Source organism: Macaca nemestrina, chromosome 3 (genome assembly GCF_043159975.1).
Source record: "Macaca nemestrina isolate mMacNem1 chromosome 3, mMacNem.hap1, whole genome shotgun sequence".
Lineage (NCBI taxonomy): Eukaryota > Metazoa > Chordata > Mammalia > Primates > Cercopithecidae > Macaca > Macaca nemestrina.
This window is the reverse complement of record NC_092127.1, coordinates 46,564,378-47,717,559: the sequence shown is the minus strand read 5'-3', so window position 1 is coordinate 47,717,559 and position 1,153,182 is coordinate 46,564,378. Positions and strand designations below refer to the sequence as shown.

Here is a 1,153,182-nt window from a genome sequence, read left to right as displayed (position 1 = left end):
AAGGTGGAGCTTGCAGTAAGCCGAGATTGTGCCACTGCACTCCAGCCTGGGGGACAGCTCGAGACTCCATCTCAAAATGAAATGAAATGAAATGAAATGAAATGAAATAAAATAAAATAAAATAAAATAAAATAAAATAAAATAATTGTTGAGCCCAGAGAATTTTAAAACCTAATCACAAAGCTAGTATTATATACTCTCATTTTTTTTATCTTGGAAGAGTAAGTCACAGAATTACTTTTCTTCTTTTGCTACTGTTGTTGTGAGAGGGGATCACGTGTTTTGATGTGCTACTGTTTATGGTCATCAAATTCAATAACTCATAACGTCAACCAATATATACAATATGAAAATCAAGTAGTGTGGTTGTTCCCTCCCTTCTCCCCCAACTTAGCACAAAAATACTAGAGAATGCATTTTAGTTCCTTCATCTTGTTATGTCAGGCTTAGCTTAAGCTCTTTGCATTCCTTGTGAGCCATGGTTAATGTATGCATGCCATATATAAATATTTTGCACAGAGAATATCTCATTTTCATAGAGGTTTGGTTCAATGTTTCTGAATATGTCTGATGACTGAATTGTGTCCTTAGTAAGAAATTGAGTATGCAAGGTAAACTTTAGCTTAATTAAACAGTATCCTAATGGTGATTGTATAATCTATCAGATGACACACAGAAGAAAAATTAAAGAATTATTAATAAAGGCTAATTATTTTATTCTATATTTTACTTCTTCAATCCTGTACTTCAAAATGACAATTAGAGGAACTGAAGAGGAAATTGTTAGACAGTAGAATTGAAAATTCTACATGTAATTTATACAAATGTGTCAACACTTTCAGAATATTGTCATTAGAGAATCCAGGGTCACCCAACAGGTTATTTGTCTTCATTGTCATCATCACTTTTTTTTAATTAACAAATTCTCTCCTTTAATCATATTGAAAGCATCTTTATTGAAAACCTACTGTATGTGAACATTATGTTAGATGCTACAGTTCTAGCCGTGAATAGAAAGCCATAGTCTCAGCCCTCATAGAGATTGTATTTCAGCAGAAGAGCCATATTATTAAACTAATAACTTGAGAACTTATTCACTTACCATCATTTCTAATGAACACCACCAGAAGAACATATAATGGGAGGATCTGATTCATTAAAGGAATCAGAATTTCTTTGAGAAAGTGATATCTGAGGTCAACTATGAATTATGATTAGGACTTATCTGGGGTGAAGTGGGAAGAGTCCATCAGCAAAACAGCCTACCAAAACCTTCAGTCAGGAAGGATCATGGCATTTTCATAGAGTGGAAGGAATGACAGTACAGCAAGGCTAAATGAAAGAACTAAAAGAGGAAGCTGATAAAAGTATCAACTGGTTAGACTTTAGTAAGAATTTGCTGTCTGAACAAAAGAAATGAGACTTACTCTGACATGCATAAAACATACAGAATGTATTATTCTACTGTCAAGAAAAGAGGTGAAGTCAAAATTCCCTTACCACTAAATTCCAAGTTAATAAAACAATTTCTAATAACAACGTCTTACATGGGCCTCATCATCGCACTCATTTAATGAATTATTTTCAACTTAATGGGCATAAACTTCAGCAAGTAATTACCTGCTCACTGTCTAAAACAACAAGCCTTTTAGTAGTGTATATAATTTGAGAGGCTGAAGTCAGGACAATTAACATATGAATCCATAATTGGGGAGGAGAGCTGAGGAAGATGATGGAATAGCTCTCTTCAGGGATTGCCTCTGTCCACAGAAAGATCAATTTGAACAACTATCCATGCATGAAAGTACCTTCAAAATGGCTAAGGAAACAAGGTGAGAGATTACAGTGCCTGATTATAGCATAATAATAAGAAAAGATGCATCAAAGAGAGTAGAAAGAATGATTTTATATTATTTTCATTACCCACACACCCTCACCAACCCTAGGCACATAGCACAGGGAGATACCATCTGCTTGTGAGAAAGAGAAATAAATGAGCATATAATTTTTCACTGATACCTAACATCAGAGTCAATCCAAACAAGACTATCCCAATACATACTATAATCAAACTGTTAAAGAGCAAAGACAAAGAGAGGATCCTGAAATCAAGAGAAAAGGAACAAATAACATGTAAAGAAGTTTCAGTACACCTAGCAGCAGACTTCTCAGCATAAAACTTACAGGTCAGGGAGAAGTGGGATGATTCAAAATACTGAAAGAAAAAATATTATTAACCAAGAATATTGTATCCAGAAAAGCTGCCCTTCGGAAATGAAGACAATATAAAAACTCCCAACCAAAGAAAAACTAAATGAGTTCATCACCACCAGACCTGTCTTACAAGAAATGATAAAATGAGTTCATCAAGCTGAAAGAAAAGGATATTAATGAGTAACACAAAAATATCTGAAAGTATAAAACTTACTGGTAAAAGTAAGTACGCAGTCAAATTTAGCATACTCTAATACTATAATGGTGGTGTGCAAATCATTTATATCTATAGTATGAAGGTTAAAAGATAAAAGTAGTAAAAATAATAGCTACAATATTAACTAAGGGTATGGAATATAAAAAGATGTAAACTGTAACATCAAAAATTCAAAATCAAAGGGGATGGAGTGAAAGTGTAGAGTTTTGTGTCTGTGTGTTTGTGATCAAAGGTAAGTTGTTAGCTTAAAATAACCTTCATAAGATTTTTGGTCAACCTTTTGGGAACCACAAGACAAAAACCCATAATAGAGAAATTAAAAATAGAATTAAAGGAATCAGAACATACTACTAGCAAAAAAAAAATCACTTAATCACAAAGAAAGATAGTAAGAGAGGAAAAAAAGATCTACAAAAAGAAAGGCAATTAACAAAATGGAAATAATAAGTCCTAACCCAATAATTAGTCCTAATGATAAGTCCTAACTCAATAATTACCTTGAATGTGAATTGATTAAATTCTACAATCAAAAGACACAGAATGGATAAATGATACAAAACCAAAACCCAATTATACGCTACCTAAAAGACATTCACTTCACTTATAAGGACACACAGTGAAGAGATCTTAAAAAATATTCTTCACAAATGGAAACTAAAAGAAAGTAAAAGTTATTATACTTACATCAGATAAAATAGACATTAAGACAAAAACTGTAAAACGTGCCAAGAAAGTCACTATATAATGATAAAGGATTCAACAAGAAGATACAACAATTGTAAATATATATGCACCCAACATCAGAGCAGCTAAATATATAAAGCAAATATTAATAGCTTTGAAGGAAGAGATAGACTACAATACAACAATAATAAGGAACTTCAACACTTCACTTTCAGTGTGGATGGAGCATCCAGACAGAAAATCCAAAAGGAAACATTGGATTTAGACTACACTCTAGACCAACTGGACCTATCAGACATAAAAAAGAACATCCTACCCAACAGTTGTAGAATATACCTTCTTCTCAACGGAACATAGAACATTCTCCAAAATAGATTAGATAATATGTTAGGCCATAAAACAAGTCTTGTCAAATTTAACAAGGTTTATATAATATCAAGTATCTTTTCTGATCACAACAGTATACAACAAGAAATCAATAATGAGAAATTGGCAAAATTTACAAATTCACAGAAATTAAACAACATGTTCTTGAACAACCCATGAGTCAATAAAAAAATTAAAAATTTCTGAAGACAAATATAAATGGAAACTTATGAGACACAGCAAAAACTTATGAGACACTTTTTATTGATAAAAAGTTTTTATCAATAAATATCAATATCAAAAAAGAGAAAGATTTCAAATAAACTATGTTGCAACTTAAGAAACTAGAGAAACAAGAACTAACTCAAAATTACTCAAAGGAAGGAAATAATAAAGACAGAGGAGAAATTAAAAATAATGGAAACTAGAAAAAAAAACAGTAGAAAAGATGAATAAAGTAAAGAGTTGATTTTTTAAAAGGATAAGCAAATTCAACAAGCCTTTCACTAGACCAAAGGAAAAAAGAGAGAACGCTCAGAATCAGAGATGAAAAAGGAGACATTACAACTGATACCACAGAAATAAAAAGGATCATAGGACTTTATTGTGAACAATTACCAACAGATTGGGTAATCTAGAAGAAATGGATAAATTCTTGCACATATACCACCTAGCAAGACTATGTTATGAAGAAAGAAAATCTCAACAGATCAATAATGAGTAAGGAGATTGAAACACCTGTAAAAAGCCTCCCATAACAGAAAAGTCCACTCTTCACTGCTGAATTCTGCCAAACATTAAAACAATAACTAACACCAATCCTTCCCAAACTCTTCAAAAAAACTGAAGAAGAGAGAATCCTTCCAAACTCATTTTATAAGGTAAACATTACCTTGATTCTAAAACCAGACAAAAACAGAACAACAACAACAACAACAAACCATAGGTCAATATCTCTGATGAATATAGATGCAAAATCCTCAACAAAACACCAGCACATTAAAAAGATTATTCATCATGATCAAGTGGGATTCATTCTAAGGATGAAAGGATGGTTCAACTTAAGCAAATTGAAAGACATGGTACATCACATTAATGGAAATAAAGACAAAAACCATATGATTTCCATTGATGTAGAAAAAAACATTTGACAAAATTCAACATTCCTTCACTTAAAAAAAATCTCAAAAAGTTAGATATTAAAGGAATGTACCACAACACAATAAACACCATATGTGAAAAATCTACATCTAATATTACACTAAAAGGGGGAAGTTGAAATGTTTTTCTCTAAGGTTAGAAACAAGAAAAGGACCTCCAACCTGCCTCTTCCATTCAACATAATACTGGAAATTCTAGCCAGAGCAGTTAGGCCAGAGAAAGAGATAAAAGGGATAAAAGGCATCCAAATTGAAAAGGAAGAAGTTAAATTCTCTGTTCTTGTAGAAGGTGTAATTTTATATGTAGAGAATCCTAAAGACTCCACCAAAACACTATTACGACTAATAAACAAATTCAGTAAAATCGCACAATACAAAATCAACATGCAAAAACAATTAACATTTTTATACATGAAAGCAAACTATCTGAAAAAGAAATCAAGCAGTCTCATTTATAATAGCTCAAAAGTAAAAATGAAATGCTTAGAAATACCTTAACCAAAGAAATGAAAGTGCTACACTAAACAATAGAAAACATTGATGAAAGAAATTGAAAAAGACAAAAATAAATGGAAAGATATCCCAGGTTCACGGAGTGAAAGAATTGATATAGTTAAATGTCTATACTATCCAAAGTGATCTACAGATTTAATGCAATATCCAGTGAAATAGAAATGTTATTCTTTACAGAAACAGAATTCCAAATTCATAAGGAATGCCAAAAGACCTTGAATAGCCAAAGAAGTCTTGTGCAAAAAGAACAAAGCTGGAGGCACTACTCTACCTGTCTTCAAAATTCACTAAAAAGCTATAATAGTACCAAATACAATAACCAATAACAGTACAGCTTTCTGACAGTACCAAAACAGCATGGTATAATTAAAAAAAAAAACAGACACAGAAATTAATGGAACAGAAGAATCAAGATCAATAGTGCCACAAACACACAATGGGAAAGGATGATTTCTGTAAAAAATGGTGTTGAGAAAATGAATACCCACACGCAAAAAAATAGACTTTTATCCCACATCACATCAAAAAATCAACTGAAAATGGATTACAGACTACAGACTTAAATGTGAGAATCAAAACTATGAAACTGCCAAAAGAAAACACAGAGTGAAAACTCCATGACATTTGGTCTGGGAAATTATTTTATTTTCTGGATATGATCTCAAAAAGGACAGGCAACAAAATAAAAAGTAGACAAATGGGATTTAAAAGCTGTTCAGCAAAACAATCAACAGAGTTTGAGAACTCCTACATAATAGTAGAAATTATTTACAAACTATATGTCTGATAAGGGAATAATATCCAAAATATATAGGAAACTCAATTAAATCACAAGAAATCAAGTAACCCAATTAATAAATGAACAAAAGACCTGAACAGAGATCTATTTCTTTCTTTTCTTTCCTTTCTTTCTTTCTTTCTTTCTTTTTTTTTTTTTTTTTTTTGTAGACAGAGTTTCATTCTTGTTGCCAAGGCTGGAGTGCAATGGCGTGATCTCAGCTCATGGCAACCTCCGCCTCCTGGGTTCCAGCGATTCTCCTGCTTCAGCCTCCTGAGTAGCTATGATTACAGGCATGCACCACCATGCCCAACTAATTTTTGTATTTTTAGTAGGGATGGGGTTCCTCTATGTTGGTCAGGCTGGTCTCTGGTTCCTGACCTCAGCTGATCCGCCCACTTTGGCCTCTGAAAGTGCTGGGATTACAGGCGTGAGCCACCGTGCCCGGCCAGAGGTCTGTTTCTTAAAGGAAGATATACAAATGACCAAGAGATATATGAAAAAAAATGCTCAACATCACTAATCAAAATCTCAACGAGTTATACTCTCACATCTGTTAGAATGAGTATTATTTTTTTAAAAGTTAACAAAAGTTGCAAAGATGTAAAGAAAGGGGAACCCTGCCACTCTGTAGGTGAGAATGTAAATTAGTTATAACCATTATGTAAAACTTTATGGAGGTTTCTCAGAAAATTAAAAGTAGAATTACCTTTTGATATAACAATCCCATTGCTTTGAATATATACCCAAAGGAAATAAAATCAGTGAAAGAAATGTCTGCACTCTGATATCTATCACAGCATTATTCACGATAGCCAAGATATGGAATCAGTCCATCAGCAGATGAACAGATAAAGAAATGTGGTGTATATACAAAATGCAACATTATTTAGCCATAATAAAGAATTTCTTGTCATTCACTACAACATGGATGAACCTGGAAGACATTAAGTTAAGTGAAATAATCCAGTCACATAAAGGCAAATACTGCATGATTTCACTCATATGTGGGATATTAATAAGTTGATCGCAGGAAGCAGTGAATACAGTAGTGGTTACCAGAGGCTGGGGCATTTATGCAGGGAGGGAAGGTTAGGGAGATGTTGGTCAAACGATATGTATTTATAGTTAGGTGAGAGGAATGATTTCAAGACATTTATTGTACCGTATGGTGACTATGGTTAATGGCAACATATTGTACTCTTGGCAAATGCTAAGAGAATGGATATTAGGTGTTCCCATCACAGAAATGACACCCAAGTAAGGTAGTGTATTTGTTAATTACCTAGATTTATCCATTCCACAATGTATATGTATTTCAAAACATCATATTGTACACAATAAATACATAAAATTTAATACATCAATTTGAATAAATATTTAAAAATAAATAAATCCAGCATTGAATTCTGAAGACTGACAGAATTTATCTGTCATCAAAACCTTAACATAGGGATGGCTTCTTGAAAAAAGGACTTTCTAGATTACTTTTCAGTGATAAGTTTTTTGTTTTTGTTTTGCTTTTTTAATTGACAAATAAAATTATATATATTTATCATGCACAACATGACATTCCAAAACACATCTATCAGAATGACGAAACCAAACCAACCAACATTACATTTCCTCACGCAGTTGTTGTGAGAACACATAAAATATACTCTCTTATTATTTTTCAAAAATAAAACACAGCATTATGGTCTCCATGTTTTACGATCTATCCCTTGAATTTGTTTTTACTATTAATTGAAATTTTGCAAACTTTGACCAACATCTCCCCAATCTGCTCCCCAACCACTACCTTATCTCATGATCACCGTTTTACTTTCTACTTTTAAGATCAACTTTTTTACATTACATATATGAATGAGATCATGAAGTATTTGTTTTTACATGCTTGACTTATTTCACATAACATAATGTCTTCCAAGTTCACCCATGTTGTTGCAGATGACAAGATCTTCCTTTTTTATGGCTGAATAATGTTCCATTGTGTAGATATACCATATTTGCCTTATTCATTTCTCTGTTGATGGACTGTTAGGTTGATTCTATATCTTGGCTGTTGTGAATAATACTGCAATAAACATAGGGGTGCAAATATTTCTTTGACATACTGAGTTCATTTCCTTTGACTATATATCCTCAAATGGGATGGCTGGATCATGTGGTAGTTTTATTTATTTATTTATTTATTTTTGGCAGGAACCTCCAAAAAGTTTTCCATAATGGATATACTAATTTACATTCCTACCAACAATGCATATTCCTTTTTCTCTGCATCCTCTCCAATTCTTGTTATCTTTTCTCTTTCTTTATGGTTTAATTTGCATCTCTCTGACTATTAGTGATGTTGGACATTTTCTCATATATCTGTTGTACATTTATGTTTTCCTTTTAAAGATATCTATGCAGGTATTTGCCCATTGTATAATCAAACTATTTGTTTACTTGCTATTGAGTTGTCCGAGTTTTTACATATTTTTCATATTACTTCCTTATGATATATGTGGTTTGCAAATATTTCTTCTTTACTCTGGTGATTTTTTTTTTTTTTTTTTTTAGCTCATGTCATCCAATTTGTGTATTTTTGCTTTTGTTGCTATTGGGATTATAGCCAAAATCATTTGTTGCTATTGGGATTATAGCCAGAAAATCATTGCCCAGACTGACAACATAGAGCTGTTATCCATTGGTTTCTTTGGTGGTAGTTTTATAACTTCAGGCTTTACATTTAAGTCTTTAATTGGTTTTGAGTTGATTTTCATATACAGTGTGAGATAAGAGTCTTCTGCATATAGATATGTGGTTTTCTTAACATGACTTATTGAAGAAATTGTCTTTTATCCATTGTGTGTTCTTAATTCCTTTGTCAAAATTCAGTTAGTATAAATGTGTGGATTTATTTCTGGGCTCTTTAATTTGTTTCACTTGTATGTTTGTTTGTTTCTATACAAGTATCATATTGTTTTAATTACTATAGCTTTGTAGCATATTTTGAAGTCAGGTAATATGATGCCTTCAGCTTTGTTTTTCTTGCTCAAGATTTCTTTGACTGAGATTTTCAGCGAAAACTTTTTGTATAAGGGGGGCTAATTATTCTCTGTAAGAAAAATGAGGTAGAGGAACACACAGGAGCATGCTGATGGTGCTCTGCTGAGCGATGACAGGGTACAGTTAAAACATGGGGAATGAATAAAGGTAAGGTAAGGTGTGGCTGGGTAGAGAGAGAGAAAGATTTTGAGGCACAATTATGCTACATACAATCAGGGACTCAGAAAGTTAGGCTATACATTAGCTTAGAAGAGATAAAAGTTGATATGTTTAAGGGGAGGATGAGAAAGAAGGAACATTTTTTAATAAGTGACAGCTAAGAGCCTACAGGTAAGGATAGAATGTCACTGTGTTGGTTGTGCATGACAAGCACCATCTTTTCAAGAATTTTAAAGATTATGATCATCAACCACATTCAGTTTTTAACAAAGGCAAAACCCTCAATGTGTCTGTGAATTCTGCTAAGGACACACCAGGTTGATGGTAATGACAATTGTCTTATACATTTATGATTCTTTAAAGTTCACAAAGTACTTTTATCTACATTATTTTAATTGGTAAGGGTTTCTGTCCCTCATGGGTAAAGACAAGAAGATACGCAGGTCCTGGAAAACCTTTTTATATATATCACTGACATATAAAAATAATGAAAGAAGACACTACCTGAAATTTTATCCGAGCTGAGCTGTGTATTTTTCTATGCCTTATTGCCTTTTATATTTCTTTTCAAATGAGCATGAGCATAATACTTATGGTGGAAAATTATTTGTTGTTCAAGAAATCAAAATAAAGTTTATCATATATTTTTATTTCATATTTTATTTTTTCTTCACACAATTATATACTGGTGTTTTGTTTGCTTTGCCCAGATAGCAAATGCACCATTAAGTTTATCCAGCCTGAATTAATTATCTTTTTATAGTAGAAGAAAATCCTTTCCTTTTGACAAGTAAGATGTTTGTGCTGTATTTATGAATAAATAAAGACAGCTTTTACACACAGCATTATTAATAGCAATGCTTTAAACATCTCATCTGAAAAGAAATCCACTCTTATCAATATAGTGTAAGCTCTTGGTGTTCTAGATTTTATTAAACTAGTGAAAACTACAGACTTGTTATCCATGCTACAGCATAATAAGAAAAATATCATGCTTTCTATGAGACACTCAATTCAAAATAGCAAACATAAGGCAGTACTCTTTTAAATGCTTGTTGTCTTTGCTGGTCATTTTTTCCCGATTCTTCAATACTTCACACGTTAAAAATCTGGAGACCAGCAACACTTCTCTCCCTGGAAACACAGTTAACATGCAGCCACAGACTTCATCTAAATGGCCACAGTGATGCTGCTCCCTGTTTTCCATTGAATGGCTTTCTGACAGATGATATGGCCATTATAAAAGGGATTTTTTGTCTTTAGTAGGAGAGAGTATGTTTGCAACACAGAGATACCCTTTTCCCTCACAGACAGGTCTTTGTAACTCTAAGCCAGAAAAGGTAAGATGAAGTATAACCCCTTGTCACCATGATGAGATTACAGCTCTCTGGAGTACGTCACTGGACTTCAGACGTTCCCTATTTGAAGGAACTTGGTTTCTCATAAGGCCACTGTTTCTCGGCAGTGCCAACTTGTTTCTAAGAATTTAGTTTTCTTTTTAGTCATCTTTAGTTTTACTTAAAATAATAAAGATAAAATATGTTCAAAGGAACACATATTTACAAGTTCTGGCACCAAGGTCCAGCAGCAGAACTCCCAGGTGCAGTCTTCAAGGAAATGCATTGTTTGTACAGAATTTAGAAACAATAATGAAACTGAGTAAACATCTGTCTGCCTTTATGATGACTACATCAACAATTACTATGTGTAAACAATACCCACGGTAAAACACTCTTCTCTAAAAACATTTCTTTGGTCTAAATTTTAAACAATTGCTCAGGTTTTGGTTGTTCTTCATAGCACACATATAATCTTCTAACTAGCACATATTTATTATGTCTCCTTCAAAAAACACTGTACTCTACATGGATGTTATTTTACAGACCTTGGTTATGCAGGTAGCCCATCAACTCTAGTGGACTCAGTTGACAGTGACTTCTAGGGTTCAGACTTCTTCACACCAGCTTTGGGTGCAGATGGCACTATTTTGACTGCTCTGTTCCTACATAGTCTTGTGTTTAAACAGGTTGAAATAAGCAGTGACAGCCTAATGATGGTAAGGATGATAGCCTAATGATGGTAAGGATGAAAATTACCTCAATTTTGTGTTTTTCTGTGACTGCTTGGGATTTTGATTTGTGTTTCACATGGAAAATGGTGAGAAGGAGAGGGCAAACTTTGATGTGCAATGGTTTAGCATGCTCAAACTTTATTTTACCCCCAAAATAGTTTATTGAATATAATTAGTATCTTCGACTTTGAAATTTGTTCTTTTTAAATTGTTGCTTGCTTTAAAATTAAAAAGAAAGAATATAAAATGTTACATCAGTGGTACAGTTTATTAGTTATCTAAATTGCATCTTTTGCAGATGTTTTAGTGTTACTAAATTTATTTACTAGTTACTGGTAAGTTATTTACATGAAATGTTATTTTATCAGATTGCTACTAAAGGATAAAAGTCTAAACTGTTATGGTGATATAAATAATTTAAAAAGTTGTGCTTTCTGTCCTCCATAAACTTGAAAGAACTCACAATTTTTGTACTAGTTTTGTAAAACTAAATAGTACAACTGATTCATAATTATTCTGAATTTTGTAAAGAAATTTACATGCGGAATCCATATCAACATGCAGCTATATTGATGGTGAGGAAAAGATAAGGGAAGAGGGAGGTGTTAGCAAAATTAAGAATCATAAATTCTTGGATACATACATCCTCCCAAGACTGAACCAGGAAGAAATTGAATCCCTTAACAGACCAATAACAAAGATCCAAAATTGAATCAGTAATTAATAGCCTACCAACCAAAAAAGCCCAGGACCAGACCAATTCACAGCTGAATTCTTCCAGATGTACAAATCTGGTAGAACCAAAAAGGAGCTGATACCATTCCTACTGAAGCTATTACAAAAAACTGATAGATTCCTCCCCAAATCATTCTATGAGGCTAGCATCATCCTGATGCCAAAACCTGACAGAGACACAGCAAAAAAAAAAAAAAAAAAAAAAAGAGAAAAAGAAAAAGAAAACTTCAGGCCAGTATCCTTAATGAACATGGGTGCAAAAATCCTCAACAAAATACTAGCAAGACAAATCTAGCAGCACATCTAAAAGCTAGTCCACCACGATCAAGTAGCCTTTATCCCTGGGATGCAAGATTGGTTCAACATAAGCAAATCAATAAATATGATTCATCACATAAACAGAACTAAAGACAAAACCACGTGATTATCTCAGTAGATGCAGAAAAAGCTTTTGGTAAAATTCAACATCCCTTCATGTTAAAAACCCTCAATAAACTAGGCATTGAAGGAACATACTTCAAAATAATAAGAGCCATCTATGACAAACCCACAGCCAACATCACACTGAACGGGCAAAAGGTAAAAGTGTTTCCCTTGAAAACTGGAACAAGACAAGGATATCCACTCTCACCACTCTTTTTTTTTTTTTTTTTTTTTTTTTTTTGAGACGGAGTCTCGCTCTGTCGCCCAGGCTGGAGTGCAGTGGCTGGATCTCGGCTCACTGCAAGCTCCGCCTCCCGGGTTCCCGCCATTCTCCTGCCTCAGCCTCCCGAGTAGCTGGGACTACAGGCGCCCGCCACCTCGCCCGGCTAGTTTTTTTGTATTTTTAGTAGAGACGGCGTTTCACCGTGTTCGCCAGGATGGTCTCGATCTCCTGACCTCGTGATCCGCCCATCTCGGCCTCCCAAAGTGCTGGGATTACAGGCTTGAGCCACCGCGCCCGGCCACTCTCACCACTCTTATTCAACATAGTATTGGAAGTCTTGGCCAGAGCAGACATGCAAGGGAAAGAAATAAAAGGAATCCAAATAGGAAGAGAGAAAGTAAAAGTATCCCTGTTTGCAGATGACATGATTCTGTATCTAGAAAATCCCATCGTCTCTGCCCAAAAGCTCCTGGAAATGGTAAGCAACTTCAACAAAGCGTCAGGATACAAAATTAATGTACAAACATCTGTAGCATTCCTACATGCTAATAGCACCCAAGCCAAGAGCCAAATCAGCAATGCAGTCCCATTCACAGTTGCCATGAAAAGAATAAAATATTTAGGAATACTAGCCAGGAGGTGAAACATCTCTACAATACGAATTACAAAACATTGCTTAGAGAAATCAGAGATGACATAAACAAATGAAAGAACATTCTATGCTCACGAATAGGAAGAAGAAATATCATTAAAATGACCATAGTGCCCAAAGCAATTTAGAGACTCAATGCTATTCTTGTCAAACTACCAATGACATTCTTCACAGAGCTGGAAAAAAAACTATTCTATAATTCATACAGAACCAAATAAGAGCCTGAATAGCCTAGGCAATCCTAAGCAAAAAGAATGAAGCTGGAGTAATCACATTGCCTGACTTCAAACTGTAGTACAAGGCTACAGTAACCAAAATAGCCTGGTACTGGTTCAAAAGCAGACAAGTAGACAAATAGAACCGAATAGAGAGCCCAGAAATAAAGCTACACACCTACCATCATCTGATCTTTGACAAAGCTGACAAAAGTAAGAATGGAGAAAGGATTCTCTATTCAATAAATGGTGCGGGGATAACTGACTAGCTATATGCAGAAGATTGAAACTGGACCCCTTCCTTATACCATATACAAAATTTAACTCAAGATGGATTAAAGACTTAAATATAAAATCTAAAACTATAAAAGCCCTCGAAGGTAACCTAGGAAATATTAATACCATTTGGACATAGGAACTGGCAACAATTTCATGATGAAAATGCCAAAAGCAATTGCCACAAAGGCAAAAAATTGGACTAATGGAATTTAATTAAACTAAAGAGCTTCTGCAGAGAAAAAAACAAACAAACAAATGAACAACTACAACAAACAACCCTATCAATAAATGGGAAACCTACAGAATGAGAGGAAATATTTGGAAACTATACATCAGACAAATATCTAATATCCAGAATCTACAAGGAACTTAAACAAGTTTATAAGAAAAAACAAACAAAAAAAAAAAACAAAAAACAATTCCATTAAAAAGTGAGCAAAGCACATGAAGAGACACTTTTCAAAAGAAGACATACATGCTGCCAACAAGCATATCAACATCAGTAATCTTAGAGAAATGCAAATCAAAAGCACAATGAGATACTGTTTCATACCAGTCAGAATGGCTATGATTAAAAAGTCAAAAAATAACACATGCTGGCAAAGTTGTAGAGAAAAGGGAACACTTTATACACTGTTGGTGAGGGTTCAACATTGTAGAAAGCAGTATGATGAATCCTCAAAGAGCTAAAAGCAGAACTACCCTTCAACTCAGCAATTCTACTACTGACCCTCAGGGAGTTTCTAACCCTCTATATACCTAGAGGAATATAAATCATTCTACCATAAAGATACATGCACACATATGTTCATCGCAGAACTAGTCACAATATCAAAGACATGCGATGGGCAACCTAAATGCCCATCAACAGTATACTGGTTAAAGAAAATTTGGTACATATACACCATGTAATATGCAGCCATAAAAAAGAATAAGGTCATGTCATTTGCAGGAACATGGATGGAACTGGAGGCCATCTTCATTAGCAAACTAAAGCAGGAACAAAAAGCCAAATACTGCATGTTCTCACTGATAAGTAAGCTAAATAATGAGAACACATGGACAGTAAGAAGGGAACAACAGACACGGAGGCCTACTTGAGGGTGGAGGATGGGAGAAGGGAGAGGTTCAGGAAAAAAACAAACAAACAAAAAACTAGTCTTAGTACACGGGTGACAAAGTAATCTGTACACCAGACCCCTGAGTCATACATTTACCTAATTAACAAACTTCACATGTACCCCTGAACCTATAATTAAAGATTTTTAAAATTTAAAAAAATTATAGAAATAAAAATAAACTAAAAAAATATATCAACAATATTTTTAAATAATGGAAAAGAGAAAGACACTACTAAAGACCAAGTAAGATTAGACCAAAGCGCTAATAGACTTGGGCAAGACCAAGACTTTATTAAAGAAGAGTAGACGAGTGATAATTTAATCAATTTTTCTATCACTAATTGTCCACAACTGCTTCCAGGTAACTTGAGAATTAATCTAATTAGGAAAAAAAGGAATCTCTTCTCAATAAAGATAGACCTCCCTTCAAAATCCAAGGAGAGGGAAAAGGGGGCAAAGGAAGCAGTCAGTATTGATGATGTTACAATGTTAAAAATTTTACTGAATGGTGAAAAGGGTTGAGAACGTGGGTATTTTATTCAAAATCCATTTTTTTTAATTTTCCTTTTGCTTCAGACTTTACAGTTCATAAGGTAAAAATTGAAATGCACAGCTTTACAACTAGCTGAATAGTTATAGTTATTGAAATAGTCTTTGAAAACATAGTTGAAAATATATCTCAATGTCCCTAAAAATGAGATATCCAAACATTATTTTAGAAAAAAATTTTTATCAGTGAGGAAAATATTGGAATTGGGACCGAAACTCCAAATAACTATCGATAAAGTCCATGGAGAAGTAATAAGTAGAGAAATAAAAGGAGAGAAAATTTCTAGGGAAATGTATTATATCCACATAAGTCCATATAGTGTATCCACATAAAAAAATGTTCTGCTATTTTCTAAGGATGCATATGTGGCTGAGCTTGTATAATTATAGTCACGTTTGCTTAACGATGGGGATATTTTCTTTTTTTATTATTATTATACTTTAAGTTCTGGGGTACATGTGCATAACATGCAGGTTTGTTACATAGGTATACATGTGCCATGTTGGTTTGCTGCACCCATCAACTCATCATTTACACTAGGTGTTTCTCCTAATGCTATCCTTCCCCCAGCCCCTGACCCCCCAACAGGTCCAGTGTGTGATGTTTATCTCCCTGTGTCCATGTGTTCTCATTGTTCAACTCCCACTTATGAGTGAGAACATGAGGTTTGGTCTTCTGTCCTTGTGATAGCTTGCTGAGAATGATGGTTTCCAGTTTCAGCCATGTGTCCCTGCAAAGGACATAAACTCATCCTTTTTATGGCTGCATACTATTCTGTGGTGTATATGTGCCACATTTTCTTAATCCAGTCTGTCACTGATGGACATTTGGGTTGATTCCAAGTCTTTGCTATTGTGAATAGTGCCGCAATAAACATACGTGTGCATGTGTCTTTATAGCAGCATGATTTATAATCCTTTGGGTATATACCCAGTAATGGGATGGCTGGGTCATATGGTACATCTAGTTCTAGATACTTGAGGAATCGCCATACTGTTTTCCATAATGGTTGAACTAGTTTACAATCCTACCAACAGTGTAAAAGTGTTCCTATTTCTCCACATCCTCTCCAGCACCTGTTGTTTCCTGACTTTTTAATGATCGCCATTCTAACTGGTGTGAGATGGTATCTCATTGTGGTTTTGATTTGCATTTCTCTGATGGCCAGTGATGATGAGCATTTTTTCATGTGTCTGTTGGCTGTATGAATGTCTTCTTTTGAGAAATGTCTGTTCATATCCTTTGCCCACTTTTTGATGGGGCTGTTTGTTTTTTTCTTGTAAATTTGTTTGAGTTCTTTGTAGGTTCTGGATATTAGCCCTTTGTCAGATGAGTAGATTGCAAAAATTTTCTCCCATTCTGTAGGTTGCCTGTTCACTCTGATGGTAGTTTCTTTTGCTGTGCAGAGCTCTTTAGTTTAATGAGATCCCATTTGTCAATTTTGGCTTTTGTTGCCGTTGCTTTTGGTGTTTTAGACATGAAGTCTTTGCCCATGCCTATGTCCTGAATGGTATTTTCTAGGTTTTCTTCTAGGGTTTTTATGGTTTTAGGTCTTAAATTTAAGTCTTTAATCCATCTTAAGTTAATTTTTGTATAAGGTGTAAGGAAGGGATCCAGTTTCAGCTTCCTACATATGGCTAGCCAGTTTTCCCAGCACCATTTATTAAATAGATAATCCTTTCCAACTATGGGGATACTTTCTAAGAAATGCATCCTTAGACAATTTTGTCCTTGTGCTTACATTATATAGCCTATCGCTCCGAGGCTAGAAACTTGTACAGCGTGTTACTATACGGAACACTGTAGGCAAATGTAACACAATGGTAAGGATTTGTGTATCTATCTAAAAATAGAAAAGACATAGTAAAACTATGGCATACAGGATTTAAAAATGGTACACTTTTAAAGGGCAGCTCCATTATAATCTCATGGAGCCACCACCATGTATGTGGTTCATCTTTGACGGTAATGTTACGTGATGCATGACTCTATGGTGCTGCTAATGGAAAGAGTTCACTTTTTTTCTTTCACTAAGGTTTTACACTTTCCAAACTTTTTATACAGATTTTGTATTTCTCCACTACCATAATCACCTCCCAAAGGCACTTTTAACCTGGAGTCTACAGATAACTAGTTTGTCCATACATAGGTCTCAGGGAGTTTATAACCCTCAGAAAATAAATAAAAGTTTGTGTAATAATGTGCTTACTTTATTCAGGAGAAGGTTCATAGTTTTAATCAGATTTTAAGAGTGTTCCATGAACCAAAAAAGGTTTAAGAATGCCTCTTTAATAATCTTCACTTTTCCTGTTAAGTCAAGGGGTTAAGGAGTGTTGGATCTTGTAAATTATGTATATGTACTTGATGGTGCATCTTAGGGTCTTGTTAAATGCAGATTCTGACTCAGTAGCTCCCAGGAGACATGATGCTGTTGATCCAGGGCTCACACTTTGAGCATCATAGGTGCAAAACTTTTAAAGTTTGACGTTAGAGAGCTTTTGCCTGTAAACTGTTTCAGTAAGCCACAACGATTACTGGAAGGATACCATCCAGAGAGACATGGGACTAGATGTGGTCTTAGTTATCTGATCATGGGCAAGTCACTCTAAGCTTATTTTCTTGAGTCTAAAAAGGCAGTAATTATATTATTGACTAGCAGGATTGTTACAAGTTAGATGTCAACTGCATTTCTTGGTACAGAGTAACTACTAAACTTTTTTCCCAATTTCATTCTCTGAAGCACTTTCTGATTTTCTTTGCCTCTAATGAGGTGATTACTTAGGAATTACAATCAGCATAACTGAGAATGGTCCCAGGTTTAAAATGAGTACAGTATGACATATGCCAAGGGTTTCCTTAGGAAAGTTGCCACTTAATAACTCCTGCTTCCAAGCAGAATTCGAGTTCCAGCCTTTTCTACCCATCAACTTTCACCAGTAGTCTGCCAATACAAGTTGGCTGTTTACTGCTCTTTTTGGTTTAACTGCTCACTGTTTTGGGGAATGCTGCCTTTAAGCCAATATGACCACTGCATTCTCTCACTCTTATTCCAACTTCAACACTTATTTGTACCAGTTACATTGGTTGTCATCTTCTATAGTGAATACTGCAATATTCCCATATTTCTATTTTCTATCCCCAACTTCATTTTCAAGCAATTCTGTCTGCCAGATTTCACTTACCTCACTACAACAAAACTTCAATGCTTATCCAATTACCACTGCTGAATGTAACTGCTTAAATTATTTATATTAATTATTGATTTGATATATGACCTTGGTTACTCATCTTCTCACTTTGCCCTTCTCAGATTTTCAAGAATCAAATATGTATAGGTTTGAATTGCATCACAACACTGAAGTGTCACATGGAGCTGGGGGCCTAAATGCTTTGGAACATGTCACAGTTATTCCTTCTTGTAGTCTAGGTCACTGCTGTTGCTAATGAATAATTTTATGTTCTCATTAAGCTACAAAGGCAGAACAATTTGATCACTACTTTATTTTATTAGAAAAGTACCAAGGTCATGATTAACATGGAACTTATATTAATGTGACCGACTATCAGAGTCTCATCATAGAGAAAGACTCAAAGCAGATGGTAGTAAACAAATGTGGTGGAAAACAAAGGTACTAATTGATAATTTTTCAGTTCTTGAAGTTGCCACTGGTATGAATAGATCCCAGAATAAAAATGGAGAGAAGACTGTTGTGTTATACTTGAAGACTAGGAGGCTCAAGGACACCAGCCAAGCATAATTCTTGTTTAACTCTCCCATTATCTCCTCATCTTGTTTATGTCAGGAACAACTTTAATAGAATGTCACTTGAAATCACTGAAATACAGACAGGTGCTGTAATTTACATTAGCGACAAAATGAATACCCTTTCTACAGGGTCCCTTGAGTTAGTAAGTGCATCAGGGACAATGTATGTTGCCTCTGAACTCTCTCTGGAAGCCATAGCCATTACTTGGTGGATATCATCTAAGAGGAAGGTGACTTTTTTTTCGGAGACATCAATTAGAGTGTTCCCCTTTCCCTTTCTGAAGGGAGTTCTGGGTGCTGATCCAGGAAATAAAATGTTTCTGGTTTCTGGCGCTATAGTGTCTCTGTCTGAAAAGGAAGGATTAGACTTATCTACTCAACCTCTAAGTTTTAGTTCTGCCTACAGGGTGTTCTGATGTCTGACGAGGCCTATGGCTGACTTCTGGAGTAGCGTATCCCCATGAGAAGAGCTCCCCAAATGCTTAACTACTCAGTGATAATTGAAGAAATCTGCATTACACTGGACCTGATGTATTTGGCTATTGGCAGCTACAGAGAAGAAAGTACAACAGAATTAAAGTCATTGATAGGACTTCAAAACGACCTTTTGAAGAACAAATATCTAGGAATGTAACTTCTTATAGAAAAATTATACCATTTTTAGTAACTCAATTATTGCTTTGATAAAGCAAGAATATAAAGGTTGACTATGCCATTCAATGACAAGAATGAACCTGATGATTTTTAATTTGCCATAAATTGGGACTGTGGAATAACCTTTAATTTTAGAAGTAAGTAACTGAGATTTATGGAAACCATTGTTGGGATGACTAAGTGGATTTGCTGGGTGGCCAGCAAATTTCTACAACAAATTTACTGTCTATAGGTAACCTGCCATTGAGAACACTTTGCAAAATGCACAACTACAGCAGCCTTTTAGTATGATGGAATTTTCCACTTTTCAAGTCTAAATTGGTCAGAGCTCAGGGGAGGACAGGGTTGGGGGTAAAGGAGGCAGAGTCACACTTCAAGGGCCCACCTGATAAAGGGTCTGAGGACTCCAACAGTAGGCAGGCTTGTAATGGGCCCTGCCCCATTTTTTTCTACTCCCTTTAGGCATCATACCCTATCTTGGCTACCTCTTTTATATGATTCCTTTTGTGTATTGCAGTGGTTCTCAAACTTTAGCATGCATTCATTTCAGTTGGAGGGATGATTAGAACACAGATTCCTGGATCACAAGCCCAGAAATTCTGCTTTAGAGTGTCTGAAGTAGGGAAAGGAACAGTAATTTGCATTTCTAATAAAATGATGTTGATACTGCTACCAAGAATTACTATTCTGTCTCCTCTGGAACACTTTCCTTTTGAACACTCATTACTTTGTTGTCATATCTGCCCTGCTCAATATTTTTACTCCTTGCCCAATTAGAGCTTCCATTTCAAGAGAACAAAACCCCAATCTCTCCAAGGTCATATGTATTAAGTGGCAGGTTAAGAATTTGAACTAATGTCTCTCTCTAATTCAATAGAGCACTGAATGGAAGTGCACCATTAGATCTATTCTTGGGAGTGTTATAGGAGCTGACTCTTGAAAGCAGCCTGATAGAGGTTAAAGAACGTTTCTTGAAGGAGGTGAGAAGGTGAAACCAAAAAGTTAAAAGATGAGTAGAAGTTTACCCAAAAAAGTACATGGAAGAGAATACTCCAATACCTTTACTCTGACCTCTGAATTTTTTGCTGTTGCCACTTTGTTCTCATTACTTTCACCTCTTGGGTGCTGTCTCTCTGCCCCTGTGACTGTCTCAATCATCCTCCCTCTTTCAGAACAGTGGTAGAAGTCAAACACCTTGTTCAGTGCATAAATCTCCCATTCTGGACTCAGATTGGAGTAAAGTTTTTTATTTATCTATTTATTTTACCCTAAGTGCTGCACAGATTGTTCTCTGTTAAAGCAAGGGCAAAATTATTTTTCATTTTCTTCCCATCATCACTTTTCTCAAGGACTAATAATTTGATCTTTTCCGTACAGCTGTTTCCCTAAATAACTTAAGAACAAAATTGTTACTTCAGATGATTTTGCTTTAATGTCTTAGCAATCACACACTGGGAAATTAATCAAACAGAAAGGATGATTGGTATTTGAAAAAGAAGGCAGAGTCCACAAAGAGACTAGTTTTGAACAATCTGCCAGGGAATTCTGCTGCTTCACTTCACCTGGAGGCTGCTATACCCTGGGAAGAATTATCAAGATGAATAACCCCTAGCTTTTCTGGTAGTCTTTAAAGGTGACTTGGAATCTTTTGTGTTTGTGACATTTTCAGATATTTCTGAGAGATCCTGATGACTTTCTGATGTCACTTTATGGTTCTATAAAATACTCATCTTAGCCCAGTGTTTTTATCAATGGGACAGGCCTTCTGTTGTCACAGGCTTCACCACACCAGCTTGGTTTTCACATTTGTGTAACTCGCTGGTCCCTGCAACCATTTTATTGCACAACTGCTGAAAGGCCAAAACCTAGCTGCAATTGCCACTTCTTCCAGTGCAGTTTCTGAGAAAGATATACGTACAAAAGAAGAAAGTAGACAGAGGTACTTGCATAAACGTAAATAGCTATCACTGGCTTGGGTTTTGGCTCCTCCATGCCTCAGTAGGGAATTCTTGTGAGCTATACTGGATGATAGCACTATGGTTCCTCTTGTCTTTTATGCTGTAAGCATATTCTTTGAATCTCAATGCTCAGCTCCAAGGCCAACAGGATAAGAAAACACATTAGTGGGGAAAAACAAAGAATGGAACATTTCCTTAATCCTTAGATAGAGAAAATTTTACTTCACTACCCCGCCCAAGCATTCCTAGGGTTGCTTGTATTACCAACTCCAGGAGAAGAGGAAAGCCCCAAGAGAAAAGGAGAGTCAATCCCACCCGTGACAACACACACACACACACACACACACACACACACACACACACACACACTGACTCAGACCTCTAATTCCTTCCCCATTACATGAACCTATTAGTCCTTTTTAGCATAAGGATCCAACAGAACATCTTTGAGCCTAACCGTGGTGCATCTTGGGGGTTACAGGGTGTTTCTGTGAGGCTGGGGGCAGATGTTTAGAGTCCAACTCGCACAGCTCTAATCAGTGGTCCTGGAGGGGGTCTTGCTTGGGGATGATATTACTTGGAAATGGTAAAATTGTAAAAGAAGCACTCTTGACCCCCCTTAGCCCCCAACAATGAGTTCCATAGAAAAAAATCATGGAAGAAATAAAAAGACTTGGATAATGAAAACAAGTTCAAAAAAAAAATTCTTATTGTCTTTGAAATCAAATAATCACTTCCTCAATCGGGGTTCTGAAACTTTTCATCAAATGACCACACTTCAATTTCCAGCGTCATGTCTCTCTATTTTACTAAAAGTTTCTCCTCTCCTAACCTCATCAGCTATGCCAGTCATATCTTTTTTGCAAAGCCAAATGCCATTTTCCCCAGCAAGGCTAGGGGTAAGCCACACCTTCTCCAAAAACCTTTTTACCATGGCTCTCTAGGACATTCAAATCTGTTCCACTCTTTCCAGTCCTCAGCAAAAATCTATGCATGATGCCATGCTAGAATATTATCTTGCAAGTGTGATCAAGTTATTTCAAGTAGGGATGATTTGTTTCCCAAAATAGGCATCAAGTTTGCAGCAAATTTGTCTCAGGAGAAATCTGTTTTCTTTTTTGCCTTCCCAGGGCACTAGTAAATCATATATTCATTCCACTTGCAAATGTTTGTGACTAGATGAATAGATGAATGAATCTACGGATCTCCAAAAGCAGATCGTTTGAAGGTGATAGCGAATAATGTAGGGTCAAAAAGGGAAAAGTAAAGCCAGAGAACATTTACTTTAGAAGAAACCCATTTTTGAAAGACCATAATAATTCCTAATAAGAGGCAGCCTCAAATAAGCCTACTGAGCCAGTTATTGAGTTGCAGGGAAGTAGTTCCTGCACAATCCACGTACCGGTATTGTTCCCTGGCTTCTGACAGAGATGTGCCTCTCATCACAATTGACCAAATCAATTGTTTTCTTTCATTAATGTTTTTGCTTAACTTGTATAAACCTTACGTGTTTTTATAGAAAAATTGGATAATTCATATTTTAATAATAAAAAAATTAAAATCACATAGAGTGCTACCACTTAGAGGTAACCACTGTGAACTCTTTTTAATAACCTTCCATTCTTTTGCATGTGCATTTTTATACATAAAAAGAGTTTCTATTGTATATACTATTTTATAAATTTTTACCTAACTTATCATGAACCTCATTTTAATGGCCATATAGCAGTCTATCATATTAATATAATATAGTTTCTAAGTCTTTTTTCTATTGTTGCACCTCAGTCATTTTACACTTCCATTGTTATAAACTCTCTTCAATGAGTATCCTCAAGATAAATCATTTTGTTTATGTCCAATTGATCCTGTAAGATAGATGCCTCTAAATTAAAGGATATGGATATTTTTAAGGACACATTATTGTTGAGTAGGTCTTTTATCTCCTTTCACATTTATGCTTCACCCACAGGAAAGTCTAAACACACCCCAAGCTTCTACATTTAGGGAAGTGTTGGGGCAGATACATCTGAATTTTCTAGATCCCATTCTCTATCCTATTCTAGGAGAGAGTGGCTGATTGAAGTGGCCACAGAGCACATTAGCAGGGCTTCTGTTCATTAGTAGTTAAGGTCTTTAATTTAAAAGTTGGATCTACGTGCATCCTGGCCTCCTGCCTTGTCTTACACATTCAGGGTTCTGTATTTCAGTCTGACCTGACTTGAAGGATAGCCTTCCATCTAGCTTTCTCCAGACTAGCCATACTCCTAGCATTCTTTGTTCTGGTTGTGACTGAGTACATGGGTAAGTTGAAAGCACAAATCTGTTTCTTGGCTCCAAGTTCTTGTGGTTGGGTGGGTAAGCCAACTCACATTCAAAGATTAGAGAATAGGAGATAAGAAGTCTTACCTAAGACTCCTGGCCTATTCTCAGCCTGGTTCCAGTGTGTCAGTGTTTACATAGGACGATGGAAGCAGGAAGAATATTAAGCACCGGCCAATATTAAACAGACCAGCACTTTATTTTTACTTTTTCATCATATCTTTTGTGCATCCTTTCTTATCAGTTCGTGAAACCTAGAGGATGGATGAATTTTACGTGTGTGTGTGTGTGCGTGTACACACACACAGCTACTTCCTTCAAAAAGGGCTGTGAACATGAAAATGACTCACAGGATATTATCAAGTGCATTTGTCATATTTTGATAGGAAATGTTTTAATGTCCATGCAGTAGTGGTGGTCAAATCTATCAAATGTTTTATTTATGGTTCCAGCCCTGACATCTTACTTGGAAAGGTTTTTCTCAGCCTAAATTTAAATTTAAATCCATGTATTTTTCCTCCAGGTAGGTTTTTGGTTTCATTTTGGGTTTTGAAATAATTTGACTCATTACTTTGGTTTGAGGTATGAAACAGGGAATCTCAGTTAATTTTCTCCCCCAAAGGTTAATAAATTGTATTTTATTATGTGATTATTTTTCCACATATATACTTAGATACCTTCCTGGACTCTCTCAATCCTTTTTTGGTTTTTTGATCTGCCTATTATTCTTATTATTTGAGCAGATCAAGAGCATTCTGCTGTTATTAGCAATACTAACAAGTAAATATGTGGAAAAATAATATTAAATATTAGATTGGGACAAAAATTTAAGGGAAAAGTATTATTCTGCATAAAATGGTGAATTAGGGTTTTGCAAAGTTTTTTGGAAGAGTTTAATATAACTAATGAAAAGATAAAGGAGAGTTGGAGAAGCAAGCAAACTTCAGGAAAGCTCATGCATTTGCTTCTCTGGAAAAGGGTCCCTTGGTGGAAGATTTGACTGCTCATTGCCAAGAATGGCTATATTCCTCTCATAGAGACACATACACCAGCCTCTCAGAGCCTGAACTTGATGAACCATTTGAATTTTACTTGCTCCCTTTGCTCTGATTTGCTCCTCAACAATTAAATCGCCAAATAAAAGCTGGCTTCTTACTTACCTTACCTACAGGGAGAGAAGATAGTTGCCTGAGGATGCCTGGCCTATTGGCAGTTAGAAATCTTGTAAATTCTTAAACTGTATCCTCCTGTAAGCCTGTTTATGCTGGTGTCACTGAGATTTGTGTCTATGCATACAGAAGAAGCACAATAATTCTAGCATAGTTTTTCTCTGAGCACAGCTAACAGCATTTATGTAAGAATCAGACATCAGCTTTTGTCTCAAGTGAACCAAACAATTTAGATACCTAAAAGCACAATTTCTCTACACATCTGTAGATTAGAATTTTCACTTTTTTTTTTTTTTTTTGCATTTTAAAGGTGAAAAGGACAGGATATCTAGGACCTGAATTTAATAATGCCAAATTATTTTAAAGAAGATTTAAGGTACAAGCTTATATATATTTATTATTTATCTCTAAGAAAGCATACTTGTTAGAAATGTATTAACCTCTCTTAGAAAGAAATTCCAAGAAAACTTATGTGATTATGACCATAGGCATTGCAGCAACCACAAGAGTGCCCCACATTTAAGTAAAAATGAGTGGACCACTCAAAGAAAAATTGGAGTCGATATGTGGAAAATTCTGTTTAATTTGTTTTCCAAATCTTGAAAACCCAACAAGTGGATTTAATTGCTTAGCAGTTCTCCACCCATCAAGTGGGAGGAAGTGAGAAAAAAGGAAATTTATTGCAAATCTGTTCCTTTTCTTCTTGAAACAATCTAGTTTAAAGTGATGGCTCAATGAGCACTTGACTTCTCTCAAATACTTTTCTCAAGTTTATACTTTGCTAAGTTTATCCTCTTATTTCTTGATTTTTCAGCTCTAGGCATTACCTACAGACTCTCTTCTCTGGCAGATGAGAATTTTACACTTTCATTTACCCTGGTTCCCACCATACACTTTGCCTCATGTCAATATATCAAAATAAACATTGATACTCAACATTTAATTATTGTGACTAAGTAAATTCTGTCTACTGCCAAGCCAGTTGTGCAATTTATTCTGCTAAAGACCATGTTGTTGTTTTTTGTTTTAATAGGAATTACCTCAAATAACATCAGTAACAGTGGAATGATCAGTACAACTCGGAAGTCATATTATGTTATATGACATTTTGCATGATATGTTAATATTTTGAAGTCATCAAGGATAAGTGATTTTACAGGTAAAAGAAAGCCTTAGCAATATATATATGTACATTACAAAACTGCTGAAAATACTATAAAATGCCTTTCTTTAGAGCAAGAAGTTGCTGATTTAGTGACTGCAAGAAATGCTACAACCTCTAATATCTTAAATATTTTGGGAAAATAAGTGCAGAAGACATCTCCTCCGACATTAAAACATTTATTGATGGAAAAGACCATCCCTGTATCACAGTTTTAATTTTGATGAAATCAGCCGCTCACAAAGTAAAGACAAGCTAGATAACCTAAAAGAAAATATTCAAAACCCATCAAATACTTGAAGTCTTAAAGTAACATAATGAATTAAAGTATGAGAAATGCCCAGTCCTCTTAGGAGATATGGAAGCTATGGATGTTTTCATCTTTGGTAGAGTAGCAGGGAGAAGAGGAAATTTCCATAGACACAGCAGGAAGAAAACAGGTGAACTTTTAAGGATTTTTACAGGCTGAGCACAGGCTGGTATAAGAATTTAGAGACCTTGAGGGTCCTGTAGACAAGCAGAACCTATGCTGCCTGCCAACTTTTTAACACAGGCCTTCGTTGAACTGTCACCGGAAAGATAGCTGGCAAGGAAGGAGAACCGAGACCCTTCCAACGTGCAAGTGCCACCAGTCTGCTGTAGTCTGAGGGCAGAGCAAAGAACTAAGAGAAACCCTCCTGGCCGGGTGCAGTTGCTCACACCTGTAATCCCAGCACTTTGGGAGGCCGAGGCGGGTGGATCACTAGGTCAAGAGATCAAGACCATCCCCGCCAACATGGTGAAACCCCATCTCTACTAAAAATACAAAAATTAGCTGGGAGGTGGCGGGTTCCTGTAGTCCCAGCTACTCGGGAGGCTGAAGCAGGAGAACCACTTGAACCCGGGAGGCAGGGATTGCAATGAGCCGAGATCATGCCACTGCACTCCAACCTGGGTGACAGCGAGATTCCATCTCAAGGAAAAAAAAAAAAAAAAGGAGAACCCCTCCCATATTCCAGGCCTTATGCTGAATATCAGACAGCAGCACTCTATGACTGGGGATGAGGCAGGACCCTTCTGAGGCATACGCATATGGGCCCTGCCTAAGTATGATGGCAGGAAGGAGAACTGAGAAGAACTTCACAGGAACTACAAGTTTTACCTTGATCCTAAGTGATAGGAGTCAGCCATCAAAAGAGGACCAGAAGAACTGAGAGAAACTGCCCACATAGGTGCAGAGGTACTGAGATAAGGAAAAAAATACTGAGGGAATCCCTTACAGGCAACCAGGCTGACACTGCAGACCAGGCAATAGCTTTCTACCACCTGAAGAGTACAGAAATGGACTGTAACATATAAAACTGAATGGCTTTAAACAAGGATACCAAAGCAATTCAGCGGAGAAATCAAAATCTTTTCAACAGATAGTGCTTAGAGAATTGTATATTCAAATAGGAAAAAAAAATACATCATAAATGAAAAGTAATGTGGATTACTTTTGAATCCACATGAAAAGAGATGGATTATAGACTTAGAATTAAAGCTAAAACTGTAAAACTTCTAGAACAACTGTCCTCAACCTTTTTGCCACTAGGGAGTGGTTTTGTGGAAGACTATTTTTCCACAGATGTTGGGGCCAGGTGGCAGGGAATGGGTGGTGCACGTAACCTAGATCCCTTGCATACACAGTTCACAATAGGGTTCATGACCTTTGAGAATCTAATGCTGAGGCTTATCTGACAGAAGGTGGAGCTCAGGCACTAATCCAAGTGATGGGGAGTGGCTGTAAATACACATGAAGCTGGGATAACAGGCTTCAGCCACCGAGGCCAAGGTGGGCAGGTCACCTGAGGCCAGGAGTTCAAGACCAGTCTGGCCAACATGGCGAAAACCCGTCTCTACTATAAATACAAAAAAAATGAGCCGGCTGTGGTGGTAAGTGCCTGTAATTCCAGCTACTTGGGAGACTGAGGCAGGAGAATCGCTTGAGCTGGGATGGCAGAGGCTGCAGTGAGCCAGGAACTCACCACTGCACTCCAGCCTAGGCAACAAGGAGTGAAACTCTGTCTCAAAAAACAAACAAACAAACAAACAAACCATGAAGCTTTGCTTGCTTTCCAACTGCTCACCTCCTGCTCTGTGGTCTGGTTCCTAACAGGCCCCGGTCTAGTACCAGAGCAAGTTGGGGACCCCTTTTCTGGAAGATAACATAGGAGAATCTTCACTACGTTGGTTTAGGCAAAGATTTCTTAGAGTAGAGTCACATGACATTAACCAGAAAAGAAAATCATTGATAAACTGAACTTCATCAAAACTAAAACTTCCACTCACAAAATTTCACCATTAAGAAAGGAAATAGGCAAGGCTGCAACTGGAGAAAATATCATTAATATCTGACTATTACAACTCAGTAATAAAAAGACAAACAACCCAGTGGGTAAAGACTTGACAGGTATTGAGAAGATACACAAATGGCCAATTCACATATTAAAAGGTGCTGAACATCATTATCCATCAGAAAAATGCAAATCAAAACCATTGCAAGAACCTACTGTACACCATCTAGAATGGTTACAATGACAAAGATTTATAACACCAAGTGTTGGAAGATATATGGAGCAATTAGAATTTTTATTCATTGATTTGGGGTGCATCAAATAGTAGAACAACTTTGGGAAAGATTTTGGCAATTTCTTGTGAAGTTAAGCATATACTTACCATACAACTCAGCAATTTTCATTTTAGATACAATGACTTTTAAGATTTATTTTATTCTTTTTTTTTAACTTTTAGGTTCAGGAGCACATGCATAGGTTTGTAATATAGGTAAACTCGTGTCACGGGGCTTTGTTGTACAGATTATTTCATCACCCAGGTACTAAGCTTAGTACCTTGTTTTTTCTGATCCTCTCCCTCCTCCTGCTCTTCATCCTCAAATAGGCCCCAATGTCTGTTGTTCTCATCTTCATGTCCATATATCCTCATCATTTAGTTCCCACTTATAAGTGGGAACGTGCAGTATTTGGTTTCTTGTTCCTGTGCTAGTTTGCTAAGGATGATGGTCTCCAGCTTCATCCATGTTCTTACAAAGGATATTATCTCATTCTTTTTTATGGCTGCATAGTATTCCATGGCATATATGCACCACATTTTCTTTATCTAGTCTATGATTAATGGGCATTTAGTTAATTTCATGTTTCTCATATTGTGAGTAGTGCTGCAATGAACATACACATGCATGTGTCTTTATGGAAGAACAATTTAAAGAAAAGTTCAATATCACTGATTATTAGATCAAAACCACAATAAGATGCCATCTCACACCAGTCTGAATGACTATTGCCAAAAAGTCAGAAAAACAGCAGATGCTGGCAAGGTTGAGAAGGAAAGGGAATGCTTATACATATAAACTATGTAAATTAGTTCAACATTGTGGAAAGTAGTGTGGCGGTTCCTCCAAGAGTTAAAAACAGAACTACCATTTGACCCAGCATTCCCATTACTGGGCATACAGAAACAATGATTTTTTATGGCAACTTTATTTACAATAACCCCAAATTAGTGACATCTCAGGTGTTCACCGACAAGAGAACAGACTAACAAAATGTGATATAGTCATACAATTAAATACTCATCAGTAATAAAAAGAAAAACATAAAAGTGGGTGAATTTGAAATTTCCTATTAGAAAACTCACCAAAACCACTATGCTAAGTGAAAGTAAATAGAACCAACGAACTACTTATATAATATTCCATTTCTACGAATTTCTAGAATAAGCATAACACATCTAGGATGTTTGCTTTAGGTGGACTTTTAACTGAGAAAGGGTATGAGGAAAATTTCTGTGGTGATAGAAATATTCTGGCCCGGGTGCAGTGGCTCACGCCTGTAATCCAAGCACTTTGGGAGGCTGAAGTGGGCAGATCACTTGAGGTCAGGAGTTCAACACCAACCTGGCCAACATGGTGAAACCCCGTCTCTACTAAAAGTACAAAAATTAACTGGGCGTGGTGGTGGGTGCCTATAATCCCAGCTACTAGGGAGGCTGAGGCAGGAGAGTTGCTTGAACCTGAGAGGTGGAGGTTGCAGTGAACAGAGATTGCACCACTGCACTCCAGCCTGGGCCACAGAGTGAAACTCTGTCTCGAAAAAAAAAAAAAAATTCTGAAAAATGATAGAGATCAAGATTATACTAATGTATGTATTTGTTAAAATTTTTGGCATATACACTTTAGATTTCCGTATTTCACAGTGTGTAAATTATATTCAACAAAAATATGTTTTAAAGTTTTCTAGTTTTATTTTTTATCAAATAGTCATGACCTGACATGTTTCCCCCTCCATGGCATTAGCTTAATGTAGCCAGATTTCAGTTATCTTTGAAAGAATTTTTAAAGAATCTCTTTTTTTCCACCAAAGACTTGGGAGATTTAAATAATTCATGTTTTCAGTTATGATCCCTAAATTTAAATTGAACTAAGCAAACTCAGTGAATGCAGTTCATTCACTAGCAGGTGTAAAGCAGTAAAGCAGCTGTTTAGCAGGGAAGTGTCTGAACATTACAAGAAGCCTGACTAATAGATTCATTATCACAGTGGAGCATGATTTTACAGTACTGTGAATGTGTTAAACTGGTTAAGTCAGGGGACTTAAATTCTGTTTTGTTATGGTGCCTTAAACAATGAGAATATTCCAAAATATTTAGTCAATATATAATTATTATGAACTCACAGAGACATAACCCTACTCAGAGGTGCTTTCCAAACACCCTAGAATATTGAGACTAATTTGTTAACATACATATTCAATGTCTTTTATATAAATGAGCATTGACCTTGGAAGTTCTTAGAACTAGGCTTTTACTTAAGTGATATGCTTTTTGCATAAAACTTTCAGAGCTAACTTTAAACTTTAAATGAAAGAATAATTTTTACAGGTTTTTAAAGTATTGGTTTATTCTTTATTCAGAAATACTTCCAAATTACATTATTTTTAAAATTAACCCAAAAGTTGATGATTTACTACCACTGAGAAATTTAAGAACTCCATTTGTAAGCCCTTATATTTTTCAAACAACTACATCTTTAATTTAGTTGAAAAATATTAAAGGAGAACTTTCAAAGTAACTAACAGTATGATGGGTGCAGGAAGATAATGTGAAAAATATGCAACTTCTGCTCACTCCCATAGATTTCTTTCTGACTATAGGACCCCGAGCTTTCTTTTCTTATAGCATTTACTTTAGAAAACTATTAATGACACATTCTTTCTCTGCCACTTTGGAATGAATGTAAATCTCCTTAAAAGCCTATCGCTAGGTTTACAACCCAGGGCATGTCTTCCTTAAGGACCTTGGAGTCATTTCTTTGAAGTGTAATCATCCAAGAAGATAGCACCCCTTTTTCTCAGCCTCCATGGTAAGGTAGAAACTTAATGTCAGTGGCTCCTTGCTCCAAGTTGTAAAACTACCACCTGCCCTGAAGATAGGAGAAAGCTTACTTTCTCTTTGGGTTAGGCCAATTAGCAAACACAGATGACATACAATTCCCCCCACTCCAGCTCTTAAAAACTTTCTGACCTTTTGTTTCCGTGGATTTGAGTTTAGTCTCTTTTCCCTCTTGCAATTGTCTTGAATAAATGATAATCTGATTACTCTTAAACAGTCTTCAATAAATAGAATTTATTAAAGCATATTTTGCTTTGTCCAGTGTAATTTTTTACAATGACAACCTTTTGGACAATGGTTTTATAAGTAAGAGGGAGGGGCACTGGGTGCAGATGATTAATTATGAATCTATTGCTATAATGCAGGCACAGCTATTGGGAATAAATTAAGAACTTAGTGTAGGAAGAGGCAGAACTAAGAAATATCAAGAAGGTAGAATCTATGGGACTTGGTGACCACGGATTTTTAAAAATAAGATTGTAGAGTGTTATTTAGGTTTTTGGCAAGGATCAAGCCTTTTGACTGAATGAATTGTGGTAAATCTCCTGATAAAGTGAATAAAAAATTATTGAATGAAACAGACGTAAGCATATTTTTCTTATTCCAACTTTCTGGGTTGATGTTTGAAGATCCCTACAAACTACATACCTCAAGCAAGGAAAAGAATGTAGTAGTAAGTAATGTTGGCAGACCTCATCTTGAGATAAATGGAAGTCCTCTCACATAGTTCTTTCTTTCAGTACCCACCATGAATTCTTGTAAATATACTACTGGTTGCTGAGGAGTATTAGGGGATAAGCACCTTGCACGTGACCTCCATATTGATCAAGGCAATCTCAACACTTTTATTATACGATTAAACTTAATTCTGGAACCAAGAGTCCATTTTAGAGATATTGGCAAATAATAGCATTGAACGAGTTCATATTTTCTGCATTTTTTCAACCAGAACATAAAGCTCTCTTGTTTCCAGGGCCATTCTCTTTTTTTTCAACAGACAGTGTCACAGTCGATTGCTGTGCTCTTGTACCGGCATATAAAATCTAAAGCAGCTATCCAAGGGTGCATTAAATATAAAATGGCTGAGTCATTCTGTCTTACACAGAAACATATGGGAATCTTTGCTTCCTAATAAAGAAAACAATGGGGGTGTAGGCAGCCACCACGGGATTAATCTGAATCACAAAGCTTCCAGACTCACCAAACAGCTTGAAATGTGCAACAGTTTTAGGTTGTTAACTTTCAAATATAATGAAATTTTGGAAGGGCAATTTTATTTCACAAAAATTTTCAATAAACTCCACTCCTCATTGACCCCCAAAAGCCCATATGAGCTCCGCAGGTTAATATTGAGTTTCCTTTGATCACTCTTACCAATTATGTTCAGTACACATTTTCTTTCCCTGAATGATCATCTTGTTTACTTCCATATTTTAGCCATCTCCCATCCCCCAAAGAAATTCAAAATGAATTAAGTTTCATGAAAATGAATGGAATGAATTGATCTCATCTTCCCATCTGAATCTTATAGGAGTCAATCTGATGTGGATGAGGTCTTTTTGGCTCTCTCAATCATTAAACTAACATGAAGAATAAGGGAAGAAGTACAAGAACAGAGAATAAGTTCTTTGGAACTGGGATGGTTTTTAGATTCCAGAAGTTCTGTCTTTGCCTTAGGGACAACTAAAAGGAGTGTCTTCATATTCCTTGGGACTGGATTTGAGCAGTTTCAGGATGACCTACCCTATTCCAACTTGAGAAAGCAGAGGGGAGAGAAAAAAGTTTTGTCCTTTAAGATGTAAACTTATAGAAGCTTATTCTCTAAGAATTTATGTAAGTTCCATATTAAAATCATGGGTTAGAGAATGGAGCTGTCTTAACCATGTATACCCTCCTTCCTCTGCTTTCCACCTGTCCTCTCTCCCTTTTTCTTTCCCTCCCTCCGTCCCTCCCCTCTCCTTCCCTCCCTTCCTTCCTTCTTTCCTTTCTTCCTCCTTCCCTCCCTCCCTCCCTCCTTTCCTTTTGTCTATTAGTCCTTCTGTCTGTGCTTCCTTCCTGAGTGGTTAGAGAACATTAAGGGGTCCTTCTTTCACTTGATGATGCTCAGCAAATCATTGAGGCCTTTAGAACAGTTTCAAGCTAATAATCCAAAAATTCAGTTTCTCACTAAAACCAAGATAAACCTCAACCCTTTAAGGCTTCTAGTAAAAATCCCCATCTTTGAAAGTCTAGACATAAATCACATTGATGGCATTATTTACTATGTTCTAGTTCTGAAGTATTGAGAAGTAGTTTATTTTTATGTCAGTTGTCATATAACCAGTGCCCTCTAATGAAATAGAAAATTCTTCTTTATTCACTGTTCAGTATCATAATTCAAAATAACAGGACCCCAAATAACTGGGGCTCAGGAACATATTTAAGTAGAAAGAAGGTGCAAATCTAAGTTGGAGAGTGGAAAACATTGGCTAAAACTGAAATGGTCACAAAACACTATTTAATTATCATGAGTACTTAGGAATGAACTAAAAGCAGACAGTTTTATTTTCCCTGAGAACACATACCCTCCATTCTACACACGCATCAACCACTTGCATTTTTCAGGTTATCCACACCAGTCCTTGATGGAATAACAGCGTGGTTCAGTTCTGTTTATGAAAATTCAACGGATGGCAGCACGAGAAGTTCATGCCATAAATAATGGAAGAAAGAGAGAGAGAGAGAGAAAAAAAAAAAAACTCTGCAGATAATAGACTTTCCTGGCCTGAGTCTGATGCATATTGCTGACCTAACAAATAGTTTTATTTTATGCTACTGAGGTGACTATCCAGTTACCAAAAGTATGCTTCTCTCTTAACTTCAGGCAGGTAAATGCCACGGCACCCTCTTGATGTAGGACATATAAATGGTTAGTCTCTTGTGAATGACCTTAAGGAAATAAAATACATTAGCTTGGTGCAAAAGCAATTGTGGTTTTTGCCAAAAACCACATTTACTTCTACATCAACCTAATATATATTGCACAGCTTTTCTGGGCAGGTTAAGCCATCAAGAGAGCAAACAGATTGATCTAATAGTTACTGGATTTTAGCAAAGTGTTAGTCCATCTGCTTGATGGTCAGACATGCCTGTTCTGGAGTGTAGAATAAAATGCCTTATGTCTAAATTAATCATACTATGATAAGATACTTTAATAGTTTGTACTATAAACTAATCATGAATCAACGTTTAATAACATGTGCATCTCAAGTTATTAAGGTTATTAAGTTATTAAGTTGCTATAAGAAACTTAAAAATTACCAGAGCATCTTTTGTCAGAAATTTTTGCTTTTAAAAAGTGCAGAAAATTCCAATAAATTGTAAATTCTAAGAAGAGGACTAATACTTAGACTTACTGAGTTTCATTCACATTTGATTCCATGTATGTAAGTCATATTTTTCTGGGAAGGGCAATGAAATAAGGAGAGATATAAACTAACCAGTAGTTTCAAGATAGCATTTATATATTTGAACTCCTATAAGGCTGTGACTGTTTCATTTTTAGGCAAAGTATGTTATGTTAAAAAAAATTAAATTCCAAATATAGAGGGCCCAATCATGGCTAAAAACTTGAAAGGACTACTACTCTAACACTAATAGCCCTATTATTACCAATGTAGATTTTTCAGTTATTACTATGTATAGGGAATGCAATGTTTTCTGTTTAAAAATGTATGCGTCTTTAAATGAGCATTTTAAAGTCATGCTCTAAATATTACCAAGATTTTCTAATTCGAGAATCTTTAAGAAAGTCTTGTGGGTCAAAAGGGAGATTATGAAAATGTTTCAAGGTACTAGCAATGTTGGTAAGGGAAGAAGTGAATGGGTAAACAACCATGAAATGCAAACTAGAGCAGTAACTCCACCTATGAGGCAGAAAAGAAACTTAAAAAGCAAACAAAAGGTGGTTTGTTTACAGTAAAAATAAAATAGAAAATTGTGCTACTCTAAATAGGAAGTCACCGTGGTTTTTCACCTGTAAAAACGTAGACATGTTACATGGTGAGGATGTTTTTCTCCTGATGCTGTGCATCAAAACAGAAGGGAAAGTATGAATGAAAAAGCATATGGAATAGGAGGCATAGTTCTTTTGCACACTATCTAAAAGGACTGAAATAGATACAATAGGATATCTTCAATTTTCCCCCTTGTCTCCTTTTGTTTTTAATTTTCTCTTTTTTTTTTCTTGTTTTTATGTTTTGTTTTGTTTATTTGCTACCTTCATACACGCCCCCTCCCCCCACCTCCAGACACAGACACACACATTTTGTTTAACCAGCAAACCACAGGGTTTGCAAGAACCGTTCTTGGTAAGTACTGTTTTGACAGGAATGGGGGCAGAATTGCACAAACAATCCTGAGTGAGAGGCACAAACAACAACAACAACAACAAAAACAGAAAACACCTTCAACTGTGAGTTTCACAGCAGTCAAAGATAAAAACTGCCACTTGAGCCAAAACCCTCCTCACCTTCTAAAACTCCAACCTGCCTCCATTCAGAGAAGTATCTGTCTTCAGGGACTCCCGGATGCTTATCAGCTGAATACAGCCTTTAACCTTTGTTTGGGTCATGTACACTGCCGTTTTAAACAACTATTAATATCTACAGAGTAGATATTTGTGTCACTGATCAATGTAATTCAATGAAAAATTATGAAGACAGTACCTGAAAGGACTGTAATTATGGGACTGCTCTGAAGTAACCAAGAAATGTGTAACGATACATATGCTTTTAAAACTTTTGATAACACACTAAAAGATATAGGGGGTGTGGTTTTTCTCAAGTACAGGGGTATAAGTTAAATAAATCAGCTCTCTAATTGTCAAATAAGCACATCCTAATAATCTTGTTTGTCCTAATTTAAACAGTACTAAATATATGTTTTTATTTTTGTAAAGGAAATCCTTACTGAGTGAAATAAAATGCAGTATTATTTTCTAATCAGGTAAACATTCCTAGGGGAGCCTCACCCAGCTAAGACAGTGCTGTTGAACATCTACACATAACTCTGTGTAGAGGCAATAACCTGGCAATACATAGAAGCCATGATGAAACCACACTTACATTTTCTCCACTGTTGCTTGGGTAGAAAATTTTCTAGATCATTTCATTACCAAATTCGTTTAAGTTTTTAAAAAGTATATGTAGTTGCTTAAAATCGAAACACTATGATACTGGCACATTTGTACTCTTGCAGCCTTCACTTCCAGGGCTAGATGAAGCTCTAAAGAGATTGTGAAGAGCTTGGACACATGTAGGGTAAATATTTCATTAGAAATAAATCCTCTACTCCTGAAAAGAAAATGTGTCTGTATACTTTGCATACTTAGATCTATTTCTAATCAGTTTAATTGACATTATCTAGAGAAATAAAAAATTACATGATACATTGAGATGTACATACTTAGGAATTCATTTAGAAAGTAGCTGTGATAATGAGGTTTTTCTATGCATTTGGTTGTAAGTCAGCATTGATTAAGCAATTCCAAATGGCTACTTACAATTAAGGATTCCAACTTGGCAATACTCTAAGAGGCCCTGAGGAGTAAATGGGAAATGAAAGAACATCCAAATGAAATGTACTTTATTAAGGTATGGATTTTTTTCAATTTGCAGGTTTATACTTCATTTGTTTTAGAAAATTAAAGTTTTCATCAATTTAGGCAAGATAAGATAATGAACTACAGTGAACTAATAGAGATATATTTGTCATTCACTATAGATTTTGGAAAATATTGGACTTTTTTACTCTAGGCACTTGTTCAACAATGGAAGGATTAAATATATTGACATATGGATTCCAGATTTCTTTTTGTTTTAGTTAACATTTATGTATATAATTATAATAAGCATAATTATAATTTCCCCCAAATGAGAGTTATTTCTCATGTGAAACCCATAAGAGGTAGTTGAATTTTGAGATGGCCTCCTAGGGATGACTCAGTCAGGCTCCTTCTGTCTTACTGCTTTACTATCTTTAGCATTTGGCTTCCAAGGTGTTCCCCGGATGCTTCAAGATGGCAGAAGGGGAAGGAGCACAAGAGGTTTTTAGGTGCCAAGCTTGGAAGAGGTGTATACAATTTCCTTTCACATTCTCTTGGCTAGAAATCATTTCATAGCAACATTTAACTGCAAGGGATCTAGAAAATGTCATCTGTGTTCCCAGGAATAAGAGAAAACAGGTTAATTGAACAGCAAGCGAGTCTCTGACATATCCTTAGATTTAGCGAAGATAAATTTTCTACTTGACTTAAGATGAAGTATTATTACAGAAATGGTGCCATATAGACATGAAATGTCAACAAGGACAAAGAATACTTGAGAGGGAAGAGAACACAATACTGGAATCAGAAAAACGGAGATTTAGTTTCAGATCTGCAATGTATGGGCTACAGCATCTCTCCAGATCTAAACTGTCAAATGGAAATAATACATTATTGTTACTATGCTCTACATAATTGTTGTAAGAAGAGAATATATATGAAGGAACACGGTTAAAAAAAAAAAACTCCCAAAACATTTACCTACTTTTTAAAACCTGTCAATAATCCACATTGCCAATAAGAAATCTTTTGCTAAGAAATATTATGCCACATGCTTAAAACTTTTCCTTGGTTATATATATTATAGCCTATAGACTCTAATTTCTATAATTCTATATAATTAATTCCAAATTCTTTAGCATAGTATATGAGGCTCTATAACATAATTAGATAAATGTGTTTATCTAAGGAAATTTTCTTCAGTTTGATATATTTATTTCCTCTATTTTTTGCTGTTTTTTCTTCTGGAATATTTATTAGTTGGATATTGGTAAAACATGTTCTCTGTCTCTAAAGTTCTTTTTCATACATATAATATTGTGTATTGAACTTTTCCCTCTATTTCTCCAGAATGTCTGACTTTTTCTAGCTAATCTAGTGTTTCCTAGCTCTTCTATTAACATTTGAATTTTAAGAGTTACATTTTTTTGAGACAGAGCCTCCTCTGTTGCCCAGGCTGGAGTGCAGTGGCAAGATCTCGGCTCACTGCAATCTCTGACTCCTGCATTCACGTTATTCTCATGTATCAGCACCCGAGTAGCTGGGATTACAGGCGTGCACCACCAAGCCAGCTAATTTTTGTATTTTTAATAGAGACGGAGTTTCACCATGCTGATCAGGCTGGTATCAAACTCCCGACCTCAAGTAATCTGCCTGCCTCAGCCTCCTAAAGTGCTGGGATTACAGGAATAAACCACCACACCCAGCCAGTAATTGTATTTTTTACTTTTATGTACTTTGTTATATCTCCACAGATTTCTCTGAGGATAATAATTAGAGGATTTAAATTCTTTTGCCTTTCCTGTATTACTTAAGGCTTGTTTCTTCTCTTTGTATATCTTGGTCTTCTGATTTATGACACTGTTTTCCTTATATGCCTGGTTATGCTTGGTTATCCTATTATACTCAAGAATTGTGGGCTAAGTCTATTTTGGGGGTAGCTATTTGGGGCTTTTTTCCCTGTTGTTTGGGTGGTGTAATTCCTTTATTTTGTCTTTCCCTTAAATGAGAAGCATCCTTGGGAGACTGTGTGTCTGGTCTTGTCAACTAGTTGACTTCACTTTGGGGTACTTGGAAAATGATTTAACTGTTGACTAGAATTAGAAGAGCTTTATGCTGAAGAGAATTTCGTTAATACCAGAAGTCGACACCCACTCAGGCCCATTTATTTATTTGAGGTAAACACTTTGAGGACCAGCAGACTATTTATACAATTATTTTATAGCTAGATTTTCAATTTATTTTTGTTTTGAAACATATGTGATATTAACAAAATCTGGTTAGAATAGCCATCTTAAGAACATCTTCAAAATCTCTTCCTGGGAAACTGAAAACAGTAAAAAAAAATGAGTAAAGAAATAGAAGATTGGAATAACATAACTAATGAGCTGTATCTAATAACTTGCTGTTCCTTCATTCCAGAATGTTCTTCTCTGATTTCCACAGGCACCTTCTCTAAATGCCTTCAGGGCTCTTGTCAACATCTGACGTGAAGGACACTTTTCCTAGCTACCCTACTAAGACTAGCACCACTGTCAGTCTCCGTTTCCTCACACTGCCTTGTTTTTCTTCATAGACATTATTACTAAAAATACATTTTATTTATTTATTTATTGGTAGTCTCCTCCATTAGAATGTCAATTATATTGAGGGCAGATGTATTATCAGTTTTATAGATTATTCTTTCCTTACAGTCCAGGGCAGAGCTTAGCATATAATAGCACTAAATAAATATTTACAGAATAAACAAATACAGAGAAATACAAACTCACCTCCAACCCTGGAAAAAGGAAACTTTTTAAATATACACAATCCTTTTAAGTGTCAGTTACAAAAATTAAGTATTAGGCCAAAAAGTAAATATTTATACTTCCAAAAAACATAAATTACTTAGTTTATAATTAGTAACACAAAATAATATAAATAAAAAATTAGTAAGATGGAAGTGGCCATAAAGGTAAGCAATGACATCTTAAAAAGGAAATCTATTTAATAATTCTTAGGTTAAAAAGAAATTACTATTACTAAATTGCTATTTAAAATTAACTGCATATCAAAACCAGTGGATGTAGCCAAAGTAGTTTTCAGAGAAAAAAAAATCATACACATTAAACATTCACTAGGAAAAAAACACAAAACTGAGAATAATTTGATTTTATTTTAATTTTAGGAAACTTGAAAAAGAGCAGAAAAATCACCATATTCTTCTGAATAGAAGAGTAGGCCTAATAAAGATAAAAGCAGAGGACTTTCAGGTAAGGTCATGAAAAATTAAGTTGTTCAAGCAAATCTTAACACTGCTTACAATTTAAAAAATGCTGAATACATTATTTTAACAATCTTCTTGAAAAGTATCAAGCACTTGACAACCTAGTAAGCCATTACCAGGACAGTGGAAGGAAAAACAAAGCAGGGATTCCAGAGAAAGAAGTAGACTGAGATGTCATTTAGCCTTAAGAACTTTTGACATTCCAGAAAGAGGAACTTTGTTTTCAGATCTGTGAAAGATAAGAAAGGTGAAACAAATGACAAAACCCAAGGTTTGAACAAGATAAGAGGTGTAATGTACATGCTAGTGGAGACTTTCTCCACCATAAATTCTTACTCAAAACACACACACACACACACACACACACACACACACACACACACACACACAGCAACAGTAGCCAATGGTCACGTTCTGTGGGGTATGGGAAACTTAAGCCTTGAACTTGATTTGAGATTGTCTTGTGCTAGTAGCACCTTTGGATCACATTGTAACACATATGTAAATCCTCTTTGTATAAAGTCTCCTTTTCCTAGACCTCAAATAATTTTTCCAAATAATTTTTAAGTGCAATGAGTAGCACAAAGTGAGGATATCTCAGCACCCAGAGCACAAGACATCAGCAAGAAGCACTGGGGAAAAAAAGAGAATGGAAAATATTTGTTGCTTATAGAACTGATAACAGATTAAATTCCAGAATATAAGTAATTATGAATCAATTGCTTAAGTTTTTTTTTAAAGGAAGAAAAATAAAAAAAGAATACAAATGAGCCAATCACAACAAAGGATGCCAAACCGCCAAAATAAGCAGGTAAAAAATATGCAACATCCAGAGTAATTATGAAAATTAAAACACAATATATATTTTCATTAGCTTGGGGAAAGTTTTAAAATATTGGTAATAGATTTTTAAAAGTGTTGGAAAAATTTATCATTCTCATACATGTTGGTGATGATGAATATTGGTGTGTTCTTTCCTTTTTTTTTTTTTTGAGAGAGAGTGGCTCTGTTGCCCAGGCTGGAGTGCAGTGGCGCACGACCTCGGCTCACTGCAACCTCCGCCTGCTGAGTTCAAGCAATTCTCCTGCCTCAGCCTCCCAAGTAGATGGAACTGCAGGCATATGCCACCATGTCCAGATAATTTTTTGTATTTTTAGTAGAGACAAGGTTTCACCATGCTGGCCAGGCTGGTCTCGAACTCCTGACCTTGTGATTCACCCACCTTGGCCTCCCAAAGTGCTGGGATTACAGGCGTGAGACACTGCGCCCGGCCTGGTGTGTTCTTAAGTGCATTTGGTACCGCTTATTAAAATTTAAAATGGATATATGCACATATAGTCTGACTCAGTAACTGATGACAGGCACCCGGCATCTTGCCCAGCTGATTTTTGTATTTTTAGTAGAGATGGGTTTTCACCATGTTGGCCAGGCTGGTCTCCATCTCCTGGCCTCAAGTGTTCCACATGCCTCAGCCTCTAAAAGTGCTGGAATTACTGGCGTGAGTCACTGCGACTGACCTAGCAACTTCATGTTTAAAATTTTATTCTCTATATATTTACACCAAAGTATGCAATTTAATTATATAAATGTTATTAACATTATTGCATATAAAATAGAAAACTAGAAAAATCCAGGTGTTCCTCAGTAAGAGAATACTCAAATATATCTGTTCAATAGTATTCTGAGCAACCATTCAGAAAGAGTGAGGTAGACCTGGATGTCTTGATATACAGGAAACCCCAAGCTATTTTACTGTTAGAAAAAAATTGAGGCTCAAAATAGAGACTGGTTGTAATATGATACAAAAATTTGTCTATGATTTTAAGCTATAGCATATGTATTTTTTGTCTGTATAAATACGTGAAAGATGCTAACTGTAATCAACTTTGGAGAGAAGAACCAGGAGTCTGAGGGGGAGAGAAAACTTTCACCTATGGTTTTACATTGCTCTATTTGGTTTTCTTTCTTTTAAAAATGTATATATTGAGCATACACACACACACACACACCCCACACGTAAGATTTATTTTATACTCTTTTTAGAGACAGGGTCTTGCTCTGTCACCCAGGCTAGAGTTCAGTGGTGGAAGCATAGCTCATGCAGCCTCAGACTCCTGGGCTCTATTTATCTTCCTCCCTCAGCCTCTCAAGTAGCTGTGATTGCAGATCCACAAGGTACAGCTCAGGCCATTGCTTCAAAAGGTGCAAGCCCCAAGCCTCGGTGGCTTCCATGTGGTGCTGGGCCTGCTGGTGGGCAGAAGTCAAGAGTTGAGGTTTGGGAACCTCTGTCTAGATTTCAGAGGATGTATGGAAATGCCTGTATGTGCAAGCAAAAGTCTGCTGCAGGGGCAGAGCCCTCATGGAGAACCTCTGCTAGGGCAGTGCAGAAGGGAAATGTGGGGTCAGAGTCCCCACCCAGAGTCCCCACCGGGGCACTGTCTAGTGGAGCTATGAGAAGAGGGCCATTGTCCTCCAGACCTCAGAACAAACAGCTTGCACCATGCACCTGGAAAAGCTGCAGACACCCAACACCAGCCCATGAAAGCAGCCAGAAGTGGCCATAAAGCCACAGGGATGGAGCTGCCCAAGGCTCTGAGAGCCTACCTTTTGCATTAGCGTGACCTGGATGTGAGCCATGGAGTCAAAGGAGATCATTTTGGAACTGTAAGGTTTAATGACTGCCCTATTGGATTTCAGATTTGCATGGGGCTTATAACCCCTCATTTTGGCCAATTTCTCCCATTTGGAATGGGTGTATTTACCCAAGGCCTGTACCCGCATTCTATCTAGGAAGTAACAAACTTGCTTTTGGTTTTACAGGCTCATAGGTGGAAGAAACCTGCCTTGTCTCAGATGAGACTTTGGACTTGGAGTTTTGAATTAGTGCTTTAATGAGTGAGTTAAGACTTTGGGTTACTGTTGAAAGAGCATGATTGTGTTTTAAATTGTGAGGACATAAGATTTGGGAGGGGCCAGAGGCAGAATGATATGGTTTGGTTGTGTCCCCACCCAAATCTCATCTTGAATTATAGTTCCCATAATCCTCACATGTCGTGGGAGGGACCAGGTGAAAAATAATTTAACTATAGGGGTGGTTAACCTCAAGCTGATCTTGTGATAGTGAGTGAGTTCTAACGAGACCTAATGGTTTTATAAGGGTCTTTTTCCCCTTTTGGTACTTCTCCTTGCAGTCACCATGTGAAGAAGGACATGTTTGCTTCCCCTTCTGGCATGATTGTAAGTTTCCTCAGGCCACCCCAGCCATGTAGGACTGTGAGTCAATTAAACCTGTTTCCTTTATAAATTACCCAGTCTTGGGTATGTCTTTATTAGAAGCAAGAGAACAGACTAATACAGTATTCAAAAAAATGAACAATTGCATAAACACAGCATTTCTTCCATAAGTAAAGTGCTTTTAGAAGGAGCTAAAACTCCTGGAATCCCCAGGGTGCCTCATTTTCAGAGCATCTTGTTTAAAATAGACCATCCGTATTAGAGATGTAAATTGTGTGACAGTTATGATTGGCCACATCTCCCACTCTCTGCAGGTGGTACTTCTTTAGCTTTCCTTACTTACAATTGCATCAAGAAATGAGAATATTGCTTGTTTAAGTGAGAGGATGCACACAGGTGGGCCAGGGCCCATGGCCGTCAATTTAAGGGCACACTTTCATTTTCAATGTAATTAACTGTCTAATTGAGCATCCAAATTTAGCAGTGCATTAGCATGTGCAATTAATTATGATTTAAAAGCACTCTGCATTAATGGTTTCTTTTCCATTATCTACAAATGTAATTACTGAAGGATGGATTGAGTTTGAAAATCATTTGGGAAAACGTTTTTCTGCATCCCTGGAGCCCAATGCTATAAGAGGTAATAGTGAAATTAGAACACCACACCCAGAATTATAATGCTGAAAAGTGAGCTATTCTGGAGGGAGTGGCTGTAGGAGACAGCTAGATTTGCTGATTTCAATATATAGTAATCTTTTTTCTTGTTTACTGGAATTAATTTAAATTATAGTCACTGTATGATTTCACTCAGAACAGATATACACCCTAGACTTACAGAAGTAGATTTTAGAGATAAAACTCACATTTTAAAAAAAAATTCTAAAAGGAGACTGTATTCTTAGTAATTTTCCACAAATTGCAAAATGAATATCTAGTTTAGTCGAAGAGCATTTGCATGCTTTCCTTGATTAAAGAAAATACCTTAAAAGAAAATATAAAGATATGGCCTTAAAATCTGAGGCCAAGTGCGGTGGCCCAAGTCTATAATCATAGCACTTTGGTAGTCTGAGATGGGCAGATTGTTTGAGCTCAGGAGTTTGAGACCAGCCAGGGCACAATGGTGAAACCCCATATCTAACTCCATTTCTTTACAAAAAAATATAAACATTAGCTGGGTGTGGTAGTACATGTCTGTGGTCCCAGCTACTTGGGAGGCTGAGGAGGGAGGATTGCTTGAGCCCAGGAGGTTGAGGCTGTAGTGAACCATGATCAAACCACTGTATTCCAGCCTCCAGCCTGGGGAACAGAGTGAGACTCTGACTCAAACAAACAAACAAACAAACAAACAGATATAAGTAGTAACCAGTAATAATTAACAAAGATTAGACTGAAAACATAGTCATTGGAGAGAAAATGAAAATTTTGAATAAGCAGACTATATCCTTTCCATTGGTTGAAACGTTGAAAAACTACACTATTATTTTCTGAGGAAAAAACATTAAGCATTTTGCCAACCAGAGATTTCAATAAATATAATGCTTGTAGATTTCCTGTAGAAGAAGGAAGTTAACTGTCACTGACTCTAAGCTCTTCTACCCTGTCCACAAGGAGTACAAAGCCACCAAACAATGGCAGGACACCAGCTTGAGTTTATCTCCATAGGCCTGGTGAGTAGAAAGCCTGACTGAGAAGCACTTCAGAAAGGAAGTAAATAAAGCTTAGGAAGATGGTGTGAAAGAAAAATGATCACTTAATTATTATTTTATTAATGTGGTAATTGCTTAAAATAACTGGTTTAAAATAAAGTACATTTATTTTAAACTATTATTTAAAATTATGTATTAAACTATGTATTTCCGAATTTAAAAAAATAAACTGTTTAAAAATAAAACATGGCCTGACATAGTGGCTCATGTCCATAATCCCAGCACTTTGGCAGGCTGAGGTGAGAGGACTGCTAGGAGGTCGAGACCAGCCTGGGCAACATAGAGAGACCCTGTCTCTACAAAAAAACTTAAAATTTAAAAATCAGCTTGGCAAAATGGCAGCTCATTTTAACCACAACCAGAGTTGAAGCGGCTTGAACTCAGGGCACCATGTACCCAGGGTGCATAGCAGGTAGGGTCCTGGGCCCAACCCAGGAAACCATTTTTTCCTCCTAGGCATCTGGGCCTGTGATAGGATGGGCTGCCATGAAGCTCCCTGACATGCCCTGGAGATATTTTCCCCATTGTCTTGGTGGTTAACATTCAGCTCCTCATTACTTGTGCATATTTCTGCAATTGGCTTGAATTTCTCCCCAGAAAATGTGATTTTCTTTTCTATTTCATTGTCAGGCTGCAAATTTTTCAAACTTTTATGCTCTGCCTCTTCTTGAATGTTTTGTCACTTAGAAATTTCTTCTGCCAGATACCCTAAATCATCTCTCTCAAGTTCAAAGTTTAACAGATCTCTAGAGAAAGAGCAAAATGCCACCAGCCTTTTTTTCTAAAGCATAGCAAGAGTCACCTTTATTCCAGTTACCAACAAGTTCCTCATCTCCATCTGAGACCACCTCAGCCTGGACTTTATTGTCCATATCACTATCAGCATTTTGGTCAAAGCCATTCAGCAAATCTCGGGGAAGTTCCAAGTTTTCCCACATCCTCCTGTTTTCTGAGCCTACCAAGTCTCTAGGAAGTTCCAAACTTTCCTACACTTTCCTATCTTCTTCTGAGCCCTCTAAACTGTTTCAACCTCTGCCTGTTACCCAGTTCCAAAGTCACTTCCACATTTTTGGGTATCTTAACAACAGCATCCCACTCTTGGTACCAATTTACTGTATTAGTCTGTTCTCCTGCTGCTAATAAAGACATACCCAAGACTGCATAATTTATAAAGGAAACAGGTTTAATTGAGTCACAGTTCTGCATGGCTGGAGAGGCCTCAGGAAATTTACAGTCATGGCAGAAGGGGAAGCAAATATGTCCTTTTTCACATGGCAGCAGCAAGGAGAAGTGCTCAGCAAAAGCGGGGAAAGTCTTTTATAAGCCATCAGATCTCATGAGAACTCACTCACTCTCAAGAGAACAGCATGAGGGTAACTGCCCCCATGATTAAATTACCTCCCACTCTGTCCTGCCCGGGACATACAGAGATTATAAGAACTACAACTCAAGATGAGATTTGAGTGGGGACAGAGCCAACCCATATGAAAAACACAGGAAACATTTTTGTATGGGCCTTTAACTTCTATAATATTTAATATCTTGAAGCTCTGACACAAGAAACTGGTAGTTAAACTGGGAACATTTTAATTGTTATTATCAACATTATTACTAATAGATACATTGCCTTATATTTATATAGCAATGACAATATTTTAGTGTATATTTGCTTATTTCATCATTCCTATATAGAAATGTAAAATTACCCTCATGTTAGGAGTGAGAAATTATGATTCAGAAAGGTGATGTGATTTGCCCCTGAAAGTCAATAGCAGGAAGAGAGTATAATCTCAATTTTAAAACTCAATCTGGTAGTCTTTCATCAAATCAGGAGTGAGTACTGAAAAAAATACTCTTTGTGAAATAAGTGAGCCTAAAGTCTCTAGCACTCCAAGATAAATTTTCAAATTTTGTGATTATTTTGTAAATCACATAACAAGCCATCTCAAGAACAAAAGTAGCATGTTAGGCAGAATAATGCCCCTAACCCTAAAGATGCCAATATTCGAATCCCAGAACCTGTAAATATATAAGGCTTCATAGCACAAGGGAGTTAATGGTTGCAGATGGAATTAAAATTGCTAATCAGATTACCTTGAAATAGGACCTGGATTTTATGGGTAAGTCCAGTGTAATTCCAAGAATCCTTAAAAGTGGAAGAGGGGAGATCGTGACCATCCTGGCTAACACGGTGAAACCCTGTCTCTACTAAAAATACAAAAAATTAGCTGGGCGTGGTGGCGAGCACCTGTAGTCCCAGCTCCACAGGAGGCGGAGGCAGGAGAATGGCATGAACCTGGGAGGCGGAGCTTGCAGTGAGTCGAGATCGCGCCACTGCACTCCTGCCTGGGCGACAGAGCGAGACTCCGTCTCAAAAAAAAAAAAAAAGAAAGTAGAAGAGGGAAGCAGAAGAGGAGGTCAGAGGAAAATGTAGCTACAGAAAAAAAGGCATAGATGAATGCATCACTGCTGGCTTTGAAGATGGAGAGAGGAAGCTCTGATTGAAGAAGAGTGGGACCTCTAGGAGCTGGAAAAGGCGTGGAAATCATTTATCCCTAGAGCCACCCGAAAGAAACAACCCTGCAAAACACCTTGATTTTGACCCAATGAGATTTGTGTCAGAATCTTGATTTCTAGAAATTATAAGATAACACATTTGTGTTGTTTTAAGCCACTTAGCTTATAGTTAATTATGGCAGCAAATAGGAAACTAATAGAATTGTGTCTAAAATATACCTAGCTGAGCAGCAAACAACTGCTTGTAGAATAAATGAAAGAGGTCTCCTAAATGTTTGTGACTATGCCAGGGTGATATCACCACTCATGATGTTTTCCTCTCCACCCATCTCACTTCATTAGATCTCAGAAGTCATTCCTGATCTTTTTCTGGGAGTTTACTCACTTTCACTGAACTTGCTGGTCCAAAGAGATTCACAGGGTCCTTGCTTTTCAAAGACAACTGTTTCTATTCTACAGTTTACCCTAATAAGGCTTGTCAGCCTCTGTCAGTTGAGATCTACTGCATATTAATATAAGCTATGCGGATGGATGACTCACTCTTTTTTGGACATCAGGCTTAGTATTTTGGATTGATTTCTTGCTTATTCTTGAGTGATCCCAAACATAATTTGACATAAAAGTTGCTTGAGGCTATAAGTAAGGTAAAAGAAGCCTGACTTGATTTTAGTTAGATTGATTCTCACCTTGAAATTTTACTAGAGGGTATCCAGACAACCGTTGTTGGAGTAATACTTGGACAATGATAGAATTTCATTGATTCCAAGACAGTTAGATCTCCAAATTTTAACAAATTGGAAATCAGCATTTGTCATAGAATCAATGACATTTTACAATCATTCCCAACCAGCTGGGTATCCACAACTTGATCATAACTGTACTTATTTGTTATCACTTCCATTAACTTACTGATACGTACATTGTACCTATTATGCAGGTAAAATTGAATTGGCCTTTGGGAGGCTGAGACAGGTGGATTACTTGAGCCCAGGAGTTTCAAGAGCAGCCTGAGCAACATGGTGAAACCCCATCTCTACTAAAAATACAGAAATTAGCCCAGCATGGTGGTGTGTGCTTGTAGTCCCAGTTACTTAAGAGACAGAGGTGGGAGGATGGTTTGAGCCTGGAAAGTCAAGGCTGCATCAAGCCTGCAGTGAGTCATGGTCTCACCACTGCACTCCAGCCTGGGCAACAGAGTGAGACCCTACCTCAAAATAAAAACAAAAAACGGATAAAAGAAAAGAAGAAGAAAGAAAAAAATATAATTAGCTATTGAATGAAAAGTTGATGTGTAAGCAAGAGGGAACAGAAACAGTCAGTAAGGCAGGGCATAAATTTGCTCTTAGAAAAGCAAGTATTTATTGCTGGAGGAATAACTAAAATTAATATACTTCCTCCTCCTCCTCTTCTCCCCTCTCCTCCTCTTCTTCCTTCTCTTCCTTGTCTTCATTCTCCTTCTCCTCCTCCTCCTTTATTTATTTATTTATTTTTTTGGCAAAGCAAAGGCCAAAGGTTTAAGAAAGAAAATAGTGTCAAGTATATAATGAAGCTGGATTATGTTTTGTTACTGGGCCATGTGAAAAGGATTTCCTATTAGACTCTAAGCAATGTAACTGAAGGCAAGAGAAATTGACAAGTTCCTCATAGTAGGTAGAAGAAATTTCAAAGGAAGAAGAGGCTAGTGTGACTGATTCATAAATCATGTAGGGCATTCATTGAAGCATTAACTCATAATTTAATCAGCAACATTATTTCTTTCTTAATAATATAATCATTAACATCTCAAATTGGATTTAAAAAAAGCAAAAAGGAGGGAAATGGAGAAGTAAGATGGATGATTTAGTTTATCTATTTCTCCTAAGGCACCATACAATGGCAACTTAGTATAATAGAATATGGATACATCTGAAATCTTTACAAATTAGTTTTGATTCCTCAACTTTATTACAGAATAACTATAGCAATGTAACTTTTCTGAATCTCTTTATTTTGATCTATAAAATGGGATAATGATATTTACTTGTAGTTTTGATGTAAGGATTAAATTAGACCTTGTCATCTGCTTCTCTTTCCCTAGAACCAATAGTAATTTTCATGGGTCAGTTGTGAGAGATCTTGCAAGGAATTTAGAATCAAAAGACAGAAATTGATTTGTGGCTCTGCCACTCACATGTGACCTTATACTTGTTAGCCAAATTTCTAGTGCCTCTAGTAGACAGCCTCCAAGATAACCCTCAATGAGCCCTTGGGTCATCCCTATCCTCACTGGACAAGGTTTCACCTTTGTGACCAATAGTGCATGGTAGAAATGATGTTATGACACTTGTGAGATGAGGTGATAAAGACAGGCTTCTGTTATAGGCATGTATTCCTTCTCTCTTATTCACTTTAGGGGAAGCCAGCTGCTTTGTGTTGAAGATACTCAGGCAACCCTGTGGAGAGGCCTATATGGCAAGAAACTGAGACTTTCACACAACAGTCAAGGAAATGAGGACTCCAGCCAATAGCCATTGGAGTGAGTCTTCTCGGAAGCAAAGAATGAAATTCCAATCAATGCTTTACATGATGATGCAGCCCCAAGTGTTCAAAATCTTATGAGCAACCCTAAGCAGAAACCATCCAGCTATGTCTCTCTGGGATTCCTGACACTGAGAAGTTGTAAAATACACAGTAATAAACATTTCTTACACAGTAATAATAGTAAAATTTCTTGTACAGTAATAAATAATATAGTCTCATCTCTAAAAACTGAGAATAGTGATTCATTCACAGAGTCTTGGAGTGTTCAAAAGAGAACAAATCACAAACTATGAAGTATCAGTACAAATGCTAATTACTGAATTTATTTTACAAGTCCATTTACCACCTTCAGGTAACCTGGGTGCTCTCAGATTTCCTCTTAATTTCCCTTATTTCCCCTTAATAAATCACCAATGGGTATTGTGTCAGTGGTCCACCAGGCCACCCTTAAATTCAATGATTTTTGAGGATGACTCACAGAACTCAGAAAAACTGTTATACTCACGGTTATGTCTTATTGAAATGAAAGGACACAGATTAAAATCAGCAAAGGTAGAAGGTGCATAAGGCAGATTCCAGGAGAGATCAGGCACACGCTTCCAGTTGTTCTTTCAATGAAGCTGTTCAGACACCACTTAAGCCTCTCAACAACAATGTGTGGTAAAACGTACAGGATATTGCCAAAAGGAAGAATAGCAAGTGCTAGGGAGATATTAATTGTATTCTAGCACCAAATAGGACTTTCTCCATCTATTTTAAAAGATTAAAAACAAATTGAAAAAGGACTACATCTTAACTAGTATAGGTTACTTAATGTATATTAAATTATTTTAAATAATTTTTTATTACAAGTAAAGGTATCTCCACCTTCGACTTGTGCTAAAGGTACACCTTGCTATAATAGAAAGAACATGGGTGTTGGAGTCAGATGACTCTGGGTGCCAGTCCTGACTCTGCCCTGAGCCAGCTGTGTTCTTCAGGCAATATGCTGAATCTTCAGAGCTTCAGACTGTTCATATGTAATATAAAGATAAAAACCCTTGGCTGATTGTTGAGAGAATAGAAAAAATATATTCAAAATTATGTTTGGAAAGGAAAAGAGTGAGCCAAGAGGCACAACAACAGAACAAATGAGCATAACTTGGATTGGCTGGGTGGTGAGTGAATCAAAGTAGCGGGGGCCATTATCAGCCAGGGAAGGAGAACAATGACCCAAGTGTGTCTGAAGAACAGGAAGGGGTGATGAATTCAGATATGGTCATATTGAATTTGAAGTTTGGATTGGATGTCAAAATGGAAACTAAAGATGTTGTAATGACTAGGAGATAAATAGATGTGAGGTGACGTGCCTTGGGGTGTTCATAATGGTGGAAGCATTCTCTGAAGAGCAGTACTCCCAGGGGACTGATTTAAGACTCATTTTTTAGAGCACTTTTAGTTCATAGCAAAATTGAGGGGAAGACACAGAGGTATCCCATTTCCCCCATGTCCCCACACATGCATAGCCTTCCCCAATATCAACACCTACCACCTGAGTGTTACAGTTATTACAATTGATAAACCCACATTACACATCATTATCACTCATGGTTGTTTACATTAGGGTTCACTCTTAGTGTAGTATATCTATGGGTTTGGACAAATTTAGTGACATGTATCCACGAATATGGATCATACAGGATATTTTCACTTCCCTAAAGATCCTCTGTGTTCTGCCTATTCATCCCTCTCTCCCCACAAATCCCTGGAAATCAATGATTTTTGTATTGTCTTTAAAATTTTACCTTTTCCAGATTGTCATATACTTGAACTCATACTGTATATAGCCATTTTGCATTTTTTTCATGTAATAATACGTATTTAAGTTTCTCCCACGTTTTTTCATGGCTAGATAGCTCATTTTTTTAGTACTAAATACTATTTCATTGTCTAGGTTTATCACAGTTTACCTGTTTACCTACTGAACAATATCCTTGTCACTTTCAAGTATTGGAAATCATGAATAAAGCTTCTATAAACATCTGTGTGCAGTTTTTCATGGACATAAGTTTTCAACTACTTTAGTTAGCACCAAGGAACATGACTGCTGGATCATATCATAAGATCATGTTTCATTTTGTAAGAAAAAGCCAAGTTATCTTCTAAAGTGGGTTTACTATTAATATTTTGCATTCCTACAAGCAACGAATGAAAGTTTCTGTTTCTGGACGTCCTCATCAGCATTCGGTGTTATCAGAATTCTTGATATTGGCCATTCTAATAAGTGTAGTGGTATCTTATTGCTTTAATTTGCATTTTTTGATTACATGCGATGTGAAACATATTTTATATGCTTTTTTGACATCTGTATATCTCTTTTAAGGAGATGTCTTTTAAGGTCTTTATTTTTTAAATCTAATTGTATATTTTGTTTTTGAGTTTTAAGAGTTTTTTAAAAATATATTTCAGATACCAGTTCTTTATCATATATGTCTTTTACAAATGTTTTCTCCTAGACAGTGGTTTGTCTTTTCATTCTTTATCAGTAACTTCAGAGAGCATAAAATTTTAATTTCAATAAAGTCTAGCTTATAAATTCATTCTTACATGGATTGTGCCTTTGGTGTTGTATTTAAAAAGTCATTGTCAAACCCAAGGTCATCTATATTTTCTCCTACATTATCTTCTAGGAATTTACAGTTTTGCATTTTCCATTTGGGTCTGTAATCTGTTTTGAATTATTTTTTGTAAAGACTGTTAAGGTCTGTGAATAGATTCTTTTTTTTTTTTTTTTTCACATGTAGATGTCCAGTTGCTCCAGTACCATTTGTTGCAAAAACTGTCTTTTCTCCATTGTATTGCCTTTGATTATTATCTGTCAGAGATCACTTAACTATATTTATGTAAGTATATTTTTGAAGTCTTTATTCTGTTCCATTGATCTATTTGTCTATCCTTTCATCAATACCATACTGTCTTGGTCACTATAGCTTTACAATAAGGCATAAAGTTGAGTATTGTCAGTCCTCCAACTTTGTTTTTCATCTTCAATATTGTGTTGATTATTCTGAGTGTTTAGAATTAGTTTGTTAATACCTAGAAAATATGACTGGAATTGCACTGAATCTATATATCAAGTCAGGAAGAGCTGACATCTTAACAATGTTGAGTGCTTCCATTCATGAGCATGGAATATTTCTTCATTTATTTAGTTCTTTGATTTCTTTCATCAGAGTTTTATAGCTTCCCTTTTACAGATTTTGTACCTATTTTATTAGATTTATAGCTAAGTATTTCACTTTGGGGGTATCAATGTTAAATGTATTGTATTTTAAATCTCAAATTACACTTTTTCATTGCTGGTATACTTTAGTTCCCCTTTATCCACAGGGGATACCAAGATGCCTAGTAGAAGACTAAAACCATGTATAGTAACAAATCCTATATATACTACGGTGTTTTCTTTTTTAAATCCGACAATTAAGATAGCTACTAAGTGACTAATGGGTGGGTAGTATATAGAGCACGAATATGCTGTACAAAAAGATGATTCACATACTCGGTGGGAAAAAGCAGACATGGCAAAATTTCCTCATGCTACTCAGAATGGCACACAATTTAAAACTTATGAATTCTTCATGGAATATTTTATTTAATATTTTTGGACCAGGGTTGATGGCAGGTACCTGAAACTGGAATGCAAAACCACAGATAAGAGGAGACTACTGTATTGGTAAGCAATTGACTGTTGCATATTCATCTTGTATCCTGCAATCTTACTATTATGGCTTATTAGTTCCAACAGTATTTTTGTCAATGCATTATGATTTTCTGTATAGATAATCATATCATCTGCAAATAAAGATTATTTTGTTTCTTCCTTCTCAATCTCTATACCTTTTATGTCTTTTTTTTTTTCATCTCTTATTACATTATCTAGGACTTCCAGAGCAGTGTTGGAAAGCAGTGCCTCTAAGAGGGGACATCCGTGCCTCATTCCTGACATTAGTGAAAAAGCATTGAGTTTATCATCATTAAGTACCATGTTAGCCATATGTTTTTTGAAAACATTATTTATCAAGTTGAGAAAATTGTCTTTATTCCTTGGTTAGCAAGATTTCTTTTTAAGTCATGAATCCATGTTGAATTTTGTCAAATTTTTTTTCTGCATCTATTGATATAATTGTGTGATTTTTCTTTTTAAGACTAGTTGATGTAATGAATTACATTTATTGATTCTTGAAAGTTGACACAACCTTGCATACCTAGGATAAATTACACTTGGTCACCATATATAATTTTTAAAAATTATTTGTTGGGCACTAATATTTTCTTGAGGATTTTTACATCTATGCTCAGAGAAACATTGATCTGTAGGTTTTTCTTGTAATTAATATCTTTGTCTAATTCTAGTCTTGCAGAATGAGTTAGGAAGTATTCCCTCTGCTTCTATCCTCTGAAAGAGGTTGTAGAGACTTGGTATAATCTCCTACTTAAATGTTTGATAGAATTCTTTGGTAAACCCATCTGGGACTGGTGTTTTCTGTTTTTGAAGGTTATTAATTATTGATTCAATTTTGTTAATAGATATAAGGTTATTTCGATTGTCTATTTATTTTTGTGTGGGTTTTGGAAAATTGTGTCTTTCAAGGTATTGTTCCATTTCATCTAGGTTATCAAATTTGCAGGCATAGAGTTATTCATAGTATTACTTTATTATCTTTTTCTTTTGAGATAGTGCCTCTCTCTGTCACCCAGACTGAAGTGCAGTCTGGCAGACTCACTGTAGCCTCATCTCACTGCAAACTCAAACTCATGAGCTCAAGAGATCCTCCCACCTCAGCCTCCCAAGTAGCTGGGACTACAGGTGCGCACCATCATGCCTGGTTAATTTCATTTTTTTTTTTTTTGTAGGGATAGGGTCTCACCATGTTGCCCAGTCTAGTCCTAAACCCCTGGTCTTAAGCAATCCTTCCACCTTGGCCTCCCAAAATACTGGGATTACAGGAATGAGTCATTGTACCCAGACAAAATGTTAAATAAAAATATTGAGATGGGCTGACAGTTCTAGCACTAGGTTTTGCACAAGTAGATTTCATAATAGTGAAAAGGATATTTTGGAGTTGAAGAGAGAATTTGTGGGTCAAAGGAAGCCACATAAATAACTGGGAATGGCAGATGGGAACAAGTGCTATATTCCTTCACTAAAGTTTTTTGAAATATAAGCATCAGAGTCATGAAGAATGTCCATTTGAAAAAGCTTTTTGAGGTTAAAGAGAAGTGATTTTCTGCAGAAAATCTGTTTCAGTAGTATAGGGATTCTAGAGAGATCAGGGTAGGTGACCATGAAATGTATTTAAGAGAGCAAGGGATAAATTGACACAGAAAAAGAAAATAGTGATAGTAAAAAAATAAGATTACTGAAAGCAAAATTGACATGGAAAGTATTTTACTTTGGGCTACCAACTGAAAATCATAAAATAATAGAGGCTAGAGGTTAGGAGGAGGCTGAACGTGTAGAATTGCTGAGTAGTTTAAGATTATTTTAAATGTATGTGTAAAATGAACTAATCCTAAGGTACCCATGTGAAATATTTACCACTTAAAGATTTATAATCCGGAATCAAGCTCCTTGGTACTTAATGATTTCTTGGGCTTTTGGTAATGGTTATGACATGGGCTGATAGAAACTTTAAAAATATATTTTTTTCATCAGAAGTAGAAATAATATGAAAAAAATCTTTTGCTCTGGCCTGCCTGTTTCAGGATTGAAACCGGACCTCACCCTCTGCCTTCTCAGTTCATGTTGCCTCCATACCTCGGCCACCTTGATACTGAAGCTGCTCCACTCCAGTAATCTCCAAAGTTGTAAAGCAAGCTAAGAAAAGATAACTTTCTCTTTTCACCACCCCAGGCTTCCAGACCTCAAGTAATGATGATGAGATTCTTGGTACAATTTTGTTTATAAAAGGAATATAACCACATTATAGAAATTCTGAAAACCAAGTAAACAACATCTTAGAATTATCTATAATCCATCACTTTAAGAGAATCAATGATTTAATTTCAGTGTATTATTCTGCACATTCATAGTCTTACATATCTTCATCCACATAGTAAATTTAGCTTTGTATATTATTTTTTATATTTTAACCTACAGTCATAATTTTTCATGATTGCATGAAATTTCTTTTATTTACCAATCTATGAGCATTATGTAGTGTTGTTATATATTGTTTCCAATCTTTCACTCTGTTACTATTGCTACTGAACATCTTTGTACATATGGTTTTTTCTGTACGTGAGATTATCTCTCTGGAGTAGTATCTCAAATCTGCATTATTATGCTTAGAAAGCCTAAAAAGAATGGCTATTTTTTATTCTTGTTAAACACTTTGATAAATACCTTATACGTAATTTTTAAAATATTACTACCTATCTCAGTTCATTTATGATGCTAAAACAATACCATTGGCTGGGTAATTTATAAACAACAGAAATTTGTTTCACACAGTTCTGTCTGGGAAGTCCAAGATGAAGGCACAGGCATCTGGCGTAGGCCTTCCTGCTACATCCTGACATGGCGGAAGGTGGAAGGATTAGAGAGAGTGAACTCACTCCAGCAAGCCCTTTTTAATAACAACATAAATTAATTCATGAGGACTCTGTCCCCACTTCAAAACACTCTCAAAACACTCTCAAAAGGCCCCACTTCCCACTATTGCATTGGGGATTAAGTTTGCATCACATGAATTTTACAGACACATTCAGACCGTAGCACTGCCCCTTTATCTGCATGTGGCATTATAACCTCATTTATGGATAGGGCATCTTAAGCTTAGAGAGGTGACATAGATACTCAAGATCACATAGCTAGCAAATAAATGAAGCTGGATATGAGCCCAAAGCAGGGAACCAGACATTAGAAGTTAATACCCTGAATAAGTCACAGCCCAAAAAGAATGTGGGAAGGAAGAGTTTGCAGTTGAGGTTAGCAGCTTCAATGCTCTATAAAGAAAATTTCAGCCTTTTGACTGCAGTGCCAGTATTCTCTGTATAGTGAGCCTGACCGACTATCTCCCTAGAAACTACCAAGTAATGTTAAATTACTATATACATTAAATTATATATATTAAATTATATATAAATTAAATAAATAAAAATAAATAAATTACATATACATTAAATATACATTAAATTACTTATATTACTTTAATATAAATATTAAATATTACTTTATTATTCCTTTGAACTAGGAAAAGTTTGCAAATAATGTTGATAGCTGACATAGACACTTAAGGTGTGAAGGTAGCTTTAATTACTGGTTTAGTGGATGACCATATATATCAAATCAAAAGCTTTAAGGACCCATACCTCAGACTTAAGTCACTGATTTTCTTTTTCTGAACAGAAATCCCAGAGATACTTTTCCCTCTAGTATTACACTTCTGCCAGCAAATTTAACTAAATAATAACTATAGATTTGAACAATAGATCCCAACTTGCTTACCAGTTACATTTCCATGGTCAAAATTAAGTACAAATATCCAATGATGTGGCCTTTAAAATGATGGGCCTCATCACAGGACTATGGATAGAGAAATGGAAATTCCAGGAGTGCACTGTGGATAACAAACAAAGTTTGCAGGATTTAATCTATAGAAACTCTTATCTGTAGTTACAAAGCAGAGTCAACTCCTGCCCGAGAATCTGGTATCTTTTAGTCTCTAAATAGTATTCCTTACATTAGTGATGAGACAAAAATATGATGTGAAACCAGATCTACAGGCATTCATTTCTTTTTCTGATTCTCAGGGGGATTCACCAAAAGAATGAGATTCCATCCTATGAAAATAATTTTAGAAGCATGTGCAGTGAAGTGGAATAATATGGGAGGGAGGAAAAAAATAAATACATCATTCACCACAAAGAATAGGCTTTTAAAATTCCAACAGGAAAATATCCTGCTGTCGCCTAAGAAATGAATCATTAAGCTCTGTCCCACTATCAGGTGAAGCTATTTATTCATTTGCCTATAACACATGTGCCTAAGTTAGACTTTTGTTTTTTTTCTTCAGAAGATCTGATGTAATTCTGTTCAAGTCTAGAAGAATCTAAGCTTTCTGTCTCACTGCTGTTTGCAAGTTTCTTTCTTGGGCTTCCTCTCCTTCAGTTTCCTTACTTGTGATTTTAATAAGTATAGATTTAGGCTGGGTGCAGCGACTCAAATCTGTAATCCCAGCACTTTGAGAGGCTGAGGCAGGGGGATCACTTGAGAACAAGAGTTCAATAGCTTGGGCAACATAGTGAGACCCCATCTCTCTATTTTTTTAAAAGAGTATAAATGCAAACATCAAGGAACAAAGTTTAGAGAGATTCCATAATGCTCCTGAATATGTATATGAAATATATATCACATATTAAATACAATGAAAATTATTTGCTATTTAAAGGGGATACATAGCAAATAGCAAATGTCTCTTTATAAAATAAACATGTTCTGTAAAAGAGCTTTTCCAACACCAGAAACTCATAGTTATGAGAACTGACTAGAGATTATGGGTTTGATTTTGTTACTTCACAGCCATGCTTATTCATATAGAAATATAGCTGGTGGTGAAAAGAGAACAGATCATGTAGGTTTATATTACTGGAGAGAGGGAGTGACAAGGCCTGGAGGTTCCTAAAGGAATGGTGAGAATAGAGCTGAATACAGGCCAAGCCCAAGAAGGCATGCCACAATGGGAAAAATAATCCAACTGGTGAAGTCTCCCTTGTCTTTAACGAGCCCAACATATATAAGGCCAGGACTGGAGGCCACATGGGCATAGGAAATAAAGGGGGATATGACAGCTTCTGTGTCATCCACTGAGTTAATGTTAAGTTGATAATTTGGGGCTGATGAAATTTTTCAGTGTAATGCCTTGACTTTAAGTGATAAAATTGTAAGAACTAGGTTCATATAATATACATCCAGGTATAAACTGCACTTTAAAAATGCAAGCTACTTTATCATAATCAAAACTGAGGTCCTCTGAACCAACAGTAAGAGATACAGTAATCGCTTCTGTCATAGAAATGTAGGTCAAATTCAAGCTTAATGTCAGGAGCAGAAGAGACACAAGTATAGATTTCCTTTTCTCTCCTTCTGCTCCGTCTAGTCTTCACTACTTTCAGGCTGGGAAAGATGTACAAAATCCATGGTCCAGATGCCCAAAGTAATTCTCCACAATTGGACCATTAGTGGTGGATACTGACGATGCATTATTGCTCAAGCACATAGCTTTGTTTCTGTGAAAGTTTTTTTTTTTTTTTTTTTTTTTTTTTTTTTTTTTTTGAGACGGAGTCTCGCTCTGTCGCTCAGGCTGGCCGGATCTCAGCTCACTGCAAGCTCCGCCTCCCGGGTTCACGCCATTCTCCTGCCTCAGCCTCCCGAGTAGCGCCAGCCAGCTCGCCCGGCTAGTTTTTTTTTTTTTTTTTTTTTTTAGTAGAGACGGGTGAAAGTTTTATATAGGGGAGCATCTGTGTTAAGCATTGCATTGATTAATATAAATATTAGTTAAACGTTATTGAAATAAGGGAGGGAGAGAGGAAATAAATTTTATTTTGTTGAGGTACTCTGCCAAGTTTGAGGGTAACTTGATCCCCAAGTGTATCAATTCCTGTTCTCTGGAAATAAGACACTGTAAGCAATTAGAAGGCAAGATATTAATTGGGAAAACACTTGTGAAGAATGTAGAACGGAGAGCGAGGGGAGTAAGGAGAAGCAGGCAGCAAGAACCTTCAGATGACACTCAGGAATGACACTTATGAAAAGAAAGAAGAAGGGACAGAGGACTGAGTAAGAAGAGTAAGGCAGTACACCTCCAAGAAAGTCTAGGCCAGGTGGATGAGGAGCCCTGGGGGAAAGATTGTTCCTTAGAAGAGTCCTCGTCAAATAAAAATCACCTGATTACTGCTTTCACCACGCTCAATCATTAGATGGGAGCAGCCAGGTAGTTTATGGCCTTAAAGTGAATGCTTCTGCCTGTCTACCAGGTGTGCCAGATGAGTCATTCTTGAAGGCAGGTCATGTACCTCCACGATGGCCAAAACACATCCAGAATTTCTGCACAACATGACCACCCCGACTCCCTCCATCCATTTTCCAAAACTTGGTTAAGTCCAGAATAAAGATAAAAAATTTATAGTAACTTTTTTTATGTGCCATGATAGACATCACTAATCAATCACTGTAATCTTTTTCTGCTGATCTCAGACACAGATACATAATTCTTCTCGACACAGCTTCCTGGAAAGCCATTATAATAGATTTGGCATGTGAGATAAAACCTAACTGCTATTTCTGGTTAGGTCTCTGACCTTTCTCTGTGGATAGAAGCAGAGAGATAGGTCAGCATGAAATGTCATGAAAGTGAAATTTGGGCTTCACATCTGGATGTTTGGCAGGACGTCGACATATTTTCAGTGACTCTACATACAAAATTCTCTCAAAAGATATACATACTATGTTGACTATATATGTATATTAATATATATTATAGATACACATATTTGTATGTGTACAGTCACGTTCCATATAATGGCATTTAACAGACTGCATATACCACAGTGTTCCTAACCATTCAAACATCATAGTACAAGGCATTACTCACATGTTTGTGGTGACGCTGGTATAAACAAACCTACTGAACTGCCACTTATATAAAAATATAGCACATTTGATTATGTACAATACATAATATTTAATATTGATAAATAATTATGTTACAGATTTATGTATTTGCTATATTATACTTTTTATGGTTATATTAGAGTGTTCTATTTATTTTAAAAGTTAACTGTAAAACAGCCTCAGTTTTACAGTTGATTTCTTTCATCAGAGTTTTATAGTTTCTGTTTTATAGATCCTGTACCTATTTTATTAGACTTACAGCTAAGTATTTCATTTTGGTGGCGCTAATGTTAATGATATTGTATTTTAAATTTCAAATTACACTTGATCGTTGCTGTTATTCCAGGAAGTATTATTCCAAGAGATATTTTGGAAGAAGGCACTGTTATCATAGGAGATGACATCTGCATGCATACTATTGTCCCTGAATACCTTCCACTGGGACAAGATGTGAAGGTGGTAGACAGTGATATTTATGATCCTGACCCTGTATAGGACTAAGCAAATGTGTGTGTTTGTTTCTCAGGGTTTTTTTTGTTTTTTGTTTTTTTTTAGAGACGGGGTCTTGCTATGTTGCCCAGGCTGGTGTTCAATAGCTATTCATAGGTACGATGATAGTGCATTACAACCTTGAACTGCTGGGATCAAGTGATCCTCCTGCCTCAGTCTCCCAAGTAACTGAGACTACAGGCCCCTTCCACCACACCCAGCTATGTGTTAGTTTTCAACAAAAAGTTAAAAAGTTTAAAAAAAAAATAGAAAAAAGTAACCGAATAAGGATATAAAGAAAATATTTTTGTACAGCTTTACAATGTGTTTGTGTTTTAGTTAGTTATTATAAAAGAGTCAAAAACTTAAAACTATTTTAAAAGTTTATAAAGTAAAAAGGTTATAGTAAGCTAAGGCTAATTTATTATGAAATAAAAAGTATTTTAATAAACTTAGTGTAGCCTAAGTGTATAGTGTTTGTAAAATCTACAGTAGTGTACAATAAATGTTCTAGGCCTTCATATTCGCTCACCACTCATTCACAGATTTACCCAGAGTAACTTCAAGTCCTATAAGCTCTATTCATGGTAAGTGCCCTACACAGGTATACCATTTAAAAATCTTTTATACTGTATTTTTACTGTACCTTTTCTATGTTTAGGTATGTTTAGGTGCACAAATACTTACAATTGTACTACAGTGACCTACAGTATTCAGTAGTGTAACATGCTATATAGGTTTGTAGGATAGGAGCAATGGGCTATATTATACATCCTAGGTGTGTAGCAGGCTATACCATGTAAGTTTGTGTAAGTACATCCTATGATGTTCGCACAAGGATGAAATTGCCTAATGATGCATTTATCAGAACATATCTCCATCATTAAGTAATGCATGACTATACCTATATACACACACACATTTTTTTTTTTCAGTCAAGGAAGCCGCATTTGTGATTATTTCATACTTTCATTATAAACATTTGATAAACAAACCCTTCAAAGTTCTGAACTATATTTTTCATCCTATGTAACTGGTTTCTTTATTTTGGGGGTGAGACTCAGCTTCCTCCTTCTTTAAACTGCCAGCTCCACATGCTTTGCTGACACTGCATTTCGTGGCATATCTTTGTGTGTGTGTGTCGTTCCAAGTGCAATTGGAAGCAAGTCAGGGTTGACTGCCTCAAGGTTTGTATTATTTTATAGAGTACTTGGCATAATCTTCACATTAAAGGTATTATTCTTTAATGCAAAAAATGGAGTAATACCATTATAGTCGAGATCAAATTGGGTTTTGCCCATCTACTTCTTATATGTCTTTAAAATTTTTCATTTCTTCAAGTTCCCCTGGTTAGGGGAGAAAGAAATCCCTAGAGCAAAAGTTCTCTAAGGAATTATGCTTATGTATTAAATTCTTGCCACTGGGCAAATCTCCTGACCCAGAAAGATTTATTCTAAAACTTTTATAAATAATCCTATCCCTTTCATATACTTCTCCCTGCATTCTAATTACGTTTTTTGAGAAATGCGAGAACAAATTTGATTGCCACTATTCTTATAAGAGATGAAGGTGGTTTAACTTGAGCTGCTGAGTAAAGCCCCATTGCCCTCTTCAATATATTTTCCCCAAAATCTTTATCAATCTGTCAAGCAGGATGTATTCTTCCTGATGTGATTGGATTTTTGAAAGGAAGAGGAGTTGAACATACTGAATTACTCATTTATGACTCAGTGTGGGGTTACTCTGAAACTACACGCTGGGGTACAAACAGAGCCAGGCAGGTGGGCTGAGCACCAGTTTCAACTGGGTTGTCTCAGAAGTTAAAATGTTGTCCCTGGTCACCACAATTAGAGGCACTGAAAACTTGCATGTGAATGTCTGTGCTTAATTCTTAACAAATTAAGGCCTGACCAAGCAATTAGGCATAGAAGCCATAGAAAATGTTGTAAATTGGTAGGAGGGAATGAAAACACTGGGGCTGAAGCACATCTCCTTGGCATAAGGACACAGAAAAACAGGCAATGCAGTATTTGCTTTATTCGTTGCATCCAAACTTATTGGACTGCTGGATCTCAGAAGCAAGTTTGCTGTAAAGATGCTAAAAATGTATTAAGGCTCCTTGTATGGCATATTTAGGGAGGTGCAAAGGGGTGAGGGGGTTGGCTGATGAGTCAGAGAGTGCCTTTCATTTTCCTATGTATTCTGCATTAGGTCTTCAGTGGCCCTGTTACATGGCTGAGTATTGCCCATTTCCCTGTATGTCCACTTCCATTCTTGTACATATAGAAGGTAGAGAGGTTCTTATAATTGGAAAATCATCTGGATTTTGTTTTACATTTGGTTTTAAATATACAGACATATTGTAAGTGTTTGGTTGAGTGGCATACATATCCAATAACAAACAGGTCACAGAGGAACCTATAGAGGACCCTGAAAGAGAGACCTCTGTAAGAGGAGAAGGAAATTTGGTATGCAGAATCAGATCTTACCATAGGCCCTCGGCTGGTTTAGAAAGATTGGTTCCAGCTACGCATGTCTGATACTGTAAACTGGGTCAGCTTCATGGGTCTGCAATCTCTACAGTCACACAAGGACCCACACTCAGAAGAGTCCCACGCTTTCCTTTTTTATTTTCTCTTTTTTTCTTTTTTTTAAATTCTCTGCTGTCACTATCTTATGCTTCTTAGCAATTTTTGAACAAGGGAACCTGAATTTCCATTTTTCACTGAACCCCACAAGTTATTTGGTCAATTGTGACTGCAAGCCTTCCTGTGGTCCTTCTTCCATTCCAGTTAGAAATAGTTCCTCACTTAACTAGGTTATCCTCTTACAGAAATACTGTACGGTGGCAGTAGGATTTGGGGGTCAACCTCGCTGGTTTATTTCTTCCTAAAAATTAATCAAAGAAAGGATAATTGCTCAGGGGTCAGGAGAAGAAGTAATCTCATTACTACTGGAATACCTTCTTTATCTTTCATAAGAAAAATGACACAATGAAAACTTATAACTATTTTCTAGTCAGGGTGTGTTCACTAGCCCCCCAAAAATTCACTTTTTTTTTTTTTTTTTTGAGACAGAGTTTTGCTCTCGTTGCCCAGGCTAGAGTGCAATGGCACAATCTGGGCTCACCGCAAGTTCCACCTCCCGGTTCAAGCAATTCTCCTGCCTCAGCCTCCCTAGTAACTAGTACTACAGGCGTGTGCCACCATGCCTGGCTAATTTTGTATTTTTAGTAGAGACAGGGTTTCTCCATGTTGGTCAGGCTGGTTTTGAACTCCCGACCTCAGGTGATCTATCTGTCTCAGCTTCCCAAAGTGCTGGGATTACAGGCATGAGACATCATGCCCAGCCCCAAAACCCCACTTTTTATTTTACATTAAAACATTTTTCTATACCATGTGACAACTTATCGGTATGTCTTCTTGATTTCCATTTCTGAGAGTAATAATCTGCCAATACAGAATAAGGAAGTAGGTTTAAGAATTCCGCAATGGGCTTACATTTGGACAAGGTATAAAATGAAATCTCATCCTTATATCTCCAGTGGGAAGCATGGCAGGTAAAATAATGTTAGGTCAATATCTGGAGAGCTGGCACCCTGTAAATATTTTCTACCTAAAGTTTTATAGGTAGAGTCTAATCCAGGCTTAAGTTCATGTCTGGTCAAAGTCTGAACATAATGCTTTAGTTTGTGCTGTCACCCAGCTGTCTCTCTTGGTTTTTCAATATCTGTTGTTTAGCTTCTCTAAGGCAAGGGCTGTCTAAATTGCTTAGTTTTGTACATGTGTTACCAAACCACAAATTAATATGAAGTGACCTGCATCTATTTCCCGCCACACTTCAAGCTTTACTTTATGAGTTTATAGCAACAATTATGATAATAATAAATATAAATATTTAATCAAATTCAAAATCCTGTTTTTAATGTCTTCATAAAAATTTAGCCAAGTCCATCTTTTTTTTAGAGTGGAAAGACTTTACATTTAAAATGTACCTAGGGCAGTCACCAGAAATGAAATATTCCTTTTGAAGGAAAGACATCATGAAGAACACAGAGGTAAGTCTAAGGGATGGCATCAACAGAGGTGTCAGGCTCTGAAGGAAAACGGCAGCCTGAAATGAAACAGACTCACATGAGGGGATGTAAAGATGATGGTTCTTTCAGGAATTCCATCTTTAAACATCACAAAATAATATAAACATAAAATCCCTTCAATGTTATTTAATGAACCATTTTAAAAATATTTTAGATTTTTGATGAGTACATAGGAATATGAAAATTTGAAATTCTGGGAGAGCGCTATAAAAGATGGCTGTTATCTTTTTATTGCTTGTGATGAAAGACAAAGACAGCAAGATATCTTGAATATAAATCAGAATCTTATCTAAACAGCTAGGGAAAAGTCTTTATAAAGCACTTGAGAAACCATTTACGGATGCATGTTTTAATTTTTACCCAAATTATCTTCATTTTTTTTTTTTCAAAACCTATGAGGTAGGAATGGAGACGGTAGGAACAATTTGCAGAAACTCACCCTTAAATCTTTCTTCTGGTTTCCACTGCTCCCTGGGGAGAAGTTCTTGTGTTGGAAAGGGTATTTCAGGGAATTTAATTGTGTTCCTTAGCGTAAAATCAGACCTGTCTGAAACACTTCAGAACAATTAGCAAATTGTCATCTATTTCCTTCTTCTTATACCCTGGCCCCCAAGGGAAAACGGAGAACTGTCACAGTGGGAATTGCAGGCATCCTTTTTCCTTTACTGTTTTCCTGCTGACTCTTAATCCAAGTCTTATGCAAATACAGTTTTAGGGTTTACAGAAAAGGAACAAAATTTAGCCTCGAAAAGCCAAACTTATTTTCCAGTTCCATGATTTCCTCCTTCTTGGTATTCCACAAGGGAGCTCATTTCCATTTCATACCCCCTGAGAAGGAACATTATCATATCATCATGAAGAACTAAATTAGTTCCTATTATCCCTGTGCCATAGTGTGAGGTCGGCCAATTGGAATTTATCCTTGCTGATCTTAGAGCTTGAACTGCTAGGGAACAGTAAAACTAGGCAGTGAAGGTGCCTAGTGTTCCTCCTGAGGAATTTAAAAAAGGAAAAAAGGAAAAAAAAAAAAGACTATAGCTCAGCTTTTGATAAGGAGAAGGGTAATTTCATGCCAAATGGTACCAGCACTGTGATTTGAATCTTGTATTATTAATTATTATTTCTGAGAGCATATGCACTTGAGAAAGGTCAGTACCCCTCACTTTTAAGCTCTCATCATCAGGTACAGCATCACATGCCTTGTGAAATTGCAGTCTCTTAGTGGAGGCTTGAGCCTCTCCCTGGGGGAATAGCTCATTAATCCTCACAAGATGTTGCTTTGATGAGCCTGCTTTTCTTCTCATCTTTTTCCTTATGATTTTCAGTCTATCTGTCTAGGATCTGTTTGGGCAAGTGAATGAGCCACAGGGGCTAGAAGTAGTTTGACTTTCAGGCTAGGCAAGTATGCACAAGGAGTTAACATAGTAGGCCTGCAGTTCTTAGAAAGGATGGCGAGCATTAGACCTGTTTGCAAAGCTGGCCCTTAGCAGATGTCTGGGACCTCGGATTTGGAGAAGGCTCCTGCCATCCCCAGAACCGGTGAGTTACTCACTGTCTACAAAATGCTTATACAAATAATATGGTTCATGCCGAACACCTGCTTCCTTCTGGGAGCCTGGAATTTTGCTACATGACAGGTGGAGAGTGCCTATGTGACTAGCCCCCAGTAAAAACTTTGGGCACTCAGTCTCTAATGAGCTTCCCTGGTAGATGACATTTTGTGTATTGCTGGAGGAATCAAGTGCATAGTACATTAGTTCTACTGGGAAAGGACTCTTGGAAGCTTGTACCTGGTTTTCCCCACACTTGGCCCCATGTGGCTTTATCCTTTGCTGATTGTACCTTGTATCCTTTTGCTGTAATAAATCACAGTTATGAGTACAACTATATTCTGGGTCCTGTGAGTCCTCCTAATAAATCATCAGACCTGGGGATGGTCGGGGGATCCCTTAATACACAAGGTATAATAAAAAGGAAGCCCACTCCACTTTTCACTGTGACTTTTAAGATTAAAATCTGAAGTTATAATTTTTTTTATTATTTGATATCACTTTAGCTAACCTCTAAAATAACTTACACATAGAATTATGAATTCTGAGAAAGCTTTATGTAAACTGTAATTTTGGAAATAAGGTACTATTATTGATCCTACACTTAAATTAGTTATTTCTGTTATAGTGTACTACATTCTACTCAAATTGGGTGTTGTGGCAGCTTTTATTTTTAAAGAAGTTATCTAGTGAAACAATTATTTTCTCAGTAATACCACTAGTTTATGGAGTGCTACACTATAAAGCCTTGGGGTTCTGATTGAATTATTTTCCCTGGAGAAGAACATTGAGTTGAATGTTCTGAGAAATAAATATATTATATTTGAAAAATATATTAGAGACCAGAAGCTATAACACTACCAGGATATTTTTTTTAGATGCCTGATATAAAGAACTATAGCTTTAGGTGAGTATATTATACATTACATTAGAGTATGTCAAAATCCTTTAGAAATTCTTTATTTGGCCACAAATATTGCTTCAAATTTTAGTTTAACAGGTTTACTGAGAGAATATTGGATTAAGTTGGTTACACAGCAAGTGAGGGACAAGAGTGGGAAAACAAAATTTCTCCTAAGAATAGTTCACTCTCCAATTCTTCTCCAGTTGTGGTCATCTTATATGCAAAGGCACATGAATATCAGTGGACCTCTGCTGACTCAGAGGCTCTTGTGTCTATAAATGCAACTGCTAGCTACAGGCTGACTAACTCCTAGTGCCAGAATCAAAGTCCTATTTTCTCAAGACTGTGTCCTCCAGAGTCAGAATGGACTGCTTCTAATATGTATAAATAATACTATGCTTCAACTTTCTTCTAAACAAAGCTCTATCTAGTTCATTAACTAGAATCCATGTGCTTATAGGTGTGGAGTTTCGAGCAAGATACCAAATCTGCTTTTGAAACCTATGGTGCGACTTAGACTACAATGTTTATTTTTTGAGTCTTGTTGTGTAATTTATAAAATGGCAATTATATAACCTAATGCACAGATCTGTAGGAATAGCTACAGGAAATAGCCACTATGTAAGTACAGGACCTACAGACTATGCCTGAAACATCATGGTAGGCATCAAATGAATAGAAATTCTGGCCAATCCTTTGTCTATTGGTAGAATCATAGCCTTTGACAGACAGATGGTCAAGGAAGCATACATAAGTACGTAAAATGCATTTGTATTCAACTCACTTTAGAGCAATTAATTGGAGTTTCCCATGTGAGAAATAGTTTAATTGAAAAATCACTGTTTGGAATTCAAAGCATTTTCTCTCAAGACTTGTGACTTGAAGCCCTGTTTGTTTTCTCTGTATACTTTGTTTTAACAACATGGCATGTTTCTCCTTATTAAACCAGATGGGCTTCTCATTAAACCTTATTTCAGTGATTAAAAGAAAAGAAAGCCTACTTCTTTGTGACTCCTCCCCCTATCCCATGATTGATACTATGACATCGAATATTTTACATTTTAGATCAGGACAAATTTGGTGAAAACCCATTTAGTCATTTTTTGGGAGTATAGTAACAGATAAGCAAGTAGATGTAAACTTTATTTCCTTTATATATGGAGACGATAATTACAGACATTGACACTTGCTCCTCTCCTTAACTTCAACTAATATATTGACAATACGAATTTGTTCCTGATAATGTGGTTCCAGTGTATGAATTTTAAAATCTCCTTTGTAACTTCATATATTATCTAAAGATGCTTGGGAACAAACAATTGCAAAACAAAGCAAGCCTTAGATAACAGGATCAGAGCAAGTAAGGGCTAAGAAGCAAAAAATTTTAAAATGTGTTAGACAAGCTAGAGAGTTAATTGACAGAGAACACATTTCACAGCACTACCATGGGAATAAAAAAAAGACTAGAGAGAGTTGAAGACAAAGAGAAAAGAAACATTCACCTTTAAGAATAATGCCAAGAAATTTGTCCTCCATGAGTAACCTAGACTTACCCACTCCTAGTCCCCCTGTACTCTCATCATACATTGTGATGGGTGATGCTCTTGACACACCGTGTGGACACTGCCAAGCTATCAATCATGTTTCATCCTCAACCCAAAATGACCTTCACCTATCAGTCTGTTTAACAAACATATGTTCAACGTGTAAGACTCATGTGTTGTTCTCTCTGTAAAGACTTTTTGACACCAATCCAGGTAAAACTGATCAGTACCTTCTTTGGATCTTCTCTGTATTCAGTAATTACTTAGACCAGAGTACCCATAACTTAATATTATTGTATTTGTTTCTTTATGTGACTTTTTTTTCTTTAGATTATAATTTTTTATGGGCTAAGAATCCAATTCATCTTTATATGTAGGTGGCACAAAAATTTATTTAGATTAGTGACCAATTGTATAAGTGAAGACAACAAGAAAGAAATAAAACAAAGAATAAAAGCAGAAATGAAAAGGATCTCATAAATTTAATAACACGGTACGGAAAAAAGCAGTGTTTTTCTCACCTAGGTTGAAGCTATGGGGAACAAAAGTTTCTTCTTTCACACCAGTATTCAAATATAACTGATTACAAAATGATTTAAAAAAAACCCAAAAACAAAAGAAAATATAAAAATTTTTTATCACAAAAGTATTCACTTCTAATGGATGAACTATAATCGTGGGGTCTGAGTAATACCATGAATGCAAATATAAGACAAAAGAGTAAAATCCAAATCCTGATCTTCACATTTTTTCTTCGACAGCAGAAAATTTCAAACTTAAGATAACTCTCAGACATTTCAGTTGAAAAGTCCAAAAATAAGCACTGATGTTTGGCAGGAGGCTAGAAGACACTTTGATCTCCTCAAAGTCACAGTTTGACCCGGGAGTATTACCTTACTGTGGTCTACTCCATTTACCTCTTTATTTTTCCACTTTTAAGTTACATTTCAGGCATCAGTGATTTTCCAAGATGTATGGGCCTTGGCAGTAGCAGTTCCTAAGGCCATCAGCGCTCTGCATTCCAAAATCAATCACATGAGAAGTTTATTGGCATCAAGACACTTTCTCATTATGAAACACCAAGAGAAAATGTTTCTGAATATATTTGATTCATAACTGGCAGTGTTGGTCTTGAAGTAAACAATAAACTTTGAGCAACCTTAGTATATGTAATTATCAATTGAAGCTATGATATTAAGACCTACCATTAGGCATACAATGTCTACATGAATTTGCTAGCTGCTAAGACCCTGGAGGTTTTGATACCCAGCCATCACCCGCTCTTTTCAGATGGTCCTCATGATCAGGACTTGTTATTTAATTCTTTGTGAAGTTGTCAAGCTCTGGTTTTCTAAGGTGAAACTAGAACAAATATTTCACTTTTAGAGCCTCTTTCTTTCTTTATCACACTAAATTTACATTCTATATAGCTGAGACAAAAAAGAGGGTAAAATGTATACTTGTTTACTTCAAATGTACCCATATTAAATAACTATTAAGTGCTATGAAGTGTACTGAGAACTTAAAATCATATGAGGATGAATATTACTTTGTCTCTGTTCTTAAGAGCTTGCAAACAGTGGCTGAGGAAGGTAAAGATAAAGTGAAATATATAACTAAAGCAAGAAATAAAATGATAACTTTGGACTTACAACTATTTTTATAGGGGATCAAGGAAACAGGATTCTCTTCAATCTGAGGATAAAAGTAAAAGGATAAAAAGTAAAGAAATAGTTCATTTAAAATGTGGTACAGAGGGGCAGGGCTAAGTTGGCCAACCAGAAGCAGTGGTGATCGGAGGCTCCCATCGAAAAGAACCACAATGGTGTATGAATCCTGCACCAGCAACCAAGGTATCCAGGTTCTCTCATCGGAACTGACTAGGTGGCTGGCGTGATCCACAGAGAGGAAGGAAGAGCAGTGCAGTGTGTTGGCCCACCTGAGACCCACACAGGGCAGGGGAGCCCCGATCCCCTAGCCAAGGGAAGCAGTGAGTAAGCATGGTACCCAACCTTGGAACTGTGCAACCCATGGATTAGAAGATCCCACTCATGAACCCACACCACCAGGGCCTAGGGTCCCAACCCTGGAGCTGCGCAGATTCTCGATGGCCTCTCAGCTGGAATCTGCTTAAGCCTGCCGAGTTCCCAGGGGAGGAGCAATCAGCACCACAGCTGCGGCTGCCTGCATCTAAGCCTTTTGAGCTCCTTGGGGGAGAGGCAGCAGCCAGCACTGGGACTAATAACTACCTAACACGCTAAGCTCCCTGGGCATGGGAAGGGCAGCAGCCATCTCTATACCTCCAAGCTGTACTTTTTTCCTGCTGGAGCCAGGGAGGCTGGAGGGCTTGGTCCCAAGAGGTATTCCCCACAGCCTAACACACTAGCTGTGGCAGTCTGTAACTGGAGTGCCTCTTCAGGCCTGATCCTGACTCCTCCCTTTCTCACTGGGGAGGGCCTCCCTACAAGAACTCCAACTCCACCCGGGGGCTCAGAGGCAGAACCCTGATCTCCCTGGGCCTGAGTCTCTAAAGGGAGGGGCAGCCACAGTCTCTGCAGACCAACAGACTTAGCCTTTCCTCCTGGTAATTCTGAGGTATCCAGGCAGCCCAGATGAGTGAGTTTTCCCCCAGTAAAGCACACCCCCTCCACCAAGGGACAAAGTTCTTCATTAAACAGGTCCTGTTCTCCATGCCACCCAACTGAGTGAGACACTCCAACAGATACCCTATACAGCAGCGATCATACTAGCATCAGGTTGGTGCCCCTTGAAGTCAGAGATCCCAAAAGAAGAAGCAGGCACCCGTCTTTGCTATTCTCCAACCTCCTTGAGTGACCAGGCATGGGAGTGAACAAGGTGAATAGGGCCTGAAGTGAACTCCCAACAAACCACGGCAGCCCTACAGAAGAGGAACCTGACCACTGAAAGAAAAACAAAGAGAAAGCAACAACAACAGCATCAACAACAAAAAAGTCCCCACAATAACCCCATTCAAGGGTCAGTAGCCTCAAAGATGGAAACTAGACAAACTCATGAAGATGAGAAAGTATCAGCTGAAAAAACGTTGCAAATCCAAAAGGCCAGAGTGCCTCTCCCCTCCAAATAATCACAATGCCTCTCCAGCAAGAGTGCAGAACTGGACAGAGGATGAGATGGACAGATTAACAGAAGTAGGCTTCAGAAGATGGGTAATAAAAAACTCTGCTGAGCTAAATGAGCATATTGTATGTTGTAACCCAATGCAAAGAAGCTAAGAACCATGATAAAAGGCTGGAAGAGCTGCTAAGTAGAATAACCAGTTTAGAGAGAAACACAAATGACCTGATGGTCATATGAAAGACATATTATGTGAACCTCATGAAGCATGCACGAGTATCAATAGCTAAATCAACCAAGTGGGAGAAAGGATATCAGAGTTTGAAGACCACCTTGCTGAAATAAAGCACTCAGACAAGATTAGAGGAAAAAAAAATGAAAAGAAACAAACAAAACCTCTACAAAATATGAAACTACATAAAAAGATCGAATCTATGATTGATTGGAGTACCTAAAGGGGATGGGGAGAATGGAAATAAGCTGGAAAACATACTTCAGGATATTATCTGGAGAACTTCCTTAACCTAGCAAGACAAGCCAACATGCAAATTCAGGAAATACAGAGAACACCACTAAGATACACAGAAAGATCAACCCCAAGACACATAATCATCAGATTCTCCAAAGTCAAAATGAAGGAAAAAATATTAAGGGCAGCCAGAGAGAAGAGCCAGGTCACCTACAAAGCGACACCGATCAGACCAACTGTAGAACTCTCAGCAGAAACCCTATGAGCCAGAAGAGACTGGAGGCCAATATTCAACATTCTTAAAGAAAAGAATTTTCAACCCAGAATTTCCTATCCAGCCAAACTAAGCTTCGTAAGTGAAGGAGAAATGAAATCCTTTCCAGAGAAGCAAATGCTGAGGGATTTTGTCAACATGAGGCCTGCCTTGCAAGAGCTCCTAAAGGAAGCACTAAATATGAAAAGGAAAAGCACACCAAAATATAAAGACCAGTGACGCTATGAAGAAACGGCATCAAATAGTGTGCAAAATGACCAGATAGCATCATAATGACAGGATCAAATTCACACATAACAACACTAACCTTAAATGTAAATTAGCTAAATGCTCCAATTAAAAGACACAGACTGGTAATATGGATAAAGAGTCAAGACCCACTGGTGTGCTGTATTCAGGAGACCCATCTCACATGCAAAGACACACAGAGGCTCAAAATAAAAGGATGGAGGAAAATTTACCAAGCAAATGGAAAGCAAAAAACATCAGGAGCTGCACTTCTAGTCTCTAATAAAACAGACTTTAAACATACAAAGATAAAAAGAGACAAAGAAGGGCATTACACAATGGTAAAGGGATCAATTCAACAAGAAGAGCTAACTATCGTAAATATGCACCCAATACAGGAGCACCCAAATTCATATAAGAGGTTCTGAGATACCTGTGAAGAGACCTAGACTCCCACACAATAATAGTGTGAGATTTTAACACCCCATTGTCAATATAGACACATCAACGAGACAGAAAATTAACACGGATATTCATAACTTGAACTCAGCTCTGGATCAAGTGAACTTAACAGACATCTACAGAATCCTCCACTCCAAATCAACAGAATATACAATCGTCTCAGTGCCACATGGCGTTATTTCTAAAATCAACCACATAGTTGGAAGTAAAACACTCCTTAGCAAATGCAAAAGAACTGAAATCATAACAAGCAGTCTCTCAGACCACAGTGCAATCAAATTAGAACTTAGGATTAAGAAACTCACTCAAAACCACACAATTACATGGAAATTGAACAACCTGTTCCTGAATGACTTCTGGATAAATAATGAAATTAAGGCAGAAATCAAGAAGGTTTTTGAAACCAACAATAACAAAGAGACGATGTATCAGGATCTCTGGGACACAGCTAAAACAGTGTTAGGAGGGAAATTTAGAGCACCAAATGCCCACATCAGAAAGCTAGAAAAATCTCAAATCAACACCCTAACATCACAGTTAAAAGAGCTAGAGAAGCAAGAGCAAACTAATCCAAAAGCTAGCAGAAGACAAGAAATAACTAAGATCAAAGCAGAATTGAAGGAGATAGAGACACAAAAAAAAACTCTCCAAAAAATCAATAAATCCAGGAGCTGGTTTTTTGAAAACAATAACTAAATAGATAGACTGCTACCTAGACTAATAAAGAAGAAAAAATAGAAGAATCAAACAAATACAATTAGAAAAAGATAAAGGGGATATCACCACTGACCCCACAGAAACACAAACTACCCTCAGAGAATATTATAAACACCTCACACAAATAAACTGGAAAATCTAGAAGAAATGGATAAATTCCTGGACACATACACTCTCCCAGGACTGAACAAAGAAGAAGTCAAATCCCCGAATAGACCAATAAACAGTTCTAAAATTGAGGCAGTAATTAACAGCCTACCAACCGAAAAAAGCCCTGGACCAGATGAACTCACAGCTGAATTCTATCAGAGGTACAAAGAGGAGCTGGTACCATTCCTTCTGAAACTATTCCAAACAATTGCAAAGGAGGGAATCCTCCCTAACTCATTTTATGAAGTCAGCATCATCCTGATAACAAAACCTAGCAGAGACACAACAAAAAAAGAAAATTTCAGGCCAATATCCCTGATGAATGTATGTGCAAAAATCCTCAATAAAATACTGACAAACTGAATCCAGGAGCACATCGAAAAACTTATCCACCTGGACCAAGTCAGCTTCATCCCTGGGATGCAAGACTGGTTCAACATATGCACGTCAATAAATGTAATCCATCACATACACAGAACCAATGACAAAAAACATATGATTATCTCGATAGGTGCAGAAAAGGCCTTTGATAAAATTAAACATCACTTCATGTTAAAATCTTTCATTAAACTAGATGTTGATGGAACGTATCTCAAAATAATAAGAGCTATTTATGACAAAACCACAGCCAATATCATACTGAATGGGCAAAAGCTGGAAGCATTCCCTTTGAAAACCAATACAAGACAAGGATGCCCTCTCTCACCACTCCTATTCAACATAGTATTGGATGTTCTGGCCAGGGCAATCAGGAAAGAGAAAGAAACAAAGTGTATTCAAATAGGAAGAAAAGAAGTCAAATTGTCTCTGTTTACAAACAACATGATTCTATATTCAGAAAACCCCATCATCTCAGCCCCAAAACTCCTTAAGCTGATAAACAACTTCAGCAAAGTCTCAGGCTACAAAATCAATGTGCAAAAGTCACAAACATTCCCATACACCAACAATAGACAGGTAGAGAGCCAAATCTGAATGAACTCCCATTCCCAATTGCTATGAAGAGAATAAAATACTGAGGAATACAGCTAACAAGGGACAGGAAGGATCTCTTCAAAGAGAATTATAGACCACTGCTCAAGGAAATAAGAGAGGACACAAACAAATGGAAAAACATTCCATCCTTAAGGATAGGAAAAATCAATATTGTGAAAGTAATTTATATATTCAGTGCTATTCCCATTAAACTACCCTTGACATTCTTCACAGAATTAGAAAAATCTACTTTAAATTTCATATGGAATCATATAAGTCCGCATATAGCAAGACAATGGTAAGCAAAAACAACAAAGCTGGAGGCATCACTCTACCTGACTTCAAATTATACTACAAGGCTACAGTAACCAAAACAGCACGGTATTGTACCGAAACAGACATATAGAAAAATGGAACAGAACAGAGACCTCAGAAATAACACCACAAATCTACAACCATCTGATCTTTGACAAACCTAACAAAAACAAGCAATGGGGAAAGGATTTCCTATTCAATAAATAGTCCCGGGAAAACTGGCTAGTCATATACAGAAAACTGAAACTGGACCCCTTCCTTCCACCTTATACAAAAATTAACTCAAGATGGATTAAAGACTTAAAGGTAAAACCTAAAACTATAAAAACACTTGAAGATAATCTAGGCAACTTCAAGACGTAGGCATGGACAAAGACTTCATGACAAAAATGGCAAAAGCAATCGCAACAAAATCCAAAATTGACAAATGGGATGTAATTAAACTAAAGAGATTCTGCACAGCAAACGTAACTACCATCAGAGTGAACAGGCAACCTACAGAATGGGAGAAAAGTTTTGCAATCTATCCGTCTAATAAGGTCTAATACCTAGAATTTATAAGGAACTTAAACATACTTACAATAAAAAAAAAATTAAAAAGTTGGCAAAGGATATGAACAGACACCTCTCAAAAGAAGACATTTACATAGCCAAAAAACATATGAAAAAGCCCAACATCACTGATCATCAGAGAAATGCAAATTCAAACCACAGTGAGGTATCATCTCACACCAGTCAGAATGGCAATTATTAAAAAGTCAGGATACAATAGATGCTGGCAAAGCTGTATAGGAACACTTTTACATTGTTTGTGGGAATGTAAATTAGTTCAACCATTGTGGAAGACAGTGTGGTGATTCATCAGGGATCTAGAACCAGAAATACCATTTAACCCAGCAATTCCATTACTGAGTAGAGACCCAAAGGAATATAAATTATTCTACTATAAAGACACATGCACATGTTTGTTTATTGCAGCACCATTTACAATAGTAAACACATGGACTCAACCTAAATGCCCATCGATGATAGACTGGATAAAGAAAATGTGGTACATATACACCATGGAATACTGTGCAATATTGGTTAAATACTGCATAAGAAAGAATGAGATCGTGTCCTTTGCAGGGACATTGATGAAGTTGGAAGCCATCATTCTCAGCAAACTAACACAGGAACAGAAAATCAAACACTGCATGTTCTCACTCATAGTTGGAAACTGAACAATGAGAACACATGGACAAAGAGAGGGGAACAACACACACCAGGGCCTGTTGGCAGGTTGTGGGGGAGGGTTGGAAACTTACATTATGGGTCAATAGGTGCAGCAAACTACCATGGTGCACATATACCTATGTAACAAACTTCCACTTTCTGCACATGTATCCCAGAACCAAGTAAACTTTAAAAAATATAATAATAAAATGTGATGTGAATGTTGAGAAAGAAAAAAGACTCAAAAAACCAAAATCAACCTTCACAAATAGAATAAAATGAACATACAGGCTGGGAATTGGGGCAGAATCTACAGCAATTCACTTTGGATGAATGTGAGAATGTGAAGACTGAAAGAAGGAACAACTAGAAAGATAGACTGAAGGCTATTAAATGTTTCACTTTAAAATTGCTAATTTTATGCTATGTAAATTTTATCTCAATACAAAGTAACATGAAGGGTGGATAAAGATATATTATGCTAAAACTAATCAAAAGAGAACTGGAACAACCATGTTAATTTCAGACAAAGTAGGCTTCAAAACAAGAAAAAATGATCATGGATAAAGAGTCACACTAAATAATTTAAAGGAGTGGGTCCTCCAAGGAACCATAACAATTATAAATGTTTTTGCACCTAACAACAGACAATAAAAACATGTGAGGCAAAAACTAATACAACTGCGAAGAAAAACAGACAACTTTTGCTATTATAAGTGAAGATATAATAAACACCCCCTCTTTAGGTAATGACAGATCAAGAAGGCCAAAAGTGAGGATACAGTTAACCTGAAAAGCACCATAAATCAACTTGATATGATTGGCATCCTTAACTTGACAAATATTGTCTACAAATTATTTGCAACTGATGTAATACTTAATGGTGAGAAATTTGACGTTTTCCTCCTAAGATTGGGAATGAAGTAAGAATGTCCGTAACCATTCTTAGACAGCATTATACGGGAATTCCTAGCTAGGTCATTAAGACAAAGAAAGTAAATAAAAGGCATATAGATTGGGAAAGAATAAATAAAACTTTCTTTACAGATAACATGACTGTTGATGTAGAAGTCCTCAAAGAATGAACAAAAACAAAAACAAATCTCCTGAAACTATTAACCAAGTATAGACTAAGGAAACATAATAATTAAATGCAATGTGATATCATAGACGGAATGCTGGAACATAAACGGAACATTAAGTAACAACTAAGGAAGCCAGAATAAAGTGTAGACTTTATTAATGACTTATCAGTATCAGTTCATTAACTGTATCAAATGTACTATACTAATATTAATATGTAAATAATAGGGGAAACTGGGTGTAGTGTATGTAGAAACTCACTGTATAATCCTTGCAATTTTTCTACAAATCTAAAATTGTTTTAGATAAAGTTTATTTTAAAAAGAAATTAATTTTGGGGAAATATCTGTCTGCTTAGAGACAGAAGAGACTAGCTGAAGTCTCTGGTCCATAGAATAACTCTACTGTTTGATTACAAAATGGGTACTTGAACAACTGAAAAAAAGGAAATAAATAGCCAGTGAATCAAACCAGTGATCTCACTGTTACAGAATTTCTCAGAAGAGATATACTATCTGCTTACATTAGAAAAATGTTGCAGAAAAAAATGTCTATGTACGCTAGCATTTGAATCGCTTAATCTTAAACAAGTTCCTAATCTTCCTGTGCTTAAGATTCCTTCTCCGTAACATGGTAATTAATGTATCATTTATCTGACACAAGTGTTAACACAAATGGGTTGATAATGGAAAGTACTTGGGATGGTGTCTGCCAGAAAGTAAGCACTCAGTTCTTCATCATCATCATCATCATCATCAAGTAAGTTATAAAATGCAAGCTTGAGCCGGGTGTGGTGGCTCACGCTTGTAATCCCAGCACTTTGGGAGGCCGAGGTGGGTGGATCACAAGGTCAGAGATCGAGACCATCCTGGCTTACACGGTGAAACCCTGTCTCTACTAAAAATACAAAAAATTAGCTGGACACGGTAGGGGGCACCTGTAGTCCCAGCTACTCGGGAGACTGAGGCAGGAGAATGGCGTGAACCCGGGAGGCAGAGCTTGCAGTGAGCCAAGATTGTGCCACTGTACTCCAGCCTGGGCGAAGAGCAAGACTCCATCTCATAAATAAATAAATAAATAAATAAATAAATAAATAAATAAATAAAATGCAAGCTTGACATGCATGTGGAATCTTCCCTGATGTCTTTAAAATTGAAACGGTTTCTTTCATTTCTCAAGCTTTTTTAAGGCACTTTTCAAGGCAATATTTGTAAAAACCCATGAGGCATGAGCAAAAATGTGTATGCTATGATCTTCTATGTTCTCTGCAGTTCCTACCTTGTTTCTTTTCGGCTGTTGCTTTGAGACCTGTTATTTCTAAGAGGAAAAAGAAAAGCAAATTTCATACAAATACTCTGAGTTTCAGGTAGGGTTAAAGCATCGAGGGATAAAGGTATCCTTCTGACAGTAACACAAGGTAATATGAATTTTTATTTGAATTTTTTCTCTCTGCTCTTGGACAGGGACAAACCTTAAAAGGAGTATCCAGGGCATGATAGCTCTTCTCCAAAAATAAGCTATTTGTGTGACATTCCTTTCTGGTTGTCACTTTTCTTTGTGTCAGCTTGGAAAAAACTGACAGAATCACTTTGTCCATGTAATTCAAACAATAAAACATTGAGTTGTGTAATTTTAAGGTGCCTTCCAGTTCCAAGATTCTATGATTTCAGCCATTGAAGGTAATGTTGGAAAAGAATCTTTTAAATGTTATGTTCTTATAATAGTAACTGTGTCATTTTTCAGTCAATGATAATTAGTGTCACAATTAGGAAAATAGATCCTTATGTTCATTAATGATGAAGTCTAATATTCTAAGGTATTGTGATATTGTAAAATAATATATTTGGTCTTTGTCCCCATTATACAACTCTTAAAATCTTTGGAAAATCCAAAGTGATGTCTTTTTGGATGCCAATGAGTTAATTGATGGGTGGCAGCCCCTAGGTAGCTGCAGCATGGGAGCTAGTCACAGGAAAGACCAAGACATAATTAGAGGGTTGGAACTTTCTGCTCCATCTCTGAATCTCTAGGGCGAGGAGAGGGGCTCATGGTTGAGCTAATTATCAATGGCTAAGTATTTAATCAATCATGTCTACATAATGAGACTTTCATAAAAATCTAAAAGGACTGAGTTCAGAAAGCTTCCAGATAGCCGAACACATGGAGGTTCCTGGTGGGTGGTTCGCCCAGAGAAGGCATGGATACTACGCGCCTCTTCCCACATGCCTTGCCCTATATTTTCCTTCATCTGTATCCTTTGTAACATCTTTTGTAATAAACCAGTAAACATAAGTGTTTCCCTGAGTTCTGTGTATCACTCTACCAAATTAATAATCCCAAGGAGGGGATCATGGGAACCCTGATCTACTGCTGGCCAGTCAGAAATATAGGTGAAACAACCTGGGGCCTGCACTGGGCCTAGGAAATGGAGCGGGGCAGTCTTGTGGGATCAAACTCTCAACTTGCAGAATCTGATACTATCTCCAGGTAGATCATGTCAAAACTTTATTTAATTAGAAGACACCCAGCTGGTGTCCACTGCAGAATTGAGTGCTTGCTTGCTATTGGGGAGAAATTCCCATGTATCTGGTGTCAGAAGAGTGTTTTGAGAGGATAATGGGAGAAACTGAGTTTATTTATTCCTCCCTACACCGTATCATTTAGCATTATCTTTTCTTTGTCACTTCCTTTTCTAAATGTAAGAGCAATGTTTGATGCTCATAGGGGGAAGATTTTTGAAGGCAGTTAATAATATTGAAGGTTTTAATAACAAATACAAATATATATGCATATATGCATGCATATATATATATATATAAGATTTAAGCAAAATAACAGTGCATTTATTACTAGTCAGTCATTTACTATCTTAAGATGAGACTGATGATTAGTTGTTCTTTCTTAATGTTCTGAGACAAGAGGAAATAACTATTAACAAACCACTAGAGATTTCAAGATTTCAATTTGGTGTCTGGAAAACATTTTCTAGAAGGCTAACAACTTTGAAATGAGTACCAATGCAAAGAAAATTTTCTGTAAAGATAATTTGAAATTGGAATAGATGTTCTGATAGGAATGTTTCTTGGGGAATCATGATGAAAGTGTAAAGGAAGGCCCCTTTTGGGATCTGAACCTCCTGGTGTGATTGAAGTTAGACATTATTTCAGCTACACACATTTCCTCAACAGGGTTGGAACTGAAGCTCTGTTGCTAAGCAGAAGTGTTTCATTTGTTATTCTCTACAGAGTCTACTGATCAAAGATTTGTGACTTTCATCTTAACCTGACTTTCTCTAAGGTTAAGGTTTCGTTTTGAATTACTTGTTGCTGTTTCTAATAACCTTTTCTAGCATTCAAAATTCTGGTCAAGGAGAAATCAGTTTCTCTTTGAAAAAGGGAAATAAGTCTTTGTGGCATAAGCATAATTTGTAAATCTTTAAAACTGGCCAAATTCTGGAGCCAAGTTCAATTGACAAGTCTAAACTTTCTTCTCGAGTGACCAAAATTATAAAAGACTCTGTGAGGTCAAAATAAGTCCTAAATATAAGAGCCACTGTTTCTCCAGCTGAGAGGCATCTTAGGTGACATATATCTTATGGGAGTGTTGAAACTTCTCACTCTATCACTCATGACATGAAATGTTCTCACTGGAAATCCCTTGAGAAGAACATACAGGGAACCCTGCGTAATCTGGTGGGCATGCATAAAGGCTAATCACCTAGTACCTTAAGCATCCACGTTACTTAGGACCACTAACATTCATAAAAGGGAAGAACCAACTCAGGAGTGACACCTTGAGGAACTATTCCCACAGTCAGCAGACTTGGTCCAAAAAATCTTCTGTAAAGTCTTTTGATCTTCAAGAGGAAAATAGAAACGATGGGTAATCATGTATCTAAAACCAAGTGTTCCTCCTTTACCAACTCTAGAAACAGCAGCTAAATTCGTGTTTAATAATTATGGCCCCTCTCCCTGCAAATATTTAGAAAATTGGTAACACATAGCTTGCAATGACCCCAAATTACAGTGGACAGAATGGGGTACCTTTGAAATACATAAACTAGTTTATCTGCATGCTCAATTAGAACAAGTTGGCTCTAAAATAACAAAACAAAACACAAGCGGTAGAGCTATTTTCAATGGTACTTAGAAACCTCCAAAAGAGGTTCTGATAAAGTCATTCCTTTGTAGGAAAAACAAAAAATTGTCTAAAATAATTTCTGGATTGAAAACAGACTTCTGAATTTCTTTTCCTTTGTCAGCCCCTCCTTCTATTTATCCCCAATTTTCAGAACATCCTTGCTTAGACTTTCTTCTCCTTCCTCTTCCTCCTTCTGCGTTTCTGGCTCAATTTCAGAAATATTCTATGTCCAATGATGGTCAAAGGTATAATTCAAGAGCATGATTAAAGAATTCCCTGATCCTCTTCAGGACCCTGTTGGATTTTCTAGAGAATTTGAATTAAACATTCAAGCTTATGATCCCAGATTCTCTGATCTGTATCAATTGATTCACAGATTGCTGTCAGAAAGTAAAGACAAAGGTTGGATAGCAAAGGTGAATTGAAGAAATCCTTTAGAGAATTTGCACACATTTTCTGAAGCAGATCCCCAATGAGCCTACCCTACTGCTAAAACTTTACTAGATGCTATCCCCTTAGTTTTCTAAAAGGTGGTTGACTGGAACAAGATACAACCATGCCAACAAAATATTGATGACACTGTAATGTCATACTATGAAAGATGTGAAAAAATGTTAAAACAGTGTTCAGACCTATCAGAAGAAAGTTAGGCTAGCCAACAAAATAATACTCTTCTTAACTCAACTTTATGAACAAATTAGATTAAAAATTGGCAATTATAATAAAGATACAATGGCCCCATTTGAGCTACCTGTTAAACTCATGATATGCTTAATTTTGTATGTCAATGTCCCATGTTCCAACCAAAGAAAATAAAAAGGAAAGCTAAACAGAGAGGTACAGCAAATAGGGTTATGAGTTTACAACTTAAACAATTGTCCAACCAATTCATAGCTCCTCAATGGCCCATTAAATTTCAAAAGTAATCTTTTCTCCCACTTTACAATTACTGTAAAATGCTACAGAAAGGATTGTGGAAAATTAAAATGGAAAAAAATAGCAATAGACAAAAGAAAGAGAAGAATAAGGATGTTCCAAGATCATCAAAGGGAACTTCTTTTTTCTCTGTAGGAATAGCTTCAGGGAAATTGGAATTATTTTAAATACAGAATAAACACAAATCTTATTGACAGTTGATCTATGTTAGAGTAATAAGTCTCATCTTATTTCAAAGTCCTATTCCTTGAAGAAAAACTAATAACAGATGGTGAGTGTAACAAATACTCCTATATAAACTCATAAATCTGAACCTATAGTTTTTCAATTAGGTTCCCTACAGTGAACACAAGTTTTCTACTTGGTTTCTCTAAGAGTCCACCCACATATTGTCTCAAAAGGAGGAACTGTATTTAGAAGATAAAATACAGTTATTAGATACAAATAGTTTATGAAATCTAATCCTCTCAATTTAGGAATTGCAATTCATATTGCCATGGATGAGACAAAATTATTAAATAATGAAGAATTACAAGAGCTATTAATAATAGTACCCAATCAATTGTGGTCAAAATCCTCCACCAGCATTAGGAAAATTATCTTGGCTGTCCCAATCAAAATCCAAATTGATCCATCAAAACCTCTTCTGAACCTTAAGCAATACCCTCTAAGATCAGAGGCCGTGGAGAAAATGAGGCCTGTAGCTTTAGATTATATAAGAAGAGGCTTGATTGCTCCTTGTACAATACCATGTAACACTCCAATCCCCCCTGTAAGAAAACCAAATGGTAGAGGATAGAGACTTCTACAGGATCTGAAAGCAATTAATATCATAATCATTTCTTGACATCCAATAGTATCAAACCCATATACATTGTTGACTGTTGTCCTAACTAAAGGTGAAGTCTTTACTGTAATAGACCTGTGTAGTGAATTCTTTAGCATTTCTACTGATAAAGATAGTCAATTTCTCTTCACTTTCAGTTGGGAAGACAGAAAATACACATGAACAGTCATGACTCAGGGATTTACTAAGATCCCAACTTATTTTTCACAAATATTAAGAACAGACTTTTAGAATTTTGACTTCCCTAAGATACTTGTTTTGATACACCACATAGTTAACATCTGGACCCTTTGGCTAATGGAGTGCCACCTTGCATGAGAGCAATAACTACTACAATCCTGTTAATACCAACAACTGAAAAAATAGTGATGGAATCTCCCTCTCTGTCTTTGTTCCATGTTCTGTAGAAGCACTTCTAAACTCGCACCACACCCAACACTATTCAGTTAGTTAACTGCCGCCTTAGGATGTTCTTCTTTCTGCTCCTCATATTCCAATCTCTAGATGTAACAGCAATTTCAATCTTGCCACTCTTCTGCCCTTGCCTTCAGATGAAATGCACATGATTGCCTAATCTTAACTAACTAGCTTCTCTCTCGTTTTTCTGCAAGAAACTCCCCTTACTAACACTGATGTGGTTTGGTTTACAGAAGGATCTTACTTAAAGGATGAATTTGGAACTTATGTCACAGGTTATACTACAGTGTCTTTAACTGAGCAATAGAAAGTGCTTGTCTACTAGAAACAATCTCAGCTCAACAAGCAGAGTTAATCATATTAATTAGTGCTTGTCAATTGGCAAAAAGAATAAATATTTGTATAGACAGCAGATGTGCTTTTGGGATAATTAATGACTTTAGAATCCCATGTGAACAGAGGATTTTTAACCTCTTCCAGTCAGTCCACAAAAAAAGAATAACTTGATTCAGAATTATTGGAAGCCTTATTATTGCCACAATCATTAGCCATTATCAAGATTCCAGGCCATTCAAAGTCAGTCATTCCAGAAAGCAAAAGAAATAAATTAGCAGATAAAAATTAGCAAAAAGGCCTACGCTAAATGTATCTGAACAAAAAAAAGCAACACTTTTTAATATTTACAGAAGCATTTGATTTTGATATAAAATTTTCTCAATCCAAAGCTCCAAAAATAGAACAAGAAAATTTGGAAACAAGAAGAGAAGCATACATTTCTGAGACTAGGTTATGGTATAAACCAAATGGCCTTCTCATACTTCTAACAAAATTTTAGTCATCCATCTTAACTTATGTGCATGATTTAACTCATTGGAGCCCTGATGAAATGATTACTTGGAAAATAAAAAAAACAATATTATTAAAAGCCTTCTTCAACTGTTGCTCATAAGGTGTACAATTGCTGCCATATCTGCTCAAAGTACAATCCAGGAAAATCTTTACATAATTATCAAGGTCATTTGCCTTTATCAGAGGCCCTTTCTAGGTATGACAATTAGATTTTATTCAGCCGTACCATGACAAGGATGCAATACATCGTAGTGATGATGTGTATGTGTTCTTATTGGGTAGAAACATGTCCATGTAGGAAAGCAACAGCCTACATGGTAAGTAAAATTCTCTCAGAGAAAATTATTCCTGCTTGGAGGGTTCCTCTAGAAATTCATAGCAATGGAGGTACTTATTTCACTACACAAAAAGTTCAGTCAGTATGTAAAATATGGCCCATTCTCCAACATTTCCATTGTGTATGTCAACCCGTCACCTGTGATAGTGAAATGCACAAACAGAATAATCCAAACTCGGTTGGCAAAATTAACAGAAGCTTTTAAATTCCTTGGCCAAAAGCTCTTCTGTTAGTTTTGCTTAGCCTAATATTGATGACCTTTGGTAAACACCAGCTGTTTATAACAGGTGTGTTTTATTGCAGCAGCCTTATACAACATCTAAGTAAAAACAATAATTTCATAAAAGCTTCCTTCCATAGTGATCTCCTGGGAGATACAGAACTCAAGGATCATGGGCTTCAACTAGAAGACTGTGTCTATTAGAAATGACTTCTTTTAAAGGTGTCTCCAACCGAGATGGAGAGGTTCTTATCAGGTACTTCTTTCTAACCCCTGTGCTACACAATTAGAAGGTGTAGTTTCATGGACTTACAGTTCTCATTTAAAGAAGGCTGAATCTCCTGAGTGTACTGTTTCACTGGAAAGTGACCTCCAACTTAAATTGAGTCAACACAAAGGTAAGAAGATGGCACCTAAGGAAGACAGCAAAATCTCAAGATCCCCGGCCTGGCTTGTTGGAAGTCTGTCACACCTTGCTGAAGTTTTTGAACTGTTGTTACATTTTTGAGAAATAATTATTATTTAGAACTTTGCAGAGCTGTTGGGTTAATAGTCCGGTTTGAAAAAAATGAACCCCTTTTTCTCCTTATGGTTGTTCCTTTGTCTTAATGCCTAGAATGACATGGTAACACTTTGGTTAAGCTATCTCACAGTGTTGCCACTGGAAGAAACCCGTCTGATTGTTGGATCTGCCATATAATTCCTAGATCTACTCATGACTAATATATGTCATTAGTAATGTTTGTCATTGACTTTTAAGATCTCCTTACTGTCCCCACTTATTTGGAGCAACTCCCCTCTGGATTAATTTCCTAGGTCTGACTTCTTCCTAACCTGAAACACTGTTTTAATTTGTCTCTTGTTGTGAGTGGTTGGCCCAAGCTTTAACCTAGATTATATCCATGGACCTCCTCGATCCCTGTACTACAGGCTAAACAAGCGCCAACAATAAATCAATAAGCTACCATGTAAATGTATTCTGGAATCCTTGCAAAGAAAGAAACAGATGTTTTAATTTGGTATTGTCAGCACTCCCCATGAGTGAGTCTATTCACAATAATTTCTTAGCAGAATCACCTGTGCTCCCCCAGGCTATTTTTTTTTTTTTTTTGAAATTTATTTAAGACACAGTTTCACTCTTGTTGCCCAGGCTGGAGTGCAATGGCACAATCTCTGCTCACCACAACCTCCGCCTCCTGGGCTCAAGCGATTCTCTTGCCTCTGCCTCCCGAGTATCTGGGATTACAGGCATGCACCACCACACCCGGCTAATTTTGTATTTTTAGTAGAGACAGGGTTTCTCCATGTTGGTCAGGCTGGTCTCGAACGCCCAACCTTAGGTGATCCACCCGCCTCAGCCTCCCAAAGTGCTGGGATTACAGGCATGAGCCACCGTGCCTGGCCTCCCCAGACTATGTTTTTGTATGTGGCATTGGAACTGATTTGCCCATACAAGGATGGGTATATTATTCCCTTAGTAGCTGGCATGTAGATGGTTTATACCAATAGGTACATGATTCAAAACCTATCAACCACCATTAGTCAGTGATGTGGTTTGGCTCTATATCCCCACCCAAATCTCATCTCAAATTATAATTCCCACCTGTCAAGGGAAGGACCTGGTGGGAGGTGATTGGATCACCTGGGCAGTTTCTCAAGACAGTGAGTGAGTTCTCATGAGATGTGCTGGTTTTATAAGTGGTGATTTTCCCTGCTCTTCTCTCTCCTGCCACCTTGTGAAGAAGGTGACTGTTTCCCCTTCTGCCATGATTATAAGTTACCTGAGGCTTCCCCAGCCATGCAGAACTGTGAGTCAATTAAACCTCTTTCCTTTATAAATTACCCCGTCTCAGGGAAGTTATTTATAGCAGTTTGAAAACTGCTACAACTCTTCTAGCAAAAGAAGAGCTGTAGCTCAACAAAGATCTTTAAATTCCTTAACCCAGGCGGCACAGATAATAGAATTCCCCTAGATTATTTATTGGCTGAAAAAGAAGATGTTTGTGTGGTAATTCATACCACCTATTTTACTTATATTAACACCTCTGGAGAAATGGAAATTCAACCAGAGAGAATAATGCAAAATCTAAATCATTACAAGACATAAGAAACACTGATCCTCTAAATGACTTGCTTATTTGATTACCCTTAGGACTAAGTTATCTATTTCATTCTAGTCTTCAAGTTGTTATTATTATAATCATAAAGATACTTGTCATTTTTCTGGTTATTAAGGTACTCATGATTTGTACTTCTGCTTGCTTAAGATCAGTGGCTGAGGCCAAGATAATAGTTATTCAATCAAATAATTACATTGATCAAAGATGTGGCTGTGTAGCCTGACTTGTGTTATAAATTTGGCCTACACATCATCAGCTTTAAAGCCTGATGGACTCACCTCACCATGGTACGTGACTCTAGGAATGAGCCTTTCTAGTGACGTGGGACGAAGCTCCTGAACATAAAAGGAGTGAAAACCGTTTGATTTATCTATGATGTTTTCTTTGAAAAATCTTGATGATCAGGGGAAAATGTTAAATTAAGTAATTCAAACTTAAATTAAATCTTAAATTATTTTGAGCCTTGAGTGGAATATGGCTATGTGGCCTGAGTCACGTAGCTTGTAGTTGCAAGTAGATTAAATCCCTTCCTCAGTCCTGTTCTGTAAATGATTAGAAAAGACCAAACAGTGCCAGATATAAGACCCCTTAAGATCACTGTTTCTCCTAATGTAACGTTAAAGCAATCTTCCTTGAAATGTAGCAAATTGATAATCGCTATAAGGTATTTACCTACCTTGTAAGGAAAATGTTGCAACCCTGTTAACTGCCTACATAAGTAAAACCTTAACTTCCCCACTTTAAAACACTGGCCCATTCTTTTAGAGTCTATGTTTCCCAGGTGGCTATCCCCAAGTGTTGCACTTGAATAAACTCTATACTTAATCTTATATTCCAAATTTAATTATTCAAGGTTGACAGGCTAAGTGCCCCATCACAGTTTTTAAATAACTGTCAACATCCAAATAGAAACTGTTACAAATCCTTTGTAAATTGAAGGATATATAAATTAATTATATTCTGGGTTAAACGTGATGCTATATTCAAATACTATAATATGCTTTAATTTTAATGGCTTCTAATTTTCAACTGTCAGATGAAAAATACAGATGTATTAATTTCAGAGTTTATTGTGGTCTGATCCTAAGTTTTTTAAAAAATTAATTAAGTAATTCAATAAATATTTACTGATCCCCTCTATATGGTACTTCTCTTGACACCGGAAATATAGCAGTGAAGAAATCTTTCAAATATGCCTGCCTTTATGGAACTGACATTATAATGAGAGGATGAGGCTCACAGTTCATTTGTTTTTTATTTTTTAGTGAAATACATAGTATGTTAGAGAATGAAAAGGCTTATGGAAGGAGAAAAGTGCTGGTATGTGTTGGTAGGGGTGGTATTACAATTATAAGCAAGGTGGTGAAGGAATGACTTATGAAGAATGTGATTAAAACCTGGAAAAAGAGGAAGTAAGTTATGGATGTTAAAAAAAAAAAAAAAAAAAAAAAAAGAGAGAGTTTCAGCCAGAGAGACTAGTAAGTGTAAATGTTCTGAGGTGGGTTTTTTTTTTAAATGAGTGACATGATCTGACTTTTTTTAAAGGAACACCCTAAGTGCTGTGTGAGAATAAACAAAAAGGTGGTGAGCGGGAGTCAGAAGCAGAAAGAACTGTTAGGAGTGACTTCAATAGTTACAATAATGATCCTTGATTGGACCAGAATGATAGCAGCAAATGTGGTGAAATATGGTCAGAAAATATTCTGAACTAGAACTGCTGATGAATTGGATGTAAGTATGAGAGGAAAAGAAACAGTGGAACTGGAAGGATAACATTGACAAACACTGGGATGGGGAAGACTATGAGGCGAATGCACTTAGAAGGAAGATTTCAAGTTCATTTTGGGGAATTTTAAATTAAAGATACTTAAAATACATTCAAGTGGATGAAAGTTGTATGGGAGAGAAACATAATTTTTGACCCATAATGACATATAAAACCATGGTACTGAATGAGATTAGATTAAATTACTTAGACTATGAGTAGGAGAACATAACCAAGTCCCTGGGACATCAAAATATTAAAAGATTAGAAAAATGGGAAAAAATCATCAGAGTAGACAGAGGGAGAGCTCATGAGATGGAGAGAAAAAAACAAGCACAGTACCCTGAAAGTGAAGAAAGCGTAGAAGTAGAGGAAGTGATTACCTGTGGCCTGTGCTGCTTGTTGGTCAAGTACAGCAAGGATGACAAATTAACCACTGGATTCAGCACCAGAAAACTGGTGACTTTGCTAAAATCAACTTTAGTAAAGTAGTAAAGATGAAAGACTAATAAGAAAAAAACTTAAAAGAGATTTGAAATTCTAAATGCCATATGTGGTAATTATTTATGAAGTCAAAATTTTATTTAAAACATCAGAAGGCAGGCTGCACAGTATTTTAAATGAGAAAATAAATAATCAATAAACACTCATTATAAGTGATGCATTTTAATTAATATTCATCTACCTGCTAGGAACATGATGTGAAAGGAGTTGGCGTGGACATATAATTGTTGACCAGAAAAACAAAATAAGATAGTAATTACTGAAATTTGTGCTGTTACTATCTATTGACCCCAAATTTCTGCTTATATTCTACGGAATGAAGTAGAGTCTAATGTACATGGAAAAAAAAATGTCTACTAAGCTTGACTTGAAGCAACAGTTTCAAATTTTCCCAGATTGAGTGTAGAAGGGAAGTCACAGCCAGCAAAGAATAATACAGACATACTGGCATACTTCTAGAAAACATCAGAAAACTGACCTTATATTCTGGACCATGTACATGTCCCATAAAACAAGCAAGGAAAACAAAATATTTTTTAAAAATCCTGACATTTATGAGAAATTTAGAAAGTTGTACTCTACTAGAATATAAACAAAAAAATTAAAGTTAGCAATATGTAAGAGTCAAAATGAAATCAACGAAATATTTATGGAGTATCTACTGTAATATAAGACAATATGGTAATGCCTTGTGGAATACAAATAGCAAGCAGGATGTCACAGATTCTCCCTTCAATGAGTTTGAAGTCCATTTGAAGAAAAAAGGAAAAAAAAGACTAAATGTTTACCATATGCAATTTAAAATATAGTTAAGGAGAAAAATCCAACTGCTATCATAAGTAGCATATGTTTAATAATATAATCAGTGAGACTCTCCATATTATAGGATGCTTGAGAAAAGAAAGGATTGATTCAATTTAGTAGGCTTTGTGGAATAGGTCAAATTTTATTTAGTCATTAAAGTTACTGTCCTCTTGATTCTCAACATCACATGGGAAAAACATACAAATAAATAATTGCAATATAAATGCTAACCAATAAAATAGAGGCATATGATTGGAACCATAGAAGCAAATAACTTTATTAAAAGGGCTAAGGAAAGGTTTAATAAATCCAGGACTGTCAATTGATTTTTGAAGAATAGATAAAATCTGGAAAGGTGAACAACAGAACAGAAGCGATAATGGCACCAAGTCTTTTCACATGAGAGTGAATAAATACTCCATGCAAAAGCAAGTATTTGTGAAGAATAATTTCTCATTGGAGGTATATAACAAAATAAATGTAGAATTAATTATTTGATGATGATGTTGTTAGCAAAAAACCAATGAGAAGAGAGACTTGTAAGGGGACATAGAATAATTCTTAGTAGGTATTTTTCTTTAAATCTCAACTATATTTGTGAAAGCTATGTTTGGCTACTTTAATAAAGATGTTTCTCTATGTATTTACAAACATGCAAATATAAAGTAATCAAGTGCTACCTTTCCCAAATGCTAGATGGCACCTTACTTAAATAGCAAATATAGTATTTAGGAGCTAATAGCTATATCTGAATTGTTAGCTTTGCAAACTACTGTGCTACTGAATTATAATTTCAAGAAACTTAAAGTCATGAATCACATAAATATTATAGTGAGAATCCATCAAAAATATATTTAACTCATTAGTGAAGGAACTAACAGAATGGTTAAAATACTTCCAAAAGCATCAGAGATTTATATAGTCAATTTAGAAAAGCATGCTGAAACAAGTTTAAGTCAGAAACAAAAGTGATTAATGTCCTACAATAGAGTAGCAACCTTTTTCTATTGGACAGCAATTATTCGCATCTCTAACAAATAAGTTTTGTTAAGGTAAACATGTAATTGTACCCAGTTTAAACCTTATCATGAATTAATAGTGAGTCAACCTAAAGCACGTTGTATAGAGAAATAATCTTTGGCTAAGTGTATTAGATAATGTTTCAGTATGACATTGAAAAGGCAAGCATCAACCATTTCACTTGTTTACAAATTTGGGTGTCATCTTTGTCACACCTTCCTTGTGATTACAAAAAGTTGTCAGAGAGTATTTTCTTTAGCACAGAAAAAGGCTCATCTCATTGTGTTTTGGCTTGATTCATTTATATAGTTCAGCAAAAGGTGTTAAATAACATGTATATTTGTCCATTCTGAATAGTCATCATATCCAGAGTTATGCAGAATTGAAAACTACTATGCCCACAAAATTAAATTATGTGTGGAATTTCACCCAGAATGTAGGATTGAACTTTTAAAAGCCTCTATTATTTGCTCTTCTTTCTCAAGTGTAGGAACAAAGTAAGGGGTTCATCTCCACCAAACTTTGCTTGCAGTATATATAATGTTAGTGAAATTCTCTCATTGAGGTCTTCAAAATCTGCTGGGTTCCTGAACTGTCAGAAAACAAACTTCCTTAATATCTGTAAGGCAGGAACCCTATTATCAGACCAGTATTCTGGAAGGGATTTATAGACATTGCTTCCATACATGAAATGCAATCCCTTTTCCTTAGTTGTGGGCTTTTCTTACGTGAATAAGTGAGTTTTATTCTTGCTATGTCTTTGATTCAGAATGGATTTGTCTAATTATATACTCGTGAAAAAGGAAGTCAGAATCTTAGTGCACCTATGCAAATAACTACATTGCCATGAAAAGTAGAGACTCAGTATTTGCTCCTGTTCCTGGAGTTGTCAGTGAGAAAAAGAAACCATATTTTAAAGTATCATTTTAGTTTGCAAAAGTATATTCTACAGAGAAATAGAAACAGATTTACATCAGAAAATAGTACATCAAAAAATGTAACCAATAATGTTTCAAAATGAAAAACCACATTTAGACTTTCTTCACCAGTTCATTCAGTCCTACTTAATGTGTAAACCAAAAATAAAATTCTAAGACACGAAGCTGACAGAATGGACCCCTCTTCTTGGCCAAGGGGATTCCAAAGTAAACCTGAAAAACTAGTTCAGGCCATGATGGAAAAAGTGGGTCAGACATGCCTCATTATAATCTCCTCCCTTTAGAATTCAGGCACAACTAACCAGAATTAACATTAAAACAGAGCTCTTAAGACTTTTTGTATCAAGGAGATACCAAACTTCAAACTGACTGTAGTCCAGCATCACATGACAGAAGCAGGCCCTGAAAGAAATTGAAGTATTTCACCTCAAAGTATATTTATTTGACATATTTTAAGATGGCCCCTCAAGGTTATCACTTGCAGGAAAAATCTACATTCTGTAGAGAATCTCCTTCCCTTTCCATGTTTTTTCTGATCCAGGAGAGATTTAGCTAAGAGTCTGGCACCTTTTAAAATCTGATAAAAGACACTTATCATCTATTCTCTATGAAGCCTGCTACCTAGAAGCTTCACCTACATAATAAGAACCTTGGTCTCTACAATTCTTTATCTTAACCCAGACACTTCTTTCTATTCATTCCAGGTCTTCAGATAATAACTTTTCTACTCTTTCAACTAATTGCCAATCAGAAAATCTCTGAGTCCACATATGACCTGGAATATGCCCCCCATTCCCCACCACCCCACAGCTTTGAGCTGTTTCACTTTTCCAGACCAAATCAATGTACACCTTACATGTACTGATTGATGTTTGCCTATAACTTATGTTCTCTAAAATGTGTAAGATCAATCTGTAACCCAACTACCTTGGACACATGTTCTCAGGACCTCCTGTGGCTGTGCTGTGGGCCTTGGTTACTCATATTTTTTCTGAGAATAAATCTTTCAAAATATTTTACAGAGTTTGGCTCTTTTGGTTGACCAATTCTTGTCCTATTAGATCTTAGGTCACCAATCTGACCCAAGCCTTCATAACATCTCCTGTTTCTTGACTAAAAAATAATTTGGAAATCTTCAGTCAGTCCCCTGGTAAAGTCTGATAGTTCTAAGTGATGTCAGCTTAGAAGATGGTACCCAAAAGTCTATGCCTTGAATTAGCTAGTGGTCTTTTCCATGATGTTCTGAGAACATGATTCTTTTCTGGGGACCAAATTCCTAAACAGTAGCTTATAATGAGTCTTCAGGTAAACATGACAGTATAAATCATCTGTTGGTGATAATTTATTACATTAAGCAACATTGTAAGATTCAATGGGAGTGAAATTCTCTGTTGGGTTATAATAGACAGTGATATCATAAAGATTTGATCCATGTTTCCTCTAAAGGTAAAACATATTATGAACTGTGAGAGCATTGCCTAAATCCTGGAGCCTTCCAGTTCTTTCTATAATGGGGATATAAGCAAGAAGTTAAAAATCTCTGGACCTCAAGCCTTATTGTGCAAAAGAGAAGATAATTGCAGCATCCTCTTCCAAGTGAATATCTGCTCCTAACATGCCTCAGCCAGATCCCCACGGAAAGGCAGAAGGTCTGAGGCATCTGCTGAAGGACAGCCTCTACAGATCATTCATAAGTAAATTCTTTGCTGCCCTCCCATAAACGAGGATATGCCAATTATAACTTTAGGTCTACAATCTAAGTGTAGCTCCTATTATAAAACTAAAATCTCTTCAATTCCACACTGTTAATATCTATTATAATCTTATCATCCCAGCTGCAGAACAAAGACAAGACTCACTTCTTCCATCTACCCAGAAATATCTGCACAATTGAGTCTTCTTTTATTCACTTTTTCTCTTCAAACATTTACCTTATTTTATGTAAAATGTAGATTTACTGGGCATTAACTAAGTCTTGTAACCATTTGCCTTACAGCCTACCTTCCACTCTTCCTAGGTGCCTTCTTCCCACACCCTTTAAGGAAATATATAAATACTAACCCCCCTGAAAACCTCTCTGCAAAATTAGCCACTTACGTGTCTGTGGCTGTTTTTCCCAGGTGCACCCTTAAGCTGGTTTAATAAACCTCGATTGAGACTTATGCCTCAGTCACTCATTTCAATTGTTAGGGATAATCTCTGAAATGTATTTGTATTAGTAATATTTTCCCATACAAAACTAATTTAGAAAAAGTTCAGTGTCTCTTGATTTGACAGCTCTTCCTACGCAGGGCTTACAATAGGTTAGAACTAATTAAGAAATATCAAGTATATCATACAACCTGATTATTACTAGTATTTCTCCCTTAATAAGGTGAAACAAGAACCTCTATAGTTATCTAGAGACTTCTGGAATACTCCAAACATTATTTATGTATAAAAGATACCTTGATATTAATTTATTTGAATGTACAACCTGTTCTTAGGGAGGGCTAAATCAGAAGAGTTTCAGAGGAGATTAGACACTTGATTAAGAGAGGAACATAAGTGATTAAGAAAAATAAATGATTTTAGCCTGGCTACCTATTAATCATAATGTAAAAAGAATACTTTAAAATCGATATAGCAAAAGGTAACCTAATTCTAAGAGACCTTAGCTCTTTCAGAAATAATTTTTTAAAAAATGATCAAGGGTAGATAATCAAAGCAAGGAAAATGCACAAAAAAAGTTATTCTGATGAGATGCAGGATTTCTGTTGTATGGAAAATTACACAAAAGTTAAAAAGTAACCTTTCATCATTTCTTGTTCAGAGGAACTGAATACTCCAAGGCCTTGGCAGTAAAGAATTCACAAACTTGCTTTTTCCCTTTATGAGCAAACTCATCAAAACTATACCAACACATTTCATTACTTCTTTTCAGACTCATACTTTTTAGGGATATAATCCCAGACCAAAAAAAAAAAAAAAAGGTTTATTTTCCTAAAACCTTACACAACATTCTATACCTACTTATCTTGACACATTATTTTAGGATAAAACTATTATCTTTTTCCCTTAAAAAACAAGAACACATTTCATCACCTTGCGTACAAATAGTTGTATTTACTTGCCATTATTTTTCCATCTAGAGTCATGCCCATCTATGGCAATTAAAACTTTCAACCAAAGTACAAAGTTCTACTTCACAACAAAAAGTGGGAGGTAGGATTGAGAACTCTCTGTCTTACACAAGCATTTTGGCAGACCAGAGAAACTCATGAGTACACATTACACAACCTCTAAAATCACACGTTCCTTTGACACTCTTAAAGTGGCAAAAATAAAAATGTTCTTGAACATATCTCAAAGGTATAGTCACTCTGTAACATTTTAAAATATAAACTATGCTTGGTAACCAAATTTTCAGTATTCTGTGTTTCTTAGAAATTATCTATGCCTCCAAAGATTATATATTAATTATGATATTAATCAAGGTCTTAAATTTAACTCAGAATCCTGGAGATTTGGTTTAGATTGACAAACAGAAAAATAACACAATCACTATTGATATCTAAAAGTTTCTTGGAATTATAATTTGGTTAACTGAATACACAATTTTATGTGTTTTATAATCTTAATGTTTATATGGAAGAGTATTCATTAATCTGAACAATAAACCAATATAGAATTTTAAGACATTCACATTAACAGTCTCTTCATGAGAAAACAAACCCAAATCTTAAAAAAAAAAAAAAAAAAAAAAAAAAAAAGTTTATTTTATACTTTACACTGAAAAAAGTCAGGAAAAAGATATATAACTGTTTTTAAAACTCATCAAGCCAATCTCATTTTTTTCCATGGATTCATTTTGAACATATGAATGTGAATTGCTATATGAATATATTACTGAGCTATTGCTGAGAGAAGTTTTTCTTTTTTAACCCTAAAAGCTTAAATAATTTCTCTAGAGTAGAATTCCTCACTGAACCACAGAACACAGAAAATAATTTGAGTGACTATTTGGTCAATTATCCTAAGGATAGTACATACCTAATAGTAATGTAGATGCATCAGAGAAAAGTTAATTGTATACAAAAGATGCCTTAGGAAATTAGGACTTTATTCTCCGGTGGAGGGGGAGAAACCAATAGTATATACCAAGCAATAGAAATTTTTTTCCTGGGAACTTTTTGTTTTCTTGTGTTATGTACACCATATGTTTGGTAATATCCTTTTCATTGCCGGACCCAGCACACTGACACTGGATAGATGAAAGGCAGGACTCTGCTACTTACACTTCCAAACAAGAGAAGGCTGCTGATGGAGGCAAGAGGCAGCCAAGGTACCTAGCAAAACCCCGCCTTCAAGCCTAAAATAGCCTGAAGGCTGAAAACCCAGTCTGAGGTCTCAGATGAAGCCCGCCCTTTCTCAGCTGATTCTCTCTGAACAATGCCCCACTGCGCACAGGGAGGACGGGGTGGAGCCTCGGAAGTTCAAGGCTTTTGCAGCGGGGAGGAACCTGGTCTCTTCATTTCCCGGGTGGGAACTTGGGATTCAATCAGTGAGGTGGGAAACCTGCTAGCAGGACTCGCTCTCACTTTGCTGAGAGTTTTTTTTTTTTTTTTCCTTTCTCCTTTTCACCAAATAAATTCTGCTCCTCACCCTTCTTTGTGTCTGCAAGCCTAATCTTTCCTGGTCGCATGACAAGAACCCAGTTTTAGCTGAACTAAAGAGAAAGGTCTGCAACACTGCCAGGCATGGGCACACGAGGTGGTGCCCTGGGACAGGTGGCAGCAAACTGCGGCTGTAAGGGGCAGCTCAGGTCTTGCAGTTCTGGTGGGATTAGCTGGGTTTCACAGGCTCCCTGGATAGGATAATTTGAATGATTTTGGTGGGTTCTGGGGCTTAAAGTGTGTCCCTGGTTTTCTGGTACCTGGCCTCAGGGAAATTAGGGAGGGTGTATGATGGCTTAATGTGGAAAGCAGTTAAGCAACTTACTCAACTGCTTAAGATGGAGAACAGACTGGCCTCTAGCCAGAGCCTCAAAACTGAGTCATGACAGCATTTAAAAGAAAATTATACTTTTTTAGTCTCTATAAACTACTTAGAAACAGAGATCTTTCATTTAATAGAATATATAATTCCACTTATTCATATATTTTGAAAATAGGAAAATATTTCAAGCTCACACAATAAGAGCAAAAGTTTTGCTTAATTATTGGCACATAGACACACAGATAGTGTTTAGTCAGTTTGGACTGCCATCACAAAATACTCTAGATGGGGTAGCTTACACACGTAAACAATGAAAGTGTATTTTCTCACAATCCTGGAGGCTGGAAGTCTGATATTAGGGTGCCAGAATGGTAGGCTTCCATTAAGGGCCTGCTTTCTGGCTTACAGATGGCCTGCCACCTCCTCACTGTCTTCTCACACGGTGGAGAGAAAGCAAGCTCTCTGGTGTGTCGTCTCATAAGGGCACTGATCTGATCAAGAGGGTTCTACCCCCATGACCTCACCTAAACCTAATTACCTCCCAAAGACCCCATCTCCAGATACCATCACATTGAGGGATAGGAATTCAACATACGAATTTGGTGGGGGACAAACTTCAGTCCATAGCACACAGCATGCAGCTTCAGACAAGCAACTTCAGCTATGTACCAAAAGTAAATGCAGTCAAATGCTTTATTGCTAAATCCAATAGTCAATTTTTAATCCTCATCTCAATCTACTATGAGCCTTTGGCCCAGTTTTGGCTTTTTCAACATACTTTAATACTTTTTTTCTTCACCTGAGAGAATTTTTCCTCTCAGCTTACCTGAAGGATAGTCCAAAGTACAGATGAAAACATCTGTAAAGCAATAATAATAAAAATAAAAGTAAATGCAGGAGAAACAATCTCACTGGTCAAGATTCCAAAGTACAGATCTCAAAAAACATATCCGTTAACCATCACATACTTTCTTTTTTTGGCGGGGGGTGGCAGGGAGATGGAGTCTCGCTCTGTTGCCCAGGCTGGGAGTGCAGTGGCACAATCTCAGCTCACTGCAACCTCCGCCCCCGAGTTTCAAACTACTCTCCTGCCTCAGCCTCCCGAATAGCTGGGATTACAGGTACCTGCCACTGCGCCGTTAATTTTTGTATTTTTAGAAGAGATGGGGTTTCACCATCTTGGTCAGGCTGGTCTTGAACTCCTGACCTCATGATCCGCCCGCCTCGGCCTCCCAAAGTGCTGGGATTATGGCGTGAGTCATTGCTTTCTTAATAGAATGAAATTTACATAATAGTAAACATGCTATGAGAGAAAGGGTTAACGCAGCAAGCTGGATGTTTGCTAATTCTCACATTTCTGTAGAAGGGCTTGCTTGTGAGGCTGACCTTGACTGGCATCTAAAAATTTAGCTTTTGAAATGTTTCCCACATGACTAATTTATAAAGCTGTTTTGCATGCCTGAGGGCACTGAACTCTAATGTACTAGCCTGTCTAGAGTGTTTGTGCAAACCATGTGATTTATGATGAACACCTGCTTTCCTTGTGGGAGTCTGGGCTTTTGGTAATCATGGTTGGTAGCACAGGTAGAGAGTACCTGCATGATCAACCTCCAATAAAAACTTTCTGGTCTGTCTAAAGCAGGTATTCCCAGACAGAAACACTTTGTGCATGTTACCATAGTTCATTGCTGGAGGAAGGGGCATGTATTGCACACCCTCCTGAGGGAGAACTTTGGAAGTTGTGCCTAGATCTCTCCAGATTCCTCCTGATGAGGCTTTTTGTCCTTGCTAATTCTGCGTTGTGTCTTCACTGTAGTAAACTATAGCCATGAGTACAATTAAGGTGCTTGGAGTCCTGTGAGACCCTCTAATGAATCACTGAACACGTACGTGAATGATCAGAGGACACTGGAAATATGTACAAACAAAATAACTACAAACCAGATTTCCTATAGTATCTCATTCTTAGATAATAAATGCTCAATGTCCCTAATAGATAACTACGTATTGGCTTTGTGCAAACCAAAACCAGAACCAAACTTGAACATGAACCAGAAACAAAACAAAAAGTCAGAGTAAGAGGAAAAATAAGTTAGCAAAGTTAAGTTCTGTTGCCACTTTTGATTCATTCAAAAAGAGCAAACCAAAATAGAGATGAAGTTGCTGCAAGGAGTACTTGAAGAACAGAGATCTGAATAATCAGTAGAGAAATATAGTGAGAAATAAGTTTTCTAGGTGATAAACAAAACTGGTTAATATCCTATAGTGCAATAAAACCATAACTTATGGACTTATCTTTTTAACTGACAGAAATCATTTGTGTCTCTTTCTGAAAAAAATTAACATGTAACTTCACAGGATCTGAGATTTAATCAGTGTTACATAGAGACTCAAACAAAGGCATATCATTGAGAAATCTTAGGTGGATCTGTTAGGCAAGGTCCCAGAATAGTATTAAAAAGACACACAGTCATTCTTTTGCTCTATTTTGAAGTTTTGGAAAATTTTTCTTAACAATGTGATAACACATATACCAGTAATATACAACTGCATATTCATAGTATACTGAAGAGTATATATGGACATAATTGAAAAAGAAATTTGTATCAGAAAGTTGATTTATACAACCATAATTCTAACTTTGGTAACTTATGACAAAAGATCATTTGGTTAATTGTAATAAATAAATTATATTACAAAATTATGCTATAAATCATATTATTAAAAGATACTATACTAACACTGGAACAAAATAATGGGTAATATATTTTTCAGGGGGACATATCACACTGTATTCTTTGTTATCAAAGTCAATGGAGGACTTAAGTGCTACTTTGAGGTAATGAAGTATAATGGAAGAGGATTCTTCCATAGGATAAGAATTATAATTGCATAAAACCTAACTTTCTGTGAAATAATGGTGTAATGAACCAAATGTGTGTGTTTCCTCAAAATTTATATGCTGAAATCTAATCCCCATGGTGGGTCCTTTGGGAAGTAATTAGGCTATAAGGATGGATGGGATTACTGCCCTTATAAAAAGAACTCAGAGAGCTAGCTTGTCCTCTTCCCATCATGTGAGGATGCAATGAGAAGTTGCAGTCTGCAACCCGGAAGCCCTCACAAAAGCCCTACCATTAGAGCACCCTACCCTGACACTCTGATCTCCTACTTCTAGCCTCTTGAACTCTGAGAAATACATTTCTGTTGTTTATGAGCCACCCAATATATGGTACTTTGTTAAAGCAGCCCAAACTGACCAAGACAAATGGAGGTAGTTACTACATAGTATTCACAATTGACATGTAATCTGCAACACCTATGTCATGTTGCCATAGGATTTCTTAATAATAAAAACAGCTTTCAGTTAATGCAGACAGAATAAGATCAAGTTGGATGTCAGAGAAGGAAGGAGGAGAGATTAATCCATTGCCTTGTTTTGAACAACAACAACCAAAAAAGCAGGGGAGGGATGTATTAATATATTGTAGGAAAACACTTTATAAAATGAGTAGCTTATCTAGCATTTAGACCTTGGCTATTTCCTTAAATCTCTAGGAGCTGAAATGAAGTTTAATAAACTAATGAGAGGACCTTTGATTTTCCTTGCACCAGAAAACAGAGAATGATGTCAGTGAAATGAAAGGTTTCATCATATGTGAGCTAGCTACATTTGCAAGGAAACTGATATTACCTTTGTTACTTTCTACATGTATTCAAGGACTAGTATCACCTTCCACATTTCACAGGTGATCACTGAATATTTTTCAGGAATTCCTTACATTGCTAATGATTAGAAGTTGCTTTTCCCGTCATTCCAGTGTATAATCAGGCCAGCATATTTCAGAGAGAAGCGCAATCACATATCCAGGTTCTGATTAACAGAAAGCTAACAGGTAAGAAATATTTAGCAGAAATTCAAAAATCAAGGGAAGAGTAGAAAACTAAAACTGAGACAAATAATGTCACTTTTTTTTTAATGCCATTGCATATAAACATCTCTCTCTCTCTCTCGATTTTTCACACTCCACTTGGAAATACTCAGAAACCTGCACCCCCTTCTCTCTCCGTAGGACAATGCAGAGAGGCGCAGTGGACTCAGCTAGGCTGGGAGAGCCAGACACAGCATGGCCTGAGAGGCCCCTCAGCCACTGGAGGGGCTGAGGGGCAGGGGCTGAGGGGCCTATGACAAATGATCTTTTGTCATAAGTTACCAAGATTAGAATTATGGTTGTATAAATCAACTTTCTGATACAAATTTCTTTTTCAATTATGTCCATATATACTCTTCAGTATACTATGAATATGCAGTTGTATATTACTGGTATATGTGTTACCACATTGTTAAGAAAAATCTATCTTTGCCCCAGCCTGCCTGTCTCTGTGCCGGGCTGGATAAGGCATAGGGGAATTTTACTGAGAATAAACTTCACTCTGTGCTGGGGCTGGCAGGGGTGTCAAGGGAAGAGGAAAAGCTTGAATATTTAAAAATAGTTGGCCATTTGCAATTACAATTATTTTCTACTCTTAAATATTCAATAGGGAAAAGGACAGACATGACCTTTGAAAGGGGCTGGTAGTTTTCTGGAAGCTGCTGTGGCTGGTTAATAGAAACGAGATATGGTCCAAGTTGCAAAGATGCTAAACTATTTTATAAAGAAAAGGAGATATGACTTGAAAACCGTCACTTTCTTTAGACTTTAGGGGACTGCTGCTATTCACCCTTCCCATATAACAGAATGCAATGCAGAGAACACAACCTCTTCTTCACATAGTCCTTTTCATCTGGGTCCTTCTTCCAGCTTCCCTGGTGATCCGCACTGAATGTCAGAGCTGAGACTCTAGCAGTTGTCCTTTGTCAGCAAAGCTTTACCCCATCGGGGGAGTAACTCTGACCTTTATTTTCCTCAAACATCACTCATGGCTCACGTATTTAAGAAAACCTCATTGAAGACTCAGTGGTAACAACCAAATAACAACAACAACAATAAAAAAAAAATAGAAGAGCTCATTACATGAGAATCTTAAAACTTGATATAAACTCTGATACTTCCCTGATCTTACCCCAACGCCTATTCTTACAGGGTGATATTATGTAGATCTATTTTCTCAATCTGAACTTGCTGGTGTAGTCTATGTCCTATTTGTCTTTACTAAAAACTAGAAAAGAGAAAGAGGAAGGAAGGAAGGAAGGGAGGGAGGGAGGGAGGGAGGCCTCTTTTTTGACAGCTTTTAGTCCACAGCCCCAAATACCTTTATCTGAACCTAGGCCAAAATATTAAAAGTACTCTCATTATAATCTGTTCAGACAATTCAGTTTGAGTTGTTGTCATGGTATTTGTGTCATTTGGCTGGATTCATGACTTAAAAAATCTTGATCTAAAGCTCAGTCTTTTCATTACTTTTCTAGTAAAGAGTTTTCCCAAGAAAATGTCTTATCAGTGCAGTTCCTTCCAATTTAAACAAAAGACCTCCTCAAGGCTAATTTACATTTCATTGTATTTTATTGTGTTAAGAACACATGAGATCTACCCCCTTCTTAAGAAATTGTTAAGTGTATAGTGCATTATTGTTGGTACAATGTTGCACAGTAGATCTCTAGAGCTTATTATTTTCCCTGACTGAAACTTTATTCCTGTTGATGAGCAACACCATTCTCTCTTCTCCCAGGCCCTGGCTACTGCCCTTTCACTGAGTTCATAAATTTGACTATTTTGCACATCTCATATATGTGGAATCATACAATGCTTGTCTTTCTGTGACTAGCTTATTTCACTTAGCACACTATTTCCAAGGTTCTTCTGCACTGTTGCAAATCACAAAACTCAAAGTGGATTTAAGACTTACACGTAAGTTCCCAAACTGTGAAAGTTCTAGAAGAACCATAGGGGAAAAAGTTCATGGAAACGTTCTTGGGGATGATTTTATGCATATGACACCAAAAGCATAGGCAACAAAAACAATAACAGACAAGTGAAATGACATTAAACTAAAAATCTTCTACCCAGCAAAAGAAACAATCAATAGAGTGAAAGGGCAACTAATAGAATGGGAAAAATATTGCAAACCATATGTCTGATAAGAGGTTATAATCCAAAGTACATAAGGAAATTCTACAACTCAATAGTAATAAATAAATAATAAATAAATAAAAACATCTGATTTTAAAATGGGCTAAGAATAGACACTTCTCCACAGAAAACGTAAAACTGGCCAACAAGTATGTGAAAAGATGCTCAACATCACTAATCATTAGGGAAATGTAAATCAAAACCATAATGAGATATCACCTCATACATGCTCCAATGGCCATTATAAATAAAACTGAAGCAAAACAAGACAAAAAAAAAAATCAGAAAATAATATGTGTGCACAAGGACATGGAGAAATTGGAACCCTTGTACACTGTTGGTGAGAATGCAAAATAGTGCAACCACTAGGGAAGACGGTATGGAGATTCCTCAAAAAATTAAAAATAGAACTACCGTATGATCCAGCAATCCTACTTCTGGTTCAGTTCACTAGAATTGAAATCAGGTTTTTGAAGAGATATTAGCACTCTTATGTTCATTGCAGCATTATTCATAATAGCCAAGATGGGAAAATAACCAAAATGTTCTTAAACTGTCACATTAATCATTTTAAATGTTTATTTGAGCAAATAGCAATTTACAAATTGGACAGCACCCAATTGTGGTGCTAGTTGGGGAGGGGAGGGAAGGTTTCAAAGAAAGGGCTTTACAAGGTGAGTGGGAAAGCAAAGCAAAGAAAATACTTGTTTACAGTTATGTAGTTGCCTTATTTGGATTACCTAATGGAAATTTCTACTTATGCAGTTTGAGGTTAGTTAGTAGTTTCTGATTGATTAAGTTTAAATTTTATTTCTCTCTAAGTTAGTTATAAGAAAGGCATTCAAGTTAGATTTAGGTTGCTTATATTGAATCTCACGGCACTAAAGCTGCCTCTGGTAAATTGCCTCCTATTTAATTATTTTAGCAATGTTTATTGACAGATAAATGAATAAACAAGGTGTGATATATCCACAGTGGAATACTATTCAGCCTTTTAAATAAACAAGGGCAAATGTTTATTTCTTCATTGAAATGTTAAAATTATCTATGATGCCAAAATGAAAACCTCTATAGTTTTGATAATGTTAATATTAAAGAACACCTCCAAGAATCGATGGAAGATCTTGTGTAAAGAGGTGTCAAGCCTTTATGATGAAAAAGGGAAAAGAGCTGCTCTCAAATGTTTAGTGGCCAGATTAGCAAATGACTAATACTTAACTTTTTTGTATGTAAAATTTGTAGCTAAACTTCTTGGTAAATTGAGTTTTTAAAATCAGGGAGAAGGACTTCTGCTTCTGTAAAGATGGAGTAGACATTTTTTTTTTCTATTTCTTCTACCAGATTCAACTAAAAACTCTGGACATTACATACAAAATAAACATAAGAAGACATTGAAGGTAGAAAAAGAAGACAGACTAGCTAGCAACCTCCGGATTCAAGGAACAACATTTTGGTAAGTTACTTGGGTTTTTTCTTTGCCTCATATATCTCAGTCGAAGAAGCTGGCAATCTGCAAACACCAACAGATACAGAAAATAAAAGACCCATAAAAGGCCATTTTTTCTAGCCAAAGTACCAGGAAAGAAACATCCTAGCAAGACAAAAGTATTTTATACAGTAAATGCTCTATTCTAGCCATCTACCACAGAAAAGAACTGTGGCTCCACACTTACCAGTAAGGGTGGGGAAAGTAAACTTCCACTGAGTAGGGAAGTAAACTTCCACTTTTGCTAGGCTGTAATAAGGCACCTAATTCCTCCCTTCTGGTGTCAGAGAAGGTCAAGTAGAAAGCCAAGACTTTCATCCTTATTGGGTAGATAATGAGCCATCTCCTTCCCCGTGATGTCAGTGGTGACTACTTGTGGATGCAGAATTTCGATCCATCATAAGGTGACCTCCACCCACTCCTGACTGGAGTGCTATCAGAGGAAGTTAAATAGAGAATCAGGATTGCCATCAACACCAGTGGTAATAAGACCCCTCCATTCTGGTGTAAGCAGAGGCTCTGTGGGGAGCAGTTACAAGGCAGTCCTATCCCTTCCAGACAAGGAGATGTTCAGTGGAGGCCTACTGGAACGCTACAACTCCATCCATTTCCTGCAGCAATGAGGAATCCTCCTACCCTCAGGTGTCAATGCATGCTAATTGTGGAACCTGTGCTTCTATCCTCACCTGGCAATAGGTGGTGCTCACATCTTTCCATGCTAGAATGGTGTCAAAATAAGATAGCTAAACCGAAAGATTAAACAAGAACAAGAGTTTCATAAAACACCTCAAATATCCAGGTTTCAATTGAAAAACACTCATTATGCCAAGGATCAGAAAGATCTCAAAAATGAAAAAAGGCAATCAACAGATGCCAAAACAGAGATGACAGCAATGTTAGAAATATCTGACGAAGATTTTAAAACAGCCATCATAAAAATTTTTCATGAGTAATTTATAAACATATTAGATAAAAAATTAGAATGTCTCAGAAAAAAGAAAAATCTCAACAACAATGTAGAAGATATAAATAAGAACCAAATGGAAATTTTAGAACTAAACAATACCATAACTATAAAAATAACTCAATGAACGGGCTCAAAAATTGAATAGAATGGAAAGAAGAGTCAGAGGACTTCAAGATAGAAAACCGAAATTACTTAATCTGTAAAACAAATTAGACAGAAAAAAAAAATAGAGCTTTAGGAACCTGTATGTGGAGGCTAAAGTAACTTCATCTTGGATGCTAATCCACTGTGTTGACATCTGATTAACCCCTATTCTAGGAAGGCCTCTGAGATTTCCAGTATGCCTTTTGTTTCTTGGTGAAGAGCACTTACTTACTATAAATCCTGCCCTTAGGTCAAAATAACCTTGATGTTATCGTACTTCAATTGTGCTACACATCCCTTTGGAATGTGGGAGGTTCCACCATCTGGTCTCACCACAGCCCAAAACACAGACATGGCTTCTATTTGTAGGTCCTTATTAAACATATATTTCTGAGAAACTGGATATGCCAGCCTCTTTCTTTGGCCTCTCAACTTCCTTGGACTTTGAGGATAGGCTTGTATAGAATAGGCTCACCATGGAACACTGTGAAACTATAATAAAGTTCTAACTCTCATGCCATCTACATCTGGAAGGAAGATAAAAAAGGGAGAGAATAAAAAGGTACTCAAAGAAATAATGACTGAAAACTTCCCAAATTTGACATAAAGCACAATCCTATAGATTCAAGAAGCTGAGTGAACTCCCAAAAGAAAAAAACAAAGGAAATTCCAAGAAACATGTAGTCAAACTTCTGAAAACTAAAGATAAAGAATAATTATTAAAAACAGCAAGCACTGAAAGAAAAGAACTGTCTATTTAGAATCTTATATCTAGCATAAATATTCTCATAATAAAAAAGCTGTCTAAAGAGACATCCTTAAAAATAGTACAGATAAATCAAAATTGAATTATAAAAAATGTTTAAGATAGCACCAGGAAAAAGTAAGCAGAGAAATAAAAAGCAAACATGATAAATGAAAAACCAAAAATAAAATGGCTGGCTTGAGCCCTAAAATATCAATAATTACATTAAATACTCTAATTAGACTTTTATAACTTACATACTTTGCAGATAACATGATTGTCTACAGAGACTTCCAAGGGCTGTACACAATAAAACCCCTAGAACTAGTATGTGCTTTCAGCAAGGTTTCATAAACATAAAAAGCTCTGTTATTAGGTTGGTGCAAACATAATTGCAGTTGTTGCATTGTTGAAATTTGCTGTTTGATATTGGAATACATTCTTAAATATATGTAGTTATATTGTACTTCATTTTAAGGCACATTTCTTGCTTTATTTTTTTGCTAATGACTTATTACTTGCTCTTCATTTTATATTTATTTTAGACTATGGAAATGATATTAGATAAAAAGCAAATTTGAACAATTTTCTTACTGAGTTCAAAATAGGTCATAAAGCAGCAGAAACAACTTGCAACATCAACAGTGCATTTAGCCCAGGAATTGCTGACAAAGGTATAGTGCAGTGGAGGTTCAAGAAGTTTTGCAAAGGAGACAAGAGCCTTGAAGATAAGGGGCATAGTGACCAGCCATGTGAAGTTGATGTCCAGTTGAGAGCAATCCTTGAAGCTGATCCTCTTAACAACAACATGAGAAGTTGCCAACTAATCAATGTCAACTGTTCTACGGTGGTTTGGCATTTGCAGCAAATTGGAAAGGTGAAAAAGTGATAAGTGGGTGCTTCATGAGCTGAGTGAAAATTTAAAAAAATTGTCATTGTGAAATGTTGTCACATCTTATTCTACGCAACAACAATGAACCGTTTCTCAATCGGATTGTAATGTGTGATGAAAAGTGGATTTTATATGACAATTAGCTCAGTGGTTGGACCGAGAAGCAGCTCCAAAGCTCTTCCCAAAGCCAAACTTACACCAAAAGAAAAAGCCTTTGTCACTGTTTGGTGGTCTACTGCCAGTCTGATCCAAAATAGCTTTCTGAATCTTGGCTAAATTATTACATCTGAGAAGTATGTTCAGCAAATCGATGAGATAAATTGAAAACTGCAATGACTGCAGCAGGCATTGGTCAACAGAAATGGCCCAATTCTTCTCCACGACAACGGCTGACCCCATGTCACGCAACCAATGCTTCAAAAGTCGAATGCATTGGGCTACAAAGTTTTGCCTCATCTGTCATATTCACCCGACCCCTCGCCAACCGATTACCACTTCTTCAAGGATCTCAACAAGTTTTTGCAGGGAAACCACTTCCACAACCAGTAGGATGCAGAAAATACTTTCCAAGATTTCATCAAATTCTGAAACACAGATTTTTACACTACAGGAATAAACAAACATTTCTTATTGGTAAAAATGTGTTGATTGTAATGGTTCCTATTTTGATTGATAAAGATATGTTTGAGACTAGTTATAATGATTTAAAATTCACAGTCCAAAATGTAAAATGTTGTAAAATTACTTTTACAACAACCTAATATATTTCTAAATAGTAGCAAAGAATGCATGATAGTAATACTAAAACTACAATACCACTAAAAATCAGGAAAAAAAGAGACACTTAGGTATAAATTTAACAAGACATGTAGAGGACTGCATGAGATATCAGAGTATTCTAGAAACTACAAAGTGCTGAGAAATCAAATAGATAAGAAGCCTCAACATGGTACAACTGTTCATTCTGCTCAAATTGATATACAGATTTAATATAACTTTTATTGAATTACACAAGTTTTTTTCTCTATATAGACAAGATTATTCTAAAATGTGTATGAAAAAACAAAGGAAGTGAAATAGCTAAAATGATTTATTTAATTAATAATAAAGTAGAATTTTAATCAGTCTAAATGATTTCAAGACTAATTGTATAGGTAGGTAGAGTATTCAAGACTGCATAGTATTGGTAGAAAAGTAGCTCAATGGAACAGAATAAAAACTGCAGAAGTCGACCCATAAAATATGCTGAACTATTTTTTATTATTAGACTTGTTTTTTAAAAAAGAAATTCTAGGTTTATAGAAAATTGAGTGGAAAGTAGAGAAAATTCCTATATAGCCTCTTGTCCTACCCAGTTTCCCTTATAACATATTGTTTAGTGTGGTATATTCATTACAATTCATCAGAGATATTGGTCTGTGTATTTTTTTCTTGTTGTGCACTTAATCAGCTCTGCTTTCAGGGTGATGCTGGCTTTGTAGAATGTGTTAGGGAGTATTCTCTCATTCTTGATTTTTTAGAACAGTTTCAGTAAGATTAGTTTCAGTTCTCCCATGTATGTCTGAAATAAATTGGCTGGAATCCAGCTGTCTGGTCCTGGGCTTTCCCCTGCCACCCCCAGGGAGATGTTTTATAACTGATTCAATTTCGCTATTCATTATTGACCTGTTCAGGATTCCTGTTTCTTCCTGGTTCGATCTTAAGAGGCTGTATGTTTTCAGTAATTTACCCATTTCCTCTAGATTTTCTAGTTTGTGTGCATAGAGATGCTCATAGTAGCCTCTGATGAGCTTTTCTGTTTCTCTCCTGTCAGCTGTAATGACATCTTTATCACTTTTTATTGTGCCTATCTTAATCTTCTCTATTTTCTTGGGTAATCTAGCTAGCATTCTATCAATTTTGTTTATCATTTTCAAAGAAGCAACTTTCTGTTTCATTGATCATTTGTATTGTGTTTTTATTTTGATCTCAATTTATATAGTTTTGTTAATTTTTGTTATTTATTTTCTTCTGCTAGCTTTAGGTGTGGTTTGTTCTTGTGTTTCTAGTTGTTTTAAGTGCAATGTTAGGTTGTTTATATGAGATCTTGTTATCTATTTGATGTAGACATCAACATTATAAACTTTACTCTTAGCACTGCTTTTGCTGTATCCCAGAGGTTTTGGTATGTTGTGATTCTATTTTCATTCTTTCCAGAAATTTTTCGATTTTTGCCTTAATTTCATTTTGACTTAACAATTATTCAAAAGCAGATTATTTAGTATTTGTGTAGTTTTAAGGGATCCTCTGGGTGTCAATTTATAGTCTTATTCCCCTGTGGTCTGAATAAGGTACTTAATATTATTTCAATTTGTAAAAATTAACAAGACTTTCCTCGTGGCCTAGCACATGGTTAATTTTTGAGACTACCGCTTCTGCAGGCAAGAAGAATGTATATTCTATTGTTCTAGGGTAGAAAATTCTGTAAATGTCTGTTAAGTCTAGCATCCAATTTAATCAGAATTTCTTTATTGATCTTCTGCATCAATGACCTGTCTAGTGCTGTCAGTGGGGTATTGACATTCACTATAATTTTATTGGTATCTGTATATTTTCTTAGGCCTTAGACAAATACTATATAGTATTTGTCTTATCAGTCTGGGTGCTCTGGTGTTGAATTCATCTCCTTATCATTATATAATGATGTTCTTTGTCTTTTTAAACTGTTGTTGATTTTAAGTGTTTTATCTGATATATGCATAGCTATTCCTGCTCACTTTCGGTTTTTGTTTGCATGCAGTATCTTTTTACTCACCTTTATTTGGAGTCTGTAAACGTCTTTACCATTTAGGTAGGTTTCTACTATGCAGCATATAGTTGGATCTTGTTTTGTTATCTATCCTACTGGCCTATATTTTTTAAGCAGAGCATTTAGTCCATTTATATTTATGATTAGTTTTGGTACATGAGGTTTTGTCCCTGCCATAATGTTAGCTATTACTGGTTGCTTTGCAGTCTCAATTGTGTAATTGTTTTATATAACCTGTGAGTTTTACATTTTCATGTGTTTTTTGATGATGACAATCATCCTTTTGTTTCCATGTTTAGAACTTCTTTGAGCATTTCTTGCAGGACCAGTCTAGTGTTGATGAGTTCTTAGTGTTTGCTTATCTTTAAAAAAAACTTTATTTCTCTTTAATTAGTGAAGATTAGTTTAGCAGGATACAAAATTCTTGGCTGGCATTTGTTTTCTTTAAGAAGACTGAAAATAGGACCCCAGTCTCTTCTGGCATATAATGTTTCAGTTGAGAAGTCCACTGTTAGTATGATGAGATTTCCTTTATAGGCGATTAGATGCTTTTCATTGCCACTTTTAGCACTTTTTGGTTCATGTTTACTTTGGATAGTCTGATAACTATATTCCTTGGTGAGATTCTTGCAATGTATCTTTCAGGAGTTCTCTGAGTTTCTTATATCTGAATGTCTAGATCTCTAGCAAGACCAGGGAAGTTTTCCTGAATTATTCCCTTACTTTGTTTTTCTTCTCCCTCTGGAATATCTGCAAATCATATGTTTGGATGCTTTACATAATCCTGTATATCTCAAAGGCTTTGTAGATTCTTTTTGCTTTATTTTTATCTGACTGGGTTATTCCAAAAGACCTACCACCTATAAAATTATTTTTCTGCTTGGACAAGCCTATTGTTGATTATTTCAACTCTATTTTGTAATTCCTACAGTGAACGTTTAATTTCCAAAAGTTCTGCGGTTTTTTTGTTTGTTTGTTTTTTAATATTATCTGTCTCTTTTTATATCCTGAATTGTTTTTCTGAATTCTTTGTGTTGCTTTTCAACTTCCTCTTAGATATCATGGGTCTTCTTTAAAAGGCAATATTTTGAATTCTTTATAATATTTCAAAAATTATATTTTGGTTAATATACATTGCTAGAGAGTTAATGTGGTCCTTTGGGGGTGTTGTAACATTCTGGTTTCTTTTATACTTTCAGAATTGTTTCTCTGATTTCTTCTCATCTGGATAAGCTATCTCTCCATATTTTTAAATTTTCTGCATTTTGATGGGATTTTTCTCTCCTTGAGGATGTGATTATAAGTGTGTTGTGCAGAATGTTTGGCTTTGGTTCTGGGTACTTTCAGTGGCAAAGACTCTGCATAAGTTCCTTGATTATAGATGGCCTTTGTACGGTGACTTTCTCAGATGCTGGGTGTAGTTACAATGCACTGGTTATGAAAGCAGGCTCACTGTGTCCTGTGAGGCTGGCATGGCAGAGGTATCAGGAAGTTTATCTCATTTACCGGTGTTGTGCACTTGTGTCAGCAGATTTTCTTTTAGGTTGTGCAGATCATTCTCCAAGGATTGAAAAGACAATCCTTTCTCCATTGAATTTCCATTTATCATTTGTTAAAGATCAGTTGACTATATTTGTATGGGTCTATTTCTGTGCTCTCTACTCTGTTCCACTGATCTATGTGTTCATTCTTTATCAATATCACACTGTTTCTTTTACTGTAACCAGTAGTAACACAAATTATTTTGACAAAGGTACAAAAGTAATTCAACAAATTAGCAAGTGGTGCTGGAGCAATTGGACTTATATGGACAAAAATATATTCATTCATCTAAATTTCACACTTTGTATAGGTACTGTTGATAAAAGATTTAAATGTAATAATAAAACTCTTTTTTAAAAAATAAGGGGGAATTGGGATCTAGACTGAGGCAAAGAGTTTTTAGACATCAAAAGTAAGATATGTAAAATTAAAAGGTGATAAATTATACTTATCAAATTAGAAAACTGCTCTGTGAACATTTTTTTAAAGAGATAAAAATATAAGCCATAGGCTGGGTGAAGATACCTGGAAATTACATCTGACAAAAGATTAGTATCTAGATACTACATACTTATGTATATACCTATCATAATTCAACTATGAAAAATCAAATAATTAAGTTAAAAATGGGCAAAAATCATAATGAGACATTTCACCAAAGAAAAACAGATGGGAACTTAGCTCATGAAAAACTGCTTAAGTTCATTAGCCACTAGTAAAATGCAAATTCAGACCAATGATATCTCATTAAAAACACTGAGCTATCACTAAACACCTAACAGAATGACTGAAATAGCAAGCAGTGACAATACCAAGTGCTTGTGACGACATGGAGAACCTGGATCACTCACACATTGTAGAGTGTAAAATGACACAGTAACGCTGAGGAACTATTTGGTGCAGGAAGTTTAGCTTTTACTCTATCTGGGCTCTCAACATGCCTTCCTCACTACGTTTAATCATTTCTAGCTAACTTAAAATGAGAGAAATGATACTTTTTCTTTCACTTGAACATAGAGATCACTGCAGTGTTACTTATTAGCTTAATTTCAATATTGTTGTGTCTCAGGGAATTTGGAAGTCCAAGGACAGGGAGAGAGATGAGGGAATGGCTGATGGATGGGGAAGTCAGGATACACACATTTATTGATTAAGTTTACTATCTTATACAGATGCAGTTTATGGCACCTAAAAACAATTACAATAGTAACATCAAAAATTACTGATTACAGATCGCCATAAGAGATATAGTAAGAATGAAAAAGTTTGAAATATTGCAAGAATTACTAAAATGTGACAGAGGCAAGAAGTGAGTACTTGCTGTTAGAAAATTGGTGCTTATAGACTTGCTTGATGCAGGGTGGCCATAAACCTTCAATTTGTAAAAAAAAAAAAAAAAAAAAAAAAAAAAAAAGCAATATCTGCAAAGCGAAGTAAAGCACAATACATAGTATCTATCTGTATAAAAAATAAGTTTTATTTAAAAAATCTTGGAGCAATATTCCATATTAAGATGTACAAAGGAAAATAAAACAATCTCGGGATCCCCCAAACTTCTTATGCAAAAGGAAAAAAAAGCTGAGTCTTGCAGTACTCTCTTCCAAATGAATATCTGTTACTAATACTATGTCTCAGACAGATCCCTATAGATAGGTAAAAGGCCTCCAGTATCTGCTGAAGGACTGCCTCCACAGGTCTTTCTGAAGTAAGTTTCTTGCTGGCTTTCCATAAACAATGACATGCCAATTATAACCTTTAGGAGTTATCTAATTTTAGCTCCTAAAACTCCACACTGATACTGTCATTACAAACTTGTCTTCGCAGGTGGAGAATAAAGGCCAGACTCATTTCCCCCACCTACCTAGAGATATCTGCATAATTGGTTCTTCCTTTACTCCCTTTTTCTTTTCAGACATTCACCTTGTCTTATGTAAAATGTAGATTTACTGGGCACTAACTAAAGTCTCACAGAAATGTATCTGTTTGCCTAACATCCTTCCCTACATACCTTCCCTCTCCAACTCTAAGGGAAGATATAAATACTAAATTTCCTGAAAACCTCTTTGGAGAAATAGCCATATATCTTTCTGTGGCTTGTCTTTTTCCTGGATGCACCATAAGCAGGCTTAATAAACCTCAGTGATTAAGAGTTATGCCTCAGTCGCTCATTTTAGTTGTCAGATGCCATCATAGGTCAAGGTTCCTACAAAAAAATGTCAAACCAGAGCGATAGCTGGCTTTCTTTCCCAAGCTCAATCCTTGAACACTTAAAGTGGAGAAACAAAACAACAACAACAAAGAAATGTAGAAAATAATATAACAACTCTTGGCATGAGAGGCATTATTTTGAACGCTTGCACAAGGATGCAGCTTTTCCCTGAAGAAGGAAAAAGGCAGGTGAGGCTGTGGGAAGACAACATATAAAGGAACTGTTTAAAGTTCTGCTTTTGCTTCTTCTCTGACATTGCCTCAGGACAAACAGTGCCTGATCTTTGCACTGGCTGCTAGTCAAAACTCTAGTCCAGTTACCATCAGAAGTAAATTCATGCCTGATAAGAAGTTTTGTAGCTATGAAGATGAGATTAAAAAAAAAATACATTCAAGCAGTTATTTCCAATACCTCCCTATTCAAATTCTCCAAGGGCTAGTAAATTATAATTTAAGAGGCTCCCCTAATAAACTTAGCCCATATTTGTGGGAATTAGGAATGTTTTTATTGTTCTGTTTATCTTTTGGTCTCTAGGGCTCTCTCCTCAAGTGTTCATCCAGCTCCTTCATCCCAGGAGGTGACTGGAGCTCACTAGACTGGAGACTGCTTTTCTTCCACATGCACTGCCTGACAGTGTAGCCAGTATTCTCATGGGATATAAGCTCACAAACTAAAATAATAAGTCTTTGAAGAGTTCAAATGTTTCAAAAGAAATTAAACATGCTGTATTAAAGATTATATTAGAGCACAAGTACTAGAACAAAAGGACCAAGAATATAAAATTATCCAAATTAACATATGAAAAGAGATAAGGGAAAATATTAGGAATAACACAGGTACAAAGTTTTTAAAAATCAAGCTATATTAGTTATGAAAAACAAAATCATTGAAATAGACAAATAAACTTCAAATAATTTTAAAACTAAGAAAGGTCTCAGACTGAACAACCCATAATAGGTCAAAGAGGAGCATTAAGGAAAAGCACATACCTATTTGCTATCTGTGGTGAATCTGTACAGGTCTATAGCAATCTCAATTATTCTCTCTGCAGGAGAAAAAAATTCAACCAAGGAGCATAAGGCAGAATGAAAGAATGAGGTAAGTTTTAGAATAGGAGTGAAAGTTGATTAAAAGACTTTAGAGTAGGAACGAAAGGAAATAAAATACACTTGGAAGAGGGCCAAGCAGGCAACTTGAAAAATCAACTGTGTGGTTTGAACTGGAGTTTTACACACTGGTGTGTGTATTACTCCATTTTCACAATGCTATAAAAAAAACTACCTGAGACTGGGTAATTTATAAAGATAAAAGGATTAACTGACTTGCAGTTCCACATGGCTTGGAGGCCTCAGGAACCTGACAATTAGGGCAGAAGGTGAAGGGGAAACAAGGCATGTCTTACATGGCTACAGGAGAAAAAGAGTGAGGCAGAAAGTGCCACACACTTTCAAACAAGATCTTGTGAGAACTTAATCATTGTCACTAGCACAGAAAGGGGGAAGTCCATCCCCATGATTTAATCATTTCCTATGAGATCCCTTCACTGACACATAGGGATTACAATTCAAGATGTGATTTGGGTAGGGACACAGAGCCAAACCATATCATTCCACCCCTGTACCATTCCAAATTTCATGTCCTTCTCATGTTTCAAAACATAATCACACCTTCCCACCAGTCCCTCAAAGTCTTAACTCATTAACTCATTCCAACATTAACCCAAAAGTCCAAGTCCAAAGTCTCATCAGAGACAAGGCAAATCCCTTCCACCTATGAGCCTATAAAATTTAAAGCAAGTTCATTACTTCCAAGATACAATGGGGTACAGGCATTGGGTAAATGTTCCCATTCCAAATGGAAAAAATTGGCCAAAACAAAGGGGCCACAGGTCCTATGTAGGTCTGAAACCCAGTGGGGCACTCATTAAATCTTAAAACTCTAAAATGATCTCCTTTGACTCCATGTCTCATATCCCGGTTATGCTGATGCAAGGGGTAGATCCCAAGGCCTTGGACAGCTCTGCCTCTGTGACTCTGCAGGGTATACCCTCACAGCTGCTTTCACAAGCTGTCGTCGAGTACCTGCTGCTTTTCCAGGCCCATGGTGTAAGCTGTCAGTGGATCTACCATTCTGCAGTCTGGAGTATGGTGGCCCTCCTTTCACAGCTCCATCAGGTAGTGTCCCAGGGGGGACTCTGTGTGGGGGCTCCAATCCCACACTTCACCACCGTGCTGCCCTAATGGAGATTCTCCATGAGGACTCTGCCCCTGCATCAGACTTCTGCTGGGACACCCAGGCATTTTCATACATCCTCTGAAATCTAGGCAGAGCCTCCCAAACTCTTGCCTTCTGTGCACCTGCAGGCTCAACAACACGTGGAAGATGCCAAAACTTGGGGCTTGCACCGTCTGAAGCAATGGCCTAAGCTGTACCTTGACCCCTTTTAACCATGGCTGGAGCTGAAACTGGAATGGCCAGGACACAGGACAGCATGTCTTAAGGCTGCACAGAGCAGCAAGCCCCTGTGACCAGTCCACGAAACCATTTTTTCCTCCTAGGCCTCCAGGTCTTTGATGGGAAAAGTTGCCAGGAAGATCTCTGAAATGCCTTGGAGACATTTTCCTCACTGTCTTAAGGATTAACATCCAGTTCCTCTTTACTTATGCAAATTTCTGCAAATACTGGTTTGAATTCCTCCTCAGTAAATGGGTTTTTCTTTTCTACCATATGGTCACAGCAAATTTTCCAAACTTTTATACTCTGCTTCCCTTTTAAACATAAGTTTCAATTTCAGATCATCTCTTTGTGAACACATAAGACTGTACATAGTTAGGAGCATCCAGACCACTTTGTAACACTTTGCTGCTTAGAAATTTCTTCCAGCAGATACCCTAAATCATCTCTTTGAAGTTCAAAGTTCAACAGATCTCTAGGACAGGGGTAAAATGCCACCAATCTCTTTGCTAAAGCATAGCAAAATTTACCTTACTCTAGTTCCCAATAAGTGTGTTGTCTCCATCTGAGACCACTTCAGCTTGGATTTCATTGTCCATATCACTATTGGCATTTTGATCAAAACCAGTCAACAAGTCTCCAGGAAGTTGCAAACTTTCCCACATCTTCCTGTCTTCTTCCAAGCCTTCTAAATTGTTCCAATTTCTGCATGTTATCCAGTTCCAAAGTCGCTTCCATAGTTTCAGATATCTTTATAGCAGTGCCCCATGTCTAGTATCAGTTTTTTGTATTCGTCTGTCTTCAAACTGCTATAAACAACTACCCGAGACTGGGCAATTTATAAAGAAAAGAGGTTTAGTTGACTCACAGCTCTGCATGGCTGGAGAGAAAAGAAACTTAGAATCATGGAGGAAGGTAAAGGGAAAGCAAGGCATGTCTTACATGGCAGCAGAAGAGAGAAAGAGAGCAAAGAAAGCCACACACATTGAAACCATCATATCTCATGAGAACTTACTCACTATCATGAGAACAGCAAGGCAGAAGTCTGCCGCCCATGGTTCAATCACCTCCTATCAGGCCCTGCCCCAGACACACTGGGATTACAATTCAAGATGAGATTTGAATGGGGACACAAAGCCAAACCGTATCAGCATGCTTCTGGGGTCTTATATTCCTTATCCCCTGATTCTTTCCTTGGCATGGACTGCCTGTATGTGCAGTGGCCTGGTAGCACTTGGGAGGGGAGCATGCACAGTTTGTTTACTGGAATTGTATGCGTTCTCACATGAGGTATTTTTCTATTACCAGTCAAATGTCCCTAGAAGGTCGTATACCAGTTAAATTCTATCATTTTTGTCTCTTAATGCACATGCTTGGGGCAATTTTCCCAACTCCCAACTTCTGAGATCTTATTGGAAAGCTACTGATCACCAGTTTCAGGTGTTTCTGTTTATTGGAAGACTGTTTTTCCCTGGCACTGGTTGTGAACAATTATTATATTAGAGAGAAAGTTAACCACTGCCTGACCATCACCTAATGGCTGCCTGATATCCTTGGGTCGGGGGCAGTAGGAGCAGGTGGGAGGGGATAGGGGAATCCCTCTCCTGCTCTGCTTATGTCCTACTAGCTACCTGCTATAATATATCCACGCTAAAATGGTGTGTTTGAATATTAAAACAAAGGGAAATTTTTTAAAGTTTACAGAAACACATTATTACATATAAAAGAACAAGAATTGGATTGATGGCTTTTTTAATATAAAAATGGAAATGAGATTGTAATAAAATACTCTCAAAGTATTGATGAAGAGTAAAGACCAGAATGTTATAAATTAGCAAACTCTTGGTAAGTCTTTAATATCAATAGTCATTTACTTTTATCCTGAAATCAAACATGAGGTTTCTGGAGTGGTGATTAAAGTTATTATTTAAAGCAATAACTGTACTTATTTCCCTGTGCTTCATACTCCACAAATTATGTGATGAGACCCAGATATCACGCTGTACATATGTGGATTTATACTTCAGGAAAAGAACACTGAAATTCAAAATTTGGAAATTTGTTTAGATTAGCTAATCAACAGGCACCTTCTCTTCTAAGAGAAGGTGATAAATCTAATCTCCACAATGTAAACAACTTCTTGAGAAGAGAAATGAAAACTCCCTGGGTTCCTAATCTTTTGACTGTAAGTAAGTATCTCTAGGAAGAAGATAAGATATCATTTCAATTTATACTTCTGAAAATTTATCCATGGTTCTGGGCTTTATCTCCCTTTAAAATTTAAACACTTACCTTCAAGCAGGTAAATCTACCCAGAGTTCTTTCATAATCTCTTCAGTCATCATTTAGCTTTCAAGAGTTCTCCTTTAACCTAGATTTCTGTTTTCTTCACTCAAAAAGCCCTAAGTACACACACAAAAATGTAAATATTTACTTCCTTAAAATTGTTGCTCAAATATAGGGATGTGATTAAAATATTCTCAGAGTTTCAATGCCACAGACATTTGCCATGCTAAAACCTATTCTGAAAACAGTTTAGAAAAAGTACATAGGTTAAAAAAAATCCAGGAAATATTATAAGATATGTAGGAAGAAATGAGAATCAAAAGCTTGTTAAAACTATGTAACTTAAAAATTTTTCTAACCAAAAAAAAGAGGAAATATAATAATAATAACCAAAAAATAAAAGACTAGAGAATCTCAGCCTGATGAAGACGGGTGGAAGGTGATGAATAGGAACCAAAAGATGTGAGAACTAGCTAAAATTCTTGCCATTAAAAACAAGTATAAGTTAAAAAGAAATAAACTTAGAAACTGTAGAAAAAGCTAAAACAAGAAATTAAAGTGACAGAAACAGATACAAATTAATCACTAATTACAATAAATGTAAATGTATTAAGCAATATATTTACAGAATGGTAAAGACACAAAATAATAAAGACAAAGCATCAGAACATCCAAGTATGAGATAGAAGGTAAGTAAAAAGACATAGGCAAATGCCAAAAGATAGTATATGGGACTAATTTAATATCTGATAAAATGGGCATGGATATATAAAGTACAGAAACTACCTTTGTAAAATTATGATACTAAGAGAAATCTGACATAGTTGACTCCATGTTGCTTGTAACCTTCAAGCTTGATCATTCCTGACCATAGGACAAGCTAATCTTGGGAAGAATTTAGTTTATAGTTTAACCTTAAAGCAAGGATGATTATAGTCTTTTCTGCAACTAAACGGCCTTGATAAAACTAATGAAAAGCTACAAGATTAGAATTATGAGAGAGGACTAAATGCTGCTAAAATGTAAGCATAGTTAAATGATAACCAGCCATTTTCCTGGCGGTTATAAAATTTGTAACTTCCCCAGATGGTTCTATAGATACTATCACCATTGTAGAACCTAAGATTGGTTGTTTGAGAAGTTTTTGCAGACTTTTATATTCTGGGAACCCCACGTGGACCCATGACTCGTGATTTAACCAGCCCTGTGATCCCCCACCCAGAGATAGATTCAGCACATGAGTACCATTTTCCACACCCTTATAATGATATTCCCAATCAGTAGGCAGCACCCAAGCCCTAGTCCCTTGCCCACCAAACTGTTCTTATAAAACCCTAATTTCTGACTCTTTGGGGAGACATTACTCATGTAGCCGGCCTTGTGTCAATTAAACTCTTTCTTTACTGTAACACCATGGTCTCAGTGAATTGTTGTTTTTTTTTCTTTCTGTCAGCAGGCAAGAAGAATCCATCAAGCAGTTAGTTACGGTACTTATTAAAGATGAAGTATCATTATCTCAGGAAAAATGCTTCAACAAACTAAGATATAGCAATTTTAAACATGCATGCACCTAATTTTAAAATGCACTTAATACTTAAGTATTTATTTATTTTCTGAGACAGAGTCTCATTCTGTTGCCCAGGCTGGAGTGCAGTGGCACGATCTCAGCTCACTGCAACCTCCGCCTCTCAGGTTCAAGCTATTCTCCTGCCTCAGCCTCCTGATTGGCTGGGATTACAGGTGCGCACCACCACACCCAGGTAATTTTTGAATTTTTAGTAGAGACAGGGTTTAGCTATGTTGACCAGGCTGATCTCGAACTCCTGACCTCAAGTGAACTGCCCACCTCGGCCTACCGAAGTGCTAGGATTACAGGCATTAGCCACCGCGTTCAGCCTAAGATACACTTACTTTAGAATTAAGGTAGAAACTGATAAATCCACTATCATGGATTTCAACATCTCAATTGATAGGTTAAGCTCACAAAATAAGTAAAAAAAAAATACTGATCTGAACACAATTAACAAATTTAAACTAGTGCACATAGATGTAGAGTTTAACAGCCAATAATCAAAGAATGTATATTTTTTCTCAAGCATTTATGGAAAGCAAATTATGATATTTTATCATAAAGGAAATAAAGACTTAACACACTTCAAAAGTACCATAGATACTATACAGACCTTGATATCTAATAACAATACAACTGAAGTAATTTTTTTCAAGATTTAAAAAATTTTCTTTATATTTACCAATTTTAAACAAAACCCTGTTGAAGAATTCATGATGTATAATGAAGGAGCAAGATAAATAAAAACTTTCTAGACTTATAGGACAATGAAGGATAATGAAAAGCTTACAGAGTAAAACCTAAGAGATGTGGTCAACACGGGCTCAAGTGGTCCTTTGAGAGAGATTTATAGCCTTAAATATCTGTATTAGAAAAGAAAAAATCTTTAAAATAAATTGTGCTAGTAAATATTTTTAGAAAATGAATAATGCAGTGAACTTCCTCAACACAAAGAAAACAGGAAAAATAATAAAAATAAGAGTTGTGATTAATGCAATAGGAAGTTGCTGTTTTAACTAGAATATGATTATAAAGCAAACGTATCAAATAGAAATAAGCAATCATCTGGAGCAGAGAACTAAAAGAGATTTTTGCTTAACCTTTCTCATTCTCAGAAAAATTAATTCCATTTTCCCCTTCTCCTTCATGTCAGCTTTACCCTCTGCTTTACACAATAGTGTCTGCTGCCATGCAAAAGGTGAGTATCATCCTGTGACTAAGAGTTGCAAGCCTAGAAAGCCAAAGGCACCCATCCACAGAGCACCCACAGACATCCTGTTGGGAACCACTCACTATGTGGGTTTAATTTGCTCATGCATACTGCCTCATACAGAGAAAAATAAAATTTGGAGAAATCAGAAGTTATTAAACACCAGTACTCAAAAGGATTGGCACAGACTGGTGCTAAGCAGTCTAGCAAAGAAGGTCATGATGTACACCAGCTTCCTTCAGCCTTTGCCAGCAGTATATGCTCATCTCATCATTAAGCAAGGCTCTTAAACTCCTCAAAGAGCAGACTTCTTTCTATGGAGATTAGAGAAAGATTTTAGCTTAAATTTCCATATCTTTAATTTGTGTTAAATCTAAACCCTTGCAGACTTCCTTATTTTCCACCCAATTAATGCATTACATGGTTCAGTAGCTCTGACTTTACCCTGGCAGCCTGATTATGGTAATGTGAACATTGGCTCATACCACTTTTCCTAAGTGTACTGTGCTGGGTTGGAGCCAAACATCAGAAAAAATCTCACATTGTTGTGGGGTGGAGGATGGGGATATATTTGCATGTGTGTAGATATATATATATACTTGTGTGTGTGTGTGTGTGTGTGTGTGTGTGTGTGTGTGTACATATACATAAATAAAATGATGGATTTTGACCTAGAAAGAGTGGTGGCTGAAGCACAAGGAACTCATGTACTTCTTCTTTGTACCCACTAGGGGAATCAGGGTTGAAATATTCTTCCTCTCTCTTGACAGTCTGGTGTTATTTAGGATTAAAGTGCTCTAGTTCAGTGGTCCTCAAACTTGCTCATCACTAAGAGTCACCGAAGTGCTAGCTAAAACTACGGATTACTGAAACTTTTCCTAGAGCTTCTATTTTGTTTGGTCGGGCATATAGCCTAGGCTTCTGTATTTTTAACTTGTGTCCCTAGGGCAACTTTACAATTAGATGCATTTAGAAAACATTGCCCTACCTAGTTCCAAGGTCTAACAAGTTTAAACTGAATGTTCACATAACCTTTTGGGATCATCCTTATTGTTGTCCGTAAGACTTACCTGACTTCTGCAATAACCCCAGGAGAAGAATGTGGTATTCATTAGTTTGCCATATTTACTTAGTATACCTCTATTTCTTAACCTCTTTAAGCCTGGTTTTCTCACTTGAAACATGGAGATAATAGTAATAATAATACCTACCTCAGAGAGATTTTTACAGAATGCAATAAACTAATGCTTATAAAAATGCTTAACATAGGACTTAGAACAAAATAAGGCTGCAATAACATCAGCTATGGTTATTATTATTTCACACAACACACTTTTTGCTTGCCTAACGTGATAAATCATTTGGAAAAGTGTTGCCATTATTCTCTTCTCTGTACCAGGGCTCTCTGCCATGTGGCTTTGTAGCAACTCCCATCAGGAGATGAAGATTACTTCCCCTACAATTGAAACTGGGATGGTTCTGTCAAGTGCCTGAACAATTGAACGTGATGACAAAAGCAAAATTGTGCTAGTTTTGAGCCTAGGCTTCAAGAGGCCTTGTGTACTTTCACTCTATGACAAGGTCATTCTAGCCTGCTAAAAGATAAGAGACAATGAGGGCAAGGCCAGTGAGCCAGCTGTCCCCACCCTGGTCCCAGAGATGTAGTGAAGCCTAGCCAAGATCAGCAAAGTGCTACTCAACCTACAGCTGACTAGAGGCAAATGAGTGAACCCAGCAGAAAACAGAAAACCCACTCAGTTGACCCAAGAACTCATGACTAATAATAAGAGGTGATTGTTCTAAGGTATTAAGATTTGGGGTAAATTTGGTACACAGGCATAGATCTGATACATCTATTATGTGCCAATTACTGAGTTACATATTAGAGATGCATATGGAAATAAGGCACAGTTCTGGTTCTCAAAAACCAAAAGCATGTTTTTACAAAAGAAATACACAAGCAAACACAATTTTAGAATATAGTTATGTAAGGCTCAATAATATGTGTGTGTGTGTGTGTGTATATATATATATATTGTAAGCTTCATTCACTCAAAAAATAATTTTAGAATTTCTGCTGCTTGTCATGCACTGTTCCAGACACTTGAGATATATCAGTGATATGGTTAGGCTCTGTGTCCCCACCCAAATCTCATGTTGAATTGCAATCCCCACGTGTTGAGGGAGGGGCCTGGTGGGAGGTGATTGAATCATGGGGATGGAGTTCCCCCTTGCTGTTCAGCTGATAGAGTTCTCATGAGATCTGGTTGTTTGAAAGTGTGTAGCTCTTCCCCCTTTGCTTTCTTTCTCCTGCTGCCATGTGAAGATGTACTTGCTTCCCCTTCACTCTTCTGCCATGATTCTAAGTTTCCCAAGGCCTCCCAGGCATGCTTCCTGTATAGCCTGAGGAACTGTGAGTCAATTAAACCTCTTTTCTTCACAAATTATCCAGATTTGGGTAGTTCTTTATAGCAGTGTGAGAAGGGATTAATACAATCGGTAACCAAATCAAACAAAAATCCCTTGCCCATAGGAAAAAAAAAAAATAACTGTTATAAGTAAGTATATTAACAGGATAAGAAGGTGACAAGTTCTGTTTTAAAAAAGTTCAGGAAACATAAAACCAGTAAGAAGGATCAGGAATATGGGACACAGTGGGTGGAAATCAGATTGCAGTATTAAATGGGGTGTCTGGTAAGGCTTTGCTGAGGAGAGTTGAGCAAAAACTTGAAAAAGATGAGGAAGTTAAACAATATTTCTAAAGAGATCAATGAGATAAGGTGAAGGCCCTAAGGTGGAAAAGTATCTACAATTTTTGGAAAACAGAAAGTAGGCCAGTGTAGCTAAAGCAGAAAGCACAAAGTAGGACATACAAATTAGCCTGTAAGAATACTTTTTTTAAAATAAAAGCTCCTGAAGGATGTAACAAGGAGTTCAATCTTGAAGCAAGTACAGGAGTTAGCAGGGATAGTGCAGAAAGGCACCCAGGATGTGGTGGGAGGGAGTTAGATAAACAACTCCAAGGAGAAGACAAGAACACACGCAGAGAAACTAAGACAATGTTCATAGTAAGTGTGAACTGTTGGGGAATTGCAAGTATTTCATAGGATTGGAGCACAAAAGAGTGATACAAAATTATTTTTAAAAGCTGGCAGGACCACATACTGGAAGACATTGAATGCAAGGCTAAGGAGGTTCAATTTTACCTGGATGTCAGTGGAGAAGCATTGAAGAGTTGAAGCAAGAGATAATTGATTTTATTAGACTAGCTTTGAAAGATCATTGAGATTAGCATGGAAAATGAATTGGAGAGGAGTGAAGAAACAAGCTGGAAGACTACGTAGAAGCTTTACTGATGGCCCTTTCAAGAAATGAGGATAGATAGGAGGGTGTGGAGTCAAGCAATGTAAAAAATGTGACAGGATAGGGTGCATGGGACTGGGGCAGTGGAACAATTGTAGTACTTCAAGTTTTAGATCACAATCACTTCAGGGTCATTAGGAGATGAGATATTTTAATGGCCAATGCAAAGAGTAGCATCATTTATTTATTCATTCATTTCCTTAAATATTTAATCAATGCCTAGGATATGTCTAGATAATATGAAACAGTAGGAATATAAAGAGTAGTGACACAGTTACATCACCAAGGACTACACAGTCCTAACACTGGCTCATCACCCCCTAACAACTAATACTGGCTCATCACTTCCAGAACAACTACCAGTGAGCGGTTATTGTATGCGAGGTGGGTAGTGAGTCTTTATAAGGATCATTTTAATGAATTATCACAACAGCATTTTGAAGTGATACTATTATCCCCATTGTACAGAAGAAGATATTTTACTTTGAGAGATTGACTTGGCCAAAATCACACATTTAGTAAGTGGCAGAGCTAACACCTGAATCTAGGACTATTTGTCACAGTCCCATGCTGCATGGTAACCCAGACCTACGAATCAGTAAATGTATTAAAGGAAATAATCAATTTTCCCTGACAGAGTGGTTTGAAAGCCTTCAAAGTGGTGATTCTTGATTTGAGATTTTACAGCTGAGCAGGTTTCCTCCAGGCAGCCAGGAAGGAAAGGAGAGTGAAAGGGCACAAGCAGTGTTCTGCAGAAGGGCAGCTGTGCTGCATCAGCTCCACCCGTTTCTCCATATTTACTCTAACTCTCCTCTACCTGTCCCAGAACACTGACTGCTATGGACTGCACAACCTTAGCTTCTTTGAGGCTGACTGAATTTGACTAGCTGTAGGTTGGAATGTGGGAATCAGGCAAAATCAGAATTAATATTTTTCTGACTCCCACCATGCAAGGCCATAAGTTGATAATTGCTGCATTCTTGTATCAAAGACCACATCTGCTGGACATTCCTCCCCTCAGCTACAACAAAACTACAGTTCTCTTCACTTCTAGCCACTGTGTCTTCCTCTCACCTTCAGGCCCTCAGGCATGAATGGCTCCACAAGTTGCCAGAGCTTGTATGTTCCATCATCCCTCCAAGTTGCTTAACTCTGCCCCTACCTTTTGGAAATAGTGTCCACCTCAGTTTATCTCTCTCTGCCTCTGCTTCTCTCTCTTGCAGGCATACACACGCACTCCTTTAACTAATAGTTTTATTGAGATATAATTCACATAGCGTATCAACTTATTCATTTATAGTACACAATTCAAAGATTTCTAGTACATTCAGAGTTGTGCAACGATCACCACAGCCAATTTTAGAATATTTCCATCACCTAAAATAGAAACTTTGTAGTGTTTAACAGTCGTCTTCCCATTCTGACCCCCAGTCCTAAGCAACAACTCATCTACTTTCTATTTGCCTAGATTTGATTGTGACATTTCATATAAAAGAAATCATAAAATGTATGGTTGTTTTGGGACTGGCTTCTTTCACTTAACATAATGCTTTTAAGGTTCTTCTATGTTGTAGCATATATCAGTATTTTATTTCTATTTATTGCTGAATAATGTTTTATGGCTATACCACCTTTTGTTTATCAATTAATTGATGAACAGTTCAATCATTTCCACTTTTTGACTATTATGAGCAATGTTGTATGAAAATCTGTGTACAAGGTTTCACATGAACCTATATGTTTATTTCCTGAGTACGTATCTATGGCCATAATTACTGGGTTATATGACACTGTATGTTTAATCTTTTGAGAAACTACCAGACTGTTTTCCAAGTGACTGTACCATTTTACATTCCCGTCGGCAATATATGAGGATCCTAATTTTCCGTGTCCTTGTCAACGGTTATTAGCTGCCTTTTGTTTTTGTTTTTTGTTTTTTTTTGCTTTTAGTCCTCTTAATAGGTATGCAGTGGCATCTCATTGGGGTTTTGCTGTGCAGTCTTCTAATGGCTAAAAATACTGAATATCCTTTTATGTAATTATTATTTATTTTTCTGTTTTGGAGAAGTATCTATTCAGATCCTTTGCTCTTATTATATCTCTCAATCTCTTAATTCATTTGTTTGTCTGCTATGTTTCCTGTTAGGACCCCCATTGATACATATTACAAGAACTATCCAGATTTACAGAACACGCCTTACCGCAAGGTGCACACATTTAGCAAAAGATTTAGGGCAAGCCACTTGCGCTAGTTGTGAAGAAAAAAGAAGAAAATCATTTTTGTATTACTACACTGACTTTGGTGATTTCTTTTGAATTGAGGCTATATCTCAGCATGATATCTTAATCATCTACTTTTTAATTGAATCATTTTCTAGTCGACCATCCTAAAAACACAGGCTTAATTACCTTTCAGTCCAGGTCACAGAAAGTGGAATTTTAGGACTCCAGTTTTGTGAGTGCAAACTTTCCCAATGAGAAAAAGGCCTGACGGTTGTAACACTTAAATATTTAAAAAGCTGCAAGTGACATGCATGGTGGCTTCTTCTCCTTATCAAAATGACTTAGACTTTGGTAAGATCCAGCAGCTCCAACAACGTTAGGGTTTGGGACCACACGGATCTGGGTTTGAATATCTACTGTATAATTTACCATTTGCTTCACTCTAGACAAGTTACTTGAGCCCTTTAAACCTGTTCTCTTGTCTGCAAAATTAGGATAAGTATACCACTATATATAAAATGGCTGTGTTATGTAAGTAAAATAATGCAAATTAGACACCTGGAAAGAGTAATATTTAATAATTATTTCTTTTCCACTTGTCCTTACACTGCTTTTTCGTGTTACTCTGGTTCTGAAAAGTATCCCTTTTCCCCACAATGCTAAGCACACGATACCAGACTGTGCAGTTACATTATACATGACACATTTAATCTCTGGTTTAGGTGAACCCATTTAATTACATGCATTATTATTTAAAAACTCTAGAATACATCGAATCTCTCACTCCTTTTTTTTCCCAACAACAGTTAATAAGACAAAGTGTTAGCCTCATAGCATTTTTGTTCTGGTTATGAAGACAGGCAAACTATTTATTCATTTATAAAATTGTAGGCCAACAAATAGAATTGTGTTTAGTATCTGTCTACCAAACCACAAGTTTCAGAAACCTTATAACAACCTATAGTATTGGAATTTATCTATAACATGAATTGGATCACAAGAATGGGAAAAGTTTCATTATATTCTTTATTTATGATTGTAAGCACATTAATATCACATATTGACAAAATGCCAAGAGAAACAGAATAGTCTCCTTTTTAACTCACTCCAGGAGCTGATGAATTATAAATATGAAGTGAAGGGCCTATTCCATAAAACTAATACTATATCTCAAGGAAGCCAGAGAAAAGCTCTGACCTTTAGGCACACAATGAATTTATAGAACACCAGTCCTCCAGGCATCCACCCTGAAAAGTGCACTCTTATCTACACACCACAGAGACAAGCTACACTCTTAACTCAAATAATAGCCACTTCTCCCTCCTGAAAATTGTGGAGCTATTCTTGGACTACAAAAGCATCCAATTGTGAGAAGAGCAACAGAGGAAGCTACTAAGGCCTTTAGATTGGTCTCTGCAAGTAGATAACTTTTTTTTTTTCCTTGAGTGCAAATGGAATATCAAATGAGCACATTTTAAATATATAGGATTTGAGCAATTGTGAAGTTTTGTTCTGGATGCTCTTGTCTTTAAATTATATTATAATCACGTTATTAAAGTGAGCCAGTTTGTACTCAATACCATACTTTATTCTTTCTCACCAGTCCTTACTATATTCAGCCTATGAAATATTCTTGCCTTCCTCTTGATTAAAACTCAAGTAAATGCCATAGCTTTTCCAATCACTTTTTTTTAAGTCTTGTTTACATTTTTAAACCTCACTTCCACCCCAGCATTGCATAAACTTTGTGCCATATTTTCCTGCCTACTAATAAATAATTCACTGATTTTATTTATCTTTTACCTTCCTTCACTGGTAAGTTCCTTGAGGGTAAGGACCTTTTCTTTTTCTGTGTAGTGTATGTATGTGTGTGAGTATGTGGGGTTTTTTTTTTTTTTTTTTGATTTTTTTTTTTTTTTTTTTTTGAGACAGAGTTTCGCTCTTGTTGCCCAGGCTGGAGTGCAATGGTGCGATCTCGGCTCACAGCAAACTCTGCCTCCCGGGTTCAAGCCATTCTCCTGCCTCAGCCTCCGGAGAAACTGGGATTACAGGCATGCACCACTACGCCCGGCTAATTTTTTTTTTTTTTTTTTTTTTTTTTTTTTTTTTTTTTAGTAGAGACGGGGTTTCTCCATGTTGGTCAGGCTGGTCTTGAACTCTGGACCTCAGGTGATCCGCCCGCCTCGGCCTCCCAAAGTGCGGGGATTATAGGCGTGAGCCACTGCGCTCGGCCCCCCGTACGTGTGGGTTTGTACTAATTTGTTCTTTGAACCTGAAACAGTGGCTAGTACATTGGAGGCACTCAAGAAATATTTGTTGAATGGAAAAGTGAATTCGTGTATTAGTCTGTTCTTACTTGCTATAAAGAAATACCTGAGACTGAGTAATTTATAAAGGAAAGAGATTTAACTGGTTCACAGTTCCACAGACTGTACAGAAGGATTGGCGGAGGAGGCTTCATGAAGCTTTTACTTACCGCAAAAGGCAAAGCGGAGCAGGAGTCTTATGGCCAGAGCAGGAGGAAGAGAGGAAGAGGGGAGGTGCTACACACTTTTAAACAACCAGATATCCAGAGAACAGCACTAGAGGGATGGGGCTAAGCCATTAGAAAGCACCCCCGTGATCCAATCACCTCCCACCAGGCCCCACCTCCAACACGGGATTACAGTTCAACACGAGATTTGGGTGGGGACACAGATCCAAAACATATCAATTAGAAATCTAAATTCTCATCCAGTTGAAACGTTTCTCCTCCCTCATCCTGGCCTCATCTTAAGCAGGACACTGTAATGCAAACGGAAGGAAGGTGAAGGCAGCTTCTCTATTTTTCACTCCCTTTCTTTTTCTACTAATCAGCTGTTCCTTGTAACTGCAAGAGCCTGATGCAGAGGCAGGATGTGAGGTAAGAGCATGATGCGGAGGCAGGATGTGAGGTAAGATAATACAAAATTACTTACAGCTGTAATTTTTCATCAAGGCTACCTTCACAACAACTGTGACAGATTCACTGTTTGTTAACTTTCCTTTGTGGAGTATTTTTGTGAGTTCTTAGAAGATTCCACATCGCTGAGCTCCTCTCACTGCCTGATGTAGGTGGATACCTTGACTGGTAGGCTGCCTGTGACATGACTTAATTTCTGCATATAACTGTTTTCTTTGCAGTGTCTCCAATTAAAATAATATATGCTTATTATAAAAAGTGGTATAGTTATATAACAAAGGATTATAAAGGCAAAATAAAACACTTTCTTTTATTCCACACCTCAAACTCCGCTAGGTAATCAACGTTAATAACATTTTCCCACAACTTTCTCCCTGTTTGTATATATGCAGACACCTCTACAGGCAAATATGAGATGCCCTTTTATATATGTTTATTGTTACTTAGTTAAAACTATGTTACTTAGTTAACTATGTTACTTAGTTTAACGATGTTACTTAGTTAAAACTGTTCATTACATTGACAACACATCATGACTACCATTTTTTTCTAATGCCTTTATTCAGATACAATCAGGATATTGTAGGAACAAGTATGATTAAGATATACATAATCAAACAAACTTTGTTTTTTGTCTTTTGTTTCACACTTTAACATTTATTTAAGAAGTTTAATCTTTCCTTGCTCCTGGGCATTGTGAATCCTGAAAATCTGAGAAAGGTCTCAGTTAATTTAATTAATTAATTAATTATTATTAGAGACAAAGTTTTGCTCTTGTTGCCCAGGCTGGAGGGCAATGGTGCAATCTCGGCTCACTGCAATGTCTGCCTCCCGGGTTCAAGCGATTCTCCTGCCTCAGCCTCCCAAGTGGCTGGGATTACAGGTATGTGCCACCATGCCCAACTAATTTTTTTATTTTTAGTAGAGACAAGGTTTTACCATGTTGATCAGGCTGGTCTTGAACTCCAGATCTCAGGTGATCCACCCACCTCGGCCTACCAAAGTGCTGGGATTTTAGGCGTGAGCCACCACACCTGGCCAGGTCTCAGTTAATTTAGAAAGTTTATTTTGCCAAGGTTGAGAACAGGACATGCCCATGACACAGCCTCAGGAAGTCCTGATGACATGTGCCCAAGGTGGTCAGGGCACAGCTTGGTTTTATACAGTTTAGGGAGACATGAGACATCAGTCAGTATATGTAAGAAGTACATTGGTTCGCTCTGGAAAGGCGGGACAACTTGAAGCAAAGGCAGGAAGACTCAAGGGAGGAGGGACCACCCAAGTCACAGATAGGTGAGACACAGTTACATTCTTTTGGATTCTGATTAGTTTTTCCAAAGGAGGCAAATCAGACATGCATCTGTTTCAGTGAGCAGATGGGTGACTGACTTCGAATAGAATGGGAGGCAGGTTTGCCCTACGCAGTTTCCAGCTTGAGTTTTCCTAGTGTCTTTGGGGACCCAAGATATTTTCTTTTCATACCGTGAACTTCAGGTCACTTTAAGGGTCTCAAATGAAAACTCAACTAGACACACATAACATTCATTGCTAGATATTCAGATTTGATTCAACATTAAAATCTTCCCTTTCCCTGTTAAAATCTACTTTATTTATTTATTTACTGTAAGTTTTGTTCAGACAGAATTACTGCATATCACATGAGAAAAATATTCAACTTCACTTCCTTTCCTATTGATGACCCTTGTGCCAACAGCATCTATCGAATAAACTGTTTACCCTTCTTGTTCAAATGAAGTAACATTTTTACCCATTTGTACATATTACATTTTCAAATATATAAGGTTGATTTAGAGGTTTTCTGTTCTTTGTAATTGACTTGTTTATTCTCATGCTAATATTGTAGAGATTAAAAGTGACTGTTATATGGCCCAACACCAGTAAGGCAAGACTTCTCCCCTCAGTATTCCTCTTTTTCTTGCTTTCCCTGGTTTATCTCTGGCATTTTGACTTCTTCATGACATAGCTGGATCCAATTCTCTCCAACACCCACCATCTGGCTGGCATTTTACTAATAAATTGAATTGCATTACATTTATATATTAATTTAGGGATGTATGATGTTTTTATGATATCAAATATTCTTATTTAAAAACATGAAATGCGTTTTCAATTATTTAGATCTTGTTTTATTTTCATCACTAATATTTTATAGTTTTATTTTTGTAGGTCTGACATGTTTCTTATTAAATATATTCCTAGGCTTTATATGGTTTTTATTGCTAGAGTGAATGTTATTTTCATTTCTACTTCTAACAGTTTATGCCTAAGATAGAGAAAACCTATTTATTTTTGTATACCATACTTAACGTTCTAACAGCCACCTATGTACTTGTTATTAATCCTGGAAGTTTCTGTGCACCTCTTTACTGTCACACAATCGCATTATTAGTCAAAAAAAGTAATGTTAAAATAATTTAACTCTTCCTTATACATTTTTTAAAAATTAACATTTTGTTTGTTAGTATCTTCATCTGTTAGTACCTTTGAGACAATGGTAATAGCAGGCATTCCTGCTGACTGGTTTATAACTTGCATTGCAATAGTTTTAAGTTTGCTGTTTAGAATGATTTAATGTTAATTTTTGGTAAAAAGTCTTTTTATAAATTTTTTTATTTCTTTCTTTATTTTGATACTGGGTTATCAGATCATCTAATTTTTTTTTTGTGGTAGAGTCTCGTTTTGTTGCCCAGTCTGGAGCTGGAGTGCAGTAGTGCAACCTTGGCTCACTGCAGCCTCTGATTCCCGGGTTCAAGTGATTCTCCTGTCTCAGCCTCCTGAGTAGCTGGGACTACAGGCATGTACTACCATGCCTGGCTAATTTTTGTATTTTTAGTAGAGACAAGGTTTTGCCATATCAGTCAGGCTGACTTGAACTCCTGGCCTCAAGCAGTCCATCCACCTTGCCCTCCAAAAGTGCTAGGATTATAGGCATGAGCCACTGCGCCAGCCAGGTAAAGTGTCTTTTTACAATATTTAAGTGACATTCTATTTTTATCAGCGTTTTCATTAAGAACGACTGGTAAATTTTATCAGATGCTTTTTTAGCATCTACTGTTATGATCACATAATATTTCCCTCTTAGTTTGTTGATGTAATAATTACATTAAGAGATTTCATAGTAATTGGGCCACCCTTGCATTCCTGGAATAAGGAATTTTATTGCTTATTGTGCAGCACTATTTTGATATATTGCTGGAGTCTCTTTGCTAATATTCACTTAGAATTTGTGCTTCTATATTAAATAGTAAGATTAATGTATGTGTTGTGGGATCAGTTTTTGACTGTAAAGTTATTCTGATTTGATAACATTTCTTTGGTGATGTTGAGACCTTTTTATGGGTTGGAATAAATTAAACACTCATAGGAGTATATGTTAATTAAACCTTAGATAGAATACAGATGTGAAGCCACTTGATCTTGATTCTCTTTTATTAGTGTATCTGTAATAACATTTTTAATTTTATCTATGTTAATTAATATATTTATTCTAAGTTAAATTTTACCAAGAAATTATTTTCTCTAAGTTTTCACATTTATTATTACCTTATCCTGTTTTGTCATTCTTATTATTTTTCTGTTTTGTTAACTGCAGGTTTTATTTTATTAATTTACTCTTCCTCCTTTCTTTTGCTTTATTATATTGTACTTTATCTCATTAAACTTTTTAAGGTGGGTATCCAGATAGAAATTTACCATTCTATGTATCTGCCTAGTGCCTTTGGCACCACTGTTATATTTAGCAAGTTTCTAAATTTAAAAGATACTTCAGATTAGAAGTTGAAATTATGATGCATTTGTCTAGGCTCCTTTGCTGCAAGGGTATAGGCAGGACATAGCATACAGATTAGAATAATCTACATGAGAATTTAGTTTACCAGCTCATAATGTGGGGCCCCAGTATAGGGCAGTGGTTGGTGTGTGTGCCTAGTGGCCCCTGAATATGGGAGCCCAGTAAGAGAAGTGGTTGCGGTGGGGACTTAGCAAACTGCCCAAAGAAAGGAATTGAGTATTTGAAATCACAACTTCAAAACAGGGTTCAGATAGCACTTGTAAAGTACATTACACCAGAGGTATCAGCTTTCTGCCACAGCAGTGACAAGTGGAAGATTTGGGGCTCCAACTCAGGTGCTTCTTCCTCCCGGCAGAATGATCAGGGTTTCACTGGAGGAACCCAGTGGTGTAAGTTTGGAGGCATGTGTCCTCCAAACTTGATTCTCTGGATCTCTAGGAAATTCTCAGACATACTGTATTCATAGTCAGGGGTCTACAGAGAAATGGAGCCAATGGAATATATATGTACGAAATTGGCTCACTTGTCTATGGATTAGATCAAGTCCCACAATCTGCAGGGTGAATTGGAAACGTGAAGTCCCCAGGAGGTCAGATGGTATCATCTCATCCAAAGGATTAGCAGGCTTGAGACCCAGAAAGAGTAATGTTTTAGTTTGAGTCTCAAAATAGGAACAAAACCCCAATGTCCTAGCTTAAAGGATGTCAGACAGAAGAAATGTATCTTACTCAGCTGAGGGTCAATCTTTTGTTCTTTTCAGACCTTCAGCTGACTGGATGAGGCCCACTCACATTAGGGAGGGCAACCTGCTTTACTCAATCATCTACTTATCTGAATGTTAATTTCATCCAAAAACACTTTCGTAGAACATGCAGAATGATGCCTGACCAAATATTTGAGCAACACATGGTCCAGTCAAGCTGACACAAAATGAATCATCACACATCCTATTATAAATTTATTTTCTATTTTCTAGATAAGGTTCTATGAATTTTTCTGAATCCCACTAAAAATTATGAGTGATACAAGTACCAGTTTTATTTTAATATTTAATCTTTTATCTTCAATAATATAAGTATTTAAGTCTAACATTCTGTGTTTTTCTCTGAGAAGAACTTTTGATATGGCCAATAGATTTTTGTATAGCCATTTCTCATTGTTTCTTAGATACTATGCTTATATTGAAATTACTTTTTGATTTTACCACCATCTCAAAGTTAATTTTCTAATTTTTATGTAATAAAGTACCTTCATAAACCTTATATCTGGTTAACATTAGAAAATTGGTCTGTAAGACTTACCTTTTTAAAATTGAAGGTTTTTTTTTGTTTTTAGGTTTGTAAACACAATTTTTAGAAGCTCAATGATGTATGCAAAATACAAGAGTTGTATATATATTTATCAATATTCAAATATTATTATTCATTTCTGACTTATAAGGTCTGTTCTATTCTTACGGAACTATCTGGAAACTGATTTCTGATAAGTTCTTTTTGTTCTTAAATGGATTTTATTTTACATATGTGTAGGGCTCATTCAGATTTATAATTTTTTAAAGATTTTGCTTTTTAAAATAAATTACATAATGCCATTCTTCATTCTGATGGTGAATTTAACGTTAAACTCCTTCCTGTCTATGAATTGTAGCAACTACTTGTATATATGTGTATGTGTAGGTGTGTGTGTGCACGCATATGTGTGTGTGGGTGTATGTGTGCACATGGGTGTGGGTGTATATGTTGGTGTGGGGGTGTGTGTGTGTATGGTGGCAACTACATTCGAATAGTAACTCTTTAATTATCTTTTAATGTCAGCCCAGCTTTAATACTTTGTTTTTATAAACAGCATAAAGTTTTTTAAAAGTCTTAATATTGCATTCTATACTTTAAAAGGCAATAATTACGTAATTTAATTGATTTTATTCCTTACATTTTACTATATATGTATTATTTATTTTACTTTATTATTTTCTTGTTCCCTTATAAAAAAAAAAAAGGTTTCACCAATTCACTTCTTATCTCCTTTTTTCTTATATGAGAGTTTTACTGCATTTTTCTATTCCATCAAAGCTTGTGTCTTTTCTAATATTTATACACATTTCTCTAGTATCATACAAAAAGAAGAAACTGACAATTCAACAGGGAATACTTTACTCTTTTATTCTCCTTCTTATTCTGTCCCCATTCCTCTTCTTTTCCTGCTCATTGTCCCCCACCTTTAAAATTTTGCTGATCTAACTTTGTATTTTAAAGTTCAGACTTTTTGTTTTTCAATTATCTTGCAGCTTCTCACATCTATTTTTAAAAATTCCTATGTAAGCCTGATATGTTTTGGATGCTTTGTCCTCTGCAAATTTCATTTTGAAATGTGGTCCCCAATGTTGGAGGTGGGGCATGCTGGGAGGTTTTAGAGTCATAGGGCGGATCCCTCATGAATGGCTTGCTGCCATTGTGGGAGTAATGAGTGAGTTCTCACTCTGAGTTGACATGACATCTGGTTGTTTAAAAGATCCTGGCACTTCCTCCTTTCTCTCTCTCTTCTGCTCTTGCCATATGACATGCTGGCTCCCTTTCACCTTCTGCCATGATCGTAGCTTCCTTAAGCCCTCACTGGAAGCAGATGCTGGTACTATGCTTCATGTACAGCCTGCAGAACTGTGAGCAAAATAAATTTCTTTCCTTTATAAATTACCAAGTCTCAGATATTCCTTTATAGCAACAACAGACACTGACACAAAGCCATTTATATTTTGTGTTTCGCTTTGGCAATATTAAAACAAAAACATTTTATTGCATTTCTGCAAAAACAAAGGCCAAAATCTGAGTGAAGATGTCGTGAAGAAGTTAGGTTGAAAGCAGGTAATTCCTATAGAATTCCCAGAATCCATGTAGATGAGAACATGAAGCTAGAAGGAGAGTCCTCCAAGTGAGAAGGTCGGGCAGGGTGAGTTGCAGTAGCTATCTTTAAGCAGACTGCTTGTGCACATTTCAATCCCACTTCTTCAGGGTAAATAAATGGAGCCTTAGATAGATCTTGGGCGTGGTATATAATGTCAAGAGCAAGGGATTTATAGCTACATAGATTTGGACTCAAATTATTCCTCTGTCACTTTTTTTCCAGGTGACACCAGGCAGTTACCAGCCTCCAGAGGTTCAGTTTCCTATCTGTGAAAAGGAAATAATAATAATCATCTCACAGGATTGCTATGACAATATGTAAGACCACAGCCCTCTGAGGCAGTATCATTAGGCACCCAACTAATATGTGGATCCCTGTCTTTCTTTGGTCAGAACTGTGTGTTGATATTTGCCGTAAGACAGTAAAACTAATTTGAAATTCAAACCTCACATCTCTCCTGCTGAGAAGAGGAACAATTGGAAAAATAACACCTTTTCCCTCCAGCCAGGCATGTCTGTTTCCATTTTTCGGTTCAGTTTTTGTCTTTGACCAGACACACATACAGAGTTGGAAGTACCTTGAACTGACAGATGTGTGTTTTGCAAAAATATTCTCTTGGCTTTCATAGGCAGATATTTCTTGACTTACCTCTTCATAGTAAGATGTTTAAATCACTAGAGTCATAGATTTGAACCCAAGATCTAGTCAACTACAAAATAAAACAAAACCTAAGATAGCTGAGGGACATAATTAAATTTTGATTAATCTGGTATCTTATCCTAGAGTGTCTCTAGGCAACACTAACCTCCTTACAAAATGATTTATTGCCTAACATGTCAGCTTGGGAAATACATGTTTCCAACTGAAAGAGACTTTTATAGGGTAATAGGCCCACACTCTGCCTCCAGGCAAAAAGTTTTCTAATATTGTCTTTACTAAACTCTCTCTACTTCTATTTTTTTTTCTTTTTATAGCTCAGATTTGAATTCTTTTCTGTTGAGCATTTATTAAATAAAAGCTTGTTTCTCAAATGTAATTCATCAAGGAGATTTTGGTTACCCTCACCCAAAAAGTTATCTATTGAAATCCTCCTTTTTCTCACCATCAAAATGAAATAAACACTACATTTTGGTTAACCTTATGGTACCTGCATTGTAGATAAGTATAAATCTTATGATTTTATTTTTTTAAAGCTTTGTATAGCATATCTTTGTATTAGCATCACCTTCCCCCATTGTCAGCTGTTTGGTTTTGTTCTAAGTATGTACTTTGGATAACCCCACATCAGGTTGCAGCGGTCCTCAAATTGTGGACCACAGAAGCATAATCAGCACCATCTGAAACTTGTTAGAGATTAAACTTTTCAAGTCCCCACTCCAGTCCGACTGAGTCTGAGACTCAGTGGTCTATATTTGAAAAGTTCTTCAGCAGAATATGATGCATGCTAAAGTTTGAGAACTACTAGGTAAGAAGGCAAATCATAATCATCCAGGGCCCATAGTTTACATTGGGTTCACTCTTGGTGTTATACAGTCTATAGGTTTGGGCAAATGTTTATGGCATGTAGCCACCATTATGATACACAGAATTTTCACTGCCTTAAACTTCCTCTGTGCTCTGTCTTTTCACTTTTTCCTGCCTCCTCAAATACAGTTTTAAAGATTTTAAGATAAAGGAAGAGATTATAGCCTTTTTATCATTCAGGCATTTCTTCAATCTATGGAAGTGTGAAACCTATTTTATAACAAATCCGGGTGAGTAGGAAGCACTTTTATAAAATAAGGGAAAAAGAGAAGGGTGAGGATGTCAGAATCCCGTTTGGACATCTTTTCTTGTGAAAGAGTACCTCCAGAAGAAAAACCGGTCATTACTGATAAGTCTGTCACTCATAAAGAGCATCCTTCAGGGATCTCCTGTGGGCCTGGCAGAAGTGAGAGTGATTTCTCAACTTTCTTACTGGCTTTGAGGAGCAAACACCTGAGATCTTTTAGAATTGAAATTGGCAGGTCCTTTCAGAATCCTGTCTTTATCTCCCCCCAAATCAGAGACTGATAAACAAACAATTCAGTCATACACTGCCTGAGGCATCTCCTGTTGTTTCCGGGGTAAGACTTGGTTCAGTTCAATCCTGAAAATAGCCACATTGTTTCTTGTGAAAACTAAAATCTGACAGTCAGCTGCCTCTCAGGACAGCTCAGTTCCACATCTTAGCAGCTTCTCTGAGCCAACTGCAACAGATAATCTTCCAGACCAAAGGCCAAAGACCCCACCTGGCAGGCATCAGATCTTAGTGAAGGAAAGGGGAAACTCGAGAAACAGCTGGGCTGAACTGTTTCCTTTTAGATATAACTTTTGTTATTAGACGTGCCATTATATTTAGCCATAGTATTTCAGAAATTCTATAGACTAGGACATTGATTTCAATAGGAGCAAGGCTAAGAACTTGGTAAAACACTTAGTTTAGAACTATTTCTCAAACGGAATGTTTTCCCGACTTTCACAGTTACTTCCTGTACTCGGACTACTGTCATCATTGTTTGCTTGGCTTAGTGAAAGTGTCTCCTAAACGATCTCTAGGGCTTCCAGTGGTTCCCAAACTCAGGTGACAACAAACTGTCAGTCATTTGAAGAGCAGATTCCTGGATCTTATCCCGGAGACGCATTTTTAACAAACATCAAGGGATTTCTGTATTAGTTTATAAGAGAAAGAGGTTTAATTGACTCCCAGTTCCACATGACTGGGGAGGCCTCACAATCATGGCGGAAGGTGAAGGGGAAGCAAGACGTTCTTAGATGGCAGCAGGTAAGAGGGTGTGTGCAAGGGAATTCCCCTTTATAAAACCATCAGATCTCATGAGACTTATTTACTATCATGAAAATAGCATGGGAAAACTCCTCCTCCATGATACAATTACCTGCCGCCAGGTCCCTCCCACGACACATGGGATTTGGGAGCTACAATTCAAGAAGAGGTTTAAGTGGGGACACAGCCAGACCATATCAGGATCCAAACCACATTTTGATGAGCATTATTAACTCCATCTCCCTCTCTCCATTGTCTGCTTCCAGAGCACTTGTTCTATAGTGCAAACCTAACCATGTCAGTCTGCTCCGAGAAAATAGTTCACAGTGCTTCAATGCCTTACAAAATAAGCACAGGTCCTTAGCTAGCAATAGTAGATGTCTTTGTACATGTATATAGGCCTGATTTTTTTTTTCCAGAAAGTAGGTAAGACAAATTATAAAAGTAGATATGTTGCAAGAAATTCAAGAAATGACAGATGTAGAAAGTTTTACATAGGAAATCACTAAGTACAAAAGATAAGAAAGATGAAGCCAAGAATGAGAGTAGTACTGAGAAAGCATGGAGTGAAACACTGCACACTTGCCGTGAGTGGGCTCCAAATTTAGTTCTAAATGGTCTTGCAGAAAATTCCGAGACAGATATCGTCATAGGCTAAGTGTATCACAGTTTCCAGAAAGAGGAAATATACAAGTGTGTATATAAACATATACACGTATATATGTAGAGGTGTGTGTGTATATATATAGTTTATGAGGAGAACCATCTTCCTGAAACCAAAGAAAATGTGTTCCTGTGAGTAGTAAATAGAAATATTTTATCTCCAAATATATTTCTTTTACATATTTTGAGGTGGCTGTTTCAAGAACCTGCAAACAGAAGTAACCTTGCAAAGCTGTATTTTGTCCTGGGGGAACGGAGGAGGCAGGGATTTGCATCTCTAGAGAATCTACCTTGAGCCAGGTTTTCTCTGTCACCTTCACTTCTCCCAATCTAGGAAAGATTAACTGAGTCTAATTACTTCAAAGGTCTAAAAGGAACATTTATTATCTGTTCTCTCTGAGGGCTGCTACCTGTGAAGTTTATTTACATAAGAAGACCACCTTTGCTAGCCAGGCCTCATCTTCTCCCCCTACACTGCTGCCCCTTCACCCCCATCCCCCGCCATCGCCCATAGCTTATTTTGCTACTGTCTTAGGCTGTTCTTGTGTTGCTATAAAAAAAATACCCGAGAATGGGTGGCTTATAAAGAAAAGAGGTTAAATTGGCTCACAGTTATGCAGGTTGTATATGAAGCATGGTGCCAGCATCTGCTCGGCTTCTGAGGATGCCTCAGGAAGCTTTCGCTCATGGCAGAAGGCGAAGCGGGAGTAGGCACAGCATATGGCAAGAGGAGAAGTGAGAGACAGAGAGAAAGAGAAAGAGAAAGAGAGACAGACAGAGAGGAAGAGTAGGGTGAGGGGAGATACCACACATGTAAACCACCAGATTTTACCCACTATGGTGAAGACAGCACCGAGCCGTGAGAGATCTGTCCCCATGACCCAAATACTTCCACCAGGCCCCACTTCCAACATTGGGGATTACATACAAACATGAGATTGGGAAGGGACGTATGTTCAAACTGTATCAGCCACCATAACCTGGTTTGCAAGGATCCAAGCACACATTCTTTTGGTTAACTCAGGATGGTATGTAAGCTTCTGAACCCCACTGGGGGATTGAGTCATCATTCTGTGGTTCTCCCCTGTGTGCGTATTAATAAATGTGTATGACTTTTCTCTAATCTGCCTTATGTGAGTTGACTTTTCAGCAAAACTTTACAGGGCAAAGAAGTTTTCCCTTGGCCCCAACGGTAGACACCTTAAAATATAATGAATATCCTTATTACAAATACAGCCATCAATTTCCTAGGGCTGTTTCACATGTCCTCACCTGTTGATCAGTGGTGTAAGGCCTGGCATAAAAACTGGCATATAAAAACTGACCTGAAGCACAGTTCTATAATGCTTTGGTGGAATGGGATGTTCTTCTCACCTCTGACTTAATCAAGGGATACATTTTTAAACTGTCTAAAGTAGAGCTCCACAAAATTTAGTAGGAGAGGGGTATGAGTTAAACAAAAATTTATTAAATTCTCACCCACAGCCATAAATAAATCTCCCTTCACTGAGCTTTAAGTAGATATTATGTAGCAATAAATTTCAGGTTGTACTCAGATAAATTCCTGGAATGCCAACCTTATATAATGTTGTTAAAGTATATGCAGACATAATTGAACAACCCTCGGATATAGGATAGAATTTCCAGTCTATTGTAAAAATTGAGTAGTCTAACAGTCACAGAACTCATGAAAAGCCCTTTTCTGAGGTGGCCCAAGGCAGTATTTCTAGGCAGGAGAAATTTTGCTCAAGAAGTAAAATTTGGTTTTCCCAAGCACGTAGAACTAATGTAACCAGTTCCGTAATTAACCTGGAACATTTGTAAAATAGATTGATGTAACTCTTTTTGAAGAATGTGGTTATCCTGATTTTGTGATGACAAAATGAAGCTTAAGAGAAGTGAATTAACTCTGCTAGTAAGTAACAAAGCTGGGATTCAAACCCATATCTGGTTGTCTGCAAAGCCCATCTTTTTAACTCCTACACTATACTACCTCTTTTTCAAAAACCATTTATACCAACTCTGACTCCCATGATATTAAGGTGCATCATTAATGGAGAGAATTCATGTTGAACTTACTTCTCTAGTCCATAACCAAGTTCTCTTCATAGAATTGAAGACTGGGGAACATTAGCACAGTGTATGAGGCCTTCGTAGTCTGGCTAGTACTACTTATCCAGTCATCCCTACACATCTACTCTGGTCTCAAGTATACCAAACTACTTGCACCATGCTCTTCTGCTGTATACCTCAGCATACCAGAGATTCTACACACAATGCTCTCTCCTCTAATGCAACTGGCAGGCTTCTAGTCGCTCTTCAAGTCTCAATTCAAACATTTCATCTAATTTTTTTGCTGTAGGATAATATAGCTTATATAAAAGTAGGAGGTGTATACTTGCCAGATTGTTTTAATACATACCATAGGGATGGTTAATTAGCATTTTGAAGTACCCTGATAAATAACTGATAGTCTGTGAGTAGGTATTTAGCACTTCATATATTGTTCTTTGAATCTATACCAAAGGATTTATAAATCAGCAAAAGGATAGTAGAATTTGCTTTTTTATTTTTGTGAACTCAATACTTCTTAAGGTAAGTGGTAAGAGCGCCGAATCCTAACCACTAGACCACCAGGGAGAGACTTTTTTTTTTTTTTTCTCTTTTTTTTTTTTTTCTTTTTTTAAATTTATTTATTATTATTATACTTGATACCAAAGCCTGGCAGAGACACAACAAAAAAAGAGAATTTTAGACCAATATCCCTGATGAACATCGATGCAAAAATCCTCAATAAAATACTGGCAAACCAGATTCAGCAACACATCAAAAAGCTTATCCACCATGATCAAATGGGCTTCATCCCTGGGATGCAAGGCTGGTTCAACATTCACAAATCAATAAACATAATCCAGCATATAAACAGAACCAAAGACAAGAACCACATGATTATCTCAATAGATGCAGAAAAGGCTTTTGACAAAATTCAACAGCCCTTCATGCTAAAAACGCTCAATAAATTCGGTATTGATGGAACGTACCTCAAAATAATAAGAGCTATTTATGACAAACCCACAGCCAATATCATACTGAATGGGCAAAAACTGGAAAAATTCCCTTTGAAAACTGGCACCAGACAGGGATGCCCTCTCTCACCACTCCTATTCAACATAGTGTTGGAAGTTCTGGCTAGGGCAATCAGGCAAGAGAAAGAAATCAAGGGTATTCAGTTAGGAAAAGAAGAAGTCAAATTGTCCCTGTTTGCAGATGACATGATTGTATATTTAGAAAACCCCATTGTCTCAGCCCCAAATCTCCTTAAGCTGATAAGCAACTTCAGCAAAGTCTCAGGATACAAAATTAATGTGCAAAAATCACAAGCATTCTTATACACCAGTAACAGACAAACAGAGAGCCAAATCAGGAATGAACTTCCATTCACAATTGCTTCAAAGAGAATAAAATACCTAGGAATCCAACTGACAAGGGATGTAAAGGACCTCTTCAAGGAGAACTACAAACCACTGCTCAGTGAAATCAAAGAGGACACAAACAAATGGAAGAACATACCATGCTCATGGATAGGAAGAATCAATATTGTGAAAATGGCCATACTGCCCAAGGTAATTTATAGATTCAATGCCATCCCCATCAAGCTACCAATGAGTTTCTTCACAGAATTGGAAAAAACTGCTTTAAAGTTCATATGGAACCAAAAAAGAGCCCGCATCTCCAAGACAATCCTAAGTCAAAAGAACAAAGCTGGAGGCATCACGCTACCTGACTTCAAACTCTACTACAAGGCTACAGTAACCAAAACAGCATGGTACTGGTACCAAAACAGAGATATAGACCAATGGAACAGAACAGAGTCCTCAGAAATAATACCACACATCTACAGCCATCTGATCTTTGACAAACCTGAGAGAAACAAGAAATGGGGAAAGGATTCCCTATTTAATAAATGGTGCTGGGAAAATTGGCTAGCCATAAGTAGAAAGCTGAAACTGGATCCTTTCCTTACTCCTTATACGAAAATTAATTCAAGATGGATTAGAGACTTAAATGTTAGACCTAATACCATAAAAATCCTAGAGGAAGACCTAGGTAGTACCATTCAGGACATAGGCATGGGCAAAGACTTCATGTCTAAAACACCAAAAGCAACGGCAGCAAAAGCCAAAAATGACAAATGGGATCTCATTAAACTAAAGAGCTTCTGCACAGCAAAAGAAACTACCATCAGAGTGAACAGGCAAGCTACAGAATGGGAGAAAATTTTTGCAATCTACTCATCTGACAAAGGGCTAATATCCAGAACCTACAAAGAACTCAAACAAATTTACAAGAAAAAAACAAACAACCCCATCAAAAAGTGGGCAAAGGATATGAACAGACACTTCTCAAAAGAAGACATTCATACAGCCAACAGACACATGAAAAAATGCTCATCATCACTGGCCATCAGAGAAATGCAAATCAAAACCACAATGAGATACCATCTCACACCAGTTAGAATGGCGATCATTAAAAAGTCAGGAAACAACAGGTGCTGGAGAGGATGTGGAGAAATAGGAACACTTTTACACTGTTGGTGGGACTGTAAACTAGTTCAACCATTATGGAAAACAGTATGGCGATTCCTCAAGGATCTAGAACTAGATGTACCATATGACCCAGCCATCCCATTACTGGGTATATACCCAAAGGATTATAAATTATGCTGCTATAAAGACACATGCACACGTATGTTTATTGCGGCACTATTCACAATAGCAAAGACTTGGAATCAACCCAAATGTCCATCAGTGACAGATTGGATTAAGAAAATGTGGCACATATACACCATGGAATACTATGCAGCCATCAAAAAGGATGAGTTTGTGTCCTTTGTAGGGACATGGATGCAGCTGGAAACCATCATTCTTAGCAAACTATCACAAGAACAGAAAACCAAACACCGCATGTTCTCACTCATAGGTGGGAACTGAACAATGAGATCACTTGGACTCAGGAAGGGGAACATCACACACCGGGGCCTATCATGGGGAGGGGGGAGGGGGGAGGGATTGCATTGGGAGTTATACCTGATGTAAATGACGAGTTGATGGGTGCAGCACAGCAACATGGCACAAGTATACATATGTAACAAACCTGCATGTTATGCACATGTACCCTACAACTTAAAGTATAATAATAATAAATAAATAAATAAATAAAAAAAAAGAAAACAAGGTAAGTGGTAAGTTAGGACACTTTCTAAAGACCACCCACACCTGCATAAAAGTAGTACAGAATAAAAACAATTGCTACATCCATAGACTAGACTAATATCATCAGTGCACCACTTAAGTTCCAGAGCCCCGTTGGTCTTATGTCCTTCCACTTTGGAGCCTGGTTAGTCCTGTCAGCGGAAGATATTTGTATCAACCTTCAAAGTGAAACTTTCCTGCAATTAAGACAGAGAGTGGTACTTGCCTAAGCCTTGAGAACAAGCTGTTTTACTGTTTTGTGCTGATTTTTCAGTAGAGGTACACACATTCAGCAGAATTTGGTCTAGGATTTGCTTTCATCATAATATGCCACCCGGTGTGATGGTAGAGAGTGATGACAGTTATCAGCCCTACATATCACTCGTCACAAAAGGGATACTAGATATTTACCCAATGAGACAAACTTCACCGATTAGCCAAAATCTCTGAGATAAGTTTACAACATTCTCTTAGTTAATCCTTCCCTGAGAATCCCAAATGGATGCACTCTATTTCTATTCCATATCCTATTATGTTTTTATCCCATTAAATGAATGAATGTAATGTATGTTGCATCACAGCCATGTTTCTTGGCCTTTTACTACTTATAACCTATCAATGCCATATATTTTTTTGTACTTATTGAAAAAATATTAAATCTATGACTATAATGGAATACAATATTGCATATGCTTTTTGAAAACATCCAGGCATATCTATTTCTACTTCCAACATATTCTGTTATTCATATTCTGTTCAATATCTTTTGTCTAACTTTAGAATCCCCGCTAGACTTAGACACATGTTCTTGCACACACAAACATTTCCAGATACATTTTGGTCCCCTGAGGGACACCTTATTCCTGCATGTCTAGCAAATGACTAAAAATGAATCTTATATACAAGGCAAGCAATAAATATCTGTTCAATGAATAAATGACAGAAATAATATATAAGTATATATTCTTTGTCACAGAACTCTTCCAGTTTTATCAAGGAACAGAGAGATGATTCATAATAAAGACATTTTCAGAAGACTCAAGGAACCAGCCAATGAACCAATGTAAGTTATTTCATTGAATCAATTTGCTAGTGAGTCAGTATTCTTTCCTTGCTTTGTTTTTCTTTGTAGCCGATTGAGATCTTTGCAAAATAGTTTACATATTTTCTTCTTAGACAAATATCTGGCTATATTCATCTAGAGTTTGCAATATTATCTATTTTGCAAACTAAAATCCTAGCCATAACTGATGTTAACATCCTATTGCAATTTGTTCTACCAGATTTTTTTCCCCTCCAAGAGGGAGTCTTGCTCTGTTGCCCAGGCTGGCACGTGGCATGATCTGGGCTCACTGCAACCTCCACCTCCCGGTTTCAAGCTATTCTCCTGCCTCAGCCTCCCGAGTACCTGGGACTACAGGCACCTGCCACCACGCCTGGCTAATTTTTTTTTTTTTTTTGAGACGGAGTCTTGCTCTGTCACCCGGGCTGGAGTGCAGTGGCGCGATCTTGGTTCACTGCAAGCTCCGCCTCCCGGGTTCACGCCATTCTCCTGCCTCAGCCTCCCGAGTAGCTGGGACTACAGGCGCCCGCCACCACATCTGGCTAATTTTTATAGTTTTAGTAAAGACGGGGTTTCACCACATTTGCCAGGCTTGTCTTGAACTCCTGAGCTTGTGATCTGCCCATCGGCCTCCCAAAGTACTGGGATTACAGGCATGAGTTACCGCGCCTGGGCCAGATTATTTGTAAATAGTAAATGTTGTACAATTAATAAGCTTGCCACATGTCTGTTATTCAGGTGACTAGGTGTAGTGTAGACAATTAGCAGGTAAAGAAAAGGTACCTGATGTCACAAGACTTGTAACTAAAAAAGTCGAGGTGAGTCTGAAGAAAAGGGGGAAAGGAAAATATTAGGCTAAATGTAGGTCGTAGTACATTAGTTGAGTGATTAAAATCAAACATCTGTTATGAATGACACAAATGAAGCCAGTAAGAGAGTTGCTATACATTTAGCGGTTTTCAAGTTTTGCTATTTTAAAAAGAGCTGATATTCAGGCTGCATCCTAGAAAAACTGTATCAGATACTCAGGATGTGACCCAGGCCTTTGTATTCTTCTTGAATTTCCCAGATGATTCCAAGATTCAGAGAACAAAGGTTGCAGCTCACTGCTATGATTGAAACTGACCTAAATGAAAAACACATGACTTGGAAAAAAGCCTATGGTGGCAGCAGTAGCATATTAGAATAGCTTTGGTATCATTCCTCAGGAGGTTGAAATATCTCTTACAGCCTATACATGGGTTATGGCAGGAGCTAAGTTTTAAAACCACATTAATCAACTGCAAACTCTTTAGAGTGTATTTGTTGGTTTTAGGGTGAAAACAAATATCAGGTTTGGTATACACAGAAGGAAAGCATGGGAGCTGAATTAAATACTGCAAAGGCCATAAGAACAACCTTCCTTTTATGGTGGGAGGGTGGAACTTTTCTTCCAGATAGCCAGGTACAAGAGAAAACACAGCAGATGTACTTTGCATTGAATAAAGATTACACATCCTCCCTAATCACCACCTTTCCTTTTTATGGAGTAAGTGTGAATTATTGTCAGTTTCATCATTTGTAATCAGAGGCTGAAACAGATGCTGAAGGTTTAGTTTAAAATGATATGTGTCTCTTATAACAACTTGCAATATGCTCTCCAAGGACTATTTACCTTTCACATTGCAGAAACTCACTGCAAAGGATTTTATTCTTAAAAGCATTTGAGGTAAATTAAGCACAATGAATGCAACTTTCGTTAGAGATAACATTTAGCAGAGTTATTATAGGGCTTACTATGTCTGCAGTGAGTGGGCATTTGCCTTAATGACTTTGTTTAACAAGCTTTCAATTCCTTGCTTATGTGATTTAAATGCTCTTATAACTATTTGCCCTTAGGAGCTTGGTACCAACTCAAGGCAATCACAATTTGTTTTTTTGTTATTTTTAAACCAAGTTAGTATGTAAGAGAATATATTTATAGTTTTGATATCAAGGGTAATGATACAATTCTTAAGTTTGTTGTGCATGTTACACTAGACATTAGCATCCTATATTTATAATATAAAATGTATCCATCCACACACACAAGTTGCTCATTTCATACACAGAGCTAGCTGAGTGTATACAATGAATAGAAAAGTATATCAACTTCAGTTTCTAGATGAATCAGAGAAAAGCACATATTTTGAAAAGGAAATACTGCAGGTACTTTTAAGAAAGTCAGAACCAAAATCAAGGTAGAACATAACAGATTTTGTTCTGATCTATAACACTTCAGATTTTTGCAAAAATAATATGTTCACGAACACTTCCATATTTCATGAACACTTCAATAGTCTTCTAAATAGAATCAGCCCTTGGTCCTTGGGGTTTCCCACAAGACGGGGTAGATTTTTCCCTTAAAATGGATATATACATCCCAGAATATTGGTGGAATGTTTAATTTCTCAAGTTCTAAATACACTTTTTAGGCCATCAGCCGTATAAAGTGTATATATTCCTCCTTCCCTTTCTCTTGATACAATTGACGGACTTCAGATTATCAAGCAAACAGATCACTTTATTATGTTGTATCAGGATTATTCTTCAAATGACATTACCAAATGTATCCCGTTATTAAAGAAAATGGGTGCTTTGTTTTATTTAATAAAGCAACACTGACTGAAGAGCGGTCACAGTAGACTTACAAAAAGTATTGGGTTGTATGGACTGAATTACTTCCAAAATTCATGTTTTGAAACTCCAATTTTCAAAGTGACTATAATTTGAGATAAGGCCTGTGGGTGGTAATTTAGGTTAAATGAGGTCGTAAGTAGGGTCCTAATTCGAAGGAGTGGCGACTTTATGAGGAGCAGAACGAAAGGAGGGATGTCCTTCTCGTTGAACACATGAAGAAGTCCTGTGAGCACACAGTGAGAAGGCTGCCGCCTACGAGCTATGAGAAGAGACCTCAGAATGAAATTTACTTTCTGCAATCTTAATCTTGGACTTCTAACCTCCAGAACTGTGAGAAATAAATGTCTGTTGTTGGACTCATCCACCGTGTGGTATTTTGTTATGACTGCCCTGAGCAGTCTAAAACATGGGTGTTCTACTCTTTTCTGCCACTAGGAAGAGGACATATGAGGTTTTTGCCAATAACTCACTTCTCCCCATGTGGTGGGTGGAGAGGTAGTTCCCAAAAAGATATGTCCATAGCCTATCCTCAGAACTTGTAAATATTACCTTATATGACAAAAGATCGACCATTATCTTACAATGGTAACTGATGTGATTCAGTTAAGAATTTTGAGATGAGGGGATTAGCTAAGATTTTCTGGTTGGGCCTTAAATGCCATTACAAGTGTCCTTGTTAGAAAAGGCAAGGTAGATAACATGGAAGAGGAGGTGGCAGTGTGGCCAGGGAGGCAGAGACTGGAGTGATACAGCTGCAAGTTAACAAACACTGATAGCCAACAGAATCTAGAAGAGGCAAAGAACGATCTTAGATTCTCCTTAATTTTGTACACCTGGCATCTAAAAATGTAAAATTTATATTTTAAGCCATTCAATTTGTGGTCATTTGTTACAGCAGCCAGAGGAAACTAGTACACCCCACCTCAGTTTGCTCATCCATTTTCAGTGGATCCACAGTCTCTCTACATGTCTCATGTCAAATTTCTTTATAAAACATTTAAAACTCCTAAGTTCAACCATGTGTGTATGCATGTGTATACACGAAAATCTTGAGATATTTGGGAAGTCTCTGTTAACTTTGTTGACTTCATGTAAAAATCAGTTCCTCATATTCTAAGGATGTATTGTTAGAGATATTCCCATCAAAAACAAGAATAAGGCAACGATTCTGGCTTAACCCTTATCTATAACATTATTCTAAAATTCTTCTGAATTACATGAAAATATAATAAGGATCAAAAATAAGAGATTTACCTATTAAACAAGAGGAAAAAAATAATTATGAGCAAATGACATGAGTGTCCACTTAGACATTAAAGTAGAACTTACCAAAAACTGTTAATATGTGAGTTCAAAAAAGAAAGCAATTAAGAATGGCTTAAACATAGTGACAGCTTTATGTCAGCTGTACTCAACTAAAGTTAAGAAGTCATAATAAAATCTTGGTAAAATAAGTTATTTAAAATTTAATTATTATAAGAACTTTAAGGGTCTGGCTGTAGTGGCTCATGCCTGTCATCCCAGCACTTTGCGAGGCTGGGGCGGGCAGATCACTTGGGCCCAGGAGTTTAACACCAGCCTGGGAAACACTGGCAAAACCCTGACTCTGCAAAAACTACAAAAAACAGTTGGCCATAGTGGCATGTGCCTGCAGTCCAAGTTACTTGGGAGGCTGAGGTGGAAGGATCACTTGAGCCGGAGAGGTCAAGGCTACAGTGAGCTATGATCTCACCACTGCTCTCCAGATTGAGCACCAGAGTGAGAATTTGTCTCAAAAGCAAAGCAAACCAAACCAAAACAAAAAACTGTAAAACACATATACACAAAAATTAAATTCTTATGGAATACATGTAGAAAAAGGCATGCTATATTTCTTGATGGCAAAATTATTTTTAAATCAGTAAGTATCTGCCAAATTAACAGTTTGGCTTAATGTAATTGTAAGCAAATCTTAGCTAGATTTATTTAGACTTTAACTAAAGATTCATTTGAAAGAATAAATAAGCCAGAAAGGCTAAGAAAAAAAGACCAATATCATAAATATACAATTTTTTTTAAGTCAAAACTTTCTAATACTGCCTCCCAAAATATCAACAGATCAATGAAACAAAATAGCCCTATCAGTCATAGTAATTTTATGTTAAGGGGACATATCAACTATTATTAGTGAATGGGAGGGCTATTCATCAAATGATTGGGAACATTAGATGATTATTTTGAAAATTATAAATTTTAATTTTTAGCATATAACAAAATAAATTCTGGATACACTGAAAAGTTAATATCAAAGATAAAATTTTAAAATACTATTTATAATTTATATGAACATTCTTCTGAGCTCTGAATTGAAAAGGACTTCTCAAACATAGAATATTTAGTTTAAAAAAATCCATAATAAAAACATTTTATATTTTACTACATAAGAATCCTAATCATAAAAGTCTATATTCATAAAAACATTGATGAACAAAATTAAAAGGCAATCTTAAGAGAATATTTGCTATGAACATGATGGATATAGTTTTTATCATTAATTACATAATGCAGATGTTATTTTTTTCTGTGTTAATTTCTATTTCCAGTTGCTGTCACTTCACCTAAATATTCAACCATGAATCTTGAAGTCCTAGGGGTAGAAGGGAAATGTTCTACACAGGAAGGATATGTACATTCCTTCTGGCTCAAGGCATTGTGGGGATGAGGAATAAGATGCAAGCAGAGAAGGAAAGTAGACTTGAGTTATTGATCACCATCTCCCACCCTATTCTCATTTCTTTTGAGCTTGCATTTTGGGGAACTGATTTTAAAAACATCCAAGAGTTATGGAGTAGGCTGTCTGGAGAGTGGCTTGCCTCACTATGTACTCATAGGGGGCTAGTAATGACAATATTCTAGAAGACGTATATGTGGTATCCATCATGGTACTGGAGTGATGGCTTAGAGCTGTCACTTGATGCTGAGATAGACTCTCAGGAAGTGCCCCTGGTCCCTCCAGCCTCTGTATGTCAAGCCAGGGACCCAGAGGTGCCGGTGTGCCTGTTGAGAGGGCAGAGTGGGGCTTGAATGTAGGTGAAGTGACCACGGTGGGCAGGGATGTAGAAACCAGCGGCAAATGGCCAGAACCGAGGACTCCAGTGAAGGGCGCCAGCACGTGTAGCTTAAATTGCTAAAGGGGACTCAATCATAGTCAGAAGTCACCTGTCCTGGGAATCAATAGCCCAACCACTCGGCAGTGAAGACAAGAGGATCCTGAGAGGTCAGGTCAATCTGAGGACCCCAGCCTCTCCAAAGCTCTATGATCATAGGAAATGGAGATGATAGAGAGCACAGAAAGGAAAATAGCCTGTGAGGATCAGAGGATTTGCAGGTTACATAAGGGGCTTGCAATCTCTTCTTATACCGGTAACATGAGCAAATTTCTGGCTTAACTCCAGGTGTTGCCTATCTGTATATTTCTAAAAACTGAAGCTTTCTTGTGGAAAGTGAATCACTGAGGGTGTGGAGTGAGGATAGACCCTTTAGGATTATGCTCTCCCTTCTTTTCTCATCTATCTCTTCTTTTTTACATATCCCTTGTTCAAGAAGCAAAGACCTTTCCATTCTGTTTGTCATATCTTCCTATGCTATGGTCACAGGCCTCTTGGATTCGTTCTCTTTTCAGAGGGGAGAGTCTCTCCAAATTCCGTTAAATAAACACTTTTTCTACATCCTCCAGATGTACCTATCTAACTGGGAGCTGTGGTATGACATGGAAATAGAAATCTCTGAGGATGAAAATTGTTTGCTTTACTATCTTCTAAAGATTATCTAGTAAAAAGTCTTACATAGCTCATGCAACTGAAAAGAAAATTGAGAAAAGACCAAATAAGAAATTCACAACAGAAAAAATAAACATATTAAATAACATTTAAGTTCACAAGTAATCAAAGATACACATTTAAAAACACAAAGCCTTATTAAATCGACAATGAAGAGAGTTCCCAATGTTTGAGAGAGTGCTCTAAGAGAGGATTTTTTAAAAATCATGCTGCTGGTAATGTAAATTTGCTTTAAGCTTTCATAAAGTAATTTGGCTATAAGATTTTGTATTCTTCAAATGATCTTCTTAGATCATGTGCTTCTTATGATTAGAAAAGACAATAAATATGGCTTTAAACAAAGTTAAGTATCTCTCCTTGGCATTCATCACTGCTGACTGTAGTAGCCTATGTGGGGTTGGTGAGACGTCCACCTGGCATTTCCTATAGTGCTTATCTACATTCACCAGACATGTATATCAGTAACTATTGGCAGGCAGCCAAAGTGACAGGGATGTTGTGCTAGGAGTTTTAAGTAGCTTTAATTTTCTGTTTCAACTGAAATTCTATGTAGACTTTTTCAAACGTATGTAATTATTCAAACACAAATCAAAGCATTAAATTAAAATACAAATAGTAAAATTATTTTTCAAAGAAAAGTTAGCACATGAATGGTTAACAAATCCTTAAGAGACATAGCAATGTGTTGCACATATAAAAGTTCATGGAGCAAATTTAGTACAATAACCTAATAATAACAGTGACATCAAACTGTATCAAAATGAAGATGAAATCTCAGATTAAGGTGGCAAATGTTCAACTGAATCACTGTCTCCTCTGACAGGTGACTTCCTAGGGACTGCATTAACACTCAGAAAAGCAAGCAACTGTCCCTTCAATTCCATGATGGCATTTTCACTAGGAAATTGGTACAAAGTTACCATCATATACACAAAGAATAAAGGATTCAGAAAGACTGAAAGCCAGAAAAAGTATTATCTTCATACCTTTTAACTTTTCCTAGAAAAATTACATATATATATATATATCTCCCTAACCCTAACCCTATTTAGTTCTATATATAAAGAATATATATATAAATGTTTTCCCTTGGCCCTTTTATAAGGTGATAAAAGGAGCCCTAAAAAAAGAAGTGTATGTTTATCTGCTTTGTAAAATGGGATTAAGAGAACTATTTTCCAAAGCTAGATTCCTCTAAGCTAAATGAAAAAACTATTATTTCCTCTCAGTTCTATGTTTTTCTAAAACACATTAAAATCTTTGGTTCTATAGTGTAAGATTTTACTGAAGTAGAGAGTGAGACTGGAAAAAATACTGTTTTCCAACTTAAGAAATATTCACAGTGAATCCCTTATGCACAGGAGTAGCAGTACAGAATGTTAGAGATCACGTCAACACCTTTATTTCACAGGTGAGAGCTCAGAGGCTCTGAAAGCACAAGACACTCTGTGGAGGTCATGCTGTTAGTTTGTGCTAAGACAAGATCTTGCTTCTCTGACTGTAGCTCATTCAATTGCATCACCAGCCTGGTGATATTTACTATGTAGCAAGGACAATGTCTTTCCCTCAATTTTCCAGATCACCAAGCAATGATGTGCGTGTTACACATGACATTAAATTTAAGACGGGTCTAATGAAGCAGAAGTTTAAAGTGCATGGATAGTGTGCAGACCAATATGCTCCTCTCCTGGTGTCTCCATTTCTCTTTCCTGTCTTAAGTCCAACGATTTGCTACAGTATCTGTTACTTAAAGAATCTGATGCTGTTTGCTACTTTACAATTTATATAAGCTTCTTGTGTAATTTTATGGAATGAGATTTTGGATGATAAAACATTTCAAATGAATGCAAACCTTCGTGATGTTTTCTCAGCACACATCACTTAATATCTATTATCATATGAGATAATACATGTAAAAGGGCTTAATTCAGACAATATATGTAAAGAGCTTAACTCAGTGCCTGCAGAACAGATATAAATCCAGCTGATCACATGTCAATGATTTTACTTTACAACTCTGATTCTTCTTCTAGTAGTCCTGGACTTGAGACTCTTCCATATATTATAACCCAGAACAGGAGTTCTTACTTTTAAAACCAGGAGAGCAGGGAGATTGGTTTATTTTACTACTGATACATCCCAAACACCTAGAACAGTATCAGGCACAGAATAGACTCAAAGACATAATTCTCAATGAATACATGGATGAATGTAAACAGGGGAATGACACAGTAATGTAAGTTGTGAGCCCTGCTCTGAGGCTTGAAGCCCAAGCTCACAGAAAAAGCTGCTGCCCAGATTGACAGAGATGGAACTTATTACATATTACTTATTACATAGATGGAGCTTACTACAACAAGGCCGATCAAGAAACAGCTTGTGAGGAATGTTTTCTTTTACAATGTTAGGGTAATGCAGGAAGATGAGAAGTATCAGTAAGGATTTCTATGACGTTGCTTCCATTACAGGAATTCTTCAGTTCCTACTCCAATCTGGAAGACTTGTCATATATTTTGGGCTGAAGTTTTGTTGTTTTGTGTTTTTGTTGTTGTTGTTGTTTTTAATTTCATGTATACTGTTTCAAGAACTGAATAACAATGTCTCAAACCCAATGACAGACACATTTGTTATGGGTAAATTAACTTGAAACTCCCACAGACCTTGGACAATTTTTCCATTAGCCAGCATTCTTTTTTCTTTTCTTTTCTTTCCTTTACTTTCTTTTCTTTTATTGACTTTTTTTTTTTTTTTTTTACATTTACAGGAAGTATTTGAGGAATGGAGATACTGTCTTTTTAAAATTGTATTTAATTTAACAATGTGAATCCGATTATTTAAAAATAAACTTTAGTGAGTAATAGTTCCAGATCTTTGCCTTAAGGTGATTTAAAAAGTAATAACTAGAATTGTCGGAGGCATCAGAACAGAGCAACTCCATCTTGAACAGGCCAGGTAAAATGCGGCTGAGACCTGCTGGTCTCAGCAGGTCTATTCTTAGCCAAAAGATGTTTATGGTTAAGAGAACAGAAACAGACCCAGGACTTAACAGATTCAAGAAATGTCCTGATGTCCCAATATTTTAAGAACAAAACCATTCCCAGTTTAAGAATAAGTTTCAATTTAAATACAGACTCTTGGAAAAGATGCTGGTTACACAAAGATTAGCAGTCCTGTATCACAAATCCTTGTAGTAGAGCACATCTCCCCCATGATTTTTGTTATCTTATATATAAGCAAGCATTTTACCTAAGGTGGGCGCATTCCTCCTCTTACTTTTGGGAGCGCCCCAGTCTGTCTATGGAGTAGCCACTCTTTCATTCCTTTACTTTCTTAATAAACTCGCTTTCGCTTTACTCTGTGAACTCACCCCGAATTCTTTCTTGTGTAAAATCCAGGAACTCTCTCTTAAGGTCTGGATCAGGGCCCTTTCTGGTAGCAAATTTACTAAATTAATCTGCATTTTTGAAATTAAATTAAAACCTCTTATAAACTGGTGTTATTGAAAAGATGCTTCTTTTGTTTTGTTTTGAGATGGAGTTTTGCTCTTGTCTCCCAGGCTGTAGTGCAATGGCATGATCTTGGCTCACTGCAACCTCCACCGCCTGGGTTCAGGCAGTTCTCCTACATCAGCCTCCTGAGTAGCTGGGACTACAGGGCCACTAAGCCCGGCAATTTTTTTTTTTTTTTTTTTTTTTGTATTTTTAGTGGAGATGGGCTTTCACCATTTTGGCCAATCTGGTCTTGAACTCCTGACCCTCAGGTGATCCGCCGGCCTCGGCCTCCCAAAGTGCTAGGATCACAGGCGTGAGCCACTGCGCCCAACCAGAAGAAATTTCTAATTTCACTATATGTTTCTGAACGCTACTTTTGCTGAGCATGTGATCTATGTTATGGATTTTAATAAAAGATAATGTTGTATTCAGCAATGCTGCCCAGGAAAATATAATGTGAGCTGCAAATGCCACTATATCATTTTAAATTTTCTACTAGACGCGTTAAGACAAGATGAAATTCATTTTGATAATTTATTTAACCCAAATATTATTTCAGCATGTAATTAATGTAACAACAATCAATGAGATATTTTACTTTTTTTGTACTAAGTCTTCAAAATCTCAGTTTGAACAAGCCACATTTCAACTGCTCAAAAGAAACATGTGGCTGGTGCCCGTCAATACAAACAGCACAGGTCAGGAGTTTAAACGGTTTCAGAATCAGACAGTTCTGAATGTAAATCCTTGTTCAACGTTTACTAACTATGAGACATTGAAGAAATTTAAAGCTTCCAAGTATGAGTTTTAGCAACTAGGAAATAGGGATAATTTATAAATTGAACATTTTAGAAATAATATATATGAACCATTTCCTACCATGTTAGGAACTCAGGAACTATTACTTCCTGAGGAAACTAAGGTTTCAGTGTTCAGAACATAATTTCTATTAAAGGTAGCTGCTGTTAGCAACATGTAAACCTTTGAAACTTCAGAAAAATTCTCTTAGTTTAACTTTCTTCGCTGAGTAACCAATATTACCTTGACATGTGGAAAGAAGTTCATGATTGTGGAACATCTGAAAGGTGACCTCTCTAGCACACAATAAGATAATATTTTTGTCACATAGTGTTAAATGTGCATTAATCATGAGGCAGCTCACCTTCCTCATTATAAATCACACATGAAACATGACAGGTGATATTCTCATTTTAGTGGTATTATCTCTATTAAAAGCCACATAATGCCTTGGTAATAAGAAAATTTATTCTGGAATAAATTAAAACATTTCTATGCACTCTGAAAATTAATTTCCTTTTGTTTCAATTCACATTTATACCCTGATCATTCCAGTCTAGATGTATAAGCTTGACTTATTCTGGTCACCATTGAGAATATCCTCAAGGAGACCAATTTTGGTTCCTCTTAAAGAATAATATAAATTTACATTTCTGGAAATGGTGTGAACAGACCTTGGAGAATAAGATGCTGAAGGTATAGTTTTACAACATATTAGAAAAAGAAAACGCGTTTTCTTGTCATACTTAAGTACCAGTTGGCTTGGGCTGCATCACAGAATGGTAAAGCAGTCAATAAAATTGAATATTGCATGATACTTTTTAAACTTTGCAAAGTGCTTTAATGCTAATAATATCAATGAGAAAAAATATGGAGATACACATTAACTGAATTGTAGTAAAACTTGTTTGGGCTGCAGTAGGCAGATAGATGAATAAACAAGGGAGAAGTTTCTATGAGCATGTAAAGGAAAATGACAGATTGTAGAAAGGTTTATGATTATTATGCAGTGATAATTCAGAGGAAAATAGGTTTTAAAAATGATTTTTGTCAGATTCAGCTAAAGGAAATTAAAAAGTCAACAAACTGGGTATTAAAATGGAGATCTCTTTGATATACTGATTTCCTTATACAATGGAGTACTACTCAACCATAAAAAAGAATAAGATTTGTCATTTGTAACAACATGGATGGAACTGGGGGTCATTATGCTTAGTGAAATAAGCCAGGTACAGAAAGATAAACATTATGTTTTCCCACTTATTTGTGGGATCTGAAAATCAAAACAATGGAGCTCATGGAGATAGAGTAGAATGATGGATACCAGAGGCTGTTAAGGATGGTGAAGGGGTGGGGAGAGGTGGGAATGGGTTACTGAGTATGATGGTTATTAGAGGCCCTTAAGGGTGGTGAGTGGGGGTGGGGAGAGGTGGGATGGATTACTGAGTACAAACAAAAAATAGAAAGAATGAGTGAGACCTAGTATTTGATAACACAATGGGGTGAGTATAGTCAGTAATAATTTTATTATACATTTTATTATTATTATTGTCATTTGAGACAGAGTTTCACTCTGTCATACAGGATGGAGTGCAGCGGCAGGATCTTGGCTCACTGTAACCTCTACCTCCCGGGTTTAGGCAGTTCTCCCTGCCTCAGCCTCCTGAGTAGCTGGGATTACAGGCGCCCGCCACCACACCCAGCTAATTTTTGTATTTTTTAGTAGAGACAGGGTTTCACCATGTTGGCCAGGCTGGTCTTGAATTCCTGACCTCAGGTAATCTGCCCGCCTCGACCTCCTAAAGTACTGGGATAACAGGCATGAGCCACTGCAACCAGCCAATTTTATTATACATTTAAAAATAACTGAAATAGTATAATTGGATTGTTTGGAACACAAATGACAAATGCTTGAGGGGATGGATACCCTATTGTACATGGTGTGATTATTACAGATATTACAGACCTTGAATATCTGTATCAAAGCATCTCATACACCCCATAAACATATGCACCTACTATCTACGCACAAAAATTTTAAAAAAAGCTTTAAAATGGAGACCTACATTTTGAATGCTGCATTGAAACTTAATCTTAGGAACTTTCTCTTTAACAGGATGAGAAATTATTATAGAGTCATAGAATTAGTTCAAACCCTGGACTATCCCACCTTACTCACTTCATAGGTGAGGACTAGAGAAATTGAGTGACTTATCCATAAACAAAGTGATAGCTAGGGGCAGAGGGACTGGAATCCAAGTAATAATGTGCTATTTAATCCAAGACTTCTTTTATGGCAGAAAGTTACTTCTAAGGAAAGTGATCCACAGGCTGGGGAGGGACATAGATGAATATAGCAAGTGGAGTATTTCCTGACATTTTATTCCCTTTGGCTCAATGTGTTCACACATGATGAAGTAAAGAAAATAATTAAATTATATGTTATTATGTACTAGAGAGTTCCAAACTGAGCCATAAAAATGATGGATATTTTGGTGGGGAAGATGTGTGATTTATTCAAATAATTATTTAAATTCTGTGCTTTATTTTGACTAGAGAATGCGTTGTAATATTTTCAGTTTGACTGTCATTTTCAATTGTTTTGTTATTCATGGATCATGGGCAGAGGAAGAAAAGTTGTCACAACTGAAGCATTTCTAGGGATTTCTTCTGGGCAATTAAGCAACCATTTCCCCTCATGAATTGCTGCAGAGTCACAATGCCTAGGAAATGGATCAGATGAACACTGGTTAAGAAAATAACCAGCTGGCATTTTGAATGTCTTATAGGGAATATGACTATTATTACTACTTCATTCTGGGGATTTGCAGATATATGAATGCCTTGTAAAAGAAGTTGCAGAAGTGAGTTTTCACACGTTGCCTTGAGATGTAAGGATTCTTCTTGGTTCTTTTTTTTTTTTTTTTTTTTTTTTTTTTTTTTTTTTTTTTTTTTTGAGACGGAGTCTAGCTCTGTCGCCCAGACTGGAGTGCAGTGGCGCGATCTCGGCTCACTGCAAGCTCCGCCTCCCGGGTTCACGCCATTCTCCTGCCTCAGCCTCCGGAGTAGCTGGGACTACAGGCGCCCGCCACCACGCCCGGCTAATTTCTTTTTGTATTTTTAGTAGAGACGGGGTTTCACCGTGTTAGCCAGGATGGTCTCGATCTCCTGACCTCGTGATCCGCCCGCCTCGGCCTCCCAAAGTGCTGGGATTACAGGCTTGAGCCACCGCGCCCGGCCTCTTCTTGGTTCTAGTCCAGGGACCTTGATGTTCCTGTGGCCCCACTCCCTGTGGCCCCACTGTGCTTCCTGTACCCAGGAATCAGCCCAAGGTACAGGGAGTTTATTTTTCTGAAGTAAATGACAAGTGAATGTAGAAAAGTTTCAGTGCCTTAAAACTAAGAAAGAGTAATTTTGAAACAAAAGTAAAAATGCATATATGTGCAAAAGGACAAAAAAGAAAAGCTGTAGAGAAAACTGTTATCTAATTCTTAAAACTGATAGAAAGCAATGAAAGATTTCGGTGGTAACTTTTGATTCTGCTGATAGTACACTCAAGGAAGATATTGGTGATTGAAGTGATGTAAATATCTGTAAGACAACTAGCATTGTTCATCTTCAGCAGAACAATTAATGAAACGGAAATGTTTTGGCGTTCATAAGAAATTACTTCATAATTTTTCCTAAGAGAAATGGCACTCACCAAATGTTCTTTTCTTATGAATATGGCATTGCCTCTATCAGCAACGATTTCTTTTATTATTCTTGAGAATACTTCTGATCTCATATTCTTCGTTATATACTTCATCTTCAATAATGCTTTTAAAATACCTTCTAAACTCTTTTTGATTAGTAGAGTTAGTTTTGATCAAAATTAAATCTAATTTGTCAACATCTCTTTCTTGGCAATCTTTTGCCTTATTAAACTTTAAGACTGGGTTACTAAGTCTTCTTGTTGATTTAGCCCTTCCCAGGATTCTGGGACTTCTTGCCTGTAAAGAAAAAGGAAATATTAGAATATTAGTCAAGAGCTCTTTGTCCTACTGCATTTGGGCTGCAGTAACAAAATTCTGTAGAGTGGGTAATTTATTTAAAACATGGAATTTATTGGAGTTCTATAGGCTAGAAAGTCTAATATCAAAGTGCTGGCAGATTTGGTGTCTGATAAGGACCCGCTTTCTCTTTCTTAGAGAGCACCTTGTTGCTGCATCCCCACATGCGAAGGGACAAAGAAGCTCCCTTCAACCTCTTTTATAAAAGCATGAATTCCATCCATGAGGGTGAAACTCTTATGCCTTAATCCCTTCCCAAAGGTCCCACCTCTTAACACCATCAAATTGAGTATTAGGTTCCAACATGAATTTTGGAATGATACCAACATTCAGACCATAGCATCCATTAAAGTCATTACCAAGCCTGTCTAATTATTTTCCCAATTCTAGTTACTGAGTGTGTCAAAGACTGGCTAGCTGCTTGCCAAATGCATTTTCTTCTTTGAGAGAACACACCTAGGCCACAGTTCCCATTATCCATGGCATGGCCAAGTTTCACTTCCCAGTTAGTTTCAGCTGTACCACTTAGATCTGGCCAATGGAGTGTGATTGAAGAGATCAGTGTGTCACTTTCATCCCTGGCCCATGAAAATCTCTTACTTATGACCCCTTCATTTAATTTCCCCTCTCTTGGCTGTTGTGTGCAGATGGGCATGACAACCTTGAAATCCCCATGATAAACCTGACAGTATTTTAAGCTGCAAAGAATGTGGTTTCTTAATTATTGCTTGAAGGTGAGACATTCATCAATCAGAAACACTCATTTTCAACTTGAGTGACAAATAAAGTTTTCTTAAAAAAAAACCAAAACACTAATAGTTGGTACTTTATTGCAGTGGCTATAATTACTTTATGTAATACTGTGAAATACACACTCCTGCAATAAATTCCAATCCTGATAACTTAGTCTCTGCCCTGTCTCTGTTTACTGGACCTAAATTTCAATTGCTCTGTAGGGCTCTGCCTTTCCTTAGTCCTTCCAGAAATTAGGCTTTGCTGTGAAAACCTGTTCCACATGCCAGTGTATTGGATAGACCTAGTCCTAGTGTTAGGACTAGACAAGAACTAGGTGCTCTCTTCTTCCTCAAACACAGGCTTCAGCTAGTCTTTAGAGAGCTGCTACACTCTCTGCCCTCCAGAGTGCTTTTTCCATGTTCCTGACTCTAGAGTCAGCATGCCCAGCTTTGGTTATGGCCAATAAGCATTTTACATTTTTAAAGTTTTCCTGCTGTAAGAGAAATAGATTCTATGTTGTGCTTTAAAATTAGACTGGCAAAATTATTTATTTTAACTAAAAAAAAATAAGATATACAAGGAATAAAGTCAACTTGAAAAGAAAACCCTACACCTTTTTAAGATGATGAATGCATTGTGATATGTTTAATGAAATAATAATCACCATTTGATTATCCTGGATAAGCTTCATGGTACAGGGGAACAGAAGAGAACTTGTGGGCAGGTTTGCTTCCAAAAGGAACAAAGATAGGTTTGTTTTAACCAAATTACTTGTCAGGTAAGTCACTAACCTCAGCCAGGGTGGAGTCAGTAAAAAGGCAAAGAGAATCCAGCAGTTACACTAACCCACTCCGTCCACATGGCAGGACATACTAGGAGAGCAGAAAAAGAGTTTCCCTCTAACAGTAAAAAGTTTTGAAAAATTGGTTATGAGTGAGCATAGATATCACTGAAACTTTTGAGATAAAAATACGTAAATATTTTCTAAGGGTCTCCATTTTATTTTTAATCAGATAAAGCTTAATTCAATGCTTTACAGTCTCAAACTCAGTTGTGACCATTTCCTCACTTAAATTTTCTCTTTAAATGCCTTTGAAAGTTGTTCCTGTGTTTCATTTATAATTTTGTCCAGTGGAAACCCTGATACCTGGGGCCTACAATTTTTTTTAAAATTTTTTCCCAGCTTTATTGACATATAACTGACAAATAAAAAATGTAGGCCAGGTGCAGTGGCTCATGCCTGTAATCCCAGCACTTTGGGAGGCTAAAGTGGGTGGATCACCTGAGGTCAGGAGTTCAAGACCAGCCTGGCCAACGTGATGAAACCCCATCTCTACTAAAAGTACAAAAATTATCTGGGCGTGGTGGCATGTGCCTGTAATCTCAGCTACTCAGGAGGCTGAGGCAGGAGAATTGCTTGAACCCAGGATGCGAAGGTGGCAGTGAGCTGATATTGCACCATTGCACTCCAGCCTAGGCAACAAGAGTGAGACTCCGTCTCAAAAAAAAAAAAAAAAAAAAGAAAAAGAATTGTATATATTTACAGTATACAACATATTTTGATACACAAATACGTTGTGAAGTGATTATCACAATCAAGCTAATTAACATCCATCACCTCACATAGTTATCATTGTGTGCCTGTGTGTGTGGTGAGAACACTTAAGATCTGTTCTTTTAGCAAATTTCAAGTATACAATACAATATTATTAATTATACATTATTATTAGTTATACTCCATGCTATACATTACCTCTCTATAACTTACTCATCCTGAATAACTGAGACTTTATATTCTTCGAAGCACACTGAGACTTTGTATTCTTTGGAGCCCATCTCCCCTTTGCCTCCATCCTTATCCCCTGGCAATCACCATTTTATTCTCTGCTTTTAGGAGTAACTTTTTAAGATTCCATGTACAAGTGAGGTAATGAAGTATTTGCCTTTCTGTGCCTGAATTATTTCACTTAGTATAATGTCCTCCAAGTTTATCCGTGTTGTTGAAAATGTCAGGATCTCCTTTTTAAATGCTGAATAGTATTCCATTGCATATATATATACACCATATTTTCTTTCTTCATCTGTTGGTGGATACTGAAGTTGTTTGCATATCTTGGCTATTGTGAATAGTGGAATGAACATGAGTGTGCAGATATCTCTTCAAGATAATGACTTTGTTTTCTTTGAATATATTCCCAGAAACAGTATTTCTAGACAATATGGTGGTCATATTTTTAATTTTTTGAGGATCGTCCATGTTGGTTTAAATAATAGCTGTACTAGTTTACATTTCTACAAACAGTATGTGAGCATTCCCTTTTCTTCACATCACAATGTTTATTTATTCATTGCTAATGACTACATGCAAACAGAGTATAACAAATGTAAATAATAAGCTATAAACTTCTGAATATTCTAAAGTTCTTACCGTCTAAGTTCAGTTTTATAACTCCCTTATGCTTAATCTTCATTACATAAACACTGTAATCCCAGCCCTTTGGGAGGCCAAGGCGGGCAGATCACAAGGTCAGGAGATTGAGACCATCCTGGCTAACACGGTTGAAACCCCGTCTCTACTAAAAATACAAAAAATTAGCCCGGCATGGTGGTGGGTGCCTGTAGTCCCAGCTACTCGGGAGGCTGAGTCAGGAGAATGATGTGAACCCAGGAGGAGGAGTTTGCAGTGAGCTGAGATCACACCACTACAGTCCAGCCTGGGCGACAGAGCGACACTCCGTCTCAAAAAAAAAAAAAAAAAAAAAAAAAAAAAAAAAAAAAGAGTTATTGTAATGATATCTATGGCCTATGAAGATGGAATCAGGACAACTTCCATATGCCCATAATTAGTATGCATTTAAATGGAAGATGCTTTCTTCATTTTTAAACCCTTAATATGACAATTTTGCCCTTGATTTTCATCAGCATCACAGATTTGATCAGTTCTTTATGTTAACAAGCAAATCTCTTCCAAGCTGTAGGTTTGTTTAACACACTGCAGGTTTATTTAACTTCCCATAGCTGTATTTTACTCAATAATATAGTTATATTTTATCACAAAAATGACTGCTCTGATAGTTCTCTGTATGGCAAACAGGAAATGTAACATTACTGAAAAGGTTTACAGTTAGAAAAAAATAGCTAAGGAACAACTATTTTCAGCTGGAGCATCACTTTTACTGCTCCTGGGCCAAACATAAAAACTGATTAGTGAAGGGTCCATCAGCAGTATTTAGAAAAGAAAAAATATTGAGCTGTGATGCCTGTGTAGCTCTGAGATTCAGTCATTATTCAGGATAACCTTCTAGATGTTCAGACCACCACAGGCCAGATAGTATGGTGACACATCTTAAAAGTGGTGAGATGGCCAGAGCAAACTACTGCCATGTGCTGAAGCCAGGGTATAGTAACCTTAGTCTTTGGGCAATGAATCCTGTAGATGACACAGAGTTATTGTGGAAAAAAATAGCAAATTTTGGGGTGTATTAAACAGTTTCTCTGTGCTAAATACTTAGAATGAGACATGTGTGCGTTTGCTTTCAAAAGAATGCATATCTTAGATTAATCAATACATTTGTACTCTTTCACGGCTATTACCACTTATAATACATTTTGATATTGTGCTTTTCTACAATCAAGCAATTCTACAATCCAGCTGTTACACGTGACACTCTGCAACTGTTTCATGTGAAAAAGCAAAATGGAGTCTCCATTCTTAAAGGTAATTATTTTTTTCCCTAACTTTCAGCATGCTGTTCATCACGAATTCTTTCACATGCATTGAACAGGTTAACACTCAATGTAACAAAAGTGTGTTTTTCTTGGGAGGTGGTGGCTTAGAAAGCATCATTAAACTGGGTTTGAAAGCACTAGAAAAGAAATTCTCTTTATAATTCCAGGCCAACTGTGAACCAAACTGTCTGATTTTGTTTGAGTCTGCAAGAAGTAGGTGTGTCTGTTTGGGACAACCTCCAGCTAGAGAAAAACTGCATTAGAACCCTCCAAAGATCCTCAAGTGGTGATTCTCCATCTTGGCTGCTTATTTGAATCACCTTAGGAATGTTTAAACCACTGGATGCTCTGGTTGCATGCTAGGTGAATTAAATCAAAAGCTCGGGGTAGATTCAGGGTTAATAATCCTTATAACTTCCAGGTTATTTCAGTGTGTTCCCAAGGCTGATGTTGGCATTTCTGAGGGTCTTACAGAAATTGGGGTGGCACATTACATTACATTGTGCAGGTGCCTGATACGCCTTTCAAACTGAAAACAAGTTAAAAAAATGTCACATCTGTAGCCAGTTACTCAGTTATCTTGTCTCTCAGGGGACATGCTAACAGAATTTATTGATTTGGCAAGATAAATTGTTATGGCCCCTGGGGAAATATTAAGCACATCTCAGACTCACTATATTTGCATAATCATTTTACCTAGGCTTAATTTCAAACATACTTCCCTTATTTTACCCTAAATCAGCCTGGTCTAAGTCTGCTTTTGCATGGAATATGGTCTTATTTTTAGGCTTTTTATAACAACCTTATTGAACTATTACATGAGCACTGTGTGCAATTACCTCATTGCATGTATCTGAGTGTGTTGTTTTTCTCCCTTATTTTTTGCAATTATTTCAATGGAGTATAATTCAGTTGCTGGGCAGATGTCCTTGCAGAAGTATTTTTTTGTGTGTAAGGTTGTGATGGCCTTTGTGTAAGTTGTGTGTTTGCAGTCTTTTGTGTTAGGCTTTGTTATCAGGCACACAAGAACAAAAACCCTCTTTTCATGGCCTTGCCAGGCATTATTGGTCTGATTTTTTAAAAGAATTTGTGACACTGTTTTGATTTTGACAATTTCACATATATATGTGTGTGTACATGCATATCTATTATATGCAATATGTGAGATACAGCATATATATGATATATACAAGTATACATATATTACACATTGATATATACACACATATGTGTATATATAGTATATTTAAACACATTTCTGTATATATATACACATATATTCATTTATTTATATATGTACATGTATAACAATACATTATACATACAGTATAGCAATACCTGAGAGGAACTAAATAGTGATACCTCTCTTTCCTGTCCAGGGTCTTAATCAACTGAGAAATAAAGAATAAAAATTGAACGCTATAAGCCAGGCATGGTGGCTCACACCTATAATCTTAGCACTTTGGGAGGACGAGGTGATAGGATTGCTTGAACCTGGGCATTCAAGGCCAACCTGAGCAACATGGCAAGACCTTGTCTCTGAAAAAAAAAAAAACAAAAAAATTAGCTGGGTGTGGTGGTATGTGCCTGTAGTCCAAGCTACTCAGGAGACTAAGACAGGAGGATCCCTTGAGCCCAGGAGGTCAAGACTGCAGTGAGCTATGATCATGCCACTATACTCTAGCCTGGGTGACAGAGTGAGACCCTATCTCAAAAAAATAAATAAAAGAAAACAAAGGCTCTAACAATGTCTTTATTGTTGATAAACACCGTTGAAGAATACAGCTTTGTGTGAGAAACCAAAGGGTCACATAACTGAATCCAGAATTAGAATTATGCAGATGTATCCATCCAGCTACAAGCAAATCTGGTTCTGGGAAGATCAAGCTCCAGTAGAGAATGTATTGGCCCTGGAGAAACAGTGTGGAACTCAAGCCTTCTGTGGGTAGGCTGCTTCCCAAAGAAGAGATAAGTAGGAGCTGAGATGAGCATGCCAAGTTTAGTCTATACAAATTTACATATGGATGTAATTATTTTGTAATATATGTATAATTACACTACATATATAATATTAATATTATTAACATATATGTAATTTATAAATAAATATGATGCTATGGTGAGTCAACCTAGTAAAAAATGAATTCTTGAGAAATTAGTTATTTTAATTTTCAAACCAAATTATTAGGATATAAGACAAATCTTAACCTTTAGACAAATGTCCATGGTAACAATCCTGCTCCCCAAAACTAGTGTGTAGTGTTGTCAAAGCCCATCTCATTGGTGTCTGAGGAACAGAGGCAGATGGTAGATGGTGAAAATCTGAACTTCAACTTACCCTGTCTGCCAGCCAGTCTATTCACATTTCTGGATTTGATCACCTGTGAACTTAATTGATAGGAGCCTCCTAGCAAATGATAAATGTCACCATGCATTTGCCATGTGTGTGAGGGAGGGGACTGGGAATCCAGTTGCCTCCTCCCTCTGTCTCCTCCACTAGACTCTCTCCTCCATCACAGGGCAATGTTCAGACAATGCTGTCATCTTTATTTATAGTGGCATCAGACTTTACCAGGGGTTATAAGAATTTTTTTCTTTCTTTGCCAACCTATGCTAACCCTTTTAACTTACATTTCTGTTGGAGCATTGCAGTCCTGAGGATGAGCTCTGCTGAGTAGCACTGATCCCAGAGCATTCTCTGAGTCTGTGTACATTGGTACTCTCCCTTTGCCTGTTGAAAGGGAATTGATTTGGCCTAAAAAAGTCCTGTCTCCTAGAAAAGGATCTCACTTTAGAGCCACATTTGTTTCAACTGCTATTGAGGCTGTTGAGGCAGGCGCTCCCAGTAAGGGCCAGTGCTTTGGTCATGTGGCCCTCTAAAGTTTAGACAATTAACTTTCTTTTCTGTTTCATAAATTTTTGGGGCACTGTGAAACCCATGTGCCTAGCTACAGTAACTATCAGTTTGAATTTTGAAACTCATTGCAATGTTCCTTAGTATTTTCTTTCTTTTTTTTTTTTTTTTTTTTTTTTTTTCCGAGATAGAGTCTCACTCTGTTGCCCATACTGGAGTTCAATGGTTCAGTCTCAACTCACTGCAACCTCTGCTGCCCGGGTTCAAGCGATTCTCCTGCCTCAGGCTTCTGAGTAGCCCGGATTACAGGTGCCTGCCACAGTGCCTGACTAATTTTTGTATTTTTAGTAGAGACAGGGTTTCGTCATGTCAGCCAGGCTGATCTTGAACTCTTGACCTCATGATCCACCCGCCTTGGTCTCCCAAAGTGCTGCGATAACAGGCATGAGCCACTGCGCCCAGCTGGCTTTAGTATTTTCTATTACAGTATTGAGCCTTTAGACCAATAATAATTGACCCAGATGCATCATTTAAGGTCAAGTGCGCCACAGTTTCGATCTGTGCTCTTAATTCAGAATGGAGTGCTACCTACTGCCACCTGAGGCAAGACAACATAGAAACTACCTAGGGTTCTGGGGCTCAGACGTAGCATTGCACTCCTGCTTTGTACAGGCAGGTAATTGTCCCACTTTAGCCTAGGCAGTGATACCAGGCCAAGCTGTGCCTACATCCTAATAAACTATAGCCGTCTGCTTGCCGCCTGAGGCTGCCTTAACACCTGACAAAGAAACTGCCTTTGCTGAGGCCCTTGCCTTGCACTGCAAATTCAAGGTCAAACTGCAACAATCTGCACTCTGAAGCCATCTGTGCTGGCCATGCCTTTGGCCCTACTTCTACAGAAAGTCATCTGGGGTCAGAACCACAACACATTGCAGCCACTGGACAAAGTCAAAAATACCTAGTGACCTAGTAATACCTAGTAATGCTTAAGGACTCTTAGCTAGGTCTTAGCAATTGAAAGCTAACTGTGGAAAGTAAAAACCTTTCTGGCCTAGTGTAATCTTTGCAAACCACCAATGTCAAAATTTTCTGCCCTGCCACTAAGGTTGCTAAAGACTAAAGTTGCTTCAGAAGTTTTGTTCATTCCACATGCAATTTGCTTTCTGAATTTTTCTTCTCTCCCAGTGTTCTTAGTCATTGTACCAAAGATGAGGTCTAAACACACACATATACCACAAACATACACACATATTTATGTTCTTCTTTCATATGTACCTTTTCATGACCCTTTTCATCCTCCACTCTGGCTATCTAGAAGCAAGCATTTTTAACTGTTTTAGGTGATTATTTTTGGTTATCTTTCCAGAGTCCTAAATTATATCTTGTATTGTCATTTTTTTTGATTATCCAATTTTAGAAATACTTATTCTTTCATCTCTTATTCCACCAATTTCCTAGTACAATTAAATCACTACTTTAATTACATCAACAAACTATGTAAATGTAATTTACTTGAAAGCCAAATATCTTATGCTTGTGCAGCTTTTTCATTTACCAAAAGTTTTTAATTTCTTCTTTTTACCCATTGTATCTCTTTATTCTAATATTATATTTAAACTGTTAATCTTTTCAGGTATTGTATAAAACTTTCTTTCTTTTGTTTCTTCTTCCACTGGTCATCTGGACAAGTTACTTTTTAGGATTGCTTCAAGGTGGTTATCCAGAATTTCTTGTTCAGTAGGCTGTGTTTCCTGGACCTCAAGTCTTTGTTTTTCTTGGTTTACACACTCATTTTGCTAGAGCAAAGCGTATGTGAGAACTGATATTTCTGAAAACTTGTATGTCTGAAAATGTGTTGTGTTTAGTACAAATATTTAGCAAAAATGTTTAGTACAAACATTTGAATGACAGTTCTGTGAGACATGGAATTTTAGTTCAAAATGTACTTCACACTCTGAAATCTTTGCTCAATGACTATGGAGTATCCAGTGTTGTTGCTAAGAAGACTGGCACCAGTCTGATCATCGCTTTGTAGATGATGCATCTGTGTCTCTCTCAAAACTGTTAGGACCTTGTCTTTATTCATTTGGTTCTAAAGCTATAGTCTAGCAATGGGAATTTTTCATTTATTCATTTGACACATAGAAATGCTTTTGATCTGGAGACTTATGTTCTGCAACTCCAGCAAATTCTCTTGAATGATTCTTTGATATTTTACAACCTCTCTTTCCTATGCCCTCTCATTACAAATTGCTATTTACTACATTCACATTTATTACTCGCTATCCAATAAACAGTTTTAAAACTGAGATATAGGTACTTGATCTGGATTCATAATCATTTTGAGTTTCATCTAGATAAACTCTGAACAATTCTGTAAGAGTCAAATCTCCCAGCCTCCCCTGAGGCTAGAGGAAAGTTCATAGAACCAGCAACTGATCTTCTCTCAGATATCATTTAGAGACCCACCTTCTTATTTAGTAGGTGTAGTTACCTGAATAGTTTAGGTAAAATTTCCAAAGTTTTACGGCCAGTTAGTGGCAGAGCCTGGATTAGAATTGAAGGATTCTCATATCCTTGTCAATGTGCCTTTTCCATTACGTAATGTTTTTTGTGTCTGCAACAGCCCAGTGGCTTGAAGCACAAATTCACACATCCTAAGAACAAACCTGATGGATGTGGCTTCTAAAAATTATTCCACAGACTTTTATGAAAACAAACAAAAAGTGGAGAAGGGCTGTGGAGATAGTAGAAACTGCAGACATCTTCCAGGAAAGTGCATTTTAACATCCCCTCTGGTCATACTTTCACTGCGACAACTTCTGCTGCAATTGCTCGTAAAGCCATTTGCTAAGATACAGAGTGGTTGTTATATGTTTTAAATATTTGCTTTAAATACAGCATTGCTTCCTTGGGAAATGATTATTCAAGATTTGTTTAAATTATATAAAGCATTAAACACATATAGAAAATAATTTTAGTAGATCAGGGTTCTTAGAATAAATATTAACACTGCATCCCAGCTACCATACCCAATAGGTATGCTACTATAGACAAGTTGGTTAAATTCTGAGAGTTTCTTCATCAGTAAAATGTGAAAATAATCACAATATTATTCTAAACACTGGATGAAATTATACATACAAATTAACTAGCATAGTGGCTGGTACTTGGAATGTGCTCATAAAAATGTGTTAAATCAGTGAATGTTAGTTTATGCCAAGCAGGGCATATGAACTGTCTGTAAGATTTCTCATGCATGTAATTGTTTGACAAACATGTCCACTAAATGTTAAAGAATCTGCAGAACTTTATGGAATTCAGAGTTGCTGATGAATAGTATTATCACAGTTGACTTGCTTATAAGCAAGTAAAAAGGAAGCTGTGAATGATTAATACAAACTGAGAGAATAGTTCAAGGATACATGTCATTTTTGATGTTATTTTGTATTAGGCTAGAGCGATGTCTTCCTGGAATAAAAATAATAGTTTTTTTTTTTACAAATCGTATATACACAAGATTATGAAATGTACATATACTCAAAACATACTGTAATAATTGATCATCAGTAATAATACATGTTTAAATGCATAATATAGATAATGCTCAATATATTCATTTATTCAATTGATTATTCATTTATTTGTTCATTTTTTCATTGTATATTTATTGAATTCCAAATCAATATTACTGAGGCTTTGAAGAGAAAGTCACTGACCACTGGGGCAGTCTTATCTCTATCACCTAATTCATTTGAAACAAATAGAAAACTGTCCAGGAAATCAGAACAGATGTAGGTGAATGTCCTTTGCTATTTTTTACTTACAACACGTCTCACTTCAGACTACCCACTTTTCAACTGCTTAACAGGCATATGTAGCTAGTAGCTACTGTAATAGACAGCACAGATATAAAGTCATAGTACTTACTGCATCCTAAGTATTTTGTATAATGCCTAGAACGTATTTATAATTTTGCTCCAATAAAAATTTATAAAATGAATGAATTAATTAATAATCAAATAATTTAGTCAAAATAGTTGTATTTTCAGTACTAGTTAGCACTAGTTAGCATTTGTTGGTTGCAAGTGAGAAAAATCTGACTCAAAATTATTTCATTGAAAACAAGTAATTGGGCCGGGCGCAGAGACTCACGCCTGTAATCCCAACACTTTGGGAGGCCGAGGCAGGCGGATCACAAGGTCGGGAGTTCGAGACCAGCCTGGCCAATATGGTGAAGCCCTGCCTCTACTAAAAATACAAAAAGTTAGCAGGTGTGGTGGCAGGAGCCTGTAGTCCCAGCTACTCGGGGGACTGAGGCAGGAGAATCACGTGAACCTGGGAGGCGGAGGTTGCAATGAGTCGAGATCATGCCACTGCACTCCAGCCTGGGCGATAGAGTGAGATTCCATCTCGAAAAAAAAAAAAAAGAAAGGAAGGAAGGAAGGAAGGATGAAGGAAGGAAGGAAGGAAGGAAGGAAGGAAGGAAGGAAGGAAGGAAGGAAGGAAGGAAGGAAGGAAGGAAGGAAGAAAACGAGTAATTGAATTTTTCACATAACTGAAAAGCCTAGTGGATTCCTGCCCATTAGAAATTCCTTGCCATCTTTTGATTTAGCTTTACTTAGCCAACCATTATTTGCTGGCCTACTGACCATGCTACATGTCCAACATGAATTATATTTACCTGGTTACCCCAATGAGGGAGGCTCCTTATTGTTGCATTCTTCAATCAACTTGGAGAGTATTATGACTCACCACTGGTTCTTAAACATCTGCCTGTAAGTGATATCTATAACCAATGCTCACATTTCCTTGGCCAAGCAAGTAATATGGTCACAGCTCACCTCAAAGAGTAGAACCAAGAAAGCCAGTGCTGCCATTTGCCCAGGATGCTGCAAAACTGGAAATGTAGAATGAATAGCCTAATGACTTCCACACTTACCATTAGCTTCATTCTCTGGCAAAAAATCCTAAGAGTTAAGTTAGTTAGTTCCTGGCTCATATCCTTCTATTTTAGTAATTTCCATAGAAATAAATATTTTTTACCCAATGGTTTCAACAAAATTCTCCTGGTTGGATAAAAGAGAATTTGAGATGAACTCTAATAGTTTCCTATTATGGCTGTATAAATGACCACAAACTTGCTTATAATAACACACATTTATTATCTGGAGGTCATTAGTTTAAAATGGGTATCACTGGGCTAAAATTAAGGTGTCAGCAGGCTGCATTCTTTCTAGTGGGTCTGGGAGAGTATAGTGGGTTGAAAGATTCTCTCCAAAATGATATGTTTGTACCCCAAACCTTGGAACCTGTGAATGTGACCTTATTTGGATAAAGGGCCTCTGCAGCAACCAACATATGTGAGACGTGTCTTTATGGTAGAACAATTTATATTCGTTTGAGTATAAACTCAGTAATGGAATTGCTGGGTTGATGGGTGTATTAGTTCATTTTCACACTGCTACAGAGAAATACCTGAAACTATTTATAATTTATAGAGTAAAATAGGTATATATTATATAGGTAATTTATAGAGAAAAGAGGTTTATTTGGCTTATGGTTCTATAGGCCATACAGGAGGCATAATAGCTACTGCTTCTGGGGATGCCTCAGGAAACTTACGATCGAGGCAGAAGGCAAAGGGGAAGAGATAGGCACACGTTATATGGCCAGAGTAGGAGGAAAAGGGAGAAGATGGATGTGCCACACACTTTCAAACAATTGGATCTTGTGAGAACTCTATCACGAGAACAGCACTGAAGGGATGGTGCTAAACCATTCATGAAGGATCAACACCCATGATTAAATTACCTCCCAAAATGTCCCACCTCCAACACTGGGGATTACAGTTGAACATGAGGTTCAGGTGGGGACACAAAGCCAAACCATATCAAATAGTAATTCTATTTTAAGTTCTTTAAGACAGCTACAAACTGCTTTTCACAATTGCCACCAGCAGTGTGTAAATGTTCCCTTTTCTCTACAACCTCACTAGCATCTTTTATTTTTTGAATTTCTAATAAAAGCCATTCTGACTGGTGAAACACGGTATCTCGTGGTTTTGATTTACATTTCTCTGATGATTAGTGATGTGAAGCATTTTTTCATGTTTGTTGGTAGCTTGTATGTCTTCTTCTGAGAAGTGTCTCTTTGTCTTTTCACACATTTTTAAAAATTGGGTTATTTGCTTTTTGCTTATTCGACTGTTTAAGTTATTTATAGATTCTGGATATTAGCCCTTTGTTGGATGAATAGTTTGTGAATATTTTCTTCCATTTTATAGATTATCTGATTACAATACTGATAGTTTCTTTTGTTGTGCAGAAGTCCTTTAGTTCAATTAGGTCCCAGTTGTCAAGTTTTGTTTTTGTTGCAATTGCTTTTGAAGACTTAGTCATAAATTCGTTCCCATGGTCGCTGCCCAGAATGGTGCTTCCTAGGTTTTCTTCTAGGATTCTTAGAATTTGAGGTCTTATATTTAAATCCTTAATCTATCTTAAGTTAATTTTTATATATGGTAAAAAGTGTGCCGGGCGCGGTGGCTCAAGCCTGTAATCCCAGCACTTTGGGAGGCCGAGACGGGCGGATCACGAGGTCAGGAGATCGAGACCATCCTGGCTAACACGGTGAAACCCCGTCTCTACTAAAAAATACGAAAAACTAGCTGGGTGAGGTGGCGGGCGCCTGTAGTCCGAGCTACTCGGGAGGCTGAGGCAGGAGAATGGCGTGAACCCGGGAGGCGGAGCTTGCAGTGAGCCGAGATCGCGCCACTGCACTCCAGCCTGGGCGACAGAGCGAGACTCCGTCTCAAAAAAAAAAAAAAGTGGGAGTCCAGTTTTATTCTTCTGCCTACAGCTAGCCAACTATCTTAGCATCATTGATTGAATAGGGAGTCTTTTCCCCATTGCTTACTTTTGTTGACTTTGTCAAAGGTTAGAAGGTTGTAGGTGTGTGACTTTATTTCTGGGGTTCCCTTTTCTGTTCCATTGGCTTATGCATCTGTTTTTATACCAGTATCATGCTGTTTGGTTACTATAGCCGTATAGTATAATTGGAAGTCAGGCAATGTGATGCCTCCCAGCTTTGTTCTTTTTGCTTAGGATTGCATTGGCTATCCAGGCTCCTTTTGGTTCCATATAAATTTTAAAATAGTTTTCTCTAATTTTGTGAAAAATGTTTTTGGTAGTTTGATGGGAATAGCAGTGACTCTGTAAATTGCTTTGGATATTATGGTCATTTTGACAATATTTATTCTTCCTATCCATGAGCATGGAATGTTTTTCCATTTGTTTCTGTCGTAGATGATATTTTTGCACAGTGGTTGTACTTCCCCTTGTAAAGGACTTTCATCTCCTTGGTTATCTGTACTACTAGGTATTTGATTCTTTTTGTGGCTATGATGAATGTGATTGTGTTCTTGATTTGCCTCTCAGTTTGGATGTTGTTGGTGTATAGGAATGCTACTGATTTCTATACATTGATTTTGTATCCTAAAACTTTGTTGAAGTTGTGTATCACATCAGGGAGCTTTTGGGCAGAGATTAGGGGGGTTTCTAGGTATAGAATTACATTGTCTGCAAACAGGGATAGTTTGACTTCCTGTATTCCTATTTGGATGCCTGTTATTTTTCTCATTTGCTTGATTTCTTTGGCTAGGATTTCCAGTATTATGGTGAATAGGAGTGATGAGAGAGGGCATCCTGGTCTTGTGGTAGTTTTCAAGGGGAATGCTTCCAGCTTTTCCCGTTCAGTATGATGTTGGCTGTGGGTTTGTCATAGATGGCTTTTACTATTTTGAAGTATGTTTCTTCCAGGCCTAGTTTGTTGAGAGTTTTTAAAATGAAGGGATGTTGAGTTTTATCAAAAGCCTTTTTCTGCATCTGTTGACATGATCGTGTGGTTTTTGTTTTTAGTTCTGTTTGTGTGGTAAATCACATTTATTGATTTATGTGTGTTGAAGCACCCTTGTATACTAGATGCAAAGCCTACTTGATCATGGTAGATTCACTTTTGATGTGCTGGTGGATTAGGTTTGCTAGTATTTTGCTGGGTATTTTGGCATCTATGTTCGTCAAGGATATTGGCCTGAAGCTTTCTTTATTTGTAGTGTTTCTTCCAGGTTTTGGTATCACGATGATGCTGATCTCATAGAATGAGTTAGGGAAGAGTCTTTCCTCTTCAATATTTTGGAATAGTTTCAGTAGGAATGATACCAGATTTTCTGTATAAATCTGGTAGAAATTTGCTTGAATCCTTCTGGTCCTGAACTTTTTCTGTTTGGTAGACTTTTTATTACTCATTCAATTTTGGAACCCATGTCGGTCAGTTCAACAATTCAGTCTCTTTCTAGTTCCATTTTGGGAGGTTGTATGTTTCCAGGAATTTATCCATTTATCCTACGTTTTGTAGCTTGTGTGTAGAGAGCTGTTCATAATGGTCCCTTGTATTTCTGTAGGGTTAGCGGTAATGTCCCCTTTGCCATTTCTGATTATGTTGATGTGAGTCATCTCTCTCTCTTCTTCATTAGTCTAGTTGGTGGTCTATCTATCTTGTTAATTCTTTCAAATAATCAGCTCCTGGATTCATTGATCTTTTGTATGGTTTTTCGTGTCTCAATTTCCTCTGATTCAGCTCTGATTTTGGTTATTTCTTGTCTTCTGCTAGCTTTGGGTTTGGTTTACTCTTGTTTCCCTGCTTCCTCTAGTTGTGATGCTAGGTTGTTGATTTGCAATCTTTCTGGGTTTTTTTTTTTTTTTTTTTTTTTGGCATTTAGTGCTATTCAAAATAGCAAAGACATAGAATCAACCTAAATGCCCATCGATGGTAGACTGGATCAAGAAAACATGGTACATATATACCATGAAATACTATGCAGAAATAAAAATGAATGAGATTATGCCCTTTGGAGCAAGATGAATGGAGCTGGAGTCCTTCATCCTAAGCAAACTAACACAGGAACAGAAAACTAAATATCATATCTTCTCATTTATAGGTGGGAGCTAAACTCTGAGTACATATGGACACACAGAAGAGAACAACAGACATTGGGGCTTGCTAGAGGGTGGAGGGTGAGAGGAGAGTTAGGATTGAAAAACCACCTATTGAATACTATGCTTATTACCTAGGTAATGAAATTATCTGTATACTAAACCTCTGCAACATACAATTTATCTATGTAACAATCCTGCACATGTACCTCTGGATCTAAAATAAAAGTTAAAAAAAGAGAAAATTTTAAAAAGAAAAAAAGAAAAGGAACAAAGAAAAACCAGATATTGACTCTTTTTAACACAAAAATAATAAATATTTGAGATTATGCATATGCTAGTTACCTTTATCTGATCACTATACCTCAAAACATCACTATGTACCCCATGAATATGTACAATTATTATTTGTCAATTTAAAAAATAAAACAAAATAAAAGCAGAGGAAAAGCATCTTTGCAGATATAATTAAGTTAAAGTATAGGCTCATCTTCAATTATTCGGGTGCGTCCTAAGTCTAATGGCAATGTTCCTTATGAGAGACAGAAAAAGAGAAGACAGAGAGGAGAAAGCCATGTGAAGATGAAGGAAGAAATTAGTGGCATGAAGCTACAAAACAAGGAATACCTGGAGTCACCAAAGAAGAAGCAAGGGAGCAAGGGAGAACTATTTGGAAGGAGGGCGACCCTGTTGACATCTTGATTTTTGAATTATTGCTTCCAAAACTGTGAGAGAATAAACTTCTGTTGTTATGGCAGCTCTAGGAAATACAGATAGAATTCATTTATTTAGCTTGTCCACTTCTAGAGGCTGCTTGCATTGGTTGTCTTGTGTACCCCTGCTCCATCTTCAGAGCCAGAAATCCAGCATCAAAACTCAATCTTTCTCTCTCTCTTTCCCTACTCTTCTCACCTTTTGTCTCCCTCTTCCACTTGTAGGGACCCTTGTGATTATTTTGAGTCTACTTGGATAATTCAGGATCACCTTCTTGTTTCAAGGTCAGCTGATTAATAACTTTAATTATATTTTCACCCATAATTCACTCCTGTCATGTCACATATCACTGTCACTAGTTCCAGGAAATAGGATGTAGAAATTTTTGAAAAGGCATTATTCTGCCTACCACATGAACTATGAGAAAAATTAGGAAAATTTCCTCAAGAAGAGGAATATTTGTTGCTGAAAGAACAACCTGATAGACAAAATGCAATGTTTATTTGAAGTTTGATACACAGATGTTTTATCTTAATGCCATCTTGAGACCTTCCCCCAGAGAGCACCCGTGTGTTGTCCTACATCAGTGGAGACACCTCAAAGTGCCCCTTAAATTACTTGTTACTGATCTGCACCAACTTTTATCCATTTTTTATCCAGTTGCTGACTCATGATTTCTGTCTTCATTTACAACACAGATGTTACTCTTTGAAGCTGGTCTGTCTAAACCTTTTCTCTGGACTTTTTCATGGTACTTGCCTTAGATTCCTGTTACCAGCAGTTTTTGGTATTGGATTATCTTCAGGAGAATTTCCTCTGCCTCTTAATTCCTTAAGAATGAGGCTTGATATTATTTTTCTACGAGAAGAAGATTTGAAAAAGTAGATAATAGTCTTAAATGCCTGTAGCACAGTATGTGAGCAGAAACTGAGTGGAAGATAAGCCTGGTAAGAGAATTTGAGGCCCGATTATGGAGGACATTGGAAGAAGGAATCAGGACTAAGGAGTTTAGATTTAAGAGATAAAAATGTATTACTTTATTTATAAAATTGGGATTTTATAGGAAAAATAAAAATATATTTATAATTATTTACTTTTTGTAGATTTATTTAGATATATTTTACAAACTATACAATTGAATAATTTTTAGTAAATTTAGAAAGTTATGTATCCATCACCACAATCTGATTCTATAACATTTCCATCACCCCAAAAAGACTACTCATGACCATTTGCAGTCACTTTTCTATTCTCACCCTCAGCTACAGGCAACCATTCATCTATTTTCTGTCTTTATAGGTTTGAGTTTTCTGGACATTTTACATAAATAAAATCATTTACCATATGCTATTCTGTGTCTAGTTTCTTTCACTTCTACAGCTACAGCTTTCTTGCTCTATCTTTATTTTTATTTTATTTATTTATTTTTTTGACAGTATCTCGCTCTGTTGCCCAGGCTGGAGGGCAGTGGCATGATCTTGACTCTGCCTCCTGCGTTCAAGTGATAATTTTTGTATTTTTAGTAGAGACGGAGTTTCACCATGTTGGCTAGTCCAGTCTCGAACTCCTGCCCTCAGGTGATCTGCCCACCTTGGCCTCCCAAAGTGCTGGGATTACAGGTGTGAGCCACCATGCTCAGCCTTCTACAGCTGTGTCTGTTAAGTGTACAGCAATAGTTTAATCCTAAACTTTACCACTATCCATCTATCCTACACTGCCCATCAGTGTCATGATTCACAGAATAGTGTGAATATGAAGAGTAAACTGGAGGTATGAGAGCCTGATAGCATAGAGAAAAATTAAAAGGTGGCCAGGCGTCGTGGCTCATGCCTATAATCCTAGCTCTTTGGGAGGCCAAGGTGGGTGGATCACCTGAGGTCAAGAGTTTGAGACCAGCCTGGCCAACATGGTGAAACCTTGTCTCTACTAAAAATACAAAAATTAGCTGGGCATGATGGCAGGTGCCTGTAATCCATTACTTGGGAGGCTGAGGCAGGAGAATTTCTTGGACCTAGGAGGTGGAGGTTGCAGTGAGCCAAGATCATGCCATTGCACTCCAGCCTGGGTGACAAGAGCAAAACTCCGTCTCAAAAATAAATAAATAAATAAATAAATAAATAAATAAATAAATGCTATCATTTATCATATTCATTTTAAATGAAAGTTAATTTGGTCTGCACTGGATAATAGGCAATAGAAATGTACAGAAAAAATAAATAACTAGAAAGGTAGAATATGGATTTATGGTCAGATATATTTGAATTAAAAATCCAGCTCTTGCCATCTGACTGACTGTGAACAAATATTGTAATCTCTCTGGCCTTAACTTCACTTCAAAATTGGGGTGAATGTTTGCTTGATAAGCATGTTGTGAGATGATTTACATAATGTACTTTACACTTTGCCTGAAGCCCATTGGGGCTAATATTTGTTTATATTTTTGCTGTTTTTACTTATGCCAAGTCAGATCTATAAATGTAGGAAAAAGGGTAAAATTAAATATTATTATCTTTATGTTTAGTTTTGACAACCAATAGTATGATCTCACTAATAATGCTGGGAATTAGAGTTTTAATAATTGGTTTAATGGGAAAGGGATGATAAGTTTGGTTTGGGCCATACTGAATTTAATCTACAAGTAAGAGAGTCATGTGAAAAAAATCCTCCTGACAAATAAAATTCTGTTTTTAGAATTTTGAGAGCCAAGTAAGAGTTATGAAACCAAGCAATTGATTCAGGAAGGAAAATGATCTAGACACTTTTAGTAAAAGTTGCAGCAAAGTCTGGACTAAAAGGTTAGTTAGTCAGAGTATTTTGTCTCCTTGTGAATTTCTGTATCTGGCGATTATCCTGCTAGAGCAGAAAATGACCCCAGCCTCAGGCTTCCTGAAGAAGGGCACCAATGAGTTTGCTTAACTTTGGTAATTACATAGGATTAAAAGGAAGAAAGTAAGGAAGGATGGAAGGAAAGGGAGTGAAGTCTGAAAATTCAGGAGAATGCTTAAAAATAATAACCCAAAGATCAAGTAACTATGTCTCATGACCCAATGCCTGCTAAATAATGAGAAACACATGTATTTGGGATTATATATCAAAATTTTAATCTTATAAAACAATATCAAAATAAAGAGCACTTAGATAGTAACTAACTGGAGAAGTATTGAAGGGCACAATTATAGTGTTCTTAATGTTAGAATTAGCTGGGTTGCTTAATTTTTTTAATTGAAAATGATGTAACAAAAACCCCCAGAGATAAACATTTGCTGAAGAGCTTTCTGAGACTACAAATTGCCTCCTTCTAATTGTTATGGAAAGTACATCAAAATAATAGGCCAATACATAAGACCCTAGAGCTCGTTATTAAACAAAATCTCTATTGTTTTTCAGACTGTGGGGGACTTTAGAGATGATAACAGGCTAGAAAATACTTGGTTTTTCTCATTTTCACTTGATAATTATTAAGAGTCATCAAACAAGAGTGAAGAAATGACTTCATCAGAGGTAACAAACCAGTGGGCCATTCTGAAGACTGGCCAAAGAAGCAGAATGAAAGAGATTCAGAGGAATTTATTCTCAATGCATCTCTCATTATTCCATTAAAAAATAAGGAAAGAAACTTGCTGAGACCAGCTCGGTAGTGGAGACCCTAACCCAGCAATGCTAGGGGAATTAAAGACACACAGAAATATAGAGTGTGGAGTGGGAAATCAGGGGGCTGACAGCCTTCCGAACTGAGAGCCACGAACAGAGATTTGCCCACATATTTATTGATAGCAAGTCAGTGATAAGCATTGTTTCTGTAGATTATAGATTAACTAAAAGCATTCCTTATGGGAAACAAAGGAATGGGCTGAAACAAAGGGATGGGCTCTGGCTAGTTACCTGCAACAGGAACATGTCCTTAAGGTACAGATTTCTCATGCTGTTGTTTGTGGCTTAGGAATGCCTTAAGTGACTTTCCTCCCTTGGTGGGCCAGGTGTTCTTTGCCCTCATTCCAGTAAACCCACAACCTTCAGTGTGGGCATCATGGCCATAAGGAAGATATCACAGTGCTGTAGAGATTTTGTTTATGACCAGATTTTGGGGCCTGTTCCCAACAGAAACTAAATTTTGAATGGAATTACCATTAATATATATTGGGGTTTTTTGAGAATAAAATGTCATAGGTGAGTTAAAATTAATATATAATAATAAAATTTAATAATAAAAATTAAATTTATATAAAATATGAAGGAATAAACATTACTTTTTCTAATATATTTCTTCCTAAAGGGAAAAAAGTAGACTAAGATTATTATGTTATCAAATGCTTAAAGATAAAATGTTTGTACATCGATAAACACTTTTTAAAAGCTTCATAATACAAATATTAGAATGGCAAACTGTCTTTTTCTGGACTTAGATTTCTAAAGTTATATTGACCTATATAGGCCTAGTAATGACAATTTTTATAATCTTAGTACAGTTGGATCTTGAATACTGTGGTGGTTAGGGGCATTGACTTCCTGTGCACCTGAAAATCCATATATGTACATATATATTCTATAATGGAAATTAGAGGTTTTGCATAAAAATCAGCTCTCTGAACTTTAACTCAAGAAGGAAAAGAGAAATCCACCAAAATCAGAAAAAACTCCCCAAACCCTGGGGAGGAGATGCAGGCACACAGCCCTCTTGACAGCATCTGGCTGATAAAAGTGAGAAAAGTTCCAGTATATGTGAGAGGCACAGAGCCTCCCTCTGTGACACCTTTCCGCTGGGGATCTGAGCAACCCAGGCTGAGGGAGAGCACTTTGTTTCTCCCAAGCCCCAGGACTATTTCGGGGAGAGGCTTGGAGATCTGAGATGGAAAGAGAGTGAGAAAAGCTGCAGGCATTTCCCCTGGACCCTCAGGACTAAGAGCAGAATGCCATTTTGAATCCAGATTAATACAGTCAGCCATTCTTTGGTGACCTGGCAGCATGGCCCTCCAGGCATTTCAATCTTAGACTAGAGATTGGAGCACTTGCTCTGCAGTAGAGTAGGGGCCTCCACAACCAGAATTATAAAGAGCTCCTCAATAGCAGTCACTGGAATTGCATTCTTCCCCATCTCAGGCCTGGGTTGGGAAGAGTGCTGCTATAGCTACAGTTTTTGCTGGGTGATTTGAAGCCAGGGCCAACTTGGTGACCTGGAACTGGTTTAAGTGAGTCATTGCTGCGTGTCCCAGACTGCTCCCCTGAGAGATTATGGTGTATCAGGGCCCCCTCCTCTCTATGTGTAGGAAGATCTCCAAGCATTAGGAGCACTCATTCACATTGACTAGCAATGTGAGACACCCCATCCTTCTTGTGCAGAGAGTCCTCTCCAGGCCATGCCCAAGCATATTCCCATGTATTCAGAGCACCCATTCACCTGAATCAGCAGCTTGCCCCACCTCACCCTCCTTGTGCAGAGATCCTGGTGCAGGGAGCCTCTCTCCACTTTATGTTCAGGCAAGTCTCTAGGCATTCAGAGCAACTGCTCGCCTGGTTCAGCAGATTGAGCCACCCTACCTGCCCTGGACATAGATTATGATGCAGCAGGTTCCTCTCTGTTGCATGCTTAGACTGATCTCCAGGTATTCAAAGTGCCTGCTCACCCAGATTCGTAGCTTGAGCCATTCTGCCCTTTTTGTGCAGAGATCCTGGAGCAGAGATTGTGGTGCAGCAGCACCCTCTGCACTACACACTCAGGCAGACCTCCAGGTACCTGGAGAACCCACTCTACTAGATTGAGAGTTTAGGCCACGCTTTCTGCTCATGCAGAGAACTTGGAGCTGAGAAGATTTATCAGCTCAACGCCTAGGGGCACCTCTGGGTGCTTGGAGGCCATCCACTAGATTCTCCTTCAGCACTAGTGCTTGTGCCTGTCATCAAGTGTCCTGCAGGTGGGCATGCCTGGTCTGGACCTGTCCATAATAGTCCCCACTCCCCAGGGCTGAGCAGAGAGCTCAAACCACTATGCATTCCACAGATCAGTCCATTGCCTGAGGCAATAGAGACCTTCTCTCAGTAAACAAGGGTCAGGTATATACCCAGCCATATTAGCTCCATCCAGTTCTTATTCATAAATACCATCTACTGGCTTGTAGGTTGAACTGCACAGATAAGTATAAAACCTGCCAAAAGAAGTGCAAAAGCAAAAAGACCTTACCCAACATTCTCTACAGTCACACTCCCTAGGGAGGGGGAAAAGGGAAAGAAAAAGAGACAGAAAACCACTAATTTTATAAAGAAAGAAAGTAAAAGAAAACATCCTACCTGTACAAAAATAATTACAAAAATCAGAAGTGCCAGCATCTCCAGATGAGAAGAAACCAACACAAGAATTATGGCACCATAAAAATTCTGAATGTAGTGACACCACCAAAGGCCACACTAGCTCTCCTGCAGTGGTCCCTAACTAAAATGGAAACTCAGACACGAGAGATAAAGAATTCAAATCTTTTTTTTTCGTATGATTGTTGCCACATGTATGTCTCCTTTTGAAAAGTGTCCATTCATTTCCTTTGCCCACTTTTTTTTATGGTTTTTTTTTTTTTTTTTCCCGTAAATTGGTTTAAATTCTTTATAGAGGCTGAGGCTGGATATCAGACCTTTGTGATGTATAGTTTGCAAAATTTTTCTCCCATTCTATAGGCTGTCTGTTTATTGATAGTTTGTTTTGCTGTGAAGAAGCCCTTTAATTAGACCCTGTTTGTCAATTTTTGCTTTTATTGCAATTGCTTTTGGCATCTTTGTCATGAAATCTTTGACTGTGCCTATGTCCTGAATGGTATTGCCTAGTTTGTCTTCCAGGATTTTTATAGTTTTGGATTTTATATTTAAGTCTTTATTCCATCTTAAGTTAATTTTTATATGTGATATAAGAAGGGGGTCCAGTTTTAATATTCTGCATACAGCTAGCCAGTTATCCTAGCACCATTTATTTAATAGGAAATCCTTTCCGCATTGCTTGTTTTTGTCAGGTTTGTTGAAGGTCAGATAGTTGTAGATGTGCAGTCTTATTTTGCAGTTCTCTATTTTGTTCCACTGGTCTATGTGTCTGTTTTTGTGTCAGTACCATCCTGTTTTGGTTACTGTAGCCCTGTAATATAGTTTGAAGTCAGGGAGAGTGATGCCTCCAGCTTTGTTCTTTTTGATTAGGATTGTTTTGGCTATTCAAGCTATTTTTTGGTTCCATATGAATTTTAAAATGGATTTTTCTAGCTCTGTGAAGAATGTCAATGGTAGTTTAATGGGAATAGCATTGAATCTGCACATTACTTGAGCACTATGGTCATTTTAACAATATTGATTCTTCCTATCCATGAGCGTGGAATGTTTTTCCATTTGTTTGTGTCATCTCTGATTTCTTTGAGCAGTGGTTTGTAGTTTCCCTTGTAGAGATCTGTCACCTCCCTTGTAAGTTGTATTCCTAGGTATTTTATTCTTTTTGTGGCATTTGTGAATGGGAGTTCATTCCTGATTTGGCTCTTGGCTTTACTCTTGTCAGTGTATAGGAATGCTAATTATTTTTTCACACTGATTTTGTATCCTGAGACTTTGCTGGGGTTATCAGCTTTAAGAAGCTTTTGGGTTGAGACAATGGGGTTCTTTAAATATAGGATCATGTCTTCTTCAAACTGAGATAGTCTGACTTTCTCTCCTCCTATTTGGATGCTCTTTATTTCTTTCTCCTGCCTGATTGCCCTGACCAGAACTTCCAATACTATGTTGAATAGGACTGGTGAGAGAGGACACCCTTGTCTTGTGCCGATTTTCAAGGGGAATGCTTCCAGCTTTTGTCCATTCAATATGATGTTTGCTGTGGGTTTGTCATAGATGGTTCTTCATATCTGAGGTATGTTCCTTCAATGCCTACTTTACTGAGGGTTTTGAACATGAATGAATGATGAATTTTATTGAACACGTTTTCTGCATCTATTGAGATAATCATGTTATTTTTGTTTTTAGTTGTTTATGTGATGAATCACATTTATTGATTTGCATATGTTGAACCAACCTTGCTTGATTATGGTGAATTAGCTTTTTGATGTGCTGCTGGATTTTTTTTGCCAGCATTTTGTTAAGGATTTTTGCATTGATGTTGATCAAGGATATTGGCCTGAAGCATTCCTTTTTTTTTTTTTTGTATCTCTTCCAGGTTTTGATATCAGGATGATGCTGGCTTCATAGAATGAATGAGAAAGGAGTTCCTCCTCCTCCATTTTTTGGAGTAGTTTCTGTAGGAATGGTTTCAGCTCTTCTTTGTACATTTGGCGGAATTCAGCTGTAAATCCCTCTGTTCCTGGGCTTTTTTTTTTGTTCAATAGACTACTTATTACTGCCTTAATTTCAGAATTCATTATTGGTCTTTTTAGGCATTTAATTTCTTCCTGGTTCAGTCTTTGGAGGGTGTATGTGTTCATCAATTTATTCATTTCTTGTAGGTTTTCTAGTTTATGTGCATAGCAGTGTTCATAATATTCTTTGATGATTGTTTTTCTATCCCCTTTGTTGTTTCTGATTGTGTTTATTTAATCTTTTCTTTTTTATTTATTACTCTAGCTAGCAATCTATTTTCTTAGTTTCTTTAAAAAACAAAACAAACAAACAAACAAACAAACAAACAAAAAACAAAAAAAAAAACCCTCCTGGATTCGTTGACCTTTTCAATGATTTTTCATGTCTCTGTCTCCTTCAGTTCACAGTTACAGTTCACTTCTGATTTTGGTTATTTCTTGTTTTCTGCTGGTTTTAGTATTTGTTTGCTCTTGGTTCTCTAGATTTTATAGTTGTGATGTTAGATCGTTAATGAGCTCCTTTTAATTTTTTATGTGGGCATTCAGTGCTATAAATTTCCTTCTTAACAGCATTGCTTATCATTAGAAAAATGCAAATCAAAACCACAGTGAGATACTATCTAACACCAGTCAGAATGGCTAGTATTAAAAGTCAATAAATAACAGATGCTGGCAAGGTTGTGGAGAAAAAGGATTGCTGGTGGGAGTGTAAATTAGTTCAACCATTGTGGAAGACAGTGTGGCAATTTCTCAAAGACCTAAAGACAGATATACCATTTGAGTTAGCAATCTCATTACTGGGTATATCTGAAAAGACTACAAATTATTCTATTCTAAAGACACATGCATGCGTATGTTCACTGCAGCACTATTCACAATAGCAAAGATGTGGAATCAACCTAAATGCTCATCATTGATAGACTGGATAAAGAAAATGTGTTATATATACCATGGGATACTACACAGCCATTAAAAAATAATGAGATCATGTCCTTTGCAGGAACATGGATGGAGCTAGAGGCCATTATCCTTAGCGAACTAACACAGGAACAGAAAACCATATACCACATGTCCTCATTTATAAGTGGGAGGTAAATGATGAGACTACAAGGACACGTAGAACAGAAAAACACACTCTGGGCCTATTGGAGGGTGGAGGGTGGGAGGAAGGAGAGGATAAGGAAAAATAATTAATGAGTACTGGGTTTAATACTTGCATGATGCAATAATCTTTATGACAAACCCTCATGACACCAGTTTACCTATATAGCAAACCTGCACGTGTACCCTGAACTTAAAAAAAAGAAGTAGAATGATTATACACCCTTGAAGTTATATTGTTGTCAGTTTTAATTCAATAGTTATGATTTAAAAAAATAAGAATTTGAAGCACAGTTTACAAGGAAGCTTGACAAGATCCAAAACAATGAACACAAAAAGATTTCTTTCCCTTTTTTTTTTTTTTTTTTTTTTGAGACGGAGTCTTGCTCTGTTGCCCAGGCTGGAGTGCAATGGGATGATCTCAACTCACTGCAACCTCTGCCTCCCAGGTTCAAGCAATTCTCCTGTCTCAGTCTCCTGAGTAGCTCAGATTACAGGCACCCACCATCACACCCTGCAAATTTTTGTATTTTTAGTAGAGACGGGGTTTCACCATGTTGGTCAAGTGAGTATCGAACTACTGACCTCAGGTGATCCACCCACCTCAGCCTCCCAAAGTGCTGGGATTACAGATGTAAGCCACCATGCCTGGCCTAACACAAATAAATTTCTAAAGCTATTCAAGAAATGAATGAAGAGATAAAGATATTTCAAAGAAATCAGTTAGACTCCATGGAATTGAAAAACTCATTTAAGGAACTTCAAAATTCAACTAGAAACTTTCTCAATAGACTGGACCAAATAGAAGAAAAAATTTTCAGAACTCAAACACTGGTCTTTCCAACTAACCCAATCAGACAAAACTAAGAAAAAAAATAGTTTTAAAAATGAAGACATTCTTCAAGAAACATTGGATTATATAAAGCAACAAACCTATGAATTATTGGCATTTCTGAGAGAGAAGGAGAAAAAGTAAACAACCTGAAAAATATGTTTGAGGAAATAATCCAAGAGAATTTTCCTAATTTTGCTAGGGAGGTAAACATTCAGATACAAGAAATATTATACAAGACAAACATCACCAAGGCATATAGTCACCAGATTGTCCAAGGTTAACACAAAAGAAAAATTCTTAAAGATAGCTAGAGGAAAAGGCCAGATTATGTACAAAGGGAACCCCATCAGGCTAACAGCATACTTCTCAACAGCAACCTTACAATCCACGTAACCTTACAATCCAAGAGACTGAAAGCCTGTTTTCAACATTCTTAAAGAAAAGAATTCTAACCAAGAATTTCATATCCCATCTTCATAAAAGAACTAAAGCTTGTCCAGAGAAGCAAGCACAAAGGGAATTTGTTACCACTAGACCAGCCTTATGAGAGATCTTTAAGAGATTTCTAAGCATAGAAAAAAAGAATGATACATGTTTCCACAAAAACTCAATTAAGTACATAGCTCACAGACACTATAAAGCAAGCAAACAATAGAAACTACAAAGCAACCAGCCAAATAGAAACTACAAAGCAACCAGCTAACAACTTCATAGTAGGATGAAAACCTCCTATGTCAACAATAACCTTTTTTTTTTTTTTTTTTTTTTGAGACGGAGTCTCGCTCTGTCGCCCGGGCTGGAGTGCAGTGGCCGGATCTCAGCTAACAATAACCTTTTAAATATAAATGGTTTAAATGCCCCACTTAAAAGGCACAGAGTTGGAAGTTGTGTGTGTGTGTGTATATATGTGTGTGTGTGTGTGTGTGTATATAAAGACCCTTTCATCTGTTACCTTCGAGAGACCATTTCACATGTAATGAAACATATAGCCTCAAAATAAAAGGTTCAGGAAGGAGCTATCATGCAAATGGAATACAAAAAGGAGCAAAGGTCACTATTATATCAGATAAAACAGACTTTAGACAGTAAAAAAGGATAAAGAAGGAAGTTACATAATGATAATGATTAAGAGTTCAATTTAATAAGAAAATTTAGCTATCCTAAACATATATACAACCAACATTGAAGGACTCAGATTCATACAACAGCAACTTCTAGATCTATGAAAAGTCTCAGACACACAATAATAGTGGAAAACTTCAACACCCAACTGACAGCATTAGACAGATAGTCAAGGCAGAAAACTAACATAGAAATTCTGTTCTTAATTTCAACACTTGAACCAATTGAAACGAATGGACATCTATAGAATACTCCACCCATCAACCACAGGATATACATTATTCTCATCTACACATAGAACGTAATCCAAGATTGACCACATTTTCAGTCATAAAGCAAGTTTCAATAAATTAAAAAACTTTAAATCATACTAACCATACTCTCAGACCACCAAGGAATAAACATAGCAATCAATACAAAGAAAATTTCCCCAAACCACACAATTGTCTGGCAATTAAACAACTTGGTCCTGAATAACTTTTGGGTAAACAACAAAATTAAGTCAGAAAAAGAATATTTGAAATAAAAGAAAACAGAGGCACACATAGCAAAATCTCTAGGATGCAGATAAGAAGTGTTAGGAGGAAAATTATAGCACTAATTATCTATATCAAAAGGTTAAAAAGATCTCAAATTAACAATATAACAGTACACTTAAAGGAAATAGAAAAGTAAGAACAAATGAATCCCAAAGCTAGCAGAAGAAAATAAATAACTAAAGTCAGAGCATAACTGAATAAAATTGAGACACAAAATTCCATGGAAAGAATCAGCAAAACCAAAAGTTGATTTTCTGAAAAGATAAAGAAAATTGATAGACTGATAGCCAGATTAACAAAGAAAAAAGAGTGAAGATCCAAATAAGCACAATCAGAAATGACAAAGGGAATTACAACCGATGGCACAGAAACACAAAAAAAATCCTCATAGACTGTTACAAACACTTCTAAGCACTCTGATATCCTGTGGAAGTTTGTTCCTGCTAAATCCCATGTTGAAATGGAATCCTCAGCAGGTGGGGCCTGGTAGGAGAAGATTAGGTCATGGGGGAAAATCCCTCATGAATACCTTAGTGTTGTCCTTGTGATGAGTGTGTTCTCACTCTGAGTTCATGTGAAATCTCATTGTTTAAAAGAGTGTGGCACCTCCTGCCCTCTCTTGCTCCCACTCTCACCATAAGATACGATGGCTCCCCCTTCTCCTTTGACCATGGCTGAAAGCTCCCCAAGGCCTCACCAGAAGCCAAGCAGATACTGACATGTGTTTTCCATACATTCTGCAGAACTATGAGCCAATTAATTCTGTTTCTTTCTTTGTAAATCACCCACCTCAGATATTTCTTTAGAGCAAAGCAAGAATGGACTAAGACACACACAAAATAGAAAATCTAGAGGACATATATAAATTTCTGGAATTTATAATTTCCTGGAAACACACAATCTCCAAAGATTAAATCAGAAAGAAACTGAAGCCCTGAATAGACCAATATTAAGTTCCAAAACTGAACCAGTAGTAAAAAACTTACCAACCAAAAAAAAACTTCAGACCAGATAGATTCACAGCTGAATTCTGTCAGGCATACAAAGAAGAGCTAGTACCAATCCTGCTTAAACTATTCAAAAAAATTTAGGAGAAGGGACTCCTCCCTAACTCATTCTAGGAAGTCAGAATCACCCTGACACCAAAACCTGGCAAAGATGCAGCACAAAATGAAAACAATAGGCCAATATCCCCCAATATCCCTGAAGGACATAAACACAAAAATCTTCAACAAAATAGTAGCAAATCAAACCCAGAAGTGCATCAAAAAGTTAATTCACCATTATCAAGTAGGCTTATTTCTTCTTATGTAAAGTTGGCTCAACATGCAGAAATCAATAAACGAGATTCACCACATAAAGAGAATTTAAAACAAAATCCATATGATAGTCTCAATAGATGCAGAAAAAGTCTTTGATAAAATCCAACATTCTTTCATGATAAAATCCCTCAAGAAACTAGGAAAGTACATACCTCAAAATACTGAGAGCCATCTATGACAAACTCACAGACATCATACTGGATGGGCAAAAGTAAACGACCATTTCTCTTGATAATTGGAACAAGATAAGGATGCCCATTCTCCCTACTCATATTCAACATAGTCCTTGAAGTCCTAGCCAGAGCAATCGGACAAAAGAAAGAAATAAAGCGCATCCAGATAGGAAAAAAAGAAGGCAAACTCTCTATCTTCAGTGATAACATGACTCTATACTGAGAAAACCCCAAAGACTCTGCCAAAAGGCTCCTGGAACTGATAAACGACTTCAGTGAAGTTTTAGGATACAAAATCAATGTAAAAATATCAGTGGCATTTCCATACACCAATAATATTCAAACTGAGAGCAAAATCAAGAACACGATCTCATTTAAAATAGTCACACACACACACAAAATAGTTAGGAATACATCTAACCAAAGAGGTAAAAGACCTCTACAAGCAGAATGACGAAACACTGCTAACAGAAATTGTACATGACACAAACAAATGAAAACATTCTATGCTCATGGATAGGAAGAATCAAAATCATTAAAACGGTCTATACTGCCCAAAGTGATCTACAAATTTAATACTATTCCATTAAACTTGCAATGTCATCTTTCACATAATTAGAAAATCTATTCTAAAATTCGCATGGAACCAAAAAAGAGCCTGAATAACCAAGGCAATCCTAAGCAAAAAGAAGAAAGCTGGAGGCATCACATTACCTAGTGTCAAACTATATTATAAGGCTACAGTAACCCAAACAGCATAGTACTGCTACAAAAGCAGACACATAGACCAATGGAACAGAATAGAGAACTCAGAAGTAAAGTCACATTCCTACAGCCATCTGATCTTTGAGCAAGTTGACAAAAATAAGAAATAGAGAAAGGAATTCCCATTTAATTAATGGTGCTGGGATAGCTGGTGAGATATACATAGCAAAATGAAACTGGACCCTTACCTTCTATCATCTACAAAAATTAACTTAAGATGGATTAAACATTTACATGTAAGACCTCAAATGATAAGAATCCCAGAAGTAAACCTAGGAAACACCATTCTGGACATTGGCCTTGGAAAAGAATTGTTGTCTAAATACTGAAAAGCAATTGCAACAAAATAAAAAAATGACAAGTGGGACCCAATTAAACTAAAGAGCTTCTGCACAGCAAAAGAAACTATCAAGGGAGTAAACAGACAACCCACAGAATGGGAGAAAATATTTGCAAAGTATCATTGGATAAAGGTCTAATATCCAGAATCTATAAGGAGCTTAAACATTTCAACAAGCAAAATACAAATAATTCCATTAAAAGTTATACACAAGACATGAACAGACAGTTCTCAAGAGAAGACATACTATTAATAGCAGCCTGAAACACAAAAAGATGGCTTAACATCTCTAGTCATCAGAGAAATGCAAATCAAAACTACAATGAGATGTCATTTCACACCAGTCAGAGTGGCTATTATTAAAAAGTCAAAAAACAAAACAAAAACCAAAACAAACAGATGCTAATGAGGTTGTAGAGAAAAGGTAATGCTTATAAACTGTTGGTGAGAATGTAAACTAGTTCACCCACTATGGAAAGAAGTTTGGAGATTTCCTAAAGAATTTAAAGAGAACTGCCATTAGACTTCAGTAATCCCATTACTGGGTATATATCAAAGAAAACAAATCATTCTACCAAAAAGATGTATACACTTGCATATTCATTGCAGCACTATTCATAATAGTAATGACATGGAATCAACCTAGGTGCTCATTAATGTGGATTGGATTAAGAAAATATGCTACATGTACAGCATGGAATACTATGCAGCCATAGAAAAGAATTACATCATGTCCTTGTCAGCAAACTGGATACAGGGGGACGCTGTCATCTTAGGTGAATTAACTTGGAAACATAAAACCAAATACCACATATTCTCACTTATAAATGGGAGCTAAACGTTGTGTACTCGTGGACATAAAAATGGCAGCAACAGAAACTGGGGACTGCTAGAAGGAGGAAGTAGGAAGCGGATAAGGTTCGAAAACTAACTGTTGGGTACTATGCTCATTATATGGGTGATGGAATCATTCACATCCCAAACCTCAGCATCAGGTGACATGTAATGAACTTGCACATGCACCACTTGAATCTAAAATAAAAGTTGAAACTATGAAAAAAATGAATAAAGAACCATTAGCTGATAAAATACCCAACCAATCAAAGAAACAAAAAAAAGCACAGAAATGAAAATCCATGTATAACTTTTGACTCCCTAAAACTTGTTAGTAATGGCCTACTGTTGACAGTAAGCTTTGCTGATAACATAAACAACTCATTAATACACATTTTGTATGTTATGTATATTACAGACTTTTTTTTTACAATAAACTATGCTAGACAGAAGAAAATGTTATTAAAAAATTCAAGGAAGAGAAAATATATTTACTATTCATTAAGTGAAACTGGATCATTATAAAGGTTTTCATCCTCATTGTCTAGGTGCCAAGCAGGCTGAGGAGAAGGAAAAAGTGGAGGAGTTGGTTTTGTTGTCTCTTGCACTTCTAAAGTACAAGAGTTAGAAGAGGTGGAAGAGGGGGAAGGGGAAGCCGGATAGGCAGGCACGCTTGATGTAACTTTACAGAAATACATTGTTTTCTGTCTGACCAATTTGCTTTTCTATTTCCCTAAAAATGTTTCCATACAGCATCATTCATTTTTCCACCATTTGTTTTGTTTCAGTGTCCATATCATAGAAGGGTTCGTGTCATAGAAGATGTCAAAAGAAGAGTTGAATCATTGCAATCCTTTTGCCAGATTGTCTAATGCCAATTTGTTTTCCCACACTGCTTCTTCTAAGTCTTCTTCCTCATCCTTGGGCATTGGTTCACAATCACTCATTTACATCAAGTCGTCTTGTGTTAATTCATCTGGTGTGGTGTCTATTAGCTCTTGAATTTATCCAAGATCTGTATCTTGAAACCTTTTGTCACCCACCATTTTTGCCATATCCACAGTCTCTTTCATGATTTTCTTTATTATCTCTGTCACAAATCCTGTGAAGTCATATACAACATCTGGGCACAGTTTTCTTCAGCAGGAATTTATTGTTTCAGGCTTGATGACCTTCACAACTTTCCTGTAACAGTGATGACATCTTCAATGGTGTAATCCTTCTAGACTTTCATGATGTTGTCTCTATTTGGGTTCTCTTCCATAGCGTTGATATATTTTTTTCCATATAGTACTATGTATAATAAGCCTTAAAGATCCTTATTGCCCACTGATCCAGAGATTGAATTAGAAACGTTGTTTTTGAGGGTAAGCAGACACCTTCACCTACCTTTGTTGTTGAACTCTTGGGGTTCTGAGTGACCAGGGCCATTGTCCAATATCAAAAGAACTGTAAATGTCAGTCTCTTAGTGGCAAGGTATTTTCTGACTTCAGGGACAAATCATCAATGGATCTGTTACTTTCGCACCAACCTAATAGAAAATTAGGTTGCAAAAGTAACAGATCCATTGATAATTTGCACCATAAAATTATTTTTGCACCAATCTAATATTTCAGAAAAAGCCCTTTTTATGAAATATGATATTTAAAAGGGCTTTCTTTGTTTAGGTTTTCTTATTGTACAACCAAAATATTGGCAGCTTGTGTTTATCTTTTCCTTTTAGGGCTCAAGAATTTGCAGCTTTATCGAGAAGGGCAGTCCTGATTATAAATCTGACTGAATTTACACAAAACAATAGAGTTAACCTAAGTCTTTCTGTCCTAAATCCTAGTGCTTGCTTCTCCTTCTTACAACTAAAAAATGTCCTTTGTGGAAATTTTTGCAGAATAGGGCACATTTGTCTATATTAAAAATCTGTTAAGGCAGAGATTCTTTCTCCTTGATGATTTTCTTAACGGCATCTGGAAACTTTTCTGCTGCCTCTTGGTTGGCAGCAGCTGTTTCTCCTGTTATCTTGACATTTTTTGAGTCAAACCTCTCTTTAAAATTACCAAACTATCCTTCGCAGGTATTAAGTTCTCCAGCTTTAGATCCTTCACCTTACTTTTGCTTTAAGTTGTTATACAGTAACTTTGCTTTTTGTTGAATTATATTAAAGTCCATAGTTATGCCTTACTTACAGAAATCCTGCACCAACATGAAATACGCATGTTCAATATATGATACAAAGGTATTTCAGCCAAAGGGCAAGGTTTTTGTGCCTGCTGACATAGCTGCAGCAATAGTTTCATAAATTTTCTTTCCTTTTTTTTTTTTACAGTGGTCTTTATGCTGGATTCATTAATCTTGAAATGGTAGAAAACCACAACTATAGACCTCAACCCATGGTACATATGCAGCAAATCGATTTTTATTGTAATGTCATGACTTTTCTTTGATTATTGGGAGCACTTCAAGCATCATTAGTGTCACTCTACATGGGTCTCACAGTGTTGTTCAATGTTCATGGTATTGCACTAAATGTGAAGAAAAAAACACAAGAAATGTGGGAGGTTATGTTTTACTGAAATATGCAATTTGGTGGAGAGACTAACTGCTCATATAGAGATGATTATCATCACAGGGTGTTTCAAGCAGACACAACACTCGATCTCACTCCAATAGCAACAGGAGGTGGCTTGAAATTATAATAGTAGAACAGTATATAGTATGGTTGATGTTATGCAGTTATAATTTTACAGAAATGACATACTTAACTTTTTCTTAATTTTTTAAAACATTTTGACACTACACAGTTTATTTGTAAGTATTATCAAATTATTACAAATCTCAAAAATTTTCGATATATTTACTAAAAAAAAATCCATATATAAGTGGATCCATGCAGTTCAACCTGTGCTGTTCAAGGGTCAATTGTATTTTTCTTATAATAAGCAAAGAAAAGTATAAAACGAAGAGAACTCTAGGCCAATTCATTCTGATGTACATGAACTATTGGATACAAGGTTTCTAAGAAAATGGTGTAATAACACATATTTTTCATTTGTTTTTTACAAACATCAGTATCCTTCAGATGTGCTATTGAGAAATGTTTTCAAATTTAGCCAGTGTTACAAAACATCTTTTAATAAGATTGATCCCAGAATATCCTAGTTCTGGCACAACTCAGCCCTTTATTGGAAAGACAGACTTGCTCAACTTTCTAGCTTAATCATTAGCATGAGCACAGAGAAGGCAGAAGCAGAAAATTACATCTCTCATTCATTGGAGATTCAAAAACCTGTGTACTATTCACCACCTTTCTCTTAATATCAAATTAATTACATATTTTTATTTTTTCTTCCAGCATTCTTACAGTTTCACCATTTCTTGCACTTCCAAAGCTAGAAGTTTATTCTCAGTCTTGGCATTTCCCTACTTAAACTATATATGAAAACCCAAATTTAGTTTCTTCATTTCCTCTGCAAACATAAGTTCATTTAGTCTTCAAATGATTGAGTGAGGTAGATATAAGAATGGTTACGACACACGTTTAAAAATCAGTAATTCACCTGAAGTAGTAAGTAGAAATTTTAGGACACGAATCACATCTGGCTAACTCCAAAGCTATACACTTTCTGTCATATAACAGTAAGTTTACTAGCATTCCAATGGCTGTTGCCAAAGTCTTAGATATGCTCCCTGATCATTGTATTAGAACTCTGCCCACACAGGTGGATAGAGGATGAGAATATTTGAGTTTTGTTTTTAATTAAGATACTCATTACATTTACTGAGCTTTGAATATATATGTGTGTATATATATGTATATATACATATATTTTTTTTTCTTTTTTTTTTTTTTTTTTTTTGAGACGAAGTCTCACTCAGTTGCCCAGACTGGAGTGCAGTGGCATGATCTCGGTTCACTGCAACCTCCGCCTCCCAGGTTCAAGCAGTTCCCTGCCTCAGCCTCCCAAGTAGCTGGGACTATAGATGTGTGCCACCATACCTGGCTAGTTTTTTATATTTTTAGTAGAGATGGGGTTTCACCGTGTCAGCCAGGATGGTCTTGATCTCCTGACCTTGTGATCCACCCTCCTCAGACTCCCAAAGTGCTGGGATTACAGGCGTGAGTCACCGTGCCCAGATGATTATATTTTATAAAAAAGCAAAACTGCAGTGTTTCTTGGGAGGAAGCAGCGGCATTATAGCTATTTATATGCTCTTGGCATCTTATAGATCTAAGAAGTTTAGATGAAAATATTTATGTTTATTGAAGAAATTTACTTTCATCTCAAATATTTCAAAATTTCCAAATATAAACTATCCTATAATTACATTTTATAATTTTCATTTTTGTTTTTCTTTTGTTTTTGTTTTTGTTTTTATTTTAGACAGGGTCTCACTTTGTCACCCAGGCTGGAGTGCATTGAGTGCTGATCCTCCTGCCTCAGCCCTGCCAAGTAGCTAAGACTCCAGGCATGTGGTACTGTGCCCGGCTAATTTTTTTGTCTTTTTTGTAGAGAGGAGGTTTCACTATGTTGTCCAGGCTAGTCTCGAACTCTGGAGCTCAAGCAATCCGCCCACCTTGGCTTCCCAAAGTGCTGCGATTACAGGTACGAGCCTCCGTGCCTGGCCATATTTTATAGTTCCGATAGTCTTGTGGACTGTTAAACTCAACACATCCATTTCTTCCAGCCAATGGAAACAGAGAATGGCCATAAAATTGAGAAAACAGTACTTAAACTGTGGTAAGAATGGATTCCATTTTTATGATTTTGTACCCTCATTAAATCAGAAATAAGAAAATGCTTGCATAATGATGTCATTTCTTCTAAAACCAATTATCTTGGCCTTCAAAACAGGTTGTGAGAATGTCAATGCTTAAGACATTTTCGAAATTGTTACTTGTTTATGTTTTTCTTTTTTAAAAAATACTTGCCATAAATTGTGACAGGCTGCCTTCTCAATCCTTTTCACTTAAATGCTTATTAACTCATTTGGGATAATTAAAATGTTCCCAATGAGAAAGTCAGCTTTTTATGAGAAGCATACAATCTTGTTTTTGAAATTCCAGAAAAATGCTAAGGGAACACCAATTGCAACTTAACATTTGTCCTGTGGCCTTAAGGGAAGAAAGCCGTTTCTGTTAAATAAAACTTTAATTCTTTTGACCCAGCACACAGTCTCCTACCCTAAATTTGTCTCTATGATTTAATATTTTGGCTTCTTAGCAAATATTTTGAAACAAGTAGTAAAAGAGATAATTTTTGTTAATATACTTTCAGGAAAATGATTAAATGTAATTTGGAAAAAGAAGAAACTAATCTGTGTAGTTTAAAAGGACAAGGTGGCTTTTGTATGATTATAAAGTTTTAACAGTTTAAATTGAGAAAACATTTGTCAAAAAGCCAACATTCGGAACACTTAAACATTTCTTATTAACTCTGGTTAGCCCTATTAACTATTTCAGTGGAAATGAAAACAACCTATTCTCACACAAAGCCAAGAAAAATGAGACATTCGAGTATTTTGAATGTATTGATGCCTTAAACCTACATAATTGAAAGCAATTAGGTCTACATAAAAAAGTCTTCGTCATATAAAAATTTGGCTGGAAACTAATGAAATAATCTGTGCATTGTATAACTACTTAACATATTTTTATTTGATGAGGTGACTAATCAGATGAATTAGAGATAAAATAAAATTGACTTTAAAATTTTACATTAACGTATGCCCTGAAGTCTTTCTTCAATGTCTATCATGGTATAAAATATGTCTATTGAAAGGAAAGATACTAAACAGGCAATTTAATCTTTAAAATATAGGCAGTTTGACTGAAAAACAAAAACAAAAATCTGTGGCCTAGAAATAAATGTGTGATACATAAGTCTGGAGACATTACCAGGTGAGAGACAATTTCTGCTTTAGAGATGGATATTGTTACAAAAAAGCTACAAGCATACATTTTAGGAAATAAATTGTGTCATGCACTAAATGGCAACTTCATTTTGGGCACTGAGAGTGAGGATGATGTACTCTACACGCTTTGAGCCCTAGTGCTGCCTAATAGAAGCAAACAATGAAGAATGAACTTCCTTTGTAATATGTGCATTGACTAAACTGAGCTGGAGGAGAGATGATGTAACTGAAAATATTGTGGAATGATTAGCTGAGTATAAGTAAAATAAAGAAATCTGGATTCACTACAGGTTAAATGTTAATATGTGCATAGGCTGTTCAATACTGTTCTAAAAACAAGCAGTGATACTGGATATAGTAGAATAGAGTCTATAAGGAAACTTATAAGGTTCCATAAAAGAGTAATAGAGAAGAAGGTCAACTAAAATTTATAATAAGTTATTGGATTACATAATCATCATTTTGGAACTCCTAATGATACTACTAATTCAGGTAAAAATTATCATCTGAAACAACTACATGAATGATTGATGAAAAACATGAAAAGCTGCAAATGTAACCCTTTTCTAAGTATCTCTGATGTGCAAAGAGGAAAAATAACTACAATAAAGCAATCAGTTTTTCAGCCCCTTAGTACAATGTTTAATCTTAGTACCACTAATGGTTGATCAACTAGAAAATGAGTTTTCAGATATGATGCGATGTATTACCCAGCATTACCAATGTTATACTTACCTCGACAGTAGTTCTAATTTCTGGTTTGTAGGAATTGCAAAGGATAGAAGAAGCTAGATGATGGCAGAGTTTAGAAAACTCTCACTGTAGCAATGCCTTTGCCTTTGCTCCTAGAAAATTTAGACCAATGAAGTTTTGAAGATATTGACATGACAGAACCATTTAAGCTGAATAATTTCTTCACAATATCTCTGAACTCAACTCGCCCATTTTATAGATCAGGAAAGGAATGTTAAGTTCAAAGGCAACCCACACTTGTAAAAGCCAGTTAGCATTCTACCCCAGATCTTTTGATTCCTAAGTTAGGTATTATTTGCCTAGTACCCTGTTATTCTTCAGGGGCTTGGTGTTATCCCACCAAGCAATATGTTCTCTATCACTGGAGAGGTTGGGGGATAATTTGAAAGTTATACTACAGAGACAATTTAAACAGCAAACTTGAGTCTGGACTAGGAGAACATCTTTAAGATCTTCTCCGAGAGTGCATGGTTCTGTGAGTAATCCACAGCCAGAGCAAGCAGGTGTTAGTTGGGTAAATTAGGAACCCACCCCCAGTCACACTCTTGTCTTTAAGAGTGTAATTATTGCACCAGGAGTAATCTCAAGAAATGGCTGATCACCACAAACAAAATAAAATGGCAAACTAATTTTTAGCCCCTTAAGAATGAATAAAGAAAGCATTATTCCTATTATTTTTCATTACCTTCAGATAAATTCACATACAAAAAATGCATTTACATTCTCCTGTCAAATTCAATTATATAATCATTTTGTTTGAACTTCTTTTATGAAGAAAAGTAAATATCACCTTCAAAATATTTGCAACTAATCTATAACAGCAGCTATATATCCTGCTTAGATAATTTTTATAAAGTGTGAATTACAGTATAGATGTTAGTAATTATTTCATTCACTGCTAAAATGACCTTCATAACTGTTTTGTACTGAAGCATATTGGTAGCTCTAGTTTCTCAATGCAGTTAAAACAAAAGCACAAAGTCAAAATATTCCTCATCAGGTTAATGAGAATAAGTAGCAAACACCTGCCCTTTTGAAGATGCGAAAATGATTTTAACAGATTAGGTTCTGAGCTTCCTCAGGAGGTGATTACAGTCTTTTAAAACAAACTGTTGTTAGACAAGGCCCTGTAAGTCCTGCTGGTAAATCAATAGACTAACATTTTTATTTTCTGTCTTTCACTCTGAATGTATTGAAGAACTGTCCTCAAGGAAGTTTTCTCAGAGAGCTGTTTGTTTGTTTGTTTGTTTGTTTGTTTGTTTGTTTTTAATACCTGCAGGGTAGAGGAGTGTGGTATTGATCTATATATTAAGAGAAGAAATAAAGCCCAAAACTTTGCATATGAGGCCTAAATTTCATTTTCTGCACTCAGTGAAATAGAACAGTATGGAATAAATCAACACCACAACCACAATAACAAAAACGCTTACTTCCTACATTACATAACCTCTCCTTTCTTCTCATTGGTATAATTATTAATATACTACAGTTCTGATAGGTAAAATACTAATAACAATTACAACATTTTTAAGAGGAAGGCAGTTAGAGCTGGAAAAAAGACTAATAACATGAATGATCTACAGTCAGAGCCTGAATAGCTTTTCTGCCTTACTTCCCTTTACAAATACAGGACATTAATGTCCACACTCAGGACAAAGAATAGTATTGGACTTTCAAGGATTTTGAGCTATAGATCGTACTCTGCCACCTATTTAAATAATTAAAAAACCTAACATTTTATTTTTATTTTCAAAACCCTCCTGATAATAAACATTGTGATAATTTCTATTTAGTGGCTATCTCATATGTACAAAAACACATGTTTTATCCGTTTAATCCTCACAACTACTCCATGACATAGATATTATCTCATTTAACAGATGAGGAAGCGAATTTTGCTTTAGCAAGTTGTTCAATTTACACAATGAGGAAGTGGAAAAATTGGGATTTGACTTTAGATCTGACTTCAAAATTTATGTTCTTTTCTCTATACTGCAGTCTTTTTAAGGAATTAGATGAGATGTGGAGAACAAATGGGCTAGAGGTGTAACTATTTTAATTCTTAATAACTGTCAATGTTGTTTACCCTGAATTTAAAGTTTTTAGAGTTATACAGATTAAGATATTAGATTATGTTTGAAATAAAACTAGAAGAGCTTACTAAACAATTTATACAAATTTTAAATAAACAAACAAAAAATCCTCTAAATCCTTACTATCCTTTTGAGCTATTAAAATGTTTCTATTTCAATAATGTTAGTTTAAGTCTATATCCTAGGAATTGTCAGATGTTTTAATCATTAGTATACAATCCAGAGAAAGTTAGCTAGCTTGTAATTTAAAAGACATATTCCAGATGTGGCTACTATAAGTTTCAGCTAACTTCCTGTCTCTCCAACGTTAGGCTTTCCTATTTTTTTAACAAATATTAAAGATTATCTCTCTTTGGTGAAATGGATGGTGTTAAAGATAACGAGCTGAAATGTGTAGAAAGTTGCATGAATAGAATATAACAATCTAGAGTGAGCTCTTCATCCCTCATCATAGAATTAAGAATCTAGGTTTCATTCCCAAATGGTCCTGTGTTTAGCCAGATTCCAGCAGGTTTTTGGTCACATGACTCAGATTAACAGAGTTAGCTAAAATAATGTCACATTTGCCCTGGGGTGAACTTTTCATTTAATGTTTGTCAGAACACCCAAGGGACTGTTCATGCATACACAAGGGTTTGTGTCCCAATTTCATACCTGCTTACTACTAAATATATGCATGTGAGACAGAACTCTGTCTGAAACTTGCTTTCATTCAACAGTCGGGGAGGAGGAAGATCTGTCTTCTCATGTATCTCTAACTTTCGAAGATTACTAATATTTATCAGAAAAAAATCTAGTTGTAGGTGGACAAATGGGCTTTGATCAATTAAAAACTAATATTCAACTCCATGCATTATATGATCAATTCTATGATTACCTTGGGACAATTGTTACCCCCTCACCATTTCTGCATTTATATTACCAAAAGAGAATGCTAGAAGTCAGGCAGGGTACTCTTGTGTCATTCCTAAACTAGTTTTTGGATGCACTTGGACTTTTGATGGGTCTCTGGAGAGACTGGCAGGTTACCAGGCTGCCTAAGGATACATCCATCTGCATAACTTGTAGAGCCAGGCCTCAAAATTGCCCAACAAATTTAGAACAAGGGCTTCATCCAGACTTGGACACCAAAATAAATATCCTAGGACTCAAGAGCTACCCATTCAAACTATTCAAGATTTGTGACGGTGTCATATAAAAATTGGTGGATGTATTCTCTCAATAGTATTTTAAAAGTGGCTCCTAGGGTTTACAAAAGAGTGTGTGGTCATTAGATCCAGAAAGGTACCCTCCTTATACGCTGCCTCATGACGTCTTGCGATTGCAAATAGAGCTACGTTGATTGGCCTGGTCACTGAGACGGCGCTCCTGGGCTCCCTGGAATGCATAATATGAGCACTTTTTACCATCACTAGGCTTAAACAGATCAATCTGGTGTTACAGGAAATAAAACTTAATGTGTACTTATATTATTTTTCATAGGTGGGATTCCTGTCTAAGATTTCTGGTCTGGGTGATATTTGACAAATGAATTAACCTAGGATATATTATTTATTTTCAGTAATACATTTTTTAAAATTTTTATTTGCAAATATCTTAAATCGAACGACATCCTTCCTAAAGGCAGATATTATCATAGTTGTACAATGACCAGGAAAACATATCAGTTCTTAGGTTGTAGTGAGTTTAGGAAGTTTGTAGGAATGAATCTCAATTAGTATACAAAGAGAAGGTTTGTTAAATTCCATTGAAATGGAAAACATCTGCAACTTTTCATTTTCCCACTCACATATATTGTCTGAGAGGGATTATGTCATTTTCAAGATTGCTGGGAGTAAGCTGTAGAGTAGTTGGGAGCAAAACAGGATCCAGCCTCACTCTGGGGGTAAATATCATATCATCCTCTCACCAGTATAAAAATGCTACCTACCTTGTACAATTGTTTTGAGGATTAAATGATATAATTGCCATTAAGTAGTTAGGACAACATTTACAATAAACATGTTAACATGTTTACAATAAATAGATATTTAGATTTCCTATTCAAATTTCTTTAAAATAAAACTGTCTCCTAATTTTTATATCTCATCAAGTTGGGTTTTCTTAAATTCTATTTTCTTGTGGCCACAGCTAACCCGTATTATAATCATTAACTCTCCATAGTTGTGTATAATTGCTGAAAGTATCAATGAGTAAAAGTACCAAGAGTACTTGATATGGAATCAGAAGTCCTGGTTTGAATTCTAGCTGACAATAGATTGTTTGATCTTCCTGAGCCTTACTTCAAAATTGTTCTGAAAATTTAATGAAATAATATAAAACAAATGCCTATCATTGAACTAGCATGTAACAGATGCTCACAAATATTAGCTTATTTGTTCCATCTAAATTATATGTTTCCGGAGAATAAGACGTATGCTATAAATTTTCCTTATCTGTATGTAGCTCATTGATCTGCACAACGTTGGGGTCTTAACAATTAAATATTCCCAGACTTCATGACTAAAACGCATTTCTAACTTTGACCATGTGACAAAAGAACTGAATATGTGAACTTATTTGATTGCTTTCTCACTGAAATGTCTGAATGGTCTTCCGCACCTTACAATGTCAAGGATACTATTTTCTTCATAATGATATCCAAACAAATACAATGTTAAAAAGTAAATTGCATGAAACACAGTGGGAAATAAAACTTACCAGACAGAAGATCAAGAGGAATTAAGTGCCAAAGCTCTGGCCCACATGTCTATAAAATTGATTTGACTTAATAAGTTTGATGCGAAGAGAGTTGTATTGTTTGGGATGTGTGTGCACACACACACACACACACAGACATCTTTAACTGTCTGAGCACACCTTTCAGCCTTTCATTTAGAATTCCATGAATAAATAAATACAAATAGGTTGTTTCATTTTTTAAAATCAGCTTTTTATCTGAAATTTCAAACGAAGCGTATACTAGCATATAAACAGACAGACTAAAAAGCAGTTAAACTGAAGAGTGCCCAAATGTCAAAGACAACTCATGATTGTTATACTCTTCTTGGTAAAAGAAATACTGTATTTCTTACCACATGTTGATTAAATCTGTTTGTTTTTGTAAATATTTCTGTAATTTTTTTTTTTTTTTTTTTTTTTTTTCAACCACCAGCAGATTTAAAGCATGGAGGTTTTTCACTCTAAAGCTTTGTGGGGTGATTTGGGTAAAATGTTTTCTATCTGTTCTCCTAGCTAACCCCTACATATCCTTTAGAATTCAGCCTCAGTGTCTTCCAGGAAGGTGTTTCTTTATCCCTGTTCCTTTATCTTCCTGTTTGGGACTAGCAAAATGCCCTGAGTAATATGAAAGTGCCTCACACAATGTTAAAACTGTAGTGTTCCTGTCTGTATTATCCACCAGATTGTGAAAATCCTTAAGGCAAAGACTTCATCTTCTTTCATCTTGAGTCTAATCCTCTAGAATGGTGCCCAGCACATAACACAGGCTCAATAGACATTTGGTGAACTGAATTAAATCTATTTATAGAACACTTTGTGTAACTAAATTTATTCTAAAGTGATCCCCAAGTTTCCACTAGTCCAAGAAGAATGCTACTTTATGTACAGCTTCCTGAAGCGGACATTAATATGCACTTTTTATGAAAGCAATTTCTGATTTGTGTTACAGTGATAGATTTCAGCATCGGATGATAGGATTCAGTGATACCACATATGTAATTCACAAAAGGTGTAACATGTAACATGCAATTGGCTGAGTTTAGGGACATAAGCTCATCTCCAGGTTGCCACTACACACGTGACTGTGAGTTCTACCATGTCTTTTTGGTTTTGTGCTTTGCAAAAGAAAATGAGTCACTTCTTTCTACCTAACGGGAGTAAGAAAGTCACTTCTGTCTACCTAATGGGAGTAAGAAAGTCGCTTCTTTCTACCTAACGGAAAGGACCAGTAAACCTATCCTGCACAACCAGATCATAAAAGATGAGTTTTTAATTGATAAGGGCTCATCCTCTCAAAGAGTTCTTTCACTTACATGGTCATTCCAATTACTAATAAGTAAATCTGCAAAATAAATGTAGAAATAATAGCTGATCTTAAGAAGTATAATTTAGTGATTTATTTTCAAAGATGGCTAAATAGGAACAGCTCTGGTCTACAGTTCCCAGCAAGATTGACGTAGAAGACGGGTGATTTCTGCATTTCCAACTGAGGTACCTGGTTCATCTCACTGGGACTGGTTGGACAGTGCATGCAGCCCATGGAGGGTGAGCTGAAGCAGGGTGGGGCATCGCATCATCAGGGAAGTGCCAGGGGCCAGGGGATTTCCCTTTCCTAGCAAAGAAAAGACATGAATGACTGTACCTGGAGGAACGGTACACTTCTGCCCAAATACTGCACTTTCCCCACAGGCTTTGCAACTGGCAGACCAGGAAATTCCCCCCCATGCCTGGCTTGGTGGGTCCCATGCCCACAGAGCCTTGCTCACTGCTAGAGCAGCAGTCTGAGATCAATCTGGGTTGCTGGAGCTTGGTGGAGGGAGGGGCATCCACCATTGCTGAGGCTTGAGTAGGCGGTTCTGTGCTCACAGTTTAAACAAAGTGGCAGGGAAACTCAAAGTGGGCAGAGCCCACTGCAACTCAGCAAGGCCTACTGCCTCTCTAGATACTACCTCTGGGGGCACGGCATATTTGAACAAAAGGCAGCAGACAGCTTCTGCTGACTTAAATGTCCCTGCTTGACAGCTCTGAAGAGAGCAGTGGTTCTCCCAGCATGGTGTTTGGGCTCCAATAACAAACAGACTGGCCCTTCAAGTGGGTTCCTGACCCCTGTTTAGCCTGACTGGGAGACACCTCCCAGTAGGGGCCGACAGACACCTCATACAGGCAGGTGTCCCTCTGGGGTAAAGCTTCCAGAGGAGGGATCAGGCAGCAATATTTTCTGTTCTGCAGCCTCCACTGGTGATACCCAGGCAAACAGGGTCCAGAGTGTATCTCCAGCAAACTCCAACAGACCTGCAGCTGAAGATCCTATCTGTTAGAAGGAAAACTAACAAACAGAAAGGAATAACATCAACATCAACAAGAAGGACATCCACACCAAAACCCCATCTGTAGGTCACCAACATCAAAGATCAAAGGTAGATAAAAACACACAGATGGGGAGAAACCAAAGCAGAAAGCCTGAAAATTCCAAAAACTGGAACACCACTTCTCTTCCAAAGGAACACAACTCCTCGCCAGCAAGGAAAAAAAACTGGACAGAGATTGAGTTTGACGAGTGACAGAAGTAAGCTTCAGAAGGTCAGAAAGAACAAACCTCTCTGAGCTAAAGGAGCAGGTTCTAACCCATTGCAAGGAAGCTAAAAATCTTGAGAGGGTTAGATGAATGGCTAACTAGAATAACCAGTGTAGAGAGGAGCTTAAATGACCTGATGGAGCTGAAAACCACAGGAAGAGAACTTTCTGAAGCATACATGAGCTTCAGTAGCTGATTTGATCAAATGGAAGAAAGGATATCGGTGATTGAAGATCAAATTAATGAATAAAGCAAGAAGAAAAGATTAGAGGAAGGAGAGTGAAAAGAAATGAACAAAGCCTCCAAGAAATATGGGACTATGTGAAAAGACCAAATCTACATTTGATTGGTATACTTGAAAGTGATGGGGAGAATGGAACCAAGTTAGAAAACACTCTTCAGTATATTATCCAGGAGAACTTTCCCAACCTAGCAAGAAAGGCCAACATTCAAATTCAGGAAATACAGAGAACACCACAAAGATACTCCTTGAGAAGAGCAACCTCAAGACATAAAATTGTCAGATTCACTGTGGTTAAAATGAAGGAAAAAAATGTTAAGGGTGGCCAGAGAGAAAGATCTGGTTACCCACAAAGGGAAGCCCATCAAACTAACAGCAGATCTCTCTGCAGAACCCCTACAAACCAGAAGAGAATGGGGGCCAATATTCAACATTCTAAAAGAAAATATTTTTCAACCCAGAATTTAATATCCAGTCAAACTAAGCTTCATAAGTGAAGGAGAAATAAAATCCTTTACACACAAGCAAATGCTGAGAGATTTTGTCACCAACAGGCCTGCCTTATAATAAGAGCTCCTGAAGGAAGCACTAAACATGGAAAGGAACAACCAGTACCAGTCACTGCAAAAAACATGCCAAATTTTAAAGATCATGGACGTTATGAAGAAACTGCATCAATTAATAGGAGAAATAACCAGCTAACATCATAATGACAGGATCTAATTCATACATAACAATATTAACCTTAAATGTAAGTGGACAAAATACCACAATTAAAAGACAGACTGGCAAATTGTGTCAAGACCCATCAGTGTGCTGTATTCAGGAGACCCATCTCACATGCAGAGACACACACTGGCTCAAAATAAAGGGATGGATGAAGATCTACAAGCAAATGGAAAGAAAAAAAAAAGCAGGGATTGCAATCCTTGTCTCTGATAAGACAGACTTTTAACCAATAAGATCAAAAGAAACAAAGAAGGGTATTACATAATGGTAAAGGGATCAATTCAACAAGAAGAGCTAGCTATTCTAAATATATATGCACCCAATACAGGACCACTGAGATTCACAAAGCAAGTTCTTAGAGACTTACAAAGTGACTTAGACTCCAACACAATAATAGTGGGAGACTTTAACCCCCCACTGTCAAATTTAGACAGATTAGTGAGACAGAAAATTAACAAGGATATCCAGGACTTGAACTCAGCTCTGGACCAAGTGGACCTAATAGACATCTACAGAACCTTCTACCCCAAATCAATAACATATACATTCTTCTCAGCACCACATCACATTTATTCTAAAATTGACCATGTAATTGGATGTAAAACACTCCTCAGCAAATGAAAAAGAACAGAAATCATAATAAACTGTTTCTCAGACCACAGGGCAATCAAATTAGAACTCAGGATTAAGAAATGCACACAAAACTGCACAACTGCATGGAAACTGAACAACCTGCTCCTGAATGACTACTGGGTAAATAACAAAATGAAGGAGAAATAAATATGTTCTTTGAAACCAAAGTCTGCATTTGAAACCAATGAGAACAAAGACACGATGTACCAGAATCTCTGGGACACATTTAAAGCAGTGTGTAAAAGGAAATTTATAGCACTAAATGCCCCAAAGAGAAAGCAGGAAAGATCTAAAATTGACACCCTAACATCACAATCAAAAGACCTAGAGAAGCAAGAGCAAACAAATTCAAAAGGTAGCAGAAGACAAGAAAACTAAGATCAAAGCAGAACTGTAGGATATAGAGACACAAAAAACCTTCAGAAATATCAATGAATCCAAGAGGTAGTTTTTTGAAAAGATCAATAAAATAGATAAACTGCTAGCCAGACTAATAAAGAAAAGAGAGAAGATTCAAGTAGAAGCAATAAAAATTTATAAAGGGGATATCAACACCGATCCAACAGAAATACAAACTACCATCAGAGAATACAAAAAACACCTCTACGCAAATAAACTAAAAAATCTAGAAGAAATGAATAACTTCCTGGACACATACATTCTCCCAAGATTAAACCAGGAAGCAGTTGAATCTCTGAATAGACCAATAACAGGTTCTGAAATTGAGGCAATAATTAATACCCTACCAACCAAAAAAAGTCCAGGACCAGATGGATTCACAGCCAAATTCTACCAGAGGTACAAAGAGGAGCTGGTACCATTCCTTTTGAAAATATTCCATTCAATAGAAAAAGAGACAATCCTCCCTAATTCATTTTATGAGGCCAGCATCATCCTAATACGAAAATCTGGCAGAGACACAATAAAAAATGAGAATTTTAGGCCAATATTCCTGATGAACATCAATGCAAAAATCCTCAATAAAATACTGGCAAACTGAATCCAGTAGCACATCAAAAGCTTATCCACCACAATCAAGGTGGCTTCATCTCAGGGATGCAAGGTTGGTTCAGCATACACAATCAATAAACATAATCCATCACATAAACAGAACCAATGACAAAAACCACATGATTATCTCAATAGATGCAGAAAAAGCCTTTGACAGAATTCAACAGTCTTTCATACCAAATACTCTCAATAATTAGATATAGATGGACTGTATCTCAAAATAATAAGAGCTATTTATGATAAACCCACAGCCAATATCATACTGAATGGGCAACTACTGGAAGAATTCCCTTTGAAAACTGGCACAAGACAAGGTTGCCCTCTCTCACCACTCCTATTCAACATAGTATTGGAAGTTCTGGCCAGGGAAATCAGGCAAGAGAAATAAATAAAGCATATTCAATTGGGAAAAGAGGAAGTCAAATTGTCTCTGTTTGCAGATGACATGATTGTATATTTAGAAAACCCCATCATCTCAGCCTAAAATCTCCTTAAGCTGATAAACAACTTCAGCAAAGTCTCAGGATACAAACTCCATGTGCAAAAATCACAGGTATTCCTATACACCAAGAATAGACTAACAGAGAGCCAAATTATGAGTGAACTCCCATTCACAATTACTACAAAGAGAATAAAATACCTAGGAATCCAAGTTACAAGGGATGTGAAGGACCTCTTCAAGGAGAACTGCAAACCACTGCTCAATGAAATAAAAGAGGACACAAAGAAATGGAAGAACATTACATGCTCATGGATAGGAAGAATCAATATTGTGAAAATGACCATACTACCCAAGGTAATTTATAGGTTCAATGCTATCCTCATCATCCTAGTACTGACTTTCTTCACAGAATTGGAAAAAAAACTATAAAATTTCACATGGAACCCAAAAAGAGTCTGCATAGTCAAGACAATCCTAAGCATAAAGAACAAAGCTGGAGGCCTCATGCTACCTGAATTCAAACTATACTACAAGGCTACAGTAACCAAAACAGAATGGTACTGGTACCAAAACAGATATATAGACCAAGTGAACGGACCAGAGGCCTCAGAAATAACACCACACATCTACAACCATCTGATCTTTGACAAACCTGACAAAAACAAGCAATAGGGAAAGGATTTCTTATTTAATAAATGGTGCTGGGAAAACTGGCTAGCTATATGTAGAAAGCTGAAACTGAATCCCTTCCTTACACCTTATACAAAAATTAACTCAAGATGGATTAAAGACTTAAATGTAAGACCTAAAACCATAAAAGCCCTGGAAGAAAACCTAGGCAATACCATTCAGGACATAGGCATGGGCAAAGACTTCATTACTAAAACACCTTAAGCAATGGCAAGAAAAGCCAAAATAGATAACTGGGATCTAATTAAACTAAAAAGTTTCTGCACAGCAAAAGAAACTGTTATCAACTATCATCAGAGTGAACAGGCAACCTACAGAATGGAAGAAAAAATTTTACAATCTATCCATCTGACAAAGGGCTAATATCCAGAATCTACAAAGAACTTAAACAAATTTAGAAGAAAAAAACAAACAACCCCACCAAAAAGTGGGCAAAGGATATGAACAGACACTTCTCAAAAGAAGACATATATGCAGCGAATAGACACATGAGAAAATGCTCATCATCACTGGTCATCAGAGAAATGCAAATCAAAACAACAATGAGATATCATCTCACACCAGTTGGAATGATGATCATTAAAAAGTCAGGAAACAACAGACGCTGGAGAGCATGTGGAGAAATAGGAATGCTATTATACTGTTGGTAGGAGTGTAAATTATTTCAACCATTGTGGAAGACAGTGTGGAGATTTCTTGAGGATCTAGAACTAGAAATACCACTTGACCCAGCAATCGCATTACTGGGTATATACCCAAAGGATTATAAATAATGCTACTGTAAAGACACATGCACACATATGTTTATTGTGGCACTATCTACAATAGCAAAGACTTGGAACCAACCCAAATGTCCATCAATAATAGACTGGATAAAGAAAATGTGGCACCTATACAACATGGAATAGTATGCAGCCATAAAAAATGATGAGTTCATGTCCTTGCAGGGACATGGATGAAGCTTGAAACCATCATTCCCAGCAAAATATCACAAGATAGAAAACCAAACACTGCATGTTCTCGCTCATACGTGGGAGTTGAACAATGAGAACACATGGACACAGGGAGGGGAACATCACACACTGGAACCTGTTGGGGGGTTGGGGGCTCGGGGAGGGATAGCATTAGGAGAAATACCTAATGTAAATGATGAGTTGATGGGTGCAGCAAACCAACATGGCACATGTATACCTATGTAACAAACCTGCATGTTGTGCACATGTGCCCTAGAACTTAAAGTATTAAAAAAAAAATGTGATTTGGTAATTGTATTAGTCCATTCTCACGCTGCTATAAAGAACTGCCTGAGACTGAGTAATTTATAAAGGGACGAGATTTAATTGACTCACAGTTCCACATGGCTATGGAGGCCTCAGGAAACTTAAAATTCATGGCTGAAGGGGAAGCAAACATGTCCTTCACATGACGGCAGGAAGAAGTGCCAAACAAAAGAGGGAAAATCCCCTTGTAAAACTACCAGATTTCTTGAGAAGTCACTCACTATCACAAGAACAGAAGCATGAGTTTAACCATGCTTATGATACAATTACCTCCAACCAGGTCCCACAACAAGTAGAGATTATGAGAACTACAATTCAAGATGAGATTTGGGTAGGGACATAGCCAAACCATATCATTTCACCTCTGACCCTTCCCAAATCTCATGTCCTCACATTTCAAAACACAGTCATACCTTCCCAAAAGTCCCCCTAAAATCTTAACTCATTCCAGCATTAACCCAAAATTCCAAGTTCAAAGCCTCATCTGAGGCAAGGCAAGCCTCTTCCACCTAGGAGCCTGTAAAATCAAAAGCAAGTTAGTTACTTCTTATATACAATGGAGACACAAGTATTGGGTAAATACAGCCATTCCAAATGGGAGAAATTGTCCAGAACAAACGGGGACTATAGGCCTTTTTGAGTCCAAAATCCAAAGATGCAATAATTAAATCTTAAAGCTCTGAAATAATCTCCTTTGACTCCATGTCTCACATCCAGGTCATCCTGATGCAAGAGGTGGGCTCATAGAACCTTGGGTAGCTCTACCACTGTGGCTTTGCAGGGAAAATTCCTCCTCCTGGCTACTTTCATGGGTTGGCATTGAGTGTCTATGGCTTTTCCAGGCAAACAGTGCAAGCTATTGGTGGATCTACCATTCTGGGGTCTGGAGGATGGTGGTCCTTTTCTCATCTACTAGGCAGTGTCCCAGTGGGAATTCTGTATGTGGGATCCAACCCCACATTTCTTTTTCACACTGCCCTAGCAGAGGTTCTCCATGAGGACCTCCTCCCTGTGGTAAACTGCTGCCTGGATAGCTAGTCATTTCCATACATCCTCTGCAATGTAGGCAGAAGTCCCCAAACCTCAATTTTTGACTTCTGTGAACCATCAGACCCAACAACCCATGTAAGCTGCCAAGGCTTGAGGCTTACACCCTCTGAAGCAACAGCCTGAGCTGTATATTGGCCCCTTTTTGCCATGGCTAGAGTGGCTGGGAGGCAGAGCACCAAGTCCCTAGTCTACACACAGCAGGGGGTGATGGGCCTGGTCCTTGAAACCATTTTTTCCTCCTAGGCCTTCAGGCTTGTGATGGGAGGGGCTACTCTTTGACATGGCCTGGAGACATTTTCTCCATTGTCTTGTGGATTAACACTCAGCTCCTTGTTACTTAAATAAATTTCTGCAGTCAGCTTGAATTTGTCCTTAGAAATTTTCTATTGCATCCTCAGGCTGCAAATATTCCAAACTTTTATGCTCTATTTCTCTTTTAAACATAAATTCCAATTCCAAACTGTATCTTTGTGAATACATAAAACTGAATGATTTTAACAGCACCCAAATTACCTCTTGAATGTTTTGTTGCTTGAAAATTTCTTACAACAGATACCCTAAATTATCTCTCTCACGTTCAAATTTCCACAGATCTCTAGGGCAGGGGCAAAACCCCCACCAGTTTCTTTGCTAAAGCATAGCAAGAACAACCTTTACCCCGGTTCCCCTCAAGTTTCTCATCTTCATCTGAGACCACGTCAGCCTGGACTTCATTGTCCATATCACTGTCAGCGTTTTGTTCAACAAGTCTCTAGGAAGTTCCAAACTTTTCTGTATTTTCCTGTCTTCTGAGCCCTCCAGTGTGCCCCAACCTTTGCCTGTTACCCAACTCCGAAGTTGCTTCACATTTTCTGGTATCTTTATAGAAGCATTCCACTCTCCACAGTACCAGTTCACTATATTAGTCCTTTTTCATGCTGCTATTAATAACTGCCTGAGACTGATAATTTGTAAATGAAAGAGGCCTAATCGACTCATAGTTCTGTGTGGCTAGGGAGGCCTCAGGAAACTTACAATCATGGTGGACAAGGAAGCAAACACATCCTTCTTCACATGATGGCAGCAAGGAGAAGTCCCGAGCAAAGAGGGAAAAGCCCCTTATAAAACCATCAGATCTCAAGAGAACTCACTCACTATCAAGAGAACAGCAGCATGAGGGTAACCACTTTCATGATTCAATTACCTTCCCATAACACATGGAGATTATGGGAACTACAATTTAAGATGAGATTTGAGTGGGGACACTGCCAAACCATATCAGTAATTATGTATAAAGGGCAGTTTAGAGGAGAGAGCAAAATGCTAGCATAGAGGAAAATACAACTCCTGCTTAATAGAAGTCATATATACAATGGAATTTCAACCACTTAGGATAGCAGATGTCTTTAGGACATTTCTAGTTATCTCCTAGAGCTAGGATAAAAGGATATGCTTTATTTCTTTTACAAGGAAATTGAAAAATTAGAAAACAATTTTACACACTCAATATAGGCTTCATTTCTCAAAAATACTATAAGAATCACAATGTGACAATAGTATTTTATTTATGAATCACAGCCAAGTTCCAAGGGCTCCAGATCTCTATAAATATTCTTTCAAGAACACAAATCCTTTTTTATTGGCATTTTGGGTGGAAGTGCTGACTCCATGTAAAATAAGGAAAACTAAACAAGAGAGATAGTATATTTTTGACATAGGAATACTAATAAGGCCTTAGGAAAATTAACCATTTCATATTTTCACTACTTGGATCTTTGGGGTTCTTTTTTTTTTTTTCTTTTTTTTTTTCTTTTTGAGACAGAGTTTCACTCTTATTGCCCAGGCTGGAGTGCAATGGTGCGATCTTGGCTCACTGCAACCTCTGCCTTCCAGGTTCAAGTGATTCTCCTGCCTCAGCCTCCCAAGTAGCTGGGATTACAGGCATGTGCCACCATGCCTGGCTAATTTTTGTATTTTTAGTAGAGATGGGGGTTTCTCCATGTTGGTCAGGCTGGTTTTGAACTCCCGACCTCAGGTGATCCTCCCAAAGTGCTGGGATTACAGGCGTGAGCCACCACACCTGGCCTATTTAGTTATTTTAACAAATTTTATTGTAAATCGACAAATTATAAGTGTATATATGTATGGGGTGCAAAGTGATGTTATGATATATGAATACAAGCATACCTTGTTTTATTGTACTTTGTTTTATTGTGCTAGGCAAATATTGTGTTTTTTTACAAATTGAAGGTTTGTGGTAACCTTGTGTTGGGCAAGTGTATGGGTTTCATTTTCAACAGCACATGCCCACTTTTGTCTCTGTGTTACATTTGGTAATGATTATAATATTTTAAACATTTTTATTATGATGATTTCTGTTGTGGTGATCTGTGGTCAGTGACCTTTGAAATCACTATTGTAATTATTTTGGGATGCCACAAACTATGTCCATATAAGATGATGAACTTAATTGATAAATTTTGTATATGTTCTCACCGCTCTATCTACCAGCCATTCCCTCATCTCTCTCCCTCTCCTCAGGTGTCCCTATTCCCTGAGATGTGACAATATTGAAACTGGGTCAATTAATTAACACCACAATGGCCTCAAAGTGTTCAAATGAGAGGAAGAGTCCCATGTTTCTCCCTTTAAATCAAAAGCTAGAAATGATTCAGCTTATTGGAGAAGGCATGTCAAAAGTCTAAATAGATAGAAAGCTAGGCTTCTTGCGCAAAACAGCTCACCAAGTTATAAATGCAAAGGAAAAGTTATTGAAGGAAATCAAAAGTACTATTGCAGTAAACATGTGCAAGATAAGAAAATGAAACAGGCTTATTTCTGATATGGAGAGTTTTAGTGACCTGAATAGAAATCAAATTAGCCACAACATTTCCTGAAGCCAAAACCTAACTCAGAGCAAGGTTTTAAATCTCTTCAATTCTGTAAAGGCTGAGAGAGGTAAGGAAGCTAAAGAAGCTAGGAAGCTGACAGAGGTTTGTTCATACAGTTTAAGGAAAAAAGCTGTAACATAAAAGTGCAAGGTGGGCCAGGTGTGGTGGCTCACGCCTGTAGTCCCAGCACTTTGTGAGGCCGAGGTGGGTGGATCATGAGGTCAAAGATCGAGACCATCCTGGCTAACATAGTGAAACCCCGTCTCTACTAAAAATACAAAACATTAGCAGGGCGTGGTGGCGGGCCTCTGTAGTCCCAGCTACTGGGGAGGCTGAGGCAGAAGAATGGCGTGAACCCGGGAGGCGGAGCTTGCAGTGAGCCGAGATTGCGCCACTGCACTCCAGCCTGGGTGACAGTACGAGACTCCATCTCAAAAACAAACAAACAAAAAGCACAAGGTGAAATAGCAAGTGCTTCTGTAGAAGCTGCAGCAAGTTATGCAGAAGATCTAGCAAAGGTAAGTGATGATAATGGCTATACTAAACAGCATATTTTCCATATAGTTAAAACAGCCTTCCAATAGAAGATGCTATCTAAGACTTTCATAGCTAGAGGATGGAAGTCAATATCTGGCTTCAAAACTTCAAAGAAGAGCGTGGCTCTCTTATTAGAGGCCAGGCAGCTGGTGACTTTAAGTTGAAGCAAGCCCATGTTCATTTACCATTTTGAAAATTCTAGGATCCTTATGAATTATGATAAATCTGCTTTGCCTGTGCTAGAACAACATAGCCTGGATGACAGCATATCCTTTTAAGGCATAGTTTACTGTTTATATGTTTATAGCCATAGTTTATTATTTTAAGCCCACTGTTGAGATCTACTGCTCAGAACAACAAGATTACTTTCGAAGTGTTACTGCTCTTTGACCATGCACCTAGTCACTGAAGAGGTCTCAAGGATATTAAAGATTTTTCATGCTGGCCAACACAGCATCTATTTTGCAGTTCATCAGTAAAAGAGTAATTTTGACTTTCAATTCTTATCATTTAAGAAATGTATTTCATAAGGCTATAGCTGTCATAGAGGGATTCCTCTTATGGATCCAGGCAAACTGAATTGAAAACCTTTTCAAAAACATTCACCATTCGAAATGCTATTAAGAATATTAATGATTAGTAGAAGAAGGCCAAATATTAACATTAAGAGGAACTTGGATGAAGTTGATTTCAACCCTTATGCATGACTTTGAGAGAGTCAGGACTTCAGTGGAGGAAGTAAATGCAGATATGGTGAAAATTGCAAGAACTACAATTAAAATTGGAACCTGAAGATGTGACTAAATTGCTGCAATCTCATGGTAACATTTGAACAAATGAGGAGTTGCTTTATATAGATGAGCAAAGAAAGTGGTTTCTTGAGATGGAATTTACTCCTGATGCTTTGAACATTGTTATAATTACAACAAAATATTTAAACTATTACATAACATCAGTTGACAAAATAGTGACAGGGTTTGAAAGGTTTGACTCTACTTATGAAAAGAGTTTTAGTGTGGGCAACATGCTAACAAACAAAATCACATGCTACAGAGAACTATTTTGTGAAAGGAAGAGTCAATCAAACTTTTTCATTGTCCTATTTTAAGAAACTGCCACAGCCACTCCCAAATTTTCAGCCTCCACCACCATGATTAGTCAGCGGCCTTCAACATCAAGGCAGAACTCTCCACCTGCAAAATGAATGACTCTCTTTAAAGGATCAGGTGATTGTTATCATGTTTCAGCCACAAACTGTTTTTTAATTAAGGTCTTTACAATTTGGTTTATTTTCTTTATGTCAATTGCATACTTAATCTTTAATTATAGCATACATATGTTAAAGCAAACTAAATATGGCCTGAGAAGGACTCCACACTTCTATATTTGAATCCTTGTAGATAAACTGTAGCCTAGCTTAATAGTCAGACAAAATTGAAAACCTAACTTACTAGTGTGCACCTATAACAATAGCTGAATATTGGCAAATCCCAGCAGCCATGTTTCAACCACTCATAGACTGATGAATGTTCAAACTGCATTGAAATAAGGCAAACACCGAGTTGTAACCGATCTCACTGTTTCTGTTGCTTGCTTCTGATTCCCGTACGTCGTTTTACTTTTTTTTGGGGTCTATAAATTTGTTCTGACCAGGAGGCACCCTGGAGTCTCTGTGAATCTGCTGTGATTCTGGGGACTACTCGATTCGTGAATCACTCATTGCTCAATTAAACTCCTTTAAATTTAATTCAGCTGAAGTTTTTCTTTATCAGATGGTGCCAGAAGCAGGATCTGAAGTGGAGATTCTAGTGAGCCCCACCAGGAGCGCTGAGTGAACCTGCAAGGCACCTGCAGGACGCACTTGCGTCATTGATCTCACAGAGAGCCTGGAGATGGTAGGTAAGTTCCCTCTTGGGGTTCAGAGCTCCATGGATTTATGTTTTGAGCTCTTCTAGTTTCTTTGCACAAACTTCTGATTCAAACTGGGTTTCGAGTCATGACAGAAACTGGACTGGATCCAGGAATGGATTTGACCCAGGAATTAACTGGCTTGCATCCAGTTAGAGGCCTCTTACATCTGACTGGGTCAGAAAGGATAGTAAGCAATCATGTTGCAGGGGTTATAAATTTTGGCTTTTGACAATTCACACAGATTTTTGTGTTCTATCCCTTTGTTTTTTATTTTTCTTGCGTGCTTAGGTAGGAAAAAAAAAATCATTGGTTAAGTTAATCAAGAGAACCTGAGAGGAAAGCCAATATTTTAGGTCAAAATGGGATTCTTAATTTCTGAAAAACTGAGTTTCTTCTGACTTACACATAAAGCCAGGGAGGCAGCGAAGTCTTACAGAAACAGCAAAAATCTCACTAAAGATAACGTACAGTGGAATGTTCTGAATGAATAACAATGCATTGAAGTACCTTTAAAAATGAGGGCTTTTGGTAAAGTCCCTTTTGTCTAAGAATGGGTTTGGCACTACAGGATGTCTACTGCTATTCTCTTTGGAATAATCTCCCTTGCACTCTTTGCTAGTGGCTGTAGGTGACAGGATTAGGCATGTACAGGATCATGGGACATGGCAAGCTTTTTCCTCCCCCACACAAAAAAGGAGAAACTTGAGAGCTGATGGGACTGCTGGAAAAGATCCCTTTGCTACCAACAAGTGGCCGCCTGAACTTTTCCGTGTCACTGAAATGAATGAGTCTCGCTCTGGCATCCCTGAGCTCTTCACCTTCCGCACCCTGCCTCAGGCAATACTTTCCTTTTTCTTCCTTTCCTTTCCTGTCTTTTCTGTTACTCAGGGCAACCATCTTTCCCGGAGACCACATGTTGAAACTCCTAATCAGAGGTTGGATTAAAGACGACGAGACCCATCTGGGGGTAAATCTAAACCTTGTCAGTTTGATATTGGGCGCTAAGCAGGGTGGCTCATGTCTATGTTTTATTACATGTATTTTGCTCTGGCCAGAACGAAAAAAGGTAACTTTCCTTTATGATGTGGCTTGGCCCCCAAGGGTGATGATGCCACAGGTCAGATCACTAGGGCCGCTCAGGTAAAGGGAACCCAGAGGCCTGGCATGCTGGCAAAAGGGTAAGAATTTCTTACTAGTCAGATTTCTGGCTTCTCTCTCTGTGCAAACGGTTGTATGAATGGTTAAAAATCACTGCTTATCTCCTCTTAAAGTTTTACTGTGGAAAAATAATTCTGAGACTAGTTCTAAGCTGTAGTTCATCTGCGTTATTTTGTGCTATGAATTCATTTTTCTGTGTCAAAGGGTACCTTATAAAACATGGGCTCTGCACCCCATAAGCCGGCTGCTCAAGATGGCCCAGCAAGCTGGTCAGTAACAAACTCTGCTGCAAGTCCCTAAAACAAACAAACAACTGGATGGGGTCTCCATCTTTTTTATGTCCCTGGGAGTTTGACCTTATAACCATGTGGCAGGATTTTCTCTTGGTCTCCACCTTCCAGGGAACAGGAATTTTAGGGTTTATGTCATAGTTTGCTCTAAAAATTATCTGGAGTAATTAAAACTCTTTGTAAGCTCAAAATTAACTACTCCAAACTTCCTCTGGGAAGAGCAGCAGAGATTTACCTGTGCTATATAGCGTGGTAGCTAAGGATTTTGCCCTTTCACACTGGCGGTCTGGGTTCAATTCCCTTCTTAGAAAGTGAGTCCTTTCTGGTTTAATATCTGCATGACCTTGTCTGTTCTTTTCCTTCACGGACTATCTTAAATTTTCTTTATCTGGGAACCTGGGAGGTTACCTTTGGTAAAGATCAAAAGCCAGAAATATCGACCAGCTGACCTGGCTAAAATCAGGTAATAAGAACTTTTAAAAGGACTTTATTAAAGAGTGCTATGGTTAAAAGTCAGCTTAATTAAGTGTGAATATTCAAGCTCTAACAGCCTGGACTCCTTGGAGAAAACAAGAGGTGCCAGAGACCCTTTTCCTGGCCCTGTTCTTCCAAGGACTCCACCATAAAGTCAATAACCAATTAAACTTATAAATCTTACAACTACTATAGTAATCTTCTGTCTGTGTAATTATATATGCATTGTGTGTAATGTTTATATAAGAGCTCTAATTAATTGGTTTAAACAAAAATAAGCACTTAAATATATTGAAAGCAAAATAAGAACTGTAATGCCTTTTAGTTCATGTAACTTTAGTAATCTTTGGGAAATAAAAACAGCTTTAGGCCAGGTACCGTGGCTCACGCATTTAATCCCAGCACTTTGGGAGGCCAAGGTGGGTGGATCACCTGAGGTCGGATCACCTGGCCAATGTGAAACCCTGTATCTACTAAAAATGTAAAAATTAGCCAGGTGTCATGGCAGGTGCCTGTAATCCCGGCTACTTGGGAGGCTGAGGCAGGAGAATCCCTTGAAGACAGGAGGCAGAGGTTGCAGTGAGCCAAGATTGTGCCATTGCACTCCAGCCTGGACAACAAGAGTGAAACTGTCTCAAAAAAACACAAACAAACAAACAAAAAAAACAAAACCCAGAAAAAGAACAGCTTTAAAGATTATTAATAAAATAAAGACATTTTGTCTAAATTATTCAGGGCAGATACCAGGTTTGCTAGATGCTTTAAGGTCATAAACTGCTTTGACTTTTGAAAATTGTTCAATTTATTTTAGAGAATTCTAAATAAGGCTTGGGGATATATGGAATCAGCCATGTCCCCTAACTATGCAAAGAAGATTATAAAGAAAAGGGATTTTATATGAGAAAGGATGTTCTATGATAAATTCTTGTCCTAAAGTAAAATGACTAGTTGTTTAAAAAGAGGGATGTTTAGGAAATGTCAGAAAGTCTAAATATGTTGTACATGGTCTGTGTAAGTTGTGAAACAATTTATGAAAGGAATTTATGCCAGAAGTGTTGTATAATTTAAAGGTGATTAGGCCTTCTAAATGCTTCATAAAATGCCACTATAACTCTTAATTGTACAGCTTGCCTGCTTTACATCTGGGTAAGGCCTGGAACACGTGAAGTTAGATGCTGAAAAGTGTCAGACCTCATCTGCATTTCTCTCTGGGTGCTAGGCTCCACACCTAGTACATAATTAAAATCCCTTACTTACCAGTGTTTTCACCCAAAGTAAAAGTTGCTAAGAGTTAACATTGTAATATGCAATTGAGACTACTGGAAAAGTAGATTTACTTGCAAGGTATGTAAGGAGAATGAAATGTGTTTTTTATGAGAGATAAGAAGATATGGGAATGTAAATTTTTGCCTAAGTTAGAAGATTAAAGGATTGTTTTAAATAAGCCTAAAGGTTTGAACAAGGTATGGAAGGTTTATAAAAAATTAAGTGTAAGAAATTCTATGTGTGAACATATTGGCTAAAGTTAAAATGGTATTCAGTTTTTTTTCATATAATTGGACATTAAAATAAAAGCATAGATTTTCTTAGAACATTGTTCTGCTCTGAGAAAAAATTGTAAAGTGTTATAAGAGGTTTATAAAAATCATGTTATGGTCAAACTAAGTTCTAGATTATCATGCTAAATCATCCAATACTAAAATTGTTTAAATATACAATTTGAATGAACTCCATGGTCTAAGTCAAATTACGCATGATAACCCATTAGTTATCAGTGCTATCAATCTAAATTGGAGAAACAACTGGTATTCAAGTACGACAAATGTCCAATGTTAATCATGGACTCATGAAGAACCGGGACAGTCACCTTGTCCTTCCTGAGTCCTTAAAGCTTTTGTTATTAAAGGTTCTGTATTTCATGACTTTTCATAAAAAAGAACAAACAATCCAAATTGAATATATTGATGTGGTGACATAAATTGTGGAAATAGTTTAAAACTGATGTTTGGTTCTATATTCCTAGGGAGACAATCAAAGCTTCAGGTATATTTGGCTACTTGATGGGCCATTTAAACATTTCTAAAGGAATTTCATTCAACTGTTATTTTCAATGCATGTTTTCTGGTTGTATAAAAGCTTTCCCATACAAGAGGGCTGTGTTAAACTGGTAGATTATTATGCAACAGCATATTTTCACCAGGTAAAGAAAACTTTTTATGGTTCACTGAGGACAATTCCTCCACAATCTAGAACCCAAAGATTGGATTTTCTGAGAATATCAGAGAAGGACTGTCCTTGCCATCCATGTAACAGCAAAACTTTGGAGCCTTGAACCTTGGGCTCATAATCTCACAACTGAGGAAGGTCCCTCCACACTCCTGGAACCATACACCCATTGGAACCTTTAAGGTAAAACTACTGGAAAGTTTCTCCCCAGAAGAAGATGGCATTCTTAGTGTGAACAGGTTTTCCCAGGATCACGGATCAAGACTTGTACTATCAGGCGATTCTTATCTTTGATTTTTTTTCCTTGTTTATGCCTCTATGAACAATAGAAATGAAAAGAGAATCTATTATGTGCACTTCTAGGGTATACTTTTATTTGTGAAGGATTTGCAGCCAGCCTTATACATGAATAACCTTATACTTTAGTAGTTAAAGTATAATGTAGGTGAGAAACTTTGGTGATACATACGTTGCCTCTGAATCAGCCAAAACTCCTCTTAACCTACATTATGGATTAAAGAGAACATTGCCAGGGGGCCTTCACTCTTCTAAAAGGGTATCATTTGTTAGGCCCTTTTTCAATAGTCTATATTTTAAAAAAGGCAGTAATTGGAAGTATCTCCCTCATAATAGGCTCTACAGCAAATTCTACCTTAAAGGCTATCATTACGCAACAGACTTTAAATTATCTTATAACAGTTGTGTTAAATAATAGAATTGGCTAAACAGAAAAGTACCTGTGCAGCTGCTGACACTTGTGGCCTATGGAGAAACACATCAAATGTAGATTACGAAAATTCAGCTGTAGGGGGTTAATGAAAAGACCAGTTAGTCAAGTGAATAGACTTCATCTAGCTCATTCTTTAATCTATTTAATTTTGGGGGCTTTGGTTTATAAGGACCCTGGATAAGGAACATACTCCAAACTATTGGTATTATCCTCCCAACAGTTATATTAATAGTCTCCCTTGTGCACTGTATTCTTTCAATGATTTTAAATGTTTGCATGCATCATCTCTAGAATATCAAATGGTTTCTCCTCGACTGGAATGACAAGAGCTGAAGGAAATGTGCAACCATGAAGACACCATAACCTATGAATGACATGCTGAGACTGGAAACTCAAAATGATGGGAACTGAGAATGGCAATAAGGCCCCAAGTTTTGGTCACGCTGTCACCTAAGTGAGACCCTGTCCAAAAAGAAAGAATTTTTTTAAAACAACATTATGGGAGGCCATTATTTTAGACTGAGCTCATGCAATAGGCCCCAACAAACCAAACCAAACTAAAATGGAGTCACTCATGCTAAATGTGACATAATTAAACTAAGGCTTTAAGGAAACACATAGATCTTAGAACAGACCAGGTTTTTTTTTCTCCTGTAAACAGGATGTTCCAGCATAAGAGCTACCCTCTACTCAGTCCTTATTCCCTCCTTGCAAAACCTATTGTTCTACTGTTTTCCAGTGGGTCTCAAAACCGTGTAAGTGCAGTTACAATAGCAATAGTAACATCAATGACTAAGGTTTTGGTCAATCTCTCAAAATTGAGAAAATGACCAAAAGGGGGGAAATTGTTAAAGAAAACTAAATATGGCCTGAGAAGGACTCCATACTTCTATATTTGAGTCCTTGTAGATGAACTGTAACCTAGCTTAATAGACAAAATTGAAAACCTAACTTAGTGATACGCATCTGTAACAATAGATGAGTGTTGGCCAATCCCAGCAACCATGCTTCAGCCACTCATAGGCTGGTGAATGTTGAAACTGCATTCAAATAAGGCAAATGCTAACTTGTAACCAATCTCATTGTTTGTGTTCCTCACTTCCGATTCCTATACGTCACTTTACCTTTTTTGTCTATAAATTTGTTCTGACCACAAGGCATCCCTGGAATCTTTGTGAATGTGCTGTGATTCTGGTGGCCACCTGATTCACAAATTGTTCATTGCTCAGTTAACCTCCTTTAAATTTAATTTGGCTGAAGTTTTTCTTTTATCATGTATAACTTTTATATGCAGTGGGAAACCAAAATTTTGTGTGACTCACTTTATTGTCTGATATATAGCAAGTAATTGTCTGATGTATATATGTATGCATAATGTGGAATAATCAAATCAAGCTAATTAACATATCACCTCAAATACTTATCATTTTTATGATGAGAACATTTGAAATTACCCTCTTAGAAATTTCAAAATGTGTAATACACTATTATTTATATTCATTATGCTGTGCAATTGATATAAAAATTTTTTTCTCCTGTCTGAGACTTTGTACCCTTTGATCATCATCTCCCCATTCTGCACATCCCCTGCCTCTGGGAACCACCATTCTGCCCTCTCCTTCTATGAGTTCAATTTTTTACATTCAACATATAAGTGAGACCATGTGGTATTTGTCTTCTGTGCCTGCCTTATTTCACTTAATGTAATGTTCTTTAGTTCCATACATTTTCTTACAAATGGTAGAATTTTCTTCTTTTTGAAGACTGAATAGTATTTTACTGTGTATGTATGTGCATAATTTTCTTCTATCTTATGATGGACTCTTAGGTTGATCCATAACTTGGCTATTATGAATAGTGTTGCAATGGACGTGGGAGTGCAGACATCCCTTTGACAACATTCTTGTCAATATTTGCTAGCCATTCTGACAGGTGTGAGATGATATCTTATAATTCTAATTTTCCTAATGACTAGCAATGTTGAGTTTTTTTTCATATATATGTTGGCTGTTTGTATGTCTTGAGAAATGTCTATTTAGTTCCTTTGTCCATTTTTTACTCAGGTTTTTTGTTTTCTTGCTATTCAGTTGTTTGAATTCCTTAGATATTTTGGATATCAACCCCTTAAAGGATGCTTGGCTTGTGAATATTTTCTCCCCAATCTGTGTATTGTCTCTTTATTCTGTTAATCGTTTCCTTTGTTGTATAAAAACTTTTTCCATTGATGTAATCCCACTTGTCTATTTTACTTTCATTGCCAGTGCTTTCAGAATCAAACCTAAAAAATAATTGCCCAGACCAGTGTCAGAGATTTTTCCCTATGTTTTTATCTAGTAGTTTTACAGTTTTGGTTTTGGTTTTACACTGAAACATTTAATCCATTTTAGTTGATTTTTTTTATATATATATGTTGTGTGAGGCAGGGGTCCAATTTTATTTTTCTGCGTGTGGATATTATACCATTTATTAAAGAGACTGTCCTTTTCTCATTGTGTATTCTTGATACCTTTGTCAAAAATCAGTTGACCCTACATGTCTGGGTTCATTTCTGGTCTCTCTATTCCATAGGTTGATGTGTCTATTTTTATGCCAGTGCCCTGCTGTTTTAATTACTGTAACTTTGTAGCAAATTTTGAAATCAGGTAATGAGATGCTTTGTCCTTTTTACTCATGATATTTTTGAATTTTTGTGTTTGTGGTTCCATATGGATTTTAGGATTTTTTTCTATTTCTATGGAAAATGACACTGGAATTTTAATTGGGGTTGCATTGAATCTGTAGATCACTTTAGGAAGTATGGATATTTTAACAATGTTAATTCATACAATCCACGAATATGAGATATCTTTTTTATTTGTATCCTCTTCAATTTCTTTCATCAGTGTTTTAGTTTTCAGCGTACAGATCTTTCATTTCCTTGGTTAAATGTATTTCTAAGTATTTCATTTTATTTTTTGTAGCTATTTTGAATGGTCTCCTAGGTTAGGTAGAGGCACTGCTCTGGCAGGACCAAAGGCTGTGCTCTATAGAAATGCACCATTGAGGATTGCCCCCCTGCCTGGGTGGGACTTTGGGGTGGGGGGCTTTTTGGCTAAGCCAAGCTGCTCTTTGGCTTTCTGGATCAGGCAGGTCTAACCCCTAAACTTCTCCAAAATACACAGAGGCCATCATCTCCCTGCCTGTGCAGGGGATTGGGTTGGGCTCTGAAGCTGAGCATGGACTTGGGCCAGGTTGAACTTCTCACTGTGCTTCTGAAAGCAGCCAACTCAATTTTGTGGTTGGGCTATCCAGTTGGGTGGTATTTCCAATAGAATGCCACAGCTGTCAGAATGCCAGTGGTCCCTATGAGGTGAGACTGGAGTGGGCTTCCTGGGAAATGTCTTGGAATGCTAGAGAAGTTGGATTGTTGCTTCTGGTTCTCTTTTCCCCCTGTAGAAACCCTGGACCCAGGGGAATACACTCTTTGTCTTTGTGCCAACTTCGGGGAGGAGACCAGTTCTATTAAACTTCTTTTTTTTTTTTTTTTTTTTTTTTTGAGACAGTCTCGCTCTGCCGCCCAGGCTGGAGTGCAGTGGCATGATCTTGGCTCACTGCAAGCTCCGCCTCCCGGGTTCACGCCATTCTCCTGCCTCAGCCTCCCGAGTAGCTGGGACTACAGGCGCCCGCCACCTCGCCCGGCTAGTTTTTTTTTTTTTTTTTTTGTATTTTTTAGTAGAGACGGGGTTTCACTGTGTCAGCCAGGATGGTCTCGATCTCCTGACCTTGTGATCCGCCCGTCTCAGCCTCCCAAAGTGCTGGGATTACAGGCTTGAGCCACCGCGCCCGGCCCTATTAAACTTCTAATTCAGTTTTTATTCAATTCTGTGGACCACATGGATGTCTCAGGCTTGTTTCCACATATTGGAGTCTTCACAAAGATGCTAAGGGCTGTAGATAGTTACTGGTTGAATTTTCCATGGGGTGAAAGGGAAGCCTGAGAAGTCTTATTTTGCCATCTTGCTGATTTCACTCCTTTAAAATGTCTGTTTCAAAATTGGACTTAGAACAAAGAATGATTAGTACAAAAAGGGACTCCAAAAGATCATTACCACTTCAGGTAAAACAAATCCTCAGTCATTTTAGACAGATGACTATCTGTCCAAGAATTTAAAAATGATCAAACAAACAAATAGAAAATTATTCTATAAACTCCCGTTTTGAAAATGACTTCATGGATAGTTGCAGTACAATGCATAGTACTCATCAGAAATGGGTGTGGCCATTTACTTTTTACTTTCTTCTCCTAATAATGTTAAAAACTATCCTGTCATAGAAGAAATATATTTTATTCCATATCTTAGTATTAACACAGCCTTCCCTGATCAAAGCTCAATTCAATAAGCAGTCATTGAATCCTAATCATATAAATTAAAATTAACACTGAAGTTTGTGTTGAATCTTCTAGGTAGTTTAAACGGCATAATCTAAGTAAGTAATCTCTGTTTTCTCATCTCCCTCCCTGTGGATTTAATGGAAGTGGAAATCACCTTGGTAAAGCAGCAGGTGCCTTTAAACTTTGTTGATGATTTACTTTGCCTTCAAATGTTATTCTACCACAGCATCTGTGAGCAGAATCAATTGTGCATTCCAGGCAGATTCTTTTTTTCTTCTTCTTCTTGATAATTTTTTATGCATCTTAATATATTTTTAAAAAATTTTGTTAGTCTTATATTGGTTTCTGGTTCCAAAGTATTAAGAGTTACATATGTTCACTTGCTTACGTTTGTCTAAGTGCTTTTCCCCCTTGTCCAGAACATCTTTAACATTTGGTCCATGCTGATCTAAAGATTTTAAACAGTTATGAATGCAACATCTATGACATTTAAATTTACACAGAAAAGCTTTTAAAATTCTTTTAGTTGTAAATTATGAAGGCTCTCATTCTTTAAATGTTGAAAAATCCATGCTAGCAAAGACATTAGTGTAAGAAGAATGTAAAGGCAAAAAAGTGTGTGTGTATATAAAATACAGAGTTAACTAATTTCCAGTACAATTCTGTAAGTACAGAACAAAATCACAAAGGATTACAACTCACAATGGTTCAACTTATGATTTTTTGACTTTATGGTGGGTTTATCAGGATATAACCGCCTTGAACATTGAGCTCCTTACAACTTACAATTGGGTTATAATTTCTGCTGAATGCATACGCTTTTGTACCATAGTAAAGTAAAAAAATTATAAGTCAAATCAACATAAGTCAGGGACCATCTACTATGTGGCCAGCATTAAATGCATTTATGACTTACATTATTTTTTACTTATGATGGATTTATGGAAACAACCTCATAGTAAGTCAAGGAGCATGTGTATTTAATATCCATGAAGTTTGTTTCCTAAGACAAATATTCTAAGAACTAATAATTTCAAGAAATGCCTCAAAAATATTTTACTTACAAGTCATATTCACAGGTAAAGTATTTCAAAATAATAAACAATTACATTTTTCTATTTATATATCTTGCTCACGCCACTTCCTAAAACATTGCATTTTAAAAAGATACTTGAATTTTACTAAAAAGTAATTCAAACAAAATCTCATACACAGTCTTCTAGCCTTCAATTTACTCAAATTATTTAAATCATCTATTGGAAAACCAATATGTTCATAACTGTCAGTTTACAGTGTTAGGAATAAAAATGAAATTTTCAAAGGCGACATATTAAAACAATAAAACTCAAAGACATTAAAAATTTAAAGTTTCAAAGACCAAATGGATAAATTTACACAACAAAATGAAGTCACACACTAAACCCCAAAGCCTGACTAAATATAAGACTGTTACCCAGGCTTAGATGCATTAAGCATAAATACATTAATATAATGTAGTTATTCATTATGTTACAGTTTTTAATGAATAAATTTTACAAAAAACTTTCAGGGAGATTTTAGAGAGTTAATTTATAACATCTTTTTTTTTTTTTTATTCTTCAAGCACTGAACAAATGAGGAAGACAAGGAGTAAGGATGTCAGATGAAAGTATAAGCACATAGAGTTGTTTTTTTAATTTGAGATTAATTCACAGAAAAATTGTAAAGATAGTATAGAGAGTTTCTGTACAACTTTACCTAGCTTCTCCTAATGTTAACATCTTATATAACTATGATGCAATACTATTAGCTAAACAGCAGACTTCATTTGGATTTCCCTAGTTTTTTCACTGATGTTATTTTTGTTTTAGGATCCAATCTAGAAACCCAAATCACATTTAGCTGTCATGTTTCTTTTGTCTCCTCCAATCCATGACTGTTCCTCAGTATTTCTTTGTTATGACCTTGGCACTTCAGAAAAGCACTAGTCAGGTATTGTATGAATGTCCCTCAGTTTGGGTCTGTCTGATTTTTTTATTATTAGACAAACGTTACAGATTTTTTTAATCACTTCAAATATTGAATTCATTTACCATTGAACTAGAATTATATGTATTTTTATTTTACTTTAAGTTATCAGATACATGTGCAGAACGTGTAGCTTTGTTTCATAGGGATACATGTGCCATGGTGATTCGCTACACCCATCAACAAGTCATCTACATTACGTATATCTCCTAATGCTAACACTCCCCTAGCCCCCCAGCCCCCAACAGGCCTCAGTGTGTGGTTCCCCTCCCTGTGTCCATGTGTACTCATTGTACAACTCCCACTTAAGAGAGAATATATGGTGTTTAGTTTTCTGTTCTTGTGTTAGTTTGCTGAGAATGATGGTTTCCAGTTTCATAGATGTCCCTGCAAAGGACGTGAACTCATCCTTTTTTAATGGCTGCATGGCATTCCATGGTGTATATGTGCCAGTCTATCCAGTCTGTCATTTTTATCCAGTCTATCATTGATGGGCATTTAGGTTGGTTCCAAGTCTTTGCTATTGTGAACAGTGTCACAATAAACATACATGTGCATGTGTCTTTATAGCAGAATAATTTATAATCCTTTGGGTGTATACCCAGTAATGGGATTGCTGGGTGAAATGGTATTTCTAGTTCTAGATCCTTGAGGAATAGCCACACTGTCTTCCACAATGGTTGAACTAATTTTCACGCCCATCGACAGTGTAAAAATATTTCTATTTCTCTACATCCTCTCCAGCATTTTTTGTTTCCTGACTTTGTAATGATTGCCATTCTAACGGGCATGAGATGGTATCTCATGGTTTTGATTTGCATTTATCTAATGACCAGTGACGATGAGCTTTTTTTCATGTTTGTTGGTTGCATAAATGTCTTCTTTTGAGAAGCATCTGTTCATATCCTTTGCCCACTTTTTGATGAGGTTGTTTGTTTTCTTCTTGTAAATTTAAGTTCTTTGTAAATCCTGAATATTAGCCCTTTGTCAGATGGATAGATTGCAAAAACTTTCTCCCATTCTGTAGGTTGCCTGTTCATGCTGATGATAGTTTATTTTGCTGTGCAGAAGCGCTTTAATTAGATCCCATTTGTCAATTTTGGCTTTTGTTGCAGTTGCTTTTGGTGTTTTAGTCATGAAGTCTTTGCCCATGCCTATGACCTGAATGGTATTGCCTAGCTTTTCTTTTAGGGATTTTTGTGGTTTTAAGTCTTACGTTTAAGTCTCTAAGCCATCTTGAGTTAATTTTTGTATAAGGTGTAAGGAAGGGGTCCAGGTTCAGTTTTCTGCATATGGCTAGCCAGTTTTCCCAACACCATTTATTAAACAAGGAATCCTTTCCCCATTACTTGTTTTTGTCAGGTTTGTCAAAGATCAGATGGTTGTAGATGTGTGGTGTTATTTCTGAGGCATCTGTTCTATTCAATTGGTCTGTATATCTGTTTTGGTACCAGTACCATGCGTTTTGGTTACTGTAGCCTTGTACATAGTTTGAAGTCAGCTACCATGAGACCTCCAGCTTTGTTCTTTTTGCTTAGGATTGTCTTGGCTATGCACTTTTTTGGCTCCATATGAAATTTAAAGTAGTTTTTTCCAATTCTGTGAAGAAAGTCAATGGTAGCTTGATGGGGATAGCATTGAATCTATAAATTACTTTGGACAGTATGGCTGTGTTCACGATACTGATTCTTCCTATCCATGAGCATGGAATGTTTTTCCATTTGTATCCTCTTTTATTTCCTTGAGCAGTGATTTGTAACTCTCCTGGAAGAGGTCCTTCACCTCCCTTGTAACTTGGATTCCTAGACATTTTATTCTCTTTGTAGCAATTGTGAATGGACAGGCACTCATTATTTGGCTTTCTGCTTGTCTATTATTGCTCTATAGGAATGCTTGTGATTTTTGCACATTGATTTTGTATCCTGAGACTTTGCTGAAGTTGCTTATCAGCTTAAGGAGATTTTGGGCTCAGATAATGGGGTTTTCTAAATATACAATCATGTCATCTGCAAACATAGGCAAGTTGATTTCCACTCTTTCTATTTGAAAATGCTTTATTTCTATCTCTTGCCTGATTTCCCTGGCCAGAACTTCCACTACTATGTTGAACAGCAGTGGTGAGAGAGGGCATCCTTGTCTTGTGCTTCTTTCAAAGGGTATGCTTCCAGTTTTTGCCCATTCAGTATGATATTGGCTGTTGGTTTATCATAAATAGCTCTTATTATTTTGAGATACAGTCCATCTATATCTAATTGAGAGTTTTTAGCATGGAAGACTGTTGAATTTTGTCAAAGGCCTTTTCTGCATTTATTGAGATAATCAAGTGGTTTTTGTCATTGGTTCTGTTTATGTGATGAATTACATTTATTGATTGCGTATATTGAATCAGTCTTGCATGCCTGGGATAAAGCTGACCTGATCGTGGTGGATAAGCTTTTTGATGTGCTGCTGGATTTGGTTTGCCAGTATTTTATTGAAGATTTTCGTATTGATGTTCATCAGGGATATTGGCCTGAAATTTTCTTTTTTTGTTGGATCTCTGCCAGGTTTTGGTATTAGGATAATGCTGGCCTCATAAAATGAGTTAGGGAGGATTCCCTCTTTTTCTATTTAGGGGAATAGTTTCAGAAGGAATGGTATCTCCTCTTTGTATCTCTGGTAGAATTCAGCCGTGAATCCATCTGGTCCTGGACGTTTTTTGGTTGATAAGCTATTAATTACTGCCCCAATTTCAGAACTTGTTATTGGTCTCTTCAGGGATTCTAGTTCTTCCTGGTTTATAGTTAGGAGGGTGTATGTGTCCAGGAATTTATCCATTTCTTAATTTCCTAGCTAATTTGCATAGAGGTGTTTATTGTATTATCTGATGGTAGTCTGTATTTCTGTGGGGTCAATGGTGATATCCCCTATATCATTTTTATTGCATCTATTTGATTCTTCTCTCTTTATTAGTCTGGCTAGAAGTCTATGTTGTTGATCTTTTCAAAAAATCAGTTCCTGGATTCATAGATTTCTTTTAAGGATTTTTTGTATCTCTATCTCCTTCAGTTCTCCTCTGTTTCTTGTATTCTGCTGGCTTTTGAATTTGCTCTTGCTTCTTTAGTTGTTTTAATTGTGAAGTTAATATGTTAAATTTAGGTCTTTCCTGCTTTCTCTTGTGGGCATTTAGTGCTATAAGTTTCCCTTTAAAGGCTGCTTTAGCTGTCCCAGAGATTCTGGTACGTTGTGTCTTTGCTCTCATTGGTTTCAAAGAACTTATTTATTTCTGCCTTAATTTTGTTATTTACTTAGTAGTCATTCAGGAGCAGGTTGTTCAGTTTCCATGTAGTTGTGCAGTTTTGAGTGAGTTTCTTAATCCTAAATTCTAATTTCATTGCACTGTGGTCTGAGTGCAATCATAACTGCTTGTTATGATTTCCATTTTTTGCATTTGCTGAGGAGTGTTTTACTTCCAATTATGTGGTCGATTTTAGAATAAGTGCGATATGGTGCTGAGAAGAATGTATATTCTGTTGATTTGGGGCAGAGAGTTCTGCAGATGTCTATTAGGTCTGCTTGGTCCAGAGCTAAGTTCAAGTCCTGAATATCCTTGTTAATTTTCTGTCTCGTTGATCTGTCTAATATTGACAGTGGAGTGTTAAAGTCTTCCACTATTATTGTGTGAGCATCTAAGTCTCTTTGTAGGTCTCTAAGAACTCGCCTTATGAATCTAGGTGCTCCTGTATTGGGTGCATACATATTTAGGATAGTTAGCTCTTCTCGTTGCATTGATCCCTTTACCATAATGTAATGCCCTTCTTTGTCTCATTTGATCTTTGTTGGTTTCAACTCTGTTTTATCAGAGACTAGGATTGCAACCCCTGCTTTTTTCTTTTCTTTTTTTTTTACTATCTATTTGCTTGGTGGCTCTTCCTCCATTCCTTTATTTTGAATCTATGTGTGTCTTTGCACATAAGATAGGTCTCCTGAGTACAGCACACCAATGGGTGTTGAATCTTGATCCAATTTGCCAGTCTGTGTCTTTTAATTGGGGCATTTAGCCCATTTACATTTAAGCGTAATATTGTTATGTATCAATTTGATCCTGTCATTATGATGCTAGCTGGTTATTTTGCCCATTAGTTGATGCAGTTTCTTCACAGTGTCGATGGTCTTTAGAATTTGGTATGTTTTTGTAGTTGTTGGTACTAGTTGTTCCTTTCCATGTTTAGTGCTTCCTTCAGGAGCTCTTTTAAGGCATGCCTGGTGGTGACAAAATCTCTCAGCATTTGCTTGTCTGTAAAGAATTTTATTTCTCCTTCACTTATGAAGCTTAATTTGGCTGGATATTAAATTCTGGGTTGAAAATTCTTCCTTTAAAATGTTGAATATTGACCACCACTCTCTTCTGACTTGTAGGGTTTCTGGAGAAAGACTCACTGTTAGTCTTATGGGCTTTCCTTTGTGGGTAACCCGACCTTTCTCTCTGGCTGCCCTTAACATTTTTTTCCTTCATTTCAACCTTGGTGAATCTGATGATTATAAGTCTTGGGGTAGCTCTTCTCGATGAGTATCTTTGTGGTGTTCTTAGTATTTCCTGAATTTGAATGTCGACCTGTCCTACTAGGTTGGGGAAGTCTCCTGGATAATATCCTGAAGTGTGTTTTCCAACTTGGTTTCATTCTCCCCGTCACTTTCAGGTACACTAATCAAATGTAGGTTTGGTCTTTTCACATAGTCCCATATTTCTTGGAGGCTTTATTCATTTATTTTCTTTTTCCTCTAGTCTTGTATTCATGCTTTATTTCATTAAGTTTATACTCAATCTCTGATATCCTTTCTTCCTCTGGATTGATTCAGCTATTGATACTTGTGTATACTTCATGAAGTTCTCATGCTGTGTTTTACAGCTCCCTCAGGTCATTTATGTTCTTCTATATACTGGTTATTCTAGTTAGAAATTGGTCTAACCTTTTTTCAAGGTTCTTAGCTTTCTTGCATTGGGTTAGAACATGCTCCTTTAGCTCAGAGGAGTTTGTTATTAACCACCTTCTGAAGCCTACTTCTGTCAGTTCATCAAACTCAATCTCCGTCCAGTTTTGTTCCCATGCTGGCGAGAAGTTATGATCCTTTGGAGAATAGACATTCTGGTTTTTGCAATTTTAAGCCTTTTTGTGCTGGTTTCTCCCCATCTTTGTGGATTTATCTAGCTTTGGTCTTTGATGTTGTTGACCTTCAGGTGGGGTTTTGGTGTCGATGTCCTTTTTGTTGATGTTGATACTATTCCTTTCTGTTTGTTAGTTTTCCTTCTAACAGTCCTCTGCTTCAGTTCTGCTGGAGTTTGCTGAAGGTACCCTCCAGACCCTATTTTCCTGGGTATCACCAGCAGAGGCTGCAGAATAGCAAAGATTGTTGCCTGTTCCTTCCTTTGGAAGTTTTGTCCCAGAGGGGCACCCGCCAGATGCCAGCCGGAGTTCTCCTGTATGAGGTATATGTTTACCCTTGCTGGAAGGTGGCTCCCAGTCAGGAGGCTTGGGGGTCAGAGACCCACTTGAGGAGACATCTGTCCCTTAGCAGAGCTCAAGCGCCATGCTGGGAGATATGCTGCTCTCTTCAGAGTCATCAGGCAGGAACGTTTAAGTCTGCTGAAGCTGTGCCCACAGCTGCCCTTTCCTCCAGATGCTCTGTCCCAGGGAGATGGGAGTTTTATCTATAAGCCCCTGACTGGGAGTGCTGCCTTTCTTTCAAAGATGTCCTTTTTTTGAATACCAGAGAGACAAGGTGCCCATCTCATTGCATATAACGGAGGGTCATAATATTGATATATTTTCTTCCTAGTGATTTTATCCTTAATCACCTGGTGAAGGTGATGTCTGCCAGGCTTCTCTGCTATAAAGTTGCTGACTTTTTCCTTTTTGTACTCCAGGTTCTCTTAATGGACACAGCTAAGAAATGTATGTATATTCATGTATATATAGGAATCTATATTTCTATATACCTTTATCTGTGTGTGCATACATATGTTTATATGCATACATGTATGTATGTATGTGAATATATTTACATATAAACATGGATTTATACTGATTTCTATCAATCCAGTACTACAAGATATATTCTAGCCTTTTTTTTTTTGTAACTCATGTCTCAGAGAGAAACTTGATTCTCAGAATTTGCAGAATAATTACTTATTTGTCCATACATAGTATAACTTGATAATCTCTATTCATGTGGGATACAATTTATCAACTAGATTACAGTGTTTATATACAGTTATCTTCCTCTTTACATAAAAGTAAAGCATATCTCTAGTCAAAACGCTGTTTTCTTCTTATTCATTTTCATGGGATTATGTTATACATTTGTAATATGAATAAAGAATATAGAAAACTAAAAGTGGTAGACATAAATTTAAGCCGAACAAACCTGAAAATTCAATGTATTAAATATGTAGTATATAGTTAAAGCACTTAGAGGGCAATTTTCTCTACTTTTTTTTAAAAAGAAAAATCAGCAATCAGAAATCTAAGCAATCTAAGCTTCTTTAAAAAATAATGAATAGTTTCTGGTTCCTGTTATATAATGTGCTTTATTTTTTGTCTATTTTATCTTCTCTGAGTCATTGATTTTTAGCAATTTGTATATGATATGCCTAGTTTATTTAAATCCTTTTTTGTGTTATGTGAATTTCTTTGGTATATGGTTTTGTGTTTGTCATTAATCCTGGCCACTTCTCTGGCATTATTTCTTCAACTATTTCTTCTATCCTGTTTTCTTTCCATTCTCTCTTAAGGCCTTCTATTACTCATATATCAAAACTTTTGATATTGTTTTATACCTCTTGGAAGCTCTGTTCTGTGTTTTAGTTGCTGTTGTTGCTGTGTTCCTCCTTTTCTCTTTCTCTTTCAGTTTGGGTAATTTCAATTGAACTATCTTCAAACTCACTGATTCTCTCTTTGGCTATATTCAGTCTACTAATAAGATTAAAGGATACTTTTCATATATCTTAGTGCCTTTTTAATATCAATTTTATCATGTAATTTTCATGTCTCTTCTCTAGATTTCCATCTATTTTTTATACTTTTTATCTTTTACATTAGAACCATCAACATATTAATCATAGTTTAAGTTAAATTCCCTTTCTGAGAGTTTCTACATTATTGTTAAGTGAACCTGGTTCTCATGGCCTTGTCTTATGGCAATGTGTTTACTCTTGCCTTTTTGTATGCCTTGTAGTTGTTTGTTAAATGCTGGGCATGCTTTTTAGGACAATAAATACTAAGGTTATTGTGGGGTTTTTTAATGCTTGGAATTTTTTCCTTCTTCTAGGCCTTTTTCATGGGAGTGTGTATTTATCTAATCCAAATCTAGCGTGGGTTTGACTTTTGTTGTTCTGACTGTTACCCTCTGTGTCCCAGAACATTCAAATGTCTGTCGTGATTCCTGGTTTTTAGCAGTAGGGTTTGTTGGTCAGAAGTTATGTTTTCAATATTTGTTTCTTCCTTTCTGCTATGGCCTGAATGTTTGTGTCCTCCCCCAACCCTCAGAATACATATGTTGAAACTTACCCCCTGATGTAATAGCATTAGGAGGTGAGACCTTTGGGGGGAGATGAATGCACTTATGAAAGAAGACTGAAGGAGCTTTGTTCCACCAAGTGAGAACATTGTCGTCTATGAGAAACAGAACCTCCCCAGACACTGAATCGGCCAGTGCCTTCATCTCGAACTTCTCAGCCTCTAGAACTGTCAGCCATACATTTCCATTGATTAAATTACTCCAGTCTAAGGCATTAGCAGCAGGAACAGACTACTAAACTTGCCTTAGATCTTTTTCTCTATGCTGCATTCCAGAGCATAGCTCTCCATTCAGCTCTTCTAGATGTATTCTACTTTTGTTTTTACTTTAGGTTTGACAGTCTGGTGGTTGGGTCAAAAAATAGAGATTGTTTGTGATGGTGTGATTAAGTGTCTTGATTTTAGGCAGGCTGTGTGTCCCTGGTGCTTAGGTGTGTGACCTTTACTAGTTTGTTTCTCCTCTAGCTGTAGTGCTCGGCATAGCATATATTCCTGACCCTCCTTCAAGGCTAGAGCTTACTTTTCTTTTTCTTTCCTGACTCTCCTTTAAGACTAGAGCTTTTCTTTTTCTTTGTGTTTTCTTTCCCCAGCCTCCATGGGTTTCTACCAGTGCCCTAAGGTAATGGTTTTTATTGCCTATTCTCCTGTTGATTAATGCCTTTGTTCCCTATGGGAGTTAGTGAATATTGGTCTAAATGGAAACTCAGATGTGTGACAAATTGAGGAAACGTCATTAATTTGCAGTTTGTGTAGTGTTACTTCTGCTGTAAGGGTGAGAACAACATTCTTTCTAGCTCTCTATTGCTGAACTGAAACTGGAAGTCAATATCAACACTTTAAAGATAGTTCAGTTAATAAAACTTAGGGACATGGTGACAAACTCACTAATGCTAACATCAGATTGGGACAAACTTACCCACTCAGTCCCTGGAAAACTTTAGGTTTTCCCAACAGGAACAGAGCATTTGCCAGTAAGTTTGTGTTATAGGTGGAAGCAGACCAGACTATGTTTTCTACAGATGGAAAATCCTGAGGTCAAGATGAGTAGAAGTGAGATAGTTATACATACTGATTTTTCTTCCCAAATCCATCAAATATATCACTTTTCCCCTTTGGGGTAAGTTAAGTTGGGGAGAGACAAGGAATGGATATCCTTCCAGACCCACAGAAAAATAGAGGAACCCTCCTCCCTTCACAGCAACATTCCTCAGCCATGGTCATATTTGCCCATTCAGTTCAATCGATAAATCCACAGTCAACCAGTAGGAAGATATTAGCAATCCATGAGTTTCTTTTTTCACTTTCCTGAGGCTGCTGTCCTTAAAATCCACAAAGTTCCTTTGAGGATACTACTAATACCACTGTATTGCCACCACAAGTCCCTTAAATGAATCAGAATAGAATACCAATAACTCTAAGCTCCTGTGTTTCATTGTTTTTTTTTAAACAATTAGACTCAGCAGCCTTGTCAAAAATAGTATACTAAAGTTTCTGTAATAAGAATAAATGATAATGTAAAGGTTAGCCTATATAAGATGACAACAAATAAAGATGCCCAAATTTATTTCCATTATTAAATTCTAGGGGATACTTACAACCTGCTGGCTAAATCCTTTTGTTAATCATAGTGCTAAAATGTCAAAATCTAATATAATTTTAAAGTGCAAATTCAAATTCTCTTTTCCTTATCAGTTACAAATCCAGAAGAATTTAAGAGTTCACCAATTTCCCATTCTGCTCAGTCTCAGCCCAAGGGGTCCTCCATATTTGGGTAGAGTTGGCATTTCTGAAGCAGATGCAGTCTGGGCTCTCACTGGAACAGGCATAGTTCTTTCATGGCCCCAGAAGTTAGTTTAATGCCAAGTCTCTCATGTTGTCACTTTTAAAGCATCCAAATAATTACTAAGAAATACCTAGACAATTGTCAATAGCTGGCATTAGGCTTAAAATTAAGCTACTTCTAGCCCCTACATCAGAATCTAGTCGTTGGTGTTGACAAAGACCACAACGGAAATTCAAACAGCATTTAAAGAGAATAAAAGATAGTGAAAATCTTACTGATTTTAGTCCAGCCAGGAGGCTCATCAATGCTAGTTATCTGAAATTCATGATCTATGAAATTAAGCTCAATTAGTAGAAATCTTCTTTTAAAGAATAGTTAACATATCTGGAAATACAATTACTATACTTGGAAAATTCACCACTCTACACTTTCTAGTGTCACAGAAAGACATTTGAGACACTGGTATAGTTTTACATTTTTTCTCCTTTTGAATAAACTATTTTTTAAACATTATACTTTAAGTTCTAGGGTACCTGTGCAGAATGTACAGGTATACATGCTACATAGGTATACACTTGCCATAGTGGTTTGCTGCACCCATGAACCGGTCATCTACATCAGGAATTTCTCTTAATGCTATCCCTTCCCTAGTCCCCCACCCCCCGACAGGCATTGGTGTGTGATTCCCTGCCCCCCACGTGTCCCTGTGTTCTCATTGTTCAACTTCCACTTATGAGTGAGAACATGCAATGTTTGGTTTTCTGTTCTTGTGTTAGTTTGCTGAGAATGATGGTTTCCAGCTTCATTCATGTCCCTGCAGAGACATGAACACATCTTTTTTTTTTTATGGCTGAATAGTATTCCATAGTGTATATGTGCTACATTTTCTTTATCTAGTCTTTCATTGATGGGCATTTGGGTTGGTTCCAAGTCTTTGCTTTTGTGAACAGTGTCACAATAAGCATAAGTGTGCATGTGTCTTTGTAGCAGAATTATTTATAATCCTTTGGGTACATATCCAGTAATGGGATTCCTGGGTCAAATGGTATTTCTATTTCTAGATGCATGAGGAATTGCCACACTGTCTTCCACAGTGGTTAAACTGATTTACACTCCCACCAACAGTGTAAAAGTGTTCCTATTTGTCCACACCTATCCAGCATCTTTTGTTTCCTGACTTTTTATTGATTGTCATTCTAACTGGCGTGAGATAGTAGCTGATCGTGGTTTTGGTTTGCATTTTTCTAATGACCAGTGATGATGAGCTTTTTTTTCAAATGTTTGTTGGCTGCATAAATGTCTTCTTTTGAGAAGAGTCTGTTCATATCCTTTGCCCACTTTTTGAGGGGATTGTTTTTTTCTTATAAATTTAAGTTCTTTATAGATTCTGGATATTAGCCCTCTGTCAGATGGATAGATTGCAAAAACTTTCTCCCATTCTGTAGGTTGCCTGTTCACTCTGATGATAGTTTCTTTTGCTGTGCAAAAGCTCTTTAGTTTAATTATATCCCATTTTTCTTTCTTTTTTTTTTTTAGTTTTTTTTATTATTATACTTTAAATTCTAGGGTACATGTGTACAATGTGCAGGTTTGTTCCTTATGTATACATGTGCCATGTTGGTGTGCTGCACACCCGTTAACTCATTATTTACATTAGGTATATTTCCTAATGCTATCCCTCCTCCCTCCCCCCACCCCACGACAGGCCCCAGTGTGTGATGTTCCCCACCCTGTATCCAAGTGTTCTCATTGTTCATTTCCCATCTATGAGTGAGAACATATGGTATTTGGTTTTCTGTCCTTGTGATAGTTTACTGAGAATGATGGTTTCCAGTTTCATCCATGTCCCTACAAAGGACATGATCTCATCCTCTTTTATGGCTGCATAGTATTCCATGGTATATATGTGCCACATATTCTTAATCCAGCCTATTATTGATGGACATTTGGGTTGGCTCCAAGTCTTTGCTATTGTGAATAGTGCCACAATAAACATACGTGTGCATGTGTCTTTATAGCAGTATGATTTATAATCCTTTGGGTATATACCCAGTAATGGGATGGTTGCGTCAAATGGTATTTCTGGTTCTAGATCCTTGAGGAATCTCCACACTGTCTTCCACAATGGTTGAACTAATTTACACTCCCACAAACAGTGTAAAAGTGTTCCTATTTCTCCACATCTCTCCAGCACCTGTTGTTTCCTGACTTTTTAAGGATTGCCATTCTAACTGGGGTGAGATGATATCTCGTTGTTTTGATTTGCATTTCTCTGATGGCCAGTGATGACAAGCATTTTTTCATGTGTCTGTTGGCTGCATAAATGTCTTCTTTTGAGAAGTGTCTGTTCATATCCCTTTGCCCACTTTTTGATGGGGTTGTTTGATTTTTTTCTTGTAAATTTGTTTAAGTTCTTTGTAGATTCTGGATATCCCATTTTAAAATTTTGGCTTTTGTTACCATTGCTTTTGGTTCAATTAATGGAAAAAACTGAATACCATTTTAACTTTAGCCAATATGTTCACATGTAGACTTTTACACTTAATTTTTATAAACCTTTCACACCTTGTTCAAACCTTTAGCTTTATTTAAAACAATCCTTTAACCCTCTAACCTAGGCAAAAATTTACATTCCCATACATTCTTATAATATCTTATACAAAACACATTTCATTCACCTTACACACCTTGCAGGTAAACCTACTTTTCCAGTAGTCTCCATTACATATTACAATGTTAATTCTTAGCAACTTTTACTGTGGTTGAAAACGTTGGTAAGTATGGATTTTAATTATTTACTAAGTGTGGAGCCTAGGACCCAGAAAGAAATGCAGATGAGGTCTGACTTTTCAGCATCTAACTTCACATGTTCCAGGCCTTACCTAGATGTAAAGCAGGCAAGCTGAAAGTTAAGAATTATAGTGGCATTTTATGAAGCATTAGGGAGGCTAATAACCTTTAAATTGTATACCACTTCTGGCATAAATTCCTTTTCATAAATTATTTCACAACTTACACAGACCATGTACAACATGTTTAGACTTTGACATTTTCTAAGCATCTCTCTTTTTATACAACCAGTCATTTTACTTTAGGACAAGAATTTATCGTAGAACATCCTTTCTGATATAAAATCCCTTTTCCTTATAATCTTCTTTGCATAGCTAGGGGACATGGCTGATTCCATATATCCCCAGGCCTCATTTAAATGTCTCTAATATAAATTGAACAATATTCAAAAGTCAAAGCAGTTTATGACCTTAAAGCATTTAGTAAACCTAATATGTGATCTGCATAATTTAGACAAAATGTATTTTATCAATAATCTTAAAACTGTGTTTTTGGGTGTTTTTTTGAGATAGGGTTTCACTCTTGTCACCCTGGCTGGAGTGCAATGGCACGATCTTGACTCACTGCAACCTCTACCTACAGGATTCACGTGATTCTCCTGCCTCAGCCTCCCAAGTAGCTGGGATTACAGGCACCTGCCATGATACTTGGCGCACCTCAGACTCCCAAGTTGTGGGATTACTGGCATGAGTCACTGTGCCTGGCTTCTAATGCTTTTTTGTGCAGAAATACATAATATCACAAGAGTTGGAGACATGGATTTTAAACCTCTGAGCTGTAGGAAACTTACTCCTCAGATAAACACATGCAAATGAGTCCATGCATTTATATAGCTGGGAGCTCTCTGAATTAACATTTATATGGCATATACAATTTATTAAAGCATAACCATGTTTGAGACATTCATACATGTATTTACATGTAACACTAGTTTGGTTTTTATTGTACAAATTTCATTGAATATACCAAGTTTTATTCTACTATTGACTGACTTTTGTGTTATTTACTATTTTGAAATATTATGAATAATACTTCTATAAACATTCTTATAAATGTTTTGGGGCCACATGTATGCATTATGCATACTAAAATCTGCTAATTTGAAGCTGACATATGTATTATTAAAAGTCAATATTATCTGCATCAATTGTTTAGAACTTAGATAAGACCTTTTGGGGAAGAGTATTTGCCCAGTGACATTGAAAATTTCTAGGGTAGAGAAATAAGAAAAAAATGAGACCATCTTTTATTCTTTTTTCTGTTTAAGTTGTTTTGTTCAGCTCTCTAAATGCAAGGCACACTCTAATTTCCTTCACCCAGGACTGATTTCTTCCACCACCCCATTCTAGGTATGCCACTGCTTAGGAGTAGAATTTCTGGTAAAGAGGTTGCATATGTTCAGCTTAGTAGATTCTGCCCAGTGTTCAGAGTTAGTGCGCTAATTTACACTTCTGCTAACAGTATATAAAATTTCCAGCTGTTTCGTATTTTCCTGTCAGTACTTGGTCTGTCAGGTTTTTAATGCTAGTTATTCTGATAAGTGTAAAATGGCAGCTCAATGTGGTTTTAATTTGCATTTGCCAAATGACTAAAGAGGGTAAATATTGTATACAGGTTGCATATCTTCTTTTGTAAAGTGACAGTTTACGACTTTTAACCCTTTATTGAATTCTCTGTGTGGGGTTTAAGAAAATGATTTGTAGTAGTTACTTACATTTTCTGGATTAGCTACTTTGTCATAAGTTTTCTAAATACCTTCTCTCACTCAGAGATTACTTTTTTACTCTCTTAATGATGTCATTTACTAAATAGAGTACCTCTTTTTAAAATACAGTCATGTGTTGCTCAAAGATAAGGATACATTCTGAGAAATCTCATTAGGTGATTTTGTGATAAGAACATCACAGAGTGTGTTTACACAAACCTGGATGGTACAGCCTACTACACACCTAGGTTTTATGGCATAGCTTATTGCTCCTAAGCTACAAACGTGCACAGCATTTAGTATACTGTATACTGTAGGCAATGTAACACTAGTATTTGTAGATTTAAACATATCTAAATTTAGAAAAGATACAGCAAAAATATGGCATAAAAGATAACTGAGTTTTTTTCCCCTATATATTTGTTGCCTGGATTAGTGTCTTCTTTTGAGAAATGTCTGTTCATATCCTTTGCCCACTTTTTGATGTTTTTTTTTTTTTCTTGTAAATTTGTTTAAGTTACTGGTAGATTCTGGATATTAGACCTTTCTTAGATTGGTAGATTGCAAATTTTTTCTCCCATTCTGTAGGTTGCCTGTTCACTCTGTTGATAGTTTCTTTTGCTGTGCATAAGTTCTTTAATTTGATTAGATTCCATTTGTCAATTTTGACTTTTGTTGCATTTGCTTTTGGTGTTTTAGGAAGGAAATTTTGACACATTGCTATGATACAGACGAAACTTGAAGATATTATGCTAAGTGAAATAAGCCAGTCACAAAAGAACAAATACTATATATGACTGCATTTAAATGAACTACCTAGAGTGCTTGAATTCATAAAGATAGAAAGTAGAATGGTGGTTTCCAGGGACTGGGCAAAGTGGGAATAAGGAGTTATTGTTTAATGGGCACAGAGTTTCCAACTGAGAAGATACAAAAGGTTTTGGAGAAGGATAGTGCTGATGGTTGCACAACAACATGAATGTACTTAATGCCACTGAAATGTACACTTAATGGTTAAAATGGTAAATTTTACGTTATGTGTATTTTATAAATACCATATTTGTTTAATAAAAAAAAAAGTAAAAACTGGCACACTTACCAAGTGTGTAGGGGCACTTACTGCTAATGGAGCTTTCCAGACTGGAAGTTGCTCTGTGTGAATGAGTGAATGAGTGAGTGGCAAGCGAATGTGAAAGCCTAGGACATTACCATACATTACTATAGATGTGCTCATCACTGTGCACTTACGCTACACTAAATTTATTTTTTTCCTTTTTTGAAAATGAATTAACTTTAGCTTAGTGTAACATTCCTACTTCATGAACTTTTTAAATTTTTGTAACCTTTGTAAAAACACACACATTGTACAGCTGAACAAAACTATTTTCTTTGTGCCCATATTCTATGAGCATTTTTCGATTTAAACTTTTTTTGTTGAAAACTAAGGCACAATACATAGGTCTACACAAGGTGAGGATCATCATTATCACTGCCTCCCACCTCCATATCTTGTCCCCCTGGAAGGTCTCCAGGGGAAATAACATACATGGAGCTGTCATTTCCTATAATTAATGATGTATTTGCTTCAAATACCTCCTGAAGGACCTGCATGAGGATGCTATAGAGTTAAGATTTTTTTTTCAATATAAGTAGAAGGAGTACACCATCTAAAATAGTGATAATAAGTACAATATAGTGAATACATAAACCAATAACATCATTTATTATCAATATCAAGTTTTATGTACTGTACATAACTATATGAGATGTACTTTTATATGACTGGCAGCATGGTAGGTTTGTTTATACCAGCATCACCACTAGTAAGTAATGTGTTACACTGTGACTTATGACAGCTATGATGTCATTAAGCAATAGGAATTTTTCAGCTCCATTATAATCTTATGAAACCACTGTTGTATATGCAGTCCATTGTTGACTGAAACATTGTTATATGACCCATGACTGTAATTGCCATTTATTATTTTGTTCCATGGTTAGTGTTTTTGTGTTCTGTTAAAAACAGAAGATTTTCATTTCAGTACAGACAAATTTATCGATGTTTTCTTGGATGGTTAGGGCTATTGTGTCTTATTTGAAAAAGATCTTTACTTACTAATCACCATAAAGATAATACAGAAGCTTTAATGTCTTATCTATCACAGGTAAATCCAAAGTCTTCCTGGAATTGATTTTTTTTGTTTTTTGTTTTATTGTGTTTTTCTTTTTTATTATACTTTAAGTTCTAGGGTACATATGCACAACGTGCAGGTTTGTTACATGTGTATACTTGTGCCATGTTGGTGTGCTGCACCCATCAACTCGTCAGCACCCATCAATTCATCATTTACATCAGGTATAACTCCCAATGCCATGATTTGTTTTTAACGTAGAGTAAGGCAAGGGTCAAGCTGTCCAATTCACCTAGCACCATTTAATAAATGTACCTTCATTTTTCCACTACCCTGCAGTGGCAGATTTATTACAAATTAAATGACTGAATATACATGTGTTAGTTTCCATACTTTCAATGATATATTATTCTTTTAATCTAAACTTGAACTAATAGTTAATTAACATACCTTTATATAAGTCTTTATATTTCACTGCATGAGTGCTACAGATTTGTTCTTCAATTTTCCCTTGATTTTTTTGATATATTTGAATTTTCTTATAAATTTAAAGATCAGCTTTTTAGTTTTCACAAAAATGCCTGCTGGGGTTTTGCTTGGGATTACATTGATATAAATTAATTTGGAAAAAAAAAATTGGCATGTTTACAATATTGTGTCTTATGATTCTTGGTAACAGAATATTATCCATTTATTGAAATATTCTATAATTCCCCTCACTAATGCTTTATAATCTTCTGCATTGAGGTCATGTACTTTTTTTTTGTTGTTAAATTCTATTGCATTTGATTTTTCCTGGTGAATATTGTATATTTTTAAACATTGAATTTCTAATATTTCAGTTACTAGTATGTAAAAATAGGATTGCTTTCTCTACATTTCTGTTATATTCAATCACTAGACACATTTACTCCTTAATTCTAATGGTTTATATCTAATTTTTAACAAATTTTCTCTTAAAAAGTCATGTTGCCTGTGTATGATAGTTTCATTGCATCTTATACCGTATTGTACTGATCAGGTCCTCCAATACAGTACCAAAGTGGAGAGACAGAACATTCTTTTTAGGTCCCTGTTATAAATATTTCAACCTTCAGTATAACTTTTAAAAATAGTTTTTATAAGAATAAAGAAGTTTCTTTCCAATTCTAGTTTGTTAAGAATTTCTGCCATAAATGGGTGTTGAATTTTATTATATATGTACTTTATGGCATCTATTGAGAAGATCATATGATTTTACTCTTTTGTTCTCCAAATATGGTGAATTATATTGATGGAAACCTGAATGTTATTCCAACCTTACATTTCTGGAATAAGCTCAACTTGGTTGTTGCACATTTTTAAAAATAGACAATTTATTAAATTGCTAATATTGTGTGTAGAATATTTGCAATTGTTTTTAATAAGAATCATTGTCCAATGATTGTCCTTTCTTGTATTATTTTCACCAAATATTGTAGTCATGATTATGCTGGCCTCATAAAATATGTTGGAAAGCATTCAACCTTCTTCTATTTTTTGGAAGAGTTTTTTAAGATTGGTGTCAGTTTTAAACAGCTTTATTGAAGTATAGTTTTCATACACAAATATTTACTTAAAATGTGCAATTTGATTAGTTTTTACACACACCATAGTATCTTATGATTCTTAATGGTATATCCTCCACTTATTGATAACATCCATTTATTGTTTTTAATTTGTATATCTTCCTGATCTCTCTACATACATACACACAAACATACGTATGCACACATATATATGGACACACACATATATATGTACACACACATACACAATGAAGCTATCTGCGCAATCAAGGGAATGTGGATATCCATTGCTCCCACAGCTTTCTAATGCCATTTTAAAGTCCATTGCTCCATCGGCCAAACTGCATTCCAGGCAAGCAATTATCTACTTTATATCACTATAGATTACTTTGTAATTCTCTAGACTTCATATAAATATAATTGTATAATATGAACTCTTACTTTGTCTGTCTTCTCTCTACATAATTATTTCGAGATTCATCCATGTTCTTGTCAAGACTTGGTAAAATCTCAATTTTAGTGATTGTTGTGGGTGTATAGTAGTATCCCTTTGTGCTTTTTTTTGAATTTTATTTTTAATTTTTGACTTTTATTTTAAGTTTAGGGGTACAAGTTCAGGTTTGTTACATAGGTAAACTTGTGTCATAGGAGTTTGTTATACAGATTATTTCATCAACCAGGTAGTAAGCCTAGTACCCATTAGTTATCTTTTCTAATCCTCTCTCTCCTTCCACCCTCCACCCTCTGAAAGGCCCCAGTGGGTGCTGTTCCCCTGTGTCCATGTGCTCTCATCGTATTAGCTCACACTTATGAGAACATGCAGTATTTGGTTTTCTGTTCCTGTGTTAGTTTGCTAAGGACAATGGCCCCTACCTCAATCCATATCCCTGTGAAGGACATGATCTCATTCTTTTTTAAGGCTTCATAGTAGTATTCCATGGTGTATATGTATGACATTTTGCTTATCCAGTCTACCATTGATGGACATTTAGGTTTATTCCATGTCTTTGCTATTGTGAATAGTGCTGCAATGAACGTGCATGTACATGTGTCTTTATAATAGAATGATTCATATTACTCTGGGTATATATGCAGTAATGGGATTGCTGGGTTGAATGGTATTTCTGTCTTTAGTTCTTGAGGAATGACCATACTGTCTTCCACAATGTCTGAACTAACTTACACTCCCAGTGTAAGCATTTCTTTTTCTTCATAACCTTGCCAGCATCTGCTGTTTTTGGACTTTATAAAAATAGACATTCTGACTGTCACTAGATGATATCTCATTGTGGTTTTGATTTGTATTTCTCTAATGATCAGTGATATTGAGGTTTTTTTTCATATAATTGTTGGCTACATGGATGTCTTTTTTTGAAAAGTTTCTGTTCATGTCCTTTGCCCATTTTTTTAATAGGGTGGTTTTCTTGTAAATTTGTTTACTTCTTATTGATGTTGGATATTAGATTTTTGTCGGATGCATAGTTTGCAAACATTTTCTCTCATTCTATAGGTTGTCTGTTTACTCCATTGATAGTTTCTTTGGTTGTGCAGAAGCTTTTTAGTTTAATTAGATCCTGTTTGTCATTTTTTTGATTTTGTTGCAATGTCTTTTGGTGTCTTCATCATGAAATGTTTGCCTGTGCCTATGTCCTGAATAGTATTTCCTAGTTGTCTTTCAGGAATTTTATAGCTTTGGGTTTTACATTCAAGTCTTGAATTCATCTTAATTTTTGTACAAGGTATAAGAACAGGGTCCAGTTTTAATCTGCATATGGCTAGCTAGTTATCCCAGCACTATTTATTGAACAGAAAATCCTTTCCTCATTGCTTGTTTTTTGTCAGGTTTGTTGAAGACCAGATAGTTGTTGGTGTGCGGTTTTATTTCTGCATTCTCTATTTTGTTCCATTGGTCTATGTGTCTTTTTTTTGTACCGGTACCATGCTGTGTTGGTTACTGTAGCCCTGTAGTATACTTTGAAGTCAGGTAGCATAATGTCTCCAGCTTTGTTCTTTAATATGCATTTTATTATTTTATTGTAAAAGTTAATTAAAATTATTAAAACATTAATTTAAAAATTGACACATAATCTAGGAAAACTGACACAGTAAAACCTACTCATTTTATATACATCATGGATTTTGACAAACACATAGAGTACTCTCTAAGCTACCATAATCAAGACATAATGTAGTTCAGTCAGTCCCAAATCTCTTTGCAGTCAAAAATTCTTCTCACCACCATTTTTTGGTGGGTACTTACCTATTCTTCATCCCTATAGTCTTCCTTTTCCAAAAATGCCATATAATGGAAGCATATAGTAAATGGCTTTTAGGCTATGATTTCTTAGCAAAAGCAAATTTAAAATTCATAAATAATATAGTGAAGAGAAATGATTTATTATTTTATTTTGCTGACTAGTATTCCTAAATAATATAGTAAAGAGAAATGATTTATTATTTTATTTTGCTGACTAGTATTCCAATGTATGGATGTACCACAGTTTTTTTAAAAAAAGTTTCATTTGAGATTCATGGGGTAGATGTGAACGTTTGTTATCTGGTTACATTGTGTGATGCTGAGGTTTGGGTTATGAATGATCCTGTCACCCCAGTACTGAGCATAGTACCCAATAAAACTCTTTTACACTTTCATCTCTCCCCCACTAATAGTTCCTAGTTTCTATTGTTGCCATTTTTATGTCCATGTGTGCTCAATATTTAGTTCCCACTTATAAATGAGAACATGTGGTGTTTGGTTTTCTTTCCCTGTGTTAATTCACTTAGAATAATGGTTTCTAATTGCATTTATACTGATTCAAAGGACATGATTTTGTTCTTTGTTATAGCTGCATAGTATTCCATGGTGTATATGTCCCACATTTTCTTTATCCAGTTCACTGTTGATAGGCACCTAGATTGATTCCATGTTTTTGCTAATGTAAATTGTGCTGCAATGAACTTGCCAGTGTGTGTGTCTTTTCAATGTAAATATTTATTTTCTTTTGGTTATATATCCAGTAATGGAATTGCAGGTTAAACAGCAGTTCTGTTTTAAGTTCTCTGGTGGGTTTTCAAATTGCTTTCTCTACTGGCTGAATTAATTTACATTCCCACCTACAGTGTATAAGCATTTCCCCTTCTTCACAGCCTCACCAGCATCTGTTGTTTTCTGACTTTTTAATAATAGCCATTCCAACTGGTATGAGATGATATCTCATTGTGGTTTTAATTTGCATTTCTCTGATTAGTGGTGTGTGGAGCATTTTTTTAAATGTTTGTTTCCTGCTTGTGTATCTTCTTTTGAGAAGTGTCTCCATGTATTTTTTATCATTTTTTTAAAAATGGGTTATTTGTGTTTTGCTTATCCAATTAAGTTGTTTATAGATTCTGTATATTAGCCCTTTGTTGGATGAATAGGTTGTGAATATTTTCTTCCACTTAGTAGATTGTCTTGATTACTCTGTCGATAGTTTATTTTGCTGTGCAGATGCTCTTTAGTTCAATTAGGTCCCACTCGTCAATTTTGGTTTTTGTTGCAATTGCTTTTGAGGACTTACTCATAAATTCTTTCCCAAGGCTGATGTCCAGAATGTTGTTTCCTAGGTTTTCTTCTATGATTCTTACCGTTTGATATCCTACATTTAAATATTTAACTCACCTTAAGTTAATTTTTGTATATGATGAAAGGTAAGGGTCCAGCTTTATTCTTCTGCAAATGGCTAGCCAGCTATCTTATACAATTGATTGCTTTCCCCTTAGCTTATTTTTGTTGAATTTATCCAAGATCGGGTGGCTGTAGGTGTGCAGCTTTATTTCTGGGTTCTCCTTTTTATTCCATTACTCTACGTATCTGTTTTTGTACCAGAACCATGCTGCTTTAGTTAACATAGTCTTATAGTATAGTTGGAAGTTAGGTAACGTGATGCCGTCAGCTTTGTTCTTTTTGCCTAGGATTGCTTTGGCAATTTGAGCTCTTTTTGGCTCCATCTGAATTTTAGAATAGTTTTTTTCTAGTTATGTAAATACTGACATTGCTAGTTTGATAGGAACAGCATTATATTTGTAGATCTTTTGGGGCAGTATGGGCATTTTAATATTGATTCCTCCAATCCATGAGCATGAAATGCTTTTTCATTTGTTTGTGTCATCTATTTTTATTAGCAGTGTTTTTTAGTTATCCCTGTGGAAGCCTTTTACCTCTTTGGTTAGATGTAGTTCTAGGTATTTTATTTTATTGTATTTTTGGCTATTGTAGATGGGATTGTGTTCTTGATTTGGCTCTTATCTTGAATGTTATTGATGTATAGAAATACTAGTGATTTTCATATGTTGATTTTGTATCCTGAAATTTTACTGAAATCATTTATCAGTTCCAGGAGGCTGCTGGCAGAATCTTTAGGATTTTCCTTGGTATAGGATCATGGCATCTGTGAAGAGAGATAGGTTTGACTTTTCTTTTCCTAGTTAGATGTCCTTTCTTTCTTTCTCTTGCCTGGATTACTCTGGTTATGACTTCCAGTACTATGTTAAATATAACATATTTATATGTTTTATATATATGGGGATCCTTGTCTTGTTCCAATTCTCAAAAGGAATGCCTCTTCAGTTTTTGCCCATCAAGTATGATGTTGGTTGTGTTTGTCATAGATGACTCTTAGTACTTTGAGGAATGTTCCTTTGATGCCTAGTTTCTTGAAGTGTTTCTTTAATCATCTAATGTTGGATTTTATAAAAACCATTTTTCTCTGTCTATTGAGAAAATCTTATGTTTTTTCATTTTTAATTCTATTTATATACCACAGTTTATTTATCCTTTTAGTTACTGAAGGACAATTAAATTGTTTCCCAGTTTTGGCAACTATAAATAAAGCTTCCATGAACATTCATGTGTATGTTTCTACATGAGCATAAGTTCTCATTTCTCTTGGGTAAATATGAAAGAGTGAGATAGCTGTATTATATGGGAAACATGTTTATCTTTATATGAAACTGTCAAATTATTCTCCAAAGTGGCTATACAATTTTGTGTTTTCATGGGCAGCAATGTGTAGTAGTTTCAGTTGCTCCACAGCCCCACCTGGTATCTCATTGTGGTTTTAATTTGTATTTCTCTAATGATTAACAATGTTGAACATCTTTTCATGTGTTTATAGTTACTAACTGTATATCTTCTTTGGTAATGTGTGTATTCAAATTTTTTGCTCATGAACTTTTAATTTATATAGTCTATTTTCTTGAGTACTGAGAGTTACTTATATTTGAAAATACACATTGCTCTGGTTATGACTTTCAGTACTATGTTAAATATAACACATTTATATGTTATATATACGGTAATCCTTATCTTGTTCCAATTCTCAAAAGGAATGCCTCTTCAGTTTTTGCCCATCAAGTATGATGTTGGTTGTTTGTCACAGATGACTCTTAGTATTTTGAGGAATGTTCCTTTGATGCCTAGTTTGTGATTTGTACATATTTTCCCTCAGTCTGTGGCTAGGCTCTTCCTTCCCTTAACTATGTTGAATGTGGAGCAAGAGTTTCTAATTTCAGTAAACTTCAATTTATCAATTATTTTACTTTTATGATTTATACTTTTGATGTTACATCTAAGAATTCTGCCTAATCTAAGGTCAAAAATACTTTTACTATATTTTCTTCTAAAAGTGTCATAGTATTATGTTTTACATTTACATTTTCAGTAAACATTGGTATAATGTTTGAGGTATTAAGGTTTACTTTTTTATATATGCATATCCAATTATTTCAGCATCATTTGTTAAAAATTTTTTTCATTAATTTATTTTTGTACTTTTATAAATGGTACTTTTATTTTATTTAAAGTGATTATTAGAAATATAAAAACTCAGTTTTTAATTTTTTAACTTGTGAGTACATAGTAGATGTACATAATTATGAGGTACACGAGATGTTTTATATAGGTAGGCAATGCATAATAATCACATCATGGAAAATGAAGTATTTATCACTTCAAGCATATATCCTTTGTGTTACAAACAATTATACTCTTTTAGTTATTTTTAAATGTATAATTAAATTATTATTGACTATGGTACCCTGTTATCATATTTTCTTTCTGTCTTACTCATTCTTTATATATATATTTTAACCCGTTAACCATCTCCACCTCCCAGCCCTTACCCTCTCACTACCCTTTTCAGCCTCTGGTAAACATCCTTCTACTCTCTATCTCCATGAGTTCAATTGTTTTGAATTTTAATCTCACAAATAAGTGAGAATATGTGAAGTTTGTCTTACTGTGCCTGGCCTATTTCACTTAGCATAATGACCTCCAGATCCATTCATGTCATTGCAAATGACAAGATCTCATTCTTGTTTACGCTGAATGCTACTCCATCGTGTATATGTACCACATTTGGTTTATCCATTCGTCTGTTAATGGACACTTAGGTTGTTTCCAAATCTTGGCTATTGTGAACAGTGCTGCAGCAAATATGGGAGTGCACATATCTCTTTGATATATTGGTTTCCTTTCTTTTTGATGTATATCTAGCAGTGTGATTGCTGGGTCGTGTGGTAGCTCTGTTTTTAGTTTTTGAGGAAACTCCAAATGGTTTCCCATAGTGGTTGCACTAATTTACATTCCTACCAACAGTGCATAAGGATTGACTTTCCTCCGCATCCTTGTCAGAATTTGTTATTGCCTGTCTTTTGGATATAAGACATTTTAACTGCAATGAGATGGTATCTTATTATAGTTTTGATTTGCACTTATCTGATGATCAGTGATGTTGAGTGCCTTTTATTACACCTGTTTGCCATTTGTATATCTTCTTTTGAAAAATATCTATGCAGATATTTTGCCTCTCTTTAATCAGATTATTAGATTTTTTTCTATAGAGTTGTTTGAGCTTCTTATATATTTTACTTATTAATCTCTTGTCAGCTGGATAGTTTGCAAATATTTTCCCCCATTCTGTGGGCGTCTCTTTGCTTTGCTGATCGTTTCCTGTGTGGAAGCTTTTTAACTTGATGTGATCCCATTTGTCCATTTTGGGCTTGGTTGTCTGTTGTAGGGTATTACTCAAGAAATATTTCCCAGATCAATGTCCTGGAGAGTTTCCCCAATGTTTTCATGAGTAGTTTCAAAGTTTGAGGTCTTAGACTTAAGTTTTTAATCCATTTTTATTTCATTTTGCATATTATGGGAGATAGGGATCTGGTTTCATTCTTCTGCATGTGGATATCCAGTTTTCCCAGCCCTGTTTATTGAAAAGTTTGTGTTTTTCCCAGTGTATGTTCTTGGTACCTCTGTCAAAAATGAGTTTACTGTATGTGTAAGGATTTGTTTCTGGGTTCTCAATTCTATTCCATTGTCTATGTTTATACCAGTACCATGCTGTTTTGGTTATATAGCTCTGTAGTATAATTTGAAGTCAGGCAATGTGATTCTTCCAGTTTTGTTCTTTCTGCTTAGGATAGCTTTGGCTATTCTGGCTCTTTTGTGGTTCCATGTACATTTTAGGATTTTTTTTTTTTTTCTATTTCTGTGAAGACTGCTGTTGGAATTTGGATAGGGATTACATTGAATTTGTAGACTGCTTTAAGTAGAATGGATTTCTTTTTTTTTTTTTTTTTTTTTTTTTTTGAGATGGAATCTTGCTCTGTCACCCAGGCTGGAGTGCAGTGGCACGATCTCGGCTCACTGCAACCTCTGCCGCCTAGGTTCAAGCGATTCTCCTGCCTCAGCCTCCTGAGTAAGTAGGATTACAGGCTCACTGTAATTTTTGTACCTTTTAGTAGAAATGGGTTTCATCATCTTGGCCAGGCTGGTCTTGAACTCCTGACCTCATGATCCACCCTCCTCAGCCTCCCAAAGTGCTGGGATTACAGACGTGAGCCACCACGTCCAGCCTGTGTGGATGTTTTAGCAATATTGATTCTTCCAATCCATGAACACTGAATATCCTTCTGGTTTTTGATATCCTATTCAATTTCTTTCATTGGTGTTTTATAGTTCTCATTATAGAGGTCTCTTCTTTTGTTAATTCCTAGGTATTTAATTTTATTTATGGCTGTAGTAAATGGGGTTACTTTTAAATTTATTTTTCAGATTTGTTCAATATTAGCATAGAGAAATACTATTGATTTTTATACTGATTTTGTGTCCTGAAACTTTACTTGTTTATCAGTTCTGATGGCTTTTTTTTTTTTTTTTTTTTTGGTGGCGTCTTTAGGCTTTTCCAAATACAAGAACGTATCATCTACAAACAAAGATAATTTGACTTCTTCCTTTCCAATTTGGAAGCCCTTTATAACTTTATATTGTCTAATTGCTCTAGCTAGACTTCTAGTACTATGCTGAATAACAGTGATGAAAGTAGACATCTTTTTCATGCTCTAGATCTTAGAGGAAAGGGTTTCAGTTTTTCCCCATTCAGTGTGATACTAGCTGTGACTCTGTCATATATGGCTCTTATTATGTTGAGGTATGTTTCTTCTATACCAAGTTTTTTGAGGGTTTTTATTATAAAGGGATGTTGAATTTTATCAAATGCTTTTTCAGCATTAATTGAAATGATCATATGGACTTTTGTCTTTCATTCTACCGATATGATGCATCACACTGATTAAGTATATTGAACAATCCTTATATCCTAGTGATAAATTTCACTTGGTCATGATGAAAGATCATTTTATTGTTTTGTTAAATTTGGTTTCTAGTATTTTGTTGAGAATTTTTGCATCAATATATTAATCAGAGGTATCGGCCTGTAATCTTCCATTGTTGATGTGTCTTTAGTTTCGGTATCAGGGTAAAAATGGGCTCCTAGGATGAGTTTGGTAGTATTCCTTCCTCTGGTGTTTTTTTGGAATCGTTTAAGTAGTATGGATAGTTGTTCTTCTTTAAATGTTTGGTAGGATTCAGCAGAGAATTCATAGGGTCCCAGGATTTTCAGTCTTGTTGTTTGTTACTGGTCTGTTTAGGGTTTGGATTTCTTCGTGGTTCAATCTTGATAGGTTGTATGTGTCTAGGAATTTGTCCATTTCTTCTAGATTTTCCAATTTATTAGCATACACTTGCTCATAGTAGCCACTAGTGATCCTTTGAATTTCTGCAGTATCAGTTGTAATACTTTTTGAGCTCTGATTTTATTTATTTAGGTCTTTGTTTTTTCTTGGTTAGTGTGACTAAACGTTTGTCAATTTTGTTTAACTTAAAAAAAAAACTTTTGTTTCATTGATCTTTTGTATTTTCTTCATTTCAATTTTATCTATTTCTGCTCTGATCTTCATTATTTTTTTCCATCTACTAATTTTGCATTTAGTTTGCTCTTGCTTTTCTGGTTCTTTAAGATGCATCATTAGGTTGGTTATTTGAAGTGTTTCTTCTTTTTCGTTGTAGGCACTTATAGCAATAAACTTTCCTCTTGGTACTGCTTTTGCTGTATCCTATTGCTGGTTTTACTATGTTGTGTTTCCATTATACTTTGTTTCAAGAAATTTTTGATTTTTTATTTTAGAAGATTAAAATTAAGAAATTTTTTATTGTTCTTAATTTATTCATTGACCCATTGGGCATTCAGGAACATATGGTTTAATTTCCATGAATTTGCGTAGTTTTAAAAATTCTTCTTGTATTGATTTTGAGTTTTATTCCATTGTGGTTAGAGAGGACACTTGATAGTATTTCATTTTGTGTGTGTGTGTGTGTGTGTGTGTGTTTTAAGACTTGATTTTTGACCTAACATTTGATCTGTTTTTAGAATGATTCATGTGCTGAGATAAAGAATGTGTATTCTGTAGCCATTGGATGAAATGTTCCATAACTATCTATTAGGTCCATTTGGTTGATAGTGCAGATTAACTCTGATATTTCTTTGTTGATTTTATGTCTGATTCTGTCCAATACTGAAAGTGGGGTGATGAAATCTCCAGTTATTATTATATTATTGTATTGGCATCTCTTTCTTTAGCTTTAATAATATTTTCTTTATATTTTTGGGTGCTCTAGTGTTGGGTGCAAATTGGGTTAAAATTGTTATATTCCCATGCTGAACTGACCCCTTTAGCATTATATAGTGATGCTTCTTTGTCTCTTACAATTTTTTTCTTGAACTCTATTTTGTCTGACATACGTATAATGATACCTGGTCTTTTTTGGTTTCTATTGGCATGTATATCCTTTTTCATCCCTATATTTTCAGTCTATTTTTGTCTTTATAGATGATGTGTGTTTCCTGTAGACAACAAAAAATTGGGTCTTGTTTTCTTATCTATTCAGATGCTCTATCTCTTTTGACTGGAGAGTTCATTTATGTCCAATGTTATTATTGATAAGTAAGGACTTACTCCTGCCATTTTATTATTTGCTTTCTGGTTGTTTTGTTCTCTTCTTTTTCTTTTTTCCTTAGTGTCTTCCCTTTTAGCAAATGTGGTTTTCTGTTGTGATACGAGTTAGTTTCTTAATTTTTATTTTTTATGTATCCATTATACGTTTTTGGGTTTGAAGTTACCATGAGGCTTGCAAATATTATAAAATATTATAACCATTATTGTAACCTCGTAGTAGCTTAATACTGTTGGCATAAGCAAATAAACAATCAGCAAAAAGAAAACTGGTAAGAACTCTATGCCTTAACTTCACCACCCAACTTTTGAACTTTTTGTTGTTTGTGTTTATATCTTATTGCATTATCTATGTCTTAAAAAGTTGTTGTGGTTATTACTTTTTATAGGTTCATGATTTATTTTTCCTACTTAGTAGTAGTTTAAACACCACAGTTACAATGTTATAAAATTCTGATTTTTTTGTACTTACTATTATCAGTGAGTTTTGTACCTTCTGATAATTTCTTTTGCTCATTAAAGTCCATGATTTTCTAATTGATGTACTCTTTTTTACCATTCCTTTTACAACAGGTCTGGTGTTGATGAAATCCCTCAGCTTTTATACTTCTGGGAAAGTTTTCCTTTGTCTTTGATGTCTAAAAGATATTTTCACCAGATATATTATTCTAGGGTAGAAGTTATTTTTCCTTCAGCACTTCAAATATATCATGCCACTCTTCTCTGGACTGTAAGGCTTCTTCTGAAATGTCAGCTGCTGGATGTATTGGAGCTTCATTGTATGTTATTTGTTTCTTTTCTCTTGCAGCTTTAAGTATCCTTTCTTCATCCTTGATCTTTGGGAGTTTGATTATGAAATGCTTTCAGGTAGTTGTCTTTGGGTTAGATCTGCTTGGTGTTCTATAACCTTATATTTGGATATTGATACATTTTTCTAGGTTTGCGAAGTGTTCTGTTATCCATTTGAATAAACTTTCTACCCTTAGGTCTATCTCTACCGCCTCTTTAAGGCCAATAATTCTCAGGTTTGCCCGTTTGAGGCTACTTTCTATATCCTGCAGGAATGCTTCAGTATTTGTTTTTCTTTTCTCCTTTGTATCCTCTGATTTATTTTCAAATAGCCTGCTTCAAGCACACTATTTTTTTCTTCCACTTGATCAGTTCTGCTCTTAGAAGGCTCTGATGCATTCTTCAGTATTCCAATCGCACTTTTCAGCTTCAGAATTTTTGCTCGATTATCTTAAATTATTTCAGTCTCTTCATTATATTTGTCTGATAGAATTCTGAATTATTTCTCTGTGTTATCTTGAATTTGAGTTTCCTCAACATAGCTATCTTGAATTCTCTGAGAGGTTCCATGTCTGTTTCTCCAGGACTGGTGCCTTGTGCCTTATTTAGTTTATTTGGTGAGGTCATATTTTCCTGGATGGTGTTGATTGCTAATAGATGTTCTTTGATATCTGGGCATTAAAAAGTTAGATATTTATTGTAGTCTTCTCAGTCTGGGCTTGTTTGTACCCATTCTTCTTTAGAAGGCTTTCCAGATATTCAAAAGGACTTTGGGTGTTGTGATCTAAGCTGTGTCTGCTTTAGGGGCAGACACAAGCCCAGTAACTCGCTGGTTCTTGTGGACTCATAGAGGTACCACCTTGATGGTCTTGGACAAGATCTGGAAGAATTCTCTGGATCACCACGAAGAAACTCTTGTTCTCTTCCCTTACTTTCTCCCAAACAAGTGGAGCCTCTCTCTCTTTCTCTGTTCTGAGCCACCTGGAGCTATGGATGGAGTGATACAAGCACCCCTGTGCCCACCATGACTAGGACTGTGCTGGGTCAGACCTGAAGCGAGCACTCCACAGGGTCTTGCCCAAGGTCTGCTTTATCTACTCCCTGGCTACTGCCTGTGTTCACTCAAGGTCCTGGACCTCTACAATCAGCAGGAGAAAGAGCCAGCCAGGCTTGTGTTCTTCCCATTAGGGATGCCATCTGAAAGCCAGGGACTAGAATCAAAAACCTTAGAAGTTGGCCAAGTGTGGTGGCTCACACCTGTAATCCTAGCACTTTGAGAGGCTGAGGCTGGCAGATTGCCTGAGCTCAGACGTTTGAGACCAGCCTGGGCAACGCAATGAAACCCTGTCTCTACTAAAATGTAAAAAATCAGCTGGGCATGGTGGTGTGTTCCTCTAGTCCCAGCTACTCAGGAGGCTGAGGCAGGAAAATTGCTTGAACCCAGAGGCCAAGGTTTCCATGAGCCAAGGTTGTGCCAGTGTCCAGCCTGGGTGACAGAGAAAGACTTTGTCTCAAAAAAAAAAAAAAAATTCCTTACAAGTCTTCCTGGTGTTCTATTGTAATGTGATTGAGCTGGCACTCAAACCACAAGAAGGAGAATCGCTTGAACCCAGAGGCAGAGGTTACAGTGAGCTAAGGTTGTGCCACTGTCCAGCCCGGGTGAAAGAGCAAGACTTCATCTCCAAAAAAAAAAAAAAAAAAAAAAAAAATCTTACAAGTCTTCTTGGTATTCTATTTCTATTGTAATGTGACTAAGCTGGCACTCAAGTCACAAGAAGACCTTCCTCATCTTCCCTTCTCTTTCCAGAGGCAGTGGAGCCTCACTTTGTAGCCAATGCCCTTGTAGGCCAATAGGGAGAATTGCCAGACTACTGCCAATGTTCCCTTAAAGAAAAGGGCTCTTTAGTTAGCTTGTAGTGAATGCTGCCTGGCCTGGAACTCACCTTTTAGGGCAGTGGGCTCCTCTTGGGCCCAAGGCAGGTCCAGAAATGCTGTCCAACAGCCAACTCCTAGAATTAGGGCCCTGTGAGCCCACTTGGTGCGCTACCAAACTCTGGCCAAGCTGATACTTCAAGTTTATGACAAAGCCCCTGTTACTTTATCATTTGCTTTTCTTATGCAGAAAGATTCTCACTCCATAACTACCACATCTAGGGATGTGTTGAGTCTCACCTGAAGCCAGCAAGTCACAGAGTCTCACGCAAGGTCCTCTATGTAGTTCCTAGGTATTGCTGCTGGTTATTCAGGACCCAGTGGCTCTTCAGTTAGCAGGTGATTAATCCTGCCAGGACTGGATCATTTTCTTCAAGGCAGAAGGTTCCCTTCTGGCCCAGGGTGTGTCTAGAAATGTCATCTGTGAGGTAGGGCGTGGAAAGGGAGGCTCATGACTCAGATTGGTGTCTTCTCTTGCTGTGCTTGAGCTGGTATCCAAGATTCAAGACAACATCCTCCCCACTCTTCTCTTTCCTCTCTTAAAGCAGAAGGAAAGTATTTCTTTTGGAGCCATGAGTTGTGTATCCTGGGAATAGGGGAGGAGTGATGCTAGCACGCCCTTAGCTGCCCCAGCTGGTGTCTTAGTAGGTTATGTTCCCCCCATTCCACTGGCTCTGGGCCCTGTTTAGGACTAGGATTTGCCTAGTTGTTGCAATCTTTGTGTCCTAGACTGCCTGGTAAGTTTATTTTGAGTGCCAGAGCAATATAGCCTGTGATGGCAAGACTTGGGGTCATACAAGTTTCAACCACTGGGCTTAGCGATTCCCCTCTGGCCAGGGCTAGTTTAAATACTCCCTTCATGGGTGGCTGTCAACTGAGCTTGGACTGGTTTTGCTTTCTACTATAACACTGCAGCACTGAGTTCAATGCCTCACAATTGCTGTAATCTCCCTCTCCCTAGTGCACAGCATTACTCTCCATGCCATGTTACTGTTCCTGGAGGATGGGGAAGGGGTGTGTTGGTGATTCAAGACTGTCCTACCTCTTCAGTGTCTCTTTCAGGGATATAAAGTTAAAAACCAGGTACTGTGAATACTCATTTGATTTTTCTTATGAAGGCGTTTTCTTTGTGTGTGTGTGTGTGTGTGTGTGTGTGTGTGTGTGTGTGTGTGTGTGTAAATTGTTTAATTGATATCCGTGTGGTAGAGATGACTGGTAGAGCCTTCTATTCTGCCATCTTGCTCTACCCCTCAGCAATTAATTTTTGTATATTGATCTTATGCTCTGCAACCTTGTTACCTCATTTATTACTTCCAGCTTTATAAAGGTTCTACTGGATTTTCTACATAGTAGATCACATTGTCTGCAAATAAATACAACTTAAACATCTTTCTTTTGAATATATCTGCCGTTTTTTGCCTTATTAATCTGGCTAGAACCTTAAGTACAATGTCAAATAGAAGTGGTGACAGTAGACATCCTTGTCTTGTCCCAGATCTGAGTGAAAGAATTATTTCCCATTATGTAAATTGTTCACTTTAGCCTTCCCAGAACGTTCTTTATTAGTTGAGGAGTTTCCATTTTACTTCTAGTTTTCTTAAATAGTTTTTCTCAGGAATAAATTTTGGACTCTGTTAAATGCTTTCTACTCATCTACAGAGATTATCATATTTTTACTTTTAGTTTGTTTATATGATAGATAATGTTGATTTTTGGATGTTAAACCATATTATCCTATGATAACCCCACTTGTTGATTTTGATTTGCTAAAATTTTTATATTTTTCCATCTTTTCACAAATAATTTTGGTTAGCAGTTTTGTCTCCTGGTAATGTTGTCTGATTTTGGTATCAGGGAAATAATGGTCTCATCAAATAAGTTGGAAAATATGCCCTCCTATTCAATTTTCTAAAAGAAAAATATCATCTCTAGGTAGGTAACTATCAGAAAAAGGAAGAAAGATCATGGGTAACCTATGCATGTGTATTTCCTCTCTCCACATTCGCCAGTCAAGTAAGTCACCAAGCAAATGGCTAGTTGTGTGATATGTCATGAGAGACCACAAATATTATCCTAGAGGTTGTTCTTCATTTAAAAACATGAAATGGAGATAAAGGGATGTTTATCATTACATTTATTCTCTTTAAAAATAAATTTAAATCCATACTTCTCTCTAAAAGTAAATCAGGGACCTTTGAAATGAAACCACATTTAAGAGACAATGTATGTTTCATAGAATCCTTGAATTCAAGGAGATTCAGTACTTGTTGATGGAGCTATCAAGGGGCGGGAACAGAAAATGCTGTATTTGGTTTACATATTGGAAAATGGAAAATAACAGTGAACAGATTCATTCAGAGTTCATGGCAAAATAAGACACGCTTAAACCTGTTGCCTCTCATTGTTAGGATTATAGCTGTTTCCTTAGTTACATTTATTTCTCAGTGAAATTGCTTTTTATTTTTATCATACTAGAAACTTTAGACTCTAAGTGAAATGCATATTCACAGTAAAATAATTCTTAAGAAACAGGCCATTTTTCCTATAACCCAACCTTTTTTTTTTTTAAATTTATTTATTATTATTATACTTTAAGTTGTAGGGTACATGTGCATAACGTGCAGGTTTGTTACATATGTATACTTGTGCCATGTTGGTGTGCTGCACCCATCAACTCGTCATTTACATCAGGTATAAATCCCAATGCAATCCCTCCCCCCTCCCCCCTCCCCATGATAGGCCCCGGTGTGTGATGTTCCCCTTCCTGAGTCCAAGTGATCTCATTGTTCAGTTCCCACCTATGAGTGAGAACATGCGGTGTTTGGTTTTCTGTTCTTGTGATAGTTTGCTAAGAATGGTTTCCAGCTGCATCCATGTCCCTACAAAGGACACAGACTCATCCTTTTTGATGGCTGCATAGTATTCCATGGTGTATATGTGCCACATTTTCTTAATCCAATCTGTCACTGATGGACATTTGGGTTGATTCCAAGTCTTTGCTATTGTGAATAGTGCTGCAATAAACATACGTGTGCATGTGTCTTTATAGCAGCATAATTTATAATCCTTTGGGTATATACCCAGTAATGGGATGGCTGGGTCATATGGTACATCTAGTTCTAGATCCTTGAGGAATCGCCATACTGTTTTCCATAGTGGTTGAACTAGTTTACAATCCCACCAACAGTGTAAAAGTGTTCCTATTTCTCCACATCCTCTCCAGCACCTGTTGTTTCCTGACTTTTTAATGATCGCCATTCTAACTGGTGTGAGATGGTATCTCATTGTGGTTTTGATTTGCATTTCTCTGATGGCCAGTGATGATGAGCATTTTTTCATGTGTCTGTTGGCTGTATGAATGTCTTCTTTTGAGAAATGTCTGTTCATATCCTTTGCCCACTTTTTGATGGGGTTGTTTGTTTTTTTCTTGTACATTTGTTTGAGTTCTTTGTAGGTTCTGGATATTAGCCCTTTGTCAGATGAGTAGATTTTAATGTTGGGGACCCTGGGAGCTTGATCGCAGGCTTTTTTCTCACTGTACTTGCTCCCCATATGAAGTGGATATCTGTTTCTCGTGTCCTCTCCTTTAGGGAATTGCTCCTTCCCAGTGCTATATGACATGGTGGAGCTACCATTTAATTACCCACTTAACCTGCCACAGAGGTGGAAAGACTGCCCAAGCTGGCCCTCTGGAGACTCCTCCCACACGCAGTGATTGAGCAGAGTCCTTTTAGGGATTGATACTATTGGTAGGTGGGAAAGAATTTCTTTTCCCTTGTGAGGCATAAGCTGAAAGTACCCTGTAAGCCTGGAGCCGGTAGGAACATTCTGAAAAATGTGAAAAATGGCATGAAGAGAGGGAAGCATAGGCAAACTACCTCCTTCCCCAACAATGCTAAATATATAGCACATGTATAATATAATATTATACACATACAGTTCAATCTAGTGAGGAAGACAGACAAGAAAACACAACTAAATGACAAGTTGGACCTAGGTGGGAGAGGGAGACAGACAGAGTGTATTATTCTGTTTTCACACTGCTGATAAAGGCATACCTGAGACTGAGCAATTTACAAAAGAAAGAGGCTTAATGGACTCAGTTCCACGTGGATGGGGAAGTCTAAAAATAATGGTGAAAGACGAAAAGCACATCTCACATGGCGGCAGACAAGAGAAGAGAACTTGTGCAAGGAAACTTCCCTTTACAAAACCATCAGATCTCGTGAAACTTATTCACTATCATGAGAACAGAACAGGAAAGACCTGCCCCAGTGATTCACTTACCTCCCACTGGGTCCCTCCCACAACATCTGGAAATTCAAGATGAGATTTGGGTGAGGACACAGTCAAACCACATCACATTGAGACCAAGACAGAGAAGTCATGTCATTTAACCATCAGGCAGCAGATGTGCCTAAAACTCAACCTCTGTTCTTTTTCAATTTGAGTCAAGAAATTGCTTTTTTGTTTTATCTAGTTTTTTCTGTCACTTTCACCCAACAAGTAGTGACTACTACTTTGTTTTTATTCAGCCACATGCTGACAGCTTATGCTATTACATTCCCATTTTTAGACTCTTCTCTGAACTTTAGATTCATATCTGTGAATATACTTGACTTTCTTCTTGGATTCGATGAAACAGAGACAGCTGGACCTAACATTTCTGAAGCCAAACAATTGATTTTCCCCCAAAACCTATTTCTGCTTCACATTTCTGTATCTCAATAAGTTGCTACTACCTTTCAGTTGCTTGTCAGAAAGCTGAAACTCACTTTGATTACCTGTTTCCTCTCATTCTCCTCCAACTCCAAACCATCAGCAAGACCTGCCACTCTTTCTTCCCAAAAGTTACATGTATTTTCTCTCTTCATTTTTACTTTATCAACCTCAATCCAAGACAATGCTATCTCTCACTGTATTGCAATATCCTTCCAAATGCCTCACCACTTTCAGCCTTGGTTCCTGTAATCCATTATCTGCACAGCACCTAGAATGATCTTGTAAAAATATAGACTAGGTCACTTTAGTTTCCTGCTTGGAACCTTGTATATGCTTCCCATTGCATGTAAGGTAAATCTTGAATTATTTTTTATTGTCTGAAATACTTTTGATAACTCTAATATTGTCTCTCATCAAGTGGCCTATACTCTAGCCCTCCTCACACACTGCTCCTGTGTTGCTCCTTCCCCCCGGTCTTTTTTTTTTTTTTTTTTTTTTTTTTTTTTTTTTTTTTTTTTTTTTTTTTTTTGGCTAGATGCTTCTCCTGCCTTATAACTCAATTTAAGTTACATCTCCTCAGGGAGCTCAATTCTGTCTACCTTACCTAAAACAAGTAATTCTTGACCAACATAATGGTTCTCTGTCAAAACTCTTAGGTCATGTACTTCGTATCATATGCGATAATTAATAATTGTCATTTAGTTTTCTTTGGTCTATCTCCATCACTAGATTGGACTGTAAGTTTCATGATTGGAAGAAACTTACTTCTTTTCTACCACTTAACACTCTGTGCCTACCTCAGTGTCAGCTACACAGATACTCAGAAGTATCTACTGAATGGATAAATGAGTATACAAATGAATAAATGAATTATGCAGGACATGATATAGAAGAATTAAAGGAGAATGATTCCATTTAGAGTGATACAGGAAGATTGCTTGGGAGAAAGAGGTATATGCGCTAGTCTTTGAGCAGTAGCTTCAAGAATGGTGGAAAGAAAGGAAATCACATCAGTGCAAACCTGAAAGAGCGTGTGTGTGTCTATGATATACTTATCATGTACATAGACTCCTAGTATGGATTTGTGTGGAGGATAAAACCACAAGGGATGGAAAGTAAGCCTCAATAGGGAAAGTGAGGCCAAACTGTAGATTTCATTGACTACCAGACAGTGAAAGTTTGGATGAAACTATGGTTTTAGTTTGGATGGAACTATAATTATAAAAGTAATAAAAGATGTATAGAAAGGAAGTTGCTTTGTTAAAGGAATAAGAAAGTAAAAGGTATGAAGAGGAGGTGGTAAAATGGACAAACCTTAGTGACAAACAGAATATGTTGACAGAGATGGAGGAGTCAAAGCTGATTCAAACTTGTGAACCTCTGGGACAAGGATAGAGATTCCATTAACAGAGACAGGAAACCTGGAAAGGCTGTATGTGCAATGAAATTGTGATTATTTAAATACATATATTAATACATTCACAAATAGCCAGCAGATGCTTGGAAAGGTAATGCAGGAGCCCAGATAAAAATAGAAGATCAAAAGGTTAATCAACAACTTTCAAATTTGTAAATATATACTGTAGACTAAGGGTATCAGTTATGGATATAAAATCCAGTTATTGCTAGAAGAAAATAATATAGAACATTTATTACAGGGAATTAGATGTTCATAAAATAATTGGAAAACATGGAGGAACCTTATGTTGCAAGACCCTTAATAGTCTTCTGGCTTCAAACGTCTCCGATCCAGTTGCTACGAAGTGCTATTGCTAGTCAGAGGACAAGAAAATGTTAACTCTATGGTTGCCACCACTGCTGATGTCATAGCCACCTCAACTGACAACCTAGTAGGTGGGCAATAGATATGGAAGTCTAACTGCTGCTTACATTCTGCAATATACCTGTCTGTGCACACCGGTGTAAAAAAAAATAATAAATTGCCTCCCACTCCTTTCTGCCTTCCAAATATGGTATAAGTGGATTCATTGGCAGACCCTGTAGCATATCATGAACTCTCATGGTAAGTGTGCCAGGGAAAAGGAGTTTTTACTCTTCTAGCCCTTCTCTTTTAAGTGGTGGTACTCCAGGGACATAAAATATAATTGGAAAAGATGCCGAGTGCTGGCAGAGAAGACGCAGCACAATGGTCATTGCGCAAAGGGCTATACACACATTTTCTCACGTTTCAACAAGAATAGTAATTCATATTATTGCTACACTGACTTTATAGATAAGAATGTGAAAATATAGAAACATTAAGTAACTTGACATAGATCCACACCTAATCAGTGTGGGAACCAAGGTTTGTAACCAGGCATTCTAACTTAAAAGCTGACATTCTTTAGCCCTGTGCTGGAGTATTCGCCTTAGAAATAACAGCTGTAGACCTCAAGAAAGAATATTAACTGAACAAAGAATATCAAGTCTAGATTTTGGGGCAATTTCTAAATTCAAGAAATAGGGAAAGGAAGCAGAAGTGGTAGCTGAGACTAGAGAGTGTTGGAAGCGTGTATCATACTCAAAGTCAAAGGAGGTGAATTATAAAGGAGATGGTAGTCTATGGTCAACTGGTCTAAGAAGAGAGAAACCATCATACTAGGCAAAAGGCAGGTCAGTATTTTCACTGTTATTTAATTCTGTTAATATGAATAGAAGTATTAATACTGTATTTATTTGAAGGCTAAGGTGAAAATCAAGTCATCTGAATTAAGAGACAGAAGATAGCTTTTAACAGTTGAATACCACATTCCCAGCGTTCTACCCAAATGTGATTTTTCCCATTGCCTTCTCTTTGAACTTAAAGTTTATTAAAAGACTTAGGTTCCTGATTCCTGTTATGCATCAAAACCACTGAGAGAACAGAACTGAGTGTGTGTCGTTCCATGCGGTTATAGAGTTACAGTCATACCCACGTGGCCGCTTTGGCTGAAAATAGACTCTAGATTGACAAACTCCAGCCACATCTACCTGCTCTCCTGATTCTACTCTCTGGTCCAAAATAAAGCCTTGGGACAAATTTTCTGAGTCCTTTGTTGTACTCCGATTTTGAGTGGGATGTCATTCCCTTAAAACACAGGAATCTTCATATGGATGTTTAAGAGTACTACTACTTCATTCAGGCTACTCTTCTCGTTTCATAGCAGGCAGAATTTTGCTAGAATTTAGTATGCATTGTTTCACCAAGGAGCTACCTTCAGCATTATTGCTGCTCAGCTATAGAAAAACATGTTATATTAACATTTACTGATGAAGACATTACAGAAAAGGAATATTTCTTGCTGCAGGATCAGATATGTTTTTGAAAATCTCTAGGTGGCAAAAATTCATTCTTTCATTGCATGCAAACAGGAGTCTCATTTGGTTAATTCCTCTGTAACATGATCTAATTAAAACTCTTTGGAATGTGCCTCCCACTATCAATTGCTATAACAAATTATAAATGATTAGACCTAAATAGTCTAAGAAAAAATTTTCTTGGTGTGTTTAAATGACACTACACATAATCTTGGCAACAAAGATTAATGATTTGCTCCATGGTAAAGCATTAACACCTGGTTCTGAACCTTCTTAAAACTGGTTATTATTATTTATATTTATTTATTTATTTTGAGACGAAGTCTTGCTTTGTCACCCAGGCTGAAGTGCGGTGGCACGATCTTGGCTTGCTGCAACCTCTGTTTTCCAGGTTCAAGTGATTCTCCTGCCTCAGCCTCCCAAGTAGCTGGGATTACAGGCACATGCCACAATGCCCAGCCATTTTTTAATTTTTATTTTTAGTAGAGACGGGGTTTCGCTATGTTGGCCAGGCTGGTCCTGAACTCCTGGCCTCAAGTAATCTGCCTGCCTCGGCCTCCCAAAGGGCTGGGATTACAGGTGTAAGCCACCATGCCTGGGCAAACTGTGGTTAATCTTGCTTCCATGGAATAGTCATCCTGAAAAGTAAATTCCACTGGTGAAAATTAGATTAACCTAGCATCAATGAAAACTTTTCATTGTTAATTGCAGCCCAGTAGAAAATTAACTGGGAATTGGATTATTGTTTATGCTACATTTCTAATATTTTAATTAAAGTTTAAACATATCCGTAGTGATGAAAATGAAAACAATGTATAATAGGGAGAAAAAGACAGAAACATAAAAAATAAAAATCACATTTATTTAAACAAAAATATACACACAGTGTACAATGAATATGGTTTACACAGAACAATAAAACAAAAATGACATGTCTTAAATGCCAATATAAAATGATCAATCTATTTGTGCCTAGAAAAAATTCCTATTTTCTAGGAATACACGTTATTGGTTCATCTAAAATATATATGTAACATAAAAAGAAAACAAATGCCAACCTTTCAGATGAGTACCACAAAAATCTAAAAGTTCAATGTTAGGTTAAATAAAATAATAAAATATTCACATGAGAAGTCTGTGTATACAAAGTATTGTATGTATGCAGTGAAATGAGAGTGCCCATACAGTTATATGCAGTCAAACTTTTGAAAGTTTCATAGTTTAACATAAATTATTTTTAATGTTGACAGTGACATAAAAACATCACAAGTATTATCTAGATAACACAGCAATCTTGCCAAAATTTGAGTCAATGTTGCCTGTCAGTGCAGTAGGTCATCATTGATCATGTCCTTTCATGACCTGGCAGTAATTTAGATGATTTAGGGAATATTATCAATGTATTTACATTGTGAGTGTGAAAGGGCAACATTTTTTTTTTCTTCCTAAAGAACTGTATTTACTAAAAATTATATACTTTTTGGCAAGATGTGATTTATCAGGCAACATCACTTGTATTAGGTCTTCTTTCCCTTGATACTCACTCTCTCTGGGTACCATACTCAATTGCAAATCTTTTAAAAATTTAAAATTCTAAGTATGCATGCAATCTGTAAAAATTCCAACTCAGGGCAGCTAATTTCATTACTTTTTTTTTTTTGGCTTATGTTACCTTACTATTTTTCCTATCTCCTTGTTATTAATAGCAAAACATAATATGTTCCTTTTAGAAATGTTTGACTCTCTTATTTGCTTAGAAATAAAATTCAGTGAGTGATCAATGTGCACCATGATTCAGAAAAACAAATGCAAATTTCCATACACTAACTCTACACCTAATAGCTTGCAATATTTTATATAAAACATTCATTTTGGTTTCCCATTCTTAAAGATAGTTTTTGCTATAGGTGGCATCTCTGTGAATGCAGAGCTCTAACTTAAAACTGCCAAAGCAACAAAAGATAATATATTGGGACTTTATAAGCTAAGAAACATAAATATGGGGGGGAAAAGCATAGCTTATGTAGATTGCTGCTAGGTTAAATGAATGTGAATTCACACTAAAATTGTCAATCAGCTACACATCTCTCACCAAATCATTCTTTTTAGTCGTGCATAATTTTTAAGGCCTCCAGCTACTATGATGCCTTGTGTTCAATATGTTTCCTTCCCTCTGTAACTGATGATCACAGTTATTTTAGACAAGTTTCCTAAATCTGTGATAAAAGTTAATTTATTTCCTAAAAGACTACAAATGGTGCCTTGTATATTGAACCAAACAAATGATACACCATCCTGCTTGGAAATTAAACACCTAAAATATCTGTGGTGATTTAGCATAGTGCCAGAGTGTAATTTATTTAATGTAACAGTTTAGGTTTCAATTGAGCTACATTTATTAGAATCTGGGCACAGTAATATGTTACTGTTTTTCCTACTTTCAGCAAATGCCAAAATTATAAACTCCAAAATAGATGGTGAAGTACATTGTTAGTGATATCTGATTGGGCTAATATTTCCCTGAATTTAGCCCTGAGTTATTGCTTAGACTACAGTTGAATTGCTAAGAATTCTCCTGCAAAGCATTATCAAGAGAAAATGTGATTTAATAATTTAATTATGAATATAGTCATCAAATATGACTTTTAACCTAACAGGAGTCTTTAAAGAAGGTAAAAACCAAAACAAAATTATAGCCATCTGAAGATAAGGGATTGTATTTGATACCATTTTAATAATTTTATACTGCCTGTCATAATTTATTTCCTAATGAAAAAAAAATAGATGAAGGCATTCATTGTGTGCCGGTAAATGCTCAACAACTGCCTTTCCAGGAATTAAAATTGCTAGTTCATAGCATTTGCCAGTTTCTATGGTGTAAATACTCCCACTGTGGACAGTTTCAAGCTACTAACACCATGTTAAGAATCTGCAGTCAGGAAGAGACCCATAGTAGCACAATATTGTATTCTGTTTTCACTGTAAAGATGCAATAGACCTAAACAGACTCAAGAGTCCTGATAAATAGTATAAGGTAGTAAAATAATTGGGAAGTGGTATGTTTTGATTATTACCTTTGTTTTCAATGTATTCCATTGTGTTTTATAATTTCATATTTAATAATGGTTACATTTAACAACTAGCTTACAAAATTTTGAATAATTACCAACTTTTATGCATCAGAACGAGCTAGTTCCAGCCCACCAGTGGTAGTGTGTCTCTTGGTACACTATCAACTTTTACATAGGGAGACGTTTGATTTGCTTGGGAAGAAAGGCATTACTTTATACAAATCAGTTTCTCTTTGCTTTTTTACCTCTTATTTTATGTAAAATGCCATACATAGTTGAAGGATAAAAAGGAAGTATCCTCTATCCAAATGCTAGCTTTTAAGCCTTCAGAGTTTTTCAGAAGAGGGGTTAGTCTTATAAAATAAGGGCTGGAGGCTGGGTCTGTGGAGCTCTGCCCTGATTGGGCAGTTTGTTATTTAGTACAGTTTATCACCTGGATCAAATGGTTTCTTGACTCATTGAATTATGAGGCTGACCAAACTATGTTCAGGGATTGTTTTGGCAGAGTATAGACAAACCTCAAGGCAATATTTAAAAGAAAAAAGCAATGATATGAAATGTAAATGAATGGTTTCCTTGTCTTTAAATATGTTTTTCCTAGGGCTTAGTAAATAACTAATCCAGAATTGATATCTGCATTTAATATCAAAGGGGAACATATTATTTTTGAGCAAAAAAAGAGTTTGGAAATGTCATTTGCTCAGTTCATTTTTCGGCTCAATATGACCTCCTAAAATAGGTCTGCTGGTGTATCTTTTAAGTGAAAATGTAGATAGAATAGCATGCCTGTGGCTGTGTTCGTTCAAGAGAGATTTAAACGCTTTTTTTTTTTTTTTAACATTTGCTCTTTGATTTAGCCTTAATAACTTAAGAAATAGTGAAGTAGTTGTTCAAGAATTTTTGAACTGTCTCTCAGGAAAAAAGCAATATTGTTGTCTCTATGAAACACATTTTCTTGATGAAATCCACTTTTAGAAGTTTACACCAGTATAGGCTTTCTATAAGGAAATGCAGATGACTATGCTAATGAATGAAAATTCATAAAGCATTTGTATTACAGTAAGCACTATAATTCGAGGCATCTATATTATTTATTTATTTATTTACTTATTTAGAGATGGAGTTTCGCTCTTGTCACACAGGCTGGAGTGCAATGGTGTGATCTCAGCTCACTGCAACCTCACCTCCTGGGTTCAAACGATTCTCTTGCCTCAGCCTCCCGAGTAGCTGGGATTACAGGTGTGTACCACCACAGCAAGCTAATTTTTGTATTTTTAGTAGAGATGGGGTTTCACCGTGTTGGTCAGGCTGATCTCGAATTCCTGACCTCAGGTGATCCATCCGTCTTGGGCTCCCAAAGTGCTGGGATTATAGGAAATCCTTGAAATGTCTTTTAAAAATAGAAACCCCTGCTGTTGGCTTTCTAGTTAATATTTTTCTATATTTGAGTCAAGTGGTTTCATTTTTTAAAACTACAAATAAAAATTATTGTTTATAAGAGTATTTACAGGTTGACAAATTACTTAAGGTTTCTTGGAACTCAGATTACCATTTGATATGCTGAATGAGGCTTCATAGATATTGGAGGAGGCCTCTGTCATCCCAGCCTCTTTATCTTAAATCCAGTGGGGCATGAAAATAACCACAAATCCTACCATTTTCAAATGATATTGAACAACTCAAAGGTCGTATTTAATCACTAAAATAAAGAATGAGTTAAGAGAACATCAAGGTAATTTTGTCTATGAATGGATTCAAAGTACACAGCACATTTTCATTAAAAAGGCTGTAAGTAGTTTCGTAACTGCCTCAAGTATAATGCCCACAGGTAATTAGCTAAAATAAAAAATTGATAATTCTAGTGTAAAAAACTCCAAATGCTTACCTAAAATTTGTAGTAATTTGAAAATCTTAACCTGGGACTAGAAATGTGTTTGGAATCCTTATTTCAACAGGAATATTAGGCAAGGAGCTATCACATTCGGTATGGAAAGCATAATATCATCCATTGATCATAGCTAAGAGAGGGCTTAATGAGCCTCTGTTATTTTCAAGGGAGATTTATGCTTTGGATAGCATGTTCTTCTAATGAGAAAGGAACAAGAATAAATTCGTAAAATTTGTAGAAAAAAAGTTTCATTCATTCAGACTTTTGTACTCTTAGTTTCAATTCCAGTGATAAATCCTAATTTCTTTTTAACTAACTAGCATTCTCCCTTAATTTTCATGCATATTTAGCATAGCAATTTGGAGAAGGGACAAGCCACAGGCTAGAAAAGTAAGAAGAGGTTGTAATTCTGATTTTGCAACTCTTTTGCTGGGCGATTGGGGGTGATTAACCTTACCCATTTTTGAATACTGGTATTATACAAGATGATTTTTAAGGAAACCTCTACTTTGGGATTTTGGAAAACTTATAAATGTTGTTATTTTACTGAGTAAGGGCAAGTTTGAAATTCAGGGTAACAGAAAATAATTGTTTTACTTTATCATCATTTGTTGTGGTTGCATACGTTTTAAAGGCTTATTAACATACACAAACCTATGCCATAACTGCATGCTTATACCAAGATGACTGCTAAAAAACATCTCAGAGACACTTCACTGACATTCATGAACTTCACAACATAAAGTTCAGGCTGATGGGGATTTTCATTTTGGGTATCAAAATGTTCATTTTTATTTTCTTTGCAATTTTAGATCATTGCAGTGTTTTGCCTATCACTCTATTAAACGTTCTATATTGCTACAGTCACAGCTAGATCACACAACCCAAGTCAGAGTTCTGAAAAGATGTCATGGTTTTGAAAGGTCTGTTGACTGCTTTACTCACTTCATGCATATGCCTGTTGAAGAGGAAGAGTCACACCTTGACTGGATGATAGAGATCATTGTGGAACATACCTGCAAACTGCCTCAGTATTCCAGATCACGAGTTAACTCTACCTAATTGAGTGGCTACACGTTTTCTTTTAATCCCTTATATTGATTCTCAGGTTGACTATGTTCTCATAGGTTATTAAGTTGTATCACAAAAAAACTCTGCTCCTTTTCCCCCTCTCCTCTCTTCATTTGGATGGACAGTAGTGCTCTCTGAATCACCCCAAGTCCTACTGAAATGATCCATGTTTCCTCAGAAACATTTAAATACTCATGAATGAAATTTATACTTTGTGAACCAATCACAATCAGCTAGGCTCAGCACATAGAAACTTAGAACTAGAAATGACAGTACTGAGTCATGTAAGATTTTTTTAAATGGATTTCTTTCAGAGTAATATGCTGACAATGAATTCAAGTAGTTCCTAGATTTTGGCAAACATCTGTGATCATCTCCCCCACCACAAATTCATGACAATAAAAACAAACAAAAAAGACCAAGGTGAAGATTATCCAACTGAAACGTATTTGTGTTCCTGTTTATTAACATGTTGGTAAACTTAGGTGTCAGCTTTTCCATAAGTCCCCTCTGGAGGTCTGTAGTACTTGGGGAAAGCCATCAGCTGTAGCATGTTGAAAGCATACTTTCTGCATTTGATATTCTTCAGTACATTCTCTATGCGGCATCCTTCTCTGGTGAAAGGGGAAAAAGTACAACTTCATGAAACACAGAATAAATAAATATGCTTTATTTGTTTAATGCAGAGTTGCAGCAACAGTCCAAGTAAAAATAACAAAGATTCAACTCTACATTTTTTTTTTTCCACAAGTGATGATACATCTTACAAAATTAAATCCTAGGCCAGGCCCAATACCATTATTGCCCTCTGAAAGAGATGACTTAAGTCTCTTTACTCTTAACAGACATTTAAAATTTAATAAACTCTTTAAATATAATTTGCTCCACAATACAGCTCCACTTTAGTTTCATAAATATATCTGCCATTTTATAACATTTCCACAAATTAATTTCTCTCTCTTTAAAACACATTAAAATCTATATGTAGCCCTAAGGATGCAGGTTCTAGAAATAAGGCATTTAATTTATTAAGTCTGGCCCTATAGATTTTTAAAGAAAAATTTCATCTCTATTTTAATTTTATTATTTTAGCTGTGCAAGGAAGAGAGAAAATGGCTTTCTGAACAGCCTGGGCCAAGTCTCAGCTTTATAAAGGAAGAGTGCTTGTCCACGGACAGTACAAAAGTCACAAGTGCTGGGAATGGTACATCAAGACACAAACAAGACCTTGTTAAAAAGAATAGAAAAGTCCTCTGAAAGCCAAATCAACCCAAACAAGAGATACAAACAGGTAATTTAATTACAAAACATAAATAGCCATTCTCTCCATAAAGTTACTTGACAGAAAAGAGTTAATTGCAGCGAAGAAGTAAAACAGGTTAAAAAAAATTTCTATCAGCAGATGGCATCTATGATATTAGCACAGTGGAAATAAAGTCTGCAACCTCCCACGTCTCTAGAACTTGTCTCAGGGTTTCAGTGTTTGTGCAAATTCAGTCTTAATTTCTTTAATAAATTTAATGGGATGAGGACAGGAGGTTCAGAACTTCAAGCTTTCAGGATTCTGTTCTTTGTCTTATTCCAAAGACAGTAATTTAAAAATTCTTCTTGAGCTAGTTAACAGTGGGAAACACTTTTCCATGAACAAAAGAGCAAAATAATCCACTTAATGCATAGTACTTTCTGTTTTTCAGATTTTAGGAAAAACAAACAAAAACACAAATTAAACATTTTCTTTTAAATTCTGTGAACTTGAAAATGTAAAAATATTACAGCATTGTCCCCATGATTTAAAGTTCATTGTCATTTGTAGAAAAGAAAAAGGAATACAACATAAAACTTATTGGTATTTGGCTAAGAGCAATGCCAGACTTAAAATAAGCCACACAACTAGCAGGTGTGAGCTGACAAGCAGCAAGGCGACAGGATAGAAGTGTCGAGAAGTTGGCTTGTTATCAGTTAGACAGCCTGTTTCAGGATCATCGGATTCATTCAGTGCTCCCTGGGTTTGTCTGCTGTTAAATGAGGGGAAGTTAGGGGAGAAAAGAAAATAGTATAGAGTTCACACAGTAAAAAAAAATTCAACCTTAAATATTCTGAAATACAATGCACTATCTTACATAACACAACTTTTTCAGATGAAATCTTATGGTAAATTTCCCCAAATGCACCTTGTGTATTGTTTTCTCATTGTACTACATGGGCGAAGGAATTAAAACAGGAGATTCCTTTAGCTCTTTGTGCAAGAAGGAAGGGAGAAACACTGTAATGATGTTCACGTGAGTTGACTATGTATGTACAAGGAAGAATCAAATAAGCATAACAGCACCAAATCAAGACTATGAAATAAGTAAACTATGGATTAGCTCATGAAAATAATCTGATAACTACATCTCTAGAAAATGAAATGAGCAACACAGGATGTAGGGAAGCAAACCAATGTGTCTGGCATAAAACATACCCTCTACTGGCATTGCACCTATATAATGTATTTAAAATTATAAAAATGATTTATTGAAATGGCATGATCTTTAAAATGAACAGGACATCTGACATGCCATCCTTGCCAGCCATAATATTAGTTTAATAAAATCCAACTCAGCACCCTTCTGTTAGTTCAGCTCATAAATTACATCGCCTCCTGCTCATCTTCCTTAGATAGGGACAAATCTATCTCCTACGAACACTTCATCTGAAAAGAGATCCATATTTACAGGGTGATACCTCAGAAAATAAAAGACTTCATTTTTAGATTGTTTACTTTCCGTGTAAGTAAATAAAAGTAGGGGGTTGGTTTATAATTCTGCTTAAAAGCAGCTCCAATTATGGCCAGTCTGAAATATACCATATTGATATAAACTGACAATAAAATATTGTTCTATGCTCTAGTTCATCAGTATTCAGAGTATTAAGAATCTCAGTCACATTCAGTGGTTAAGGGTGGTATATTCTCTATTAGCTCTCCTACGTTTTCAGGCAAAAAAACTGATTGTGGCTCAGTCTTATGAAATAAGTATGGAACTTTTCAAAGGAAACTTCTAATGAAGATCCTTAGTTATGGCCAATTTCTAGCCCTTTGCAATCCCCAAACAAGTCCTATATAGAAATTTTTGACCAGGCATTGACCATGCCAGTGTCAGCATTTACACAAATATCAGTCATAATTATTTCAAACAACATGAATTAGTTTAAAACACCAAATCAACAAATCAACCATATTGTGCTGTGCTCTGTTATAGCCTCATGGTTTGGTAGGACCTAAGAACTATGTAATCAGTGACAAAGTAAAAGATTGTTTGGAAAACAAATGGTTTACTGAGCAAAAGGGGGATTTGGATTTACATTTATTCCTATTGTCAGTTGTATGAGTAACCTGGTTACTATTCAACTTTTTCCAGCATACCAGGTAGAAAATGTACAGTATTTTAGGCATTGATATTTTTGAATGTGATTAAGAAAAGCTCCCCTGTTTTATATTATTTCTCTTATTGGCTTCAAATCCCTAATCGTTAATCCCAGAGAAACAGTTTATTCATTTGTTCAACCCAAAGCTTTTAGTGTCTACTATGAACTAATTGTGCTGTGTAGGCACTGGGCATACAAGGTTGGATACATCAGATAGAGATTTCTGCATTCATAATGTTTATTTTTGAGTTGGAGGAGGGGGAATAGAAAAATAAGAATACCATCTGATAAAAGCACCGTGAAGAAAAGTAAAGCAGAAGGGAGTTTCGTGCGTGTGTGTGAGAGACAGAGGGAGAATTTTAAATAGGAAAGTTAGAGAAGTTCTCACAAGAAGGTAACACGTGATCACTGATTGAAGATAGAAAGCGGAAGAGTGATGTGGATGTTCAAATTAATTTTTCCGTTGAGTGAGTAGTGCATTACCTAGTAACCTCCTGATATAATGGGACTGGAAAGTTTAGGCTGGAGGACAAGCGGGCATGAAGGAATACCGGGAAGGTGTTTTCTGCCTGGCTGCGTCTCAGTGGGAAAGCCCAGGCTCCCAGGGGCAGCAGAGAGGTGGGGAGGGAAGTGACCTGAACTGGTGGATGGCAGACCAAACTGGAGGACAGACTCTACAGTTATAGACCCCACTTCCATTATAGAATCCAAATAGAGACAAGGACACTAAGACCCCTGAGGGTAGCAGTTTGAATTTCCCCTATAAGAATCCCCCAAGATGATCTTGGAAGGAGGGCACATAGATCTCAGAGGTGGTTCTAGATGGCTCACTGGAGCAGAGGACAAAAGTATGAGAACTTCAATATTGCCAATAGGTATCTCATTCTATTAAAATTACTCTTTTTCATGTATTTCAAACAGTATATATTAGGAGAATAGCACATATAGAAACCGCTGTGATATAGTAGATCAGAGCACAGACTCTGGAGTCAGATCAGCTGTTTCAAGCTTGGTTCTATCACTTGCTAGTTGAGTGGCATTGAGCATGTCATTCTGTATGTCATGTCTCTATTTCCTTATCTGTAAAGTGGTGATAATAACAATACTACATCATAGAACTGCTATGAAGTAACTTACGTTAAGTCAATTCTTACAAAGTTCTTAGAACAGAGAATGCCTACAGCAAGCATTCAATAACTTATGTCATTTGTATATCAATAAATAGGTACATCTTGGTAGTGTACCTAGAAACATTTTAACTAATATGTTCCCTCCTGCCTTTTTTTTCCCCACAAAGACTCCAGATTCTGTTTAATGCATGGTAAAGAAAAATATCACCAGGCCCTTGGGGGTGGCAAGAAAATAAAAAACCCTAAAACATGTGCTTTGCAGAGAGGAACCCTTATTCCCATGGAAAAGAAAAAGAAAAGAAATCTGAACAATTGCTCATCTGAGGGCCATGTGGGTCTACAAGGAGGCTTTGTAGCACGCATGCTTCCTGTAATCGAGGGGTAACCATTGTTAACCTGGCCAATTCAGCAAAGAGGGAAAAGTCAAATTTCACATGGAAGGCTGGTCCATAAACTCAGTTCTGCGCACGCTGTGTGTCTTACCCAGTCATTACCTTCACATACAAGTCAGACACATTCCTCCTCCGCTGTGCCAGCCACACCCTCTGGACCATGGGCCAGTGGTCATTTCCAGCAGCAGAGGCTTGAGGGCAAGGCAGGGTTGGGAGGAATTGCTGTAGTGAGTGTTGTGACAGCACCGGCCAATGTGGAGGAAAAAAGCCGCAAGTCAATGCCTGGTTGGGGTCAGTTCATGAGGGTCTGTAAGTCTCCTTCAGGGATCATTAGTGCTAAAAGGAACCTCTAGAGGTCATTCTGTGCATTTCTCAACTTCCTTTGGGTCACTTTCATACATGGTTTTCCTTGCAGGTCTGATAGATTTTCAAGAAAGAGCATGCCTTCAGCTTCTTTCTCTTTCTCTCTTTTTTTTTTTTTTTTTTTGAGACAGGTTCTCTGTCATCCAGGCTGGAGTGCAGTGGTGTGATAATGGCCTGCTGCAGCCTCTATCTCTCAAGCTCAAGTGATCCTCCCACCTCAGCCTCCCAAGTAGCTGGGACTATAAGTGTGCACCACCATGCCTAGTTAGTAGTTAATTTTTGTATTTTTTATAGAGATGGGGTTTCACCATGTTGCCCAGGCTTGTCTCAAACTCCTAGGCTCAAGCAATCCTCCTGCCTCAGCCTCCCAAAATGCTGGGATTACAGGCATGAGCCACTGTGCCTGGCCTCTACTTCATTCTTATTGAGTACTGATACTCTACTAATCAGGCCAATCGGCTAACATTTCAGGGAATAAAGTCAATAGCTTGGTTACTGTACAGTCCATGGTAAACATTCAGCCCCGATTATTGACAGTGCTAAGGCTGAGAAGACCCTGCCTTAGCATGAGACTCTCTCTATATACATATAAATACATCAACTATAACCTATACATATAAATACATCAACCATAACCTATACATATAAATATATCAACTATAACCTATCTAACCTTTTTATAATTTAAGAAAGTAGTTTACAACCAAGTGATGTTACCCAGAGATATTGGGCAATATCTGGAAAGATTGTTGGTTATCATAACTATAGGAGTGGGGGTACTGCTACTGGCATCTTAGTAGGTGGGGCCCAGGGATGCTCAACATCCTGCAATACATAGGACAGTCCCTGCCACAGTCATCCAGCCTGAATATCACTGCTGGCATAGCAGAGAGGCTGGGCCCCGGCTCTTTGTGTTTCATACTTGGCTCTGTCCCAACGATCCCCTCTTACCTCTCTTTCCACATCTCCTGTCTCCATCAGGAATTCTTTTACTCATGCAACCCCCATAAACAATGCCCAACTCCCTTCCAGCCCTCAGTTCCCCACAGCCTGACTCATCGCAGCCTGCACAGCCAGGCTCACCACTGCCACCCTTCCTCTATCCCTGCTAGTCTACCTTCACAGACATCAAGCATCACATGGGACCCCTTCCCTCGTATCCAGACCACTTCGGTCAGGAAACCATATATTTGTTTTATGATGTCCCCTGCTCAGAGCACCAGGCACCTCCTCCTAGCCACTCCAGTCACGTTCATTCTCACCCTTGTTCACTCATAACTAACTTCCCCTGTCCTTTCTAAAGTATGGCTCTAGTAGCATCAGTTTCCTGCTGGAAGCTTCCATGGCTTTTCTAGGCCTGCTAATGAAGTTGATCTCTCCTGGCTGGGACACCCTCGTCCCTGTGAGTACCAATTCTGTGACCTGGAAAACACACACACACACACACACACACACACACACACACACACACACACACACACACACACAATCTCTGACTAGTTTGCCCTCCTCACTTCTTGCATAGCTCCATCAAGTACCACTGCTTCCAGGAAGCCCTCCAGGCCTGTGTCTGTGTCTGCCTGTCTCGCTCATCTTTCTACCTCTTAGAAGCACTCAGCAGGATTTGTCTAAGGCTCACATCCACAGGAGGAGGCAGGCCAGCAGCCCCACTTGGCTAAACACGAGGGATCTGGAGGCCAAAAGTCTGCCTTCAGATTCTACCTGTCCTCTTAGTTCTGCCTGCTTGAGAGATTTGTCTCTTCAAGCCTCCATTTCCCTTCTTGGAAAGTGAGGTTAGGACGAATGAGATTGTCCCAACGTAGGTGCACAAAAAGCGCTGGCTTGCAAAGTCGCAGAGATGGGTTGGATGGGACACATGCTGTGAGCCGAGATATTTTGTGCACCTACATTGGCACCTTTTAAAATGTATTTCTCTAGAATCTTTTTAACCAGATAAAGGTACTAGTCACCTAGAACCTTTTTAACTGGTAGAGATGTATAATCAAACAAGGTTGCAAGCCACTGACCTCACCCACTGGTGTTCAAAAGTGGATGTACCAGGGTGTGGGTGGAGGAGCAGAGGGCCAGGACGTGCAGCTTGATCTTACCAGCAGCAATTGTTTATGTACCACCCCAAGCCATATTTGGGTAAACAATAGTCATACTTATTTCAAGCAGATGACACAGCAATTTGAATTATACCAAATAAATCATGCTGTGGTCTGGTTGCAAACAATAGTTGAAAATAACTGATCTACCTCATACTTCAACAATTCTGGCAATGAGGAGAAAACGCTTTCAAATAAGTTCATTCCACCCACAGTCAGCTGTGGAGGGGTTCAGTCACAGAACACACATGCAGGCATGTGTTGGGGAGCTAGGGAGAGGGGCAGGAGGAGGCAAGATATAGTTATTTTTTAAAAATCTTTCAACTTTCAATTTAGATATGGGGGGGTACATGAGTAGGTTTGCTATTTGGGTATATTGCAACTGGACAGTGAGCTTAGTACCCAATAGGTAGATTTTCAACCACTCTCCCCTCCTTCCTTCTCCCCTCTAATAGAGTGCAGTGTCTACTGTTCCCATGTTTATGTCCGTGGGTGCTAAATGTTGAGCTCCCACTTATAAGTGAAAACGTAGTGTATTTGGTTTTCTTTTCCTGTGTATTGTGGTTGCTATTATCATTAATATTATCCTAGCACTACCTCCTAATCTGTCCAGTTTTAAGGTGAAGGCACATTTTAATAACTTTATTGAAATCTTGATTCCTTTTCAATGTCTCCTATTAGCAGAGAAGGACAGAATCATCTATCAACCAATCAATAATCATAGTATAACTATCACATGCTGATTATAAATTTAGCTTAACATATTAGCCACAGTTTATCAATATAATAGTAGAGAAATATTCTTTCGCAGTAGAGCCACCCTACAGATGTTCCTCCTGGCTGAGGAGTAGAGCATTCGAAAGTCTGAAAAGTAATTTGAAAGTGTCTTAGAATGGTCCTTACTCCAAATACAGGGGACTAATTTATGACAGATGGCTTTATGTTCTACAGCTGCCAAATCTGCATGTTGTATTGTCTTCCAAGTGAAAATCACTATATTAAAAGGTTTTGGTTTTTGTCATGGAGGGGCAGTTTTACATTGGAATTAATTTGTTGTTTATTAACTTCTATCTCTGGAAATTAGAATAACACATTAAAGATATCTCACATGTAATCATCGTATATTCAGCCGGAATTGAAAGCAACAAGGCCTAGGACGCCGCTTCAGAACCTAAAGCTTGAGTCCCATGATTGTATCAGAGTAGACACAGGGTGACTTTGGGACTGCTTCCTTGCTTCCTACTAAGAAGAGGACAAATGGTCATTTCTTCATGGCCACCAATGAATCTGTAAGTGCCCTGCAAGTTCAAAACGCAAGGGATGTTTTAAGTAATAACATTAGTAACTTCCTCACTAGGAGATTATGACAAATAATTAGTAGCTTGCAAAGTACTCTGTCATTCCAATGTCATTAGTTTTGGCCATCACTGACCGGTAGATCACCGTGGAAGCAAATCCCAATGTTGTTTCTACTGAAAACGTGACAAGATCAGACACTTAAGGGCAGTTGCTAAATCTGCAGGATAGAAAATGATCTTTTTATTTATTTTTTTAAGACCTGTCAAAGCAGTCACTTAAAATAGAAACAAGTAGAAAGACATGTCTCACTTTTAAACACATCACTGCCTACAGGAGGAGATATATCAGTAAATATAATTCAATGTGCATGGCTTGATGATATTTGCTTATTTCACTTTCTTTTCTGCAAGTAACTATGCTGTATCCTAGATCACAAGTCACCCATCACAGATACTCTCTCAAATCATTCCGACTTCTAAAAATAAAAGTCAGTCTTCCTATCTTCTCCTGCTGGGTAGTTATTCATTAATAGGTTTGCTATTTGATATCTTATTCCTTTAACTATAGCTATTCAAGCTTCCCAAAGGAAAATTACCAATTAAAACTGAATCGAAAAATCTTTCCTTCTGACCACCAACCTGATTTCTTCCCATGATAAAATGAGACCATTTCACATTTAATTATATGCTTCGAGTTTGAAGCTATGGGGATACCATCCTGAAATTACGAGCCAGGATTTTAGAACCAATATCTTGCAGAGCTTTATTTGACTCAACATTCATCAGACGGATCAATATTAATAAAGTACCATGTTTCAGGCCCTGGACTGCTGAATTGTATCAGATTTAAACCCTGCAGATCTGTGTAAAAATGGATATAATGAATCTGGCATCAATAAGAGCTGTGAGTGTGGCACAAGAAATCACAGGACCATAGAATCTCAGATGTAAAAATGGCTTTTAAAAGTCTTCAAGTTGAATGTGCACATATTCTAGATGAGGAAATAAATTTAAAAATCTTTCTTATGGTTCCACAGTAACAAAAAGTAAGTAAAGAATCTTGAGAATGTAGTTTCCCTAATTAACAGTTTGCTTATATCAGTCTGACAGGAAATGGAGAAGGATTTTCATTTTCAGTTTAGATCAATGTCCATGAAGTTAAATAACTCGAAATACTCTAAGATAACAAATCATCCACCTAAACTTTTAAAAGATTATAATTAAAATATTAAAAGTACAGTTTCAGGACTTTTCAAAAACTGCAACTATTTAAAATGTTGTGAAAATGTTTATAAAAGAATATCACGAGTCAGATAATTCCCATTGGCCTAGATGTAAGCATAGCCTATACGGCCACAGGATCCCCAGCTCCATTTAAACTGTCTTCTCTTCTAACTGGATTTCAGAATATAATTTAGAATATATTATGTTACTCACAGGAAAAGCCCCTAAATGAGGAAATTACTCAAAAGACATAAGCCAATGTCACTGCTTTGAATATCATAGACTGTTTCTAATGATTATGGATAAGTTAGCTACAAAAGAAAGAGCAATCTTGGGCAGCATTAAGCAAAATGCCCACTCATGGGAGGTGTGAGTTCTACCCACATGTGTGCTTTTCTTGACATGGTATTCTAAGGGAAGGGTTCCTATAAACTAGAGGATATCACAGCATGGTAGCAAAGGTGATGATAGTGGGGTTTGGGAAACCTGGCGTATCAGGAAAGACAAGACATAGAAAATGAGAAAAATCCATTGCATTGGAGAAGAGGAAAATTTATGATTCAGTGGTTGTTGATTTCAAATAATCAAATGCTATGTAGTATAAGGCATAGGCTGCCTTGGAAAGGAGCGGAAGTGTGTGAAGTAGGGAGAGATCACCTATATACTGTCCTATCATGCAATACGACATCTTTTTAGATATTTTTTTTCATTTATTGCAAGCAGTCATACTAGTTGGTATTTTTCGTATAAGCTCAAAATGGTTTCAAAATTTGATCGAGTAGCAGATCAGGGCTTTTATCCCTGTCTGTCTAATGAAAAAACCATATTCCTTTCACTTCATGATTGAGCTCCCTTAAGCAAAGGTTTTCTGCTACCTCTCAGAAGCAGGGAGATACGGTTTCCCGCCAGTTGTAAGATTAGATTCAGTGACCTCTAAAATTACTTTCATCTTGACTTTCCTGTGATTCTTTGATCCTATGAAAACATAACTGCAGTACTCCAGAGATGCATATTTTTTCTACTAATAGAATACTTGACTGTTCAATAAGAAATCGTGGAGCGGGGGCAAATCCGAAGAATCCAAAGGTTTCTAAAATTGTTCATGCACAGTCTTATCTATTTTCAACTTCGATATTAAAAATGAAAACATGACAACATGAATATATTTAAATGTATTAATTTTTCCACTATCACTTTTTACACCCTTTGTTCCAGTTCAATGTTTTATAAAATTCCTAGAAAATAGGAATCTCCTCTCATCAGAAGAAGCCAGGTACTAAGTAATAATATTTTCAGAGGATGTCTAAACATTGCTTTGAAGAGAAAGGAAGTACCTATGGCCAGAATTATAACTCAAGAACAGTTAGGAAAGTGGCCTGGTATGAAATTTTCAAAAGTGCTTTATTAAATAAAAAAAAAGGAAAAATGAAAGACCTAATGAGTTGAGAGTATAATTGCTTCCATTAAATCATTTCAAAGAACTGATTCTAGTTTTGATCTTTGAATTTTAGAAAGGAAAATGTTTGGATCAAGTCTACAGAGAAATATCACAAATGATTAAAGGACCAAGAAAAAAAATCTTGTGAAGAAGTGTTTAAGGTTAGTTTTGTTTGCATGAAAGAATGCTAATATGTGATATGATCACTGTATTTAAATATATGTAAGATGTAAAATTTTTGATATATCAATTTTTATTTTGATATTTTTTTTTCTTACCTTTTTAGGCTATTGTTTAAAATTTGTGCCCAAGGGAATTTTAGCAGTACTGGAAGCAATAGCTGCCTGAACTAAATACATTTATCCTTTATTCATGACAGAAAATTTGAGGTTTCCATTGGGAGGGTAATACAGAATAAAAGGATCTTTTAGGGTAGAGAGAGAAAGAGAAACAGAAAAGAAAAAGAAGGGAGAAGTGGGGGAAGGAGAGGAACAGACAAACACAAATCCAGCAGTGACAGGAGAGAAGACAAGGGGGCAGAGTTTGTCCAGGAGGGTGAAGCCTTATTCACTGTTCACTTGAGGGAGCCCAATAGCAGGGGACGCTGCAGGATGCATGACTGACCCTTGGTCATTAGTCAGCTTCCCCAAAGATTCCCCTGTGTTGAGTTAGGCTTGGATGCAGTGAAATGAAAAGGCATGATGGTACCATGATGTATAGGAAATAGGCATATCAGTGGCTAATGACTGATACAGAAAAGCCTGAAAGCTCAGTGCAAGGGAAGACTTGTGGCTGGAGGAGAGCATAAAATAATAGAGATTGACTTTCCACCCCCTTGGCTAGATAGGAGCTGAAATATGCAATGAAGCTTGTTGAAAGAAAATGTTTAAAAGAAATGAAACAAAACAAAAATACATATCTGACATAGTTAGTAGACAGATAAATAGGGGCGTTCTACAAAGAAATAGGTATATAGATATAGATCTATAACTCATTTTCTGGTTCTAATACCATGTAATTATGCTTTACTCTGTACAGAATCTCCAACAAGATGACTTAGTCTTGCTTGAAAATAACAGAGAAAAGGAAAGGAGACTAGTGTCTTAAACATTCTGTAGGTGTGTTTGTTGCTAAGGTACTTTAAAATGAGAACAATCATGTTTCACTGTTCTGGTTTGTCATTCTCCTGGAGTTCGGGATAACTTTAATTCCCAGTTAAGAGGACATTAACATGTAAAATTACTGTCTAAGCCTTCTGATTCTATTCTTGATAAGCACTAGTCAGAGAATAGGAGGTAAATTCATCACGACACCTGGCTGAGAAGGCAGTCTGACTTCAGGGCTGCTCTTAGCTCCCAAATAAAAATAAAAGCCCACATATACCTTAGATAATAGCCTACATTCTGAAAGTAGCCTGGGAAATTTAGCAGAACTCAATAACAAAAAAAAATAGGATATAAGTAACATAAAAAAAAAAAGCTCAATTATCTAACTCCATTAAGTCTGAAGTTCGTCCCCTTAAAATGAGAATGTTAACATCTATCCCATAGGATTATTGTTGGAATTATGTAAAGGTACTCAGAACATGCTTAATAGTAAAGATAGATAAAAAAAAAATTAATATCCCTTTTGCCAGGTACAGTGGCTCATGCCTGTAATCCCAGCACGTTGGGAGGCTGAGGTGGGCAGATCATCTGAGGTCAGGAGTTTGAGACCAGCCTGATCAAACTGGTGAAACCCCACCTCTACTGAAAATACAAAAATTAGCCAGGCTTGGTGGTGGGCACCTGTAATGATAGCTACTCAGGAGGTTGAGGCAAGAGAATCACTTGAACCTGGGAGGTGGAGGTTGCAGTGAGCTGAGATCACACCACTGCACTCCAGCCTGGGCAACAAGAGCAAAATTCCGTCCCCCCCCCAAAAAAAAATTGATATCCCTTTTTGTTTCCCTTCCTGTGCCAAATCTCAGTTCTTACACAGACAATGAGTACCTTGCCATTGCTCAATTCTGGCTCTTTTCTCTCTAATATTGAAATGCCCCAGGATTCAGGAGAGCATCCTTTGTTTTTATATATATTTTATTTCATTCAAACAGTTCCATGACTTCAATGTCATTTGATGCTGCATTACAGACACATGTACTGCATTTCCACTTAGTTATCCAACAGACACATTAGGTAACAAGGCTAAAACATAACTTAAGTCCTGCTTACTCTGCTACCACCTCAGATCAGCTCTTCCCTTTCTTTCTATCACAGGAAATGACACTCACCCACTCTCAGACATCTGTGTTAAACACCTCAGTCCTCCTTGATGCTTCTGTATTCTCTGCACTCCATAGCCATCCATCAACAAGTCAGACCATTCAGCAAGATCTCCACTGCTGCCTGTCATCTACCATCACTTGTTCTCCTACTGTCAGAAGCTATTTTCCTGTCTTTTACCATGCTTGCCCCTCTATTAAGTTTCACTAATTCCTAATATATCCCTTTAGACACATGGCAAAGCAACCAATGCACAATGCTAGTGGCATAGTAAAAATATTTCCCGAAGAGTTTTCATGGAATCAAAATTCAGCTGTATCCTAGCTACGCACAGGGAGCCAAGCTTGTCAAAATAGCAGTGGTGCTTATCCAACTGCAGGGAAGTGGAAATATTTTCAACTGCTCATCACCAAGAGATTGAAGCTCTTGAATCTCAAGGAGGAAGTTTATCTACAGCCTCTTTTTGCACAATCTCTTGTTTTTAAACTTGTTTCTCAAGTTTTACAACCCCCTTTTCCACTGCCAACTTTTTTTTTTTTTTTTTTCCCAGAAGGAGTCTTGCTCTGTCGCCCAGGCTGAAGTGCAGTGGCATGATCTTGGCTCACTGCAACCTCCACCTCCCAGGCTCAAGTGACTCTTCTGCCTCAGCCTCCTGAGTAGCTGGAATTACAGGCATGCACCCCCACGACCGGCTAATTTTTGTATTTTCAGTAGAGATGGGGTTTCACCATGTTAGTCAAGCTGGTCTCAAACTCCTGACCTCGTGATTCGCCCACCTCGGCCTCCCAAAGTGCTGGGATTACAGACGCATGAGCCACCACACCCAGTCGATTTTATTAGGGTTGAATGCTACCAAATTCTCTCCGTGATAGAATCTTGCTTCTGTTCTTTTTTGCTGCATCTGAAATTGATGGAGCTAACTAACTATGAACTGGTTCAACATCAAACACCACCATTCCCAGTGTTATATATTCTCAAATATTAACCTCGACTCACTCTTTTGAGTCAGACCTCCCAAAAGAATCAATTTGCAGTTTTTGTCCCTGAAAGTATTAGAGGATTCATCATCTTCCCTAAAAGGATAGGGTCTCTCTCTTTCCTTCACCTTTATTCTTTTCCAACTTCTATTTCCTAACTTTTCTCTTTAATTCCACTATACCGTGCAAACATCAAGATGCTACAATTTATGTTATCAACTGCTGGAAGTGATACAAATCCTAGAGAAAGAGAATAAGATACATTTAAGAATCTTAAGGTTTAGTTTTGGAATAACATGTACATGGCTTAAAAAAAACAGCAGCAGCAGCTACATGACTATGAAAAAGGCAAAATATAAAATATACCAGAAAGGAATAACTTCCAAAGTATAGCTCAAAATGCTTTACACATATCATCAATTTCTTCTACGAAGATTCAAACACCAGGGAAGTTTTCTTAGAGAAATAGAATGTTGTGATATATAGTGAAAGCCGGATAGGGTTTCAAGGATTAGAAATTAGGGGAGATGGGTATAACGATAACATGGAACGGCATAGAAAGAAAAATGGCAGATGTATTTGGGAATGATCCACAGCTGGCTTTGGTTATAATGAGGAATAAAAAAAACGAAGAAAGGAAAATTAAATGCTAGGATATTTTTTGTTGCTTATCTATTTTATACATTTATAAATTCAATAAAACAAGATGAGGCTATGTTGTAAATGTTTGTGGTTGACGACAAACAGATATTATTCTCTAGATGGAGTGTGGGCAAACACTGAAGACTCATGAGCAGCAAAGTGGTGGGATTAGCTGTGTTGTAGGATGGCACCTAGCAGGAATAAATAGGGTGGCTTGAGCCAGGACTGAGGGACAAGAATTGAATAAACTAGGCACATGGAGAACAATTAGGAGGCTACTACAATAGTAAAGAAAAGAAATGGTAAGGGCTTGAATGGAGGAATGAAGAGGAAAGGCAAGGAAGTTACAGATTCTAAAACAGAAGTAATTTAAAAATAGAGTACAATTAAGATTTTAGAAGATCAGAAAGAGAAAAAAATTATTTTCAGGTTTTAGAAAAAATACATTATATTTAAACATGCTAAAGTTTGATGCATGACTTTAGTTAGATATGGATAATAAAAAGGTAGGTTTGGACAGGATCTATACCACAGCTCTATTCCTTATATTGCATGAAAAAAGTAGGTTAATTAGATTAAATAATCCATGTGGAGAATACATCACAGAGACAAGGGTTGAGGGCAAAACTCTGGGTGAATGCTTACATTTGTAAGGCTAGAGAAGAAGGCAGATAGCGAGGAATGACACAGAAAACAGTCACAGATTCAAAGACTTACTCTGTAAGTATGTGTCAAGTGCTGCCGGTGGAGCAAGGAGGCTACAAAGGAAACAAGGTCACCACCAGATTCCAGGATTTTGTTATTTATAGCCTGTGACTTTCAGTCAAATTTTAGGATCAGGGATTAGGTGACAAGCAGCTGATGAATGAAGAAAAGGAAGACAGCATTCTGTTCTATGGAAACTACTGTGTTCAGAGCATGATAGTGAAACGAAAAAAAAAAAAAGGCACAGAACCTTGCCCAGCCAATAGAATCGATGGGACTGTTTTAGGCTATATGAGATGAGGATGCTTGGAGGCACAGAGAAAAGGGTAAGTAGGGAAGATCCAAGAATAATATGGGATATTTCACCATCTTTTTGTTGTTGTTTCTCAGGAGAATGAAAGATATTTCAGGGTTACATATTAGCCATACAATAGATAAGTTTCACTGATTATCAAGAAGTCCTTGGTAAGTCAGAGTCCACAACCACAAAGCATTTTCCAATTCATCTGAACATGAAACTGGAGAGAAAGGTGTTTAGGTGCAGGATGAAGGGAATGTAGGAAAGTAACCCAGTTAGAAAATTCACCTTTCCATTTTGTGACACAATCAGAAATTTCTGCAATATGTTCTCAGTCCTTTAGTAAGAAAATAAAGCCAAAATCGAATTTCTGAGCACCTAACAATTAATGTCAAAATAAATTAGAACACCTGTGCTGCTAAGTGTGTTTGAAGTAGCATCTTTACATATAATTTTAAAGCCCAATGTTATGAAAATCTCAAGACTGTACATACCTATATAAACGTTAATGCAGTGTATACATCTCCTGAATTGATCCCTTCTTCACATGGTTATTTGGTTTAAAGCCTTCCAATGAACATATAAACACAACACTACTAATTAGGAACATTTTATCAACACCAATGATTGTCAAAATGATTATGCCAGAATGCCTTTGTACTGGCCTTTTAATTTCTAATAACTCTAATAATTTTTAATTACCTGGAACTAGATTTTGTATCCAACATACTATTTCTGATTATGGTCATTGGGAAAGCCTTATAACTGGCTTCCCAGAACTTCAGTATCTACTCAGTTAATAAAGAGGTCCATCTAGTTTCTAGATGTCTACTTCCTCTTGTTTTTCTAATATTGAACATTTTTCTTTTTTAAAATTGGTACTGTCCCACGGTAAGCTACAGCGACTTGGCTGTGAATGTTTATTAATCTCTTCCCATTTTTTACCTTTACCTCTCAGCCCATCTAGGAATAGGGAATAAAACTCCATGAAATATTTCCCCAAATATGTGTAATTAAATAAGCTGGGAAACGCTGGGATAGAAAACTCAAACGGAATTTCTAATTTGCTTATTTAGTCAAGAGATATTAAGCATCTGCATTGTGCTAGGCTTTAAGTAACCTGGATACAAAAATAAAGGATACATTTTATGAGGCCAACATCATCCTGATACCAAAGCCTGGCAGAGACACAACAAAAAAAGAGAATTTTAGACCAATATCCCTGATGAACATCGATGCAAAAATTCTCAATAAAATACTGGCAAACCGGATCCAGCAGCACATCAAAAAGCTTATCCACCATGATCAAGTGGGCTTCATCCCTGGGATGCAAGGCTGGTTCAACATTCGCAAATCAATAAACATAATCCAGCATATAAACAGAACCAAAGACAAAAACCACATGATAATCTCAATAGATGCAGAAAAGGCCTTTGACAAAATTCAACAGCCCTTCATGCTAAAAACTCTCAATAAATTCAGTATTGATGGAACGTATCTCAATAAGAGCTATTTATGACAAACCCACAGCCAATATCATACTGAATGGGCAAAAACTGGAAGCATTCCCTTTGAAAACTGGCACAAGACAGGGATGCCCTCTCTCACCACTCCTATTCAACATAGTGTTGGAAGTTCTGGCTAGGGCAATCAGGCAAGAGAAAGAAATCAAGGGTATTCAGTTAGGAAAAGAAATCAAATTGTCCCTGTTTGCAGATGACATGATTGTATATTTAGAAAACCCTATTGTCTCAACCCAAAATCTCCTTAAGCTGATAAGCAACTTCAGCAAAGTCTCAGGATACAAAATCAATGTGCAAAAATCACAAGCATTCTTATACACCAGTAACAGACAGAGAGCCAAATCATGAATGAACTTCCATTCACAATTGCTTCAAAGAGAATAAAATACCTAGGAATCCAACTTACAAGGGATGTAAAGGACCTCTTCAAGGAGAACTACAAACCACTGCTCAGTGAAATAAAAGAGGACACAAACAAATGGAAGAACCTCCATGCTCATGGAGAGGAAGAATCAATACTGTGAAAATGGCCATACTGCCCAAGGTAATTTATAGATTCAATGCCATCCCCATCAAGCGACCAAGAATTTCTTCACAGAATTGGAAAAAACTGCTTTAAAATTCATATGGAACCAAAAAAGAGCCCACATCTCCAAGACAATCCTAAGTCAAAAGAACAAAGCTGGAGGCATCACGCTACCTGACTTCAAACTATACTACAAGGCTACAGTAACCAAAGCAGCATGGTACTGGTACCAAAACAGAGACATAGACCAATGGAACAGAACAGAGTCCTCAGAAATAATACCACACATCTACAGCCATCTCATCTTTGACAAACCTGAGAAAAACAAGAAATGGGGAAAGGATTCCCTATGTAATAAATGGTACTGGGAAAATTGACTAGCCATAAGTAGAAAGCTGAAACTGGATCCTTTCCTTACTCCTTATATGAAAATTAATTCAAGATGGATTAGAGACTTAAATGTTAGACCCAATACCATAAAAACCCTAGAAGAAAACCTAGCTAATACCATTCAGGACATAGGCATGGGCAAGGACTTCATGTCTAAAACACCAAAAGCAATGGCAACAAAAGCCAAAATTGACAAATGGGATCTCATTAAACTAAAGAGCTTCTGCACAGCAAAAGAAACTACCATCAGAGTGAATAGGCAACCTACAGAATGGGAGAAAATTTTTGCAATCTACTCATCTGACAAAGGGCTAATATCCAGAACCTACAAAGAACTCAAACAAATTTACAAGAAAAAAACAAACAACCCCATCAAAAAGTGGGCAAAGGATATGAACAGACATTTCTCAAAAGAAGACATTCATACAGCCAACAGACACATGAAAAAATGCTCATCATCACTGGCCATCAGAGAAATGCAAATCAAAACCACAATGAGATACCATCTCACACCAGTTAGAATGGTGATCATTAAAAAGTCAGGAAACAACAGGTGCTGGAGAGGATGTGGAGAAATAGGAACACTTTTACACTGTTGGTGGGATTGTAAACTAGTTCAACCATTATTGAAAACAGTATGGTGATTCCTCAAGGATCTAGAACTAGAGGTACCATATGACCCAGCCATCCCATTACTGGGTATATACCCAAAGGATTACAAATCATGCTGCTATAAAGACACATGCACATGTATGTTTATTGCGGCACTATTCACAATAGCAAAGACTTGGAATCAACCCAAATGTCCATCAGTGACAGACTGGATTAAGAAAATGTGGCACATATACACCATGGAATACTATGCAGCCATAAAAAACGATGAGTTTGTGTCCTTTGTAGGGACATGGATGCAGCTGGAAACCATCATTCTCAGCAAACTATTGCAAGAACAGAAAACGCATGTTCTCACTCATAGATGGGAACTGAACAATGAGATCACTTGGACTCGGGAAGGGGAACATCACACACCGGGGCCTATCATGGGGAGGGAGGAGGAGGGAGGGATTGCATTGGGAGTTATACCTGATGTAAATGACGAGTTGATGGGTGCTGATGAGTTGATGGGTGCAGCACACCAACATGGCACAAGTATACATATGTAACAAACCTGCACGTTATGCACATGTACCCTAGAACTTAAAGTATAATAATAATAATAGATTTTAAAGAAATGTAAGCAAATTCATGATTTTTATATTTAATGACTATCCAAAATAAAGTATGTGATGCCAAAAAATAAAAATTAAAAAAAAAAGGAGATAAATGTCCTACTTTCATGAAACTTATATTCCGGTCAAAAGGGCAGACCATAAGCAAACAAATACATGTTTTATTTTAGGTAATAAGCCTGAGGAATAATGAGAGTAAACGGCTTGGAAGCAGTGAGGGGTGAGGGCTTTTTTTCAATAAATTTATCAGGGAACGCCTTTTTTGAGGGGGTGAGAAAAAGGAGCATTTTCAATACTTGCTTCACCCTCCAACTTTTTTTATTGGTAATATAAAATGTGTGAACCAATATTCTAAAAAACAAACTTTGAGAAGGGCCAAACTAATCTGCTCCTCTACCTTTCTAAATCTGGGCTCTAGTAATAACACTTTTGCTTATTATACAATAGCTATTTATGTCAACTTAAACTTTTATTGTAAACTAAGGAACGAGTTTGACAAGATAACCTGGAATGCCAATTTAATTTTAGAAACAATATTTGTTAAGCATATACGATGTTTTAGACCTTTGTTAAAACTAAACTCAACTACAAACGAAGACAGTAATGAGAGCACCAGAACTAAGTGCTGGCCCAGAGGAGAAAGGGATTATCTTGGCCTTCGGGATCCATGGGCATCTCCATGGGTTCTTGTGAAAGCTAAATTGGTGCCTAAAAGACGTATGAATGTAGTAGAGTTGAAGGAGGCGGGTAATCCACTCAGGAGAAGGAAAGAACAGCATGAACAAAGGTATTAGGAAAAATTAAAGGATATATGCAGAGGACTGTGAATAATCCAAACTGAATAGATACTACAGTGAAAAGAAAGAAGAGGGAATGAGGTAGGAAAAGCTGATGGATCCTGAAATGGCAGAGGCCCCTAAATTCTAGGTAATTTTAGAATTACTCTATATGTAGTGGGGAGAGACATGATCATTTTTGAACTTTAGGAAACTACTCTTTGATGGGAATGTGGAAAGTAGATTGGAAGATAAAGGACTAGAGAAAAGGGAATTAAGTGACTATTGCAGTGGTCCCAGTGAAAAGTCATAAAGGTCTGGAGGAAATGAACAAAAGACCATGTATTAAAGATGGGAGTGAGTGAATTAGCATCTTAGAGAGGTCACCTTACAAGGATTATAGACAGAGGTAGCAATTAAAAACTCCAAGAATGAAGAGACAGTATTTTATCTCAGATACATTTTTTTTCCTTTCTTCTCTCTTTCTCTCTCTCTCTTTTTTTTTTTATAACTACACTGAAGCAGATAATCAGACTGGGTCTAACAGAGCCATCATTTCTGACACTTGCAACGATTCTCTGCAATAATGCTTGAAATGACTGTGTTGTTTGTCAAGAAGATGGCTATCAGGGAGAGTACAAAATATCACTTGGAGCCAACAGTGGTAATTTTCTCAGAGTTAACTTTTTTGATAAAAACAAAGAGTGTTTCAGTAGTTTTATTCTAGTAGAGCCAAGAGAATTCTAAGGGCACCACAGTTTTTTTCTATCCATTTGGTTTGTGCTTTGTTGCACATCAGTCAGAAATGACATTTTGTATCGACTATTCCGTTCAATTGAATAAGACACAAAGACACAGAGCTTAGAAAAAGGGTATTTTTTTCCTGACTTTTTAGTTTAGGCTTCTGCTAAATTGCTTAAAGCTTTTCTTCAACTCAGACTGTTAAAGTTAGAAGGCACCCTTAGAGATCACCTGGTTCAACCCCTTCATTTTTCAGATGAGAAAGCAGAGGCCTCCAGAGAAGGACCAAGATCTCATTAGTAGACCATGGGGTATAGCGTAGAGATTATGTGCAGAACAATTAGATTAATGATACTCTTCAGCTCCCACAAAATAAAGCAGAATCTCTCCTCTCATGCCCCGTTTGGAACAGAGAGGAAAGAGCTGGTTTCTTACTTTTCAGGTTTTACATATTGTAAGACATTCCTGTGCAGAAATACTCCCAGGGATTGTAAGGGAGCAGAGGCAGAGATAGCACAGATATGAAACAAGATCTCTCTATTCCCCAGCAATCCCCATGGTATTTTCATTCCTTTTCCTAGATAATTATAGTATGAAATTATCCTTTCTGAACCTGCCACTGTGGTTGCTATTGCGTCAACTTATAAGCCACTAAGAATTCCAGGATACAGAAGAAAGGAAATTAACCCTCATTCAAAAGCATCAAGTAACTTCATAAAAAGTCAATCTTAAAAGTTACTATGTATTAAGCACTGACTATTTCACAAATGCTGATCACTTCACCCCAGTGGTCACCTTTAGCTTTCATACCACTCCTGTGAGGTAGGTACAAAGATCCATTCTGCAAATTGGAAAACTCAGAGATATTAGGTCCTATGTCCAAACTCTGACTGGTAATATGAGGTAGAGATAGAATTTGAATCCAGTTCCTTCTGACACCTAAGTCTGTGCTCTTAACAACTCTGCTATACTTTTTTTCTACATTCTCCATTGCACGAGAAACTCTGTAGACTATAGTACTTGCACACATGGCCTTACAGAATATGTAGGACAGCTCAACACTCAGAATAATTAGAGAGTAATAGGTAGTATTCTCTGTAAATGAAATACATGTTCTGAACCTAAAGAGTTATCAGAGTGGGCTTAGGCTTAGGGTGACTTGTGATAGCCCCAGTTCATACCTATTGCCCCAGCAGGATTTACATGGAAGGACGGAAGAAAGGCATCTGGTGAAAGACAACAGCATCACAAAAGAGAGAAAAAAGAATAAAGAAAGGCAAGCATTTGTGGTGTTATGTTTGTGTTACATGTTTGCTGCATGAGTTGGCAGGGGCAGGTATTTATGTGAACTAAGGGTGAAAGATATGTGGGCGAGAGAAACAGAGAGGTGTGGCCTGATAAAGGGATGAGCAGATGAGATGGGTAACCAGCAGAGGCAAAAGGACCTTGAGAGCTGGCAAAGAAAAGCCACTGCAAGATCATAGGATTATACATGATATACTTGGATTTAAAATATTAGCGTGAAAATACTGTACATGGTAAATTGAAGCAGAGCAGTTGGAAGCAGAAAAGCCAGGGAGATTATTGCAAAGAATATTGAAATAATCAAGATGTGAGGCAAATAAAACAGGATCAGGGTGGCAGAGAGAACATATCAATAACAAAGGACACATCGAGGGGGAAGAAATGGAAGAATTTTGGGCAACAGACTAGTAATTAAGATTTACATCATTGTTTACAATTACATTGTCAACAACTTTGAGATGCTATCACCATGGGCAGTGAAAGAATAAGAGGAGCTGGTTTACTGCACTCATGAAGTTTTGGAAGTACCAGCAAACCAAAATTATAGCACGTTACCAGAATGTTGTTTATAGTAATTTAAAAAATGTAATGGCTTAGGATTGCCTTGGAGACGCGGGCTCTTTTTTGGTTCCATATGAACTTTAAAGCAGTTTTTTCCAATTCTGTGAAGAAACTCATTGGTAGCTTGATGGGGATGGCATTGAATCTATAAATCACCTTGGGCAGTATGGCCATTTTCACGATATTGATTCTTCCTCTCCATGAGCATGGTATGTTCTTCCATTTGTTTGTGTCCTCTTTTATTTCACTGAGCAGTGGTTTGTAGTTCTCCTTGAAGAGGTCCTTTACATCCCTTGTAAGCTGGATTCCTAGGTATTTTATTCTCTTTGAAGCAATTGTGAATGGAAGTTCATTCCTGATTTGGCTCTCTGTTTGTCTGTTACTGGTGTATAAGAATGCTTGTGATTTTTGCACATTGATTTTGTATCCTGAGACTTTGCTGAAGTTGCTTATCAGCTTAAGGAGATTTTGGGCTGAGACAATGGGGTTTTCTAAATATACAATCATGTCATCTGCAAACAGGGACAATTTGACTTCTTCTTTTCCTAACTGAATACCCTTGATTTCTTTCTCTTGCCTGATTGCCCTAGCCAGAACTTCCAACACTATGTTGAATAGGAGTGGTGAGAGAGGGCATCCCTGTCTTGTGCCAGTTTTCAAAGGGAATTTTTCCAGTTTTTGCCCATTCAGTATGATATTGGCTGTGGGTTTGTCATAAATAGCTCTTATTATTTTGAGGTACGTTCCATCAATACCGAATTTATTGAGCGTTTTTAGCATGAAGGGCTGTTGAATTTTGTCAAAGGCCTTTTCTGCATCTATTGAGATAATCATGTGGTTCTTGTCTTTGGTTCTGTTTATATGCTGGATTATGTTTATTGATTTGCGAATGTTGAACCAGCCTTGCATCCTAGGGATGAAGCCCACTTGATCATGGTGGATAAGCTTTTTGATGTGTTGCTGAATCCGGTTTGCCAATATTTTATAAAGAACAAAGCTGGAGGCATCACGCTACCTGACTTCAAACTATACTACAAGGCTACAGTAACCAAAACAGCATGGTACTGGTACCAAAACAGAGATATAGACCAATGGAACAGAACAGAGTCCTCAGAAATAATACCACACATCTACAGCCATCTGATCTTTGACAAACCTGAGAGAAACAAGAAATGGGGAAAGGATTCCCTATTTAATAAATGGTGCTGGGAAAATTGGCTAGCCATAAGTAGAAAGCTGAAACTGGATCCTTTCCTTACTCCTTATATGAAAATTAATTCAAGATGGATTAGAGACTTAAATGTTAGACCTAATACCATAAAAATCCTAGAGGAAACCCTAGGTAGTACCATTCAGGACATAAGCATGGGCAAAGACTTCATGTCTAAAACACCAAAATCAATAGCAGCAAAAGCCAAAATTGACAAATGGGATCTCATTAAACTAAAGAGCTTCTGCACAGCAAAAGAAACTACCATCAGAGTGAACAGGCAACCTACAGAATGGGAGAAAATTTTTGCAATCTACTCATCTGACAAAGGGCTAATATCCAGAACCTACAAAGAACTCAAACAAATTTACAAGAAAAAAACAAACAACCCCATCAAAAAGTGGGCAAAGGATATGAACAGACACTTCTCAAAAGAAGACATTCATACAGCCAACAGACACATGAGAAAATGCTCATCATCACTGGCCATCAGAGAAATGCAAATCAAAACCACAATGAGATACCATCTCACACCAGTTAGAATGGCGATCATTAAAAAGTCAGGAAACAACAGGTGCTGGAGAGGATGTGGAGAAATAGGAACACTTTTACACTGTTGGTGGGATTGTAAACTAGTTCAACCATTATGGAAAACAGTATGGCGATTCCTCAAGGATCTAGAACTAGATGTACCATATGACCCAGCCATCCCATTACTGGGTATATACCCAAAGGATTATAAATTATGCTGCTATAAAGACACATGCACACGTATGTTTATTGCGGCACTATTCACAATAGCAAAGACTTGGAATCAACCCAAATGTCCATCAGTGACAGATTGGATTAAGAAAATGTGGCACATATACACCATGGAATACTATGCAGCCATCAAAAAGGATGAGTTTGTGTCCTTTGTAGGGACATGGATGCAGCTGGAAACCATCATTCTTAGCAAACTATCACAAGAACAGAAAACCAAACACCGCATGTTCTCACTCATAGGTGGGAACTGAACAATGAGATCACTTGGACTCAGGAAGGGGAACATCACACACCGGGGCCTATCATGGGGAGGGGGGAGGGGGGAGGGATTGCATTGGGAGTTATACCTGATGTAAATGACGAGTTGATGGGTGCAGCACACCAACATGGCACAAGTATACATATGTAACAAACCTGCACATTATGCACATGTACCCTACAACTTAAAGTATAATAATAATAAATAAATTTTTAAAAAAAATGTAATGGAAGAATGCTACCATCACATAGCACAGAAAACATAGACAATCTGACCTGTTATATGTATTTTAGTTTCAGCAAACATCATGTCATAATATATGAATTCTGCTAACTCAGATTTTGTTGGTTTTGTTCTATGTAAATTTGTACATTTGTTTTGGCTTATAGTTGCATGAAAACTAAAGACATAGAAGTTTATGTCTGGTTTTATGTTTGTATATCTATAGGAAACATGATAATTTATGCCTGAAGGAAGTTATGCAATAATTACTTTTTCTTAAAGAGGTCTATTCATGACTTGAATTGAGAAATAGAAATCTAATACAAATAAGGTTGTTTTTTACATTACTGGCTTTGACAAGCTAGTAGCTATCTGTGATCTATGACTGTATAGGTTAAGTGGACTGGTGGTTTAGAAATAAAACTGTAAAGGGATAGGAAGAAAATAGATTAGAAAAGCAACAACAGTAAGTAGTTGTGACTGCATCAAGAAGTGTATGTTGTGTATGTCAAATTCTGAAGGATGAAAAAAGAATGAAGAAATATAAGAAATAAAACTGACCATATAATCTACGATTGGTACTCAAGACTTGGTACAATAGATGCCCTTGGCTAAAATATGAGTTTTGTCAGTATGTGGTGGGCACTAAATATATTTCTTTCCAGAAAGATGAATATATGAATAAGCAGAAATTCATTTTGTGACAAAATTAATAAATGGTAATTTGTAAGATACATTGAAATACAAAGTAGCAAGAAATATGAAAGGCAATTCAGACACCATAACTCATTACTCAAAATCACAAAACAATCAACTAAAGCCTTATGTTCATATTCACATAAAATACCATTGATATTGGAAGCTGATTTTATGACTTTTCATCAGGCAATGAATTACTATCATTAGGCTCCTGCATCACATGGCTCAAATAGTTTTATTTTTCAATTCATTTTTTCTAAATACAAGCAAATAATTCACTGAAAACTGCTGCCAAAAAGTTGGCTAGGGGATAGGGAAGAACTGACTTAGTACAAATGAGATTCCAAACTTAATCTAATAGGTATCTAAAACATGCTTATGTAGAAATCTGTAGCTAAAATTTACCAGGTTTCTTATCCTTTTGTTTTAGGGGATTGTAACCAAAAGGATGCCATTCTGGTGAAAGAAGAATTAGCTGCCCCTCTCATTACTTTAACATTTTTCTAATAAGAAGTATTTCAATGAAACGAATAATTAAAAACAAAAAAAAAGATTATTAGCTAGTGGATTCTTATAATTCTATAAATATCAGGTTTTTAGAAATTTTCAGAAGATAGCACTGTACATGGCACATAGTGATTCTATATATATTATGAGATTCTCATCTCCATGGTATACAGGCTTACAGTGTAGTGCTTATTTACTGAGGACTCAGACAATCCTAGGTCTGAATCGGGCTTATTCTCTTCCTACCTGTGTTATTTAGACGAGCTATACTTTGGTTAATATTTAAAATAGGGATAATATAATCATTAGATTAATGTGAAAGTTAAATTTGTATACACACAAAAAATCATGAACAGAATCTTTAGCATGCCTGGCATATGTTAAATACCATCATCTCTTGGTACCTACAGTGTGGTGGATTGGCTCCAGGATGGACCACCATGGATAACAAAATCCGGAGATGCTCAAGTCCCTTACAGCTGGCCCTCTATGTCCACAGATACAACCAACCACCCATCGTCTGAGGAGGATCCCATAGATTTAATTATATACAGATAATTATTAAAGAGATTATCTACAGAATAAATTATTAACATGCATAATGATTTCTAAAGAGAAATGTTGTTGCTCTTTTATTATTAAACTATTTATTCCCTAGGAATTATTTAAAATTTCTCTAGAATTTGCTACCTGATTGAGGATAATACATGTTCTTCTGTGTTGATATATGCAACATTTCTAAAGAGAAATATTGTTGCTCTTTTATTATTAAACTATTTATTCCCTAGGAATTATTTTAAATTTCTCTAGAATTTGCTACCTGATTGAGTATAATACATGTTCTTCTGTGTTGATATATGCAAACTAGAGAAATTGCATATTTGTATAAGTAAAACAAATATATAGGTTTCTCTCTTCTCCTTCTACTCCTCCACAAACAAGCATATATTTATAAAATAACATTAATCCTCAAAAAGATACTACAGCAAAGAATACATGGAATACTTTCATTAAACATTGTTTTGAACATAATGACATTAGTTTACTGGCTAAAATTAATAGTGCTTAAATTGCCTAGTTTTCTAAGACAGACTTTCCTATATAGTATTCTATGAATATTGTTATAGAATAATAGATGCTGGGTTAACAACGGCATCTATTATGGTAGATTATTTATGGTAGAGTTTTCCTAAGACTTTAATATATAAATGAGACTTCTGGGAGCTAGCAACATGCTATTTCTTGGACTTGGGTAGTGGTTTCACAGGTTTTTGCTTTACAATTATGTTTTTGAAATGTACATCTATTTTTTATTCACTTTACCATAAATACATAAAAAATGTCTTATGTATGCTGTGATATTCTAAGGCAAAATAGATGATAATTTTCTCTTGGCGCACATATTTAACATCTGTGTTGCCCTACAAGGGTTTTAAAAGACGTTTAAAGCCACCAACTAATTAGAAAGTAAACCATTTACCTAAATTGATATCCACATACCAAGATCGTGATGGCTCACAAGCTAAGTAGAAAATTAATTCAGATATCATTTTGTTTTGATTTGTAACCTAAATAAATGTTTCGGTTTTCTTTTCACTTGGTAAAGGATGAAATCTAGGGCTCTCCTAAAAATCTGTGGGTCCAGAACCTATCATTACAAGAAAGCAATGTGGATTCTTTATAATTACAAGCAAAGGTAATAACACTGTTCTCATCTCATTCTTCTTTGATGGTTTTACTTTGCAAAAGGTATAAAATGACACATTAGACTGAAATAAAATGTTCTGACTTCCTTAGAAACAACAGGTCTTTTTTGATCAAGAATAGACTATTTTTATCAGACTACCATTATATTTAAATACCTTTCAACTATTTTACAAAAAGACCTCACAAATTGTCCAAATATTTATACCTTTAATAACTTGAAATACTAAATGTCTTATAAATTAGATAATGAAAATTAAAGAGATTGGATATAGAATAAATTATTAACATGCATAATGATTTCTAAAGAGAAATGCTATTGCTCTTTTTATTAAACTAGCTTATTTATTCCCTAAGAATTACTTAAAATTTGCCCCAAAATTGCTACCTGAATACTGAAGTATAACCCATATTCTTCTATGTTAATATAAACCATTTTTATTATTCTTTAGATTTCTAAAAAACATGACATCAATTTTGCTGTGCTAAATACGTATTGTATATTACACTTTTGGAAACACTTAAAGACATAAAACATTTCCAACAGACAAGACATGCACAAATAACTGATTTCCCCCAGATTTTTCTATAAATTATATAGTCATTTTAGAGCTTTTTAACAAGAACTCTGTTGATGAGATTTAGTCACAGTAATTGGGGAAAAAAGGCTCCTTTTAAGGAAAAGTATTAAAAATGATGGGATTTGGCAAATGGGAACCACACTTATGCAAAGAAAAGAACAGTAGAGGACACATTGGTGTAGTGGGTTCTGGGCTTGGTGCTCTCACTGACTAGTGGTGTGTACTTAAACTTGTCTTACTAAAATGTTATTTGGGAGAATTGGCCTAGGTACTCTCTGTAAGCCTAAAGTCTATTCTACTTCAGCAATTCTATATTTGCTTGTCAAATTCTACCTCTTAATTTCTAACTAACTCTTCATTCATCATGTACCAGGTACTGTACTAGATGCTGGAAAGATAAAGTTCCAGCCTTCAGGGCTCAAAGACTAAGGGGGGAAATGATACCCAAATCGATACCCAAATCAATATTAAAACATCAATCTCATGATGAATGTCTGTACAGTGACATTCAAGCATAGACAAAGGAAAAATGAACCATCACAGAAGAGGTATTATCTGGGAGGGACCTCACAGAGATGCGGGAGTTTATTAGGCAGAGAAGGGGAAAGGACACGGCCAACAGGGACCACGTGTGAAAAAGACAGTGAGTTCAAGGACCTGGAGGGTTGCCCGGGAGGACAAAAAATTGTGGAGAAGGGAAAGGAGAGGGAGATGGTTAGAACCGTGTGACAGGCCACTGAACTGTTCTTAAGCAGCTGGTGCACAGATTAGATGTGTATTTTGAAATATGAATTTGGAAAGTTAACACAAAGGCGAGGCTTCCAGAAGGCAATCAGGGGAGCGAATATGAAGAGAGATGGTGGTGAGGCTGGATCTACCAAAAACATTAAGTGATGACAGCATTGTATCATTAACAGAAAAGAAACATGTATTTTATAAACACTGGTGATATTGGTGCCAGTGTCATTGTTTTGCTGGGAAAAATTGTTGTCCTGACTTATGTTCTAGTTCCCAAGGATGGCTACTACGTTTCCACATACAGAAAAGTTAAAATTGTACCTGTAGTCATGGCCCACCTTCTCAGAAAATACTGTAGATATGCTGGAGTGTTTCACTCAAAATTAACCTGAATCTCCCAATTTTTGTCCAAGAAACTATGAACGATAACCTAGACCTAGAAAATTGTGGGAGGGTAGTAAGGTGCTAATTGCTAACCTCTACCAGAGAGCAAGAATGTTACAATAAGAACCCTAATTCAGGTCTTCCTTGATTTCTTGGGCTGATTTTTATTGGTAACATAGACTCCAGCGACCATTCTCTAATCCACTTGAGGCCTAATCTGTTCACACTTGAATATATTATTCTTGCTCACAAAATATAACTTAGTGTTTTAGAATAAAATAGGACAGCTAAAGGAATGAGTTTGTTTTCTTAAAAGCCCAAATGGTTTTAGGCAATTCTTAGGACACTGAGGAGATCTACTCTGTTTCTTATTTTATAATTCTAATCAACCCTCACCTTCATGTATTTTATTTGGATAACACTGCTGTTTTATACATTAACTTGGAAACTTCTGAAGGAAATATTTTTATATAGGTCATTTGAAAAATTATGTGATCATGCTGTATGCTGCTCTGTCAACCTCTATTAAGTATAAAGTAAAATAGAACCTGGCTGGCTGCCCCATGCTGAATGCAACAATATGCCCAACCACAACACCCTATGTTTTCCTCTTTTTTTTTTAACCTGTTTCTGAAGAAGTGAGTGACATTAGCATCTGGAAACACCACTACTGTATCTGAACACTTTTATATGCATGTATGAGAAAATCACTGCTGCAAGTTCAAGTTCATTACAGCTTCATTTCAAGTTCCACCTGGGAATTAAACTTAAATTGAGACTGAAATGGGTTTTGTTATCCTTATTGTGCTGGTTAGAAAAAGATGCTTCATGGTGATAGGGAGAATGATTGTCACTGGAGCTGAAAACAGCGTTTCAGATAGTTCACCACACACACACACACACGCACACACACACACACACACGCACACAAAATAATATAAAAGTGAGATAATTCCAAAGATAGTCCAGAGGGTCCCATTTTTTTATTCTTGTGAACTGACTTAATTGTGGGTATCTGATTGACTGGACTGTGGATCTACAACACTTATTTTAATATTTTCCAATCAATTGCTAAGACTAGTGCTGTGATTGTAGGAGACTGGATAGTCACAAAAGATTCCTATATCATGCTTAAATACATCCACTGACAGCTAATGGCATTGTTGGGCATTGAGTATTTGGGAGATGGAGATAACAATACACGTAAGGGGCAGTTAATCTTTATTATGTAGTGTCTGTAAGAGCAGAATAGATGAAGGTCTCTATATCTGTGTTAACTTATTCAAAATGATATGTTCCACTCAACTTGTGTGGCTGCTTTAAAATCAGTCAATTTCAACTATAATCACTCACTAAAGATTGCCTACTAAGAGATAAGAGTGGCCAGGTATGTACATGTGTATATGCATGTGTGTGTGTGTGTCTGTGTGTATGTTAGACTCCACTTACTAGTTTGAAACTTCAAGATTCTTGATGTTAACTCACTATTTTAATCATTTTTTTGGGGACCTACTTTGTGCATTTATAATTCTAAAGTAATGCTAACTATGGAACTGATTGGCATGGAGAAAACAACCAAGAATGCCTTTTTCAACAGTGTGGTACATTAAGGTTTGATGGTTAAATAAGCCACTGTTAATACTGATAATCACTGACTTCTAAACAGCACCACCTAAAAAGAGATGAAACACTGCACTCATCCTTGTCATTTATAGTGATTCACATGAATCTGAGGTACAGATGGATTTCGAACATATTATGCAGAATAGGCTATGGTAAATATAATCATCTATCCCCAATTCATAAAGTAAAGCAGATCATTGTCAAATAAGAAAGTTATTTCCTATTGTTTATCTGATTCTTATATGCACTTTAAAATTAGATAATTTTCATTAAATTCTTAAAAATACTACAAAAATGAAATTAAGCTGATGTTTGAGTTAACTCAAAGGACTTTGATAGCTATGTCATATCCTAGCTCATCAGGATAAGTAATCATAAAGTGGTTAAAACTTAAGTGTTTTAAATAGCATTTGTTCAACATTGTATAATCTTATTTTTCTAAATGTTTCTTTTTCTGCAGAAAATTGTTTTCATGGAATATTAAAAGGATCCTTTAACACAGCAGTCCCCAAACTTTTTGGCACCAGGAACTGGTTTCATGGAAGACCATTTTTCCACTGACCTGGGGGTGGGGGCGATGGTTTAGGGATGATTCAAGTGTATTACATTTATTGTGTACTTTATTTCTATTATTACATTGTAATATATACTAAAATAATTATACAACTCACCATAATGTAGAATCAGTGGCAGCCCTGAGCTTGTTTTCCTGCAACTAGATGGTCACATCTGGGGGTGATGGGAGACAGTGACAGATCATCAGGCATTAGATTTTCATAAGGAGCTCACAGTCTAGATCCCTCGCATGTGCAGTTCATAATAGGGTTTGAATTCCTATGAGAATCTAATGTCTGTGCTGATCTGATGGGAGGCAGAGCTCAGATGGTGGCTGTAAATACAGATGAAGCTTTGCTGGCTCACCCACCACTCACCTCCTGCTGTGCAATCTGGTTCTTAACAAGCCATAGACCTGATAACAGGGGGTTGGGAACCCCTGCTTTAACCAAACCAAGACAGCAAAAAAAGAAGTTAGTATTTAAATAGGTTGAGTCTGAAATATTTTATTTTATGTGAGAGGCTTGAACTCTCTAAACATTGCTACCTTAAGTAAATCTGACTTTAAAAGGAATTCAAGCTATAGAAGATAAAATATTCAGTTGTCTCCCTTTTCTGAATGTTAAAACTTCAGGGAAACCTTTGATTAGGGAATTAGGCACACTGATTTATGCAACAGAGGCTATACAAATATAGGAAGGTGTTGTGGTACCTGGAAACATTTAATCTCACTAATGAAGTAAGTGATAGGAATATGAAGAAAGTCAACCTCAAGGACTTTTGATTCCCAGAACAGCGTAAGATTCAGGCCCCGGAAAGAAGCTACTTCTCAGATGTTTTGGTTGGTAACAAAGTGCCAAAAATATCTGGAAGCAGCTAAGCCTGAAAACACACACATATTTTACAAGGAAATGAACAGCCTCAAGTGCTAAAATGGATAAATCTAAATCTGCAAAGTGTTGGTAACATTAATACTTGATGTCCATGGTGATAACAGGGAACATTCATTAACTTGGAGGTCTGCTGGTTTCTAGTTGGCTTTGGGAATCTGAACAATACTGGTGACAAGAGTAAATTAAGGAGACACCAACTTTGAGCTGCATTTTACAACTCAAATATACCTTGTCTCTTGTTATGGTTACTTGGGAACCCTGAAGGCTCTGATCAGAGAGTTTTGACCCTTCATCTGCGATCCACACATGGTTGAGAGGTCATTTGTGCTAAATGCTAAGGAGATATGTTTTCTTTTAAATTTTAGAGTATGGTACTGTTTGTGATTATAGCGTACTCATATTCCAGAAAGACAGGCACCATTGAAGTAATTACATTGGGAAAAGATGGGAATATATAAATATCTCATCACACAAATAAAAAATTAGGAAACATAGTATAGCAAATTTCATATGGTCTTTTGTAACAATACATATTCTATTTTAATAGGATGTTAAAAATCACTCATAAGCCTTTCCTTTCTGCAGGATTTTATCTGTTTATTTCACTCTAAAGTTACAGAAACGTAACCTATAATCAAGTTCTTTATCAGCTGCCTCTTAACATAGTTTTTGTTATTCTTCCTCCTCAGTATTGGTTAGTGATGGAATGTGAAAATAAAGCAAACCTAGGGGTGCGCCCAAGATGGCCAAATAGGAACAGCTCCAGGTTCCAGCTCCCAGCGTGAGTGACACAGAAGACGGGTGATTTCTGCATTTTCAACTGAGGTACCAGGTTCATCTCACTGGGGAGTGCTGGACAATCGGTGGTGGTCAGCTGGTGCAGCCCGACCAGCGAGAGCTGAAGCAGGGTGAGCCGTCACCTCACCTGGGAAGCGCAAGGGGGAAGGGAATCCCTTTTCCTAGCCAAAGGAAACTGAGACACACAACACCTGGAAAATCAGGTAACTCCCACCCTAATACTGTGCTTTACCAAGGGTCTTAGCAAACGGCACACCAGGAGATTATACCCCACACCTGGCCTGGAGGGTCCCACACCCACGGAGTCTCCGTCATTGCTAGCACAGCAGTCTGAGATCTAACTGCAAGGCTGCAGCAAGGCTGGGGGAGGGGTGCCCACCATTGCTGAGGCTTAAGTAGGTAAACAAAGCCACCAGGAAGCTCGAACTGGGTGAAACCCACCGCAGCTCAAGGAGGCCTGCCTGCCTCTGTAGACTCCTCCTCTGGGGACAGGGCATAGCTAAACAAAAAGCAGCAGAAACCTCGGTAGAGGTAAATGCCCCTGTCTGATAGCTTTGAAGAGAGAAGCGGATCTCCCAGCACGGAGGTTGAGATCTGAGAAGGGACAGACTGCCTGTTCAAGTGGGTCCCTAATCCCTGAGTAACCTAACTGGGAGACATCCCCTACTATGTGCAGACCTACACCTCACACCTCACACGGCGGGGTACACCCCTGAGATGAAGCTTCCAGAGCAAGAATCAGACAGCAACACTCGCTGTTCAGCAATATTCTATCTTCTGCAGCCTCCGCTGCTGATACCCAGGCAAATGGTCTGGAGTGAACCTCAAGCAAACCCCAACAGACCTACAGCTGAGGGTCCAGACTGTTAGAAGGAAAACTAATAAACAGAAAGGACACCCACACCAAAACCCCATCAGTACACCACCATCATCAAAGACCAAAGACAGATAAAACCACAAAGATGGGGAAAAAGCAGTGCAGAAAAGCTGGAAATTCAAAAAATCAGAGCACATCTCTCCCTCCAAAGGAACGCAGCTCATCGCCAGCAATGGAACAAAGCTGGACAGAAAATGACTTTGAGGAGTTGAGAGAAGAAGGCTTCAGTTGATCAAACTTCTCAGAACTAAAGGAGAACTACGTAACCAGGGCAAAGAAACTAAAAACCTTGAAAAAAGAATGGATGAATGGATAACCAGAATAATCAATGCAGAGACGTTAAAAGAACTGATAGAGATGAAAACCATAACACGAGAACTATGTGACAAATGCACAAGCTTCAGTAACCGACTCGATCAACTGGAAGAAAGAGTATCAGTGATTGAAGATCAAATGGATGAAATGAAGTGAGAAGAGAAGTGTGGAGAAAAAAGAGTAAAAAGAAATGAAGAAAGCCTCTAAGAAGTATGGGATTATGTGAAAAGACCAAATCTACGTCTGATTGGTGTGCCTGAAAATGACGGGGAAAATGGAACCAAGCTGGAAAACACTCTGCAGGATGTCATCCAGGAGAACTTCCCCAATCTAGTAAGGCAGGCCAACATTCAAATTCAGGAAATACAGAGAATGCCACAAAGATACTCCTTGAGAAGAGCAACTCCAAGACACATAATTGTCAGATTCACCAAAGTTGAAATGAAGGAAAAAATGCTAAGGGGAGCCAGAGATAAAGGTCGGGTTACACACAAAGGGAAGCCCATCAGACTAACAGCAGATCTCTCGGCAGAAACTCTCCAAGCCAGAAGAGAGTGGGGGCCAATATTCAACATTCTTAAAGAAAAGAATTTTAAACCCAGAATTTCATATCCAGCCAAACTAAGTTTCATGAGTGAAGGAGAAATAAAAACCTTTATAGACAAGCAAATGCTTAGAGATTTTGTCACCAGCAGGCCTGCCCTACAAGAGACCCTGAAGGAAGCACTAAACATGGAAAGGAACAACCGATACCAGCCATTGCAAAAACATGTCAAAATGTAAAGTCTATCGATGCTAGGAAGAAACTGCATCAACTAACGAGCAAAATAACCAGCTAATATCATAATGACAGGATCAAGTTCACACATAACAATATTAACCTTAAATGTAAATGGACTAAATGGTCCAATTAAAAGACACAGATGGGCAAATTGGATAAAGAGTCAAGACCCATCAGTTTGCTGTATTCAGGAGACCCATCTCACATGCAGAGACACACATAGGCTCAAAATAAAGGGATGGAGGAAGATCTACCAAGCAAATGGAAAAAAAAAAAAAAAAAAAAAAAGCAGGGGTTGCAATCCTAGTCTCTGATAAAACAGACTTTAAGCCATCAAAGATCAAAAGAGACAAAGAAGGCCATTACATAATGGTAAAGGGATCAATTCATCAGGAAGAGCTAACTATCCTAAATATATATGCACCCAATACAGGAGCACCCAGATTCATAAAGCAGGTCCTTAGAGACTTACAAAGAGACTTAGACTCCCATACAATAATAATGGGAGACTTTAACACCCCACTGTCAACATCAGACAGATCAACGAGACAGAAAGTTAACACGGATATCCAGGAATTGAACTCAACTCTGCACCAAGTGGACCTAATAGACATCTACAGAACTCTCCACCCCAAATCAACAGAATATACATTCTTCTCAGCACCACATTGCGCTTATTCCAAAATTGACCACATAGTTGGAAGTAAAGCACTCCTCAGCAAATGTAAAAGAACAGAAATTATAACACACTGTCTCTCAGACCACAGTGCAATTAAACTAGAACTCAGGACTAAGAAACTCAATCAAAACCACTCAACTACATGGAAACTGAACAACCTGCTCCTGAATGACTACTGGGTACATAACGAAATGAAGGCAGAAATAAAGATGTTCTTTGAAAGCAATGAGAACACAGATACAACATACCAGAATCTCTGGGACACATTTAAAGCAGTGTGTAGAGGGAAATTTATAGCGCTAAATGCCCACAAGAGAAAGCAGGAAAGATCTAAAATTGACACCCTAACATCACAATTAAAAGAACCAGAGAAACAAGAGCAAACACATTCAAAAGCTAGCAGCATGCAAGAAATAACTAAGATCAGAGCAGAACTGAAGGAGATAGAGACACGAAAAACCCTCCAAAAAATCAATGAATCCAGGAGCTGGTTTTTTGAAAAGATCAACAAAATTGATAGACTGCTAGCAAGACTAATAAAGAAGAAAAGAGAGAAGAATCAAATCGACGCAATAAAAAATGATAAAGGGGATATCACCACTGACCCCACAGAAATACAAACTACCATCAGAGAATACTATAAACACCTCTATGCAAATAAACTAGAAAACCTAGAAGAAATAGATAATTTCCTGGACACTTACACTCCCCCAAGACTAAACCAGGAAGAAGTTGAATCCCTGAATAGACTGTTAGCAGACTCTGAAATTGAGGCAATAATTAATAGCCTACCAACAAAAAATAGTGCAGGACCAGACAGATTCAGAGCCAAATTCTACCAGATGCACAAGGAGGAGTTGGTACCATTCCTTCTGACACTATTCCAATCAATAGAAAAAGAGGGAATCCTCCCTAACTCATTTTATGAGGCCAACATCATCCTGATACCAAAGTCTGATAGAGACACAACAAAAAAAGAGAATTTTAGACCAATATCCCTGATGAACATCAATGCAAAAATCCTCAATAAAATACTGGCAAACCGAATCCAGCAGCACATCAAAAAGCTTATCCACCATGATCAAGTGGGCTTCATCCCTGGGATACAAGGCTGGTTCAACATACACAAATCAATAAATGTAATCCAGCATATAAACAGAACCAAAGACAAAAACCACATGATTATCTCAATAGATGGAGAAAAGACCTTTGACAAAATTCAACAGCCCTTCACGCTAAAAACTCTCAATAAATTCAGTATTGATGGAACGTATCTCAAAATAATAAGAGCTATTTATGACAAACCCACAGCGAATATCATACTGAATGGGCAAAACCTGGAAGCATTCCCTTTGAAAACTGGCACAAGACAGAGATGCCCTCTCTCACCACTCCTATTCAACATAGTGTTGGAAGTTCTGGCTAGGGCAATCAGGCAAGAGAAAGAAATCAAGGGTATTCTGTTAGGAAAAGAAGTCAAATTGTCCCTGTTTGCAGATGACATGATTGTATATTTAGAAAACCCTATTGTCTCAGCCCAAAATCTCCTTAAGCTGATAAGCAACTTCAGCAAAGTCTCAGGATACAAAATCAATGTGCAAAAATCACAAGCATTCTTATACTCCAGTAACAGACAAACAGAGAGCCAAATCATGAATGAACTCCCATTCACAATAGCTTCAAAGAGAATAAAATACCTAGGAATCCAACTTACAAGGGATATAAAGGAGAACTACAAACCACTGCTCAGTGAAATGAAACAGGACACAAACAAATGGAAGAACCTGCCATGCTCATGGATAGGAAGAATCAATATTGTGAAAATGGCCATACTGCCCAAGGTAATTTATAGATTCAATGCCATCCCCATTAAGCGACCAAGAATTTCTTCACAGAATTGGAAAAAACTGCTTTAAAATTCATATGGAACCAAAAAAGACCCCGCATTGCCGAGACAATCCTAACCCAAAAGAACAAAGCTGGAGGCATCACGCTACCTGACTTCAAACTATACTACAAGGCTACAGTAACCAAAGCAGCATAGTACTGGTACCAAAACAGAGATATAGACAAATGGGACAGAACAGAGCCCTCAGAAATAATGCCCCACATCGACAGCCATCTGATCTTTGACAAACCTTACAAAAACAAGAAATGGGGAAAGGATTCCCTATTTAATGAATCATGCTGGGAAAATTGGCTAGCCATAAATAGAAAGCTGAAACTGGATCCTTTCCTTACTCCTTATACGAAAATTAATTCAAGATGGATTAGAGACTTAAATGTTAGACGTAAAACCATAAAAACCCTAGAAGAAAACCTAGGTAATACCATTCAGGACATAGGCATGGGCAAGGACTTCATGTCTAAAACACCAAAAGCAACGGCAACAAAAGCCAAAATTGACAAATGGGATCTCATTAAACTAAAGAGCTTCTGCACAGCAAAAGAAACTACCATCAGAGTGTACAGGAAACCTACAGAGTGGGAGAAAATTTTTGCAATCTACTCATCTGACAAAGGGCTAATATCCAGAACCTATAAAGAACTCAATCAAATTTACAAGAAGAAAACAAACAACCCCATCAAAAAGTGGGCAAAGGATATGAACAGACACTTCTCAAAAGAAGACATTCATACAGCCAACAGACACACGAAACAATGCTCATCATCACTGGCCATCAGAGAAATGCAAATCAAAACCACAATGAGATACCATCTCACACCAGTTAGAATGGCGATCATTAAAAAATCAGGAAACAACAGGTGTTGGAGAGGATGTGGAGAAATAGGAACACTTTCAGTTTCAGACTGTTGGTGGTACTGTAAGCTAGTTCAACCATTGTGGAAAACAGTGTGGCAATTCCTCAAGGATCTAGAACTAGAAATACCATTCGACCTAGCCATCCTATTACTGCGGATATACCCAAAGGATTATAAGTCATGCTGCTATAAAGATACATGCACTCATATGTTTATTGCAGCACTATTCACAATAGCAAAGACTTGGAATCAACCCAAATGTCCATCAGTGACAGATTGGATTAAGAAAATGTGGCACATATACACCATGGAATACCATGCAGCCATAAAAAACGATGAGTTCGTGTCCTTTGTAGGGACATGGATGCAGCTGGAAACCATCATTCTCAGCAAACTGTCACAAGAACAGAAAACCAAATACGGCATGTTCTCACTCATAGATGGGAATTGAACAATGAGATCACTTTGACACAGGAAGGGGAGCATCATACACTGGATCCTATTGTGAGGAGGGGGTAGGGGGGAGGGATAGCATTAGGAGATACACCTAATGTAAATGGCGAGTTAATGGGTGCAGCACACCAACCTGGCACATGTATACATATGTAACAAACCTGCACATTGTGCGCATGGAACCCTAGAACTTAAAATAAAAAAATAATAAAAAAGTAAAAAAATAAAAAATAAAAAATAAAGCAAACCTTCATGCAAGCAAGTAGCTGAATTTATCTATTTCTACTTATGATTCAAAAAAGATAAAGCCCAAGTGGCTATTTTAAAACGTAGTTTGACATATACACTCCCAGTGTTGGACTTGAAATTAAGAGGTCAGCTGGTATTGGTATGAACATTAACAAAGACCTATAGGCTAAACAAGAAATAGTTTAGCCTCTTTCTAATTTGCCTGGGTATAAAGATTATGGATAATCTCACATATTCACAGGCAAACAATGAAGGCACAAAATCCAGGGCTGGTAATATTCTATTTCCTTGAACTATTCATGCTAAAATTATATCAAAATTTGCCTTTTTACTCCTTAAAACTTTCTGCATATCCATTACCGCTTTGTGTATTGCCCATTCTGCTTATTAAATATTTCTAGAATCTACAGTGCCCACAATTTAGCAAAAATTTTATATCTATATCTCAATATCTACTATTCCTTAAGACCCAACTGAAACGCTCCAGGCAAAGACAGCATCATAGGGTGTCAGCTTCCTCCTGTGAGCATGTATTGCACTTTCTGGATTCAACCAGATGGCATTCACAGCATGCAGCCCTGCATTTTCTCCATTTTGTATTTCTTTCCTACCCTACTAGACTGGAGTTAGTTTAGGGCAAAGAACATATTTTATCTACCTAATGTGCCATATACTAAAGAATCATATATAAAAATACAAGTCAAGGTCCTCTAACGGAACTAAGTGCCGTTCTAACAAGTAGTATCCTGTATTTGGGCCATGCATATCCTAGTTACTCCATAAATAAATGCACTATATCTTAGTAAATTTCAGGAGCTTATGATCACAATATTTAAATTGAGGGTAATCATTATTTGATATTTTATACTGATTTGACATTTTCATCAGATCATATTATTAAGAAGCCTTGAAACTGAGGACTAATTCTGGTGTCTTGGACTCACTCAAATAAAAACAACCCCTCATTTTCAAAAATGGTTTTAAAATACATAGCACAATATTACTATGCCATTATTTCTCAGATTGTGCTTGATTTTTTCTTTTTCCCCGAAAGCAACTTTGAGAAGCAATTCCAGGTTCACTCTGTTGTCTATTCCAAAAGCATACAGTAGCACAAGAGACCACACACTCTCCAGTTCAGTATTCCATTTAAGGCACTGCAGAATTCATATACCACTCTCATATACCATTCAACACTTACGAATGAAATACTTAGAAATGGGAAAGGTTCAAGACTTTTAAAAACAAAATAGCAAACTAAAAATTCTACTTTTCAGAAGTAATATTTTAAATGTCACTGCCAATTTTAATCCAATGTTAAAAATCTATTGAGAATTCTTGGACAAAAATCAACTTATCTGTTGTAAGATGTCTAGTTCTAATACAGTTTTCCCTATTTCTAAGAAGAAAGGATTGAGATTGGGTTGAGCAGCAATGGTGTTTACAACTGAGAGGTGGACACAACTAAAACTGAAACTAATGGGAATGATTATGTTTTTGTTTCACAGATTTCTCACCCAAATATAGTCTTGCCTGCCGCTGTCTGATAAACTATAAAGCAGAAAAGTGCAGGCAGGTTAGAAATCACCTAAAAACCAAATCAATGTGTTTGTGGAGGGAGATAAGGGCTTATAAACCTGGATACTTAGTCACTTTTCTAGTTTTTCTTAAGGTCATTACTTTGTCAGAGAACATAACTTGATAAAGTAATCAACTTTTAATATTTATTGTCAATACATCCCAATCATAGGCATCTAGCAAAACATGGTGACATTTCTAGAGTAAGCAATAACTTTTTAAAAATGAGAATCATCAGTGTCTCCTGTGGGTGGAGGGTGTTCTTTCTTATCTATCCAGTAATAATACCAGCTTAAAGTTCACTTTCTCCCTGTAGCCCCTGACAGTGCCCCATACTTTTCTTACCCCTCCTACTTGCTTAATTGTTCCCTTATTTCTGTTTCCAAAAGCAGAAATTCTGTTTCCATTAAGGAGTTTGTACTTAATACCCTAAAATACTTAATTTATCATTATGTATCTGTATGTGATTCTCTTTCAGATTTTGAGGTTTTTCATGAGAAGGAACACAACGTACTCATATACGCATCTTCAATGCAAAGCATTGTGCTTGGTAAATAATATGCACTCAAAAATTGCTTACTTGTTTGATATAAGAGAGTGTCCAGAACCATATACTCTTTATGGTATATGGAATCTGACATAGTGGAATAATAACCCAGAATAAAATAACATATTTTTGGAAGAAGCAACGCCTAGTCAACTAAATCAACCAAGGTCAGCCTATATAGGCTCTAAAGCATTTTGGGGCAGTAGGTAGACCCTTGAGACATGACTACATTTTACCAGTGGCATAACATATAGCTAGTTTGGGGGACTGATTTGCCAGTTTATTTTCCAATTCTGTACTCTGGGTGGATCTTCTTGAAGACAAGCTGGTTCTGGGTAACTGCAAATATTTACTGGTATTCTGTTCCCTTTGACAGCATTGTGCTACTCAGTCAGTGGGAAGGTCAAGTGAATTTGAACAAAGTTAAATTGCCTACCTCATCAATTTTCAAACTTAGTCAAGATTTTGTGGTCTGGCTTAACTCAAGAATTAACCACAAATTAGTTATAGAATGACTGCTTGCTATATACACATGACTGATTTTTGGTTTTGCACCTTTCATGATTTTACAGTGCAGGAATCTCACCCTGCACAAAGAAACTGCCCCATGGAATTTCTACTTTAAAAGTTTATTTACTTATTTATATAAGTGTTTGGTTGCAGAGCCCGAAATCATTTATTAATTTGCTATCATTGGGTATAAGTATATCCTACCAAAAAACTCAGTTGCATTTCTTAAAGCACAGGAAATATATAATGCTCATTTAGGCCACCGTACTTACTTGATGGCTAGAGCCAATTAGAATAAAAATGTATTCATTTATATTTCATTGTACAATATCAAGTACCCCAGAACAACTGAGGAAAAACCTTGCTAGATGACAATATATACCACAAAGGACTACAGTTTTAAATTTATTACATAGTGAGACAAAGTTCCTTTAAAAAGGTGATGCATTTTATGGATACAGGAATGAAGAGATGAATGTAATTTATCAGCCAAGGCTCTTGGAAGCTAGGACTCAGAGTAAAAGGGCCTGGTTCCACCACATCTTAGCTGTAAGGCCTTTTGCATGTCATTTAACCCCTCTGTGGCTGTTTCTTTAAGACTTAATCCATAGGTTAAAAATCCATAGAATTAATCCACAAGTTAGAAGATTTAATTCACAGATAACACCCTGCCTGTCTGGAGGCCATACCATCTACCCTGGCCATGGGGCCCCAGCCATTAGAATTAGAGCAATTAATATCTGTAAAGTAGTTAGAAAAGTGCTTGCTACTTAGTAAGCACTATACAACTGGAAGAAAAAAGGGAAAACAGGCAGACCTTTGTCTTATTTTACTCTGTGTTCTTCACATTAAATTTAGAACATAGTAATTGATCTTGCTCGTAATTACTTATAAAGAGTATTAAAATGCAGACTGCATTGAGAAATGATGGCAATATCTTTCAGGAAGAGCAGAACTTGGACCGACTTTCACATCTTAAAGGGATTTTAAAAATTAAGCAGAACACAGAAACCATATTCCAATATTTGACAGGCTGACCTAAGGAAGGTGATGGTTGATCCAGGCAGGTGAATGGATCAATAATCAGAAGTCATGGGGTAACAGATTTCAGCTTAACAAGAAGATAAGTTTTATAAATCACATAGCTGTCCAAAAATGGAATGGGTTGATACCCAAAGTGACAAACTCCCTGCTATTGTACATGTGCAAGTAAAGGTTAGCTGACAATCTGTCAGGGATGTTGTAAAAAGAATCCCTGCCTTACTTGGCAGGGTCACTAGGTAATCTCTAAGGTCCTTTCCAAATGCTGCAGTCTTAAAATACCATTAGCAAAAAAAAGGTATGGGTACATAGAAATGGAAGGAGTTTGAAAATTGACTTTTAAGAGAATAACAATTAATGTGTAAATAAACATTTTATTCTGTTACCAAAAACTTGTGATGTTTCACTACCCCATGACAATAAAAAGCAAAGTATATAGTCTGACATATTTGGGAAAAATTAATTTATACCTATTCTTTTCTCAATTTATTTTAATGAGATACACAAATGTTGGAATTTTAAAATTAATACTAAATTTAGTGGCTGAAAAGATAGCATACGAATACACATATATCTCAGGAGTCACAACAATTGGGTCATTTGAATGAAAATGAGGTTTATAAACGTGATCAAATTAGATTTAAGCAAAAAGCATTTAAATAATTTTTATATATTTTATGTACTAAATACAATGAATAGCATGATAAATATATAAAATATAAAATGTTATATATAAATGTATATATGTACATATATACATACACACACACGCACACACATATATATATATATATCTGTAACTTTGGTCTCCAAAGCAAGTAAAAGTAATATGAAAAAATTCATTCCAATTTACTTTTCAATTTCAGTTACTTTATTTGGATCACAAGTCTTGCAAGTATGCTAAATTCATTTTGTCAAACAAAAGTGATTATCTGAGATAGCGTTAGTTAGACTATTTCCTCAAACACAGAGATCTAACCTTGCTCTAGTAATTCTGTATAAATTATCACTGTTGCTCAGAGAAGCATATCTCCTTGCAGTGGAATCAGTTCAGGTGCATAAAGGGAACATCCTATGGCATCCAGTCTGTCTATTCTTGCCTGCCATCACACTATTATACCATCACACCATCATACCAGGGAGAATCACAGAGCTTTCACATTAGGTTCAAGGTGCAGAGTCTTCAATTGAAAAACCTACCAGAAAACTCAACTGAAGGACTGGTATAGAGTTAAGAACAATATCCAGATTAAAAAATAATTACTTCATTAGGCTGGGCATGGTGGATCATGCCTGTAATCCCAGTACTTCGGGAGGCCGAGGCGGGCAGATCACCTGAGCTCAAGAGATCAAGACCATCCTGGCCAACATGGTGAAACCCCGTCTCTCCTAAAAATACAAAAATTAGCTGGGCGTGGTGGTGCGTAGCTGTAGTCCCAGCTACTCGGGAGGCTGAGGCAGGAGAATTGCTTGAACCTGGGAGGCAGAGGTTGTAGTTGAGATTGCGCCACTGCACTCCAGCCTGGGTGACCCAGCAAGACTCTGTCCCCTACCACCAAAAAAATAAAACAAGAATTAAAATAAAAAAATAAAAAAAATCTTTATTAGATGAATACACTCCTTAACATAAGATACTGCAAAGTTTTGGATCAGAAGGTATCTAGTTTGCCTTTCAACACTGATCCAACAGAAACACATATCTATAGACCTCAGGTACATATTCTGAGAGAAACGGGGAAATACGTTAACTACACTTTTGTAGGCACTTCAGTATAATTTTTGTCTAACGTTGAAATACTGAACCTTTAATTTAGATTTATTGGTGCCAATGGGGACATAAAGCTTTACAAGGATAAAGATGCAAAAGCCTTCTTTTATATGTAAGAATGCTGATTCAACATTTATTTTTTTCAGGGATGTGGCAAAAATATCAGATTGCCGAGCATTTTCCTTAGAGGAGAAGTCAATATCTATGAGGAGTGCTGACTACTTACCTTGTAGCTACTTTCTTTCTTAACTGCTGGTGGAAATAGTCCAGATGATCTGCCTGAATGCAAAGCTTACCTTTGTAGGGAAGAGAATGCCCTGCCTGTCTGAAGATGCATACTATCTACCCTGCACAGGAGCCCAAGCCGTGAGAATTAGAGAGGGAAGTTCGCACATGCTTTTACCTCGTCAGACTCTAAATGAATTAAAAAGCTTCTTTTTCTCTTCTAGTCCTCCACACACATAAGTCCAGATTCTTCCAAGACTCTTTTAGTTTGTTTTTTCCTTGATTGTGATAAATGAAATTGAAATTTTGCTTCCTTTTCAAACTCCAGAAGAAAATGTGTTCAGAAACGTATTGACAAAACATGCTAATACCATTTTAACATTTAGTTGGAGATAAGGATATTCAAAGGGCAACTACTAAATTTAAAATTGAGCTCAAAATTTTAAAAATATACACATATAAATTTATTTTCCCTAGTACTAGTGTGCTGACATCCTAAAATCCCTAAGGCTTTTTAAAAAATGGGATATTTTTCATCTTCTTTTCATCTTAGCACTAGGCCAAGGTTATTAGTATACTTTTGTTATTCAGGGGATGTGGGCAAAGATAGCAAAATACACATATACATATTTATGATAAAACTAAATAAAGCATACTGCAAAGAAATGTGACTTTCTTTTACCTTGCCATAAATAGAAATGCAACAGAGTTTCCACTTTCCGTTATGGTCTGAAATCATAACCTCTGTGATGAAATTGTAATTTATAAACTAACTTTAAGGATTGCATAATGGAAGGTTATAACTGACTACATGAATATCAAATATATAATTTTCTGAAAATAGACTTATTTCAACCCCAAATGCCCCATGATTTAGAATTAATTTCTAATTATGTACAATGTCTATGTACTATAATAACTCAACCTTCAAGACTAAATCCTTGCTACAACACTGTTGTAAGGCAAAGTTATATGTAATCACATAATCTATTTTCTTCTGAAACATCACATCTTTTATTATTCAGTGTATTAAAAGTCAGCTCGATTCTCTGTTCAGAAACCACACGATACATTAGCAGCTTTTACGTTATTAACATACACAATAAAATTGTATGTATGTAGTCAAACCACAGAAGAAAAAAAAGATGAAACTCATCAAATGCTTGTTGGAGTGTGGGCTTCCACAGTCTGTCAACCATGTGTTTCTCATGTGGTCAAGCTGAATCCATGGTAGGGCTACGCAGTGGTCTCGGTTGCCATTTAACTTTATGACCAAGTAATACTTAACAATATGTACCTTGCACATATGCATATGAGATTTTTGTTATATGAAAGGTTTTTTTTTTTTAATGGCGACTATAGATACTAGGAGTTTTCAATAAATCTATTTCAAGAGGAGCTGCTATAAAATTGGTTCATTCTTGTGAAGTGGAAGGCATTTTCCCCTTTATTTTCTGGCAAAAATAATATATCTTGACAGCTCTAATATGTCTTTTTCTCACTTTTGTTCTAGTCTATTTTCCTCAATAGAAAAAATCTTTATCACAAAATCAAATAAAACTAATGGTGTTATAAAATTCTGTGAATTTATGTTATAAAATTAAATTGTGAAACAAAACTGAACAAAAGATGACATCTATTGTATTTCTATTTTCAAAAACAAGAACAGTCAAGGTGATTTGAAAACTCGAAAGCATATAATAAATATAATGGCATTAGTTTCTCAAATAGTTGAGAAAACAGACACCATTTTGAAAACACATAAATTCAGATGTGAGAAAACAGATATTTTGCAGTTTGAAAAAATTTAGTATTTTCAGCTTGTATTGAAGGTTACTAAGAGTAAATTTAGGAAGAGTCTTTAGTATAGGATATAGTGAATAGTTTATGTGATTTTGTTTTTATTTAAGTATTTACACCCTGCCTTATTCCAAAAAGAATTTAAGGCAGTTTACCTGAATACATCAAATTCAGTAAGATATCAGGAATAAAAAGTGAGAAAGAAACAGTAAATGCAAGAGTAATGTCATAAAATGGAGCTAAGAATGAGGCCAACACACACACACACACACACACACACAAACACACACACAGTGAAAGCCTATTAAAGAATGTTGTACATTTGAAGTAGATGAATCACAAAATTGGCCCTGAGCTTTTTAGTAGTCTCTACAAAAAGGAAACTACAAAATTAAAGCCCACCTGTACACATACAATCACACATCGCCCCACCCCAGACAAACACATATGCACATGTGCACCTGTTTTGTTGTGGGGAATCATTCATTAGCCGAATGTTAATGCTCTGGGAATGACTGCACAGAATACTCACAAAGAGGGAACTTTACAGAGGAATTAAAAATGTCTGACAACATGGATGCACCTGGAAAATATTATGCTAAACGAAAGAGAGCATTCACAAAAGACCACAAATTGTATAAATCTATTTATATGAAATGTCCAGATGAGGCAAACCTAGTGGTACCCAAGGGCTGGGGGGATGGCATTTGGGAAGACACTGGTAATGGAAATGGGGTTTCATTTAGGAGTGCCAAACAGGTACTAAAATTATTGTAGTGATTGGTATACAAATCTGTCAGCATACTAAAACTACTGTAAAAAGGGTAAAACACTGTACCCTTTAATATGTTTACTGGTTTATTATAAAGTTATTACAAATAATACAGATGAAGAGATGTGTGGGGCGAGGTATGAGGGAAGGGATACTGAGCTTCCATGCGCTCCCTGGGTGCACCGCCCTCTAGGAACCTCCATGCGTTCAGCTATATGGAAGCTCTATGAACCCAGTTCCCTTGGATTTTTACAGAAGCTTCATGATATTAGCATTCCTTTCCCCCAAGAGCGTAGAGCACGACCTGCTCTGGGAAGAGTCTCATGACCCACCGTCTACACTGTACACTTTAAATGGGTGGTTGTTATAGTCTAGTAAGTACATGTGAATTGTATCTCAAAAAGATGTTAAAAATGTATCAATATCCTTACACTAGGCAAGTGGTTATCAAACTTCAGTGCACATCAGAATGACCTGGTGAGCTCATTAAAACACTGATTGCTGGGCCCCACTTGTAGAGTTTCTGGTCAAGTAGTTCTTGGAAGGGCCTGAGAATGTGCATTTCTAACAAATTCTTGGATGATGCTGATGCTGGAATCACTCTCTGAGAACCAATGCAACAGATGATATGAATAATGGAACTGACTTTTTTTTTTTTAAAAAAACTTTCCTCAATATAGTTTGAGGACATCACAGCCATTCACAGTTTAGTAAAAACAATGTGGCAGGAATCTGCTATGACAAAGAAGCAATAATAACAGTAATAACAGTCATCACCGCACATCAGTAATAGCCATGACAGCATTTAATATTTACTAATCCTCACTGTGTAACAAGTACTATATTAACTCCATCAGTGATCATTGTTTCTTCTAGCGCTCATGACAACCCTATTAGATGAGGATGCTGGTGAAATTATCACTACAATATAACAGTTTGACTTTACCAATTGCTTACTGTGAACTATATCCAGTTACCAATTTCTTTGTATATGTTGTTTCATTTTACAGATAAAGAACCTAAGGTAGAATTTCATTCCCACTGCTAAGAAGTGAAGAAATCGGCAGTCTAACTCAAAAGTCGTTCCTTTTAACCACTTTATGTGCCATAGAGGGGCAGCCTGCTCTTTGCTGAGCTGGCCTAATTGTTAGATTTTAGGGTATTCAGAGCAGTGATTACCCCCAAATAATGCTGTGATAATTTGAGAGATATCACATGTGATTTGTTACTAATAAAATACCAATTTTGCAAATGATATGCTTTATAAATTACAGTTTTGATCCCCATAATGATGTCATTCACACTCATATGAGTTTTGATATGTTCACTAAATGAAAGAGAATGGGGTGTAATTATGCATAATGCATCTTTGCTCACAGGACTTTAGACCATTATCCTTTGCGCATTAGTATATGATGCCCAGCATTTGAACTTCTCTGTCATCTGTGGTCTTCTGATCAGGAGAAAAGCTTGCAACATTTGGGTGCTTTTTCCTAAACACAGTTGCCTCCTAGTCCAGTTTTCTTTAGAAATTGGCTTGTGAAGCCATCCAATTTGTTCTCTTGAACAGGTGTCTGGAGCACTATAACCAATATTCAAGTTAGGAGAAGGGCTGAAACCACTTTATGACAGTTTTTACCAGAGTATAGCAAGCGTTCTGATGGAAGACAAGAAGTTTCAGACCGTATACTGATAATTCATTGAATTAATAGTTTTGGATTTCTTTGTATGTGAGGACAAACATAACAGGCACATTGAGTATATGAATTCATGGATATCATTGGCTAGGACAAGGCAGCTGGTGTTTGTAGAAAAAATCATTAGGTGGTGAAATGAAAATTACTTCCTTGATTCTCTTGTCTCAACCTCCCAGGGGCATAAACAGACTCTAGGTTTTGGCATAACTGCTCTCCATAGATCATTCAGGTTTGGGCTGCCTGAATCTCAGTCTTCTTTAGTGAAAATGAGGCCTTTTCCTGGACTAGTTCTTGCTACACCTCATTTTCCAAGTGCAAAGGCATCAATCATCTCCCTAATCAACTATAGGTTTTTGTTTCTCAGCTGGAAGTGTGTTTCCCTTGTCTAAAGTGGAGCCCTGTCCCCTTTCCTGCTAAAAAGCCTCATATCATGTCACAGGCTCCCGTCATAGCATGATGCATTCTCTGTCCAAACCCAAGAGATGCGCCTGTCTTATTCCACTGTGCTTTCATTTAAACAATACAAATAAAGCATATTTTAAAAAAATCACACCACTCCTGAAACAGTGTCTTCTAAATGTAACTTAAACACAATAGGCCAGTGGTTTATTTATAAACCCTGGAAACCTTTCCTAATTTGCAATTATGTGCAAAACTCCACTATGTGAAACATTGAAGATGAGATGAGTGAGAATCTGGATGGTCAGTCAATATTTAGACAGATATTTAATCTTATTTTGTGTTACTGAGAAAGTATAACTTAAACAAAGATAGCACTTTCCATCCATCACATGATTAAAAACTCTTACAGTACAAGTATTGGGATGTGTGGAGACATGGGAGCACATGTGCATGGCTTGTGGCTTATAAATTAGCATAGCTATTTGGAAAAGCAATCTGGCAGCATCTAGCAAAATTAAAAATACAAACGCCTTACCACCCATTCTACTTATGGGTTTATATACATGGATATACATGGGAGAATGTCTATTACAGTATTGTTGGTAATGGCAAAACATCAGATATTTTGGGCACTAGAAAAATTGTGGTCTATTTATTCAAGTGAGTATTACACAAGTTTAAAAGAAGATAACTAGATATAAAATAAATAAACACCGATCTCAAAAACTTGATATCAGCTGAAGAAAATAAGTTGTTCAATGTGGCACACATTACAACATTTATGTAAGCAAAACCACTTGACGAGTGTGATGAGTGAATAAGCACTACTCTTATCCACTTAGATAACCCTAATACAGATTTTCCTAACTCCTGGCAACTTACCTAAATTGTCTGCATCCTCAAGACACAGTTTGGGTTCTACCTCCTCCAGGACACCTCCTGGCCACAGTGATTCTTTTTATCCTCTGAACTGCTTAATAATGAATGCTTCCTACACTTTGGACTCATTTATCTGATTCTGTTCTTGCGGGAATTAGCAGTTTCCCCATACAGGATGCTTAGTGTTATTCTTAGTGCATAGTAAGTCCTCATTGACTATTAGCAGCTGTTATGATTTCAAATGCGTTTCTCCGTTTGTATAGCATGGTACTCTGCCACAGCAGATATACAAAAGATGTTCACTTTTGACTATGAAAATGATGACCACATATTTCTATTAATGATCTATTTTCCCAACTCACCTCCAGAGGTGGGTCTGCTGACACATTTTACAGGATATTCTAACTCGCCAATAAAAGCTGTGGGAATTCAGGAGTTAGACATTCACCAGTTCCACAAACTGAGTGCTGAGTGTTGCTCTCTGGGGGCCTCAGATATGCACTAACCCCAGCTCTAAGCTTAGCTGCTTCTAGATTCCCTGATGCTATAGCTAGGGCTCTAGCAAGATTTCCAAACCCTGTAGCCCACTGTCACTGAGAGAAAATTTAAGGCTTTTAGAAAGCAAATGTTAATCCTGGGACATTTTTCCTAAGACCCCGAAGACTAGGAGAACTCCCCCATTTTAGCAATATCCAAGGATGCACTTTTAGAGAAAAATGGGATAAGGAAGAACAAGCAGGGTAGATAGAAATGGGGAGAGTGTAGAGAGCAAGGGTAACATTTCTCAGCAGAACACTTCACGCCCACTGGGTGCAGAGAATGTAAGTAAGTGATCTCATTTATCACAACACTCAAAAGAGGGCGACGGAGCATCATCTTACCTTTACACATTAGGAAACTGAGGCCTTGAGATTAATTAATGTGTCTACCACTACATAGATAATTAGTGTTAGAATAAGGAATTAACTCCAGGTCTTCCTGGATTTAAAAACCTGTATTTGTGGCAGAAGTTAAATGTATTTGCTTCAGTTAGATTCATTTATATTGTATTTGATTTTAAGTGAAAACATGTTTCACATCCTTCTACGTCTAGGCACTTAGTTAATAATTTTGGGAGTTGAAAGAAGTGGTTGACTTGGAAAGGTGTGTATAAAGCTGATGGCTGCTCTGAACTATGGCCTCCACGCTCACAGGGTCTCAAGTTGCTACAACTGGAAAACAACCCTATCAACAAAAGAAATTAAGGGAAAGAAATAGACCTCAAAATCATTATTTTTCTGTCAACAGAATACTATGACAACCTTGTCAGGCATGAATATAGGAAGAAGATCCACTAAAATCAGCACATACATTTTGCTCAGGAAGTTGGAAGTCCTTTGTAGGCCATTCTTTGATTTCCCCAGGAAGGTTAGTTCTCTTCTGGGGTTTATAGTGGATGGCTTATTAAAAGCTACTTGCTTTAACATGATTTCTAAGGATGTACACATTCTTTGCAGTATCTTTTAACTCACCTTCAACTGAAGTAAAAACAGCCCAAATAAGGTCAATTTTCATGTTTTTATTAATAACCCTGAGTTGAAGGTGACTCTTTCTCAGCTTACTCCTGTTATTTGCTGCAAATACTGACTGAAGTAATGTAGCAAACACACCACTGAAACTCTCAAGGGAGGAGACAATACTTAGCATTCGCGGAAAAACTGTTCCCAATTACGATGTTCCCTACAAACGCATCTCTTTCAAGTAGTCAAAAAATAGCTGCAAACTTCAATTACCTATGTTTACAATGCTTATAATTCTCTTTAATATTTGAAATAGGATATAATATGAAATAATAGCAGCTCTTCTCCGAGTACAATCAAAAACAAAGAAAAAAATAAGCTCAAGTGGAAACAAGACTAAAGACAGAAGGAAGAAACTTTTCTATTTCAACAATTGAACTACATTACTTAAAAGTGAACCCTACAAGGGAAGAAGTCATACAAACACATCTTTTACAGACATCAATTGGTTAAGAGTCATTTACTTATAAAGCAGAATACTTCATAAATTATGCTCCCCCAACAGATAAATTACAGGTGCAACAGTTGAGAATATGACATTTAATAAATGAAACTCAATAAGGCCAATGGGCCTTTTAAGTCTCTTATAAATTAAATATTTACTGAAATAGAATGACTAAAGCCCTGTATTGCAAGGGTGATACATAAGTACATGCTGAAACTTACCCTGAGTCTTCCTACTAACAGCATATTAACTATCCTAATTTTAAGGAGCCATGACAGATTGAGAAAGTAATGTAGTATAAAACAAAAGACAATTGAGAACTATGGTGTCACATTATTACTTTGTATAGCCATCATCCTAGAGTTCTTGTTAAGGAAAAAAACAGTACAATGGTATTTTTGTTTTAATTTACTTTATAGAGGCATTAAATGTCCCTATACAATTATTTTTTGTTAAAATAGTTTTCTAGATTAATGATGGTCAATGAGGGTTAAGAATCACTATTTTGGTCTTAATGATATAGTCAACCACTAAGAGAGCCTTACAGAGTCAGATCACCCAGACACCTTGTGTTAATCTTCTATTCTGAAGAGGCATTTATGCCATTTCATCAAACAGATGGTACTCAAAAGTCCATCAGGAGTGTGCAGCTGAAAGTAATACTGGATATGTAGAAAAAAGGAAGTCTGAATTTTTTGCCAATTGTACAAAGGGTGGATTCAGGTGGTGAGCTGAAATGGTTTCTTTATTGCCTATTTGTTTTTGAATTAGGATAATAAGACTTTTCTTTCATATTCTGCAACTTGTGCTTATCAACATGTGACAATCAAGTGATAACTTCATATGCTTAATTTAAAATGCCTATGTATGCACAATACCACCTAATACATAGGACCCGAAACTTTTAGAAACCCGTGTCATTCATGTATTCCTTTATTGTATATTTATTGAGAAAAAAATGATACTGTGTTCACTGGGTACTGTTTTCGGTACTGGAAATATAGTAGTGAACAAAAGGAAACAAAAGTCTCTACCTTCAGAGAGCTGCTTCTCCTGTGGGGATTTCTGAATAAGAACCAGATGGAGCTTTATTTACTTTCCTTTATATACCTTTACTCATCATAAATAATTTGAAACTGCTACAGAGATAAGCATATACAACAGAAAATAATTAATGTAGCTATGGAAAAAATAAAACTAAATAAAGAGTGATATGATAACCTTGGTGAACTTTATTTTTCCCTTGAATTTTTACGATGAAGGAAACCTGGTGAATTTTTAAGAAATCCAGATAAAATAGCCTGGAAGGTGATTGGAATAATTCAAAGGTAAAATAAACTGCAACTGATATTAAATAAAATTAAAAGTTGCAGTAAATTCAAAAACATACAAATCAAAGCCCCTTAAAACACTGATTTTTAAAAATCCAGAGTTGTTCCCCAGAATGTCTGTAAAGTTCTTAAAAAATTAAATTCTGGGACCCATCTCAGATCTTCTCAATTATAATCCATGTGGGGGTCTAAACATATGTATTTTGTTTCAGTATAGGACATGTTATTTTATTATAAAATTGAACCCAAGATGATGATAACTTAAACTACATCTTGATATACTTTTAAAAATAGATTTAGGGGGTACAGATGCATCTTTGTTACATGGACATACTGCATAGTGCTGAAGTCTGGACTTTCAGTGTAAACACCACCTGAATAGTGTACATTGTACCCAACAGGTAGTTTCTCATCCCTCACTCCCTTCCCGTCCTTCCACCTTTTAACACACCAATCAAACATACGTATTTTTTAAAAGTTACAGTTCATTTAAAAACCACTGTCTGAAGGGTGGGATTTGATAGATGGCAGAGTGAGGAGCTAGGCAAATCTGCTTCCTCTCTAAAAACTTAACTGTAAAATATTGTCAGAACCCAGAGTTTTGGGACCCCGGTAATCAATCAGCATTAAGCAGTAACTTGAGAAATGTTTATTCATGAACCACTGTTGCATGTGGGGTAGGAAATCTGTTAAGAGTTATATGTATAAAAGTATTGATAAGAAATTTCTAAGGTAATTTATCTTAAATTTTATGATTATTTCTAGATATATAATACATATTAGCATCAAAAATGTTTATTAAAAACCTATTCAGGGATTGTGATGCTTCCATAATTAACACAGCATTTGCAAACACTTGCACATTTTTAAAGTGCTATTTACAGAGCTGATTTTCTTAAATAGGGAAGATATTGCATTTGAAACCTTATTTACAAGAGCTGCCAGGACACTTTATTTCAACATATGCTATTGTAGTCCAACTTTATGTCATAAAATATTCACAAACATAAAACTACAAGGATCATAATTAACTAGATTATACTGCACATGGAAAATCAGAGTATTAACATCACAGCCCTTGATTTTTTTTATTTTTTTAACCAACATTATTTAGTGATTACCATGTGCCAAACATTGTTAATTCCTGTACATGTATCAATTCATTTTAACATCACAGCCCTTGATTTTTTTTATTTTTTTAACCAACATTATTTAGTGATTACCATGTGCCAAACATTGTTAATTCCTGTACATGTATCAATTCATTTAATCCTCGAGACGCTCCTAAAATGGAGCTACTATTATCATGTCTGTTTTAAAAGATGAGGAAACTGAGAGGTAGCAAGAGGTTGAGTAACTTGCCCTAAGGCACTAAGAGGTCGTGAGAGACTAACTTGCCTATGGGTAATGGCATATAGCCTGGATTCAAATTAGCTGGCTCCCAAGCCTTATGCTCTTACCTACTCTGCTGTGTTGCCAGAGCTTGTAAACCTATGATCCTGTGTTGTGAGGCAAAATACCCAGAGGGAAATGAAGGCAGTTATTAAAGAAAAGAACACATCTTATTTTATTTTACATACGTGCATACATATATACACAAATACAGGTCACACTCACACTCTGGCACTGTCCTCATATACACACAAAACCAAAAGAAGAAGATCACCAGAATACTAGGGATTTCAAGTTAAGCCTTTAGTGTTTTAGATTAAATTTCTAGTGCCTTACCTTAAAAACACAAAAATGAATCATCACAAATGCTGTGTCATGGGCAAATGTATTGCATATATAATGTCAATCATAGGCAATACCAAAATATGTTGTTCTATAGTATAACATGTCTAGTATACATATAGCCTTTATTTACCTGTTTGAATTATTTTATTTCTAATTTAAGGGTTCCCTCTTCTATCTTAAATAAACAGACAGCAATTTCATCTTCCAGAAGATTTGTTACCTAAATCAGTTTAGTCCCATGGTGTACCTGGCCTATAATATCATGCATTCCTGCGTTTCTCACCAAGCACCTTTGTTCCATCTACAGTGACGTTTGTCTTATTTTTCTGCAGATTTGAAGGTTTCATACATGAATTTGTTATTTTACCTGTTAGTGCTGAGATATTATTTTTCGAAAGAAGTTTTTATATCAACCAAACATGTTTTATATGGCTGAGATGTTCACGTCAGGACTCTTAAGACATCCTCACACATTTATCAAAAAATTATGATAGAGCTCCACTGAACAATGAAAATGCCAAGAGACATGAAATGGGATGAAATACAGGACTTCAGAAACCTCTCGTTAGTGAGAAAACATAGAGGCATAGAACGAGCACAAGCAAACGTCAATGTCGCCAATGAAAGACTGCAGCAGTTAAAAGAAAACTGGTAGCTAATGGCAGGCTAGATAAGAAGCAGCCCTCTCCAGTGAATCACATGATATTCCTTTCTGGGAACCCAGAGCCTGTCCCACACTTCCTAGTGTGCTTCTGAGCTAGGCTTTGCAGCAAAGAGACAATTTCATTTAACTTTTTAATTAACATGTGTCCTTGCTGATAGACACTGTGAATGAAGCACTTTTTCCTTCCCATTATGGCTTAGAGTTTAGATGTAATTACTGTGGAAATGAATCAAGAAACGTGACTTCGGGCATAGCATTTTAAATGTCGGCAGAGTAACCATATTAATTCTCTATTTTAAAGTATCAGTGTCATCCCATCTTTATGATGAGTGATGTGAAAATAACTTTAGAAAGGAGGTTACTGTCCCAGAGACTCCGTGGGCCATGGGAATATCACCTATTAGTTGTAATTTGGAAAGATTTTGTTTGGATAATGAGTTAGTTTCATTTTGCAAGTTCTCATAAATACTTATGCATCATGAAAATTTGTCTTACAGTGTTATATATGACATTTTCGGGGCCCCTTAACTTCAGCCAGTCAGCTCACAAAATATATAATATCATATATAATCATGCATGTCATCAAATGTGTACACAGTCACATTTTCTGAAAATGGAAAGTTTAGAAAAGTAGCCTAAAATGAGTAGGGGAATACAGATAGAGATAAAAATATTATAGAGGTAGAGAAAATTATCTCTCTCTCATGTCATAAGCTATAAGCCATGAAAATACAGTAAAGTACTGAAATATTTAGTCCTTCAATAAAATATGTATTTTGAAATAAAACAAAACAACCCAAAATGACCTTAGACAAAAAAAAAAAAAACCTTGAAAAACATGTGAGATACCTTCTCATGCAATCCAGCGCTCGGATAAAGAAGTCCTTGTGTAACTGGTGCTCATCTCTCAAGATTGAGCATTGTTCAAGTGTCACTGACATCGATGTCCTGTCTTTGGCGCTTTTACAACAGGTGAAACGAATACCATTTAGTTTGCGGCAAATCTGTTAACATACGTAAAAACGAATGTTTACTGTACATTTGTAATACCGTATTACAAATTACGGTATTACTTTACCGTAAAGTGTTGGCCTCCTCCAAACACTTCTAGTCTAAACACATCAAATATAAATTTGGGTTTCTGTTAATTTATGGTAGTCAATTGGTTCAATTGGTCTTATCAGATGTAAAGGCATTACCTTTTCATTTCAAAAGTCAATGCAATGGACCTAATTTATGTAATTCTTTGTACATGAGGCGTGGAACCGTTGAAGCCGTATAAGATGTGAAATATCCAGCAGAGGACGCAGCACACTACCCAACGGGGTGCCTGGTCTGCAGTGTATGACAATGCTAAACTAATTCCTGCTCAGAAACAACACCTTTATTGTAAGGAGGAAAACACAAACAAACCAAAAACAAACAAACAAACAAAATCTATATTTCCCTGGAGTAAAAAGTTGATTCAAATCATATATAGCTAATATTCTCTTATTTTACATTTAAGAAACATTTGCTAGTCTTGGTTTTATGTTATGAGATTTTAAACATTCTCATGGTGCCTCACAACAGACAAGGGAACTACTCATCAGTACTAAAAAGCAGAATACTAGAAATGGCCACTGTTTATTGCAAATTGTGCTCTAGGGTACAACACTAAGAAATTTCATAGACAGTTGCACTTTTTAATAAACTTCACAGGGGCTGGGCACAGCGGCTTATGCCTGTAATCCTAACACTTTGGGAGGCCAAGGCAGGAGGATCATTTGAGCTCAGCAGTTTGAGACAAGCCTGGGCAACATAACAAAGACTCCTCTCTATCAAAAATAATAATAATAAAATTAGCTGGGCATGGTGATGCATGCTTGTAGTCCCAGCTACTTGGGAGTCTGAGGTGGGAGTATTACTTGAGCCTATGATCATGCCACTGCATTGCAGCCTGGGCAACAGAATGAGACCCTGTCTCAAAAAACACCTCCCAAATTAAAAATAAAAATAAGTAAATAAATAAACTTCACAGGAACTCTAGAGGAAGGTATAATTATTTTCTTTTTATAGATGAGGAAACTGAGGTTTAGATGGGTTAAGTAACTTGCACATAACAGAGCAGAACCAGGATTCAAACAGAACTCTGCTTAAGTTCAATAATCAAGTCTTTTAACTTCTGTTATGTTCTGTTCTCCTCTACAGTTCTTTCTTTTTGTTATTCTGATTTAAGTCAGAGAAAAATCACTGAGCATCAATACTCTCTTGTCTCATTGCCTTATGGTTAATAGGGAAATCATTCCATTTGTTTCTCTTCCATACCATGGTAGGGTTCTAATATGAAATACTAATAATCAACTTTGGCATTACAATGCTAATCAGTGTGCATTTAAAATAGATCTAATGTGATATAACAAAGGTCTTCTTTATTATCTGTCATCAAGCAGTCTTTAAAAGTTGTCTGCTTTTAAAAGAAGGTAAAATAATACAGCTAATCTAGAACTTATTACCACATTTTAATTGTGATTCTGATACTTAAACTTGAATTTATACATCACTATTAATTTAGACCTTTGGTACTTCTATTTCCAATATAAGTGACTAGAAAATGTGAGAGCATGATTTCTTCATACAATCTTTTTACATCTAGAAAATTCTAATCCTTTCAAATAAACAGTATTTCATTTTTTAAAATTCTTAACTATATTCATAATAATAAAATAGACCATAATGGCTATTTTTGAGATACGATTTTTAAATGGAATTAATATTCCTTAAAATTTTTTGTTACTATCATATGTACTTGTCCTACTTAGAATATTTGACGTTCTAAATTTAAAGTCTATTGGAGGTAAGGGCAGTTGATTTCTGAATTTCTACAATACCCAAACTATTGATTTAACACACTTGATTGTCATTTGTCCTCTTTAAATGTTCACTTTTACTATTTAAACTTAAAGAAGATAAAACCAAATAACTTTATTTTTATTTATTTATTTATTTATTTATTTTTGAGACAGAGTCTCACTCTGTCACCAGACTGGAGTGCTGCGGCATGATCTCGGCTCACTGCAACCTCCGACTCCCTGGTTCAAGGGATTCTCCTGCTTCAGCCTCCTGCATAGCTGGGATTACGGGCATGCGCCACCACGCCTAATTTTTGTATTTTAGTAGAGACGGAGTTTCACTATGTTGGCCAGGATGGTCTTGATCTCCTGACCTCATGATTCGCCTGCCTCGGTCTCCCAAAGTGCTGGGATTACAGGCATGAGCCACAACGCCCGGCCACTTTATATTTTTCAATTAGAATGTAAAACATTAACTAAAGCAGTATTTCATTAAATAGATTTTTAAAAGGAAAATAAAATAAAAAAATTGACAAAATATTTCTGGAAAATATCAAAAGGAATTTCTATATTTCTTTATTTTAAAAGTTTCATTAAGGCCCATGATTTACAAATAGAACATTGAAACTGAGGTATTAGCCAACAGAAATGCTACTAATCATTTATTCAGTGGTGAATTGTGAGTAAATCATATTTGGTCAGTATACACATTTCAAAAAAATTTTTAGGAATGTGTGGGATTTATAGGAAAACTTTTTCATACATTAAAATGGGAAATTGCATATATTAAAAGAAAATACACATTTGTGTTTATATGTGTGTATCCTTAATTTATCTATTTACATAACTTCACAATATGTACATAATGACACATTTATGTTTGTAAATCGTCAGATGGCACGAGTATCAAACTATCTTCATGCCGTCGTGTTTTCAGTAAAATAGAAAACACAATTTATGACCTGCCATTGTGAAATTTTTGTTAGAATTAACAACCAGAGTGGTCTTTGAAGACACAAAGAGCAGCCACACTATTAAAAACAACCTTCATGTAATACAGTATGGCGCTAAATGGAACCAGTGTAAATGAGCTGCCTGAAAGCAACATTTCATATTGTTCTTCCCTGGGGCTCCAAGAAAGCAGGAAGGGAAACTAAGGAAGTTTTCCTCTGCCTTGCTTTTGGTAAATTATTTCATATGGGCTCATGGTAAATTATCCATTCCTTTTTCCCAGAAGAAAGTAATAATACTGAATTATAATTGAAGCACTGGCAGTAGGGGAAAACTTTCTGTTTTAAATGCTATGACTAGAGAATGAATAGAGTATGCTAGAAGCGTGGTTAACCTGAGCTCCAAATTATAGGAATAACACTGCAGAACTGCAAACATGGCATTTATCATAAAGATCTTTAACATGTACCTTTCCTGATGGAAGAATGCATTCCTAATGAAAGGATGTTGGGGTCTGAATGTTTAACACAATTCATAAATTTCATGTGAGCTATGCCTCAATGGTTACCAGATAAGAGCCTTAAACATACAGGCATTTTTTTCTAATTCTTGTAGAAACCTGTGGTGAGAATACAGGCAGATCTTTTACCCCAAAGGCACCATTAAATGAGAAAGAGCTACACAAAATATAGCTCATTACCCCTAGAGCAATCCATCAGTAATGAATTCTATGCCAATATCTAAATTAACAAACACATTTATAAGCTTGTTAACTGAACAATATGTCCAGGAGCCTTATTGAAGCTGTGAATCAGAGATCTGATAACCACATTCTGTTGAAACCATATGTCTCTAAAGCAGCAGTTCAAAATCCTGGGTGATATGGGCAATTGACATTGCAACATGCAATATCAAGAAATTCACAGACGCTCCCTCAGAGTGGAGAACACATCCAAGTTTGGTAAGAAGAGCAAGTGAGCAAGATTCTTTCTTGAGTGCATCTTCTTTCATCTTATGTTCTAGTCTATGGATAGAACTACCAACAAGAGTAAAAATGCCTAATCCACGGAATAATAGAAGATGACAGCTGGTAACCCCAAGTGCAGAGGTTGGACTCTGCACAATAGAGAACTGATAATATTTGCTGGTTATGACGTGGCAGGAAATAAGATTTGACATGAGAGTGCTTACCGTTGCAGCCAGCCACATAATTTCTACATTCTTTCTTTTTTTGGATTGGATATTTTGATGGAGATTTTCTAGTAATGCTTTTAAATCATTTTGTTCCTGAAAATGTGAAATATCTGAAGGAGGAAAAAAACAAAGGAGAAAAATAAAATGAGACAGTGTTCTCATTAAGCTGCCTATGGAGGTTTTTTCAATACGTTTATTTGCAACCACAACTTTTCTTTTAGATAGGGTCTTGCTCTGCCTACCCAGGCTGGAGTGCCAGTGGGACCAAATCTCTGCTCACTGCAGCCAAGCCTCAATCTTCCAGGCTCAAATGATTCTCCCACCTCACTGCCCAAAGTAGCTGGGATTACAGGAGCATATAACCATACCCAGCTACTTTTTGTATTTTTTGTAGAGACAGAGTTTGGCCATGTCACCTAGGCTGGTCTCAAACTCCTGAGCTCAAACAAACTGGCTGTCTTGGCCACCTGAAGTGCTAGGATTACCGGCGTGAGCCACTGCACCCAGCCTCAAACACAATTTTATAACAACAAATATCATCTGAAGCAGAGAGTATCTGAGGATAACCATACTTATTAATTTATCTGGTTTTATTCTTTACTTATAAATACGCTTAATTCTCTATTCTCTATTCTGTATAACTGTGGTAATATCAAGTGGTCCTACAGTACTATTTTACCAGCACTTTGGACAAAGATGACAACTTCTGTCTCACTTTAATGAAAGCATAAGACAGAGATGTCATGAGATATAACTTTCCTTCTTTTTTTGCCATTGAGTAGCTAGTCTGAGTCAAGAGAATATATTAAATTGAACATCTCAGGGGTGGGAGAAATCTGAAAGTTCAAATAAAATACATGAAGTCAGTTGCTATACAGCAAGTTTCCTTGAACTCGGCACTATTAACTTCTTGAATCAGGTAATATTTTGCTGGGAGGAAGACCATACTGTGCGTTACAGGATTTTTCGCAGCATCCCTGGCCTCTACCATTCACGCGTCAGTAGTAGCTTTCCCAAGGTAACAGTAAAAACGGCCTTCAGACACTGCCAATGTTTCCTGACAGAAAAATATATCCTGCTTGAGAACCACTGCCAGAAAGAAGCACAGATATGACGGAAAGAGGAAAAACATGAGGTATAGTTCACAGTATGAGATAATTGAGTAGAAAGCAGGAAATGACACTGGTGGCTCAGATTTCTACATACTAACAACTAAAGCATGGGTAATAAATGGCATACACTTTATACTAAAAACAGAGACAATGTACATTATGACACAAACGTCCCCAAGACTTGGTGAGATGGGGTTCAAGATTACAGTGACAGAAACAAGAAGACTGTCTAAATGAATGGCTGGGTAAGTACTGTATAGTATGAAAACACACTCTACTGTTGAATCCATAAACTGAGAGAGAAACTCCTGAGAGCTTTAACTAAGACTAAAAACAGGAGAAAATACAATGGACTACACCTACATTACCAAGTTTCACTGAAGAAATAGATGACATAGTCCTTTCAAGTTCACAAAAACTGACACAAATGAATTTTAGTAGTAATGAGGCTTTGTACTTTTTCAAATTTGTACCAGATGTTGCAGTTTAGCAAAACAACATTTCTGAATAGTTCTAGTTTGTGACTTTAGCTCCAGGGAAGAGAGGAAGTATCCCAGTGAACTATACTAGTGATTAAGAGCGGAAGTGGTTGGTAAGGTAGGAATTTCCATTGAAAAGAATCATATCTCATCTTGGATTTTATGATTACAGAATAGAGGAAGGTTGGGTACAATCCAGATAGGTTGAGGGAAGTGAGATTCAAAATCATCATATAAAATATATGCATGATTCCACTGAATTTGTTTCTAAAAGGGAAAGTTGTCAAAAGTCAAATCTTTACTATTTAACTACAGATGATTCTCATAAAAATGAGAAAGTTTGACTGAAGACATTGCATTGCGAGGTAGAAGCTTCTCTGATATACAGGAATTTTAACAGGACACAGCCCAAAGATAGCCTGAAGAGAAAGGGAAGGAGGCCAAATATGGAATTCCTTGAAGGGAGTCATAAAATCAGACCAGGATTTGGTGGCTAATCAAAGAAGGTAAGGACAATAATGCTGTCTTTTAATTTATAATCATGGCATGCAAGAAATAAGAAGTCAAGTCCACCATCCCTGCTTTTAATGTTGATAAATGGCAACCAAAACAAACCCAGGGGAAGCCATAAATTAGAAATATAAGCAGCCATTAAAATTATGTGCAGGTATATCAGTGACATAGAAAGTGTCCTTGATATTGCTGAAAAGAAGAATTGGTCAGATTAATGAAAGAATGTATTTGTGTAACAATGTGTGTGTATGTGTGTGTGTGTGTGCACGTGCACATGAATGCCTGTGTGTATGTTGGCTTCTCTTGGCATATGTATACAGGCAGAGTGAAACATTAGTTTAGATATTAACAGTGGCCATCTTTATGTGTGCAACTTAGTGTAATGTTTCAACTGCCTTTTCATATCATTTGAAATGAACATATATTGTTTTTAAATAATAAGATGATTTCAAGAGCAATGGGAAACAGAGAATGTGCATGAGAAAAGGAAAGAAATTAAATTCTTTTTTTTTTTTTAGATTCATGGTAGAACAGTTCATTATATCCTGAAGAACCTAAATTCTTATGATATAAAGACCTGAATTCAAAATGTCCACAGTCTAGTAGGGTGGGATGGATATTTAAACTATTATTAAATATAGGAAAGTATACTGCAGACTGTGACATCACTCAGTAAAGATTTGTGAAGCAAGGGAAGCACTGGACAATTCTATAAGAATTGGTGGGTATGGGAGGGCATCTAGCAAAGATAATGCTTTGTGTCTACCAAGAGCATTTGAGGCTGAGGGGCAAATAGCAAAGGCACAAGGCATGAGCCAGTACTGCAGAAACAGAGAGTGTGCGGTTCACAATGTCCTTAGAGTGGATAGTCCTGGGGCAAGATTTATGAAGGAGAATCATGTTCTGCTATGCTGGGGAATCTGGGCTTCATCCTAGAAAATGCGGGCAACTGGTAAGTTTTAAACAAGGGCTTAACCCCTTCTGGAAAGCCCCTGAGTTTCTTTCTGAAGTCAGGCTTGTACAAATGGCTCTCAAATCATTTTGAAAGCAATACAGAATAAGAAGTTTCCTTTAACTCAAGATGAAGACATCACACATGTTCTGGAGAGCTGATGCATAACAATGCAATTTTAATCAGCAATACTTTATAATGTATTTGAAATTTGCTAACAGAGTGGATTGTAAATGTTCTCACCACACACACACACACACACACACACACACACACACACACAAAGTGATAACTATCTGAGGTGATGAAATAGTAATTAGTTTGACTATGGTAATTATTTAATAATGGATACATGTAACACATCATCAAATTGTATGCCTTAGGTATACATAATCCTTAATTATAAAAAATACCTCAATTTACCAAAAAAAGCTTAATTTACATAATATCTCACAGCAGTCATACACACACACACCCCTCTGTAACAAAAATTTTATGAAATAATATTTACTTTTAGTGCATGCCTTGCACCTGAAATTTTCTATTTCATAATTTTTGAAAAATTGTAGTTCCAACACACCACATTTATTTAACATGTCATAGGATTAACATAAACCATTTGGAAAGCCCTGATTTAGGGCAACCCTATGTCCAAAGTGACTGGGGCTGAAGTGACTTTTTCACAAAGTTCATAGTGAGAGGAGGAGTCAAGGCTAAAACTTTGTCTCTTAACTGTTGTACCCGTAATTTCTCCAAAATCTCTGCTGATGTTTTTACCATTGGTACCACTAAAACCAGCTCTGGTATTAACACAATAGGCCAAATTCTTCAGAATGCTGAGACTCCAGAACAGAGCATGATTTATCAAAATAATTTTGTTTCATTGTAGACATGGAAATGTTTTAATAAGCCATTTTAAACGGACTATAGGGATCCTAAATGTAAATCAAGCACTTGGCCATCGTTTCCCCATTCCCACCTCATAAAGAGAGTGTTAGAATCGACAGGCATGATGTCTCATGGAAATTTCGCTCCCTCTCCCATGGTGTGCTTCTTACAAGAAAGTAATTTTGATTTTTTTTTTCGTTTGTTTTTTGTTTTTTATTTTTACATTTTTAGGCCACTATTTCTATTTCTATAGTGACAAAACTTGCTTTATTCAGAGCACACCTCTGTCAACCTAATACTTTGGTTGCTGCCATTTTATTTTTTTTCCAACCCAATAAAAATTGCAGACCACAGAAATTCAAGTCTGGTTCAGGAAAGCAGTACAATTAATAATAGCCAGTTTGTTAATAGGTGAGATTTCAAGATGTCATGATAGATCCTGATGTATCAACTGAAAATTGTGGTGTACACAGAACGTGAATTGGTTTTAGGCTTAGACTATGTCTCCTCAAATGTAAATATAGCCAAAAAGTCTTGCTTTTGCTACTCATTCCTGCAAATTTAGACAGCACAGCTGAGTCTCTATGCATATGTCCATAATAGTATTCTTTTTTTTTTTTGGAATGGAGTTTAAGAAAGTATTCAGAGATAAAAGTTACAAGAATGTTTATTGCATTACTGTTTATAATTTTAAATAGCAAAAAAGCTTTAAAATGTTCATAAAGAGTAAGAATAAATCAATATATTAATGCAAAGTAATATAAGTAAAAAGGATACACAAATGCCATATGTGTCAACATGGATATATTACAAAAACGATATTGAGCAAAAAAGAATGAATTATAGAAAGATGCATCCAAAGTAACAGTAGTCATACAGTTAAATGTGCAAAACTGTACCATATTTTAATGGATATATAAATATAGAGTAAAATGTGTATGAGGATGTAAAACATCAAATTCAGGGTATTGGTGTTCTCATAGGAGGGGAGGGTTAAGGGTGGTAAGCCGGAGGGGTACAAAGGGAGCTTTCACCCTATCTGTAAATACCTGTTTCTTATGAAAATTCCAAAGCTGAGCAATGGGTTCCCAAATGTGTGCTATTTATGATTTGTTCTTTTTTGTTTGTTTGAAACTTTTATAATTGCTTTTCAAAAACAGCACTGAGCCAAGATTCCAGGAAAATGATTTCTAATGCCAACTCTCCTGCTGCTTTGACGTGTAGTCTTGGGCAAATTGCTTAACCCTCTGTCCCTATTTCCTCAACTGCGAAATAAGGACAAGAATCCGGTCATGCGTCATTGACTAGTAGTGGAAAACAATGAATAAAAGCCTTGGCGGAAAAGGCTACATTATTAAATTCTGTGTCACCTCTGAAAAACAGAAGAAGATATTAGTAGCACTTAAAAAAGAGTTCATAGCCTCAGAAAGGAAGCTACTTTCTCAGGTAAAAGTCAGAATGTATCCAAAGTAAGAAAAAATCTCCTCACACACATGCAGTTACATACCCCAGTCACAAACATTCACAAACCCTGCGACTGTTCTCCCACCTCCCCAGTGGAACACAACAATCAAGTTGAGAGTCAGGTGTTAGGACCTATTTCCTCCTTGTTAGGTCAAATAGGTTTCTTCAATAAGAAGAGCTCTGAATATGACATTGACCTGAATCACAGGCAGGGTATTAATAAGGAAACAGGAATGGAACCATGGCCTTTTAGCTCACTGAACTGTGATGCTAATGATGTCAAATAGCTTCATTCTCTTATGGCCAAATAACTGTGTAGCCAGAAACTGTTCCAAGATGAATCAGAAATTATGGTTGCCTTCCCAGTTCCTAATCTACTCATTTCCCACACGAAGTGGCAGATACGAAATTTCCATGGGAGGCACCACACTCTCACTCTGACGTCCATTGGTGTGATCCATACCCCTTGAAATCAAGACTAGTTCAGGAATGGACATGATCTAAACCAGATGGCACTAAACTCTCATCTCAGCAACTGTTTTAAGGATATGCAAGTGGCCTGTGCTATTCCAGTTGAGCGAAGCTCCGGAAGAGGAAAGGAGCCTCTTCTTAACCCTTTGGTTGAGTGTGGGGTTAGCTCATGACAGCCATCTTTTAGCCTTGAGGAGACCAGATGTAGGATAAAATTAACATGATAAAAGATAAGATCAGCCTAATGATAAAATACAAAGGAGATTTTTGTTTGTTTGTTTGTTTGTTTTTGTTATTTTGAGGCAGAGTCTTACTTTATCACCCAGGCTGGAATGCAGTGCTGGGATCTCGACTCACGGCAACCTCTGCCTCCCTGGTTCAAGGGGTTCTCCCGGCTCAGACTCCCGAGTAGCTGGGCTTACAGGCACCCACCATCATGTCTGGCTAATTTTTGTATTTTTGCAGAGACGAGGTTTCACCATGTTGGCGGGGCTGGTCTCAAACTCCTGACCTCAGGTGATTCTCCTGCCTTGGCCTCCCAAAGTGCTGGGATTACAGGTGTGAGCCACCGTGCCTGTCCTGAGATACGTTTTATACTGCTGAGTCACTGAACCAACCTTCTCTTGAAACCTACCTTACTGCTAGACTTTTCAGTGAGGTTTATCAGCAAGTTTTCTTTATTGTTTAAGCTAGTTTGAATTAAGAGTTTTTGTCACTTGCAATCAAAAGCATTCTAAGGTAAGTAAATTGTTACATACGTATCTTAAACACCGACCAGCCATAGTACAAATGTGTACTGTTGATTTAAAATGAGGAAAGGACAAGTCAGAGTATTTCTGGAGGGCAGCAAATCTATCACACCTGCAGTGATGGTTTTAAAACATGGTCCTACATTCTTCAACACTTTTTGTTGAGACGTGGAATGTATGTCTCCTCAGGTTGAATCTGGGTGGGCTTGTGACTGTCTTGACTAATGAACTATGACAGAAGTAATGCTCTGTGGCTTCTGAGGCCAGGTCTGAATTGATTATGCCTCTCCTGCTTAATTCTCTTGGAACTTTGCTGACTGTATTCCTCATTTTGAGATGCTCCCTATAAGAACCCAGCCACTATGCTGGGAGAAGCCCAAGCCACATGGAAGGTCTTGTTTAGGTGCTTAAGTCAACAGTCACAGCTGAGCCCAGCCTTTGAATCAAGTTAGCCCAGGTGCCAGAATGTGAGTACAGAAACCTCCAGATGCCTCCAGTTCTCAGCCCCCAGGTACTCTTCCTTCCATCTGAAGGTCATGGACATCGTGGAGCAGAGACAAACCATCCCCAGTTTCCCTTTCTGATACCTAACCCACAGAATCTGTGAGCATAAATAAAATCATTCTGATTTCATAACAGTAAACTTGAGGTAGCTTGTTATCTGGCAATAAATAACTAGAACAGAACAGCTAAAATAAAAACAATTTAAAGAGCTTGTACTTCCAAGTGTGAAAAAATTAACATGATGAACACTGCTTTCACTGCCTACTCTGGTGAGTACTATATTCTGTAATATCAAGTCTCTTCTACAATTAATTCTAAAATAATTATAGTTAATTGTACCAGCAAGCAGACAAATGCAATTAGGTAAAAGCCATTGAGATATCTCAAAATTGAAAATTATGTTGTTCTAGATGCTGTAAAATCTTGAAAAATAAGAAAAGACAAAACTCCACTGAAACCAGCTTTATTAAAATTGCATTTCTAATTTTCAATTTATGAAGATGGCAATACAAAAAAAAATCAAATGTCAAGATCCCAACCTTGGTCTGAGTTGAATATTTTTGACCTACACACTTTCAGTGTCTTGTCTTAAACAAATTTCAAGGTTGCATCACCCACGGCAAAAGGAAAAAACAAACTTTAAAAGTAATTTTTAAATTATATTCAAAACAATGTATTAAAAATTATTTGAAATTTCCTCAATCAACATTGTACATTGGGGACTATGGAATATGGTGTGCAGGGAGAAGAATATAACGATAACATATTTTTTCCTGCTTATATTTTTTTAAAGACAGAACTCATAATTTGATTCCAGAATTTCCAAACAATTTAAAGTCATGTCAAAAAATCTAAAGATGATTTGTTAAATGGCTCTCCAACTCTAAACTCTAGTCTCCTCAGGATGTCTAAAATAGTTCAAGCACAGATGATACAGCAGAATGGGAAAGAAAACAGGAGTACGAGAAGGGCTTAACACAAATCCCCAGTTCAGTCTTCTTGTGAGCCAAGTTAAACTGGGTGAACAACTACTTTTGCCCATACTCAAGTGGCCTAGGTGCTGGCACCTAAGGCAGTTGAATGGCCTCCTTTGTTTCACCTAGTCAAACTCCCTAGTCCCTGCATTTTACCCCAACAATAGCCCTAGCAATAAATGGCCCACTGAAAGTGCATTCTCCACACAGACGTCTGAAAAACAGACTAAGAATGGATTTCTTAAAATTTAGGCAGAGAAGGAATACAACTTTTGAGGTGATTTCAGTGCCCTACCTTCCTGACCGTGCAAGAGCCAGACTGCTAGTGAAATACACCAAGGTCAGATGGCAGCCCAGGGAGGCAAACACATGACAAGCCCTTCTCCAAAAACCAAGGGCTCACCTTTTCCATGCCTCTTCTGTTGCCTATAATGTGGAAGGAATTAAATCACAAACTGTAAGAAAGTCAGAGAAAAGGGGAGATGGTTGAGAAGACTGGGGCTTTTTCCAATAGTCACCGTATGTGGTCTACCTCTTCAGGCTCTTGCAGGCAAGGAAGAATTAGGTCTTGAATATTTCTTACTATATAGAATAAGTTAAATGAATAATTTCTGAGATATTAGGAAAGGCATAAATGAGGTAAAATACAGGAAGATGATGAAAATAAAGCTGTGTTGGAAGGCTCCAAAATGAGGATAGAGGTAATAAGAATATGAAATCTACAATTTATTCCATTCATATGGCTCCCTTTTTTGACTTGATGTGGTCTCTGATTTGGTAATCTGGGACACTCATATATTTACAGTTTATCAATGGCAACAAAACATATTAATCTATTAATGTGCTTGCACTGTTATTTTCTGACCCACTTGATAAAGATAACTTTATCCTTGAGACTTCAATTTCTCACCCTTACTTAGCTTCTAAGGAGAGTTTCACTCTATCTGACATTCTGTGATGCAGAATTAGAATGACAAAATAAAGGTGGAAGAAAAAGTGGCCTGGAAACAAAAGGCCTTGCAGTTGTGGGTCAGCGAGGAGGAGAATGGTAAATAAAGAGTGAATGTTTGGAAGAGTACTATGCCAAATAGCTGAGTGAATTACACAGTTGGAAAACTGGATCTAAAAAGTGAAATAAGAATTTGTTAATTGTCTTTAATCTGATGTTTCATTGAAGGTTAGAACTAATGTAGTCAACCTTTAATTGTTGGTCTGATTGAACATCATACTATGATAAATATCTGAATTTCACTTCTTGTTAACAAGAAGTTTAACAAGGATTTAACAAGAAGTTAAATTTATATATTTATTTCCAAAAAGGATGATGAGTCTTAATATTTTCAGTATCCATCTTACTTTGCAGTGTGGGACCAAAGAACTTATCCTAATGATGATTTCAGGAGCTCACCTATAGAGGCATTCCAGAAAGAAAAAAGTATGCTTTGTTTGAAAGATTATCAGAGAATCAGTGATTTCATGAAAAAAATAAGATAAGTCAACATAGATTGCAAAGATTACAGAAATGACAGAGAAGGAGAGAGACTATTGGATAGAGAAGAGATGAAGTTTCGTTCAAACTACTGAAAAAACTTCACGATCAAATTTAACTAGATTGTTGTTTGTTTCTGTTGTTTGTACACAGCAGATATATGACTGTGTTGAAAAGCTGAAAGTGTACCACAATTATCATCTTAACCATCTCTCTAATATTTATAAGTACATTTGACACTTTTTAGTCACAGAAATTGACAGTGGAAATTTTAATACTAACTTCTTTTCCCTGGTGAGATAATGGTAGAATGTACTTTGAAATACAAGGTATATACAAAGTAATTATTCTGATTTGGCTGATAATGAAATGCAGGCATTGAAAACACCAAGTGACTCACCTAAGTGAGCTTTCAATTGAATTTATGTCTTTTGATTTCATGCCACTAAGTGCAGACTTACTAGACTGGTATACTGGGAGGCCAGCCAATCTTTGATGAGTAGTAGAATCTGGAATGCAAGAGTTAGACATTCAAAAAAGATGAGAGCCTCAGTCAAGAGGAAATAATGAAGAAAATGTAAGGCTAATTGAAAGGCAAGACATCTAAGTTTGTGCCTACACATACTACAGCAGAATAAGGCTACCTAAAAGATTTGATGACTATAATTTATGAGGACCACCGAGTAACATAGATAGTAACGTAGATTGATGCCTGGTTGGCCAAGCAGGTGGATCTTTGTATGTGTGTATGTGTGTCTATCTTTGCTGCCTGTACTGCTGTTTGTATTTCATAATTTGATGTAGTCTAAAATTTAAGGGACATTAAAAGTCTATGTCTGTGATTTAACATGCATTGAGGAAATAAAAATTGGATATTATTTCTTCTTACTTTTTCTTTTAAAAAGCAACAGAAGTACTTCAAAAGATAGTAAAAAATTCTCTCAATCTTTTTAATGCTAAAAAGGATTAAAAACTTCAAAAGGTTAGTACATCAGAGTTTCTTCTGCAATTAGTTTAAAATAAATTTGTAATTACAAGTGTGTAAAAATATATGTATGGAAAATAAAAGCATGGTGCTGGAATATTCAAATATTTAAAAATCTACAATCTTAAATTCAGTGCAGAAGCCATTAGACAGCAATGGTGGAGCAGCAGCATATAAATTAAAAGAACATTTGACTGGGAGTCAGAGAACATGGAATTTAGTCTCTGTTCTCCTACTAAAGGGTATGTGAACGACCCTAAGTCCCTCATAGCAAATGATGGGGTTGGACTAGGTCAATATTTCTTAAACTATGTCCTGGGGAACACTTACTTAAAAAAAAATGAAAATGAGGGTTTCAGATAATTTTTTCTATTCCCATAATGAAAAAAAAAAAAGCTATTTTAAACAAAATTAATTTAGATACTATAGATTAGGGTGAGCAAACTATGATTTGCAGGCTAACCCCAGGTCATACATTTTTTTATTTTCGTAAATACATTTTTATTAAAACTCAGTCATGTTCATTTTTAAATTTATTTTATTTAATTATTTTTTTGAGACAGAGTTTCACTCTTGTTGCCCAGGCAGGAGTGCAATGGCGCGATCTCAGCTCACTGCAACCTCCCCCTTCCTGGTTCAAGCAATTATCCTGCCTCAGCCTCCTGAGTAGCTGGGATTACAGGAGCCCGCAACCATGCCTGCTAATTTTTTTTTGTATTTTTCAGTAGAGACAGGGTTTCACCATGTTAGCCAGGCTGGTCTCAAACTCCTGACCTCAGGTGATCCACCCGCCTCAGCCTTCCAAAGTGCTGGGATTATAGGTGTGAGCCACCACACCCGACCTGATTTACATACTGTCTATGGCTTATTTTACACTATAGTAGCCAAGTTGAGTGATGACAGAGATCATATGGCCCACAAAGCTAGAATTATTTACTATCTGGCTCTTTACAGAAAAAGTTTGCCAGCCATCCTACAGACTTTCTCAGAACCTTCAATGTGATAATGTGAATTCCAAAATAATTTCACGATTTAATCCTTGTATCACTCAACAATTATTAACAGAAATAATGTTACTTTTCATAGTCTTCATTAAATTACTTCCAAGATCCAACAGCTTATACCACGCATTCAACAAATGTTAATGGAATAGAAACAACGTGCTTGTCCTCCTGGAGCTTACATTCCGGCAAGGAGTCACTGTCAAATAATGTAAATGACATATTGCATGCTGCATGATGGTAGAGGCTATAGAAGAAAATTAAGAGAGAAGGGTTCCAGGGGGAAAGAGGTTGCAATTTCAAAGAGGGTGTTTAAGAAAGGCCTTACTGAGAAAGTGACATTTAGGCAAAGACTTAGAGGAGGTGAGTGAGTGACCTCTAAGGGGCAAGGCATTTAAGACAGAGCAAAGAGTCACTAAAAAGTCCCAAGAAACAGCAACAAGTCCATGTGGGGCAGGAGTCAGTGTGGAGCAGAGTAAGGAAAGAGTGAGAGAAAGAGGTAGAGAGGGATAAAAGGATCAAAGGGGTTGACTGTGTGGTGCCTTAGAGGCCACCGTAAAAATGTAGGTTTTTATTCTGAAAACAAACAAACAACAACAACAAAAACAACAAAACTAACAACATTGGGGTTTATTGGAAAAGTTTTAGGAGACACATAATGAGACTTTCATTTTAAAATAGTCACTTTGGATGTAGTGGATATGAGTGGACTGAACGAGAAGCGAGAGAAGAAACAAAGATGCTAGGAGGAAGCTGTTGCCCATACCTAGAAGAGGTAAGAAGGGTTGTAGCAATGTAGGTGATAATAACTGGTGGCATATATTTTGGAAGTGGAGCCAGTAAAATTTTCTGATGGACTGGAAAGGGGATGTGAAAGAAGGGACTCAAGGGTGGCTATTTTTTTCCCCAAAGCAACTAAATCGTTGAAATTGATATAAATGTAGATGGGGAAGACTGTAGGAAGAACAGCTTTTTAAGGGCTTATCAGGAACAAAGATTAAGGTGTTAAGCAGGATACAAGAGTTTAAGAAAGAGAGATGGGCTGGAGATGTAGATATGAACACGGATAGTTAATAGCAGGTATTTAAAGTAACTAGGCTGTGTTCAATTGGGGAGCAGAGTAGACATCCGTGGACTGAATCCTAGGCCACTCCAAAATTAGACGTTGGAAAGATAATGAGGAATAGAGATTTAAAAGAAGCAGCCATAGAGCAGGAGAAATCACAGACTGTAGTGGCTAAGAAGCCAAGTGACAAAAGAAGGAAAAAATAACCATGTCACACTTGTTACTAGATCAAGGAAGATGAGGGCAAATGACTGAGCATTGGGTTTAACAATGTAGGCTCTTGACAAAAACAGTTTCCACGAAGTTACAAGGGTAAAAGACTTACTGGAATGAGTTTAGGTGAAAAAATGGGTGGTGAAAAATTTTAATTCCACTTTTATCTACTCTTTTTGGGACATTTTCAAACTTAAGCTTGTCCTGCAGTATTACATAAAATTTCTCTCAATTTCCAATCTCTTTGACACATTTTTATATGTCTATGCAATGACAAATATGAATATATGAAGAATTCCTCAGTGGTCTTGATGTTTCCAAATATTCATGTTTTAAATAAAATATGCAAAATATTTGGACAACTGACTGGATTTTTCATTTATATATTTGGGTGTCTACATGGTATGACAGTTGAGATGTTTATAAAACAAAGTTATTAAAAGTAAATTTTGTTTATTACTCTGTAATAGTCTAATGTATAGTTTCTGCTGGAATGATATTCATGTGTTAATTTAAGAAAATCCTTGTATCTTCTCATATCTTTAAATCCTTATGTCTTCAAGTTTGTTAAAAATACCATATAGGCTGGGCACGGTGGCTCAAGCCTGTAATCCCAGCACTTTGGGAGGCCGAGACAGGAGGATCACGAGGTCAGGAGATTGAGACCATTCTGGCTAACATGGTGAAACCCTGTTTCTACTAAAAAAAAATACAAAAAAAAAAAAAAATTCTAGCCGGGTGAGGTGGCAGGCACCTGTAGTCCCAGCTACTCGGGAGGCTGAGGCAGGAGAATGGCAGGAACCCGGGAGGCGGAGCTTGCAGTGAGCTGAGATCTGGCCACTGCACTCCAGCCTGGGCGACAGAGTGAGACTCCGTCTCAAAAACAAACAAACAAACAAACAAACAAACAAAAACATATAAAGCCCTGTAATATTAAAATTATTCTTTGTGTTTAGGAAATTTAGATACACTTACTTAGCTTAACATTATAAATCAAGGTAATCTCACATTGAACAGAATCATCATTACTGCTTAGTTGTTTTACATATACGTTTTGCTTAGGTCATTCAACTATTAATATTTGTTAAAACAACAGATAAATAAAAGATGAACAGTTTTAACATTCTGGGCAATTTCATCTTCTTTTACACTCATGTCCAAAGTATAATGCAGTGCAAAAACGTAACATTTAAAATTTGACAGCTAACTCTATCACATATTATAAATCCAAACAAGTGGTTCTCAGGTCTTACTGTGCAGGCAGAATTACCAGGAGGGCTTGGTAAAACACAGAATCTTGGCCCTACAGCCAGATATGGATTTGTTTGAAATTACTCTTGTATGTGTAAAAGGCAAGGAAAGATACTGAGTAGCACAGGGGTCGATGATGCTGATCAATTGCTGATGTGCCCTCATTTCTATATGTACCATTCCCCATTCTGCTCTTTATCACAGGAAACCTCATTTTCCAGGCTAACTTACACTTAACTCTGGGCAATGAGGAGCCAGAGGGAGAGTCAAGGGCAGGAGGAAGATAGAAGCCAGCCTGTTGCTCTCCCACCTTTCTGCTTCTTATGGGCCCCTGGAAGTGGTTATGTCTTTTCTATGGCTCCAGCTCCCACTGGGAAACTTTTGCATTCACGGTCCCAGGTTTTGCTAGACAGTCCTCAACAACATTCTAGATCCAGAGGGATAGCCCCAGCTTTTGGCCTCTGGTGACACTACCTCTGACGTTTGTCCTTTTAGCACCTGGGTTAGTAGCAACTCAGTATTGCTAAACTCTTGGTGACTTCACCAAACTCTGCTTAATCTGTAAATTCCTAGACTTCTTGATTTCCTGTCTGGGGCCTGATGAATACTGCCAATGAGCACTTGGCATAATTTTTTAATTTTACCTCAGTATAGCCTAGGCTAATATCCTAATTCAATTGCCCTTCTCTTGCTGATCTTGTTTGCAGGTTAACCCCTTCTTGGATAAGCTTGACCTCCTCCTCAGTTTACAGACAGTGAAAATGATGCAGAGAGAAAAGAGATATTTGGAAGGGAGAGTATGATGATAAAGCGGCAAAGTTTAAAAGTGCTTTTTTGCCGGGCACGGTGGCTCAAGCCTGTAATCCCAGCACTTTGGGAGGCCGAGATGGGCGGATCACGAGGTCAGGAGATCGAGACCATCCTGGCTAACATGGCGAAATGCCGTCTCTACTAAAAAAATACAAAAACCTAGCCGGGTGAGGTGGCAGGCACCTGTAGTCCCAGCTACTCGGGAGGCTGAGGCAAAAAAAAAAGTGCTTTTTGTCACTGTTGAACCTTAGTTGAGAGAAAAATGGCCACCTCTGAAATCACTGTTCTGTAATGTGGAGAGGCTCTCTTAACATTCAGAAAAGATCTCTTTATATAAATGTGAACTGTTCAGAGGAAACTGAGTATTACCATGTATGGAAAAGTGATTAATAACTTAGAAATTACTGTAGAACCTGGGAAATAGTTAACATATCAGAAAGTCTCTGTGCTAATCAGAAACAATCTGATTGTTTGAAGACCTTTTATGGGTGAAGTCTGGGAATCCAGGCTCAAGATAAGTGATAGTTTCTAAGGATAGAGGGCTCTGAAAAGCAGAAATGAGGAATAACAACCATGGCATGTTCTGAGAAAGTGAAAGCAGCACATTGAAACTTGTGGCAGCAATGAGCCACATTGGGGTGTCAACACACATGATTCCAGTTTTAGGTAAATAAGCAGAAAGTGGATTGGTATTCAGATGCACCCTTTTTTGTTTATGGAGCATGCAATTCACACACAACTGGTACTATCAGTATTGATTCCACCATATATTTCTGGGGTCTGTGACAGAGCTCATCAAGTCACAACTATGAAAGAAATACTCACTTAAGTAGCCTTAATTCTCATCGTTAGACAGATAAAATGTAGTACAACTCTCAACTCTTCTCCCTGATATATGTACCAACTATATATCAATTTATATTCTGTTTCTCAGTGATATTATCCTTTTCTAATACAAGGTATCTGTTAACATGTGATACTGACTGCTTTTCCACAGTCTGTGGCTTTAGAACAGTATGGAGAGTCCAACAATGCAGTTTGCTAAAGAAGTCTGCCAAAATCTAGTATTGATTTCTTCCAGAGCACAATCTGTGTTATAAATGTTGTAGCTAGTTTTCTGATTCTCAGCAATAACCTCATGTGTATGGATTTGTAAGTTTATTATACATGGAATATGATTCTGTATATCTTAGTAGCTTTGTTCTTTTCTTTTGTTTTGAAAACAAAATCTAATAATCTCATTCAGAAAAGCATTATCACATACTTGTTCTGGAACAATTATCTTGATGTACTAGAGAGTTCTCTCCTGTGTTGGAAAAATTTGGTGTATATTCAATGGCTGTTTGGACAGAGTATTCAATATTAGGGGTGAGTTGCTCCATTATTTGACCTAACAAAATTCAATTTTAGATATTCCACATTGTACTTAGAGTAAAGCTCCTCCTTCTCACCTGCTTCTGTGAAATCCTCTCATGGGAAGGTTTACTTGTCCCAATGGAGTTCTTTTACTTTTTATAAATTTCATATTATTTTTAGTTTCTATAATTTTCTTTCTAGTTGTACCTTGACTTAAGCCATCTTTCCTCCATGAATCTATATTTTAAATAAGATTTAAGATAAATTGAAATACTAAAAATGGAAAATGCTAACTAAAAATGTAAGTTCAAAGGACACAGAATACCTTAATATAAATAAATTGTGCCCTATTAACTAAATGTACTGTTAGTTTACTTAAACTAAACCTAAGTCCTTGACATGCACTCACAGCTTTTACACATTATATTTAAGGGTTATATCTTAATAATTATGCTAAAAGAATTTAAAAGGATATCAGAGAGAACCATGATTGATCAGATTTTTAGTTGGTAAGGTAGATGTGGAAAAGCCTTTTTTTTTTTTTTAAGCTTTTCCTCTGAAGCAACCAAAGGACCACGGGAGACGTGAGAGAAAGTGTTGTATCAGCAGAGGTCTGAAGACCAACCCCATACTACATTTAGGATTCTTTCAAAACCTTTGTATCAGTCTTCAAGAGTTTTCTGTGACCTTTTGCTGGAATTCTTCAGGCGTTAAAGGGCCTCAGCCAAGCATGGCATATATTTCTTTTTCCCTGGAAGCCAGAGTACTACGTTTTCAGTCTCTACATCATATGAGAGGCCTAGTCCTCTGCTGTCTTATGGCTTCTGGTTAGCTTTCTGGCTAGTCTCAGGGCCCTCATCACTGTTACCTCCCTAGAACCTCTCAGCAGGATCAAGTATAGATCCTTTGCCCATAACTTCCACCCTGAAATTTCCAACTGTCTTTAAACATGCATCAATTTACCACCTTGGGAAAAAAAGACTCAAGAAAAACTCTCTCACTTGATTCTATTGCATTCAGCCTATTTTTTAATTTCTCTATTTGTATCCACTGTTACGTTTCCTAAGAGAGTAGCTTTCACCACTCTGTTTCTCTAATTATACAACATGCATCCTCTCCTTAAATGCCTGTAATGTGATTTCAGTCCATGCTTTTTATTAAAGACTCCATTAAATGTCATTAATGATTCACAATCATCAAATCCAATAGCTTCACTTTCATCCTCATTCTTCTTTCATCAACACATTTGATATTCTTGCTCATTTTCACGTGGATGGTATTCTTCTCATTTAGCTTATTTGACTTAATCTCCAATAATTTCTACCTCTTATGGGATCCTTAGTCCTCCTTTCCTTACACTTATGAATGTTCTCATTTTATAACGTATGTTTTCCATGTGGACTACATAGAAAACTAGTCAAATAATTCCTCTGAAATTAGTTATCTATAAAATATTGGGTTCTTATCCTATTTTCTTATTTTTATAAATATAAGTGATGCAGATAATGTTTTATTTTTCCTAGTGCAAAAATAAAATCTGTGACAATGCATAACTATACAATGAGTGTCAGAAGTTGGTAGAAAGTAAAATTGTTTGAACAACAGCTACAACAAAACTAAATTATTCAGAAAATGAATCAACACTCCAAAAGAGCAACTATTGTTTCAGAAAGCGGTTTAGCTTTAATGTAGATTATTCTTTGATTACCTTGAGTCATTAAATTGAAAGCTACTAGGGCATCGACTGTATCTTATTCATCTTTCATCATCCAAACTGAATAGAATAGACTTTTACACGTAATATTATCTCCACCAATATCTGCTAAATTTAATGTGAGATTTACAGTGAAAATTGTTCATAAACACACACACACACACACACATACACACACACTACATTCTACATACCCTCATTACAATACTTACAATACTAAATTTCTTTTTCTAAAAAATATTTTGTATATAATCCTTATTGATGTAGTTGATGAAACACTATATACAAAACACTGGCATGTCAAATATTGTATAAAAAGTATAGAACAGGTTAAAAAAAAAAAAAAGCCCTGTTTTCTTTCTTAGCTCACAGTGCTAGTAAGCTCACCCTTATAGTGCTAGCATAGGAATCATTATGGTACAATTTCATTAGAGCCGTATGACAATATCCTTCTTCTTTATTTCAGATAAAACACAAAGGATATGGGCATTATTATTAGAGAAAGGACACAGAATTTAGCCGTAATACTTTGAGAGTTGTTTCTTCCTCCCTTAAAGGGAAGAGGAAGACAGAAGGGGCTTTATCTGCTTCCTTCAGAAGCCCTGAATCATGTATAAGATGCGGTGGTGACTTTAAACACGGAGCAGTTTGTGTTAGTGATTTACAGAAGTACTATTTTATTTTATTTCTAGCACAAAATGTAAGTGTCTGAATGCTTTAGGTAGGCACAAAAGGGAACGTGAAGGATGTCTGAGATCATCAAGCCCAACAGGAAGATTAGAGCGAGAAAAGGGAGAAGCACTAATAACTGCCACACTGGAATTCCCAGGCTGATCAAAGGGGCCAGTGAGTGTCACAGGTAGGACCTGAGGGGAAGTAACTTCTGAAGATTTCTCGTGCCTTAGAGTCAGCAGAACAACTGTCTGAGAGCTGCATCACATGCAGAGGAGATTTGGTGGGAGAAACACACAATACATGTGCCCAGATAGAGCAGTCATCAACAGCTTTGTCTATCTGACAGATATATAAGTTGTCCCTTGGTACCCAAGGAGGATTGGATCCAAAACTCCAGAAGATACCAAAATCACAGATGCTCAATTTTCTTATATAAAATGGCATAGTGTTTGCAAATAACCTAAGCACATCATCCCCTATACTTTAAATTATCTCTAGATTAATTATAATACTTCATGCAATATAAATTCTATGTAAATAGCTCTTAGACTATGTTTTAAAAATTTTAATACTTTTGTCATTGCACTTTTTTCCCCAAATATTTTTGATCTGGGGTTGATTGAATCTGCGGACACAGATCACACGGATACTGAGGACCAACAATATATTATTTTCTGTAGATGAAGATTCAGCAAAGATTTACAGGAAAGGAACTTCTGGGATTCCTATATGTGGCCTCTTTCTCTGTAACAGGCACATCCCAGATCTAGATACCATGAATTCCCCAAAAGAAAGAAAGACACAGAGGCCACCCAGCCCTACCAAGACTTCCACCAATGGCCTTTCTACAGTTGCAAGGAAGATGGGGGTGGAGGATAATAATATCTGAACTTGGCTGAATATTTCTTCCAAATGAAACTGAGATTTTAAGTAGTCTAAAAGCACTAGACTATGCTAAACATATTGAAAGGGCATGTTGATTGGCAACTTTAATTATCCATTTCCTATTCCCAATTACTAACTTCTAAAGGTTGATGAGTGCTTCATAAAACTGGTAGTAGTTACTGAAATAAAACTATTCCATGTTTGTAGATTGCTGAATTGAGACTATAAATTAAAATTGCTACATATATAACAGAATTAGAAGACATTTTGGAAAGAACATTTAGTCCACAAATGTTTCTATATGAGAAGAGTAAAAAGATGAGAGCTACTTGACTGGGAGTGAATATATAAGCTAAAATTAATTTATCATTAAGTCCTGATATCACAAAAGTCAGGGATATCCCTTAAAGTTAAGAAAATCTTTGGAGAAGAAACCTTTTTTACTTCCAAAATAGAATTCACCTGCTTAATTCATAAATAATTTAAAAAGAGGATCAATAAATTAAGAGTCAGCACGTCAATAATGAATTAAAAAGTGAAAGTAATATGGGTTTTTTTTGGTTTTTTTTTTTTTTTGAGACGGAATCTTGCTCTGTCGCTCAGGCTAGAGTGCAGTGGCACAATCTCTACTCACTGCAAGCTCCGCCTCCCGGGTTCATGCCATTCTCCTGCCTCAGCCTCCCAAGTAGCTGGGACTACAGGAGCCCGCCACCGCGCCCGGCTAATTTTTGTATTTTTAGTAGAGACGGGGTTTGACTGTGTTAGCCAGGATGGTCTCGATCTCCTGACCCCGTGATCCGCCCATTTTGGCCTCCCAAAGTGCTGGGATTACAGGCGTGAGCCACCACGCCTGGCCAGTAATATGTTTAAGAAATTAACCTATCCTTTAACATTGACACAAATTATCCCTTGATTTCGCTATGAAAGAAGGAAAATAATAGATTATATGGATTATGGATATGACCCAGCATGACAGTTTTTTCCTTCTTAGCAAATGGCCTAACCTCTACTCATACTCTTATAAAAGCTGTATTATTTTTTTTTTCCTTAAATAGAGCACAACTCAAATCATTCTTTGGCTTGCAATGTGTCTACAGGAGGAATAAACCCATATGTCATTATAATTGTATAGATTGGATTTGTACTTTTGTTATGGAGCACAACCACAGTCATACTACAACTCCATTCTGTGTCAAAGAGAGTTGTCTCAAAAATACAGGAAACAAAATATCAGAAAAAAATCCAGTATGTTCAGACAACTGTGTAAGCAATGAAATGCAATTGGTTTTATACAAAATTCCATCTTATTTGCAAGGAGAGAAATATATTTACATGTTTTCAAAAACACTTGTTTAATATTTAATTGGCAACATATAGAATCACATGTTGTTTTGTTGTTGTTGTTATTTTGAGACAGAGTCTCACTATATCACCCAGGCTGGAGTGCAGTGGCACAATCTTGGCTCACTGCAGCTTCGTCCCCCCGGGCTCAAGCGATCCTCCCAACCCTCAGCCTCCTGAGTAGCTGGGATCACAGGCGCACACCATCATGCCTGGCTAATTTTTGTATGTTTTGTAGAGATGGAGTTTCACCATGTTGCCCGGGCTACAATTTTTCAGAGTTACATTCCTACGAAGAGCTACTTGAATGTAGAATTATTTTGTATTTCAACAGTGCCTCTACATTATTTCTTTAGCAATATGATTGGTTTTAGTACTGGAACCCTTCACAGACTTTGCCAGCAACCTAATTTATAATATATGTTTTGAGTAAGGATGGCGTATTATTAGTTCTCAAACATTAGCATGAATCAGAAGTCACCTCAAAGGCCCATTAAAACAGAGACTCAGGGAGAGTTTAGTAGATTCACAGCTGGGCCTGAGGATTTGCATTGCTAACAGGTTTCCTGGTGATGCTGATGCTGCTGAACTGGGGACCACATATACTTTTCAAGAATTAATACAAAAAATATAATTTGGAAAAAAGTCTCAGAATTTTTATCAGTACCTTGATAAAAATTATAGTTTGTTAAAAAAATCATTAACATCCAAGTTACAATAAACTCTTTTTCATTAATTACTAAAGAAAAATAGTTTTACTTACATTATTAACTTTTCAGGTCATTAAAAAATTTAATACTGAAAGTATGTGGCTGCCAAAGAATCTCCATGTACTTAAGTTCATTTTGGCCAAAAATAATATTTGATTTGAAATAAAATATATAAATCATAATATAAAATCTGCAAGTGACATTTTTTAACTATCCACACATGGGCATGCATATGCCACTGTAATATTTTGATACCACATTCATTACGTTATGAATAAACGCTCTGCCACCTGACATATTTCAACTAAACAACAGAATATAAATCAGTGAGCAAATTGTTCATGATTAAACAACAAGTAGTAACAAGTAGACTTTGATTATAGCTTTTGGTTAAAATATAATTTTCCTACTTTATTAAAACTTCACTTATCATTGTGAATATCTCAACATATTTATACTATTTATAGATGAATTCCAAATACATTCCAAGCTCTCTGATTTTGGACTGCTCAAATGTTTTGTGCTTAATGCAATGGGGAAAAGAAATGTAGAATTGAACAACAGCCCCCTCCAAGACAAATTCCAAACGTGTAAAACACATTTTTAAAGGCTTGGGTCCTTAACTTTTTTGCACAAAATACTGCAATACATATATTTAATAAGTTAGTTCCCTCATTCACACTGACTTAATATTACCTTGTATAACTGGTGTTATATCTGATGTTCTCCCACATGCGTGTCCAATGTCTGATGTTGCTTGTAAATGGAGACTTAAATCTTTAGTCAAGTCTTTAGTCAAGTCTTTTATATGGTTAAGAATTATACAAAATTTTTATCAGACTAATTAAAATGTGTAATTATAAGGTCCATATTTTTATTATTTGGCATTTTCTAGTGGCAATGCAATTAATGTCTTAGAATGAACAGCAGGACACATTCAAGAAGGCAATCAAGAGAATGATGCAGGTGTTGGCCATGCCACCTTGGCAATCAGTCTTTGAAATCAGATAATTTCAAAATCACTCTCATATCCCCACCCCTGCTTCTTTAGTCCAGTGACCTCTATGTCTGACCTATTCTAAAGATTTATAATCAAGAAGCCATTATTGTTATCTTCTCTAACTCACATACTTACAATCAGGAGGCATCTTTTCCATAAATATCTTGTAATATTCTTGTAGAAGTTCAAAGTTTTCCTGATTAATACTTTCTTGCAAAGAGACATCTCCAAACCTACAAATAGAAGAAAGAAAACAGTTATAAGTTATAAAATGGCACCAAAAAGTAACACGTTTTACCTTTCCTTTTTAAATGGATTGGACTAATTTCCTAAGGAAAGAGTCTGTCTCATTTTTCAGGCTACAATGCACAATGGTGATTTCAAACATATTCCAATCTCCACTGGCCCTGATTTTACTAATCACTTCTAATGCATCAAATATCCTCACAACCATCAAATGTGAATTTGGAGGAAATACCATGTATGAAACACCAGTCTTTGTGCATGGACATAATTGATAATATTAATTTCCCCATCCTACTCCACACCTCCGCTGCAGGGCTGTATCTCTGTATGTGTTTTAAAAACCTTCTTTCTTATTATCTATCCAACCTTCCATTTCACTCATGGCTGCTTAGGGAGGGGTCCAGAAGACCAGCACTGGACACTGGGCTGCACACAGTCTTGCCCACACTATCAACTGCTATAGGCACACGTAGAGCCAGATTTCCCAGACAGTAGATCATTTCTGCTGACATTTTTTTCTGTTCATACCGAGAAGTCAAATGGTTCTGTCCACATAGTCTTCTTCAAACTGTAATGTAATGTTTGTTGACTTCTCTTCCTCACAGGATTATACATTATTTCAGGATAGGAAGCAGATTTCATGCTTCTTGTTATCCTCTATTCCCCTTATATCCCACAGCTTGGCAGAGCATATGGTATTTTAAAAATACCATACTGGCTTAATATTAGTGTTATGGAGTAAATGCTTGTGTTGTCCTAAAATTCATATGTGGAAACCCTATCCCCAAAATGGCAGTATTTAGAGATATGGCCCCTAAGGGGTCAAGTTAAATGAGATTACGAGGGTGGGCTCTCTCTGTTCACAGGCACAAAGAAGAGGTTGTGTGAGCACACGGGGAGAATGTGGTCAGTCATTTGATAGCCAGAAGAAGAGCCCTCATCAGAAACCAAATTGGCTGGAACCTTGACCTTGGACTTCCTAGCTTCCTGAACTATGAGAAACAAACTTCCATTGTTTAAGCCACCCAGTCTATGGTATTTTGTTACAGCAGCCCTAGCAGACTAATAGTATTTATTTATCTAAGAATGGTCATATACAAGATCTACATTTTGATTTTGAGTAAACAGTAGTAAAATATTACTTCTAGATTACATAGCACATCTAACATGTAGATGTTGCTGGTAAAGCTCAAAATTCAGAATCAGAAAAAGGAGGTTCAGAGAACAGAGAGTAAGCAATATGCCCAGATTAACAGTTGGTTGATGTCAGAGTGCTATTCATATTCAGGCCTCCTTCTCACAGGGTTTCCCTACTTTGCCATTTTGCCTTCTTTTCCAGTCTTGTGTGTCTTGTACGGCTTCCGTGTGTGAAAAAAGTGCATTCTTAGTATGAAAGAGAGATGAGAGGGAAGGAAAGGACACTTCTTAAATAAAATGACTGACAACTAAAATAGTCACAATGACAAGAATGATGCAAATTAGTCCATTTTAGAAGCCTTGAAAATATAATGCTGACTAGTCTTTGAAAAGTCTGTGAATAAAAGAGTCTCATATCTCTCTCAAGATCGCAATAACAGACCTTGTTAATTCCAACTCAAAACACTCTACTCTAGTGTACCAAAGAAGAGGCAATTTGGAGTGCTGTTTCCCTGCTCCACGTTGTAGAGTTTATGATCCGGAATATCATTCATCTCAAACACTGAATTTGCTAAGACAAATATGTATAGATAAATAGAATATAATCTGATCCTAGACACTAGCCTTCAAAAGTACTTAATTACCAAAGCAAGGAATGTGCTAGGTACTTTTAACCTTACCTGTGGGGCAGGGGTCACTTGGAGAGTGAATTATAGACAAGAAAGCATGTTAAATATTATACTACCAAAGACTATCAAACTCCCCAAATTGTTGCCTGTGAAGGAACTTCTCCAGCCAGCCCCCACAGCGAAGATGATAACTTCTTTCTCTAAAATATTTCAAAAGTATGCTCTATGATCTTTTTTTGTTAATTTTTTGAGACAGAGTTTCACTCGTGTCACCCAGGCCAGAGTGCAATGGTGCAATCTCGGCTCACCTCAACCTCCGCCTCCCCAGTTCAAGCGATTGTTCTGTTTCAGCCTCGCAAATAGCTGAGATTACAGGTGCCCGCCACCACGCCCAGCTAATTTTTGTATTTTCAGTAGAGACAAGGCTTCACCATGTTGGCCAGGATGATCTTGAACTCCTGACCCCAGGTGATCCACCTGCCTCTGCCTCCCAACATGCTGGGATTACAGCCATGAGCCACCGCGTCCAGCCGAAAAAAGTGATTTTTAACAGTGACTCATGGGATCACAGTACAATCATTTGTTGACTGAGCAAGTCGTTATAAAAAAAAGTTAACATTACCAAATAATAACCATTACAATAAACACAAAAAAGAGAAAGATTCTGTTTTAGATTTAAAAAATTTGGGCCGGGCGCGGTGGCTCAAGCCTGTAATCCCAGCACTTTGGGAGGCCGAGACGGGCGGATCACGAGGTCAGGAGATCGAGACTATCCTGGCTAACACGGCAAAACCCCGTTTCTACCAAAAATACAAAATATTAGCCGGGCGAGGTGGCGGGCGCCTGTAGTCCCAGCTACTTGGGAGGCTGAGGCAGGAGAATGGCATAAACCCGGGAGGCGGAGCTTGCAGTGAGCTGAGATCCGGCCACTGCACTCCAGCCTGGGTGACAGAGCGAGACTCCGTCTCAAAACAAAACAAAACAAAACAAAAAACACAAAAATTTGATGCTATTATCTGTTTACAATATTGAGATATATATAAACATGAATTCTAAACTTTAATACACACATAGGTATTTGGAAATAAAGAAGGTTAATCCATTTGAATGCTTTATTTAGTACTGGCATCAAGATTTTCCTCAATGTTTTTGCCACATTTAAATTTGACTTGGGCCAGGATTCCTTAAATATGAAAATTTACCTTCTATCTCAAATAATTTGGTACTGATAAAAAGAAAAATGTTATGCATAAATCGATGTTAGTTCTATATGCAGATACGTGGGACTTCTCATCATATGCTTAAGAGGAACAAAGAAAAATCTCAAGTGCCACTCTTACACCAAAGCTTACCTCTCAGCCAGAGTTTGCTGTTCATTGATTCCAACGTTAAAAAGTACTGGATACACATGAAGCAACTGTCCTTCTTTAATCTGTAGAGGTAGCGACTCAAACATCCTGGCTGGAAGCTTGACCTCTACCACATAATGTTCTCTAAAGAAGGCAGAGGACAAAGGGAAGAAACATTACTTACTTGTTTTGTGTTATTTTAGATTTATTGGAAGAAAACAATAAAAGGGTTGGGATATAGCACTGATTTAGTTTTCTGTTTGCTATATGCTTATTTTCCTCATTCATTCATCTCCTTATTAAATTACTTGACATAAAAAAGTTTGTAAGGATTCATTTACATGTGTGATTTCTCTACCTCACTCTGAATTCCTTAGGAAAGAAATGTTTAGTCCATTTTTGTATACCCAGGGTCATGTGCATTGATAGCCTCATTTTGTTTTCTTATTTTTAAAACTCAATCAGTCCTAAGAATAAGAACACTAATCTAATGACTGCTGTTTCAATACAGTGAAGCTAAATAAACCAAATAATTTATATAGTGTTTTGGTATGGCCTGTTTGTTATCACTATTGATGAGTGTTTCTGTTTATGATGGGCTGATGGAAAGGTAATGCTTTTATTGCTTAGAGTGAAACTTTTGGGAATTCTGGTCATTTTGAAACATTAACATATCACAGGAGCATTTTTTCATTGGAAATGTCCATTAAAAACTACCCCCTTTTTAATGTTGAAAATTTAAGTCAGGATTGATACAATATGATTAATAAGAGTACCTACTTACATGTTTTAAAAATTGTCATCTTCCAATACAGTGTGAATTGAATATAGAAATTTAGAAAGTTTTGCCCAGAGGTTGAGAAAATCCATGTGTTTCAAGAACTATACAGAGGGGTGGGATTGTAAGATACACATTGGGGAAATAAGCATAGGACAAATAGTGAGCCTCTTTGTGAAAATCTTTTTAATTTCTCCTAGTGTAACATTATTGATAAACAGTATGGACCACTGACACTGAGACTTGTTTTTTTCTAGCTATGAAACAGAGACCTGGTAAATATCATGAATTTAGCAAGCATGGATGTTAGCATTACCTTCAGATGAATGAGCGCATTATTTTTCTTTGTTTAATTGCTCTCAATGCCATTTACAATAGCCTGGCTAACAGTCTTTCAGGAATATGAGAAGCATCAATGAGTCAGTTCATGATTTAAACTTGCTCTGAAGGTGAAATATATAATTTCTTTGTGATAATTTTACCAGGTTTATTAAGACATTTATATGAACTAATGTATTTTACATATATAATTAATAATTTTAGCAAATTTATAAAATTACACAATCATCACAATAATCCAGGTTTAGTTCATTTCCATCAACTTAAAACAATTCCTCGTGCCCATTTACACTCAACTCTACTACCATCAGCAGCCCAGAAAGCCATTCATCTATTTTCTCTCTATCTCCTATGAATGAATTTAATTTTTCTGCACATATCCTATGAATTGATTCATACAGCATGGAATATTTTCTATCTGGCCTTTTTCACCTAGTATAATGTTTTTGAAGTCATCCATGTTGTGGTACGTATCAGAAGCTTGTTCCTTTTTATTAGTGAATAGGATTCTATTGTATCGATATCACATTTTGTTGACACATTTATCAGTTGAAGGACACTTGGATTACTCCATGATTTGGGATATTATTAATAATGCTGCTATGAACATGCAGGAATGAACCGTGGTGTGGAAGTATGTTTCATTTTCTCTTGGGTGTATGTCTAAGAGTCATATGATAATTTTGTATTTAACTTTTTAAGACTGTCAAACTGTTTTCAAAGTGACATTTCCACCAGCAATGTACAAGGGTTCCAGGTTTTCCACATCCTCACCAACATTTGCTCTTATCTGATGATTCTAGTGTAAGTAGATTGGTATCTTTGATTTTAAATTTATTCTCCTAGTGATGAATTATGTTGAATATGTTTTCTTGAACTTATAAATCATTCATATATCCTATTTGGTGAAATGACTATTCAAACTTTTTGCCCATATTTAAATTTGTTTTTTGGTGTCATTATTATTGAGTTGTAACATTTATTTACATATTCTGAATATGAGTCCTTTTTCAAAAATATGATTTGTAAATACTGTCTTCTAATGTGTGGCTTGTCTTTTTACTTACTTAATGCTGTTTTTTTTTTTGATGCCTAAATGTTTATAATTTTGATGCAGTCCTATTTATCTATTTTCTTCTTTTATGGGTCTTGATTCTTGTGTTATGTCTAAGAACTCATTACCTAAACCCAACTTACAAATATTTCCTTCTGAGTTTTCTTCTAGAAGTTTCACAGTTTTCGCTATTACATTTAGACTGATAATCTATAGTGAGCTAATTTTTGCATATGTGTAAATTCTTTTCTTTCCATATAGATAAACCAATTGTCTCAGCATCGTTTTTTGAAAAGATTCTCCATTCTCCATTGAATTAACCTTGGCAGCTTTGCTGAAAATCACTTGACTTTAAGGATAATAGTTTATTTCTGGAGAGTAAATTTTGTTCAATTAATCTACATGTATATACTTATGCTAATACTACATTGTCTTGATTATTATAGTTTTGTAGTCATTTGTGAAGTCTGAAAGTATAAACTTTTCTACTTTGTTCTTCTTTTACAAAAATTGTTCTTCTTTTACAAAATTTCTGGGTCCTTTGCATTTACATATAAATTTTAGGTTAGGCTTGCCAATTTCTGCAAAAAGACTACAGAGATTTAGATAGTGATTGCAGTGAATCTATAGATCAATTATGGAGAATTACTAAACAATACTGAGTCTTCTAATACATGAACACAGGCTGTCTCTCCATTTATTGGATCCTATTAATTTCTCTCAGCAATATTTTGTGTGTTCTGTGTACAACATTCTAACTTAGTTAAATTTACACCTATTCTTTTTGATGTAATTGTGAGTTAGACTTGTTAATCCAAACCACCACTATTTCTGACAACTTTCAGGACTGTGCTATTTCCTACTCCAATCCAAGTCAAATCAGCCCACTCTGGTAGTGAAGCTGTTGTGTTAATGGCCTTGCCCTAGGAGAACTGTGTTCACAGGGCCAGGGTTGATGGGAGCAGTCCTCAATAAAATGCCTCAGACTCTTACTGATGCTACCCAATGTTCTCTGGTTTCTCGCAAACAAGTGCTTCTGAATTTGTGGTGTGCATCCGATTTATTCTGTTTGTCCTAAAATTGTTGTTTTGGATTATTATTTCCAGCTGTAATATTGCTTTTGGAGAGAGGGTGTGCTAAGCTGCTCACTTCATCATTCTCGGAGTCATGCCCCTACCTACATGATTACTTTTGAGTCTCAATACTGCTTGAAGAACTTCCTCAGAAAAAGCAAGCTGCACTCTGCCTATGCCAGATGGCCTGGTAAGCTTCCCTTAAACATTGTGATATAAGTATTAGTGTTTCACTTTTGACAGTAAACTTGAGAGAAATATAGAATTGTGCTGTTTTTCGGGTGTGCGTATGAGCAATTTTATTCTCTTTCTCCCAGATGAATGGCAAGTTAAGTATTAATTCTAGGTAAATATTTAGTTTCTGAGGATGTGGGTTTTTTTGTGAGTAAGAAAGTTACCTTTCAGCCAACTATGTGGTTCTGAGTATCCTTCACAAAATTTAAAATAATTATTATATGTTTACTATCAACAAGAAGACAAGTTTACTTTGAACTTTATACTTAGTTTGTTCTGCATCTCTCTTTAGCATGAAACGGACTCTCCCTTTTGTATATTCATATGTTTTGAACATGACCTGAGAATGTTTCAAATTTTAAATATCCTCATGCAGCAATTAAAAACACTAACACCAGAATAGTTTGGACTTCTGATTGAGACAACTTACTATAGGATGTACCTCTTCTTTTGGAGGTATGTTCTACACACCATCATTTTTCTTAATTATTTCTGATATTTTACCCATCATACACTGACTTTCGAAGCTATTTATTTAAAATCCTTCTCGGAAATCTCACAGTCTGAGAGTGAGTTGTCAAAAATAATTAAGAGAAATAGTGGTATATTCCCCTGACACAGAAATATATCTTTTCTAAAATGTTACTGCTTTTAACTGAATTTAATTTAAAGTCATCTCAAGAATTATGATTCTATTAACTGAACGATTCCCACAAAAGTAAAAACACCCACAGCTTTGGATGAGATAGTAATAAGGAGAAAAATGTTCTCATGCAAGCTATTATTTTGAATTTCTTGTATTTTGTGGGAGAGTACTGCCATACTCAACTCACTACAATTTAAAACATTCATGAGACTTCCAGGAGTTTTTCAAGATTGTCCCATATCATATCACCCATGTTTATTTTTTACCAAAAAGGAAAAGAAAACAAAAGAAAAATTCCCAAATCAAACCTGAATTCTCCTTGCCTCCTCTGACAGGAGTTAATATGACACATCTAACAAAGCCTGGTCTTCAGGAAGTGAGCACTGTGAGCGCTGCTTACCGTCTTCCTGTTACAACTGGCAATACATCATTGGATTTGGCTTCAATTATTTTAAATGCGACTTTCTTTAAATCAGAAATGCCAACAGCCATGTCCTCTAGCATTCCAATTTCATCACCTAAGCAAGAGAAAAGGCACTTAGTTACAAACAAACATTTGAGGAAAATGTCATTAGCTACTATGCCTCCCTGCTGGAATTTGTTCTAGCATTTTATTGAATGAGTTTCTGAATGCAGTGAACCTACTCTAGATACTTTTCCTCAGAGGCTGAAGGTTTTCCTTAGTGAAATGGGAACCATTTCAATGGACTCCAGAAGTCAATCTACCCTTTGAGGGGAGGAAGAACGTGGGCATTTGCTGTGAGGCTGGAGAAAGGTTTTAACCCCTTTATGATTTGTGTACATTTCTTTCTACTGGCAGGACTGATATGCGTTGTCTAGAAATAACAGAGGTAGCTGAATTGATAATCACTGACCCAGGTTCATGCTAGTTTTGCATCTCCATACATTAACAAATGAAGCCTAAGAGGGGGATCATTAAGATTCCAGATCCGCACTCTCTAACAGAAGCATAATGTGAGCCACATATATAATTTTAAATTTCCTGGTAGTCATTTTTTAAAAGAGTGAAATTAAAAAGGTAGAATTAATTTTAATAATAGATTTTACTTAATCCAGTATATCCAAAATACCATTTCAGTTGTAAATTAATATAAAAGTATTATCAATATAAAATACCTTTTAAAACTAGTTTTTGAAATCTGGTCTGCATATCTAGTACTTATTGATTTGGACCAGACACATTTCAAGTGTCCAATAGTCACGCAAGGCTACTATATTGAACAGTGCAGTTCTAGACATTACAGGGTTCAGACTTTAAAATCTAGTCATTGAAACTATGTTGGCACAGAGCCTTTTATATTAAAAAAGCCAGATGGCTGCTCAGAAGTCCACTCTGAAATAATCTATAATTCCATTTTCAAACCTTAATGGGAGGCAAAAGTAAGTTACAAGGTGAATACAAAAAACTGAAAGTTACATTATTTTTGTAATACTTGGTGCAATAAAGGTCTACTTCTTATTTTTATGTTTTTTGGAAAAAATTGTGGGTTAAATATCCTATGAATAGAAATGTGACTTTTAACTTGTACTAAAGCAATACTCACTGTATGTACTTAGTAGCCCTTCATACTGTACTATCAACCCCACTGTGTGAAGCTGCTGTAGGAAGCCTGGGTCATACAGACTTGTCTGTAATTTGATGATAAAACCACAAACCAATCCGGCAAGCTGAAAAAAAAAATACTGATAAGATTTACTGCAGTTAGCAAACGTATTTGTTTTATTTTGAAATATTTTAAGACTTCTGAGGCATGACAGATTCGATTCTCAGGTATGTGTAACAAAACTACAACTATTTGGTAGGCATATTAAAACAAGTTGACAGTCTTTGATCTAGAATTGCTGTGTATAAAAGTCTTGGGGAAAGTAGAAGTGCAAAGGGAAAAAGAACATGGACAGCAGTGAGGTTGATGGGTCTTCAAATCTTATGTCTACCATTTCTAACAGTAAAATCATAAACACTTAAGCACTTCCAAATCTTATTATTTTTTGTACATGTAAAATAGAGATGATAATAATCATTTCACAGGGTCATGAAAATAACACAATGACAAAACATATATGTATAAGGCAGAGCATATTTTCCGACACCTGGTTAGCTCCATGTGCCACTGTACCATTCATGAACTAGCACGGGAAAGGGGCAGTTTGGTTAAAACATTCCGTTTTCCTAGAATGTTTAGAAAGATAAGCCTTCTTTTTCTTCCCCTCCATATGCCCTGTCTATAAAACTCAGCCATGGGGATGGAGGCAGGTGGGGAGAAGGAAGGCACCAGCACCGTCACCGTGATGGAGGTAGGCCTTGGCATTATGAATCATGTTGGGTGTAGGCAAAGAAGGTGGCCCTGTCGAACTTCCCATTCAAGCCTTACTGCCCTGAAAACTTATTTTAAAAACAAAATAAGAGATCTTTGTGAAACCTTGTCCCAAGATTCATGGGGGAACTGTACGTATAAGCGGCTGCAAACAGATCCCCCTTGCCAAGTCCTAGTTTGTCACCTGCAGTGCAAGGCAACAGTCCCTTCCCTTACACTTATGTAGACCCCTGAGCATAACACAAAGATGATGACCATGTCCTTCATGGATTTCATGCCCTGTGAAGCAGAATTTATACGTTAGAGACTTGGCCATCTCTTTTCAGAAATAAATACTTAAGATCTCATATACTCTTTGCTTAGGATATTCAGCTGATATTTACCGTGAATAAGAAACACGGGGTACCAAAACTTTAAGGATCTTTCTAAAAATAAAGCTGTCCCAATAAGAATTCTATTCATTATCAAGGATAGAATGTTAACAACCCGGCACTGTTTTGTACTAACAATAACAGGCACCTACCGCTTGACTGAAGACGATGTCTCTTCTTAGCGTCAGCATCAGACACTGGGGCAAGCTGTACGCAAGTTCCTGAAGGAGCACAAACGTCAGGGACTGCTTGGCTCGGTTCACCACTTCTCCCATGCAGTCCTTCAGGGTAAGGATGAGGGGATACAACTGTTCATACCAGTCCTCTGAGGGAAGGGGGTGTAAGAACAGTGCAACAGATGAAGGAAGGTCTTGGAATATAATGCAGAACCAACTTCCAACTTATTTTTATTTTTTCGATAAAGTTAGACATATTCTTAAGGATTCACAAAGATCAGACCTGAAGATCTCTAATTTAAAATCTGTCCCCTAAAAATGTCCATAAGCAGCCAGCCATCGGACCTCTCCACGTGGATGCATTTAACATATTTGCAGCAGATCTCTCTTCTCTGCTCATCTCTGATCTGTGCACTGCCTGTATCTTAGTGAGTGGTGCCATCAAACCTTTCTCATACCGGAAATAGAAGTTTTACTGGCCTTCCTCTTCTGCAGTTTTCACATTAACTTGGTCATTAAATTAGTTCTACTACTGTAACAGTCCATCAGTATGCATCTTCTCCTTGTCCATGCCCATTGTCGTTTATTGCTCTCCCTTGGATCACTTCCTGGACTACTCCCTAACCCATCTCCCTTCCTCTGGTCATACTCTACTGAATTCCCTTCTTAACAGTGTTGCCGGAAAGATTTCTAATCATTTTGTATCTGATTCTATCACTCACTTCTCACTTCTTAAAATATTTTGATAAAAAACCTAATAAAGCATTCATAAATAAATAAAGTTCAAACTCATGAAAGACTCTCCATTATCTAAACTTTGCCTATTTGTCTAATCTCATCTTTCAGAACTTTATTTGCTGTCTTGAGTCTCAGGTGAAGTGAACCACATGTATTTCCTTAAACTTATCCCGTTCTCTCATCTCAATGTCTTCGCAAATCCTATCTCCTCTCCTAGAACACTCTTTTTCTACTTATCTTCCTGACAAATGCTTTATCTCTTCTGCAGACTCAATTCAGGATTTCTCTTCTCCAGGAAGTCTTCCTTCATTTCCCCCTTACTACACTTCCCTGTTCCCTGAAGATTGGGTTGAGTTGACTTCCTTTTGTGCCTATAGCTTCTTGTCCTTACTGTTTCAGGACTACTCACACACTACTCACCATTTTCCTCTGCAAGAAAGAGAACTCACTGAGGGCAAGGAATTCATTTTTTAATCACTGAATCACTAGAACCTAGCACAGTGCCTAGCATATAGTAAATATTCAATAAGTTTTAATTGAATGAGAAAAGTTACAGTAAATATAACAGTTTTAAAGATATAGACAAGTATAAGTAAGTCAAGTTTTCAGTAGTATTTGGGATTCAAATAGCTGTTCTTCAAATGAGGATGCAAAACTGAGACCATTTGTGCTATTTGTGTGTCTAGATTTCTAACATGCCTCAATCATATAATTATGACTTTGGTATGATAGAGAACCAATTTATGTTCTGTTTCAGTTAATTTGGAGATCAAAGCCCTGGCAAATGTTAACTATCATAAATTCTTGACTGTGTGACATTCCATTAATATATAAATAAATTAATGGATGACAAATACGATTTGATATGAATGAGCACACGCTGTGAAATTAATTATAAAGCAGGAACTAAAATGATATGATCTCCTCATCATAAAAGTGCAAGCATCATTGTGAGTAATGTGAGTGGTAAATAATCAGTTAAGACCTTGAAAGAGTGACAGAGAACAATAAAAAGAATCATAATCACTATCGTACCATGTCTACTGTCACTTATTTATTTTATGTTGTGGTATAATAGACTAGATGAAATAAATCCAAAGGGTTGAAAAGATAATTAATGGACCCAACATAATAAAAAGATATGCTCTTATTAATACTCTATGAAATGCCTATGTGATGCTATAATGTAAAATACATTAGAATGTTAGAAATTATTATTTTAAAAATATTGTAGATGTAAGTGCTATTATAAGGATAAAAAACATAGAGAAAGAGGAATGCAACAGATCCCTTTTAATGCATAATCATTTAATATTGGACAAACTTATAGGCAGCCTAGAATAAAATGTGAACAAGGGTTTGATTAAAACAAGCATTGGTTAACTGTTGATCCTTATGTCATTGTCATGTGTAAAAGGGAAAATGGAGGTACACTGGACTTTTTTTCATAATAAAAGATACATCAATAGATATCAAGAATGAATATCCTATATTCCTATTTTTTTCATATTTGCATTTTTTTATCTCCTGTTCTCTCTCTCACTTTCTTATGTAATTGTTGCTCTCAATATGAATGGGTAGACTAATAGACACAGGGAAACACTAGAAAAAACTTCAATAAAATAACCCAGCTGTAAATTTTACACAATAGCAGACTGAAAACTGATTTTGTTTTGTGCTTAGCTCTGTAGAGATTCGTTTCTACTAGAGAATTTCCGAACATAAAATACATCTTCTGTGCAGTAGGTGGCGCTGCTTAATCAGGCTGAAGTAGAACTACTTTGCACTTGCTGCATTCAAGTAACTGATTCTTACTTTTGTATGCAGTTGTATAGTTCCCAAACAGCATGGACTTATTGTTTAAGCATCTTGCATCATATTATCCTGAATCAAGTGGTGAATACTTTATATGATTTTTCTAGTTAGAAAATTAAAAAAAAAACAAGTGGCCACATTTTTCTTTCTTGCAAGATATTGTGACAATTCTAATTCAATGTTTGTTTCTGTTAAAAGTATTTAAAAGAGAAAATTTTGCAGATTTTCTCATTAGCATAAGGATAGGTGCTGTATTCAATTCCATCTTCACTTATTTAACCAGTTGATTCTTAATTGTAAACTATAATCAGATGACCAAAAACAGAAAACCAAAACAAGTCTGGTTTCCAGTTCCACAAGAATAGAAGTGGAAACCTGGGAAAACAGGAACACACAACATTCTAAACCTAGGAACACTGTTACATACTTCTGATACTAATGATATTCCAGCATCTCTATTTAGCATAATTATATATACCTTTTATGGCTAAAATTTCAGGAAAATAACAATATAGGAAAGCGTTAATTATGAATGAGAAAATTACAAGTTCATGAGCAACGTAAAATGTCTTTAAAATAGTAGTAAGCTTTCTATGGAGGAACATAAGTGAAAAAGTTAAAAATAAATTTTTTTTTTCTAGAAAAGAAGCAATTTAAATTGAGCAGATAATGGAAAATTGTACTGGAAAATTCCAATTGCCAATGACTCCAGGTTTTCTTCTCTGTTAATATGCAGTCAGTGTAAATCTCAGATTCTGAAATAAACAAAGTGAGTATGACAGGCCAAAGCAAGGCCAAAGTCAGTTCATAAATGGCCTTTTTGCTCCAATGAACATCCCATATCATTCTCACAAAGGAACAGTAAATGCTTTAGTTTTTTGCTTTAAAATACGTTTTGGGGGAAATTAAAGAAAAAACCCAGGCTTCAGCTCTTGACAGTTTTCAGATTTGTCACTTGCCTATTACCTTTGTGTCTCTCCATACTTTACAGTTTACATGGTGTGTATTTGGTCCTCCTGATAAAGATGAAGGTAGTATTTATTCATTCATATATATGTGTGGGTATGTGTGTATATATATATGAATATATATATATATATATATATGTGCATACACACACACACACACACAATCTTAGTTGAAACTCGAAACTAAATTCAGAAGAGTGGATGTATTTCAGGATTTCATACTTTTATGTACACACATACACACACATATACACACACACAGTTTTTTATAAACTTAGTGAAGCTGGGAGCTAAGGGTGCCCCACAATATAGTTAACTGTCCCACCATCTCTTCCCTGAGCCAACTAGCCTAGCAGGCACTAAGTGTGATTTTATTCCCTGGGCTCCTTTCCATGACAGAGGAAAATACTAGGAGAATGTTTGAGTGCATCTATAAAAACTTGCTGAGACTCCTTAACCCTGAGACCAACAAGCAGAGTCTTTCCTCGGGAAAACATAAAATGCATGTGGCTTAGCCGAGCTTTCCTGAGCTTTGTGAAGTGTGTTGGAAGCCATCCAAGCACAGCCTCTGTTTTCCAGCCCCTCTACTTGCTTCTCCGACATATTCAAGGGAAGCTCACTGAGGGATTCAGAGAACGGCTGCTGGGTGCCCCCCCTCACCTCCTCCACACACCATCTATTTCCTGTGCAGGATGTTCACGTCCTCTGAGCTCAATGGCTCTTATGTTACTCAGGAGAAAAATAAAAGAGCCAAATATCAACCAGCTGTAGCAGAGCATCATGCTTTCTTTCCAATTTCTGAGCCATTCTCTTCTCAGGTGCTTGGTCTTCTTTGCTCATTTAAAATAATTAACTTCACAAAAGCTCGTAGCTATTGTTATTTTTGTTATCACAACCTTTCAGACACAGAAAAAAAAGAAAAGTGAAAAGATTGCACATCCATTAAACTTTATACAAAGAGATAACAGAAGAAATGAGCCAGCTCTTAGGATTCTCTTCAGGTAACAAGATGATGAACTGTGAAGACAAGCGATTAGAATGGCCATTAAGGGGGGCAATAAAATTCCCAAGGTCATGAAGTGAACACAGACCAAACTTATAGCCAGTAGGGATTTTAATCTATGCCTGAACCCCAGGCAGCACAGAAATGGTGATGGGTTCATGGTTGGGGGCTGGGGGTGGGAGAAATCTATTTCCTGCTTATAAAATTTTTGTTGACTTTGAAGGGCCTATGCCTTACATCAACCCAAATATGGGTACCTATGTGCCTCTCTGAGTGAAGTTCTTATCTTTCAGGCACAATTTTGCAGTGTGAACATTCATAATGTGAAGGGATCAACTAATAATAAGGCTTTTTCTACAGACACTTTCTAAGTAAATTCCTTTCTATGGGTATAATACATGTAACCAACTTTGGTCATAGACCCTCGACACCTGCCCATAGGAGGCCTCTAAATACCTGGACATATCCTAGGGGCACAGGGCATAGAAACTAGGCTAATTCCAGACAATAGAAGAGTAATCAGAAAAAGAAAAGCACCCGAGGAAACTTGACTGCTTCAAATGTTTTCTGGGCCGCTCAGAATGTCCTTCTCCAACCAAGCCTTCCTGATCCTCTTCCTGTCTTTATAATCTACTGCCTGTCTCTGACACAGGAATTGAGAAATCAATTTTTTGTCTTCTTTTAATAAATGCTAATGTGTCTTTCTTTTATCATTGCTCCCCCCTCCTTTTTCACTGACATCATGAGAAATGGACTCATTCATTGGACAAAGATAGTGTCTTCTACGTGAGGTGCTGTGGGTGATACTAATATTTTTAACTCATGTCCCCTCCCTTCAAGGAGCTAAAATCGAGAAGGAAAGGTAAGAAGTATGAAGGAATACCTACAGTATAAGGCAATATGATAACAGCTACGAAAGTTGGGATAGTGACCAAACAAGTTTTAGAAGACTGAGAGTTTAGAGGCAAGAGAGTTCATCTCTGGTGAGAAGACTGTGTTCACTCATGGCTGTGGCATTTACTGCACACTTAAAGGAAGCCACAGGTGGAAAGAGCCCAGGGAAAGCTGCCTGTACTGCAGGTGGTAGACACCCACAGTGAGGCTTTGTAGGAATAGAGACTGAGAGGAGTGTTTGGTTTTGTAGTGGAAATCTAATAAATAGATGCATAAACTGACCAGAGGGAGAAACAGGGGGTACTGGAAGAGAGGAAATAAATGACTGAGATCACTCAGTGATTTGGAGAAGGCAGGAATAAAACAGAAGTAAATGTTAAGCTGAAGCCATGGAATAAAAACAATAAGAGTCTAGGTATAGGCAGTCACCATGCTAGGGATAGGGAGTGGAGGTAGATAGGGGTGGGGATAAAGGATGGTGCAGGGGATGTGTGAATAGGGCAAGAGCTAAGAAGCAGGGCCAAATCAGAAACAATGCATATCAGACAGGGTGAATGACGAAGCAAGGTTTACATTAACCCTGAGAAGAAGGTAGCACGTGAATGTACTTTCCCTTGCCTCTATCTCAGGGCAGCCTCAAAGGCCCTAAGGACATTCACATAAAGAACAAACATGTATCTTAAAATGCCATGAGTGTAGTGTCCACTGAACTACGTTCCAAGGTAAATGACTGATCTTAGCAACTTCCACATGTATGAGAAATGACTGTACTGCTCAACCCAAGACAAATGGCTAAGACAAGAACAAAGGCAAGCTTTCCTCATGTCAAAGGAACCTTGTTTGTTTAAACCCTGCCAGCCTGAGAACACAATGTCATAAAACTTTCCAGTCCTGCTCTTAGAAAAATAGCAAAGGAAATGCATCAACTGATATCCTGGTTAAACTTCTCATTTCGTAGCACAAAGTTGAAAGCCTTAAGTAAATTCTGCTAAGACAGTTTCCAGGAACCAAATCCTTTAATCAAACAAGCCTTGTATTTGTTGTAGCACAAAAGTTTTAAATTCGGGTTATGTATTGACTGAAGGAGTCACACACCCACATTCACTGTGCTTATTTTGTTGCCTTTTGGCCTTAAATAAACTGTAACCTCAGGACTCTGGCCCTCAAACAGGTTGGGTATTTAAGAACAAGCTGCATAAGTCTTAGGTCTTTGAGCAACCTGAAATCATCAATATGTCTACATCAGTGAGCTCCTGTCATTTAAATATTGGCCAGCATCTAAGGTTAAGAAGAGAAGTAGTGGATACTGAGTTGACTGAATCCTTATCAGCGAGCATTCAGAGAAGTGAAGAGGTGCAACATTTTTAATAGGTGAATGTAAATGAAGTAAACTAGGTGAATATAGAAGTTTCCTAGTAATGTTCAAGACCATGGAATATAGTGCATCAGTTTTTTGGAGCATAAGTTTATACAAGTGCAATTTTGCTATATGCATGGAACGTGTAGTTGCACCAGTTTAAAAACAAAATTCTGCAAACACAATAGGGCCTCACGTCCATAGATTTAACTTATAAATGCCGAGTAAGCAATCAAGTAACCAAACAATATAAACAGTACATTTCTTAGGCCATTTCATTTAATAATCACATGCCCTATGGCCGGGCGTGGTGGCTCACGCCTGTAATCTCAGCACTTTGGGAGGCCAAGGCAGGAGGATCACCTGAGGGTGGGACTTCGAGACCAGCCTGACCAACATGGAGAAACCCTGTTTCTACTGAAAATACAAAATTAGATGGGCGTGGTGGCTCATGCCTGTAATCCCAGCTACTCAGGAGACTGAGGCAGGAGAATTGCTTGAGTCCGGGAGGTGGAGATTGCAGTGAGCCAAGATTGTGCCATTGCACTCCAGCCTGGGCAACAAGAGTGAAATTCTGTCTGAAAAAAAAAAAAAATTCACGTGCCCTAAAGTCCCTGGATGGGAGCTATCATCTCCCTTTTCCTCTATCTTGGTTTCTCTGTGGGTGTGAACATAACCATATTTATGAGAAAGTTAAGTAATTTTTCTATGTAATTATGAATTCTTAATTTCTGCATATGATTCCACAGTAAGCCTTTTGGATCCTTTCCTTACTCCTTATACGAAAATTAATTCAAGATGGATTAGAGACTTAAATGTTAGACCTAATACCATAAAAACCCTAGAGGAAAACCTAGGTAGTACCATTCAGGACATAGGCATGGGCAAAGACTTCATGTCTAAAACACCAAAAGCAACGGCAGCAAAAGCCAAAATTGACAAATGGGATCTCATTAAACTAAAGAGCTTCTGCACAGCAAAAGAAACTACCATCAGAGTGAACAGGCAACCTACAGAATGGGAGAAAATTTTTGCAATCTACTCATCTGACAAAGGGCTAATATCCAGAACCTACAAAGAACTCAAACAAATTTACAAGAAAAAAACAAACAGCCCCATCAAAAAGTGGGCAAAGGATATGAACAGACATTTCTCAAAAGAAGACATTCATACAGCCAACAGACACATGAAAAAATGCTCATCATCACTGGCCATCAGAGAAATGCAAATCAAAACCACAATGAGATACCATCTCACACCAGTTAAAATGGCGATCATTAAAAAGTCAGGAAACAACAGGTGCTGGAGAGGATGTGGAGAAATAGGAACACTTTTACACTGTTGGTAGGTTTGTAAACTAGTTCAACCATTATGGAAAACAGTATGGTGATTCCTCAAGGATCTAGAACTAGATGTACCATATGACCCAGCCATCCCATTACTGGGTATATACCCAAAGGATTATAAATCATGCTGCTATAAAGACACATGCACACGTATGTTTATTGCGGCACTATTCACAATAGCAAAGACTTGGAATCAACCCAAATGTCCATCAGTGACAGACTGGATTAAGAAAATGTGGCACATATACACCATGGAATACTATGCAGCCATCAAAAAGGATGAGTTTGTCCTTTGTAGGGACATGGATGCAGCTGGAAACCATCATTCTTAGCAAACTATCACAAGAACAGAAAACCAAACACCGCATGTTCTCACTCATAGGTGGGAACTGAACAATGAGATCACTTGGACTCGGGAAGGGGAACATCACACACCGGGGCCTATCATGGGGAGGGGGGAGGGGGGAGGGATTGCATTGGGAGTTATACCTGATGTAAATGACGAGTTGATGGGTGCTGATGAGTTGATGGGTGCAGCACAGCAACATGGCACAAGTATACATATGTAACAAACCTGCACGTTATCCACATGTACCCTAGAACTTAAAGTATAATAATAATAATAATAAAAGAGATATCTAAGGGATTGATTTTCCTGAAGTTATCATATAGCACCACAAATTTGTGCCTGAAGCAACTTAACATTTTGTTAAAAGGGTCCTAGCAAATATGTTTGTAGAGAATAAGATTGGAGAAGGTGTTTTTTTCTTGGAGAGAACAGAGGCAATGCATCGTAGACTCTAAGAGGGCAGGCTCTGGAGCCAGACCACCAGGGTTAGAACCCAGGCTGTGCACAGGTCACTTCAACTCTCTACTCCTCCATCCTTTAATTTTGTAGAATTACTCCTATGGTGTTGTAAGAATTAAATGAGTTAATCAGTCAATATTTAATTTTTTTACCACATATCAAGTAACCCATAAATAAGAGCTTCTATGTTAAAACAATTGAAATCAACAAAGTAATTTCTACATGATACTTTGCACTTGCCCTCCTACCAGCATGGATTCTTTATGCTCTTCCTTCTGTCCTATTTCTGAGGATGAACTGTTGTCTAGCTCAGACCAGCTCCTCTGTTGGTACACCAGATCTCATCCCCTCTCACCTACTTAAGAGTGTCACTCTAGCAATTCTCTCCCTTCCTCCCACATTATCAATATTTCCTTTTATACTGGACCATTCTTGTCAGAAAACAAACATGCTATTATCTCCCCATCTTGAAAGAAATATCACTGTTTTGACCCTAATTCCCTTTATAGCTCCTACACTTTATTTCTCCATTTCCTTTCACAGTGAAACTTCTCAAAAGAGTTGTCTATACAGGTTCTCTCTACTTTCTTTACTTCCTCTTTCTTTTAACCAACTCTACTTAATTCCTACCCACTCCCGTAAGGCTACTCTTGTCATCAAAGACATCCATCCTGCTAAATCCAAAGCCATCTCTCAGTCCTCATTTTATTTGACCTATTTTCTAACCCCGGCTTTCAGGATAGCATATTCTTTTTGTATTCCTCCTACCTCACTGGCCGTCTCTTGACCAACTGTGTTGCTGGTTCCTTCACTTATTTCTGACATATCAACACTGAAATGTCCTCAAGTATATCTATAGGTTATTTCCCCTTTTTCTGTATACTCAATCCCTGTTGTTATTATTCAGTCTCATGTCTTTAAGTGCCATCTATATAATAACAATTTCCAAATTAATGTCTTTAGCCTGAATATGTCTCCTGAACTTGATTCATAATGTAAAAATGTTATTGAAATTCTAGGCTTACAATAAAAATGTACTTTATATGGCATATTTTGATTATTTAAGTTTTTAAAAAATTTGTAAGTATACTCTAGTTGGGAGGCCAAAGTGAGCGGATCTCCTGAGGTCAGGAGTTCAAGACCAGCCTGACCAACATGGAGAAATCCCGTCTCTACTAAAAATGTAAAAACTTAGCTGCACGTAGTGGCACATGCCTGTAATCCCAGCTACTAGGGAGACTGAGGCGGGAGAATCACTTGAGCTTGGGGGATGGAGGTTGTAGTGAGCCCAGATCACACCATTGCATCCCAGCCTGGGCAACAAGAGCGAAACTCTATCTCAGAAAAAAGCAATTGTTTTAGCTGGAGAACCATTAATTTTTTAAAGCTGCATTCATTGATTTTTTTCCAATGCAATTCTCAACATTCATATGTAGAAATTTATGAAATTCAAAATATTAATATTTAAGCCTTCTAGTGAAAAAGATTGTTAGTACTTGTATGTTTGTATTTTACAAAGAAAGACTTGTTATAACTATAAAACCACTGAAAAAATTGTCTAATGTTGAGTATAAATTCTGAGAATATTAGTATCTTTGTATAAATGTTGAAGAATATTCACTTAATAATATCAAGAAACACTCAAAAGTGTCAACAGCAATGGTAGATCCATATGACTAGGCCTTCATTCCACAATATTGGGCCTCTATTATTTGCTATGAATTATGTCAGGTTCTGGAGATTCAAGAACAAATCACAAACACTTTCTTATAGAGCCAAGTCTAATGGGGAAATGACATTTAAGATGGCATGTACAATAAATCAGAGATTCAAAGTTTTCAAATAGCGGCCTATAGACCAGTCTTATATGACCTGCAAATTTTATTTGGAATTTATCATGTTTTAGCAATTTTTAACCTTTACAACAAGTGAGGTATTTTACATAAACATTCAGATTTATTTGAAAAATCAGAAGGGATGAAAACTTTAGGTCCATGTCCTCCATGGAAATGACTGGCTGGGGCTGGAGCAGTGACCTCCTTTTGGAGGAACATACACTCTCTACTTTGCTCTGGCTTCTATCCACTTCACTTGATTCGTTCATATTACTTCACATGATGCCTACGGGCCTTTGTGCTTGCAAGCCCTGCAGAAAGTGCGACAATATAAATGATAGAATCCAGTAAAAAATAAAAACAGGAGGACCTATTCAAAAAGCAGTAAATAAGATGTTTTCCTTTTTCCCTCAGTGGTGTTGCTCCAGACCTGTCAGGATTTTTGTTTTGTTTTGTTTTGTTTTGTTTTAATGTTTGTTTGTTTGAGACAGAGTCTTACTCTGTCGCTCAGGCTGGAGTGCACAGGTGCAATCTCAGCTCACTGCAAGCTCCGCCTCCCAGGTTCACACCATTCTCCTGCCTCAGCCTCCTGAGTAGCTGGGACAACAGGCACCCGTCACCACGCCTGGCTAATTTTTTGTATTTTTTAGTAGAGATGGGGTTTCACCGTGTTAGCCAGGATGGTCTCGATCTCCTGACCTCGTGATCCACCCGCCTCGGCCTCCCAAAGTGCTGGGATTACAGGCGTGAGCCACCGCGTCCAGAGGGTGCTTTTTATTTACTCTTTTGTGCCATCCTCCCTTGGATGTGGGGCTATGTGAATACAGAGCCTCAAAGACACCCAGCCTCACCCTGGCTCTTCTGCACTGGCACCCAAGCATGTTGGTAGGTGGGGGTGGGAAGTGATCATTGGGCTGGCGTGAAGATGAAGGTTGGGCAGGCATTGGAGAAGCCTGCAGAACTACAAGTGAGGCAAGCCTCCAAGGCCTGCACACAGGCTTCATTGCCCTATTGGACTTCACTGATAAAACACAAAAGCAAAGATAAAATTATTTGGAATTTCAGAATGGCAACTCAGAGCATTAATCTCAGAGCACAGGGCTCTGCTGAGTGAGTGGCCACGTGTGACCACATTGGTCTCACATCCACAGCCTTAACCTGGATGACCAGGGAAGGCACCCTGGGGAATGTGAAGTTTGGGAATGGGGAAACCTTTGAAAGCTCAGGAGTGAAAAGCACCAGGTGAGTTATCAGAAGAGTTTAATATGACTGGATCATGGAGGATGAGACAGGGTGAGGTGGAAGGAGATGTCAAAGTGCCTTGAAGCGGCAGGTCAGATGGGGATAAAGAAATGTAAGGCCATATAAAAAAGGGAGAAAGTGCCTAGAAGAGGCAGGTGGTGGTAAGGGAATTTATCACCTTGTAAAAGAAGGAGAAAGCTTGGCAAACTAGTGAAGCATAAGATATGACTATCTGAGAAACTGTTCATTAAGATATCAAGGGCAAACCTAAAGGCAGGTAAATTTATATACAAAACTGCTCTTAAAATTTAATCATTCCTTTTTCCAACAGATATTCTGAGGATCTCAGACAGAGATCACTCTGGTCGAATTTGAATCCTTGCTTGGACACCCACTACCTCTGTGATCTTAGACAAATTACTTAACCTCGTCATCAATGAAACGGGGATAGAACCAGAAACTCCCCTATAGGCTTGTTGTGAAAAGAAAGAGAGGAAAGAATGTAAAAGTTCATCAGAGTACTTGTCACATAAAGGTGAGTGTAGTAAGTGTCAGCTATTAATGTGATTATTACCCCTCCTTTGATACTTCATTTGGTCTCCAAACTGCATTTGATTTTCATCCCTTGATGTTTCTTACACCTCATCTGAGAGTAATCCTCATGCCTCAAGGCTAACAAAGATTTTGCTCATCTTTTCTTCTTCTTTCTCTTTACATTTTATCCAGTTTAATCTATCTGCTGATGCCTCCCAAATGTTTACTTCTTTTCCTAAGTCTTTTATCTCGTAAGTGATGCCTTTGGAAGATCTCTCACTAGGTATATCCCTTCAAATACAACTTACTCATGCACTAGACTGTAAAGACAGGGCCATGACTGAACATGTTCCTGGATACAGTAACTGGAACGGGGTAAGTACTCAACAAATATGGAATGAATGAAAGAATTTTCCTCTTTCTTTTCCAACCAACACAAATTTAGTATCTTTCCATAAGGCTTAATGCCTGAACTATTTTATATATAATTGCATTAATTAGTGAGTTGTTCTAGTCTTTAATTATTATTATTATTTTAGAGACAGAGTCTCTCTGTCACCTAGCCTGGAGTGCAATGGCACGATCTCAGCTCACTGCAACCTCCGCCTCCCGGGTTTCAGTGATTCTCCAGCCTCAGCCTCCCGAGTAGTTGGGACTACAGGTGCATGCTACCATGTTCAGCTAATTTTTGTATTTTTAGTAGAGATGGGGTTTCACCATGTTGGCCAGGCTGGTCTTGAACTCCTGACCTTAAGAGATCCACCCACTTCGGCCTCCCAAAGTGCTGGTATTACAGGCATGAGCCACTGGGCCCAGCACAGTCTTTAATTATTTTAAGTGTATTAGATAGATAGCTAATCTAGGGAACCAAAGACAAAAGATGGGAAAGAGGAGCAGTTCACTACAGCCTTATACGTGTTTCTATTTGAAGGTTGGGGTGCACTTTTAGGATGAAAAATCTTTGGCACTAGCAAGACATTGATAACTGGTGACAAATCACTGGCAAATCTCTAGTAGTTACCAGCAGACAGCTGTGCATTTGTCTGTTTGTTTGCTTGTTTACTTTTTATATACAGATGGGCTCTCACTATGCTGCCCAGGTTGATCTCAAATTACTGGCTTCCAGTGATCCACCACCTGGAATTCCAAAGTGCTTAGATTATAAGTGTGAGCCATAGCGACTGGCCCAGATGATTGTGTTAACTGAAGGCAGACAGAGATATGTAAAATATAAGGTAAATACAGTGCATTATCAGATCCCAGGAGGAAATGTGGAATGTGCCTTATAAGTTAAAAAGAAACTTTCAAGCCAAAAAGGACATGAGTACCACGAAACTAGAAACAAATTCTAAGCAATGATACGTGGACTAATTAGATGATCTGCATGGATGTTTACCACCTTTGAAAGAAACAGCGATGACATGAAGCCCATATGGGCTCACTAAGGAAAATTATTTCAGAGGAACTTTATCTTTGACAGGATTTACAGCTGGAAAGATTAGGAAAAATAATTCAATGGCATAGGATATTTGGCCTTTGATAGGGCATTTCATGATATACTTGTGAAAGATGGAGAAATATAGGCCATGCAATGATATGAATGGGTGAATAGAAAGCTGGTTGAACACACATCCCCAAAGGGTAGTGATTAACCAGCGTATTTGAATGCATACTGTTCTTTTTAGTGATGTGCCTTAAGAATCTTTATTTAGATCTGTTTTCTAATCACTTTTACCTGTTACTTCTAGGAATGGACAGAAAATGCATATAAAATGTGAATTAAATAATCCTGAGTAGATCAGTAGATACGAAGGATGAAAGAAACAGGTATTTATTAGAGTGTACTCAAAGGCGTTTTATACTAGTCAGTTATGGGTTTAGACATCCATCTCTTCAGTAGAATCGGGATAGACTGTTTTAATCTTCTCATGCCCCCAATATTTCATAATGTCTAGTATATAGTGCTGCTTAAATGTTGCTTGAATCTTTAGAAGCCTGAAGGGTAGGTCAAATTTAGCAACATTTATGGATATCAATAGAATTAGTGGTAAAATGTGGGTGTCGAAACAGTGAATGTCAGCTTAGATATCATTAATATTAGAATAGTACCCAAAAGTAGGGAGGTGGTCCTCCTGGGTTACTCTGCAGCTATTAAACCATATTTGTATCACTGTGCCTAATTCTGCGGAATGCTGAGGCAAACTAGAAGATGTTCAGAGAAATGCAAACTATTGGTTATGCTTGAAGCTATTCCTTTGAAGAATGACTGAAAAGGTGACAATTCAAAAGGGACGTGAGGGTTGCTTTCAGATACACCTTAGGCTTAATGTAAAGAAAGAAAAGTAAATTTGTTTTTTATTGCAAAGGATATCTGGGCCAGTGGGTAAAATGAAAGAAAACATATTAGGATCAAGGTCTGGAGTATGCTGCTCTAGAAAATAAAAAGAGTTTTCTACAACTAAAGATATGCCTCAAAGGCTAGTTGAAAATTGGCAGATATATTGTAGATAAGCTTCTTAACATATTTTAGGAGGTTTAATTACATAATCTTTAAGATGACATGAAAATCTAAGATTCTAATTTTTGCTGATTTTACCTTTGAGTCAGAAGTTTACGAAACTGAAGGCATGTAGTGCTACACAGACAACAGATGATTAGAAAGGTGTTTGTACAAATAAAAGGACAATCTTTGTTCATTAGGAAACCACATAAATATACATAAGCTGTAGAACTTTGGAATAGTTATTCTATTATTTCTGTTCAGAATAGCACAAAAAGTTTTACAATTCTCAGCACTATCTGCATTTACTCTGAAAAGAAATTTATAAAGCAAGCCAAAGATATATGGTAAAACCTTGGTTCTCAAACAAACAGAAAACCTTCAAAACTACAGATTTAAAATATTACTAAATTAATATACTATGAAAAGGAAAATTTGCAACTTGAAAAGAGAAATAGCTGTACGTTATAGAACAGTGTGAGAAGGTGGATAAAAGTAGCACAACTCAGATGACCATCTGTTTAGCCATGTTAAGTACACAGCAGCAAAACAAACACAAGTTATAGCTACAATGTAAAAATAAAGGAGTGTGATGAAAAAAGAAAAACTGTCATAGAATTGATTTACTCCATACTTAAAAATGTATCCCAACATAAATCACAATAATCAAAACCCTATGAAATAAAACAAAATTCCAGAATTTGATTTAAAATAGATACAGAATCTAATAAACAAAAAAACAGAAGTAATACAACATGAAGAATAACATCACTAACAAATGATGCTGCAACAAATGCTTATCAGTCTTTATCATATCATACATTGTAATAAATACTATATGTCTCAAATGGCTCACCTAATCAATTCACTAATTAATTGTAAAAAAGAAAGGAGCAAAATGGCTTCTGCACCCCAACTATGGGCTGGAATAAATTTGGGACTATTGAAGAAATACATTTTATTATCAAAAATAATATTTTGGAATGTAGTAATATGTTATATAATATCAAACTTCACAGAAACAAGAAATTACAATATGACATTTTCACCCACAGTGGCATGAAATAAGTGAAAATATTTAAGGCTGAGAGGATTGTAATTAGGAGGGTGCTTTTAGATCCTGTTAGTTACAGAGTGCCTTTTGTTATAGAGAACCGTCAACATTTTTCTATCCATCCAGATGTTGATTTCTAAATGCTGTTCTCCAATAAAATGAAACCAGGGTTTTTTAGAAATTGGCTGAACCTGAAGCTGGGGTAGGGAAAATATAAGATGAGCCTAGAGCTTCTTATGGTGCCAAAGAGGAATGCAGTGAGTAAAAAAAGTAAGAAAATCAGTAAGGGAAATAAGAAAGTAAGGGAGTAAACAACATATGGTAGGATGTTGTCAGAAGGACACAGAAATCAGTCTGAATAAGAGAGAACAACTTGAGTCCAAAATAAATAATATTAGTATTGGATTCTTAACCAAATAAAGTAAGTATTCAAACAAGAAGAAAAGATTTTGAATGTTGTCACCACAAGGAATGATAAACGTTTAAAGTGATGAATACGGTAATTACTCTAATGAATATGGTAATAAAGGAGCACACGGGGTTTTACCCCAAAATATGGCTCCCTGATATAATGAATATTTTGAACTACAGGCCCTTGGAGATCAACAGATGCTAGAACAGACTTTTCCTATCTACATAAAGACCGGGCAAACCGACAAAGGAGAAGAGTTGTTTCTCCTCTGCCTTGGCTCCATGTCTCTTAATCTTCTACCTCTTCAAAAGCACAGGCTGAAGTTGCCTTAACTGCTTAAAGCCCAGATCTTCAAAAACAAAAAAACAAAAATCCAAAAAACAATTTCTTGTGATCCATTCCTTGAGTTTCTATTAACTGAACCCATATCCCAGGAGGAAGACTAAAGTCGTCAACAAACCTGGACATATTTTTGTCACAAACCAACAGGTTCAACAGACCACTGTATGTTCTTCAAGCCCATTAAATTATCCTAAAAATTATTTGCTTTCTTCCTAAAATCATCCACACTACCTCTCCTCTCCCTTTCCCTTTACATGTTGGATATATAAGCATCTGTACCCCATTAAGATACTAGGCAATCACTGTGTGATTCTCCCCTTACACATGATAGCAATAAATTTATATTCCTTTTCTCTTACAAATCTGCCTTTCTATGAGTTAATTTTTCAATAACTTTTCAGAAGGCAAAAGGAGAAGCTTTTCATTCACCCACACATACACATACATTCAGACAACACAGTGAACCCCATAAAAATGTACAATTATTATGTGTCAAATATAATTAAAATTTAAGTTAAAAATAAGTATTCATGAGTCCACATTGATATTAAAAAATGGATAAATAAATACATAGGAGAGAGTGGGCAACTCTTCCTTACAAAATAATTCCAGTTCTCACAATCTAATTTATGAGAAAATATCTGAAATTTAGTTAAAGACTTAGAGAATCAAAGGTGCTTATATGTTAATTATAGCACTATGATAGTACTTAAAAATCTAAAATAATGGCTTCTATTTTGATGAATCCATTTACAGTCATTATAATATTCGTTCTGGAGAATGGTTATGAGGAAATATTCAGACAAAAGTAACACATTTCACACATTTAAATAGTGACTTCTCCTAAAAAGAATTCTAACACAAGAAAGAATTGATGATGACTGAAATAAACATAGATAATAAGAAAATAAATTAGTGGGTAATATGTTGTAGTTTGACTCTAACCATCCACAACATTGATCTAGTTGTGAATTCTACTTTTGCAGCAACTTCTACTTGGTTTTAGACTATATCTACACAATGTCTCATATTCAAATAAAAATGACTCATCTTATCTTACAAATGATTTATCTACCAAATATTTTACCTTTTAAAATGCATTTTGATTGCCCAGATGCAGTCTTCTGGTGAAATATAAGATAAACACACACACACACACACACACACACACACTCTATAATTTCAAATATTTTGGAATTTTATTGTCTTCAGTGAGAAGTTTTGGCAACATTGAACAAAAAAATGTAACAAAATCCAGTGTCCCTTATCTTATTTCTGCTAAAAAATAATATGTCTTGAAAAAAATCTATCAATGGACATAGTCACTAAAATGAATTCTTCTTACCTCATTTTCTAGAGGACAGCAGTGTTTGGCCCATACTAGATAATCAATATATGTTCAATTAAAGAAAATTGAAGTATGCTATTTCTTTATGACATAGCTATGACAAGCTTTCATTTTGATTCATGTAAAGTTATGAAACTAGACAAGATTCATTAACTAATAAAAACTGGTATTATTAACAACAGAAAATCCCTACATACAGTTAGATCAAGTAGGTGTGAACATAAAGAACATTAGCATAAATGTTTCGCCTATATGAATGTATGACAGAGGAAGAGGGACCATCTACAATAAGAATACTTTAGGAAGCCATAGCTTACAATATAATTTAGAAATGGTTCTACTGTTAATCAAGTGATGAAAGATTGATGTTTGAGATAATTAAACTCCTGACAAAAATGTGAGTAATGAAAAATCAGGAAAACAAATTGAGGAAACATAAATCTAATTTTATAAATATTTCTATTTTCTTATGACTCTTTTTAAAGTAAAAGAAGTAACAGATTTCAGAAGAAGAGAGTAGGATAATATTGCTTATTCTCCACAAACACTTAAGGTACCCAGCAAAAAAGTCTGACTCAACCCTAATAGCAGTTCCTACTGCCATAAAGAGATGTAAACATTTGTCTTGGTTTTTGTGGCAACATTAATCAAACATTAATCAAATCAACAAAAAGAAAATTTCAAAACCATTTATAGGGACACACCTGTAGTTAAAATTTTGTTTGTATTTTCTAGCCAACTTTGTAATAAGGTATACATTTGAAAGTATCTGCCTACCTATCTACCTACCTACTCACCTATCTCTCCACAGAAAAACACATGCACTCACATGTATATGCATGTATATGTGTGTGCATGGTTTCACGAAAATCTAGATTTATCATATATTTTTTAGAGCAATATGCTGACATGTTCCTTACAATCAAATCTTTCTATATGTTTTGGAGATAATTTACACAAATATTTCTCAGAATAATGCAAAAGTCATCCTATCTGATTACACTCTGTTAAGAAACCACTGTGAGATACTGTGTCTGATACGCCTCTAAGTTTCTAAGAGTTAAGTGCAGATGCTTATTTATCCTTCAAAAAAATTTTGGAGGAATGTGTAAAGGTAGGTTAAACTATGTCAGATCCTTAAAACACTTTTCTTTTTTCAAGGTTTTTTATGTGGTAAGAGAATAAAAAAAAGAACATTGCTAGCAGTTCCGAAAACACAACTGAGATGCAATTTGATAAATAGCCTTCCATCATCCAAGCCAGAGCTGTGGCAAAGCATGCTATCAGCACTTTCATCAAAGACACTATTGACTCCTCTTTTTCTATCTCATTTTATCATGACTTTCTCATTTTGTTTACTCAGTAAATGATTGGGGAATTAAGATTTCTTACCTCTTGGGTGAGAGGGGATGGAGTCTGCTAACGAAGGTTCCTTTTCTCCATCATTGTTGCTGCCACTGCCTTCACTGCCGCCATCTCTTTCAATCAGTTTATCCACCATAGCAATAATGCAGTTCAGGCTCTTCCCTACGTTGGCCCACACCCTGTCCTGAAAAAAGCATGAATATCACTACATATTTTTATCACAAAAACAAGATAAGGTAAAGTCAGATAAATCTATTTTAGAGAAGCATTTGGAAGGGTAGTCATTAGATGCAGATGGAGTAGCTCTAAATTCCCATTAACTTGGTCAGACTATGGATATATAATAAATATATGTTCTCTTAATAAAGCAAAAATGAAGTATTATGAATCTTTTTATTTAGTACATTATTTTCACTCTGTCATAAAGAAATGACCATCATACAATATTAATCCATAATAGAGCACAAATTATGATATTTTAAATGGAAGATATCTATTCTCTTTATCAACACTTATTACGAAAGCAAAGACACACCAATATTTTTAAAGAATGGCCTCCTCTTGTGTTAGAAATTCTTGGAGTATTTTTGGTTATATATATATATATATATATATATATATATATATATATATATTCACAGTAGCATTAAGTATATTCACATTGTCATGCACCCATTACTAGCATCCACTTCCAGAACTTTTTCATCTTCCTAGACTGAAACTCTATACCCCTTACACATGAATTTCAAATTCCTTCCTCTTCCAGCCCTTGGCAACCATCATTCTGCTTTCTGTCCCTGTGAATGTGACTATTCTAGGTACTAGAAATTCTGGAAGTATAGTCTTTAGACCACTTCTAACAGAATAGCCCGGAAAATTAGTACGCAGATCCCTGGGTCCCACCAATTGAATCAGAAACCCTGGGAGGAAAGCACAATAAATTGAAATTTTGACAAATTCCTCAGATACTTCTGACCATACTGTCTTATAACTTCTGCTTAATATTATACACTAGAGCTACATAATAAGTCATTTTGAGTGATTTATTTCCCAGGAAGCAACCTGTACCACTAACGGGCCTCTTTGCCACTAATCTTCCCAGTTCTCATTAGTAGCAATTTTTGCTTCAGGTAATGCATGCAACTGAATTGTTTGATTCACAAAATTGCTATTATTAATTGTTTAAATACTATTTTTAATATATATATCACGATAGAAGACTGCCATTCGTCACTTCCTTCGTGCTTCTCTTCCTATATCATCTAGCTCTGACTCCTAATTTCTCTCTCCAGGCATAATATCCAGACAGATTTATGGTGTTTTCCCTGCATCATACCACAGAACAACCTTTCAGTGGGTGCTTTCTCTATAAAAGAGGTATCTCAGGAACATGGAGTACCACTTAATGTAAAGATAGTACTAAATTATAGTATTTCCTTAGTGGTTTGTATATTTTTTCTCAAATGTACTTTTTTTTTGCCTAAGCTAATTTTGCTACTTCATAAACATACAAATTAATTTTGGAAAGGATACATCAAGGAATAGAAACTAAAGTTGAATTGAGATTATGTGATGGCTATCTTGTAAAGACGGAGTGTACAGACATGCCTACTTTAGCTGAGGAAGTAATAGGGTTTTAAAGAAAAGCAGAACATTCAAAGTTAGCACAGGTAATTTTGGATCCTTATGTGACATGCTACCTAGGAGACATTGAGAAAAGTACTTCATCCTGGGGAAGCCCAGTCGTCTCAGTTGGAATGATAATTCTTGCTCTAACTACTTCAGCAAACTACAATGGGAGCCAAATGTTGTGTTTTCTATGACGGCACTTGTTAAAATTATTACCATTTGGCAAAATCACATCCAAAACTTCCTGGCTTTCCTAAGTGAATCAAGCTTTCCCCTCACCCTGTAATCCTGAGTGGGAAGTATTCTATTAACCACATGTGATTATAACTATCTTTCCCCTAAAGTCAGATCTTTCCACAAAGAATTGAAAGCACTTTACCTCTAAGAAAAATTTAAACACCAACTACATCCATAGATTACATCATCATCTGCCTGTTGTCTGAGAAAATGATGTAAAGGAACCTCTGAGCCATAAACCAGGAGAGCTAAGGAAGCTTATTTATTCCAGGAGGAAATGCTGGGGAAAGGTAAGTAACCAGATGGTCTTGACATGAGTTGGATTGGGATTTGGTGAGGAGCTTCCATTCTGGAGCACAATAACAAACTCATGGCCTCTCTTTTGAATGTGTCTTAATCATTACTACCAACTGCATCTTTAAGGTGATCAAATTGAAAAATGAAACAACTCTCCAGCTAAAACTGGAAATCAACTCTGCTACTGAGGAAAAAAAAGGGGGAGCAGATTCCTCTCAATTTTTCAGATTAGCTTTCTACATAAGTTGTCAACTCTCTTCCTATTGTCCATGTTGAAAGCAACTTGTGTGTGTGTTTATGTGTGTGTGTGCGCGTATGTGACACAGTTGGCTCACTGCAGCCTTGATCTCCCGATCAAATGATCAAATGATCAAATGATCCTCCCACCGCAGTCTCCCAAGTAGCTGGGACCACAAGTGCGCCACCAAGCCTAAGTAATTTTTGTAATTTTTGCAGAGATGGGGTTTTACTAGGTTGCCCAGACTGATCTTGAACTCCTGGGCTCAAGTGATCCACCCACCTCAGCCTCCCAAAGTGCTGGGATTACAAGTGGGAGCCACTGCACCTCCGGGAACTTTATATTTTGATCAAAGATCAAGTCGCATTGCATGTTGCTTTTCTTACATAAAGGAATGTAAGAGATAGATCAACTTATCTTAATCACATCTCTGAAGAGCCTGAAAATAAAGGTATTTAAAAGATAATTTGACATTCACACGTATGTATTGTTCTTCCTTTCCAAACAGCTCAGGTTATAAGATTTCGCTGGTAGAAAAGTCACCTTTGTAGCCTGCAAAGAGATCTTTGTTGGTCTGAGGAGCAAAATGAAGCATGTTCATTGGCTAAAACCAATCAGCACGTCATAAAGGGCTATATACGGTAGGCAGAATAAAAAAAATTTAGTCATTAATGTTTAGAGGACACAAGATGAGACAAATATTTGTTGGGGGTGGGAAGTTGAGCAGTCTCTTCTGTGATACTAATACACAATTAATGCATAATCAAATTTTTGCTTGAGGGGACACTCAACAGCAGACCCTAAGCAGACTCCTTCTATTCCTTGTCTGTTGGAGAGGAAATGCTGCCTATCTGGTGGTAAGAGAATTCAGCCTTGCTGGTCATGGCCTCCTTCTCTTTTATGGCCTTTACTAAGTCGTTATTACTACTTAGTAGCAGTTAATAAAGTTATTGATGTGTGTTTCTGTCTCTAATATTAGACTGAGTTATTTGAGAACTGTGTTCTTGGTTTGTGGCACAGGGCCTGGCTCTCAGGAATTTTTGTTGGAGGAAAGGAAAGAAGGCAGGTGGAGAAAGAGGGAGGAAGTAAGAGAGGGAAGAGAAGGAGATGACTCCAAAGACAGATGAAAGGCTATATTTATATTCATTTTGTATATGCACACTAGCTAATTTAATGTTCAAAAGCCACCAAATAAGGTTACTGTTATTGACTCAGTTTTTAGAGATAAAGGACTTCTTGTAAGAGATGTTTAATAACATTCAACATTAAAATGGTATAAATGGACTAGAACTTCCATTCGGTTTGGTTCCAAAGATTTGATTCTCCCACTATGATTTTCCACAGAAATGGGGTACACAGTGGAACAAACTATGCAGGAAAAAAAAAAAAACAGAATAAAGGAGCCCAGGAAGGGTGAGGTAGAGGTGTGTGCCACCTTACAGGAGCAAGACTAGGTTTTAGTTATCTGAGACTTAAATGTGAGAAGAGATAAGTCTACAAAATGAACTGGTTGGTCCCATCCCATGTACCCTCAAGTCTGAGATCAAAGGTGTCTTACAAGCAGGGATAGTGCTCTATCATTTGGTTAAAGGGTCATTCAGTTTGGCACAAAGGACATAAGTGACCTGCATTAATAAAGGAGTATCAGGATCAAGGCCCCAGATCCATTCATGTGACCAGGATATAGAGCAGGGTGCAGATAACAAGGAGGAAAGATAATTATTCAATTACTAGGAGACTGGAGTACATGGTAGTCAATTGTTTTGAAACTTGGTTGCTAGAGAAGGGTAAGAAAGATTTTTAAAGGGAAGCCTTGGATATCTGAGTTTTTTCTTAAACAAGCCCCTTTCCATTATATCTCTGTGAAAACATACACAGAGGAAAGTTACCAGCACAAATACATTCTCATTCTGATGATTTTTACTCACTGTGCCAGTCCACTGGGGAAATGCCTTGTGCCTAGATTGCTGGTATGGGGCTAGGGCCTACTCTTCTTTCTTCTCTACTAAAATCACACAATTAGTTTCAGATTGCTCCCATGATGAAGAAAGGCTGATTAGAGGGAAGACAATAGTAGCATACGAATGTGGCTGCAGTACGTGGTGCTTCCAGCCCCTCCAGATCCTGCTTAGCTCCCCGCCAAAATGAGAGGATTAAAAACTACTACCACCTATCAGAGAAATGGATTGCTGGGCCTTTTCCCCAGAAATAGTAGCCATCATCTTGCTAGGTCCCCTACTGTATGAAAGAAGTAATGGGGAATCGGTAGGTTAAAGTCTAATCTTTATTCAGTGGAGCCTAATTGGTATATTTAACCTCCATGGAGCCTTCACAACAACCCTACTCCTTGGAGGTGAACTGGCTATAAACTTTTCCTGGTCAATGAGGGCATAGAGTCAGTGGGGAACCAGCAGCAATATTTATTTCACTCTGAGTCAGGCGCTCTTTTATTTCTGGGTTACAACCTAAGCTAACATGCAGGTCAAACCCACTGGCAGTAGATGCAGAAATGTTGACAGATGTAGCCACGGGGACATTACACCTGGCAGAGTGAGCCATGAAGGCAGGCAGCATGATGGTGACTCAGCATGTCACACAATTATGAGTTTAGTAGCATCAAGAGAAATCCTGACTGCTTTGGAACAGTATATATTTTAAGTTAAAAAATATATTCCATAATGCTTAGCTGAACAACTTTTTCTAAGGCCAATTTTTGATCAGAAAGAATGTGAACACTAAGCCAGAGCTGATATAGATGTACAAAATAGCCCTGATATATCTATATTTCCGGAATAATTTCTCACTTGTCAGTATCAATTTCTGAGGACTTCAATTAGAAACAGTCAGTGAATTAACAAGGCCAATCCCATCTTTAAAAAGAAGCTTCCATTTATCCTTGATTTTGACAGACAGCAATATGCTCTATACTGGCCAAGGTCTGTAATACTGAAAACCTTTGTTCTTTCAAGAGCTGGATAGCTTTTCTCCCTAAACCCTTTATCCAGACTGTTAGGTAAATTGAGTTGCACTTAAAATATTCTGTGTTTCAAACTGGCAAGTGTATAGCCCATGGTATCTGTCTCTTTCACACACACTCACACCCACACACACACACACCCCACATATCAACATACACACATCAACACACACACACACATTCACTAAAAATAGCCAGACATGTAAACATCCACCAGATGGGATTCCCCGATCTTTGCTTCCTATTGGTCCTCCTGCTTTAACTTCACCTATTTCCTCATGTAAAAATACCTGACCTTCATCTCCCAGTAACTACATTCAGTTTAAAATTCACTCCTGGCCTCATCTTGAAAACAAATCCCCTGTAACAGAAATGGACTCAATTAGCCATTGTTTCTCCAATTTTGACCTCTCCATATTCCCCTGGCTTGGATTTTTCCCATGCCTATATTATTGGCTATCACAAAATCAGGTCTATCTATAAGTGCCACATTAATCTTCACTGATCACCCTCCTCATCTGATTATTTCTAATCAAAAGCAGGCTTAGTATTATAGCCAATATTACATTCTTCTGTCAGCCTGTACATCTATAGTTGGGTAGACCTAGATAATCCTTATTTCTCATTAGTCTTCAAAATGAAACTTTCATCCAGATGTCTTCTTGTGGTCTTAGAAACATGCTGTTACATTAAATCAACATATATTTACTAGACATCTGCTATACACCAGTTCAGTGCTAAACATCAAAGATTTGAAGGAAACTTTGGAAGAGCTAATATTTCTAATATCTTGAAACATGTTGGCTTTTATACCTAGTATACTTTCTCCATTATCTTCCATCAATCTAAATTCTTCCCCTTTCAAATCTCACCATCTCCAAGAATGTTTCATGCTTCTCTCCTTTCTCTTTGCCTAACATGCTTTTTTTTCTTTTTAATAAACTGTGTGCTCTATAAATGAAATGACTATTATTTTTTAATCATTTTATTCTCATGTCTTGGTCCTAGAGAGGAAATGGATGAATAAAAGAAGAATGGATACAGGAATAAAAGAAAGAAAAAGGGGGTGATTCCTCCATCTTTTCTGACTGTCACATAACCACTCTCTGAATATTTTTGGCAATTTTAAATTTCATAATTTCTTCTTCTTCCTTTATTTTTAGAGATAAGATCTCCCTCTGTTGCCCAGACCAGAATGCAGTGGGGCGATCATAGCTCACTGCAACCTCGAACACCTAGGCTTAAGCAATCTTCCTGCGTCAGTCTCCCAAGTAACTGGGACGACAGGTGTCTGCCACCACACTTGGATTGGCATTTTTAATGTGTATCACACAACCACTTGCATCCTTGGAATATCTTTCAATACCTCTGTTCATTTTATGAGTGCTAGTCATCTTACTTAAATGAGACGATATGACTGTTAAGGTCTGGTTTCATATAAGTGCCTATACCACTGCTGCACACTGTTTATACTTATTGAATATCTATTGACTGACTTACTAATCTGTTATTTGGTAGTAAAAAGAAATGATACTATGAGAAGTTCTCATTACATGCATCTTCAAATTGAATTTAGAACCAAGTTCCTACTCTGAATGGCTACATTCAACCTAATAAATGCCACATCATGCTAACGCTTTCAATTCAGTGCAAATATTAAACAAAGCATTTGTTTAATAATAAGTGAAAAAACTCCACTGATTGACTAAAGCTTTTAACTTTAAATTGGTAACTGGATGCTATCTGCACACCATTAGATACTTGCACAACTGGTTGAATTGTATGACATTATCAGTTAGTGTGCTGTGCACAACCATTTTCAAACACTAATTCTTTTTAATTGTATGTACCTTAATAAATCAAGCCAACAGTCTGCCTATATACACCATAGTGTTTCCTTTACTTATTCACTAAATTTTGGAGTTACAAATTTTCTGTTTGGGAAACAATAACTCATTATTCAAAATAAAATATATTAAACTTTGAGGGCACTTGATTTGAATGTAATAATACATTTCTAAAGTGTATGTATGCAGGTTTGCACATTCATTATACACAGGCACATCAAAATACCTGATATTGAACCAGGCGTTATAAATGTATAGAAAATATCCAAGGGAGATGATGGTATCCAATACAGAACTGCAGGAAAATCATTACATTATTTTACATAATCATTACATTATTTCATTATATTAATAGAAATAAACTATCTATTAAAATACAGGTTTGAATTGGAGGACGAGCTGCTGATTCAGCAAGTCTATCCATTCACTTATTCCTACATTAACTCTGAAAAAGACATTGAGCTAGGATGTATAGGATATGTTAGGTGTTATAAAAGAGGGGACTGAAGGTGAAAATATTAACTGCATGTGGGAAAATCTAGAAATTGGCAGGATTTCATGAATATGCATGTACATAAAGATCTCATCAGGGGTTTCTTTTCTTTAATAGAACACTTGTGCATTTTAATGGACAGTCATGAACTTTGCTTAATCACCTTTTGTGGACCTTCATATTGGATAACTATTCAAAGCACATTTCTCTGGGGTGATACAGACTGGAGAAGTTCAGGAATGTTTCCCATCCATCAAGAAAACAGAGGATAGAACACATTCAGTTTCCATATAGGGAACAACTGGCCCCATTCTCCCTGCCTTTGACTGCCCTTTCTGATGGTGACAGTGAATGCTTTGAGTGTTCCCCCCTCCTTTTAAGATTAACAAAACCATACAACCCTATTATGTGTGACTTAGGGATAAAAAAAATAAAAAGCTGAGACAAGGGGCAAATAGTTGCTTTCAATTTATATTTGCTGGGAAACATCTGAAGAAATTATTTCTGTGTAACTAGAACCTTTGTAATCTGCACATGAATAATTAAATAAAGTTGCCACCACCGGTTTCTGGAGGCTTCTGAAGTCCTTCATTAGTCATGATCTTAGCTTTGGTCATCTCTGATTTTCTGTGTCTATCTTGAATTTTACCACTTTCTATATTTGAAGATATTTTGAAGATGACTTAAATAGTCACTACAGAGTTGATTAAGACACTAGGAAATATGCACTAGGGAGAGGGGGATATTTTGCAGATGGCTAGAATAGTCATCTTAGAGCTAATTAAGATACTGGGAAATAAGAACTAAGAAGAGAAGGACATAACTGGGTACTCTTCACTGGAGGGGAGAAACAAAATCCTCAAAAGGACTCATGAATTATAGTGGGAGAAAAGCTACTGGACATAGGGCAGAATTATATTAAGTTGAAATATTCTGTTTCAAAATAAGAAGACAAATAAAAATAACCATCTACCGACAAATTTCAAAGACATTAATTTATTCTATAAATGTGTATTGAGTACCTTTTGTGTTCACACGCTTCACTAACTGTGTAAATGCAACAGTGAATGAGACATTGTTTTTTTCCTATTAGAGCTTATAAAGTTCATGAACACATGGAGAAAACAGACATATAAACAACTGATTATAATCAGTGTTCACTAGGCTATGTGTTCATGTAATATAAGAATAATGCTTCATTATACAAAATGATTTGAAGTTGGATATATATATACATATATACTAATATATATACACACATATATATGCATCTGTCTATCACTTACAAAATTTGGAAGTAAATGGCCACATTTTAGTAGAGATAATACTCATTTAGGTTCCCAAGTTATAAGGTGTTGCTTTGAAAAAGTTTAATCATAGATTAATATCAAGTAGTCTATAAAAATTTGTTACTTCTAAAGAATGTGAATGATTTATCTCCTTATTAAGATCAGGACAATGGTTTTAAATCACAGGTAGCCAATTAGATAACTGAACAAAATCTTTTGAATGTTAATTTTCACAGGTACCTCTGCATTATGCATGTTCTCAATGTTTTTCTGTAGAGGTAGTTTTCTAAGATGGACAGAGTAGTTGGACAAGAGAAGTTGAGAATATAGATCACTATAGATTTCCTCTGGAGATACCTGGCTAAATATGCTTTGTCCTCAACAATTAACAATGCTTGCAACTGTCTATGCTCACTGCTACCAATTATGGCAGTATAAATAGCTCTTCAATACTCCTGTCAAGCTTGATGCCCTTATGCCTAGTGTTCCATTATTGGAATGCTAAGCATGCTGAGTTATTTATATCCTACTGCTCAAGGTCATCGCCAAGGTCTGATTTTTCACTCATGCAGAAATTTAAAAATTGCAACCTCAGGAATAAATGGGTTAAGCATTCACATTTGCTGTAGGCATCATTAGAGAATAGTATAGTACAAAATGAACTGTATAAAATTTGTAAGGAATATATCAGAAGATGGTTCATATAAATCATATTCCCAAACACAATCTTTGGTAGTATTGAGTTACAGAATGGCCATAAATTTTTAGGTTATCTATGGAGTTTATTAATAGGATGTTTTACATAAATATTACTATAAATTTGTGTTATTGTTTCTAAAGTCTATAGAATTATTGAAAAATTAATATGGATGGATCATCCATTGTGTTTATGTAACATAAACACATTTAACATAATAAGAAATAGCAAATGTTTGCCTAGCTTAAGAATGAAGACTAAAATTTTAAATTTGGTTTATATTTGTAACATGAAAGGAATTAATTGGATAATTTGGATGCTGAAATGCCACTTGATATAGAAATGTATTCAATTAAAAATGGGCTTTGTATATGTCTAAATACTAAGAATTGTTTTTCACTTTGCTAGAATAGATCAGAATACAAAGGATCAGAAGTTTCTTTTTAAACAATTGATTTGAATAGAAGTAGGCAGATTTAGCCCTTAACCTATAGTAACTTTGAAATTAAATCACAGTGTTCCACAGAATTTCAGAATTATTAGAAACCACAAAAACTAGGTCAACTTAATAGTTTGGTTAAATGACATGCTTTCATATTTTGGACAAACTAATCTTGGAATCCCAGCTGCTGGAAGCATCTGTTGCAGAGATGTAGAGAAAGAAAAGTAATATGTCATCTTAACTGGCTAAAAGAGAATGCTATGTTAGTCTATTCCTTGGCACAGATTGTTAGACAAAACCAAATATTCCTTTGGGGTTTAATTGTTTACTAACTTTTCAGGAAAATAAACCCTTGAAGCATTCCTTTATTTAATAAGTAAAATTCAGCAAATAATGGACTTTTTTGTAAACATTCATTTTAGTTTCAATCTTTACCATATTTACTATATAATTATTACCCAGATTCATATGCCATCAATTTTGTCAACAAAACAAGTTGAAAAGAGAAAGGACAGCCTCATAGTGATTTAGAGTGGACAGGATTCTCTTTTTTGACTTCAAAAGAATGGTTCTTACCTGCATCAACCGGGTAGGATTTAAGAGTAATCTAATAACATTTATTTGCTTGTCAAATACTTATTATAAGAAGCTAAATACAATTGTCCAAGTTGGGTAATTATTACAGTCACTATCAGAAATTAAGTAAAACAAACAAAAAATGCTTAATAGAGTTACTGTAACCTTATTTGCAAACATAAGCCAATTTAAGTGATCAGGGAGTATCTTCACATAATATCACAGAAACCCAATTAAATTAATTTAAAATACTGAATTACTTCCAGCGTTGACTAGACTTGTAATCAGCACTGAAACTTTTCTAACAACTAATTAAAAAGGGAGTACACAAAGTTATGTTTCTAATTCATTTAATGCCACAGTCTCTAAAAGCATTTTCAATTAGCTACATTTTCTTTAGTTTTGCTCAATTTATCAAAGTTAGATAAAGCTTTGAGAATAATGTTAAATGGTTATGACTCTGGTGAAATATTGTTTCTATCTTTTTATAAGGGATTTTTATCCCCTGATGAAGGAATGTTTTCAGTAGAAAGTGGATGCTAAGGAAAATCGATGAAAATGTTATACACCAATCAAACTCGGTTATTGTTTGCAAAGAGAGTAAAATTATAATAGAAGGAGAGAATTAGAAGTAACTTTTCTGAGTGGGAAAGATTCTTCTTGTAATTATGGTAAATTTAGACAAAGCTTTTATATGCTTTCCAGAAACGACGAGTTCTGAAGGAGGCTTAGAAATGACAGGAAAGGAGACGCAGAGAGTAATGCAACCCTTCATTATTACCCGACTCCTTTTGCCTTTTGAAGGACAGCAAGAGAAACTGAGATGTCACCCCTTCATCAACTGGGGAAAAGAATCAGGAAGACGTTTTTCCTGGTGTGAAGACGAGCAAAATATTCCCAAAAGAACAATGAATGCTAAACAAACAACCATGCCAGCTGGTACTCCAGCCTTGGCTGGCCCATCACAAAGCCTCAAATTTTTCACATTACTCATAAGCTCAAGTACTCATTTCTTCGGTGCCTATTTGAAACCTTCACCACTCACTTCCTCCAGTCCTCCCCATCTTTTTCTCTTAGTACAGGATTGTACTTTACTGACAAAAGCAGCCATCCAGCCCCACCAACCCTCACATCTTCACATCCTCCCTGCAGTCTCAGGAGAAGGGCCTGTTCTTCCACCTGGGCCCTACCATTGACTTTCTTCCTTCTCTTGTAAGGACCTTGCTCCATCAGTTATCACCTCTGTGCCTCTCACATAGCCTTTGGAATATAACATGCTCAAATTTTACTCACTTTAAAAGAAAACATGTAAATAACTAATAATAATCACAGGCACGAACACACACACTGACTACCTCTCTCTGTATGTCAGCTATTATGTCCCATCTAAAAGGCCACCCCTTCCTCTTTCTTGAATGGTTAACTTATACTCAGATTTAAATCTCCAGAGTTACTTCTGGAAACACCACTATGGCTACCACATTCTTGCTGTATCCCATGTACATCTCTAAGGCTGCACTGCGATTGCCATTTGTCTTTCTACAGCACTGAATAGGCTGTGGAGTAACTGAGGGCCCAGGTTGTTCACCTGTGTCCCCAGTATGTGGCACAGTGAATAAGGCAGAACAGGTACTCAGTAACACTGGAGGGATTAGTTCTCTGTAAACCTTCTCAACTAATGATACAGTCCCCACTTTCTTCCTTCTTTGCCCATCATAAGACAGTTCTGGACTTAACATTTTGAGTTGAAGTCATATTAGCAGAAACTGTCTTCTATCAAGTCTCTTTCTAAGCTTTGTTGCAAAATGTTGTAACTATTTGTTAACATATTTTTATCTATCACTAGACTCTGAGCTGCAAGAAGTAAGGATCTAACATTACTTGCCTTCCTACTTGAAATACTTACTAAATAAAAGGTTTCAAAAATTATCTAAAGAAAAGGAAACAAGGAAGGAAGGAGAGGGACTATTTTCAACAGGAGGAGGGGGTCAAGGTGAGGAGGAGGGTTTGTAAAGCATAGTGAGTTAAAATGAGGGGGAAAAATTCCAAAATTCTCACTTGATTTAATATAAAATGGCAATTATTTGTCAAAAGGTTAATACTGGATGTTTATTAAAATATATCTTCCTTTCTGTATACACTTGAACTCTTCAAAATTCACAGTCCATATTGTACCACATATCTAATTCCCCCACTTATCTCAAGGGATAGTATTAATCTTCATAACAAGATTATATACTTTATATTACTTAAGAAACATACAACAATAATACTAAAGTAATATAATACATTTGCCTTGGCCTTTCCAGGAAATGGAGCATCATAACATGGGTAAATCATTGATTTCATGACCACTCTAAGAGCTAACAGAACATGTGCTGTTATTTTCATTTTACAGTTGAGAAAATTGAACTTCGGAGAGGTTAAGAGGTGTGTACACTTGGAACTGTGAAAAAAAATTGAAGAAGGTGAAGGTAAAAGGGAGAAAGAAATATTTGCTCTTTGAAAATGCTTCATTGGGAGAAACACAATTTTAATCACCAACGACAAACACTTACTCAGCATTTACCTCTTGGAGTCCAGCTCTGTCTTTTTTGTGATAGAAATTTTAGCAAAAGAAAAAGCAGGCATCACCTCACAGCCTTTCAGATAACATTTTTTTTTTGAGAGGCCTGTGCCTTTTAAGTAATTTACTCCCCAAATATTCTTAAAAGTCTAGGGTGGCAATAAGTAATTGTTAACTAAAAACTTAACATCTAATACAGCTAATACACTATTTTTTTGTTAAACATATGATACGGTAATAGATTTCCCTTTGTGTGTGTGTGTGTGTGTGTGTGTGTGTGTGTAATATGCATATACTTTGGAGAATTCTTGAATAATTTATATGTATCGATTCAGTAATAATACCCCATTCCTCTGCCACGGTGAACCTTCACGTTTCTCCCGTCGTATTTGGCCCAACTAGAATCTCTCTCACCATATTTATTTCCTTTGTTTATTCATCTTTCCTAGTTATTTTTTCATATCCTTCTATGGGGCCATTCTTCTGTAAATTTTAGAGCACCTAGAGCAGCATCTTACATTATAGAATCTTGAGTGAGAGAAATTTGCGAAATATCTATGTCTACAGTCATTTAAATGTGAATACTTTAAAACAGTACTTCCAGAACCAAAACACTGGATTGCAACAATGAAAATACTTGTTGCATCCAAGTAGTAGTAACATGGAGGATTTGTTAATCTTTTTCTAAAAAATAACTTTCATGTTTTATATAGCTTGGCAATAAATAAGGAAACATAGAGTCTTGTAACTGTGGCATCTTTGATGAGAGATTCTCGCTTATACATATAATTCATTGGCTAGCAAATAAATTTTATCAGGATTTCAACTTCCAAAAAATATTGCCCCTAAGGAAAAATGTGACCTATTTATCCACAATCTGTGTTATAACTTTTTTCCATTTTTTAAAATGAAAAGCAGAGTTATCTGATCATTCCTACCTTATTTCTCATTGCTAAACATTGAGAGGCACGTGATATACAAGAGACTTACCCACTCTTCCTCATCGTAGTCTGAATGATGTGGTATGGAGTCCTGCCGTCTCATCAGTGGGGGTTGCTCTTGGGGACTGCTCTCCTCTGTGCTGCTCTTAGGAGATGGGGGTTTCTTAAGAACACCGCCTGGCCTTGCGGTGTAGAGTGCTAAAAGAGCACTCCTGACAAGTTGATCCTTGAAGGCATGTACAAAAAGCTCTGTCTGGAAAGAAATGGACAAGGATTAGAAACACCTTGGTAGGCATCTCAGCATAGAGCTGTGAAAAGGTCAATTGCAGATTTGTTGGCACTTAAGCGGTGTGTATGGTGGAAAAAGTACAGACACCAAAGAGAGAAAATGATTCATACCAATCAATGGAAAATAGTTTGGTTTTGGGATGCTGCCAAGGCCTTAAGTCCTCCTGTTTTAAAGTTAATGCTGAGGTTTTAAATGTACTATAAACACCATCTGTCTCCTCAACCTTCTCCCTTTCAGTTTCACAAATCCTGTCTTTGGAGATGAATTTCACTGGGGATAATCATTTGAACAACATCTACCTGCGGCAGCTTTCAAGTCATTCCAAACACTCCTGAAAAGAAAATGTAATCAGGCTATGTATATCTTATTAAAACCGCAATTACTTTTGCATCAGTCTAATATATTTTAAACAGTTAAAGACTAAAGAAAGACATACATCCTTAAAGAAGGAGATTATTTTTTAGTATCATAAAAAGATTTCAACAATAGTAGAAATGGCATGGGTAGACTTCTTCATGAAAACATCGGGCCTGTATTCCTTATTATCACCTCCTAAATGCTCTCTTCCACTAAATTGTTTCAGTAATGCTTAATGTTAAAGAGGTTACTGTGAAACTTGGCTTGTAGATTTTACAAGCTGGTGGCAAATACCTAGTAAGTACTATAGCAATGAAGGCTTCCCAACAATAAAGAACTTTACAGCTGTACTTGCAATTTCCTGATGAAATGTTTAACAGTTGCACCCTGTAATAGACTAAAGGGTGCAGTAATGAGTACACTTAGCATGCATGTGGCCTAACAATCTGTTCAAAGAGTAGAGATGTAAGTCAAGTAATGGCCCATATTGTTAACATATTCATCCTCTGTAATCTCTTAGGAAGGGACCCTTTAACCCATAGCATTATACTGAATCATAATTGATATTGCCCCCATTTAATGAGACAGTCTTGATAATGCTGGCTTCACCAGTGATATAACTCGACAGCATTATTTCTCGGTGCACTCTCAATATGCAGTCAACAGTTCCAAGCCTATCTAGTAGTCACTAAATTATCTCTAAATCTTCTTGTTTTAAGCATCAGCAACTAAAGAAAACCCGTTAAGCCCCATGCAAAACAAGTGTCCAATAAGACTCTGTTATATATGCATAGTTACTTATTTGCCATACATCATAAAATTCTAGACGTGAAAGGGATCTTAAAGTTGACCACTTCTTTAACCAAGTTGAGAAAACTAACAAAGAACTGTGGTGATACATTTTAGGGAATACCGCGTATTGGCAGCACAAATGGAACAGGAATGAAGTTTTCTAACCAATCATCAGCTTTCTCCCTTATTCCACACTACTCACCACCTGCCATAAAACTAGATGTTTCTGTCCTTCTTCCTCTTCTTCCCTAACTCCTACTTTCCAAGTGTTTTGAACATCTACCAGTTCTCATAATTAAATGTGCTTATAATGCCTGTGTAACTACTTTACTGCTAAATTTTGTTGACTATTTTAAACACCCTGTTATTAGCCACATTAAAGCCACTTTGCAGGTGAGAAAACAAAACACGAAAAACATAATTTATAAGAATAAAAGGTTGAAAAATATTTCAGAATAAATAAGAAAAACAAAATAAAAAGCAGTTTATACTAGATAGGCACAAAAAGAAGTGTTCACTGGTGTTCACAATGAAGTATTAAAATGAGAATGAAAGATATAAAAAACTGATGGAAAAATTGGCTAGACAGTACTCAAACAAGTCAGTGTAGTCATAGCAAAATGAGGAAACATGTTATTTACATAATTTTTTATACAGCATGGATGTGCTTATCAGTGTGACTTTAAATATTAAAAACGTGAATTTACTCCCATTCAGCTTAACTAAACAATTTCTCTGTTGATGGTTTCAATAAATTCTTTTGATTTATTTTTAGAGCCAAACAACTTGCCTTCTTTGAATTCCTGCTACTACATTTCAAGTCTCCACAATACTCATATAATTGCCATGTAGCTAAATATTCATTCACACTCAATGAAATCTTCCCTAGCACTTGTAATCACCATCATTTTCTTTCCATCACACGCGCATGCCGAGATTCCACTTCATTTATTCAAATCTCATTTGAGTTGATTTACCACCAAAGGCCAGGGAGATCATGCAGGAGGGTCTTACAGTTTTAAAACCCAGAATTTTTTTTGGATAACTGAATACAAGGCTTACGATCTTAAACATAATAATAGCTAATCTTTGTCTGTACTGACAAAATTTATCTGACTTCTTGGAAACTCTCTGGATCACCAGCATCCTGTGTATAGAATCACATTTTTTAGAAAATACCCAAATGTCCCATTGTTATATCCATGTAACCCAAAAAAAATTTTAATTTTTTTGACCAGCACTACTTAGTGATGTAGACCAATGTAGACTACTGATGTTTTGCAGTCAAAGAAATCAGCTTGAAAAGATTAATGTAGTCACGAAATCCCAATACAGCTGTATACAGTAGTCCCTCTGTGTCTGGGGTTTTGCTTTCCCATGGTTTAGTTACCTGTGGTCAACCTTGGTCTGAAAATATTAAGTGAAAAAAAAAGAAAAAAGAAGAAAGAAAAAATTAAATAGAAAATTCCAGAAATAAATAATTCATAAATTTTAAGTTGTGCAGCTGTTCTGAGTCGAGTGATGAAATTTTGTGCTGTCTTGCCTCAGATTGCCTGGGATATAAATCGCCCAGTATATCTATGCTATATATATTACTAGCCCATTAGTCACTTAGGTGCCATCTGGGTCACCAGATCAACTGTCACGTTATTGTAGTGCTTGTGTTCAAGTAGCCTTGACGTAGAAGACTGACACTACATCATTCCCCAAACTTTATCTCATCACGTAGACATTGTACCATCTAACATCATCACAAGAAGACACGTGAGTACAGTACAAGAAGATATTTTGAGAGAAACCACATTTACATAACTTTCATTATAGTATATTGTTATAATTGTTTTGATTATTAGTTCATGTTAGTCTTTTACTGTGCCTAATTTTAAATTAAACTTTATCATAGCTATGTGCATGTAGGAAAAAACAGTATAAACAGGGCTTGGTACTATCAGGGATTTCAGGCATCCACTGAGTATCCACTTGGAACATATTCCTGTGGATAAGGGGGAACTATTGTATTGCTGTTCTTGCAACTGGGATGATACTAGAAAAGCTGAAGTCATGGAAAGGATGTGACCATATCACCAAGTTGCCTATTGACTTCTGAAAAACCTTTTTCTTTTCTCATTTAGTTTGAACTACATTAAATGAAAAAAGAAATGGTATCTAAATGTTATCGTAAGAGTAGGCCAAACAATTTATTTAAAATATCAGCTTAATAATATTGTGCAAAAAGAATAAACTCTGAATGTAAGGCAGATCTATTTTATTTTTTCATATTAGAAAATGAAAGAAATGTTACCTTAAAAAATGAAATGTTTTCTAGCCTTCTGACATTTTTCCAATTCATATCCCCATACAACTATTCTTCAAAGCAACACACAGAATTATCTGCAAGTATAAAACTACTAAAAATTACTTCTCCTGGGGATGAGTGAAGAGAATTTCCAGTTTCCTGAATATTAATGGCAGAGGAATAGTTAGGACATGTTCATTTAAAACCACTCTTTTTCACTAGAGAGCTCAACAAATTAAGTGAAGTTCTATTCTACTTAGAAATCTCCTTATTTTTGCTGAAAAAAATTTAAAGCAATGCCTCATTCCATCTGTAATACAGAAGCAGCCAATGGCATATGCAAGTGATTATTTTAGTAATCATCTATGCAGCAAGAAAGAATCCTATTTATTTTGATATTTGATATTTTGAAATTACTTGATATAGGAATAGTACTATACTCTGTCATTAGTGCACTGATGTATATTCAACATTCCCTAAAGGAAAGCTAGACTAAAAGCTAGGAGGATACTTAACATCTGGGCAGCTCATATATATATTATCAGTTTGCCCTTGGAAAAATCACATAACCATTTTTCCTAGTTTGCACAAAATTACAGTGCCTACCTGTGAAACTCTTATGAGAGTTCATTGCAAACTCTCAAGTTCACTCTTTAATGGTCTTCTTTGTATTTATTATTGTATTTTATTTTTATTTTTTATTTTTATTGTAGAGACAGGGTCTCACTATGTTGCCCAGGCAGGTCTGAAACTCCTGGCCTTAAGTGATCTTCCTGTCTCACCTTCCCAAACTGCTAGGATTAAAAATGTGAGCTACTGTGCCCATCCTAATGCTTCTCTTTCTTCATTGACCTTTTCAACTTCTTTTCTTGACTCATCATTCTCTGTTCACCCAAAATGTGGTAAGTCAGCCCACAAGGGACCTTAAATCACTTTCTCAAAAGCACTTTTTTCATTGGTGAGGTAATCCATTTTACCATAGCTTCAACTGTCATCCTTACACCAAGGTCTAATAAATCCATCTCTATTCACCTTCTGAACCAGCTCTATCAACTGTTTCCACTGAAAAGCCCTTAGAGTTCAGAAATGCCAGGCTGAACTCAATATTATGTTGTTGTTCTTTTATTTTCAGTAATTTTGTTCTTTCAAGATTTTCCATTTGAGTAGTATCATTAGTATTCAACAACTCAGAGTCCAAACCTCTGAATTATCTTCACTAATGCCTATTTTCTGGATTAGTCAGCAATTTATTCTACTTATACCTTTACAATAATTTCAAAACTCTATCCTTACTTTACATTTCCACAGCTAGTCCCAGTTAAGATCCTTTCTACATTCCATAGGGATACTTTCCACAGTCTCTTTATTGGTTGGTTCACTTTAACTTGTCTTTCCTTTACGATGTTATCAAAGGCCACCAATGTTAAAATATACACTCCTGAGTTCCAACCTTGAACTACAATACAAATACAAATATAAATGAGAATTTGTATTTTTAGCCAAGTCCCCCAGAAGCATTACTTTTATTTTGTGATGCCCAGTAATATTCAATAATTCAAATCCAGTGTCTTAACTCAGCCTATGTATTGTTATAAGGATGACCTTCACAAAACATGTATCTAATCCTTCCTCATTCAACAGCCTTCTCAGTGCCAACAGAATAACATTTCTCTTGAATCAATAACTAGGTGTTAGATGATCAAATTATATGGTGTTTCTTAAGCTACGAAACATTGCTGAAACATTCACATTTCCAAAGTGTGCAAATAATTGTGTACATAACAGTGACGCATGAAAGTTGCAGGTCCATATCCTCCTCTACTCTTTTTATCCTCAGCCTTTTCAATTTTAGCTGTTCTGGCAGGTGGCTAAGGGCATCTCATGATAGTCGGAATTTGCATTTTTCTAATGGTAAATGATGCTGGGCAACTTTTCATATGTTTATTTACCATTCATAAGTCTTCTTTGGTGAAGTATATTTTTAATTCTTTTGCCCATTTTTAGTTGAGCTGTTTGTCATCCAATAAACATACATTAAAAACATAAAAATATACATATATGCCAATAAACATACATTAAAAACAGCTCAACATCACTGATCATTAGAGAAACACAAGTCAAAACCACAATGAGATACTGTCTTATGCCAGTCAAAATGGCGATTATTAAAAAGTTGAGGAACAACAGATGCAGGCAAGGCTGTGGAGAAATAGGAACACTTTTACACTGTTGGTGGGAATGTAAATTAGTTCAACCATTGTGGAAGACAGTAGTGTGGCAACTACTCAAAGACCTAGAACCAGAAATACCATCTGATCCAGCAATCTAATTACTGGGTATCTAGCCAAAGGAATATAAATCATTCTATAATAAAGATACATGGACGTGTATGTTCATTGCACAACTATTCACAATAGCAAAGACATGGAATCAACCCAAATGCCCATCAATGATAGACTGGATAAAGAAAATGTAGTACATATACACCATGGAATACTATACAGTTACAAAAAGAACAAGATCATGTCCTTTACAGGGACATGGACGGAGCTGGAAGCCATTATCCTCAGCAAACACACACAGGAACAGAAAACCAAATGCTACATGTTCTCACTTATAAATGGGAGTTGAACGATGAAAACACATGGACACAGGGAGGGAAACAACACACACTGGGGCCTTTGGGAGGATGGTATGGTAGGGAGGGAGAGCATCAGGATAAATAGCTAATGCACGCAGTGCTTCATACCTAGGTGATACGTTGGTCTTTGCTACACTAGTATGTTAAAAAGGACATAATACATTGGTATTATTTTTGTTTGGAAGAGTAAATATGTTTGAGAAACATGTTTGAATTAAATAAAAAATCTATTCACGTATTTACCATTTCTGGCATTGCCTATTCTTTTGTGTACATTCAAATTTCTACTGGTATCATTTCCTTATTCTTGAAGACTTTCCTTTATGATTTGTTGTAGCAGAAATCTGTTACGAAATTTTTCAGCTTTTGTTTGCCTGAAATGGTCTTCATTTCACCTTTATTTCTGAGAGTTAGCAGGATTTTTTTTTTTTTCCAGTAGCTTGAGGATGTGACTTTATTTTCTTCTGGCTTGTATAAAGCCTAATAAGAAGTCTGCTATCATTCTTTTTGGTGAATGTCCACGAAACATGTGCCCTTTTTTCTTTTATTTCTTGGTTGTTTTCACAATGTTTTTCAGTAAGTTGATTATGATGTACCTGAGTTTATTTTTCTATATTTATTCTGTGTGGAGTATATTGAGCTTCTTGGGTCTGTAGTTTCATTAAATGTTGAAAAAATGTGACCGTGTTTTCTGCCAATATCTTTATGCTTCCCTCTCTCCCTTTTTTGTCATTTCTGTTTATATGCCTTGATTTTTCTTCTGGTCATGGATCATATTTTCCTGCTTCATTGCATGCTTAGTATGTGCTTATTGGATGGCAGGCATTTTGACTTTACATTTTTGGTTGACAGATTGTATTGCATTCCTTTAAATAATGTTGGATTTTCTATGGCAAAGTAAAATTACTCGGAATCAGTGGAATCCTTTCAAGCCTTGTTTTCAAACCTTGTTATGGTAGACTAAGAGCAGCCTCTAATCTAAGACTAATTTAGTCCCACTACTAGGGCCATATACTTCTGAGGCCTTTAGTCAATTCCTGGTGTATTAAAAGGTCTTATCACTTTACTGGTGGAAAGATAAACTATTATCGGGCCTGTGTGACCCCAGGAATTGCTTTATAAGCTTATTCCCAATATTTATTTCTGTGGACATGGGTAGTTTATTCTCATGCATGCACAGATTGGTACTCATAAAGAGTAAAAGGCACTCATTTACAGATCTCCAGGGTTCCTTCTGTGTGCAGCTCCTTACTCTCTGGTACTCTGCTTTGTGAATTCTGGCAATCTTGGCCTCCCAAACTCTAATCTCTGTCTCTTCACCTTGAGAAGAGAGTGTTTAGGTTCCTTTTTGCTACAGCCTAGGAACTGCCCTAGGAAGAAATCTAGATAGCTATAAGAATCACATAATTTGTTACCTATTTTCCAGTGCTTAAAAACCATTATGTCTACATTTTGTCCACTTTCTTGTTGTTTAAGTTGGGAGGGTCCATGTTACTCCATCATAAACAGCAGAAGCTCTGATTCCATAAATTTTGTATGTAGTCTCATTGTCAATATTATCTTACATTGTTATCTTTGTTCTTCTTATCGTACAATTTTCTAATAAATTTTGTTTATTGCACACTATCACTTATTTCACCAATTAAATAATTACCATCTAAAGGCAATTATGAAAAACAGAAACATAAGTTCTATCCTGAAATTTCATTTTTACCTAAACCATTTATTCTCAAGTTTTCTTAGACTCCAAATACATACATTCATCAACCTTAAAAAAACAAACAAAATTTCTACTCATTAAGTTCTTTCCCACAGTTTGGAACTGGGATAGACCTAGGAGTGGTTATAGTGAATAAACAATAAAAAAGTTATTCTCAGTCTTAAATAATCAGCATAACATTCTTCTCTCTATTACGTGTATCTTAACTTCTTAGCACACTAGCTGCCTGGCATTGCTGTTACAGAAAACAACATTTCTTGAAAAAATCCTGATTGTATATGTTTCAGAATACAATAGTTTTTATTTTTCTTTGAATATAATAGAATGTTTTGGTATAGTATATTGAGGTTGAAAGAATAGTAGGCATTATAAGCTATGAGAATTTCTCAAATATGCTGTGAGTATAGCCTCTAACATTTGCAATAAAGGCCATTATTTAACTATTTAACAAATGCAATATTGCAAAACACCCCCATTCTTTTAAATTCTTAGGTTGTAAAAATTAAGAGCCATATCTATGTAGTATTTGTCATATAGCATCAAGTACAATACAACACACAATTAAGTGCTCAATAGGGCTTTTTGATGAGCAGGATAATAATGACTTTCTAAAAAAGGTCTATCAATCTCAATGGAATAGAGAAAGTGATGGGTGTTTGAACGCTAATATCACACAGATTTCTGAACTACGAGAGACACCTAAACACTGTCCACCTTCAGGCCTTTAAAAATATTATTTATTTTAGTTTGAATTTATTTTATCTCTTCTTTGTTTTTCCTTCACAGAATTGCACACTTTTAGTCTGAGAAAAAAGGAAATGCATGTTTATCTCACTCTATTATTAACCTTTCATACTGTGTGTTAAAATTTTGGTCTATCTTTTGCCTTTTTTTGTTGGAATTATTCAGATAAACTCAGTTTGCCTTTTGTTAGATTCTTACACCATAAGATTATACTATTTCTTTAATATTTTCATGAACTAATATGCAATAACCAAACCCGGGTTATTCATAAGAAGGCATACCAAGAATGTTAAAATTATAATACAATTTAACTGAGTTTGTGCATATTAGAACATGAAACATTAAATGTATTCATTTTTTTGTGAAATTTTAGCAGTACTCCTTCCCTGCCCCAACATTTGTTTCCTTAGTCCTATGTACAAGCATCTATATAGCAGACTGAAGATACAGCATACTGGCCAAGCTCACAGAATCTGGAGCCAAAAACACAAGGTGTGTGAGTAAATTTAATACTTCTCTGCCTCAGTTTCCTCAACTGTGTAAAATAAGGCTACTCACAACACTTACTTCATAGAATTAGGAAGACTAAATGTTAAAATAATATTATCCACCGCATGGAACTCTGAAAATTGAAGAGCTTATAAGACTATCTCAGAGTTATTAAGCCACCAATAAATGCTAGCTATTACTGTCACTTCATCATCATAACCACTACTATCAAGAGTCTTGGAGTTCCTGGGAAGAACAGGCCTGTGTTTTATTCCCTTTTTCTACCTTTTGTGTTGAGCACAGTGACTGGAAAATAATATGAATTCAGGAATTATTTTTAGTTTATAAATTGTGTGTGTTTGTCTCTACCAACAGTGTTTAGATGGATGGAATTTTGGCTGGGGAGCCCTATCCATGTGCCTTGGTTCTCAGTAGCAGTAGAGATGATGTAAATTACCTTTGGATCTACAAATATTGCCTACTCAAAGACTCCTGGAATATGACCTCTCAGCAAGTTGAATTTTTCTGTTGCCACTTGCTTTTCCCCCAGACTATATGCTTAATTGACAATGATTTAATGGCTATTGTCTTCAGGTGCAATGGCTTACCTACGAGGAGAGACGTCATCTCATCGCAAAATAGAATACCTCCTTCTTCACTGCCCTGGGCTGCCCTTAGCTTTTCCCAGGTGCCCCAAGTCTACAACAGTAAACTCTTCCATGTTCAGGTGCTCAAAGGCTATGAAACCTTTACATTTCCCTGATAAGCATGAATATAGATAACTCCTTAATGTCTTGAATATGCTATATGGATAAGTCCCTAAGAAAACAACTTTAGGTACCTATTTTCCAAACATACCAGTTCAGAATCAGTAAAGGAAACCAGAGACTATCCATGAAGTAAACAGTTTTATTTTATAACCCATAGTGTACAGCAAGCCCAAAACTTAAAAACAGAACTTTTAAAGCTTACATCCTGCTAATATTAAATTATATTTAAATTTAGAATACCACTAAAACGATCTCTCTTTCATACCTGAATTCATGGATCATACTTTGTTTTAAACCATGAGCTACTAACAGTTTTCATAGACTATACAAAACTGTTAACTTAGATAATTCTCTGAAATTCCAGGCGTGAATTCTTAAAAGAATGCATGGCTTGCAAACTTAACTTAAAAAAAGATCCTCCTAGTTTTAAGGACTGAGAGATTTATTAGTCGACTAAACTTGTCTACTCAGTAGAAAAGAGAAAACATAGGGGAAAAAGTTGGAGCAATGCTGGATTCAAGGAGAAGAGAATGCCCATCCTGACCTCCCCCACTGCCAAAATCACTGCAGCAAGTTGTAAATGATGTATGAAATGACAAATCCCTGCCCAGTGCACAAGAAGAATATAAATACTGCTCTGTAATCACTGCAGTGGTGTGCTACTCGCTAAAATTTTCAGCTTAGGCGAACCCAGGAAAACCTCACCTCATCTGTAAATCCAAAAAAGAAATGAACCAAAATGAGATGATATTATTTTACTGTATGCAACAACCTCCTCTTTTTTCTCTTTCCCTAGCCATAAAAAAACATACTTATTGAATATCTAGAATACTTAGGTGTTACTAAGGCATTTGTCTAAGAAAAATTTTTAAAAAAACTTCTGAATAAGGAAATGTCAAAATCCATATATTAGATGGAGGACACTAGAAAGAACTTCCATTCTGGAGTCATCCAGACCCAGGTTTGAACCCAGGTTTTGTTTGAATCCTGTATTTGACTCTAGCTGCATGACTTCTCACGTTTTAAAAATTTCTCTGAGCTTTAGCCTTTTTCTGTGTTAAATGAAAATAATACGTTCTCCATAATTCTGATGATTAACTAAAATGACATAAAGTGTGAAGCCCATTGCCCTATTTGACACAAAGTAAGTACTTGCAAAATTTGGGTCAATATTTTCCTCCCTTTTCATGATGGAGGCATGTGTTCTGGCATGGAAGGAACGCTGCATTTTGAACTGCAAGTTCTGAGTTTGGTTTTTCACTTTTTAATTTATTAGACAATTCACTCAAACTTCCTGAATAGATATTAACAATTTTTTTTCATGAAAATAGGTATGTTTTCTCCTACGAAAATAACATATAAAAATGTATAAACTGAAATGTTAAATAAGTATAAGATATTATTATAAATTAACATACCTGAATAAAAAGTATGGACATACATAAGATCCAGGTTTCTATGAATCTGTTCTTCAGAGAGGTGAAAAACTATACTTTTGTCTTATTCTACAATTACGAGAATTTTCTTTGGTCAGTTTCTTCAAGGGCATATTTACTAGAAGTGTCTCATAAAAAAAATTACATGATCTCCTTAAAATGCAGAGGTGAAGGATGCACACATTGGAAGTGGACTCCAGGACACTGATTGTACACTGAAAATCAACTGTCACTTGTCTTTTTCTGTCTCAGCTTTCTATCACACAACTAGCTGCCCTCGTTAGCTCTGGAAGTTGATATTGAGTGTCTACCCCATGCCAGACTAGCTCTCCTTTCTGCAGATAAAGGAACAAGTCACCTTTGGAAAAACTAAGGCTTAGATTCTACTGCTTTTCAAATAACTAACACATTTGGAAATTTTTAGAATCTCTCCTCAGTAAATAATGTTGTAGAGAGCAAACCGAGGCAGAGGAAGGACCCCATACAGACTGATGTAAATCCACATCAAAGTTCTGCCTTCAAATGAAGTGTCATTCCTATTCAAATGTAAAGCTTTACATGCATAAAAATTAGGTGATCACCAGAGGAAAATAAAGTAATTTTCAAAATCTCATTTAATTCACTTAATAAGACCATAAACCAAAGAAAATGAAAAATGCCAAGGAAAAGAGAAGATATATACTAACCAATAACAGGTTTCATTTCCTACTAGGAAAAAAAGAGAGTACTCAGTAAGATTTGAACAGAGAATGAGGCCAATTCATTTTGATCCTGTGGCAATACTTTGAAGCTTACTTTTTAACCTACTCTATTCTACATTTCCAGATGCTATGAAAGGCAATGTATGCAGAAAGCCAGACCGATGGGGATTTGAGTATTTCATTTTCCCAACTATAGTGATGATTTGGATCTTACTTTTTCTGAAAGCATCTTTAAAGAATTCTTCAGGCTGTCTGGAGAATGCTGGCTTGCAGAATTAAGCAGTAGGTCTGCATGGGTTGCTACAAGAGGTTGTAGTTGATTGATGTTGCTGAGCACTTCTTTTGCTTTGGCTGTGTTTTCAGGTGAATAGTAAATAAACTGGTATCCGGTACTGCAACAACAAAGATAAAAATAAGTTACACAAACAGCATAATGGATATTCAGCCCTTAATACCAGATGGCAAATGATAAACAAAACTCCAAGTATCACTCTTTCCTACTGATCAGATAAGAACTGTCCTAAGAGATTTTTAATAATGCACTAACAATTTTTATGTAAGGTGACAAAAATACTTTTTAAAACTAGGTAATCTTGTCTTTGCTAAAACACTGGGAAGATTAATACTAATATTTGACATGATTACTAATACTAATACTTGACATGACACATATGTAATCATGTCAAGTAACAGTATTCAAAACAAATTAGTATTACTACTGATTTCTAATGAACTTGAGGCCACGTAAGCCAGTGGGAAAAGCGAGCTTTTATATTCAGGCCAATCTCAACTTAAATCCTGGCTTGTCACTAACTAGCTGGGTGACCTTCGGCAGCTTTCTTCCTCATCAGGAAACTGGTAATCATCATTCAAATGATTCTATGAGGTGTGTAACATTAGAAGTCATTCATATAAAGTGCCTAAAATTGTGCTTGGCACAGAGATAGCATTCAATAACTACTACCTAAAGTTTCCCCCCCATGTTACTAGGTGAGGGCTGTGGAGGAAGTAAATTTTAATAGCTGAGAAATGAGGAGAAAATTAATGAATGTCAAATGGGCACATGGACAAATATATTGGATAGAAAAAGGACATTAGTAGCAGAATGCTATTTCATGGTGTTATTTTATCATGATACTTTTTCTTCTTATGGTTTTCCATTTAACATACAAAGAAATCTAAAACTGATTATTAACTAAAGAATTAATAGACTTTTTTTTTTAAGAGACAGGATCTCACTCTGTCACCCAGGCTGTGGTACAGTGGTGCAAACAGAGCCTACTGCATCACCTAACTCTCAGTCTCCAGTGATTCTCCCACCTCAGCCTCTTGAGTATCTGGGACTACAAGTACAAGCCCCCACACCTGACTAAATTAAAAAAAAAAAATTCATAGAGACCAGTCTTACTATGTTTGCACAGACTGGTCTTGAATGCCTAGCCTCGAGCAATCCTCCCCTCTTGGCCTCCCAAAGTGCTGGGATTACAGGCTTGAGAATTATTGACTTTTATAATAATCATCTAGGAACTAATCAAGCACGTTATGGGAGTAGGGATTTTTAGAGTGAAGGAATCTTTGATCCATTTCATTAGGAAAAGGCATTCCAGCAGGAAAGCTGCAAAACAGCAAAACAGCAAAACAGTTGCTAGAAGCAAAGAAGAGGGAAGTAACGACTCGTGCATTCGCAAGATTGGTGTAAACTTGCTTACATCCCAATATACCCAAATATCAAGACATTTTTTCAAAACACTTTGCAGTCAATGTTAGGTATTTACTGAATATGTCTACTACATTTTTACCAGCTCAATTATTTAAATTCCATAATTTTATTTCTCACCTTGAAACCTCAGACACCACTAAGAAAAACTGACATCTAGGAAGCATTCTCTTTCTATTCCTCTCACACTAGTGATTTTTCAGGGGAAAATTACCAGAATCTTTAAGAAAACAGTTTTTTTTTTTCAAACACATAATGAATATTCCTCCTATTTATTTACTTATTTAGTAAAAGATTAAAAGAAATGCTCTTTGAGGCTTGGGCTATTCAGAAGATTGAACAATAAGTCAATGAAGGTATCAGGTTTATGAAGGCTAAAGAAATGCACTACTAGTTTATGACCCTTACAGATATTTGCTCTCAATTTTTTACTTGTAGACTTTTAAATGTCAGAAGTGAGGGCTTCAAATAAAACATACCTTAATTTGTTATTATGTATATCTTAATGCAAGTTGAAGTAAATGAAAAATAACAATTGTGAGGAGGGAAAAGGAAACAGCAGTCCTTGCCAATTCTTTGTGTCTCTTTTTGACTTCTTGAGTGGTTAAGACAGATCTCATGCAGGAGTGTACTAAGGACTTTAGAAAAGAAATCATGAACTCAGGCTGGATATAAAGTTTAATCCGTAATAGACTTTAATAAATCAAACAGCTCCATATTATTTTTGCAAAGAAAATGATTCTCTAAAGATACAGATGTGTCACCAGAATTTAAACAACGTTTGATACCCAGCAGCTCCGAGAGCAGAAAGCAGGACCTACTTACAGACCCAATGCAGAGCCATGTGGTCGCTGCTATGTGATCCCTCTTTGCAGGTCTGCTATTCTGTCATCAGAGGTTGCTTCCTGTGTCCTCTTATGGCTATTTACAGACTCCCCATGGCTTAGCCTTTGGAAAGCTAGAATACTCATGGCCTTGTGGGGTCTTCCATCTCTCTCTTCACATGACTGCTTTCTGAATGTGTCTTCTGTGGTCTCTCATACACTCACTTCTATCCATTCCATTTTACTCCTATCACTATTGCTTGCCTTCTTTACTATTATTCTTTCCCAGAAGTTCACTGTTACTGTTTTCCTGAATATTACTACTTTCATTATCAAATTCCCTGACAGTCTCTACTCCATTCTTCTCTAATTCACACATTTCTAATATGTATTCTGCACATGTTCTTTACTTATGCCCTAGTTGAATGGTGCTCAAATTTTAGCAGTCACAATGAGATTCCCTTGGGGTTGAGGATAGGCCTCAATGTTTCCTGAAAAAATGCAGATTCCTTGGCAACATCAAGAGATTCTGCTTTAGTAGGGTGTAGCATTTGTGACAAGCACCTCTGGAGATACAGATGTAGGGACGGAGCATCTTTAGAGATACCCTGTCACTGTTTTGACTGAGATCCCCTGTAAACCCTTGATCATGCTACACAAGGACTCTGATAAAAGTTCCCTCTTAAGGTATTCAAATTTTCTTAGCACCTTTTACAAGGCTACTTTTACACCCCATCTTATTCACACAAGTTGCTTTGGTTCCCTCCTCATTACCAGTGTTTGCTCTCCTAACCTTTTTCATCATTTCATCTTTTCCCTCCCAATATATTCCCTTTCCTCTCCCCAATACATTCTTCAATCACCATGATGGGACATAATCCTAACTTCTGCCTCTTTCTCCTAATTCAGTCTTCTTTGGAGCAGAGTTATGTAGCAGGCATCGGTTGAAGTCTTTTTAACGATGAACACCTCACCTAGAGAGGCTGAAAGATTCATTTTCCATAATAAAAGCCAATGCTGGTGTCCAGGATGAAAGGATGAAATAGTATGGTATGGAAAAAAATCACCACTCACAAAATAATTTTAAGTATACATAAATTTTATCTACCTATTCAGTGCCTTACTCTTTAAACATGTCATATATTTTAACAGTTATAGCTTCTTAAATGGGAAGTAATAAGTATAATTTAATTATCTAGATAAAAAGAATATAGCTAAACTCTATTTTATAGTAGTACAAAATTTAAACTGGATCCAAACACTTGAGTCAACAATCAATCAGACAACTCTGGAAGAAAGACAAAATACTTACTTGGATGAAATATTTTATAGAATATAAATAGTACTGCAAATCACAGATAATGAAAATTGAAATTAGTTTCATATTTTTTCTATAGATGAGAGAGTGAATTAAAGTGTACTATATACTTTAATATATTCATTTAAATAAGGTAATTTAATATATATAATATTATTTTCATTAGAATGCACACCCACATCCCCATCCTCACATGTTTGTGTGTGTGTATGTTGTTACTATCCATGTCATATTTTGGAGTTGTAAAAATAATATAAAGCACATAATGAAGTAACATTCACATTCATAAGCTCTAATTGCTAACCAAAGTACAATTAAAACAAGGACTTATATATCCCTGAGTGTATATTTGTGCCAGTCCCTTTTTCCTGGTCTTCCTTATTTTCCTATCCACTTGTTGGCTTGCTCCAAGACTCAGTTCTTGGAACTCTTTTATCTACATGTCCCTCCTAAGTAATCTCATGGTTCAAATACACATGTTGCACTAATGATTTCCAAATCTTCATCTCTAGCCTAGACTTTCACCCTGAACTCCAATGAAAACAAAAGCTCTCCTGCTTACAGATGCAGCTTAACATGTCCCAAACTGATCCCGAGATCTGCTCCCTGCCTTCAACACCCAGCTCCTTTGCACTCTTCCCCATCTTAGATTATGGCAGGTCCATTTAATATTATCTGTCATTCTTTAGCTCTTATCTTTCATCCAAATTTTCAGAAAGTCGTGCTTTTTCCTTCAAAATATATCCAGAATCCAACCACTTATTTCCACATTCATTGCAACCACCCCATCATTCCTACCACTAGGATTAGTGCAATAGCTCACAAACTGGTCTCCACTCCTCTGTACTTAAACTTATCTATTGCAAGATAAACAATACTCTAAGATATTGAAGTCCTTGATTTATGCTTAGGGTTTGAAGAAGGCAGGAGGCAGACAAGAAGAGAAATACAATTTATTTTCCTTAACTCCTTGACCACAAGTGCACATTGTGGGACTTGCTCTGTTACTTATCCATCCTTTCACTTTCCACTCCATTGCTACCTCCACTCCTCAATCTGTTTGCTCAGCCAAGCTACTACTTTGCACAGCGGAGTCATTAAAAAAGATAGATGAGACATGATTAACAGGCAAGGAGGAAAACAAGAAAGAAAAGACAGGGAAGGTGGGGCATGAACAGAAGGGGATTGGGATTGATGACTTTAGGGAAAAATGACTTAGAGTGGTGTGTCTCTTCTCCTGTGGCAGAATTAAATGTCCAGAGGAAAAAAAAATCTAGAACATCTAGAACTATTTCCACTTATCTTTTTCTAGCTCAAACACACCCTGTAAAAAACAAAAAACAAACAACAACAACCAAAAAAACAATGTGGTCTCTTGAATCCGGAGAACTTGAATACTCTCAGTTCTGACTGAGAAGAAAATAGTGTGGATCACAAAAGAAAATTTACACCTTAGTGCACTTAAATATACCCTTCTGGTCTCACACGGTTTAATAACGGGCTTTGTGCCTCTCTGCTTTCCCCAATGCACCCTTTCCATTTTCTACAAGAAGTGGGGTTTGGAGAAAAGAATTAGAAAACAAAAACAAAAACAAAACAGTATTTTACCTCCTATGGATTTCACTTATATAATTAAATGAGCTATATGATCTGTACTTAAATTAATATTTATCTTTACTCCTGTTTTAAAAAAATCACGGTTTTGAGCTGGGCGCAGTGGCTCACACCTGTAATCCCAGCACTTCGGGAGGCCAAGGCGGGCAGCTCACCTGAGCTCAGGAGTTTGAGGTCAGCCTGGGAAACATAGTGAAACCCTGTCTCTACTAAAATACAAAAAATTAGCCAGGCGTGGCAGTAGGCACCTGTAGTCTCAGCTACTCAGGAGGCTGAGGTAGGAGAATTGCTTGAACCCGGGAAGTGGAGGTTGCAGTGAACCAAGATGGCCCCACTGCACTCCAGTGTGGGCAACAGAGCAAAACTCCATCTCAAAAAATAAAAAAATAAAAAAAATAAGAAATCATGGTTTCAAGAAAATTTTAGAATCAAAGAGTGTTCTGATCAAAAGTTGATTCTGTCATTTATTAGCTCTGTGACAAATGATGCCAATTAAGCAGGAAAACAAAATTAGCATTCATTTCTGCTCAAAATTCCCCCTCTAAGAAAATGTGTTTATTGGCTCAGATCACGGTGGTTTCTACTATTCCACTTTTCATTTGGCAAGTTCTTACTTGCACTTTCTAAACCACTGAAACCTCTTTTTTATGCACATCCTTTACTTAGCCCTACTCTTGCTTTAATGCAAATTTTCCAGGTACCATTATATGACCTTTAAATAAGCAAAGTCCAATGTGCTTTCCTGTCCAATTTCCTTTCCTGGCCTATTCCCACTTGTCCATGAGTTCACTTGCCTTGATTTCCTTTGCCACCTTCCAAGATCTAGTCAGTTCTATTTCTGCCTAGTATGGCTTCTGGTATTTTCATGTTGTCCCTCTGCCAGGGTGTTATGAGGATAATACCCAAACCTGGTCTCCTGATTCCTTCCAACCTCGAAACCTTCTCAGCTTCATCCTAGGCCTTATGCCCTAATAGACTTTAATCAAGTATAGGATAAGAAAGATCCAGGAGTAGAAATCATTCCCCAGTACTCTACAAATATAAACGTTCCTTTGACTGCAAACAGGCATGAGAGACCTTTTTGGGGTGACGAAAATGTCCTAAAATGGGATTGTGATGATGACTGCACAACTCTGAAAATTTACTAAAAATCTTCAAATTATATATTTCCAAAAGTTCATTTTTATTCTAGAAAAACTATACTACAATAAATTTCTTTTAGAAAAACCAAATCTTTCCAGCATAAGACATTATAGACTAACAATTATGACTCTGAGATAATACAAAAAAAAAAAAAAAACACACACACAGAAGGTACATATATAAGCCATTTTATTTTTTTCCATGTTAAATCAGACAATACTTTAAGCGAATCCCTAATAAAGCCAATATTTTATACTGCATAATTTATGCTAATAATTTAAATCTCCTCCTCTATCACGTTAATAGATAATAATCATTGGGTACATATACACTATGGGCCTAGCATTATGTTAAATGTTAGTTTTTCAGGGATTATATTATTTAATTTTGACAACAATCCTCTAAGGAACAAATATTAATCCAAGATGTAGAAACTGAAGCTTGAGTAAGTTAAGTAACTTGACCTGGGTCACACAAACTAGCACAGATGGTAAAACCAGGTTCAAACCTGGGTCTTTACTGTTACACAGTTTGAACTCCTAATTATTTTTTACTATCTTTTGAACACAGTATCAACCAATTTTAAATTTGGAAAAATTAAAATGCTATAACTAATATGGGAAACATCTTTAATAAGTATCACTTATAAATATTAAAATAAACTATAATTAAAGAAGTTATCACCTAATTAAAACAAAGTTCATTAGAGATGTATGATTCTATTTTATAACACAGATTGAAGAATTTCAGAATTGTCTCACAGTAAATTATTTTCAACAAATATTTAATAACTACTACTCAGTCAATGAATTAAGAAAAGCAAAAAGACAGAGGTACTCAGTTAACAAGGTAATCAGTGGATCATGTGTAATGATGCCAGCCCACTAAATGCTACATGCAGGGCGGGTAGTGAGAAAGAAGAAAAAGGGAAATACTATTTTGTCTGAGTCTTTTTCCCACAAGAGCTTGCAACCTAAGGCTCTAGACGCTTGGTGTCTATGAATATCCTGAGGACAGCTGCAGTTTCAGGGCTGGCCTACTAACCACTCTGCACTAAAGTTCCTTACATTCCTGAGAGGAAAGGAAAAGGATGGCAATTGCGTCCAACTGTTCTAGGTTTTCCGAGATTGGAGAATCTTTTTGTTACCTAGTTTCCTTATTTGCTGGAAGTAGAAGTTGCAAAAAGATTTTATGAAAACATTTCTCTTATTTTACAACTAAAAAAGGAGGAAGGATAAAACAAATATTAAAAAATAAATATAACTGTATTTATCTGTGGCATTCTAAGTAAACGTATTAACCTTTCCAACACATTCACTGATATGATTAGATTGATGTCTTCCGTATATATGTCATACTTCCTTTCAGGCACATTTTTTACATACAGCTCTACATACCTCATAATCCACAGAATAACTGAAATGACTACATAATATTCAGCTTTAGTGATGCAGAATAGTTTGCTTATTCATTCATCAATTCAAAATGCTTACACTATTTTACTATTATGAATGGTAATCTATGAATATCTCTGAAAAATTTACTCCTTTTATTTTTATTGTGGCCATATTCCTTAAAAAGTGGTATTCCTAAGGGGTATCTGAAAGGGCTGTAGATAGAAAACTGGTAAGGCTAGAGCTTTAAAAATATTTTTACTGACTACTAGGCAGAACAATTTTAGGCAGATTAACATAGTAACTGACTCTGAATGCAATTCACCACATCAATTCACATGATTTTTAATAGCACAAATAATTTATTTTAAACATTATATTCTCTTAAAGACCCATAAGGAATTGAGTAGACCAACTACATTTTATTTCTCTCTGGTGGATAGCAAAATCCCTTCCTAAGTTAACATTGCACATTTATGAAGAGGATGCTTGTGTTGATCATCTTTTGACTGCTTGAGGGTAAATGAGTATGGAAGAAGAACTTGCGAGTAAGGACAGAAGTCTAATTTTCTAGGTTTGGTTCTGTTATTAGCTGCACTGGTGACTGAATCTTTGGTTGTTGGTATTTTCATCAATAAAATAAGTAGGAGAATTCATGCTTTCTGGGATCCTCCATAAGTTCTATGATTTAAAATATTATTGGCTGGGCATGGTGACTCACGCCAGTAATCCCAGCACTTTGGGAGGTTGAGGTGGGCGGATCATGAGGTCAGGAGATTGAGACCATCCTGGTTAACACGGTGAAACCACATGTCTACAAAAATTACAAAAAATTAGCCGGGCGTGGTGGCGGGCGCCTGTAGTCTCAGCTACTCGGGAGGCTGAGGCAGGAGAATGGCATGAACCTGGGAGGCAAAGCTTGCAGTGAGCCGAGATCAGGCCACTGCACTCCAGCCTGGGCAACAGACAGAGACTCCGTCTCAAAAAAAAAAAAAAAAAAATTCTTAATGTGAAAAAAAGCAGAGACTCAACAAGATTATTTTCTTATTTCTCAAAATGTCTCTTTAATGGAATATAAACAACTGACCTTATTAATTAAGCAATGGAAATGAATGGCTTATTTCTTGTATCCCCTTTCTCAGCTGTCTTGGCATTTACCCAGTTATAGAAACCAGAAACCTAAGAGTGCTTCAATCCTGCCCAGTCTCCCTCAAGCCGTCATCTAACTGGATTTAAATTCTGTTAGATACTTCCTTAAAATCTTCAACTCCCCAGGTACCTGTTTTCCCTCATGCCACTATTATAATAGTCTAATTGTTTGCAATTCTTCTGTTCTCTCTACACTGTCACTCCTAATACTATGATCATGCCAATCTTCAGCTGAAAACCTACCAATTGCAGTATCCGTAGCCTATAGGGTGAACTGCCAGGAGCTGACATAGCAAATAATTGTTTAAGATTTGGTCCCTGCTCCCTGCCCAGCCTGACATCCTTTCACATTCAACTACACTCTAGCAGCTGCTCTGTGTTGCTGGAGTTTATAAGCCAAGGTGCAGTGAATGGCACTATCATTCCCCAGATGTATGTGGGAGTCTTCCTTGATACCTCTAGGTTCTTACCTCCACTCCTAACACACACACACAACCCCCAGTTGCCCCTAAATACCTCTGTAATTTATCTCCTCTCCATCTCTGCTGACACTATAAGCCAATCCATCTTCCTTCTCTGATGGGGTTACCACAATAATCAATTATTATTGTAAGCCTCATCACAAGGAAGAGGACATTGAAATAATTCAGGCAGTCTTCTCTAATAACGATTTTCCAATAACAGTATTTATCTCATGTAACACAGCCAATTGTTTGATTTTTCCATGACATAAATTCCATATGTACATTTTTAAAAGTTTATTATCTTGTAGAAAAAAAAAAGAGATGTTCTACAGTTAACTTTCAAACCTCTGAAAAATATAGTATATTGCATTTGTAGATGCCTGGCAATTTATTTGTAGATAAGTTTCTTTTCTGCTGTATGCTGCCTTTGCAATGATGACTGTCAAATATCTAGAACAACAGACAGCTTTAAAACTATTCTGGAAACCACTTGGCTTTTAACAAGTTCAAAAGTTCCTCCTTGGATTTAGTGAATACTGCGGAGATAACATAGTGTGTCATGGTTTAAAATGTTGTTTCAGTTTACAGCAAAGGAGAAAGGTAACTTCTGATTTACAGAAAATAAATCCTCAAATCATATTATCTTTATATATTTAGTTTTAAAAGTAAACAGAAAAAAATGTATTTTTTCCTGTAATTTTCATATTAGACTTAACATTTTTGCTTTTAAACCCTAATCTTCTTGATTATTTTTTTCTGACATATCTCCAGGTACACACATGTAGCCACAGCTATAGCGAAGACAAGGAAATCCAAGAGTGAGAGGTTCAGTGGCTTTCTGAAATCCTACAATAAGACTGGTTATGTATTTTGTCATTTTCAGATTGCCCTCTTCACCAAATTTCATATTATTAAAAATAATAATATTTTTAATTATTATTAAATTAATAATAATTTAATAATAATTAAATTATTAGGGATAGTTTAGCAAATACATTTTGTCATTTACAATTGAAGTCATTTTCTTTAAAATAAATATTTAACTTTTTAAAATTCTGAACTGTCACACTATACACAGTGCCTCCTGCCTAAACATCAGATCATTCTTTGCCTCACAAGCTTTTGGACAGGTTATTGGAAGAATGCCACAACTTGGAAGTGTTAAAGTCACTACTGTATTACTGATATTGAGTCAGGTTTTTAAGTTAGCCTTTTTTCTTATAAATTGTCTCCCTTCTTTCAGAAGACATAAAAGCATATTTTCCCTTGCTAGTGAGGTACAAGGAAACACTGATGTTATACCTGCCAAATATATGTATAGGTTTTGTTATCAAAACCTATAAGACATTTCCCACAAGTGCCTCTTTGTTTGTTTCTTTTTCCTAATTCCAAAAAAAGTCTCTATGTCCACTACCTAATTCCGTCACACTGATCTCTTCTTCAGGCATAGTCATTGGTTCTTCCCTTTGCTCTTATGGCAGGCAACCCTTTGATGTTATTCATTCATTCCCCCATATATAGGTCCATTCATCAAACACTTATCAAGTTAGTCCCTGGGGATACTGACTGTGGTAAACTGGACAGACACATTTCCTATTCTCAGAGCACATATAGTCTAGAGGGATTTTGTACACTGGAGGCTTAAAGCAGACTTGGCTTAGACAAGGAGTCAGAAGAAGCTTCCAGGCAGAAATGATTTTAAGCTAAGATCTGTGGTGGTGAGAAAGTTCTCTCTGATTCACTATGGAGGGCAGTGGGGAGGGAAAGATGATGGTGTCGTGGTGCGAGATGAAGCTGGAGAAGAAACCAGGGCAAGATCACATGTATATATTGTTGCAACTTAGATTTTCTCCTGCAAGCAAGAGGCAGCTAAAAAAATGTTTAAAATTATGAAATCACAAGAATAAATATTTGCCTTTAAGAAATATAATTCCAACCAAGATAAGGATAAATGATTGGGTGAGAGCCAGTCTGGAAGGAAGGACAGTAATTAAGAGGTTTGATAATAGAATATTTAAAAGACAGTGGTTCTATGGGCTAGGATTCTTAGCCCATATTTTATTGTTAAAATGAATAACTTCCAGATATATAAGAAGGTAAATTAATTTTAAGAGAAAGCAAGGGAGAAAAAGTTGTCAAGGATTTTCAGGTACTACATTGAACAGTGGGGTAGATGATCATACCTTTTTATTAAGAAACATAACACCCAAAAGAAGCAAGTTTGAGAGCCAAAGGGATGCAAAATGATTCAATATCTCAATCTTGAGGTGTATGGGAGATATGAGTAAAGTGGAGCTACCTGCTAGATGCTTATAAACATAAATATAAATATAAATACATATATGTATATATTTATATGTATTTATACACCTCATTAGCCATACCTCTACTTCACACATGAATAATATCCAAATTCATATTTCTTAACTAAGAAGCCTTAGTTTCTTAGTTAAGAAAGAAGTCCTCTTAACTAAGTGTAGTTATATTAAGTGTAGGAATTTATCTAGAAGAAACACTCAGAAATTTGCAAAGATATATGAATAAGGATATACCTTGCAAGTGCAGGTGGTTCTAACCAAAAACTTAGGAACAATCTAAATGACCATCAATAGTGTATTGGTTAGATAATTATGTTAAATCAAATCAATAAAATCCTACTCAGCTTACAGAAAGAATAAGATTTCCATGCACTAAATTAAGAAACTGCCTAAGCATTTTTGTGGAAATGTATCCCTTACATATATTTACATAAATAATAGCTAATATCGATTAAGACCTCATCATGTGCCAGGCACAGTTATAAATGCTTAGTATATATAAACTCATCAAATTTTAAGAACAACCCTCTGGGGTAAGCAATATTATTTCCACTTTACAGATGAGGAAACTCAGGTACAGAAAGGTGTGGTAATCTAATGTCACAAAGACAGTATGTGAGAGTCAGAATTCAAATCCACACTGGGAGTAGAGTCTATGAATTGTCTGAGATGAAAGTTTCTGCTTGTCCCAGAATGGGGGACAGAAAAATTAAACAGAGTTACAGAAAATTCAAGAACATCATATTCTTAAGATTTGAGTTTGTGGACTAAGAGAATCACTGCTAAAACTTAAGTAATTTGACATTCCAAGAAGAAATCTTGCTGCAAAATATATTAAACTGCTCAGATTGGTTTGTTTAAAAAAAAAAAAAAAAGGACTGGAACAGGTGGGCTTTCAACTATACAAGCCTCTTTATTCCTTGAATTTGTGGGCTATAAACAAATTTTGATTTTGTATACAGCTACAATGAAAATAAAAGAGAAGGAAAAACTGCATTACAAATTCACTTATTACAAATTCAGTCAGGATCATGTGAAATTGAGCAAAAGTCCTTCCATTCATTGTACCACATTTAGTTCAAAGCTTTGCAGGCCTCATTATTTATTTCATACAGTATGTTCAAGCCTCAGCATGACTACTTAATTAAAAGCACTTTACTCTCCCTCTATGAAGATTTGGTGTTATATACAAGGAGTTGTATATAGGGAAGTCCACATGAAGAGAAACCTGGTGGACAGTTTTGGCTGATCTATCCCGTATTTGCCAAAATATGAACAGAGTTAAGAGCTGAGAGTAGCCAACAAGGAACTAACTCACAGAAGGAAAAAAAAATGTACTCCCAAGGAATCAAATTATAATCAAAAGAAAAACTTTAATTACCGTTTCCTTCAAAATGATATATTGTCAGCTACTGAACACAGTCCAAAAGAAAAAAAGGAACTGACAGGGGCTTTTATTTAAATTATTCTTATTTCCAGAGTGCCCATGTAATTTTACCATAATTTTTAAAAGAAAATTTTGTGACAGAAAATGTTCTTACTGAAAAGAAAAAAATAAAGTATATTCAAAAGTGAAAGGGAGATAAATTTTAGCTAAATTTTAGCTATAGCCTATGAGGCTGATCTTTTTAAATTTGGAGTATTGGGCATGACTCCTAAAGAAACACAAAGATTTAAGTTGTTTTATAAATGAAGAGTATTATATTCATATTATGTATATGTGTGTGTCTGTGTGTGTATATATATGTATCTATCTATAAAAATATATATACATTTGCATACCATATATATATATATATACACACACACACACACACACACACACACACACACTTTTTTTTTTTTTTTCTTTCTTTTGAGACAGGGCCTCTCTCCGTCACCCAGAGGCTGGAGTTCAGTGGGATGATCTCGGCTCACTTCAACCTCCACCTTGCAGGCTCAAGTGACCCTTCCACTTTAGCCTCCCAAGCAGCTGGGACTAAAGGCACATACTACCAAGTCTGACGAATTTTTGCACTTTTTTGTAGAGACAAGAGTTTTGTCATGTTGCTCAGGCTGGTCTCAAACTCCTGAGCTCTAGCAAACCACTGGCCTCGGCCTCCCAAAGTCCTGGGATTACAGGCATGAGCCATCACCCCTGGCCTATACTATGTATATAACTTAAAAATTAGTCATTTTAAACAGTTTTGCAGTTTTGAATTTTTAATAGAAAAAAATAACGATGTAAATTATATGTGTTAAAAAAGACTGGATGAGAGCACCCAGTATGCTACCAGTAATTGTTGTTAAGGAGGAATATTACAAGTATGCTTTTAATCACTTTCTTTTGATTTTTCTGTTTTCCAGTAAGCATATTTCTTTACAAAACTGGAAAGTTATCAGTGAAATTATTTATTAAAATATATATCATTAAAGGATCAAAGTATTTCTACTTAAAATATATATGGTATGACTTATGAGTTCATACAAAATACAAAGCATAGTTAAGATCTCAGACTCTAAATTGCGCTGTCAATGACTGACAAGTCAAAGGTCTAAGTGGAACCTAGGGATCAAATAGAAAAAAAATCAAAGTAGGGAAAAAAAGAATTATCATCCCCAATCAAATAATACGATCACATTGCTTTCACCGAATGCTTCAAATCACTCTCTTTCATAAAAAGAAATAAACATTTTTATTCTTAAGAATGAAAGTGAAGGTGATTAAAACAAATATTTTTGTAACTACTGATTAGTCTGCTCATTTGTTACTGGAGAAGGCATAGAAATCTGATTTTATGTTTTGCATCTCCCAAATTAAGTAGTGGTTAATAGTTCTATCAGAAAAACATATTTCAAAGGTAACAGTATAAGGTTTTGCATCCAGTTCTCCCATTCCTGGTTTATTGGATGCCTACTATGTTATAGGTTAGGGACAGCTTATTTCCCTGATATGATTTTCCCCTTTTTATGTAAAAATCCTCCTATTTATAATAGAGAGTAAGAAAATATCTACCTTTATTCCTCTTTACAGTAGTAAGAAAACTTTTCAGTCCCAGAGTTTTTGCCCTGTGACTGTGTAACCATTGATCTTATAGGAGATACGGCTGCTTTAACTCTTTATGTTGTTGTTTGCTGTGGTCTGAATGTTTGTATTCCCCAACATTCATATGTTGAAACCTAGTCATGAAGGTGATAATATTAGCAAGTGGAGCCTCTGAGAGGTGATAAGGTCATGAGGAATCTGTACTTGTAATGGGAGGTCCCTGCGAGCTGCCTTGCCCTTCTACCAGGTGAGGGTACAGCTAGAAGGTGCCATCAATGAGGAATGGGCTCTTATCAGACACTCAATCTGCTGGTGCCTTGATTTTGGACTTCCTAGTCTCTAGATCTCAGGGCCATAAGTTTCAGTTGTTTATAAATTACCTAGTTAAGATATTTTGTTAGCAGCAGGAATAGACTAAAACCTTGCTTTACTTTTCTTTAAAAAAGGTCCCCAGACTGGGCGCAGTGACTCCCACCAGTAATCCCAGCACTTTGGGAGGCCAAGGAGGGTGGATCACGAGGTCAGGAGTTCCAGACCATCCTGGCCAATATGGTAAAACCTCATCTCTACTAAAAATACAAAAAAAAAAAAAATAGCCAGGCATGGTAGCATACGCCTGTAGTCCCAGTTACTCAGGAGGTTGAGGCAGAAGAATTGCTTGAACCCGGGAAGCAGAGGTTGCAGTGAGCTGAGATCACACCCCTGCACTCCAGCCTGGGTGACAGAGTGAGACTTCATCTCAGGAAAAAAAAAAAAAAAAAAAGTCCCAAATTCCAGCACAGGCTGTAGTTGTTGCAAGATCAAGTAGAGCCTGCCACATTCTTATCAGTAAGACTTTAGTTTATTTTTCTTAATACTTTTTGAAGTGATTTTTTTCTCTTTTTTGATTGAAATCTGGGGGAAACAAATATTCATTAAGAGCATCTGGAGCATATTCAGGGAAGGTGGCTGTGTAACTAGGGTAATCACTCAAGACAGGCATTTAAATTAGGACCACTTGCAGGGCATTAGTTCTGTAGTTCCAAATGAATACATAGATAGTAACAAATTAAAATTCTCAAGAAGAAGCTAACATGTCCTTCATGGGCTTTTTTTTCTTTCTTTTTTTTCATTTTAACGAAGAGTCTTGGTTTTAATTACTTTTTTGTGTTAATGAAAGAGTTAGGCTTTTAGGTCATGATCCTACTTAGTGAAAGTTCCGTCTGAATCTGATGTTCCTGACATCGAGGCAGGTGGATTGCCTGAGGTCAGGAGTTCTAGACCAGCCTGGCCAACACTGTGAAACCCTGTCTCTACTAGAAATACAAAATTAGCCAGGGTGTGGTGGTGTGTGCCTGTAGTCCCAGCTACTTGGGAGGCCAGGGACAGGAGAATCTCTTGAACCCAGGAGGCAGAGGTTGCAGTGAGCTGAGATCTTGCCATTGTAATCCTGCCTGGGCAACAAGAGCAAAACTCTGGGATGGGATGCAATGGGATGGGAAGGGAAGGGAAGGGAAAAAAAAAATCTGAGTGTGGTGGCTCATGCCTGTAATCCCAAAACTTTGCAAGGCCACTGTGTGTAGATCCCTTGAGCCCAGGAGTTCAAGACCAGATTGATCAAGATGTTGAAACCCTATCTCTGCAAACAAATATAAAAATTAGTTGGGCATAGTGGTGTGCATCTGTAATCCCAGCTACTTGGGAGGCTGACATAGGAGAATCACTTAAACCCAGGAGGTGGAGGTTGCAGTGAATGGAGATGGCACTAATGCACTCAGCCTAGGTGATAGAGTAACACTCCATCTCAAAAAAAAAAAAAAAAAAAAAAGCTTAAAGAAAGCAAAATATATGTTGTAGGAATAAATTTTCCTTTCTGTTAAACAATGCTAAAAGTAAACACTTGATTCATATTTTGAGGGAGAAATCCACAAACTTTCACATGGTGTTGAAGTAAATCAACTGACACTAAGTACAAGTAGGTGTTTGATGTTACAAGAGAATACATAAGTCACAAACATCCTGATTTGGGTCTATTAAAAAATGTGTAATTAGAATTTTGGTTATCTTAGAAAGATATCAAGTTTTCAGAATGAAATCCTCTATGATATGTTCAATTGTGTGTGTCTGAACGTTACTCAAGCCCAGATTGTCCAAGATCAAAATTCTTATAGCTTTACCCTCACATTCGGTTCCATTTTGCAACTCTCTAATGAGTTTAGGATTCTCCAAACAAAAATTTCCAGTAAGTGAGTTGTAATACTTTATATCTCAATAAATATTCTTTTACTTAGATTTCCTTTCCTCTTGATATATACCAATTGAAGTTCTATATAGTTTTTCAAGTTCAACTCATTTGTGTAGGTATTTCTGGTTTTATTCTCCAAACCTTTTATCTGTCTTCAGATAGCACTATTCGTTCATAGCCATATCAGTAGTTCTCAACCCTGGCTACACATTAGGCTCACCTGGGAAGCTTTTAAAATGTATCAATCCCCGGGCCCAACTACCAAAGGCTTTGACTTAATTTTTCTGGGGTGATATCCTGTTATAAACAAAAGGTTTTAAAGCTCCAAAGGTGATTCCAGTATGCAGCCAAGGTTGGTAACCCCTGCTCTCTATATTATTAATCTTATTGCATTATGATTATTTGTGAAACTTTTTCTCCAATTCTAGTTTTTAGCACTTTTAAGTCAGCAACTATATCTGATTTATATGTGAATTCCAATGCCCGTGTATTTGATCTACATAATACTTATATACACAAGGCACTCCATGTCTTATTCAAGGAAAGTATAATGTATTACAGAAACATCACACAAGAAAAACCTTAATACATTACTTTGGCCTAGTAAGGCTACAAGAGAAGTAAAAATAAAATATTAGGGAGGAGAGCAAAATCAACTTGAAAAATCAGGAAAGCCTAATTACAGGGGTGAAATTTTCACATGGACCATGTGTAGAATTTTGAGTAGGATTATGTAAATGGCTTTCACAGAAAGAAATGAAAAATAGTAGAAAATGAGGAGAACGGAATAATTTCTTGTAAAAGGAAACAGAACAAGGAAAAAGGAAAAGGTAGAAATACATGAGGCCCATCTAGGAAATAGTTTATACAGCGTTTTAGAAACAACAATAGAAGTGGGTGATGAGGGTAGACATTGGTGGGAAAATCATGGGTGCTTTGAATGCCCAATGGATAAGCATGGACTCCTCAAAGTTTCTAAGCACAAGAGTAAGGTACTCAGATACTGTGCTTTAAAAGTTCAATCTCCCTAATTATCTCATAACTTTTAATAAATATGGTTGTATGACCTGAATTGCTTTATACAAATACTATAAGCAATGTTCTTATGCTAAAACCCTTTTCATTTTGTGGCCATTGTATTAATCACAAAAGAGATCATCAATGGACATAAACATAAATTATATCTTTTCTAAGATGACAATATTTTATTGGCTTAGATGAGAAAAAAAAATAAGTGAAGGTGAAATAGTACAATGACTATGGTTTTTCCCAAAAAATCTGGCCTAAAAGAGTTGGCTATCGGGTTTTTTTTTGGTTTTTTTTGTTTGTTTGTTTGTGGTTGGGGGCAATATCAAATGAAAGACTAGGCAAAGAAAAATTTCCTCACTTGTGATTTCATGTCCTGCAAAATATCATTGTCTACTTTAACCTAAAGTCCAAATTACTCATTTCATATAGTCATTCTTCTATACATTGCTGTTGACAGAGAAATGCAATATTTGTTGCTGAAAAAGCCTGCAGAAAATGTATTGCATGGTGCGATAACTCTGTAATCATTAAATCTCAGCTCAAGTTAGCTCTTAATTTAACAGGTAGGCTGATAGTCATGCTCAACAGTATATTGCCTCAGCAAGCAGTATTTGTCCCAAACCACTGCCCTATGGAGAATTCTTTTAAGATCCACAAAGTTCTTCTTTATTTCTTTTAAAATCTTTATTGTATTTTATCAATAAAGCAATGAAACACAAATAAAACATTTAAAGCAATCAGTGTTTGTAAGCACTGAACACAATTCTACTTTTATCTTAAAAGTAACCGAAGATCTGTGTGTGTGTGTGTGTGTGTGTGTGTGTGTGTGTGTGTGTGTGTTGATATGTAACAGCCCAGTAAAAAGTGAAGAAAAGTGAAGGATTCAAATATTTATGCAAATATTTAAACCTTAAGAAATACTAGTTAGAGTCTAACCATAGAACTCAACAGTTGTCTTTGACAGAAATATATTTTATAAAATTATAGGGTTAGGTTCCATATTTCACATACTGATGCTTTATATGCTCAGCTGGATTCTGACTGCCCTGTGGGCAGTTTTGAGTCTTCTAATTGAGTTATACACTTTAAAATTTAATTGAGGAAAAAAAAATAGATTAAGTCAACTCTCAACTCTCAAGGCTGAGACATAGCTCCAGACAAGATGGAGTAAATGCAATCTATTTTATTTCCCCTGTCAATCACAATGAAACATTCTAGATAAAACATATACGTCACCTATCAAAAGACTCCAAAAGGTAGACTAAAAAGGTATATTAGTTAGGGACCTCGGGACTTAAGGAATGATATGACAGTGAGTTCCATGGGATTTTTTTTTGCCTCCTATAATGTCCCAAACTGGGTGCCACAGAATTTCTCAATGCAGCAAAGAACCAACAAAAAATAGCACCCAGGAAAAGCCAAAGAACCTGGAACAGGGTGGCCCAGCCATACCAACCTGTTCTGGAAGTGAATACCACAAAAATGTCATGTCCCTTCTCCACTAGAAGAATGGTACAGTAGGGAATCAGTGAGAAACACCCTCCATCCCCACTCGATTCCATGGGCAAAACCCTGTCTTCCACCCATACCTCCACTTCAGTAGGCATGGCATCCCTTCCCCCATGGAGCCTGTGGTGTGAATTAACTTCCAACTCCCATAAAGTAAACAGGAGTCGCCTCTCCCCTGGAGAGCCCATGGTTGAAACTTTGACTTCCACTCCCAACTGCAATAATATTTGTGAGAAGGGTGTGAGTATTAATGGGTAACCTGAGGGAGTTTCTTTGTGGTGATGAAACAGTTCTATATGATGTTTATAATAGTGATGGTTACTCTAATCTACCCATGCAATATAATTTTATAAAACTATAAACCTTTACCCACCAAAAGCAAACAAACAAAAATGAACAAAAAACTAGAAAAATCATAGTAAGAACCATAACAGAGTTAATATTGTACCAAAGTCAATTCCATAAAAGGAAAAAAGAAAAACATATGTGTATTGGTAGTTTATATATTTATATGATAGTAAGTCAATTATTCAACTCTCACCTCCTTTAAATGCTTTCTTCCTAAACATCTGGGCACCAAAAAACAAATTTTATATTTGACAAACGTGATAAAACTTTAAAAAATTTTCTGGTTTTGGCACTCAAACCGATTTTCTAATACTATTACTAAATCAACTGTGACTGAAGAATGAGTATTATTCCCTAACTTTCAAAATTTGGATTCTTCAACAGACACCAGGACCTACTTAAGGGTGGAGGGTGGAGGAAGGTGAGGATTGAAAAACTACCTATTAGATACTATGCTTATTACCTGGGTGGCAAAATAACCTGTACACCAAATCCCTGTGACATGCAATTTACTGTGGGGGGGGGGGGGGAGGAACCCTGCACACATACCCTTGGAATCTAAAACCAAAAAAATTGAGATTCTTAACTTAAGACGAGTAACTATTTGAAAAGGAAAGTAGTTATTCTTCATACCTGGATAATGCGCTTTATGTTTTACATGAGCGTGGTCATAGACAGAGAATATTATAGGATAAGCTCAACAGATGAGACATGGGGCAGAACTATAAACTACTGCTGCAAAAGCTTGATAAGGCAATATTTAAAAGCATCTAAAAACAAAAACTGGGGAAAGAGTATAATAAAATTACAAATAATAGTGGTAATACTCATGCCTTTTCCCTAAGGAACAGAACATAGAATTCTGTATTGTTGTGTCTCTTTCAAGTGGCACAATTAAATGAGCCTGAGGTCAGCATGGAAATTACTAGTAGGGTAAAAACCATAAATTAGGAGCCATATTCTCTATTCAGTATCTTTGGCTCCACAGTTAAGTTAGACTATATTTCTAGCTAAATCTCTGAACACTTCCTTTGAGCAAGCAATAGTTGACACTAGAATATCACCCCTTAGTCATATGACTTCCTGAAAATTTTCTGTCATCACAATGCCACTCAGTAAGCAAGACACTTAGGCAATTTGTTTAATCTAATTTCTTCTCTGGTAGTTTTGAGATATTTAACAACTCTATGTTACTAAATAGGTTAAGATGTCAAGAACTATACATTGTAATGGACCAATCTTCTTTATTCTAACCTTGTATATAGACTTCCCCAAAGGGGAGATGTTATTAATGGAATCTGTGATTCCTCCTGTCTTTACTTACTTTCTTCTTTCTGTTTCAAATCTATGGAGTAGTTTCCGAAGACCACCATTCTTAAATCCCTGAAAATGGGCAGCTGGGGCTCCCACAGTGATGACATCGTAGAGAGCATCTGGAATAGAAATAGACAAGGAGATGAACACTTTGCAAACATTTATCTCTGCCATGCTGTTTGCATTGAAGCATACCTACTGTAGGAAGTATGAGGAATTACTCTGTTTAATTTTGCAGGAATAACTATGAACTCACATCTCAAGGGGGAAAGAGGAACTAATCAATCTTTCTAAAAGCCACCTGTGCACCTAAACAAGATATAATATTTTCCTGATTTATGACTACATCTTAATTCTATGCTACAGTGTAGAACAGTGTGTTCTCTCATTATTCTACATACTTACTGAGATAACATGTTAATTGCTCTTTTGTGTATTTTACTTTATTGAGTTTTGCATCATTTAATTTGCAATCATGTTGAAATTCAACAATAATGAACAATCTTTCAACCAAATTTTACATAGAAAAAAAACAAAATATTAGGCATTTTGACTCAAGGGCAGAAGAGTGCTAGTGCATTTTTAAAAATCTATACAGAGTACTTTCCTGATTGTGTATACTAAATCTTACACAACTTCAAATGGATGCTTTTGCAATTTCTGTAGGTGACATAGAAAGAATACATAAAATGTTTCTTGTTCTGTTTTCTAGTAAGACACTTTGTTTTTATAACAAAAAAATCCATACTTTTAAATTGAAACTTAATCCTTTGATCTTGAAAGCCATGAAGTTTGATACATACTAAGTTTACGACTTCAAAACATGCCATCAGTTTTACATTCTAATGCAAAGTATCCCCATAAGAAGGAAGACAGAGTGAATGGTCTCTTGTTAAACTACATTTTATTTGAGAAACCTAATTTCATAGTAGATCCTTGTCAAATTGATTTTGCTATTGACACTTTGGTTGTTCTTCAGATCTCATTTACTAGGAAAACATAAATTATTTTATTAGCTTCAGGTAAACACCATAACTTCTTCAGAGCAGTTCAATCCAGATGCATCTAAAAATTTTCTTTCAATAAAAAAAGTCTTCAAGCGAAAGATGTCAGCAGCATTCAGAAAATGCAAGATCATAAGAAAGAATACAACACAAACCAACCCATCAATAAGGCATATCATGAAAATCACTTAATAGTTAACTGTGTCCTGTTTAAAAAGTCACTAATAAACTAGAAGTCAGCTCTTCTTAAGATAGCAGAATATTAGATTTGTAAGAAATTTAAATTTTTTCTAGTTCAGGGGATTTTAACCTAGGGCTAAGACACTGGTTTCAAGGTGTCCAAGAATGTTTGTTAATTACATAATTACGTCTGTTCTATGTCATGGAAAGGGATCACAGCTTTCTCAAAGGGTCATGAGATCACCCCAAAGTTACCCACATTATATTCTAGTCCACCTTCATTTATCTGATAAGAATCCTGAGGACCATTACAAGCTAACTGCTTTGTCCATTTACCTGATAAGAAGCCTGAGGATCATTAGAAGTTAACTGCTTTGTCTAAAACCCCAAGGATTTTACACTCAGGGACTTCTGGCTTCGAACTCAGTGACAGAGAGTAAGGGTTCCCTGGTGGTTTAAGTTACCGATGGGAACCTGAGTGCTGGCTTTGGATTCCAGATCTGCCACTTATTTAACTTCTCTATGTCTCAGTTTCCTCACTTATAAAATGTAGTTGAAAGTAGCTAAAAGTGGTAAGCATTTAGTAAATGTTATCTACGATTATTATTTTCTGTATAAGAAACAATCGCACCAATTAAAGGTGATATAGTAAATTTTGTCTATTTCCCCATAAAAATAAACTTTTGAGTCTGAAAGGAAAAATGACGCTGGGGATCAGTCTTCTGAATGGAATGAGTTCCCATGTTAATTAAAATGCAAAAAGACAAATTATCACGACAATGCAACAAAATATGCTGCATTTCTGCCAAAAACCGGGTATACCAACAATATACAGAATGACTAAAAATATTATTCAGCCTTAAAAAAGATGGAAACTCTGCCATCTGCAACAAAATGAATGAGCCTGGAGAACAATATGCTACATGAAATAAGCCAGTTCCAGGACAAACACTCCACTTATATGAAGTATTCAAAATAGTCAACCTCATAGAAGCAGAGAATATAATGGTGACTGTCAGGAAATGGAGAGGGGGAATGCAAAGTTGCTATTCAATAGGCATAAAGTTTTAGTTATGCAAAATAAGTTCCAGAGACATGCTGTACAACATAGTGCCTATAGTTAATAACACTGTATTGTTCACTTAAACATGTATTAAGAGGGCATATCTCATGTTAAGTCTTCTTAAAACAACAACAACCACCAAAAAAAAAAAAAAAAAAAAAAAAAGGCCACGAAAAAACCTTTTAGACTTGATGGGTTTGTCTGTTACCTTAATTGTGGTGACAGCTTCATGGGGGTATGCCTATGTCCAAATTCATCAAGTTGTAAAAATATATGCAGGTTTTTGTAGGTCAATTTTACTTCAATAAAGCTGTTTTACAAAAAATGTAGACATATATTCCACTAAACCTAAACTAAATGTATTCTTACTTCAACTTCCCCCAAAACATTGCCAGTAGCCTTTCCACAACTACCCAATAAGAAGGGAAGGAAAAGGGAGGGGAAATCTGAATAGAGACAGAACTCTGAATTAATGAAAGTTTAAATAACTAACTTTTGCCAAATTTGCAAAAACATTTGCCCACAAGCATGTTTATAATTCCTTGTAGTGTCTTGTAAGAGGCCTATGCAAGTGGCAGGCCCTGACACTTTAGCTGTTTCAGCTTTACGGTGAATCTGTGTCTTCAATTCGTCCGTAATTTCAGCATCCTCCAAAGCGACTCTCTGGGAACAGAAACAGTCTCTATTCATCCACCTCCCTGCTCATGAGAATTCTAGACATCTATGAAGAAACCAAGACATTTTGAAATAGCAGGAAAAGAAGCAGCATGGTGTTTGAATGGTCTCCTCCTCTCATAACAAAGAACTGATTGTTTATTGTTAAATCTAAATGAAGGAGTTTGTGTTTCTATAGAACCATCTATAATACAACTCCTAAAGTTATGAACAAGCTGTTCTGTAAAGTTCTGATGTTTTCTTTTAATTCTATTTTCTATTTATGAACTCATCCCTTTTAAGGTTTTCACACCATATTTTTACCAAGGACTATGAAATCTCTTGACTAGTTCTGACCTCTTCCAAACAAAATAATCCAATTCCTAACAGCTTTATGGGCAAGTCTGAGTTTCAAAACCTATTCAACTTAACATGTTCTAACTCTTGACCCTAACTGGCTCTTCCTTCCTGGTTCCCTGTGACAAATACAGAAAACACATTCCTTTAAGCCTCCAAGAGTAGAGTCCTCAAGATCATGTTCAATTCCTCTCCTTCCCTCATCATTGTATCACATCAGTTCTAACAACTCTGTTACAAAATCTTAATTATCTTTGTTCATGTTACTTATCTTTATCTTAGTGCTCACCTTCCTCATTTCTTGTCAGGATGACTACTGTCTCTCAACGTTAGCCTCTCTGCATCCACAATGCAGTAGTTCACTTTTATATGAGTGGCCAGTCGGTTACTCTATCTGACACACAGCCTTCAATACTTAATTCCTCCTTATAAATGTTCATAGTAGAACATTAAAACATCTTAAGGTCATATTTAGGTCATCTATGACCTGGGTCCAATTCTTCCTTGGTCACATCATCTAGTGTATTATAAGCACCATGAAAGTGAAAATTATTGTAATCCCAGCACTTTGGGAGGCCGGGGAGGGCAGATCAATTGAGGCCAGGAGTTTGAGACCAGGCTGGCCAACATGGTGAAACCCTGTCTCTGCTAAAAATCCAAATATTTAGCCAGGAGTGGTGGCAGCCAGCTGTAATCCCAGCTACTGGGGAGGCTGAGGCAGGAGAATCACATGAACCTGGGAGGCATAGGTTGCAGTGAGCCGAGATACGCCATTGCACTGCAGCCTGGGCAATAAGAGTGAAACTCCATCAGAAAGAAAGCAAAGGAAAGAGAAAGGGAAAGGGAAAGGGAAAGAAAAGGAAAAGGAAAGGAAGAAGGAAGGAAAGAAAGAGGGAGGGAGGGAAGGAGGGAGGGAGGGAGGGAGGGAAGGAAGGAAGGAAGGAAGGAAGGAAGGAAGGAAGGAAGGAAGGAAGGAAGGAAGGAAGGAAGGAAGGAAGGAAGGAAAAAATTATTGTAGTCATTTTCAGGAGTATATCCTCAATGCCTGACACATGGGAGGTACTCCTCATTTATAGCATGATTGTCTGTTGTCCAGTTACAACAGTAGTTCCACATTTCTTGAAGTCTTTACATCTTCGTCTTTGTGTTCTCTGACTTGAATATTTTTCCGTCCCAACCTCCCTTCCGTTTCTTTGCTACTGAAATCCCACTGCTCTTTTGCAATCAAACTCAATTATCACCTTCTCTTTGAAGCCTTTCTGAATATTCCAGTCAGAATAATAATTTTTATCTATACTTCCACGTTGCTTTGTCTTTACCTTGAAGATGTAATTCCTTATGATAGTTTCTATATTCAAATAAAATAATGAATGTGGTCACAAAATTGTTACAATTGCCTTAAGACTCATATTCTTCACTGGATATATGTTATTTGTGGATAAGAATTATATTTAATAAACAATAACAATGTTAATAATAATGATGGTGACAATATAGTAAGAGCACAATAAAAGTTCCTAAATGAATGAATAATTATGACAACAGCTGGCATTTACTCAGTGCATACCTGAACCCTTACTCTAGGAGGTACTCTATTTTCAGGATCTCATTTAATTTTCAAAATAATACTATAAGATAAATATAATTTCCCCAACTTTATAGATAATAAAACAGATTCTCCATGAGATTAAATAATTTGTCTAGTCTTAATGCTAGTAAGTTTTGGATCTGATATATTTTCCAAAGTCTGATTCACTAAACAAAAAAACTTATACTATAAACAACCTTCGATGTCTTAGTCACGCTTAGATTCTTCCATTAGCTGCAGCAACAATGAGCATATACTGGATGCTCAATAAATTTGATTTGTGTTAACATTCTAGATGCTTGTTTCTAAAATAGAGATGTTTTTGTGATCACATCAAAAAGAAGATTAAACATTTATTGTTAATTATGGTCTCAGAGGGCAAATAAAAGCTTGTAATTTATAAAAATTAAAAAATGATTAAACTGACCTGACCTATATTATCCTAATCTTTATTCATTCACTAAACAAACACCTATGGAACACACACTATTTTCAAGGGTGACCCTCATTTCTTGTGAATATTTAAAATTAAGGACCAAAAATTTCTGTATTAGAATTGATGTAATTCTTATTTATCAAACATACAGAGGTTTCAGCATGATTTACTACAGCAGCAACTAGGTACACACTTAAATTATAAGCAAAATTAATTTTCATCTTAATTACCTTTCTCATCCAGGTATTGTTTCTATTTTTGCTATAGTTTTCATTTGTTCTTTTTTTCATTTTAAAATACTTCTTTTTTCTTAAGCTTTTCTTTTCCAGCTTTCTCCCATGCTTTTTTCCCCCTATTTTTACTTAAAAAAAAAAATCCTTCCACAATCTTATGTCATATCCACAATTCCCTTTTCTTATCACTCTGTTCATTTCCTTGTTCTCATCTTTGGCTTCCTTCCCTATGTTCCCTGCAGGATTCCTTCGCTTCAGAGGGTCAATGTCTTATTTATAATCCCTTGAATTACTTACAGTTTGCGAACTCTTTTCCAATTTCTCATCTATTTATTTTAGTATCTTTCTCACTTTTTTATTTTATAAGTTCATAATATAGGCAAACATCAAGTGGCTGTAAGATAAATAAGTGTAAATATTCTGAGGGAAAATAGTAGATCTGGCTTTTATCATATTTATGATTCATATTCCTAACTCAAGATAATTCATGGAGAGATATTCTACATATTCTGTTTAAGATGTCAGAATATAGAAAGTAAATGACACAATTAATTACATGCCTTTTCTTTAATCCTGTTCCAATTCTCACACTCTCCTAAGGCTCTTCCCATTACCTAAACTGCCCTTCTCTCTTTCATTTTTCTGCTCTTTATTCTTGTAAATTTCATACTTAGGCCTTGTTGCTAAGTTAGTTCCTACACAGAGATCTTTGTGTAATGTATCTAGCTAGAAATACTTACTTCTTCCTCTTTCTTATCATAGTCCTAAATTCATATCTTTATCAGAGTATTACTTTTCATATTGCATAAAATAATTTTGATAGTTAATTTACTTTCTTCTCTAGGCTTCACACAATGTAAAATACGGCATTGTGCATTTAATGTCTTTTTCTTCAAATGGAAATCATTGTAAGCTGTAGGTGTTCAAAAATGTCGATAAATAAATAAATATATAAATATTTAGATGCTCAATTTGGTTTGTCTTGTTTGTCGTTAGATCATGCAGGGAATTAATATTCTTAACTGATGAATAAAATATTTATATACTCTGTCAATAAAAACATTAGAATCTGGCTACACATGCACACACACACACAGATGCACATATACACACAGATCTCAGTAATATGTGTGTATATATGTATATATATACTGGATTATAGTCTATAAATGATCAAAGAGCTTATAACTAAATTGCTATCAATATTTCCATGGAATTTGAATTAACTTTTAATATGCTGTCGAAAACAGGAAGGAATATAGAATTCCTTTAAGGAGATGTATTCGGGTTGGTTTTTCCACTCACACATTGTTTTCTCTCCTAGGATCTTGTCTTTCATTTAGCTGTCAGGTCTTCTCAAGCTCCTCCAATCTATGAGAGTTCTTAAGTCTTTCACTGTCTCTCATAGTCTTGACATTTTTGAAGAGTACTGATCAGTTACTTTGTAGAATGTTCCTCAGCTTGAGTTTCTCTTACAGTTTGTCATTAGACTGAGGTTCTGCAATATGGAGCAGAATGCTACAGAGGTGATGTGCCCTTCTCAGAGCACCGTATCAGTGTATGTTTCTGTACTACTTTGAGGCTAACCTTGATGCATTGGGGTGCCTGCCACTACTGACGTTAATTCTCCCCTGGAAAGTTAGTAAAAATCTGGGGGGACATACTTGGAGACTATGCAAATATCCTTTTTCTGCTTAAACTTTCACTCACTATTTTTTGCACTCATTGATGGATCTTAAATTGTTACTGATATATCTGAAGAGTAATTTTTTGTTTCATTCCTCTCACATTATTAATCAGAATTCTTCTGAAAGGCATGATTGACTCTTCTCCTCCATTCATTTACTTATTCTGTTGTCTATTAATATTAATATAGGCCCATGGGAATTTTTTATTTGGTTAATGACTCAGTAATATCTTTTTGCTGTTCCAGTTGTGCCAGCTTTGTGTTTTGGGAGCTCCTTAAGTTTGGCTATTGTGCCCTTTATATATAACTATTCTATTAAAAACATTTTTTTTTAGCATGTCACTACTTTCTAGAGCCACAAGATGCTCCAGAATCATCTTGTATTTTCCCTGACTCAGCCCTTCAATCAACCAGTTTTCCAATAAACCTTGATCCTTTTTATTAGGGAATAGTGTTTAGAAATCAAGCTCTGAGGACTAGTTATGCTCACTGCTACTATGGTGTCCCTGTTTTCCCTTTCAGTAGCTAGGACTAGAAAACATATGTACTATACTAATTGTGTATACATATTTCCATATTTATTTCCTTATCTGCCTCTATTCTTTATTTCTCATTCCTTTCATTATCACTTTTATAATTGTATTGATCATTTATTATCACTTAACATAATGAAAGTAGGTTAAAAATAAAGCAGTTTGGGGATAATAAATTCTAAGACAGACATATTGATAAGCAACAAAACAATCAGGATTCGAAAAAAATAAGCAGACTTATGTGTTCTCAAATGTGAAAGTACTAGAGAGCAAAAATAGGGGAAAAGTCCCCAAACATTCTTCAGTTTTGAACTTCATAGAACAAATTTCAAATTGACAAACTCTCACAGCTAGCAGAAGTGTAGCACCTTATCTAACTCCTAGAAAGGCATTTTCAACCTATGATATTCCATTGATACAAAGAGGTCTTCTCCACAAAGACACTAGATATGGTTTATGTCTAGATACTTATAAAGCAAACAAAGCCTCCCTCTCTTTGTATTTCTTCTATTGCATTCTGATTCTACCTATCTTGATCAGAACCACTCCTCAAAAAGCTTGAATCTTTGTGTGAATATTTTAAAGAAGTCCAAAGAGTTTGGCTTTAAATAGCATTTGTACACTTCAGGTCTTCAAAAAACTGGTTTTAAGTTTTAAACTTTTAACTTTGATAGCCAAAGAGTGTCTTTGAAGAAAACAATTGGAAAGTAGCTGCTGAATGTTATTCTCAGAACTGACATGAATTTAAGCCAAGAGAAACAGCTTTGTTCTCCAGCTACGGGTATGTTAGGTCTGTCACATGGTCTGAAATAACATTATGTACAGTTGTGTAATCCTTAACTGTAATTGAGATATTTCCCCTCACATTTAAAACTGGTCACTCAAATTGTTAAAATATCAATACTTCTCATGAAAATTACAAATTTATTATCTTAGGTAGTCTTCTTAATATTTCGCAATTGTCATTTGATAATTATCAGCTACCAGTATCTCAATGTGAAACAGCTAGGTTTATCTCCTTTGACCCTTCAGCCTTGAATTTCACTTGGAACTATTACAAAATAGTAGACTGATCTATGTATACCATGTGATTTATTTCCTGGTCTCTTCAGTGGATGAAGAATGGTATACACTTAAAGTACCATGTTCATTCTTAGCTGCGGCAGTTGTATTCCTTTAAATTTAGAATTAACTCCAATTGATTGTTTTCCTCCAAAGAGAAAAAATGTACAAGAAAAAAATAACCTATAAGAAAACAAAATTAAAATTCTAAAGTAACAATACCTATAAGATAACTAAATTAAAATTCTAAGGTAACAATTTGATTGGTAAAATCTGTATTATCATTTTAAAAATCTTTTTATTGCACCCTGCTCTTTATGATTTTTTGAACAGCTTTTACCATGGCCATATCCTGTTTTTTATGTATCTTTGTGATTTGAATAGCCCTTAGCTGTGTAATAAAATTCTTCAAATTTTTGGTATCAAGAGACAGTTATAAAAATCTAAGTGGGAATTTTTTATAGAAAATTTAAGAAAAAAATACGTTTTTTTTTTTCTTCTAAATGTGTCTTCCTTTTTGGACATTTTATAGTGTCTCAAAAATTGTCTTTGGCTTTGTGAAAATTGCATAGTATCCAAAGTAATAGATAAAAAGTAATAGAGAAGTAGAATTTAAGTTGTTGAGTCTTGTAAAGCTAAAGACACCGGATTGGTTTGAGATTTAATAATAGGGCTGCCTTGTAGCCTTTTAAAAGCCATTTAATAATAGAAATGAGATGATAATTCTATTTTTCCCAGAAGATCTTTCTAAAATTTCTACAACTATAAAATAGTGCTAAAGTCAAAAATGAAGACATGCTGACCTCATATCAAGGAACAATTTAAATATAATCCCCGATTTCAAAATGGCACGTAATGTGCCTTTGACAGGAATGCAAGCCTTTAGGGATTTTTAAGGGAAATCTGTTTCAAAATAGTCCAAGCAATTTGACATCATTATTAAATATATCTAACGTAATTATGCTTCACTGATGAGGTGATACTCTCAAATTCTTGAGATACAGAAATCAGAGAGCTCTAGAAGCTCCTCTCTTTTGCTCCTTCCTTCTCTTCAGAGATTATAAAATGAAAGGCCAAAGAGGTTAGCTAATTCCTCCACAGTTAACACAGTAAATATTGGCTACTGTTCGACCTGATTTCAACTGCAGCTTTATGATATAAAATCATTTTTTAAACATATTTTAATTAAGCTTCTTTTCATACTAATTTACAGAATCCCACTTGAGATATTTGAAAAACAACAAACAAAAACAATGAGAGTGGGCGGGGCTGTGCTTGACAGGTGTGTTTCACTCATGCAAACTAAGGGCAAGCCCATTCATTCCCTGTGGGCTCAAATCAGGAACTGAAAAGCCATGAGAGACTATCTCTGCCTTTCCTCTCTTTTTGTGGTCTGCCTTATTACTGTATGTCTGATTTTTCTTCCTTGTTGGTTCCCTAGAACACAATTAGAGTTAAATTCGTGAGGACAGATTGTCTCTGAATCCCCAAAGAGAATACACGAGTGAAACTCCATTGATTTAGCTTGGTTGAAGTGATCACACCAGACTCTCTTTTTATTTTTTTGCACATGCTGTGTCAGGCACTGCGATCACTCAAGCAGCTATATCTAAGGGGACCAGGCTCACAAAGTAAAACCATAGCTATATAGCTAATATTTACAAAACATTCATGCTTAGAGTTAGCTAATATATTAATAATGCAGAGTTACATAAAGAAGGCTTTCAGTACTATAGATTACAACGGATCCATAAACTGTGTCTGCTGTGAAACAAAGTAGCTGCTTTAGTTCGATTTCATTACATTTTAAAGCAAAATATTATACTTTTCTATTGTATATCTATAACATATAAAATAAAACAGAATATTACATTACAGGAATTTATATTCCATCATATTCACAATTGATGTGCCATGAAAATAAAATTTATTAAAGTATATTAGTATAAAATCTTTTGTTTTTAATTTTGGGGTTTACGTTTCATTCTTGCCACTGCTGGCTAAGATCTATTGTGGTGAGTATTCTACTTGTTACATTTAGTTTAAGTGATGAATAAGGATGAAAAACTTAACTTAATGAGTTTCAGGGCACCCTAAGTTAACTGCAGGTTATTCCATTTGTCAGTATGAGACATGACAACATTAGTTCTGCTCAGTTACTTATTTCAAGAGCTACATATTAGCCTTGTATTTAGTGACTCTGCCAGCTATTGTTTGCAAAGCTTCCTCTCCAAATATAGCAGGCTTATTAGTCAAATGTGAAGACACAATTTACTAATGGTAAAAATGAAAAAAAAAATTAGACCACATCCAAATAGCTTGCCAGTAAAATGCCAAGGCTTAGCCCATCTTACTTGCATTATTACCTTGCAATATTCAGCTAAACATTCAAATCAGTAGCCACAAATCTTAAATAAATTCAACTGCAATCCAAAATCTGTTAAATACATGTTATGAAAGAAAGTAGAATATTTGATTCACTACCATCCATGAAAACTTTTAAGCTTTTCATTTTGCAAATAATAAAATGACACTCAAAGAGGTCAAATAACATGGTTAAAGTCAAAGTAGTAAGTGTCAAGGACCCAAAATTTCAATGGAGTTTTCAACCTGTATTATAACATGTAGTTGGTGACCTAGTCTGCATAGCAACTACTTAATCTGAACTCCAGTTTCAACTAATAACTTTTAATATTATATAAATATTTTTAAAACATAAGCTTGATAATTTAGCATGCTGTTATATATGCAATACAATTCTGTACTTTTCCCATTAATGTGGCTCTTAGGACATCTAGCCTTTTCCCATATTTTCTTTTTAGCTCTTCAAAGACCAGAACCAGTCTTTCTGCTAACTGCTTTGTCAAAAATCTTCTAGTTTCTGGGTTGTACCCAAGATCTGTAACATTAATTTTTTTTCTGTATTCCTTAGTATTTGTCATTACAAGTAAGAAATTCCTTTCAAAATCCTCTTGTGGGTTTGCTCGTACCTCCCAAGAAAGATACCTCAGAATGTGACTTTATTTGGAAACAAGGTCTTTACAGATATAATCTAGTTGAAATAAAGCCATTTATCCTATATAATTGTTGTCCTTAAAGGGGACATTTGGATACAGAAACAGACATACAGAGAGGGCAGGAGAACACCATGAGCAAGATAGAGGATTGGCATATAACATCAGCAGGCAAAGGATTACCAGCAAACCAGCACATACCAGGAAAGGACAAGGAAGGAATACTCCATAGGTTTAAGGGGAAGCATGGCCCTGATGACATTTTTATTTCAGACTTCCAGTCCCCAGAATTGTGAAAAAATAAGTTTGGCTATTTTAGCAACCCAGTTTTTGGTGCTTTTCTATAACAGCTCTAGAAAACTAATACATATCCCAAACCAAACAAGTTAGAAAATGCATGCATGTATACACACACAAACACACACACACACACACACACACCCCTTTTGTTTGCTTTTCTAAATTTCTTTCTTTTAGTTGCCAGATTGTTTCTTTCAAATCTTCAAATCAGAGATTCAGAAACTAAACATATTGTCCTCATCCTATTTTACTCTATTTTTCAGATGGTACCTTGGACAACAGCATAGTACATGGTTCTTTCATTTTCAAGAAAGAAATATGAAGTAAAAGGCCACTTTGATCATAATTTCTCTTTGTTTGGTGGAAGTATTTTAAGGTTAATCAATAAACATTTGAATACATAATTAAGTATGAATTCATATGTATGTGGTCCCAAACAAATCTATCTGGTTTGATGACACTGTCATCTACCCACGGCTGTAAAGCAAATTATCCTTTTCCTTCCTTGCCTTATTCCCTCAGTCAGTAAGTATTTGCATGTGATGGTTTCTCCAAAATGCATCTTTAAGTCATCTTTAATCTAAACCTGGCTATTTCCTTAGTTCAAGACTTCGTTGATTTTTAATAGGTTCCTACTTGATCAATTTTCTCTAATTTCATCAGTTCTTATAAAACAGATCCATTTTGTTCCAGTGATGCAAAATGTCACATGTATAATAAAGCTACTATTATTTTATCAGTCTATGTGTTTTACACACCCTAACTCAATCAGGAATGAGAATGAAATTGCTTGGAAAGATTAAATAGCAGACTCAGCTCACGTAAAAAGTGGTAGTGCTACAATTCAAGCCCAAGGCTGTTACACTCGAAAATAATATAAACATTTTACTACATCATAAAAGCCTTTTCATTTTGGCTATTAGAAAAACATTATGTTGATTGTCAGATAGTTCTTAAGTATTTTAGTTTCTTTAACACTTGTAACACTTTGTTTTTGCTTATTTTAAAAATCATTACCTATTCTATTCAAACTACTGACAGACACTCAGTAATTAAGGAAGAACTACTGTCTACTCCATTTTGTGCTGCTATAACATAATATTATGGACTGAGTAACTTATATTAAAAAATATAAATTATTCTCTAACAGTTCTGGAGGTTAGGAAGTCTAAGATCAAGGCACTGGTATCTGATGATGGCCTTCTGTTGTGCTTTTAAATGGTAGAAGGTGGAAAAGCAAGAGAGAACAAATGCTGTGAATCTACAAGGCAGAAGAGCTAAAGAGGGTAAACTTGCTCCTGAAAGCTCTTTTTATCGTGGCATTAATTCACTCATAAGTGTAGCGTTCTCTTGATCCAAATGCCTCCCCTTAGGTCTCACCTCCCAACATTGTTGCACTGGGGATTAAGTTTCTAACACATGATTTTCGGGGATACATTCAGACCACAGCAGTTTCTAAATGCCTTGGGCCAATCCATCTCTCTTTTTATTCAGTTCTTTCATTTGACATAATCTGTGGTGAATAAGACCTAAATTAAAATTTCATATACTTGATCACCACATATAATAACATAATACATCAGAATAAGTATAATCACACTTAAACTTGCAAATCAGCTGATGATGTATATATGGTTGGTATGCAAACACTAGAAAACAATAAAGTTTAATTTTTCAGACTACAAAATTTCAGACAATTCTAAAGCAGAACTTAGATCTCACTTTCACGTTTTAAAACCATATTATTGAGATATGATTGACATATAAAAAGCGATATATATGTATACAACTTGATGACATTGGACATAAATACATACTCTTTAAACCATTACCACGACTTATGTCATAAGCCTACCAATCATCTCCAAAAGTTTCCTCTCTCTTTAATATTGCTATTATTATTAATGTGTATGTGTCTGATAAGAACACTTAACATAAGATCTATCCCCTCAGAAATTTTAAAGTATACAATATAGTACTGTGAACTATAGACACTATCCTGTACCATAACTCTCTAGGACTTATTCATCTTGCATAACTGCAACTTTGTACCCTTTGACTAATACCTCCTTTTTTCATCCTCCCCATAGCCTCCGGAAACCACCATTATACTCTCTGCTTCTATGAGTTTGACTATTTTAGATTCCTCATATAAGTAGTGTCATGTAATATTTGTTCCTCTGTATCCTGGCTTATTTCACTTAGCATAACATCCTCCAGGTTCATCCATGTTGTCTCACCATGGCAGCATTTTCTTCTCTATAAGGCCGAATAATATTCCATTCTTTGTACATATCACAATTTATCTTTTCACCCATTGATGGACATTTTTCTGTCTTGGCTACTGTGAACAATGCTGCAATGAATGTGGGAGTGCAAACACCTCTTTGAGATTCTCATTTCAATTATTTTGGATAAACACCCAGATGTGTGAATGTTGGACCCTATGGTAGCTTTATTTTTAGTTTTTTTAGGAACCTCCATATTTGTTTTTACCATAGTGGCTACACCAGTTTACATTTTCACTAACAGTGTACAACAGCTCTTGTGTTTTAACCTTTCTAAACCTGTAACTACTATGTTGTAACAAGGGCTACAAAACAGAGTGTCAGAATGAGAATTTAGATGTCTAAGTATGTTTGTATGCACTTTTAGGCACTTATCCTAAAGATTTTGATAACTTTGTGACCCCTAAAAGATGGGTACTAGTAAGATGACCACAGCATTAGTCTTTTAAACAGGGAAACATTTAAGAAGGAAAGGAAGCAAGGGTACCATTAACAATGGTCATAGGCATATGCAGGGACAGGGACATAATCTAGGACTTTTGCCAGCAAACCAGGGCATAAAGTCATCCTGAATTTGCATAATTGCTATAGTAATAAGTTAAGGAAAAGGGGAGATGAAAAGATATTGGAAAGTATATTTTTGATAAATGGTGAGGGATTATTTATAATGGTAATAAATATGACACCATATTGGTCACTCTGGATCATTTTCAGGTACGTTCAGAAAAACCTATATATTTCTCTTTGACAAATATTTCTTACAACTGATTACTTTTAAATACTCTACCACCTTCTACCTTACTATACTCACTTTTTTCCCCATAGAAAAGGGGGCTTCTATTGATAGTTACCAGTAAGTCATAAAAACCTGGCATATTAGTCGACTTTGGGGCTTTGGTTTCTCAAGACAGGAAAAATACGAGCAAATTTCGTTTTTTCTTTCTTTTTTTTCCCCTAATTCAAGTGAGCACAAGTGTTACCTATTAGCCACCGTTAATACTACTTAAGGATGCTATTACTCATTTTGCATTTTCATCTCTACCTCAATCCAGGTGCCACAATCATAAAATATTTCTCAAAAATACAGCAACAAAAATATCAGAGTCTCTTTAGCAGGATTTAAGGTCATTATGAGGTTCAATTGTTTCATTTTCAACTGTATATAATTGTTAAACTTGACTTCTGCCAATACTCAAGCTGTTCAAAGAAGTACATACTGTAATATAATTTGCCATTTTGAAAAGAATAATTTATGATGATACCTTTCAAGTGAGGGCTGTGTACCTGCATTCTTTGCAGATGTAGATTTACTGGAACAAATTCTAATGTTTTCTCTCCTTTGCTGCTGCTTGATTTGAAAGAGGACCCTGATGGAAACCAGAAATGAAACATTATTAGTAAATAATGATAAATCAATATGCATGTTAAAAGATAAACCTGACAGAAAAATGTTAAAATAACTTCAGAAAGAAAAACATATCCTATATTTATGAGTTGCTTTTCTTCTTAGAAATTCAATATTTTAAAAAATTGTCTCAATTATTCACGTAATAATTCTGTAAGGTAAAATAGGGTATTGTTTTCTTTGTTTTAAGATGTTAAAGTTAGAAGTAAAAGAGTTTTTAAAAAAAATCTCCAGTTCTCCTATCTACATAAAATCAGTTTATTATTATTTTTTCATTTCACAAGCAGGAAATGCAATTCACTTTGAGTAAGCAGAGTTATTGCTTCCACACCTGTTTCCTTGCTCAGTTCTGTCAGAATATCTTGGTACATATTCACCATTTGGTCACAGTGAGTAAGGACATTTTTTCGCAGATTGTCCCAATGTGGAGAAAGCTCACCAAGTTCTTTTATCTCCTGGTTTCTGTTAAGAGTGGAAGAGAGGAAAAACTTTACTTTTATCTTAAATCCATAGACACATAACCCTTAGTCAGACTTGTCAAGATAGTAAGAAATTATTTCATCATAATTACCAGGAAAGTTCTATGAGCTTATTAGCTTAAATATTTTTAAAAAATTATTTTAGCACACAAAAAATATGAATAGTTTAGACCACACAAATAAAAACATATGTCAAAGGGCAAAAAATTAGAAATGTTAAATTCCCTGATGAAATTTTCACAAAGATGGCAGACTTCCTATTCTTATATACATAGGGAAGATATCAGTTAAAAAGCAAATCGTAAAACCTCTATGTAAAGATGGCTAAGTTTTTAAGTTTCAACGATACAGAATCAAAGAATGTGGGAAGGGATATCTGACCATGTTGGAAGCAAACATGAGATACTTAGGTAATTCCGTTTATATATAATATAGTTACAAATATTTCTTTAAAAAGCAAAAGCCCGGCTGGGCGCGGAGGCTCACGCCTGTAATCCCAGCACTTTGGGAGTCCGAGGTGGGTGGATCACCTGAGGTCAGGAGTTCAAGACAAGCCTGGCCAACATGGTGAAACCCTGTCTCTACTAAAAATACAAAACTTAGCCAGGCGTGGTGGCGCGTGCCTGTAGTCCCAGCTACTCAGGAGGCTGAGGCAGGAGAATCTCTAGAACTCATGAGATGGAGGTTGTAGGGAGTCGAGATTGGGCCACTACACTCCAGCCTGGGTGACAAAGCGAGACTCTGTCTCCCCCCCCCCCAAAAAAAAAAGCCCGAATAACAAATAAATGGTATTGTCAGGTATGGTTTTATTGGCTTCAGCTTCTGCCAAAAGGACAATGTATGAAACTACTGTATGTGTATGCATTGTTCTGTCCTTATCAAAAAGAAGAGCTAACCATGTCATTTAGGCTTCAATTACTAACTTTTATCTAAATCTCTACCCTTTAGCCAAGTTAATTTAAATCATCAGAATGCCTTTTTAAAATTATAGTGATAAATGGTCCAATATGCTGCTTGGTTAGATCTCTTATTCATTTCTGTAACCTTTTACCAACAACATTTTCATGAGGCTAATTTAACCAGTAATAATGAAGCTTCTTTGCTATTTTGGCCATGAAACATGCTAAATATCAAGCTAATAAATTCACAAGCTGTAGAATCTTTAACATTCTGTTAAATGCAAGAATAATGGATGGTGTGCAAAAATGTGACTTGCTTTCAAATGGTTGTAGCTGTCTTTGTTTTGTTCCAATGGGATTGCAATTTTGGATTGCTGCAATTTTCATCTGAGGTCTTTATAATTTTTGTGAACATTCATGTCACTCTCAACTTTTCCAAAGATTAGTATTCATGATGAAGCACTCATGGAAGAAAAAGTAATTAATCAATAGACAATAGAGTAAAAAAAAAAAAAAAAAAAATCATGACCAAATAAGAGACGAAGGTTGAAGATTGGGGAGTTAACTTCTTGTTTGCACTCAAACGGCAGGATGTACAAGTTTAGGAAAAAGCAACAACCACTAAAGCAAACAAGTAATTCCAAAAGATTGATATATCCAAGTCCAGAAGAATCTGAGCAATTAGGTTGTATCTGAGATATATAGCAAGTGTAATATATCAACTTAATATGTAAAGTTTCAGTTTTGCTTTCAACATACAGTTATAATGAAAATATTAGCTAACAATTGTTATTTAATACTAATAGATGCACCATATGGTTACAATTTGTATTGTCTCTAAATTATTATCAGAAAGAATAATTAAAGGGGAGATGACGAGGAAGGTAGAAGAGTGATAGTGAAGCCCCTGACTACATTCTGGGATAGTGGGGGTGGTGTACATTCCCTTGCCTAAGATAAGTTTGGCAAAATGTAATCAGAAAAGTTTAGTGTTCTGTGAGGAGTGCCTTAATACAAGCTGTGAGGACTCCATAATTTTTGTTTAAAATTTATTGCACTCTTCCATTATGCCACAATTTATAAAGAGAAGGATACTGATGAATCTGTTTGTTTTAAGAAATGACAGTAAAAATAGGTACACATTCTGAAAAGGACAAACAACGAGCATACTGTCTCTCTGCACTGAGAAAAGTTCCAATATAGGGGAACTACATGATAAAAGTGCAATAAACCAGACAGAGTAATGAAAACATTGCAAAACAAAATGGGGCAGGGTAAGAGACACACTGCATTTATTAAAAAAGAAATTAATAAGCACATTAATTTCATTAAAGAAGAGAGGTATATTCATACATTAAAATAGAGAAGGATAGAAGATAACTTGGTGCATGAAAATTGGTAAACTTTCCAACCAGGAAGCCTAGGGCTATTTATTCATAAAGACATTTTAATTTGTCACTCAGTGTTCAAAAAACTTCCTGGATTAAAACCTTTGCTTGGCATCTCAATCCAGATTCTCTAGGAAGCACAGAATGAGATTAAGCAATGCCAGGTCAACCACAAGGAGGTAAAAAAAGAAGTGATACAGGGAAGAGAAGAAAGCAGCCACAAGGTGGTACATGACTGAGCTGGGCAGAACTTCACAAGAAAACGTGGCCTGTTATTTGGTCATGTGAAACAAACCTAAAGAAGTCATTTGGAACCTTTGTACCTTGGAACAGTTAGTCAGAGAGAGGAACATTTACATGTCAGTTGCTTGTCATACTCTATGTTTCATTGATAAAGATTCATCCTACAGGTCATTAAGTCCTCTGCCTTTTATGATTTCATAATCTGCCCCTTTGTGTAGCCACTGGGGAAACCATACTCTAACGGAGATAGAATTTTCCTGGGTGTGTCCCTATATGACAGTTGCCAAAACTACTGTGAATCCTTCCATGGTGGTTGCTACTGGGGACACGCTAATGCCTTGTCTTCACCTTGAGAGAGGCTAATATAGTAAATGGTGTTAAGAGATAAGGTGACAGTGGTGGCAATATCTGAGGCTCACCATTGAGCAAGTGGTCAAAAACGTGAAGACATGTTAGGATTGTAAGGTTTTAATCCTTAGGATTAGGATTGAGCCAATGTAGAAAAGCACACAAACTGGGCCCAGGACAGACAACCCCATGTACAACTCAGATGTACTTGCACCATCTACTGACAACCCGATAGCATGCAAAATAAGATCCCTCACATATTTCCCAAGAGGAGAGTCTAAGTACAGTCCTTTAGAATGACGGCAAGCTGCGATTCCCCAGAGACTTAAAAGAGCGGTAATAAATCCAGCCACAATATCCAATCCTCCAACTAGTTCTTAAGGCCTTAATTGACATTCATCACCTATCTCCTTTACCATGAATCCCAGATTTTCCTCCATACTCTACCAGCATTTTCAGCTGATCTGAGCTGCTGCTGAGTAGGGTGTTGCAGACCTAAATCCTGATGAATTAAGCCCTTAGTTTTCTTGCTTCTATGGAGTCTTGGTTGCTGTAATTTCTCCTTCCCATCAGGGCGTGGAGTACTTCTAAGTTTCAGACATATTTTGCCTCGCTCAGATTCTGTGGCAATAGCCCATCTCCTCATGGTGGTGAGTATGGATATCTCACACCATTTTTTTGGTCTATCGTCGTGAGGAACACCAGATCACATATGGAACCAATCACAGCTTCCACTTAAGTGGGATTCTAATTGTGTCCCCTGACAGAACAGCACTGCTCCCCTGACTACACCACAAGAACCAGGATTCTAACTGGCAAAGTATAAAGTTGTAGGAAAAGGTAGTGCAAATACCACAAGCAGATCACTGCTATTGATTACAGGAAGGGGCTACCCTTAGTCCCAGGACTGTGGGTCCTGGGTATGATAAATACAACATTCTATATCAGCGATTGGTTTGGTGTATTTCCCAATCCTAATCCTAGAGGGTAGTATCCCAGTTCTAAGGTTTTTCCTCATGCTGGTGTCTTGGCTGAACTTTTCATGATTAATATTATTCCGCTGTACCATCAGGCCTGTCGCTGTTGGGTGATGAATCACATTATGACCATAAGCTTACTGTTGTGCCTTCTTTGATACAGCAGCAAATGTCCCTTAGTAGAAGCAATATTATATGGGGCACCATATCATTGGATCAGTCATTCTTAGGCTATCAGATGTGGGTGCCAGTGAAAGCACAGTAAGCGGAAAGACAAACACATATCTAGACCATAATTCATCCACTTAGGACAAATTGCTGCCTGCTCCAAAGTGGAGAAGATGCAACTTAATTTGCCTGCCACCCAACAGATGTTGGGTCTCTATTGTACCCTGGAGGAATGGTACCATCTCAGTGGCTCACTGTCAGTCTGCTTCTGGCATTTGATAGTTAGAAGCGACAATAGCTATATTAGCTTTGGAAAGGGAGGCCATGTCCTGGGTCCACGCATTTTCCCTGCTTCTGTCGCTAAGATCTAAGTCCAACCACAATAGATCATTCTCCTCACGGGTCTATTGCACAAACTCTGCAGTAACTGAGAAAGGAGGCTGGCTAATATCCACTACACGTGACAATGTCCACCTGGTAGCAGAAAGCTTCCTCTGCAGTATTTACTCTCTGATAGGCATGGTTTTGACTGTGCTCACTCCTACAGCCCCATCTACATGTCTCTTGCTCATATCGCTTATATTTGATTTTCTAGTCTTATTTCTTTCAGGCCCATCAGATTATTAACTCTGCCAAAGCTCAATGTACATCTGCACCTAAGGTTACCTCCTTCTCTACATGAAGGGAACACCAAGTAAACGCTTTGCTGATCTTCCCACTGGGTAAATTTCCTTCATTATTGACCGTGAAGTCCACCCAACATGTCAGGCTGACCCGTTTTTATACCAGCACAAGTTCTTTCCTCCTCCATGAGACAGTCATAGGGAACTCTTAAGGGTGTGAGTTGAGTACATGTTGAATGTACTCTCTAGAGTATATTCAGGAACTCTAAAGGTCTGTAATGACACTTTCCTATTTGCTTTTCCTAAAGATTCCACATAACAGAGTTGTTTCTCACCACAGACACTTTCAGCCCCATTGGCTCTCCTTGGTCACCCCAGGATTTATAATACAGTCTGGATCTTCTGGGATGTCCTTCTTGAATGGGCCCCACTTGTCACATTCTGCTGTTTAACTCAATGGTTTAACATATATTTATAAAGGGGTTGATTAGCAGTTAGTTAAGCACTAGACAAAAGGTCTTAATGATACGTGAATCAGAAATATAGTCCAAAGCACATCAATTCTTTTTTCTTTTTTGAGATGGAGTCTTGCTCTGCTGCCCAGGTTTAAGTACAGCAGCATAATCTCAGCTCACTGCAACCTCCGCCTCCCTGGTTCCAGTGATTCTCCTGCCTCAGCCTTCCAAGTAGCAGGGACTACAGGCACCTGCAATCATGCCCTGCTAATCTTCATATTTTTAGTAGAGATGCGGTTTCACCATGTTAGTCAGGCTGGTCTCGAACTCCTGACCTCAGGTGATCCACCCGTCTCAGCCTCCCAAAGTGCTGGGATTACAGGCGTGAGTCACTGTGCCCGGCTCAGCGGGTTAATTATTTGCATAGATGAAAAAAAGACCTTTATTGTGTATGTACACATATGTGTTACACTACTTATTTTCCTCATTATTTGTCATCATACCACAATATGTTAGAGGTGTGGCAACCACATATGCCAGTTTATACCTGTTATTCCACTGTAATTATTAATACTACTTTTATTCTCAAAATATTTATACAAGATTGTCTAAGTTATAAGATATCAGAGTTCATATAAGAATCATAAGCTCCCAGGATGCTACAGTTGGAAGGAAGCTCAGAGAATAACCTGAACCCTCATGTTTCACAGATGGAGAAGCTAAGGTAAAATCACTTGTTTATCTCAGAGTCACTAGAATACCCTAAAGCTTTTAGACTGTAATCCCCAAGCCCACTCTTCCCTTACCTCACATTATTCTCCACTATACAACGAAGAAACACAAGACAAACAGCAACAAAAATAAAAACAAAAAGCAAACAAATGGAGTGTACTTAATGAAGGTAGGTTGTGAGTGGGATTTGGAACCTAGGCTATTGATTTACAGAACTACATTTGTAAACTTTCACATGCTTTAAAAACTAAACCTAAAACCCCGTCTCCACTAAAAAATACAAAAAACTAGCTGGGCGAGGTGGCGGGCGCCTGTAGCCCCAGCTACTCGGGAGGCTGAGGCAGGAGAATGGCGTGAACCCGGGAGGCGGAGCTTGCTGTGAGCTGAGATCCGGCCACTGCACTCCAGCCTGGGCGACAGGCAAGACTCTGTCTCAAAAAAAAAAAAAAAACAAAAAACCTAAACAAAAGATAAATTATTATTTGGGATTTTTAACTCCTGGATATTTTAGTTTGAATGGCACGCCTACCAGTTACTACACAATAACTGAAATGTTCTAAAACATATTCAAGAGCATAATGGTGTCCGGAATTATAAGACCCAAAGATAACAGCACCCTGTAGTCCAGTCTCTGCATGTTGCTTCATTGATATAAGAAGCAATTTGCACTTTGGGAGGCCGAGACAAGCAGATCACGAGGTCAGGAGATCAAGACCATCCTGGCTAACACGGTGAAACCCCGTCTCTACTAAAAATACAAAATATTAGCCAGGCATGGTGGCGGGCGCCTATAGTCCCAGCTACTTGGGAGGCTGAGGCAGGAGAATGGTGTGAACCTGGCAGGAGGAGCTTGCAGTGAGCTGAGATCCGGCCACTGCACTCCAGCCTGGGCGACACAGCAAGACTCTGTCTCAAAAAAAAAAAAAAAAAAAAAAAGCAATCTGACATTACTGTTATAATTAAACAGTTGCATACCATTACAAAGCCTTTGGCATGAGTAGCAAAGGAGATTAGCTACATAAATGCATTTTTTAATTCATAGAAAAATAGGTTTTAGAATACCCCTTTCCTATCTGTAAACATTCTCATTTTACTCACAGTCACAAAAACTTATACTTTCAAAAGTTCTCTCTTTCAATCACTACTTTGCAATAACAACAAAATAATTCTTCCTGGAAAATCCACCCCCTTGCTAAACACATACAATCTCATGAATTCATTGCTTTACTCTCACTAGAGCTCTGTCTCCAAAACAAATCTTCTAACCTGTCTCTAGCTTCTCCCAGTTCTGCAAGAGTCCAACAGGTTGACACAAGAAGTTAGGGAGAAAAGACTGAATAATAAAATATTAATAAGCTTAGGCCTCTTACACATTAAACACTTTTGGGGACTTACTTCCATCTGCTCCATTTCCCTTTGCTGACTACAAAAATAAAAGGCAAATCACACAAAATAAATCTCCAAAGGAGACATATAATTGCTAAGGTCTATTCAGGAAACATCTAGTGCTCTATAGATCCCTGCATTCTAACAGCAAAGTATGACATTCTTGATACTTGATGAAATATTCATACAGATGTCTGGAAATAACCTCATGAAGTACTTTTTGTCTATATGGCTCGCTTTGTCTTACTGTGTTTAAATATTTCAAAAACACATGCTTTTTATTTTCAGTAAAATTGCAAGTTTCTGGAAGTCATTATATCCTCTGAACCTTCCACAATGTAGAACACCCTACTAATTATATGACATGTTTAAAACACAAGCTATTTTAAAACATGACGAGAAAATGAGATTAAAAGACAAAACAAAACAACTCTGTGAAGAACAAAGAGAAATAATTAAGGACAGAGTGAATCACAGAATAACTGGGAAAAAAGTAACCAAATGTGCTTTAATTTTGATACATATAATGCATAAAATATTGTCAGGAATATTAAACAGATAAGTGTTTTTTTACATTTTACTCCTTACATCCCTGGGGCTGTTGTGGCTATAGGGACTCGGTAAGTATTGGACAAATTAGGGCAAGTAAATGAATAGGCCTCAAGTTCTTTCCTTTACTGTACCAACCCAGCAGCTCCAACTATTTCTCTTTAATTCACATTGGAATTCTGTGTACAATTCTGTTTGGAAAACAAAAGTTACTGGGGGGGGGGGCAGGGGGGGAAGAAGAAGAAGGCTTAAGATCACCAAAATAGAAAATTGTAGCTCTATTTAAAGCTTCTATTTAAAACACAGCATTAAAGCCCACTGATGATGTATTCAAGGAGGGATTTCCAACATGGGGCAAAAGTGCTTTGAGCATGTGAGTGGCAGAGACTATCTTTATTCATCTTTTTATCCGACCACAGCCTCCTACCCATGGGAAGTATCCGAGATGAGCTTGAGCTTGTTGACTTAATAAATGAAGTTTGCTTGCAGATTGTTCTTATATTTTCCTAAAATTTAGGATAAAGTCAAAATATAGACTAACCCTAAAGTAGAGTGCTAAGCTCTGCCAAGTTTCAGTGCAGAAATGAGACATTGTACGCCTGTAATCCCAGCACTTTGGGAGGCCGAGGCGAGCAGATCATGAGGTCAGGAGATCAAGACCATCCTGGCTAACACGGTGAAACCCCGTCTCTACTAAAAATGCAAAAAAATTAGCCGGGCATGGCGGTGGGCTCCTGTAGTCCCAGCTACTTGGGAGGCTGAGGCAGGAGAATGGCGTGAACCCGGGAGGCGGAGCTTGCAGTGAGCCGAGATGGCGCCACTGCACTCCAGCCTGGGCGACGGAGCGAGACTCCGTCTCAAAAAAAAAAAAAAAAAAAAAAAGAAATGAGACATTGTTCAGTCTTCTAACCTTGTATGATGTAGGTCTATAATCCTAGATTAAGCAAGTCTTCCTTAGGGATAGAGAAAGATTTGAAAAATTTATCTTCATATGGCATTTCCTACTGTGATGGTTAATCCTATATGTCAACTTGGTTGGGCCACAGGGTGCCAAGATATTTGGTCAACAGTATTCTGAGTGTTTCCATGAGGGCATTTTTGAGGCAGATTAACATTTGACTTGGTAGCCTCAGTACAGCCCACTGCCCTCTCTAACTTGGGTGAGCCTAATTCAATCAGGTGGAGGCCTGAATAGAATAAGAGGCTGACACTTCCCCCAAGTAAGAGAGGATTCTCCTGCCTGACTGCCTTCAAACTGAGACTTTGCTTTTTTCCTGCCTTTGAACTCAGACTGACACTCTAGACTGGAACCACACCATCGGCTCTATTGGGTCTCCAGCTTGCCTACTCAACCTGCAAATCTTGGGACTTGTCAGCTTGCAAAATGATGTGAGCCAATTCTTTCTTTTTTTTTTTTTTTTTTTTTTTGAGACGGAGTCTCGCTGTGTCTCCCAGGCTGGAGTGCAGTGGGTGATCTCGGCTCACTGCAAGCTCCGCCTCCAGGGTTCACGCCATTCTCCCGCCTCAGCCTCCCAAGTAGCTGGGACTACAGGCGCCCGCCACCACGCCTGGCTAGTTTTTTTTGGTTTTTTTTTTTTGTATTTTTAGTAGAGACGGGGTTTCACCATGTTAGCCAGGATAGTCTCGATCTCCTGACTTTGTGATCCACTTGCCTCAGCCTCCCAAAGTGCTGGGATTTCAGGCTTGAGCCACTGCGCCCGGCCGTGAGCCAATTCTTTCTAATAAATCGTGTGTGTGTGTGTGTGTGTGTGTGTGTGTGTGTGTGTGTGTGTGTGTTCTACTGTGTTTCTCTATGGAACCCCGACCCACACACTAACTATGCTGGGATTCCATTGCACTGATTTCTCTCTGCTTAGTGCATAAGAAGCTGAGAGGCAGGCCAGTTGGTGGTGGTGGGAGAGAGATGGAAGGAAATCATCCAGAATATAGTTTAAGCTCTTCCATGGGCTTTTATCCTCCTACCACATTTTACAAATGCTCTCCTGACTTGTTCAAAAGAAAAACGACTACAGAGATGTTCGACTTGTCTAAGGGACATGCACAAGAAATCTCTGTAGTTCTGAGGCCAACATTCTGTGTGCAAGCACCTATGTATGATATTGGAAGTGTGAACCAGAACTGGTAAACTTTAAAAATCTGGGTATATAAATTCAAAAATGTCAGAAATTATGGAAGGTAATTAGTGTAATGAGTATCTGAGAATAACAGGCAATTAATTTACAGAAGAGTAGTAAGACAAAGTAGCCTGATAGAAATGTATACACCAAAGGAAATAGCCCAGTATGAGAGACAGAAACATGTTATTTGAGACTGTTATAATTTAAGTAAATAGAAATATTTATCCACAAGGAACTCTATAATACCATTTTTAAAAATAAAAATAGCTATAGAACTTAAATAAAGCCTTTTGTTAGTTATTACACAGTAAAACTACACATGGTATGCATAGGTAGAAAGTTTAACAGCCAAGGTGCTTTCATTCATTAAACAAAATTAGACCTTAAATCAAACTTAAAAGAAGTCATAAAAAAATTATTCACTAGGAAAAAAATTAAATACTAAATAGTCAGTGAAGAATAGACTACATAAATGACTGGCAGGTGGCTTCAATTTCATAAAGTGGTTGGGTGACACCATAAAACTGCGCAAAGTTCAACTGGATGTCAGGTTTCACAGTATATTCAGCTCACAATTCAAAATGTCTGTACTTTAACCCATACAAGGATAAAAACTGCATCCATAAATCACAGGCCTATTTTTTAAAATACATTCCTATAAATGACAATGTGGTTAATGTTGCAAGCCATGAGCCACTATTTCAGGGAAAAACAACTGAATATTCCAAGTGGTCATTCACTCCAATTTTCACTTGAAGTTAAAATAACGGCTTATTGTACTACACACACAAGCCTCAAGTTATATACAAAGACTGACAGTTGGCACACAGTTATTACAGGATTTAGTTGTAATCACAAAATCTGTTTGTATCTGATAAACAGCCAGATTCTATTATTTAATTTTAGGTAACTGCATTAGAAAAAAAATGAAGAACAATAAGTATGTCTTTTTCCAAACTAAGAATCTATTTGCTATTCTTGATAAAGTTAAATTGGTATTTATTTACTTCTAAATAACATCTAGTTTACCCTTCATAGTTTGCGTTAAAGTTATGAAACACGGCCAGCATTTATTTTTTAGTATTTTAAAGCTCAGTGCTCCTCTATTGTCTAAAGCAGTGGTAGCTGCATTGTGTGAAGATGTCTCACAAATCCACATATGTTCATTACATGCCTTTTCATTCTAAGTAGCCATGGAAATTATGAAATGTACTTAAAAGCTGTTAAAACAAGAAAGAGTACTAATACTCTCATCACATTTTAATAATTTTTGCCCATAATTTCAGAAATAGAGAACATTTCTGGATACCACCCCTTTAAATTCCTCCACCCCTGGACTTGGATGGAGGATGTTGTCCAGTTTCATAGGTAGAAGGAATTCAGCAGGCTCCACTGGATATTCTATGTCACATTTGTTTGGTTAGTGGACACCATAAGATTTTCCAGGTGTTATCCCTTTTGATAATCAAGGTTACTTTTGCATAGAAAAGATCCCTTCCTTTGATTTCATAACAATCCTCTGAGATCATTGCCCCACTGCTGCACCAAACAAAATAAAAAATTCAGTCGTACTAGGTATATTTCAAATGTTCAATAGCCACAAATGACTAGCCTATGGGATGGTACAGTACAGAGCATTTCTATCATCACAGAATGTTCTTTTGGACAACATCACTCTAGACAAATGACTGAGAAGTAAAGTGACTTGGTTGATGCTACATTGCCAGTAAATGGTAGATTCAGAACATGTACTCAGGTCCTAGGAATTCAAATCCTGTTATCGTTTTTATGTAAATTCTTGGGGGAGTACAGTTTCTCCTATAAAAGTGTCCCTGAATAGAAGGACAAGATTAGAAGCTCCTACCTGAGGGGCTCATCCGAATGTAACTTTCAAATAGTTCAACTGAGCTGGTTCAAATATTTTCTTTGAACGTGCATTGAACAGACAGTCTTGGCTATAGCGACTGCTGGAAAGCCAACCAACACAACAAAATGTGTATTTACGTTCTAGTCGTTTAACAATTACTTATAGACGGGCGGATCACAAGGTCAGGAGATCGAGACCATCCTGGCTAACACGGTGAAACTCCGTCTCTACTAAAAAATACAAAAAAACTAGCCAGGTGAGGTGGCGGGCACCTGTAGTCCCAGCTACTTGGGAGGCTGAGGCAGGAGAATGGCGTGAACCTGGGAGGCAGAGCTTGCAGTGAGCTGAGATCCGGCCACTGCACTCCAGCCTGGGCGACAGAGCAAGACTCCGTCTCAAGAAAACAAACAAACAAACAATTACTTATAGAGTGCTTCTATGTCAGCTATTATTCTGAGCACTTCACAAAAATTCACTCATTTGCCATTCATGACAATTCATTGAAATAGGCACAATGATTATCATTCTCATTTTAGAAAGGAGAAGTTAACCAGAGATGTTAAGTGACTCACTCCTGGTCACCCACCTAGTGACTGGCAGAGCTGGCATTAAGTCCAGGCAGTTTGCTAAGACTGTCATAAAAAAATATCATGGACTTGGTGGCTTAAACAATAGAAATTTATTTTCACAGAATTCTAGGGGCTAGAAGTCCAAGATCAAGGTGTTAGCAGGTTTGGTTTGTTCTGCAACCCCTCTCATTGGCTTGCAGATGACAACTTCTTCCCTATATTCACACTATATCTTTCCCCTGTGTACATATACTCCCTGGTGTTTCCCTGTGTACCCAAATTTTCTCCTATATGAACATGAGTCAGATTGGATTAGGGCCCACCATAATGGCCTCTCTTTAACCTAATCACCTGTTTGAAGACCCTGTCTCCAATATAGTCATATTCTGTAGTACTGGGGCTAGGGCTTCCACATGTGAATTTGGCAGGGGCAAGGTACAATTCAGCCCAAAACAGAGCTCATGCTTTAAACTGCTATGCTGTGTGGACTCTCTATTAGAAACATAACACAATCCCTCTCCCACTAGAAACCTTAGCAGAGAACATCTATCTTGACATTGCCAATCTGAGGAACACACAAAACAAAACAAACACCAAATTTCTATCTTGCCTACAAGGATAGAGTAGAACGTGTGATGCCAGTCTTTTCGTTTTTCACATTAAATTCCAATGGGCCATAAGAAAGGAGGGTTTTTTTTTGTTTTTTTTGTTTGTTTGTTTTTTGGGGGTTTTTTTGATGTTACTATAGCTCTTTTTAAATAAATTACAGATGCTATTTACCCTAGATCAGTCTTGTCCAGTAGAACTCTTCATGATGTTGGAAATGTTCTGTATCTGTGCTACCTAGTATGATAAGTACTAGCCACACGTAGCTGTTTGGTCCTTGAAATGTAAGCAGGTGAAGGAGAAACTAAATGTTTCATTTTATTTCATTTTTTAAAAATGTAAATAAGTTTAAATAGTTACATGTGGCAAGTGACTATGGTATGGGCTAGCTCGGTTCTAGATGCTTCAACTAAGCGTCAATGAGGTTCTTTCCTTCTAAACCTGGTGCTTACCCACTATTTCTGTTCTTGTTTTTATTTTTGTTTTTTTCTGAAACGGAGCCTCACTCTGTCACCCAGACTGGAGGGCAATGGCAAGATCTTGCCTCACTGCAACCTCCACCTCGCTGCAAACTCCGCCTCCCGGGCTCAAGCCATTCTCCCGCCTCAGCCTCCCAAGTAGCTAGGATTACAGGTGGATGCCACCATGCCCAGCTAATTTTTGTAGTTTTAGTAGAGACAAGGTTTCACCATGTTGGCCAGGCTGGTCTTGAATTCCTGGCCTCAGATGATTCGCCTGCCTCGGTCTCCCAAAGTACCAGGATTACAGGCAAAAGCCACCGTGCCCAGCCCTTACCCACTATTTCTTACACCCATGAATTATACTTATCTGTTCAGTTATGCTGGCCAGAATGCTTGAGTCATCCTTGACACTTACCTTCTAAATGTAATCTATCACCAAGTTCTGTTGATTTAGTTCCTTACAAAAGCTGAAATTTATGTACATGACTACCCTGGTCTAGGCCACCATCATCATAAGCCTAGGCACCTATAGTATCTCCTAACTTGTTTTTCCCTCCACACTTTTCTCCCATTTTCTAAATGTAATCCTGTTGCCCTGTGCTAACAATTTTAATTGTTCTTAGGGAAAATATATTATTGAGTGCTTATTATATGTTAGGTATTGTGCTAAATTCCAGGTATAATACAAATAACAAAATTGAGGAATTATTTTTATGTTGCTCAGCAGCTCCTAACTAATCTGAAGCCTGAGTATTACTCCAAAATCAGTGTCTCAGCTTCAAACACACCAGCTTTCTGGACAGAGGGCATGCCCTGCCTGCTCTTCTGTCCATTGGGAATTCGTGGCATAGTGTCGTCAGTATATCTAAGAAATGTGCTGGGTTTGTAAGCCAGAGGAGACTAAAACAAATCACAGACTCAGATTTGTATCTGAGACAGAACCAACTTTCAGTTGAAATACAAAAGAACTATCATAGTAGCTCTGATACATTGTTTCACCATGTATATGATTAACATAAATGTTAAGCATGGTTTCCACATATTAAAGGCATATGAATCTGTGAACAGATTTTTTTTATCAATAGTTTATTTTAAACCTTGCAATAACCATGTGCATATAGTATTTAGTCCCTTTTTTACAGCCGAGGAAACTGAAAATTAGAGTGGCTAGGTAAATTGGGCCATGTCATATAGCTAGTAAGTGGTTTTGGGGCGGCCAGATTTCACACATATATGTTCATATGTTCCACACATATGTGCATGCACACACACACACACCCCCCCTATAGTCTTAAGTGCTAGACTCTCTTGATCACTCAGTTAGTATAGTAGCTCTGCCAGACAAATGATAGTGGTATAACCAAAAAATAAAATAAAAATCTGGAAATTGAGAGACGAAATAGTGTTCTAGAAATTTTAACTATGTGCCAAGTAGTAGATATGTATTTTGAATGAGTTTTATATTTATTCTCATTCTGTACTTTTGTCATTTCCATACACTTTTCCCTCCTCCATTCACTTGAAATACAAAAATCTTGGCACAATTGGAAAAAAATGTGCTTCTGAATGAGTTTTGCCTTTTTCTTTCCCGTGGGGATATTTTAATACCCAAATAGAAGAATAAAAGATATATTTCTATCACCAGCTTGGTGACACTAAGTGCTCTACAGGACCTCTCATTAAGTGATACCAAGAATCCATAACAATGAACTTAATGACACACAGCATCTGCCCTCAATACTAGGAGTTGGTAGGGCAAATATGCTTTACATGATGAATATTATACCACATGGTATTCTAATTGTGCATCAACATTGCATAAAGAGGAATGAACAGAAGAAATAATATTAACCAGGTGTAAGTCAATGGTAGAGTCCTGATGTGATATTTTTAATGCATTTTTTTTTTTTTGGATCCTCAGTTCTTTGTTCTTAGAGACAGCAAGCAAGAAAGAGAAAGAGGAAGAGACAGAAAACTACAAAAACATCTATGAAGTTTATTTGATACACATTAGATTAAACAGAGTAGTTGCTCCCTATTGCTTTTCCCACTAATCAATGTTTCTTTAAAGTCAGTAAAGATTTTCACTGTGCATTTGTTTTACCTAAGTATTCAAACGTCAACAGACATCCCAAAAGACATGTGCTTCAGCCATGCCAAAAAAATCAAGACACAAAGTGAGGCTGGAGAAATAGCTAGATATAAAATCATGCCTACCTGGTAGGCCAAGTGAAGGGGAACCCTTGTCTGATGATAAACATATTTTGACAAAATACATAAATTAAATCTTAGAATGTCAAATCATGCTCAATGGAAAGTCTGGGTCACTATGTAATATAATCTTATTATCTTTTGCATAATGAAAGTGTTTTTGATATATAATTCACTTAAATAAATCTGAATGTAGTTGGAGTTTTTAATATATATATTTTTAATATTTTTAAGAGGTATTCTTGAAGTGCTATCATTTTGACATAAAATGAATAATCGTTTAAATTATAGTCACAAAATATTTTAAGATATAGAATCAGAAAATAAAATATCTTCTGTCTCTCAGAACAGCTTTACTACTTAGAAAACCAATTCTACATTATACGAAAACATTTAAGTAAACATATAGAATGTGTCTCTTTAACACATTTCCTTGTGCAGCAACTAGGATTTCAAAGCTGAGATTTTAAAGACTCTTACTGGCCATCTTCTTCATATGTAATAATATAAAATGATCAAAATATAGATTTAGGATATATATATATATAATTTATCATTGTTCTAAAATACAGCTCTAAAATATAGAATACAGAATATCTGATTTAGCGATAAAATGTATGTTTCTCACTGACTGAAAAAATATTTTATCACCATTAATCTAGTATATGTATAACATTTGCAAACTGTGATATCCAAGATAAGGCGTGTATATTCTCTCAAATAAGTGGCCCATAAAACATTGTATTTAAAGTTTCTATGTCTCAAACTCTACTGTATTGTTTACACTAAAGTGATGGTTAATGTTAAGTGTCAGTTTGACTGAAGGATGAGAAGTCTTGTTTCTGGGTGTATCTGGGTGTTTCTGGGTGTTACCAGAAGAGATAACATTTAAGCCAGTGGACTGGGAGAGGAAGACCCACCCATACTGTGGGTGGGCACCATCCAATAGGCTGCCAAAGTGGCTAGAAAAAGCAGGCAGAAGGTAGAAGAAACTACGAATTTCTGAGTCTTCCAGCCTTCATCTTTCTCTCATACTGGATGTTTCCTGCTCTCAAACATCAGACTTTAAGTTCTTTGGCTTTTGACTCTTGCACTTACACTAGTAGTTTGCCAGGGGCTCTTCGGCCTTTGGCCACAGACTGAAGGCTGCACTGTCAGCTTCCCTAGATTTGAGGTTTTGGGTCTGGGACTGAGCCATTGCAGCCTTCCTTGCTCCTCAATGTGCAGATGGCCTATCGTGGGACTTTACCTTGTGATCGTGTGAGTCAATTCTCCTTAATAAACTCCCTTTCATATGACAATATATCCTATTAGTTCCTGACCCTCTAGAGAACCCTGACTAATACATACACACACACACACACACACACACACACACACACACACATAGAGCAATGTGTATATATATATAGCAATTTATATATTTTTTAATATTCTAGTTATTTTATTTAATATTCTATTTATTTTATTTTATTTAATATTTCATTTATTTTATATATAGCAATTTATAAATTTATATATATATATAGCAATTTAAGAAAGGCTTTAAGTTCATTGTTTGGAATATTCGTATCCTTTCCTCTAAAGTCCTTGCATTATATAATAGAAAGATCCTCCCACCTCCTTCCCATTTATTGAGTTAATGATGAGACTTCTATATAGGAATGAAAAGGGGCAGGAGAAAAAGAGAAAAAAAAATATGACATAGATCAAATTAATTTTCTCCTGGGAACTTTTATTGGTTATGAGGTTCATTTCCACTGAAATATTTCTAAGTGTTACTTTAAAATATTTTGTGCTCATGATAGGTTTTCCAACACTATTTGAGGCCTAGGAATTTACACTTTTTTGATAAAGCCAATATTTCGTGGGCACCACAGTCTCTCATCTGAACATGTAAAGGTACACATGATATAACAAAATATTTGTAGCTGTCATGAAGCTTAAGTTATACATGTACCATCATTTTATCTAGTTTCAATGTAGACTGAGCACAGCAAACCTTTCAAGCAGTACAAAATTTGAAGAAAATACTCAACATAAACAAAATATATGGCAACATTAAAGCATACCATAAAAATTTTAGTGATAGTTTAGCAAGACCTACATAGCTTGTCGGCACTCAACCCAAGCTTGAAGGACTGTAAAGTTTGAAGCACTGTGAATACAAACAAACGCACTCACATATAAGCACGTACACACAGACCTTAAATAAACATAGGCTCTCTATGCTGTTTTCAACATGTTGCTCTCTTCCTTCCACTGTAATCACTCCACAATAAACCAGCTGCCATTTCCCCCATCTCTCATTTATGCTAGATCAAAGAGGTTGTTTTTTAATAGTCCCTTACATATCATGATTATGGAATAATTTATTAAACTTCTCAAAACAAAGATGTTATATTGAGTATGTTAGAGCTAATATTATTTGCCCACTCTTCCCTTCCCAACAGATAATTCCAGTATACTTCTTAGGAGGTTAAATATCAAAGCTGTCACCAGAAAACTCCTACTGTAAATCTGCATTTTATAACATTTTCAATCAGATTGTGTGTGCCTGCAACATGAGTCATGAATTCTAATGAAAAGAGTAAAGTTGTAGACAGAAAAACCATTAGTAGATTGTTGCATTATTATAGGGAAGAAATGATACAGTTTAATAAGAGCATGGGGAACAGCAGATATAAAAATTAAATGGGCTTGGGATAAACTGTGGAATTAGAATCATCAGAAATTGACACTTAAAGTAGAATGTGGTTAAATGTAGTCAAATAAAAACAAAAGGACATGTTCTACACTCCTGCACTGAACTGTTGGGTAGGCAGAGGGTAGTATTATGGACTGAGATAGGAACTAATTGAGGAAGAATGAATTTGAAAGGAAAAAGATAAGTTAAGTTTTAGACATGTTGAGTTGGAGCTAACTGCAAGACAAACAAATAGAAACATTCGGCAGGGGGTTGTGTAGTAGTATCTAGAGTTCAGAATATAAATGAGAGTTGGAGGATTTAGAAAACAATAGCATGTAGGTAATGATGAACTCCATGGCAGTGGATGCGACTGATTACAAAGGGCAAATAGAGTGGGAGAGCTAGTATACTTAGAACCAAGCATGAAGAAACACCAGTCTGTAAGGGATGGATAGAAAAAGAAGAGTCTACTCTGGAGACACAGAAGGCATAGCAAGGGAGGTCACTTTACTACCAGGAGAATATGCAGTCACAGCATCTGATGGAAGACTGTTTCCAAAATGAAGTTGAATGCTGCTGAGATGCCAAAAATATGAGGGGTAAGGACAGCACATTGGATTTAATGATAAAGCTGTCATTGCGAGATGTTTATCATATAGCCCTTTTAACTTCTGACAGTATAAGTAACAAAAAAAGAGATGAAGAAAGAACATTAAAAATGTTATTGGATGAAAATAATTTTAAGTTAATGAAAGTTATTACAGCTTTTTACATCTCAGGTATAGAATGCAATATATTTTCATGTATTCACGAAAAATTTGAAAAAAATTAGGCCAGTCATGGTAGCTCACACCTGTAATCCCAGCACTTTGGGAGGTCAAGGCGGGCAGATCACTTGAGGTCAGGAGTTCGAGACAAGCGTGGCCAACATGATGAAACTTTCTCTATACTAAAACAAAAATTAGCTGGGCATGGTGGTGGGCACCTGTAATCCCAACTACCTGGGAGGCTGAGGCAGGAGAATTGCTTCAACCCGGGAGGCAGAGGTTGCAGTGAGCTGAGATCATGCCACTACACTCCAGTCTGGGCAACAGAGGGAGACTCTGTCTCAAAAAAATTAAAAAAAAAAAAAAAAAGAAAGAAAAGAAGAAAAAATTAAACAGTATGTTTCAAGAAAAGCTAAATATAAAAACAGAATATATTTAAAAATTTTAAACCAAGGGTAAAAACAAAATTTCTAACATCTTCAAAAGGAAAATTTTCTGAATAACGTTTGTTCAAAGATGGAACAAAACAAAAATTAAAGACTTTCAAAAATACTAAAAATGGAAACATGCACATCAAGGTTTGTGTATGTGATCTAAGATCTACTTATCACAAATTCATGGTTTTTAAATAGTCTCTCCATTTAAACAGACACAATAGAAATCAAAGTAGCATGCAGTCCATGTAGAAAGTCTATATTTTAAAAAAGAATGAAGATAATAAAGATAAACAGAGAAATAATTGACTGAGACAACAGGAAATGTAGAATTGATAAATCCATAAGAATTCTTTTTTAAAATGTCAATACAAATCAAACATATTACTTTTCATAAAAATATGCAAAATCTACAGGAACCAAACTATAAAAGTGCATTGGATGCAGAAAAGATGTCTTCAGCAGACCATATTCTTCAATGTAAAAAATGAATATCCAAAGCTATGAGTTCTTTTGAAAGTAATTTCGGCCGGGCGCGGTGGCTCAAGCCTGTAATCCCAGCACTTTGGGAGGCCAAGACGGGCGGATCTCGAGGTCAGGAGTTCGAGACCATCCTGGCTAACACGGTGAAACCCCGTCTCTACTAAAAAATACAAAAAACTAGCCGGGCGAGGAGGCGGCCGCCTGTAGTCCCGGCTACTCGGGAGGCTGAGGCAGGAGAATGGCGTAAATCCGGGAGGCGGAGCTTGCAGTGAGCTGAGATCCGGCCACTGCACTCCAGCCTGGGCGACACAGCGAGACTCCGTCTCAAAAAAAAAAAAAAAAAAAAGAAAGAAAGTAATTTCACTGTTGTTGTCGCTGTTTAATTTTCTTAATTACTTTGGTGAAGACAGTGAGGAGACATAAAAACTTGGCAGTTTTGTAAGGAGGTGAGAAAGAGATGAAAGTGCACTAAATGGCATCTCCTTTTACAACATGCTAACTAATACGCTCCAAATAACTAACATGTTTACCATTTAATATTGAACTATTCTCAGAATAAAGTCAAACTTTCTAAGTACAATAGAAAAAATACACATTCAATTTTATAATAAAAATAAAATTTTAAATATACAATTAGAGATAATATTTGAAAAATATGTACCATGAAATATATACTGAATATATACTAAATATATAAGTAGTTCTTGTAAATCAAAAGGAAAAATAGGAATATCCCAGTTTCCACATAAGCATTTATATGTACTTGTGTGTATATTTGTAATAAATATATAGATAAATGTTCAACCACACAGGCAATCAAAAACTATCAGTTTAAAAAGTAATAAGGGTTTAAGTTCTGCCTATGTAATTAATGGAGGTAAAATTGACAAACCTTTTGGAGACAAACTGAAATGTAAAACCAAGGCCCTAAAATACATACACACTTTGTCTCCATAATTTAACTTATTGTATTTAAACCTAAAGGACGCTGAAGATGTGCACAAATACGTATTTATACAGTTTTCTACATTTAAATTATTTATATAATATGTATAATGTATATTGATGTACAATATAAATTTAAGCAACAATTTATATTTCCCTTATGGAGCAGTTCTATGACAGGACATTAAATAATCATTACAAATCATACTGTAGGGAGCCATTTGTGAAGGATGTTAAAATATACGTGATACACGGTGAAAAATAAGGTTACAAAATGAAGCATAGTGTAATTTTCAATAAAGCATTTAGATTCCTATATAGAATATGCAGCACTATTAATACATGAACTATATAAGGCTTTGACAACAGTGCCTTATTCAACATGATAGATAAGCCATCCTGTGGTACTGATTGTGGAAGGTGGTAGGTAGATGAATACCGCCCTGCTTCCCACATGGCCATTGAATGGTGTATAAGAAATCTAAAAGATTATATACATCCCATTGAAGACTTACAGAAGTCCTGAAAATGCCAATTTTTTGGTAGAAGTATATGATCAGGACCAAGCAACCCCCAAGTGCAGGCACTTCAAAGATCGGATGCAAGGAAGTACCAATAGAGATGCCAGAATATCACTCAAAAGCCAGATGAAGCTAATGGCATCTCCATGATTATCAGTCATCCCATAATAGAAATCCCTAGGCATCCAAAGGATACTGCAAGGAATCAAGAACCCCTTTGTTCCTGATGCTACGAAGAGACAGTAAGCCAATCTCATTTATCTATATAGTTTTAGGGGATAGGGAAGAAGGAAATTATAATTCTAAAGGACTGCTGATTTTTCTGAAAAGATAGAGTCATCCAAACTTTTTAAACCAAGCCTGAGGGGAAGCTAAATTTTAAATAGACTTTGATATTTAGATGGAAAGTAAGCTATTTAAACTAGAAGAAACCAAGGTACCACTAACTGGCAAGTCTAAATAGCCTAGGCTACTTGTAAGTGTTCGTGTATTCATTTTATTTTTCTGTGAAACAAGTTACTACTCTAAAGCCATCACCAAGAAATAACCATTGTTCATATGTTAGTATACTTCCTTCGAGTCTTTTTATGTATTAAATTAAAATATTTTTAACTGATTAGCAGCCTACAGTTTTATTTAACATTACATAAATAATCACAGATGTATGCATAATATAACTCAGATGTGCAGGAAAAATTAAGGATGATAACAGAGAGTGATGGTCACAGGAAACAAACCTCTTGTACCACAGCGAGGCTCATGAAGATGACAGTAGACATAGAAAATAAAAACAAGGCTGGGTGTGGTAGCTCACACCTGTAATCCCAGCACTTCGGGAGGCCGAGGCAGGCAGATCACCTGAGGTAGTGAGTTTGAGAACAGCCCGACCAACACGGAGAAACTCCATCTCTACTAAAAATACAAAATTAGCCGCACATGGTGGTGCACGCCTGTAATTCCAGCTACTCGGGAGGCTGAGGTAGGAGAACCACTTGAACCCAGGAGGCGAGGTTGCAGAGGTTGCAGTGAGCCAAGATCATGCCATTGCACCCCAGCCTGGGCAACAAGAGTGAAACTCCACCTCAAACAAAAAAAAAAAGAAAAAGAAAAAAGAAAAACAAAATTGCCTTTCTTGGTGTGGATTTGAAGTTATTTTATCTTTTCTCTTTCATAAATTTTCTATATTTTTACTATTTCGCATAGTGAGCATGTATTATTTTCATGGCAAAACCTCAATATATATTTTACGTATCTGTAACTGTGGCTGCAGGAGCAAAGAATGAGAAAATTACTAAGCCCCCATATGAGCCTTTCTTCACAGCAGTAAACAATTTGAGTGATATCTAACATTTCCTCCTTGTGAATTTTTTGGAACTAAACCATAATATTAAAAAAGTATAGTGTTACGAGAACACTTCACTGCCAATTCAAAAACTGCTATGTATCAAACTTGAACTCAGAAGGTGTTAATGCTCAGGCCAATCGAAGGGAGCTCCCAAAGGATTGAAAGTCTATCACAACTCTGAGATTTTGTGTATGTACCATCTCAAATTTAATAAAAACAGTTCATGTTGAGTCCAAATGTCACACTAACTGTGAGACTAAGAGACTAATAGCAAGTGTGTTTTTAGATGGCAGCTGCAGGCAAGACAGACCCTGTGTGCAAGTGATGGAAAAGTAGCTGCTGCGCCGTTACATCTTTGCCAACAACATTTCCATTCAATGTCAGGATTGGCTGCAAAGAATAACCTCCTCCATTCTGCTCTATTATACATATGTGTATGCTTTAGACAACTAAGCGAACAGTAGACATACATGATTTCTGCAAACAAGACTCACACGGACTTACGCTTTCAGGTATACACCAACTTTAGATGTATGAAAGTTAATAATATACTTTAATATTATGAGTGGGATTTCATTCTCGCTGATTTAAAAAAAAATTATGAAACCGCTAATAACACCTTGTTTTTAATACATAGTTTGACTATATATAGAGACATTTCTATATAATATTTTCTTAATAGTATTCCTTTGCTATTTGCCTTCACAAATCCACAGTAAAAAATTAAAAAATCTTTATCTGTGAGTTGAAAAAACTGATCTCAATCATAGGAGGCTTTTAAATTCTCCATTTTCCACTCCCTTGGAAAAGTAGAGACTCTTACGTAAGCAAATATTCAAATAATTGTCTAAACACTTCTATAGAGAGATGGCAACACACCAACTCACAACTGTTTACTCTGTTCATCAGCTTATACATAAATGTTTCAAATTGGGATAAAAAAGAGGTAAAGGGTCAATTTATTATACAAAAGTATAGGATTTTTAAAATCCTGACTTCATGGAAGTCAAGGATTCACTATGGTTGCAAATTCATCATCTTGGTAATTAAAGACAGGCCTGCTTTTGTCAATAAAGTTTTATTGAAACAGCTACAATTAATCATGCAAATATTGTCTATGAGTGCTTCTGTATTACAATGGCAGAGCTAAGTAGTAAGGACAGAGATCATATGCCTTGCAAAGACAAAAATATTTACTATCTTGCCCTTTAAGTAAAAGTTTTTGCTTACCCCTCAGGTAGGGCATGAATGAGTTAATATTGTATTTACTAATATTTTGTTAAAAATAATATATTTTACATATATATTTACTGTGTTTTACTGTGCTTAGCTTTATTGCTCTTTACAGATACTGTGTTTTTTTGTTTGTTTTTACAAATTGAAGATTGGTGGCAATCCTTCGTGAAGGTCTACCAGCTCCATTTTTCCAACAGCATGTGCTTACTTCCTGTTTCTGTGTCACATTTTAGAATTGTTGCAGTGTTTTCAATGTTTTCATTATTATATCAGTCATGGTGACCTGTGATCAGTGGTCTTTGATATTACTATTGTAATTGTTTTGGGGTGCCATGAACCACACCCAGAAGACGGTTAACTTAGTCAATAAATGTTGTGTGTTCAGACTGCTCCAACTGGTCACACATTCCACCATCTCCCTCCCTCTTCTCCTTGGGCCTCACTATTTCATGAAACACAAAAATACAAAAGTTAGGCCAATCTATAACCCTGCAATGGCCTCTCAGTGTTCATGAAAAAGAGTTACATGTCTCACACTTTAGATCAAAAGCTAGAAATGATTAAGCTAAGTGAGGAAGATATGTCAAAAGTCAAGAAAGGCTGAAAGTTAGGCCTCTTGTGCCAAACAGCCAAGTTGTGAATGCAAATAAAAAGCTTTTGAAGGAAATTAAAATTGCTACTCCAGCGAATACACGAATAATAAGAAAGCAAAACAGCCTTATTGCTGATGTGGAGAAAGTTACAGTTTTCTGGATAGATCAAACCAGCCACAACATTCCCTTAAGCCAAATTCTAATCCAGAGCAAAGTCCAAAGAGAGTTACTTCAATTCTATAAAGGCTGAGAGAGGTGAGTAAGCCAATGAAGAGAATTTGAAGCTGACAGACATTGGTTCACAAAGTTTAAGGAAAGAAGCTCTCTTCATAACATAAAAGTACAAGGTGAAGCAGCAAGCGCTGATGGAGGATCTGCAGCAACTTATCCAGAAGATTTAGCTAAGATCATTGATGGCGGTGGCTATCACTGATGAATGTGGTCTGGAACTGAATGCACAATACTTCTCAGGTATGCCTGTGTGTGTGTGTGTGTGTGTGTGTGTGTGTGTACTCCCACAGGTCCTATACAGAACAATAAATCAAAGGGACTTAGACACAGTTTGTATCTGCTACTCATTGGTTTACTACTCTTCACCAAAAAATGTTACAACTTAGTTAATATTTATGTTAAAATTTCAGATAATAGTTATTTAGTTTCCTTAGCAATGCAAATGACTATAATACAAGGTTTCTCAGGCAATACTTTTGTCTTTATGGATTTAAAAAAAAAAACAAGCAAAATTTTTGCTTAGTGGTTCTTCCAGTTTGGATTTCCAAGCATGTAAATGAATGGTCTGCACTCTTTGCAACTATTGAAATGTAATGGTACTAAGGCACCTGTCATTTTCATTAAACAAGGCAAGAGTCTATCTGAATTGTGGGACTGGGAGGGAAGTTGGTACAAATAAAACACTTTCTGGGATCTGAGTAAAGGTAGTGGAAGAGCAGCTGAGAAAAAACCTCAGAGTAAAGCTTCCCCTGGAGATTACACGAAGAAGAATGCCTCGAATTCTTTTATAGGACAATTTCCCATTCTTAACATGCCTAATTTTTACATTATGGTACATTAATTTTATATCATCATATAATTTAATTTTTGTACTATATTACAAATATAATTCTTAAACTATTTTCTCAGTTGGATAGGATATATCTTCAAGTAGGATTTTCAAGAATGTTTTGTGTATAATGGTTTCTGAGTTCTTGTATATGTCAGTACATCTCGCTTCATCCATAAAAAATTTATAACCTAACCCTATATAATAATGTAAAGCCACAGCCTTTTTCTCTCAGAAATCAGTAGATACTGTTCCATCGGGTTCTACAGGGAAGTATAATGCTAGCCTGATTTTAGCATGTAAAAGTAAAAACAAAACTGTAGACTCAGTAATTTTTTTAATGCTTTTTGTCAAGTTTTTTGCACTAACTGTTCTTCTCCAAGAACACTTAAAATTATTTAGTAATGTCCAGCTCTTTGTCTTGCACATCTAACATCTTCTCTCTCATCCATCTGAACCTTTTTTTCAACTTTCGTTAGCATTTAGGAAGAGCTTATTGTGTTTGTCTTCCACATTACAGACATGATGTCTTAGTGTTAAATCTTTTCTGCTGGCTCTGTGGATTTAATGTGGACACTGCATTTTAAAATTTCATTATTTAGTGCATTACACTTTTCTTCATGACCTTTTTTCTTTAGATGGTTCCCTTTGTATAGATTTCTTATTCTGTTTTACAGTAATTATATCTTCTTACACTCCACTGAGACAGCTGGCCAATTTTCCTACAAGCTTTTCCTATTTCCCCTTTGAGTCTCCAGGATGAATTTTGAAAATCTCCTTTTCAATATAAAATTTAAAACATTCATTGTTGAATTTCTAAATAAATTCTAATGATAGGAGATTTATACAGAAAAGGTATTGGAGAAAGGCAAAAGTATACAGCCTGGCCATCACAGACCCTGGTGAGTTTTTGGAATCTATCAGGTTTCTATATCTTTTGTTTTTGTAGAATTAAAATGTAATTTTCTTCTCTGAACAATTCCAGTTTCTAATTTTGTCTCTGGCAATGGAGCTTCATATTGGGAGGCGGTGTTTATTCATCTTTCCCAAAACTGCCCACCAGCCCCTTCTATGTGTTAGCAAATGTTTTGCTGTGAAGCATATGGAAATAACAAAAGAGATACAGAGAAAGTCATAAAGAGAATAGGGTAGGTGGATAATACTTTGATGTGTTAAAATAACAACAGTAATGACAGTGGCTATGACTACCAAAATTCAATAGCTTATTAGTTTCTTTCTCCTAATTCCCTACTCGTTCTTTCTCCCTTGATTTGCTATCAATGAATGCAGAGAGAAGGATATTAGTGAGAATAGAAGTGGACTTTGAAGATAGCACTGTGGAGGACTCAAAAGTAGCAGACAAGCATTAGAAAGACAGCTGCTCATCCTTTAAGAGGTTTCTAAACTGAAGACAAAAGACAGGGTCACAAGACGATTTTCAAATTCAAATAGGATTACTCTTTCTTTTCCTAGCTTGTTGAATTTTTTTAATGAAGTGGTGTTAATGATCCATCAACTAAGATTTTCAACTCAAAAATATTAGGCTAAAATTGGTTATTATGTTAAATACTATATATAGTATAATAATAAATGCTATGTTAATGAATATAAGTTAATGAATTTCAGTGTTTTATGACATGTCTTATTTATTTATTTATTTATTTATTTATTTATTTGAGACGGAGTCTCACCCTGTCGCCCAGGCTGGAGTGCAGTGGTGTGATCTCAGCTCACTGCAAGCTCCGCCTCCTGGGTTCACGCCATTCTCCCACCTCAGCCTCCTGAGTAGCTGGGACTACAGGTGCCCGCCGCCACACCTGGTAATTTTGTTTCTGTATTTTTAGTAGAGACGAGGTTTCACCACGTTAGCCAGGATGGTCTCAATCTCTTAACCTAGTGATCTGCCTGCCTCGGCCTCCCAAAGTGCTGGGATTACAGGCGTGAGCCACCACGCCCGGCCGACATGTCATTATTTTATATTGTCTATGTCTTCAAAGACATTTTATTTCATTTATCTTATGTTTTATTGCTATATCATAGTTGTATATATTTTGGGGGTACATGTGATATTTTGATACTTGTATATGATGTGTAGGTCAGAGTAACTAGGATATTCATCACCTCAAAAATTTATCTTTTCTTTGTGTGGTGAACATTACAATTCTTCTAAGTATTTGGAATTACAGAATAAATTATTGTTAACTGTAATTAGAAATTTAGTTTTGGCTACATTAGATGTAGCTATTCTGGAGCCATTTAAAGGGTAAGCCCTAGTTCTAAATTCTTAAGTCTGCTTCATGTGGCAACTCTTCTTCTATGTTTCTCAGGTCCTGCCTGTAATCTCATGCTTGTCTACTGAGAGTCTTTCCTTATTCTGCATAACTCCTGTGAGGACTAGCTACCGTCTTCAACCCCTCAGGATAAAAAGGTGATCATTACATGGCTCTAGTAGGAGTGATTCTTGGTGTCCAGTGGTCTAGAATGCAATCATGTTGGGGATAATGACTTCTAAAATCCAAACTCCTTGTGCTTCTACTGTAATATATAAGCTTGCTTTATGCTTCCAGGTAATGTGTTTTGTCTATTGCCTACTGTCACTATGTCTGTTAGGTAGGGATAATGTTGAAAACCCATTTCAGAATAACTTGGCTGCTACTTCTTGCAGTTGGCTCTTACGTAGTGCGCTTAGATTCCTGAGCATGCCATAGCTTCTCTTTGCCTGAGTCAATACGTGTTGTCTGATTTCTCTGGCTTTATGATCCTCACTCTGCTACTCTCAAATATTCACCTTTCTGTCTCATTTTTAGTGTTTATTTCCCTAGATGCAGATCACATTTTAATAATCCAGTTCCCTAATTTTCCTGAAATTGGGGTTCTGTTTTCGTATTCATGCAGTCATGCCTACCCTAACCAATTTTGTTAATAGTTGCCAATTAGACCTGCCCTGTCTATGGTGTCCTCACTGGCTTAGGTTAATATGGAATCCCTGGGGACTTCAGAGTCTACCAAAAGAGTACAGTACTATTAAATAAATATGTGCACTAATGTGAGCATAAGGCAGGAACCCAAATGCTAGAAATTTCACACTCTGCTGTAGATTTCAGCAATTATAGAGTGTTAACTTTTTAAAAGTTGCTAATTTAATGAGATTTAGAACCTTAACAGGATTTTATATAATGTAGCATTCAGCATTTTTAATGTTATTACAGGTTTGTTTAAAAGGCAGAGAAACAAATTGATTAGTCATGGTCCAGAGATACTCTTAACAAGCAATAAGCTCTCAAATCCCTCTACCTTATTATAGCAACTGATTTAATTTTGTTGTACAATACTGTCTATTAGCATAGCATGTTTTATTCAGTCATCTCCAGTCGTTTTTAGACTAATAAATTTCTGAAAGCCTTACTACAAACGAGAAGTCCAAAGGTGAGTCAAATAGGAATTATTTCCAGAAACAGCAACCATAAGCAGTTGAGGAAAAGACACAAGAATTATTACAAGATCAAAGCTCAAATTATTGGCTAGATACCAAGGTATCCAAGAAATATAGCTCAAACCACAAATGAAAGTAACATATGTAATGTTAAATTTTCTAGTAGCCATATTTTAAAAGTTTAAATAAAAAAAGCAGATGAGGTTAACTTTAGTAATATATTTTATAAAACCTCAATATATCCAAGTTAACATTTTGTTATTAAATCATCTGCAAGCGTGTGCTAAGAATTAAAGATCTGGTGTGTATCTTACAGTGATAGAACATTTCATTTTGGATTAGTCATATCTCAAGTAATTGATAGTTACATAGGACTAGTGGCCACCATAGTATACAGTTCAGGTCTAGATTTTTACGTCATCATTATGCCTTTAGAAAAAATATTCTAGAAAAAAAATAATAATTGATAAGTATGTGAGGTAATGAAAATGTTAACTGGGTTCGATTTAGCTATTTCACAACACATACATATTTCAAAACGTTGCACAGATTATATATAATTTGTCAATTAAAAATTTTAAATGATATAAAATAATTAATATGAGAGACAACAGTTATTTTCTCTTACCTGCACAAATCTTCTTTAATGTGAAGGGAAATCAATTCCTTAGGAATATGAAAGGAAAGAATGCTCTCTGACATTTGCTCTCGAATTCGCATCCACTTATTGTCAGATGTGGGAAATCTATACAATTTACATACTGGGTTCTTTAACACTGGAAAATAAAGAAAAAATCATACTTAAATTCTAAGCAAACGCATGTCAGGCGAAGCCCAATTAACAAAACCATTAGTCAAGGTAACACTTTTGTTATTCATTTGATCCAAAATTTATTTTTAATCAAAATCCATTAGCGTATCTGAATTTCTAAGAATTTTATTTTGGCTTTTTTTTCAGTAGCTTCTGAGACATATAATCTTTGTTAAATTAAAAGAAAAAATATACATCAGACTCCAAATCATAAATGTGGCTACTGTGGCTTTCTAATTTATTACCTATTGACTCTTGTCTTCTTCTAAAGTTTTATAAAGTGTATGTGTCTACAAATATACATTAAAGCATAAATATGTACACCTAATATACACTTTGAACAAATATATTTCTGAATTTCTTCTGATCACTTTTAGTCAACTTTACCTATTTACGTAGTAGGTCACAAACTTATATGTTATTTTAGGAGTTACAAAATGTCTTACTAAATGTTATTTCTTACATGTCAGAAAGGTTCACTCTTTTGTCTTAAAATCTGTTAAAATTCAAATACCAAGCATACTTTAGTATCAATGAGTCAATAACACACTTTCCTGAAACCACGTATTATCAGAAGCAAGGCAGAGGGACTGTGAAGAAACCGTATTTAGTATGTAGGGGAAAGTAACAAAGTCATGTAACCAAGAATTTTTTTAAAAGATTCAGAAAAAGCATATAGGATTAGATATTATGATAACATTCGATACTTATTAGTGAAGCCAGTACTCACACCACACTTTCAAACCATTGGGGGAGAATTTCATTTCCATTGCTCTTCAGCAATGAATGCCTATGTCACACTTACTTACACACCAAAGCTTAGCGGGCAATAAAATATCAAGTCAGTCACCAGTCAAGAATCTATGATTAGTTGACTTCAGTTTAAATAAAGCTAATTAAAAACATTATTTGATATTGAAGCAGAAGGCTTTAAATAATATTGAACATGGTATGTGGGCTAGATCTCCTCAATGTACAGGGAAAAATTCTTTTCAAAATTTTACAGTTTGTAAGAACACCGTATTTCATTCGCTACTTGGGTAAACATACATATTTTTGAACACTGAAATGAGGATCTATTCATCCATTCCTCTGCAATCATCCATTCTCAAAGGTACACTCGGGACATTATCATTATCAAAACTAGTACCATAATGGAAACTTTGATTTCGAACATCCCGTTCTTCAACCACCAGATTCAAAACTTCTAGTACACTTACAATACCTCCTGCCAAGAATTAGAGTGCTCACTTTTCAACAGCACCAACAGAAGCCAGAAGAAAGTACACTATTTCTAGCATGTTGAGAGAAAATACTGCATTTTAAAATCTAGAGTGGTATGCCCCTAAAGATTATCTTTTGAATATAAGCACAATATTTAAATGTTGTCAATTTGGTTCTTTACAGAATACATACTTAGAGTTTATTATCTTTACTTTCTTTTTCCTGAAATATAAGGACTTACAGCCGATTAAGAAAAGAAAAAGTTTTATTCATTTGTGAAGTGACAGTGTTTCAAAGATATAAGAATTTGATTACTCCTTCTATTACAGTATCTCTGGAATAGGAAGAGAAAAAATATGTACTAAATTCGTTATGGTGTCCATATACCAAATATGGGATCTCATGAATTCCCAATATACCTAACATGGTTAGGAATATGCATGCATCATTTTATGGTAAGACAAACTTCAGTCCTTAAAATGGCCAAATTGTTTCTTATTTAGCAACATATATAAATATTTAGTTATTTGGTTTATCTAGACTCAGTATAAGTGCTATTTTTTAACCTCTTTTTTTTTTCATGATTACACAGAACTTTTGTATCGCCTAAAGCATGGTTAAAAATCCTTGGATTTTGCTTGCCTTTTATATATACATCAATAATAATTTTTTAGAAAAGTTGTATTTTTAATTATGTCACAAAATATAAAAGTCTTCATTTTCTCTGTTGATCTCAAAACAAATCCTTCTACTTTTAGTTTACTGTTTTCTCATATATATATATATATATATATATATATTTATTTATTTATTTTTATTTTTATTTTTTTATTTTGAGACAGGATCTCACTCCGTCACCAAGGTTGGAGCTTAAGTGTGAGCTCAGTGATCTTCCTGTCTCATCCTCCCAAGTAGCTGGGACTACAGGAGCATGGTAATTTTTTTTTTTTTTTTTTTTTTTTTGTGAAGACAGAGTTTCACCATTATTACCCAGGCTGGTCTTAAACTCCTGGACTCAAGCTATCCCCCCATTTCGGCCTCTCAAAGTGCTGAGATTACAGGTGCAAGCCACCACACCTGGCCCTATTGTTTCCATTCTAATACTCTTCAATGCACTCTGAATATAAACCTTTGTTGAAATAGATTAAGCAGAAATCAAGGGTGGTTTGATTAATGAACTCCAGAACTCTCCTGTAACTACCAGGTACACAGCATCCAAGGACTCTCTGGGAATGTTGCTATTTATAAAGAAAATACTTGGAACAATTTAAAACCCAGGCACTTTAGTCATGCAAAAAATTGCCAGTGTGGTTGCCTATTTAAATTTTGTGGTATAGGTTCTGATCCTTTGAGACTCATAGGTCTCCAAACATTAGTAGTAAATTGCATATCTTTATCATTATCTCAATGTAGGTATAATGGAATCTACTTTGCAACCCAGTTTGACCCAGCAGTGTTGCTTATTAAACACCTATCATGTCTGAAGCAAGTATCATAAAATGCAGTATATGTATGTATCATATGTATCCTATGTATCATAAAATGCAGTATAACACAGTATTATTTTTAAGATGAATAAATTGGGTCTGAACTTTAAATACCATGCAAATTTGTTGCACTGGTTACACAAAGAGCAAATAAAACGTTCTCAACTCAAAATTCTTGATGGTCTGATGGCGGGGAGGTTTTGCTATCGTCACATAAAAGAAAGGCATGGTACTCATGTGTCCAGTATTGAACAATGGGACACAAAAGATGAATGTTTTGTCAACTTAGAAAAAAAGATTATTCTCTATAGCATACACACTCTGTTCACACACACTCCAGCTGTGTAAATAAGCAAATGACTGTGAATGACTTTCATCTCTGGCTCTCCACTGGTGGCAAGTATTTATTCATGCAGGAGATGACTTGCTGTCCATACAATAGGCTTATCTCAATAACAGTAACTATGTAATACCTATTATAAGCTCTTTTTAAAGAGAGCCCTGTGTGTATTCTCATCTTCATTTTTTCACAATTGCCATACAATTGCTAAAAATACCCTGTGACCGATTAAATCAAAAGAAAAGTAGTTGAGATATTTTAGACCATATCATTGTATTGTGATAACAATGTGAGTAAAGTTCTGAACTAGTCCAGATCTTGATTGACACATTCCTCTTGAGGTCCACCCCTTGAGATCTACCCCTTGAGATGAACACATAGAAGGAAAGTAAATGGCAGATTTTTCTTTCCTTTGAAATTGCAGCACAACTCAAATTTCTATATTGTTTCTCCCAGACTGTAATAGGGACATTGAACAAGGTAGCATGCCACCTGCTTTTTCATGGGATTCAGTAATTGTGAAAGCCAAACTGCTGCAGTTCTAAATTATCCAAAGTAAGGATGCTGAGGAAATGTTCAACAAAGCCAACATGGATAAAAAAGACTGCTGCTCAAGTAACTTTGGAGCAGAGAAGATAAACCAAAGAGATACCATAGAGATGGCCTTCTCTCTGCTGTTTCTGTAAACAAAGCTATGCTAGCAATATCAGTGGGTTCACTGGACAAGAAATTTTGGAAATACAGATTCAGGGTCCAGGGGATAATCAAAAAGCTCAAACATTTATTTCACCAGGTTATCGTTTATATGTTTCTCCAGAGGAAGCTAATCTGCGATTATCTTCACATACTTTCTTGCTTCCAGTACATGATAGAAGCAGCATATTTCAATGAATCTAACTTGATTGGCTTCAGGCCATACAGATTCATTATTGTACTACACTGCAGATTCTTGTAGAGAATCTATTCATTCCATAGTTTTAATTATGTAGTTGTTTAATTAATTATTCAGCTAAATGTACCTATATTGCCTATTCTCCAAAAGCTACATTATACTTTCTAAGGATAAGTCTGTAATCCAATTAGATACTGACACATTCTCATTTGTATTTGAAAATATCTTAGACTTAAACACATAATAAATGAACGTTGGCTCTTTTAAAGATTGGATGAGCACTGAGAAACCTAAACAGAAATTACAAAAACACTATCCTTAGCATGGCTTCAGAAAAGTGAGGGTAAGAAAAACCTGAGAGCAACTCAGAAAATACAGCAAACAGATACCCTGAATCCAGCCAAACTCACGAGCTCTTGGCCAAAAATAAGAAAAACTATTACAGATGTCGTAATAAAACACACATGCATTATTTATCTACAGTTGGTGACAACTGAATTTCACCTGTAGAATTTGGATTTTAGATCCTGGGTGGTTAGAAAAAGGACTGTCCTTAGGTCTGTTCATTGTGCTTCAGTGAGTGAAGGATACTATTTGTAAAGCTAGAAGCTAGCTCCTATGTCGTGCTGAGAAAACCAGACAACCTGTACTCTACTGCACTCATCAAGTTGTTTCTTGCCAGTATGCCTCTGGTCAAGGCATTCCATGCAAATCACAGGAACTCCCCACTTTCCTAACCATATGTAATCATCCTATAAACTTAGCTCAGCTATCGCCTCCTCCAGGAAGCCTTCTTCAGCTTATACTACCTCCCTCCCTATGTAGATGTCTCTCCTTTTTACATCACACCGCCATTTCTATCATGGATCTTACCGACTGTACTACAGTAGTCTGTTTAGTAGTCTATGTCTCCTGCGGGAATATGAGCTTTGTGTGTGTTGGGGGGAGAGTGGTGGAGAGAGCTGTGTAGTTTTTCTGGTTCTCTTTTTTTCCTCCTGCACTTACCATAATGCCCAGTAAATAAAACATACAGAAATGAGTCTTAGATCTTACGACTCAGATGTTTCTCGTCATTACTCTCCCCATGAAGAGAGCAGGTAGGACACCACTAATTGTGGAAATTGAGAGGGGAAAATGCAAGAAGGAAGAGTATAATTAAAAGCCCCAATGCAAGAGAGAGCACAGGGACCAGAATCAGGGAAAAGATTAACCATAACTGAAAGATCCCTTCATGTTCTTCCACAAAATGTAAACTTTTTGACTATTATCACTTTCTTGCCCATATTGGTTTTCTTCTCGTTTACCTAGAGGAAGAGGAGGAGATAAATGGACTTACAAAGATAGTTGAAGCATTTAAAGTCGTCTAAGAGATGGTCCTATTCATTATTAGATAGCGAAGTTTACCCTTCCCTTTGAAGCTACTTAACATCTTAAGTTAAATATTGTATTAGCACACAGTAATGAAAATATATGGAAATTTCAAAAGAGCAAAGCCAGTGGATTGCAACACATTTGTTAAAACAGCAAAGGGCAAATAAATCTAGGGAGGAAGTAAAAAGGATCAAGGGCCAATGTTATAAACCAAGATGGCCCCAAATTTTACATACCAGAGACTTACAACCACTGAGGCAAAACCCATTTAAATCACACGGAGAAAATATATTTTGTTAATATAAAATGAATATCATCTGATATTCAACAAGGTAGTGAATTTAGTAACGCATGAATGAAAGGAAAAACAAGGAAAAACTTGGCATTTGCTTTTGGCTGGAATTCATCAGGACTCAAAATGAGTACGGTAGGGACTAGTTTTGACTATCTTAAAATATTCTGAATCATGCATTGCTTTGGATGGGGGTGGTAATGAGGAGAAAGTTATCTCAATATTTAGCTTAATTGTGTGGTATTGTGAAAGTCAATTAAAATCTATGGTGCTACATGAAGTAGACCAAACTTTATTATTATTGTTATTATTATACTCTTAAGTTCTGGGATACATGTGTAGAACATGCAGGTTTGATACATAGGTATATACGTTCCATGGTGGTTTGGTGCACCCATCAACACATCATTTATATTAGGTATTTCTCCTAATGCTATCCTTCCCCTAGACCCCACCCACTGACAGGTCCCAGTGTGTGATGTTCCCCTCCCTGTGTCCATGTGTTCTCATTGTTCAACTCCCACTTATGAGTGAGAACATGTGGTGTTTGGTTTTCCGTTCCTGTGTTAGTTTGCTGAGAATGATAGTTTCCAATTTCATCTATGTCCCTGCAAAGGACATTAACTCATCCTTTTTTATGGCTGCATAGTATTCCATGGTGTATATATGCTCCCCCACTTTTTTTTTTTTTTTTTTTTTTTTTTTTTTTTTTTTTTGAGACGGACTCTCACTCTCTCTCCTAGTCTGGAGTGCTGTGGTGCAATCTCGGCTCACTGCAAGCTCTGCCTACTGGGTTCATGCCTCAGTCTCCCAAGTAGCTAGGACTACAGGCGCCCACCACCATGCCTGGCTAATTTTTTTGTTGTTGTTGTATTCTTAGTAGAGACAGTGTTTCACCATGTTAGCCAGGATGGTCTTGATCTCCTGACCTTGTGATCCACCCGCCTTGGCCTCCCATAGTGCTAGGATTACAGGTCTGAGCCACCGCACCCAGCCCGCATTTTCTTTATCCAGTCTATCACTGATTGGCATTTGGGTTGATTCCAAATCTTTGCTATTGTGAACAGTAAACATACACGTGCATGTGTCTTTATAGTAGAATGATTTATAATTCTTTGGATATATACTCAGTAATGGGATTGCTGGATCATATTTCTGTGGGCCACATAAATGTCTTCTTTTCAGAAGTGTCTGTTCATATCTTTCACCCACTTTTGGATGGGTTTTTTTTCTTGCAAATTTGTTTAAGTTCCTTGTAGATTCTGGATAGTAGCCCTTTGTCAGATGAATAAATTGCAAAAATTGTCTCCCATTCTTTAGGTTGCCTGTTCACTCTGATGATAGTTTCTTTTGTGTGCAGAAGTTCTTTAATTTAATTGGATCCCATTTGTCAATTTTGGCTTTGATTGTCATTGCTTTTGGTGTTTTGGTCATGAAGTCTTTGTCCATGCCTATGTCCTGAATGGTATTGCCTAGATTTTCTTCCAGGGTTTTTATGGTTTTAGGTCTTATGTTTAAGTCTTTAATTCATCTTGAGTTAATTTTTGAATAAATTGTAAGGAAAAGGTCCAGTTTCAGTTTTCTACATGTGGCTAGCCAGTTTTTCCAACACCATTTATTAAATAGGGAATCCTTGCCCCATTGCCAGTATTTTACTGAGGATTTTTGCATCGATGTTCATCAGGGATATTGGCCTGAAATTTTCTTTTTTTGTTGTGTCTCTGCCAGGTTTTTGTATCAGGATGATGCTGGCCTCATAAAATGAGTTATGGAGGAGTCCCTCTTTTTCTATTGTTTGGAATCATTTCAGAAGGAATGGTACCTGCTCCTCTTTGCTTGTTTGTGTCAGGTTTGTCAAAGATCAGATGGTTCTAGACGTGTGGCATTATTTTTGAGGCCTCTGTTCTATTCCAATATGTGTGTGTGTGTGTGTGTGTGTGTTTGTGTGTGTGTGTCTGTTTTGATACTGGTACCATGCTGTTTTGATTACTGTAGCCTTAGAGTATAGTTTGAAGTCAGGTAATGTGATCCTCCAGCTTTGTTCTTTTAGCTTAGGATTGCCTTTGCTATATGGGCTATTTTTTTGTTGTTCCATATGAAACTTAAAGTAGTTTTTTCTATTTCTGTGAAGAAAGTCAATGGTAACTTGATGGGGATAGCATTGAATCTACAAATTACTTTGGGCAGTATAGCCACTTTCATGATATTAATTCTTCCTATTCATGAACATAGAATGTTTTTCCATTTGTTTGTGTCATTTCTTATTTCCTCTCAACAGTGGTTTGTAGTTCTCCTTCCAGAGGTCCTTCACATCCCTTGTAAGTTGTATTCCTAGGTATTTATTCTCTTTGTAGCAATTGTGAATAGGAGTGATTTGTGAATCACTCATGATTTGGCTCTCTATTATTGGTGTATAGGAATGCTTGTGATTTTTGCACATTGATTTTGTATTCTGAGACTTTGCTGAAGTTGCTTATCAGCTTAAGGAGATTTTGGGCTAAGACGATGGGGTTTTCTAAATATATAATCATGTCATCTGCAAACAGAGATAATTCGACTTCCTCTCTTCCTATTTGAACACCCTTTATTTCTTTCTCTTGCCTGATTGTCCTGGCCAGAAATTCCAATACTATGTTGAATAAGAGTAGTGAGAAAAGGCATCCTTGACTTGTGCTGGTTTTCAAAGGGAATGCTTCCAGCTTTTGCACATTCAGTATGATATTGACTGTGGGTTTGTCATAAATAGCTCTTATTATTTTGAAATACATTCCATCAATACCTACTTTATTGAGAGTTTTTAGCATGAAGGGGTGAATTTTATTGAAGGCCTTTTCTGCATCTATTGTGATAATCATGTGGTTTTGTCATTGGTTCTGTTTATGTAATGGATTATGTTTATTGATTTGCATATGTTGAACCAGACTTGCATCCCAGGGATGAAGCCGACTTGACTGTGGTGGATAAGCTTTTTGATGTGCTGCTGGATTCAGTTTGCCAGCATTTTATGGAGGAATTTCGCATGGATGTTCATCAGGGATATTGGCCTGAAATTTTCTTTTTCTGTTGTGTCTCTGCCAGGTTTTTGTATCAGGATGATGCTGGCCTCATAAAATGAGTTAGGGAGGATTCCCTCTTTTTCTATTGTTTAGAATAGTTTCAGAAGGAATGGTATCAGCTCCTCTTTGTACCTCTGGTAGAATTTGGCTATGAATCAGTCTGATCCTGGTCTTTTTTTGGTTGGTAGGCTACTAATTACTGCCTGAATTTCAAAACTTGTTATTGGTCTATTCAGGGATTCAACCCTTCTGGTTTAGTCTTGGGAGGGTGTATGTGCCCAGGTATTTATCCATTTCTTCTAGATTTTCTAGTTTATTTGCATAGAGGTATTTACAGTATTCTCTGATGGTAGTTTGTATTTCTGTGGGATCAGTGGTGATCTCCCTTTTATCATTTTTATTGTGTCTATTTGATTATTCTCTCTTTTGTTCTTTATTAGTCTGGCTAGTGGTCCATCTATTTGTTAATCTTTTCAAAAACACAGCTCCTGGATTCATTGATTTTGGGGAGGGTTTTTTGGCGTTTCGCTCTCCTTTAGTTAGAGGCAGTACAAAATTTTTAATAAGACTTAAGGAAAGTAGTAAATTATTTTATTCCAAACCTAAATAATTACATTTGAACATCTTTCTTAAAGAAAAAATAATAATTGAGTTTTCTGTTATCTGAAGCATAAATTCAGATAAGATACACCTGCTGTTTACCATTTAACAAGCATTATTGTATTCTTGTATGGAAGATCTCTGTGTTCTCCGGAAGGAAAGAAGGCATCACACCTCCTGCACCTGCCCTCCAGCCTCCTGTGCTCCCATCTGCTCTAGGCACCTTCCACTCCCAGGATATGTTTATATTGTACATCACCAGAATGATGCCTCACTGACTGCTGACCACCCCCATCCCAAGATCAGGTTAGCTCTCGGCATTTTTCCCTTTAAGTGGGTATCAGTGAACGGATTGCATTTATATCCAGACTCCAAGACTATCAATTTTTGAAGCTTTTTCCCCATGAGATTTAAGAAAGAAAAGCACCCTTTCCTCCCATTCCTTTCCCTCTCTCTGTCTCTAGCTCTTTGTCTCTGTGTTTCTCTCTATTTTATTTTATTTTATTTTATCTTATTTTATTTTGTTTTATTTTATTTTTTTGAGATGGAGTTTTGCTCTTGTTGCCCAGGCTGGAGTCCAACGGCATGATCTTGGTTCACTGCAAACCCCACCTCTTGGGTTTTCAAGCAATTCTCCTGCTTCAGCCTCCTGAGTAGCTGAGATTATAGGTGCCCACTACCACACCCAGCTAATTTTTTGTATTTTTAGTACAGACGGGGTTTCACCGTGTTGGCCAGACTGGTCTTGAACTTCTGACCTCAGGTGATCTGCCCACCTCTGCCTCCCAAAGAGCTGGGATTTCTCTCTCACTTTCTGTGTGTGTGTGTGTGTGTGTGTGTGTGTGTGTGTGTGTGTGTGTGTTTAGGTTTAGAAGTCACCATTCTTTAAAGGGCCATGTGGGGAAATCAACTCTCTTGCTTGGTTCTCTTGAAATCTCAGGGGCACATTCAGCAGGGCTAGAAATTTTTATTCCTTATAACGATTTTTTTTAACCAATAAATTATTCACCAAATTCTAACTGATTGGAGATTTCTAGACCAATGGGAGAGGGTACATGCTAAATAATGAAGAATTCAATTTATAACGTTTAAGTGCCCAGAGCTTGTTAACATAAAATGATATAGACTGCAAATAAAAAAGTAATGTTCCTTCCTCTTAAGTAGCTTACAATCTAGTATCTTCTTCAAAACAACAATAATAGGTGATTTAACCCTATTTGGTGAAAAAGGATCAAAGCTGTGAAGCAAGGAATACAAATACCAGTAAGTTCTCCATATAGGAAGGCGAACTGCACATATTTATGACTAATAGCAGCACAGTTTCCTCATTTTTGTTTGGATTCTAACTCCCACAGTCATGGAAATCATGGCTGTTACATATACAAAAATGCTGTATCAGATCTAATGCTTGCTGAGGCAGGGAGCTCACTGTAAATGGGACCAGAATGGGAAACTTTGTGACAGGGTCTACTAGATTCTTAGATTTGGCATGGGAATTTTAGGGTCCATGGGCTGAAGTACTCTGTAGAATTATACAATAATTTTACCAAAAAACAGAGAGAATTAAGGAATTTACAGAGAATTGTGTTTAAAACACTTTTTTTAATGTTCTATCACTGGTCAGACTTTTTAACTGTAAATAGTAACCCCTGAGAAAGAAAACTATAAATGCCAAATATTCCTCCATATAAAACTGATGAAAATGAATACTTTCATTAAGTGTTTCTAAAAAGGAGAACAATGTAAACGCTAACCTATGCTACATCAGCTTCAAACATTTGAGAGCCAAAAAGGAAGTAAAAAACTGCTTAGGTTAATTTGGTCATTTAAAAATAATTGAAAGGCAAAGAAGCTGAACTGTCTTTCAGGACCAAACTGCTGGTTGAAAAACTTAGGCTTTAAAACCATTTCTTCTGTCAGCCCATCCAGTGTTCTTGTATCAATACAGCAATTATTATTGCTGTGCTGCAGACAAGGTACCTCAGTCAGTGTGACTTAGGCACCAAACTCCATGACTGTGTGAAAGACCTACCATCTCCCCTTCTATACAGTCAAAACTCATTTCCCCTACTCCCCTTTCCACTCCACCTCCCATAGAAAATAATTTAAAGTTTTCTTAGTACTATTTTATTTAAATAAGCAAATAATTAGAGAAAAGTCTACTTTTTAACAACTTAATTTTATCAGTTATATAGTTAGAAAGTCAAACTAAGTAAGACCTTCACATGTCTATTACATACTGTGTCTTCTAGTGTGTGCCTTGTTTGTATTCCCATGTAATTAAGGTACTTATATATCTTTCTTATGGAATTATAAATTCTGCCCCACCTGTTCCTTATTCTCTCTCTCCTTCCATCCTAAATTCCCCATATTCCCAACATCCACATTCAATTTGCAAGGGCATGAAAAGGGTGAGGACTTTGGGGAAAGTGTTTTCCTTCTTAGTTTTACAACAGATAAGTGAACTTCCTGATTTATACCAAAATCTCTAGAGACGTAAATAGAATAGTGAGGAACTGATATAAGATATGACATTCTCTCCCACTCAGTAAGTACTTCATAACTCACTGGAGACTTGAAAAATCCATTTAAGACATTAATACAAAGACTTGAGAAGAATGTCAATAGATTACTTTGCCCACAGATTAAAGAAATACCACATGGGTATAGAATGGATTAATTCCAGAGTTGCTGAGTTTAGATAAATAAATAGAACAAAAGATTAAAGTTATACATATACATATTTTATATCTGCACAATGCACCTTTATATTTTGAACAGAAACATTTTATGAATAGCACTTAGTTGTCTTTTTATAAGGTTTTTAAAAATCCAGTCTTTATAACATTTGATTTTCATTTACTCTCATCTTCTCCTAATGTAAGATGACTCCAAGAAAATATCTGTGACAAATATCCTAGGTTCTGAGTGGTCCTCCAGGTTGACTGGACTAAAGACATTTAGAATTACCTTCAGAACTAAGTGGACTGTCACCACCAAACTGTCACCTCCATGAAAGGAGAAAAGCAATAATTAATCATCTTTCACTCCACAAAGTATATTTAAATTGCAGAATGCAGCTGCTCCCATCAATGTTATGTCAGTAGCTTTTGTCATATTACAGTTTATGTGTAACAAACAAATACCCTGGTAGTCTGGAAGAATTAGTATGGCTTCCAAGACTTATGCCTTACAGAATTTATGGCACAGCTATGGAGAGGTAATGATCTATTTTTCAATACGATCTCTCTGTCTCTTCTTCCATAAGTAATATGTTTGCTTGATTTTAAAGTAATGTTTCTCTTTCTCCTTGAAATTTTTACTTAACCAATAAGTATCACAAAATGTCACTTCTTTTTGTGTGTATAAAAAAGTTAGAGGGTTCACGTAATCATTAAAATGTGTCTTATTATAGTATAGATGGTTTTGATGATAACCTGAATCAAGCTGTATTTAAAATGAACTTAATATCCCACTCAAATTTATTTTTAAAAATTAACATTTAATGAATGAAATAAATTATGGTTTGTGAACATATTAAAGTAAAGAACTAAAGGTTTAGCCAACTTTCAGGTGAAAAACAAATATGAGGAGGACCCTTTGATAATACTTTAAATATTTTAAGAACACTAATAACTCAGGTGTTTTTTAGCATGTACGGTTGATTAATAGCTTTCTGGGTAGACCCTTCAAAACACTATTTAGTACATACCCCACAGTATTATATCTTTCATAAAAACTAAGAAAAATCCCATTTCATTTGGCTGTAGGTTGAGAAACACCTGTTCTTCCTTGGGTTAATTCTTCATTCTGTGAAAGTGGATTTGATGTTTTGAAACATATTTCTCAATTAAATTGCATTTTATTTATCTGTGTGTATAAACAGAGCCAAAGGGATGCCTCTCCTTCCCCATTCCCTATTGTTAGCTGCCTCCTGCAAGAGAAAACTGCTAATAATTTAGGGGTTCTGTATTTGTAAGCTGTTGATGTTCTGTATTATTCATTAACCTGATTATCATGCTATCTATGTCACTGCTTAAATGTACAACATGGCAGGGCTAGAAAAAAGAGTAAGGTATTTTACCGTGACACCAATTTGTTGATTAATGCCTTCTTAGTAATACCACAGCCTATTATGAGCAAAGGCCTTGGAATCAAAGTGGGTTTAAATTCTGGACCCATTGTTTACTGCATAGGTTATCTTGAAGACTTCCTCATTTGTGAAATATGGATAATGATAGTACCTTCCTCAGAGCACATGTCAGAGGATTATCTAAGACAAGGTATATAAGGTATTAGCATATTGTCTGTCACTACAGTAGTCATTATTTACTAATGGTCATTTAATTTACATTATCATTTAAAAATTGGGTCCATAATTTTACATATTCATATCACATATATTTTAACTGTACTATATGTCTCAATTTTATTCATAAATACATTTAATAGTCTAATACCTTGTAAAAATGCAAACACATTACTGTGAATAAAGCAATACACACATATATACCCAAGAATGTACAAATGTGATTATTAATTTTTCCTACTGAATCCATATATCTATTGTTTTAACAACTTTATGAGTTACATAATTAAGAAGTCAAACTAAACAAGAGCTTCACACTGTCTTCTAGTGTTTCTTGTTTGGGATAGTATATGATCCAGTAGCTAAAATAAATTTACAGTCATGTGTAGTTTAACAAGGAGATATGTTCTGAGAAATTAGTCATTAGGCAATTTCGTCATGGTGCAAAGACCACAGCATACATTTACAAATACCTAGGCGGCAGAGCCTACTACACACCTATGCTCCATGGTATCGCCTATTGCTCCTAGGTTACAATCTGTATAGTATGTTACTGTGTGTAAAACTTTAGGTAACTGTACCATAATGTTAAGTATTTATGTACCTAAACATATCTAAACATTGAAAAGATACAGTAAAAATATGGTATAAAAGATTAAAAATGGTACACCTGTAAAGGGCACTTGCCATGAATGAAGTCTGCAGTGCTAGAAGTTGCTCTGGATGAGTCAGTGAGTGTGTGGTGGGTGAATGTGAAGACCTAGAACATTACCATACTCTACCGTTGACTTGATAAACAGTGTACACGTAGGCTACAACATTTTAAAAATCTTTTCTTTCTTCAATAATAAATTAACCTAGGATTACTGTAACTTTTTTACTTTATAAACTTTTAAATTTTCTTAACTTTTTGACACTTTCATAATAACATTTAGCTGAAAACACAAATACATTGTACAGTTGTACAAAAGTATTTTTTCTTTCTTCCTTATTCTATAACTTTTTATTTTAATTTATTACTTTTTAATTTTTTATGTTAAAAACTGAGACAAAAACACACACATTAACCTAAGCCCACACAAGATCAGGATCACCAAGATGTCACTAGGCGATAGAAATATTTTAGCTGTGTTATAATCTCATAAGACCACTGTCATATATGTAGTTGTCATTGACCAAATGCCATTATGCAGCACATGATCATATTTGTTTTTTGTTTGTTTGTTTTTTGAGACGGAGTATCGCTCTGTCTCCAGGCTGGAGCACAGTGGCGCGATCTTGGCTCCCTGCAACCTCTGCCTCTCGGGTTCAAGCAATTCTCCTGCCTCAACCTCCAGAATTGCTGGGACTGCAGGCACGCACCACCGCGCCCAGCTAATTTTTGGTATTTTTAGTAGAGACAGGGTTTCACCATGTTAGCCAGGATGGTCTCAATCTGCTGACCTCGTGATCCGCCTGCCTCGGCCTCCCAAAGTGATGGGACTAGGGACGTAAGCCACTGCACCTGGCCGATCAGATCTGTTTTGCCATATAGCTAGCACATTTATCTTTCCTGTGGAATTGTACGATCTTCCCTCATTCTGCTAGTCCCTCATGATTTCCCAGTGTATTTACTAAGTTTCACAAACAACTGAGAATGTTGGTTCAGTGTTGATTATATATAAAATTAAAATTCATTTTCACATGAAACTAACATAAGTATTTAAAACTGAGTTACGTACCTGAATTCAAAAAAGGTAAGTTATCTTTCCCGCTCACACTTTCTGGGGCTGTACATTCACATACCAGGGCACACTAGGAAAAAGTGTAAAAAAAAATTTGAAAATAATCAAAATAAGAAATGATATTCTTTTATTTTCTTTGCAAAACATAAGGCTATGTACACGGTTCCAAAAAGTCTTGAATAAAATACTTTTACAAAACTATTTCTAGTTTTATCTTTACTACAAAGAGTATTTAACTTGTGATTTACTTAAATGTATATATAATATGCTTATATTACATAATGATAGAGGCTACTCAGGGAAAAAATTAAAAAGAGAAAAATGATTATTCCCAACATGCTAGAGATATGTTCCTAGCACAGTAAATCATATTTGACAAGCTGAATCATTTTGTATTTCTTTCACCTAAGCTAATTTCAGATCAACAGAAAGCAAATTATTGTCTAGAGTTTAAGTAATTGCAACTTTAAATAAAAGACAAAATATGTTGAAACCACTAGTTATACAGGGCAAAAGATTATTTTGTCTCCAGCAAAACAATGCAAACACTTGCTCAAAAAGTATGAGGATCATTTATAAATAAGCTGATCTGTGGAATCCATAATGAACTGATTAAGCTCCTGACCTTTACAGTAATGTCAATTTCTCAACAGAAAGAAAGAAGAGATACAGAAGAGCACGTGGACATGTTCCTAGTGAATGAACCATGATGGGAGAGAATGTCCCAGACAATTCCTCATTAAATGTGGTACTCTCCCTCAGCTTCCTATGAAATTGTAATGGAAAGAGGAAACAAAATTCTTCTGGCCCCAGGAGTTGGACAAGATCTATTTTCACATAGGCAGGCTCTAGCATTTGTGTCCTCAAATGAGTTTCCTTTTATCTTTAGAAAAAACATGCAGGTGGGGGTGGGGACAGGGAAAGAGGAGAGTGAATTTTCACAGCAAATATACCCCATATAAACAAGTAAATGCAAACATAACAAAGCAAACACACACACGAAAATTGCAGAAAGTTCTTTTGGTGACAAAGTCTGAGGAAATCAGCCATCCTTCTGTAAGTTTTGCATGGCTCTGCTCAAGGGGCTCTGAGGGCTCAGACAAGCTTCTCCAAGGTTCTATTAGCCTTGCTTGAGCTATTTCCCCACTGTTCTGTCACCCTCCACCTCTCCTTCCCCAGGCACTGGCCCTCATTGAGAATCATAGACACTAAGGTCACTTTTAACAATGGAATGTTTACATTCCTCAAACATTTTGAGGAAGTAGACAAAGAATTCAAAACACTGATTTAAATGTTACTTTCTGTTTTCTTAGAGTCTACTGCTTATTCCACAATCAACATTCATCACATTACTCAGTAAATTTTTTGTTGGGGTACAAAAAATGGTTTCATAATTTTTTTATTGAGGTCCTAGTCGACTGAAAGAACGAATGACTGAAAATAGCTCTTAAAATTTGATGTTCTCTCAATCACATTTCTTTATTTATTTTTTATTTTATTTATTTATTTTTTATTTTTATTTTTTATTTTATTTTTTTTTTTTGAGACGGAGTCTCGCTCTGTCACCCAGGCTGGAGTGCAGTGGCGGGATCTCAGCTCACTGCAAGCTCCGCCTCCCGGGTTCACGCCATTCTCCTGCCTCAGCCTCCCGAGTAGCTGGGACTACAGGCGCCTGCCACCTCGCCCGGCTAAGTTTTTGTATTTTTAGTAGAGACGGGGTTTCACTGTGTTAGCAAGGATGGTCTCGATCTCCTGACCTCGTGATCCGCCCGTCTCAGCCTCCCAAAGTGCTGGGATTACAGGCTTGAGCCACCGCGCCCGGCCCTCAATCACATTTCTGACCACCCAGAAGTCAGAGGTGCACTTCCTCTAATCCACAGCAAGTTTGGAAATGCACTTCCTAAATCACTAGAATGATGTTCAATGATACTAGAAATACATAAAATTTTAATTTCTCCTATTTTCAATATTTCCTTTAATTCTTTTAGCATATACAGGGCTGTTAAAATAATTTTTCATCAACATTATATTCATCATATCAGTGTTCTACGCTATAATAAATAATAGATACTTATTTAGCTCAGAGTCTTATGGCTTACAGCGGAGTACATGATCTGTTTCTCTCCACCCCATGAATCTCAGCACTCAACTCCAACCACTTCTCCTCGACCCCTGAGCTCCAGTCACACTGGCCTATTTGCTGCTCTTTCAACACAACAAGCATGCTGCCACCTCGGGGCCTTTGCTCTTGCTATTCATGCTACCTAGAATTTGTATTCCTGCCATATATCCCCATCTCACTCCCTTATTTCCTGAAAGTTTCAGCTCAAACATCACATTATCAGTGAATCTTTCCTTAACCAACATCTAGTATAAACAACCATGCCTAAGCACCACCTGTTCCTTTCACCCTGTGTTTTTTTCTGTACAGCATATAGCACCAGTCAGTAATTTATTACCTGTTATTTTAATTGTTTACTTCCCCTGAAGGTACCATCTGTATCTCTCTGGTTCATTGCTGAATCTCCAGAAATTAGTAGAATGCTTAGAACTTAGTAGGTGATATTTTTGATAAATGAATGATGATTATTTGCCTACAAATATTCTCTATAAGGTAAGGCTGGTTATAATACTTTCAATTTTACATTTGGAGGAAATAAGGGGATAAGACCTTCTGAGACTGGTCCTTAGCCACTCAAAGACTCCACCTTTCCTCTGAGCACTGCTGGTAAATTACAATGAAAACAGTACTTCAAATAACAGGAGCAAGATGGCCTGAGAAAAGCAGAAGGTTTTCATAAGGGGATGTATTAATACTCCACTTATACTATTTTTGCTGGTATCATAAATAAGTAAGACATTTTCTTTCCTTTTGTAGAAATCACAATCCCTTTGGTCACTAGTGCTATGCTACATTCCAATACAACACAGATCTTAAACTAACAGGAGAGACAAGGCAGGGGCTGAACTAAACTAAGCTGCTCCCGTGCCTCACTGGAGGATGCTCCTAATAACGCTTCAATCCTGACAGGAAGCTGATCATCTCTGCTGCAGGCAAAGAAGGGCCGTGCTCAATGGGAAGGCTTTTCCTGTCTCAATCAATCCTTTTGGCTGTTACTTATTGGGTTTTCTCATTTTTCACCTGATTTTATTATTTGGTTCCTACTTATCCTTTCTCTAATAGTATTGTCTTTGACTACTTCAAAAGTTGTTCTGTAAGTTTCTTTCTTTTTCTTCCACAATCCTACACTCTTTACTACATGCCATCTTATTTATTGATCCACCAATTGGCATGGAGTTATATGCAGTCACATATTGCCTCTGCTATAGGATAATTTTTAGCTTTACTTCCTTACTTCTTTAAAGTAAAGTTGACTTCATTTATTCATTTATTTCTGAGTTAGACTGTTTCAGGCACTGGGGATAAAGGAGGGAATGAAAATAGACAGTTTTGTCTCATGAAGGTTAATACTAGTGAGGAAAATAGACCACAAATGAGATAAATTAGTCATATATATATGACATTGAACAATGACAAGTACTAATGACAAAAATAAAAAATAATGCAGAGAAAGGAGATAGAAAGCTTTGGGGTAGACACTGCAATCTTAGATAGGGTTGCAGGAAAGGCTTCAGTGAGGAGCTGACACTTCTGCATGAAGACCAGAAGGAAATAAGTGAACCACAAAATTACCTGGGGAAAACACTTCAAAGGTAGGTGGAAAAACAAAGTGCAGGGACTTTGAGTTGGCAATGTACCTGAAATGTTCAGGAACAACAAGGTCTTCCTCAATGTGACTGAACCGTAGTGAGCAAAAAAGAGAAGTTGGGGAGGAGGTCAAAGAAGTAATAAAGTTGCCGGGGGTGGGACAGGGAGACTCTTGTAAGACTGTGTTTGGTCACTGAAGAGCTTTGAGTTTATACTTTCAGAGAGTCGAGAAGCTGTGGGAGAAAGACATGTCCTAAGTTACATTTAAATAGGATCACTTTGTTGCTCTGTTGAAAACAGACTGATGTAGTGACATGTGGTGGCAGATATGGAGAGAAAAGGAAAAAATCAGGGAGACTTTTAAGTCATTACTGTAAACATCCAGGTGACAGACAACATTGGTAGCAGTGAAAGGGCCAAAAGTTGCTAAATTCTGATTTCATTTAAAAGGTGCAGTCAACAGGATTTGCTGACATATTAACTGTGAGTTTATGAGAGGCAGAAAGGAGTCAAAGATTACTGCAATAAAAGAAAAAATATTTTGGATACATAATGCAACATTCATCTACTATATTAGTTGTGAAAAAAGACAATTTTAGTTTTTCTTTTGTAATTTTTTCTTTCTACTACTATGTGGTTTTAATGCTTTATCTTCTATTTCTATATGTGCATATACTGAAGTTTGAAACAATCTAATATGGTAAATGACCCTCTGAGCAATCTTCCCTTGATAATAAATATGTATTCATAATACGATTAATGGAAACAAGTAAGAAAAAGAAAGCAAACGCATGTGAGAAGAAAGAGTTTGGATTTTCACTTATATTTTATTCCATGCTCTGGAATTTAACACTCAAGATTAAAATGTAGTATTTTATATAAAGGTACTATTATGGACTGAACTGTGTCTTCCAAAGTTCATATGTTGAAGCCCCAGCCTCCAATGTGACCATATTTGGAGATAAAGGCCTATATTATGGAGGTAACTAAGATTAAAAGAGGTCATAAAGATGGGGCCTTAATACTACAGGACTGGTATTCTTAGGAAAAAAAGGAGAAGATACCAAAACACTATCTCTCCCTCTCTCCCTTCCTTTCTCCTTTCCTCTCTCTCTCCCTCCCTCCCTCCCCCCACTTCCCCTTCCTGCTTTCACACAGAAGATAGACCATCTGAGAAGGTAGCAAGAAGGCAGCCACCTGCAAGCCAAGTAAAGAGCCCTCACCAGGAACTGAACAGGCTGGCACCTTGATCTGGGACTTCCTAGCTTCCAGAACTGTAAGAAAATAAATTCTTGTTGTTTAAACCATACAGTTTATGGTATTTTGTCATGGCAGCCCAAGCTGAACAATATCAGTATCGCTCTTTTATTTACGTCTGCATTAGATAACATGTATCACTTTCATGACACATGACTATGGTGCTAATAGAAGTTTCATTCCTTTGTCCCTAGCTCATGCAAACCAATGTGAGCAATGTTATTTTACAAATAACTTCTATTTCAGTTACTTTCTCTTTCCATAATGACAGTCATTCAGGTCTTAAATCACCATTAGTAACAGATAAAATTAATTGATTTTCTATGGATTTTTGTTTAACAGATGTACAATGGTCCATGCATTTGTAGTTCTAAAAAACACTCTAGGTGATTCTAATCACATTTTTAAAAATGCTGATATAAAGTTATTTACACAATAAATATCATGCATGCTGGGCCTTACTATATGTCTCAAACATTGATATTCTTAAAGATTGCCAGGAGAGTTTATAGTTACTTTATTAAAAAATTGCAAAAAGCTCAAGGTTTACAAATAATCCAGACAGGGCAGAGCTGATGCCAAAATGTTTGATGTGTTTACCATTTTAGTCAGCTTATGACTCACACACGGTGTGTACTGCCACTGCCACCTTCTATTTCTGGAACAGCTCAGTTAAGTCTTTTTTAAGTTCACGTCCCTAAGCCAGAAATACTATGTAGGATTTGGGTGGGGGCATATTTCTAGGTATCAAGTTCTCCATTTATGAAAAGAGTATAATTCACTTTGCACTACCTTATACTGTAGTGACATAGTCTGGAGTCAAAGGGTGTGCTAGTTTTGAGGAAAGTGGAAAAGTGGCTGGTGATATATTCAGAATCAGAGAAAGGAGCTCTACTTTGAAAAACCAGTTTCTGCTACTGGTTTCCTGGTACACAGTTACAGGTCTAGGCATGATTATCTGCCTGTTTCTACTCTGTGTCCCTAGTTTAGCTTCCGAATCCTCCTTCCTTGAGCGTGATGCAAGTGTTCATGTGATAGTGACAAAGATGAGTCTTATACAGATCTACAAAACAAACAAGGATGGAATGAAGGGACCCAGCCCTAAGACAGGGTTTTGAATACGTACCCAAGAAAGTCTGCTCCAAAACTACCACAGCCCTGATATTAGTAAATTACCTGATTTAAACCTTGGGCCTTCTTAAAATATTTTTATAATGTGGGAATATATTCCAAGGAGAGGGGAGGATAAAAGAGAAGAACAAGATTTAGGGTAGCAGAGAAGACCCTAGCCTATTCCAGGAAAAAGACAAAACATTTTTGAAAGAAAATCTTTGGTATTTTTGTAAAGTTAATAATTTGTTAAGTGATGGATAAACACCATCTCCCATGCAACAGTTTCCTGGGTAAGAAAAATCAAACATGCTCCAAGATAAGAGACACTAACCCAGAAAGTAAGTCACAATGGGCCTTTTTTTTTTTTTTTAATGCAATCAAGAACAAGACAAAGATGTCCATTCTCACCACTTCTATTCAATGTTATACTGAAAATTCTGGCTAGAACAATCAGACAAGAAAAAGAAATAAAAGGTATCCAAATAGGAAAGGAAGAAGGGGGCCGGGCGCGGTGGCTCAAGCCTGTAATCCCAGCACTTTGGGAGGCCGAGACGGGCGGATCACAAGGTCAGGAGATCGAGACCATCCTGGCTAACACGGTGAAACCCCGTCTCTACTAAAAACACAAAAAATTAGCCGGGCGAGGTGGCGGCGCCTGTGGTCCCAGCTACTTGGGAGGCTGAGGCAGGAGAATGGCGGGAACCCGGGAGGCGGAGCTTGCAGTGAGCTGAGATCTGGCCACTGCACTCCAGCCTGGGCAACAGAGCGAGACTCCGTCTCAAAAAAAAAAAAAAAAAAAAAAAGGAAAGAAGGGAAATTGTTTTTGTTTGCTAATAATGCAATCTTTTATGTAGAAAACCCTAATGACACAACCACACACACAAAAAAAAGTCAATTAAAACTGATAAATTCAGTAGAGTTGAAGGATACACAATCAACTCACAAAAATCAGTAGTGTTTCTTTACACTGACAACAAACTATTTGAAAAAGAAATTAAGAAATCAATCCTATTCACATTAAAAAAATACTTAAAAGTAAATTTAACCAAGGATTTGGAAGATCTGTATACTGAAAACTATAAAACATTAATGAAAAAAATTATAGATAACACAAATACATAGAAAAGTATCCCATGCTCATGGATTGGAAGAATTAATACTGTTAAAATGTCTATACTACCCAAAGCAATATACAGATTAAATGAATCCCTATCAAAATTCCAATGTCATTTTTTCATGAAAATAAATGTTAAAAATCCTAGAATTCTTAAGAAACCACAAAAGAGTTGGAAGAGTCAAAGTTATCTTGAATAAAAAGAACAAAACTGAAGGAATCATGTCAGCTGACTTCAAAATCTACTATAAAGCAAAGCTATCATAATCAAAATGGCATGTTACTGGCATAAAATCAGACACATTGACCAATGGAACAGGGCAGAAAGTCTAGGAATAAATCCACACATATATGGTCAATTCATTTTCAACGAAGGCACCAAGAACACAGAATGAAGAAAGGGCAATCTTTTTAACAAATTGTGTTGTGGACACTAGATGTCCCCATGCAGAAAAATAAAATTGGACCCTTTTCTCATGCCATGCTCATGCACAAAATTCAACTCAAAATGAGTTAAAGACTGAAAAATAAGCCCTAAAATTATAAAAGCACTAGGAAGAAAACATTTAAAAATGCTCAATGACAGTGGTCTGGGCGAGATTTCCATGACACGACCCCAAAAGCACAGGAACAAAAGCAAAAATAAACAAATGGCATTGTATCAAACTAAAAAGCTTCTGCACAGCAAAGGAAACAATAAAGAAACAACTCACGGATTGGGATAAAACATTTGCAAACCATACATCTGATAAGGAGCTAATATTCAAAATATATAAGAAACTCAACTCAATAGCAAGAAAACAACCCAATAAAAAATGGGCAAAGGACCTAAAAAACACTTGCAAAAGAAGACATACAAATGGCTAACAGATATGTTAAAAAATGCTCATCATCACTGATTACCAGGAAAATGCAAATTAAAACTATAATGAGATACTATTGCACACATGTCACAATAGCTATTATCAATATGATGAGGAAGGCCAGGTACAGAGGCTCACACCTGTAATCCCAGCACTTTGGGAGGCTGAGGCAGGTGGATCATAAAGTCAGGAGATCGAGACCATCCTGGTTAACATGGTGAAACCCCGTCTCTACTAAAAATACAAAAAATTAGCTGGGCATGGTGGTGGGCGCCTGTAGTCCCAGCTAGTCGGGAAGCTGAGGCAGAAGAATGGCATGAACCCGGGAGGCAGAGCTTGCAGTGAGCCGAGATTGCGCCACTGCACTCCAGCCTGGGTGACAGAGCGAGACTCTGTCTCAAAATAAATAAATAAATAAATAATAAAATAAAATAAAATAAAATGATGAGAGATAAGTACTGGTGAGGGTGTGAAGTAAAGGGAACCCTTATGCACTGTTGAGAATGTAAATTAATACAACCATTATGGAAATCAACACAGAGGCTCCTCACAAAACTAAAAATAGAACTACCATAAAATCCAGCAATCCCACTCTGGGTACTCCAAAGAAACTGAAATCAATATGCCAAAGAGATATCTGCATGCATGTTCACTGCAACGTTATTCACAATAACTAAGATGTGGAAGCAATCTCAGTGTCCATCATCAGATGAATGGAAAAAGGAAATGTGGTATATACCCACAATAAAAAACTATTCAACTTTGAAAAGGGGGAAAGTCCTGTCATTAGTGACAACATGGATAAACCTGGATGGTATTATGCTAAATGAACTATGCCAGGCACAAGACAAATACTGTATCATCTCATTTATATGTTGAGAAAGAAAACAGATTCTTGGGACCCCAAACTCACTATGTCGGAAGGAAAGTTAAGATTGGGAACTGAAACACACAAAAAACTGCCTTTGTTTTTTACCCCTGACGAACAGATAGCTGCAATGATAGAAGGCCACATCTCTCCCCAGATGCCGTCATTCACAAATTGCTCATAATTCCCTGTGGGTCCCAACTCTTTCAGAATATATATCCCCCCTATAAAATAGCCTTAATACAGAGTTTTGTTGAATCTCACCCTAACAATGTAAATTAACAGCTTATATTTCCACAGAGAGGGGACAAGGACAAGACTAGAAAATCATCCCTCGGCCCACTCTGAGACAAACACACAATTGACTTCTTTTATTTTAAGTAAAATGTAGATTTACTGAATATTAGAGGAATGAATAATTGACTATTCCTCTTCTCCCTTTCACATATAAAATGTAGATTCACTGAGCACTAATGAAAGCCTCACTGTGTGACCACTTACCTCATTGCCTACCCTCCCCCCTGTCTTTTTCTCTCTTCTTCCCCTCCTGCTTACTCTTTCTCTTTTACATATCGGAGTCCTCAAAACCCTCTTTGGAAAAGGCAGGGGTCACAGATGCTCCTCTAATTTGTGCTTTTTCCCAGGTGCAGCCTCAACCTTGGTAACATAAACATGTAAATTAATTGAGACCTGCCTCAGTCAATTTTTTTTTTTTTTTGGCTTACATTTGTGGAATCTACATGAGTCAAATTCACAGAAGTAAAGGGCAGAATGATGGTTACCAGAAGCTGGGGAAGGGAAAGTTCAGGGAAATGGGAGGTACTCATCAAAGGGTACAAGTTTCCATTAGCCAGGAGGAATAAGCTTCAGTGAGCTATTGAGCAGAATGGTCACTATATAATAGTCCATTGTAGATTCCAAAATTGCTACAAGAAGAAATTTTGAATATTTTTACCACACACACAAAATAAGTATGTGACGTGATAGATTTGTTAACCTGATTAATCATTCCATAATGTAAATATATATCAAAACATCACATTGTTCCCCATAAGTATATACAATGATTGTTTATTAAAATGATTTTTTAAATGCTCCATTATTAAAAGGTAGAAATTATAGTGTATAAAATTCATTTTCCTAAAAGAAACTACTAGCAGTTTCTAAGTCTACCACATGTGCTTCAATGGTCTCAATAAAACAGGCGATTGCATTCCTAAGAAAGAAATTTAGGCTAGTATTTATGTAGAGTTTCTCTGCCTTAGTGAAAAGGAACAGAAGAAAAGACAGAATCCTGGACGCATGTTTATATGCATCAGGCCTTTATTCTGTGTTTCAGGAAGCAGCTTCTCCTTCAGTTGCCATTGTCCCTCCTCCAGAGCTGTTCCTTCAGTGAATACTATTTCCTGCTTCTCTCTCCTCCATTTCATAAGGCACAAAGTTCTTGTTAAATGTGCCCTCCTTCACATAAAGGTAAAATACAAATTAAAATTGCATATCTTTGCAAAGAGGGTTTTGGGAGTAGAGAACAAGTTATTTTGGGTAATAGCCCTCCCAGAATCTTCTGGCATCTCACATAGAGTTAAGTGTGGTAAAATGTGACAATGATCAATACTTTTGTTCCAACTGAGAAGAGGCAGTGTCAACCAGGGAGCTGGCAGGGAAGAGAAAGGTGCTTCTGAATGGAGCATTGCTTTGCATAGTTCCAAGCAAACGGGCCCTCTGAGTCAGAGGCTGAAACACACACATTGTATTCCAATTTCAGAATTGTTGTCTCATTTAGGTTTTGATAATGAGATTTCAAACCCCACAGAGATGTTGGTGAGACAGGCACCTGGCAAAGCTGATCATTTTTAACTTAATTTGTACAATGAACGGACTGAGATCCTACCTTTTGTCCCCGTACATCTGTGGTGATGTGGTCGGCTTCCCCATCCTCAATCTCCCCCATCTTCACGACACTGACTTCTATGGTGCCAACCACTTTGCCACCATCTGAAGTTCTGCAACAAAAAATACACAAAATGGAAAGGTAAGAAGCTTCTCTCTTCCCCAAAAATATCCCAAACACATTTGTTTCTGAAAACCACTAGCATTGTTATTTACTTACAAGACAAAATCTGCATAAAACACAGCAAAACATGTTAATAGGGTAGGTGTTTTTTGTTTTGTTTTGTTTTGTTTTTGAGACTGAGTTCCACTCTTGTTGCCCAGGCTGGAGTGTAATGGCGTGATCTCAGCTCACCGCAACCTTCGCCTCCTGGATTCAAGTGATTCTTCTGCCTCAGCCTCCCGAGTAGCTGGGATTACAGGCATGTGCCACCACGCCTGGCTAATTTTGTATTCTCCATGTTGGTCAGGCTGGTGTCAAACTCCCAACCTCAGGTGATCCACCTGCCTAGACCTCCCAAAGTGCTGGGATTACAGGCGTGAGCTACAGCATGTTGTTTTTAATTTGAAATAAAAATTATTCATGAATGTGTGAGGTAAGAGTACAGACGGTCAAAAAGTAACTAGGAAGATGAAACCTCCTAAATGTTCTCAGAGGTACCCTCAAGGAAAGAACATTGTGTCATAGATCAATACCCTATTTGGAACCATCAAATCTAAAACAGCATAAACTACAGCCCATCTATACTAACTGCATGAGATACATATGTGCCTATCACAGAAACTGCGGCCAAGTAAAATAGAAAAGAGTATAAATATTCTTATCTTCCTCTATGACTGGGCTATTGGCTACAAAATCTGACTTTGCACCTTTTCCCTAACATTTTCTTTATATGCTACTAAAAAAGATTCTCTCCTAGCAAACATAAGAACATGTAAAGCAGAACATAACCCAAAGGTCATTTAGTACAACTCTTTACCTTTTCAGATAAAGAAATTGAGACTCAAAAAGATGGAAAGACCCTTCCAAGGTAAAGAAGTGGTAATTTCAAGTTTCTATCTTCTCCAAGTCATCAACAACTCTTTTATATTCAATGATAATAATATAAGATTTTCACCATCATTATTTTTAGCAGCATAAAACTTTTGTGTTTAGCAATGATAATGAAAGCTAAAGATAAGTTTAAGAGCCACACTTTAAGATTCTCTAGTTTCCTCTTCTGAGCAAGAAAAATTACAGAATAAATAGTGCCATTATACCATGGAAACACTGCAACATATAATTATATTTTTCCCTTGAGCCTGTTGTGAAAATAGGTAACAAGTCACCTCGTAGATATGATGTGTTGCTGTAACTTCTATTTGAGTAGAATTGACTGAATAGTCATGTGATGTCTCATTTTCTTCATCAGTCACATCTTTCATGAAATTTGTTTTCAACTTTTAGCTGAACACCAATGTTACCTTTCTTTTAACTAATTCCTTCTAAATACTGCTTCTTTTTTATTAAAAGTCTCAGAAAGGAGAAGGGGCATTCCTATGAGTAGTTTACCAAAATGTTAATTAAAATAATGAATAAATTAAGTGAAAAGAAAAACTGACTCTACTACTAGATAAGGTACAAATTAAAACACAACTTTTGAATTAGGTTTTTTAAGAAAATTAAAAGAGAAAATATCTGATAGCATGTACACAGCTAATGTCATGGTGCAATAAAATAAAGAAAACTAAAACAGAAAAATAACAGTGATTTATTGTTAAACAGATTTTTTACTAAAATATGAAGTGAAATGCTTCTTGGTGATTTTGAAATCAGTGGAAATTATAATGTTGACTCAGTTGTTTGAAATTAATATAGAAAGCAAGTATTTATCACAAAGAAGATGTGTAGACAGGTGACAGTATGATCTGTGAAGAAAACTATATTAACTCTAATTCTGGGATGGCTTTAAATAATTCGTTATATCATTTTTCCAGTGTGTCATATTCTCATTTGAATATGACATAATAACTTGTGATAAGTCATGGTGAAGCATGTTTCTGTATAATTTTTCAGTACTTAGTAGTTAAATAAAGCATATAATAAGGACCTTCATGGGTATTACTTAAAAATTAATTTTGTAGATATTTGCAGATTTCTTTTTGAAAAGAAACAGAAGGGTTGTGTAATAAATCGTATATGTCATATTGGTTAAAAGTGTGAACTCAAGAGTTTGAGTTATCTGCTAGCTGTGTGACTTTGGGCAAGTCATTTACCCACATGAATGTTTGATATGTTTGATTTTCTCATTTGTAAAATGGAGATAACAATAGCCTTGTTTTAAGAATTAAATTATGGGAGATGATTAATGTAAAGTGCTCAACACAATGTCTTACACAAGATAATTGCCACTTCCACCCCATCATCTTAATAGTAGTATTGGAACAATAACACTAGCAGCAAAAACAGAATTGCTACTGTTATTAATGTATTAAATTATATTTAATTTGATGTTCTCAAGAAATTTTACTGAAACTGATATCTGCGACTATAGTAAAAGGCTATAGGATATCATGGCATATGCATCTCAACAGTGATTAAATGCTCACTGGGGATACAAAGACTTTGTAATAAGAGGATGTTATGATGTTTACATTCCTAGTGGTGCAGAGAACACAAATTTACTAACTACAGTGCAAGTGAATCAGTCAAAAATACTAAAGTAGATGAATAATCAATGAACTATGGGAGTGAACTTGGGAACTACAGCTCTATCTTCTCTTTCTTAAAGCATTTGGCTACTTTTTCAATGATTTTCCTTCCTTTTGGGTTTCCTATGTTTCCTTATCTTCTATAGGCTTTCACTTAGTGCCTGGGTGGAATCAAAGCAAGGAACAATCCTAATCTAGTGACACTATAAAATTCTAGCATAAATTTTTCCCCAAAACCATTTTGAATGGGCAGCTTTTTTGCATGCCCTAAAGCATGTTTCCTCAATTGAACTTTGAGGAAAAAACAGAATGGTAAATCCAGGTTTTAAACCAAAGAACTAAACCCAAGACATCCAAAATGTGGTTCACCCTGTCACTGAACTAGAATGTAAAATGTAGAAGCCATTCCCTATTTATTCCGTTATAATTTACCATACAAAGAATACAGATATCCACACTTCTTGTCAATTAGGAGAGTCACAAATGAAATATCTATTTCATGTTTCCAAAGATTTTTTCAAAGATGACTTAAAGATTTAGGAAAAACATTCTTAAATGCTAAATTATGCTTCCAATTTATCACCTTTCAAGTTGGAAAGGCTAGTAATAATAGCTTAATCATTATTCATCACCAAAATTCTACTGAATTTTATCTTATGGAAATTTATCACATCTGCATAGAAGATATATTAGAGAGTTCTGTGGTAGGAATCAAGAAATCCAGGTTCTGCTTCCAACTCATCCACTAACATCACTTCAGTTCTCTGGATTTGTTTCCACTACTGCAAAACAAAGAGTTGGTCTCTAAAAGCTGTTCCATACTATTAGCACTCAAACCCCATGCTCTAATCACTCCTGTGATTTCATCATAGAGCATCACAGATTGATATGGACTCAGCAAAAATCTCAGATCAATTCTAGCCTCTCTTCCTCACTCTACACCTTCCCATTCCACTTTCTGCCAGACAAACCAAAGGCATGCCAAATCTGGAAAGTGACTTAGCACTTATAACCAAATTAAAAAAGAGCTAGCTTTTCTTATAATATATTATATAGGTCATACAATGTATATAGCAATTATGACATTGGATCTTGGTATGTTTACAAGGATACAAATTTGATTGAACCCAAAACAGAAGTGATCTTCATACTCTTACCTTTCCTAGCAATTTACGTAGCAGTAAGATGGGGCTGCAGTAATCAATATCTCAATCTACTTAAGGAAAAAAACCATGTCATTTCAGACAGTGTATTGCCAGGTCATTACCACTGTTTAATGCAGAAAGCAGAGAGAGAGAAGTAAAAGATAAGCAGTTCATGGCTGCTGGGGTATTTCAATCACAATGTCAAGTTTCTCTTTCCCCCAGAAGATAGACTTAAATATTTAACCACAATAAAAAGATATGGAAGACAAAGATGGGGAAAATTTCAGCAACACAAATCTACATTCCCTTCTTACCTAGGTTTTCAGCATATATAATATATTGATGATTAAGGGTCTTTAAAATTTGCCTTTAAAATGACTCCCCTAATACTTCCTAATGAAATATTCAATCTCACATGCTGGAACGCATAAATATTTTTAGAAGACTAAAGGAAAGGGAATGTTAAACAGTCTTCTAACAAAGGACAATTTAATGATACTTTTTTCTAAACTTCTTTCTCACCTATTCTGCCATCATTAATAAAGGGAAAAAAAGAAAAAAGAAAAACACCTCCAGAAGTGTTAAACAGCAAAATGTAAATAAATTCTCGATTTTGGAAATGCCACAGAGATACAAACCAATAAATGACTCTGTAAACATCCAGGGACAAACCATCATTAGCACTGTCAGTCTTTGTGAATATAAAGTAGTTCTGGTACTATGCACAGGAATCTTCAGCTGTGAGACATGCCCTGCATTTAAACCATCTAGACATGTAACCAGAGATGGAAATCTCACCCAAACATAAAAATAAACAAGGGCCATAAGTAAACAAACGGATTCACTGAGTGAATGACTGCACCCTGATGATCTTTCTGGTGAATACAATTATACAGCAGTGCTGGATTTACATAGGGCTCACATAAATTTGATTTATATTTAAGTAGGTATAACTAAACACCTCTATTCTGGCTGAAATTCACAAATGTCAGAAGCCATATAATGCTTTCAAATTAACAGTAAAAGCTTTTCAATTAATAGCTTATACTCTAGGGTTTATTAGTTTTCTGCTCTTTTTTCAGTATAGGCTCACCTTCAGACATTCCATCCATCATCATGAGCTTTAACTATCCTTTTATGAAGATCTACTCCAATCCTATATTCCCAACTTGATCTTGATTTTCTGATCTAGAACTCCAAATTCGCTTTATTCTGATCTCGTGATTTTACATTCTACAAGCTTGAGACCTAACCTTTCACTCCCTCAAACCCAAATTCACTTACATTAGTCACATGTCATTCTCCAAAACTCAAAACCAAGAAGATTTCATCTCTGCCTCTGCCTTGCCCTTCCTCTCTAATCAGTCACTAAGCCCTACTTGTTCTTCCTCCATAATGTCTATTTCATGTGTCCCTTCCCAATAGCAACATTCCAATTAGTTTTATCACTTCTCCTATGTTATCCCTGAAGAACCTACTTCCCATCCTCCAGTATCTGTTTCTTCCATTTCATTCATGTCAAGTTTTCATCTTAAAGCTCTGCTTTCACTATTTTATTTTTTTGCTTTAGTATATGGAAATGAGTAGTATTGTTTATACCGCCTGGGCCACAAAGCTTCAAGAGCATGACATAGAAATGTTGATCATCATCAGTTTTTCAGACTAACTGGCTTGTAGATTACTCTTTACTGCTAAAAATGGTACTGTACAAATACGAAGAATTATACAAATACAAATAAGATAAAGCAATTTTTATCTTCCTCATGACACTATTAAAAATATATATTATATTTGGAAATTTGTTACAATGCTAAATGTAAAATATAAATTAGCTCCTTGAATTAAGAAGTATTTTATCATCAAGGTGAGAAAATAAGGTTGGCATCTTGTAATTGTCTTGTCAGGATTCCAAAATTGCATTAAAATTAACAGGCCATTCTTCCAGTAGTAAGGTGGTATTGCATTATGATTTTGATTTGCATTTCCCTGATAATTAGTGATGTTGAGCATTTTTTCATATTTTTGATAGTCATTTGTACATCTTCTTTAGAGAACTGTCTATTCATGTCCTTAGCCCAATTTTTGATGGGATTGTTTCTTTTTTTTTTTTTTTTCCTTGCTGATTTGAGTTTCTTGTGGATTCTGGATATGAGTCCTTTGTCAGACATATACATTGCAAAGATTTTCTCCCACTCTATGGGTTGTCTGTTTACTCTGCTGACTATTTCTTTTGCGGTGCAGAAGTTTTTTTTAGTTTAATTAAGTCCCATCTATTTATCTTTGTTTTGTTGCCATAATAATCTTAAATATCACTGAACCAGCAGTAAGTTTACCATTTCTTCCCTTCTGGTTTCTCCCAACCTAGATTAGACACAGCTCGAAATGTAAGTGTGCGCATTGGTGTAGACAGAGAGAGCTCCAGGAGAATTCCTTTAGTTCTGACTCAGGGGCAGGAAAGTGGTCTCCTAATATTCAGAAAAATGAAGGGAAATCCATTTTCCTCTCTCCACTCTCTCAAGCCCTAGCCCTCAAGTAGTCTTGCAGTGGCAGTGATGGCAGTATTTAGGGCTCACAGGGACCTAAAACTACGAAGGACAAAAAGTTTCCTCTCTGATTGGAGAAGCTGTGATCCCAAGAGAGTGGGGTGAATTCCCTTTACCTTTCATTTTTCTCTATTCTCATGGCCCCAAGAAGAAGGAGGAGTTGTACAGAAGAGTAGGTAAATAAAACCCAAGCTTACTGGCTGAAGGATCAAAAAAGGAAGCCACAGGAAACAGGAAGTATTCGGGAGATTGTGGAGAGGAAGAAGCTCCGGAAAGTGACTTCTTAATATTGTTCATGAACTCTGGGCTCGCTCAAAGTTGTGCATGGAAAGGTCTGATACTAAAAAGTATGTAAGAGACTTTGAGAAAATCTATGAACCAGAACACCACAAAGGTCTTGGCTGTCACCCGAATGACAAATATGAGGAACAGGTCTGAATAACACTATAAAAATTTTGAAAACAGAAGTGAGATTGATACCACAGGTTTCACAGGACACAAGGTTAATGCACAAATATCTGGCAACGAACAACTGGAAATTGAAATTTTAAAAATTCAGTAGATCCAAAACAAATAAAATGTTTAGGAGTGACTATAACAAAATACATATAAGATCTTTATGCTGAAAACTATAAATACTAATAAAAAATACAAAGAAGGTCTAAATAAATATACATATAGACATACACTATGATCATGGATTGGAAGATGCAATTTTAAAAGTTGTCAATTCTCCTCAAATTGATCTACAGATTTAATGTAATACCAATCAAAATTCCAGTAATATTTCTTGCAGATATCAACAAGCTGATTTGAAAAGCAACAAGGAAAGACAAAGAAAATAGAACAGCCAAAACAGTATTGGAAAAAAAAATGAAGGAACTGAACTAACTGATTTTAAGATATACTGTAAATCTAGAGTAATTAAACTCTGGTTTTGAAATGGAAAGACGAATTGACAAATAAAATCAAGATGAAATATAGTCAATTGATTTTTGACAAAGTTACAGGCAATGGAACAAACTAAAAGTAGTCTTTTCAACAAATGGTTGAAATTGTTCCAACAAATGGAACAATTAAATATCCATTTGGAAAAAAAAAATACTCTGCTTAAACTTTACAAATTAAACTAAAACAGTTAACTATGAAATTCAACACTTGTATGAACAGAGTCTGTATCCATAGTCCAGATACAGAACTTTTCCATTACCACAAAGAAACCCCTTCCTACTGCCTCTTTGATTCATAACTCCACCCACACCAACCCCTGGCCACTATTGATCTGTTTTCCATCAAAACAGCTATTCCTTTTTGAGAATGAGATTGAGTAAATTGAACCATATAGTACATAATCTTTTGGGATAACTTCATTCATTCAGTCCAATGTTAATGTTAATTTATAAAATGGGATAAATGAGAAAGGACACATCCATTTTCTCTAATAAATCAATAGCAAAACAAACAAACAAAAAACACGCAGCCATTTAGTCTGGGAATACAGAAATCATAATACTAAAATGTTATCATCTTCCATGTCAAGCAAATCTAATTTCTGACATTTACTTGGGATGTTAAAGTGTGGATTTTATCCCATGCACTATAAATTCAAAATATCTAAAGACATTAGAAATTTCATATAGGAAAGGAAGAAATTTCACTTGAATAGTAGGAAACATTTCATCAGAGACTAGATCCTCATCCAGGAGGTGCAATATATTTACCAAGTCAGTGACTCATAAATCAGCTGGCCACCTATCATCTAATATTATCACATTTAGACCTACAGAAAAGAAACTGTTGCTGAGACTTTTTGTTAGGTTCATTTAGTTCGTTTTTTTTTTTTTCTTTTTTACTTTTGAGTAAGAGAAAGAGGAAAAGAGTGCTACACCTCTTAAACACAGACTATTGGGAGAGGAAGATGATTGTGGCAAGAAAGATACATGTTACAGGAGGTTATAGACAGACGACTGGGAATACCTGACTTCCTGCGGAAATTTTCAGAAGCAAAAAATATATACACTTATAAGCCCAGGTGAAACAGTTTTGATAGATAGCTAAGCTTTTTTTTTTTTTTCTTTGCTTCTTCAACAAAAACTTTTTACATGAATGGTTTGTAAACATCACAAAACCAATCAAAATGCTTTTAGACACTCTGAAAACATTCCATAGATAACAGGTATGGAGAACTGGAGTATTAAATTATTAAACAATCAGTATTAAATGCTAGTGATGTGACAATATTTAATATTCAAATTTTGAATTATATATAGAGAGTTTGTATGCTTTTGGGTTTTATGTCTTTTTAATAGTAGGAAAGAATGCAGAGAGATGTCGAAAATAAAAGCTAGTATTAAAAGGTCAAAGTTATACAGTATTGAATATAATTTTAGAGTGTAATGTATTTCAAACCTGTGCAGCCAGAAATTCACTGAGCTTTAAATTACATATTGAGGCATGTACTCTGAAACTGAGCAGTTCTTAATCCCTATATTTTCATGCTTAATTGCATTATGATTTGTTTTAAATGTTTGCTACTCCGTTATAAAATCCTGTGATTTTTAATTTTTTAAATTCTCATTTAATCTGACAACACATGATAAAATCATTTTTAAAATACATAAAAAGCCATAGAGATGTAAAATTAAGGTCAAAATTACAGAAAATACTAATTATTTCACAAACATTTATTAAGCATTTACTAGTACTATTAAGCACTAATCCATGCACAATAATGTAACAGAACAAAACAAAATTCTGTGCCCTCATGGAACTTATATTCTAGTGGCAAACAAATCTGATATGTCAAAACATGAAGAGTGCCATGGAGAAAAAAATTAAGCAGGGTAAAAGGTGGATGAGTGCTGTGTTGGGGCTGCTACTTTGTTTTCAGTGGTCGAGAAAGGCTTTTTAATAAGAAGACATTTGAACACACACCTGAAGTGTAAAGAAATGAGTCATACATCTTTCTCAGGGCAAGATTTTTCCAGAGAGAAGCAGATGATCCAAAAGCCTTGAAGTGAATCCTGGTTACCCTATTTGAGAAACGGCAAAGATGCCAATGTGGCTAAAGCTAGATAGGTGGGGAAGAAAGCACTAGAAGACCAAATCAGATGGGCATGTATTAGTTTTCTATTGCTGCATAACAAATTTCCATAAATCCACTGACCTAAACTCTGACTGGACTTATTATCTCAGAGTTTCTATAAATCAAATGTCCAGTCAGAGTCCTCTACTCAAGGCCTAACAAGGTTGAAATCAAGATATAGGCTGGACTGCATTCTTATAAAAATCCACGTTCTAATTAATTCAGGCTGTTGGAAGAACTTATTTTCTTGTGGCTTTAAGACTGAGGTTCTCATTTTCCTGTTGGTTGTAAGTGAGGATAACACTCAGTCTCAAGGCCCTTCTTGCCATAAGACCCTCTCCACTGGCAATTCACAGCATGGTGGTTTGCTTCCTCAAGGCCAGCAGAATTTCCATCTCCAGTCTGCTAAGATGCTGTCATATGCATGGTTATCCCAGCCACCTGTGTATAATTACAGGCAGCATATATTCACAGGTCCCACCTGCACTCAAGGGGAGGGTGTTATGCAGAGCAGCTACACCAGGGGCTGAGAATCTTGGGGAACATGGTAGCATTCTGTTGACCACAGCAATGTGGAGTGAGATAATGTAGAACTCTGAAGAAAACACTGTAAGAACTTTGCCTTTTACTTTGAGTGAGGTCAAATAATCAACAGAAGATTTTGGACTGACAAGTTTTAGACACATCTTCGGCTGCAATATAGAAAATAAACTGTAGGGGGCAGAGAGGATCATGAAGATGAGGTAGGAGAAATTAGGAGGAAGGGGAGATGTGTCCGATTTTAGTTTTATTTCGAAGGTAGAGCTAATAAGATGCTGTGACTGACTGGCTATAGAGAATATGAGAAAGAGGAATCAGAGACTACAGAGATTTTGCCCTGAACAATAGGAAGGGTAGAATTGCAATTTCCTACCTGGGGAGATGGCGAGGACAAACAGAATTTGGGGGCATGGTGGGCAGCAGGCAGGAATGAGGAGTCCAGTTTAGCAGATTTTTAATTTGAGACACTTATTTAGTGTTCAATTATCATTAGGTGGTTGGATATTAGAGTCAGGAGTTCAAGGAATTGGCCAAGGCTAGAGCTATAAGAACAGTCATGCATTGCTAAATGACAGAATATATTCTAAGAAAGATGCCATTAGGCAATTTTGTCCTTGCATGAACATCATAGCACGAACTTACATAAACCTAGATGATATAGCCTGCTACTTACCTAGGCTATATGGTATAGCCTGTTGCTTGAGGCTATAAAGCTGCACAGCATGTTACTGTACTGAATACTATGGGCAATTATAACACAATGGTTAGTACTTGTGTACCTCAACATAGAAAAAGTAGAGAAAAATATGGTGTTATAATCTTATAGAACCAACACTGACTATATATGCAGTCTGTCATTATGTGATGCATGAGCATATAGGAATCATCAGAATACAGATGATATTAAAAGCTTTAAGACTAGATGGAAGGGGCTGGGTGTGGTGGCTCACACCTGTAATCCCAGCACTTTGGGAGACTGAGGTGGGTGGATCACTTGAGGTCAGGAGTTTGAGACCAGCCTGGTCAACATGGTGAAACCCCCTCTCTATTAAAAATACAAAACTTAGCCAGGCGTGGTGACACACACCTGTAATCACAGCTACTTGGGAAGCTGAGGCAGGAGAATCACTTAAAACTGGGAGGCAGAGGTTGCAGTGAGCCGAGATTGCTCCACTGCACTCTACCCTGGGTGACAGAGCAAGACTCCATCAAAAAAAAAAAAAAAAAAAAAAAAAGACTAGATGGTAGATGGAAGACAGTGAATGAAAAGTGAAGAGGAGATTTTTCATCCTAAACTGAGGTACAGGACACTTTAACATTTAGAGGTGATAGTAATGAGGAGCAACCAGCAAAAGAAACAGAGAAGAAATGACCACAAGAAAATGAAGTCTGGTGTCCCAGATAGCAAAGAAAGAATAGGTTTTGAGGAGTGAGCAATTGATCCACTGGGCAGATATCCCAAGGAAGAGGAACACTGACAATTATCCTTAGGATTTAGCAATATGGAGCCATTACTGATCATGACAAACACTGTTTAGCTGCTAAAGTAATAGGAATGAAAACCTGACGAGAATAGATTGAAAAGACAATCAGAGGAGGGAGGCAAAGTAGATGCAGTGCTTACTCTGGTTCTGCTATAAAGAGAACCAGAGAAATGGGACATAAGTTAGAAAGATAAACAGGAGATTTGATGGCATTTTTTAATGCTGACACACATGATCTAGCAGAAAGAATAATTCATGATGCAAAAGAAAAATGACATAAGTGCTGGAATAATGTTCTTGAATAAGTGAGAAGAGATAGAATCTCAAACACTAGACAGAGGAGGAGTTGACTTTAGACACAAAGTGGACGTTTTTGTATAACAGGAGGAAAGGTGGAGAAGGTGCAGGTAGGCTAGTAAACATGGCATGGGAAATTGTCAAATTTCTCCTCTCAGTGAAACGAAAATCAGATAAATCAGCTGATAGGTTGGTAAATGTGGAGTGGGAAATTGTCAGATTCCTCTTCTCAGTGCAACAGAAACCATAAATCAGCAGAGACAGAGGAAGAGGAGAGAGATTTTAGAGGTTTTAGGAATGCAGAGGTGTAAAATAGTGGCCCCAGAAAGTGGGAATGAATGAATCAGAGAAGCATAGTAGCTACAGTATTAGTGAGGGTACCTGTGCACTTAGGGGTCACGTACCAAATAAAACCTGTAAGCACGGAAGTCAAGCTTCCCCAGCCCATTCAGCTACAGAAATACAAGTGTGAAATAGGTATGCGAAACACTGGGTTTAGCTACAGTTTTTGTTGTAATTTTTAAATTAGTGAATTAATCAGTTAATCAATTTATATTTTGCTCATGGAGTATAGCAACAGGAAAGTGGAGCACAGGAGTTGAGGCTATATGCGAGGGAATCGTTTTGTGATTTCTCAGTGATGGATAAGAAAAGTGGATGTGGGGGAGGGGCTGTGTAGGGCAGAGCAGGACTTCACATCAATGACTAGGGACAGTCAAAGAGCAACTGGAGGGAGTGTACTGGAAAGAGAGGCTATCGAAGTCAGAAAATAGAATGCTTAAAATTGAGACTCCGAAGCACTGGGATTAATGATGAGATCTAGGAGATGACAATGAGAATGGTTACTAAAATAGGGCAGAGAAAAGCCTGAGAGGCCATTGAACTGAAAAGGGCACCCCTGTGGCTACTGAATCACAAGAAGTCTGGGAGGAGTAATGCTGAACTGAGAGTGCGCTCCAAGTAAAAATTTTCATGAAATGAGGGGAGGTGACATCTCTAGGTGACGTAAGAATTGAGGCTCATGGCCTCAGATATACCATGTCTGAGGCCATGAAATCCAGAAGTGTTTTTGGAGGATGCCTATCCTATACCAGGTACGAAGGGCAGTCACTTGGCAGGGTTGCAGGGAAGAGAGCCAGTTTCTTGGTAAATAAAGGGGAATGATTGAGGAGCGGTCATGGGGCTAAGGATGGACCTCACATATTAGGAGTAGAGTTGGAGAGCAGAGGCTGCTAGAGCCAGAGTAGGATGTGGACAGAGAGGTAGAAGGATGATCCGCCATGCAGATGAAAGATGACCCAAGAATACAGGGATTCTGCATGGTGAAAAATCACCTGGGAATGAGTAACAATTATGACTACAATAAAGCAACTCAGTTTAGCTAGGCAAAATATGCAAGGGCAGACAGGGCAACATTAATTTTAAAATAACATAAAGATCTGAAAGTTTCCGTTTTCTGATTTTAACTTGTTCTGCTCTGTAGTGTTAACTCTGCATTACTAAATCATCTGGTAATTATTTTAGAGGTCAAAATGGGACTGATTCACAGTTTAAGCAGTCTATGAAGAACAATAAAGATTCCTACAGGACTTTTTTTGTTAAAAGGAAGAAAAGTAATTAAAGCAAAGTTCAAAATACTCAGCTGCATGGAAACAGTATTCCGCTTTAATTCATGTTAAATAGATTCTAGAGATTAGTGGGAATAAATCAAATGTCCTGCATCCATTTATTCAACATAAAGTACATGGGAAAGCCATCTACTTTCTTCTATGAATAGCTCACTTTTAGAACATTATTTCAAGATTTCTGATTATAAGAAAAGTTATCCATTAGTAGTTAAATGGCCTTTGTCATCTCTAAATAAAAGAATCCATATAAGAAAAAGAATATATTTTGGTATTTGGCAGATAGAGGTTCTAATAGGAAGCAGGAAAGATAGTAAAAACTAAAAGTCATAGAATTAAAAGGGATTGCTATATATATTTTTGTAAATCTTTGAGAATTGATATGAATTTTGTATTTTACATAAAAGGTTTATTTGTTTTAAATAACCCTGGATATAGCTGTTTTTCTTTCTTACTCTGAGATAAATTTCTTAGAACTCTTTGTATCCGAATTGGCTGCAATCAGACTTCTTAGGGAAGAGAATAACCTTCAGTATCACTCAATGCATTTTGTATTAACAGGCCCGAAGAAGTTACATGAAGGGCTTAAGGCCACCTTACAAGTCATGAGCAGTGCTGGGATTATCCAAGAGTAGAAGAAATTAGAAAGACGCATCTAATTTTTAAAAATTTACTCTGAAAAACAAAATATAAAGTGGTGGTCATTTTTTTTATCTTCTTGATCTTGTTTTAGCTGCTTGATCAATTAGTTTATTGTCTTTATCTAAAAGTCTTTACAGACAATTGTAATGGTTTGGTTTGTGTCTCAACAGCCCACTACTGAGCTATGAGGACACTTGCCTTCTTTTAAGCTACCTAATCTTTCTTCTGAGCAGGAGACATTTTCCTCTTCTCTTTAATTTCTTTCTTAGGCTTCTTCTCATAGTTGGGTGTAGCAGTGTGAGTTTCCTATACATCTCCTCTATGTCTAGAGTTGCAATGTTCTTTATGCATTGAGAAAAATGTTTCCTATAAGCATCTTCATCTTCTGTTAGGTTATGCATATAATCTCCAATGGATCTGTTGTGATCCATGATGTGCTTCGAAGTTTCTGGCACTGAGTTCCCTACTTTCTGAATTATTACCAGGAAATTATTCAGTACCTTGAGGGATAGACAAGCTTCCATCCATAGCGCCCATCAGAGTACCAAAAGCTTTATTTTAAGTGGTAGTTCTGGCAACAGCTGCATCTAAATACAAAATACCTTCACACTATACTTTGGGAGTTCATAAGCATCGGCTGTTCAGCGATTACATCCCCTTTTCTGTAGGCATAAGAATCAGACAAATGAGTTCTCTGTTGGTTACGCAAACTGTCGCCCTGTGTTTGGACATGTTGTGCTATATTTGTCCTGGCTTACTAAGCATTTCCGAGCATCATAATTAATTTACCCTCTTGTCTTCTTCTAAATCACACTTGGTATCTCTTGAAGTAGGCGTTATTCTTGATAACCATTAAAAACCCCATCCTGTGGAACAGAAATTCTAAGCCTGGGGCTTGCCACAGACCTGTGGCAACAGTGATAATTTTAAAATTATAATTATTAGAGATAACAACAAGAACACACAGTTGATTTAATAGGAATAGACCCTTAAAGGTCTATTCCACAAACTCTATGAGAATAAAATAAGTCTTTATTTTAGTCTACTTGGATTACCATAACAAAGTACCATATAAAACTGGGAAACGTAAAAAACAGACATTTCTGTTTTCATAGTTGTTAGAGTCTGGAAGTCTGAGCTCAGCAGAGTTGGTTCTGGCGAGGGCTGTCTTCCTGGCTTGTCAATGGCTGCTGCCTTCTAGCTGTGGCCTCACATGGGAGGGAGAGAGTAAGCTCTCAGGTATCCCTTCTTATAAAAGCACTAATCCCACCATGAGGGCCTCACACCCATCAACTCATGCAAACTTAATTGCCTCCCAAAGACCTCATCTTTAAACACAATTACATTGGAAAGTAGGGCCTCAATATGTGAATTTGGAGGGAATACAAAAATTCATCCATAACACTCTTAAAACCTCAAACCTTAAAAATTGCCAGAGTATGATTTAATATTGGTCATTATTTCTTCTGCTTCAAACACAGAAAACACACTTGATTTGTATTTGTAAATCTCTAGAAATTTTTATCTTAAAATGGTTGATTACGAAATCTGGCCTATCTTCCCTAAAATAAGCCTTTAATTACAGTTATATACGTTGCCTTGCTTTATACATTTTCTTTTCTCTCATACTTTCCAGTTTTTTTTTTTTTCATTTTCTCTGAAACATAACAGTAATATCGTATTGGGTAACTTGCTCAACACCTCTAAACTTATTTTTCTCATCTGTACAATGGGAATAATCATATATTAAATGCCTTATGAGATATGTTGAAGCTTAAATGAGACAATGTGTGCAAACATTCAGTAAGTTATTATAATATTCTTGGTATCCTGGTGGTGAAAGCAGCAGAATCAGTGAAGGATTCAAGTATATTATTTGAACTCTGGAATATTGCCTGGGTTTATCTTCTGTTCACTGAGTCAGTTTTCTGCAGTGTCAAATAACTCTTTCTTACTTTCAACAAGTTTTTTATTTAAACCATTACATTATTATCTTTATTATACTTTCTCCTCTCCATTCTGGTATTGTTTAATAAATTGGTGTGTTATGGGACTTCATGGAAAGCATCAGACAGAGACTTTCTAAAATATATTTTAGTAGTGAATTTTTAAAATACGGTGATGATTTTTCTCTATTATTTCCTCTATTCAGAAATTTGCTTTTCTTGACTATAATTTAAAATACTTTTCTAGGCCTTCCAGGGTTCTTTCATTATTTTGTATATTAGTTCATTAATTCATTCTTACAAACTTAACTCATCTAAACTCGACAATGTTTAAAACTGAACTTCCAATCTTTTTTAAAATTTCCAACTTTTATTTTAAGTTCAGGGGTACATGTGCAGGACATGAAGGTTTGTTACATAGGTAAATGTGTGCCATGGCGTTTGCTGCACAGATCATCCCATCACGCAGGTATTAATCCCAGTGTCCACAAGCTATTCTTCCTTATCCTCTCCCTCTTCCCAGCCCCCTGCCCTCCAACAGGCCCTGGTGTGTTGTTTCCCCAACTGTGTCCATGTGTTCTCATCATTTAGTTCCCACATGAGAGAACATGCAGTATTTGGTTTTCTTTTCCTGCATTAGTTTGCTAAGGATAATGGCATCCAGTTCCACCCATGTCCCTGCAAAGGACATGATATCATTCCTTTTTATGGCTGCATAGTACTCCACGGCAACCCAATCTTTCTCTTAAAACCTGCCTTACCACAGTTTCCCCTATTCAGTGACAACTTCATTGTTCCCCAAAACTACTGTATTGTATTTGTAGACCAAAACTATTGAATTCAGTTTTGCTTCCTCTATTTCTCTGAAATCTCACATTATTCATGCTGTAACATGTTCTACCTGTCCTTTCTTTAAAATGTATCCAGAATGTGACCATGTCTTACCACCTCCCTGCAAACCACCATCACTCCCACCTTGAATTAAGACAGAGTCCTCCTACCTGGTCCCCCTGATTTCACTCTTGCTTTCCTTCAGTCTTCTGATCCCAACACAGCGTAAGTCAGATCACCCTTCTGCTCAAAACTCTACTATGGCTCCCAGTTTTACTCAGAGTAAAGGATGGAGTGGGCACAGTGGCTTTCATTTCTATATCACCTGGAACTCATCACCACCTTAGCCTTATTTCTTTCTTTCTTTCTTTCTTTCTTTCTTTCTTTCTTTCTTTTTTTTTTTTTTTTTTTTTGAGATGGAGTCTCACTCTGTCACCCAGGCTGGAGTGCAGTGGCGCAATCTCAGCTCACTGCAACCTCTGCTGCCCGGGTTCAAGTGATTCTCTTGCCTCAGCCTCCCGAGTAGTTGGGATTACAAGCACCTGCCACCACTCCGGGCTATTTTTTTGTAGTTTTAGTGGAGATGGGGTTTCACCATCTTGGCCAGGCTGTTCTTGAACTCCTGACTTCGTGATCGACCTGCCTCGGCCTCTCAAAGTGCTGGGATTACAGGTGTGAGCCACTGTGCCCTGCTGGCCTTATTTCTCTACCTCTCCTCCATACACTGCTCACTCAACTCTTGCCTCATTGGACTTTTTACTGTTCCTCAAATATACCAAGGAAACTCCTCCTTTAGGGCCTTTGCATTAGCAATTTCTTTAGTTTGAAACGCTACCACCACCACCATCGCCACTTCCCAACTGACGTCTGCATGGTTATTTTCACCTTCAAGTTTTTCCTCTAATGCCACATTTCCAATGAGACTGGCACTGATCATCCACTGGACCAGGCTGACCATAGATGAGGGACGTGGCATGTATGACCACAGACAGCTAGGCATCAAACAACCTGGAGCTGGATCTTTATTTTCAAAGAATGTAGGGGCTATTCAGGGCTCAGTGTTATAAGACACTGAAGTTGATGATGAGGATAGGAATGATGACCAATATTTATTGGCGGCTATGTACCAGGCACTAGTTCAATTTTTTTGAACATATTATTATTTTTTTAAAATCTCAAATCAGCCTTATGAGATACAGTCTGCTCTTAGAAGTCTCAATTACAGTTGAGGCTGTGAACTCTGTCAGTGCCTCTGTTTCTAAAGACTTATTCTTTAAATCTGATCTTAGGGCTATCTTCCAGGAACATAGGAGTTACCCGATAAAAACCAAAAGCTTTTCCTTATATAATTGACTAATCATGTCTTCTAAGTAATACAAAATTTACTTCCTTCCTCCCGTCTCTTACGAGATGGAGAAAATCATGAGGCAACTAACACTAGGGATTGAAAGCACACCTAATACAATTTTTTTATTTTAGAGATGATGTAACTGAAGTACAAAAAAAGATAGACTTTCTGAAGTGATATGTCTAACTAATGGCAGAACTTAGACATAATTCCTAATGTGATGTGACTTAGTTTCTAGTCTCGGATGACATTATAGGTAATGTACATGGCCATCGACAATCTGCACTGGGACCTCATGTGTCAGCTTTATATGCTGACACATATACTCACATGTTTGACTCAAAAATAGAAGGGGAAACTCTTTCCTAGAATGAGTATTCATGTACTGTTGTAAAATGTTGCTTGCTCTCTACTCCCAGACTGTCTTCTCACTTCATAGTTGCCCAACATCCTATTCTTAAAATCGGCTCCAGAAGGAGACCCTCTTTGTCACTGTCACTTGGAAAATCATTAGCCTTCAATTCTGACTCCATCTCTCTAAAGGGAAGGCATTAGGTAGAAAGTTCATAAAGCTCTAATTGAGGAATGGACCTATAAGGTATAAACAAAGAAAAATACTCTCCAAAAAATGTATTTTCATTTTTTTCTTCACTTAGCCCTGAAACTGAAAGGAAATTGTGCTGTATCATTTTCTATCTATGACTAGCATTTTTGGACTCAAAGAATTTAAAGGCATTACAATTTCTGAGAAAATGACACAATTTTATAGCAAATACAAAACCAGTAATATTTGTTTTTAACATTCCCTCTCCCTGGATCTTTCATATATTATATGTATTTTTGTCTCAATGTATTTCTTCAAATGAACTTAGTGGGAAAGATAACATCACTCAAACACTACTTGATTCAAGGACTAGTGGGAGTACTGAGAAAGGAGAAACGACATGAAGGAAAGAATAGCTTGAAAACTGTTTATTTTTCTATTAAAGTATAGGAGATCCTTTTCTTTAAATCTGGCTTATAAAACTACAATTTGAAGTAATCTCAGTGATATTATTATCACTACCAGATAGACTGGTACATTTAAGCAAAGTAATGAACTCCTGGTAACAGTGATGAAACTCTAACTTCCCTCCATGTTACAATCACAGGCCTATCCTGAAAGTGCTTTAAAAGCTATATCTCACTTGGTCATAGAAGCAATTCATTTTTCCTGATACTAGAGGCAAGTGTCAATAGCCAAAAAATTTAGTGTTAGTTGGCAGCCTGCCCAACAAACAAGCAAACCCAAGAACCATTAGAGACCATCTCTCTTATTTATTGCGTGAGTCCTGGAAAATCTTCAATTTGATTCTAGATAAGAGAAAAATAATCCCCACTATACACTATTTCTAAGTTTAGGTTTTAAACTTTTAAATCCTTTCCCTGAGAGAGACTGCATCAGAGAAATATAAGGGAAGATTAAAAACTATGATAAAATTCAAGTGTTCTGCTCTGGTCATCAATGGATAGATAAGGATTAGACCTTGTTTATTATGAAACCTTAAATTTGTTTTTATCAATCCGTTTTTATATTAAGCTCTAAAGAAGTGTGTTTACTTCCCAATTTACATGTGTGAACATCAGAAAACAAAAGTAACATTTGGCGTGTCTCTACAAGCTGATTTGGTCTTTTGTTTTTCTTGTATAATGTAATATATGCCTAGTAACACTTCAGTCAGGTTCAATTAAACTTTCATTTATAATTTGTTAATTTTAAAACTTTACTTTCAATGCAAGATGGTAAAACTGTCCTATAATGCAATAAACTAATCAGCCCAAGATGATGTTATAAAAAAGGTAATTACCTAATTTTTATATCCTTTTTTTTTTTTTTTTTTTTTTTTTTTAAGACAGAGTCTTGCTCTTGTCACCCAGGCTGGAGTGCAATGGCGGGATTTTGGCTCGCTGCAACCTCCACTTCCTGGGTTCAAGAGATTCTCCTGCCTCAGCCTCCTGAGTAGCTGGGATTACAGGTGCCTGCCACCACGCCCAGCTAATTTTTGTATTTTTAGTAGATATGGGGTTTCACCATGTTGGCCAGGCTGGTCTCAAACTCCTGGCCTCAGGTGATCCACCCACCTCAGCCTCCCAAAGTGCTGGGATTACAGGGCATTTCTATTAAGCTTAAGTACATTGATCAGGGAACTTAGTGGATCAACCACAAAACTATAGGCTGGATGCAAAGTGACCATCCTCCATTGCAGCACAGCATTTAAAAAAGCAATCTGTTTATATTGGTACTAAATGTATTCAAGTAAAGCAACATAAACTTGCCTATTACTTCTTCTGTCTTATTCTACATCTTTTATTTCTTTCTGTTTGATGTCATCCTTCTCTTCTGCCTTCTTAAAATCTCTCTTGTCATGTTATTTCCCATGCGGTTTCTACGTTTCCCTATCTTCCATGAATTAAACAGTATTTATTTCCCTGACTCAACTCTTTCTCTTACTGAAGCACTATTGCAAACAATCTCTCTTAACCACAGTTTTACTATGAAATAACTATGCTAGGCCACAGAACAACAGACAACAGTGAATGTCATTTAATGGTTTAGGGTAGAAATTTCTGAGCTAGAGTATGCTACAAAGGGTAATACATTGCCAAGAGACAAGTAACTTCCTATCTCTGCTTTAGGATGGTATCTTCAGTACAATTCACACTTAGAACTGACAATATCTTTTGCAGCAACATGGATGGAACTGGAGGCCATTATCTTAAGTGAAAAAACTCAGAAAAAGAAAATCAAATACCACATGTTCTCACTTATAACTGGGAGCTAAGTAATGTGGACACATGGACACAGAGCGTGGAATAATAGATACTGGAGACTCAAAAGGGTTGTAAGGGGAGAGGGTGGTGAAGGATGATAAATTACTTAATTGGTACAGTGCATACTATTCAGGGGATGGTTACATTAAAAGCCCAGACTTCACCATTAAGCAATATATCCATGTATCAAAACTACCTTTGTAACCCCTAAGTGTATTGTAAAAAGAAAATATATAAATAGAAATGCAAAGTAAAATCTCACTGGAAGTAGTTAAAAAATGACGACCTTCTAATGATCATTAAGCATCTTAACTGGAACAGGAATGATGAGCTCTGACATCCTTTTCGCAGCACCTAAAGCTTCTGATGATGGAAAGACGCTCATTGGTCATAGGAAATTGAGAGGCCAATGGTTAGCTGTGGTAGGGGATGGTGAATAGACCTTCTCACTGACATGCCTGGAGACTATTACCTCTCAATTCTTAGTACAAGTAAATTTGGAGAATACCAGGTGGATATCTTCCCTGAGCAAGGGATATCAAAAAATGGTGGGGAAAAAGTAGACATAGGGTGGGGAACAATCTAAGGTGCACCATCTGCACATAAAAAAGTGTGCTCTCTTGCTAGATGAAGTTGAAATTGAGCTCAAAGAGCATGAGAATAGGGATCTCAGAGAAATACAGGAACTCTGATTTCACCTTTAGAAAATGTTAAGTACCCATAAGCCACTATAAATGAGGTAAGAAGAGGTGGTCAAGATCAAGATTAATGTGGGTGGTTGGAGATGAAACTGAAAAGTAGACTTATGCCAGGCTGTGGATGAAGCACCTTGCATACCTGGGCTGAGCAGATGTACAGATGTTCATGGTCATGCTCACGGAGGAGAGAGGAGTGGTGTGGAGAAGGGAAAGAGGACATATAAAGTTTCAAGAAAGAAAAGAACATTACCAGGTAAGAATTTTAGAAAGGATAAGTTGAAAATGATGCAGGGATTTCTAGCCTGGGCTACATTTAGGGTACCTGAATGTAGGATGGGTCTTAGTTTAACCTGAAAACAAACAAACAAACAAACAAAAGTCAGAGCTTTCAGCAGAAGAGCTAAGTTCAGATTGGCGTAGGTAAAATATTAGGTGATTACAAAAGTATGTGTTCACTTATGCAAGCTTAAAAATAATCTGTCAATGAACATCAAAGAAACATTGAGTATTTTGCCACTTTTCCCCATACTTCTTGTACAAATATTACAAACTCCTGCATAGGCATGAGTATAAGATGCCACAGGTCTGTCAATGACTGTGAATAGGGCTGTGGCACCGGCATGTGGATGGGAGCATGATGTGTGGGGAAAGCGGGGGGGGGGGGGGGGGGGGGGGGGGGCGGGGGGGGCCGTGACTGTTCATTTGGGTGAGGACCACACGCCTGCCTACAGATGTGTGTGTTAGAGAACATGCTTATGGTAGAAAATACACAAATACACATAGACAATCACTCACATATTTCTTTGAAAAATACATTTTTGTTGTTCTTCTAAATCAGCATTTTCTAAATAACATGACTCTGTTTCCCGGAACATAGTGTCTAACAAGCTGTTGATAAGTATTCCATGACGAAAGCTTTTTGCATTCAAATTAATTTTTTTTTTTTTTTTTTTTTGTGTGATAGAGTCTCACTCTGTCGCCCAGGCTGGAGCGCAGTGGCGCGATCTGGGCTCACTGCAAGCTCCGCCTCCCGGGTTCACGTCATTCTCCTGTCGCAGCCTCCCAAGTAGCTGGGACTACAGGCGCCCACCACCTCACCCGGCTAATTTTTTTGTATTTTTTTTAGAGAGACGGGGTTTCACCGTGTTAGCCAGGATGGTCTCGATCTCCTGACCTCGTGATCCACCCGCCTCCGCTTCCCGAAGTGCTGGGATTACAGGCCTGAGCCACCGCGCCCAGCCGCATTCAAATTAATTTAAGCAAAGCTGCAGGCGACACGTGTCCTCTGAGAATCTTCAAGGGCCTTGAAAGGCTACTAAAGGCTCTGAGATGTCCTACAGGAAGGAATTCACTTTTCCTTTTTTTTTTTTTTTTTTTTTTTTTTTTTTTTTTGAGGACTTTCAAACTTATTTGGCCACAGAATTCCTTTATTCAAAAAATGTGTATTAATAACCGAAGGGATAACGGTGTTACAAAACAACCCTGGAAAAAGCAGATATAAATGTGTCCAGTGAAGCAGAAACACAGTGATAATAATGAAACTGACTTTGGTAAATATGGGCAAATCCAATTCAAAATTTTCAGGTCAAATATAATTTCTTTCAGACCTAATCATTCCTACAAATTATCTTCAAAGCTAAATTAGCTCTCAAACTTCTTAAGCAGGTAGGTCTTTGTGTACAGATAATCAACTTTACGTGATTCACATTTTAAAAAAGGAAAGGTTTCAGGCTTTTCTATACAAATTGAGGAGCTATTGAAGTGTACTCTGGTATGTGTTGTCCCTTCAGTGACTGAGAACTCTAAACCAATTTGCAATCTGACAAATCCAACACCTTTTGAATAATGCAAACTAAGAAAGTGCTAATTGGTTTCCATGGTCATACCTACAGCTTTGTTTAAATGGATTAGGAACATAAAGAAAAATAAAGAATATATAACTGCAGAGCCACTTAAATTATAATGAAAAACAGTCTAGTTGAATGAAATGGGAAATGAAAGTACTGCTGATGATAATTTAAATAGTAGATAGTATAATGAGTATCTGCTTTGCATTAGATACCATCTCCAACAGTTTGTGTACAATGTATCTTATCCTCTCTTGGAAAACAAAAAACCGGCACTAGAGAAGCTAATCAACCGAAAATAAAAATAATAGCTAACATTTATCAAGAACTTATGTGTCAGACACTGTTGTAAGCATTTCACGTTAGTAACTTATGTGATCCTCACAGAGAACCCCATGAGGTAGGCAACACTAGCATCCCCATTTCACAGATAAGATAATTGAGTCTCAGAACAATCAGCCATACTGATAGGCAACAGAAGAGCCAGGATTTGGGCACAGATATGTCTCTAAGTCATCTGCTTTTTGTACCTCTTTACTGTCCTAATCTCACATTTGCATGCTTTGCGTTCTCCCCAAGTTCTATAAATTGATGGAATTTTAAGTCATTACAAAATGGCTCATGTTAGAGGCTTTTGAAAATTTCAGACAATTGTGTCCCTAAAGGCCTTTAACATAGTTAACATAAAATAATCAGTTTTATAAGATGTTCCTGCTTCTGTGTTTGATGTCACCCTTCATTCTCACAGCTCAACCCCAAGAAATGTCACTTGAATTTACTTCTCTAGACAGTTTTGTATATATTCAGCAATAAAATGAATCAGTAACCTCTAAAAGCAAAACTCTGTTACACTTACGAATTTCTGTCCTGATTTCAATCTTTTATTGCTAAAGTTTTTAGTTTAAATAAGTATTTTTCTCCCAACTCTGGCACGTTGCCTGATTCAACCAAACTGCTGTCCATATTTCTTTTGCTGGTAGCTGCTACCTGGCAATAAGCCATATGATACCAGAGTGATTAAAGCCAGAATTTAAGTTTCAAGTAAGCACCTCTTCCTTGGATAATAGAAATGTTATATCCAGATCAAGGGTTAAGTCAACCCCTCTCCCACTGACCAAGAAACATAGTTTGGATGTCCCCTCTAAATCTCATGTTGAGATGTAATCTCCACTGTTAGAGGCAGGGCCTAGTGGGAGGTGTTGGAGTCATGGGGGCAAATTCCTCATGGCTTAGTGCCATCCTAGAGATAATGAGTGAGTTCTTGCAAGATCTGGTTGATTCAAATGTGTGGCACCTCCCCCACCTCGCTTGTTCTCACTCTTGCCATGTGAGACCCCTAATCCCACTTCACCTTTTGCCATAAGTAACAGCTTCCTGAGGCCTCACTAGAGACTGAACAAATGCTGGTATCATGCTTCCTATACAGTCTGCAAAACCATGAGCCAATTAAACCTCTTTTCTTTATAAATTGCCCAGCCTCAAGTATTTCTTTATAGCAATGCAAAAGTGGCCTAACACATCAAGTTTAGAGAAGGTGGCTGTCACATTCTAAAAAGGAATTTCAACAAGCTAAGCAAGTGAACTAAGCAAAAAACTAAGGGATGGCTGAGGGACTTAGTAAGTTTCATGCAAGAATAAAGGGAAACGATATTTATAGAATTTTTCTCTAATGCAAGGCAATGTTTGGAACTTCACTGCATTTATTAATTGCCCAGAACCACCCTGGAAGGGAGTTATTACTGCTTCCATTAATAGATGTTAAAGAGACATGCCTGGGTGATGCAGGTGGTGACCAAGCTTGGACTTGCACCCAAGTCTGGTATGAAAGTCCTATTTCTACTACCTCATATACCTTCCTAAGGGGGGAAAAAAACAGGAAAGAAGATTTAGAGTTGGACAAAAGAGCTGCTTTCAAATGTGGTTATAGAAAAGAGCATGAGGCTTGTTCTACTTAACTCCACAAAGAAGAGTTGGGACTGTAGTAAAGAGATAAAACTTGAGATACAATAGAAATACTTTTCTAACACTAGACCTGTCTGAAAATGGGAGGAAAAATTCTGAGTTTCAGTCTCCTGTCATGAAAGGGGTCCAAGAAGAAGGTGAAGGGCCAGGTTCAAAGTCTCTTCTGGTCTCTAAAATAATTTGATCTGGCCAGGTGCGGTGGCTCATGCCTGTAATCCCAGCACTTTGGGAGGCCGAGGCAGGTAGATCACGAGGTCAGGAGTTCAAGACAAGCCTGGCCAAGATGGTGAACCCTGTCTCTACTAAAAATACAAAAATTAGCCAGGCATGGTGGAGGGCACCTGTAATCCCAGCTACTGTGGAGGTCGAGGCAGAGAATTGCTTGAACCTGGGATGCGGAGGTTGCAGTGAGCAGAGATTGCACCACTGAACTCCAGCCTTGGTGACAGAGTGAGACTCTGTCTCAAAAAAAAAAAAAAAAAAAAAAGATAATAATAATAATAATTTGATCCTAAGCAAAATGATTTTAAGCAAAATTCATATTCTCTGAAAAATACTTGATATCAAGAACACTTCTCAATAATCTCCATTCCTTCTCAGCTGTGCAACCTTAAGAAGTCAGACTGCTGTTCCTCAGTTTACTTATTTGTGAAGCAGAATTAAAACCATTTTTAGGCCATCTTTTAGAATATTGAGGCGAATAGAAGATTAAATATGATAAAACATTTGAAATTCTTAACCCATCATAAACTCCAAAGAGTGTTATGTATCTCTCCCTACGTTTTTATGAGGTCCAAGTCAGTGTCAGAGCTGTCATGGAGGAACTTCCTGTCACCTTAATTAGAATCATGCCAAAAGCTCAGTGAGGCTTGCTCAGATGTGTGTGCCTGGACTCATTAGTGCACATTTGCTGTTGACTCACATGTTTTCCTGCTTGTTATTTATTTATTTATTTTTTTTTTTTTGGTGGGGGGAGATAGAGTCTTGCTCCTATCCCCTAAGCTGGAGTGCAGTGGTATGATCATGGCTCACTGCAGCCTCACCCTCTCACCCTCCTGGGCTCAAAAAGGGATCCTCCCACCACAGCCTCTCACATAGCTGGGACCACAGGCATGCGCCATCACACCCAGCTAATTTTTGTAGTTTTTGTAGAAATGGGGTTTTGGCATGTTACAGTTGCAAACCACTGAGCTAAAGGGATCGTCCTGCCTTGGCCTTCCAAAGTGCTGGAGTTACTGGTGTGAGCTACCACATCTGACCTTGTTCACTTTCAAAGAAAAAAAAAAAATGTAGTGTTTTGATGCATTACTTTTAGGTCTTATGACGTAAGTTTTTAGGTTTTTTTTTTCTACACAAAATACAAACTTAGCTACTTATGTGCCATCCTCTTCCTCTAATTTTTCCATCCATGCTTTCAACAAAGTCTAACACTATTCTGTTTTATAGTTAATCACAAATGTGCTACTCTCTTCCAAAGAGGGGCTATTGGCTATAATCACTTTCTATTGACCTTATTTAATATACAAAATATGTTAGACGTGGAAAACTCTTACTGTCGTGGAGACCATTAGAATCTTAGTTTCTGGTACCTCCCCCACCCCCCAAAAAACTGGAAGACTATTAAAAGAGAAAGAAATTTATGCCAAATACGCGTGACTGTTAAGGGGCTTGGATATAATTTTTTAAAGACATCTCTGAAGTTTAAGTAGATATTGATAAGAAAAAATGCCATTATAGAAGTATTCATCATACACACAATTTAAGAAATAGATTCCATGCTTAAAGTAAGAAGACATACATAAACTTTATTTGTATGCAAAAAAAAAAGTGTAGGAATAGAAAATCAAAAGTCTAAGACTGTTCAATTTCATTTGAAAAGAAAACAAAATTTGTTATTTAAAACCCAATTTCTATCTATGGCCAGGGTTGTTTTCAGGTCACTGCGGGGGTTCACACCAACTTACAGGATTCCAGCAACAAACTTATTTCAATCCACTGCCCTGTGGTCTGTAAAACATGCCTGGCCTCCCAACCTGAGAGGTGCTACTAGCAATTTTATCTTTTTATCACTCTGACTATGCTTGTATAGAACACAATGGAGCCTCTCCTTATCGCTACTTCTAGCTCTCAAATTAAGAACACATAAGAAGATTACGTGGAGTTTTTTGTTGTTGTTGCTGTTGTTATTCTTTTATTTACAGAAACTACAAAACTGAACTTTGTATCTGTTCATGTGTGTGTATTTAAAGAGGCTAATTAAGCAAAATGCCAAAAAATAAAAACTTAAAAACCTCACGATTTGGATCTTACATCTCTAGGCATAAACATTTGACAAAAATAGGAAATAAATATTCATAGTTTGTGAGGAAGCAAAATGTTCTAAAATGATATAGATGCCCAAACACATATTCATCCAAATAATCTATAATACACGTACATAGGCATGCATATGTATACACATAAATACTATAAAAATAGGAGAAATTTAAAAAACAGTAGAAGTTAAATGTTTTTCTTTCATAGCATCTTGCATACATCTATATATTATAAAATGTAGTTATATATCCATTTAAGATCATCCATGTTTTATGTTATTTGTTCCATAAAAAGCACTTCTGTAAATGTGGTAGAAGTAATAAATGAAAATCGTATTCCCTTTCTATGAATAAATACTTGCACATTTCTATTCAAGAAAAATTTTTATCATATTCACCCTGATAAAATGATATAAAATTTGTTTAATTGGTGGGGTATGGGTGTGGTGACATGTAGAAGGTTACAAAAGAAATAATAAACTCCTTGTTAAGATGAACTGAAAGTTTCTGTGACAAGGTAAAGTGCCCTGTACTGAAATAAATGTAGATTTTAAGATTTTCAGCTTTTAAAGCAGATTACAACTTTCACTATTACTCTGAAATTTGCTTGTCTCAGATATACTCTAATGCTTATACTGCATAATATTCACCAATTTAGATGAATTACACCCAGAAATGAAGTCTTGGTGCTAGCGTTATATTTAGCATCCATAAAAGTATAAGGAAGTAATCATCATGAATCGAAACTCCAACAAATAATTATTAAACCTCTACTATGTTGCAGGCAGATAAAATTGAATTTTAATATAAAACATTAATAAAAATTAATTGAGATTCCTAAAACCCATTGAACAATAGAATTTAAAATAGACAAGGAAGAAAATGTTCTGTTAGATCTTGAGCTTCCTACTAGGTAGTAAAATAAAAGTAGAATAGCCTCTGGAGTCAGACCAAACTGAGTTCTAATCCCACTTGTATAGTCAGCAGCTGTAGAATTTTAGACAAGTTGCTATAAGACAGATGATAATGCCACATGGATTAAATAAGATAATGCATGAAAAGTACCTCACATATTCCTTGCATGCTAGCAGATGCTCAGTAAATAATGAGATTTTTTTTCATTAAACACATAATTGGTAACATCAATGGGAAAATATTAACTCTATCCCTGTACTTAGAACATAAAACATTCTTAGTAAATGTTTGCTGAATGAATGAGCACTGAGTGAAATCTAAACTGTGGGGAGTCACACAACAAAGGCATGACAAGGCTGGAACACTTGCTTCTGTCCCCACTTCCATGAGATAAATTTCCTAGGAAACAAATTTTACCTTTGTAGTTGTTGTTTTGCATCTGTGGTTGATTAAATACTTTAAGATCAATGTAATTTTTTTCCTGACTGCTAGTATCATTTCCACAGAGAGAAACAACTTTTATATTATTTTATATTTAACTTTTATATTCATCAACTCATAAGACATTATTACGATGTTCCAAAGTTCTACTTGTCTAGTCCCCCAAAAATTATGTCAGGTTGGTAGAGCAAAGGATTGTCAGGTGTTTCGGCAACAAACCAGATCGAGATCAGGATACAGTCATGGTTCTGGGATAAGAACACATTCCATAGGTTTCCCTCAGCCTTCAATAAACTAGTAGGCCCTTTCACACTTTTCCGTCATGATTAACATTCCTACCCTGGCATAGGACCACTCTTTCAGGCATCACCTTCTGTAAGCCCAGGCACGGTGGTGAAGTCAAACATGGAAGAAACCATGAAAAACTGATTCTGGGCCTCAGTCCTTGCTTTGCTCTGCCATTATTAAGTTATGTGACGTGTGATATGAATTTCAACTAGTTCTCTGTTTTCTCTTTTGTTGAAAGAGACAAAATGTCGGTCATTAAAATCATGGGTTTTGCAATTAGAAATGTGTGGTTTCATACTCTGCCTTTCCCATTTAAGAGCATTATAACTTTACACAAATTACTTAACTACTTTCTATACCTCAGTTTCTTGATTTATGAAATGGAAATTAAGAATAGCATCTCATTTGATAAGGGTCAATGAGATATCTCTAATATAATTATCAAAGCACAAAGCACATGGTTTGTTGTTGTCATCCTTGTTATCATTCTTATAATATCATCAAGCGTCTTTCACAGCTATAATTATAATCCTCCATACAGAAACTCTACTTTATTTACAAGTCTAGAAGTCAGGACTACACAGCAATGAATTAGAAAACAAAACCAGAAAATATAATTGAGATAAAAAAGAAGTAAGAGGAGACAGGAACTACCAAATGCACAGTAGTGAAACAGAGTGGATGTAATATAAAGATATAGATGATATTACTAAAGAGAACCCAAGTCCATTTGGGATGCTAGAACACTCAAAAACATAGTAAATTCTGCGTTTAACTAAAGGTGACATATGAATAGAAACCAATCTATACATCAGAGGCATTTTCCCCAATACAAACAGACGAATTTTACTCTGCATCTTAAAAAATACACAATATCATATTTTATTAAATTTTAGTCTAAATCTAAAAATTAGATGCACATGTCTTGTTCCTTTAAGTTTCCTGCAGGAAAAAAATAAAAGCAATATATCCCCTGCCCTTGATCTCCAGTTCAAAGCACATATGACATGGAAGCTATATTAAATCACAGTGTTCTGTGGAATTAGTTTGAAAGTTTTAGAATCTGAATTACCACATAAGAAGCCCCCAAAGAAATAGTGAATACAAGCACAACTGTAAGATTTGGGGAAGCTAAAATTAATCATGAAGAAAAGGAACTTTATTCATTATCAAAGAATGCTGTTACTTCTGTGAATTTGTTTTATAGAAATCGGAGAATTTTACTGTTTTAAAATTAATGACTATAAAATAAAAGTCAGAAATAATCTGTGCAAAGGAACATTTTAAAAATCGAAACAAAACAAAAATGCTTCTTAAGGCTGACCTAAGGCTCTTCTAACTCAATACTTAAGAGACAGAATCAGTGGAAAGAAAATAAATTACATCAGAATTTTTTTAAAAAGCCATCTACCAGAAATCAAGAGGCTATGATAGATCTATAATCTGTCTGGTTCATAGGGAGAGAAAACCACAAATTTGGCAAAGCACAAAACTGGGAAAAATAATAACCTAGCCCTTTCAGAATTGGTTTTCTAACATTACATTTTTTTTAGAAAACTCAATTCTTCATTGTTGAATTTGTTTTATATAATCAAGATCAAATGACTAGGATCAGGGGTATTAAAATAAAAAGTGAAGAAATTTGTCTTGATTCCATCTAAATATGAAATTTATGTATTTATTTTCTCTTTCAAGGGTAATACTCTAAAACTGACCCTTTGGTGCTTGTTCTCTCTCTAAGGTACTGTGTGTTCACTAATTTTCATTTTACTAAGAACTTCTGGTCCCCTGATTTCTGTTTCAAACCAATGTCTAAATGTTGCACTACTGTGTAGTATGCTTCTGATGTTAATGACTGTTATGTCATAATGAATACTGGGGCTTGTGAGTCAGTAAGATGAAGAAGAACATGGTATGCATCTGATCTAGAAAACATGTGGACTGCTTGGAGTCCTAAGACAGCTCAATGTTTGGTATCTTCTGTTATGAATCCAGGGGTATATGGGTCAGATTCAACAGTCAGGCTAGAATGATGATATTTTTTAGGTTATCTGTGACACTGATAACCAGCCTTTTTGGCTGACCCTCTATACTTCAAACTGAAAACAATAACAGCAGCAAAATTGTATTGGTAATAGCATCATAAAACCATGAAGATTTTAATATGTTTTCCCATACAAAATATAACACCAACACCAACACCAGATGTTTAAGAGACATAACCTAAAGAAAGCTAGAGCAGACGGCAGCCTCATTAGAGTCCACAACTCATTTCTCTGCTTGAAGTATTACATAGTTTAAATTATATTTAAATTATATTATCAAATCAAAATGAGGAGCTGTAAGGATTAGAAAAAAATCAGAAAAAGACAAATCGTGGAGTAGAGGTGCAAGCATAAGTCATCACATCTTTATCGAAATAAATTGTTGGTTACAAGTGGGTCCTTGGTGGAAGGGAACAAACAAACTTAAGACATTGTCCAGCTCCTTGAAAGTGGTCTCCATGTTTCATCAAAATAAGAGAGTCTTAACATTTACAAATGGTGTTCTATGCAATTGTTGTATTCATTTGTACCATAAAAATAGTGCAAGGCAGTATTCCCAATGTATGCATAATTATGAAAGTTACTATACTGTTAGAAAACAATTGTTTCAAAATTTATGTGTTTTCAAATTTACTTTGAATTTAAAAAGAAAAGTTTATTTTATTTAATGCTCTTCTTAGTAATTAAAATAGTGTGACTTCCTAAAGACTGTTGTCTCATCTCCTATTTCAAAGCAAACTGTACTCAGAATTAGCTATGATCTATTGTCTGTGTCAAGAATGTGTTTTAACTGATAAGTGGTTTAAGTGGTTTATGTTTAATAGTATAGCACCAACATAGGCTGAGAAAAGAATAATCAGCTTACTCTCTATTATCATAAAACTATGATATTGCCTCTAACATATTTCAAATATGGAAAGTTATTTGATTAAAAAGTAACATTTCGATAAGAGAAAAAATATTTAATAATGTGATCATAATTTATATCTACTTTCTAACTTTCAAAGAATTTCATCACTTTAATGATAATGTAATGTTGTTTTTTCTTACAAGGGCTAACAACATTTCACAACCTGAAACATGAACTTCAATGTGAATTTGAATAATTGCTGTTTCACTATAACTTGTTGCAGTGGAGAACATTAGCTATTTGAGAGCTGACATCTAACATCTGCAAGAATTGTGACTTTCAAACACACTGGCCATCAACAAATACCGCTTTTTTAACAGTGTTTCTACAAAGAGACCCACCTCAGGCTCAGGGCCAGCAACTGCTCCTTTGACTTCAGTAGCTCTCCCACTTTAAAACTGGCATAGCCCAAGAAACTTCGCTGAAAATAACAGAAAGAATGGTTTCATTAACTTGAGGTTCTTTAATATGTTTGCTGTCACATCAATCACACAAAATTAGTCTGTAGAAGAATAAAATATTAAATCTATTAGCCTGACAAATATTTCAGTAACAGAGATAAAATTATCAATAATATATCCACCTCATGGGGTAGGATTAAAGGGTGAAAACGTATCATTTTCCCTAAAAGAAAAGAGATCAACAAGCTAGAAAATAACAAGAGGTAAAATACAGCACCCAGAACTGTTTCACTAACCATAATTTTCTCTGCATATGAAAACTGAGGGAAAAGAAAAGATGATATATTTTCCATATTTACCAATGCTGTTGTTCCTCTTATTAGAATTCCTCAAATCACTGGCAGCAACAACTTTGTATTCCAGATATGAGCAAATCTGTTAGTTGGAGCTATTTTTATGTGGGACTTTGTACAAGTTATAAATAGAAATGCTTTAGTTTTCCCCCGTCACAGCAATGTTTTAAAGCATTTTTCCTTTGTTATTTCTTTACTAGCATGGGACAATTTCATTCTAATACACGAAAGAGAATGGCACTTATTCAGTTACATTTTTTTAATTGCTTTTTTAGCCTATTATATTAGGTGTTGATGACCTTTGAATACCTGCTTTCTACTCTTTTTGACTCAATGCAAAGAATAAAACTCCAAATTGTTTTTTTATTTCTTTCCCAGGATAAAAACCCTATCATCTCTTTCTAATATCCCCGGCTACTTCTGATTTAAAAGTCACAATATTATGGGATAAATAACATGAAAAAGAGCTCTCATTCTTCCCTTCAGGTCAAGGAGTAAATATGAAAATATTAAACCCATGTTATTTCTTATGCCACTGTGGCCTAACAAAATGTAAATACTCTACAATAAGTCAATGGTACTTCTTCCAGAACAGTCTCTCATCATAGGTCTGCTGCCAAGCTGCACTAGAATGAGAGGCTGGACAAAGAATTTGAGAGTAACGGCATCTTTTTAGAGGTAAATAGGAAAATATTTCATACATGAATGGCTACATCCACACTCAGAAATTGCTAGGCAGAGGAAAGAAAAGCTTGAAGTCGGAATTTTTATCCCTCTTTTAAAATCTTTAACTTAGACGAGCTGGTCCTAAAAGGCTTAAAATAAAACATTTGGTAAAACACACTGGTCATGGTGGCTCACACCTGTCATGCCTACAATCCCAGTGACCCTGGAGGCTGAGGCAGGAGGATTGCTTGAGGCCAGGAGTTCAAGGCTGCAGTGAGCTATGATTGCATCACTGCACTCCAGCCTAGGAGACAGAATGAGACCTCATTTGAGAGAGATGGGGAGAGAGAGAGAGAGAGAGAGAGAGAGAGAAAGAGAAAGAAAGTGAGGAAGGAAGGAAGGAAGGAAGGAAGGAAGGAAGGAAGGAAGGAAGGAAGGAAGGAAGGAAAAGAGAGAGAGAGAAGAAGAACCAACGAACGAACGAAAGGAAAAGGAGGAAAGGAGGAAGAAAAGAAGGAAGGAAGGAGGGAGGGAGGGAGGGAGGGAAGGAAGGAAGGAAGGAAGGAAGGGGAAGGAGAGGAAGGAAGGAAGGAAAGAAAAGAAAGAAAGGAAAGGAAAGGCAAGGAAGGGCACGGCAAGGCAAGGCAAGGCAAGAAAATACAAATCAGTTCTGAAGGAGATACCCATATATTGTTAACGATAAACCCAATTAATTAAAGTTCAAAGAGCTAGTTTAGACACAAAGTCATCAAAGCCTGAAAAATCTGAGACTAAATTATTAGGTGAGAAACATTAGGCAAAAAATAGAAGATTTGTAGAAACAAGCTCTCATGATAAATCCATGAGTGATGAAGTAGAGTGAATCAAGACAAAGAAGGAAGTTTGTGAGCTCTATCCGCAAAGCATGCAGAAATTAGAGTGACTTTTCAGCCAAGGGCAGAGAGGGACTCAGAGAGATCCTCCTGAATAAAAGTGTTTATGTCACCTCATCAGAGATGCCTTCTAAAACATCCCTTTACTGAAGCACGCTCCCCTCCCACATACACGCTCCACTATTCTCTATTCCTCTTTCATTTGTCTCTATCGACACTTATGACCACCTGACATATTATATATATTATATATGTGTTTATTTTGCACCTCTCCAAAAAATAATCGAGAATTGAAGCTCTACAAAGAGCTTTCTTTTGTTTGCTGATAACCCTCCACTGCACCGCACACAGTAGGTAACTGGTAAATATTTACTGATAATGAATGAATGAATGAACAAACGGCATAGACACCAGCCTTTAAGTAAGTGATTCTATTAGATATAGGAGAAAAGTTACTTTTGCAGCTATTTATAAACTACTGTAATTCACTGAAATGTGGAAAATCAAAACAATTTTGTCGTATGCAGATCGTATACTGCTGTAGTGAATTTTATTTTAGCATTTTGTATTTTAAAGAGATGCTGATCTCACTTTCTCTTTCACTGATAACCATAGCTTTTAAATTAAATTCCCACTCATTATTCACACTCAAAGAAAACTTTTAAGCAATCATAAATTTTATGACACTCCAAAATTGCAAATTATTTTCTATTTGCCTTTTGAGATTTTGGAGGTATGGATGGTTTTAGAATTAACAAAGCTGGCTACACATGTCATGAGATTATTGCAGTCTTTTTAGCAATAAAAGTAGCAAACACCCCACAGTGGAATGTAGCAGCTAGAGACAGGTGGAATTGCTATTTTCAGACATAAACTATGGACTCACCATAAGGCACAGCTGCAAGTAAAATTTATGACCACAAGCCATTGAATGTTTCTCCTGTTCACCAGACCAGGAGCTCCTGTGGAAGCAGAACCTTGGCTTGTCCATCTCCTAGCTGAGCCCAGTGTCTGGAACAGAGGGCTGCACTGTGAGTGCATACAGTGTGCCAAGGACAATGCCCATGAGTCAGGTTTATCCATTACAACTGTCAGCCACTTGCTTGATCCCAAAGGATAATGAAAGTGCTCACAAATAATAAAATCTGTTAAAAATCAACCTGGATAATGATGGCATCATACCATTACATTTTGTAAACTTGTCAAACAAGAGGAGGTATTATTTGGGTACCAATGCTATCCTTTTTTTAATCCTAAAAATAACTATATATCAAGACTGCATATTGTATAAACTACATTAATAAAATCAAAAAAAATGTGAAGACAATTGTTTTATACTGCAACAACAAACAATGGGATTGCCTATACATTTACTTTTGAGCTGGTTTTTTATTTGTTTTCTTCACCTCAGTATAACTAAAACCAGGATTCTCCCACCCCAAAGTTAGAAAATAAATCTTTAATCTATGTGAATACTTGCTGAACACATTGTGAAAGAATGAATGAGAAAAGAGTCTTCTCTACAGCACATGATGCTAATGTAAAAGAATAATTTAATATAAAGCTATTGTATCTTTGCTATCACTGTCATAATTATATAATTTAAGATAAGCTATTTAATTTTTTAATATTTTAAGTATAATTCAAGGGACATTTTTTTCTGAATCTCCTTTGGTGCTGTTTCTATCAGGGGGAAATAAAGACAAAAAAGAGAAAGCTTCACTAGAGTTGGAGCTCAGAGGTCTGAAGCGTGGCTCTAAATCAGTTATTCTGTTCAAAAATGAAAATCTGGACAATTACATTACTTCTTGCAGCCCCCAGGCTCACCATCTACTGCTAAGCATTGTCACTTCTTATTTCCCTGTCTTCTCCCTTATGAAGTCTGGGGCCTTGAACTAGTTGCTCCACTACTCTAGACCTTAGTTGCTAAAGAAAAAAATGCATATGATAACTTATCTTTCTCATAGTTATTGCTATGAGAAAATTAAAGTAATCCAGGCAAAGAAAACATCTAGCCAGGAAAATAAAACATCTCCCATAAATATTTGCATAGTGATTAAGATCATATAACTAGAAGTCAGATGCCTTAAAAGCATCTAATGCACAGCTTAAATACTTTTGGGAAAAGGCAAAGTATTTTTTGAGGAGTCTATAAGAAATGCCTGCACTACAAAAAGAAAAATATATCTTTAAAAATAAATATTAGATTTGGGGGAAATATAACTTAGAATACATTTTAGAAAAAAAGATGAAAAAAGATACAAAGGCCAAAAGGTACTGTATAGTTATGAGTATTATTGTTGAGAAAATATTACCTATGATCCCTTAGAGCTGTAAGTTGTATTAGATTGCATAGGATATTTAAAGAGCCTTAAGGATTGTTAAGGCCCTGCTAGTCTGTAGATGAAGGAACTGGGGCCTCTAAGAGTAAACTGGCTTACACATGTCACCGAACTAGTTAATCTGTAGAAGCCAAGTTAGAACCTGGGTTTCTTGCTTCTCTCTCCAGCATTCTTTCATCCCCACCATGCTGCGCCTCATTTCTAGGACAGGTGGCAGTTCCCTTTCCTTCTGACAGACTCTGCTTGCACAACATGCAGCTCTAACCTTTCTTGCCTGCTCATGACAATACAACACTCAGTTATTCTGATGTAAGAACCCCGAAGCAGATGATCATTACATTGTTTTCTGCATGATTTCAGTCTCACCTGGCTGGAGAGTACTATCAAACAGGATGGAAAAAAGTAGGGCATCTGTCAGAATTCCTGGCCTCTCTCTACAGGGAGTGTCCACATGAATACTATATCCCACCAGTCCCTGAAGCCACTCCGAGCAAGTCACACATATCCAGACTGCTCAGTAGGATTTGACATCTCCATGCAGCAGGTCCTCTGTGGCTCCCCAGTCACCTTTAAGGGGTCAGAGAAGGTACACCACCACACATGTGGCCACAGATGCCCAGACCTCTATCATTCATGTTCTTCTCACAAAGCCTATATTCAAAGCACAGGTTTTATTTTTGTTTTTGTTTTTTGTTTTTTTTTTGGTTTTTTTTTTTTATTGCAATTTGCATGAACCTCATCAAATTTATTCAACTACTCTCCAGAGCTGTGCTATCCAATGAGTAGCCACTAGCTTTAGCAGGTAAAATGTGGCTACTCCAAGTTGAGATGTATACTCAGTATAAAATACACACTGAATTTAGAATGCTTAGTATGAAAAAGGAATACAAATATGTAATGCATTGATTACACTTTGGAATAATATTTTGCATATATTGGGTTCAATAAAATATATTAAAATTAATTCAGCCTGTTTCTCTTACTTTTTAAAAACACAGCTGCTAGAAAATTTAAAATTAAATATGCAGCATGCATTTTGTGACATACATTATATCCATTGAACACTGCTGGTTTAGAGGTCAAATGAATATATCAATAAAATTTCGACCTATCCTCATAAAACAACATACAGGATCTATGGTATAAGTTTTCAAAGGTCTTTGAAAAGTTGAAGGTTGTATTATAAGACTGATACACAACATCTCTTATGCATAACCTACACACAGGTCTTTTCATAGCCCAGGTACTTTTTTTTTTCTGTAAACCATAACAGATATGGTTACATTATTTCCTACCCCACAGGAAGAGAAAAAGACTAAATGAACTATTAACATTGAAAAATACATCAGAAAGAAAAAATAATTGGGAAGAAATCTATTAAAAGTTGATGAATAGCCCAAAGGAAACATTAAAAAGCACTTTAAGGTAAAGTCACTTATCATAGAATTTTATCTTTACTTGTGAATATACCTCAAAAGGTCTAAGAGCACATATTAACATTTGCTTGACTAAGTCATCAAGAAAATATTTGGGTGCATCCGGTAAATTCTGTTTGAGACTGAAAAGAAACACACCTAACATATTTGAAAGATTACAATAAAAAAATCTAAGCTCTTTAAAAAAAATTAGAGTACTTGAAGAGTAGAACCCTTGTATGTTGTAATGACAAAGCCATTACTGGCTCTGTTTTCTTGGCCAAGAGCTTAAACTCTCAGACCTGTTTTGGAGTGTCCAAGGAAATATTTTGAGGATTCGCTGATAGGATGTATATTAACAAGTGGTACTTCATAGGTGGTCAACATATGTTAACTTCTCTCTCCAAAATAACATGTAATCTGAGGGTGTTAGGAAATTAAGGCATGCTGACTTGTTCTTTTTCAGACTTACTCTTACTGTGCTTGATATTTAGTTCTGAAGTCATACTTGCCATTTTGAGTTCTGATGGGTCATAAAAGTTGTTAGATTTTTTACTGTATTATTAGTCATTTCTAGAATCCCCCACTCATTTATTTCTGGTGGTTCTAACAATACATAAAATGGTTGGCAAAATAAAATCGTGGTATGCTTTTGATTTATTCAATACATAGATCATAGATTTGCTAGCTTCCAAGCACAAAGCCAGGAATATCAGAAATAGAGACCTTGTTATCATGGAGTACATCTAGCAGGAGTGTGGAGACATAACTAATTGCCTACTTAACACGCTTCCTGCCCATTCTTCATTACTAATAGCACCTCAATTTTGTTTAAATGAGAATTGTACCCAGATTCTCTTCTAGCTAAGGACTTAGGGCTTCCCAATACTATGTAAGTGACAGTATACAAAATGAAATTTCCCAGGAAGTTACTGTTTTCCAAGTTGAAGGAATAGGCCAGCTGAGCTTCTTCCCTTTATTCTTCACTCAACCCAGAATGTGCTACCTGGGGTACCATGGCCAGTCTGTGCAGTTCTCTAAGAAAGAAGGACCAGGAAGATGGATAGAGTTTGGCTGCTTCAAGTCACTTTTGAGTAGCTGAAGCCCTGGACAATTTTCCCAAGACTTCTATAACATGAGAAAAACAAACCCATTAATTAGTTTTAAGCCACAGTTTGTCACATTACTTGCCTTAGGGTACATTCCTAATTGCAAAAATAGGCATGTCACAGGATACCAATCGAGATTTCTCTTTTAGTCCAGGAATTATAGCCGAGTTTTGTCAAAGATGAAGACACAATATAATAAATGTACCCCATTGTATGTTCAGAGAACCTTCAGTGTTTGAGGCCAGCAATCTTATTAACATGCTTGATGAGGAACCAGTGTAGAGATGCTGGTCTGTAAGTAGCCACAATACACCCAGTTAATATAAAGCTAGGGCTAGAAGAGAGGAGAGGTCAGCATTTAGGAAGGTGTCTGATTTTGGAGATGCTAGTTTCTCTCTTAAGCATCCCCCAGGAAAATATCTTTATCCTCAGAGCTGAAGCCAAGAGGGTCTGGTACCAAAAATCACTTATAAAGCCTAGAGGTGTCTAAACCATGTTTACTTCCACTGGGGACTGATTGTCTCTCTTTTGAGAATCATTGAATATGACCCAGTGCCTGATGCTGCTGGGGCTTGTAGAAAGGATCAGCAGAGAGATGGCTGAGCCGAAAGAGGAAACACACAATGGAACAGCCTGCATTTCTTCCATGTGGGATGGCAAGTACATGTGAGTTTCATGTATTTGGATAGCACAGAAAATAGCTGACCTGGAGCCAGGTACTTGAATGGTAGATCTCACAACAAGAGGGAATGGAGTAGGGGTGGGCAGTGGAGGAAGTTGGCCCAGAGCCAGGTCCCCCATGGTAGGCAATTATGCTATGAGGAGAACCTGACAAAGTCCCCAGAAATATCTATACCTTTGTCCATCAGAGAGCCAGCAAATCAGTATCTGCCACAGAGAGGACTCTAACACCAGTCACTGCCTGAGAAGCATCAAGTCTAGCAGCAAGGAAACCTCACCCTCACCAGGAGCAAGCCCAGAATAAACCTCTGTCTCCCTACTCCTTCCTCTTTGCTGCCACAACTGAGGAATCAAAAGAAGAAAGGACAGGTCATGTGTGGGAATCACATTAGACTTCCTCCCTACTGCACGCTGTTAAGAGTCACAGAAAGTCTAGTCTATAGGGGGAAATGGTGGGAAGAGGTAGAAGAAAATAAAATTAGATAAGAGACTCAAGGTTTAAGATAATTAAGATGGATTCCCAAGAACCTGAGTGAGAGAAAAAATTCGGAGAAATCTACACAATTGGGCCAAAATATCATTAAAGCTTTAAGCAAGGGGAATTCAACACAAGAGCAGTGGTGGAGTGGGGTCAGGGCAGGCAGTGATCACAGAAGAAAAAAATTAAATCAGCTAAGCTTCCTTGAACCTTGGCAAATAAATGGAACACCTTGGTAGAACAATGTATTACCCATATTAATAGTTTAAAAAGTCTCACATTCTATGAAGCAGTGCCATGGGTGTGATGAGAGCGTGCATTTAGGATGGAGGGTCCTGTTGGAAGCAGGGCCCCAGGGTGGTAGTAGTGGAAACATGTGAGCTGGCCCTGAGCTGTGGAAGGGAGCCCTCTCCCCATGGGATGCAGCAGTCCAGGCTGACAGAAGCCCATCTGCCTGTGTCTGTGGAGGCCTGAGGCTGGGGAGAACTTTCTGGATGCGCTGGAGGAACTAAATGAAGGTTTGTGTAGTCAGCACAGAGATTGATGGTGGAAGTGAGTGGCACAAGAGGTTGAAGGGACAGGCATAAAAACTGCAAGGATTGCCCCAAGTCAAAGCAGTTACTCAATCAGTCCCCAGGAAGAGATGAAAGGCTTGTGTTAGGCATGAGAAAGCAAGACATCGTCCTTTTCCCTCTGCTTCTTCACTAACAGCTGCAGAGATAACTGACATTATGCTCAGTCGAGTCAAACTTTGGTGCATATTTTTGGAGTCCTTCCTTGGCAGTTTGTGGCTGTGTTCAAGGAGAAAATGAATGGTACCTAGTACAGTGTCCTCACACTGACTGGAAGAAGGTTGTCAAGTGCCTGTAGAATTTCAGGGTATTTCAAATAGCTCTTCCAGTTGGCTCAGCCCCAGGGCTTCTCAGACCTAATTTACTTCTGGTCTTTTTCCTCCTCTCTGAACACACAGATCTCAAGGATTCAGCCTGTGGGGCTGTATCTTTTAGGAGCTGCCATCACCTACTCTAGCCTTGTCTAAGCAGAAAGCACCCAGTACCTTCTTGTTCTTCTAAATTCTAAATACTGGAGAGGCAATAGTTCAGTGCAGCAAGAAAACTTCAGCAGGATTTTCCAACATTGGACTGAACAGTGGTGACTGCCTCTCTTTTGACCTTCATTACAGTGTTTAAGTGGCAGGAAACAAAATATCACAATCCTATGGCTGGTTCTCTTCCTTCTTCCTGAAGCGGTAGAGATCACATCTGTAATTTCCCTCACCTCCTGTTGGTCCAGGAATCTTGGCTCTGAATCACAGTTCGGCTACCTGCAGGGCAAAGTCTAGGCTCATCTCTAGCCAGCTGAACTAAATATGAATTCACTTGAGGATGATTTTCAGGAAACAAAAAAAATGAATTCCATGCAATTCAGCAAATATGTGACAGTACCTCCTCAAAGAGCCACACCCTCTTAACGTAATTCAATTTTATTTGTCAGCCACCAAGCAGGAGGCCAGAGAAAATCCAAATGATTAATTTAGAAGCAACGTGTGTGCCTTTTGGAAACATAAGAAACACTTACCCCAACTTCTGGCGGGGGATCCTTATGTTCTGGTAGGACACTGGTTCGAACCTGTGGAGAAAAACATTTTCTGTAAGACTTTGGGGTAGAAGCTAGTGCAGAAGCCTCACACAGGTGCAGGGTTTCACTTTCCTTCATCTCACATCAATTCAGACTCTGTGGTTAATCATTAATGAATTAACCTGTGTGCAACACCCATGGCAGTGCAGTGAAGCTGTGCTGTTACAGTTCCTGAACTTCCAGATTTTTCTAAGTGGACAGAGCTGCCTGGATCCTCACTCCATCTCTTTATCTAATACAGAGATATCTGGGATTTAGACAGTTCTCTTTAATCTCCTAAAAAGGCAAGCTTCATTCAACATTCAAGGGAAAGGAAAGAGCTGGTATAGAGAAAGCAATTCCATGCATGCGTAATGAATGTTCCCAACACAAAGAAATGATAAATGTTTGAAATTATGGATATGCTGATTACCATGATCTGATTAAAATACATCATATGTATTGCAATGTCATTATGTACCTCATAAGTACGTACAATTATGTGTCAATTTTTTTAATTAAAAAATTATTCTCCAAATGAGTGCCCACACTCATGCTTCTTATAGGATATCTTTCCCACTTGAGAATTGTGGGCCAAACTAACAGATATCATCATCTGAATTTACTGGAAAGGTAATTCTCAATTGTGGGAGGGAGAATAATGTAAAAGAACCAGTTATCTGGGTAATCTTTCCAAAAAAGTGTTCTAGTTGAAACACTTAACTCCTTATATAATCAAGAGACATGTATCTTCAACTGAGTGGTGATTTTCAATCCTGACTGTACATTAGAATCACCTGGGAACCCTTTCAAACTCTTGGTGCTCCTCCATGCCCCCAGATATTCTGCTTCCAATGTACAGCTACCGACTCTATGGTTCTCTTAAGAAATCACATTTCAAATAAAAAAAAAATCATGATTACCTTTCTTGCTTCAGAAAAAGATAGTGAACGTAAGAAAAGGCAAGAAACTTATATCTAGTATGTCTTAATTTGAAATAAAGATGAGTTAAACAAGTTAAATGAATATAAAGCAATATATAAGGACATCCTGTTTACTTGGAGAGAAAGGGGATTGGAGGGGAAGAATCAGAAAGCAACAGCCTAAAATACTTAAAGGATCAACATTTTAGGGGATCATTCTAACAAAATCCTTTTAATCATACTTCTCTTCAAATCCCTTAAGTCTTGACATACCTGACCATACCAAGTCAATCCTCCCAGATTGAAGGGATGCTTCTAATACCTCTAATAAGTTAAGAGACTTGAATCAGCTCCTTGTGGCCTGCTAATCTTGAACACAGTTGCCAATTCCTTTAAAAAAGCCACAAGCTATAATAAAATGTGCATTTCGACTTCTAGCTTAATACTTTTGGTATCTTTATGACAGATCCAGCACTGTCGCTTGCACAATTTGTCAGTCATTATAACTCAAAATTGTTCAACCAAGCACAAAATAAATGACATGAGAGACCTCAATGGAGTAAACACAATTTGTAGAACACACTCAACTCTTCAACTCAGGACTGTGTGACAGAGCACTTGCTGGCTAAGAGCATTAGCAGTTTGGTAGCTGCATTAACATTTTTTGGCCCAGATTACCATTCAGTCTCATTATCTGAAAGTCATCAACTGGCCTCAAAGGATGAGGAAACTATATACAAATAGAGGTGGTGGACAATGTAGTGTGTGTATGGATTATATATAGTATATATAAATATGGTTTCTCCCTCTATCTCTGTGTGTATATGAACAGTTTATTATACTACATATATATACAGTATAAAGTGCTATATAATGAATATTCACAACATGTACCATATAATGCACATATGTGTACATATATACATTAATTTTTTAAAAAGTTGACAGCCAAATAACATTTTCCAAAGATATACACTTGAATTTACAAATAAAGTGAAAAAGTCAGAAATTGGTAAGAGGGTCAACATACATAGAGTTGTATAAAGTATTTGATTTGGGTCATAAATATTAATATAAAAGTGTTTTAACATTAGACAAAGGTAGAAAATTCTGACAATTCCTGCAACATGGTAAACTCCCACATTTTAATAATTTTATATGTAGAACATGTATTTCTTATAATTATCAATAAACTACAGAAGGAAAAGAACATTCCTTATCTTCTTTTACATATATATTTAATATTCTTTATCCTATTACTGATGTTATGGTACATAGGTTATATCAGTGATGCTTTTCTTATATATTCCTCCATTGCAGTGAACACAAGCTAGGTAGCAAGCACTGGATTTGCTAGTGAGTAATGCCCCAGTATTTCTTGTTGAGACTTCAGAGGCCAGTGAGTGAGACACATATGTGAATAATTTAGCACAATGCAATAAGTGCTATAATAGAAATATGGGCATTGTCCTGTGGGCATTTAGAATGAAGTATAACTATTTTATCCTGTGAGTTTCAGGAAAGGCTTCACAAAAGAAGTGGTCTGGGTTTTGAAGGATGGCTAGGAGTTTTAGGCAAGGAAGGATATGATAAAACAAGCAGGGTTTTATGTAACAAGTACGTGTCATAGAGTTGTAAGAGTTCCGCGGGAAGGGTGCAGGATTTGAAACATGGCAGATTATGTGGGCCAGCAACAAACTACCAAGATGAGAGAATTTACATGAAAATGGGAAATGACTGACGGCTTCAAGGCAGATTACATGCTTAGGATCAACATTTAAATATGATGTTAGGAGATGTAGAAGAAACTGTGGCTACTATAGAAACTGACGAACAAATATATGAAGGGATATGTAAATCAACGAAACTGAGTATTCCAACGCTCTCTATCCAGGGAGATGATGCTGTCCTGGTTGTCCCTCCATTGAAAGTTGGCTGACACAAAGAATTTGTCCGCTATGGAAAATAGGAGACTTTGTACAATTGCCTCTTTAAATGTGCAAAGCATTTGAAAGAGAAAACTGCATACTTTTGATATTAAGAAATAATTCTGAGGATTTTTCCACTCTTAAAATGAATTGATTTGCACATAACCCACGACTTCTTAAGCTAAATGGCACTTTTCCCTCCAATTCTTCCAATAAATATAATCACCAAGATGCAAAAACAAAAACAAAAATGAACAAACAAAAAACCAGAGCTCAGTTGTGTTCAGGGAATATCAGTATTCTGTTGATGCTATTGGGGCCCTGCAGGAAATGGCAGGAGTTACATACGTTTGGGGAATTGGTTGGGGCCATTTACTGGAGAGGGCTGTCTCCCATGTTATAGAAATGGAGTTTTATTCCACTGCATTATTCCAGGCAATAGGAAATCAGGCAAGGCACTGAACAGTGGAGTGGCATGATCAGAGCCCTTGACACATCCCAACTCTTCCCAAGTCACCTTGGGAAAATGATTGAACCTCTTCATGCCAGCTGCCTTTCAGCCTTTTTATCAGTTATTTAACATGGGGTTAATAGACCCTACAGGTTGTTGTATTCTATCCTTTTCAGCACTGCAAACAGTACCTGACCCAGAGAGAGAAGAACAAAGTGTGTGAGAAAGAAATGGAGGGGGGAAGAGAGAAAATGAAGAGGAAAGAGGCGAGGAAAGAAAGAAGAAGAGGAAGGCAGAGGAAGGAAGGGAGGAGGACCATGAGACAGGGAGCAAGGGAGAGAAGGAGGAATATGTCACTAAAAAATACTAAGGCCTGAACAGATATAGATGAGACCTCTTGGTGAGAAAGGGATGAAGCAAAGGCTGTCACTGTAGCATTTGGAATATTCTGGTTCACCGACAATGTCATGCCTCCTGAGAATTGCAAGCCTTCCTTTGGAATTCATTTTCCCTTTTTTGGTCTTGTCAGCAGTTCTTCTGTCTATTTTTCGTCACTATTCCCCCTCCCTGTCCCTTCCAGGAACATAAGAATGTCTTCCTGACTACAAATTTAAAACATTCTTACAGCTTCCTTTTGTCTAGACTTTTATGATGTCAAATAAAGCAAGGCAGACCAATTAATGTGATCTGTAGAAAATCATGTTTCCTATTCCATCTTGAATATTTTTTAAGGTTCATCTAAAACAAATTTCCTTCTCTATCAACCCCAGAAGTTCAAAATTAAACTAACTAAATTTATCTTAAAAACAAAACAAAACCAGGTAGCATAGAGTGGGTTATTCTCACTCTTTCAGGAATTCATATAGACTACTTCACAAGTCTTAATTGTCCCCAACAAGACGCTGCTTCAGCTACCAATACAGCAGCTGAACACAGGACTTTAGTGTTCAAATTTATGCAAGATATACTCCTCAGACTAGTCAACCTTGTTACAATGAGCATGGGCATTGCTGTCCTGAGGGTGGGAGGAGAGTGAGGACTGCTCCATTTTTTGTAGGTGAGTAGCTGAAAATCAGGCAGTGGGGCTGCCTGAAATGCTAGGAGTCTGTTGGAGATCCAGACCCAGAGAAGGAAAAGGCCATGCTGTCCTGAGTCTGCACACTAGACTGGCAGCACCTGACCTCATTCAAGTGCATCTGCTCATTGGTAGGTGAGGGAGAAGCATCATCCCTCTAGACAGTCTCAGCTGGCAGGCAGAGGGAAAGATATTGGTTATAGCGGAGGGACACCTCTCAGCAGGGATAGAGCCCAGATCCTCTTCCTAGAAAACTGTCACACCTGATATTGTCTCTGATAATGAATGTGTCTCATTTCTTTAAGAAAAAAAAAAGTGTTACTCTAATTCTCTACGTATCTCAAATTAGAATATATCATCACATTTACTTGTCCTACTTGGAAGGAGACACATAAGTGTCTTTAATCAAACATTAAAATTTGACTACAACAGAAATGTTTTGCTCTGCCTCACAGTATGAATTTTCCAGAAGGAAGCTGCCTGCTTAACCAGGATTCCATATCCTAGAAACCCTGCTCCCAGGAGCAGCCATGTGGCTAGTTCTCACCAATGAAATGTACATGCAAGTGATGTTTGCTGTAACCAAGCTGGATTTTGCAAAAGTGATTATATACACTCTCTCCACTGTCTCATTCTTCTTCCAATGGCCATACATAGAGGAGTCCAGTCTTTATGTGGTGGCTGAGCTGCACCTGAGTCCCAAAATTACCACATGAAAGAAAGCCATCTGCCAGCCATCACTACTGGTAGTAGACTGTTAAATAATTGTGTTAGTTTTCTACTGGTGTGCAACAAATTACCACAAACTCAGCTGCTTAAAATAACATCCATTTATTTGTTCACAGCTTTGTAGGTTAGAAGTCCAGGCATGATATGGCTGGATTCTCCACTCAAGTCTCACTTGGCTGAAATCAAGGTGTCAGCTGGCTGTGTCCTCATTTAGAGGCTTCACTGCAGAAAGATGTGCTTCAAAGTTCCCTCAGGCTTCTCAGAATCTAGTTTCTTGCAACTCTTGAACTGTGGTCCTTATTTTCTTGATGGCTGTTCACAGGAGGCTGCTCTAAACTCCTGGGTTCACACACCAGCAGTCCTTGCCAAGCTCCCTCCTCCATTAAATTCAGCAACAGAGGATCTTCTTGCCATCAAATCTTCTCTAACTTCTGTTTTTAGGAAGAACTCACTCTCTTTTAAAGGATTACCTGATTAGGTCAGGCTCTTCTTGGATGATCTGTCTTTTAACTGGGCTATATAATATGACCTAATCATGAGATTAAGTTCTATTATATCACAGCATTGAGGATTATGCAGGGATGTACATCATGGAGTGCTAATTTTGGGAACAATCTTAGAATTCTGCCTACCACAATAATCAAGAAATAAACTTCCACTGTGCTAAGACACTAAAATTTGGATATTTACATTTGCTTTGACAGAATAATTTAGACCCTCTGTTCTTTTTAATTTTACTAGGTTCTGGAAGAACATGTGGTGTTTGGTTACATGGATAATTTCTTTAGTGGTGATTTCTGAGATTTTGGTGCACCCATCACCTGAGCAGTGTACACTGTGCCCAATGTGTAGCCTTTAATCCCTCACCCCACTCCCACCATTCCCCAAGTCCCCAGAATCTACTGTATCATTCTTATGCCTTTGTGTCTTCATAGCTTAGCTCCGATTTATAAGTGAGAAATACTATGTTTGGTTTTCCATTCCTGAGTTACTTCATTTAGAATGATGGTCTGCACCTCCATCTACATTGCTGTAAATGACATTATTTGATTTCTTTTTATGGTTGACCACATTTTCTTTATCTACTCACTGATTGATGGGCATATGGGCTGGTTCTATATTTTTGCAATTGTGAATTGTGCTGCTATAAACATGCATGTACAAGTGTCTTTTTCATATGACTCCTTTTTCTCTGGGTAGATACCCAGTAGTGGGATTGCTGGATCAAATGGTAGATCTACCTTTAGTTCATTAAGGAATCTCTGCACTGTTTTCCATAGTGGTTGTACTAGTTTACATACACACCAGCAGTGTAAAAGTGTTCTTTTTTTACCACATTCACACCAACATCTATTTTTTTTTTTTAATTGTGGTCATTTCTGAAGGAGTAAGGTGATATCACATTGTAGTTTTGATTTGCATTTTCCTTATAATGAGTGACATTGAGCATTTTTTCATAGGCTTGTTAGCCATTTATATTTCTCTTGAGAATTATTTATGTCCTTAGGCCACTTTTTGATATAATTATTTGTTTTTTTCTTGCTGACTTGAGTTCCTTGTAAATTCTGAATATTATCCCTTTGTCAGATGCATAGTTTGCAAAGATTTCCTCCCACACTGTGAGTTGTCTGTTTACTCTGCTGATTATTTCTTTTGCTGTGAAGAAGCTCTTTAGTTTAATTAAATGCCATTTATTTATCTTTGCTTTTGTTGCATTTGCTTTTGCGTTCTTGGTTATGAATTCTTTGTCTAAGTCAATATCTAGAAGGGTTTTTCTAATGTTAACTTCTAGAATTTTTATGATTTCGGGTCTTAGATTTAAGTCTTTGATACATCTTGAGTCAATTTGTGTATGAGGTCAGACACGAGGATCCAGTTTCATTCTTTAACATGTGACTTGCCAATTGTGCCAGCACCATTTGTTGAATAGAGTGCCCTTTACCTTCTTTATGTTTCCCTACTTTTGTTTGCTTTGTTGATGATTACTTTGCTGTAAGTATTTGACTTTATTTCTGGGTTCTGTATTCTGTTCCATTGGTCTATGTGCCTATTTTTATACCAGTGCCATGCTGTTTTCTTGGCTACAGCCTTGAAGTATAGTTTGAATTTGGGTAATATAATGCCTCCAGATTTGTTCTAATGAAATTTTGGATTTATTTAGTGTGTAGTTATGAGAAAATATAGCAAAAGAGCTAACATTAAAACTTCATTTACTATTTTAAGGCCAGCAAGCATATATCAAGCACATATTATGATTCAATCACTATTATAAGCACTGACAATCGCAGAGAGTAAGAGATTAAGAAGACAAGGTATATTTTGCTGATATGCAATAACAATGACATGGTAAGAGTCAGACATCTAATAATAATTGCTAAGAACCTTCAGTTTTCTAAAATCTATCAGCTAGTCTTCAATAACAGTTTTCCAGTTGTTTAATTTCAATCTCGCATGGAGAAAATGATGCATGTACAAATCTAAATGATTTAGGCCACAGAACCTTAGAGATGGAAGGAATGTCTCAGTTAACCCCCCCCCAAAAAAAACCCATCTATGCAATATGAAAATTATATCTGAAATATTCCTGGGAAGTAAACTTAACATTTCTTCTTCAACATTTGGAATTTCTAGCTTACTATATCTCACAAATCGGTATCGTAAAGGTAGTGTTACAAACTTGTATGCCCACAGGCTCCAGGTAGGTTAAATTAATGAAAGGAGTGGGCTGGGTGTTTGAGACAATAGGAATTGGAGAGGACTCTGGCAAAATGGAATCACATTTCTAGTCTTTAAGGAGTGACAACTACCCAGCTTCAAAGGATTGAAAAAATTCTAAGAAATGTTCCTTCAAATATTAATAATGGGTAAATATTAATTCTTTTGAAAGTGGGCTATTATCACCACTTGCTGATTTTTACCAGAAACATGCTTTGTAAGTAAGGTGAGTGGGCCAAAGCAAGCCCACTACTATTTTAGTAAAAATATTTTTTAAAATGTGCTACCCTAAAACAGTTATTATGAATCTTGATAACACAGTAGAATCACCTGTAACATGTTTTTGGTTTTGTGTTTGTTTTAAATGCCAATTCACAGGTCACACTCCAGAATAATTAAATCAGAATGTTCAAGGGAAGGACACAAGCATCAGTATTTTTAAGGTTAATACTCTACTGATTCTAATGTGTAGTCAAGTTAAAGTAAAGAACTATTACTATAAAATAAATTAGATTACTTTTTGGTAAGAATGAGCCTCACGAACTAGCTCTAAGTCCTATGAGGAGTCTTAAAACATATTGTGCCATGTTCAAGCCATCAAATATGGTTCCCTTTGAAAAGAACACACAAAAAAAGTTAACAGATTCTCAGAGCTGGAACATTTTTAGGAAAAGTTCCTCAAATGTTAGTGTGCATACTCATCACCTGCTGGTCAACAGCTGGTCAGGAGGATGATCTCCAGACCATTCTCTAGAAGTCTGTTAGAAATGCAGTATCTCTGACTTGCCCCAGACATGTGAATCATAGTGTTCATTTTGGTAAGATTCCCAATTCATTCATATGTACATTAATGTTTGAGAAGCTTTGGTTTGGAAGAATGCTCATGAATGAAATGGGTCGTAATGAGAACAGTAGGTCTTCCTTGCACCTAAACATGCCTGAAATAGAAATGAGGTTTATTATTCTGGTTATGAAGATCTTTTTTTTAATGTCAAGCAACTGTAAAAGTTCCAGATGATACCTTCCAGCAGACAGCTGCCCCCTTTTTATGTGAGACAAATGGCAGGTGAGGTAAATGAGACCCATAGGATAGGGTGCTAATCCAATGTAACTGGTGTCTTTGTAAGAAGAAGAGGAGATACCAGAAAAGCTCATGCCCAGAGGAGAGACCATGCAAAGAGGCAGCAAGAGGGCTGCTGTCTGCAAGTCAAGGAGAGAGGCTTTGAAGAAGCCAACCTTGCCAGCACCTTGATCTTAGATTTGCAGACTCCAGACCTGTGAGAAAATGAATTTTTGTTGCTTAAGCCACCCAGTCTATGGGTAGACTGGGTATTTTTTATGGGTAGTCCCAGCCAACTAAGACTCTGAGTCTACCTGTGTTATCTGGTATGGCTCTTTGTGATTTTCAACCAACAGCCTGACTGGCCTTTGCTTCTCAGCCCTGAAAAAGTGGAGATTGTAAGACATTCCACTATACTTCTTTAACATTACACCTGACACAGCCTCAGAATCTGACAAAAGTCTTTAGAGGGAGACCAGCCATGAGTCTGAATCTCCTTTGGACTCCAAATGTGTCATTCCAACTATACGTGAAAATTCGAATCTCTGCTGAGTGCTATGCCTGCCAGCTGCCACCTTCTGTTTGGCAAAACCTTAATATTCAGACTTCTAGTCACAGGGAGACTCTGTGAATACCTTCAGGTGAAAAACGGCTTTTTAGTTTCTCAGTATCAACTCAGCACTCCCTCTAGGGCATCTCTTGCCTGTTGTCAGTTTCTCTCTCTAGTTTCCCAAGCACTGTGAAACTATGGGGACTTTCACTCTGCTTTTTGGAAGCCTTTGACCTGGTTCTTTAGCCTCCTGCAAAGAGTCAGAATTCACCAAGTCTCTTCTGAGAAAAAAAATGGCCACTTACTTGAGCCCCCTGAATTCTCCATTTCTCACTTCATCCAACACAACTGCTGAAAGCTTTGCTGATTTCTCTTTCTCCAAGCAGCAGCTGCAGCAACAGCAGCAGCATCAGCTCTCTGTCTAGGCAAAGGCCTATTCTTCAGCCCACTCTAAGAGTCAGCAAATACCCCTAGACAAAAATCATGGCTCCTGATAGCTCAATGTTGAAAGGTTCTCCTTACTCTATAAATTTGGTCTCTCTAGTTATTTTTGCTCTGATAGCTTAATGGTGCTTTTAAACATGTGATTTTTTGCAATCAGCCCAGTTTCTTTTCTAGGTGTTGCCAGAAGGAGCAGTGCTTGTCCCACCTGCCACATCCTACCCTAACTGAACTCCTCAATATCCAGAAAAGTGATTGGTAAACTAATAAATCTTCCAAACATGTGGTCAAGGGATGAAAAAAATTATATTCAACAGAGTATGGTTATATGTAATTGGAGAGGAAAAAAATGCCATTTAAATTTTGGTCTGTCTGTTATGTCTTTGACAAACTGGTACAAATGCATAATGACATTTGGTTCCTTTGGTAAGACTAGAGCTTACCTGGAAGCCTAAACACCATCCCAATTAACCAGTTTGGATAAACAGTAATTCTTGAGTGGGATACGCTATCTTGGGTTTTACTCACTAAATGTGATCATCTTTCAAATGTCAAGCACAGTCTACCAAATTATGTATACAAGTCCATTCTACAGACTTCCATGCCAAAAAGAAACACTAGTTAAGACAAACATAAGTACTCTTTTAGTTTGGATGCTCTAACCTTAGATGTATTCATTTCTTTAAAGCAGTGATGTTCACACCACAGCTCCTAGTCACATGTGTCTCTTTATGTTTAATTGGTGGCTCTTTAAAACTTCTAATTTCTCTATATGAATGTGCCATTATACTAAATTCTACCAGTCATACAGGACTCATGTAGTTCTTTAGGTTAATAGTGACTGTAAATGTGGCTCCAGAGTCATATAACTCTGACTATCCCTGCCATTACCCACATTTTATTCCACTTCCCTTTCCAACTATTACAGAGGTCTATTACAAGCAGATGAAAGGATACTGAACGACAACAATATCTGTAGACATTACCTTCCTTTATCAGAGAATCACTGAAAGATACAGGTTCTGCTGAAAATAAGAGATGCCAGGTATGAAGTTTCGTTTTCATGGAAGTCAAAGAGGTCTCCTTACAGCTTTTCTGAGAATAAGTGATTCTGTCCTCCATACTACTTATTTCTGGGTCTTCCTGAAATGAACAATAGGCTGGGAAGCAAGCATTGTACAGACCCCATCGATTTTCTTCCACTATGTGTTATGAGCCAAGTCCTGACCTGTGCACTTAACTAAAGCAAGAAGGAGAAACCACTAAAGAGCTGTATAAAGTAGGACAGACAACAGTTTTCCTTTAAGTAGTAAGGGATGTTTACATATTTTACAAATAGAAATAAAGGAGCTCTTTGTACTGTAAAGCCACAATCTAAAAATGTGTTTTATAGGCACTAAAGATAATAGCTGATAACTTGCTAAACAACTGTTCTTTATAAGCTGAGAACTCCATTTCTGCTGACTCCCAAAGCCTCACATGAGGATATTATTAACATATGAAACATACATAGAGTGCAATTCAAAACTCATGTATGCTACTAACAGTTGTTATCAGATCAAACTTCCACCACTGCCTTCATCCATTTCCTCTCTCTACCACTTCAATATGCAAAAATAATTGTGCCGTCATTCTAAAACGTGGAGAATCATTACGGCTGATCACTTCTCCTCAGCATTAGACCTGGATGGCGATAGGCTACCCTAGAAACTTTCTGCCCTAGAAATACTGTAAAACTTACAGTTGATACATAATAATGGAAGCAAGGAAATAATATATGTTTAATCTTTGGGTTAATTATTTCAGGGCATGTCATTTTTTTTTTTACTTGTATTATTTCATTACAGTTCTGTGTTGCATTATTATTTCTTTGTCCATTTTACAGATGAGAAAACTGGGTTTCAGAAAACTGGGATAATTTGCCCAGGGTCACTTCATTAGCAAGTGGCAGATTAGACATTAAACAGTCTCCTTCCAAAATCTGTGCCCCTTCCATGGCTGTGTGCCTCCTCAGAGCCCAAACTGATGGTGACTTTAATTGTCTTCCCTAGGGCTGCTTAATTAGAGTTTTAAAAAGCAAATATCTATTAGCCTCAGGGAATAGAAACAGACACAATTTATCACACTACCAGACTCAAAAACGCAATCGTTAGGTATTAACAGCCCCCAATTAAGACCACAGTCATGAGTTAATGAACAAGCCATTAGACAGAAAACAGTAATATGAACAAAAGCACATATCTATTAATCTGTGGCTCACTGAAAGTCATTAGTCCCAACAATATAAGGCTAAATAAGTTCTAAGTAGCTTTAAAACAAAACTATCATGATACTGCTTATGTATTCCAGATCATTTACAACCTGGACTTTGAAGATCCAGTCAAAAGAAGATCGCCAAACTCCCCATACAAATTAATAGGTTTACATAATCAGCCTACAAATTATGTATTTACATGAATTGAAAAAAATGTACATGGGCATGGAGTGGATGGGGCTTTCAAGGTAGCTGTCCAGTGAAGTTTCCTGTTTGTCAGGCAAAATTGTGATAACTGCAGTAGATCTATTCTACTGTCACAAGAGTTTCTTTCTCTATAGAATTCTACCAGAGCATCTAATAGTTTAATCAATGGTTCTCAACATGGGCTGCATTTTAGAATTACCCAAAGAAGTTTTAGAAACTGCTGATTCCAGGGCCCTACTTGTTTACACTCCTTTAACTGGGTCATTCTAATCACTCAACATGCTTTTTCACCGCTCTACTTAATTCTCTAAACAACCCTGTGAGAAAACCAAGACTCAATCTTTAACTTTCAACCTGTAAAATAAATAATAATACTCAAAGAGAAGTTAGCTTTCTTCCCAGGTTATGTGGCTAGTAAGTGGAGGAGGGAATATTGCAACTTGAATCTGCTGTATTCCAAAACCAATGCTTTTAACCCTCTGCTATGTTGCCTACAACTTAGGACTGAAGTCCCAGCACAAGTCTACTACACAAAGACCACTAAGGGAAGTTAAAGCAAAGCTCCCAGTTTTCCTGAAGCAGAGGAAATTGTGATAGCGGCACTCTAAACAGGCACTAGTACCATGCCTTTTCTCTAAGAAAAACTGTTTTGCAGTGTTTGTGGCCCACTGCATGGCTAACTCAGTGTTGTTTTAAAAGAGCTAAGGTATTAAATTCAATGTCATGAACTCTTCTGAGGAAGAAAATCAGGAAATGTACAGTTTCTATAGAAAAAAAGAAAAGTATTTCAAGCTTCAAAAGACTGACAAAATGAAGAACAAAATTTCATTATGTTGAGGGCTTCTTTACTACAATAAACCAACTACATACTGAAGCCTAAGTCCTTGCGGATGGCAGCTGAGAGATCGATTTCCTACATTTCAAACCATAAGTCAGCCATTATTCTCAAGTGTGATAACAATCAGATCTGCAAGGTCAAAAGTATATTCACAATAATATTTAAATGGTATTTTCCTTTTTCACTCTAATTCCTTCACCAGTGTACAGTGGAGTTTTCCATATGTTAAAAGACATGAGCTATCACAAGAGATTGAATGCAGAGAAGCAGACATGACAATGCAGGTCTCTCCTTTTGATCAGACATTAAGAGGATTTACAAAAATGTAAAACAATGCCACTGTCTCAGTATATATTTTTTTGGTTTTCCAAAACAAAATTTTTAAAATCATGTAATATTTAACATATGAGTTTATTATTTGCCATTTTAAATGAATTCATAAATATTTTTAAAATTTTGGAGTTTTATTTTCTTATGTGGGAAATATTCATAGTTAATATAACGGTATAAACATAAGCTCTTTGGGATTCTTGATAATTTTTGAAACTGTAAAAGGGTCCTAACACCAAAAGTTTGAGAAACACTGCCACGGTGGGTCTCAGCATTACATTAATCTTACCCCTTAAAGACAGCTTCTTTCCAGAGTCTCCTTCAGAGGTGGATGTAATGATTACCACAGACATCCAATAATCCCACCAGTCTGAACCACTAAGACTCCCTGGACTTTCCTTGCTCTCACCTCCCTCCATGCCTTTGCATGTGCTGATCTGTCCTTTTAAGTACAAAAGATATGTTCATGAACAAGGAATAATCACTTTATGAACTACTTTCTAGCATCAGGAAGACATGGAAAATATCAAAATGTGTAAAGAAAGTAAAATATTAAAATAGGGTAATAAAATACAGTGTAACTAGGTGGGAGTGCTTTACCTACAGTGGTGAGGTGGGTTTCCCTGAGCAGGTAACTTTGATTCAGACCTGCATAACGCAGAGGAGCCAGCTCAGAGAAACTAAGGGAGAATAGTATTTTAGGCCAATGCAACATCAAGTGAAAAGACCCTGGGGCCAAAGAGTCTGAAAAACGAAAGAGAATAAAGGGGAAAGAAGTGAAAGGTTGGGTGGAAGAAAGGCAGGGCTCTAGGAACACAGGGTTTATGTTACAATTACAATGGGAAACGCTAGCTGGGTTTTAAGCCAAAAAGTGACGTGATATTTTTCATGCATTAAAAATATTACTCTGATGTGTGGAGAACAGACTGCAGGAGGTCAAGTGTGGAAGGATAAGCAATTAGGAGCCATTTACAAATTAGAGCTTTTTCATCATCATTCCTCTACTTTTTCTAGAGTCAGGATCAAGCTAGATACACAGCTTTTTAGAAGAATAATCATTGGGTAGCCTCAAGTTGTTTCCAAATATTTAGAGAAAGCAGTTTAATACTGACAGAGAATTAAAGTGAGTATATAAATTTCCTCTAAATATAATTACATTCATCTATGAGGATAATAATGCTCAACTAGTCACAAGGATACTTGTGGATTAATAATTATTTAAATAAATTTAGTGCTAAATAATAAATATTACACTATTTACTTTTTTTTTTTACACTGTAAATATTAAAACGCAATGCAGCCTTTGAAATAAAAAGCATTCAGAAAAAGCATTCTAACTTAAAACATGAGGAAACTCAATTCTCTGGAAAAAAATTATAAACAAATTGAGTGATAATAACAGAATTGTAATTACTAATGAAAGCCCTATGAATAAAATTGTTTATGGATGGCTTCAGCTCTTCTGGCAGGCACTTGTGGCAGCCGTATATAGAAAATATCTTCATTGTTACTTATCTGCATTTGAATCATATCGGCAAGCAATGATTCAAAGACCCCTGAATAGCAAATAATGATGCATGTGTGGAAGAATACAAAATAGAACAGCCCCTTTAATTTTAAAACAAACCCCTTCTTTCTAGCACCAAGAGGCCTATTAACAGGAATTTTGAGAAGTATCTTTCTATCTGGGCACAATTTTGCACATCATTGGGCCTGGATTAAAATATCTTGAAAATCCATCTCTGGGTTTTTTAAGTTAAAGTTGTGAAACATTCTTCATCTGCACTGGAGCAAGGGTGGTAACTCCCTGTGAGATGGGTCTTTTACTTTCTAATCAGTTTTTCTGTTTTACAAAGTAAACTGCCAGTCAGAACCAGGGATGCATACACACATGCATATGTGCACACACACACACACACATTCAGTGAAGCCATTCAATTCCATTAAATGATAACTCTTCAACAAATGCCAAAATGTTCCTCTTCCCTTAAGCCATTCAAAAGATTTTAAAATACACCACCTGGGATGTTTAAGGACTTTAGTGTCTCAAGGAAACTACGTTTGAAACCTGGAATTTTAACATTTAAAATTCTTAACAGTTGGAATGTATTTGTCATTTATAATGTACGTTTTGTGCATAAAGTGGGTTTACACTCAGTATTCTTGCTGCCTCAGGGCTTAAAGAAGTGAACTAAATTGGAGCTAATGGGTTCAGGCATTTTAGAGGAAACTACTTAAAACTAAGCCCGCTAAGCAATGTCCATTCACAGGAACAAGAGAAGCAAGGAGTATTTTCATAAATTTGTCCTATCAAAAGTTGTACTTTCATTTTTTTTTCACTTCTTAAAGTGAATTTTTCTTTGATGCTGTCATAAAGAAGCTTTAAAACATTTTCAGATAATGCTGCTCTTTATTTGCACAGACCAAATAAAACCACAGGTAAGGAAATTCAAGGGATTTAATACATGTGGGATGGGTATTTTGTCTTTAAGAAGAGTAGTGTGCAGATAATTAACAATTGGCTTTTAAAGGACAAGGACGGAGGGAGCTACCACTAATAGTGCAAGCAATTTCTGTGGTGTAAATACTCCCCCCTGGCCCATTTCCAGCTACTAACTTGAAGATCGCTGACCACAGAATTGGAAAGGGACCTGTGCAGCAGGCTCCAGCATACCACTGTAGCATCACTTTGGAGAAGTCAACTGCATGGAAGTGTTTGGGGCCCAGATCTACCGGGATCCTGGTGTGCTGTGAACCTGGCTGCAGCTGGCATAGGGGTCAAGTACAGAAACATCTTCGTGAAATACATGTATATGACAATCAATAGTTTGAAAATACAATCATCTCCCCTCTCACGTGCCAGAGGATATAAAACCATGTCTCTGAAATCAATGATTTTAATTAGGCTTAAGCTTAATAGAATTTACATGTCTGTTTGAGAGGTGACAAGCACTATCTATTTGATCAGATTCCCAGTCATTGCTAAGGAATTCTTTTAAAACCAATGGAAACTTTGGCCATGGGAAAGATGCACGCCAAGAATCTGGTTTACCAGAATCAGTCTCATGACATATTTGGGCTCCAGGGTCAATTTTAAGTGCCCTGGCAGCTAGTGCTGAATGCTTCAAAAGTTTCTCTGTCTTTGGAGTTTCTAATTGTGATCCTCGCAGGCCACAGATCATATTATGAGGCAATGTTTAGAAAATACTCTTACAGAATGTACCACAAAGCTGGGGGTGCGGGGGGAGCTAAGGTTGTCAGTGCATCCCCTGACCCATAAATAGGCTCATAACCAGGGTTTCTGTGTTGAAGTCTAAACTTGGAAAATCATCCATTAAGGAATTCTAAAAATGTGCTCCAATTAAACCAATAGAGGTTTCCTTAAGTGTATTTTCCATGCAGACAATGTAGACTCCTAAAGAAAAGCTAATTTTTAGTACAGCTGTCTTGCATAAGTCTTATATCATAGTTTATTCCAAGCCAAGCTATCTAACATGACAATCTGTGCTTATATTACACCATGTTTCAGGGACCTCAGATGATTTTATTTTTTAAAAAAGAAAAAAATATATGACATTATAATGAGACTTTTTATTCTTGGATTTATTTTCCTTTAAAATAAAACCAAACGTGGAGGTAACTACAGCTAGACATTTAGTACAGATTTTGTAATAATAATTAAGTTAGTAGCTTTCGTGGACATATCAATATTCATGAAAACAGCAATGGGATAGAAAAGTATGAAAGGCTTTTATAAAGCAAGAAAGAAATAGGTCTTAATGTCCTTGAGAAACAAGTACACTTATTAAAGGGGGAAAAAATAAAAGCATATATAGTTTTTAAAAAAGTTGTTTAAAAAAGGAAAAGGGGTATTTGAGCTAGATAAACCTTTAGAAATAATTTAACCATTTTCATGTAAAGTTAAGAAAACTGAGGCTATTGGTGGCTAAATGACTGGTCCCAACTCTCACAATTAGATCATAACAGATCTGTGCCTAGACAATTCTTTCTTTTTTTTTGTTTAAAACCTTCTAAAATGGGGCCATGTGTGGTGGCTCACGCCTGTACTCCCAGCACTTTGGGAAGCCGAGACGGGCAGATCACAAGGTCAGGAGATCGAGACCATCCTGGCTAACACAGTGAAACCCCCCTCTACAAAAAATTAGCCGGGCGTGTTGGCAGGCTCCTGTAGTCCCAGCTACTCGGGAGGCTAAGGCAGGAGAATGGGGTGAACCCGGGAGGCGGAGCTTGTAGTGAGCCGAGATAGCACCACTGCATCCAGCCTAGGTGACAGAGCAAGACTCCGTCTCAAAAACAAACAAACAAACAAACAAAAAAACCTTCTAAAACTACAGACATGCAATTGCAATGAAAAGCTATAAAACAGAGACAGATTACACGGAAGAGCCAATCTAGGACCCACTCCAATCACAGGTGCTGAGCAGGGGCCACGTGAGTCTTGTCTGATTTAATTAGTTGGGGTCATATGCTTTGTTCTCTCTTTTCCTGATCCTTAAAATGAGATTGTTGGATCAACAGCACTGGAATCATTTGGGAGCTTGTTAGAAATGCAGACTCTTAGGTCCTGCCCCAGACCACTGAATTAGAATTCAGATTTAGAATCCTCATTTCATAAAATCCTTAGGTGGCCCCTAAGTACATTAAAGTTGGAGAAGTCCTGAAACAATTGATGCATTCATTGAAAATGAAGGAATATTTTCTAAAAGACCAAATCCTTCCTTAGTAGCTTTTATCTCTCATATTCTGTTTTGCAGAAGTTGAAGGAAAAATAATAGTATATTTTGTTACAATATATTACCTGTATGTTATGATATTAAAGCAAAATAGGGTTCTCATATATACAATGAAAGAAAGACTTGTAGATAAATATCATATAATTCAACAGTGTAAGTTAACTGCGTGATCTTGTCTTTATTACAGGTACTGAATTCAACTGTTTTTTATTTTTGTTTTTTTATAGTGTACTACATTTACTCCGTTGGTCCAATGACTTCATTTTTTTCCAGCTTTAATGAGTTATAATTGACAATAAAAATTAAATATAGTTACTGTGTACAACTTGAGGTTTTGATGGATGTATACACTGTGCAATGATTACCATGAACCAGCTATTTAACCTGTCCATCACCTTACATAGTTACCTTTTTGTGTGTGTGATGAGAGCATTCAAGATCTACTCTCCTAATAACCTTTAATTACACAATATAGTATTGTTAGCTATCTTCACTATGCTGTACCTTTGATCCCCAGAACTTATTTATATTATAACTGAAAGTCTGTACCCTTTGATCATCATCTTGCCATTTCCTCCTCCCCCCAGCCCCTAGCAAATACCATTCTAATTCTGTTCTGTTTGTATGAGTTTGACTTTTTTAGATTCCACATGTGAGAACATAAAGTATTTGTCTTTCTCTGTCTGACTTAGCATAATGCCCTCAAGGTTCATGCATTTTGTTGCAAATGACAGAATTTTACTTTTCTTTGACTATTTCACCATATATATGTATACACACATATATAAACATATACATATACTTGCATGATACACACACATACACACACCTGTATGTACGTGTATATATATGTATACAGCTCTCTCACAATTTCCTTATTTACTCATCCATCAGAGGATTCTTGGGTTGCTCCCCTGTCTTGGGTTTTGGGTATTGTGAATAATGCTGCAATGAACATGGGCATGAAGAGATCTCCTTGAGATATTATGTTCCCTTTGGATATATACCCAGAAGTGGAATTGCTGGGTCATATGGTAGTTCTGTTTTTACATTTTTGAGGAATCCCCATACTGTTTTCCATATTGGCTGTGCCAATTTACATTCTCAGTAGAAGAGTGTACAAGGGTTCCCTATTCTCCACACCCTTGCCAACACTTGTTATCTCACGTCTTTTTGATAATAGCCAATTTAACAGGTGTGAGATGATATCTCATTGTGGACTTAATTTGTATTTCCCTGTTATTAGTGAAGTTAGGCACTTTTTTCTATACCTTTGGCCATTTCTATGTATTCTTTGGATAAATGTCTGTTCGGGTTCTTTGCCCTTTCTTAAATTGATTTTTTTTTTATTTTTTATTGTTTTGCTATTGAGTTGTTGAGTTCTTTACATATTTTATATATTAGCCACTTATCAGATACATGGTTTGCAAATATTTTTCCAATTCTATAGGTTGCCTTTTCATGGGTGGATGGTAAACTACCTTTAAATACTGAATGAATAAATCTATTAGGGAGCATCTACATCTGGGGCAAACACTCCCCTGAAAGCCAGCTAGAATTCTGGCCTTCTAAGACCTCCTAGGAATAAAGCCTATAACTCAGGAGGCTGGTTAATGCTCTGTCTGCTACTTCCTGGGAAAAATGAAAAAAAAAAAAAAAAAAAGTCTGAGTATCCACACAAATTCCCAAAGCAGCTGGAGGAGTTATAAAAAGAAAGGAATTTCACCATTTCCATGAGAGCTTCTTCACTTCTCCCATTTTCTTTATTAATAGTGACTCAGATTAAAACTTGCAATAACAAAAAAAATCTAGTCAACTGATTCCTAATATTTACTTGGGGTGGAGGATGCTTTTCTTCCCTAACTTCATTTCTGGTCCTATTGTTTTTGTAGTCCAAACTACCTTGGGTTTACTTTTCATCATACTCCCTCAATTATCTTATCTTTTAGAATTTAGCCATTAATACCAGCATTTATTTTACTCCTCATAACCCCAAATCTCCCATGTACACCTTAAGGATGTCTTTCCTTCCCAAGTCCCAGAGGGGAAGAAATATTGGTGCAAGTCTAATGGATATTTACTGTATATTCACATTTCCTGTTAAACTAATTACAGTTAGATTCTCAAATAATAAAATGCAATCTGAAATTTAAAAACAGTGACACTAAGCACCCATAGGAGATAGGCAGAGTCAATCATCAAAGGGCAGAACACGGAGCAAAGTCAGCAAACTTTTGGTCAGTTGACTTTTAAAAATGGTTGATTTATTTTTATTAGAAAGAAACCTGCATACTCACATAGGTACAGTTTAATGAATAAGCAAAAAGTAACACCAATGTGTAACCACTGATAGTGGCAGGAAACAAATTCCTAGGCAGACAAGGGCAGATTACCAGTGAAACCCAACCTTCAAGCAAAAAGACAGCCTGAAGCCTGAAAACCAGGCTGCAGTTCTGGTACAGTCCATGACCTAGTGAGAACTTCCGTGGTGTCTCTTAGCCAATCAAATGGTGCTTTTTCCAGGCCCACCCATGGACCAATCAGCATACATTCCTCCATTCTGATCCCATAAAAACCCCAGACTCAGCTGTCCACTGGACTATCCACTTTTGGGCCCCCTCTGACACAGAGGGCTACCCACTCTCGGGTCCCCTCTCCACTGAGAGCTTTTCTTCTGTTGCTTAATAAAATTCTTCTCTGCCTTGCTTACTCTCTGTTGTCCATGTATCTCATTCTTCTTGGATATGGGACAAGAACCTGGAAGCTGCCACAGGGCAGGAACAAAAGGAGCTGTAATAGGGGGTAACCCTCCCTCCCACTTGAGGGGCAGTCGGGGAGAAAATACCACTGAGAGCCACACATCTGTGTTCACTGTGCTGCAGGTGGAGGGAATGAAGAGAGCAGTAACCCTTCTGGGGGCCCAGACCTTAGGACTCCTTGAGCCAGAGCTGTAACATGCCCCTATCCGCCAAGCCACACGTGGCGGGACTGAGCGAGCTGGGACATGTTTCCATTCGCTGCAATGCAGGAGGCAGGAACAAATGTGAGCTGTAACATGAACAAGCTGTAATATGCCCCCACGGTTTGCCACACCAGGGGTCGGGGGAATGAGAGAGAGAGATAACACCCCCTGAGGCTTTGCAGTTGCTGGTATCTCTGAGTTTTGGGCATGGCTGTGATTCCCCGCCTCGTCCAGAGGCGGAAGCCAGTTGCAGCACGTTGGGCCCCGCCACGGGCTGTGCCGGGCCAAGTGGGCAGAGAAAGCCCAGCAGTGAGCAAGGAGCTGAACAAGGCCCCAGGCAGAGGCACCGCTGGCCAGCCACAGAGATTTCTGGTTGGCCAAGTGGCACCAAAAGGATCCTGTGTCAACACTACCTGTAGAAAAAATGCAACTTGACCAGCAAACTAGAAAACCTCTTTTCTGATACTTTCTCCTAATACAACCCCAGTATTCTCCACTAGAGACAATCATTGTCCTTTTGTAATGATTTTTCTTTTCCTTAGAGTATTATCACCAGATAATGCACCTCTAAACACAACAGTGTGGGTTTTCTTTTTGCCTACATTTCTACTTTACATAAAATACATAAATACTATATATATAGCTCTGTCTTTCTTTGTTAACTCAATTTCTTTTAGATTATCCATGTTGTTGCACATAGCTAAAATACATTTATTTTCATTGTCAGATAGTAACTCATTGTCTGCCTGTACTACAATGTATCCCTATCCCTCTTGATGGTTATTTAGGTTATTTTCATTTATTAGCTGCAGTGAATTGCTGCTATGAAATTCTTGCACGTGTATCTGGAGATCATGTGTAAATCACTTTCTAGGGTACAGACCCTAGAGAATAATTGCTATATCTTTAGAGATTACATCTACAACTGGACTAGAATGCTAAACTGTTTTTCAAAATGGTTGTATTATTTACCCTCGAACCATATGAAAATTTTACATCCTTATCTGTACTTGAAATTGTTAGATGTTGAGTTTTTACCAATAATTGATATGTAATTATATCTCATTGTATTTTTAATTAATAATTGTCTGATTACTAATGAGGTCGATCCCCAAATTTTTACTGGCCATTTGATTTTTCTCTTTGGCAAAGTGCTGGTTCAAATCTTCTGTTCTTTATTTTCCGATGGTTATTTATCTCATCTTAATTTGTAGGCATCCGTTATTCATTATATACATAATGAATCTTAGTTCTTTGCAATTTATATGTGTTGCAAATTTCTCCCTCCCTCTACAACTTGTCTCTTTTTATAGTGTCTTTTTCACCTCTCTTAGACATTCATATTTAAAAGCGTTATGATAAAGTGAGGAGAAAAAGGAGTATATAATTGTACACCTTTAAAAGACTACTTCTTGAAAATGTACCTAATATCATTATGTCAAACTTTGCACTCTAGAAGTGATTTGTCAGCACTTACATATCTGATTTCAACTATATCAACCCAGAATTGCCTGTATTGCTTTGCAAATGCTTTTAATACTCTTGGCATGTGTCTGAAATTTTCCCTTCCATAGAACCCCAACACCTAGCACCTAGTACTGACGTATATCTAATAAAATGACTTTTACAAAGGATGTGATTAAGTGCCATATGAGAGACTAGCCTATCCAAGTGTCCTTGGCAACTTTTTTTTTTTTTTTTTCCTGAGATGGAGTCTCACTCTGTTGCCCAGGCTGGAGTTCAGTGGCACCATCTCAGCTCACTGCAAGCTCTGCCTCCTGGGTTCACACCATTCTCCTGCCTCAGCCTCCTGAGTAGCTGGGACCACAGACATCCGCCACCACGCCCGGCTAATGTTTGTTTGTTTGTTTGTTTTTGTATTTTTAGTAGAGACGGGGTTTCAGTTAGTTAGCCAGGAAGGCCTCGATCTCCTGACCTTGTGATCTGCTCGCCTTGGCTTCCGAAAGTGCTGAGATTACAGGCGTGAGCCATAGGGCAACTTTTAAAAACAGTAATATTATAGCCATATGGAAATCTGCTTCTCTACCTTGACATAAGCCCAACTAATGAATGAGTTGGCTTTTGTTTTTCCTGCCTTTCAGATTCAATAAAGCAAGGCTCTCAAAGCATAAACTCCTCATGTGTATTAAATATGTTATTTTATCTATATATTTTTATCTCTTATGATTATCACAAACCATTAAAGGCTTTCATTTATTGATTCTAATTTTCACATATTGGAATTGGTGCTAAATGAGCCAAGCACGCTTCTACTTGTTCCTTCAGATCCCACACCCCACCCTTTTCCATCTTGCCTTCTGCCACTGGAGCATGGGCTCTGTGAACTACCTCAAAGTGCTTCCTTGTCCTCTGACTTTCAGTTGGGTTTCCACAGTGTAGGTCCTGGGAGGAGAATGGAGGGTCCAGGAGGGGAGAAGGAGGTGAGAATATACCTGCCCTTCGCTCTCTTCCTGCTGAGTAGCTTCTGACCAGCTGTTCAAGAAGCTGTGTCTCTTGTCCAAGCTGACCTTCTCTACTCAGTTCTCTCAGTTTTCTGGAAACTGTTCCCTCCCTTCCCTTTCAGACCTAGGAGTGATAATAGCTCTACCATTGTTAAACCAGGTTACTGCACTATTCTTTGTGGTTCTACTTTGCAAACAGTCCCTTTGTAAATAAACCCTCCTGGAATTATCCTAATTTGCAAGTGCCATCTGTTTGCTACTGGGACTCTGACTGATACAGACTTAATAGCCATGCTTGTGTGCAAAAGGAGAAGCAAAACAAAGCATTAAGGTATATTATTGTAAGTGCTGCTTTCCTAGGCTCATAGATAAAGCACATAGAAACACAAGTACTTTTTTCTATAGAGCTCAGAGAATACAATCAGGGAGTATAAAAATTATGTTGGGCCCTGGGAATATAAAAAGTAATAAAGAACACAATTATTCTTCCCTTTAAAAGGATAGGTTCTTTTTACCAGGATCAGGTTGTAGACCCCAATCATTGTCTGCCAGCTGAATAGCATTCAGGGGTCTGGTGGAAAGCACTTCCCTCACACAATAATTTTTAGCACCCTCTTGTTCATTCATTCTCACTACTACATTTTAAATCTGAAAGGAGACATTATTTTGTACAGAAAAGTGAATTATGTCTCGAGTGACCCAATGAATGCTGGACTCTGAACTTCATTCAGAAATTTTTCTCCCTTACCATTTTATTCTCTCTCCCTAAGGGAAAAAAAGGCAGTTTTGATGCTTATTCATCTATCCCTCATTGTACAGATCTCTTATTTTCTCATGCTTTGATGTAGTATTAAAAATAATAAGTATCTCCTCTTATTTGTAGCTCACACAAAACTAAAAAGCAATTATTAAACTGAAAAAAGGAACAAATTATAATTAGCAACATGAATAGATACACCTCAGGGGGCTACAAATATATATATATTTTTTAATTTCTAAGCTACAAGACTGTCTTCTAAAGGAAAAGCTGTATTGTTTTCATATTACAGAAATGAAAGCCTCTCCAAACTGGGGTATATTTAATACCACTAAAACCACATGGCATGGAGAGCAATTACTAAATGAAATTATTCACTAGAAATACATAAGGTGTCTCTTGGGAGGGAAATAACCGTGGAGGCCTCTCCATCTGTTCATTGATAGAAAAGGTGGCCTAATTTCCACACGAAAAACTCAGAAAGGCTTAGTTTTAGCATCCCTTGCTTCCCAACTTACTAGATGCTGTGGCAGGTAACAGAGGCAATTGTGGAGATGAGAGTCAGCCATTTTTCTTCACTGTGTAACAACGTTCCCCTTTTAAAAAAATAGGATGCCATCTAAGGTACTTCTTTCTTTTTTTTCTCTTTTTAAAATTTTTAGAGACAGGGTCTCTTTCTGTCACCCAGGCTGGAGTATAGTGGCAGAGTCATGGCTCATTTTTGCCTCCAATTCCTGGGCTCAAGGGATCCTCCCACCTCAGCCTCCTGAGCAGCCAGAACTATAGATGTGTGCCACCATGCCCAGCTAATTTTTTAAAACATTGTTTTGTAGAGGCAGGTTCTCACTATGTTACCCAGGCTGGTCTTGTACTCCTGGGCTCAATCAATCCTCCTGCCTCAGCTTCCCAAAGTACTGGGATTACAGGCATGAGCCGCCATACCCAGCCAGGGTCCTTTTCTTTAGCCTGCCGGTGAGGAGGAAGCTCAGCTTTATTCCTCCTCTCTACGAGCAATCAGTGACATGACCAAAGAGGACGAGACTAATGTCTAGAGCAGGCCTCAAGAGTAGGCAAAAAAAAAATCACAGAGGAGCTTTCCTTAACAGCTCTTTAAGTACCATCTGGAGAAAAAGAGAACTGCAGCTCTGTTGTTTTATCATATCTGGTTCTGGAAAAGGACATAGACAGCTCAAACTTCATAGCCACATCATTCTCCAGGAACTTAAAGGGCATCTAATAATGCCTTTGCCATTATTCTATTGGACATTGTGATAACAATTAAGTTAAACTTTTTAACAGAAGAACACAACACAGCTTCCAATGCACTTATAGCGAATATAAAAATATACTTATTGGATTGGAATTGATACTTTCATCTCTCCTTTGACTTCACTCAACATTTTATATAAAGCAAAGGTGAACCTTTTTATGCAAATGCCATTTGATGTCTAATTTGACATTATAGTTATTATGTTTCTAAACAGATATGCTGTAACATGCACATGTTTTAAGGGGTAAATTAGGATAAACAAAGTTTCTATATATAAAAATTATATCACTTAAGTTATATTTTAAAAAACCTAGTAACATATGCACAGACATAAAGTTATATTTGCATTCTGTTGAGATGAAAAAATACAGTGGTTAATATATAGGCATTTAAGTCAGTAACATTTAGCTATGAATCATAGCAGCTGTGTGACTTTGGTTAATTTACTTAATACAGCAGAGAGATCTTAGCGTGGCTCTCATGACTCCCCCCGCGACCCCATTCCCAGTGTTCCTGTTTTGTATAATTTCCTGGCCTTGAGTGTAGGCAAGACCTGTGATTTACTTCTAACCTAGACGATGGCAAAGGTCATAGGATGTTACTCTCATGATGTTCATATTAAATGGCAAAGGTGATAGGATCACCTTGTGATTATATTCCATTACATAAGATTCTGTTTTAGCAGACTAGTCAGCAAACTGGTACTTACAGACTTGATATAGTAAGTAGCTATACTGGAGCAGGTCATTTGGCAAGAAATTGCAGGTGGCCCCCAGGACCTGAGATGAGTCAAAAGCTAGCAGAAAACTGGAGTCTTCACTCATACAGCCAAAAAGAACTGAATTTTGCCAATAAGGAGAGTGATCAATGAAACAGAGTCTTCTCCAGTTAAGCCTCCAGATGAGAACATAGCCCATCCAACATCTTGACCGTAGCCTTGTGAGACTCTGGGCAGAGGACTGTGCTAAGGCTATGTCCTGACCCAGAGAAGCTGAGAGGTAATAAATAAATATTGTGTTAAGCTACTACATTTGTGGTAATCTGTTATAATTTCTCTAATCCTTAGATTCCTTTTGGGTAAAACAAAAATAATAGAGCCTCCCAGAGTAGTGTGAGCATTTAAATGCACCACTGTTTTCCATACATAAAGCCTAGGACCTGGTTCATGGAAAGCACTAGGAAATTGGTTGTAATTGTATTACAGTACACTACCATATTAAAAAGCTAAATCTTGGAAGAGTAAATACAAATAATTGCCTCATAAAAAAGTGAGTTTTATTAGTGTTAGTCATGAATATACAATCAAATAGAGTACTGGTTAACCACAAACTTGACTAAATTTAATTTTATTACATCTAATTTTTGGCCCAGTCCTAAACAAAATTGAGAAATAAAAGAAATTAATATTGAGTACCCTCCCCCTACCTTTGCAAGCCCTCTCCAACTTCTTTCCCCAGTCTCTCAACTCTTAGGTATTCAGTTTCTCTTAGCAGCACTTTATGTTGAGGATGGAGAAATACATTTTCAGGTAGAGAAACTTAGCTTCAGCCACACCAGAAACACAATTGCCTCTTGTTCCAGAATACAAGAATTGTTGCATATTTTCACAAGAAGTTAAATGAAAATAACAGAGAACTATAAGAATGCAAACATTTTCATAATATGTAAGAATTTCAAAATAGACTTCATAAATTTTGTATAAAGAAATTTTCCCAAAAAAGCATTCATGTTCCTTAATAGTAGTCTGAAATATCTGGTTTACTGCCTTAATCTCTGAAACTGAGCTTTATTTATTACTCTCATTTTGATTTCAGATCATTTTAATTACCAATAAAAAGCAAGTACCAATACTGAATAGATTATTACTTATGTGGATGCATTTAAAACTGGAATAGTTAGTGGCCTCATTCCAAAGGTTCTATAAACCATTTTTATAAGTGAATGCTATCATAAAGAAATTTGGATAGAAACCCTGTCATTAGTGGAGAAATGCAAAGAAAAGAATGACTAGTACTTTAAGTGAATCAAGTACAAATCAACATCATTAAGAAAAAACTAAAATTTCATCTATCCTCCAATTTCATTATCAGAATCATCATCAAAAAGAAGATAAAGGATTTCATTTATGTGCTGTCAATTCAAACATGCTAATTAGAATACATTTGAATATTGCCAGCATAGGAGCTGATATAAAACAATTTTATGGTCTCAGTTCATTCCTATGGAGCAAACAAGTTCCACTGAAATTGATATTCTGACTGGTAAATTACCAGGGGTCTCAAGAACTGAGTAGACTACACAAAGCGTTCTAAGGGGTGGATTTTGTATTCTGTAGTGACAAAGATATTGATTCTCTAGAGATGAAGGAGTAGATAGATACAGGGCATTTATCTAATGGATCATAATAATATTCTTTGCCTCTGAATTCTCATAAATTTCTATACCTGTGAAGGCTTAAAAAAACCCTGAGAGTTTATAATAAATCAAACTAATTTAAATTGGTCTTTTACTAAAACGGAAAATTGCAATTTTGCCCGTTTTTTTCTTTTTATATGAATTCCATAATCAGAAGTTCTAGCTGATCTGACAGACTAATGACCAATAGCTCAAAATCACCCCTTTCACGACTCCTTTTATTTACCTTCCGATTTATTTTTCCTCCTCCTCAACTGGAATGCTAATGAAGTTTAATAGTTAGCTATTAGTGATAACTCAGCCACTAACTAATTGTAACTTTGGTCAAACCACTAAATCTCTTTGACCTTTTTTAGTTTCTAGTAAAAGAGAAAAATCATTTTTTAAACTACTCCTTTGTTTAGGGGGATCAGAAGTGATGATATATGTGAAAACATATTGAAAACAGTAAGCCACTATATAAATTCAACGTAAAATTACCATAAATATTAACATTATCATTTCTGGAACATAAATAGCTCATTAAGTATCACTTTTGCTAAGTAATAAGCTAAACTGTAATAACAGTTATTATCATTGAGATTTCCTGTGCATTCAAGATGTCACCATTTAGCCGCTTTTAATATTGAATGTGTTTTGGTTATCTTTCTAATAATAGCTATAAATTAGTTTGAATCCATTCATACAATCTAAAATAGTCCTCCTCTCTTGTGAAGAAGAGCACAGATTTAAAGAGAAATAGCCACAGAAATAAAATATATCTTTGCACATGGAAAAGAGAACATTAGTCTCCTTAGAAGTAGGGTGCTATAGCCAGATGCAGGCTGTTAAGCAAGGGAAGCTGTGGACATATGTGTATTTTTAAAATAAAAGTTTATGTTACGTGTATATCTTAATGTAAAGTGTTTTTAAAGGCCCTTTAGCCAAACTACAAGGGTTAGTACCTCAGAGATCAGCATTATAATGTAAAATGTATTTGTGGTGAGTTTTCCTATTTCCACCATGCCTGTTCTCAAATATTTCAGCAAAGTCTGAGTTGACAATCATATACTCCCATAAGGTGTAAATTTACATGAATGGGAAAATTTATCAGATGCAACAAGAAAATCAATCCTTTTTCAGCTGTACACTTATCAGTGAACTTAAAGATATTACCTGACAATATGATAAGGGCTCATAACTCAAAATGCTAATAATTTTTCTTTAAAATATAAAGGTATATGGAAGAACACATGGTCAAATAGAGGAGAACACACACAGGGGCCTATCGGAGGGTGGAGGGTGGAAGGAGGAAGAGGATGAGGAAAAATAACACATGGACATATGTTTAGTACCTGGGGGATGAAATAATCTGTAAACAAGTTTACCTCATGAAACAAGTTTACCTATGTAACAAGCGTGCACATGTACCCCTGAACTTAAAATAAGAATTAATATATATCAGGCATAAAATAATCCTGAATTTCCACTTTCTAAAACATTTTGTGTCATGTAGTTAGTACACAACAGTATTTTCTCTAAGTGAATACCTTAAAATAATACATTGTTCTCTTGGTTTTCTACCATCTCATTTGATTTGGGTAGAAGTGCACCATAAGCACTTCTCAAATTATTCTAAGCTACTTTTGCTTGGTTCTGCTTGTTTCTGTGCAGTCTAAAATTCCCAACTTCATAACCTTAAAGTGCACCTAACTCATTCTTATTTGAGGAAATATACACAATAAAAATATATTTATGGAAGAATTTATGCATTAGAGGGCATAATATTATTCTTTAGTAAATAAGAGACATTATATAGCAGCAGGTACATTTATAACTAATCAAATTCTATGACGAGACACATAAAAAGTGACAGATTTCTAGAAAAAGGTCTTTTTATGAAAAGGATCTATATTCACCATCAGATAATTGCTCTCTAATTTAAAATTAAGGCCACAGGGAAAATACTGTTGAAAAATAAAGCATTTGAAAGATAGTGCCAAAAAGTTAAAAGAAATATGTGTATCATGCATTCACAGAGGTATGAAAGGCAGCTCTTAAATTCCATGTGTGTGGTTAAATGAGTGTAGTTACGTCACTCAATGTGCATGGCTTTTTGGAGTGGGAATAGTACACATGGACACACAGCACATACTTGGTGGGAAACTAAAACATGGATCACAGTACATTAATTAGAGAGTGTAGTATCCAAGCAGAGCTAGATCATCTATTCATTTCATTCAAGTTAAGTGGTTTAATTTCCATATATTCCAACAGTCTTAAAAATAAAAAAAAAAATTAGAGCTATAGTAATTCACATTTGACTTAATTAACAATGATCAAAAGGACCAGAATAATAAAAGAAAATAGAGGGTTTATGCTTATATGGATGTAGGGCTGATAATTGTCCATTTCCTTATAATTGCTAGTACTTCATCTTCATCAGTGTATTCTTACCTCAGTAAGTGCACCTTTGAAAAAATGGCTTCTAGATATTTCTCTTTTTCATTAAGTAATTGTGGTAGTTTTTGGATAAACTGTTTTTCGTCTCAGCTGTCCACCTCAGTTTGCTGATATAAACATGCAGTTGCAAATCTTTCTCATTAAGACATGCATATATAGTCACAACAACAAGGAAGTGGCATCATAGAAAGGAATACACAGTAGTAGAAGTAGCTGTAATTTATTGTACATCATTATCATCTTCTTACGTGGTGCTGAGCTGGGCACTTAATTTAAGTAGACATGGTCTCTGCAGCCTAGGGATTTATGAACTAAAACATTAACAACACATTCTCGTTCCTTTCCAAGAGGATCTTCCCTGTGGGCTTTGTAATTAAATCCAAGCATCAAAACTTAAGATAAACTGGTCATTAGCTTTATTCCATTTCACTTTTCTTCTTTTTGACTCTTGCCCTCTATCACTCCATAATTTAAAGAGACTTTGGGAACAAGAAGGCTTAGAAAGGAAATCAAAGAGGCAAAATATTTTCAAATATGAAATAACATGAAATAAGAGAAATGAAATTAGACTAGAAAAGTGACATATTGATAATGTGGAAAAGGATAAAAGTCTCTTTCATAAAACAAAATAGCACCTAAATAAATAAGAGATAAGAGCTACTATCTAGGTGAACAATGATAACCAAAAAGTGTAAATTATGCCCAAGAATAAAGAGAAATAAAGAATACTACAAAAAAACTGAAACAGAGGTCTTGAGAGCTACTTTAAAAAGATAAATTTTCCTAAACGCAATTATGGCTCTAACAACTCAGTAAAATAGATCCAATTAGATAAATATTAAGTAATTAAAGTCTACACTATCTAGATAACTGAAATGTTTGAGATGAATCAGAATCTTTCAATATTTCATATAAAGATACAATACTGAGTAGAATAAAAATGTTGAATAATGACATTCTAAGAGGTAGAGCCAGTTCCATGATGACATAGCGGTTAGTGGCACCAGCCATCCTATTATTGACCAGGTTCAATTTCATGACTGACCCAGATTTAATAGATGAAGATGCCAGGCATACTGATATTCTCTACTTACTTTAATTTTTCATTTTGCTTTGAATAGATATAGCCCAGTCCTTCCTTATAAGAATGTTGAACCAATCCCTCTGTTAACTAATGTGTTGTGTTGGGATGCCTAGATAACCAACCATACCTTTAAAATGATAAGAAAAAGATGTAGTTTTGGTTTCATTTTATTTCATCACATTTAGTGCCATTCAACTGTAAGTTAATAGAGTAATTTTTTTTTCAGATTAACCTAGCAAGACTTAAATAAAAGATGATGTCAACCTATTAAACATCTATTGAATATTTACTATGTTCCCTCCACCCAGACCCAAAATTCTTCAACCAACCTCTTACTAGGGATAACATTAAAAAAGTCTGAGGAGTGAGTTTTTCAGATGAAAGTGTTACATACATTCCAATTACCTGATTATTATTTGGCCAGTGCTCTGAGGGAAAAGTGCAGCCCTTATCATTATGAAGCACTTGAAGTATTGCATCACAACTGACACATAAAACGAAGGTTGGAAGAAGCCAAGTCAATACTGGTTTAAACACTTGCCTCAGGGGTCAAAAAATTCACAGTGAAGTTAATCTGTTGATCCTTAACTGAATTAGAAAAGATGCTGTTGTTTTCATTTAATTTCCAACTTGTAAATATCAAAATAAAAAATTTAATTTCAATAAAAATATTTTAAAAATTCATTAATTAAAATATTTTGGTAAATAATTTCTATGTAAACTTTTTTCTGGATATCTCTCTGATAACATAAAAGACTGAAAAGGAAAGCGTTCATGAGACAAAGACTGTACTAGGTAATTTTTTTTTTTTTTTTGGATTTAGGTGCATCTATAGCAGCAGAGGTGGTTCAGAGAAGGGAGACGAACTCTCATAAAATGTTGAAATAGGGTCAAACTGCTTCCACCTCAAAGCTAAAGATTCCCATTCTAAGTCACAATAACTTCCTGATATCCTGAAGGAAAAAGATGAGGAAGCAATGAACTATAATTGTCAGAAACATGACAGAACATGTAAATGTGATCATAAGTTCTGCTATGTAATTATAAAACAAAATTCATAGTGCCATTATGTGACTGTATAAACATCACCATATTTTGACAAAATCACCACCATCAACAAAAATAAACTATGAGCTCCATCTTACAAATAGTATGCTTCTTGTAGCCTTTGCTTATGATACAGGGGTGAAGTGAACAATGGTATTAGAGCTGAGGAGGGCGCATGGTAGATCCCTACCCTAACCCTGCTACTACAACAAGGTCATTGAAGAGCCTGTCTCCACCAGCCCCTAAGTCAATCCTTTCATTATTGATTGGCTTGGTAGGGGATAAAAATGCAGTGACCTTTGTCATTTTGAGGAAGTAAGGCATCCACCATTCAATCACTTTAGTTATTTGGTCTTGTTTAAGGAAAATATTTTTTTTCCAGAGTATTTTACCTTAAACATAGAAGTCATTAAACACTCCATTGTAGACTCAAATCAGGTTAATTACTGAGTTCCAGCACCAGCTTCCCCCTCCTGCCCCTCCAATTCTCCCCAGATACAGATGGTGAAGAGACACTAAAAATCATCAGCGTGTGGGAGGCCCCTTCTCTAACCTCTTTTCTTCATCCGCACAATTGACAAGTGCAAATCCAGGCTATAAGGAAATAAAAGAACTTCTTTCTCAAAAAGAGCTTGGTGACACATTAATCTAAAGCAACATTGCTCCAAGGCTGCAAACTAGAACAGGCTCAACTCAGGGCAATGATTGTCTAAAATGTCCCTAGTGAACAGTTTGAAGGAAGAATCCTTCCCTCTATAGTCACAGAAGGTTACCAGAGCAAAGCCTTATCTGTCATAAGACTCCCCAGATGTCAAGTTCAGTGAGTCCCTCATCCCAGGAGCTGTTTTGCTGGAGGGAAGAGTGATTTCAGGCACTTCGCAGCCAGCTCAGGGCAGGGGGCTGGAGGATGATGCTACGGGAAGCTCGTATTTACAGCTCAGCCTTGCCAGTACCAGTGAAGAACAGCGTTGGAGCGGATGTTAGTTTTCCTGTATTTGTACACTCCTTTGGAAAGAGAGATTTCTTGTTTCTCTTCCAATTTCTATCACATTTGCCTGTTTATTAGATACTGCTACATAGTCTGTTTAGTAGCCAAGATCATCATGGCAACGGTCATTTATTTACAATCTAAGCTAAAATAAATTAACTTGAGTCAATTATCAGCAATCTATCTTAACTTAGATACTGTATAAACTTTAACACCACAGAAGATAGGTCATTGTCAGCATACCTCTTTTTATTTCCCCCCAGAGAATAAGGACAACTGATATACAAGAGATAAAAGAAGCATTGTGAATCACTTTCCAAATGAGTGGAAAGAAGAAAGATAATGTAAAAGGGATACTTCGCTTTTTTCTGTATTGTATGTAGTACTCTCTCTTTGTAAGTTAGATGCTTAGGAATAAAGATCTACTTTATTATAGTAGCTTAGCACTAAGTGGTCCTCTAAGAGAATCAAAATCCAACCACTCTCTTAGCAAATAGTTTGAAACTCGAGAATGATTTAGATGTAAGTAGAATCTCATTGATCAGCTTTTCCGTTTTCTTGCAATAGTGAAGAATGTTTCACTTTAAATATAAAATATAGACCTTTTTTGACATTAATAATTTATGAAAATAAAATATTTGATGAAGATTCCCAATATATCCACAAAATACTCTTCTATTTGAAGCAGAAATTTTGTGAAAAGGAAGAATATTAATCACTATCTGAATGTAATATCTGGAACTGTTCTCATAAAAGGCACATCTTTAGATTCTTTCCCTCCCCAACAATCAAAGAATCACACATGAGCTTATTTTTCAGCTATAGTTTTAAAAATAGACAAAGCAAGAATTTTATTCTCAAGTAATTCCAGATCTTTCTGAAAACAATACTGTCAGATAAGTTGTAAAAATAAAAAAAAAATCCATCATTACTGCCACTATCTAACCACTGAATATCTGTTTATTCTCTTCAATGTATGACAGAGATAAAGGGTTTTCTAAAAAGGTACTCTATTGCCTCAAAAATAATCTTGCTTTAGGACATAGACTGTTATCACCACAATCAAAGCTACCTCTTAGATGCAATAAGACATAGAAAGAAAATTACCATGAGATATGAGGCTGAAGAACTTGAATTGTATGTTGCTTTCCACCATTAAGAACAGTCTGCACTATTAGCCTTTCTCTGAGTGTTCAGAGATGTAATCTGTAATGGTACTTCAAGAACATATGGTAAGCCCTTGCTTTATTTGGGTAAAAAAATAAAAATGGAATCATTGTTGTCTCATTTTCTCTTCAGCAATCGCTGTCCATGTTGCAGTTGTCATTTCTATATGATAATTTAAAGATAAGTCAGAGTACATAATGCATAATATTCAACCTCTCTCTTCTTGGTGATCATTCTTCCAATTATTTTCTTTGGTAAAACAAAAAACTAGGACGTACCTCAGTTTTCCTTACACATCACCAATACTAACGTAATTCAAATTCTTACCACGTTTCCCCTTCCCCTAGGTTTACCTCATTCTGCATTAATGTTCTAATCCTTACTTTACTATAGCAGAATAAGTATATTATTCATAAACCATTGAGCCTCAACCAAAAGGCCTCGTGTGGTGTAAATTTTAAGTACCTTGCTACTGGTAAGATATTCTACAACACAGAAGTCATTGAAGAATATCTAAGCCACTGTTATTTTCCAAGATTTAAAAGAGCAAAATTGTTAATGAAAATAAAATTCTACCTTTACACTGCAAAATTATACTTTACTTTTTTCTACATTGGAAAGTATTTTACATAAAACTGTGCAAGAAATTATCTCTCAGCTCCGAATCTATTTGTCCATTCTGTAATCTTCATTGTGATGCTATGGCTGAGACTCTCAACACCATGTTTATCCTGACTCTGATGGCTCTATGTTAGGCTCTTCTAACTGGGAGCTGCAATGGAAACTGAAAAGCCTGGTGAAGAAAGAAGAAACATTGTTTTCCTATGGGCTAGCTGACTGCCTGCTATTTCTAACAGCATCACCCTAGCTGTTTTCTTTGCCCAAGGAGCAGCTGTTCCTTCCCGTAGTAGCAGCTGAAACCAGTTTGCAATACTTCCAGCATTTGCAGTACTATTGCACACCTTTCAGTGATACCAGAGCTAGCCTGACCCAAGTTCCCTCTGCAGAATGAATTGCAGGTTTATGGGCCTTGTCCAAGTTCACTATTAGTGGGATAAATTTAAGCTCTACTGGTCCTATCCTCCAAGACTCTAAGTTTTAATAACTCCAAAGTCTTCTCTCTGTTCCCTAGCTCTAGAGGTGGAAGCTGCATCCTATAGTTGCCACTTCTGTGATTATTTGTAGTTCTCTTTACCCTTTCATTTATTTTATTAACAACAATGTTATATCTAGTTAACAGTTACTTACATTTAATATCTATGTTCAAATAACTGGTCTGGTTTCTGTTCCCTGATGGGCCCTGATTGATTCAATCACCCTATAGGGGAGGTTAGAGAAAGCATTTTTGTCCCCATTTCAGAGAGCGTTAAGTAACATTTTGTTAATCACTTGATTGGTAAGAGAAAAACCTGGGACTTGGACGACTCAGTTACCAACTCCAATTCTAGCACCTTTTCCATAGAAACTACTTTCATTTGGACACTGAATAAAATTATTCTCCTAAATGCGCTACATATCCAGTCAAGAAACGTAGAAAATAGTAAGTTGGCCAAGATGAACATGACTATTTAAAGTCAGATCTTTTGTCCAAAGCCCCAGCTTAATTTTCACATCAAGGCTCTTCAATTTCAATAATTTCTAATAGTATTAAGAGTTGGGGTTAAAATGTATTCTTATTCTTGTAGTATAATAAATGGTCATGATCTGTTAAATGTGAGCACTTTGAAGAATGCCAAAACAATACTTGTGAGCTCATTATTTCCTATATAGTTTTAAAAGTGGGATTGAAAAAGCAAAAGCAAAATACTAAATGCAATATAGCTCTCTTTTACATTTGCTTGCTGCCAGATATTCTATAAATATAAAAACAGATCTTGGAATCTGCTGTTTAGAATATAAGTAATGAATTTCCTGATGGGGTGTTCAGTAAAATTTTCCAGACATAAGCTTTCTTACTCTGTTTGACCAAACAGTGTGTTTTTCCCTCCTGTCTGCTCAGTGAATGTGTTTCTAAAGACTGCTTTGTGTTCCTGCAAATTACAGGAATTCCTGTATAGTACAACTGGAGGCCCTGGCAGCAAAGCCTAATCAAGTTCAAGAAAGCACCACAAATACTTCCCAAATGGCTTTCTTCCACAATTGTCAGTGTTAAGACAACAAAAGAAAGTGAAATCAAAGGCTACAAAAATAATACTTTGACTTTTCTTCTTCTCTCCTCATTTGCTTCCAGATCCTCAAGACTGAAACACACACACACAAAATAGATTAAAAGCACAATTATATCTCTAGTACCTATCACATTCTGTATGACAAGAAAATGATATTTATAATTATAAATTAATATATATATATTATACATACTCTTTTCTACACCAAAAATATTCCCAACCCATATGTGTACATATCTTACCAAGAGTTTAACAAATTCACTTGCTACTTTAATATAATAGGATCATACCTCGACTCCCTTGTAGGGGTTTATGGCATACCACTAATAGAGAAAAAAGTAAGAGATGAGAAAACAAATAAAATAATCCTTTCCACCTCTCTAATTACATTTTGTTAATTAGACACCTATGAAAGTGCAACCACTCATTCTTATAAACTGAATATTATCAGGATTTGCCTTGAGAAATTCATGATACATTTCATAACAGCATCTGAATTGCCTGTACTTACTGCTGAATACAACCTGCTGTGTGGGAGGCAATATCTTACGAAAGTCTTGTGCCACGTTATCCGTGGAAACTTTAGCTGATGACAAGTGGCCTGTTCAGTTACAAATATAGTCACTTAGAAATATAGGGTGGTGTTTTTTCAGTTCACTACCCATATAACTAAACTCCCGTCACTTGACTTTAGAGATTACCTGCATTTTGGAACGTAGAAGCCCAATGTGCTACCACCGAGCGTAAAAGGTAAAAGGTAAAAAGCATTAAAAGGTTAAAAAGTCACCAAATGCATACTTTTTAAAAGTTCATTTAAAAAACGACGTCTTCAACCGTTTATTAATGAGGTACAGTTGTGAATAGTCTAGTTTCATCTTATTCAAATGTCTAAAGGTAATGAATAGAGAGCGTGATAATATATTCCTCAGGAAAGTTTCAAGGCTTTGAAAACATCCTTGTATTCCAATGCTTTTTAAGTTGCAAGCATAAATATTAGCCTCTAGGGGGAGCGCTAGGCTCTTCCCCTTAGATTTTCTAAACGCTAAGTCAAGAAAAGTGGGAAAAACTCCATTCCCCTAAGAGAGAATGATCCAACTGGTCAGATTCCACGACATTGATTGGACCATGTTTGGTAGGACAGAAGTTTTTAAAAGGTCAGCATAAGCAATAACTTCTCTTCTCAGGCTCTCCATGCCTCCCATAGGTAGCAACCAGACTAAATCTCTGCCCTGGCAAACTACTTTTTCTCTCTCTGTATATATATGTGCATATACATATATACCTACAGATGCATACACAACTGCACCTAGGATATCTGATTGCTGACTCTGCTCAGCCACTTATGTCCATGTCCTTGAAGATAAATATTGTAAAATATTGTACAAAGGAATATTTGGCTCTTTGGTGCATTGCCCATAATATCACAGCACCCAAGATCTTTCTCTAATTTCTAATAGCATTCACGAGTAGTATAGAGTTTGTTTATTTTAAAGTTGCACAGAATGCCATTAACTAGCTTAGTGACTTTGGGCACATCACTCTGTTCTGTGAGTCCCACTCTCCTCACTAAATGGCTTCTAAAATGTTTTTGATTCCAAAACTCTATGAATTTTTGTCTTCAACAATTTTTTCCCAATGCTAAATGAAATTTTGTTCAATAACTCTTGGCTGTCTGAGTCATTTCCCCACTATGTGATTTAATTGACACAATGCCATTCAAGGTCACAGAGCAAAACCTAAAACATCTAGCAAGCATACAAGAATTCAAGTCAAATGCGTAAAACCAGTCAGCTGCAAAGATCTCAGATGCAATAGCCAAAACCACCTTAGTGAATAAATCTAAATAGCAAAGTCACGATCTGCCTTTTATTTAGCACATTGGGTATCTTGTGCCATGAACCTTCTCAGAGCATTGGGACATGGACTTAGCAAATGTGTATGCTGACTCTTACACCTAAAAATTCAGTAGAACCACAGATCATCTTCCTGAATGTGCCAGCAGATCTTTATCCCTTAACTATGTGCAATTCAAATACAGGTTTGGATGAGTATAGCTCATTTATATATTGGAAGAACAGAATTTTCACAGGAAAAGCAGAGTGGAAGATTCTTGTTCCCCCCACAGACTTGGAGTTCTTGTCTGTTTCCATTTGGTATCTTTCATCTATCTTGAGCGTTTAAGGAATAAACTGGACAGAACAATTCAGATGGAAGACAAAAAGTCAAATAAAATAGAATCATTAGTTCCAATTCTTCCAGAGAATTCACCTAACACAATGAACTGGTGTTATGGGAGGCAGAACAAAAAGAATCCTAAATTGCATTTAATCCAATAACTTTACTAGTTAGAAAACTGAAACTTAGCGAGGTCCAATCTTTCATCAGAATGGCCTTTATTTTGAGCTTATTTTAGACGTTATTATGTGCTTTGCCATAATTGGGAAAGGTGAATGGGAAATTCTGCCTTTGCATATTCCAGAGATTAGGGAATCAAGCTAAATATACCTAACTAACATATGGCTAGTTATCTTTTCCTGTATAGCAAAGCAACCACTTAATGGCTTGATGGTGATTTATCACTTCTCATGGTTCTGTGAGTTGACTAGGCAATTATGTTTGTCTCATCTGGGCTCACTCATGGGGTTCAGGCAGCTTGTGGCCCGACTGGGGCTTGGGGCTCTAAGGTGACTTCATTCACATGCCTAGGGCCTCAGCAGGATGACTGGAATGGCCCTGACAACTGGGAAGCTCTCTCTCTGTGCAAACTATCACCTGGACTTTTTATATGATTCTGGAAGTATTCCAAGAGGGCAAAAGTAAAAGCTGCAAAGCCTCTTAAAATAGAAGTTTAGAAGCCACATATCACTTTTGTTGCATTCTATCAAAGCAAGTTCCAAGGACAGATCAGTTTCAAAGAGTGGGAAAATGGACTCCACCTTTTTATAGGAGGAGCTGCAAGGAATATGTGGTTGTATTTAATCTAACATAACCGGGCAACAGAGAGAAATCAGGAAGTTGAATGGGATGCAGATTTGCTCCCTCGCCCCAACAGAATATGTACGTAAGGATACAAGTGATGTTACAGGTCATTAACTTATTTATTCAGATATTTCAGTATTTTGACTTCTAACAAATCAAACCCATGCCAATGCTATGCTTTAATGCAGTGTCTACATTATAACTAGCACTCACTAAACACACAATCAATAATGGAGAAAAAAGTAGGCACGGGCATGTCTCATAGAAACTAAAATAGACTTGGTCAGCTTATTTATTAAGCACATATTCTTATCTACTATGAAAAGTCATGACCTACTCAGCTGAGGAAAGCAATTACTTTTGCACAGAGAATCTTTATATAACAACATAAAGGATATTCAAAAGTTACCAGTTTCTGGCAAGACTAAAGCACCCAAGGCAGGCAGTGCTAATTATGCAAACTTTGTGAAGCATGAGATGAATGAAGTCAAAGCTTTGATCCTCAGATAGGCCAATATATTTCATGGAGAGAAGCCCCCCCCCCCCTTTTTTTAAACAAAATGATAGCTTTGATCACTTCTTCAACTACTGAGTCCTTTCTTAACCTCAAGAGAAATAGACAGAATTCAGTAAGATTACATATTTTTTAAATGCCACATACTCCAAGAGATACTACTGGGGCTACAAAAATTAGAACTATGTAGTTTTATCCTCCCCAAATTTTTCATATTGATAAGGGCAAAAAAATGGGATGACACGATTGGTTTACAATGTATAAAACAAAAAAGTGCTGGAGAGAAGGTGCAAATTATAATACAAGTTCAAAAGAGAAAAGATTATATTAGTTAATCTAGAAAAAGTACAAAGGAGGTGATATTTGCAGAATACCTTTAAAGATGAGGTAAAACTTTTGCCAAGAGAGAAAGGCATTCTAGATAAAAGGGAGAAAGGAGAGCAGTGAGTGTTCATTTAAAATAAGAAAGGGTAATTTAACTGTGTAAGAATGAGAATACGCAGAGATGTGTGGCCTACTTTTCTCAGAGACAGGAGTCAAGTAAGGGAGAAATCTAAATCTTATATAAATGTTTGAAATGATGAGAAGGAAATGTGAGGAAAGCATGGATAACCTTCTGGCCAGGACTCAACGGCTGTGGATCCTGGTTAGCAGGAGAGCAAAGCCCAGGACCTGTAGGAGTGATGAGGAGCTGGGAGGATAAAAGGTTGCCGCTGAGTTAGTAGGGTTTCAGTTGTGACATAGTACAAATAACATATTTGGTTTCTGCTCTTAGTTCCTGACACAGAACCCTAAAACCTTTGTAATTTCCTGAGTGATAGAAGTATTGGGTGCATTTTTTGTCCTTTTGTTTGGTCTTTGGCCTCAGTTCCTGACATAGAGCTTCTAATTCCTTAGAACTTTTTGGGTGATCAGAGGGTCTTTTAATTTTAATGAGGTGACTCTTGGTGGGATGCTGGATGGGGGCTGGTCACCTGGTCTTCCTGATGACCAGGAAGACCAAGCCATGGTTACAAGTTTGGAGCTTTTAGCCCCAGCCCTCATCCTGCAGGAAGGGATGAGGGATTACACATTGAGTTAAAAATTGATTATGCCTCCTTGATGAAGCCTCAATAAAGAATCCTACTACTGAGTTCAGAGGGCTTCCAGGCTGGAGAATACATCTATGTGCCAAGAGGGGGCGCACCCCAACTTTACACGTACAAAAGCTCCTGCACACGGGATCTTGCCAGACCTTACCCTATGTACCTCTTCATCTGGCTGTTCAGCTGTATCCTTTAAAATATCCTTTGTAATACATTAGCAATAGTAACTGGAATTGCTTGTCTGGATTCTGTGAACCACTTAAGGAAATTATCCAACACAAAAAGCGGATGGTGGGAACCTCTGATTTGTAGCTAAATCAGACAGAAATTGTGAATAATCTAGGGACCCACTACTTGTGATTAGCTTCTGAAGTGAGGGGCAGTCTTGTGCTACTGAGCCCTTAACGTGTGGGGTCTTTGCTAACTGCACTGGTTAGTCTTAGAATTAAATTGCTGGACACACAGTTGATGTCCACAGGGATTGGGAGAATTGTTTGATGTGGAAAACCCACATGTCTGGTCACAGAAGTGCTGAGTGTGTGAATATGGTGACCAAAAAAAAAAAAAAAATAGTTTTTTCCCCCTATACTTACATGGCAATTCTATCACCTTTGTGGGGAGAAATAGGGGTGGCAGATACTCAAACCTCCCCCTTTCTCCTCAGACAAACCTCAGAAATAGTGAAGCATATAGATTATGGGGAGAGGTCTCATTTTTCTCTATAAAAGTCTTCATATTCATCAACATGAGTACTGAATAAGATGGGTATTAAATAGATGATTTTCGCAGTCCTTTCTGGCATTAGCATTTATGATTTTGTGCTTTTGCCTCTAGTAAATCTTATTATTTTGTCTTCAGTAAATCCCTGACCTCTTAACTAGTTTGTAATTATTTTCAAATACATAGACAACTACAGAAAATAACATATTTGCCTTATTATGGATATACATGTTTGTGAAAAATGTAAAACATTCATAGAATAATGCAAATTAAATTGAGGACAGTTGGTATCTTTCGAATTGAAGAAAAATGGGATCAAGAAAGGACCCAAAAAAACTTGATGTGTTTCTTTACATTTTCGTTTAAAAGTAAAACTAATGTGAATATGGTAAAATGTTACAATTACATTAATAGTAGGCAGAGGGATATTTGATATGTTATGTTTCTTACAATGTATGTAGAAATTTTGTTCATATCAACTACTTTAACACTGTGAACATATAATTTACCTATATACTGTATCTTAATGAACCTTTAGTTTTCTTGCAATTTTATACTAATACAAAAAAATTGCAAAGAAATTCTGGGAGACTGGTGGCAACACTGCCTAAACATCACAGTTACCTGAGGAATTTTAAAAAATATACATATGCTTTATTCTAGAGCTATGCATTCCATTTTGTTTTTACATCGTGGTAGATCTAGAAAATAATATTTATAGGGTACACTGGGGTAAAGAGAAAAGTTTACTAATAGATTGTGAAAGAGGACCAGCCATGTCTGCCTCACCAAGCACACCCAGCACCCCAAGGGCTAAGAAGATTCAAATCTCAATAGATTGCAAACTTCTCAATTTCTAACATAGCAATATTCCAGGAACACTGGATGAACAGTTCTACTCTAGAACAGAGATTCTAAAATTTAGCTACATATTAGAATCTTCCCAGGAGCTTTTAAAAAACTTCTATGCCCAGGCTATACCCTGGAATGATTAAATTAGAATATCTGACAGTAGGATCAAGACATTAGTGCTTTTAAAAAAACTCCCAGGTGATTCCAGCATGCAGCCAAGGTTGAGAACCATGTTGAGCAGTATCCCTCAGATTTCTCCCATGATAACAGTCACCTAGAATACTTGTTACAAATGCACATGTCCACACTTTAAACTCTTCAGTGGATGGCTTGGGAAGCTGTACGCTGAACAATGCCTCAGGTATACACCTAGATGCAACATTGCTGTGTCTCAACTGAGCAGTGGTGAGAGGGCTACTTTAGAGCCACTTGAAAGTCCTTATCTGTTGGAGCAATCAATGTGGCAAGTTATCTTGCCACTTTGGGTACTTTCCATGTTTTAGAGGGCTATTCTGACCTAGGTACTGAAATGCTGGGTCTGGCTGGAATTGGAAAAATTAGTTCGGAAATCATCAGGAAATGATCCCAGCCTGTGGAGGAGCTGTATAGAGAGTAGCTGTTTGCTGGTACATATCATATTGTCCATTGTGCCAGGAAATAGCCTTTGAGAGTCTAGCCACAGAATTCTTTCTTACCTTTCTTTAAAAGACTGTAAAGAACACTGGCAAAACAAACAAATAAACAAAAAACCGGCTCTGGAGCCAAACAGCCTTGGTAAATCCAGGCTCCGCTAAACAACTCATTGCAATCTTGGGCAATGCAATTTACCTAACCATGCCTAGGTTTACTTCTTATAAAAATAGTCACAATAATAATAGTGCCTACTCTCATGTTGTTGTCAGAAAGATTAAATAATTATAAATGCCTAGAATTTCAGTGTTTAAGAAAGATTATTAGTATTACTACTACCAATTTACACTTCTCAGTTCTTCCCTCGTTCAGGTATTCTTTTACATTTTTATCATCAAACTTCTTCCCATTTTTACCCACTCAAATTCCTATTCCTTTATTTTCACTGATTGTAACAAAGGAAAAACAAAGCAGTAAAATACCAAAATTCTTAACTATTTATCAGATAACAAATTCTACATATTTTCTAAAATATATTAAGTACTTTCCTCTCCTTTTTTGCCATGATTATCAATAAGTAATGTTGAGAAGATAATAACACATTGACTGTGTCTACTTTGATGCTTTATGCTATTCAGATTCAATTATGTCAACAGTGTCTAGCTTTCAGTATCCCATACCTACTTTAATAACTTTTTTATAGAGTTAAAATAACCCTTTTGGGCAGGAAATCAGGAAATTCTTTTTCATGTCAAAGTTTATCCGGTCATGCTGAACTTTAATCCCATTTTCTCTAGGTTTGTTTTCTGTGCCCATTTTTAAAAATGGAACTTCTGAAAACTATTATTACATGATATTGATTGCAGAAAGAACTTCAAAGCTTTAAAAATTATACTAGAACGTTACAATATGTTTCTTTCTGAATTAAATTTCATATATAAGAGGAGCCTTTAAAGAAATATTAAAATAAATAGCATTTTAGGTAATTTTAACCATAAAATGGACCCCATTATAGACCCTGAGATCAGGATTCTGTTAACATTTGTATGATTTCTGACTCTAATGTTCATATAAATATAATACACACACAACCAGTAATTATGATGAACCATTTCAGAGACTGCTATCTATAGGGGTAAATAAGTAGCCAATCTGGCAGATATAAAACCAGCGCCAAATTACAAAACTTGCTTACTTAAGACTTGTAACATTATTTAGTACTTTGTTTTGTTCCAGAGAAGTGGGTGGTTACCTAAAACGATCTGGTTTTTGTGCTGCATAAAAAGATGTCAACAGTCAAGGTGGTTCAAAATCATCATTGCAGAAGCAAACATAGTTGAGATCTGGGAAATTCACAGGTTACCCTGAAAGTACATATCACACATTTTTATTTCCAACGACTACTTCATTTTACAAAGACAAGTGTAGTTACTAATACACCGAAAATAATTAATGCTAAAATCCCTCTCTAGGCTGTGAAGAATTTGGGTCATTTCAGGGATAGTGTAATATCTATGTTAATTCTGCAAATCCCACAGGATCCAGGTCGGAGATCCATACACTGCAGGAAAGAAAACTATGCTTTTAGATAATAGTCAAGATGATGGTTATGGTGACTACAATGATGGAATGCCATTTAATTATGTCAGTTCACAAAAATAGTGATTATCATTTATGACATGTTAGGTGGAAAAAGTAGATTCTAATTGTCATACGAATACAAAAACCTACCAAAGTGACTCAAAATTCTGTAGCAGTACTTTTGTTGTAAGAGCTGAGTTTCACCAAGGGCAAATATTTATATATACATGTTATTTTGTATAGTTTGTGTGCACATGCTATTGTTTGCTCTTTGAGTATCATCCTTGATGCTTTCTCTTTACTTCAGCTACTTTAGCCTATTGTTCACTAAGTCCACTTGATTTTCCCTCCTAGGTACATCTAAATCCAGCCACTTTTCCCCATTCCACAGCCAATACACCGGTCCACCCACCATCACTTTTTCTGTTTTCTTCCATCCGCATTTAAACTGTATTCCACATCATGGCTACTGTGATCATTTAGAAGTACAAATAGGTTTATGTTTCTTCTTTACTTAAAACCACTCAGTAGTTTCCTAAGTCAGATAAAATTATATTAGAATATCTTCAAAACTCTTTATGAACTGGCCCTACTTATATCCCTAATCTCTGAAAACTAACGTCTGAAACTAGCCTAATCTCTGAAAAGGGACTGGAATAGTATTGGTAGGTGGGACAGGCACCGCTATTTGCCTACTTTATGTCGATTTGCCACTTGTTCCTTACTGTAATAATCCAAATTTTGGTAGGATTGGCAATTATCCCAGTTTTCCTTGTAGTTAGATTTGGCTACCAGATTTCAGCCAATGATGTGTAAGTGAATATACATGCTAAGGGCCTTCTTTCAAGTTTCCAGTTGAATATTACTGCTTAAAGAAGCTTTCTCTAATTGTCCTATATAAAATTAGATTCTTTATTGTTAATTTCTCTCATGAAATCTTGTTTCTTCATAACATTCATTAAAATTTGTAATTATATCATATATTTATTGGTTTGTTAGTGTCTGATCACTCTGCAAGGTCTGTAATGACCATTTTTCCCTTATTTATAGGTGGATATTGTCACCTCTTATTATCACAATATTACATATATGATAGTAGACAAAAGAATGAAAATAATTCATTTTATGAGTAATTATCAAACCTTATAAATTATAAATCTGTTATGTCAGTAAACATTTGCCACACATTTATTTTGCTTAAACAATCATTCTTCACACTGTTGGAGATATAACAGTAAATATGACATGGCTAGTTCCGGTAAGAAGGACACATATTAGTGCAAAAGTAAAACATGAACACAAACAACTATAATGTATGATAGGTGTCATATGTATGACACAGATGTTAGAGAAGTTTAGAGGAGAGACAGATCCCTGTGAACTGGGGTGCTGGGAAGAGATTATGGGAGAATTAATATCTAAGTTGACAATAAAACTCTCCTGAGGGTGGGTGGGTCGGAGCAAACTCAGCTCAGCTGGAGAAACTCAGAAGGCATCCCCCAAAAATTCAGGTTGTTTGTGAAGAACAGGGAGTAGGTGCAAACAAATATATCATGTCTTTTGTCCACTTCTTTAACCCCTTACCTTGAGGCACTCCATTTGGATGATGACTCAGTTTGGAATAAGGGTAAGTGTGCTTTAATAAGGTAGGTTTAACAAAAGGTAGATTTTATCTCCACTGTGGAGATAAAAGAGAAAGAGAGAAAAAGAAAAGGGTATGGTGTCTTACATAAATTCTATCAAAATTTTCAGGGAGGGTGGGGTAGGGAAGTTAATACTACTAAAAATTATTTATGTCCAAATTGGGAATCAATAAAAAGTATAATAATTGGTTATAAGGGTAAGAACTTAGATGATTGGCTGTTTAACAGAAACGTGAAACAGGAGAGAAATGAAAGTGCAGCCTACAAGATGTGGGAAGGGTCCTTGGAATACTACACGGCCATTAAAAAAAATGAAATCGCATCCTTTGCAGCAACATAGAAGCAGTTGGAGGCCATTATCCCAAGAGAATTAATGCAGGACCAGAAAACCAAGTATCAGATGTTCTCACTCATAAGTGGGTGCTAACACAGACATAAAGATGGGAGCAATGGACATTGAGTTTTCCAAAAGGAAGGAAGAAGGGAGAAGGGTAAGGGCTGAAAAACTTCCTATTGGTTATTATGTTCACTATTTGGGTGATGGAATCAACGGAAGCCCAAATCTCAGCATCATGCAATATATCCTTGTAAAACACCTGCACATGTACCCCCTAAATCAAAAATTTAAAAAAACAGTAACAAAAATAATGTGGAGGGGTAAAAGTAATTTATCTCTGAATTCAGTCTGTGATCTCCCGGTACTTTTATTCTCTAAATGTCTTTGGCTCCATTTAGCTGAAGAACCATCAGTAGAGGGAAGCTACAGAGTTAGAGCTAAGAGTCAAGTTTTAGTTACTTGTGAGAGTCTGATTAAACACATACGCACATATGTGTGCATATATGACAAGTTCTCAAATTATTTAAAAATTGCAGTGAATAGCCTATTTCATTTGTATATATCAATTTTAAAAATTTCAAGGGCTACTCCTCCAGTTGTGCCATGCAATTAACACAAAAAGGGGCATATATACAAATATATATATATATGTGTGTGTGTGTATACACGTCAAAAAGCATAAGGATATGTTATATATAATTATATAGAGCTATATTATTGTTACATGTGTATATATTTGTATATATTTATATATATACACACACACACACACGCACACACACACACACACACACACACACACACACATATATATATATATATATATATATATATATATATATATATATATATATATATATGAAACTACCTGCCCCTACTTATCTTTCATGGATGTTGGAAGACAAATGAGATAATATCTGAAAACCCTTGGAAGAAATGTGATGTGTAAATCTAGCATATATATATGTGTATATATATATGCTCAGATATATTCCTTAATGTGTTAGGCCTCAAAGACTTTTCTTACCACCTGTGTTACTTGAGCCCCGCATACTTCTGAGGAGTAAATGTTATTTTGCTGCACATTTTTTAGATATGGAAGTATATGTAAAGAGATAATGTCACTTGTCTAAAGAAATAGATGCCCAAAGCCAAGCAGAACCAAAACTTCAAAACTCATTGAGTCCAGTGATCTTTCTTTTACATTTAAAAGAGCACAGAGTCATCTCCTCTTATAGCAGGTGAAAGAATGATTAATGTGGTGTCTCATATTTAATGTTGCCCTGGATTTACACATCACATTTCTTCCAAGGGTTTTCAGATATTATCTCATTTGTCTTCCAACATCCATGAAAGATAAGTAGGGGCAGGTAGTTTCATCTGCATTCCCCAAGATGGATGATCAGAGTGGAGTAAGGGTGAAGTCACAGTGCGCTGCTGAGCTCACGCAGCAATCAAGACTGGAATTCATGCCAGCTCGTCCCATCCTTGGACTCGTTTCATCGATTTGGGAAACATGAGTTTGTGAGTGGAAGCAGCAGAGGATGGAAGAGTGAGGGTGGGAAGATTCTAGAAAAGCAATATAGCTTTCTTATTTCATTATTTTCCTTTCTAACATCTCTCTCTGGTGTTTCTGCCCTTGGGAATATGAAAGAACAACAACAAAATCTCCAATAGGACTTCTCCTTTTGCTCCAAAATGGCGATTAATGTGTAATGCTAAGAAGAGAAAGAATAAAAGTACCCCATATTCTAATGAGAACTGCAAACAGGGTCCCTCATCTTCAGAGTTTTCTAAGGCAGCTGAAGTAGAATTAATGTCATTCTAGCCTCCTAACTTTCCTTACATGTTTATTTTTAAAAAATGAGAAAGAAGACTTTGAAGAGGTCATCAAAAGCCATAGACACTTGCAATAGACTCTTGGCCTCACGGAAAGTAAAACCTACCCTTTGTCCAACATGCTAATTAAGAGGGATCTAAGAGAATCCCTAATAGATATTGGGGTTCCAGCATTTCAGTGATTTCCATTTGTGCAGGGTATTATTTTATCTTCCCTGTATCTATCTAAGCCGAGGGAAAGCAAATTTTAAAAAGACAAAAGACAAAGGAAGGTGATTTCAGTATTGCAACTTACACTTCCAGTACTTAGTTCTCAAAGTGAAGTGGGTGTCTTGGAAGAAAGCTGGATGAAACCCACAGAAAAGGACTACTCACCAAGTGAGGAGCCTCAAGTAGCAAGAGGCTATGGAGTGTGCCAACAGCATCAGATTCAGGAGACTGTGCAGAAGGAAAGTCCCCCAACAGAGCCCTCCAACAAACTCATGTGTGCTTCCCGAGAGAGAACCAGCTATGCAACTAGTGAGCCTGGGAGGCAGCAGCAATCAACAAAGAAAATTAGAACAACAGCAGTCATGCAAGGGACAACTAACTGTACCTTTTCCCTTTTATTTCTCCCCACCTCATCACACAAGAAAATGGAAAGAATATATTTAAAGGTCGGCCAAGCAGTTCTACCCTAGGCTCCCAAGTGAGGTAAGGATAGGAGGAGTAGACAAGAAAGTCATACACCTTCCCCATGGATCAAGGGACCCCAAGTCTGATCCACGGCATTGGAAAGGAAAGTTTTATAAAAGATGTCAAATCAGAGTTTTCAACTGGGCAGAATTTGAGTAATGAAAAATGCCTTGAAAGTAATGGAATATGCCTAGGATCTTGTTAAGAGATCTCCTAGTTAGCTGGGAGGAGGAATTTGACATAAACAATAGGAGAGCAAGGGCTTGTAAAAAATAAAAACATTTCATGTTTGATTCCCCACTGAGCTAAGCCTTTGCAATAATCTAGATACACGCAGATGCAAAAATCAACTGAGATCATGAAGAAAGAATGGTGAGCTTTAGCAGTGAAAGAAGAATATTATTTGTGCTTCTCCACAGAAATGACTTAGTGAAATAAAAACAACTCATAAGTAATAGGTGGAATACAAAGAAGTGAACATTTGCAGCCCTCTCAGCAGTATTTGAGCTTTCAGATTCCTTCTTTTACACTCAGATGTGGGCAATGCACATTGAGGAATCTAGAGAGGTTTACATTTGACACTAGAAGGAACATTTATTTCAGACATGTGGCTACATCAATTAAATGTGATGTGTATTCACAACATTAGTCACTCCACACAGCAGCTCATTAGAATGCGTGTGCCTTGCAAAAGCAGCCAAGATTCAGTGAGGCATACAACCACAAAGCATCACTATAGATCACAAAATGTTTTAACAAATATTTTTAGAGGCGTCTAAATAGTAACAAATATTAAATTTTTACAATGGTTTTTTTCCTCCAAATTACTGATGCCAGTCAAAATAACCATTTTTTTCCTCACTTACTGAGGGTAACTTTGATTTGACCTTCCATCCTGATTATACAAATTGACCTTATAATTACCTTAATTTAATAATAATTTTAAAAAGTGTTTCTCATATTAAAAAATGGTAACTATAAATTTTGCATGAAATATCAAAGAATAAATGGCTCTAATAAAATATTACAATATTACTAGAGGCAGCTATTTCTAAATTAAAAGGCCCATTAATTGAGTTTCAGCATAAGAATAAGGTAAACCACATAAATTAAAAAGAAGAAATAAAGTGAAACATGATTATATAAATGACTGTTTTAGCTTACGTAGGCAAACTGTCACCAATAATCTATGCGCAGCTTAACATTATCACTCATGGTGCCCAATGGACTAAAAATAGGAGGATTCAGTGTGAATTGGAGTTCAACTGAACAAAGATTTTCTTACAGCATCTTACAGGGATACAATGTGTTGAGGATTGCTCTAGACTCAGAAATGCAAAAATAAATAAGACATAGTCAATAAGGAGGAAACAGTGAAAGTTTGTCAGTATCTCTGTCAGCAAAATGGTATGTAACAAACCAATATATTCACTGGCTAAAAGCAAGTCCTATTTGCTGTATCAGTCAGAACCTGATGAGAAACAGATGGTGAACTCAAAATGGTTTAGCTGAAGGGGATTAAAGGAAAGGATCATTTATAGAGCCATAGGAAGGTCAAAGGACGCAAGAAGGGCTAGTGAAACACCAAACAATGTACCCAAAGAATGTGATCAGTTCTGCTCACCCCTACTGGGAATGGTTAAGGGGAAGAACCATATGTACTAAAAACTTGCTGAGAGCTGAAGCCAGAAGTAGGGCTGCAGGGCCAGACAGGAACTGTGGCAGGAGAGGAAAGCAGCCAATTCCAGAACCTCAGCAGGGGGTGGGGGCTATAAATAGTGTGTGTGTATATATGTAATCTCTCTCTCTCTCTCTCTCTGTGTGTGTGTGTGTGTGTGTGAGTGAGTGTGTGTGTGTGTGTGTGTGTTTGTGTGTGTGTGTATTTGCCAGTCATTAGAGAAAATCTAATTTGACTTCATTATGTTCTTTTTACCTCTTGGTTAAAGTAGGTTAAAGATGATAGAGTAAACTTTTTTAGGACACAATTCCCTAGACTTCCCCCTAATTCCCTACCTCAGCTTTCATATACAGTTTCCAACAAATATTGTCAGATGATGTACAGTAGTAATAAAAACAATTACATGTGGAACTCTAAGTATGGCATGGACTCTACTAAGGGCTGATACTTATTTATTACTATGTTTTACTATCAGTTTGTCTAGAGGGTGCTATTCTTGTCTCCATTTCACGAAGAGGAAACTGAAGCAGGGTTAGTAGCTCTCAGTGCCAAGACTCAAATCTAGATTTGACAGTCACGAAGGTTTGTGTTCTTAACATTATGCTCTATTGTCCACAATTCATACATCCATAACACATCTTATTCGTCACACAAGGGATGCCAGACCCAAAGTTTGAGAATTTTTGCCAGGTTCATAGTTCTGACATTAGAATAAGGTTAGAGATCTACCTCTGCTATGCAACTGTAGGCAGTTTATTTATTTGGCTAGATTCTAATATGCTCCCTGAGCTGGAAGGATTCTGGTTTTCCTTATGAATTTAATCTTGGGGCAAAGACAATAAACCATGGGTACAGAAAAGAGGAAGTTGGAAATATTACATGCCAAACTTTTGAATGAACAAATGTGCCTATCACCCAGTGTATTTCCTGTCACTCCGTATTAAGAAACACAAACATACAAAAAGCTCACTGTTGTCTGAAGTAACTTTCTACTAAGAAATGCTGCCTTTGCAAACATGTAAGCTCTCCAAGATCAAACAATAGGAATAATTTACAAATATAAAATAGCTCATTAAAATAAAGGCCACTGCCCTTGCTACTGACATTAAAATAGCTGATTATTTTCTTATATGTCTTCAAACTAACCTAGTAAAATAAAGTTATTATAATAATTAGTGGTTTGCCATCAAGTGATGATTCTTCTCTGTATCTATAGTTCCAAACATTGAGTTTAATTTTGTATTAAAAAAATAGTACCACAATGAAAAATTCAGTGTCTCTGAAACCAAATAATAATTTCATTTTCTTCCAATATTCAACTTTTTGGGCAATGGCATCATTATTCCCTCAATCATTAAACATTAACAATAATATCTTTTTTTCATGATCTATATAATTAATAGCTGATATCTAAATAGAATGTAACCACTCACGAAAAGAAAACAAAAGTTGTGCACATCTACTTATTCTTCCATAAACCACATAATTTGAGGCACACTGAAGCTACAGAGCAGTGACAGATACTACCTGTGATTCAAAGGCATATCAGTTAGTTAAGGAGGCAGGCAAGGAATAGAATGTTCAAACTACCCAGTACTCATTGCTGAAATGTATGTTTGTATAAACTGTTATGGGATGAGAGGAAATGATGACCTAAATTAATAGGAAAAAAAAATCAAGGAATGTTTTCCAAAGAGTTTCACAGGAAATAATGGACAGGTGAGTGTAAGAAGACCATCAGTGAAAGAGAAAAGAGTGACTGCAGGAAACAGAGACATGATAGGATGCCCAATCATCTAGGAAGAACAAGCCCTTGGGGGAAACACAGGATTCCAAGTGAGGGTGGGAGAGTAAAAGGAGACATTTGCCGAGTTAAGCCTTGGTCACTTCAAGAAGAAACTAGTGTTTTGGGGTAAGGAGCTTGGGCATTTCTACTTTTTCAACATTTTTCTTCCTTTTCTCATTTCTTGAACCTTTTCTCCCGGCTCCTCTTCTTCCTCCTTCTCCTCCTCCTTCTCTTACAGTAAGTAGGGAACATTCGAATTTGTCGGCTCTCCTAAAGTATCCAGGGATTACACTTGTGTGGGCACACCTAGATCCGCTGCACTCTTGGGGTTTTGATTGTTCTCTTTGTTGGCAACATTTTCAGATTCTTTCCAAGAGAAAACAATTAGATAACTTCTGAGCGCTTCAGCTCATTTCTAAGAAAGGCTTCATCCCCGCATATTTCCAGGATTAAAAAATAAAAATAAAAATAAAAAAATCCTAGGCCTGGTGTGGTAACTCATGCCTGTAATCCCAGCACTTTGGAATGTTGAGGAGGGAGGAATGCTTGATCCAAGGAGTTCAAGACCAGCCTGGGTAACGTGATGATGGAACCTCATCTCTACAAAAATTAGCCAGGCATGGTGGCATGCCTGTAGTCCCCAGCTACTTGGGAGGAGGAGGTAGGAGGATCACTTGAGCCCAGGAAGTCAAGATCACAGTGAGCTGTAATCATACCATTGCACTTCAGCCTGGGTGATAGAATGAGACCCTGTCTCAAAAAGAAAAAAAAAAAAAAAGACTGGACTCGGTGGCTCACGCCTATAATCCCAGCACTTTGGAAGGCCAAGGAGGGCAGGTCAGGAGTCTGAGACCAGCCGGGCCAACATGGTGAAACCCTGTTTCTACTAAAAATATATTTTAAAAATTAGTCAGACATGGTGGTGGGCGCCTGTAATCCCAGCTACTCGGGAGACTGAGGCAGGAGAATTGCTTGAACCTGGGAGATGGAAGTTCCAGTGAGTCAACATGGTGCCACTGCACTCCAGGCCTAGAGGACAAAGTGAGACTCCATCTCAAAAAAAAAAAATAATAAAAAAAATAAAAAATAAAAAAATCCTAGTAGAGGGAGTGCCTCATTGGCCTAGCTTAGGTCACACACCTAGAGAATATGTGATAGAACATACTGATGTATCAGTCGTAGACCAATTGTAGTAAACATAAAGCTTGCTTAAACAGTATTGGAATGTAATGTATTCTCTCATTTATAGCTCCTTTAAGAGAAAACTTGATAGCCAGGGAAGTTAAATGCTCAAGGTCACAGACAGCCAACAAATACTCAAACCCATGTCTATCACCAATGTCAATCATCAACATATAAATAAATGTCTTCATAATAGTGAATTACCAGCCAGAGATGTGTCCAGCAGTATGTTTTCAAAACTGACCCAACTCTCATGAAACACACTAACCACTACACAATAAATCTCTGTGGAGATTGTCTGTAGTCCTAAAACTACTTTAGATTTTCCTTTAAAATAAATCATTTTGATAAAAGTAGTTAATATTTTAAATAGATTCCTCAAAATTTATGTCTACATAATATAATGTTGTTAATTGAAGAAATAGAAAAATTAATAAAAAAGGCATCCAAATTGGAAAAGAGGAAGTCAAATTGTCCCTCTTTGTAAATGACATAATCTTATATATAGAAATATCTAAAGACTCTACCAAAAAAAATCTTAGAACTAAAAAATGAATTCAGCAAAGTTGCAGGATACAAAATACACAAAAATCAGTAACATTTCTATACAAAATAACTGAAAAAGAAATCAAGAAGGCAATCCCATTTACAATAGCTACAACAAAAAAAACACCTAGGAATAAATTTAACCAAGGTAGTGAAAGGCCTCCATGATGAAAATTGCAAAACATCAAAGAAAAAGAAGGAAGAGGACACAAACAAATGGAAAAACATCCTGTGCTCATGGATCAGAAGAATATTGCTAAAATAATCATACTACCCAAAGCAATCTACAGATTCAATGTAATACCTATCAAAATACCAAGACATTATTCATAGAAGTAGGAAAAAAAAAAAAAAAACCTAAAATTCATATGAAACCACAAAAGACCCCAAATAGCCAATGCAACACTGACCAAAGAGAACAAAGCTGAAGGCACCACATTACCTGACTTAAAAATATACTACAAAGTTATAGTAAGCAAAACAGCATGGTATTGGTGCAAAAGACACATAGACCAATGGAACAGAAGAGAGAGCCCAGAAATAAATTCACAGCCAATTAATTTTCAACAAAAGTACCAAGAATATATATTGGAGAAAGGACACCCTTTTCAATAAATACAGCTGGGAGAACTGGATATCCAAATGCAGAAGAATGAAACTAGGCCCTCATTTCTCACCATATACATAAATCAACTCAAAATGGATTACAGACTTAATCATATGACTTGCAACTATGAAACTATTAGAAGAAAACACAGGGGAAACACTTCTGGACATTGGTCTAGGAAAAGATTTTATGGCTAACACTTCAAAAGTACAGGCAATAGAAAGAAAATTAGACAAAGGGAACTGTATTAACCTAGAATGTTTTTGCATAGCAAAGGAAATAACAAACAGATTGAAGAGGCAACCTATAGAATGGAAGAAAATATTTGCAAACTATTCATCTGACAAAGGACTAATATCCAGAATATATAAGGAGCTCAAACAACTCAATAGCAAAACAAAGAAAAACCAGAAAACAATTTTATTAAAAAGTGGGCAAAGGATCTGAGTAGATATTTCTCAAAAGAAGACAAATTGCAACAGGTATGTGAAAAAATGCTCAACATCACTAATTATCAGGGAAATGCAAATCAAAACTACAATGAGATGATATCTCACCCCAGTGAGAATGAGTATGATCAAAAAGACAAAAAATAACAAATGTTGGCAAGGATGTGAGGAAAGGTAGCTCTTATACACTATGGTGGGAATGTAAATTAGTACAGCCATTATGGTAAACAGTATGGAAGTCTCTCAAACAAAACTATTGTTAGTATTCTTAGTATTTATCAAAAGGAAAGAAAATCAGTATATCAAAGGAATACCTGCATCCACATGTTTATCACAGCACTATTCACAGCCAAAATAATGAAACCATTGTAAGTGTTCATTAGTGGATTAATGGATAAATAAAATGTGGTGTATATACACAATGAAATACTATTCATCTATGAAAAATAATAAAATCCTTTCATTTGCAGAAACATGGATAGAACTAGAGGTCATTATGTTAAGTGAAATAAGCTAGGCAAGAAAGACAAATATCATGTGTTCTCACTCCTCTGTGGGTGATAAAATATAGGTCTCATGGAGGTAGACAGTAGAATAATGGTTACCAGAGTCTGGGAAGGGGAGGTGGTTTATAGATACACACATGCAGTTAAATAGAAGGAATCAGTTAGTTATAGTCTTCAACAGCACAATAGTTAACAATCATTTACTGTTTATTTCAAAGTAGCTAGAAGAGATTTGAAATGCTCCGCACACAAAGAAATGATAAATGTTTGAGGTGATGAATATTATAAATACGTTGATTTGATCATTACACATTCTATGCCTGTACCAAAATATCACATGTACCCCATAAATAAGCACAATTATTATATGCATAGAGGAGGTAAAAATAAAGGCAGAAAATATCATATGCATTGGGTTCTGCAATGGAAAAGATAGAGAGGGTTGGGAAGCATTTCAATGATGGGCATGTCTCCCTTCCTAAGGTCTTATTTCATTTCCAGTACGACTTCTGACAGCTGGTAGAAATGTGTGCCTCTGACAGAGCAGCTTCACACATTCTCAAGTGCAAAAAGTAAGGTTGACGGCATCCTTTCCATTTCCATCATCAGCTGAAGTGTCTCCTCTCCAGGAAGAAGTAATTAGCTCAGTCTTCTAGTACTGGAAGTCAAACTCAAGCATCTTGACTACACTGACTCCTGCTGCCTTGAAAGCCTCACAAATAGGAATTCACATGTTTAAGTACATTTTACCTCAATCTAGGCCTTGAACCAGTGACCTACCTTCTGTAACTGCTGACACAATACATACATACACACATACAAGGGCGTGTAGTGCACTTCTCTTCTGGACTTGAAATACAGACGGTTTTAAACTGAATCATTTATATTCTATGCCAGAATAGAAATCAGTCTCAAATAGCTGCAGGCTCTAACAATGACTATTTTGAAAATCCGAATCCATGTTATGCAGCATAGTGGAAACAGCGCTCTGATTGAAGAGCCAAGTCCTGTATGTGTCATAAATTCTATTTTTGCATCTTTATTGAATAGATTGGTGCCCTTTCATAAAGCAGAAAGTGTTTGAGATGAATAGAGTAACAACATTTGACCTTTTAAGGTTCTGACAACCTAACATTATAAATCTTAAATATTTAGAGAAAAGTGTGTTTTCGTGAAATTGTTGGAATTGCTCCCTTTGAGACTTAAAATATATAATTAAAAACACTCCTTGCAAAATATAATAGGTATCTGAACAATAAATAATATTTACTATGTTATTTCTAGCCATCTTATAGTGTATTGATTAAGAAGAGCACAGACTCTGGAGCTAAATGGCCTGGTTCAAATCCAGGAACTTCTACTTCCTAGTTTTGTGACTTTGGGAAAGCTACTTCACCTCTCTGTGCCTCAATTTCCTCATCCAGAAAATGAAATGACACTAATAATATCTATGTCTTAGTACTCTTGTGAAGATTAAATGAGCAAATATGGAAGGCCTAGAAAAATGTGTCTGATACAGAGCAGTGTTATTAAGAGTTTGCTCCTGTGATGATATGGATGAAGACAAGTATATATTTAAAATATAAATATAGAACATTTTTAACATAAATAGTCATTTAGGAAATATTATCTTTGGCTATATTCCCAGTTGAGAGCTTTCCTGTCGTTATTGTTAAAGCAAACAAACAAAAATCAACTTTTCCAAAGTTAATTATAGTACCGGAATATAAATAAAAATCATGTAATAATAGTAAGAACAGCAGCAATATAAACTATTATGCATTGAGCAGTCATTGTATGACAGGCAATCTACTAGAAGCTTAAGGAGTCTAAGTGATTAGACCATATAAAACGGTGGCAAAAAGAAGGAAAAGGAGTGTGAATGAACATGCAGAAATGTTGTTTTAGTTTAGGGTGTGTTTGAACACATTTGTAGATAAAATGAGACAACAATTATCTCATTTTGTCCTTAGAACCACCCTATGTAATACACACTCTTATTATCCCCCATTTTATTGATAGGTAAAGTAAGGCTCCCAGTGGTTAAGTAACTGGCCCATGATTACAGAATTAATAAGTGTTGAGGCCTGGATGTAAATCCTGATTCAGGTGAGCCACAGTTCACATTCTTAACCACAAAATCAGAGGCCATTGTTCTAAGTAAAGATGCATTTTGTATGCTGTAATTTTTTTCTCATAACTTTTTTTTCAGTCATCTAGATTTCTCAGCAAAGCTCACCCAGATAGGTAAACGTTTTGGAAGATGTAGAATAGAGAAGAATTTTTAGAAGGGGAGAAGCGGGAGAGACCTTTCCATATTGCAAATTTTTGAGATGGTATGGGAAACAGCATATATGCCATTATTGAACGTAATTTCAGATATATTCTTTCATTATTCTACAAGAGTTTTTAAATTACATTTACTTTGGATCTTTCAGTTTTGTCAAGATCATCAAAATCTTTTTTATTGATATTGTTATTAATGTTAAGAAATGACTAGACAATCCTAATTTCTTTATGTTTCTTAAGGAAGTCACATTACTGGTGATCTTCATAAAACACAATTTATTCCCAACCAGAATCTCCAAATATGTCATGAAAAATAATTATCAATTCTATTTTTTATTCAGTCAGGTAGGTCTAAGAGAGGCATTTTATTATTTCTCATTTGGTAAATTGATCCAAGGAAGGAACTGAAATGTATATAATATATAATACTGTAGAAGAAATTTTATAATCTAAACTTAAAAAGCAAAAGCTGTGACTTCTAGCAAAGGTAGGAACGATTACCAAGAAATCTCCCGCTCTCTGTTCTGAAACCCTCACTTATACACCCTAAACAAATACAACCTTTCTGTGTGTTCATTCACACTCCTTTTCTCTCCCTTCTTTTTGCTACCCATCTTATATGGTCTAATGACTCACTCCTTAATCTCTCAGATTTTAATCTCTTTTCAGCACCTATTTTCTGAAAGGCGAGTAACCTCCCAATCAATAAATCCATTTTTTTCATCTTCCTTGACAGCTCTGTGGAGCTAGTCAACACTGACCAACCTTCCTCTTTGTCTTAAAATTCTTCCATAATTTGTTTTTCAGGACACTGCACTACTTGCTTCCCTCTCCCTGCCCTTTTTTTCGCACTACTCTTAATCTTTTAACTGAAAGCTGATCTTTTCATTCTCCATGTCAGTGTCAGTATTTCTCAAGGTTCTAACTTTGATCATTTCCTCCTTCAATTTTTATTTCTTGAGTAATTTTCAAAGATCACTTCTGTAAGGATGCCATCCAAATCTTTATTCCAAACCCTGTGGTTATGTGCTTAATAAAAAAAGTCATTTCCAACCAGCTTCTTTTTTGCACATCCCACTCTAAGAAGTTTGGAAGTACAGATACTTGCTTTATCAGCTTTCCTTGCTATTATTGGTAGCCATGGGACACAATTTTGGCCAAAAAAATTAGAGAAAAAAAGTCCAGGAGAGGTGTATTTTGTTGAATAAAAGGTACAAAATCAGAGGTACTACTGCTTTCCCCTTTGCTTCCTGGCTTATAAAGTAAACGTAAGGCCTTAGAACTTTTGCATTTTTCTCACAACCATGCAATGAGAGACAAGCATGTGAACTAAAGGTCAAGATGATAAGGGTAGTAAAGTGGAAATAGAAAAATACTAGGCCTTTGATAATATCATTAGGAATCTGACCCAGTAACAGCAAGTGCCTACTCCTGGACTTTTTGCTGCACAAGGGAAAAAATAAAGCCTAATCATTTAAGCTTACTACTAGACAGATGTCTCTAGACAATCAAAATCTTGTCACTATATCTTCATTCCATTCATCTATTTCCACATTATTGTTTTGCTATTTCCACATGGATATCCATCTGCATGTCAAATTTATTATAATGAAAATAAATTGATATAAAGAGGCCTGTGTATATGTCATTTCTTCATACTTTCTTAATACATGGTAGCATTTTATATGGAATAAGTATAGAAATATTTAAGTAAGTTAATAAATTGTAACACAACTGAACCCTAGAGTAGCAAATATAATTTCTAGGAACTTTCAATTAGTGGAAATAGCATGAAGATATATATTTCTTCTTCCTACTTGACTATTTTCATCTTGATATTATCAGCATTCTGGGATAAGATCTAATGATAACTTGACAACATGGCTCTGTTCCTCTCAGATGTCAGTTCTTCTACACTGAAGTCACATATACAACCCAGCTAACCTAAAATAGGCACTAAATAATACTGACTTCTTGTAATGATGATAGCTATTACACAGCAATGCAAGGTAGCGCTATCAAAACAACTGAAAGGTCATCAGAGCATTTTGGCCTGTGTTTTCAGATCCACTGATTCTCTGAACTTGATGCATTATCTAACACGGTTACTTTAGATACCTGTGGACACTTCAAAAAGTGAGTCCCTTTCCCTCCTTAAGAAATTCAACTTTAAAAAAGAAGCTCTTAGCTACATCTACAAGTATAGTTATCATCAACAATTAGTTAAGTGGAAATCATCACCAAACTCATATTATTAATGGAGTTATGTACCTTAATAATGTTCCTGAAAAACTTCCTATAGTTCAATGAATTCATGGCAGAAAACTTTGAGTCTGGCCCACATTTCAATCTGATTTTGAGCAAATTCCTCAAATTCAGTTTCCAGTTCCCTAATCCACATGGTAATACAACAGGGTCCCGATTGAGGATCAAATGTGGTGTTCTCCGTACAAATTATTTGTAATTAATGAAGTTTTAAATCATTACTTGTTCTCTATTTTCTGTAATGTCACAAGTAGAATTAACACTGCTGTAAGTGCTATGTATAGTTATGTTACATTACCATTTCCTTTAACTTTTCGTGCATTAACACCACTTATACTCCTATTTGATGTTTAAGTAATGGCACTTAAGTCTTAATTCAGTTTCATCTTTAATGTTTCCAAGAGTCTAACTAGTTAAATTATTTTTCCCCACAGGAAAAAAAAATTTTAAACAAATTTTAGGTGGCTCCAAAAAAATCTAACCTGGTTAAACATTGGTACATTTCATGATTTTTTCCTGAAATTTATAAATGTCAGGCTAGTGAAGAAACATTTTGCTGATCTTTTTTTCCTGACAAATGTCTTAGAAGAAAGCCAAGCAGGATTGTGAGGAAAGTAAAAAAAAAAAAAATTCTTATCTGCTGCGTTTACCTTCTGCCATGTCCAAGGTCAAAAACTACTACAAAAGCCTTTCATTTGGAACAGTTTGAATGATGTCTCAAATATCAAACTGGAAGACGACCCAGAGTCAGAAGAGTGAAAAAGAGGGACAAGGTGACATGCTGCTTAAATAAGTATGATTTCGAAAGTGAATCTGGAAGAAGAGGGGTTTTTCTGTCTTATTCTTTCTTACGTGTGGCTCCAGAAGACACACCATAGGCACATTGCCATCCGTAATGTAGGCAGATATGAGAATCAGGTATCAAAATGATATTATTATGATGGAAAATATGAGCATTCATATGCAGTAATCATGTTTTTCAGTTGCTCTCCTCTTTTCAAAAGAAATACTCAAGAAATGAATGTTGGACTATCAGAATGCAGAGTGTTAGAGTAATTAAATACTAAAATAAATACAGAGAAAATAAGTACTTATTCATTATTCTTCATAGATTTCACACTCAAACAACCCTGGTGTACCAGCATAGGCTTTGTACCCAGCCACAAGTCCCCTGACAGAAACATATGTAACACATCCAGCCTAATCAATACAGTGAGAACATAAGGAGCCTTTTGGAGTCGGATACCATCAAACTGCTAAATCTTATCTTGGAAATACACAGTGTCACTAGGAAAGAATCCCTGAGTTGAAGAAAAATATCTGTACTAAATAATGCTGATAATGGCACTACTATTGTATTTCCTGTTTCCAAAGTACTTTTACATGTGTGTCTTATTTTCCTTCTAGTAGTCGGCAGAGCAGGTACTGAAGTCTCCATTTTAGAGCTGGAGAAACTGGGACTCAAAAAAGATAACTTGTCCAAAGTGACATAGTAAGCAGCCGATCTGAGACTAGAACTTCTGGCTCTAAATTGTATGTTCTCTCAGTGTGCCATCATGATTGAGAAGGAATCTGTGAGTGAACACAGTTGTAGCATTGACCCCTAGGTACAGCTGTTTCCAACACTAGGTGAGCCTGATTTTTCCACAACGGTGTTTAAAAACCTTGCTCGGGCACCCATTGGTGGGGTTTTCAAGTGCCTCTTACAGTCTATTGTAATAGCTCATTTTCAGTTTGGTATTATCTTTTCTCAGACACTTGTGTAGGTTGCAAGTTCAAAGTCAAACTGATGCCAAGGGCAAGCAACTATTTATTCCACATGTATGCAAGGGAAGGCAGAATGGGAAGGTGATAAAACAGAATCTGAAAGACATGTTCCTGTCTTTAAGCCTACATTAATTGAAAAGATTCTCTCTATAGAGAGGAGAATATTTCTCTGAATATTATCATTGCCCTAGGACTATTTTGGCTTTTCTCAGCTACAAATGAACTTGAGCCTAGGATTTAAAGTTTCAAGCCTTACCTAATGTACATATACATACAACTTTGTGAATATCACTCAATGTACATGCTTATAATTAAAAGGGTATATATGTGTAAATACACAACCACATGCCTAGAGTTTCCAACATGAGGCCCCGCTACCCTTGTTGCTGTGAAGCCACAACAAGCTGCTATGCACATTTCACTATTCCTCAACTTAAATTCAAAAATGAGAAGCAAATGTAGTAGTGCTAACATATGTTTCAAACTCCCTGAGCGGGGTGGGGGGTTGGGGGGTTGTGGTGAGTGAGCTCTTGTTTATACTTAAATCCCAGCCAATTAATATTTTCTTAGGAAGCTGCTTCCTCACATTCCAAAATGCCAATATGACTTATCAGTGCCCTTTTCAAAAAAACCCAAAATGGTAATTTTAAAAAAATCAGTATATTATATAAAATTTAAATATCTCTATAGGCCCCATATCTTCTTATACAAACCTATCTAGGGCTTTCCAAAAGCTGCTGTCTCTATCATCATTACCAAAGTTTGTGAGAAAGACCAACATCCTTGTGAATTCACACAATGAATTCCTTAGGACATGGTATAGTGAGCAGCTGCAACCTCAGCATTTAGCTTCATTCTCAATGAGCACATCTTCAAAGACAGCTTGACTTAATGCCATGAAACTGAAGGAATCAGGCTCATGGCAGTATAAGAAGAAATTCTTTCTGATGTGGAAACAGATGTCCCCTAACATTTTTCAGCATGTGACATCACCTTCTGCCTTGGTACACATAACTTTTTTCAGTAAGTTTATAAATAATTTTCACATGAATTTAAATACCAACCCCAACCTAGTTGCAATTATCATTCCATTCACATGACTCCAAAGAAAGCCTGCGTTTCTTTAAAACTGCCTTTTGTTCCTGCTGTGCAGCCTATAAAACCTTACAGTAATTAAAAGCTATTCCTAGCCAAAGCAGACTAACATTTTATATTACTTATAAATAATGAGTTTCTGCTCTTTTCTAGTCAGAAGAAATATTTTGGCAATATATCACATATCAGCTTGGCAAAGCCAAGCAGTAATGGGAAGCTATGCAAGACACGTGTCCTCAGTGTCCACGTGGGGCACTGTGTAAGAGATCACAACCATCAAACTGAGGGTTCATATGCATCCACCTGCACTCACAGCTGTGCCAGGAACTCTACTGTGTAGGCAAGACCGGGCAGAGCTGGCCAGCCAGGCGCTGGAGGCCTAAAGCCACTAGACAAATGGTGACAACTGAGAGTACTTGAAAGTTGTAAGAATGAAGTAAATATCTCAGAGTCCAGGGAAATTCCTTGAGGCAGAAATAAACTCTAAGTTCAGGGTCCCAGTTTCACTCACAAATCCCAGTGATGGGCCGGGCGCGGTGGCTCAAGCCTGTAATCCCAGCACTTTTGGGAGGCCGAGATGGGCGGATCACGAGGTCAGGAGATCGAGACCATCCTGGCTAACACGGTGAAACCCCGTCTCTACTAAAAAAATACAAAAAACTAGCCGGGCGAGGTGGCGGGCGCCTGTAGTCCCAGCTACTCGGGAGGCTGAGGCAGGAGAATGGCGTAAACCTGGGAGGCGGAGCTTGCAGTGAGCTGAGATCCGGCCACTGCACTCCAGCCTGGGCTGAACAGAGCAAGACTCCGTCTCAAAACAAAAAGCAAAAAACAAAAAACAAATCCCAGTGATCAGTTATCAGATCATTTGACTGGCGTTTAGCAGGTAGAAAGATAAGTGCTCCTAGATCCACTGTGAAGCATGAATTATTTATCCTGTTTACTGACTAAAACATGGCAAAGGATCATGCTCCTCCCATGCTGTTGCAGATCTTAGCGTTCCCTTTAAAGTTTCCCCTAGTTATTTCAAGGAGTTCCCAAGGGCTTCATCAAGTATTGCAAATGGCTGTCACTTTCTTCCTCTTCTGCTCTGACCCACCTTGGTGATATTTTCAGCTGCTGCTTCATTCTCTACAGATGTTGAGCAGGCCCCTCACTTATCCCTAGGCACTGATGGCCCTGTCTCACACCATCAGTATTTCTCCAGGCTGCCACTTGCTCAAAACGGTGCCTCCCATAGGAAACTGTGGCAGTCCTGATGTACTGAATCTTCAGGATGCAAAAGAAACACTTCTCTCAGGACAATGTATTTTGTGTGGAAGTAATGGGAATGGCACTCTTCTTTATAAGTGATATTTATTTTATTTTATTAGAAATAATAAAATCTTTCAGAAAGGCTATTAACGTGTTTTATTATGCTATTATTTAATTTCATATTTTATTTTTCTCTCACCTCCTCATCGACTTCTCCTTATTCCATCTACTGTATGTATCCTCTCATATTTTTCTGCATACGCATAATAGTCACATATAATATATATCATGTAAGTGTAAACAAAAATAAACATACCTAAATACATTTTTCATTATTCATTTTATAAAAGTGTAATTATGTTAAATACTATTTCTGAAACATCCTGCTTTTCCCAATCATGCAATATTTTGTGGTTCTTCCAAGTCTGCTTTTACAGCTCCAAATTATTACATCCTTCTTTTTTTGTAAGGCTTCAGTATATCATCTCATGTGGATGCGTCGGAATTTATTCACATATTCCCCTACTGATAAGCCTTCATTCTTTCTAATTTCTCACCATTATAAGCAATGCTCAACCACCATTTTCCATATATCTTTAAGTCCTGGTGTTTTATCTCTATGAGGTTCAAAACTAAGAGTAACATTGCTGGATCAAAATGTACACTTATTTTCATTTGAATAATTGCTGGTAGATTTTTTTAAAGGATGCAAAAATTTACAATCAGTCAGCAATGTATGAGAGTACACTTTTTCTCACATCCTGCCAGCAATGGTTTTTTAAATTCTTGCCAGTCCTATGAGTGAAAATTGACAATCACATTGCTATTTTAATTTTGTGTTTCTAAGAAAAGACAAAACATTTTTTTCATGTTTCTTGTTTTTATTTTACTGATTTGGATTTGTTTTACTGAAGAGAGCTTCCTCAAACCCTTTGCTCAATTTTTGACCATTCTGAAATCAGAACTCTCTATATATTATAGAGATTAACCCACCAGCCTCTAAATCGCAAATAATTTTTCATATCTAATTTTCATTTTATTTATGCCATATGTTCCCATAAAAAATGTTTAGATTACTATACAGTCATAAATTACCATATATGTCTTTTCCGGACTTCTGAAGAAAACTTTCCCTACTCTTTGCCTCTAGATTGTACAAAGTCTTTCAGATTAACTTGCAGAAGGTTTAATGTAGTTTAATTTTCTACACTTAAATAATCCAAATGAAGTGCATTTTTACACATAGAATATAATAAACTATAATACTATTTTCTTCTAGATGGATGGTCATTTTACCTGCACTTTTTTTCTTAAACAACACATTCTTTACCTATTAACTAAAACCATCAAAATCATAGTAAATTATCATGAATCTTGCAGTCTGCTTCAGGATTCAATATTTTTCCTCACTCTTCTTTTTGTCTATTACAATTTTAAAAACTATGCAGATTTGATTGTAGTTTTATGTTATATTTCAATGCCTGATCAGGTAAGTCTTACTACTATTTTTAAAATTCCTTGGCTATTCTTGGATATTGATATTTACCCATGATTTTAAAGAAAAAAATGTATCTAATCCCCAACATTCCTCTCCATAAAAAATATTTTTGAGATTTTATTAAAATTATGATAAATTTACACATTGAATTTGGGACAGTTTCTATTTGTACTTTTCTTTCAGCAGATAAGTATTCCCGTTTGTAAAGATCTTACTGGATATTGTCCAATAATATTTTACACTTTTCAGCTGGGCACAGTGGTTTACACCCGTAATTGCAATACTTTGAGAGGCCAAGGCAGGTGGATCACCTGAGACCAGGAGTTCAAGAACAGCCTGGCTCTACTGAAAACATAACAATTAGCTGGATATAGTGGCAGGTGCCTGTAGTCCCAGCTACTCGGCAGGCTGAGACAGGAGAATCACTTGAACCCAGGAGACAGAGGTTGCAGTGGGCTGAGATGGTGCCATTGCACTCCAACCTGGATGACAGTGAGAATCCGTCTCAAAAAAAAAAAAAAAAAAAAAAATATATATATATATATATATATATATATACACACACACACACTTTATTAGGTCATTGATTTACAAATACATTTACCTGTAACCAACAAACTTATTAAATGACCATATTAGGTCTTTATTTACCAAGGTGTCTTGGGCTGTCTAGATATTTCAATCACACCAGAGAAATAATTTTGTGTACTACCTCCCAAACTTTAAATAATTTTCTCATTGTCTTTCCTACAGAGTCCAAGAAAATATTGGATAATAATGATGATAGTGGTTAACTTAGTGTCTAGCAGAAATAATTTTAGTATTTAATTGTTTAGAATATTTATATTCCCTTTTAAGGACCTATTTTTATTATATTCTTATATTTCTCTTTTTCTAGTAAGTGTGGCCATGAGATTTATTAAATGCCTCTTAGCAATGAGTTTTCTCCTTTAGTTATTAACAAAATGGATTGTGTTGATAGATGTACTGATATTAAGCCACTCTTGCTTTCCTGAATTAAACATTACTTGGTCCGAGTATAATTTTTTTCATAGATTAATCATACTGAATACTGTTAAATTTATAATCTTTGCACCTATGTTTTTAATTGAAATTTACTTACAGCTTTAAAAAAAAAAAAAACATGAATCAGGTTTTGGTATTAAACCTACCTAGTCTTAATAAAATACACTTCAGAAGCTTTCTTTTTTTCCCAATATAGTCACAGTCATACTGCTTATGTACCAGTGTTTCACAGATTTCTATTACAATACTCATGAAAGGTGCTTGAAGGAAATAACTGCTTACCACCTAGGCTATGAGGCTGTGGGTCAAATGTAACTGCCTAAATTTCTACTTCCTTATGATGAGTTTCCTAACATCTTCTGAGCAGACATCCATCAAAACAGATTTATGTGGACATGTCAAAATTCCAATCTGTGGACACAATAGGCTCAAATTAGATCTGCCTTGCAACTCACTCAACCACTCTTCTCAATAGTATCCCATGATGTTTAAAAATGAAACTGCTCACTATTCAAATACTGATAAGAGAAAAAAAGTCATATTTTTACCAGAAAAAAAATCTATCGTTTTTGGACATGTGTAGTAATAGTTCAGAAATATAAGCTACAAGGATAATCATTAATATTTGTAACAGTGGTTGCACAGGCAGGAGGGAAAGGAGAGGAGATTGAGAAGGGGAACATAGAGGACCTTGACTTTATGATTTTTTTGCTTTGAATAATATCTGGGTGGGGGGAACGCAGGTGTGATCTTATTCATGTGACCTCTCTGCATGTCCAGCTATTTCACAAGAAAACTGTTCTGTGTCTCATTATGTTATCATCGTGCAGCTGTCAAGAAACTCATGCGATGTCTTGCACTTTGCCAACCATCCCAGAGACATTTGAACAGGTGTCTGAGCAAGTTGTCTCAAGTTTTCTCATCTCTGAGGACCTCAAGATCCACCTATACTCAAATTCTGGATGGCCATCTTGGGAAGAAAAGTGTGATCAGTAAGTTTCCAATCTGACATAACTTCTAAAAATGTTCAAGAATTCAAGTACGTGTGGGTTAAGACAAAAGAAATACCTTAGAAAAAAACAAGTATTAACTCAATTAGTTTGTAACAGCTTCATTAAATTACATTCCAATGAATTACAGTCATGCATTGCATAATGATGGGGATAGGCTCTGAGAAATGTGTCATTAGGAGATTTTGTCATTGTGTGAACTTTGTAGAGTGTACTTACACAAACCTAGATAGTACGGCCTACTACACCCTTAGGCTGTATAAAATAACCTATTGCCCCTTGGCTGCAAACCTGTACAGCATGTGACTGTACTGAATACTGCAGGCAGTTGTAACACAATGGTAAGTATTTGTACATCTAAACATATCTAAACACAGAAAAGATACAGTACACCTATAGTACTAGAGTCTTACAGGATCACCACTGATCTTATGGAATCACCATTGTAGATGCAGTCCATCATTGATCAAAACATCATTATGCAGTGCATGACTACATAGCTGTTGATTATAATGCCCCTTAATTTATTTTTATTTAACTTTTAAGTTCAGGGGTTACACGTGCAGGTTTGCTATATAGTTAAACTTGTGTCATGGGGGTTTGTTGTACAGATTATTTTGTCACCCAGGTATTAAGCCTAGTACCCAATAGTTATTTTTTCTGATCCTCTCCCTCTTCCCACCCTTGACCATGCAGTATTTGGTTTTCTGTTCCTGTGTTAGTTTACTAAGGATAATGGCCTCCAGCTATATACAAGTTCCTGCAAAGGACATGGTCTCATTCTTTTTTATGGCTGCATAATATTCCATGGTGTATATGTATCACATTTTCTTTATCCAGTGTATGGTTGATGGGCATTTAAGTTGATTCCATGTCTTTGCTATTGTGAATAGTGCTGCAATGAACACATGCATGCATATGTTCTTATGATATAACAATTTATATTTCTTTGGGTATATACACAGTAACAGGATTGTTGGCTTGAATGGTATTTCTGTCTTTAGATCTTGAGGAATCACCACACTGTCCTCCACAATGGTTGAACTAATTTACACTCCCACTAACAGTGTTTAAGCGTTCTTTTTTCTCTGCAACTTTGCCAGCATCTGTTGTTTTTGACTTTTCAATTATAGCCATTCTGACTGGTGTGAGATGGTATCTCATTGTGATTTTGATTTGTATTCTCTAATGATCAGTGATACTGAGCTTTAAAAAAAAAGAGCCATTCTTGAATGTTCAGTGGAGGTAGAGCTCAGTATGAACTCAGGCCAGCATTCCATTACAGAAAAACAGGGTAGTGTATGCTTCTGTATCTAGTGATTATTTACAATAACTTATTCACCCCTGAATACAGAATAGGAAGTGGTCTTACTGAACCATTATATTTAATTGAAAAAGAGAAAACTAATTCCGGATATTGTCATTTTAAGCTACATTAAGCAATTTTTCTGTAATTTACACATTTGTAGACATGTAAGTGTGAAAGTACTAAAACTACAATTCTGTTTGCCTTCATAAAATAAGAATGAGATACCTCTCAGTCAAGCATCCATTGCCAGAGCCAAGAGATTTCATTTGTGTATTTTTTTATTGACTTTTGAAAATAAATTATGTTCTTATTTTAAAATTTTACTGTTAATTGACAAATAACTATGTGCTACTATGTGATGTTTTGATATATGTTCACATTGTGGAACAATTAAATCAAGACAATTAACAAATAATCATCTCACACAGTTGTTACTTTTTTGTAGTGAGAATATTTAAAATCTTCTCTTTTAGCAATTTTGAAATATACCATGCATTATTACTAATTATAGTCACTAAGACTTATCCCTTTGATCAGCATCTCCCCTTCTCTGCACTTTCTTCCCCCAGTGTCTGAAAAACACTATCTTATCTGCTTCTATGAGTTCAACTTTTTAAAATTCTGCATATAAGTGAGACCATGCAGTATGTGTCCTTCTGTGCCTGCCTTATTTAACATAATATATTCCAGGTTCATCCTTGTTGTCACAGATGACAATTTTCTTTTTTAGAGATGAATAGTATTCCACTGTGTACATACACCACATTTATTTTATCCATTCATCCATTGATGAACTGTTAGGTTGCTACCATATCTAAGCTATTGTGAATAATCTATTGTGATAATGCTACAATGAACATGGGAGTACAGATACTTCCTCAATATACTGGTTTTAATTTCTTTGTATATATACTATTAAAGCAAACTAACTATGGCCTGAGGAGGACTCCATGCTTCTATATTTGAGTCCTTGTGGATGAACTGCCACCTAACTTAATAGGTAGACAGGACTGAAAACCTAACTTAGGAATATGCACCTGTAACAACAGTTGAGTCTTGGCCAATCCCAGCAGCCATTTCAACCACTTAAACACTGCTGAGTGTTCAAACCATGCTCAAATAAGGCAAATGCCTAGCTGTAACTAATTCAGCTGTTTCTGTGCCTCACGTCCGATATCTCTATGCCATGTCCCTTTTTTTGTCTATAAATCTTTTTCCACCACGTGGCAGCACTGGCATCTCTGAATCTACTGTGATTCCGGGGGCTGCCCGATTCGTGAATCATTCCTTGCTCAATTAAACTCCTTTAAATTTAATTCAGCTGAAGTTTTTCTTTTAATAGATGGTGTCAGAAGTGGGGTCTGAGTAGACCTCCTAACGACCCCCAGGAGCACTGAGTGAACAAGCAAGGTACCTACTGGACCCACTTGTATCCATTGATCTCTCAGGGCAGCTGGGGATCGTGGGTAAGTTCTCTCTTGGATTTTAGAGCTCTACGGGTTTGTGTTTTGAGCTCTCTGAGTTTCTTTGAGCAAACTTCTGTTCCAAACCCAGTTTGGAAGTCATGACAGAAAGTGGACTGGGTCCAGGATGGGATTTGATCTGGTAATTAACTGGCTTAGATCCAGTTAGAGGCCTACTACATCTGACTGGGTCAGAAAGAAACTGGTAGTAAATGGTAATATTGCAGTGGTTGTAAAAATGTGTCCATTAAAAATTCATGGAGATTTTTGTGTTCTACCCCTTTGTGTCATTTTTCTTGCATGCTTACGTAGGAAATATCATTGGCTAAGTCATCAAGGGAACCTGAGAAAAAGCTAATATTTTAGGTAAAAATGGGGTCCTTAATTTATAAAAAACTGATTTCCTCTGGCATATACATTAGGCCCAGGAGGCAGCAATGTCTTACAGAAAGGGCAAAATCTTACTAACGATAAATTACAGTGGAACATTCCAAACGAACAACAATGCACTGAAGTGCATTTAAAAAAAGAAAGAAAGAAAGATTTTCTTTTGTGTTGTGGTTGGCCCTCAAGGTTATATAGTGTGGCATGCAGGGTTAGGTCACTAGGGCCACTCAGGGAAGAAACCTGATATGCCAACAAAAGGGTAAAAACCTGATATGCTAAAAGTTCTTACCAGTCACACTTCTAGCCTCTCTTTGTGCAAATCGATTGAATGAATGGTAAAAATCACGGTTTATATCCTCTGTTAAGTTTTGATTAATGGGAAAAAGGATTCATGAGGTAATGTTGAATCTGTAGTGAATCTGGTGTGCTTTGTGTGTCTTTCTGTATTGTTCTATCATAAAGAGGGGTACCTTAGGATAGAATGTAGGCCTAGGTTCCCATAAGCCCGCTGTTCAAGATGGCCTAGCAAACTGGTCAGTCATGTCCTTGGGAGCATGACACTATAACCAAGCAGCAGTACTTTCTCTTGGTCTCTGCCATTTTATGACAGCAGCCCAGGTTCAATCCTGGCTTAGGGAATGAATACTATCTGGTTAATATCTGTGTGACCTGTATTATTTGTTGACTGTCTTCCCACTCCACGAACAACTTCCAAGTTCTCTTCTTAAATCTTCCTTTCTCTGAGCTACCTCTAAACATTCTAGATTTTATAAAAAGTGCTTACTACCTCTTTGAAAATATCTTGTATATGTGTGGTTAAGTTATAACCTTAGTTGAGGCTTGTTGGTTTCACCTGTGAGTTTAAAAATCAAGGAATATTGACTGCTTGGCACGGCTAAAGCTAGGCAATAAGAAATTTAAGAGCGTTTTTAAAGGAATGCTATGGTCAAAAGTCAGCTTAATTAGAAGTGGCTATCCAAGTGATAGGTATATTTAAAAGGCCTTTGTTTTTCTCTTCTTGGATCTTGTTTTTCTGGAAACAGGGTTTCTTTTTTTTCTTCTCAGTTGACGAAATTATTTTTCTCCGTTTTTGTCTTGCCACTCTTAATGCACACATGAGAGGCCCTAAGATAACTTCTAATAGCCTGGGACTCCTTAGAAAAAACAGAGGAGGAGCCACAGAACCCGTTTTGGGAAAAACCTCTGTTTTCCCCATGGAACCCCAGGAATTGAAAGTGAATAGATCCCTCTCAAAGTCTAAGGCTCTGTTCTGTTTTGTATTGAGTTATCTGATGTTTTTGACTTTGGCAGGTATTAGAGATGGCTTCGCATTTTGAGAGAGCTTTAATTTACTGTGCAATAAATAGGTAGAAAATATACTTTTAGGAATGGGCTAATTAAAAAATGGGCTGATTGGCTTCTGGCTGCCATGCAGTAAAATGCACAGTAAAAGAATTGCACTATCTTCTTCTTTTGGAGATCCAGGATACAATGTAAAAATGAGGCCCTCAATTTTGGAGATCTGTTTTGTCTTTCAGCTGTGCCTTATTATATTAGGCTGTAGAAACTGCATATCTTCCTAAGCCTGTGTTTCCAAGGACTCCACCCTAAAGCCAGTAATCCAATTAAGAAATTTAGAGGCCCAGCCAAGTAGGTTTGTAATCCCACCTGTAATCTATAATCGCAGGATTTTGGGAGGCTAAGCGGGGTGGACACAAGGTCAGGATTTCAAGACCAGCCTGGCCAACATGGTGAAACCCCGTCTCTACTAAAAACACAAAAATTAGCCGGGCATGGTGACAGGTGCCTATAATCCCAGCTACTTGTGAGGCTGAGGCAGGAGAATTGCTTGAAGCTGGGAAGTGGAGATTGCAGTAAGCCAAGATCGCCCCACTGCACTCCAGCCTGTGTGACAGAGCAAGACTCTGTCTCAAAAAAAAAAAAAAAAGAAAAGAAACTTAGAAACTGGTAAATGAAAAATCTTACAACTACTGGCTCTTCTTCTTTCTGTGCAGTTATATATGTGTCGTGTATATAATGTTTCTATAAAAGAGCTCTAATTAATTGGCTTAAAGAAAAATAAGCACTTAGATAAAATATTTTGAAAGAAAAATAAAAACTATAATGCCTTTTAGTTCATGTGACTTTAGTAATCTTTGGGAAATAAGTTTTAAAGATTGTTAGCAAAAGTAAGCCATTTGGTCTAAATTAGGCAGATCAGATATTAGGTTTGTTGAATGCCCTAAGATCATAAACTGCATCTTTGACTTTTGAAAATTGTTCAATTTACTTACTTTGGAGCCTTGGAGTCTAGACAAGGCATGAGGACATGTGAAGAGCCACATCCCTAACTATGCTGGAAAGAGTCAGGCCTTATCTGCACCTAGTACATAATTAAAATAATTTGAGATTGTTCACCGAGATTAAAAATTGCCAAGAGTTACCATGATAACATGTAATTGAGACTACTGAAAACATAGTTTTACATGCAAGATGTCTGAGGAGAGTGAAATGTGTTTTTGGTAAAAGATTATAAAAAGGCGTGGGGATGTAAATTTTTGCCCAGTTTAGAGGATGAAAGGATTGTTTTAAATTAGATAAGATAAAGCTAAAAGTTTGAACAAGTTGTGAAAGGTTTGTAAAAATCTTGTAAAAAGAAACCCTGTGTGGACACTGGGTAAAGTTAAAGGGGTATTAAGTTTTTCTGTAAATTGAACATTGGAATAAAAGCAAAACAGACCTTTTTTAGAGCACTGAACTGCTCCTTCACAAGAATTATAAAGAATTATAAAATGTTTATGAGAATCTCACCATATGGTCAAACTAAGATTGATACATTTTATCTATAAGCTTTTATTACAAATTGGGGATGCCATTAATAGTAGACTAATGCAAGGGTGAAATTTGGCTTTTTCTCTTGAACAAGATTTTCATGTAGTATTAGAAGATAATAAAAATTTTGTTTGCTTCCTTTTGAATAAACTATCAGAAAAAGAAGGGAAAGTCAAGAATTTGGAAAGCTAAGTCTTCCCTCTATCAGTGAGTAAAGGTTTTTGCCATTTTAAAAATGTTTGAGTCATCATTTTGGCTAAATGAATGATTTATGGTAACCTGGAATTCTATTTCATAGTAGCAAGTGTTTTAAACCTTTAACATATTTGATAGGCTTCCCAAAATCACATTTCAGCTTCAAAATTATCTTTTCTGACTTATAACTTTGAGATGCTACAGAGGGTTCCTGAAACATTCAAAAGAGAGGTAAACAGGATTATTTGACATGGTCAGATATATGGGAAGCACTGTCAAAACTCTTGTTTAATGTTCTCTGGGTTATATTTTAGTGTATGTTATCAATATCTTCCAAAATTGAATGGGATTTCTAAAATTCTAACATGTCTGAGTATGTGCTATCATAATTATTGTTATTAAATTATTGTAGACCACAGAAATAACCAAATTGCCTTGTCAATTGTGTCTTTATGACTATTTAGAGTCATTTCTACAATTAATTGCATAATGCTGATGCAGTCTCTGAAAACTTCACAAGCGTGCAAAATCCTAGAATATGGTGTCTTTTAGGAGGTTCATGGAAGAATGGAAAGGACCCTGAAAATACAGAATACAGGTTTCTAGTAACTTTAAATTCTTATCATTTGGACTGGTAAGAACTCCTGAAACTTTAATGCAAAGACTGACTGGTTTATAAAACTGCTAACCCAAGTAGAACAAAAATTATTTGAATACCAAGAAAATACTTTGCCAGATTTTCATACTAAATCAGCCAATACTAAAATTGTTTTGATATACAATTTGAATAAACTCCATTGTCTAAGCCAAATTACCTATAATAACCCATCAGTTACCAGTGCTAGGCACCTAAATTGGAAAAACAACTGTTATTCAAGAGGACAAAGTCCAGTGTTAAATATGGACTCGGCTGGGCATGGTGGCTCATGCCTCTAATCCCAGCACTCTGGGAAGCCGAGGCAGGTGGATTACCTGAGGTCAGGAGTTCATGACCAGCCTGACCAACATGGCGAAACTGCATCTCTACTAAAAAAAATACAAAAAATTAGCTGGGTGTGGTGGCTGGCCCATGTAATCCCAGCTACTTGGGAGGCTGAGGCAGGAGAATTGCTTGAACCCAGGAATCAGAGGTTGCAATGAGTTGAGATGGTGCCACTGCACTCCAGCCTGGGCCACAGAGCGAGACTCCGTCTCAAAACAAACAAAAAACAAAAACAAAAAGAAAAAACACATACTCCTGGAGAACCAGGATGGCCAACTTATCCTTTGAGTCCTTAAAGCTATTGTTATTAAAAGTTCTGCATTCCGGCTGGGCGCGGTGGCTCACGCCTGTAATCCCAGCACTTTGAGAGGCCAAGGCGGGCGGATCATGACGTCAAGAGATCGAGACCATCCTGGCTAACACGGTGAAACCCTGTCTCTACTAAAAATACAATAAAATTAACCGGGCATGGTGGCGGGGAGCCTGTAGTCCCAGCTACTCGGAGGCTGAGGCAGGAGAATGGCGTGAAACCAGGAGGCGGAGCGTGCAGTGAGCCGAAATCGCGCCACTGCACTCCAGCCTGGGTGACAAAGCGAGACTCCGTCTCAAAAAAAAAAAAAAAAAAAAAAAAAAAAAGGTCTGTATTGCATTCCATGACTCATCACAGAAAAAATAATCCAAATTGAATATATTGGTGTAGTGACTTACAAATTCCTACAACAGTTTATAACCAATGTTTGGTTTGTCAACCCATATTCCTGAGAAAACAATCAAAGCTTCAGGTACATTTGGTTGCCTGTTGGGCTGTTTAAACATTTTATAAAGGGATTTTATTCAATTGTCGTTTTCAATGCATGTTTTCTGATTGTATAAAAGCTTTCCCATGGTAGAGGGCTGATGTTATAAAAGTAAATTATTATGCTACAGTATATTTTCAGCAGGAAAAGAAAGCTTTTTATGGTTCACCGAGGACAGTCAACCCCTTCACAATCTAGAACCCAAAGACCGAATCTTCTGAGAATATCAGAGAAAGACTGCCTTTGACATCCACACTACAGCAAAACTGCAGGACTGTGAACCTTGGATTTATAATCTCACAACTGAGAACGGTCCCTCCACACTGTTGGCACTGTATACCCAATGGAACCCCTTTAGGTAAAGCTAACCAGGAAAGTTTCTTCCCAGAAAAAGATGGCATCCTTGATGTGAACAGTTTTTCCCAAGATCATGGATAAAGACTTCTACTATCATAAGACTCTTTGAATATTCTTTCCTTGTTTATGCCTCTATGAACAACAGAAATGAAAAGGGGGTCTGTTATGTGCACTTATGGGCTATACTTTTATTTGTGAAAGATTTTGCAGCCAGCCTTATAAATGGATAACCTTATACTTTGATAAAGATGAAGGCCCAATATAGATGAGAAACTTTAATGGTACATATGTTGCCTCATAATCAGTCAGAAACAGAACATTGGTTCACTCCTCCTAACCCACATCATGAGTTAAAAAGAACATTGCCAGGAGGCTTTCACTCTTCTAGAAGGGCATCATTTGTTAAGTCTATTTTCCATGGTTGGAGTAAAAGAGGCAATGATTAGAAATGTATCCCTAACAACAGGCTCTATAGCAGATTCTAGTGTAAAGGCTATAGTTACACAACAGACTTTAAAGTCTCCTGTCAAAGTTATGCTAAATAATAGAGTTGGCTAAACAAAAAAGTATCTGTGCAGCTGCTGACAATTATGACCTACGGAGAAAACATTGGGTATTATAGCAATTCAGTTGTAGGAGATTAACAAAAAGGTCACGAAGTTAAGCGAGTAGACTCTTTATCTACATCATTCTTTATTTGGTTTTAGGTGGTTTGTTTTTTGGGGACCCTGGGTAAGGAGCATACTCCAAACTCTTAGTATTACCCTGAAGTTTTGCTGTAGTATGGATGTCAAAGGCAGTCTCTCTCTGATATTCTCAGATTATTATTCTCGATAGTTGTAAAATTAATCTCCCTGTATTCTCTCAAATATTTCAAATATTTTCAAATGCATCCATCTCTAAAATGTCAAATGGTCTCTTTCCAACTGGAATGACAAGAGCTGAAAGAAATGTATGACCATGAAGACATTTAACTTATGAATGACATGCCGAGGCTGAAAACCCCAAATGATGGTAACTGAGAGTGGTGCAAAGGCCCTGAGTTTTGGTCACACTCTCACCTAAGTGAAAACCTGACCAAAAAGGGGGAATTAAAAAAAAAATTATGGGAGGCCATTGTTTTGGACTGAACTCATGCACTAGGACCCAACAGACTAAACCAAACCAAAATAGAGTAACTTATGCTAAATATAACATAATCAAACTAAGATTTTAAGGAGACACGTAGAACCTAGAATAGACCAGGTTTGGTTTTTCTCCTGTAAACAGGATGCTTCGGCACAAGGAGTACCCTCTATTCAAGTCCTTGCTCCTACCTTTGCAAAACTCACTGGTCTACTGTTTATGAGTGGGTTTACGATGGTAATCGTGACATTAATGACAAAAGTTTTATCAATCTCTCAAAATTGAGAAAATGACCAAAAAGGAGGAATTGTTAAAGCAAACTAAATATGGCCTGAGAAGAACTCTGTCCTTCTATATTTGAGTCCTTGTGGATGAACTGCAACCCAACTTAATAGTCAAGATTGAAAACTCAGGAGTATGTGTCTGCAACAATAGCTGAGTCTTGGCCAATCCCAGCAGCCATACTTCAACCAATCATACACTGCTGAGTGTTCAAACTGTGTTCAAATAAAGCAAACACCAATCTGCAACCAATCCAGTTGTTCCTGTACCTCACTTCCGATTTCTGTACACCACCTCCCTTTTCTTGTCTATAAACTTTTTTCCACCATATGGCTGCGCTGGAATCTCTGAATCTGCTGTGATTCTGGGGGCTGCCTGATTCTGAATCTTTCATTGCTCAATTAAACTCCTTTACATTTAATTTGGCTGAAGTTTTTCTTTTAACAATATCCAGAAGTGGGATTTCTGGATCATATGGCAGTAGATCATATGGTTTATGAGAAACCTCCTTAGTGTATTTTTCTGTAATGATTGTACCAATTTACATTCCTACCAACAGTATTCAAAGGATCACTTTTCTTTATACCCTTGCTGACACTTGTTCATTTTTGTCTTTTTGACAATAGCCATTCTAACAAGTGTGAGGTGATATCTCATTATGGTTTAAATTTGCATTTCCCTGATGATTTGTGATGATTAGCATTTTTTTTATATACGTGTTGGCCATTTGTGTATTTTCTTTTGAGGAATGTTTATGTAGGTCCTTTGCCTATGCCAATTTTCTAATTGAGTTATTTTCTCATTATTGAGTTGAGTTACATACATATTTTGGATATTATCCCCTTATCAGATATATAATTTGCAAATGCTTCCAATTCATTGGTTGTCTCTTCACGATATTAATTGCTTCCTTTTATGTGTAGAAGTCTTTCCGTTTGATGCAATCGCATTTGTTTATTTTTATTTTTGTTGCCTATGTTTTTGGGGTCATAGTCAAAATATCTTTGCCCGGACCAATGTCACAGAACTTTTCCCCTACATTTTCTTCTAGTTCCTTTTAGTTTCATGACCAAAGTTTATTTTTTAAGAAATTCATAATTAAACTTACTTTCATTTCTACCATCAAAAAGTCAATCTTTCTCCACGCAAACATCAGTATTTCCTTGTGGAAAGTGTCAATGCTTATTCTTTCCTCTGTTGTGAGAGTCCCAAACAGAAAGCAAACATAAGTTTTTGAAGAGATGATACAGAACAACTACTGTGTGAGTGCACATAATAGTAAAAAAGAGAGGACAGGAATATGACAGAAAGGGAGAAACCATGTGAAGTGCGTCAGCAGAGTGCAGCGTACTTTGATACATAAATTCCAGAGAAAAGGAAACGAAAGAGGCAGAGATGAAAATGCAAATGTATGGATAGTAGCATAAATGCTAAAAGAAATCACTTAAATATGTAATACTTCTACTTCTGCTTAAAATATTAAAAGTTGCTAGAGACTGTTACCTGCATTCTAACACTGAGAAGTCAGGCACACTATAAAAATAATAGTTTTTGTTAAACTCATCAGGAAACTGAGTTTAATAAACCAAAATAAAAAATCCGAGAGTTGGCAGACTTTTCCCAGACCTTTCTTCAAAAAATTAAAAATAGAACTACCATAGGATACAAAAATCTCACTTTTGGGTATTTATCCAAAATAACAGAGCAGGATTGTGAAGAGATATTAGCACTGCAACATTCCTTGCAGCACTATTCATAATGGCCAAGATGTGGAGACAACCTAAACATTCATCAGTATATGAGTGGATAAAGAAAATGTGGCATATAAAATGGAATATTATTTAGCCTTAAACAATAGGAAATCCCATAATATGTGCCTAGATGAAACTTGAAGACATTATGCTGAGTGAAATGAGCTAGTCACAGAAGGATGTATTATTCCAATTAGGAGGAAGTATCTAAAATTTTCAAACTCATAGAATCAGAGAGTAAACTTTTGATTGCCGGAAGCTGGGGAGAGGGAAAAATGAGGAGTTGCTAATTAATTAGTATAAAGTCCTAATTATGAAAGATGAATAAGTTCTGGAGAGCTGCTGTACAACATTATCTGTATAGTTAAAAATACTGTACTGTATATTTAAGAGTTTTTAAGAGGTTAAATCTCATGTTAAGTGCTCTTACTACAGTTTTTTTAAAAAGAGGGATTAACCACGAATGAAAAAAAAATGATAAACTGGACTTAAACAGAACTAAAAATTTTTGTCAACAAAATGTATTACTAAGGAAATTATTAGTCTAAGCCAAAGACTAATAAACCCTTTAACACTTATATACAACAAAAGCACTTGTATCCACCATGTATGAAGAACTCAACAAGAAATAGAACACTTTTTAAATAAATAGGCAAAAGACTTGGATACTTCATTTTTTCAAAAAAAGACAGATGAATGGCCAGTAAGCCCAGGAAAATGTGCTCAACATAATTAGTCATCAGGCAAATGCCAATTAAAACCACAATAAGATACCACTTCATACCCACTAAAATAACTAAATGGAAAAGATTGGCAATATCATGCATTGGAGGAGGAACTGGAACTCAAATTACTAGGAGTAGGAGTAAAAAGTCATGTAATCAATATGGAAAATAATTTGACAGTTTCTAGGAAATTTAAATATGAATCTGTACAATCTAGAAATTATACACCTCAGTATTTACTACGAATAAAAGCACATTTTCATACAAATATTTGCCAACATATGTTCATAGATGTTTTATTCATCATTGTCAAAAACTGGAAGCAACCTAAATGTCCATCAATAAGAAGGTAAATGAACAAATTATATGACAACAGACTGCAATAAAAAGGAATGGGCTAATGATTCATGCAGGAAATGAATTAATCTAAAAACATGTTGAAGAAAAGATACTAGATGTAACAGTGCAAAACTATATGATTTCATTCATATAAATTTCAACAGCAAACAAAACAGGTCTATAGGAAACTGTTTGCCTCGGGTTGTATGGGGTGGTAATTGGCTGGAGAAAGGCAGAAGAGAACTTTCTGAAAAAATGGAAATGGTCTATATCTTGCCTTATGAAAGTGACATGGGCATATGTAATTGTCAAACTCATGGAACAGAACAGTTAAGATTTGTCCAGTTTGTAACATATAAATTATATCTCAATTTAAAAATTATGTCCTTTGTAAATAAATCCCACTTATCAACAAGGAAAGTGAACTAAATTATAAAGGGTAGAAACATTTTAGAAGCCTCAGCTCCCTCTACATGGAATCTGTAACCCCTCTTTGCAAACTATGTCACAATGAAGACAGGAGCATTTCAAAAGGCAGAGGCTGAGTGAATGAGCAGGTTGAAGGAACCACGTAGTACACATTTTAAAAAAGGAAAAAGTAAGGCCTATGGAACAAAGGCAAAAGTTTGAGACATAAACTCAGGTATTTCACAACAGGTAATAACAGCTATTTTTTTCCATGAATTATTGACCACTTCATTATAAAATTTATTTGGACAGTTTCAATTAGTGATATATGCTTAAGTGCCTAAAAATTTTATATACACGTTTTTCTCCTCTAGCTGAATACTGGCCTTGCTTTCATAATTGATCAACTTTTAAGCTTCAAAAGAAATGTGCAGCTGGGCGCAGTGGCTCATGCCTGTAATCCCAGCACTTTGGGAGGCCAAGGCGGACGGATCACGAGGTCAGGAGATGAGACCATCCTGGCCAACATGGTGAAACTCTGTCTCTACTAAAATACAAGAAATTAGCCGGGTGTGGTGGCGGGCACCTGTAGTCCCAGTTACTTGGGAGGCTGAGGCAGGGGAATCACTTGAACCTGGGAGGGGGAGGTTGCAGTAAGCCAAGACTGAGTCACTGCACTCCAGCCTGGTGACAGAGCAGAGCAAGACTCCGTCTCAAAAAAAAAAAAAAAAAAGTGCTTTGAAACTATCAGTTGAAATAAAAGTGCCATACTACTGTGGAGAAATAAAAGTGAGAGAAATCCTATGGATGGTATATGTACCATAACATAGCCTAGGAAAAATATAAAGGATCTCAGACTCGGCCTCCTTAGATTCTTAGAATACCAATTTTTTCATCTTTAAAATGGGCATAATACTTTCCTCAAAGGAGTTTTATGGAGATTAAAAAAAAAAAAAAAAAACACACATAACAGGCTGGGCGCAGTGGCTCACGCCTGTAATCCCAGCACTTTGGGAGGCCGAGGAGGGCGGATCACGAGGTCAGGAGATCCAGGCTATCCTGGCTAACACGGTGAAACCCCATCTCTACTAAAAATACAAAAAAGAAACTAGCCAGGCGTGGTGGCGGACGCCTGTTGTCCCAGCTACTCCCAAGGCTGAGGCAGGAGAATGGTGTGAACCTGGGAGGTGGAGCTTGCAGTAAGCGGAGATCGCCCCACTGCACTCCAGCCTAGGCAACAGAGCAAGACTCCATCGCAAAAAAAAAAAAAAAAAAAAAAGTATATATATATATACACACACATATATATACACACACACACACATACATATATAAAATATTAAACATAGTGCTTGGCATATACTTAGAATACTAACAACCTCAATTTGTTTTTCCTTACCTACTGTACCATATCTTCTGGATGAAGAAGAAAGCCAACTATCAAAATTTGCATCTCAATAGGTATAGCTATTCTTAAGCTTCTTAAGAAGCCAATTTAGAAAATCAAGTGAAGTAAAAATAAATGAAATGCAAAATATTATCTTACATAGAAAAATATAAAAAATGAACTGGACACTACTGTCTAGGGAACTGCTCTAGAACTAAACTACCCTGGGCATATAACACAACACACATTATATAATATGCATATCCAATCTTAATATCTTTTTCTGAAAGTTTCAAATACAGGGTTGCTAATAACTGGTAGTAAAAAATGTCTTAGGACTACATCCCTCCCTGAGAAACGTTCAGTGTCTACTGGATACCAGATTCTGTCCTTTAAGCAAAGAATTTAACAAGTTGATGGTACAGCAAGCATTTATTATTCTCAGATCAAAAAGAGGGGAGTCAATGTATACTTCTGCAAAATAGAGTAGAAATTCAAATTTCTACCATGCGCAAAAATAATTTTGTGACCTAATTATATGTTTGCAGATTTGATGGCTGTCCTCAGAGGGTGTTGGAAGAGTTTTACTCATCAGTATCTTCCAAAGCACCATGTTGCCTGGGAGGAATGGGAAAAAGAGACAACGTTTTATGGTGATGTTCTTTTCATTTCTAAATTTCCCCTTGCTTTTTTCTTAAGACGGAGTCTCACTCTGTCACAAGGCTGGAATGCAGTGGTGCGATCTTGGTTCACTGCAACCTTTGCCTCCCGAGTTCAAGATATTCTCCTGCCTCAGCCTCCTGATTAGCTGGGATTACAGGCGTGTGCCACCACGCCCAGCTAATTTTTGTATTTTTAGTAGAGATGGGGTTTCACCATATTGGCCAGGATGGTCTCAATCTCTTGACCTCGTGATCCACCCACCTCAGCCTCCCAAAGTGCTGGATTACAGAGCCACTGTGCCTGGCCAATTTCCTCTTGCTTTTAAGTTTCTGCTCTAACATATCAAAGACTCAGAACCCCACAGCTTAACTCTGTAGGGCTAAACATTGTAAATGATGTCCTGAAAATACTTTTGTCTATGTTTCAGTTTCCAGCAGTTTTAAAATAAAGCCTAAAATTAGTATACATCCAGAAGATATCAACTTTACTATACAAACTAGGGTTCTCATAGTCTAGCCAAGGGCTTCAATTTCAGGCTTTAAAATTGCCATCAGACAGTGGAACGTTATAGCAGTTCATCCTGAGAAAATAATTTCCTTATAGTGAGAAAAATAATCAAAAGATCACACTAATCCTAATACATAAAGATCCTTCACCCCCTATGCCCCACCCCTCCCCCACCTGCTAAGCATTCTCTGTCTCCCAAAGAGGGAGACTTAACGGCAGTGAATGGGAAGGATGAAGGATGTAGTGGAAGGAAACAATAGTTATTCTGAATCAACACTTAGACTCTTCTCATTTGTTATGATGATTAATTGCATTTCTGCTGAAGTTACTAAGATAATCAATCCTAGATCCAGCATTTTAGAGGAGCACAGGAACAACTAGTTAGTGAGGTAATATCTGCATCAAGAGCACAGAGAAAAGGCCATTTCTCTTTAAAAACATCTAGTACGAATATATACACAAATGATATGAAATGGCAAAGTAACATGTTTATTTCACTGGTTATCTCCAAGTAATAAGCTCAATAGAAAAACACAAGCAATTTAGTCATGACTCAACTAATTAGTATTTAACCAATATAGAAGATCTGATCATCCTGAATCAGTCTAGTATGATCAATGGCTTGCTAGGATCAAATATTTAAACTACCTTAAAACACATGCACACAATTTATTAACCTTCCAAAACATACAAATATTCACAATCTCATTTCTTATGCCTTAAGAACATTATGATCTTAAAATATTTAGATTGTTAAGTGCTTATAATTATAAGCTGTAACTGTAAGCCACTTGCTGCCTTCCTCTATCACTCACTTTAAAGAAAAACTTCAGAAATGGAAGAAAGGGGCAAGGATAAAGACCACATGTCCATGGGAACTATTAGCATATTAATCTACTGTGTTTCTATTTACACTTCTATCACCAGAGCTAATTGTTAGCTACATTAAGGAAGATGTTATGCCTTAATTAACAGTGCTGGGTAAATGCAATCTGGTTGTATTTCTTAAGTATGTTCAAATTTCACAAGTCTTATTTCACAGTAGGGGTTTCAGTTCATCCAATACTTTTATGCTATAACACCTCTGATCATGGAAGAAAGTCTTTAAAAGACCCCAAATAATTAGTTTCCAGAACTAAAGTCAACAAAAAGCATAATTAATGAGTAAATTAGTTGTTTATCTCCAAAGCATTAACATTCATGCACATTTTAAATGAAAGAGATTGAAGGGGATAGAAACACATTTGGCATGTAAAATTTCTAACTCTGATACTTCTAAATACTTCACAAACCCGAGTTTAGGGGCAACATTTTCACTTCTGTAGCACAGTGTTCCTATAACTCAGCCCCTTCCATACCCCACCCTATCTATGTGGGGAGAACTAAATTTAATTAGGTGCTTTGCAGAACATAAAATTCCATAGTTTCTCTTCTGCTTTTCCTTTAGTCCTGATCATTTCTCTGCACAGTTGCATCACCCACTCCCACCTTCCACATGAACCATACCTCCCTCCTCCCCAAATTTATGATTCCTTTGCCTTTTCCTCCATTTCTCTCTCTTCTCTGGCAGAAGATTGAAAACAAAAACAACAACAAAACAGCGGGTGAGAGCTCGGGGCATAATTTATCAAAGCTGGTCTAAATGTCCCAGCCGCAGTCTACTCCTTTTTCATGTTACCTCAAAAACCAAAGAGGTTGGAAAAGACAAAACTCCCAGACAAATATTTTTCAGTTGCCAGTTTTAACCCAAATTTTTACCTTTTTTGTTCAAAGAAGTAATAAACAGCAAAGGTAGGGCCACTTGAGAAAAAATAAAATTAGTAAATATAGAAAACTATTTTGGTTAATATTCCCTTAATTGATTTTTCTTGTTTACAAGAAAGCATGAGCAGCTGCCAAAACAGTAACAGCAATAATAGCAGCACCTTACCCTTATTAATTACTCTGTAACAGTAACGCTTTACATATATTAATTTAATCCTTACAACAATCCCATTGGGTAAATATCTTAAAAGATGAAACAGGGGAACCAAGAATTTCCTCTCCCAAAGTCAGTAGATGGAATGGAATCAGACAATATGGCTCAGAATCTGCCTTCTTAAGAATTGTACCAGATAGCCACAGCTGTTTCAGTTCCATGTACATATGCTGTGCATTTACTTGAGTCTTTATTCTGCAATTTTAAAGAAATAAATTTTCTGGGGTTGACACGCATAAAAATCCCTTCAATATAAAATATTTTTTTCCATAATTTTCCCACTATTAGACAAAGTTTTGTGGTAAAGAATGGAAAGAAGAGAAAGTCATGAGCAAAACAGAAATGCCAAAGTGAGGGCAGAGTTCAAAGTGACATTTTCCCTATACAAGGCACTGTGGGATTCCCCAGGTCCAGCAGCATCCCTTAGCTTCAACCAGAACTCTCCTGGAACCCACTAGCCCAACTGCCATTAAAGAGTTTACTGCCTCGTGCTATAATATTGACCGTCAAGTCTCTCACAGCTCCCTGCCTTGAAGACATATACAAGTTCATGCTAATGGAAGAAATTTAAAGCAGAGAACTGCCTTCCCCTTTTCAGTATCTCCCAAATAGCATTTTCTCCTGTCCAAGAATTTTAAGAGTGTCCTCTATAGAGACTGAATACTTATCTTAACCAGGAGGGATGATTCAATTGGCGGAATATGCAGACCAGTTAGGAAGACTGAAGAATCTAAGACAAAAGACCACTGGGACTTTGCCTGGCCTTCATGTAAAGAGACCAGTTAAAGCTTCTCCCTAGTGTTTCCAATTACCTTCTGTTTGCTTTGGTGCCAGTAACAACATCAAGAAAAAGGTAGTCAGTTTCTCTCTATAAGTTATGTAATACATTTTAAAAGTAGAGCACTTTGTCAATCCCCTATTTTAGAGTAATTACATACCAAGAAAGTTTTAAATATTCCTAATTTCCATTTGTTTCTACCCACAATATTACCACTCTGCTTAAAACAACAACAACAAAATGTAAAACAAAAGATCAAGTCAGCTCTCCTGAAAAAGAAAAATCTGTTCCGAAAGCTTTTGCTCCTAATCAATTGCCAATTTGGAAACAAGCCAAACAAATTTGGGGAAAAAACAATAAACGATAAACATAAGACAATCATGAACACAGTGCAAATATCCTCTTTGAAAAATGTCAGTTACATAAAAAAGCCAATCGAGTGGAAAAGCATAACTTTTTCCCAAAGAAAGAAAGAAGTACCATTACTTACGGTGTCATGAGACTTATCCTTGACATCATAGACTGTTAGTTTTATTTTGGTCTCCTCATAGATGGGATACTCAGATGGGAATGTGACACCAGTCAAAAACAGTGGGTCTCTTGTTCCCTGTAACAGCACAAGCAGACAACTTTGATTCAATAAGGCAGCAACTGTAGTTGGCAGCACGCAAGTGACATATGAGAATGCAGAAAGTGTGCCTGCGTCTGTTTTTCGAGGAAATAGTTCTATTAGAAGAGATCTGAATTGTCAAATCCGGCTCATGGGCAACAACATGGCCCAGGGCCTTAAAGTAGTGATACAACTGCTGATAGTAAATGAACCTGCATCATTGTCAACACTGTCTTGAAAAAGTGTATTTTCATTATCTACAGAACCCTTGTTTAGGGTTAGTCAGTTCATTTAAAATACATTTAATAAATATAACTTGTAATTTATGCAAATAATCTAAGATATTGACTGACCAAATTAAAATGAAGCTATTTTCTCCGAAAGAACCATGTGGTAATCGTATGCTTCCATTCATTTCCTTTCTGTAATGATTCAATTGAAAGTCATGCTCTGATAGTGTCCATTTGTTTTTAGATGTTCAGCTATGATTTTTTTCCCTCAGAATCACTTGAAAACTAATGAAAGAAACTCTAAATATGATAGATTTGGGGCTATAAAATTACTAGCTCAGGATGCAGTGCACAGGATATTTCAATGCCTCAGAATTCATTTTTAGAGCTGACATCAGCATAAATTTTATACATATATATTGCCTATTATCATGGAGATGTTTGCTAGAGTTCTATAAACTAATTGTCTATGGGAATTTCTGAAAGCCCAAGTAATTCATTCATTCATTCTTTTATTCAACAAATATATTTTGCTTGGCACTGCATCAGACACTTTGGAACAGGCAATGAATAAAACCAAAAATAGCAAAACATGTTCAAATATAACATTTTAAAATGTGCCAAAATAAGACATTTCTTATAGTTAAGATGGTAAATTTTATAATATGTGTATTTTATCACAATAAAATGAAAACTAAGAAAAACTCAAAAATAAATGAGTGAATAAGTAAATTTTGGCAATATTTTAAAAATAACAGAAGTTTTAACTTTTTTATATAAAATGAATAACTTACAATTTTAGTTAACATGTCTTTATATGAATAAGATTATTTTTGTTAATATAGCATTAACTGTATATTATACCAACACTGGAACCTAAAGTTTCCAAAGGGCATATCCAGGGCTGCATGCAGTATCTGGGTCATTCCCATTATAGAAATGACTCCTGTTCAGTCTGAATCATTTATTCCACCACTGCATCAAAGCAGGCGGTCAGCCCTAAGCCAGCCAGGTCTGGGGCAGGCTAGTTAGGTTCTTACAGAGAAACTGCTTATTCAAAACATATGCAGCTCACAAGTGTAAGAAAAACAAGCAAATCTTAAGAAGTTTAGATTATACTTTCTCTGGCCCCAGATGTTTAAATAAGTATCTCTCATTCACTAAGGTTGTGAAATGTGTGATCAGAACAAAATAATCAAAAGGGAAACATTTCCTCTTCTGATTCTGATCCAACACAATAACAAGTTTCCTCTTGACACATTTTGAATGTTATATTAGTAATAATAAATGTAAATAGGAGACCTCCCATCTGACGAGTAATATTTATACCTTTTGCCTAAAAACATAGTTTGTCAAATTAATCATCTACTTTTTCTTGAAAAACATCGTAAGTTGAAAGACACAAACGGCAGAGAATATAAAGTTTCCACAGACTAAATAATATGGGGTGGGGGGAGCAAAAACACTTAACATGTTTAAAATTTCTCTAGTTATCGTACAACTATCTTTTTCTTCTCAAAATAAATATTTCAATTTAAAGTCTATATGTTTTCTTTATTCTATGCTCTATATGAGAATTTAAAGTGGGAACTTTTTTTCTATCTTTGGAAGAAAAATAAGCTCTTTTTACGAAAAGAAAAAAAAAAGACAAGTTATTTTGTCATTTGTTCGTTCCAGTAAATTATCAACGCATTGCTTAATAATCTCAGGTATGTGCTTCTTAATGACAGAGGATGGTAATGCAGCATTACTACAGACTATGAACTAACTTGTTTCAGCTGTTCATTCAAATCCAGAGATGGGGCAGGGGAGGTGGGGGGAGAGGGAGAGCGAGAGCGAGCGAGTCAGCGAGCGAGCGAGAGACAGAGAGAGAGAGAGAGAGAGAGAGAGAGAGAGAGAGAATGAGAGAGATTAATGTAGGCACACAGCATCTCACCTCCACAATTTCCGTGCTGGAGTATCTTGTCAGACTCTGCTCCACAGGGTGGATTACGGAGATCTGCACCAGTGTATTCAGTTTACGATCACGGACAGGAGCCACAAGATCCTTGCATGCTGACAACGGCAGAGGAGACAGAAAGAAAAGAAACTAACACCATATCTCAGGGAAAACTTCTGCGCCAGGCTGAAAGTAAACTTAGCTACAGCACTGAAGGAAATCTCCTGGGGCTCAGGCTGGTTTTTACAGAGGAAGTCCCTTGGAAGTACCTTACAGAAATAGGAAGTCACGTGCTGTGGAGCTGAATTGAGAGTTCATTTCCACTGACCACATTTGCAGTTCATGCAAGTCTTGATTGGTCTGAGATCCCAGCTCTAATGCGTGACTATGCACACATGGCTCAGAAACCTCAGTGACTTTAATTAGTCATTAAGCCCTGGGCTTTAACTCACACACCTTGAGGATGTGAAAGTTGATTTGGGTCATATCTGGGAAACTTTGGTGTTCCTTATTGACATGGATTGGATTAGATCAAATGTTTGAATGCATACTTGGCCCTTACCTATGTATTCACTAGAACTGGCCTCCCACAGTAATACACACCAACAGAAAGAAAGAGAGCAGTTTCCCAACCACAACAGCACACAAGCAGGGGAAGAGGAAGCAGAGGAAGAATTTTTAAAGCCCTAGGTCTGGAATTCAAGCTAAGCCTGGAGGAGATGGGTTAATTCTTGCCCAGGGGCCACAAAAGTTAAGGACTTTCCCTTGAGACACCAGGCTCATATTACAGACCCTCACCACCATACCATATTTACTTGAATATTTTCTCCTCTCACATATCATTCTCCCAATTTGAGGAAGAAAAATCCAGAAAAATATTCCTTTTAAGCAAGCCTGAATCTACTTTCCTCTCTATCCCCGCCACCCCCACCTCCCACCTTTGAAATAATAATTTTATTCCCCTCAGCTGAGTTTCTGAGATGTAAAGTGCCCTCACTAGAGGCGGTTCAAGTTAAATTCGGCTGGTGGCTTGCTGCAGGCTGGAGCTGTGGATGGGGCAAGTAGCCCCGGGTCCTTGATTTCATGGTGAGAGAATGCAGGGTTCTATACCATCCCTACCCCACTTCCCAGACCATAACAGGAAGGGAGAGAAAGATGAGGTATTTAAGGTATGTTGTGGTCAGAGCCTGCAAGGTCCTCACCATTGTTACAAAGGTAATGTGGCTTAAATCTGAAACTTGAAAGCAAAGGAAAGTATAGATGCAATTATCACCTTTCAGTTGCTTACAGATATCTCTTTTAGAAGTCCAAGGAGATACAAAAAGCAGGAACTTTGGAATGAAACAAGCCTGGTTTTAGTCCAGTTCAAATAGCTAGGCAACACTAGGAACATTATTTAACTGCTTAACTTCTTGCCAGACTTTGAGATCCTGCTGCTTCTGTATGGCATTTTGTCATTTTTTTTTTCCTTATATAAACCACATGCCTCTAGTAACAGAAGAGAGCTTATGAAAGCATGTATGGAAAAAACATAATAGCTACAAAGTATTTAACCCTTCCTATTTTTGAGGCATTTTGCTAATTATCTCTGTATTCCTTAAAATGGTGCTTTGAATTATTTCAGTTTTACATAGAACTAGAACTGCAGGCTTGGAAACATGAAGCGCTCACATTTACACTACTGGAATTCTCTGGTAGCTCACATCCTACCCCACTGGCTTCATTTCTCTTCTTGGCATACTGACCTGCTCTCCTGCACAACGGTACCTCTCTTTAGAAGACCCACCGCCACACCACGATTCTTTATTACTCAACCCAAGAGACTTACAGTTTTAAAAAATACTGATGCCAGGTTTCAATAATGTCAACATATCACCGGAAGGAAAGAAAAAGCTAGATTTAGATTTTCACTGTTCTTTGGTGGTTATTTTGATCATTTCCTTTACTTGCAATATGAATGTGTTTAATTTTATTGCTCATAAAATTAAACTGTTGGTTTTCTGCTCACAGTCAACAGCTCTTTTTCCGTTTCCTGATATTGACATATATCTGTCAGAATTGTAAAGTTGAGGCCACTGTGTTTCAACTACAGGCATCTTGCCCACTTTCTGCTTGTAGCCCCATCTTTTATCTTGTGAGCTCATGACACCTTTGCTCAAAATAAGTCACTTCTTTTCTGAGTTCTTATCAGACTTGATTGTGGGCTGTGGTTAGTTCCCAGAAATGAGCAGCTGTTCTCCATTTTATCAGAGACACTCTCACACTCATTCCCCATAAAAACAGAGAAAATTTCTATTACACTGAAATGTTCTGTCCAACCCAATTTGCACATCCCCAATACTGATAAAAATAATGACGATGCTCTGTATTTTATTATATTCCATATCTAAAAACAATAAGGTTACATCTTGTCAGGAAAACAATAATAGTTACATCTTGGGCTGCACTTTTTTCTTCCTACAGCTCAGGATTTACTGTTCCCTAAGTCTTATGCAGCATGATATCCTGGAGAGACCCTGAGATCAGGCAGAATTCCTAAGCTGTACTCCCAGATTTCCTGCTTTCTAGTTCTGTGGCACTGATTAAGTCACAAACTCTGACACTCAATTGCCTCATCTATCTACCTCCTTCTCAAGGTGGAAGTGAGGAAATCGGGCCTTTTTATAAATGGACTTTTCTATGCAAAAAAAGTTTACTAATATCATACTAATATATATTAATATCAACATTTACCACTATCTGATGTTTTATTATTGTGTAAAATTGTTTTTATTGACTCAGTCATACTCAGCTTTTTAAAAGCTGTTAGCAGGTCCAATATTTCTCCATAAATACTAAATTAGTACAAGTCATTGCATTTCATAAGGTGAAACCTATTCACATCATAGATCTATACATACTGAATCAGTCCCACCAGACAGCTGATAAAATTATGAGTGATTGGACTGTTTTGTGAAGATATTACTCACACGATCACTATAAAATCTAATCTGCATGAGAATTTTTTAGTAGCCAATAGAGAATCCAGAAAAATCTGTTTTCAGGGAAAAAAAAAAAAAATAGTGGCTGGGTGAGGAGGATTATGCCTGGAATCCCAGCAATTTGAGAGGCCGAGGCCAGGGTCACCTGACGTCAGGAGTTTGAGACCAGCCTGGCCAACATGGTGAAACCCCGTGTCTGCTAAAAATACAAAAATTAGCTGGGTGTGGTGGCACATTCCTGTAGTCCCAGCTACTTGGGAGGCTGAGGCACGAGAATTGCTTGAACCCCAGGGGCGGAGGTTGTAGTGAGCTGAGATCACACCACTGCCCTCCAGCCTGGGTGACAGAATGAGACTCTGTCTCATAAATAAATAAATAAAAAGTTATATCTGTCTTCCAGCTATACTTACCACTACTCATTAACCAAATATAATTCTACTCTAGAAGTGGCCTGAATCTATGGCCTTCCTCAGCTCAGAAGACTAAAAGAAAGCAATGCTTTGGGATTTTGCTTCTGTTTGGTTTTATTTAAGAATTCTACCCACTTCAATCTAATGGTCAGTAACAAACAAATGCTACTGCAATCATTCATTCATCAGTAGATTTTTACTTTTATTTCTGCCTTCTTAATGGCTTTGTTTAGTACTGAGTTGTTTGACAGTGTTCTTAGAACTCAGAAGAGTTTAAATATGCAGGAGGTTGATAGGTGGGGATTCTAGTGTGCTTGTATCCAGTGTATTTTTTACTGGAATGGGGGAAAAATAATAATACAGAAGGAGTGCATTTTTAAAGTATAATTTGTGACTTGTCATCAGAAAAAAAATAAAGAGCAATAAGTGACTTTTTATTTCCTGATTAATTTTGCTATAGTAACTAGTAACATGGAGTTCACATTCTACTATGAGTGGCTGTGAGTGAGATGCCTACAGGCATCCCCAGCTCATATTTATACAGGAGCCAGGCAGTTTTCACTCTATGAGAAGAAAATCCTCAGTTGAAGCATAATGATAAAAATAAATGGAGGGGGCCACATTCAGTGACTCACGCCTATAATCTCAGCACTTTGGGAGGCCAAGGTGGGCAGATCGCTTGAGGTCAGGAGTTCGAGACCAACCTGGCCAAAATGGCAAAACCCCGTCTCTACTAAAAATACACAAATTAGCTGGGCCTGGTGGTGGGCGCCTGTAATTCCAGCTACTTGGAGGGCTGAGGTGGGAGAATCGCTTGAACCCAGGAGGCGGAGGTTGCAGTGAGCTGAGATTGCGTCATTGCGCTCTAGCCTGGGCGACAGAGCGAGATGCCGTCTCAAAAAATAATAAATAAATAAATAAAGAGACTTAATATCTCCGGTGAGTGAGACTCTCTCTCAAAAAATAATAAATAAATAAAGACTCAATATGTCCAGGGAGGGCTAGGCACTGAACAAACTGGAAAGCTTATGCTATGTCATAAGATGGAACCTCTATAGAAAGTCATTGCCTGAAAAAATGAAGGCCCTGTGTCCTTGATTTTAGGATTTCTCCAAAGCTTGAAATCCACAGTCACTGTGCAGGTGAACAATGGAACAGCCACACAAAATACATCTGGTTGCTAGATTTGGCCAGAAGTTTTTCTGAGGAATAGAAATTGCCAAATTCTGGTCTTGATGCTTACAGCTACTACTTAGCCTCTTAGGAAGAGGGCACAGATTATCTTCTGCTCCAGTAGTTCTCATTGGAGAGTCCAGAGGTAAAAGGCAGGGATCTTCAGGAGTTTTGTGAAATCAAAGATTCTGTCTACAACAAAATACTGCTTTATATAAAATACCAGTTTCTGTTTCCTGTAGCCATCATTTCAAAATCAGGTAAAGGTTATTGAGTCTGTGATCCTTTCTATCATTCCAACCGATTTTGGCTGGAAGCCTAAAAATACCTCTTGACTCACATCAGAGAGCTCAGTCTCAGCAATAATCAATTTGAAGTAGAACACAACTGTTCATTCAGGTGCTTTTGAGTTCAGCAACACTGCTCGAATTCAAGTAGTTGTAAAGCATACATTAGACAATGGGGGTGTCAACAAGCAGGTGGGTGCCCCAGGCTTTCATGAGTGTGGTGGTGTGAACGACTGAGGCACTGTGAATTGGTGGTCAACAGAAGTGACCATCTCTTTCCCTCTAAGAAAACTGTCTTCTGTGAAGTGAGGTCTTTCTCTTGCCTCACTCTCACTTCATCTCTCTTCTTGCCATTCATTGTTAATGGAATCTAACAAAATTTATCCTCTTTCTTCCAGATCAAAGCAGTGGCCACAGGTGGGTGGGAATCAGTGAGGGGGGTATGACAAGAATTTCCACATCTCTACAATTCTGTACTCAAAATTAGCCAAAGGAAATTTAGACTTAGAGGAGAAACCACATACCATAGCGTATGCAGGAGAAAGAAATTTCTTTTAAACTTAAGATAAAACCTTATTTAAGAGAGATATATATAACTTTGGATGAATTACTCAATCTCTTTGAATCTCTATTCTAGCATCTGTAAAACGGAAGTAAAAGAACACACTTCATTAACTTGCTATAAAGACAATAAAGTAATGCATACAGAATGCTAATATGAGTCCCTCTAAATTATTACTGACATTAATATAAATATACTGTGCATTAACACAAAAATAGATTTTATCTATCCTATATTTTTAAACTAATCATATGCTTAAGATATTCCAGATTGGTCCAAATTTTATATAAAGTTATTCTTTTTTCAGTAAAAGCATTTGTTAAATATATACCTGTGATTTTTTTCACCTTCTTGTTTTCAGATAGCTAAATATACCTTTTTTAAAACTCTTTACTAGATCATGTGTTAATTGTGAAAATCAGAGACATCATTAATATGCTTCTTTCTGTGAAATCAGATGTGTACACCTGCACTTGTAATTTTCACCTCTAATGAGGCACTTCCAAATGAGAAACTAACAATGGAGAAAGCAAAGTTGACTTTCTGTCTCCCAGCATATGTGCTACATGTAAATGGTCAACTCACCCTTTAAGCAGGGGTTTAACTAGGAGGTTAGTGCTCCATTACTCAGTGGATGATGGCCCACAGGGGAGCATTTGCTTAACTACTGAGATGTCCCAAAGGGTCAGGGAAAGAGTTGCTTCTCTGCTCTGTACATTTCCTTCATCAAAAAGGAAGACTGTGGATGCTAGTAAAGCTTCTTTTTCTTGCAATTAAAACTAAATGTTACAGCTAGAGCCCAATATAGTCTGATAGAAGCATACCTTCGAGTCTGATGAAAGCTTACCTCTTATACCCTCTACAGACACTACATAAAGCAATGGGAGAGATAAATCCATGCCTGTTAAGAGCAAAAAGGGCCAGAGTACAGAGGACATTGGCATCCTCAAACAGAAAAGTGGCCTTAATACAAACAGGGGCCAGGCACAATGGCTAATGCCTGTAATCCCAGCACTTTGGGAGGCCCAGGCAGGCGGATCACTTGAAGTCAGAAGTTTGAGACCAGCCTGGCAAACATGGCGTAAAACCATCTCTACAAAAAATATAAAAATTAGCTTGGCATGGTGATGCACATTTGTAATCCCAGCTACTCGGGAGGCTGAGGCACAAGGATGACTTGAACCAGAGAGGCAGAGATTGCAGTGAGCTGAGATTGCACCACTGCCCTGTAGCCTGGGTGACAGAGTGAGACTCTGTCTCAAAAACAAAACAAAACAAAACAACCCAGAGCTTTAGGGAAATAACCATTTGGTTTCCCGCTTCCCTCAATAGCACCATTCTTAACTTACCATCATTTCCCTAAGGATGCACAAAAGACTTTTACAGCCTAGGGGGCAGTTTTGTATTCACTTCTCAAATTCTTAATGTTTGTTCAGGTTTCTCAAAACTGTCACATATATATCCTTCCTCTTTGTACTCCACAAAATTAAATTCCACTGATTAACTGATAAGCCAATTTAGGTTACGTTTCCAGTCCAATAAATTATTGGACTCCATTATATGGTTTCACAGTTACCATTCCATACCAGTGATTACATCTAGATTAAATCAGTTTACATCATACATTAAAAGATATATAGAGCACTTAAAAAGCCTAATAGCCCCTCTCTCTAATTACTTTACTAGTATAATATGCTTTCCTATTTTTAATCTCCTTTGCTTTTTCTTGTTCTTTATTCTTTTCCCTCAAGAATTTTAAGACAGCAATTTTCTGAAGCGTAGGAGGTCAACCTCTCCAGTTCAGATCCCCTGAGTACATTCAGAAGAGGATGCTGCCTAGGCTCAGTGCACTACAATCCATGATAATTCAATCATATATAGTAAAATGGCAGAATGTACAGTGTTCCTGCCCAGACTAATATTCACACAATGAGAATTGCACAAGTAGTTGGAAATACTCTCCTCACTACTGACTATCTGTTTATGGTTATTTCTTAGAAGAATATGGTTCTATATCATGCTCAGTTGATTTATGGCCATTAATATATATCTTCCCAACTGTATTCTGTATTCTCTGTAAAATCTTTGAGTCTTTAATTCATTGAGAGTAGCTCTCATCTTGTCCTTCCTCTCATTTTAGCTTATTTTCAATTGGGCAAGCCTGTTTTTTATAATTTTCCTCATTTGACATTATTCCTTTTTGTTCTCTTCTCTGTTGTCTCATATTTCCTCTCCAACATATGTTTCTGTCATCACTCTGAAAGATGAGCTTATCAAAGTCACCACTCATATATTTTATAAGACTTGGGACTCTAGGAGTCAAGCACACACTGCTCTTAACAAACCACAGCTTCTCCCGTCACTTCACTGGTGGTGGTAAAGTCTTTATCGAAACAAAATAAAAATGTGTTATGTTCTCCTTAACTTTTGTGTGGGAGATTTTAATTAGCACACACTTCCTAAGGGACCAGCATCACTGCCAACATAATAGATATTTGTTGGAAAAATAAGAACAAATGTATAAAAGTTGGCATTTTAAAAAATTAGAAAATGTGTGGGTTTTTTTAGTTTGTTTTCTTTTGTCTTTTAAGGCACTAGGTTCTAAAAATTAATGTCCCAAATTCAAAGTGAGGGTCTTTCTCTCCAAGAAAGATGATATCCATATAAGGGAAAACAACAGTATTCATGTTAGATTTCTAAAAGGTCAGTGGATAAAAGCAATTCAATGTTTTTGAATTGTTTTGAAAGAAAAGAAATCAACCTAAGGAATCAGCACATATATACACATAAACTAAATGAGTGAATAAACATACAGACAAATAAATAAAGCCATCCTAAGGTAATAATCTCTTAGGCATATTGAAATAATGCTAGATAATAGTATTCCTACCTTGCAATCATAAAATGCTAATATTTTCCATATTTTAGGGTTATTATTAAAGATAATACATAAAACATGCAAACAAGGTGAAGAGTGGCAGGAAGCATAATTTGCTAAATGCTTAATATGTGCCAGGAAACATTGGCCTTAGGCTCTTTCCTTGTGTTAGCTCATGTATGGAACACCACACCTTCTGCTGCCTTACAGTTCCATTAGTTCCATATTCAAATATTTAACTAACCAGCCAGTCAATATTTGTGGTTACACTGTCTGGCTCAAGGATAAATACTATCTTTTTATTTAACCAATAGCTTACTATTCAGTAATCTGAGTTAATTTGTTTTCAATAATGTCATTCTGCTTAGTCTGGTTGTCTGCATATTCAATGGTGATTTAGCTTTGCAACAAGAATTTTAAGACTATCAACACTCTGATGATAGAATCCAAATAAAACTTGAGGAAAAGATGAATCTAATACCATGGGGAGAAAACAGATGACAGAGTTATTGAGGAATATAGGTGATAATTTGCAAGAGGGAATTTAAGAGATTTTGTTGTAGAAATATTGCTTTAGAATTCTTGCCACATTGAGATTGGAGCACCAATGCTCCTAAATTTCTTTACAACTGATTCACTTGTAAATTAAACTGATTTCCTTGAAGTAAAATATTAGATTCAGACTGTTGAGAAATAAACCCTGAAATAAAATTTGTTATTTTTGTACTATCCTATAACAGAACAATATTAAAACATGTCACCATATTTTATGTGGGTCTGTGTGTGTGTGTTAAATAGAAATGTGCTGGCCTTTTAAAGAAAAAAAAAAATGGCTGAGAAGATAAAATTCACTTCTCTAGCTGGGAGTATTATTGATACTAAAATAAACTTCACACCCAGTACCAATTCTCAATTTAAGTATCACTGAAGAATCAAGAGGGAAAGAAAAACAGCGCAACCTCTGCCTGGAACAATGGTGCTCACGGGAAATGCTCTTGGATTGTCTGTGCTGGGAGAAATGAAGATGCCAGTTGTACAGCAGACAGCTTATTTGCACATGAAAAGAACAAATTTGGTTCAAATCACTGTTGTCAGTACCAGAAGACTCCCATTCTCAAGCTTATGTCCTGTTCCTTTAGTTTCTCAGGTCAGTCCTCAGAAAATCCTATTTTGTTTTGCTTTCATGAATATTACCTAGGTGGCTGAGACTCCATCTTCAAGCAATTGAAATAAAAACAAATCTGTGCCCTCATCTTTTCTGGTTTTGATATCCCACACTTCGTGCCATAAATTCTAAGCTGGCCTAGCACCGCCTATCGTTGCATTCAGACTTGGCTCTTTTTGTTCATGCTCCAAATCCAAGTTCCACTTTGGAAACAACAAGTGTTTGCAGCTTTCTGCTGCTCTTTTCAGCGGGAACATATGTGCTGCTTAAGAAAGGATGAAAATGTTATTCCAAGAAGGAAAGCAGGTCCGCCTGAATACTAAAAGCAATATTGTGAGTCGGTTCATGGAAACCTGTAGTGTTAGGATTGGGCTGAAGAAGTAAGTGGAAAAAGAAATGCAAGGAACCACCTTAATTAAGCCTTTACCACCCCTTCTTCAGGGTCCGAGGTGGCAACATTTTTTTGAACATCTACCACTGATGTGGGAGCCATAGGATTTCTGTCCAGTACAAGCATATGGCCCATGAGTGGATTCAGCAGTGCACATAGGTTATTGGGGAGGGGCCGCTTCCCTGATCTACCTCTGAACCAAAAGATGAGGCCAACGTGGCTGCTGGAGAAAGGTTACAGAAAGGGTGGCAGGAAAGTCAGGGCTTCAGTTACCAAAGGTGGATGGCTAAGGGGAGTAGACTCAAGGTGGCTGGACTCCGAGTAAGTGCACAAAATGATGTCACGCAAGTATTTAGGAGTTTGAGGGAGAATAAAGAAAATAGGGACCTGGAATGTTGTCTTAAGGAGTTGAAAGTCTCCTGAGGTAATCTATTTGGGCAGGAGGTAGCAAGCAGACTGGAAGGCAGCTGTTCAATCCAGATGACTTCACATACAACACACTGACTCACGGTCTGGGTTTTACCAAATCCTGAGCATGCTTTCTCAAACCAAAATATTTCAAGAGAATTGCATTGTGCGGATGGCAGTTAAGGGCTTGAATTTTAGGAACTGGTGTCTAAATTAAGGTTAAAAATTATTTAAGTAATTTTTTTTTCCTGAAAATTTGTTTTGGGCTTAGTGGCTATGTGTCAAGCTAACCGTTTTTAGAAAACTGCTATTGCTCGAATGCTAAATATTTTACCAGTAGAAATAAATTATTAAATTGAAGACATATAAAAAGAGATTAGGAGGTAAGAGGAATAGGGAAGAATGAGAAAAATAGATGGTTCTAGGGGCATAATGAGCTTCTCATTTTATTATCTCCATCTAGATCATCCTTTGGGAAAGAACCAGTTTTGAAGCGCTTAAAGAAGATAACTCCAGTTTCGTTTCAGTCATCAATCATGTGTGATTTTGTGTAGGCAAAAGAAAATCTCAATATTCATTTGACTAACTAGGGCTTTGAGGGTGTCGATTCTTCTGTCATAAGATAGTTGACTCACAGGAAATAAAACAAGGTTCATACAGATAAGCTAAAGCTAGAAATGACTAGTGATCCAGGATATAAGAACTAAGAGAAGGAGGAGTCTATAAGTGAGAAAGCAAATCTGGGCTGGCTGGAAAGCAGAAGGTCTAATTATTTGGAGCAAAATCCACCAATTCAACAGTTTGTGAAAGCAACCTAGATCAGACAACTTCTTGGGAAAGAGTGGTTCTAAGAGGATCAGTGTTTGAAGGGAAAAAGAGCATACTTCTCGGAATATTTGGGATCTCCAGGAAGAGCAGTTCAAACGAAAGCTCAGCAGAGTGGCTGCTAGCTCAAAGTAAAAGGCCTCAGAGCCCTAAGCATACAGGAAGTTTCAGAACAGAGGAGTAGTTTACACTACTCAAATTAATTAAAAAGAACCTCTTCCAGGATGCACTGTAGCCTAGGCAAGATGAGAATATGATGTACCTTCTCTGTAAGGTCTTCTTGGCAGTTCTTACTTGCTCTACGCTCCAAATTGCCAAAAGTTGAGAGCCATAGATTCAGTCCTGACTGTGTGATTTGGGGTTGGTTATGGAGTCTTAAGTATCTTCATCTGGAAATGGGGATGATAATTATGTTTATTCTCACTTAGTGCTTGTGTGGATCTAATTAAATAAAATGTGTGAAAAAATGTATTAAATTCTTAACAATGTATTAGTAATATACTTCTCAATTTCATCTATATTAGCTCAAACAACTTGCAAAATTGGAATTATTATCTGCAATTTACAGATAAGGAATCAGAGTTTCAGGGACAGAAAGGGATTAACCCAAGATAATAATTAGAATAATATCATTAGGGAATCACTTATACATCTAGCACTATTCTTAGCACTTTAGGGATGCTGTCTGATTTAGTCTGCAAAATGACCCAGGAATGATGAATTTTTCAGGACTTTTGAGGCAGAGTCAGGATCCAAAGGCTCTCTGAGGCTGGCAGTCCAAATACCAGCCTGGCCCTGACTTCCCTCAGGGGCACATGTTGTAAGCTAAAATTTAAGCTCAAATCTCCTTCTGTCAGTCTATTTCTATTATTTCAGTTGTCTGTTCTTGTTGTTATTTGTATATGTCTGTTCTTAAGAACATTTCTGCAGGAAGACTGGTTGCTTCTCTGATGCTGTCATAACATAGGAATCTTCAGGTTACACTGCAAGAATTTTGGCTCCCCAATTCTACACAGGTATGCAGTCATCAGATACGCAGTCTAATTATAGATCTCAACTTGTTCACCTCAGCCTATAAGCTGATTCTTCTTGTCAATTTTCCCTAAAAGAACCCCAGGCCAAAAGACTCTATTTCTCTAAAATTTAATATATTCATTTGAAAACAATGAAAATTTAAAAGTTAAATAACTATATTCATTGGAAATTTTAAAATGGATTACTTTTTACAAATAATTGTGTTGGCAGTAATTATGAAACATTTCAAGGGAACATATAAATATATTGATTTATTTTATGAATAAATGTGTGAGGATAAAGCAATGGAATTCATGCATATCAGCCCATAGATATTTATTGAATGTTCAAATGTGCCCAATATGATTCCAGGTAACAGTTTCACAGCACTGAACATGAAAACAAATTCCCTGTTTTATGGGACTTACAGTCTAGTATGACAAGAAATTTTTTAAAAAAACAATGAGAATTCTAAACAGTGTAATAAACTTGAGAGTGTTAGGGACTAGTGGATCAGGCAAATGTTCTCTGATGAGGTGGCATTTGAGCTGTGACCTAAAACATACCAAGGAACCAGCTGAGGGGGAACAATAAGTGCAAAGACCCAAACATCTGACCTATTTGAGAAGCAGAAGGAAGCCCCATGGGTTGATGGAGAGTGAGCTAGAAAATTAACACAAGGTAAGGTGAGAATGGCCTGCTCCCTAAGACCCATTTTGATTTTATTCTAAGTAAAATTGAAGCCATTGGAAGATCTTAAGTAGGGGAGTAAAGAAGTTACGTTTATATTTTTAGAAGAATGGCTGTTCCATCAGGAAGAGACTGAGCAGGGATAAGAATAGAAACAGACTCACGAGGACTTGCCTGCTGGCCTGGGTGAGAGCTCACAATGGCTTGTAATCGAAGGACAGTGGTAGAGATGGAAAGAGGTGGTGAAATTCAGAATATATTTGCAACCTAGAACTTGCAGGACTTGATGATGGATTTAATGTGAGGTTATAGAAAAAGAAGAATCAAGAAGGCATTATGGTTTGGGGATTTGAGTAACTAAGTGGATGGTGGTGTGCTTTATGGAGATAGATATCATGGGGGAATTAAAAAAAAGTAGAGATTTAAAAACTCAGGTTTTAGCTATCTTAAAATTTTTAAAATACCTCCTAAACAAGCGAGTGGTGTTATCTGGTAGCCAGTTGAATATGGGAGTAGAAAGCTCGGTGGAAAAGTGAGAGCAGGAGTTACAAATTTTGAAAACAAAGGCTTACAAATATTACCTAAAGCTGTGGACCTTGGAATTACTTAGAGGGAAAAGCAATTTGCATTGGGATAAAACTAACATTCTAAATTTGAACAAATTTTGACCTGGAATACCCACATGCTCAACCTGACTTCTGCCACCTTATCACTGTGGATAACAGCTGAGAATAATCTCTTTGTCACTGGTAGACGTGATGGAGGTGTAAGGGACAGAGAACTTAAGCTTTGGGCTTTTTTCTACCAGAAATGTCACTGCAGGCAAGTCACTTAACCACTCAAAGATTCAGTTTCTTCCACTACAAAATAGGAATAACATTGCCTTTGCCAACTACAAAAGCTCAAATAAGAAGCATTTTGGGAAAGACTGTTTTGTACAATAGAAATGTAAGAGAACTTATCTTTAATCTTGCATTGCACTCCATTAAGTCTCTTCATGTCCCCATGGCATGGTCCCCAAGTGACTTAGGATACATTTGGATGCCATCTGCTCAACAAAAAAACTGACTGACAAACTTCAACCATACAGACAGCAGCATCAGGCGACCTCTCTCTCTCCCAACCCTGGTGGCTTTTGATTTTACAGAAAGCAAAAGCATCTGATAAACAAAGCCCTGAGGTAGTCCTGATTCCTCAGTCACCCCTAAGTAGCAACAGATGCTGCATAGAGAGATCTGTTTCAGTGACCAATGCTCTCAGTAATTAGACAATGGAGGGAGAAAGTAATTAGGTAAACCACACAGAAATAGAAATAAACTGTATGGGATATGTTGGTCATGGATGAAAGACAAATTTAAAAAAAAGTATAAAGGAAACATTTAGGGAAAAATAACTAATAAATAATTTGCTCAATCCATGTTGAATAATCAATTTAAGCCTGTGAAGTTAAACCTGATTAAAGACATGCTGTAATTAAAAAGTTCCTACAATGTATTACTTAGAAATAAACATGACAAGAAGAATAGATCTATTTTATGTCAACACAGTTCAGTTAAATGATATAGTCCTGGCAGGAGAAGTGGGAGAGAAGTTTGAGGTCTTACATACTTCTCATTTATTAATTGATGTATCATATCTCATATCTGCAGGGTGCACCAAACGAGAATTTAGACCAATGTCACTAAGAACAGGCTATAATCCAACTGCAGAACACGCTAAATCTTGGTCACCAGAAAACCACTACCCACCCGACAGATGTGTAAAGAAGCTCCAATTGGTTCGTTTTCTCTTCTTTCAATTAAATAACTGTATCAGAAGTACAAAAACCTCATATAGGCCTTAGATAACCTTTTATTGCTGTTCTCTTTCCCATTCCTGTGCTTTTAATCATAAACCACAAAGAACATGGTCTTTGGAATTAAAATCCAGATTGCTCTACATTCTAGACATATGCCTTCACACAAGTGAATGAACTTGTCTGTGAAACATAGGTAATGGGAAATAACTGTGGAGTCTGTAATACGAACAAAGGAGAAAATATCAAAAGTGTTTAATGCCTTGTGCTTAGAAGGTGTTCAGCAAGTGATGGCAATTACTATGCACAAAAGGGCAGTGGCTAGACTCCCTGCTCAAGGAAGTTTGGAGTGTGATGAAGTGATTTATTCAAGGAAATATTAATCATATGTTAACCAACCACTTACACTAATTCATTTAATCATCACAAGAACTTTATAAGGTAAATAGTAATATCCTTCCCGTTTTCCAGATAGGAAATAGAGATTCAGAAACATTAGGCAATTTTTCTAAGGCCTTATAGCTATAGAGTAGCAAAGACAGGATTCAAACACTAGCAAGTTGGCATCACACTCCTAGTTCTTAGTTGGAAGCTATACTGCCTCCCTACTTAGGCTCAGTTTCAGCCTGGAATGCAAATCCATTTCTATTTATTGTCTTTATTTTTGTTGTTGAGTTGTTGGTGAATGCTTGTTCTGAAAAATATCTCCTCGAAAGTACTGCTAGTTATCCGATGCTCTCAAAATTGACATAGCTCAAAGAAAGGCTCAATGGGAAAATTATTGCCTACATAAGTAGGCAATTAGAGGCACAGCCTGCCTAAAAAGTCCTCTCTGTCCAGCTCAGCATGGCCTGAGCCTCCTCTGAGTTTCATCTAGCACAGCCCCAGAGGCAGTAAGACTCAACACATCATGATACCTACATATAATTTGGTGGCAATAAAAATGTTTAAAGACTTGTGTTCATTTAGAATTTTAAAATGAGTCTCTGATATACATGCAACAATTATAGAATATTGCAAGAGAATTTCTAGAGCTTTAATCTATTTTAGAGTGGAATTATAAGCAATAAAGAGGGAAATGTAAATGAGCATTAAATGCATCACCTTGGAAAACGAGCTCTAGGATTTCATGTATTTTTTCTATTTCTTTTTTTCTGAATTATCTCTTGTGTTCCTCCTAAACCAACTGAAATCCTGCTCATTCTTTAAGACTTGGTCCAAATACCTCCTCCGTTGAGATCTGTTTTCGATGCCATTGTTATAACGAATTATACTTGCTCAGCACTTCTATAGTTCTTGGCTTATGCCTTTATTTTGCCCTTATCACAATCTGCCTGACATTATCAAAGTTGTTTATCCTCATCACCTCCTGAAAACTCCTAGGAAGTACGAATCAATGAGGAGGGGGATATTGACTGATGGTTAAAAGCAGGAGCCTCTGAATCAGACAAAACTCAGCTTAGATCCTGACCCCATCATTCAACTTCTGTAAGATCTTCGGAAAATAGACCTTTGAGAATCTAAGATTCTTAATCTGTCCAGTAACGACAATATGGGAGGAGATATTATGGTATGAACTCAGACTCCTGGGTTCAAAGCTTAGGCTCACCACTTTACCTGTTTATATTTAAGTTTTCTTACATAGAAATCAGGGTTGATAAGAGAGCAATTACTCATAATGAAATAAGAAGTAATTAATGTATGTAAATTATTTAGAACAGCATATGGCAAACAAGTAAGCACTCAATAAATGTTAGTTACTTTTAATATTATTATCCTGTAGAATTGTGGTGAGAAATACATGACATGCTATTTGTAAAGTTAAGCCCATAATAGATGCTGAAAAAATGGTAATTGTTGCTGTGTCCTCCTAGGGCTCTGAACAATGACTTGTCATTAGAAGGCGCCCAGAAAATGGTAGTTCAGGGAAATGCAATGTTTTATAAGGGACGTGTTATACTACAAGAAGCAAGAAGGCCAGCTGTGGTGGTTCATGCCTGTGCTCCCAGAACTTTGGAAGGCTGAGGTGGTAGATTCACTGGAGCCCAGGAGTTCAAGACCAACCTGGGCAACATAGTGAGAACCCCCTCTCTACAAAAAATAAAAATAAAAAAACTAGCCAGGCATGATTATGAGCACCTGTGGTCCTAGCTACTCGGGAGGCTGCTGGCAGAAGGATTGTTTCAGCCCAGGAGTTGGAGGCTGCAGTGAGCTATGATTATGCCACTGTGTACTAGTCTGCGTGACAGGGTGAAACCCAGTCTAAAAACAAACAAACAAACATAAAACAAAAAAACAAAAAAAAAATCAAGAAAATAGATGGCAATCAACTTATGATGAGGCAACAAAATATAAAATAAGGCAAGCACAGGCCTTGTTTAATTCTTAGCAGTTGCTTCTCTTATCGCATCCCATGTGGTGAAGTAAGAGTTTTATCAATAGAATAAATGTGAAAATATACCTCTGTGCTTGGTATTCCCTTCAGCTAGCATACCATGTAGAAGGTAAAAATACTGAAGAAGATATACTAGAACCCTCCATTCTCCCACTGGAGTTTTAAAAAGGTCAGAGCCCTATAATCATTTATAGAACAGAGACCAGCAAGAGAGTAGGATTGTGAATATAGAAGATAATTCATAAGTTGGGCCTCCTATGATTTTTCCTTTTAGAAAAACATATAAAACAATGCCTGATTTATAGCAATTTATAAAGTATAAATGGACCTGACATGCAGGTTAATGAAGGCCCTTGCAATTTGTAAATGCTGTGTCTGTAAAGAGATGAGACATTTTCTTGTCCAGATTGTCAGTGGGGCACATTTTTATACATTTTTAAATACCGAGCACAGAAAACTGATCACATGATTTTATCTTTTTTTTTCCCTAAATGGGCTATTAAAATACAGTACCTGCATATACAAAATCCAAAGTCAGTTCACATTATTTAATACATGACCTAACAGACAAAGTATTTAGAATCTGCCCTCTCCTGGACAAAGCCTTAACCACCAAAGGGGATAAGCACTCCTTATTTATAGCCACTATAATATTTGAATTAACCTACCTGAGGACTTCTTGTCATTGTACTGGGACATATTGTTGTGAAAAAACTGAATTTTAATCATTAAACTCTAGGATGGTACACATCATTTACCTGGTACAGATGTATACTGAATTGCATATCCACATGACACTTCTTTCAATCATCCACTTCCATAGAAAAAATAGACCTTCTACAAGTGGTGGCTTACAGAGTGAATATGAAGTTAATTTCCTATTAAAAAAACCTTTATGTATTTTTTATATATTAAAAAAAATTTTAATATATACCACTCTTCCCAAAGGATCAGGATGTAGATGAATCAAGAATCTTATTTGAGGAGAATACTATTTTCATTTTCCTTCTAGAAATACAAGAATGGCGGACCTTTCTATATGTAGCTTGTATAATAAATAATTATTTATTGTGTGTCTTTTTTTTATGTTCTGAATTTGGAGCTTTCATCTTGTTCCAAACACCAACCATCTGCTCATACAGCTCTCCTACTCTAGAATGTAATTTCCCCTTTCCTCTAATTATTCTAATCCTGTTTCCTTTCTTCAAAAATTGGCCTTAGTCAGTCTTCCTTAGTTAGCCTCAGTGACTACTCTTTCTCATAAAATTTTTATGCAATCCCTAATGTTCTTAGGTACCCTAGGAAATAGTTTAGCTGTTAAATGATTTTTAATGATTTTAAGAGTAGTAGTTAAATTTCTCTAATTCTATTTAGAGTTAATTAAAGGCAAAAAGCAGAATTTTACTTCTTAAGATATGCCACTTTTCTTGCTCAGTGCATTCAGCTTATTTATTAAAAACAACAACACTTGATTATGAAATTTACATGTGTAGTTTGCAAAGACTTTACAAGATATAGAAGAGCATAACAAAGGAAATAAAAATTCTACCAACTGATGAGAACCATGATTGAAGATACACACACCTTCCAATCTTGTTCTCTTGCACACAGAGACACAGATAGTTAAATAAAGGCCATATTGTGCATATAGTTTGTTATCCTGCTTTTAAAACTTTCATATTCTTTTGTGTGATGAAATATCCTTCTGATAAATGATTTTTAATGACTGATTAATATCCTATCTTATGAACATATGTTTCACTTTAAAAATTAAACAATAACTTATGCTGATCAACTCTGAGTTGGGGATGAAATACAGTGGCCTTTACTTTCTTTCATCCCTCCTGAATTTGACATAGAAGAAAAGTCAGGGAATGAGATGGTGAAATAGAAAAAAAGAGGGTTAAATATGTCTAAAAATGTACGATGGATGGCTACATTCTAGATATAATTATGATGTGTTTCTACATTGCCTATTATTTATTTTTGTGATAATTTTTGCTATATTAATATAAAATTATAGCAGCTAATGTAGATTTACCCATTTTAGAGAAAACCTAGAAATAAAGGCTTTGTTAAATAATTTGAATCACAAGTTACTCCAATTTTATGTGCCAGTAAAACCTATGGTGAAGGAGTCAGCATATTTTATTATTTTTTTTATTTTTATTTTTTTGAGACGGAGTCTGGCTCTGTCGCCCAGGCTGGAGTGCAGTGGCCAGATCTCAGCTCACTGCAAGCTCCGCTCCCGGGTTTACGCCATTCTCCTGCCTCAGCCTCCCGAGTAGCTGGGACTACAGGTGCCCGCCACCTCGCCCGGCTAGTTTTTTGTATTTTTTAGTAGAGACAGGGTTTCACCAGGTTAGCCAGGATGGTCTCAATCTCCTGACCTCGTGATTCGCCCGTCTCGGCCTCCCAAAGCGCTGGGATTACAGGCTTAAGCCACCGCGCCCGGCCTGTCATCACATTTTAAATTTAAGAGAAAAAATTTTTCGAAGAAAATTATTCTACACATAATATATGGATTCTTAAAAGAAAACAGCTCCACAAAAGGCAAAAGATCTAACAATCTGTTGGCTTCAAATCCCATATCTCTCCATCCTTTACTCACTAGATGTTCAGCAGCATCCAATCACCAGGCCTGATCCCATTATTCAGATAGCTGCAGCTTAGTTAAAGGTGAAAGTGAAGGGACAATGCAACAAGCATGAGAGTGAGATCTCACTGGCTCAGCATGTAGTCTATCCTGCAATGGTCCTACTCTGATCTTGGGATTTCAGTAGTCCAGCAAATGGTCCTCCACTATCTTGCCATTCTCCCTGTTTTTTTGTTTGTTTGTTTGTTTGGTTTTTTTTTTTAACCTCAAAACCAGAACAACGTGTAACTTGGTTTCATTCCTGGTCAAATCACTAACCTAATTTACTACCCTTCGATCCCAATATTCCCATTATAAGAACCCTATTATGTGTTATTTAAATGTCTAGTATAGCTCGTCCCCTCTTACTTGGAAAGTCACCCAATTCTTAGGATCAATATGGACAATATCCAAATTAGTATCCATACCCTGCATAAGCACATAGACGTCTTCTTTGAATTCTATATCTAAAGTAGTCTCTCTTTCACCCAAGTCAAGTGCCTCTCCCCCGGATATGTTCTATCCAGTGGCCTATCTTTCTGTCTACATAGAACTTAACACTATCTGAAATGATTTTATATATAGGTTTTCAACGCCTCTCCTAATATAATTTAGATGAGCAAATGACTTGTGCTTATTAAGGCTTTCACTCTAGCTTTCAAGCCCCCATTCCTATCATAATCAACCCCAAAGCTTGTTGACATGTACAAAATGTATCTTTTATTGTATCCCGTATCTGGTCATTTGGCTTGCATTGAGTATTAGCCATCAAAGAATAAATTAATTTCAAGAACATTACTTCAGAGTGTCAAGGAAAGAACACATGGAACACATATGCAAACATATGCATGCCATTCTTTCCTATGTATTTAATAGGTATTAGTATCTATTGTTTTGGATTTATAGTATATATGATGTACGTATAAAATATGAAGACATTCTCATAAGCATTCTATTGACTCTAGACATAATAAGTGGAGGTGAATAATCAACAGGAGAAAAACCTCAAAGTAGTTCATAGAAGTATATTTTATATACTTGTCAAGATCAGTCTTCTTTATACATTTTCCACAATTGTTTCCATAAAGAAATGTCCTTAGTTTTTAAGAAATGATCCCTCTTCTTAAATGCCAACTTTATTGAAATCAAAACAATTTCATTAAACCATAAACAAACTCAGTGTTCTCTTAGGTTTTTAACTATTTCTTTCTTTGTGAAACAACAACAACAACAACAAAAAGTCTTGATACACTCGAAGAAACAAAATATGAGAAAACAGAGTTGCAGTTGTAGGGGTGAATTATTTAATTTAAATGCAGTCAACCTTTAGAAATACATTTAACAATGGACAAGAGATACTCAGTTTTTCAGTACATGCTTATCTTGTGCTCAAGACGCTTTTAGCCAATTAGCTTGCTCAATTGACTAAGTACCTCCTACCTTACTTATTTGGATAAGTAAGGAACTTCAGCAGAGGAACTCAATAAGCAGAGGAACTTCAGCAAGATATAATTATTATATAGCAGCACACAAACAAAGCGGACATAAATCCTTGATGGAAAATAACTTATACAAAGCAAGATGGTATCTAACAAATTGGTCGGTGTGGCTGCTTTCCTAATTTAAAAAGCAAGGCCATTGAAATTCCTAAATAATTTGAATACTTTGGTTAAGAGTAGAGAATCAAATACCAAAGATTTCGTTAAAAAAAATTAGATGAGGCCGGGCGCGGTGGCTCAAGTCTGTAATCCCAGCACTTTGGGGGGCCGAGGCAGGCGGATCACGAGGTCAGGAGATCCAGACCATCCTGGCTAACACGGTGAAACCCCGTCTCTACCAAAAAAATACAAAAAAAACCAGCCGGGCGAGGTGGCGGGCGCCTGTAGTCCCAGCTACTCTGGAGGCTGAGGAGGGAGAATGGCATAAACCCGGGAGGCGGAGCTTGCAGTGAGCTGAGATCCGGCCACTGCACTCCAGCCTGGGCGACAGAGCCAGACTCCGTCTCAAAAATAATAATAATAATAATAATAATTAGATGAAAAAGCCCTCTACCTTACTGAATTTCTTTTTCCTAGAATTTGTTCTTGTTTTACTTCTGATTAAATAAATATGCACCCCCTTAAACATGATACAAATATCTAAGAAGCTATTATTCTTTCATTAGTTGTTAGGAAATGAATAGAAGTGACTCATACAATAGGTGACATCGAAGGATTTGTGGGATTAAAAAATCTCAAAAAAAATGACAAAAATATACAGTAAAACATACAAGTGTTTATCTGTAATATCCTTGAGAGAGTAGTTTTTAAAAAGTCTTCAAGAAATGTGTAGTTGAAGATCTTAAGTGCTAAGGAACCTAACAGTTTGGGAACTGTGTCTTCTAGGATCAACAACACAGTTCCATGATGACTTGAAAAAACATTCATCAAGCATTTCTTGCCATTTGATAAGACAGAATTATTTGGTGTTGTTTCTTAGTATATTTTAAAAATAAATATAAAAAAAGGAAATTGAAGTTTTTTATACTGGAAGAACATTATTATGAATAAATTATTGCAGCTGCTAATCTGTTAATTCTGTGATTCAAAAACGGAAATACCAGTGACGATAGTGTTGTTACTGAAATTTACTTGGCTTTCTAAACAAACAGCATAGTTAGGTCTTCGAACAAGATAGATTCTCTTAATTGCACTAGAAGACAGGTATTTGGCTCAGGTATGCCATTTCTTGAAGGCTGGCCACCACATTTGCCTGACAATTGCCACCCTAATTGCTCTGCTTCTTCAGATTCCCTCTTTCTCCAGCAGGCAAACAACAAAGCTTTATTTGTGCTTGGAAATACATCAAACCACTCTAATGAAACTTCACTTTTCAGAAGTACTGTCAAAAATGTAAAAAGTGAGTTTCTTCTCTTAAAAATGAAAGATGGATAGATGTAAGCTCAAGTAGTAAGAGTGAAGAGTGCCTAGCCTTTCTTTTGCTCTTCAGCTCCATTTCCAAAAACATGTTCTTTTTATATCTGATACAATCTGAAAACTCTCTAGAGAAAGAGAGAGAGAAAAAAAGAATAGCTTCATTTTTGATACTATAAAATTTTCTTGAGTTTTCCACATTTCTGCCTGTTTCTCAATGCCTGGAAAAATTTAAGTCTTTAATATTTAATTTATAGCACATTTTTAGCTATATTTGTAACAAAGAATGTTCAAAAAATGAATTACATATCAACTATGGTCTCAGTAAGTTATATTTTAAAATAAAATATTTTAGCAAAAAATATAAATATAAAACATAATAAAAATGCATGTTCCTAAAATACTTAGAAATTCCAACCACTAAATACCAGTATAGAGTACGTATACTGGGTTTCAGTATTTCAATTTGCTCCCCAAACTTTAGAAAATATATGTTAATATGTAAAAATGTTTATACTATAATACTATATGTGGTCTCTGTATATGAAATTGAATATGTGCATGTGTTAGTCTATAAAACTTAGTTTAAAATAAAATGTAAAAATACTACTGTCTTTCCAAAATAATTCAGAATCATGAAAGGAAAAAAAAGACCAGTCTATATAGTTCATATGAACCACATTTTTACCTTAAGTACCTCTTTGTAGCTAATTTCCTAATGTTATTTTTGCAGTCACACTTAATTCAAATATAAAGTAGTTTCCACTCATTAGTTAAGTAGTGGACTGGTCTCAGAATGCACACTTTTAATTCATCCTTGGACAAAGTTACAAATTTTTACATGTGACAGATATTTAGAGTTGCTTAAACAAGTCAAAGCTTGATTGAAAGTTAAATTCTCACACGTCACTGGCATGTTCACAAAAATCAATATGGAAGAGTCAGGGAATGTTCTTGAATAAGACAGAAATGGGCAAGAATCCTGGAAATGCCATAAAGAACACAAAGACAAACTATAGGTGGCCAGTCTCCAGCCCAGGTATAGAAAATTAGACAAACAGAGTTGCAGGAATGTTGGTTAGCAACAAAATGCAGTCACTATGTTAGAATGAGTGCTGGGCATGGAATGTGTGATCAGTAGATCTGGTTGAGAGGCAAAACTATCACCACTGAACCCTGTATCCTTGGGCAGCAAGTTAATTCCTATAAATTTGGAGAAAATAACACCCACCTTATAGAACAATTTTAAAAACAGAACAATGTTCATAAAAATTTGTAAAATATGTATTGATGTAAGCAATGTACCTATACTTTGCAAAATACTACACAAATTCTTATATTTATTGATACAAATAAGATGGAATTTCTCACCAAGGATGAATTCCAACTGTGGTTCATTTGGAGTCTTCTGGATACCTATAAATAATAGATGCAAATTCAGCTTTAAAAAAAATCAAATTATCAAGAATATGTCAATATATATTACTATGCTTCATCGTGACCAGAATGAATAAATACAATATTTGGCAGAATGAATAAACTTGGTTTATCAGGCCTATAAATAATCAGTTCTCAGGGCAGGGCATAATATTTGTTGCAGAACTAGATGTGACTTAAGATTTGATTGGTCATTTTATCTCTATGGTTATAAAGAAACCAAGAAATGTTGTTTTTGTAAGCCATGGCAAACAGAAAACATATTTTACAACTGTGTTTCTTTTGGATGCAATGTAGACAGAAGTGGATCCTTCATAAAGAACCCCCTTACCAAAATACTCTCTTAAATGGATTTTTTCCAAGCCACTCTGACCTGCTGTAAATAGTAAATCAATAACCAAAAAGATATCTTCAGCTAGGTTATGATGGACATTATAGTGCTGGTTGTTCTACTAATTTAGTAATAGCTTAAACCAACATTTTATAAAATGTTTCCATTCTTTCGGTCAGCAATGTTTAAAAAATATAACAAGATGGCTAAATAATTTAGGATGAACTAGGAGGGAAAGTGAGTCTGGGGACAAAGGTATGGAAATGGAACCATCTAATGGCTAGAAGGTAGAGTGATCAGATTATGGGAAGTGATATGGGTAGATGCCTGAAGACCACACACAGTGTAGAAGCTTCCTAAACAAGAGTGGATGACTGATGTATGAATGGGATGCCATTTGTTACAACTCAAGGGTGGCCAAATAAGTAAAACTAACATGTATGGAAAAGTAAACTATTTGGCAATAAATGAAAGAATATTATACAAATCCTTTCCTTGCTTATTTTTGCTGGTGCATTCGTCAGATACTATTTACTGGCATTTGGTCACTAATACATTTTAAGAATTACCCTTTTGTATAAAAATTAACTGCTTTTTATTCACAGAGTTATTTATTTATTTACTTATTTATTTTTGCACAGTAACTGTATATTTTTTTCTTCTGCTGACATTTAGCAATTGCTTTGGTTAACAATTTTTAGATTTTTCAAGAGAGGTTAAAGTGACAATCATTAGGTAGGCTTTTGTGAACTTGAAATGTCTGGGTTTTTTTAAAAGGTCATTAACAATTAACTCTGCTTTAAACATTGACAACCAAATTTCTCAAAAATGCCTCCAACCAACACAATTTTCTAAAGATTAGCTTTATAATGTAAATTAAAAGAGAAGGTTAGGCATATATTGGCCAGTGTTAAATAATTGGACTATAGGAATCTTCTGAAAAGAAAAGAAAAAGGCATAATTCATGCTGAACAATAAAAACCAAACCCTAGAATTTTAAATATAAAAGCAAACACACAATTCTTCCAATGATTTTAATTACTTGAGTAATAAAAAATGAATTTTAATGTTCACATGCAAACTTGACCAAATCTCCACTGGCTCTATATTTGTGGCTTAGTGCTCTTTGGTATGGCAGTGACAGTCTAAATTTCCAGTGTAACCATTTTTTTCTTAATGCTTTCAACTTAACTTCCTTTTGGGTTTAAAGAGAGAATTTCTACAGTATAAAAAATATTCCCATACAAGATTATATAAATACCAATAGAAGTTATTCTTAGAAATTATTAGTGTCTAGAAGGTATACTTAAAAAGTATTAGGCTCTTAATATATATTCAAGAGCTTTGGTCTTGTTACTTGATATTTAACCGTTTCATGGATCATCATCTATCTTACCCAAGATAAAAGATGAGAGGCATATCATACACTCACACCACCAAGGTAAACAGTGCAAAGGAAAAAATATTTAGGTAATTTCATGCCATTTGTTAGAACCGAAGTTCCTATGAATCTATGAATACATATATATACGTGTATGTTTCGTCAACCCAATTTGCATCTTTAGATGCAAAAACAGGGAGGGATACACACATACTTACTTGTGAACTGACAGTCCCCGGGATCACTGGCCTGGGCTGCAGGAAGAAAGTGCTGCCCTTCTTCTGATGCCCCTTCCTCTTTAATTTCCATGATCAACATTCACAGTTTTAAAATTTTCCAAATGTTCTTGTCCAAATGTCACTTCCAGTGATTTCTGGTTTAATGTAGATGTATCTTCACACTAAAGATCTGATATCCCACTCTGAAATTCTGTACCTAGGAAACATCAAAAGTTAAAATTTCAGTCATATTGGAGTTCAGTACAAAGCTAAAAATTAAAGGTAGGTAGAGACTGCAACTACATTCAAATAAACTTTCTTCCTGCCTACTCCACTCATACTTTCAGGACCATTCCACACAATTAATGCATCATAAAGTCTAGGTTTAATAGGTATTCTCAAGGCAATTATTACATAGTCATATGAAAGATTTCTAAAACATGACAGGTATATTATTTCTCTTCTAGTTCATTCTGAAAGATAGCAGATAGCTGTAGAGGCTGCTAAATTAGTATAAAACCCAATTTAGCAGCAAGAGCATGTAGCATCTTGTCAAGACATTACCATGTTTTGGCAAGGTGAATATTACTATCGTTCTTTCCATTAGAATTGCCCTTTATGCTCATCTCTCCATCCACCCTTGTTAGAACATTATTACTGACCACATAAAAAATAATTTGGCATCACATTCTTCTTCCAAGATGAGCCAACAGGTTGTACAGGAGAGTTTCCAACCTCATTACTATCCATGGAGTCTTTTGCTGCTCTGCTTGATAAAGGTGTAATTGTTTAATGATCATGGTATATGCTGAAAAGAATGAATCATCCTTCTAAAAAGCTAAAGCTCAAGGGGAAATGAAAGCAATGGAAAAATTGATGAAAATTAGCATGAGGAAAGAAAGACTCTCCAAGAATTTAATACTCTGTCATAGAGACAGCCTCAAATACTTACAAATTCATTTTGATATTTAGCATGATATATATGACCAAGAATAAATTTTTTACAAAATCAATGTTGTTTTAAATCAAGTTACCAGCTGAATTAAAATGTTTAAAACTATTTAAATATCTGTCCAATGCCATGTAATGAGGTAGCAGTAGTCAAGTTTGGTTTGGAATATTAATAAGGTCTCAAACTTCACAAAGCAACAGCCTCACTCTTTGTGGTTCTTGGTAAAGTGGTTTCATTTATAATTCAGCTCTAGTTTGAAAAAATCTGGCAGAAATTAAATTCAAAAAGTTTCTTGAATTTTTAGAAAATAGTAGAATAAAATTATGGGTAAATACATATTGGCTTCTAAGGATGCAATCAAGAATATTTCTGGGGATAGAAGGCTATTGCACCATCAATTAGACCAAATCCATCAATTTAAAAATTATGTTTTGAATTAATAATAAAGCTTGAACAACGATCATGCTTCCTAATTTTTTTTTACCATTAAATTTAGAAGTCTTTTCTGATAAGAACACACACACACTTCATGGCACCACGTTCTTCCAAAGACCTGTGACAAATGCTAACAGTGAGATAATATCTGTAGCAGACTGCAAGGCATGTGTGACTTGGACGTGAGGACTATATAATTTGTTAACTTCACTATATTTCTTGACCAAAGACTCAATCCACAATCCTGATCAGTCATCTTCAAATGCAAAAAGGAGGCAGTATGATGAATACTAGCAAAATAACACCTCAGCACACTATAGGTGAATAATTAATGAAATAAATGTCTAACTCTGTGTATTGGTATATGTGTACTTGTATAATTTGAGGATGGTAGGAAAAGACTGATGTAAGATGTCTACAAAGGCTCATTAATGTGGTCCCATTTTAAGCATACTACCCATGCAAAACTAATTCGCTAAGTGAAAATAAATTCAATTTTAGAGAGAATGAAGTTAAATACACAAAACAAGAATTATGAGATAACCTCTTGATATTCGTTTATTTTCACTGACAACAAACTTAAGATTTGGTACTTGCTATCCAAGCACACACTTCAGAAGAAATTAGTCACAAAGCTCATGAAAGTAACTGCATTTTTAGCTGTTAAATAGAGCATTTACCTATGGTTATAACATACAACAGTTTATTTTCTGTGCCTACTTGTAAAATTTTTTCCACAATAATAGATTGTGGTTGTTGTATACCACAAGCATGTTTAAAAGAGATAGCTTTTAAGCATAGTTCTACTCAGGCCAGTTCTCACATCTTTTATCTTACTCAGAAGAGGTACAAGCTGAATGGTCATCGTACTCATAAAATACTCTTGGTTCTCTCACCCTCCCCCAGGGACAAAAGATGATTGGTAGTTATAGTTCAGTTATGTTTAATTGAACAATATTTCTTACTGACCACTACAATAACAGATATTTGTTAATATTTTGTACACCTCACAGTATAAATGGCAATCTGACAGACACACAAAACCATGTAAGAAGGTTATTATTAAGTAGGAAGACAAAACTAACAACACACATTGAAAAATTGGAGACATTACATAATGAGGGGGCAAATGTGATGCGCTCAACATTAGTACAGTTCTGTTCCCTCACTAGTGACAGGTAAATCAAGTAGCATCTTCGTATCAAGATAGTGTTCTGGTGGCAAATTGCAGGTACAGGAGATTGGTGTTAAGGAGAATGCCCTTAGTTGTTATGGTTCCTTTTTAATAGCATAATTCAGGGACAGTGTTGTATACCAGAGTTCTCATCAAATTTGAGATTTTTAAAAAATGGAAATAGAGATTAAAAGAAATAAGAAAGATAAAGGGATTAAAATAAAAATTACAGAAGATGAAAGGAGCAATAAGAGGTGTCAGATTTCTTAGTGATTACATGTAAAAAGTTGTAATGAGGGCAATCACTTTGCAAATATTAAATAATGCAACTTATTTACCTCACAGTCATCTACAGAGACCAAGACATGTTATTTTTTAGTCCAGTATAGAAAATGGCAAAACAAGTTGTGCTAACAAGGTGTTATAAACCCTCTACCTTTCCTTTAGTGAACTACAGAGATGTACCTGAATGGTCAAATTCCAAAATTTTTACATAATGAGCTGAAGACACTCTTGAAATCCATGAAGTTGGAATCAGAGGTAGACAAAGACAGGTAAGGGAGACCAAGTCAGGGTTCAGGGAGTGGTGCTCCTCTCTAGGACTTTAAATCCCAGAAGGGAGGAGAACTTACTGGTGGATGGCAAGTGGATGTCCTGTCTCCATTGCAAATATAGGAGGAACCATCTTTCAGGTTGTTCCTGTGGAAACATTGAACTTTCTACTGGGAGTGGAAGAGAGCCCAAAAAGCAGATGGGCAGAGGGACACGGCCTCAGTTTAAACCCAGCGTTTCCCTCTGCTCCTCTCACTCGTGGATGAACCTGAGAAAAAACTACTGGCTCTCAACGTGTGGATAAAAAGGAACCTAGCACATGTTTCTTATAAAAGGGATATGGTGACCCTGCAGCAGAGGTTATAGTGTTGGCTTTCTAGGCCAAGAAGCGGATAGAGGATATGGCCAAAACTCAGTAGGTTTTCTCTGCCATCTAGAGACAAGATGAGGCCCAGTTAATCAGAAAGCATGAGAGAGGACAATCCATGTAGCAAGGGTATCCAATATTTTGGCTTTGATGGGCCACATTGGAAGAAAAAGAATTGTCTTAGACCACACATAAAATGCACTACCAGACAGCTGATAAACTAGGGGAAAAAAACACCAAAAAAACTCATAATGTTTTAAGAAAGTTTACAAATTTGTGTTGGGCCACATTCAAAGCAATCCTGGGGCCGTAGGTTGGACAAGCTTAGGCTACAGGTTACTCCAGCCAGATGGGGGAGCAGTGACTGGGCCAGGATTGCTGTGTCTCAATGGAGGATAGCAAGTATCCACCCAGTAACAGCATGAGTCCAACGAGTTCCATTTGTCCCCTGCCACATGGTCATGTGAGACCCTTTTTCTCACACGAGTGACACTATCTTAGAAAAAGAAGCAGGGAAAAGGGGAGTTAGCATAAAGATACTAAACACAAGTGTTTTCAATAGTAGTGAATAGAAAGTTAAAAACTTTTATTAATTTACTTTTGTTTTGTTTTGTTTTGTGCTCTCATTTAGTGAGTGCTTATTATGACCAAAATATGAAGAAAAAAAAGTCCTTTCAATAAGAATGAAACTTGCCATTCCCACCACAAATTTATTTTTTTCCTAGTTAAAATCACTTTTAATGAAATGTTTAAAAAAATCCCTACATAGTTCTCCCTTTAAGATAAAAAAAAAAAAGTACAGGAATTTATTGGGGGGCACGGGAGGGGGGGCCAAGATGGCCAACTAGAAGTAGTGGTGATCAGAGGCTTTCATCTAAAAGAAGCAAAAGAGCATACCAATCCTGCACCAGCCACCAAAGTATCCAGTTCTGTCATCAGGACTGATAGGCGGCTGGCATGACCCAGAGAGAAAAAGGAAGAGCAGTGTGGTGTGGCTGCCTACCTGAGAGCCACACAGGGCAGGGGAGCCCCCACACCCAGACAAGGGAGGCAGGAAGTAAGTGTGCTACCCAGCCTGGGGAACCTTGATTTTTCCAAGGAACTGTGCAACCCATAGATCGGGAAGATCCCACTCATGAACCCATGCCACCAGGGCCTAGGGTCCCAACCACAGAGCCACGCAGATCCTCAACAGCCACTTGACTGGAATCTGCTTAAGTCTGCCAAGTTTGTGGGGGGAGGGGCGGCATCACCACTGCTGCTGTTGCTTGCTGTCTAAGCCTTATGAGTTCCTTGGGGGAGGGGCAGCAGCCAACATTGCAGCTGCTAGCTACCTAACACACTAAGCTCCCAGTGGGGAAGGGCGGCAGCCATCACTAAAGCTCCAGGCCACACTTTTCCGTTGCTGAAGCCAGGGAGGCTGGATGACTGGGTCCCAAGAGGTATTCCCCACAGCCCAGCCACCAGCTATGGCAGACTACAGCCAGACTGCCTCTTTAAGCCAGACACTGACCCATCCCTCCTCACTGGGCGAGGGCTCCCTACACTCCAGCCAGGGGCTCAGGGACAGAACTCTGATCTCCCTGAGCCTGAGCCCCTAGAGAAAGGGGTGGCCATAGTCTCTGTGAACCAGCAGACTTAGTCTTTCCTTCTGCTAGCTCTGAGGAATCCAGGCAGCCCAGAAGAGCAGGTTTCCCTCCAGTGCAGCACATCCCCTCCACCACAGGACAGCGAAAGTGCTTTGTCAAATGGGTCCTGCTTCCCATGCCACCCAACTGGGTGAGACCCCCACAGGGGTCATCAGACATCCTATATGGGAGCATTCCTACTGGCATCAGATCAGTGCCTCTTGAGGTCAGAGATCCCAGAGGAAGGAGCAGGTACCCATCTTTTCTGTTCTCCAGCCTCCTTGAGTGACATCTCCAGGTACAGGAGCAAACCAGATGAATAGGGCCTGAAGTGAACCTCCAGCAAACCACAGCAGCCCTACAGAAGAGGGAGCTGATTGGTGAAAAACAAACAAAGCAACAACAGCAGCATCAACAAAAATGTCCCCACCAAAACCTCATCCAACGGTCAGCAGCCTCAAAGATTGAAACTAGACAAACTCATGAAGATGAGAAAGAATCAATTAAAAAAAAAAAAAAGATGAAAACCCCAAAGGTCAGAGTGCCTCTTCTCCTCCAAATGATAGCAACACATCTCCAACAAGGGCACAGAACTGCATGGAGGATGAGATGGATAAATTGACAGAAGTAGGCGTCAGAAGGTGAGTAACAACAAATTTCACTGAGGTAAAGGAGAATGTTCTCCAAAGACAAAGAAGCTAAGAACCATGATAGAATGTTCACAGGAGTTGCGAACTAGAATAAACAGTTTAGAGAGGAACATAAATGACCTGATGGAGCTGAAAAACACAGCACAAGAACTTTGTGAAGTATATACAAGTATCAATAGCCAAATAAATCAAGCAGAATAATTTCAGAGATTGAAGACTATCTTGGTGAAATAAGACAGGCAGACAAGACTAGAGAAAAAAACAATGTAAAGGAACCAACACAACCTTCGAGAAATATGGAATAAATTTTTCAAGAAATATGAGACTATGTAAAAAGACTGAACCTACAACTGATTAGAGTACTTGAAAGAGGAAGAATGGAACCAAGCTGGAAAACACACTTCAGGATATTATCCAGAAGAACTTCCCCAACCTAGCAAGACAGGCCAACATTCAAATTTAAGAAATACAAAGAAACCTACTAAGATACTCCATTAGAAGATCATCCCCAAGATACATAATCACCAGATTCTCCAAGGTCGAAATGAAGGAAAAATTATTAAGGGCAGCCAGAAAGAAAGGGCAGGTCACCTACAAAAGGAAGCCCACCAGACTAACAGCGGACCTCTCAGAAGAAACCCTACAAGCCAGAAGAGACTGGGGGCCAATATTCAACATTCTTAAAGAAAAGAATTTTCAACCCAGAATTTCATATTCTAATTTCATATTCATGTGGCTTATGAAGCCAAACTAAGCTTTGTAAGCAAAGGACAAATAAAATCCTTTTCAGACAAGCAAATGATGAGGGAATTTGTCACTACCATGACTGCCTTACAAGAGCTCCTGAAGGAAGCACTAAATATTGGAAGGAAAAACCAGTACCAGCCACTGCAACAACATACCAAAATATAAAGACCAATGACACTATGAAGAAATTACATCAACTAGTGTGGAAAATAACCAGCCAGTTTCATAATGACAGGATCAGATTTATACATAACAACATCCACCTTAAATGTAAATAGGCTAAATGTCCTTATTAAAAGACACAGACTGGCAAATTGGATAAAAGGTCAAGACCCATTGGTGTGCTGTATTCAGGAGACCCATCTCATGTTCAAAGACACACTTAGGCTCAAAATAAAGGGATAGAGGAAAATTTACCAAGAAAATGGAAAGTGGAAAAAAGCAGGAGTTGCAATCCTAGTCGCTGACAAAACAGACTTCAAACCGCCACAGATCAAAAAAGACAAAGAAGGGCATTACATAATAATAATTCATTCAACAAGAAGATCAATTTAACAAGAAGAGCTAACTATCCTAAATATATATGCACCCAATACAGGAGGACCCAGATTCATAAAACAAGTTCTTAGAGAGTTACAAAGAGACTTATGCTCCCACACAATAATAGTGGAAGACTTTAACACGCCACTGTCAATATTAGACAGATCAGTAAGACAGAAAATTAACAAGGATATTTAGGACTTTAACTCAGCTCTGGATCAAGTGGACCTAAGTTACTCTCCATCCCAAAATAACAGAATATACATTCTTCTTACTGCTACATGGCACTTACTGTAAAATCGATCACATAATTGGAAGTAAAACACTCCTCAGCAAATGCAAAAGAACTGAAATCATAACAGTCTCTCAGATCACAGTGCAATCAAATTGGAACTCAAAATTAAGAAACTCACTAAAAACCACAAACTACGTGGAAATTGAATAAAATTGAACAACCTGCTCCTTAATGACTCCTGGGTAAATAATCAAATTAAGGCAGAAATCAAGAAGTTCTTTGAAACAAATGAGAACAAAGAGACAATGTACCAGAATCTCTGGGATGCAGCTAAAGCAGTGTTAATAAGGAAATTTATAGCACCAAATGCCCACATCAGAAAGCTAGAAAGATCTCAAATCACCACCCTAACATCACAAAAAAGAAATAGAAAAGCAAGAACAAACAAATCTAAAAACTAGCAGAAGATAAGAAATAACTAAGATCAGAGAAGAACTGAAGGAAAAAGAAACATGAAAAACCCTTCAAAAAATCAATGAATCCAGGAGCTGTGTTTTTGAAAAAAAAAAAAATCAATAAAATAGATAGACAGCTAGCTAGACAAATAGAGAAGAAACAAATAGACACAGTAAAAAAAATGATAAAGGGGATATCACCATTGATCCCACAGAAATACAAACTACCATCAGAGAATACCATAAACACCTCTACCAGATAAACTAGAAAATCTGGAAGAAATGGATAAATTTCTGGACACATACACCCTCCTAAGACTAAACTAGGAAGAAGTCGAATCCCTAAATAGACCAATAACAAGTTCTGAAATTGAGGCAGTAATAAATAGCCTAGTAACCAAAACAAACCCAGGATCAGGCGGATTCACAGCTGAATTCTACCAGAGATACAAAGAGGAGCTGGTACCATTCCTTCTGAAGCTATTTTAAACAATTGAAAAAAGAAGGATCTCTTCAAGGAGAACTATAAACCGCTGCTCAAGGAAATACAAGTGAACACAAACAAATGGAAAAAGTTCCATGCTCATGGCTAGGAAGAATCAATATTGTGAAAATGGCCATACTGCACAAAGTAATTTTTAGATTCAATTCTATTCCCATCAAACTACCACGGACACTCTTCACAGAATTAGGAAAAAAAAAAAACAAAACTACTTTAAAATTCATATGGAACCAAAAGAGCCTGTGTAACAAATATAATCCTAAGCAAAAGAACATAGTTGGAGGCATCACGCTACCTGATTTCAAACTATAGTACAAGGCTATAGTAACAAAAACAGCACGGTACTGGTATCAAAACCGACGTATAGACCAATGGAATAGGATAGAGACCTCAGAAATAAGACCACACATCTACAAACATCTCATCTTTGACGACCCTGACAAAAACAAGAAATGGGGAAAAGATTCCCTATTTAATAAATGGTGCTGGAAAAACTGGCTAGCCATATGCAGAAAACTGAAACTGGACCCCTTCTTTACACCTTATATAAAAGTTAACTCAAGATGGTTTAAAGGGTTAAATGTAAAACCCAAAACCATAAGAGCCCTAGAAGGAAACCTAGGAAATACCATTCAGGACATAGGCATGGGCAAAGATTTTATGATGAAATTGCCAAAACAACTGCAACAAAAGCTAAAATTGACAAATCAAATCTAATTAAACTAAAGAGCTTCTGCACAGCAAAACAACAACAACAGCAAAAAACTATCATCAGAGAGAATAGGCAACCTACAGAATGGGAGAAAATGTTTGTAATCTACCCATCTGACAAAGGCCTAATTTTCAGAATTTACAAGGAACTTAAACAAATTTACAAGAAATAAACAACCCCATCAAGACATTAAATGCCTTATACATGTAAAGATGTTTGGTAGCCTAAACAATTATTTATAAATTTCCTGTGAATAAATCACAGACATAAAATCTATAGATGAGCTAAACCTTTAGGGAATGCACACTTTGGGGCCATGGGGTGCACCACTCACATGTCCCATCAAGAGACCTGCTGTGAGAAATATGTGTGGCTGAGTCTTGAGCCTCCATGTCTGCAGAGTACTCCAAGGTCCTCAGGGAGGCTATGTGCTTCCTAGATTGTTCCCAGTGCCTACTCATGGCAGAAGTATTATAGTCAGGCCATTTCTGCCTGATGCAGGATTTTGCTAACAAGCAATCTTTGCTCTGGGGCTCCCCATCAGCTTGGCCAAGATTTCTTAAAGCTGTACTATAGTCTGAGGTTCTTCCTGTGTAATTCCCCTCCTTCCCTCTCTGTGCAGAAGTGTCATACAGGTGTATTACAGTCTGAAGATTCTCCTTCCCTGCTCTCTCACCTTTATCTTTCTCAAGTGTCTTCCCAATAAATCTTTTGCACTTCTCATTTCATCTTGGCATCTGTTTCTAGAAGACCCAAACTGACACAAACACTTAGTAAACGCTACTATGGGAATACGTTCCCTCTTTCATGGCTTCTTTCACATTTTATTAATTTATGTATCTATCTATATGTGTGATGTGTGTGCGTTTATTTGGGCTGATTCTTGACAGAACAGAAATTCTCAGACATGAACAAAATAATGCACAAACGCAAGAGTTTAACCAATTTTTCCTCCTATGAAGCAGCATACAAATAAGAAACTCTCTTGTTGGTATTCTCTACTGGCTACTAGCCAAGATTTAAAACTCTCTCTGAGTCAATTATGGAGTTGAGTTGATGACAACCTCTGATATCAAATATACAGAAGAAATGGGTCACATTACACCCAATGGCTTTCTACATCCCATTCTATCATCCTCAAATGCATCCCTAATTGACATACCTTCAAATTCTATGGGCCAGGTTTAAGTGCCACCTCATCCATGATGACTTCTCTTTCTTCAGCTGAAAGCAATATCATGCTCTCCTAAGTTCCCCTAATAACTTATCTTACATAATTTATTACTGCTTATTTTCTACTTTATATATATATATATATATATAAAATATACATTTTTTCCTCTGCATTTTTATAAAATAGCTGTCAGAATGTAAATTTGTTTTTCTTTATTTCCCCATAGCAACAATATTGATTCCAATAAACACTAGATAAATCTATTCATCCATTTATTGTATAAACAAACATTTATTAAGAAGTCACCATGTGCAAGGCACTGAACATACAAAAATAAATAGCTTAGGATTGGTCTTTAAAAGAATTCAGTCTTAGTGGGAGGAAATAAAGTGAATAGTTACAATGGAATGTGATAACTGCCATGAAAGGGATATTATCAGAGTATAGGGCAGAAGGAAAGAGCACCAAATAAGGGCTCAAATAAATCAAAGATGACTGCATGGAAGAGGCTCCAGGAAATGAACTAGGCAAAGGTGAGAGTACTGGCAATTCCAGGCCAATGAAGCAGCAGGAATGAAAGATGTGGGAAAATAAGAATATGACAAGTCAGAGAACTGCAAATAGTTCAGTTTGGCTAAATACAAGATGTTGGTTTTGCTAATATCTTTTATCCTGTCAATGAAATTTTTTCATATGAAATATAATGGCTTATATGTAAAACAGATAAAAGCAGAGCTGCTCTGCTTGGGGTGGGTTGGGAAATACAAGTCCTATTAACCCCTGACCGTTATTCACTCCTTGCCCTCACTTTTTCTCTCACGGAGCTTTATAAATACCTTCTTAGAACTCAACTTGAAAACTTTGAGTACCCTTCTTTTTAAAATAAATACATTTTATTGTGTATATTTAAGATATGCACATAACGTTATAAGATACACATATATGACAAAATAGTTACTTTGGTGTAACAAGTTAACATATTCATCATCTTATACAGTTACCTATTTTGGCCCCTATGGCAAGAGCAGCTATAATCTATTCATTTAGCAAAAACACTGAATAAAATACTATTATTAACTACAGTCCTCATATTGTCCATTAGATTTGTGTGTGTATGGTGGTGGTTATTCCTTATATGAAATGAGAATTGCTTCCGGAGAAAAACTAGCAAGATAAGCAGAGATCAGAGAAAAAGCTTGAAGGCCAGACTAGAGAGAATAAGCTTAATTATGAGAGCAGAAAGAAGCCACATTAGATAAACTTAATCAAGAGAGTGACATGATCATACATGAATTTTAGAAAGCCCACTAGAGTGTCAACGTAAAGACTGTACTGAAAGGTAGTAGCTTGATAAGAAAATCAACCTATTCAGAGGTTATTTTAATATTCAAGGAAAATAAAATAATAATGAGGGTTAAGCCAAGATAGAAGTAAATGATTAGAGAACAGAATCTAGATTCTAAGTTATTAAATAGAATTACCTGATGTTGGTGATAGAATTAGATGTGATATCAGAGTTGAATTCATGCAAAAGAGAAAGATCATGCTACTTAGTAAATTACATACCACTAACCTATCAGGAGAGAATAAAATAAAAGGAATTTTAGTCAAGGATAATTAATTTAGTTTTACTCATGTTGTTTCTGAGGTGCCTTAAAATAGAAACATGTATAGGTCTAAATTTTCTGGAGAAATATTAAGGCTAGAGAAGTATCTTTGGTGAAGTGTATTTGGCTAATGGTTAAAACCAAAGAATTCATGAAGTCACCGAAGAAAATGCATATAGTGAGAAGAAGAGAGGGCTGAGAAATCAACCTTAAGGTGCCAAAATAATTTAAGGGGACGAGAAAAGAATTTAGTGGGAAAAGGCATGGTCAGTGACGGGAGGAGCAGCAGGTAGGAACAACAGAGGGAACAGTGTTATCACTCCACTTAGCTGATATTTCTCAAGCAGATAAGGCCACTGAGTTAAGATATAACTTTTTTTTTCTTAATAATTGGGACACGTGAGCACATTTAAATGCTGAAGTAACATGGCCAGAAAAGAGAGAAAGAAAAAAAAAATAATTGAACATTAAGGAGATACAAGCAAGGCAATATCCAGTTGGTACAATCCACTATAATTAAAGAAAGGAAGGTGAGTAGCAAATGAAGCATCATCTGAAATTGATGATGCTCTTACCAATGGCTTCATTTTTTTTTTCTTAAATAAAAAAGAATATTTATGAACTCAATGTAGGAAAAGATTTTTCAACCCAACTTCAAAAGCATAGACCATAAAGAAAAACATGGGCTGGGCACTGTGGCTCACACCTGTATTCACAGCACTTTGGGAGGCTGAGGTTGGTGGATCATGAGGTCAGGAGTTCAAGACCAGCCTGGCCAACATGGTGAAAAGCTGTCTCTACTAAAAAATACAAAAATTAGCTGGCCATGATGGCATGCGCCTATAATCCTAGCTATATGGGTGGCTGAGGCAGGAGAATTGCTTGAACCCAGGAGGCGGTGAGCCAAGATTGTGCCACTGCACTCCAGCCTGGGCAACAGAGCAAGACTCCATCTCAAAAAAAAAAAAAGATGAATAAATCTGACTACTTTAAAACTAAAATGTTCTGTGGGCAAAAGATACCATAAAAAGTGAGAAAACAAACCACAGACTAGGAAAATGTGTTTGTAACATAGAAGGTTCCGGTTTCCATTTAGGATGTACAAAGATATAAAGAATGACTCCAACCCTAACTTCAAGAAAAACTTAAATGATGCACGAAATCATAAGTTTTCCTTAACTAGTAAAACAGATGAGGTCTCAGGGCAACCAACTAGTTGGATATCTAAGGAAATTTACATGTCTCCGTGGAGCAGAGCATGGTAGGAAGAGATGTCAGGCCTTAAATTAGTGTGTTCTCACACTGCTAATAAAGACATACCTGAGACTGGGTAATTTATATAGAAAAGAGGTTTAATGGACTCACAGTTCCACATGGCTGGAGAGGCTTCACACAATCATGATAGAAGGCAAAGGAGAAACAAAGGCACATCTTACATGGCAGCAGGCAAGAGAGAGCTTGTGCAGGGGAACTCCCATTTATAAAACCAACAGATCTCATGAGACTTATTCACTACCATGAGAACAGTATGGGGGAAACTGATCCCATGATTCAATTATCTCCACCTGGCTCTGCCCTTGACACATGGGGATCATTACAATTCAAGGTAAGATTTGGGTGGGGACACAACCAAACCATATCAGACCTCAAAAAAGCTGGTAATAAGAATTCAGTCAAAATACATAATGTCATCTGTGGGCTAGCATGAGAATATAACACTCCTGAGAATCTTTACTCAAGAGTATTCTGCACTAAAAGGTCTTCTTTATGGACCTCACCCAAATGCTCATGAAAATGACTGGAAGCAGAGTAGGTGCCTGGAGAAAGTGTCCCTTTGAGGTACATGCCTGCTGAAGGGCAGCAGCAGTCATTGCAAGAAATGTACAAAGACCCACTTGGATCCTCTTTCCTACAGAACAAAAATGGCAGACCCTGTTGACCGTAGGTGAAGACTCATTGAAATTAGCAAGGGAGGAACAGTAAATCTTCCTGGGATGAGACCATTAGAGATCCCCTGATCCTTTATTACTATAGAGTGACCGGATCACTGAGAAAGTCCCACCCCAAGACCCAAGAACATAGGGCTTGTCTACAACCAAGCATGAAAGATGAGGACAGAGAATGCCTCTGCCCCCACCACCAGGAAACAAGTGACAGAAGGCTACCTCCCACCAGAGGGGGCATGCGAGCACAAATAATGAACCTCTCTTAGGTAGAAACTTCCAAGAAAGCTTAAAGTAGAGAGTGGAGAGTGGAGAGCAGTCTCCAGCCATCCAAACTGCACTCTAGGCACAATTTAATATTAAAGTAGAATAAAGAGAGGAGGAAGAAGAGAATAAGATAAAGGAGAGGGAGAAAGAAGAGGAAGAAAAGGAAAAGTGGGGTAGAAGAGGAGAAGGATGAAAAAGGGTCAAAAACAAAAGCAAAAAATAATATGTACATATATACCAAGAGACCCAGACTCAGATATTACCCAGGTATTAGAACTAACAGAAAGGGAATATGCTAAAAACTCTAATGGAAAAAGTGGACAAGTTGCATGACCAGATAGGGAATTTTAGCAGAGATAGAAGCTATAAGAAAGAACAAAACCAAAATGCTAGAAATGTAAATAAAATATAATAACAGAGATAAAGAATGCCTTTGACAGGCTCACCAGTAGGTTTGACACAGGCAAGAAAATAATCAGTGAACTTGAAGGTAGGCTAATAGAAATTATCCAGACTTATACATACATTTGAGTTCCTTGTAGATTCTTGATATTAGACCTTTGTCAAATGGATAGATTGCAAAAATTTTCTCATTCTGTAGGTTGCCAACAAACAACCCCATCAAAAAGTGTGGGCATAGGATATGAACAGACACTTCTCAAAAGAAGACATTTATGTGGCCAACAAACATATGAAAAAAAACCTTATCATCACTGGTCATTAGAGAAATTCAAATCAAAACAACAATGAGATACCATTTCACACCAGTTAGAATGTTGATCATTAAAAAGTCAGGAAACAACAGATGCTGGAGAGGATGAGGAAAAATAGGAACACTTATACCATTAGTGGGAGTGTAAATTAGTTTGACCATTGTGGAAGACAGTGTGGTGATTCCTCAAGGATCTAGAACCAGAAATACCATTTGACCCAACCACCAGAAATACCATTTGACCCAACAATCCCATTACTGGGTATATACCCAAAGGATTATAAATTATTCTACTGCAAAGACACATGCACATGTATGTTTACTGCAGTACTATTCACAATAGCAAAGACTTGGATCCAACCCAAATGTCCATCAATGATAGACTGGATAAAGAAAATGTGGCACATATACACCATGGAACACTATGCGGCCACAAAAAGGAATGAGTTTATGTCCTTTGCAGGAATATGGATGAAGTTGGAAACCATCATTCTCAGCAAACACACACAGTAACAAAAAACCAAATATCATATGTTCTTGTTCATAAGTGGGAGTTGAACAATGAGAACACATGGACACAGGGAGTGGAACATCACACATCAGGGCCTGTCAGGGGGCGGAGGGCAAGGGGAGGGAGAACATTAGGCAAATACCTAATGCATGCGAGGCTTAACACCTGGATGATGGATTGACGGGTGTAGCAAACCACCATGGCACATGTACACTTATGTAACAAACCTGCACATTCTGCACATGTATCCCAGAACTTAAATTATAATTAAAAAAAAAGAAAAAAAAAGATATTATCCAGACTTAAACACAAAGAGTGAAAAAGCACGATAAGCAAAAAAGCATAAAAGAGTATCCACAGTAGACTGTGGCAATTCAAGCAGTCTAGTACATATGTTATTTGAATCTTAGAAGAAAAAATAGAAAAGAGTAATTATTTGAACAGATAATGACTGTGAATTTGCCAAAAATACTGAAAAATATCAAATACAAGAACAAAACATCAAGATCCAAGAAACGTATAAAACATCAACAGAGCAAACATGCACACACAAACACATACACACCCCCCAATAATCAAGCATACCGAAACGCCCAAACCAAAACACTCCCACAAACATTATATTCCAACTACTGCAATTCAAAGATAAAATCAGGTGTGGCTTCAAAGCCAAAATGATGGTTAGATGTAAAGTGGAATTTTAGTTGAGAAACTTTTGAAGGCAGCTAGAGCAAACAAGCAAATTACATATAAAGTAACAAGGTAAGAAATACAGTGGAATTTTTATTAAAAACTATTTCAAAAGTTAATGAATTAACATCTTTAATGTTCTGAAAGACAACATGTCAACTCAGAATTCTATACAAAGTAAAAATAATTTTTAAAATTAAGGAAAAATGAAAGCTTTTATCCAGATAAACAAAACTGACAAATTCATTATCAGCTGACCTGCACTGCAAGAAATGTTAAGATGGCTTTTCATGATATAACATAGAGAGTATAACAACGGAGAGATGCTTGAATCTGTAAAGCAAATGAGCAGTATCATAAGTAATATAAAGGAAAGTAAATGTCAATTTCATCTTTTCTTGCTTTTAGCGATTACTAAAGACAATTGTCTGAGGCAGAGGTTGGCAGATGTTTTCTGTTAGGGACCACAGCTTAAATATTTTGGATTTTGTGGGCCATGTAGCCTCTGTCACAACTGTTCAATTATGCTATTATAGTGTGAAAGCAATAATTGATAATATATAAATAAATAGACATAATTGTGTTACAATAAACTTTATTTCCAAAAGTAATGGGTATTCTGGATTTGGCCTACAGGCCAGAGTTTTCCAACCATTTGTCTAGTGCAAAAATAGTAGCAGAGCATTATGTGATTATAGTACATATAAAAGGATGATATGAAACATCAATAGCAAAAATGATGAAAGGAAGAAATTGAAAGTATAGAGTATAGTTCTTATACTAAAAGTATAGTATACAATTATACAACTAAAATATTTGAAGGTAGACTGTGATTAATTAAACTGTATATGGTAATCCCTATAGTAACCACTAATAATTTCTTCAAACAAGTATACCTGATAAATAAATAGCAGACATGAAACAGTAACAAAAAAAATATGCACCTCATCTAAAAGCAGGGGGAAAGAATAACAGATGCAATAAATAGAAAGTAACTATCAAAATGATTTTTAATCCAACCATATCAATAATTATATTTAATGCAAACAGCTTCCCCCAAGACACATATAACACACACACACATACACACGCACACACACACACACACACCAATTAAAAGATAGAGATTGCCAGCTTGGATAAGAAAAGCAAAGCTGACTATGCATTTAAAATATGTGTCATATTGGCTAGGTGCGGTGGCTCATGCCTGTAATCTCAGCACTTTGGGAGGCCAAGGTGGGAGGATCACGAGGTCAGGAGATCGAGACCATCCTGGCTAACACAGTGAAACCCCGTCTCTACTAAAAAAATACAAAAAATTAGCCGGGCATGGTGGCGGGCGCCTGTATTCCCAGTTACTCGGGAGGCTGAGGCAGGAGAATGGCATGAACCTGAGAGGCGGAGCTTGCAGTGAGCTGAGATCCGGCCACTGCACTCCAGCCTGGGTGACAGAGTGAGACTTCATCTCAAAAAAATAAAAAGTGTTATATTTAAATATAATTACATAGACAGGTTAGAAACAAAGAGATAGAACAATATATATGAGGCAAATGCTAGTCATAAGAAAATTGGTGTGGCTACATCAATGTCCAACAAAATAGATTTCACATTAAGGAATACTAACATGCACATTATATAATTATAAAATGGTTAATTCATCAAGAAGACATAATGATCTTAAATGTGAATGTACCTAAAAATTTGAAAATAGACAAAGCAAAAACTGACAGAAGTGAAATAGACAAATTCACAATACCTGAGGACAAAAGCATTCCTCTAATTGTCAGAGTAAACAGAAAATCAGTGAGGATATAAAATACTTAGACAACACTACCAACAACTTGACCTAATTGACACTTATAAAATGCTTTGCCTAACAATAGAATACATATTTTTTCAAAGTGCTTATGGAATATTCACTAAGATAGCTTCTATCCTGACTCATAAAAGAAACCTTAACAAATTTAAAATAAATGAAATCATAACAAGTGCATTTTCTGACCACAAGAAGATTCAGCTAGAAATTACTAACAATTTCAAAATATTTGAAAATTAAACAATATATTTTCAAGTAATTGATAAAGCAAAAAGTCACAAAAAACATTCGCATTTACTTGTATCAAAATAAAATCACTATACTACATATCAAAATATGATTGGAGGAAAATTTGTTGTATTAAATGTTTATGTCAGAAAACAAGGTCTCAAATCAATGATCTTTTACTTCATAACTACAAAAAATGCAAATTAACTCTAAAATAAGCAGGATAAAGAAAATAATCTGTGTCATAAACATAGCTGATGAAGATTTAGTTTCCAGAATATATTAATCATGTGAGCAAATCAATAAAAAAGTAAAAACAATAGGAAAAAGCTATCAAAATATATAAACATGTAATTCAAATATATTAAACATAAATTACCCAGAAACATATTAAATGATTATCAACTTCACTAGTATCAGGGAAATGTAAACTAAAACCAAATTATATATAAAATATAACCATCAATAAGTAAATATTTTAGTTTCAAAACCTCAAACATTGATGAAGATTTAGAGTAATATAAACTTTTATAAACTGCAGGTACTCCAACCACAATGAAAAATAATTGGGTGATATCCAGTAAAGTTAAAAAGTAATTTTACTTCTAAGCATATAATGTAGATAAACTCTTACAAATGCATATCAAAAGATAATTAGGAGAATGTTTATAGCAAATCAAATTCTAATAAAATATTGAAAACAAGCTAATTGTCCATCAACAAGAAGGTAGATAATATATTGTGATTTATTCATTCTTTAGAGTAGAGAAAATGAGGAGCTCTTCATTTTATGAAGCAACATAGATAAACTTCACAAAGTACTGAGAAAAGAGAAGTAGTGAGTGGCAGGAAGGCAGACAGAGAGAGAGAGAGGGTGGTACTTACAGACATTGTTAAACCCTGTAAAATAATACTCTTTGGTTCTACAGCTTGGTGCAAAAGTAATTGATATTTCTGCCACTAAAAATCATATATTGCACCAACCTAATATATTGCTTAAGAGTACATACACAAGAGATACATTACAAAGAAATTAAGGAAGTGCATGATTAACGTGATCAGGGAGGGGAACAAGTATTCTTCAACTGTATCAGGAAAGTTGTATTTCTTAAAATGGGTAATAGAAAAAATATTTTTCTTTATATCTGTTATGTTTTAAATACTCATTATGAATTGAACTAAAAAGAGGCAGAGTCATGTGTTGAGAAGAAATTCTGAAGCAGTACGGTACAAGCTTTGAGAAGAAAAGCAGAGTTTTGAGCTGGTTTCCATGAGCACTGGGTGAGGAAACAAGCAAGCTATGGATCTGGCGGGGCTTGGAGACCACAGATTTGTGGGGGCCTCAGTCTGACTAGCTGAGAGGCTTTCTCCAGCAGTGCTCAGCAGCCTGGAGAAGAATGACAGTATAGTGGCCATAGTGTTGGGATTTTGCCTGCTAGTGCAGTGAGAAAAAAGTGAAGCACAGAATGTAGTATTCACAATGTGACCAAGGCTGGATTTGGAAGCCATTAAAAAAGAAAGATGTAATATATTTAATATATTGGGAGATGAGAGAAGTGTTCAGGTCTAAGTGATGAGAAGTGAGAAGTTCAGGGTACAGGCACAGAGTAAATAAGTGGCTGAAATGGAGTGGTGGTGTTAGCCTCTAGGGCCAGCAAGAAGAAACTATGCATCAAGGGTGTTAGATGAATAACTTGCATGAAAACTGAAATCACCCTGAAGGATCACAGTCAGGGCCTGAGGACTAGAGAAAGACTGTGTGCCTAGTAGAAAAGTCTGGAGGACCAGGAGTTTGAACAATACGCATAATAAATAGGAGTGAAGATATATATAGCCAGGCATCTGTAATTGTAAATGAGATTATTACAACTTAAAGGGCATCTTGTGGCACTAGGAAAATGGTAACCCTGCCTCTGGGCTCTCTGATGCGTGGCCTGCCTACATGAGGGGAGGCAGCAAGGAAGCAGTCCTTATGAGAATAAAGCCAGGTTTCTATTAAGACAAAGAAACAAAGAAAACATTCCTTAAAGAAGTGGAAGGTGAAAGAGACTGTTTTTCATAGAAACAGAAGACTCCATGAACATTATTTTATATTTTAAAAGTGAGATGATCGGGAGAAGACAGTCATGGCCAACTAAGTCCGTAGCAAAAGAGGATAATACAATAGGGAAAGATAAATGAGAGAAAGTGCCTGGGTGTAGGTGGTGTCTCAGGATGACAGGAATGTGAGGCATCACATGATTAGCTATATTCTTGGGTGCTGAATGGACCTCTGGTTAAATAGGTTTCATGGCCTGTGATGACTGATGTCCAGGCAGGGAGTGATGGATGCTTGATGATGCTACACACCTATGGCTCTTGTTTTGGTTTCCAAACAGCACTTAGATATAAACTGCTGAATCAATTATTTCCGATCCATCTCCAAAAAAAAAAAAAAAACAAAAACAAAAAAAGCACTGAGCAAGTCTCAGTTATGCTGATGACATAGCCTTTCAATAGTGAAGCATTAAACTTGTTCACATTACAACAATGTCGCAACATTTCTGAAGCCAGGAATTCATTCTAGTAATCTAGATATATTTCACAATGTCAAATCGCTTAAAAACCGTCTGCACACCTGCTGGAATTTGCAAGATAGAGTGTGAATGGACAGGATCACACCTAGAAAGTCTGGTTAAGTAAGGATCAGCCAAATGCTAAATAATGTCAAGAAAAGGTAAAAGCAGAAATACAATCCAGATGGGGATTTGCCTGTCTCTTCTGTTCTTTTCCTCTCATTGGGAACAAGGAAAACTACTTTGAAGGCTACCATCGTTGTAGGACAACTATATTCAGAATTTTGCAACCAGGCCCCTGTGCCCAGTAACAGGAATATATCCTGATTTAACATCATCCAAAAATAACATAATACAGAAATACATAAATACATAAAGTTTCAGGAGAAAGTTCTCTTTGTGGAAAATTGCATAAATTGGCAAATTCTGTATTTTACCTGATAAAATAATCAAGCATGTATTTAAAGGTTAAAGGCATGCCTGGCTTCTCACGGAGACCCCTGACCAGGCAGCAGATAACTCCCGTCAGGGCAATGGATGTGCATGCATGGATGGGGAAATGTTTCTGCCCAGGAAAACCAATTGCATCAGGAGACAATTGAATTCTCCAGGATGTCAGTACGGTTTTGCGAGCAATATTAAATTCAGTGAGGACCTGCTTTGTCACAATAAGAATAAAGATGAGAGTTGTCAAGGTTCCAGTATGATAAAATATCCTGAAGGCAACCAGTCCAGCTGCAGACTAGCATTGCAACTAGTTAATGATGTTCTCCTCTTTACCACGAGGAAGCAGCACTGACATTAAACAGACAGAGAAGACCCATGGATCTAGCAAGACCAAACAGTAATAGTCTGTAAGGGTACTGACACTTAAAATATGGTCCCTGGACAAGCAGCATCTGTATTACACAGAAGCTTACTAGAAATGCAGAACCTTGAGCCATACTCTAGACTTACCACATTAGAATGTACATTTTAGGCCAGGTTCAGTGGCTCACGCCTGTAATCCCAGCACTTTGGGAGGTCGAGGCAGGTGGATCATGAGGTCAAGAGATTGAGACCATCCTGGCCAACATGGTGAAACCCCGTTTCTATTAAAAATACAAAAATTAGCTGGGTGTGGTGGCACGTGACTGTAATCCCAGTTACTCAGGAGGCTGAAGCAGGAGAATCACTTGAACCCAGGAAGCGGGTTGCAGTGAGGCGAGATTGTGCCACTGCACTCCAGACTGGCAATAGAGCAAGACTCTGTCTCAAAAAAAAAAGGAAGTACATTTTGGCAAAGGTGATTCTTATGCACACTAAAACTTGACAAGCACCACATTAAGGCATAGAAGACCACTCAGATTCTAGGCTCATAAATCAAAAGGGATGAATAGGGAATTCTGCCAGATAAAAAGTCAATGTGGGCTACAGACCCATGTTTACTTAACGAGACTTAACCAGACTTTCTAGACTGTTGCCTGGAGCTGTCCTGGATTCTAGCCTGGGCTTCAGTCTCTCCAGCAATTGGTTCATGTCGTACCATCAGTACTTCCAGGCTGCCCAGGGTCTCATAATCTCAGTTCTCTCTTCCTGGTGCTGGACACTCACCTTCTCTCTCATTCCCTATAAGAAATTGACCTCTTTGTGATGGACTCTTACCATAGAGCAGCCCTGACCCAGCCTAGATTCTGTCCCCAGCTCTCACTCCCTTTCATCTTTGCTCTCCCCAGCCTCAACTCTGCTGCCCAACTCCTGGCACCCCACTCAGCCCCTGGCAAGGACAGACCAAAGTACCTCTGGGACTAAACAGAGCCACTTCATGGTATGCCAAACTTAGGAATGTGTTGGAGGTTGGCAAGGACAGTTAGAGCAGAGCTCATAATAATAACTAGTGTCTTAATGTCATCAAAGCGAGATCATCTAGAATTTAACAATTCACTGAAAGCAATGTGGGTTTTAGGACACACTGCAGTTCAAACTAGTGTGACATATAGAAGAATGCAGAGGGAGAGAGAGACCAGAGATAGAATAAATTCTATAAAATACCATTGACTAGAACATCACACTTCCCTTTCTTCCTTGGAAATACTGAATCAGGAGAGGTGCTACTAATATCCATCCATAATTTCCACAGAGTTCTATTTTTACTGCTGTTTTTGAAATTCATTTTAGTCAACAGTAGCCACGATTTTCTGAGGATGTTTATGTGCCATGCTGTATGCTATCATACTATATGCATTACATTAATCTTCATAACAAATTTATCATGTAACTTCAGCTTTCCAGATACAAAACTAAAGATTAAAAAGTAATTTCTTCCAGGATCCACTTACTAATTGGAGAAACATAGATGTGAACTGGAGTCTCCAGTACTAGAGCCCTTTCTCCTTCTTTTCACACACAAAATTTTTCAAACTTCTATTATTTCTTGAGAAAGAAATTAGGGCAGAGGGATAGAAACAAAGAAGGAAGGACTAGAAGACATTTATCTTATATGTGCTGTTTTTAATTACATTTTTCTTAATTCTTAAAAATAACTCCTCCCCCCAAAAAAAGCATAACCTATCAATATAGCATTTAATATCCAAGTACTACAACCTATAGATAGAAAAGTGAAAATCAAAACACAACAGGTGTATTTATGATCTTATTTATAGTATCCTGTGTGTTTGTGACATACTCATCTCTGGTTCTTTTACTGGTTCTTGATGCAAATATACTTTCTGTGGATAAGCCAGAATAAAAAAACTCAAGAATAAAGATTCAAAATCATTGGTGTTTGAACATAGTTTCCTTTTTTGTTGCTGTTTTTTTGTTTTGTTTTTTGTTTTTTGTTTTTTGTTTTTTGTTTTTTTTTTGAGATGGAGTCTCACTCTGTTGCCCAGGCTGGAGTGCAGTGGCACGATCCTGGCTCACTGCAATCTCTACCTCCTGGATTCAAGCGATTCTCCTGCTTCAGCCTCCTGAGTAGCTGGGATTACAGGCACACACCACCATGCCTAGTTAATTTTTGTATTTTTGGTAGACACGGGGTTTCAACATGTTGGCCAGGCTGGTCTCAAACTCCTGACTTTAAGTGATCTGCCTGCCTCAACCTCCCAAAGTGCTAAGGTTGCAGGTGTGAGCTACCGCACCTGGCCTGAAAATAGTTTCTAATGATTGGATACATCCAGTTATCCAGACCCAACATTCTGATTACTTAACAAAGAGATAATAGTTTCTTTTATTGCTCCTTTAAATTATAGGATGGCCTTTTGGAGATCACAATCCCAGTCAAGAAATGATTCCAAATCACAATGAGTAATCCATGATCACTGGAACTAGCAAAATAGTGACAGTTAAAAGGACAGCACACAAAGCAGCAAGGCAGAGACCTCAGCTGAACAAACAGAAGCACTGTGCTTTTGATTCATTGTAAATCAGAGATCAGTTCTGTTATTCACTCATTTCAAATTAGGATAAGAGTAATGTATATGAAGTAAAGGAGGGTGCTCTATCTCTGTGACAAGGCACCCTTTTTATTATACTTTTAAGTTCTAGGGTACATGAGCACAACGTGCAGGTTTCATACATAGGTATACATGTGCCATGTTGGTTTGCTGCACCCATCAACTCATCATTTACATTAGGAATTTCTCCTAATGCTATCCCTCCCCCAACCCCCCATCTGCCGACAGGCCCTGTGTGTGATGTTCCCCACCCTGTGTCCAAGTGATTTCACTGTTCAGTTCCCACCTATGAGTGAGAACATGCAGTGTTTGATTTTCTGTCCTTGTGATAATATGCTCAGAATGATGGTTTCCAGCTTCATCCATGTCCCTGCAAAGTACATGAGCTCATTGACGAGGCACCCTTAATTGTGACAACTCAAATAGTATCAGATCTGAATCAGAATTTGAATAGTTTCCAACAATGACCCGATGTCCTGAAGGGGAACACATGGACCCACTTTGGGAATGCAGTGAGTCAGCCATCTGACTCGTTAGATTTTGTTCTGTGTCATTCAGCAAAAGGGAAAGCATCCTGAAGAATTACAAAGTGAAGACAGAAACACCTGCTTGATGGAATCTCCATCTTTTCTTTGAAAGGGCTTGGCTAAATCTTTAAAACACGGGGGTAAAATGTTTTAAGAGAACGTAGAATTGAAGAGGTATAAAGAAACTGGTAGTCATCTCATGTAAGTGATGGGAACACCAAGGCTCAGAGACAAATCTGAAGAGTTTTTCACGTATCCAGCTGACTAGTGGCCACATGAGGATTAAAGAGGCCTTTTGTTTTGATGTGAGCTTTTTACTCTGCTCTTCAGTGTGTGACACACTTGGTTGCTTCTCACATGTCATCAAAAGGATAGAAACTTTCACTGGATGTTCTAGAAAAGACTGAAACTTCATGGAAACTTTTTCTTCTATAAATACTTCACTCGACACATTGGACTTTGCCTGCTTAACAAAATCTTGTGAAACCTTGAACCCCAAACACTTGAAAAGATAAAATTGCTATCACACAGCAAAGGTTTTTTTTGTTTGTTTGTTTGTTTGTTTTTTAAAGAACACGAGAGTTATATAACAGTTTGCTGGATGGATAAGGACTTTTCAGTGCCTTTCTCTGACATCTTCTGGAAATCTAAGTAAAGAAAAAGAATATATTGCCCACACTTAAGGTGACAGGACTTTTTCTGATACTTTTCTTCAAACAAACTGAAAATTCCAAATACAGTGACTTCTAGCTTCCTATCTCAGGAAGCAGAAATACATAAAGCAAATTATAATTTGACTGGAGATTCTTTTTTCGCATGCACCAAAGTAGAGGAATCTAAAGAAGCGTGGCCTCAGCACTGTCAAATGTTTCAAAATCCTTATGCACACAGCCACACATGTACCCAAGATTAGTTAAATACATGTGCTAAAGCAAAACTAAAACTGAAGCTTCGATTGTATCTTCAGGACATTTTTAATGCAGACATCATCACACATTATTAATTCCTAGGGCTGACTGAATTCCTTATGATGATACATTTCAGGTTCAAATTAGTATTGACTAAATTATCTATAGTTTCTGATGACGGATTACTCATTTTATTTTGAAATTTAACATTTCAAAGTAAGACAGATAATGAATTCAATTAAAATTTTATCTTCTGCTTTTTATGATGGCAGGCAAGAATAAATATATATATGTGATTATTGTAATTTCACTTTAGCTCTCCAGAGAAGTTCATTGAATGCCTGAGGTAATCTGCAAAGAATATAATATGACAAAACTAAGTTTTCTCTTTCCCTATTGCCTACTGCATACACATAATGCATCTTAATTCTTTGTACCACAAGCAGTTTCCTTACTCTCCAATATGTACACAATCACGCAGTCTACCTTAAAATATTTATTCAATAATACTGCTCTACAGTGAGAATAAGAGAAAAAATGAAAAATAAAAATTTAACTGCTAAACTCGAACTGGGTGGAATATCTACAAGAAGAAATAGTGCAAACAATGAAGTTCCAGGCCATTGTTCCACCTGCAAATTCATTCAGCATTTCTCTGAGCAACTCATGGGACTAGAGGAAATCATGGACTGATTTAACAAATGCCCTGTGAAACATGGGTTAATCCTCTGTGATGAACTGGGGTATATGAAGGCTTGCCACTGAGTTAGTAGAAGGATATGAGCTCATATTTTATGTAAAAGTATGATATGATTTATGTCACTGAAAACTGAAAAAAAAAAACATGCGTAGACGTTCATTCTTCCTTCCCCATCTTCTTAATCTCAAGTAAAAGATCACTAGCTTTTAGGACTGTTTTGACCCTACATGTCAGAAGGGAGGAAATATCATGATTAATTCATGTCATATGAATTTATTGAGCACCTACTATATAGAGTTTATTGTTGTAAATAGAAATGTTTCATTCACATTCTGCCCTTGCCAGAGTACTGGCTTTCAATTTGTAATTAGCATAACCAACATAAAACTCATTTCTGCACACCTCCCATGCACCCTCCTAACCCCTGAACATTTTTACCACTTAAAACCCACTCCTTCTTTCCCCGTGCATGAACTACTCTGATAATTTCTTGACAAGATTTTATTCCCTTCTCTAGGCAAGTTAATATGTTTGTTTTTGAATGACTGTTTTCTATTGCTTTGGTGTCTTTCCTGTATTCATTAACACTGTGTTAGTCTGCAGTGCTCATCTGGATCCCTGTCATGTCACATGGCATTTATCATTATAGTAATTCAAAATGAGAGAGGTACAGCAAAGTGGTTGGGACCAATTATGGATCCAAACTGCCTAGGCCTTTTCATTTACTCTGGGACCTTGGGCAATTTACTTAGCCATACTGTCCCTTAGTCCCCTTACAATAAATTGGGAAAATGGTAATATCTATTTTGGAGAGAATTCATACATGCAAAGTTGTTAATTGTTTTATTTCTAGCCAAGATGCATCAGGGCAGCTAAAAGCTATACCTCACACGGATTAAGAGTACATACACTAAACAAGCTACCTAAAGACTCTAAAAAAATAAGTTAAACAGGAAAATTGTTGAAAGGAGTTAAAATTTGGAGAAGTTAACCTTAATACAGTGAATTTTTCATTTTCCTTCTTTGTTTTCTCATGGTTTTGATCAAAGAACAGTCCCCATTCTTTGACATGAACCACAAAATAATAAAAAATTGAAATCATATAAAGTTTTAAAACCACAATGGTATTTAACTAGAATTCAATAACAAAATATACCTGGAAAATACAAACATTTGGGAACTGGGAAACACACTCATATATCAGATTGTTGGATGCAGCTAACATGGTGCTCATAGAAAAATATAGAGTGCTTACATTAGAAAAGAAGTTTCAAATAAATGAGCTAAGCTTTGAAAATTCAAAATAGAGAAAATCTATGAAATCAACAATTAATTGTTTGAAAAGGTTAATTGATAAACCTCTACCTGGAATGACAAAGAAAGCAGAAAATATATAAATTACCAGTATTGAGAATGGAAGAGAGGATATCGATGTTGCATGAAGTCAGGGACCCCAAATGGAGGGACCAGCTGAAGCCATGGCAGAAGAACATAAATTTTGAAGATTTCATGGACATGTATTAGTTCCCCAAATTAATACTTTTACAATGTCTTCTGCCTGTCTTTACTGCAATCTCTGAACATAAATTATGAAGATTTCATGGACACTTATCACTTCCCCAATCAATACTCTTGTGATTTCCTATGCCTGCCTTTACTTTAATCTCTTAATCCCAACATCTTCATAAGCTGAGGATGAATGTCGCCTCAGGACCCTGTGATGATTGCATTAACTGCACAAATTGTTTGTAGAACATGTGTACTTGAACAATATGAAATCTGGGCACCTTAAGAACAGGATAATGGCAATTTTCAGGGAACAAGAGAGATAACCTTAAAGTCTGGCTGCCTGTGGGCTGGGCAAGACAGAGCCATATTTCTCTTATTACTGAAAACGGGTAAGAGAAGTATTGCTGAATTCTTTCCCCAGTAAGGAATTTTAATAATTAACAGCCCTGGGAAAATAATGCATTCTCAGAGGAGGCCTCTGAAATGGCAGCTCTGGGGGTGTCTGCCTTATGCAGATGTAGATAGGGATGAAACATGCCCTAATCTCCTGCAGTGCCCCCAGGCTTGCTAAGATTAGGAAATTCCAGTCTGGCAAATTCTAGTCAGACTGGTTCTCTGCTCTTGAACCTTGTTTATCAATGACAATGCGTGCACAGCTGGACAGGGAACTTCATTAGTGATTCTAGTTTCTCCCTGACCTTGTGATCTCACCCTGACCTCCTGCCTTGTGATCTGTTATTGCCCTTAAAGCATGTGATCTCTGTGACCCACACCCTATTCATATACTCTCTCCCCTTTTGAAAATCACTAATAAAAACTTGCTGGTTTTACAGCTCAGGGGGCATAATGGAACCTGCCGACATGTGATGTCTCCCCTGGACACCCAGCTTTAAAATTTCTCTCTTTTGTACTCTTTTCCTTTATTTCTCAGACCAGCTGACACTTAGGGAAAATAGAAAAGGACCCACATTGACTATCGGGGGTAGGTTCCCCCAATAATCATATAGACCATAAACGTTAATATGATAAGGAGATATTCTGATATTATGAAGGTAAACAAAAAAACAGATAAAATTGACCAATTAATTAAATGACACAACCAAATTTCACTCAAGAAGAAATAGGTAACCTGAATAATTCTATGCCTTTCATAGAAATTGAATTTGTAGTTAAAAGCTACCAAGAAAACTGACAGGCCAGATCCTTAATCAGATAATGGGCATTGTGAATGATAAAATCCTTAATTATTTGCCCATAAAAATGAGAATAAGACAAGGATGTTCACTTTAATCTCTCCTGTGTACATCAGAGGTATGATGCCTATGCAATAAGGGTAACAAAAGAACAAAATAAAAGACATACAGATTGAAAAGCAAAAAAATAAAGCCATCACTGTTTGCAGACAACATAACTGTTTACATAGAAATTCCAAAATTTTCTAGAAAAAAAAGTTAGAAATAAGTGAGTTTATTATATACTATTTTAATTTTCAATTATACCAAAATAAAAGTAGGAGGGGGAGAATGAAGTACTTATATATCCTGCAAATGTTGATGAATGTTGAAAACATTATACTATGTGAAAGAACCATATACTGTATAATTCTATTCATGTAAAATGTTCAGAGGAGACAAATCTATAGAGACAAAAGGTAGATTAGTGGTTACTAGAGCTGGGGAAGTTGGAGCAAAATTGAGGTGATGGCTTTAGGGGCATAAGGTTTCTTTCTGAAAAAATAAAAATGTTCCAATATTGATTGCAGTGATGGTTTCACATACAATTCTGTGAATATACAGTTTAAACAATTTTTGTATTTAAAATTTTTATGGGTACATTGTAGGTATAAATGTTTGTGAGGTATCAAAACCTCATTATTTCATGATGTGAAATAATCACATCATGGTGAATGTGACATCCATCCCCTCAATCAATTATCCTTTGTGTTACAAATAATTCAATTACACCATTTTAGTTATTTTAATATATACAGTTAAGTTATTATCAACCATAGTCACTCTATTATGCTATCAAATAGTAGGTCTTATTCATTCTTTCTAATTATTTTCATAAACATTAACCATCCTCACCTGCCCCTAAGAATACTACTATTCCTAGATTACTGATAACCATACTTCTGCCTTCTAAGTCCATGAGTTCAATTGTTTTGATTTTTAGATCACACAAATAAGGGAGAACATATATTTGTCTTTCTGAGGTTGCCTGATTTCACTTAACATAATTATCTCCAGTTCTATCCATGTTGTTGCAAATGAGTGGATCTCATTCTTTTTTTATGGCTGAAGAGTATTCCGTTGTGTATATGTACCACATTTTCTTTATCCATTCATCTGTTTATGGACACTTAGGATGCTTCCAACTATTGTAAATAGTGCTACAACAAACATGGGAATGCAGATATCTCTTCTATATACTGTTTTTCTTTCTTGTGGGTATATACCCAGCAGTGAGATTGCTGGATCATATGGTAGCTATATATTTAGTCTCTTGAGGAAACAGGGAAACATCAAACTGTTTTTCATAGTGAGTGTACTAGCTTACATTTCCTCCAGCAGTGTATGAGGGTTCCCTTTCTCCACATTCTGGCCAGCATTCGTTATTTCCTGTCTTTTGGATAAAAAGCATTTTAACTGCGGTGAAATGATATATCATTGCAGTTTTGGTTTGCATTTCTCTTATGATAAGTGATGTTGAGCACCTTTTCATATACTTGTTTGCTATTTGTGTGTCTTCTTTTGAGAAATGTCTATTCAAATATTTAGCCCATTTTTGATAGGATTATTAGATTTTTTTCTGTAGAGTTGTTTCAGATCCTTATGTATTCTGATTATTAACCCCTTGTCTGATAGGCAGTATGCAAATATTTTCTCCCATTCTGTGAATTGTCTCTTCATATTGTAGACTGTTTCCATTGCTGCACAGAAGCTTTTTAACTTGATGTGATCCCATTTGTCCATTTTTGCTTTGGTTGTCTATGCTTGTGGAGTACTGCTCAAGAAATATTGCCCAGACCAATGTCCTGGAGAGTCCCAATGTTTTCTTATAGTAGTTTCATAGTTTGAGGTCTTAGATGTAAATCTTTAATTCATTTTTATTTGTATATGGTGACAGATAGGTATCTAGCTCCATTCTTCTGCTTATGAATATACAGTTTTTCCAGCCTCATTTATTGAAAATACTGTCTTTTTCACAGTGTACGTTCTTGACACGTTTGTCAAAACTGAGTTCACTGTAGGTGTGTGGCTTTGTTCTTGGGCTCTCTATTCTGTTTCATTGGTCTACGTGTCTGTTTTTATGCCAGTACCATGCTGTTTTTTACTATAGCCTTTATATTACTATAGCTGTTATATTACTATAGCCTTGTAATATAACTTGAAGTCAGGTAATGTGATTCCTCCAGTTTTGCTCTTTATGTTCTTCATATAGAATATAAAATATAAAGAACATAAAATGTCATTCAGTTTTATTATTTTTATAGAATCTGTGTGCTATAATCTATAAATATTGATGAGAGAAATAAATAAGATCTATTTAAATAGATAGATAGACTGTGCTCATGGATTAGAAGACACATTATTGGTAAAAGGTCAGTTTTGCCCAAACTGATCTATAGATTATTGAATATAAATAAATCAAAATCCAAGCAAGAATATTAGTAGATATCAAGAAAAAGCTAATTCTAAACTATATATGGAAAAGCAAACAATGAATAGCAAAGTTTTGAGAAAGCAGAACAAAATCAGAGAACTCAAACTACTTAATTTAAAAAATAACAAGACCTTGGAAGAAGAATAGTTACAGAATAATAAGACAGAGACAATACATGCTTACATAATCAATTATTTTTCTACAGATTCAAAGGCAATTCAATGGATAGAAAAAATAATTATTTGAATAAATATTGTAACAATTGAATGCCTATGTGCAAAGAAACAAAAAAGAACACATTTCAGACCTTATACAATTAACTCACTATTCATAATCTGATTACAAAACCTAAAACTATAAAGCTTATGCAGAAAAATATAGGAGAAAATCCTATAGACCTTGGTGAAGATTTGTTAATATAACAGAAAACATAATACAATCCATAAAAGAAAATCATTTGTAAAGTTGACTTTATTGAAGTTAAAAACTTCCACTCTGTGAAATACACTGTTGAGAAAATGAAAAGACAAGCTACACATTGGAAAAAATATCTGCAAAACTTATATGCGATCAGGAATTTCAATATGGAATATTTAATGACCTTTTAGAACTCTATAAGGAACAAAAATATTCACTAAAAACAATGGACAAATAATTTAAATAGACACTACACCAAATAAAACATATAAGATATACCAATGGTAAATAAACACATGGAAAAAATGTTGTGTCATTAGTCATTAAGAATATATAAATTAAAATCACAGAGAACTATCACTACATACATATTAGAATAACTATAAATCATTCTAGAAGACTGACAATACCAAACTCTGGTAAGGGTGTTGACCAACTAGATCTCTCATACACTGCAAGTGGGAACACAAAATTGTATAGTTACTTTGGGAAAATACCTGGTAGCTCTTTTTTAGTTTTAGTTTCTGTTTATTAAAGACAGTGTTTCACTATGTTAACCAGGCTGGTCTCAAACTTCTGAGCTCAAGCAATCCTCCCACCTTGGCCTCCAAAAGTGCTGGGATTCCGGGCGTGAGCTACCATACCTGCCCCAGTCTGGTAGTTTCTTATAAAATTAAATACACACCTACAACATGACTCAGCAATCTAACTTCTAGGTGTCTAGTCAAGAGAAATGAAATCTTTGATTACTCAAAAATCTGGATGCAGATGCTTTTAGTGGTTTTTAAGAAGCAACTAAAAATCCAAAACAATCCCAAAGATCTTCAAATAGTAAAAGGACAATTACACAGTAATAAACCTGTAAAATAAAATAAAAAGGAATAAAGAGACAAATGGGTGAATGTCAAGCACAATATGGTAAGTAAAAAGTGGCCAGCTCAAAAGGCTGTGTAACGTATAATTCTATTTTAATGGCATAAATACAAAAGACAGAATTAAAGGTATAGAAAAAGCCCAGTAAGTAAGCAAAAGAATTTGACCATAAATGAACAGGAAGAGGGAAGTTTTGTGGGATAATATTAAGTGTTCTGTGCCTTGATTGTGGTGGTGACTGCATAAATGTGTGCATTTGTCAAAACTCAAAGAACTGTATGCCAAAGGTGAAAATTTTACTGTATGTAAATTTTTAAACAGTGAATAAAAATAAAAAGTATTTTAGAAGGGGTCATTAAATATTATGGTATTATTTATTTTACTTATATTTATTATTAATATGGCCAGGAGAGTGGGAAATGGCCTAAGAGAGGAACAATTTGAAACCTTTGATAATAACAAATGTGAAATCAATGAAAAGATTTGCAGGAATAAAAAAAGTAGCAAATAGAAATCCTTTTGACAAGGCAGTAAGAAGGATAAAACTGGGACAGAAATATTCACTCATCTATAAAGGAGCCAACAGTTGTCACAATTTAATTGATATGCTTCAATTTGATCTGAATACACATCAATAAAAAAGAGGCTCCCTTGGGTTTGGTGTGGCTGATAGAAAAATGGTAGAACAGGCTTCTGTGGAGGAGCAGTTCTCAGCGTCATGTGTATATCCAAGTCATAAATCAGGGAGAAATACTCAAAATAAGTTTAGTCCACAAGGAAATTGATGCAGGCAGGTGTCCTGGGAATTAAGACACCTAGCTCACCGTGCTGCAGAGCCTGGCTCCTGACTTTGAGGAAAACAGTAACAAAAATTAAGGACTCATTCAAAAAGCCAACCTGACTCAGACAACTGATATGGCTGCAGCCTGGTGATCATGGCATAATTCATCCCACCAGTAACCTAGAAAGCAGTGTGGAAGGAAGCTGCAAGCTTTGCCAGTGGGACACTCCCTTGGTGTTTTTCTTTTTGTTTGTTTGTTAGTAAAGGTTGAGGGTAGAGTAGAGGATAGAAGGAAAGAGGCATTAACATATTATGTGGCTTGACTTCCACTGGCTGTATTTCAGGCTCAGTTTTCACAGATACGGATCAAAGGACAGTGCCTGAAAACAAACAAATAAAAACAAAACAAAGGTGATAAGATCATTATCTCAGGAAATACCTAGGACAGTTTCATGGAGACAATTATTATTATTATTATTATTTTTTTTTTTTTTTGAGACGGAGTCTCGCTCTGTCGCCCAGCCCAGGCTGGAGTGCAGTGGCGCGATCTCGGCTCACTGCAAGCTCCGCCTCCCGGGTTCACGCCATTCTCCTGCCTCAGCCTCCCGAGTAGCTGGGACTACAGGCGCCCACAACCACGCCCGGCTAAATTTTTTTATATTTTTAGTAGAGACGGGGTTTCACCGTGGTCTCGATCTCCTGACCTTGTGATCCGCCCGCCTCGGCCTCCCAAAGTGCTGGGATTACAGGCGTGAGCCACCGCGCCCGGCCGAGACAATTATTTTTATAAGAATTTAATAAATTTTTGCATCAAAAACATGAAGGTCGATAAAAGGAAGGAAGAGGAGGAAGAATGAAATGAAGAAGGAAGGAGGAAGAATGGGAAAGAAAAACAGGGAAGAAAATATTGACAATGGAAGATATTAAAAAACGTGAGTAAAGACAAAAATGTAGTAATGTGGAATATACACAAATAATAGCAAACTGGCCAATCCGATGGTAGCAGTACATGCAGAAGCAGCACATTTTCAGATGGGTGATTATTCAGTCTGACTAGAATCTCTACTATCAATGAATGAAAAAAGTCACAGAAAAGTGTAATTTCTCTTACTCTAGATGTTAGATACGAGGTTTGTAAACCAGAGAATAGGACAATTTGGGCTGTTTGCACCCTAGCACTGTTAGTTCATAGCTTCACTCAATCAATCAAATATTAATTGAGCATCTATCAAGCTTAGCAGCATGCAAAGTGTTGTAATTCAGAAATTATATGTTACTATGCCTCTAACTGGAGTTTAAATCTGGATAGCAGAATCTAGAACATCTGCAAGAAAAAATAGTTTTAATAAAAGGATAAATGAATGTGCCTTTAAGTCTTTGCCTCCAGTGTACAGAATCAATAAGCACTTTCTCAATGTTTTGTATTTGCAATATTGTCTTAGATATATGTTCTTAAAGTTAGCCTCCTTGCTTTTTAAGCTTCCTTCCCTTCCTTTCTAGAACTTACTATATCTAGATACGCTACTATATACCAGTCAATGTGTCAGTTAAGAGAGCAACAAGACAGAAACAATGTTGAAAAACAGAATTTGCAAATCCCATTTTAGAGAAGAGCTAACTGAGATTAAGAATAGTTACAAAATTTGTTCAGGGTCACACTAGAAACAAGTAAAGCAGCTGGGATTTAACCCAGGCTTCAAAATTCACAACCATTGCTTTTATCCTGAGAAAAATATAATCTCCAAAAACTATAATTTACAGATTACAAGACTCCTCATTTGGTTTGGAAAATTCCTCCTGAAAAAGGAAACAGTAAAGTTCAGTTTGGTGTCAAAAACATGCTCCCCAGAGGCCAACTAATTTTCAGATGGGTGATTATTCAATCCGGCGGGAATATGATGTTTTTCTTCCTACATTTATGCTTCAATGTTGGTCTATTTTCTTTCTTTTCTTTTTTTAAGAATCCATTTTCAATTAAGATTTCTAATTAGATTCCATGTTTGAGACACATCTCTAGTAGAAAGCAAATGGCAAGAGTAGTAATTAAAAAGCAGCTGTCTCTTGTCTTTCTGGAACGAAACAAGCCATTTTGTCTGTAAGTTATGAAATCCTAGGAAATTCTGTGATGTTTGTCTCAGTTTTTAATAACAGTCAACTTAATTGGAAGATGCTGAATTGGTCTAAAAAAGTCGATGCCCTTTCTAACACATATACTGAAAATTTCTCTGCTAGAATAAGCATAAATCCACTCTGGGTTTTTCAGACTTTTAGTGCTGCAAAGACAAAATTTCCACATTTTATATAAAATCAAATCATTGGCCCAGCATGATAGCTAACACTTCTAATCCCAGCACTTTGGCAGGCCAAGATGGGCTGATCATTTGAGCTCAGGGGTTCACGACAAGAATGGAAACATGCCAAAACCCCATCTCTACAAAAAAATTAGACGGCATGGTGGTGCATGCCTGTAGTCCCAGCTACTGAGAGAAGCTGAGGTGGGAAGATCAGCTGATCCTGTGAGGTGAAAGCTGCAGTGACCCATGACTGCGCCACTGCAATCCAGCCTGAGTGACAAGAGTGAGACCCTGAGTGACAGAGTGAGATTCATGGAACATAGCTATTTCTTAAAGATCAAATCATTCTTTAAAGTACTAAAGTAGGCATTACCCCAAGTCATTTGCCTTACTTTAGGACTTTTTCAGAAGCCTGCATTATAAAACTTTATAAATCAAAGAGAATAAGCATTTTCGAAGGAAAGAAATATGATTCAGATTAACTGAGATGCAAACAGTTATTTGTGTAGCTTTTCTCTGTTTGGTTTAAGAGAATCAATATTACTAATGCTAATGTTGAAAATTATTTAGGAAGCTTTTACTCCAGTTGTTCTTGATACCTGAGGCTATATTTTCACATGTAAAGTATAATCAGGATTTGAGGCAATTAACCATATAATTAAGGTCAAGAAAAATCTTCAGCTGGAAAAAAAATAAACCAATAAAGCACACAGATTTTTTCTGGCTTGCATTATCTAGATTCTAGAAAATTATCTAACACAGTTTAATGCACATAGCCATAAAATAGGTCAAGTTCCCTAAAAGCAGGCCAGTCTCAGGTACAAAAGAAATCTCTTAAAATGCATATTCCCAAGAGGTAAACTTTTGAAAGATTTCCCAATATAATCCTGGAAATGACTTCAGGAAATAATAAGTTAAATAATAGTACACACACACACACACACACACACACACACACACACACGTCGGGGTAAGGTGAGGTCAGGTGACAGACTCGAAAGCATCTATATACAGGGAACCAGGAGAGGAAACCAAATGACATCACACAGAAATGCAAGCAGAGCAAGTCCAAAGGCATCTTACGATGGATATTAAAGACCTATGGGGCTGGGCTTTTCATCTTATTTTCAGCCCAGCTTCATTTATATCTGTCTTCCCTTCTGTGACTTTACTGTAGCCACACTATTCTTCTTTTAATTATTTTCTTTCTTTTTTTCTTCATTTATTTTCTTTATTCCATGCTGTTCCATCTACCTGGGACTCTTTATTCTCATACTTTAGGTCTCAGTTTAAATGTCATCTTCCAGAGAAATAGCCTCTGTCTACCCAATCCACAGTAAATTCTTTACTTGTCTCCCAATATTTTATCCCATAGAATTCTGTTATTTTACATCATAGCACTTACCACCGCTTTTACTTATATATTGATATCTCCTGAGGGCCGGGCGTGGTGGCTCACACCTGTAATCCCAGCACTTTGGGAGGCCTAGGCGGGCGGATCACGAGGTCAGGAGATCGAGACCATCCTGGCTAACACGGTGAAACCCCCTCTCTACTAAAAATACAAAAAATTAGCCGGGCTTGGTGGCGGGCGCCAGTAGTCCCAGCTACTCGGGAGGCTGAGGCAGGAGAATGGTGTGAACCCGGGAGGCGGAGCTTGCAGTGAGCCAAGATTGCGCCACTGCACTCCAGCCTGGGCAAGAGTGAGACTCTGTCTCAGAAAAAAAAAAAAAAAGATATCTCCTGAATCTCCTCTACTGGAATGTAAGTACTGCCTGATTTGTCCAATTCTAGAAAATCGCCTTACAGATGAGTGTTTTCCAAATAACAAAACCTTAGTGCATATGCATTGATTTGATAAGTAATAACATTATTTTTTAAAATTTCTTCACATTTCTGCCTACGGTAGGCCTGGCCTAACTAAAACTCTCAAAATTAGTTTAATGTATTTATAGAAATTAATTTATCTATAAAATTATGGTCACTCATCTATAACATGCAGTCACACATATGCTAAAATACTTAACTGGCATTATTGTAAAACATTTGGTTAATAAGTTTGAATTGATCATCAGTTGAAATGAATATAATGTGTTAATGTTATATGTTAAGAATGACTCTTGTACCTGATTTATGGTGTTTCCCTTGACAGAATTGCTCTTCGATTATTGTTTTGCTGGTTTCAAGGCTCTGCAAAAAACAAAAGGACAAAAAAGTCAGGATTGAGTGTTTACTGGAAATCTTCTTACTAAAGCACCCATAGGTAAAGTGTTTAATATATATGCTTATAGTACCCATCATTTAAACTTGGGGAGTTATCATCATCACAAGATTCATGGAACATAGCTATTTCTTATTTCTATCCCAAATTAGTCAGCTTTATTCAGCTCGTAGAGCTCCTCCAGAATAAATTATAGCTGATCCTTGTTTGCTGCTTAAGTGTGCCAAGTACTATCCTATGCCAGGCACTATTTTAAGTTACATGGATTAACTCATTTATTCCTCATAACTACTCAGCAAGAAAGGGTTAACTCAGCAGGCCTGAGTTACTCAAACTCTGCCCATCACAAAGAAAGGTGAATCTTCAGGTCTGGCCTTCAGTTAGCTTCTGGGAGATAACATCTGAACTCCTGGAAGAGTCTACCTGGTAAGAGTGTTTTGTATGCATGAGGCCTTACGCTATGCTGTTCCAGTTGGACCAGATAAATTTATTCTAAAATGTGATTTATGATGAACATTTATTTTTGCTTGTGGGAAGGGGGTCTGGTGTCTGAATCATCCAATGCTGCATGCTTATGTGAGTGATATCTAATACAACTCTAGAAACCAAAGCTTAACTGAGCTTCTCTGGTTTACCACACTTCATGGGTTACATATCATTTTGCTGGCAGCTTTAATCACATCTCCATGTGACTCCACTGGGACAGGATACCTGGGAGTTTGTTCCCGGACTTTGCATCATGAACCTTTTCTCTTTGCTGTTCTTAATTTGTATACTTTCACTATAAGAAAGCATGACTATGATTATACAGCTTTTCTCTATCTTAGATGATACAGTTTGGCTGTGTCCCCATCCAAATCTCATCATGAATTGTAGTTCCCATAATCTCCACATGTTGTGGGAGGGACCTGGTGGGAGGTAATTGAATCATGGGGGTGGTTACCCAGTGCTGCTGTTCTCCTGATAGTGAGTTCTCACAAGATCTTATGGTTTTATAAGGGGATTTTCCCCCTTTTGCTCTGCACTTCTACTTGCTGCCACCATGTGAAGGACGTGTTTGCTTCCCCTTCCATCATAATTGTAAGTTTCCTGAGGCCTCCCCAGCCCTGTAGAACTGTGACTCAATTAAACTTCTTTCCTTTATAAATTACCCAGTCTCAGGTATATCTTTATTAGCAGCGTGATAACAGACTGATACATTAGTAAATCATCAAGCCTAAAGGTAGTCTTGAGGACCCCCAATACAAGCACCCTATGAGGGAGGTACCATTATTATTACATAGAGAGAATTTGGCAAAGACAGGTGAAGTAATTCAGTCAGAGTCCCACAGGCAAAGGGTAGTATTTGAATTTCAAACCACTGACCTCCCAAAGTGCACTTTGGGAGGCCGAGATGGGCGGATCACGAGGTCAGGAGATCAAGACCATCCTGGCTAACCCAGTGAAACCCCGTCTCTACTAAAAAATACAAAAAACTAGCCGGGTGAGGTGGCAGGCGCCTGTAGTCCCAGCTACACGGGAGGCTGAAGCAGGAGAATCCCGTAAACCCGGGAGGCGGAGCTTGCAGTGAGCTGAGATCCGGCCACTGCATTCCACACTGGGTGACAGAGCGAGACTTCGTCTCAAAAAAAAAAAAAAAAAAAAAAAAAAAAAAAAAAAAAAAGACCACTGATCTAGTTCCAGAGTTTGGGCATTTTACCACTATATATCATGCTATAAATAAATAAATTTACTATTATATCTAATTCAATAAGTGTATTAAAAAAGTTACCTGGTTCTTTTTTCTGTTTTATTATCAGGAACAGTTTTCAAATTGTAAATTTACTATCAGTTGCCAAGATTTCATACTATTTGGTCAAAAGATGTAGTAACTCATTAGATTAATGTTGTTGTTTCACCATTGTACATTATTTGAAAGAAACTTTCCCCTAGTAATGTCAATAATGCAGATGAGATACACAATTTTCTCATTCACATTATTATATATCTCTCATCATTCTGTATTGTTTTCAATATAAGAAGGTGAAACTACAAAGAATAAGCTTTAAATTATACCAGGCCTCCTTTAATTTGGGGAAAACAAAATATTCCAATTTTTCTTAAGTTTTCTCATTTTTTGAGCCTGGTAGACCCAGAGTTGCTTTTAAGATAAGTGTTAAGAAAAAAAACATGTTTCATAATAAGAGAAATCATGAAACTGATCACTTAGTTGCAACTAAAGAAAATACAAACCATCTATTACTAAACTCAAAACAGAAAATAATATAGAAAAGTCACATGTTTGCTATATCAAACTTCCATCAGGTAGACTTTACAAGACACTTTGGTCAAAGTTTTGTGGTCCTTAAGTGTCTGAGATAGGAGTTTTATTTTAACACTTGAACAACATCATAATTTATCTTTTATCTTTTTCAAACCCACCCAAAGCTAAGCATTGTGCTCTGTTGTATAGAGTAGATGGCAGTGTCCTGTCCTTATTAATGGAACAGACTGCACATCTCTTCTGGATGTTTTAGCTGACATCACTTCTGCAAAGGTGATGAGTTTAACTTGCAAATAAAATAAGAACACACAGAGGCCAACATAGTCTCATATAGTCCATAGTGTCCAAATAAGCCCTTGAATAATTTTTTTAAATACCAGTAATGCATACAGAAGAAGGGTAACACTTTATATAGCAATGAATAAATACATCAAATACAAACTGGATAGCTGTGCAAGTCCAAAGGACAAAAGTTTATGATGCAGAAAGGTCAACTGTCTTACGTGAGTCTGAGTCTTTCAGACTTTTTTTTGTTCCCATTATGGAGTCATTCATTACTTGTCAGCTCCCATCACGTAGCAAGAACCAATATTTACTAAAACCCACTGAAGTGTGTAGTCACCTTAAATACACATCCCACAGAGTTAATGCAAATAAGGCCTTATTTAACATTTATCATTATCTTCATGATAAATGACCAAATAGGATATTTTCTTTAATTAGGACATGAAAGTTTTCTTTCAGTAGAAAATTCAAACTTCTATCTTAAACAACTTCTGGGTGTTAAACTGAATTGAACATTATTGTTTAGAATTAAAATGCATAATATTGAAAAAAATTGAGGTGGCCTCCTATTGTGCTTCCACCTTATTCTATATAGGCTAGTGCCTTCTTTGGTCCCTGTATCCATTCTTTTTGTGGCCCTTGATATGGGGTTTGGATGTTTGTAGATTCCAAATCTCAGGCTGAAATGTGATTCCCAACATTGGAGGTGAGGCCTAGTGGAAGGTGACTGGATCCTGGGGGAGGATCCCTCATGAATGGCTTAGCAACATCCCCTTGGTGATAAGTGAGTTCTCGCTCCAAGTTCACGTGATACTTGGTTGTTTAAACGAGTGTGACACCTCCTCCCCACCTTGCTCCCTCTCTCACCATCTACGTGCCTGCTTCTCCTTTGCCTTCCACCATAATTGGAAGCTTTCTGAGGCCTCACGAGAAGCAAATCCTGTCACCACACTTCCTATGGAATCTACAGAACTGTGAATCAAATATCTTTCATTTACAAATTACCTAGCCTCAGATATTCCTTTATGGCAATGCAAAAGCAAACTAAGACAGAAAATTGGTACTGAGGAATGGGCTGTTGCTATAAAGGTTCCAGAAACTATGGAAGCAGCTTTGGAAGTGGATAATGGGCAGAGGCTGAAAGAGTTTGGAAGGCTCACAAGAAGCAGGAAGATGAGGAAAAACTTGGAACTTCTTAGAGACTGGTTAAATGGTTGTGATGAAAATGCTGACAGAGATACAGACATTGATGTCCAGGCTAAAGAGATCTCAGGTGAAAATGGGAAACTTATTGGGAACCAGAATAAAGGTCACCCTTCTTATTCCCTAACAAAGAACTTGACTGCATTCTGTCCAAGCCCTAGGAATCTGTGGAAATTTGAATTTAATACCGATGATTTAGGGTATCTGGCAGAAGAAATTTCTAAGCAGCAAAGCATTCAATATGTGATCTGGCTGTTTCTAACAACCTAAATGAGATACAAGGGCAAATAAATGACTTAAAATTAGAATTTACAATTAAAAGGGAAGCAGTAAAAGTAAAGTAAAAGTTTGAAAAATTTGCAGCCTGGCCATGTGGCAGAGAAAAAGCATTTTCGGAAAAGGAATTCAAGCAAGCTGCAGAGCAACTACTTGCTAGAGAGACTGGCATGACTAAAAGGGAGCCAAGTGCAAATACCTAACACAATGGAAAAAAGGTCTCAAAGGCATTTTACGAGTCTTCAAGGAAGCCCCTGCCATCATAGTCCCAGAGGCCTAGGAGGAAAGAATAGTTTCCCGGGCCAGGTTCAGGGCCCCATTGCCCTGATCAGCCTTGGGATACTGCTTCCCACATCCTGGCCACTCCATCTCTAACCTTGACTCAGTGGGGTTTAGGTACAGGTATAGCTCAGGCTGCCACTTTGAAGAGCACAAGCTGTTATACACCTTGGTTGCTTCTACATGGTGTTAAGCCTGCAGGTGCACAGAATACAAGAGTGAAAGAGGCTTGGCCACTCCCACCTAGATTTTAGAGGATGTGTAGGAAAGCTTGGTTGCCCAAGTAGAAGTCTATCACCAGTGCAGAGCCCCAACAGAAAAACTCTACTAGGGGAATGCTGAGGGGAAATGTGGGATTGGAGACCCACAAAAAGTCTACACCAGTTCACTGCCTAGTAGAGCTGTGGTAAGGCGGTCACTGAACTCCAGACCTGAGAAGGGTAGAGCCACCAGTAGATTGCAGCTTCAGCATGGAAAAGCTGCAGGCACTCAACTCTAGCCTAGGAGAGCAGCCATGTGGACCCACAGAAGCCACAAGGGCAGGGCTTCCTAAGGCCATGAGAGCCCAGCCCTCACACCAAGATGTGGGACATGAGGTCAAAGGAGATTGTTTTGAAGCTTTAAGATTTAATGACAGCCCTGCTGGGTTTCTGACTTGTGTGGGGCCTATTGCCCCCCTTTTTGGCCAATTTTCTCCCCTTTTGGAATGAGAATGTTTACCCAGTGCTTGTACCACCATTGTATCTTGAGAGTCAATAACTAGTTTTTTGTTTGTTTATCTCACAGGCTCATAGATGGAAGGAACTAATTTCCAGATGAGACTTTAGACTTGAGACTTTTGAGTTAATGTTTGCATGAGTTAAGACTTTGGGGGCCTATTGGAAAGGCATGATTGGTATTTTGAAATATGAGAAAGACATGAGATTTGGGAGTCCAGGGGCAAAATGATGTGGTTTGGATGTTTGTCCCCTTAAAATCTCATGTTGAAATGTGATTCTCATTGTTGAAGGTGGGCCTGGTCAGAGGTGACTGGATCATGGAAGAGGATCGCTCATGAATGGCTTAGCACCACTCTCTTGGTGATTAGTGAGTTCTCGCTCTAACTTCATGCAATATCTGGTTATTCAAAAGAATTTGGTACCTCCCCTCCCTCTCTTGCTCCCTCTCTCACCATGTGATGTGCCTGCTCCTCCTTTGCCTTCCACCACGAGTGGAAGTTTTTTGAGACCTCATCAGGAACAGATTTCTAGTACTATGCCTCCTGGAAAGCCTGAAAAACCATGGAACAATTAAACCTCCCCCTTTTTTTTTTGAGATGGAATCTCCCTCTGTCGCCCAGGCTGGAGTGCAGTGGCGCGATCTCCGCTCACTGCAAGCTCCGCCTCCCGGGTTCATGCCATTCTCCTGCCTCAGCCTCCCAAGTAGCTGGAACTACAGGCGCCTGCCACCATGCCCGGCTAATTATTTGTATTTTTAGTAGAGACAGGGTTTCACCATATTAGCCAGGATAGTCTCAATCTCCTGACCTCGTGATCCACCCACCTTGTCCTCCCAAAGTGCTGGGATTACAGGCGTGGGACACTGCGCCCGGCCTTAAACCTCTTTTTCTTATAAATTACCCAGCTCCAAGTGTTTCTTTACCATGATGCAAAAGCAAATTAACACAGCCCTAGATGAGATTTTCATAACATCCTTTTGTTTTTTTTTTCCCTACTCCAGGATCCTGGTGTGATGGGGATATAGCTAAAGTCAGAGATGACTATTTGTCTTTTCCATCTTACTCCATGGAAGAAAACTGGGCCTCGTGCTGACCCCCAATAGCCTGAATAACTCCAGGTTAAGGGCCCACATCAGTGAGAGGTTTTGGGGATATTATAGCAAAGGCAGAAGCTGAGTGAGACAGAATTTAGAAGAGATCAAGGAGAGACCATGCCATGTAAGTCAGCAAATTCTGCAATATGGCTGCTATGATTTGGATGTTAGTTTCTCCAAACCTCATGTTGAAATTAGATCCCAAATGATGGAGATGAGGTCTAATGGGAGATGCCTTAGTCATGGGGGTGGATCCCTCATCAATAGATTAATGCCACTTTCTGCAGGGAGTGAGTCCTCACTTTATTAGTTTCCACAAGAGCTGATTCTTAAAAAGAACCTAGAACCTCCCCTCTTGCTCTCTCTTGCCTCCTCTCTTACCATGTGATCTCCGCACACACTGGCTCCCCTTCCCCTTCCACCATGAATATAAGTAGCCTGAAGCCTTCATCAGATGCAGGTGTTCGTTCACCTGCAGAACCATAAGCCAAATAAACCTCTTTTCTTTATCAATAATCCAGCCTCAGGTATTCGTTTATAGCAATATAAATGAACCAAGACAACGGGTTTTCATGGGTTCTGAGAACCCATACACTTGTTCCATAATAGGTCCAGCATTGAAATATTTGCCTTAGAAATTATTCAAATATAGTTACTAGAATCTAGAGTAAACTACTTTTAAGATAAATGTTAAAATTAAATCTAATTTCCCAAAGGTTTTAAAAATCTTATAGTTGTTGCTCAATTTCCATCCCTAACTGTAAAGTCAAAGTAGGATTAAGCTGACAATGGCATTCTCAACACAGCCTTCAGGTCAACAGAAAAATTAAAAAAAAAAATTATATTAGAGCTAATAAAATAACTCAAAATTCAAGGATGCAAGGTAAATTTGCAGCAATAGCTTTTCTATATAATAGCAAAAAATAGAAAATAAAATTTCCAAATGAATGCACCTCCCAATAGCAGCAATAATAATCCAAATTACTATAGCAGTAACAACAAAATCAATAAAGAAATTATGAATAACTCTGTAAGGAAAATTATAAGAAGCTATAAAGAGAAGTAAAGAACTGTAACACATATGTAAGTAGGAAATTATTTACAGTATAAATATCAATTCCTTCCAAATTAATTTGTATTTTTAGTATAATTCCAATGAAAATTCTAATGAAAGTAATTTTAGAAGCTCTTAAAATTTTCCAATGCTTATTTGAAGAAAGTATTCTAGATCATAAAGAATATTCTGAATATGAATATTAATAAAATGTTTTGTCTAATGATAAAATATGTTTTGTGACATAACATGTAACATAGTGAAGAAATGGCTGAGAAAGTTATGTACAGATTAGAAGGAAAATATGGGTATCCCAGAAACATTCAATTTTATGTATTCGTTCATTCAATAAATATATAATGCCTGTCATATGCCAAGCACTGTGCTAATTATTAAAGGGACAATACAATTCCTTCAGATGTTTGGTGGGGAAAAATTAACAATTATTTTTATTACAATTGAAATTGATATAAATGGGCATAGGACTTCAAAGTTGCATATTATACATACTAAACCCAGTGTATAATAAAGTGAGCATCACAAATTAATAAAAAAGAAATGAATTATTTAATGATTTTTGAGACAGTTGCCTTTTTTTTGGAATAAAATCAATTATGTCCCAGTAGACAGGGATATAAATTCCAGATGTATTATGGAAGTAAATACAAAATAAAAAAATAAAGAAAAATGGAATTGATTATTTTTACACCTTTTGGAGGGGTCAACTCTACTTCTGAATCTTATAAGTGCTAGAAGAAATTATAAAGAAAATGCCTGTAAGATTGGGCTATGCAAAAAACTTTCCTAGTTAAATAGGAGCAGACATAAAATTATTTGCAACAAAAGCAATATACTAAAATCTATTTTGTACAAATACTAAATATCAAGTGAGAAATATTTAAAAGATGCTTCACAGTGAAGGAACAATTCATGAATAAACATGAAAATGTTCAACTTCATTAATACTCAAGGAAATAACCATTATAAATAATGATCAACAATATTTCATCTAACAAATTGGCAAAGAAGAAAAAGTTCGTACTTGATGCTATTTTGAGATTGCTTTGAATGCTACTTTCCTACATTCCCAGAGTGTTTTCTAAGAACTCTAAAAGTGTTCCTACCCTGTCCCAGAAAATCTAGGAAGCATTCTCACCATATGTGGTTAGCACAAGATGCTCATTTCAGACACATCCTATTTTAATACCCACTATACAATAATGCTGTTTAGGCAAATGACTGTCAAATATTTATCATGACATTACAGGTACCACAGGAAACATGTGGGAGGCATGCAATAAATATGTTGAATGTTGAATAAATTAATGAGCTTGTTTCTTCATCATTAAATAAAAGTGTGACATTGGCTTTTCAAAAAATATGTTTTCATATTCTTTGATTGAGTAATTCTAATTTTGGGTTTCCATTCTAGAGAAATAATCCTAAATATAGAAAAAAGTTATATACATAAATTACCACAATATGACTAAAGTAGGAAAGAAATAGAAACATCCTAAATATTCAACAACAGAGAAATCTTTGAATAAATTGCATTAACTAATTTGATGGAATACTAGGTCACTATTAAAAAGATGTTAATGAAGAGTTTAAAATGGCTTATACCAAAATGTTAAATGTAAAAAGCTGTATTAAAAGTTGTATATCTCATTTATGACTATGGTTTGTGTAGCACGTAAAACTCCACGTAAAATTCCATCTTACTATTCTTTAACTTTATCTCCATGAAGAAATTACTTAACTTAAGTCTGCTTTTTTCATCTATAAAATGGGAAAATAATAATACTGGCTATCACCAAATGCTGTCATTTTTAATTAATGATCAAAATAGATAATTCAAACAATGTTAGCTATACCTATCACACAGTAAGTATTCATGTTTCTACAGCTATAGCTTTTTTTTTTTAAGTATTAAATGAAAACAAAACCTAGCATACCAGAAAGTCTAAATGCTAATACGTCAATGTGTTGGCAGCAGTTATTTTTGTGTGGTGGATTTGGCTATCCAAAACATTTGGAACATCTCTCCTACGTCAAGGAAACATCCCACCTTACAAGTTCACACATCACCAAGACGGATGCTAGAAATCCACTTCTTAGTCTTCCTTACACATAGAGAACAAATATATGGCCTAGGCTTTTCTGATACCATTGTCCAAGACTTCAGCTCAAAAAAAGAATCCATCTAGCAACGCATTCTGAGAGATGACACGTTTGCCAGCTCTCAAGACAGTGGGGGCAGAGGTTCTGCCCTGAGGCCCAGCATCAGCAGTATGGGCAGAGATACCTGTGCTAGCAGCAGTCACAGTGAGATTTCTTTGGAGCAGTGCTCATGTGTATTTGGCTGGGGTTGGAGCTCCTGAGCACCCGCCCTCCAAGCCTGAGCCTCTGTTCTTTAGGATTTTAATGGATCCTAGGCACTCTTGCCTTCACCAGCCCCTTCCTCCATAGTATACACAAACACGCACATGTATATGTTATATAATAATAGTTTATGACTGTATTGTTATAAAGATATATTAATATCATGTAATAAAAATTTTTCAACCTACAAATTATTTTCTTTTTCAGATTTTCAAAGCATTGTGGGCCTTAGCAGTATGCCTATTGGGTAAGTTCACCCTGCTTAATGTTTTCAAAGGAATTCCTTTTCCCTTTAAACTAGCTAGAGTATATTTTCTGCAACTAAGGAACCTGACTGTACAGGTGGCAAAACTACAGTGAAATTTTCACTTTGTTGAACATTTCTAGGAATTCTTAAATTCTTTGGAAAAGTATGTCTTATTTAGTAAAGAGAAAATAACACATTTATGAAGAAAAAAAGAAAATCTAAACAATTAATTTATCTTCAGTAGCTTATAGCATCAAATGAAAAAAATATGCATATCTCAGAATCTTAAGCTACAAAGGTACTGTAAAGATCGTTGTAGGAAAAAAAAAGTCATTGTGTCCAATTATCCATCTGCCATTTCAATTACCTTTACCCCATACCCTGACCAAGTTGTCATTGTCAGTAATACTCAGCCCAGTAAGTACTATCTCTGGAAGAAAATCAAACATTCTGTCTCTTGATTATATGACTGTTAAAAGTTCCTCTTTAATACTGAAAAAGAAAATATATTTCTGAAATATTTTTCCCCAAATGTATCTCCAATATCTGAATATTCTTTATGTTCCCACTTTAGATCCCCAATACCAGTGCCTCAGAATTATTACATAGCTCCCCAACTCAAAAGACTCTTATATCTACAGCACAAACTTTTTCCTTTGATTCTGTATCAATCTATGATTACGGAGGCCACCCACTGCTCCAAGGCAGAGATGTGAATTACTGAATCAGAGGCACTATATCTCTTCAGATCATTATTTCTTTGACTCCCATCAGAAGAATACAAACTTGCATGAGGCCATAGTTTAAAAGGAAATATGGAATCCAATACAAAAGCAGACATTCGTATTTTGAAAAGAAAAACTTTTCTACTTCATGAATTTTTCTTGAAGTAGCTACCCAAAACAAAATAGTAAAAACTACACAAAACTAGAACTCTGGCAATACCAATTTTCAGTCTTGATACTGCTCCTAAATCCTATTACCTATAAAATCACGGTCTCTCAGATAAATTAATGAAGACATTTTAGACTCTCAACATTTGATGACTTGACTTTTAATAAAGATTAGACCCCTTAGGTCATTAGCTACATGACTAAGGAAAATTAATAAAACTTATCAGTGTCATCCGATTTGTAGTTGATATTTCCTTTTTAGGGGAAAAACCAAAATGGCAGACTAGAAGCAGCTCACGTGTGCTGCTTCTAGAGGAAACAAAATGGCTAGTGAACATTGACCCTACAGGCTGATCATCTGAGCAACCACATCAGAATCCATCAAGGCAGCAGAGGAACACAGAGAGCAGAAAGGAGCAAAGCTGGACACCAGCCTGTCTGGGCTTAACGCAGAGCCAGGAGAACCTCTCCAAAATGGAAAAGGATAAGTAAGACCCCTCTTTGGGATACACACTATCTACAGGGACAAATGCAAGACAGGGAATGAGAGCATCCCTTTGGCCCACTCCACGACCCCCCACCATGCTTCTCTACTGAGGCAGATGTTTTGTGGGGGCAATTCTCTACAAGGGGAACTCTAAAAGACCTTGGCCTCAGAGCAGACCATCACCAGCACAATAGCCCCAACAGAGGTTGCAGCCGTGGTGCCTGAGAGCAGTAAGATTGCTCCACCCAGCTCACCGGACAAGGTTCCGTGTTAGGTTCTAGCCCAGTGGTCCCACTACTGCTTTAACTTGGCTGGCAGCCACCATCTCCTGTTGTCCTTGGAAGTACCCAGACAGCAGGGCTGGTGACCCCATGACCCCCACAGATAGCCAGATGGGAAACACCTGCTAGAACTTCTAGTCCAGCAGACTCATTTCCCTGTGAACTCAGCTGGAAACTGCAGCTTCCTGTTATCCCGGGAAGCACCCAGATGACAAGACAGGTGACCTCACCCACCCTTGTCACGGATAGCCAGATGGACAATGCTTGCTAGTTTCTGGCCTAGTGGTCCCACTTCTGTGTGTACTCAGCCTTAAGGCATAGCCTCCTGTTGTCCCAGGAAACATCCGGGCTGCAAGGCAGGAGACCCCACCCAGCCTCACCACTAGCAGCCGGGAGGGCAACACTTGCTAGAGCTTCTGGTCCAGTGGTTCCACCTCTGTCTGAACTGTCAGTAGACACAGCCTCCTGTTGTCCTGGGAAACATCTGGGTAGCTGGGCAGGTGACCCTGTCCATTCTCACTATGGGTATCCAGGCTAGCCATACCTGCCAGAGCTTCCAGTCCAATGATCCCTCTTCTGTCTGAACTCAGCCAGTGAGTGCAGCCTCCTGTTGTCCCAGGAGACATTCAGACAGCAGGGTAAGTGATCCTGCCCTTGCCTCCAACTGCTGTTAGCTAGGCTGGCAATGCCTGTTAGAGCTTCCAGCTCAGTGATCCTTCTGCTGTCTGAGCTCGGAAGGCAGGCACAGCCTTCTGTTGTCCTGAGAAAACCCTGTAGAGTAGGGTAGGTGACCACAGGTGGGTAACCACAGGGTGAGTGACCCCACCCACTCCCACTGCTAGTATCCAGGCAGGCAACACCAACTAGAGCTTTTAGCCTATCAGTCCCACTTCTGTGTGAACCTAGCTGGAGGGCACAACCTCTTGTCCAGGAAAACACCTGGACAGTAGGGCAGACTACCCCACTGACTCCCGCTGCTGGTAGCCAAGCAGGCAACGCCTGCTAGAGCTTCCAGACCAGCAATCCCACTTCTATGTGAATTCAACCAGAAAGAACAGCCTCCTGTTGTCTGGAGAAACATCCAGATGGCTGGATAAGTGATTCCACCTACCCCTCTCTCTCTTAGCTAGGCAAGCTACACCTGCTAGAGCTTCTGGCCCAGCGGTTCTACTTTTGCCTAAATTTGTCAAAGACCACAGCCTCCTATTGCCCCAGAAACCACCTGGATGTAGAAACTACCTGGATGGTAGGGCGAGAAACTCCACCCACACCCACCTCTCATAGCCAGATAGACCACACCTGCTAGAGCTTCTAGACCAGCAGTTTTGCTTCTGTCTGCACTCTGTGGACAGGTGCAACCTTGTGATCTCCCAGGAAGCACAACAACAGCAGATTAGAACTGACCCAGAAAAGATATGGCCTGTCTGCCAACTGTGGCCCCTGCCTGAGAGAGCCCCATGGATCAGAACACTTAACAAAAGAAATTTGGGCATACAGACAGTAACTGGAGGGGACACCTCCAAGACCCAGGAGTAGAATAGAATCAAAACTAGTCGACTGAACCCATCTTATACCACAAGCAAATTTGCAAGGGCATCAGAGAAGATAAAAGCAAATAAACAAGAAACCCAAAAAACGAAACAAGAAACAAACAAAAAAAAAAACATCTAAAGGACAGCAACTGCAAGGACTGAAGGAATATCAGCTCACAAACATGAAAAAGAACAGTGCAAAACTCTAGCAACTCAAAAGGCCAGAGTGTCCTTCTTACCTCTAAACAACCACACTACTTGCCCAGAAATGGTTCTTACCTGGGCTGAAATGGCTGAAATGTCAGAAATAGAGCTCAGAACACGGATTGGAATGAAGATTATCGACATTCAAAAGAAAGATGAAACCCAATTCAATGAATCTAAGAAATATAATAAAATGATACAGAAACTAGAAGACAAAATGGCCATTTTAAGAAAGAACCAAACTGAGCTGATAGAAGTGAAAAATTGACTTCAACAATTTTATAGTACAATTGCAAGTATTAACAGCAGAATCAACCAAGAGGAGGAAAGAATCTCAGAGCTCAAAGACTGTTTCTCTGAAATAACTCAGACAAAAAACAAACAAAACTAATAGAGAAGAATGAACAAAACCTCTGAGAAACATGAAATTATGTAAAGAGATCATATCTGTGACTCATTGGCATCACTGAAAGAGAGAGGCACAAAATAAGCAACTTACAAAACATTTGAGGATATCATTCACAAAATTTCCTCAACCTCATTAGAGAGGCAAACATTTAAATTCAGGAAATGTAGAAAATCCCTGTGAAATACTATACCAGAAGACCATCCCCAAGACATAATTATCAGATTCTTCAATGTTGAAATGAAAGGAAAAATATTGAAGGCAGTTAGAGAGAAGGGACAGGTCACCTACAAAGAGAACTCCATTAGGATAACCGCAGACCTTTCAGCTGAAACCTACAAGCCAGAACAGACTGGAGGCCAATAGTCAGTATTAATGAAGAAATTCCAACCAATAATTTCATATGTAGCCAAACTAAGCTTCACAAGCAAAGAAGAAATAAGATACTTTTCAGAAAAGTATATGCTAAGAGAATTTATTACCACTGGACCTGCCTTATAAGAGGTTCTTAAGAGAGTGCTAAATCTTGAAAGGAAAGACTGTTACCAGCCACCACAAAAACACACTTAAGTACATAAACCATTGACACTATAAAGGAACCACACAATCAAGTCTGCATGATAACCACTAACAATACAATGACAGGATCAAACCTTAAATGTAAATGGACTGAATGTCCCAATAAAAGCACAGAGCAGCAAGTTGGATACAAAAGCAAGACCCAACTGTGCTGTCTACAAGAGACCCATCTCACATGCAGTGACACCTATAAGCTCAAAGAAAAGGGATGGAGAAATATCTACCAAACAAACAGAAAAAAGTAGGTGTCGCTATTCTAATTTCAGGTAAACCAGACGTTAACAGTGATCAAAAATGACAAATAAGGGCATTACAAAATGGTAAAGGGTCAAATTCAATAAAAAGATCTAACTGTCCCATGTATACACTCTTAATGCAGGAGCACCCAGATTCACAAAGCAAGCTCTTAGATACATAAGAAAAGTCTTAGATAACCACACAATAATAGTGAAAGACTCCAAAACCCCACTGACAGACAGTATTAGAGTGATTATCAAGGCAGGAAAGTAACAACGATATTCAACACCTGAACTTGACATTTGACCAAATGTCATCTATAATATCATCTATAATACTGTCCATCCCAAAACATTCTTCTCATTGGAACATGGCACATACTCTAAAATCAACCACACAATTGGTGATAAACCAATACTCAGCAAATTCAAAAACAGTGAAATCATACCAAACACACTCTTGTACCACTGCACAATAAAAATAGAAAACAATATTAAGAGAATTGCTCAAAACCATACAGTTACATGGAAATTAAACAACATGCTCCTAAATGACCTTTTGGTAACCAATAAAATGAGCACAGAAATCAATAAATTCTTTGAAACTAATAAGAATAAAAGTTCAACCTATCAGAATCTCTGGGACACAGCTAAAGCAGTGTTAAGAGGGAATTGGATAGGGCTAAATGCCCACATCAAAAAGTTAGATTTCAAATTAAAAACTAACATCAAACCTAGAGGAACTAGAGAAACAAAAGCAAACTAACCCCAACACTAGCAAAAGAGAAGAAATAAGCAAAATTAGGGCTGATCTGAAGGAAATTGAGATTCAAAAAAAAAATCAACAAATCCAGAAGTTGTTTTTTGAAAAATAAGAATAAAAGAACACTTACTACACTAATAAAGAAAAAAAAGAGAGAGAGAATATCCAAATAAAAACAATAAGAAACAACAAAGGAGAAATTACCACTTGACCTCACAGAAATACAAAAAACTCTCAGAGAATACTATGAAAAACTCTCTACACCCAAACTTAAAAACCTGGAAGAAATTGCTAAATTCCTGAAAACATACAACTTCCAAGATTAAACCAGGAAGAAACTGAATCTCTGAATAGACCAATAACGAGTTCTGAAATTGCATCAGTAATACAAATCCTACTAAACATAAAAAGCCCAGGACCAGAGGGATTCACAGGCAAATTCTATCAGATATATAAAGAAGAGATGATACCATTTGTACTGAAACTATTCCAAAAAATTAAAGAGAAGGGACCCTTCCCTAAGTCGTTCTTTGAGACCAGCATTATTCTGATATCAAGACCTGGCAGAATCACAACAGAAAAAAGAAAACTTCAGGCCAATATCCTTGATGAAGATAGATGCAAAAATATTTTACAAAATACTACAAATTGAATCCAGCAGCACATCAAAAAGCCAATCTACCATGATCAAGTAGGCTTTATCCCTGGGATGCAAGATTGGTTTAACAAATAGAAATCATTAAATTTGATTCATCACACAAACAGAACTGAAAACCACATGATTATCTCAGATGCAGAAAATGCTTTCAATAAAATTCAGCATCCATTTACATTAATAACTCTCAACAAACTAGACATTGAAGGAATATACCTAAAAATAATAAAATAATACCTAAAAATAACAAAAGTCATTTACGACAAACTCACGGCCAACATCATATTGAACGGGCAAAAGGAGAATTCCCCCTGAGAACTGGAACAAGAAAGGTCCCCACTCTCATCACTCATTCAACATAATATGGGAAGTTCTAGCCAGAGCAATAAGTAAGAAAAAGAAATAAAAGGCATCCAAATAGGAAGAGAGGAAGTCAAACTAGCTGTTTGCAGGCTTTGTGATTCTATGCCGAAAACCTTCAGTCTCTGCCCAAAAGCTCTGAGATCTGATGGACAAACTTAGCCACATATTAGAATACAAAATCAATGCACAAAAGTCAGTAGCATTGGCCAGGTGCAGTGGGTGCCTATAATCCCAGCACACTGGGAGAACTAGGTGGGCAGATTGCTTGAGCTCATGAGTTCAAGACCAACCTTGGTGACATGGCAAAACCCCATCGCTACTAAAAATACAAATATTAGCCAGGTGTGGTGGTGTACACCTGTACTCTCAGCTACTCAGGAGGCTGAGATGGGGGGATCACTTGAGCAGAAAGTTGGAGGTTGCAGTGAGCTGAGATAGCACCACTGTACTCCAGCTTGGGCAATAAAGCCAGATGCTGTCTCAAAAAAAAGTTACTTAAAAAATCATTAGACTTTCTATATATTAATAATGTTCAAGCTGAGAGCCAAATCAAGAATGTAATCCCATTTACCACAGCCTGAAAAATAAAATAAAATAAAATATAGTAATACATCTAACCAAAAAGGTGAAAGATCTCTACAAGGAGAACTAGAAAACACTATTCAAAAACGTCAGAGATAACACAAACAAGTGGAAAAACGTTCCATGTTTATGGATTAGAAGAATCAATATTGTTAAAATGGCCATACTTCTCAAAGCAATTTAACAATTCAAAGCTATCCCTGTCAAACTACCAATGACATTCTTTATAGAATTACAAAAAAACTATTTTAAAATTCATATTGAACCAAGAAAGAGCTTGAATAACCACGGCAATTCTAAGCAATAAGAATAAAATAAGAGGCATCACCTTACCAAACTTCAAACTATATTGCAAGGATACAGTAACCAAAATAGCTTGGTATTAGTACAGAAACAGTTACATAGATCAAAGGAAAAGAACATAGAGTCCAGAAATAAACCCATACACCTACAACCATCTGATCTTTGACAACATCTACAAAAACAAGCCATGGGGAAAAGACTCCCTATTCAATAAATGGTGCTGAGATAACTGGGTAGCCATATGCAGAAGATTGAAGTTGGATCTCTTCCTTGCACCACATGCAAAAATCAGTTCAAGATGGATTAAAGACTTAAATGTAAAACCTGAAACTACAAAAACCCTGGAGGATAACCGGCAAGGTTTTCATGATGCAGACAACACAACCAATTGCAACAAAAACAAAAATTGACAAACGAGACCTAATTAAACCAAAGAGCTTCTGCACAGAAAAGAAACTATCAACAGAGTAAACAGACATCCTAAAGAAGGGAAGAAAATATTTGGAAACTATATATCTGACAAAGGTCTAATATTCAACATCTATAAGGAACCTAAACAAATTTACAAGCTAGAAACAAATAAACTCACTAAAAAGTGGGCAAAAAATACAGACAGACACTTTTCAAAAGAAGTCATACATGTGGCCAACAAACATATGAAAAAAATGCTCCACATCATTAATTGTTAGAGAAATGCAAATCAAAACTACAATGAGACACCATCTCACATCAGGCAGAATTGCTATTATCAAAAAGTCAAAAAATAACATGCTGGTGAATTAGCAGAGAAAAGACAACACTTACACACTGCTGATGGGAATGTAAATTAGTTCAACCATTGTGGAAAGTAGTGTGATGATTTCTCAAAGATCTTGAAACAGAAGTAACAATTGACTCAGCAGTCCCATTATTTTGTTTATACCCAAATAAATATAAATTATTCTACCATAAACACACATACACATGAATGTTCATTGGAGCACTATTCACAATAGCAAAGTCATGGAATCAACCTAAATCCTCATCAACAGTAGACTGGATAAAGAAAATATGGTACATATATACCATAGGATACTATGCAGCTATAAAAAAGAAGGAGATCATGTCCTAAGCAGCAAATGAATGGAGCTGAAAGTCATAATCCTAAGGGAACTAATGCAGGAACAGAAAACCAAATACCACATATTCTCACTTTTAAGTGGAAGCTAAACATGGAGTACACGTGGACACAAAGAAGGGAACAATAGATACTGGGGCCTATTTGAGAATGGAGGGTAGGAGGAGGGAGAGGAATGATAAACTACCGGTCAGGTACTATGCTTATTACCTGGTTGATGATATAATCTGTATACCAAAACCCTCTGGAATGTAATTCATCTATATAATACTGCACATGTACCCCTGAACCTAAAATAAAAATTAAGAAAGAATATTTCCTTCTTAACTAATGTACAGAGAAAGTATTAATCGCAGTTGAAATCAAGATAGACTATCATTAGTTATCCTTCTGATTACCACTCCAGATAGTCATTTTTTTTTCTGCTTTTGGAAAGCAACAGATCTACATGTGCCAAATACAGAAAGATTGCAAAGACATAAATGACTGCAAAACCTATATTTATACTAATTGGAAATCCTTTCTCCTAATTGAGTTGTTCAACATATTTTTAGTTTGTATATGTTACAGTAAATTCTAGTTTTAGTCAAGCTAACCACAAAATCTCAGTCACTTAGGTTTATGTTATTAATTCATGGATCCAATTTTTGCCTGACAGAGGCAGGAGGGTGGGGAATATCCTTTCTGCCTTATGAAGTTTTTCAGAATCCCAGCCTGAGAGAGACGCCACCACACTGCAGACAGGTCGCTGAGTCACACTCAATATGGACATCCAGCAAGAGACTAGGAATGAGGGAAAATGAGTACTTTACAGGCCATGTCTGTAAGTGTCTCATTACTCAACTGGGTACAAGACGGTCTGAGAAGTCAATTATACAACTTGGAAAAAAACAAGGATTTCTGCTGGCCATCTGGCCATCTCCATCATAGTCCATTACAGTTAAATTTTTTATTAGGCTCAATGAGTCCAAGGCAGGTAGCATGCGTTTGTCCATACAAATTCTAGATATCTAAAAAAATGAAGTGGGTAAAGTGAATGAGTTGATGATAAATAAGGTCTTTGGTAAAACTTGCATCTAAAATAGCTGAAGACAAGAGGATAATCAGAAGAGTGTGGTGATTATAAGCAGCAGGCACTTCAGGGAGACTAGACAATAGGGATCCAAGAGGAAGGTAGTTGTGGATGAAAAGTAGCAGAAATATCTTTGGTACAAAAGTCATATAGAAAAGGGAATGTCGAAGGGTGTTATTTTTATAGTCACATAATAAAAGGTGAAAATGCTCATCAGAAATTCATTCAGGACATTTTAAAATCTGCCCCTTTCCAACCCTTACTATTACTCTACATGGATTTTGTCTTGTTTTGTGGCATCTTTGGATTTCCTTTGTCTGGAGACACCTTTCAACAGGTTACCACCTGCTGGAACTTTACCGACCCAACAAAGGCTCCTTACATATGATAGGAAGAATGTTCTCCTTCTTTGGAATTCTGATATGTTTTATGATATGATGAATTCTTATATGGTTATTTGTATATTGTTATACAAGTCTATTTTTTTTTTTTTAGAGACAGGATTGTGCTCTATTGCCCAGGCTGGAGTGCAGTGGTACAATCATAGCTCACTGCATCCTCAAACTCCTGGGCTGAAGTGAACCTCCAGCCTCAGCCTTGTGTGTAGCTAAGACTACAGGCTTATGCATCATGTCCAGCTGAAATCTACTTTCTTTGACTCCTCACATTATCATATATTCTCATATATGTTAAGAGATAAAAATATGTATTGAGTGAAAGACTGAAAAAGTAAAACAGACTTATATGTTCAAGTAATGGTTTCTAAACTTTTTTTATATTAGAATTACTTGGGGACTACAGATCCTCAGTCAGTATAATTGGGAGTATGTTGCATTTCTGAAAAAGCTCCCAGATAATTTGATTTCATGATTTCATGAGCTTTGGGAAAACAAAGTGACTAATCCTGATGTATCTGAGCTAAAACTGTTAAATTACATTTCAGACAAAACTACGAGGTCAGTAGTTTTAATTACTCAAACATAAACTGATAGGCATATGATTTAGCAATGGAATGTTTAGGTAGGATTGAGATCTATTTCTTAGAATAAGTAGTGAAAACTTCTCAAGAAGAGAGCATGTATTCCATTTTGTGCGGTCTAGTACATAGGAAGTGGTAAAAGATATGACTGTGGGTGAGCCACAAAGTAATAATCATCACAATAACATTACCTTTAGTGTTCTCATGAGAGTGAGGAAACAAAAGAAATAGTTAAATATTAGAAAAGAAGACATATGGCAGCAATATGTGGGCATTAGTTGAGAATTATTTTAAATTAAAATTGAAAAAGTCAATAGCTTACAAGAATGTGATCATTTACAAAATCCCTTATTATAAGCCCAGGAAAAATACACTTTGAGGATCAAAACTATAAGCACAGCTAATAAAGGGGAGCCCAGATATCACAGTCAGGAAAAAGGTACTTTTTTGTTTGTTTAAAGTGCAACTAGCTTCATCAACTTTGGGATAATAGAGCTTTGAAATTTTGCTCTTTCATGTAGCTTTGTGCACAAACAATAAATACTACAATCAAATGTCCTAAATAGTCGCTTCCTAAAAAATCATCTTCCCAATCACAGAAAGTCAGACAGAGTAATGATAACAGAGAAGCCCTCAAAATAGCCTGCAGATCAAGTATTATCTAAAAACAATGTTTTTCCCAAAACGACTTGTAAGATTACCTTTCAAGGAATGTCAATGCAAATAAAAACACACGTGTTTCCAAAATACCAAAGGAAAAAAGCCAGCTAGAGACTCATGATAATGACTGGTCAAAGACACCACTTGGGGGTTAGGATCTTAAAAAACATAAAGACCAAAACTGACTGGCTGCCTTTTTAAAAGGAAGGATTTTGGCGGCGCGGTGGCTCACGCCTGTAACCCCAGAACTTTGGGAGGCTGAGGTGGGCGGATCACGAGGTCAGGAGTTCAAGACCAGCCTGACCAACATGATGAAACCCTGTCTCTACTAAAAATACAAAAGTTAGCCGGGCGTGGTGGCACACGCCTGTAATCCCAGCTACTCAGGAGAGTGAGGCAGGAGAATAGCTTGAACCCAGGAGGCAGAGGTTGCAGTCAGCCGAGATTGTACCACAGCACTCCAGCCTGGGCGACAGAGTGATATTTTATCTCAAAAAAAAAAAAAAAAAAAAGAAGGATTTTAGGGGACTAGGGGATACCATAAATTGTCCCCTACCATCATAGGTTAGCAGTACAGAATAAAATAATTACACAAAAATCTAACCATAGAAGTTAGTTTTTCTTCAGAATTTATTATATTCAGGTTGAATGCCTAACACTCTTTCATTATCATCGTTACTTTAGTTATTTCCCCATTAGAAAGGTTGGCTGAGGCCCAAAACATTAAGTCCAAAAGAAGACGATCAAGAGATGAGAACAGGCCAGAATGATTTCTCCTCAGGGAGATTGACCTGGGAAGCTATTGAGATGCTGTATGTGTGCTCTTACAAATCTATAATGTGAGCAACAGGAAAGCTATGCCTTGAAAATCCAGATGGCTCTAGAAAGAGATTTTAGAATCTGGGCTTATGTTTGAGGAGTAAAGGCACAAATAATGGTGTCAAAACCTCAGAATGTTATTGGGTTAGTTTCAAGGCTCCATAATTGTAGATAGGAAGGCTGGGATTGCAGTTCCTAAAGCAATGCTGTGTTTCAGGCCATGAGATTCAGCCCATGAGAGCCACATCTCTTCCAAATCTGCACCGCTGCCTGCAAGGGACATATTCAAGACATTATTAGAATTAAGACTCCAGAAAAGGAAGCATTTATGAAAGGACATACTGAAGGAAATCCAAGGAGGATGTTGACAAAGACAACCTAGGCCTAGATTAGATGTTGTTCTAATGAAAATAATACTTCCGAGATAATGTTCTCAATTCGGGAGGTAAAGATAAATATAATTTGTATAAATTGTATAAATGTCAGATGCTTTCGAAATGGGTGAATTTTATGTCTATCACTACAGGGATCCCGCTAATAAAATATTCAGAAGAATATGCTGGAAAAACAGTTTATTGGGCCAAAATTTTTTAAAAAGGTACTCAGATGCAGCAAATGCTACCTGTGCTACATGAAGTAGAGAAAAAAAGGAGCCAATTTAAGAAGTAGATTATTGCCCGGTGCAGTGGCTCAAGCCTGTAATCCCAGCACTTTGGGAGGCTGAGGCAGGCAGATCACAAGGTCAGGAGATCAAGACCATTCTGGCCATCATAGTGAAACCCCGCCTCTACTAAAAATACAAACATTAGCTGGGTGTGGTGGCACACACCTGTAGTCCCAGCTACTTGGGAGGTTAAGGCAGGAGAATCACTTGAACCCTGGAGGCGGAGGTTGCAGTGAACCAAGATCATACCACTGCACTCCAGCCTGGCAAAAGAGTGAAAAAAAAAAAAAAGTAGATTAAACTGTTTAATCCTCTTCTGAGCCTACCACCAATGAGTGAGAGAACAGTGGGGGAATGAACACTAGAAGCTGATCTTTCTCCTTTAGATAAAACATGAGGTAGAAGAAAATCTTTCCAGTACCCTTAAAGAGGCAACATTTATTTAAGGCCTGAAAAGGGTAAAAAAGGAAAACAGAAAAAAATCACCAGGTAGAACACAGGGTCCTAACTACACAATTACAAACCCCTACAACCACTAAAACCATCTAACGCTATCCATGCTTCTGAGTGGAATACCTCTAATGAGATTTCACAGAGTGAGAAATTGAAGGAAGGAACATTTAGAAGTTTATTTAATTATTTATTTTAGCTTTGTCTTTGAATATAATTTCTCCTTTGTTAGAGATTTTATAATAATTTTATAAATTATTAATTGAATTTTTATTATCGAAGCATATTTGTTATGTGTTATAGTTGTATTAACTCTCTTGAAACATATTGGTATGTGGCTAGGTATAATTTGGGATAAAAAATAAAGTAAATGGGCTTTGGCATAAGGTACAGCAAGGCCCTGGAGCTCACTTTTTCAGTGCCCTCTAGAGTAGTGCTAGCCAATAGATGGTTCTGTGATAGTGCAAATATGTTCTAATCTTTTCCGTTCTCGTATTAACCAGCTATTGAGAATTGGCTATTTCGCACTGAAATGTACCCAGTGTTAATAAGGAACTGGACTTCTATGTAATTTGAGTTTACATAGCCATAAGTGGCTGGTGGCTAATTTATTGGACAATGTAGCCATAGAATTAAAAGCCAAACTCCCTACCAGATACACAAAGGAGTAGTGCTATTCTCAACTTCATGAATAGAGAGCAGGACTTCCTGGGAACCAACAGTCTCTTTCCCATAAGGGCCACATTTAATACTGGTGAGCCATAGGGTTTGACTGTTATGTCTAAATGCATGAAGAAAAGAAAGAGAACATGGTTGGGGCTGGGGGTCTTCCATTCTTTAGGAATTTTATTGCTAATAGAACTCCACTAGAGAGTTTGCCCTTTTCTTCCTTCCTTATTCATTTGGGCTTCTCTGTTTTACTCTCAAGAAACTACCTTCTTTTATTGCTTCCTATATATGGTAAGCCCATGACAGTGAACTCTGCTCCACACAGGAAGCCTGTCTGTCTGGTTAGATAAGTTAAATATTAGAAAGCATCAAGTATATCATATTATCCAATTAAGCTTTTATCCTTAATAAAGCTGTTATGCAGAACTTCATTTACCTGATTCCCATGCCTACTAATCGGTTGCTTCCAAAACATGAAGGGAAAATGAAAACAAAATGTATTTATCACCATCCCTCCTTAGAACTTCAACACTAAAGAGTTCTGCTTATTTAATAACCTCAAAGTAAAAGAATTTGTATTTGTGGTGGACTCACTTTTCTCTAAGAGACACTGATTAGTACTTTGAAGCATATAATACAAGTTCTGTATGTTTCAGTTTCTATTATGGCAGTCATAAACCAGAGGAGTAAGTCATATGCCAATGCTTTGTGCTGAGATTAAAGCCTTTCCTGACCTTTTTGACTTGGTCTAATTCTCCATTATTTGCTTCCATGGCATCTAGTACTTCCTTCTTTGTGGTATAGCATATATTTATTTGTGTGATTCATTAATGAAGAGTTTACAATTCCCATTGGATTGTAAATTCTATAAGGAGAAGAGATCATGTGCATTTTAAAATAATTTTATTTCCCAAGTTTGAAATAATGACTGGCATATATAAGATTATATATAAATACAGCATGCAGTATTTCATTTAATGACAGAAAAATTGTCTTTAGTATGGACAAAGATTATAATACAAAGTTAGTTTCTGGCTTCTTCTTTACGCATAGTCCCCCCAAATTAAGGAGTCTGCAAAAGAATGATTTGGAGGTGTGTAATTGTCCCCAGTGATATAAAAATAAAAATGCCCATGATAATAGGAACCAATAATAATGACCGGAGTCAGGCTATGCTTTTTTTATTTTATTTTATTTTATTTTTTTTTTGCATTCAATAGGTCAATGCCAAGGGTCTCACAACAGCATTAGATATTCAAAGCACACAATCATGGTGCTAACATCACAGCAGCAGCCTCTGTTTGTTGAGTGTAATTCTGTTCAGACATTGTGCTGAACATTCTCGAAAAAGTAATAGTGGCAACCAGTTTATTTAGCTACGATCTTTACCACTTTGCCATGATAGCTCCCCCGAACTCTCTGTGAGTGGATATTACTAATAGACTAAAGGGGCAGTAATATCTGATATTCGGTTTCAGCTTTTCATTTTTGCATCACAGTTTCTCTAGGTCTTAGTCAATTTTGTAAACTTGAAATTGTGTGCTTTACGGATGCACGTAGAGCCTGTGTACATATTTTAGATCAAGCTGGGAGGCAGGGAGCTAAGACAGGATGAAAGAAATGCTATGATTAGAGGAAGCTGGGAAGATGCCTTGCCTGAAGTGATGAGCAGCGACCAGAATAGATTTATTGAATTCAAAAATACTTACTGGAGATTATCAGAAATTCTTACAAAGGGACCTGAATTTCTTGCTATTGTATTGAGTGAGTACTGAAAGTTATTGTTATTTGGATATTAAAGGAAAATATGATACTGGAAAGAAAATATATCCATAGAATCCAGGGCTCTGAATTAATTAGAAAGAGGTGAATGGAATCTGGGATGCTTAGATGGCTGTATGGGTCTTGGTAGATGTTGGTAATAGAGATGTTGATAAGGACTAGAGGCTGTTATGCATCATGAAAGGATTAATGCAAAAATATCAAAAAACTTTTTCTGTCCTAGGATATCATGTACACTTCTTACCACTATAACTTAAGAAGCATATTTACAATTAAAGAAGATGCAGGAAAGAACACCTAAAACAGGCGAATGAAGTGTGAGAGCTATCATTTGCAGCCAGGTTAAAATGGTATAACTTTGCTAACTTGGAAGCAAAAGCTGTAGAAGAGCAACAATATAAAAATGAACAACTTGAAAAGCAAGGTAACTTACCGATTAATACAGATTTGCTCAACAAATCTCAAAGTATCAGGGCAAAGGAATATGCTTTGAAAATATAAAATTATTATTATTTTTTAACACCAATTAAGAATATTCTGGAAATATACATGCATATAAAAATGTGTGAAATTTATGAAAAATTAAGTCATACACAGTTATTAAAGGAAAGCTTGTATATAGCCTATCTTTAGGGTTGAAAGCCACAACCTCCAGTAACCATCCTGTAAGTCTTCCATTGGCAATCAAACACCAGAATTAGAAAGGCCTTGATAGATCATCAATTTATCAAAATATTCCAAAATATTTTTAAAAAGCAATTTAAACAATAGCTAATAGTAATTTTCTGAAACAGAACAATTTTACTTATTTATTTATTTTTTACTTTTAAGTACATGGGTACATGTACAGGATGTGCATGTTTGTTACACAGGTAAACATGTGTCATGGGAGTTTGCTGTACAGATTATTTTATCACCCAGGTATTAAGCCTAGTATCCATTAGTTATTTTTCCTGAATCTCTCCCTCCTCCCACTCTCCACCCTTCAATAGGTCCCAGTGTGTGTTATTCCCCTCTATGTGTCCATGTTTTCTCATCATTTATTAAGGAAATCCTCCGAAAAGGGTCTCTTTGTTTAGATGTTATAAAAACAATTGCAAGTAGGGGTCCTGTATTTCGTTTTTGACTAATAATGCTCTATATTTTTAAAATACCTGTATAAGCAAAAGGAAACTGAAGTTTTCAGAATTTTAATTTGTTCTTGGCTGCGCAAAAGCAGAAATATTTGACCACTTATCAGAGAATCCCTGTTCTGCATGGGATTTTAGGAGATTCGTTTGCTTCTGTCTAGGGAATAGAAGTAGCCTACAGAGAAAGCATGCACCAATAAATTTTTTAACCTGATATTAAGGGAGATACAAAGTTGCTTTGATAGAGGAGACTTTGATCTTAGGCCAGAAAGCTGAGAGAAGAGAACAAAGCAATCAGAATCCAGCATAGTCTCAATCTTCATTTAAACTTTTTAAGGAATAACACTTTGGAGTGAAAATGTTCTCATAAAAAAGACAAACCAACCAACCTTAACTATTTAGCTTTTAGGCTAATAGTCTTTATCTCTGAGCCACAAAAAGCAATAAATAATGATACTCATTCTACAAGGGCTCTGTTTTCTAAGATCTGAATTTATATCAGCATTACATAGATCAATACTCTTTTGTCAGCTAAGAAGGAAAATAATTCATTTTTCATAATGTAGTTTTGATAGTTCAGAGACTCCATCTACTTTGATCTTCAGGACAAAACTAGTATGAGTAAGGGCAAATATCATGATTTCTACTTTGTGGAAGTAAAAGTTTAATCTCTAAGAGCTAGGAAATACATAAACAGCTCCGTTTTGTAAAACCCATTGCACAAACTGGTTTAATTAAAGGCTCAGGTTAAAAATTGGGAACTGAACAAATGTGATTCTAAGCTATGCTCTTAATCCACCATTTAAAAAATTTCTTGTCCAAGGTAACATGCATCTACTACTAGAACTGGTAATTACACTCATAAACTAGTGTTCTCATTATACAAATTGCCTCCCACATATACCCATTATTAAATAGCACTATGAATAAGGCTACAATTGGCTAGATAGTCACCAAATCCTTTCCCCTTTGCTCCTTTTCACACACATAAACAACGCTTCCCAGCCTTCTGTGCAATTAGGTGACTGAGATCTGGCTGACAGAGTGCAGGTAGATGTTACATATATTTAGTCCAGGTCTGGCCTACAAAACCCCTCTATACTATCCTCCATGTTTTCCTTCCCTCTCCATTAGCGGAATGAGGAAGACACCAAGAAGTGCTAAATCAAAAGAGGAAAGGATCCTAGATCCCTGCATGACCCATATAGAAAGCCTTCTAGCTACCAGCAATAGCCAGATTGGAATTTATACGAAAAGACATAAACATATTCCAATAAACTACCAAGATTTAGGAATTTCCAAAATGGTGCGCCGTTTTCTACTCCCACTAGCAAAGTATAAGAATTCCATTTGTTCCACATTCTCATCAACATTTAGACTTCTTAATATTAGATATTCCATCCATATGTAGTTGTAATTGTGGCTTTAATTTGCTTTTTCTTGTGACTTTTAGTGTTAAGCATTTTCATTATGCTTACTATCCATTTGTTACATCTTTATTTGAGAACTATCTATTCCATTTTTTTTTCAAATTTTAACTAGGAAGTTTATTTTCTATTATTGTGTGATAGTAATTATTATATTCTGGATACAATCTTTTGTCAAATATATATTTTTGTCAGAAATATTTTCTCCTACTCTGTGACTTGCCATTTCATTTTCTTAATGGTATCTTTCAAAAATCAGAAGTTTTACATGTATAGAAACTCTAATTCATCAGTGTTTCACTTATGGTTTGTGCTTTTAAAGTCATATGTTAGAAACTATTTGCTGTGCAGCATTATAAAAATAGCCTATTTTTTTTAAAGTTCTATATTTTATCTCTTGCCATTTTGAATATAGTTTGTCTACTGAGAATAAAAGCTGGTGTTCATTTTGCTGCATAGGTTTATCCAGTTGTTCCAAAAATACTTATTGCAAAGAATTTCCTCAGTAAAAGGCTTGATGCCTACACTAAAAATCAACTGACCAGTATATACAGGTCTCTTTTGGACACTGTATTTTGAACCACTGACCGATTTGTCTATACTTATGTGGTATGGTTTGGTTCTGTGTCCCCTCCCAAATCTCATCTTGTAGCTCCCATAATTCCCACGTGTTTTGGGAGGGACCCGGTGAAAGATGATTGAATCATGGGGGGTGCGTCTTTCCTGGGATACTCTCATGATAGTGAATACATCTCATGAGATCTGATGGTTTTAAAAATGGGAGTTTCTCTACACAAGCTCTCTCTTTGCCTGCTGCCATTCAGGCAGCAAGGATGTGACTTGCTCCTCCTTGCTTTCTGCCATGATTGTGAGGCCTCCCCAGCCATATGGAGCTGTAAGTCCAATAAACCTCTTCCTTTTGTAAATTGCCCAGTCTTGGGTATGTCTTTAACAGCAGCGTAAAAATGGACTAATACATTATGTCACTACCACAATGTCTGGATTACAAAAGCAATATAGTAAAATTTGAAAGTAGAGAATATAAATTCCCTAACTTAGTTCTTCTTCAAAATGTTTGTCTATTCTTGGTCCTGTGGATTTCTATATTAATTTAGTATTAGCTTGTCAACTTCTACCCTAGCTCCCCAAAATCTGCCAGTATTTTGATTGAAATTGCACTAAATTTATATATCCATTTTTGGAGAATAAAATTGAGTTTTTTAATCCATGGATTAAACATGAAATAAAAATCTTATTTTAAATTCTCTAAGCAACATTTTACAGTTTTCACTGTAAAAATCTTGCACATGTTTATTAAATTTCCCAGAGTATTTTATGTTTGGGGGATTTTATTATAAACAATTAATCTAAAATTTATTTTCAGGTTGTTTCTGCATGAATACAGAAATACCTTTGTATAAAATTGGCCTTGCATCCTATGTTCTTTCTATATGCACATACTACTTTTAGTTGCTTTTTTGATTTGTCAAGATTTTCTGCAAACACATACCTTCTGTGAACAAAGTTTTACTTATTCCTTTTGAATTGTGATGCCTTTTACTTCTTTTTCTCATTTTTTTGCATTGATTAGGATTTCAATGCAATGTTGAATAGAAAGCAGGCACAATCTGTTTCTGATCTTAGCTAGAAAGTATTCAAAATTTCACCATTAAAAATGTTTGCTGTAGACTTTTTATATAATAGATGTGCACATGAGATTAAATTCTTTTCATTCCTAGACTTCTGAGAGCTTTTATTATGAATGAGTGTTGAATTTTTCAAGCGCTTTTTCTACCTCCATTGAGGTGATCATATAACTTCCTCCTTTCTTCTGCTAATGTTATACAATACCTGATTAATTTTTAAATGTTGAACCAATCTTGAATTCCTGGGAAAAACTCCAAATGCTCATAATATAGTATCCTCTTTATATATAATTAAATTGATTTCCAATATTTTGTTAAGAGCTTTTTATCTCTTTTGATGAGAGATAATGGAATGTACTTTCTTCAAATATCTTTGATTACAGAATCATAATGTCTCTGTAAAATCCAGTGTGTAGTGCTCATTCCTTTTACACTTTATGAAAGTTTATATAAGATTGTAATTTTTATCTTCCTTAAATGTTTCATATAATTTACAAGTGAAGCCCTGTTGACCTGGAGTTTTCTCTATGAGAATGTTTTGAATTTCAAATGTAATTTGTTTACCAGTTACAGGACTGCTCATATATTTTGTTATTTTCTTATGTCAATTTTGGTAAGTTGTGATTTTTTAAGAGAATTCTTCATTTCATCTAAAATTATAGAATTTATTGGCCTAAAGTTGGTCATTGTTCATAGTACTCCCTATATTCCTCTTAATATCTTTAGCATATTTGTCTTCTCTATCAAACGCAATATTGGTAATATGTACTTTTCTTTCTTAATCCCTCTTGCTGAGGTGCATCGTTTTGATTGATCTTTTGAGAAAAACAACTTCTAGTCTTTTAATTTTTTTCACTTTTTCTATTTGATTACAGTGTTTATTATTTTTTCCTTCAGCTTACTTTGGTTTTAATTTACTCTCCTTTTTCGAGCCTTTTAATGTGAAAACTTCGTTAACTAATATCAAGTATGCTGTCTTTTCTATTTTAAGCATTTAAAAATGTTCATTTGTTCCCAAACACTTTTCTACTTTCTCCCCACAAATTTTAATATCTATGTTTTAAATTTTGTTTAGATTAAAGCATTTTCTAATTTTCTCTGGGATTTCTTCGACCCACAGATTATTTAGTCATGTACTACTTAATTTCCAAATATTTGGTAATTTTTCAGATGTATATTTTAATTTTTCCTAGTTTAAATCTACTGTACAGTAGCTAGAGAAAACTGCTCTGCAAAATGTCTATCTTTTGAAACCTTCTTTTATGGCCCAGCATGTGGTCTCTTTTGGTGAGTGCTCTATATATACCTGAGAAAAATGTGTGTTCTGGAGATGTTGGGAATAGTATTCTACACATGTAAACTAGATCAATTTGATAGATGGTGTTTTTTGTTTGTTTGTTTTTGTTTTTCTGAGATGGAGTGTCACTCTGTCATCCAGGCTGGAGTCCAGTGGCACAATCTCGGCTCACTGCAGTCTCTGCCTCCAGGGTTTAAGAAATTTCGTGCCTCAGCCTCCCAAGTAGCTGGAATTACAGATATGTGCCACCATGCTCTGATAATTTTTTGTATTTTTAGTGGAGATGAGGTTTCACCCTGTTGGACAGGCTGGTCTCAAACTCCTGATCTCAAGTGATCCGCCTGCCTCAGCCTCCCGAAGGGCTGAGATTACAGGTGTGAGCCACCACGACTGGTGTAGATGGTGTTTAGGCTTTTTTGTCTAGTGATCCTACCAAATGCTGAGAGGGAATGTTAAAAATACTATGATTGGGCATTTGTGCATTCTTTCTTTGGTTGTGCCAATTTTTAAGCTCTGTTACTAGAGTACATTCAAATGTAGAATAGTTATGACATCTGATATATTGACCTTTTTATCTCCTTTTCAAGTAATAATCCTTATCTCAAAGTTCACTTTGTCTGATAGTAAAATAGCTAAATCAACTTTCTAATGATTATGTTTGCATGTTACATACTTTCCCATCATTTTAATTCAATGTGCATCGATCTCTTTGTACTACAGACAGCATATTTTTGGGGGAAGGAGGGCCTTGGTTTTTTGGTTTTATTATAATTCTTTCCTTTTTTTTTTTTTTTCTGTTCAGACAGGGTCTTACTCTGCTACTCAGGCTGGCGTGCAGGAGCGCAAACAGCAAACATGGCTCACTGCAGTCTCAACCTCCTAGGCTCAACTGATCCTCCCACCTCAGCCTCCTGAGTAGCTTGGACCATTGGACCATTGGACCACAATTGTGTGTCACTACACTAAGCTAATTATATATATATATATATTTGTAGAGATAGGGTCTTGATGTGTTGCCTGGGCTGGTCTGGTCTTGAACTCCTGGTCTCAAGTGATCCTCCCACACTGGCCTCCCAATGTGCTGGGATTACAGGCCTGAACCACCTGTATGCCTGGTCTTTTGTATTTATTTTCTTTATTCTTTTTAACTGACACATAAAAATTATATATATTTATGGTGTAAAATATGATGTTTTGATATATGTATACATTGTGCAATAGCTAAATCAAGCTAATTAACCTATCCATTACCTCATAATTATTATTTTTTGTGGTGAAAACATTTATAATTTGTTCTTTTAGCAATTTTCAAGAATACTTTTAGCAATTTTCAAGATATATTGTTATTAACTATAGTCACAATATTATACAATACACCTCTTGAATTTATTCCTGCTGTCTAAATGAAATTTTGTATCCTTGGATCAACATTTCCACAATTCCTCTATTCCAGCCTACCACCCAAACCCCTGGTGACCACCATTCTACTCTCTGTTTTTATGAGTTTATAACTTTTTTAGATTTCACATATAAAAGAGATCATGCAATATTTGTCTTTCTGTGCCTGACTTATTTCACTTAGCATATTATCCTCCAGCTTCATCCATGCTATTGTAAATGACAGGATTTCCTACTTTTTAAGGCTGAATAGTATAATACTTCATTGTGTATATATACATTTATTTACCATTCATTCATTGATGATCACTTAGGTTGCTTTCATATCTTCACTATTGTGAATAATACTGCAATGAACATGGCAGTGCAAATATCTCTTCAACATACTCATTTCAAACACTGTAGATATATACTCAGAAGTGGAATTGCTGGATCATAAGGTAGTTCTATTTTTAATTTTTGCAGGGCCCCCACACTGTTCTCTACAATGGCTATGTTATAAAAATTTACATTGCCATCAACACTGCACAAGGCAGAAGAATAAAATTGTACCTTTATCTCATCCTTTATACAAAAATCAACTCAAAATGGATTAAAACCTTAAATATAAGATCTGAAACTATAAAACTACTAGAAGAAAACATTGGGAAAAAGCTTATTGATATTAATCCGGAAAAAAATTTTTATATGTAAGTCCAAAACACAGGTAACTAAAGCCTAATTAGAAAATAGGCCACAGCACTTTATAAGGCCAAGGCAGGTGGATCATCTGAGGTCAGGAATTCAAGATCAGTCTGACCAACATGGTGAAATTCCATCTCTATTAAAAAGACGAAAAAAATTAGCCAGGCATGGTGGCGCACACTGGCAATTTCAGCTACTTGGGAGCCTCAGACAGGAGATTTGCTTGAACTCGGGAGGCGGAGGTTGCAGTGAGCCAACATCGCGCCATTGCACTCCAGCCCAGGTGACAGAGTGAGACTTCATCTCAAAAAAAAAAAAAAAAAAAAAAAAAAGGCCAAGATCATGAATATATATTTTTCAAAAGAAGACATACAAATGAACAACAGGTATATGAAAAAAGTGCTCAGTATCACTAGTTGCTAGGGAAATGCAAATTAAAACCACAGTAAGATATCACTTCACATTAGGATGGCTATGGCCAAAAAGGCAAGAGGTAACAAGTATTGGAGGATAGACCAGCATATATTCTATTTCTTCTGTTGCCTTTAAATTATTTTTATACCTTTTTATACAATTCAAAAAATAGTAACTTGACATGGTTTGGCTGTGTCCCCACCCAAATCTCATCTTGAATTGTAGTTCCCATAATCCTCACGTGTCTTAGGAGGGACCGGGTGGGAGGTAACTGAATCATGGGGGCAGTTAATCCCATATTGTTCTTGTAATAGTGAATGAGTTCTCATGACATCTGATGGTTTTATAAGGGGCTTTTCACCCTTTGCTTGGCACTTCTCCTTGCTGCCGCCATGAGTGGAAGGATGTGTTTGCTTCCACTTCTGCCATGATTGTAAGTTTCCTGAGGCCTCCCCAGCCATGTTGAATTATGAGTCAACTAAACCTCTTTCCTCTATAAACTACCCAGTCTTGGGTATGTCTTTATAAGCAGTGTGAGATTGTTACCACAGAGAGAAAGGCACTGCTCTAAAGATATTCAAAAGTGTGGAAGCGACTTTGGAACTGGGTAACAGGCAGAGGTTGAAACCTTTTGCAGGGCTCAGAAGAAGATAGAAAAATGTGGGAAAGTTTGGAACCTCCTAGAGACTTGGAGGGCTCAAAAGACAGGAAGACGTGAGAAAATTTGGAACTCCCTAGAGACTTGTTGAATGGCTTTAACCAAAATGCTAATAGTGATATGGACAAAGCAGTTCAGGCTGAAGTGGTCTCAGATGGAGAGGAGGAACTTGTTGGGAACTGGAGTAAAGGTCACTCTTGCTATGCAAAGAGATTGGTGGCATTTTGCCCCTGCCCTAGAGATCTGTGGAACTTTGAGCTTGAGAGAGATAATTTAGGGTATCTATGGAAGAAATTTCTAAGAGGCAAAGCATAGAAGAGAGAGAAGAGCATAAAAGTTTGGAGAATTTGCAGCCTCAGGATGCAATAGAAAAGAAAACCACATTTTGTGGGGAGAAATCCAAGCTTGCTGCAGAAATTTTCATAAGTAATGAGAAGTCAAACGTTAATCACCAAGACAATGGGGGAAAATGTCTCAACGGCATGTCAGAGACCTTCACAGCAGCCTGTCCCATCACAGGCCTGGAGGCCTAGGAGGGAAAAATGGTTTCATGGGCTAGTCCCAGGGCACCCCTGCTCTGTTCAGCCTTGGCACATGGTGCCTTGTATCCCAGCTGCTTCAGCTCCAGCTGTGGCTAAAATATGCCAACATACAGCTCAGGGAATTGCTTCAGAGGATGCAAGCCCAAAGCCTTAGTGGCTTACATGTGGTGTTGCACCTGTGGGTGCACAGAAGTCAAGAATTGAGATTTTGGAACCTCTACCTAGATTTCAGAGGATGTATGGAAATGCCTGAATGTCCAGGCAGAAGTCTGCTGCAGGCATGGAACCCTAATGGAGAACCTCTGCTAGGGCATGGAGAACCCCGGTGGAAGGGACATGTGGGGTTGGAGCCCACATATACAGTCCCCACTAGAACACTGCTTGGTGGAGCTGTGAGAAAAGGGCCATTATCCTCCAGACCCCAGAATGGTAGATCCATTGACACCCTGCACTATGCACCTAGAAAAGCCACAGATACTCAATACCAGCCTGTGAAAGCAGCCAGTAGGGCAGCTGTACCTACAGGGGTGGAGCTGCCCAAGGCTGTGGGAGCCCATCTCTTGCATCAGTGTGACCTGGATGTGAGACAGAATCAAAGGAGATCATTTTGGAACTTTAAGGTTTAATGATTGCCCTATTGGATTTTGGACTTGCATGAAGCCTGCAGCCTCTTTGTTTTGGCCAATTTCTCCCCTTTGGAAGGGCTGTATTTACTCAATGCCTGTAACCACTGTATGTAGAAAGTAACGAACTTGCTTTTGATTTTACAGGCTCATAGGTGGAAGGGACTTACTTTGTCTCAGATGAGACTTAGAACTTGGACCTTTGGGTTAATGCTTGAATGAGCTAAGACTTTGGGGGACTGTCGGTAAGGCATGCTTATGTTTTGAAATGCGAGAAAATGAGATTTGGGAGGGACCAGGGGGTGGAATGATATGCTTTGACTGTGTTCCCACCCAAATCTTATCCTGAATTGTAGTTCCCATAATCCCCATGTGTCATGGGAGGGAACTGGTGAGAGATAATTGAATCATGGGGGTGGTTACTTCCATGCTTTTATTGGGACAGTGAGTTCTCACAAGGTCTGATGGTTTTATATGGAGCTTTTCCCCCTTTGCTCAGAACTTCTTCTTACTACTTCCATGTGAAGAAGGGCATGTTTGCTTCTCCTTCCACCATGATTGTAAGTTTCCTGAGGCCTCCCCAGCCATGCTGAACTGTGAGTCAATTAAACTTCTTTCATTTATAAATTACCCAGTCTCAGGTATCTTTATTAGTAGCATGAGAACAGACTAATACATGACTCTGAAGATTGCAATTTGCACCCTTAACTTAGAATTGTCTACTTCTAATTGTTATTAATGTGCTATTCTTGCCATATGTTATAAACATTATAGATAATATTATTTTTATTCTAAACAGTTTTCAGTTGAAAAATAATAAAACCATAAAATACAGGCTTTTAAAAATTTACCAAGAGAGAGTTATCATTTCTTGTGTTCTTCATTCTTTCCCATCAATACAACTATTATTGTCTTCAGCTAACAGAACCTACTTTAGCATTCCTTGTGTGCAATTCTGCAAAGAATTCCCTCAAATTGGAAAATGTTTCTATTTTACTCTCAGTTTTGTTGCATACATTCATTAAATATAGAACTCTGATTGATAGCTTTTGTTTTCTTTTCAAAACTTTAAAGATATGGTTTTATTGTTTACTGGCTGTTATTATCTTTGGACAATAATTGTCCTCTAGGTAATGTGCATTTTTTTCCCTGGCTGCTCTCAATATTTTTTCTTCATCTTTTAAAAATTTTACTGTTAGTTCCACATAAATCTCATGCTATCTTTCCATAGGATACCTCAGTCCGAAATTCAATCTTTGTTCTATCTCCTCAATTAGATCTCCACTCTCTGTTTAATATCTCTTCTTTTGCTCCAAGTCAGAGAACTTAAAACCACGTGAGATAAGCCTCCTTTTTCCCCATTTAACAGCATAAATTTGTGCAATGTCTGTTGCCCAGCAACTGTAGGTAGTCACTATATTCTGTCCAGTTTTGTAGTTTTGTACAGTGAAACGATAGGTTGGAAAGCAGTTATTTTTTCAAGGATTGAAGAAATCTTCTACAGGCATCTCAATGACTAATATTCTACGAAGTTCCAATGTGGTACTTTCACTAAACTTTTTTGTATTAATTAACATATATGTTAGTTAAGCGTCTTTATCTATTATATGTGAAACTATGAAATTAATTCTTAAAAACTTCAGTACTTTTTCCTTGGGATTGATTCCCAGAAAAATTAATAAATACGACATATTTCTGATTCTTGAAAATACTCAAAAAACTACTCTCCTGAAATCTAATCGGTTTTGAGAAAAAAGAATTCTCTCTATATATACACATATAAAGCGCACACACAAATGCACACACATACATGCACACATACACACATATATATCTTTAGATAAATATATATCCAAACTATTTCCACAACAGTTCTATCAATGTTATGGTAAACATTATGACAATGTGTTAATCACATAAATAGTCAAATAATGAGTTGATAAATGGCAATATGTGTGTGTGTGTGTGTGTGTGTGTGTGTGTGTGTGTGTGTGTGTATTCTTCTGGGTTCTCTGTCCTCTGGTAGCCACCTTCTGCCTGTGGTTACTTTGGATTGGTATCCTTCAGCTGACCCCCAAATCCTTAAGCACCCTTAGGAAAAAGGTGCCAGCCCTCTGCATTGTCATTTCACCATTACCGATTTTACCACCAGAATTTTCAGACTTTAATCATGACAAAAGTGAGAAAAATTTTACTATGACTTTCAGAGGCTTTCGTTTTAGCACTTTAGTTTCATTCAAAACCTCAGAATGTACTGAATTATAAACCAGCTGTGTGTTCAATGATTTTGTTACTTCTGTATTGAGTGGGCACCAAAACGTTGCTGATCTCTTTCTCCCAGGAGTGATGCTTTGCTTAGGTGAGTATGTAATCCTCATGCTTCAGCCCATATACGGAAATGCCCCAGGGAAACAAACAGCTGCTGATCCTCAGCAACTTCTGAAATGTTTTCACCTGTCTGAACCTTTAGTGCATCTAGTACTACTTGATTCCTCAGTTTTCTGTTATCTTTAACAATATGATTTTTGTAATTTATTCAGCTTTTGTAGTTTAATCAGCAGTTTTATTGGCCTCACATTACTCGCTACAGTCTACTTTGAAGCAGTTTAGTTTTGCCTGTTTTTAATTTTCTTTAAGTAGAATTACAAAGTATGTATTGTTTTCTTTCTGGTTAATTTTGCTTCATATTGTTCTTTATATATACATACATCTATTTTTTGCATGTTCATACTAATTACTGAATTAGTCCATTATATGATTACACAAACATTTATTTATGTATTCTACTGTTAGTGTTTGAGAAATTTTCGCATTTTGGCTATAATGAATAGTGCTGCTTTGACTATTCTCATAAATGTATTTCATGAATATGTAAACACATGTTTGTTAAATGTATATAGTAGTAAAATTTCTGGATTATGGGGGCACGCACATATATTTATCTTTAGTAGCTACTGTCAAAAAAGATTCCAAAATGGTAGTTTCCATTTACATTTCTACCATTAGCATATGAGACTTTCCATTTATATGTATTTAATTGGCTGTATTTTCTCTCAGGCCTCTTTCCATTTCTTTATGAGAGTATTGTTTCCTATTGTTTTAGATAAATCATTTATGTAATAAAGGTATTAATTCTGCCATACGTGCAGCAAATGTATTCCTATATATTTGGTTCTTTTTGTTTTAACTCCAGCTATAGGAAACACAATGTGGAATGACTTTGGATTACTCATACTTTCAATTATTCACGTCTCTGCTTCAGTTCATTAGAGTAACTAATTGTCTTCACTTCATCACAACAGTGAATGCTTTATCAAAAGCTATATTTTAAGACTGGGATTTATAAAGCAATTCAGGACTAATGTAGATTAACTCACACTCTTTGAGGAGATAGAATTATAAACTGGCAAATAGCTAAAAAAAGGGGGGAAGAAAAAAAGGATATCTGTATAAATGCTGTTTCAAGCTATATAATCAGAGTAGGATGAATCGATCATTAACAGGATGATGAGGCTTTTGTTTGTTTTAGGGGATTGGTTAGAGTTGTGTTTTTCTGCATCACATGCTCTCATAAAAAGCCACATCTGAATGTTTGCAGCCACCTTGTTTCTCTAGCATGCCCACATAAAACAGGCCTATTTACCTGATACTTTATTAGCCACGTCATATCCCATTACTCTAGTTGTGACTAACGTGAGGTGAGAAATGATGCTGAGCCCCTCTCTCCTAGCCTCACAAAAACTGTTAGCACAACAAAGCCAAGCCAACCAGCAATGCAACATGATAAATGATAGTTATCTTGACATTCATTAAAACCAATTTTTAGTCTAATATGTTCCCATAACCAAATAATTTTCCCAAAAAAGTATAATACAGAATCAAAGCTACATCTGTTAATAATGAACACCTCAAATTTACACAGAAGCAATTAGCATCTCCAATACTTCCAAGTAGGTCCATAAATCCACAAGATGTTTCATGGTGATTAATCTTTTCCTCACCTAAAATTTACTTTAAGCAAATGCTTTATCGGCGAAACACCGGATAAAAGCATCAAAGTTATAAATAATTAAATCAATAAACAGCATTACACTTAAACACAAGGAAAACTATGTCTAAATTATTGGTTTGATTTTAATCTGACTTTTTCAAAATTATCCTGAAACAATAATATTTCCCAGTAGTAGTCCTAATTTTCTCCTACCAGTATACTGTCACTAGCTTCAGTCATTGCATAGAAAGCCTGTAGCATACTTGGCATACTGCCACCTGCAAAATGCCATGGCTTGGCTTAACCTCCATTAATGAGTCCACCCTCTACACATCTGAAACAAGTAGAAAACATGAAAACAATCATTTCAAAAAAAGCTGAAGTAGATGACTACATGGAATTGTGCGGTCTGTGCCTCATTTGGCTCAGAAAATGAGAAAGGTATTGGCCATTAAATGAGAAAGGTATTTGCAAATGAAAAGAAAAAACTGTAGTCAAAGCACATGTTATGCATATATAATTTAGTTATTTTTATGAGCCTCTAAAGGAACTTGAAATTATAGCACAACCACCTTATTTCTATTTTGCAATATATTTTGTTTGTTTGTGGCTGTGTGTGTATAAAAATATATATACTTTTTTCGGGAGAGTTCATCAGGGGAATAAGTCGGTGTCAAAAATGAGAACCCAAGCAACACAGGATCACAACTCAGATCTACCAACCCCTACCCATAATTCCTCTAATGGATAAAAGTCATTTACCACAAAGCACTGTGATGGAAATAAACTGAGATAATTAGAGTTACCTTAAAGGTTGAAGAAGACTGTGATTTTGTGAGACAGTCAACTGTCATTATAAAGAATCTGCCTAATAAAAACTATTATTTAAAAAGGAGTTAATTTAGGCCAGGTGTGTTGGCTCACACCTGTAATCCCAGCATTTTGGGAGACAGAAGTGGGAGGATTGCTGGAGTCCAGGAGCTCGAGACCAGTCTAAACAACATGGCAAAACCCCATCTCTACAAAACACACAAAAATATTTGCTGGGTGTGGTGATGCCTGTCTGTGGTAGCACCTACTTGAGAGGTTGAGATTGGAAGACTGCTTGAGTCCAGGATGGGGAGGTTGCAGTGAGCTGAGATTGCACCACTGCTCCAACCTGGGTGATAGAGGGAGACCCTGTCTCAAAAGAAAAAATAAATAAATAAAATGTGTCTTATACGGGAAATTAAAAAATAATTAATTGACTAAAAAATTAAAAAGGAATTAATTTGAAATACTATGATTTAGCTTAGAAGAGACTCTTTACAATGTATTCTTTGAATACTGGAGGATACAATTTTGAGTTAGTATTGTCAAATATAGATGCAATCTGTGTGACTCTGTAAATATTTACTTTCAGAGTTAAACAGTGGAATGTGATTTTCCACAATGTAGAAAGCATTCTGAAAAGTTATTTGGAAAGACTTCTCCCTGTAGCAACTGGTTGTCAGGACCTTTGTAGTTGGGTAAAGCAGAAAATGTTCCTTCATTCCTGTGATCTGCCAAGATAAAGAAAAAATACTCCATAAAAACATTTATTCTATCTAGGGAGCTGAAACTGAGTATTAATGCCACTGGGGAACTGCTCTTGTTGTTCACTTGACTTATCAAGAAGCAAATAATCCAGCACTCAGAGAAAAAAAGATGTAATTAAGGCCTCAACCATGCAAAATAATAATAACTAAATATCTGTAAACAAGGAGTTATTGTTAGCATATCCCACTTGATTACAAGCGATTTTAACAAGAAACTCACAAAGGCACAAAATAATTCAAAACACAATTTAGATAGGTTAAAATTGTGTTTATCTAAATGTATATACAAACTATAGTATGCCTTATTGGACAGACTCATTGAGGCGATTAAGATTTTATTGTGTTACTCAAGTTATAAGATAATTTTGCTTTTCCTTGTGATTATATTTACAAACTATTTTTTTTGTCTAAGACACACTGAACAGAAATAAGAATTGCTTTTATCAAGAAACTGAATATGTGACTGTTGAGACATAACATGAAACCAGAGTAGTCCTGAAGATGTCATTCATCAATCCACAGGAGTCATAATTGTTGAAAGATACCAATTACCAATTCAACAATCCTCCAAGTATCCTTCCCTTTAACCAGCAGAAAAGATCAGACCTCCCAGACTGTTAAGGAATTATTTAAAACCTGTTACATCTACAAAGAGTGATCTATAAACTCCTTACCTTTACTTCTTTGTTCGTAACCCACTCTTGCAATCTGACTAAAACCCTATCACTGTCATTCCATAATACAACCATCACTGAAAACACTAATGAGAGCCTGAGGCCAAATCCCCTGCCTGGTCCCAGCCTTAGAAACGTGAGAGAAATAGAGAGGATTCTAAAAATATACAAAAATAAATCCAGGAGCTCCCTTTACCTCCACAACAAGCTCTAAACATTTGGCCAATTCTGAGTCAAACTAATGGCTAGGACTATCACAAGCTAGGGAGGCTAATCAGCTTTTCTCTCTAGAGGGAAGAGCTTGATAAAATTCTGAGCTTCACTTAAGCCCAATAAACTGCTTTTGAGGATAAACTTGGCACTTAAAACCTATATATTCCTGAGAAGGCTGACTGCTGGGTCTCCTGAACATCTGTCAGATAGAGTAGCTCGATCAGCTGGGTGAGACTCCTTGCCCCTAAGTCCAAGACATTACAAGAGACTTGAAAAACTGAGAGGCTTTATCAGGAGCAATAGTAATTGTAGATTCTAGCCTGTAAATTCTTCCTCTACTCCTCTGAGATGTAAGTCTCTCTTAGCTTCTTGCCAGTTTTATAACTCAGGAATGCCTTTCTCGAGAACCTGGGAGCCATCCCTTCGAAATGTAAACATCAGGAAAAGTAGTGTGTTCTTTATAAAAGCTGAATAACATTCCATTGCATGTATATACAACATTTTCTTTATCGTTTCACCCATGGAGGACGTTTAGGTTGTTTCCACATCTTGGCTATTGTGAGTAATGCTGCAATGAACATGAGACTGCTAATATCTCTTCAAGATCATTAGGAAAGAAGGAAATTCTGTCATATGCAACAACATAGACGGATCTTGAGGACATTTTAGTAACTTAGATAAGCCAGGCACAGAAGGACAAATACTGCATGATTCCACCTATATGATCTACTCAAAGTAGACAAACTCATAGAAGTAGAACGTAGAATGGTAGTTGCCTGGGGCTAGAGTAAGAAAGAGATAGGGAGTTGTTCAATAAATACAAAGTTTCAGTTAAACAAGATAATAAAGTTCTAGAGATCTGCCATACAACATTCTGCTAATGGTTAACAATACTGTATTGTAAAATTAAAAATTTATTAAAAGGTTAGATCTCATGTTATACATGTTTACCACGATAAAAAATAGTAACAGTAAAAAGACAGTGCTCTAATCTCCAAGTCTCTGTAGAAGGGTACGTGCCTAACTTCCATAAGCGTCAATTAGTAAACACAGATTACCTAATCACGTTTACCAACATCTACTAATGTTCACTAAGTCATCAGGTGATTGACAGTTGTTGGCTCCTATATAATAGGCCTATAAACATAGAAACCAGTGCCTTTGACCCTTTGTGGAATATCCTAATAACAAGAACTGAGCCAACAAAGAAAACTCACAACTCATTTTAACTGATTAGCAGCCAGAGGTAACAAGAAAATTAAAAAGAGCAATCTGCCCAGAGAGGTAGTATTTCTGGAAAAGACAAATGGAAATTGGAATAAAATCCCCCTTGATTTCCAAACGAAAGACTTTATTAAATGAAGTGAAGAAGTGAATTATCACTGCCAGAAACAAAAACAGTTTCTTAGAAGACCAAAATCAAGAGTTATAAAATCCAGAACAAAAAGTAATTGAGATGAAAACATGAGGGAAAAAATAAAATATTTGGAAAATAAATACAATGGATCCAATATCCAAATAAGAGGAATTTTAAAAAGAGAAAAAATAACTAATGAAGGCAAAGTGACAATTAAATAATAGAAGAGAATTTTCCTGAGGTGAAGAAAAAATCTAAATAAACAATTGAAGTGGTTCCGTAAGTTCCAGACTTCACTGATAAAAAACATATATATTCCTAGGCCTGTGCAATTAAAATTCCAGAAGTTGGAAAACAAAGAAAATACTGTATGAGCTTAAAAACACAAAGAAAAAGTTACCTAAGTAAAAAAACCGGACCATGAAATGGAGCAAGAATCCCTTTAAGAAGCCTTTGTGTCCCCCACCAAGTCCCCCTCCACCTCCACCCACGAGCATGGAAGTCAAGGAAAATCTCTACTTCCTTCAAGGGAAGTTCCAGACACCTAGCTAGCTGTGAGAAGTAAGTAAGTGATTTGATAAGCAAGAAGGTAAAATAACAGTTTAAAACAGTAGCCAAGGACATCAGATTTGTCAGATGTTTGCTTCCTTATAAAAACTAAAGACAACATCTTAATATATGTCCCTGAGCTGTTTTTCAGAAACTCAAGACCCACACTAAATGGATCCTCTAGTGCCTAAACCTCAGATAAGGGGAAACTGAGTATTGAACTCTGACCACTGTTTCTTGTTCTAAACTTCTTTCTGAGGCGCCTGGAGGAGGTCACACCCGGGACCCAGAGCTAACGTTCTTTTCTGCTGAACCCAAAATTTTAAACAACATTTCTCTTCCTTAGCCTTGAAAGCCAGAAAATCATTGAATCTACTTATGAATTTCAATCTCCTGCTTCAAGATGTCCCACCATTTTGGGCCAAAACCAAGGTGTAAACTCCATGTATTATTGATTTATAATTTTGTCTGTAACTTCTGTTTTCCTGAATTTACCTCTGCCTTTATTTATTTATTTATTTATTTATTTATTTATTTATTTATCTATCTATTGAGATAGAGTTTTGCTCCTGTCACCCAGGCTGGAGTGCAATGACGTAATTCCGGCTCACTGCAACCTCCATCTCCTGAGTTCAAGAGATTCTCCCGTCTCAACCTCCCAAGTAGCTGGGATTACAGGTGGGCACCCAGCTAATTTTTGTATTTTTAGTAGAGATGGGGTTTCACCATATTGGCCAGGCTGTTCTCAAACTCCTGACCTCAGGTGATCCACCTGCCTCGGTCTCTCAAAGCGTTGGGATTAAAGGTATGAGCCCATGACTGGCTATCCACGCCTTTAAAATCCCTTACTTTCAAGCCATCAAGAGGGTCAGAACTTAAGCGTTAGTTCTCCAATTCTCCTTGCTCCATGCCCTGCAAATAAACACCTTCCTTTCTCCTACTGCAAAACTCAGCATGGATATCTGACTTTACTCTGCCGGGCAAGTGGATCCCTAGTTTTGTTCAATAATAACTGAGATTTGTCATATGAAGACTTGGAAGCTATAAGACATTGGAATACAATTTATAGTAAATTGAAAGACAAGCCTGGCAACAGTAGAATGGTTTTACCAGCCAAGATATCCATTACCCATTAGAGTGAAATAACAATATTTATGTATATGCGATAATATATAGAGGGTCACTGTACTGTGTATAAAGAAAATACTTGTAAAAATACTCTAACCAAACAACCAAATGAGAAATCTCAAAATGAGGGAAGATGAATCAACCAAATACTTGTGAGTGGGCTGAAATAGTTGGGTCAAATGTACCAGATCATGAATGCTGAGACAGTAAAAAGTAAGAGTTAATGAAAGAGTACAGTAGTGCAGTTTGAAGCAAGATAAATATTATTTAAAAAGACTTTTTTTCTTTAGCAATAATAAACTTTACAATGAGAAAAATATAATAATTATAGTACTTATAAACATTACAAAATACTGAGAAATTAATAAAAATGGCATGAGACATATGCTATATGGAACAAAAGCATATAATTTTATTGTAAGTTATTAAACAATATCTAAACCAAATAGGAAGGTCTTTAGTGGGGAACATATAGTATGAAAATAATATCTTTTTCCTAAATTAGCACATATATCTAATGGAATTCCAATTAGAGTCCCAACAGGACTTAAAGCAGATTGGAATAATATAATCTGGGATTTACAAGAAGAATAGGTGCCTAATCACAGCCAATAAAATCATGTAATAAATGACCAGTAAGGAGGTAATTAAAACTTATAATAAAGCCACTGTATTATTACTAAATCAATATGTGCTGGTATAGAAATAAACCGATCAATGGAATGAGAAAATACCTAGAAATAGATCTTGCTATATAAGATCAGTAGAGAAAGAACAGATTATCAAATAAATATGCTGGCACAACTAGGTATCTAAAAATTATTTATTCCCATCCTTTACCATACACAAAAAAACAAATTCCATATTCATTATAAACAATTATAAACAAAATAAAAACATTAGGAGACAGTATCTATGATAAACAGAAAGGAAAATCTAGACAACATTGGAATCCCATAACTTATGTATCTATTTGATTACATGCTACTTTCTGAGGCAAACAAGCCAATAGACATATGATAGATTTACTTTCTGAGGCAAACAATAGACAAATGATAGATTTAGAAAAATACATTTGCCAAGCAAATGGTAGACGAAGGGTTAATTATCCACAATATGCAAAATAGTATTAAAATTAATAAGAAGTTGACTCAATAGAAATAGAGGCAAAGGACCTTGAAAGAACAGTTCACAGAGGAAAAAAAAAAGATGCTTAAATTTACCAAGAGGGAAATTCAAATAAAAACAGTGAAATACACTTTAAACCTATCAGACTTCTAAAAATTAAAAAAGTTCTAACACCAAATAATGGCAGGTATGCAGCAAAAAAGAAACTCTAATACATTTCCAGGAGTGTGAAGTGTGAAGATGACTTGTTTTTTGGAAAATCGTCTAGTAACATCTGTTAGAATTATAAATACATATACTTATCTATATGCCCCATAGAATAAAAGTCCTAGTGCATTAATAGTTATGTAGGAGAAGATTATTGTTCTTCTGTTCATTTTGACCAAAAATAAACACAAAGACAAAACGTTGTTAAGCAAATGCTCATATATAGAAGAACGGCTGAAAGAAAGATAATATGCCACACAACAGGAGATTATTCAGCCATTAAAGAGAATGAGTGAGCTTTACCAGTTGATCTAGAAGTATTTCATACTATATTGTTGAATCCAAAAAGAAAGATACCAAAAAATGTGTAAAATATCACCTATATGTGCAATGTAAATGATTACAAATCACATAAACATATTTATATTATTAATAGTATATGAAATGAAGAGAAACATGGAAGAATAAACATTAGGACAACACAAGCAAGTATTATCTTTCTTGCGTGATGTGATGTGGTTGGTATGGAGATTTGTGTTGAAGATGGAGGACAGGGAGAAATCAGGCAAAAAAGAAATAGGAAAAAGACTGTATTAAAAAAATTGATACTCAGAAGTCTGAGGTGGGAGTTTTATTTGAGACCAGCCTGGACAACATAGTGAGACCCAATGTCTACAAAAATATATATATTTTTAAATTAGCTGGGTATAATGGTATGCCTGTAGTCCCAGCTACTCAGGGCGCTGAGGCAAGAGGATCCCTTGAGCCCAGGAATTCGATGTGGCAGTGAGCCATGATTGTGTCACTGAACTCCAGCCTGGGTGACAGAGTGAGACTCTATTTTTAAAAAAGGAAGAAAGAAAGAAAACTGTGCAAATATGCAAAATTACATATGTGAATATAATTACATATGTGAATATAATTTTTATCATTAAGAATGGTGATGACTGTTGTTTTGGAAGCTTTTTCCTCAGTGACCAGGAAAATTTCGCTGGCTATGTTTAGGAGATAAAAGAAAGGGAGAGGGCCCATGGGCTTTGGTGCTGGATAGCTGGAGTTCAGATCCCAGCCCTGTCACCAACTGGCGGTAAGACTCCCAATGCATTTTTCACTTTTTCAAGCTCAAAATGTCCTCATTCATGAAGTAAGGTTGTGAAAGTAAAATGCAACAATGTAATTAAACTGTTTAGCACACTGCCTGCTGCATAGTAAGAGCTCAATAAATAATTTATTAATACTATCATTCTTATTGTAGTTGTTGCAAATTGGCCAGATTTGGGTCCTGGTTAGAGGAGATGGAAAGGTGGAGAGCAAGATGATTTTGAGGTTCAGGTGTAAGTGATTGGAAACCATGCTACTATGTTTAAATCATCCTTCTTAGGTTTTGTTTCAGTATCCAAGAAAGTTAAAATCCTTAGCATGGCATTCAAGATCTTCAAAATCTGTCTTTCATCTAATTTCAACAATTCTCCTATAGCCAGATATTGTATTTATTTTCCAAATAATTCCTGCAATACCTACTCAAAGAGTTGCTATTAGTGAAGAGGTTGAGACATTTCTTTTTTTCAACCACTACCAGCCAGGGTCTGTGTTATGTGCATTAACACTAAAATGTATGTTCTATTTCCCCATTTTGAAGACAAATAAATTAAAATTATCATAGTTTAATGAGTGTCGAAGTTTGTTTGAATTTTAGGTATGGCTAGCTCCAAACCTTAGACTTTTTCTAATAAAGCTGGCTGCCATCAATGTATACGAGTGTCCTACAAACAATAAATATTCTACAAATATAAATATAGCAGGATATTTAATAGGAAATTTCCATTGCCATAAGAGTCTTGGCAGAGGTCCTAAAATTGAGGACAGCTTTGATAAATGTTCATGCATTCTATAGAGAGGTGCCAGGCACTCCTACCCAGACCTGCTGAGATAAATCTAAACATGTCCTTGCCTCCTTTCTTCCTCACCTATCACCAGCTATATAATGAATATAAAGTTGATTAGGTAATGGAGTTTTCTAGAAAATGTATTAGCCTAGAAGAAAGAAGGACTGGGCTTTTCACCTCCTCACTTTCAGACAATACTCGAGAAGCAGCCTGTTATAGAAAAACCAAGCAACTGATAATCTGAAGCACATGGCACCATGCTGGCTTACAAGAGCACCAGACAGGGAGACATTGTCTCATTATTTCTGTTTCCTAGTTCCATCCTAGAGTATGAGGGAAAAGGAACACAAGAGCAAAGTGGAGGAAGATTGAAAAAAGACAAGGCCCCTGCTTTCCTACTGTGGGTCTGGGGAATTCCTGTGTCAGAAATAAGTTAGAAAGATGGGGAGATGCCTTAAATGGGATTAGAGGTGAAAGTTATGATATATGATTATATTATACTTTTAATATTTGAAAATGACAGTCCTAATATTCAATGGCTGCTTTATTATTATTTCTGGAAAAGCTCTGTGATCTTTCAGAGATATTCTCCAGGGGCAGAGAAGGGAGATCCAACAAAGCCTGTTGGAGGACAGTGATTGGAGAAAGGATGAGCCTATTTCATAATTATCCCTTATCATCTGCTGTGGCTGACATTGTTCATATACATTGCTCTCTTTTGAAATTCTTCCCAGCATTCTAGTCTTACCTTCCATGATCCTGCTTCCATAATGTCTTTGATAATGTCTCCAGATGAATTCGTATTTCATTCTGTGCTCCCACAGCCCTTAAAGCCCATTGATCATACAGTATTATAGCCACGAGGATAGTCAGACTCCTCTGAAACAGTGAGATCCTTCAGGATGGGCATGGTGTCTTATTTGTGTTTCATTTCCAGAGTTAGCATGGTATTTTGCTCAAGCTAAATACTCAATACTAGCTCATTAAATTGCCATGGAATAGATCGATTGTTGAAATCAGTCAGATACTCCAGAACTTTGTTGTATCTGCTGTGCCCCAGTGTCTCTGGTGGATAAATCCAGAAAACATCTCCTGGGCAGAGGACTGCTATTTCTGCTTTCTTGTGATTTAACAGGTAAGCGGCAAGATAACTCTGATATAGATAAATATTCAGGAAATTTGAGACCTAGTTATCATCCGTGCATGAAGCAAACAACTAGATAACGTTCCTACTATGTGTCAGGCCTTGGGAATGAAAGATAAAAAAGACACAGCATCTACCCTACTCCTTTAAGCAATCTGCAATTGTTTAAAATGAAACTCAGTTTGGGAAATGCATGATCATCTTTGGCTGAGAGTATCAGCAGCTTGATCTTGGAGTTGGCAGAACTCTGGATGTGAGTTGCTGGCTCTACAAGATAAAGATACAGAAACTGAGGTAGGAATAGTCTGAGGGCAATAAAGCAGGCCTTGGCTTCAACACCAGACCCCTCCATAGACTTTCTTTGCTGAGAGTACGTGATGATTCCGTAAGTCCCAACCTAACTACTGACTTAATGACATATCCAGATTCATTCTAATTATGTAAGTATCATCATAACCCAAAATGGCCTTAACATTCCCTTCAGCTAGACTAAACTTCAGACAGGTTTTTGCCGATTATAGTCTCCAACTTCCCTTTTCTTAAAGCATTACAACCTTAGAAAACTTAAGGTTGTAAATTCTTTTGCTACCACTTTGAGATAAAGATCTTCTTTCAGTCTCTTGCCAGTTTTATAACCAAGGAATGTCCTTCTCAAGGATCTAGGGGCCATCTTTTTGGCATGGAAGCATCAAGAAACGAGGGTAGGAGCCTAACTTCCATGAGCTCCAATTAGTAATAAACACAGATGGCCTAACCACATTGACCAACCTGGCCCCTACAATCCTCTAGCACACTTCCGCTAGTTAGTCGAGTGTTTAAAAACTCTTCTGCCTCTTGTTTCAGCAGAGTTGTATTTAATCACTCTCCCCATCTCCCCTATTGCAATAGTCTTTTTTTTTTTTGAAGAAGTCTTGCTCTGTCACCAAGGCTGAAGTGTTGTGGCACAATCGGTTCCCTGCAACCTCTGCCTCCCAGATTCAAGTGATTCTCCTGCCTCAGCCTCCTGAGGTAGCTGGGACTACAGGTGCGTGCTACCATGCCTGGCTAATTTTTGTATTTTTTAGTACAGATGGGGTTTCACCATGTTGGCCAGGCTGGTCTCAAACCCCTGACCTTGAGTGATCTGCCTCCCTTGGCCTCCCAAAGTGCTGGATTTACAGGCATGAGCCACCACACCTGGCTTGCAATAGTCTTGTAAAAAGTTTTTGCTGCCTGTTTAACTCACCCAGTGCAATTTTCTTTGACAACATTTTATAGTGTTTCAACCACGGCACAGTGGTGTGATAGTTGTGATTAGGCAAAATTATCCAATAGCCTTTCTTGATAATATAAACCAGTGGTTCTCACCCAAGGCCAATTTTGCCCCTTACAGGACATCTGGCAAACTCTGAAGACATTCTTGGTTTTCCCAAGAAAAGAAGGAAGTTTGGCATCTAGTGGGTAAAGGCTAGAGATGCTGTTAAACATTTTTAAATGCACAGGGCAGCCCCTTACTACAAAGAAAAATTTAGTCCAAATGTTAAAGCCATGGTTGGGAAACTCAGCTATAAATAATTAGACTCCTAAGAGCACTCTTCCTAGGCTTCATCCTCGTCAAGGAAATGAGGTTGTGCCAAAAAGCCCACACCAAAATACAGTTGCCAAAACATAACAATAGCCAGCAACTGATAAATAACTTTTGAAGAGAATACCATTGAGAAACATGAGCAGAACCAATACAATTTACAGAGTATCGAATAATGTCAACACCAAACAAGTCCATATCTTCCATGATTCAGAACGTGTTCCACTTGCTGACCATGTGCAGGTTCTATCACTTCCTGACTGTGGCAACATGGTTTATTTTTAATTTTTATTTTTTTAAATTTAAGTTCTGGGATAAATGTGCCAAACGTGCAGTTTTGTTACATAGGTATACACGTGCTATGGTGTTTTGCTGCACCCATCAACCTGTCATCTACATAGGTATTTCTCCTAATGCTATCCCTCCCCTTGGCCCCCACCACCCTGACAGGCCCCGGTGTGTGATGTTCCCCTTCCTGTGTCCATGTATTCTCATTGTTCGACTCCCACCTGTGAGTGAGAACATGTGGTGTTTGGTTTTCTGTTCCTGTGTTAGTTTGCTGAGAATGAGGGTTTCCACCTTCATCCATGTCCCTGCAAAGGACATGAACTCACCCCTTTTTATGGGTGTGTAGTATTCCATGGTGTATATGTGCCACAGTTTGGGAAAACTGGCTAGCCATATGCAGAAAACTGAAACTGAGCTCCTTCCTTACACCTTATAAAAAATTAACTCAAGATGGATTAAAGACTTAAATGTGATGGATTAAAGACTTAAATGTAAGACCTAAAACCATGGACCAGTTATGTAACTCCCAGGCTCAGTTTTCTCATGGGTATAAAGGAGGAATCATGGCTCCTGTCTCTTAGCATGTTTGTAAAGATTCAATAACATGATGCATGCTCACTGCTTAACCCAGTATCTGACTTACAGTAAGCACTCAATATATGATAATACAAAGCAACATTAAGAGGAGAAAATAGGAAATCTAAGAATTTACTGCTTAATAAATAATGAGGAAATAAATGGTATCTAATTAAGTCTAGGCCTATCATTTAATATTTTGAGAGCAAACTAACTCTTCCAACACCATTATTTTTATGATAATTTAAGATCCAGATAATCCAGTTTGTGGGCTTGCTGAGTCACTTTGGATTCATAATCAACATGAAGGTATTTCCTAGTAAGAATCTCATTAGATGTTAGTTCGTCTATATAGAATAATTAACTGCCACTTTGCCATTATGTGCTTTAGAGGTTCATATCAGCTCATTTATTTACACAATAATAACTGATTAATCCAACATAGAATGCCACTAGCTATCATATATCACTGACAAAGGAATAGCTCTTCAGTTAGCTCATACTCTCCTTAGAGGAATTACTAAATTTGCAGATGCTCTTTCAGTAGCTGGCAAGAAAACTTTAGCAAGTTACCTGATTTTATTTTCATTTACTAAAGAAGCAGTTATTATAGCAATAATAAAGAACAAACATAAATTTAATTCACTTGTGGTACATTGATCTCATTTTATTTGGCAAATACACAATAAAAGAATTAAACGCCTCTTTTGCACATAGCTTGAAAACCCGTATCAGGATAAGCTAGCTCAAAATATTTGTAGGTAGGTCAGTTGCAAATTAATTTTGTTTACTATGTAATACAGAGTTCTAGTGCATTGCCATCAACTACATATTGAGAAATAGACCTTAAATACCATGCCTTATGTTTCCATTTGTCCCACATTTAGAGCTTCTATTACTTGTACTTGTCTTACTCCTTATTTTCAGTGTGTTCAAGATTACCTGAGTTTCCTCAAGAACTAGAGTTGAAACTTTAAAATGCATTAGTATATGAGAAGTAAAATTATGAAATCCCATTAGTTTTCACTCAATAATTAATTTTAAAACAATAGGCAAAGAATGTTTTTAAATCATCAAACTAAAATAAACCTAAAGATCAAATACAATGGATTTCCTACTTCCAAATTTTCTAAACTGATTGTTTCTTCAGATAGACTTGTCAGTTCCAAATTGAATGTGACTTAAGTTTCTGAAATCCCGGGAAATGAAGGATATTTCACCTCACTTTTTATTCCTCTATAAAGCAGAGTTGTATTAAAATTTTCAACTTTCTTTTTCTCTTTATGAGCTCCACAGGGTACATTTTGGTTTGTTCAATATACTATTCCTATTTTAACTTTCTCATACATTCATTTTTTTCAATTTTATTCTAAAATTTCAAGTCAAAGAATAAAATCTCTAAAGCATTGTCCTCCCTAATGTACTTTTGAAAGGAGGACATTAGGTGTAACTTCAGTGAGGTACAGATCAGGACATAATGCTAAGAAGAACTTAAAAAAAATTATTATAAAGAGCAGCATAGCTACAGAATTACCCTTTACAATAATCCTAATGGGAAGTCAAATAATCTGCTTGTCATTATATCTAAAAGAGAAATTTGTTATCATCTAGAAATCCTCTGTAGACATTGTTTGGAAGGACACTTCCTGTAAATCAGAACCCATTACAGTTCGTGAGCTAACAAAAGTCGGTATTTTTTTTGGAAAACAATACTATAGTGTAAGTAGATAGTGTGTTAAGAGTTTAAATCAGTGGTTTTTACCTTTGGTTGGGCATTAAAATCACCTATGGTGCTTTGAAACACTCCAATCCCCAGACTGCCCCCCAGATCAATTTAATCAGAATACTTAGGCTGGGACTCAGGCATTAGTATTGTTTATTGCTCTCCCAGGTGATTCCAATATGCAACCAATTTTGAGAACCAATGCTTTAAAAAATCAAAGGCTTCATAACAATTACCACTATAGGATAGAATTAAAAGAATATTTGAAAATATTTTCATAATTGATGGCTAGAATAAAACAATTACCTCTACACCCTTAAAATAACATTTAAGATGAGCTTTAAAGTTACTTCTAAAATTGATTTTTAAATTTTTGAACTTTTCTTACAATACTCTAGCAAAACTTTGAGATTTATTTGATACATTTATATATATAACTTGGGGCAATTTGATCTGCCATAGCCATTTATAAGACACTAAAATATGAAGGTAAACTTTGCTAACCCAATTCAACTGACTCTAGGTAAAACAGAAGAAATCAGTCATTGCTGAATCTTAGTTCCTCAAAAGCAACCTAGTAGTATAAAATTTGGTATAAGAATATCGTAATACAGCAGGAAAATAACTTTTGGCTTCATATCTTGAAATAGAATCCCATGACCAGTTTATTACTCATTAAAAAATAGCTAAGCACATTTTAGGTACACAGCACCATGCTAGACCCTGAGGATACAGTTTTAACTGAAAAATTCACAGTTCCTACCCTCATCAACTTACAATCCAGCTCGCTGATTTTGTAAGTCAGGTCAAAGATTATGATCCCATCTATACATTCACTATAAACCCGACATTACTAAAACATTAGTAATACATCAAGTTCCAAGTTAATCACCATTTGTCCAAATAATACAACATTTTCAGATTGTGTTGGCTGATTTTTCTATACCTTTTTCTATATCCCATCTTCTAAAAGACCAAGAAAAGACTAATAATGTAAACATTACTACTTGAACTTGGGCAAGTTTATGAGAAAAAAAAATGTAGCAGATGATTGTTACATCCCCACCTCCCCATAATTTTCTGTTCCTTTCTTTGCTGTCTTTTACTATGTCTTACTTTAGTCGTCGTCATCATCATCATCATCATCATCATCATACCATTATTGTAACTGTCACAACTACCTAGGCAGAGTCTCTAATATGCAACTCAAAAAGGTATCCGAAAGCAAAAACTACAGCATTGGAAAATTGTTTATCTATTTCAAACATTTTTTTAGTTCCTGATTATTTTACATTTTCCTTGTAAAAGTAATTTGTGCTTATTAGACTGTAGTAAAAGCACAAGAGAAAATTACCCAAAACCCACCACCACAGCAACCATATCTTTTGATATTACTCTAAGTTTTTCTCTATCAAACATGTACACAAAATCATGCTGAATTTAACATTTGACATATAGCTTTTTAATTTTTTGACATCATATACTAAGAATTTTACAATATCATTAAGAACTCTTCATAAACTTCATTTAAAATGGTATGTGGCTGAAATTCATAATATGATGGGGCACTTCAAGAAATTTAGAATCTTAATTGAATGAGCAAATATGTATGCACTGCTTTCTATGTACTGGGCACTATTCTAGATTCTGCAGACACTGAAAGAAACAAAGACAAGTGTCTTAGCCCATTCACGCTGCTTTACCAGAATACCGTCAACTGGGTGGCTTAGAAAAAACAAATTTATTTCTCATAGTTCTGGGGGTGTTAGGGGGAAAGCTGGGAAGTGCATAATCAAATTGCCAGGACATTTGATGTCTGGTGAGGGCTTGTTTCCCCATTTATAGATGGGAAAACTGTGGCTGTGTCCTCACATGGTAGGAGGGGCAAGGCCGCTCTCTGGGGTCTCTCTCTCTCTTTTTTTTTTTTTTTTTTTTGAGACGAACTCTCCCTCTTGGCTGGAGTGCGATGGTGTGATCTCGGTTCACTGCAACCTCCATCTCCTGGGTTCAAGCGATTCTTCTGCCTCAGCCTCCTGAGTAGCTGGGATTATAGGCACCTGCCACCATTCCTGGCTAATTTTTGTATTTTTGGTAGAGACAGGGTTTCACCATGTTGGCCAGGCTAGTCGAGACCTCCTGACCTCAGGTGATCCACTTGCCTCAGCCTCCCAAGTGCTGGGATTACAGGTGTGAGCCACTGTGCCCTGCCTGGGGGGTCTCTTTTATAAAAGGGCACTAATCCCATCCAGGAGGGCTTTGCAAAACTTCATGATCAAACCACCTTCCAAAGGCCCCCAACGCCTAATACCATCACATTGGGAATAAGAATTTAAACATATAAATTCTAGGGGAGCACAAGCACTTAGGTCACAGCAACAAGATGCCTGCTTTGTGGATTTTATATTCTATTTTGTAGAAACAGACAATTTAAAAAAATCAACCAGGTAATTTCAGATAGTGATTCCTGTTTTGGACAAAGAAAAATAGTCATGAGATTCCAACATCTTGAGAGGGGCTGGCTAGAGAGGAGAAAGGGGGAAGTGCTTGTGAAATGTCGATCTACAAGTAGGCAATGTTTGATATGAGAATGGAGTAGTAAATAGAAATCAGCCATATGAAACTCTCAAGCATATGCAAATGTGGGAAAAGTGGAATAATGCTACCTTCCTGAAAATTCCTAATTGCCTGGAACAGACATCTTTATGAAGGTACAGGAAAATAATAAGCAAACCTTCAAATGCCTCTTCCTCATCAGCCCTCATGTGGTCTTCCTCAAGGTCCATCTCGATTTTAATTTATTCTTTCTTTGAAAGTCACTTATAAGCCAACGCCTTTATTACATCATTCACCAATCACAATGAGAACTGCTATGACCAAATTCCTCCCTAAACTTCTAACCAAAGGTGTAGAAACATAATCTGAATAAAATCTGTGTTGTCTTTTGTTTTCTGCCATAAATTTTGACTATAAATTTACTATGATCCTTGACATTTCAAATTTATATTGCCGTTATTATTTTTTGAGATAATTTGCAGAGCTGAAGTTTGTCAAGTTTGTATAATGCATTTAGTGCTGTAGTTAAGAGCATGGGCTATGAATGGATGCCAATGGTAAGATATTACTGAAGCTACTTAGGTCAGCTTCAATTTTCTTATCACAATAATAACATTATTAGTTTTATAAAAGATGATATAGAGAACTCAGCTTAGAGCCTGACATAAAACAAGCTTCCAATAAATGGTGAGAGAAAGAGAAACAGTATACATTGCCACCGCCACTCCCTCCACACACTCTGATTTCATTTTTGCTTTTTGTTTTTTTTTTTTTTTTTGAGACAAAGTCTCACTCTGTCACCCAGGCTGGAGTGCAGTGGCACGATCTCGGCTCACCTCAACCTTTGCCTCCCAGGTTCAAGTGATTCTCCTGCCTCAGCCTCCTGAGTAGCTGGGACTACAGGCACTTGCCACCATGCCCGGCTAATTTTTGTACTTTCAGTAGAGACAGGATTTCACCACATTGGCCAGGCTGGTCTTAAACTCCTGACCTCAGGAAATCTGCACAGCTCAGCCTGCCAAAGTGCTGGGATTACAGGCGTGAGCCACCGTGCCCGGCCTTGAGATTGTTTTAAATATTGTATGTATATAAAGATCTTAGTAGCAGCAAAAACAAGGTTTAATTTAGTTATGCCAAATTACTCTTTGAATGGTCTCCTGAAACTCTTGCCTCGAAGACTGTGCGTGGTCATCTAAGAAGGGCTGTTCATAAACTTTCACTCAGATGAATTGTTTAACATGGGATGTGGGGAGCCTGAGCTCCTGAAACCCACTAACTCTTGGTCACAGACTTCTCCTCAAGTTTCCAATGCAATCATGGTGGATCATGAAAACAAAATGCTGACCATCTTATTTAAATTCTCTCTGATGTTTTCTTCTGTTCTTAAAGCCCTCATTAAATGACTTTTTTTTCACACTAACACAAATATTTTCAGAGAAGACTGTCTTGAAGTCCAGAACTCTGCACTTGAAATAGGACTCGAAAAGACAATGGAGTTGCTGAGTCCTGCACCCAAGGATGTAAGGGAATTCAGAGACTCAAAAGGTAGCCTTCACACTGTTCTCCTCAGCAACCCAGCCCCCTTCCATTGGAGTTACCTCAGAGCAGCGGGAAAGAGGGCTCAACAGGTGGGCTTGAGCCAGAAGACTCCTCTCATATAATTCGTATGCATAAGGATATGATGTTCAAAGCGTTCCATGGGTAAAACCAAAGTCTGAAAACCACGGAGCCAGTAATGTGAATGCAGGCCCTCTAAACTATAGTGTGATTTTCTCATGCTAGTTTTTAATATTATTATGGATGTTTGTTCTTGAAAAACTTTAAATGCTTGTTTTATTGGAAATTGCTTAATTAGACAATCAATCTCACAAAAAGGCATTGTTCTAATTCAAAGATTCATTTTTGTTTTTTCTATCATTTTGTGCAATAAACAGTTTTAAAATGCTGTTCCTGAAGGGATTCACTTAGTGGAGAAAGCAGGAGCAGTTGACTAAACTTTTCCATCCAAAATTTAATTCACAGAGAGTCAACCCAGTCAGTCAACTTTTCCAGAAAAGAAATTCACCAGATTTCTTAGTTGTCATGAAGATATTCAGGGGGAGGTTTTCAAAAAAAGAGGATCTCTTCTTTTGCTGAAAGTGAGGATTCTGAGGATCTCAATTCTATTACTGCAACCTGGATATTTAATCCCAGGATATAGCCCAATACCAAAGGAATACTGAAATATAGTCACCAAGAACAGAAATCCAACTTAATTCAATATATGGGATTTAATAATAATAGTAAAGAGGTATAACGCTTACTATGGGCCAGGCATTAGTTCAAGTGTTTACACACACACGTTCATTTATTCATTACCCCAACCCTGTCAGCTTAGCCCCATAATCATCTTCTTTCACAGTTGTGGGACAGAGAGAGTAAGTCACCTACCCAAAGTCAATGTTGGAGCTAGAATTCAAACCCAGACAATCCAGCTCCAGAGATCACCACACAATGTTCAGTTTCAGTGAAATAAAGCAAACAAAGGCATTTAGATATCAATCCTGCTAATTTTAAATATGCTTTTGTGCTCAGTATCTTCCTTTTGTCCCTTTGGATCCACACACTGCTCTGTGCCCTGGAGCCTGTGTGGACAGAATCAATTAAGAGGTGAAGGGACAGTGAGGTCAGCGTATTCATTTTTCTGTTTTCTTTCCCAGTCAGGTTACTACTGGCTGGCTGCATCCCTCTGTTGAAAGCTACAGCTCCTGTCAAATGACACAGTCCACTCTGGACTCTGGTACCTCTCCCTTCCTCTGCCCCTAATCACCCAGAGATAGCAACAGCTCTCTACTGTTACACTCACTGAGGCATTGCACCATGTCTATTATTTTCCCTAAACTTGAACCACATCTTTGTAAATACTTCTTTTATTAAACTTTTCTCAACTCACCATTCCAAGAATCTGAGCGGAGCATTAATTTCTTGATCTAGTTTGCATATGACTAGACAAAAAAAAAAAATGCAGCACAACCTTCACCATTCCCACCTTCCACCCTCTGCATACCAGGCCCAGGAAATAAATTCTACAACAGTCAAAAAGGAGCTCCTTGCTCCCACAACAAGTCTGTGTGAAAATTATTCTTCAATTTTTTTTTTTTTAATTTTACAGGAATTGAGGTTTACAAGTAGAACAGTATTTTTATTCTAATAATAGTCATTGGGTCTAGTAAAGCACCATTAGTGTCAAACAGCAGGGCAGTAACAGAGTTATTCATGTTGGGTGTTGGTCTCTTTGAGTTGAATGGCCATGCTGAAGCCTTGGTTCAGGTGTTGTAAATCAGACAGCCTAATTAAATACAAAAATATCTAATGTTACACAGCTGACAATACTAGACAGTTGGCTTCCTGGAACTGGGTGTAAAATACATCCAGGAAATGTAATCCCATGGTGCAAAGAGATACCAGGTGCATCCTTGTACTCCCTTCAGTCAAATTAGCCATTCATCAGAAACAGTGCATCGTATGAATATGTCTTAGCCTTAAACAAAGAAAGTGAGCTTCTAAACTGACCTTAACATCTCCTCTTCAAAACATCTTAAGTTGCTCTTGCCATTTACTTTAGCAGCCCAACAAGTGATGAGAATGGAGTCTACTTCTATCAAAAGAGATGTAAGAACAATACCCTGAGCCACAATTTTTAAAAAACATGGCCACCAATACTTCCCTCTCCCCTAATATACCTTAATAGTGCTAACAACTCTTCACACCTCCACTTCTGGTTTCTATATTGAAAGTACAGATTCATAGCTACAATTCAGCAGGCCTGGTATTGATGGATGTATTTCCTTTTACCACATCTTGATATTTATAGTGAAATGTATGTAGAGGTAAATTACTCACTGTCTTTACTAACAAATCGTATTGTTTCATTATCACAGTGTGTCACAAAGTTCTTAAAACATAGGCACACATACCATGTACCAGTGGAATAGATACAATAAGTTGACATCTTCCTGAATTACAACTTCATAGAGCAATGGCTGGAGATGAATCCGTAATATATTGATCTATTTCAGCAATTAGCATTTAAATAATTTCTTGGGGGCACTCCTGGGCTGGTAGGAAGCAATGACCAAAGATTAAAAGTCAGCAACCCTAAATATCATTCCTCTAATTATAACTCTGGTGCCATCTTGATGTGTGACACCAGAGTTTTCCCGGTATAAAATGACAATTCTATCCACATAACCTGATTGACAGTTATTGGCATGAACAAGTGATTTATAAGCACAAACAGTAACATAAAAAAGCATGTGATATTTCACCTAGCAGAAATCAGTCAGAAATTATTTTTAGTGATTGATATTTTCATTATCCTGAATTATAATTAAGATACAGCAGTTCTTTAAAATTATATACATGCTATGTCTTTCCCTCCCCACCAGTGGTAGCCAATCACTAAGGTGACTTCCTCTAATGATTGTCACCTTCTGTTATACACACACTCACATAATTCTCCCCTACATGGATCAGAGCTAACCTGCATGTCCAATACGATATGCAGAAATGACCATGTATGACTTCCAAGGTTAGTTTATAAAAGTCATCGTTGCTTCTACCTTACTCTCTCATATCATTCACTCTAGGAGAGCCCGTTGCAATGTAAAAAAGACACTCAAGTAGCTCAGTGGAACGGCCCACGTGATGAGAAACTGAGAGTCAGCACCAACTGCCCATCACATAATTAAGCAAGGTTGGTAGCAGACCTTCTTGCTCCAGTCAAGCCTTCAGATGACTGGAACCCCAGCTGACATCTCCACTGTAACCCTATGAGAGCTGCCAAGCTAGAATCACTCAGCCAAGCCACTGCTGAATTCTGGATCCACAGAGTCTGTGTGAGATAATAAATGTTCATTGTTATAAGCTACAAAGTTTTGAGGCCACTTGGTACAAAGCAATAAATAATTAAGATATTCTTCATTCTAATTTTTCACTCTATACAAGGTTTATGTTGTATGTGTATATATCCTTTCTGCCACCCCCTAACATACACACTACCATCTTGCAAGCAAGTCCTCCATATAGGAGCACAGGAAAATATCTAGAAGCAATAGGTGGGTGTGGACACTTTGATAATCACACACTTTTAAGGAATTAAAACTCTAAGGTATTTGTGTCCATAGCTACACCTGCATACATAATGAGGCCCATCTGTAAAATTTTCTCATACAAGAAATTATTCACAAAATTAAATATCACATGTTTAATCTTCATTAACGTACATATACTAATTAATTTGTAGGACAATACATCATTCCATTTTCTTACAGTAGCATAAGCATATGCTGATATAATTTTATTACCCAGGTGGTTATAAGCATTGAGTTAATGTCTTGTCATTGACTTCTGTTAACTGGCAGAATTGAGTTGTTTCATACTATTTCAGCTAGTAGTGAGACAAATGAGTTACACAGTTAAGAGGGACGTCTGCCTGAAATACTGCTAAGCTGTAGCAGGACATTTTAAAGCAAATATGAATTTCTTCAGCAGCAGAAAATTTTTATACAATTATTAACTGTAACTTTACTATGAGTCATGATCACATTATGTAAAAAATGCTAAAGTACTAACATTACCAGAAGCACTCAAAGCAGTTAATCTATTATTAGTTCCATCTTCCCTTTGTCTTACATAAAAAATAATTTATCATTAACGTTTCAGATCAATGTTAAAATATGATAAAATTTGAGAAGATAAACATTTACTGTTTGTATCCCTATATTTCCAAGACTAAAATGACAAAGCAGATGAAAGATCACATCTTTGAAAACTTTTAGATACCTGAATAATCTCTACAATAAAACTGATTAAAAACAGTTTTCAGTATTAGTTTCCAATACAATAATGGTTTGAAAACACAGATTATTTTATGAGTATTGATCTAAATTTCTTCTGTGAAAATCTGGGTTCTAAATTAACCTAAACAATATTAAAGGTATTCAAGTATATTACAATAAGATTTTAACTCTATACAAATTATATTTCTGCAAAGCGCAGATGTATTCTTTTGTATATGCCCATGAAACAGCTTTTACAGTGGCATGAATTATAGCAAAATAAAATTTTAAAAAATGAGATTTAAATGTTTTAACCTTCAACAAATAGCAGCATAATTTTACCAAATACAAAATGGTCAAAAAGGTAATCATTAGGAAATGAGAATCAAACTGCTCTTCTGAAACATTAAGACGGACAAGGGTTAACCATTCATCATAGGTACTAGATCTTTACACATAACTTTAAAATTTTCATATTTTCATTTAATACCCATATTAATCATTTATAAATTATTGAAGGAGTAGGAATGAGAGGTATTTGCTTCTGACATTAACTTGGCTAAGGGAGCCTTATGTGTGTTGGCAATACATAAGAAATAAAATGTCAAGTCAATAAATTTTTGCTTAGTCAATTCTATTTATTTATTATTGTATTAAAATTGTACCCTTGCTAACCAACGAATTTAAAATGTGTATTCAAAAATATTTAAATGAATCAATTATTTAAATAAAATGGTAAATTGGACTTACACTTAATATAGTTTTAAAAGAGCTGAGTTATTTTACTCTGAGAAATTCTTGATGATACAATTGAGATATCTGATGCACTGAATTTTATTTGCTACCCATATATTATTAAAGTATAATTTCTCCCCAGATTATTTAAAATATTCGTTGAAATAAACGAATGAATAAATGAAGGACAGATGTCTACAGAAACAGGTCTGGCAAAGTTTTGGCATAAATATATTCCATTTGTTTGAAAATAAATACCATTGACCTTATGATCTTTGTGTTCCTCAGATTTGCTTTTTAGTGCCATAGAAAACTGTGCAAGGGCATTTTTTTACTCCTTCTCTCCCTTGGCCCCAAACCTACATTAAGTATGATGACCTACACAATAATTTTTCCAAAATATCAAACAAACCCATCAAAGTATTATTTTTATATCCATTATATGCCTATCTAAAAGGAATAAGACTTCAGTCTTGGTATCAAAGAGATGAAAAATATAATCAGGAAAATTAAGTTAAATTACATGAAACAATTAGGGAAAATTAAGTGCTGTGATGTATAACAGCATTTCCCAAAATATCCATGAGTTGTTAATAGATGTTTCATTAAGACAAAAATAAAAGGCTTCCATGGTAAAATAAGTTTGGGAAATATTTCATAGCACATTATCCTCTTGGCAATTCATATTTCCATTAGCATATTAATGATGGAAAAGTTTTGCAGCAAAGAAAATTCTTGTATTTTAACCGAGAATACCCAAAATGTATTTGAATCCATGAAAAACCTTTGTTAAATTTTCTATTTTTTAGCCATAAAATATTTCAAACATTCTGAAAAGTGAAGAGAAATAACTAAAACAAGTACTGGCCACATTAATGAAACAGGCATTAGCACTTTGCCATATTTGGTTCAGATTTTCAAAGTTACCTAACAGTGAAACATCACTTATACAATTAAGGCCACCCTGACGCCTTTTGTTTCCTTCTTCCGTCTTCAGAGATTACCAGTATTCTGAAATTGGTATGTATTCTTCTTGTCCATGATTTTATACTTTGGATACATATATTTGTAACTACAAATAATACATAAAATTTCTGTGTGTTTTAAACTTAAAAAATATCATTTTGTACACATTTTGAGTTACTAATCTTACTAGTCTTATTCAATATTACATTCATGTGGTATATCTATGATAATGCATATAGAGTTAGTTCATCTGCTTTAACTGAAAAATTGTATTTGTATAAATAGAGTCCACAAAATACGAGTTAATTTGTTTGGTATTGAGAATTTAGAAACACAGAGTGGTGAATTAACTAAAACATCCTTCATCATAATATCTATATCACAACAGTGGATTAGAATCCTGGCCTGCCACTTGACTGGCTATGTGCTTTGGGCAAGTTATTTCTCCTCTGCTGGACTCAATATGCACATATATAAAACAATGACAATATTGCCAAACATTTATTGGTTTATGATTTATCTTTGATTTTATTTACCATTTCTTTTGTTGTATTTTTATAGGTTTTTATGTTTATCAAGTTTTAAAGTTTGTATTTCAGTATCTCATGTTTTCTTCTCAATTTTTCAGTTTTATTTTCCAAATTGAGGATTTTATTCCATCTGCTATTGTGTCATGTAGACATTTACTTGTCCCAGAAATATTTCTTTCCTTCTTCTTTTTTTTTCCCCCCAGACATGAGATTTTACTGTGTTGCCCAGACTGGAGTGAAGTGATTATTCACAGGCATGATCACAGAGAACTGCAGCCTTGGATTGGCCTCAAGACATCCTCATGCATCAACCTCCTGGTAGCTGGGACTACAGGCAATCAACACCACTCTTGGCCTTTCCAATGATATTTCTTGGTTAATCTATCCCTTTGGTACTGAGTTTCAATGCTACCTCATCATATACCAAGTCTGTGTAATAAAGGGCATATCATTAGTAGATGAGAGAAGGGAGAGAGTTTACTATATCACCTGCTTAATCATACAAGGACTGTCTGAAAGAAGTGGCCTTAGATGGCATCTGAATATAAGCTGAACACAATAAGAAAATGGGTTTTCATGTCAGACTGACCTTCATTTATATCCTTTCTATAATACCCATTACAAGTGAATTAACCTTACTACAAATGAATTTCTTTACCCATAAATGAAGCTAATACAACTTATCTAATAGTATTATTTAACAAGCTACTATATTTTAAAGTGGTTACCATAGTATCTTGCACATAAAGGGTGTTCAAAATAGTAGTATTGAAGTCATTTGATTTCTTGTTGCTAGTAGCAGTCATGTCTGATTAGTAGCTGTGAGTTTGTAAAGAAAAAATAAAGCAAATATAAAAGGAATTCCTAGGAAATAAAAGGTAAACTGGGGCATTGCTTGACTAGAAAGATGAAAATTAGAGTTGATTCCAAGCTGTGATGTGGAGGACAAGATATAACAAAAATTGAAGGTAGTGGTTTAGGACAGAGGTTCTCAAAGTTGTTCCAGCATGAACAGCAACAACAATTACTGAAAATTTATTACAAACGCAAATTCAGGACCCTAGACCTACCAAATCAGAAACTCTGACTCTGACATGTGGACCAACAATTCATGTTTTAACTAGTCCCCAGATAATTTGAATGCATGCTCAGGTTTGAGAACATGATGGAGCATGTTTGGAGTATGATGAGGGGGAGGTGATGCTGAGACACAAGGTGAACATGATATAAGACGAATATCAGAACTGAAGATGTACACTTGTCATGCAAAGGGCTGAAATTCTTCTTGTCTGATGCCTTTACTTGCTTTCGGTTATAGGTTTTATTTTGCTGAAAAGCTTCCCAATCTCAGAATAATTTCTAAGCTCTCAAATTCTCCTTGCAATCCACATACCCGGCAAAGCAATGCCAGGTTTGTAACCCTTAATCAGTCTCCACTCTTCCCACAATGTCCCTCCTGCATTGCTCTCCTCCTGCTTTCAGCTTGAAGTCTCTGCAGGGAAGACAATTTGTCTGGCACAATTTCATGTAACATTAAATACCGTGTACATTTACAGTGCTTTATCAATATTAAATGAGAGTAGTAATAGCCTAGAACCCAGACTTTAACCCAGTAGGAATCCCTGGCCATTAAAAATAAAACAGTTATCAATATGTGTGTACCTAGTGACTTCCCTTTCTGGCACCAGAAAGACAGCAGTCTGCAAAGAACATGCTGTATCTATACTATTTAAAAGCCCTTTTATCTTAAAAACAAATTTCATCTTGTATCCAATAGGTGTAAAAGTACACAAAGAGTAGAGCAGTAGCCAGGCACAGAAAATACTTGCTGGAGTCACCCTGTTGTGCTATCTATTTTCAGATTTCTCCATAGTATTTCTTTAGTTGTATTGATTCTGTGGTGAAAGTAGAGGTGTGGAAATGAGAGCTCTCCCTTCAATAACCTGTCAGAGACCTGACCAGTGAGTTAATTTTGGCCATAATGCATCAATTCCAACTGTAAAGGATCAGTTGAGCCATGGCTACAGGATCAATTGTATAGACTTCAGAGATAAGTTAATCGACCATGGCATGCTCTAGAGCAGGATGCACACAGAGATATTACCTGGATTTTAAACTAGTGTGAACTTCTTTGCAACATCTGCAAATCCATGTTTAATAAAACGAAATCAATCTTCAGAGGTTTGAAACATGTCACTCCTACTATTTATAAATATGAGATAATCTTTAGTGTTTCTCATATACTTTTCCTTTTGCTTTATACTTTGTATTTCATGCATGCATACATGAAACAAAATCTATAAAATATATAAGATACCATGTTAAAAGGAGGCCAATAAAACATATTTTAAAATTCTTAATTTACGTAACATGTTTAACAATATAGACAAAATTAATCTGCAATGAAAAAGCTTTAAAATTTCAAATATTTTAGACAGTTAGATAATGCTGTGTTTGTGATGTGAAATTATGATTCTTCACAATAAAGTCAATTTATTTGTATTATTTAATTCATCTACAACCACAGCTAGAAGTTTTGAAGCAAGTTCTAAGGTTGAAACTGCCCATTAATTTTGTAATAGAAAATTTAAAATATGCCCCAGATGAAATTCAATTGCATGAAAGAAAACACACAAAACAGCTAGCAATGATTTTTATCTTGGAGAAAAGATAATACATAATCTTTTCATTTAAACATAGTTATTTTCTAAATTCCCTGTCATAAGTAATATTATTAATGATATCAATATTAATAAAATATAAATAAAATATGTATTTGTAAGTATATTTAAATCATATTCAAATTCATACCAGAACCACCTTTTTATAGAATTTATACAAAATAAAAATCAAACACGTATACATACACACACACATAGATGCATATACCAAAAACATATTTACAATATATTTCTTGATAGTTAATAAGCAGAAAGCATTAGCAGCAAGTAACGGTGAGAGTCAAAACTGTTCTTTGGTATGTTTGATCTTGGACTAGTAGACAGTGAACACTGAGGTGAAGCAACATTTCAACAGTCATGAATTGATAAGCAAAGTCAATTATGTGTATTATAGAGATAATTTCAAAATGTTATAAAATCCAGTTTTCTGTTTTAAAATGATGAGAATTGAGCATTAATTACCTTTCCCTAGGGTAATTTTACTATGTTGTAACATACACACTAGGGATAGGAAATTAACAATTCATCTGGTGTAATAATTGAGATAATCTAGATTAGCAGTTCTGAAAGTGTAATACATCGATATGGGTCCTAGAATTTTTTTCAGGAGGTCTCTGAAGTCAAGGCAATTTTTACTACATTGTCTGTTTTTTTCATTATTTGTCCTAAAATTTTTTCTTTTCCTTTTTTTTTTAACTGTGTTAACGTGTTCTTTTTCACTTTGTTGATATGTATTTGCACTGGTGGTACAAATACAATGGTGGGTAAAATTGCCTTAGAATAAATCAAGGCAATAGAACCAAGATGTACTAGTAGACCTTGTACTATCATGCACTAAAATGCTAGCTTCACTTGAGACTATCTTTGATGAAACAATAAAATTATTACTTTTATTGTCTTGGCCCTTAAACATGCATTTTACTATTTTATATGACAAGAGTTAAAAGCATGTATAAAGTATATAAAATACTTCTATTACATGGTGAAGTAGAGAACTGTATTAGTTATCTATTGCTGTGTAACAAATTACCCCAAAGTACAGCAGCTTAAAACAACATACATTTATATCTCAGTTTCTGTGAATCAGGAATTCATACACTTCTTATCTGGCTCAAGTGCTTACAAGGCTGCAATCAAGGTGTTAATTGGGGCGAGAGTCATCTTAAGGCCTAAATAGGGAGGAACACACTTCCAATCTACTCATGTAGCTGCTGTAGGATTCAGTTCCTTTTTAGGTCTGAATCCTAAAAAGTTCCTTGCTGGCTATTGACTGGAGACCACTCTCCATTCCTTGCAAATTGCCCTCTATCCAGGCAAAAATGAGGAAGAGCTAAAGGGAGAAGTCCAGCAGGACAGAAATCACAGTCGTTTAAAATCTAATCATAGAAGTGACACCTTCTTACTTTTGTCATATTCTATTTGTTAGCAGCAAGTCACTAGACCCAGGCCATACTGAAGGAGAGGAAATTACACAAGATCATGAGCCAGGATCAGTGAGATCAAGTCAGAAGACGCCTCCCACAATAGTCGTCTCTAAGCAAAGCATGTGTGTGACTGTGTTGCAAGCTGAACTAGATGCTCTTCTTATTTAAACCTGTTTTTACCTGAAAACATAATTAACAGACAAGCTATAGTTATTCAGGCTTGGGTATTTGCAGATATTTGCAGAATTGAGTATTTTCTGAAAACGAAAAAAGTGAGTTTTGTCACTGCAAGGAAAATAATGGACTGTGTCTGTTGCCAATTACAGAATTTGAATATTTGAATGAATATTAGAATTTTGGAAAACCTGTATCTGGCAACAGTGTCTAAACAATTTTTCAAAAGAAAAATTTTTTCTAAGGAAATTGATAGCAATATTAAAGAATGTGGGTTTTTGATGTGGCAAAATGATACATATTGGCATTTCTCCTATCCGTGAAACTCAGTGAGCCAATATTTTAAAAATGACCAATGGATGCTTTTACGGAATCATGCGTGTGTCCATTTAAAGTGCAAGACCAATGGATCTGATGTAACAATATGAAAAGTTGTTGATATGGTTTCAAATTCTACGTTGCTATTAACCTTTGGGAAACTATCACTTACAGAGTTCTTGTGTACTATCAAAGGATAATATCCATGATTATCAGAAAAGGACATTAAAATACTTCTTTATTTTCAACTATATGAAGCTAGATCTTTTGCTTATACTTTAACCACAACAAATTGCAACTGTTTGAATGTAGCAGAAGCAGATAAGATAATTCAGGTTTCTTCTATTAAGTCAAAGACACTTAGGGGCATGTATCTAATCATGATTCTTCTCATGAAGAATGCTTTTAAAAATATAGCTATTTTCATAAAAATATATCTTATGTGAACTTAAAATGGATTTATTATTTTTAAATAAATTACTTTAAAATGTCTATTTTAATTCCTGGCATGATAAATATTGATGAATAGGATATCCATAAACAAAAGCTTTTTGGGGGTCTTCAATAAATAGTAACAGTGTAAAAATGGGGTCCTTAGACAAAAATATTTGAGAACTACTGGTTTACATTTTGATTTTTTTGACCAAATAACCCTAGAATCTTAGCAGCTTGAGCAAATAGATTTACTTCTCATTCACATTTCATATTCACTGGTAATGGGTGAGGGAATGTTTGTTCAGGAAGCCAGAATTATGGAGACTAGATCTTACCAAAGTTCTGCACACACACACACACACACACACACACACAGAGAGAGAGAGAGAGAAACAGAGGTATGCTAAAATTTGCAAAGGTTATAAAGCTATATCTAGAAGTTACGTATGCTACTTCCATCATTGGTCATACTCCTATGAAAGCTGCATAGGAACATGCAGGGGGCAGGAACATGCAATAAAGGAAAAACGTACATGTTTAGTGAATAGTACTACTAACTACCACATATGTCAACTCCAATGGATAGATGGCTGAAGCACTGAGTTAAAAAGTATTCCAAAGTCCGAAAGTACATTAGTTTTTGTTGCTACTGAAGCATGTTGTCAGAAATGTCCTGTCTGTAAAAAACCCAAATATTTGATCTTATAATTCTGAAAGGTGAAATATCCTAAAATCAGGGTATCAGCATGGTTTTATTCCTTCTTCAGGCCCTAGGGGAGAATCAATTCTCTGTTTTTCCCAGCTTCTAGAAAACATCAATTCTTGTAACATTCATTCTTTAAACCAACATTAATTGAGCATCTGTGAGGTATGATACATTATTCTACCCACTGTGGATACTGAGCTGAATGAAAAGTTGAAGTCCCAATTGGCAGAGAGCTTATATTTCAGTGTAAGGAGAAATGGAATAAATGAGTAAACAAACATACATGTATATATTAGGAGAGTGACATACACACACGCACACACACATACACACATATGAGGAAGAAAATTAAGGCAGAAAAAGGTAATTGAGAACGATATGATGGCTGCTCTTTTAGACAGGGTGGTCACCATAGGTCTCTCTGATCAGACTATGATTGAGTAGATGCCTGAATAAAGAATAAAGTGAAGGAACAAATTAAAATATCTGGAGGAAGTACATTCAGGCATTGAAAACAGCAACTGAAGAGGCCTTAATGTGGGAGAATGTTTGAAATGTCTGAGAGAGCAAGGAGGCCAGTGTAGGCTAGAGAGCAGGGGAGGAGAGGAGGAGGAGATTAGGTTAGAGATTGAGCTATCAGGATGACAGTAAGGACATGGCCTTTACTCTGAGATGGGCAGCCACAAGATCATTAACCAAAAGAAGTGTTATGTTATAGGTTATATGTTTAAAGGTTACTGACTACTGTGGGAAGAATATAACCTTGGGGGGTAGGGTAGAAGCCAGAAGAGTAGTTTGGAGGTAACTGTAATAACAAAGGAAGGAACAGATGTTGGTTTGGACTAGAGCTTTAAAGTAGAGGTGGGGAGAATTGTCTAGATTCTGGATACAGTTTGAAAATAAAGTCAATAGAAATACTAATAGATTAATGTGGGTGTGAAAGTCACCACCAATAGTTATGACTTAAAAGGGGTCACTCTTAACAGGAAGAGAAGAAGAGATGATTTAAAAAAAAAAAAAAGGAAGAAAGAAAGGAAAGAAGGGAGGGGAGACAGGAGGGGAAGTCTCTGCTTAGCTTTTCAGTTGAAATATGTTTGTACCAGAATGAACAGGTGTAACTGGAAAATTAATTCTGTGATTTAGGGAAGTGTTGGATGTCAGTCAGTAGAATGATGAATCGTATGTAATCAAAACATGCTTATCTAGCATCAAAAACTTGAAATGGTGTTGGGAAAAGCTGCCACATGTAGTTGCCTGTGGACATTTGTTTCGTCTATGAGAAGTAATTTCTCTTTTATGAGTCTACGTTGATGATGTAGCTTTTGACATTATTACAACATGATTTATTATATAATCCATACTTAAGTAAAATGACGGTTATTCTCTGAATGGAATAAAATTTCTTTTGAGTAGATGTTTTTTAAAACAAGCCTGCGTGAAGGTCATATTTGCTGTCAATTCCACAATCTCAGACTAAGGGGAAAGACCCTACCAAATGTAGTAAGATACAAGTCAGTGGTAGACCATTTCTCAACAAAGGAGCCAGAATTTGTTAGTGACATTTACAAAGGCCAGTTCTTAGTTGCTTCTCAAAATATTAATTTTAAAGTATTGACTAAGCTGAATATAACTGATAAATATAAACATTATTGATTCACTTTTTAATATCCAATTTCACCATGTTAATTTTATTTTCTAATTATTATTAAGACATATTGATTTGTTCTGTTCTTTGCCATCACCATCCTGGTTCTTATAATCATCTGTAGCCCAGGCTGCTGCAATATTTTTCAAACTGATTTCTGCATTCACTCTTATCTACTCTGCTTTTTCTCAACAGAGCAGTAGGAAGGATCCTTTTAGAAATGCAAATCAGGTAATATTTCCCTCAGCTTAAACGCTTTCAAAGGATTCCAGTTGTTCTTAGGATAATGAAAAACCACTTGAGGGCCTGCATATGCCTGCAGTTGGCCTCTCCATCCGCTTCAGCAGCAGCACCCCCTGCTCTCATTACTCTTCACTGTGGCCTTTCCAGGAATAGCCCTGCTCCCTCCCAGTCAAAGATCTTTGCAGGGGCTGTTTCCCTGCCACCACACCTTTTACTCTCATCCCCTCATCTTTATCCTTCAAGTCTCTGGCCATTCTGCTTTACTTTTTCAGGGAACATTTTCCTAACCTCCATCCAAGGAGGTGAAATCTTTCTGTTACATGCTCTAATGAACCCTGGCATCCCTTGTTGATAACACTCACCAAGATAGCAACTTTCAACCAATCTGTGTGATTATTTGAGTAATGGCTCTCTCCCTCACTACTGGCCTTCAAGCTTCAATAGAGAAGGAACCACAATGGCCTGCCAGAGTAAGATAGGACCTCAGTAACTACTTGATGAATAACAAATGTATATGTAAATTATTCAAAAACAGAATAAGAAAAACATATATCGAAAGAAGAATGAGTGTAAAAATGGAATATGTCAAAATACTTAAAGTAAAAAATATGCTCAACATGTAGATATTTAAATTATAAACTATAATTATGAAATGGATACTTGTAAAAAGAAGGGCTGGGTAAATTCAGATTTTTAAAATCTTATTCAAAGTACATCTATCTGCTCACCTACTGCCTTGTGGACTTTTAGAAAACCTTATAATTTTGTTTTGCTTTATGTTAGCAACTGTAAATCACAATGCCAAGTATTAGAGTTTTTAAACATTAATGCTGAGAGAGATTCAAATGCCACTAATTAATGCATTAAAAAGCAAATGAAAGGCATGTTAAAAATACGGTCTCAGTTAAAATAAGTGAATCAGGAAAACATCCCAGTACTATAGTGCCCAAAATTATAGGTCTGAAACATGATTATTGCATTCATTTTATCTTTGGAGGTCAAAGTTCAAAATATACTACAAATATATCATCAGTCTCACAATGTGAAAGAGCTCAATCTCAGTTGCATGCATTATACAAAAGACAAATGTTTCCAACGCTCTGTAGCAATCGCAAAAGCTCTACTTAAAAGACAGTCTACTCTGACATCAGTGTGAGGAAAAAAAGATACTTCCCCTTAGGAAGATTGTATGGTGAGTCTTCATCTGATCTTTGCTTGGTATAAAGATTCAACTCAATAAGCTCTCAACAATTTCTTTTGATGTTTAAGAAAGAGGAATTACTGTTGCCCTGGATTCTAAAATGTATAAAAATCTTTATTTTAAAAAACAAAAAACCAAGAATAATGTTGAGCTTTATAGTACAGGATGACTCAACAACACCCCAAGAACATAGTAGGAATTGCTGTTGACATTTTTAAGGGGTAAATCTATTCTCAACTACTCATCGTAATTACTGTTATCACACTTTATAAAAGATTAGACTAAAAACAGTTCGAGTTTCAGGAACAAAGTTAGTGAATCAGGGCAAAAACATAATAAAAATGTTACCTTGACTGCATTAGCAAAAAGCTTAAACAAATAAAGAAACATGTTTGTAAGAATATGACCCACTTTGAAAAGTTGTGAAGGCAATTCATGAACACCCAAATCCAAATTCCCACATCTGTGTCTTTGAATATATAGTTAGGACAACTAATGTGGTAGTCATCAGTGCAAGTTCTGAGAACATGGTGGGACTGCATTTATTAGGATGGCATGGTCATAAACTTGCTTTGGCCAATGAAATGTTAGTAGAATTTACTGGTGTCATTTTTAGATAGAAGCTTTAACAGCCAGTGGACAATTTGCCAAGTTCCATTCTCATTGCCACTGCACTGGCATTGCTGCAGATGGCAGACACTCATTGATCCCGGGTATCTAATTTTAGAGACATGGATCAAAGCCCCAGTCAACACATTGTGGATATGTATCTTGATTGAGAATTAATGCCTTTAGTGTTTTATGCCCTTTAAAGTTGAAGGGGTTCATTTCTCTAGCATAACCTAGCCCATTCTGAATATATATATATATATACACACACACACACACACACACACACGCAACCTCAAGTCATGAAAAACAATTGCAATTGCTGTACTATGGTGGTGTTATGGTTTAGATGATGGTGACACCTTCAAAATTTATGTTGAAACTTAATCCTCAGTGCAACAGTATTAACAGTATTAAGAGATGTGGCCTTTGGGATGTGACTACGTCATGAGGGCACTACCCTTGTGAATGAGATTAGCACCCTTATCAAAGGGCTCAAGGTTGGAAGGAGCATTTTCTTACCTTTCCACCTTCTGCCATGTAAGGACACAGCAACAAGGGCCATCTTGGAGGCAGAGAGCCTGATTACTTGATCTTGAACTTCCCAATATTCAGAACCATGAGAAATAAATTTCTGTTCTTTCTAAATTACCCGGTCTGTGGTATTCTCTTACAGCAGCATAAATGGACTAAGACAAATGCCTATGTATTTATAAGTATAATTACTTATGGTATGAATATGATATATTATTTAATAAATTATATAATTATAATAAATATTTAAATAAATAGAATAAAAGATACTAATAATACAAAGATTGGAGAGTGTCATCAGATTTCAATTCATTAGAATTCCTTTTTCCACTCTGTACCCAATATTCTTTAATTTCCTTTAACTTTTTTTTTTTGACCTAAGAAGAAAATCTGCATGTATTTCTATAATTATCTAAGAGTAAGTAGAACATTTGTTGTACTCTTTTTTACAGGTGTAGCACAATTTACTTATTACTGAAAATAATACAATTTGTTATTAAAATATGTTCCCTGGGGAAGTAAGAGTTTATTCTACAGCATGTTCTAGTCTCATGCTTATATTAACGATATCTGAAATAACATCAATTATCATACATTATCAAAAGGAAGTACACATTATCTTGAGGGACTGTATAAATGACTATATTTATGTATAATTTGTTCAGCAATGCCAAACATTAGGCACTTCATGAGTCAGTTGATGATTCAACAAAAGTCCCTGAGCATCTAGAAACACATCTTTTGTCTGATGTTGTCCCTTGAGTTAAGTAACAACTCAGAGACAGAAAAGCTGAGAGTTTAGTTTATCCTCCTACACAGAACTGGGTACATCTGTTTTTCTTGCTTCCAGATAAATGTCAACAATTTTTATGTCCTTTTCACAAAAACAAAATTCCAAGCAGAGATTTAATACTTCCTGTACTTTGGGCAATTCACGACCTATTTCTGTGCCCATGGCAGATCTTTAGACTTTCCTTGGGAGGATCTGCACATAAGTAAGAGCTAACTCTATGGCAGTATAGCAAAAGTGAGCAGTTTGCTCGGCCACAGTTGCTATTCCTGATTTATCAAAAATAAATGCAAGAAAACTAATTGAGCTATAGCAAATCTCTCATCTGTAATAAAGGGCTTATAATATCCCTTACTTCAAGGGATTGTGAGGATAAGATGTTCTAATCCACACAAACTGTTTGGTGCATGGTAGGGGCTCAATACATTATAATTATTGTTATGATAATGACTATTTGAATCAATTACTAATATGTGTGTGGATATTTCCTAAATTCAACCATCATTCTCTTTTTATCACTCCATACTCTTTTCCATAGAAATCTCATCCAATCTTCAGTCTTCAGTTATCAACTCTAAAATAAGATTCCCAAATTTACATATGTACTTCTAATTTCCAGGCTGATATCTTCAGTTCTCTCTAGAACATTTCCAACTGGATGTCCCATCGTTTTCTCAGACTCCTTATGCCTACATCACGCATTATATATGCAGCCCAGTACTGGCCTTAGACTTAGGTGAGGAGGGCCTTTGCATTAGGGACCTATTTACAGGGTTCTGTTCTATCCTTAATTCGAATGCATTTCTCCCCACAGAGCAAGACTCTGCAGGATCAAGAGGTCTCATCACTATATAATTATAGCACAATTGCCTAATTTTTAGGGGGTAAGTAAGATTGTTGATAGATTAATAGCGTAGAAATAAATTTCCCAATTATCTGTATAAGAATTAAAATTAACATTCAACCCTTGGTTCATGAAATCTAACAAAGTCTTATATTTAATATTTCTATAAACAATGCTGACTGATTTGCTTAATCTCTCTTTTCTCTGTGTGCCTTGATAATTAGCTGCTCTCCATCTCTCCATTCTCTGCTTCAGAAAGCTTTTCTGATTTTAACTTCTAAAAATTGAAACTGAAACATTTCTAAGCAGGGAAAAGATAAATGACCATTAATTCAGCTGATAATTAACCACCTGAAAATCAACAAAAGGCTATATCATCATCATTTTCTGTCTTTCTACAATTTAGGATTTTATTTCCCACTAAGTAGCAAAATTGTTATTTTCTCAAAGAAAAAGAAGTGGCAGCTGCACGTAGAGTGGTGTGCCCTGGCATTTTTAGAGCTGAAGTTGTCCCTTCCTGCACTTCACCAGACAGTTCCTATCAGAACTTAAGGAATCTAGGCAATGACACTAAAGATGGGAAAGGGCCATCTCAGCACCCAGAAGGCTTGAAACTTCCCTGGTAGCCTGCCCCTTTGATTATCAATGAACTTGACTCTGAATGGGCAGAATCACCAGGGGAATGATCAGGACAACAGTTCTTTTTTTTCTTTTTCGAGATGGAGTCTCACGCTGTTGCCAGGCTGGAGTGCAGTGGCGTGATCTTGGCTTGGCTCACTGCAACCTCCACCTCCTGGGTTCAAGCGATTCTCCTGCCTCAGCCTCCCAAGTAGCCGGGGCTACAGGCACGTGCTAGCATGACCAGCTAAGTTTTGTATTTTTAGTAGAGACGGGGTTTCACCATGTTGACCAGGATGGTCTTGATTTCTTGACCTTGTGATCCACCCTCCTCAGCCTCCCAAAGTGCTGGGATTACAGGCATGAGCCATCGCCCCCAGCCAGGACAACTGTTCTTAACAGGACAGTAAGTGTGATTCATAGGTAGCAAGGGAAAACTTGGGTGATATATATTCAAACTGAAAGCTGCAGAGTCCTAAGTGGCCAGTAGATATAGGCTTCTAGAGATGGTACTGGGAGTGGGAGAAGTAGAACCTGGGTAGAACGTGAGAGTGGATGGACAGGGCTCTTAAAGGGAGATCAAAGTATATACCTTAGATGGAGGCTGAATGCCTGTGTCTAAGATGTTGCTGAAAGGAACAAAACAGAAGAAAAACCAGTTCTCAGAGACCAGAGATTTTACAGATAGCAGATATATATATATCTTATATATTGCAATATAATATATAGAGCAATTATATATAATTGCAATATACAATTGTAATAATATATAATACAATAATATACATTGTTGCAGTTATATATTATTGCAATAATATTTATATTGCATATATATACACATATATAATATGGAGAGACAGAGAGATACACATACACATACGTACACAAACACATAAAGTGAGTCCTCACAACACACACACAATCACATACACACACACACGTAAAGTAAGTCCTCACGTAAAGTTGTTGACAGGTTATAGGTTCTTAGAAGTTGCAACTTCAAGCAAAATGATGGACAACAGGTCCTTGAATAATGCTTTTTTCAGCCTCATTTCATTTTAATGGTGAGAGATAAAAAATTGGTTTCATTAAACACTTTGTTTATATATGTGTGTGTGAGTATGTATGTGTGTATGAGTGTGTCTGTGTGTGTGTGTGAGACTGCATTTATGGAGTGGGAAAATATAAAAAGCATCTTACCACAGGAACCCCAGAAATATTTCATAATTATTGCAAAATTTACTTTGAATTTTTCAAATCTGGGTTTCAAAGAGGAAGCAATGGAAAACCGAAGTAAGCTAGAGTAAGCAATGGAAAACTGAAGTAAGCTAGAGTTCAGGATGTAAAAACTTTTGTTTCAAGAATATCATTTCTAATACTTTAACTTTAAAAAGTGTTTGATAACTTTTATACCTTAAAAAATAACAAAAACAAAACCCTTACCTAGATGTGAGGATTTTGGAAAACAATCATGCTCATTATGCATGACCTTTATAGAACAGGCACTAAATAGCACAGCTTGGTTTTGATTGCTAATTACCCACCTAAATCCTCATGTAAGTGGTTTCCCATACTCCTTCTTTGTAAGTATTATTTTTAAACACAGAACATATTCAATACTGATTGCTAAATTGGTTAAATCCACATGACAAGAAGGGTAGCCAACAATCTGGAGTGTGGCAAAAGTGGTAAGACATTGCCGATAATTTCTTTCAAATTCTGTGACAGGGCAGGAGTGTATCAGAATAATGTTGATATTGTAACTATGATATAGTAAATTCATCAGAATTATATGCATGTGAGTATATATACATACTAAAACACAGATGTAGTAACGGGAATTCAAACAACCATGAAACTTTATACTTCAACCATAATATTTTAAGCAAACTCACATTTATGCTAAATGCCAATAACACTAGATTTTATATTCTTTGTGATATCATAAAAGGATACCTTCATTGTCTATGCCAGTTGAAGAAAATATAACCCATGCTAAATATTACCTTAAAGAAATTTGAAGTGTTCTCTTATGAACACTGAGAGTACAGAAATTGCACCTTGGTGAACAAACCACTTTGAAATTCTATTTTGAATATAAGTAGTGGGTATTTACATGTTCATATTGCAGGCATGGATGTGAAGGTTAAGGAAAGTAAAAATATTTTTCCCAAAATTGTTTTAACAAAACATGTATCCTATTGAAATAAGACTTCCTTTGACTTATAATTATGAACCATGCATGTAGTAAAAAAAAGAGAGAATCTGTTTAAAAAAAAAAAAAAAGGAGAGATAAAATTAGTGACAATGCTGAGGCTGGATATTTTATCAACTATACCTCAAAAAAGCTAAAAGTAAACCTCAAATATTTGTACAAGACAACTAAAAAAATTGTTTAAACTTGATCCTGGCCCTTTCAGGCCTCTTTTTGTGATTATATACTCTTTTTGTGATTATATATGATTACAAAATTGTTATTATGTGTGTATATATATATAAACAATTTAGGATTTTATTTCCCTCTAAGTAGCATTTTTTTTCTTTGAGAAAATAAAAAATATATATATACTGCCAGATATCTGAGTGTCTGGGAAAATCAAAAACAGTCAGATGGCATTTATTTTGCATATCAACATGACAATATAACAACAAAAATGTTCCCTAGTGAAGCAGAATATGCTTCAAGGTATATTTGACTGAGGAATTTTGCTAGGAAGAACTATTCATCATTAAGGATTTATCTGTGTTTAGTCAACTAACCCATCAATGAGGTTAATTCTAATAGCTCATCAATTCCATGGAAGTCACATTACTTGAGCTCAACTGCATTGACTTATTGAACTGACCACATGGTTCAATCTAAATATTTGATTAGTGGTTTTAACAAAGAACACAATTTAAGGTGTCATTCCCTTTGCAGCTCCCTTCCCTTTGCCTTAGTTTATTATTTCTCACACTGAATCTTGCTGTTGTGAGAACAAAACCTGCACCAATGCTCAAAGTTTCCTCTGTGGTTCTCCAAGGAAGCCTGCGAAAAACTGTTGAGTAGGACATTGGTTAAACCAAATAAACATCATTTGCCAGCTCTGATGTTATATATCTTGTTGTTTTGAATCTGTTCTATATTTTGTTATTTTGTTTAATATATTATTCAATTAAAGTGTTCCTTGGAACAAACAGGAACTGACAGCAAGAGATGGGCTATGTAATTATGATAAAATGAATTAGTGTACTGTAGACGACTTTCACAAGTACTATCAATATGTAGGGGAAAAAATTACTAAGTTTTTAGTGAAATGAACAATATCAGGAAAAAACTGAATATGAAAATAAAATGTTCATGCTAGTTACTGGAAACACGTATCTTTTTCATCATTTCAAGTTCCTCTTTTTCTGTCCTTTTTAACTCCAAATCACTTTTTTAGGGAGAAATACTTTTTTACACAGTTCCTCTGTTAAATTACTAGACAAGTTTCAGTTATTATTTTAATACAAGTGGAATGAAATAAAAAGAACTCCAAAACCATTTTATCATTTGAAGATCAGAAAAACACTACCTTATCATATCACCCTGAATGTCGCAGACAGAGATTAAAGTGGAGACCTTGAATAATAAAATCCAGACCAAAAAGGAAAATTTCCTTTCATTTACTGAGGCCAAACTATTTAATCTCCAAACAGTATGGTCACATTGGTGTGAAAAGGAGGACTTTTTCTTTCACCCAGGCTCAATGAAACCCTCCTGGGTAAGCTTCCTAGGGTGAGACTGAAAATGGTAACTCTCAGGAGCTATCGCATCTGAAGATTCTGTGTGTGAAGATGCAGAACCTGAGTTAAAATATCCCGCAATCCTGCTTCTAGTTTTTATATCTTCCACACTAGAGCTTACCCTCATTTTTCTGTTTTCTCCAACTATTCTAGAGTGTAAGAGTAACTTGAATAGAAATACTCATCTGCCATCCAAATGAAGTCCTGAGGCAGTCTGTGTGTCTACAGGAGGTTTTACTTTATACTAAAAGTAACTAATATGGATTGAACATCTTTATTATGCTACAAATATTCTAGGAATGGTGCTTAGTGCTTTAAATACATCATTTTATTTTCTGCACTGTAAGGTGTGTGTGTGTGTGTGTGTGTGAGAGAGAGAGAGAGAGAGAGAAGGCATTTCTACATGCACTCACACATAAACATATACACACTTTACAGAAGAAAACATTGGGGTTAAATAGCTATACAAAGATCAATCACACCAATAATAGTTATAGATTGAAAACCAGACATTCTGGCCACAAACAAATATATTTTTATTATGCTTTTTTCACTTCTTGCATATATTTAAAGTAAGAAAGATGATTTACCACTATGTTAGACAGCAAGACATGGTAGTCACATTGTTTGGGATGCTACCAGTCCACATCCTACGGAACTATTAGTAGAGACTTCCTAAAGACAGCATCCCTTCAAGACAAAAGCTGATTTGATTTTGTCATAACCAATATCAATAACTAATATTATCATAAATAGATGACATTTAAAGAGAATTGAAGTCTTAAATAGTTTGAATTAACTAGCTCATGTAATCCTCAAAAAAGTATAAACAGTAATTAGGTGCCACAATTATTACTCTTTTATGAATAAAGAAACTGAGGTGTAGAGAAATCTTCACACAGCTGTAAGTCAGATTTAAATCCAGGCAATTGGCAATAAGTAGAAAATTAACATATTTCCAGAGGAAGATGTTAGGTACTAGCAAATGTCTACAAGAGTTCTGGTTGGCTACTACTCTTCACTAAATCCCTTTGTACTCTGCAGCCCAGAAAAGACAGGGGTCAGGATAGCAGGTTGGCCCCAAGGCACAAACCCCTAGGGATTAAAAGAATCTGTTCAATTCAAGGCCAAAAAACTAGGCACTTTTTTTCTTTAAAAATTTGTGCTGCTTATCAATTTATTGCTTCACGACTCCAAATCTACCCTTCAATGCTTGCTTTACAGAAATGAAGCTGAGCTCTTGAAATATATTTTTCTTCTTTGCCAGTGAGTAAGATGCTCAGCTTTGTTGGTAGAGAGCCCTGAAGACTTTTTCTTCTTGGTTCCTGTGCGCTTGCTCAGCTCCTGCAGCGTGAATGCTGACTTCTTACACACTCAGCTCCTATATCATGCTTGGCTTCCCCAGCACCCAGCTCCTGGAGCACATATAGTGTTCTCAGCTCCAGCTTCTTTCTGCAGTGCATGTGGCTTCCCCAGTGCCCAGCTCCTGCATTACTGGCTGCTTCTCCAGGGACCAGCTTGCGAAGATCATGATGGCCACCACTGCCCACCACCCACTAACTTCTCCTGGCAAAACTCTCAAGAGATTTTGTAGAAGAGAGCCTCTGGGGATACCGCTTCCCTGTGAACAGTTTCCCTAAGAACCCTAGAGGGTGGATTTCCTGCAAGTTCCAGAGTGCATATTTCCTGCAAGTTCTGCCTGCATGGCACCATGGTAACTTCTCTGTCATCCCGTGACCATGGCTCTCCCTCTCCAACAAGTTCTGGATCTCAGGCCTGGAGGAGGGAGAGATGAAACCCTTTGGATGCTCTATCTCCTTACGTCTACTATTGGATAATAGTGGTTGCTACTTATATATATTATTCTTATATTTCTTAGATTCCTTTTTATTTGCTAATCTGATCCCCTTTTGTAGATATAATTCTTGTATTAGACTTTCTTTGTTCAAATTAATGTATGGTTTCTATGTTCTGATTAGAAACTCATTGATACAATAATCAAAAACATTCTTCCCCATTATAGGAAAATAAGGTATTCTTTGTCAGAAAGTGAATAAATAATCTCATTATATTAAAACTGTTCGAGAAAAACTAGCAAATTTTCTGTGTCTGATATAACATTTAAATTTCTGCTAATCTTTAAATAATCTTTCTTGCTTTTATTTAATTAATACACATGAAGCAATTGCTTAGGATAGTATCTGAAATGTATTCCAGGATTATGGAGTTTAATATTAAAAAATAAAATATGAAGTAGTTTTTCCTTCTTGGACTGCAAATTAATCTTGATGTCCAGAGCTATAGCTCTTTGATACTTGTTTCTTTTTAATAACCAATTTCATATGAAGCTCATTTCCTTCTCACATTAGAAACACTATAAAGCAATAAAGCCATTTTGTCAAATCAATAACTAGATTGTCATCTTCTAATACTCATAACTCAGTAAGATTAAATAAGATGCTGCATATACCAATGACAATTCACTGAAAGAAACTGCCTTTTTTTATAGTGGCAACACTGTAAATCGTCTGTGTTCAAAATCAACATCAATCGGTTTGATCATGTAATAGAAAAAAGGTAGATGTTCAGAGAAAGGAAAAAAATGTATATGTATGCTTAAAGTGGTATCTTTCTCATTATTATTAGTGAAAACACCGTCTGGAAATATCATACTTGCAGGTTCTAAAATTACATTAACAGAAATTGGAACCTATTTCTCAAAGTATTGATGTATGTGCACAATTTAGAATGCATCTTGTTTACACATACAAATTAAAGCACAATATTCTTACATTTAAATGTATTAATCCCAAGAGAAATCATTGCATTACTGTGGTTCACATTTTCAGTCTATTTTAATCACTAAATAAATGCTGTTTCCAATTAAGTTTAGTGATGTGTTTGTTCTAACTGAGGTTTAACTGCCCTGTTACCATTCTACTTCTTAGCTAACTGCACATTTGGTAAATATGAGTGCTTCTGTTTCCAAGTAAATGAATTTTATGCAAACGCATTTCCACTGTCACAGGATTAATTCCCCTTTAGCATAATAATCTATTATATTTGTGGATGATAGGCAGAAAATGAAATGAAATTTTTCTTTCTGATGGAGCTAAATCCATTAGTGAAACTTCAAACTGTTTAGCTAAAAGGTCATTTTACTTCATTGTAATAGAAGTGGTTTTTTCTTAATCTTAAAATTCAATTGTAGAGTCAGCATTAAAAAAAAATCCTTCTAATGATGTTCAGTAATGTTTGCTCTTCTTCATTGCACAGCATTTTTCCTTTTTAAATCTTAACTATTACCCAAAGTTTGAATTCCATAAGACTTTTTGTGGCCCTAGTAATTTTTAACCTGGAATCTCAACAGAATATATATTGTATATAGTTAGTGAAACATTTCTGACATATTTTAAAACTGTATTTAAAAGTCTTAGCTGTTCCTTATAAATACATTTTACATCTGATTTTAAATTAAGATGTCAAAATACTAATGAAAACAGATATCAAAGTAAGTGCAGGAATGTCCATCCAGAAGTAAGTCTCAGAACAAGATCCCAAAAGCCTGCTGCTTGGCTGATAGAGCCTTCATCCTACATGTAGGTTTAAAAGGAGAGAAGAAGTGGATTTTTATGGAGAGGAATATGTGTAGAAGTTTTCTTTGGAGAATGCTGTGCTACATAACTAAAACCTAGTTAGAGACTCTTTCTGGGGCCTACTCACGAAGTATAATGTACAAATACTGCATGGGGTGTGTGTGTGTGTGTGTGTGTGTGTGTGTGTGTGTGAGAGAGAGAGAGAGAGAGAGAGAGAGTTCTAGGCTTAATACCTAGGTGATAAAATAATCTATTCAACAAACACCCATGACACAAATTTACCTGTGTAACAAACCTGAGCTTGTACTGCTGAACTAAAAATAAAAGTTAAAAAAGTATAAACAAGATCTCATAGTGGACTGAGATCTGACTTCTTCCTGTAAAGTCTACAGAATGAGAGATGCTATGACCAAGAAGCAGAATAACCAGAAGCATTACTATTGCGATAGAATCAATCTGGTTCCCAAAGTACATTGGAATAAATGCATGAGTGTTTGATTGTGGATCAGATGTGGAAACCCATGAGAGAAAGCTGGTCTAGAGGTGCTTCTTCTCAGTGGAAAAACACAGAAAAGAGCATGGAAATAGACCATGCTGAAGGGTCTACAGCCAGCTGAGCTGGTTGCTGCAGCTGGAGGATGCAGTGCATTTCCCAAGTTATGGGGTTGCCATCACACGAGACCTTGCAAAGAACCATCAGAAGCATACATGAGAAAAAATATTTTTAAAATATTTGCTAGAACAGAAAGAATAAAGCAGATTATGATGTTACACTCAAGAAAGAACAACCTTCATGCTTTATATTCCTTCCTACCATCTCATTGTGACTCTGGAGGGTTGGAAGCAACAAGTCCAGAGAGGGAGGGAGAGGCCCATGTGAGACAGCGCAGGCTGACCATACTTGATTCCCCATAGACAGGTGGCCGATTGAGACTGCCCCAACCAGAGGAGGAGACTAAATGAAGATTGAGTGTTGACTAATAAATTGGACTAGACAACCTATTTTCTGAATTGTGACTGTATTTTGTATAGAAAGTGACCTTAGAACATCCTATTACCCAAGAGTAATAAACCTGTTGAAGTTTTCATCCAGTAATGGATAAAGAACTTCTCTTACTAAAATATATTTTATATAGACACTGGGAAACAAAACCATGTAAATTTTATAGTTACATTCTAAGAGTTGTACATGTTCAGTTACTTACGTTGTTTATACAAATCTATATTTTAAATGGGAGGGACGCTGTATATGTGTATAAGAAAAAAACAGAAATAATTGTTTTATTTAAATGTATCTGTGTTAATGTTCCAAGAGTAATGGCTATACAGTATTATAATAAAATATATCAAGGAAAATGGCACTTATATAAGTTCAAGACACAATGAGGCAAAGATTTAATGTAGTTAATGTACAGCAGTTTCAAACTTAATGATAATAATATTTAACAAGTGCTATGCATTTATTTCGTGCCAAACACTGACTACTGTGAGTACTTTATAGTGAGAATTTTCATAATGCTGTCATTAACCCTATGAGGTAGGTAATGCTATCATCCCCATTGTACAGAGAAGGTAACTATAACACAGAAAAGATAACTGAGTGACTCACTGAAGGTCACTGAGCTAGTACTATGTGACAGATAGATTCAGAGATGAAACTCAACCAATATCTATGATAACCAAAGAGAAAATGAGGTTAAGTCCATCATAGAGTTCTTTTATTTATTTTTACCTAAAAGGCAAGTTCATATGCCAACAATTATTTATCCATCCTCTAGTTCTCAGAAAGCCTCCTTTATATGTAATTATGTTCAATTTTCACATACTATTTTATCTTGCCTGTGCAAAGAACAAGACATATTAGATTTAATACAGATATATATATAATGGTCTGTTGTTCAAATAATTGAGGATGCAAATTTCAGAAAAACATGACTGAGACATTCATCTTTCAAGAATCAGTTTCTCTTTAATATTTTTTTAACTTTTATTTTTAGTTCAGCAGTACAAGCTCAGGTTTGTTACACAGGTAAACTTGTGTCATGGGTGTTTGTTGAATAGATTATTTTATCACCTAGGTATTAAGCCTAGAACTGATGAGTGATTTTTCCTGATCCCCTTCCTCCTCCCACTCTCCAACCTTTGAAAGACCTCAATGTGTGTGTTGTTCCTATGTGTCCATGTGTTCTCATCATTTAGTTCCCACTTATAAATGAGAACATGTAGTATTTGTTTTTCTGTTCCGGTGGAAGTTTGCTAAGGATAATGGCCCCCCGCTCTATCTATCTCCCTGCAAAGGACATGATCTCATTTGTTTTTTTATGGCTGCATAGTATTCTATTGTGTATATGTACCATATTTACTTTATCCAGTCTATCATTGATGGGCATTTATGATTATTTCATGTCTTTGCTATTGTGAATAGTGCACAATGAACACAGCATGCATGTGCCTTATCTAGAAATTGTATATTTGATAGAGTAAGATAGCACTAAGGAAGATCTTTCAACCACAGTATATGTCCAAAATTGAGAAATCTGGAGCCTTAGATAGTATCATGAAGAACAGATGTCAGAATCCCAGGTTCTTTGTCTTGATATGCCACTAATAAGTTAGGAGAATTATGATTACATGTCAACATGGAGATATCCTAAGAGTCAAGCTGGATAGTGAAAGTGTCAGTGCTTAAATGTTGTTTAGTAATATCGTTATTTTGAAATATGGGAATACTAAAGCAATATTTCAAAGTAGAGTCTTCATATTGTCTGTTAATTTAAAAAAGTCCCACCATTCAACATTAATGCAACTTGGATAAAATACATCTTTGAGTACATAGAAGAAGTGGTTGAGAGGGATGCTGAATTCCTAATACAACCAACTTTCCCATTTATAAATGTAAAACATGCTTGTTGAGTTATATTAAGAAATTACAGATAAAGAATATAGAAAGTATCTATAATTTTACCATCCAGATGTAAGCAATATTTTATGCTCTTTTTCAAAATTATGATCGTAATACAAATTATTTTATCTAGATTATTTCAGTTAACTTAATATTTTGACCATTTGTTTCATTCAAGATTCTTTGAAATCATACTTTTGATTCTCTGCATATTTCCTACTGTATAGCAATATATATGTTCTTTATTCCCCTCTTCCTGATCCCAGTGCTTTTTTTTTTTTTTTACTTTCCCATGGCAATGAGGATGACAAATAAGCTTGCAAAAAGCTAGACAATTACATCCTGCAAATTCATACAGCATACCCCTAAATTAGTGTTTTGTGTGCAAGTAGTATTTATGGAGTCTGAGGTCTCTAAGAATACTACTGAGATTTTTTTTAAGAATTAAACATCCTGACAAAATACAGCATGCCCTAACCCTCTCACCAAGCTCTGGGGATCTCACAGATTTAATGAAGGATGCTTCAGCTTCTGACCCCTCAAGTCTTGAAAGATTGCCTGAGCAATAGCTGGACATAAATACTTATGAGTGGCTCCAAAACCCTGCACTAATTTTCTGCAAACCAATTAGCAAAATTTGGCAAGAGAAAAGTGTCCTTCACCTTCTGGATCACTAGCAAATCAGAGAGTAAAAGAGCCAAATGGGCCATGGGAGGTCACAGAGTTTATGCCCCATTTTATGTCTCAGGAAATCTGAAAACCATGAAGGTTAAGTGACTTGGCTGAAGCGACAGTGTGTTGAATGAGGCTCAAACACTGGCCAGTAGAAAAATACTGCTTTTACATTTCCTGAAAGGAAAATGTCATCTCTAATAATTTACATTGAAAAAAATGACTCCTCACTTTTTATTGTATCCTGTTTTCTTATCTGTGGAAAACAAATTTAGGGACCAGTTTAGAACCTCATGTATCATACCTTGGTCTCTTCTTAAGACTAAAATATTATGGGAATTCATAAGCAATCATTGGTCCTGGAATATTCAGGCAAAAACAATGCAACTTTATGAATTTCTTGCCACCATGTTTTATTTGAGAGCTTGAACTCTTAAAGATTGAGAGAAAAGCTAAAACATTTTTCTTCAAGACAGCTACAAGCTAAGGCTTGTTATTAATAGAGGTCATACTTGAGGCGGGAAAATAGGCTGTGACTCTGGCCAATGTTAAGCTTGGAGAGAAGCCCAAATGAACAGCTTTGAAAGTAGACAATCTCTCAAACTTCTGTACAATAGAGGCAGACATCTCTTTGGAAGGCTTAAATGGTGGAAGAACCAAGTTGCCAAGTACTAGTCATGACACAGCAATGTTTCCAGCATGACAGAAAGTTGAGAGAGTCACAGACTCGATGGCTAATGTGTAGAAATTGCAAGTAGTGACCTGAGTGTTTTAAGCCCTTCTGTTAGTAATGGAACAACAGTCAAAGTATTTCAAAGAATATAAACATCCAAACAGAGAGACAAGAAAGGTCATCAAAGGAAAACTCTACTTTCTGAAATACAAATGAAAAGATTAATATATAAATTCCTAGAAGAGTCTAACTAATTCAAGTGCTCTTGTCTTACAGAGGGAAGAAATATGACATGAAGTTAACATATTAAAACTTAATTTCCCCCATAACAACTCATCTAAATTGTTTAATTTGGAACTTTTTTGTGGTATTGGTAAACACCTCAGTATGAAACAGTAATTTTGCTCAATTGTTTTGTAGATACAATAGAGCTTCATTCTACAGAATCCTTGAAATGTGAGTCATTCAAGATGACATGCCTTCAGAATAACAGAGGGGTTACCTATTTAAGTACCAAATATAGTGCATACAGATGTGTCTGTGTGTGTGTATATACATACATACATATATATATATACACATATATATATTCATTTAATGTTTTGACAGAAAATCATTCTAAAATGTATTACATTTTATAAGGCTTCCTTAAAAGCACATTAAACATAATGCAGTTTTCTTTGATGGCCCAAAGTCATCATTGTGAATATTAATTATTATACTGTGCTATATTAAAATGATGTCTGTGAGGCCCTCAAAAATGGGTACTCTCTATTGCCTCTAGAATTATACAATGTCAGAATGAAATTGGTCTTGAGAGCTTGTCCAGCCTTCTCAATTACAGATGAGGACACTAATGTCAAGAGAAGAGTGATGGAATTTAATTAAGTGGACACAACAGTGATCTACCCCAGGTCTCCCAACTTCTTATCCAAAGTCCTTTCACTTAACCCGCACTGCACAGCATCATCACCTATGCTTTCATTTCTTCTGCTGCTGCCTTTTGTAGTTTTTTTCTCTTCTCCCTGGTTAGGGTCTATGTTCACCCCCATCACTGTTGTTGATAAAATCTCATCCTTCCATACTGTGCACTGTAATGATAAGTGGGGCAGTTCTGGAATGTGGGAGAAGCACGGGAGCCCATGACCATCAGAGGGTAACAACTGGATGTCAGTTTCTGGAGCATGTGCAGAGAAGATTTAGGAGAGTGATCTAACCTGGCTCCCTAGTCAGGGAGTCTAACCAAATGCTGGAGTTGAAGGTACAAAGCCAAAGTGAGGGGTGGGTGCAGAAACCAAAACACCAGGCATGAGCTGCTGGAAGGAGCAAGGCGTGGGAAGTGATCTGGGTGAATTCCAATGACTAAGATGTCTTTGCCTTCTCTAGGGTGACCGTATATTGAAAAAAAGCACAATGAAAGGGACAGAGACTGTGTGCTTTTTATATGGCCCCTCAACTATCCTACTTTAATTCTGGCTTAGAAAAGAACTCATTCCTTGGATGGTTAAACAGGGGTGTCATGGAGATCTGGTAAGTAACCTGATGGGCTTACATTCAGGTAATAGACATGGGTTATCAGGCAGGGGCCTATGGCAGTTCAGAAATCTTATTTGCTTACTTCCTGGTAAGTATCTCTTCCTGGCCTTATTCCATAGCTCTCTGAGGTTTCAGAACAATTAAATTCCAGGTAGGTGAGATGTTACCTTATGTTTTGGTTTCCATGTCAATAAATAGATAAGGCAATAGCCCAGTGTATTAGGAGGAGGGGAAAATGGCATTTTAAAAGCCAGGTGCATTTGAGCCTGTTCTAGCAGGTTGGTGAATTTTCACTTCCAGGAACAACTGTCCTTTTGTTTAAAATGATGACTGAGGCTCCCGGGGATAAATGACCTGTCTAGGGTGCCACAACAACAAGGCTAATACCTCTGATTAAAACAGTCAAGTATTAGAGCCTAGTGCTCCAAGTGGTGGTCATAGGTCAGGTGATTATCATCTCAGGGTGGAAAATGCTCACTACGTGGTGGGCACAGGAGACTCTATTGTGCTTTCTTCCTCATTCTTTCCTGTAGTGCCAGAAGGAGGCTTTGCTCTGCTGCATAGTCTGGAAGACAAATTGATATTCTCCATAGGAACAGACAGGATGATTCATGCTGGGTGGTACATAATTAAGGTCTGTGAACTCAAAATGAGCAAACCAGGATGTTAGTAATCTTGGTAGAGAAGTGGCTCAAGAGGGCAGGCATACCTTATTCTTTATTTTAATCTCTTTGAGGTAGGAGAGTTCAACTTCTCTGAGATAAGGAACTTATCCAGAATAGAAATTCTTTTCAAGTGTTTTCTCTCCTATCTCTTGATCTCTCACTTTCGTCATTATATAACTTTACTGCCAAGAAGCTAGATTTTTCTCTCATCCCTTGCACCTTTGAAGCGTTCATTCAATTCAAACAATTACTGAGGCCCTGCAAAGTACTAGAGGACCAAGTACTTCAAAGTCACATATTAAAACATGGTTCTTACTTTCACAAAAGCCCAGTCTAGTTAGGGAGATAGATATGCAAATAAATTACCTGGGTAATTATCTGGCTGTGTCGCTATGGGTAAAACTTAAATTCCATAATTCCAGTCTCCTCAAGTATAAAATGACAAAAATAATACTTACCTTGCTAATGGTGGTGTGAGTATGAAAGAGTTAAAGTACATAAATCATAAGTAGTTTGCTTGGCACATATGAAATAACTTAATACAAAATAGGAGGTAATAACACAAACTAGTAAATGTTCTAACCAAGGAATTGTAAAGAGTCATGGAAACAAAGGAAAGAGGAGGCGACTCTGCCCAGAAGAAGCGACCATTTGTTGTTTTATGAAGTGGCCATTTGTTGTTTTATGACTGCCCAGCAAGCACACATTCTTCCTCTGGCAACAGCATCCAATTACCTTGGACGAGGCCCTTGTCCCCATACTCAACCCATGTGTTTCTGAGGGAGTCGACTCCTTTTTTGGTTACATGGCGTGGCAAGTAGCCTTTTCAAAGCTTCAGCAGAGTCTGGGTTTACAAAGGAAGCCTAAATACTAAATTAAAGTGAACTAAAAGATGGAAAGAACTCATGGGACCATTTTCCTTTTGTGATTTTCTTTTTGGGACTGCACAGAAATAAAAGGGAGGAGAGAGGGAGGGTAAAGAGGCAAGGCAGGAACCCAGGTCCCAAGGTGTAAAAATGTCCAAAAGCACATTTTAAAATAATGATTGTCTAAATGTTTTACTTTTAAATTGTTTGCATTTCAGTGATGTAAATCCCTTCCATCTCCTCAAACCTATTATAATTTGTGATATACACAAAGGTCTCGTGTGAGTGTTTCTGTTTATTCGTTTTTCTGGAAAGTGAGAGAAGTTTGAGCTCTGTATCTGTGTTATCATGCAGTAGAACTGTAGCAGGATGCTAGACTGGCAAACTGATTCATAAACTAAACCAACTCAGTGGAAGCAGAAGCTCAGAGTGACATATGGCCAAGAGAATGTCAATTACATATAGGAAACTTTAAAAAATTGGATGGCAAGAAGGCATAAGACTTCCCTAGGGTATAGAATAGTAATTTGAGCCAATTTTATCTATTTTTGAGGTTAGAAATACTCTAGCTGACACTAGGGCTATATTTTAGGTCCTGTTGTGGTTCATTTGAACTCTGATGCAATAGACAGTTGCACCTTGTTTAAATCCCTCCTCTAGTTCTGAACCAGAGGCATATAAATGTCAAGTGGCAGGGGACCTATTTCAGAGAAGTAGCAATTGACTCAGCATCAACCAGAGTCCTGGGATTTCTACCACAAAGTCACAGGAAAGCTGTGGAAAGTACTCTGTAATCACTCTTACAGAATTTGAGTAAGGAGGCTCTTTGAAATTGAATGCTTGTGGCAAAAAACCAAGTGTAAGAAATGCTAAACGAACTCTCAAAAGCAATGCTTTTTAAATTTTGATGTGTGTGTGAATCAACTAGAATTCTTGCTAAAGGGCAGATTCTGATTAGCAAGTCTGGGTAGAACCTGAGATTCTGCATTTCTAACTGGCTTCCCAATGATGCTGAGGCTGCTCATCCAGGATCCTCACAATATTGAACCTTGAAGTTTATTAAGTAAACTAACCTAATTATATACAGAATTCCTTAAAACTTGAAGTCTAAAAAAAAAAAAAGAAAAAAAAAAAGAAGTCACTTACTGTGACCCTGCACTGTCTATCTGAGTACAGGCTTAGAGAAATGAATTCCTACACCAGATTGGTGATTAGGTAGGTTTTTTAATTTTTTGTAGGTGTCACATATCACCAAAACCTAGGAATATTCTTGGAAAGTGCAATACCAAGGATTAGAGAGAATTTGGAGAAGGAGGCAACATTGACTTTCTGAGAATATAAAGAATAAAATTAACAGTTGCTATCATTTAATATTTACCATCTGTCAGACACTGCTGTAAGTATTTTATTACATTATGTCTTAATATTACAGCAACTCTACAGGTAGGAATAATTGTCATCCCAATTTTAGAGATGAGAAAACTAAGACTCAGAGAGGGCAAATTACTTGCCCAAAGTTGCACAGCTTTGGACAGACAATTGAACACAGGTAGTCCTGCTCTACAATCCAGTCATAATCACTATGCTCTCTATATCTCCTACCTTCATTGCATTACCAAAATAGCTCTCGTTTTGGAGATCAATAAATTTCCATTATGCAAGATACAATAGACATTTTCAGTCCTCTAAGCAATACGGTAGTCTGAAGACCTCTCCTTCCTTCTCTAAGTATTACCCTATTATCTTCCCTTGGTGTTTAAGGCTTGGATTTTTCTGGTTTCTGTTCTATTTGTCTAAAACTCCTCTCAGCTTTCTTTTTAGTACCAAATTCCCTTAGTTGGCCCTCAATGTCCAGATTTCTCAGAGCTGAGTCAGCTCTCTTGTTGTCTCACCCTGTAGTTTCTTCCAATAAACAATATTAACCACTACTTTCATTAACACCTCTACACAGAAGACTCCACATTCCCACTCTCTTTTGAAACCTAGATTTATATATCCAACTTGTTATCTCTATTTGTATGTCTGAAAAGTTACGTCAAGTGCAATAAATCTAAAACTAAGTTCAAGATGCCGCCTCCATCTTCACCATCCACAAAGTAACCTGTAGAAAAGATTGCCTTCTATGCCCTTTCATATCCCCTTGGCTTTAATAGACCTGTCTTGGGGTCTGTTTCTGGAAACGACCATGTCAAGACACACCTTCCCCTTGATTTTCTTACGTGTTCATTTCTCAATGAATGGCTGCACCATCAGTCTTATTCCACTAGCTAAAAAGCCAGGTGGGCCGGGTACGGTGGCTCATGCCTGTAATCCCAGCATTTTGGGAGGCCGAGGTGGGCAGATCACAAGGTCAGGAGATTGAGACCAGCCTGGCCAACATGGTGAAACCCCGTCTCTACTAAAAATACAAAACCTAGCTGGGCATGGTGGCAGTCACCAGCTACTCGGGAGGGTGAGGCAGAAGAATCATTTGAATCCTGAAGGCTGAGGTTGCAGTGAGCTGAGACTGCTCACTTCACTCCAGCCTGGGCAACAAGAGTGAAACTCCATTTCAACAAAAAGGAAAAAGAAAAAAGCCAGAGTCATCCACTTTCTTCCATTCCAGATCCACCATCACCCAGAATGACAAATGTTTTCTATGAAAGAGCTTCAAATTGTCCACGTTTCCATCTCCTCCACCAACTCCATAGTCCATTACTATTATTTTCTCACTTGCCATAGTAAAAAAAAAAAAGAAAAGAAAGAAAGAAATTCCTCTAACTGGTCTCCCATGCCTACTCTTGATCTCCTTAAATCAGTAGGAATATAAAGCAACTCTGCTCATGTCATACCCTCCAAATGCCCCCCATTTAAACCTTTTAGTGGATTTCAGGATAATGAAAGGCAAGCTTAACTACTGGACATGGTACTGTGAGATTTGTTTTCGCTTCCCTTTCTGGCTTCACCTTACATCAAACTACCCCTCACACCCTGGGCTCTACCCACTCTGAACCTTAAACTAGTGTCTTTGTGTCATCAACTTCACTAATGAATTTTAGTAAAGTGTGAAAACAATTTAGTTTGTCAAAGTCAGAGTTTCATTTTAATGTAATGGGAGAAAAAGAGTGTTATTTGTTAGAACTTTTCTTTCAATATTTTCTACAAATGTTTGTATACTGCATTCATGATGAACAACATATTTGTAATCAAAGACAACATCCAAAAAGAGTTTGAAAAATGATGCATTCAACATACCATGTTTTTACCACCAATGAGCTTCAGCGGATGCTATTCCCTCTGTGGGAAAGCTATGCCCCAAACTGTTTGTCTACAAATTCCTATATACTCTCTTAACATCAACTACATCCATGCTGGGGTCCTAAGGGCCTGGGGGATGGCAGGCGATCAGGACTTAAAAGACTGGCACCCAGGAAGCACCACATGTAGCTGAGGCGAACCCAACACATCCAACTGGAGAATGTTAAAAGTAAAAGCCATGAAGAATCCAAATATCAGCCTGCAGGATGGCTATGAACCATAGCAACCCAAAAGAGATGGGTTATGAGACAGAGTGGGAAATAGAACCTGCAGATGAGCTTCAAGCCATCAGAGTGTAGCCACTGGGACTTCTACAGGTCACTCAGGCACACTGTGAAGGGCAAATTGCAGACTGAAAAAGCTTTGGCAAAGATACCATATTTAGAAAGCTAGTTCAGCAGCCCTGGTGAGAGGTGTAAGCATTTTTATTTGTAAGGAGAGCAGCTACAGCATTGGAGAAAAGAGGTAAATGTGAAAGATGTTAAGAAGGGAGAATCTATAAGATTTGGCTACAATGCAGTCTATCTCATGTATTTGCGTATTTGTTAGACACTGAATAGTTGTAAATGTCTATTTTACAGTTGATTTATACAGACTCTAGAGCTAACTTTCATAGGGTGAGAACCTTGAAGCTGCTTTAAAAAAATTTAAAAAGCATTTCTATGTTTCTGTCTACTAGCAGAAAGAGAGAGAGAGAGAGAGAGAGAGAGAGAGAGAGAGTGTGTGTGTGTGTGTGTACATAGATAGATAGATACATATCTTTTCAGCAAGCGAGGAGAGTTCTTAGCTGTGGGTAACTTATGAGGGTACAGAGGCAAGATTGTAAAGATGGGATAAATTCCAGCTCTTTAATTGATAGGAACTGAGGCTCAGAACTTCACTGTGTTACAAACTAAGAGCCAAAGCTGCGATCAGAACCCAGATCTTTAGTTAGGTAGAAGAAAGTTCTGTCCTATCTTCTGTGGTTGGTCAAAGGTGTGGCTTCTAAGCATGAGTCACATGAGTCTCTTCTTTTTATACTAGCAAGACCAAGAAACTTCTTTGGTCCGAGTACGCTGTGTTCCCACTGTCACCAACTGTGTGGGAACAACACCACATCACTCCTTGGAAACGACGGTAAGTCATTACTGGGTCCGTGACTCCAGACAGGAGTTCTAATTATATGTAAGTGAAGAAAAACTGTTATTTTTAAAATGAGGACATGGATTAGAATTATGGTAATTTAAATAGAAGAAAAGGAAGTTTGAGGAAAGAGGAAGACATTTTAATACTTGGGTAGATTTGGGAATAAAGGAGAAAGACACATCAAGAAAGAATGTGAGGCTTGGAGGCTGGTATGAAAGTGGGTACCAATGACCGAAATGGGGTCCCCTGGGAAGGAGAGGCAGCTCAGGTCAGAGAGAAAAAGACCATAAGTCCAGTCTGGGATGTTAACCTTGAGAAGAGGGGGAGGTATGCATGTGATGATTTCCTGCTGATGTGTTATTTAGGAAAAACAAATGTTTTATATCACCTAAGACAGTTTTATTTCCAATTTGAGTCAGAAAGACAAGGTTAGCAGTTGCAGTAGGAGGGATAGGGGCCTGAAAGCAGCATGCAAATTGCAGGGGAAAGTATCTATTGCAGTTTTTTATCATCTAAGCCGATACCTAGGAAACTTCGCTATCTCCTCATATATGCAGGCAAGAGAATAGAAGACAGAGGGCTGGAAGAGGCTTTATCTTCTCTTTATTAGATATATCAAAATCAATACAGCACAAAGCTGCTCCTCAAAACTGCCCTGTCATGACCACTGGAGGCCTAGTAGCCAACCTCCAATATTACATCCCTAGCCAACTTTTCACACAGCTGCACCCAAGAGATGCTTTCAAATAGGCTGCCTGGAGAGGGTTGCTGGTGCAGGCGTGAGCATCTTTCTAAGCACTCACAACTGCTGACAATGCTGGAGAAGGAAGGCCAGCAGTTCTCCAGGGTAGGGCAGCTGACGGGAAATTTGGGGCAAGAGTTGTAGAGAGGAGAACATAAAGAATGGATAAAAGTTGAACTAAATTTAGGCTCAGATGTTAAGAGCAACATGAATAAGAGGAGAACAAGAAGAGTATGTAAAAGCTCCTTTAGTTCCCAGAAAAGAAACCTCTGTGAAAGTCAGACTCACTGTAAAGAATTACTTCAAAGACCTGGAGAGACACACAGACCTTGAAGTTCACCTAGTCTACCAGCCCCCACCTCCCACTCACACACAGACACAGAGCCTCCACGAAGAAGAAACTGAGGCCAGAGAGGCCACCTGCCCAGCTGGCTGTTCATGGGCAGGAGTTAGTGGCAGAATCTGGGAATACACTCAGGACTGCAGACACATGCTCCCGATGTCCAGGCATAGTTCCACACTACAGTGCAAAACCTGTTTAAGATACAGCCTTGGTAAACATTAACTCCAACATGTCGGAAGTTGTTATAGATACCTAACAAATAGAAAAAATACTAGAGGTAACAATAAGGAATACGAGTGATGAAATATAAGATGCAACTAAAATAATTTATATTCCATATAAAAAGGAATTGGGCCCCCTAAAAGAGGTCTATCAGAAAGGGTAGGGTTCCCCACTATAATGATCTCTAATATCTGTTCTTACAGAGTTTCTAGTTCCATCTATGTGCTCATTCACCTATTACCCCTTCTAGGTTCTGGTCTTGCCCCTGAGGGCCATAAGGCTGCCACAAAACGAACTGTTCAATGACAAAGTCAACTCTGTTTCTAACTCTATTTTGACCTCACTTTCTAGTTCTATATCTAAGGCTCTACTTCCTTTGCAGCTCTTGACCTGCATCTCTGGTACCAACCATGGTAATCCTATTTGTCCATTTTCATCCTAAGACACGGGTCCCACTCTTCATTCTAAATTCTGAACTGTACCTATCATCTCAAACTTCTGCAAGAGCCCACAGGTTCTAACCATGGTATCATTCCTCTGTCCAAGCTCTTTTCAAAACCCTGACCCCCAGATCTTGAGCTCAGTCTGCGTACTCAGGTCACTTGTCCATGTTGTCTGTAATGGCTTGACAGATATCCAGTCTTACCTTGCTCTGTTCTCTGGATTCATAGCACTTATTTGTCCTGCACCTAATTCCTTACATCCTCATTGACTTCCAAATTTAATCATCCTGCCTGCCCCAAATAAGACTTTGCCAATTTGGTTTTGGCAGCAAAAAGAAGGAAAAAAGAAAGACAAAAAACAAAAGTTAGGGAGGAAATAGATCTTCTTTCAGAAAAAGTTATTACTAATATGTATAAATATAGATCCAAAAATGAAGAAATTCTATAATCCATAGGTATTATTCAGGCTATGGTGTGCCATTGTTAACAAATTCATCTGGAAATCTCAGTGGGTTAACACAAGATACATTTATTTCTCCTTCTTGTTATAATTCAGTGGGTGTTGTGGGGGTGGGGAAAAATCTACCATGTGTAGGAACTGGAGGCCTGGGTTAAAGGAAGCCTCGATTTTTTGAAGCTTCATCAGGAGTATGTGTCCTTCATCAGCTGTCAGGTGAAGACTGAACAATTACATGGGGTTTTTACTGCCTCAGCCTGGAACTGACATATATCCCCTTCTGTCTCAGTTTATTAACTAGAAGTAAACACAGAGTCCCACCCATCTGTAGAACGCTGCGAAACCCAACTTCTCCATGCAGCCGAAAGTAGAGAACTGTAGGTCAGGAATGCTAATAATGTCTGGTGCACAATGATTTCAGTCGACACAACTCTGGAATTTTTGCAACTGTGTCAGTTAAAGGATTAATGCAGTCTCAGTTGTTACAGTGCTTCTCCTTTTTAGTTGGTAGTAAACAAAGTGATTTGCAGTAAATGTGATAAAAAGGAATGAATATGGACTAATAAGGTCATAAAATGGTAGTGCATACATCAAAAGCTGAGAGAACCTAAGATATCAGAGAGTGGTGATGCTGTTGCAAGTTTTTTTCACTGTTCTGCTTTTGTTTCTTTTATCTTTGTGGCTTGAGAATTATTTAAATTTAATTCTTAATGTGTACCTTGTTTTAATGAATCAAGATTCATTAAAAAATGAAACTTGAGATTCATTTGAGATTCACTCGAAATTCATTTAAAAACTGAGAGGCAAAATGGGGCAATTACCTCTCATTTTTACATGTAATAGCATATAACACTCAAAAGCATAAAATAGCAAGGATGTCTTGCTATTTTTATTATTTAAACATGATAGCAGGCTTGCAAACAGCAAATTGTATGCATAAGTTTTTATCAATATTATGATTTAATTCTAGAGTGTCGCCCACACTTCTACACATCTTTATCTTGTAATCATAGCCCTTTAAACATAAACCTATGATAACCATATATATATTATTTATGTCACTAGTTTAACTAGACATGTCATTAAAGTACTTTAAACTCTCAATGTATAAATTGAACATTCTGCCAAGAGTATACTAAAAATAAGAAGAGCAAGCCATTGAATTTCCCTTTATTCTTGCTTGATCTTCTTGCTATTATCATATGTTGAAAAAAAAAGTCTCAGTTATTTATTTACATTTCACTCATGAACATAGTTTTTATACAATTTAAAAATCTACAACAAGAATAGAGCTAATGCCATTCTGTCCATCTCGCTTGCCTAGAGGCATCTAGGTGGTATATGAGGACTGGTATCTCTAAAAGTCTCATTACATCTCAGGACATCACATCAGATAAGCAGCAGGAAATAAACACAAACAAATAGCTCCTCTCCAATTTCACAGAAGGGGGTTTATCAAGACATGTTTTCTCTATTGAGATTGCTACGGAAGTGAAGTGCTAAAGTAAGATCTAATCCTCAATGCTAACAGCCTGTGCTTTCCTTCCCTGCCTCAGCCATGTGCCTCTCCTAAGCATGCTGAGTAGGAAAAGGGTCAGCCTAGACACTGCATGGGCACAAGACAATCAGCTCATCTGTGGAATTTAAGATACTTCTTAATTCTAAAAGCTCACAAATACTACTACTATTGTATTAGTCAGGGTTCTCTAGAGGGATAGGATAGATGTACATATGAAGGGGAGTTTATTATGAGAATTGACTCACACGATCACAAGGTGAAGTTCCACAATAGGCTGTCTGCAAGCTGAGGAGCAAGGAAGCCAGCTCAACTTCCCAAACCTGTGAGGCCAACAGTGCAGCCTTCAACCTGTGGCCGAAGGCCCAAGAGGCCCTGGTAAACCACAGGTGTAAGTCCAAGAGTCCAAAAGCTGAAAAACATGGAGTCTGACGTTCGAGGGCAGGAAACATCCAGCACAGGAGAAAGATGAAGTTCAGAAGACTCAGCAAGTCCACTCCTTCCAACATCTTCTGCCTGCTTTATCCTAGCTGTGCTGCCAGCTGATTAGATGGTGCCCACCCAGACTGAAGGTGGGTCTGCCTCTCCCACTGCACCGACTCAAATGTATCTCCTTTGGCAACACTCCCACAGACACACCCAGGAACAGTACTTTGCATCCTTCAATGCAGTCAAGTTGACACTCAATATTTACCATCACAACTACCAATTTTTAAAAAACCTGTCTCACATAGATTGATAAAATCTTGACTGTCATTTTGGTGAAAACTAAAGTGACCTTTTTATTATCATTTGTTTTTTCCACAGGGAATTACTGCCAAATCCATATTATGAATTCCTCAAAAAAGTATTTAATAAGATAGCACTTAAATGTAACAGAAAATATATTTAGAGCTAAACTCACTAATAGTATAATTTACACTTCTGTAAAAGATCATAATTTAATTTTTTAATTCAATGTGGTAGAAAACCAAATTAATAATTACAAAATTCTCTACTCACTGATTTTTTCTGGATGTAGTCTCTGTTATGGAAGAAAAAAATATAATACTGTTTTAAAAGAGACTTGAGATTTAAAAAAATGCTTTTGAGGAAGAAACTAATTCACAAAATTATTTCACTTGTCTAGATACCCATTTTATAAATGGAAACATTGAAGCAGAAAGGTTATATTGTTAAAGTTTCTTTGTTTTTTTGTTTGTTTTTTGAGACGGAGTCTCGCTCTTTGCCCAGGTTGGAGTATAGTGGCGCGATCTCGGCTCACTGCAACCTCTGCCTCCCGGGTTCAAGCGATTCTTCTGCCTCAGCCTCTGGAGTAGCTGGGACTACAGGTGTGGGCCACCACACCTGGTTAATGTTTTTGTATTTTTAGTAGAGATGGGGTTTCACCATATTGGTCAGGCTGGTCTCAAACTCCTGAACTCATGATCCACCTGCCTCAGCCTCCCAAAGTGCTGGGATTACAGGCGTGAACCACCGTGTCTGGCCGACTTGTTAAAGTTTCTAAAGTTGATTTGTGAATGGAGCAAGAAATTAGAATGTCTTTCTTTCAACGTCAATTCAATATCGAATTCAATACGTTTTGGGTGCTCATCTTCTTTTAAGATCTGTAAGATTGAAATGTTTATGTGCACACTGTAAAAAAGGTTCTGTCTAAAGCCTGAAAAATATTTTTTTTGCAGAGAATTTCTATGTTCATTTCAAACCTTCAGCAGTAGTATGTCTAGAATTATTTTTTCCTTCTCTTTTTTCTTTTTCTTTTTTCCTTTTTTCTTTTGATTAAGATCCTCACTTCTCACAGGGGGAAAAACAGGAAAAGTGAAATTTTATAAAAGGTCAGTTCTGACCTAGGAAGAGGAAAGAAGGTTTTAACATAGAGGAAAACTGAGGCACATCTTTAAAGTAGAGTAGGGGGTTCTCACTACATCATTTTGCTCTAAGTGGACGTAAGGGGGAAAGTTACCAAGTGTTTTCTTGCTTGAACAAAGATAGGTATTTTCTCATGAAGCACTGGAAGGTTTTCTAGTTGAAATGTAATGAGAAAAACAATGACTTCTGCCACTGAATGATTGTTATAAGCCTCAGTACCTTCAATAAAAAGATGCTTCTGTTCAATTTCCAGTCACATCAAATTCTCATTACAAGCAGCTAAATCCCATCTCTCCATGAGCCAGACTGTATCAAAAGTAGCAGATTTATGCATTAAGTTTTGTAACATATACTTACATCCCATATAGCCCAGGTCACAGAGCAAATTCTAGGACCTTTTCCCCTCAGTGAATACCAGGATTGGATGCCAAGCTTCAAGGAGACCAAGAGCAGGAAAGTACTTGTGGCCAAGGTGTCCTTGAAAAATAAGAAAGACATCCTATCGCTGTTCAAAAACAAAATTGTCCAGTTCCCAAGCGCTTGCACAAAATCCACTTTGTGTTAAAGAAAACAAAAGATTTCTGAGAGTTTTATTTAGAATCCATAAGGAAAAAAAGGGAGAGATAATAGGCAAAAAAAGAAAATAAAGTCCCTAGGGTAGAAAACCAACAGGTCTTCTTAATAATTTCCACGCCATTCTCTCTTCTCAAGTTATTTGCAAAATGTTAGATATTGCTACTTTTTTCCAAGGTGGATAAGAAAATCAAACTAAATGCCAGTGTAGTTGAATTTCCCAGATTGACTGTGGAAATCGGGATACAAAGGTGCATATGTCAACAATAAACGCTAGCGTTCAACACACAAACTCTAAGTCAAAGCACCTCTCACCCTACCAGTAAAGAGGCCAAGGGACATGCCCCTAAGATGGCTGTAACTTTAAAGACAGTTCTGCTTAGCAGTGAAGAGTACCTCTACTAGGCAGAAAGATGAACACTGCTTTTACAAAGAAAATAGGCCAACTGATATGACAGAATGAAAGCAGGATTTTGTCAATTTTTTAAGACAGAAAAACTGACAATGAAAGTAAAAAATCAAGGTTACAAAAATGATGTGCTTTCTTATTGGCAACATGTCCAGTGTCATACTTAGAGTCCACAGTTTGCTGTGCCTGAGAATGTTGGCTTCATTTTAAGATGTAACTAAATTCAAGTATTTAATTGAATAGTACATCCTTATCTGTGTTTCTGATAAATAGATGCAAAGGGTTCTCCAGAATAGGCAAATTGAAGGGGAATAAGGTGACAGGGCAGGAAAAGCAGTAGCAACATTTTGTAACAGAATGGTTTGAAGATTAAAATGAAATGAGGCCTATCTATAAGGCAATAGCAGTGATAGAAACAGAAAACTAGAATCCAGTTTATAGTTACATTGTAAATTACAATCATCAATTCATAAGCATTAGAGCCATAGAGTTGATTGCAAAAATGGCCATAAACATTTGAGTACCTCCAATCAAGAACCTGAGTCTATTTGCCCATTCTTGAATTTGGGGTGGTGTTGCGACTTGCTTTGGCTCATAGAAAGTGGCAGAAATGATACTGTCTAGTTCTGAGCATAAGCGTGAAAATAACTTGCAGTTTCTTTCTCACTTCTCCCTCTCCATCTCTTTCTGAGAATCCGCCACCTCCATTTGCTCAAGCCCAAGTCCAGTCTAGCCTTCCAGAGGAAGGTTTATGGCACAACTATGGCTATGACTCTACCCAACAGTCAGCCAATCCCCAGAAGCAGAGCCTTTTCACTGACCAGCAGCTGCCCACAGACACATGGGTTAGTCCAATTGTATCAACAGAAAAACTGCCTAGCTGATTCTAGACCAAATTTCCAACCCACAGGTTTATGAGCCAAACAGTTGTTATTTCAAGCCCCTAAATTTAGTAATGATTTCTCACACAACAAAAGATAGTAGATACAATCCATATAGAAACTTCCCGCAAGTCAGTTAGTTATTAACCCATTTTGCTAAAACTTTACTGAATAGGAACTATGTGCAAGCATGCTAACAAAGCTTATTCATAGTCCTTTGTGGTAACAGAACTCCCTGGTGCGTAATGTGAGGCTTGCAGTTTACCTGGGGAAGCCAGGAAGGCGTGGAGCAGAGAACACCTCCATGAGGACTTAAAATAGATTTGTGAGTGGATCAAGTGAAGTAAGGCGGGACAGTTATGTCAGGCAGAGAAAATGATAAAGGTATAAACAAGTGAAATAGCAAGGCATAAGCAGGGGGGTACAGGAATTTATAGTAGAAAAATGTAGTGCCTTAAGGAGTGGAAAACAAAAAAAAAAGAAACTCAGAAATTAATAGGAACCAGACCATGGAAGACTGGATGCTCCCATAAATATCTTGGATTGAAGTATACTGATAAAGGCCTAGGCCAGTAGTCCTCAAACAGTAGGACACATGAAAATTATCTGAACAGAAATTTTGGGGACTCTCTTACCTGTAAATTAAGACTCAGCAACTTTTTGATGGAGCCCAGACTTTGGGCTTTAAATTTCCAAACTTTACATTTTTAATATGGAATGTCTGATGCAGGTTGTTCATGGATCATACTTTGAAAAATATTACTGTAAGTAATGGGAGGAGTCCAGTAGTGAATTTAAAAAAATGGAGTGACTCAGGCACTCTCATATTATTTTCAGGTCAGGAATTAATCTGATTTTTCTTAAATCAGTCTCTGGTATGGATAAAATGTATAAGATTATAATATAATATGGAATATTACTTAATCTATAGAACATATTCAAATTTCTCCAATTGTTCCACCAATGCTCTTTTTTGGATCAGGATCCAATCCGAAAACACACCTTGCATTTAGTTGTCATATTTCCTTAGTCTCCTTTAATATGAAACAGTTCCTCAGTCTTTCTTCATGTTTTCTGACCTTGACAATTTTCATGAGTACTGGTCAGGTATTCTGGATGCCCTCACATCAATGAGCCCAACAGATTCCCAGACTTTGGTTTCTAAATACCACTCTCCAACATAAGAAAACTATGGCTCTTTGGAGAAACAGCTGAATCCAAGGCTGAAGGAGAAAAAAATAAGATGAGCCTGAAATATTTTGTTCTAGAAAATACAAAAGAGTTGCCGGGCGCGGTGGCTCAAGCCTGTAATCCCAGCACTTTGGGAGGCCGAGACGGGTGGATCACGAGGTCAGGAGATCGAGACCATCCTGGCTAACACGGTGAAACCCCGTCTCTACTAAAAAATACAAAAAAAAAAACTAGCCGGGCGAGGTGGCGGGCGCCTGTAGTCCGGGCTACTTGGGAGGCTGAGGCAGGAGAATGGCGTGAACCCGGGAGGCGGAGCTTGCAGTGAGCTGAGATCCGGCCACAGCACTCCAGCCTGGGTGACAGAGCGAGACTCCGTCTCAAAAAAAAAAAAAAAAAAGAAAAAGAAAATACAAAAGAGTTAAAAAAGAAAGAATAGGCACATTTCAAAAAGACAAAGTAGCCAACTTGATTGGTGATCCTAAAGGTCAAATATGGAAACACTGAATAACAAAATAAATCTTGATCATAATGGATTATAACCCATAGAATAACATAAGGATTCATGTGTCTGTACTAACATAAATAAGTGAACAAATGAATGAATGAATGCATGAATAAATAAATAAAGGAGAAAAGAAAACTTTCCCTTACTATAAAACTACAACTTGTATCTAAGTTAAGGAATTGCTGAACCAGAAAATTACTATTTGGCAAACACCACAGTAATAGTTGTTTCAGGCAAGAATCATTAATGGATGCTAAAATTAGTGGCAAAGGTGTGATAAATTACAGGATATTTAAATTCTCTCAAATTATTTCCCCATGAGACACTTACAGAGTACAAAGAAATATAGTGCCTTTGTAGGGAAGAAATCTGGCAAATGCCACCCTCCCCAAGGGATCAAAGTTAACATTTTCAGTAATGGAATAAATTGACATCAAGAGTCTTTGGATAAGATATGTTGAGAAGGTCACAACCTCACTTTTTGGTATCCTTGCCAAAAATGCAAAACTGAATTTAAATATGAAAAAAATCAGAGAAAGTGCATCGATTGTCAGAGCCTCATCGACCTAGTATAAGAGACACACCAAGGTATGTATACTCATATGTGTTAGAGGCACTTTCAGTTTGGCCTTCATTCAGTTCACAAAAAGAGATCCATTTAAAGACTTTTAAGAAGAAAAAATGACAGGATGAAAACTGTGCCTCAAGGAGATTAAACTGGCAGCAGAAGGTAGTATACAAAATGAAGGGGGTGGAAATGAAAGCTGTGGAAGGCATTGATGCCTGTAAGTGATCTATTACATTATTTCAGGCACATAGTCATAATAATCTCAACCAGGGTAATGACCATAGAAATGGAGAAAAGAAAAGTGAACACAGAAATAAGATGAAGAATAATGAAAATTATTTTTGCACTCATTGAATGTGAAGGAGATGTAAAAGGAGGGGAAAAAAGATTCTTATTTACTAAACTGGGCACCTGGGTGTCTATGCAGAAGGTGAGTCAATGGAAGGAGAAGGAATGTGATCCTTTCAAAGAAGGGAGTTCTGTTTTAGGCAGATATTTGAAGGTATTATTGAGATATCCTAAACAGAATGTCTAGCAGGCAGCAGAAAAGGTGAGATTGCTATCTGGGACACAGGGATAACACATAGGAATGACTGCGTTATTTGATGTGACACTTGGTTTACAGAGAATATGTAACTTTTCCAGTGTTACAAAGCCAGTAAAAGGCAGAATCAGTATTTAAACCCCACTTCTAGGTTCAGAAGTTTCTTTGGCCCATATAATGTTCTATGTGTACTGGGACTCTCCAAGAGGTTAAAAAGAACTGTAAACCTCTATTACTATCAGTTTCTAAGTACACAATTAGACTTATGTGCAAAGTTATAACCAGCTCATTTTTTTAAAAAAAGCAAAAGAATAAGTGAAGCTCTCTTTTCATCTGTGAGTTCCATTGGGCTTTCTATAGAAGGACTATGTTCAGAGTCTTGTAAGGTTTTTGATAGTCACGTGATTGATTGTCAGAGCCCGGTCATCTCAGAGACCGTCCCCTCAAACGCTATCCTTTTACAGATCAGGTATCTGATCCTGCACATTCAAATATTTATATATAGGTTAGATGGGAAAGACATTGTTATAAGTAATTTAATTTTCACTAGGTCTCTCAGCCTATTTTAAGAGCAGTCAGGAGCTAGAGATTTCAGTCTTCATTTCCTATATAAATTGGCAAAAGTGTTGCATTCTGAATAACTACACTGTAGAAGTACATCGTCTTTTGAATTAACTCGAATCCATACACAGCAACACAACTGAGGTTAGCTCAGAGGGTGGGCCGTTGATCCATCACCTCACACCCTGGGTCAGAGGGCATAGCTGCCCCGACAGGAAAGGAGGGACAGGGCAGATGTTGCTGATCGCTAACTACAACTAGTCACTCTTCTAGTAGTTCCCTCCCAGTGGGTGCTGAAAGTTGTTCTTTAGCTCGTCATCTCCCCCTTCAGCCTTCTGATAAAAGAAGATGATGAAGTTAAAAGAAGCAGGGAGGCTCAGCCCCTCTGTAGAAAAGGTAGAATGAAAAAGAAAAATATCTCTCATTTTAGGTAATACATGAGAATGTTGAATAGATATATGCTGAAATAAGTAAGTTTATCTCAATAAATATTTTTTCTTATTTCTGATACCTGTAATAACCATGAAATAGATAGATACATATTGGAAAAAGTACACTTTAAAAAGCGTATCTCCTACATAAACACAGCACTTTGTAAATGACTACAGTCAAAGTAATCACATTCTTAAATAATTCTCTAACTGTAGTTCATTACATACTCTAAGGAAGGTTTCCATTATTGCTCTTTATTTACTTATGCTCCTGTAAAAGAATAAGAAAAAAAGAAAACCATTTCCAATTCAAGTAGTCTCAAAGCATACTCTAGCTTCTTGCAATTAAAACACAAATTTACCTAAGACATTGGTTGGCTCAAACAATCATATTTTCCAAATAGTTCATGAGATTTGTTAATAAGAGTTGAATGCTTTGGAACAGAGCAAGGCTTCAATTAAAGGATTACAGTTCCAGAGCTAAACTGGGAGAGACCGTGAGCTCAAGGCTGAAACTTTTCCCTCTGCATTCTTTCCCTCTGATTCTAGTTTGACTTTGATTATTCTTTCCCCTTTTCCTTTCTTATTTTATTTTATTGTTTTTCTATTTGCTGCTGAACAGAACTATAAATTACAGGGAGAAAGAACAGTCTGATCTTACCAAGGAAGTTCTTTTTCTCAAGTCGTTTCTTTCATTTTCAAGGTGTTTCCCAACTCTGGCCTTACTTTGTAAGACCTGAAGCTTCGTCACTTCTGGTGACTTACCAAGGTCCAAAGTCTGCCACAGAACTACCTGAATACTTGAATCACCCAGAAATCGGCTTGCTGGCATGGAACTCTTCCTGTTTTCCCTCATATACAAATAAGATTTAGAAATGTTTAAGCAACAATTAAATGAATAATAAGGAAAAGATTTAGATATCAGACTTCATTGTTATCATCACAATTTCCTTATTCACTTTCCTTTATATCATATACGTATCTAAGTATCCCTAAGAAGTTAATGAAACCTGAGTACTTAACGTATTTTTCCAAAAATATCCAAATTAGAAAAGTGACAAGTCTCAAAAAAAAGTCTCTTTGCCATCATTGATATATTAAGAGCAGAAAAAAATACATTAATAATCCTGTTAGATAATCACGGATATAATTAACAGCTATGAAGATGATATTACTTGATAGGATATACTTCAAAATACAATTTAGCACCACTCAGGCTTGAAGCAGAATTGCTTCTCTGTTGGAAAAAGTATCAAATAAATATTTTTAACTTCTCAGTAGGTGACAATTTAGTAGCTCAGAGAAATATTTTATAGGCATATGGAACAAATTAGTATGGTAATTGCAAATGGATTATTAATACCAACAAGTCATAAGACTTAACCTTTTCAAATGTAACTGCTGAGACTAGAATTTAAACTAAACATTGTGATGTTTACCTAAAATGTTTTAGATAAATCAGAGATAAGATTGATGAATTACTTAAATATACCATGTAAATTTTTAGCCTGTATAAATAATAATGGGAAATAATATTTGCCACATTGCACCCAATTGTACACACATACACAGACTGTCTTTCTGCCTTACAAATTCTAGATGGCCGCTGGATGGCAAGAAGAAAGGGGAAAACTACATAGCCTTCCTTTATCTTAATTTTGGCCTTGTATTTAGGAAAGGTGAAGGATAATTCTGTCCATTGTTTGTTCAATGTCATAGGTTTGTAGAACAGACAATATCAGTTTCTCAGCAATGCTACACCATTTATTACCATCACAGCAGAGCCAATTTCCTAATGAAAACATTATTAGAAAAAAGTCCTTCTTATGTAGCACTGTAAACCATCTGCCATGTTCAAGTTGTAAAATATATAGCAAACTCAAAAAGAAAAAAAGTAGAAACAAAAGTTCTTGGCATAATCTCAGCATCTAAGAAATATAATATAAAAATATCACATTACTGGAAACCAGTACACAAAAATGAAAAGCAAATGAACAACAAAGTATCTACCACTGCAAATATACATGGAATTTTTTTTTTTTTTTTTTTTGCTAAAAACAACATATTCCTCTCTATGTTGAAATATGTTTCTACCCCACAAAGGAGTGGTTTACTTGCTTTTGCTTATTAACAGTCAACCATGTAGTGCTAAGTGTGTGCCAAGCCTGTTCTAAGTGTTTTATAAAGGTTAAATCACTGAATTTGCATAACAAACATGCTTATGAGGTGAACTCTGTTATCATGACTACTTTATAGAAGGGAGAAACTAGGCAAAAGAGACAGGACTGAAACTCAGGCAGTCTCTAACGGGATCTCTACCATTAACACCATGTACACTGGTGATTAGCTCCTTTCCCTGCAATGTAGTTGTAAAAATTTCTCTAAGGTATAGATAACTCAAAATTGAGGATTATATTCTAAGAAGATTCATTTCAATGTAAAAGTTATCACTAACATCCAAATTTGCATTCTGATAGCTCATTGAATCTGTGCTTTCTTCCCTGAAAAACTTTCATATAAAACAAAAGTCCACATAAAAATTGAAGGATGCTTTCCTCTTACCACTGACAAAGAATACAGTGATTAGATACATTAAAAATTCATATACTTAACAAATGCCATCTCTCATACATAAATTTTCTGTGTTACAAAATACATAGGTAATAAAATAAAATCAACATTATTTTTCTTCCATTCCTCCGCCAATAAAATTTATTGCCTTAGTTGAGTAGCTAGGTGCAAGAATCAACAAGAACGCCTCTTCCAAAATGCAGGAAGTAGGGAATAAATAAAACTAAAGAGAAAAATTAGTTTGTGCTTCCCTATTGAGAATAACAATACATACTTAAGAAGTCACATCATTTTTCAGTGTCTATGAACCAATAGAAATAAACTAATATTGCTTCTTTATGTATTTCATTTCATACTCAATAATAAAGTGAGTTTCAATGACACTAACAATATGTTCTCTTGCTAAACAACCATATCCCAAGAGCTTCATATTCTTCCTCTTTTTAAAAAATCCCTGAACAATCATTTGAAAATTAACTTACAGCTCTTATTACACTTGTTCCTAGAGCCACTGAAAATTTTCAGCACATTATAAAAATTAAGTAATATTTTACTGTATTTTTTTCCATTGGGAAGTAATAGGGGTAACATTTCTTAAAGTGTTTTAATTGGGTGGGGGAGTAATAAAATACAAATTGAAAGTTTAAAAAAATAATTTTTAGTTAATTTGAGTGGGAAGATAATACCCTACAATTGACTATAAGCTACATGAAGGCATGATCTGATTTGATTCTGAACTTGATAGGAAACCTAACACCCAGAAGATGCTCTATAATTAAGCCATTTAAACTATATTTAAAGAAGAATAAAAAATTCATTAACAATTTTTAAACAATCTAAGTCATTTTAGTTGTTTTTTTCATATAACAAAATTCTTTTACAAACCTCAGATGAACTCAGAATCATAGATTTCACCACCCATTGCATACTTGTAGCACACCCAACCCAAATGTTAATGAATTTTACTTCCCTTCTCCTTTCACATCAAGTCTAATTTCTTTTCTGCTACATCTCATCAACCCCCCTTTCACCCCTAAAGAAAGACATATTAATATTTTACCCTATAAAAACCCAAAGTCTACCATCAGACCTTCTTTCTTATTCTATGGTTGCATCTTATAATTGCCTTGCTGTTTTTCTCCCTGGTTCCCATGAAAAAGTATCCTTTTGTGACCCTGCCCCTACCTCATGAAATTACCCTTTCATGAGACTATCCCAAAGATTTCCAGGAGTCCTCACTCAATTTTTTGCTGTTTCTCAAACAAACAAACAAACAAACAAAAAAGACAGAGCATGGAGTGGGGCAGAGGGTGAAGAGGGAAAAGAGGAAGGGGGCCTTGGCACCCCCAGAAAAGCTTCCAATCCACACAGCTCCTGCCTTCTTCATTTTTCTCTTCTCTTCCTCCCACTCATTTTTAATCTGGATCGCACACCTTGACTTATAACCCCAGCAACCTAGTTATCCTGAGCAATTTAAAATTTTTTTTAAAATTTGTATAAAGATGTACAACTTGATGTTTTGATATACATGTATACAGTGAAATGATTACTGTAGTCAAGCAAATTAACCTATCCATTAACTTCCATTTAATTTGGTTATTCGAAAGAAGTCAGCTAATCATTATTCACATATACTGATTAACATTTATCCTTAAAGTAGGCCAGTAATTATTATATATAATCATAAATGCTGGAGAAACTTTGTTCTGAGTTTCACTTAATAACAATAGTTTATTCTTACTACATGTGCTCAGTCTTTATAAACTCTTGCATAAGTGGCATAATTATCTCCTTGCAATAAAAAAGCAAAAAATTATATTATTTCATATCCATCTATAGACTGGAAACGTTGACCCAACAAGTGAAAAAGTAAGTTTTGCTAGCAATTATGGAATTAAATAAAATGATATTTTGAGGGTTTTGGCAAGGAATGGCAAAGAGTCAATTTGAATCAGATTATTCCAAAAGGAAATAGAGCACCAGGTATTTATTTTTTTAAGACCCATATTTTAGCCAACTGGTATTTTTGAAGGCTATGTTGTTATTCAGTATTTAATAGTGCCTGATATATAGAAAGCACTCAGTAAGTATTTGCAAATTAAATAAATCAGTGAATAAATGAATGAATTGCTTTTTTGGTTTGTACCAGGGCTACTAAAGTATGTTTGTGAATATTTTGCCACTTTTTCCATTCTTCAGTTGCGTATTGTTGCTCCATAGACAGTCAATGCTAAAGATTCATTTTCTTGGATTGTCTGTAATAGGTTTCATTACTTTTATCTTCTCTTTCCAAAGCCTTTTGTGTCTTTGAAGATTGCTTGTCATACTGCTCTGTTGTTGAATTCAATTAAGCCTATAAAGCTTTGTACAACTGGCATGTAAAACTATGAAATTCTGCTCAACAGCTAAAGTGAAAGGGTATGATTTTACCTCAAGTATCCTGAGAAGTGCTGAGTATTGGCACATTTGTGTCCCCCGCAGAAACAACCTGAGAACAAGGTGTACCGGTGGAGAGAGCTGTGGGATATCTACATTCCTGAATGCTTCTCCAGTAAGAAGTGAGAAGTTACACTGACACTGGTGTAGTAGTCTCTTAAGGATACTGACGAGTTGGTGGGAAGTTGGAAAGACACCAAATACAACCACAACATTGCTTCTAACAATCACAACACTATATTTTGACAAAAGCACAAATCAGTGAGAAATTTGCATGTTATTATTTATAGAAAATGACTCTGATTCTCAGTTTGTATTAGAATTAGAATGGATAGAGAGAAATGAACACGAATTTAGTGATCTGAAATTTTTCAGAAAACAGAATTTTTTTTCTGAGTGAGAATGCTCCCAGATAAAAGATAATAAGTTAATGATGTCTTATTAACTCTTTGATTAGAACCTTACATTCTCAGTACCCCTCTTTAATTGTACAATGTGAGAAAAATAATAATTACCTTCCATGTTTAGGAGTACCATGGTTGAGATTCAGTAAATATTCAATGAATAGCTAACAAGCATTAAATAGGTACTAGATAGATGTGAATACATATACATATATATGCTTTTATATATTATAGATAAATATATATGTATAAACACATAAATATATATCCTTCTATCCCTACAATTCTCTTGTACGTATTACAATAGTTCTTTACAGAACTACCTAAGACTGAGTAATTTATGAAGAAAACAGGTTTAATTGATTCATATTTCCACAGGCTACAGCAAGCATGGCTGGGAGACCTTGGGAAACTTATAATCATGGCAGAGCAGTGAAGGGGAAGCGAGGACATCTTACCATGGCAGAGCAGAGGACAGAGAGAGTGAGAGAGAGAGAGAGCTAAGAGGGAACGTGCCATACACCTTTAAACAACCATATCTCACTATCACAAGAACAGCAAGGGGGCAATCACCCCCGTGATCCATTCACTTCCCACCAGGTCCCTCACCCAACACTGGACATGAGATTTGGGTGAGACACAGAGCCAAGTCACATCATGGCACTTTGTGCTACCCAGTTCCTTTATTCTTTTAAAAAACCCCTTCCCTCTCTTCCATACTCAAAGACCCACAACCATTTGGGTCTTGCATTCATATCAGAGACATAAAATAGTACAGCAGGAAGAGGAGAATTTTGTTCTTGAGTCAGAATATCATGGTTTTCTAGCTCATAGAAGAAAATTCATAAAATCAATCATATACCTGGCTCAGAGATAAGTTATCTCTATTGCCTATTTCTAAATCTTACTGTGCTAAAATAGAGTATCTGTCAGCTTCCCACCCTCAAGTTGCATTTTTAGAAACTTTCATCTATTACCTTTGGGCTGGGCCATATTAGTTTGGTAAAAGGATGCAGGTGCATGGTGGGGAATTAGCACATCATTAGAGGTTCCTTGTGCTAAATCACACATTGACCAAGTTTAGCTTAAGCACAGTCACCAAAAACATCACTGAATACATTCCCCAATATTGGATTACTGCCACCACTGCCTGTTTTCCTGACTTTATTCTCTTCCTCATCAAATCTACCTTGTATTCCATTGACAGTTTACATTCTCCAATCTTCTCATATCTCTCTACTTAAAACTTCTTGGCTACTTATATATCTATTTATTTGCATAGAATTCTATAATATACAAATTACTTTATTATATATATTATTTTACTTGATTGTCTGAAATAAAATGATGGGGAAATATGACATTATCCACAACAGAGGTCAAAGGGTAAAAAGTACCACTGCTAAAATTCTAACTCAAACCATTTAACTCTTGGACTGTTGCATTCATCAACACCAAAAGCCTTAATAAGACTATCAAGACATTACAAAATTTGGACTCATCCATTTCCAACATTATATCCAGCTGTTTCCAGCTAAGTTTTCCACTCCAGTAAAGCTAGTCTTCCACAGTTACAAACTCATGGAGGGAACTGGTTTCCTCCTCTATACTCTAATCTCAACATGGAATATTCTTCAGCCTCCTTACTCTGTCTCCTGAACTAAAATCTCTGACAATCCTCTGTCTGCTTAAGGTCTAATTAAAATCCCTCACTCCCTCCAAGTTTCCTCACACTGCTACAACCCATCATGGTCTCTCTTCCTTCAGAATTCTGTGCAGTTATTTTCTCTCTCATGTGGGCATTATGACTAGGCCCTACTAACATTAAATGCTGTCTTGAGTCACTTTCAGCCTTACCCTGGCCAGAGAAAGTTACTTGAAGCTTACAGAGTGAGTTTCCCCTGAAACCCCATGTTATCATGTCACTTTCTGTTATGCTGTCACTGGGGGACAGAAAATTACCAATGTATCAACAGAATACTTTTCAAAATTGTCAGAATTGAATATAACTATCTTCTCCTCAATAAAGTTTCCCTGACTCTTTTAGTAAGAATTCAACAAGTTTTCTCATATCGCCATAATAACTAGTACATGCTTCTTATACAGCACTTACTTCAACATGCTACCCTACCTTTGTTTGTTTGTTTATACAGTGGTACCCTGCCTTCAGCTGCATAGCTCCCTAAAGGGAAGGCAGGTAACACTCATTGTGACCAACTATGAATGAAGACTCAAATAGGCAGGCCTCAGTGCATGTTTATTATGTGGCTGGGTGAAGGAATGCCTGGATGAATGAATGAATGAAAATGTAGGTTTAGTTGAAACCAGAACAGTTTCCCTAAATAACATTTCGCTAGCACTGAGCATCTCGAGCTATCCAACAAGAGCACTGTTAATCCTTAAACTGGCTGAACTGATTTTCAATTCTTATAAAGAGCAAAAGAAGGAAAATTTACCATGAAATAAGGTTGCCCTTAGAAAATGTTAACCATGTTATTCGGCTCTGAGTTTAGTCCCAAATCCCGTTTGATACATATTGCAGTGAAATCGTGATGAGAGGCCAAACAAAAGGAAAAAAAGAAAAAAAAGGGGGGATGGGGAATGAAGAACAAAAGTTTCCATTGGACAGAAAGAATAGATGAACTCACTCAATAAAAGAAATCAAAACAAGAGTCACAGAAATGTTTTTTCAAACTACAGAGAATTTTTGAAGACCTGTTGTCATTTTACAGATGAGAAGACTGAGGTCCAGGGTGGGTTGTGAGTTGACAAAGATTAATTAGCTAATTCTATAAGCCTTCTACTTTCTCCACCATACCTTACTATCTGTCTGATATATTTCTGTTGCTGCTATATCATGAATTTAAAAGTTCTACAAGGAAGACAATAATAATGTAAACACCTCTGAGTTCCTCATTCCTCATCAATACGATTAAATAATCAGAATAGGTAGTTCACAAAGCCTTTGTCAGTATTAAATGAGATAATGAGATGAGTGTAAAGTGCTTAGGATAGGGTTGGCATACTGAAAACACTGAATATTACTATTACTGGCTAGTATCATCTGCTTCAATTTCATGCCCATGTCAATATAGATCGTCCTGAAAAGCTGACATGAAATCAGAACTAGTACAAATATGACATATACAATGCCATGTCACAAAAAAGAAACTATGATAATTACACTCTACCATTACACCCTTTTTACCCTCTGGTTACTGTAAATATTACCTACCTACTCAAGTAACTCAAGGTTCTATGTGCAAAATCACATATTGTCTGTGCTCAGGTTATACTTAAGAGATTGAATTCCCACCTGTGCCCTTTCATAGCTGATACAAATACACCATGTTGTAGGGTCCACGTTCAAATGCATTTTAACTAGCCTAGATATCTTTGTTGATTTCCCAATAGCCCACCTGTAACACTGCTGTATTTCCACTCAATATCTGCCTGGGGCTAATTCATTTATTTAGTAAATATTTATTGAGCTTCTGATATGCACCAAATATTTACTTGGTGCTGGGATATGGCAGTGAAAAAAGCAGGGAAACATTCCTGATCTAGTAGAATTGCATTCTAGTAGAGGAATGTTCCAGAATCGTAAAGGGCAGAAATAAAAGTGTTTATTCTTTGGAAATGGTGTCTACTAATCCCAAAGTACAACTTCACTTACCTTTCAAGAACAGGTATTTTTTAAATAAAAAGTTGCCTTTTACCTCAACATGATGCAATCTACCTGGTAAGATCATAGGCATGTCTTTCTACATTATGACCAATTGTTTTTCCTAACATGCTTTTTAACTTCCTTCTCTGCACCATGGATTCCACTTGAAAATAATATATAAAAAATGTAGTATGAGAAATATCTATTGACAATGGAGATAATAATTATGGATAACTTAAAGTAGAAATACCAACACCATAAAAGAAAATCATATAATCATATCACCAAGGGGGGAAAAAAAAGTCATTTATAAGGCCCTTTCACTCACACCTTTTAAACCAAAAGCACACCTGTAGTTTGCAATGACACTCAAGCATTTGCACTACAACCTATCATCTGATCCCTCTACACCCACTACAATACACATATCAAACCCAAATCTAGAATGTTTAAATACAAGGAACAGTTCAAACATAATGGTATTTAACACACCTTCCAGATATCAGCAGAATGTGCTACATTTTCCATGGTAAGGTTTATGCTGTTTGTAAACATTTTATTTAAAAAGCTATAAAGAAACTAGTAACTTGTAATAAGAGTGATGTGTCCACATCCACACACACATAGGCATGTAAACATAAATATGTACATTTATTATAAATCTTACAGATACAGAGGTAGCACATAATTTACAAGTAATAAAGTATCCAATAGTCTATTAAATTTCACATAGTCACTGACCGCTTAAATAATGCTTCCCTAGATTTGTGCCTATTCTTGTATCCATACCAACGTATAACTACAATTCAGCTATATGCACGTTTTTTGTGCTACTAAACACTTTTACATTTAATCTGCATGATCAACATACCGTTCATCATTTCCTTAAGTCTAGATAATCAAGAAAACAATAAATCAAGCCTTGATGTGTAGTATTCAGTGTCTGTGGTGAAAATCCTCCTATCATGTCAAATTTCAAATTACCAACATGAGATCACTGATGGCAGATTTAGGAAGAGATACTCAGTAAGGTACCATTGTATGCTTTTTCTGCCAAAAAAAAAATTAGTTCATTTTTTAATGTCGAATTCTATGCTATTCTCTATGAACAACATACAATCACATAACACAATTCCTGTCCTAGAAGGGTTTTTCTGTCTATTAGGGGAAATATAAATGGGAAGAGAAAGAAGAAAATAATTCACGGAGTCATGGATTGAGACTGGTTGTATTGTGAAAGGCATTTTACCATATGAAAGTCAGCACAAAGTCCCAGCTTTATCATTTACCAGTTGTAAGAACTTACGTGTTATTTCAGCCTTCAGTGTTAGCTTTTCTCATATGTAAAAGGGGCATGATATATGTATCCATCTTTAGAATTGAGTTTGCTTTTGTGGGTTGTATAGAATAGTGCCTTGAACTTGATAAACGCTGGCTTTTTCTCCCTTATTCTGATTGGAAATCACTAATTTTTGGCTGTTGGTCAGAGGCTGCCCTCAGCTGCTAGAGGTAATCTGCAGTTTCTTCTTACATGGGTTCCCCAACACGGCTGTTTACTTTCTCAAAACTAGCAAAAGAGACGCCAGCAAGATGGATGCTATAATCTCATGCAACATACACATGTTACTTAACATGTTACACTCATGTAACCACATATGTCCTGTCACCTTCTGCCAATTTCTGTTGGTTGGAAGAAAGTCACAGGTTCTACTCACAATCTAGGAGAGGGAAAACCACACAAAGGTGTGAACACCAGGAGCTGAGGATTATGGGAGCCATCTTAGGAGTTTATCTGCCATATACGTAATGATGTTCATTTTGTGAATGACACAAAAGTTGAATATGTGAGGGCATCAGGCTGAGATTGGCTGATGAATTTACCTCATCTTCATCACAGAAAATCTTGTCAACAAGATGGATACATTTTTTGGGCTTTCTTCCTTGAGTGATGCTTAAACTGGTAATAATGAGATTTGCCTTGTGACTATCTTATTTCTTTTCTATGAATGTCCAACTCTTCTCTGATTGTTAGATGCTGTATTAGTCTGCTAGGACTGCCTAACGTAATATCAAATATGGGGTGACTTAACAGAAATTTATCCTCTCATAGTTCGGAAAGCTAGAAGTCCAAAATCAAGGAGTTGGCAGGTTGGTTTTCTCCTGAGACCTCTCTCCTTGGTTTAAAGATGGCTGTCTTCTTCCTGTATCTTCCCATGGTATTTTCTCTGTGAGCACAGACATCCCTGGTCTCTCTTTGTGTGTTCGAATTTCCTCTTCTTATAAGGACACGAGTCAGATTGGATTAGGGACCACGCTGTTGGCTTCATTTTAACTTAATCACCTCTTCAACCCTTATCTCCAAATATAGCCATCTTCTGAGGTACTGGGGGTTAGGGATTTAATGTATGAATGGGGAGACATATTTCAGCCCATAACAAATGCTGTCCTTTAGAAATATTACAACATGAATGGGCTTACGATTGGACCTCACTTTACTGCTACAACTTTTTAAAGTGATTTAACCATCTTGACTGTGTGATCCATTACATTTTCATGTGAAATTTTAAGTCTCAGAGATAAATTATAGTCCTCTTAAATTTGAGTTCCCAGGCAATCTGTTACTGTGGTCTCTTGTAACTAAAAAGTAAATATGTTTTATGGTCTATTTCTACCAAAAATGACAAACATACATACAAACAATAACCACAATTTTGCTAAACCCAGTGTGTCAAACATTGTATTGAACATCTGACTTCATTTATTTAATAGAATGGAGTTCCTAAAACAAAGTCTACATGTTCTCTACTTTCACACAGCTAACATTTAAATGGGGAAGTAGGGAGGGAAGCAAGTGTTAAATAGGCAAACAAATAAATGCATATCACATTTGTAATGTGAGTTATAAAAAGTGATAAATGCTGTGAAGGAGATAATGTCAGTGGATTAACAGGAGAAGAAACTTGTTTTATACAGAGTGGTCAAAGATGGCCTTTCAGAGTTAGAGACATCTCATTCAAAGCATAAGAAAGAGATAATTGTGTAAAGAAGGAAAGAAGAGTGGTTCCAAATCAAACTGTGATAGTTAATTTTATGTGTCAACTTGACTAAGCCATGGAGTGCCCAGATATTTAGTTAAACATTATACTGGGTGTTTCTCTACAAGTGGTTTTTGATGAGATTAACATTTAAATTGGTAGGCTTAGGAAAGCAGATTGCCCTTTGTAATGTGAGTGGGCCTCATCTAAACAGCTGAGGAAGTGAATAGAATAAAATGTTAGACCCTCTCCCAAGTAATGGAGGATTCTTCCTGCCTGACTGCCTTTGAATGGGACATTGGCTTTTTCCCCACCTTCAGACATGAAAGGAAACATGGTTCTTCCTGGGTCTCGTGACTGCCAGCCTTCAGACTAGAATTAAACTCTTAGCTCTCTTGTGTATCCTGCTTGCTGACGCACTCAGATGATCGTGGCACTTGCCAGACTCCACAATCACACGAACCAATTCCTTATAATAAATTAGATAGACTGGATGGATGGATGGATGGGTGGATGGATGGGTGGGTGGGTGGGTGGGTAGGTAGGTAGATAGATAGATAGATAGATAGATAGATAGACAGACAGACAGACAGACAGACAGATAGATAGATATCCTATTGATTCTGTTTCTCAGGGAAACTCTAATACATAGAAACCAGCAAATGCAGGGACCCCTAAGGGAAGATACACAGACTTTGCTCTGTTTGAGAACCTGAAAATACGGCACAGAGGAAATGGGGTGGAGGGAGCTGTGGAATGAAAATAGTCCAGCTCTTTTTGGTGCCATAAAGTAGCTGACACATACAGGAATTACTCAGGAGAGCTCAGTAGGCCCCAGCACTAGAAGACTGGGTAGGGAGAAAATACTTGGGTTCAAATCCCATCTTTGCCACTTACTAGCTGTGCTAGCTAAGATTCAATTTTCTAACATCAAAAGCAGCAAAGGGTTATTGCATTTGTAGACTACATGAGTTCAACAATGTTAGGTACTTAGTATCTATCACATTGTGCTCAGCAAATATTAGCAGTCTTAACATGAAACAACCCAACACATAATTTTCTCTCTTTATGTTGCTTCCTGTTTTAAACATGCATCTGAAGAGATAATTCTAATAGTTAAATTTTCTTAAGAATCTCTAATTAAGAGATATAGTTAATTTGAGAGAACTGAGAATTAAAGACTACACACAACAGCTGTGGTGAAAATCTAGGTGTTAGTTCTACTCAGAAAAATGATCCCAACATAGGTTACAAAGAACGTGTTCATGTGGTCCATTTTTGGTGTTCAAATATTACAAGAAGACAAAACATGTATTGAAAATCAGATTTTTCTCTTGTTAGCTTCACCTCCTCCCCCAAAATGCAAGACATTTTTGAAGGCTTAGAAAAGGCAGAATCTATTCTATTTTACTGGATAAAGTTAAACCTGACAGAGAGAGATACATTAAGTAAATTGAGTCAAAATCATTTAATCCACTTCCCACACAATTTCAACTTCTGTAGTAGATTACAAGGTGCTGTTTCATAACTCATCGGGCTTGATACGTGCATTGTTATATGGAACTATATTTTATTACATGGAGCCTGGCCCAGGTGCAGGACATGTCCTAACTGTACAATATGCATAGGATTTGTCCTTAGAGCAAAGTGTAACTTAGAACTCTTCTCTCACTTTGTCTTTGTGAGATTTCCAGAAGAAATATGTCAGAAATACATGTGGACTTATTTCTTGAAGGGGCAAAAGAGTGGCATGTCTTGTCATTATTTGGGGGTATAAAGAACAGGATGAATAGCAGAGAAAAATGCATCAGGTTAAAAAATATACTTTTGTTTACTCTTTGCCGAAAGGATATAAAATCCAGAAGGACAAAAATAAGTACATATTTTATATTTCTCAAAAAGCTTTAGAGGCTTTTTCTCCAAGTTTTGTGCTACACAAGAAAAGCACTCAAGTATTTCTACACAGCTGTTATCTCTCCGATTCAGCTTCCCAAGTCCTACTGGAAATCAAGGGCAAGCAAACAAACTACCCAGGTTACTGTTAGATTAATAGGTTATTGATTGATATGCTATCTTTCAAATCATCAAGGTCAGTGGACAACAATTATCCATGAACTTTGGGTTACCAAGAAATAGATTCTTGGAAAGTTCCATTCTTTCCATTATCATTATTTCCAATAATTCATTTTCCTTCAGATTACCTGATGGGAAAACAGAGCACTACAACTATTCTAAATTGAGCATCAGTATAGGCATATTGTTTTACATATGAGATTATCCCAGAGGCCTGTAATGAGAAGACTCCTATACCATCTGATCCTGAATTCACAGGGTTAGGGAATGGTGCTGTAGACGCTACTTAGAAAATACAAGAGGTAATTGCTGGCATGAGAGAGGCTTACCATCTTGTTCAATTGTGTTACACAGAAGAAAATTAATCACAGAGAGGAAAAAAACCTACTTAAAAAAATATATATGTGCTACAACTGTGCATTGTAGGAGCCAGCAACTGCTGTATTAGCCAGCAATTTGGCATGCACATGCTGTACTGCTGCTTCTCTTCCCAAACACATTACACCTGCTGCTGCCAATTTGTTCTTACTGTAAAAACCCTAGTGGTCTTGAACACCTTCTCCACTCATTTCCCTAATCTGCTGAAAACATAATCATTTAACGGATAAAAAAAATAAATCTACTCACAAATGGCTATAGGTCATAAAAAAGTAAATGTTACTAAAGTATAAATTAGTTGTCAAAGGTCCAAGAGTGGACCTAGAATTTTTATCCTACATTTATTAAAGCTGTCAAGTTAAGCCACAAAAATATGTAAGAGAAAGGAGCATAGGCAGTTTTATTTTTCCTCTACCTAGGTTCTGTTCAAGTGGGTGGCAAAAACCTAGGTAACTAGAGGTCTATGAAACTTTCAGTAATATGCTCAAACAATATTTTCCCGTGTGTGGGAGAAGTTGGGCTGAAAAGATGCAAATTGAAATTTATGTCACCTGGAACTCAAGATGTTCCAGAAAGAATTCAATGACTCATGAAGGGAATGGTGCTAGCTATGAATAGTAGCTTAATCAATCTATGAAGAAAATGGTCTAACCAAAGAGGAAAGGAGGTCTTTTGTAAAAACCTTGCAATAACGAGTTTGGAGGGTATGAAATCAAACTCTCATGAAATGGGCATGAGCCAGGCCACTCACTGGCGGCACAGTGCAGCTTCCCCATCTGGCAGTTTCCACACTTGCTGATCTGTGGCTGCTAAATTCAAGTCAGAAACAAACAACTGAACAACTGCCCCCATAAGTTCCCTATAAAACCAATATGATTAATACAGTCCCCATGAGCATGTCTAACACACTGAAAGCTTGGCATTTTGCTTACTGCATGTCCTGCTATTGATGCTCCACCAATGTATAATTTTTTCTAACTAAAAATTAATGGCAATTTATATTGAGTTTTATATGTAAAATGCAGAGAATGAATTGCTAAGACTGAGTCTCACCTTTACTAATTTATTACCTGTGTGACCTCAAGGAAATCTGAACTCTGAACCTCAATTTCTTTGTCATAAAAATGGATATAAGAATAACATTGTCTCTCTTACCCCCAATGATCAAATAAAATACACGTGTATCCCCAATGTTGCTGGCCATGCCAATTTTACATTTCAAACGGGGTCAAATTTATCTTTAGGTCAAAACTACAGTAACTTTGATACCTTACCTGCCTACTCAAGAAAATAGCCCCTGTCACAGATGCGGTCACCTATGTTTTGAGAATCTAGAAAAGGGACTTCACCAACTGCAGTTATTCTTCCCTTTTCTTTCCTGCCCCACTTACCTCTCCTGCTGGCTAAATCTTGCTAGGAAAAGGTAGCCTTGCCCCCACTGTGCAGCAATTATTTTGAGCTTTCTCTCTTTCCATAAAGCATCAACCCAGGCAATGGAGCAGAATGGAAAAGAAATGCCTTGCCACCCCATCCAACTGTCTGGCTTCTCCAGTCCCTCACCTCAAGCAAACCTCATCAAGGTTTTCCAATTTCCAGACACAGGTCCTGAGCAACTATGTGAATACAAGCAAACACTGGTGATGACTGTAAGGTGGGTGCAATATACAAATAGCACATGAAGCTGAAAGGCCTGTTTATGTGTGGATGCACTCATTTACTCAACGAATATTTAATTTAACAAGTATATTGAACTATCTACATGTGTAGAGTGGAATCAAGAAACAATATTACTTGGCTCATAAAGTAACTTTCAATTCTACTTTTTTTGGGGTAATCCTTTCTTCCCCCAAATTGTATCTCAGAAAGTTCCCATAGCCTTTTCCATTTTTTTTCTGGTATTAACACTGGCATTATTAGATATTATATAATTTAATAATTAAATAATTCTATTACAATCAAAATTAAAACTTCAGTCTCTCAGTAAGTTTAATTTTCTCTTCACCCCTCTCCAGCTCTCACCTCAGCCTTAGAAACCTCTGGGGGAAAAGGAGGGTATAGGCTCTGTCTTTGGCCCTTCTTATTCTATATGCCCTGTACTCTCCTTTTATAACAGGGAGCAAGTATAAAGGAAAAGAGAATAAGAGTTTTTTTTTTCTTTTCTATATAACATTTTTATAAATATATCTTTTTATTTTAGAGCAGTTTTAGATCATCAGAATAACTGTTAAGATAGTAAAGAGAGTTCCCATAAATCCCATACCCAGTTTCTAGTCTTACCAACATATTTTATTCATATGGTTCATATGTTATAATTAGGAATATTATTATTATCTACACTGATGAACATTGATACTTTATTATTATCTAAAGTTCAGACTTTATGCAGATTTTCTTAGTTCATTTCTCTGTTTTAGGATTCCATCCCACATACCTTATTTTATTTAGACATTGTATCTCCTTAGGATCCTCTTGTCTATGACTTTCTCAGACTTTTTCAGTTTTCTATGACAAGTTTTAGGACTGGTCAATTATTTTGTAGAGTGTCTCTCAACTGAGATTTGTCTGATGTTTTTCTCATAATTAAACCAGGATTTGGGGAGGAAGTCCACAGAAATGGAGTATCATTCTCATCACATCATGTCAAAGGTACATATTATCAGTATGACATATCACTATTGATTTGACCTTCATCACCTGGATGAGGCACTTTTTGTCAGATTTCTCTGAAGTTATCCTTCTTTTCTTCTTTCCCTATGGTAGTTTTTTGGGGAAAAGAAAAGTCACTAAGTGCAGACCATATTAAGAGTGGGAGTTATGCTCCACCTCCTTGAGGGCAGAGTATCTACACAAATTATTTAGAATTTTGCTATATGAGAGACTTAGCTACTCTCCCACATTTATTTATTTATTCAGTCATTTACTCATAACTGTATGGAATCATGGGTACTTACTTTAAACTTTGAGTTATAAGCCAATTACTTCATTTTGTTGCTAAAATTCTTCCAGCTTTGACCATTGAGAGTTCTTTCAGTTGGCTCCTGGACTCCTTTGACACACCCGTAGCATTGCGTGTGTGGTGGTGGGGGAGGAATGAAGGGATGGGATTGCTGTTGTTGTTGTGTGGTGTTGGTGGTGGTATCACTTTCTCACTTCCTGGAAGCAGGAGATGCTCAGGGCCTATTTTATGCATTCACTGTCTTAGCCCTAGGCTCAGGCTAAATTCAGTTGTTCTTGGTTCCTTTCACTTAAGAATGATGTCAGAAAACAAGATCTTTGTTTTGTTTTTTAGTCATTTAATGCTGCCAATGATTCTTTCTTGGCTGTCAAATGCTCGCTTTTTAGAAGATGCTCTTTCTTCTTTATGGAGTGCTTTTATGATTTATTCAGAGAAGTGCCTATTGGAAATCTACTACTGCACATTCCTAGCACAGTTGACATTCTCTTGGCTTAACACCTACACCTCTCCTTTTAGATATTGCTTCTGGTGGGACAGCCTACACAAACTCTCTCTGTGGGATTATCCAGGAAAGCAAATCTCCTGTCTGAGGCATTTTCAAAGCTAAGCAAGCCCACAGGACAAGTAGTCATATCCACTGTCATATATTCTTGCTCAACCATTGGAGGAAGTTCAGCATGTGGCCCCCTCCTCTTGCTTTGCTATCAGGAGAAGTTCCAGAAAGCAGCTCACAGTTAGATTTTACTACGTGTAAATCAAGCAGTGGTTCATGTGTCATCCACACTCTAGGGCCATGAGTTATTTCTTTGAAGTATCTCTTTCCATGACTTGAGTTAGGAGGCAGGCAGAGAGCATAAGAGATTAGAGAGAATATTATGACTATCTCCAAAAAACAATTTACACTAAACATGTTAATATTATTATTATAATACTTTAAGTTCTGGTGTACATGTGCACAATGTGTGGGTTTGTTTCACAGGTATACATGTGCCATGAGGGTTTGCTGCACCCTTCAACTCGTCATTTACATTAGGTATTAGGAGAAATAACTAGACACTTTTCTACAGAATCCTTAAATTGGGCCAGGAGTGGTGGCTCATGCCTGTAATCCCAGCACCTTGAGAGGCCAAGGCAGGCAGATTGCTTGAATTCAAGTGTTGGAGACCAACCTGGGCAACAAGGCAAAATGCTGTCTCCACTAAAAACGCAAAAATTAGCTGGGCATAATGGCTCATGAACCTCTGGTCCCATCTACTCAGGAGGCTAATGCAGGGAAATTGTTTGAGCCCAGGAGGCACAGTTTGTACTGAGCCAAGATCGCACCACTGCACTCCAGCCTGGGCAACAGAGCTAGGCCCTGTCTCAAAAAAACAAAAGGACAACAACAATGAAATAGAATCCCTAAGTCTCCTTGTGTATAACCCAGAGGCAAGAGAGGGACAAAGTGTCCCAGAACCTGTTGGGAACCATACGTTTTGCAAGTCCTGGATAAATGAACTAACAACTCTCTGTAAAAGTGGTAATTCTTGCCTTCTCCATCATTTCCAACAGCATTTTGAAAGCAGATAAAGGCTCACACTTTAACATTCTGTTCCATTAACAAGCACCTGCAACACACAAGGCTAACAGCTAGGTGCTGGGTATTATAAACTAAGAATAACACACAGGCTAGTGGTAGTAAGTATTGCAAGTAAAGAAGAAGTTTCAGTATTTTTATGTTATAGAGATTAATATATAATACTGAGAAAGTATATAGAAGAGGCACTTATTTTACCCTGTGAGGAGGAAGGAGAGAATTAATGAGATAAGAAGGCAAGGAAGGCTTCTGAGGAGTGATATTTAGGTTGATATCTGAAGAATGTATTTGAACCAGCCAGGAAAGAGGATAGTGAGTGCTACAAGTAAAGAAATAGCATGTACAAAAGCCTGAAAGTCAAGGAGGGCAGTGCTTGTTAGTAAGACTACAAATTCTGAAATATGGTGGAAGTGTAGGATGTGAGAAGAGGTATATTGAGAACTGAGGCCAGAGAGCATATGGGACCCTGAATGCTATTTTCAAAATGGGGAGGCTTTGATGGGAATCACATGGTAAACTGTGAATAAGCTTATGGATATATTTGTGTTGAGTTGGTGGAATCTTTTTCCACTGTGAATTAACTGATTTTTTAAATAGAAGTAAACTAACCACAGGGAACACCGAGGGTTATCCTGTAATGGCCAGTGGGTAGTAAGGAGAGAAAATCAGAGAAAGAAAGGAGATAATATCCCATCCATTTTTAAGAGGTCATACGTTTTTTATATCACTGGTTTCCATAACACTCACCATTTTTGGTGGTTGTGATTAGGTATACATTTATGATGTTTGATCTTACCTGGATTGTAGTGATATTTAAATGGTACTGAAAAAGAAAGCCCTTTCACAAAGGGGTTTTGCTATCTGAAAAGTCTTCTATTTAAAAAATTGAATCAACAATTAATAATATTCTGAAAAAAAGGTACCAGTTTTTCAGATGAGCTCATTGGTGAATGCTACAAAACATTAAAAGAAGAAATGATACCAATTCTTTTTTAAGAAAAAATTTTTTTAGTAAATAGTATGTGTATATACTTATGTGTTACATGAGATATTTTGATACACGCATGCAATGCATAATAATCACATCAGGGTAAATTGGATGTCCATCACCTCAAGCATTTATCCTTTGTGTTACAAACAATCCTATTATACTATTTTAGTTATTTTTAAATGTACAATTAAATTATTTTGACTCTAATCCCCATTGGCCTATCCAATATTAGATATTATTCATTCTTAACCATCCTTTCCAGAAAGTAGGAGCAGAAAGAACACTTCCTCTTATTCTATTATGACAGAATTACTTTAATATAAAAACTAGATAGAGACACTAGAAGAAAGGTAAACCATAGACCAGTATCTGTCATAAATATAAATGCAAAAATGCTCAACAAAAATATATAGAATATCATATCTAACTCTGCATGAACAAGTGATATTTATTTCAGTTATGCAAGTCTGGGTCAACATATGAAAATCAATGTAATTCACTACCTCAACAGGCAAAAATAAGAAAAACTATATGATTTTATCAAATACCGAAAAAGCATTTCTATAAAATTCAACACGCATTCATAATAAAAACTCTCAGCAGAGTAGTAATAGAGTAGAACTTCTTTAACTTATCTACAAACAACCTTCAGTTAACATTATACTTAATGGTAACTAACTAGATACTTTTCCTCTAAAATCAGGGAAAAGGCAAGAATATCCTCTTACCCATTCCTATCCAACTTTGTACTGGAATTCCTAGATAGAAAATGGAAATAAAAATAAAATTTAAAGAGAAGAAATAAATTTGTCTTTTGTTTTTGTTGTAAATGACATGACTTATATGTAGAAAATACTAAAGAACTAATAACAAGAACAATAAACTACGGAGACAAATAAGGAAGTGTAGCACTGGTGCAAGATACAAAGTTAATATACAACAGTCAATTTCTTTGCTATACATTAGCAATGAACGACTTGAATTTCATATTAAATATTTTATAATTTTATAATATATAAATTGTATAATTCTATATAATTATTAATTCCAAAAAATGAAATAAGAATACATTTAACAAAATATGCATGCGATCTATATTTTTGCAGAAAACTACAAAAATCTGATGAAATAAATCCAAGAAGATCTAAATAAATGAAAAGATATCCCATGCTCATAGATTGAAAGACTCAATACTATCAAGATGTTAATTCTTCTCAAATAGGTCTATAGGTTCAATAAAACCCCAAAAATCTCAGCAATTAATTTTGTAGAGATCAGCAACAGCAACCCAATTGTAAATTTTTTATGGAAGAGCCAAAGAAATAGAATAGTCAACACAATACTGAAAAGATGAACAAAGTTATAGGATTTATACTATCTGATTTTAAGACTTATTACAAAACTACAGTTATCAACAGAGGTTGTAATGGCAAAAGAGTAGAAAAAAATAGAAGAATGAAACAAATAGATAACCCAGAACTAGACCCACACAAATATAGCCAGCTGATTTTTTCCAAAGAAACAGACAATTCAATAGGGAAAAGACAGTCTTTTCAACAATGTGTCAGAACAACCGGACATCCATATACATTAAAAATAACCAAGCACAAGGCTTACATAACAAAAAGAAACATAGACCTAAATGTAGAATACAAAAACTATACTTGATGTCCTTTTATTTGGTGGTGAGTTCTTAGATACAACAATAAAAGTTCAAGCTGTGAAATAAAAATGTGATAAATTGGACTTTGTTAAAATCAAAAACTTCCTCTGCAAAAGACACTATTAAAGTATCAAAAGACAAGACACAGACTAGAATAAAATATTTGCAGAACACATATCTGACTTATATCCAAAATATACAGACAACTCTTAAAAGAGTAAGAAATTTTTCAAAATGAGCAAAAGATCTGTACAGATAGCTCAACAAAAAATGAATACAGATGTCAAACAGCATACGAAAAACTGATCCACATAAGTTTTCCTCGAGAAATTTCAAATTAAAAAAACAAGATACCACTACATGCCTATTAGAGTAACTAAAATCCAAAAAGACTGACAATACCAATTCCTAGTAAGGATACAAACCAACAGTAGTTTAAACTCACTGTTGGTGAGAATACAAAATGGCACCACTACTTTGGAAGACAATTTGGCAATTTCTGAAAAGCTAAAGATAACCTTACCATATGACCCAGCAATTGTGCTTCCAAATATTTACCCAACAGATTTGAAAGCATGTTTACCTAGAAACTACATGCAAATTTTTATTGCACATTTTTTTGTAATCACCCCAAACTGGAAGACAACCAAAATGACCTTCGATAGAAAAACAAACTCTGGTACATCTATAAAATATAAAATGAGATACTCACCAATTAAAAAATAAGCTGTTAAGACTCTGGAAGGATACAGATACATCTTAAGTACATATTATTAAGTGGAAGAATCCCTTCTGAAAAGACAGAACTATAAATATAGCAAAATGTTCATTGGTCGCCAGGAACTGATGAGACAAGGAGGAAGGATTGAATAGGTGAAGCACAGGAGAATTTTAGAGGAGTATTTACATAGCTATTCTGTGGGATATCATAATGGTGAATACATGACACTATGCCTTTTTCAAAACCCATAAAAATTCACAGCACAAAAACTGAAACTTAATGTATGCAGAATTGTTATAAAATCAATTAGAAGATGGAGGGAATCCCAAGATACAATGCAGAATTTTCTTTTAAAAAATGTCTAGTTATATTACAAATGTATAAAATAACTTCACTGAAGAGAGTGGTAGGAGAAGGTATTGACCAAGCAACTTTGCAAATGTGTGTAATGATTAAGACTGAAGACAAAAGGATCTGTACATAAGCACTGTACTCTAGTTGATAAAATTGTTTTGCCCATGGGAGTTTAGGTTAACAATTCTAATACTGACACATGTGTATGCTGAAATTGAAAAATTAAGCACATGGATGACATGTGTTGGAAGCCAGATTTCTCATTGTTGGAAAGGGAGATTACAGATTAGCAACAGGAGGAGGCTAGAATGATCATCTGTTAATGGATTAGAGTTAGATTAATAGGTATAAACTAATATTTAGCTTAATATTATATATAATACATAGAGGTTACATAAAGATATTCATAAATGTGTACATATATACAGATTACTCTAAAAACATACATTTCCTTACTTTTTCCATGGACACAGTCTAGTAGCAACGAAACAGAGTCTAGTTGCAATGACACCTCAATAGCAACAAAGCACAGCCAGTGCCAGATCTTGGTTCTTTTATATCATTCTCAAAAAAAAAAAAAAAAACTAGGGATACTTAGAGAAACAGATGAATAGATAATTTTCTGGATGTGAAAAGAAGTATAGAAGGTGAGGCTGGTAGTTCCAGAAAAAAAGGAAGTGATCAAAAAAAAGAAAGGGAAAAAAACTCAGGTCAGGCCTGGTGACTCTCAGTGTAATCCCAGCTCTTTGAGAGGCTGAGGCGGGCACATCACCTGAGCCCAGGAGTTCTAAGCCAGCCTTGGCAACATGGCAAAATATTTAAAAATTGGTCAGGTGTGGTGGCACACAGCTGTAGTCCCAGCTATGTGAGAGGCTGGGGTGGGCTGAGAAGTCGATGCTGCAGTGAGCTAAGATCGAGCCACTGCACTCCAACCTGAGTAACAGAGCGAGACCCTGTTCCCATACCTCCCTCAAAAAAAAAAAAAAAAAATCATTTAATGATAGGTTTATTCAAAAGAACAAAGGGGCCAATTGAAGGTGCTCCCAGTGGCCAATGTTACAAAAACTTCAGCAACTAAATAAATAAAGCAATAATAGATTATAACCCAAAGTATAAAATAAATAACCTAACATCCATACTGATATAAATAAATAATTGAATAAATAAATGGAGAAAGGGCAAATCTTCAGTACACAAGAATTCCAAATAATGTATGTAGAAACTCAGCCCTCAAGGAGATGGAGCAGAACACTCCTTAAATGTGGTCTGTGTACAGTGATTTCCTTCCAAAAAGTACTATGGCAAGAAGAAAAAAAAGAGTAAATTTACATGGGAGGTCCTGAAAAACACTGTCTTATCCAAGTGATCCACATGAACCTCAATAGTGCTAGGTAATGTTGATACTATGTGCCCTTCATATGATGTGATGAGAATGGTCTTCCTCATAAAAACACATAACCCTAGACTGACCTATGAGAAAAGTCCCAGACAAATTCCAGTAGAGAGACATTCTACAAAAAGCCTGATCAAAACTGTCAAGGTCATAAAAACAAAGAAATGTGAGAAACTGTCATAGCCAAGAAGAAACTAGGGATATGTGATGATTAAATAAACTGTAGTTTCCTGGATAAAATCCTGGAACAAAAAGAATATTAGGTAAAAACTATGAAAATCTGAATGAAGTATGAGCTGTAGATAAAAATAAGGTATCAATACTGGTCCACTAATTATACTAAATGTACTATACTTGTACAAAATGTTAATAACAGGGGAAGGCTTATATGAGACACATGGGAACTTTGCATAGTACCTTTCGAACTTTTCTGAAAATCTAATTTTTTTCTAAAATTACAAGTTTATTTTAAAGCTGAGTTGCAGCAAATATGTGTTTTTTCAAGTAATTCCCAGGTGACAACCCAAGAATGTAGGTGTGTAAACCAACCATTCCTTAGAACTCCAATATACAATTGCTTTTAGAATGGTTTCTCGAAAGACTTCCTATTATATTTGACTTGACTATTTTAAGATTGAAAAATAATAAATAGCAATTAGCATATTGACACTTGGATGTCTTCTCTTGTTTTTTAAGTAAATGAAGCAATTCAACAGATACTTTCAAATAAAAAGTTCTTATTTTTCTAATAATAAGAATGTTCTTTAGAAAGCAACAAACGATAAAGATCTGTGTGATTTGTTCAAAGGATCTTAAATAACCATCATTCAATAAACAAATTTAAGTAAATGAGTGTATATTAAGTTTTCTTTTTTCTATTTCTATGGAATCAGTTCAAAGTTCCTTCTATCCATAGACTAGAAATATTTTCTTGAAATATTGTATTAGAGATTTGAACTTAGGCAGTCATCTTTTTTTTTTTCTTTTTAAGTGGAAGCATAGTGTGGAAAAGTAATTGAAGCCTTTTTCAGGAAAGACCGTGAAATAAGACTGATTTTATTCTTGTTGAGTTGGAGTAAGGAAATGCTGAATTTATAGGATCAAAGACCATGGTAGGCTGGGTACAATGGGTCATGCCTGTAATCCCGGCACTTTGGGAGGCTGAGGTAGGAGGATTGCTTGAGGCCAGGAGTTCAAGACCAGCCTGGGTAACATAGTGAGACCCTATCTCTACAAAATAAAAACAAAAAATGAGCCAAGTGTGGCAGTGCATGCCTTTTCTCTCAGCTACTCAGGAGGCTGAGATGGGAGAATCACTTGAGCTAGGGAATTCAAGGCCGCAGTGAGATGTTATCACATCACTGCACTCCAGCCTGGGTGACACAGTGAGATCCTATTTCAAAAAAAAAGAAAGAAAAAGAAAGAAAAACCATGGTAGTGTAAATTCAATTATGAAGGGGGGGATTTTTGGATTTTAGGGAAAAACTAGTCTGCATCATTTTCACCATTTATTTAAAATGTGAGGCAGTAACACTGTATTAGGGAGTCAGAGGAAGCTTAATCCTGACAGATGATGAGGTTAAATAGGGAGATTAGAAGGGATTATTTCAAAGTTTCTATGCCTGTAACTGACCTCTTCACCCTCCCCTACAAGTTTCCTCACTCAGTCACTTCTTATACTTCTGTTCTTTAACCTTCTCAGAATGTATTACCTTGACCTCTTTCTTTCTCCTTATCAGCCCCCATTTGGCCTTTATTCTTCCAATCCACAGACCTACCCATCATTTTAGTGACTCTCTGGCCAATATCTTCAATTTTCTCATCTCACTTTCCTGATATATACTTTAATCCTATATCAATCAACTCTATTTTCTCATTGCTGAACCCTAGGCCACTGCATATGACTGGCAAAAATCACCACCCTGTAGCCTGTAAACTCCAGTAAAACTCCATAGAGTTTTAGCCATAATGGGACCTACAATACAGCATGCTTTCCATTCTTCCACTTTCTCTCTTTCTCCATAGAATTTGTTTTTCTCTTTTTATAACAATATTGTTATCATTGAATTATTCCATGTTCATTTAAGAAAATAAGCAGCATATAAAATAAAAAGTCAAAGAATCCCTTCACTCTATTTCCCACTCCATAGTTATTTATATATTCTTCCAGAATGTTCTCAGCATAAATACACACACACACACACACACACACACACACACACACAGGATCACACTTTAAATAGTATTGAACTATTTGTTTTATTGCTTATTATATCTTAGATTTTTTCACATCTCTACAACCAGATTTTCTTCATTCTTTTTAATAACTAGATGGTATCCATTTTATTGGTATGCCATAATAAATTGAACTAGTTACTGATTGGTGGACATTTAGAAATTTAACAGAATCTGAATCCATGTTTTTTAATTTGTAACATGAAAATAAAAATATTAACAATTCCATTTAACTCAAGATTGTAAACATTGTTGAAAAATGAAGCAATTGACAGCATTTGTTACAAAAAGGAAATAACATTGCACCAGACATTTCTCAGAGTAGATCTTTATTTTTTGTTGAATTATTTCTTGAGGTAAATTTTTAGAAATGTGTTTACTGAGGCAAAGTAAAGAACATTTTTATAGTGCTTGGTATGCATTGCCATTTTACATTTTAAAAGGTTTGCATCAATGTCCAATGCCCACAGCAATAAAATAATAGCTAATATTTTTCAAATGTTTATTAACTCATTTGTTTCTTACAAAAATTCTATAAGGTGGATATTATGGTCAACTCCATTTATTCAGATGAGAAAACTGAGACACAGAGAGAAAGCAGCATGCTCCAAATTACATGGTTAGTAAGGAGTGAATCTGGATTTAAATACAGACAGCCTTACTTTGGGGAGCTGGACCACTTATTATTGCCTTTCATTGATTAACTACGTGTATTATATCAAACATTTAGATGTTATAATTCTAGAGGACAATAAAAGGGGAGCATGAGGCCAGGCACAGTGGCTCACGCCTGTAATCCCAGTACTTTGGGAGGTTGAGGCAGGCGGATCACCAGGTCAGGAGATTGAGACCATCCTAACATGGTGAAACCCCATCTCTACTAAAAATAAAAAATTAGCCGGGTGTGGTGGTGGGCACCTGTAATCCCAGCTACTTGAGAGGCTGAGGCAGGAGAATTGCTTGAACCCAGGAGGCGGAGGTGGCAGAGAGCCAAGATCACGCCACTGCACTCCAGCCTGGGTGACAGGGCAAGACTCCGTCTCAAAAAAAAAAAAAAAAAAAAAAGAAAGAAAGAAAAAACAGGCAGAGCATGAATGCAGTAAACACTATCTCAAAGTTGCTTCATTTTTATTTCTTTGACTATTAGCTGTAATGACTTTTCCATTGTGTCAGTTATTGTCACTATTTTGCATTTTTTTGTATTTTCTTTTACATAAAATGCCTATTTACATAAGTTTTATGTAATAGTGGAAATTATATAAGTTTGGTACATTACCTAATTTTTAGTTATAGGGAGGTAGATGTTGAGCCTTTACTCTCTTAGTGGTATTTCCTCTCCCTGCCTATTTGTTCCTGACTCTTGCCCTTGGATGAAGTGGCTCCTTAGGCAGCTCCCACAAAGAGTCTGGGCTCAACAGGCACCTTCTTACTGACAGATTCTACAGCTACAAATTAATATATTAATGACAGAGGCCCTAGAATGGTGGAATTTTTAACATTTCCCCTCTGTGAATACACCTGTCCTCTAAAATGTCCTCAGTAGTGTATAAAGGTCAAAGGTTAGAAAATTATTTTTATCATAGCATGATGGAATATCAAAGTACAAATGTACACAGTTGAACTATACTTAATGGGAACAGAAAATTTATTTTATGTTTATCCAACTAAAATTGGTCATTTTGAGAAGAAGAGAGTGTCCTGTTTTTTATTTTACTTTGGGAAGGTAAACAAACAGATCTGCCCTGAACAACCTGGACACACAGTCACCCTGGCCAAGGTAAACAATCAACTTGGCAATGTACAGGTAATTAAGCAGTCATCTGAGGGAGCAAATTTTGCTTTGCTCTTCACAGCAGTAGCTTTCCCTGCATTTTTGGTCACTTAGCATCACTTTCCTTATTATAAATCCACCTGACTACTTCTTTATGAAAAGCTGAAGTAGATTCTATGTATTTATTTATTTATTTATTTTTATTTTTTGAGATGGAGTCTTGTGTGGAGTGCAGTGGCACAGTCTTGGCTCACTGCAACCTCCACTTCCTGGGCTCAAGCCATCCTCCCACCTCAGCCTCCTGAGTAGCTGGGATTACAGCCACACACCACCCTGCCCAGCTAATGGTTGTATTTTTAGTAGAGACAAGGTTTCACCATATTGCCCCAGGCTGGTCTCAATCTCCTGGCTTCAAATGCCTGCCTCAGCTTCCCAAAGTGCTGGGATTATAGGCATGAGCCACGGCGCCCAGACATATTTCTTTTTTTAATAAAAAAGACCACAATAATTATTCCCATGCCTGCTTGTAATATGATTCTTCCACTTATTCCATTAAAGATAAAGTCTATATTCTCTTCCCTTGAATTTGGACTGGTCTTGTGACATGCCTTGGACATGCGGAGGAAGTGATATTATGTGATGTTTGGGACCTAGGCCTCCAGGCACTTTGCAGCTTCCTCCTTCATCCTCTTAAAATGCTGCTCTGAGACCAATGACATATGAAGAAGCTCAGAATGAAGCCCTCAGCAGCTGGGCCCATTTGTCCTAGCAAAGGTCAGTCCTAGCTGACCACCAGCTGAGTGACTGGGCCCAGGTAATGCCAGCAGAAGAGCCATCCAAGAAACCCACAAACTTGTGAGAAAAGTGACTCACATTTTGTTTTAAGCCAGTATGCTTTGGTCAGTTTGTTATATAATAAGTGATAAACAATGCTTAAAATTGCAAATGCAGAAAAAGGGTAAGAACTTCCCATTTATACTTGTAGTTTAATTACAACAATAAAGCCATTTGGGATTCATCTAAAATACCAAGTTTTAAAGACTGTGCAGGTTTTAAAACCACCACAATCCTTAGCACATGGTCTCTCTGCTATCCGCTAAGGCAGCAAGCTTGCCCTGGCCAGTTCTTTGTGGAAATCAATAAAGTAGAAGGCTTAGTTTATACCAAGTCAGGGACCATGCTCATATCCCTACAGGCTTCACAACACACAGATTGAAGTGCTTTGTTTTCTGCTTTTTGTTTTGGCCTCCAAAGTTACTGTCATCTCAGTTACCCTCAAACGAGCAACATGTTTTCCTGCCTAGGCTCCACAGCTACTGTTATGTATTAAAAGGTACTATTATGATGGACTAAGTATTGGACTAGAGGATTTACACAATCTTATCCAACTCTCAAAACAGAGATATAGGTGGCATTGGAGAAAATAAATTCCTGGCCCAGGTTTTCCCAAATAGTACCTGACAGGACCAGGACTGCAATTCAAGGACGATGTTACCCCCAGAACTTGTAGGAGTTCCTGTTTATTATTATCTGTCTTAATGTTCAAATGAAGAAGGTTCTGATTTCTTCAAAGAGTCTTTAAGATCTGCAGATTTCATGTTTCCACACATGGAGAACAATGAACTAACAGAACTATCTTAACTATGTGGATCAATGGTGATACCATTGACTGGGGGTAGGGATTAGGTGTTCTTAAACATTTCATAATAAATTGTCTATGCTTTTCAAATAATGTCAGAAAAATAATAATTGAGATAAATAATGGGATAAATAGGCCTTAAATGAGTGAAGTCCAGGTGATTTTTCACTTGAATGACTCCTTGAATCACTCAGAACTCCTCTTTATCCTGAACTACAAAATCTCCTCTGAGGTAGGATTAAATTCTGGAAGGTAGTTGTCAGCAGGTTTCAAAATCAGACATGCTGCATATAAATCCCTGAATCCATAAGCCCCTTTCCATTTGGGGAAGCTTAATGAATATCATAAGTCATTTAAGAATCTGTGGTAACTCATTAGAAGTTTATATACACAGTGACAGAGTATCTATTTATCTATCTTTAAGACTACCGTGTCTTCCTCTGAAACAACAAGATCTACAAGAGGCAACAGCAACTAAAATACCTCCAAGCTGGGAGCTAATTCCCTTTTATAAACAAGAATTTACAGTTTGAAAACAAAATGTTCCCAACTTACAGAAAATTTATTGTAGAAACGTCACTATTCTAGTATAAAAAACAAAACAAGCAAAAAAATGAAGACAGTCTTCCTGCATCAAGAAAAGTGAAGCAATTCTAGTTCGAGATGGCTAACTAGAAACATTGCATACCTGTCCTCTCCAGAAAGAAAAAACAAAATTATGAATAATCATACCATGAATAGAACACCTAGGAGAGGACACTAGAGTCCAACAGAGAAGTCACGGAGACCACCAGAGGCACAGAAGGAGAGGGAAGCACGCAGCCAGCTCAGTTGACGTTGGCCAGGAGCCCCCAGGGGCTTGGTATTATAGGGAAAGGGTAAGTGAGAGAACTTCAGTGGTCCACATCCCCACCGCCGCCTGCTGCAATCCCAACCACAGGAGAGTTATGTTACTCACATAAACTGCTGACACTACCATGGGTGATGATTCGGAGACACCACAAGGGCATTATACCAGACAGGAAACTCACACTAGGTCATTCACCTCCTCACCTCTGAGACTTAAGCAGCTGCAGCTGGGCACCATTTTTAGAAAATAGTCATCACAGGACAGAATCCAGCCTGGGAACAACCCCCATATATCCATATCCCGTAAGTCCCCATTGACAATTCCCATTTCCACCCAAAGGACTACAGTGGCACAGCACTGGCTAGACCCAAGGATGCTGGAGAGTACCCAGTACTCCAGCCCACAGGGAGTAGTATTCCTCATGGAAATGACAGTATAAATGCCCAAAATTGCAGCCCCTAGGACAAAGGAAACCAAAGCACATGTTTCTAGAGCCCAGGAGCTCCCTTTGGGGCTGAGACAAGCGATCCCAATCTCCTCAGCAGCACAACCTTTGTGCTTGGCCTTGTAAGCAGAGAATGAGAGCTCCTCCCACTGTGAGCTGCCTCTGTGCTCAGGCTCATGCACAGAGAGCAGAACCCCTTCTGCTCCTCCAGACAGTACTGCAGGCCTACCACTACTGCTGCTGCTAGAGGCTGAGGTAGGTGAATCAGAGGACTGCCTGTTTGGGGCTGGGAGTGCCAACTGCACCCTTGCTGGTTGCATGGCCTCCATGCTTAGGCTTGCATGTGAAAGGTGGGATCCATCCCCTTCTTTGTATAGTGCTGTGATGTTGCTGCCACAGAGAGTGAGAGAGCCTGATAATTGTGTGTCTGGGGCTGTCAGTAGTGAGGCCATACCACAGCCACTACCAATACCAGTAAGCACGTATTGGGACCCAGTTGATCATCTTGCCACGGCAACTTCCGTCGCCTACACCACAATGGCTTCCCAGGTTCCTGAGTACCCTCTTACCCACCCAACCCACCGCTGTCACTACTGAAATCAAAGTAAGCTCAGCATCAGTCTGACTGGCTGCTAACACCAGTGCCAACATAAGCCACCCAATATTAGCCCACTGCTGCCACCAATTGGGGCCCAAAGACTGGCCCAGTTGGCATCTTTGTCTTCAGCAAACCTTCACCATAGCCTTCATTAATAACTGTACCCTAAACTACTGAAGAAATCAGAGATACTACTGATGCTATTTACAACCAAAAAAATCATACAGAGAACATGCTATGGCACACACCCAAAATCAAAGCCAAAGAGCCCTACCCAAACAACACAATTGTTTGAACTTCAGGAAAAAGTCTTCCCCTATATAAGTAAACTCAAAAATCTAGAAGAAGCCACTACCAGTGGCTGTGCTACCAGAAGCACAGACAGCAACATAAAGACACAGGAAGCATTAAAAAGCAAGAACATAATACACCTCCAAAGGATCATAAGAATTTCTTAGCAACAGATCCTAATAAAAGAAAAATTGCAAAATCTCAGGAAAAGAATTCAAAATACAAAAAAATCTCAGTAAGATTAAAAACTTGTGAAAAAGAAAAGAATACAAAGAAATCAGAAAAAAAACAATTTATACTATGAGTGAGAAATTTGCCAGAGATACATATCATAAAAAGAACCAAATAGAATTCTGGAGCTGAAGAATTCCTTTAATGAAATAGAAGGTACACTCAATAATAGACTAGACCAAGCAGAAGAAAGAATTTCAAAACCTAAAGACAGATTTTTTTGAAGTAACTCAGTCAAATAAAAATAAAAAATAAAAAGAATGAACAAAGTCCTCATGATATATGAGAAACTATAAAGTGACAAAATATGTGAATTATTGATATCCCCCAAAGCAAAGAGAAAAGCGTTCAAAAAACTATTCAACAAAATAATAGAAGAACATTTCCCAAGTCTAGGAAGAGATCTTGACACCCAGATTCAGGAGGCCCAGAAATCCTCAATCAGACACAATGCAACAAAGTCTTCTCCATGGTACATTAAAGTCAAACTGTCTAAAATTAATGACAGGTACTTTTTCTTCAAGTTGCCCACTTGGATCTCTTCCAAGTGCAATAAAGAAACAAACAAATAAATAAATAAATAAATAAATAAAAAGTCAATGACAAAGAAAAACTTTTAAAATAGTGAAAGTAAAGTGTCTAGTCACCTACAAAGGAGTCCCCCATTAAACTAACTGTGGAGTTCTCAGCAGAAACCTTACAGGTCAGGAGAGAATGGGAGGATATATTCAAAAGGCTGAAAAATACTCTAATACACAAGGGTACTATATCAAGCAAAATTATCCTTCATACATGAAAAGAAATATTCTTTCACAGATGAGCAAATGCTGAGGTAATTCAATACCACTAGACCTGCCTTACAAGAAATGCTCAGGAGAATCCTAAACTTGGAAGTTAAAAGATAGTAGTTATCATCATGAAAACATATGAAAATATAAAATTTACTATTAAGTACATACAAATAAGTAATTAAAAAGACTCAAATGATAGTTACTACCATAGAAAAAGCATATCACAAGGACGATCAAGAGAAAAATAATAAAGAATATACTAAGCCACCAGAAGAAAATTAATAATACAGCAGAAACAAAACCTCACACATAAATAACAACTCTTGAATATAAATGGATTAAATTTTCTACTTAAAAGATATAGACTAACTGATTAGATTAAAAATGATCCAACTACATGCTCCCTACAAGAAACACATTTTACCTATAGAGGCACATATAAAATAAAAGGTTTGAGAAGTATACTGCCATGCAAACTGAAACCAAAAACAGGCAAGACTAGCTATATTTAAATCAGATAAAACAGATTTTTAAGTCACTAACAGTGAAAAAAAGGCAAAAAAGGGCATTATATAATAATAAAGAGATCAATCTACCAAGACAATACAAAAATTCTAAATATATATAGGCACTGAAAACTGGGGCACCCAGATTTATAAAGCAAATCTTACTAGATCTAGAGAGAGACAGACTTTTATACAATCAAAATGGGTGAATTTCCACATCATACTTTCAGCATTAGACAGATTATCAGGAGAGAAAATAAACAAAGAAACATTGGACTTAAGCAAGCAAAACTGTACTTTAGATCAAATAAGCCTAACAAACATTTACAGAACATTTCATCCAATGACTGAAGAATACACATTCTTATAAACACATGGAACATTCTCCAGGATAGACTATATGTTAGGCCACAAAACAAGTTTCAACAAATTTTCAAAAAATCAAAATCATATCAAGTAATTTCTCACAACAGTATGGTGTAAAATTAAAATCAATACCAAGAGCAGTTTTGGAAACTATGCAAATACATAGCAATTAAACAACATGCTCCTGAACAACTGTTGGGGAAATAAAGAAATTAAGATGAAAATCAAAAAAAATTAAAATAAATAAAAATGGAAACATAACTATGGGACACAGCAAAAGCAGAGACAAGTTTATAGCAATAAACTCCTACGTCAAGAAAAAGACCAGAAAGATTTCAAATATACAACCTAATGATATACCTCAAGGAACTAGAAAAACAAAAACAATTCCAAATTAGCAAAAGAAAGGAAATAATAAAGATCAGAGAATAACTAAATAAAACAGATTTAAAAAATACTAAGGATCTACATCTAGAACACCCCATTGTCTCAACCCAAAAGCTTCTTAAGCTGATAAGCAAATTCAGCAAAGTCTCGGGATACAAAAATCATTGTGCAGAAATCACTAGCATTCCTATACATCAGTAACAGGCAAGCAGAGAGCCAAATTATGAATGAACTCTCATTCACAATTGCTACTAAAATAATAAAATACCTAGGAATACAGCTAACAGGGGAAGTGAAGGACCTCTTCAAGCAGAACAACAAACCACTACTCAAAGAAATCAGAGAGGATACAAAGGGAAAAACATTCCATGCTCATGGATAGAAATAATCAATATTGTAAAAATGGCGATACTGCCCAAGATAATTCATAGATTCAATGCTATTCCCATGAAACTACCATTGACATTCTTCACAGAATTAGAAAAAACTATTTTAAAATTTATTCTACATGGAATGTAAACAAGAAAAACAAACAACTCCATTAAAAATCAGGCCAAAGGACATGAACAGACACTTTTCAAAAGAAGACATAGATGCAGCCAACAAACATATGAAAAGAAGCTCAACATCACTGATCATTAGGAAAATGTGAATCAAAACCACAATGAGATATCGTCTCACACCAGTCAGAATGGCTATGATTAAAAGGTCAAAAGACAATAGATGCTGGTGACATTGTAGAGAATAAGGAACACTTTTACACCATTGGTGGGAGTGTAAATTAGTTCAACCATTGTGGAAGAGAGTGCGGTGACTCCTCAAAGACCTAGAAGCAGAAAGATCATTTGACCCAGCAATCCCATTACTGGTTATATACCCAAAAGAATATAGATCATTCTATTATAAAGACATATGCATGAATATGTTTATTGCAGTGCTATTTACAATAGCAAGGACACGAATTGACCTAAAAGCCCATCAATGATAGACTGGACAAAGAAAATGATAGACTGGATAAAGAAAAAGGTAAATATGCACCATGGAATACTATGCAGTCATAAAAAGGAACACAATCATGTCCTTTGCAGGCACATGGATGGAGCTGGTAGCCACCATCCTCAGCAAACTAATGCAGAAAAGGAAAACAAATATTGCATGTTCTCACTTATAAGTGGGAGCTGAATGATGAGAACACATGGACACACTGGGGGAATACCACAAACTGGGGCCTGTCAGAGAGGGGTGTGGTGGGGAGGGAGAACATCAGGAAAAATAGCTAAAGGATGCTGGGCTTAATACCTAGGTGATGGAATGATCCATGTAGCAAACCACCATGGCACACATTTACCTATGTAACAAACCTGCACATCTGCACATATACCGCAAACTTAAAAGTTGAAAGAAAGAAAAAAATACTAAGGATCAACAAAACTAAAAGCTGATTATTTGAAAAGACAAACAAAATTTATAAAATGCTAACTCATTTAAGAAGAGATGAGAGACAAAAAAATCAGAAATGAAAAAAGGTGATATTACAACTGATATCACAGAAAAGAAAAAAGACTATCAGAGACCATTATGAACAATTACATGAGAACAAACTGGAAAACCTAAAAAAAAATGGATAAATTCCAGGAAACATAAAACCTACCAAAATAAAATCAGAAAGTAACAGAAATCCTAAACAGACCAATAATAAGTAGCAAGACTGAATCAGTAACTAAAAAGTCTCCAAAGAAAGAAAAACCCAAGACCAGAGGGATTCACTGTAACAGTCTACAAAATGCATAAAGAAGAACTAATATCAATTCTCTTCAAACTATTCCAAAAACATTGAAAGAAAGGGAATTCTCCCTAACTCATTTTATAACAACAGAATTATCCTGATACCAAAACCAGACAAGAACACACACACACAAAGTACAGGCCAATACCCCTGCTGAACACAGATGCAAAAATCCTCAATGAAGTACTAGTGAACCAAATTCAATAGCATGTTTAGAAGATAATACATCATGATCAAGTTGAATTTATCCCAGAAATGCAAGGATGGTTCAATACATGCAAATCAATAAATGTGATATGTAACATCAACATAATAAAGGGCAAAAATCTTATGATCATATCAATAGATGCAGAAAAGTCATTTGAAAATTCAACACCTGTTCATGATAAAATCTTCTCAACAAACTAGGTATAGATGAACCATACTTTCAAATAATAAAAGTCATATATTACACACCCACAGCTAACATCATGCTGAATGGAAAATTTTGAAAGCTTTTCCTCTAAGAACTGGAGCAAGACAAGGATGCCCAAATTCACCACTCCTATTTATCATAACATTGTGAGTTCTAGCAGAGCAATCAGGCAAGGAAAAGAAATAAAAAACATCCAAATTGGAAAAGAGGAAGTTAAATCTGACTCTTTCCAGATGACATGACCTTATATTTAGAAAAACCAAAAGACTCCAACAGAAAACTCCTAGAACTGCAAATAAATTCTGTAAAGTTGCAGGATGTGAAATCAATGTGCAAAAATTAGTAATGTTTCTATACACCAATACTGAAATTGTCAAAAAAGAAATCAAGAAAATAATCCCATATACAATAGCTACAAAAAATACTTAAAAATAAATTTAACCAAAGAAGTGAAATGTCTCTACAAGGAGAACTACAAAACACTGATGAAAGAAATTGAAGAGAACATAAACAAATGGAAATACATCCCGTGCTCATGAATTGGAAGGATTAATATTGTTAAAATGACCATACTTCCCAAGCCATCTGCAAATACAATGCAATATCTATCAAAACACCAATGTCATTTTTCATGGAATTAGAAAAAACATTCCTAAAATTCATACAGAACCGAAATAGCGCCTGAATTGCCAAAAAAATCCTAAGCAAAAAGAACAAAGCTGGAGGCATCACACTACCTAACTTCAACACCTATTAGAAGGCTGTGATAACCAAAACAGAACACTATTGGTATAAAAACAGACACATAGACAAATGGAACAGAATAGAGGAGTCAGAAATAAATCCACATATTTATAGCCAACTGATCTTTGACAAAGCCACCAGAAACACGTATTTGCAGTCAACCTACCAAGATTGACTCCAAAGAAACAAAAATTGCGACCTGACCAATTTGCAATAAATGGTGACGGGAAAACTGAATAACCATATGCAGAAAACTGAAACTAAACCACTATCTCTTACCATACACAAAAGTCAACTCAAGATGGATTAAAGACTTACATAGAAGACCTGTAACTGTAAAACTAGAAGAAACTGTAAAACTAGTAGAAGAAAACACAAGGAAAACTCTTCAGGACATTGGCTAGGCAAAGATTTTATGGCTAAGACCTAAAACACACAGGCAATAAAAACAGAAATAGACAAATGGTACTATATTAAACTAAAAACTTCTACACAGCAAAAGAAACAATTGACACATTGAAGAGACAATCTCTTGAATGAGATAAAATATTTGCAAATTACTTATCCAACAGGGGACTGCTATTCAAAATACATAAAGAACTCAACCATCTCAACAGTACAAAAACAAGTAATCCTATTAAAAAGTTAGCATAGGTCATGCATGCACATTTTTAAAAAAAAAAGGGGGGGCATACGAATTGTCAAAGGTATATGAGAAAATGTTCAACATCATTAATCATCTGGGAAACACAAATAGAAATTACAATGAGACATCATCTCACCCCAGTTAGAAAAGACAAGTGATAAACAATACTGGTGAGAATGCATACTGCTGGTGGGAATCTAAATCAGTACAACCACTATGGAAAACAGTATGCGGATTTCTCAAAAAAAACAAAAAATAGAACTACTACACCACCCAGCAATCCCACTACTATCTGTCCAAATATCTATCAATATATCAAAGAACTGTGTGTACTTGCATGTTTATTGCAGCACTATTCACAATAGCAAAGATACTGAATCAACCTAAGTGCCCATCAGTGGACAAATGGATAAAGAAAATGTGGTATACATATATAATAGAATACTATTGGCCAATTAAAAAAGAATGAAATCATGTCATTTGCAGCAACATGGATGGAACTGGAGGTCATTAGGTTAAGTGAAATAAGCCAGGCACAGAAAGACAAATACTGCATATTCTCATTCATTTGTGGGCACTAAAAAACCTTAATCTCATAGACACAGAGAATAGAACTAGAATGACAGATATCAGAGACTGGGAAGGGTGGGGAAGGGAGATATGAAGGGAGGTCGGTTATGAGTACAAACATACACTTAGATAGAAGAAATAAGTCAAATGTGTGATAGTAGATCAAGGTACTAGCAACAATATTACATATATTTCAAAGTAACTAGAAGACAGGACTTGAAGCAATACCAACATAAACAAAATAAGCAACTCAAGGTTTATCACTCATGATAAACCCCAATTACCCTGACTTGATCATTACACATTCTTTGCATATAAAACACACTCTATACAGTGTAAATTTTTATATATCAATAAAAGGGTAAAAAAGCATTAAACAATTTTAAAATATCAGATTAAAACACAGCTGTTCAAATACATATTTTCAAATATTTTGGATCCTTAAGAATGTCTGCCTAAAGGAATTTTTCAGTCTTTTCATATGCAACACTCTGGCCTTGAAAGTGCTAAAATTCCATGAGGAAGCTTCTGGCTACATTTCTGTTTCAATAGAGAAAAATACTAAAATCAGTTTACTCTGGACTCAGATCAAGTAAGGATTACTGAAAATGACAATTTCAATTATCTGTGGTGCATGTATGTCTTTTAAGTATTTGAAAATCAGAGGCAAATTTTTTAAAACACAAAGAAAAATAACAAACTGTTTAACAATTGTTTAAATCTGGGTATATACCCAAAGGATTATAAATCATGCTGCTATAAAGACACATGCACACGTATGTTTATTGCGGCACTATCCACAATAGCAAAGACTTGGAACCAACCCAAATGTCCATCAGTGACAGACTGGATTAAGAAAATGTGGCACATATACACCATGGATACTATGCAGCCATAAAAAAGGATGAGTTCATGTCCTTTGTAGGGACATGGATGTAGCTGGAAACCATCATTCTCAGCAAACTATCGCAAGAACAGAAAACCAAACACCACATGTTCTCACTCATAGGTGGGAATTGAACAATGAGAACACTTGGACACAGGAAGGGGAACATCACACACTGGGGGCCTGTCGTGGGCTGGGGGGAGGGGGGAGGGATAGCATTAGGAGATATACCTAATGCAAATGACGAGTTAACGAGTGCAGCACACCGACATGGCACATGTATACATATGCAACAAACCTGCACATTGTGCACATGTACCCTAGAACTTAAAGTATAATTTAAAAATTTTAAAAAAAGAAAAATAAAAGGAACTAAGTAGCTAAAAACTCTGAAAATAGTAAATCTATCAGTTTTATTCTATGTAAATTGTATAAAAAACAGAAATTTTATTTTTGTTTTAGAACTTTGTCAAATTGCCTCCTATTGAATAATAAGGAAATAAGGTGAAATGTATTTTGGAATATGCAATAAATGTGTATATATATTATATATCACATTATAAATTAAAAAAATACAAAGAAAAGTAACAAATTGTTTAAATTTTACTTTTGCTTTTTTACTTATTAAATGATAATGTGTAATCATTATAGAATAATTAGAAAACTAAATATATAAATAAAGAAATCTGAACTATAAATAAATCTATATAACATTATGTTAATATGATTATTAACTTATATTTGGTAATACTGTTTTCTGTTTCACATATATCATATTATAATGAAAATATAATACTATATCCAAATTTGTTTCTCAACATTTTTTGCATAAATACATCCCCGTACCTTTTGACAAAAAATAAAAAGACAAACTTTAATGCTGTGTAAAATCTATCACGTAGATATTCAATAATTAAATTAATTATTCCCTTTTTGTTGAATGTTGCGGTAACATATGGAAAGCAGATAAGATTTTATTTACATATAAAACTAATTAATTAAATATATGCAAATGTTTAAATGAGTTACTATATTAAAGGCTATAGCAGTAGCTTTTTCATTACTATACACTCTGAGCATCCTCTAGTTAGGTAAGCTAATATGAGGCATTTAGAAATTGCCACCTATTTATATATATCTGTAGCTTTACATGTTTCTTAAGTGCTCCAGTCCCGGCTAACATAAAGCTTGATCCCAACATTATTAGTCTGCATTCAAACCTGTTGGTCTCTAGAGAATATATACTGCATTTGCATTCTGGTCTGTCCAGCCGATCCAAAATAAAAATATAAAACTATTTTTTCCAGATGTCTATGCACAAAACAAATTTAAAATTAATAATACATTAATGTTTTATGTACAGATTTACAGTACTTTCAATTTTATTTTGCACATTCACATTAGCCTTGTTTTACAGTGCAATTACAGAGAAGATATACAAATTTAGAAAGATAATATACTTTTTTAAAAAAGAACACTTATTAGCTTCCAGGATCAAGAGAGTTGAAGTAATAAAGCTTGTAGGGATGGAGAAAAGAAAAGACCCTTCCACTATTGCCCTCAATTCCTCAATAAATCAGTTTCTCAACATGAATGTTATATTCCTGTTCTATGGGGCAAATGGCAGTAGCTTCCTCTATGGACAAAGCTGCCAAGAAACCTTCCCAGGACATCTGCATTCAACCTTATTCTATGCTTCCCAGGCACTCTGCCACCCCAAACATTTTCCATGATCTTACATATTTACTGCTATATTTTCAGAGCACAAGCATTAAAGAAGTTGTTTGGTTTTTTGTTTTAAATAAATGAATGAATCATCAATAGGGCCTATTGTCTTCTAATTATAAACAGTGCAGTGACTGCTGCACCTGCCCATTAGTTAATGATTTCCTAAAAATGAAGGCAGAGGTTTCCTTTTGGAGTTTTCCAGAAGAATTACCAGGACTTCTTTCCTTTATTTACTCTTTTGCATAATACAAAAGTCGATAATAAAGGCAATTACTCTCTCACCTTCATGAAAATACCACACTTTTGGCATTCTAGTGAGTTGGAAGAAAATGTATTAAAAATAAACATGATAATGTTAATGGCCGAAAAAAAATCTTTTCTTGATGCCAGCATTCTGGAATATGCAGGATTTGTGAGTTTTCTATACCTTCTAACTATGTTTTTCTTTTTTAATACCCTATAATCTTCCACCTGTTGCACTTGAAATCTGTCTCTGGCATATTCTCTACTGTATTGTCAATGCCTAGAATGCCTAGAACAATACTTGGAAGATAGTAGGTGCTCATTAAATATTTGTGGACTTCCTAGGTCACAGAAGTACCCTCTGGTCTCCACTCTCTCTTTCTCTGACCTACCCTGTACAACACCCTCTAGGACTTACCATCTTGAAAGACCAGTTTGGTCGAGCCCTTCTCCAAACAAAATTTCAACAGAGGCTGCCTTTGACAACTGCATGCACAGCCAATAACTGTTACTTTCAAGATCCTCTCTGTCTTCGCTGTATCTCACCTCTCTAGCCAGTGCTGCTATACTAACTTCACACACACACTTTTTGTTCCCATCATGCTTCCTCAGGGTCTGTTCACCAACCCCCACCCTTGTCATATTATGTGTACATTTGAATCTTCAGGACTGCTCATCCCTGACTTAGAGGAGCCTCCCTTCCTTTTTCCCCTCTCAAACTCTTATTTATGCTTCAAAGGAAGTTCAGTCTTGCTACATGAAGTGCCTTTTTCCTCTAACTCTATAATGAGATTTCCTTTCTTTGAATCTGTATTTCCTAATAATTTTGTTCTCTTATTGTTTTTCTGAGGTTTCTCTCTTCAGTTAGATCCCCTGCTTATACCTCCTAATAATTTTCTAGTAATGAAAAATATTATTAAACATATCTATTTATATTTAAAGATAAATACTTATTTATGTTTATTATAATTAACATTAAGACCAAAAGGCTGTATGTGGAAGGATCAGAGCACGCTGAGGTTGCCTACTAATTGCTGAGAGGCTCATTTAATTCATCAGCCAAAATCAATTTGAATGTTTCAACTCAAAAAGAACGGAGGCTTTAAGTATGTGATTCTGTGCACATAAGTAAATGTGTGTTTCTATCCTAAAAGAAAAAAATATATAGTTTTCTCTCCTGTTTCTCTGGGGTACTTTCCTTTCCCCTTTTCTCAAAAGATTACCATGTTTAGCCTCACATTGTTGGATATCATATTAATTCAAAGTCTTTACAACTTTACTGACAAGTTCCTGAAATGAATACTTCTAATACTGTCTCCAAAAGGCTTTATCACTGATAAAAATTATGATTCAAAATGTTTCTCCAAAAAAAGCTTATCTAAGATACCATCTATAAATATCCATGATGCTGACTTCCTAAAAACCACTTATCTGCTTAGTTGCACTTATTATTCTAATTTCACACATACTCATTTTCTCTTGAATAGGAAAACTGTTTCTTGAAGAGTCAACTGTTTTCTCAGCCCTTTTGATACTGCTAGTTTGCTTGCTCACTGTTCATAACACTCCCATGCACCAGCTGAAACAAGAATGTAATTATAATTTCCTAAGAAGTAGTGAACAGAATAGCCTTCTAACATAGCACTTTCTAGATGACGGAAATGTATAATTTACACTGGCGGATATGGTAGCCACTACCCATATCTGGCTACTGAGCATTTGAAATTTAGCTAATAGGATTGAGGATATAGATATTTTTATGTTAGTCAATTGATATGGCTTGGCTGTGTCCCCACCCAAATCTCACCTTGAATTGCAACAGACCCCATGTGTCAAGGGTGGGGTCGGGTGGAGATAATTGAATCAAGGGGGCAGTTTCCTCCATATTGTTCTCATGGTAGTAAATAAGTCTCATGAGATCTAATGGTTTTATAAATGGGAGTTATGCACAAGCCCTCTTGCCTGCCACCATGTAAGATGTGCCTTTGCTTATCCTTTGCCTTCCACCATGATTGTGAGGCCTCCCAGCCATGTGGAACTGTGAATCCATAAACTTCTTTCCTTTATAAATTACTCAGTCCAGGTATGTCTTTATTAGTAGTGTGAGAACAGAATAATATCTTAATTTAACCTCAAATAGCCATCTGAGGGTAGTTACTACTGCATTAGGTGGTGTAATTTTAACATAATCAACACTGTTAAGATTGTATATTTAATAAAAATTAAGAGGTTAAATAAACAATACTCAGAATTAAATGACATTTAGTTTAACAGCATATGCTTTTCATATTTGTAAATTTAAAAATTTAGACAGAGTATTCCCTATATCTATGTTTATAGCTATACTCCTAATTAGTTGTCTGGTATTAGAAAAACTGCATTATTTTTACGGACCTCGAAAGTTTAGAACACATGATCACCAACTTTGAAATTATTTGATTCTATATTGATCTTAAACTTATTACCCTGAGAATATTTTTGAAAATTAACTGAGAAATATATGTTTGTATGTGTACACACATTACCACACATTACAAACTGAAAAGCTGCATGCCAATGGAAGCATAATTAAAAAAAAAATAAGATTCAGGTTCATCAATTTTTAAATCTACTAGGACTTTGATGCTGAAACCTAAGTTTTCTTGGACCACCACAGAATATGTATTAGTCCATTCTTGCACTGCTACAAAGACATACCTGAGACGGAGTAATTTATAAAGAAAAGAGATTTAGTTTGCTCACAGTTCTGCAGGATATACAGAAAGCAGGATGCTGGTATCCACCTGACTTCCAGGGAAGCCTCAGGAAACTTTAAATAATGACAGAAAGCAAAGGGGAAGCAGGCATGGCATATCTTACATGGCAGGAGGAGGAGCAAGAGAGAGAGAGGAGAGGTGCTACACACTTTTAAAGAACTATATCTTGAAAGAACTCACTATCAGGAGAACAGCACCAAGGGATGGTGCTAAACCATTCATGAGAAATCTATACCCATAATCCAATCACCTCCCACCAGGTTCCACCTCCAACATTGGGGGTTACAATTCGACATGAGATCTGGGCAAGGACACAGATCCAAACCATACCAGAATATATGCTGGTATTTATAAGTATCTGTAATATTTCACATTTGTTTGTCTTGCTTTGTTTTGTTAGCTTCAAGGAAAAGCAAGTAATGGTAAGTATATAACATACTCATAACTATGAATTAAACACTTTTATCTGGCCTAACATTAAAAAATATATATCTTTTATTTTTTCATTTGTTAAAAAAAAAAAATATTTGTGTGCAAAAAATAGATTGGCTTTTCAAACACTTAATTTTCCTTCTGGAAGTTCCGTCTTTTTTTCTTTTTTTTTTTTTTTTGAGACAGAGTCTGGCTGTGTCACCCAGGCTGCAGTGCAGTGGTATGATCTCGGTTCACTGCAATCTCCGCCTCCCAGGTTCAAACGATTCTCCTGCCTCAGCCTCCCAAGTAGCTGGGATTACAGGTGCACGCCACCATGCCTGGATAATTTTTGTAATTTTAGTAGAGACGGGGTTTCACCACATTGGTCAAGCTGGTCTCAAACTCCTGACCTCAGGTGATCTACCAGCCTCAGCCTCCCAAAGTGCTGGGATTATAGGCTTGAGCCACCTTGTCTGGCCTGGAAGTTCCCTCTTTAAGGACAGGTTTCTGTAGCTCACTGCATAGCATACACAGGTATACACGCATTTTTTTTTTGGACCTCAATAGGTTTGCATACCCTGTTTGCACATGGTATGCAAATCATCCCTCTTCCGCCCAACTAACCACTTTCAGGAGAAAAAATGGAGGCAGGAGAAGACAGTGAGTTCTTTCAAGATATGGCTGTTTAAAAGGCAGCTGCTGATTGCAGCTCTCTAGGAATAGCCAAGGAGTTGGCAAAGGAAGCTCACTCTCCCTGCTGCTTCTGCCTCTGAAGTGAGTGATCCACGCTTTGTTAGATGAAATGATTCATTTGTATGCAGAAAGAAAATATTAAGACTCTTGCCTATATTTAGTTTTTATAGAATAACTAAGAAATTAGGCCTCACAGTTATTTAACGTATAGTGTGTAGAGACTGCTATGTGCTCACTGCAGTATCTGTTCTTTATATCTTGATCCTTCTTGGCTATTTCAACAAAAATGCCACAGACTAAGTAGCTTAAAAACAACAGAAATGTATTTCTCGCTGTTCTGAAGGCCAAGAAGTCCAAGTTCGAGGCACCAACATATTTGATGTTTGGTAAGGGCCCAATTCCTGGTTTACAGAAAACTTGAGATTAGGTTGCTGTAAAAAGAATTGCAGTTTTTGCCATTTTAAAAAGTAATGGCAAAACTGCAATTATTTTTGCACCGACCAATACAACCTCACAAGGAGGAAAGGGAAAGAAAACTCCCTGGGGACTTTTTTATGAGGGCACTAATCTCATTTATGAAGGTTCCACCCTCATGACTTAATCACCTCCCAAAGGCCCCATGTCCAAATATCATCACCATGGGTGTTAGGATTTAACATCCTATGAAATTGATGGAAACGAAACATTCAGTCAATAGCACTTTCCTCACTTAGTAACAGAACCCGGACTGTTAGCTCAATATGTTGTCACTTAGAATGAAAGTTATTATTCCCTGGTCTTATTTCTAGCTAAGTTTTGGCCCCTATATTCAATCAGAAATAATGTTAAGTGCCATCTAGAAAACTTCCTTGAAGGGAAGCATGGCCTTTGTTCTCCTTTCTTTCTTCCTGCTAATTAGAATGTGAATGTAACGGCTAGAGATCCAGCTGCTGCTTTGTACCATGAGGGAGCAGACCCATGATGAGAAGAGACATTCAACAAAAAAGAGAGCTTTCCTCCCTGATGATCAGAGACCTACCAAACAGTCCTTGACTGTCAACCTACAGATTTCACATGGAAAAGAGATACAATTCCATCTAGTTTAAGACCCTGCTATTTGTTTTAAATACTATTTCTGCCATATGCAGCTGAACATAAGCAAAACTGATACGTATAGATTTGTGAGTAGTACGTTTTATAAGGTATATATTAGTATGAAGATAACAAATGCATGCTCTTTATTTTTCACAGGATAGACAATAAAATAGTTTTGAGATTACAAAACTAAAAGACTGTTACATGCTCCTGCCAAGGTCATCTATATCTGGAAATCAATAGAATTTCAGGAGTTACCATCATACAAACACTGATTATACTGCAGTAGACTCTCAGTATTTCAGGGACCTATGGCTACAGATCCTTGGGAAATCTAAAATTCATAACACATATGTCTTTGTAGAGACCTCTGACTTTTCATAGACATAATTTCTGTCCAGAATCTCATGTTCTGTGACTATATCCTTCCATCACATTAAAAAGAGAAATGTTTAAATCATTTAACAAAAAGCTATACAATAACAAATGGAGAATGCAAAAAGCATTAATATTTAGATGCTGGGTGCTTGGCTAGATTCACTTGTCACCTAATAACTTAGTCCTACACATCAGCCTCATGGTGTATATTACTCACACACCTTGATTAAATTGTAAAAAATCAGATGTCATGATCTTCAAGGTTATTTGCAAATGGTTGAGTCCTCCAAGGCCAAATTCACAAATATAAAGGGTTTGTTGTACTAACAGCCAGACTTCCACTGTATCCCACCAAGTTATAGTAATATTCTTAGTTAATACAAACTTATACTTAAACACAGTGGTGATGGTTATAGGAAGGGGTAGCAAATAAATATCAAAATAAGTCCTCAATAGTAACTAAAATAGTATAGTGCTGGTATAAAAATAGACACACAGATCAATGGAACAGAACAAAGAACCCACAGGAGGCTGAGGCAGGAGAATCACCTGAGCCCTGGAGGTGCAGGTTGCAGTAGGCCAAGGTCAAGCCACTGCACTCCAGTCAGCGTGGGTGACAGAGAAAGACTCTGTCTCAAAACAAACAAACAAACAAACAAACAACAACAAAATAAAGCTACATACCTACAAGCAAGTTGTCAAAAATATACTCTAGGGAAAGAACACACAGTTCAATAAATGATGCTAGGAAAATTTGATAATCATATACAGAAGAATGAAAGTGAACCCCTATCTCTCAGTATATACAAAAATTAACTAAAGACGGACTAAAGACCTAAATGTAAGGCTTGAAACTATAAAACTCCTGGAAGAAAACCTAGGAAAAACTCCTCTGGACGTTGGCCTAGGCAAAGAATTTATGACTAAGTCCTCAAAAGGAAATGCAACAAAAACAAAAATACACAAATAGGACTTAATTAAACTGAATAGCTTCTGCACAACAAAACAAATAATCAACAGAGTAAACAGGCAACCTACAGGATTAGTGAAAATATTTGAAAACAATGCATCTGACAGAGGGCTAATATCCAGAACCAAAGGAACTCAAACAGCTCAACAAAAAAGAAACAACTCCATTAAAAAGTAGACAAAGGACATGAACAGACATTTTTTCAAAAGAAAACGTAAAGTGACCTATAAACATATAGGAAAAATGAGTAATCTTAAGAGTAATGAAAATTAAAAGCACAATGAGATACCATCTTACCCTAGTCAGAATGACTATTATTAAAAGGTCAAAAAACAACAGATGTTGGTGAGGATGCAGAGAAAAAGGAAAGCTTATAGACTATTCGTGGAAATCTAAATTAGTGCAACCCCAATGGAGGACCATATGGAGATTTCTAAAGAACTAAAATTAGAACTACCCTTTGATTCAGAAATTCCACTACTGAGTATCCACCCAAAGGAAAAGAAACCATTATATCAGAAAGAAACCTGAAGTCATAAGTTTATCACAGCACTATTCATTTTTTGTTTATTTATTTTTATTTTAAAATATTAGTTCTGAGTCAGTATGACTATGTATCGAGGAATACAATGTGAAGAGATCCTGAGACAGTGCATCTGCAGAAGTTAGACTGCACTTTGGTTTTATACATTTTAGAAAGGGAGGAGGTTTTACACATTTTAGAAAGTGAGGAGTTACAGGCAAAGTACTAAATCAATACATGGAAGGTATATGTTGGTTTGGTCCAAAAAGGTAGATATCTACAGGTTATAGGTGGATTAAGAGATTCCTTAATTTGCAATTGGTTAAAGCAGTAAAGCTTCGTCTACAAATTTGGAGTCAGCAGAAAGGAATGTTTTAAGTTAAGATAAGGAAGTCTGTTAACCAATAAACTAGGTCAGAGTGACCTGTAGGAGTGTGTGAGTTAACCCTTGACTAGCATGGCCTTAGGTCCTATTTATGATTCAGTAGGTCCTATTTATGATTCAGTATCTTACTGTCACAAAGAGTCCATCTAGTTAGTGTCATGATCTCTATTTTTATTAATTTTTATTAATGCTAGTCAGTTGTGCCTAAACTCCAAAAGGGAGAGAGTATAACAAGGTATGTCTGACCTCCCTTCCCATCATGGCTGGGAATTCAGTTTTTAAGGTTTTCCTGAGGTCCCCTTGGCCAAGAGGGTGTCTCTTCAGTCAGTGGGGTGCTTAAGATTTTATTTTTAGTTTACAACTTGACAGTTTCACTTTTTCATAGGGGTTGGGAGAATGCTTCCTCTATGCCCACTGAAGGTTCACTGAAAATAAACTGACAAAAGCCAGATTAATAGGAGAAAAAAGGCATACAAATTCATAATGTGCCTAAATACGGAAGTCATATACAAAATATGAGACTTAAAGAGGGGCCATATGTTTGAGGAATAATAATCTCTTTATATGGGAGAGATGTATGGACTCAGGTGTTAGATATTATTTTATAAATGATTCTATTTGGAAGCTAGATGGACAAGGTGAGGGGCAGAACTGCATAGAAACAAAGATAGACACGTTTATGCAGATAAAGCTCCCCAGCCCCACCCAAGGAAATCTCTTGGTGCTGCCCTCAGAATGGACAAAATGTCTTTCTCAGTGTGGTGATGACTCCAAGTTGCTTCTCTTCTTTGGTGGTTGATCTTTCCTGGTTATTTGATGAGATTCCTAGAGATAGAGTCTTAAAACATAACACATTTCTTTTGGAAATAAGCTTTCTTAGATAAAGAAACTTCAGAGAAAGTATCTCCCAGTGTTTCTGTAAAGAGGATTAGAGAGACAAGGAGGCAAGAGAAGGTCGGAGGCTGATTTCTGAGACCTCTCAATTTTTAAGGTGCTTAGCACGTTAAAGAGCCATATTTTGGGGAATTATTTTCTGTACCCCAACTCTTCTAAATTTTACCCATTCTGGTGAGCATAAATTTTTGTCTTATTTTAGTTTTCATTTATATTTCCTTGAAGGCTGAAGATGTTGAGCATCTTTTCATGTGCAGCATTATTCATAATAGCAGTCATGGAATCAACCTAAGTGTCCATTGATGGATTACTGAATTTAAAATATGCTATATATACACCATGGACTACCACTCAGCCATGAAAAAGAATGAAATCTTGTCTTTTACAGCAACATGGATAAAACTGGGAGCCATTATCCTAAGTGAAATGACTCAGAAACAGAAAGCCAAAAAGCACATGTTCTTACTTGTAAGTGGGAGCTAAACAGCAGTTATATATGGGTATCCAGAGTAGAATAATAGACACTGGAGACTCCAAAAGGTGGGGAGGGTAGGAAGGGTATGAAGAATTAAATACGACCTATTGGGTACATTGTAGAGTATTTGGGTGATGGGCACTCTAAAAGCCCAAACTTCACAGCTACACAATATACCCTTGTAAGAAAACTATACTTTTACCTCTAAGATCTAGAAAAGTATAATAAAAATTTAAAAAATAAGCCCTCTATTTTCTCAAACATGCACAAACAGAGAGCCCTCATGCTCCTAACCCATTATCATTTATTCTATTCGGTGGCTTTCCTGGAATATCAGGAGTTTCTAGCCTGGCAGAATGCTGCACTGTTTCTATTGACAAATTGACACAAACAAAGGCAGATCTCATCCATTCCCTGGCTGTGGAAAAATGAACATAGCTGACATACATTCGCTACAACTCACACACATGCATAACTGATCTGCACCCACCTTCCCTCAGGTCACAGGGATGACAGCTGGAGGAAAAATGCTCAAGGGCAGCAACCACTGCTTGCTGCTCAGAATATAATCTCCCCTCCCTTCAGCAAGACCAGGACAGCACCAGAGGCAAAAGCTTATGGTTGGAGAGACACAGTCTAGCACAATCTTCACATTCAGAGTGGATGCTAAGCAGCTATCAGGGACATGAGTTTGGGTAACATAAAGAGAGAAGGCTCTGCCATTAATTTCATAAAGGTTAGCCAGTGAGCAATAAACAACGAGCTGGCATTATCCTAGGCACTCTCTGCCTGCTTCCGAAGCACATGACTCCTGGAGTTCAGAGAAAACAGCACAGATGAAAAGGGAGAATATCCCTGATTAAGTCATCTGTTAAAAAATAGTCACAATATAAATCCTATAGAAAACCCTGTTTGAAGGATGCACTTAGCATCTCTCACCTTGCCTTGACAAATTGGATTGAATTAACACAATTTCCAGGCAATGCAACAGAGATAACAGCATAAAAGTTGGAGATTCTCATGTCACTTGTCACTCTTCAGGTTTTATCTCCTTTTGTTGAAATGAGTTAGTCCAAATTATTACAATTTATCAATAAAAATATCATGCTTAAGAAGCATTATGGCAAAATGTCATTACAATGATGGAATGGTAATTCAAATCATCCTTTTTAAAGGGAATTAAAGAAAATTAGATCTTCTATACTTTATGTGCTATAGTAATATATCCAATGGGGAACATTAAGAAATGAATATGGAAATACTTAATATTGTCAAAATGTCCATACTACTCAAAGTGATTTACAGATTCAATGCAATACCTATCAAAATGTCAATGATATTTTCTACTGAAATAGAAAAAAAAAACCCTAAAACATATATGGAATCACAAAAGACCTTGAATAGACAAAACAATCTTAAGAAGAACAAAGCTGGAGAAAGCACACTTCCTGGTTTCAAAATATAATACAAAGCTATTCTAATTAAAACACTATGCCGCTGGCATAATGAAAGACATATGGACCAATGGAACAGAATGGAGAACTCCTGAAATAAACCCACACATGTATGATCAACTGATTTTTGATAAAGGTGTCAAGGATATGCCAAAAGGAAGGCCAATTTGTTTCTTCAACAAACAGTGTTGGGAAAACTAGATATCCACATGCAAAAAATAAAACTGGACCCTTTTCTTACACTATACACATACACACAAAAATCTCAAAATGGATTAAAGACTTAAAAATAAGCCCAAACTATGTAATACTCATAAAAAAAAATAGAGGAAAAGCTTCATGACATTGGTCTTGACAATGATTTATTGCATATGACACCAAAGCACAGGCAATGAATGCAAAACTAGGCAAATGGGACTATATCAAACTGAAAAGCTTCTGCAGAGTAAACAATCAACAAAATGAAAAGACAATCTGTGGAATGGAGACAGTTTTTGCAAATACTATATCTAATAAGGGATTACTATCCAAAATAGATCCTTCAACTCAATGGCAAAATAACTAAATAAACAAAAAACAAAGAGCCAAATTCAAAAAGGCAAATGACTTGAATATACATTTCTCCAAAGACTACATACAAAAGGCCAACAGATGTATGAAATGATGCCCAACATCACTCATCCCCAGGGAAATGAAAATCAACACCACACTGAGATATCACCTTACACCTCTTAAGATGGTTTTTTGTTTTTTTTTTTTAATTTATTTATTTTTATTATACTTTAAGTTGTAGGGTACATGTGCATAACGTGCAGGTTTGTTACATATGTATACTTGTGCCATGTTGCTGTGCTGCACCCATCAACTCGTCATTTACATCAGGTATAACTCCCAATGCAATCCCTCCCCCCTCCCCCCTCCCCATGATAGGCCCCGGTGTGTGATGTTCCCCTTCCTGAGTCCAAGTGATCTCATTGTTCAGTTCCCACCTATGAGTGAGAACATGCGGTGTTTGGTTTTCTGTTCTTGTGATAGTTTGCTAAGAATGATGGTTTCCAGCTGCATCCATGTCCCTACAAAGGACACAAACTCATCCTTTTTGATGGCTGCATAGTATTCCATGGTGTATATGTGCCACATTTTCTTAATCCAATCTGTCACTGATGGACATTTGGGTTGATTCCAAGTCTTTGCTATTGTGAATAGTGCTGCAATAAACATACGTGTGCATGTGTCTTTATAGCAGCATAATTTATAATCCTTTGGGTATATACCCAGTAATGGGATGGCTGGGTCATATGGTACATCTAGTTCTAGATCCTTGAGGAATCGCCATACTGTTTTCCATAATGGTTGAACTAGTTTACAATCCCACCAACAGTGTAAAAGTGTTCCTATTTCTCCACATCCTCTCCAGCACCTGTTGTTTCCTGACTTTTTAATGATCGCCATTCTAACTGGTGTGAGATGGTATCTCATTGTGGTTTTGATTTGCATTTCTCTGATGGCCAGTGATGATGAGCATTTTTTCATGTGTCTGTTGGCTGTATGAATGTCTTCTTTTGAGAAATGTCTGTTCATATCCTTTGCCCACTTTTTGATGGGGCTGTTTGTTTTTTTCTTGTAAATTTGTTTGAGTTCTTTGTAGGTTCTGGATATTAGCCCTTTGTCAGATGAGTAGATTGCAAAAATTTTCTCCCATTCTGTAGGTTGCCTGTTCACTCTGATGGTAGTTTCTTTTGCTGTGCAGAAGCTCTTTAGTTTAATGAGATCCCATTTGTCAATTTTGGCTTTTGCTGCCGTTGCTTTTGGTGTTTTAGACATGAAGTCTTTGCCCATGCCTATGTCCTGAATGGTACTACCTAGGTTTTCCTCTAGGATTTTTATGGTATTAGGTCTAACATTTAACTCTCTAATCCATCTTGAATTAATTTTCATATAAGGAGTAAGGAAAGGATCCAGTTTCAGCTTTCTACTTATGGCTAGCCAATTTTCCCAGCACCATTTATTAAATAGGGAATCCTTTCCCCATTTCTTGTTTCTCTCAGGTTTGTCAAAGATCAGATGGCTGTAGATGTGTGGTATTATTTCTGAGGACTCTGTTCTGTTCCATTGGTCTATATCTCTGTTTTGGTACCAGTACCATGCTGTTTTGGTTACTGTAGCCTTGTAGTATAGTTTGAAGTCAGGTAGCGTGATGCCTCCAGCTTTGTTCTTTTGGCTTAGGATTGTCTTGGAGATGCGGGCTCTTTTTTGGTTCCATATGAACTTTAAAGCAGTTTTTTCCAATTCTGTGAAGAAACTCATTGGTAGCTTGATGGGGATGGCATTGAATCTATAAATTACCTTGGGCAGTATGGCCATTTTCACGATATTGATTCTTCCTATCCATGAGCATGGTATGTTCTTCCATTTGTTTGTGTCCTCTTTGATTTCACTGAGCAGTGGTTTGTAGTTCTCCTTGAAGAGGTCCTTCACATCCCTTGTAAGTTGGATTCCTAGGTATTTTATTCTCTTTGAAGCAATTGTGAATGGAAGTTCATTCCTGATTTGGCTCTCTGTTTGTCTGTTACTGGTGTATAAGAATGCTTGTGATTTTTGCACATTAATTTTGTATCCTGAGACTTTGCTGAAGTTGCTTATCAGCTTAAGGAGATTTTGGGCTGAGACAATGGGGTTTTCTAAATATACAATCATATCATCTGCAAACAGGGACAGTTTGACTTCTTCTTTTCCTAACTGAATACCCTTGATTTCTTTCTCTTGCCTAATTGCCCTAGCCAGAACTTCCAACACTATGTTGAATAGGAGTGGTGAGAGAGGGCATCCCTGTCTTGTGCCAGTTTTCAAAGGGAATTTTTCCAGTTTTTGCCCATTCAGTATGATATTGGTTGTGGGTTTGTCATAAATAGCTCTTATGATTTTGAGGTACGTTCCATCAATACCGAATTTATTGAGCGTTTTTAGAATGAAGGGCTGTTGAATTTTGTCAAAAGCCTTTTCTGCATCTATTGAGATAATCATGTGGTTCTTGTCTTTGGTTCTGTTTATATGCTGGATTATGTTTATTGATTTGCGAATGTTGAACCAGCCTTGCATCCCAGGGATGAAGCCCACTTGATCATGGTGGATAAGCTTTTTGATGTGTTGCTGAATCCGGTTTGCCAGTATTTTATTGAGGATTTTTGCATCGATGTTCATCAGGGATATTGGTCTAAAATTCTCTTTTTTTGTTGTGTCTCTGCCAGGCTTTGGTATCAGGATGATGTTGGCCTCATAAAATGAGTTAGGGAGGATTCCCTCTTTTTCTATTGATTGGAATAGTTTCAGAAGGAATGGTACCAACTCCTCCTTGTACCTCTGGTAGAATTCAGCTGTGAATCCATCTGGTCCTGGACTAAGATGGTTTTTATAGAAAAAGACGAAATAAGAAGTATTGGTATGGGTGTGAAGAAACTGATTATTTGTGCCATCCTGAGTATGTAAAATAGTGCAGCTGCTGTAGAAAACAGTATGGAGATTCCTCAAAAAAAAATTAAAAATAGAAATACTATATAATCCAGCAATCCTGATTCTGGATATTTAGCCAAAGGAATTGAAATCAGGATCTCAAAGACATAGTTCCATTCCCATGCTCACTGAGCATTATTCACGATACCCAAGATGTGGAAACAACCTACATGTCCACTGACAGATGAAGGGACAAAAAAAAATATGGTATATATGTACAATGGAATATGATTCAGCCTTAAAAAAAAGGCAATCCTGCCATAGGCAACAACATGGATAAACCTTGAAGACATTACGCTAAGTGAAATAAGCCAGTCACAGAAGAATAAATACTGGATAATACTACTTAAAAGAGTTATATAAAAGAGTCAAGGAGTTATATATAAAAAGGTTCAAACACAGACAGCCAGAGACTAGAATGGTTGTTGCCAAGAGATAAGAGGGAAAGGGAAGTAAGGAATTGCTATTCAATGAGTGTAAGATTTCAGTTATGCAAGATTATTAAGTTCTAGAGATCTTCTATAAAACATTGTGCCTACAGTTAATAGTGTATGTCCACTTAGAAACCTGTTGAGAGGGTAGATCTCATGTTAAGTGTTATTATCGCAGGAATACCCTCAAAAGGAGAAATGAATATGAGATTACAGATTATATCTCAGGAGTGGATAAGAAAGGAAAGGAAGAAAGATACATTTATTTTGCAACTAGGTAAGGATACTTTCTGAAATGTTTGAGCTCACATGATTTAACACAGAATCATAGTCTTAAAATGTAAAACCAAGTAAGAGTAGTAGAACTAATTTAACCTAACCTTTTTTAAAAATGAAGAAACTGGGGTTTTACAAAGTCGAAAAGATAACAGACGCTAGCTGCAGAGAAAAGAGAACTCTCATGCACTGCTAGTGGGGATGTAAGTTAGTTCAACCACTGTGGAAAACATTGTGGAGATTTCTCAAAGAAATTAAAACAGAACTACCATTCAGCCCAACAACCCCATTAATGGGTATATACCTAAATAAATGTAAGTAGCTCTACCATAAAAACACATGCACACATGTGTTCATTTCCACACTAATCGCAAGCACGAATACAGGGAATCAACCTAAATGCCCATCAACTGTGGACTGGATAAAGAAAATATGGTACATATACACCACGGAATATTACACAGCTGTAGAAAAGAGCAAGATCATGGCTTTTGCAGCAACATAGATGCAGCTGGAAGCCATTATCCTAAGTGAATTTATGTAGGAACAGAAAACCAAATACTGCATGCTCTCACTTATAAATGGGAGCTATACTTTGAGTACACAAGCACACAAAGAAGGAAACAATAGACACCAGTGCCCACTTGAGGATGCAGTGGGGGAGGAGAGTGAGGATCGATAAACTACCTATCAGGTACTATGCTTATTACCTGGATGATGAAATAATATGTACAACAAACCCGCATGACATGCAATTTATCTACAGAACCTACTTGCTCATGTACGCATGAAACTGAAATAAGAGTTAAAAAATGAAGATATGAGTATTAAAAATCAAAAAAAAGTTAGGAATGTCCATAGAATTTCAAAACTAATTAGCAGCAGAGTGAACAGAAAAATTCAAGTTTTCAGATTTTGTTCAAGTTTTTAATTTTTTCATTATTTTCAGATTGCTCCTTTATTTCTGACTTTAATCATTTTATTTTTTTCAAAGACTCACTTAAAACATAACCATTTGGGGAGTTTTTTAGATGATGGAATTGCACTGTATTCTGATTGTGTTGGTGGTTATACAAGTCTATACATGTGTTAACATTCATAGAACTATAAATCAAAAAAAGTGAATTAAAATATCAAAGAAAAGTTAAATGCTATTGAAGGAGCTGGTTTTTTTTTTTTTTAATCTAGTATATCTGGATTTTCATACTATAATGTTTTAGTTATATCCAAGAGGAAACCAAGAATAAAACACAGGACGTTTTAGCCCCTTTGTCTATTATTCACTGATTCTGATTATTGGATGGTCTACTACTTTATCATGCAATTTTTCTACCACCAAATATAAACATAAAATAAAGAAATAAGAATGAAGTGTAAATCCTTCTTCTTATTGACCAAATTTGCCAAAAAATAGAATACTATTTGTGAGAAATTTAGCAGTAGAGAGGTAAGTGATGTAGATCTACTAAAAGATTTAGAAAATTATATCCGTTTAGGCCAGTCCTAAATAGCTCATGGTAAAATAGATGATGATTGCAACCACCCACCACTTATACGGTCCCTGTGCACTCAAAATTGCTTTAGATGGGTGTCAATTGTATCTATCCAAGATTCAGAAGTAAAAGAAATATTTTTGGATGTCAATCATCTGTATTTAATACTAATATAAGAGATAAATCCAGATCATGGCAGAGTGGAAAGGACATGATTGTCAGAGTTACTCAGTGGGATTTAAATTGCAACTTCACTCTCTTCTCACTCTGAGATAGTTGACAAGCATTTATTTTTTAACATCTCTGAATCTGTTTTCTCACAAATAGAAAAATCTTTGCTACCTTGCTGAATAATGATGTGGATTAAATATGATATAATCACATATTCCAGGCATGTAACAAAATATCACATGTACCTTATAATTGTATAAAAATATTATGTATAAAATATAATTATATATATAAACAATAATATTTAACATTTAGTGTTTGCCATGTTGCACATGATTATTCTCAGTGCTTTAAGTAGTATAACTTACTGGTCTGAAGAAAAGCATCTAGAGGCAAGTGTTGATAATAGCCTACTTTTATAGGTAGAACTAAGACAGAAGATTAAGTAACTTAATGAAGGTTATACAGTAACTAAATTGAAAATTTAGAACATTTTGGTTCTAAAGTCCACGTGCTTAAACAGCTTCATCAGTATTTCTTCATGTATAAATGACCCGGCACAGAATAGATGCTCAATTAATGGCTGCTGCTGTAACTGCAGCTTTGCATTTTTTTGTGGCAAACTAATCTCATTGGACTACCAAGAAGCTCAATGTGGGCCAGGGCTACAAACATTAAAGATGTAAATAAAACCATATCACTAACACCGATACTTTTCATTACATTTTGCCTTCGATAAAGTCAGGGATTTATTTATAACACTGATGTGAATCAACAGTAAAAGCTTCCATTAAAAAAAAAAAAAGTCCCCATTCCTTAACTTCTCTCCAGGGCCCTGTACCAAGATGCCCAGGTGCTCCCAACATCTCAGTGTGCATGTCATACTTGTTTGTAATGGTTAAAGCAATAGGGAATTGGGCAGATAAAAGAGATGGGGCATACAATGAAGAGCAAATACAACTTTTTGTACCTCAGTCGTTGTAAATGAATAGCCTTAATGCAAGAAGAGACAATGAGACTGCCTGAGTGGAGAAGGAGAAAAAAATATCATGCAGGAAATTCCTTGGACCAAAAGAAGATGACAGGCAAGGGGAGCAAGAGAAACCTCAAAGACAATCAATGAGGATCAATGGTGATCCAAGAGAAGGAACTTGGTTGATTGACATAACCAATCATGGTCTCTGTAGAAAATAGAGTCTACTATAAAACCTCAGCTACATCTTGGACCCTTATTTTGTTATTGTTAAAAAATATTTCTGCTGTCAAACACATTTTGAGTCTGTACTACAGAAATTTTTTGGAACAGCATTATTGAGATGTAATTCACATATCGTTAGATTCACCCATTTAAAGCATACAAAACTATATTCATAGCACTGTGCAACCTTCACCTCTATCAATTAAAAAACACTGTGTTAAGCCCATGGGAATAAATTACTGCCAAAAGAGATGTTTTGGCCCTTGACACTCCTCTATAGCCTCCTAAATATCCTCATATCCCAGATTCTCCTACACTTCTGACTGTCTGAGGTGACCTGTGGAAATCACTTGAAAATGGAAACTCCAGAGTCAAATCGCCTTTACTTCTCCCTGATTTCCTTATCTGAGGCTTATCTATCACAGCCTCAAATATACACAGAGTCTGTATATCTTCCGCATCTTCTCTACTCCTGTTGTCCTACTGTACCTGCTTCAATTCAGTCTGACACCATCCATTTCTAGGACTACTGGAATATCCCTAAAAGGGTGGTGAAAACAAAGTGCATTTGCTGCCACTCCCACCTTCTCTGCCTAATTACAGGAATCTTCCTGGCTTGGTGAACCCTTAGCACCATGCCCTAGAAAGCCCCCACCACATAATTGCAGTTGACACACAAACTAACACCTTTTGGCAATATCTTCATACCTTTCTAATCTGTCCTTCATATTTTGCCAGAGTCACTCTCCTAAAACAGGGATCCATGGTGATGGCTAAATTCTAAGAGAGTCCCAACATTTCCATTCCCTGTTATACATGCCTGTATAATTCACTGCTTTTGAACGTGAGCAGAACTGTGAACAGGATGGACTATCATCCCCATGATTAGGTTAATAATCAGTTGACTTTATTCAAAAGGAAAATTACCTGGGTTGGCTTGACATAATCAGGTAAATCCTTAAAAGGGACAGGGATCTTCTTAAAGTGAGAAAGATTTGACATAAGAGAGATTCTCCAGTGTTGGCTTTGAAGATGAAAGGAGTGATGTGGCAAGAATGTGAGAGCAGCGACAGGAAGCTGAGATCAACCCCCAGTCGACAGCCCAGAAGAAAGCAGGGGTCTCAGTTCTACAACCATAAATAACTGGATTCTGCCTACAATGATGTGAATTTGGAAAAGGGCTCTAAGCTCCATGTATTAATTAAACTCCACTTACATCTGATTTCAGCCTTGTGAGATCATGAGCAACGACCCCAGTTACACCATGCCCAGACTTCTGACATATAGAACCATGAACAAATGTGTAGACATTGTTTTAAGCCACTGAGTTTGTAAGAATTTGCTACACAATAAAAAAAAAAAAAACTAACATATTCACTCTTTCTTTTTCTACTTGAAAAATCCAACTAGCTCCTCCAAAATGGCAGAATAAGTTAATTGTTCTTAATACTCGGTGAAATTTCCTCAAATAAACTAGTATTGTTTGATGCTGTAAGGTATTTCTTCCATTCTCTGGTATATGTCACTATCCAAAAACACCCATAAACTGTGTTTTCTCAGTGTGTTTCTCATCCAAATGAAAGCCTCAAGTAGCTAGGTATGATTAAAGGATCCTGCTTGGGAGACTTCTGAAAGAGGCTGTATATTCTATCACTGAAGTTTTTGATACAAGAGCCCTTCACTGTGACACTAGAAAGTGACTTAAAATGACACTCTCCACTCTCGTTACCTCTGTGCAGTGTCAGTGCACTTCAGCCATCTGCACCACTCTTAAGACTTGTTGTTTGATTGTCACTAACTACCGCACCATTTTCCTGCCATGATTATTCCCTTGGGTGCACAGGTTATTTATATTTTTCTTTGATTCATCCTTTTTTATAGACATTTCATAAGATATGGCCCCACGATAATACAGAATTCCTAATGTTTAGTTTCTTTGCAGAGAAGATATATTCATTCTCTATGACAGTTTTATTCTCCCATAGGAGTTCCACCCAAACAAAAGACAAATGCAAATACACTCACAGACTGCATCACAGGGAAGGTGTGCTGGGGAGGAGCACAAACAAAGTATCAGAGATAACACAAAGCATTTCTTTCCTAAGAAATAATCCAGTACTGTGCAGTCAAAATATGTCCATAAGAAACAAAATCCACCTCTCTCACATTTTATTTATTCTTCTCTATTCTCACCCATTTTTTTATGGAAGCAGAATTTAACCCACTTTCCTGCAATTGATAACCCAGAAACAGAATATACTATTCTGATGAGAGTATGCTGTTCCCTTCCAGGACTAAGGAGATAAACAAAAGTAATTAATAGGTAAAGAGTATGCCCAGTGGTTCTCCCAGCCCAAGTCTGCTGGAAAAGTAAGGAGATTCTGGGGCATATATTAAAACTGCTCCCCAGGGAATTGGCAGTCAATCAATACTGAATGTTTATTGAGCTGAGCATGAATTCCTGGAAAACACTAGTTTTCATTTACTTATTCAACAAATGATTATGGATTGTTTTAGGTGTGGCAAACTGTAAAAGAGTATATATGAGATAAGAAATGGCAACTAAATTGGAGTTGATCATAATTTGGTATAAGAAAATAAATAAGAATGATATTAGATTCAACAGGATAAATGCAGAGATTCTTATTTAAGAAGGAGAGATTGTTTATTTCTAGATGAGATGAAGGAAACTCTAGAGTGTGTGAGTGTATGCATGAGTGTGTCTGTGTGTGTGTTTGAGGGGCAGAGAGAACACACTGAGGTGCTTTGTTAAGCTGGGTCGTTACAATATTTAGGCAATGCTAGGTTGCACAACAGAACATATTTCTAGTCAAGAAAACAATATAGAGCCATGAAAAAACATGAAACACTCGGAGGGAAAAGTGAGAAGTTCACTGTGAAAAGAATTAAGGTGTGAGGGGGCAACAGTAAAATGTAATGTTGGAAGCAGGATGGAACTTGTTTGTGAAATATTTGATGCAGCATAATATAGGGGTTATTCTTGTCCTCTGCCCAATTACCCTTCACCTGCATGCCTCTTCTCCCATACACAGATCCTGATTCCAAGGCTAGCATCTGCTGCTGCCAATTAGAATAGCCCCTTCTGGAGAAACTGACCAGAGTAATGTGTCCAAGGATGAATGTAGGATTTAAGCCAAACTACAGAAACTGAGTACAGTGATGATCCAAAGAGAGGTATAGGACCTATACCAAACATTGTCTAGACATTTCCTAGGATTCTTCTTATTGGATTTTGATGGAAGGAAAAAGGAAGTGAAGGAAAAGAGCTTTTTTCCCCCTTTCTGATGGCAATATGTAAGCCCAACACTATCAGTAGTTATATTCCCACCATGATGAAAAAGCTTGTCCAAAGTAGGGTAAATTCAACATCTAAAGAACAGAAGATGCATGAAAACCAAGGGAGGTATCTTCCTCAGGGTTTTGTGCTTTTAATCTAGTTATTCCTGTTATAGTTCTTTCTAAAAGTGTGGTTAAATAAGACAATGCTTTCATACCCAAGCTAATTAAAATCGGATTTCTGTTACTTACAATCAAAATAGTACATTTGTGTTTTGTGTTTATCTTTTATTTTTTAAATCAAGTTAAACATTTAAAAATTTTCAGGAACTTTACTTTTACATTCTAAACACATTAGTGATGTTTATGTTCTTCTGGTAGGTGAGGTAGCATTCAGGTTTTTAACAGGTAAACTGAATAGACTCTAAGGCTTCTGCTTCTGTTAATGACAGGCTGGTTAATATAAATTAATACTGCTACTGAGGGCTACTTGAAATCTGGATAAAATGTTATTAAAAAAATACTGCATTTTAAGTCTTTTCAGAGCAAACAAGAGAGTGAAAAATTACCAGATCAGGAGACTTAGGAGAACAGAAGAAGAGGAAGATAAGCCTGACTTTTGGGGCTACTTTTCTGAGAAATCTGGAGATTCAGCTAAGAAGCAACTTAGATAGCCTCACAGCACTAGGAAAAATGGGATTGAGGTACAGTACACTTACCTACTATGCTGAGGTGGTAGGTAAATCTATCTCTTTGGGTTGAGACATGAAAAGGCTTAATCTTAGAAGCAATGTTGAATTAAAAGTGAACATCTCTTTACTAGGACTGCAGCTTAGCTTCAAGCCATCACACCTAGAATTGAATGGAGGCACTCCTGTATTTCTAGTGCAACCAGGTGCCTGGCAGGAGTTAACATAAATCCTCTCTGCAGAAAAACGCACATCATGCTAGGACTCAAATTATTTCTCCAATTAAAAACTACTATTTTACCATATAATCCAAAATATGGACACAAGGCTATAAATCACCAGGGATGAAACCCTGCAGGTACAACGTACAAGAGAAACAGAGTAATATGACCTCCAGATAGCAGGGTGGATTTTAAAGTGACTAAGCTTATTATGTTCAAGGAGACAGAAGGAGAAGACTGGACATTTTCGCAGAGAAGTGGAGCCATAAAAAATGATGACATGAAAATTCTAGAACCAGTAAGTATGATAATTAAAATTAAGCACTCAATGGATGGGTTTAAAAGCAAAATAGCAACAGTTGCAGAACTATTTGGTAACCCTGAAAATGATTTGGAAGAAAATATGTATAATAAAGCATAAGAGATAAAAGGATAAAAATGCCAAAAAGAAGGTAAGGAACAGAGAATAGAATGCAATAGTTTATTATTTTGGGTAACTGGAACAAAATAAAAAGAGAAGGAGAAAAGGGTAACTGCATTTATTGGAAACAGCACCGACTAAAAACGTCCCAAAATTTGAGGACATTAAGCCACGGACTCAAGAGATCTTACAAAACTGGAAGCATGACAAATAAAAAAATCTACATCTAAACACATCATGGTAAGCCTACAGGAAATGAAAGATAAAGAAAATATCTTAAGAGGTAGAAAAGAGAGGATTAACTTCAAAGTGCAACAATTATGCTGACAGCTAACTTATCTACAGAAAAAAAGGAAGCTGAACAAGTAAAATATTTAAATATGCTTAAAAATACATGCCAACCTAGAGTTCTCTACCAAAATACAATATTCTTCAAGAATGAAGGTGAAAGGCAGATATTACAAATAAACTCAAACTATAAAAATTTATCAGCAACAGACCCATATACATGAATGTTCTCTGAAAGGACCACATATGCAAAGTGACCCTCAAGTGCAGAAGGAGCCAGGAAACTAAAAAAAGAGGCAGACAAATTCATTTTGTCAGTATTGGGTGATATATTGAGGGAACTTACAGACAGAAGCGTGGTTGTGAAAGGCAGCAAGACAGACAGAACTCCACACTGTTACTTCCCAGACGCAAGGGTTATATATCACAGGGAAAGGATGTATGTGCTCCGGCAAGACAATTAAAGACAATTCTTGTCATTCTCTCAAACAGGCAAGAATGCTATGTGCGTCATAGCCTATAATTTGTGTGACAACAACAAGGTTTGACATGTTCTTACACTAAGGACAGTAAATAAAGTAGAATTAGGAGGCACTCATGGGACTGAGGCTAACAGAAGTCAGCATGGCAGACTAGCATCCAACATGGGGTCACCTTTGTTTTCAGATACACAATGGAATACTGTTCAGCCAAAAAAATAAAATGAAATTCTGTTATTTACAGCAACATGGATAGAACTGGAGGTCATTATGTTAAGTGAAACAAGCCAAGCACAGAAAGACAAATATTACATGATTTCACTCATATGTATGGACTGAGACAGTATATCTCATGAAGATAAACAGTAGACTAGTGATTACCAAAGGCTGGGGAGTGTTGTGAGGAGGGGGGAGATGAAGAAAGATTGACTAATGGGTTCAAATATACAGTTTGATAGAAGAAATAATAGGAGCTAGTATTTGATAGATCAGTATGGTAACTATAGTTTACAATAAAATAAAGAGCAATAAAAATAATAAATATGAAAATATATACATAAATATCAATGCTATAAAATACAAATAATAACTTGTTAGATTAAATATACAAAAATAACTAAATACCCAATGATAATAGCATATACTAAAAGGCAAAATAAATTGAGTTAAAATGTTCAAAGGTTCTTATATTATCAGTAATGAAGGAAGACTATCAACTAATATTAAATTTTCAGAAGTAAAAAATGCATGTTGTGAGATCTAGAATAAATTCTAAAAATGGTAGAAGAATATACAACTTTCAACTTGATAAAATATAATACTTCATCACTATAAGACAGTTAAGTAAAGACAGAAGGATCACAGAAAGATGGTGGATTTGAAAACAAAATTTAAATAATAATAAACATAAATAGGTTAGATCTTAAAACATAAAAGAAGATCAAATAAAAACATCTCAATTTAAAAAACATGTAAACTATATGGACAAATAAAAGTTGAAAGAAAAAGAAGGGAAATATATATATGATGCAAATAATCTCAAAATAATGCTGGTATAATCATAAGTCAACAAAAATTGCTAATGACAAAAAAGACACTTCATAACAACAAAAGGTTTAATTCACTAGGAATATATAAAATATCTTAAATTTGTAAACACCTAATACTTTTCAAATACTTTTGAAACACCCAATAGTTTCAAAATATAGAAAGCAAATGCTTAGAGAAATAAAGGAAAAGTACTCAATAATAATTTGAAATTTTAGCACAGCCTTCTCACATTAAAAAAGTAGACGGAATAAATAAATAAGTAAATACTGAAGATAAATACAAGTAGAAGAACAATACCATTAACTGAAAAATATAGAGCACTTTTCCCAAAAGCTGCAGAACAAACTTATTTCCAAAACCACTGGAATATTTTCCAAAGCTGATCACTTGCTGGACTGTCTTAACATACTTAAAGGAATTAAAAGTATACAAAATAGTAGGTGTATATAGTGCAATTAAGCAGCTAAGATCATGATTGTTGGAGAATTTATATTCCTAAAGGGATATAATGGGAAAGGAAAAAGACTGAAAGCAATGAGCATGTTCGGTAGGAAGTTGGAAGAAGAGAGTAAAATCAAATTTAAAAAGTAAAAGGTAGGAACTCAAAAAGAGGTAAAATTAATACTGGAGAAAACATATTAGAGAATATCAAAATGGTAAAATGACACTAAATTGATTAAAACATGGAAAGAATAAAATAAGATAGCATAAAATAGATTAATTGAAAGAAAAGCATCACTAAAAACCCCGTGGACATTAAAAGATAAAAGGTAGATATTAAAAATTAGCTGGGCATGGTGATGCGCCTATAGTCCCAGCTACTTGGGAGACTGAGACAGGAGGATCAACTGAGCCCAGGAGGTTGAGGCTCTGGTGAGGCGTGATCACACCACTGCACTCCAGCCTGACGAATAGAGTAAGACCCTGTCTCAAATAAAAAGGCGGGAGGTTGGGGGAAAAGGCAGGCCACTGGGGGGATATATTAGAAACGCTTCAATTTAAATAAATTCAGCAACTTAAGAGAAATGCAAATTACTTAAAAGTTACAAAACCTAACGTGAATAAATAGAAAATCTGAATAATCTTATCACTATTAGCAAATTAGACCCATAATGAAAACTCCAGATTTAGATGGCTTCGCTGATAATTCTATAAAATACTTAAGATAAAATATGCCTGTTTTACAAATTGTTTCAGAGTATAGGAAAAGAGAAAATACTTTTTAACTCATTTTTCAAATTCTTCATTTTTTTTTAAACCAAAACCAAACAAGAACATTTTGAGAAATAGAAATGACAGTCTAATTTCATTCAGGATCCTAGATGCAAAAAATACTAAATAAACCTTATATGAGAAAAATCAAGTCCAACAACATATAGAAATTATAATACAACACAACCAAGTTCAACCCAGAAATGCAAGGTGAGCTTAACAAGTAAAAACTAACATTGCAACTCAGCATATTAACAGAATATATAAGATAAAATCATATAACTATCTCTCTATATATTAAAACATTTTACCAAATTTACCATTTATTCCTGATTAATTGCTTAGAAATTCTCATTAACCTGCTAAAAAAAGATCTGTGAAAAAATTATGTAAAATACCACTTTCAATAGTGAAATATAAAAAGATTTCTCTTTGAGTACAACCACTATTACCACTTCTATCAATATTGTAGTTGAGGTTCTGGTCAGTGTTATAAGAAAAAACAATAAAAGGTATAAGAATTGGAAATAAAAATGAAAATATTATTATTTACCAGGAACATGGTTGTGTACTCAACTACATTCAAAATATTCTAAGATGCATAGGAATTAATAAGTTAGTTATGTTATGCATCTGACAAAGGTCTAATATCCAGCATCAATAACGAACTTAAAAAAAAAAATTACAAGAGAAAAACAATCCCATTCAAAAGTGGGCAAAAGACATACATGAACAGACACTTCAGAAGAAGAAATACAGGTGGCCAACAAACATATGAAAAAAAGCTCAATATTACTGATCGTTAGAGAAATGCACATCAAAACCATTATGAGATACCATCTCACACTAGTCAGAATGGCTATTATTAAAAAGTTAAAACACAACAGATGCTGGAGAGGTTGCAGAGAAAACGGAACACTTATACGCTGTTAGTGTGAGTTTAAATTAGTTCAATTATTGTGGAAGGCAGTATAGTGATTCCTCAAACAGCTAAAAATAGAACTCTCATTTGACCCAGCAATCCCATTACTGGGTATACACCTGAAGGAATACAAATCATTCTACCATAAAGACACATGCACATTAATGTTCATTGCGGTACTATTCACAATAGCAAAGACATGGAATTAACCTAAATGCCCACTGATGACAGATTGGATAAATAAAATGTGGTACATATACACCATGGAATACTATGCAGCCATGAAAAAGAACAAAATCATGTCTTTTGTGGGAACATGGATGGAGCTGGAGGCTATTATTTTTAGCAAAATAGCACAAGAACAGAAAACCAAATACCGCATGTTCTCACTTGTCAGTAGGAGCTAAATGAGGAGAACATACAAACATAAACAAGGGAACAACAGATACTTGGGTCTACTTGAGGGTGGAGGGTGGTAAAAAGGATAGCAGTAGAAAAAAATAACTAATGGTTATTAGGCTTAATACCTTGGTGATGAAACAATCTGTACAACAAACCCCCATGATGTGAATTTACCTACAAAACAAACCTTCACATGTACCCCTGAACCTAAAATAAAAGCTTAAAAAAATAAATAAGTTGTGAAAGATTTCTACAAAATCTACAAAAATAACTGCATTTCTATATGCTGGAAATAAAAATAATTTTAGGTGATATGTGTCCCCACCCAAATTTCACCTTAAATTATAATAATCCCCACATGTCAAAGGTGGGACCCAGTGGAGATCACTGAATCATGGGGGCAGTTTCCCCCATGCAGTTCTGGTGGTAGTGAGTGATTTTGCACAAGATCTGATGGTTTTATAAAGGGCTTCTCCTTTCACTCGGCACCCATTCTGTCTCCTGCTGCTCTGTGAAGAGGTGCCTTCTGCCATGACTGTAAGTTTCCTGAGGCCTCCCCAGCAATGCAGAACTGTGAGTCAATTAAACCTCTTTTCTTTATAAATTACCCAGTCTCAGGTATTTCTTTATAGCAACCTGAGAATGGACTAATACAGAAGGTAATATTTACATTAAAATGAAACAAAAGTCAAATACCTAGAAATAAATACAATGAATAATGTGTAAAACCTATATGAAGAAATAAAATATTTTGAAAAACTAAGGAAAACCTAAGTAAATAGAAGGAACTATTAGTTTCATGAATTAAAAGTCTCGATATTATTGAGTTGCAAATTTTTCCCAATTCGTAAATAGGGTAGCCAAATTATTGTTTGTCCAGTGAAAGAAGGCACTAAATAAATAGTGATTTATTGACCAAGAAGTATTAGTTTTAGTTTATTAGTGGACTTATAAAATATTTCTGGTCAAATTTCTCCTAAAACCATACTCTTTCTAAAAAATGTGTATACATGTAAGAAAAAAAATTTATATGTATTATCTAAACCTTAAAAATCATACAAGCAGAATTATTTTTGCTATATATTCACATACTTTAGTCCATTTATTAGCTCCCTTTCTCCCTCTAATATCATGTCACTGGTATTTCCTGAAAATATTATTTTTATTGAATATAGTCTTATTATCTTTAAATTTTTATAAAATTACTTGTAATTATAGGATTTTATTTTATGGCTACAATTGACAACACTTTCAATGATTCTTCCTATAGGTGATATTTTAGTTGCAAAAATACTCTAAAAACACAGCTAAAGTATATTACTTAAATTCTGCTAAATGGGTCATACTCTCAATTTTATTTTTTATTTATCAGTAAACTTTATTTTTTAAAGCAGTTTTAGGTTTATAGCAAAAAATGAGTGGAAAGTACATAGAGTTCCTACATACCACCCCTTTCTGAACACAAAACTTCTTCCACTATCAACATCCTGCACCAGAATGGTACATCTGTTAGAATGGATAAACCTGCATTGACACATCATTATCACTAAGTCCGTAGTTTATCTTACGATTCACTCTTGTTGTATATTCTATGGGTTTTGAAATATGTCTAATGAGGATATACACCATTGTAGTACAGTACAGAATGGTTTCATTGCTCCCCACAAAAAATTCTCTATGTTATGCCTATTCATCCCTCCTGACCCTGCAAGCTCTGTCAATCACTCATTTTTTATTATCTCCATAGTTTTGCCTTTTCCAGAACGCCCAATATTTAAAACCATATCGTTTGTAGTCTTTTTAGATTTGATTATTTCATTTAATAATATGCAATTGAATTTCTTCCATGTATTTTCATGGCTTGATACTTCATTTCTTTCTAGCATGGCATAGTATTCCATCGTCTGAATATACCACAGTTTATTTACCTACTCACTTACTGAAGGACATCTTGGTTACTTCCAAATTTTGGCAATTATAAATAAAGCTGCTGTAAACATTCATGTGCAAGATTCTGTGTGAACATAAGTTTTCAATTCATTTGGGTAAATACCAAGGAGCATGATAGCTGATCTTATGGTAAGAGTGTCTTTAGTTTTGTAGCCAACTGCCAAGCTGTTTTCCAAAGTGGCTGCATAACTTTGCATTCCTAACAGCAACAAATGAGTTCCTGTTGCTCCATATGCTCACCGACATTTGGTGTTGTCAGTGTTTTGGATTTGGGCCATTCAAAAAGGTGTGTAGTGGGATCTCAGTGTTGTTTAAGTTTGCAGTTCTCTAATGACATACGATGTAGACCATGTTTTTATATGCTTACTTGTCATCCATATATCTTCTTTGTTGAGGTATATTTTTAAGTCTTTTGCCCATTTAAAAAAATAAAGCTGCTGGTCTTTTTATTGTTGAGTTTTAAAAATTCGTTATATATTTTAGATAACAGTCTTTCATCAGATTTGTCTTTTGCAAATATTTTCTTCCAGTCTGTGGCTTGTCTTCTCATTCTCTTAACATTGTCTTGCAGAGCAGAAATTTCAGTTTAATAAAGTCCAGCTAACCAATTTTTTCTTTCATGGATTGTGCCTTTGGTGTTGCATTACCTAAACAATCATCACTATACCCAAGTTCTAGGTTTTCTACTATGCTCTCTTCTAGGTATTTTATAGTTTGGCATTTTACATTTAAGTCTACAGTTCATTTTGAGTAAATTTTCATGAAAGGCATAAAATCTGTGTCTAAATTAATTTTTTGCATGTGTTATTCTAGTACCATTTGTTGAAAAGATTATTTTTGATACATTGTATTGCCTTTGTTCCTTGTCAAAGATTAGTAGACTATGTTAGTCTATTTCTGGGCTCTTTATACTGTTCCATTGCTTTAGTTTTCTATTCCTTTTTTTTTTTTTTTTTTGAGATGGAGTCTTGCTCTGCCGCCCAGGCTGGAGTGCAGTGGCATGATTGCGGCTCACTGCAAGCTCTGTCTCCTGAGTTCACGTCATTCTCCTGCTTCAGCCTCCCGAGTAGCTGGGACTACAGGTGCCTGCCACCACATCTGGCTAATTTTTTGTATTTTTTAGTAGAGACGGGGTTTCACTGTGTTAGCCAGGATGATCTCAATCTCCTGACCTCGCGATCCCCCTGCCTCAGCCTCCTAAAGTGCTGGGATTACAGGCGTGAGCCACCGCGCCCGGCCTAGTTGTCTATTCTTAATGGAAAAACTTCTCGTTTTCACCATGAAGTATGATGTTGGCTGTAGGTTTTTTTGTGGATAGTCTTCATCAAGTGATGATATTTCCTAATATTTTTGGTTTATTGAAAGTTGTTATCAAGAATGGGTGTTGGAGTTTAGTCAATTTTTTTTTTTTTTTTTTTTTGGCATCTAATGACATGATCATGTGATTTTTCTCTTACCTTGCTGAGGTGTTAAATTACATTGACCAGTTTTTGAATGCTGACCTAGCCTTGTATATGTGGGATCATGCCACTTGGTTGCGGAATATAATTATTTTTATACATTACTGGATTTGATTTCTTAGTATTTTGTTGCATCTGTGTTCATGAGTGGTATTGGTCTGTAAGTTGTTTTTTTTGTTGTTGTTATGTCTTTGGCTCTCATATTCAGGTAATTCTGACCTAATACAATGAGTTAGAAAGTACTCACTCTGCTTCTACCAACTGAATGTGATCATAGAGAATTGATATAATTTTTTTCTTGAATGTTTGGCAGAATACATCTGGTACTAAAACTTTCTGTTTTAAAGAGTTGTTAATTACTGATTAAATAGGCTTATTCAGATTGTCTATTTCTTCTTGTGTGAGTTTTGGCAGATTGTGTCTTTGTAGGACTTGGTCCATTTCATCTAGGTTATCACATTTTTTGGCATAGAGTTGTTTATTAAAATGCCTATACCCAAATATTTTTATAAATATTGACTCTGCCACTTTTAAGAGCACTATTTTTTTGACAAATATTTTCATAAGGCAGAATTTGTTAGATAACCCAAAGGCACAGGCAGGCGGCTTTGCGGAGACAGCAAAGTCAAGTAATTTTCTGCCACCAACCTAAATCAAAATGAGTTAGCTACTCCTAGCTCTTCATGTTTTGAGTGCAGTTCATCAGTGAGCATTCTGCTTGTTGCCTTTGAATGAGAGGTATTATTAGCATTGTGACTGGAAAAGATTGACAAAAAGAGGTGGATCACTGCTGGTCAGTTTTCTAATTTAACCATAAGTAAAAGTGAAAAATCTGTTCACTACCCATGCATCACATCTACTTTAGTTGAAAAGATAATCTTTTCAACAAATGGCACTACTACTACTTCTAGAAGAGACCATGCAGAAGCTAGAATTACAAAGTAGAGGTATACCCTTTCTAGCTTATCATAATTCAATAATAACATGAATAGTGAAAAAGTGAAAAATCTCATACAAATACTAAACTAGATAGGATACCAGGGCTACAGGTGTAAACTGTGACTGTCCTATGCAAACTAGACAGAATGTCATATTTTCTATAATTCAATGCAATCTTAATAAGAATACTAACAGATATTCCAATGGTACCTAACAAGCTAATTTAAAAACTTAAACGAAAATGCCAAAGAAATAACCAAAATCTTCTTGAAAAAAAGGGACAAGGTAAGATGACTTGTTCTATTGGAAATTAAGACTTATTAAAAACCTACAGTAATTTAAAATTATGTGGTACTGGTACAAGGCACAAATGAATAGATAAATGGAATAAATGGAATAATTAACAGATGGATATGAATTATGAGGAAGTTGACACTGTAGAGCTGTAGGGTAATGATTATTTTCAATTATTTGTACTAGGTCAGTTGGATACTGATATAAAAAATATCTAAATATAAAATTTAAAATAGCAAAGGTCCTAAAATATAATATGTAGGGATATAACATCAACAATTTATCAAAGGGAAAAATTTCTTACAAGAATTTAAAAAGCACTAAAGAAAGAAATTAGAGATAAATTAAAAATTTTTATTTATCAAAATTCACATTAAGACAGTAAAGAGGCAAGTCAGAAAGCTAGATAAGACATTCACAACACATACAACGATTAATTGCTAACAATTAAAAAAAGACACCATAATAGAAAAAAGGTCAAGGGACTTTAAAAAGCATTTTCAAAAAAAAAGATAGCCAAATTCTCAATAATCATATGAAAAAGCACACAAGCTCATTAATAATCATGGAAATGCTAATTAAAACTGCAATGAGATACTGCTAGATACTCAGCAGATTGGCTAAAATTTAAAAAGTCTTCAAGTCACAAATTTTGGTGAAGACGTGAAGTAGTAAGAACTCTGTTTTACTGCTGATAGGAATATAAATCAGTACCACTTTGGAAAACTGTTTGGCAATATCTGCTAATGTTGCAGGTAAACATAACCTAAGATGTAATAATTGCACTCCTAGGTATAATACTATCACATGAGCCCCAAGAGACATGCACAAGAATGTTACAGCAGCATTGTCTGTAATTGTCCCAACTAGAAACAACTGAAACATCAAATATTCATCAACAAACGACTAGATCACTAAAATGTGGTCTATTCATACAAGAAAATGCTATACAGCACCAAAAATTTTAAAAACTACTTCTCACAACAACATGATGAATATTGTAAAAAGCGTGGGAAAAAAACAAGATAGACAAGAATAGTGTATGCTTTACAATATTTACATACAGTGAAGATAAAAACAGAAAGTGCTATATAAAGTGATTTACAGATACATACTTATCCGGTAAAACTAAAGACACATAAAAGATGTGAACAAAACAAAGTAATGCTAGTGATTACATTTAGGGAGGGGACCAATTCGATCGGGGTGAAAGCAAGCCTCTAATGTGCTGGCAATCCTGACCTGATGATGGTTGCAGGGGTGTTCACTTTGATAAATCATTGAGGAGAATGTTTTCTGTTTTATGAATTTTTCTATATTTTGCCATATTTCAATTTTTTTTTCGAAAAAGATAATTCTGTAACAGCTCCTTATTCAGTGTTCATCTCACTTCATTGTTTGGAGTATAACAAGCTCAGTCATATTTGCCTGTACCTTCTTCAAAGCTTACCATGAAAATACTTAATGGCTAATTGGGTAGAGGCTTACATGAGAATTTCATACAATTTTAAAAGCTAAAAGCAACAAATTATTAAATAGTAAGTATGGTGCTGAATGGCATTTTTTCCATTCAGAATCACACTAGAACAGAGCATGATCAAGAAAACTGAAACAATAGTGAAAAGCTACATCAACTCCCCACATAAGAATATCTGGAGCTGGGTGCAGGGGCTAACATAATCCCAGCACTTTGGGAGGTTGAGGCAAGAGGATCATTTGAGGCCAGGAGTTCCGGACTAGCCTGGGCAACATTGTGTGACCCCATTTCTACAAAAACTAAAAAAATTAGTCAGGTGTAATGGCAGGTGCCTACAGTCCTAGCTACTTGGGAGACAAGCAGGAATATTACTTAAGCCCAAGGGTTGGAGGCTACAGTGAGCTGTGACTACACCACTGCCCTCCAGCTGCATAGGTGACAAAGTGAGACTGTCTCAATAAAATAAAATAAAATAAGAAGGAGAAGAAGGAGAAGGAGGAGAAGGAGAAGGAGAAGGTGAAGGAGAAGGAGAAGCAAGGGGGTGGGGAGGAGAGGAGGAGGAAAAGGAGGAAGAGGAGGAGGAGGGAGAGAAGGAGGAAAGAGGACGAAGAAAATCTGTTTCTACTTATCCTGTCAGGATTACTGCAGTCTGATTATCTCAAGATCTTTCCAATTATGAGCCAAAAAGAGATATGAAGTCATATCATAGGATAACGGTTTCTGCTTAGATTATTAAAACTTTAAAACAGGATTTTTTTTTTTTTTTTTTTTTTTTTTTTTTTTTTGCCAAACTTTGGTGATTAAAATGATATTATTGTCAACTAGCTTTAGTTAACGTCAGTGACAGAACATTAAGTTCCAGGAAAAATTTTTATTCATTCAGTGACTGAATTTAAAGAGCAAAGAGGACAGGTACAGTGGCTCATGGCTGTAATCCCAGCACTTTGGGAGGTCGAGGTGGGCTGGGCGGATCACCTAAGGTCAAAAGTTCAAGACCAGTCTGGCCAACACGGCAAAACCCCATCTCTACTAAAAACAAAAATACAAAAATTGGCGGAGTGTGGTGGCAGACCCCTGTAATCCCAGCTACTTGGGAGGCTGAGGCAGGGAGAATCACTTGAACCCGGGTGGTGGAGGAGCTTGCAGTGAGCCAAGATCAGGCCGCTGTACTCCAGCCTGAGTGATAGAGCAAGACTCCATCTTGGAAAAAAAAAAAAAAAAAAGAAGAGCAAAGAGAAACATCTTAAACATCTTAGCTTTATGAATTAATTTATTCTACGGAGAAAGAAAAAGTACATGTTAAGATCTGTTATAGATGATTATATAATTACTAAAACTCAAGATGTATCTAAAACTTTGTTGACAGTGTATGCTACTAGTCATCAACAAACAAAAATATACAGAAGTATTAAAAAAGACTCATTTGTTCATTTTAAATTCTGTCTCACAATTTAAACAATACAAAAAAGTAAGGACATTTGTAAATGTTGATAATGAGTTTCAGAAAATTTATAATCAAAAGAACTGGACAAAATTTTAATAGAAGAAATGCTCTGTCAACTGAAAAGCAGTCATATCATTTGACCATTAGGATGCAGAGGTTCTCTTAGGATGGATAATGTCGGTACAACAGTAGAGGCAGAAGTCAGAAAAAAAATTGAGTGGAAATCAAGACAGTGGAGGCATTAATTTGCTTCCAAATATCCCTTCTTCCTTTTTCTTTTACTATAAAACCCCTAAATTTAGCTGTATATGCGGCTTTCCTAATAAGACTATATTTCTCACTCGTCCTTGCAGTTATGTGTGGCCATGTGTCTAAACTTTGGCCAATAGAATGTGATGTTTGCAACTTCTGTGCTATCTCCCCTTCCCACTTTTAGAAAAGCAGCCATGAGGAGTTGAGCTAAAGAGATATTTTTAGCCCACGAGGCAGAAGCCGGATGTTAAAGCTGGCAAACCAATGAGATAAAAGGAGTCTGAGTTCCTGCCATTGGAACGGTTATATCAGCTATTGAATTCTTGTTCAGACTGTTACATAAGGCAGAAATAAACTCTATCCATAAGCCACTGCCATTTTGGTCTCTTTTTTTTCCCCCCAAAGTGGAACCTGGCCTAATTAATACTGTAAGCATTGACTCATCTTGAGAAGTTAAGCAGTGACAAGGAGGAATAAATAAGAAAAACAAAAGATCCTTTTTAGGAAGAGAGAGACTTAACACATTTTCATAGGTTGAGACTTTAATGAAAAAACAGAGCCCTTTGCTATACAATCAGAAAGAGACTCAAATATGCAGTTAGTGATTCTATAGTGACAGAAACCTGATCAGTAGCATCCTGTGACCGGGGGTAAAGTGAGGGATGACTGCAAAGGAGAACAAGAGCATGTTTTTTGGATGATGAACCCTTGCTATATTTTGTTTGGAGTCATAGTTATGTGAGTATATACGTTTATCAAAACCACTGGATGGTATTTTTAATGTTGGTGCATTTTATTGTATGTAAATTATATCTCAATGAAGTTGATTTTCAAAAAAATTTAAAAGTCAACACAAGAAACTAACACAAAAGCCTAACACAGAGTATGAACAGAAATCTACATCAAAGTAAGTCATTATAATGTTTTTAGACTATCAGCTACAGAGAAGATCCTATTTTTAAAAAAGAAGAAAAGCAAGAAAAAAGATTACAGACAAAAGATCCAAAATCAGCATAGTATCAGATTTCTTTATAGCAATATTGGAATGTTAGAAGAAACACCTTCCAATGCCATGAAGTGATACGTTCAAAACTCTGTGAAAAAATGTTTTAGTCCCAGCCACACTGACAGTTGATTATGAGGAAAGAATGTTGACACATTCAGACATGCCAGAATTCAAAGGCTTTACTTCCTAAGTATCCATTTATTTAAAAATAATGGAGAATGTGTTTCACCAATGAAAGGATAAACCAAAAAATGCAGAACATGACAGGTTCAGGTAACAGGAATTGCAACAAAGAAAAGGGCAAAGAAATCCCTCAGTGAGAGGAAACTGCAGGACCACTGGACATCAGGTATGGAAAGTAACCAGTCTAGACTGAAACCAGGAGAGCGTGCTCCAGGAAAGCCCTCTCTAAGGAGCCAGGGTGCTCTTGAGAAGTTTGGACCATACAAAACTAAGCAAACCAAACACAGCAGTTATTAATACCAAGGAAAATAGAAACATTTACACAAAAAGGAATGAAATTTGAACATACTAGGTGGCTCAGCTGTGAGCAACATGTTAAACTGTAAACACAATACCATGATTTCACTGAGGACTGTAATTATAACTTTACTGGGGGATAAAAAAGCTTTGTATAGGGGAAGATCTTAGGCCTAAATAAGGATCATCTTCCATAAAGAGAAGTTAATAGATAATGCTTAAAATTAAGAGCATAAATAAAGATGCAGCTGTGTAGGCCTGTTACTAAGGAAAAAAGAAGAAAATCCCAAAATAAATGGCTGAAGAAGTTGACCATATTTCCCTCAGAAACATGAGAATCAGGATCCAGGAGGGGTGGGGCAGGGCCTGCTGATTTTTGTTGTTGTTGTTGTTGTTGTTGTTGTTGTTGTACCTTCATGTAAATTTTAACTGATCACACGTATTACTTTAAAAATAATAATTTGGAAATGAAATTCAGTTAATGCAAGGATTGAAACCTGTGCATATAATGCCTGACACCAACCTTTTCCTATTTTTATTGGTACAGGAAGATAGAGGGCATAAAGGAAGAAATATGCCAAGAAAGAGTGGAAATGCCATCAATGATAACTTGAGGGGATGGAAGACAATGCTCACCCACTTCACGGTGGTGCCTAACACCTGCCCAATTGTGTGTTGAGAAATAGACAGTGTCCCCAGAGGTGTTTTCTTTCTTCCCTGGCTTGCTGATAACCATGTGTGAGACCAGTAAATTCAAAAATACCTAGCTAGAGAGAGGGAGCACAGTGCAGCTAAAAGGGCATGAACATTGAAATGGATCTGAATTCTAATCCCTTCCTTCCCTTATCAGCATAGTCAGCTGAAACAAATTACTTCACCAGTTTTCTTACAGGCAATGTGGAGGTAATGTTATCTCCCACACTGGATTGATGTGAGAATCAAGTAAGACTGCAAACGTAAAGCACCACACTCAGGGCTTTGCCCAAAGCAGATGCTAATAAAGGTTACTTTCTTTTGTTCTACCATTGTTTTCCACCATTTGTAGTAAGTGACTATCAGTTGATTGACTGTGTACATGCAAATTTCCTCCTCCCTTTCCTTCTCTTTTCCTCCCCCATTCAATCCAACTGAGTTCAACTCTAAACTTTGAAATGACACAAAATCTGAAACGAGTTAAAATTAATTTCTTAGAAAGGAACTCACTGCTTCTCTTCACCATCTCCTCTACAAAAAAGTACTTCCTGGGTTAGTTTCCCTAAGTGACATTTGCCTCCACTGCAAGGCTATGAAACTGCATTGGCACAGGTTAGCAGAAAAATACGTAAGTGGGTTCCAAGATGGCCAAATAGGAACAGCTCTGGTCTGCAGCTCGCAGCGTGATCAACGCGGAAGATGGATGATTTCTGCATTTCCACTTGAGGTACCTGGTTTATCTCACTGGGACTGGTTGGACAGTGGGTGCAGCCCATGGAGGGTGACCTGAAGCAGGGAGGGGTGTTGTCTCACCCAGGAAGTGCAAGGGGTCAGGGGATTTCCCTTTCCTAGCCAAGGGAAGCCGTGACAGACTGTACCTGGAAAAACAGGACACTCCCACATGAATACTGTGCTTTTCCCAAGGTCTTAGCAACCAGCAGACAAGGAGATTCTCTCCTGTGCCTGCCTCGGTGGGTCCCACACCCATAAAACCTCGCTCACTGCCAGTGCAGCAATCTGAGATCAAACTGTGAGGCAGCAGCCTGGACGGGGGAGGGGTGTCCACCATTGCTGAGACTTGAATAGGTAAACAAAGTGGCCAGGAAGCTCAAACTGGGTGGAGCCCACCACAGCTCAGCATGGCCTACTGCCTCTATAGACTCCACCTCTGTGGGCAGGACATGGCTGAACAAAAGGTAGCAGACAGCTTCTTCTTTGTTCATAGTTGAACAAAAGGCAGCAATGTCCCTGTCTGACAGCTTTGAAGAGAGCTGTGGTTCTCCCAGCATGGTGGTTGAACTCTCAGAATGGACAGACTGCCTCCTCAAGTGGGTTCCTGACACCGTGTAGCCTAATGGGGAGACACCTCCCAGAAGGGGCCGACAGACACCTCATATAGGTGGCTGCCCCTCTGGGACAAAGCTTCCAGAGGAAGGATAAGGCAGCAATATTTGCTGCTCTGCAATAGTTGCTGTTCCGCAGCCTTTGCTGGTGATACCCAGGCAAACAGGGTCTAGAGTAGACCTCCAGCAAACTCCAACAGACCTGCAGCTGAGGGACCTGACTGTTAGGAGGAAAACTAACAAACACAAAGGAATAGTACCAACATCAACAAAAAGAACATCTACACCAAAACCCCACCTGTAGGTAACCAACATCAAAGACCAAAGGTAGATAAAAACACAAAGATGGGGAGAAACTAGAGCAGAAAAACTGAAAATTCTAAAAACCAGAGTGCCTCTTCTCCTCCAAAGTATTGCAGCTCCTTGCCAGCAATGGAACAAAGCTGGATGGAGAAAGACTTTGACAAGTTGACAGAAGTAGGCTTCAGAAGGTCAGTAATAACAAACTTCTCCGAGCTAAAGGAGCATGTTCAAACCCATTGCAAGGAAGCTAAAAACCTTGAAAAAAGGTTAAATGAATGGCTAACTAGAATAAACAGTGTAGAGAAATCCTTAAATGACCTGATGGAGCTAAAAACCATGGCACAAGAACTTTGTGATACATGTACAAGCTTCAACACCTGATTTCATCAAGTGGGTATCAGTGACTGAAGATCAAATTAATGAAATGAAACGAGAAGACAAGGTTAGAGAGAAAAAGAGTAAAAAGCAATGAACAAAGCCTCCAAGAAATATAGGACTATGTGAAAAGACCAAATCTATGTTTGATAGATATACCTGAAAGTGATGGGGAGAATGGATCCAAATTGAAAAACATTCTTCAGGATATTATCCAGGACAACTTCCCCAACCTAGCAAGGCAGGCCAACATTCAAATTCAGGAAATACAGAGAACGCCACAAAGATACTCCTCGAGCAGAGAAACCCCAAGGCACATAATTGCCAGATTCACCAAGGTTGAAATGAAGGAAAAAATGTTAAGGGCAGCCAGAGAGAAAGGTTGGCTTACCTACAAAGGGAAGCCCATCAGACTAACAGTGGATCTCTCAGCAGAAACCCTACAAGCCAGAATAGAGTGAGGGCCAATATTCAACATTCTTAAAGAAAGGAATTTTCAACCCAGAATTTCATATCCAGCCAAATTAAGCTTCATGAGAGAAGGAGAAATAAAATCCTTTTCAGACGAGCAAATGTTGAGAGATTCTGTCACCACCAGGCCTACCTTATGAGAGCTCCTAAGGGAAGCACTAAACATGGAAAGAAACAATTGGTACCAGCCACTGCAAAAACATGCCAAATTGTAAAGAACATATCAATGCTAGGAAGAAACTGCATCAATCAGTGGGCAAAATAACCAGCCAACATCATAATGACAGGATCAAATTCACACATAACAATATTAATCTTAAATGTAAATGGGCTAAATGCCCCAATTAAAAGACAAAGACTGACATATTGGATAAAGAGTCAAGACCTATCAGTGTGCTGTATTCAGAAGACCCATCTCAGGTACAGAGACACACATAGGCTCAAAATAAAGGTATAAAGGAAGATCTACCTTCAAGTGGAAAGCAAAAAAAAAAAAAAAAAAAAAAAAAAAGCAGGGGTTGCAATTCTAGTCTCTGATAAAACAGACTTTAAACCAACAAAGATCAAAAGCGACAAAGAAGGCCATTACATAATGGTAAAGGGATCAATTCAACAAGAAGAGCTAACTATCCTAAATATATATGCACCCAATACAGGAGCACCCAGATTCATAAAGCAAGTCCTTAGAGATCTACAAAGAGACTTAGACTCCCACACAATAATAATGGGAGACTTTAACGCCCCACTGTCAACATTAGACAGATAAACTAGACAAAAGGTTAACAAGGATATCCAGGATTGGAACTCAGCTCTGCACCAAGCAGACCTAATAGACATTTACAGAGCTCTCCACCCCAAATCAACAGAATATGCATTCTTCTCAGCACCATATCGCACTTCTTCTAAAATCGACCACATAATTGGAAGTAAAGCACTCCTCAGCAAATGTAAAAGAACAGAAATCACAACAAGCTGTCTCTCAGACCACAGTGCAATCAAATTAGAACTCAGGATTAGGAAACTAACTCAAAACCTCACAACTACATGGAAACTGAACAACCTGCTCCTGAATGACTACTGGGTAAATAACAAAATGAAGGCAGAAATAAAGATGTTCTTTGAAACCAATGAGACCAAAGACACAATGTTCCAGAATCTCTGGGACAAATTTAAAGCAGTGTGTCGAGGGAACTTTATAGCACTAAATGCCCAAGAGAAAGCAGGAAAGATCTAAAATTGACACCTAACATCAAAATTAAAAGAACTAAAGAAGCAAGAGCAAACAAATTCAAAAGCTAGTGGAAAGCAAGAAATAACTAAGGTCAGAGCAGAACTGAAAGAGATAGAGACACAAAAGTTTATTCAAAAAAATCAATGAATCCAGGAACTGGTTTTTTGAAAACATCAACAAAATTGATAGACCACTAGCAAGAATAATAAAGAAGAAAAGAGAGAAGAATCAAATAGATGCAATAAAAACTGATAAAGGGGATATCACCACTGATCCCACAGTAATACAAACTACCATCAGAGAATACTACAAACATTTCTACGCAAATAAACTAGAAAATCTAGAAGAAATGGAGAAGTTCCTGGATACATACACCCTCCCAAGACTAACTCAGGAAGAAGTTGAATCTCTGAATAGACCAATCACGGACTCTGAAATTGAGGCAATAATTAAGAGACTACCAACCAAAAAAAGTCCAGGACCAGATGGATTCACAGCCAAAATCTATGATATATACATAGAGGAGCTGGTACCCTTCCTTCTGAAACTATTCCAATCAACAGAAAAAGAGGGAATCCTCCCTAACTCATTTTATGAGGCCAGCATCATCCTGATACCAAAGCCTGACAGAAACAAAACAAAAAAAGAGAATTTAGACCAATATCCCTGATGAACATCGATGCAAAAATCCTCAATAAAATACTGGCAAACTGGATCCAGCAGCACATCAAAAAGCTATCCACCACAATCAAGTAGGCTTCATCCCTGGGATGCAAGGCTGGTTCAACATATGCAAATCAATAAACATAATCCATCACATAAACAGAACCAATGACAAAAACCACATGATTATCCCAACAGATGCAGAAAAGGCCTTTGACAAAATTCGACAGCCCTTCACGCCAAAAACTCTCAATAAACTAGGTATTGATGGAACGTATCTCAAAGTAATAAGAGCTATTTATGAAAAACCCATAGCCAATATCATATTCAATTGGCAAAAACTGGAAGCACTCCCTTTGAAAACCAGCATAAGACAAGGATGCCCTCTCTCACTACTCCTATTCAACACAGCGTTGGAAGTTCTGGCCAGGGCAATCAGGCAAGAGAAAGAAATTTGGGTATTAAATTAGGAAAACAGGAAGTCAAATTGTCCGTGTTTGCAGATGACATGATTGTATATTTAAAAAATCCCATTATCTCAGCCCAAAATCTCCTTAAGCTGATAAGCAACTTCAGCGAAGTCTCGGGATAGAAAATAAATGTGCAAAAATCACAAACATTCCTACACACCAATGACAAACAGCCAAATCATGAGTGAACTCCCATTCACAATTGCTACAAAGAGAATAAAATACCTAGGAATACAACTTACAAGGGATGTGAAGGACCTCTCGAAGAAGAACTACAAACCACTGCTCAATGAAATAAAAGAGGACACAAACAAATGGAAGACCATTCCATTCTCATGTATAGAAAGAATCAATATAGTGAAAATGGCCAAACTGCCCAAGGTAATTTATCAATGCCATCCCCATCAAGCTACCAATGACTTTCTTTACAGAATTGGAAAAAACTATTTTAAAGTTCATATGGAACCAGAAAGGAGCCTACATTGCCAAGACAATCCTAAGCAAAAGGTACAAAGCTGGAGGCATTATGCTACCTGACTTCAAACTATACTACAAGGCTACAGTAACCAAAACAGCATGGTACTGGTACCAAAACAGGTTTATAGACCAATGGAACAGAACAGAGGCCGCAGAAATAATGCCACACATCTACAACCATCTGATCTTTGACAAACCTGACAAAAACAAGAAATGGGGAAAGGATCCCCTATTTAATAAATGGTGCTGGGAAAACTGGCTAGCCATATGTAGAAAGCTGAAACTGGATCCCTTCCTTACACCTTATACAAAAATTAATTCAAGATGGATTAAATACTTAAACGTTACACCTAAAGCCATAAAAGCCTTAGAAGAAAACCTAGGCAATACCATTCAGGACATAGGTATGGGCAAGAACTTCATGTCTAAAACACCAAAAGCAATGGCAACAAAAGCCAAAATTTACAAATGGGATCTAATTAAACTAAAGAGCTTCTGCACAGCAAAGGAAACTACCATCAGAGTGAACAGACAACCTACAGAATAGGAGAAAAATTTTGCAATCTACTCATCTGACAAAGGTCTAATATCCAGAATCCACAAAGAACTCAAACAAATTTAACCCCATAAAAAGTGGGCAAAGGATATGAACAGACACTTCTCAAAAGAAGACATTTATGTAGCCAACAGACACATGAAAAAAAATGCTCATCATCACTGGTCACGAGAGAAATGCAAATCAAAACCACAGTGAGATACCATCTCACACCAATTAGAATGGCAATCATTAAAATGTTAGGAAACAACAGGTGCTGGAGAGGCTGTGGAGAAACAGGAACGCTTTTACACTGTTGGTGGGACTGTAAACTAGTTCAACCATTGGGGAAGACAGTGTGGAGATTCCTCAAGGATCTAGAACTAGAAATACCATTTGACCCAGCAATCCCATTACTGGGTATATACCCAAATGATTATAAATCATGCTACTATAAAGACACATGCACACATATGTTTATTATGGTACTATTCACAATAGCAAAGACTTGGAATCAACCCAAATGTCCATCAGTGATAGTCTGGATAAAGAAAATGTGGCACATATACACCATGGAATACTACACAGCCATAAAAAACGATGAGTTAATGTCCTTTGTAAGGACATGGATGAAGGTGGAAACCATCATTCTCAGCAAACTGTCACAAAAGAGAGAAAACCAAACACCACATGTTCTCACTCATAGGTGGGAACTGAAAAATGAGAACACTTAGACACAGGGCAAGAAACATCATACACCAGGGCCTGTCAGTGGGTAGGGGGGTCGGGGAGGGATAGCATTAGGAGAAATACCTAATGTAAATGGCAAGTTGATGGGTGCAGCAAATCAACATGGCACATGTATACCTATATATGAAACCTGCACATTGTGCACTTGTACCCTAGAACTTAAAATATAATTTTAAAAAAAGAAAAATATATAAAATGAGTTAGAGAACTGAGACTATGAAGGGCATTGATCACTTTCCTCTGCTCTTCACAATTCCTTGCAGACATAGTGATAATAAATTGATCTTAAGGATAGTTACAAACTATGGATTTAATTGTATACATTCTATGGATCTAATTCTGCTATGATATTATTGTATCATTTCAAGAGGCTTGCTTGATTACATTTTTCTTGTTTCGTTTATAGCGTCAATTTTCCTGGTAAGGAAAAGTACCATAAGTACCATAAGAATGATACTTATGAAAATCATCTCACCTAGTGGTCCACCTCCAGTAGGTGAGCTCCATTATCTTCACACTTGTTCAGTCCTTGTCATTTTATTTTCTAATCTTTCCTTTACAGGGAATAGTAGATTAAAATTCTCCATCTTCAGTGAGTCCTCTTTGTGTTATAGAGCACACCATGATTTCAATGAACCAAACTCTTTCACACATGGCCCAAGTCTAAGTAAAAGGATCCTCCATATGCTCATTTTTAATATCTGCCTTCAGGATTATCCGTGAAGTGCAACTAATTTGTACAACCTGTATGTTAAGTGCTTTCAGGCACCTGAATGAATTATCTTTTTTTAAAAAACCTGCACCTTACATTTTCTATAATTAACTAGTATGAGTCTATGATTAAGTAACAAGACTTAAAAGGATTCCTTAAAGCTAATGAATGGCACAATTATCTGAGTTTAAAAAAATTATAATCTGTGGCAACATACTGTAGATTACAAACTTATTCCTAACAATTTTACTTGGTTATTTTGATTTGTGTACATGATTCCTTTTAAAGTCCATGTGAAGGGTATGGGAGATTCCAACTACTCTAATTTATTTTCTATTTTTACTAGCACTCTCAAAAGCCTCTTGCATTTTTGTTGGTTTTCAAAAGCAGACCTACTGTCAGTTAGATGACTAATACCATTCTTTAAATATTGACAGTGACATAATGACATTTGTATACTTGATTAATCATTAATTCTGAAATATAAGATACAGGTAAAATAAATACTGAATATTAAAGGCAATACAAAATCATAATTCTTGTGAGATAGCGAGGTGGGAGAGGGTCCCTGAAGAAATACCAACCAGCCTGCACACTGGAGTGGAGCCTCAAGAAGTTCACACCACTTGCAACAGTGAGGAGCCTGGCCCCTCCGCTTCCTGTGTGGACCTGGGATTTGATCACCAGGTGGGAAGCACTCTAGTGGAGAGACTCTGGCCTTGCTAGAGTCCCAGTTTGCCCACTTTTTTCCATTCTCACCCAATAAAACCCTGTTTTGCTCACCCTTTAAACTGTCTGCGAGCCTAAATTTTCGTGGCTGTGGAACAGATAAGAATGCCATCTCTAATTGAACTAAGGAAAGTCCTGCATCATTTTAGCACCCAAAATGGGGCTCGAGAAGTGGTGAGTGAAATGGGGACACAAAACCTCTTACCCTTGCTTCTAAGCCTTTTCATCCTAGGACTTCTGAGGGTGGAGAAAACCATGCCCCTACCCGCTGTGGCTCTCGGGCCTTTTCATGGCCTTTTCTTTCCTTTTTCTGGATCCACCACGGAGCAGCAGCTTCCTGCCTTGCTGGGACTGGAATGCATAGCCTAAGGGTCCCACACAGCCAGCTGGTTGGTCGTAACCACTTGCTGCTGCTGCAGTCTTCCCCTTCCTGGCCCAAGGGGTTTAACTCTATTGGACAGCAATTAAGCTTAAACTTGTCTCCGTGGTGGAGGAACCATTTTCATAAGAATAAGAGGTTCTTCCCCAGGAATTTTTAAACTGCTTTTTTGTTCTTTCTCCTTCTCTACCTCATCGACAAGTTAGTCCTTAAAGATATTTTTTTCCTTTTAGAAGATGTTTTTACTGGGCCAGGCCCCCCAACTACCACTGTTTGTACTCTCTGTAAAGTTTTGGTTGTGGAACAGGATTTGTGGGGCTAGTCTTTGGCTGTGGCAAATCTGATGTGGTTTGCATATCTGTATGGTTTGTGTTGCAAGCCTCCATCTTGCTTTACATCCTGGGAGCATGGCCAGTAGCCACTTGGCAAGGCTTTGTTTAGCAATCCTGTCTGCCGGGATGAGCCCTCTCAGATTAGATATCTGCACATTTTCCTAGCCCTGTCTCTTAAAGGGCTACACCCAGTGACTGGGTGTTCTTCTTCCTGTCTGTGTGTGTACTGTGTGTGATATCTGTAAAAAGAGCTCTAATTAATTTGGCCTGAAGAAAAACAAGCGCTTGGATCTAATATTTTTTAAAGGTAAGATAAAAGCTGTGGTACCCTTCAGTTCACGTGACTTTAATCTTTAAGAAACATAAGCAGCCCTAAAGACCACTGGTAAAATTCCAGTCAGATGTAAGGTTTGTCAGGTGTTTTGAGGTTACAAACTGCTTTTTGGGTTTTGAGAACTATTTGACTTACCAATTTCACAACTGGTAAGGTGTGGGGACCTATGGAACTAATCATGCCTTTAAGTAAGACGGCAAACCTTGGCTGCACTTAGCACACAAAGCAACTTACCAAGTTTTATCTTAAAGTTAAAAATTGCTAGGAGTTAACTGAAACTACTAGAAATAGGTTTACACGCAGGGTGGGTAAGAACAGCAAAATGTGTTTTTTATAAAAGGTTATAAGAAGGCATTGAAATGTCAACTTTTGCCTAGGGATAAAGAATTGTTTTGAGTTAAATTAGGAAAAAGCTGAAGGTTCCAAGAAGTGGTGAAAGAACTGTGGAAATTAATCTTGTAGAAGAGGTTCTTTGTGTAAACATATTGACTGAATGGGTTATAAAAGGTTTTTGCTTCTTTAAAATTTCTCAGTCATCATTTTGGAAAAATAAAAAACATGGTAATCTGGAATTCTATTTCATAATATCATTAAACCGTGAAGATATTTAACAGCTTCCGAAAATCAAATTTAAGTTTCAAATTGTCTTTTCTGACCCCTGGATTTTCAATTACTTCAGAGGGCCCCCGAAGTGTCCAAAAACGAGAGGTAAACAAGATCATTTGACATATTTAGATACATAGGATTGCCGAAATGATATTCAATCTTCTTAGAAAATAATGCTCATATATGTTCCAAAATTGCATGGGATTGCTAAAATTCTAATGTCTAACTATTTGCTATCAATCATAATTAAGGTTATGTTAAGTTATTGGAAACCAAGAAGATAACCAAATTTGTCAATTATGTTTCTAATTGTAACTACACTGAACATTTTGCTCTTCACAGACAATTGTTGTCTTGTTTTAATCCTTTTCAAAAAATTGTTTATAATTAGCTATAGAACTGTAACAGGTGCTCTTAAATACAGGCTTCTGATAACTTTGGATTTTGTAACACTGGAATACAGGAAAATGTAGAGGACTCATGAAGAGCTGAAATGCTCACGAATATCAAGCAAAACAAGGGCTAACTAAGTGGACAAAACTCAGAAAGCTAAAGCAATCTTTTTGACTTTTGGTTGAAATATTGCTGATCCTTGTTCTGTTTTTCATAGTCAAGGAAACTTATTTTGAATGATTTACAGCCTTTAAGAATTAAGCAAGGTATACTCCTGTGATCAAGATATGGAGCATGTTTGTTTCTCTCTGCCTGGTTCCTCCAGAATTTGGAAACTATCTGTGAGTATTCTTAACTTATGACAATACAATTGTTTGCATCAGTGCAATAAGAATCCATTTTTCTTTTACAACAGGATGCAATGGGAAAAACTGATTATTTTACCAAGACTTTAACTAGAAGGGTTTGCTTCCCTTTAAGCAGACGATCTTGACTTGCAGAGCCAATAAAAGCCCAGTGGGGAAACTGGTCTCATACCTCATCTATGAAGTCCCTATACAGGGTTCCTGGCCTGTGGTCAGTAAATAATGTCACTTTCTAACAGTTCTAGGAGCTCCAAGTTTATTGACCTTAAGAGGACAGAAGCACCCAACTCACAGGTGCTTGAGGATACAAACCCATGGTTGGGCTTGGCTTTAAAAGTTCTTATCTGAGATTTCTTGTGGAACAAAATCCCATCAAAGCCAATCCAAAAGGCCTGTGTAGAAATAATCATTCTTGCTGCACTTTATCAAAATAATCAGGCCAAGTATAAGACTAAAGTCTATTTTGCAAACCATTCAGTCCTATAATTTTTTTTAACAAAAATGAGGACTGGAGAGAGAGAAATTATTTTTCAAAACTTACATATTTGTCATTAAATTCTAAATTCATTAGTTGTTTTTAATTTTTTGCCTACATTTTAAACTAACCCTGCTTGTTCCTATGAACCAACCAGCAATCTCTAGCTGCAGCTCAGAAAGAACATGAGAGATGAGTGATGTAAAAATCCTGATAAATATTCTAGTTCTGAGCAATTATCCTTCAAATCCTGCCAGGTGATGGGAATAAATAGGATATCAATCACTTGGAGGTTTCCTTTTGGGAACGTAAAACCAAGGGAGCTAACCAAAGCCAAGCACCATGCACCCAAATCTTAGCAAGCATAACTATAGCCACCACTTATCTGGGTGTCTCACAAGACATCCTTTCCTCTCCCTTGTTGGAGGAAGACTCAATTCCACAGCTTCACCTTAGCATTCGGCTTATGATATGGCATCCATACAACCCCACCCCTACCCCCAAGATACATTTTTGTCCAAGACTCAATTCCAAGCTTTGGGTCAAAGCCCTAGGAAGGAAAACTGGATGTAAGGGATCCAAAGGCAGATAACAACAGAGGTTAAAAGGCACAGAGCAGGTGAGCGTGACTGATTTCTGCCAATTAAGCCAACCCCAAGCTTCCTGTTTCATGAATAAAGGCCATGTTAATATCCATGGCATAAATGAGGTCTAGGGAACTCCAAGGCTACTGACATTAGGTGGGAAAGAGACATAGGTAGATGTCTCTTTTCTCAACAGATAATTCCTTTTCTCTAGCCGCCCCTCTCCACCCCCCACTTCATGGGTACAAGCTGCTTTGCATGGCAAGACCTGCCAAGGTCACCAGGACTTGGGGATGCAAGGGTGGAAGAGGGAAAGAGGATGCTGTTCTCTCTCCCCCTCACTTACCCCTGGGTATCTACTAGGAAGACAAGGGAACTAGGGATGTCTACTCCCCTCTTTTAGATGGGTAGCCATTCATCTTCAGTCTGTACCCCTTAAAAATGCATCCTGAACCCCTGGGACTCCTTTAAAAGACATCTTCTTTTCATTCCTTTCTCCTCCTTGGTTCTCTCTTCACTGATAGTTAGTTGTGTCTCTGTACTATGGGACACTCCCATCAGGTGCATTTTCCAAACTGGAAAGAGTTAATTTCCCAAAGCTGAAACTGGTTGGCTTAGGATTGGGCCCAGGGGAAGGAAAGCCCAACATGCCAGCAAAAGGGTAAAGATTTTAACCAGTCAGGCTTTTGGCCACCCTCTCCCCATGCAAACTGGTAAAGGGCCTCAGGATTTTTTAGCTGTTCTTACCCCTCCCGTTGTTTCATTTTGATACATGTTTTCTAACAACTGGGTTTGTCTGTTCTTACCTTTAGGCCATCAAACTCCAAACAGTCATGCAACCAGAGCCTCTGAAGATGGCCCCTTCTGCCGGGAACACTTAGATTGGCCTCTTGAGGGAGTTCTGACTGCCATTTCCCCAAAACAGTGCCCCCTGTTAGCAGGAAGCGGTTAAGATCAGTCTTCATCCTTATCCTTTATCTAATGGCAGTCAGATGTACTTCTTTAGAGTGGGGAATGAGGCAGCCAGTGGGAGGAGATCCCTGGAGAAACTCCAATCAGCCTGCGCACTCGGGTGGAGCCTCGGGAAGTTCACGCCATTTGAAGCAGGGAGGAGCCGGCTTCGTCCTTTTCCGGTGTGGACCTGGGATTTGAACGCCAGGCAGGTGTTTCCTCCACCCCTTTTTCTCCCTTTTCACCCAATAAAACCCTGCTTTGCTCACCCTTTAAACTGTCTGTGAGCCTAAATTTTCGTGGCCTTGGGATGGGCAAGAACCCAGTCTTTAGCTGAACTAAGAAAAGTCCTGCAACACCAGGGAGGTTTACATTTATCAATAGGAAAATAAAAACATATGGGCAGTAATAAAATAAATTTCAACAGACCAACTATAACCAGCGATCATCTGTATTCTGCAGGAGAAGTGCACAAGAAGAAATGAGCTCAATCACAGCATAAAGAATTTTAGTCATAATAGGTTCCTGATACTAAGCTCTTAAAATGGATATAAACAAGATGTGGTAGAATTTGAAAAACAGGTTACAATCACAGTAGTAGGTAATGTTTGAGAGTCTCTCCACTTGCAATATTATATCTTTTATAATAGTTAAACACTGTGGACTTCTAAATTTAGCAATTTTTTCAGAGTTTAAATAAACCCTTTAAAAAACTACAACGGGATCTTTCTTTCATGCTTTGTTAGATCTTAAGGATGATTATTTAAAACAGAAATCTTTCAACTTCATTCAGGTATACTGCACTACCGCTACTAACTAGGAAACAATGAGAAAACACTTTTCTTCACCTTAAGTTACAGATACTGGAAGTTTTTCCTTCAAAACAAGAGACAGTCCATCTGAAGCTAGTAGTGGATGCATAGTTAAGGATAACCTACTAGTATATGGAGCTCAAGAGATGTTACCTTAAGTTGAAGTCTTTCAAATTATCAGATGAGGACTGAGGTGAACAGGATCCTAAACCATAATTGGTCAGAAGAGTGGGAGAGGTTGAATATAGTTTGACCACTGCACATGTGTGATCATGTTCTTGAAAACTCTGCACAATCTTAAAGCTCCCTTGTTATTGTCTCATTATTAGAGAGCATCACCTATATTACCTTTGGGGTATGTACTCACATTTTTAATTTTCTGTGGCATTGATGACTAATCGTCCACCAAAAATTTTCCCCTCTCTATTTCAGAGCATGGTGTTGATGATACTGGGAGGTGGCTGCACAATTAGAAATACACTTCCTAGCTACCCTGGATTCAGGTTTGTCCGTGTGCTAGCCCCCACCAAAGGAACTCGAAAAGAGATTGTGTCACCTCCATGCTTAAAGCATTTAAGCAGCAGATAGATCTGAGATGGAGAACTCAGAGGCACCAGAGTATGGTGGAATCAAAAGGTGGAAAGATCCTGGGTTCCCTGAATGATTCCATGGAGAAAAACTGCCCACTAGTCAGAAATATTCATATTGGACTCAAAGAAGTGAGAAATTTAAAATTTGGTGTTTATTCATTGGAGCAGCTAGAGTAACCCTATAAATCCAAATCCAAAAATAAAGTAAAAGAAAATGTGATATATTGGAGTTTTAAAAAATTCCCGGCTATGAAAAGGTTTGAGAAATAGTTATAATCTTAAAATACATGGGCTGGTCTCATAATTAAAATGCTATAACCATTGAAAGTCATCTCATTAGTCCAAAACATTTAATAAATATTAATAGTCATAATTTTCCTAAGGATTAAAAGTTACTGGAACAAGTTGGGGGTCTCTTGTTGAAACAAATTATCAGAATAAAGGAAAAACTTAATTTACCAACGGAGAAATAGAAAGACGTTAAAAGCATAGATGGAGGTGAGAGTGAGGCAAAGGTACGAACTACAATGCGTGTTTTTCTAGACCAGAAGTAGTCAGGCGAGGTATTCCATTTCCATTTTCTCATTGAAATGTTTGATATCTATCTTGTTTATCTGTTAAAAGGTCGAGTCAGAGAAAAAGATGTTACATCTCTTTAAAAAATTTCAAGTGCGAAGAGAAGCAAATCAATATCATTGTTAATAAATTAGAATAATGAGAACACATCTGTATATTGAAGGATAATAAAATTAATTCCATTTATCTTTCAGATTAGATTTGGAAGTTCAATGAAATCTGTGATTACACATTTTAATATAGATATATTAATAGAAATAGAAGTTTAGAAATAAAATGAGAGATAAGAATTAAATGGGTGATATCTTTAAGAACTGTCTAAGTTGACATTGTAATATAAGAAATGCATATCTGTTTAGAGAATAAGAATAGACAGGTTTTCTTCAATATAAGGAGCAGGTCTTTTTCAAAAGTCACTTAACTGTATATTTTTTTAAATATTTCCAAGCTGCTAAAGTAATTATGTGTAATATTTTTAAATAGACCATTTATTTTCATAAAGTAAAATTAATATATTTGAATAAATTTATAAGCTGAAAGACCACTTTAATTGTGTTTTGATTCATTTCTAAGAATTTCTATAGCAACTGTCACCATAGTTTTCAGATTTTCAGACAAATGTATTGAAAAATTAGAAAAATATTTCAGTAAGTGGAAATTTTCACTCTGATAAAATTAAAATATGATGAATTATAGGAAGAAACTCAAGAAAGTGTATTTTTAAAAAGTGCTTAAATGAAGTAATTATCTTGGGAAAAGATTTCCAGATATTCCAAAAAGATGACTAAGAAATGAAATGTATCAGACGAATGACTCGGTTATCTGCATTCTTTGAGGCAATTCATGAACTCGATTTCATCTGAGGAATGCCATGCACTTAACTCTCTGGCCTGAAGACCCTAATTATGTATTTGAGGGATCCACCTGGCCCACTTAGCAGCTTCAATTTGGGCCCAATCAGGAAGAGTATGAGAGGCATCTTATAGATTTTCCCTACTCACCAACATACATGCCAGCCATGCCAGGACTTTGATGGTAGCAGGCTAAGCCATGTCCCACACTGCCCAGATGTTCCTATGCCCAACCCAAGCTATTTACCTGGCTTGCTGGCCCCTGGTTCTCTTTGCCATCTCTACTCCCTGCTAAGGCCAGGTCTCTTTTCAGCCTTGTGTCTAATATTCCACCAAGGTCTCACCCAAGTCTGGGCTGTCCCTTCTGGGCTCAGAACAGGTCATTGCCATCCAATACCTGGCACTGCATAATATATAAATGGGACAATTCAAAGGCCATCAGTGAGATATTAGATCATTTCTAACATATTAGAATGCTGAAATCAGGTTTATATCACTTCTATTCAGAAACCGAAGACTAACAACAAATAATAACAAATAATGAAGACTAAAACAACAGTAAAATAATCGGTTTATAATTAATACTTATAAAAATTAAGTTTTAAGAATTTTTTTAATTTAAAGGAAAGCATCAATAGAAATGAGATGTATTTCAATTAATAAAATATAAAAAACAGAATTCCAAGAGCACAGAAATTTACAAGAAAATACAGAAAACGGAAAACAAGATGCCTAAAGTAAGAAATTAAATTTTACTTTTTTCAACCAAAATCCTTATGTAGTAGTCATGCCTTGCTTAACAACAGAATATGTTCTGAGAAATGTATCGTTAGGCAATTTCATCATTGTGCCAACATTTTAAAGTGTGTTTATGCAAACTGAGGTGGTATAGCTTATTATTCACCTAGGCTCTATGGTACAGCCAATTGCTTCTAGGCTACAAACCTGTATAGCATGTTATTGAACTAAGTACTATAGCCAGTTGTAACACAATTAAGCATTTGTGTATCTAAACATATCTAAACATGGAAAATGTATGGTTAAAATATGATATTATAACCTCATTGGACCACCATGGGATATGCTGACCATCATTGATCAAAATGTCATTATGTGGCACATGACCATACTTCATATGCCTTTTGTCTCACAAATTCACTTCTAGAAAATTATTCCGGCCAGGCGCGGTGGCTCACGCCTATAATCCCAGCACTTTGGAAGGCCAAGGCGGGCGGATCATGAGGTCAGGAGATAGAGACCATTGTGGCTAACACGGTGAAACCCCCTGTCTACTAAAAGTACAAACAAAATTAACCGGGCATGGTGGTGGGCGCCTGCCATCCCAGCTACTCGCTACTCGGGAGGCTGAGGCAGGAGAATGGTGGGAACCCAGGAGGCGGAGCTTGCAGTGAGCCAAGATCACTCCACTACCCTCCAGCCTGGGCGACAGAGCAAGACTCTGTCTCAAAAAAAAAAAAAAAAAAAAGAAGAAGAAGAAGAAGAAGAAGAAAATTATTCCAAAGAAATAATGATTGATGTATCAAAGATTTAGCTATAAGGTCATTCACTGCATTTTTCTTTACTAATGCAGAAAAAAAAAATGGAAATAATGTAGCCAAAGAACTGATAAAAAAAAATTATGATACAGTGGGATACTGTATACCACTGAAAATATTTTCATAACCTATGTGAAGTGATAAAAAATCCAGATTTTATTAATAAAAAAGCACCAAAAATAACTGTCATATTTAGAATACTTATTTTGCTTGATAAATCAATATACAAGTATGTGTGTGTACAGTAGCCCCCTCTTATCCATGAAGGCTATGTGCTAAGACCCCCAGTGGATACCTGAAACCATGGATAGCACTGAACTATATTTTCTTCTAGGTATACATGCTGATGATAAGGTTTAATTTATAAACTAGGAATAGTAGAGATTAAAAACAATGACAAATAATAGAATAGGTCTAACAATATACTGTAATAAAAGTTATGTCAGTCTGGCCTCTTTCTCTCTAAAAATATCTTTATGGTATTCATCACAGGTAAACGAAACTGCAAAATGCAAAATCACAAAAAGAGGGGACTACTACATATACATGTATGTGTACGTGTGTGTGTGTGTGTATATATATTTATGTATAAATGGAAAAGTATAAATCAAAATATTAAGAACTAGGAAGGTATTGCTTATTTTTGTATAATTGATCCATAATTCCTTATTTTTCTGCAAGAAACACTTTATTTTTGCAACAAGTAAAAATGTATATATAATTTTAGATTCATTTAATAAAGTTTTAAAAACCTATTTACAAGAAATGCATATAAAGAAAAAATATAAAGCTTAAAAATACAAAGATGAAAAAGAGTTTAGATGTAAATAAAAACAAAAAGTAATCAAAGATAAAGCTGTCACTTTAACCAAAGTAATGTGAGTTAACAAATATTTATTTAACAATATTATACAGCCAATAAAATCAGATTTTTTCTTAATATTTTATTATATTAATGAAAATCTTACGATACACTATCAAGCAAATATGAACCCTTCCAAATATTACAATATCTCAATATTTAGTTCTTGAAAATTAACATTTTTAATGTGGAATTGGCCTTCTGTGTGTGTGTGCATGCCTGTGTGTGTGTGTACTTTTCTTGCTGTTGAACACCTACTATTTGTTAATGTCCAATTACATCACCAGCACTGGCTTTGAGAACAAAAGGATAAAGACAAATGCAATCTATGAACCTTTTAATTTGCTAACATTTCTTAAGAAAGACTAATAACCCTTAATATTCGTTTACTCAATAAACAAACTATTTATATGAATGGAAGGTCAACACAACCTGAGACTTTTTTCATGCGTTCTGCCAGATTTCAATGGCTGCTGAAGCTCAGTTGCTGTAAATCACAAACAAAAGCACACCCATATTTTAAAACACGGACTTTACAGATAAAAGAAATCACTTAACATGATATGTATTTGTCAACATCTACCTTCCTTAGCCTGGATCCATCACTGTGGTCTGGCTTTGAAAGCCTAAATTCTGGGGCAATGCTGATCATACTAACAGCATAATAGGCTCAGAACCATGATCAGATGAGGGCATCAGTAAAACTTATTCCCTACATAGAATGACAAGTGTTCTCTCTCAGAATCGGTGTGTCTACTCAGTTGTAGCCCTCCTTCTCAGTCCCTGCTGCATTTGTTCAACTTTCACATTTTAGTTTTTTCTTGTTTTCTGATCTGTGCTCCAGTTTGTTTCCCTAGAATCTTGACCCAGTTGGTCACGACCTGATATCTATATGGTGGAGGCTGCTTCCACCATCATGTACCTTTTGATGCTGGCAGAATATGGTTCCATAAAGTGCAGATTACCAACTCAATAACTATAATGCACTGTATTGGCCTGTTTCAATATGACTGCAACCTGGACATTAGAGATGTTAGGAATTCAGGTTCTGGAGTCAAACTACTGATATCTAATCCTATCTTAGCTGCTTACAAATTACATAGAAAAATGAGTCATTTAACTTCTCTAAGCCTGTGTCTCCATCTGAGAGCATATCTCTCTGGGGTTATTTTGAAAATTAAATGAGATTGCATAAAATGATCCTGACATATGACCAGTCCTTGCTAAGTGGATCTAGGAGTAGTATATTGGAGGACAGCAAAGAATATAAGGCTTTCGAGGTAATGAAGAATGAAGAGAGACTCCATCTCACAGTAGATGATTGAATAGAAAGGATTGGGTATAGAGGTGCAAGTCTGAAACTAAGTGCTATGATGATTCAAGGATAAATCTTGGTCATATAAAAAGCTATAAGCCAAATAAGAAGAGATTGAATTAGTAATAAAAATTCTGCCATCAAACAAAAGTCTCGGACTGGATAGTTTCACTATGAATTCTATCAAACATTTAAAGAATACCTAATACAAATTCTTCAAAAAATTGAAGAATGAAAATTTTCAGACTCATTTTATGAGGCCAGCAGTACCCCAATATGAAAATCAAAGAAAGTACGAAAAAAGGAAACTACAGGCTAATATCCCTAATTAACATAAATGCAAAAACGCTCAGCAAAATAATATCAAACTGAATTAAACAGCATGACCAAGTGGAATTCACCCCAGGGATGCCAGTATGGTAGAACATACATAAGTCAATAAATGTGATATGTCACATTAACAGAATGAAGTACAAAACATACGATCACTTCAATAGGTGCAGAAAAAATATTTTGAAAATCCAACTTCCTTTTATGTAAACAAACAAATTAGGTATAGAAGGAATGTACCTCAACAAAATAAAGGTCACATATGACAAAACCCCAGCAAACATCATACTTACTGGAAAAAAGTTGAAAGCATTTTCTTTAAGATCTATAACAAGAGAAGGATGCTTATATCTACCACTTCTAGTTAACATAGTACTAGAGGCCTAGCCAAGCAATTAGGCAAGAAAAGGAAATTAAAAGTATGCAAATTGTAAAGGAAGAACTTAAATTGTCCCTATTTGCAGGTGACTTGATCTTACATATCAAAAATCCTGAAGACTCCACCCCAAAACTATTAGAACTAGAAAAACAATTCAGACAAGTAGCAGAATACAAAATCTATGTACAAAAATTAGCAGCACTTTTGTACACTAACAGTGAACTACCCAAAAAAGAAATCAATTGTATTTACAATAACTACTAAAAAATAAAATGCTCATTAATACATTTAACTAAGAGGTGAGAGATCTGTACACTGAAACCATAAAATATTGATGAAAGAACTTTAAAAAGACACAAATAAATGGAAAGATACCCTGTGTTCTTGGATTGGAAGAATTAACATTGTTAAATTGCTCATAGTACCCAAACCGATCTATAGATTCAATTGAATCTCTATCAAAATTTTGATGTAATTCTACACAGAAATAAAATAATAATCCCAAAATTCATATGACACCACAAAGACCCCCAGTAGCCAAAATAATCTGCAACAAAAAGAACAAAGCTGAAGGCATCATACTATATGACTTTAAAATATGCTGCAAAGCTGTAGTAACCAAAATGGCATGTTACTGGCACAAAATCACACACACAGACCGATGAAGCAGAATGGAGAGCCCAGAAATAAATTCACACACTTACAGCCAACTAATTTTAGACAAAGGTGCCAAGATTATACAATAAAGGACAATTCTTCATGGTATTGGGTAAACTAGATGCCCACATGAAGAAGAATGAAATTAGACCTTTCTCTCTCATCATAAACAAAAATCAACTCAAAATGAATTAATGATTTAAATGTAAAACCATAAATTATAAAACTACTAGAAGAAAAGATAGAGGAAAAGTTCTATAACACTGGTCTGGGCAATAATGTTTTGGATATTACCCCAAAAGCACAGGCAACAAAAACAGTAGCCATAGCCATGGCTATTATCAAAAATAAGAAAGATAACAAGTGTTGGCCAGAAGATGGAGAAGAGAGAACCCTGTTTCCTGTTGTTGTGGATGTAAATTAGTACAGTCTTTACTGAGAAAAGTATGGAGATCCCTCAAAAAATATGAAGATACAGGAGCCCCCACTTCTCCATAGTTAAACTTTCTGTGGTTTCAGTAGCTAGTGGTCAAGTACAGTCAAAATTGTAAATAAAACATTCCAGAAAAAAACGATTCATAAGTTTTAAATCACATGCTGTGTATACACATATACACAGTGTATATGTTATTTGCCTATTACTCACTTAGTAGTCACCTAGTAGCCATCTAAGTTATCAGATCAAAAAAGCATAGTATTTTTTAGGGTTTGGTGCTATTTATGCTTTCAGACATTCGCTGGGGGCCTTGGAACATGTCCTGCAGATAAGGGAGGACTACTGTAGAACTACCATACGAACCAGCAATTGTTTAATTATTTAAGTATTTAAAAAATTAAAGATCCCAAAGAGGTATCTACATTTCCATGTTTATTGCAACATTATACACAATAGTCAAGGTATTGAATCAACCTAAGCAAATGTCCATCAGTGGATAAATAGGTGAAGAAAAAAATGTATTATACACAATGATATACTAGTCAGTCATAAAAAAGAAGGAAGTCCTGTCATTTGTGATGACATAGATAAGCCAGAAGGACTTTATGTTAAGTGAAATAAGTCAGGCACAAAAAAACAAATACTACATAAATTTCAGTCATATGTAGAATAGAAAAAAGTTGACGTCATGGAAGAAGAGAGCAGAATGGTGACTATCAAGGGCTGTGGTGGTTTGGGGATGGGATTGGGAAGATGTTAAAGGACACAAAATTTCAGTGAGATAGAAGAAGTGTGTTCAAGAGATCATTATACAACATGGCAACTATATTTAATAATATACTGTATTATTAAAAAATGCTAGGAGAGTAGATGTAAAGTATTCTCACCACCAAAATGATTACTATATAAGGTAATGCACATGTTAATGAGTTAGAATCAATCATTTCACAAATATGTATATACTTCAAAACATGATGTTCTACATGGTAAGTTTATACAATTTTATCTATTAATTTAATTGTTTAAAGAGAGAGGGGAAGCTAGAAGCCTAGATAATTAGACATACAGGGAAAAAGCAAGACTACCCTAATCTTAATGTAAATTTACCTGAAACATTAAACTAGCTCTTAAATTTTGCACAGTGTGGAAGATAATTTTTTCTAGGGCACTAGACGGGGAAAAGAATACAGATGTTGGTAAAAACACCAATGTTTTGGGGGGTTGCAGGCTTGTCATATGGAAAATCAAAGGGTCATTATAACCACCTTTTCTCTTGAGCCATATAAATCTATACTAAGGCCTGCCGATCCACCAATCCCCCTAAAGTGCAGCTATAGTCATCAGCCAATTTGTCTCTCAAAGCCCTGAATGGATTACAGAATTACATACAACCTTTTCAGCACAACATCATATGACCCAACTTTCCTTTGCAGCCTAAATCTCAGTATAGTCCTATGTGTACCTAGTGTTCCAATGAAATGGATTCTGAAACACGTTGTGTATTTTCCTGCCTCCAATATTTTGCTCTCACAATGTTTTTTCCTCTGGGAATCCTTCCCACCTTATAGACTTGTTGCAACTGGCTCCTTCAAGGCTCATCTCAAATGCAATTTCATTGTATGGTGCTACAATACCAATTCAGTGGAATTTGTAGGTCCAGAAACCAAGGGATAAAGTAGAAGTTGTCCCACTTACTACTGTTGCCAGCGACACTTGGGAAATTCGTGCATATCACCCTCATACCTTTAGACTTAGTAGGTTTAGAGGTCTCAGTTCCAAGATAGTAACACTTCCACCAGGTGGAATAATAAAATTCCCATCAAACCTGTTAAAATTTCATTTTATTGAGGTGTAATTTACATACTGTAAAATTTACCCTTTTATTGTATAATTTGACTAGCTTTATCAAGTATATTAATTGAATAACCACCAAATCAATATATAGAACAATTCCATCACCCCAAAATATTGCCTTATGCTCCTCTGAGGTCAAGTCCTACTCTATTCTCAATGTCTAGCAACCAGTGATATATTTTCTGTCCCATGATTTTGTCTTTTCCAGAATGGAATCATGAAACATGTAACCCTCTGAGTCTGATTTCTTTCATTTCCCATACTGCATGTTGTTAAATATATCAGTAGTTAATTGCTTTTTATGCTAAGTAGTATTCCATTGTTTGAAAGTACTAATTTGTTACCAATTGAGCAGTTGAAACACATTTTCATAGTTTACATTTTGGGGCTATTATGAATAGAGATGCTGTAAATATTCATTTACAAGTGCTTCTGTACTTATATGTGAACATAAGTTTTAATTTGTTTTCAGTGAATAGGAGAGAGACTGGTGGGTCATATGGTAAGTGTAAGCTTACTTTTACAAGAAATTTCCCAACTATGTTTGAAAGTGGCTCTTCCATCTGCATTCACATTAGCAATATTTGAGACTTCCGGCTATTCTAAATCCTGGCCAGTCCCTGGTAGGCACAGTGGTTTTTTGGTGATGTTTATTTGTTTGTTTTAGACATTTGTTGACTTAGTAGTATCCCCTTGTGGTTTCAATTTGCTTTTCTTTAATGACTAATGATGTTGAGCATCTTTTCATGTACTTATTTTCCATCTGTGTATCTCCTTTGGCAAAGTGTCTCTTTAAATATCTTTCTTTTTATTCAGTTATTTTGTTTTCTTATTTCATTTTGAAAGTTATTTATATATTCTAGAAAAAAATTCTGTAACACATATGTGTTTTGCAAATATTTTCTTTCCACCTTTTAATTTTCTTAATAATGTCTTTCAAGAAGCAGAAGATTCCAAATTTGATAGTCCAATTTATAATTTTTATGAGTCTTGCTTTTAGTATCAGAACTAAGGAAATCTTCACATAATCAAAAGTCACGAAGACTTTTCCCATGGTTTCCTCTGGAAGTTTTATGGTTTAGATTTTCTATTTAGGTCTATGATGTATGTTGAATTAATGTTTGTATATTATGTGAGGTGTAGGTTGAAGTTCATTATTGTGCAAATGGATATCCAATTTTTCCAGTATCTTTTGTTAAAAAGACTACCTTTCTGCAATGAATTATTTTTGCACCGTTGTCAATATCACATGGCCATCCATGTGTCAGCCTATGTCTGAAGTTCCCAATATTTTCTAGCCATTTATATACCTGTCCTTTTCCTAGACCACACTCACTGAATTACTCTAGTTAATACAAAGTCTTAAATCATACAGTGTGAATTTTCTAACCTTGGTCATTTAGAAAATATTATTGTGGCTATTTTAGTTCCTTTGACTTTTCAGATTTTAAAATCAATGTACCAATTTCTATTAAAATAACTTTGATATTAATTGAAATTGCATTGAATCTATTTTCATTTTTAAAGTAGAGATGGTGCAATTTATAAAGTTCGGAGAAAGTTCTGTTATATATTAGCCTATGAGTGTTGCTAGTCAGCTTCATCCCTGGGATGCAAGGCTGGTTCAACATACATAAATCAATAAATGTAATCCATCACATAAACAGAACCAATGACAAAAACCACATGATTATCACAATAGATGCAGAAAAGGACTTTGACAAAACTCAATACCCCTTCATGCTAAAAACTCTCAATAAAGTAGGTATTGATGGAACATGTCTCAAAATAATAAGAGCTATTTATGACAAACCCACAGCCAATATCATACTGAATGGGCAAAAACTGGAAGTATTCCCTTTGAAAACCAGTGAAAGACAAGGATGCCCTCTCTCACCACTCCTATGCAACATAGTATTGGAAGTTCTGGCCAGGGCAACCAGGCAAGAGAAAGAAATAAAGAGTATTCAAATAGAAAGAGAGGAAGTCAAATTGTCTCTGTTTGCAGATGACATGATTGTATATTTAAAAAACCCCACTGTCTCATCTCAAAATCTCCTTAAGCTGATAAGCAACTTCAGCAAAGTCTCAGGATACAAAATGAATGTGCAAAATTCACAAGCATTCCTATACACCAAAACCAGACAAACAGAGAGCCAATCATGAGTGAACTCCCATTCACAATTACTACAAAGAGAATGAAATACCTAAGAATACAACTTACAAGGGATGTGAAGGACCTCTTCAAGGGGAACTACAAAGGATTATAAATCATTCTACTATAAGGACACATGCACACAGCTCAAGGAATAAAGAAAGGACACAAACAAATGAAAAAACATTCCATGCTCATAGATAGGAAGAATCAATATTGTGAAAATGGCCATACTGCCCAAAGTAATTTGTAGTGAATGCTATCCCCAACAAGCTACCATTGATTTTCTTCACAGAATTGGAAAAAAACTACTTTAAATTTCATATGGAACCGAAAATGAACCCAAATAGCCAAGACAATCCTAAGTAAAAAGAACAAAGCTGGAGGCATCACACTACCTGACTTCAAACTATACAAGGCTACAGTAACAAAAACAGCATGGTACTGGTACCTAAACAGATATATAGACCAATGGAACAGAACAGAGGCCTCAGAAATAATGCCACACATCTACAGCCATCTGATCTTTGACAAATCTGACAAAAACAAGCAGTAGAGAAAGTATTTCCTATTTAATAAATGGTGTTGGGAAAACTGGCTAGCCATATGCAGAAAACTGAAACTGGAGCCCTTTCTTACACCTTATGCAAAAATTAACTCAAGATGGCTTAAAGACTTAAACATAAGACCTAAAACCACAATAAAACCCTAGAAGAAAGCTTAGGCAATACCATTTAGGACATAGGCATGGGCACAGACTTCATCACCAAAACACCAAAAGCAATGACAACAAAAGCCAAAATTGACAAATGGGATATAATTAAACTAAAGAACTTCTGCACAGCAAAAGAAATGATCATCAGAGTGAATAGGCAACATACAGAATGGGAGAATATTTTTGCAATCTATCCATCTGACAAATGGCTAATATCCAGAATCTACAAAGAACTTAAACAGATTTACAAGAAAAGAACAAATAAACTCATCAAAAAGTGGGCAAAGAATATGAACAGACACTTCTCAAAAGAAGACATTTATGCAGCCAACAAATATATGAAAAAAAAAAAAACTCATCATCACTGGTCATCAGAGAAAGCAAATCAAAACCACAATGAGATACCATCCCACTCCAGTTAGAATGGCGATCATTAAGAAGTCAGGAAACAACAGATGCTGGAGAGGGTGTGGAGAAATAGGAACGCTTTTATACTGTTGGTTGGAGTGTAAATTAGTTCAACCATTGTGGAAGACAGTGTGGTGATTCCTCAAGGATCTAGAACCAGAAATACCATATCACCCAGCAATCCCATTACTGGCTATATACCCAAAGGATTATAAATCATTCTACTATAAGACACATGCACACGTATGTTTATTGTGGCACTGTTCACAATAGCAAACACTTGGAACCAACACAAATGCCCATCAATGATAGACTGGATAAAGAAAATGTGGCACATATACACCATCGAACACTATGCAGCCATAAAAAAAGGATGAGTTCATGTCTTTTGCAGGGACATGGATGAAGCTGGGAACTATCATTCTCAGCAAACTAACACAGGAACAGAAAACAAAACACTACATGTTCTCACTCATAAGTGGGAGTTGAACAATGAGAACACATGGCCACAGGGAGGGGAATATCACATACTGGGGCCTGCCAGGGTTTGGGGGCTAGGAGAGGGATAGTATTAGGAGAAATACCTAATGTAGATGATGGGTTGATGGGTGCAGCAAACCACCATGGCACATGTATACCTATGTAACAAACCTGCACATTCTGCACGTGTATCCCATAACTTAAAGTATAATAAAAAAAAGTTTTAAAAAAAGAAAAATAGCTTTTAAAAAAGGTATAGAGTATATGAGGAAAGAGTCTTGTCATGTTGAGACCAATTAAGGGTGACAATATAAATTTATCTTTTCAGTAGAAATACAAATATGAAGACAGACTATTATGACATTATTGATTAGAATACTATGATGATAGGCTGCCACATTAAGCCCAAAGGCCTAATAACTGACCATGAGAGATATAATAAAAATTGAGTCAGTTCAGAGAGGTCTACCATATCAGCCCTCTAGTCCTGCAACAAGCCTGCTCCCTGCCAGTTAACAAAACAAATCCTGTTTTGCTAGAATAAATATTTACTTCATGATACCTGATAATATGCAAGTAGTAACAAATATTCAAACTTCTCCTGAGAGGGGGTTTACGAGATGGTGTTATACTCTGTAGCCAGCATGTGTCTCCCATTAGACAACTGAGTGTGTGTGATCTTAGGAAAATCACTTCGCACCTCTTGGCTTCATTTACTTATTTTAAATATTTAGATTTTGAACTAGGTATCCCTTAGGTTTATTTTGGCTCTAAAAGACTATGATTCTATGATACACGGCTCCAGGAAAGACTACTTAGAAGACAGACTTGACACTCAACATAAAAAGATATAAAAAGGGTTAGTGAAAGAAAAACTGTTTATATCATATATCCATACACAAGTTAAAATTTTTAATCTGTATTTTGAACTGGAAGAAATGCTAGAAAGACTGTCCTCAAATGCCTTCATCTTAATGATGAGTAGCTGATCTGAAGTTAGACCATCCTTGGAGCATTTAGAAAGTTGAATGTCTCATCTACTTAAACATTTGTTGTGGTGTTTTTGGTTTTTTTTCCCCCTTTAGCTGGGCAATAAAGAATTAATTGTATAAAACATTCCTGAATCATCTTTCCAAGATACATTAATTTATCTTCTCTAATCCTTAAAAATTCCTTTCAGTAATAAGATTCGGGAAATTATTCTACTGTTCTAACCAAAAAGGGAAAAGAAAGTTTAAGGAAGAAGTCATTTCCTTACTAATAAAAACAGATTTCCTTTCATGTACTTCAGTTTATTTTTGGCTCTCAAGAGACCACTGACACAATTAGCTATCCAGACTCCTGGACCAGAGATTTCTCAGAAAGAAGCCATTACAACTTACAGGAAGTACAGGAGGGCTTTTATCTGCTTTATATAGGTTTATATACTATACACCTGCATATGATTTATTTGGACAAAAGGGTCCTTACTGCTTTAGCAAGTCAGGAAAACATCTATCTAGACCTCAAAGGCTTGACAAGACATTTAGTATACTTTCTTTAAAGGAGGAATCCTAATGAGATTAGTGCAGTCCCCTAAAGCTTTCTTGGAAATAGTGAGGGTATTTATTTGTCCTCTGGTAAAGTCTTGCATGGGGATTTACCTATTGCTAGGCACATTATTTTATAACAGCTTATTTCCTTTTTAATGTTTAATTTATGGCACTAGAGTTTTTTAAACTTATGTCAGGTAGATTGTATTACTTCTGAATTTTATTTTACAGTAGTAACGCATGTATTCCAATATAGTCGTTGTGTAGTAAGGTTGAGAAGTGCCAATTAAAATAAATACCATTACAGGGGTCATATGTGGTTGGCATGCATTTAACCACAGGCAGTCTGTTCTGTGACACCATCAACACCTCAAACTCATACAAAGGATTAAGATCTATAACATGAAAAGTTGACAAGCCCTTATCTAGCAGAGAGTACTCTCTATCGGAGAACTTTTCAGAGTATTTTTATGAGATTCAGTGCTTACTCGGGAAATACTAATGATCACCATCATTTACCAAGAGAGAATTCTCTTTCAGTCAGGGAAGCGGGCATTAATATAGCCGTATACCCTTCAATAGTACTCTCTGTGTCAAAATGTTAAAAAAAAAAAATAGATACCCTAAGTATTATCTAGACATTAGAGACTTTAGCAATTAAATTTAGAAATAAATGACAACTCTTAGTGAAGACCTGGCTTCTCTTTTATCTATTCCATTTTATTTTCAGCAATGGACAAGCTGGCTGGTTTTAGCTAGCCATATCCTTCACCCACTTTGAGTTCTGATTTAGCGCTATAACATCACCATGCATGAAACTAGTTACAAATCTTAGCCAGTGAATTCAAACTAGACTTGATTATTTTTAGACTAATTTTAAAATGGCATTTTAACATAAAATACTAAAACTTCACATATTTATATTAATTTGAGTTCCTTATTTTGTGCCAAGAACCCCAGCCAAGAAATCAACAGGAAAGCAAATCAAATATTTCTTAGCTACACTGCATTCCAAAATTACCTACACCATGCCAAATCCTATTGCCCATTCTTACCTATCATATCCCTCAAGGGAAGCACTTCAGCTAACATGATCATTTGTTTTAACTTTGCTTCCAAATTGAAAAGGCATTTACTTCTCCCTCTAAAATATCCATTGCTAAAGAACCTGATTCTTTGTTTATAGCTGGCTATTTATCTATAAATAACCATGAAAAATAAAAAGACAGAAAATTCTAGAATCAAAGGGTTCTACTTGACATGAAACAGTTTTCAGCAAGTACATAATTTAAGCCTCTTTATTTAACGAGTTACCTGCATGCTATTTAGAAGTGGAAGTCACTTTTTCAAAAAGCACCTTTCATACTAATTATTTTTACTAGAGATGTATTGGTACAGCAAATACAGTTCTACAGTTAGATTGCCAATACTAAAAATGTCCTCTCCACCAACCATCTCCCTATTTCTGTTTCCCAAGCATCTCATTTTGACTTTGGGCTTAGGACTGGGTTCTAGAACCACCAGGACAAACTGGAGCTGATTAGGCAGCCATGGTTCACTTCCCATGGCTATCATAGCAGATGGGCTTTACAAACACCCACGACACTCAAACATCTATGACACAAAAGTAAGCCAGACACTTTTTACAGACATTCATGAAAGTCAGAAAATCCAAATATTATTTCCCCTTTAATACATTATCTTGAGGAAACCCCTCCTCAGGAGCCAAGCAGAATAGTCCTGTCAAGACCCATTTATACGAAAAGGCTGCTGGGGTGGTTTCATTTTCATGCAAGTCTATATACAACACATGTAATTATATTATGTCAGGCTGCATGCATAAAATCCTAGTTTCCTGTAGTTTTACTCAGTATATATTCTCATTGACTGTAATTACATGGCCTTTTTAAACAGTCTAAGGCACACACTTATGTTAGCATCCTTTTTTGAAACTCTGTACAGTGTTTTAATGAGCCATGGATCTGAAGTCAATGTCGTTTCCTAGCACAGCCATCATAGGCCTATCATCACACAGTGAAGAGAAGCATCCTGTTCAGAGCAAGTGATTCCACTTAACCTAGACAAGCTAGGACCTAAGGTCTTAAATAGAGAAGAACCCACTGAACCAAACTAGACTTCACAAAATTCTAAATACAATTCAGTAGTGAAGTACAAGGCAGAAAAGGTCAGGTGTTTAGAGCTTAAAATCAAAGAATGAATTTAAAAGTGGCATTAATTTTGGCATTAAAGAAAACATCTGGATAACTGGAGATGGAGAGAGAGAGAGAGCGTGAGAGAACAGGAAGGGAGAGTGAGAGAAGAAGGGAAGGAAGAAAGAAAGAAAGAAAACGAAAAATCAAAAGGGTTTTCAAGGTAGTGGATGCCTGCAAACGCCAAAGAAATGAAGGTTGCTAATGATGAGAGAGAAAAAATAACAATAATAGGAATGTTAATAGTAGAAGAATAAGGCAGGTAACTTATCCTAATGTTGTAATAATCTGCCTTGAAATTTCTTAATATTCAACATAACAAATTGTATTGTATGGCATCTTAATGCTCCATGTGCATTCAATCTTAATAAATGTGGCTGGCAGATACTGCTGTCTATGCTTTACAATATTTCATTACATATACTTATCTAAAATCCATGCAGAAACAACTCAAAAGTTCAGTCATAAAGTGCAATTTTTTCCTGTTCAACGTGCAAATTTAATCTTAATGTACACCTTTGGGATGTTTGTATCCTTCGTTGTTCTGGTGCTCTGTGAGTTCCAGCCTGATCCTTGAAGCAATATCTGTAGGAAAATTATTTCATCTGCTTCTGAAATTTGAAAACAAATGTTCTAATGATGTGGGGAAATGATTTTACAAGAAGTTAATTTATTCTATCAATTTCCACAATTTCTCTAGGTTTTTTGGACACTTCCCCCCGCCCCGGAGAGATTATTTAATGTAATTACTTGGCAAGAATCTTAATCTCTCTTTCTCTCTGTCTCTTTCTCTCTCCTCCCTTTTAGTTATAAAACAATACCTACTCAATCTAACCTTGAACACGGATTATAAAAGAAATGACATTTCTTTAAAAATCTAAAGTGTTACATCTTTTTTGAAGACTATGTCATTCATATCAATCAAAAAAAACTCTGAAAAAGAAGGGATATTTCTATAATATATTGCAAATACAACAATATCCTTAAAAGTAATTAAATTATGTCACTGGTAATATAATTATTATAGTGTGTTTTTTATTAAAATAGCATTACTAATTCACCAATAACATTTTATACCTAAAACAGTGTCACTTTCATGCAAAGACTATAACAACTATATCTTTGAGTGAAAGGTTTTCTCTATCGCGTAAGAGCAGAAAATATTCTCTCAGAATATTCATGTGTGAAGTTAAAAATGTCCTCCATCCAGAAACTCCAATCATGGGACTCTGAGAGAAAGGCAATGAATTGATATTTGGGATTTTATCCTCAAAAAGAAGAGTATTCTGTTTTGGAAATTTGATGTTATAAAAAACAATTAAAATACCTTTGGCATCTATAAGATATCAATTAGTAGGTATAAAAATGGTACTTTAGCTTTTGGAACAGCAAAGGAGAGTATATTGCACAGTAAATGCATTGTGACAATTATATATTATGCATATGCATACACTCATATATATTGCTGAATGGAGAGTCTCAAAAAGATGTGTCTCTTAGTATTTGAGATAGATGATTTCCTAGATAAGCAAAGGTTAGCTCAGCCGAAGCTTGTCTTATTCATTTTTTGCTTCTTTAGTCATATTGCCCATGAACTCCTAAGTCTCCTTTAAAACAGTACATGCATATTAGATGTACAAGCAACCCCCTGTAATTAAATGTTGTCACCCTGAAATAAAAGGATATCTTTTCTCAGTGTGCTTTGTTTGTATTTCTTTGGCAGAAGAGGAGGAATACCAGTTGTTTTATAAAAGCTTATGTAAGGTATTCAGAGCACAAAACAGGACTTCTTGTAATAGTGGAACAAAACAAACTACTAGAGAGAGTGAAAGGACTTTCCCCATCAGGCAATGGGGGGACATTGGTGTACAAAATGATCATGGTCATTTAAACAGAACACCAGACAGGTTTCCATGTGGAAGGAAACAGATGCAGCACAGAGTATCTGGCTTTGGTGGCTTCCAAGGGCCATCAGAGAAACATGCCGTAGAAGAGAAAAATGCTATCTACCACTTGGAAGCTAGCAGGACTAGTTTCATTCCCAAGAGTTGGTAGTCATGGAGTTGTCTCCCATGTAACCTATTAAGTTTCTCACAAAGGTTTCTTAAGTTTCTTAATAGGTTTCATGGAAGATAACCCCATGACTACCAACTCTTGGAAATGAAGCCAGACAATGCCTTTCTGTCCAGTTATTGTGAACCTATATTTTACTCTCTAGGCTGGAAAGACCTGAGGATATATGAATCACATGTGTAAACAAGTCAGTAAATCTTCATATAATCTATTAAATACTGCTAACGGTATAAGTATAAGGTGATTTATAAAAAAGGAAGACCAAAACTACTATGTGCTTGGGAAAGGGAGAGAAATTTTGGAAACTTCACAGAATAATTGGTGTTTGAGTTGAATCAGGAAAACTGAGTATATAGTTATCAGACAGTGACAGGAATTTTGGATATTTCAGGCAAACATACAAAGGCAAAGGAGAACATGGTGTGTTCCAGGACTAGCTGTTATTTGGGGAGACTAAAGCATAGTGGATATATGGAGGTGAAAGAGACAAGAAATAAGTTTGGAAAGCTATAACTTGGATTTGTTCATTTGTTCATTGCAAAACTCCTCTAATTTGTATGCAATAATAAAACTTTGTTTGGAATTTTTGTGGTCATCATGTTTGCAAGCGGGAGAGTTGCTACCAGCCAACAAGGTTGCCCAGTATATGGATTTGCCAAGATTTTTTAGTGAGTTTTATGAAACAATACAAAATGAGACATCCTTAGAATGCAGTATGGGCCTTACTGAAGAGCGCTCCCAAAAGGGATTGCATGGGAATAATCCCTTTGTGGAGACTCAACATAGGAAAGTCAAACAGGCTCATAGAATTTGTTCAAGAGCACATGTTTGGTTATTTGCAGGACTGTGAATATGAGAATATTCTCAGACTGGAGATCAGTCTAAGTCAATGATATGAATGAAGGCTTCTATAAAGATTTCTCCTCTCTCCCCCACACCCACTCCCTCCTACTTAGCCAAAAGGACTCCACTATCAATAATTCCCAAATAGCTCAACAGCCATAAAACGGAGAAAGGTCTGAGAATTTAGGAGGGTGATAGAAATGTAATAATTTAAAAATAAAAGAAGCCAATAACTTATGATTTAGTACACGCCATTAATATTTAATTGCATTTTTCCTGAGTATTCAGGGACATTATTTTTGAAAAGGTATCCTTGATATTTGGCCACAGCCATTTCAGATTAAAATGAAGAGTTGAGATATATTTAATTAAATATGTCTTGGTCACATTATTCTTATACAAGAAGAAAAGGCACTTTCATATTATTAATTGCTTGGCAAAATTATAATTGGACAAAATTGGCATAAGACTACAAAAAAATTAGCCAGAGTGATAATCCAAACTTCAAAAGGTCAGTTTGAACACTGCATGCTGGTTATATATTAATAAAAGGGAATAAATCAAAGAACATATGTGTGACTTTGAACATTTCTAAAACTTAATATATTTTAAACTGCTGCCAAAAAGTAGATATTTATTTTCTCTGACATTATTCTCTGATTCAGACTTAAGTATGTCCTCAATAATTCCGAAAGGCATAACAGTCAGTGATATATCAAAGGAATGCTGCAGCTTCAGATATGCTTCTTCCCAATTTTACAAGCCATAGCAATATTACTTAATAAGCAGAAGCTGACTTCTGCCAACAGAGTTCTATACTTGCCTGAGACAGGCAAATATATAGTACTTTACAAGAAGAACATTTGAATATTTACCATTTTATAGATCCTCCTTGACTGAAGAGAGGAGAAAAAAAAGCCAATTGCACTTTAGAATAATCCTTCATTGGGGAGACATTTTTAGTGAGTAATATTTCAAAGACTATTCAGTGGTGAAAAAAGCGTTGTGTAAACAATAAATATTTTAGTGACTTCCATGGGGCAAATTTCACAGTATAGTTTTTTGATATGGTCTACTTTACTTCTGCTGAAATTCTACTATCTTCAGTTATTTCTAAAAATACAAGTGGTCAAGAGTTTCACTTTTAAACAAAGCCGCCTTTAAATTTCCAAAGCAATTATATTTGGTCTAAAATTAAATAGGTTTCTGCCAGTCATGTTGACTTATACCTGTAATCTCAGCACTTTGGGAGGCTTGGGTGGGAAAATCACCTGAACCGGGGAGGTCGAGGCTGAAGTAAGCTGTGATCACACCACTGCACTCCTCCCTGGGTGACAGAGTTAGACTCTATCTCAAAAATATATACATATTATTAAATAAATAAATAGGTTTCTATGTGCACATTTTTTCATAACATTTTTAAAATATGTGTCAAGACAACTGACTTAAATAGGTAAGCCTATAAAAATTATACATGGCTATATAAATATCAAAAGATTGGTTAAATGGAGAACATGAGCTATAAATAAATATTTGATTTAGAAAACTAGAGTTTTGATGTTTACGGCAAACTACACGTCATAGGTTAACAAAGCCCAGAAGGCTTGCTTTGAATTTTGAATACACCAAAATCCCTATAGGCTGTTGACCGATTTTCCTGACTCTAGAACCAGGTTGGAATTAGGACTGAAAAGACTTCAAAGACTCTAGGACTGTGTTTTCTACTCCCTACATGACCCATGAGAATTTGAGAAATTATCTAGAATGTTAGAATTCAAGATGTTAGAGCAATACAGGCTCTATTTGATAGTCAAGGCCTCAAATAACAAAAAGTAAAAGTTAAGACAAGCTTAAGCAGAGAATGACAAAGCCAAAAACTCAATTGTAAATTAAGAACCCTTATTAGGGAGAAATGCTGATTCTAATAACCTTTGCTGTCAATTTGAATAAGCAATATATGGTGGCATGTTGAGTCAAAGCCAAAAGAAAAAACCCGAGTTCAGGGCCAGACCAACAGTCTACTTGGCTCTGTATGCACTGCCCTGACAATCAGTGGCCAGGACTCCTAATGAAGGCTGGAGTACAGATGAGGTCAAAGGATTAATGGGCCACTGAGTCATGAAACAAAATACAGGGCAATAACCACTTCATGCCATTTTAACACAAAAGAAAAATCAAGGATCCCCAAAATATTGTTATATCTTTGACATTTTCTATTAATCATTCTGAACTTGACCATCACTACTAAGTTTCATCCCCAAATACTGAGCTTCTATAGTACAAAATGCATTTCATAGATCAGATAGCATACTTCAAAAACAGCTTTATTTATCAGTTATAATCTTTGCTTATTCCTGGATTTCATGTGCTACTTATAACTTGAAAAAATCAACCTTTGTTAGAGAAAATAACCCCTACAGAGATGATTCTGTGCCTCCTTTACCTCCACTCTAGAGATTAGAAAGCAGGCAAGCCAAATCATGAAAAAATGGAAACAGAAAATGTTCATTTCACTGGAAATACGGGGTAGAGACCAAGACTTATTCTTAGGAATAAAACAGATTTGGGGGGGAAAAAGGCAAGGTGTTCTTTTTGGTATATGGGAAACAGTGATAATTTCAGGAGAAAAAAAAATTATTGGGGATTCTTGAAAAACTGGGAAGAAACAAAGAGTTTCTTTGTTTCTAATAAGATGGGGGACTTTCTTATTGAAAGCTATGTGGATGCTAACACTTACGAGGAAAAAGCACCAAACGAAAGAGTATATGAATTGACTGACGGACGAGGAATCAAGAATGTGCTCCAAAGCAGAGAATTGGGAGGATTATACCTGAGGACTCATAAACTTAGAAAGGTTTTTGATTATTTTTACTTATTAGTTTTCATCACATTCCAAAAGTGTTTCAGAGCACTTTTAAAAATAACTCAAATACCAAAGCCCAAAACTGAGGGATGAGAAAATCAAGAAAAGGCAAAAATAAACATAAGTAACTAAAGAAGGGTCTGGTTAGGACTTGCACAAAGAAATGCAAAGTACAAGCTCTTTTAGAATTGTTGAGCTGGGAAACAAATTTGGCTTTAAACTTCCTGGGATTCAAAGCAAAAAAGGATGCAGGAATAGTGAGGCCACTATTTTCTTTTTCTTTCCCAATTATCCTTCCTCCAAAAAATGAAAAAATAAAAATAAATAAAAATAAAACATAAAAAAAAATCATTGAAGGAAAAACGGAAGCCTTGGGCTCGCCCAGGTACTGTGAGTTGTGAGGCTTCTGCAAGGCAAAGCTGGGCAGGGAGATAACAGTGAGAAAGAGCTAATAAGTGGGAGGCATGGAATTACCAGGAATATAAGACACAGCCCTAATGACTATGAATAATACAGTTGACATTTGCTAAGGCACTCTAAGCAGGGTGGATGTTGGGGGACTCTCAGGCACTATGCGCCTGCCCGAGATCCAAAGTTTTCATCCTTGTCAGGTTCTGGCATCACCTAAGATGCCAGGATGACACTATCCAATCTCCGCCTTGTCCCCACAACATCCCTCGTGTGTTTCTCTCTTCACTTACTCCTTTCTACCCTGTCCTATGAAACCCTTGTTCCACTATCACTCACTTGACTAAACTTCATTGTGTTTTTGCCTTGAAAGAAACACAAATCTCACCTGAAAACACTATCCTCCCTACTCATTCGCTCATGACCCACAGGCTCTAGATAGATACCAAAGATGTACTCAGCCTTTCCATGAAGGGGCCTGTCCCTTCATACAGTATTATGATTATTTTAGCTTTGTCTTTATAACACTTTCCAGATTCACTTCATCACAAGAATCAACTACATAATAAATATGAAGCCATCCTGCTTAGTAGCTAACTGAAGACTATTCTCTTGTCTTTCTATTTTCACACATAAAGAGAATTTGTTTTCTCTGTGAGTGCTGAAAGGAGAGAAAACTCAACAGAAAACACAGCAGAGCTGTATACACTTCCCCCAAATACACCATGAGTGATTTTTTTTTTTTTGCCTTCATCAATCTGCACATGTTATTTGCTTGTTCTGAAATTCCTTCCCATAATACTTTTATCTGGAAAAGATTTATCTTTCCAGACCCAACCAAAAGTCCCCCCATATCCTTTCCTTTCTCCTACATGCCCTGAAGCCTTCTTGAAAACACCTTTGCAAAAATTATAACTGAGAAAATTACAAGGGTAAAAGAGATCTGACCTAACTGACTCCATCTTGCTTCCAACCTCCAAGTTGTCCTTGTTCATTCCTGGGCATAGGCTGAACTAACTTTGGGAGGAACTTTGAAAGAAAGATGATAACAGCCCTTACACAAAACAAATCCCCTTCCTACCTGGGACTAGATTGACTTTGTAGGACTTACAAATTCACCATAAGATTACAAATTATGGTTTAGGAGTCATGCAGCTGAAGGCTGTAAGATTCTGAACCTCTCTAAATTGCTCCTGGGGATACCATCACTGTTGTGAAACCTAGTATCAGTGCTTGAAATATTCTGGAGACTCTGCACTCAATGGATCAGCTGGTATGACCCAGGTCGATAAACTGGCTCAAGTGGTCTCACCCAGGAACTGACTCAGCACAAGAGGACAGCTTTCTACTCCTCATGATTTCATCTCTGACCCGACCAATAGCACTCCCCACTTTCTAACCCTCATCCACCAAATTATCCTTAAAAACCCCTATCCCCGAGTTTTCAGAGAGACTGATTTAAGTAATAATAAAACCCTGGTCTCCCATACAGCCGGCTAAACTCTTTCTGTATTGCAATTCTTCTCTCTTAACAAATCAACTCTGTCTAGGCAGTGGACAAGGAGAACCCATTGGGTGTTACATTCTCAGGAGACTAATGGTCTTTCCATCCAGAATGATGTAGAATGATGAAGGCAAAAAACATCACTCTTTACATCACCTTTTCATCCCTGTTGTGCCTTGCATCTCCACTATGAAGAAACAAATCTTTCTCATCAATTAATTTACATGTTTGTTGGGTATGGACTAGCACCCAGGACCATATGAAGGTCTCAGCACATTGGCAAACAATGAATATTTGTGAAACAAATGACATTTTCTGAAATTGCAATCTGTTAGTTTCAACTAGTGATTTCAACAATCTGTGCTAAATTGCCATGATAACCATTTTTGTTAGGTTTAAACCAAGAAGTTGTGATTCTTTTAACAGAGTTTCCAAAACTTTTTGTCTCGGGGTCATTTTGAAACAAAAAGCCACAAAATATTTGAAGAGCTAGTGGTATTTCTCTACCTAGTAACATTAATTCTGCAGACTTGTTATACGAAACTTCTTAAAGAGGTAACCTAAACGGATGGTATAAAATGACCCAGAATATACTTCCCTTTCTAAAGCATTAAAATATCTCACAGTTTTTAGAGATAAACATTTGTGATTAAGCAAATTCTGCCATACATAAATGTACATGTTTATGCACAGCTGACTAATTATTTTTTAAAATGAGATTTATTTTCCCTTTTTCCTATAAAACTAAGTTCTCACTAAGTTCTGGTTTCATGCAATTTAAAAAGTCAAACAGACTTTCCTTATCTTGCAACATAGATCGCAACTACTGTCTGCATAACAAAATTAAGTGACACATATATTTAATAATCTTTTCCATGATGCACTGTCCTGTACATTGCTTTTGAGTTTTATTAAGCAACTGAGTGACATGATGAGCTGTATTTTACCAAAAAGAGATCTAGTCACCATCAATCAGCACCATGACTTCAAGTCAGGATCTGATTCTTAGCATCTTCTGAAGATACCACATGGCATCTTTTATTGATCCATGAATAAATGACTCAGGCGTGTTGCAAAGCACAAAGACACCGGCTGAGAGCTTGAGCCAACAAGGTGCTATGCAGGTAGATAAAGGAACATAGCATGGAGAAAATGTTTTAAAGGTAATGTTTGTTCTTTTGGACTAGGGAAGCTCTTCACCACGTAAAACAAATAATACTAGAAGATGCAGTGAGAAAAAGACCTATGAGGGCAGACAACATATTTTTATAGAAATGTCAAAGCCTTTTAATTTTTGCTTCCAATTTCCCTCCCTCTTCAGTGGTTTTATTTGCTGCCTCCTTGATTCTACATCCACTCCCCACAGGAGCCCTGGCTGCCTTCAAAATTTTCTTCACTTAAAAAGACTAGGTTGGGACTTACTGTGCTCTTGATTTAGTGTCAATCTAACATTGAAACAATCTTGAAAGAAACCCGGGCTCCCCTGCAGAGAACTGCTGGAGAACTGGCAAAAATGACCAGAGAAGGAATTGTAAATGGTTGCCTCCCACTCCTCCAAGAGAACCTCCCCTGGCGCCTTCAACTTCATTAGACTTTTTAAATGGCTCCCAATACCCACTTTTCTATCCTGGTGAATACTAAAATTGACCTTTTTGTACAGCACAGCAAGGGTTTAGAAATAAGTCCTGAGGACCCCAGCACCTTCTTCCTCACCAACCTCCAGAAATTAGAAACCACAGAGTCCAGGACCTTGTCCCTCAAAGCTATTTTTAGAAATGCATACCCAGAAGCTGATTATAGAAAGCAACTATCTCTTTTTCACACTGCTGTTTCAAGTTCTGAATATAATGCTGAGTGCCCATAAAACATATGATCCAGCCTGTGATGACCAGCTGACCTGTAGAACTAGACAGCACTAAAAACTCGGTGGGAACCATTGGTTTAAATCCATTCCCATGAGACCATGAAGCTCTAAGCGCATCTCAGCCCCCACAGTGTGTCTCTTTTCCTTTTCATCTCAGCATTCTCTTTGGTTGCAACTATCACCATGTTTCCTATCAAACTCTAAAAACCCAGTGAGAAAACTCAAAGGAAAATGATAGCCCCTTTTACACTGAGACTTGAATGTGATGTTGAAGCATTTTGAATAAATGTCAAAAACAGTGGGTCCAAAATGCCGACAAGGGCAAAGATTTTTTTAATTTTTAATTTTTGCTTTATCAGGACCCACACAATCCTAGGCCTATGTTTGGAAAACAGATGCTACTAGAAAAATTTCCCCTGATGAATAATGTACTCATCAACTTGTACCTTTAATAAGGTCAAACCATGTTGTACCTTTATAAAAATCAAACAAGGGAAAGAAAACCACTGAATAAAATGTACTCTGTGTCTTGCAGGGTACATTTATATTATTATAAAATCCAGTCTACTTCTCCATCAACAACCCAGATTTAGAAACAACACAAATTCAGAATCCTGGTTACCTGACTCAGAAAACCTCCATTTACTCTCCTATTCTTGAGTAAACTCTTCTTTGTATTTCCTGGGGCTAGTTCAGGAAACAGGGAGTGTGACATGGGTCCTTCTCAACTACCAACTTTCTAAACCGCTGACCTTGGACTGCAGGGCCCCTTCTGTTCCCTCCTCCCCTTGAGGAGCTATATAAAAACTCTGCGTCAAAAACGTGCGGGAACAAGCAAAAGGCTTGAGTTCCAGTTCTGACTCTGCCACTGACCATGTCCAGGCAGGTTCTTCACTTTTCTGGGTCTTGCTGTCTCCTCTGAAAGGGGGAGGATAAATAAGAGAAACTAAGTCACTCCCCTTCCAATTTAAAAATCTATGAAGAATTACAGAATGTTCCCCAAACAGAATCATACTGGGTCTTCACAGGTAAAAGAAACCTCATGGAAGATGTTAATTATTTCCCTGTCCCACTAAAGACTTTTTTTTTTCCAGAGGCCACAGATGACACAAATCAGATTAGGTCATCACGAAGGGACCAAGGGGACCCTTTCACTTTGCCCTCTGAAGTTTCACAGAAAAATCAACTGATGAAAGGCAGATTAATTGGGGGTAAAGTTCCTTGTGCTCCTTCACTCACTTCCCTTATTGTTACTCTAAATAGATTACTAAAACAAACAAAAAATAATGGAGTAGAAATAAATATTGAGGATAAAAAATAGGGAATATTAATAGGAATTATCCTTTCAATGTTTAGTAATTCTCCACCTTCTATTTGCCAACAAGATTCACAATTACCCTAAAAATTTTCTCAGATTAAACGTATCAAATTGGGCCAGGTGGGGTGGCTCATGCCTGTAACCCTAGTACTTTAGGAGGCCTAGGTGGGAGGATCGCTTGAGCCCAGGAATTCCAGATTAGCCTGGGCAACGAAGCGAGACCCCCCAACTCCAAACACAATTACAATTTAAAAAAATAAAATTAAACAAAATTAAAAAATAAAGTTATCAAATTGGCTTTTGTTGGGGCTCAGAGACTAATGCCTGAAAACGTGGCATTTTCACATGCTGAACTAAAGGAGTTTCAAAGTCTTTCTGGCCTTCCCTCCCTCACAACTGTCTCTCGCAAAGAAACTGAAATTTCTTTATCTGCCTAAGATCCAGACCCACTAAGGAGAACAACAGGTTTGTTTTCTCTCCATGATATTTTAAGATTTACTGTAGAAAGGACGGGCCGGGCGCGGTGGCTCACGCCTGTAATCCCAGCACTTTGGGAGGCCGAGGCGGGCGGATCACAAGGTCAGGAGATCGAGACCACGGTGAAACCCCGTCTCTACTAAAAATACAAAAAATTAGCCGGGCGCGGTTGTGGGCGCCTGTAGTCCCAGCTACTCGGGAGGCTGAGGCAGGAGAATGGCGTGAACCCGGGAGGCGGAGCTTGCAGTGAGCCGAGATCGCGCCACTGCACTCCAGCCTGGGCGACAGAGCGAGACTCCGTTTCAAAAAAAAAAAAAAAAAAAAAAGAAAGGACGACTAAGAGGTGATCACACATGAACAGACCTTTTCATGAGTATGACTGTCTCTAAGGATCATTTAAATTTCAAAGAAAACTATTTACAAATTAATTTTTGTTCCCCAATTCAGTCATTCATTCTCTCCAGTGATTATTTATTGCCCTCCATAGGATTCCTCTTCCTCCTTTTCCCATAATCTGTTTTAATAAGATATAACCTCTTATTCTTTCTGTAACCTCTAGATAATATATAAGTTTCTATAACTCATTGAGAAGTTGGGTCTTCATTCTGAAAGCTCTCATGTATACACATTAAATACATTTGTATACCTTTTTATTTATCAATCTGCTGATTGTCAGTGAACTTTCAGCAAACTTTTAAGGGGCCAAGAGTCTATGGCCCTTTATTAGGTCATTCTTTCATTGCTACAAAGAAATACCTGAGACTGAGTAACTGCAAGAAACAGGTTTAATTGGCTCACGGTTCTGCAGGCTTTACAGAAAGCATGGTGCTGGGATCTACTCAACTAGAAGGGAGGTCTCAGGAGGCTTACAATCACGCCAGAAGATGAAAGGGGGGCAAGCATGTCACATGGTGAAAACAGAAGTGTCAGAGGCATGTGAACCAGAACAACTCCATCTTACACAGGAGCTGGGTAAAATGAGGCTGAAACTTACTGGGCTGCATTCCTAGACGGTTATGGCATTCTAAGTTACAGGATGAGATAGGAGGTCAGCACAAAATACAGGTCATAAAGACCTTGCTGATAAAACAGGTTGCAGTAAAGGAGCCAGCCAAAACCCATCCAAACCAAAATGATGACGAGAGTGACCTCTGGTGGTCCTCGCTGCTACACTCCCACCAGCGCCATGACGGTTTACAAATGCCATGGCAACGTCAGGAATTTACCTTATATAATCTAAAAAGGGGAGACATGAATAATCCACCCTTGTTTAGCATATCAAGAAATAATCACGGCCGGGCGCGGTGGCTCAAGCCTGTAATCCCAGCACTTTGGGAGGCCGAGACGGGCGGATCACGAGGTCAGGAGTTCGAGACCATCCTGGCTAACACGGTGAAACCCCGTCTCTACTAAAAAATACAAAAAACTAGCCGGGCGAGGTGGCGGGCGCCTGTAGTCCCGGCTACTCGGGAGGCTGAGGCAGGAGAATGGCGTAAAAACCCGGGAGGCAGAGCTTGCAGTGAGCTGAGATCCGGCCACTGCACTCCAGCCTGGGCAACACAGCGAGACTCCGTCTCAAAAAAAAAAAAAAGAAAGAAAGAATCACAAAAATGGGCAACCAGCAGCCCTCAGGGGCTGCTCTGTCTATGGAGAGTCATTCTTTTATTCCTTTACTTTCATAGCGAACTTGCTTTCACTTTGCATTGCGGACTCACTGGCCCTGAATTCCTTCTTGTGCGAGATCCAAGAACCCTCTCTTGGGGTCTGGATTGGGACCCCTTTCCTGTAACAGAGAAAGCAAGAGAACGCTGTGGAGGAGGTGCCACACACTTTTAAACAACTGGAATCTCATGCAAACTCAGAGTCAGTGCTCACTTACCACCAAGAGGATGGCCCAAGCCATTCATGAGGGACCCTCATGATCAAAACACCTCCCACCAGGCACCACCTTCAGTATTGGCCATTACACTTCAACATGAGATTTGGGTGGGACAAATATCCAAACCATAGCATGCTGTTACAGCTAGTTAGGCATGAGCAGAGCAGGAGAGGGCTCTCTCTCCATGCACTAGGAATATCAAGTGATGATTTGACAATCATCACACTGCCTCTCTAAAAATGATAATTCAGCAGCCCACCCAAGGGACCAAGGAGAGGTCATTTCCTGATGATCCACAGCTATTAACATTAAAGCCTTGATTGAATGCAGATACTAGGGGGGAAAAGAAAAAAACTTTCCTGGGCATGCACACTAAGGAAAAAAAATGTCCAAATAAATATAACCTTCTGTGTATACTCCACTAATAAAAGGAAGAACGTCTCAGACAGGCACGTGTACAACTTCCTAAACACACTGCACATGCTCAGTTCCCAAGGGTAGGAAAGGCACTGCACATGCGGAAAGCCCACCCCCTAAGGGAGGAATCATGGGAAAGAGGCCAGCCTGTGAAGTCCTAGGATCAAGGTTAAACACCTTCCTTTTTTTCTCTCTCTCTTTGACCTTCAGGTGCTCATTTGAATATCTCCCAAGGGTTCTTTCTTTTTTCACCTATTCTAAAGCCTTTTTAATAAACTTCCAGTCCTGCTCTGGAACACTTGCCTCGGTCTCTTTTTATGCTTTATGCCCCTCAGTCGAATTATTTCTTCTGAGGAGGCAAGGACTGAAGTTGCTGCAAACCCACATGGATACAGCGCTGGTAACTCAGATCTCTTCCATCAATAATAATTCTGCCACTGCCCCCAACCCTCACAATCTCATGTCCTTCTCACATTGCAAAATACAATGATGCTTTCCCAATAGTCCCCCAAAGTCTTAACTCATTCCATCATTAACTCAAAAGTCCCAAGTCCAAGTGTAAAGTCTCATCTGGTACAAGGCAAGTCTCTTCCACCTATGACCAGAATCTCAAAGCTGCTTTTCTCTCCTGGAGGCTACAGTGAACAGAATCCAAGAAACTACTTTTCGGGCAAAGGGGCAAGAATTTCTTGCTACCTGACCCCCGTCCCCGCCCAGGCTCCTGGCCTCTCTCTGTCTGTGCATTCTGGTGAGCAGGCAGTAAAAATTCCATTTGTCTCCTCTGCAAGGCTTTGATGAATGGGAAAAAAGGATTTGTGTGACTAGCCTTGAGCTGTAGTGACTCTGGTGTACTTTTGGTACTTTGTGTTATGAATATTCATACTGTTTGATCCCTTTTGCTCTCAGAAACAGCCTTTTTTGTTGTTGTTGCTGTTTTTCTTTGGCTTTATCTTTCTGTTTGGTTCTGTCATAAAAAAGGGTTCTATAGGGTAGAACTTGGGCCTAGGAACCCTATAAGCCAGCTGTTTGAGCTGGCCCTGTAGACTCGTCAGTTTAATGGTTGAGTCGACCAGGGTCTGTTAAGATAAACCTTGCTGGGGTCCTTGAAATAAAAACCAGAAGAGGTTTCTCTCTTGTCTATGTCCTTGAGAGCCTGACTTTATGATTAAGTGGGGTACTCTCTTAGTCTCCACCATCCAGAGGGCATAAATTTTCAGGTTCACCTCAGGTGGCTGCCTGAAAGGATGAGGTGTCTGAGACACACAATATTTTAAACATCACACTCTTCATTCCAAACATGTCAACTTCTTAGGGCAGTTTTGTATTAAAAGATCCCTTTCTTACTGGGCTTTTTGTCTTTTGCTGTCTTAAGTCTATTCTTAGATAAATTTTTAGGGATCATGGGAATTGCCTCCTGTATACCATCTTCAAGAATACCTCTTGCTAATATGGTAAAAACCTGAAAAATTAACACCTGAGCTTTACATAAAAAGGCTTTTGGGTTGAGCCACCGTTGGAGTTAGGTACATCATTGAAAATAAAAAGATTTGAAAGATCTTTTTTTCTAAACAATTGTTGGAAAGGTTAAATTAAATGGACACAAAGTAATGTCATAGCTATTCCTTCCAGCAGATCTGACCTAAAACAAAGTTAAAATTCTGTTCAAGCTCAAAACTGCCTGTTTTACATTCCTTCTGGGAAGAACAATGGAGACCACTCCGTGCTGTGTCCAGGAGTTACAGTTCTGCCCTTTCACTGTGGTGGCCTAGGTTCAATTCCTGGCCAGGGAACAAGTCCTTTCTGGTTTGACAGTTGTGTGATTTAAAATATCAGCTCTTTGTCCCTACTAAATTCTGGTAATAAGAGGTTTGAGAGGATTTTTTTAAGAGCTCTATAGTCAAAAGTTGACTTAATTAAAACCTATATTTAGGCTAGTCTCTCTCTCTCTCTCTCTCTCTCTCTCTCTCTCTCTCTCTCTCTCCACACACACACACACACACACACACACACAGACACATTCACAGTAATATCTAACAACTTGATGCCTTAAAAAGAAAAAGAGAGAAATTAACTGAAAAAGGTGACACATATTTCTTTTTGCTAGTAACTGCTATTTTTCCTCAGGGAATTCCCAGAGGTGTAAATGGACTGAGTCCTCTCAGATCTAAAATTCTGTTCTCTTTTGTACTGTATTTCCTGATCTTTTTGGCTTTGGGGGGTACCAGAAATTACTTTATGAAAAAAAATTAACCTTGGTATGTGTCATGGCTAGGTGAGAAATACACTTTTAGAATGGCTGACGGCAGTTGCTTACAGTGAACAGTTATTACTACAGGGTGCTCCTCTTTGAGTGTTTGGATGAGACAAGCATCCTTTAGGCCCTAAAGACTGACTGCTTTCTTAGGCTGAGTTCCTTAAGGGCTCTACCCTAAAACCAGTGATCTAATTAAGAAATAAGCTAAGTTAAAAAGTCATTTTACAACTTTCTGGCATTTAGCTGGATATCTTAAAATGCTGTTCTCCAAAAAAAAAAAAAAAAAAAAAAAAAGCCTGACATATTTAAGGAACTCTCCATTTGTAAGGGTGTCTGCGTGTGTACATTAAAAACTCTTAACCATTATTTTAAATTTATAAGCTATACTTTTATTTAAAGTGCTTTTCCTCGCCTTCTTAACTAAAATTTCCTTACATGATTTTTTTCCCTTGGTTTGAACAAATGATGGCACAATATTTAGGCCTAATGTCTTAATGCAATGCTTTCAAAATACCAAAATTCAAACTATCTATGTTGTTTTATCTTAGCTGTTCCTTTCAAAATGCAAATTTAAGGTAGCCTAGCTAACAATTACTGAGAACAAAGAAACAGTTAATCAAGAAATTGACAGTCTAAAATGGGAAGAAAAAGCCTTGAAAACTGGCAAATTAAAAATATCACAAATTTATAAGATCTGCCTCTCTCTATGTGTCTATATGTCTATGTAATTACACTGGTAATGTGTGATGTTTTACTACTAAAATATATAAAAAGGCTCTAATGTATTGGTTTAAAGAAAAAGTAAGTGCTTAAATCAAGCATTTTATTAAAAATAAAATAAAAAAATTTAAAGCAGACTGGGCATGGTGGCTCACACCTGTAATCCCAGCACTTTGGGAGGCCAAGGCAGGCAGATCGCTTGAGGTTGGGAGTTCAAGACCAGCCTGGCCAACATGGTGAAACCCCGTCTGTACTAAAAATACAAAAATTAGTCACGCGTGGTGGTTCATGTCTGTGATCCCAGCTACTCGGGAGGCTGAAGCAAGAAAATACCCTGAACCCGGGAAACAGTGGCTGCAGTGAGCCGAGACTATACCACTGCACTCCAGCCTGGGCAACAAAGCGAGACTCTGTCTCAAAAAATACAAAAAGTAAAAACGAAAAAAAAAAAATGCCCTTTAACTCAAATGCCTTTTAGTTCACATGACTTTAATAATCTTTAATAAATAAAGCTAATTTTAATATTGTTGATAAAGTAAAAATGTTTTCCAAATTAGACATTTGGTCAAAACTGGTCAGGCAGATCAGATACTGTCTTTGTTACTTGTTTTAAGGTTATAAACCACTTCCATAATACTTTTTAGAATTGCGTAACTTGTCTGTTTTGGAGGCATTCGATTCTAGGCTCTAAACTAATAGGCAGGGTAAGCTATGCTGGGAAGGGTCAGACATTATCTGCAGCTTTGTCCTTCGTGGTGAGCTCTGCATCTGATACATAATTAAAATTGTACTAATTTTGCAGTGAACCCTTAGAGGATTCACCCTGAGAAGAGCCTATGGCCTCCACACTTTCCCTTAACATTTTTGAAAAATGTGTTTACTTTTACTGCATGTATAGGGAGATATATCAACTAAAAAGTCCCTCAGAAAAATATTTTCTCTACTGGGAGCAAAAACATAAGAAAAAACACTTCCTGGTTTAAAAACCCTACATTTCACTATTGATCCAGTAATAAAATAGGGTCTCGTGGTGGGGGTAGGGGTATTATTCTGCATCTATAAAGTCAAGGATATTTGCACAAATAGCAACACAAGTTAATGTACCTATAACACCTTCATAATCTTTCACTTTTTTTTTTAGTATTAACACTTATTCCCATGTAGTAAAATTATAAAATTATGTATAAATTGTACAAAGTATTACCTGACAAAATAAGTTCCATTATGGAGACATCAAGATCACTGACCCTATTTCAGAATAGCACAAAGATAATAAAGTTCTAAAACTGAGTTTCAACAATGACCCAGGAACTGAAGGATCCCTCATATGAAGCTACTTCTCAAACAGCCTTGCCAAAGTTAAAGCAAAGATTCTGTTAGCCAGAAATCCCAAAACAAACCTTCTGCCAAATTGAATAGCTATTTTGTTTCCCTAAAAATAAAAATTTTTAAATTAATACATAGAAGTGAATTTTAATAATGCCAAAAATATTATTTCCTATGTAAAACATCTAAATATCTTAGTTCTTACTGTGCTTTTCAAGTGAAGGATAGAATGTAATGCAGCTGTCACTTTCCTAATATAATTATCTGAAAATCATTAGTTTATTTTTAAAATACTATGCACAAATGTATGATGAAAATAACTGGTTGAAAGAAAAATAAGATGTTCCATCATGTTGTTAGCAGCATGCCTCAAAGGCAAGAACCTACCCCACGGATACGATTTAATAAACTGTGCAATAGAATTTAAATCAGTTATATAATGCTCATTAAGACAATGACAGTGCTCTAGCCAACAGAGCACTAAGTTACTACAATCAAATCTTAGTTGTCAGGCATAAGGCTTGAAGGAAATCAAAATATTTTACCCCAAAATATACATATTTAGCATATTTTAAGATGGATATCCAGAGGGCTACTTATCTGAATGAGTGTTTCTTATCTGGATGAGGGATCTCAAGGGAAAGATGGGCCAGGATAACCCAAAACCTAGACACTGTGGATCAGATGACAGATCAAGTTCAAGGAGAACCAGCTGGGACTATGAGAATTAGACAGGTGCCCCTTGATTGAGCAAAAAAAATGTTAAGTATTGACAAAATCATCAGACGAGGAAAGATTAGAAAGGTCCCAGGAGCCTAGAAAGGCAGTGATTACAGTTCAGGAAGTCAAATTATGACACCAGCATATTAGATGGATTAAGGCACACTCTGATTCTAAAACGGGTCATTTCCTCTGTGCCATTTTCCATGTGAGTGATAAGACAGAGAGTGTGCCTGGTCCTACTAGCATTTATACCATCCTCAAGGGGCCAGAAAGCCCCAGGAGAACTTTCCAAGAGATCCTCATGCAACAACCCACCTTGTTCCGTAACTGTGCCCAGCAGCTCAAGGGAACAATTATAAAACAAGGATACCATCCTCAAAGAGTAATAAAATCTAGCCAAGGGGACAAAATATACACAAAAATCAGTGCAAGACACTAAGTGATCCAGGCTCTAATTCTGTAGTACAGATACTCCCTTTCCCCACCCCAGCCCTGACATCTGTCTCCTACACAAACTATACCTTCAGTGCTTGCCCAACTTTGTTGCTTACTTCACTGCTTACACCCACTTAAACTGGGTTATCCTGGCATCTGCAGTGCCCACTCAACCCTGTGTCCCTCTGCCTTGGCATCAGCTACTACTTACATTGTTCTCCAAACATTTCAAAACCAGGCACTACACAGCCATCGACTTCTGATCCTAATTCACCATGTCCTTTAGAGTCAGCCAGTAGAGAGGCTTAGTAAGAGGGCAAATTGGATAACACCAAGGCTGTCCAAGAAAAACAGGTTCATAGTTCCATTCTTTTATCGTAAAATTACTTATTAAATTACTTCCCTTTGCATGTTTTACTTGTTTTTGTAACAGTGCTTTCCTCTAGCAAGGAAGTAGATAAAACCACAGTGTGCAGCCCCGCACACTCCCCTGTATGCATTTATTCTTAGAACGGTAAGTCACAGAGAGTGGAACACAGTAAGGGAGCTGGCAACCTTTCACCTGCTTTAGTTTAAAAGTGTGTCAGTTATAGTTTATTATCCCAATGATGCATTTTTTTAAATCCTTGCAATCATATTGCATGCATGTGATGTTGATGTCAATCATAAGCAGCCTAAATTATGTTGTTATTAAAATTATCTGTTGTACAATGCTTCATATTTTCCAGGAAAAGGAGACATTTAAATTATATGGTTTTGGTGAAAACACTTCTGTAACTGAACATGGGACGAACAACCTCTATATCATTTTCCCTTTTAATACTGTTAGGCTTTCCCCAACCCACACCAGTGCCATCAGCCTTGCTCCCAGAAAAGCTACCTAAATTCTCTGAGTTGCCATTAATAAAAACAGAGTCTGGGGTCAACTGTGAAAGTGAATTATATACATGAGTGAATAAATCAAAATAATACTCTAACAAAATAGGTAAGCCAAGTTTATTGTTTCTGGCAGTAGGCTTTAACCATGTGATAATGTTCTGTTGATTTCTCTTAAAAATGTCCTCCAATTATGTAAAACTGTCAATCAATCTCAATCAAACAAGATTTGGACAATGTATTCTTAATGGGCTTTTCTGTATTATTAAATGATAAGAACTTATTTGCTTTATTACTTTATATGGCCAAAACATACACTGGAAACCTACAAGAAAAATCAGAGACAAAGGTGAGCTATGAGCAAGGAACTGAAGAAAATGCAGCCATGAAAATTTCCCAATATTATGAGTTATTCAGATCTCCAAGCTGGATCAACTAGAAATCCTAGATCATGAGGCACGGGTAAAAGTTCTTAAATAGGGCAGAAACATTACAAATTCCTTTCTAGGCCATGACTTACTTAAATCACATTTTGTTCCTGCATTCATATGCAAATAACAATAATAATAAAATCCTTATCAGATAAACTCAGATTTTTTAAGACTACATTTGAGAATTTCAAATTCCTAGAATACTGAATATTTAACAACATAAAGGGCTATAATTTAAGGTTAGCTTCTTATAATATGAAACATGCTTGAATTTAGAAAGAGTATGGTGCATAAAGACTGGCTGTGAAAATTTTAAAATTCTAATCTGCTTATAAAACACTCAAGCTAAAATAAATCTTGGCTTTAATTAAGATAAGTAACCACAGCTATATGGCTACTGTTAGCATGAACATGCCCTTACCAGTAAGAGAAAACGATTCAGTTACAGATCTTACAACTTATAAACAATTTTTTTCTGAAACATCATTTTTATTGATTTGAAATCAACAGACTTTTCATAAGCTATTTCTCATAGAAAAAAAGACATATGAGATTAATTTTTAAATCTTAGCACTGAAAGGATAGGTCACCATTTCTCCTTCCAGTGTTATTCTTGTCATAACTATTTGAGATTTCAGTTTCCACAGATATGATCTTGCCTTTTGTCTTAAATGATTGTCTCCACTTTATTATGACTACTCATTTTCATTACTAGACCCTAGATCTTGTCACTACCAATATCTGAACTTTCTCCAGATCTCAATCATAAGCATCTCATTTCCTAATTTTTCTAACTCCCATTCTGTGTCCAACAGTCTTTAAGCCGCATCAGGATCTACTGAGGAATCTGGGTTTTGACTAAAAACCTACTGTGATCTTTCAGGCCTAACCCCAGGCAGTTACAAGGACTTTTCCTGGCAGACCTGAACTACCATCCTCATACCAGACTTGGTGTGCAGCCAGTGCATTGCTGAAAGGAGTTGCAGTCACAGACTCAGGCCTCCCGGGCTGGCCATGCGCTTATGCACATCCGTGTTCTTAGCTCAGCAAGAAGGCCTTCAGGAACCTCTGCTAAGAACTTATCATTTGGAGGAGCTGAAGGGGAACCTTGAAGACACTTTTCTCCACTCTAGCTCAATAATTTTTTACTCCTACCCCTTCCTTTTCACCATTTTCCCTGCGGCCCTAGTACATAAAACTAAAGGAGGCTTTTGTTCAAGACTCCCTCAGCAGTCAAGCAATTCCCCACGTGTATTGATTCACCTGACCCTCAGATATTCAGTACTGTTTCGTGGGTGAAATGGATAGAGGCAGTGCATGGGTGGGGTGGCAGTGGGAAGTGGTAGAGAGAGTGGTCAGAACTTTCTCTGGTTTAGCCTCTTGCTTATACTATCACAGTGCGTGATTAAATGTTTGAGCGTTATTTCATTGTGGCTTATTGTCATAATCAGCTATTCTGACGCATGGCAGGTAGCAGAGCACAGCTCTCTCCAGCTCAGCTTGGCCCCTGACACCTACAATCCATTGTACAACCACCTTTTCAATATACCTTCCCTCCTCATGTCCTCATTTCCATTCTTATCCAGCTTAAATGTCATGGTTGTTTATTGCATTCAGCCACATCTTTATACCCCAAACTACCATGACTCTCTTGCACTTCATCATGCTCACTTGGGAAAATCATGTGCTTGGTAAAACCAACTCTCCACCTACTCTGCCCTTTTACCTGTGTGGTTGAATGTGTCTGGAGAAAATCCCATAACCATACTGACCAGCGTTGCTTTATATACATGATCTCTATCTTCAATGGCAAATATACTCTACATCCCTGATCCATTCACTCTTCCATATAATACTTTTGTCTCCTATTAAACATCTGACACCCCCTCCATCTTTATGTCTCTCTGACACTGTGCTTCCTATTTCAGTAAAATATATAAGCAATTGGAAGATATGCAAGCTCCCATCAGAAGGTATGCAATATCTAGACCCTTTTAACAACCTCATCTGCACTTGTATATCCTGCCTGTTCTCCATCATTGTGAGTCAACTCTATATTCATTTGTCTAAAACCAACTCCAATTTATACTAAATCTCACCTCCTCTTGCCTACTCAAGGGCATCATTTTAGCATTTTTTTTTCTTTTCTATAGTTTTCCCCTCTCCACTAGTTCTTTTTCTTCAGTATGCAAACAATGTTACTTCTCCCATCTTAAAAAAACAAAACAAAAAAATTTTATTCAGCAACCACCCTCTTTCTCTCTCTCCCTGTATAGTAAAGCATCTTACTAGATTTGCGTATACTCATGGTCTTCAAAGTTTCTTCTCCAATCCTTTCTCGCAACCATTTCAATCAAGCTTTGGCACTCATTACTTTATCAAGTCTGATGATGCCAAGTAGTAACTTCTAAAACCACAAGGGGGAGAGGAAAAAAAAAAAAAAAACTAGTGTCACAATGAATGAGGAATTTGAACAATATGTGGATATGGGTAATAATAAACTTTTTATTATTTAAAATGAAGGCATCAAATTTAACTTAAATAATGATACATTTTATGGCTTCTCTTTTCCATAAATTCACAGTACTGAGTTGAATATGGTTTGTATAATTCTTTTTTGTGCTGTATCTTGTATTCCTTCAACTCACTCTATAGGAATTGAAGATGAAACCAATCAGATTCCTTGACCTCATTGGATCCGTGTGGCATTCCTTTAAGGAGCCTTAGAGCTGACCATCCTCATTCTCCTGGCTATACTACATCATTTCCACCCTCTCTGTTTTGGGGCATCTCCTACTGTGGAGAAGCTGGCAGGAGGGAGTACCTACTAACCACTACGGAAACCAAACGGGTTTCCTATAGAATTGTACTTATTTCCATAGTAGGATAGACAATTGCTTCTTTTCTTCAAAGTATCTGTTCCAAATTCTATTAACCCCTTCATTCCATATTTGGGAAAGAAAAGAGCAATCTTATTTAAGAAAACAAGTAGTCATTATACACTTGCCCAATTTTTAACTATGTTTTTGCCCTGCCTTATTTACATGAAACATTTTTTTAAATTTTTGCAGCAGGTGCATTTTCCTATCTCAGATTATAATCTTTTCTTAGAAGCAGGTCACGTGACCTTTCTGTGAAATTATGTGTGGTTTTGTGTTTGTGCATCAGTGAAATGAATTTATATTTTTATACCAGTTTTCAATATAAAAACTATCTGGACCAAGAATTATTAGGTAATATTATACCTAAAATATTACAAAATATTGATACCCAGATGATTTAAACATTTGTTATCTCAGAACACATTATGGTTAAGATCATGTATTAGTCAGGACTATAGATCAAAAACAAAAGAAATAGGCTCTGGCTACCTTAATCCATAAGAAAATTTATGGGAGAGATAACAGCATTAATGGAAGGCTAGAGGGCCAGTCTTGGGGAACTGGTGGGAGGAAAGGAGCCCCAAGAAGGTAGGAATCACAGAAAAGTTTATAAGGCAAGAACAAACTGGTCTGCTTGCCACTCCTGGAGCAGCTTCTACTTGAAAGTTTCAGAAAACTTTCAAGTGGTAAACAAGGTATGTCATAATTGCCACTGATTGCTCCAAGGTAAAAGGAGAGGATATCCCACCTGTTTGGTTTCCGTAGTGGTTAGTAGGTACTCCCTCCTGCCAGCTTCTCCACAGTAGGAGATGCCCCAAAACAGAGAGGGTGGAAATGATGTAGTATAGCCAGGAGAATGAGGATGGTCAGCTCTAAGGCTCCTTAAAGGAATGCCACACGGATCCAATGAGGTCAAGGGCAGCCACACTCTAACTGGTGCAATCAGGCTGGCATGATCATCAGAAACATGCTGAAAATGAAAAATAATAACAAGCAGTGCCGAGGAGCCAAAAAAAAAAAAAAAAAGGTAAGGTTTCATGGAAAGAAAAAGGGATTTGTCTTGGTAACAGTTTGGGCTTGCTTCTATTTCACCAAATATATACTAACATATATGAAATTATGGAGTTTTGTGTTAAACACTAGTTTGAAAGTTACCATTTCTCCTACTAGATACCTTCCTGAACAATTGCTTATAGTCAAACTCAGCAGTAAGGGGTTAGTACCTATACTCTGATATGCAGAAGAAAGACGCAACTATGGAGAGCCTGAAAATCTCATACTGTAGGTGATAAGCCCTTCTAGACACTTATCAAATAGACACTTGAGTAGGTTGACTACGTAGGTGAACTATGGAAGTTTCTCAAAGTTGAATGAACACAATAAATACTTGTATTTACTCAAATAGTCTACATATTTTTATATCTACTATACTATATATACTAGTACTAAAAATTTACTCACATTTATTACATATTATGAGAGTCCAACACAAAATGAACTAGATGAAATCAAATTTCTAGAAACAGTTAGACTCCCACCCACCCTGAAGCTCAACCAAGTCAAGCCTAAGTTAGGAGCCTGAGCAATCTGTTAGCAGTCTTACCAATATAAGGTTTTCCTGGCTTGTAACCCCACACACAGACCCTGTCACCTTTTCTGTGCTTTCATGGTTTTGTCCTCCTTAAGCTTTGGTAGTTTCTTTTAAAAAAATCATTCGCTGTTACAATTAGACACAAAAGACTCCATATAGGCACTGGGTGGAGTTTATTTCTTGTGTGTGGTTCACAGAATTCTCGTTAATGAGGCCCTCTTAAAAACCATCTACACTTTTTTATTCCAGACTTTATCATATTCCGGAAAGCCTAATTACTTACTTTAAAAACATACAAACAGAAATCTCTTCACTAGATTATGATTTAAAGAATGAACTTCGAGGCCAGGCATGGTGGCTCATGCCTGTGATCCCAGCACTTTGGGAGGCCAACGTGGGTAGATAATCTGAGGTCAGGAGTTCGAGACCAGCTTGACCAACATGGAGAAACCCCATCTCTACTAAAATTAAAATACAAAATTAGCCAGGCGTGGTGGTGCACGCCTGTAATGCCAGCTACTCGGGAGGCTGAGGCAGGAGAATCACTCGAACCCAGGAGGTGGAGGTTGTGGTGAGCCGAGATCACGCCACTGCACTCCAGCCTGGGCAACGAGAGGAAAACTCTGTCTCAAAAAAAAAAAAAAAAAGAAAAAAAAAAAGAAAAAGAAAAGAAAAAAATGAATAAACTTTTAATTTACTTTGGGTTCACAAACTATAACATTTTTAAATAAAGATTGATTTCTGCCAAAAAAAAAAAAAATTCCCTAATTTGGTTGCATAGCATTAGTGATTTTGGTGCTGACTACATCTGAAGTTAGATAACATTGAATAAGACATTTTTATCAACAAGTACTAATGTCTATCATGTTGAAGAAAAACTAGTTTATCTAGAGTACTTGCTTTGAAATTAATAAGATGTGAGTTTAAGCCTGACTCAGAAACTTAGTAGCCGTGTTATTTTGTGCAAGTTACTTAACTTCTATCAGCTCGATTTCCTCACCTGCAAAAGGACCATAATAATATGTAATGATTAAAATGAAGAGATTGTGAAGAAACTTGGTAGAAAAACTGTTACTCTCTCTCCTGCCCTCTTTGTGAGTCTTTCCAGGCCATTTTTATCCTTTAGTTAATGTAAATGAGACACTCACAATGTCCTCAACTTGTTGTATTGGCCTTTCCAAACATAGCCACTTTCTCACAAACAACAAATATGTATTTGAAATCTCAGAATTTTAAATTAATAATCAGTTTTCCATTTTTAAAAAGATAATACCTCACAATAATGATAATACATTCTGCAGCAAGTTAGATTCAATGGTTAGGTCACAATACTATTATGACAGAAGTACTGTTAAAGGAACATTATGAGGGGCAGAGATGACAATGCTAGCCTTAAACAGATTGTTAAGAAGGTAGAGAGAACAAGAGCTTCCGGAGAATAAAAGAAAAATGTGCTCCCAAACTTGGTGATGAGTCCAGTGAGTCCCATTAAACAAATTAGCAGGTTTGGAGCATAGGGTTTGATGTTTATGGGTATATAAATAAAAAGCTTGTTTTCTCTGGGGCATCTTAATTTACTACAGCATGTCTCATCGTTCCTGAAAGAATGAATGATGCAATTATTAATACCCCTAAGAATGAGTTCATCCTGGGATAAAAATGGGCTCCTCTCTGAGGGCAGAATGCATTGGCACCAAACTCTGGAGCATAAAGAAGACCAGATGCATTACAGTAAGAAAAGGGGGCTAACTCGGGCAACAAGTGAACGAGCAGCACCAGACCAGTAACTCAGAAGAGCTCCACCATTTGGTGCAGCCCAATATGAGAACATTCCCTTCAAAGTATGGAAGGAGATAGTGTATCCAAAATCTGGCACTTAACTAGCCAGGAGCAAGGACTGACCTTAGAAGCAAAAGGGGGCGGTACCTCCCCAATACCAATGAGAGTGCATCGGTAGGAATATCTATTAGAAGGAGCTGTGTTTCACAGAGCAGAGGACTCACAGACTCACCAGCAACACAGGATGCAACAGGAAGGCAAGATAAGGAGGCCGGAATGAACAAACCGCAGGAACTTGTTCCAGAACATGTATGAAGAAAACGTTTAAAAACAAAACAAAACAACCTGGGGCATGATGGTGGGGTGGTGGAGGGGAGGCACAGAGTATGAGACTGATAAATAACATATTGGAAACATTTTGAGATAGCTAATTTTCAGCAACAAATCAGTAAAGAACTTCTGCCACAAGAATTTACTAAAAAAATTAATTGCATTGAGTTATATAATGGTGAGTACAATGATATATGAATTATATATAATTTGATAAAACTACCCCTTGAGACATCAACTTCATTTAAATCCTGTCTAAACAAGACATGTGTGGCCTCTATGACTTCACAGAATGAATTCCTTCATCATGCAGAATTCCCTTAACTTCTTGCCACAAAACTTACACATTTACAGGCTTCTACACATTTTTTTTACTCATTCCTCCCATTACCATGGGGAAGTTAAATTTAAAATTAACTTCCCTCCAATGCTCTGTACGAATTCCCTTCCCAATTGCTCAAAGATCGCTATCATTTGCATATTCTAACACCTGCATCTTTCATGTTCTTTTCTACTAACTTTTCTCTATTGCCACGTAAACATACTGAAGATTCTTTTATTCTTAACAAATGACAAGAACAACTCTCCCTCAAGCCCTTGCTCCTGATAGTCATTGCACTTATTCTTACAACTTACAAACCTCTTGACATAAATGCCAATTTTCTATGTACTTCTCACCCCCTACCCATCCTTCACGTCACAGTAATCTGGCTTTTGCTCCTACCTTCCCTGATTAGTGCCCTCTTAACCATCACTTTGTCCCTTGACTAACCACTAAATGTAATGCATTTCTCAGTTGTTATCTTATTTTGCATTTCAGAAACATTTGCTCTTATTGGCCTTTACCCCTTGAAATTTACCATACCTTCCTGGTTTTCCCTCAGACCTTTGTTCTCAATAACTTTTACTGGCTCTTTCTTCCTCTGACTGTTCTTAACTACTGTTCCTTCCTGGTCATATTTTATTTCCAATACAAACATATTTCCTGGAAATGTTCTCCACTGCCCTGCATTAGATGGGAACCTTGATGTTCAGGACCATCGGTTTTCTATTGACAGTCCAGATCATGTTTCTCCGCTGGACAGCTTCTACAGGCAATCCTGCACAGTCACTGAATGTATCATCTCCCACAGACTGACTCTCCCTTTTTCGTGCATCTCAGTGAATGATTGAAGCCATGAACTTAATTGATCAGTAAAAATTCTGCATATTATCCTTCTCTTCCTACCAAGTCTCTCTGCCCATTCCCACCCCAAACACACACACACACACACACACACACACACACACACACACACACAAAGTCAATCATATTCTCCTGACTTCCAAACTAGATTATTTCTCTTCAGCCATTCTACTACCCTCAATCATATATTGCTTCTGGGAAGCTGCAATTGGGGTGATATGTCCTAATGGTTCCAAGCATGAGTCTCTAAGACAGAGACTGATTCCTACCTCTCTGCCACTCATTCATGGTGCTACTTTCGACAATCTGTTAATGTCTCTAAGCTTTCATCTCCTCATCTTTACAGCTGGAATTATTATAAACTCTAGCCTCACAGGATTATCTTAATAATTAAATGAGATAATGTACAAGGTTTTGTTATAATGCTGTCAAATAGTTAAGCAGTCAGTATACTGTATTGACAGTGTTTCCAGGCTGCCAGTCTTACCCCTTGGTCTCTACTCTCCACAGTGCAACCTGGCTGATTGTCCTAAATAGAAATGTAATAAAGCTCCCAAATTAAAACCATTTGGTGGTTCCTGTTACACATAGGACAAAATCCAAATCCATTAAGGTGACTCACCAGCTCCTTCACGGCCTGGCATCTTCCACACTCCCAGCCTCATCTCTCAACCTTTCCTCCTGTCCTCTGTCATACTCACAGGTAATTTCCTTCCATTCTGCACTAAACTTCGTGCTTTCACATCTCCAAACTTCACAAATACAATTATCCACATTTGAACATCTTTCCCACTCCTGTTTGCCTGGCTAACGCTGTCAGGCCTAAGCCCTCGAGGCCATTGCCTGGGCTGTGAATACCCATAGCACCTTGGCATACTCAGAGCACAGCTACACTTGTTTGGATGTCTGTCTCCCTTTCTGGATTTTAAACTCTGTGAGAGAGTAGTGGATATGTATCTTGTTAACCTTTGTACTTGGTTCATGATTGATACTTAATAACAATTTTGAGAAACTATATCTATCAATCAATCAATCAATAAGTTGGGCTGCTTAATGGCCTTACACAGAGAAAAGGAGCATCCTGTCCTTTGTCTAGTTTGGCTAGGGGTATGTGTTTGTTTACCTATCTGTTTTATGTGGTTTGTTAACATGACTCAATACCCAGAGCTCAGCCACTAGAGCTGATGACCTGACATTAAAAACCACTAATCCATTAAGCTGTAATCATCCTAGGCTAAGGCTAAACAAGCAAGCCTGGCTTTACTGCATGCTTCAAAAACAAATCCCATTGGCTGAAGTTTAAAGCAGGGATCTCACATTCATACACCTACACGGGCCAGACAAGCCTCACAAATGAGTGATATGCATTATACAGCATGCATTTGCTGGGTAATGTAAAGGGGCTGGGCTTAAAGGAGAATACAGGCCTTGTCTAAAGACACTAGATGTTGCTCAACTCCAGTGAATTATTTCAGATATTCTGGCTTATACTTTACATCTGGAAATCTAAAATTTGCATATGAAGATCTTTATCTTAAAACTTGGCTTATTAAAATAACAGGAAACAAACAAAATAAATCTATGGGTTCTGTCTGGCTCCTATGAATGATCAATTCATAATCTTAACTTCAGACCAATGAGAAAGAAGACAGAATTGTAAGCTGTGAATAGATAAGTACAAAGTGTCAAGTCCACCAATCCCTGCACTGGATCAGCACCTTCTTCTACTCAATTACTCTCCAAAACTTCAGTCTTATCCTCAACCACTCTCTTGACATACACCCTCTTACTCTCAGCAGAAGATCCTAATTCATAAAGAAACTCAGAGATATTAGTAAACATCCTCGTCTTCCCATTCTCAGTCTACAAACTTAAGTATAATTGGAACCACTCAACCTCAAAGGAGAGGCGGCCGTTCTCTTCTTTAACAGGAATCCTCCTACTTTTTTTCCTAATACAGTGTGATCCCATTAACTATCTTGTCTCTATTAAGGCTCCTTAGTTATGTCTTTCTGATATGGTTTGGATTTGTGTCCCACCCAAATCTCATGTTGAATTGTAATCTGTAATGTTGGAGGAAGGGCCCGGTGGGATGTGATTGGATCAGGAGGGTGGACTTCCCCCTTTCTGTTCTCATTATAATGCGTGAATTCTCACGAGATCTGGTTGTTTAAAAGTGTGTAGCACCTCCCCCTTCACTCTCTTACTCCTGCTCTAGCCATGTAAGATGTGCCTCCTTTCTCTTGGCCTTCTGCCACAATTGCAAGTTTCCTGAGATTTCCCCAGCCATGCTTTCTGTACAACCTGCGGAACCATGAGATAATTAAACTTCTTTTCTTTATAAATTACCTAGTCTCAAGTAGTTCTTTATAGCAATGCAAGAACAGGCAAATACAGAAAATTGGTAGCAGGAACTGGGCATTGCTATAAAGATAGATGAAAATGTGGAAGCACCTTTGGAACTGGGTAATGGACAGAGGTTGGAACAATTTAGAGGGCTCAGAACAAGAAAGAAAGATAAAGGAAAATTTGGAACTCCCTAGAGACTTGTTAAATTATTGTGACCAAAATGCTGATAGTGATATGGACAATGAAATCCAGGTTAAGGTGCTCTCAGGTGGAGATGAGGAACTTATTGGGAAATGGAGCAGAGGCCACTTTTGTTATGCGTTAGCAAAGAGGTTGGAGGCATTGTACCCCTGTCCTAGAAATCTGTGGAACTTTGAACTTCAGAGTGATGATTTTGGGTATCTGGTGGAAAAAATTTCTAAGCAGCAAAGCATTCAAGATGTGGCTTGGCTGCTCCTAACAAAGCATGCTCATATGTGTAGGCAAACAGATGACCTGAAACTGGAACTTATTTTTAAAAAGGGAAGCAGAGCATAAAAGTTTAGAAAATTTGCAGCCTCACCATGTGGTAGAAAATAAAAACCCATTTTCTGGGGAGGAATTCAAGCAAGCTGCAGAAATTTGCATAGGTAAAGATAGAATATTAATAGCAGAGACAATGGGGAAAATGCCTCAAAGGCATTTCAAAAAACTTCAAGGCAGCCTCTCCCATCACAGGCCCATAGGGAGGAATAGTTTTGTGGACCGGGCCCAGGGCTGCCCTGTGCAACCTCAGGACACTGCTCTCTGCATCCCAGCCACTCCAGCTCCACCTGTGGCTAAAAGGGCCGTAGATACATCTCACGCTGCTGCTCCAGAGGGTGTAAGCTATAACCCTTGGTGGCTTCCATGTGGTGTTAACCCTGAAAGTGCACAGAGGGCAAGAGTTGAGACTTGGGAGCCTCTGCCTATATTTCAGAGAATGTATAGAAACACCTGAATATCCAGGCAGAAGTCTGCTGCTGGGGTGGACCCCTCATGCAGAACCTCTACTGAGGCAATATGGAGGGTAAATGTGGCACACAGAATCTCCATTGTGGCACTGCCTAGCAGAGCTGTGAGAAGAAGGCTACTCCAGACCTCAGAATAGTAGATCTACCAACAACTTATACTGTGTGCCTAGAAAAGCTTCAGCCACTCAACACCAGCCTGTGAAAGCAGTGGAGGGGGCTGTACCCTGCAGAACCACAGGGGCAGAGATGACCAATGCCTTGGGAGCCCATCCCTTGCATCAGTGTGCCCTGGATGTGAGACATGGAGTCAAATGAGATTATTTTGGAGCTTTAAGATTTAATAACTGCCTTGCTGGGTTTTGGACTTGCATGGGGCCTGTAGCACCTTTGTTTTGGCTGGTTTCTTCTTTTTGGAATGAGTGCATTTATCCAATGCCTGAACTCCCATTGTATCTTAGAACTAACTAACTTGTTTTTAATTTTACAAGCTCATAGGTGGAAGGGACTTTCCTTGTCTCAGATTAGACTTTGGACTGTGGACTTTTGAGTTAATGCTGAAATGAGTTAAGACTTTGGGGGACTGTTAAGAAGGGATGGTTGCATTTTACAATGTAAGAAGGACATGAGATTTAGGAGAGGCCAGAGGTGAAATTATATGGTTTAGATTTGTGTCCCTGCCCAAATCTCATGTCAAATTGTAATCACCAATGTTGGAAAAGGGGTCTGGTGGGATGTGATTGTATTATGGGGGCAGACTTCTCCCTTGCTGTTCTCATAATAGTGAGTTCTCATGAGATCTGGTTGTTTAAAACTGTGTAGCACCTGCCATTCACTCTTTCTCCTGCTCCAGCCATGTAAGGTGTACATCCTTCCTCTTCTCCTACCACCATGAGTGTAAGTTTCCTGAGACCTCCCTGGCCATGCTTGCTATACAGCCTGTGGAACCATGAGCCAATTAAATCTCCTCCTGTATTAATTACCCAGTATTAGGTAGTTCTTTATAGAAATGCAATAATGGACTAATACACTTTCTTTTCAACTTATTACCTGCTTTGTCTCAGAAGGGAAATTGTCTTTTGATCTGTAACCCCCTCTGTCTACTGCCCACCTCTCATTTCCTTTCAAGTTTATTTTTCATATTATTCTATAAGTTTTAGTATTGCATTGGCATAGATTTACAGCACAGGAGGAAATAATCATTTCTATTGGCCTATGCAAATTTTCTGACTTTCAAAAAATATATTACTTAATGCCATTTGTTTATTTGACAAATATGTCTTAGCCTCTAGTATATGCCAAGCACTGCTCAAGAAGATCCATTCCAGATCTCAATAGGGATGAAAGCTCTCCAGCACAGTTAACTCCTTCTGCCCTAGGCCATGGATCTCCATCTCAGAGGACATAGAGGCAGAATAAAATCAAAGTAGGGAAACTTGCCCATATTTTTTGTTGGCAGGATAAATTTATGAGCACAGCCAATGCCTTTAACTGTATACTGAGTCTTAATGATATTAGAATATGTTTGGATTAGCTTTCCTATTGATTTTCAGTTGGTGACTATACATTGAAGGGTACAAATTTTATATGTAAGAGAGAGATGATGTCTTTGAAAGCTTCATCAAAATGGCCAAGATATGATACTGACAAACATGGTAGAAGATGTGGACAATGGTTCCAAGATACAATCTTTTATCCCTGATTGCTACATATGATCATGTTGTTGAAATCATGAGTCAAAACCCTAGAGTGGGTTATAACATTATTTAATAAAATAAAGCATTTTTTAAAAAAAGATAAGAGAATGGAAAATATAACAGTATACCGCACATATAAAAAGTAATTTTTATCTCACAAAATATTATTTTCACATATTGAAAGCTACTTTTTTGTGTCTATCAAGCTTCATGAATGAGCAATCTATATCCTCCACCTATACCTCATTACTTCTCAATCTCAATCAGTTGTTTTTGCTTTAGTAACTCCACTAAAACTACTCCTGAAAATGCCACAGATGAACTTCTATTTGTCAAATCTGATGTATCTCCTTCGGATATAATACATTCATAGTTGAATTATCTGCAGTGGTGTACATTGTTCATATCTTCTTAAAACTTGCACTGTCTTTGCTTTTGTGACAGCACAAATGATTCTCTTCCCATCTCTCTGGTATTTCTCTCTAGTTTTGGTTCCTTGGTGTCTCTCCCTCACTCTAATTTAAATCCTGGCACTTCTGCAGAAGAGAGCATGAGCCTTAGAGAAGCCATATACACTAAAATTGAACTTTATCTCTGCAACATGTCCCTTCCAACACTTCTTTTGGGCCCCATTACTATTGTCTCTTGCCTAGATCTTTCCTTCTCTTGATTGTCAAAAGTGGCTAGAGTGGCCTTAGTGAAAGGAAAGTCAGGCCGGGCGCGGTGGCTCACGCCTGTAATCCCAGCACTTTGGGAGGCCGAGGCGGGCGGATCACAAGGTCAGGAGATCGAGACCACGGTGAAACCCCGTCTCTACTAAAAATACAAAAAATTAGCCGGGCGCGGTGGCGGGCGCCTGTAGTCCCAGCTACTCAGGAGGCTGAGGCAGGAGAATGGCGTAAACCCAGGAGGCGGAGCTTGCAGTGAGCCGAGATCGCGCCACTGCACTCCAGCCTGGGCGACAGAGCGAGACTCCGTCTCAAAAAAAAAAAAAAAAAAAAACAAAAAAAAAAAAAGAAAGGAAAGTCAGATCAAAGGTTTTGATTCCTTTTATCAAAACCGCTCTTTGACCCTATGACCTCCTTCCAGTCTTTGCTCAGATAGGATCTTCTCAGAGAGGCCTCCCAGGCCTCCCTATTTAAATATATAACTCCAGCCCCACCACAACATGCTCTGTCCCCCTTTCCAGCTTTACTTTTCTCCACAGTCCCTTTATAGAATACTTTATACTTATTTGTTTACTGCCTGTCTTCTTTAACTGGATCATAAGATTCAGCAGCACAGTAACTTCTGTTTTGTAGACTGCTATATTCCCAGCATCTAGAATCAGTGGCCCATAGAAAGAGATTAATAATATTTGTTAAAAGAATGAGTGACTATCATCAATCATTTATTATTCTTCTTATCATGGTAGACCTAAAAGTACACATGGCTATGTGTATTATTCTATTCAGTTATCTCTCACTAATACAGTTTTAGAAAGACCTCTTTACCATTGTTATGGTCTGAATGTGTCCCCACAAAATTAATATGTTGAAACTTATTTGCCAATGTAATAGTATTAGGAGGTGGGACCTTTGGAAAGTGATTAAGTCATAAGGACAGAGCCTTTATGGATAAAACTGATGACCTTATATAAGAGGTGTAGGCCGGACACGGTGGCTCATGACTATAACCCCAGCACTTTGGAAGTCTGAGGCGGGCAGATCACTAGAGGCCAGGAATTCGAGACCAGCCTGGCCAAAATGGCAAAAAAACCCATCTCTACTGAAAAGTCAAAAAATAGCTCATCATGGTGGCACATGACTGTAGTTCCAGTTACTCGAAAGACTGAGGCATGAGAACGGCTTGAATGCAGGAGGCGGAGGTTGCAGTGAGCTGAGATTGTGCCACTGCACTCCAGCCTGTGTGACAGAGTGAGACTCTGTCTCAAAAATAATAACAATAAATAAATTAAAGAGATCCAAAAGAGATGTTCATCACTTTTGCACCTTCTACTATGTGAGGATGTAACAAGAGAGTGCTAGCCCTCACCAGACACCAAATCTGCTGGTGCCTTGATCTTGGACTTCCCAGCTTCTAGAATTGTTAGAATACGTTTCTATTGTTTATAAATTAACCAAGCTAAGGCACTTCGTCATAGCAGTAGGGTGACGAAGATAGCCACTAGGCAAAAATAAGAGATGTTTATATGAAATTGACTGAAATTAGTAGCCAGGTCTTAAAAGATGAGGACATCTGAATCCTACCCTTAACTGTGTTCCTGCTGGTTGACCTTATAAAATGCAGATACCTGCACACGAGCTGGGATGAACAGATAATCCAAATGTCCAAGGTATGCTGCCATTGTGTCTTTCTTTTTTATCTACTCCATCACACACAAGATCATTTCTATTGGCCTAAAATGTGTTAAAGATAGTTTAGTTTCCTTCTTTTATTTTCCTGGCAATAGCATATCATTGTATATTGAAAGAAAAAAATTGATAAATTATTGTCTCATGAATTCTAGCCAATCGCAAACATACTTGTTTTCTTTTTTATTCACTACTATAGCATTTTAAAGAGATATTTTTTACCATATAAATGTCAGCTAATCCACTAAGATTTTTCCCCTAATAATAAATAAGTACTTCTCCCAAGCCCTCATTCCTAGGGAGAGGAAAGAAAACAACTTAATTTTCTCTCCACACCCCCACTTTATCTTCATCTAATTTTCACAGAATTACAATAACTCTCTTAGATTGTACTATTATCTCCATCTTACAGATGAGGAATATAAGACATTAAAGGGAATAACAAACATGTCCAGGGTCCCCATATATCAGGCGGAAGAGCTATATTTTGACTCTGAGGCCAGTGTTTTGCTAAAGCCTAAGGAAAGGAAAGAAATGGGAATTATGGGACAGAGAAAATATTCTGACAATCACCAAAACCAATAGGACTTGGTGGTTAATTTTGAAGAGGCTAAGAGCGAAAGAGAAATTAAGGATGACTCCCAGGTTTCTGTCTTGGTTAACAGGGTAGATGATGGTCTTCAAAGAATCTATAGAAGGAAGAGAATGAAAGTACAAGTTTTTGGGATCAATTTTGAACATCAGTTCAAGATGTCTCTGGGGATACAATTTTGAAGTTCAGAAGTGTAGCCTGGGCTAGAGCTAGAAATATGGAAGTCAAAGGCATTTAGGTAGAATACAGAATCTTAGAGGAAGCTAGGAAGTTCACCCAGAAAGAGTCTACTGCATTTGGCAAATGGAAAATCTGTGAAAGAGGAGTTCTATTGGAATGAGAGAATAAGTGAAAGATTGTTGTGGATCGAAGAGTAAATGGTTGGTGAGAAAGCAGAAATGGTAAGACAAGTCTACTCTTCTGAGAAATACTTAAAGAGAAAAGGAAGTTATTGAACATTCTCTGAAAGTCACACAGCGGCACTATTAAATTTTCTTGAACTAATAATCTTCCATTTGATGCCTTCCAAAATCGACCTTTTCCAGAAACATAACTCTGAAAGTCTCATGTCCCAAAAAAGGCCTTGCCAGATATGGTTGTCCACCCTTGAGAGTCCCCTGAAACAGTCCTCCTTAGGAAATATGTGCTGGCCTCTTCTACATCCTCGGCGTCTTAAGATCCTGCTCATTTAGGAAAGCCAGTCTGTCTAAATAAATGCTAATGTGTTAAAGTGTTACCCTCTCACTGGGTAAACTTTGGGCTTCCCACTTAGGAAACCATGCTTTCTTCTAAAGCAGCATTTTACAATGTGCTTCATTGAAACCTAGTACCACTAGATGCAATGAGTATTACATGAAAACATATACTAAAATAGAGAAGGCTTCATGGTCCACGAATTTGAGAAAATGCTGGGTTAAACAAAGTGAAACAGGTTTCTTTACAGCAAGATTTCTCAGAGACGAATATTCTAATGTGCATCATAAAATTACGGGAGGGGGATATAAAATTCAGCATTTTCCAAAATTACCTGATGAGAGGACTTTCTTAAAGGTTCATCATATGGGTCATAAAATTAGGACTATGTCATCCAATAGGAACAATATTAGCAGAGGGTATTTCAGGCAATTTGACAGACTGATTAGAAATCAAACTTGGAGCCACTGTCATAGTAGCAGGCATCACGCCCTCAACCATGTTCTCTTCTTTTCTCCTTACCTTCTGTACTTTCCTCACATGTTGACATAAATTCAGGCACAATCACTTTTAATGAGAATGGACCCTTGCTTGAAAATTGAAGTGTTTGTTTTCCCTTTTGATCAGCTAAAGTCTATGGATTCCATAATAAAAACTGGGATTGCTGCATGTGGTGCTTTTTATTTCACAGACCTGTGGTGACTGACTACAAATGAGATAAAGCTGATGAATAAACTTGTTGATCGTTGATATTATTTCCTTCCTTCTATTTGTTTTTGTTTTTCTCTTTTATAGCTTGCAAGCTCAGTTGTTACAAGAAAAATCAATAAACAAGCTTTTAAGGAAACTTACACCCAGGGAGAACAAAGGCCCTTTTTGCCTTGAAGTTACTCTTTTTCTCTTTTAAGGGAGTAATATCCAGTCCACAGCCAGAGTTCACTTTCAAGTCAACAGGAGCCCTGTGTACTCACGAGGACTCTGCTGGGAGAACAAGGGCCCCAGATATTTGCAAAATATATCTGGGTTATCTTCTGGGAATTGAACTGTTCTACAAATCAGACTGAACTGATGAACAGAAACTGATATACTCAAGAAAATAAACAATTGTCCACATGTCCAGTGGCTAGGAAATAAATTAGGTAAATCTACCAAAGGCAGTCTTTTCATGTGAATATAAATGAAACATAACCCTGTTAACTGAAGTAGAGATTTTCATCTCTGTCCTCTCCCAGAGTTCATACCTGGGTAAGAGAGACCAAATCCTTTTGAGCTCTCTGTTCTAGGTAAAAAGATTTTCATCATTGAATCCTGGTATTTAAGGGATTTAGCCTTGGACCACATGTGCGATTTGCAAATTGGAACAGTATCATCTAATAGAACAGTGAGATGATTAAAATGCTGTATAATTTTGCAATGTCCAGTATGTTAGCCAGTCGTTGCATATAAATATTGAGCACTTGAAATGTGGCTAGTATAAAGAAATTCCCAATTTTATTTAATTTGAATTTAATTCAAATTCAGATAATCACATGTGCCTAGTGGCTATCAGCTAGCATAGCAGTAGAGAGTAGGAGTAGAATTTGTCAAGTTGGAATACCAGCTTTTTAATAGGGTGCATAGAGTAACATGGGGATCTCCAACCCCATTTTCATCCAAGAATAGTATATCACAAAGCCAATGAAATACAATACTGAATACAAAATGTCTATAACCACCTGGTAAAGCAAAGTGCGTAGAAATAAAGGCATAGGTGAAAGTGGAACAGCAGTACCAGGTAGAGCAGGGTCTGACACGTGTAGCAGAAGAGAGCCCTGGGAAGGAGCTATGGGAGAAGTTAGTGTTGCAGTTAGCTATGACTGCCTAACAAATTATCACAACATTTAGTAGCATCAAATATTGACATTTGTTTTGTTCATGAATCTGCATTATAGGCTGGGACCATGGGGAGATACCTTTTCTCTGTTTCACTCATTATCACTTGGGCTGTGCCAAGGCTAGGAGCTGAGACCATTTGAAGATTTGTTTATTTACATGACTGGCAAATGATGCTGGCTATTGGCAGAGACCTTAGCTGGACTGTCAGCCAGAACACCTTACAAACGGTTACTCCATTAGGCCTGGACTTTCTCACAACATGATCGCCAGATTCTAAGGACAGGGGTCCCAAAAAAGAGATAGGCAAGCAGCTTCTATGTCAACTTTATGACTACATTTGGAGATCACATAGCATTACTTCTCCAGTGCTTATCAGAGCAGACACAAACCCACTCAGGATGGAGATGCCAATGAGGTTCTGGAAGAACATGTGAGATTAGAGACATTGTTGTGTCCATTTTTGGAAACTAATCCATTGTCATTAATTAAAATTGTTTCAGACTCAAATAAAAGAAATCTTAGTCAAACCTATTTAATAACATACACATACATATTCTATAAAAATTAGCAAGTTATAGACTTCAAGTACAGCTAGATTCAGTGATCCAAATGATACTATTGCATCTTTCTAATACTTGCTCATTCATTCCGTATCTTGGCTCTTTCTTATCTCTCATCATATTCCCCAAATGCAAGAACAAAAAATGACTGGCTGCCATACTTCAACATCCTGACAATTTTGATCCTAAAAGAAGAATCTTTCTCTCTTAAATAGCATTTCTCATGTTATGGCTATGAATAATTCTGCTCAGGTCACATGCCCAATCCTTGTAGAATCACTGGGTCCTGAAAAGTAAAGTTTCCTAATAGGCCAGGTAGAGGTCCCAAGCCTACCATAGCAGCAAGTATTTAAATCTCATTTTATTTAAGTTTTTTCATATGTAGGATGGATTTCTGGTGTATTCATTATAAAACAACCTCAATTCTCCCACCTCTTCTATCCAACCAGTAGCATGCGGTAATTTATGTCAGTTCTGAACCTTGGGCCTCAAGAGCTCTTTCACATTTCTGCCTTCTCTTTCTTAGAACCCTGCTACCAACGTGAGGATAAGGTATCAAGTGATAGATTAACATAAGTAAAACTTCTAATTCAGTTTCTTACACATAAGAGCAGGATAAATGGTTACTATGATCAATCTTATTATTTCTATTTTCTAGTTTTATCTTCATAATAACCCTAGGTATGACCATGGCAAGTATTATTTGTCCTTTTTATTAATGAGGAAATGAATATACCAAGTGGTTAAAATGTATAGATTACCAAACGCGAAAGTACTGATAGGGTGGGCTGTTAGAACTTGAAATACAGGCTAATGAGATTAGTGGCTGCATGAAGGACAGTAAATTTTGATGCTAAATTTTATGAGGATGAATTTTGAAACTGACTTGATGGAATTCATAGTGGCTAATACACATTAACTACTTACTATGTTCCAGTAACTATTTTAAGTTTCTATTAATATCCTCACTTAAGTAACTAAATTATGTAAGTATCTTCTTTCCTAGTTTTTTAGAAGAAGGCAATAGGAGACACAGAGCTTAAATAACTTGCTTCAGCCAGGCAGCAATAAGTTAAGAAGTTACCAGTCTGGGATTTGAACCCAAACTATATGGCTTCCAAAATGTTCATCAATGGTAGACTGGATTAAGAAAATGTGGCACATATACACCAAGGAATACTATGCAGCCATAAAAAAGGATGAGTTCATGTCCTTTGCAGGGACATGGATGAAGCTGGAAACCATCATTCTGAGCAAACTATCACAAGGACAGAAAACCAAACACTGCATGTGCTCACTCATAGGTGGGAATTGAACAATGAGATCACTTGGACACAGGGTAGGGAACATCACACACCAGGCCTGTCATGGGGTGGGTGACTGGGGGAGGGATGGCATTAGGAGAAATACCTAATGTAAATAATGACTTAATGGTTGCAGCAAACCAACATGGCACATGTATACATATGTAACAAACCTGCACGTTGTGCACATGTACCCTAGAACTTAAAGTATAATAATAAAAAAAAAAAAGCAAAACGAACAAACAAAAAAAGAATTGCCCCTTGTACACTCTGCTGTCTCTGAAATGAAGAATAAGATGTTAGGAAAGGGGAGAAAAGAGTCAAATTCTAGGTGGAAAGTATGGTAAATGCAAAGCCATCAAGGTAGAAACAAGTAAGTCACACACATATGAGATCAACCAGGCTGTATAGCTACAAGGCAACATCTGGGTGAGGAATCGACTGGAAATGAGGTTGAGAAAATTTAGAATGCAGCAGTGGAAAAGTGGTCTTTGAATGTCAGACTGAGGTGTTTGAATTTATGAAATAGCCCAAAGGAAACTTCATTCTCTCTGTTTTAACTTAATCCACATAAATGTGCAAGCAAATTAACATGTTGAGAAGAAACGCACTGATACATATAGAAATGGAAGTTAGCTTTTTAAGTGTAGTTAAAACAGTTTGTTTAAAATTGGCACCCTCTCTATTCAAAATATCTCATGAGCAGTTTGTCATTTAACTATAAATTATGAAGAAAGTGGCAGACTGAAGACAGATGCCCCAGTCAGATCTTATTCCTCACCCCTTCTAGAAAGTTAAGTATGGGAAGCATAGGCTGGACTATTCTAGATCAAGCAAACTTGTGCTTCCACATCAGACTCTATGATAAGAGTGTCTTAACTGAACATCAAGCTAGTGCTATGCCTTCCATTCATGAATAGCACTTTCTCATGGCACAGGGAATCGGGGCCATGAGCAAGCGCTACTCATGAATGAAAGGCACAGCACTAGCTTGATGCTCATGCCAAGCAACTGCAGCATGATTTCAAATGTCTGCCTCATCATCTGTAAACATAATTAAAGAATAACAATCACAGTCTTGGGGAAAATCCTGATAAGTCCCTTTTACTGGTAGTTCTAAAATAGAGACGCAAAACTCAGTAAGATTTAAGAAACTCAGTGTTAATCTTATGAAGTTAAACCAATAATACTCAAATATAACAACTTCAGTATGAAAGTACGTACTCCCTTAGCCTATGCACTCGCTCAGTTAGCCTCACCTCATTATACCAACTAAAATAATTTTTAAAAATTTTAAACTTGATAAAGATATAACATTTACATTAATATTTTCCTTGGTACAATGTGCTTCAGGAAAGCAAATGTTTTTATAATTATCTTTACATCTTGAATGGATTTAAAGTGGATTTTTTTCTAAGGGAGTGAAATGGGAACAACTCTTCCTTTCTCTTTATCACTTACAAATCTGCTTCACACTTGGTTGACTCACGCCCAATCACCTATGACTGATTTCTAACTCATGCCTAAGATCCAACAAATTAGACTGAATCTTCCTGCTAATGTAAACCTAACCTTATAAAAAATTAATGGCATTATTTAAAATAACATTATCAGTATCTATTGAACATTGGCCAACACTACAATTTTCTTATTTTTTATTTTTTGAGACAGGGTCTTACTTTGCCACCCAGGCTGGAGCGCAGTGGTGTGATCACGGCTCACTGCCGCCTCGACCACTCGGGGGTTAGGTGATCCTCCCACCTCAGCCTCCTGAGTAGCTAGGACTACAGGTGCCCTTCACATGCCCAGCTAATTTTTATATTTTTAGTAAAAATGGGGTTTTGCAATGCTGCCCAGGCTGGTCTCGAACTCCTGGCTTCAAGTGATCTGCACACCTCGGTCTCCCAAAGTGCTGGGATTACAGGCATGAGCCATTGCACCCAGCCTACAATTTTCTTATTAATTTGTGAAAAAAAATGAGATACTTTTACTCATTCTTAAGGACTAAAAAATTATATGTACTATAATTCAAGGAAAATATCATTTTTTTCTTATTTCTAGATTATGTTGTCAACTCATGAGCAAGCATTCATAATAATCTATGGCATCTATCCAAAAGTTGAGTACCTTGTAACAACTGAACAGAGATCCATGAAAGTTTAGAAATTATTAAGGAAAAAATTTAAAGATAGAATTTACTAAGTAAAAAGGGCACAGATGTAGATGCCAAAAAATTAATACCACACAATCTTCTGATGGGCTACAGCACCAAATGCTTTTACAAAACCAGAATGAAACAAACCCAAAGCACAAATACTCATCCAATGATAGCATAAATGAATCATAAAGCATCGAAGCAGAAGTTTAGAGCTCTGGCATCAGGTATAATTCCTGACAAATTACTCAAGTTTACCCATAATTCTTCATTGCCATCTCAATGATACAGAGAATACTGGAAGTAAAAATAACTTGTTACATGTGAACAGAAACTGGTTTAGAAAATAATTCCAAAATATTTTATGCCTGCAATCCTACTCTTTGTATGGGGGAAAAAAAATAGTTCTTAAACTTTCAAATTACGTACCTGCTATTCCCAGATAAGATGTTCTAATGAAGTACCATTTTTTATTGTTAACAAATTAAGGTCACGGGAACCCCAGGAGGTTGCTACTGACATCTAGTGGTATACTTTTTAAAACATCAAATTCATTAAAATATAGAGAGCTATGCCTCATTATCCAGTGGGATATGGTTCCAGGATTCCTCTTTCCCAGTGTACCAGAATACATGGATGTTCAAGTCCCTTATATAAAATGGCATAGTCTTTTCATATAACCTACGCACATTCTCCCAGACACTTCATATCATCTCTAGATTATAATACCTACTACAGTGTAAATGCTATGTAAATAGTTGTTATACTGCATTGTCTTTTAATTTGGATTATTTTTTATTGTCTGTTTTCCAAATATTTTTGATTCCCAGTTGGTTGAATCTGTGGATGTGGAAACCATGAATATGAACGACCAACTGCATGTGTGTGTGTGTGTGTGTGTGTGTATAATCTCTCTCTCTCTCCCCCTCTTTCTCTCTCACTATATATATATATATATATATATAAAATATATATATATATACACACACACACATACAGTTTTCTCATTTTTATTTTTTGAGACAAGGTCTTACTTTGTCACCCAGGCTGGAGTGCATCTCGTGTGTGTGTGTGTGTGTGTGTGTGTGTTTGATTTTCAGCATCATATATATATATACACATATATATATATATATATATATATATATATATATATAGAGAGAGAGAGAGAGAGAGAGAGAGAAGAACAAACATACATTTATATTCATGTGTGTACTTGCAAAATCTAGTGGACATGCTACCAATTATTTGTAGCCCAGATCACTTTGCCTTCAATGATGTGATTCTCCTTCCAAGGTAATCTTAGTGCTGTAAAACCAGAAATAAAAATGAGCAGATCTGCTAAAGCCTTAAAGGAACCAATTTCTTCAAAGACTTTAGTCCTTTACTGGGAATTGCCAATTCTCTGAGAGCCCCAAAGGCTTCTCCCTAACCCCAATAGGCCTAATTTCTTTTCAGCTTTCCAAATAACCATGACCCTACTCCATTTCCATACCTGGCATTTAAGTACTTTTAGGATCTTAGCCTAGAGAGACTCCACTATAGAGCAGAGTATATGCTCTTGAACAAAAATGCCTTTGTTGGGTAGGGCAGGTTAGATTTTTCTGCAATGATGTATACAGTAGCACAAAGCCAGTAAGTGATAGAATTAGGCCATCTCCCTTTGGTGAAGAGAATGTGTTCCTACAGTGGTGTTATAAATTAGTTGATTTGAACTTAGATTTTATTCTTATTAAAAAGATGTCATAAGACCGGGCACTGTGGCTCGTGCCTGTAATCCCAGCACTTTGGGAGGCCGAGGTGGGCAGATCACGAGGTCAGGAGATCGAGACCATCCTGGCTAACACGGTGAAACCCCGTCTCTACTAAAAATACAAAAATTAGCCGGGCGTGGTAACACACGCCTGTAGTCCCAGCTACTCGGGAGGCTGAGGCAGGAGAATCTCTTGAACCCAGGAGGCAGGGGTTTCAGTGAGCCAAGATCACACCGCTACACTCCAGCCTGGGTGACAGAGAGAGACTCTGACTCAAAAAAAAAAGTCATAAAAGCTGAGTAGGTTCTCCAGGTAGTCCTAATTAATACAAAACATAGCAAAATTATAACTTTCTTATTACAAAGAGATCTTTTAGTCATTTAAATATACCTTCAGTGGAAATCCTGGAGATTCAAGGAGCTCATTCACTCAAAATTTGTCTGCTTTACTCATAAGGAAAAGTAAACGTGGTAGGCAGAAAGATCCTTTTTACAATTATATTGAAGAAAAAAAATCCATGTCTGTGTGTGCACCTTTATATATGATGATATCAAATTGTATACACACACACACACACACACATACACACAAGAATATGCCAAAACATGCAAATCAATGACAGTATGACAGATACCACAACTAAGTGTGAGTGAATGCAGTGTAGGCTGGCTAAGGGAGAAAGATAGTTGTAATATAACGAAGGTCTCAGAAAGCATCTTAAAGAAAAGTTTTAAAATTATATAGTTTTTGGAATAAAGAAGAAAGCAGACTAGACGTTCAAAGTAGAGCTTTAAACCTAAGCAAAGACAAGAATGTTTGGAGTATGTGGTGTTAAGAGAGACATAAATAGGGTAAGAAACATAGCTGAGGAATTTATGGAAGAACTTGAATAGTAGCAGGAGCTGATTCTAGACAATGCTATGGTTTATAGTTCTGAGAGTTTCAAAAAGATAAAATATTGCACAGAAACTAATACCCAGAAGAGTTAAGAAGACCAAGAACTTTTTGCAAATGAAAAAAATCATAAAAACAACAAAAGCCAAATTCTTAAAAACTACCATAATAGCTTTTCATGAAATTTTTCTTTAATAATTACTTTTTAATCATTTCTCCATAAGAATGTTCAATGATTTATTCTCTGATTGCAGTTTCAATACTCATTGAGCGCATACTGTACGCAATGTTATAACTACGTTTTTGTAAAGCATTGTATAGTATATATCGGACATAGAACCTAATTTCAGCATTCTGAGATTTACATGTATTTTTTATCACTAATCTAAACTATTTCTAACTCCCATTTAAATGCATGGTCATTAGCTTATTAATCAACCTGCAAGTTACAATGCAGTACTTTCATTTGTTATTATTATAGTAGGTATGCGATAAATAATAGAAAATACAATCTGTAATAAAGTCTTAAAATATCACATATCCTTTTAAATCTCAACATGTATCATGTCTATATCATTTTCCACATCAAATAATAAACCAAAATAAAATCAATCTGTAAACAATGTATTTACAACTTATTTCTTACTGTCCTTGAACATAAGTAACCCCATACAGTAGCCTTATAACCCAGTTTCTTTTCAATTTTCAAAATTGTATTTATAGTAAGCCTAAATATAGTAAACCTATAGTACCTAAAAGAATTTGCTGAATTCTTAATATGCTGTTTCAATCTCCTTCAGAAAAAATTCAATATATGTGAGAATAAAATTTAATATTCCTGTATAATAAAAATATAATTACAGTCATGAAATTTCCTTAATTGAAATTTGATCTATTTCCAGGACATGTAAACCTACGTAAAAATTGAACAGAATCACAGTCTCTATTTTTACACGTAATCCAACCACGGTATACCTACCAAGTGTATTGAAAGATATTTTAACCTCATTGATGTTGCCTCTGTCTTTGGATGATAAAATTAAGAATATTGTAACTATAACTTATAACCAATAACTTCACATTAAAACACTTCATGAAAAGTTGTTTAAATGCCCTTTTGAAAAGAGTCAAATGTAGAACTCACAGGTATCTGCACACATAAAAGTGTCCGTTAATCCAACAGATTGCATGCTGAGCCCATTGCCAGAATTAATCCTACACAAAATGAATGTGTTAGTCATCATGTATAACTAAGAAAAGCTGAATGGTTCCATTTGTTTAAAAATAATACCTTCACTAGTCTGTCTTAAATTTTTCACTATTTAAACATTGATATTTAAATGCACATATTCCATCTGAGATAATAGGCAGAATGTTAATATGTTAGCGTGTATTGTCTTATTAATAGGAATTTTACAAGATTGCAAACATCCCCAGTTCAACAAATCTGTAGGACCAGCCCAGAAAGATAATGACATGAACGTCATTTCTCCTGGCCATAGTTCTCCCATCCCCAACTACTCCTCCATATCTCACTTCCACCCTCCACAACAACATACATATCTTGGATCATAATCACCTTGGGAGTTGTATCATGCCAAAGCTCTTGGATTTTGGCAATACACAGAATGATTTCTTTATTTTCAAAACGAAAAACAAACAAACAAACAAATAACTAATTTTGTTATTCTGGGTACACTGATGCTGAAAATTCTATCCCGCGAATGGGAATTACTTTCCCTCACCCCAAGCCTTCCTTTGTTACATTCACTTCAAACTAAGGTTATACACAGCTTAAATAAACAAAATAAAAGCCTAAAAACGAGTATATTAGTATATACATACCTCTGAGAAAAGAAAAACTCACATAAATGCAACCTGGAGAGTCTGTGCTCCCTGCATGCCTTATTTATATTCTAAAGCACATGTATCCCTGACCTTTCCAATTAGCTTCAAGTCATTTAGGATCTTTTTCTTTCTCTCTTTACTGTGCCATCTTCCATTGAGTCCCCTTCAACAAGCACTTTTCTATCATTTATCTCCATATGCCTACATCACACAGCTCAGCTTCAACCTCTTCTACATATTGTATTTGTTTTCTTTCTAATATCCCTATTTGCAGAGTCAAAGTTAATAGTTCTATGTAAAAGACAACCCTCAATTAACTTCATTAACCATTTAAGAATATTTTAATTTGAATTAACATTTCACTATAGATAAAACTTGGATAGGGTGACTACCCTTAGGAAAAGAAGCTATTTTCTCAAGGAGTTTACACCTGTTTTGAAGAATTAACTAGAAGCCAGAAATATGTAGAAATATATCACATTTGTAACTCAAATTTAACAATTTATTTTTGCTCAACTGCAAATCAAAGTTCAGAAACAAGTTTTCTGCTGATGTCCATTAAATTTAAATGCTACCTTTATTTCAGTACTCATTTGCTTTTAGAAATTCAGAAATTTGTCCAAAATAAAACCCAGTCAATTCTAGTTAATATAAAAATATATAATACATTTCATTAATATATATGTTCATGAACATACAGTGTCATCACATCTTCATAGCTATATAAGTAGACAGGACTAAATGGATATCTCAGTTCCCTTCAAAATTCTAAACTGTCTGAAACTTTTCTGTAAAAATCTCTTTTGAGATAGGAGTTTTATTCATAAAACATAAACACATTGTTTATCTGCCACTATACTCATACTTTGTATACATGCGTATGTCATTAGAATATTTGCAGGAGTTTTCATATTCTTAGAACAACATATGTAAATAAATCACATAGCGATTTGAAAATTTAGCAACTAAATATGCAATCTGTTAAGCATAATCAGGCATGCTATTCAACAACTGTATGATATAATTCAATCTTTCCAAAGAAAATATGTATTTTGTATGAGGATGTCTTCATAAAGTTTGATGACATTTTCTAGAAATTCATATTGAAATTTTTTTGTATATTCAAAAAAATACATAAAGTCATCTAATGCCAAATAAAGGCACAAAGAATCTTATCATTGTACCCTAACAAGGGTCTAATGCTGTTATCACCTATCATTTGTAAATATGATAAACCAACTGGAGTTATTTCCAAAGAGACTGCAATCTTATAGTCAAGATCCTATTTATATATTAACATAAACTTCAAAATGGTATCAGAAAATTAACCATTACCCACAATATTTTGAAAAGCTATTATATATCTAAAAATGTACTGTTCACTTTATCAATCTCATGATCATCGTAAGGCCTTCCTTGGCTTTTCAGATAATAATTTACTTTTTTGATGGATAATTCAATATCTAAAACCAGTAATCAAGGATAGCCAACTAGTTTCATGTATCAGAGTTATACAGACTGAAAAAAAATATCAATTCAAAATAAGCATTACCTTTGTCTAATTTTTCATAAAAGACAGAAGATCTCTTGCCAGGTAACACCATTTCTTTGTGTTCTATGGGAAAAGAGAAAGAAGATTAATAAAAACAACCTTTCTTTTTTCCTCTTTAAATGCTTCTTAAAGAAGATTCATTAGTAATAAAGGTCAGAGAAGAAAATAATTTAACAAAATATTCAGCTTCATTCAGCAGCTGCCTCAGGAAACACTTGCTTTAAATGCCAAATTACTTCCCCAAATGTCCTTTCTCCCTTGCAGCTGAGAACATGGGTGACTGCAGCAGATACTCAGCCCTGTTTTCTTTGCTTATCTTTCTTCTCTCACATGTGAACAAGACTGGCACTCGAGCAAGAAAAGGCACTAGCTTCGATCATTTCAAAAGACAAGATGTAAGCTGTGTCAGGACAGAACATTTACTTGGAATACAACGGACTGAAATGGAATTTACAATTATCTAAACTGACTTTCTTTCCACTACTAGTGAGCATGGGTTTTAAAATATTCATGGAAGTTTTGGTCTTTCCACAAAGTAATAAAATGAGATATTGTGGGATAACTGTAAATAATTACAGATTTCCTTCCTTATGAGATGTAATTTCAGAGCTTTTCTATGCTGCAATGAGGAGGAAAGTACTTTATCGAAGTCAAAAGTTATGAAAATATATCTTATTCCCTCCCTTAACGTGTAACAATCTTGAGGAGTATCCCATAAAAGATTTTACTGTATCATTATCTAAATGTTCACATTGGAGGATACAAAATTCAAGCCTGAGCAATAGCTTTCCAGAAAGGACTGTCACATAGATAGGTAAGAATTTTAAATTCACCCCTTAAGAAAGTTATTTGGCTAAAGAGAAGATGCTAACAGTTTAAAACAACATTGATTAATTGACTAAAGCAGTCATAAGAATAGTGATATAACTGCAATCACTTCATCTTACCAATTGTGTGATTTTGGACAAATAAATTCTGTAAGTCTTCATTTTTCATCTGTAATAAAGGAATGATATTTTTTCCTAACCCCCATGGAGTTGATAATTGAGATAAAAACATGTAAAGAACATAGCATAGTACCAAGCTAAGCATTAGCTAATATAATATCATCATTATTCCTATTATTATTACTGTTCTTTAAATAACAACAACAAAGAAAGCTTACTATTCCATTGAGAATCACTGCCCCACACAATAAAATGATTGAATCATATCATACTGGACTTTACCTATTTTGTCGATTTATTAATTAGACTCTGTGATGATGAAGGAAGAAAGAGTCCTTCTGGGTCTTTCAGGCAGGTGGGTGAAAAAGACTGAATAGCAGTATTTCAAGAAGATTAGTAAGCTGTCAGCTGCTCGACTGCAGTGGTTCCCCTTGATTTTGCTGAGAACTTTAGCTTGAAGAAGGCCTTCAAGAAATTGTGATATACTTCAAGACTCACTTGAAGCAACTGGCCCTTATCTATTCTTATGAACACTCGATCCAATTCAGAAAACACCTGGTGAGCCCCTACTGCAAGCCAATGTCTGTGACAGACTGAAGAAACCACAGCAAACAAAAAGAGACTTAAGAGAAGCACAGTTTAGTGGAGGAAACACATCTGTGGACAATTATTTCAAGTAATTGGTGAAAATATCACCATTAGACAATACACAGAGTTTGAAGGGGCAGGAAGTATTAAAAGAATATTCTGGAGTCAGAAAAGGATTTAAAATATAATCTTAAAAAATAAGTCAGAACCGGGCGCAGTGGCTCACCCCTGTAATCCCAGCACTTTGGAAGGCCAAGGTAGGAGGATTGCTCGAGCCCAGGAGTTCAAGACCAGCCTGGGCAACATGGCAAGGCCTTGTCTCTACAAAAACAAAAATTAGTCAGGTTTGGTGGCGCATACCTGTAGTCCTAGCTATTCGAAAAGCTGAGATGGGAAGATTACTTGAGACCAGGAGACAGAGGCTACAGTGAACCGAGATTGCAGCACCGCACTCCAGCCCAGGCGACAGAAAGAGTCCCTGTCCCCCACCCCCACAAAAATCAGTCAGAATAGCTGAATTGGTACACATGGCTGACAATCAGCACTATTTGGTCTAAGAAAATGTCACAAAAGAGAACTCTGAAGTACTAAGGCCTAACAGACAGGTAAGCAGGTATGTCTTTCCAGGAAGATGGGGCAATGTATTCAAAAACTGGAAGCATAAAAAAAAAATGAAGTCCAGATTAACGTAAGGTCCACTCAGAGTGTCCATCAGGAGTCTTCTCAATTTCTTGTTAAAATGCTCAGAGGATGGCAAAGAAGAGAAACATTAGTAACAGCACTGGGAGGAAAATGGACAAAATATAAAGCGGCATTTCTAATAGCTGAGCCCCGATTGGGCTTAACTAAGAAACACTGTTTCAGACTCAGAACCTCACACTGTATATTTTGAAAGAGTACAGCACACATGTCTTCTAAATAAAGAAATTAGGAAGGGACTTTGATTCGTACCAACAACAATCCCTAACTCCAGGTACAGGCATCAAGTACACCAAAATCTGCATAACATCTGTTGTGGGTTAAATTATGTACTCCCGAAAGATATGTTGAAGTCCTACCCTAAATATGATCTTACTCAGAAAGAATCTTTGCAGACGCAATTAAGATGTAATTTAAGATGAAGTTATGCTAGAATAAGGTGGCCCTGAATCTAGTATGACTGGTAACCTTATAAGAAGAGATGAGACACAGGGATGGACATACATGGAGAAGAGAATGCCATGTGAACACAAAGACACACACAGACAGAGAGCCATATGACAAGACACGCAGAGATCGGAGTGATAAATCTACAAGCTAAGGAATGCCAAGGACTGCCAGCAACATCAGAAACTAAGAGAAAGGCATCAAACAGATTCTCCTCCGGAGCCCCTGGAGACAGCAGAGCGCTGCCGACACCTTTATTTTAGATTTCTAGCCTACAGAAAAGTGACACTAAATTTCTCTTGTTCTAAACTGCTCAATTAGTGGTAATGTTTTATGGCAGCCAAAGAAACTAATAACACATGTCTTCGGCCAACCAGAATCAGGCTTCTACCTAGACCCTGATCACTTAGAACTTATTTAAAAAAAAATCTTATGGTTACTTTAATTGGTAGTCTTCAAATCTTTTGGCACCAGGACAATTTCTTCTAAAGATGGGGGAGGTGGAATGGTTTCCAGATGAAACCATTCTTCCTCAGATCATCAGGTATTAGATTCTCATAAGGAGCACACAACCTAGATCCCTTGCATGTGCAGCTCACAAGAGGGTTCATGCTTCTATGAGAATCTAATGCCACAGTTGATGTGACTAGAGGTGGAGCTCAGGCAGGAATGCTTGCTTGTCCACCACTCATCTCCCACTGTGTGGCCCGGTTCCTAACAGGACACAGACAGTTACCTGTCCACGGCTTGGGGGTTGGGGACCCCTGCTAGCGCATCAAACATATTCTCAATTTAGAAATCAGAACACCCAGCTGCACGTGACAAACTGGCTTACAGTTTTAACAGTCTTCTGTAGCTAGAATCTGCTGCAAATGGCAGCCAATAGCCAATGGAAAGGAATTTGTTGGTCCCTATTTTTCCACCATGTCCTTCTTTTCCAGCTAGTGAACCTTGGATCCTGATGCCTCTGTAATGTGGAAATGGAGTGAAAAAGGAAAGGTGAGGTAACAAGAGGTAAATGAAGAAGCAAAGCGCTTACTTTCTGCTCACTAAGCAAGAAGGCTCACTCTTTGGGGCAGGCACAAAGTTGGTTCTCTCCCCGTTGGAGCTTTTCCTGGTTCTTCAGTAATACTCCCCTCCAATCACTGGAAACCCTTCACCTGTACTCTGCCTGATGTGGGTCGTACTGTCTCACTTTGTTACTTACTCCATCCACAGCCACTAGTCAGCTGAGACCAGTTCAGTTGCTGGGAAGCCGTAAGGAAATACCTAGGACAACCTCATGACAGCTCTTTCATATTCGTGGCCCACCTCTCTTCCAGAGGAAACTAATGACCCTGAAAAATAGATGAATCCCCATTCCGAATCTTTACTTTGCTCTACCATAAGCAGCTCACCGCCTCATCTTTGGTCTTTGAATTCATCAGAAACCAGTCCACTGTCTCCACTAAAACCTCAAAACTTCAAGAGATAACTTTTAGACTCTCTAGAGAGTCTCCTTGAAGTAGCTCTTTCTGGTTCCGAGGGGGAAAACACCCTATACCATCTCTCCTTATGTATATTTCTAGTACACCCTCGGCTCACTCCATAAAATCTTCCCCCAATCTCCAGGTCTCCCGACCCTTTTGGATTAGAAATGTAGGAGATATCTGTGCAGTTCTTACATTCCCACTAGGGAATTTCTACGAGGTGATCTGGTTCATAAATCACATTAGTATCTGATATCTATTGCTTTAAGGGGTCAAAGTTTTCCAATTTTACATCCTATGATATTAGTTTTTCACAATTTATGTTTTAAGAAACTCAAGGGGGAAATAGCTAAAAATTTATACAATGTGTCTTCTGGATATATTATTTTTTAAAGGTTTCCTAAACATTCCATGAATTTTACACTGTTCTTCAATATAATCTCTGTTAGTCAAGCAGAGTGTCTAATGGCTGCCACATTGTTCTCACCCAGTTCCATTCTTCATGTCTGTTCCTTCTGCTTGTGGTTCAATTCTTACTTTTCAGCACCTTCCAAATTTACTGCCCTGTCAAAGCTTTAATGACAACTTCTCCAGAAAGTGATCTCCAGGTACTTTGGACTCCGTTGATTTTATTGTTCTTCTACCTTGTGCAGTAATTATAGCCAATGCCTATAACTTATATTGCCTTCTTGAGTTGTCTTGTGCTGTCATGTCTCCACAGGTATATTTGAAGTTCTTCGAGGGCAGTTGTTATAACCTGTGCCTCTCACCTTTTTCCTTTTGTGCTAAACTCAATGATCAGAATATATGGAGAAGGTTCCTGTTAAGTGCAGACACCATTGCTATCTATTAAATATCTATTAATGTAGGCAGACAGAGTTGACTTATGCAGCATAATACCTTTCCATGTCCTATGATAGCACTTCCTTATTGTTGCCACACCAAGTTTTTTTTTTTTTTTTAATTTACTTTTACTTTAAGTTCCAGGATATAGATGCAGGACATGCAGGTTCATTACATAGGTACACATGTGTCATGGTGGTTTGCTGCACCTATCAACCCATCCCCTAGGTATTAAGCCCCGCATGCATTAGCTATTTATCCTGATGCTCTCCCTTCCCCTGCCCCACTCCCCTGACAGGCCCAAGTGTGTATTGTTCCCCTCCCTATGTCCATGGCCACGTTAAACTTAAAGACTATTAGGACACGTCAGATAGAAAAGAAGCAGAAAACAAAATCACATGAGAAATATGGTATGACATTATTTAACAAGGATAACAAGGATGCTGTTGTTTGGAAATGTATCTAAAGGCAATCCTTTTGCATTTCTGTGTGTCTGACCTCACCTTTCTGCCAGGCATAGCATTTGCCTCTAAAAAAGTCAGAATTGCTAAAAGATGAATAAAATAAGAAAAAGGTCAGTCTACTTTTTCACATCTGGCAACAATTCTGCATCCATATAGCAAGACAATGATCTTGACTATAAGGCTTTTCCTGTTTCCATTACAATATTCGAATTCAGACTTAGAAAACTAGATCAAGGACTTTCACCATGCTAAAAGAGGAGAAAAGGATATGATGTAAAGAATATAAAAAACTACCTCAAACTCAAGTGTATAGGCAAGAGGAAAAGAAACAGAGGGGAAGGTCAAACATGAAGTCTTCATTTCCCTTCTCTCTAAGTGAAATCCCCCACAAGAAAGTGGAATGAAGGTAATAGAAGCATTAGGACTAGCAGATGGCTTTTCAGGATGTAGACTCAAAAGAACTTGAGATTTTTAGGGGGAAAAAAAAGCATCATTCAACATTAACATGATATAGGAACACTTAGGGTGCATTAGTGGAGGACAGTCTCTAAAGAGATGAACCTGAGACAAAATTGCATCATCTCAATAGCCAGCACCTGGTATCCAGGAGCAACAGAAGTTCTCAAATACCCTGAATAGGAGATGGCGGAGTGCAGGTGGACTTTGTCCCACCTAGTACCCTTCCCCAGAATGAGGTCACATGAGGCCCATTATCCCCATCATCACAAGACTATAAAAGAAAAAGCAGAAAAGGAAAAAAGTCTAAAGTACAATCATTTAGCAAAAACTTAGTCATCCATCCCAGATAAAACAGAACTTAAACTCATGTAGTACAGTATCATAATTTTGTAGATATAAAAACTAAAGACCAGAAAGGCAGACTCATTTACTGAAGAGTATTATGCTTATGAAGACGGAGAAGAGGCAGTGGTTCCAGTTTTTCTAGCATCTACTCACATGCTGTTGAACTATTCCACACTCTCATCTATAGCCCAGCTTTTCTTTTCACTATAAGTTAATATTATTATTCAATTAATATTTTAAAATAAAAATTCCAATTTTATTTTCAATAGAAATATCAATGAAAATAATTTTAATTCATTTCTTTTAATGACGAAATACATTAAAATGAAAATAACGGTTTTTAAAGAGTCCACAGAAAACTATTAGATTTAATTAGTAAATTTAGCAATGTTACTGAATTCAGTTATTGTACAAAAACAAATTATGCTACCATAATGAACAAACAAAAAGTAAGAATTATAACATTTAAAATAGAATTAAATATCTCAAATACTCAGAATAAAATCTAACAAAAGATGTTCATGATATCTACACCAAAAATCTACAAAATAGTATTTAGAGGAAATAAAGCAGACAAAAATAAATGGAGAGAGATGCGTCATGCTCACACATTGGAAGACTCAGAATTATGAGGATGTCAATCCTCAAATTAATCTAGATATTCATGGTAATCACAACCAAAATTCCAGTAGTCTTTTTTTATATATATATAAGATAACAAGCTAAAATTTGTGCAAGAATACAAAGCGCCAAGATTAGCCAAGGAAGACAAAACTAGAATTTTTAAATTGCCAGATATCAAAACTTATTATAAAGCTTTTGCAATTAAGACAGTAACTGGTACAAAGACAGATAAATAGATATATGAAACAAAAGAGGAAGTCTAGAAACAAACTTACACAAGTTATAACAACAAATTACACACGTAAATGATGGCAAGTTTGACAACGTAGAACAGTACAGAAAGGGCAATTGCTTTACTAAATGGTGCTGAATGAATTAAATATGCATTTGTGGAGAAAAAGTGGATCTTGACTCCTACATACACAAAAATCAATTCCAGAAGGTTGTGCATTTACATGTTCAAAACAAAACAATAAAGCTTTTAGAAGAAAATATCTTTCCCTTTGGGGCAGACCGTGATTTCTTAAAGAGAATATAAGTGGTGACCGTCAAGGGAAGACATTAAAGTTTGACTGCATTTAAATAAAAAACTTCTGTTTATCAAAAGATGCCAAGTAGAAGATGAAATGATAAGCCATGGAGTATAAAAAGAAACTTGCAATACTCAGAATATATACAATAAACGTCTATAAATCAATAAGAAAAAAGGCAACTCAATAGAAAAATGGGCAAAAGTCATAAACTTCACAAAAGAAGGCTTTCGAATTTTCAATAAACATACTAAAAATCCCTCACCTTTATTAGTTTTTTGGAATGCAAGCTAAAATTACAATGAGAAATCACTACATGCAAACAAATGATGCTGAATTAAAAAAAAATAAAAGATGATAGCAAGAATTAGCAAGGATGTGGAACAATGGTACTGCCATACCCTGCTGGTGGGGTAGAAATTCATGTAATTATTTTGGAAAAGAGCTTGATAGTAACTCTCCTTTGGTAGTATCTCACCTTATGGCTGTGCAATTCCACTATAAAAGTTGCCGAATATTATGTACAAGAAATACATATTGTATTATGTACAATATTCTTAGTAGCACTATTCACAATAAGAAAAAACCAGAAATAACCCAAATTTCCATAAACAGTACAACTGATTAATAAATTAAGATATATTCATACAATGAAATGCTCTGCATTAATGAGACTGAAGAAGCCCTGATTACATGAACAACATGAATGAATATCACAAATCATGTTAAAGAAAGAAGTCATATGGAAAGAGTATGTACTACAGGAAAACATTCTGTCATGGGCTCAATTGCATCCCCTCACAATTCATATGGCAAAGCTCTAACACTCAATTAGACTGTCTTTGGCAATAGGGCCTCTAAGGAGAAAATTAAGGTTAAATTAGGTCTTTAGAGTGGCGCTCTAATCTAATGCAGCTGTTGCCCTTGTAAGATGCGAGAAAGACGCCAGGGATGCATGAGCACAGGCTGTGTGGGCACAAGAAGATACTGTCTGCAAGTCAAGGTGGGAGGCCTTGGGAGAAATCAACCCTGCTGGCACCTTAATCTTGGACTTCCAGCCTCCAAAACCGTGAGAAAATAAATTTCTGTTTCTTAAGCCACCCAATCTATGGTATTTTATTATGCCAGCCCTGAAAAACTAATACACATTTATATAAAAGTGGGAGGAAATGCTCCGAGGATACAGTACCTGAAAGAGGACATGAGGAGAGCCTCTGGGGTTAAGAAAATGTTCTGTCTCTTGATCTAGGTGTTGGATCTTCAGGTATATTCCTTTTGCAAAAAATGTATTGAGTTGCACCCTTAAGATTTTCTCACTTTTCCATATGCATGTTTTCCTTCAATATGCTTTTCAAGTGACATTAGGATCCAAATTCATCTGTCTATGGCCCTTAAAAAATGGGCACTATTAGATTTTGTGTGTCTGTTTCTTTTGAGACGGAGTTTCACTCTTGTTGCCCAGGCTAGAGTGCAATAGGGTGATCTCAGCTCACTGCAACCTCCACCTCCCAGGTTCAAGCAATTCTCCTGCCTTAGCCTCCCAAGTAGCTGGGATTACAGGCATGCGCCAGCACACCCAGCTAATTTTGTATTTTTAGTAGAGACGGGGTTTCACCATGTTGGTCAGGCAGGTCTCAAACTCCTGACCTCAGATGATCTGCCCGCCTCGGCCTCCCAAAGTGCTGGGATTACAGGCATGAGCTACCATACCTGGCCAATTTTTAAAATAATTCCTGATTTTAAAGGTAATCAAGAAGAAATAAAAGGGCAGCTTTCAATCTGCAGATGTTCCTCATTAGCACTACAGGTGTGATCATTGGAGAACCGACCTTTCAGGGCTGCGCCTGAAGACAACAGCAGTCTTTCCCTAGAATACATTTTGTTTTTATATTTTTGACTTAGATTTCTCCTCAGATTATTTAAACATTTTTATGTATGTTTAATTGAGCATAGAATCTATGTCTATTCAATTTTAAAGCATATTTTTATACTTAACAGTATATATATTTGAGAAATTCTTAAAATTTGGGCAACTTTAGCCAGGAAACACCCAGCGTCAGACTTTCAGTGCTATGCCTGACCTCTGAAATTATTTCCTTTTGTAAACACTAAATATTCCACCAATTGGATTCCTATCTAATTTTCTCTTGCCTATTAATTTTATGGAGCTTTTTTTTTTTTTTTCAGAAAAAAACTCAAGTAAAGCAAAGTTTGTAATTGTAGGTTTTTGAAGTATCTGCATTTAAACTTTGGAAAGAAAATATAAACAGAAAAAGAAATACAGTAAATACATCTTTGTCTCTGTCTAAAAGCAATAAGATAGAAAAAACTTCACTGAATTATAATTATACCTAAATCAATCATCAATAACGAACACCCACAAAGGTAATGATCAAGGCCCAGGAATTTAAAACTATATGCTTAATCCATGCCAGAAGAAAGGAAGAAATAAAATAACGAAGATAACAAAGCTAAATCCCATGTTTAAAGCATATGGAGAAGCTGAATCCTAAGAATAATTCAAGTCTAGCATTACTTTTTAAATTTTAATAATCAGATTTTTACTTAATTTATGACAACATCCTTCTCTAATTATTTTTTCACTCCGTATTGTTTATTTAAATAAACAACCCAACTTTTCTCCCATAGACAATTTAGCAGCAACATGGACTCAAGAAATCTTCTATTTATTTATTTGTTTATTTATTTTTTGAGACTGAGTTTTGCTCTGTCACCCAGTCTGGAGTACAGTGATGTGATCTCGGCTCACTGCAACCTCCATCTCCCAAGTTCAAGCAATTCTCCTGCTTCAGCCTCCCGAGTAGCTGGGGTTACAGGCTCGTGCCACCATGCCTGGCTAATTTTTGTAATTTTTAGTAGAGACAGGATTTCACCATGTTGACCAGGCTGTTCTTGAACTCCTAACCTCAAGTGATCCGCCCACCTTAGCCTCGCAAAGTGCTGGTATTACAGATGTGAGTTACCATACCTCGCCAGCTGCTATCTTTTGAGAACTATCCTTTAAATCTCTTAGCCTTAAATTTTTAGAAATAACATTATTATCATTATTGTAATAATAAAACTAATCCTTCAGTACTGCCAAATAGAAGCCAGGCATTGCTCTAAGTTGCTGTCTTGCATATTAAATTTTCTATGTAATCATGTCATCTGCAAATATACACAGTTTTAGTTCTAAAATAAATAAATAAATAAATAAATAAATAAATAAATACTCATAACAACCTTCCTGGCTGATTACACTATTATCCCCACTTTATAGATGAGTGAGCTGAAGCACAGTTTGGTTACCATGTTGCCCAAGGCACAGCCATTGAGCAAAGGTAAGATTTGAAGGCAGGGAACTGCCACCAACCCTTATCCTTTGACTTCTCAGCTGAGCTAATGTGTTTCTGTTCTTTCCACATGTGCACCTGTTAGTCTGACACAAATTCTGTCCTTATGTCTTATTATTGGAATGTATTCTTCTTACTGCGAAGTTTCTCATTTTACTTTAAATGTATGTCCCCCACAAATTCTATTCTTTGTATGTCTTTGCTATTTTCTACATTTTCATGCATTCATTAGAATTTTAAACATATTATATCTTTAATTCAAAATAGTTATTATCGCCTAAGAGTTTAAAGAAATTTACATATATTATTCTATACATTGCAGCACACACACACACACACACACATCCACCACTATTCTCTGAACTGCATTTGAGGTATTTTATTACCTTCTGTGTGACACCATTGCCAAAGTCAAATTCCGAGAGTCTAGACCTCTTATACTCAACCGGTGATCCATAAACTGGCAGCATCACCATCACCTAGAGTTCATTAGAAATACAGAATGCCAGGCTCCACCAGCTGAGTCAGATCAGATTCTTCATTTCAACAAGAGTGCCAGATGATCAGAAGGCATATTAAAGTTTGAGAAACTTGCTTTAGATGATATAGTGCTCTAAACTAGGGCTTTCTTAATTCTTCCTTCAACTATTTCCTTAATTTCTATGAAACTTATTATTGTAATTATTTTACCACTAAGTGTTCTAGTCTGTTATAATTAATAGTATGGAGTGCTTCTCTCCCTTATCAGCATCCCTTCCTGGAATATTATTTAATTTTCCTGAGTTAGTTATTGAGACCTTAAAACAGAAGCTTATCTTCTTATAAACATATTAGATTCCAAGGGCTGTCTGCAAAACTAGTCGTTTCAAAGGTTCTGTATTCCCCATATGTGTCTACAAGTGCCATCAGTTGGAAATAATAGGCAGAACTGACATACTTGAGCTCTGGTGTGTAGCCTAGTAAATGTCTATGAGAGTTCCTAAGTTAAAAGATCAGTAGTAGAGGAGCTACTATTTTCTCAAAATCCTGTTTGATTTTATACTATCTGCTGTATTCACAATGTTCATCTTAAGTCTTGTGTAAATTCTTCTAAGGTTTTCTTAGCTATCAGGTATTCATTTACCAGTTGCCCTAGGTGTTTCTTGCTTTTTGTATAAGCTGTCCTGAAGAAGTTCCAGAAAGATGACTTAGCAGTAATACAGGATTCTTGCTTCTGGCTAAAACAATCACCATCAACAATGTCTAAAACCAAACATAATAACAAAATAAAACCCTCAAAGAGAAACACCCCTTTGAAAACCATCAAATAAACTTCTAAAACAGTAAATTAATACAAAAGAAAATCAATCTTATTTCAGTTTTAAATTAAGACAATTCTGTGTTGGTAAGTGCTTTACACTGTTTTAGTGAAATTCTAGTACCCATATCTTGATAGAAATCATGAAATTTCTTTATCACTTTGTCTTTTTGCATCGGCTCTGGAATGATATTCCAATATATGAGCTAAGTAGGATAAGCATATTAATTTACTTGAGCATATGGTATCAAGGAAAGTAATTGTTTAGAATTTGTCCAATAGGAAAATATGAACTGTTTGCCTATAGAATGGGCATTAGATGGTAATGAGTTAATATTAATTGTGTCACGTGTGATAACCATATTGGAGTTATGTAAAATGAATATATCTCTTAGAGATTTATATTTAAGTAAATTCAATTGAAATATCAAAAAAAATTATCAATGTAATATACTGGTATACACACACCACCAGCACAAAATGTAAAAAGACAGAAGCACCACACACATCCCACAAAAACAGACAGAAAGAGGAACATTAAGAGCCTAGAAAAGATATCAATAACACAGAAATTTTAGCATCAATGCAGGAGGCTCAAATAACTCATTAGCTCATTGGATAAAAAGCAATGACAGATAAAATAATACGATTTTAAGTATTCACAGTGTAACTGAAATAACACATTATATTTAAGAAATGCTGCAAGCACTTTTCATTGACCCTTTGCTCAAACTAATCACTTGGAATTTCTTTTACATATATATTATTGCTCTTACTATTCACAATAACTTTTGAAAAGAGACATGAAGAACCCTTTTCCCATTTTCATAACACTTCTAATTAGCCCAAAGAGGACGGAAGTTTTACTAGTAGGTAGTTTTGGTGCATAACGCACTAAATCATGTATAAAACATAGTATATAAATTTAGGTGTGCAAAGGAATTAACATTTTAAAAATTAGATAAAATTAACTCTCAGTCTTCGCCTCTATTCTTCTAGGATTCAACCATTTTGATGGAGAACATAAACAACAGAAATAATTCAGCAGAAACAAATTTTGCAATGTGGAAAGCACATAAGTACAGAAAACCAAAAAAATCTAAATTCAAAAAATAAACAATCTAAGCAAATGGAATTATAGTTGAATACCTCCATATCCCACTATCAAAGTATGATGGAAAAAGGAAACAAAAATAAAAACTACATTGTGCTCAATAAAGTAGATTTATGCTTCTGGCAATATAGACACTAATAATTCTCAAACGCTCTTCTGCTTCAAAACATTTAGAAATGCGTAATAAAATACAACAAACATACTTTAAAATGCACTTTTGAATTCACAAAAAGCAAGGATGATCTCACAAGGGCAAAATGAAGACAGAGTTGAAACAATGGTTAACATCCTAGTGCAAAAATTATGGGTACTTTGGTGGTGTTTACTAACACTAGGATCTTGGAACCTTGGATTTTAATAGCCTTATAGGAAATAGTGGAGAAGATTTTAGGCTTGCAAAAGATGAGCTGTTGGAGTTTACAGTACTCAAAAGTCCAAAAGGGTGGATAATTTTTTTTAAATGCCCCTTAACAGGGGTAAGTGACAAGGGAAATATTTGTGACATTTCTGGTTTGGAGTAGCAAAAAAAAAGAATTCTTCTAAAAATGCATAATCCACAATCCTTCCCCTATGGCTTTTGGACTTTGTTTTCTAGTGTTTATAAGTCCTGAAAATCTTCCAGAAGATAAATTAACTTAAAGAGCAAATTAAATCCTCTTCAAAGGAATTTAACCTCATCTTAGACATCTCAGGATTCCCAGAATTTTAAATAAACCAATAATAAGTTCACAATCCAAAATTACACAACCTACCCAAGGTAAGCCTTTATAAAGGAGAGTGCAAACAAGCAACAAACAGTAGAATTAGATTGCCAAGGAATTCAGATTTTGTACAGTCAGATAACACAAAATAAAATCAGTGTGTTAAAAACCCCTGAGAGTATAAAAGAGGAAATGTATTAGGCCATTCTTGTGTTGTTATACAGGAATACCTGAGACTGGGTAATTTATACAGAAAAGAGATTTAATTAGCTTACAGTTCTGCAGGCTATACAAGCATGGCACCAATATCTGCTTGGCTTCTGGTGAGTTCAGCAGTAAGTTTACAAACATGGTGGAGGGTGAGGCGGGAGTAGACACACCACAAGGCAAGAGTGGGAGTAGGAGAGAGACATGGAGTAGCCAGCCCCTTTTAAACAACCAGATCTCATGTGAACTAACTGAGCTAGAACTTACTCCAAGGGGATAGTGCTGAGCCATTCATGAGATATCTTACCCCATGATTCAATACCTCACACCAGGCCCCATCTCCAACATTGGGGATTACATTTCAACATGACATTTGGAGAGAACACACATCCAAACCATTTACAGAAACTAAAGATGTAACAAAGAAACAACAGGATATTAAAACCAATTAGAATTTTAAAAGACTAAAAGTAACTTCTAGAAATTAAAAATTAAATAAATAAATTATAATTGCATAGATGCATTGAAGAAAATTAAGTACAACTTCAGAGAGGGAGTTAATAAACTGAATAATACATTTGAATAATTAGATAAAATAAAAGAAAGACAGAAAAAGTGATAAAACCTATGCAAGGTGGAAGAGAAAATAGGAAGTTCTAACTTGTGACCAATCAGATTCCCTTAAGAAGACAGAAGAGAGAATGCAAAGACCGGGGCCAAGCCTAGGTCAAGGCAAGCGAATAAGGCAAAAAGTTTAAGGAGGCATTTACTCTTAAATTTTGTCATCTAGAAGAGACAATATTAAAAAAAAAAGAAGTTTCAATTTTCCAAAATTGAATCTTCAGGTTCAGGAAACAAAATGTTTTCCAAGCAGAATAAATAAAAAGAAATTTGCACCAAGAAACTGGTAAAACAGTACAATACCAAGGACAAAGAGATCTTCTTACAGCCTGAAATAATAGATTGACTCTTGGTGCCCTGCCCAGAGTTCCTTCACCAAAACAGTAGACCCACACTCACCCTCCTATTGATAATTGTCCTCATATCACTAGAAATGTCTCAAAAGTTTCACACTCCCTCTAGAGACAGCCTAAAGCCAAAGCATGACTTATAAAAGGATACCAAAGGCCAGTACCCTAACGTGAATGGGGGACATTTTTGTGGAACCCTCAGGTTGCAGAGCTGCTTATGGGACCAGGCTGATCTTCTGCTAAGTCGCATCTTTAACTTACGATTTTCCTGCTCTATCTTGTTTTTTTTTAATTATTATTTTTATTTTTCTGATTCCAACTAACAAAACTGAGAATCTTCATCTTGAGTTGACTCTACTTAATTGCAAGCTGAGACAATTACCAACAAACAAATCACAAATATATCATCCATCAACAGATTTTCAAAGCAATGATGGATGTCAGAAGACTAGAAAAATATAGTCTTAGTACTGAGAAAAAAATGTCAGTTAAGACTCTATTCTCAAACTATAATTTGAGAACAAAAATGAAGTAAATATATATTCAGATGGATCAAAATAAGGTTTACAACCAAATGACCCAAGGGAAAGGATACTTTAAAGAAAGATTTTGGAGCAGAAAGAAAAGAATCTCAGATAAGTATGAGATACAAGAAGAACTGGAAAAAAATAGTGAATAGGTAGGTAAACTTAATAAACAATAACTATTTAAAGTAATCATGTTTAATTGAATAAGTAACAAAACAATGTAGAGCTAAGTGATTGTACCAAAAAAGAGGGAGGTGATAAAATTTCAGTTATAATATCTTGCAATGCTGAGAAGGAGACAAGAGAGATGAATTAACTTTAGAATCTGATTATGAAAGTAATGACTCTAAGATTAATTTCTATAAAATAGAATTCAAGTGGATTAACCTCAAGCCAGCAGAGTGAACAGAAGGAAATAGAAAACCTCAATCAGAAAAGTATGAGGAATTTCTGTTTCTGGCTATAATGAAGTAACTTGTCCTGGATTAGTCCATTCTGTACAAATGACCATAAAGTGGCCAAAATATATTCAGAAAATATTTTCAAGCATTGTGCAACATTGTACAAAACTGTACTTTATGAGTAACAGGAAAGCTCCAAAATAGTCCCAGTTATCTCCTTAGTGATAACTTTCCAACCTCAGCAAAGCAAGCTGGAATCTAAGCAAAGCAAAGGGCCTGCAGCTCTTAGAAGGCAGAGATTAGAGTTCAAGGAAGCTGAAGTGAACGGAATATGCAAGGCAAGAAGCCAGAAAGGAAGTAGCTGCTCAGAAGGGAGGTTTCAGATATCTGAGCAGATTTCCCTATGAGTTCTTGGCCAAGGATTGAGCTATACATGTCCAGAACAAGAATACATGAGGCATTTTAGAGAGTTACTGCTACTGATTGAGAATGCATGAGAGATGTTAGAGAAATTAGAGGTCAAGCAGTGACAGTGGATATCGGAGTTCATGTCACCCAGAGTGGAGATACCTCATTAATGCAGTCTAATACCCCAGGCAGCCAGCTGAGAAATTGGCTGCTTTATGAGTCATGCTTTATGAGTAGAGATAATGAGCTAAAATAAGGTATGTTTTAGATTCACCCTAACAAAGCTTTAAAGCTAAATCTTGACAAGATCTACAGGAGACATAGAGTTCAGAGATTAAGTGAAACAGTTAGAGTGACTTTTGACACATGTAAGGTTTTCCAAAGGTCTGCCCTAACAAAATGTATACCCTGGGATACGTGAATTCAAGGTGATCATCTACTAAACATTTTTACCATGTCCAGTATATAACTACTTATATTACTAGATTACTAGATAGACAAAAAATGTGACACATAGTAAAGAATACGCCATCAAAAGAAACTGACCCAGAGATGGCATGGGTCTTGCATTTAGCAGATGATGACTTTAAATCAGCTATTAACATATATTCAAAAAAAACAAAGAAAATGTGTTCATAGAATTAAAGGAAAATATAGTCTTAATGAAAGAACGGATGGTGACTCTCAGAAAATAAATGAAATCTATTTTTAAAGGCAAATAGAAACTCTATAATGGAAAGAACAATAAATGAAATGTAAAATTCACTACACGAATTTAACAGCAGGCCAGAAATAGTAGAAGAGTCAGTGAGATGAAAGAGAAATCACTTGAAGTTCTGCAATCTGAAGGATAAAGGCACAATTTATTTTTTAATGAACAGAAATGGGGGACAATATCCAATAACTAACATATGTATAATAGTAGTCTTAGGAAGAAAAAAAAATAGAATATAAAGTATTTAAAGAAATCATGGCTGAAAATATGCTAAATTTCATGGGGAAAAATCAACTTATAGGATCCAGAACTTGAAAAAATCCTAAAAAAGATCAAATTAAAGAAATACCCAAACACGTCATGGTCAAACCACTGAAAACAAAAGATAAAGCAATCAGAGGAAAAGGAACATTACTATAGGGAACAATAATAAAAAATAATTGCTGACTGTTCATCTAAACAAGGTAGGCAAGCTAACAATGAGCCAATATCTTTAACATGCTGAAAAAAGGATATCTTCAAAAATAAGGTAAAATGGGCATTATGAACAAAAGATCATAAATTATTTGCAACAAACAAACTACAAAAAATGCTAAATAAAAAAGGGAAAATTATACTATATGAAAAGTCATGTCCATAGATGGGAAGAGTAATAAAAATAAACAGAAATATAAGATGTTATTCCTCCTTATTATTTTCTTAAAAGATAGGCTATTTTTTACAAAAGCAATAATAATTTCACAAGGTAGAGTTTTTAATATATAAAAAAAGATGTGCAAAAGAAGGTACAATGGATAAGGGACAAGCTAACGGAATTTTACTGTTGAATGTTTATTATATTTGGGAAATGGGAAGTAGAAACTGAGAAGTGGGAATCATCAGGTTTGGAGCTGGAACTGTGAAGCGTTAGGTGTTAACTGGAATAACACTGAATCTAAATAGACTTTAAAAGTTGAGAATAGGATAGCATTAACCTTAAACACTATAAAATTTTTTTAAAGAGCTAAGAAGCCAATAAAGTAAATAAAACAGAATATTTAAAAATATCCAATTAGCACAAAACAGTCAAAAAAGGAGCAAAAATAAAACAAAAACAAAAGACAAAAGGAAAACAAATAGGATGATGATAGACTTGAACACAACCATATGTATAATTACATGAAATGTAAACAGAAAAAGAAATATAAATAGACTAAAACTAAACAAGGAGTCAATAAACTATGTCCTGTAGGAAAAATTTTGCCTACTTGTTTTGTAAATATTTGTGGAAAAATATCGCCTGACCATTCACATGTTTTCTGTAAATGCTTTTGTGCTACAATGCCAGAATTTGGTAGTTTTGACAAAGACTGGTTTGCAAAACCTAACATATTTACTATCTGGCCCTTTACAAAAAACATTTGGTAACCCTTGGAATAAATACTCTATACAGGAGACTTTATGAGAATTATGATGTCACTTTTTAATCCCCATAAAGTCTCCTGTATAATCAGAGCGCCTACAAAAGAGTGCATTTAAATTTGAAAAGACAAATAAGTTGAAAATAAAAAGATGGAAATAATATATAGCATAAGCAGAAATCATAAGAAAGTTGTTGTGGTTATATTAATATGAGACAGATAGATCTCAAGACAAAATCTATTTCAAGAAACAAAAATAGTATTTCAAAATGATAAAAGAGTAAACTCATCAGAAAGATATGACAATCTTAAATATGTATGTACCTAAGAAGAGAGTTTCAAAATTCATAAAACAAAAACTGATAACACTAGAGGGAGAAGTAAGCAAATTGATAATCTTTGTTGAAGGTTTTTAATACTAGTCTGTCAGTAATTAATATAAGAAGAAGATGAAAAGTCTTTATTCTTTATTTCTTTATTAAGAAAAAAATCTGAATAACACTACCTAACCACCTTTGCCTAATTGGTAGTTATAGAATACTATACTCAACAAATACTATACACACATTCTCTTTAAAAACACATGGGATATTCATCATGATAGGACATATGCTAAGCAGAAAATAAACCTCAAACATTCCTATACACCAATAACAGACAAACAGGAGCAGAATCATGAGTGAACTCCCATTCACAATTGCTATAAAGAGAATAATATACCTAGGAATTGACTTACAAGGGACGTGAAGGACCTCTTCAAGGAGAACTACAAACCACTGCTCAAGGAAAAAAGAGAGGACATAAACAAATGGAAAAACATTCCATGCTCTTGGATGGGAAGAATCAATATCGTGAAAATGGCCATACTGCCTAAAGTAATTTACAGATTCAATACTATTCCCATCAAGCTACCATTGACTTTCTTCACAGAATGAGAAAAAAATGCTTTAAATTTCTTATGGAACCAAAAAAGAGCCTGCATAGCCAAGACAATCCTAAGGAAAAAGAACAAACCTGGAGGCATCACACTACCTGACTTCAAACTATATTACAAGGCTACAATAACAAAAAAAGCATGGTACTGGTACCAAAACAGATATATAGACCAATGGAACAGAACAGAGGCCTCAGAAATAACGCCACACATCTACAACCATCTGATCTGTGACAAACCGGACAAAAACAAGCAATAGGGAAAGGACTCCCTATTTAATAAAAGGTGTTGGGAAAACTGGCTAGCCATATGCATAAAGCTGAAACTGGATCCCTTCCTTATACCCTACGAAAAAATTAACTCAAGATGGATTAAAGACTTAAACATAAGACCTAAAACCACAAAAACCCTAGAAGAAAACCTAGGCAATACCATTCAGGATATAGGCATGGGCAAAGACTTCATGACTAAAACACCAAAAGCAATGGCAACAAAAGTCAAAATTGACGAATGGGATCTAATTAAACTAAAGAGCTTCTGCATAGCAAAAGAAACTATCATCAGAGTGAACAGGCAACCTACAGAATGGGAGAAAAATTTTGCAATCTATCCGTTTGACAAGTGGCTAATATCCAGAATCTATAAGGAACTTAAACAAATTTACAAGAAAAAAATCAAACAACCCCATCAAAAAGTGGGCAAAGGATATGAACAGACACTTCTCAAAAGAAGATATTTATGTGACCAACAAACATATGAAAAAAAGCTCATCATCACTGGCCATCAGAGAAATGCAAATCAAAACCACAATGAGATACCAACTCACACCAGTTAGAATGGCGATCATTAAAAAGTCAGGAAACAACAGGTGCTGGAGAGGATGTGGAGAAACAGGAATGCTTTTACACTGTTGGTGGGAGAGTAAATTAGTTCAACCATTGTGGAAGACAGTGTGGTGATTCCTCAAGGATCTAGAACTAGAAATACCATTTGACCCAGGAATCCCATTACTGTGCATATACCCAAAGGATCATAAATCATTCTACTATAAAGACACATGCACATATATGTTTATTGTGGCACTGTTCACAATAGCTGAGACTTAGAATCAACCCAAATGCACATCAATGATAGACTGGATAAAGAAAATGTAGCACATATACAGCATGGAATACTATGCAGCTATAAAAAAGAATGAGTTCATGTCTTTTGCAGGGACATGGATGAAGCTGGAAACCATCATTCTCAGCAAACTAACACAAGAACAGAAAACCAAACACCGCATGTTCCCCCTCATAACTGGGAATTGAACAATAAGAACACAGGGACACAGGGAGGGGAACATCACATACTCTCGAGGGGTTGGGGGGCTAGGGGAGGGATACCATTTAGAGAAATACCTAATGTAGATGACGAGTTGATAGGGTGTAGCAAACCACCATGACACATGTATACCTATGTAACAAACCTGCACATTCTGCACATATACCCCAGAACTTAAAGTATAATTTTTAAAAAATTAAAAGAATGAATTTTCACAAAGTATATTCTCTTCCTAAATTGAAATTAACTTAAAAATCTATAATAATTATATATATAGAAAAAGCCCAACTAATTAGAAATTAAATAACCCACTTCTAAATAACCCATAGACCAAAGAAGAAATCACAAAGAAACTTAGAAAATGCTTGAAACTTAATGTTAAGAATGCAACAGAGTAATAGAGGACACAACTAGCATGGTGATTAGAAGGAGATTTGTAGCTTTAAATGCCTATCTATACTAAAAAATAAAATCTAAGTTTCTGACTTTAAAAAAATGAAAAAAGGAAGAGCAATTTAAATCAAAGTAAGGAAAAGAAAAGTAATATTAAAAATCAGAACAGAAGCCAAAGAATTAAATAGACAAATGATAGAGAAAATTTAAAAACACAAGTTAGTTCTTTGAAAAGTTTAATAGAATTGGTAAACTCCCAGCAAACCAGAAAACAAGAAGAAACAAAAATTATAAAAGTTAATAATTAAAGAATATATAGTGCTGGTGATTCTACAGATATTAAATGGAAAATAAAATATAATGAACAACTTTATGTCAATTAATTTAATAACAAATAGAATGGACATTTTCTAAACAACTCAACTTATCCGAAATGAATCAGAAAAAAAAAAAAAAACAGAAAATTGAATGATATTCTTCCCTCTATTAAAGAACTTTAATAGTAATGGGAAACTTTCCCACCAAGAAAGAAGGCAGAAAGAGGAAAAACAAAAAGTATAAGGAGAAAAAAGACAAAAGACAAATTGGAAACACAAAATAACAGCAGAAGGACTTTCAAAATATTAGCTAAGACAGGCCTTGCACAATGGTGTAGGCCTATAATCCCCCACCTTAGGAAGCCAAGGCATGCAGACCACTTGTGGCCAGAAGTTCGAGACCAGCCTGGCTAACATGGCAAAACCCTGTCTCTACTAAAAATACAAAAATTATCCAGGTATGGTGACACATACCCATAATCCCAGCTACTTAGGAGGCTGAGGCACAAGAATTACTTGAACCTAGGAGAAGAAGTTGCAGTTAACAGATATTGTGTCACTGCTCTCCAGCCTGAGTGGCAGAACAAGACTCTGTCTGAGATATATATGTGTGTGTGTGTGTGTGTGTGTGTGTGTGTGTGTGTATGAGTATATATTTGTATATACATTTGAGTATATATGTGTGTATATATATACACACACATACACATATATATAGTCCAAACGTGTTCTTTAAAAAACGAAGTTTCTAACTTCAAAAAAGTAACCAAGTAAATCTAACAATAGGTCTTCAAAAGAGTCAAACTTACAAAGGAATATTGGATACAAAGGATAAATCAAAAGAGTAAACCCATTAAAAGAAGTAAAAGAAAATGATTTAGCCATCATTTTAAGGATCCATTTTAAGACTAAAAGTAGTACTGGGGATAAAGAGGTATTCACTTGATAAAAGATCCAGTTCACCTTAAAATACAACAGTGAATAATTCTAAAGTTGTGTCCACTTTGCTATATAACGAAAATTAATAGGATTAAAAGAACAACAGTATTACACAGTGCTGATACAATTCTTTTGGAAGACTAACCCAGATAAAATTATGTAAGAATAATATTAAGGCTGTGACACATTTATGTGATGTTAACCTATATTACAAAGTGAAAATTACTGAAATCATAAGTATTCAACATAGAAAACTAAATTAATACAAAAGAACAGATAGTCAAGAAAATAAATCAAACAATTATAAAACTTTAATAAATCCCAAATCAGAGCAACACAATAATAGATGAAAAATCATTACTACTATTAAAGATGTCATTGTGGAGAAACTTTTATAAACTCATAATTCACCACCTCATGGCTATGTGTTTCAAAAGCATGAAATAATTAAAACCAATTTTAATACAAAAACAGTATTTTTCATCCCATCTGAAAATGAGACAATATCTTACTCTTAAAGAGATGAAGCACAATCATTAGACACAAGATAGATTAAGTGCATTTTAAAATTGCACACTAAAATGTAATATATTAAAGATAAAACTATGATATATAGAATACCAATATATATGTGGATAAAAATGATCCTACAAAATATTTAGGGAATATGTAAGTGTTCAAAGGCCAACTTTCTTCAGATAAATCACAAAGCAGATGAACTAATGATACAGAGACTGAAAAATACAGAAAAGACTTCACAGGTGTAATCATGGGTACAGCACCATTATAACTGAAAATAGTAAAACGTAACCAAACTGCCTAATGAAAAGGGAATCATTAAAAAATCTGTCATTTACCAAGTGGATGGAATATATGATCTTTTTTAATGACAAGCGTCAGGAAGGATGTCTCTTTCACTAAACTTAGCGTTTATGGCCACCAATAACTCTCACTCATAGTTTGTCATATGTATGTAGATATGTAGAAGAGGTTTCCACTAAGAATGTGGCACATAAACTGGGAACAAAGCTTGGGTGGGCTTCAAATCACCTGGATGTAATGAGAAGAGGTCTGAGAACAGGTGGTGCTGGAGTAGAATAAACACAGAGGAAAGATTGAGGGATCCAATTCCAAGTGCCCCTTGGCAGATGGGTCTGATCAGATTGGAAGTGAATGCTGAGTAACTCTTAAGTTGGATAATGAGCAGTCTTGGATGCCAAGTTATAGAATTTAAACATTATTTAAACAATTTCTGAGGAGGGGAGGGTTATGACCAATACTATTGTCTTTTAGAGCATTTAATGTGAAACACATGGGAGAACCTAGAAACAGGGAGACTAAATGTAAAATATCAGATGAGAAAACTTAATAAGGAAAATTCTCAAGAAGTAGAAGAGTTAGGAATTCATACAGTATGCAAAACAACTAAATACAATTATTGTAGAAAGACCTAAGTACATTGTAGCCCAATAGCAAATTTTGAGTACAGCTGGAAAAATAGCATGATGTTGAGAAATACTGAGAAGAACTATGACAAAAAGGGGTCCATGTAAGCTCCATGTTAGAACTATGTGAAGGTAGTTGCATTCATCATATGTTAAACATGAGCTCTAAGAATACTATATGTGAATTAATGGGCAAACAGAAAGTTTTGTTTCCTTGTTTTCATAAAAAGCCAAAGTAATGGAGTTAACTGTGACCAAAAAAAAAAAAAAAACCAAGACTGATGATGACAATTGACCTCAAGTATGGAGAGGGAGTGTTAAGGAGACAGATGCTGATTAGCTGACTTTTGCAATACATCTGTGGAGGACTGTGCAATACAAAATGAGTTTAAATAGTCAAACAAGAGGTATTTTCCCTATAAGATATAAAAGCATCTCCGAACACGTACCTTCTTTCCAGTCTCTCTCTTTTACCCCAAAAACCTATGTAATATGCATCCCTGAAAATCTTCAAGAAGCAGTAACACTCTGCTTTTCATTTTCACATTTCCTAATGGCCTCCTCAAGACACATGATTCTGTGATTCTATTAATACGCCACGCTCTATTCAGTAAGATTGTCTTCTAAGCAGATAGCTTCTGCCTGGAGTATATGGAGCTATGATGAAAGAGAGAACTCTCTTGAAGTCAGCCAGAACATACCAGTCAGCCATCAGAGAACAGTGATAGACACGTTTCTATCACTTATTCCACATTTGACACGATAATTTTTTCAATCATTACACAATATCACTCAGGCACAGAGAAGAGACAACCTCTTACAAAACTGTCCCCAACGCCTGATGCACTGTCCAAAAGAGACAATTAGTTTGAAATCTGAGTTGTCTCATTGCCAGCCTAGACGCTGCTTCACTCTGCATATTTTCTGCTTTCCATGTCTCTACTTTAGTATTTTTCCAAGTATTTCTGAAATTTATTTCACCCTCTCCAAAGCATATTATATCTTGTATACAACCACTTTTTTAAAAAGTTTAAATTTTAAACAACTTAACATTTTTGGAACATATAATTCTATTTTATTTTTATCTAGGGGCCTGTCTTGTAATATACAAAGCTAAAACACAAACTCTATAAGCCTACAGGCATCTAAGTTGAAGTTTCCTCTAAGACCTACTTAAAGAAGTAGACTTTTTTTAGAGCTGTAGAATGGAAGCTAGCCACATAAGGTGAAGATCAGTGAATCACATCACATCCAACTGAAAAAGAAAATTAAGTTGTTCCCTGTGAAGAACAGAGATTTACGAGGCCTAAGGTGCCTCACAGGCAAGGGGATGTGGGCCTAGGAAATAAAATTCTGATTCAGGAAGAAGTTGTCCTGGCAATCCTCTCCTAAAGATAGGCTTGAATTGTCACACGGGTCTTCAGTTTCCCCAACTACTGATTTTCTCCAGATCTAACTTCTCTAGACTCAAGAATCACAACCTGAATTTCTGCCCAAGCTTCTGTCCCTAAGGCTTGAAAGTATGTGTCTTTCATGTGTCAAAAGTGAACACCCTGCTGGTTGCTGGAGGAGAAGAGGGAAGCTTTGTCCTTTCTCAGCTTTACTATTTGATTTTAAGCAACCAGCTGGGGAAATTCTGGACTTAATGAGTCCTTCTTTTGTCCTTGGAAGAGTTACAGAATGCAGCTGTCAGGCAGCAAGAGTTGTACAGGAATCTTACAGATCCTCTGTAATTCTTCACATAACATCATATCTTACATTATCAGTTACTAGCGGCCTGACAGCTGAGACTCTACCTCCTATAAATTCCCCAACAAAGGAAGAACAGATGTGTCTTCTTTATCAGCCACATTTTCCTGTACATCCTGAGAGGTCTTTGAAGAAAAGCAAATTTTCCTTTTTTCCTATGAACAAAGGAAGGAACAGCATGTATTAATAGAGAGTTACTAGAATTCAGTGACCCAGGAAGCACTTCCTAAATATCTCTTTGAGCCAGGCATAGAGTGAGGATCTATAGATCTGGTTCAGAAGAGTATAAATAATTTCTTGCACACCCTGCCTAGGCGGAAGCAGCTCTGTGCAGAGGAGAGCTCCAAGCCTCAAGACATGTGATAAAGCCTTTATTCTGACAGAATCAGAACTTTTTAGTAAGAATAAGCATTTTACTGAGATGTAATGTTTAAAAAATACTCAACACAATAGTTTTATAACACCGTTCTTACACCAACCAGGTTTGGACTTATACCAATTAGTTATATCTTGCTATAATAAAGTGACAATTTTATTTCAAATGCTTACTTTTTTCAAGGTTAAACTTCTAAATGTACATGGAAGAGTGGTCAACAATAATGATGTAGTATGTCTTTGTCATTCTCGTTATCATACAATATTTAAATATATCCAACATTACTTGGTAGCTAGCCTGATATTGTTGGATTACTCATACTCTTGAACCTACTTTATAGTGAAGCTAAAATTGATTTTCTATTAACATATTCATTGTCATTTCAACATCAGCAATCCAGCTGGTATGATGAAGACCAGGTCAGCCCAGGAGAACCTCTCAAAACAAATGTGCATATTGATTCCTCTCTCTCTCCATTTGCTCTTGACCAGATTTAAGGCTTACTGTGATCTAGGGACACTTGGGAGTATATGTCTTTTCAAATAGAGATAACCCAAAAGCTTCCATAAATTTATTTTAAGGATTAATTTTACTGTTGAAACCTCACCTATAGTAGAATTCACTTCTCAAAGAAGAAATAAAACATTTTAAATAGTTTTCCCTCCTATGTACAAAAAAGATGAACTTTATATCAGTATGACTATGACAAAGAAAATATTAAGAACAATATCTTTTTTTGTGCAAATTACTACAAAAAGCTAGTATTCTTATTACATGTAATTTTATTTTAAAAACTCTGAAGATAGCATTTACCACTTTCCTGAAATCTCAAGTATAATTCTCCTTCTACTTTCTTTCATTTCCTTCCTTTTTTCACAAATGCCCAATCCAGCTCTTAATAATTTTTAAGAAAAGCCTAGAAGGCATTACCTTCGTGACTGATTTCCACCTTCAGCAACTGAAAAATCAGAATCACAATGGTGCAATTCCAAGTAAGTTCGTATTTAATGCCATAGATGCCAATTGTGATTGTTTCCAAAACTTGCTGATCTGGAATGATGAGTGTGAATTTTTCATTCAGAATTTCCCTTTATACCTTTAATAATTCCCTGGATTCTCAAACATAACTCCAAAATATTATTAGCTACAGGTTTCTTTTGCATTCAATTTGTCAAGTAAATGAGTCCTGCTGTTCTCTAGGACTTCTTTTGCTAGTGAGCTTTTGTATTTGGGCTGAAGTAACAGTGACCCCAAGTAATAAAGCAACAAAAAGAATTGCTTGGAACCCAAATCATGTGTCTGTATGTGAATAAACCTAATGCACATTGTGGTATATACCTGCTTTTCCTTTCATTCTGTATCTCCTCCCTGCCTACACCAATATTCACTATCATGTTGTATCTTTTCTAACAGTTATGCCATATCCAGTCTTTAAAAATCCTTGGAGTAGCATTTTAAACACAGGTTTATGTTACTTAGCAAAATATATTCTTTCCCAAATCAAAAAAATTTTTTTAAAAATTCAAAGTTATAATCTCGGTATGAGGGTTCTTGTACTCATTTGCCAACTTTAAAATACACCCATATCTGTAACATGAACGGATTCAGTCTCAAAATGTGGTTTGGCTAGTGAATTTGATTGGAAACTCATTCCTGATTTAGTGAATTTATTGAATATGATGAGGTATTGAGAATAGGCATCAGATAAAATTGCTTAATGATTCTTATATAGCTAAACTCTGATCCACGGAATTTTTGTGTATTCACATTAGAATTGAAAGGAGCTGGCAGGACCAGCAATAGACTGACATGTGTGCAGAAAAACATGGACTAAAAATATCTTGCATTTGTATGGCACATCACAATTTATAATTACTTAATTTCTTATGATTTATACCTGCTTCATATTGCACCTGCCTCAAAGGGTTGTAAGGATTAAATGAAACAATGTGGGTGACTCCTGCACACATACTTCAATCACAATGAATGGGAACTCTCATTCTGATGACTGATCCCATTGTCTTCTATAGGTGGTACACATTTCTATCTATCCTCATAAATCTGTTAGTCTTTTATTTAAGTTAGCATTGAAATTAAATAATAGTTACTTTCATTCACCTAGAGTTTTCTTTCTGAAGGGCATTGAGTGATTCACAGTGCATGAATTCCTCAGACTACATTCTATGTCTATATCATTATCTGTTTCTGGACCCTATATGTCAGTAGGAACAATTAAAAATAATACTGTATTGACTTCATATGAACTTTTTCAAACAAATTGTGTTTTTTTTTTTTTTTTTTTTTTTTTTTTTTTTTTTTTTTGAGACGGAGTCTGGCTCTGTCGTCCGGGCTGGAGTGCAGTGGCCGGATCTCAGCTCACTGCAAGCTCCGCCTCACGGATTTACGCCATTCTCCTGCCTCAGCCTCCCGAGTAGCTGGGACTACAGGCGCCCGCCACCTCGCCCGGGTAGTTTTTTGTATTTTTTAGTAGAGACGGGGTTTCACCGTGTTAGCCAGGATGGTCTCGATCTCCTGACCTCGTGATCCGCCCGTCTCGGCCTCCCAAAGTGCTGGGATTACAGGCTTGAGCCACCGCGCCCGGCCAAACAAATTGTTAATTCGTGCTTAACTATCCAGCTCATTGAAAATTATATTTCCTCTTCAAGATGCTTTCCTCTGTCAGCAGTCTCAATTAGTCCTATTTTTCCATTACTTCCAATCACAAAGCTGTAATTTTGACTCCTTTTAAAAAGAGTTATTATAAAACAGACTAAAGAAAAAAAAATAAAGAAACTCTTACTTCTGAGAGCTGAAGGTCCCTTCTGAGAAAGGATGGAATACTCTACATAAAGCCAACAATCACAGACATAAAATTAATCTGGAGCCATTCGCAAACTATTTTTTTAAACTGGCTTTAATTAATTTGCTTTTAAGAGAAATAAAATGCTAACATGTGATCAGTATAATAGTTTATTCTGTTAACTTTGCCCTATAAAATATTTGCTTGGTCTTCAGCAAAAAGCCAGAATCTCAACTATTTGGAGAATATTTTTAGTAGCATAATTACAATATATACTCTTTAAAAATAGAAAATGTTTCCGAGCTTTAGTAGTATAACAAACATTGGTAGTTTCTCACCCAGAAATTGTTCCCCACAAACACCTTTGTTATTGCTCACAGAATCTCAATTTTGTTTAGGTGTTGTTCACTAAACCCCAATTTTTACTAGGTATCAAACCCTCCAATGGCCTCATCTCTAGATCCAGTCCCAGTCCTAGACCCTGGAGGGGAATCATAATTTGTCCAGATCCTCTTGCTAGTGATTGCTTTACTCTGGGGTATATGATGTAGTGTGGACGAATGAATGAGACAAGAGAGAAAGTCTGATGAGAAGATTCTAAACAGAGATGTAGAGGAAAGAGTTCCTCTTTTGCTCCTCAATGTTGCCATGTCTATATGCTATGAAACTGTAGCAGCCATTTTGGGACCATGAAGGAGGTTAGCCTGAAAGGATTTGCTGAAGATGGCAGAGTAGAAAGATGAAAATAAAGTAAGATTTTCATGACATTAGAAAGCTGCAGAGTTAACAAAATTGAAACTGCCTTACCTCTAGCGTTCTTGCTAGGTAAGACAATTAATCCTCTTATTATTTAAGATACTCTAAGTTGAGATCCTAATACTTGCAGCCAAAATCAGCCCAACTAAGATACAGCAATATCATCTTATAAGATCCTTGATAACAGCTGTAAGATACCTAACTTTACTGATAAAAGTGGAGGCTCCTTCTCTTACTCTACGGCATTCCGAGCTCATTCTCTATCAGCTCCAAACTCTGTGGGCATGCATTATTATAACTTAGAAAGGAAAGGTGATTCGAAGTATTAGGCATATTAATAGATATGTCAAATATAAATGAGTAAGGACAACACATTATAATCATAAGAGAAGAGTATGATAAATAACAGACCTGAATTAATAGCTTTTGTAAAATTTATCATTTTGGATTGCCTACCCAGAACTAATGAATTTTTTTTTTCTTTTTTTTTTTTTTTGAGACGGAGTCTCGCTCTGTCACCCAGGCTGGAGTGCAGTGGCCGGATCTCAGCTCACTGCAAGCTCCGCCTCCCGGGTTCACGCCATTCTCCTGCCTCAGCCTCCCGAGTAGCTGGGACTACAGGCGCCCGCCACCTCGCCCGGCTAATTTTTTGTATTTTTAGTAGAGACGGGGTTTCACCGTGTTAGCCAGGATGGTCTCGATCTCCCGACCTCGTGATCCACCCGCCTTGGCCTCTCAAAGTGCTGGATTACAGGCGTGAGCCACCGCGCCCGGCCAGAACTAATGAATTTTTACGATAATCCGAATTAGGCACATGAAATTGTAAACAACAATGGTAGTATAGAATAATGGCTAGAAATGGCCAGGATGAGATGTAATAAGTTTAAACGTAAAGTCATAGATTTATGTCCCAGAAAATGTAATGTACAAATTTTGGAAAGATCTAAAAAGGAGTCCTGCTAGTTTTAACAGTTTCCAAATCTGATACATAATGAATAGTGTTATACGGCTGCAATAAACGTTATGGTATCTTACCTTCATTAATTGAGTATAGTGTCTAGATTTATGGCTTCCAGCCCCAGGTAGATATCAAAATTATGTGTAGAGCTTTTAATTAGTAAATTTTATTTTAGAGTAGTTTTATGTTCACAGCAAAATTGAGTGGAAAGTACACAGAGTTGTCATATATCCCCTTCCACTACAACACAAAACCTTGATATTGTCAATAGACCGAACTCCGTCTCTACCCGACTACATCAGATTGGTATATTTTTTACAATGGATATCTACAATGATACATCATTATCACTCAAAGTCCATAGTTTACTATGGGTCTGTTCTTGATGTACATTCTATGGGCTTTGACATATATGTGATGACATATACCTAGCATTGCAATATTGTACAGAATAGCTTCACTGCCCTAAAAATCCTCCATGCTCTGCCTATTCATCCCTTCTTCCCCGAAACTCTTGGCAACCACTATTCTTTTTACTGTCTCCATAGTGTTGCCTTTTCCAGAATGTCATATAATTGGAATCATACAGCATATAACCTTTTCATGTTGGCTTCTTTCCCTTAGTAATATTTATTTAAGTTTCCTCCATGTCTTTTTCTAACTTGATAGCTCATTTCTTCTTAGCACTGAATAATTTTCCATTGTCTGGATTTACCACAGTTTATTTATTCACTCACCTACTGAAAGGCATCCTGGCTGCTTCCAAATTTGGGCAATTATGAATAAATCTAGAAACATCCATGTGCAGGTTTTTATGAGAACATAAGTTTTCAGTTCATTTGGGTGTATGCCAAGAAGCATGATTGCTGGATCTTAGGGTAAGAGTATATCTAGCTTTGTAGCTAACTCCCTGTCTCCCAAAGCATTTTCATTATTTTGTATTTTCACCATTTTGTATTTTCACCAGCAATGAATGAAAGTTCCTATTGTTTCTGTAGTGCTTTTTTAAAATACCAATATCTGGGCCCAAATCCAGACCTAGTGAATCAGAATATTTTTGGATTGGACTTGGCTTTGTGCATTTTTTAAACTCCATAGGCAACAGGCAGTGACACTGGTCTAGATTCTAGATTAAGCAAGATTGGTTGTACTTAGCTCTGAATAGATCTCATCAGTGGGACATTATTTAGTTCTGAAATAATAGTTTTTTTAAAAAAGATATTTAAAAATTGAAGTGCAGCCGAAGGAAGCCAACCACAAAAGTGAAGAATCTTGCAATCATAGCATAGGATGAGTAGATGAAAGACCAAGAATATTTGGTCTAGAAGTGAAAGGACGTAGGGGGAACCCATGAAAGGAAGTCACATATTTATGCTGAATATTTAAGGCTTGACATGTGAAGAGTTGCTGTCATTTGTTATCTCTGAAATAAGAGTTAGGGAATTAATGTGTGAATGTTACAAGGCAAAAGAATCTCAGACCAATAGATAGAAAACTTTTCAAACCATTAAGTATTCAGCAATGAAAAGGACTGATTTTGGAAAAGAGTGAATGATCTCATAACTATAAATTCTCCCAGAGGCCCATGACAGTACAGAATAAAATCAGGAAGGTTGTAAAGGGGACACTCGCCCTCAACAAGGAGTGGATTAGAAAACTTCTAAGGTTCCCTTGGACTCTGCAATTCTATGATATTCTGAGCAAATATATTACATAGAGATGACAGAAACATGACAAAGAAACCAAACTTGAAATCCATTTGTTAAGGCCAGGCGCAATGCCTCACACCTATAATCTCAGCCCTTTGGGAGGCCAAGGTGGGAGGATCATCCGAGGTCAGGAGTTCGAGACCAGCCTGGCTAACATGGTGAAACCCCATCTCTACTAAAAATACAAACATTAGCCAGGTGTGGCGATGTACACCTGTAGTTCCAGCTACTCGGGAGCCCGCAGCATGAGAATTGCTTGAACCCAGATGGTAGAGATTGCAGGGAGCTGACAAATGTGCCATTGCACTCCAGCCTGAGTGACAGAGCGAGACTCAGTCTCAAAAAATAAAAAAAAATTTAAAAATCACTTGTTTAAAGCCTTTCATTGTATAGATAATTGCTAATACTAAGTGAACAACTCCTATGTGACTGTCTCTTTATGCATGCTATTCTTAATTCTTACAGAAACACAGAAAGATGAGATGGCTATTATCATTTTATAGATGAGGAAAGCAAGTTTCTCAAGAGTTAGTTTGACTCACTTAAAGCATTTAACTAGTATGTAGAAGAGAAAGCACTTGAATCAATGTCTTGCCAAAGCCAAACCCTTAATGACATCTAAGAGAAGTTCTACAAAATACACACTAAACCCCTGTTTTGTGTTCAAGATCAATGATCTGCCACCAATGTTAATTTTCAAGCTTAGTTTCCTTCCAAGTTCCAAGTTTCCTAGCAACAAGGCTTACATTAAAGTGGTTCTTTCAGATTCCAACACCATTTCGTTTTCTCTCTACATCTTGCTGAACCCAAACTCTATTAGAAAACTAGTCCAAATCCTCCCTCCTGAAACCTGTGTTGACATCAACTCAAAATGAATTACTTATCCCAAGAAGTCTCACTGCATCTTATATTAAGTCTCTCCTAGTACTTAAAATGTTCTGCTTTGCATGAATTACATGTGTGTGTATGTGTTGTCTAATAACAATTTTTGTAGGTGTCTCATTTCTTCTACTAAGCTCTAAAATTCACTCCTAAGTTCCCCTGAAAAGTTGAATATAACACAAGGCACATGGTAAACAATCAATACATTTTGATTCAATAAATGAATGGAGCAAACATACTTTGCCACAAAGAGGTTAAGTGATTTGTCCAAGATCACAAAGGTAATTTGGCTCTCAACCAGAACTTACCGCAGAGCTTGTATAGAGCTTTTTTAAAAAAATAATTTTAAAATGTCCTGTGAAGCAATTCTGGTACATACTTAGATAATAAGAAACAAAAAAAGAACATGTTAATTATTGATTCAGCTCTCCAAGGGGCAGGAGAAAAGGGGGGCTTTTTCCTAAACTTAAAAAAAAAAAAGTTTAAGGAAAGTCCTCTGATTTTCTTCTCTGAAGAAAGAAAACCCAAAAATCTATTTGTTGGCATTTTTATGATATGTTGCCTCAGTTAATTAAAGCCAAGCTAAAGTACCTCAAACCAAGATCTGTCAGTGCAGTCGCTAAATATACAATTGCCAAAGTTCACAAATATCCAGAAACCTACATTTCCAATTAAGTAGATAGTATCATGGAGTTGAGAACACATTTTCTGAACAAATAAATCTGGAAAATGCTATTCGTATGCCATCATATTTAAGAACAGCAATAAATCATTTTAACAGCTTCTCTGCCATGTCACACACGGGGAAGACAAAATATCTTTTAACTAACAAAAGAGATCAGAGAGGAAACTAAAATCAGAGATCTTGGTAGAAAAACATAGCAAAAGGATATAAATTATTGTAAAAGGTTATTGTTTTATTCAAATGGACAATTTACATAAATGACCAGCTATATACTTGAAGTTAGTGGCAACACATGTAAAAGCCTGCAAAACCAATTCCAGAGATGAAATCAATTATGCTGAAGAGCCACAATACTCTTACAGAGCAATCAATTAGGCTGAAAATTCATACTTTCAACTACTGACTCAAAATACTGGGAAAGTCATGTTACATAAAATAAGCTAATTGAAAAAAAGTGAATCCGATCATTTTAATGATTCTACCTATTCTCACATTAAATTTTGTATAAAACCACTGAAAATCAGATATTTTATGAAGAAAAGTGTTCCCTGAACAAACCGTGCTTTTTCTTTTACCTCTGGCCTAGCAATGGTGTTACCACATCCAGGAACACCATTGGCAATTATTTCTCTCTACCCTTAACTCTTCTACTTTGCCTAAATTGTACTCATTCTTTAAGTTTTAGATGACGAGTTATTACCTTCAAGAATTCCTCCCTGAATGTTCTTCCTAACGCTGGGTTAGGTATTCCCCAAATGAACACTAGACCTAGCACCCTGGTCTCACCCACTAATAAAGTACACATCACAGTGTTCTGTGATTTCTTATTTATTTGTATTCTCCCCAAATCTTGCAACATGAACACACACTCACACAGAAGCTTCTTTGGCCCAGGACGTAGCATCCACTATCTTCCCAAGAACACAATATGGACATAATTATTTTGCTTATATAAATACACTGTCATAAAAATAAGTAATTTTTATATTTTGCTTTTTGCTAAAAAATATCCACACCTTACTGAACATTTGTAATTGTATTCTGCAGCCTTCTCCACTTTGTCTCTTGGTCATGCTAACAGGAGCCCTCAGTCCTTCTGCAAGTTGGAAAATGTGTTGAAGTTTTGTGCATAGGTTCCTTTTGACATTTTCCATATTGATCTCCCCATTTGAGAATAGAGAAAATGTACTATATCATATAATTTATTTCAAATTGGTACCATGAAAACCTTTCTACAGAAAAACATACATCAGTGTGTGGCCAAGATTGAGAAATGTGTTCATTTTAGTATTCACACCAATATTTGCCAAATAACTGAGTCATATTTTTTTCTACTAAATTTGAATTTTATAAAAAGAGTGTTCACAGTGGATGCCATTGCAATAATTGTTGTAAGAGATTTTTAAAGCTCAACCTGTGATAGAAAACTTCAGTTGAAAGTCATTGTTAAGTTGACCAACCAGTTGTGATATTTGTTTCTATTCCTACACATTGACAGAAATAGAAAGATTGCGCCAGCCCTTTTTGTCGGATATTACATTAAGAAAATTACATTAGGCATTCTCTGTTAAAAGGGAACATTGGGGCAGCCCAGACTTTTTATATATTCAAATACAAATCAGTCACACTTAGACACTTAAGACAAGATAACATAATTCTAGCCAAGGGTGGAGCATAAACCATTCCCAAAACCTCTCAAAATACAGCAGGGCCAGCTGTGTAGATATAGGAACTAGACAGATTATGGTTGCTAGCCAAAAATAATCATTTCTGATTCTCTAGAGTCAAAATGAAACCCTGACACAATTGGATGTAAAAGAAAAATGTGTTGCATAACTTGAGGCCATGACTTGGGGTTGACTTCCCTTAATCTTCTCAGGCAGAGAGAGCTGCCTGTGATGTTATGCCAAATGCACACACACGACACTTGATCTCATTTATTCATTTTGATGCACTCTACGCACTCTACATGTCTGTGTTATGTGTCCTGACTCTCATTCTGCAACTCCCTCAAATTTTGTAAGCATCTTAGAACCTTCAGGGCTCATGGAAACACTGGTTAATACTAGAGTGGAGAAATAGCCATCCCCCTACCCACCTTACTTCTCTAACTGTACCCCCAACCCAAACACACACACAAATACATATGCACAGAGTTTCCCTAAGTTCAGAAGAAAAACTTTGGGAAGACAGATCGCCTTAGTGATAAAAATTTTCAGTATAATTATGGGAACCACCATAATCCTGTGAGGTGAGCTTATTCAAGAGTAAAAATAGCTGTCCTGAATGACACTGCATCTGGATAAAGCTCGCTTATGACACATTGCTGAACAGTAAAGCAATCCCACAAAAAGCACTTTTCAGCAAGCCAGACCAAATTTGTCCATGAATTTCCTTGTCTTGTTAGTTTAAATCTAATCCACTGCAGTATACTTTTCTAACAGACAAGCAACAGGTACGTTATCTTCCGTCATCACTGAAGTAGAAAGCATTCTATATGTGGTGTGGTGTGTGTGACATATATTTATTTGAAGAGGATGTGTGAGCAGGAAGAAACAATATCGGAACAAGAATGAAATCTTAGCAGCTCTCTGTGTCATTGCTGCTATGGTCTGAATGTTGAAACTTGATTGCCAATGTGATAGCATTAAGAGGTAGGACCTTTAGGAGGTGATTACATCATGAGAGTAGAGCCTTCACAAATGGGATTAATGATCTTATAAAAGAGGTGTGAGGGAGCTGTCCATTCTTTTTGCACTCCCACCTTCCATCATGGGAGGACACAGCGACAGGGCGCCATCTTGGAAGCAGAGAGCAATCCTTACCAAACACCGAATCTACTGCTGCCTTCAGTCTGGATGTCCCAGAACTGTGAGAAATAAATTCCTGTTGTTTACAAATAACCCAGTATAAGGCATTCTGTTATAGCCACAAGAATAGACTACAATTGTCATCTTGGAGAAGTCCTTTCATTTCTCTAAGCAGCAGTTTCTACTCACTTGCACCTACATTATCTTATTTCAATTTTAAATAATATTGTTAAAATTGCTTAAAAGCTTACATTTAAATATATTCTAAGTCTCTCTCCAAGTATGTTAACTTATTAACACTAACAGAAGTCTTTCATAATTTTTGTAAAAGTCATTAACACATTTTGCTGATAAAATTAAAATGGCAAATTTAAGAGAAATAATATTTTGATAGATATTAATTAATTTTCCCCTTGATTAGATTTAACACTAAATAACAATATGCAAAACCAAGAAACAAGCAACAGAACATTATGAAGAACCAATATATTGTCCTAATAAACAGGATGGAAGAGTTTCACCAGAAAAATCAACCCATGATTGAGAAGAGAAACTGAGCTTGAGAATTACAACATTAATATAACATCAGATCTTAAGGAAAAACCTGGAAGCCAAAAATATATTCAAATTGTACTTGTTACTTTTCTAAAGAACAAATAAATAATATCATAAGGAAGTAGGAAACTAGTAACCACCAATCAGTGTGCTAGCTGTGTCTACTACCACAGTAAAAGTGATGCCTGAACCAATTTTAACTATGGTTCAATTTTTATGCCATACAGCTCTGCAGCTAGGAAATTTTCTAAAGACAAGATTACAAATTTTGCTTTGTAAATTTTTTTTTAAATATCAGCAAAGAAGTAATGTCAATAGTCAAGACATGAAATTATCTAAGTTCTTATAAAATTGAAACAGAAAGGAAATTCTGTAAAAAATTAATGATTCAACATACTCATTGATGCTGCCTAAAAGCTCAATCTGCTCTTTAAAATTCTTTGAGCTTATTCATTTTAAGATGTTTTATTTCAAGTTCAAAAAGTTATGACAGAATGCTAATTTTATTACTTAATTTATGAGAGTATAAATTTTTCTTTCCTCCAAAAAGTTTTATCACATCCTCAAGGTATTTTTTATTCCCCTTTTTGATGTGTTAGACAAGATTACACATGCATATGCAATAAAAATATATAATTTACATCTGAAATACAAACTGCATTTAATCTGTACTTTGTAAGTAAAAACTCACAAGCAAACCAAAAACAGCAGAAGTTCTTTTCTCACTAAACTCTTAGGTTCATTTCTTGACTTTTAAAATAGTAGTTGGAAAAGTATATGAATGAACACAAACATCAAACAGATACTGAAATCCTCAAAGGTCATTTCTTGCTTTATACAATAATAAAAAATTCAAGGCAACTGTCAGAAAATAGCTGGCACAGCACCATACTGGGCTGACATCAAAGAAGGTGTTGATGTTATAGTTACTGTCAAATAAAAAAAAAAACCTTAGTTGGGGCTGTAATGATACTGAGATCCCACCCTGTGAACCTAACCATCTTGTTTTGACAAGAACAAAGAGAAACTAACTGTTCTCCTAGGAACATATTGGAATTCATAGCAGCCATTATTCCTCCAGGGATGTTTCTGAGAGAGGATAATGTCCTAAATCTCTGAGGATTTCTTTATTATGCAACACCCAGTATTAGTTTCCATCCTCTACCCCACCCTCCCACCTCCTGACATTAATGTTAATCAAGATCTACTCTGAAAACAAGAGACCCTTAACAGGCTGGAGATCCTCAGATACACATGCTAGAACACGGAGGTTAAGGCTAGACCATGGAGGCTCTTAAATATGAGGCTAAAAAGTTTGCTTGGTTAGAAAGGACAAAGGGAACCATGAAACTCATTAAGGCTAGGGACATATGAGATTTATTCTCTTAAGAGTAAATAATCTACTCTGGGGATGGTGCAATCAGAGTGTTTGAAAAAAGTGAAAAAGATTTGGTGGAATTGCTTTGACAAATAACCTAGAAAGTAAGAGAAATAAGAGATTAAGCCACAGTGAGGATACAGCAGAGGTGAGAGATCATGATGCTGCACAGACCTCAATCCAAAAAACGTAATGGCATTCTTCAACAAAGCTTGGTAACCTGACAGTGAAAAAAGCTGATAATGGAATGACCCCAAATTAGAGATTACCAAGCCAATGAAGATATTGAAGCTTTTAAAAGGTTAAGTATGGATCTAGAAGCACAGGTGAGGGAAAGGAGGTCTACAAAGTGCTTATGGGTGGGGGTGGCACTGAAGGGGTGGATGTGTAATTCTGCAAAATAAAATTACACAGGAGTTGTGACCACCTAAGTATGTCTTTATTATGCAACACCCAGCATTAGTTTCTATCCTCTACCACACAGCAAGCGGTAGACTGCACCAAAACACTCTCTCCAAATACAGCACAGAAATTCAGACTGGACCAACCACTTTGACTTCATTTAGAGGAAAGATTGTAATGGAAAAACAGTAGACAGGTGGAAGGTGGTCCTTGTAATTGAAAATAGATGTATTTCCCCACTGTCCTCCTAACAATCATGTGAGAGAGAATTTGCTTGAAGATAAAATTAACAAAACAGAATGACTTTGGATGGATCCAGAAAACTGTAAGGATTTTCACTGTTAACCTCATTATTTCTGTCACTTCTAAGGGAGATATCAGTAAAACCAGTTAACAGCATAGTATGCCAACATCTTTCTTTTATTTATATAAACATGGACTAAAATCCAGCATTATTTTTCTGATCATCTCTTATAAGCTATAATTCCAGCTCATAAAACTTGTATAAGAAACTCAGCAAAAAGCTTCTGTTTTTTGTTTGTTTGTTTGTTTTTGTGGTTTTTTTTAAATCAAATACAGGACAATGTAAGTCAATGTATCATTATTTTCCAGCTAACAAGGTGCTATTTTTTTCTCAATAAATATATTACTTCAGCTGAGGTTGGTCTGTTGAATTTTTCCAGCCCATTAGATTCTCACTTAATGAGATTTTTCTCTCTAAAGAAAATAGAGATATTGAATCAATATAACTTATAGAAAAGTCCAGAGCAGTGAAACATCTGCATAAACATCTTAATCACAGACATTGGAATCAGAAATAGAAATATCAGAATACCTATCCATCATGTTCTCATTACTTTAAATTTTATTTATATTGTACAACAAACATTATTTGTACGATATGCCTATCAGTTAATCATTTACATATCCACTGTTATGGCAAAATAAAATATTCAAACATAGAATAACAACAGAATAAGATGTAAGATATAAATGTTTGTCTCTTCTCACTAATGTCTATTTTAAAAATCACCTGGACTCATTAAATAATTCGTTTTTGTTGAGTCTGACAGCAGAAAGCATAAGGTCTTTTTTTTTTTTTTTTTTTTTTTTTTTAGATGGAGTCTCATTCACTCTCTCACCCAGGCTGAAGTGCGATGGTGGCATGATCTTGGCTCACTGCTACCTCAAGTGAATCTCCTGCCTCAGCCTCCCAAGTAGCTGGGATTACAGCCGTGCACCACCATGTCCAGCTAATTTTCGTATTTTCAGTAGAGACGGGGTTTCACCATGTTGGCCAGGCTGGTCTTGAACCCCTGACCTCAAGTGATTCTCCTCCCACAGTGATTCTCTCCCAAAGTACTGGGATTACAGCCATGAGCCTTTATGCCCAGCCATAAAGTATTTTCTCGCAAAAAAAATCTAAAGCAAAATGAAATCAATGTGTGCTTCCTTACCTAAGACCATAGGAGGCTGGAACTGGAATAGGGTTTAGAAATTGTGTCCATGGATTTTTAACCCCAGAGGGTCCACAGATGACACCAGCGTCTGAAATTACACAAGGAAGAACACATGTACTTGTGGATGTGTAGAGTGGGAGGAGAAATAATAGAGATGATATACGTAGAGTTCAGAAGATTCTTAATGACTCTAAAAAAAGTAAGAGCACCCTCTTTAACTCAAACTCTTTATCTCACACAATAGGAAAAATAGAGGCCCAGATTGGGGAATAAAGTCACCCAAGGTGATGAAACTAGTTAGCGATTCAGATGACACTGGTTTCCTTAACGATAATCGAAATGCTCATTCCACTTTTCACACTGCCTCTATTCAAAGCCCTCCAATGTGAAATTTTAAAAATGCAGCTTTTGAAAATGGGAAGTTACAATACTTTACTGTTTGCTTTGTCACTCTTTTAGATTGTTCTTCTTCTGGGAAAAAAAAAAAAACAGTTTGGAGCTTAAAAGTGGGAATTCATTTGAAAGAGGGAGAAAACTCTAAAGAAGCAGGATGCCCTTGCTTCCAAACTAGGAAAGAGATATGAAAACTTAATCTTCCAGCCAAGACAAGTTTTAAACATGATAAGGGTAGGTAGGTAATATTAGACAATTTGAGACCCCTACGTCTGTTATAAACCTCATTGAGTATAGAGTGATAGGAATGGGCTGGCTCTGCAGCCAGATTATCTGAGTTCAAATTCAGTCTCTTTCACTTTCCAGGTGTAAAGTCTCAGGCAAGTTACTTAACTTAGCCTCTCTGTGCCTCTGTCTCAAATACATTGGGGACAGTAGTAGTACTTGTCTTTATTTGGGTTTCTCAAAAATAGAACATGACAAGATCTCGGACACAGGTATTTGGCTTGGGAGATGTCTCTGGAAGGAGTTATGAATGACAAGAGTGAGACAGAGCTATAATAGGAGTAAATTATAGAAGTCGCTTCTATAAGCAATGGAAGTTTGACTCAGCTGAGACTTCCAAGAGTGTACAGAATGCCTTATAGAACTGTCCATTCAAAGGGTGGGAAGCTAGAGAATTTACCCACCAGCTCTTGTGCGTCTGTGGTTGAGGGTTGCCCTGAGAATGTTAAATCCACTTCACTTCTGTGCCAGGACATAAAAGGATCTAGTGACTTCCTGCACTTTAGAGAAGGCCTGAACAGGCAGACTGATACTTGTGCATGGAGTGAGACACTCAGCACAAGTCTGAGCTCACACAAAACTCTCTGCCATAGTGATGGCTGAAATCTGAGTTATGTCACAGTGACACAGGGCACTGGAAGCATTGGCTGTGTTGTCTACCTCAAAAGCATTGTTGTAGGGACTTAATAAAGTAATTCATGTAAAGTGGTTAGAACAAACCTCACATATAGCAAGGGATCAATTATGTTAGCTGTGATACTTCTTTTTAACATTTACTGAGTGCCTACCAGACACTAAGTACTATACCATGTGATACAAAAATAATGACAATAAATTAAGTGAATAAATAAATACTAAACACTCTGCTCTCAGTCTCTTCACAGTTTACCACAGGCAGCAAAGAAGCATTTGCCAGTCAAAGCAGTAGACACCAAGATAAATGTATATATTGGGGGGTAATTGCTACACAAAGTGGATAGCAACACACTCTGCCCAGAGATCATAACAGTCAGAAAGATTTCCTAGAGGATGTGCCATCTGAGCACAATATTACCAGACACATAGGAGTGGCCTCAGGAATGGCCGTGGAGATGACTGAAATCAGTTAAGTCACAATGACACAAGGCAGTGAAGGCATTGGCTGTATTATCTACCTCAGAGCATTGTTGTAGGAATTTAATAAAGTAATTCATGTCAAGTGGTTAGAACAAAGCTGGCACATAGCAAGAGATGTGCATTTCAAGTACTGAGAGCAACATATACAGAAGCAAGTCACAGAAGCAAGAAAGAACATGGAGCTTTTAGAGAACAGCCAGGGCGCTCAAGGAGGCCAAGACATTGAATTCCATGGCTGACTGTTAGAAAATAAAGCTGTACCATGAAGAGGTCAAGCTGTGGTCATAAAGGATAAACAGCTACATTTGCCTTAGTTTGGGATTAATTCTACGGGCAAAAGGGAATAAGGAAAGGATTTGTTTTTAGGAACTTGCTGGAAGTATGGAGGATAGATTTGTGGAAAACTATACCGGATACAGAAAGGATCAGATGGTATTCTATTACAATAATCCAAGGTAAATGTTGTGAAGATCTGAACTCATCTGGAAGAGTGGTAGTGAAGAGGTCAAATTTATAGGTTTTGATGACTGGATATACATGGAAATTAAGAAAGAATCATGTTTCTGAGATGACCCCAGGTTTCTGTCTTAAGTGGTTGCTTGTTTAGCAATGCTGTCAACCAAACAGGAAATAAATAAGGGACATGCATCTTAAAGAAAGGAGAAGAAAATAATGAGCTCTTTTTTGTTTTGTTTTGTTTTTGTTTTTGAAACAGAGTCAATGAGCTCATTTTGAACCTGTTGGCTTTGAAGGATCTACCTAGTGCACGCTCTCTGCAGCTGCTCTACTCGTGTCCATTGTGAACTCAGCGAAAGCGAGGTGAGAAAGGCACAGAGAGGTCCCCATAATGCTCTGCAAGGCACTTTGCAGGATTTTTCTTGATCCCAAAGTGAAACCAGACCTTAATAAGTACACCTGCGATATTTTAGTCAACTATAACTAAGCTACATGCAACTATTTTTTAACTCTGCTAGTTTACTATATCATCGTTAGAGTAGACATTAAGAACATGGCACATGGGTGTTTAATGATATGATGTGAATTAACATTATGTCTGAAATTCCGCTATGGATGATTACTCTTAAGTGATTGTTCTTTTCAGAAATTTTTATTTTAAAAGTGCAAATACCAGCCAGGTGTGGTGGCTCATGCCTGTAATCCCAGCATTTTGGGAGGCCGAGGCAGGTGGATCACCTGAGGTCAGGAGTTCAAGACCAACTTAGCCAACATGGTAAAACCCCATCTCTACTAAAATACAAAAATTAGCCAGGTGTAGTGGTGCACCCCTGTAATCTCAGCTACTCAGGAGGCTGAGGTGGGAGGATTGCTTAAGCCAGGAAGACAGAGGTGGCAGTGAGCTGAGATCCCACCACTGTGCTCCAGCCTGCACAACAGAGTGAGACCCTGTCTCAGAAAAATAAAAAATAAAATCATAAAAGTAAAAGTGCAAATACCTTTGGACCCACACATTGGGTATTATTACTCGTTGACAAATCTGTTTTTCTTCAAGTGAGAGAGAGGCTCATAGAAAATGGGAAGTCATTGAAGACCAACTTCATTATTTTAGCTCTTTGAGCTCAGCCTTCAAATTCTGGTATGATGTGTGGCGTCAAAAAAAAATTACATTAAAAACTGACTGAGTTATCCTTGCAGAATACTGATAACAGTTGTTTGCTTAGTCGGTTGGTTGGTTTACAAAATCAGATCATTTCTTAGTCACAGGAGTTTGCCAAAGAACCTGAAGTATTCCCTTGGTTGGATATAAAGCCAGCAACTTTGGTCCAATACCAATGTTCCATGTATAATATTAAGTTATATTATCTAAAATTTTAGAATAAAGATAAACATTTAATCATGTTAATATAAGTAAAAGGGCTGTAATTTGTGAGAAGACGTAAGCCAGTCTCTCAGCTTACAGAGAAGACGAACTTTTCTGACAGATCATTTTTTTCAGTGAATTAATCGCATTGGTTTTCCTGCCTAATAAACTGACACCAGGAGCATCAAATCTTCATCTCCTCTATTAAGTGAAACTATTCCCACTGCCTTCCTACCATATTATTTCATTAGGCAAGTACCTTAGGTCAGAGTTTATTTTACCAATTATAGGCCTCATCAATTCCCCAATCTCAGTTTTCAAAGGCTCTAATAGGAATTTAAGTTTCCTATAACTAACAAGCAATTTCATTAGAAAAAGAATGAAAGAGGAGTGATTACAGGATTAAAGAGAAAACACATGCACTCATCTGTGCCGTATTCTCTGAGAGGCAGTGGTGATACAAGTGTGGTATCTGCTTCCAAGGGGCTCACAGTCAAGCATAAGAAAAGGCTGTGATGTGCGTGGAGAGCTATAAGACACGGCACAATTCTTACCACAGGAAAAGGATCTGGCCGCCTAGACAGCACGGCAGACTGTCACTGAGATGGCATTAGTCCAGCAGTTAGTCAGTCAATAAATACATATTAAGGCAGGTACTATTGTAGATAACTCATAACTCATTCTAGTTGGAAAGTGCAGGTAACAAATGCATCCTGCACCCAGTATGGGCTACAGAGAATTTGAAATCACAGGATGCTCATTATCCAAAGTGGTCAGGGAAGACTTCTGAGGACTTGAAGGGGAAGCTCTGAAAGAAAAGCATCTCGAGCTCAAATTACAAGAACAAAGTTCCTACACAAGAAAAAGTTTCTTGGTCATGTTTGAGTGACAGAAAGTGGGTAAATGTCACCATACCATGTGAACAAAGAGGAGAGAGACAAGCTAGAAGTTACTCAGGGGTCAAATTAAGCGGGCCATTGGATAATGTGGTTAGAAATTTACATTTAGTTCTAAGTAGAAGCCATTGGAGAAGTTTTAAAATGGGGATGTTATGATCTGATGTACACCCTAGAGAAGTTTCTCTGGCAAATGTATGGAGAACCAATTTTAGGGAAGTAATAATGAAGGCACGTAGACCAATTAGGAGGCTCTGAATGTAGTTCAGGAAAGAATATGGTGGTACTATTCCAGGTAAGAAATGATGGTGGCTTGGACCAAAGCTGTGGAAAAGGAGATGGTAAAAATCTGTAAGACCCGGATATATTTTGGTAATGAACTGACAGGTCTTATTCATGAATACCATGTGGAAAGGAGAAATCAAGGCTTATGCTCAGGTTTGGCCTGAGTACTGCAGTGCTGTAAATGGTTGTACCTACAAACCACTTGCCTTGGTCACAAGGGAAACTTGTGACCAAGAAGTGATCTGATTTTGTAAACCAACCAACCAACTAAGCAAACAACTATTATCAGTATTCTGCAAGGATAACTCAGTCAGTTTTTAATGTAATTTTTTTTTCACATCACACATCATACCAGAATTTGAAGGCTGAGTTCAAAGAGCTAAAATAATGAAGTTGGTCTTCAATGACTTCCCATTTTCTATGAGCTTCTCTCTCACTTGAAGAAAAACAAATTTGTCAGTGAGCTGAGAAAACAGTACTGCAGTGCTGTAAATGGACTTTTACTTAAGATAAGGAAGAGGAAAAAAAAAATCAAGAGTTCTCTGGTCATGATAAGTTTGTGATTCTAATTGGAAAGGCAAGGGATTAAGTAGATACTTGGATATGTGAGTACAAGATAGGTAAAGACAAGTCCAGGCTGGAGATATCAATTTGTGAGTCATCAGGGAATAGATGGTTTTGAAACGATCTTAATAAGGCCCTGAAATGTGTCATTCATTCAATTCACACTTATGAGGTATCTGTAATGTGTGAAGAAGGTACTATTCCTGTGCTGGGATAACCAGGATGCCTGTCCTTAAGGAGCTTACAGCAGAGTGTGTGGAGGCGTGTGTCTCTGGGGGTGAGAGTGAGGCATCAATAAGTAAAATACACAGCAGAAGGAAATAGCTGTGAAAGAGAATGAAGCAAAGTGGTGTTGAAGTTGTGATTAATTCCAACGAAACAATCTGTTTCTCCTAGACCAGCACATTTCAGATGACCCTTAAATAATGCATAGATACCAGTAGGTAGATGAAAAGGAAAGGAGCTGAAGTTCAGTGAGGGCAATAGCAGGAAGATGCAAAAGCAAATGCAAAACACCGTCATGGCGCAAGAAGGAATAAACGAATAAACAATACACAAACCCAACAGTAAAAGAGCCTAAAGTCTACATAGGGAAACTGACATGTAAACAAATAATAAAAGTGGCTGTCCAAAGGAGTGTGGGTGATGTATGAAGGAACATTCACCCTGTGAAATTTGATGCTTTAAAGACAATCTGGCCAGGCGTGGTGGCTCACGCCTATAATCCTAACACTTTGAGAGGCCAAGGCAGGTGGATTGCCTGAGCTCAGGAGTTCGAGACCTGCCTGGGTAACATGGCGAAACCCTGTCTCTACTAAAAATACAACAAATTAGCTGGGTGTGGTGGCGTACGCCTGTAATTTCAACTACTTGAGAGGCTGAGGAACTAGAATTGCTTGAACCTGGGAGTCAGAGGTTGCAGTGAGCTGAGATTGCACCACTACACTCCAGCCCAGGTGACAGTGAAACTCTGTCTAAAAAAAAATGTTAAAAAATTTGAAAAAAAGACACAATCTAACAGTACAGTTGTTAATAAGGTCTAAATCTTAAGGACTCAGGAAATGGATGCTCTTAGAAACTGATCCTGGAAAGTAAAAATGAAAGCATCCTCCTAGACTAGAGATAAGAAAGAAATTAGTTAATATTAATAAATAATATTAGCAAAAAAGTTAGAACTCTAGTGTGGCACAAGAGCAGACATAAAATCCAAAGGTTGGTATTTTCCACTAAAAAATTACCTTATTGACATTTTTTTATTTTTTATTTATTTTTTGTTTCACAGCAATAGGGGTTTTTTATTTGTTTCTTAAATATGAACATTATGGTATGCTCTAGGCCTTCCCAGTCTGCTGGGAAGGGCCATAGCTATTGAAAAATATAAACATAGTGACATGGGAATCTGGAGGCTAAAATTTCACGGGAAAAATGTCCTCACCTTTTATTATTGTATGCAAACCATTGCCAACAAATACAGAGCTTAGAAATGACAGATTTTCTACTTACCATGTACTTATATTTTAAAGTGGCAGAACTGTCTAATGGAATATACAGTTTATTATTAAAATTCAAATGAGCTACACATATGTGCACACACAAATGTACACACACACATTGCTCTCTATACATTCGGTATACTAGGATATTTCTCGATGTGAGATTTACTATCTACAAGCTCAATTATTTTTACTGGAAGAGCTAAAATTTTAAAGCAGCTTGAGCTTCAATGTGATACACTTCTTAGAGGGCAGATGTGATAGAAGACATCATAATTTCACATTCATCTCTGTATTCCTGAGGTTCTGTAATTTTTTAAAACATGAGTCACAAAGTAGAGATGTGTGAAGAAGAAATGCACAGGCATGGAAACACATAAGCAAGAAAACACTATTTCTCCAGTATTATCAGAAGGGTGGTGACTAAAATTTCTGCTGTTGTTGTTTCCCCAGAAGAGAATGAAACTGATCTGAATTTTTGGAGAGTAACAGCCATCTGTTCCCATGGATAACAACAGTAGCGCTGCCCTCCAAAAGTTATTCCTATTCACTGGAGTTGGCCTCAAGCATCATTTTACCAGATAGTATTTAAAACTGAGATGGTAACATCCAATATTAAAACCATGGTGGTGTTTTGTTTTCTGTCTTAATTTTATCGCCTTTAACTTTTTGTTAGTTTTCTTAAGAGAAGAGTGCATGTACATAAATAAAATCTCAGAGGCTTTTCTTTAATCCGTTCCTCAGAGTGCTCAACAATTATTTTTCCCTTTCTATCCAGACTGTGTAATTCCAAGATGATCAGAGAAAAACTTGCCAACTGGATGTCATAAGTAAATAACTTGTTTCTGAGGCCTGCCTGGAGCTGTCTGAACCAGTGCAATCGTGGAGGTGTTGGCTAACGCAACAGTAATCACAGCATCTGAGATGAAGACACCTTCGGGCTCATTCCTGTTCAACTGTTCTTCACGATGCCATTTCTTTAGCCTCTGTCTGAAGATCATTAAAAGGTAGTGCTGCAACCCTCTCCAAAGGCAGGTTAGTTATATTTGGACAGCTTAATAATCATAAAATTATTCTTTCAATCTAAGTTAAAATCTGCTCCCATGGAACTTGAATCAATTTGTTCTTTTTCTTCCACTGGAAACTAAAGTGAGCATGATCCCTTTACATACAACATCTGAAATATTTGAAGGCAGTAATTATAAGTAATTCACCTACAACAACTTCATAAACACTTATTCGATTATAAGTACTTCATCAATATTATCTCTTTCATTTTTTAATCACCTGTTCCATTTACAAGCTGTTTACCAGAGTTATTTATTGATTTTGTCTTCTGCATATTTTGTTTGTCTCTTTTTAAATGAGTTATTTTGAAACTGTTTTAGACTTACAGAAAAATTGCAAAAATAGGGCAGAATTCCCATCTACCTTACACATGCAGTTTCTCTTATTAGCATCTTACATTAGTATGTATATTTGTCACAATTAGTGAACCTATATTGATATAATTAACTGAAGTTCATACTTTACTTAGATTTCCTTAGTTTTTAATGTCCAGATTTCATCTAGCTATTTCATTAGGCTCCCCTTTACTGTGATAGTTTCTCAGGGTTCCTTGTTTTTTATGACCTTGATACTTTTGAGGAATACCAGTGAAGTATTTTGTAGAATGTCTTTCAACAGAAATTTGTCTGACGATTTTCTTATAATTAAACTGGGGTTATAGGCTTACAGAGGTAAACCAGTGGTAAAAGTGCTATTTTCATCATATAGTATCAAGGGAAGATACCACGAACATGATTTATCACTGTTGATGGTGACCTTGATCATCTGGTGAGACAGTGGTTGTCAGGATTCTCCTCTGTAAAGTTACTCTCCTCCACGCATTCTTCTTTACTGTACTCTTTGAACCAATGTATTATACAGAGCACACAGTTCAAGAATGGATAGTTATGCTCAAACTTCATGAAGGCAGAGTATCAGCATATGATATTTAGAATTCATTTGCATCAGATACTTGTCTTTGTCCGCCATTAATTTACTTATTAAATCATTTATTATATCCACATGGATATGTTGAGTATCCTTCTGTATGCTTATTTACCCTCTACATATTTTTTTCCTTTCTTCCTTTCTTCCCTCCTCCCTCCCTCCCTTCCTTCCTTCCTTCCTTCCTTCCTTCCTTCCTTCCTTCCTTCCTTCCTTTCTTCCTTCTTTTTAAGGGAGATGGGATCTCACTGTGTTGCCCAGGCTGGTCTTAAATTCATGGGCTCAAATAATCCTCCCACCTTGGACTCTCAAACTGCTGGGATTACAGGCATGAGCCACCATGCTGTATATTTTCTTTAGTGAAATGTCTATTTAAAATCAGATTTTTTTAATGTTCAGTTTTTTATATATTTTATGTATATTATATATTCTGTCTAAAATACATCTGTTATCAGATATGTTATTTAGGAAGGAAGCATCTCATTTCTCATTATTAAGCATGATGTTTACTGTAGGTTTTTTTGTAAATGATATATTGAGAATACTCCTATTCATATTAGGTAAGAGTTTTTATGATAAATGAGTAGTTGATTTTGTCAAATGCTTTTTCTGCATCAACTGATATGATCATCCAATGTTTCTTTTTAGCCTATTGATATGATTGATCTTTGTATTTTAAAATATATCTATGTCTTTCCATATAGAGTGTATATGGGGGTCCCAAACCCCCAGGCTGTGTACCGGTACCAGTCTGTGGAGTGTTAGGAACTGGATCGCACAGCAGGAAGGGCGTGATGGGCAAGCAAGCATTACTGCCTGAGCTCTGCCTCCTGTCAGATCAGCGGTGGCGTTAGATTCCCATAGGAATGCAAACAATAGTGAACTGTGTATGTGAGGGATCTAGGTTGAACACTCCTTATGAGAATTTAACTAATGCCTGATGATCTGAGGTGGAACAGTTTTATCCCAAAACCATCACCTCCCCACCCCTCCCCAGTCCGTGGAAAAACTGTCTTCCATGAAAGTGGTCCCTGGTACCAAAAAGGTTGGGGAGTGCTGATATAGAGTACTACGTTGATGTTGACAGGACACAGGCAAATTCCTAAACAGACAGGGCTGGGTCCCTGGTGAAACCCAACTTTCAAGCCAAAGACAGTTTAAAACCTGAAAACTGAGCTGCCAGTTCCAGATAGAGTCCACAACCAAAGTGAGAACTTCTATCCCCATCTTACCTTCTCTCTATGTATATTGGTTGGTTGTGGACAGTGCCTTTTAACCAATCCATGGTGCTTTCTCCAAGCCCACCCATGGACCAATGAGCAAGCATTCCCCAATTTTAAGCCCATAAAAAGCCCAGACTCAGCTGCACAGAGAGCTACCCCTGCTTTCAGGGTCCCCTCTCACAGGTGAGAGCATTCTTTCTGTCACTCAGTGAAATTCTTCTCTGCCTTACTCACTCTCTGGTGTCTGCGCACCTCATAGCTCTTGGTCTCAGGACAAGAACTTGGAACTGGCAGAGCTGCAGGCAGCAGGAATAAAAGAGTTGTAACATGCTTCTGCTTGCTAAGCTACCAGAGTAAAGAGCTGCAACATTTCTTGGGGACTCAGACCTCGGACACCCCGAGAAAGAGCTGTAACATCCCTTGGAGTTCTGCGATTGCTGGTATCTCCAAGTTTTCGGACCCCACCATGTTCCTCTCATCTAGACACCAGAGCCCAACATGGAAGCCGCTCACGGCATGCCCAGTCCATCCACAGGCTGAGCTCTGTGCCACAGCAGGCGTGGGATCCAAGTGGGCGGAGCGAGCCCCATAGGCCCAAGCGATGACCAGACAGAGGTGGCAGCGGCTGCGGATATTTCCGGCTGGTGAAACGGCACAAAAGGAATCCTGTAACGATGTGACTATTACTTCCTTTGTTTCTACTAATATAAGTGATATATGTATTAATTTTTCAATACCCTGATACCCAATTTGTGCTTGCTATTGAGAAAAGTCTCAAATTATTTTCTCTCACTAATTATTCTTGATTTAGATAGTTTCCATTCTCATGTAGCTGATTTTTTATTTCTCAATATACAATCTTACAATTATCAAATTTAATTAAATATTCATTAAACGAGTATGTATTGAATGCCTTCTGTGTGCTCCTCTATTTTAGGTACTGGGAATTGAGCATTGAGTGGAACAGGCCATGTCCTTGTTCTCATCAAACTTGCATTCTGATGGAGATGACAAAACATAAATAAATAAAAAATTACATATATCAGATTCTAATAAGTACTATGAAAAAATAGAGCAAGGTCTGGGAATACACTGAGGGCTGAGATGTTAGTTCACTGAGCATGGTCAAGAAGGGCCTCTCACATTAAATGTGATATGTGATGCATGAGAAGTCAGTTTATTGAGATTTATCTTTTGAGTTCTGCCATCGAGCATATTTTATCATTTACAGCTTTGCATTATTAAGTGCAATCAGCAGGACAGGGCCAAGGACAGAGCTCTGTTGACTGTATGGCTCTATAGCTTTGAACTGTGTCAACTCAGCTCTGTGGGAACTACATTTCCCATAATTCCTTTCCATTGTGGTTAAGATTGGCTACAAGAGAAATTTATGGAGATTGAAAGTCAAGAGGGAAGCAGCAGCCACATTGATGCTGGGAAGATTTGGAGCAGGACCAAGTCCTGTTGCAGTTCCTACAGATCTGTCCTGAATCTGCTGGCTGGCCTCATTGGCACATGGCAGGTGCCAGGATTACAGCTCCTTCAGTTTCTCTGTTTCCTTCCAGATACCTGCATCATTGGAATTGGAAACTTAGAGATTGAAGCAGGATCCAGATCATCCTCACACATTCAGGTTTGTCCTCATTTTCTCCCATTTCACATCCATCTTTTCTTCCAGATTTCCTGCCATGCTCATTTCAAGGCCAGCACCAAATGCAGAAGCCACAGCCTCACACTTCAGCTAGTTCCTACAATTGCATAACCTCAAATCCCTATAAGCAATCCCTTATTTCATATCATTCCTAGGGGTTCTCCTCCTATAACTGAACTCTTACTGACACAGGGACCCACTCCTTTCCTCAAACTGTTTCAAACTTCTTTCCTTAAACTATTTGTTATTCAACTTATAAGAGACAATTATTCAACAATCACGCATTCATTTGGCTGTGCTATTATTTGTATCACAATTCTGCATATAATCTGTAAAGGTATCACTAGAAACTACCATGCCTGTAGATTTGCCAGGTCCTACCAGTTTTAGATGCACATTATAAAAAAAAAAAATAAGGTTAATTTGGCATGATTCCTGGTGATTGCCATTTCTATTTCTAAGAGCTGACAGGTTACCTGTTTAAGAGTTCTTTCCAGAGTTTTGTAGGAAATTGCTGTAAGGCTCACTACCCAGTAATTTTTGGAATTCATCTTTTTGTTTGTTTGAAAAAAAAAAGGCACCTTTCTGGTTGTCTGTGATTCTTCAGATTACTGGCAGTGCTTCTCTAATCACAGCTATAAATTATTTCTGTACCCCAAGGATGAAATTTGTCTGACCCTGGAGACCTGTATTAATTCAAAGCAGTTTGACTTGCTCTTACTATTTCTTTTCAAGATTGTTATCAGCTGTGGGCTAAGGTCTGTTACCCACTCATTCTGACCAAGAAAACACAGGTTGAGTGTAGCTCGTAGAGGCAGTAGTGCTGCTCAGTATGTGGTATAATGTGGTGTGTCTGAAACACTAATGTGCATATAATTACCCAGGATCTCACTGAAATGAAGGTTTTTCTTCAGCAGGTATGAAAAGGTCCAGAGATTTTGCATTTTAATATATGCCCACAAGTGACAACACTGTTGGTCCATGGACTGCTTGTTGAATATTGAGGATATAGTGGGAAGCAGAGGCAGAATTCCACAGAAGCTAATGAAGCTTCAGTGCTCATCATTTGCACTGGCTTTCTTGGGCGTCGGAAGTTGCCAGGAACTACAGAATATTCTAGAAATATGCAAGGAAGCTGAACTGCAAATAGGAAGTATTTCTACATAAGCATTTCTGGCACAGTGCTTAGATATCTTAGAAAACAGACACCCAAATCTCCAAGGTTTAAATGATTTGTTGTGATTTCTCCTCCCATTTTAAACATTCTATTTATATTGAATATTGTACATTATAATTTTGTGTTCTCTTGCTCAAAATGGACACCACAAATTGTATACATTTCAGAGCCTAGAGACCTGGATCTATCCCAGTGTAGAGCATAAAATTTAGAGTCCCACAAACCTGAGATTAAACTCCAGGACTGCCAGGTACTAGCGAGTTTTTCCACACATGAAATCTGGCCTGAATTTGAAAATGATCATGAGTAGTGACTGGAACTCAGTTCAAGGTTGCCTTTAATCTGATTTATTCCTGAAGCAACTAAAAAACAATGCAAAAAATTGTATGTGATAGAGGTTCAGATGGGGAGTGAGTTTCCCCACTGCCTTCTTTACACTCATAAATGCATGTCCAAAATTTGGTGGTCCTAGCAGTCTGTGTTAAGGGAGTGGCTCAACTAGGCAGAGCTTTCTACAACTATGAACTTTTATATGTGACAGACAGCCCCTAGGGTGACCTCTCAGTACTCCCTGCCTCATGGTGTTAAGACCTTAGCATAAACTCCTCCCTTATGACTTGCTTCTAACCAACAGAATATGGCAAAGGTGATAGGGTGTAACTCTTATAATTGCATTACAGAAGACTGGAGAGAGACAAAGAGAGAGTCAGAGAATCTTCTGCTGGCCTTAAAGAAGCAATCATGTGTAAACTGCCTATGGAGAGAGCAGACTGTGTCAGGAAACTGTGGGTGGCCTCTAGAAGTTGAGGGCCTGAGTCCTGCAATCCCAAGGAACTGAGTTCTGCCAATAATCACATGAGCTTGGAAGAGGACCTAAGCTCAGAAAAAAATGCAGCCCAGCCAACACCTTGATTGCAGTCTACTGACATCCTGAGCCTCTGATCCAGGTAGGCCATGCCCAACCTCCTGACCCACAGAAACTGTGAGATAATAAATGTGTGCTGTTTCAAGTCACTAAATTTGTTACACAACCATAGAAAACTGATATAATGCATCAAGCCATATTAGCATCCAGAAACTACTTATACTATCACATGAGACAATGATTCTTCTTCTGAGGGAGCCACATTTAGGCTTGGAGCCCCAAGCCTAAATCTTGATTCCAGAACACAAAGTTCTGGCTGTGTCTGCCCTGGGGCTACCTCTCTATTTCTACATCTGCTTTACAGGGAAGAGTTTTCACAGTGTGTCTTTAGAGATTATCTATGGACAGAATGGCACAGCCTAGCAGCAGGACTAGCTATATAATATGTAAAACTCCGTATGAAATGAAAATGTGTGCTCCTTGTTCAAAAATTTTTAAGAATTTCAAGACAGTGACAGCAGAGCCCGTCTAAGTTTGGGGCCCATCTAAGAACATGGCCTTGTGTAAGTGCACAGGTCTCAAAATCATGAGGCCAGATTTTACTATTACACCATGTTAGCCATGCCTTGAGAAAATTGTTTAAGCTGAACCTCAACATACTCATTTGGAGAAAATGACGTGCTGTAAGCTTCAGTACAGAGAATTGTGAAATTTAAAAGAGATGATATATGTGGAAGACTCTGACCTAGCAATAAGTATTCAATAAATGTTGACTTTTTTGTCTTCCTTTCAGTCTTTGCTTTTTATTGAGCCATCAGCCTCAAGCATGCATCCTTCCTTACTCATCTTTTTTTTTTCTCCAAACACAACTGATATAGGAATTTGAATCGTCCAAGAACACACTGGCTACAGGAAAAGCAAATATGATTTCTTTTGAGATTCATGACTTGTTTTCAGGTATCTATTCCTGTTTTATTATTTTAAAAAATCAGCAAGTTACATAAAGTTTTATAGCACAAATTCTGAAACATCTCAAGGTTTTCCAGCCTAGATTTCTGTCATTTCATTACCCTTCTCTTACCCATCTAATTACCCATCATCAGAGAATTTTCTCCACCCAGTACTCCAGAGCAATATGGCACACTTCCATCAGTGCCAGTGACTTACCATAGAAGATTCTCAGCTGAGTGTGTCTTGGGGGTTAGAAGGAGACATTAAGAACTAAAACAGTCTCTCACGTTGTTTATGATTCTGACAAGGCAAGCATGCAACTTACCACCACTACTTTGTTGAGAATCATTATTTTAGAAAGAATTTCATATAGTTCACCTTCCAAGTATGTACAGGGTTATTTCATTTTCAATATATTTTTTCCAGATCTACAGCTTTTCATGACTTGTGACTTCCTGACCATGTAAAATCTCATGTAAGCAATATATGACATAATTTAGGATGTGAGATTGGTTCATACATACAACTAGACAATTGAGGGTCTAAATTCAAAGCATTTATACTTGTCCACCCCCAAGAATGTAGGAATCAATGTAGCTGCTGGAGAGTAAGCCAAATTACCAGCTTGCATATTTTTATGTAAATGGAAAAGGTAACTTTCCATATGCATAAATAGAGTTAACATACTCTGATTTTTAGGTGACTCACTCCTACAACCCCTTCCAACTCAGTCCCTAACAGAATCACAGCCAAATCTCCTTGGCATACTGAGATAAAACTCAAGATTTTTTTTTCCTGAGAAAATTTTATAAACGGCAGTAACAAGTATTAAAAGTATTAAATATATATGTTAGATTCATTATTGTGTGTTGAATGATATTTTTAGGGTATCCTAGGACCCCAAACAACTTTGGTAAGGATGTTTTAATTATATAAAATCCCAAGTCAGTAATTTATAAACAAAATTTTGGAATGCCCCTTGCACATGATCTGGGGTCTACATGAATTCATAACATTTAAAACCATCAAGAGTACAGACCAAAGGAGATTATAATATAAGAAAATGACACGTTAGTGACACATTTACTATCTTATCAGAAAATGTTTCCTTCCATCCTTTCTACAAATCCATGACTCACAGCTATTATTATTTATTATTTTGTACCAACATGGTACACTGAGGTCAATATTGGTATGGCATCCCTTCCCTCTTGTCCTTCATTCCGTATTTATAAAATAAAAGGTAGTGGCTAAAACCATGAGACACTGCTTCTTATTCCATCTAAGAGATCAGGAGGGTACATCTGGTTTTTAAACAACAGAAAACTAAACATTTGATTGTAACAAAATAAAAATGAATAAAGGGAGGAAAGGAATGAAAGAGGGAAAGGCGGAAAGATAAAAAGAAAACCAAGAAAAGATATTAGGTTGGTGCAAAAGTAATTGCGGTTTTTGCCATTACTTTTGCACCAACCTAATAGTTAAATCTGTGTGGTAGAAGAGAGTCACAGTGGCAGAGCTCACAAAAGGGAGTGAAAGGGAACCAGAGACTAAACTTCAAGGCGATTGAGCCAGAAAATAAGGCTGCAGCAGATCAGACAAGATGTGTCCAAAGCACAGTGCACTTCAGAGAAATGAGCCTGTATTTACCAAATAAATGCCATTACTTTTATATTCACAGCCAAGAAAGAATAGAGCAACTTCTGCCACCTCAATGACAGCTTAGATAAGTTCAGGTTCAATTTAGAGATAATTACATCTTTTCTTTAAAGTGAACATTATTTTCACAGTTTATTAATGTCAATTCCATAAAGCTAAGTATCTGCGTCTTCACTATGATAAAAGCAAGTAGAGTTTCTCATCTCTGACCTTCAAAAACATCCCAGAAGAGTGGTCATGAGAGTTTCAACTAAGGTTGAGTATCAGAGAAAATTGAAAAAAGAAAATGGATTCAAATGAATTTTCAGCAATAGAATCAACAGTACTTAATCAAAATACAAAATGGTGAAAGAAATAGAACATAAAATCACAGCACGTTTAACATGATACATGCTGAGAACACACACACTTAGCACTAAGAAATTAAGGCATTAATAAATTCAAGAAAGAGAATTTCTAGGTCAGGCGCGGTGGCTCACGTCTGTAATCCCAGCACTTTGGGAGGCCGAGGCAGGTGGATCACCAGGTCAGGAGTTCAAGACCAACCTGGACGAGATGGTGAAACCCCCCTCTCTACTAAGTACACAAAAAGTTAGCTGGGCGTGGTGGTGGGCACCTGTAATCCCAGCTACTCGGGAGGCTGAGACAGAGAACTGCTTGAACTCGGGAGACAGAGGTTGCAGTGAGCCGAGATCATGCCACTGCACTCCAGCCTGGGTGACAGAGCAAGACTCCATCTCAAAAAAGAAAAGAAAGAGAATTTCCAATTTTAACCAAAATTTGATTCTGTCTAGACTGAATGTGATCTTAATATACTTCTCATAAAGGTGTCAGAAGCTATGTGATTGCTTCTTTTTCGGTTGTGAATATAAAATTAATGAGAATATAGAGAGTGCCTATGAGCTCATTTATCTCGAGACCTTAGAGGTGTTAGAGAAATCAATCTCATATAATACTCACTGAATTTGTGAGCTAAAAAGTGCTCTAACAATGCATGGTATCGTTACTTTTGTTCTTTAGGTGCAAGTGAGATATTCTTAAAACTTGGCAGATTTTCAACAAGATAGTGATGGAGCTGGGTGTCAATGAAAGACTGGTTGTTAGGCAAGTGGGAACAGGATGATGGGTTTCATTTAGAGATTCATCCTATGAGGATGTAAGGGAGTACTTCTCCCTCCAAATCATAGGGAAACTTGCGCTCTCCTGTCCTTCACATGTTTCCTCTGCTGACGAGTCATCTTTCAAGTGCTGATCCTATTTCCATAGGTAGGGCTCACCTCCCCACATCCCACTGGTTGTACTGCTGAGAACAGGCTCTCACTCCTTAAAGATAGAAGAAGGAGGGAACAGCGTTCAGTCACTGTATGAGAGAACCATGTAACACCCAGGGTGGTTCACTATGGAATGGATCATCTTAAGAAGTGATTCGTTTCCTGCCACCAGAAACATTCAGACCATTTATTGGCATGGATAATATAAAAACATGAACTGGATTGATTGTGGTAGAATTAATGAAAATTTCCCATCTGTGATTTAGTGAAACTGGAAAAGTCTAAAAAAACCAAAGATATAAAATTAGAAATTGGATGATTTTGCAAAGGATCATAGAATTTATACATCCAGTGGAAAATAAATCTTTATAAATTAGGATTTACATCTTCACGTAAGGTGTGTGCCACTGATACTGCAATATTAAACGTATAGAATATAATAGTAAAATAAAAGAAAGCCCCATGGAAATGGACTTTGCATAAGAAAATAAGCATGTAGCAATAAGAATCTGATTACTGCCCTTTAAATAATTACTACAGAAAGGCCATTGCTTTATTTGCTGGTCATTGGTTCTGCTGAAATGACTTTTTCTCACTTTGTCGTGCTAACCTTTTTTAAAGCAAGCTTATGCTAAATTAAATTGGGTATCTTCCATATTGGCAATATTTATGTTATGGGGAGTACCAAAGCACCACGCATAGACAGTTTTTATTGACCTGGCTTCCTTTCCCCTCTTCTCTCATAGTTTTTAGTTTCTAGTTTCATTTTTATGTATCCCTTGTGGAAGATTAATTTTATTAAATATCACATTTTGCAACACTGGGCTTATGATAAACAGAAATTTAGAATCCTCTGTGTACTCTGCAAAACATTAAAATGACAGAAATACGCATTAACAAGAATACAGAGTATAATAACACTTCATGTAGCATATTACTTGCTTCTCCCAATCCTCCCCACCTCTTTCTTACCAATTATTGAGGTGGGTTAAGCACCTAATGTACTAGGTTCTGGGTGGCAAACAGTGAATGTAGAGCGGGGTAAGAGAAAAGGCAGAATGTTTGCAAACAGGTAAGGGTGCATCACTGGACTATAAAGAATGAGACAAATTAGTTTATAAGAATAAATTTTAAGACTTTTCAATCTGAAAAAATATGCCGGGGACTTTTGGTTTCTCCTCTGTCATGTAAAGAGCTTAGAAGTCATCACTCTCATAATTAGGGCAAGTGAAAAACTGAACAAACTAAAAATCAAGAACGTGGCCGGGCACAGTGGCTCATGCTTATAATCCCAGTACTTTGGGAGGCTGAGGCGGGCAGATGGCCTGAGGTCAGGAGTTCTAGAACAGCCTGGCCAACATGGTGAAACCGCGTCTCTACTAACACTACAAAAATTAGCCAGGCATGCTGGCATGTGCCTGTAGTCCCAGCTACTCAGGACAATGGGGTAGGAGAATTGCTTGAACCCAGGAGGAGGAGGCTGTGGTGACCTGAGATCATGCCACTGCACTCGAGCCTGGGTGATAGAGAGAAACTTTGTCTCAAAAATAAATAAATAAATAAAAATTAAAATCCAAAATCGAGGTCACAGGGCAAACCACCACCCCAGAATTTGAAAGGACAGGCAAACACATAGAGTCACAGCCAAGAAAAGCTTACCTGGAACAAAAGCTGCTGGAGCCATCAATTTCTAGAAGCATTTAACTGATAATTTTGATGAATTGCTGGAGGATAAATGCAGGTTAGCTTGAGAGGGAGAAACTCCTGGAGACCAAATTTAAGAAGACCCCACAAGTTGGTAGATTTTACCTCCAGGAACCCAAATGGGTCCTCACGGTAAAGATCTGAGAAAAAAAAAAATTTTTTTTTTGTTTGTTTGTTTGTTTATTTGTTTCAGAGAAAAGAGAAGAGTAACCATTTTACAATGCACCCATAGCATTCCTCATACCAAAGTCTTCCAGAAAAGACTTTGCCAGAGCTTTATCTGACCTAAGAGCAAGGTCATGTTTCAAAAACAGCCCCCTTTAGGCTTCCTGTCTCACTTATAGAGATAACAAAAAAGAGCTAAGAGATACTTGTGGAGGTAACAGCCCAGGTACACAAACTACTAAAAGACAGACTTAATCATAAGATTATAGAATATACTCCCTACTCAAACCTGTGCAGCAATGTCAACAGGGCTCCAGCATAGTAACAGTGAATTATATTTAGAAGATCAAGAAGATACAGATTCTACTCAAAAAGGAGTTCTCAGGGAAACCCAAAGACAACAGAGGAGAAAAGAACAATAAAATTAGAGGAAATTTAAGCCTCTGGTACCTATAGCTATAGCAAACTTTAAACACAGCTAAGTTTCTTGTCAGAAAAACATAAACTTCCCCCTAAATTTACTATTATCCAATACATCATGCCCATCTTTCAATAAAAAAATTACAAGCCATGATTAAATGGAAGAAACAACACAGTCTGAAGGCATAAAGCAACTGTCAGATGAGATTCAGATATAACAGAGTTTAGAATTATCAGATAAAAAATTAAAATAATTATAATTAATATATTAAGGGCCTTAATGAGAAAAGTATCCAAGTAAGAATATATGGGTAACATAAGCAGAAAGATGAGCACTCTAAGAAAGAATCAAAAGAATATGCTAGAAATCAAAAATGTTATGATAGAAATTAAGAATGCTCTTTATGGCCAGTAAGTAGACAGGCATGGTTGTGAAAAGAATCCGTGAGTTTGAAGATATAATAATAGCAACTTCCAAAACCAAAATGTAAAGAGAAAAAAGAACAGAATATTCAAGAATTGTGAAACAAGTTCAAAAAGTATAACATATATACCATTGGAATACTAGAAAATGAAGAAAAAGAAAAAGGAGCAGAAGAGATGTTGAAAGTACCAAGGGGGAAGAACTGTCTAGTATTAATGAAAATCATCAAAACCATGGATTCAGGAAGCTCAGAGAACACCAAGCAGGATAAATCCCCTAAAATCTACACCTAGCCATGTCATATTCAAACAAAATAAAACCAAAGACAGAAATTATTGGAAGAAGCCAGGGCGGCTGGAGGGGACACCTTGCCTTTAGAGAAATAAGGATAAATATTATATCAAACTTTTCATCTGAAATCATACAAGCAAGAGGTAAGTGAAGTGTGTGCATGTGCATGCAGGTTAGTATATAAACATATTTCTTCGTTCTATCAACTGAGAGGACCTAAATGAAATGACACCCCAGCAAAAACAAATACCCACAGCATGCAAATCTTGATTTCTAACACCAGTCTCCACTAAAAGGAACCTGTGCTCTTTGGATAAATGGTTGATTCAGGACTGAGGCAAGAAATATCCAAGATTAGGCTAGAGCATCTTGGAGTCCAAGTAAGTAAGAAAGTGCTCAAAAACAGAAAGTAAAACCTCAAATTGATGGGACTATAACAAAGGGGCAGAGGAGTCGAGTTAAAGAGCTCCCTTTGGCCAAAGCTGAAACAATTTAAGCAAAAAGTAAATTTGTATTGGATTACAACCCAAAGCATAAAATAATTAACTAAGAGTCTATATTGATATAAATGACTTAATAAATTAATAAATGGGAGGGATAAGAGACATATTCAAATAATTTATGTAGATACTCTACCATAAGGGAGGTAGAATATAATTCCCTGCTCCTTAAGTGTGGAGTGAATACAGTGATTTCCTTCCAAAGGGCTAATATGAAAATGAAGAGACAGAAAAAAAGTAACTGTACAATGAAGAAACACAACAGACAGTATTTCAGCCAGGTGCACGAAGGTCAATATGCAATAAATCACGTTGACAATATGTACCCTCAATATGATATGATAAAAAAGGCACTCTACCTTTGTCATTTTCCTCCCAGCTCCCCCTAAAAGCATAGATTATACACAATAGACAAGTCTAAATTGAGAGACATTCTATAAAATACCTAACCAGTAATCCTCAAAACTGTCAAAGTTGTCAAAAATTTAAAGAGGGAGAAACTGTCACAATCAAGAGGAAACTAAAGAGACATGACAAGTAAATATGATGTGGTATCTTGGATGGAATCCTGGAAAATAAACTAAATACATGCTAGGTAAAAACTTTAAAAATCTGTGTAAATTATGAGCTTCAGTTAATAATAATCTATCAATATTTGTCAGTTAATTATATCAAATGTTAAAAATAAGGGAAACTGTGTGCATGGGGTATGTAGAATTCTCTGTACTATCTTCTCAATTTTGCTGTAAATCTGAAACGGTTCTAAAAAGAAAATCTATTAAAATAAATGTCAGGTTCAGGATAACAAGAAATCCTATTTCTAGGGTTTAAATTTATCCTTCAAATAGCATGTGTCGAAAACTTAATTTGCAATACAACTGTGTTGGGAGGTGAGGTCTAGTGAGGGGTGATTAGGCCATGTGGGCTCTGCCCTCATGAATGGATTAATACCATTATTGTGAGAGTGTGTTTCTTATGAAAGAACAAGTTTGGTCCTTGTCACTCTTTCTTACGTGCTTACCTTCCACCACGGGATGATGCAGCAAGAAAACCCTCTCCAGATGCTGCCTCCTTTATACTGGATTGCCCAGCCTCCAGAACTATGAAAAATTGATTTATTTTCTTTATAAGTTACCCAGTCTCTGGTATTGTGTTTGAGCAGCACGAAATGGATTGAGACACCTATAAGCTGGGTTTCATTCATATTCATATTACCAACTTATTTTATACATTGAGCAGTCAGCTGTGCCTGTTTATGCAACAATAGTTGGGAATTACAAGAGTTAATTACAAATTTATATTCAAATTATGCTTTGGGTAAAGTAGTATGTTGGTATTTAAAGAATAAAAATATCCCATAGGAGATAGTGACTCCCTCCAAAAAAATCTACTGTCAAAATGGAGGTGGAGGAACACACACGTAAAAAGGCAAATAGTAATTTACAATAAGCACCAAGTAAATATAACTGCTATAAACATTCTGACAGATTGGTGTAGACCTGATGATCAGAAAATAGGTCACAAAGAAACTAGTGCAAGATTGGGAGAGGTGGAGGGGGAGAGAGCAGAAATGTGATGAGCACAGAGAGTAGAGCAATTTAGAGGAAGTGGAGGAAAGTCCCGGGAGTTCTGATGGGAGCAATTGGAGCACTTCCGGTTGTGTGAAGCCTTAAAGCCAACTTATAAAATATAGACATTATCCTCTTTGCAAATGTTTCAAAAACGCTGACCCATGTGGTACAGAGCATAGCAATTATAATATTCAAGCCAATAAATATTTAGTACATTTAGAGCAAATAATAACTTAAAAATAGGCAATATTAATAACTTTAATAATGCATCTTTATTCAAAAAAATTCAAGATAATTATCAAATAAAATTTTAGTTAACTTTTTATAAAACATATTAAAAGAGTAAAAGTATAAGATTTAAAAATGCTCATATAAAAGAATAGAAGATGACTTTCTAAGATAAACCTGATACTAAAATGTGGGTTTCCAAAGCCTTATAAGAAACGTTCTGCCATATCACCTACTAGTAACATTTGAATGTTCTTTAGGATATTAGAGAAACTAGGAAAGTTTTTTTATTGAAATTTTTTATTTCCATAGGTTATTGGGCAACAGGAGATGTCTGATTACATGAGTAAATACTTTAGTGGTGATTTGTGAGATTTTGGTGCACCCATCACCCAAGCAGTATACACTGCATCCAATTTGTAGTCTTTTATCCCCCACCCCTGCCTGGCCTTCCCCGCTGAGTCCCCAAAGTTCATAGTGTCATTCTTGTGCCTTTGCATCCTCATAGCTTAGCTCTCACTTATGAGGGAGAACATATGATGTTTGGTTTTCCATTCTTGAGTTACTTCACTTGGAATAATAGTCTCCAGTCTCATCCAGGTTGCAGTGAATGCCATTAATTCATTCCTTTTATGACTGAGTAGTATTCCATTGCATTTATATACTACAGTTTCTTTATCCAATTTTTGATCAAAAAGATAATCCACCATGATCAAGTGGGTTTTATACCAGGGATGCAGGGATGATTTAACATGTGGAAGTCAATAAAGTTGATACATCAAATAAATAGAATTAAAAACAAAAATCAGATGATCATCTCACTAGATGCAGAAAAAGCATTTGATGAAATCCAGCATCCCTTTAGATTAAAACTCTCAGCAAAATCAGTATACAAGGGACATACCTCAATGTAATAAAAGCCATCTATGACAGACCCACAGCCAACATAATACTGACTGGGAAAAAGTTGAAAGCATTCCCTCTGAGAACTGTAACAAGACAAGGATGGCCACTCTCACCACTCCTCTTCAAAATAGTACTGGAAGCCCTGCCAGAGCAATCAGACAAGAGAAAGAAATAAAGGGCATCCAAATCAGTAAAGAGGAAGTCAAAATGTCACTGTTTGCTAATGATATGATTGCTTACCTAGAAAACCCTAAAGACTCTTCCAGAAAGTTCCTAGTACTGATAAATTAATACAGCAAAGTTTCAGTGTATAAAATTAATGTACACAAATCAGTGCTCTTCTATACACCTACAGTGACCAAGTTGAGGATCAAATCAAGAACTCAACCCCTTTTACAATAGCTCCAAAAAACATGCTTAAGAATATACCTAATGAAGGAGGCTAGGTATATTTTGTAATTTTCCTTGCAGAAAACTGCAAAATACTGCTGAAAGAAATAATAGACAACACAAATAAATGGAAACACATCCCATGCTCATGGATGGGTAGAATCAATATTGTAAAAATGACCGTACTGCCAAAAGCAATCTATAAATTCAATGCAATTTCCATCAAAACACCATCAACATTCTTCACAGAATTAGTAAAAGCAATCCTAAAATTCATATGGAACCAAAAATGAGCCCACATCACCAAAGCAAGGCTAAGCAAAAAGAATAAATCTAGAAACATCACATTACCTGATTTCAAACTACACTATAAGGCCATAATCACCAAAACAGCATGGTACTGATATAAAAAAAGGCACATAGACCAATGGAACAGAATAGGGAACACAGAAATAACCAAATTACTTACAACCAACTGATCTTCAACAAAGCAAACAAAAACATAAAGTGGGGAAAGAGCACCATATTCAACAAATGGTGCTGGGATAATTGGCTAACCACATGTAGGAGAATGAAACTGGATCCTCATCTCTCACCTTCTATAAAAATCAACACAAGATTGATTAAGGACTTAAATCTAAGACCTGAAACTATAAAAATTCTAGAAGATAACATTGGAAAAACTCTTCTAGACATGGGCTTAGGCAACAATTTCATGACCAAGAACCCAAAAGCAAATCCAATAAAAACACAGATAAATTGCTGGGACTTAATTAAACTAAAGAACTTTTGCATGGCAAAAGGAACAGTCAGCAGAGTAAACAGACAACCCACAGAGTGGAGAAAATCTTCACAATCTATACATCTGACAAAGGACTGATACCCAAAATCTACAATGAACTCAAAAAATTAGCAAGAAAAAAAACAAACAATCCCATTAAAAAGTGGGCAAAGAACATGAATAGATATTTCTTGAAAGAAGATATACAAATGGCCAACAAACATATGAAAAAATGTTCAGCATCACTACTGATCAGGGAAATGCAAATCAAAACTACAATGTGATACCACCTTACACCTGCAAAAATGGCCATAATCAAAAAATAGTAGATGTTGGCATGGAAACTAGAAAAGTTTTAATAGATTTTCAAAGCTGAAGGCCTATGTAGAAGAAAGAAACAAAGTGGAACAAAAACAACAACAACAAAACTTATTAGTTAATCGATTAACTATTAAACTGCTTTATTTAAAATATATATATTAATATCTATTTCTATATGATGCAGAAAAGAATATTGTTTTAAATTGAGTTCTTTTTTCTTATATTAAAAATAAACCAGGTTCCAGGAATGTCCTATTTTTTCCTCCTTTAAGACCTTGAAAGGGAGACATATGAAGCCCAACATCTCAAATGGGTGCACCAGTTAATGAACCCCACACTTCATCCCACTCCTACTCTCTAACACCAAACTCAAACTCCATTGCAAGTTTTCAGAAACCTGCCCACACTTAAGAACATTCTAACTAAAGAATAATAATGTTAATACCTAGCATCTATATAAAACATAACTATTTCCTTGATATTTTCACATACATTATTGTCTTTTGACCTAGGACTTCAAAGCTGGAGAAAAATACATCAAGAATTTATAGAAAGGAAATAGAGATACAGAATATTGCAATGATCTGACTAAAATCAGATGCCTAAGAAAGGGCATGACTTTCTGGTTTTATCACCAAAGCTTAATTTCAAAGCATGGAGGCTTCATTTCAGAAATTTGCTGCTGTGTGGAAAGGGACTGTTAAATACTGCTGTTCTATAAGAGCCTTTGTTTCATTTCATTTGATTTCAGCAATTTTCCAGGAGAAGGAAATGGCTATATACTAAAGGGTCAGAGATTATAACAGCAGCAATTAAGATGAGATTCTGCCTATAGCATTAGTGCATTGTCTACTGCTCAAACATAAGGTAAATTCTGTGAAAGGTGTGTGTAGACAGCAGCCAGCAAGGGGTAGATAGATTGGGGAGGATTAGAATGAAGCAGTTTATTTTGTGGTCACTCAGCATCAAGGCTTTAAATAGGCCATACCCTGTCTTGCCACTAACATGGCTCTTGATTTCTTCTTGATGATTAAGCTTCAATTCAGTGACTAGTTTAATATCTTACCCATATCGTCCTACATAAGAATTTCCTAATACCTCAGCCCCCGGGGGTGCAACCTCAGGGATCATGAATGGCTTCTTTTTGCATTTGTTTTCAGCTGTAATTATTTCCAGAGCCACCACCTTCCTGTAAAGTGTATACCCTGACACCCAGGCTCTGCTACTTACTCACCCATTGACTGCTATCTAAACTTGCCACTATCATTGATCCTCCTAAATACTGATTTCCCACCCAGAGGTTCTCATTTTGCATTGCATTGCTCACAGCCCACCTCCAACAATCCTGGCACCCAAGTATGGTTGACAAGAAATTCTAAAATGAACTTCAAATTATAGTAACCAAGAGAGAATTGTTTAAAGTTCATCAAATTCTTAAATTTCCCAAGTAAATAGCTCTATAATGTCTCAACTCATCACACTGGTTGTATTAATGTGATATTCTTTTTAAAAAATAAATTTTAGCTAGATGTGGTGGTCCTGTGCCTGTGGTCCCACAGCTACTTGGAAGCCTGAGGCAGAAGGATCGCTTGAGCCCAGGAATTTGAGGCTGCAGTGAACAATGATGGTGCCTCCAGCCTGGGCAACAGAGGGAGACTCTGTCTCTAAATAAATAAATAAAATTTTATTATTTTTTAGACAATGTTACTCTAATTGGCAAAACAATACATATAAATTTTAAAAAACTTAAAAGAGAAAAAAACAGAAAAAATAGAAGAATCATTCATATATCTCAGTGAATATTAATAATATGAAACACGCAGCAACAGTTCATTTTGCTAATTTCACTTAGCATTTTATCGTAAACATTTTCTCATAACATTAGTAATTATTTGAACGCTTTTAGGTGCTGCATGATTTTACATCATATGAATGTATGATAGTTGATTTAATCATTGCCCCAAGGTCTTTTTCTCTTAGCTTATGGAAACTGCTCTAAGGTGAGTCTAAACAGGGATACTAATAAGCCCATTACCATGTACTCAGAAAAAGTGACATATCCCTCGGCCATATTCTCATTAATTTTAGAATGGAAAATGTGCTGAGAGTCTTCTCAGATGGAAAAACCACTACACACCTAAGCACAGCAGCTTTCCAGGCCACACAAAGCCAGTGGGAATGGATTCTGTCCACATCATAGGTAAAGTGTTGATGTGAAAACAATACCAAACTTAATGCAAACACTGCTCTGACTTTCAAAATTGAAAATGAAGTGCCCAAGGTATTTTTCGAAACACAAGACAAAAAAATTACCAAAAGTATATCTCAAAATGGATTGGGCCACGTAAGGTTCTCTATACCCGAATCTTGGCCCTGATGCTCCCTTTACTAGATAGACATCGGCAACCAAACTCAGGAGCTGGAAGACCCAACATCCATTCTGTCAAAATGCTCGTCTTTTAACTCTTTGACTCTCCCAAGATACTCTCTGAAGTAAAGAGCAAATGACAAAAGTGCTACAGAATCAGGGATGGGCCAATCAATAACACACATGTTTATTTGTTTAATCCCCAAGATAAAAACATATGGAATACCCACAACAATGTTTTGCTTCTAGTAACTGCCCATCAGAAGTGGAACTTCCTGAAGAAGATAAATTACCCTCAGCAACAAACAATTAATCAGGAACAAGTCAGTCAGAAAGTACACTAGACTCTAAATTACTAGAAAACAAGAACTGACTTGTCCATTCTTGTATCCCTAGCATCCAATCCACTGTCACAATATTTAGCCACAATAGAAACTCAGTTAGTGTTAAGCTGAATAGAGAAGCAGAACTGTGAGCAGGATGCATATTCCAAAGCAATGATCGTGGAACAAAAAGAATTCAGGGCAAAACAAAGCAAATGATATGCTCGTTGCAACAGCTAGGGTTCAAGCCCTGCAAGTAAGAAAATGTATCTGTAAGGATTTTCCTCAGAGGCCTCAAAGTCCTAGTCAAAGGATGGTGGTAATACTAAGTACTTTAATCAATTGTGCGTAGAAAACTGTGATTCCAAACATCAAACAGAAAAGACAAAATAAATGAATAGGGTGCAGAGCTAAGCACTTTCTATTTGTTACTAGGATTAATAAAACATTTTAGAAGGGTTATTGAAAACAAAACAATATAAAACCAATTGCATTTCAAAACACCAGCAGCAAGGAGTCAGAAAATGTAAAAAAGATGCTACTTTAAAATAGCAGGAAAAAAATCCACAAAGTAGTTAAGATTACACTTAACAAAATATATGCAATACCTTTCTGAAAATACTATAAAGCTTTATAAAATATTAAAGGAAACTAAACAAATGGATAGATGAACCATATTCATATATTGGAAAATTATATAATGTATGGATATCAGTTCTCAAATTGATCTATAGAATCAATACAATTACAAACAAAGAATCAATGGGTTATTTTTGGTGGCAGTGGTGGTATCTATCTACCTAAATGTTTGCCTATCCATCTATGGATCTACTTATGTCTGTATGTATCTATCTATCACAAGCTAATTCCAAAATGTGTCTATTGGAAGAACTAATTTTCGAGAATAGCCAAGACATTACTAAAGAAAAACAATGTAGGAGGACCTGTCTTGCCAGCTATCAAGTCTTACAATTTTTAAGCTATAAATAAAGTATTCAGAATATCAGACTGTAGTTTAAGATGGCAGAGATTAGGGATAGACAAATAGAATGGGAGCAGCAAGAGGACCCAGAATCAAAGACACATGGAAGCTTGATTTATTACAGGCCTGAATTAAAGGTCGATAGAAGAAGGATGGACTTTTCAGTAAAAGAGCCTGAGACAAAGTGGAAGAAAAATCACATTAGATCCCTACTGATGCCATACACAAAGAATTCTATGTGGATTAAATAACTAAGTGTAAAAGATGAAAGTTTACAATTTTTAAAAAATAAGAGAAAATAATATACTTAATGCTCTAGGGTAAAGAATGATTTCTTAAACATAAAATGCCCAAATCATGAAGATATCCTGGATTATATCAAAATGGGGAACTTTTGTTTATCAAAAGATATCATACTTTAAAAGTAAAAATTCAAGGCACAAACTGGGAGATAATATTTGTAATATATTAAAATATTAGCATAAATACATAAAGCTCATATGCCAATCAATTAAACAATGACAAACTAATAAGAAATATCACAACTCTTCACAAAAGGAGCAATAAAAATCAAACCAAAATTTGGGCAATGTAATTTGGAAAGCAAATTGGTATTATGCAGTAAGATGTAAATACATTACATCTTAGCATACACTGTAAGCTAACAATACAAATCCTAGGTGTGTGTGCATATGTATATACTTTTTTCATGTTACATATATGTGTGTGTGTGTATATATATACATATATTCATGCATAGGAGCATGCACAAGAATATGCACAGCATTATTTGTAATGGTCAAATATAATTCAAGAATAAAGTTGATCAATAAAGCATGGTATACTCATTTTGGGGAATACTGTTTAGAAATGAATTAACTACCGGTGCATGCAATAATACAGATGAATGTTAGAAATATAACATTATGTGAAAACGCAAGTTATAGAAGAATTTGTCAAACATAATGATTTCAAAAAATATGTTGTTTAGGATAAAGAAATACAGATAAACTATAAAGAAAAAGCAAGGAAATTATAGCCACAAACTTCAAAATAGTATTTATGTCTTAGGAAGCACAGACAGATGCCAATGGGACGGGCACTCGAGAAGCTTCAAAGGCAATTGTTCCCTTTCTTAACCTGAGTGGTGGGTGTGTCAGAAACTGCTGTATTTTCACTTTGTATACTTTATGCATATTTTATAGTTTTTTGTTGTTGTTTTTCTGAAATAGGTAACAAAAATAAAACAAAGAGTGCTGTTGTAAGTTCCTCTTAATGTCCTTGGGCTGATAACTTTTCCCTTTTAAAGCTGTTTTCAGTTTGTAAAATGAATTCTAACAGTATTCCCTTCACAAGGCTGTGTGAAAATCATAGCAGAGCTTAGAACAGTATCTGTCACATAGTACGAGGTTAAAAATTGCTAATTGTCATCATTATTCTCATCAATATCATTGTATCCATTATTACCAAAGCAACCATCAATGTGACCCAAAAAACCTGTATCATCTCTGCTCACCCAATGCTTTAATCCTCTCTACAACCAATAAAAACAAACTCGACTAATAAATTAGACCTTTAATCAACTACCTTTAAAATCTTTTATATCCTACTGTTCTTATCACTACAAATCCTTTTTCTAAAACTTCCATAGTTGCTGTGTTGACTTAATATGCCCCCTATATGTTCTTGCCTAATTTAATCATTATTTCCAATTTAAGAATATTATCTAAAATGAGAAAAATGTACAATTCTTCCATATTCATTGCATTTTACATCCATTCCTCCTAAAATAAAATACCTTATTGTTGAATTTGGTTACGGTATTCATATATGATACAATAAATGTGAGAATCTTGAAGATAATCATCGTTCTACATCCATCTTCCTATAGGTGACAAGCACATTCATACATGCTTAAGAGATGCTTGTAGAATGAATGATGGGTTGTAAAATGAATGAATTAAGGAGAAGTAAACAGACTTGGAAGATTCTTGTTCAATTTGAAGGACAGCAGAATTTTTGCCTCTCATTTGTTCAAAGACAACAGTGCCATTAAAATGATAAAAATCAACACAAAAGGAAAAAATATATTAAAAGAATAGGGGGGTCAGCAGTCAAATCATTAAATTTCTAACAGGGAGAAAGTTGCTGTGAAACCTGTTAAGAATAAAACAGAAGACACTGTAACCAGGGAATGAGTACTCTGAACATGCTCTGTGCTAAAGTCAGCAGACACAGTTGACAGTAGGGAAAAAGGATGCTGAACAGAGAAGAGATAAAAGAGAGCTTTTTATGTATAAGAAAGTCTACCCATGGAGATCCTCTCTTTCTGCCAAAACATAAAAGCAGAGCCACCAGCAGCTTAACATTTATATTCAGGCAAAAAAAAAAAAAAAATCTAAAAGAGCTCTTTCTGAAGATTTAAATAATTGCTGCAGAAACTAGACTATTGATAATGAAGTTGGCACCTACCTATTCTGGCATTTATGAGTTCTCAGCCTTAGAGGAAGGTTTCTGTTCATTCACCCTAGAACAGCAGTTGACATTTACAAGACCTATCCACATCCAGAGAGTTTCCAAAAGGCTTCTGTATTCACAGAAACTGATGCGAAAAACAGATATGTGTGTGTGTGTGTGTGTGTGTGTGTGTGTGTGTGTGTGTGTGTGTGTAATAGCGGAGAACAAAATTATACTACCTAGCTAGATGATGAAACTAGTTCCATATTCTCAAACATATACAGAAAATTGGAAATAATTAAACATATTGCCTCCATAAAAGAGAAAGACAAATAGAAAAACAGATTATATTCATCGGCGAAGTTCAAGAAAGTGAAACGCTAGCATTTATTTCGAGTTTAGTATGTGCCATGCTCTGAACTGAGAATCTGACATGCTTAATCTAATGAAATGTTCCTAGTGTCCTCATAAAAAAGCAGATAGAGAACTCTAGATTCAGATAAATTAAGAAACATGTCTAATGTCACACAGTAAATGACTGAGCCAAGACAGGCACCCAGGTGTTCTAAAATCTCTATTCTCAGCCTTACGTTCTACTGCCTTTTGAAACACAGCATCTATAAAGCAAGAAGTCTGCTATATAATAAGATTGCCAAAAAAGTTTCCATAAATGTCAGTTATGATTACTATCAGCAAAACAGGAAGGTAAAGTCAAAGAATTTTCCTGGAGCACAGAGCAAAAAGGCAAAGAGAAGAGAATTTGAGCTGAGAGAGAAGAGACATAGAAGATCTACATCTAGGTGATTGAACTTCTACAAAATGAAGACAGAAAATATTTAGAATCATCAAATTTCCCAACCCAATAAAAGAAAAAAATCTAGAAAATTTTTCATGCCATTTTATATCCCTAACATAAAGGGAATTTCCTAAGTGCTTCCAAAGTAAAAGAAAATAGTGTAAAAGGTTGCTAACAAAAAAAAAATAGCAATCATTTTGCCATTTTTATCATTAAATGTTAGAAAATAAAATTAGAGGCCGGGCGCGGTGGCTCAAGCCTGTAATCCCAGCACTTTGGGAGGCCGAGACGGGCGGATCACGAGGTCAGGAGATCGAGACCATCCTGGCTAACACGATGAAACCCCGTCTCTACTAAAAAATACAAAAAACTAGCCGGGCGCGGTGGCGGGCGCCTGTAGTCCCAGCTACTCGGGAGGCTGAGGCAGGAGAATGGCGTAAACCCGGGAGGCAGAGCTTGCAGCGAGCTGAGATCCGGCCACTGCACTCCAGCCTGGGCGACAGAGCGAGACTCCGTCTCAAAAAAAAAAAAAAAAAAAAAGAAAGAAAATAAAATTAGAGTAATGCATGAAGAAGTTATGGGCAAAAAATTAAACCTAAATTATCTATTTTCAAATTTGAGGTAAAATAAATATGTTTTCAGATATTCAAGAATTCAGAAAATGTATCTGCCCTATACTCCTCTGAGGACGTCACTTGAGGATGGTCTCATCAAAACAAGAATGGAAATCAAGAAAGGGAAAGACAAAAGAAATAACAACAACGACTGAAGTAAACCAGAATAAAGTGAAAAGAAATATCATTTATGCAGACAGCCTAAAGAGTAATTGATTTTAACTGGGACAGGAAGACACTGGACCATCAATAGAAAAATCTCAAATCACAAAAATTACATAGATTCTAATCAATATAACAAAAATAAGTCAAATGAAATTACTGATCTTACAAAAAGCCACCTATTTCTTTACTGTTACCAAAGGAAGGACAGGAGAGGGAAGATCAGAAACACTAGGAAAAATAGAAAACTATTTTTACACATAAAAAGCAACTCAAAATGTGGCATGATTTTGAGCAATTAGCAGAGTACAAGAAAACAACACTACTCATTTGACCTTGATGATAGATTCAAGAGGCATAAGAAGTGGGTAATTGGGCCCATGAAGAAGGAAAATAATCTTAGCTCATCATCTTTAGCATTTGCTTAGAGTTAAAGCATGAAAAAAAAAAAACAATTATATTGTTGCAGATCAGAGAATGTGAATGTTTTCTACTTACCTTAATAATGTTTGAGTGAAGTTGTAGCTCACAGAGGTTGGAAGATGGAGCTGAGTAAATAGGAAAGAGGAGAGGTGCTAATATCCCCCCCAAACATAATGAGGAATAAGGAGACCCCGTGTAAAGACTACAGAACAAGAGTAGAAATTAAAGTGTATCATCAAAAATGATGCAGACACATAACTGAAGAACTTTTCTGAAATATGTTACTATTCAAAATTTAAAAGGGGAGGGAATTATGTGGAGGAGATTGTATAATGAGATAAACTACCATATTTCACAGTAAGAAGTAGAGAAGTAGAGAGAATGCTGAAAGTTGATAAATCAATTAGTATATTATTTATTTAAAGTATATATAAGTACAAATAAAGTATACAATGTATATGTATGTATATATGTTTGTGTGTGTCTGTATAAAGTATACTAAAGTTATATCATTAACTAATAGAACTACAAAAAGCAGAAATGGTGTAATGGTTAAAGTGTTTATAGGAGCAGTAGGATGGGGACCATGAGAGGCTGGTACTTTCCTTGATTAACACTTTGGTAGTACTGGACTTTACTCATGAGAACATAATACACTGGTAATTTCTTTTTAAAGAATGAATTAAATTTTTCAAAAATACTAGAGTTAAATATTGGGATGAATGTCCATGGAATATCATTATAAAAAAGGAATTCTCAAATTCAATCTCAGTTAAAAGCTCTAAGACTAACATTATTTATAAATGCTACTTATGCAACCTCTTGTTCTGCTTTTCCCCATATAGATTTCAGGATAACTGTCTCTTCATTACTTTCTAAAACTCATCAGTCTCAATATATTTTGAATAGTCATGTGCATTTTTCAACAAATTTAAATTGTACACCTAAAAAGATACATATTTGTGAAAAAATTAAACAATTCCAAAAAATATACACTACAAATGATCATAATCCACCCTTCAGAAGCAACCACTTTTGATACTTTGACAATTATCTTAGTTATTTAACATAGCTGAAATTACAACACAGCTAATACTCTGCATTCTACTTTCAAAAACTAATATGAAAATATGTATGCTATTAAAAGAACTATTAACTTAAAATATTTTAAGTAAATCTTGAGGGATTATAAAATAGTACATAAAAACATAGAAAATTCAAAAAGTATAGAAGAGATAATAATCCTCATAATTCTATAATCCAGAGATACTCAGTTTTAACATTGCAACATATTTCTCCACATATTTTCCCTGTATGTATTATAAATAGTGTGTTCCTTTTTTTTTTTTTTTTTTTTGAGACGGAGTCTCGCTCTGTCGCCCAGGCTGGAGTGCAGTGGCCAGATCTCAGCTCACTGCAAGCTCCGCCTCCCGGGTTCACGCTCTTCTCCTGCCTCAGCCTCCCGAGTAGCTGGGATTACAGGCACCCGCCACCTCACCCGGCTAGTTTTTTGTAGTTTTTAGTGGAGACGGGGTTTCACCGTGTTAGCCAGGATGGTCTTGATCTCCTGACCTAGTGATCCACCCGTCTCGGCCTCCCAAAGTGCTGGGATTACAGGCTTGAGCCACCGTGTCCGGCCAAATAGTGTGTTTCTTATAGTGGATCTAGTGTATCTGCAAGTTCGTTCCCTGTTTTTTTTTTACTAAATATTGTAACAAACATATTCCTCCCACATATAAATTTCTTTATGAATATCTTTTACATGTTTTATTTATCAAATTTTAATGAACTCTTTTTCTACAATAAGTATTTTGTGTTCTTCCAATATATCAGTTATTCAGATTATAAATAATGATGCAATGAACACTCTTATACATAAAATCTTTGCCTCTTTTGGATTATTTTCATAGTTTAAAATTTCCAGAAGTATAAATACTGAATCTAAAAGAAGTCCAATAAATTTAGACTATAGAAAGATCATTCTGAATACAATAATTGGAAGAGCATTATAATTTAAGCAGGATGACTCTTTGACTTATATAAAATGTTTTTAATCCAGTCTAATTTTCTGTGCCATGAGTTTGTGTACTTTGTAGGGACATGGATGCAGCTGGAAACCATCATTCTTAGCAAACTATCACAAGAACAGAAAACCAAACACCGCATGTTCTCACTCATAGGTGGGAACTGAACAATGAGATCACTTGGACTAGGGAAGGGGAACATCACACACCGGGGCCTATCATGGGGATGGGGGAGGGGGGAGGGATTGCATTGGGAGTTATACCTGATGTAAATGACAAGTTGATGGGTGCTGACGAGTTGATGGGTGCAGCACAGCAACATGGCACAAGTATACATATGTAGCAAACCTGCACGTTATGCACATGTACCCTAGAACTTAAAGTATAATAATAATAAAAAATTAAAAAAAATGTTTTTGCATAAAAAATTAAAAGGGATAGGTGAGAGTTGTTAGCGCTTTGAAAATGAATGAGAAAACATGATGCCTTTTAGGTCGAATGTAAATACAGTAACCTTAGCAATAACAGAAATAGCAATCTCCTTTCTCCCAAAAGTGAGTAATAATTTATACCAGGCAAACAAACACACTACTGGTTTCATTCGTTTTATGGCCAGTGTATCTATATGGAAGCAGTAAAGCAGGTAAAGATTCGGAGTCAAATACAAAGTACTAGTACTTATTTACAAAGCTGTAAAGAAGTTGCTTCAATAAATCATGTTTTCTCTCCTATCATAATGATTTTTGCATGGCATCAAGTTAAGATAATGATATGATATATGTACGATCAAACGGAAATTGGATCCACAGAAATATTAAGTGATATTAAAGAATTTGAATTTTTGTGAGACTTTTATACAGATTCCTGAAAGGAAAGGGAAAATCCCAAAAATTTGCTTGGATCTCTTAGTATGTTAAGTTCTAAAGGCAAAGCACTAAGTAACCTTATTATGTTAGTTAGCTTATAATCTTAAAACACCACAGGATGTTATAGTATAATACTGACTTCTGTTTCAGGGATTTATGTTAATTACTTGTGTGTTACATGTTGGGGATCCCTTTTAGTATCTTCTCCTTAGTACTATGCTTGGAACTTCTTATGTTCCCATTAAGTGATTAAAGGTAATTAAATGGTAGCCTTAAACTCAAGAAGAGGGGATAAACAGAAGACAGCATATTATTCAACTTTGGAAATGAGTAACAAACAAAGGGGGTGTCTGAGAGTCCATCTGTAGAGAAGGTCACTTAAAGGATCTGAAAGTAGATCCATGTTGGCTGGAAATAGATTTGATGAGAGTGTACTTGAGGAGGAATTGTCAAGAGATAAAGATGGAAAGATTGATCAGAGACTGATCAAAGGACCTTGCATACCAGGTTAAAGTAGTGAAAAAAAAAATCAGTGGAGGTATTTAAACATGGAGTATGAAGACAAGGCATAACAAACAGTATAGTTGGAAAATAAGGAAAAAGCTGGAGGTATGGTCAAAAGTAGAAAAACAGAGGTGATTACAGTAATCTAAGCAGGAGATGATAATGGCCAAAGTTAAAACAGTATAACAGGGACAGTGTTATGGGCTAAATTATCCCCGCATCCTAAAAACATTCACATATTGAAGCTCTAATCCCCAGTCCCTCAGAATGTAACTGTATTTGGAGAGAGGGCCTTTAGAAAGGTAATTAGGTTAAAATGAGACCATTAGGGCAAGTCCCAATCCAATCTGACTGGAGTCATAAGAAGAGGAAATTTAGATACACGCGAGACACTGGGGTTGCACGTGCACAGAGGAAGGACTATATGAGGACACAGCAAGTGGAGGCATCTGCAAGCCAAGGAAAGAGGCCTCACAAACCAAACCTGCCAACTCCATCTTGGACTTCCAGCCTCCAGAACTGTATGAAAATAAATTTCTGTTGTTTAAGCCACACAATCTGTGGTATTTTATTATGCCAGCCCAAGCAAACCAGTACGGATGGATTTCAGTGAAAGATTCTGAGAGATATTTAGAAGGCAAAAATCTTAAAATTCAGTGATGGATATAGATTATAATGGAGAAGCATAAGTCAGAGTGACTCCCAGATTTTTAGTTTCAGTATTTGGGAAGGTACAGAGCCATTGTTCAAGGTAGGAAATCCAAGAGAAGGAGCACGCTAGACTGAAAAATAACAAATTCTGTTGTGGTCCTGTCGAGGTTTTTTTTGTTTTTTTGTTTTTTTTGTAATCATGCTACATGCCCGTGCCGTGGTAAATACTCCATGGTTAAATAAATACATAGATCTGAATCTCAGGAAAGAGAGCTTGGCTGGAGAAATTGACCTAGGTGTCATCAACATACAGATTAAAAAAGACTCAGTTAGGGACCAGGAAAATCATGGGTTTGGTCACATACAGAAATGAAAAGATCACAGAAGATCTCATCCTCCTCAAAGGTTACTAGGGTTTGGCTTTCAGGTATTGAGGCAGATACTCAAATGCCTACCCAGAAGACATCCCACACCCCACCACATCCCTTCCTTCCCCAACAGAGTTTTTAATGTGGCAAGCCCCCAGAGAGTGAATCATGATGGTACCTGCAAGTCACAGTAATTCTACTTCCTTTTGCCAGAGACTGTTTAGTAGGCATTTGACCTATTCATATCCAACAAAGATATATCTAAGGTTTTCTTCCAGATAAAAAGAGAAAACAAGGATGAAGAACAATTTACCTTTTTTTCCTGAATGTGAGAACTAATGAGAAGCCATGTTGATATTTTGGCGCCATCTTGTGAGAATGAGAGACACAAAGATGGCCCAAAGAATCACAGAGAAGCCTTCCCAGAGGTCTGTGTTTGTGAACCTGGAATCCTGGTATCACCTATCCACTCACTTGTTATAGGAGAGATAAATAATCTCTTGCCGTTAATTCCAAATTCCACATTCAGTTGTTCAGAATCCTATCTTTTGAAGTTAAAGCATTTCAAAAGGTTCTAGCGTTTTTCTTAAAGAACTCGCCTACTAAAATGGCATGGAAGTTACTTTGAAAGCACAGGCTAAGATGTCAACTTACTCAGCCTACTAAGGCTAAGAAATTCCAACTTTTCACCTGGGAGTGAGTTTTTCTTCTTTCAGTTTCTGTTTTTAAAAATGATCATTTTAAAAGTGGTATTGATTATTTTATGCCTTCCCTGTGCAAAATAATAAAGTTGAATTCAGTGTCTGGTAGGATGTAACAAATGAAACATCAGGCTTTGAAAATGAGTGAGAAAACATGATGTCTTTTAGGTCGAATGTACGTACAGCAACCTTAGCAAAAACAGAAATAGAAATCTCCTTTCTCCCAAAAGTGAGTAATAATTTATACCAGGCAAACAAAGCAGTGGCTAATGCCCGTAATCCCAGCATGTTGGGAGCCTGAGGCAGGTGGATCACCTGAGGTCAGGAGTTCAAGACCAGTCTGACCAACATGGTGAAACCTCATCTCTACTAAAAATACAAAAATTAGCCGGGCGTGGTGGTGGGCGCCTGTAATCCCAGCTACAGCAGGGGAGCTGAGGCAGGAGAATCGCTTGAACCTGGGAGGTGGAGGTTGCCGTGAGCCAAGATTGCAGCACTGCACTCCAGCCTGGGCAAAAGAGTGAGAGTCTATCTCAAAAAAAAAAAAAAAAAAAAAAAAGAGAGAGAGAGAAAGGAAGGAAGGAAGGAAGGAAGGAGAGAGAAAGAGAAAAAGAAAGAGAAAGAAAAGAAAGAGAGAAAGAAAGAGAGAAAGAAAGAAAACATCAAAACCCAGTTCATTAAAGAACCTTATACAATAAAATGGGTTTTTGCAGGAGTTATCAATTACATCAATTAGTTAATAGGTATAGATAGTGTAATTTTAAGAATATATTCATCTAATAATCAGGCCGTAGATACTCAAGAAATGTTTTCTATCAGTTGAATTTGACAGGAAAAGTGCTGAATATTGTCAGTAAAATCATTTTTAGTTCTTTATTTTCTTGTTATATAAGGAAAAAACGTTCATAAAGACTCTTCTTTACATTTTTTTCATAAAAGAGGGGAAAAAATATCTCTACCACTTTATATTTTAATTTTACGACAGAGAGAGAATCCTACAAAGGGACTGCCCTTCTGTGTTCTAAGGCAGGAATAGATGATATAAGAAATATGTCTCTGGCTTCCCAGGGGAATTCAATAAACCTAAAAAATAATAATAAAAAAAATTAAAAAACCAGAAAGAAAAGAAGCCTCTCAATTCTTTTTATGAAGTAAGGAAGATACTGATGGCAATCCTCAATAAGATTACTCAGTGAAAACAAAAACCATCCAGACCAATTTCACTTATGACTATCAATGTAAAAATCCTTAAGAAAATCACTTTGGGAGGCTGAGGCAGGTGGATCACATGAGGTCAGGACTTCGAAACCAGCCTGGTCAACATGGTGAAATCCCGTCTCTACTAAAAATACAAAAAAAATTACCTGGGCATGGTGGCACGTGCCTATAATCCTAGCTACTTGGGAGGTTGAGGCAGGAGAATTGCTTGAACCCAGGAAGTGGAGGTTGCAGTGAGCCAAGATTGCTCCACTGCACTCCAGCCTGTGAGACAGAGTGAGACTCCATCATAAATAAATAAATAAATAAATAAATAAATAAAATAGTAAACAAAATCTATTATTACTTCAAAAAGAATAGTTTATCTTGACTAAATATGGCTCATTCTAATAGGAAATATACTATTTATGATAAATGTTTCACTTTAGCATTAAAGTCAGATCATGTGACTTTTCTACTGTAAACCTGCCAAAGACTTGCCATTTCACTCATGGTAATGCCCAAATTCTTACACTAACCTAAAGGGTTTATATAATCTGGCACCTGCTGCATCTGGGTCTTATTCTCTCTAGGTCATACTGTGCACTCTGCTGCTTCTCAAACAATCGAGGAACATGCCTGGCTTATTTGTCTGGAATACTTCCCTCAAGCAACCACAGGGTTGGATCCTTCATCTCCTCCTCCTTTGTTTCACTTAAGTCTTCCCCTCACAGTAAGGCTTATGCTGACCATGCTGCTTAAAGTTACAGCCATCCTACCCTCACTTTGACACTTTTGATTCCCTTTCCCTGCTCCTTGTATGTTTGCTTTATTCTATAGCACTTTCTACAGCACTTTGATATCACCTTCTAGAACTGACTCAAAGTATTGCTCATTTGCTTTTTGTTTTTTAAGACATGGTCTCACTCTGTTACTCAGGCTGGAGTGCAGTGGCACAATCATGGCTCACCGCAGCCTTGACCTCCCTGGCTCAGGTGATCCTTCCACCTCAGCCTCCCAAGCAGGTGTGTGCCACCACGGCCACCTAATTTTTGTATTTTTTGTAGAGACGGGGTTTTGCCATGTTGCCCAGTCTGGTCATGAACTCCTGGGCTCAAGCGATCCACTGGCCTCGGCCTCCCAAAATGCTGGGATTACAGGCATGAGTCACCATGCTCGGCTAAATTCTAAGAGGGCAGGACTCTATCTGTATCATTCACCACTGTATTCCTTTCACCTGCAATAGTACCTGACATGCAGCATTCAACTGATCTTTTAAGATAAACAACTGAATGATCATATTAACATATATGAATAGAAAGCACAAGATAATCTCTATAGACATTAAAAAGCCATTTGATAAATAAATACACATTCTTTCAAAATGTTTAAATAGAAAATTGATGGCTAAATTCTTCACGTAATTTCACTGAAAAATATTCTTAGTACATAAACACTGGGGGCATTCCACTACAGAAGTTAAAAGGATGTCCGCAATCACTGTTAATACTTAATATTATATAAGATGTATTAGGGGAATCAATTATAAGTAGAAAGACATTATAAATAGAAAAAGAATGGAAGGAATAAACTAGAACTACTTGTAGATAAGAGGATTATACAACTAGAGTAAGAAATTCCAGTGGAAAACTACCAAAATAAATATGAGATTTAGTGAGGTAGTGGAATACAAAATTACAGTTGGCCCTTGAACAACATGGGCTTGAACTGATGGATCCACTTACATGCAGATTTTCTTCCACCTCTGCCATCATTGAGGCAGCAAGCCCAACCCTTCCTCCTCCTCAGCCTCCTCAGTGTGAAGACAATGAGGATGAAGACCTTTATGAAGATCCACTTCTACTTAGTGAGTAATAAATATATTTTCTCTTATGATTTTAATAACATTTTATTTCTCCTAGCTTATTATTATATCTCCTCCTAAATTATTGCAAGAATACAGTGTATAATACATATAACATACAATACATGTATTAGTTGACTGTTTACCAGGAAGAATTCTGTTCAACAGTAGGTTATTAGTTGTTTTTGGGGAGTCAACGTTTATACATTCATGTGCAATTGCATGGGTGTTGGCACCCATAAATCCCACATTGTTCAAGACTCAACTGCATTGTTAAGTGAAAAAAGTCAAGGTATGGGAGAGTATGAATAAGTATGTTATTATCTTTGCTTAAAAATAGAGGAGAAAAGAACACGTAAATGCACGTGTGCACTGTATTTTCAGGCGCTTGATAATTTATATGTATTATCGTTTCAAAAATTTAAATACATTTTTTTTAAAAAGAAGCACCTTTCTCTAAAACATTGCAGAATAACATCTTAAGAAACAAATTGGGCCAGGAGCAGGTGGCTCACGCCTGTAATCCCAGCATTTTGGGAGGCCAAGGAGGGGTGAATCACTTGAACCCAGGAGTTCAAGACCAGACTGGGACAAATGGTGAAACCCCAATTCTACCAAAAAAATACGAAAACTTAGCCTGGTGTGGTGGCATGTGCCTGTAGTCCCAGCTGCTCAAGAGGCTGAGATGGAAGGATCACTTGAGCCTGGGAGTCGGAGGTTGCAGTGAGCTGACATCATGCCACTGCACTCCAGCGTGAGCAACAGAGCAAGACCCTGTTTCAAAAAAAAAAAAAAAAGAAAAAGAAAAAGAAAAGAAAAGAAAAATAAATGAGCTAGAGAGTGAGGAAAAGAAAAGAAAAAGAAATGAGCTAGAGAGTGAGAGAGAGAAAAATTCAAACGTGAAGTCTTCCTAGCACTTAAACAGGGTGAGCAGCCTCATAAACAGGGTGAGCAGCCTCATTTCCAAGGACTGCCATTCTCATCATGTGTCTGCCCCTCAACATGTTCATCCGACAAAAAATCATATTTAATGCTTTGATACATGATTGTGGTGTTGCAAGACCTGTTCCTTTTGCTTTGCTATAATTTTTTTGTGTGTTTGTAAGCATCTAGAAATGATGCGTAAGCACCATTAATTCAACTCAATATGACCCAACAAACACTGAGTGCTGACTTTGCTGATTAGCCAGAGCCATTGCCTTCCATGGTAGCAAATATTGTCAGGGAGGTGTGAGACATGGGACACATATAGAAGTATAAAGGTAACAAAAAGGCGCAAGAAACTTCCCAAAAGAGGTGATATCTTATACCAATTTTGAAAGCAGACCATAGGAATAGAGAAAAGAAATATTCCAGGAGGACAAGATTGCATGTGCAAACTAATAAATGTGTAAAGTAGCACAAAGATGAGTTTGGAGAATAGTGTGTTGCTAAACTGGTAAGTGGTATTCGAAGGGCAAAGGGAATATGGGAGCGGGAGGGCAATGATCAAACTATCAAGGGCCTGGACAGTGTATGCTACAGAGTTTAGACTTCATCTTGGAGTGATGTGGAGCGAGAATATCTATCAGTAGGGAGAACATGTGGCCAGATGCATCTGTTCACCTGGTTAGCAATGTGGAATATACATTGGAAGGAGCAAGACCAAAGCATGCAACCATCCACTGAGATATGATGAGAATGATGTTTCCTTAGGGTTCATCTTTGTGTCCTACTCAGCAACATGCACAGTAAATTACACACAGTGACTTTCAGTGCCCCTGATTGCCTACAATGTCACAACTTTTATTTTTCTGACAGTATCTTAGCTGTAAGAATAAAAGAGTGTAAGAATCAATTTAACCTGGGCTGCCCTAGCATTTTGAAACAATATTTTATCTAAATATGCTAACATGTATACTAGAACAATGTGAAAACTAAGATTTGTCTATGTTATTCAAAATTCATTTGACTATGCATGGGTTGCACCGGTACCACAGGTGGTGTTTTGATTTTCCAACTTCGTTACAAATATTTAAGTTGCCAAGTTCCATCATCACCTAAAATAAAAGACTTTACTGAACTCTTGCTATTTCTCTAAAGAAGCCCTGTTATTCATCGAGCTTCATGATAAAAACACACACACACACACACACGCGCGCGCGCGAAACGAAACAAAGAAAAACAAGCCATCCATCCACCAACTAGATTCTTTCTTGGGGGGAGAGTAGTTGTTCTTTTCCTTGTTTCATTTTGCTGAATAACAAATGCTGAAAATAAATACCAAATAAGGTTTCACAACAGGTGAGACTTCCTAGGATTCTTTCTTGAAGGTTTGTAAATGGACAGTAAAAATGCAGATAATTCACAAAACTTCTCAAATTGAAAGCCATGTGAAGATACATAAGAAAATGACAGAGAGAAAGTCTCTCGGATGATTTATAATACCTGTTTCAGGACTCAAAGAATCATCCAGTCAGGAAGAAAACAACACACAACCTTTATTTAGAAATTGAATCTAATCTCAGCTGTGCTTCCCACTGTACCCATCTTTTTTCAGGGCAACAGACTACTTCAGATAAATAATATGCATAAGTAATTAATAAGAATATAACTGAGTATATTCAGAGGTAGTTATAGTGGAGGATCTAGAACTTAACAGATTGTTTATGTGGAAATAGCCTTTGACAATGCAAACATAAGTACCTGTCATTCTCTATTTTTATTCATTTAATTTATGGTCAGAACACTATGGAAATTACCACATAACAAATCTTTTCAGAATGTTTTAATTTTGAATGTTTTTAGAATATTTATTTATATAACTCACTACTTAAAATAGTAAAGATTTTGAATCTGAAGAACTTTAGGATGAAAATCATCTATATATTTTAGTATGACATGACAGTGCCTAAGCAGCTAACGCTGTTATCCTAAATAATTGAGGATTTGTTAATATTAGAATACAATGTTCAAAAATTAGAATCAAATATTTAGTTTGTTAAGTGAAATATACAAAATGTTTTTAATTTTTTATTTGCAGGAATATTTGTATATAAGTGATTAAAAACCTTGTTGTATATTAATCTTATCAGTAAATGGATTAGATTTTTATCAATGAATGATGTTTTAGAATCAAGCATATGATGAATAAATTTTAATGTTAAAAATTTTAAGGTTAAAAAAAGCATGAGGGAAAATGGTCAATATTTTTATTTAAAAACATGTAAAACATAAGATTCCAAAACATAATTTTATTTCTTATTTTTTATTTTTGTGGGTACATAGTTGGTATGTATACTTCCTTATTATTTAATTTTCATTGATGCAATATAAGAAAAGATGTTAAGAGGACTAAACAGCAGTGCTAAATCTTAATCCTGACTTTGCATATTTCTTAAGACCTAGTAATTAATTTTCATTTCACTCTTTGAAAAAACAAAGGCCTTCTAAAAATCCAGCTGTTCTAACAAGTATTACAGAGATCCATTAGTCTTTAATACCTTCAACATTACATTTAAGACAATGTTTGATGTTCCAGGTACCTCTACAGTAATAGGTAACACATGCCGCCCATTTGGCATAAATGGAGGTTATGGAGGATAGATTCACAGACTAAATTTTCATTTACAAGCTAGTAATTATATTCTGTCATCCTTTGAAAAAAGTACTGACTCAAGCGCAAAGAAAAAATTGTACAAACATCCTAGAATATATATCAGAGCTTATGTAACAGTGGTGAATGTTGCATAAATTATCCATGGTGTTTCTTCACCTGTATTCTCCTTATGACTGATTTCCCTGAGTCAGCAAGACACAGTCAAGCTGCAGCCAATGACTCTGGAAAAGATTTGACTTTTCCATGTTTAAGAGAAAAAAAAAAAAAAAATCCATAGGCTATTACCTGACCTTGGTCTTAAGAATTTATCACCGGCCAGGTGCCGTGGCTCACACATGTAATCTCAGCACTTTGGGAGGCCAAGGCAGACAGATCACCTGAGGTCAGGAGTTTGAGACCAGCCTGGACAACATGGTGAAACTTCACCTGTACTAAAAATGCAAAAATTAGCTGGACATGGTGGTGGGTGCCTATAATCCCAGCTACTCAGGAGGCTGAGGCAGGAGAATTGCTTGAACCCAGGAGACAGAGGTTGCAGTGAACCGAGCTCACGACACTGCACTCCAGCCTGGGTGACAGAGTGAGACGCCATCTCAAAAAAAAAAAAAAAAAAAAAGATATCAAGTTGTAAAACAATGTGAATGTACTTAATGCCACTGGATTATGCAATTAAAATGGTTTGAAGTATAAATTTTATGTTGGTTATGTATATTTTACCAAAAATAAAAAAAATTTGTCATCAAACATGCATCAGTGAGGCTGCCACTTATTATTTAATTATAGAATAGTATTCTTCACATTTGTTCACCATGCATCCACACAGAGTTTAGAATGTGCCTTTGTTCCTGTGGTATCAGCATTTTTACCCATAGTCCTGAACTACACCTTGATCCATCAGCATTATTTATTCATTGATTCAGAATATAAATATTTTCCTGCTGTAAGTATGAGTAGTAATCTACTGAGATTAACATTTCAGTTATCAGGCCACAGCTAATACACACAATCATATTTTTAGTACCTAACCAGTGATTTCATAAAATCAGCTCACCTAACATCTATTAAATTCCTATGGAGCAAAAAGGACTCTCCCAGTTGCTTTTATTGTCATCTCAATATATAGGTGACTAACTTATAAGCTTTATGCTCATACTGTAGGTATGGTCATACATAAGGCTGTTATTAATCTCACATTGTAATCCTAAAGTCACTAAAGAAATTTTCCAGGACCAAATCTTGTTGGTATTTTATGTATTCTACACTTATACTTAGATCTGACTCCTAATCCTCTTGCCTGAAAGACAAGTGTGTTGCATACAAATTGTCATTCAAAAAATACATTGGTTTAGAAGTATTTCTTCCTGTCTTTAACTAATTATACATGTCCAGATAGAAGGAGGTTCTATTCTAGCCATTTAAAAATGAAAAATATTGTGTAAGTGCACTGCTGACATTTTTCTGCACTCGTTGTTAAAATACTAATCTACTTGCAATCCAGTTGTTAAATTCTACACTTACTGTCTTATAAGGAGTCACTTAAAGATATTGCTGCAGCAGTAGAGGCTGAGATTGGGGCTCGATGTGGTGCTGGTGCAGACGTCTTCCCTACCTCCACCTATACATATATATATATGCTCAGCACACCAAAGTAGTAGTGGAGTCATAGGCAGTGGCTATCATTGCCTCAGAGGAGCATAATGCAAGGAGAGAGCAGTGTTGATGGCAGGGAAGGCAGCATTAGCGCAAATGTTGTTGACAGAGGAGAGGGCCAAGTCAGTCTTCCTGGGCTCCAGCACTGAAAGGAATTGCTGACATCCAGGTTCGTAGCCTGTCCTGACCCAAAAACATTATGTCAGCTACCCTCCAACTGCAGGGACATGCCGATTGGGGGGGCACTTACGGGGGACATCAATGGAAAGCTTGATGTAATTTGCTAAGTCACGATTCAGAAAGGGGCATTCTAGTTATTGACAGCTTCCCAGAAATAGTATATCACATTGATACAATCAAAACATTAACTGATGATTTGAAAATTATTAGAATGATGTGACTAACAATTTGCATTCCTATTTATAGCACTTGGTAAGCAGTCTTAGATATGTCAGATTAGAAAATAAAATAATTATTTTTTTTAAATTTATTTATTATTATTATACTTTAAGTTGTAGGGTACATGTGCATAACGTGCAGGTTTGCTACATATGTATACTTGTGCCATGTTGCTGTGCTGCACCCATCAACTCGTCATTTACATCAGGTATAACTCCCAATGCAATCCCTCCCCCCTCCCCCCTCCCCATGATAGGCCCTGGTGTGTGATGTTCCCCTTCCTGAGTCCGAGTGATCTCATTGTTCAGTTCCCACCTATGAGTGAGAACATGCGGTGTTTGGTTTTCTATTCTTGGGATAGTTTGCTAAGAATGATGGATTCCAGCTGCATCCAAGTCCCTACAAAGGACTCAAACTCATCCTTTTTTATGGCTGCATAGTATTCCATGGTGTATATGTGCCACATTTTCTTAATCCAATCTGTCACTGATGGACATTTGGGTTGATTCCAAGTCTTTGCTATTGTGAATAGTGCTGCAATAAACATACGTGTGCATGTGTCTTTATAGCAGCATAATTTATAATCCTTTGGGTATATACCCAGTAATGGGATGGCTGGGTCATATGGTACATCTAGTTCTAGATCCTTGAGGAATCGCCATACTGTTTTCCATAATGGTTGAACTAGTTTACAATCCCACCAACAGTGTAAAAGTGTTCCTATTTCTCCACATCCTCTCCAGCACCTGTTGTTTCCTGACTTTTTAATGATCACCATTCTAACTGGTGTGAGATGGTATCTCATTGTGGTTTTGATTTGCATTTCTCTGATGGCCAGTGATGATGAGCATTTTTTCATGTGTCTGTTGGCTGTATGAATGTCTTCTTTTGAGAAATGTCTGTTCATATCCTTTGCCCACTTTTTGATGGGGTTGTTTGTTTTTTTCTTGTAAATTTGTTTGAGTTCTTTGTAGGTTCTGGATATTAGCCCTTTGTCAGATGAGTAGATTGCAAAAATTTTCTCCCATTCTGTAGGTTGCCTGTTCACTCTGATGGTAGTTTCTTTTGCTGTGCAGAAGCTCTTTAGTTTAATGAGATCCCATTTGTCAATTTTGGCTTTTGCTGCTATTGCTTTTGGTGTTTTAGACATGAAGTCTTTGCCCATGCTTATGTCCTGAATGGTACTACCTAGGGTTTCCTCTAGGATTTTTATGGTATTAGGTCTAACATTTAAGTCTCTAATCCATCTTGAATTAATTTTCGTATAAGGAGTAAGGAAAGGATCCAGTTTCAGCTTTCTACTTATGGCTAGCCAATTTTCCCAGCACCATTTATTAAATAGGGAATCCTTTCCCCATTTCTTGTTTCTCTCAGGTTTGTCAAAGATCAGATGGCTGTAGATGTGTGGTATTATTTCTGAGGACTCTGTTCTGTTCCATTGGTCTATATCTCTGTTTTGGTACCAGTACCATGCTGTTTTGGTTACTGTAGCCTTGTAGTATAGTTTGAAGTCAGGTAGCGTGATGCCTCCAGCTTTGTTCTTTTGACTTAGGATTGTCTTGGAGATGCGGGCTCTTTTTTGGTTCCATATGAACTTTAAAGCAGTTTTTTCCAATTCTGTGAAGAAACTCATTGGTAGCTTGATGGGGATGGCATTGAATCTATAAATTACCTTGGGCAGTATGGCCATTTTCATGATATTGATTCTTCCTATCCATGAGCATGGTATGTTCTTCCATTTGTTTGTGTCCTCTTTGATTTCACTGAGCAGTGGTTTGTAGTTCTCCTTGAAGAGGTCCTTTACATCCTTTGTAAGTTGGATTCCTAGGTATTTGATTCTCTTTGAAGCAATTGTGAATGGAAGTTCATTCCTGATTTGGCTCTCTGTTTGTCTGTTACTGGTGTATAAGAATGCTTGTGATTTTTGCACATTAATTTTGTATCCTGAGACTTTGCTGAAGTTGCTTATCAGCTTAAGGAGATTTGGGGCTGAGACAATGGGGTTTTCTAAATATACAATCATGTCATCTGCAAACAGGGACAATTTGACTTCTTCTTTTCCTAACTGAATACCCTTGATTTCTTTCTCTTGCCTGATTGCCCTAGCCAGAACTTCCAACACTATGTTGAATAGGAGTGGTGAGAGAGGGCATCCCTGTCTTGTGCCAGTTTTCAAAGGGAATTTTTCCAGTTTTTGCCCATTCAGTATGATATTGGCTGTGGGTTTGTCATAAATAGCTCTTATTATTTTGAGGTACGTTCCATCAATACCGAATTTATTGAGCGTTTTTAGCATGAAGGGCTGTTGAATTTTGTCAAAAGCCTTTTCTGCATCAATTGAGATAATCATGTGGTTCTTGTCTTTGGTTCTGTTTATATGCTGGATTATGTTTATTGATTTGCAAATGTTGAACCAACCTTGCATCCCAGGGATGAAGCCCACTTGATCATGGTGGATAAGCTTTTTGATGTGTTGCTGAATCCGGTTTGCCAGTATTTTATTGAGGATTTTTGCATCGATGTTCATCAGGGATATTGGTCTAAAATTCTCTTTTTTTGTTGTGTCTCTGCCAGGCTTTGGTATCAGGATGATGTTGGCCTCATAAAATGAGTTAGGGAGGATTCCCTCTTTTTCTATTGATTGGAATAGTTTCAGAAGGAATGGTACCAACTCCTCCTTGTACCTCTGGTAGAATTCAGCTGTGAATCCATCTGGCCCTGGACTTTTTTTCGTTGGTAGGCTATTAATTGTTGCCTCAATTTCAGAGCCTGCTATTGGTCTATTCAGGGATTCAACTTCTTCCTGGTTTAGTCTTGGAAGAGTGTAAGTGTCCAGGAAATTATCCATTTCTTCTAGATTTTCCAGTTTATTTGCGTAGAGCTGTTTATAGTATTCTCTGATGGTAGTTTGTATTTCTGTGGGGTCGGTGGTGATATCCCCTTTATCATTTTTAATTGCGTCGATTTGATTCTTCTCTCTTTTCTTCTTTATTAGTCTGGCTAGTGGGCTGTCAATTTTGTTGATCTTTTCAAAAAACCAACTCCTGGATTCATTGATTTTTTGGAGGGTTTTTTGTGTCTCTATCTCCTTCAGTTCTGCTCTGATCTTAGTTATTTCTTGCCTTCTGCTAGCTTTCGAATGTGTTTGCTCTTGCTTCTCTAGTTCTTTTAATTGCGATGTTAGAGTGTCAATTTTAGATCTTTCCTGCTTTCTCTTGTGGGCATTTAGTGCTATAAATTTCCCTCTACACACTGCTTTAAATGTGTCCCAGAGATTCTGGTATGTTGTATCTTTGTTCTCATTGGTTTCAAAGAACATCTTTATTTCTGCCTTCATTTCGTTATGTACCCAGTAGTCATTCAGGAGCAGGTTGTTCAGTTTCCATGTAGTTGAGTGGTTTTGATTGAGTTTCTTAGTCCTGAGTTCTAGTTTGATTGCACTGTGGTCTGAGAGACAGTTTGTTATAATTTCTGTTCTTGTACATTTGCTGAGGAGTGCTTTACTTCCAATTACGTGGTCAATTTTGGAGTAAGTATGATGTGGTGCTGAGAAGAATGTATATTCTGTTGATTTGGGGTGGAGAGTTCTATAGATGTCTATTAGGTCTGCTTGCTGCAGAGATGAGTTCAATTCCTGGATATCCTTGTTAACTTTCTGTCTCGTTGATCTGTCTAATGTTGACAGTGGAGTGTTGAAGTCTCCCATTATTATTGTATGGGAGTCTAAGTCTCTTTGTAAGTCTCTAAGGACTTGCTTTATGAATCTGGGTGCTCCTGTATTGGGTGCATATATATTTAGGATAGTTAGCTCTTCCTGTTGAATTGATCCCTTTACCATTATGTAATGGCCTTCTTTGTCTCTTTTGATCTTTGATGGTTTAAAGTCTGTTTTATCAGAGACTAGGATTGCAACCCCCACTTTTTTTTGTTCTCCATTTGCTTGGTAAATCTTCCTCCATCCCTTTATTTTGAGCCTATGTATGTCTCTGCATGTGAGATGGGTCTCCTGAATACAGCAGACTGATGGGTCTTGACTCTTTATCCAGTTTGCCAGTCTGTGTCTTTTAATTGGAGCATTTAGTCCATTTACATTTAAGGTTAATATTGTTATGTGTGAACTTGATCCTGCCATTATGATATTAACTGGTTATTTTGCTCGTTAGTTGATGCAGTTTCTTCCTAGCCTCAATGGTCTTTACATTTTGGCATGTTTTTGCAATGGCTGGTACCGGTTGTTCCTTTCCATGTTTAGTGCTTCCTTCAGGGTCTCTTGTAAGGCAGGCCTAGTGGTGAAAAAATCTCTAAGCATTTGCTTATCTGTAAAGGATTTTATTTCTCCTTCACTTATGAAACTTAGTTTGGCTGGATATGAAATTCTGGGTTTAAAATTCTTTTCTTTAAGAATGTTGAATATTGGCCCCCACTCTCTTCTGGCTTGTAGAGTTTCTGCTGAGAGATCTGCTGTTAGTCTGATGGGCTTCCCTTTGTGGGTAACCCGACCTTTCTCTCTGGCTGCCCTTAAGATTTTTTCCTTCATTTCAACTTTGGTGAATCAGGCAATTATGTGTCTTGGAGTTGCTCTTCTCGAGGAGTATCTTTGTGGCGTTCTCTGTATTTCCTGGATTTGAATGTTGGCCTGCCCTACTATGTTGGGGAAGTTCTCCTGGATGATATCCTGAAGAGTGTTTTCCAACTTGGTTCCATTTTCCCCCTCACTTTCAGGCACCCCAATCAGACGTAGATTTGGTCTTTTTACATAATCCCATACTTCTTGCAGGCTTTGTTCATTTCTTTTTCTTCTTTTTTCTTTTGGTTTCTCTTCTCGCTTCATTTCATTCATTTGATCCTCAATCGCTGATACTCTTTCTTCCAGTTGATCGAGTCGGTTACTGAAGCTTGTGCATTTGTCACGTATTTCTCGTGTCATGGTTTTCATCTCTGTCATTTCGTTTAGGACCTTCTCTGCATTAATTACTCTAGCCATCAATTCTTCCACTTTTTTTTCAAGATTTTTAGTTTCTTTGAGCTGGGTACATAATTCCTCCTTTAGCTCTGAGAAATTTGATGGACTGAAGCCTTCTTCTCTCATCTCGTCAAAGTCATTCTCCGCCCAGCTTTGATCCGTTGCTGGCGATGAGCTGTGCTCCTTTGCCTGGGGAGATGCACTCTTATTTTTTGAATTTCCAGCTTTTCTGCCCTGCTTTTTCCCCATCTTTGTGGTTTTATCTGCCTCTGGTCTTTGATGATGGTGATGTACTGATGGGGTTTTGGTGTAGGTGTCCTTCCTGTTTGATAGTTTTCCTTCTAACAGTCAGGACCCTCAGCTGTAGGTCTGTTGGAGATTGCTTGAGGTCCACTCCAGACCCTGTTTGCCTGGGTATCAGCAGCAGAGGCTGCAGAAGATAGAATATTTCTGAACAGCGAGTGTACCTGTCTGATTCTTGCTTTGGAAGCTTCCTCTCAGGGGTGTACTCCTCCCTGTGAGGTGTGGGGTGTCAGACTGCCCCTAGTGGGGGATGTCTCCCAGTTAGGCTACTCAGGGGTCAGGGACAAACTTGAGCAGGGAGTCTGTCCCTTCTCAGATCTCAACCTCCGTGTTGGGAGATCCACTGCTCTCTTCAAAGCTGTCAGACAGAGTTGTTTGCGTCTGCAGAGGTGTCTGCTGCGTTTGTTTAGTTTACTGTGCCCTGTCCCCAGAGGTGGAGTCTACAGAGACAGGCAGGTTTCCTTGAGCTGCTGTGAGCTCCACCCAGTTCGAGCTTCCCAGCAGCTTTGTTTACCTACTTAAGCCTCAGCAATGGCGGGTGCCCCTCCCCCAGCCTCGCTGCTGCCTTGCCGGTAGATCACAGACTGCTGTGCTAGCAATAAGGGAGGCTCCGTGGGTGTGGGACCCTCCCGGCCAGGTGTGGGATATGATCTCCTGGTGTGCCTGTTTGCTTAAAGCACAGTATTGGGGTGGGAGTTACCCGATTTTCCAGGTGTTGTGTGTCTCAGTTCCCCTGGCTAGGAAAAGGGACTCCCTTCCCCCTTGCGCTTCCCAGGTGAGGCAATGCCTCGCCCTGCTTCAGCTCTCGTTGGTCGGGCTGCAGCAGCTGACCAGCACCGATCATCCGGCACTCCCCAGTGAGATGAACCCAGTACCTCAGTTGAAAATGCAGAAATCACCGGTCTTCTGTGTCGCTCACGCTGGGAGTTGGAGACTGGAGCTGCTCCTATTCGGCCATCTTGCTCCGCCCCCCTCAATAATTATTTTTAAAATTTTGCTTGTACATTGATTTTTATAACTCAGCTGACCATCTGGCTATTAATATTTTGAATATCATTTCTTCATTTTATTCTCATCAACTTCCCATTCCATGAGGATTAGGACCTATATCTCTGTTTGCTTACCAATATATCCCCCAAAGAAAAGCGCACGGCTAGCACATAGTAGTTCTCGAAATATTATGCAATGAATGATTAAATAACTGAATAAATATATACTCAACTACCAGGTATCATTCCCCAGGTCTCCCTAAATCCAAAGTCAATAATTCTATTTCACAAAACATCTTTTTTGAGAAGCTCCTAAGTGTAAGGCACCATGAGAATTGCATGGATGTATGAAGATAAGCAGTTACCCAACACCTGCTCCCAAACAGCTTAAAATCTAATGAGAAGCTAGAGCTTCTTAATAAAAATTAAAGCCTCTTCTAGTTATTGCATACTTCTCTGCTGAACTCTATATTCCAGTGACAGCAGGCCCTTCAGGAAATGATATATCTCCCAGCATGCACCTGCCCCCGCACCCATGGTATTTTAGCATTGACAGTGAATAAAGAGTTTGAGGTTTCAGGACTGTACCTCTCCTACACTGCCCCAGAAGCCATACTCCTCTTATAACTGTGGTTCTCAAAGAGAAACACTGCACTTGCTTCTGGCTCTGTATGTCATGACAGATGCTTCATCATCAAGATTCTTGTTTTTGTTTTGTGTTTCCTCCCTTTAAAGTTAGAAAAGACTATCATGCATTTTAATAAATAGAGCTGTTTAACAAATTTCACTAAATTCTATCCAATTCCATCCTTACCAAAATGTTTGTCTTCTTGCCTACTGTACTGTAACAGGCATAAGCACATGCTATTCATTTTGAGAAATAAACAGCATGGCTGCTTAAAGGGTTTGAGAAATATCTAAGTTACCGTAGAGAAAAACACTGGAAACAATTATATTATTGATGTCATATTTATACTTTTTTATACCAAAATAAGGTAAAAAAGACATTAGAACCCCTAATTTTAGTGAAATATTTTTGAGCAATAAAGACTTCTAGAATCTACACACTCCAGGATGATAGAATTTCCACCTTCTCCATTGATGTAGATTTGACAGGTTGTATATGTAAAAGCATGACCATCCTTTATAATTATTAGAATACCCATCTGGAACATCTTACCAGTCACAGATGGGGGATTTTCATCTGTCCTTTAGATGCCAAAAAATAAAAGGCTTTGCTATGATCAACATCAAATTTCTATTCATAACATAAGGCAGTCCAGGAATTTAATGCCATATCACCTGCCTCAGCTTCTCATGTTCTTGTGAGCTAACTCCTAAAAATGTTGAACGTGAAATTTGAAAGCAGTCTTGCTGTAGAGGGAATTTCTTGCACTCCATTCTAGTGCTACATGAACTCTTTCTAAACCAAGCAAAGGGACTCATACATGCACTGTTGATATCCCAAGCCAATAATGAGTAAAAATGACACTATCTTATAACCTTATAACCTTTTCATAAACATTATGTCATTTAAGAGTGGAAACTAATGTCTTATTCTGGACATTCTTATAGTAACCTGCTCTGTCATTCCTCCCCATTTATTTGATAAAGATAAACAAAGAAATGCCAATGGATCTCCTAGAAAACAAACCTCTCCAGACAAATCATCACATGGAGCCAAAAATCTCTGGATGAACAGAGCCCAGAGTTTACTTGTAGGAGTCAGTTGGGTAAATGCAGTAAATAAGTATAACACAATGTTTCTCTAATATCAATTTTTTCTTGTCTTTCCTTTATCCCTGTGTTACTAAGAAATGGAATGATGTTTGGGGTTATTCAATAGAGCTTTGCTCTATACTTTGTCACTGACAATAAAGCAATAAAGAAATAAACAATATCACATAAAATAAGTTGGCAAAGCTTTGTCATGGCACAGATTATAGATCCGAGCTAATAAAAAGTTTCATCTAGAAAGATCACAGGGCAACCAACAAAATAAATGAATACTAAATCAATGATTTATAATATATTGTGGCTTTATATCCTAGGAAACAACAAAGTAACTTACGTAACCTCTTATCTCTCCCTTCCTTTTATTATGCTGCACTTTGTGTCTTTGGGCAGTATTTATATTCTTAACCGAAATTCGAGCACTTAATAAAACAGTGTTAACTGCTTTAAAAATCAGGATACCAGTTTCTCTAATCAAACCCCAAAACACTCTACTCCAAATCACCAGACTGCTCCCAATTTGGTGTTACCCCTGAGAGGAAGAAAAAGTTATAGAAAAGAGCTCAAACTTTCCTTCAAATGTAGACTGACTGGAGAATGCTTTCAGCTGCAGGCTGAGGGGATTCTTACTGGGAAGTAGCTGAAAAATGGGAGATACCTTTGCCCTATCAGGGTGTTCCACATTACCGTGCAAAAGACAGAAGGGGAAAAATGGTAAGAAAGCAGGTAACAGGGAAAAGGAGAATCATGCATCCTCTCTAAAGGAGAGTGTATTTTAAGTACAGTATCTTCAAGCAAAAACAAAATGTCAGTGAAGGCTGCAGGCAATGGGGGGAATGTTTCTTCATCACGCACATCCCCAGCCCTTTCCCCAACATCTCAGAAGTTAAAGAAAAACTACCTGAAGTGTGAAATAATTGGCAAACATATTAGCATAAATTGAAAAATGTGTCTATTTTTTCTTGAGACAGTATAAATTAACAAAATGCTAAGATAAAAATGAAAACAAAGATAGAAAATAGATACCACTATCTAGTTCAGTTACTCACTACTACCTTGGCCATGTAATCTCTCTGTTTTTCTCCAAAATTATCTTACAGAGTTATTGTTATTGTATGAAGAGAGAAGGAGATGTCATGGACCATTTAATTCATTTTGGCTGACCTGAAAGCTACACATAGGACTCAAGAGCAACTGAAAGAGTTCCCAGTGGCCAAAGCTGGAAAAATTGTAGCAATAAAATTCATAAAGTAGTATGCAATTATAACCCAAAGCATGAAATAAATATCCATGATTCCATAGTGATGTAAATAAATGATGGATTAAATAAAGAAAAAACAAATCTCCTGTGAAAAAGGATTTCAGATAATGTATGCAGACACTCTACTCTCAAGGGGATGGAGCATAAGTTCCCCCATTCACATTCCTGAAGTGTAGGCTGTGCACAGTAACTCACTTCCCACAAGTCCAATGTGGAAAAGAAGAAGGAGAGAGTAATGCTGGGGTGCTGCCATGGAGACTCCTGATAAACACTACCTCATCAGGTGATCAAGGTTTGCATCAACAGTGTTAAGCCATGTGGCTAATATGTACTTTTCATATGATGTGATGACATTGACATTTTACTTCTGTGGTCTTCCTCCCAAGAATGCATAAACCCAGCAGAATCAGGAGGAAACACCAAACTACTCCAGAGGGGTGTCCTACAGGATGCCTGGACTGGTATTCTTCAAAACTTTGAGGTCATTAAAAACAAGGAAAATCTGAGAAACTGTCACAGCCAAGAGGAGCCTCGAGAGACATGACAACTAAAATATAATGTGATGTACTGACATTAGATAAAAACTAAAAAAAATCTGAATAAAGGATAGGCTGCAGTTAATAATGTATCAACACTGGTTCATTAATTGTAACAAATGTATCATACTAATGTAAGATGTTATTAATCAGAAATCAGATGTGGGAAGCATGGAAATTCTATTTCCTTAATGTTTTTGTAAATCCTAAACTGTTCTAGAATAATGTTTACTTTAAAGTTAAACTAATAGAACTCTATTGTGCCACTCATTCGTTTCTGTTTAGAAAAACAATCATCTTCATGCTATTCATTCTTTTAAACATAAGCTGTGATGAAAAAAATCAAATCTGACATCTAAACTATGTCTTTCTGCGGGGATCTAGTTGTCATTAGATTTCTAATCTGATGAAGGCAAATTATATAAGTAAAGCTTAACAAAACATTAGCTTAATTCCATATATTTTTATATGTATTTGCTTCGTTATTTATTTTTCTCTATCCCAAATCAGGTGATTGGAAGAAAACATATTTCAAAAATTAAAATGCCCTGCTTTAAAGGGTAGGTGAGAAACCTACTCCAGAAAACCTCATTTTTCTTCCATAGGTAGTTATTCATTTTATTTCCACTTTTGTAAATTGCTCACTTTGTACTCAAACAAGATGCTTTTTTTCCTTTCACAGTAGGCCTTGTTCACCTACTGTGTAAAGAAGCAAAAGGAAAATAAAGGCCTGTTTTCTATTGTGAAGTCATAATGCAAAATGTGTGTCCCCACCAGTGTTTCTGTGGCAACAGACTGACGTCAGAGAAGTGAGCCGGCTGACTCACTCCAGGACAGAAAAGAGATGCATGTCTTCTGCTTCTCTTCCTAGCAGGCCCTCTTGGGGAAATACCTCTGCCTTTGTACCCAACATTGAGCCTTTAGGAAGAGATATCCTATTAAAGGGCTGTTTCTCCATTCCTTATTTTTAGGATTGTAAGATTTAGAGAAGAAGATATTTCTCAGAATAAGTTAAATCAAGGTAAACTCAAAGTTGCTAATTTCTATTCCATATGAAATTATTTCATCAATAACATTATGATGATATCCTTTTAAATTAGGTTTTTATAATTTCCGTACCCTTTTGTTAAATATTCTGTCATAGGAAACGTTAAGAGTTAGTGGGAGAAGGAAAAAGGATCTTCCCTTTAAAGATCGTTTAAAGTTAAGAGTTAGTAAAGATCTTAAAGGATCTTCTCCTCTCCCATTAACGCTTCACTTCCAGTCATTTCTCTCAGGCAACAGGCGTAAATTATTTCTCATCTTAAAAAAAATAATAATAACAATATCCCATTGTACCTAACTTCTTTAGAAAGTTGTACACAAACATATAAAAATATACCTATATCTACATATGTATATGCATGCAGGAATATATATACATATATATGTGCATACACACACACACATATTCAGCCATTACTCTTCCCTCATGGAGATGTTCTTAGGTACCAGAACCTAATTTTTTCTTAATAGTATATTTGAATGTTCAAAGTAAAGTCGTCATTTAACAACCATTTATTAAGTACCTACTGAGTTCCAAATACCATGCTAGATATTGGGAAACAAATAAGGTATAGTACACTCTTTCAAATACATTTAGAGTTTTGTGGGGAAGTGTACTGGGTTGAATAGTGTCCCCAAAATTTTATGTCTACCTGGACCTCACAATGTGACCTTAATTGGAAATGAGATCTTTGCAGATTCATTGAGTAAGGTTAATATGAGTTAATATAATAAGAACTGGTATAAGAACAGATTCAGTTTAAATAAAACCCCTTAAAATACTGATACATACAAATCCTTCTCTGTCAACATGGTTGTCCTAGACAAAAAATTATATAGGACATAACAATGAAGATGGGGATCAGGGAGGAAATGGGATTTCATTAGTTCCTCAGTGGTTGATAAGCCTGTTCTTATACGTTGTATTGCATTCATTCATTTAACAAGGTGGTTGATCATTGTGACTACAAGATAAGACTTTTTTAGTGAGGTTTCCAGCCATCTCTAAAAATTTAAAACATAATACTAAAGAAGTGTGAAATAAAATTATCAGTCACATATCTGATAAGTTTCCATCAGACAAGGGAGCAGGCCACTCAAGGCCTCTTCAGTCCCCTTGCTTTCTCCTCGATTATCCAAGCCTTACAAAGTCAAACGGTATATGGAGTGCTTTAATCTTTGAATGTACAGCTGCGTCAGACTTTTCCCAGCTCTTTTCACACTTCTAATGGATCCAATTCACCTCCTTTCCAAGGGGCATGTCTAGGTAAGTGACAGGGTGACGATAATGCCTTGGCCACACAGGCCTCAGAAAAGAATGGTGACTCACGATTAAATGCTTAGCATGCCAGCCCACATAAACCACAAACCATGAAGCCAGGGATTAAGACTCGCTGGCAGCACATCGCCCAGGAAGTCAGTTTTCAAATAGAACTAAATCAGTTTTAAATAACTTAACATTAACATTTCTTAGGTCTCTTCCATCATCATATTGTGCAACTTTATACTTTGGGTTTATTTGGACTAAAAATATAAAAACATCTAAACCTACTTTATAACTGCTATATATTGACGTTAAAAGGAAACCAAAATAACAACAAAGACACCAGGAAATTGGGACTTCTTAGATAAACTTAGTTGTGTGGTATTTTGCTTTCCTTTCACTAAAATTAGAAAAATAAATGGCCCACTTTCTAGAAGTGGAGAGTAAAAGGGAGGGAAAGAGAAAAATTGAGAAGAAGAAAACATTTAAGTAACAACAAAACAACAGGATAGGAAAATTATCAAGTCTTCAGAAATAGTAAGGAAATGAAACTCTAATAATGTTAAAGAATGCAAAGATGATAAGAAACCAGCTCCTCTTGACATTGTATGAAAAAGTGTGAGAGAAGAACCTAAACTATGTCCAGCTTGCATGTAGTCACTGAGTCCCCCCTACTCCCCTGCCCTGGCCAGTTTTTCATTTCCTCTCTGATATCATTCAAACTTCAAAGACCATCCATCAATCCTTCATTGAGAAATGCCTGCTTTCCCAGAAACAACACGAGGGCAGCTTTTTATGCCATTACTGGCATTTTATCAAAGTAAAATTTCCATAGCTTTTTCTCTCAGAGGCTATTCTAGGGCTTGTTTTTTCTACAAAAAAGGAAGGCAATTTAAATGTGTGTGTGTGTGTGTGTGTGTGTGTGTTTCCAGTTCTATCTATATCTACATTTCAGCAGAATTACAATTTCTATAGCAATCAAAATTTAAATAAAGTAAATAATATACTTCAAAATCTTTATTATAAACATTTCATTGACAATATAGAAAGGAAATTGATACAGCATTAGCAATAAAAAAACTTTGTGGCTAGGTGGGCTCCTGGGGTCACCTCCTGCCCCCATTCCTGTAGCCAGTAGCTGCCTCTATACACTTTCAAGTGCTATGCCTGCTGCTTACAACTCTCTTCTCCTCCTACCACCACAACCCTTTCAGGTCACTGTTCAATTGTTCCCACATTAGAGAGCCCCTCACCCTTATTAGTTTATATAAAATAGCAACCCTCAACATTCCTGTTTTATTTGTAACTTCAAACTGTTGCATTTTTACCCATAGTGTATCTCTTCCACTGATATCATATTTGCTTATGAGTTTTTGGTCCACTAGCATGTGAATGCTAAGAGAACAAGCACTTTTTTAATTTGGTGTATTGCCTTATACCCAGCACCAAAAGAGCAGTTGGCTCCCATAGGCTCAAGATGAATGTTTGTTGAGAGATGAAGGACTCTGGCCATGCACTATGTGCTGGGATTACTCTTTAGTATTTACTCTAGAAGGAAGAGAGGCCCGAACACTTGTATTCCCACCCTTTGGGGTAGAAATGCTTTGGTGTAAAAAAAAGATCAAGAACTGAGGACGGAGTATATACTGATGAACAAACAGCTTTAACAGCTTGAGTAAACAATATCCCTTTCAAAGACAGACCAAAAGGCCTAACGGGCTACATCCAGGGCTCTCCTAGTCCTTACATTGTCCTTGTCACATGGCCTGCAGAAATTGTGCTGAGAAGTTTCATGCATTTCTAACCAACTTATAAAGATCTGTCCCTATTAAGAGCGGAACATAGGGTCTAATTCACATTTGAGTCACCAAGCAACAAAGCAAGAAACTGAGCACACAAAATGGGACGTCTTAACATGGCAACTAGAAAATTCAAAGTGAACCTTAGGAGATTATGAAACTGGAATTCAAAATGAAGGCTGTTACCCACTTCATCTAAATCTACAGCTATCTACCAATCTGGGTGAAACACTAGTATAATTTTTGTGCTGCAAATTGTATCCGCATTCTTTTTCTGTCTGGAAGGGCATATAGAAAATGTATTTCTGAAGGCCATAGTAAGTTGGTAAAACCAAAATTCAAATATGTATGTGGTAGAGGTTATGTTGATGTCCTGTCCAGATGTTTCTTTATGAGGCCAGTGCCATGCCGATAGGGGGTCACCTCACCAGGAAAGATACACACACACACACACACACACACACACACACAGTTCATAGGGTTCATAGCCAATGATTGACAGACACCCTTGGCTGACAATTCAAAGTATAACGTGGCTTATGGTGTGTTTCATTCCTCCACAGTCCCTCTCCTCAGTCCCACAGTGAATCTACTTCGAGCCAAGGCTAAAATTTACTTGAAACCACCCTTTCTTCACCAGCCTGCATCACCTCCCTCATATCCTCTTTCTGAAGAGCATTCCCTCAATAAATAATGGCACCTGAATCCTTTTCTCAGGCTCTGCTCCTGAAAGTCCAACACAAAACAGTGTACCTCCAGGTTAGGCTATTGTCTCAAAACCTGAATTATTTGGGCTTAATTTAGATTACATTGGAATAAATGTGCTGTAGTTTAGAGATTCATCCTCCTAAACCCCATGTTGAAGCCTTATCCCAGTGTTAGAGATGGGGCCTGATGAAAGGTCTTTGGGTCATGAGGATGGATTCCCCATGAATAGATGCCCTCTCTGGGGAAGGGAGAGTGAATGAGCTCTTGCTCTATTAATTCCCACAAGAGCTGGCTGTTAAAAAGAGCCTGGCAGCTTCCTCCTTTCCTTTGCTTTCTCTCTCTCACTTCCCCTCTTATCATGTGATCTCTGCACATGCTGATTCCCCTTCCTCTTCTGCCATGAGTGGAAACAGTTGAAGCCCTCACAGCAGATGCTGGCACCATGCTTCTTGTACAGGCTGCAGAACTGTGAGCCAAATAAACCTCTTTGATTTATAAATTACCTAACCTCAAGTATTCCTCTATATCAACACAAAATGGACTAAGACAAAATCCTCCTTCATTTTGAGGTCACATAAATGTAATAAATTTTGAGTAAGTTCTTAGAATTACAAATACGTTGTATAAAAAGGCAGAACTTTCCATATTTCAGTTGGCCAGTTCATTGCCCATCCAAGCTGTGATGGTGCTGAGAAGGAAAATAGAAATGCTTTATTCAAATGAAGGATTGCAATGTATTGTAACAGTTTCTCCCTTTGCTCCTTTTCTGTATGTATAATCAGTTGGCTTTCTTTTCTTGTTTGTTTTTAATCTTTTAACGTAGAAAAGTTGACCCTCGAAGTTTAAGGAAAGAATTTGTTTAGCTTAGTCTGAGTCCTTTTATTCTAATTTCAATGTTTTGTCTTATAAAGTCGATCTTGTGTATTTGATGGATTTTAAGTGGTTACTTTCTCATGATTTCTATTACAACTTTATACTGGTTATAGTCAGTTAAGAATTTTATCTGTCTCCTGCATTTTATTAGCAAGCTGTGTGAATTATCTTCACAATATGCAGGCTTGCTCCTGTTTGGTCAGTTATTTCTCTAGGAATTATAATGCCTCTTGAGAACTTGGTCAATTGCTTCTTTATTTTAAGTTCACATTTTTAGAGCCCAAGTTCTCTTGAGTGGATTTATTTATTTGATTTATATACTACTTTCTCATGGAGCAGTTAGATTTATATTTTAGTCAGTTTTCTATTTTCTTACATTATACTAGAAATACACACTGCCCTAATTAAAATGATACCACATGGTGGCTATACCTTTTTTGGAGGACAACGTTCTTTCTTTGTTGCTTAGAATAATCCACAATGTTACTAATATAAGCATAACAATAATGTACATTTTCTACATTGTATTATTGGTTACCTAATTAATATGAACATGGTATTAGTAGGTATATTTTATTTTTCAAATTGCCATAACTATGTAGCCTTATCTAACATATTTTTTATTTTATTGTTTATTTTGTGAATTTCCAGTTATAACTAGCTGTACAAATATTTTCTGATGTATTCAAAAATAAATACAATGATATCTTTTTTACTTTTCTCAGTTTCTTAAACATAAATTGAATATAATAACAAGAATTACCTCATAGAATTGTGGAGAGAACACAGCCTGGCAGGTAGTGAGCCCTCAACAAACACTAGTCTGACTGTTATGCTGGTACAGCAGTCTGTATTTCAGTCTAGACACACACCAAAAGGAGTCACTGTCACATCAAAGAAGAAGTGAGGGTATGGGGAAGTCTTCTCATCTAATGATTGGGAAAGGAACTAGCAGTATTTTGTGGAAGAAAAATTCGATTTTACCTGTGTGTCCCTAAAGGCCAGGGTGAGAACCAATAGGTGGAAGCCATGGGAAGATGGTCTTCATTCCCACATATGGAAGAAGTTCCAGCTGCCTCACAAGGAAGTGAGTTTGCTGTCACTGGAGATTTTAAGCAAAAACTGAAGAGCTACCCACCAAAAACATTGAAAAAAAAAAAGTGGTATCTCAAATGGCTGGGAAGTTTGGCTAGAAGAATTCAAGATTCCTTTCAACTCTAATCACAAAAACGAGTAAAACCTAAAGCTCACAATATGTTTACTGTGCAGCACTATGCCGAGCACTTTAAGTGCATTATCATTTAATCATCACAACTTCAGGAGGTAAGTGCTAAGGTGATCACTCCCATTTCTAGAAGAGGAAACAATGGCATACACACTGTGCCTTAAACCACGGTTTCCCAGCGCCTGGGCTATGGACCAGTATGAGTCCATGGCCTGTTGGACACCAGACCAAACAGCAGGAGGTGAGCTGCAAGAGAGTGAGCAGTACCACCTGAGCTCTGCCTCCTGTCAGATCAGTGGCAACATTGGATTCTCATAGGAGCGCAAACCCTATTGTGAACTCTGCATGCAAGGGAGCTGGGATGCACTCCTTATGAGAATCTAATGCCTAATGATCTGAGGTGGAACAGTTTCATAATGAAACTGTCTGCACTACCCCTGACTCCATCCATGTAAAAACTGTCTTCCATGAAACTGGCCCCTGGTGCCAAAAATGATAGGAATCACTGTCTTAAAGGACCAGACAGTCCTTAAGCATTAAAATATATTGCCTTCTGTTACATGAAAAAAGTGACTCAGATCCCCTCAACAATAACAGTGGACATTCTCTCCTTTTTTTTACATAGTCTCCTAACCTAGTCTTACAATTTGGAATTCCTTCTGTTTCAGTCACTATGCAGGGTTATATGTTCACAAACAATTCCAAAATCTTCCTGTCTTTTTACAAAGGTTTCTTTCTCATTCACTACACATGTTTCTCATGGGTTGGCTCCAGGACCTGCTCTGCATCTCCCAGTCTTGGATCAGGGTTGACAGAGTGGCCACCATCTCAAAAGGTATCTGTAATCATAGCAAAGGACAAACAGAAGAGCTCTGGAGGATGACACACTGGCAGTTAAATGCTCAGGTAAAGAAGTGACACAAAGGCCACTTTAGATCACAAGTCACTAGTCAGAACTAGTCACTTGGCCACCCACCCACAAGTGGCTAGGAAGTACAATCCTGTGAAGCTCAGAAGGCAGAGAGCCAGAAGTATTGGATGAAGCAAACTAAAATATTTTCCCCAAGATATTAATGAAGTGAACTTTTCATAGTAGCATAATATAGTGATAACATTGTTCATTTATTTCTCTTCACAGCATTTATACCTCTTCAAAAAATAGTTTCTTCTAACATGAACACAAACCATTAAGATGTAAAATACTTCCAAAGCATCTGAAATAAAATAATAATTAATAATAATAAAAAAAGATGTAAAAATATTGCAAGAATATAATAGTATCTGTTCACTCCCAAAACAATGCACTTGAGTAAAGATGATCACACAATTTTACATGTAGTCTTTTTGAAATCATAGATTAAATTTCTATTAATCTTGATAATGCTAAATGATGAAGATTCATTTTCCATTAACAGCTTTATTGCTGTTTTTAGGTCATATAAGTCATTAAATATTTTGTCTTCCAAATTATCTGTACTTTCAAAACTAATTCACAAAAGTGTATGCTGTCTTTAGGACACAACTGACTTTTGATTGCTCCAGTTGGAATGATAGTGTTTGATAAAAGCTATTCTCCTTACTCTTGGAGGCTCCGATGGGAAAGCAAAGGTTGCACTGTGTAAGAACAGTCAGTCCTTGTGATGGTTATTACGGTTATTTTTGTGTGTCAACTTGATTGAGCTAAGGGATACCCAGATGGCCAGAAAACATTATTTCTGGGTGTGTCAGTGATGGTGATTCTGGAAGAGATTAGCACAGAATTACTACACTGAATAATAAAGATCCACCCTCACCAATGTGAGAAGGCATCACTAATCCATTGAGGGCCTGAATAGAACAAAAGGTGAGAAAAAGTACAAAGTCATTCTTTCTGCTTGAGCTGAGACATGCATCTCCTCCTGCCGTTGAACATGGTAGCTCCTGGTTCCCAGGCCTTCAGACTCTGGGACTTATACCACGGCCCCCCATGTTCTTAGGCCTTTGGACTCAGACTGAATTATACCATTCACTTTCCTAGATCTCCAGCTTGCAGATGGCAGATTGTGGAACTTCTTGGCCTGCATAGTAATGTGAACCAATTCCCATAATAAATCCTCTTTTAGCTATCTATCTATCTATCTATCTATCTAATACCTATCTATCTATCTATCTATCTCCCTCTATGTCTATCTATCTCTATCTCTTTCTCCTACTGATTCTATTTCTCTGGAGAACCCTGGCTAAAATAGCCCCCTAGGATCTTTTCCACCTTGTCATCCTCTAAATCATCATGACTCTAAAATACTCTCTAACAGGCTAAGAGTAGTTGTTAAGTGTTGCCTTGAACCTATTCAATTAAATAAGCAATTACTTTAAAGTTGAGAGCTAACCATAACTCTAATTCTAACTCCAAGAGCCATGGCTTTTCTGGTATGAATCACTCCCTTCAAAGACACAATCCAGAAGCTTTCTCTGCACAGTATCAGAAAAATGAATTTCTTTAGTTATGAGCTGTCATAGCAACCTCAACTCTGATTCATTTTCCCCATTTCTTTATTCAGATACAAGGGTTGAATGCCTCTCTCAAAAAGATGGTTTGATTACCTCAACATTATTCTACTTTATAGAAATGAATTTTTTAAATAAAAAGGATCCTTTATTGTTAAAGAAGTCTCGAACTTAAAAAATCACATCTTAATTTTTATAATTGGAAATATATTGTTAAAAAATGGAAATGTTTGTCTTTGGGTTTGCAAATACTTTCACTGACAAAGTGTTGAGGACTTTTTTAAAAGTTTTTTTTCACTTTGGCACTAGAGAATTTAAACTAGGAAGTACATTGCAGGAGAAAAAAATTATGACAACCTTGTGAAATAGCACTGCATCCTTGGATTTGTGTACTAGTTCTCACTGATGAACTAAAGTACATGTCAGACATTTTTAGTAACCATGCTCCTTTGACATATTTTAAAGGGCAGGCTATTTGCATTTTGTGAACGCAATAGGTTATTTTCTTCCCTTTGACTTCTCTTGCCTTTCTTTTGCTTTAGTACTTTTGTTTCAAGAGAGGATGTGGTTACTGGAATTAGTATCATGTAAGTATTGATAATCTAACTTATCACATCTGGAAATAGAGATGTCCAGAAAAGTTCCCATTCACTTGTTTTAGATGCTAAATCACAAAATTTGAATATTTTCACTAAATGTATTGCATAGGTTGGAGATTTTACTGTAACTTTAGTTGACTTTATTTACCAGCAAGTTGTTTTCTTTCTACACTTTCTAGTCAACATGTATGTGCAAAGGCACTATATATATATATACACACACATATATGTATCATATCATCATGTCATATAATATATCATTGAAAATCCAACAGTGGAATCTCTGACCCCAAGAAGCTTATAATCTAATAGAGTTATTAAGAGTGGGCATGTAAAGAAATAACCATACTATAAAGAAGCATGTAAAGAGTATTAGAGTCACAAGTGCTTTTGTACGTAGCACCTAGAGATCACCTTGAGTTAGAGGATATGGGGAGAGCTTTGTGGAAAAGCTGGTATATGAACTGGGTTGGATCTTAAAGTATAGGTAGAATTTTGAGAGGCAGAATTGGAATAGAAGAGTGCTCTGAAAGGATGAAATATAAAAAAATAGGAGATGTGTTTGGGAAAAATCAAGTAGTCTTATTGGGCTATAGTGTAGGGTACAGCAAAGAATAAATAAGAACTAAAATGTAAAATGTAGAGTCTAAAAGTCCTACAATGCTTAAGCTAGAAGAGATCTCAATAACCCTTTGTCTTATCTCGTGTTTTACAGATATGGAAAATAAAAGTCCCTTTTCACATGTTCCTTTGTTTACGTACCCTGTTCTAAACACTGATTTTTAATTTGATTGTGTTGTTGCATTGCCATTGATAGGCTCAAATGTAATTTTGATGCAAATAGCTTGAGTAAAAGTTACTCAACAAATTCATCCATGAAATATATACATGTATGAGAAACGGTAATCACATCTTTCTTTTTCCAGCTCTGACAGCCAAAATTTGAACATGATATATCTTTTCCCTAGAATTCAGCTGGTTAAGTTTGTAAATTTATTTGGCTGCACAAGGGAATGAGGCTAAGCTATACTTTAAGTTTCACGAGCCAAGTTCTTCATTTTTTACCATTCTTGCATTTCAGGACAACACTGCACAAGAATCAATAGCATTGGCTTCAGCCTTTTACCTAAGAAATACATGTCCTTTAGGTTTGCCCTTGCAGATTTTGCCTGATGTCCCCAAATCTGAGTCCCAGTAGGCACTGAATCCTGTCCCCTTTTCCATTCTCCTAATGCTAAATTGTGTTCATAAAACCAAACACACACACACACAAATAAAACCAAAGCAAACAAACAAAACTTTCCCATTCAAATATCTTAAAATTTTATAATATCTGCCCTCCAGAACTTGTTCTGCCTCTCTAATATTGTGGTTACACTGTCCTCACCCAAGATACTATTCTTTTCGACTGCTGTTTCTCTGTAGAAACTCACAGCCAGTTTAGCCTATGTTTCCATTCACTCTGACAAGAGCTCTCTCCACTTTGGTCTTCACAAACTCAACTCTTCACCTTCCAACACACAGAAAGAACGAATGACCCAGCAAGCTCTTTAAAATAGCCCAGATGAAGTACAATAACAATTTTCGTCTTTAAAAGCTCTTGGAAGCTTGTCGCTGTTGTTGAAATAGCTTTTCCTGTGTAGCTACTGAAATTTGCGGCAGCATCTCTTCGTCCACAGGCCTACTGGTGCCTTTCGGTAGTCCCTATTATGCCAAAGTCACCTTCCCCACCATTGTCTTCAAAACCTCACTGTAGAACGCAAATCAGGGCCTGCCATACTGTGCCTAATAGTCATTCACTTTCTAGACTTGTTGTTGGGAAAAGCCACAGTGCTTTATTTTGAGGGTCAGTCTTTAGTTTTACTCCACACGGCAGTAGCTTGTTCTTCATACTATCCTCTGTGGGAAGAATCTTAAATACACCAGCCAGCCCCATGTTGTTAGCATAAGAGCCATGCAATATTGATAAAGTCAGATTTCACCCTACTCCTCTCCCTCTGTGCACTTAAAGTGCTCTTCTACATATTCGAGTGTTGTATTCTCTGAATATTTGCAGAACTTAATTTTATTTTATCTGCTCCACTTGAACCTAAGTCTCCAAGTCCAGTCATCCAACTTAACAAAGTCACACACAAACTAGAAGGTCCTCACATAAATTGGAAAAAAAGTCAATAATAATTTGTTACCATTCACCGAAGAAGGTGCAATAATATCCCCCTAGGTAGAGTGAAAAGTCTCATCATGAACAGAAACAATTTAGAATTCACCCAAGTACATTATAGCTATACATATTTTTAAGAAAGGGGTAAACATACTTAACATTGTCTATAGCGTGAAGGTAGAGAAAAACTTAGAGTCAGAAATATATTTCCTAAAGAGAAGTACAAACTTCAGGAAACTGAAATAAAATGAAAATATTTATCTATTATGACGCTGTTGCTGTTTTACCCGCCCCCCCCCCCCACCTATGGAAAAAAAATTAATCATTTCCTATTGAGAAACGTTAATGGTTCTTCCTTTCTGTCATTCATTCAACACGTATGAATTGGACAAGAACTATGTGTTAGGTATTATGCTAAACATTAAGGAGATATTGGTGAAAAATACCAAAACAATTCCCGCCCACATAAAGATTACGGTAGTTTGTGAGTTAAATAATAATGAATTTGTAAGTGTAAGGTGATACAGAAAGAGGGAGTTGAACAGAACTCTGAGGTACCCAAAACTGAAAGGATAATCAGGAAAATGATATTGCAAAGGGTGACAAGGCAAGAAAAAGGGTGAATAAATGGGAGAACTGATGATCTTCTTTCACACCAAAGTTCCACATTTCAGATAAATTGCCATAGCATATACAATTCTGAGCTCACAAGAAATTAAAGAAAATCTCTCCGTGGCAAATTAAAATTAAAATAAATTTTAAAAGAATAAGACAAATATAAAATGCCAGGAAACTACGCCTTGGGGAATTTAAAGCCCAGGTATATGAGAATAGATATTAAGGCCTTAAATCTATGTTATGTTGGTGGATGACCTGAGCCCCACATAGAATACGCAATACTCAAAAGTGAAATATCGTTCATAAAAGCTGGGCCGGAAGACTTCTGCCTATCAATAAAGGAACAGCTGAAGAAATCTGTTACTCTCTACCATAGTTCTGAGCATGAAAAAAAATTGACAACTTTCTCTAAAATACTGTTCATATAATCATTCGTTTACATGAGTCCAGGGTTTAAAAGACTCTACTTAGACAGAGAGAGCTAGTGGAAGTCCATGATATCTTACAGGAAAAAAATGCAAATCCTCACTGGAGAAAAAAGATCCTCAACTCAGGTCCCTTAAGAATAGCAGAGTTTAATTTTAGACAAGAGTGGGCTCACATTGAAAAATGAACATAAACTCAAGAAAACAAGCCATAGTGAGCAAGAGATAGCAGAAACAACCAAAAATTGTTGAACTTCAAGACTTAGATATCAGAGGTAACAGACAAAACATAAATAACTATACATGAAGTGCCCAAAGAAATAAGAGACAGAATTAAAATTCAAAAAAGGAGCAAGAAGTATCAACAATGACAAGACAAGTTTGAAGAGAAAAGAGAATATAATTGGCTGAATATTTTATGTTGACTTGGATCCGCTCTTCTCAGCTTTTCCACCATGCTCTCTGCTCTTGGAAGCTGACCTGTATGAATCATCGCAGCAATCATATAATGACCCCTGACTTCTGATGGACTTTAGCCAATGTGGATCATAGGTAGATCAGAGGGAGGAGGGAGAGTGAGTCCAGGTGTTTATGCCCTTCGCTTTTGCCCTGTGAGGTCTCCAGGAGTGGCTCTACCTTTTGACAGAAGTCATTGCTCCCTCTATGTGGACCTGCTCCACAAAGCCTCCCTTCTTCTTAATTCCAGTGACTTCTCCCTCACTTAGACTTCTGTTGCTGCTATTCCTGAGTTTCAGCACTATTCCTTGTGGTTAGCCTTTATCCTAACCAGAAAAAAAAGACAGAGCACTCCAAAGAAATGGCAATTACACTGACAGTGAAATTCTTAATAGTAACAATAGAAGCCAGAAAACTGTGGAGCAATATCCTCAAAGTGCTGAAAGAAAAACTGTCAAGTTGGAATTGTATAACATTATCATTCAATAGCAAGCTCTATACAAAGCAGTTTAAGACAAACAGAAATCAAGAACATTTACTAGCAATAGACTTTTATTACAACAAATATTCTACTTAGAAAATACCAAAGTTATAGAAAAAAACTAGCATGAGAATTTAATAAAGGGACTGATAAAGTCAATACATTAAAATCAATAATATTTCTATATGCCATTAACAAAGAATTAAAACATTACTTTTTAAAAATATACCACTTTAATAACTACAATAAAAATGAGATGTTTAAGAATAAATCTGGCACAAGATGTAGAGGACCTTTCTCAAGCAAATGTTTGAACTCTATTGAAAGACACTGCGGAAGATAGAGATGCATTGTGTTCATGAATACAAAGGTTATCATCAACATTACAAGAGGTCAAGTCTATCCAAACTGATCTAATGATTATAGATATATGTATCTACACATACATAGATACATATATATCTCCAAGATCCTTTTATATTCAAAAATTACATTTAATAAAAGGAAAATTCAGTATCAAGAAAACCAAAGCAAGAATTTTCCTAAGGGATTAACACAATTTAATATTGCCAAGTGGTCAAGTAAAATGAAGACAGAGAAGTACCTATGAAATGTAATACGAAGTCTCTCTCTTTTAGTGACCTTGACAAAAGCAATTTCACTGGAGTTGTGGAGGTGGAGTCCAGACTATAATGAAATGGGAAGGTATAGAAAATACTGACCACCTCTGCCAAGATCTTTGGCTCTGCCATGGAAGAGAAAAGAAGGCAGCTAGAGGAGAATATGGAGTGGAGAGGGAGTCTCACTGCTTTAATGTGTGGAAATCTTGAGTGTGTTCCCTGCTCAAAGAAAAGAGGCAGAGAAGGAGAGGTGAAGATACTGGAGACAAGGAATAATGGCCACATAGAGATCCCTGAGACTGCAGGAGGAAACAGGATTGAATGCAGAGGTTCAGGGCTTAGTTGACCCATGCAGAAAGAAGAGAATGGCAACAAGATTCAAGAGTGGAGCAGGCACAGTGACTCATGCCTGTAACCCCAGCACTTTAGGAGGCAGAGATGGGAGGATTGCTTGAGTCCAGGAGTTAGAGATTAGCCTACGCAACATGGCAAAATGCTGTCTCTACAAAAAGAAAAAAAAAAAATTATCCAGGTGTGGTAGCATACGCCTGTAGTCCCAGCTACTAGGGAGGCTGAGGTGTGAGGATCAGGTAGGCCCAGGAAGCAGAGGTTACAGAGAGCCAAGATCACACCACTGCACTCCAGCCTGGGTGACAGAGTGAGACCCTGTCTCAAAAAAGGAAAAAAATAAAAATAGATGCAAGAGTGTAGTAGACTGGGTGGCGGGTTATTAAAGGAACTGCTTGTATTGGCTTCTACTTTTTCTGGAAACAAAGATGTGGCAGGACCTAAGGATACATCCTCCTCTCACACCATTTTCTACTACTCAGCTTTGATGCCAGTAAATTGAGTAATAAATTTCAAAGAAATGGATAAGCAAGAAAATCTCAATAGTGCCATGTAGATAGTTATTCCACCAGATCTAAGTCACAGTTGCTCCACGGTTCTATACAGCAGAGTCTTCAAGTGCAGGCCAGATATGGCTTTGCTTTATTTGACTCTACAGAAGTCTTTAGGAAGATAGAACATAAGGGGAAAATAAAGCAGTAAAACTGTGCAGTTCAGAGTGCCATTGAGCAAAAGAATTGTGACTTGTCTGCTTTTGCATATTAAAACATTAATCTCCCCACGGGAGAGAAGCTCTAGTAATTTCTCTGCAAATGTCTTCTACAAGGATTCACAAGGGTAAAGAAAGATTCCTCAGTATCCATTAATTTAAAGAGCATGGTACATACAGATCCTTTTGCATTTTCAATGAATTATGATTAGGCTAAAAACACAAATTCCTCTCATATTTTTCAAAAAGCATTTTTCCTCTTCCCAAGATTAAGCCTCTGTGTTGAATAATCTGCAAACAAACTTCACCTCACCCATCAGCAAATAAATCTGCAATGTTCATGCAATGTTAGTTCACAACAGTCCTCCATTAAGAGATAGAAGATGCTTTATAGAATGAGATATAATCCATGGTTATTTTAATGAAGATTTATCACCCAAGGTGTACTTACTTTTTTCCTATATATATTGTTCTTACAGTATGTATAAATTCCCATTGTATCTGCACTTATAAGTAGCTATGGTACAAATAAACCTTAGCAGCATTAGCACCATCCAGCATAAACAAATCCTTCCCAAAAATAAAATATATTTTGTGCTCGAGACATATCTTCTGAGACAGCAGGAGGGAAAAACAATCCAGCATGTACAGTGGTTTTTCTACATTTAGCTGCCAATTTCTACGGATAGCTTTAGCCAGTAGATTTGACGGAGGTTAACATTTATTTCTACTTATGTGGAATGTGCCGAGTAGAAAATTCAGTGATGAGTAAAATTTTTAAGTGTGCCCGATGTACATAAAATGACCGTGTAAATGAAGCATATTGGGTTCCAAAGCTCTTATGAAAAGCAACAGATGTTTCCTTCCAACTGTAATGTGTTTCTGGCCATGAAAAAAAAATTGGCTAGAATGTTCAAAATGCATGATTAAAGATTTCCAATTCCTGGGCAATTTTATGATGATTGTCATCATAGGATCTTCAGACAGCATGTATATGTTCAATAGATTGATCCAGTCAGAGCTAAATAACCATTTTCCAATTTACAGAAGAGACAAATGGCAAAGCAAAGGATCCTACAGATACATAAATTGCTTTTAGCCTTTCTGAACTGGAAGTCACCTTCAACTTCATAACCACAAGGGAGGAAGCCCACCTCGCCCCTGCCACCACAGTGGTAAGCCACTCCCAAAGGGCATTTCCTTTCCCATCAGTTGAAGCTCAAGTGAAGAACACCAGTATATGTATTTAAACTGCTTTATGCAGATCAGGGTAACAATATTTGTGTAAATTTAATTTAATTGATTTTAGATGGACCATGTCTATTCACATATCACAGTCTCTACTCCCCAACCCATTGTCTTATACCTAACCCATTTCACATACACACACACACACACACACACAAATAATTTTTATTGGATTTTTAAATTTCACAAAAGAATGTCAAGTCTACGAATCATGTTTTAGTCAAGTTTTAGGTCTTAAGCAGCCATAAAGTGTATTTGAATAAAAACACTGTCAGAAAACCTGACAGTGACAGTATGTTGCTTCCCTTTTGCTGAAGCCTTGTTTTATATGCTATTAGGCATAAAGGATAGTTTGGGGAATATATAATCCATTTGGATTTTTTCTAGTTTGGAAGATTTTTTTCTAGGTGTTTTTTTTTTTTTTTCTATTTTGGAAGACAAGTTTTTTTAGGGACAGGCAAATAATATACACAAGTGAAGAGGGTCAAGTATATGACGATAGGGAATGGTGGAGACCATGACATGTGAATAGACATAGTTTGTTTAAATTTAAACAAATAAAATATTTAATGAAAGGAAAACCAAGGTCTCAATATGCAAACAGGTTAAAGATATGAATTAGCACTACAAAGTGAAGTACAAATAAAAATACACATTTCAAAAATGTTCAATCTCAAACAATAGTAGAAGAATATGGTACTTTTTGTATTTGTATAAATTTAAGGAGTACAAATAGTCTTGTTACATGGATATATTGCATAGCACTTTAAAGCTTAGACTTCTGAGTAAAATCAATCTTGGTCCAAGACCCAATTCTACCACTTACCTGCTGTGTGATCTTGGGTAAGTCACTTAACCTCTCAAAAAATAAGTTTTCTAACATTTAAAATAGGAGTGATAATCTTGAGATCATACAGAAAATATCCATCGCAGTGTGATAGCAAAATATTTCCAATAATCTTAAGGTCTAAGTTGAGAGGGAAGGCTAAACAATTGATAATAATTCATAGGCCTAACTATTAAATAGCAATGAAAAGTTAGACAAGTGCTTACAGTCATGGGAATGTGGTGCTTTTTTTTTTTTTTTTTTTTTTTTTTTTCTTTTTTTGAGACAGAGTCTGTCTCTGTGCCCAGGCTGGAGTGCAGTGGCGTGATCTCGGCTCACTGCAAGCTCCGCCTCCCGGGTTCATGCCATTCTCCTGCCTCAGCCTCCCAAGTAGCTGGGACTACAGGCTCCCACCACCACGCCCGGCTAATTTTTTGTATTTTTAGTAGAGACGGGGTTTCACTGTGTTAGCTAGGATGGTCTCAATCTCCTGACCTCGTGATCCGCCCGTCTCGGCCTCCCAAACCAAAGTGCTGGGATTACAGGCATGAGTCACCACGCTCGGTCCGTGGTTTTTTGTGTTTTTTGTTGTTGTTGTTGTTGTTGTTGTTGGTGGTGGTGGTGGTGGTGGTGGTAAGTATTTATTGCTATGAACCAGAACAGAGCTTATCACAGTACCCGGCAAATAGTAAGTCTCAATCAATAATTCAGTTGAATTGAACTATAGAATTCTAAGTGACAAAAAGCAGGCATTCATTTTTCACACACATACACACACACATAATGTATCTCAACTTATCTAAAAGAATCACAGAAACCCTAGAAGTAAATATGATATAATGCTAACAATATTGTCTTTTGATGACTTTTTTTCTGGCTCTTTAGGCTTTTCTCTACTTGCCATTTTTTTTTCAATGGAGACTTATTACATTTATAATGAGAAAAATAGTGAGTAGGAAAAAAAAGAAAGAAATCCTAGAAATTGAGTAGAAGCCAACTGTATCCATTATTTCTCATTACACTAATCTGAGTGTATACTATTCTTTACTCCTACTCAAAATATAAAATGGGAAAAAGGATATGAATAGAATGAATAAATTGAGAGGCAGTCTTTAAAACATACCCTATGAAAAAATATTGCAGTAAATTTCAAAAAAAGTCAAAAAAGTATGTATCTAATATTAAGAAAATTATACATATGCTTTGCTGCCTATATAACTTGCAAGTATAAAAATCATGCCATGGCATAAACCCTTTAGGTACAAATTACAAATTTTTTTACAATGGAATTATATTTGCTTTTAGATACTTAATGTCACAAAGATTCATACATAGTGGTTATCATCAACTTTTTTAAATCTGAAAACATTCTATTCATTTAAAACTTCAACTCTATATGAAATCCAAAAGGTGTATTTCAGGAGATCCATGACATTCTCCAAGGGGAGAACCAAATAATTTCTCAGATTCCCAAATTCTCAAACACACTCACCACAGACAGCCCTAGAAAGTGACAGAATTTGTCAACCAGTGCATCAAGTTACATGGGGATGTGGCTGCCAGGCCATTCGCTGGGCTCACTCACTGGAAGTTCAGTCTCCAAAAGGATGTGACTTAAATTCACACCACAGGAAAATTATAGCTTACTATATGTCATGTACCTTTAAAGAGGATGGTAAAATCTTTACTCATGTAAAGCTAAGTTTCTGCATTCCATGGGTCTGTTATATCTACAATGTCTGCCGCTTATAAAAGTAAAACTTTGGCTGGGTCTGGTAGGCTCAAGCCTGTAATCCCACCACTTTTGAAGGCTAAAGCAGGTGGATAACCTGAGGTCAGGAGTTCGAGACCAGCCTGGCCAACATGGTAAAACCCCATCTCTACTAAAAATACAAAAATTAGCCTGGCGTGGTAGCGTGCACCTGTAGTCCCAGCTACCCGGGAGGCTGAGGCAGGAGAATCGCTGGAACCCAGTAGGCAGAGGCTACACTCCAGCCTGGGCGACAGAGCAAGACTCCATCTCAAAAAAAAAAAAATGACATAGAACATAAACTGAAGTCTATACCTCAATCATGTAACAAATTCAGATACTTAATTTATCTAATGCCAAGAGTTCGGACTTTTAAAGTAAAATATGTAGTGTTTTTACTATAGTAATTATTTTTTAAATTTTCCTTTTTATGATAACTGTATTTGTAAATAACTGCTTCGCAAGTCTATTTCTTTTGATGTAACTTCTAAGGTTTGCTTCCAAAAACTCCTAAGAGGGAAAATGTGAGTGGGATTGTAAATGAAATGAGAATGGCCACGATTTGACAATTATTGAAACTGGCTGATGGGTGTGTGGGAGTTCATTGTACTACTCTATTTTCCACCTTTGAAATGTTACATAATAAAAAGCTTTTAAAAAAGGAAATGCATTTCTTAATTATGCCAATTTGGGTTCATTAACTTATTTTCTTTGTTCTCCATTCTTACAATAGCCACATCCAGTGAACATGGCTGAAATGTCCACCACATTGATCTTGAGGACATTCCAACCAGACACTTAAACAATACAGAGAATGCATTCTGATGCACAGATGACAGAATAAATTAATTTACTCTGCTATGTCCCATAATTTAATTATTCAGCCAAAGGCAGGGGTGTATATATCCAGATTAACCAAGAAGAAATTGTAAAACAGGTTTCAGCTGTCATTGAAACCAATAAATTATAGTACTGCATGGCTGATTCAATTTGGTCATTGGTGACCAGGTCATCACTATAACAGAGAACATTAAGGGATCTACTGAAGCATCACTGAGGTAATTTGCATTTTTTCTGCATTCTTCCAAGGGCAATGCAACAGAAAAAAAATTAATAATTATAGTCTTTGATTCCTAGAAAAAAATAATTTGCTCAGCAGATGCTGTGAGAGGATTAGGATTAAAAATGCAAATGGTTAATACAATGTCTATTTTAGAATAATCATATGCTTTTTTCTATCATGTTCATTTAATTTTCTTTTTTCCTTTCTCTTACCCAGACACAAATAGAATTTTAGCATATTTAATTTAATTAATTCCTAACAGTTCCTCACATAAGCAGACCTCCCATAAAAGCAGAGTGTGTTAAATATTACAATCAAATCCTTAAAGTATTACTCATAATCGATCTTCTGATTATACTACTAAGAATTTAGGTGCCTGTTGACTTTAATTTTATTAACTCACTATGATATAAATAAATTATGTTTAAAAGAAAAGCTTTTAAAAAATGAATATATTGTACTTATAATGACTCAAGGTTTCTAAGCATTGCACACTGCCACCTAGTGTTGAATGTCTCTTTAATGCCAAATGCATAATGGATGTCTTCAACAAAGTGGAAATGCTGTAATTTAAACCAAATTTATTCAGAATGACGGTCTAAAATAATTTATTCATAATTTCTTCAAAATAAGAATGCTATTGGAAGTAAATGAAATGACACATACCATAAAATCACCCCTATCTCAAATTAAAATTTAAAAGATCTGAGTGGATCAGTTAATATAAAAAATTGTAAGTTTTGTTAATAAAGACATACTGTCTTTTTAAAAACAAAGTGATTTCCAGGTTGCATTAATGAAGACAAGAAATTTTTACTTTTTTAAAAAAAGTGATTTTTAACTACTGTGCATCAACTATGCAACTATTCTCTTATGAATGTGATGCGTGCTCATTTCTAAGTGGAATATGTCGTTATCTAGCAAGTTTTGCATAAGAAGATGTTGAAAAAGACATCATAGAGTGTTAACTTATCACTAATAGTACTTTAAAGCTTTCTTGAAATAGCCATAATCTCCACGCACCTATAAGTTCAAACTTCAATTAAAGATGCCACTGATTTTTAGTCCTACTTTATTTTTATTTTCCCAGCATTGAATAGTTTTTGTGTTTTGGTTGTTCTAGTGGCTACAGCTCATCTCTGATCTTTTGGCTAAGAAAGCAAAGCTCCATGAAAATGAATGAGAACCATTTTGAAAGAACTAAAGGAAAGATTGCTATTGATGGTCAGGGAGTATATTCTATTTGATTCATTGTATTCTAAAATGGTAGTCCCCAAGTCTGATCTACTTAATGCACTACAACTATCTATTCTAAGAACTAAAGTGAAAGGCTCATATTTCTGTCAAATTCTTCATAGTAAAAAATATTAAGATGATTCCCTGTAAATGATTGTCACTTAACATTGAAAAACTCACACTCTCTTTTGAGAAACATAAAAATCTCGAAGTTCTCCTTCAAAGCTATTCAAAATGTATAAATAAATGATCTATTATAAACAACTAGTAAACAAAAATTTAAAAAAATTATATTTTCTTTTGATCTTGGAAGATACTTTACATCGATGCTGTTACTCCAATCATTAGAAGTCAGCATGACAATTAAAGTTGTCTGTGTATCTCACAAACTTTTCTATCCTTGTGAAACAACAAAGAACAATATTGAGTAATTTCACCATTGTTTGTTGCGTTGCTTTATTTTCATAACCAGAAGAGCATGTAAAGATAGATAGACATAGATAGATGATAGATAGATAGATAGATAGATAGATAGATAGATAGATAGATAGATAGATACTCTCCTTTTAAGGGAGGAGATGTTGCCCTCATTCCCTTGAATATTATTGATTTAGATAATTCCCAAAGAAATGTATCATCAAAACTACATGATTTGAAAAACTTCTCAAAATTTCCTTTAATCGGTTTAAACAAATTACTGCCAATTCTATTTCACTTAGTTCTGCATAGGGCTATTTAAAGACTTTCAATACACAATCAGGAAACCAAGTTGGCGTGGCTGCCTAATACAGAAGATAGAATTTACTCAAAATGTTGCAACTCAAGAAACTCAGTTTGAAATATATTATTTAAGGACACACACTGTATTGAAACACAATTCACATCATGCTGGAATGACATCTATCATAACAGCTAATGTTTGGTGAAATTACACAGTCCATTGAAAAAAATCTAAAGTTCTGGCTCCTAGATATTCCATTGGCCTTATGGTATGCCATTGATAGTGAGATACTTTCAAGAATATATATATTATATATTTATAAATAATAATCCTAACATAACATAATATACTGGATATACATAATCCACGTATATTATATATATTATATAATCCATAAAATTTCCTAAACATTTTAAATGCTTCTTTTAATCCACAAGGTAGTGAAAATACATTTTAAAAAATAAACTAACATACCTTGATTCAAGTGACAATTGCATCTGAGACTGAAAGAGTAATTAAAATTTTTGCACATATCTTAATGTCTTTTCCAGTTATATACTGATCTTTTCTAGGTATATACTGATCTAAAGTTTTAGAACTCAAAGACTATATGTACTTTGCACAACAAAATTCAATCATAGCATCATCATTTGGATTTATCTAAAAATAAATGTTTAAACTAAAATTGTTTAATAATCTCATGTCTGAAGCCTAAATATTATAGTATATACGATTAGAGTATGCTCTAAAGAGTTCTCTAATCAAAGGTTTCTAACTCGACATTTTTTGAAAGTATTAACAAAATGGCCTATGGAAAGATTCCTTAAAGCTTTAGAAAGATATACAGGACATGTTGAAAAACTAAGGTACATAATACAGAAGAGACTCACACAGCTTTCACCTGAACATTTAACTTGAGATTATTTAAAACAGGGCATTTCTGTCTATTAAAATCCTCATAGTTGTGAAAGACAAGAATTTATTTTATACAGATTAGGTATGATATTTGTATACCTAATATTAGTACTACTGGGCATTACTCACTATGAAATAAGAAAATATAATAGATATTCAGTAAGCATTTTACTTACTAATTATGATTCCACAATTTCTTTAACTTTTTGTTCTCAGATGTCAAATACTTACCTAGAAACGGCCACTCATTTAGCTGCTATGAGTTTTAAGATCAGTTGGCAGGTTTTTTTTCTGTCTTTCAGAGAATTGCCATCTTGAGTTCTGCCTCAAGGTAGTGAAAGTTAACTTTGTTACCCATCTGGGGATTTATAGTACTTATACTAGAAGATACTCCAAGGTTTCAGAAAGGAATTAATTACTTTCAAGTTGCACAGTTTAGAACAAATATCTGGCTTTTCCCTAAGCTTAATGATTTTCCATTTCATGCAACTAAAATATAATAGCATTATTTTATAAACAAGTTTAACTGATGATTCTATGATATTAGAGCCATTTAGTGTTTTGACAAAAATCTTATGAGAAATGAAGTCATTCAGTTTGCAGCCCCAAACTGAAGCTCGAACACAACATTTTAAAAGTATTTTCTGCCTATACCTTTGACTGCGTGCTACTTTAAATAGAGGGACAAGACTAAATGGTCTATCTGGTTGTTCTTATACTTTATAAAGAGTTAAAAGCAAATTTGAGTTATAAATATGCACATCATAATGATCATTAGTTTATCACAAATAAATATTGATTTGCTTAATCAAAGAGAATACTCTCCTAGAATAAGGGCAGTATTTCAATCAGCAAACATGTTTCTTAATGACACTGAGCATTTAGCCTATCTTCACATACACATTTCATAACCTTTCAAGGACAATCTTCTAAATCACATTTTAAAGAAATACACTGAAAAAGCAATCCATTTTGCAATAGCATTTTACATTACTACAAATTCATGAAGTTAAACCTTTAATGCCCATGTACCTTTCACAAAACTATTGATCATTCCCTAACAATGCTTTACCGGATTATATCACAAAGGAACACATAATATATGTATGTGCATCAATGCATAAAGGAGAGGCTGCATTTCTTTGTATACTATGTGAACTGACAATGCCCACTTGCCCAGTCCTTGCTTTACTCAACTTCTTACACATCATCAGCCAGCTGCCCTGTTGAGGATTCCTTGCACCTTTTGTGCTGCTTTATCATTGAGTCAGATTACTACCATTTCTGGTCCAGAACTCATTAAGAAAATTCCTTTTTCAAGCAAGGTCTTTGAAATGTAGTTGTACACCTATGAAAGAACTATCTGGAGCTTATCTTGAGAGAGAGAGAAGATGAATTTATCCTCTGTCTTTAGGCTTTTTCTTACAGAGCCACACCTTTATAAACAAGTTCTGTCTGTCATACTGAGAGGAAGGAGATACTCAAAATGTAACATCTGGAGTCATAAAATGTAATGACCTCAAATACCATTCTAGAAAGAGAAATGAAAACTAGTTCTGGTTAGGGAGAAGATAAGAGAGTAAAAGGAGCAAATTTACATCATTAAAACAAGAGTAATAGAAAACCCTACCGGGTTTTTCCAGTAAGTTTTGTGCAGCAGCAGCAACAACCTAAACAATACGTGCTTCCTCACCCACTTGTCCCCGAAGAGAAACTGCTGGGCCCCTCCTCACCGCCTCCCCAGGAGCAGAGACTATTGCCCCCAAGGAAGGGAGAATTCAGAAGCGTGGGAAGGGGGAAAAACAGGTATATGTGGTTCTAGCATCCTCATCTTCATATCAGCTACCAGCCTGAAAGTACATTCAGGAAGCAGGCTCCCAGACATTCTCCGGCCCTGGGCCCTGCCAGAGGTGCCAGAGAGCTTGAGGAGCCTGCGGCATAGTTCTCAGACCCGAAACAATGACCTCCCCACTCCAAACCCAGGCACTCTCACGCCAAGGCCCTAACCTCTCAGCGAGACCTCTTTGGGGTAGGACAAGAGATGCTGCCTGATGGCCGAGAGAAGACATGCCAGGCTTCTCTGCCAGAATGAGTTGTTGAGGGTGGGATGAAGGTGGTCAAGGAGATGGGCTATTTAATTTTAAAACAAAAAAACAAGGCAACCAGGACCCCCAACACCAGTCACCCTCACTCCCCACCACTGTCCCTATTCCTTAAAGGACTTCTTCGGAGGCCGGCGGCGGCGGCGGCGGTAGCTTGCGATCATCAGGATTGGGAGTGAGAGCGAGTGCCCGGGCCAACCTCAGCGTCTCTCAGGGACAGCGCAGGTGGGCGCAGCCTTGGAAGGTCAGCGAGGCCAGAGCTCAGAGTTCCACGGGGACCCGGAGAGTGTGCGTGTGTGAGTGAGAATGCAAACACGCGCGCTCGCCAGGCGGAGGGGCGCTCGGCGAGAGGGTAGGCGCGGCGACAGGGGTACCCCAGCAGTCAAGGAGAGACAGCACCCCCCACCCTTTAAGCTAAAGAGCTGGAGGGGTGATGGAGGCTGCAAGACTGAGAAACTTGATGCAAAACAGACAGGCTTCCCCCTCCAAGACGTGCCGCCACGCTCTCAGACACGCTCCCTCGCCTCCCGGATTACCCACCACGAGCCACTCCACCCTGCAAAATTCCCCACCGAGCCCTAGGATCCCAGGCGGGTAATTACCTCTCCCGGAGGCGGAGTAGGGGGCGGCGGCAGCAGCAGACACTTTTAGCCTGACTTTCCTGCGTTCGCTTGTGAGCCTGTGAGCGTGTGCGCGCCCAGGAGGAGCTGTAACCTGCTATTTATAGACCGAAGCCTCAGCACCCGGGGCTGAGAACCCGGAGGAAACTAGCAGGCGGCGGTGACGGCGCAGGGCGCGGGCCGCGGCTTCGCGAGGCTCCAGCAGCTCCCCCAGCCTCTGGCTTCGGCCGCGCTCCCTGCTCGCTCCACGCCTGCCAGCCCCGCGCGCGCCCCAGAGAAGTTGTCACCAGCGCGGCTGGCTCTCCGGCTGCTCACACGCCCCCTGGCACAATTGCTACTTTCTTCCCCCCCCAACCCCCACCCTCCCCGCTCCTCTTCCTCCTCCTCTGCTCTCTCCAAGCGGTCTCCTCCCAATGTCACCAGCGACCGAGTAGAGGCGGCCGCGGCAGCGACAGTCGCGCAACTGGCGCAGCTCGCTTCCCGCTACTGATAGAGCGGAGACGGTGGCCGGGCTGCCCACCCCGAAATCACCACGCTGGCTCCGTGTGCTGAAACCCCGCACCCCGACCCCTTTCTGCGGCCCCTCTGCCCGCTGGGTCTGACACCCAGACTGGGCTGTGGGATCACCGCTACCGCGAAGAGGGGGGACCCGAGGCCGCCACGCTGCCACGGGGGCAGGAGAAACCACAGAGAAAGAACCCGCGGGAGGAAGAAAGCGCCCCAGTCCTCGGCCTATGGCAGCGCAGTCCCCGGACCGAGGGTTTTTTGAAGGGGCTTGGAATCCCTGCTGTCACTGCCTGCGTCTAGGCATCCATTCACGCCCGCGGGACCCCCGTCTGCAGCCGCGCTGGGACCCCTGTCTCTTGCCTCTCCTCCCCCTTGCCCCGGGCGGAGGTCGGGCTGGGGAGACCAGCTCAGAACAGCCCTCGGCCACCCACCGCCAGTCCCCACGTCGCGGCGGGTGACTGAGGCCGAGATGCTCCCAACTAGCCTGTGACATGCCTTTGATATCCCTGGTGCGTGGGGACAAATCCGCCCTGAGTGTGTTGGGGTATCAGGAAAACGGGGTATGTAAGCAAGCGCTCTGGACGGAGACTAAAACTCCCCCACTTCCTAGCCAACAAGCCCACAGGGGAAAGCACGCACCCTGGTTATTCCGGGCTGTGTAGGGTGTGGGGCAAATGACTCTCCCCATCTGCGCCTTACAGGTGCCACCTGGCGGCTCTCTCGGAAAGGTTTTGATGGAGCCGTTCAAAGGTAAAGGTGCCCAGAGTCAGCCCATAAAGACACCCCAGCCCTTCTCCCTGAGGGCGTTTTAAATTCACAGTTTAAATAAAGCAGTGTACGAATGCTTGTACACAAGTGTTACATTTGCCATGCAAAAAGACTGGAATCTCAAAGTCAGGACAGTGAAATCAATTTGGGTTAAGTCGGGGCTTAACAGTTTCACAAACTAGGAAGCTGTATGTACCCCCAGCTGTCACCCCTGCTGTCACTGCCTGCATCTAGGCATCCTTTCACTCCTCAGACATTTGACCATCACATTATAAGCCTTGCCAGTGAGGACAGGGACTTTGCGGGGGGTTTTGTTTTGTTTTTGTTATTTTGGAGGGGGGAGTTGTTTGTTCGTTTCATTTATTTTTCTCACCACTCTGCTCCCAGAGCTTGGGACAATAACTAATATTCTGTAGTTTCAATAAATGTTTATAGAATCAATTAATAAACACTATAGGCCAGAAATTCCTTGGCGCCCCTGAAGCCCTTCCCTTTGTTTCTCTTCAAGCCTTTTCTCCTTTGCTCAGCCTCTATCCCAAGTGAGCTGAATGCAGAGAGATAGGAGAGTGAGGAACAAATAAATAATCCCTGTCAAGATGTGAATCAGCTTTGAGAAGCCATCACACAGTTAGATTTCTCCTCCATGGGGCAGCACTGAACACACCCATCTCCAAGCAGTGGGTAAGTTCTGTTCATAGAGATCTGCTGGAAAGATGATAGAACTTTCTCACTGGGCGGTTTCTGATTTTTCTCACAAGAGAGACATTGAAATAATATCAGGACATTAGGATGTCAGAGCTTTGTTACTAAATTGGAAATATAGTTAACATATCTGTCCTCTAACTTTAAGTGGAAGAGTGTGTGTGTGTGTGTGTGTGTGTGTGTGTGTGTGTGTGTGTGTCTGTGCACGTGTATGTGTTTATGAAGACTACAGCAGCAATCCCAGAAATACCAAACCATACCTCCTAAAAGACTGAGTGGTAAATAAATGCAGTTACTGATTCTATGGAAATGAGTTTAAAGTGAGATGCTTAGATGACCCTATTATAATTAAAGTCCAGACATGGACCATGCTGCCTAAGTCCTTTTACACGGCGGCTGAGAAATATGTGACTTACCTATGCATATCATGTAAGAAGTTTGAATTCTGGGAAAACAGAGAATATGAATCAGGATGCCATCAGATGCATGTACCACAAGGCATTTTTAAAAATCCATCAATCATCCTGATATTTACCTTTTTTAGTTATTTGGTGGCTTTTTCCTTGAATAAGCCTGGAGGATTCGGATGCTTCCACGGTTTAATAAATTCATTCAGCATTCACTTTTACAAACCTTGAACTTTTGCCCACTTGTACCCCCAAAACGTAACTCCATTTGCCAATGAAGGACAAAATATTTTTCATCTCCTTTTGAAATATCTTTGTAGGGCCAGAAGTCAAAGGTGATTCCCTGCAGGTACCTTGCTGTCTAAAACAATAAAATCAAGCTAGGATCTACAGGGCTGTTGTCACACTCTCCTTTGCAGTGAAGCAGCCTACACTGTCTCCATAGATTCATTGTTCCTCTAGATTTTTATCTCAGGTGAGATTAATATGACATCATATCTACACTTTTATGATCCTTCACTATTCAAAATCTCTTCTAGAATATAGCACCAAGCATCATGTAGGTTTTTTAATGCTTATTCAGTTATGTTAATGTAACTCATAAAGTAAGTCTTTGTTTTCCTCTCAATTTTTAAAAACTTAAACATTACAGAAACTTTGTTATGTATACATTAGCATCATCTCTTGTGTATATGATTGTGCGTGTATGTCTGTGTGTATTTAAATTAAGAGGGATGTTGTTAGAAATAAGAACTAACTTAAGTAAAAAGGGTAAATTATTGTAAAGATACTTGGCTGCCCCATGGAACCCCAAAATAAGAATGCAACTGGGCACTAGCAATGACTGGAAACAGAGACAGGCCATTAGAAATTTCTCTGTCTCTTTTCCCCCACTACACTAACTGTTCCATTCTGTATCTCTCTCCTCTTTCTCTCTCTCCCCACATACATTGTCTCTCTCTGCTTATCTGGTGTGCACCAAAGTGCATGGTTGCTAACGACTCTTAAACTTTATAACTTGTGAACCAGTTCCAAATTCTCCAAGTACTGTGATTCTTCCAGCTACCAAACCCCAGCCAACGACCTTGGCCAAGGATAGTAACCAAGTGACATTTTCATAGTTCCTATGTAGTAATCAGGTAGATTAGAGTGGTAGGCTGAAGAAGAAGAAAAAGATGAAAATTCCCAAAATGAGGGGAGGAATACAGGTCATTCCTTACCACTACTATCTCCTATTCCTGGTTGTTTCATGAACATTGACACAAAAGGCAAAAGAAAGTAGGAAAAAGAAATATTAAAAAAGCAATAATTTCTATGGTGTATTAATGCATATGCGTGTTTGAATATTGAATAAGATGGAATGCTTCTTACTGCTGGTAGTGCTCGAAGATAGCTGTTCCCAGTATAAGTAGCAGTATGATTTTATGATCTCTTAGCATGGGACTGGGTGAGTATGAGGAAGAAATCAAGTTTTTCACAGACAGTTTACTTTAGCTTCTTTTTTCATGGCAAATTGTGGGGTGGGGGGAGGGGGGAGGGATTGCATTGGGAGTTATACCTGATGTAAATGACGAGTTGATGGGTGCTGACGAGTTGATGGGTGCAGCACAGCAACATGGCACAAGTATACATATGTAACAAACCTGCACGTTATGCACATGTACCCTAGAACTTAAAGTATAATAATAATAAATAAATTTTTAAAAAAATAAAAATAAATTTAAAAAAATTTTAAAAAAAGAGATTTTTAAAAGAAAACAAATGAGTGTGCTACAATTTTACATTTATTGAAAATAAACGTTAGTGGCTCTCTCACTTGGCATAGTATATTTGTAAAATTGTATGTAAATCATATATTTGAAAATGAGTCATATTTCAAATATAATACAGTGGTGAATCTTAACATTTTTGCAGTCATAAATCCATTGGAGAATTTGAGGAGAGTTGTGGACTCATTTTCCAGGAAAATATGAGCATGCACACACACAGTTACAATGGGATGTTAGATGACATATTTATTCGAGATCTGGAACTTAACACTTCATATTGCTTTTGTCTTCTCCCAGTCATTTCTATTCGAACAAATGAAATAAAGACTCTAGATTCTTAAACAAAACCTTCAAAATGCCCAGTATGTACAAGTCAAAAAATGGATTGGGGTGGGGAACATATAGGAACGCAGGGAACTAGCTCCCTCTTCCACCAGCTCCTGCTCCAATGAGACCTAACTAAACTGTAGTAGGAAATGAAGATTGAGCTCTTAGAAGGACGGGAGAGAGTTATAATGTGGGGAACGCTGTATTCGTCCACTAGGGCTGCTATAACCTATTACCAACAGGTTCGGCGACTTACACAATAGAAATGTATTTCTCACAGTTCAGGAGGCTATAAGTCAAAGCCCGAGGAATAGGCAGGTTTGCTTTCTGAGGCCTGTCTCCTTGGCTTGCAAACGTAGCTGTCTCACTGTGTTCTCATGTGTTCTTTCCCGTGTGCATGTGCAGCGCTGGTGTCTGTGTGCGTCTAAATTTCCTCCTCTTATAAGGACACCAGTCAGACTGGATTAGGACCTGCCCTAATGGCCTCTTTTTAATCTGATCATCTTTTAAAGGCCCTATCTCCAAATGCAGTCATATTCTGAGATACTGGGTGCTAGGGTTTCAACATATGAATTTGATGGGGACAAGATTCAGCCCATAACAAATGTGCACTATAACAAACTCCAGGAAGGGTCTAGGGGTGAAGTTTGAATATAAATTTCTCCCTTATCTAAAGAGGACCCAAGAGTAAAAATACTTGTACTGTTTTCCCCTTGGAGTATCCAGAAGGCAAGGGTGTAAAGTGGGAATATAAATGCTAGCATGCCTTATCTAGATCCTAAAGGGCCAACGATCCCTGGGATTTTGTTGCCTAAGTGATGAGGAAGAGACTGTGGTTCTTTTGGACTATAGGAGGCCTGGAAGTTAGTCAGGAGTGACAGCCAGCAGGACAGGTAATCACCAAGAGGTCCCCTGGGAGGGCAACCAGATTAAATGCCAAGGAAAGGGCGTGGTCTGTCTATGGAAACATAGAGGTGTGGCTACAATTGCCATGGCAAAGACCTCAGAAGAGTCAGTGGCTACGCGCTAGAGTAATGCCATCTTCATTCACACCTGTAGAATGGAAGCCAAGTCAGCGCTTCAGAAAATGACAGACATGTACCCCAGTGTCACAATGCTGCATAAGTCTCCCCTGGACCAACAAGCTGCCCTGGAGGTAAAGGAGAAGGAAAAAGGGAGGGGCAGCAATAGTTAAACTGAGTAAGTTTTAAACCAGGGTAGACTTGGTTTAGCTTACTGGATACAACTAAGAAAACTAAATTAAATTTGCTATTTCTGAGTACAAACAGGGGCTTATAATTAAGTTAATTTTATGGTAGAAAAATTATGTTCCATTTTTATACCCGAGGTTTAAAACTCAACTGATATCCTTTTATAATTCATGTTTTAATGCCTTCTCAGGAAGCCCATAGATACCCTGAATAGCATCTATGATTCCACATTAAGAATATTTGTTCTAGATGATCTGATTCTTTAAATTTGGCTGTAGGAAAAATATTTTTAACTGAAAAATACTTGCTAATAGGTATAATTCTCGACTGATATATTGTTTGAAATGCTATTTCTGTTTTTTTGTTTGTTTGTTTGTTTGTTTGAGACGGAGTCTTGCTCTGTCACCCAGGCTGGAGTGCAGTGGCGGCATCTCCGCTCACTGCAAGCTCCACCTCCCGGGCCTGGGTTCACGCCATTCTCCTGCCTCAGCCTCCCGAGTAGCTGGGACTACAGGCTCACGCTCAGCTAATTTTTTTGTATTTTTAGTAGAGATGGGGTTTCACTGTGTTAGTCAGGATGGTTTCGTTCTCCTGACCTTGTGATCCACCCGCCTTGGCCTCCCAAGGTGCTGGGATTACAGGCATGAGCCACCGTGCCCGGCCCTGAAATGCTGTTTTCTTAAAGAGAGTAGTATCTGTAAGTTACAACATAATAGCTTACATATTTATGTTTAGCAAATGCCAGAAAAAGAATAAAATCACAAATGGAAAAATTATAGATAATGACTAGGTAAAGATAGCCATATTCAAATTTAGGGGGATTGAAGGTGACAGTATTATGCTGCTTCATTTCAAGAAGTAGGAAGCTTGTTTTTTTTTTAACAGAAGTCTTCAAAAAAGAAAACATCTGAGTTACTTCTTTTTCTTACTCTCCCCATTTTCATCCAAACACTTTTTTATTACCTAATTATGTCACTAAGAGCATAAAATGGAAAAGAACCTTATATATCAGGCACATTTTTAGGAAATGTTTGTGGTAATCAGGGAGATTGATGGGAGCCACTCGTTCTTTCCAGAAGCGAGCATCTTACCTCTGAATATTTTGTTACACTTTGTTCATCAATGTCTCTATCTTATCTTCCACACTTAAAGACATAAATAGATTCTTCTCACCTATTTTCAAAACTTTCTCTATATCTAATTATCTTGTCAAAATACCATCCTGGGTCTCATTTCCTTGGTGTAATCCAGCTCTGCCATCTATCTCCTGGTGACCTGACTTTGGCTGAAATAGACCAACTGTAATCACCAGAGCAAGTCAGAAGAATTGGTCAGATGTCAGAAGATACTAGAACCTCTTAGTTAAACCTGTATCTCTGGAGAGTCCTCTCCTTCATTTGTTCATCAAAGCAAAATTTGTGCTTCAGAACTGAACAAATTAGGGCTCCATTCATGGTGCCACATTCACCAAGTGCCTTAAAATTTCCGAGTCTCTGTTTCTTTATCTGTAAAACTAGGGATAATAGTCCCTTCCTCCTAAAGTGACCAAAAATCCAAGACACTATGAGGACATGACCTGCTGTCATCTTGTGCTACTTTTTTTTACCCGTAATCTTTTGCTAAGACTGAAGAAGATGGACATGGACATGGCAACAGCAGTGCCCTCATGAAATCCTCCAACGTTTGTGTTCTAGGCTAGCTATTTCACCATTACCTACAACCTCACATTTGTCATAGAAATATTGGTCCACAACTGTGAAAAGTAACACACTTCTGGAGAATCTGGCTAAAGTCTTTGCCATATGAGAGAAAAATTTTCCACATAGTTTGTTATGGAGACTCTCGGCAGAACCACTTCTAACTCTCAGTTTACCTTTACAACCCTCTTTCCTATATCTTCAATTCAGTTCTAACAAGTGTTCACTGAGCATCTACTACTTGCCACAAATTGTGCTTGGCTCTGGGAATAAAAAGGTGAAAAGGGCACACATTGTGTCTTCCTTGTTTGGTGTAGAATTAGAGTTGATTTTCATAAACCTATCTTCTATTCTTTATTTCCTATTTGGTTTACTCTAACATTATATTTCTTGAGTGTGTGAAAGTTATCAGTATCAAAATGGAATGTGCATGTGCATCCCTGATGTGTCTGTGTGTGTCTAAATTTCCTCCTCTTATGTGGATGCCGGTCAGATTGTATCAGGGCCTGCCCTAATGGCCTCATTTTAATCTAATCATCCTTTAAAAGTCCTGTCTCCAAATACGGTCACATCCTGAGGCACTGGGTACTAGGGCTTCAACATATGAATTCTGGAGTGAGGGGGACACAGTTCAGCCCATAACAGATGTCAAACACTAATGTTAAATAAAGAAAAAAAACCTCCCTAACAAATAGAGCTGGGGAAACCCATGAAGAAAGGGTTCTCACACTACTATGCCTCACAATACAAACTGTCACAAAGAGTTCTGCAAAAAGCACAACCTAGCACAAAGGCCATCACAACCTTGCACAAAAAATAGTTCTGCATGGACATCTGCCTCGCAACTGCCCGTTCAACCCAGCCTGGCATCATCCCTGGTATTGGTATTTGTAGCCAAATAATATCATTTCAAATCAGTTGTGTAATCCTCCTCATTTGTCCTTTAAAAACCTTTGACTTCCTTTTCCGTCCTGAATATGCACATGGTTTACTATGAAATGCACACATATTCCCATTGCAATGCTCTATTCTCAAATAAGTAACTTTTACTTTAAGAGAGCCTCTCTATGTTTGTTACTTAGGTTAACAGTGTCTAGTACACACAAGGTAAGGGGATGTGGCAGCACAGGCATACGCAGATAATTTAGTTGAGGGTCAAGGCAAGTGTACAAATAGGTACAAAATGAAGTGAGATATTATGTGTCAATAGAGTAAACGAAAGTGCCATGAATATTAGAATAAGGCAGGAGAAACCAAATCGAGTTGGAAGGATCAGAAAAATCTTCATGCAGTGGCATTTGATAGATGGAGGATTTCAGGGAACATAATTGGCAGGCATCCCAACACAGGCATGAGTAAGGCCCTCCTGGTAGACTTATCCTTCAGGTCTGATTGGAACATTACCTACTCTGCGAAGACTGCCCGGTTAATCCTTTTCTGTGGTCTTCTAGCGCTGAACATTTTAGTTGGTTGGATCTCTTACTGCACTGTATTTGGTTAACCATTTGTCTCCTTCACTGGGTTGCAAGCTCCTCCTAAGAGAAAAGCCATGTTTTATGTAGGTTTATGCAACAGATGCAAAGGCCCCAGAAAACTCTGAGAGCTTGGAATCTAGGGAATGTTGTATTTATTTATTTTTAAGGGAAATTAGATCCAATTTGAACTTCTCACTAACTTGTTGAAAATCTGTCCGTTTGGGGAGTCCTCTTTGGCTGTCTTGGACTCCATGTTTGGATGGGGATCCACACCGCAGATCAACACCTTCTGATCCAGTTTTCTCAGCACCCTTCCCTGCTCCACAAGGTCATCAGGAACTTTGCATCTCTGCATGGCATGTCCATCCGGACACTTCCCTCTGCCAACGCTCTCTAACATGTTACACCATGCTGGGTGTGAGACTTCTGAGACCCGTTGTGTTTGGAGTTCTTCAAATTGTGTCTTGTTGTATCTACTCTCTCCCACTGCCAATCAACCTGTAAGGATGAACAAGGAAAAATCACAATTCTCCTGCCCTTCCTCCTCCTCATTTTCTGCCGTTTCTCCTCTCCCAGCTTTCTACTTTCCCACCCTATTCGCCAAGGCTCCTATATCATCTCCTCCTCTTTCTCTGGTATCGTTTGTGCTACCCTTCTATGGGACCATAATGAGAGAGTAGATTCAGAGAAAAAAATGTGTTACCACAAGGAGAAAATTCATCTTGAATACTTCAAAAGTAGTATCCAGCGTTACACAAATATGTGGCTGTGTATGTATGTATATTGTGTATGCACGTGTGGAATCACTAACTCTTTTAAAACTTTAAACATTCCAGAGTAACTTTTTTTATATAAACTGAAGTGTTTGTATCTATAGCATACTCCAGAAAACTGTAGAGTTACAGATATTTTTCTTTGTAAATAGAATATAAGCTTCTCACACAGAATCACTGTAACATTCTCTAAGTTAAAAGCTGAGAAATCATTATAGATAGCTCAAAAATGTTTTTCCTTTGAAACACAGCACTTATGGGCAAATAGGATCATTTGAAACCTAAGGAAAAAGTTGAGAAAATTCATCAATGTGAATAGACAACCAAAGACAACCATTTTATTTGGCCTAAAATGAAGTTACATTTTACGAGACTGAAGTTTAGCTTCAGGAAAGTTATAATAAAAACAAATAAGTGATTCACTTAGTGCTTTCTGTAATATAAAAATAAACTTCCCCCTCCATCTGAGTGACCCTTTTCTGGTTTTATACCCAAAAGCTCTAGCTGAGAGTAGACTCAAGTATTTTTTAAAGCTTTGATAGATGGGATATGCCGGGGTGAGTGGGAACAGAAGGCAAGGGAAACACCACTATTTTAAAACTGTGACATTTTATCAAGTTCTCCAAATGGAGGTTTAACTTGAACCATGTGGTCAAATTTTGTTCTATTTTAGGAAAATGTTCTTTGTGGGTTTTTGTAATGGTAAAGTCAAAAAGAATTCTATTCTACAGTGGGAATTCCAAAATAGTGGGAAAGGGCAAACAGCTCTGTAAGATGATGAAAAGTTTGTCTTCTAGATGATTCTGGGTCCTACCAAATCTCTGAGCATGATGTGTTTTGGAGGAAGGTTTTGAACTGAGGGATAGGGTTAGTGGATAAGGGAGAAATTGGATTTGCCTCTTGCTGGACCTCAAAAGACTTTAGAGGAACGAGACCCCAGGAAGGGAACCCACGACCAAAGGTATTTTTCTTTCAAAACCGAGGAATCCTGCCTGTAACATGTTGGCAGACCAACTTGCATCCCTTCGGCACCCCCATTTGCTCCATCCCCGTATTTTAGCTCAGAATGCTATAGCAGAATATGATAGACTGGGTGGCTTAAGCAACAAACATTTATTGGTCACAGTTTTAGGGGATGGAAACTCCAAGATCAAGGTGCTTGCAGGTTCTGCGTCTTGATTTTTGATTCATAGACAGCCATCTTCTCATCATCTCCTCATGTTGTCTCGCCAGACTAATCACTTCTTCATGCCTCTTCCTTATAAGGATACTAATCATTCCTGAGAACTCCACCCTCAAGACTTAATTACTTAATTACTAGCCAAAGCCTCACCTCCTAAGACCACCACATTGCAGATTCGAATTTCAACATATGAATTTGGGAGGAAAGAAAAAACATTAAATCCATAACACTCCCCATCCCATGTACCCTTCATGAAGGACGTTAGAAATATAGAAGACTAAGAAATCGCCTTTTTGTTTTTCTTTTTCTTCCTCCACTGTCATTCCTTCCTGTGCTTCCCATCCATCTCCTAGGTGTAAAGTACAGTCAGTTACAGAATCAGAGCCTAACCTGGTAACTTTTTCCTTCCCAGGATAGGCAAGGGAGGCAGCAACAGTCTGGAGAAACCAGCCATGGAGTTGGAACCAGAAGATGATTAGTTAAAGGGGCTCTGCAAACCAGAAAAAATGGGTGAAATATATAAACATTTTTCGGATCAAAAAAAAAATACTAGACTTCCAAAAATGAAACAGGATGCCAGCCCTAACTAATCTTGTTTGTTAAAGGAAGTGTGATCCTTGAAAGCCAAAGAAATTGAAAACGTTTGGGTGATAGTTACAAGGAACACAGACACACTGGGCAAACATGAAATACTATGAGTCTGTGGTATTTGGCCTGTAATGGCAGGTGCCCTCTCCCTGTATCTGTCATTTTTCTCTGCCAGAGAAGCTGCTGGCATTGGTCTTACTGGGGTCCCAGTCACTTTCCACTACATAGCTATGAGGGGAGGGATGAGGAAAATTTGGGGAACTTGCCGTCCAGGACCACAGTCTTGCTATCTTCTGCATGCTTCCCTTGGATAGTTAATACTTCTCAGCAATTTTCATTGACGGTGCTTCTATTTAGAGTTAACCCTTTCCTCTTCTCCCACTAACTGAATGATCTCCATTCTCCTCAGTCTAAATTGCAAAGGATAGCATTAGATTGAGGTCATTAACATCTCTCCTGTTCAAAAGAGAGCCTCTTGCAGCAAGCTGCCTCATAGGGTGCAGACCCATTCACGTGTAAGCTTCCCTAGATCAGATGGCCATGCTCTAAAGAGCATCTTAGCCGGGTGTGGTGGCTCATGCCTGTAATCCCAGCACTCTGGGAGGCCGAGGTGGGCAGATCCACTGAAGTCAAGAGTTTGAGATCAGCCTGATCAACATGGTGAAACCCTGTCTCTCTAAAAATACAAAATTAGCTGAGCATGGTGGCGGATGCCTGTAATCCCAGCCACTCGGGAAGCTGAGGCAGGAGAATCACTTGAATGCAGGAGGCAGAGGTTGCAGTGAGCCGAGATTGTGCGCCACTGCACTCCAGCCTGGGCAACAAGAAGGAAATTCCTCAAAAAAAAAAAAAAAAGAGCATCCTAGCATTGTGTCTGAGAGCAGAGAGCTGTGAGCTGGGGATTTCAGCTTGAAGGGGACATTAACCACCAGGCTAATAGAGGCCCTTAATGAAATGAATACACATTCAAATACGTAAGAAAGTAGCCTTTGATGAAAATATACACACATACAGTGAAATGTGTTTCTACTAAAGGTCATGGAATCAAAGAGAGAGGTTCAAGTACTTGTCACCACTACAGACCACACTTATAGATGCGGTTAAGCCAAAACAGCATAGGAAAGTCAAATTTCTTACCATTCAGGTCAAACTCCTAATATGCTATTAATTGTGGAGCTTTATCTTTCTAAAATAAGAGAAACACTGCCCGGTCTTTGTTCTGTTTTCTATAATAAAACATGCAGTTGTGGCTTGTATTAGTTCTGAAAGAGAAAGCATACTATGTGAAATAGTAAACCACAGCTTGATTGTCTCTTGATAATCTATACTCCAGGGAGACTGCAGTTTATTTATCCAAGTATTGATGAAAGGCTAAATTTTTATAATGTACAAGCCAATTTAAACTGTTCTTAAAATGAATAGAGAAGAAAAGTCATTCCTACTTGCACAATTACATAATTACATAGTTTTCAGCAATCTCTGAATGTTTCTTTCTTTTAAATTTTCTTGAGATGTAGCTATTTTTATATCACCTGTAGGTAGATTTTTTTTTTCTGGGAATCTGAGGAATAAAATTAAAGGCAAAAGTGACTGGCTTCTATCTCAATGACAGACAATATTCCCAATCCAAATGGCTTATTGGTGAAGAGGCTCAGAATCAATATTGCAGAGACTTGTTTCATCAAAGCCTGTAGTTCCTGGCCACTGCATTTCTCCTCTCCTTGCAGCTGAGCCATTTGACACTTCTCAGTTCCAAAGTCACTTGATGAGAGAGGGTGTTGAAGACAGCCACATGATACTGGAAGAGCCAGATTTGAGACATTTATTGTTCATCCCTCCCAGAGCCTGTGTCCAGTTCTACTGACTACATTTTTCCTTGTTGGTGAACCCCCACATTAAAAACACCTTTTTGAAAATTGGCTTTGTGTCTTGGACAGGTCATTGAACTTTCAAAGGATTTATCTTTCATCTTTGACATCAAAGTGTCTTATTAAGACATCTAAGCTACCTTCTGCTCATCGAATTCCATACCAAGAGTGGTGTCAAAGTAATGGAACAGTTGGATGTTCTGTAGACTGGTGAGATGGCCAACGTCCCTAGGAGCTAAGCTAGGGTTCAGCAAACTACAGTCTGGAAGTTGAATCTGACTTGTACCCCGTTTTTGTAAACTTGCAAGCTAAGAGTGGTTTTTGTTTTGTGAGGTTGAAAAAGAAGAAGAAGAAGAAGATGCAATAGAGACCATATGTGGCCTGCAAAGCCCAAAATATTTACTATTTGGCCCTTTACAGGAAAAGTTTGCCAATCCCTACACTAAATTGTCACACAGAGCCAAAGAGTTGATGTGCTCCTTAGTCCATTACTGTTCCTGCCAGTTGAAAGGAAATTACTTCTGTGGTCTCTTTTTATTGGGGTATTTTTTTAAAAAGCATTTGCCAACTTGATAGATAACTCTGTATATCAAGCATCAGAATCTGTGCCGACTGGCTCCAGAAAATAAACCACATATGGAACAGCGGCTTCAGCGGGAAGCACTCTCTCATTAAGTTTGTGATAATCCATTGCTATTATTCCCAAGACCCATCTATTTTCTCACCAGTCAGATGGGAAAGCTTAATGAGGATGCAAGAACCTAATGAGGATGTGGGGAAATTGGGGGATGTAATAAGAATTATGATCCCTACCTTTTCCAACTGCTTAATAGCAACCCTGATCTCTACAACCCCTCCAAGTATGTGGCATTTTGGTAGTGCCCTTAGCACAGAGTCTTTCTCTGGCCCTTCAAAGCCTTCACTCCATGAATTAGAAAGCCAATGTGGAGATGTTGACAAGTATGTCTATTCCAACTATACAAATGGAAACTAGGACAGTAAACACAGAATAATTCACCAATGAGTCCACATTGTCCCACTGTGAGGCAAACATAGACAAAATCCCCCCTTAGACTCCCTGACCCCTATAAGCCTCCTCAGAGTAGAGGACCACAGTGGCATTCTGGGTCCCCCAGGGGTGTTAGCTAGAACTCATGTCAGTAATTCCCCAGATATCTAGGTGGTTCATTTTGCTGAAAGACGACTACAAGCCCTTTTCAGAAGATGATGAGAATGAAGATGTACAGTACATGCTTGTGGCACTGTCATAGGGTACTTCCTCAAGAGTTCCTGGCTTCCCTGTCATTTATGGGTGATGGGTCTATGAACCAATAATAGGGCCATAACTCTTCATTGTAGTTCCTCAGATCACCTAGAGTTTTGTTTTTGCTTTGGTTTCAGTTTACACAGATAAAAGGGGATGATAATGGCTACATACCTCTTTTGGTCCTAGAAATTTCTCACTCCATTAGCCACTCCCAGTCAAACCATGTGATCATCTCTCAAGCTCTACTATCTGCTATATTATAGTAACCACATCTACTTTGCCTCTGTTTTTGAACCCTATCATTGTGCTGTCCTTTGCATTCTGCCATCTGGGCCCCTATCTCCTCATAGAAATCATTCTGCTTCCTAGGTCCCCATTCCACTATGGAAATCAAAGAATCCTTTTCTTCGGCAGCTGCTCCTACAACCGTCGGGTCTGGCCTGCAGAGGACAGCCATTCTGATACTTATCAAGTTATTTCTTGATGAAAGTAGTACCTCAATGAAGAAGGTAACTTCTGGGTCCTCTTGTGAGGCATAATTAGGTATAGATGAGTGATTTGCATATGATAAATATACCCCAATGTTTCCTTGTGTTTGCATCCATTTCTCTACATTATCCCAAGAAATTTCTGGCATCATAACTTAAGCATTGACTGCCAATGCACCCACATTTCTATCAAACACTCTGAGCTGCTCAAGTGAGCATATTGAACCCAGAGTCTCTGGCAAGTGCACTCATTGCAAAATATTCAACCCAATCTAAAATTAAGCTTCTCCCTTCCTGGTTTGGAGCCACTGAAATCCATTGCCACACATATTCCAGGTTTTTGCCATTGCAAATGAGCAAACTCTTGTGATTCTTTTTGTTGGGTAAGACTTATCCTTTCAGCTTTGACTTGGTGTTTGTTTGCCACCACATCAGTATGCTGGATTTGATTCTAGTTAAGGATTGGAAGGAAATGCCAGAGGGTAAGGCATGTAGAGAGGATTGACACCTCCTTGTGGGTTAAATCCCTCCAGTGAGGTTACTGCAAGGCCCTCAGGCCAAGAAGAAACAGCCTCATAAAACAGGAAACAGGTTTGCTTCTGTTTTGAATAAATACTTGATTTTATCGAAGGCCTTTTCTGCATCTATTGAGATAATCATGTGGTTTTTGTCTTTGGTTCTGTCTATATGATGTATTACATGTATTGATTTGCATGTGGTGAAACTGTCTAGCCATATGTAGAAAGCTGAAACTGGATCCCTTCCTTACACCTTATATAAAAATTAATTCAAGATGGATTAAAGACTTAAATGTTAGACCTAAAACCATAAAAACCCTAGAAGAAAACCTAGGCAATACCATTCAGGAATAGGCATGGGCAAGGACTTCATGACTAAAACACCAAAAGCAATGGCAACAAAAGCCAAAATTGACAAATGGGATCTAATTAGACTAAAGAGCGTCTGCACAGCAAAAGAAACTACTATCAGAGTGAACAGGCAACCTACAGAATGGGAGAAAATTTTTACAATCTGACAAAAAATCTACCTATCTGACAAAGGGCTAATATCCAGAATCTACAAAGAACTTGAACAAATTTACAAGAAAAAATCAAACAACCCCATCAAAAAGTGGGCAAAGGATATGAACAGACACTTCTCAAAAGAAGACATTTATGCAGTCAACAGACACATGAAAAAATGCTCATCATCACTGGCCATTAGAGAAATGCAAATCGAAACCACAATGAGATACCATCTCACACCAGTTAGAATGGCAATCATTAAAAAGTCAGGAAACAACAGGTGCTGGAGAGGATGTGGAGAAACAGGAATATTTTTACACTGTTGGTGGGACTGTAAACTAGTTCGACCATTGTGGAAGACAGTGTGGCGATTCCTCAAGGATCTAAAACTAGAAATACCATTTGACCCAGCCATCTCGTGACTGGGTATATACCCGAAAATTATAAATCATGCTGCTACAAAGACACATGCACATGTATGTTTATTGCGGCACTATTCACAATAGCAAAGACTTGGAACCAACCCAAATGTCCATCAATGATAGACTGAATTAAGAAAATGTGGCATATATACACCATGGAATACTATGCAGCCATAAAAAAGGATGACTTCATGTCCTTTGTAGGGACATGGCTGAAGCTGGAAACCATCATTCTGAGCAAACTATCACAAGGACAGAAAATCAAGCACCGCATGTTCTCACTCATAGGTGGGAATTGAACAATGAGAACAATTGGGCACAGGGTGGGGAACATCACACACTGGGACCTGTCATGGGGTAGGGGGAGGGGGGAGGATAGCATTAGGAGATATACCTAGTGTAAATGACGAGTTAACAGGTGCAGCACACCAACATGGCACATGTATACATATGTAACAAACCTGCATGTTGTGCACATGTACCCCAGAACTTAAAGTATAATAAAAAATAAAATAAAATAAAGAAATACTTAGTGAAATTTGAGTTTTTAAGGTACTTGGAGACATAAGAATTTATCACATGTCCCTGGTTCAGTTTTCCTGGTCCCATTCTTTCCAATAAAAGTCCTAATGCTCACAATAAACACTTTTTAAATGTATGAATTCATCCTGCCTTGCAGTTCAGCAACCTAAGAATCACACTGGGGTTCTGCTTTTTGGCTCTGTCAGTTCAGCAACTACAAGACAGAAGAGATTCTTCAAGGAAACCACAGAAGTTCCCTGATTATCTGACCGTGCTTTAAACAAATAACTTTAGATCTTATTTTATCATTTTTTCTTTAAGCTTTTGGAAACAGAGGAGAAACTTCAGTACCTCACACACACACACAACTATCATTACATTCCTTATTTTACCTGTAATGATCAGCATTACTTAACACTTCAAAACACCACCTTTTATAGACTTCTTATTCTAAACAACCCCAGGTAATTATTTAAGTTAATATATTATCAGCATGTACCAGTTATAATGCTCAGAGAATCTTAGCTCTCTTCAGTTCAAACTGGTGAGCTAACCAATCACAGAAGCTCATTTCTTTGAGAGTCTGTTGCTTGCAACCAGTAGAGACAGCAATTACTCTCTTGAGGTTTAATTGTACAGAACAAAAGCCACTCTAGGTTGTTTCAACAGAAAGAAATTTGTTTTATGAGTTGTGAAATGGTGTATAAAATGGTTTATAAACTGAAGAGACTTTAGACTGATCTTCCAGAAAAATCTCTTAAATCATGATGCTGAAATGGACCACCCAAAATGCTGTTGCCATGGTCATAATCAGGAAGCTGCCTGATAAATCAAGAAGCCATGATGACAGCTGCTAGGTCAAGATCAAAGCACTCCCACTTTGATCTGCACCAGCAAAAGTAGAGACCTCACGCCACCTTTCCCTCTGTTTTTTGTCTAATTTTTAAAATTTGGGTAAAATGAACACTGTTACACGACCATCACCAACATCCATCTGTATAACTATTTTCATTTTATAAAACTAGAACTCCCTACTCATTCAACACTAACTTACTATTCATCTCCCCTTCCCCACAGCCCCTCATAACCACCCTTCTACCTACTGTCTCTTATGGTATTGACTACTCTAAGTACCTCATATTTGTGGAATCATGTGGTATTTGTCTTTTGGTGACTAGCTTATTTCACTTAGCATAATGTCCTCAAGGTTCATCTATGTGGTAGTGCATGTCAGAATTTCCTTCCTTTTGAAGGCTGAATGGTATTCTCTTATATGTATATACCATATTTTGCAGCATTTATTCATCAGTGGATACTTGGTTTGCTTCCATATTTTAGTTATTGGTGACTAATGCTGCTATGAACATGAGTGTGCAAATATCTCAAGGCCTTGCTTTCGATTCATTTATATGTATATACAGAAATTGAATCACTGGATCATATGGTAATTCTATTTTTAATTTTTTGAGGAGCTGCCATACTGTTTTCCACAGCACTGTATCATTTTACATTCCCACCAACCGTGCACAAGTGTTCCGATTTCTCCACATCATCACTAACACTTATTTTCTATTTTATCTATAGTAGCTGTCCTAATGGGTGTGAGGGGATATCAAATTGTAGTTTTGATTTGCGTTTCCCTAGTGATTAGTGACATTGAGCGTCTTCTCATGTTCTTATTGGCTATTTGTATATCTTCTTTGGAGAAATGTCTATTGAAGTCCATTTTCCATTTTTGATTAGAGTTTTGGGTTTTATGTTGTTGAGTTTCCCTTCGTTTTTATTTCAGTTCTAGATTTAAGTCTTATGTGAGTCCATTTGGTTGGCAGAGCATAAATTACATCCAGGAATGTGGGAAATGCAGATTTTAGCTCCACAGCCTCTGTGGTGTAGAAAGGTGCACTAGAAAGAGGTGGGAATCAATTCTGAGCAAGCCAGTCTGCATTATCCATGACGGTTGTCTCCCTGGACACTTCCTGTGATCGGAACCCTGCTACCTGCTGACAGGATTCCCTGATGTCAACTTATCTGTCTTGCTAAATGTCCTCACATTGACAGCTCTTAGATTGTTCATATCATCCATTAGATAAATATCCACCATCCCATTATTTGGTATTAAAACTCTTCCTCAATAAGAACTACTTTCCTGGAGCATTTCTGTGTGCCTGTCCTGGTAATACTAACTGCATGTAGTTTTATGCTTATGAGGTTGAGCATTTCCTACCCCTTCTTCTGTCTTCACAGCACTTACCCCGCAGAAAGATCTCGGGCACTGACAAGATATCCAATCTCAATGCTATGTTTTATCAAGTCTCATGATATACTGATAAATAAGTCTTAGTGGCATTAATCTAAATAAATTACTATTCCAAATTCTCAAATATATTTCCTCTCTTATAAACTGTAGTTTCTTGGTATGACTTGATATTAGTATTTATCAGGTCATATCCAGAAACTGAACAATATCTTGAACCTTCCTTTTAAATCAGATGCATGAACAAGGCCGTATATTTTTTCTGATTCAAATATTTCTTCTTGTTTCCAAAAGGATATTAATTGTGCTGATCCATTCTCAGCTAACTGGGTCTACCCGAATTAATAAATCTCTTTTCTTTCAAACCCCTTGACTTACTCTGGTGTCTTTGTGTTTGATTTTAAGATTTTTCTGAAGAATCTAATACAAAATAAATGATGCTGCTTATTTCTACATGTAATTCAATTTCAAAAAGTTTTTTTTTCTATCAATAAATTACATACAGATTAAATTTATCTTCACTACCCTAGGACCCTTCTGTGCTGGTCATACCAGAGTTTAAAAGGAGCATGGAGAAAATAGTAGCTTTGTCAAACTATGTTGAATCTTCCTAATAACTGGTCTATCACAGATTATATTCTTGATCTTATGCATGATTTATATCAATTTGAATATAGTATAGGTAAGGAAGGTAAGGACTCCATTTTATTTGTACTTGACATTTTTGTTAAATTGGTAAATTTTGCCACCAATAAAATATGCATTTTGTTCTAAAACAACTGTTACATATATTTTTGAGATTAGGTCTCCAGCATATAGTTGCAAAGTTTCTATCTTTGGTGAGTTAGAATATTGGTTTGTCTAAATGTGTCTGGCATGTTTGATTCTAAAAATAAGTTTTGGATGGCTTCCAGGTTAGCTTTCTGAGATTACATAATTTTCCCAAGTTATTAATATCACTCAAAATTTTTCTTTCCATGTTTTTTTTAAAAACAACATGTGGTCTCCTTTACTACCACTATCATCCCTAAGTCACTCTTCTTTTCTCTTAAGGGGGTCTTGACAAAGAGAGGCATTAATTAATTATATCTTCCTAATCAGCAGTAATAGGAAATGTGGGCCTCTCAGATAGCTCTAGTTCCAAGGACACCCCATGTACTTTCAGGCTTTTGAAAACAGTCATTTCTGGTTGTTCAGAATTCCCTTTTTAATTGTTACCACCCTGTTTGCCAATGCAGAAGCAAGCCACATGGTGGGCTCTGCATTCCCCTGTGTTGAAATCCAGGTCTGCACATGGTTAGCAAAGCACTCCACAGCAGGCAAAATCAATGGCTTTGGTTCTCTGCAGCTTGTCCTCAGGATCGATGGATTATTGCAGCTGGGCTAATTATGCGGCAATTTATATGGATTGTTGAGAGCAGCAGTGGTGAATCCTACTGACTACATTTGCCATACTAAGACTTGCTTCTTCTTGGCCTGTGCAGATATAGGATAATTGAAATGCCTTCTGAATTTACGTAAGTTTTAGGTCCATAATTCCATGTGGTCCAAATAAGCCCAAGAGGGAACACAGCTTTCTATTTACATATGGCTTTAAAATATGACTTGGAGACTAAGGTGGGCAAAATATTTTTTTACAGGTTTCCAGTTATTATTCTATTGTTTTCATTTAAAATTAAAGCAGATGCAGAACAGTATGCATGCACTTAATTTTATATATGAGCAAGTTGAGTCAGCCTATATCATTGTGCCTATAACACTGATTTAATATCAAATAGATCTAAAGACTTTTTTCACCTTTAACATTAAACTCGATGGAGACTTGAAACTCTAGTTATTTCACATTTAAAAGTCAATTTCTGGAAATAAATTTGGGCAAGATGACTGAATAGGAACAGCTCCAGTCTGCAACTCCCAGTGAATCAACGCAGAAGGCAGGTGATTTCTGCATTTCCAACTGAGGTACCCAGTTCATCTTACTGGGACTGGTTAGACAGCGGGTACAGCCCATAGAGAGTGAGTTGAAGCAGGGCAAGGCATCTCCTCACCCAGGAAGCACAAGGAGTTGGGGAATTCCCTCCAATAGCCAAGGGACGCCTTGAGGGACTGTGCTGTGAGGAACAGTGCATTCTAGCCCAGATATTATGCTTTTCCCATGGTCTTCCCAACCCGCAGACCAGGAGCTTCCCTTGGGTGCCTACGCAACCAGGGCCCTGGGTTTCAAGCACAAAACTGGGCAGCTATTTGGGCAGACACCAAGCTAGCTGCAGGAGGATTTTTATTTTGCTGTTTGTTTTGATTTTTGTTTTCATGCCCCAGTGGCACCCGGAATGCCAGCAAGACAGAATCATTCACTCCCCTGGAAAGGGGGTTGAAGCCAGGGAGCCATGTGGTCTAGCTTAGTGGATCCCACCCCCCAGGAGCCCAGCAAGCTACGATACACTGCCTTGAAATTCTCGCTGCCGGCATAGCAGTCTGAAGTCTACCTGGGACACTTGAGCTTGGTGGGGTGAAGGGCATCTGTCATAGCCGAGGCTAGAGTAGGTGGTTTTCCCCTCACAGTGTAAACAAAGCTGCAAGTTCAAACTGGGTGGAGCCCATTGCAGATCCACTAAGTCACTGTAGCCAGACTGCCTCTCTAGATTCCTCCTCTCTGGACAAGGCATCTCTGAAAGAAAGACAGCAGCCCCAGTCAGGGGCTTATAGATAAAACCCCCATCTCCCTGGGACAGAGCACCTGGGGGAAGGGACAACTGTGGGCACATCTTCAGCAGACTTACACATTCCTGCCTGCTGGCTGTGAAGAGAGCACTGGCTCTCCCAGCACAGTGCTCAAGCTCCGCTAAGGGACAGACTGCCTCCTCAAGTGGGTCCCTGACCCCTGTGTCTCCTGACTGGAGAGGCTGACAGATACGTCATACGAGAGAGCCCTGGCTGGCATCTGGTGGGTGCCCCCCTGGGATGAAGCTTACAGAGGAAGGAACAGGCAGCAATCTTTTCTGTTCTGCACCTCTGCTGGAGATACCCAGGCAAACAGAGTCTGGAATGGACCTCCAGCAAACCCCAGCAGACCCGCAGCAGAGGGGCCTCAGTGTTAGAAGGAAAACTAACAAAGAGAAAGGAATAGCATCAACATCAACAAAAAGGACATCCACAAAAAAGCCCATCCAAAGGTCACCAACATCAAAGACCACAAGTAGATAAATCCATGAAAATGAGCACAAACCAGCACAAAAAGGCTGAAAATTCCAAAAACCAGAACACCTCTTCTCCTCCAAAGGAACATAACTCCTTACCAGCAAGGGAACAAAAGTGGATGGAGATTGAGTTTGATGAATTGACAGAAGTAGGCTTCAGAAGGTGGGAAATAACAAACTCCTATGAGCTAAAGGAACATGTTCTAACCCAATGCAAGGAACCTAAGAACCTTGAAAAAAGGTTAGAGGAATTGCTAACAAGAGTAACCAGTTTATAGAAGAACATAAATGACTTAATGGAGCTGAAAAACACAGCATGAGAACTTCGTGAAGCATACACAAGTATCAATAGCCAAATCAATCAAGCGAAAGTAAAGATATAAGAGATTGAAGATCAAATTAACGAAATAAAGCACGAAGACAAGATTAGAGAAAAAAGAATAAAAAGGACTGAACAAAGCCTCCAAGAAATATGGGACTATATGAAAAGACCAAACCTACCTTTGATTAGTGTACCTGAAAGAGATGGGGAGAAAGGAACCAAGTTGGAAAACATACTGCAGGTTATCATCCAGGAGAACTTCCCCAATCTAAAAATACAGGCCAACATTCAAATTCAGAAAATACAGAGAACGCCACAAAGATACTCATCAAGAAGAGCAACCCCAAGACACATAATCGTCAGATTCACCATGGTTGAAATTAAGGAAAAAATGTTAAGGGCAGCCAGCGAGTAAAGTCAGGTTACTCACAAAGAGAAGCCCATCAGACTAACAGCAAATCTCTCTGCAGAAACCCTACAAGCTAGAAGAAGTGAGAATAAATATTCAACATCGATAAAGAAGAAAAATTTCTAGCCAGAATTTTTTATCCAGCCAAACTAACTTGCATAAGAGAAGGAGAAATAAAATTCTTTACAGACAAGCAAATGCTGAGAGATTTTTTTGTCACCACCAAGCCTGCCTTACAAGAGCTCCTCAAGGAAGCACTAAATATGGAAAGGAAAAACTGGTATCAGCCACTGCAAAAACATACCACTTTGTAAAGACCACTGACACTATGAAGAAACTGCATCAACTAACAGGGAAATAACATCAACTAACGGGCAAAACAACCAGCTGGAATCATAATGACAGGATCAAATTCACACATAACAATATTAACCCTAAATGTAAATGGGCTAAATGCCCCAATTCAAAGACAAAGCCTGGCAAATTGGATAAAGAGTCAAGACCCATCAGTGTGCTGTATTCAGGAGACCCATCTCATGTGCAAAGACACACACAGGCTCAAAATAAAGGGATGGAGGAATATTTACCTAGCAAATGGAGAGTAAAAAAAGCAGGGGTTGCAACCCTAGTCTTTGATAAAACAGACCTTAAGCCAACAAAGATCAAAAAAGAAAATGAAAGGCATTACATAATGGTAAAGGGATCAATATAACAAGAAGAGCTAACTATCCTTAACATATATGCACCCAATGACAGAACCAATGACAAAACCACATGATTATCTCAATAGATGCAGAAAAGGCCTTCAATAAAATTCAACACCCTTTCATGCTATAAACTAGGTATTGATGGAGCATATCTCAAAATAATAAGAGCTATTTATGACAAACCCAAGCCAATATTATACTGAATGGGCAAAAGCTGGAAGCAGTGTCTTTGAAAACTGGCATATGACAAAGATGCCCTCTCTTACCACTCCTATTCAACATAGTGTTGGAAGTTCTGGCCCGGGCAATCAGGCAAGAGAAAGAAATAAAGGGTATTCAACTAGGAAGAGATAAAGTCAAATTGTCTCTGCAGTTAACATGATTGTATATTTAGAAAACCCCATCGTCTCCACCCAAAATCTCCTTACACTGATAAGCAACTTCAGCAAACTTTCAGAATACAAAATCAATGTGGAAAACTCACAAGCATTCCTATAAACCAATAATAGACAAACAGAGAGCCAAATCATGAGTAAACTCCCATTCACAATTACTCTAAAGAGAATAAAATACCTAGGAATACAATTTACAAAAAATGTGAAGGACCTCTTCAAGGAGAACTACAAACCACTGCTCAAGGAAATAAGAGAGGACAAAAACAAATGGAAACACATTCCATGCTCATGGATAGGGAGAATCAGTATCATGAAAATGGTCATATTTCCCAAAGTAATTTATAGATTTAATGCTATCCCCATCAAGCTACCATCGACTTTCTTCACAGAATTAGAAAAAACTACTTTAAATTTCATATGGAATCAAAAAAGAGTCTGTATAGCAAAGACAATCTTAAGCAAAAAGAACAAAGCTGGAGGCATCATGCTACCTGACTTCAAACTATACTACAAGGCTACAGCAACCAAAACAGCATGGTACTGGTACCAAAACAGATATATAGACCAATGAAACAGAACAGAGGCCTCAGAAATAACACCACACATCTCCAACCATCTGATCAACCATCTGTTTTTGACAAATCTGACCCAAAAAATCGATTTGTCCTGATTTGTCCCATTTATTAAATAGGGAATCCTACTGGTACCAAAACAGATACATAAACCAATGGAATAGAACAGAGGCCTCAGAAATAACACCACACATCTAAAACCATATGATCCTTGACAAACCCGATAAAAACAAGCAATGGGGAAAGGATTCCCTATTTAATAAATGGTGTTGGGAAAACAGGCTAACCACATGCAGAAAACTGAAACTGAATCCCTTCCTTACACAAAAATTAATTCAAGATGGATTAAAGACTTAAATGTAAGAACCAAAACCATGGAGACCCTAGAAGAAAACCTAGGCAATACCATTCAGGACATAGGCACGGGTAAAGACTTCATGATTAAAACACCAAAAGCAAAAGTCAAAATAGACAAATGGGATCTAATTTAACTAAGGAGCTTCTGCACAGTAAAAGGAACTATCATCAGAGTGAACAGGCAGCATACAGAATGGGAGAAAATTGTTGCAATCTATCCATCTGACAAATGGCTAATATCCAGAATCTACAGGGAACTTAAACAAATACAGAAGAGAGAAACAAACAACCCCATCAAAAAGTGGGTGAAGGATATGAACAGACACTTTGCAAAAGAAGACATTTATGCGGACAACGAACATATGAAAAAAAAGCTCATCATCACTGGTCATTAGAGAAATGCAACTCAAAACCACTATGAGAGACCATATTATGCCAGTTAGAATGGCAATCATTAAAAAGTCAGGAAACAACAGATGCTGGAGAGGATGTGGAGAAATAGGAACACTTTTACACTGTTGGTGGGGCTGTAAATTAGTTCAACCATTGTGAAAGACAGTATGGCGATTCCTCAAGGATCTAAAACTAGAAATACCATTTGATCCAGCAATCCCATTACTGGGTATGGACCCAAAGGATTATAAATTATTCTACTATAAAGACACATGCACACATATATTTATTGTAGCACTATTCATAATAGGAAAGACTTGGAATCTACCCAAATACCCATCAATGATAGACTGGATAAAGAAAATGTGGCACATATACACCACGAAATACTATGCAGCCATAAAAAGGATGAGTTAATGTCCTTTGCAGAGACATGGATGAAGCTGGAAACCAACATTCTTAGCAAACTAATACAGGAACAGAAAACCAACACCGCATGTTCTCACTCATAAGTGGGAGTTGAACAATGAGAACATATGGACACAGGGAGGGGAACATCACACCCCAGGGCCTAGGGTGGGGTCTAGGGAAGGGATAGCATTAGGAAAAATACCTATTGTAGATGATGGGTTGATGGGTGCAGCAAACCACCATGGCGCTTGTATACCTGTGTAACAAACCTGCACATTCTGCCCATGTCTCCCAGAACTTAAAGTGTAATAAAAAAAAAGAGTCAATTTCTGAATTATTTCTCAGTTTGAAGAATATGTCCTATCCATTAGAGGAGAAAAATTTTCACACAGAGTTGTAGTGCTGTTTATGACTGCAGTTCACCAGTGCCTATGGTCATACAGTTGTGTGTGTGCAATGTATGTGTATTCAAATTGCTAGCCAAGGGCCAGTGATGTTTTAAAGACAAGTGAAACAATAGTTCTTCTAAATGGGAAATGTTATTAAGAAACTATTGACTGGCAAGTTGTAGGTGACTCCAGTCACTCTCGAATTACTGAAAATAGGCAATTTGCTCTTTTGCCTTTTACCTAAAATAAATGAAGTTCTTCTGACTCATGAATGCTATAATAAAATGTCAAAATCTTTTATTCCCATCTCAGGAGCAATGTCTCTAAAAGACACCATGCCCTATGCCTTTGCTGAACAAAACAGCTAGAGAGGTAGCAATTTTTTTTATTATAGAATACAATGCTTTTCCAATGACCTTATGACTTTGGGACATTAAAAAGCCTGTCCACTAACAAAACACAAAAACAGAAGACACTTGAAGGAAAATGTTCGTTGAAATGTTACATAAAATTTGTTTAACTGTATATGAATAAAAGAAAATCAGTTGCATGTCTTTTTAAAAAATAAATTGTTTAAAAATATTTGAATTTCCTTTTCTTGTATTTATGGAATATGTGAATGTGCACTTTGTGTTACCCTACTGATAATTGCTATTGAAATTACATGTGGTTTTCTTAAAGTAACACAAGTTCTAAGTTTAAATTTTTTATGACAGAATAGATATTTTATAGAGAAACACAAAAGATTTTTTCTCATTGAATCACCATTGATGACTGTAAGTTTCAAGCTGATGTATCAGGTAAACAGAAATATTACAGGAAGAGAGTTCATCACTAAATTATTCGTGGTTTTTTAAAAAACTATAATTACAGAAGTGTTAATATTCATTTGGTGAATTCAGAAAAGCATTTTGAATTTAGAAAACCTATTATAACCTACTCAGAGGTATCTACTATTAATATTTTGATGGATTTTATTTCAATATTAAGTGGTTAAGAGCATAGGATCAAGAGCCCGTTCAAAATACTGCTCTGTCATTTACTAACCTTGAGACTTTAAGCAAATCACTTAGTTACTTTGTGCCTTAGTCTTTATATCAATAAAACAGACATGATAATAGACCTAAGTCACAAGGTCATTGACAGGTTTAAGTGAGGTAAAACATGTAAAGTGCTTAGAAAAAATCCTGGTACATAGTTAGAGTGCAATATGTAATAGCTTTAATATTATTGCTAAGATTTTCCCTTTCTTTTTTTATATTGTTGATTTATTATGTTTAGGATGTCACCAACTTAAAAATAATTATGAACTTTTTGGAAATTTTGGAAAATATAGTCAAACTTTAAAAACAAAATTGTACTTCTTATTACATTATCATACATAAGCACTGTTAATATCTGGATGCACAGTTTAAAAACCACCTCTGATCATAATAGACCCCAAAATACTCAGATGTGATAAATATATACATGTATATTTACAAATACATAGAAATAAATTTAACACAAGTAGTGAAAGACTTGTACACTAACAATTACAAACATTGCTGAAGAAAATTAATTTCTAAATTATTAGGAAGACTTTCCTTATATATTAACTGAAATATTCAATACCATTAAGACTGTATTCTCCCAAAATTGATCTATAGCTTCAGCACAACATCTATCAAAATTCTAGTGGGCTTTTTTGGGGCATAAATTGAGAAGATAATCCTAAAATGTATATGGAATTGCAAAATGTCTAGAATAGACAAAAAAAAAAAATCTGAAAAGAATAGCACAAGTAAGGAGGGGCCAAAATGGATGACTAGATACAGCTATGGTTGGCAGCTCCCACTGAGAAGAACAAAAATGATGAGTGAATCCTGCATCAGCAACTGAGGTATCCAGGTTCTCTCACTGGGACTGACTAGGCAGTTGGCACAACCCACAGACAGTGAGGAAAAACAGGGTGGTAAGACCCACCTGGATGCCACACAGAGGCAAGAAGAGACCCCACCCCAAGCCAAGGGAGGTGGTGAGTGATTGTACTACTCTGACTAGGAAACCACACTTTTTTCATGGATCTATGCAACCCGTGGATCAGGAGATCCTCCTTGTGAATCTATGCCAGCCACCAGGGCTTTGGGTCCCAAGCATAAAGCTATGCAGATTCTCAGCAGCCACTCTGCTGGATACTGTTTAAGACTATGGGGCTCCAGAGGGAAGGAACAGACATCATCACTGTGACTACCTGCTGCCTAAGGTGATTGAGCTCCTGGGGGGAGGGATGGCACTGCAGCTCCAGCATTCCATTTTTTCTCCTGCTGGTGTCAGGGTAACTGGGCAGTTTGGACCAAAAAGGAATTACCCACAATGCAGCGCAGCAGCTGTGGCTGATCATGGCCCGACTGCCTCTTTCGACCAGACCCTGATGCATCCCTCTTCACCAGGTGGGGCTTCCCTGCAGGAATTTCAGCAACTCCAGCCAAGAGTTTAGGGACAGAATTCTGAACTCCCTAGGACTGAGCACCTAGGGGGAGCAGTGACCATGGTCTCCATGGATCAGCAGACTTAGTTTTTCCGCCTGCTGACTCTGAGGGATCCAGGCAACCCAGACAAGTAGTATTTTCCCCAGTCCAGTGCACCCACTCCACCAAGGGGCAGCTAGAGTCCTTCATTAAGGGAGCCCCAGATCCCATGCCTCCTGACTGGGTAAGATCCATCCAGCAGGAGTCGCCAGACACGTTATACAGGAGTGTTCCTGCCAGCATCAGGTTGGTGTCCCACTGGGACAGAGATCCCAGAGGAAGGAGCAGGCAGCCATCTTTGCTGTTCTGCAGCCTCCACTGGTGACACTCTCAGGTGTAGGAGGGACCCAGAAGAGTAGGATCTGGAGTGGACCCCAAGCAAACCACAACAGTCCTATGGAAGAGGGGCCTGACGGTTAAAAGAAAAACAAACAAACAGAAAGAAACAACAACTCTATCATCAAAAAAGCGTCCCCACAAAAACTCCATCCAAAGGTCAGCAACCTCAAAAATCAAAACTAGATAAACTCATGAAGATGAGAAAGAATCAACAAAAAAATGCTGAAAACTCAAAAAGCCAGAGTGCCTCTTCTCCAAATTATTGCAACACCTCTCCAGCAAGGGCACAGAACTGGGTGGAGGCTGAGATGGATGAATTGTCAGAAGTATGCTTCAAAAGGTGGGTAATAGTAAACTTCACTGAACTAAAGCAGCATGTTCTAACCCAATGCCAAGAAGCTAAAGGCCATAATAAAACATCACAGGAGCTGTTAACCAGAATAACCCAGTTTGGAGAGGAACATAAATGACCTGATGGAGCTGAAAAACACAATACAAGAACTTCACAATGCAACCGTAAGTATCAATAACTGAATAGACCAAGCAAGAAAAAAGAATTTCAGAGCTTGAAGACTAACATACTGAAATAAGACAGGTAGACAAGATTATTTCAAAAAAAAAAAAGAATAAAAAAGAATGAACAAAACCTCCAAGAACTGTGTGTCAGATTATGTAAAAAGATTGAGCCAGTGACTGACTGGGGTACCTGAAAGTGACAGGGAGAACAGAACCAAGTTGAAAAACATACTTCAGTTTATCATCTAGGAGAACTTCCCCAACCTAAAAAAAATAGGCCAACTTTCAAATTCAGGAAATCCAGAGAACACCACTAAGATACTCCATGAGAAGATCAACCCCAAGACACATAATCATCAGATTTTCCAAGGTCAAAATGAAGGAAAAAATGTTAAGGGCAGCCAGAGAGAAAGGCCAAGTCACTTATAAAGGGAAGCTCATCAGACTAGCAGCAGACCTCTCAGCAGAAACCCTACAAGCTAGAAGAGAGTGAGGGCCAATATTCAACATTCTTAAAGAAAAGAATTTCTAACCCAGAATTTCCTATCCGGCCAAACTAAACTTCATAAGCAAAGAAGAAATAAAATCCTTTTCAGACAAGCAAATGCTGAGGGAATTCAGACAAGCAAATGCTGAGGGAATTCACCAGGCTTGCCTTGCAAGAGCTCCTGAAGGAAGCACTAAATATGGAAAGGAAAAACCATTGCCAGTCACTAGAAAAACACACTGAAGTACAAAGATCAATTACATTATGAAGCAACTACATCAACAAGTCTGCAAAATGACCGGCTATCATTATGATGACAAGATCAAATTTACACATAACAATATTAATCTTAAATATAAATGGGCTAAATGTCCCAATTAAAAGACAGAATGGCAAGCTGAATAAAGAGTCAAGATTCATTGGTGTGCTGTATTCAAGAGACCCAACTCACGTTCAAAGACACACATAGGCTCAAAATAAAGGGATGGAAGAAAATTTACCAAACAAGTAGAAAGCAGAAAAAAAGGAGGGATTGCAATCCTAGTTTCTGACAAAACAGATTTTAAACCAACAAAGATCACTTAATAAACTCAAAAAAAAAAAAATCCCTCAATACTGGAGCTGCACTCAGCTCTGGATTAAGTGCACCTGATAGATATCTACAGAATTATCCACCCAAAACAACAGAATATACATCCTTCTTACCACTACATGGCACTTACTCTAAAATCAATCATATAATTTGGAGTAAAACACTTCTCAGAAAATGCAAAACAACTGAAATCATAACAAATAGTCTCTCAGACTGAAGCACAATCAAATTAGAACTCAAGATTAAGAAACTCACTCAAAACCACACAACTACATGGAAATTGAACAACCTACTCCTGAATGACTCCTGGGTAAATAATGAAATTAAGGCAGAAATCAACAAGTTCAGCAAACTGCCATGGCACATACCTTTTTAAGTTATGCAAGTGCTAAGTTGTTCACATAACAACAAAGAAGAGAAAACACAAACTTTGTTTCTGAGCCACTATAATAGATTGGTAACTATAGGGATATGACAGTGTACATTAAGTACTATCTATGAACATAAAAAATTTAATTTTGTAAAAATTATATATATTTAGCACCATGTCATTGAGATAACAGTATAGAAATATTTTTGGCAAACACATGAATATGAAATGTTAAGGCAGTTATTTCATCATTAATGTCTCATCTTTTTCATCACAGAAAGATGTTTTCCATATATTGTTCATAATAACATTACAAAATAATTAACTATTCAAGAAATTGTTGTCCTAAGTACCAGTTAATCCATCAAAACAAGTTAAAATAGCTGTGCAAACTGTTTGTTTTGGTTACTAAAAAGATGCAGCAGTATCTCCTGGTAAACATGTTTCTTTTATGTTTGGTACATTTTCTCAGAAATAGCTATGCTAAAGAAGCAAGAAAAAGACGATAAAAATCAGCATGTGTTTCTTCATTTGATAGATAATATTGAGTGTTTATCACTTGCTTATGAATATATTATCCAATAAATATTTAATGGCTTTTCTATCTGTGAGTAAAACAAAATGATTATCACAATCTCAGCAGCCCAGAAATGTACAACTACAAAGAACAAGATAGCAATTTTGGGGATCAAATCTAGCCTGATGATTCTTAGGTAGAGGCGACTACTTGAAAAAAAAAACTCTGGACCACATTTATATACAATCCTATCAGTATCCTGTACTACCTCCTATAACCCAAAGCATCCTTAAAATTGTAAGAAATTTACTGGCAAAAGAAATTCCTCACATAACCCTGCACTAGCATTTCCTATGCTGAAATGTATTACTTATTATGAGGGAGGATAGCAGATTTCCTTCTCACAGAGTTTCAAGGAAGATCATGAAATAAGACCTTGTGGGTAAAACTTCTCATTTGATTGTCCCTGAAATAGAAACTTTAAAATAATGCCAAATCACTCTTTGGCTAGATTCTATTGGCTTCCCTATTGTTCCCCGCTCATGCGTGAGCTAGTTGTGGCAAGTCTCTTCCCTGCTTTGAGTCATTGCAGACATCAAGCATCACCGTTAATCATTCACATGAAAGATGCTTACAGTAGGGAGTACAGTTTGTGCACACCTTAAAAATATGTTTTTAAGGTCTTTATCCAGGATCCATTAATACTCATTTTATAGACACACATGAAGTCAAGCTGCCTGAGCTCTTTAACAGAACCTATACGGGGTCTTCTACAATATAAGGGTCAGCTAATGTACAAGAACTTACATAAAGTCTTCCACAATATATGGATCAGCTAATTTATAGAAGAACCAATATAAAGTCTTCCACACTATAAGGGTCAGCTATATGTGTAGAAGAAATAGCTCAACCTTACATGTCAGAAAACCATCTGACAAAAGCCACCTGTTACTTACACAACTTCCTTCCCCCCCCCCCAATTCTCTCAGGTATGCCTTTTACATTCAGTGACCCCCCCTAAAAAACTCAATCGATACTAATCAAATTAACTGTCAAACCCTTTAACTTCCCAAGCAAAGCATTTCTAAATTCATGATGCCCCAAATACTAAACATATTCTGCTAATATTAGATCTATTTGAAACAAGTTGTTTTCTTCAGTATTAAATCAACCAGAAGAAACAATGTCAACCAAAACAACTTTACTGTAGCTGAATTATCTCAGTCCCTAGCTCATAGCCACATGAATGGGGCGGTGCATAAGCTCATTCTTGCAGCTCCAGTAAGTGTTGTAAACCAGTGCTTCTCAAACTTCAATGCACATATGAATCACCTGGGATTTTGTTAAAATGTAGATTCTGATTCAGTAAGTCTAAGGTGGAGTCTGAAGTTCAGTAAGTCTAGGGTGGGCTGAGTAAGTCTCAGCATCACAACTCCCAAGTGGTACGGAGGCTGCTAGCTGGTGGGCCACCATGAGTAGCATAGTTGAGGTCTTGAATAAGGAAAGCATACCTGTAAGTATGGAAATATCCGGACAAAAAATGCTTCCATTCTTTTAACATTTGTCTACAAGTAGTTTCAGAATTCAAATATCATCAAAGGGTGGAACTTTAGAAAAAAAGATAGGAAGAGTTTATAAGACTAAACATTATTAGTCCCCAGTGCAGATCTTGGAAACTACAAGTTCGTTCATTCCTGTGTTTCCTTATTCATTCATGCACAAAGCTATATGGTAGGCACTGTGCTAAATTCCAGAGTACAATGTTGAAAAGACAAAATTTTGGGGTTTAGGAAACTCATAATCTCATCCAAACAAATAATAAATTGTGAGATAAAGGGACCTATTTATGATTGCACACCAGGAAAAGTAAAAACATAGAGGAAAAAATACTTCATTCAGCAAGGTGGGGCGATAAAGTAGGCAGCTCAAGGAAGAGTTCACAGTAAAAATTGATGGTGATTTTTTTTTCATAACTTAATTTGTGCTAAGTACTTTTCTAAGCACTTTAACTCTCACAATGATTCTTTTAAGGTAGGTGCTCTTGGTTTTCCAATTTTTAGAACTGAGAAAACAAAGGTGGAGAGAAATTATATAATTTACAAAGTAAATAAGTTACGAATGATAACCAATAGCCACAGAATTTCCTCTGCTGTCTTCCCTAATACTGTTTACTAATATGTCCCACAAGGTAGACATTACTGGTAATCACTAAGATTTCTGGTAATCACTAAGATTTCTGGTTCTCCTTCCCTTCAGGGCACATTCTTCTTTGAATATATGCATGGACACATGCCAATGAAGTGTAATCAAATGCAACACATGTCACTACCAGGCAGAAGCATTTAATAGCCCAGTGCACAATTTTTCATGCTCTCTTTACCAGTCCCTGTGGCCATGGTCTTTATCTGCTCCAATGGGAACCTGCTCCCATTGTTGATGTGGAACTTCTGCAAGATCAAAAGATCCTGCAATGCTAGGCCTCTATGAAAAGGACAACCTCCTCAGATCATCTCTCAGACTCATGCAGGATATTCCAAACGCAAGAAATTTACTTCTGTCTTGTTAAGTCACACATTTTAATTGTATTTGTTACTGTAGCCTAATGTAACCTATATTGATAACGTATTACTGTAGAGGTAATGTGTAAGTTACCTTGCAGAATAAATGTAAGTAAGTCACCAGAGGAGGGCAGTGTGTGCCGGGGAGGAAGCTCACAGCGGGCATAGGAGACATTCAGAAGTGTTCAATAGAATGGTACATTTAGGAAACTTCAGGCTGTCAGGCTTTACTAGAGAATATGTTTCTGAAGAAGACATGAAAGGGGAAAGAGAAACAATGTGAGTCTCAGGCCCCTCTGGAGTAAAGGAAAGCAACGGAGAAGGAGTTAAAGTCCAGGCATATCACTCAGGGCTGCGTACAGAGGAAGTTAATTACCAGATTGGACTCAAGGTTAAATCAAAGAAGTAAGCTTCTGCCTAGGAAATCGGAAATCAGAAAAAGCACTATGCTAGAAAGAGGAGTCAGTCACAAATAAGGAGGTAGAACAGAGGGAAAGAGGAAAGAAGCAAACAGACTAGGAATTTAAAAACCTAGAATAGAGCTAGAGAAGATGGGAGGCATAGGGATGGGAGGGTGGGTTCACACCAGAAAAAGCTGAGAAGAAATATATGTGTCTATTTGTAGGATATGTCTGTTCTCACCCACATATCTCACACATGCTGCTCTGTGGTTTGCCTTTCCCATATGCCTTCACCTGGATGAAGCCTGCTAACTAGGCTCAAAGATGTGGCCTCTGAGCAGTCTTCACCTCCCCACATTCCCATTGACCTCAACCCTGGGCCCACATGGTATCCTTTCCACATCGTCACAAAGTTTTCTCACTTTCATCACTAACTTATCCAAGGGTATTTTAGTTGTCTGTTCATTTGTCTATCTCCCCAGTTATGACAAACTTCTTTAGGACGGTGATTTGATTTAATCTGCGTTTCTAATTCCAAGACCAAGGTCAGCGTTCGGTCTGTAGTCGTCCCTTAATAATTGGTAGTGACTGTGGAAAATCCAGGGAAAGAATTTCCCATGGATGTTTAATATATTGTTTAGGAGCTCAGAACTAGATCTGAAATAAAGATTAAAATTTGGTCATCCTCAGTGAATTTGCTTACTCAACAAATACTTACACGTGCTTATTATACTAAGTGGTGAATAGTCTGGTGAGCAAAGAAAACACCGCGTCTGTTTTAGTGGCGCTTGGATACTCATAGAAGAGAATAAGTTAATTTAAAAATATACACATGTAAATATAAACAGCTTTTCTCAAAATCTCCAAGGATCTCCACATTACTAAATGCAATGTTCAATTCTTAGTCCCTGTCTTACCTGACCTGTCATCAGCATTTGACACAGTTCATCACTCCTTATTCCTTGAAGGAAGACCTTATATTCCTCTGGTTTTCCTTTTGTCCCGCTCCATCTCTTAGATGGTTCCTCATTACCTACCAAACTCTAAAAGTGGGTGTGCCCAAGATTTTCCTCTTTCCTTCTGCATTCACTGCATAATGATATCATCTAGATTCATGGCTTTAAATGCATTCTATATGCTAATGATACCAAATTATATTTCCAGTCAAAACCTTTTCTTTGAATTCTAGATCCATATGTCCCAACTGCCTACTCAACCACTCTATTTGACGGTCTAATAAACATATCAGACAAAACATGTCCAAGAGTCCCTGTTATTTCCCTCACGACCAGATCTTTCTACAGTCTTCTCCTTCTCAGGTAGTTGTAACTCTATTCTCACAGTTTCTCAGAACAAAAAGTTAAATCTCATCCCTAACTTCCTTCTTTTGCTCACATCCTACATCTTGTCCATTAGGAAATACTGTCTTCAAAGTATGTTCCTAACTTTAGTACTTCTTACCATTCCTACTGCCACCACCCTGATCTAAGCCAGCATCATCTCTTATCTGAGGTCTCTCACTGTTCTCCTAATTGATCTCTCTGTTTTTGCACTCACTGTCTTTTCTCCACACAGCAACCAGAGTGATCCTGTTATGTCATATTGTGTTACTCTTCAAAACTTCACACTTGCTTCTTATTTCACTCAAACTAAAGGTCAAAATTCTTCCAATTATTCATAACCCTCCATATGATTTGGATGAAATATGGTCTCCCTTAGAATGCATCCTATTATTTTAGTATTTAAAGTACTTTTCTAAAATTTATCTCCCCTTTAAAAGAGAAGCCAATAAACAAAGAACTATTGAACAAAGTTTCAGTATCTCTTCTTTTTATTTATATTTTGTGAATGTCAGTGTCAGAGCAGTTAAGTGGAAATGGACCTATTCTATTTTCAAAATTCCTTGAGAAATCATAGTTCAGTGTTTTTTTGAAGGACTTTGTGAGTTCATTTATAAAGACTCCCAGAATCTGTTCTTTATTTAGGCAACATCAGACTTGCAAGGTAGTAAGATGGAACAGAGATTTAGAGAGGGAAAAAGCCTACTTCAGCTGATAGAGTTCAAAAAGTATTACTTAAGTCAATCTCAGCAATTTTTTGTGCTATTTATTTCCTCTTATTCTTTTTCACTACCAAATCACAGAGTTCTTCACTGCTAACCTACAAGTATTTACTACGTACCTCATACTCAACAAAAAGCATTATCTACTCTGATCTTAGACTAGAGTGAGTTCATATGTCTGAGTATGTGTATATGTATTAGAGAAAGAGAGAAGTATGGAAAGAGAACAAATTAATTCAGAGGAAAACGAAGTAGTAGGTTAGACTAGGTCTTTGTACAGGAAGAATAGTTAGCCACCAAAAAGCCCACTGGGAAGTCAAAATAGAGTTAAAACAGAGGTATTAAGGCATTTCTCTCCCCCATTTTATTCACCAAAACCTGGAGAAAATAACAAATATTAAAAGCAGAGAGAAAAACAAACAATTTTTGGTGATACTAGGAAACACCGCAGCCTAATCCAGAGTCTATTGAAAGCACCTACCAAATTTAAGACAACGTCAAGAAAAGATTTTGACAGAAGCATATTCCTATGCAAATTTCAAACACCCTAAGGAGCTCCCCAAAAGTAAGCGGCAAACCGTGAGGAAGTAAACCAATGACCTTTGCCTGGTGCTAAGAATATGAGAAGACCAGATGCATTCCTGTGCCTAATTCAACAGCCCTAAGTGACAGAAGAGGACAGCTGAACAAGGAGCCGGACAGATATACCACCTTCGCAGGAAGCAGATGTCATAGAATGGAGGGGAAAAAGAAGATGGCAATCAGGAATGTGCTGCTGAGTGAGAGCAAATGCCAACTCATGAGGCAAAAGACCTGGGGCATTCATGCTTCTCTGAGTTCTAGGAATTCCTGACTGATGCAACCAATTATCTCCATGCATCCAGCAGAGCCTCTGCCCTTGCTCTGAGCTACTGCAAGAATTTCTCTACAAGAGTTACAATGAACTTCTCTTCTTAAAGCTGCTTTATGTAGCTCAAAGGCAAATTTGGCACAGGCCACAGTTCAACTGACTAGTGCACCAGTGGTCAAGCAGAGATGGCAGCAAAGAATGTTTTTCCCACCATCGCCAGACACCAGTGGAGTTGGCTACCCCTATTCTTTGTATTTATCTGTGCTTAACTGCACATGCCCCACCTACTGAACTTGAAAGGGAAGTGTGATATCAGGTTATATATGGAAAGAGTCAAAATTAGTAAAATGTGTTATTGTCTGCCAACCTTTAGATTTAACTGTATGTTAACTCTGCTCACTGTACATGCATAAGTAGCACATTTCGAAGTGGAGGCTGGAAGTATAGAGTGAAGGTTTATCAACTTCATTCAAGATTATTTTCATGCAACTATTTATATACTATTTCATTTTAAAATAAAAATAAAAAATCTGAGGCAAATGCAAAATCAGACCAAATCCTGGGGCAGCATTTCAAACTATGGCAAACTTCTGGTCATAGAAGCAAGAGACTAACTCATTTTTAAGGGAGAAGATTAGGCTGGCCTCAAAATTATTCATAGGAATATTGACAGCAGAATATTGGGAAGCATTCAACAAAGTTGACAGAGAAATAATAGAAATCATGAAGAATTTTTCAAAGGCGAACAATTTTCAACGTAAAGAAGGAATATAGCACCATAAACCATTCTTGAAAACACTACATAATAAAATCCAAGAAAACTGGTGATAAATGGAGGAGCCAAAGAGAAAAAACTAAATGAGAACATTGAATTCGTATAATCACATAGTATTAAACAAGGCATGGTAGACAGTTTATAATGATAAACTGTCACGAATTTGTGTATTACAAAATATACATAGCACCAAAAGTAATAAAGAAAAACTACAGAAAACACCAGGAATATAAAAACAAAATGAAAGAATTTTAACTTTCCCATTCTATGAGAAAGAGGAGAAAAAAAAGTAAGGGATACAGACTCTAAATAATAACACATAAGGTAGTTCTAACAGGTAAATATTCAACAAGATGCTAGGAGCCAACACTTTCTTCTCAAATGCCCAGGAAAATATGTAAAGCTATGCATGTACTGAACCACAGAGAAGACCTGCTGCAGATCACATGTCAAAGTGAGGACCTGGATTAGATAGACGGTGAATGGGATTCACCATCCTTCATTGCTAACCATACTCCAGATCTGCTGCTGGTTTAAGGACTAACTGTGACTTGTTAGTCTTAAACAACCGTGAGTCGAGAAGCAAAACAAAACCAGTATTTTAGAATATATCACAGAAAAACTATGAGCTAAACCCCATTCAAATAAATTTGAAAAGCTGAATGAGTTAGCTCTTTCTCCGGAAAAGATATAATCATCTAAATTAGGTTCCAAAAAAGAGATAAATCTAAATAGATCGTTAGTAAGGAGAAAAACATTGGTAGTGGCCTTTACAAAATCTGCATTTTAAAATGAATGTCATTTGCGATTTTGTGATCTAGTTTTTGGGATTTCCCCCTCATTAAAAATAATTTGTTGAGATATAATTCACATACCACAAAATTCATCTTTTTATTGTGTCCAATTCAGTAGTTCTTAGTATATTCACAAAATTGTGTGGCCATCACCACTATGTAATTTCAGATAGATATATAGTTCCAAATTTTTGTAAGTCTGAGAATAAACCCTCATCATTAGCAGTTACTCTCACCATAAGCCCTTCTTCCCAGCTTCTGGCAACCACAAACTTACTTTTTGTCTCTGTGGATTTGCCTATTTTGGATGCAGTGGGCTGAATATTTACGTTCCTCCAAACTTCGTGTGTTGAATCTTAACCTCCAAGGTGATGATGTGGATCTTCAAGAGGCGATTCGGTCATAGGGGCTCTTGAATAGGTTTAGAGCCCTTTTTAAAGAGGCTGGAGAGAGATTCCTTGCCCTTTCTGCCACGTGAGGTTATAGTGAGGACCTCTGATGAATAAGGAAGAGGGCCCTCACCAGACACTGAATCTGCCAGCACCTTGTTCTTAGACTTTTTAGTCACCAGAACTATGAGAAATAAATTTAGGTTGTTTATAAGCTACTCAGTCTATGGTATTCTGTTACAGCAGCCTGAATACTCTAAAACACAGAAAATGTCTTATAAATGGTATGATACAATATGTAGCCTTTTGTGGGGGACTTCTTTCATATAGCATGGTGTTTTCTAGGTTAATTTATTTTGCAGTATATACTGTAAGTTCATTCATTTTTATTGCCAAATATTATAACATTGTTTGGATATATCACAAACATGTTATTTATTCATTCTTCAGTTGATGAACATTTCAGCTGTTTCTTTTCTTTTTCGTGGGACAGGATCTCACTCTATTGCCCAGACCAGAGTGCAGTGACACAATCATAGCTCACTGCAGTTTCAACCCTCTGGGCTCAAGTGATCTTCCCCACTCAGCCTCCCAAGTAGTTAAAACTGCAGATGTATGCCACCATGCCTGACTAATTTTTATTTTTATTTTTATTTTTATTTTTTAAGAGATGAGATCTCACTGTATTGCCCAGGCTGGTCTCAAACTCCTGGCTTGAAGTAATCTTCCTGCCCAAGCCTCCCAAAGTGCTTGGATTATAGGTATGAGCCACCTCACCTGGCCCTGCTTTTACTTTTTGGCGATTATGAATAATGCTGCTGTGAACATTCATGTGCAAGTTTTGGTTGGGCATATGTTTTCAATTTATATATATATAACATATAACTAGAGGTAGAATTATGGGTCATATGGTAACTCTGTTGAAATTTTTGAAGAATTGCTGTCTTCATCCATCTAGTGTTGCTATAACAACGTACCTAAGACTCAGTAATTTATGAAGAAAATAAATTTATTTCTTACAGTTCTGGAGGCTGGCAAGTCCCAGGCTGTGGGGCTGCATCTTGTGATTGACTTCTTGCTGTTGGAGACTCTCTGCACATCCAAAACTAGCACAGGGAAACAAATGGCAAAAGGACTCATGAGAGACAAAAAAACTGGCTTTTATATCAGACTCACTCTCCTGATAACCTATTAATTTTTAAGTCATTAATTCATGAATGGATTAATCCATTCACAAAGGCAGAACCCTCATCACCCAATCACCTCTTAAAGACACAATTTTTAAATATTGTTACATCGGGGATTGAGCTTTAACGTAAGTTTTGGAGAGAATATCCAAAGCATAGCAACCACTAAACTATTTTCTAAACTGCTCTATTATTTCATAGTCACACCAGCAATGAAGGGCAATTCCAGTTTCTCCAGACTTTTCATTGTCTTATAGATTATAGTCACCCTAGTGGATGTAAAGGGTCTCTCTCAATTTTTAAAAGTTTCTTAATGTATTAAAGATGTTGGTTCTTTTTCTAAATATATGTCAATATTATCTCCTTGTTTGTTGTTTTTTTTTTTTTACTATGTTAATAATATAGTTTAAAAGAGGTTTTTTTCCCGTAGGCTGAAGGGTTTTTTAATGTAATCAAATTTATCAATCTTTTTTCTATTGCATCTAAATTTTGAGCCACAGTTAGAAAGTCTTTTCTTATTCCCAGATTATAAAAGAATTCACCTACACTTTCTCCTAGTATTTATACGGTTTCGTGTTTTTTTCATACTTAGATCTCCCATCCATTTGGAGGTTTTTGTGTGCATGTGACAGGATCAAACTTTATCTTTACCCAGAAGACTATACAGTTATACCAGCACCATTTATTTAAAGTCCATCTTTGCTCAAATTATTAGAAATGCCACTACTCTTATATCCAGTAATTCCATGTGTATTTGGGTCTGTATCAGGACTTTTTAATTGATTCTGCAAAGCTATTTATTTATGAGTGATTTACTGTTTCAATTATAGAGGCTTTATAATTTTATATTTTAATATCTGAAGGTCTAGATTTTCCATAACTTTTCTATTTACTTTCTTTTATGTTTAGTTTTTTAACTTATTTATACCTTTTATTGTATGATACTTTTTTTAAAAAATCTTTTATTTTAGGTTAAGGGGGGTATATGTACAGGTTTGTTACATAAGTAAATTGTGCATTGCGGGGATTTGGTGCACAAATTATTTCATCACCCAAGTAATAAGTATAGTACCTGATAGATAATTTTTTGATCCTCAGCCTCCTCCCACCCTTTATTCTCAAGTAGGCCCTGATATCTCTTGTTCCTTTTTTCGTGTCCATGTATATTCAACATTTAGATTCCACTCATAAATGAGAACATGTGGCTTTTGGTTTTCTGTTCCTGTGTTAGTTTACTTAGGATAATGGCCTCCAGCTCCATTTATGTTGCTGCAAAAGACAAGATCTCATTCACTTTTATGGCTGCATAGTATTCCCTAGTGTGTATTTACAACATTATCTTTAGCCAGTCTGCCACTGAGGGAATTTAGATTGATTCTGTGTCTTTGCTATTGTGAATAGTGCTGCAATGAACATATGCATGTATGTTTCTTTATGGTAAAATGATTTCTATTTCTTTGGGTATATACCCAATTATGGCATTGCTGGGTCAAATAGTAATTCTGTTTTAAGTTCTTCAAGAAATTGCCGAACTGCTTTCCACAATGTCTAAACTAGTTTACATTCCCACCATTGTTGCATAAGCATCCCCTTTTCTCTACAACCTCACCTGGATGTGTTATTTTTTGACTTTTTAATAATAGACATTCTGACTGGTGTGAGATGGTATCTCCTTGTGTTTTGATTTGCATTTCTGTAAGAATTAGTGATGTTGAACATTTTTTCATATGCTTGTTGGTGACATGAATGTTTTCTTTTGAAAAGTTTCTGTTCATATCCTTTGCCCACTTTTTAATGGGGTTGTTTTGTGCTTGTAAATTTATTTAAGTTCCTTATAGATACTGAATATTAGACCTTTGTTGGATACATAATTTGCAACAATTTCCTCCCATTCTGTAGGTTATTTGTTCACTCTGCTGATAGGTTTTTTTTTTTAATTTGTGTGTATTTTTTTAATATTCAGAAGCTCTACAGTTTAATTTAGTTTCATTTGTCAATCTTTGTTGCAATTACTTTTGGTGTCTTTGTCATAAAGTCTTTGCTGGGTCTTATGTCCAGAATGGTATTTCCTAGTTGATATATTCTGAATTTGTGCTCCCACCCCAAATCTCATGTCAAACTGTAATCCCCAGTGTTGGAGGAGGGGCCTAATGGGAAGTGATTGGGTCATGGGGGCGAATTTCCCCCTTACTGTTCTCATGATAGTGAGTTCTCATGAGACCTGGTTGCTTAAAAGTGTGTGGCACCTTCCCCTTCATCCTCTTCCTCCATCTCCAGACATGTAAGATGTGTCTGCTTCCTCTTCATCTTCCACCATGATTGTAGGTTTCCTGAGGCCTCCCCAGCCATGCCTCCTATACAGCCTGTGGAACTGTGAGTCAATTAAACCTCTTTTTATAGGCAGAAGGGACTTGCCTTGTCTCAGATGAGATTTTGGACTCTGGACTTCTGAGTTAATGCTAAAATGCATTAAGACTTGGGAGACTGTTGAGAAGGAATTATTATACTTTGCAATGCGAGAAAGACATGAGCTTTGGGTTGGGCCAGGGGCAGAATAATATGTTTTGGATTTGTGTCCCCACCCAAATCTCATGTCAAGCTGTAATCCCCAAGGCTGGAGGAGATGCCTAGTGAGAGGTGATTGGATTATGGAGGTGGACTTCCCCCTTGCTATTCTCATGATAATGAGTGAGTTCTCATGAGATCTGGTTGTTTACAAATGTATGGCACCTTCCCCTTTACTCTCTTCCTCCTTTTCTAGCCGTATAAGACATGCCTGCTTCCCCTTTCCCTTCCCCTTCCACCATGATTGTAAGTTTCCTGAGGCCTCCCCAGCTATGCTTCCTACACAACCTGCAGAACTGTCAGTCAATTAAATCTCTTTTCTTTATAAATTGCCCAGCCTGAAGTAGTTCTTTAGAGTAATGAGAGAACAAACTAATACACTAGGTTATCTTCCAGGGTTCTTATAGTTTTTGGTTTTAGATTTCTCTTTAATTGATCATGAGGTAACTTTTTCATATGGTATAATAAGGAAGGGATCCAGTTTCAGCCTTCTGCATATGGCTAGCTAGTTGTCCCAGCACTATTTATTGAATAGAGTCCTTTCCCCATTATTTGTTTTTGTGAATTTTATCAAAGATCATACTGTTATAGGTGTATAGCATTATTTCTGGTTTTGCTATTCTGTTCCATTGCAGTATATGTCTGTTTTTGTACCAGGACCATGCTGTTCTGGGTACTGTAGCTTTGTAACATAGTTTGAGGTGTGGTGATGTGATACCTCCAGCTCTGTTCTTATTGGTTAGGATTGCTTTGGTTATTCAGGCTCTTTTTTGTTTTATATGAATTTTAACATTGCTTTTCCTAATTCTGTGAAGAGTATCATTGGTAGTTTGACAGGAATAGCATTGAAATTGTAAATTACTTAGGACAGTATGACAGTTTTGAAATACTAAATCTTTATATTCATGAACATGAAATGTTTTTCCATTTGTTTGTGTCATCTCTGATTTCTTTGAGCAGTATTTTGTAATTTTCATAGTAGAAGTCTTTTCCTTTTTTCGTTAGCTGTATTCCTAGGTGTTTTATTCTTTTTTGTGGCTGTTGTGAATAGGATTGGATTTGTGATTTGTCTCTCAGCTTGGATGTTGTTGGTGTATAGGCATGCCACTGATTTTTGTACATTGATTTTGTATTCTGAAACTTTGCTGAAGTTGTGTATCAAATCAAGGAGCTTTTGGGCAGAAACGATGAGATTTTTTAGGCATAGAATCATATCATTGATAAACAACTGTAGTTTGGTTTCCTCTCTTCCTATTTGGATGCATTTTATTTCTCTCTCTTGCCCAATTGCTCTGGCGAGGAATTCCAGTTCTATGTTGAATAAGAGTGGTGACAGAAGGCATCCTTGTTTTGTTATCGTTTTCAAGGGGGGAATGCTTCCAGCTTTTACCCATTCAATATGATGTTGGCTGTGGGTCTTTCATAGATGGCTCTTATTATTTTGAGGTATGTTTCTTCAATGCCTACATTGTTGAAAGTTTTTAATATGATGTTGAATTGTATTAAAAGCCTTTTCTGCAGTGTGTGGTTTTGCTTTTAGTTCTGTTTATGTAGTGCATATCGTTTATTGATTTAAGTATGTTGAACCAACCTTGCATCTCAGGAATAAAGTCTACTTGATAGTTGTGGATTAGCTTTTTGATGTGCTGATGGATTTCATTTGCCAGTGTTCTCTTGAAGATTTTTGTATTTATGTTAATCAAGGATATTGGCCTGAAATTTTTGTTCTTGTTGTGTCTCTGCCAGGTTTTGACATCAGAATGATGCTGGACTCATAGAATGAGTTAGGAAGGAGTCCCTCCTCCTCAATTTTTTGGAGTAGTTTCAGTAGGAATGGTACCAGTTTTTTCTTAGACATCTGGTAGAATTTATCTATAAATCCATCTGATCCTGGGCTTTTTCTGGTTTGTAGGCATTTTATTACTGATTCAATTTCAGAACTTGTTATTGGTCTGTTCAGGGATTCAATCTCTTCCTGGTTCAATCTGTCGGGTTGTATGTTTTCAGAAATTTATCTGTTTCTTCTAGGTTTTCTAGCTTGTATGCATAGAAGTGTTTGTAATAGTCTCTGAGGGTTTTTTGGTGTTTCTCTGGGGTCAGTGGAAATGTCTCCTTTGTCATTTCTGATTGTGTTTATTTGAATTTTGTCTGTTTTGTTTTTATTAATCTAGCTAGCAGTCTTTCTATCTTTTTATTTCAATGGACCATCTCCTAGATTCACCGGTCTTTTGTGTGTTTTTTCATGTCTCAGTCTCCTTCAGCTCAGCTCTGATTTTGGTTATTTCTTCTGCTAGCTTTGGGATTGGTTTGCTCTTCTTTCTCTAGTTCCTCTAGATGTGATGTTAGCTGGCTATTTGAGACCTTTCTAACTTTCTGTTGTTAGCATTTTGTGCTATAAATTCCCCTCTTAACACGGCTTTGACTGTATCTTAGGAATTCTCATATGTTGTATCTTTGCTCTCATCAGTTTCAAAGAATTTCTTGATTTCTGTATTAATTTTATTATTTACCCAAAAGTCATTCAGGAGCAGGTTGTTTAGTTTACATTTAATTGTATATATTGAGTGATTTTCTTAGCATTAATTTCTATTTTTATTGTACTGTGGTCCAACAGTGTAGTTGGTATGATTTTGAGGGTTTTTTTCTTTGTATTTACTGAGAGTTGTTTTATGCCCAATTGCGTGGTCAATTTTAGATGTGTCATGTACAGATGAGAAGAATGTATATTCTGTTGGTTTGGGGTGGAAAGTTCTGTAGATGTCTATTAGATCCATTTCCTCAAGTGTGAGTTAATATGTTTCTTAATTTGCTTGGATGATCTGCCTAATACTGTTAGTGGGGTGTTAAGTCTCCCACTATTGTGTGGTTATATAAAACTCTTCATAGGTCTCTAAGAATTTGCTTTATGTATCTGTGTGCTCCTGTATTGGGTGCGTATATATTTAGGATAGTTAGATCTTCTCATTGAATTGAGCCCTTTATCATTATGTCATGTCCTTCTTTGTCTTTGATCATTATTAGTTTTAAGTCTGTTTTGTGTGAATTTAGAATAGAAACTCCAGTTGTTTCTCTGTTTTCCCTTTACTTAGCAAATTTTTCTCAATGCCTTTACTTTGAGCCTATGGGTGTCATTGCATGTGAGATGGGTTTCTTGAAGACAGGGCACCACTGGGTTTTCCTTCTTTATCCAAATTGCTACCCTGTGTCTTTTAATTGGAGCATTTCCCTCATTTACATTTAAGTTCAATATTGATATGTGTGGATTTAATCCTGTCATCATGTTGTTAGCTGGTTAGCTGCAGACTTGTTTGTGTGGTTGCTTTCTAGTGTCACTGGTTTATATACTTAAGTGTGTTTTTGTAATGGCTGATATCAGTCTTTGCTTTCCACATTAGCACTCCCTGCAGGACCTCTTGTAAGGCAGGTCTGGTAATAATGAATTCTCTTAGAATGTGCTTGTCTGGAAACATCTTATTTCTCTTTCCTTATTAGGCTTAGTTTGGCCAAAAATGAAATTATTGGTTGAAAATTATTTTCTTTAAGAATGCAGAATTTAGGACCTGGACCTCCATCTGACTTATAAGGTTTCTGCTGATGGGCATGCTGTTAGCTCGATGGAGTTTTCTTTGTAGGTGACCTGTTCCTTCTCTTCAGCTGCCTTTAACATTTTTTCTTTCATTTCAACTTTGGAGACTGATGACTATGTGTCTTAAGGATGGTCTTATTACGCAGTATTTCTCAGGTGCCCTCTGCATTTCGTGAATTTGAATGCTGGTCTCTCTAGTGAGGCTGAAGAAATTTTCATGGATAATATCCTCAAATATGTTTTCCATGTTGTTGACGTTTTGTCTCTCTCTTCAGCGATGCCAATGAGTTGTAGATATTTTATCTTTACATATTCCCATATTTCTCAGAGGTTTTGTTCATTCTTCTTTATTGTTTTTTCTCTATTTCTCTCTGACAGAGTTATTTCAGAGAGCTGGTCTTTGAGCTCTGAGATTCTTTCCTCAGCTTGGTCAATTCTACTGTAAGTACTTGTGATTGTATTATGAAATGCTTGCAGAGTGTTTTTCAGCTTTATCAGATCACATTATTTCTTCTTTCTTATAATGCCCATTTCATCTATTAGTTCCTTTATCATTTTATTGTAATCCTTTAATCCATGAGAATGGATGACTTTCTCCTGTATGTTGATGATCTTAATTCCTATTCATATTCTGAATTCTTTTTCTGTGATTTCAGCCACCTAAGCCTGGTTAGAAACCATTGCTGGGGAAATAGTGTGGTTGTTTGGAGGTAACGCACTGGCTTTTTGAGTTGACAGAGTTCTTGCACTACTTCTTTCTCATCTTTGTGGACTGATACTTCTTCAATCTTTGAAGTTGCTGACCTTCTGATATTTTTTTCTTTTATCCTATTCAATGTATTTGGGGATTTGATTGTGGTATAAGTTGGGTTCTGTCAACTGTCTTCATTTCTGGAGAATTTTAGGAAGCCAAGGCTCAGCTCAGGACTCCAGGACTGCATGCTCTAATTCTTGGGAGCTGACATCTGGCCTCTGGTTTTGTTTTGTGTCCCCCTAAGGTTAGGAACATGCCATGCTGGAGGGATTGAGTTGTTCCTGGACTACTGGTCAGAACACTCCAATGAGTGATTCCAGCCACAGTGCCTTGTAAGGTTGTAGCAGCAGCATCTGTCCTCAATTGCATGGGCCAGCAACAGCAGCAGCAGCACAGCAGTGTGCACATTCATAAGCTGTAGCAGGGTCCTGGCAGGTGGAAGAGTGCCAGCCTCCATGTGGGCATTCACAGTGGCAGTGGTAGCAGCACAGCACAGGAGGGCCAGGGGTTCTGCCATTGTCTGTGTGCATGTTTGCACTGGTAGTGGTGTTAGCACAGGGGCAGGCACAAGACTGTGCCTGCCAGTGTCCTGTGTACCCTCTATGCATCTGTTCACACATGCAGCTGCTACTGCTGGGGGTGAGAACAGATCTCCTGCTCTCCCTGCCTAGTTTCACACCGGTACTGGGTGGGGCAGTGGCAGGCTCTGTGCCTGCAAATACTCCAACAGCAATGGTGGCACAGCAGGGGAATTGAGGGAGGGGGTGCACTCATGTCCGCAACTGTAGCATGGTGGGCAGGGTGCATGCACACATGCATGCTGACAAGGAAGGGAAGGCAAGGTGCACCAAGTTGCACACGTGGTGAGAGAGTAATGTGAGGGATGGCCATGTGTGAGTGCATGCAGGCCAAGCAACTCCAAGGAGGATGTGGTCAGGGGAGGCCAGATGCAGGCTAGTGTGCATCTGCTGGGGTGCTCTACTGAAATTCTCCATTGGTCAAGCATAGTCTGTCAATGCAGGATCTATGATGAAGGCTTCCAGGAACCCTCCAATCTGGGAATCTGAGGTTGCACTGCAAGCAGGTGTGGCCAGGCTGGGGCCTCAGAAAGAAGCAGACAGACAAAGGGATGCCTAGGTTGGACCAGCCTCATCTCATGGACAAGACCCATCCCGCACTCTTCAGGTCCAACAGTTTTCCTAGAGCTAAAGTCTCCTGGAGGAGTAAGGTGAGAGTCAGGGGATAGGTGTCCTGGGCATGCTCCACTACAGACGCTCCCATGCCAAACTCTTTGGGCTCCCAACTCTCTAGAGTTCTTTCCCTACTATTTTTCTAAGCAGCTTTCCCTGTCAGCTCAAGTGTCTGTGGGGGTTGTGGACTCTCCTGTTGGCAGGATTTCAGAGATCCGTGGCAAGAGTGAGTTTCTCCTTGCCTGCTCAACTCACCAGTTCCCCAGGAGTCAATGGAGGATAGGAAGGAGTCCCAGCGCATGGTAGACTCATTCAGAGTTTTCAGCTTCCTCCCCCTTCAGTCCAGCATCTGTGTCTTCCCTCTGTCCACTCTCAGTCTATGATTATGTTTCCACATAAACTTTGGCATTAACTTGTCTAGCTTCAGGGAAAAAAAAGACTGTTTTTACAATTGGGATTGCATAAAATTAATTACAGAGAAAAAACTTTTTGATGATGCTGCATCATCCTATCTAAAAATAAAAACTATTTTTTTCATTTATTCAGTTCTAATTCTTTCAAAAATGTTTTAGAGATTTTTTTTGCACATAAATTTTACATATTTTTCTCAGGTTTATCTTTTTTTTTTCGAGACAGAGTCTTGTTCTGTTGCCCAGGCTAGAGTGCAGTGGCATGATCGTGGTTCACTGCAATCTCCGCCTCCTGAGTTCAAGTGATCCTCCCACCTTAGCCTCCCAAGTAGCTGGGACTACAGGCGCACACTACCATGACTACTAATTTTTGTAATGTTTAGTAGAGACAGAATTTTCCTTTGTCACCCAGGCTAGTCTCGAATGCTGAACTTAAGCAATCCACCAGCCTTGGCCTCCCAAAGTGCTGGGATTACAGCTGTGGGCTACTGCACCCAGCCAGATTTATAACAATTTTTATGTTCTTCATTGTGAATGGCATTTTTCAACCATTATATCCTATACTGGTTATAATTTGTGTATGTGAAACTACTGATTTCTGTATGCAAATTTTATATCTTGCTCCATTTACAAATTATTTTATTAAGATGCCATTAATCATCATTATTAAAGTTGAATTTTATTATTTATTTAGTATTTTTCAGATATATTTCCATGGTATGTGTAATAGAAGTAAAATAGTTTTTCATTTTCTTTTCTTATGTTTATGCAACTAATTTATTTCTCTTATATAACTGCATTAGCTGATATGTCCAGTACAGTGTTAAATTATAATGGACATAACGGATATTCTTTCCTGCGTATTTTTGTAAAGATTCCCTTAGTTTTACCATAAAGTAAAATGCTAGCTTTAGAATTAAGATGTGTAATGATAGAGCAATAGATCAATTGATCCATATGTAGACACATAAAACTATATGCTGTATGTATATAATTTATATATCTCAAAAATTCGTATATACAATACTAAAAAACTTGCTAAGTATCTATTAATTCCTATATTTGTATGCTTTTGTTTTTATCTAGAATAAGAGTTGAGTTTTGTCAAAGGCTTTTCAGCATTTGTTGTGATAATTGTAAGATTTTCCTTCTTAGAACTTTATATAACATATTATACTAATTAATCTCCTAATTTGGAATCTATCTGGCATTCTTGGAATGAATTCCATTTGGCCCTAGCACGTTATCTTCCAAATGTGTTGTTAAACTCAGTTCACTAATAGTTTGTTTAGGACTTGTGTATCAACATCAGTGATACTGTTCTGTGACTTTTTCTTTTGTCCTATCAAGGGTAAATATCATTATTTTATGTTTAAAAAAAGAAATGTAAAGTTTTTCATTGATTTCTATCATTTAAAACAACTTGTATAGCATTAGAGCTCTCTGGTCTTTTAGATTTTGAAGGATTTTCACTGTGAAACCATTTGGGACCAATGTTTTCTTGTGGGGTCATTCCTTTGTAACTTTGTCTCGTTCTTCTATACAAATTGATCTACTTAAGCTTTCTATCTAAAAGGTAACATGCTGGGTAAAACTATTTTCATAAAATTAACCATCTAATTCATTTAAAAATATATTTTATACAGGAGATCTGCAAAGTAATCTCTTACATTTTCTATTTTTCACTCTTACAAAAGTTATCCTGCCTTGCCATTCTTATTTTGTATATTTGTACCTTCTCACTTTTTGATAATTATCTTTTCTGTGCATGTGTTTTTCTCACTATTTTTTCTAAATATAGCTAGTGCTTTATTCATATGCTTAATTTTTTAAAAGCACTAACTAATTTAAGGAAAAAATGGTCACTTCCCACATTTGTAGCTTCTGCTTTTTATTCAGTTAATAGGCAGTGTTTCCTAATATCTATTTTGCCATTATACCTTTTTATTAGAGCCCCTAATTGTTAGTTGAGCATGTGACTACTCTAAATAATGACATTTTCAGTCTAATTTGCAATTTCATATTGCCAGGTGCTAAATTTTGACCAATTCAATGTAAGTGGAGATGTTGTTTACAGTTTCCAGAAAATGTCCTTAAAGGGAAATATGCTCTTCTACTTCTATCCTTCTTGTTGTCTGGAATGCAAATATAATGGTTCATACATAATAATCGTACATGTTTATGGAGTACATATGAGGTTTATTTATTTATTTATTTATTTATTTATTTATTTATTTTGAGATGGAATTCCGCACTTGGAATTCCCAGGCTGGAGAGCAAAGTTGTGATCTCAGCTCACTGCAACCTCCACTTCCTGAGTTCAAGTGATTCTCCTGCCTCAGCCTCCTGAGTAGCTGGGATTACAGGTGCCTGCCACCACGCCTGGCTAATTTTTGTATTTTTTTCGTAGAGATGGCATTTTACCATGTTGATCAGGCTGGTGTCAAACTTCTGACCTTAGGTGATCCAGCCGCCTTGGCCTCCCAAAGTGCTGGGATCACAGGCGTGAGCCACCACTCCCAGCCACATATGATATTTTAATATGTGTATACAATGTGCCATGATAAAATTAAGGTAGTTAGAATATTCATTATATCAAACATTTATTATTTGTGTTGGGAATATTCCAAATCTTTTTCTCTAGCTATTTTGAAATATATAGTAAATTGTTGTTAACTGTGGTCACCCTATGGTGCTATTAAACATTCCATTTTATTTCTTCTATCTAATTTTTATTTAACCTCTCTTCACCTTCCCCTCTCCTACACTTGCCAGCCCCTGGTAACCATCATTCTACTCTCTACCTCCATGAGATCAACTTTTCAGCTCCCAAATATGAGTGAGAACACATGATATGTGTCTTTCTGTGCTTGCCTTATTTCATTTAACATAATGAACTCTAGTTCCATCCATATTGCTGCAAATGACAGAATTTCATTTTTTTAAAGTATACTTAAGTTCTAGGGTACATGTGCACAATGTGCAGGTTTGTTGCATACGTATACATGTGCCTTGCTGGTGTGCTGTACCCATTAACTTGTCATTTACATTAGGTATATCTCCTAATGCTATCCCTCCCATCTCCCCACTCCCCACACTCCACGACAGGCCCCGGTGTGTGATGTTCCCCTTCCTGTGTCCAAGTGATCAATTCCCACCTATGAGTGAGAACATGCAGTGTTTGGTTTTCTGTTCTTGCAATAGTTTGCTGAGAATGATGGTTTCCAGCTGCATCCATGTCCCTAAAAAGGACATGAAGTCATCCTTTTTTATGGCTGCATAGTATTCCATGGTGTATATGTGCCACATTTTCTTAATCCAGTCTGTCATTGATGGACATTTGGGTTGGTTCCAAGTCTTTGCTATTGCAAATAGTGCCACAATAAACATACGAGTGCATGCGTCTTTATAGCAGCATGATATATAATCCTTTGGGTATATATCCAGTAATTGGATGGCTGGGTCATATGGTATTTCTAGTTCTAGATCCTTGAGGAATTGCCACACTGTCTTCCACAATGGTTGAACTAGTTTACAGTCCCGCCAACAGTGTAAAAGTGTTCCTGTTTCTCCACATTCTCTCCAGCACCTGTTGTTTCCTGACTTTTTAAAGATCGCCATTCTAACTGGTGTGAGATGGTATCTCATTGTGGTTTTGATTTGCATTTCTCTGATGACCAGTGATGATGAGCATTTTTTCATGTGTCTATTGGCTGCATAAATGTCTTCTTTTGAGAAGTGTCTGTTCATATCCTTTGTCCACTTTTTGATGGGATTGTTTGTTTTTTCTTGTAAATTTGTTTCAGTTCTTTGTAGATTCTGGATATTAGCCCTTTGTCAGATGAATAGACTGCAAGAAATTTCTCCCATTCTGTAGGTTGCCTGTTCACTCTGATGGTAGTTTCTTTTGCTGTGCAGAAGCTCTTTAGTTTAATTAGATGCCATTTGTCAATTTTAGCTTTTGTTGTCATTGCTTTTTGTGTTTTAAACATGAAATCTTTGCCCATGCCTATGTCCTGAATGGTATTGCCTAGGTTTTCTTCAGGATTTTTATGGTTTTAGGTCTAACATTTAAGTCTTTAACCCATCTTGAATTAATTTTTGTATAAGGTGTAAGGAAGGGATTTGTGGTTAAATAATTTCCCATTGTGTACATATAACACATTTTCTTTATCCATTCATCATTAATGGGCACTTAGGTTGATAATCCCATACCTTAACTATTGGGAATAGCACTGCAATAAACATCAGGGTGCAGGTATCTTTTAAATATAATGATTTCCTTTTCTTTGGATAAATACCTACCAGTTGTATTGCTGGCAGACTTATTTTTAGTGTTTTAAGAAACCTCCATACCGTTTCCACAGTAGCTCTACTAATTTACATTTCACCAAAAGGGTAATAGCATTCTCCTTTCTCTTCCTCTTCACCAGCATGTTATTTTTTGTCTTTTTCATGACAGCTATTTTAACTAGAGTAACTTGAAATATCTTTGTGGTTTTTATTTGCATTTCCCTGTTGATTAGTAATTTTGAGCATTCTTTTTCAGGTACCTGTTGGCCATTTGTATGTCTTCTTTTGTGAAATATCTCTTTAAATAATTTCCTACTTTTCAATCCAATTATTTATTTTTTTCTGTTGAGTTGTTTGGGCTCCTTATAGAGACTGCTCATTAATCCCATGTCAGACGAATAGTTTGCAAATATTCTATCTCATTCTTGTTATCTCCTCACTCTGATGATTATTTATTTTGTTGTGCAGAAGCTTCTTAGCTTGATTTAATCCCATCTGTCAATTTTTGCTTTTGTTGCCTATGTTTTGAGGTCTTAACTAAAAAGATCTTTGACCAAATCAATGTCATGGAGTTTTTCCCCTATGTTTTCTTCTAGTAGTTTTATAGTTTTGGGTCTTTTATTTAAGCCTTTATTATATTTTGATTTGATTTTTGTATATGGTGAGAAATAGGAATCTAGATTCATTCTTCTGCATATGGATATTCAGTTTTCCCAGCACCATTTATTGAAGAGACTGTCTTTTCCTCACTATATGCTCTTGGCCACTTTGTAAAAAATCAGTTGGCTATGCATGTGTGAATTTATTTGTAGGCTGTCTATTCTGTTCCATTGGTTTGTTTCTGCTTTGATGCCAGTATCATTCTGTTTTGGTAGCTATAGCTTTGTAGTATATTTTGAACTCAGGTAGTGTGATGCTTCCAGCTTTGTTCTTTTTTCTTACTATTGCTTTGGCTTTTCAGGGTCTTTTGTGGTACTATACAAATTTAAAACTTTTTTCTATGCTCATGAAAAATGTCTTTGGTATTATTGTATCTGTAGATGCCTGTAGGGAATACAGAAATTTTAACAGTATTTATATTTTTCCATTCATGAGTGTATTAGTCTGTTTTCACACTGCTGACAAAGACATACCAGAGACAGGGTAAATTATAAAGAAAAAGAGGTTTTAGGGATTCACAGTTCCACATGGCTGGGGAGGCCTCACAATCATGACAGAAGGTGAAAGGCACATCTTACATGGCAGCAGGCAAGAGAAAGAATGAGAGCCAAGCCAAACCCCTTATAAAACCATCAGATCCTATTTAAGACTTATTCACTACCAGGAGAACAGTATGGGGGATCCACCCCCATGATTCAATTATCTCCTGCTGGATCTATCCTACAACATGTGGGAATTATGAGAGCTACAATTCAAGATGAGATTTGGGTGGGGACACAGCCAAACCATAAGTATGCAAATCTTTTTTTTATTTTTTCATGTGTCCTCTTCAAATCCTTTCATGTGTGTTTTATAGTTTTCTTTATAGAGTTCTTTCACTTTTTTAGTTAAATTTATTCCTAGAGACTTTATTTTTTTGTAGTTAATATAAATGGGATTCTTTCTTCTTTTTCACATTGTTCACTGTTGGTGTGTATAAATGCTACTGATTTCTGTATGTTGATTTTGTATTTTGCAACTTCACTGAATTCATTTATTAGTTCCAACAGTTGTTTTGTTGTTGTTGTTGTTGTTGTTGTTTTTTGGTGAAGTCTTTAGGTTTTCAATATATAAGATCATGTCATTTCCAAAGAAGAATAATGTGACTTTTTCCTTTCCTATTTGGATGTCCTTTATTTCTTTCTCTTGACTAATTGCTCATGCTAGAACTTCCAGAAGTATGCTGAAAAAATGTGGTGAAAGTGGGCATCCTTTTCTTGTTCCAGATCTTAGAAAAAAATGCTTTCAGTTTTTCCCTATTCAGTATATATTAGTGGTGGGTTTGTAATACATTGACTTTATTATCTTGAAGTATGTTTCCCCTGTACTCAGTTTTTTGAGTTTTTGTCATAAAATGATGTTGAATTTTGTCTTATTATTTTTCAGTATCTATTGAAATGACTATATGGCTTTTGTTCTTGATTTTTTTAATGTGATATATTATGCTTATTTATTTGCATATGTTGAACCATCCTTGCATATCTGGAATGAATCCCACTTGATCATGGTGAAAGATCTTTTCAACGTGTTGTTGAATTCAGTTTGCTAGTCATTTGTTGATGATTTTTGTATCTATGTTCATCAGTGATATTGGCCTGTAGTTTTCTTTCTCTGTCTCTCATTCATTCTTTCTCCTTTCTTTTTCTTTTTTCTTTCTTTTGTCTCTTTCTTTCTTTTTCTTTCTTTCTTTTGTTCATTCATTTGTTTTTGTCTGCTTTTGGTATCAGGGTAACGCTGGCCCCATAGAATGAATTTGCACATTGTCCTCTTTTTTAAAAAAAGAGTTTAAACACATTTGGTGTTAGTTCTTCTTTAAATGTTGGGTAGAATTTAGCAGTGAAGCCATTAAGTCCTGTTTTTTCTTTGATGGGAGACTTTTTATTACTGCTTCCATCTCTTTACTTATTATAGGTCATTGTGTATATTCAGGTTTTCTATTTCTTCATTTTTCAATCTTCATAGATTTTATGCGTTTTATGAATTTATCCATTTCTTTTAGGTTTTCTAGTTTGCTAGCATATAGTTGCTCATAATAGTTTCTTATACTCGTTGGTATATCTGTGTTATCAATTGTAATATCTCCTTTCTAATCTCTTATTTTATTTATTTAGGTCTTTTTTTCCTACTGTAGCTAAAGGCTTGTCAATTTTGTTTATGTTTTCCAAAAACAAATTTTTATTTAATTGATCTTTTGCATATTTTTTAGTCTCTATTTCATTTTCTTTTGTTGTGATCTTTATTATTTCTTTCCTTCTACTAACTCTGGTTAATTCTTGCTTTTCTAGTTCCTGGAAGTGCATCATTAGGTTGCTTATTTGAAGTCTTTCTACATTTTTGGTGTAGGTACTTATTACTACAAATCTCTCACTTATAATTGCTTTTGCTACACCCCATAGATTTTGGTGCATGACATTTCTGTTTTTAATTATCCCAAGACATTTTTGAATTTCCTTTTAACCTTCTTCACAGTCCCATTTATTGTTTAGAAGCATGTTGTTTAATTTTCATGAATTTGTAAAGTTTGCAATGTTCCTTCTGTTATTAATTTTTAGAATAGAGTTCTATTCCATTGTGATTAGAAAAGATGCTTGATATGAATTTGATTTTTTCAACTTTTTAAAAAATGTGTTAAGACTTGTTTGGTAATGTAACATATGGTCTATCCTGAAGAATGTTCCACATGCTATTGAGAAAAATGTGTATTCTGCAGCTGTTGCATGGAATGTTCTGTAAATATCTGTTGGGTGCACGTAGTTTAGAGTTCAATTTAACTATAAAATTTATTTGCTGATTTTGTTTCTGGATAACCTGTCCATTGCCGGAAGTAGGATGTTGAAGTCCCCTACAATTACTGCATTGCAATCTCTCCACTTAGGTCTATAATATTTGTTTTATATATATCAGTGCTCTAGTGCTGAGTTAGGTTCATCCATATTTACAATTATTATATCCTCTTGCTGTATTGACTCCTTTATCATTGTATAATTGCCTGCTTTGTCTTTTTTTTAAATCATTCTTGACTTAAAGCCCATTTTATCTGATATAAGTATAGCTACTCCTTCTCTTTTTGGTTTTCATTTGCATAGGATATCTTTTTCCATTTCTACACTTTCAGTTTGTGCATATCTTTAAGGTGAATGAAGCCAGTGTCCTGTAGAAAACATATAGTTTGGACTTTCTAAGTACATTTAGCAACTTTATGTCTTTTAATCAAAGAATTTAATCAATTTACATTCAAAATTATTAGTGATAGGTAAGGTTTTATTGTTGTCATTTTCTTACTTGTTTTCTCATTATTTTGTAGATCCTGTCTTCCTTTTCAATCCCCTCTTACTGTCTTTGTTTGTGGTTATTTTTCTCTGGTAGTGTGTTTTTATTCTGTGCTACTTATTTTTCATGTATCTATTACAGATTTATGCTTTGTGGCTACCATGTGGCTTACAAAAAATACATCCTACAGTTCTAACAGGTTATTCTTAACTGATAGTTCCTTAACTTTGATTGCAAAGAAAAATATAAAAAGCAAGCTACATTTTAACATCATACCCTCCACATATTTTGATTTTTTGATGTTTCAATTTATATCTTTTTATACTGCCTATCTCTAAACGAATTGTTGTAGTTATTATTGTTTTTAAGTTTTGTCTTTTACTCTTCATACTTAAGATGTAAGTGGTTTACTTACCATGATTACAGTACTACAGTATTCTGAACTTGTCTGTTTTATTACTCTTACTAGTGACAGTTATACTTTCAGATGTTTTCTTGTTACACATCAGTGTTCATTTCTTTCCAATTGAAGAACTTTCTTTAACATTTCTTGTAAGACAGATCCAGGTTGATGAATTCCTTAAGCTTTTGTTTATCTGGAAAAGTCTTTATCTCTTCTTCATGTTGGAAGAATAGCTTTGCTGGGTATGGTATATTTGGTTGACAATGTTTTCCTTTAGCATCTTGAATATAGCATACTACTCTCTCTTAGCATGCAAGGTTTCTGCTGAGCAATCTGTTGAAAGCTGTATTTGTGTTCCATTGAATGTGATATATTTCTTTTCTCTTGTTCCTTTGAATATTCTTTATCCTTGAATTTGCTAATTTTATTATGATATGCCTTACACAATTCCTCTTTAGGTTGAATGCCATTAGTTACCTTTGAATTTCCTGTATGTGGATGCTCTTATCTTTGTCTAGATTTGGAAAATGTTCAGCTTTTATTTCTTAAAATATTCTTTCAATGCCTTTTCTTACTTGTCTTCTTTGGGAACTCCAATTATGCAACAGTGAGTTCATTTGATGGAGTCCCAAATGACTCTTGTAGGCCTTGTAGGCCTTCTTCACTCTTTTTGCACCTCTAATTGGACAGTTTCATGTGTTCTGTCTTCAAACTTGCTGATTATTTCCTGTGTTTGATCAAGTCTGCCGTTTAAGCTTTCAAATCAGTTTGTGTATTTAAAAATATATATATATACGCTGTTAGATTTTTTTAAATTGTTTCGATTTATCTCTCCATTTTCTCATTTTATTCTTGGATTGTTTTCAAATTTTATTTAGTTTTCTATTTATATTGTCTTGTGATTCCTTGAATATCCTTAAGAAGGTATTCTGAGATCTCTGCCATACATTTCATAGATCTTCAATTCTTCTGGGTCTACTGCTGGAATTTTGTTGGCTTCTGTGTTGGTGGTGTCATATTTTCCTGAGTTTGCACAATTCTTATATCTCTATGCTGATTCTGTGCCTTTGAGGAGGCATCCACCCTTTCCACTTTTTGAAGATGTTCTTTGGTGGGTTTAGACTTTTACTTCTTAGGATCAGTATTCAAACACACATCTTTTTTGAGGAACACTTACAATAAGCACCAGAACTTATA

General features: G+C 36.6%; 1 protein-coding gene and 1 long non-coding RNA gene across 13 annotated transcripts; both read right to left on the bottom strand.

Annotated features, from left to right (window-relative positions):
* Positions 1-271,534: 271,534 nt before the first annotated feature.
* On the bottom strand, positions 271,535-1,094,373 carry LOC105493295 (inositol polyphosphate-4-phosphatase type II B). 12 transcript variants are annotated; one of them, XM_011760835.3, is made up of 27 exons: positions 1,094,046-1,094,258; positions 1,010,689-1,010,779; positions 970,312-970,374; positions 707,508-707,571; positions 669,821-670,037; positions 667,825-667,869; positions 643,930-644,048; positions 641,644-641,760; positions 554,023-554,073; positions 544,469-544,548; positions 511,720-511,831; positions 500,902-500,974; positions 485,427-485,574; positions 455,525-455,655; positions 455,051-455,155; positions 439,400-439,508; positions 418,214-418,391; positions 405,814-406,017; positions 391,563-391,719; positions 371,951-372,123; positions 370,657-370,780; positions 369,492-369,609; positions 364,971-365,111; positions 361,742-361,839; positions 339,002-339,114; positions 334,878-335,032; positions 277,379-278,738 (listed from the first exon to the last, which is right to left on the bottom strand). In XM_011760835.3, the coding sequence occupies exons 5-27, from the start codon at positions 669,918-669,920 to the stop codon at positions 278,564-278,566; spliced, it is 2,826 nt and encodes a 941-aa protein (XP_011759137.1). In that variant the 5' UTR covers positions 669,921-670,037; positions 707,508-707,571; positions 970,312-970,374; positions 1,010,689-1,010,779; positions 1,094,046-1,094,258; the 3' UTR covers positions 277,379-278,563. The 12 variants fall into 12 exon arrangements, with proteins under 12 accessions (XP_011759143.1, XP_011759142.1, XP_070949097.1 ...); XM_011760841.3 differs by lacking the exons at positions 277,379-278,738; positions 1,010,689-1,010,779 and adding an exon at positions 271,535-277,337 and having other exon boundaries at positions 1,094,046-1,094,254; XM_071092995.1 differs by lacking the exons at positions 277,379-278,738; positions 970,312-970,374; positions 1,010,689-1,010,779; positions 1,094,046-1,094,258 and adding exons at positions 277,147-277,337; positions 309,382-309,439; positions 763,455-763,631.
* An 8,248-nt stretch (positions 1,094,374-1,102,621) lies between these two features.
* LOC105493296 (uncharacterized) lies at positions 1,102,622-1,105,405 on the bottom strand. Its single transcript, XR_011620517.1, has 3 exons — positions 1,105,273-1,105,405; positions 1,103,127-1,103,424; positions 1,102,622-1,102,986 (listed from the first exon to the last, which is right to left on the bottom strand). It is a non-coding gene; the product is annotated as an uncharacterized lncRNA (long non-coding RNA).
* Between the last annotated feature and the right edge of the window lie 47,777 nt (positions 1,105,406-1,153,182).

Excerpts from the sequence above, each read along its gene's own strand:
- LOC105493295 (XM_011760836.3), bottom strand. The coding sequence starts at position 669,920 with ATGTTGATCATGGAAATTAAAGAGGAAGGGGCATCAGAAGAAGGGCAG. Across the intron at positions 644,049-667,824 it reads ACAGTTGGAATTCATCCTTG|CATGCAAGGATCTTGTGGCT; the intron begins GTGAGAAATTCC and ends TGCCGTTGTCAG. Across the intron at positions 418,392-439,399 it reads TTTGAAACAGAAAGAAGAAA|TACCGGATACCAGTTTATTT; the intron begins GTAAGTAAAGAC and ends TTGTTGTTGCAG.